The 1153433-nt window shown below is 38.9% G+C and overlaps 6 protein-coding genes across 27 annotated transcripts; 2 read left to right on the forward strand and 4 right to left on the reverse strand.

Moving 5' to 3' along the window:
- Positions 1 to 69356: 69356 nt before the first annotated feature.
- Positions 69357 to 959743, reverse strand: DLG2 (discs large MAGUK scaffold protein 2). Of its 12 annotated transcripts, none has more exons than XM_030950072.1 (25): positions 959685 to 959743; positions 926923 to 927066; positions 901965 to 902063; positions 591086 to 591247; positions 454523 to 454576; positions 431438 to 431488; positions 387421 to 387545; positions 367185 to 367354; positions 341666 to 341802; positions 332690 to 332834; positions 329265 to 329406; positions 314484 to 314639; positions 291684 to 291752; positions 281235 to 281391; positions 261597 to 261699; positions 154580 to 154694; positions 115966 to 116142; positions 106759 to 106834; positions 92200 to 92299; positions 79351 to 79401; positions 78492 to 78593; positions 77452 to 77624; positions 76650 to 76759; positions 71253 to 71344; positions 69357 to 70512 (listed from the first exon to the last, which is right to left on the reverse strand). In XM_030950072.1, exons 3-25 carry the CDS (start codon positions 901974 to 901976, stop codon positions 70406 to 70408), a joined length of 2586 nt encoding a protein of 861 aa, XP_030805932.1. In that variant the 5' UTR covers positions 901977 to 902063; positions 926923 to 927066; positions 959685 to 959743; the 3' UTR covers positions 69357 to 70405. The 12 variants fall into 12 exon arrangements, with proteins under 12 accessions (XP_030805932.1, XP_030805863.1, XP_030805897.1 ...); XM_030950003.1 differs by lacking the exons at positions 92200 to 92299; positions 901965 to 902063; positions 926923 to 927066; positions 959685 to 959743 and adding exons at positions 88430 to 88471; positions 91258 to 91303; positions 655314 to 655394; positions 684140 to 684478; XM_030950037.1 differs by lacking the exons at positions 901965 to 902063; positions 926923 to 927066; positions 959685 to 959743 and adding exons at positions 655314 to 655394; positions 894809 to 895242.
- Positions 959744 to 1049174: 89431 nt separating this feature from the next.
- On the forward strand, positions 1049175 to 1054800 carry LOC115904621 (transmembrane protein 126A-like). 7 transcript variants are annotated; one of them, XM_030950163.1, is made up of 6 exons: positions 1049175 to 1049300; positions 1049612 to 1049778; positions 1051110 to 1051234; positions 1053049 to 1053242; positions 1053857 to 1053971; positions 1054538 to 1054800. In XM_030950163.1, exons 3-6 carry the CDS (start codon positions 1051119 to 1051121, stop codon positions 1054740 to 1054742), a joined length of 630 nt encoding a protein of 209 aa, XP_030806023.1. In that variant the 5' UTR covers positions 1049175 to 1049300; positions 1049612 to 1049778; positions 1051110 to 1051118; the 3' UTR covers positions 1054743 to 1054800. The 7 variants fall into 7 exon arrangements, with proteins under 7 accessions (XP_030806023.1, XP_030806058.1, XP_030806007.1 ...); XM_030950198.1 differs by having other exon boundaries at positions 1049245 to 1049300; positions 1049615 to 1049778; XM_030950147.1 differs by having other exon boundaries at positions 1049287 to 1049377; positions 1049615 to 1049778.
- A 4164-nt stretch (positions 1054801 to 1058964) lies between these two features.
- On the reverse strand, positions 1058965 to 1063060 carry CREBZF (CREB/ATF bZIP transcription factor). The gene is made up of 4 exons (XM_030962115.1): positions 1062834 to 1063060; positions 1062640 to 1062784; positions 1062057 to 1062599; positions 1058965 to 1061397 (listed from the first exon to the last, which is right to left on the reverse strand). The coding sequence occupies exons 1-4, from the start codon at positions 1062985 to 1062987 to the stop codon at positions 1061349 to 1061351; spliced, it is 891 nt and encodes a 296-aa protein (XP_030817975.1). The 5' UTR covers positions 1062988 to 1063060; the 3' UTR covers positions 1058965 to 1061348.
- A 2927-nt stretch (positions 1063061 to 1065987) lies between these two features.
- CCDC89 (coiled-coil domain containing 89) lies at positions 1065988 to 1067035 on the reverse strand. Its single transcript, XM_030963004.1, is given in 2 exon segments — positions 1065988 to 1066692; positions 1066694 to 1067035. Coding segments are annotated over 2 exon segments (1047 nt in total).
- A 3691-nt stretch (positions 1067036 to 1070726) lies between these two features.
- Positions 1070727 to 1123601, reverse strand: SYTL2 (synaptotagmin like 2). Of its 5 annotated transcripts, none has more exons than XM_030958808.1 (21): positions 1123487 to 1123601; positions 1122262 to 1122313; positions 1109724 to 1110145; positions 1099882 to 1100030; positions 1097648 to 1097783; positions 1091449 to 1091521; positions 1090798 to 1090897; positions 1088893 to 1089774; positions 1088216 to 1088287; positions 1082983 to 1083084; positions 1081994 to 1082047; positions 1080473 to 1080520; positions 1079305 to 1079399; positions 1077714 to 1077833; positions 1076544 to 1076713; positions 1075844 to 1075946; positions 1075266 to 1075436; positions 1074833 to 1074911; positions 1073835 to 1073934; positions 1072875 to 1073080; positions 1070727 to 1071890 (listed from the first exon to the last, which is right to left on the reverse strand). In XM_030958808.1, exons 3-21 carry the CDS (start codon positions 1109822 to 1109824, stop codon positions 1071745 to 1071747), a joined length of 2907 nt encoding a protein of 968 aa, XP_030814668.1. In that variant the 5' UTR covers positions 1109825 to 1110145; positions 1122262 to 1122313; positions 1123487 to 1123601; the 3' UTR covers positions 1070727 to 1071744. The 5 variants fall into 5 exon arrangements, with proteins under 5 accessions (XP_030814668.1, XP_030814702.1, XP_030814677.1 ...); XM_030958842.1 differs by having other exon boundaries at positions 1086602 to 1088287; XM_030958817.1 differs by lacking the exon at positions 1080473 to 1080520.
- Positions 1123602 to 1131505: 7904 nt separating this feature from the next.
- On the forward strand, positions 1131506 to 1149530 carry CCDC83 (coiled-coil domain containing 83). The gene is made up of 10 exons (XM_030962669.1): positions 1131506 to 1131591; positions 1133738 to 1133822; positions 1137004 to 1137172; positions 1137803 to 1137970; positions 1140746 to 1140837; positions 1142005 to 1142073; positions 1144718 to 1144839; positions 1145862 to 1145941; positions 1147436 to 1147587; positions 1148586 to 1149530. The coding sequence occupies exons 1-10, from the start codon at positions 1131506 to 1131508 to the stop codon at positions 1148769 to 1148771; spliced, it is 1209 nt and encodes a 402-aa protein (XP_030818529.1). The 3' UTR covers positions 1148772 to 1149530.
- The last annotated feature ends 3903 nt before the right edge of the window (positions 1149531 to 1153433 follow it).

Consider the following 1153433-nt stretch of genomic DNA (forward strand, 5'->3'; position numbering starts at 1 on the left):
AAAGCTTCCCTGGCGGCGCAGAAAGGCTGAGTGCCCCAGGGTGCTGATTTTATACTTCAGACAAACAGCGAGATGGCAAACTGGGTGTTTGGAAGCTGTGATTTCTGTCAGCCGGAACCAGCAGCTGAACTCGGTGGGCTTCTCTCATAGAGAGCTGCTCAGCAGGAATGCTGTCCCGCTTTGCCGCAGGAGGGCAGCAGCCTACAGCCGGATCGGCTGGCGACGGGACTGTCTGTTCTGATCGGTTCCCCCTTCTGCTCCGTTTTATTCTCATTTGTACATATTCAGTGCAGGACAGCCATTCCTATGCTCTCAGCTGGCTATTCTACAGGTTTTGGAGGCACACAACTCACACATCTCGATATTGTCAGTCCATTTGTCTGGGTGAGGGTCTGCAGGGATTACTTTCGTGCTGCCATACTCTGCAAGGATGCTGTAGGGTAAAAGGGTCTCCTCTGAAACAGATGAAAATAGGGAATGCAAGTGGATGTACAAGTGTTGAAACCAGTGAGATGGTTGGAAAGAGGCGAAATAACAAGACACATCCTCTGCCTGGTGTTGGGACCACCCATCTATCATTCCTGCCTCAGCATCCATGAGCACACCCCCTCCTAGCTCTGTTCTGCTTCACCTCAGGGGTAAGAGGGGAGTATTGCTGGGAAGCAGAACTGGCTCTGATCCCTCTCTTACCCCGCTGGTGAGAAAAAGCCAAAGTGTAAGATACAGCTTGAGCAAGATTCAACAGCCTGGGATGGGACAGAAGACAGCTTGCATCTAGAAGATGCTATAAATCATAATTTTGTCCTCTAGTTGTTTCAACACTGGCTGGTATTGTATATATTTAGGAACATGAGACCTCCACAGTGTCTCTTACTCAGGCCAGTGTGCTCTGACTCTTCTGCATTACAAAGCCAGGCTATGCCACTGCTGGCTACTCAGTGGGCTCTTGTGCTTCAGCATCGTGCTAGCAAACATCTCTAAGGATTTCACTCTCATTTCCTAAAGGTACCTTGCAGGTAGGAGGTTGTTACCCAGCAGCTCTCCAGAGTTGCTTAAGCTCTTTATGGGAAACCCAGAGAGAAGGGCTGGTGCATTCTACCCAGTTTTGATCTGACTGGAGCTTAGGAGCTTAGCTGTGCTTCACAAACATATGGAGACAAAGAGCAGGGAGCAGGTGAATAATGCCAGTGCAGATCAACAACAACAGTACAATAGATTCTGTATCCCTTATACAAAAGAATTCACTGAGGCATGCATTCTGGAAAGCTTTCTTCCTCTTAAGATACCTAGTTTGCTTTCCATCTAGATAAGCACATTTGCAGCAAATTGGATTACCTTCCAAATAAACATGCAGGGTGGGGCATGGGACCCTGGGGTAGGATAGGTCAGTGCTCTGCATTATTAATTTACTTATATCAGGCTCAGATAAATCTTACTAAATTAAATTTAGATGGAGTATGGGCTGTGGACAGACTTTGAAGCTGTGGTTGACATGATGCTGATTTTCCTCCTTGTCGGTGTCTTGAATAACACTGAGACCCCAGTGGGAAGGAATAATAGGAGAGTGATCGCAGATGTATTTGATGAAGTCTTGTCTAAGTCAGTGAGGTGGCTGCAGTCGATGGAACCATGCTGACTTCTGTCAGCAGAGGATACTGCTTGTTCTTTGTAATCTTGTAGTACTGAGAAGCCCAAGCCCTGCAGCAGCATCTCACCATTGTGAAATCTCAGTATGTAGCTCCTGCATGCAGGCAAAGTCAATACAATTCTAATGTGGAAATTAGTTAGGGAAAAAGGCTTTGGTGCTTCTTGCCTGATGCTCCTCCTGCCTGTCTTTCTGAATTACCCTCTCCCTGCCCTTCACAGAACTTCCATCTACCACCTGTGTGATACTTTGGTGGTCAGGTGCACCCCTCAACCATAAGCCCATCCACATATTGCATCTTTCCCTAGATGTGTTGATGTTTCATGGGCTCACTAAGCTATGGATAACTGACGCCGACATTCCCAGTCTAGGTCACTCCAGAAATCCAGATGGATTCTGCTCTTTGTAATCAGATGATGTTAGGGTACACTGTGCAGCAGTGTCCAACAAAGCCTTCTGCTTCTGTGGATCACATGCCAGGCCATCAAACCTGCATTCTTGGACGGGTGCTTCGTAGCAGTGGTTTTCTTTGCAGTCCATGCATGTGGGCTTCTAGATTTGAGGTGGGCACATTGTTCCACTCCTTCATGCTCCTGATTGAGCAGGAGGAACCACAGGCTGGCATGGCATGCCCTGGATCCCCCTTTCCCTCTGGCAGGACAGAAACAACTCTGCAGGTCATCTCTGGCAGCTGAGACCTAGACCTTTGGTCAGGGGGAGGAGGGGAAGTTCTCTTTGAATCCTGGGAGCCATTGGAACAGTCGCTTTGCAGTTTGTGGTTCAGGATCTGTCCAGTGCATCAGCCCCATGGTGTTGGCATACAGCACTGGTGAGTTATGTGCACCTTCTGCACATGGACTGGTGCAGTCCCACCACCTCTACTTCCCTCAGGCATTGGATGCCTTTTACAGTGGTGGTTCACTTGCCAGGCATTGTACCAAGTCATCCTTGAGGGAGTAACTGACTTTCATTGTCAACAGGAATTATGTCCAAAGGCTTCCCTTTGTCAGTCCCGGTGTCTCTCCTTAGGGATCCCAGCTGCTGGCTAACTCCTGACAGCAGACCCCAGTATCCTGACATTGGAGCAACAAGGCAGCAATCTGCTCACCTGGCTTGTGGCTGTAATTTTTCCACAGATCTTGCAGCTGCTTTAAAACTTGGGGTTTATGACCTGAGTGATTTCCACCTCCTTGGTCTCTTTGTCACTCCCTCATCCTGCTCCTCTGATGGTGCTGGGCTGAGGCTCAGGCCAAGCCCAAAAACATTGCCAAAATTCATTGGGTCTCATTGGGTTAGGCAAGGCACCTTCCTTCAAGTGGTGAGCCAGTTCAACAGGTTTATGTGCCTGTTCAAGTGTAAAATCTCAGGCTATTGAAGGTGATAACTGCTCTAGGCACTGGCTCTAGGCACCTTCCCAAACCCTCCCGCAAACCTTGCCAGCACCAACTGGCCATCTTGGTGCACATTTCTTTGTCACCTCACCAACAATGCTTTATGCTTTATGCTTTGTTTACTCTTGTGCCAGGACCAAGCCAGGTTCTGCAGGTCCAACAGCAATCCAACAATGCTTGAGAACATAATCAAACAGCATGCATGGTCACCTACAGGGAACTTGGGAGCCCATGCAAAAAAGCTGGACACATCCACCCCAGAGGAGCAGAGGATCCATCCCAGGGGAGCAGAGGGAGGTGTAATCCCTAATGCTTCCCGTAAGGGAGCTCACACAGCACCAGAGGAACATCAATGCCAGGGCCGTATGCCAGCCCTGGCACACAGCCTTTTCCAAAGGCCATTGCCTTTTTCCAAAGGTGTCCAGGCACGTGAAGTAAAGCAGTAAGCACCACAGCAAACAGCAGAAACAGCCTTGGACTGTAATATACAGTAAAGAACACAAGCCGCATGGCCAGCACAGGACCTGCCAGTTAACAACTCAAACTGCTGATAGAATGCTCACATGGAACCCATTATCTCAGGCCCAATGCTGCGCTTGGAACAAACTGTTGTGGGCTGGCCCTGGCTAACAGACACCTACCCAGCTGCTTGCTGACTCCCCTCCCTCATGGGATGGGGAGAAAACAGAAAGAACTTGAGAAGATTTGTGGTTTGAGCTAGTGATAGTTTAATGGGGAGAAAAAAAGCTGCATGCACAGGCAAAGCAGGGGAAAAAAAAGGAATTTATTACTACTTCCCACTGGCAGGCAAATGTGGTGCTACTTCTTGGCAAGGAGGACCTCAGCTTTAGTTGAGAAGACAAATGCCATAACCCCAAACATAGCTTCACAGAATCACAGAATCACAGACTGACTTGGGTTGGGAGGGACCTTAAAGACCATCCAGTTCCAAACCCCTGCCATGGGCAGGGACACCTTCCACTAGAGCAGGTTGCTCAGAGCCCCATCGAGCCTGGCCTTGAACACTTCCGGGGATGAGGCAACTTGTTCCAGTGCCTCACCACCCTCACGGTGAAGAATTTCTTCTTAACATGCTCCATTCTTTCTCCTTCCTCTGAGCTTTTACTGCTAAGCATGATGTCATATGGCATGGAATATCCCTTTTGTCAGCTAGAATCAACTGTCCTTGCTGGATCACCTTTCAACCCTTTGCCAACCCCCAGCCAATTTGCTGGGTGAGGTGGGCAGAGAAGGAAAGAGAGAAAACCACAGATTCTTTGTAAACTCTGTGCTGCAATAGCCAAAACACTGTCGTGTTACCAACACCATTTCAGCCACAGCCTCAAAGCATCGCTCCACACAGGCTGTTAGGAAAAAAAGGTCACTCCATCCCAGCCAGGCCCAGCACACTTGTCTAACAAAGATCCTGAAAGACAAAGTTGTACTGGATAAGCTGGCATAACTTCATAAACAAGTTCATAAAAGTCACTGTGATCTTATTTACAAGTTATTATGGAAATGGCTGACAGCTCCCAGGGAGAGTTTTTCACATTCCCTGACATTGCTCAGAAATTCCGATGGAGTCCAAAATGCTTTGACTAAGATTGCACAGTGGTGTTTTAGTGTTTTGAGACCACACAGACATTGATGCATTGCCATGTAGGCATGAACAGCACCCACTCAACCCCAGTGCTCTGTATCATGGGAACAGCTTGCAGAACTCTGTTTTCACAGATCTTCTTGCTTGAATAGGTTATACAAGAACTAAGAGCTTTTCACAAAGTGATCAAGTGTTTATGAGCCAGGAAACAGAGCAAATATTTTCTTTGCAGGTTAATGTAAATCCAGCTGGGATCTTAAAAAATTTAAGAGATGAGCTTCAGGAAGGTACACTGCTTGCTTCAAGACAAGTGGAGACATGGCAACATCCCCGCTTAGAGCTCCCTCACACGCAGAGGGTACCATCATCTTGGCTTGGCAAGGTTGTGTCAAGGGAGATGTGTCACTGTAGCAGCTGCTCATTTCTAGATGCTCATTTCATCCGTCTGCCCTGCAACCCGTTGTGCTGTTAACTGCATTTGCCTGTAAGGACATTTGTCTTCTCAGCAATTCTGTAATGGTTAGACATGCTACAGCCAACTGCTAAATGCCACAGACCATCAGAAATGAATGTAGAGTCATATGGGCTGTTGCATAATAGAGTCAGATGAGGTCATTTTTCTCCCCTGTTCCAGGTACTGCAGTTTGCACTGAGGAGCTCTGTCATCTCACCCAAAAGTTAATTAAACAGGAAGTGTCTAAACTGCCAGAGTAAGAGAGCCCACGCCTGACCTTCAGTCCCCAGGAGGCACTTTTGCTCAGTAGGTAGCTGAATGACAGAGTTTCTGGGTTTACAAAACACACACACACAAACACACACACACATGCACACACACACACAGTTAGGTAAATTCGGTTCCCATTAGTGTGGCTATAAATTAGGAGTGGTTTACTGCAACACTGTCAGAATTGTTTGGCACTAATTTCCAAAATGCTTTATGCTAGTTGAAATTCAGTTGAAACCAAATCTCTGCTGATGTCATTCAAGTTCTGATTGTTTTCCCTGACAAGAAATTTGTCCCCTCTGTTACCTTGAATGAATAACAGTTCTTTCGTTCCTGGCCACAAGCTCACAAACCAGGTGAACAAAGGCTTTCTGCACTGCTAACCTCCAGCTTGGTTTGCTACAGGAATTGTAAATGGGGATGAATAAACAAATGCTAAAGATTTGGACTTTATTCTACTAAAGGAGCAGAAATACCTCACTTCAATGTTATCCTGATTTCTCAGCAATCAATCCATTTTAAGGCTATAATGCTCCTTTTCAACAGTTTTACTGACTTCAGGTAACAGATACGGAATTCATTTCCTTGACAAGGTTATGCTGTTTGTCACACTAAGGGCAATAGATTTGTCCCAACAAAGGACAAGATTTATGTAGGGAGAATGGTAAGGGGGCACAGTAGTCCCCAATGAGTTGCAGCTGGGGTCAATTAAGAACAAGTGGCATATACACCTGTAAGTGATTAAGTACAAGGACCATAAAAGGGTGGAGTCAGCCAAGGACTCAGAGTAAGAGTCAGAAGCCTGCAAGAAGCAGAAGGAAGATTGGCAGAGCCAGATGAAGACTGCAAGAAGAGCTAGCAGAAGGCTGCCCAGAAGATGACTGCAGAGGAAGACTGCAAGAAGCAGGAGAAGGCTGCTCAGGAAAAGACTGCAGGAGGAGATGAAGAATCCCAGGACCCCAGGAGAGGGTGAGGACTAGGAGAGTCCCAGAGAGGGCTGCAGCGAGGACCAGGAGAGTCCCAGAGAGGGCTGCAGCGAGGACCAGGAGAGTCCCAGAGATGGCTGCAGTGAGGACCAGGAGAGTCCCAGGAGAAGATGGTGAGTTCCCCTGGAGGGGATGAATAGTCTCAGAAGAAGATTGACCCCAGGAGGGTAGACCCCAGGAGAGGGTTGGAGAAGCTTCGGACATGCCAGGGCTCTGTGGCAGTCTGGCAGCAATATCCTTCATTGGATCGCTGCTGGATTAGCTGCAGATGCTTCTGGCTGGATGCTTCGGGAAAAGCCCCTAGAGGGGATGGACATGCATTGGGAAAAGCCCCTGGAGGGGCTGGACTCTGTAGTTGTAAGGTTCACTGTTATATATAAGTATTGTTGTAAACATGTTTAATACAACAGATTTATAGGAGCAAGTTATAATTATTTTTAGTAACCAGGTTTTGGCTATTTAATCTTCCCTGTCCAGGCCAAATGGAAGTTTGGGTATTAGAAGTTCAAATGTACAGTCATCTGCCCTTTCCAGTTTGCAATCTCAACTCCTTCTAAAATGAAAAAAATTACGGGTTTTGAAGTTGTGGAAGAGCTTGAAGCTATGAAGCACCTAGTAAGTGCTGTGTCAATTTACAGGATATATGAAGAAGCCATTCTGAGAGGTGCACAATAAATTCCTATCAACACCACCTACATATGGCCAAGGACATGAGGAACACATCCAGCCATGAAGAAACAGCCTCTCGGCCACCAGTTCATGGTCAGAGTTTTAGACTCTCTTTTCCCCAAAATTAAATTATTCTCAGTATCTGCAGGTAATGTGCAAAACTGAAATCTCTCCTACTACAGTAGACAGATCTAATTAAAACTTATGTAAGATGTTCTAGGTGTTCATCATTGGAAATAATGGAGTTGAGGCTGGATGGGCTTTGGGCAACCTGGTCTAATGAAAGGTGTCCCTGCCCATGGCAGAGGATTTGGACTAGGTGATCTTTAAAGGTCTCTTTAAACTGAAATAATTTTGTGGTTTAATGATAAACCCCTCAGGTGTGATGTGCCAAGAGGATTACGTCTGAATAAATGTTTTGTAGATCATCAGTTCTAGTGTATGAGAAGGAGTGTGATGCTCAAGATCAAAAGTGAAAAAAATTGTATAAGGGGATGCCAAGAGAAAACTGATTTGAGGCAGCCTTGAGGTGGAGTTCAGACTCCTTTGCATAAAACCACAGTTTTTGGCATGGCTCTGTGAAATAGATGAGGTCTGTTGTCAGGAGTGGAATGGAAACACTGCCTGCTTGTACCATTCACAGGGAGAACATCTGAGGAAACAAAGGCACAAATCTGCCCAGAGCTCTGTAGCTGCTCTGCAGCAAAGATGAGAGTAGCACAGAGGCATTCTGGGTCCTGTGCCAGAGTCTAGTCACTTCAAGGTATAGCATCTTTTTCCTTACTACAGTTTAATCATTTGGGCTGAAGTATTCCAAGTTGGAAAATCTGTTCATGGCTGAATTTGAAAACTTAAGGCAGAATGGTTCAGATCTTCCTGAGCAGGCAGCTCTGGTACTTCCACACCTTGAAACAACATAGGAATTTTGGCAGGGCATTTACTTGGGTCGAATCCTTTGCTTTCACCTTCAGATTTTATAACAAGGAATTTAGAAGAATCTACAAGTTCATTACAGTTCTGCAAGTGGAGGGATTAACCCACACTTCTGGGAACCACAGAGATATAGACCTAAGCACTGAATGATCACAGATCTTTAGGAAAATACCATGTGATCTTGTTGTTTGGAGCTGACTCATAATACATGCACAGCATGAGCAGGGTAACCTTAAATCTGGCATTATGGTACTTGCATATGCTTGGATTTTCAGGTTTAATAGTCTGTGTGTAATATATATTTATCTGTGTCTACATACACTATATATGTGTTTAGGCTTTGCTATGGAAAAACAGCCAACCTCTGTTTCAGTAGAAACTGGGAATTACACAGAACAGTGAAATAAAGCTGTGGAAGGGATTGTTTTGATCTGAGATGTTATTTCTGTTCTGATTTCTCTTTCCTTTTCTTCCTTTGCCTTAATCAAAACTATTAAACCAAGATCATACCTCAGAGCTAAAGCAAACCCATAGGGAATTTCTGAAATGTTCAAAAGGAGTGCAAAGAAGCAATTTTGCTTTATTTGCAATGACTGTAGATGTTCTGTGCCAGATCTGGTCCCTCCTGTAGGCTCAGAAAAATTACCTAAACAGTCCTAATTGATGAACACCAATTAACAGGCATAGGTAAACTAGCATTAGTGTGCCAATCTCTCCATGCACGACATGAATCACCCCCTGGAACAGACCCAACCTCGAAATTGTGCTGCTCTGAGAGTTGTAATAAAATTATTTGAGTTTCCACATTCTAAAGTAACTCTTCTTCTCAGTGCTGATATGTGGACATGGCTAGGAGCAACAATCCTGGTTGTAATAGGATTAAATTAAAGAGTAATAGGATTAAGCTGAGGAATGGAAAATGAAGCTTCCATAATAAATTTCCTGATGATGAGACTCCACCTGACAAGTAAAGCTTATCACCTGACACTGAATCACTTAGGAAATATACAGTGCAGATATTTGATAAGAGTAGGGATAAAATCTAATGCCCCTTCTCTGTCTCAGAGTTTAATGATTTCTATCTTCTTTGCAGGCTCATGTAATTTAGAACGACGAAAACAATTAAAAAGAACAAAAACTTTTGCAAGTCTACTTTTATAAATCACCTCCCTGGAGAAAAGGTGGGCCTCTCCTGTTGTTGACTCTTAACAAAATGATCATGAGTTGAATGAGAGGTTGGATTCTTTTAACTTCAGTGATTCACATGAACCGCAACTGTTCATGTGGATCACTCACATTTGCAAAGGAAGAGGTCCTAGAAACCTGAGTATTTCAGGCTATTCTGTAAACCTACTTTCAACATAGGCAAATCCTTTTTAATTATTTTAAATGCCTTTGGAATACCTTTAGTTGTTTGTGTGTTGCTTCCTAGAAAACCAGAAAAGGATGATGGGTGTGGATGATTCACCTGAAAAAAAAAGTTTTTTAAAGACTTTAAAACTGGCTGTTCTCATATTCCTGAGATACAGGAATGAATTTCTGTTACAGAAGTTCCTATGGTTGACAAAATACTTAGTAAAAGGTTAATCTGGGTCTAGGATTGTGAGTCCTAAATCAGAATTGTACCCAGCTGACAGTACATGGGATAGTTCCTTCCTGTCTGCCAAATTTATCCATAAAGAAGCTAAAGACTAGGTTTGAAGACTTCCTTTTGTCCTCAGAAATGCCTGGAGAGCAAGATAAAATACAGGGTACATCCTCACTTACTCACTCACCATACTGTCTGCTTTGCATATGGATAGGTTGGCAGCTTGCATTTCACATAAAACCTGGGGCACCTAAATAATGAGGAAGGATGACCATGGACCTTCATGCATAAGTAGACCAGGATAAGCTTGTTTTTTTTTTGTAACTGAGAGTGAATTTCATATTGAAGCAATTTGAATTTGAGGAGTGCGTGGGCTGAGGTGATCAGTAAGGTTCAATTCTTAAAACCTGTGCCAGTATCTTAACCAGAGATCCTATTTGCCTTTTGAATAAGTGGGATTTTATTCACCAGGGCCAAGAATCACTTTATTTAATGGCAGGTGTATGAGTTGAAACTGCTATAGTTTTCATTAGCTTAAAACAATGATTTTTTGTTTCCCTGAAACTGGGTTGGTGATGCAAAGGAGCATAGAATAAAAACAGTTATAGCTTCCTTCTTTAGTTTCTCTCTCTTTTTGTGAGGAAATGAAGGGCCTCTTCTTTTTGTAGGCTGAAATTATCATCTGCTTTCTTCTGAAGCCTTTTCACACTGGGCAACCTAGGACAAGCATGTGGACATTGTTGTCTCTAGGAATGCAGTTGTGAGGCTGGACATGATGGCCACTGCCTTGTCCTTGGGCACATCAGCCACACAGACAGGTCAGTTCTGATTGGGATCAGCAGCAGTGAGGAGGCAGCTTTGGGAGACAGTGAGCAATTCAAAGGGATGTGAACTTCCTGCTGCTTTTGTAGAGTCAAACATTTCTTTATCTGCCCCTGTGTTAGGCATAGATAACATGTTTGAATAGTAGATGTAACATGGGCAAAACTGGTTAAAAACTTCCTTCTTCCCATGAATCTGTCTGAAAAAAATTCAGAAGTATTCCTAACCAAGGAGTTCCTGGTACCTTCTGGTCTCTCAGAGGAGATCAGCAGAACCCTGTCTGCTTGACAAACAGATCTAATGTTATTTGAATTTATATCAATTAAAAAGCAATTATGAATGCCCTGGCTTGGCAGATATGAAGTCCAGGTAGGTAACAGGCTTGAACTGGAGAACGGTAGGCGTTGCATCATTAAACAATTTCGTAAGTCACTGATAGCAAATAAATTTGAGCAGTTTCCTTATTCTGCCAAGCAAATCCAGGAAGGTAACATGGCAAGGCAGTGGAGAGAGAGAAAAATCAATTTTCATTTAACTCTGGTGGGAGTTAACTGGAGTGTTAAAATTTGGTGGTCAATTCCTGTTATAGAAGGAAACTGTTCTCATTGTCCTGAGGGGCAGAACTGTGGAAACAGCTGTTTTTCTGTATTCACAGCCTAAGTGAAAAATCACTAAAATTAATTTATTTGGGTTTGATCAAGAGCAAAAAGACAAAAAACAACCTAACAGTAAAACCAAATAGCTTTCATATAAATTGGAACAGTTAAATATTTTTTTAACAGTTGAGGAAATACATTTAGGAAGGGGCTAAGAAACTTTGTTTCTGTAAAAAAAAATTTGAAGTGTTTCATTAAAAAAAAGGTGGAAACAGGATTTGACACTTTTAGTTGCTGAGAGCATCTGAATTTGTGACAAACTGATCAAAACATTTCATGCCACTTTTCATGAACTCAAGAAAGTCTGTAGTGGACCTAAAAGCTGCACAGGGACAAGTTTCTGTATGTCAGAGCAGGGACTGCTAAACAATCCTTCCACCTCAAATGACAAAAAAGAACATTTCCATGAAAGTGGAAGCAGCAATACAGAGGAGACAGGCCCATAAAAGATGAATGAGCACTGGCAACCTGGTGCTTTCCTTGTGACATGGGTAGTCATGAAGAGCAAGTCTGTCCCAGGGTTGCTGTGTGTTTAAAGTGAGCCGATGTGGACGGACGGGCTCTCCTGGGTGTGGAGAGCTATGACTTGTGCTGTGCTGCAGCTTCAGCATGTGTGGTGCTGCATGAACACCTGCCATGAGCCAGGTGACTGCAGTGGAGGAGTCTGCCAGTTCTCTGCCTGTGTGGTTGACAAGGGCTCTTCCTTCCAACAGGTAGGACTTTGCTGAATTTCAGGAGGTTCCTGTTGTTGCCCTCCTCCAGCCTGCCTAGGTCCCTCTGAGCAGCAGTCCTTAATTTTGATTTTGTTCCCATGGTGGTGAAAAGAGAAGGCAGGTGAAGAAATAGAGATGTTGTTTCTGCTTCTCCCTTCTGTTCCTTGACCTGCAAAGAGGTTTCTTTTGGGGATAAAATCAAGAAGCATTTACTAAAAAAGTGTAATTCAGGTGAAAACTGATCACTAAGCCCCACTTCAGCAAGTAAGCAATAATGAATCTATGGACAGGAAAAAAAGGATGCAAAATTTAAAAAAGCTTTCATTGAATGCAAACCAGTTTGATGACATTGATGTTTCTGGTGCTCTTTGATACAGAATTACATTGAGCTGGTCAACCAAATGTAGGCAGGGAGTTCTGACTTCAAAAGCCTCAAGTCTAGCTAATTTTAACAGCCTAACACAAGCATGCAATTGCTTTTCTGTGAAGATATCCTGGTGCCTACTAATCATCTCATTCTTGGGATGTCTGAACTCAGGCAGCTGCTGCTCCAAACTGGCTGTGAAATGGGTGGTGTCTAGAACAAATGGAACTCAGTCACACTTGATGAGATAAATTATGGCATAAGTTTTCTGCTCCTAAAATGGGAAACACCAGCATTTTTCAGGAGGGAACAGGTTGTGTCTTTTTTTCAATGCCATCACTCTGTGACAAATGAGTGCAGACTTGGTAAGAATCAGTAATATCCATTCACAAAGAGTTCCAATCCAGGTGCATATGAGAGGAAAAAAATACCATGCTCCTTGAACAGAAGTTCTACTTCTTTCCATTGGAACAAAGTGTAACCAAACAAGAGCTCTTCGCTATTCCCATGAGCTCAGACCTACTTTTATCAAGATAAATAGCCAAATTAAAATTCTTAGAATTCAAAAGGGACAGGCAGGCTCAGGTATTTTGAATATTTGGTGGCTTAGAATTATTTCTGAATAAAGCTGGAAATAGTAAACAATACCTTTTAACGTAGAATTAATCTGCTCAGAAGACTTGAGCACAGGAGCAGTGTGCCTGGCTCAGAAAGGACAGTCAGACTATCCTCACATCCTAGCACAACAGCCTGGCTACTGCTGTGCAGTTGTGCTCCCTGCATCCCTGCACTCCCTCCAAAGGTTTAGCTGTTTGGAGTTACTGGGTGCTGTGATTTATAGGCATTTTCAGCCTTTGGTTTATTAACTGGGTGCTCGTCGAGTTCACAACTGTAGGATTACAAAAAATAAATTTATACCATTTTCATGGTATGGCCTCAGAATGAAGGTGAAGATTGAGCCTGGAGGCTCCCTCTGCCTCCTTTGAGCCTGTGGAGTTGAAGTGACAACACACTCATACTTTCTGCTTGTTGTCTGTAGGTGCAGCTTGTGGCCATCAGCACAGCTGGATGATGCAGGGGGAAGCACAGCATAAGCCTATGTACTGATTGCATCAAGGGCTTTCAAGGAGCAGCTCTTTAGATCAGCTGATTTCCTCATTAGCTTGCCCAGTGGTTTTCAGCAGGAGCAGCTCAGCAGCCTTTGTAAGCATTGACAGGAATATTTCTTCCTCCTTGCAGGGAAGATTGTAAAATAATGTGTTATCATTCGATATAGAAACTAGGTTTCTTCCCCTCCACATTATGAAGCTGTGAGTGTGATGTGATTTAAGTTAGCCTTAGGAATGCAGATTAAATGCAAATAAAGAAGAGAAGGATATATTCCTATACATATATAATATATTCCTATATATTCACCTACTTGCAGATGTTGCTAATACAGTTTATGCAGGGAATTCCAAAGCAAGAGTAACTATGGTTCATCTACCATCCATAACTTTTAATTGTGGTTCTCACTATTCCCTTGCAAATGTGTATATTGCTCAAAAACTGGAAACATCAATGCTAAAGACCACTAAATTGATGAGTTGATATGCACACACAAGAGATTCAAATTATAATTGCTGCATAGTTGAAATACCTATACAAATACAGACCTAGGCATAAGGGCAGATAGTGCATTTATTTTGTAAATAACCATTGTATTTCTATTCAAATTATTCCTTGACTCTTGGTAAAGTTTATAGATGTGAAACAAATTTGCCTCACTAAATGGTTGGTATTGTATACTCAGTTTGAAACTGGAGTGGAAGAATATGTGATGGGAAAACAAAAGGATTTTTAAAAAGTCCAGGAACAACAACTAGAATCATTATGGTTGGAAAAGACATCTAAGATAGTTGAGTCCAACCATTAACTTTTTTGCAGGGATGGTGATGCCACCACTTTTCCCTGATCAGCCTATTCCAATGCCTGACCACTCTTTCAATAAAGAAATTAAGAAGAAATTTTTTAATATCCAATCTGAACCTTCTTCCCTGGTGCATCTGGGTTTTTTTTTTCCTTTTTTTTTGTGTGTGAGAGAGAGAGAGAGCAGCACATTCGTGCAGCCAGGCCTATGGGGCTGAAGCCTACCCAGTGCACAAGAAAGGTGAAGTGCTTGAAGCAGACATTTTGTGGACATGCTATAGTGACAGAAAGAAGTCAGCATTCCTCCCCTTTATTCCTCCCCTTCCACAGAAGCCAACCCCACTGCCTTCTAGTCCTTCTCTAGTTAACCATGCCCTCCCAGGCCTCTGGCAACTCCCCCCCGCCCACGCATGCTCGCTCCCTCCCTCCCTCCTTCCCACACCAGTGCATGAGTGGCCACTTGGCAGGGCTCCAAGCTCATCCTTCAAGGGGTAGGATTTGGAATTTGTGATTAAAAAAAAATAAAAATTAAGGTTCTTATGTTCTTTCTAAGCTTTTAAGAATAATGTTTTTATCACTGAACCATACATTTTCCATATAAGTTTGCAGATTACTGGCAATAGTTACATACTGTATTGTATGGTGTAGTTGGTTCTCTGCTTAGTGCATTGCAATAGCTATTAGTACACTTACATTCATCCTCTTTTACTATCCATGGCACCAGTCACTAGAGCAAGTTGTTCTAAGATTTACTGGCTGTGAGCACATTTTAGCTAAAATACTCTTATGATTTATTACAGAGATATTTTAAACCTTAATGTATTAATGTCTACAGTAATGATGTTTTAATGCTAATGGCCCTATTATTCAATTAAGAAAAATATATGTTTTGTCATTCTGCCCTTATGTTCAAGGTCTTACACTTATTTCTGTTCTGCTGAAGTTTTGTGCATGTGATGTATCCCCCCCCCCATAATCAGTAGTAGGAAAAGAACAAGTACCTTTATAGAGGAGATAGTGACGATTGCTTTTAGCGTAGGTAAAGGGTTAATGAGCACGTAGTAGGTCTGTATTCAAGTCAGCCAAAGGGATTCAAAAACAGACCTTATGAGAGAATGGTTTTCACAGCCTAATCAAGACAAGCATTTTGAAATCTCTCACCCAGTACAATACCACGAGGCTGCTATATAAGATGTGATACACTGATGTAGGCACACAGTTTGTGGTAACTGGGAGTGGGGCTGCAGCCGAGCCTCATCCTCAATGGGTACAACTGTGGAAAGCAGGTGAGCAGCATTGGAGGTAATGAGACCTGGTGCAGTGACCAATCACAAAGGGAACAGAGGGCACACAGGTGCAATGCATGAACAATCAGGGTGTAAAAGGCTGGGCTAAAGAACAAAAAGGGACAATGCTTGCAGTCTTCTGATGTGATGTTACTTTATATGAGGAGATGCCTGAAGCCTTCTGATGAGGTGTGGTCTTACTGTGTATGGCTTGAAGCCTTCTGCAATTGTGTGGTGGTACTCTGTGTGTGGTGGCCCTCTCAGCTGTGGCATATGCTGGGACACACTGATAGGTCTCTCTTTCTGGCTGTGTTTTAAGCACTTATACCTGTATTTTGTGAGTAGGCTTTTGGCCTGTTAGGCACTCTGTAAGAGCATGTGCTGATCTGATCAGGCCTCTCAGGGGTCTGTGTGCTTCTTTGCTTAATTTTTGTGTCTGGCTTGAGTAAAAACAGGTGCCACTGTAATGAGAGGGGTATATGTGCACAATTCTGTGCAGCTGGGGAACTTTGTAATCCAAACAGACCAGGTGAGCATCTCTCTAATTCAGCTGTAACAAGAGCTGCTCTGTTGAGGCCTGTAAGATGATTCTTGGGTAAGCCAGCATTGTGGCTTGTTGTAAACTGTTTCTCACTTTAGCTTTACAGTCGGGATAGTTACTGTGCAGTATTGTTGACTGCAGGAACATTGGTATTTGCATTTATGAAATTTAACTGGAATGTTCTTTCTTTGGGAGATATCTAAATGCCTCTAGGACCATAACTCTGAAGGATGAACCAGAGAGCAAGAACAAGTTTACTGTCCAATAGTTGATGGAAAAAGGTATGGCTTGGTCTCCTCTGAAGATTTTGAGGGTTGTCAAGAGCAATCCTGAGAAGGGAAAACATCCCTACTGTTACACTGTGCTCTAGATGCCTGTTAAATACTGTAACCCTATTTGTTACAGAAAGGGTTTTCCTTGGGGTGGCTCTGGTGACAGGGAGCTCCCAAATCCAGCTCCTGGGGGTTGCCTGGTACCACAGCATGCATTGAGAGGATTTGAGGGTTGTTTTGACACATGTTTGTATGGACTGGAGTCAGTCAGATGTCCAGGATCCCATGGCATTATGGTCTTTAGAGTGACTTATAGAATCTTAAGGGAGTCTGGTATGATGGATAGGAATGGATGCTCCAAAACTATTCTTCAAATGAAAATATCTTCTCACTGCTGTCCCAAGCCCATAAATCATCACAGCTTTCTCCAGCTATTAATTTCCTGAAGATGGCCACTTACTTTTTAGGGGAAATCTTGCTAAAGGGATGTTCTACACCAGTGGCCAGGCCTTAGCTGGGTACCTTCTGAATATGACAAATGTGTTGTCTCCTATGTGCTCCCCTTCTAAGATGAAATCCAAAGTGATTTGTCTTCTATGAAATGATCAAGAAACTGCATGAGAACACCTTATGGCCGTGGTCAAAAGCACAGCCTAGAGCTGTGCCAACATGTGCAGGTGGTGTCATTGCATTGCCCTATGTGGTTTCCCCTATGCAGAAGACCTAAAAATGAGCAGAATTGTCCTGACAACTCTGTGGTCCCTGACTCTAGGACCACACCAGAGCTCACACAAAACTGAGTAACTCTGCCAGGGTAGCCAAGTTGTCTGCATGTCACAGGGGTGCTTCCACCATAGTTTGCCTGAGGTGAAAGCAAAAATAGCTCCCACTTTTGGAGTAAGGGCACCTTTTCAATTTTGCAGCATGTGCAATGAAAGCTCTTATTGCTCCTATTAAAGGTTCTTGCTGACTCAAGCAGTACTTTGCACCTACAAAGGTTAAGAGTGGTACTGGCTGCCAGGTCTAATAGTAAGGGCAAGATGACATATTTTACTGAATTACAGGATAAATCAGTGCTAATATCTAATTTTCACTGAGAGTGAGAGCTGTAGGGATTTACAGCTTGATCTGTGAAAATGATCTCCTTAAATGTTGGCTGAATTTCTTTTTCAGGCATTCACAGTGTTTTAACTACAATGCAAAATTGTTATTTGCGCAATAGTTTATACCATAATTAAATTTGCAATTATTCATTGTAGTGCAGTTATGGATAGAGAAACCCTAACTCACACCCTTGCTGACTGAACTGGTCTGCCTACCTGTACTGACATATTTTAAATTGGTAAAGCAGCTCCTGAAGTTTAATTCTGTTAATATTTGTGGAAAACTCATATACTACAGGAGAATGCATTGCAATCTATTTTAACTTTTGTATCACAAAACTGTTTTTACTAGTGGATGCTTTGCAAGTCAATAAAACCCAACCAACTTGACTTCCCAATCCTCTGCTGAATATGCTGTCAATTAGGAATAAGACCAAATCGATTTTACTTGCAAATTGGACAGATTTGATGTGGCGTCATTGATCAAGTACAGAGGCTCCAAGACTTGGGCTTTTTAAAAAAAGAGGAATTATATTTCAAATTTAATAATGCTTTTAAAACATGCAGTCGTCCTCCCTGCACTGCAAATAAACAAGCAGGTATAACTACCTGACTATTTCTCCCCTGAATTCTTGGTAAATAAAGGAGGGAAGAAGTGATTTTAAGAAATGCCCAGCACATATTCTGTGTTACAGTCTGGGCAGCATGCAACACAGATGCTTGTTTTCTGCTTTTTAATTTTGAAAGCATTTTTGCTCAAAAAGGACATATCTTTGCTGCAACAACATTATCCTGAAATCTGTCTTCCAGATTGCTGCTGGGTGCAAGCTTCTGTTTTATTCTGTCAGCTGGTAGCTTAAGAGGCTGAGCTTAGTGAAAAACAACAGCACTTATCTGAACTGTAGACTCCAGGGGACACTTAACATCAAGGCTTTTGTTGCAAGGTCTGCTCCTTGGATAGACCCATGGTTAAGAAATTCCAAAATCGGTTTCAGGTTAAAAAATATTTTATGGTAAAGTTCCTCTACTAGTTATTTCCATTTTCCAACTACTTGTCCCTGGTGCTCTAATAATATTGAGCAAAAAATTAACAGGGAATGATTTTTCAGTGGATTTTACTGGTCTTAACCAGTGGTGCTGGTTGTTAACCATTTTCTCAGTGTTCATTCAGTATTTAAAATCCATGAGTAATTCCAGAGTGATATTTGGTCTCTAATTAGTTAGCAAAGAGCTCATTGTGCCTCCTGGATGTGACTGATGGATGAGTTTAAACAGATGTGTATGGCATGTGGTTGGTTTATTCTTTCACTGGATGCATTTAATAAGATAATTGTGTTTCAGTATAAAAATCTGCATTTAATTTAAAGGTTATGGTGGAGTCCTCTGAATTTTAACTATAGTGGGAAATACCCATGTCAGTGGGGATGCATCACCTGTGATCAAAATTGACTATCAAAAGGCTATAGATAAATAGCCCCCTGATTTCACATTTTCTGTTACTTTCCCTTCAGATGGGCTGAGACTTCTTGGTCAGGCTTAAAATCAGCTTTTTGTGATGTGCAGCTCCAGTCTGGTTAAAGGAAAGAGGCCAATGACAGAGTCTCCCAGAAAGGGTGTCAGGGCTCTGCCCTTCCAGCTTCTTGCACAGGAGGAAGAAGTGGAGGTTGCTGGCAATGGGAGCTGGCCTTGCATCCACGCCTTGTGGGCACCAAGGTGTGCTGGGGAAACTGCAGGAAAAGCTTTATTCTAGAAAATGTACTTTAAGACTCCCAAGCTGCCTTGTATTACTGCAGTGAGTGCTGAGTGGTGTGCTGGCAGAAATGCCTCCTGGGAAAATACACAGCTTGTGGCTGCTATTTTTGGAACAGTCAAAAACCATTGAGGAAGAAGCTCCTCCTAGCTGCTCTCTGAGCTGTTATTTTGCATCCTTTTGTGCACTGAGAAACCAGCTGAGGGAAGGCTTGTGGACACCTCCAGGGCGGAAGAAATGAACATTTTTGGCTTTTAAAATAATAAAGCAGGAAAGATGAGACAACATTTCAATTCTTTTTAGCGGGCAGGATGTGCCTCCTGTCCAAGCAACTTTGCTGATATCAGGTTGATGGCATCACAGGTGGAGAGAGGCACTTGTTTTCCCTTGAACTCTTCATAGCATCCCTGCCTCCCTGCTCATTTCCCTCACACACACTTCTGTCCATACATGGTGCAAATCAGCCAATAATACCTGACTTGTAGGCTTGCCAATTTATTAAAAATAAGAATGCCAGTGCCAAAGCCCAGAACAACATGGAAACTTCAAATTTTATTTTTGGGGTCTTTGTGTATGGTTTACCTGAGCTTCCTCCTGTAGAGCAGACTCAGAATGATAGCATCAGAAACTTGTATCGCATAGGACATGAACTGAGTCAGCTGTCTCTTGTCCAAGGTCTGTGGTTATCCATGCTTTTGGGTAGCTGCTGGGAGAGCAAAGCAGTGGTAAATGAGAAAGAAGGTCCAAGTGCAAAGATTGGGGCTGCAGAGCCATGCCACACACTGTGTCTGCTTTCCCAGCTCTCTTGCAGATAACATAATGTAGCTGTCATTTCTCCTGCTCCTAATTCCCATTAATCATTGTACCAGCCACAGTGCACCTGGTGTCATGAGTGCTGGTAGCCAGCCTGTGCTTCAGTGTACTTCACAGTCTGCTGGTTTCAGGACAGCCCAGTGAATGCCAGACCTTGCACTTTGCCATGTTGAACCTCATGAGGATCCCATGGGTCCATGTCTTGAGCTTTTCTAGCTCCCTCTGGATAATATCTCATCCCTCAGGCATGTTAGCCTCACCACGCAGCTTGGTGTTGTCTGCAGGCTTGCTAAGAGTACACTCGATTCCACTGTTAATGATGAAGATAGTGAAGATGGTCCCAATACAGACCCTTGAGGGACACGACTCATCACTGGTGTCCATTGGGACTCTGAGCTGTTGACCATTATCCTCACCCACCAAACAGTCCTCCCATCAAATCCACGTCCCTTCAATTTAGAGAGGAAGAATGTTATCAAAGGCCTTACAGAAATCCAGAGCCTTGGGGTCTGTAGCTCTCCCACTGTCAGCTGATGCAGTCTCTCCATCAGCCATATGTAGACTCATGTCAAATGGGGTTCTAAAGAACCCAGCTCAGTGCTACTGAGTATAGTATGAAGTGTGTCTATCCATCTGTCATTATCTAAATACCTTAAAAACTCATTAACTAATTGAGTTGCCGCTATGTTTGTCGGGGATGAATTCAACTCATTGCTGCGAGATAAGTTTTCCTGCTGTTGTTTATGTGGCTGTAAAAATTCAGCTCAACATGACATCAGCTCTCATTCTTCAACAACTGCAGTAAGATTTATGACAGTGTTTCCAGCAGCATGTTTCTTCTGTTGTTAAAGAAGACAGAGGAGATGAGCACATCAAAGGCATGCCCTCATCTAGCAAAAGGCAACCAACTTTACATAAAGCAGCACATCATTTTTGTCTTCCATTTGCTGCTGATGTGTTCTGTAATGTGGCAGCAGCTGTGACAGGAGCAGTGAAAGTGCCTGATCTATGTAACCTCCAGCCAGTGCTGGTAAATGCTGTAGAAATGCTGTGGGATGATGGACATGCAGTCTCTTTAGGCAAAAGTTCATGCTCTAGAAAACCTTTCTTACAGGGTTTAATTTGGCTGCATAGATGAGGGACTTCCACACAGTTGGCCTACTGCCATGTCTCCTTCCTCTCACTTGTGTGAAGGAACTTCATTTACTTTGACAATGGTATCTGCTTTGCCAGCGTATCTCCCTCATGCTTTTCCTTGTGCTGCCCCACAATGGCTGCTGATACTCTCTTACCCTGCCCCAGATAGCTGCAAGTTGAGTGACTTCACTCATGGGTCTTTTCAGCTGTACATGAAATGCAAACCCCCTGTTTCAGATAGGAGATGAGATCACTGCAGTAGAGAACTAATTTATCCCAAGCTGTGACTACAGATAAGGAGAAAGTATTTAAATTTGGTGTTACAGGGGTCAGAAAATAAGGATGGAGAGAGTTCAGTGCAAACTCAACTCCATCAGTGGAGTTCACTACAAAGTGAAGTCAAAGCAAATAATGAGGCAGCCAAGCTTATGGCTTGAAGACCATCAAGTTGAGAATATGGCAAATGAGGGACAGGAAGGAAGTGTCTGAAGAGAGGAAATAGAGATCAGAGAGGATGTTCAGAGACAGGCTTCACATCTTGCTGAAATGCAATCAGTGTAATTGCTCAAAGGTGAAGAGTGCTGATCATGATAGGGTTAATACATGATCACAATTTGTTTCTCCCTGTCTTTAAGAAGGCAGCAAGACCTCTTCAGCACAAAGCTGAGGCGTTTGTAGGTGTGAGGGAAGAATGTCATCTTTTCAATTGAAACTACTGCTTCCACTAGCTAGGTCTTCTGTCCAGCTCCTGGTATGGCTTCATAGTCCAGGAGTGATTTGAGGTGCTTGATCAACACCCCACACAGGGCAGAATTATGGAATTTCCCATTGACTGCTGGGGGTCAAATGGATCCAAATATATTTATTTTGCACCTCATTTAGTTCTTTTACTTATTAACAGTGTTCTTTAAATTAAAGTCATTAGTTATTTCTGCACATGTGTTAAAAAAATCCCTATTTTAATGCTTTGTCATCAAGCAATTTTCAGTTTACTGGTTTGGAAATGATGAAAAAGAAACACATCAATTTTCAGCATTAGGTGTGTTGTGACAATCAGTCTTTCTTCCATGTTCACTGTGACAGCTCTTCAGACAAGCATCAATCAACTGATGTTTTCCAACTTCAAAGGCAGTGTTTGGCCTATGACACCACAGACGAGTTCATCAAGCTAGATATTCTCAAGAGACAAGGTAGCATTTAGATGCTGTGACTTCCCGGGTGAATATACTTGTTCAATAAACAATGCAAGTATGTAGCGTCATGCTTGGAGCTTCCTAAAAGCCAAAACTATAAATTACTAGTAACCTTTGGCAAAGCTTAATTTATGCATTCCCATTCATGCAACAGTCATGTCTGACTGCATCTGTTTACAAGTGATCTCAGACTAATTTCTTCTTCAATTCCACTGATGCATGCAGTAATAATCTCTATTTTTGCTAGTGAGTGTAGAAAGTGAATCAGCTCCATATTATTCTCAATCTTCCCTCCCACCCTTGGGTTAATGATGCTCTAGAGGGAGATGAAGGTAGGAACTGGGACTGAACAGAAGCATTTTATTTCCAGCCTCCAGTAGGTATATACAGATCTATTCCTTGAAATGCAAATTTATACCACTTTTTCCTCATGAAGTGCAAAAAAATAAAACCGAACCAAAAATTTAGGTGAAGTAAAGAGCTAATCTCCCATAATACTTATTCCCATGTTGTATTTTCTGAGGAAAAACAATAGTTAGGACATTTTAGAAAGGAAAGATTATTGGAAGTTCCAGACCTCTGCCAAGACAAGCGGTTGGAAATCTTGGTGTCTAGCTCCGCAGTACCCTAGGATAAGGGAGATCCAAATGACAGCAAAAGCAAAACATGTAAGAACCTTCCATATAGGTCATGCAGGACTTTTTCTGTATAACTCTTCCAGTTAGCACAATTTTATTCCATTTTAATCTTTTGACTAATATAATAAGATGCCTTCTTTTACCCTAAATCTTATCTGAATAAAACATAGGTACCTGGTTAAGATAAGGGAGCACCATTCCCAGCAAGTTGTGAACATCGTTAGCAAGAGTCGGACTGCTCTGGGTGTGTTGAGCTTACTATTCTTTGGGTCTGCTGGATGCTCTTCAACAGCACTGCAAGGGCCAGGCTGTAGGTTGGTGGTCCTGTACCAAACCTGGAGTGAGTTTTCCCTTGTCCTTTCTCATCTCTAGCTCTTAGCTGGAGAGTAGGAAGAAGAGATGAAACTCTGTGATTACTCTGTACATGCCATGCTGTGCCATATGTTGGAACAGAGAATGCCTGCAGAAAATTTCTAATAGTTGTAAGATTTTGTTTGCTGGTGATACAATTGCCTTTAATTGCTGTTAGTCAAGCTGTGCAAGCCCTTCAGGGAGTGATAATTTATAACTAACACATTTTAGAAACCCATTAAAAAAGACCTAACATAGAATTCCATCTACAATGCCCCTTTTTTAATGTCAAAATTTTAGAAAGATTCCATCAGTTCCTTGTTGGGGAGGTGAAATCTCATTTTCTTTGTTGAGTAGAAATACAAGATGTTAAACCTTTTGTTGTCACTGATGCAGGACTTTTTTCTACATCCATTATTTCCAGGTGAGTGGAAGACGTTATTGGGCTGGATATTTGAGGCTACTCAATAGTTTTATCTGGTGACCATCAAAATCCCAAGAGTGTTTCCACATGCATGGGAAGTACCTGAGTCTACATGCCCATCACGGACTCTTATCCACTTAGTTACATTTCTCAACTTTTTAGAATTTGTAATTCCATGGCCTTGACTATTCTTGGACAATTCCTGAGCAGAATTGAGGAGGAGGAAACAAACTTCCCTTGCATCTCCTATTAGCATTTTGCCAGCTGTATTTTAGAGGTGAGAAGTGAGATAGACGTGCCTGGAGAAATCAAATGGTGGGTTGCTGGAACAGACAGCTCAAAACTTCTTGTATTTGTACAGAGAAGTGTTTTGATGGATACACCCTGGTGAAGGACAACTTAGATTGATCCCTATGCTAATGAGTTACTCAGTGCTTAGATTCAAACAAATTTGGTACCTTTATTTTCCCACACTCCCTGTTCAAAAATACTTTAAAAAGGTGAGTCTCATCTGACCAAATGGAAACTCCTACACATATGATCTCATCTCGTCTACTTTAGTAATCAATGGGAGCGTAATGGGACTTCAGCTCATGCCAAAATAGATCCTGAAAATCTGCCAGATGTGTCACAACTTACAAATGAATGTTTCCACCTGTAGAGTAAAAAGAGAGCAAATGTGGAGTATTTCAGGTACACATATTGATACTATGGATGTTTAAGTCTAGATTAAGATCCTTGGACCTGTTCTGGCAATGCTCAGCAAGACCTTTGGAACTGAGATTTACTGCTAGGTTTCTTTTTTTTTGGGTTTTTTTTTTTTTTGTTTTTTTTTTTTTTTGTTTTTTTTGTTATGTGGTCTGAAAGTGTGGTCATGAACTTTTCACAAAGGGAGGCAAAAAGTTTAAAATACTTTGAGCACAAAAGTTGCATAATACCACTATACTAATGGCTCATAATTGACCTCTCCACCATACATTCCCTGTAATAGCTAGTGTATTCATTATAGTGCTTGCAACTGAGGTTAAATGCCATTGATAGTCAGATTTTCTCCACCTTCTTCTCTGTGATTCAGAAGTATTCACAGGACAATATGAGACATGGCAGATGACATCTCTTCATAATTTGTTTGGTGCTAGTATACACTAAGTAAAGGATAACAAGAATGGAGTTGGAAGAATTATGTCCATACAAACCTGTGTGTTCAAGATCATAATTTGGCTTTTTTTATTTCTTCTGAATAGATAGGCCCCTAAATAAGTAAGTTCTTTTGCAGTAATACTGGTGGGAATAGTATTGAGGATTGGTTAAATTTCTTAGCAGCTTTCTCACCAGCCCTCATTCTTGGATCTATTGAAAGTAATGTTAATTTATATAATTTCCTGCTCTTACTGTAATAACCCTTTTATACTAAAAAATTCTTCTTACTCAGAAATGCCAGCAGATAATAATGTCCATGCGTGAGCTGTAGATTTGAAAACTGAAAGAACAGCCTCACAACACAAGAGAACAGACATGGGACTCTGAATGAAATAATTTTTTCCTTCCAAGGTAATGTCCTGTTTATTATGTAGAGCAGTGAGTGCTTAGAGATCTTTTGCAGACATCCAAACTGAAAAACATCTGAGTGATTCAGACATCAGGGGATGCACAATACAACAGCAAATACTGATAAACTAATTGCTGTGCTGCTCTTGGGTTAATTGAAAAAAAAAAATCTGTCACTATTTATTCCCTTACGACTAATATCTAGCTTTCAGGCAAGCTCTATTAGTAGCTGCTTTAAAAATTAATTTGCCATATAACATTATTGAGAAAAAGCAGCATGCAAAAGAGTTGCATGAAATTTCTCATTGTATTTATCTGCAAAACCAACAAGGGTAAGTCACTAAAGGACTCTTAAGGACTTTTCACACTTCAGTTGCATCCCAAATACAAAGGCATGAGAATACAATAACATTTAATGGAGTGACATGTTTGTACTAATTCTTACCCTGCAAACAGCTACAGTATTTTATGATCATAAAAATCCTTCAGACCAGGAACCAACATGTTGGATGATCTGAAGATCCATAGAAAACCAGTGCCTCCATTTGTAATCCTTAGCAGCCAGGTCTGACTTGGTCATGCCTTCCTTTGTAGTGGAAGAATTTCTGACTTGCTTGAATAGATACTACTTCTTCCATCATCTCCATTCTTAAATATCTGCTTCACTTGTGGCTTGAAGGACCTCTTGAATCCTGAAGAGGTCTGAAGGCTGAGCCCTTCTGTGCCTGCTGAGCCCTCTGTGATTCAGTGCAGCATCAGACTGCGAGGGCTTCAGGGGAAAGAGTTGTGCAAATCAGTAAGTTCCATATTCTGGCAAAGATGTGAATGGAAGTGCTAACCTAGCATTGGCCCTGGCTCCAGTGCCTAAGCATTGTGCTTTTTCATAGAGGAATGTGGATATTCCTGGAACTCAGAGAGCAATGAAAATAAGAAAGTGTGCGGAATCATAACAAACAAAGCTCAGAGGACCACAACAGGGAAGCTGTTAAAGCCATCTGTGAATGTTAGTATTCTGCCGCTTGGTCATGCTGTTCTCTCAAATGTGCAGCAAATAAAAGGCACCCCATTAATTTTGGGTTTACACCAGTGCATACATCAGCTTCTGGGAAATGTTCAAAATCGCTTTATTATATTGGTCCCTCCACAAGTAAAAGTCAAATGTTTGAATTTGTGTATATTTTATCTTTTGGAAAGTTTTCTGTGCTTATTTTTCATGTTTAAGAAAAACTTCCAGCAAACTCATTTCCCTCTGAGGTGCAAACAATATTAACAACATGTGAATTACAACCAGATTACTGATAGTTCCAGAAATATCAATTGTTAAATCAAAAAGAAATTAGCCATCTGGGCAGTTTCAGCTCTGTTAACATTTCTCTAATCTAACCCATAATTGCAATCCCCTAAGAAACTCAATATCATAACAAGCAAACCCAAATGCTTTCCGATCTATCTTGCACATTACACTGTTGCAGTTCCAAGGCAGTTATTCTCATTAACAGAAATAAAATTATTAATCTGAATGCTTTTCATGTCCTTGTGAAACACCCTTTCTGATATATCCCAGTCTTGGTCGGCAGGAAAGGAAAGAAGAAAAGGTTTATTTCCTAATTAAAGTGGCCTGGTCAGAACAGAGTTGATAGCAAAAGTCTAATTAATGGCAAGAGAGGCAATACTGAATTAAGGCTCATTGAGAAACCAATAAATTCAGCAGAAATTCAGGTCACGTTGCCCTCTCATTCCTATGAATCTGTTTTAGAACTTTTAAGTAGTCCTTGTCATAGAATTCTGTTTGGTATCCAATGAATGGAAGGAAATGGCCTATGTGTTAATGCAGTACTCCTGTTTTGGAATCTCCAGGTTCCTTTTTGCCGTCCTTGTTCTGCTTCAGCTTTTCTAGCTTTACTATGGGTATAATATTTAGTCACCTTTCAAGACTGTTGTGCTTTCCAGAAAGGTGGACCACAAGATGTACTGGTGCCTGGGACCATCCCACTCCAGGGATAGGACTTTGCTTCTTTTTGTTAAACTTTATGAGGTTTCTGTTGTACCATTTCTCCAGCCTTTCAAGATCCCTCTATAAATGGCAGTGCAACTGCTGGTGTTAGCAGCAGCTCCTCCCACTTTATCTGCAGTTTGCTCAGGATGCAGCCTGTCTCATCATCCAGGTCATTGATGAGCATGTTAAACAGCATTATCCCCAGTGTTCATCCCTGAGGTATACCACTAGTGCCTGCTCTCCAGCTGGGCTTGTGGTGCTTGTCAGAACCACCTGAGCCCAGTTCAGCCAATTTTCAGCCCACCTCACTGCTCATTTATCCAGCCTGTACTTCGCTGGTTTGCCTGTGAAGATGTCGTGAGGGCAATTGTTGAAAATCTAACTAAAATAAAGGGTTAAAGATGAGTCAAGATTAAACAGTGTCAGCTTCTTCACCCCATCCACCAAGATAGTAATTTCATCAAATAAGGCTGTCAGATTTGCAAACATGACTTATTCTTCCTAAATCCAGGCTGACTACTCCTATAAACACATTTTCATTCACATGTGTGTTTGGGAGCTGTTTCCAGAAATATGATGCATTTGTTACTATTCTGTCACAAAATTTCTTTATGCATATAAGCATGTATATATACATAAAGGGAAATCCAAACACACAGATCTGCAAAGCCATAGGTTGTAAAAATACTAAATAGTCCTGGGAAAAGTTTGAAAGTAGGAATTTGTAAGAGAAAAATTGCTGATGCACAGCAAGGGCTATAAGGTGCTATATATAGCTACTCTCCTGCTTAAATTTACATGGTTCTATTTGTTCTGTCTTCTGTTGTATTAGATAAACTCAAGGAGGAGCCTGAAAGTCATATCTCAACAACTGCTTTCAGCTCTCTGGAGAGGCCCATGGCTAAAAAAATACCCTGCTCACGTATCTTGATGCTGAAGTATTTGTATTTAAAGAAAAGAATAATAGCTCTAAGGTCTGTCTTTCTTCCTGTCCTCAGCACAAGAAAGGATTCCTTCAGCAGTTTATTCTTTCCCCTTGTCTGATCAATGAACTCCTCTATCTGTTATCTGTGGTCTTGCCCATTAATCTCTTATCCAGTAAATCAGTTTGATTTTGACATTCTTTGTCTTTTGAACAAATCCTTCAGGGTGGAATCAGATTCTTGCCTTCTACTTCTGGAAATGAGTCTAGTAGAAAGGTTCCTCTAAGTTGTATAACAATTTTGGAACTGTCTGCAAAGAACTTCCTTAATCTTTTGGATGTGGAGGACTTTTTTCCCATGCCTGTGGCATACTGCAGAGCTCTACTTGATGCACAGGGCTGTCTGTTGCCCTTATACCTCCTATGCTGGGCTGAAGCTCCAAGGAATTAAAATTTGATAATCTCTCTGTCAAGACTGAAATTTGACAAATACTTTCAGCTTAATAATGTAGTAACTCAGCAGCATATTCCTTGGTGGATTAAAAATGTGAGTTCATTGGGGTCCAACTGCTTGATGGGATGGAATGTTACAATTAGATGTGGCATAGAAAGTACAGTGTACGATATTTCCATGCTTTGCAGGAATACTAACTTTTGACTCCTCGGGGTCTATTGCTACTACAGATTTCTGAGCTGCCATGCAAGCTGGAAGAACTTCTTCCCTCAGCCTTACCTCTGCATCATGCCGGGGATATTTGAGGGACCACAAAACTTCAGTGGTGGAAGTTCAGCTCACAAGCTGGTTTTCCCATAACAGCCCATACTTGGTGTATTGCCTCAAATGAAGGGGTGTCTTGGGGACATGAATGAGCAGTCAGGGGCAGACTCTACTTAGAACTGCAATGACTCCGAGTTAAAAAATGACCTGGGACTGTCTCAAGAAGGCATTGAGAGGAAAACCAAATATCTTCTGCATAGCATGTGGGGTTTTAAATCTCACCAGGATACAGCTTGAATTTATGCAACTCCCAAAATAGGAAAAGAAGTCCCAAATAAACAAAACCAAACCAACCCACTTAGTGCAAGGCTGCACTTTAGAAAAATCGATTGGCTCCAGAAATTCACTGAGTCAGAAGAAACAGTGACCTTGTGAGCAAGGCATCAAAGTTAAACACATCAAATCTGGGTCTTCTTATACAATAGCAGACAAGTTGTAGCCTCAGATTCCATCTGTGAAAGATGACCATCCCGTGTCCCAGCTTTTTAGATGTGAGTTAATGTGCTCGGACATCTCTGCAGATCATGGAATGATTAACACTTCAAGGAACTCACCTGGCAAGTGGTATATGGCTAAACAAATGCCCAAATAGATGGAGTCACTCCCCATTGAATTTTGTATTTAGATAAGTGGCTTTCTGGTTTTAAGCGAGTGTCGTGAACTGGTCTCCTCCTGTTTTGGTGTTATCCCAGCTGCAGCAGCCAGAGAGCAGCAGCACTCCCTCCCTGTCGGAAGTAGCCATGGCTCTGCTTACAGAAATCTTCCACAAGCGGACTCCACCAGTTTCTTACAGAGATGAATGATCGATATACCTTGTGCCATTTTTGATACCATTTGTAACCAGTGTCACCTATCCAGGTGTGAAGCTGCTCTGTCCCAAGTGCTGCTGTGTGGCTGGAGCCCACCCATGGCAGTGATGTAGTGAGCTGGAATATGTGAAGCTACATGCACCAGCCTTTTTTTTTGTTGGTCTTCTGCGATCCCTTCATTGACTGCTCTGACCTTGCCTGTGGCAAGATGGCTTGGGCAAGATTTTTGGAACAGTCCCTGGGGGAGTTCTTTCTTCTTGACTCTTTGTTTCCAGCATTTCTCAGCTATATGTGCCTGTGTGCAACTGGAGAAACAATGGTGTCTCTACAAATTAATTGTAGAGACAATTATATTTAATATATTTAATTTTCTAAATTCATATGTTTATAGTTACCTGAACTATTGCTGCCCTTGCAGGCTAGTGTGATGTCAGTCACTCCCTGCCACTTTTCATCATGCTGTTTTATCAGTGAATTGCTCCAAATGCACTTATCTTGCAAATTGCACAGCATGAGTTCACTCTTCCTCAAGGGTCATTTTAAAAATAGTTTTAAAGAAGGCTTTTTTCTCATTCAGATTGCTTCTATTCTTTTTAAAATACAGGAATACTGCCTATAGTGGCTGAGCAAAAAATCCTGAATTTTAACATGCTTGTATTTCAGGCTGTTTCAAGTCTGGATCCAATCTAGCTGGCTAGAGCTTCTTTTATGTTTTGCTTCACTCCCTTGAAGATTCATATATTTTCCTGAGGCTTATTTATTGGCAGTGAGCAAAAGAAAAATGTACTCTCATGCAAGGGAGGGAACCTTTTAGTGAGTAATTAATACTTGGAACAATCCAATTATGGGTATTCTTTGAAAAAATAATGAATTCTGAACTACCTTTTTGCACAGCAAATGACTAACTTTGAAGAAATAGAGAAATGTATGTAACTCATAAATCTGTTGTCTTTTGCAACTGATGCTGAATGGCAGAGTTCATTTATTTAAGGAAAACCAAGTTTTTTTCTTGCCCTTTGCTTGCCCTATCTCAGAAAGACCAGGTTTGAGGTTTATGGCCAAGGTGGTTGACCTCCATACATTCATGCACCCTGCATTCCTGGAAGCCCTGTGGCACTGGGCCCAAGGCTGGTAGGATGGGACTTTTCTGCTTATGGCAGCCTCTGCTGGCAGGGAGCTGCAGGGGCCAGTGAAGCAGTGCACTTCAGAGGGAGACTCTTTTTTGGCTACCTTTCAGGCACCCAAATGAAATTCAGCAATTACAAGAAATAAGGAGCTTCTGTGTTTTGTCATTTGATCACAGCTATGCTTGCTTCCCACCAGCTTGTCAAAGCCTAGTGACAGTAGAAGGATCCTGCCAGTCCTGCTGCCAGTTCCTCTGATAAGCAGCTCTAGATAAAGTCTTCCCTATGTTTTCTCCCAAACAGACCTGGATCTGAACATGTCCAAAGGCACTAAGAGAGGAGTGTTAGTGGAAATCAGAATTGAGTTCTGCTTGATTCTGAATTGGAAGTAGTGTCAAAAAGTAGAGCGGACGTTCAAGGGACTTTGTGATGTCCAAAACCCAGAGCCAGTCTGGACTGCACAGTGTGCCTGAACAGTCACAAAGCACTGGGTGACTGACTTGCCAAGATTTTGCTCATCTGATAAGCTGCAGAAAATATGTATTCTCAGGCCACTGCAAATGTGAAATAAATTCCATTAGCAAAAATCTGCTTTTATGTAAGAAAACACTTTCAGAGGGATTGAAACAACCACTTTTAGCTACATATTTTTTTAAGGGGCTGAGAGCCATCCATCAGCCTATGGATGAGTCACGAGAAGCAAGATCCTTTGACCTCAGTATCTTTGTTGCTTTTGCTTTGGTGAGTGTTGCTGCTCGCACTTTGATATACCAATAGCTGCATTTGCAAAGGCCACATATCAAATGGCACCACAGCTGACTACCCAGCATTGTCTTCCCAGCCAGGTTTGATGGCCTATTTGGATAGTACTAGCCCTGCACATTGTAATTACTTTCTTCTGGAAGAAAAGTTCTAAAGTTTATTACTAAAATTTATTATTAGAGAACGTGAAAGTAATTGCTCAAGACCCTGATTTCCACCTGATCTTTTCATCCTGAGAGACACTTGTACCCTAATTGGTAAGATTTTTTTAATCTCCTATTTTTATTTTATTACTTATTTTAACTTTTAATTCCATTTAAATAGTTTCTATTTTAAACTTCTAGCCTATTCATAATTTGATATAAATGTGAGTATTGTGGCTGATGGCATATAAAAAAATCCTGATGAGCTGTTTCTCTTGGGATTTTTAGCTTTAACTAATTTTGTTTTGTGCCACTAACAGCCCATTCCTCAGATGTGCTTCACAAATGTCATCAAATATTCCCTTTTTCCAGTTTATGGCACTCTGGAGTTAAATTTACCTGCTGAGGTCTGAGTCATCATTTCAACTACATCACGTTGTACACACACTGTCTTCTCCCTAACCCAGCCATCCCAGCCTTCTCAGCCCTTCCTACATGCCATTAAATATTTGCATTGCTTATCCCCAATTGCTCTGCTTTTCCACTGAATTCCTTGCAATAGCAGAACTGGACAAGAGCAGAGTGTTTCAAATGAGGAATGTAAAGGAACTTATATATTTTTCTCCTTTTTATTTTTTTTCTAAGCTGAATAATTTGTTGGCTTTTGCTTTTATTTTCCTTCTTTTTTTCTTTTTTTTTTTACTACTCCAAGGTACTAGGCAAAGCAACTGCAGTTCCTTTGATGTACCTTCAAGTGAAGTTACTTTGATGTACCTTCAAGTGGAACTGGAGATGTGGCAAAGTAATAACCCCACAGTACGCATTGGCTGGTGAAGGCCCTGACCTTTGTTAGCACTGCACTCTTCCTGTTCTCACACTCCCTGTCTGTCCGTTCAGCAGGATGTGAAAGACTTGGGGATTTTAAAGTATAGAAAGCTCAATGTGTCCTGGCAAGGTACACTTGCAATCCATAAAGCCAACTGGGCTGCATCTTAAGCAGTGTGGGCAGCAGGATGAGAGGGGGATTCTGCTACTCTGCTCTCATGAGACCCTACCTGGAGCACTGCATCCACCTCTGGAGCCCTCAGAACAAGAAAGACATAAACCATAGACTTGCCATGAGTTGGAGTAAGTCCAGAGCAGGGCCATAGTGATGATCAGAGGGCTGGAACACCTCTTCTATGAAGACAGGCTGAGAGAGCTGATGCTCTTCAGCCTGGGGAAGAGAAGGCTTCCGAGAGACCTTAGAGCGCTTTCCAGTACCCAAATGTGCTACAAGAGAGCTGAAGAGAGACTTCCCACAAGGACATGTAGTGATAGGGCAAGGAATAATGGCCTTAAACTGAGAGAGTTTAAAGACATTAGATTGGATATTAGGAAGAAATTCTTGACTAGGAGAGTGATGGGCCAGTGGCACAGGTTGCCCAGAGACCACATCCCTGGAATTGTTCAAGGCCAGATTGGATGGGACTCTGAGCAGCCTGGTCTAGTGCGAGACGTCCCTGCCCATGGCAGGGGGATTGAAACTAGGTGAATTTAAAGATCATTTCTAATCCAAACCATTCTGTGATTCAATGATTCTTTGCTCCTTGGCCTGCTGGTTCCTGTCCCCAAGACTGTCCCCCACATCTGGTGGGAGTTCTTGTGCTCTCTGCTTCCTTCTGTGTGAACAGTTTGCTGTTCAGCCACCACCCTCCATTGGGTGGAAGAACTTAATTTCATCCTATTGCAGGCTCATGTCTACAAACCATATGCCCTTTTCTTATAGAAGACTGAAGGTGACCCATAACCACCTGACAGCACCTTCCAGGTTCTCACCTCATGGCTGTTGCCATGACATTCATCTCCAGTTACATGCAATTTTCTATTAGATCCTCCTTTTTTCTTGTAATGAGACTATAACATCAAGTCTCATTATCCTTTTGCACAGAAGAAGAAGATTCAGACTCTCTCAAAAGCAAACAATTTATAGCAGTGGGCAGGTGCTCACAGCATCTAATTTACAATTTGTTAACATCAGTAGGCTTTTACTTGGAGGTTATTTCACTTTCCACAGCTACTGCCTCTCTGACAATAATTATTAAAAAAAAATTTTGTTAGGACAATACAATTTCTTTGCCAGAACAGAGAGGCTTTATATTTGAGGTTAATAAAATGTAACATTTCATTCCAGAGATCACAGCTTGTGTCTCATGCTGTAATACTCTTTGCTTAGAAACATTTTCCTCTGGGATGAAAAATGGCTAGGTGAAAGCATTAACACAGAAACACTACTTTAGAACTGTCCATGTCTATATTTGTTTTCATGAAGAGCCAAAAAGCAGACTCCTAGACTTAGTAAGCTACAAGCTTCAAGAATTACAATAAGATAATACAACCAGACAAAAATGGCAGAAAAATACATCTAGTTTCCAAAAAGTAGCAAAAGAAAGTTCTTTTGACTCGTAAAAAAGTTTCTTCTAGTACAGATAGATTCTGATTTCAGTATAGAGGGAGGTGCTTTGTAGCATCTCCTCTGCTGTGAGCTTTAAGCCATTAACCGAAGGAGTCAGTTTGCTGTCTGAGTCTTTACCTAAAAGACAGAGTGCTCCTTGACTGCACTTAGATGAACACAGAAAATACAGACACACATAGCTCTTCTGTCCTGCTTGGAGAGTGAGACTGATAGCAATAAAATGAGGTTTTTTTCCCCCAGTTGAGGAGGAAAATAAGGGTGGTTATGTGCCTTGGAGGCAAGGGCAAGCAGGTCAGAGATAAAGCCTGGAGATGGATATAGAAGAGACAGCTACTCCTTTTTGACATCACTTACTGCTTTTAAAGTGTGTAAGACATCTTCATTTAGAGCCCAGATATATGATGGAAGGAACAAACATATAGGAAGAAAATAAGAATTTTTGACATGTCTAAAAGTGTAGCATTTGGTGAAGACATCCATGAGAAAGCAGCAGCCAAAATCAGGAGCAGCAACAGGAAATGCATTTTGAAGTGCTGAAATCAGTACAGCTTCATTATCATCTCACAATCTCATAAACTCACAGCAGTTTAGCAGCTAATGTTCTCCCTGGTAACCACATACAAGAACAACGTCATACTTTGAGAAAAAAAAAATCTGAATGAATCCTTTGCTCTTCCATGTGAGGGATCATAACATTTCTCCTACACACATTGTAAATAGGACTGTTCTTTATGATCTTGTTCAACAAAATCACCTCTTATTGGTAAGACCCCATTACCTGCCCCAGAGGGCTTTGGAGAAGACCCATGCATACAATAGGGGCCTGCTGGGGGGCTTGGGTACAAGATGAAAGGGGGGGAACTCAGTGAAGAAAGTGAGACATCCCATAGTGAGATTGCTTTTGTTTCAATCTGATAACATCTTTTCCATCTCGTTCTCTGAGGTGCTCCGTAAATCACAGAATCACAGACTATTCTGAGCTGGGAGGGACCCACAAGGATCATAAAGTCCAGCTCTTAAGTGAATGGCCCATGCAAGGATTGAACCCACAACCTTGGTGTTATTAGGCAGATTATTTCTGCAAATCCCAGCTTTGCAAACCTCCTCTCTTCAGGCAGTTGGGTTTCTGCATGCCCCCTGAAAGCCATGCAGCTCAAAGTATCTCTCTCCCACAACACTGGTGTAATGCCCTTACTACCTCGTGGAAGGTTCCTGATGTAAGGGAGGAAGGAAGAAGTGGGTGTGGGCTCTGTGGAGTCTCTGATAGAGAAGAGCTTTTCACTGTTGCCATATCAACCCCCCTCTCTGTCTTACTATGAAGCATCATCTATGAATGAAGGCACCTCAGCATTTCTCACCTAAGATGAAAAATCATTGAATAGGGCATCTTTACACTTCAGATCATAATGTAACCCTGTACAATAATACTGCTAGAGACACAAGGTCAGATCTTGGGCAATTTCCTATTTGAAGACAGCAGTTTCTTTTTTCAGAAAGCTGCAGAAGCTGGGGCATACATGCAGGCAACACCTTCTGTCATGTCTGTTGTTTCCAGGTGCAGTCAGAGGTCTGGATTAATGCTGAATACAATGAAAACTGCAGTACAGCCTGTCAGATAGACCAGGCCACATGACTATCATATTGAGCACAAACTGTAAGATTGACAGTACAACCTTGTTTGGTTCTTGTGGGGTTTAGAGTTTAGATATAATCCACTGTGAAAACTCAGTCAGGAAGAGCTGGTAACAGGAAAGCTTTGCCTTCTATTTTAGATGGATGAAGATTTTTATGAGTGGTTGAATAGTTCCAGGGCTGGTCAGCATTGGGGTGGGACAACCAAGAAAAACAGTGGGTTAGCTGGGCAAGACTGTGGCTCAGAGTTGTAAGTCCTGCACAGGGCCAGGGTGAAGTCAGGCATTGGCTTTAAAATGTGGCTTAAAAGTGTTGCCCCACCTACCAGTGATTGACTGATCTTTGATATTTTGCATAAAATGATAGGAGCTCACTTCTGCACCTGTGTTCCTGTCAGCCTCCTTGAATTTCCTCTTTCTGGCAGAAAAATTGCTCTTCTCTTCTGGATGCTACAGGAGGGGGCTGTGTCCACCACCCCAAACCCTAAGCAAGCTCAGAGCTCCAGTGAAAGAGTGGGCAGAGGGGGCGGTAGAAGCAAAGGCTTATTTTTGTGGAGTGCCACTCTAAGTGGTGTATTTCAGACAGATAAGGTCTGTTGCTCTGCCAAATGCAAACTTAAGTGTACAGCCCCCACCTTGCAAAATGGTATTTGTATTTTTTTTTTCTTTAAAATTACCATAGTCTCCATCTGGTAGCATCTTGCAGGTCTGAGCTGTATTTGTGAGGATATTGGGATCAGGATGCAGAGTACAGCCTCTTCTTGCACCTCCTGTTTTAGTTTTTGTTTTGTGTTTGTGCAGTAGAAATAAATGAATTCATGCCATCTGCCCCCACTTCCAAATGAAACACATCTGTGTTAGACAGCAGCAGAGGGATGTGCAGGGCTGCTGGGGTTTCCAACGCAGACCCCGCAGTGTCAACATGCTGCATCCCTGCACATCCTGAGGACAGTGGCCAGGGCTCTCTGCACTTCCAAAGAGGTGCCAAATGATGGATTTGGAGCCCGTGCTGCGGGCACCAAGTTTGAAAAATCTTGCAGGAATACTGGCACTTGTCTCCTAGCCTCGCCTGGATATAACCACCAGTTTTTGTCAAAAATCTGCCTACAGATTCCCCCTCTTCATTTTCTCTCCTGACTGCATCTCCAGATGAGAGTTTTAGTGCTTCACATTATTACAGGGCTTTTTCTGCCAGCAAGAGGTCTCCTTAACATACAATGCATACATAAATAGTATGTGTGGCTTCAGAGGTTTATAAAATTAAGTGGGTCATACCTCCTTTCATGTATAATAATTTTCTTCACAAAAAATCGAGTGTGATTTTCTTTGGGAAGATCTCCAGTCCTAGCAAAAGGAAAGGAGATCAGATTTCTGAGTGCTTATACCACCAAGTCTCTTTTCCAGGCTTCCTGAAACACCAGCACTAGAGTTGGTTTTGAGTTTTGCCTAAGAAAGGAGAGAAAAAGCCATGGTGTGCTGTTTAAAATCTGGTTTTAAGGTTTTAAGAGTTTCCTCTCTTCTTCAAGTATCTATTTGTCTTTCCTGCTCTCTGCTGCATTTCTGCTGTGATGATTTTTCACATAACCTCTTTGGCAGCCACAGGAGGAATTTCCTGCAGCTCAGATTGTGTTGGCACTTAGGCCTCTTGAAACATCAACCACTGACTTAATGCATCTGACTTAATGAAGCACATTGAACAAAATGCCAGGAAGCTGTTCACCAAAAATAGGGGTTTTTTGCAAGTGGTTCTAAGGTATATTTAAGCTGTCAGTGCCCAAGAGCGCTTCTCTGCTTCAGGGTCCTTGGGTGGTCTTCAAACTGAAAGTCAGGCCAAGACCCAGGGATGCCATCTCTCTTTGCTTTGGAAGAAAACCCTGGTGGATGGAGGAAGCAGGAGATGCTCTGGTCTGTCTTCAGTCTCAGAGGGGAGATGGGATATATGGGCGTCCTGGATGTTTGGTTTTCTCAGAGACGTTGTGTCATCTTTAGGCCTAAGCCAGGTGCATTACAGGCATAGAGAGAGAGTTACAGGGTAAAAGGAGAAGAGCAGTTCATGGATTAGTGCCTGGTGAGCTGAACTCAGGATCCAGCTCATGTATAGTTAGAGCTTAGGGCTGCATTCCAGCATACTTTCTTGTACGTGAGTTGGGAAGAAAATTGTTCTCTGCTTCCCAGGTGCATTGAGAGATGGCCAAAAACTGAATAAATAGCATTATGTAAGATAGGTCAATGTGGTTTTGGATAGCTTAGTGCAGTAAAAAGTGAAAATAAAGATAAGCACTGTATTTCCTTTGTGCATCTTAAGGCCCTTTAGAGGGTCTGAGGTCTGATTTATATAAGAAACAGCTATAAACCTAATAAAGGCATGTTTTTAATAGGAATGAGCTTTTTGTACAGTAGAACAGCTCATGCTGATTTCAGTCAAATTTTTACTAACTCCAATTAAAACCATATAGTCTACTGCTTAGCAAAAAATTAGAGCACTAAATTGTTTTTAAATGGCTTTAATGTAAACCATTGCACTTCTCTTGGGGGAGATAAACCTAAAGAACAGGATTTTCAGAAGAGTTGCTCTAAGCAAGCCGTTTTTGGAGTGGCAGCAGGAGATACTCAGAGCCTCCAAAATTGGTTCCTGATTGGCCTCTTTGAACAGAAAAACACATCTGGACAAGGCCTTGGGAACTGCTCTGATTCTATCACCAACAAGTAAATATGCATAGGCCATGGCCAGAGAGATACACAGGCATGCATCTTTAGATCACTGTCTTGTTCTGTGCTTCTGTTACGTTTCACTGTAACAAACCACTTCCTCAGAGAGTTAAATGATTCAATTGGATGCACACTCGAGGGGAAATGTTTGCACTAAAGCCAAAGAGAAGTTCAGATTTTTAACTAGGAGCTACTTGCTTACTCAGTCTTTTACATTTTTTATGTAATCCCTTTGCTATTACCAGAATAAATTTTGCATGGACTGTGCATAGTGTGGGATTTGAGAAACTACTTATCAATGCTGTGAAAATTGAAAATTGAAGTCATGCCTTGTAAGAATACTTACATGTAGAAAATGGGCATGAAGAAATCACAATCTGTTGAAAAAAAAAAAGCATTTGGATCCAACCTGTCTATCCTGCAAGATGTCTTGGTCTGTATTCAAAAATATGGTGCTTAGGAACATGGTTTATTGGTGGGCCTGTCAGAGCTGTATTAGTGGTTGGATTTGATGATCCCAGTGGTCTTTTCCACACTCAATAATTCTATGATTCTATGACTATTTATCAATTATTGTTGCAATACTGTATGGCAGGGAGAAGAGGCTAAGAGCTGCAAGACAGTTCATCAGCTGTGGGCAGTTTCTAGGCTTGGTCTAGAATAGGGATCATGATATAGAGTTGCTTGGGGAGATTAAGAGGTGGGACAGTGGCTGAGATGTGTAGGTCCCAGAAAAAAAGAGTGAGGATATTGTCTTCATAAAAATAGCTTGTGCATCTCCATTTTCATTTTTCTTTTTCAGATCTCACAGTCCTATCTAGTGAAATTCACCTGCTCATTCTTCTTTTCCAAAGCAGTTTTCTCTAAGGATTAAAAAAGGATTTGATGCCTAAAGATTTTTGCTTTTTATATATTTTTCATATATTTGAATCTCTGTAGACTACTATCACATAGTTATATAGCTCCTGGTATTTTTCTTATCCTTTCTCTTAGATTTTAGAATAATAAGATAACCTTCTGACAGATTCCTGAAATACAGTTTAGTGTTCTTTTCAAGAAGGGAAGCCAGACAAGGACATTTTGTTTTCCAACCAAAATCTGAGGAGATGCAACAAGAAATGGTGCAAAGAAGCCCCTGGAACAACTCCAGTGGGGCAGAACCCAGGGAAAATTACATAACCAACTACTGTTCTAATTGAACAATATTTATTAGATATGCTTAATTTGTTAAACTTATAAAAATTGTAGAAATCTGGTGCCGGGCATGCCCGTGACCACCAGGACTACTGGGAGATTCCAATAAAGGTCTGCTTTTAGATTTACTATTTTAACACCGTTACAGAAGTTTTTGTCTTTTGATGTTGGGCAACACAATGAAACATCACATCTTTTATTTGATTATTTATCACTTGACTATTTCATGTGCTATTTGGCCTGCGAATTTAATGTTTGTCAGTTTCAGTCAGGAATGGTTCTTCATTTGTCTCCCAAAGATGTGTCCCTTCTGTTGTGAGAACAGCAAAAGCTTTGCAGCAAGTCAGGTGTGTTCACAGAATTGTAGAATATCTTGAGTTGGAAAGGACCCACAAGGATCATCAGAGTGCAGCTCCTGGGCCTGCACATGACAGCCCCAAGAAGCACACCATGTGCCTGAGAGCACTGAACTCCTTGGACTGGCAGGCTTAGTGCTGTGACCCCTTCCCTGGAGAGCCTCTTCAGCTAGCCCTTGTCATATATCCAGGTCCAAACCGTAGGTTTTCATCTTTTATCATCCAGGGCCTTTGTAAGGATACACTAGAAATGCATTTTCTCCAGAGGGACAAGACACTGTACTGGTGGTTTGCAACTAACACTGTTGTAATCTTCTCTCTGTGCCCACCAAACACAATCCAAACATATAAAGAGCCCAGTGTCCCTTACTGAAAGGGTAAGGAAGGAGGCTCCATGCAAAAGCAAAGTCAGGCCACTGAAACAGCTTTTATTTCCTCCATGAGAACACTTAGGAGAGGAAAAGCCAGTCCTGGAGCAAAGTAAGGCAGTGGAGAAAGCTTGTGGACACCAGCTGTTGGAGTTTGGATGAAAACAGCTTAAGTTTTATGGGTAGAAGATGTCCAAGCTTCTTCCTTGGGAGGGATTTAAGTAGCAGAGGTGTGGAGGATAGACAAGAAGATCTGAGAGGTGATTCCAAGCTGCTGATGTAGAAGGATAGGTAGATGAAGTGGTAATGGGAAGAAGAGGCAATGAACCGGTGGTGAGGATAACGTAATTGTCAGGGATGGGGGAAAAGGCAGTGACAGAAGGCTGAAAAAATTAGAGTATTTACTCTCAGAGTATTTGCTCTTGCAGATCTGGGCAACTGAATGCATTTGGTGCACAAAATCTGCCTGCCACTCAAGAACTCTGTTTGTGACTCTTAATAAAGCTGGAAGTGAGACTGGCTGAAATTATTCTGAATTTCCATACTGCTCATAATTCAGGTGAGCATGAGGGATTTCAGAAAGACCATGCCTCTGTCCTTGGCTGTCCATATGGTATATGCATATGCAAAAAACCACATTCCCTAGAGAATTCAGCGATCAGATAAAAAAGAAGAAAAACTGTTGTTTTTTTGTTTTTTTCCTTCTCCCATAGTGCTAATTATCATGGTATTCAGATGCCTGTTTGCTAGGCCTGCATAAATCAGGGCTTTTCTAACAGCCTCCTGAGAGAAGTTGAGTCTAATTTATTGGGACTCACATAGAGGGAGTAACACAGGGTGGGCAGGAGCATGGCAGGCATGGGCTCTGCTCCAGTAGTCCCTGCTGCCCTGGGGAGCATCCCAGCCCAGGGCAGGGCTGCAGAGGAAGAGCTGTAAGTGCAGCTGAGGTGGTGAGGGGGGATGTCCTGCTCTGAAGTGAGGAGAGCTGAGAAGCACTGCCTGCTCTGTCCTTCTTCCTCTGCTGTGGCACTTTGTGGCCCAAGGGTTTCAAGGAAATGTAGCATGATGGGACCAGTTTAGTGCCCATCTCCTGCCCACAGCTCTGTGGGCATGAGTGGAGACAAGCAGCATGATAAGGGTGCAGAAGGAGGAAAGGGTATGCTGGGGAGGTGGGGATTAGTCCCTTTGAATGCATGGCACAAAGCTTTAATCCTACCTGAATGAAATGTGAGTCTGGCTAGTGGCAAGCGTAGCTAGAAACAGCATTCTTTATCCTCTTATGAAACCACGAGACAAATTTTCCTATGCTGACTTGATGCCTTACTTTAGCCAGACCCTTTCTCTTGGGTATGGCATAGATTTCCTTCGTGTTGTCTTCATTTGTTTGCCTCTTGCAACCTCTCTGTCAGATGGAAGTGCCTTGTGCTGCTCATGCTTGCTCTACTTTTAAATAATTTTCTGAAGTCTGGGAGCAAAACTGTGCTATGTTTAGGGCTACATACGAAGTGTCCAGGTGTCAAGGGATTTAGGGATTTGAAAATATATGGGCTACCTCAAAGGTAATCCTTTGAATATTAAAAGCAGAAAACCTGTCAGGCCACTTTGCATAACGTGCTGTGTAATCTGGGAAGCGGTTCCAAGGTGCTTGTTACCATGGCACCTCTTGGAGAAGCTTAGCAATATTAGCAGAAAAACAGCAGTGATGGGTTAAAGCAAGAACTGCAGCTCTGGGATCAGGCGTACAGTGGCTGTGCCTCAGCTGGCTGCTTGCTGAAGCGGGCATGGCTGTGATTTTTTCTTACTTCATCATAAATGCATGTTACAACCCATCATCTTAAACCTCTTGCACTGTGACTTTAACTTGAACTTGCATCTTAACTAATGCCCAGCCCAGATGTGCTGTTTGACTGAGGTCACCATGGTCCATCAAACCTTTGTAACTTCTCTGTGTCTCTGAGGTGGATTTGAATTCATGTTGAATGTCCCTTTGTGGTCTGGGTCACTCCTGAGGGCTGGGATTCAGCTGCCTGCCTGTACTTCTGAGCTGGCCTCAGCTGTTTATTAAGGATGGAGAGAAATCGGCTCCCCCGGATGCAGTATATCTCATTCTAAAATAAATCCCTAAAATAGGCCACCTGAAATATATCCTAAACACCAATTTTCCTCCTGGTTATAAAGGAAATCTCAGATCATTAGCTTAGCTAGCTTAGATCATTAGCTTAGTATTACTGATATTTCCAGGACTCGGCTAACCAGATGGGGGCTGTTAGTGGAAAGCAAGATGCTCTAGGGAGCTGAGACATCTGCATGGGGTTGGCAGGCCTGACATGGGGCTGGGAGGAGGCACATGTCCTGCAAGAGTGGCAGCTGGAGGCCAGGTTGCGGAGAGTGTCTCAAATGGCACAAAACGCTGATTGCTGGAAACTGAGTAAGGCCCTTTGGGTGGGGTACAGCTCCAGCCCAAGGCATTCAGAGTCTTCAGGAGGACTCAGTCTCTAAGCATTCAGGGTGAATGATTACTGTGTGCAGCTCTGGGATCTACAGTGTAAGGATATGGACCTGTTGGAGTGTGTGCAGAGGAGGGTCAAAAGATGATGAGAGGGACGGAGCAACTCTTCTGTGAAGACAGGCTGAGAGAGCTGGGGTTGTTCAGCCTGTAGAAGAGAAGGCTCCCAGGACAACTTCAGAGCAGCTTTTCAGTACCTAAAGTGGGCTACAAGAGGGCTGGAGAGGGACTTTTCACAAGAGCATGTGACATAGGGTAATGACTTCAAATTGAAAGGGGCTAGAATAGATATTAGAAAGAAACTTTTACTATGAGAGTGAGGAGGCCCTGGAACAAATTTCCCAGAGAAGTGTATGCTCCATCCTTGAAAGTGTTAGAGGCCAGGTTAAAAAGCCTTTAAAGGATTTTGAGCAACCTGGTCTTATGGAAGGTGATCCTGCACATGGCAGGGAGATTAGAACTAAAGAACCTTTTGAGGTCCCTTTCAACTTGAAGTGTTCTATGATTCTGTGATAAGAGCTCATTGCAGCAGCTCATCCATAGGTATGCAGTACCATTTGAGATGTCCCTCTGGTTCTCACCTGGTCTCCAGCTGCTGTTCCAAAAATGTGTAAATGCTGCAGCATATTACTGCATGTCTCAGACACCCTTGGGTGTATGAAGTAACAGAGAGCATCCTGAAGAATTGAACACTGGCCCTGGTTAACACAGTGAGTGGATCCTAACACAGTCAGAGGATTCCTCCAGCAATCATCTCAAAGCAGATACTTGGAATCTGGTCATCTGAATCACTCCTCAGGGGCCGTTGGCTGTATGGAGTCACTGTTCATTGATTGCCAGGGAATTTAAAAGTCTCAGTTCAGTTGCCCACCTGTAGATACTGCTGGTCTCTGAGGGACTCTAGGGTGTCTGAGACATCTGCATGGAATTGGATAATATGACACAGAGCATATGGAAGCCAGCAGGTGAGGTACCATAATTGACTCTCAAATGACTCTAGACAACTATCTGTGAGAAACTGCCACCAAAAGTAGAGCCACCTAAATGGAGATGGGTGAGTGTCTCTCACTCTTCTTTCCTTACTTTTACTGAGCATCTTTTATGTGATGCTCAGCCTAGTCACAAAACTGCTCCTCACTGAGGCCTTTCAGTCTCATCATATCAATGATGGCAAGAGAAGGATGATACCACAGTGGAGGCAGAGTGCTTTGATGTCTGTCTGCCAAATTCTCTGCCATGCTTCTCAGTGTGGAGAATGCCTTTCCAAAAGGGCTTAAGCCTGCTGGGCCTCCTCAGCTACCACCAAGGAAGAGTCAATTCACTTCAGATCTCAGTACAGTTACACTCAGAGATGTGCAGCATTTTTATATGGGCAACGAGTGGGCAGGGATTAATTTGATACAGGAACTCTCAGACACACAGTTGTTTGTACAACTCAACCAGAAAAAAAAAAAAAGTAAAAAAAGCACTATTTTGTTTTTAAACACTTTAGACATATGGAAAACCTGTGCCTTAGTTGCTAGAGCCCAAACTTCCTCACATATTTGCATTTCATCCCAAGAGAGAAAACTTTTTGCATATCCTCAGGTTGTGGTTAAAGCACTACTATTTCCATGGAATGAGATTCATCCTAGCTGACTTCTGCTGTCTAAAACCAACCCAGAGCCTGATCAAATTCCCTTACAACCACTATAGCTGGAAAACATAATTTGTCCTGCACTCAGCCCTAGTTACTCCCTTGTGGAATGAAAGTAGAAATATTCACTGTTTTCTCAGAAATATTTACTGTGGTTTGTTCTGTGACTCAAGCCAATAAAATTTGTAAAAATAAATATGACCAATATATTGTTGTGATGATCATAGGAGAAGTCGGAAAGATGCAATTATTGCCAACTCATTAATATTTTTTGAGATGGTTAGAGACAAAAGTTTTGCCAAAATGTACGAAGACAGCGCCCTTGGATCTGTCAGAGGTAGAGACAATGCATCAAACATCTGCTTAAATAGGAGTAGAGCTCACTGTCTGTGCCATTTGTGCTCATTGTCCTGTGACCATTTGTGGTTATTGCCCAGTCTTGATTTGTTGCCAATCTGCCAACTTTCTCCCTTCTTTCAGACTCACTCAATTTTATTTCATCACCTTCCAAGGAAAAGTCTGATCACAGTTTGGATATTGAAAAAGGAAGTGGCTGCCTCAGTCTCCCCTCTACCACATTACCATGGTAATTTTCTCCTCACCCAAGGCATCTCATCCTTTGGTGCAGCAATTTTGGTGAAAAATTGTACAACTGGCCATAATTGTACGCCTGGCCATAATGTACACTTACCTACCACAGCCTGTTGCAGTGAAATAGTTTATGAGTTGTGTTTGAATATTTGTAGCTTTTTGACTTGCTTTTGTTTGGTTTGGTCCCTCAGGAATTCCCAGCTTTATTTTCAAGGTTTTATTCAATTGAATTCATTATGAATTTGAAATGCAAATAATTTGATATTTTTTATTTGAAATTTTGTTATTGATATCAATATTTGATAATTTAACATTTGCTTTCACCAGTTTTCAACAGATGGAGAAAAGGTGGTTGTAGAGGGTTTGATTCTGTTGGATCCATGTCCTGGGATGTGCTATTGTGCTCCAGCATGAGCTGAGGCATTGCTGAATTATGAATGTGTTAATCGAGCCCACAGGGTAAATCAGCTGCACTGTCTTTTAAGAGATACTGCAGCAGCTCAGGCAGTTAAAGATTTTAAAACTTGTTCAACATTAGTGGTCCCAGTGAGAAAAGAAAATCTCGCCAAAAACTTAGATTGTACAGAAACTGATTTTTTTCTTATCAAAAATATCTTTATGGCAATTCCCTACTGCTCTCCTGAAAAGAAGAGTTACCATGGTGTGGAAACTGCAAACAGTGTTACCATACTAATGATGTGATTCAGAGCCAGTGTGGATCTCACTATAGATATTGCCCGGCCAGAGCATTTTTACTGTTTCCCATGGTATAGAGCTTCTGTGACATTTTGTGGTTTTCTGTTAATGAGGAATCCTAAATTTCGCTCTAAGTAGTTGATTTAAATGTCACCTCCCCCCGCCCCCACCTGAGCATTTAAACTTCTGCCCCAACCTCCTTTAGAAGCTAGGTTCAGCTCAAAGTCTTGTACAACTCAGATTACTCAGAGGCAAAAGTGTGCTAATAGTGTGTGTGGAAATCTTCATGTTCCTAGAAGAGGTCAAGGACAGTTTCCAACTCTAACTCTGTTGCACAAGTCACTGAGATGCTGAATTTCAAATTTTGCTCAAATTGTAAATGAATTTTAGGACATAGAAGAACAGAGAGCTTATAAGTAATTATGTAGTAGTGGGGAATATCTGCTAGATATATGGGATATCATCAGGAATTTTTTCATGGAACCAGTTGTTAAACATTGAAGTGGACTGTCCAAGGAAGTGATAGAGTCACCATCCCTTAAGGTGTTGAAGACATGACTGGATGTGATATTTAATCCCATGGTATAGTTGATAAGGTGGTGTTTGGCCAAAGGTTGGACTTGGTGATCTCAGATGTCTTTTTCAACCTTCATGATTCTGTGATCTGATGGCAGACACAGTCACAGTGTGTGGAATCTGGAAAGAAGCACTGAAAGTCTGTTTTATACAGATTGGAAAGACAGTGCAATATACAATTATTCCTTGTGAATCATGTAATTGGCAGTTTGTAAAGCAAAATACCAGGTGTGCTATTTTGTTAACCATGAGTAGAAAGTAATTTTTGCTTTCATAATACAGCAACTTAATGCAAATGTCATGGCAGAAGGTTTCATTAGTAGACAAAGGAAACTTCCTTTGCTGCCAGTCAGCCTGTTTTTTGCTTCTGAATGACGCAGGTGATGGCAATCACCTCTGTGCTACCAGAAAGCATCTCTGCAATCTCTGTTTACAAGAGATAAGATATAGTTTTGCATTATCAGGGCAAAACGAGGGCCTATCCGTTAGGGATGTCTTCCCTGGTAAGGTTGCATTGTCTTAATTTTTCTTTCCTACCAGTACAGAAAAATTCTTGCACCACTTAACAGCAGTATATGCTGATGAATGAGAGAATACATTTGAATCCTTAACTAGTTTATCAAACCTAGCAGTAAATGATGCTTCTAAATAGTGGAAAATATCCTTAATGTGTCAGCTGTGCAGTGATGAGTCGGAAGAATTTTTTTCCTGATTCCAAGACAAATAGCCTGGAGGAAGAGATTTGACTGTCTTTATCTTACCACATGTTAAACATTACTGGCCAGAAAGTTCTCCAGTCCCCTCAAAAAAAAATCTGTTTGTGGAAGCAAGCATAAGATAGGACTGGAGCATTTCCCAGAACTGATTCCTGACCATTATGAATTGAATCTTCTCTTTGCCAGAAGCTGACAAGAAGCTGAGTTTTCTGTGTAGTCAAGGAGAGTAGCATGCGACAGTATTCTGAACCTGCTCTGATCCCTGGAAAACCAAAGGCAACATTTTTTACTATTTTCAGATGGAGTAGTGATAGGGTGTCAGAATCATAATTTTGCTGTTGTTCAGCCCAGTCCTAAATTCCCAAAGTGATATTAAAAGTCTTCTAATTAGATAATTTTCAATTGTGATTTACTTATTAATCAGAAATATTTGACAGTAAAATTTTACCAAAGTTGTCTGATGTATTACCACTAAGTTATATAGTTCCATACACCTGCAAAACTGTGTTCTTGCTGGAACAAGCACTGGGGAATACCCTGACCCATTCTAAGCACTTCCTGGAGGAAGCTAAGCTGCCAGTAACAGATTTCTCCTTATTTAGCGGAATTATTCATAACAAGACAATAAAGCAAAGAAGTGTTTGCATAAATAATTTTCACAGTTAATAGGTACAAATCTTCTTCTCATTCTCTTAATTTAGAATTGTGATTGATAATGAACAAGTGCATTTGTGTTTATAAAAGCACTCATTTTATTCAGTGTGTTTTTGATTTGTTGGAAATTCAAACTTCATCAATGATTTTTGCCCTTCAGCTGCTCTGGGAGAGGTGGCCTCCTTTGACCGGAGCAGCTCAAGCGCACCAAGAGTACTTTGGATGTTCCAAATGGATGAAGGACCTCAGGTGCTCACTTCTTTCTCCAAGAAGCTTCAGATTTCTGCTGGGAGTTTCCCACTTAGCTGATTAGGTGTCTTCAGGTGCTTAATGAGTACTGCATTAACACCGGTGTGCCATTAGATTTTTACGTGCTGTACAAGTCAAAAGGGCTCCAGGCAGCCATTAATTTGTGTTCTTGGATTTAGGCCATAAACTCCACCTAAATCTTATAAACCAATGTAGACAGTCTGGATACCATTCAATGTTCCCAGTCCTCACTTGGATGCCAGAAAAATAAAAGCAGTGCACTGGATGGGGATCCAGGTCCATCTCTTATCTGATCCTGTTGCCCACTGCCTCGTAACCAGACTTACTAAAGTCTCACTCTAAAGCTGATGGCCTTGTTCTGGGCAGCCCGAGGCTTTAAAAGTCACAACAGGCAGCTGTGTTTGGCTCCTCGAGGTGCACTGGGTGATTCAGATCCTCGTCTGCTGCCAAGCAGAGAGGACCAATTCTTGTCTGACAGATATTGTACATTGAGATTGTAGCCCCATTAGCACAATGCATATTACAGAGAATTTACTTGGGCTCTTCCTTGTTATCTTTCTCTACTTAAAATACGAGTAATTCAGGGTGGAAATGTATTTCTCCAGACTTTACACAGCAATACAGAATAGAACAGTCCTGTAATGATGCACATAAATAATTGCTAGTGCTCCAATAGAGATTAAGCAGGTTCTTCCACAGTTCCTTGCAAAAGATAGCTAAAAAATTCAAATTTTGAATGCAAAACAAGCAACTGAACCTCATGTTACATTCCTGTAAGAAAAAGTATAAATTGAGCCCATATCTTCAATGTATGTGACTTTAAGGCTCACAGGATCATGGAATAATTTAGGTGGGAGGGAGCTCCGGACACCATATGATCTGACCTCCTACTCAGAAAGAGTCCCTGAGGAACAGGTAGCTTTGTCAAATTCGGTCTTATTTGTGTCCCAGTTACACTGTTTCACCGCCCTCGTGCTAAAAAAAAATCACATATCTAATTGGAGATTTTTGTGATGCGTCTTGTATTCATTGCCTTTTTACGTATCACTGTGCATCTCCTGGAAGAGCCTGTCTTCATCTTCCCTACAATTTTATATTAGATAGCTGGAGATAGCAGTGAGATCTGTAAGAATAGAATTACCTCTGCTTGCTGAAACAAAAAATATTGGAATTTTCTGCCCTCAAGGCATTTTTCCTCACAGCTTTAGTGTTTTTCAAAAGTGTCTTCAAACAAAAGCGTTCTGCTTTCTGAAGAACCTTTTATTTCCGAAAAGAAGCCCTATTTAAGGAAATGTCCTTGTAAAAGGGGTTGACAGGCAATTCTGCTTATCGTCACCTACTCTTCACTTCTCGTACACAAACTGAAGGGGGAGAACTGTAGTTGTCATTCCGAGCTCGTGATAGGAGCAGGAACTTCCTTTACCACCCACACGTGAGAAGCACTGCAGAGCTGCTTGGGTAAAATCTTTGCCATGCTCCATGACTGTAAGAGGATAAACGCTAATTTACAGGATTTCATTTCAGAGAGAGAAGTGAAAACTTATGGCCTGCCCGTTTTAACCTCTCTCTTCTCTGGTTCCTAAATGGAAGTAGGGTTAGCTTTGGATTAGGTGCCTTCTTCACTCCAGCATTCCTTGGCACCAGTTACAAGTTCTTTGGTTCTTCAGGCACTACTGCAAGCCCCTAATGTGTGTTTGCAGCTGAATGTGTGCCTAAGCAATGTGCCTGAGCTGAGTTAAGCTTTAATTAGGTGAATGAAGTCTCATTTCCTCAGTATGGGAAAAACATGGATCTGTTGGAGTGGGTCCAGAGCAGGGCCACAGAAGTGATCAGAGAGATGGAGCACCTCTTCTCCAAGGAAAGGCTGAGAGGTCTGAGATTGTTCAGTGTGGAGAGTAGGAGGCTGTGAGAAGGACTTTTAGCACCTTGCAGCATCTAAACAGGACTTAAAAGAAAGATAGGGACAGACTGTTTTTTGGTAGGGCCTGTAGTATAGGACATGGGACAATGGTTTTAAACTAAAAGATAGTAGGTTCAGATTAGATAAATTGTTTACAATAAATGTGGTGAGATATTGCCACAGGTTACTCAGTGAAGCTGTGGATGATCCATCCCTGGAAGCATTCAGGGACAGGTTGCATGGGGCTCTGAACAACCTGGTCTGGTTGAAGATCCCTGCTCATGGTAGGAGGACTGGAATAGATGGCCTTTAAGGGTCTCTTCCAAACCAAACTATCCGATGATTCTGTGATCCAACCACCCCCTTCCTCCCAGAGAGGCACTGTAGGATACATCAGGGAACAGGGATCTTGCTTGGCCCTTGTGCTTCTCTGGAGCTGCTACTTGAGTGGGGCTGCTACACACATGCAAAATCACCCCAGTGACCTCATTGGTCTTCAGCTGAGGAGCAGCATAGGTCAATTTGCACAGCATTAGTCTGCTTGGAAACCTTTGTTCTCCCTGCTCATGTAGAACAGATTATCAGACAGAAAAGATGACTTAATTTGTATCTCTAGACAAAGATATCAGTGTAAGAATACAAATATTTTTGTTTAAAATAGAGTTCAGTTTGGACTCCCCTCGCTGTTTTTAAGTATATAGTCAAGTGTGAGCAATGATATAAAAAAATGGCATATGGATTCTGAGCAGGTAAAAGAAGTATTCAAGATACATCACCTTTATTCCTGAGCCATTTTTAGTTATGCTGGAATTAAATCAGGAGCAACTCCATGGCAGCCAGGGACATCAGAACTAGGTTAATGTGCTGGATGAGGCCAGCAGATACAATCTTATTATTGCGCATGTCACTCAGAAACTCTCCCTTTTTCCAGGTTGCCCATTAGGAAGCTTTTATTGTTAGAGTAAAAAGAGATTTCACTGCTTCTTATGCATTCTTCATTCTTTGTCTTCATCTGAAGTGTAGCAATAGTGCTCTACTTAGATAGATAAGAAGATAAGAAAATGAACAGAAAGAGTCAGAGTTCAAGCAAGCTTCATAATTTCCTTAGTCTACCCTTCAGGAACAGAATTCTTTTCTGATACATTTTCCACTACTTTATCCAATCCACTTTTTAAATAAATCAAGCAATTGATCTACAATACTACCCTGGAGATTGAATCAACTCAAAGAAACTCACTATACAACTGAAATTTTCTCTTGTCGCTTCCCTGCTATCACCAATTTCCCTGCTTCACAGGAGCGCAGCATGGGTTTAATCAGAGATGGACTGGTGGGAATTGCTTTAAGAGGAACAGGTGCCCTAAAAAGCCTTTAGGAATGACAAATGTTGAGGAGATAAGCATAGATGCTGAACTGAGGTTAAGAAGTTAGTGTAATTTACCAGTTGCTTCTGCTTGGGTATGTTCCTTTGCCACTGCATTTATACGCAGCATAGAGGTAGTGCTGCAACATGCAAAGAAAGCAACAATAATTCAGCCAGTTTTCATAAGCCTTTTCTCTCTCAGTGAGAGATAACATCCCCAGAGGCAGTGCATTAACATTATGATTTCTGTAACATCATTTCTGTGCTGTCTCCCGGCCCCAGTAGATATCAGGGCCACATCTGCTTGGAGCTACAAACACATGTGCTAAAGGTCTATCTCTGTTTCACAGTGTTTGTGCACTTACATAAGAAAACTAAAGAGATGAGGAAAGTTAGTGTTGCTGTCATCATTTCACAGGGAGGAGGTGGAGGAAATAAAGCACAGACAATGTCACCAAGTGCCTTAAAGCCCCCTTAAACTTCATATTGGAAAGAAAGTACCACCAGGCTGATGGCCACACATAGGCAGGTGGTGGCAAAGAGCAAGACCCAAGGGAAGATAGGCAAGTCATGATTTGTTTCAAAAATAAAATCAGTGACATGGAATTAAATGCACAAATTTTACCTGTGTAAGAAAGGTTTTAAAAGTCAGTAAGCACAGTATGAAATTACAGAAATCACATTTTAAATCAAAAATGTCACCATTACCTTACTTATAGCATTTTGAGCTTTCACATGTGTAATAAACTAGATGTTGAAACCAGAGCTACAAATATTGAAAGTATTTCTGTAAAGGATCAGTGTCTCTGGGATGCACAGCAGAATTACAGATAGATAACCCAGCTTACACAACCCCCCATTTCCTAGTTATAAGTCTTTGCTCATCTCGTGGCTTGCCTTCTGCTAATGAGGTAGCAATCAATAGAAGCGCTACAGCACATAGGAGATTAATATTGGAAAATAGCTGTAACCTTCCTATCAGATACTCCTGGCAAGCATTGATTGCTGCTGATTGTACCCGTGGACATGAGCAATAGTCCTGCAAGATTCACATCAGTACCTGAGAAAGCACAAAGGTGCTCAACAGTAATAACAGATCAGAAGTGAGGCTGTTACGCCATCTCAGGATATTGTGGGTTATAAAAATCTTAACTCAGTTCTTCTCCCATGGTTGTAAATAGCTTTTGGGATAGCAAGAAGTTATCCTCATTGCCTTATCATCCCTGACTGTGTCTGGGTTCAAGGTGTCATCATCATCATCATCCTCATCACCAAACAGTTTGAGGTGGAAAGGACTTTAAAGGGTCCATCTTATTTTCAGAGAGACCTTGGCAGTTTGGGCACTTCCTGCCCTAAGCCAACACTAGTGGAGCCCAGGTATGACCAAGTAGCTCCTCCTTCTTCACTCGCTTCAGTCTCTCCAGTGCTTTGGACAATGGAAATGAAATTGATTCCTCATGATGGGAAGATAGCTTTTTTGGAGGGGGTCTGTCCCTCTTCCTTACTGTTCTACTTCCTCATTGCTCCCTTGTCCACATCCCTTCATTCCAGTGCTGCAGCCTGCAGCACACTGTGCATACTGGGTATGCTTCTCCAGCATGTTTGTTTCCAAGCCTGGATAAATGAGTAGCTTTATGGGTGGTCTCCAACATGCTGTGAAAACTGAGTGCAGAAAAGGCCTTGGCCATCCAGTCACGGACCCTCAAGAGCACCCTGGGAGGAGATGCTGGGAGGCTGCAGAAGCCTCTGAGTTGCTCACTGTGCCCACCAGCCAACAGGAACCGCAATATCCATTGCTCTTCCAAGGCTGGAAGCCATTGCACTTGCATACATAATGTACTCTTGGCTTCCCTTAATGCAATGCAGGAAATGGAAAAGAGCATGAGAGCCAAAGTGTGCAATTAGCATGAGCACCCAACTACTAGTCAGGTAGAGTAAGAGATCTGAATCATCTGTCAGTCTCAATGTGCATGACTCTCATGAACTTTTCCATAAAGACTTTGGCAAATAAAGAAAAAAGTCACAGCAGGGCAATATTACACCCTCCCACCTTTCTTTTCTATTTTCCCCCTTTGTGTATTTTCCTTGGGAAAATAAGTTTTTTGAGAGAAAGCTGCAGGAAATGTCCAGCTGACTCAGCTCTTGAGAATTTCCCCCAAGATCTCATTTGGTTTTGTTCTGCTCTGCATCCCAAAGTATATAGACTGTGTATTTGCTCAGTGTCTGTATCTCTGCAAATTCACTGCTCACTGTGAGTGTTAACATGTTTAATAATTCATCTTCAATTGCAACAACTATTTGGCTGTTAAAATCAGGTTTTTACTTTCTAAAACTACCTCACACATTTGCCAAGGTGACCCCTTCTACTCATACTGATCAGGAGAGTTATCATTGATTGAATAAACTTGCATATGCTTTTGCTCAAATTTGTTGGTATTTCAAGAACAGAATATTTCAAGGACAAAATTCTCCTATCTTTTTGGATGATGCTGAGATGAAAACAAAATTGTTACATCTGGTGAGAGTTAATTATATTTCAAATCTGTTGCAGTTGAGTTGGCTTGGCCAATAAATACTGAATAGAACATGCTCAGTGTTTGAAGACTGAGAATATTTTTTTGTGGGGGTTAGTTTTGTAAATTAATGGCCCCATGGAAGGACAAAAAATAAGCTTTTGACAGCCAATTTTGAAACCCTCTGCTCTGTGCTGGATAAAAACCTGAACAGTACTGAGACCAAATGCAACTTGGGTTTGTATTCATTCAAGGATGTTGCATGGGGGCATGTGGTCTGGCACACAGGGCAAGGGAAGGTAAGAAATCACTGTCTGTCCTTACTCAGCATAATCTCACAAAACTGTGAATTTGAAGCTCAGGCTTCCTTCTGAATAAGGCCTGAAATAATTTTGATTTTGCTTTTGTCTATATCCCATATCAGTGAGGAACCTGAGACATGGAAATAAACCAGAATGGAATCAAGGCATTCTGAGTTTCAGTATATCATCTGCCTAAGGAGATTGAAGGTTTAGCTCCTCTGAGCCTTCAGCAGCACAGGGAGGAGGCAGGCAGTTCAGGCAGAGGGCTTTTTCAATAGCAAGAGAACTCCATGCTGGAAACAACATCAGTTCATTGATGTCCAGAGGAAAGAGATGAGAAGTGGTTCCCAAAACACCCAAGGAGAGATACATAATCCTCTGGGTGCCAGATGAAACAAACAAACAAAAGCAACAACCTGAATGCTTCTGAATACAGAAAGCATTGTGTTAATCAATTTTAAAAATAGCTCTATAAACCTAAGAAATCCTTGTTTCTGACCATACTGCTCAGCAGCACACCAATAAAATCCTACCCTGACACATTCTTGGGCACAGTCACGGGTTAGGGTCACCAATACTGAATCTTATCCATCCTCAGGCTGCTTGTTAGTTTTGTGGTGAACCAGTGATGACAGATGACTGCACAGCCAGGGTTGGGCAGGACGGACCAGTGCTCACTTACTTCTTCACCTTAGACACCTCTGTGGATTCAATATTGAATGTGGTTTGATCGCTGGATGGTCTATCTGCGGATCAGTTCTGCTTCCAAAAAGGTCAATGAGAAGATGCCTATGAATTTTCCATGGCCAGGACCTTTGTGAACTAAGAAATAGCAATTGCAACAACTGAGAAAATTTGTATGTGAATGTCTTTATGAAGTGAAGACAATTCTGAATCAGTGGGACTCGTCAAGATCCATAAAGTGCTTCTGTAGTCCTGTTTATTTTCCTAAATGCCCGTGTTTTGCATTTTGAGTCATCCCTACAAAGGTGCTACCTGATGCATTTCCTGCATTACACAATTACATCTCTGCTGCAGAGATGGGTCAAAAAAGTAGCTTGGCTGCAAAGTCGACTAGTCCTTGATATGCCAGAAGCTGTTGAGGCCATTGGGAAATGAAGTTACTGAACGTGGTCTTGATCTTGTGAAAACACCCAGTAAGAGATACCCTGCTGCATGAAGAGCCCCCCTGGTCGTAGGAAAACAAGTAACCAGGGATGTCTGTTGGCTTGCATGAATGTAAGGGTCTAAAGTTACAGGAGCACTTGAATCAGTGCAAAAGCTGCATGAAAATGTCTTTCAGGATCAGGCTACATATGCATACTGTCACCCATTCGTTAATTTAAAATAATTTTTCTCCCTATGGAGGTAGTAGGTATTAGGTTTTTAGATACTTTAAAAGCAGGCAGTGTTGGCAGGTGTAATGTCATTCAATGAGATTTGTGAAGTTAGAAGGAATATTGAAATTTCATGCAAAAACATCAGTAAGTTTCTTTGTATCAGCTGTTTTATGATTGCTGTTGATTTACATAGATCATTCTGACTAGATGCTTCCTCTTCTCCCATAACGTTGTGGCCTATAAATATAAAAACTTGTACATGGTGGAGTTTTCACTTCTCTCTTAAATCTTGCAAAGGCAGGAAAACACAGGCCCAGTGGGTGTGTGTAATCTTCTGCAGCAAATGGAGGGAAAAGAATATTTATGAGAAGTCAGGTCAACTTCCTTCATCCTTAAATCTCAGACAGAAGGATCGCTTTTCTGGCCAATCTCTAGGATCAGGTACAGCAGATGGGACTCAATTCCCAACTCAGCCCGAAAGAGGATCTTTTGTTAGTCATCTGTAGATGAACTGATTTTCCTGTGGTTCAAGAACAGATGGGCATCTAGGAGTAGTTTTATAGGTCTTCATACTTTTTGGAGCACAACAGCAGAGTAAGTGCTTTTGAGGAGATCCACAAAGTTCTGGGCAGATGTTTTGTTTCTGGAGAAAAGTGAGTTTGGGTGTCTGTCTGGGTTGCAGAGAAGGAAATGAGTCATAAATGTTGGATGCTCAGATTCACTGGGATATCTAAATCTAAAGATAGATCTCCTTGCCACTTGTAGTTGTCTGAAGACCATATAAAGTCTATCTCAGCTTCTTCTCATGGTGTGAACCATTCTAGAGAGTCCTTTCATGTCAAAAATGACACAAAATAGCATTTTCTAGGCAGAAAAAGAAGGGGCTGGGAGAGGCAACTGCTTTAGCTGAGACCGCTGCCAAAACCAGGAGTCTGGTGGTGATCTTCACTATTGGGCAGATGTTTGGAGGAGACACAGGTCACAGCTATTTTTTAGGAATAACCTGTTTTGTTGTTAATAGAATCAAACTGTAATGAGTGATAGCAGATTGTTAATTCACCCTGAGTACTCACCCATGTAGCTATTAGCCCCTCACTCATGGCTGAGTGCTTGCAGCAGTGTCTGGAAGTCCCAAGCCCAGCTGCACATTATCCAGAACCGTGGGGTCAAACTGGCTCATGTGGCTGCCTGGCAGGTATCTGCAAGACCCCCCTGAGTATATTCTGGTTCACTGGGGGAGTGTGCATGTCTGCATACAGCAGCTGTCACACTCCTGGATAAAGTCTGAACCATGAAACCTCTCATTGCTGCCAGGGGCTCCAGCAGACTACTGTTCACTGAATTTATTGATTTTTCTGGACTACACAGCACTGCCAGTGTACAGTGCAAATAAATCTCTGGAAGACTTTCGGCCACTACCTTCTCACTACATACCTTCCCTCTCTTGTTTTCTGGCGACAGCATCACCTGACCAGTGTTTTGTGACTTTTTATTAGGACTGGATGTTTTTAAGAGCAAGCAAGAGAGAAACATCAACAGAATCACCTTGAATTGCCCAGCCAGGATAGAGTCTATGATGAATGACTGGAAAGATCTTTTTCTTCTGCCCACTGAGTTTGGACACCACATGTCAAACTGGGGCATTTGGATTTTTCGAAGTGGTATTGCCTTTAAACTAATGAGTTATTTAATTAGAAATAAAAAATTGATTTCCTGAATTGCTAGCCTGCAACTAAAATTTCAACCATTTTTAGTCTTAAGTTTCACTGGTGAACTTAAATAAACTTGAAATATGCCTGCAGCTCTGGCACTAATATGTCACCAATAAGGAGCAGTAACTGACAAAAGACATAACCTGAATGCAGTCAGGACCATGTTTCCTCAGCTAAAAATATGATTGACACTTCTTATTATCAGTTGAAAAATTCCACATCTTAAAAATGTGTGATAGGTAAACAACAGTTTTTTGCTGCATTCCCAAGCTGAAAAGGCAGCTTGCCAGGCAATTTTTGGCAGAAAACAACAAAAGCTTACTATTACACTTGCAAGCCAACTGAGAAACAGTAAAAGTGTACTGGTGTAAGAAAAACACATGCAGACTAAGCTTCACTTGATCTCTGATGAAAAATGGCATCTTATACTTCAACAGATATTTATTTTTATGATTTTTATGCCTGTCATCTTCAATTTCTTCTTTTTCAAAACATCTTGCTGACATTTTTTGAGAGTTTTTTCAAGCTTCTGAAATACCATCAGCATCTCTCACCACCTCATAGTCTACAGGGCTTGACTGACCATATCACTATAATGTTGTCTTTTACATTCTTTTACCAGTCTTTATGTCTGGAAAATTATGATGTCAAAATTTATGGTGTTTTCCCTTGGTATTACCCCTTGGATGACCTCAGATGAAAAACTTGAAATTAGATTTTTAAGGTGTCTTCTCAATTATTTTTTACTCTTTATTATGACTGTAATACAAGAGTAAGAAAAAACAGCCAAGAGAGCATGCCTGGATTTGGTGTGGGAAGGCAAATTTGCTTGTGTTAGTGCTGTTATGCAAATGTGAACCATTTTGCAGTGTAGTTTTTAAGTTATGGGTTTTTAAGTCAGAGAGGGAAATCCCAAGGGTAATCTTTGCTGAACAGGGAGAAACATCTCTCATGCGTAAGGACATTTACTGCTAAATTCAGAGGCAATGATGGGTGAGGGGGTGTACATTGAGTTTCCTTTCCCAACAAAAGGCATTTGTATTAAAGACTCTTGAGATGAGTTGCTGGGCCAGAGTCCTTCATAGAGTCACCACTGCTCATGGTTTGTGCCTTGGGACAGGGCAGAGACTGGGCCAGTGGTGCTTGCTTTGACCATGGACAAAAAAAAAAAATCCCTTGATTTAACTAGTTGTGATTAATGCTTAATGCTAGTGGTCATTGTCAGTGATTGAAGTGGTAGGGATGAATATTTTGGTATCTATTGTACAGCTCCTTTACCCATTTTGGAAGAAATTTTAGCTTTGGGCTGAATATGCAAATAGTGAATGTTAAATAGGATTAGTAAGAGGCCAGAGGCTTAGCTGGGAAGAGGCAGAAGCAAAACAATGAGATTTGGCTGCTGTAAGTATCTTCAAGTGGGTCAGACTGTGGTATCTGTAGCAAGATATTAGGCATACTGCCTGTTGAATTAGGTCTGTGGGAAGGTCTGTTGGATTCCGGAGCAGAAAAAAATGGGCAAGAGAAGATTCATAGCTCTGAAACAATTTTTGCGCTGTTTAGTAGACAGCAGGGCAGTCAGGTGTGGTGTCCTCTGGAGGTTTTGAAGGCACTGATTGCATTCACAGCATACTGAAGGGGAAGAGTGCCAGTCCTCTCAGCCCATGAAGCTTCTGGTTGCCTTTGTCTAGGGGTTATTCTTCAAACAGACCCATTTCTAGGCAGCCTCATTCTCTACTCCTACTCCTTCCTCTTTTGACTGGGCTGGTTTCTAACAAATTAACCTCCAGACTTATTTTACAGATTTTGTTTTACTGTTTGTCTCCCCTTAATCTGACTGCTCTTTGCTGTCTCATAATTCATTCTGCATGTCTCAGATGGCCTATCACCATGAATGGCTGATTTCTACGAGTCCCTCTGTATTGTCACCTTAACGTTGTTTTCCTGCAACTTGAAACATATCCAAACATTTTTATCTGAACTATCTTCATTTCTAGTTTGCAGGATTCACTGTTTTCTGGTTTTCAAAGAATTTACAGATTATTTGAAAATATAAAATTTGTAGAAAAAAACTGGAAGTGTTTGATTTTGGGGTGCTTAGTATTTCTCAGATATGCTTGGTTCCAGCTCACTTGTCTAATAAACCTTATTTGATTGTAGTGGTCAAAGTCTGCAGTCCCTGCTATATAACACATTTTTCATTTATCTCCTTCTGTCACTGTTGGATGGGAATTGATCTGTTTAAGTGTATGATAGGGTCTCTTACTAATGGCTCACAAATCTCTCTCTGTCAAGTGAGTGCCCATATCACATAATAAAATTCATCTCCGCTGTGGAAGGCTCTCAGGGATCTGGGTAAAGCTGGTCACACTGTCTGGAATAAACTTTTTTTTTTCTCCTTAGACACTGGTTTATCTCAGAATATCTTATCTGGACCAAAAGACAGATAATTTTAAAGCTGTTTTTGTATTTAAAAAGTAACCAGCAGCTAGAATGGGTTTGCTGCGGTCTGTCAGTCTGAAATGATCTGTTCTGAGTCCTGAATGTCAAAATACATGATATTTTTGTACTGACATTTTGGGGGCATTATTTCTTCATGGAAAGTTCAAGTACATTCAACTAGCTGTCTCTTTTTTGGCATGCAGCCAAACCCATGAAATTTCAAACTGAGCAGAAAACCTTTATTTTTCTCGTTATTGCTGCTGTTGTTATTATCATCCTCCCCCTATTTAATTCTGTGTCATTTAATTCTTAGATATGTCCCAGGACCAGCAGTGTCAGTAAAGATACAATTCTGTAAGTTATGGGAAAGGTGTGGATTTAGGAGAGGTCTCGCTGAAGTCTTGATGCTGTTGTCATCTTTTCATAGCCCTACCAACCCTTTGACTTTTTGTACTACTTTTCCCCTCCTGCTCTCATCCTGAGTGATCAGGACAACTTTAATGTAGCAAGACCCACTGAGCCACTGTAACTGCAAACCTATGGAAACAGCCTGAGGTGCCAAGGAGGGAAGAAAGGAAGTCTCTTGACAGAGTTAGACAGAGTAGATGTGCTTAGCACACTGTCGTGGCCAAATTCCGCTCTGACTGTAATTTAATCTGTTAATGTAGTGCCTGTAAAGCTTTGCTTATGGGAAATGGAGGCTGAATTATTTTCAAAGAACTTTCAGTCTTCCAGCTCAAGAATGCTAGGATGGGCCAAAATCAGGCAAGATGTGTTGGCTCTTTTTCTCTTCTTTTTTCTTCCAGTTTCCATAACATTGTCTGAAATTTGGATACATAACATATAAGGGACTTTTTTCTATTCCCTGCCTGGACTTCTTGCACCATTGGCTAAAAAAAACCAATAAAGGTGCTGTAGTTTAAATTATTTCTTGCCTACGTGGTCCTTGCACAGCAGAGATTGTGCAGATAGTGTGTTAGTGTGAGGTGGCCTTATTACTTCCCTGCCCTGTGGGCACACATCATATGGAGAAGAATTCCCTTGTCACAGAATCACAGAATCACTAGATTGGAAGAGACCTTCGAGATCATATAGCATAAATAGGTAGAAACTGTCACTGAAGGACAGTATAAATTTTTGGGCTATTTTTCTATAAAAAATTTGGGAAGACAGCTCTGGTTGCTCTAAAGAGAGTTAATTCCTAATAACCTGTACCTCCAGCACTTCAACAACATTGTTCCATCCAACGTGGCAGACCCTCCATGAAATGGGGTGTGTGTATGCTCCCCTTTCTCCTCTAAAGCTTTCCAGCCAGGCTGGGCAATTCAGGGGGACTCTAGCTTCATCTCACCGAATCTCAAGGCAGCTATATAGAAAATCCACTGTGTGCATTCCTTGCCCTAGGCAGGGCTGTGATGGGTGCCTACTTACCAAGTACCTACGTGAGGGACCTTGAAGGGCAGCCCTGTAAAAGTTTAACATCTTAAGTGATAGCATCAGAGACCCAATATTGCAGTTTCTGGGCTCTGCACAGGGATTTGAAGGTGGGAATGCTGTGCTTGCAGTCCAGGGAGAGACATAACAGCACTGCTGCCTCAGTGCTTGCCCCTGCAGCTCCTCTGATGCTGAGGCACTCAGGCTGCTCAGGTCAGAGATTTGTGTCCCTGGATGCTCTGTCTGAGCCCGTGTGTGTCTGTGTGCGTGGGGAAGAACAAGTCTGCAGCTACTCTGCAGAGTCTGTGGAGCTGGCTTTAGGTGATGGGTTGGGACATGTGTGTGGAGGGGCCCTTCAGAATGCATTTGAGGGCACTGAGATGATGCCTTGGCTGTGTGGGTCTCTCTCAGGCACTCATTGTTCTGTCGTGCCTCAACTCTTGCTAAAGGAAGGCAGTTTTTGTATTTATGGCAGAAATTTGTGGCCACTGGGGATTTGTCTCCATGAGCAAAGGCTCAATTAGCAACTGGCTTCTTCTACAGGACTATAAATTACTCCTTTCCTGGTCCCTAGTGTCTTACTCCAGGTTCTCTAATGCATTGAAATTGGTGTTTGCCCTGTGTAACTTTATGCTCAGAGACTTGTTAGTCTCCATCTGTAACTCTGCTGGTTAATGGACTGAAGCAGGCCCTAAACAATGTGAGACTTTTCCACTCCCACACCACTCCATTAGCTCTGTCTTGGGCCCATGGCCTCACTTACATACCTGCTATAACTGTCTAAATGAGCACCCCTTTTCCACCCCAAATCCAATCAGCTGAGTAAGGCATGATCCGCTTGCCTCACATCTACAGACTGTACCTGTTCCCCAAATCCAGTTACCCCATGGACTATGCTCAGGCAAACATCTAAGCTCATTTAATTGGAAATGGCCTTCTGCTAATCCCCTTGGAGTTGGGGATCAGGAGGGCTTTTCCCTGTTTAGCAGACACAGTCTCAGAATAGTGTTTTCCTTCTCATTTGGTATCTCTAAAATAGGATGATGTGGTGCCTGTTGAGAAAAGAGGCTCTGGATATGCTGCCTGTGAGATTTCATTGTAAGCTGATGAGCATACTTACCTACAGCAAATGCCAGTGCTGTTAAAGAAGGATTATATGCTTGATGAGGAGTTAATAGCTTAGAAAATATTTGCCTAATATTTTACTGGAGATGTATTGCCATTAATGAGCAACTGACTCCCAGCAAATCACATCCAGGCAAGCAGAGTACAGCCAATAAATACACCAACAGGGGGGGAAAAATGGTGCTTTGGTGACTTCTGCATCCTACAACTCCTGTCCAAAACCTCCATTTCAGATGACAGGAGTGTAAGACAAGCATTTGCCCTCAGACCCTTCAGATTTTTTCTGAGTCATCAGGCTGACAGTGTTCAAAACACGGTTTGTTAAAAAATAGAGAAAGAAATGGGTGTTTGACATAGGTTTGACCCTTACAGTATTTAAATATGGTGATGACTGGTACAATTTTGCCCTGTGCTTTGATTTGAAGGTAATGAACAGCCCCTGATAAGCTTTAACTGTAGGTGGCACAGCGGCAACACCCTTTCTTGGGAAAAAGAAAGTAGCAAGAAGACTTTAAAGAAAATGTTTCCTTGGAGTACAGCATGAGTTTTGCTCAGAACAGTCTTCTGGAGCAGGCAAGTCAGGCAGAGGTCAAACAGGGTTTGGTGTGCCACTGATGAGTTTCTGCTTCAAACTGGGACTTCATATGACCTGTTAGGAATGGATTTTACTCCAGATTCCCAGGATTTCATACTTCTCTTACATATTTAAAGCCCATCCCAGAGTTTTGCAGCTTAAAGACATCTTCAAATTGACATTTATAGCTGATGCCCTATTTAATTCCTTTATTATGCAAAGCCTTTGGCAGCGTCAGTGAGTCCCTGTTGGAAGGGAAGCCAGAAGAGGCTGCAGTGAAAGCTCTTTGTCCATACATTCCAGAGGAAGCCCTCAGGCTATTTGCTTGCCCTGAGACATTAGTTAATCAGTTGGTATAGTGCAAGGGCCAGCTGTGTATTGGCCTTCTACTGATGCTGGAACAACCCTATCACTGTTATAATATGTTAGACCTAATTAATTTTCCCTGGTTGCCACCACCCGGTTCTGCTAAGATCAAGCACTAATGAGTAGTTGACAGTAGTTAATGAGCTTCTGCAGCAAGCAATTAAATTTTTTCACTGACCAAAATGACTTATTTCTTCTGGGCACCGCACTCCCCCTCCCTGGGATATTTGGCACCATCAGCTCTCCATTAGGTCAGGCAGGATCCATCTCCATCAGTAAGAGCCTGCAGCAGTGGGTGCTGTCCAGCACTGCCCTCCTCCACTGAGCAGGGAAGCTGTGCTTTTGTCTACAGCTTTCCACACTGGTCTGCAGACCAGTTCAGCTCTTTTACTGGTGACATGCCCAGCCAGCCAACCCAGGCAGTCCATGCTCTGCAGCCGTGGTATCACCTTCCTTGCAGTGATGGGCTTTGTAATGGTGCTCTTGGTGAGTCCTGCTCTGGCAGGGCTACTCTGGTAGGTCTTCCTGAGCTGTCCAATAGAATCATGGAATGGTTTGGAATGGAAGGGACTTTAAGATCATCCAGTTCCAATCCCATTGCCATAGGCAGGGACTCCTTCCACTAGACCAGGTTGTTAAGAGTCCCATTCAACCTGGCCTTGAACACTTCAGGGATGGAATTTTTGATCATAAAGATTTCGGTATGGATTGCTTATGGGGAAGAGGATCTGCTCTGTGCCCAGATATTTAGGAACTGTATCACCATTTTCCCGCTTTCCCACAGGTGCTTTAGGTGTCATTGCCTTGCATTGTGCCAGCTATAAAGTGCTCTAATCATAGTGAAATGAGTAACTTGCTTATGATAGATAGACACCTAAATTCTTCTGAAAATCATGGTGAAGTGACTTCCTTAAGATGGATTTGGCACTTGGAGGTATCTGTACAGCAGAAGTACTGTTCACCTACCTTGCAGCTTTGGTCCCAGAGAATTGTCCAAACTGGGAGATAGATAGTATCTTTCAAACCAGAGGTTGTGAATGGACAACTAAGTCCAGTACTTGGCTGTCTGTGTGAGGGAACCACTAAAAGGCAGTGGGACAAATGAGAAAATGTGACCATTAGGGACATACTCTATAACTGGCCAAGGCAAAAGGCTGGAAAAGTTTGCTGCCACTGCCTGAATTGATCATCACAGCATGTCTAGCTTCCTACAATTTTAACTACTTTCTGTCTCCAATCCACTTTATAAAGATTGTTTTCTAAGTTCCTCTTGTTTCTGTGGAATGTAGTCTGGGGAATTGGCTCAGGTTGACCTAGAGAGAGGATGAAGAAGCAAGTAGTTTAATGAGAGATCCTGCTCAATGTCAATTGTTTGGATTCTCTCCCTCTTTTGAATCTACGGGAGAAATCTAAAGCATCCCAATGAATGTTTAGATGATTAACCATCCCTGTGATCACACATGTAAAACCCTGTGGACAGAGTTTTTTCCCTATAGTCTCAGTTGTGGCTCTCAGAGCCATATGGGGTCCTCTGCAGACTGCAGATAGTACTGTCCTGTCAAAAGCAGTGTCCCCATACTGTTACTGCTCCTGCAGGGGACTGACAATGTTCACATGGCCTCCCTGGAGCCCACAAACCATCTGCAAAGATATTCCTGGAATGGCCAAACCCCAAGGTTCTTGAGCTGTTGGGATCCCATAGCACAAATGAGTTTATGCTCCACTAAGCTGCTTAGAAGCAGCTATAATGTAATTATTACAGTCCTTTTCCCCATGGCTGTGCAGCAGTGGAGTGATTATTTAATTATAAAAAATATTCTGGTAATTATTCATCAAGATGCTGATGATACTGAATTCACAGCAGAACTGTGGTAGGGAGAAAGTGGCTGTACTTCACCAGAATGAATCTTCTTGGTGTAACTTCCACATCAATGTGAAGTAAAAAGAAAAGAAAAAGTGCAAGATGGAAAAAGGTGGCTTATTCTTAGTTATTTTTGAAACCATCCTCCTAATTCCAGATTTGTGTCAGTCTTGTGTGATAGATGTGATAGTATCTTAAGACAAAATAAAAGCATATTTCTCTTTTACTATTCTGCTTCAAGGAAAAAAGACAAATTATGCCTTGTGAAGAAGCAATTTGCTATAAAGTGTAAAAATGCTTTAATATTAATATTTTATAATAAAATTCATGACATATTTATAAACACTCTATCAAGCATTTACAACTCAACCACAGCTGAGAGCTTGGACTAGAATAAATAAGCAAGGACACAGCTAGTATGAAATATACAGCTTAATTTTTATAATTGTGTGTGCTTTATTCTTTACACAAATGGAATGGATGCGCAGAGTATTTACACATAACAGGAGTGTAACCTGGACAGGGTGTTTTGTAAACTCCAGTTCAGATTCTGAGTACCCCACACTACAGCTGGACTGAGAAACATCCTGCTAAAGAGATGCACGCCGGACATTGTGCTGGAGGGAGCAGCTTGCTGCACTCAGAAATTCAAACTGGCCAATTCAAATTTAGGAGCACAAATCCAGAAATTAAAAGACTATCCCACTAAGAGCCAACAGTGTTGCCATTTTTTTTCCTTTTTTAATGCTTTTTCCCCCCACACCAAAGATCTTGCCTAGGATGCTGGCTCCCAAGCCCAGAAATGCTGTTTTACATCAGGGCAAGTTGCCTGTGCTGTAGGGCCAGAAGGTGTAAGCTGTTAATGTAGTGTGAGAGATGATGGATCAATTGCCTCTCGTGCTTTTCACCTTAAAGGCAGGGTCTCAGAAAGGGCCAATGAAATGGTAGTTCCTATAGCTCTTGGTGAGATGTCAGTGTAGCTGAAGCCTTCTGCAAATCCATTTGGCCCTTGGGGTCTTTTTGTTAGCAATTTCACAGCACTGGCCTCAAAAGTATCTTGGTCCATGACTTGGCCCTCTGGGTGTTACAGTAAAATAAGCAGTAAATAATGATGGAAAGTGCTGACCCACTGTTTAATCAGGCGGCCTTGGTGTTTTACAAAGATGCAAAAAAATCAGTGTGATGAGGAGGGTGGATGTTTAACTTCAGGTGATATAAATGGGATGGACTCCATTGAAACCAGAGGAGTGACTGTGATTTCCACCAGCTGAGGATCTAGGCCAGCTATATGCTGGATAGATTTTATATGTTATCTGTTGTTAGCTTTGATGCTGATTTGTGTCCTAGAATGGAAACTTTCTTTTTTTAGCATAATAACCTCATCCTTATTCCTGAACCAATTGACAAAATGTCTGATTTTTAATGGGAAAGAAAAAAAGTTTATTCCACCAAGGAAGAGGCTTGAATGCAGTTGCACAGTGAACTACATGCATAACATGACAGGCAAAATGTTCATGAGGGAAAATATTGAGATTAAAAGCTGTGAAGGATAAAAGACCGCTTTCTTAAAGTCATTTGTCTGTGAACACAGCAGATATTATGGCTTTAAATCTGCATCTGAAGAAGGAGGTTGATACTTTTTCCTCAACACAGGAGGATATATATCCTCAACACAGGAGGATATATATATGTATATCCTACAAATATCCTCATGTGTTTTCACTCACTGAATCCTCTGCTCAGAGATACAGTTTGAAAAACAAAAACTAAAACATAAGAAAACCAAAACAAAAATACAATTCGACTGGGCACTGATGAGCGAGTAACAGTGAAGGTGTGATGCCAACAATTTCTCTATAGAAAACTAATGTAAATAGGTAGGTGGATATTGTGTACCTAGGACACTGTTGCTGGCTCGTAGTGGTTATTAGCTCAGGTACCACACTGCTCTCCAGGAAGAGGATTTGTAATTTCAGTGCAATGGAGAGATTTCTTATCCTTGACCGTCACCGAGTGGTTCTTAGGACCCTATCCACACCGGAGCATCAAACCATGCTAGCTACAAACACAATTACATCACAGAATATTGATCTAGAAACAGCCTTTACTACCAAAGAAATTACAAAGCGCTAGCATGGACAGGGTACCTCTGTAGGAAGGGGGATTAAGCAAGAAAGAGGCTCTTCCACTGGTCGATGGTCAGACTGTAAGATCAGTGAAGAAGTGCCATTCTACTGAGCCCTGTTAGCAAGCTCTCAATGAGTCAGTGCATGGAAGATTTTTTTTTTTTTTTTTTTGTTTGTGGCAAGGAAAAATAATTAAGTTGTAATATTGCACATCTGCACAAAACTAGCAAGATGTCACTGTGATCATTCATGGGTGGACAAAAAGTTGTGATAATTTTGATTCTGCTTAGACCCTATGGTGCTACACACTGTGCCAGAACATGAGATATAGCACCAGAGGTGTGATCTGGCACTTTTCCTAAAGGGTCCAGCATTTGCATTGGTCTCATGGTTAGACACTCCCAAGTCTTTAACACAGACAGAAAAGGAATCTGATTATGCTAAGCTGTGTTAGCACCAATATGGAGTCAGGCGCCAATTGCTGTGGGTTGTGAGTTTGGACTTCTTTTTCACCAGATGTAATTTTGCATGAGTCTTATGCTTTTCTTCCTCCTCCCACTACCACCCAGTATGATCTGAACAGCTGCAATGCAAAAATGGACTGCAGCTCTTAGGATGCTGCGACATAGAATGCAAAACATCAACACACAAAACAAATGGAGTACAAGTCCTAAGGGAAATAAGACCTCTCACTGATTCTCTGGATGATTTGTTTTTAAATATATGTTTTATTTAAAAAAAAAAAAAAGAAGTGCAATGTCAACTCTAAAATGGAAGCACAAACAACAGACAGGGAAAAATAAATAATGTTACTACAGTAACCAAGGACTGATGGAAAAATTGATTGTACTCAGCCGTAGTGTTACTGTTCACTGTAAAGCACAGCACATGACAAAGCAAAACAGTTACTAGTAGGATAGTACCATAAAAGGCTGCATGCTGAACTAAGAAACAAAGAAGCAGATGTGATTGATTGCTTAAAAACAGAGCTGAAAATTAGAATGAAGTTCCTGCTTTAGGACACTTGGTTTTTCAGGTCTGGTGGGCTATTTCCCAACCTGGGGCAATAGTATTTTGCTAGCATGGAAAAATCCATGGCTTCCAAAGATCTGGGGTCACTCTGTGGACTTCTGCAGAATAATCCAAAATCAAAGCATTCATTAATTAATATTAAAAAAAAAAAGTTTATAGCCCTTCTGGTTACAAAGCTCTTCTGGAGACTTAACTGAAACACTTGTTTATAAAGCTGCGCTGACCAGGCAGGAAAAATAGTTAAAGAAGTGTGAACTTCTCAAAGTTACCATAGTTGGGCAGTAAGCATGAGAGGCCCACTCAAGAGCCAGTAAAATGCCCATGTTTTTAACCCTGTCACTGCTGGTGGCTTTTGCAAACATCCAGCTCGTCGCGCTGTCCGCGGAAGGTGCTGGGAAGCCCTGTCAGCCGGACAGGGTGTACAAGTGTAAGCTTCAGGCAGACAAGGGCCAGAGGAGTCTATTTAGCATTTGCCCTGAAGACATCCATAAGCGTTAGGGCTGCTGTAGCCACCAGCTATAAGCATTGCACTCCTGCAGTGCAGCAGAGGCAGGAGCGTGGGTTTTATAGAGAACATGGTCCAGCAGCAGCAAAGGCAATTCAGTTTTACTGTCATAGCATCTGTTGCAGTTGTCCCCTTGTAAGCCAGTGAGGAATGGCATCACTATACAGAAGAAGGGCAATGTGAAATGAGAAAAAAAATACCTCCTTCTCCCCTTCTGTACACCCCAGACTGCAATTCCACAGACTTTCCCCAAATCCCTCACAAATGTCTATTGCCTCAGTTTTTGCTTTAAGACCCTTGTTGACTGTGAAATGAATGAAGATACAAGTTAGTTGGTGACCTGCCTGCAAAGAGAGGAAAGATCAAATACTTTTGTTATTTCCCTGAGGGAAACAGGAAGAGTCATAAAACATTTGGGGATTAAGGGTGCCTCCTTCCTAAGAGAGAAATTATTAGCTGCGTTTAAGCACTGACATTTTGCTTCTGAATAGTTGTCCCTCTCAAAGATGCATTATCCTTTTGTGTTCAGAAAATTCCTACAGGGCAGTGAGTTCAAGAGATCTTTCCACAGGAGTTCATCATAATTAAACAGAGGCAAGGGAGAGGATTAAATTGAAAGAAAAAAATTATGACAACTACTATTTAAGGAATTTTCTTGCTTGTCATTAATAATAGAGAATCTGTTATGGAAGAGGTATAATGCAACTTGATGGTCCTCTTTACATTTGACAGTCGCACAAGGGTGTAAATATTTAATCTTTCAATTAATTAATCTTTACAAAATATCTTCACAAAAACATTTTACCTATAGAAATTAGTTTCTATACATCAATATATTTTTATTTTTATAAATTATTCCATCTTTAAGTGCCTTCTATCAATATAAATGATAAAATAGACAATCAAAAATTTTAAAGCTTTTCCCAGTTGTATCCCTCCTTGTTAACACAGGTGCTGTGAATCCTCATACATGTGTCTGTCTGCATGGGAATGTGTTTTGAGTGCACATATGTGTGGTGCGAAATGCTACCATCCTCTCCCACCCCTAAACACCATTAAAATAAACCATATTGTTGGTAGTTCTTGATGAAATAGTGCTTCCAAAGGGGGAAAAAAAAAAGAGTTTGACTTGGTTTCAGAAATCAAAAGATGTGCATAGTTACCAAAGTCGAGGTGTTACAACTACAAATGTGCAATGACAAGCTTGGAACAGGACCCACCTCCCAGTCAGGTCACAGAGTGTCCCAACAGTGACCTCAGTAGGAAGTGGACCAAATACTCTGAGCTTGATTTTGCAAGGTGCATGTGGCCCTGATCTAGCAAAAATGCTTAAGCCTGTGCCTAGCTTTGAGCACGGGAATAGTCCTACTGGAACTGGTGGGACTGAACGGCATAGGGAAGGGTCACAGATGACTCCAAGTCAACAGGCTACTCGTGTGTAGGAACTGGGGTCAAGTGCTGAGCGCCTTGCAGGATCAAGCCCGCTGTGAGGTTCAAGAGCTGGGAACTTCTCTAAAGCAATCAACACACTGAGCTCAGCCATTGAAATTGATCAAAATGTCCACGTGGGCACAGGAGGTGGCTTAGCTCCCCTTGACAGAGGGTCTCCACGTCAAAAGTTTATACCTACAACTTGTGCTCTGAGCACACAACAGATTTGCTTTATATGGTAGAAGTCTTTTTGTTCCTACCCTTTGACCCATCAGTGTCCTTCATGGCTTCAAACACTTTGTGTTGTACATTCATCAAAATTCACATTGACTGCAAAGAACATAAATGCAACAAAAAAAAGGAAAGCCTCCAAATAGTATATTATAGTTTTCTTCTAAATATTCTCCCGTCGTAATCAGAGGTGCAGTGGCTAATTTATAATTTTTCCTTTGAAGGAATCCAGATGAAAGGCCCAGATTGTTCTTCAATTACAAGTTTGCATTGATTATATATATCTTCTAAGCTATCTCCTTGGACAATAGCTGCAGTAGAGAAAACATATCAATATTTCTTTTAATTGATAGACACAGCATCCAGTGTCAGCAGATCTTCAGCATACTCATAGATACTCATAGAAAGAGAAGGAATATTGGCATACTGGGATGTTTATGGAAAAGTCATACCCCTGCAGATGACAGCTAAGTTCAAATCAATGGCACCTGCCTGTGGCAGAGACCCATCCCACTGCTCATACTGAGATGACTGAGCCAGGATAGTTCAGAGAACTAGCACTTCTGTCCTGGGGAGGGCAGCACAAGAGATCTTCCCACTGTTGGAGGTCAAGCTTTACACTTCATTCAATTTAGAACCTGCTTCAACAGTGAGCAGCAGCAGATTTCCAACCTTTCTGATCTGGTTATAATATAAAATAATATATATAATATCTGGTTATAATATAAAATAATAATATAAAACTCTTGGCTGTTGAGGTTAACAAGATCAGGTCCAAGCTGACAGAGGATAAAGTAACTGTAACACAAAGCACAGTGGTTGTCCCTTAATTTCCCTCCGCATAGATACTCCTTCAGGATATCAAACCTTTGAGGAGTCAAGTGCCTCAACTGCTCTTGAATTTCAAGGAAACAATACTCTCAAGCCAGAAGTCCTTGCTCTGGGCACACTATACTGACAGGTACTGTAGCTCAAAGACAGGGTTGATCTAGTAGTTTTGCAATAAAAGACTCTATCTTGGGGGGAAAAAATGGTATTAATAAAAACATACCTGTGAAATATTCTCCAAATTCTTGTTCTAATTTAATTGCTCGATCATAAGTTTTCTTTGCTTGCTCCTCTGTAAGACGTTTATTCATTTCCCTAGAAACATGGAGGAAGTAATCAAAAAGTTTAGATTCTTGCTAGAATGGTTTTCAAAAGGCATGCTCAACTGAATCACAGATGGATAGAGATTGTTAAAAGAATGAAATGGTAAAATTCTTCCAACAGTTCATGGACAACTTCAATATTTTCAATTTAATTTCATTCTATGTAGTACAAAATTACTTCTTCAGACTATTTCTCATTTCACTTTTCTCCACCAAATTTTTATCTTGGGTTCACTACTCTACATTCTGAACAAAATACAAGGCCTAAGTCTGGCAGCTGCTAACTGAGATAGACTTGAGACATCAGGAGCCCACAGACACATCTGGAATCTGGGATGTTCCATAGTCTCAGCACTCAGCACTCCTGCTTCAGCTGAAGCTCCTTCAGGAACCTTGTGTCTCCCAGACTCAGCTGGTGGTTTCAGATGGATAAGGTTGTACTGACCACTTAGTGGGTGCTAATAAATATGAAAACAAAGACAGATGGTAACATTCTGGTTTCTTCAGTGTTTTATTATTTGAGCATTTCTGTGTCAACAGAAACACTAATTAATAACTTTAGGAAATGAGTTGTCTTGCCCATGCATGCTCAGGTATTACACGCTCATTCACTGCTTTATACTCACATGCCTGTAGATGCCTAAATAGAGTTTGCTTGTTCTAGCATTTTTTCCCAGTGTAGATTAATTTTTTTTCTTAAAACATGACAGAAATTTTCTGAGGCAATTAGGAGAGTATAAATCTGATTTTATGCCTTGCACTGAATCATATGATTATGTGGCAATGGACTGTATAGGTATGGGTGATGCATGTCGGAAATTATGGACATGATAGTGTGAAAAAGAAAAAGCTCTATATAGTGCACAACAGTATGAACTTGCTACAGCTAACACTTCTTGACTTCTGAAAAACATCCTGGGAGACGTCCAGGATGCAAAAAGGAGTTCCCAGAAATGGCTTGAAGCTGCCTACCTCTATAAGTAACTGTATAGCTGGGAACAATGCTTAGAAAAATCTCTTTGCAAGTACTAATGCCATGGAGAAAGCAAGTTTTTAAAATGAAGGCTAAGAAAGATTTATTTTAAAATTGATATCAGTTATTTGTAGATTATATAAAAAGGTTTAACATAATCTGTGTGTTGTTCGGCTAAATTTGTAATAATACTAATTCTATTTATTGGAAAGATTGCTATCTAATCAGGTGGACTTCACATCAGATACCCCTGCTTTGGGTGACTGAACTAAAACTCTGTCTTGTAGTGGGACATACCACTGCAAATTCTTAGGCAAACTTAATATTTTCATTTTATGGGCACTTAACCAATACTGTAATGCTGACAACATATTCTTGCTTTCAGATCTGTTTCTGGTAAATTTTTGAGAAGTCTTTCTCAAGATCTTTGAACAGCAAAGATAAGACAAATATAAAGAAATGTTTAAAATAGGAAGTACTTTGAAACAGGTAGAAATTTGCATTACACTTTCAGGTTGTAGATTTGCCTGGGGTATAAAACCATGCTAACTGTATTCCTAACTCTGCCCATTCTGTGCCCTTAGAAGAGAGGATGGAGAAGGGGAAGGATCATGATGTCCATTTTTCATGATGAATTTAAAGTGCTGTCATACTGCAGTCCCTTCTATTTCTTATTTCTTAGCTGGGGACCTGCACAGCTGGTGAATTCAAAATATAGTGCATATTTTCCAGGGCTTTCCTCCTCTCCCAGTGAAGAGCTCACCCAGGCAGGTTCTTTCTTACTTCCATTTCTCATTCCCATGATCTCACCACTGTCCTCATTCTCCAAGAGAGGCTGATTGGAGGGTATGAAAAAGCATGCCTCTGGGAGTAAACTAGGTGGAGTCATGTAGGAGAGGGAAGAGAGGAATGAAGGGAGGGAGGGAGGGGAGGGAGGGAGGGAGGGAGGGAGAGAGGAAGGAAGGAAGGAAGGAAGAAGGAAGGAAGGAAGGAAGGAAGGAAGGAAGGAAGGAAGGAAGGAAGGAAGGGAAGGAAGGAAGGAAGGAAGGAAGGAAGGAAGGAAGGAAGGAAGGAAGGAAGGAAGGAAGGAAGGAAGGAAGGAAGGAAGGAAGGAAGGAAGGAAGGGAGGAAGGGAGGGAGGGAGGAAGCGAAGGGAGGAAAGGAAGGAAGGAAGGAAGGGAGGGGAAGGAAGGAAGGGAAGGAGGAAGGAAGGAAGGAAGGAAGGAAGGGAAGGAAGGAAGGAAGGAAGGAAGGAAGGAAGGAAGGAAGGAAGGAAGGAAGGAAGGAAGGAAGGAAGGAAGGAAGGAAGGAAGGAAGGAAGGAAGGAAGGAAGGAAGGAAGGAAGGAAAGGGTGATGGAGCAGTTTGTTTACAGCAATGGCCATGTGCTCTTTCAAGTGCAGGTGCAAACTTGATTTATGGTCCCTTCACTCTTCTTACCTCCGCTTCAGATGGCTGAAGGGCATCTGATGGGGAGGTAAGAAGAGTGAAGGGACCATAAACGAGCAAATGAGCATATGCATAAATGAGAGACTACAATTTTATGTGCTAATTTTGATGAAAGATAAAGCTTTTATCTTTGTTTCTCTGCATCTTGTAATTAGAATTTTTTTTGTCTTTTGTGTTTTGACTTTGCTATTGAAGTAGCTTTTAACTCATTTGTATGAACAGGAGTAATAGTTATGACAGATTAAGCTCTAATTTTTTTTGTGTTGCAGTACTTAAATACATAAAAAAGACTGAATCACAGAATTATTAAGTTGAAAAAGACCTCCAAGATCATCAAGTCCAACCTTTGACTGATCACCACTTTGTTAACTAGATCACAGCACTGAGTGCCAAGTCCAGGCATTTCTTGAATAGCCCTCTTGTTTTATTGTCCTAAGTGAAGTATTAGCATTGCTTTGGCTCAACAACAGGATGATTGTCATAATATTTTGCATCTTTATAACACCATTCAGTCTATTCAAGGATTTGCTGTTCTAACATCGAATCAACAAAGCCTTTATGTTATTGCCACTTTTCTGGTTCTGCCTGATGTATTTTTCAGAGTAAGGGCCACTTTTATTTACTTTGGGTTTTTTTTTTTTAATTACTCCAGAGGCAATGCCAGCATTAAACAAATAATGGAAATGTTTTATGTATGGGAAAACTGTATGTTAATATCTCTGTTAAAACAATCAGTGCAGAAGGCAGGCTATCAGACTACCCTTCCCCTTCTATACAGCAACAAAATCAGAATATTATTGAATTGTAGGCTGGAAGAAAAATCAGGAAGTCAGGATGGTGCTGTGCAAGTACCAGATATTGTGCATCATTCCTTGTAATGTGGCTGGACATACAAGCAGCTCATTGCCAAAGGCAGGGCCAAGAAGAAAGCATATTCCAGGGATGGGTCATGTTAGAATTCTCCAGCTCTGTGACCAGTGGCTGCAGGTACACTGTTACCATCACAGACACGCATCTGTCACAGGAGGGGGAGTGCCAATGTTTTAGCTGTCAAACACAAACCTATGGCACTACCTGGCATTTGCACAGCAATGTGGGAGGGGAATCACAGAATCACGGAATCACTGGGTTGGAAGAGACCTTCAAGATCATCAAGTCCAACCCATTCCCTAACATCTCAGCTGGCTACAGCCACCTTGCAGGGAGTTGTAGAGAGTGATAAGGTCACCCCTGAGTCTCCTTTTCTCCAGGCTGAACACCCCCAGCTCCCTCAGCCGTTCCTCACAGGGTTTGTGTTCCCAGCCCCTCACCAGCCTCGTTGCCTCCTCTGGATGTGCTCGAGTGTCTCAAGGTCCTTCCAAACTGAGGGGCCAGAGCTGGACACAGCACTCAAGGTGTGGCCTCACCAGTGCCGAGTACAGGGGAAGGGTGACCTCCCTGCTCCTGCTGGCCACACTGTTCCTGAACAGGCCAGGATGCCCTTGGCCTTCTTGGCCACCAGGGCACACTGCTGGCTCATGTTCAGCTGGCTGTTGACCAGTACCCCCAGGTCCCAGAAAACCTCCAGGTTTTCCACCTGGGCACTGTCCAGCCACACCATCCCCAGCCTATAACGTTGCTGGGGGTTATTGTGGCCAAAATGCAGGACTCAACACTTGGACTTATTAAACTTCATCTTGTTAGACTCTGCCCATCCATCCAACCATTCCAGGTCTGTCTGCAGAGCCCTCCTACCTTCCAACAGATCAACACAAGCTCCCAGCTTAGTGTAGCCTGCAAATTTCCTAATGAAAGACTCAATCCCCTCATCCATGTCATCAGTAAAAATATTGAACAGAACTGGCACAGAGTTCAAAATTTCACCCCTATCACAGCAAATTAAGCTGATAGCTCTTGCCTAACTGTAAGTGTACATGGAAAACAACTTGATAACCATATATTTAATCCTGAATTTTAACTCAGGATGAATATCAATTCCATATTTCCTCCTCACCCTTCTCTCTGTGACACTACATAATCCCTGCTCCTCCTCTGCCAGCAGGGTGGAACCCAGAATCAGGCCAGCACTCCAGCTGAGGCTGCAGTAAAACAAAATAGCAGTCTATTGTGTCCTTACACAACACTGATATGAATACAGCCCACAGTGGCAACCTCTTTTTTTTGCAACCACATTACCCATCCATTTGTTTTCCTCTGTGATCCACTTCAACTGCCAGATGCTTTTCTGCAGTGCTGTAGCTAAATTATTCCCTGCTTGTACTCATGCCTTTCATTGTCTCTCCTTTGTCCGTGCTGAATTTCATCTTACTGATCTTACACTGAGTTTTGCTCTTATCCCTTAAAGTATGTGCCACCTCAGACAGCCTTGGCAGCACGGAGCTGGTGCCTTCTCTTTCTTGTAAGTGTTATGTTTGTCCTTCTCCAGTCCCATGGCTCCTTGCCTATCCTCTTACAGACCTGCAGGTAAATGAAGGGCTGGTGAAGAGGAACACACCTCAGGTCTGACACAGGTCTAACCCCTGGTTTGTGCCCTTGGCCAGGCTGTAAACCCCAAGAGCACCTGAGGATGCATGGGACAAGCCAAGTTGTGTGAGTGAGTCCCTGGTGAACTCATTGCACAGGTTGGAGCAAGTACACCAAGCACTGGCAGGGAGTCCTTCGTGGTCCAGCACATAATCCCATGTGTGCCAGTCTGAAAGGTTCAAAGCTACGCCTTGTTCCTTGAGATACCAGGATACAGTGGATGACAGGTTCTGAGGGCACTCTTCCTACTTCATCTCATTATTGATAATTTTAGAGAACAAGCCAAATGTAGACTCAAGACCTGTGTGGTGCCACCCAAAAAGAATAAAATGCTTGAAGAAATTTATACTCACATCAGAGGCTCCCATGATTTGGGCTTAATGAAGATAGCAATGGGATAGAGTTGTGCAACTTGTAGTCGTTTGATAGCATTTCCTGACACATCAAGTATACAGTGCTTGCCCTGTTGGAAACAGATGAGCATGTGTTTATTTTTGCAGACTTTGATAAAGATAGGAAGCAAATCTGCGACGCAGTGCCCTGGAATGGGGCCATTACTGGCACACCAGAGAGGGGGTAGTCCAGGGTACGCGCTCCACTACACTGAGTTCTTTCCTTTGCTTTGGTGCCAGTATAAATATGCACTGGTGATATGGGAACAAACTTGGGATTTATTTTTTACTGGGGTGAAATTTGCAGGGACAGGAGGATTTTCTCGAGATAAGCAAAATCAGTTCATAAAAGCAATAGGATGTCCACATCCTAAGTGATTAATTCAGTTCTTGTTTACATCCAAGCCTCCCTGTGCCACCTGAGGCAAATAATTTAATCTTTCTGTGATTCGTTCTTTTGCCTCTGTGAAAGTGATTTAGTTTATCTACTCTTACAGAGAGAAGAGTAGAGGGTGCTTTGAGGAGTACTTGAGGCATTGTGTTAGAACCCTGAATCCATGGCACTAGATCCAAGTACAGACAGTGCCAAGGATGATGTCATTCAAAGTCGGAGACTCCACTCTTGTGGAGTCATTATAAAGCCTATAAATAAGGATGCCATTTTGCAGCTATTTTATATTTTTGGCAGATAATCATGTCTGAGACACAATGTGGAAACAAAGCAGATCATGTTGCACCAGCAATAAAACTACTGTCAACCTACCCTTTCTGCCACAAATCTCACAGACTGGACACTAGTTCCATACAAATTATCATTGTACTGCCCAGCTTCTATAAATTTGTGCTCTTGGATATCTTTTTCCATTTGTTCTCTTGAAATGACAAAATGATAATCTCTCCCATCCACTTCATAGTCACGCTTTGGCCGTGTGGTATCTGCATGAAACAAAAGGCAGAGGATGAAGAAGTCTGCAAAAACATTTAGGGCAAAAAATGCAGCCATGGTTTGCTCAGTGGAAAATGCTGGGTCTGCTCTAAGTGAGGGCACTTCACATCTGAGAGCAGATCACTGGCTACTACATCTTGTTTTCAATGGAGCTATGCCAATAAAGCTGTCTTTTTGTTGTAATCCCTTCTGATGTTTACCTCCAATCAATACAGGCTAAAATAAAATTAGGGTTTGTCAAAATTCCACTTTTTTTCAGCAGAATCACACACAAATCTCAAATATAAAATGCATTTCATATTTTAAATTTAATGTTATTACTGTAATAAAATGAATTGTGATCTCATCAACTCAATTTAGCCTTATTTATAAGCCTGATTCTGTTCTCATCTCTAGTAGTTTTAAATTAGTGTATTGCCAGAGACAACCATTTAAAATGAAGTACGACTGCAATTAGGCCCTCAAATAAACAGCAAGCTCTAATTGTCCAAGATATAAAGACTCTGTTTAATTCAGGGTCTTACATTGCTTTCTGATTCAACAGTCTATATCTCACACAAATCACAGATTATTGTGTATATTTATCGGTGGATGCTGTGCAATTGAGTTGAAACTTTTAAATTTTACTAGAATTTGAAACTTTTCAGAATTTTTTTCCCAGACATTCACAACCTTTAAAAAAATTGTTTTAAATTTTATTCGTTCTTTTCGCTTTTTCTGTCTGATGAGAAAATGACTTTTGAGAAACCCAACTGTGCATAATTCACAGATGCTGCTTTCATAGAAATTTACTTAATGTGTGGCACCAAGGGATAGCATTCCCTCAGCTGCAGAACTAGGAGTAGAATCATACTTACGTGGTACACATGACCCAAACTTATCAGGGAACTCAGATATCAAATCATCGTTGATCCGATCTTTCATAGGACCCAGAATAATAACCGGCCTGGTGTAATTAACTGAAAAACAAAAGGATCACATTTTGATGGTCTTACCACAATAATAAATAAATGCACCCAAATATCACTAACCAAAGTTGGGGTCTTTATATATGAAGCGAAAGTTTAGGTGCACATTTTATTGATGAGTATTTTATTTCTTGACATGGAAAAGGGGAATGGAATGAGTACCACTGCAGAGCTCTGTGATGGTCCATGCACAAGTCAAATGACTGTGTAGAAGCATTAGATATATTTGCTATCACTCAACAAGGCCACTCCCAAATGCTTGCAGGTGGACTCTTCCATGAGGTATGGAAGGCTGTTTTAGCCTTTTTTTCACCTCAAGTTATATAAGTGCATCCTCCATTAAACCAGATGGATGTGCTCCCATTTTAGGTTGCCTTTCCATATGTTTGTCTACACTGGACAGTGGCACATATCGTATGAGAAGCAAAATAATAAAGGCTTTCAATGTGACAATAATGCAGTAAATCTAGAAAATGTACATCACTATTTTGTAGACTGATTAATTTTCTGTACTAGTGAAGTCCATGAGAACAAGCTGGGGAGAAGAGTCCTGGGAATGTTAAGAAGTGGTGGCTCCCAAGGAATACCACAACATCAGGGTTTTTTTTCATATGAGAATAGACTGAGTGTCCAAGAAAAGGAACCACAGTGAATCTGGGACTGGCAGAGCAAGGCTTACTGCTCTGCTGGCCCCCAAGCTTTGAAATGAAAAACAAGGAGGAGTGATAGAAAGGAAGATGAAACTTACTTTCCTGTCTTGTGACAGGTTCATAAGAAAGGATGCAGTCCTCTTGGCCTCCTGATGAGAGAAGAAAGAGAAGAAATTGAAGCTGATGAGTGACATGTCAGGTACTTAAGTTTGATAAAATGCTTCACATAGAGACAGACCAGGTTCAACACTTCTACCTTGATAAGTCTCTCACCTGAACCATTCCAAGTCCATTATAACTTCCAGGTATGGACACAGTTTTTTTCTTCCCCACCCTCCCCTTCCATGTGTTTCAATTCTGTTTACTGAAGTTGGACTTTTTTTATTGATGGGCAACATAGCTTTATTTGTCATTTGATACAAGGCTGTTTATAAGGATAGTGCAGCAATTAAGATGCAATGCTTTTCCTATTGTTAAGGCCCTAACATGTTGCTGCAGAGTAAATCAACAGGCTACCTAGACAGAACAATTTTTATGTACAGAATAGATGTATATTTTGGTTGATTGTCCTTCAGTGCATAGCTTCCATAGTCTAGTGCATTCACAGCCTCACATCTAGCTATGAGTTATTTTCTGATCATTATCCTTTTCCTGAACACAAATCAGACTCACAGAATGGTTGGGGCTAAAAGGGACTTTCAGTTTCTGGAGATCATCTAGTCCAATCCCCCCCTGCTAAAGCACCTAAAACAGGTTGTACAGGATCATGTCTAGGCAGGTTTTGAATTTCTTCAGAAAAAGGTCTCACAGGCATTGTATTGTACACATTTGTCCTCCCTGTGCCCTTTCAGGACAGTGATGTTTCCTCATGGTGATATTTAGGGAACTAAAGCAGAGAAATTTGCCATGAGAAACAAGTGGCACTATATGGACCATGACTTGGGTGCAGGTGTACAGTTCTGATACATTGCTGTTCTCCCATCCAAGGGAGTGAAAGAGGAGAGGGAGGAGGATTCCTCACCTAAAGCATGAATAATTCCTGCTCATTTCTCTTTCTGGGTCACTGTCACATACTTGGTACCACATGAGAGCTCTGGCGGATTCTAAATACAAATGAGCAGATTTTAAAATGATGACTTTATATTTGCTTAGATCAGGGTTAGTCTCTGAGAAGATCCACAGATGGTTGGAACTGACAGGACTAACTCCTGCCTAGCGATGGTGCAGAAGCAGCAAAGGAGAGAACCTAATTTTTAATAAAAGGAAGCAATTAGAAAGCATTTGAGCATAAGGCCACATAACATATGAGGAATGTGGACAAAATGCAATGTGCATTTTCTTTGCAAATGTTTGATATTGTAATCACTTTTCTTTGGCTTTTTGCAAAGTTGGAAACCTAGAATTATTATTACACTTGGTTTTATGCATCACATATATTGGTTTCCCTTAAGACTCCCAGTAAATTTTAGAGGTGATGTAGAAGTCGGGATGTCTCATTTCTCTGGAGATGAAAAAATCCACTCTCTAGGGTGGACTGGGATGCTCCTGCACTGTCTATCCCCTACTCCACAGGAGCCAAGGCTATATTTTTCAACAGCCTGAGAAAGTCAGTCTTAGGGTGGGCAATGAAGCCATCACATACCAACCAAATGGGAGCCTGTCTGTACAAATACCATCTTGGTATTTGCTTCAATAGCAAACAGATCCACAGCAGGAGTTTCATTTCCCTAATTTCAGAAACCTGGGGCTTGAGTGCTTATGTCAAGCTAGTCCCTAGATACCTTTTGGAGCCAATGGCTGCCTACAAATAGGCAAGTGCTTATTCTAAGACATGAGTCATCTGACTTATTTTACGTGTCTACTTTGCGAGGAGAGAAAAAGTCAGAAGTGTGAATTTGTCTCCATTGTCCCCTAACAGCATTTAAACAGCAAAGCCAGATGCAGACATCTGCAGTGAAACAGCAGAATCTCATGGGAGTGACCGTGTCAATAGCAATTGGAGGCAAACAGACAATAACTCTGAAACAATAGTTCTTTTTTTTTTTCCTTTCCGTGGACTAATACTTGGCTTTGGCACAGATTTATAACCAACACTGATAAGCCAGCACAGATTTTACTTTCTTTTTTGTCCAGTCTCTAGCAGACATGTTCCCATGCTAAAGCTTTTGGTATATCCAAACTCTCTGTAGAGTATGGGCTAAGGAGAAAAATGAGCCTGTTTTACATATGTCTTTTGAATCTGTGGCCAGATTGAAGGCAAAGAAAAATTCTCCAACCAACTAAAATTGTGCTGAAGTTTAAGCCATTGGAAAGTGTAGCAGTAAGTATGGAGAAACTTTGAGGCTGACTGTGATATACAGGAACCTAAAGACAGACATATTCCTGAGGTAAGGATCTTCAGCCCTCAGTTCCAGACTCAGCATGGGAGTGTGACTGGGGAAAAGCTGCACCATTTCCACTCTTTTTCTTTTCTGGAAAAAGGAGTAAGGAAGCTTAAATTTCTAAGTGAATAAAGTCCTGCCATGCACTGTCCAGACAAAATCCTGTAGGTCCTCAGAGGCTGTTTTGCATGTTAATTATAGCAGATGGTACTCTTTAATGATCTCTACTCGGTCAGTACTGCAAGTAGTCCATAAAGTATTAAGTGTAATGAAGAGCTCTAGAGTCAATCAATATTCAGGTTGCTATAACCTTGTGATGGCTTTGAGGTGTAAGACACAGTGTGAAATCCATCAGGACACAGGCTCTTATAATTTGCCTAAGCCTCATTTAACACCCACATTAACAGCTTAATTAGCACAGGTTAGCTGTATTGATCTGGAAAATCTTTGTGACATTTAACAGATAAAACAAAATGAGAAAAAAAAGAAAAAGACCTTTCTGTAGGATTTTGGTATGTTCCCCTGTTCTTCAGTAAAATCCCATCAAGTCAAAAAGAGAAGAAAACAAATAAAATAAGGGAATGGAAGAAAGAAGAGGGGAAAGTTTCCTGAAAGTAAGACACTTTTGGGTAAAATTATTGGAGAACTTTCACTTTCTCTGGATCACTCCCTGCTTCCCTTTGCTCTGGGTTTGCCGGTTGGTGTTTTCTCATGCTTGGGAATAGAAGAATAACTTGGAGTTTGTTATAACTCATAATCTCTATAAAATGGGCAGCGAGATCCTGTGCTGCCATATAAATTTCATAAGAAGTCTTAGTTTAATCTTTTAAAGGGATTTTATAGGGTTTCAGATGTGTAGCTCTAAAATGGATTTAGTGTGATGCCTCTGTTTTTCCTGTTTGATTAGATGGCAGAGCCTGTGAAAGTCTCAAACTCAGTTTCATTGCAGACCTGCTAGATATCAGGCATTTTTCATGTAACCCATAAAAGGGCCCCATTTCCTACTGCCTTGCCAGAGCATCCAGGGCTTCCACAGGTCTGGTGTACCTGCACCCTTGTGTGGGTAATGGGGTGGGAAAGCTGCTGTGACCTGCCATGGGGCAGCCTGCATGTAAACACCCTCCCTAATCCAGTAACTTATGCAGTGGAAATCGATAGATTTCAGCATCCTATTAATGTCTGTGAATGAAAAAATCTGAAAAGACATCTAAGTAGATAAATTAAAAAAAAAAGTAGTACTAATGAAGACAGCTAGAAGTTATTTATGACTTTTAAAAAATCAAAGAGAATTTTTGGGTTCATTTAAATGGGTGGTGGTTACCATCAATACACATGCGAAATTCTTGTAGATGAGCCAAATAATTTAATTTTCAAGCTCTTGTCTGAATTTTTTTGCTCATGTGGATTTAAAATCAAAGAAGGCTTATTTTACTGCCACCATCCATTTAGGTTTTGGGATAATGTATGAATTACCTGGACTGTAATTGCAAGGTCTTGGTGAAATCAATTTCTTTTGCACAGGCAACACTGGACAATATCCCAGCCTCTATTTGGTTCAAAATCCCTCTGCTGGGCTCTATTTATGTGAACATATGATTTTTGGAAATTGATTGATTGATTTTTTGGAATTTATTTGTGAAAGGCTGGAAATCCAATACGTAAAATGATCATCAGGTGTCTGAGCATGAACCAAAGATTCAAAAGTGAGTTTGAACCAAAGACTCAAAAGTCGTCTATGGGCAAAGATCAATACAGCTGTGTGGGTATAAAATGAGACTTCAATACTTGTGCCACTTTAAGTATACCTGAATAACAGAGTAATTCTGGGAGCCAATGCAAGTGTCCTTATTAATCAATAACCTATTGTAATAATCAAGACTCCTTTACCTCTGTTATGCATCTTCAAATCTCATTAGAAGAGTGACTTGCTGATTTGCTGACAGAAGGTAAAAGTTTTTTTCCAATAACTTTTCCTTATTTTTAACTTTTAGTTATGTATTGCCTCTCTAGGTAAGCGGTGCAATCACAACCAGTTATGCAATTAGACTAAACAGACGCAACAATGTGTGTGTAATTTTGATGACAGCTGTAAAAACCTTTACTGAACTATGTGTATGAGTGTTACAACACATATGCAGGAGAGAGACTTGAAATTCATGCCCATTATGAAAATCATGTCTCACAAAATAAAAATTGATGAGTCCATGGTAAAAAAATCTGTCCTTACAAGCTTGATTTGAAAAACAAATCAGAACATTTTAAGTTACAGAGCTCAAAATAAACTTTGAATCATGGTTTGATTAACTGGTCCAGGGATAAGTCAAAATTGGCTCTGTGTGTCCTTATCACAAAAAGAACAATTTTCTAGACCAGGACTTTATACACCACTCTGCAAACTTGGCTTTACTGCTGAGAACAGGAACAAATAAACTAACACAGACTTCATAAGAGCGTGGCTGTGTGATTCAGCAGCAGCTGTGTAGCAACTCATCCCCTTCAAGATCAAGCTAGCATTTTTTCCTGGCCCCAAAATACTATTATTTATACAGTGTTACATTCTACTCTCAAATGTGTCTGTGGTTTTGCTCTGAAATTAATGGAGCTGAAGGTTATCTGGTGGGAGAAAAAATATCCCTATTTTTTATAACAAACCAACTGTTAACAGCACTGGCAGAAGAAATATGGTTTACTTTTTGCCACTTCTTGTTAGTGGCTTAGAAGTGGTCAAAGAATTTTCTCTTCAGACCACATTGGAGGACTTTCAATTATATTTTTGAAGTAAAAAAATATCTGGCTTCTGTTTTTTTAACCCTGGAGATATAAGCAGTACTTCAGCTAAATACTCAAATTTTTAAGAAATGGATTTTTTTTTTTAAATAATGAACACATCAGAATATCTCCTAGAAAAAGCTCAGTTGATCTGTGACCCCACCTATTCCTCACTGTCCAGCTCACAGCCTAGACATTTCTCAGAATCCTTCAATATTGCTGGTTTGGAATGGTTCTAGGAATGATCAAGCAGTACAGGTTTTGACACTAGCTACTTTTCACTAAATGGTCATCATGAGAAGCAAAAGTTAGAGAAATATGTTAAAACAATTGCCAGAGACCCACTAGAAAAAATGCAGAACACCTCACTCTGGACTCCAACTGGCCTGTTTTTATAGGGATAGATGAGAAGGTCTGCAGGAGAACACCCTGCATTTGCCAGTCATTTCTTGCCCACACCTGTTTTCTTTGTTTTGGCCAAGGCGTGAATTGATGATTTCATAGAATCACAGAAGCATAGAATCATTTAGGTTGGAAAAAACAAGTCCTACTCTGCCAAGTCCCACTAAACCATGTCCCTGAGCATGTGATTTAAATCCCTCTAGGGATGGTGAATTAACCATGTCCATGGGCAGCCTGCTCCAATGCCTGACAACATTTTCAGCTTCTAAATCTTCCCTGATGCAACTCAAGGCCATTTCCTCTTCTTGTTGCTTGTCACTTGGGAAAAGAGACTAACTCCACCTCACTACAACCTCTTTTCATCTGCTCCTCATCAGACTTGTGCTCCAGACCCTTCCCCAGCTCCATTTCCCTTCTCTGGACACGCTCCAGCCCCTCAATGTCCTTCTTGCAGTGAGGGGCTCAGAACTGAACACAGGATTGGAGCTGTGGCCTCAGCAGCACCCTGTACAGGGGACAGTCACTGCCCTGGTCCTGCTGGCCACACCAGTGCTGATACAGGTCAGGTGCCATTAGCCTTCTTGGCCACCTGGGCACTGTTGGCTCATGTTCAGCTGCTTCTGACCAGCACCCTCAGATCCTTTTCCACCAGGCAGCTTTTCAGCCAGCCACCCTGCCCCAGCTTGCCACAGCTCAGAAAGCAGTGGGGCAGGCAACCCTTTTCTTCCTGCTAATTTTCCGGGGAAACAGAAAAGAAAGGAGGCACAGGGACAGGGTCACAACCCCATGCAAATCCCTTGATTCCTCCAGTGGTTTTCTATTTGCTCCCCATTAATTTTCCAGCTTTGCTTTTTTTCTCCTCTGCATGTCACCAGTATGCTTTTTGTCACCAGTGCATAGTTTGAGGGCTAGATGAGTTTCCAAGTCAACAGACACGGTGTCCTTGCAAAATAACTTGCAGTGCCTCACCTTGAACACACAGACTCTCCTCAAAGTGGCACTGCATCACACTGAGAAACAACTCTGCAACATGGCTGGGTCCAAATGAAGTTTATACAAATTTGGTTCTGTGGCAGTGGCTGATGCTGAGCTCCATTCCCACATTCCCAGCAACCCAGAGGCAAACAAGAATAGCAGAAACAGTAACTGCATGCTGACTTCTTCTGCCAGGAATGTTACCTTGGGCACTCTTTTTTTTTCCTTTTTTTTCCCCCTCCATTCCTTAGGAATAAATAAATCAGGAGGCAGTGAGGAATGCTTTAGGAAATCTTTTCTTCCCGCATCGGAGATGTTGATAAGCTTTTACAGTGTAGCACCCTTTCTCAACAGTCCCACAAAGTGAGAACTGTAGTGAAAAGAGAACTTCCTTTGACAGGCCTCATCTCTTTTCTCTCCACCCCTCACAATTTGTTGATTTCACTCTCTGGCCACCTGCCTCTGACTCTCATCTGATTTTTCTTTCTTCCTGACACATAATTTGTCTAGGGGAGATTTGCTGTGATGAGCTGTGCAATGGGATGTACTGTCAACACACCAGATCTCAGATCTCTTTGCCAGAAGATTCAAAGGCTAATCATCTGGACTTGGGAGGACTTTAGTTCTCCACAGGAGATACGCTGAGCTACCATGGCCAGGTGGAGATTGAACACAGTCAGGCTAGACTTCAGGTGCCACCATGGCCATCTGACACAATAATTTCCATGTGGGAACCACAGCTGCTAATTTGTCAAGGTCATGCCTTCAAGTATCATGTTAGCACACACCCGTGAATCCTTAGCAAATGAAATCAGGCCCTTTGGGCACCAGGTTCTGTATTTTAAAGCCTCTCTCATTTGGCATAACCTAAGATGGGCTTCCTCTGCTTCTTAATGGCGTAGCTATCCTGTGGGCCGAGAAGAATCTGCCAGCATCTTCTCCACCAGGCAGAAGTTGTTTGAAATATCAGTAATGTGTGGAAAATCCAGCCAACAGAATGCTGCTGGAGTGAGAGCAGAGCTTGTGCAGATGGAAACCACTCTAGAAGGAGGGTGACTGCTATGGCCAGGTGTTGCTCCAGCACTACTTTTTCTTCCAAGTATCTGTGTTCCAGCTAACTTTCCCAAATTGTTTCTATTACCTTTCTTGCACCTCAAAAAACCACAATTTTAAGCTATTACACAGCAAGAAAGGACTGTCTACCTGGCCTGTCTGATGATCAAATTTGGTAACAGGCTATTGTGGACATGCCCCAAATATTTGGCTGCAGCTGGGCACTCCTATTAAGGCTGCTGTTTGGGTCAGCTCATCAATCTACATTCTCCTCTGGGCTTTTACCCTGAGCTCTCCCTGAAATATTCAGGTCTGGATGAGATTTGACTTGTGCAAACTTTTGAAAATTTAACCCTTTGATTCATTTCTGATTGTAAAGTCAGAGAAAGAGCATCTTAAATCTCAATATAAATGGAATCAAAAATAAAGTCTGCCTTTCCTCCCAAGTGGAGGGCACATTAAAAATAAAACAGTTCAGAATTGGATCTTGGCAATTCAAGAGTGCCTACCATTTTCTCGTGACTCTGGCAATTGCTTTCAAGGAAACCTTTTCAATACAAGAGAATACAAACCAATTTACCATTTCTGAATAGGATAAGGTTAGCTGTTTTGCTGAAACAAACCGGTGTTTATCAACGGAGCTCAACTGCTGTGTTATATCAGGACTAGTAAACATGAGGTATGATACCATTGATTACCTGAATGTATGTGGGTGCTTAGCACAAGTGCTGAGTGACGGGTGGAAAACCTGATTTGTTAAGCAAATGGCTTGAATAAATGAAACAACTGGGTGATCTAGCAAGCACTCTTGTCATTTTAGTTATCTTTTATGTAATTTCTAGTAATTTATTTAATGCCTTGGGTTTTTTTCTGTTTTTTAGAACATCCAAAAAATAGTGATATTTGTTAAATTTATGGGCATTACTAAGAGTTACTCAGAAAATACAATCTGCCTCTTGGTTATATGATCACATGGAGTCTGTAAATCCCAGCAAATCAGATTGCAGGGTTGGGACCCCCACCTACATGGTATCAGTGACATTCAGCGGCAGTGCCTAAGCAGTGAAGGTCTACCTTACCTTTTTTTAAGACTGCAGTATGAATTAGGAAATCTGTACTGTCAAAATTAAGGGCTCAGTAAAATTTCTGCTACTGTTTCTTAGCCATCCATACAGGCATGCAGAAATGCAAGTAAAAATTGTGACCTTGTAGAACGGATGCCTCTTACAGATTTGACCTATGGCTGTGCAGTAACTTTACTCTTAAAAGATCATCAAGAAACTTCCCCCCACCCCCACTGAAATAAACTTTTGTCACTAAATGAAATAATCCTGACTTGCATAGGCTACCCAAAGCCAGGTTTAGTTTTATGTCCCTAATACATCATAAGTAACAATCTTTCTCCCTTCTCTTATAAAGTTTGCCAGTTTTCTTTTATAGCTTTGTACTCAAGACACAGTCATAAATTTGAATTCCAAGCCATTTGCTCCAGTGATCTTTTTAACATTAACAAAAGAGTAGCAAGGAGAGAAACAAAGTAAAAGAAACAAAACAAGCAATGCAAAATAAAAGGACTCTAATGAAAGCAGTAACTTACTGTAGCTACTTTCACTATCGCTGGCATTAGAAGAAACATGTTCTGCAAGAACAGTACAGCAAATTAAAGAACATAACCAAGCACCACACAGCTGCAGAAACTTAAAAGAACTGCCACAGTCATGCAAAGGTAGTTATGCAGAGCAGAAATAAAAGCTGTGCAGTAACATCACCTGAAAATGCTCAGATATTTTAGAGATAAAATGAAAGCTTTCTCTCTTGTGGCATTTCAGAAAGAGACTGTATGTATTAGCTACTGATATGTGCCATGGCAAAACTATGTCTTTTTGTGATAGACAGTAAATGACATCTCTGATAACTTCATTTCAATGTATATTATGATCAACTTGGATCTCACTTGATGTCTTGAGCAATTTATTGAAATCCAGTGTCTGCTCATATTCTGCACTATCAGTGATGTGTATCATTAATGCATTGAAACTATTCCTGCTAAACTTCTAGCCTGTGTCTGTCTTTAATCACTGTGCACTATCCCAAAGGACTGTGCACAGTGATTAACAGATTAACATGACAGTTATTTTGGTATGAGATATTGTAACTGTATCTAATCTATCCTGTCCAAAAGGGGAAAAAATAAAAAAGACAAAGCCAATGAAAAAACTAAGGAAAACAAAAGGAAGAAGTCTTTTTCCAGATATTGTCTAGCCTCAGGATTTGAGCTGGAGTTTGAAAACCTTTAGCAGACCAGTCTAGATGGGTGAACATGAATATAAGAAATATCATGATGGGTCGGTCTTCTGGTTTGTCAAGTCAGGTGTCCTGTTTCTATAACCATATTATTGAAAATAATTCCAAAACTGTAGTCACCAAACTATTTATGGAGAGTAAGATAATTATGGACAGTAAGATCATGCTATATGCTCTCCGGGAGGTCTGCAGGACCACATGAAACAGTGTTTTTTTCTGGTAGAAATGCTGATTACTTTGCACCTGAAAGATCATTTGGCAGTTGAAACTTTTCAGCTGGTCCAGGACATTTAGAAGCCAATAACGGCTGTACATCTGGGAACACCCTGGATTAATGAGAAAGACAGGAACAGTGCCAAAGTTCTCTGCAAGATGCTGCTTTCCATCCATGTACCAATCTAATGGCTCAGGGTTCATAGATTGGGAATGATGGGGCTACTGGAGCAGCAAAAATGGGAAGGGATGATATCTGATAAAAACAGTAATGGGAAACCTTGATCTTGGGCTTAGGAAGAAGCTTTTAAAAATTCAACTCATATTTTGAAGAAAACAACATAATAACTTTCAGACATTTCATAGCAAGTTAACAAGGGTTTCTCAAAATGATGTGCTATACAGGACCATGAACAACTTTATTTAAAAATAACAAATATCCTTTATAGTAAGAACTGTCATTAAGAAGCGTGTCTGAGTTGAAAACTAACAAAATTTGGATTGGTGGAAATGTCTAGAGGTGTACCAGTAATTTAAAACTAGGTGCAATATTAATACAGGCATTACAGCCTATACAGCACCCCGGTGCTACTTTGTTCCATATCAATTTGCAGAATTCAGGCAACTTTCAAATGTCTGGATGTTATGGATGATTCTCTTTGTAAGGACACATATTCAGGAAGGTTGTCAGATCTGAAGTATTTTACTTTTCTCTAGCAGGGAAGGATCTCCATTTGTTGCTAATGAGCTGCTATGACATTTAAATGATCACAGAATTGTTAAAATTCAGGTGGCAGTGACATTTGCTGTCTATCACTGACAAAACCAGTCTTGCAGAACTGTTCTTCCTGGTACAAGAGATAAAGCTTTCATCTTTAAATTGTGAGCCACTGCATGGCATTAAGTTAAACCATTAAAATGTTCCTTCAACAATTCAGTCAGAAACAGAATAATCTCCAAAACTGTGTGCATGGATGTGCATTCCTGCAATTAAAAAGCAAACATAAAATAGTAGGCAATGCAGCATTAACACACATTTTGCTCCAATTACTTGGTGCTTAAGAAAAGGAAAAACAGCTGAGGAACAAGTAGCCAAATGCATGCAAGTGGCATTTTGTTTACATTATTTCGCTCCGGGTACATAATTTAATATAGCTATATATGTAGAAGTCAGCAGCAAATATTTCATTCTATACAGTTTTTCTGGTTAACATTTTGAGGAAGAAAAATTGTTTCTGAGCAGTTATCTGACACATTATACACTCTGCAATGCCAAGTCTTGAGACAGGATTGCTGCATCAGAAAAAAAAAAAAGATTAAGGTTGTGTGACAGAGAATAGGTTGCTAATGGTGAAAACTGGTCCAAAGTTAACTTTGGAAAATGCATGATCTTCTCTAGCCTGCAAATGACTTCTTCCATTAATAACAAATACTAATCTAAAAATTCAGCAAAGTAACAAACACTCCCATGCAAAAAGCTGAAAATGCAGAAGCAACAGCATGAACTAATTTTCTATTGATCTCCCCAGGATGCGATCATGTTAAAATGTTCAATTTTCCCTTTAGATGGAGAGGGAGGGGTTGTTGCTGAAAAGAACAGTCTAGGCAGCAAAACGTGTTCTAGGTATGCTACTCTACAAAACTGCCATGATGGGAACAATAATATACTGTCAGAAACAAAAGGTGTTATTACAAAAGAAGTGAAAGTGTCTGCTTGATACACTGTATGTTATTTAATACCGTCATGCAGAACAGAACAATTGAAACATTTGTAAGGCATTCACAGCTGGGTAACAAATAAAACTCTATCTTGTGCATGCTAGGAGTGGAGGGTCCTCAGAGAAGAAACAGAAGCCAAAACAAAACAAAACAAAAAAGGGTTTACAGTGACCATTCCTGGGAACTTACTCAGAGTCTTTGTTCCATAACCGTCGTCACCTAATCCGGGGATGTCCTGCACGGAAGTCCCCAGAGAGAGCAATGAGAAAGGAAGAACAGCCGCAGAAGAGGAAGGAAGAAGTCAGTGGAGTTGAAATGGATACTACCATGACTGACCATGTTGATTGAGCAATCTGGATCCCTGCCTTTTCTTTCTGAAACAAATTTAGACCTATATTCTATGGAAATTCAGCCAAAGAAAGAGGCAGTGACTGTGAAATGTGCCTTTTGGAGCTGTGAGGAAGAAGGAACAACCAGATAAATAAAGTTCCAGAAACTATCCTCACTGAATAAATTTAGGACAGAATTATTAAGGAAAAAAAAAAGTGAATATTTGGGCTTGGAACTAGCAAATATTTTTAATAATGCTGGTTCCTTATATAATTTAAGCAAGCAATAAAGGCTTGTGGTGGTACACATTCCAAGAACCAGTTTAGTTCTTTAAAGTGTTAACATGGTTGCTTCCCTTAATTGTTAAACTTCCAGTGAAGCTGCCCATGGAAATCAACTTGGTGAAAGTCAAAGGCAAAAAAAAGATTAGAATAGATATTTTCAAAACGAATTATTTTAGTATGTGAAAGAAATCATATTTGCCTTATTTTGAGCCAATTCTGGTCTAGGAATATTTCTGAGAGACAATTTTGGACTTATGACAGGTGCCAGAACAACTTTGAGGAGCTGTATTTCTGCTTCCAAAAGTTAAGGTCACTGCTTTATTCTTCTGAAAATAGTATTTCCAGAGATGGAAGGAGAAGCTGGATCCAAACTGCAGTCATACATTGGTCACAGTAGTAATACCTCTCCTGCCTGCCTATGACAGATATTTGCCTATATGTGTGGGATACTGGCATCATGCGTGTCACCCATTTGTTGTGCTGCTGCATGTGACATCGTCTCCAAGAGGTTACTTACGTTCTGGATCACTTGTTTCCTGCTCACTCTGCTCCTTGCTCTTGTAGAATGGGAATTTTCGTGAAAAGATGAAGTTCTTTTTACGCTTGTCATTGAATGACTGTGAAGGAGAAAAGGCATGGGGCAAAAACAGGGACGTCTAATTGTTGTCACACTCATGCTGACAAAACAACTAGTTTGTAAAAGTGGAGAGAACTGTAGTGACTCAAATCAGCACAAACTAAGTGGCTGCAAAGAATCAGAGGTGTGGTGAGGTCTGAAATTTAAAGGCAAAGCTCCTGAAGACTGGATCAATTTTCTCCAGAGGTCTGAAGTCACAATGTGAAGCTCCTTGCTTGGAAACTGTGGTGTTTGGCTTGTTTGGATGAAGGGCTACAGATGGTTCAGCATGCTTTGGGATCAAGGCATGCATCTTTAATCGCAGCAGACTGTGCACAGAATTATTTAGCTGTCTGAAAAGAATAGGCTGTAATGTGGAAAACAGAAGCCTTTGATTTGCTTATAGTGTGTGAATTCAGCCCTGTGTTAATTAATACTAAAAATTCTTTACTGGTAGCTGCTGTTAATTTCATAATGTCTTATTTGGCCTCTTTATTGACAACTTCTTATGTGTGTTTTAATGCTTCTTTCAGGCATAATGAAAAAACCCAGCTTTGTTTTATTTTATAGATGTATATTTATGCATTAGGTTTCACTGGATATACTTTTAGTTCTAAGTGATTTAGAAATTGAATTCTGCTGATAAGCAGGATTTCATTGCATGTTGATCAACACATTTTGCTGTAATTCTTCAAATCAGAAATTAATATAGAAGAAATTGGTGTTTCTTACATGATAAAACCTTTGACTTCATAAACAGTTGCAAGGACTTACAGGACTATCCTGTGTAAAAACAGGATATGCCTACTTGGGACACTTATTTCAGATACTAAATAAGGAAATAGGGTCCCTATAGAGTTTGAAAGAATTTTGAAAATTGAAAGAAGCTGGCATTCTTGAAGGCACACAGAGCTGCAGACTGATCTGGGTTGTCAGTCAGACAATGACCTATAATGTCTCTTATACTGAACATATACACAGGACTTTGCAAATGATGACCTCCAAGACAGCAGAGACCTTCTTAAATAATTTAAAGGACCAATCTCATGTGCTTGTCATTTCTCAAATTGAATATAACCAGTATTTGGCTCCAGCTCTGCAATGGAATATATTTTGAGTCTTAGAATACAATTTATTTCCTTACATTTTGAAATAATGAAATAAAATGTGGTTTAAAATATGTATTTCTGAAAGATGGATACTGAAAATCTGTTGAGATAGTTGCATACTCATGTCACGAAAGTTTCATACCACTTTTACATTTCAAGCATATTTAAAGTTTAGTAACTGAAAACAAAGAAAAAAATGCACATGTAGAATAAATGATCCATGAAAATCTCTCAGAGTATGTAAACATTCAATGTGAAATTAAAGTGGAGGTCATGCACAAATAATCCAGAGAGCATGCAAATTCAAAACAAAGCAAGTATGAAAGAAAGCCAGAGGAAAAAAAAATAAGCACATGGAAGATTAAAGTAATCAATGGATGAAAGGAGGACTGACATGCTCATTACATCACTTTAATGACCTAATGGACATAATTAAATTAAAATGTGTTTTCTGTGATAATTTCTTTTACTTTTCCAAAGAAAGGAATGTAGCATGTTAACATTTCTGTTTGTGAAAATGTTGTTTATCATGATTTATCTCAATTTGACATAGTAATGCAATTGGCACTACACACTTTTAAAGGGAAAAAATATATATACAAACAATAACACCTCAAAAAGCAAGGGGGTTTTAAAATTACAATAACTTCATTACAGCACTTTGGAATTCAAGAGAACGTTATCAAATTAATAAATAAATATGCTGTGTTTCACAGAAAATATGAGAAATAACACATATATTGTTTCAATTTTTCCCCCAATGGTCTAGAGCAAAAAACTTCAGAAAGTACATTTTCAGCAGAAAAGCATATATTATTTTCCCACTTCTGCATGATCTAACAGTATACACCAAATTAGACAGATATTTTATACTGTTATATAACCTATTCCTCCTTTTAATAGAAACTTTTTCTCCTTTCGCTGTTTCAACTACTGGGTTGCTTTTTTAATAAGATATTGTTCCACTTCAATATGGATGACCAAAATCTGGCAATTCACAGCAGATGACTATCATGTGCGACTATGTCACTGTATTCACACCAGTAAAAAGCTTTCTTCCTAAAACAAGGCTGATCTAATTATATTAATATCCATAACCAAGTATGTTTATGCATGTGATAATATTTCTATAGATTAATCAATGTGTATATCCATGTTAATGACCATATATACTAGCATGGTGGAGTCAGAGGGTTTATATTTTAAATAACAAAGAAACTGTAAAATATTATAAAACATTAAAGTGGGTCTGGCTCTGCCAACTTATAGAAATAATTAGTCCTTAGTACTAACTGAATGAGCAGTTAGTTTAAGAAAACAAGTGTTTGTTTTCTTAAATTGAGTGCATGTTTCTTCACAAGGAATCAAAGACAAGAGCCTTGATTTTGGTTTTGTATGCAATATAAATGGTATCAAAGTCAGGCTGATGGTCTCCACCTTAAGGATATGAAATCCTGCTGACAACCCCAAAATGGCTTCTTACAGATATCACGATTTATATCTCTAATGAATCCAGAGAGGGGGCTTGGCAAAGAAAGAAGAGGGAGACTCACACAGAATAAAACCATATTTTCTATGGTATACACCATGTTAATTCCAGATTTTGCTCCAATGGTGGAAGAGTAGCGACCAACACTGTGTATTTTCTTTTTTAAGAAAGGATCACGTGTATGAGAATCTTGGCAAGGTTAAACTCCAAAACTCAGATGTATTTGAGAAATTTTATTTCAGTACAATGGAAACTTTGGACCTGTCAAATACTCTGGAGCCATAGGCTCCATATGCTTCTGGGAAGCTCCGAAATAGATGTAGGATAAATAAGACAGAGGTATTTGCCTACATCTCTCCACCTGATACAAAAGTTGCATGCAACTGTAATTGCAATTGTGATAGCAAGCTTAGCCTGATTCAACAGTGTTTATGCAGGCAGAGTTTATGAAAGTCAGTGAAAAAGTGCCTGCAAATGGATTCCTTGTAAGTTGCAGGTTTTGTGCCATGATAATGTAAAAACCTGTAATGACAAGTAACTCAGGCATTTCAGTTGCAGTGAAAAACCCGTACAAGAGATTACTTGTGTATGTCACTGCCATCACACAGATCACCACTAACCTAGGCAACAGCAGTAGGAGGCACTTTAAACAGACAAGTGCCTAAGACTAAAAGGCAAATGAAATTTTCAAGTTGTTTGACAACAGAACAGTGACATCATTCACAGCACTTGATCTGCAATAGAAGAGTGTCTTCTCAGAAAAAAAGGAGAGGAAAGTGTTCACTCATGCCCTGAATCCTTGTTTGATACTACTTAAGCATAGACTGTGTTTTGAAGAAGCCAAGAGAAATAATTGTGATGTGCCTGGTGCACTGTTGCTTGACCAAGTATCCCCAGACGTCCCTGGTTATGTAAGCCTGGGTTACACACACCAACCTTCCCTGGTTGTGACAGACATTAAACCGCTGTGTGTTTCTGCTTCTCAAGAACCCACTTGGGTACTTTTTTATGTCAACATCAGCTTTGTATTCTAAATGTTTTTCCCTAGGCTCAGAGGCCATGAATATGTTACTCATCAGCTAATAGGGTAGTGTTTTCAAAGGAAATTTTAGTGTAATAAACAATCCAATTTCAAAATTTTCTTCATAGTGGTAAACATCACAAAACCCAGTAATTTGATAGTTTTACCATACTGTAATAGGCAACTATATTGTTGTTTACTTTGATCTTCTTCCCACATTTTTTTCATAGTGTAGCTGATTCAGCCCCTACTATTTAGTGCAGATGTGATCTTGACACAGGTTGTTCTCTTCAGGCTCTGCAGAAGATCCTAAATATGTTGGGGAAAGATTTTTTTATGGTGGTCTAACAAATCTATTTTCTTGAAGCCAATAAGCTCCCAACTGCTTCAGGAAAGCTTTCTTTTGCCATTTCATTCAACAAATGCTAATCCTCAGTCATGAGTGGGGAACCAGTGTACAGGGACCACCTGAGAGAAAGCTGTTCCAGATTACTGGCTGTGAAATTATTTTTTACAGGATGTAGATGGATTTCATATACCATCTAATTTTAGGCAGGTTTGAGCTATGCTTTAACCTAGTTTTTATATTCTATGATTATGTATGTCAGTTTTGTTCTCAGATTGGTCTAGCAGTGTATATGAGAAATTAATTTTACTGCTTCTTTTCTGCAATGTGGTTTTCTTATTCTTCTTATTTAATACCTGATTTTGGCCTAAGTCAAATGAAAATCCCTCATGTACTCACCCTTCTACAAAAATCTACAAAATTTATTATCAACATTATGTCCCTCCAATCCTTTTCTCTATATTTAACTGACACTTTTTATATTACAGAGATTCATTTACTCATTTGAATACTGACTTTAATAAAAGGTGGGGCACTCAAACACTGTTAAAACCCTACATTTAAATATTTTAATTTTATAGATCTCTATATTATACATTTTAAATCTCTCCCATCCTACCAAAAATTTGAACTGACACCAGAAAGAAAATATTTGGACTGTAACATACACTCAGTGTTATTTCTCCTTGGAAGCATATATATCACTTCACTGGTTTTATAGTGGGCTTTTTCTCCTGGCAATTCCGAGCCATGATGAATTTGAAATCTCAGGGTTAAATGACCTGACCAAGTCTAGAGGATTGCCAATGCTATTGAGCCATTCTTGCTTTCCTATGTGGCCCCAAACTTGGTCATGGCCTGGGCTCACACACACAGAAAGCACCTCATGCTTTCCCTGCAGACATGCAGAAGATAAACTGAGGAGTTCTCAGTGGCAGCTGTAAGCCTGGCTGTGCAGGGATCACAGAGGATACTCTCTGAGATGTGGATCTTCCATTCTCATTCTGCACACACAGTTACATGCTGGCAAACAGCACTAGCCAACTTTCCTATGATTTTTTATGAGATGCAAGGGGAAGGACATATCTACTTTGTTAAGTTCAGCCTTTAGTTTTCTTAGGTACTTCAAGCCTGGGCTACAGTCATTCCTTATTAAATTTTTGTACCATGATCTGTTTTGATAAGTGAGAACCAACTGGGTGAGAAGAAGCTTAGATGAAAATAACTCTGCTTGCTTAGTTTTCCCATGAAGCTGTAGGGAGATATGGGTGTTGGCAATCCAAAATGAAAAAGTAAAAGCCTGATTAAAAACTCCACGCTGTCTAGCTTCTCCAGAGCAGGGTAGGGTGGCTTAGTATTCATAAGTATGAAATTTTAATACTTTTTTGTTTTAAAGACTGAATTATTGCTTGTTGTCTGCCAGCAACTCAATTTTAATTCCTGAAAAACAACAATTATAACCAACATAAACTACCAGGGGAGAAGAAAGACTAATAGACTTTGAAGAAAACAGATAAAATCAGTACTTCCAATTTTGCAAACCTGTATTTAACTTGGTGCAAGGTATGAAGGGAGCACTTTTCTATGCTAATTTGCTTGGGTATATCAAGGTTAGCAAGATAAAACACCAACATAAAATCTTGCTTACGTGACAGCCAAAGTAATTTACACTTATCTGCAGGTTGTACACCACGATACAAGTGGGAAGGAATTGTTCAAACAGCAGCACTGGAATTGATAGCATGAAAATAAGAAAGGGCAAAGCTGCTTGACAGTGAAATCAATTTGGATGTAGAATAATCCGCCCCAAGGGAAGTGAAAAGCCTAGATAATTTTTTCACATTTAAAACAAATCTGCTAATCTTAAGTACTGTGGGGAATAACACTGCAGTGCTTGGAGAGAAGGGGGTGGTGAAGGGAAAAGAGCTAAACAGCAATCCTCTCATGGCTCTAACATCTGTGTTTCTGTGATGAGATGCTCACAAATGCAGCATCTCAGAGTTGTGCTGTGGTCCAGTATGGGCTTGGACCTAGCCAAGCTCACTGCAGTCAAATGGGCAGTGTGAAGGTCTTCCCCTCCTTCCTCAAGTCTCCAACTGGAATCAGAAAGTGTTTTTGATGTTATCCTAAATGTTCCTCTATGCTCGTCAGTATTTTTTCCTGACCAGGGACTTTCCCACTTAGAGCTGATGTATGTTATTCATGCATTCAAGTGCTGTGCACTTGTGCAAGTGCAAACTACTGCATTAAATGGACCATTGCACAAAATAAGTTGCATAAAGACCTTTATTACTCTTACTTTGTTATGGAGTAGTGGAGAAAGATTTACAATACCTACATGCCTTCAAACTGTACTTATGGAAAGACAGTTGGACAAGATAATCTTCTGAACTTCCCTTTTGAGTTAAGAGTGACTGATATAGCAGGCTGAATTATGGCAAGGGTCTGGCTCAGCAGACAAATCATACCAGGCCCTTGGTTTTAATTGAATACATTGATTTATTTAGGCCTTACAATTAAAGTTATAATAAATAAAGGCATGGGCAAAAAAACCCAAAGTCAGTTTCTAAGAGACTGGTTTGAGGTTTGTTTAGGAGGTGAAGCTCCCACATCTTGCAGTAATCCATCTCACACGACCGGTCTCACAAGCAGGATATCAAGTTAGATGGACTTTGGCAGTTCCTGTATCCCTATAACCTTCTAAACATGGTCTCTGAGTCACTGAGGCAATCACTGAGCTGCTTTCATTTAACTGAGTCAGAAAGAAAGATGTGAAATATAGAGCCTGTCTCTTCCGGATGAGTGTTGACACTAAACTCCACACTTCTGGATCTTTGTGTGAAGAAAATGTTGTTGTCTTTCTAATTCTTTCACAATGTCTACTGCCAAATCTACAAATTTTTCTTTTCAACCAATTTTTTAGAAGAAAATCCAAGTAACTATGGCATTATCTATACATACATAAAAACTTCCTACTATTTATTCCGGATATTGGACAGCAAGTTATAAAAATAGACCACGCATGAAGTTCAGCTCAGCACAAATTTCTGCTGGAACAGCTTAGAAGTAAAACAATTAACTCTCAGCTGTAAACTTTGGTATTGTACCTGTGCTAGCAAATTTTCACTGTATTATATTTAATCTGTGACTGATTTAAACATTGCACTACATATCTTTTCGTCAGCAACTTTCCTAAAAATTTCTCTTACCTAAGCAGGGATGGCACAAACTTCTTGTGGGATAGGAAGTACAGCTACTATAGTCCCTAATATTATGACCACCTAAGAAACTATATTATCCTACAAATAAAACTCCACACAGTTATCAGAATTACAGAAAAATTACAGAAAAAAAGGTAAAATCTATAAAATATGTGTGCTTATGTTGCTCATTAACTGAAAAATGACTCTTTTAGTATTTTCTTTGAGTGAAAAGATGCCAATAGGCAGAAATATTTTTCATCATCTTAATAAATTCAATTACAAATCCTTTATTTCTCAAATTTTCTACTCTAATCCACATTGCTTACAAATTGCTGGCTGATATTTAGAATTTGTCCTTCTCAACAAAATGAAATACGGAAAACAGACATGAAGATTTTTTACTTTCATATTTTCTTTCAATTTGAAAGAAATTTTTGCAAATACTCTACTGGATTTTTCAAAGAAAGCTGCAGAAACAATTTCTTCACTTCAGCTGGGTAGAAGCATCAGATTTGACTCGACAGTCACTTTTCCACAATTACTAGAATGGATTCACCTTCTTAAAACCAAGATTCTTTAAGGCTTACCAGCTCCCTGCCAGAGCCAACACTGCTACCATGACATAAATTAAAACTGAAGACTCACTTGTTTTCCTTTATTTTTGACTGTACCTGGACCCAACATACATCATTGTTAAATTACTGCATGTCTTTGGAGGGTGCCTCAAGATAACCTGGAACAACAAGAATCCATACAGTTAAATCTTTCTGGCTATGTGGTGTTTCATCATTTGGACTTCATTTGATTACTCCAGTACATGAGTGAAGCAGATGCTGATGACAGCACTATTTCTAATGCACCTTGGAGAAATGCTGAGCAAAAAGTGTTCAGCTCAAGGGGAATGGTCAGGGCAGCCCAATATTGCAGACTCAGGTCAATCCAAAAGTGCAGCCAACATCCACTGCCTGGCACCAGCTCCATCACGAAGTGTGGAGACAGAGCTATGGAGGATTTGAAAACTCATGGAAGAGCAAGGGCAGTTCGACAAATGAGATTCAGATTTTCCTCCTTGTCCGGCTACAGAGTGGGGAGTGGACTTTAGTGCTGTGAGTGTGTGACTAAGTTGTTGTTCTATACCACACACATCATCCCTGGGTTGTGTGGATTCAGCAGGAAAAGCTGGGTACCCGTCACTGGCAGTCATCAAGTGGGAGTGGCTTATTTGGAGTTTAATTTCCTGCTGGTTTTAAAACCAGCACACTCCTATGTGGGAAGAAGTCATCTCCTTCCAGAAACAAGTTGTTCCACAAACAAGAACAATGCTGAGATCTGATTCTTCCATGACACCCAATGTTTAACCATTTTGGAAGTTTTAAAACTTTTGACAGAACTTAAATCCAACAGAGAAAAAACCATAGAATCGTAAAATATCCTGAGTTGGAAGGGACCAACAAGGATCACTGAGTCCAGCTCCTGGCCCTGCACAGAACCATCCCTAAGAATCACAGAATGTGCCTGAGAGCACTGTCCAAACACTTCTTGAACTCTGTCAGGGTTGGTGCTGTGAGCACTGCCCTGGGGAGCCTGTTCAGTGCCCAGCCCCACTCTGGGTGAAAGGTCTTTCCCCAATATCCAACCTAAACCTCCCCTGACTCAACTTCAGGCCATCCCCTTGAGTTCTGTCACTGGTCACAACAGAGAAGAGTGCCCGCCCCTCTGCTTCCCCTTGGGAGGAAGCTGTAGCCTGCAATGAGGAATGCCCTTTGCCTCTCAGGAATGATGACCCTGTACACTACAGACTGAGTGCTAACGAGCTCTCCAGATCAGCAGCTTTTTGAATGTACTCAGATTGTGGACTTTCCTCTACTTTTGTGTTTGTCCCAGTACCAATCACTTTAGGAAATCTGTTAATTGTGTCTAATATCTTTAGAAAAGAAGTGCAAAGAAAAGTTGGCCAAAATCCACTGTATATGTGGAAAACCTTCAGATGATGGACTACAGAACTGCTTCTCCCTAAAGGTGAATGTTTATACTTAGAAAACTGAGGCCTAGTAAATAATTGATGTTAGAAAAAAATCTTCATTAGGCAGAGAGAGGGTATAGACAGCCTAATATACGGTTAAGCTTTTTTTCAGTCAGGGATTAAATTGAGATAATTGCCTTTTTCGCTGCATAAATACACCTAGATCTGCCCTGGTAAGCCACTAGCATAGATGCTGTACCTGAGAGCAGGGCAGGTGTGACAGCAGCTTCTGCTCTGTGACAAAGGCAAATAATCCAATTTCCACAGACAGTCATAGAAGAAGAAATAAAAACAGGGTTAAACTGTAGCAGTTCAGCCCTTTCTAAGAAAGAGGAGAGTGAGGCACTGAAGTGGGCTGTTTGGGAAGAATATGAAATATCTGTTGTGGCAGGTCTTTAAGCAGAGATTAGACAAATCTGGAATAGAGGAGGAAGTTACAGAAGAAACCCACAGGGCAGAGGTGACCACTCGAGGTTCCCAAAGACCAGTTTTGCTCTCTATGGATGACTAGGGCTGAAAATATGATGATTTTGTAGAGCATAAATGGTTTGGAAATATGTGGATTTATTTGTTTGGCTTTCTCCCCTGCCCCCCTTAAATACTTAAAACTGTCAAAAGGTGTCCTTTGTATCAAGTTCTGTTGGTCACTGGATTTTGACACTCGGAGGAGAGGTGCATTAGATATGCAGAGGGTTTTGTTTACCCCAGAATACCAAATTTGCTACCTCAGTCAGGTTTCACTTTCTCCTTTCCTGCCTCAGTGCAGTGTTGCTAAAATGACAATAAAGGAGGAAGATGACCTTACATTTCAGGTATCTGTGGGATCTGCAAACAGAATCTGCACATAAGAAATATTATTAAATGCTACCGAATTTCTGACTGTTGTAATAAATTCATTCAGAGGCAACTGAAGAGGTGGCTGAGTGTGATGTAGGTGATCTGACTGGAATCTGAAAAGAACTGTGGATGACAAGCTAAGCCAACAGAAAAAACCCTAATGGGTAGTGATGGAGCAGTGTGGCGTGGGTCACTACCCAGGACCCGCACTGCTGATGAGCAGCAGAGCTGGAAGGGGTTTTGAAAGGATTGGGCAGTCTCTCTTCTTGGCAAGCACCTCATCCCTGTTCAGCACCCTGCTGAGCATCCTCACTAGGGCAGGCACCCATCTGGGAATGCTTCCCAGTAAACATGGGCTGAATATTTCCCCACACTCTGACACATACATTAAAAATGGAAATTACAGCAGACATCACTTTCATTTCATTGGGAAATGAAGTAGAGTATTTGTACATAAGAAAATATTCTGGAGTCACTGGTCAGATAAGGTGTGAAAGGAAAAGGCATGTGGTATGAAAAACCAGTTCCCTGTATAAAATTAAGTTCTATCCACATTTTTGCTGATATTTCAACACATTTCTGTAAACAGGCAACACCTATAAATATTAGTAAAACTCAGGTGTTGCTAAAAGTCTTTCCAAGGGCTATGATTTCATCTGTGGAATATTTTCAAGAGACAGTCAAGGAAGTGTATGTGATCTGACAGGAAGAAAAGCAAAAGGTGCTATTTTTGTCTCCTGAAAGACCTATTGTAATTACAACTGTTAAGAAAAAAGCAGATCACTGGCTAATCTCTTCCCCCCTGCAATATTTCTGTCACTTGACACTGTTTGATTCACTAAAAAATCCAAAAAGCCCTCAACAACTGTGACTTTTAGGATTAGAAAAGGAAAGGCTATTTTTGTTCAGTCTGAAGCCTGTGGTAGGGAGAGTTACCAAGAGCTCAGTATGCTGTTTTGGTAGATACATAACCCTGTTCACAGCTACTCACGTGCTCTGCTCCTTTTGGTGCAAAGGTGAGCATCAGAAGATACTTGGGATATGACCTTGAGTTCAACATAGCATAAAACATACTTTTTAATGAAGTTTGTGCTTACATAATGTCTTTGGCTTCCTTCAGCAAAAATATCAGACATAAACCTTTGGGCTGCTCCATTTTCCACTGATTATCCATAGACCAGTGAGCCCCAAAGACTGAGAAAGCAAATGCTTAGGAAATCATACCTGTGTTATCTTCTCTTCATTTATAAATTTTTTTTTAACATTTCCAGTGTCCTGGAAACCCTGTCTTTTGCTACACCAGAGAGTGGCTGTAGGGAAGCAAAGCAGTGTAGTGGTGGATTTGATGCACCAGCCACCTTCAGTAACAATTAGAAAAAATGCTGAAGTTCAGGACAACAATTATAAGATTGAAGATAGAGGCTGAACTTGATCAACGCAATAGAAGCATATTCTTTGCTTGGTGAAATGAAACTGTTTATAACTTTTTTTGTATTATTTTCCTTATTACATAGATGTTACCATCTTGAACTGATCTGATATCTTTAAAAGTGTTAACGGGGCTGGATCATGGTGATGTCCCTGAGCCTGAACAAATAAATTTCTCTGTGTCAGAAGAAACAGAACATGAAAGAAAAGTAGCCCTGTTGGGTTAAGCTAGAGATTCAGCTAGCCAAGTAGCTTTTTGGCACTGTTCAATAATAGATGTTTAAAAGGAAAAGTAGAAGTAATATAATCCTTTCCCTTTTATAACAGCTCTTGAAGTCAACAATTAATATATTCTGAGTTACATGACAAAAGTTTTAAAGTTGTCATTAGTTTTGCTACTTGCTAACCTACCTAATTCTTTTTCAGCGTACTTATTTTTTATGCAATATCCTGTAATAATGAGCATGCGAATTTAATTATGCATTGCATGCAAAGGTACTATCCATGGCCTTATTTAAACTTGAGACCAGAAGGTTTCCCTAGAGCTCTCTAATTTTGATTCACATTCCCTGTTTCTGTATCCATCCTGATTTTGTAGACTTTAATTTCACAAGTCACGGATTGGAGGAGTCCAATGAAACAAATATAAAGTCATATAAAAATTCTAAATTACATTTTTAAAAAGTGTTGAATTAATTTTATAGATAAAGTAACATACAAGTTTGGCCTGAAAAAGAGGAACTTTGGGCCTTTGGAAAGATCGTCCTTTAGCTCTTCCTACCTGTTCAAAACCCCCAAGGATTTTCTGTATTCAGTTAAGGCTTTTCTTTTAGTGTTTTTTTTTTTTTTTCTTTTTAAGGCTTCCATGCACATCTCCTGGCCAAATGTAGAAATATTCCATGAAAAGTTTTCTCTCAGTTTCATCTTTAGAGTAAACTAAGACATTTACACTTGCCCACACAGTCATGAATGTATGAGCCAAAGAAGCCACAGACCCACATAAGCTCATTCCTATTGGAATTTTAGCTTGATTTTGAAACAAAATCATTTTCCTAGGCCTAATGCAGCCCTGTTTTCCTGGGCTAAATTTCTTCCAAAATTGGAAAAAAAAAAGTAAAAATGTAAAGTGTGGACTCTTAGACATTTTACAGCACTTCTTTTTGGACACTGAAAGACCAAATGGAAATAGTGACACCTTCAATCCACATACATATGTGTGTACTTGAATATCTCATTTCATGTGGAAGATTTGGTCCCAAAAGGCTACAGTCGTCTTGCCCTGTAATTACACAATTTCCTAAACACTGAATCAAACACTGATGTTGAGTGGCTGGAAGATTAATGTTACACTGATGACAAAAATGGAAAAACAATTTGGGGAATCAAGAGTAATTAAATTCTTGACAGAATTACTTGAAAAGGGATCATTAGTTTTATGAATGAATTATTCCCCTGCAGTTTTGTTTATATATGGGAAATAGACATTTAAGAAGTGATTGCTTCTTATTGGCAATATAAAACATTATCTCTCAAAATAAGTGGCAACATTAATACATAGGGTTGCAGAGAGTGGTCATTTCAAACTATAAAATGAAATTTTGACTTCTAAAAAATGCTATGAGATGAATCAGCCTTTTCTTAGTGCATTTTATTATGTATTTTTTACTGAGTTATCTGCAAGTGCAAGTAATGTACAGTTCCATGTGCCTCGTAAGTCTGGAAAACTTGTTTCAGTCAACATTCAACAATATTTCAGTCAATATTCAAGCAATAATTTTGCTTTTGCATTGAATTCAGGAATTGTTCTGTAGAGCAGTAACAGGGAAGTATTTTCAAGTGTGAAATACTATTCTGCTGGCATGTAGAGACTTAGGAATCCCTGTGCTAGGACCTCTGTGTCCATGGGAAGAGGAATTTCTTACCCTGCTAATCTGTCTGAAAAAACAGAATGAGGGAATTATTAGTATTACCATTATGGAGGGAACCTGAAGGAAGAAGAGATTAAGAATGGAATTTCAAATTAGGCAGAAGACCACAGGAACAGCAGGTCTGGAAGGGACCTGCTGAACCACTTGGTCATTTCCCATGCTAGCACCTACCTATGGTCATGTTCACTCATCACACAATTTTGGCCCTGCTCTGTTTTCTGCAGCCAAGCAGAATTTTTCCCTCATGGTTGCTGAATCTCTGTCTCCTAGTTTGCTCACAGAAGCCCTCAGTTGTAAATTCCAAACATGCCAACTGGACCGGTTTCAAAAATAAATCCCTGCAAATGTCAAGTATTCACTACTGCTACAACTGCAAGCAGAAAAATATACCTCAACAGCCAGGGCTGTGGGCATTTCTCCTGCTGTGATACTTGCAAGCCAGATGGCACCAAGCAGGATAGTAGGCATCAGTCTAAGGAGACTGCTGACCTGGGCACAATAAAGCAGCTCTGTGAAGTGGCAGCAGCAGGAGCCCTGTTCTGTCCAGGCAGCACTGCTGGAATGGAACGTGCACGTTTTGTGTTGTTTGGCCATGGTGTCTGATGTGAAACACACCTGTGTTCAATGTCTGTCACAACTGTCAATGCAGAATACCCAAAACCTAATTTTTTTCTATCCAGGACTCCTTAACTTACAACCTTTGGTTTGTGATTTAACAGCTTTTGAAGCCAGGGAATTTACACTTCTGGTCCTATTTCATTAAACTGCTATCCATCTGCATTCATTTTTAAAGTCTTTTCTTCTCTATCCATAATTTAAATAAAATCACAGCTATCATGGAATGCTCTTTATTTTCTTAGTATCTTCCCCTTAGGAGGCACTGTCATTCAGTATTATTATAAAAAGAATATTTAATTATTCCAAAGATTATATCACAGTAATCTCTGATCTACATTTCACTATACTGCAGGTTTTGGCTGCAAAAACCTAAATATTCCTTATGTTGGTAAAATTTTTTCTACTCTGGATAAAACAATTGTAAAGTGCAATTTCAAAAGGTTTCAGTATCTACATACCCCTTTTGCATCAATTACACCGGGTTTCGCGTTGAATTTCACTGTCTTCAAACGTGCACGCTCCTTTCTTTCAACTCTGGGGAAAAGAAAGCACAAATGAAGAAACACATGTTGATTTTAGCAGCATTTTTTATGAAACATTTGAACCTGCTCTCCCAAGACCATTGGCAGCTTACTACACCTAAAGTAAACATTTGAAGTGAATTTCATACATTGAAAAGGGGAGGTCACTTCCTCAGCCAGGCAGCAGTTTTCAGGCAAATGCAGGACTGGGTTTGAGGAGTCTTGGCTGCCCTACACCAGCAGAACAGCACTGCCTCTCCACAGACATGAGAGTCTGGGAAAAGCATGCTGGGACAGATTTACTCTCTCTGATTTAAGCTGTTCAAAAATCAGGCAACATTTAGAGTTCTATGGTCAGAGGAATGAAACGAGGAATGTCCTTACTCACCTTGATTAATATGGGCATTACTGTAAAAGTGATGTTACCTACCTTTGCAAAATCATCTACAGAATCTATCATTGACTGGCTCAAGTAAAAAATCTGATCATCTACCTGAAAGTGAAACACTAACCCTATTTGTTACGGCTGGGGATTGCTCTAGGAAATCTCCATCAAATCCAGCAAAGCTAGCTTATAAAAGACATCAGAATACATGCCTGCAAATCTCTTGCTTTCTAAGCCTGGGTACTAGGAATTCATAATTTCTGATAATTATTTTCCAGAATACAAACTCTAGAGTTTTGATAGAATGATAATTAACACGTTTCCTTCTGTCTGAGTAGGCTTATATATGCCCTCCTGAAACACAGTGAATGTTGGTTACTATAGCTACAGTTTAAATTTAGATTAAATGCATTTCTCTGTAAGTGTGGAATATTCACATGGAAACAGCTCAAGCGCATCTTTCAAACTAAATCTATGTTATTAAAAACACATGAACAGTTCAGACTTGAGCTAGCAGATGAAGTCCCTTGGTAGTACTGGTAAGAAATGAAGACTCAAGGCTGTGTAATTGCCTAAATAGGACTGAGGCTGTGTAATTGCCTAAATAGGATGGATGCCTTCTGAGGAAATAATTAGCACAAATGAACACAATATTCTACTTATTAATCTATATTAACATTTAAACTCATTCCAGCCCTGCCTAACTTCCTAAAACATCTGCTTTTAACTTAATTTCTTATTCACTGCATAAAACAATTTGGAAATTAATCCTGAAGAGTGAATCTTATTTATGAAGTTTGTCATAACTGCTTTAGCAGTTGTGGAGGCATCGCTGCTTTCTAGAGGCATAGCAGAGAGATGAGGAGCAGCAGAAATGTTCTGCATTGCTCTGAGAAGTATTTAAGTAATGTCATTAAGTGCCATTAGTCCTTCAGGCAAACATAACTACAGTGTTCATATATGTTCAGCATGCCTACTGAATGTTCCAAACATTTCATCATCTGGCACTGTAGTAAGGGTGGCACACAATGCTGCCTCCCATTACCATTTGTGTGACACTTTCCACAATAAAACTGTTCTCAGTTACTTATAACTTTGCTGAAATGTAACATTACAAGCTGAAATGTTCTGTGTCTCAGGCCGACTACATTACTGTTGCTGCCTGAACTGTCAGTAAAATGGGTCAGCTGTTAGAAAAAGGCAAGGACAAAATAAATGGGTTTGCCCAATTTATAACATAATCCTAAAGTTCTTCAGCTCAGGTGCTCTGTTGCCTTTATGTCTTTGGTCAGGAATTTGCATTGTGGCAGTGGGTTGCTCTGGTGTTTACTTCTCATTTTCCTGAAAGAATGAACCTAAATTTCTGAAAAGCTTTAGTTTTGCATGTTCTGAAGAACTTGTGAAATTTAGCTTTGGTTCTCCAAAGATTTAGTCTTTGTTGAAATGGTCTTTGTTGAAAAGGGTGCAGCTCTTGAGTGAACTAAGATGTTCTTAGAATTTCTTATCTGAGCTACTGGGACATTTTTGCCATAGACAGAGCTAAAAAGGGAACTAAACTGGTGAAGATACAAAGTTTTGAATCTGTGTTCTTTTAGATTTGTTGATCTAGCTCTTAGAAAAGGCACTTGTTAAAGGAACCCTAATTCAAACACTTTTACCACTTTTTTGCAGGTTTGTAATTATTTTATTTAAGGAAAAATAAAATTGACTGTCTTTTTTTCCCAAGAAGGAAGGAATTTAGGTCCAAAGGGTTATTTGCAGCAGCTGACACTGTGAATGTCCAAACAACATATGGGTGTAAATTCCTTACATTGGTTTAGTTGACAGCAGCTGACCACCATTTGAACATTTTGATCCATCAGCTGAAGAAACTGCTTTTGAGAAAGGAATGTTTCACTTAACACGGTAACCAGTTTTCTATAACCACTGCTGGACAAAGCAGGATTATGGGGAGTTGTGCAAAAGCATGAAGTGAAGGGGAGGACTCCAATCTCCCAGATTTGCAGGGCCCAGACTTGCAACTCTGACTTGCCTGATGTACACATTGCTGCCATGACCCTTCCTAATTATGTATTTGCCGATAGAGTTATATCTAAGGGATAAGGAAAGCATGGCTATGATTTCCAGAACAACTTAATGGCTCAGTCCCATTTTCAAAAGTGCCTGAGGGGTCACTGAAACTCAAAGAGGTTTCAAGAAGTGTTCAAAGAAACCTACATCCAACATGCAAACATGACTGGAGCTGAAAAGCTCTGAATTCTGTGTGGAGACAGTATCACCCTAACACAACTTATGGGAATTTCACCTCCATTTTCCCACCCACTCTCCAAGTATAGCTGTGTACAGAAACACTTCTGTGTACAGGGACATTATCTAAGATCATGTGAGATCTGGGACAGTTGGAGTATATCTATATACTCACTTTCTCTTAAAAACATTCCTGGAGGTAGATACCTCTTGGCCCTTTTTATTTCAGAAATGATCAGGATTCACTCTCTTCCTGTCATGCAAAGCTAGAGAAGTGGAGCAGTACATTGGAAATATACTTCAACCTTCCGTGCTCCCTCACTAGTAAGCTTAAGATTTGAGTTCGTTAGGATATTGTTCTCTTCTTACTCTTCTGAGGAACTTACTAATGGGATGCAACACTCACTACACTGCAATGGCTGTCTGCTTTTGTGTTTCTGGGCACACATAGCTGTTGAAAAAGGGCTTGTGGGATTTTTCAAAATGAAACTTTCAGTTCTTCATAAGTGCTATAAACAAGAAAAAACCAAGTATAACTCAACAAGACATGAACCATGATCACACACTGCTGCACCACTGAGAGTTTTTTCAGTGCCTTCCTAAAAGCACTAATCAGTCTTCACAGTGGTGAGGTAGAATATCAAGTGAGAAATGCTTTAATCTTCAATAACAGCATTCATGGTTATGTAGAACACAGATGCAAATTGCAAACTTGTTTCTACAATCAAATAAAATGGTAACAGTAATATTTGCACATATTTGACACTGAGGTGTTTTGCAGGATGAAAGTTGTTTCCAAATCCAGCATGAGTACTGTAGTGAGGAGAGTTAGGAAATACAAGAAAGCAATGTAAAATGGAAACTTTAAAAACTTTGCTATGTCTCTTGTCTTGCTTCACTGTTTCCAGGTCACCTGCACTATATTTGTTTTGCCTGCCTATCAAGTGAAAGAAAAGTGAAAATATGTATGCACTATATATAATTCAAATACATGGTCTCAATTCATAGCTTTTTATTGCTTCCATCCTCTGCAAGATGTGAGATCTGAGCTTACCAAGAGATTCCCATTCTCAAAATTATTTTGGAGCTTTCCTGAAGTGGCATTTTTGCACCAAACATGCATTTTTCAGCAGGAGAGAATGTGCTCTGGATCAGCTCTCCATCTGCAGTGGCTTGCTTATAGAAAACAGCTCAGCACCTGCTCAATATTTATGAAGTGGAGACCTAATGACATTAGGAAGTGACTTGTCATGAAATTGTAGCACAACCTTATTCTCTTTAAAAGCTAACAGCTGTTTTCCAACAGCACACAAGTTTCACATCATTGCAAGAGCACAGGAAGAAGTTTATACTTACACATACATACAAATTTCATTCCATATTAAATTTTTCCAATTAGATTACTGAGTATAGACAGACAAATTACTTTAGACAAAGCTTAGCTGATGTTAAAAAGTTTTATCATCTAAGGATTAAAATGTTAAGCATTATTTAGAAAGGTAGATGATTTATAGGGAATCATTAAAAATAAAAATCATTTGAGTGGATAAACATGCCCTTCTGCCAAGCTGAGCAGAACAACAAATTTAAGTTGGCTTTTCACCCACAGGGACTTCTGTGCTGGGAAAACCTCTTGTTCCTTGTCCTTAAATGTTTGTGAAACATTGAGTTTTATGTACTTCCCCCTTTGCCTTGAAAGGAGAGCATGGCTACATGTACTTGTGGACAGAATGTTGTCTATGTGAGAACACAAGTATCAGGCTGGTATTATTTATTACAGCTGGTAATAACAGAGATACAAGCTGCATAACATTTGGCAGTCAGAGGTACTCAAACTACCTGAAAGTGGGTATCTCAGAATGATGTCCAGTCTGACAGCAGTTTTGTGACTGCACATCTGAAGGACAACAGAACGAGTACTGTAATTATTTCAGTATTTTAAGGCCAAATCCTCACTGGCTGTAGAGGAAGCAGTAATGAAAAGCGGTGAGAATTTATGCTCAGCCATTCTGGGGCAACCTGTGTGAAATCCCAGGCTGCATTCCAGCCCTACAGACTCGAGTCAGGCAGATAGACACACACCACAGAAAATACTGAGGCTTGACATTCATGAGATGGGAGGTTGCTGTTGTGGAGGGTTTGCAATGTAGGAGCTTGTCCCTGTGCAGAGACTCAGCAAGGAAAAAGTGAAAAGAACTGGAGGTGTAAAATCAATGCTACAGCAAATTAAAATCTATTTACTATTGAATTAGTGCATCTGTCTAGGAATGAAACACACTCTTATATATGCATATTGGTTAAATGCATTTTTAAAATTCCCTTTAACTAATGTGAGTGTTTCCATAGGGAGGGAATCTTGGACATGGGCTGCTCAGCTTGCTGCTGCTCTTTTATAGGAAGCTGATTTATTTTTTTTAATGGATAATAAGAAGGGCAATGAGGCAAATAAAAATTCTCATGATAAAAGCACAGATTATGTGGAAACTCTAATCTAAATCTATCTATCTATATATCAATCTATCCAAATGTAAAAAAAATATAGTGTAAATCTAATTCTCTTGGTCCTTCTACTATAAATAGCCATTTTTGATGATAAAGGAGCACTTCACACATATAGCCATAGTGCCCAGGCAATACTGCAGGCTGCCTGAGACATTGGTACAGGCCTGGTGGTTATGTCCCCTCAACTTGGAGACCCTGCCTGATATAATTGTGCTGTCACCTTAAACATACTTTGGATAAATCTTTTGGGCAGATGTGGAACCAAGAGAAATTTGGCCTGAAATGTTGATTAATTAATACTACATAATAACTATTTGGTGATGGTTAAACCACAACTGAGGAGGTTTGCAGCCTCTCATGCTGAAGTCCTGTGCTTCCGAACACCAACATGATATAACACCACACCGACTGTATGTCATTGCATTTGGTTTCTACCCAACTAGCCACACAGCCCTGTGGTGGAGAGCAACAGCTCTAGTCAGACAATAAATACACACTGACAAATGAACAAAATGTTGTTTTCAGGTGTAGAAATGGTTGCAATTCTATTTAAGAACCACAGGATACTTAGAATTTAATTTTCTTTAATTTCCACAGAGGTCCTTGGCTCACTGCTCCATGAGACTTGTCCTTGCATGTATCAGTGGAGAAACTTGGGGCCACCCTCACTTCTTTGTGCTCCTTCTTTCAGTAACACCACTCCAGCTGCAGTACTGCCCTCCAAAACTCTCTCTTAAAGCCTGACTTGGCAATTTAACCATAAATAAGGCAACAAATCCACATGTTGGCAGAAGCACTGAAATCTAATGACAAAAAAGCTTTCCAACTCTATCAAATCACTAAGAGGTAATGTATCCCAAAACCTGGAGAGACTAATGAGTGGCAGCTCCCCTATAATTCTAAATTAGGATTTTTTTTGCTGGTATAGCACATAAGTCATAGAACAGAAAAAGAGTAAGGAGTCTTGATTAATCATTCCCAATTTCTCTAATTAGCTCATGCTAAAATGTCATTGTATGATGGGCTCTCCTGTAAAATATAAAAGACCTTAACACATGGAAAGTAATTACAGCAATTACCATTACACAGCATCTCAAAGAAGAAATATGTCTGTTTATATACATATATACTTGTACACACACACATATATATAAAATTGAAGTGGTCACTGGTTTTCAGAGCTATTCTATAATGATTTCACTTATGGGAAATGCAGGAATTGTGTCTTAGTTGTTGCTGGACAGAAGTCAAGGGAAGTAGGACAGAAGTAAAGCAGACAGCTAAAAGACTCAACCTGGATCTGTATAGCCTCTCACTGACCAAAAGTGAGAAAAATAAAGTTACAGTACCACAGGATAGCATTCCACAAGCAGAAAAAGGAACCTAAACACAAAAGAAAACCACAGGATAACCCCCTGAAGACCCAAGACACAAAAAAAACCCCAAACAAACAAAAAAATAAAAAAAAAAACAAACCAGAAATGAATTGGGGATTGAAATACATAAGACAAATATAAAATTCTTCAATCTACAATATCATGGCCAATTTAGCTTGCAGGACAAGCCCAAACAACACCTACAGATGTTCTTATTTTCCTTCCTTCCTTTCTTTCTTTCTATCACAATGTTTTACTACTAGATATAACATATGCTTTATTATATACAAAGCATTGCTTATAGAAATAATCCCATATAGACTATAGGAGACATGGCATCCTGGAGCCAACAGCTTAAATGAGGATTTCCATGCTGTAGCTGCCTATATTTGGTCAAATGAATTCCAGGAGTGCTCTGTTTTAGATTAATCCTCTTACAGTCAATAACCCACACCTGCAGAGGAAATTGAACTCTGAATTAGCACAATCTGGTGAGTGTGATTAGCTTTACTCTCTGTAACTCAGCCCTGTGTGCACTGATTGCTCATCCTGCCCTTGGGTGGCGTAAATGACCGCAGAAGGTGCTGGCAAGAGCACATCAGTCTTGGGCACTGAGGAATCATCCAGAACCCACAGAAAGGAAATAGTCCTGACTTTTCAGTGCATTGGAAAAAATATTGTACAACTGAAACCTTTTATGAAATAACAGCAACCTCCTCCCACTCCAGCTCAGGTGTATCATTACATTCATGTAGACAGAAAATCAGATGCCATTGATTTTTCCAGGCCACTCAGCTTCACTAGTGAAGAATAAGGCTGCCAAGTGGAGAGCATGGTAACTACCTGAATCTTTTAAAATTCAAGACTCTTATTTTTAGGTTTTAACCAATCTATTTTCATAGTCTTTTTTTTTTCTTTTTTTAATTTATTCTGTTTTCTCCCAGTGTTTCCTAAGCTACATCTTATTCCTAGGCTCTCTTATATGTCTGACCTTGACTAGAAAACCTCTATCTTTTGTCCTTGAAAACACCACTGTGTGGGTAACCCAATAAGCTTTAGGCACACACCACCTTTCTACTTTACAGGATATACAATTCCACATCTTAATTAGCTTTGTCCTTTTTCCCTCTGTACTTGTTTTAATATGTATGACAGCTTTTTGCACCTCTTCATGGCAGGCGACACACAGGAGTGAGCTCTGTGCACTTATTTACCATCTCATTAAATAAACTCTTCTCATGTACAATCCAATCATGTAATTACAGCAGTATTTACTATAGCAACGAATAGCAGGCAAGTATTCCTTTTTCAATATCTAGAGACTAAGTCTGCTTAATGGGCACATTTTCCATCTTGAAACTTATAACCTAACCTTACAACCTAGCCTTTTATTTCTGTCTATTACACAACACCAAAATGGCTCTTAGCTGATAAACCAGGTGTGGATGCTATTCAAACATGATCATTAGAGAAATTAATGTTTTTTCAGGGCTCATGTCAACAAGGTATTTGATGGCCTTTTAGTTTACTTTTACATGATTTAGAACAATGAGTACCATGAGCGCTATTACTACCTTGGCCAATTCTCTTGAAACAGCAGCAGCTACTCAAGGGAGCACCAAGCATCCCATTTCCCCTCTATAAAAAAATGGTCATGATCATTTTTTACACTAGTGCTAAAGCTGAAACAGCTAGGAATAGAAAGTTTATACTCAGTATGACGGCATTGCTGCAAAAGAGAAATGTAATATGTTTTGATGGATTTAATTTTCCTTCTACCCTTTCAGTTCTTGACCTTTTTATAGCAACTATCAACACAGCCAGGAGGTAATACTGCTTTGTGTGCTAGTTCTGATACTATCAGAGACTTGTGGGCAATTTTACAAAAACATCTAGGCAGAATAAACAATACAAACAATGAGGGAGACTCAGATATCTGTTCTCTCTCCGACAGGCACTACGAATCCATCACAGACACAAAAGATTCAGATTTAGCTTGGAGAGCAGATGAAAGTGCCTTCATTTACATTATATGAAAAATTCACTGTGATATTGGTTATCCATCAGTTTCCAGGGAGGCAGAGATTAAATTAACAGACTTTGAAGCCAAAGATGACCATTATATAATTTAGCTCCATATTTCACATCACACAGGCTGAGAAGTTTAATGCTATTACCCTCTCAAAAGAAAGACATACAGTCTTGATTTGAAAATGTCAACCCATTCATTACATCCTTCAGCAGTTTGATGCAATGGCTAATCACCCTGACATTAAAACATGTGATCCACTTCAAATTCAGAGTGAATTCCCACACTCGGGTTCTGGTTATTCCTTTTTTTTTGCTAAAGCTCTTTAGTAGATGGCGATCTCTCCTTCTTTTCCCCTTTCTTTATGAAGTTACTAGTAATTGAATCACCTTCTGAGTTTCTTTTCAGTATAGATATAAACAGCCTGAATGGTTTAAATCTCACAGCAAAAACTGTGTCTTCCAACTCTTGAAATACCTGTAGGATTTTCCTTTACTGCCCCCAGTTTTTCAGTAGATTGATGTACCCCATCTTTGCAGAAAAAGAAAAAAAGAAATATTTTGAGATAATGGCCAAGGAGGTAAGAAGGAGGAGGCAGCACTTACCTCCTCTTGCTGGGTATAACTCCCATCTCCTCACTGTCCCCCTCCAGAGTGACCCTCCTCGCCTGCCACCATTCATCATCGGAGGCGTTGATGACGTGAAGGATATCTCCATACTTGAAACTCAGTCCTTGGCTTGGGAGGCCACTGTCTTTGCTCTTGTCATAGTCAAACATGGCTCTGTTAAAGCAAATAAAGATATGAAGGCAGGTGATTATATCAGTCTGGGTACATTCACTTCCAAGCAATTAATCACATCTTATGTCACAGGTAACCTTTTCCAAGGGGAAAGGTCCTACTCAGAGGAAAACTCTTTCCACTGTGAAGTTAGTCCTTCCAGAAGCCTTTTTTATTTTTCCTGTAAGAGAAAGTGAATGGTAAAATCTGATACCAATTTTCAGCCTATGCTTTCCAGTCCTATGCCTGGCACCTGCACCAGAGTCACTTCAGTTGACCCTCAACAGCGTCCTATGCCTGGCACCTGTATCCCTCTTTCTGAGAGTAAGACCCTGCACACGAATCCCAGCAAGTACAGTTCACTCACTGGAGTTACCTAGCTAAAAATCCAGATCTTGGCTTTGTACACAAAAAAATACTTGGGAATATTTTTCACATGTAAAATATTGTTTAAAGATCATACCTGTCAAGAACTGATGTTTATTTCCTATAGGGAAAATAATATGATCATAATCCTGGCTGCAGAAGTGTTACATCAGTTAAATCCCAAGAAGTGTCTAATAATTCCTACTCTTTCATTGTCAGAAAGAAAGCCATGGCAATCTTTTCACTGGTAAATAAACATTTTTGTGAGAAGGATTTGATGTAATTAATTGATGTAATTAATTGTATTTTAGTGTAATTGCAAAGAATGATTGTAGCAATTTTATGGGTAGATATAAACCACTCAAAGCTACTTCTCATACAGTGGAGAACTTTAAAATAAGTTATCAAAATTGTGACTATGCAACCAAAATAATTTAAAGCTATCATATGCACCAACTGTGCATGGCAAATCTGGTTCAGGAGGAGGGAAAATGCTACTTGAAATATGTCTTCTTTTATAGAGTTTAAAGTCATGTACTAACATCTTCAGAAATGCCCAGATAATTCCCTTTGAGGATGAAGACTGCTGAATTTTACATAATCCATAAGCTTACTTATGCTTGTTCCTTTTTTGGTAAATGTTCTTGGAATGCAAGTCCCCTTTGGAAAAATTTAATGGCTTAGCAGTGGAAAAGTTATTTTAAAAACCTGACTAACCTGACTTATTAAATATTTTCATTCATAAAGGACTCTTACTGATACTAGGTCATCTGCTGCTTCTCAAGTACAGCCTCCTGTGAGGACATCTGATGCAGAAGCTCATAAATCCAGAAGCAGTTAAGTGTCATTAGACACCTCTTCTTAACCAAGTGATCGCACCAGATGCCTGGAATTGGCAGTGCATATACAAACAGGCACACAACACATTATCCTGTGGGCATTGCCCTTGGCAGCAGGCAGTGGTCAGTTTTACCAACGTATTGAACAGTCTTAAAATTCACTGATTAATTGTGCACCTTGCCATGGAAGCTGCTCAAGAGCTCAAAACCCCTAACCAGACAGTTGGCCACACTGGATACTGGGCAGACATTATACAATCCCAATTCCAGGCGTAATTAAGTCACTCAAAACAAGGGACAATATCTTCAGTTACAGCGAATAAGCAAGACTCTCACATCCCTGATGCAAAACATTCCCTGATGCCAAACTGGAAATGCTCCATATTCAGCTAGTTCTAAAATGAAGGTTGTGTTTCAAAAGTTAAGGAGTAGAAAGTAGGACAATATTCTTTGTCCTTGACCAGACATTTGCACCTCAGAGCCCACATATTGACTTAAAATGAGTCTGTCATCGTGCTGGCTGATGTTAACAATGAATGCAGATGGCAATGTTTGCCTCTGACTCGCTTTGATTGGAGTAATCATGTGCATTGCTAATTAAAATGAGATTACAGATCTCAGACAAGAGACTTTTTGAGCACACTTTTCATTGAACGAAAGATTTTGTGGCTGATGCTCTACAGATGTTGATTACTCCATTAGCAAATGAAAATTACATGAGAGCTGACTTCAGTGATCTTTCCTAAACATTTCAAATTAAGAGCCAGGTCTTGGTAACAGCTGTATTTAAGCTTACACCTTTGATAACATTTCTGGCTCTGTAATACATACTTTTGCTGGTTGGCTGTTGGCCTAGCTATAAAGTATGTGGAGATCTTTACTCCAGGCATTGTTGACTACTTTGGGCTATGGAGAGACCTGGGCACACTCATCCTCACCACTCAGGCTAAGAGGGCAGTTTGGATTGCAAAATCTAGTCCCTTTAAGAGACTGACATGTCATTTCTAATTTTCTACCTGATGAACACCACACAGTTCTGCACTATTTTTGCTTGGTTTTGAAGATGTATATAAAAATAACACCTCTGCATCTGTTGAGTGTCAACTGAAGTGACACAAAATGAATGCAGCCAGACCTCTTGTTTGGTAAAGGAACTGGGCAGAATAGACAGAAAAAGATGCCTTTTCTTCTTTGCCCTTTCATGTTTTTAGACAATGACATCCAAGTCTTACAGGATACCATCTGCAAGCACTGAAACTTTCATCAGAGTCAAGGTGAGCTCTCAGCAAAGTCTAGCTGTTTTGTGCAAGCTTCTTCACCAGAATAACACAGTAAGAGGTATGTTAGATACTTTAGATAGGTCCTGTCATGCCAGGGAGAATATCAGAAGAAGAGTTAAAAAGCAGTAGCACCTTTGCTGAATATTATGAGTTGAGAGGAAGACATAAGGAATACATCCAACAAGAAACCCACCCTTGCACAGAGCACCTAACAGCCCTCTCTGAGAGATGAGCACCATCATTTCAGCTAGAGGAAGATCAGCACCATCATTTCAGCTAGAAAAGGATCAGCACAACCAGGACCAGACAAGTACTCTTCCAAAATGATATGTTTAATAGAAACAAGGTTATTCAAATCATCCAGAGGGTCTAAACCAAGAAGACATGTCACAGTGCCTCTCTCTCTGTGATGAAGTACAGGTGTCTCCCCAAAACACAAGCACAATATTGCAGATAGTGGAGGGGCTGCTCAGCAAAGTTAGTGAGCTTTCTGAACTTGCTAATATGACTACATGCTTTCATCTGGCTGAGGCTGCCTATTCGTGGGTTGCCTGGGCAGTTCTTCAGAGCACTGAGCTGTAAATAATTTTTAGTGTCTTTTACTGCAGTATTAAAGAATAATAATCTCAATAACCTTATAACATTTTAATGACATTTATCTAACAGTCTTGAACACTAACAGCTCATTCTTTTCTTCACAACTTGTAAAAGTGCATCTTAAAGCACTGTTCTTTCAGGTGTTTTATATTCTCAGTTAGCTACTTGCATCCACTGTTAAGCCTTTTTTTTGCATCTTATAGGACAAAACCAAGAGCTTTCTCTGTGTCAGTAAAGCTTTTTTTCCAAGTTAGCTGACTTGGTCTACTTTTGAATTGGGGTAATCAATATTTTATAACAAAGGAAATCAGTTTGAATTATTTAACTTCCACTTTAGAGCTGTCACCAATATTGTGATCACACCAGAATCAGAAAACTCCTGTTCAGTATCTTCTAGACAGTGTATTTCACAAACAGGACCCTGGGTTACACAGGATAGAGAATGGATTTTGAAGTTACAAATACAGTAAACCCAGCGACTACTATGAGATGTGGATAAAATACTGGAATAGAGAACAGAGCTTGCTACTAACCAGTTTAACAGATGTGGTGAAATCATTATTTGGTCAGCTTAGTTCCCTTATTAGAAAAACAGCAACAGAAATTGGTGTATCAAAAGCATCAGGTATATGCACCAAAGTTACATTAACACTTGTTATTTTTTTTCTCAGTTCTCAGTTCTTGCCTTAGTTTAAGGAAAACTGTTTAATATCTTGAAAGTGAAAAGTGTCATTCAAATGCCATTACTGCCATGAAAGGCTTGGTGAAAGCCTCATGTTTATAGAAAATAAAGTCCTGAGAAGCGAAGCAGGAGGTGCAAACATTTAGAAGAAGCTGGCTAGCACAAATATTTAAGAATATGTGAGGCTTACTTCCCTGATATTATCCAGACTTCAGAAGTGATCACTACACTAGACTAATCCCAGCAGCAATTTGGACAGAACCTAACAGGTTTTATTTTTGTGCTTGGGTGCTTCTTAATCATTTTTAGGCAGCCACATCACCGTAAAACATGAGACAAGCATTTCACAACAGCATTGAAATTATTGCTAAAAAATGGTTTGAAATTAAAATACTGACTTCACCAAGCTGTAATATACTGCCTAACATGCAGTGAGGTGTCTACATGGTATGAAAGCCACCAGAACTGGGGTATCTTTCTTTTCTTCCGCTTAGCATAAATACTTCATTATTTGAGGCATTTTCAAAGCTAAGCTGCCTTGTGCAGTAAATTTCTATTCCTAATGTCACCTATTCTTGCAGCTAGAAGAATAAATGTTTGACAAAGAAAATATATTGCCAGTAACAAAATAGAAAATAAATTTCTAGTGCAATCTCATATATTACAATCTATTGACATCCATGATGTTATATTGTCACCAGCATTTGTAACATGAAAAAACAGAGTACAGAAAGACTAAGTGATCTTGCTAAGGCCTTAGCAGAAAAGGGAATTTAACAGAGAAACCTCTTAGCATCCTCAGCTAATGCTGTAAACACCACTGTTAGTAGTCTTCATAATCTTCCTGACAAAGCAAGGGATATACCTGCATTTACAATACAGGAATATATTTTACTGAATGCTTCTATATGTTCAGTGCAAAACCCCAAAATCTTCCTCTCCTGTATCAATGGCCAGTAATTTCGTACAGTTCAGGTGGCAGCTCTATTTGCATCTCTGAAATTACTTTCTTCTGGCACAGATGGGAGTTTGCACATAAATTTACAGATGCTCTTTGCTATTCACTTGATTATGAAACGACAACAACATTTAGCAAGAGAGATTTTCACCTGCTGTAAATAGTCCTAACTCTCCTGTGATCTGCCAGCATATCTGCATATGCACCACTAAAGGATATTTCTCTCTTCTCTGAAAATTTATTGAACAGGGATTCTCAGACATCAGATTTTATAGCATCATCCTAAGGGAGATATATGTTATTCTCCTCTTTCACCACATCTATCCTACCCCCTGCCCTATTCTTTTTTTACAGATGGGGAAATCCAGTGCAGAGAGGTTTAATCATTTGCCTGGTTTTAGACAGCAGCTCAGCATCATAGACAGAATCAGACCCCAAGCTTCATAGCTGTCTTTTCTGCACTCAGTAATAAATGCATTTCCACCCACTTGCAGGCTCAGCTTGAAGAAAAAATTAGAAGAAGATGAAAGAAATGCTAATGTAATTCATTGCTATAGCTACAACAGCGAGCACAGCAGCTCTCTGACCGAAGCAGCCATTGCAAGGCAATTAAGATGCTATTAAAAGGGTTAAGTTTTCACATACTGGCTAACCAATAAAGACTTTCAGCTTCTCCTCCCTGCTCTGTTTCCATCTGGAGAGGCTGAACTGGTAAATCCTATGTGGAGAGCATCCAAAAATGTTTCTCCCTCCTTGGGAGGTTTGGGAAGCTCTGAGATGCTGCTTGCTGAGACTGGAGGCTGCTGCAACAGCCCCTGTGCAAAAGATAATTGTCATACATTGTCACCTCTGCTGAGAGGGTGGAAGGGGGGACTGTTGGGAAGAACAGCTTTTATTAGAAGTATACTACAATAATGTAGTTTTAACAAAATATGTCTGAATGTTTGACTCGTCACTCATAGATACCATGATTCCTGCTTTTTCCATTTCTTTGCCTTATTTTTCTTTAACTTTTTTTACTTTTATTCCCCTCCCCCTGCCTTTATTTTCTTTTTTGCTTTCTTCTTTTTTTCTCCTATCTTAATGATGTTGTGACTCTTCATGAAGCCCATCCCCTCAACCTTGTCAGGCTGAGAGGGACAGTACTGGCATTTTGGGTTACCAAAATCAGTCATGACAGTGCAGCAGTACAACACGGTTGCCAGGTTCCCTTTGGATGTTAGCACTGCTCAGGGCCCATTACCAGCAACAGTTTGGATGCATATAAGGTTGGCAGGGGCTGTGTCCAGCTGTGGACCCCCAGCAGAAGGATGTAGACCTGCTGGAGTGAGTCCAGAGGAGGTCTGGGGCACCTCTGCTATGAACACAGGCTGAGAAAATTGTGGCTGCTCAGCCTGGAGAAGGCTCCAAGGAGACTATTATGATCTTCCACCACCTTAGAGACTACAAGTAAGCTGGAGAGGGACTTTTTACAAGGGCATGTAGTAACAGGATAAGGAGGATAAGGAGAAATGCCTTTAAATTAGTAAGAGGGTAGGTTTAGGCCCAGAGCCATGGGGCATGCTCCCAGTCAATGTGCAGTTCAGGGTGTTAGCATAGCTGCTCCTAAGGCACCTCCACTGCAGCAAATCCCAATGCACATTTGCATGCACGCCTTTTCCACTTGCTATCATATTACTTTACTTCATTCAGCAATTTCCCCATTCAGTCCAAGTAATTCTTTATTCTTTTCCTCCTAGTGGGAATTTGGCAGAGAGTTATGTCATGGATCTCAATGAAAAAGAGGATTTGAGACAGCAGCAGTTAGTTCCAGAAAAATTTCACGAAGAAGAGGGATATATTTTCTTTATGATGTTTATCAGGAAAGAGGACTGCCATTTGTCCTTGGGGAATATTCTGCTCATTTTGGAGATCCAAGCATGATGCTTAATGTCAGCTCTTATGAGCCAATCTCTATGTTGCCGACAGGCTTTTTTTCAGTTCTTAGCAAGTGCTCATATTCTGTGCAGGAAAGGGGTTCTTCAAAATTTGTACAGATAAGTCAACATTTTCAGAAGTATCAAACCAACATGTTGCACTTTCATAATCTTGCTACGCAACAGCATACAATGTACTATGTTAGAAGCAAAATATCTCACAGTGAGCAGGGACTGACACTTCAGTCTTTCAGTTGTGGACATGGACAGAAATAATATTACTCCCAGGTTTGCCTGGCTTTAACCCCTCCCAGCAGGATTTTTAAGGTGGCTTGAGAAAGTGAAATTCCTTCATGCTTTGTCTTGTGCCGGCACAAGGGGAATTCCTTTCAAGGAACATACTTTTTGTTTCTTTGGCATTTTTCAGGGCATAAGAGACCCAAATAGAATTTCCTCCTTCTGCTTGCAAACATCTGAAACCAAGCTGTGAGCATATGCTTACCTTACCATAATTTACTGACTAGGAAAATCTGGCAGCTAGTTTCATCTGTGGTAAACAGAAGCTTTTAAATACATCTGCACTGGACTCAATGTAGTCCAGATCCTCAGCTTTGAGGTTTGCTTTAAAACGGGGAGATCACCTTGGATCTGAACAGATTAAATTAGCCTTAGGCTATTTTGATATACTCCAGAGGAGATCTGTAGTTGATTCTGGAAGGCTTCTTCAGCACCCTTGAGTTTGTGGCTGAAATTTCACAATAAACCCCAAACTTGTGCATGAGATGCAGATTTCACAGCAAACTCAAAACATATGCCAGGTTTGTATTTAGCAGTTTCTTCTAAAGAAATGAGATAATTTTTGACTGACTTTGACCTGGCCTGTGCATTATGCACCAAAATGATGTGAAATCTGTTTTATTATTTGGTTAAATTTTTTCCTCCCCATACAGACTAGGTGAAGCTGCTGCTTGACTGCATCTCTTGTTTCTCTCTCAGGCATCAAGTGCAGTTTCTCAACACAGATTTTTGTATTGTGACATTATGCATATCCAGAAAGGAAATGTGGCTGGATGTCAAATCAGGGATACTCTAAAACTACTGAGTAATTCACCTGAAATTGCAACCTGTGGGTTGCATGGATTGACACAGGAGCCAAAAAGTCATTCTCTCTTGTAGTAACTTATTTGCTGTCTGAGAATATTAATTTAGGGATTTTTTTCCCCCCAGGAAAAAATAAAGTAAAATAAAATAAAACATAAAATAAAATCAGGTGTTTCTTTCAAAGACAATTAAGCTGAAAGGGAAAATTATTACTCTGTTAGCACAGCCTGTATCTCCCTGCACCCAAATGTGTCTTCCTACCAATAGAGAATACACTGCAAAAAAACACTGGATTTGGATATTTTTTAGTAATTGGTCTGCAGTAGTTCTAACTATTGCAAGAGAACTTGAAGATCTGCTTTGGGTAGTTGGGCTTTTTTAGGTTCTTTTCTCAGATACCCTCTAACTTGCATTTGCTTTCTCTTAGACCTAATCATGACCCGAGTCTGTTCACAGCTTTTAAAATTCCATTGTGGCCAGGCTGCCCACATAATTAATTGTGCTTCCACTGGCTTATAATCAAAAGGAAATTTTCAGCACACAAAAAGAACCCCACTGGTAACATAATTATTGTTACCAGTCAGACATATAATGGTTTCTTCTTTTTTTTTTTTGGGAAAAGGATATTGGACATTTGCAGAAGTTAAGTAAGACAAACCCTTCCTATGAAAAAATGATCCACATTTATGATTTGTACAATTTGAACATAATGATGACAGAAAGACTTGTAAGAGATGGACTAAGCACAATGCCTCTACTACTAGAAAACACCCCACCAGCCACAATTCAGATAATTTTGTCAGCAAAATGAATTATTTTTTTTTCTTTTCTCCTGATACATCAATATTGGAGCCTTGTCAATCTGAATATTCTGACTTACTTCTGTTATAAGAGCTGAGGAACTCTACAGACTTTTTGATCATGGAGGTGCTCGTAACATAATGAATCATAATATATCATAATAATTTGTTAATATTATAATAAATCTGTTTATACTCCAGCCTTTGGAAACTGCTATTGGAAAAAAGATTGTTCTCTAGCTGTGAAAAAGTGCAGACAAGCAAAACTCAGAGAAAGTATTAATGAGATAGAACATTGGGTGCACTGAGGAGAGAGGGCATTATGGAAAGAAAAGTCAAGATATTTGTTTGCAACAGCTCTTTCTCACTAATGGTTTCTGCTTGGCCTTAAGGCTGTCCTTTGACAGTGAAAGAGTCACGATTTGGATTTCTATTGTTATTGTGTTGACTGAGTAGGTTCTGCTGAGATAATGAGAAACCCCATTCAAACAGGAGCTATACTGTAGAAAACCACTGAAAATTATTCTGGAAATCAATTATCCTGCCTAATGTGGAGAAATGTACTAAATCCATAAACTCTGCTGAATGCAACTGTTTGAGAAATCATGAAAACCTTTTGTGTCTAGGTCAAAACTTGAGGAACTCATTATGAGTTTAATCAATTAGCAGGAGGAGGTTGCCTATAGAATGAGTCCTTTCTTTGGGTTTCAGCATAGACTTCAACTGGAAGCAATGTAATTAATTTCTGCGTTTAACTTTGTCTCTTTTAAAGGATGACTTTTGAAGAAGAGTAATTTTGCAGCAGTCCAAATGCAATTGAAATCTAAAGATGAATTTTTATGGTACAAAGGTCAGATGTCTCTACATAACTTCTGCTTCATGAGGCCAAACATGAAATCTCTAAAGATGTCAGATTTTTACGGTGGAACTCTAGAAAAATCAATGCCACAGGCCTGAGGTGAACTCAACTGAAATTGTTTAAACTGTAACAGAAGTAACAGAGAAAGTTTCCTGGAAGAGCAGCAAATATGAGATGTTTTATTTGGTCAACCAATTTGATTTGGTCAACCAGTAGATTCCTTGCGCTTCTGTCTGTCAACACTTACCAAAAAGAGATTTATCCTGTGAAGTTTTATTCTGTGATTGGGTAGAATGTTTTCTAGTAGATGATATTTTCTATAAATCTCCATCTTCTTGAGTCAAATGAATAATTCAACACCAGTTTTCACTAGTGTATGATCTTCACAGAAAAAAAGCTTGAAAATAAGATGCCAGAATATTCAAAAGCAGAAACAAACAAAAATTAAAAATTAAAATAATGGTCTTTGGTGTCACCTCATCAGTGTCAAAACAATGTGACTGTTACTTCTTCTTAATTATTAGATTTGTTGGTCTCACTGTGTGTCTGGCTGTCAATTTTCTTTAGAAATGTACTCTGACTATAAAAGTGCTGATTGATCACCATTACCCAAAACATTTAACAACAGCAATATCTATTTTAACATTTTTGAAACTAAGCTGCAAGAGGACGACACTAAAATTCTTCTGTCTGTGAAACAAAAAATTAGGTTTGTTTTCCCACAACTCCCTGCACACTGCACCCAGTTCCTTGCAATTCCTCATTCACTCCATTGCATTATCCACACCTTCCTCCCTGGGAGCCCGGGCTCACATGTGCTCAAAAGCAGGATTAAAGGTAACATCAGAAGTTCCTGCATCCCATTTTAAAGGTAAATTAAGTACATCTGAGACAGGGTTTTGTAGACTTTAATGAAGATTGGACTTTGATTTGCTAAGTCACTCTGAAAACATTACCCTAAGCAGCTTTAAGATTGACAGAATTTGCCTTAAGCTGCCCTGAGGCTGACAAGATGAAGGTCTGGTGCAGTAACTGAAGTGCTTTGGTTGCTTGCTCCTGGATGGTGCTAGGAGCTAGGAGAAACCAGGAACCAGGATAAGTTCCTGCTGCCATGAATGAAGCTCAGAGTTTTGAAGGGGTTGTCTATACTGATACTCCTCATTCTGTATGCAATTCCTGATTTTAGCAACCAAACTGGGACCTCTCCTTTTATTATCTTCATTTGAATTGAGTCTTGTGGCAATAAAAAGCCTAAAAACTTATCTTCCACGAAAACCAGATTGTTCTTTTCCCTCCCCCTGCCATTACAAATTTCTATCTATACTGGCTTAAGTTTACCTGGATTTTAAGACATTACTCTGTCCTGCAGAAAAAAAAGAACAATCACGAACCCTTACTTCTACTCAGCGATTTAATTTACATGGGAAATATTCATTAAAAACTATGTTTAAAAGCTTAAGTTTAGGCAAAGTGAAGCTTTGCCTAAAGCTTCACTTTTGAAGTCAGCCATCTTTTGAGTCAGGCTCCTAAGCCAAATTTTGTTTAGCATTTGAGTAATCTGACCAATTTCAAACAGGTTACACATCCTTAAACCTAACTATGCCATGACACACTCTATGTACTAGAAAATAATTCACAGGTGCAGTTGCTTTTCTAATACGCCTCCTAGGGAAATAATTTCTATGAATTTGTTTTAAGGAAATTAACTGCACATTTCAGGATGTAAAACTCATTTTGGAACATAATAAACCACTACCATTTCCTAAGCCTGAGTCAAATGAATGTGTTGAGCCAGTTAATGTTAGATATGTGTGTGCAGGAAACACAAGACTGAGGCAAAAATGGTAAAAAACCCCAGTTTAGGTCTCTGATAGCTATAAATGAACAGTAACTCCTTCATTGGCTTATTGGTTATGCTGGCATCTTTCCTCTCTATTTAAAAAGAAGACATTGAATAGTGCCCCCTACAAAAAGTTTTGTAGCTGGGAAAGTTGTAGAAGAGATGAATTTATAAGCATGTCTTTGTGCGTCATGTTCACCATGAGCTGATCCAAAAATTTCCACATATTATTTTGCTTGCTGGCCCTGCTGAGGTGTTGGATGAGGCTTCCTTGAGAGCTGGTCAACGTCAGTGTTTAAGAAACATTTGTGCAATGCCCTCTACACCACACTTTAATTTGTGTTCAGCCCTGAACTGGTCAGGCTTTCGGACTAGATGATCCCTTTAGGTCCTTTCCAACTAAAATATTATCTTTCATTCTATTCCACTTAGTGGAAGAAAAGCCTCCAAAAGAAAAACAAACCTTTGTCCTTAACAAGGAAGATGCATGAGGTCAAGTCTTGTTTCCATTGTAGGAGTCAGGAGCAAATTCTACACTCCCAAAAAGAGAAAACATAACAAGAACTTTTATAAAAAAACAGTTCTTGATAAAACCATGTAGGTATAAGGGGCCGCATTGGAGCATGTTCACATCTGCATTATTTGGGGATCAGTTCCTCATCCATGGAGCTGCTCTGAACATTGGGAGAGGACAGAGTCTCATCAGGGGATGGTGAGCCTTGGTGCAGGCAGCACAGAGGTTCTGAAATTCTGGGAGATACTAGCAACTCACCTGGACAAGGTCCTGAGCAATTTGAAGTAATTTTGAAGCTGACCATATTTTGAGAGGGGGGTTGGACTTGCAACATCAGAATGATCTCCTTCAAACTAAATTACCTACCTATTATATCTCCAGGAGGACTGAAGTATCAAATACAGTCAAGAATTTTTAATATATATTCTGCATAAAATTATACTTTGGTCTGAGAGCATTTTCTGTAGTGGATAAGAATACTTCACTTTGCTTAAGAGTGCCTTGATGAAGGTAACTGAGGATGGTACAGAGATGCTCAAGCTGTGTACAGTTTCAGGTGATCTTCAGAATCATGCACCAACACTGCAAAAAATCTTGAATCACTTGAAGGTGGTTTGGGAACTCGAGTGTGCTGAGTGGCTGAGCCATCCTTGGGCAGTGTAGGCACTCCTGGTATGGACATGGGATTACAGTAGAGAGGGCTTTCTTTTGTTCATATTTTGGGACGACAAATTAGGTGCAATGGAGATATTCTTAGAGAAATCTAAACTCCCTGGAGAGTAATGGAGAGAGCTAAGTACCTACGGGAAAGGAATAATTCTAAGCATTTACATTAGATCAGAAAAATGGGCTGATATAGATGGTGTGAATATTTCTCTGATTTGGTGTCCAGTTTCCTAATGGTAAAATAAGAATACACAAAGAGAGTATTGTGAAGTGCTCAGAAAATGTGGTAAAGTGGCCATATTGATGGCTGTGATGGGTAAATTGAACACAAAGAGTGAAATGTTTTTGATTTCAATAGAAGCATCAATTGAAGCTACACATTTTGTCAGAAAAGCCTGAAGTATAAATTACACTGTCATTTAGCATTTGCTTATACAAAACCCATGCCATTTAAATGAATTGAGTCTTACGGAATGACAGAATAGGGACTGAAAATAAGTTCTTTTTAAAAATTATTATTATTCTGACATGCCAGGGAGTTGTGGAAAAACAAACAAGCAAGAAAGTGAACAAACAAATGTCTGTGACTGAAGAGGTGTTTTTCTTTCACTTGATGTGTACAAGACTGAAATACTCATCAACAAGTTTTTTTGCCTGGACCAATTCTTAGAATTTTTAGTATTTTGTAGCCTCATTTACAACTGTAGAAACTTCCTTTTCACTTCACTTTTTCACTTCTAACATGGAAACAGCAAGGCAATTTAGTGTGTGATTTATTTAGGGGCTGAGCAAGGTTGCTGTCTTTGGAGGAGGTTGTGGTGAACAGCGGGGAGAGGATCAGACCATATGTGCCCTGTTCCCTATAAGTTCCCTCAACATCTGCTGTTAACCAGCACCACAGAAAGGACACTTGTCACAAGAAGGACACTCAGCTAGATGCACCCTTCTTCTGAACCAGGGTATAATTGCAAGAGAAAACTGATGTTACTTTTATAGAGGAGAATAGGTACAGAAGGTGAGAAACTGAAATTGTCTGCATGACTTGCATTAGTGATGACAGGTAAAAGAATGTGGAAAATGTTCAATGTTTAAAAAAAACAAATAAAGCAATCCAGGTAGAAAAAGAAAACAAACACTAGAAATATCTGTGGGTGACAAATTATGAAAATTATGCTTAAGCAGAATCGGGTTGAACTCTTCAGTTTGCTGACAGTTTTCCCTGCATGCAGGTGATAGATCTCACCCATCAGTCAGTTGGGGAGAGTGATTCCCAGCACCATGATTGCTGCCCAGACAACCCACAGACTGCCAGACTTCCCAGGGAGCTGGGGAAACTCAGAAGTCAGGGAGGGACAATTACTGTAGAGCTGTGGAGTTTCCATGCATGTGTCAATGTTATGTTAAATGAATTTTGACCCTTGTGTCCTGCTATCAAGGGCTGTGTGTGAAGATTAATTAATATTACTTCAGCAACATGAAAGCTGTTATAGCACATAAAGTGCTGGGTTGCATTAAACAGAAATAGTGGAACTAAGAGTTCCAAGCCATGTTTGAAATGAATCTGCCTTAACTCTATAAATTGACCAAAGCACTTGGTTCTCAAGTGTGTATTCTTTAAATCATTTTAATACATAAATATCCAAACATCTTCCCTATGTTCAGCTCTACCGTTCACCACTCTGGCCTTACAGGATCAGCTTCCATTTGTTTGCTTAATATATCATCCAACTAGCAGTGCAAATCCTGTATTTTAAATAGTTTTCCTTCTGTCTCTGTCTCATTAACCTAGTATTTCCTGTCAAATATTAAGCTAATGAAATCTCTCCAGGAAAGTCGGAAATGTTTCTTTTCCACAGCTATGACGTACCCCTACAGTTCTGTCAGTAAGCTCTGACAGAAAGTGAACCAAAGCTAGTGAACCAAGCTAGTAGAAAGAGTAAGGAGACTGATTTTGTATTGCAATGAATGACTTTCATTAAAAAAATATATATAAACAAGCAAGTCAATTGTACAAGGTACAATGTGATAAAATAAAAATGAATTTTAAAACACCTTAAAAATTGACTGTATGGAACTTGATTTATATTCAAAGTGACACAGAATTCACAGAATTCACAGAATGACTAGGCTGGAAGAGGCCTTCAAGGTCAGGTCCAACACATGCCCTAACACCTCAAATAAACCATGGCACCAAGTGCCACATCCAGTCTTTTTTTGAACACATCTTATGATCTCAAAACTCTGTATCTTAAAATCCCTTTTTTGAACTAAATAGCAAGAACCTCTTTTCTTTCAAAGGGTAGATACCGGCACTATGTTCTTATCAGAAAGGCCTTTATTAAGCAAAGCCTCACTGCAGCATGCAACTGCCTCTGAGGGAAAATTTTTAAAAAATCTTCCCAGTAGCAGGATTGCTTTTGAAAATCTTTGTACCTCCCACAGCTGTAGCAACAATTTACTGCCACTAATTACCAGTTCCATTGCAGTACTGGTCTTTAGGGAGGTGGGTTGATATTTTTCATTTCCTTGCTTTGTTTTTAAGTTTGTATTGTTCCTCCCTTTTACTCAAGGCTGAGGGATCTCCTGCCTGCTGCAGTGGGGATGTCTGCACTTCCAGCCAGTCTCCAGCGTGAGCCCAAGCCCCAGGGTGGGTCCACTCCCAGTTCAGAGAGCAGCAGTCACCAGGGCAGGCCTGGCCCTGCATTGCCATGCTCTGCAGGGACACTGAGGAGAGGATGTGCCACCACAAACCCTGTCACAACCAAGGTGCAAAGCAGGCCACAGAAATGTCCTGGCCTTACAACATCACTGTCAGCATCTTTGGAAAACTCTTCTACCTCCTCAAATGCTTGTTGGCAGCTCTTGTATGATCAGCCTGAAGGAGTCCTACAGCAGGAGGTGGGCTGACAGCAAGGAGTGCCTTCCAGCTCTGAATCGCAGAGACCAGCAGCAGTCAGAGCACCACACACATCACTCCTTGGTCTTTTTGACTGGCTGCTGTAGGTATCCCAACACTCAGTGTACCTGCTGCCATGAATCTAGCTCCGGGCACCAAATTCATCTCCTGCCTTCAAGCTGGTACCTTTCAGTCAGTGAGAACTCTCTTTGGGAGTTCTGTGCCCAAAGCTGGAGACATTTTTGAGGAGCTGCAAACCTGAGTGTTTCATTACTCAGCATCCCTTACCAAGTGTCTGTCTCTCTGGGGCCCTGCCTTTGTCTTTACAAAGCAAGGATAGATGGCATTTCCTCACCATGCGGGAGGATCCTGAGGATAACTACAGTTAAGGTCTGTGCAGCATTCAGAAACTAAATACCAATTACACAGGGCATTGGGGTGTAATAAGAGAGCTGAGGAAAGAAAAGGCCATACCAATAAAGTTAAATGAATTATTTACAATCAACTACAGAATGTGTTTAAGGATGAACCCACAGAAGAGCCTTTCAGACCTGTCAAATCAATGGAAGCATCTGCACTTGATGTGTCAGTAGAAAAAGTTTAATAACAAATCAATAAAATGAATAGCAATAAATTACCAGGATGAGATTAATGACTCAAACGTGGAAATGGAAAATACTGAGCCAGTTTTTTAAAGGGAGACGACGAATAAATGAAATCTGACTTGAGAAACAGGTAGATCTACTTAACTTCCTTAGGAACACAAATCTCACTGACCATAAATATCATGTGAATTTCCAGAAAACTTACAACAGACTTCCTCACCAAAATGTCATGAAATGTATAGACTAATATAAACGAGTGGTCTGCGAGTGAAGGATTCATAAATGTTTAAAGGATACAAAGAAAGAGTTAATAAAGAATTTTCACAAGAGACTAAATCTTGTAAGTAATCTAGAAAAGGTGATGAAAAATGAGGCAATAATATTTACTAGAGACATGGAAGTATCAAGGGTAGAAAAACCAAAAATTGACTCAGAAGATTTGCAAAAAAATTATAAGATGTCCAGTGACTGGATGATAAAACACTTGCAGATACACCTGGCAATGTGCATTTGCAGCCCTGAAAACCAGCTGTGTCCTGGACTGCATCACCAGAAGTGTGACCAGAAATTTGAGGGAGGCATTCTGCCCCTCTGCTCTCATGAGACTCCACCTGGAGTGCTGCATCCAGCTCTGGGGTCTCCAGCATGAGAAGAACAAAGAGCTGTTGCAGTGAATCCAGAGGAAGCCATGAAGATGGGGAGAGACTGGGGTTCCCCTCCTGTGAGGACAGGCTGTGGCACTTGTGGCTGTCCAGCCTGGAGAAGAGAAGGCTTCAGGGAGTTGTCATTTGTGGCCTTTTAATACTTGGGCTTATAAGAAAGACGGGGACAGATTGTTTAGCAGGGCCTGTTGGAAAGAGGGCAGGGTTAGATTGGAAGAAATTTTTTATGATGAAGGTGCTGAGGTGGTGAAACATTTCTGGTTGTGTGTGGCTTTGAGTAACCTGGTGTAGTGGAAGGTCTCCTTATCCATGTCAGGGGTGTTGGAACTAGATAATCTTTAAGTTCCCTTCCAATCCAAACTATTCCATGATTCTGTGGAATTCAGTGTGAATGAATGCAAAGGGAAGCATGGGGACTATCAGTCTTCAGTCAATCTACATACTGATATACACTGGTAAGCAAACACTCCCCTCAGAAGAAGTGCTGGAGACTTCAATATTTTTCTAGGATAACATGAATTCAATGCTTGGCATTAGTGAAAAAGGCAAATTTGTACATGCTATTTAAAAAAATTGATAAATAACTGTTATTATACCATGATACCACACACCTCTACAGACAGTCCTGATCCTTTCATCCCAAAGAAGACCAAAAAAGGAACAAAAAGGCCAATAAGGGCAATTTTCTCACAGAAACAGACTACACAGACTAAGCCTCCTCAGCTTTAAAAGAGATGACCAAGAAAAAAGAATAATAAAATTAATGAAATTACATGTGTCAAGAAAGAAGGAATAGGGAACACTTGTTCCCAAGAAATGGAGGCAAGTGTAATTTAGCCACAAACAGATGATATACAGTATGCAATTCACAAGTAGGTGTTGTGGACTCTGAAAACTTAAATAGGTCTAAAAAAATCTTCCAAGGAAGAGAAAAATCCATCAAGAGCTATTTTAATAGTTGCAAATGATCTGCTATCAGATGCTATTTGAAGCAGAACAATAGTTGGGAAAGATCTTTGGGGTCCACCTGAGTGTGGTGATCATGTTTGCTTTCACACATTCACCCTACAGCACCAGGGCTTGTGTTTGAGATGTAGACCTCGAATCAGCTGTTGTTTGGCTTGTGACAACCTGCATGAAAGACAACTTTTTTGTTTATATCCTGCCTTATTTGTTGAATCCAGTAAGGAATTCAAGCTGAAAGCCCATTTGTACAAATGTGATACGGCTGCCCATAGGCAGCCAAGATCCACTCCTAGGGACAGTAATTTTCTTCAGGCTATGCAAGTCATCGTCAATATATCTGTTTCTTCACCTAGCTGTTACTTCAGAGAAAGCTTAGAGATACGAGAAATGCTAATTGAGAGGTAGATACAACTATTTTTATGTTATTATCAAAACACTTATTTCATACTATGTCCTTCCCTTTTTCTTGCCTCTGGTGTTTAGGTTTAAAGGGATGAGTTTTTTATCTAAAAGTCCTGGCACAGTTACTAAGAATTTTAAATGAAATCAGTTTAAATAATTTTATTGAATATTATTTTGAGTAATCTTTTGGAATTCCACTCTCAAGTAGTGTTTCACGATTAGCTACCTCATCTAGCTGAAGATGTCCCTGCTCATTGCAGGGCGATTGAACCGGATGACCTTTAAAGGTCCCTTCCAACCCAAGTTATTCTGTGGTTCCATGATTACACTGAATGAAAGGATTGAAAACACCCCCCAGACTTAAGAGCACTGAATACTCCTAAAAACACAAATGCTATGGACTAATTCAGTGTTTCAAAGCAAAACTAAATTTTGCTTGGTTGTTACAGAATTTTACTGGCACAAGACTTGGAGCCTACAATAATTAAAACAACCTACATAAATATGGCTCAGTTTACAAGATTGTGGATGTATGCATATCTTTCTAACCCACCACAGCAATATTAGGATTGTAAACAAATTGTTAAATACATCTAATGTCCTCATACAGTATCCTACTTCTTTTTGCAGTTAATCCAAGTATTCCTCATTTTCAGCGAAATTCTCACAGTACAAAACTAGGTTCCTTTGCCTTTGGGTAAAGATATGAGCAGAAGACAAATTTCCCAAAAACTGTTTTTCAAACCTTATGAAAAAAGTTTCTTTTCTAGGGATAAGAAAGCATTATAATTGGATGTTAATAAATGCTGCAGCAACAACATCTAAAGAAATGTTCTAAGGAATATTTTCCTCTGCTTACACTTCATTATAAACTAAATAAGAGAAACATCATCATAATGTTCATGCAAAAAAATGACTTGGAGAAAAAAATGCCTTGTATGCCCTAAAGATATCTTTGTTCTTGTCTCTCTATAAATGATTGACAGGGTGAAAAATGAAGTAATTAACTTCTAGCTGACAGAAAACAGTAACATGGGTCTGTAATGATGGCGCCCGTGAGTGGCATAGTGTCCTACTTATCTGCATTTTAAAGCAACAGCTGCTGGATCTTTTGCAATGTCTGCAGAATTTTAAAGAGAAGCAAAATTAGAAACAACAGTACATCTTTACTATAAATGTCACAAAACTGATCCTCACAAGACAGAGATTGAACAGAATGTGTTGGACATATGTGAAATAATTATACTGGAGGGAAGAAAGTAGCTCTTATAACTCTTGACATCTCTGTAAAATTACCCTGACGTTTCTGAATCAACATAACACATGTATGGCTTCACTGTCTACCAAATTTCCTCTAGACTGAGACAGTTGTCTTGAAGATCTTCTTGAATCAGGAAACTTTGTAAAAATACGTTAATTATAAAAGGGTGCAGATGCCTTATTGCTAGACTGCATTTGCACAGCTAGACATATCTGCACCAGAGAGGGCTCAGTATTGACAATCAGTTTGCAACCTCAGTGTCCAAGGTCAGTGCCCTCTTGCACAAACCACCCACACAGCTCAGCACTGGGCTCAGGACTGCTTTGAGCCCACCACAACCTTTGGCCCTGAGGTATGATCAGTTAATGACTGTGGTGTTCCTCTTCTGAAAAGTGGCTGAAGTAATGGATGCAGAAGGTTGTAGCCTTACAAACCATGTTGTACAGCATGACAGCAGAATAGTGCCGCTGATGTCCTAAACAAGTGGCATGAGGGTGTATAGGCATCTCCTAGACTAAAAGTCTGTGAGATTGTGTCATACAGAGGGATCCAGTCAAAAGGGATTTAGCCTCTAAGGAAACCAGTTAGTTTGCTCCAAAAGAGGAGTTGGGAGTAAGCAAGCAGTGCAGTGTGAGCAATCAAGGCTCTGGGTACAAAGTGGTGTGCAAGATTATCTGGCTTCTATAGTCACACCCAAAGAATTGTACCACAGAAACATATTTTTAGAAACAAGATCATTTTGTTGGTGAGGAAAAGCCATATCTAACACATCATATTGCAGCAGGTGGAAATCCTCTTTTGGAGTGAAATGAACTCATTCACATGAATGTGGCTCACAAATTAACTATGATACTTGCTTTGCTAATCATTGATAGCATCTTTAAAATGGCCCCCTAGTTTAAGGGCTTCTTAAAAAGAAAATGCCAGTTCCAGCAATGTGAAATTCCAGGCTGGCATGTGATTTATTTTAGCTATGGCTATGACTGGGATTGCAATTGCTTTGGACTTACTTGATGGTTGCTATTCAGAAAGCTTCAGATGATCCTGAAAATTAGGACCATATCTAATCTCACCTCTTTCATAGTCATCATAGTCGCCTGAAGTACAGTAAGGCAAAAGGTATTGAATGCAGTCTATGATAAAACTTATGGACACTGAAAGGTTACTGAAAGCTGACAGTAAGATTCAGACCATTTTTCAGACCTAGATTCATGATCATTTTTATGCCTAAAATGAACATGATGGATTTTAAGCACCACAGCCCTACTGCAAAATTTAGCATTTCTACTCCCTTCAGTGGACCAGGTATTTTAGACTACATTTACCCTCACAAATTCATGAGAAGCTGAATGTCTCTTTCTCTCACTTAAACACTTAATGGAATTCACATTAAGGCAGGGAAACATCCAGACTGCATTTAACCCTATATTTAAATCTTACTGTAATTTACACACACCTAATATATACAAAAGTGAATGCAGAAAGACTCAACAGGAGAGGTCATTCCTATTCAACACATACATGATATTTAGGAGAGATCATTCCCATTCAACACAGACATGATATTTACCTTTTTGTAGTAGTCTAGTGGTTTGACACTTACTTGAACAGGAGAAATTCAATATTTTGCTACACAATTGACTGAGGAAGTGGGAGACATAAATGCAGTTTCCTTAGCACACTGATGGGATACAAATCTAGAACTCTCTCATCTCCATAAGGTGTCTTAAACACCAGGTAACCATTTTTGGAATGCATATTTTTCACATATTCCCTTGAAAAAGCACAGTGACTGAGGGGGCAGGATGGTGAAAGTTTGGGAGAAAGAATCTGGTGGTGACCCCTAGGCTGGAGTCTGAGGAATGCAGGGGTGATTGAGCTGTCCTGACTGCCATCAGTAATTCTGGGTTGGCTTTGACTGAAAGAGCAATAATAAAGAGAAAAGGTATATGCTCTTGCCAGATTATTTTGCTAAATGTGAGGAACATCACCATCACCACCATTTCTTCCTCTTACATTTTAAACAACACCACTGCTCAATAAAGTGCCTATCCTCACCTGTGGAACTTTGGCCTCAAATTCCTGTAGAGTTGGTACCTTATACAGAGACTAAAGTCAGGTTTTCAGCAAGAGCGAGAGTTCAGATATATGCCACCACTTAGTTTTTTACATAAACCAAATCTAGGGCAGGATGTTTGAACTCAGCCCATCCCTAAGGTGTTGCTGTGCTCTGTAAGGGAGCTCCATTAGGAATGCATTTGGCCAATGTCCCTGCTTAGCACAGCAAAACTGAATTCCTTACTCAACACTTCCATTTACTGTACACAGAATTTATGTAACTAAGTTAGGTGCCTTGGATCACCCTCTGTGGACCATTATGAGATGCTGGGCTCTTGTAGCTCGTAAAATGGCTTGGAATTTGAATGCACTTCTATCAGTTCTACAGGTAATATTTGAATCAGTTCTGCTCCCTGCCTCTGCCTCCTCACCCTGATGGTTGCTTCTTCCTACAGCCACCTTGGAAAATGCTATCAGCATTTTAGCAAAGTCAGTTCCAAGTTTCTCCCCCCATCAATCAACAACGTTTTTATACATACTGCCAAATTCTCTACTTGGACCAAGAATTCTCCTTGAGTGACACTGAAAACTATTCAGAATGGAAAGTGATGGTTCAAGGTTTGACCTGTTCTGTACTGACTTGAGGGAGAACAAGAGTGTGCTATGTTGCTGAATGGCAACATTAATTCCCTAAACACTAAGCAGTGAGATCAATGAAAATAAATCAATACCTCACTTAAAAATGGTGCCATGGAAAGAAGTCTCTTACTCTTTCCCTTAAGAGATAGAAAAGAGGTAAAGAACAGTATTTGCTGCACAAATTACACAATAAGCCAAATACTGGGAAAGTCCTAAAAAAATGCATTACCCTCTTCACAGACTGTCACCAAATGGGATTATCTCAAAGCTCACTTATTTTGCTCCCTGTCATTAAGAGCAGCAGCTCATCCCTGAGTTTTACGAAACAAAACCTAGAGGTTTACAAATAAAATGAGATTACCAAATAAAATGAGATTATCTCCTGCCCACAGAGCATAAGGACAGGGATGAGGATTTAAAATAAGGTAGGAGTGATGTGACAGCACTGACAAGATTTATTATTAAAAAGGTCTGGGAGAGCCAGAAAAAATCAGAACATTAAAACATGGGAACTATCACACTTCCATGCTTTGCTGCAATTTAAGCATTTCATTTCTAGTTAAGATGAATCTGGAAGAAACAGCATTATTTATATATTGTACTAGCTGTAGAAAGTATGTTTTCAAGTAGTTAAAATTAATCTGTTTCCTCATCCCACTTAATTAATTATGAGGGGTGAATTGTTGGAGAAGAGAGACCAGAAGCAGAAGACATTCATTATGCTTTAACTGATGTCTTATGAAATTCGAAGAACTGGCCAGATCACTGAATGGATGAAAATTTATTGTGATGCTCTTGTTATATCAAAATGAGTTGTCATGTTGTTCAACTTTGCAGAATTCTTGTACCACTAAAATCCATCATTGATAAAGGTGCATTTTTTTAAAATTTAAATTTATTTGCACATTGATGCAACAACCTGAATAAAGTAATCTTTTAGGGAAGTGTAACCCCATTCTCTCTGAAATGCAGAAAGGAATCCAAATTAATCTAGAAAAATTAATTTGAAATACACAAGTAGACTGCAAGATTGGAAATATATATCAAGGGATGGACTATTGTTTCAAAATTCTTCTCTAGGGAACAAGTACTGAGCAGGGGCAACTCACTAATTTGCTTCTCACTCACCCCCTCCCAAATAATAGATATCTGTGACTACAATCACAACAAACATCCTCTAGGTTTGGGAACTTAAGCCTGCATCCTAGACAGCCAAAATCCAGTACCTGTCACTCTGAGTTGCAGACAGACACAAAAGCATGGCTGTGAAGGGTTGAAAGATGTGAAATGTAACCACTCTACCTGTGCCACTGAAGTAATAAAGAGTTGAAAAGTGTGACTGATGAGGTCTCAGATAATGGATTAACTAGCAAGTTGCCTGTAGTCCCTCAAAGGACTAATGGAAATTTACCCAAGGACCTACAGTATAACGTGGAGATGCATGTGGAAACCTGGAACCATCCACATACAACATTAAAGAGATGAATAGAGCAAGAACAGAACAGAGGGATGTTAATAATTTCAGCTTACATGTATATTTCATGTATGTTAACCAATTAGAGCATAAAAAAGGCACAATGGAAACTATTTTGCAGAAGAGGGAAATGGTGGAATCACTGTCCCTGGAACAGTTTAACAACTGTGTAGGTGTGGTGCTTAAGGGACATAGTTTAGTGGTGAACCTGGCAGTGCTGCTTAATGGTCAGACAGAATGATCTTAGAGGTCTTCTCCAACCTTACTGATTCTGTGATTCAATGTATAGAGAATAGATAAAACAGGAATAAAGGAAAGATGCAACTTGAACTTCTAAAAAAATCTGATCTGCTGGGCAGATGCTGCTGTGTGATGTTGGATCACTGACACACCATGCTGTTTGCAAAAATGCAGCACACGGGGTGGATACAGGGACAGCTACACAGGAGGAATTTACAAACATTGCCCAAGCATGTAAGGGTTAGCTGTGGGAAAGCCAATGCTTAAAGCACCCTGGTCTAGTGAGAAGTGTCCCTGACCATGGTGGGGCCATTGGAACCAAATGGTCTTTAAGATCCCTTTCAACCCAAACCATGCTATGATTCTATTTGATTACTGTAATTTTAAACTGGAAATGCAGCTTAATGGAGTTAAACTGTAAATGCTCTCCCTCCAAAAAAGCATGATATAATTTGATAGGCCTTCAGGAAGTGCCTCCTACAGAGCATGATTGCTCAGCAACCCAAAACCATAAACACCTAATTTTTTATTCTACCAAAGTAAATTTCCCTTTAATCATCCATTAGAGAAGCCTAGGTCAGGCAAAATATTGGCAGAGGAAACTTTAGCCTTGCTGGTAGATGACTGCTTTTATCAGTGAAAAATGCTGAGATATCAGAAAATTAATTCTAAAATCAGCTAATCATCTTGAATAAAGTTTCAATTATTCTTGTAATTGGGGATTTTTAGATTATTCTGTATAACATTAATAAAAATAACCCACAGAAATACAGTCTCTACAAGACTCAGCCTATCATGATTATTTAAAAAGTATTTATATTTTCACACAAGCACTTTTCCAGATCTAATTACACTAAATGTCTTCTGTTGCTACTTCATTCTTCCACAAACAGTCTGCACAGCTGATTTTTAAAATTTTTCTTTAGCCCATGTAGTCTTATTACCACAGGTAAAGCAGAACATGGAAAACATATCCAGTGTTTCACTCTGAGTGAATGTTTTAAATGTTGTAAAGTTGCTGGTATAAAGATCACTCAGAGAGAATCTTACTAAGTATTTGACCTAAATGTAAGCAAGTCTCTTTCTATCAGTACTCTAAGAGAACATAAATTTTGTTTTCTTGAACCTCTCTTGTGGATGTAGTCTTTTCAGTATGTAATAAAGACACAATTAAAAGAGATTTTCCCTTTCTGCTGACTGAAAAGACTGAGTCCTTGACTTAGAAAGCTACAGTTCTGCAGAGAGGTAACAGCACTGAATACACCAGATTTATTTCTTTTGTTCTGTCTCTAAGCAGAAATGGACAGAAGGCCAGGTACATGTAATGCTTTCAAAGGAATTGATATAGTCATATGTTTTCAATGAGATCTTCCTTATGAATTTTTGTTCCAGTATCTTAATAATAGGTATGAAGTCAGAGGGGGAGAGAGACTGGATCATCCCCTTCTTAGACCTTTTGGGGTTTTCTTGTTTATGACACATCATAAGTACAACCAGATCCTCAGTCATATTGTCCTGAAACTGAAGAATGAGACCTACTTTTATGATCCCATTAGAAAAACTTCAATTTGGGCTGCAATAAAAAAAACCCAACTTCTTTTCACACATCAAATTCAGAAATTTCAGATAAAATTTGATGTCAGATTCTTCAGAGTTTCGTGACTTAAATAGTCTGAGATGACTTACTCAAAATCTATTTATCTCCAATAACTGCAATTGGGTGTCCTACCATGAACAAACAGCTCATTGTAGGGCTCCAACATCACCTAGTATGTCTCTAACCATATAGCTGTATCTATTTAGTCCTAAATCAAGGCAGTATCTGAGCTGCTCAGTTCCAGAATGATACCACTTATCTTCCTGAAGAAAGAACTCAGATAGGATGGAAAATTCTTTGTGTGCTTTTAACAGGCAGAGATCTTCTAAGCAGTAAATTGGAGTAAAATTCTTGCTAGCACTAAGATTTTTGTCTGAGCTACTGCAGTTTTGACTCTTCAGTTCACTCCATGTTACCACCGGTTATATTGAATGCAGGTGGGGTTTACTGATTGTGTAGAAGACATAATTATTATGGAATGTTTAATAAATAAATTTAGAGAATTTCCAATATTTCATACACTTATCTATCTGCTCTTTTAAAAGACAATGAAATTCCCTTTCAAACTGATGTCCCCAGTTGCTCTGGAGTATATTTAGAACTCAAGGCAAGTAGAAAAATTAATGCAAATTTTGTGTAACATGCTGGGGTAGGTAGTGCATTTTCATACATGGAAGACCAAAAGCACAACTGCAGCCGCTTAATATTTTATACTATTTCCTAAAAAAGCAGCACTGAAATCTGAGTATAATTGAAGTGTCCATTCCTAAAAACTCAAATGCCAACTAACAAAGTAGGGATTTTCCTTTCCTCATCTTAATGCAAATTAGGAGCTTCTGCACTGAAGAAAGGAAATTATAGCAAGTAAGAAGTTTAGGGAAAGCAAACTTTAATCCTTCTGCACACTGTCCACATTAGAAGGGAATATATTCTTGTGTCTGTCCAAGCCTGATGTCTTTAAGATGGCAATACAAAGAAATTAACACGACAGTAGCTGAAAATCCATCTACCATACAGGATTTCCATACTCTGTTGAAAGGAAAATAACCCCATTTGCTACAGGCTAAATTCAGCCATGATCCTTGCATTACACTAGATAATTTTCAAGTTATTAATTCAGTCAATTTGCCTATTCTTTCATATTTTCAAAGACAAAAACATCCTGTCTGTTGGTTATTTCTTTTACAATTTTTTTCTCCAGACTTCTCGCATCCAAAGCTGTTGCAATCCTCATTAAAGTCAAAATTATCTGTTGAATTTTATCCAAATTTTTCAATTGTTTTTCATATTCTTGAAGGAAACCTACAGGTAAGTATTTTTAAATGAACGACTATCTGCCGATGGTGTCTGCAGACAGACAAAGGCAGATAAATGGATCACTGAGGACATTTAAAAGAAAACTCTCTATTTCTAATAATGTTCTGTTTAAACATATTCTGAATTTTAGCATCAAGCAATAATACAAATTAAAGTAAACTACAATCCTGAAATCATCAATTAAAAGAAGATGATTTCATTAACACAGTAGCTATAATAAAGGGTTATCCTTCTTGGCCTATGTGAAAAGACAAATCATTCAGATATTGAAAGAAATTATCAGGCGTTTAATGAATGAGGTCAGATTTACAGGAAAGAATAGTTATTTACCACTAAACTCACTCAGTTTCGTATCTGTTTTGCATGGGAGTTAATAATCTGTGGTTATTGCATCTGCAGGAGGAGATGTGGTGAGTTGTGGACTGCAAATTGAGCCATCATCACCTAGCAGTAACCACTAGATTTGGCCAGATAGTAAGCCCAACACAGAAATCGATAGGAAGTGTCCCACGGTCCGCTGCTATTAATTCATATTTTGCTTTTCTTATTGTTCTAATTAATTACTAAAGTATAAGTAGATGAAGAGATTGTCAAGGACTTACAAAGAAAATTTATGTCCAGTTCAGCTTTGCTGAAAGATCTGCTGAAGTTCCCAAGGCTTTCAAGATGAATCCACATGTAAATATCAATGATGAAAGAGAAATTCTGATTTTTACTCCTGAAACATCTCATGATTCTGTCTTGAAACTAGAAAAAAGACTGATGACCCTAACTGCAGTCTAGCTAGGGTTAGCTCAAGCAGACTGAAACCTGTGTAAATCAGATCTGAAGAAGCACCATGCACTGGAGTCATGCCCTAACTCATAACTCTAGCAGAGGCTTTAGGAACCTAGTTCTGACCTTGATAATATTCCTGTAGCTCATCCTTTTTTCTGCAAAGATGACCAGGTATGAAATCAGGACCAGTGCCATAAACAATATAATGGAAAAAATTTGCTATCAAATTAATAACAAGTGGATGTCATAAAAATGTGTCTGTAATGTCATGTCTGGATGACACACTGGGCAGAATAACCCTGAGAGCAAATCTACTGTCCAGGATATCTCTCAGGACACAGCTTCTCCCTGTAGCAGAGCCTTCTGGTCACAATAGCTCTCCATGGATGTGGCAATGCTCTGCCAGCCAGTATAGAAAAGGAAAAATAACTTTCAGTGCTTATACTGAAAGGGCAATTGCATTTGGAATCTGCAAACCCTGTTAGAAACATTGCTTCTTCCTTGTTTCCTGCAGTGTTTCTGAAAATGGTTTTGATACTGTCTAGTCTCAATCTGTTTTCAAGATGGGTTCACAAAGATACCTGTTTCCTTGTCCATAAATCTATGAAGAAACCATAGATATTTTTCAAATCTAAGCTGTACTTTTACAAGAGTAGTTTCTGAAGCATTCTCAGGAAAATGAACATGACAGACAAAGTCTGGCTGGCTGGGTAAAGATGGGAACAGCAGAAAGGACTAAAATACAGCTTTGCATCTTGAATCATCTGTAAGAGAGTGGCAAAATACTGCTTGATGGCCATTAGGCTATGCTTTCATTTTGTCATTGATCACCTATGATCCTTTTCTCTCCAAATTGTCTTACAGTCTCTGCAGAAAGGAGTAATTACTACAGCGGGTATCTGCAGCATCTACCTGGACTCTAAAATGTCTCAAGAACATCAAGAGGAAAAAGCCTGTCTGCAGAGATAGTGCTTTTTAAAAGAAAAAGATTACAGACCTTTCCAGCTCCCAGAGTGAAATAAATATTGATACTTTCTGGAAATGGGAAGGACAGGTATTATTAGCAGCACACTAAGGTAAGAACCATTCCAACCTGACATAACTAAAATCTAAGTGGTTAGAAATATAAGGTTATAAAAACCCCAAAGCCTTCTACGTTGGTTAAGTAACTTTTTCTGCCCTAATTTTTTTCCCAAAGCTTTCAGCTGCTGCCCTCTATGCCAGGACCTTTTTAAACACCTAGAAAGAAGATGTAGGAGCAGAAATAGCAAAGTGTCTTTTTCTGTAAGCTTTCCTTTCCCTGCCTTTTCTGTAAGCAGGGGTTTGTATAGAAGGTGATGTGCTGTGCTAAGCAGGTGTTTTGATAATTGCATCAGCCCAATATATTGGGTGAAGGAATGTGGTTGCCTTCATGGTCAATTAAAAAGTATAAGTAGAATCTATGGAAAGTGGGTGAATGTTTAATTATTTTAATTCCTGTTTGGCAAGGAACATCTGGCAAACTCTTCACCAGATAACACTGACAGTCTTTGTTTATTTGCTACATTAGTAGATGAAGCAATTAGAGGAAGAAGTTTTAAGAGAAGAATGAGCCACACATAATCAGAGTTTCCACAAGAGAGATGGAGCTGGAGACACAGCATAATGCAGATGTACACACACACATATATATAGACACACAGAGAGATATGTTGATCTCTGAAATAATTTTTTACTCCATTTGTTCTGAACATGAGGCACATTCAGAGAGGATCAAATCCTGTTTGTCAAGACTGTTATACAAGAGGGACAGACACAGGGTAATCACTGCAAGACCTGCTGGGGCTGGCATGCTGAGCTGGCTCCCCTTGGACACCAGCTTCAAGTATTGACCAGCACCACACAGGCACCACTCACAGCAGAAATAGTAAAGTAGCTGCATCTAAACCAGGTTTACTCCACAGCATGTCAATGAAGCCTGAGAGGACCTGATTAGTACGTCTTTTCCTGTTACAAGAGTGGGGTGGCAGGGAATGACTAAACTGAGTTCCTGAGGAGTTCCTTATGAGCCCCAATTCAGGTAGGCAATTCCCCAGATCCTTCCAGGCTCACCATAGCATTATCACAGTAATTTAATTTCTAATGAGATGTAAAAAGGTCAGCAAAGAGCACTGGTCCCACTTAGCCTCACCACTTAACTTGGCTGGGCTCCCTCCTCAGAGATGGACCTCCTTGCAGTGAAACTAAAGATCCTCCTCATTTGCGTTTATTGTGAAGAACTTTGAATGCAAATTCCCACTACCCTTTTCAGCAGTGTTATGTCCTGTTCCTGCTCTCAGCTTTGTTTCAACACAGCTGATTTGCAGAGCCTATTCTATAGTGGCTTTTTGACTTTTCTGTATAGAATTTCAGGTAGAAAGCTCTTCAATAGGGCCAAGCACCTTCTTTCTCTCACATTGGCCACTGTGCTGTGTGCAAATGCACATATTTAGATTTCCAACTTTGACTGTATTTACACAAGCTTTTGCCTCTGTGTTCATGGTCTAAGCTACTGTCTTGTACTTTTCCAGTGGAGAGCTGCACAAACTGTCGGTGTCCTATTATAGCTGTTGACATGGAAACATCATAAGCAACTATTTGTTGGATAAGACTGCTATTTCACAGGGAACAGACACAGCTTAAATGCATGTTTTGCTGATTCACTTTCAGCCATTTTAAGCCACAGACAGTTTATCTTCTCTTTCACGTCCCCCTCCCCTTCACTGATGGATCATGTTCAGAGTTTCTGCTTAGAAATGAGGCTGAAACTGTGTCTATCTTGCTTATAAAAATTTCAAACATCCTATTCCCACATGGGGCCAAGATCTTCAACCTCATCATCTTCTGGCTTGGATATTATTCTAGCTGACACTTTCTACTCTCCGAAGCAGAAAGCAGGCAGTCCCTCTAGGGAACAGAAAAGCAAAATATATGTGCGATGAAAAGCTATTAAGGCATCTCCTAAGAAAAGGAAAAGGTGTGCTGCTTCTGTAGAGCAGACATCATGTCAAGCACATTACCTGTTCTGGGCCATTATTTTAATAACTTATGAAACAGAACAATATGGAAAATGCCCACAACTGTGTACTACTTACGCCTAGTGAAGTTGCTAATAGAAAAGCTGTTTCACACCAGGCATTAATAATGCTGCACTGAGAACATGATTCCCTGCCTCATCTAATTATTTAAAATACAACAAGTTCTACTGAAAATATAAAGATAAGATGACTTAGGCAAGAATGGCTTTGATCTTCTGCAAGCTGCTTTATATTCGGTTTTCTGTTCTAAACTTTAGGTAGGATGTGTTATCTCAGATTTCTGGAGGCTGTGCTTGTTTCACACAGGGCTCAGTCCTTCCAGGTGCTCAGTACTGTGTACCATAGCTCGTAATTTTGAAAACAAAGTAGTCAATGGTTTGCAAAGTGACAATCACATAGAAATAAATCTACTTTTGCCCCTTTTTGACCCAGCTGGAGAAACACCCATTGATAAAAGGCTTTCTGGGCTGTTGGTTCATGCTGCAGCTAACGACGCATCTCTGGGAGGGATGGGCTGAATTCATTCCACACCCGGTACCCAAGAGCAGCAGATATGATAAACATGAAGATGTGAAGGAAAGAGCTGGTGTCAGATGCAGAGATGAGACTGTTTGACTGATGTGTTTACATGTTCAGTTTTCACTCTCCATTAACTGCTTAGTCTGTGTCTGTGAAATGTTATGAAGAATTGCAAACAAACATAATTTTTCCTTAACTGTTCATTAGTAACAGCATTGCAAAAAAGTAGGAGATGAGTAGGAAATGCAGTAACTGTTAGGAAAAACTGTAATAGCTTATGAGGTGGCTAATAGTTTCAACTGACTATATATCAAATATATCAATTTTCATAGTCCTAGGGTATTGGTGAGACATATTGTTGTATTTACAGCATTATATTTTAGGGTGGTTTTTTAGCACTGGATTGCCATTGAACTATAAACCTGAAGGCTTTTGAATTGAGAGTAGTCCAAGATTAATAATCCTCACATGCATCTTTCAGCTGAGAGCAGCACCAGCATTATGAGTCTTAGGACACTTCAGTTAAGGACCTGTGAAAATTTCACAGAAATAATATAAAGAAGTGTGAAATTCTCACAGTTCCCACTGACAGTGAGAGGCTACTTTAAAAAAAATCCCAACAAAACAGTTTCTCTCCAGATATTCTCTGTTCTTCAATTTTCAGTTGAAATTTTTAATTTCTCATTTGCTCTGTTCTTAGCAGCAGAACAATGAACCGGGTAATTTTTTCAAATGCCTCTAAGCATATAAACAGGTTGAATTTTGTGAGAAGATATTAGATTTGCTTTTCCAAAGACAAGAGTTGCTTCATCTTCCTTTTTCATTTTACAGATAATCACAGGTTATGAAAGCCAGATGCTTTTGCTCTAAACATGAAATTCAACGCAATAAATAAAAACTACTGGATTTACTTCCCATTGTATTAGGTGATTCTTGTATTCCAGCCTATCCCTCATCCTCCTCAATTCCTCAGTGTTTCTGATAATTAATGAAGACCTGGGTGAACAGATACTCAGTGATATGGTTCAGCTGTTGAATATGTCCCTAGAGAAAAGGTCTCCAAAGCATGCACAGTGACCCTCCTTGCTTTGAAAAATAAAGATTTACACTGTTTCCTTGGTTCTGAATCTGAGCAGCTCTCACTGAAGCCAGGGAGAATATTTGTGCCAGGAGGATGTATAAAAAATTCTTATTTTCAGAGAAAGAACCATTAAAAACTAGTAATGGAATACTCAGAAACTCTTACTTAACCAGGACATGTGAAATGAGTGACATTCCAACAATTCCAGTCTGAAAAGGAACTTCAAGTCCAATAAGCCATTTCATTAATTTAGTTTTTGTGTGTACCTATTTGGCCCTTTCCAAACTTATCTGCATTATGCCATTTATGACACATTTTCTGAATGCATGTTTCCATTGTGTGCTACAATTGGGACCATTCAATTGCCCAGGAATCTGAAGTAAGTGAAAAAATTGTATAAAAATTAAATTTTCCTCCACTTACTGTTCAGTAAAGGGAATTCTAATAGTTCTATAATGCCATTAAAGTACAGGCATGGCTATGCAAGCCATTTCCTCATTAAAACAAAAAAATAATGTCTAGGTGCCAAGCTCACTCACATTTGCTCTCCAGAAATCTGTATTTGAGTGACTTTCAGTGCTGCAAAACCAGAAAGAAACTGCAGTTTGGATGCTCCCAGATGCTGGAGTCATAAACTCATCCAGCTTGATGACCATGTACTGAGTGTATATGCATCCTCAATAGTGCTAACTAAAGTGACAAATGAATTCAGAAGGAATCCTGGGGAATAAGAATATGGGCAAAAACCCAGCCCAATTAAACAAGACTGTTGGTGTTTCCAACCTATGTTGCAGAAGAATGCATAGACAACAGTCAGAGGCTTGATGTTATAGCTCGTAGATCTGCATATGAGCACACCCGTGTGTTTGTGAGAGAGCAAAAGAGAAAGATTTTGAGTGTGTATGGGATTCAGGTCACACAACATAAAGTGTCTCTAATATTGATGTTTACATCTCAGCTAATCACCTGAGGCTCCTTCCACTCAACTGTGAGAAAGAGACATTTTTAGGGCATGATTCGCCTGAGCAATTTTAGATGTCTACTTCTGGATGACATGAATTGTACTCTGAAAGTGCCAAGTGCACTCCACTGAACCAAGAGAGATACTAGGCAACTTGCTTAAGTGCAGATTTTTGCAATGTGTATGTAGATATAGCATGTAATTAACACTAAAGTATCTATTTGGATTTTCTTTTTATATATATACACATACATCTTGCAAAAAAGTATTCTCTCTCCTCCTTGTACCTCCTTGTAATGAGTATTTAATCATGGCCATTTCATACCTCTCTCTGGTTTCCTCAGTACCTCCTTCTGAAAACACCGGTGCAATTATCTCTTCAATTAATTTCTGCTTCCAGACCTACATACAAGAGCTTTTTATCACCCAGTCTGATCTTACCATGTGTTCAGGTTTCACTACCATGATGTCTCCAACAATTGCATTTCTCAGGCGGATTTCAGACTGCATTGCAGCCAGCTGTGCAGATTCACAGGAGAATTCTCCCCACGCAGCCTTGACCTGATGTTCACTTGCCTGAGGGGGTTCACTGCCTCAAAGAAGACAGGGAGACTGAAGGTGGTTGTAACAGACATTAATTGGAACAAGCCCTGGATATCAGACTCAATCTTCACAAACTGCCTCAAAAGAATTTCAACTGTAGCTCTGAAAACTTCAAAACTGAGAATTTCTCTGATCTGTTGAAAATCAAAGTCTCACTAGTGGAAGATGTCCCTGCCCATGAAAGGGGTTTGAAACCAGATGATCTTTAAAGTGTCTTCTAACCCAAACCACCTGTGATTCTATGATATGGCAACATGCTAATTTCTAAGTTCAGGAAATCCGTGTAAAGGTGTCTAATACCTAATGGAGAATCCATTGTGCTGACAATGAGAATAAACCATCCAAAGTACCTCAGCTTTGATTTCCCTTTTGCTGAGCTAAGTTGCGATGGCAAATCTCCAGATTCTTCCTCATGGCTCAATAAGAAATGAATCAGAACACATATATTTTTGACAGATAATACTACATGTTTGTATGGCCCATATCTATCACAGCTATGAAATGCTTAGCAATAATTCCAGTTAGAAGAAGACAAAAATGTAGGGGACTAAGAGGCATCTCTTTGCACCATGCACATTTTTTATAAATAGTACAATATGGACTAGAAATAAAAAGGTTGATTGAAAGCATCTTCATCTTATTGGGAAGAGCCTTGGGCTCACTTCCCACTGCAGTGCTTTTCCATGCACAGTGGAGAGGCAGCTGCAGAACCACTTCTTCCTACATTGCAGCTGGATCCAGTCCTGTCCCAGTCCTGATTTCCATCCCCAGCTTTACAGTCAACTGTAGCATTCACTTTGTACTGATATATATAAAAGTAGTGCAGAAGCTAAAACAGCTGCATTTCAGTAAACTCAACCCTTCATACATGGCAACAAGGAGCCCTGATGAGGTGAAATCAGGTTTGGTCACTGACAGTACTGAACAGACTTTAAACAGAGAAGTGGCAGTGAAGGGGTTGGGGGGTGTGAAGCTTTAGAGTTATTTCTGCAGTGATACACCTCCACGGTGCCTGCTTGTGGCTTTAGACAACTGGAATTTTTAAATATAAACATTATTTCAGAAGTTTTCTGGTTTGAATAAAGCTTAAATGGTGACTGTTTATGCTAAGTGTATCTCACTACTTTTCATCTGTAAACCAAAACCAGACACTAAGATGGCAGTTTTGGGTGCCAGATAATTCCTGAAAACCTTTTCTTTGCATGTGCAGTAGCAATTACTGAAGAATCTACTCTTATCCTCAGAAATCTAACACAAGTACTTTAAGCTCAGGAATAATCTAGTAAAAAACCAGGAAAACTGCTTAAGCTATGTTTCCTCCAAAGTTTGGAAGTTAAAGTTTCAGTGACCCTAATTCAGCAAAATTTTTAAAGAACTGTACTTCTCTGATGCTTAACTCTTCAAAAGGCTGTCATGGTCCACAGCCTGTGAGTTAAATAACATGATCTGGCATTTCCTAGGAGTAGCAACAGTAACCATATGTAACCTAGAAATTTGACTGCTGGTATGGACCTAAAAGGACAAAGCAAAGCATGTATTTATTTCAAGACAAAGAAATGTGTAATCTTACAAGAACAGATTTTAAAACCTTGAGCTAAAAAGACAAAAAGGAAGACATGAATTTGCATAAGACCCTGCTACGCATGTATATAGCACAATGTTTAGCTGGTGATGGGTTTGTTTATTCTCCTGGTTGATCATGAGCCGATGACTGAATTCCAATGACTTAAAAAAAGATAATAGCAGATTTTTTTTTAGCCTATCATTGCAATTAGCGAATTAAATTTAAATTCTTTCACTGTCACCACCAAATAAAGCATGAATAATAACATTTTCTATGTTTCCTATTCATTCTCCTACTTTCTGCATTTCTTTCTGTATTTCTTTTCCTCAACTGATTTAGTGACAAAGAGGTTGTGAGCTCCCAAAAGGACTAGAAGTATTTCCTACTGCTCCATCCTCCCCTGGAAACTCATATTTTGCCTTTAGTGTTGTGGACTCTCTGATGACATCCCAAACAGAGATATAGGGTCTGTGACAAAAAGCAACAGGCAGTAATGAAAAAAAGAATCCAGGAAATTCATGGGAAATAATACAGGAGGTGTCAGAGAGACAGACAGAAAAAAACAAAGAAAAAAATAATACAAATCTGGAACACCAGAGTATGCAGAGATAAAAGATCATGTCAAAGAGCTACACAATTTCTCTGAACAAGTAATTCTTGATTTCCTTCCTGTGTTGTTTACACTCCTGAAGTGAGACCTTAATTGCTTTTAGCCACCTACTTGTGGTCCTACATTGAACCCTTTAACTCTATATTACATTTTGTCTCACTTAACTGAATATAGCTTCTTTCACATATCTCAGTGCTATGCTTTTATAGTAGGGGCTGGATGGGGAAAGCACAGACTGTAAGGTAAAGAAGAAATCCCTGCATCCAATAAACCCCACACCCATTAGCATAACTGTAGCTTTACTTTTTCTCACCCTCTCTTGTTGGCTTTTCTCTGAGTAGGTAATGACACTTATTTTCAACTATTACTACCTATCTGGATCTCAATCTGTTTCTTTGTGTTGCCTAGAATATAGTGATTTGCTTCAATTAAGCTTTCTGGTTAAAAAATAACCATGCTTGCCATATTCAGTGAAGGACAGCAAAATCACTACATCCCAAAGAAAGGAAAACAGCAAACTTGAATCATAAACTTGGCATTACAGCTAGAGATTTACAACAACATATGGTCATTTGCCTCTAGCTCTCTGCACATGCTGACTAAAATAATCCATTGAAACAGAAATGTCCTGAATTGTAAGAATAGAAACCAAATGCTAGATTCCAGCTTTTTACATGGGCCCTGCCTGTAAAGAGTATCCATAATGAGAAAATTTTCATCTCCGAAAACAAGTACATTTCTGAGCCCACATTTATTTTTCCTGAGTGCCTAACATAGACACAAACAACCTTTGTAATTAGTGCATGTGAATTGAACTCACAGTGACAGGCACAAGGCTGCAGGTGCTACTGCACCACAAACAAGGCAGCTCAGACATGGACACAGCCAATTGTGTGGGTTTGAGAGAAAAAAGTAAACACTAACAAAAGTGACCAAGGCTTTTGTGGCTTTCTGCTTCAGAGGTTTGGGGCATTCGCTGGAACGACTGTGGAATAAAAGAACAGGTTTTGCATTTGTGGTTTGGGAAGTGCCATTTAGATAAGCAGCTAAGACATCAAAGGCTCCTGCAGTGAAGCACCAGGGCATAGCAGCTTAGTGAGACAGATCACAGCCAGAATTCATGAACTAGCAGAAAACAGGGCTCATCAGTGCACACGGAGCAATACTGTACAGAAGAGTTAGGCAGCACAGATATCTCAGCTTGGCTCAGAGTGCAAGTTAATAAGCCTCAGTTCTCAGCAGAGCTTCCTAGGCCAATGCTCATACAGGGGGATCAAGCTTTGTTGCTGTTCAAACTGCAGTAAGGTGTTCAGGACCCTGGTGTTAGCCCTTTATCTGTACACCTCAATTAACCTGCAGTTGCTGGCTTGGGCTTCTCACACCATTTCTCCCCCTACATTTTGTGTTCCTGGCTTATCTCAAGAAAGGAAGCTTGGATCTATCCATCCTTACACACATAATTGTAGCTTTTCATAAAATGCAAATTCAGGGAGCTGACCAAAGCTCTTGACAAGAAAGTCACTCTGGTCTGGAAAAAACCTGCTTCAGGTCAGAGAAAGTTAGAGATGCCTTGAAAACTTCAACACTTCTAATCTGACCTTGCCCAAGAGCAACATCATCGGTAAGAGTGATCCATCTCCCTTCAGTCATTGCTCTTTCTGACAGCAGTACCAATTAGTGCTTCATGTGGTTGTTGCCCATTAGAACAAGACCCTTCATGCTAACATTAAAGTTTTCCCTTCCTTCTCTGCTACCTTACTCCTTCACGCTGAGAGCATAATGACAAAATGTAGAATTTAGCCTTAATTGGATCTCTGCAATGTTATCACCTGAATTAGCTCCCCTGCGAATAATTATCACTGCCTAGAGGCTGACAAATTGCTTCCCTCTACTTCATGATTGTCAGGAATTTCAAATTATATGCTGAGCATGGGGAGGATAGAGGGGACAAAGGGGAGAATGAAAATGAAAGCCTAGAGAAGCATAATTATTAAGATTATTAAAATACTTGACAGATTGCCACAGTCTCCATGAGTCCCAAAAGGGGAGAGTGACAGCAAGAATTTTGCTGGGGCAACTGCGCAACACCCAGTCTGGCAAGAGACTCATACAGGCAAGGTGAAACTACAACCACTGCTCCCAGTAAGTGACAAAGGTAATTCCTTTGTTATTCACCACCCCAGTTAAGCTATGGATAGCAGCTTGTTTACCATCTCATCTGCACATTTGGTCTTGCTACGTAGATGGCAAATTCTTTGCAGCATAGACTGATAGAAGGGTAAATGTATGCGAGGGGATAGTAGCAGATTGCCATGCATTTAGAGTAGTATATAAGAGCTTGTGTTTTGCAAGGAAAAGGTTTTGGCAAAAAGCTGCTCTTCCTGAGAACACTCGTTCCATGTCTGGGCAAGACCTCACACAGAAACACATTCTGTCATCACTCCACAGTATCCATCTCAGATATTGACAGAGCTAAGAAATGTTCATCACATAAACCCAAATCACTATAAAAGTGTCATGCTCTTTGCACATTACTTGAAATAGTCAAATAGGGCAAATAGGGCTTTTATCCAATTTTCTCATTAATGATGCTGTGCTTGTAAGATGGATGTATTTTTCAATTTATTTCAAAGCAGCTCCTCAGACTTTCCCACCATGCCAAACCAACAACACACGTCAGACACAGGCAAGGTAGCTGCTGACATATTCCCAGGAGAAGGCTCTTCCTGCTTACCTGACATACAGTGACCTCTTCTGATTAGTCCTCAGGGAGCCAGACCCAGAACTCATGCTGTGATTCATCATCTGCTCACGCAGGTCATGGATTTTTGCCTCAAATCGAGCGTACTCTAAGGAGATAAGAAAACCCAAGAGAACATGGATATTTTAGTTTTCTTGACCTATATAATCATTACGGCTGCTAAATGCAAATTAACATTAAATTAATGAGTGTCAGGCATGTCTTGAAAATGGAGGTCTAATAGAACCTTGAATTAATGTACAATCTTAGGTAAATATATGCCCCTTTTATTGTGGTACCTGAACATTTCAACACTGGCTAGGTGAGGAATCATATACCCAGACCCACGGCCCTGCAGTTTCAGGAAAGGAAAGGAGGTTTAAAGTGTGTTAACAAATATCTTCCAGTTTGTGGAAACAATGTTGAAAGCAGTTTTCCACTGTATGTTTCCTCCTTCAAACAATGTGATACCTTGGTAGGGTCAGTGGGACTGAAGTTATTAATGAGCAAAGCAATCATTGTAAAATCCCATCAAAATGAAGGAGATATGTCTATGTCCAATTATCCCCAAAGCAGCTGGAAAATCACTGTATGAGCAGTCAACCACCTTTTTTACACTGCTTACTGAGGCTTGGGCTCTGTTTCTTTTAAATAGGTGGAGCCATTATCTCATTCTTAGTGTGGGTGACCCCAGAAACTCCAAACCTAAGCTACATAACAATGGCACAGAACTGCTCCCCCCCCCCACCTTGTTCACCTCCATAGTTCTACCGGTGGCTCTGCAAAATGTTGTGACCCTACTGCCCAGCAACATGGGATCAGCTGGAGATGTATCATTTGGTGAGACTCCTCTCTGACAGGACACAGCCTCATCAATGGTCCCTCCAGCTGCCATGCTTCCCTTGCTCATCGTGTGACTCAATGCGCTGAGCTTTGGTTTGCAAGAAAAAAGGTTGAGGTTTTGGAGACAAGCTCTAATTCCTTGAAAATTAAAACCTTCAGCAGCTCAGAGAGCCATAATTCAACCTAAACCCAGGAGATCTCCTGATGTGAGCTATAAGACTAAGCTGAGGGGGTGTACAAAATACATTTCAGTGAGTCAGTGACACTTTAAAGAGTAAGACATTGCAGACTGGTGCCAGCAGAGAGAAGATGATGTTCCCTGCACCTCAACGTTTTATTTCACCGATGCCTTCAAAAGAAGGGTCCCGTTCCCCACAGCAGGGCTAAAGCAGAACTGAAACCAGCACACAAGGTTTCCTCCTCAAAGGATGGAGGTACATTCCACCAGATCCCATCACCTTCCAGCTTAAGCAAATAAATCTTTACAGTGCATTTATAACCCATTGCTCTGCATCTTGTTTGTTGCTGTCTGAGCTACCTGAAAATGCTGCAACATTCACATTTTTCTCCTAGAACTCAGCATTATTTTTGTTTGATCATTTGCTGTTCCTACTGGCTCCGTTCCCAGAATGTCTAGATGCTTTGCAACAACTAATTCACTTTATTCCCTGCACTCTACATTTTCATTGGATAATAACACCTGACCTTTCCAAGATCCCACATTTTGCACAGGTGGCTTAGCAGAAGGGTTTGATTTGGGGTTTTGTGTTTGGGTTTTTTCCCCTCCTTCTCTCTTGACACATTTTGCCTGCCTTTCCACTGAGCTTCCTTGGCATTACCTACTCAGTCTGTGAAGTGGCAGTGGCTACTTTGCTCGTCAGTTGGGAACCACTGCTGCGCTGTAAGACTCTTCAGTCTTCCCACATACCTATGACTTCACTGACTGCAACTGAAATTCTGTGTGTCAGGAGAAGAGAAACTCCTACATGCAGACTGCATTTTAGATTTATTCTGTAGCTTGTTTCTTGCTCATTTCTGTCACCTAGAATACATCTTTAAAATTCTGAGAGATTTAAAAGCACAAATTCTCAGTGGAACTAAGGCTCCTACAAACTTATGTTGGGTTTTTTTTTGGAGTGGAGTTTAGTTTTGAGGTGTTTATCCCAGTGTAGGATTTAAGTTTGCTCTATGTGAGTCATATTTGCTCTGATCTGCTGCTTTAGAATTTATTTAGTAAATAATCATCTTCTGAGCAAAGCTTTGTTTAGCTTATATTTCATTAAAACCAATCTAACATTTCTTCTTGGCAAATAGGAAAGGGGATCTTAAGGACCAAGCCTTGCATTTCTCTTCCTCATACAGTATCATTCCTACACAAATAGACAGAATATTACAATTCTAAGGCTTCTTACCAGCTCTCTTTCATTTATGGTGGATACACTGAAGAAGACAGTAAACATATAGTGTGATTCAGCTTCTTTAATGTTTTACATCTGGGCAGCACCAAGGATATGAATGATCTACAGCAGAGCAACTTTCCCTTTAATAAGCATCCCCATCCCAGGCTGACTCTGTATGTAAGGTGTGGGAGTAGCTCCCAGATTTAGACATCAATCTGGAGAGTGAGAAGAGAGGACTGAAATTCTGATTTTCTCTAGCACAGCATCCAGCTAACTTGAACATCAGATACTCAAATGACTACAGCTTGGTCAGGTGATGATATTGCTTCTTGTGTTCTGACTTTACAGCACACTTGTAATTTAACCAATTTTAACAGCTTATAAACTTATTCTGAGTTCAAGAATATCTCTCTGGGAGACCTCTTGAAACCACAAGACATATTAAAAATTGTCTAGTAAGTGTGATGGAAACTCAAGGTTCAAGGTCCTCCTCCCTGCTTGATACCAAAAATAATTGAAGTACTAATGATATTGTTACTTTGTTTCTTGAGATGTTTTTAGCTATGGATTTAAATACATAGATAATTTGAAAAAAACCCAAATTTATGGGACTATATTTTCTTACTGTACCTTCTTTGCATTTTTTTTTGGTAAAAAATATTAAAATATACCCTTGTCCCTTCTTCCTGGCAAGTGCCTGGGCCAAAAATTGCACGACCATCAATGCAGGCAGTCTTTAACTCAGCTCAGACCAGTTTCTTTAATCTCAGTCCTCCTAGTTCTCCTACTGATTCCTAGATACTACAGTGACAGATGCATTTGAAATGTGAACAGAAAAAGAAACAGTGATGCTCTGCCATCAGAACTGCTGTGATAGTTCTGCCTACTGGGAAAGAGTCCTTTTTTCTTAACACTTCTTTGTACTTGGGTCATTCCAAGAGAGCTGTCTCCTAATAGCTTTGCATTTGTTAGGTGTGAAAAAGGACAGTGCTAAAGTCCAGAAAAACACTTCATGCTTCCTTCAAATTCAGCACTGAATCTAAATAACACACTTTTCAAGGCTCCTACACAATTAAAAGGACAGTGAGGTTGTGACATACTAACAAAATATACAGTCAAGGCCCATTCATTAACTTCATGCTCTTTGAAAAAAGGGAGAACAAAGAACATATTGCTACTGGAATGCTTCATTAGCAAAACTTCTCAAATTTACTATATTCCATCTGCAAAGTTCCCACCTGTTGCCTGATTTAACAACTCTGGTAGCTTAAGAAACTGATAAAGGCAAATAAATAGACTGAATAAATGGACAGAGATCTGGTGATTTCCCTTCCATCTTTTCCATTCCAACACCCTGCCAAGTGCTATATCTGGGACTCATATGTATTCTAACCTTCAAATATTGATGCAATCCTTTCCTTTCCAAAGCACTTGGACATGTTGCAAGGTCTGGATAGATCTTTGGGAGTAAACTTCAAACACCTTGAAGCCTCTCCTTAGCTCACATACTGAGAAATCAAAGCAAGGCAAATGGCCAGTCCTGTTAAAAAAACATCTAAAACCTCCAATCCAAAGAGTGATATACTTCATGTGTAGCTGACCAATACCAAAATCTTGACTAATCCACAAAAATCTTGACTAATTCACTTTGGCACCTCAGGCAATGCAGATACCAAAGGTTTTACTGCTGAAGTGATTTAGATACCTAAAATTCTCCCAACTCATCTACCCAGTGTGCAAGTCGGGTCTTACATGGTGGGAAGGAATTGTTTTAACACACAGACATCCCTCCCTTTTGAGCTTTCTACTGGCTCTCTTTGGTGGTCCATGGTCAGACTTGGTATGTGAACTTTTGTGAGTCTGATTACTTAACACATAAGTCTCTTCACGTATTATGAGTCTTTCCAATATCATGAGTTTGTGAGATTTGTGATGGATGCAAAGATAATAAAGACAGTTTGGGATGAGTTTTGCTGTGATGTCCTTTCATATACATGGAGCAAGAACTTCTCCTCTTAATATAAGCAGTATATTGAAATTCTAGTTTAAAAATTTTTAAATGAGTTCATAAACAGCCTAAAAGACTGAGGATACAAAAAATACTTGAGAACACAAGACAGCTCCTGGAAGTCTTAGATGCTTTTGGGAGACAAAAAAGAAATGCAAGAAAGTAAACATCAAAATCAATTAATTTCTGAATATAAAAATAGCAAAGATGGAGATATTATATCTAATGGCTTGATGCTACTTTTTGGTCATAAAAATAAAGACTAGCTATGTTAAATGAATAAATATTCTGCAGCTTTTCTATGAGAAAAAGTTGCAGAATTTTACAAAGCTACACCACTGTTATTTTTCACTTTTATGTTTATAACAAAGATTGTAGTATTGATTGAATTTAGAGAACATGATAACAAAAGCCCCTCAGCCTACAAGTAAAGCATAGTTAAGAAACTGAAATGCTGACATATGATACAATAGTGAAAATAACAGTTCAGCAGCCCAGTCCATGTCTTTATCACTTGAACACTTTTAGTGCTGGCCTCTTTAGAGAGATAGCAATTCTTTCTGCCAGCAGGTAGCAGAGTCTGCTTTTCTGTGTAAGTCAGGATAATCACTGTTTGCTTCTAGATGATGAGGTTTACTAAAAAGTAGAAATTCAAAAATGGAAACTAAAACTTGAATTGTCCAATTTCAACAGACTACAGGGTTTAAAAAAACCCCACCAAACCACAAAACACAAGCAAACCAGGAAGGCATTAATTAGAGACCTCAAAAAAGGTATGTTGCATAGCTCTAGAAACTATACTGAAGGAACAGCTGCCAGACCAGTTTCTCTATCAATATCAATTGGGCATAATTTCAGTGGATTCAGGCCAGCTTCTGTTCTGTTTATCGGAACATAAACTGTATGGTGTCATGGACTTCTTGCCTTGGACATCTGAGACAGCAATTTGCATAACACTATGATTATGATTCTATTATATATGCTATTTATGTAAGTTTTTTTTTTCCTTTGTCTCCTCTTAGTAAGTGTCCTGGCTTAATAGTGTAAGATTCAAAATAATAGAACAGATTTTTTCCCAGAGTGAGTGAGTTCTGCCCTTTGCCCACAGTGTTTCCCAGTCAGCACTGGTTTTGTATTTGGAGGTGAGAGGAAGATGAGCAGAGCAGCATCAAGAATTCCAAGTATCGGGTCTGGTTCTGCTTTTCCAGAGATTTCCAGTGTGGAGCTGTGTGGGTCAGAAGGAGTAACTCTCTTCATACAATGACTGCTATGGTCAAGACATGGTTGCTAGATTAACATGGTGTCTTCGGCTACGCCTACCAAGGGCCCAGCACCCCACAGCCCTGAAAGCCTTTGAAACTACTGTAATACACATGGAAAGTGAAAGTGTGTGCAAAAGACATGAACTGATATTGTATGTCTTCTCTTTGGATTTTTTTTTTAATATTTGAGTCAATTTTTTGGCTAAAAGTATACGTTTTAGATGATTAGGGGTTAAATTCCACAGCTGCCTGACATTGCAAACATTCACACAGCAGGTTAATGATGGTGAAAAATCATTGTGGTAATCTGTGGTAAATTTGTAAGAAAAACAAACAAACAAAAAAGCAGTACAGTTCACTGTACCTTTGGTTCTTTTATCTGCCTCTGCCATGTCTGATGTTGTACAGCCTATGTCCCTGGCAGTGGACAAGTCTGGCTTTGGATTTTATATTTTATTGTCAATGCTATGCTTTTAATAAGTAAAAAAAACCAATCAGTTAGATCTACTATCAGCTAAATTCATGACTCAACAGGAAAAAAACTGCATACAATTTTGATGCAGCACTGGAGAAAGGTGACTGGAGAAAGTGCTGCTCAAAAAGCCTTGCTCCATTCATGGTGCACTGCACAAGAGAACAAGTGATGCTGCTAGTTCTTATCAGTCATACAGTTCCCTTGAGTTCTCTCAAAGGAAATGAAAAACACAGATTTCAATACTGGGGAAGGGAAGACAAATTTACATTTTATTAGATGTTATTACTTCGACTATATCTACCCTTTTTTATTCAAATATTTTCCATACTCCTTTTCAGGAACTTTTCAAAATTAATGGAACGGGGATTTTTACTGATTTTACTCATTGCTTTTCCCTTTAAAACTTCAGCACAATAGGGCTATTAATGTCTTTATCCTTTGATATTGGCTGACTGTCTTCCTTTACCAATATACAGGTATTTACATTTCAGCCTGTCTTCTAATTAAAAGTTCACCCTATAGATTTGATCTGCAGCTGGGCTCACTGCCTTAATATCACCACTGAATTTATTTTCTTTTGCTTTATTACTGAATATAACTCTTTCTCCATGTGTTGCACCACTAGATACAGCCCTCATTTTCTGTTACTTGTAAATAGAAATACCCCCAAAAATATATCTTCCTTCCATGATACCTTCAGGTGACTAATAACATATTCTGCTTCTAGTCACAGGGAATACAATTCCAAGAGGTCTCTACAAGTTTTAGATTCAAAGAATATCTTCCTCCTAATGAAAGAGAAGTACTAAAATAAATTAAGCTATTAGCGAGCAAGAAGGACCATGTATCCTACCGAGATGTTATTCTACCTGCTCCCTTAAAGCCTATCCTTGGTTCAGGAAGTGTCATCTTGGACGCCTTCTTGGATGGAAACTTCTGCAACTTCTTCTAACCACTGAAGAAAACTCCAAGGAATTCAACACCTTTTGAAAATAATCCCTCACAAGACTTTGAGGAGCCTTATCCTGCACTGGATTTTACTGCATTCTCAAAAAATTACCTCCCTGTTATTTTGACTGATGTTGCCTGAACTAAACAGGACTATCTGTGGCACTTTTTCAAGTCCCCTGAGGTCCAGACTGAGCTAACATTTCGGATAATGTTGTGTGTACCCATGTCCAAGAAGGAGCGAGGCATGTGCTTGCAGATTTTCACATGGTCTGCCTTGGCAGCACAGTGTGAAATCTTGGAAAAGTTGGACACATCTCCTCAGCCCTGGCATCCAACCTGCACAGCCATGCTCACCCAGCAGAGCAGCTTATGTCTCATTAACCTTGATAGCTCTGTAGGAATTACTGTTTAGTACAGTGCAGACACATTTCAAGGTATCTTTGGTGTTTTAGGCACAAAGTGACTCTGTCAAGGTGGAGAAAAAAAAAAAAAAAAGCACTTCCCTGCCTCGGAATCCTCTTTCTTCAACATATATTTATGTGAGATGTTGCAAAGGAACAAAATCTACTTGCTATTAATAGCTAAGCTAATTCATTTAGCTATTTTGTCACTTCAGGCTAGTGGTGGAAGACCATATTTTCAGACATTTATTCAATTTCCACAATTCCCCATCCAAAATCATTGCCCTGGGGCATTTGCTACTCATTATTTTTGCTTCATTTTTTCCATGCTTCTGCTTTTTACCAAGTGTAGTTCCATTTCTTGGGAGCTGAGTATATTACACTGATGTTTTAAGCTTGGCTTGCTTAAGACATGAGCTGGCACAAAGAAACAACACAGAGTTGACCAATTCTGGAGTTTCCTAGGCCTGGCAATACTGGGAAGGCAGCCTGATGGTCTCAGCTAACCCTGTAACTATGTTGGGTACATATTCTTCTTTTCCAGACTTGTAAATGATGGCAAATGATTCCTACCTGCCTTCAGCTGTTTATAAATTTCCTCCTGAGTGCCCCACCTGTCAGCTACAGGGTTCATGTGAGTGTTCCCAAATCCTTTTCAATAAAAATTGATGGGGTTAGCCTGTGTACTCTATTTACACTAACCTGGCTGAGTGTGACTGATCCAAAATGGAAAGTACTCTTCACACAAATATATGGATACAGAGCTGGGAGCACACTGGTGCAGATGGCATCTGCCCCAACACTGCTGCATGCAGAGGATGCCACCTTGTACTACACCATGCTGGGAAAAGAGAAGAAGGGTACAAACCTACTTCATCATTTCCAGAAACAGCAGCAACTTAATGCAACTAAGGAGGCACAGGATGCATCTAGGAATTACCTGTGGAACTTTTTGAAATAAAACTGAAAATGTGGATCAGTCTGACCTGCCCAATGTTCAGACAAAAATGAAAACAAGGAGATATTCCTTAATCAGGGCTCAAAATTCCCATGTGAACTATGAAAACTTACACAAAACTTCCACAGCTAAGACATTATATGCTGGTTTTGTACTTATACTCCAAGAAATCCTGATATACTCAAAGTGGGAAGAGATAAAAAAGAGGTTCTGAGAAGAGACTTTAGGGAAAAAAATTTCCTTACTGAAAATAGAGTGATCTGGAAGTTAATGTGATTGTATTAATTCCATAAATCAGCATGAAAGTTGTAGCTTACAGAAAAAAAAACCTCACCCACAAATCATTTAAAATCATCATAAGCCAAAGCAGAAAATTAAACAGTGGCAAGAATACCAATAGTACCAAAGGTAGTTATTCTTAGAAGAGGACAGCCTTACAGACTACCAAAAATACAGAGATTAGATAGACCATCAGTAACAAACAGAATCTTGGCAAAAGTGTTATGAAAATAAGCATGGATATACTTTAGGCTGATCTGTTTTGCATTTATGATTAACACAATTTCCTAACATTGGAAATGTCATTAATAAATGATTCACTCCTTTATTTCAATATCTGCAGGTAAAAAGCTACCTCCCCCTGTAACTGCCCCTTTCCTACACTCAGCTGTGCTGCTCTTCCAGTCAAGGATATCTTCAGCCATCTCCTAAGGTTGTCTGGACCACTCTATTGAATTAAAAAGAAGGATTCAGCAAAGACCGGAAACAAAACTATCTGTTTTTACCATTAAAAAAATGAAGCCCTTAAAACAATCCCAAATAACCTAAAGAAAAAAGAAAAGAAGAAACATTCCCACTTGTGTATTGATCTTTTCTAAGAGGCAATATTGAGAGCAGCTGCAGAATCGCATTAGTTTGCTAGAGCTTCCTGATTAAAGGGGAATTACTGTTTCTCATACAAACAGGTAATAGGGAATGGTTCAGCACATTACAAGCTTGAATGAATTTAAACAAGACAAATACATATATTACCTCAGGGTAAGTCATGCTTCCTGCATCCCTCTTAGCTTATTACAGGGAATATTTTGAGTCCTCTGCAGTATGTTGTGCATTAGTCCACTAATAAGAAATGGAGGATATAGTTATGGTGTGGATGCTCAGAAATGTTGTTTAACTTGAGCACCAGATCATTCAAAATTGGACTAATGTCTGAAAAAGCACTTTAATACCAGTAAATGCCTTGCAATTACTGCTGATATCGCTGATCTCATCATTCACAGAACCACCAAACCCCACCATTATGGCATAAAACAGCTGGAAAAGGTCTCCTTTATCAAGTCCAAGTCCTGCTTTTACAGAAAAACCCTAAAATCCTGTGCACAGACTGTTCAAATACTTTCCTACAATAAGTTCCATTTTGGCATTTCACAGCTGTTGGAACGCCACTCAGAGCACCCACTCCTCAGAAAGGTAGATTCATTCTTCTACCTGAACATGGCTGAAGGTGACTTAATTGGCTTTTACCCCAGCACAGTTTCTGTGCAAATTGCTCTTTTCCGTTGTACATCGATTCTCATGGCAGATTTAGAGAGAAAACACAACTTCACCCACCCATTTCCGTTTTGCTAAATAAACAAGCCAATCTTAGTTAACAAAGAAAATGTCAGAGTCAGTCCTTCAGGAGCAGAGCTCTGCTGTCTCCCTGCTGTGCTGGTGAGCCATGTTACAGACAAGGCTTATAGATCAATAGAAAATGGAAGTGCTGAAAACTTCCCACCTGACACCCAGGCTTCTTATATTTTTTCACAATTCTGACAAACATCTCAAAATAAGGATGGCAACCTCTACAGCTTTTCCCAAGGACCACTGTTTGTTCTCTGGAGTAAGTAAACACTTTGTTATCCTTATGTTATTTGTTTATCAGTGGTTTCCTTAAAGAAAGTCAGTTTAATGCATATCTATCTATCTAATCTATCTATCTCAAGCTGGTTTCTCCAAAGCTCTCTTACTTTCTGCTACACTGCTTGTAACTATTTAGGATGATCCAGGTAGGGAAAAGCAGCGTATCAAGATGATCCAAGATGCTAATGCTTGCGATGTTTATGATTAAACGGCTTTTAGCACTAAAAATGTCACATCCATTCAGCTTTCAGAGAGTTTGGACAGGAATGATCAAAACCTATAAACAACTTCAGAATATTTTTTGACAATGATGAATGATTTAAGTTTCCCATACACACTCTTTCTAGAAAGAGATGTACTCAGATCAAATGAGAGAATCAGGCGAGATCCCCTGGGAGTGCATTATGGTCTGGTATTTGTGATCAAGTTCCTAAGTGTTATCTGTGTTGGGACAATTGACTGCACCTTCTGAAGCAAATTGAGAGGATTTTGCTTAGACTGCAATGCTAAAGGGCTGTATCAAATTGCCCTGCCAAGCATTTTCCAAGGACAAACAGGACTCTATTACATGGATGCCAGGTACCAAAAACCTTCAACTGGAGCATGGGCCTGATTTCTCAGAAGTAATAGGGATGAAAAGGTTGCCAGTGAGTGAGCAGAAAGTCTTTGGGGGAGGCCCTAAGTCACAATTAGATCTTTTTACAGATGTTTGCCAATTTGTTATTAAAGATCTTGAGAGATGGAGATATACCAACCACCCCAAACAGTCTATTTTCACGGTTCACTCTCCTTTCTGCAGCTGCATTATTTCCCTAATGTCTCATCTTAAGCTTTTTTGGTGCTTTTTAAGACTGTTCATTCTAATTCACAATGTATACTAGAAAACAACACAGCAAACTGAAATATTTAAAGACTAACATTACAGTAAAATTACAGACAGTAATGAAAAAGAGGAATGCAGCTAAACAGGCAAGCAGGGATGGTTTTGCAAAGGTAAACCTTTTGAAAATGTCTGCAAGTGTCAGAAATGAGACCTTAAAGAAAATTACTGTATATGAATTAGGACAGATGAAGCTCATTACTGCCTGTGGCCTACATGCTATAAAATGGGTTAGTATTGCTACAGAAACCTTTTTGGTGTGTCCCTGTAATTAGCACAAAAGTACTATTATTGTAATTAACTGAATCCCCTAGTACCTACTGCAATGTTCATGCTTTAAGCAGGTTAATGTGAAAATTAATTTGTGCTAATTTACACAAGATCAGTGACACCCAAACCAATCTGGCTGCAGCAGCAATTTGTGAAATAACAGTATTTTCCTGTTGGCTTGCACAAGGCACCGAAGCTTCAAGAATGTCACATAAACCCATCTTAGCTTTCACTTGTGATAAAACTATTGTGATAATTTTCCATCTTCTCAGGATAAATGTATTGTGAGACTCACTCCTAAGTGGATAAGTGATGTACTAGCTCTTGACATATAAATTAAGAGGATAAAAGATTTGGGCAGGTTCTTTAGCCTGGTCAAGGGGCTGGCTGGTCTCAGAACAGACTGTTCTCTAGGAAGAGTTACCTTTTCATCTCGTTTGACTTCCAGGGCAAAGCATACACACAAGAAAGAAGATAAAATTCTTTTGTGCACAAAACCTTTAGTCCAAGAGACTGTAGGATAATTAAGAGGGACTTGAATTCTTCTCAACTTAGTCCTGGACAAGATAGAAAAATAATAAGAAACAACTACCTGGAGGATTAAGGGAGAACACAGTTGAAGTCAAGCCAAATCGGAGAGTGGTTCAGTGTTAAGGGATAGAAGAGAGAAGATAACTTGTTTTTGTGCTTGTTGCTCTTTATTCTTCCACTAAAATAAAACATCTTGCACTGGACAGACAATTTCTGTTCCCTGTTAGCTTTAGGCTGGAGAAACACTGTCATCACCTGTCAGTGCAATAGAGAAAATTAAGCCTCACAGCTTGAACTAAACTGGCTTGTAGCTGTGGCTATTGTTGCACTTTCTGGACAGTGACTGGCTATGCTAGGAGTGGCTAATTAGGGCTTTCTTGCTCTCTTTTCTGTAGTTGGTGTCAAATGAACTTTTGCACCTTGCCTTCCTTCCAAGGGATGCAGTCCCAAATGAGTGGTTGTTCTGAGCACCCAGAACCCTCACTCCTTCAGCTCAAGGCTGCTCTTTGGTCATCCTCCTGCAGACATGTGCCACCACAATAACATGAGGGTAACACGGGAAAACCTCACAATCTCAGCACATTCTTGGACCCCTTCTTGTTTTCTGGTCTCACCCACTACCTTGAGGTGGGCAGATGACAGGGCAAATGATAAAGGCCTAGTTCAGCCTGTTGTGTTGGGGTTATTCTCCTAGGAACCCTAAGAAGAGGCTCACGCACAGCTCCATTCAGGGCCACCATCTTCCAGAAAATCTTCTCTCCCACTGAATGCAGAGGAGCCTGGTGGACAAAATTTCCTTGCCCTTGCCAGTAACAGCAAGGTTCTGAGGCCTTTCTGTCCTGTCTGCTCAGCAGAAAAAATCAAAACCCAGATACTCCCTCTTTTGACCCTTTCTGTTGCACCCTTAGTATACAATGTCATAGAACTTCATTTAATGGCAATTAAATTAATTAATGGTAATATTAAATTATGTGTCTCCCCCCTCACCCCATCAATTCCCATCTGTTGATGGGACAAGAGTTAAAGTTCAGCTCTGTTTTTAAGGACCATAACAGTCCTTGGGCTCAGTCAGCTCTGATAAAGAGATGCATACAAGTGAGTAGAGGTTTCCTACACAGCTTTCCCAGCTCCTGCATAGCAAGGAAGACAGAAAAGCTTCAGGTTTTCCAGTCCTTCCACCCCCTTTTCTGCTCCCTGGGCTCATCTATAACCTCACCAAAAGCTGAGCATCCTCTCTGCACCTCCTACAACCCTCAGTACACAGGGGCTGGTGAGCAACAGTTCTTCTCCACTTGCAAGCTGCCCAGCATATGTCAGTGTGCCCTTGCCTCATTCTTTGCCTGCCAGAGGGGTTAATCTCCACATTTCTTTCCTTTCAGTCTTCTGTCTCACCTCTCCACCACTCCTCATAAATTACCTGTAAAACAGTTTTTAAAGCCTACTTTCTCTTCCTTCTCTTCAGCATGACTTCTGTTTGTTTCCCTAAGCCCTCAGTGTCCTACTCACTGCAGATCTGGCAGGATCATGAACTGCTTAAGAACCATGTAAATTTAATTCTCCTTTTTATATATTAATATTTTTGTTTGTTTGTTTTTAAAATTTGTTTCCCTAACTTCTGCCAGGCATTGAGCTTGTTTGTTCCAATTTGTGTCCATTTTTACATTAGATATCCATGTGAAGAGTGGCCCATGATGATTTTAGGTGCATTTTCCTACCATTATTTTAATTTTCCTTTTCACAAGGTCACTTAGTTGAAAATCAAGTGAGGACAAGCTAAGCTGGGAGAGAAAACAATAAAGTGAATACAGGGCAGTGAAACCACCTCTTTTTTCTCTAAAATGGGATGCTGAGCTCTCTGGAAGCTAAGTAAATCACAGTGGTTTATATAATTCAATTTTTTAATACTATTGAAAAAAGAATTGTAAATGTGTAAAACTGCAAAGGACAAAAATAAAGTTTTGTTATTTTCTTAAAGGTAAACAGAAAACTGAGATTATCTTGCAATTTCAAGCTTAGAAGACACAAATATGAAGTCCTAATGACACCGCAAATACAGCTTTAAAATCTTTTATAGTCAACTTTCAGTGGGGCATAATAGCTCTGTTCATTACAAAAAAATATGTGTCTCTGAAATTATGGGCCTTGTTTGACTTTCATGTGTTATTAGCTCTCAGTGGAACTGAAGGATTTAAATTGATTGTAATGAGACATTTGCAGACACTGTGACTGCAGCAAACCATTCCTGTTTGGAGATGGCTGGCACAGGAGGATTCTAAAAGCATCCCAACAGGGAGCAAGTATCATGCACTGACAAAGGGAAACAAAAATCAGCTTTGGAGAGGTCTGCCATGCAGCTGGCATTGCTGTGCAGGACATGCCAAGTGGCTGCTCTGAAGGCAAAGGAGGGCAGCACCCTTCAAAGGGTGGGAACAGATGCTGAGGGAAGTGCTGGTTAAATGCACATCTGTTTTCAAATATACACATGTGAATTTCTGCCAGATGTTAAAACAGAAAGAATTAAACTCTAGTTGAAAACAAAACAAAACTGAATTAAAGCAGAATTCTCAAAGCAAAAATAATAAAAATAATAACAATAAGAACTTACATCTCTTTCTGATACCAGGATGCTGAAGGTGAATCTATTCTGAGAACTGAAAGACTTCTTATCTTGTGACTTCTACCTCAGCTTCTTAATCTTCAAAAGCCTCTCTCACCCCTGTCAACCTTTTCTACTTTCTGCTAAAGTTTAAATACAATTCAGTGATGGACCTATATCAGAGACTCTATTTCTCTTTTCTCCCCTCATCTTTCTCCATTTCTTTGCTATCTAATTATGCCAACAAAGTGGAATAGCCTTTCACAATTACCCTGTTTTCATGAAGCTTGTGAGAATTTCGTAGCTTTAAGACTGTCGTCAAAGCTTGTTCATGTATATACACATCATTTTGTTTATTCATTTCTAGTGCTTGCGTAACCTAAATTTCTAAGGCAAGTAACCTGAAAAAAGGATTATGAAATACTCTAAAGAGAAACCATTGCAAATGTGACAGCTGCTAAGAATCACTATGACTTTCCTATTTCTCCTTCCCCTAGAGGTTACTATTGTGGCTGGCTGAGGAAACAGCTGTAGCCTGCTCACGAAGGGCAGAAAAGGCCTGGAGAAGACAGATTTGCCCTTTGGCATTTTGATGTCTTGCTGGAAAGCTTGTCAACCTTATTTACATTTCAATTTGCATGCCAGCCTCTACAAGGTTTTATATTCATATTCTGCTTTAAAGTATCTCCTTGACTATAATCACAACGACCTTTACATGTCTTTCCCCATTATCCTCTGGGCTGCAGTCCCTGCTCACTGGGCTATCCAGGGACTAGCAGCAAGAAATGTCAGGCTAAGCATGACATTTATCCAAACAGTTGGCTGCTTGTAAGGTAGACTTTTCTTACTTAAAAAAAAAAAAATTCCTGTAGGAGATTAAAGAGCAGTGTGGGCAATGGCCACATCCTGCTAAAGGAGAGTGGTGAGGGAAAATCCCTTTCCTGTAAGACTGGAGCAAAACTGGCAATGTGCATCACCTGACAGTGGCTACCCTTGGGAGCAAAGAAGGCATGAGGGATGAAATTGGGCAGTGACTGATTACTATTGACATTATTTTTACCATCAGACTGACAACAGAACTTGGCAGGATTATGCTGCTGGCTAGTTAAGAGAAGCACTACCATAAACATGCCCTGCTCCAAATAAATCAGAGCACAGGCACAGAAGTATTGGGCATGCATTAGCCCCCAGCCTGTCAAGCTGCTACAAAAATGTATGGTTTTTCTTACATTCAAAATAATGCCAGTTGAAAACATACACAGATTATTCAAGGTTTTATGAGCACTCTGTGGCACCTTTCAGTCATTACAGAAAAGACTTTACTGAATATATTTTAATCAAGTAAAGCTTTCAAAGCCGCTGAAGTATCCCTGCCATAGACAGTGGTGGTTTTGTTGTCACAAGCTAATCCTGACTTTCTGATGAATTCACCACTTAAGGATTCACCACCAAATACAGAAGCATCCTCTTCTCAGAGCTACAGAGAACACTTCTGGGGATATGGTTATCATAAATAATTTCAGATTCCATAACTTCTACATTTCTGATTAATTTTGATAGTCATTTACTTATAAATTATTTTTTTGTATCTTGTGACTATGAACAGACATTGTAAGAACGAGGCCAAGGTGGGTTGTACTGCTCAGGGTGAAATGAATATCTTGGGTGAAGGAGGATATTTTTTCCCTACGTCAGATTGCAGGAACAGTAACACCGGCTTTTTGTTATGTATCTGCTTTCTGGGACTATCTCCGAGTTTTATTTACTGTTCCACAGTATCACAAGGAACCCAATTTCCCTTTCTCTTGAGTATCTACTTGAATGCATCATCACAGAATCCCTAACTACATAAACAGCACCAAACCCAAGTTGGTGTTTGCTGTTTTTTCCAAAGAAATAAATGGAACATCAGGGCAACATCTGAACTTTCACAGTTCAAGAGTTAATTTGAAGTGTGCTGCTGTCAGTGATGCAGCCTTATCAAACAGTAGGGAAGGTTGATACATTACATATTTGTGTGGACAAATGTGGACAGCAGTTTTTCTTCACTTCAAGGCACATGAAAGTCCTGTCCAAGATAATTCTGAATTCTGCATCTCCTCAAACCTGTAGGTGCAAACTGAAAGTATTGGTACTGGTCCTTTCTGTTCTGTAAGACAGCATGTGGCCACAACAAGAGAAAAGAAGCTATTTAATTTTCATTTTTTTTTTTTGACTGCTCTGATTGCTTGACTGGTCTACTTATCCCAGGCCAGACACCCTATATCATATGGATCTGTCATTGCAAGCTATGCTTGTTTTATCAGGGGTAATTTTCTTCATGGTGGCTGGTGTGGGACTATGGTTTGAATTCTGGTTGGGAACAGCATTGATAATACAGGAACTTTTTCATTACTGCTGAGCAGGGCTTACACAGAGTCAAGTCCTTTTCTGCTTCTCACCTGACTCCATCAGTGAGGAGGCTGGGGGTGCACAAGGGGGGGACACAGCTGGGACAGCTGACTCACCTGACCTAAGAAATAACCCAGGCTACCTCACATCATGCTCAGCATGTAAAGCGGGGGGAAGAAGAAGGAATAGGGGAAGTGAGTGAGAAGTTGTATTGGACTAATTTGCAGCTGGGATAAAACCATAACACAACATCAAGGAATATGGATCCAAAATGCCATAATTGCTGGTGGATGACACCATACCGACCATCAGTCTGTAATTTCAGAGCTGGAGGTTTCTGTCAACCTCTCTTAGGCTCAATCTGCCACAAATACCTTGAGTAAAGAGGGCTGACCTGAGAGCACAAACTGGCCTGGCTATGTGATGGCTGAGACTGAGGACCTGGGAAAGAAATGGCCACATGGAATGCTGTGGCGATGTCCCTATTTTAAGCCTTGTCATTCTTCATCACAATTTCTTGACACAGTTTTGAAGTCACCAGCATGGACAATGTCAAAATAAATAAAAAATTCTGGAAAGGATGTGATAAGCGGCCTACAGCTGAAAAGAAACCAAACTTCTGAAGAGGTCCAGGATCAAAGGGCATGGTAAATGTCAGTTGGATGGTACTTCTGTCATGTTATAAGACTCACTGCAGCAAGTACAGGAGAACAAGTTCTGCAACAGATCAGAGCCAATTATCAAAGTAATCCCATTTGGCCATAAAAATATCTAGTCATTTAATACTGCTAAGCCTTGTTTGTAATCACAAAACTTAATGGGAACAACTTACACTGAAAGGAAAGAAGGGAAATCTCTGGAGTAGAAAGGCTGCTAAAGAGGACGCTGACAAACGCAAGCAAATTTGAGGTTTTAACTTCTTTTATATAGGCCATACCCTATTCATAGAGGATTTTTCTTTAATCAGTCAACCCAATGCTGCAGCCAGCTACAAGATTATGCAAGGATGCTTTTGTTTTCACACTCTGTGCCATGTAGGCAAGTCTCCCAATTAAGAAAAGGTTTCTTTTGTTTGCATGAGATGCTGTTTAATTTCCGGCAGGCAGATTCAGAAATAATTACCATCTATATAGAAGGATGAATAGCAGTCAAACCCAGAATTCTCATTACCCGCCAGAATTTCAGAGTGAACTTAACTTTTAAGCAAGGATTTAGCAGGTCTGAACAAAAGGGAAAAGGTATTCGATGAAAGTAGTGGTGTCTAATTTAAATTCTGAACAGCAAGAATGATATTTCATAATGTCCAGGACCTCAAATGTGGGAAGAGCCTGAGAGTAGTCTCAGAATTCTGAGAAGGATTCACATGTCTTTTGAGAAGTCTGGCTCCTCCTTGCCACATTTAAGGCATATTGGAGGTCTTAAACACTGGAGAATGGTTTGGTGAGGCAAAGACAGTAGTGCCATATGTTTACAGTTTACATTCCTGATGGAAGGATGTAAAGAAGATGGTTCTCAGTGCTTCCCAGCAGTAGGACAAGAAGCACCGGGCACAAACTGAAATACAGAAAATTCTGTTTAAACATTAGAACAAACTTTTTTATTCTAAGCATGACTGGATAGAGGAACAGGTTTTCCAGAGTTGCAGAGATACTAAAAACTTGACTCTACATGACTCTGAGCAACCTGCCCTTGTTGACCCTACTAGAGTGACTGCTGTTGGAACAGATTATCCAGTTACCTTCCAGCCTTTACTATTCTGTGGGTTTGTGAAACAATAGCTCTAATTCTCTGTACCTATGTAAATGTAACATATAAGCAAAGCTCCTTCTCCTCTTATGCTTAGAAGCAAAGAGCTGGTAAAACCCACAGGCAGGATAATCTATGGTTAACAACTTCAGCCCTTTAGAATGCAAAGATTATTAGAATAAATAAAATATTACACTTATCTGTATTAATGTCCCCTGGCTGGCATTATTCTCCCTGGTGACAGTGCTACTGAACAACTGGGCATGGCAATATAAAGGTTTAATATCTGGCTACATTTAATATCGAACTCTGATACAGGCAGTGCCCACGATGGCTACAGGTCTGTCATCATTTTCAAAGCTTTATAACAGCCATGAAAACTCATGGACTATAGAAATGAGTCAACCAGTACTTATAATTGCTGGCATTTAGCACCAGAGATGATGACTAAGAATCTATATTTGAAATACTTGGAGTTGGTGGAGTCCAAATACAAATCCTAGGGAAAATCAACGAAGTACTATATTTTTCTGAATTTAATACACTCAAATCTGTGCAGCTTGTAGAACTTTTAGGTGAGTGCTTAAAACCATATTTATTCACACACACACCACAAACACAGTTGGTTATCATACAAAATGAGTATTGTTTTGATTTGGTTTTCCCCTAATGCAGAATATTGCCACGTTTGGCATTCATCTTCCTACCCTTTCATCAGCAGAGGTGGCTGCATTTCGCATTTCAGAATAACGTTTAGGGAATTCCCTGAGGCATAATCTTCAGTGGCAGATGTCACGTATTTCATACACTCAAATACAGTTTGACAGCATGCAAGTGGTCTTTGCTTTCTGCATTTACCAACCTCCAAAAAAATTAAGTTGAAACAAAAATTCAGGGAGTTAAGAGTCATAATGTCTGAAATGTGTCTCTGAGAAGGAGCTCACAACAAAACAGATGTCCCAAGATGATACATTAAATTTATTTTTATATGGCAGTTTATGTAATTCATCTGAAAGAGGATGGATCATACAAATCACATGTTGACATAATTTACAATTATCCAAAAGAATCCTGATGTGTTTCACATCAGGATGTGAAACACATCAGTATGTGATGATGTGTTTCACATCAGTACAAACTCCATAAATCTACGGGATCCACCTCAAGGCTGTCAGTCACAGTTACAGATGTGCTGCAAGTAAATCAAAGGACAGAACAGTGGCTAAATTAAAATCATGCTTGACCTTCAGGCTGAGCAGATTAATTTAACTACAACTTTGTCTGAAAGACCTACAGATAGTTTGAGTCACAGTCAGCAGGAGACAGATCCACCAAAAGATGAAAGGCTGAGTCAGGTCTCACAGATGTTAACCTGAGGTTAAGACACACTTTAACCACCTTTGTGTTCTCAGGCTGGTCTTTGAGTTACAGGTTTTTAGTTATATGCAAATGGTGTAAGAAAGATCTCAATCAGGCTCTGGATGTTTCCACATCAGTGCTTACACCTTTACAGTTTCCATTACCAAATTCAGTGACTGACTTCAATATTTGCATTCAAGTTATTCACTTTGCATAAATGCAAGTATCTCTTTTTTTTTTTTCTTTTTTTCTGGGAAAACCAGCAGATTAAATATGCTTCTTCACTGAAAGATCAACTTTTTAATCAAAATGTAATTTGCCAGTAGGGATACCATTTTTCAGCACAAATATTCTAACATTAATTCCTCCTGCCTCTCTTTTCTCCCTCCCACCCTCAAATGACAGTTTTGGACAACTGAAGTTTTTCAGCTCTGCCTACCTAAGTCTTTGTTTTTTGATTTCCCCCACCCCCCACCCCCCATATTTATCTATGTCTTCAACACATATTTATGTTTAGGGATACAAGCCTGAAAAAAAAAAACCATATTTCTGGTATTCTGAACCTCATATTGATATAAAATATCACTTATATTTTACCTTCATGTATACTTTAAAAATAGCTATACCAAAATTCAGCAAAATCCAGGATCTCTGGTATGGTAACCTAACACTGGAGAAAGGTATAAGGAATAAAACAAAGAAGATAAAAGTGCTATTATTGCGTGATTAATATGAAAACATACCAACTAGCTGATTAATTTAAAACAAGTATTTGTAATTTTTCTTCCCATGTTTCAAATCTTAAAAACACCTCCTATGATAAATACAAATCAATAATTCTTGAGCAAACATATTTTAAGATTTAGTTAACAGGTCTACAGACAACTTCTATAGACTAAGCTTGTTTCTTCTTCCATTAAACAAGCATACCAAAAATAAACTGAAACAGAACATTTCAGTCCATATTTTATATTAAGCATCTCAAACAATTGAGGAAAATCTTGAATTTCAAGTCTTATGAATAGTGTAGGGCAAAAGCCAGACTAGCTCATGATTGGTATATAAACCTGAACTAAAATTTACAGATGCACTTCACAGTAATTCTACTGGAAATTTGCATAAAAAGTTGTAGTCCTTCCTGCTTGCTGTCTTCTAGCACTCGCACTTCCCCTGCTTAAGATCCCTACATTCAATACCTACGCACCAAAATGAATTTAATAAAAACAAAGCAGAATTTATTTGCATCTCTGAAAAGATGGGAGAAAGCTGAATACAAGTGTTTTTGTTTCAGGGGTCAGATGCCAGTAGCAAGACATGAAAGAGTGAAAACCTAATAAAGAGATTTGAATGCAAAATTGCACCACATTACCTTAAAAGGCCAGCATGTAATCACTTTCATAAAAATATCCAAATTTCTCTATAAAGTTGTTTCGGGTATCTTGTACAACTAGACCAGGCTACTATTATAATTCAAAGATGATAAAATTTGAACAGAAGTAGAAGAAACCAAACATGAACAGCAAATGTTTAAACTGCATTCAGTATTACAGAACACTTTATTTTATTTGAATAAGAACATTTTAGAATATCTACAGAAAATTTTATGGGTTTTAACTAACAAATTGCAAAGAAATGTGAAATGAAATTAATTCTACACCTAGAACCTGTTTCGAATGGAGGAGTCATATTTTCCCCTCCTCTCAAACTTGTTTCTGTGTTGGATGGGTACATTTCAGTGAAGTATCTAACACTTGTGGTTGTACCTCAGGGAGAAGACCTACAGACCACTACAGAGAACAGCCGTGTTTCACCCAAGACCTAATAATTCACCTAATAATCTTATTTTACATTTCTGGACTACAGCCCAACCCAAAGCCAGCAGCAGCCAGTGTGCACTGTCATTTTTCTATGGAATGTCTACCAAAAACACCTACCTGAGAAGGGCAAGGATAGTTCATGGAATGCTGAGAGCAAATAATGATTTTGCTATTATCACTTTTCTATCTGGAATAATAGATTCCTTTCACAAGGAATATTTTGATAGTTAGGGTCAAAGATCTACTCCTATAAACAAACTGAGATTAACAGTACTGTAAATAAATACAGAGAGAATAAAATACTATTTACATGAAAAAGTACTGTAATACTGTATTTATGTTTATACCTTCTTAAAATTTGTAAGTAGATTCTTTGAAGGAAAGTAGAGATTTTCTTTAGTGAGTAACATTTAATTTACTTAGACACCACTAGTATTACTAGCTGCTGTGGATATTTTTTCGTACTTGGGGAACACCGTACTCAACACAGCAAGAAATGCTTCTGAGAGTACAATTTCCTTAAAAGATAGAAATAATTAGCAATAGAAAGAAAAAAAAAGCCCAAAACAAAACCTCCCCACAACAAAGTGCATAGATTAGCCTGCCTGACTCGCTCACCCATTCAGTTTCAGCATGTGGCTGCACACAACACAGTTAAATCAGTTCTTTATTATTTTATAATGTTAAAGGTTATTACCACAACACACAAAAGGGATAATAGCGGGTTCTTAAATTAGCATTTGCTTAGCTCAAATGCCACTGCACTAATTCCTTTCCCTAGAATCTAGCACAAACAGTATTGCAAATCATGCTAACAGAGTGGTGGGCTTGGCTGTCTCTGGAATGGGACACATCTCCTCAGGAGAACAGGAATGGATTAGAAGGGACAGCCCATGTCTCACTCTGCCACTTTGCAGGTTCTTCAAACACAACACACTAACCACTGTGATGTAAAGACGACATTAACTCTCAGGATTTAAAAAACTCTTGTCAATCCAGATTACTCTCCTGTCTGGCTAAAATAATAGGAGATTTCTGCTAACACTACAAAAGTATTCTGGGAATGAGGACTCTATCTGCAGTTTTATCAGGCTGACTTTTAAGTGAGCACATTGGGAATTCCCAAGTAGAAAGTTGTTGATGCCATAAGCATTTCCCTGTAGTACAAAATAAAATTTGTGTATTATTATTATTACGCTTTAGGCCACCAACCCCTAATTAGAACTTTGCAGAGGACAGAAGAGAGTACACCACTGCTGTTCAGACAAAAAATGAATCTGCTGCAGAGGAGCATCACTCCTGTTGGCTTACTGCAAGTGGGATGACAAATGTTCTCCATCTTCAGTTATTCCAGGCAGGACAAAAAACTGAGGACCAGAGAAGCTGCTAGTATTTCTCAGTGCTCTCAGCCTGCAATCAGAGGAGATCCTAGCAGCCACTTTCATCTGGGACCACTTTCATAAGAGAGTCTTCCCAGATTTCTTTTTTTTTCTTCCGCATATGGTCATGATCTAAAAAGATGAAAAGTATTCACCTAGAGGAATGCACAGGGAGTTCCAGTGCAGCTTTCTTGGGATATATATCCAAGTCCTGCCTGCAGGACTCAAAGCTGTAGGGCCTTTACCAGAGATGATCCTGGATGTGTGTCAAATCCTACACCTCTGTGTATGGGCAGCTTCTGAGACAGGTCTAGGAACCAGCACCCTTCTGACCATGCATGCCCCCTGAAAACATGGAAAAATTCCACAGAAAGCTGACATGATCCTGGAAAGGAATCCTGATGAACACTTTTCATGTTTTTGGTCATCTAGACTACATTAAATGCCATTCAGAAAACAGACAATTTGTGTAAGTTTATTTCACTGTCATCCATCTCCTACTGATTTCTGGGGCTGAATTCTCCAAAACCATCTCTGCTACCCTGGAACACACCCTTTTCACCTGTGATGTTTCAAGGACTGAGAGACCTGTTTGTCCATCTGGCAGCAAGGAAGGTTCTTTTATTTTATTTTACTTTTTCCTCCAGCAAAGAATACTTACATTAATAGTTAATTTTTTTTCTCTTTTTAAAAATAATAGCATAATGCATCCAGATGTCAAGACACCAGGAGCCACCAAACAAACCAAGCACCTGAATCCACAAAGAAACTGAACTTAGCATTTGTGAGATGTACTTTGCTTACAAGTGAGCTTTTCAAGGATTTAATAACTTGAATATCCCCTCCTGCTCGTAAAATCATATAAGACCTAACCAAAATCTCTTCTGCAGGATTAGACCTTTACATGTAGTTCCCTCACAGTACAAAGAGCAGACCAACATCAAAAGGCATGCTGTGTTTATGAACAAGCTCCCTCTCTGCTCCAGCTGCCAAATTTATTCCTGTAATGCACTGAGTGTTTGATAGTCCTTTAAAATGGAGTTCCTCTCCCTAGTTTTCTGGATATACAAAAACCTCTACTGCTTTCCACTGACACACTGCCATCCTTTACTATGTTCTATCTCTTCCCTTCCATAAAGTTGCATTGGCTATTCCCAACACTGAGGATACTACATATCTAACCTATCATTTCACCCATTTTTCTAGTGAAGGTCCTTTCCCTGAAAGCCCATCCTCATTATCACCAGTGTCTGTACAGCTTTGTTTCACACCTGTCTTGAATACTGAATTCAAACCTGAGAATTCTTAAAAATAGCAGTGTTACTTTATCAGTTTCTTCAATAAAGAGTAAGAGAATTAGTATCTAGTTAACAGCTTTCAATTTTATGCATTAGATGTTTCTGTGCTCAAGACTCAATATTATAAATGTCTTGCTCTGTTTGAAAGCATGGTTTGTGTACTGTGTGCTTGAAAGAGAAAAACAGAAGTGTATTAGAAGCGCATACAAACGTGTGAGTTTACACATCCCTGCTGCCATATCCAATCACTTTTTACACAAAGAGCACAGTCACACAACTACACAGTCAGACATTAGCTGTATTTACAAACCAAAAAAATAACCGCTCAAAAACTAATGCTGGCTCATCCAATAAACCATTTTGTCAAAAATGTTGATCACAAGCTGCCATGGGACTTCTCAGTGAACCTGAAGGTCGGTAAACAGGAGGTGTTTCAGACTAAAAGAAAAAGATAAAAATATCAATTCTTGAGCTAAAAATATATCAATTCTTGAGATAAAAATTTTATCTCAATTCTTGAGATAAAAATATCAATTCAGGACTTTTATCTAAGATATTTTTCCTGGGCATCTATATTTTATACAAAAGATAATGTGGGTTGGTTTCATCTGCAACCAAAAGGCAAAAACAGAGCAAGATTCCTCTTGGAGAGCAGATTTCTGCTACAGTCAGGAAGCCAACACACTCTTGGAGCCGTGGTGCAGAGTGTTTCCAGCAGGATGTAGCACTAACAACAGGGATGGATGCTTCCTTGACCAGCCCTAAGGGCATTTAAGACATAGCACTCCATGGAGAGCACTGCTGTTGCCCACTGCCAGGTGGAAGGCATGGATCACAGCACCAAACTAATACCCAGATAAAGCATTTGTATCCTCCAGATTGAGATGTGAAATACAATTCTTAGTCTCTGTTGTTTTTCCTTCAGCATCCCTCCCAGGATATGACCACAAAGGAGCAGTAGGCATGCACCCAGGATAAAATGGGATTTTTGCCACATCCTCTGGCTATTTTCCTTGGTCTTATTTGGAGTGAACTTTGAAAAGCTGGTCTCATTTGTGCCCAAGTCTCCATACCATTGCCTGGAGACTGAACTAGTTGTCAGCTTTATTTATTGTGTAATAACAAATAGCGAGTCTGCATCTCTGGTTCCCACAAGAGCCCATATGCCCATATCATAACTTTCTCCTTTTAGGGTTGCTTTTCCTGTCCTAATTTATACTTCCTAAGTTACAGTACATACATTTACATGGTTAATGTTCATATTGCTGAGATTACACCATTGTGATGCATGCAATATAAATGCCTAGACAGATGGATGCAGTATCACAGATTTCTGAAAGGAGGAGAACTTGTAAAGCCAGAAGCTCACACTTCAAAAAACCCATTTGCTGGCACAGGGGTCACTGAAAATAGATCTGAATGCTTAAGAAGCAGTGCAATACTCTTAAATAAAGTAATGCTGACAAAGGTATACACTCTTTCCTAGAAATAGGCTCTAGTCTGTTAGGCTGCCAGGAAATAATTGTCACAAAAAAATTCTGCTCTTTTCAAATTTATGATTTATAAAGACTAAGTGCAAATCTGCTAAGCAAAGTAAGTCAGTGGGAAAGGCCACTTTGCCAATAGCCTTTCTCTTAAAATAAAAATTGATACTAAAATGAGATTAAACCAGGATCAGTCCTGCAGCTTTGATGCTTCACATATAACTCATTAAATGAATTATTTTTAAGTGAGAAGTCACAATACAAGTCTAAATCACTACCAAGTAAACAATTTGGAGTGATACCAGGTGAGAGGTCTCTGGAAGAGAGTGTCTCCCTCTGTGTATTAATAATACAGCAATAAGACAACAGGTGCTGTTCTGCCAAGCTGTCTTGATATTTCGATACAATCAACTTGCTTCTCCAACCCACAGAGAATGAAAAAACAACCCCAAACTGGGTACAGTGAGACAAAAGCAATGACTATAATACTACTGCTAATAAAAGAAAAAGTAAAATTGTTACTCATGACCACTTCCCTCTCCTGGGGAGACATACAGGTATTATATGGGAATCTTAATATTTCAGTTCCATAAATTCTGCTTTTCAATTCCTTTCTGATTAAAGCAACAAAAAAATTTGCAGGCTTACTGATTTTTAAAGGTTACTGGCAAGATAATGTCGACATATTAACAGAGCTTGCTTGAAAAGATACAGAGGTCAAAAAGAAGCAAGTGATAATTAGAGCAAAGAATCTAAAGCTGGTGAAATTCAAAAAGTCATGCAGACGCTACAGGAAATATACCTTTCTCTGCATAGCTGTGCTATAGCATGTTCCTACAGTTTGTTTCAAAGTCTCCCTTTGCCTTTCATCTTACACATATTTCAGCACTGTTGTTATGCAAGATGGGGAATCATTCATTTTAATGTGATACTAAGCATATTAACACAAAACCAGAAAGAAGCTACCGATTTACTGAGTATCTAATTAAAAAGCTCTACAATTCAAATTCTTTGCAGCCCCTCACTGCACATAAAAGATTTAATGCTGCATCTGAAAAGCCACATGTACAAAAAGCAAAGAATTTTAAAATGTTTCTGATACTTGCTTATTTTTTCCTTCCTCTTGTTACAAAAGCCACAGCCATCACTCTCCTTAAGTGCTAATAAAAGCAATTTAATGACAGGTAGATTTGCTGGTTTGTAGGTTCTTTGAACCCCCAACACACTCACTAAAGGAAAGTAACTTTAGCTAGGAAAGAGATCCTCACAGCACGATGGTGAATAATTCATCATTGCATTTTTCTTTTCATCTCATTTTGTGCCAGTAACGTACACAACTGAAAATATTGCAAAATCTAAAAACAACCACAGACAAGGACTTCCAGCAGCAAAATACACATTAAACTAGCAGGCAGGTTTCCCCAGCTTATATAATAACAGCTTTAACTCGACAGAACCCCCATCACTCACCGAGGACTGAATTCACTTGAACAAAAGCGGAGCCCAGTCACCAAATGCAGCTTTGCAGGACTCTCAGTGCAAGATGCTCCTGTCTGCTGTTCGATTCACACTTGCCTTTATAACTAAGCCAACCAACAACATTCAGCTGCTGAACCTGATGAATTATAAAACGGTAGCTCCCAGACTCTCATATTTTACATCACAGGGGGTGGTCATCCAGCATACACACTGCCTGTGTACATATATTCTGCTATAACTCATCCTGATAAACACATCAGTGCTGGCAGCAGTGACAGTAATTGGTGCTCAGGATGTACAAGCACAAACCAATAGAGCACACTCCCACCTTCTGCTCTGTGCAACATCTCTACCTGTCAATCACTGCACCTTGTTAAGGTGGAATGAGCAACTGCACTTGGCGGAGAGGCAAAATTCAGAGAAGAAACCATCTACCAACACAAATTCTGCTCTCAAACATTTCTTAATGCAGTAGTAAATGTACCTTCAGTGACCTCTAGGTAACAATTTTCATGATTTTTTTTTCCTAAATCTTTATAAAAATCTTCCCTTCTTAAAGACACAGTTCTCATTTAGCGACTAGCACAGGGTTCGTTACTTCTACTATCATGAATGGAAATTATTCTGGCAAATCCCATGGAAAACCTAAAAGCATGGAAAACCTAAAAGCATTACTCCAGGCAGAATGACTGTAAAAAGCAATATACTTGTTAGGTGAAATTCTGCGCCCATTTTAAAACCCTCCTAAAAATGCTGAAAGGTTTTAACATCATCCTCTAAATTATAAGGATGCATTTATAATGCTCTTCACTTCTCTAATACTTTCTTTTCCACATATGCTTGCATAGCTTTAAAAGTCAATATATAGATACAAAAATAACAGAACCAAACACCTAATTACCATTAATCCAATCAATTAAACTAAACACTTTCAAATGGGATTAATTACAGCAATAAAAATCACAATTGTTGCACATGCCACAAAGTAACACTCAGAATTAGCCCCTAACAAGCAAAGCTGGTTACAGTAATGGTAAAATACAGCCAGGGATCAGCCACTGGAAAGGCATTTGTATGGCAATTTTTTTATGAGGGAGCAGAAGTTGCTCTTTCAGAGTTGAGCTCCAGGAATTTTGTATGTGTTTTACACCAACTCAAGGCTATTTGTTTGAGGACAGAGTGGGAATGAACACTTTATTCAAGAGGATTTTTTATTTCTACTGGTGATCATTCTCAGGTGAGAATCACTGAGTGATGATTCTCAGAGGGTTCCATTTAGAACCCGAACACTTGATCCCGCTCCTTTCATTTCCCATGCCCGTAAAACTCCCCCAGTTTTTGGTGCCATGAAGAAATGTAGTCCTTGGGAAGGTGAGCACAGTTGTGTGAGCGGTTGTGCATTGCCTGGATGCTTTTCCACGAACAACTGGGCTGAGGAATGCAAATGAAGCCTGTGCCGGCAGCCCCAGGCAGAAACCCAACCCTTCTCACCATCTGGACTGACTGATGTGCGTCACAATGTGGGAACAGGGTGTTGCATTTCATGCATAGCAAAAGCTAGTCCTATATGTGTATATATATATATCCCCTTCCTCCTGTTCTCAGCTGCTTGTTCCACCCCATTCCTCATTTGTCTCTTTGTGTTCAGCACCTTTACTATCCGAGAAAAAAATCACTCCAGGCCAGAGGCATGAGCAGTGTTTCTGCATGTGCTGCTGGCTTTTACTACAGAAGGCCATATGAAAGAACAACTCTAGAGTTGGGTGGCAGAATGTAGGGGAGACATATCAAAATTTAATCAGAGTAATGGTTTTGATGTCTCTGTCTTTCTCAGAGGCAAGGACAACTGAGATCCAATATCTGGATTCTCCAGTGATGCTGACCAGGAATAATCCAATATGGGCAGAAAATATTCCAAATGATAAACCCTGGCTCATTAAGAAGCAGGGGAAAAAAAAGAGTCTGTGCTACTGGATTTGTCTTTTAGAGCCAAATTCTATTCTCAAGGGCTTACATATTTCACGTGCATATCGTGGAGGTTCCCTAATATGGCCTGATTACAACAGTTTGTTGTCTTGTGCACTAATTAGGGTTTTCTGACCTATTTTTTATAAGAGACAATTACAAACAATATGTGCCAGAATGCCTTATTTTCCTTTTTGTTTTGCCTTAACCATTCAGACTCTAAGAGGCTTCCCAAGGATCTGTGTAAACATGACACTGCCTTATAACAATTTGCTGCCACATGAATAAGACACAAGCAATGCATGGTTGAATGTCCTTGACCGACATAACACTCATGCTAAAATTCAGCTCCCACTTACTGAAGAAAATGTTTGTAAAAGTGACCAATATTTCACTAATGTAAGCCACAGCAATATTTCATAGCTGCGTGTAGGTGGCATACATAAACCAGAGTCTGTGGCATTACATAAGATCCACCATTCCAAGAGAAATTGCTACCCTGTTTCACACTTGAAATTTTTAATTAGTTTTCCTGGCTTCCATGTTACCTTTCTATGGGTAATAAAGCTGATACTGCCATAGCAGTCAACTATGTGAACAATGTGGTGTTCTGTAAAAGTGCTACCTTCGAGGTGATTTGATACACTCAACACATGAGCATATGTCCATGAGCCCCATGTCCTTGGGGCTCTGTTATTCCATTCTACTGCAGAATGTGAGATTTCACATTCAAACATATTCACTCCACTGACAGGTGTGTGAAAATCCCATATGGCTGCCAGATTTCTGTATACCTACATATATATATAGAGTGTGTATTTTTAAGGCATTTGTAACAAACACATTTGGTATTGACTCTGATGTTCTTCGCTTCAAGCTGCAAAATAGAACAGATCTAAAAATGAAAAAAACCCCAAAAACCAGAATACAATAGTGTTCCCATTTGCTACCAAAACATTACTTCTTTCTTCCATAATCACATGGACTATATTGACTGCATATCATGGATATCCCATTTGCTGTCTAAAGTGAGCACACAGATCACTGGGAAAAAATCAGGGCATTCAGCTGGAATAACAAGAGCAGAAGAAGCAAAGGTACCTTCAAATTAGAAATAACTACAGGTAGATACTATCCATATCACAAATTAGTTAGTACTGGTCACTTGCCCCTCAATGAAGCAAAATTAGATCTCCAGGATCTCCACAGCGTGGACCTGGAGTTTCAGGAGAAAAAAATGTGCACCAACAGAGAAAATTCCCAGGCCACACCAGATGGTATGGATGACCAGTACTCTGGGTAGTAATCTTTGCAATGTGGCCTAAAATGCCATCCTGAAAACTAAAGAGGTATTTATTCAATGTCCTGCATGTAGCAATCTTCAATTTCTTTACTGATTTTTTTTGTCAGGCTTACACTGGATACATTTTTACCCTGGATTTACACTCTTTCATCTGATAGCCTTTTGATGGCACTGTCAGAGAGTATCTCTGAAGCAAAGAGCCTAGCAGGATTTAAAAAAGGACTGGGCATTTATCAGATAATATCATCCAGAAGAGCAGTAATAACAAGAAGCCTAAGCCTTCCAATGACTCGGGGGTGTAAAAACACTTTGTTTCTTACAGGTGTTTCTTCTTTCACGGCAGGCTCAACCCACTGCTCTGCCTCAGTCTGCATCACTTTACAACAGCCCAGCTTATCCTGGCCCCTATAGGACAAAGAGTATCAAGGGTTGCAAGTCATTTCCCACCTTCCTCCCAGCAAAGGCACTAATTTAGCTCTCCATCCCTAATCCGGCTGTTACCATGAAATCTGTATGAGTTTAGCTAATTCTGAGATCTACATTTCTTCTAATCAAAGTCACCTGAGCATAATTGTAGAGGTCTTTTATTACACTTGATAAAGGCAATTCCTAGTTACAGGGAATTTCCCTGTCTATACACTGCGAAGGGTAGTAGGTGAAATAGAATTCCTTGCGAGTACAGAAATCTATCAAACTTTTAATTCCAGAGGATTTACAAGTTTCACTAACTACTCCATTGTCTGTGGTCTGAATCTAATGAGAATGTATCCTTTTATAAATATATGGTAAAATAGTACACATTGAGTCAGACAGATTCCATTGCTGTAACTTACATACATCCCACTCTGCAAAATAAACAACAGCGACAATGTACATTTATTTAGTTGCTGCGCCAAGGCAATAGAGAAATTAATTTTCTTTCAATGTTGCACACATGAAATCTAATGTAAGAACAGTTTTTAAATAGTTTCAGTTCCTAAGATTAATTCTCATAACTACAAATGAATAAAAGTGTACACTTAATTAAGAAATTAGCTGGCACAGGGCTTTGAAGATGCAAAGGACTGTACAAGTGCTATTGCTATAATAATATTTTTCTGTATTACAGTACTTTCCTTCCTCAAGTGACATCTCTTTTGCTACAAGTGCAGAGTGAAAGCTCAAGTCCTCTTTCTGAATGAGGACTGTGTTTGAAAGAATACAGAAAAAAGAGAATTTAAAAGGATATTCAGCTAGGTCTGAATGAACAGATGCCCAAGAGAGAAATTTAAGTTGATCAAGGGCAATGACAAGAACTTGCTTTGCTAGTTAGGAAGGCTGATCTCTCCTAATGGTGGCTTCACAGTCTTAAGAATATGAATGATCGTATCAGTAATAAAGAAGAGCAGCTAAAAGGGAGGAAGACCAGATGGCACTTTCCCTAGAGCCTCAGGAGAGGCTGTCTGGATTTGATTTGATTTGAAAAGCCTTTTATAGCACCCTGTGAACCTGGAATAATATGGCAACCCATTAATAAGTAAGCAGATATCACAGGAACAGTCTGATATTTCATAAAAATGTTTATTTTCTGTATGGCTTAGGTTAGTTCAGCTGGTTAAAAGAACTGAGAAACTTGGAGAGATGGTTCAGAATCCAGAGCTAGTTTGCATTTTTTTTGTTGTTGTTTTCTTTTCTCGACTTTCATTTTCCATTGAACCTTGTGTTTGCTTTTACTATTCCCTTTTAAATGAGTTAAATTTTTCTGAAGCTTGATATTCAAATCCAAGACAAATCATAAAGGACTTAATAGCTCTATGAGCTGGAAAAAAAAATAGCTAAAGATACACTTTCTACTAGCTAAAAGTTTAAATGTAGTAGCAAACCAGACAAGCATCTTTTACACATCTTTTACACAAACAGAAGGTCCCACGTGCAACTCCTTGTAAGCCTAATGCAGGAAGCAAATGAGTTAACAGCTTTGGATGGCAAAGAATGGTGGAGCCATGAAGATCCTCCTTGGATTCGCAGTTTAACTCTGCGTGCACTCTGTGGTGGGAGGAGTAGGTGGCTGATTTGGGAAGTACAGCACAGGAATGATACACTTGACTCCTCTGAGGATGGTGATGAAAATCTGTCAGCTTGGCATAGTCCTTCATGTTACCTTCAGCAAGAACTGACACATGGAGAAATCAACAGCTCTATAGACATTACAGTGAAATCCACAGAATACGGATGGAAAAGGCCTTTAAGATCATGGAGTTGAACCATTAACCCACCACTGCCGAGTCCACCATCAGACCATACCCCAAGCAGCACACCTACACGTTTTTTGAACGCTTCCAGGGACGGTAATTCCACCACTTCCCAGGGCAGACGGTTCCAATGCCTGACCACATTTAGCAAAAAAATTTTTCCTAATATTTAATCAAACTTTCCCTGATGCAACTTGAGGCCATTTCCTCTTGTCCTATCACTTGTTAAATGGAAGAAGAGACTGACCCCCACCTGGCTGCACCCTCTTTCCTGGTAGCTGCAGAGAGCACAGCACAAGAGGCAGAGTGTGTATGGTGGAGAAAGCAGAGCTGCTTTGTTGAAGAGTCCTGTGACAGTACTGCAATGGGCTGTCCATGGAAAGGGAAACAAAACCACAAAACAGTCTTCATGAGAAAACAGGGAAATTCAGGCCTGCATTTGTGGTAGATTGCAAAAAATAAGCGGCATTGCCTGAGGATGCCTCCTGCACTGATTGTGACAAAGAGGTAGCACAGGAATCAGTACGCACGCACACACTCTCAGATTAAGTTTTCCCCTCCTACAGTTTTCTTTCAGGAAAGAAAATCTGAAGCCTGGATGACTAACTACAATGCAGATGGCAGAGCAGAGTAGAGATACAAGCTCCAAATGAACTAGCTCAGATGACACCACGAGTGAATTTAACCTACTCATACTGAACTCCACAGTTGTGCTGTTCCTGGAATCTGAACATGCACAGCAGTTTGGGATTCAGACAAGCCAAAGAAGGACAGCAGGTGATACTCAAGCTAGATCTGTGCCAGCATTCTTGCAAATTTATGTCTGTAGCTTTTGCCATTACTTGTGAATGTGCCAAGAAAGTACCTCCCAGCAAGAAATAATACATGGAATTGCAGCAGCATCAGAACAAAAGTATTGCTCTGAAAAGAAAGGAAGAAATAACTCTTTTTTAGGATATAGAATACCCTCTTTCAGCTCTGCAGGAATCAACTGTAGCCTCGCATGGTTCACCAGACTGCTGAAACTGCAGATTTACTGTCTTGGCTCTAATGCCAGGGCAATTAATTCAGCGCTCACCAGACACCCTTTTGGGTACCCAGGGTGATGGTTTTCCCTACCATCTTTATTTGAGGGGATACCTAGCTACCTTTTGGGTAGCTAGGGTGATGGTTCTCTGGCAAACTTTATTTGAGGGGATTGTCATGCTCAGTGTATTCCCACACTGTATGGGCATTCTGAAGGTGGGAATAGCAACGGCACTTCATCTACAGGTCAGCAGTAACCATGAGCAGGGAAATATCTGCCATCCCAGCACATTTACACCTGGTAACTAACTTCCACATTCTGAGCCCAGCTGGGCACTTAAGGACAAGCCACCCTTTGGTGAGCATTCTGTCTGAAGGGAACCAAGAAGCAGGACACTGATTAGATGCTCTGTTCTTGAACTACTTATAGCTCGAGGATTAATTAGGAGTGGGAAAGTGCTCTAAGACCTTTAACTGAAGAACTGAAAAATGAAAGGAGTTGAAATCTAAATACTTATTATCACTACAGTATCAGAATCTCTGACTGAAACTCTACAAAAATAACTTAAGCAGTGTAGATCCAACAAGAACATTCTGTTAAGGTTTCATAAATGACAAAATGGGATTTATCTGAGAATGCTGAACAACTGAATAGAGAGGTGGTACGTGTTAAAACTCAGGTTCTGCAGCTTTCAGCACTTGAATTTATAGGTATCTACTCCTGTGCTCTGCCCAACTTTCTGCCAGATAACACCAGAACTGTAAACATAGCATTTGGAAAATAAAGGCCAAAGACAAAAGCAAGGAGCAGCAGTGGGCAGTTGATGGCTTTCTCTTGCTTGTGCTTGCAACTCAACTTCTATTTTAGCACAGCACCTTGGAAAAGGAAAGCAGGAGCAAATGGCAGTAACTGGGAACTTGGGACATTTGTTGTAAGAATTTTTTCTGTCCTTGTGTCCTGGGATGGATGCTGCTTCTGTCACTCAGTTTCTCAGCTCAACACTGCTCCATGCAGGTACTGTGAATATACACTAAAAATAATAATGTATATAAACATTTATCCTGCAGGCCACCTAAGCACCTTCAAAGCAAACAGTTCTGCAAGAGTTGGAGAGTCCAAGTAGTGATTTTTTCCTATCTTTTTTTTCTCCTTTTACCCACAACTAGAAAAAAAAATTGGCCCTCTCAATGTTAATATTGCACAGTAGACAGAAATGTATGTCAGTCTGAGGGACATACAAGGAAACAATATAAAAGTACTGTCGCTGAGTGGGGATAGAAATTAAAAGAACTTTTGCAGGTCCACTTCGCAGAGAATACACTGTTAAAATGTGATTTGGGGGCAGAATAATCATACTTGAATGAGAACAATATGAACAAAATGATCCTGAGGTGAAGATGTTGAAAGCAGACAATCCATACTGCTTTGTGCCAGTAGTGAACAAGGACTTCAACAACAAAGTATAAAAACACATTAAGGTGATGAAAATGGGCCACTTTTGAAGGAGACAATATGACCCTTACAAAGAAAAACCTTGTGTACAGTACTCCATAAAAGGACAGGGAAGTTCGGATGATGACTCCCTGTGGAGACTGTAGTCAGCTTCATATCTTCATAGATGGGATGTGTCCTGGCAGTGCGTGACCCTGTGGATATCCTGGCATTGTGCTAGAGAGGAATGAAAACCATGGCCCTGAAAGTATCATCAAAGTTCTGGGCATGCAAAAATTAATTAGCCTGCACAGAAATTTACGAGGGGGAAAAAATCTTTTTGCTTTCTACCAGTAGATTTAATTACTTTATTTCACAGTAAGAATCTCATTGGGCTACTCTTTCCCGCTGAATTAACAGAGAATTTTAGGAGGATGAAAAATGCAAATCCTATGTGTATATTTTGACTACACTACCTATATCCTAATAAAGAGACAAGTAGATAAAGCCTTTCTGAGTATGATCAAATAGCAAAGCAGGGTAAATAATTTGTAGTGAATATATGGTTTCTTCTCGGTTATTTTAAATATTTTTTATGATTTTTTTTTTGCCGTTTTCACAAATTAATGATCGTGCGGGAGTTAGTAGATGGCCTCTCCCCGCATATGATTTATGAGCATTATATTGACAGTATTTACAGTATGAATTTTGCATAACCATATAATATTTCTTATTTCCTTGGCTGGTGAGGTGTAAATACTAGCACTACATTTCTTGTGCAAATATTCCTATGAAATATATTAATTATAAAAATATTAATAACAATAAGTTTATCCAGACATTTGATGGAAATTAAATGCAAATGATTACAAGCCTAGATGAATTGGTCAATTATATATGCATGCTTCCTGTACAATTGCTGAAGTATGTGTTTGGCTTTTCTCAGAAACCTAAGAGACATAAATTTGAAAGTCATATCATAATTACACCTGTAACATATTTCTATACCCATATTATATAGGATGAAGGATGGAGTTTAATATCCTGCTTGGTTTGCAGCTAATTTTCAAATGTCTGGTTTTAAACTACAGACTTCATGACTTAAGACTTACAGAAAATTATGGAAAAATCAAGTAAATATATTAAATCAATGTATGTTAAAATTTAACATGTTAATATTCACGGGGTTACTTCAAGGTCTTTCTTTGAATTAAACTACCAGAAACTCAGGCCTCTTTTTCTCTTTTTTTTCGTTTTTTTTTCTTTTTTTTTCTGGAAGAATTAAATCCATTTGGGATCCTAATATGCATTAATTCAACACAGTGCTCCCTTCGAATGATTGATTTTCTTTACCTTCCCTTTTACACCTGGTGAATAAATTTAACAGCTTCCTGTGGGCATGAAACACCAACTGGCATTAGATTGGATGTTGTAGCCAGAAATTATTTTTAATCTTTCAAACCAAACCAAAATCCTCCTTCTCATGTAATAGTAGTTATAAAAAAGACATAGCTTATATTCAGTGCATTAAAATTTAAGGGTATATGCTATAAAGAGAAATGACAGAGGAACAAGCCATTTCAAAACTTGGATTAATCCTTAATATTGTACTCAGGAAGCAAAATGCCATTATATGGTATATAATCACCAAGGACAGAAATTGACAGCTCAGAAAATACAGTTTTGAAAAGCTATTTTTTTTTTAAGTAATCTTACTGGGTATGTCCATATTAATTCAAACTATTGACTTATTTTATCTTTGTGATAAACGTTACGACTTCTGAAATCTAAATAATGTTTCAAATTATTTTCCACATCTGAGGACTCTTTAATTACACTTGAAAGGCAACCTGCTATGTGAAGGCATATCCTGTACTGAGCATTATTAGGATTAGAATAATTTTATGGTCCACTTAGTAAATCCAGACGGAACCTGACGAAAGGCTCATGGATCTAATCCTGCAAAGAGGTACTTCACCTCTGCAAATTTATGCTAACAAATGAGGGAGAAAAAAGACAATTATTATGTTTACAGTTGTTCCAACAGCCTGGGAGGGAGCTCATCATGTTGCCTAATATCAAAAGACAAAACCTTGCAACAGCGTTGCCTAAAGATTTTAGGTATCAACCAGGAGAACAGAGCTGCCAGGATACAGAAACTCACCTGGACTATCCTGGCACTTTGGCAAAATCTTAATATCCTAACAAAATGTACCCTACCAAAACATTTTCCCTCTACTCTTAGCATGAAGGACAAATAAGTAAAGCAGGTGTTCATTTCTTTGTTATTTTTTCCCCTCTGACACATGGAAACAGTGCCTGTTGAGAATACCCAGATGCAGCATCATCAGTGAACAGTTTCTCCTATTACATGACAAGTATCCTACCTAAATCAATAAATATTTTTATAAGGGAGTACATGTGACAAATAAAGACCCACAGTTGATCTTTCATCATTTGTTTTTTGCTTATTTTGTCTTCATTTCTCTGGCTTAACATACAAATGCTACTGGCAAGAGAGGGAAAAAAAAAAAACCAACCAAAATAGATTATCCCAGATTTGGGGCTTTAGAATGGAATGACAAAGATTCAGCATGGTTTCTCAGCTATTTTAGTCCAGGCATCTATACAAATCCTAATTATCTTCTTGGCAAACACAAATCAACCTCAATTGCATATACATCAGAAAGGAAGAGAATCAACAGGCAATCCCTCAATATATTTTATGAAAGTTTTCTATCTCCCTCTCCGACTTTGGTCTCCTTTGCCATCATCACTAAAAATGAACTCCTGTTACACGAAACATGAGGGTTATCTGGTTGCTCTGCTGCTTCTATTCTTCTCTGGCCCAGCAAAGGGATGCTCAGGAAAGGCACCACAAACAGTTCTGCTGATAAAGTGCTCTGGAAGAGGAGAAAGTAATTCCCAGAAGCGAAATGGATGGTGTGTGCCTGCATGAGCATCCACAGGGGTTATTCATGGCAGGCCTGTTCTATACAGAAGCACAAGAACAATTAGAGAATGCAGCTCATTTCCTAACAACTGTTCTCAAAAGCACATTGGCACTGGGAAGAAAGGTGGATTATAGGTTAAAAAGTGCCATTTGTTCCCTTGGCTTCATTCAACTGGTTTTATGTCCCCACAGTTCATGAAACTGATTGATAGCATATATTAAAAACTGCAAAAAGATGCATTAATTAAAAAAAAAAAAGAAATCTATGTAGATTCATGAAAATTGGTACATGAAATTTATGTGGCATTCAATCAACAACAAATGGGCAAATTGGGGTGACCCTCAAGTTCCTGGCAGGCTGCCAGTGCAGGAGCTGGAAAGACTGGATGGTGCCAACAAGTAGCTCAGCACACAGCAGCACTGAGCTGCATGGAGATCTCAAATTGAGCATTTGTCCTGGTGCTCTGACATTCAGATTGCTGGGGAAAAAGGTACTTTAAATAAAAAACTCTTATACCCCATGTTCATGTTTTGCACTTCTTGATGTTCTAATGAAAGAGGGGTATCCTCTGTCTCACCCCAATCAGTTCTGCTTTCAGAAGTGCTGACACTGCCAGGGACGGCATAACCCCAGTGACACAGGACCCTGGGCTGGTCAGAGCTGGACTGGTCAGAGCTGGACTGGGTGTGAAAGATTCCTGGACTCAGAAATGGATATTTTATTAGAAACCTGACATTTTTAATTAGAGAGAGCTCAAAGGCCACATTTATAATTAGTAACACAGATGTTTCCAAGATGGTCCCCATGACCTGAGGCAGCTTGGAGTGCCTCATGTCTGTCCTGACTAACTGTCCCACTGTCCCAAAGTTTAACCTGGCTCCTGGGGCTGGTCTTCTACCTGAGAAGGTTTCCAAACCATATAGCGCTGGGACAAAATGTGTCAGGGAACCTGCGAACAATTTAACAGCAAGGGCAAAAATATTCCTGTTTGGGAATACTGCCAAACATTGTTTACTAGCATATATGACACCAAAGTAATTATTTTAAAGCAGAGAGAGATTATGAAGAGATTATACACAATTTACTTCTGGCAGATCATGGCTCCATGGGATGACAGGCTCCACACTTCCAGCCATTGCTGCTTTTAACTCAGGGACTCTCTAAGGAGCAGCAGACCCCACATCTCCACTCTTATTCTCTCTGTCTTGTCCTCTCAGGAAGTCTTACAGCCAGAAATGAGCTGCAGGTTCCCTTCTTCTTCCTGTGATCCTTTCACCTCTCAGACCTTGAAGCTTCTTCTAGCTTTTAGCACCTTCTCTTCCCCAGACCCTGCAGGACCTCCCTCCATCTCACCCCAGGGACACCATCTGGCCCAGTCTTTTTAAGGAACTTAACAGTGAAAACTAAGTAAACCCCCAAATATTGTCTGCCACATCCAGCACTAATTTTAGGCCCCTTAAAAATGTCAAAATTGAAACAGAACAAACTGATTCTCTATGATCTTGTTTTCAGAAAGCTCTAATTTTCAATATGAATCAAGGTGACATTTGTTTCTTCAAAATTGTCCTCTCTCTGTACCCAAAATAGGACAGTTACCAGCCACTTGGTCCTCTTGAAAATCTAAAACACACTTTAGCACTTCCACAAGCATATTCCCTTTAAGGACATTAATTGCAACACACACTTTATACCCATGGATTAAGTAATCACACACATCAGGCAGACAGCTAAGGGCTAAGCTAAGCCCTGGGACACTTTCCCAAACAGAGAGGGCCCACAGAGAGCTATTTCGCTTCTCCCTGTTAGTCAGCATTGACTGAATTCTGTTTTGTTCACACACTGACATCCCCTCCTAGGCTGCATGCCCCTAACACAGGGCACCATCTCCACAATGAACTCCTCAGCTGGTGCCATTATTTGATATCACTGATCAGCATCCCCGACATCTAGGTAAATGTTGAGAGAGAGCTTAAAATATAATCACTATTGCATTCCCTGGAAGCTCTGGTGAAAATTCAGTTACTTTTTGCTTTCAGATGAAAAATGGGATTTTTTCTTAGCTACACATTTTTTCATGCCAGCCTTTGGGCAGAATTTGCCACTCAGATAACTCAAGACAAAGAATCAGGAGTTTGTTGTGAAGGTTTTACGGGTTCAACTGAGGAAATAATTTTGCCTCTGCCCTTACATACCATTTGTTGGTTTTTTGAGGTTTTTTCCCCATATAGCCGTTGAAGCGTAAAACTTGCCTCCAGAGGAAAAAAACAGAACAATGCCATGCACCTTCACAATATGAAAAAATGCCACCAAAATGGCACTTCTGATGCCACGATGCAAACAAATTTCACCAGGGACTCTCTGTTAACACTGAGATCACAGCCACAGAGTTGGAGCTCATCCTTTTCACCTACAGTTCTCATGCATGTGGCTGAAAAGTTGGCCAAGCCTTCACATAACACATGGATCCTCCAACTGGCTGCTCTGCCATTGCAGACCCTAAAGTTCAATTTCTAGCAGTAACAGATACAGCTCCAGAAAGGGCAAGACAGACTCAAAGGAACATTTCCTGGGAAGTGTTTAAAAGGTGTGTGGATGTAGCACTTGTGGATATGTTTTAGTGGTGAACATGGCAGTGCTGGGTTAAAAGTTGGATTTGATGATCTCAGAGGTCTTTTGCAAAATCCTTAATGATTGTACGATTCAATTAAACGTTCATTCTGATTCCATGGGGAAAAAACTCTGAGCAATGGTGTAGATACACCATTGGGTGAAGATAAGAAAATTCTTAATAGTGTTGCAGAACATAGGGAACTATTCACAAAATAATTCTATTCAGCTTTTGGAAATAAATAGGATGATTCACTTTTCTTACATGGTAGGGATGAGATACCCATCTGTAATTAGTAGAGTGCACACTAAAAACAAAGCAGAAACTAAACATTATTAACTGGGAATAGAAGATTATATATAAAGAGACATGATGAATCAATGTCTAAGAGCCCTTGAAGTGACAGATGAGGATACATCTGTTTTATAAGTTTTCCTCCTCTGTGCACCTTGAACAGCAGAGAAACTCCAGCAGGCTGAAAGAATTGTGATCCAGATGGACAGAAAATATGCCTGGGTAAGCACCAAGTAGTCAGTCTAATATCAGTGCAATAAAAGTAATTTTTAAAAAAGGAAAGAGCTGGGAATGTAATACCGTTGACATGATTTTATTGAAAATATGCCCTCTCAAAAACAGTCTCCATCATGACTGTAAAAAGAGGACCAATTAAAAATACCCTATAGGTGTAAAAGTGTTCTCTGACTTTCTAAATGAACAGCCTATGCATCATTCAGTATTAGTAAAGCCCATATTAAGTAACAAGGAAATGGTTTGTATTTTAAAATGCTATTTAAAAGCATTTTCAGTGGGGTTTCACATGGGTAAGTCCAAACCCACATATTTTCCAGCATTTTCATCAATGCCTTTGAAAGCTAAGCCTCTTAAGGACTAAATGTAGGCTAGAACAAAGAGTGTTAGAAAAGGTAACATAAATTAGAGGACATAAGCCCTGTTTTATGATGTGGTTAATTTACTAAGTTAGACCTCATTGAATGAAATTTGTCTGAATATAGCCAACAAATACAAGATGTGTATATATATATATACATATATATATATATATATGAAGAAATAAAACCAAAAGCCATTTCTGTCTGTTGATGCTTGAAAAGAGTGACTTTGCAGTAAAAAATGGCTGGGCAATTCATGTGGGTTTGGTGTGCTTAGACTGAACAGAAAAAGCAGCAAAATTCAGACTAAAAATGTGGTTTTGGGTAATGAGGAAACTGGTATGAAAACATTGAAAGAAATCCTGTTGTCCAAAAATGATGGTGGAACACTGGGGCAAAAGCCAAAACAGCCCCTAAGAAAGACAGCTGAGGAGTGGAAGAAATTGTTATAAAGGCTTTTAGTTTGGCAAAGAGAAAATAGGGAAGTTGTAATGTAGGGCCTTTTTAATGGGACAAAATATTAGGTACTTAATGACCTTCACTTAGGAAGGCATGAAAAGAAGAGATTAGGAATTGAAAGACAGAAAAATCCACATGGGAAATAATGCACATACTTTAATAGCTATTAAAATGAATAACCACTGGAATAAATTAGCACATGAATGGCTGAATCTTTAAGGTCGCTTTTAACCCAAACCATTGTAGGATTCTATGATCACATTTTTATGGTTTGAAAAGCTTTATGACCTATTCCTCCTCTAGATTTTTACATCTGTGGAAATATAATTGGTGCAGCCCTATTCTGACATTACAGAAGTTCATAAAATATTGGTTTTATTTAAATGTTTGTGGATTTTTTTTTCACATTTAATCACTGTTAGTGTCTCAAAAGCAGCATTTTGATAAAAAAAGACTCCTTTAACATATGCTTAAAAATCCCTTACATTTAATGAAACTAATCTAAATTGTAAGCAATTTTATACAGAAAAGCACAAAATATGAATGCATATGAGAACCTCTGAAACACATGAAAGTATAATAAAGCACCCAGGTGCTTCCCAGCATAATGGTGCTCTGGGTGAGCTCTTCATCTTTCCCAGGCACAAGCTCCTGTCCTGTTTCCTGCATCATTCCTACTCCTCTTTTCATCTCTGTACCAAAACAAGTATAGCTTAATCCTTAATCCTCCAAAGCATGCTGGGATCGTGAAATTAAATGCATCTGAAATCTGTAGATGTTTTTATGAGCTAATTAATGAAACTTTAAGGAAGAGAAGAGCAGACAGCAGAAATCTGGTTTGTTCCATGCTACAGTAAGGTTTGCAATAAAAGAAGCAGTCAGATGGAACAAAGATTTTCCCCCGTAACCAAGCAATGCACATCTCTTCTGTCATCTACCATCGACAGTAATTCACATCAGAGCTCCACAGGGCTGCAGCATTAAAGTGGGCTGGCAGAGCTGTCCCTCTCCTCAGAGAGCAAGTTGGATACTCGGCACATCAGGAGATTTGCCTTAATATTTGTAGCTTACTTTGAATAACCCCATTGTAGGCATTCATGCAGAAGGACAGGCTGAGACACTTGGGTTTGTTCAGCCTGATGAGTAAAACTCAAAAGGGGATCTTGTTGCTGTCTGCAGTTACCTAATGCAAGGTCTAGAGAAAGTTTAGAGAGATCATTCTTAGAGGTGCACAGAGAAAGGATAAGAGGCAAAACCTGTAAGTTCCAGCAAGAGCAAATCCTGACTAAATGCAGGAGCAAAAAAAATCAGCATGAGCATGATGAAAGACTGGAACGTGTTACCCAGAAAGACTGTGGATCCCCACCATGGGAGATACGAAGAACTTGACAGGGGAAGGCTAACTAAGTAGCCTGGATCAGGTGGCCACCCTTTGAACAGAGGGTTGGAATAGATGGTCTTCAGAGGTCCCTTCCAACCTGAATCACTCTCTGTTTCCATGTAATTCATGGACAGTTTTCTGAGCATTCCCTATTGGACTAACTCTCCTTCTGTTAACATCAGGTTATTGAATGCCTTTGGAAAAGAAAAAGGAGGAAATTCACAGAATGGTTTGGGTTGGAAGGGACCTTAAATTTCATCTAGTTCCTACTCTACTGCCACAGGTAGAGGACCAGATTTCTCAGGGCCCCATCCAGCCTGGCTTTGAACACTTTCAGGGACAGGATATTCACAACTTCTCTGGGCAACCTATGCCAGTGCCTCACCACCCTCAAAGTAAAGAATTTCTTCTAATTTCTTAATAGCCAATCTGAACCTGCCCTCATTCTGAGTCATTATCTCTTTTCATATCACTACATATCCTTATAAAAAGTTGCTCTCCAGCTTTCTTGTAGCCCCTTTAGGTACTAGAAAGCTGCTTTGATGTCTCCCGGAAGAAATCTCTTCTCCAGGCTGAACAACCACACCTCTCTTGGCCTCTCTTCATAGAAGAGGATCTCCCATCATCTGTTCCTCTCCATGGCCTCCTCTGGACATTTTTCAACAGGACCACGTCTTTCCTGTGCTGGGGAACCCAGAGCTGGATGCAGCACTCTGGGTGGGGTCTCATGAGAGCTAAGCAGGGGGACAAAATCCCCTCCCTTGCCCTTCTGCCCACACTGCTTTGGATGCAGCCAGGATGAGGCTGGGTCTCTGGGCTGTAAGTGCACATTGCCAGGTCATGTTGAGCTTCTCATCAATCAGCAAGTCCTTCCCATCAGCAGAACTCTCAATCTGTTCTCTGCCCAGCCTCTACTTGAGCTTGTGATTGCAAATAACACGTTTTCATTGCTGTAACCAAATCCTATACTAAATCATACACAGGTCCAGAAACTCTCAGAAAAATAAGATACAAGTACACAACTAGCAGCCAATTTTTTTTTAATTTAATTTTTAATTTTTCTGGGGGCGTGGGAAGAATTTTTACTAAACTGAGTAAACACAAAATATGCAAGCTCTAAAACACAAGTATGTGTCTCATGTAAAAATTACCTTATAGTTACATGTAGAAATAGCTCCAGGTTTTCACTCTTTATAAGCCTGCTAATCCTGAAGAAAAGAGATGAAATTTTTCCTCAGTGTACACCTCCACATTTTGAAAATCAAGCTCCAAGCTGCTAAGTGTTTATAGTCAGTTCTGAAAGTTGCACAAATGGTAACGACCTCCACTTCTCATTTACTGATCACAGAAACCACCACTAATTTCTGGGGAAGCACAGGATGCCAAACATTGCTTGTTAAGTCTTTAAATAATCACCAGTCAAATGTCTCTTCAAAAAAGCTCATCATGCCTCTGAAGTGTAGTAGTCGGAAAGATTATGACAGGCCCAGAGATGTAAGAGCTCAAATCACTCACGTTCATTTCTGATTTGAGTAAGTATGAACATTTGCAGCTCCTGGACCTGCAAATGTTCACAATCAACAAGCATTAGTTGCAAATATGAAAGTTACTATGGCTGGAAATACACCAGTATAACTCAAGACCATGCACACAAAAGCTGAACCCCATTTTGCTAGGTCAGCCAATGGCTAAGGAATGAATTCCCAACAGAACTGAGCTAGTCACACACCTCACCAGATTTGCTTTTAAACACAATTTCTCATCTTCCTTTAAATAATATCAGTATGTAGTAATATGCATGTACAGATAACTTTAAAAATCCAAGTGAAACACTTCCCTGCCCACACTGTTTTCCTTCCAAAGGTAAGGTGAGAAGAACCATTGCTGGCATATGTTTGCTACAGTAATTAATGCAGAAAAGTGGTGACAAAAAAATCACCGCTTTAAGGCTATATAAAATCAATAGCTCTATTTCAGAAGCTTTCTGCTTTGCCTGGTGATTGGATACATCCTGTTATACAATCCATGTCTCTGGTAAAGGAGACAAGCTCTGTGCTCAAGGTCAGGCTAGATGGGGCTCTGAGCACTCTGGTCTAGTGGAAGGTGTCCCTGTCCATGGCAGTGGGATGGAACTAGATGACCTATAAGGTCCCTTCTAATCCCAATCATTCTATGATCTCATTATTCTCTGTACCTTTTATACAACTGAACAATCATATTCAACCTTAACCAGCACATGTAAGAATGAGCAGATTTTTTTCTAAATAGGATTCTGAGAGAACTCTTCCTACAACTATTGTCTGATAAATGCTTGACTTCTGGACTGAGTGATTGATAGCATAGTCTGAACAGCACCACTTCTGCTAAAGCTTAGGGAAAAATGTTTTCAGGATTGCTGCTGCCACAATAGCATTTTTGCTAGAATAGATCAGACAGATGAAAGACACAAGTCAATTCACAACACAGGCAGGGCAACTTCTCATCTGCCTAAACACACCATGTAGACAACGCTTTAAATGATGAGCATTTTCTCTTTTTTGTTTTTAAGTCTCTAGAAAGTCAGTACACTACCACAAAATGACAAAATGAGCTTTTGATGGGAACTGCAGGGAGGGGACTGCAGCTGCTTGATAACATAAGAACAGAAAAGAAATTATGAATCTAGCTTTGTAAAACAGTCTAGCAGCTCTACGGCCCAGCCACAACCTGAGACAAGTCTGGCATAACACATTAGGAGCAATCTACGGCCCAGCCACAACCTGAGACAAGTCTGGCATAACACATTAGGAGCAAATTTTAAAAAATCATGAATTCTCTCTACTCTTAAAGTCTGAAAAGTATTTAGAGTCTAGAGATGCAAGGAATCAGTCAGGTTTCTAAAAGTTTTTAGGTAGACATCTAACCTGAAATTAATAGTTGTTACTCAATATAGGTCAATAGACCTATTTGGTAGATTCTTGAACATTGCTTTAATTACTTGAGAATAAATCTTTGTAATCTGGTCTTTAGAAGCTTTATGTATTTTTACTCAAAGCTGAAGACATACTTACTGCTAAAATCTGCAGTCATTTCTAGAAATGGAAAGCATTTCCCTAAGGATGTTATGGTCTTTCTGAAGTGTTTGAAAAAATTAGCCAAAATCTACTAACTACAAATAATTAAAATTGTTTTTTCAGGCCTAGGTAGGATTATTAATGCTTAGCAGAGTAAATTCTATTCCACACAACTAAATCTTGTGCTCAAGCTTCCATATCACATTTCAATTACTGCTATTTCTTTTTCCTTGTCATTGGCAGATGAAATCTTATTTTACTGAAGTCTATCCAAAATTAATTTTCCTAGATCTTTGTTTTGATCAGCTTTTCCATGAGACAAACAAAACTGAAGTGGTATTATTAGGCTACAGTCCATCTTACTGATCACTATTGTTTCCCTTGAAGTCTGTCTTCTGCCTTTCTGCAAACATCTCTAATCACATCTTGTACCTAAAATGTAACTGGTTTGTGCAGAAATGACCTGTAGGTTCTGTACTTCTAAAAAGCAATGTAGCAGAAAAAGAATGTGTAATAGAGGATCACTGGGACAATACAAAGACATGACAACAAACAGCAGCCCCTGGTCTTTGGAAAGAGTGGGTTTTGAAAAGCTGATTTTATATAGATTCAAGTGTGGAAATCTATATGAGTAATGTGATGTATTTTATCCTGTCTTCTCATGTTCAGCTGAGTGGACATTATCAAATATTGTGCAAATATTTAAAGATTGTTTCACTCTAAGCAAAACATCACATTGGAGAGCAACGTGTTCAAACACTCTTGAAGCAGCCCAGCACTAAGCATCTGATGGGTTTGTAACAGACTGTGTCATTACCATCCAAAAGCTGCAAATGGGAACATCTTGTTGATTTTGTTTGTGATAGACTTGTTGATGGATTGTGAGAGCTGACTGAGAGAGACGATTTTTATTTGCTGAGTACAGTTTGTATCTGCTTGTGGAGTAGCAATGGCTATCTGACTTGATGGAAGCCCAGACAGACTGAACCACAACCCTGAGACCCTGCAGGTGCCTGGTGGCCCTGGAAGATGTTGTTTTTCTGCAGTATCCTTTCATAACTAGTTTTGAAGATTAAGGATGAATCCCACCAGCCTACCTTGCCTGCCAGAAAGAGCATACCTGTTAAGTATCTCAAATGCAGAGAAACTCAGATACTTATTGCAAAACACATTTACATATTAAGAACATCCACATTCCCCCCAAACAAACAGGCTTGATCCCTACCCAGAGTGAGTCAGGCAGTACCAGAACGGGAGCTGGAGATGTCTGAGCCTTTGTTCCGTAGAGGAGAGGCTGATACAATAGTTGTCTTTTTTTTTTTTTTTTTTATGCTGAAGCACAACCTAAAGTGTATATGGAAAGTGTGTTTCCATAGGAACCACACAGCTGAAATGAGTAGAAGACGTGAAGTGCTGGGGGAAGAGAAGCATTTAATGAAAGGGGGGAAACACTGAATACTGCTGCAGATGAAAAGCCATTGGGAGTGTAAGATGTTAGCCAGGTGTTAATAAGGTGCTTAAATTCAAAAAACATAGCAGAAAAGGCACACAATCCAGTGACTAATTGGAAGGGAAAGAGGCAATTGTGTCAGAACCAAACAAAACAAAAGTATAGTCAGCTTTCAGCATATTCTGCTACCAAAGTAGCAACAAAAAAGTAGAATAACATCAATTTTCTGCACCTGGCTCCAAAATAAGATGACATGTAGGCTTTACAACACAAGCCAAAAGAAAAAAAACAAAACAGAGTAATACTGTTAGTTTTATTTTTCTTGCAACACCACTTAAAATATCAATTCAGAAACCATTTATAAATAAGGTAGTTTGTAGAATTCAGTCTCTTAGTCCACACAATGAGCAGTATGGAAGGACCATAGAGAGCTGGAGCATGTCAAACCATGGATATATTCCCTTGGTCTCTAGCCCTTTATGATCTGAAAGATGAAGTGTGTTGCCCTATCGGTTGCAGTAACAAAGAAAAAGCCACCCCTAAAACCTTGTTATCATCAATAACCTCGTTAATACAGTGAATAGCTCCAGGCTGCCTAAATGTGGAGACCTGCTGTGCTGTGAATTACACACCTAGAGAAGAGCTGCTCCCTCCTTAGAGATAAACAGATGAAAAAGGCATAAGTTGTGGAGAGAGCATAACAGGCAGAAAAAAGCATCACCTGTCTTGGTATCTCTTGTGCAGAGAGTTCATTAATGGGCAGAGAAGTGTAGGTACGTGGGGCCTTTCAAGGGACAAGGAGGAATCAGGTGAGGATTAAAGGGGAAGGCAAACAATCCTGGGGTAAAGATGAAGCACAATGACCTGCCAGGGCGGAGAGGGTGAAACACACACTCAGAACCTCAAGACCTGCAGGGGACTGAGATGCCCACCTGGTGCTCAGGGATACCGGTGAGATGGAGTTCCCAGCTCATTCCTCTGTGAGATTAATGGGCATGCAGAAATAATCCTTTACTCTTTGCTTGCAGCAAAGAAAACATACAGACAGAATATTGGTTGATATATTTGCAATAATGTAAGGGTGGGTTACATGGTTTTGATTTATTCCTTCTATTACAAAGGAAATGCTAGAACAATGACTATAAAATGCACTGCAAAATATAAATTCAATCTTTTTTTTTCCTTTGGCAGCAATAGATATACCAATAAAACTGTCAAGATTGAATCAGATTTTATAAATTTATTTTAAATATGAGCCCTTTTTTATAACTGCAATCTACAAGCTAAATCTGATATTTTTTGTTTATTTGTTGGGCAAAAGTTTTAGATCACAATCTGCTAAATAAATACAAAATAAAGCCTTAAGTTATACTGTCTATTTTTACTATAATTTTATGTTCATTGTAGAATATATGTTGCTGAATCACAAAACTTGAATCTGTCAATAATATCAAATATGTTGATGTATTTGTAAAGCTATAAAAATGCTTACGTGTTTAAATCTGTGTTTAAAGTGAAGAATCTGAATAATATCTAAAACTGTGTATTATCATTAAACTATGTGAGATGCAAATAAAAAGAATCTCTATCATTTAAGAAGTCCAAAAAGGTGATTCAATTTTCATTTTATACAGGACAGTAAGGGAGGACCAAATAAAAGGATTATACAGCCCTTAAATAGTTATGTTAGCTGCTCAAATTTTCAAGGCAACTATCTATTTAAAGTCACGGGGCTTTGGCAATTTACAAACACTAACCATCTGCTCTTCAGTTTCCAGAAATCAACTACATTGAAAAGACACCCAAAGCCCGCAGGAAATGATACGGAGCAAAATGAGGGAGCCTCAGCTAGGAACATCGGCAAGGAAAAAGGTCACAGTGAGGAACAAGCGTAGTTTCTACATTTCAAACAATCCTTTCAGTTTCCTACAGTGACATAAGAAGATTTTCTCAATAATTTCTGTGTTTTGTAAGGTCAGGAACTGGATCTCAGCCGCAAAATTTGGTCAGTTTATTGGTGTCTCACATGGGAGATGTTTTCTTACCTTATTAATCTTTCTTTTCAAACTGTTAACACTTCCTTTCTTAAACCTGGGACAATATTTAAAACAATAATGAAGTACCTCAGTCTTGGTAAACTGTAATTCACATAGTTTTTTTTGAATTAACATTACCGGCAGATGTTTCAAAAAAAGAGCTCAAACTAGAAAGGACTATGTTAGCAGCCCTTGACTCCAGAAAGCTTCTTCATTATAAAAGTGTCTCCCAAACATTTACCTGAAACAAACCGGTCAGAATAAACTGCCTTAGGGTGCCCCTTAAACAGTATCTTTATCTGTTACTGAGTACCCATCCATCCTAAGGCTTGATTTTTTTTTTCCCCTGTGCCTTTATGGAAAGAATTTACATTTGCATGTTTGCTTTGATCACAGCAAAAGCTCATTGACTGGCATGAAAAAGAAACAACCCCTGTAGGGCAGAAAAGACGGCTGTAGAAAAAAGTCATGACTGCCACACAGACACCAATGTAATTCATTATGATTAATGTTATCATAAATCCCATGGGTAGGGATAATGCTTTGCCACTTTGTACAAAGCACTGCCTGCAGCAAAATTTTTAACTTTTAAGTTAATACAGCACTCATGAGTGTACTCCACAGGTCCCTCATCAAAATCCATTCCCCACTGGAAGATACAAGTTACAGATGAGACCCCAGAGATCTTGGGAAGAAGAAAGCCACTCAGAGTCAAAATCAACAGCAGGAGGATTCTGTAATGAAACTCAAGTATTAACTGAGACTACAGTGTGGTATAACTGGAACTGTGTTCTTACTGCAACTCAGCACCTGAATTAATATAAAAAAAATAGCCACAAGTCACATTTCCCTCCTTATCTCCTGTAATCAAGCACTGGTATATCTCTAGGAGAGCAGTCCCATGCAAAACTCTTGATCTCCAGCACTGCCACTGAAGGAGCCAAAAGTTTCTCTAGTGGAAGTTTAGCACAGCAGTCCTTTAATACAGCAGCCCATCACATCAAAATGTTCCTGGTCAAGGGAAAAATTACAAAAACATCACAGAATCACAGACTGGCTTGTGATGGAAAGGACAAAGGTCATCCCATTCCAATCCCCCTGCCATGGGCAGGGACACCTCCCACTAGACCAGGTTGCTCAGAGCCGCATCCAACCTGGCCTTGAACCCATCCACAACTTCACTGGGCAACCTCTGTCAGTGCCTCACCACCCACACCTCAGGCTCTTCTGATTTCAGTCAGAATGAGCTCATACCATTGGGAAACTTATGTATAAGTCCTGAGTTTAAATATCCTTTCACATACCAAAGTTGTATCTGACTGGACAGATAATAAAGCATGCTGACCTTTCCAATCTCTTAATCTGTCCAGTTAGGATTTCTGCTTCTTAAGAAAGGTTTTGTCTAAACAGATGCTTTGATTCAAGTGAAATTAAACTAAAAAAAGAAAATTACAATCTAACAGTTGGTGTGCTTCCCTGAACCAACATTTGTAGTCACTGCCCTTCTACACGGATGCTGACTATGGGTTCAGCCAGCAACTATTTCACAGGTTTATAAAGCATCATGACTGTTCATGGCATGGCTTGAGCGTGCAAAGATAATTACACTCCTTATATCTTCTACCACCATGGTGTGGTTTCATGACCTTCTAACTTGGAAACTGCAAAGAGCCACAATCAAAGCTGCATTTCCTCAGAAAAAATCATAGCAATGGCTTTCCTATGGTGCTAAGTATTGAAAATGTAGACTTTTGTACTCTGAGAGTGCTTTTTGCAAGGGAAGAGGAAAGATGAATATAGTATCTGGACCTATTTTTTATTAAAGCCATGGAGAAAACAGGGAGAAAATTTAAGTGCAAAACAGACGAAACATTGTGAATCCTAAGATCTTCCCAGAGCATATGTGCACAAATCAAAACCTCTGCAAGCAGAGGGGCAAACAATTTCAGATATATCTCACCAGCCTCTCTGACCACCAGCTATCTACTCTCTTGCAGACAGACCCCTACTTGCTCTGAAGTGCTCTAGACCAGCCAGATGTGAACCAGCTACTCGTAGTCCTGCTGCACTTAGGTATCTATTACTGCTGCCAACTGCAAGGATTATTTGCCTGCCTACAGTGCTCTGCTGGTCCTCCTGCATGGATTTTGCATTGCAGCTTGCTGCTATCGAGGTGTTTTGGGGTTGCCATTGCAGCCAGTGTGACCTTGCCCTCTGTCCTGGTGCGCTCCCACACCCCAAAGCACACCAGTGCTGCTCCTCCACTGTTACAAGACAAGCTACAGGAGATCAGCCACTGAAAACAACCAATTATTTATTTTTTATTTTGTTTTATTTTTCTAAATAGATTTAATTTCCTTTTGGATTTGCTCTTTGGACTGCTTCCAAATGGTATCATTCTGCCCTAAAGCAGTTGTTCTGGCATCATCAGGACAATTCCTTGAATAAGTCTTGGATGTGCTTTAGAATCGTAGAAATGCACTAAGTAGGTGCTTATCTCTCTGTTATTCACAAGAGAAAATCAGATAACTAATTTACCTACATTTTATATGGCTAAAGTTAGGTGAGATTGAAATTGTCCTTTGAATTCCTTTCTTCCTGTCACTGTTGGTAATTATTCATGTAACAAGGAAAATTCTGGAAGTATTTAAATTGAAAGCAGTATACTTTCACCAAAGAAATCAGTTTTAGTTAGTTAGGATAATCTCATTTTAAAAATCCCTTAAAATCCCGATCTGTTTTAATTGGGAATTATCTTCTTTATTATGATTTTCCAATATTTTGATCTTCAGTCGTCATTATTAGTGGCTTCTCATTAGCGTCACTTCCCAATTTTTTGCTCTCAACAGCATGCAAAATAAAACTTATTTCCCAGAAGGATCTAGCACAGATTAGGAGAGTTTCTGTGGAAAAGGCAATCCTGTTTCTGCAATGAGTAACAATTTTGCAAATTTGAAAACAATCATTGTGTTTCTGAGGGCTGGTTTTCCTCCAAGAAAGGAAATTAATGAGAAACACAGTAATTAGCAATCATGAAAGGATTAATTTCATGAAATGACAAAATATGAACGTAGGTGAACAATGAAGGATGCTTTGCAGTGCCATATATTGGCACAGTGTAAAGTGTAGGGGGAGGACTTCCATTGTCTGCTGTTTCTCTCTCATTGATGTACTTCCCTGTTAAGACTGAACATCTTATAACTCTGATTCATTTAAGGTTTTGCTGATAGGTACCAGGCTCTAGGCAAACTTAGTGGAGAGAAATGAAAGAGGCAAATCACTGTCACTGATGAACACAAACAGGAAGTCAGAAATCGATGACAGAGTTCCTAACAGAGGATTAAAGCCTCCATCTGCCATGCAGGACCAGCTCCCAGCTGGCCTGTGCCTGCTCCTAGCTGTTTGCTTCCTATCAGCTTGTGGGAAGGAGTTTTTAAGCAAAGAGTTCAGGTCACTTGCAGGAGAGGAAAGCACTGGGACCCTGGGGGATTTTACGTCTGGTAGAGATATATAGAAAGCTTCAAGGTCTGTGTCTCTGTGTCTCTTGGAGAAGAGCTGTATCCCCCATATGCTTTTCCCCTTCCATCTTTGCTCCCCTCTATGTGTTTTGCTACATCATAACTTAATATTTAGCTTATTGCCTTTCTTGTTTTGTTCCTGCTCATATTCTTTCTTTAGGGCTTAGTACTGCTACTTTTCCCTTCCTACAAAGAAGCACACAGAGCTTTGCCAAAATTGCCTCTCCCATAATGTCCAACTGAGACAGATTCCCCAATTTCACATGAGACTCAACAGCCTTTAATCTAAAAACACATCCTAAAATTACCCCTTTCCTCATATCATGTATGTCTGCTTAACCTTTATATCCCTTTAAACAAGGGCTAACTAAATTTTAAACATTCAAAGAAAGAAGTAATTCAATCAGTTATATTCACATTTGAGTTTTTACTATTTTCTCATTTTCTTAAAGTTACAGATAATGTATTTTTATACAAGTGAGTCAAAGGACAACTTTAGTTTGCTAAACCTTCACACCTGACTTTACTATCATCTGTAAAATAGTTTAGGCGGATGCAGAAATGCAACAGATGCATGGAAAATTATGGTCTGATTCAAATCTTGAATCAGAAACTTTTACCTTCTTGACTGAGTCATATGCTAACATAAAGAACAATGTGCACTTTCTGATTTGCCAGAAATAAGTATTTCTATGCCCTTTCCCCCTAGGCTTTATTCACAACTCACAGTCATCACCTAATTGCAGTAAACAAACAAAACCCAGACTCACCGAGACTAAGAGCACAGAACCAATAGCAGGGATACTTCAAAAGTACTTGCTAGTGATACAAAAATAAGATTTAGCACTGCAATAGACAGTGATGACTCAGTGTCTTTCAAAGAGTCAGTCTGCAATTACAATCTCTATGCTTGGAATGAATGGGGGCAAAAAAAAAAAAAAAAAAAGGCTGGCGATAGTCCAGTCTGTTGATCCAATCCTGTGTCAGTCCCATTAAGCTCAGCTCGATGGCCATGCTAGATGATAGCAAATGGAACACTTTCTCCCACAAGTGCACTTGACAGCATCTCCCTGTGTCTTAGAAAACAGTCACTGACGTCTCTGTGAAAAAAATATGACCAAGCCTGAAGTGAAGTTAGGCTGTCAAAATCTGTTGATAATCATAAAGACATCAATTTTATGTTATAATAATTGGACTACAGGAATTTTATCTAAAATAGGATTCAATAAGTTTGCAAAATCTTCTCTTTTCCCAAGGTGCCTATGCAACATCATGTTGTCTTTAACTGATGCTTTGATTAGTCAGTCCATTCTCTGAGGAGGTAGCTCTGAGTCTCTCTGCTTATTACTAGAGTAACTTCTAGATTTGTGAGCAGAATCAACAGGAAACTTTAAATTAGTAATCAGGAACAGAATGGCTGCTAATGTGAGAGCAAACAAATTTTGTTTCCAGTTAGTCAAAGTCTGATGTCTCACAAAATTGTAGCTACAGATTTAGGAGATGCAGTAGCTACATATTTAGAACATTATTTTAAAGGTGACTGAACAGCCCCTCTATAGTAACAGACCAAAAAGCTTAAATCTGTTCTGTTTTAGAGTGGTGACTCTGCCTTTTCTTAGTTCTCTGCTTCTCAATTCTAGCCAGACAAATCTAGAAGACAGGGTGTAAAAGGAAGAGACAGATGCATTACTTCTTGCCTTGGTTCTCTGTGACTTTCCATGGCAGGCTGGCTTAGGCAAAGAACCCATTTCTGCATCCTTTGTCCTTTCAAAGCTGTACAAGAGGAATCCTGTACCTATAGCCACGCAGCAGAGAGGAAACCATGAGCTGACAGATATCTGCTTTGTTACCATCTCCACACAGCTTTCTGAATTCAGTTTTCTCTCTTTACAGTCCCTGACATTTCATTAGGGGACTACAAAACAGGAAACGTGTTTTGAGTGTGAAGTCATACTAAAGATAAACTTCAAATTGAATTAACTATCAATATACTGACAGTGAATGAGTCAAGGCTTCTAAGAATTTGGACTTTTGGTCACAAGAAATGCCATCTTTGTATTCTGGTTCACGGTTGCTGTATGGAGCAGTGTTATTTGCAGTTATCAAATGTTATGATCACCATGGCAACTCCCCACTCAGTTTTTCTACTATTTTGCTTGTTAATCTGTTAGAGGTACAGAGTTTTAAGGCACAACTCTGCAAAAGGCTGTGCAATTTTGACACCCTTCTTGCACTCAGGAAGTGGATGCTCTCAGCACCTCAAGAGAGCAGATCAGCTCCTTGTAATGGAAGTCATCCTGCACTACTTTGTATTCAGAAAGATTCTGTCTCATGTTCAGCCAGAGTAAGATATCAGAAGTAGTCATTTATACACATAGGTAACTTCATTATCCATGGTCCAGCAGCCCCAGATGCCCCAAACAGCATGGCATGAAGCCCCCTCTTAGAGATAGTGAATTAGGGTAACGTTCTTATTATTTTATGGCCATTAGATTCTTTCACACTTCTGCTTTTTTTCCCTGTAGCATGAAGGATGTCATTCTTCCTTCTGCCCATCACTCTGTCATGGAAAGTGCAGCTGGAAAGACAGAGGAGTATGTTGCTGTGACTGCATAGTACTTTCTCCTTTACAGCAATTCACAGTCAGAGCACTCTAAACCTGGACTGACCTGTCATAATCTACCTTCTCTGATTTCCTACTTGTGGTATGAAAAGGGAAGAAACTAAGATTTAAAAGACATTAAATTAAGTCCTCAGTCCAAATCTGTCCAGTCCAATTACCACTTCTTCCAGGGAGACAGACTTCATGAACTATGCCCTGAGCTCCACATCTGAGCCAACAGTCCTTCAGGATCTGTCTGTAGGGCAGAGATGTGTATCACCCACAGATCCTCCTGCAACCCGTTCATGCACCACTAGCAGAGGCAGCATGTGCTTTAGTGCAGGCTGGGCCAGCTTACCTGAAAAATCCCAGGAAACTCAGGAGAGCAGTTGGTAGCAAACCTTATGGCTAAATCAAATGTATTCATGCAGGTTTCTGAGTACATTTGGATCAGGTGTTACCTGAGTGGTTATTTTTGCTTCTACCCTTCCACACTTTACCCCTGAGAACAAAAGAGCAGAAACTTCTATGTGGAAGATTTCTCCACCCCACACTTGGTAGGATAGAACCTCCACTATCTAAACATAAAAGTAAATGCAACTCAACTGGTCTGTAATTACATTCTAATTTATTTTTTTTCCCCACACAATAGTGAGGAACTCTCTTCTAGTTTATGGCTGTTTCTAAATCTAACAGGAGCATCCAAAATGAGATAATGGGCAAGACTATATTTTTTAATATGATTAACCACAAACAGCTCCAAAATGATGAGCAAATCTTCTACAGAGCTGAAGTTGAGATGATGTCAGATTAAGTCACCCTGCCACCTCTGAAGATTGTAACTTCAGTTGCTTGGGAATTTAATGAAATATAATGTCTGAAAACTTCCCGGGCATGAGAGAAAGACATAGTTTTTCAAACTTGAAACAGTGATGAGAAACTGCTGAATGTAACCATTTACCAATCCTTCTGAAAAACCGTGATCTTATGTATTTCACAAATGTGGTGTATCTTGGTCCAAATGGATTTTGTTAGGAAAAGTAATATAATCCAACACAGATGCTAGAATCCAACACCAAGCAGAACACCCAATGTGTTCACACGGTAGAATAATGACTTGATGCATTCAAAAACAGATGAATAATTAAGATGACAGAATTTGTGGTATCGAGTTAGAATACTGATTCAGGTTTAATGGTGTACCCTTAAAAATACCAGCTGGGACATTCATACCAAAAAGTGCACTTGCCCAGTTTCTAGCAAACAGGCATCAAAATGCAGCTTGAAACTCAGTAAAACTATATATCAAGAGAAAAGCTCTGGATACCTTGCCAAGCACCTAAGTGTTCGAAATGGGAAATTTCCACTTGGTGTTACAAGCTAATCAGTAACCTTACTGCAAAATGGTACTTAAAAACACCTGAAAAACAGCACTCTGCCTTATCTGCTAGAAAAATGGCAATCTCACTGCCATCACCACTATTTCATCATCGATTAAAACTTGGAGGCTCTTGGTAATGGAAGCAAAAAAAGACAAATAAATGGTGCTGTTACAGGTGAAATCTGAGCCTTTCCAATGAGGTAGAACTACATACTGGGCTGGACTATTAAAAGCATAACAAGAGGGTTAAGAAGAGGGATTAATCCCTGCTTTGTCATTTCAGGAGGTTACACTGGAATTCTGTCCAATGCAGAAGGACATTCATAACCTGCAAAGCATCTGGCTGAGGGAAAGAGAACTTGCTGTGCAAGGAGAGGTCAAGGGAGCTGGGTTAGTTTGATCTGGAGGAGAGAGCTTTCTTCAGCCACCTACTAAGTGGCCACAGAGAAGTCAGAGTCAAACTCTTGGAGGTAATCAATGACAGGACAAGAATCAATGGATTCTTGTGTGCAGCAAGGAAAATTCTAGCTAAACACAAGGAAAAATGTAGTTAGTGCAGTCAAAAAATGGAATGGCTTGTGTAATTGCCATCCTTGGAGGTCTCTGAGACCACCTAGACAAGGCCCTAAGCAACCCCATGGAATTTAGAACGTAAGGGCTTTGGGCAAGGCCGCCTTCCAATGTAATTATTCTGATTCTTCAAAAGCAATATTTCAGCTGGAGTGAGTTAACTGAGCTGATTTCTTACCCCCTGGTTCTGTTCAGAAAGGCTGACTGTACACTTCTGCAGGTAAAAACCAGCACCAAGTGTGAGCAACCTCAAAAAGAACACGATCTGACCTGAATGTTTTCCTGGATAACAAACACAGTGCATGCTCTTTTGATGGAGATATTAGAATTTGCTGGTTGCTGTGAGAACAAAGTGTATTTCTGCAACACTCATATAGCAGTTTTGGTAGCGCTTTCAGTATGGTTCCAGCAGGGCCATGAATTTACAGGATGTTTTAAAATTGAATACCTATTTGTTTAAGGAATTAGAACAAGAAAAATGATGAGTAAAAATGTCAAGATTACGATGCTTAGAAAAATGGTACTTTATCATGGCACACAGCAATGTGTGCCATAACCTAATAAGCAACTATAATCTTGTGAAGATTTTTCTTGAAAAGTGCATGTACTTATGTTTCCTTGTATAAATGTCATTTGAGGGGCTAAAATAAGGTTGTGGAACAGGATGCCTGAATTTTCTTTCTATTGCTTTTGCTGAATTCATGCAAATCACAGTCCTTCTGTCCTCTGTCTTGATAAAATAACAGTTCTGCAAGATTCTTATAAAATTTCATTGCTCAGTTTTTAGAAGTCTTTGTAATGCTCAGTCAAAAATTGTTAAGTGAATATTTCAGCACTATGGTTATTGTAGAAAATGCCCATTTACTTTCCAGAAATATATTTACCAGATATTTAGTGCACTTTTTTCTGTTTCAAATCCTTATTCCATGTGAATAGATCACAGCTATTACACATGCATATGCATGCACTAAGCCATTGAAAATTTACTGGATGCTTCAAAAGTCTGAACACTGCAGTTCTTGCTACTTTAAATTGGATTTCTTTTTCAGCTTAAACTCAGAAATATTTTAATGTTAGGGCAGACTACAACGGCAGAGCCCTCACCCCCATAATTCAAAGGAATGAAAACAGTTTCAAACTGAATCAGAATACAATACACTAAATCCAAATTCAAACCTTCTTCCAGCCAATAATATTGCCACAGATGGCGGTATGCAATTTACTGAGCATCTGTGCATAGCAAAATTTTGGACAATGTGGGCAGTGCAAGTTTTACACCACACACATTCTGTGACTGAAGCAAAGCAAAAAGAGCCATTGATGAGAGTTATTTTGTGATTTCAAACAAACCCGAACTACTGCATTTCACAGTGCTACTAAGTGCATAAAAGCACAGTGGAAAGTGCAAACCTGGTTCCGTAGTGGGAACTAGACAAACAAATGTGTCCTTTAGGCACAATTCTGCTCTTTTGGTGTAAATCAAAGACAGACTTAAAAAAGAAATGTAGATAAAACCAGGTGAGAAGCAGAGCTGGTCAAAGAGCAGAAAATCCTTTTCCCAAAAAGCATGCCTTCTTTTGAACATGGACTCTTCTTGGCATCTTTGCTCTCTCCTAGACTGCACTGCTCACAGTTTGCTTACAGCTGCAGCTTTGCCAGCTTAACTCTTCAGCTGGGGAGCTGCTACCAAAAGATTATGATCTGATCCACAGGAATCCTTCCTTCAGTTAACCCCCACTGGCTGGACCTGCTGTGACTCAGGCAATCCCATAAAACTTGAGAGGCAAGGAAAGAGAGAAATCCATGATCAAACATGCCCAGGCACAGTTATTTGGTATCTAAATCTCTGACTTCCATTAACTGGCAGTGGCACGACTACAGGCTACTAAATGTAAGCACCTAAGAAAACGAGCTCAGAGGATGCTTTGTAGCACTGGTATTTGAGTAACATTTAATGTGAGCAGATGTACAGCCCCCTACAAGTTTGCTTCAGTGATCTAATACACCTGGTAGGTGTGATGAAAACTAAATCCAAGGGCAGGCGGTGGAAAGCTAGAGAACTCACAATTGCATGGTGCCCACTCTATCACCAGCAAGTGCATTTTTTTTATGGTGCAAGAGAGAGTAAACACTCACCTTCCCAACCAACCCCCTAGTGCTTGTGCTAGACTTTCTGCTGCTGTATGTGCAGCTGCTGGTTTTATGCCTGCTGTGAGAGAGGATATTTGATCTGGCATCAAGTTAGGACTTAGAGGCACAGAGGGTGCCATATGAACACAAAACCAGTCAAATTTTCTGAAAATGACTGAATTGGCAGCCTAGGCTGACAGGGCACCAGTTCTTTACATCATTTTGCAGCAGGGGCTTGGTCCACAGCCCTACAGATGGATTCCATCAAGCCACAACCTGCGAAGCAACACCGTGCCACAGGCACAGCATCCTCTTTGCTCAGGGTAGATCCTGAACCATTCTGAATTCCCCCAGGAATTAATCCTTTCCTTGACTACTCTTAGGAAACAGGACTTCCATGAGAGTCATGTCTGTGAAGAAATAAAGACAACTTAGCTGAAAGAGAGAAGGGTGATGTCATTAATTTACTTGTAACAGTAGGAAACTAACACTATATTTATGCACAATAAGTCATGCTCAGAGTGCTTCCCATCTGCTCCCATGACAAACATGCTTCCACATGCCATTTCTGCCTTTATTTACACAGTCCTCACTGAGACCTTCATCAAAAGGTTAGTGGGTCCTAGAACAAGGAGTGTCTACCAGACAACAAATCTTGCCTCTAGTGACAAGTGTTTAATAATTTCCATGGACAGATGAGTTCCCATTGTTCCTGTTCTTGAGCTTCACTTTTGCCATAGTGGCAGGTTTTTGCCTCCTCATCTGCCTCATCCCCCACCACAGTTCAGACTCGATAATTATGGATCTCACTTTACTTGGTGCTGAGAAAGGGAAGGATCAAGATCTGAAGCACAGGAAAGCCAGCTGTAAGGAGTAATATTTGTGGTACTCTTCTCCCTCACACAGGCACTATTTATCTCCCTTACCAACAAGAGCAACAAATGCAATTTTCAGGGGTTTTTTACTGTTTTTTATCCTGGTCCCATTCTTATCACCACTCTTTTCCAAATTCACAGTTTTAGCACCTTGGATGTTCCCCTGTACCATATCCTTCTCTGTGGGGTGCCAGAACTGAATCTTGCTGTCCTTCTGAGAAGCCCTTTGCTGCTTCTGGAGATGGACACAAGCTAAACAAAGATGAAGCCAGTTACACAATGAGCTTGGTGAGGAAAAAGCAACAACATATAGCATATACAGCTGACCTGTCATCAAAATCAAACCATTAATTTCATGAAATTGCCTGAACACCTCTTCTCATTAGTTGGCAAATACAAAGCTACACAGTGATCACAAAATCTGTTCACTGAACCATATCAAGTACAAACAAATTCATAAACACTGTCATCTGACTGCAAACATTTCATGAAGAGAGGAAAAGCAAGCCATATTTTTTCATACTAAATTGTTTACCAGTAGAAATTTGTGATAATGCAGCTATAAAAGCAATACAGAACAATATCTTTTATCTGAAGAAAATGATCTGAGTTCATCCAAGGTTGTTGTATTAATCAAATGAGATAAATAATTTAAAGGCTTATCCAAATGCAAAGATCAATGAATGTACAAAATTTCAAGTGCTGTGTATACAGTTGTGGTTCTAAGCATAAAGGGTGAAACCACTCTGTACCTGGTCAGAGCACCAGTCTCTTTGAAAGAAAATTTTGCTGTGAATATCTCTGAATATCTCTTTTTATGGTGGCTTGTTTTTTCTATATGATATTTACTTAAAAGGACCTAATTTTCTTCCCTCCTTAGAGTCCACAAATGAAAGCAGCATGATGGTGAAAGCAGCTCTCATGAAATGGAGCCCATGCCGCATAGCAATCATTTGTAAGTATGACTGTACTTTCAAGTACTTTCAGATAGCTTTATATGTTCTAAAGAGGAAAAAGTAGTTTTTCACTGTGGATCATTTAACTAGATAGCAGTCATGCCTATATTGACCATGTTCTTGAGGTGGTACATAGCCCATATTTTCACATCTCAGCACCCAAATTTAGATGAAAATATTTCTGAGGACCTCTGTTAAGGTAAGATACTGGTAGCTGTATTATTACACATGCTGATATTTGAACTCTGGCCCTGACATGAGTGCTTCTACAAAGGGTGTGTACCTTTGAATTAAGCACTAATTTCCAAACCAAACCTCCCCAGCCTGAGGCCATTTTCTCTCCTCCTGTTACTTGTTACCTGGGAGAAGAGAATGACATGCTCCTCACTACAACTTCCTTCAGGTATTTGTAGAGAATGATAAGGTCTCCTCTCTGCCTCCTTTTTTCTAGGATAAATGCCTGAAGACTCCTGAATGAAAGGTTGTGCAAAAATGCAAATCAAGTTCTCTGAAACATCACATTATAATCAGTGAACAGATGCAGCTAAGTCCAAAGGTCTTGTATCAGACATTCCTTTCTTAAAAAAAATGAATTATACTGATGCTACACCAACATCTGAAATGTCAGTAAAGAGACAATGCTGTTGGTCAAAGAACACTGGTGGAAGCAAGTGATAAATGGCAGGAGAAATCAATCTAAATGGCACTATCAATTACACGGAATCTAAAATTAATGAAATCCAGACACATACATAAATAATTTAGTTTCAGCCATATGTCTATTTAAAAGCAAAGGAAAAGCATTGAGGTCAACAAATTTTAGCAAGAAACCAGCTTCTAGCATTAGCTTTCTGAAAGACCTGCTTCTGCTGAAATTATTTACATTAGGATGAATTATATCACTCCTCCTCTGCATTGTTGAACCACATCTGGAATATCCTGTCCAGATTTAACCCATCTCTAGACCAACAGAGGTACTAAGAAAATAAACAGAGTCTAGACAAGAGCCATGAAAGTTATTAGAGCCTGGAGGACCTAATAAAGAAATGTTGAAGGAATTGGTTTTGTTCAGCCTAGAGAAAAGGTGGCTTGGGGGCACCTAGTTACTGATTTCCAAAGCTCAAAAGTTTGTTACAAAGAAGATGGAGGTGCTCCCTTCAAGAGATGAGCTGTGATGGGACAAGAGGCAAGGAAAATTACTTTCTCTGGGGTAGATTCTGTCTGGATGTAAGAGAAAAATTCATCACCATGAGAGCAATTAAACATTGGAAGAGATCATCCTGAGATGTGGTGGAATCAGCTTTGCTGAAAATACACAAGTCTTGACCTGACTTTAGCCACAGAAGTGCATCAGATGATGTCCCTTCCAGCATGACTTCTTTTGGGATTCTGGGGTTTATAGATGTGCAATTATTGCTAAACAGAAGAAACAGCTGATGGCATAATACAGCAGAATCATTCTTTAATAGTCTGTCCATACTTTATGAAGGCTGTGCTCCATACCTTTCAAAAGCAATCTATTAGTAATCAAAGATTTGGTGATATTTCAACAGAAGGGGCAGCCTTGAATAATTGTAAAGGGATTTCAGGAAGAAAATTGTTAACAAAATGACCATTCACCTATCACCAGAAAAAAACCCTTTTATTTTCTTTTGAGAGCTACTGTTATTTGGACTATTTCTCTAATTTCTTCTATGCACTGTACAGCTTAAGAGATTGGAAACTTTATCACCACAGTCACTCTAAGTAAAAAGAAATACCCAAGACTGATCTTTGGAGAATACCAAAAGAGATGTTAATATATTAAAATAAAGATTTCCAAGGCTTAATGAGACAACAAACAACACCAGAAGTCATCTGTACTGCTGGTAATTCTGTGTGCTTTTAATTTTGCAACTAATGATTTCAGACAATTGAGTCAAATACGTTTCTGAGGTATGAAAAAAACCCAATAACTTAAATTCATAAAGGATTAAAAAAAGAAAAGAAATTCACGTGATCACACCACACCTAATGTGTGGATAATGAGCAAATTGCTCTCATTTTTATATGAGTTTATATAGAGAAAAAAATGTGTTTTCAATGTCTTAAACTACAACTGTGTCATCAGAATAATTCCATAGTGACACAATAATCATCTACACAGGGAAAATGTTCTCATTTCCTTGGTAATTCTGTTAAAAAAATAAAGGGAGACCCAGTACCATCCCCAACAGATGTCTGTGGGGAAAGGACACTTCTTGTAGGTTTCTTTTTACAGACCTGAATCAGTGACAATTCCCATGCCTGGGTTGCATATAGGAATCCTCTTTTTACACCCATCAACAGTGTTGATGCTGTCAAGTTATATCAGACAGAAGTATGTGGGAAAGATATAATGCATCCTCTGGGAGCTGTCAGTTACCAAGCAGTTTTCCTCAAACCCTTCATTTCCCTGAAAGTTGTGGTCTAAAGAAACGAAACTGAAATCACAAGTCCCAAATTTCACTTCTGCTAGCGCTACTCACACAGCTTTGTCAGTTCAGAGTTGCTCTCTTGTGACTGCAAGCAGAAATTTTGCTCATATGTTTGAGAAGATGTTGCAGAAATAATTGAACACATCAGGAACTGCGGCCATTTCCTACTTATTAGTACCATGAAGTCAAGCTGCTTCTTCTGTGAGCTATTCAAATGTTGTCTATTCCACAGGCAAATATCTCATTATATTTAAATGATAAACTGAGTTCAACACATCAGAGACTGGGATTTCAATTTAGAAATGCCATGAAGACCCTTTCCACCATCATCTGTTAAAATACACCATGAAATAGTAATAACAGATTAGTGCTACCCATGGGAATTAGGATTTAGCCCTAAAAGTTCACATAAAACCTATACAGAGGAAGTCTCAAGTCAAAGCTGATGTCATTTTACCTTCTGGGACTAAAGCAGCCCAACCATATAAACACTGAAACTCCTGGAACACTTCCCCAGCTAGCCAGAAGGTCATCTACACTCACTTCAGCTGCACAGGGCCCTGAGCAGATAGAGTGCTTCACCTCTCCTGTTGACTCCTGGTGTTTTCTACTGATACCTAGATAAAGTGGGAAGACATGTACTCCCTATGCATGCAGCAGGGTGTATAAGCACACAAAAACATTCCTGCTACAGACACAAAGGCACATACCCTAACCTGGATTCCACCCCAGAACAACAGCGCTTCCCAACTGTGATTATTATCTAAATAGCTCACCTTATCTATTCTAGTTCTTAATATAGTTTCAAAGTTATTAGTACAAAGTGGTTAACAATAATAACAATAATAATAATGATTACGAACAAAAGCCTCTGTGAAAAAACTTAGTTATTGTTATGCAGTGTAAGATCACATAGAAACCTTTTTAAAAATTCTTATTTCTGAATTGTTTAATGATGACTAATTCTCCATTTAGACTATTTCCTTTTCTTTAGCCCAAATATTAGAGTCACTAATAGAACCTGGCTATGCATTAAAAAACAGCGACCTATATTTGCCAACAAATTCTGAAATCATCTATCCCAGGTGCCAGATACCCTTAAACTAATAGCATTTTTGCATATAAAACTTATATTATCAGTGAGTCACAAGCAACTACATCAAAACAGCGGCTTAGTTTAGCATTAAGTATCTCGAACAGAACTACTGAGGTGAATCAGAGTTCCTCCTTCATGTAACTGCTTTATCAGAGTGACAGAGACATCCCAAAGGGAACACAGTTGCTGTCTCCCAAATCTCTCCTGAGTTTCACAGTATTTGAATTCATCTCCAAGCTTCAGCACTTTATTCTCTGATCACATCAAAATGCCAATCCCTATAAAATCATTGTACATTTTAGCCATTTCACAATGAGCTTCATGGCTTGTTCATAAGCACAAGTTGAATTTGTCTCTCTCCATACACCAGATTACCCTCCTGCTACCTGATGACCACTGGGATATGCTGGATCCTCAGTGTTCAGATCCCTACGTTCTCTGCAGATGCTTGTAGGATCTTTCACCACAGAGCCTTCCACTTTCTCCTTCACTTTCAGATAACCCCAAGTCCTCCAACACCCCCTAGACACACTGACAGCATGTACAGGCATTAATACCATTCAGAAACAGAAGTGAAAATGTTCTTGGGTTTTTTTAAACAATATTTTGAATTTAGGGGTCTTTGCTGGTGTTTTAACTGTTGTTAATAAGTAAACAGAAAGAGGCACAAACAAAGCATGAAATTATTTTGAAAGATGTGGTCTGAATTTTCACACTGCAGGGCTTTCTCATGGTATATTTACTGTTCCATTACTGTTCATGTCCTGGAGTATCTAAAGGAGGCACAGTATACACCTCCCAGTACAGTGAATTATAAAGACAACTTAAAATTCAAACTCATCAACTTCCATTTCATTCTATATGGATTAATTTGTATTAACTGACAGCCATATGTGAGTCTACAAAGATCAACTCACAGCATTGGAAAAATCTGATTTGACATTGATAATAATTTGGAAGTCATGCAAACAATGGGGAAAATAGACCCATGGTATAAGGTGACAGGCTTTCCAAACTTACCACCATCTGTCCTTGGTTCTAAGTCTCTATTCTCTGACACAACCTCACCTTCAGAAGTCCAATGCATTCTCAAATCAATTGCATTACAATTAGTCTGCACTGCTAAAAGGAATCCGCTAAACCCAGAACATCTAAAAGTAAGTATAATTTTTTTCCCAAACATAGGTCATATTTTCTCCTTGGGATATAGGAAAATCCCGCAAAAATTAATTTCTGGACCTATTACCCTTACCAGTATTTCCTGGGGATCTCAAGCATAATTGCTTTACAGCACTTAAATGCCACTGAATTTAATATTGGTATGTTATTTCCTTTGGTTCAGGAGATGGAACTGGAAAGTGAGCACACAACATTTCATAGGTCTTCAAGCTCTGCTGCCCCAGTCCTTATGCTATTTGTAGACTTTTACATGTCTGTAAGTATGCGTGTGGTAGGTTATGGACATCAACAAAGGATCTCCCAAATCAGCATTGTATCTCCATCATTAGTTCTGAGATGGGGGTGGAATGAAAAAAAGGAAAAAAAAAGAAAATGAAGAAAAGTGACTGTGAAGGCTTCTTCCCAACACCACTAAGAAATACCACTACAGTCCTTGGTCTTAATTATCATGGACAATCACTTTGGCATTCCACTAAGTCCTTTTTCCTTTACCAGCAGGACAAAGGATGGATTCCGCCCCTCTGCTCTGGTGAGACCATGCTTGGGGTGCTGTGTCCAGCTCTGGGCTCTGCAATGTAGGAAAAGTGGAGTAGCTGAAGTGGCTCCAGAGGAGGCCATGAAGATGCTCAGAGAGCTGAAGCACCTCTCCTACAAACACAGTCTGAGACAGCTGGGGTTGTTCAGCCTGGAAAAGAGAAGGCTTCAGGGAGACCTCCCTGCAGTTTTCCAGTACTTGAAGGGGACCTTTGAAAAAGAGGGAAAAGGCCTTTTATACAAACAGTAGTGATAGGACAAGGGGGAACTGCTTTAAAATAAAAGATGAGAGATTTAGATTACATATCAGGAAGAAATTCTTTACTGTAAGAAAGGCGAGGCACAGGAACAGATTGCCCTGTCCCTGGAAGTGCTCAAGGCCAGGTTGGATGGGGCTTTGAGAAGCCTGGTCTAGTGGAAGCTGTTCCTGCCCATGGCAGGAAGGGGTTGAACAGGATCATCCTTAAATCCCTTCAACTCAAACCATTCTGTGATTATGTGATTCTTTGACTTTTAAGGGCTGCTGGCATCCCTTGAGACTGACAGTCAGCAAGACGGAGTGAGTCATACTCTATCTCTTGTGCAGTAAGTCCATATAAAATATCACTTAATGCCAGTGCAGACATTGTCCCATCCCTTCCCAATGCAGGGAACAGAAGTAGGCTTTACAGCAAACCTAATTTAGGAGTACAACAGAGTTGTTGTGGGACAGCAGAACACTGTTTTGTGCTTCACAAGGTTCCTATATATTTATCCTGAGCTTCTACAGATGGGTAAAATTATGTAAAACATACTACCCCACCAGCCTCTTGCCTGACTATCTAGTCTGTATTAATTTTAGGAATACGCTGACATCTTCCATTTTCCAAAGAAGTGTACCTTCTTCAAAGTTCATCTTTCATATCATCCTCCATGCAGCTGAAGATTTGATCTGTAAAGATTAAGCTTAAGAGAGTACAAAGAAGTTGGATTTGCTCATCTTTCAAAGCTATGCTGCTGGGGTTAAAACCAGCACTTCTGAGAGATACTATCAGCAGTCATCTCCCTCCATGTCACCTCCTGATAGCTACATTTGAAACTAGGTCTGTTATAGGGACAGCTTTCAGCCCCATTTCTCATTATTCTATATAATTTAGGAAATATGAACGGAGCTTGGTATGGAAAAATATTTTACAGCAATATCTGAAGTAGATGTACTTCTCATCTTAGTATATTTGTATTTTGGTTTCTTCCATTCTTTTTTTTTTTTAGTGTTTGATGGCACAAGAAATCCTACAGAGGAAATAATCAAGAGGGTTGCTTACTGAAGGGGAAGTGCCTAGTGCCTAATTCTAAACATTTTTTCTACCTCTGTCATTGCTTTGGGTTTTTTAAAGTAGCTTTTCATTTAGTGGCTTAACTCCATTCTAATTTTTTAGCATTAGGCACAGATCCATTGAAGATGATTATGATAAAAACAGTGAAAACAATGGAATAAAATTTACTATTTCTAATATTGATCAATATTTTCCCTGCTTACTGCAAGCAGAATTAGAAACCAGAAATGTATTTCATTAGAATTCAATGCTTGGGAAAACTCAGAAAACCAAGTTGCTAAGATCAGCATGAAACAGGAAAAAACATCCCATTACCGCTCACACTGCTCATTTCACAAAAGCATTTGGTTACTAATACATTAAGACATTAATTCTCATAAAGTCTTACTGCCTTTCTTCAAAATTCCCTAGTAAGGTTCCTCCTTACTGACTCACCTTTTACTTTATGTTCTTTATGTCCTTTCAGACTTGCCTGTTGTTCCATGGGAACAATGTACAGATTTAATCTGCAGCCTAAAATTTATAGTAGATAAAACACCTCTGGGTAAACATTACTCGCACAAAGCACAGAAAACCTCGTCCCTAATATCTGATAAGTCAATCTCCTTTCTGTCTTCACTTGATATTTCCCTACTGTGCAGAGAAAAGCAAGAGAGAAAAACAAAACAAAATAAAACAAACCCCAAAACCCAAAAAATCAAAAGAAATCCTTCTTTATTTTCCCTTTTAAAAACAACTGCTTTTCACACCAAATAATAATAGTTGACCTTCCTTTCTGTCATTCACTTTTTCTGGCAGGTGTAGTACAAGTTAATTGAAAAAAGAAAGGAAGAAAAACTGAAGTTACATTAACATTACTTATTACTGTAAAGGTGACAGAACAGGTTCTAGTAGCCCCAAATACAGCAATTTATTTTTCCTTCAGAACAGAACCTCTAACATACTTTGGTTTAGGCTTCCCATTTACTTTCCAAATATATTTACCTAAACATGAAAATTAACAAATAGGTAATCTGATATAAAGCATATTAGAAGAAACTCCTGCTCAAGGAAAACCCTTACCAACAGACAGAAATCCTCATCATGTAACTTGAAGCTTATCCCAATTATTAATAAATTATAAAAATTATGGATAAATTCTCTCACCACTTCTAACTGGAGGTGCAGAGGTCTGTAGGTTTGTCATTGCATCTAGCACTTTTGATAATTTGTTACTAAATGATTTTCATTTTATTTAGATCAAATCTTAAATATTTTCCATGAAAACATTCAGGATCTTTTAAACAGCATGGTATTTCAAAGCTAAGTTGACCTAACAAGGGTTATTTAATTCTGAGACGACATAATCTATATTTTTCTTTTGTTACCTAAAAATATATTGCCCTGCTTGGGGTCATATCTTGACCAAATATTACAATATTTTCCATCTGCTGAAAGTCAGTTCCATTGTGAAGTAATCTTAGCCATTGATTAAAAACCAACTTGAGCTTGTAGGTACTCCGTATTGTCCCAACCATGCAACCTGGCAATGTGATGTCTGAGAGTAGCATCTCCAAAGTCAAGGAATATTATTGTTCCATTTGATGTGTCTGTGACACACGAGCTCTAATGCCCTTTTTCCAGCACATGAGCATGAAATCTGCCATTTTTACTCACATGAATAGGATCTGGACCTAACTGAAGGTCATACAATAAATCTGGTAGAGGCAGGAAGAAATAAGAGCTCTTAGTTTTAAGACTACTTATTGTACCATCTAACAGAGAGCAGCTAAATATCAGCACAGCAAACATTTTCCCATATGGCACTGGCAATATTTTATAAAATAAGAGAAATGGAAACACATTATTGTAGAGAAGAGGGTACTGAGGCTGAGTTATAACAGAATGTGAAAAACAGTATCGAAGAAAGAAATGCATAATATGGAAAACCCCAAAGGACTAGTGGCATTCCTACAGAGCTTTACTCTCTGAAAGGACAAACTCAGGTAGTACCTCTGAGTCAACTTTTGAATGCACTCACAGTTAACTTAATCCTACCAGCATGAGTGAGAGGAAGGGTAAGCAACACAGAAATCAAAGAAATTCACTGGGAATATCTCAAACCACTATTGCTCATTGTGTTTATAAATTCTTAGAATTTTCACAGAATCAATAAGCTTGAAAAAGACCTCTAAGATCATTGAGTCCAATCATTAACTCAGCACTGCCAGTTCCACCACTAAACCAGTTCCCTAAGCACTCCATCTACCCATTTTTTGAATATTTCTAGGGACAATGATTCCATCTCTTCCCTGGGCAGCCTGTTCCAATGCTTGACCACCTTTCTAGTGAAGAAATCTTTCCTAATATCCTAATTATTCAGAAACGCACAGGACTGCAGAATCCAAAGTCATGACTCCTGTGAGAAAGGAAGACACAGATTAAAAAAATTAACACTGCAGAAAAAAATGTATGAGACTTTCTTGAGGAAGCAAATTTTAAATCACTCCTGTAATGACAAGTGTTACATAGAGACTGTCCTGGGCAGCCTGGCAGCCTTTGTGGGGATGGCACGCTGCGTGTTGACTCACACACCCAGACTACCCCAGAGCTTTAGTGAGTCCTGATGGTGTCACACAGCCTTACAAAGACAGGCACCCTGGTTACTGTGCGCAGCAAGGGAGGGGAGGGATGAACAATAGCAAGGAATGTAGGAGGGAGGAGAGCAAGAGGTGCAGCGTGCTGAAATATAAACTTAAAAAAAGGCACTTTCTCACTCAAGCTCAGCACTCCTCTTTAACAGCTGTACAGCAATAAGAGGGCAATACGGGAACTGGATCACTAAATGAAGACTTTAAAGCAGGCCCCTGGAGCATCAGCCTGGCACTGAGCTGCTGCATTCTTGTGCTGGTTCCTACCTAGGCTATTGAGGCAACAGTGGGAATAGTTGCACAGTGAGGAAATGTATGTACAGGTGTGACAACACTGGTGCACAGTGTTGTTCAAAACAAGAAATGAACCTGGACCTGACACAGGTTTTAGTAAGATGAAGTGGGAGTGAGCTGCATTTTCTAGCTAATGTAGCTCTTTTCTAAAGCAAATTTTGTAAAGTGTCAATGAATCATAGAGTCACGTAGATTGGAGAAGAACGGTAAGATCATTGCACCCAACCATTAACCCAGCACTATCAGGTCCACCATTATATCATGTCCCAAAGCGCCACATGTGTCCATTTTCTGGAACACTTTCAGGGACTTCACTGCTTCCCTGGGTAGCCTGTCCCAATGCTTGACCACCTTTTATGTGGAGAATTTTTTTGTCCAATCTAAGTACAAAGTACATGAATACCAAGTTCTTCCCAAAGGAACAAATACACTGAAGATTCTCTGCAAGAATTAAGTGAGTGCAATATTCCAAGGGGGAGATAGCTGGATATTTTTATATTTCATATTATACTGAATAAATGCCATCTCTCTTTACTATGCAGCTATTTTTGAATCTTAATGAATTATTTGAGTGATAACCAGCAGCTATATTTGTTGAAAAATGAATGCATTGAAGTGATAAGATTCTATTTTAATATTTATGAATTTTAGACTTCATAGAAACATTGAAATGTGATAAATATCAGTGAAAATTTTTTCTGGTTGCTCAAATGGAGATTGGAATAACGCTTTGGATTGTGATCTATTCATCATATTTCAAAAGAAAACACAAAAAAAAATATCTAAACTGCTCTCCCTCCTCTCAGGCCTATAGCAAAAATGAATGATTTACAAGAAACTTTCTCAAGTTGAGAGCTACCAAACTCTTTTTTTTAAAAAAAACATTTGGGTTTTTTTGTTTTCCACTAGTCACCTATGCAAGAGATTACCAAATGATGGATTTATAGGACTGGATTAACACCAGGGTCAGAAAGCTGTGTTGTATCTGCAATCCAAGTTTTTATATTAAATGAAATAATAAAATGTTTAAAGATTTTATTTATAAAATATTTATATTTATAAATATTTATATTTATTTTAAGGTTTTGAGCAAATACACTGGAAATGGTCATAACTTTCATTATATTAGAGAAATCTCAACAGATACTTTAGCTGTTTATGTAGTCTTGTGCCTATACCATGATCCCTCCAGCAGCATTTCCAACTTTCTGTCTCCCTGCCTCTCTAACCAGGACGATTAAATGAACCAGTTAAAATAATAATAGTAAAAAAAAATCTACTCTTAATTGCATTCTAATTTTGCCTTTTTTAGAAATGGCTCATGAGCAACAGTGTGCAAATATATCACTGCTCACAGGGCTTGTGGGTGTCCCACCTCTCACAGCAGCAGAATAGTAATGCTTCCCAAAAGAGGGTATTACATATTTATGGAAAAGAAAGATAATGGAATGACTCAATTTATTTGACTGCATTGCCTTCAAAACAGCCAGCTTAAGCCTGAATTTTGCAGCGCACTCTTTTGAGAGGTGTCTCTTACGACTGAGCCTGGGAAATCTCTGTGGGTGCCTCCACAAGCCCAGTCAGTGGCTAAAAACCAAAATGCCAAACCTGGCTGCCCATAAACTGCCTGTAGGTCTGTGAGGTGCCTGAATGCCCATGGTGTGACCCACCACCTGATCCTTTACCTCAGAATTCACTGGGGCAGGAACCTCAGCTGGCTTAGATTTACCAACAAAGATTTGAGGTCTATAATATGCAACAAAAGGTGATGCTTTCAGAGATGGAAATTATTTTTGAACAAGTGTAGCTCCAATTTTTCCACTGCTGTTGGAGACACATTCAGTTGACTAAAGAAAACGGGACCAGATTTAAGGTCTGATGCAGCACTCAGTTAAGTAAATAACAAGATCCTTTATTCTTGCCTTGAAAAAATTAATTTTTAGACATTTAATAAACATTTTTAGAAATATGCCTCTATAAAAGGATTTTTTTCCTATAGAACATTGGCTCATGAGGACTTACTATGATGTTCTGTTTATCAATTTTTATACTGAAGATAATTGGTATAACTTTATCCCAAGGAAGATGAGGGCAATAATAGATACTTCTAGGAGATTTCCCCCAATCTTTCATTTTAGTATCATTTCTGAAATCAATCCACAGATGGTGTTGACAAAATAAATGTTAAATCCAACTAGGCAAATTCAGCACTATCCTTAGAAGAATTCACTATTAACAAACTCTTAATGGTAATTACAATACCTAATGTTTCTGTACAACTGTCATTATTGGAAATACTGTGGCTTTGTAACATTGAGATTTTCTATATTGAAACAAAAATCACATACCTTTAATGATTTAATATTTTTTTAGACAGCTTATTATATAGGTCTTATCTTAAATTTCTGACATCTGAGCACCCAGCTTATCCTGCTAAGAGCTGGCTAATTATGACAGGAAAATTAACGAAATGAATAAAAGTGCTACATTTTCTTCATCATTTAGAACCACAATCAGGACCAAGCCAAGATGTCAACTTAATAGCACCCATAAATGGCTAAAGTTTAAATATTTTCCTTTCAGAGTATTCTCTTTATATTAAACATTAATTCACCAGGAAAAAAGAATGCAGTAGTGTATAAACATTGAAAAGCTTTTCAGAATGAAAAACTAGTATTTATCCAATGAATAACCTTTACTCAGGCAGGAGAAGCACAGTATGACTAAGGAATGGAAGAGGAAAAAGGGGAATGATTAAATTATTTAGATCACAGTAATGTATAATTTGGTTTCCATTCAGTTCCATTTGTGCAGGCTACAATCCTTCTTCTTGCCATAAAACAAGAAAGAATATTCTTCCTTGAAAAACAAATGTTATTATGCCTATAAAATACTTTTTTTGTGCAGAAATGTACTGGGTTGCTAATTGCTGCAAGCATTTTCACAGTTGTTATATAGCACAGTAAGACTACCAGATAAAGCCCATTAATTGGTGGATTATAACACTATCTAATTTATTTTTTATTTATTGTGGAATGTAAAAATATTTCTATTTTGCTGCTGCATTTAAAAATTATAGCTAGTCCTTCTATTAATGTATTTTATGAATACCTATTCCAATTTTATTTAATTTCCACTAAAGCATTCTGTTAAGAATTGTTGGTATGTTAGGGATGTAGCATCTCTACAAATTAGAGGAAATGAGAGAAATTAAATACTATGCTATTTTTTCACATGAATAGAGATCATTTCCGAACATCACAGAAAATCCTGAGGAATCTCTCCCTGCTTTCCATTCAACTTTCCCTCAACTCCACCTCTTCCAAGAAGTTTTGCTTGCTCTGAAGAAAGAAAGGTTTTTCCTGGTAGTCATGCCCTCATGAAAATATACATTAACAGCAAATATATATGAAAAGGTGGTTTGAAAAGACAAATTTTAGCCAAAAGAATATTCTGAAGTGAAGGTCCCAGGTGGAAGAAGAAACTTCCCTGACTTTCAGAAATACATTATTAAAAGAGTAAATTTGGTACTTTCTGCCATCTGACTCAACTGTTGCCAATGAATCCCATCCAAAATCCTGCCCTTGGATTCAAATTTTTGTATGGCTCATAGCGAATACAAACAAGCCAGGGAATTAGTTCCCTTTAATTCCTGTTTGCTTCCATGAACATGCACAAATTTTGCCTGTCCCATAAGTTGCTGGAGCATATAAGTCAACTTTCAACCAGCTGGAGCCTCCTGCTTCAGCTGATGTTTAGTTTAACATCTCGGTTCACTGCAGCTGAGACAGGTTTTTCCTGCCATGTGGAAGGAAACATCCTTACATATGGGATATACTACCCATGAAAAATTGTTGATGCAAAACATAATTAACTATGACATTTAACTCTCTGGTATTTATTTGTGAAGGCTGAAGTCCAGGCATTTTCAGAAAAGGAATCCCCAGTTAGGGAATGCACTTCTTGATTTGGGTTATGGAAGCCCAAATTGGTCAGTTCTGTCTCCCTCCATCCATCAGACTTTGTCTGCCTGTCTCCATCAGTGGTAGGTGCACATGAAGACAAAAGTCTGACTCCTGCAAGTTTTGTTTTCTAGGTGGCCTTTTTTCACATTCATTGCATGACATTTTCCTCCAAGAACTCTACTGTCTGCCACTTTATTTCACTTTGAAAAGCCATGCTTAAGCAGAGTGTCAGGGAGGATATTGTCTTGTCTTCATACTGGCACTGCCTTTATTCTTGCCTGATTTTCTGCCTTACTGTACAGCTAAACATGAGCTTTCCACTTCACTTTCTTAAGGCTGAGTTTGGTGATTCCAAACTGTTCTGAGTATGTCTTGGTGACAACGTATGCCTGCTCACCTAGACCTAGGAACCTCAGTACATCCATTAGAAGATGGTCATGGAACTGGCTGTCAGCTTATTTTGGATCATGCCATGTTTAGGTCAAAGGACTAAAGAGCCTGTAAAAGTGGGATGGAAAGGTTTAAACTGCCTTTTTTTTCTTTTTCTATTTTTTAAAATCTAAAAAAATAACACAAAGCATTCCAAACACCATAACATTTTGAATGACTTCATATAACGGAGCTCTTGCAACTTGCAAACATATTTATAATTTCCCAGGAAAGAGGGCTGTTATCAAAGCTAAACAGGGTGAGCTGTGATTTACCACCATGCCTGCATCCTGGATCAAGGCATCAATGCATGATCAGCTGAGAAACTGCTGAACAGCTTGGGATTCATATTCCCTACCTTAGGATGCACCACAGGGAAAGAGGTGCACTCTTTTCTGCCACCAGCTACTGCTATGACCACAAGGATAGAAGCACATATAATCAAAGACAAGGCACACTGAACTCATTTAATAGGTACAAGTACCACAGACTTTCAGCGCTTTAAACTCACCACCAGTTTTGGTGAACAGTATATTGAAGAACAATATTGAACTTCTAGCTCTGCTCTGGCAGGACACAGGAGAGATACAGTCCCATGTGGGGCACAAAGATGGTATGACGTTGGAGATGGGCAACATGAGCAATGAGAGGGAATTAGAAGGCTTCATTGTGTTTCTGCAGAAAAACTAGAGATGCTAGATAATGTAGCCTGCATGTGTGGCATCCAAGCATGGTCATAACAATGGTCATTGCAGCCTGATTTGAACATGGACAAAAAGAGGGGACAAAACTTGACTAGATAATATGAAGATAGGGCAAATAATTTTATGGGACTCTTCATTTAGTAAAATTTCTAAAGGAAACTAGATGGATACCCTGAGACACAGCAAAAAAAACCATTCAAGATCTAGTTTCTGTGGTAGGAGGATGAGCTACATGGGATACACTTTCTCTTTTCCAAGGCGCTGAGCTTTTCCAGTTCCTGACAATGCATCACAGCATCTCAGGAGAATGTTTCAAAGTTTTAGAAAGACAGCATAACCCTCCTGGCTCTCAGAGCTCATTCTCCTGGCAATGTTTCAGAGTACAATTCCACCTCCAAGTTTCCTTACAGCAGCATAGGAGTTTTCTGCCTTTCCCTTCTCCCTCTCACATGTTATTGCACCTTTGGTGATGCTGACTCAACTGTTTTGCACTAAACTAATTTTGTGAATTTTTTTGGGTTACATAAACCCTCCCCCCCCCCCCCCCCTTTTTTTCTTTTTGAACTGTGATCTGATCCTTCTGATGAATCAGTAATTGATGGGGTAATAAACTCTGGTGCATGTGGAATGAGGAAAGGATAGTAGTGTATGGGGGCAGTAAAGAATGGGAAACTCCAACCTGCTTTACCATCATGATGCCTCTCTGAAACCATGTTTTCTTTTTGAAGTGAAAGAAATGAGCAGAATATATTCACTTTGGTTTTGAGCAGCCTGAGAACGCAGATGGCACAAGAAGCTGCAGGCACCTGCCAGATGAAACACTGGGTGGAACTGAGACAGCCCCCGAGCTGTTCAACATTGCAGAGATATTACTGTCTGTTTCGGTGAGTGTGCTCCAGCTACCTCAGTAACAAAGAAAATCATTAAAAGAAAGGAGGTTTAAGTACAGTCAGTCCATTAATTTAAGTTTCAGAACGTACAGATCCTATTCCATCAAAATTTGGCGTGGTGAAAAGTTGGAGGCACAGCCGCTACGCTGCAAGTGAATCCCAGGAACAATTCTGCTATTTACAGAGTACCTACTCTAAAGAGAGACAAAAGTGAGTAACTGACATAGTACAATGCTATAAATGGAATTAGTCAGAGTCAGACCATTTAATGCATTATTGGCAATACCTAAACCATACATTTGTATTATGAGAGACATGAAGTTATGTTACATGTTGTGTTAATTTATGCTATGCTATAGTAAGAAAGATGACTGGACAGGTTTATGTGTTGTATGATAATTAAAAAAAAAACCTGACAAAGCAATCTTGAGCTTACAAGAGGAGAATAAAAAAATAGCTGGATAGAGGTAGTTCTGGAGAATGGGAGGAAAAAGGACCTTTAGTCACCTAGACCGGCCACAGTTTTGCACACCGTGTACATTTAATCTTCTGTTTTGTTCATTCTACAACCAAAGGGAGCTTTTTTCAACATAAGACTTGAGGAGGATTAATAAAATATCTCAATAATGGGTAGAACAGAATCAGCAGAACAAAACCAAATCTATTTCAATCATGTCAATTAGACCTGCTCTATAAAACCTTGTTTAAAACTACAGAAATTGCTCTGCTTTCCCACTTTATACATGTTGTTGATAGCTCCCAAAGACAGGATATTAGTCTAGGGAGATCTTTGGTTTTTCCTGTCACAGTGATACTCCTGTATGTCCAGAGAAATGCATAAATTAAGTACACTAAAACATTCTTTTCTCATACTGAAGATTAACTACAGCTTCTTTTATAAGAATTTTTATCTACTACCTTTAAATTAGCCTGGACAGAAAATTATTAATTTTCTTTGTTGCTCTTATGCCTTTGGTGTTACTACAATATTCCTGAAAGAAAGCCCCAAAGCCTTTCCACATTCAGTGTCCAAGACCCTTCCTTCCTAACAATCTCTAATAAGGCTGCAAAGTGAGTGGAAGAAGATAAATGTCCACAATTACTAAATGAGCTGTTGACAAAAACAATAGTTAGCTTCATAATTGGTTATCATAAATAATTAACTTAGTGAAGTATTATCTGGTTGTAAGGAATTACTGTCACGAGATTAATTCTGCATACCATACTGGTACTCAAAATAGGAGAATACAGGTCTCATCTGAGATGACAATTCCTGTTGCTGTTTTGTGTGTAGCTGAGATATAAATTATACCTCTCCTCCTTCATTCTGCCACATTTGAAAATGAACCAAATAAATGTCTAGAGAAAATTATTAAGCAAATATAATTATTCCTGTTTTTAAGAATTCCCTGATTGTTCGATCCTGTGCCAATTTGAATGCTTCCCTACATTTGTGTAAAATATTTTCACTAATGCACCAAATGTTTTGGTTGTTGGGATGAGTATTGTATAACCTCAAATCCCTTACTGTTTGTTTACTTCTATCTCCCATGTCTAGGGACTTCATCCTTTTCCCTACCTGTATATATAAGCTGTTGATTTTGTACATATCCAAGACTTGGCTGGGACACCGATAAATTTATCTGTCTTTCCAAGACCTTTATTTCTCATTTTAAAAAATATTCCAAAGTGGTTTAATTTCTTAGATTTGTAAGGATAAAAATTCCTTAGTTTTGAAGTGTATAACCTTTCACCATTCTTCTGTTTCTTATGGATTCTGCTGGGATGCCAATTTCTTTCTTTCACATATGGAAAATGAATAATGAACAATAAACATTCCACTATCTATTCTTTTTTTGATAATATAGGAAAAACCAGTACCAGTGCAGTGCTCCTCCCTGTTTTTAAAAAAATTGTGATTAACATCTCTAGAAGCTTTTCTAGGTTGCTTGGATTTATTTTAGTAAGCATAATTTTGGTTTTTAACCAACTTCAGTTTCATTTTTCAGTTTTTTTTCCCCTTCTGTTGTTAAATTTATTCTGTCACACTTCCAGGATCAATCCCCATCTACTTTTCTTCAAATGAATTTATTTGCACTGAGGTCTTTACTCTTTCTACAAAGGCAACATGTTGTGTTGCTGCTCTAGATGGGTTGCATAATTCTGGAGTACTTGTTTAATCCTGAAACAATTATTTAGTTAATTCAACACGCCCCAACACCCCCTCTCCCACCTCCTTCAAAATACTCATCAAAATAGCACCTCTCACACATGCTCTGCTCAACTATAGTAACTATGTTCTGGAAAGAAATGAAAATGCTTTCTGTTTGGTCTCTGGGAGTCACAATCTTCAGTCATTACTGTGCATTACATTCCTGAAAAAATATTGGATCTTAATATATTTGTTATGAACTTTCAGTTGCTTTTTCTCTATTTATGATTAATCTCCCTTTTCTAACATAGCGTATAAATGATTATAGCATCATTTCCACATTTCCAGTCAGATTTGATACAGACCCTGAAATACTGAGCAAAACCATCTGAAGACAGAGATGTCAATCACAAATCAATAAAGTCAGAGTGCCTCAAAACAAATAAAAATAAATTAGGAAAATACAGCACAGAAAATTACATCTTATAGACAAAGAACAGTTCATGCTCTGTTGAAAGCTTGATGTATTTCAAGCAGTTTGAAAATCAATATGGCAAAATACTTCCTACTGTAAACTGCAATATGGTAAGATAATTTCTGACTCTATCTATTTCATCTCAGGACAGTAACTTTGAATTATTGATGGTTGATGATTAATGCAGGTCCATTTCTGATGTCATGTATTTAATAATTTTAATTTCTTCAGTTCATTTGGCACATCAAGAAAGACAAAGAAATATACAGTGATACAGAAGAAAATGAGGACTTTTTTGAACCTCTGATCAGAGTATCATCAAATGCCCCCATTGCCCAGATAATTTTCTGAATTCCCATGGACTGGAAAAGTAACATGAAAAAAAATTAATAATCTAGGTACTGAGGTAAAAATAATTTATTGTTACTAAGATTAGGTCTTGAAGAGATGTTTTGTGAGCAGTTTGTACAATTAGCAAAACCACACATCATTAAATCCAATGGAAACCTCTAATAATACTGGTAAAAATACTCCCATGAAGCTTAGTGATAGTGTTATTCAGCTGTTTAGGGCCTTAAGTGAATAAAAATACAGAAAATTTTTGTGTACAGAAAATGGCTGCTGAACCACTATTGTTTCTTCTTTATGGAAATGGAATAACTATGAAAAACCAACCATAATTGTCCAGTGTTAGTATTCTCTTTCAACTTTCTCATCTTCTGGGCTCTGATAAACATAATTCATAGGCAATTCTCTCCACTGTCTTACTGCCTCTGTATCTCACACCCAAAAACTTACCTTACAAACACACAAGGGACATATTGCCTTGCGAGGGGCACATGAAAGCTCCAGGTACAATAAATGTGTCAGCAAAGAACCAACCAGGTAACAAACAAGATACTACAAAAGAGAAGCAATATGGCCTGAGTTTCTGCATTACAAGTCCCTGTGCTGGTTGTCTCTTTTATATGTCTGTCCCCCAGTGAAGAAAGAGCAGGACTACAAACCTACAGATCCCATACACAGCTGCAGCAGAAGTGGAAGGAGACGGATACATGTCCCGCTCCTGAAACAAAACACACAGGAGCAAACCCTGCCTATATTGAGGCGGTCTTTTCCTACTCCCTACATTGATTAGTGTATTTTAAAAACAGCAAAGAAAATTGCAGAACTCTTCCCCAAAAACCTCTTTCACACTTGTCCCAAATTTTCTGGCTCCTTGACATGACTGCTACATGATATCAGCACCCTGGGGCCCTTTTCTGTCAAGAAGAGTCTTTATTCCATTTAACTAAATAAAGAAGCATGAACAAATGCACAGACACATGTCATAACATCTGCCAACCATGACCTTGTGCAACCTTCTTGATATTTTCCTTTTATGTTTCTGTTTGCATTGTTTTTCATTTTACCCCTCTTGATAGAAAACATCTATATTATGAACTAAATCCATTATCCATAATAGAATGCTGTTCAAATATTTTATGGCTAGTTATGTATTTTCCTTCCACATAAACAGCATTAAACTCCCATGTTGGAACTAAGTGCTCTTCAATACCTGTTGTTGGGCTTTTCTACTCTGTATGGACAGGTACTAAGAGCAGGGTTAAAAAAGTTAAAATGGCCTATACCAAGGCAGTTATATATTCAATCCATACCACTTTCTCCTCTGTAATTCCTGGTTTCTAATTCTAACATGCTCTAATATTGACTGACACTAACTTTAGACTAGTTAGAAATGTTTTCTGTGAAGTGCCCAACCAATATAATCAGGTTTTCCTAATGCCAGAAGAGAGCTGAGTATGAACAGCTACTGCCAGTCCAAGTGCAAAGCTGCAACAAAAATCTTTTGTGTGTCCACGGGGAAAAAACCCAATGATCCCGACAACATCTTGCACTGTTTTCTAGTTATCAGTGTTGTTCATAAGGCTCTGTAAATTTCCAGAGGAGATAGCCGGATCAGGAGCTGGACTCCTAGGGGAGTCAGTAATGAGCTCTATCTAATCCTTTTTCACCTAAATTGCTTCTGCTGACTTAGTTAAAGTTTCATTATCGTCCTGACAGTAGAGTTAACAGGCCCACCTCCAGCCCACCATCCTCACTGCAGTGTCACTGAGACAGGTGAGTCAGTGAAACATTGCCACCTTCGGGCTCCTTTGCCTTGACAATTCTCTGGCTGCCAAAACAGCAGGTAGCTCCATCCTGCTGTGACACCCTGCTGCTGAGGGGCACCCACTGTTCCCAGCAGATGAGCTGTTCTGCGGGCTTGGGCTGCCCAGCTGCTCCCTACAGGGAGGGCAATCTCCCTCTGCTGGGTTCCCCGAGCACTCCCACAGCACAGGTTACCTGAATGGCAGACTGACTGCATAAAGCACAGGCAGATTTCTAAAAGCAGAATCTCAGGGTCAACATTCAGGATTGGTAAAAAACACCCCAAACTTGCAGCAGATAAAACTCCACAGGACAGAATAAACCCCCCCCCTCCTCCCTGCTCATACCAATTTCCCTGTTCCTTTGTGTGTTCCTGATAAACAAACACATCTCAATATAACAGCCTAACAAACACATATGCAGGCAGACAGCACAACCCCCTGAGAATGGATTATTTCCCCAAAGAGTTATTTTGTGAGTGATGCCACTGATCACATTTCTGGGTGTAACTGCTGTGCCAGCTTCTTGAGGCTGGATAACACTTGGAAACCTGATCTCAGGTAAGCAAAGGGTGAATTGACCCTTTTCAGAGTGGTACCATTATCCTGGTGATGCTCAAGGCAGGAGGGCTGGAATCTCTGGTCCCTCTGTCCCACCACAGCTGAAAGATAAATGCTTTCATCCTGCAGTTACTTCTCAGAAAATGGATCTGATTTCTGAGCAGTTGAAATTGTGCCTTGTCAGGAGAGTATGACCCACCCAAAGGTAATGCATAGCAAAACTAAAAGTCTGTGAGTTTTGAGAAAGCACAAGAAAGTTTAGAGGGTTTAGGTAATTGAGCAGAAATGAAGTCTTGACTGTTTTCGAGAAAAATCTAACTCATCTCAGAAAGAGAAACAAACCATATATCCCCTTTCTATAACAATTCCTGCATTCGTGAGAGTCTCAGAAGAATGAAATGAACATCAGTTGGGGCTACAAAATGAGATGCACTGCTGCACTACAGAGCAACAGTCACAGAAAAGACAGTGAACTGAACACCATCTACATGAAACAGGGGACGTAGTACTTAAAAACTGCCATGAAAATTGATGTGAATCCTTATTAACGTGCTACTTTCTTTTACTTGTTATCACTTATGTTCTCCATGCTGTAAAAGCCAAAAATCAGCAGCACAGAGTTTCTGAGTCTGAGCCAGACTTGTGCTCTACAGCAGAAGAAAGTCCATGCTGGGAAAACAATGACTAATAACACTTGTGAGACATGCTGTGTCAACACAAGTGACAGATGCCAATCATTAAGACTCCAGCTGAGCCTCAGCTACAAAGTTAAGACCAGACCAATTCTGGAAGAGGTCTGAGGACAATAATATCTTTTCACAGGGACCACTTTGCACTGTTCGCACCTGCTGAGCTCATACGAGTAAATCTGTCCCCAAGCACATGCCATGTTGATTGTACGATGTGAACATGAGGCACACACAGGTGCTATGCAATTTCAACTAAAGTAATCTTTACTGCTTATTTTAACATGTATTAATTTTTTTTTTAATCATAGCAGGTGCAGCAATCTGTGACTCACCAAAGCCATCCCACGATGCTCCTGTTGCCCTGGCTCTGCTCATCCTTCCTCCATCACAGGCAGGGTAACTACAGGTGTGAGATCTCAGGGGCTGTGAATGGCTCTACATCATTTGTTTATACAGCACTAAGAAAAATTTTGGTATTTGGTTCAATGCATGACACCATTGTTTGAGACATTTAAACCACACCATTAAACAGCTATAGCGTCGTGCAGACAAAGCACTTGGGGAACTTGGTGAACACTGGAAAGGTTATATCAGAAAAGGAGCAAGCTCAACATAGAGGAAATGTTGAGAATCAGCTACACCACCTGTGAAGTTCAAATTCAGCTTGAATTAAATTAGTTTTAAGTAGACCTTTGAGTTTGTAGGTTCAGAAACAGAACTAATGATACTCCCTATATGGTGAAGAAAAGCCAGGCACATGCTGGGGCCACAGACCTTGGGCACAAACAGATGAGAGCTGGAATAAATAGTTCATCTGGTCCATCCTTCTGCCACAGAAGCAGTGTTCTGAATGACTGACTCCCATGTTGATGTGTTCAGAGGAGATTCAAGTTTGCCTGTCATTAGGAAGCCCTTTGGAAAAACGTGGTCTGTTGGGTTACATCCTAACAAAAGAAGCGATAGACATAGCAGGGGACAGAAGTTTAAGGATGTTAAATCACAGACAGATAATAAAGGACTGTGCCAAATCAGGAAAAACAAAGAGAAGCCGAAGCAGAGGGTTTTGAAAAGGAGGCAGAGAAAACAGAGCAGAAGAGAGGTGAGGTAAGTTTGTGGGCAACTGGAGATTGAAGCACAGAGACTACAGATACATACCCTGAGATATGGAGAAAATAGAGGATAGAAACAACCACACCTTTGTCAGAACATTAATACCCAGCACAACGCACACTAAGTGAGCTGGAGGGAGAACGAGCCACTGAGCTCTGATCCATCCACGTTACAGCTGGACACAGTGCCAGGATGGTGGGGTTTGCAGACCCAGAAACACACATCTTCAGACAAGATTTGAATTTTGGAGGCAAAACTCTCTCAAATTGAAACTAAAATGATACTACTGAAGAAAAAGAAATGCTTTTCCAGTGTCAGGCTTGATCTTGAAACTGCTGAAGGCACTTGAATTGAATGGTCTGCAGGAACTGACTACTCTGAGTAGAGAGAGATGGTATGAAAATAGGGGAATTGGGAGCTCTAAACTCTGACTCCCACATGTAAAAGCAATTCTCCTAATTTTCAGTTGTCATATAGAGTTTGCAAAAAGCAATTCTGCGTAACTGACGTCTCCTAATAAAACCTAATTCATGGAAAGGTTATCAATCAGTTTCTACTGTCTCATTAGAAGTAATAACAAAAAAGGCAAAACATAACCCTCTTAGAAGACTATGGGGAAAACAAAAGAAGAGTAATGAAGGAGTTGAATGAGTTAGACGTAAGAATAGAGACAATAAAAAGAAGAAATACATCAAGGACGATATCTGAGAGCATAGAACAAAATTGCTTATTTACATAGGCAGAGGATTGCTAGAGAGAAAACAGTTCTTGATTAGACCATAGGATTGAAGAGAGGTCTTGACGTGAAATCAAGAAATAAAATTATGCATGGAGAAAGCATGTTGCATAAACATTTTGGTCAGGTATTCATTGATGTGTTTAAACAATTGAGTCTCAACACAAGAAGAATAAAATAGAACATTTTAGATGTAATGATAGGAAGTGTAAAATAGAGCCTGAACTAAGATAAACAAGTTGCAGCAGTGTAGGTCACAGAACAAGAAAATGAATTTACTGTTGAACCTAAGATTTGAATACCCAGAGTGCAGTTATACCCAAGGCAAGATTTCTAAAAGCCCTTGCAGTTCATGCTGTCAAATTCTTGGCATTTTTGCCATTTTCTTTGATTCTACTCTCAATTAAACAGAGACAAACCAAGCCTAATGCAGAGACTCGATTAAAAGCAGCTTTACCTCAGGGATGAGCAGAGAAAAGCCGCAGTATTTATAAAAGGCCCATTAAAGAACTCAGATGATTTATTCCTCCAGATTTAAATAAAGCAGATAGGCTTAACTCAATACAATAAGCACTATCCTGTAAATCCATCCTTTTATATATCAGTAAAAAGTCAGGACACAATCCAAAAGAGATGGAAACGAAAACTGAAGAGGGAAGAGGAAGAAAATGAAGACAAGAACAGCCACATGGCATCTAGATGCAAAGTTCTTACAACATGTGATATGATATTAATCTCATCATGATAGGCAGCAATAAATTCCTTTTTAAAGTAATCACCAAGCTAATACTGATAGAGTTTATATATAGAACATCAATTTGAGTATGCTCTGCCATGTAAATTCTTTAATAAAATTATGGAAGCAAAGCTGCAAAAAATATTTACTTAAAATCAAGAAAACATCCACTGTAGTGTCCATAACCCAAATATTAGGAAGTGCTGGTACAAGTAGGAGAAACAGCCAGTGAATTAGTCAGCTTTTGGTCAATAAATAAAATTATTACTTTGTACTCTTTGCTTACTTTTGGCTAAAAGGAATCACACTAGGAAGTTAATTGAATTTTGTAAAGCACCATGGTTTGAAAAAGATCAAAGTGTTGTCTAGAATCAAGTTATTTTTTTAGGTCATGATTTTGTGCTTTCTCCTTAAATGCAATGCACTCCATGAAGCAACTGTTTTAAAAGAACAATAGGTCAGTGACTGAACAGAAACTCAGAAAACATAAACTTGTGCTAAGGAGGAACATACAGAATACAGAGACAAAAAGAAATGAATGTGAGATAACTATAACTGTAGAAGGCTGGTTTGTGTGCAAGCTTGGTTTTTTTTTCTCTTGTCGATTTTTGTTTGTTTGTTTTCCCTCTAAGGTAAATATTGATTGAAAAAACAGTTAGTTTAGAACTGGAATAATTTCGTAATTACAAATATAAATACATAAATATAATCATAATAAGTTATTATATTGCTATTAGGAAAATATTACAGCCAGATTCATACAAACTGAACTGAAGAGTCCAACTTATGCCACTATGAAGGGCAAGTCCATGTCTATAGGAGAAGGTTCTACACCTATATATACCCTAGATACTTGTCCAGGGAATATTTTCTGGCTTTTACATCAACTGATGGATTTTCATAAGGGTAAAATGGTTTGACTATGTTTAAAATACCAAACAGCAAAGTGATGTTTTTTGAGCTAATGGCTAAACTAAGGCCAACATTTGTTTGCTAAGGTCCTTTGTCCAACAAAAAACTTATTGTGCTTTAATTGCATCAGGCAAATAAGGAGTTGATGTTTTATTAGAGGCCTCACTCTCAAACTGACAGTTGTGTCTTACTGCAACATGACAAGAAAATGCTTTCTTGTCATAACTGCACTGAGACAATCAAGGTGTGATGGCACTGCAGCTCCTGCCCCTGGTCATGGAGAACTTGACCCTGCAAAGAGCTGAGAGCCTGCTGGCACATGGGCTTGTAGCCTGAGCCCTTAACTATAAATAATGGCTGCTCCTCTCCAGGAAACCCCTCTGGCCATCAGTGGGTGAAAGCTTGTCTTAAGAAATGTAGTTTTGGTAGTGGTCCAGAAGCAGCTGTTGACATAGTGACACACAGATCTGCAGCTAACAAAAACTGCACCATTTATAAATCCTTCTCGAGGAGACAGATTAATTAGACCCAAAAGCACTCTTCTGAAGATCTGCAAAAACCGTTAAAAAGATATTAATTTAATGTTAAATATATCACTGACAAAATGACATACTTGTTTTCTTGCTTTGTCTCTGGTTTGTCTCAATTAATGCTGACTTCAAAACAACCTGTAGAAAAGGCTTTCCTTTTGCTAAGGAGCAAAATCAGTTTCTCTCAAGTCACCAAAAATTTCTTTCCATCTGAATTTTATCGCAGGTAAATATCTTGACTAGTCAGACTAAAATTCGGAGGGAAGTATATAAAAGGCTATAATCTGAAACATGTTAAAGATAAAAACCTTTGTGGTTTGGAATACTATAACAAAGAATGTCCTCTAGGAAGATGAGCCCGCTGGTGAAACGGAAAGATTCAGAAAAATAAATAATTGGCTCCATTATTTTTAAACAAAACCTAATGAAATAATTTTAAATCTTTTTTTTGTATTTTTATTTTTCTTCTATTCACGAACACATTATATTTTTTCATTTGCTTTTCATCACTATCCTATTATTAGAAGCTGCATTTTATTTGGACAAATAAATTGAAATATATTACCAATAATAGATAAAGCAATTTTCTACACAGCTTTTGTATAAATAATTTGAGATATGGGAAGTACTAGCTTTGTATTTTCTTCTCTTGCTCCTATTGATTGCTAATGCTGTAGGCTGAAGTAAAACCACCAGTTTTGAACTTTATCTTGATTGTTGTGCATTAAAGATTCACAGTCTAGAAAGAAATAAGGGTGAATGCATTTGATATACTATAAATAATTTTAGATTATCTAATATGAAAACCTAGATTTAATTTTACTTGCTGAAAGTCTAAACAATAATTGCATTATTATGCATTAATGCTGTCTATTTATGTATTTATTGCAATTTTATATTAGTCTTTTAAAGAACTTTCCTGTAACCAAACACATGACGAGCCACTGATCATGAGAGAACCATCAAGAAATCCTCGTAGTCTCATGGCATATCTCCAAACATGTAAATCTGTACATCAGCTCTGTACAATGAGATGCAAAGCTGGACTTAATGCCAGCAATGACACTGGAATGGGATGGTATCAGGGTAATTTAACTCACGTTTACATTCGTTAACTTGTTGAAAATTTAATCTTCTCAGTGTTATAACAAAAAATCAAAACTAAAAACCAAGTTATGTCAAACCACGACACTGAGCCATGACTGTAAGGTTTTATATGCTGCAGTTAGAATCTTTGATTTGAAAGATACGTTTTTATAGCATAAGAAGAAATCAGATCCCTTTGTCTATAGGAAAAGTCAGTGAAAGCAGAGAGAGACAGGGTATCAGAACTAGGAAAGAATTACGCGCATGTGTGCGTGTGTCCACACGTCTCCCACTTGGTCACGTAACCCTTCTTGTGTGCCCATGGCTCTGCAAAAGACTGTCATTGACTTGGAACTTACTTGATCGTATCTTCTGTAGAATCTTTCCCCATGTAGCATTTTGTCACATTTGTCACCTTTTGACATTCCTGTGGGTGTAAAGTCCTCTGCTGCCCTATGCCCTCGACAGAAGCAGCCACATCCCCCTGGACCATGGCACAGAGCAGCAGCAGCAGCACTCACCAGCCTGAGCTCCCCACTGCATCAGACCTCTACCCCAGCAATAACCACAAACAGGGCTCTGGACAGTCCCCCGGACACTTCATGCACTATCTGGAGGATCTCCCTATCCCTATCTGGCCCATGACACTGGGTATGTGATACTGACCTCATACTTTCTTTCAGGGATTCCCTAATGCTTACAAAATCAATTTGGAATATCTGCACACTGTTTTCACTGTTCAAGTCCTTGATTTTACCTGTACTACATGCAGAGAAACCTGACATAGTTGGACAAAATCACCTTACTGCTCCCTTGGGATATTGGGCTGTCTTTGCCTATTTAGTGTTTTTTTGTCAGCTATCAGAGACACCCAGAATTGTTGTGTTTATACAATGCCTTACTGCCAGCTCTAAGTGGGCCTTCCAGGGACTGTAGTAGTACAAAAAATTAATCCTATATTTAATAAAATACTGTCCCATAAATGAGAACTTCACAAGTCCCAGTAGCCTTTATCACAGACATGAAGAAGTAAATCTCCCCAGTCAGTAAGAATACAATGAATACTCTAGAAATTTATCTTACTATTTAATATCTAAATTTCTTACACAAAAGCAATTGAGGACTTCTTAAATAGCATTGTATAATAATTCCCAGACAAAAACTGCATTAAGATAAAGTTACAATTGAACATACATATCAATAATTTAAGGTAAAATACATTACAGGGATATATATTTAGCCCCAAGAAAGATTTACAAACCCCAGAATTTTACAGATCTGGTTATAGTGAAAAGAAAAACAAGGGAGATTAAAAATTGGAAGGGTGAAAACAGCTGCCTCAGAACAGTGAAATATGATGGCCACTATGAGAGGCAGCACGCCTTTGGCATCAGACCTATTGAAAATACTCAGTTTTCTAAAGACAAACATTCTTTGTGTAATTCTTTGAATGCAAATATCGTATGGCAACTTCTGTTGAAGAAGGCACTCAAAAAATCTGGCTTCCCGTATTAAATAATTGAAGAGATCTATTAAGAAAACTTTTATAATTATGTTTACTTATTATTAAAAAACTGTTTATAAACTAAGTTATGTCACTTTTAATAATACATTGCTGTCTTGATACACACATGAAATGAAATCTCAGCTTTTGTCATTAAAATTCCTCTCCTTATGGAACAATTAATTGTATTTCCAGACCTTGTTAATTTTCTGCTTGGAGAAAATACAGACTATACTCTTGTGTAAGCTAATGGACCTAGGACCCCAGGTCACATGAAATAAAAAGACTTAGGGGTCCTGTATCATCTGAAGTTATAGAGGGATTTTTATAATTGCACACAATTAACTGAATGCATGAACATAAGGAAACCACTTAAAATCATGAATTATTCTTGTACTTAATTAATGCAGGACTCTTGTCACCAAAATACATTGCCAACCATGGTGCTCACAACCATTATTTATGCTCAAAGACAAGCTAAAAATCAGCTCACTCATGTAGTGCATACTAAAGATCAAATAAAAGCCTGGCTGCTCAGCAGATCTCTGAGTACTTTACAAATGAAAATGGACTGATACAACAATCATTGGACATGCACAGCTTCCACTGAAGTCACAAAATGTATTTTAGGATTAAGCCACAAGGATTAAGTCAAAGAGCCTGTTTTTGCACATTACTCACTAAAAGATCCCTTGGCTTCCAGACCCAGCGAGCTCAGCAGGGATTCTTTGGTGAATGGGAAGTGCTGAACAGGCTTCTCATCAAATTTCACGATGATTTTATAATCATGCTCCATTATGCCTTGCTACATCACACCTTGTTTTACAAACAATGCCATATAAAGGACCAAAGTGAACTGCAATACCATAACAGTAGAATAACCTAAAGGAAAAAGGTGAAAAAACTCCAACCCAAAACCTTGATAAGCAATGCAAATGAAAGTGGTAGAGTTAAGCAGAACCCACGATGCCTGGTTGTCAATCTTATGCTTTAATCGCGAGGTCAAGAGGCCCTCTTCTGCTGTCATTGTCACAACAGACCATGAACTGAGAGTGAAAATCTGTGGGGAAACAAGGAAAAGATGTGAAAGCACCTCCTTGGGCTTGGAAAAAAACCTCTCACAGAACTCTCCCTTATGACAATCACATTGGAAGAGCGGAGACTCATGTCTTACACACAAAGTTCCAGATTCCTCTGAAGTACAGGAAAAAGTGATCTTTTCTGCCCAATGATAAAAGCGCAGGACGCTTCTGCAATGAAAAGGAGGGGGAACGAGAAGGAAGGAAGAGCCTCAGAGAGCCAGGCTTGTCCCCCCAGCCAACAGCTGAGGGACACTGATCCCTTCTGTGAAGCTGGAGGCAGTTGCCTGCATGGCTTTCCAAGGCTCTGGAACAAACCAAACAGGAAAAGGGGTTTTGCAGCCCTTGCCCTCCACAGTGCTTTCCCCCTGCAGTCCCAGCACACTGCCTGCTCCATGCTTTAAACCCCTTGGTTTCCACAGCCCAGTGGAAAATTTGTTGTTTGCGTTAGTGTTTCACTGCAGTCAACTTTAAAACTGGTTTTGCTCCCATTTTCTCTGGAAAGAGGAATAGAAAACAGAACACTGCATTCTTTCCTATACAGAGCTTGAATATAAAACTATTAAAGAACCTTAATACTATTTTCTTTTTGAATATATTTACCAATATTTTTATTTTTTTAACACTACCTACAACTTTCTTGCCAGTATCAATTAATTATTTGGATTATTTGGAAGGTATTTTGTACCTTCCTTTGAGCTCATACATAGTTTTCCAGCCATTATGTTTCTAATTTCACATGCAGAATTTTAATACATTGTCTACTGCTGCCATAAATCACTTAAATGTGTTAGAAATGAGATTGCTCAGTAATTGCCATTTTATTTACTATCCTGATGTAGGCAATTTAAGTATGACTCAGTTTTGAAACTTAGAAACAATGTAAAGAGACTTAGGAGAGAATGCAGTACAAGTGCAAACAACAACCAGCAGGCATTGTTTTTAATTCCATTAGTAGTAATGTTTTCTTAAAAAAAGTTACTAGGACGACTTTGTGAACTGAACCACTTGTGACTCCATGCTTTTAAGGTCTCAGTAACAACAGCTCTGACCTCGTTGTTTTCCAGATCTAGAAATGCTACAGGAGACAACATATAACATCCCTTGGAAGTGGTAAAAAAAGCTGAGAAATATGTTGTGTTCTTGTTCAGCCACTCCTGGTGAAGAAATAAATGCACTGAGAGATTTCAAAGGCAAAATCTCTCCTAAATGCAAGAACGGGAATCTAACCATGTGACAATGCAGTACCCTCCAATTTTTCCACAGAAGCTAAAATTCTATTGTAAGAGGCAGAGCAGAAACACCAGTGGTAAATACTGACTTTTCTGTAGATGTTTTCTTTCAGTCTCTTACCTTAAGACTCAATAGACAGCACAGTATCACACCTGGACATTTATTCACACAAAAGGGAAATATCAACCATTTGGTTACTATGTTTGGACCCAGATTTGGACAGCCTAAAGCCTTCCGGTGCCAAGCCTTTTCTACTGAGTGTATTGACCTTTCCAAAGAGAGAATATTAAACATAATAATATTTTTACATCTATATGTATTTTATGCCATCTAGAGTATACTTGTAAAATTTTAAAATACACTATAATACATAGTATTAGTAGTATATACACTAGCAGGCACATTGGCTTTAAGTCACCTGAATCTGGGTGGAAGGGAGTAAATATAACATATTTATCTCCACATTTATTTATCTTTGTTTACTTTCTCAGCACCCTCAGACTTTCCATGACTCTCTATGGCACCTACAGACTTATTTTGAAACATCACAGAAAAATCTCAGACAGAAGCATATCTAGAAATGCAATACAACTTACAAAGCATAAACTGAACTTGTTTCCTGATGGGGGTAATCTGCATCCCTTTTTCAAAAGGGCATGTTTACCAGAATTGATTTCTCTCCCTAACTTCTCCTAAAATGACTGTATTTCTGACAGTCAACTGGCAGTATTGGCATTTGGAAAATAGTTCTGCTGTGCTCCTCCACTTCTACTCCACTCTAAAGGCCATGAAATGAAGCATCTTATGGGCTCCTGTTTACATGATATGCTAAGGAAAGTGACCCCAATTCAAGAAGCAGAAAGTGTTGATATGAGATACCCCAACTTTGTAACACATAACACAAAAGCACTTCTAAATTGAAATAATTTGGACTTTTTCTGAATTCCTATGGTTTTGAAGCAAGGTGTTTCATCTGTCAGATAATTTCTGTTGGAACCAGATGGCTTTGTGAAAAAGTCCATTTAGTACACCTCCTTGAGTTTCCGTTATGAAAGGTTTCGAGCAGAAAACAGATGACCATACTTCTAATTTCCTTGAAAATATCTTGAAGGTGAAGGCCCAGATCCAGCCAGGCCTGCCCCTACTCACATGCTGGACTGAGTTCCTTTATTTTAGAACCAACGATGCTTCATTCCCAGTACATTAAACTCATCTTATATGGTCATTTATCGGACATAATGGATGCAATTTTATCTGAAATAAAATATTTATGGGGAACACACAGACAAGACCGAATATGGCAGTTATTGTACTCAAAATAGTCATAATTTTCCTTTTCAGCAGTTATTTCCAACATGCTGCAGATATTTCTCCTCTTCTTGGGTTACTTTATGACAATCCTAAATGTATAAAGTTTTTGAGTAATGACATTAATTTCAGAATTCTTTGTTCCAATGCAGGTTTACTCCGAAGATTGAAACTTACAGTTTCTGTCCAATAACTAACATTTACATTGCTCTCTCTTTACTTTCAAAACATAACTACTGTCTTGTCTGATCCTTAAAGGTGGCTGAGCTGTTTAACTAAGAAGAGAACTGTGCAAATTCAAGGATAGAGTTAGTACCCACAGCCTGTCAGAAACTTTGCTGTCCCTGTGGGCCTGTTCAGTACACCTTGCTTTTGAATTTTTGAATCCAATCAAGAATGATAACATGAACTATTTCCTGGTACTCGATACTGGGAAAGATTAGAATCATACAATGTCTTGGGTTGGAAGGGACCTTAAAGATTTTCTGGTCCCAACCCTAGTGCCACAGGCAAGAACATGTTTCATTAGAACAGGCTGCTCAACCTGGCCTTGAACACTTCCAGGGATTAAGCACCTACAGCTTCTCTGGGCAACCTGTGCCAGTGCCTCACCACCCAATGAGTATAGATTTTTTTCCCTATCATCTAAATCTTTTTCAGTTTAAAAAGTGACTAGCAACCCATCATAAAGAAGATACTTACCTTACACTGAGTAGTCTTCCTTTATAAAGAGAATTAATTTCTAATATAGATACAAATTTCAGATTATTTTTCAGAGATGCAGGGCATATAATTGCAGAGAAGAAAAACAATGCAGGTACATTACTCTTGAGAGACCAGCTGGACGGGCTGTGCATTACCCTCCAAGACATGTAGGGAAATCATTCTGATCCAGGCATGGCTTTGATAACTTACATCAGAGGCTGCTCAAAGGGTTAAGGAGGTGAGGATCACCACACAGAATTTTGCACAAATACACACCTACACATGTGTAACACAATGGGAGGTTTAAAAGAGAAATACTGGAAAGTACGGACACGCACACACACATAAAAACTCTCTTACAATTGCCACTGAAGTTCCCTAGAAGAAAAAACTTCTAGCACCCACTTCACAAATGAAATGATAGAACACCAAAATATGAAGGTTTTCCATCTCTCTCCCCTGTCCCCATTTCACACTCCCTGTTGCCAAATGTCTGTCTCTGCAAGCCAGCAAAATCCCCACTAATCTGAGTCTCTCCAAGAAAATGAAAAGTTCTTGTCTAGGAGGTGTATGCATTCAACTGAAACTAAAGTAACCTGACTCGTAACATGTGTGTTACACATTTCTTATTGTGTTTAGGCACCAAACAGCACTGAAGCAAAACTTAAACTCAGTATTCAGAAATTTTATTCAAAGTTATCAAAACCTAAATTTTCTGCATAATTCTTAGCTGTAGACCAATTTAAAGCAAATGTGCTTATTAAATGGAGTGCTAAAAATAATTATTATAAGTGCTGAAAGTAATTATTGCTTCCCTTTGCAGTTTTCCCTTGAAAACTGCAAAGGGAATTAGAGTGTCACAAGAAAGTCCTTCAAGATGTCTGAAAACAAACTTTACTAAAAGGTGACTTATGCCAGACATCCATGTTTAAGCCACAAAATATAGTTTAACTGAATTTTATGAGAAATGATCAGTCACATAATTCATATCAGGATACTTCTATTTCAGAGCATAATTTGAATGCATGGCATTGAAAACATTAACTATAATATTGCTGAAATCATCTTCCACCCTGAAACGAGGGGATAAAGTTACTTCCTGTTCAAGATAATAGAGCTTCTAAACGAAGATGGATTCTCAGGTTAAAATATATGGACATTTTAACTTTGTAGATAAATGAAGTTGTATCTTTAAACACTTATTTGCACTCAGCTGTAGTTAAAACTTAATTTAAAAATTCCATTTACTTCAGCATTCACTTAAATTTCTAATTCAGCCATTATACAGTAACCCATATAGGTGAGAGAGGGTAAAATCAAAGATAATATGTATCTTCAGGGTATTTTTCTGTTCAGCAAAGGTTTTCCTACTCAAAATTAATACTGAAAAAAAGAGGGGTTTTTTTTGAAGTTGACATGACATATGGCATTATTTCAGTGACTCTGCAGTTAATTAAGTATTTTCAATGAGTCTAAAATGAAGTATTGAGATTGACAATGATGTCTAAATCTCATTCTTATTTCTCTTGTCAGCTGCCATCTTCATGGTCATGAAAAGGCAAGTAATGTAAGAAAGAGTGACGTAAATCAAGATAATGGAAAAAGGGGGAATTAATTGTGGAAGTAGTTCGGTAGCAAAGATTTTCAGAGGCATTGAGTTGACTTGCTGAAAAATACTTTTATCCCAGGCACAGCTTAATGTATGAGCTGAAGCTGTTGATCTTATTACTTACCCTTCACAAGCACCTACCATCTAAGAATGTGTGGAATATGATAGATGTGATGAGATCTCTTACAGACATACCCTTTACCCTTTATGGTAGCTCCTAAAATCTGGCCCTCTGGATCCCAGATTCCAAAGGCTGCAGAAGTGTTTATGTCTGTGTGTCAGTGTGCATAGCAGTCTACACAACAGAATTTCTGTTCTTAATAATGCCATGGTCACCTAAACATCAAATGCACCTCAAATCAGTATTTTTGCTTTCACTAAAGATCCCACATATCACCACTCTCAGGAGGCAGAGATCAGAGATAGGAAGGCACATGGAGCATGGTAACTATTCACTATTGTAAGTGAAATCCTTAAAAATGCTGTGCATGCAAGTGCAGCAAATAGGAGTAGAAGATCTGAATAGATCTTCCCTCTACCTCTTTTCCATCTCATTTCAAAGTGCACACTTTAGGTTTAGTTTTTCACACTCTGCTGTCATTCTCACCCATAGGGAGTAAATTCAAATTAACCAACCAATTATCTAGAATTTGTGGTCTTGCAATTTCATACCTTGCCTTGAAACTCTTAAGTTTTTTATTTTTCTACTGGAATAAAAACTTTAAGTTGCCTGTGATTTTTCCCATTTTTCTCTCTGCAAAACAAAATAATGACTTCACTAAGTCACCTCAAGAATTATTCCTGAGAGAAACTCTTGGCTAGAAATAAACCAAAGGCAGAGACCTCAACAAGTTTTTCCTGGCTTCATTAGTGGTTCACCTGTTGAGCTGGGGAAAGCAGTTTGATGTCTGCATAGCACTTTCCAGTAGCTGCTTTGCAGGGACACCAGAAGAGGCCTATTCATCTTGCCTTACTTTGTCCATCCAGCCTAAGTTAGTCATTGATATTCCCTCTACTGGGAATATGAGACCAGACTCACCTCAGTGACAAAAGCTGAATGACCTCAGAGAGAATTACATCTTGGCTGAGAAACCTCAGGCAAGCAGCTTAGCCAATGGCCTCTTTTTAAGAAAACATTACTCTTTTCTTGTTTTTTTTTCTTGGGTTTTTTTTTGTTTTGTTTGTTTGTTGCTTTTTTTTTTTGTTTTTGCTTTTGCCTAGCTCTGTATTATAATTAAAAGCAAATCCCTTACGTGTCAAGAACTATAAACTCTAAAAATAAAAATCATGAAAGACTGTCTCTAACACTCACTGAGAATTTTGTGCTGACAGCAGCCACAGCACTGGGTCAAGAAAATCCCTGATATGCTGTTGTCTCCTGTGATATTTATCAATGCCAGCATAACACTTGTCACTTTATATCAGACTTGCTATATTTCCTCAGCATGAGGTCTTCAGAAGCAGGTGATAATCTCTGCATCCTTTGGGAAAACTTCATCCCTGTATATCATAGAATCAGTCACAGAATGACAGAATGGTTTTGGTTGGAAGGGACCTTAAAGATCATCCAGTTCCAACCCCCCTGCCATGGGTAGGGACACATTTCCAAGAGACCAGGATGCTCCAAGCCTCACCTAAACTGGCCTTGAACACTACCAGGGATGGGACATCCATAAAGTCTCTGGGTAACCTCTGCCAGTGCCTCACCACTTTCTCCCTTGCTGGTGTTTGCAAACAAAAAAAGTAACACCAGAATCTCCCTCTTCAATTTGCAGGATACACCGCGAACTTGCACGATAGATTCAAAAGAAAAACTACTTAATTTTTTTTCTTTTCAACAGATTCAAGAGAAGGTCTGCAGGAAACACCAGAGAATATACTTTTAATTTCAAATGGAAACATTTTACTTGCTCAGTATTTTTACATAAATTACTGCAAGGAAAGGTTAAATTTTAGTATTCACATTTTCTAGGGACATAAGCTGAACACACAAGGATTGTACAGAAGCTATATATTATTATTTTAAGCACATGAGCATTGGTAATATTGACAACATTTTGGAATGTCAGCCAGTTAATGAAATACTTTATATTTTCAGTCATGTCTCTACATGAAGTAATTCACCCGAAGGCAGAAGAAAAACAGGTTTCTAGTGAGTTTTTGAATTCTAATATACTAAAATGTTAAACTGTTTGGATATAAGAATACTTTCCTGAAGAGCCTTCAGCATCTTTAAAAGCCCAATCACCCAGGGCCAGCTATGAGTTATATAACAACCTCTAAAGCTGAAGTTTGTTAGTTACCAGGAAGACTAGGAAAGGCAGTGGCAGTAGGATAGGACAGGCTTATATTAACTGTAAGAAAACAAGGAAAAAACATCTGTCACTGAAAGTAACTAAGAAGCAGAACAACAAAGAAACAAACCATGTCTTTGCAAAGTGCAAACATCCATGAGAAGGAAAAGAGAACACATTTTAAAATAAATAGATAACAAAAATAGGAGCTTCTCAGGGTCCTATGATATATGAAAGGCTGCTGCTGTGAAAGAATTTAAAAAGAAAAAATGTTGGCAACACTTATCACCCAAAAAGTAAAAATTGAAAGTAAAGACAAAACATCTTCAGCATGAAATGCATTTTTCCAGATGAAAATCACAATAAAAAATTGAAAGAAGAAAGAGATTAAGAAAAGAAACACTGGAATGGGTTCAGAAATAATGTCAACCTTATTCTGGTTCTTCAGAGAATTATCCTTGGGCCCCCCTCCGCTCACTCAGCAGCATACCCCTTCTGAAAGGCCTGGATATATCCATACGTGTCTTTGCCATTGAAAGAAGACCTTGTTTTCTGAAAAAGCTGTCAGGTAAGGGCAAAAACAGAGTTCCAGTGAACTCTAAGACAGGGAAGAAAATTTGGAACAATCTCTAGGCTGTATTTACCAGTTAAATGAGCAGCTGCAAACATTAGTCCTGTTGCAAAAACCCCCCAAAGCAACTCTTTATTTGTATTCCCAGCCAAACTTATTAATAGACCTTAAGAAAACAGTAAAAAGTGGAAAATACTGAATTTAAATAATGAATTATCAAAGGAAAGTAATTCAAAATCTCCAGCAGGAATTAGCAGATACACTCCTTCCCAGTGTACATAAATATGACTCAGCATAGAAAGCTGTGTATGAACAACAAAAAACTAAGCAAGGCCTGCACTTCTAATGAAGCTTAAAGGACTACAGGAAAAAACTCCCAACCACATAACTTCATGTTTTCACATTTAAAATGAAGAGAACAAAAGATGGGTTTTAAAAGGAAATCATACTTTCCCTGCGCAACATTGACAACTGTACATTCTTCAATGAAGAATGTACTATTTCAAGGAAATTTAAAGCCAGTTGATACAAACAAGAGTTAAATATGGTTGAATGAAAAACTAAGTACTTAAAATGAAACATTCATTAAAATGGGAACTGAGAAAGCTCAGGAGTCTGTAAGGAAACAGCAAATACACTCTAGCAGACAAGGATGACTACATTAAATACAACTGAATCTGCAGAAAAACATTAAGAAAATATATCCATAACTTGCTTCATGGATAGATGCATAGTGAGTGCTGACTATCTTAGAAAAGACAAAAAAATTCTTCTTTTTTAAATAAAATATTTAATGTTGTACAGGTTTCACTATGTAACTCTGCTAGGGAACTGATCTTCAAATTTAACAGAGGGATTAAAATGTAACCTTTTGTGTCTTATGGGAAGCCTACTACTTCCCATAGGGTTTGACTTTACAAGAACATTTGTAATCCCTGGTGCTTCAGCTGTGACATCTGATGAGCCCCAGAAATATCTGTCAGTGCTGGGCCAACGTCCATGAACAAAGACAGAGTCACTCAGGGACTCGAGTTAATTTGCAGTAAAGTGGAAGCTGTGGTGAGGACAGCTCAGGCAAACAGAAAGGAAACGCTGTGAGATAAGAAAATAATTTGAAAGTTTATCAGGGAGATTTTTAAACCATCCTTTCCATTTTAGATATGCTTTAGGGGCTTTTGACATGAAGTTAAGATATTGTGAAATTTGCAATGAAATTATAAACTTAAAGGCTTTTCTTCAACATTGTAAAAATAAAAGCAGCATATTCTAAATAATATGCAGCAAATAGAGGCACTAAAGCTAAACCTAAGGCAAAGGTCTTGTATGGCCATACAAGTGGGTACTATATTGGCATTTGTGCATTTTCTAAAGGGTAACAAAATTGTATTTATTACATCAAAAGAAAGGCAGAAAATACCAATCTCATTATTTAACCCTGTACATTAACTGCTGAAATAGCCTGGAGCACTCAAGGATTAGTTTTGAACATAACAAATACCATTTGGTGTGCTAGAAGTTGTTGTGTATTGCAGCCACACAACCCCGTTAAACATCTCCACTAACACAGAAATCTCTGCAACAAAGAGGCAATTTCTTGCTAAGTGAACTCTGGAACTTTTGTTGAAGCAAAACATGTTAGAACTACAAGAAAGGAGAAACAGTTTTGACAGCATCATCTGTCATGCCATCTCTGGCAAAATTCAAGGCCAGATTGGATGGGGCTCTGAGCAACTGCTGCAGTTGAAGATAGAAGATAATGGCTAAAGGTTTGGAGCTAGCTGGCCTTTAAAGGTCCCTTCCAATTGAAATTATTCTATGGTCTGGCTAACCTCTTTTCAATGGGCACTTCATGGACAAGTAAGGGAGGCATGGGCCTGCCATTTCATCAGCTAGAGAAAACTATTTACTGTTCTTCAACATAGTAAAAAAACCTATATGGGTAAGTAAGAGAACAGTAGAGTTGGAGATGCCACTGTAAAAAAGAGGGGGGGGACAAAAAGCAGCCTTTAATATTGCTATTTGAAAGAGTCTCTTGTGTAGGAGAACTCTGGTGCACTATCATCAATGAATGGACATTTGAAATAAAAATTTCTCTAGTTGTGGAACAATGCTTCATCACTTGTGGTGTCAAGTAAAAAAAAGTCTCAAATACAAGGGGAAAAATATACTATCAGAATGTTGAGTTTTGTCATTTGTATTTCTCATTCTTTCTCAATTTTCCTAACTTAAAAAAAATGGACCAAGCTTCTCAACAAAATTCACTCCCTGAACTTCAACGGACAATCTATGAAACATACCTCTAAACTTTTTTTTTTGCTTTTATTCATCTTTATAGTGGTGGTGTTTTCTGCCTGAGGACAAGGAGAGGATTTTTCACCCCCCTGGTGAGTAGGAGAGTACTCAGAGCAAGTATCACTGCGTGCTTGTCCTGGTCTTTCTCCTCGCTCTAAGCTGCTGGCCACTGTTGGAAATTGGATCCTCAGCAAATGTGCTTTGGTCAGATCCAGCTTGGCCATTCCAAGATTATGTTCTGCTCTTTAATGCACATGCATGAAATGTAACTCTAATATCTTGCATTCTTTGGCAATTGGATACAGTGGCTTCCAGATGAAAGCCAACTGCTGTAATGCAACTTTATCCAAGTAATTAAGCTATATTCCTTAACAGCTGGGGAAAGGCAGCTATAATATGGCTAGTCACATTTCAGAGTATAGAGGTAACCAAGGCAAAGATGAATAAGTACAATTATTTTCTTTTTCTTCCGTATTTTTTATCTACCTAATTCCCACAGCAGCTGGAAAGGTTAAATGTCTGCGTCAGGAATCTATGTGACTGTTGTACCAAAAGAGGAGACAAGTGTTAGTACTCTGAGGCCAGAACAAGGAATAAAAGAGGGGTGAGTGCTGAAAAATATCCATCATTTCAGACACCTTCAGAAGTTACTCCTGGATTTTTCATCTGATATTTTCAAAAAAGTGAATCTCAGCATTTGCAGCTCAGGCAAATGTGTAAGACAAGGGGTAGTTTTTCATAAAATCTGGGGCTGCTCATAAAAGTTAGGTGTATTCTAACGTACTATGAAGCCTCCCAGAATTAGGAGCAAAAGAATAAAAAAGGTAAATTTAGTTATCAGAGCTTCCAGGAGCTGCTTAGGTGCAGTTCTTCAAAAATTCCTTTAGCTATTGCCTGCAGAGACAGACACTGCCTCTCACAGTGTCTCTCCCTCTCACACTCTTCCTGTATCTAAAGCTCAGCTCCTCACCTCACAACAGGCACCGAGCAGCAGCTCACTCGCAAACAGATAAAGCACAAATTCTTTCACTGTAAGAACTTTTTAACCTCTGCAGTGCCAGCTGCTCTAATCAAACTGTAATCAATGAGCTGTTAAGAGAGCTGGTTAATCGGCTCACTTGAAAGATTGAAAGCACATGAAACTTCCAACTGGTTTAACATTTTTCCAGGGACTGTTGTAAGGCAATAGCTGCAGAGGTACTGCAATGCAGCACAGCTCAGCTTGCAGACCACTGACACAGAATATTTTTCAAAAATCTTAAGGCTACACTTCACCTTTTCACACTGCCATGGGGGAAGGAAACATGAGCTTTTGAGACTAAAATGTGCAATAAAGCTTTTTAGCAGCTTTATTAGGAGACAAGAACTCTGTTTGTCCCCACTCCCAAGCTGTGTCTTTCAGGGCAAATTGTCACTATTTCAACCAAAGTTCCCTTTTCTTTAAAAATATATTGTAGCTTAAGTGAAAAAATGTTGTTTCCTTTTTCTTAATTCCTTACATACTGCGCTGTACTTGCAACTTTTGCTGTTAAACAGCAAAATATGTCCTGATAAAAAACCTGGAAGTGTAAAATGTGTTTCCCTGTGTGGTATATATTCCATTTTAATTTCCACTTAATTGTTTAGTGGGGACACACTGATCCATCCTAAGATTATTTTCCAGGCTCAGGTTTTTATTTTGCATTTACTTCAAATTTGCGCAATATTTTAAAAGAGATATCAGAGTTGTTAAGCTGTTAAGGAAAGTCAAAATGCTTCTGATTATTAAGAAATTGGAGTACAAAGCTAAATATAAGTGATTGGTTTGTCTTCTAATTTTGTTCTAAATAGCTTTTGGTCCCTAAATGATCTTTAATCTCATATCCACCCATGCAGAAGATGTGAGTTTCACAAGAATATGAAAGGTTACCTTTTTGAAGCCTGTGGGAACTAGCTAGTGTAGACTGAATACATCAACAAACCTCCATATAGACTACATCCACAATGATTATTAAGAGATCATGATGCTTAACATTCATTCTCCCCCATTTACACAATAAATGTGTACATAACATACAGTACACAGGTTATTTTCAGTTTTTTAAATAAAATAAGGAATCACTAAAAAAGCCCTGTTGGCTGCTGTTCCTAAATATGTACTTCTACTGCTGAGCTCTGATTTTTTCAACTTTTGTGATTTGTTTTCCTCTTGCTCTTAACAATCTATCCCTAATTTTGCTCACAGAATTTAAGATTTGTTTGGATTTTTATAATGCTTTGCCTCTTCTGTTTCTCAGAGAGAAGAGGGAAATAAAGGTGGTGAGTGTAAATGAGGAAAAAAGGGACTGAAGAGCAAAACTGAGAAATTGGTTCTCCATTTATACTATTCCTTTTATTTCCATACAACAACTTTGCATGAAATCACTGTTTGTCTCTTCTATTCTCCCTTTACTCACAGTATCTGAGCTCTTTTACAGCATTTTCACCCAGACCACTTCCATCTGAGGGATGAGCAGTGTGGTTCAGCTGAGCACCATCACCAACCACAGATCTGACAGCATTCAAAAAAATGTTGTGATGCTATTCTCTTTTGTCTGAGCTCATCTCTGCATTTGTGCATTCCAAACAGGATGACAAAAAAAAGCACCACAATATTGATGGGAAAAGCTATTTAAATTGATGGCGAGCACTAGAGTCTGTGTTTGGCTTTTTTTTTTTTTTGGTAGGAGTTGCCATTCTTATGAGATTTTTTTGCCAAGTCTCTACACATAAACATGAAGGAAGTTCGTATGAGGCTTCAAATGGCACTCTGTTTGAAACAAGGAAAGAGATATTTAAAGATATTTAAACTTTGAAAGCTGTTTCTATAATATTTACCTTATTTTCTTCCCACAGCATAGCATATTATTTATTTTTTGAGAAAATACCAATAATCATACTGGAAGCTTTCCTTCACTGCATAATATAAGCTTTTTCTACTCATAATTTTAATTGCTAATCATCAGCTTGCTTACAGTATTGACTGGTACTTAGATCATCATCACTCAATACCTGAAATATCAATAGCTAAAGGGTTTGTTGAATGTTGGCCTTTTTTTTTTTTGCAACAACATCTATTGGCTTAATAATCAAAGACATTTTAAAAAAGTACTGATTAACATTTGGAGTGACTATTCTTAGATCTCCCTAGAAAAACCTGAAGTTGTAGTAACAACTCAGAACTTCTAGTGTGAAAATGGAAGAAGCTACCAGCCAACTTAGCTTACGCACTTTACTAGATTTGGAAGGATTTAAAAGTGAGAAGCCCCTGAGGGAAGGACAGCTGTACAGTTTTAAGACTATTTTATGACTATATTCCAATATATGCAACAAGATAAGATATAGTAAATAAGAAGTCAGGTATAAATTTCAAATAAAGGACAAAAAGAGTTCTGCAATAACTTTAGAATAAAATAAGTATTTAGTATCATATAGAGTGTGTTTGTCATTCTGTGTAGCCTATAAATCTTTATATAACCTTTTGTGAAGGTTATGTAACTCTTTAGAAGGTTTCTCATCTTTCTTTGTTGTGAGGGAATTCTCAGGAAACAAATGTTTCATTTTACATTTGACTTATGCAGTTTGCATTAACCAGAATCTCAGATTAAAATGAAATATTTCAGCTGTAACATAACACATGCTGGACAACTATAGACAAAACCCTCATTACCTTTAAAGATTTAATCATTTACTATAAAACAACAAACTTTTGGGCCCTGTTCCTCACAAGCTTCACTCTCAGTGGTGTATTTTGAGCTATTTGGCTTAAACAGAAAACTGGCTTTGCTTCACTGAGAAGCGATGCAGTTGGGACTAGTCTGCACTCAACAGGGGCTTTGGTGAATGGAGCAATGACACAGAATAAATAGAATACATGGAATAAATATCCAGAATAATACCTGATGGATTTCACAGTATCACCTGAATTGTATGTTCACCAAAACTGAATTTGATACAGGACTGAGGTGCGAAAATGCAGGGTACAAATATGCCAACTAGAAGTTCAATCCTAATAGGAAAAAGCTGTCAAGCAATGTAATTTTTGTGTGTTAACAATGGCATGGAAGAACTGTGACACTCCAGTGATTGCTACAAGTACCCAGACACCATGGTGATAATTGCACTGCAAAATCACCAGACAGGAAACAAGATTGCTGGAACTAATAGGAACATGGTTTCATTCAGAGCCCAGTGAGGATCTCTATCTGTAATGGAATTGCTTTTCAGTACTTCTTTGAAATAATGCTGATTATTACTCATGCATTTTTATATTAATATGTTCCATTTATTTAACTGAAGATAGACACCCTCAATTTCATTTGCCCTCATCTGCCCATTTCTTACTATGGCCCAATTTATTCTGTTTGGTGACTCAAGCACAGATAAAGTAATAAATGGATGCTTGATTCCAGATTTGAAGCACCACTGTACATTTGACTAAAATAGAAGCTCTTTTTTCTACTTGATTGCTATCATCAGGATCCAAAGAAATTAAAGAAAGTATCATATTGGATAAATTCTGGAAGTACTTATTCCCTTCCCTAAAAAAACCTGACTGACTGAGCATGTTATTAGAGCTGTTGTTTCACCTATGAGACTTGCATATCTCCTAGGCTGGGCACAATCAGGCAGAATCAATTTGTGAATTGAGCAAGAACTGCTTCCTGAAAAATGATAACCTGGTGCCAGCAAATCTTCACAGTCACTTGTACTTGCTGAATTAATCTGGCAAAGACTTTAAAGTAATAACTACTGAAGAGAAAAACAACCTTGAGTTCCAATCAGAAGGTGATATTTCTCTCACAAATTCCTTGAGAACCTCAGATAGTCATCTGGGGCACTGATCATGGACAACAAGGAGTCTTGTCCTTTAATTCTGGACTCCAATCAGTGCCTACTTCTGCCCACTGAAACTAGCTTAACTTCTAGAAAGCTAAATATTTGACAGCAAAATTTGAATGAGATGAATCCCACCTTAAATGTCTTGTATTTTGCTGAATTTCCTGCTGATGCTTTTATTTAGAAAGCTGTCATTTTCTCTAATAAGTAGTTGTTATCCAGGCCTAATTGCCCTGAAGGTACAAGGATGCTGTCATCCAAAAGTAATAACAGAAGCTCTACACATCCTGCAGGAAGCATTTATCCTTGTCTAATTCTAATCTGACTGTTTGAAGCAATGTCAGCTCTTCCTGGCATTTCTGGTCTCTCTTAACCTATCTTTTGCACTACCTATTTCCAGGAAGAGACTAGAAAAGAACATAAAATGAGCACTAATGAAAATAAAATGAATAACTAAGTGTTGATTACTGTGTTGTTATTATATGCACACTTAAAGAGTGCTCTGTGACAAAAATACAGCCATCTCCTTGGCACAGAATTGCCACTTTGTTTTTCATTCCAGATGACTGCCGATAATAGCTGGGAAACTCGCTACCTACAGCAGCCTCACCCTGTTAAACGAGTGGCTCCAGAGCACTCCTCTTTTGCCATGTGCCTTGCAGGTGGTTGTTTCACTTACCCTCTGGCTGGTATTGTGCTATGATGGTTACCGTCTGCCCCGCTCCTTTGAGCGCAGCCGCAGCCTGCTCGTGGGTAGCACCGCGGAGATCAATGCCGTTCACCTGCACAGGGAACCGAGACAACAACGGCTATGAGCAGCTTGACATCAGACAGGGAGAGAGAAGGGGCGTTCTGAATATCCAATGGATGTAAAGGTCAGATGGATGCCCAGGTGCAGAAGCAAAATACAAAATCAAAAAGGCTGAGAGAAACTTCCTATGACCAGCAAAGAGGACACACACCAGTACCACTCATCCCATAGTTTGACTGTGCTTATCCATGCAGATTCTCTGACCACTATTTTTGGATGTTTCCTGCTCTACTGAGTTTACATTTCTGGTTATCTCTTCATCAAGCAATATCACTTAATATGTGTAGTTCAAAGATAAATCTTCAGTGATGCTTGAAGGTCACTGAAGAATACTGCAAGCAAAGAAGCTGCTCCTTCAGTCAAACTCTGCAGGCCCAGTCAGTAGCATCAGGAAACCCAGAGATACACAGAGCACGTCTAACAAAAGCTGCTGGCTGCAGAACTTTTAGAGCAAAAACCCCATCTACTGTTTTCTGTTCATGCAACCCCTCTGAATATTTCCTGGAAATATCCTGTGTCTTGCGAACGGCAGCAAGGGAGTTGCTATAAGGCACAGCTTCCTCAACTCTGGCTGTCCAACATCCACACATTTTTCCATATGGTTTCTTTTTCTCAACCATTTTTGGCTGCACAAGAAATAGAAGAGGAACAGAGTAGAACAAAGTAGGAAATCCATCCCTTAAACTCAGGGGCAGTTTCAGAACTCTCTGGATTTCTTTTTGTGATACATATTTTGTCAGCAGCATCCTAAAGAAGAGACAGAATTCACATACAGATTTATTAACTGATCCAGTAACTTGAATCCTGCTTTCCAGTGGGAGCATTACTGTCTAGCTGTACTGAAGTATGTGAGAATTCTTTTATTTACATATTTAGGTTTGCATGTATGTATTTGTTTATCTTATGTATTTATCTGCCTTTCCTCTAACTTCTAATAACTTCTCTAACTTCCTCTAACTTCTAACTTGATAATATTTTAATGAAGAACATGAAAATTTTGATATCTAACAACTCAGCAGGACAGAAATCCAATTCTGATTATTGAGGAAAAGAAAAAGAAAGGAAATAAAAGGCAGGGAGAGAGGAATGAGAATCATGCCATACGAAGCAAATATGCCAAAACACTAGACCCAAATCCTCAGCTAGAGCAAATATTTGTGTTTATGTTTACCAAGTATCATTGCAGGATGGCTAAGCACATATTAAAAAGAAAGGTTTTTAAAATTTAAACAACTTTTTAAGGATTACAAACATAAATTTGATTCCATAGAACTTTTTAAGTAACAGCTATTGAGTCTGTTATGAATATATTTATTTGGTTCGATAACATTTAGAAACTGGCCCATCTTAACTTGCTGTCTTTAATCAAATTTTAGAGATTATGCTGTTTTGAGAACACAATTATTATTTACTATGGACTCACAGAGTCACAGAATAGTTTGGGTTGGAAGGGAACTTCAAAACACCTCTGCAATGAACAGGGACATCTTCAACTAGACCGTGTGGCACAGAGTCCTGTCCATCCTGACCTTGAATGTTTCCAGGGATGGACCTCCCACCACCTCTCTGGGTAATCTGTGCCAGTGTCTCACCACTGGCATCATAAAAAATTTCTTCCTTAGTTGCATGACAAAATTTAGTCCTTACTAGTATGTAAACAACATTTAGATTATTACTATTAGAAAAACTAATTTGTGATAGCATTTATTTAAAGCCCAGGAGATACCACAGCTTCTGATCCAGAAGAATGCATGATGCTGTAGAACTGATGACTGTACACAGAAATTATGAGCATGGGGCAAATATAACATGATAAAAGTCATAATTTAATACAGGAGCCCTCAGCTGTCCCATCTCCCTGGGATGTTATAATGGCTGGTAGAAGCTTTCAAAAAAATGAGCCAAAGGTTCAAAAGCTTTCATTAAAGTTGTGCACTGAAACCTCTGGGAAACACTCACTGAAACTCAGTATAGCAATATATGACCCTAGAGAGCAATAATTAAGTGCATTCCAAAAGAACAAAAGGAGAGAAGCAGAACTTTCAGTGCCATAAAAATCTACCATATTTTAATCTGCAACAGCGAAAATACCTAAAGAGGAAGATGATGTCAACTAGGACTTTGCAACACCTGTTGAGAATACCAGCTTCCTGTAAGGAATAAAAATTAGGGTACTGCTGTAGAAAAAGAGGTGCTGTTACCTACCTTTCCTGAGTCCTGGTGTTATGACACTTGATGCTGCATTGCATTGAGCACAGATGTGCCAGCACTACAATTACTCAATAACTAAGCACAAAACTGAGTTTTGCGAAGAGTGAGCAGAATTCCTAAATTTAAGAACTGTGCCTATATCATGGCATAAAGGAAACATCAGCCTTGATTCTGTGTCTGAAGAAGACAACTCTGAAGCCAAGTAACCTTCCCTTTAAGAGAGAGCTTTGTTTTTATCTGTGTGCTTTTCCCTTTCAAAGTCCTTGATAGAGAGCCCCACAAAAGCACAGGATGATCTGAAGAAAACCTTAAAGGAACGATTCTGAATTCCTGAGTTGCTGAGCTGGGGAGATGGATATGGATTATGTCACCTGGTCAGCATTAGAAGGTCCCAAGGAAAAAAAAATAAAAAATTGCTCAGGCTTAAGCTGAAAGACTATGGGAGGACACAAGCCTTTCTTAAGCAATATAGGAAAACATTGTAGGGGTCTGTGAAGTTGCGTTAATAGTACAGAAGATTTAAACATCACTAAAAATCCCAATAATCTCTCTATAGATAAAAGGAGAGAATGGATGAAAGAATAAGGAAATCATATGCTTATTCTCCTCCTCTGAGAGACAATAGTTCTATGTCTGTGTGAACTAATAAGGACAATCCTAATAACACATAAAGACTGTGAATATAGGACAGGACTTTCACTTAGGTTGTTATACAAATATTTTTCACTTCTCCACAGAAAAACAAGAAGCCAGCTGAAACTAACATTTCAGCTGAAATGGCAGCTGACTACTTTTTGCCCTTTGCACCCTTGATCTAAAAGAAATTATTGGCTAAGGTACAAACACAACACATTGCAGTGAATGAATCTTCCTGAAATTAATTTCACTTTTATGTTAGGATATAGCTGGGGATAGACACTTGAGGAAGACTTAGAGGCCTGAGTGGCTGAAATCAAAAGAGCAAGGAAAAGAAATGTCAGAGAGAAAATAACACATAAATTCTATCTTCTGCAATTTTTATCTAGATCATAATCAAGCTAAGCAAACCAGATTAAGCAATATTTAACAGGGAAATGACCTGACCACATTTAGGTTGCCAAAACAGTGATCTCCCTCTTGGAGACACACAGCTGCAGAAAAAAAAAAATCAATATAAAAAATAACCATTGATAAATAGGGAGGGAGAGTTCTGTTTGCATGTTATTTTATTCACCAACAGTGACAGAATCTCACTGTAGGATAATAGGTATTACATTTAGAAATTTAATCTAGTCTGACTTTGTAAAGGAAAAGAAGAGTAGATGCTAACTTGATTTCTGGGTATAATTTCCCCCTATTTAAAAGCAAATATAATCAGCTCCCAAACCATTTAGTAGAAAGCCAGCATATTCATGTAGCAACATTAAATCTTTATGAAAGGCACCATTAGTTTATACATTTTAATCAAATTTTTACCATCAGACCAAAATGAAGAAGAATTTGGACAGAATAAAATAAATAATACCCTGTCTTGTCTCTTTCTCCAAAGCAATCTTAATTTAATGTCTCATAATAATTGTGTGCAGTAACATTTTTCCCTGATATGATTTCATTGCAAATTGTTAAATCTGATTGAAACTACTGCTATTAATTAATTTAACATAATTTATGTGAAGAATAATCAGTAAAAGAAAATTTTAAAAAATCAGAAAAAGGTGCAAATGTGCACAGGAAAATTTAATAAATATCAAAGGTGTGGTTTTTTTTTTTCTTCTATAATAAATGGGCTTGCTTCCTTTAGAATGTATTATACAATAAGCAAAGTAGCTGTTCTGAGCTTGACTGCACAGCCCTGATGTCCTGGCCCAGAATGAACTTGACTGCACAATTTCTGATGCCTAACTCGAAAATGAATTTGACATAATGGAAATAAGAAGAGCCTGCAGCTTCTACTGAAGTCTGTCTTTTCTGTGTTTCGAGCTGGCAAAAAGCAGTTCGAAAGCTTACAAACAAAGAGGAGTGCTGCAATAGAAGATTAGAGTTGAAAACTCTAGAGTCAAAACTAAATTGAAATGGAGAAAAAGATGCAACAATAGCTCACAGTAATTACTGCGCCTTTGCTTTTGACTGTAAAGCATGATCTTCTTCATTTAATACTGAATCATAATTGAAATGGAAGATCAGATTTACTTTTGGCACAGACTGAGCTCTGCTAAAATTGGAAGAGTTATATTCCCTCTAAAATATTTGAGTGGCCCATATTAATAGAAATTTGATCGTATTCTGAACAGACTTGTTGCAGTTTGGTTGGCTCCTAGAAACTGAACATGATTTTTATGTAGGTCATTCAAACAGAAGTTAGCAGAATAATCTGGTTCTGGTTTATTTTGCCATTTCTTTCTTTAGGCTACCTTATTTTGTGTTCACACTGTAGTTAAATGAATACTTGGAACCAAATACCTTGTTGGATTGGAAAAGAAAGAAAAAACATATAATTTTCCTGAGGAGGAAACATAAAGGGTTTATTTCCTCTACTTCGTCACTGACATAGTGCATGCTTTTATACACTAAATTAAAAGGTGAAGGAAAGGCATTCTTTTACCACAAAACAAACAATAGAGCAGAGTTTTCAAATTCTGTCTAAATTCTTCTATTTGTTGAAATCATAAAATAAGAGCTTTTGGTGCCTGAAAAAGCAAGCAGAAGTCTGAATAATGACAACTGCTTACAGCCAGAATTCACATTGTTTGCATTAAGAGAAGACACAAAAAACCCCTATTTTCTGCTTTAATTCTGCACATGATCAAGTATTGTCAAGCACATCATCAAGACATGAGAGGAAAGATGGGCCATGCTCTCCAGCAGTCCTGTTTAGTCACTGGGAATGTAAAACAATGAACATTGGAGAAAACCCATTAGGGATGATCTGCAGTGAACATGTCTGAGGAGAACCTTCCTCACAAGCAGGTGGAAAAACCACTCTACACAATGGCCCCCACACCTCTTGGAAACCGATAGAATCCACCAAAAAGCACAATTCTAAGAAACCAGGACATGCTGCCAAAGTACAGCCTTTCAGCAGCTTTTTGTAAGGCAAAGAAGGCTGCACATCCAGCCTGAGGCCAAGGCTCTGCTGGAAGAGCTGGGGAAGTAAAAGGGGTTCAGCACCATGGACACCCTGGGACATGGCTGGGGGGTGGCACCCAGCAGGGGAAAAGTTGCTATGGGACAGCCTGTGCCTTGTTACCGACAGGAAGGGAGAGGAAAGGGAGGAAAGAGAGGAAGGGGAGGAAGGGGAGGAAGGGGAGGAAGTGGTGGAAGGAAGGAAGGAAGTGGCGGAAGGAAGGAAGGAAGTGGCGGAAGGAAGGAAGTGGCGGAAGGAAGGAAGTGGCGGAAGGAAGGAAGGAAGGAAGGAAGGAAGGAAGGAAGGAAGGAAGGAAGGAAGGAAGTGGCGGAAGGAAGGAAGGAAGGAAGGAAGTGGCGGAAGGAAGTGGCGGAAGGAAGTGGCGGAAGGAAGGAAGGAAGGAAGGAAGGAAGGAAGGGAAGGAAGGAAGGAAGTGGCGGAAGGAAGTGCGGAAGGAAGTGGCGGAAGGAAGTGGCGAAGGAAGGAAGGAAGGAAGGAAGGAAGTGGCGGAAGGAAGGAAGGAAGGGCGGAAGGAAGGAAGGAAGGAAGGAAGGAAGGAAGGAAGGAAGGAAGGAAGGAAGGAAGGAAGGAAGGAAGGAAGGAAGGAAGGAAGGAAGGAAGGAAGGAAGGAAGGAAGGAAGGAAGGAAGGAAGGAAGGAAGGAAGGAAGGAAGGAAGGAAGGAAGGAAGGAAGGAAGGAAGTGGCGAAGGAAGGAAGGAAGGAAGGAAGGAAGGAAGGAAGGAAGGAAGGAAGGAAGTGGCGGAAGGAAGGAAGGAAGGAAGGAAGGAAGGAAGGAAGGAAGGAAGGAAGGAAGGAAGGAAGGAAGGAAGGAAGGAAGGAAGGAAGGAAGGAAGGAAGGAAGGAAGTGGCGGAAGGAAGGAAGGAAGGAAGGAAGGAAGGAAGGAAGGAAGGAAGGAAGGAAGGAAGGAAGGAAGGAAGGAAGGAAGTGAAGGAAGGAAGGGAAGGGCGAAGGAAGGAAGGAAGCGAAGGAAGGAAGTGGCGGAAGGAAGGAAGGAAGGAAGTGGGAAGGAAGGAAGGAAGGAAGTGGCGGAAGGAAGGAAGGAAGGAAGTGGCGGAAGGAAGGAAGTAAGGAAGGAAGGAAGGAAGGAAGGAAGGAAGGAAGGAAGTGGCAGGAAGGAAGGAAGGAAGGAAGGAAGGAAGGAAGGAAGGAAGGAAGGAAGGAAGGAAGGAAGGAAGGAAGGAAGGAAGGAAGGAAGGAAGGAAGGAAGGAAGGAAGGAAGGAAGGAAGGAAGGAAGGAAGGAAGGAAGGAAGGAAGGAAGGAAGGAAGGAAGGAAGGAAGGAAGGAAGGAAGGAAGGAAGGAAGGAAGGAAGTGGCGGAAGGAAGGAAGGAAGGAAGGAAGGAAGGAAGTGGCGGAAGGAAGGAAGGAAGGAAGCGAAGGAAGGAAGCGAAGGAAGTGGCGGAAGGAAGTGGAAGGAAGGAAGTGGCGAAGGAAGGAAGGAAGGAAGGAAGGCGGAAGGAAGTGGCGGAAGGAAGGGCGGAAGGAAGTGGCGGAAGGAAGTGAAGCGGAAGGAAGGAAGTGGCGAAGGAAGTGGCGGAAGGAAGTGAAGTGGCGGAAGGGAAGTGGAAGGAAGTGGCGGAAGGAAGGAAGGAAGTGGCGGAAGGAAGGAAGGAAGGAAGGAAGGAAGGAAGGAAGTGGCGGAAGGAAGTGGCGGAAGGAAGGAAGGAAGGAAGGAAGGAAGGAAGGAAGGAAGGAAGGAAGGAAGGAAGGAAGGAAGGAAGGAAGGAAGGAAGGAAGGAAGGAAGGAAGGAAGGAAGGAAGGAAGGAAGGAAGGAAGGAAGGAAGGAAGGAAGGAAGGAAGGAAGGAAGGAAGGAAGGAAGGAAGGAAGGAAGGAAGGAAGGAAGGAAGGAAGGAAGGAAGGAAGGAAGGAAGGAAGGAAGGAAGGAAGGAAGGAAGGAAGGAAGGAAGGAAGGAAGGAAGTCTTCACTCTCCAGCTTCTGCTGTATTTTCAGGATAGATTTATTGCTTTTCTCCCAATTTCTCAATTCTGATCTGTTCTGAGCCTACACTTTCTATTGTTTAGTTAGAGCTGCACAGAGAAGCACAGTGGTTTTCTCATCCTGAACTCTGCTGAAAACACAGGATCATGTCCCATCTGCTCTTCTCCATGCCCAGCACCCTCCTTCTCTGTTTTTATGGGCCAGCAATTTCAGTGACCTTTTCAGTTTTCCTTGTCTGGCTACCTTAGAATTACAATTTTTGCCTCTGGTAAGCTGGTCTTTATGCTCTGAGGAGCTGGGCATTCTAGAGGCAAATTCTTCTCTCTCTGGAAAACAAGAACCACTGTGGGGGTATGAGCTGTATCATGCCTTTTTCCGCCAGGAACTTTAATGAGGCAGCTAAGCCAAAAGAAAGGGATATCAAAACATATTTGGAGCAGAAAAAAAAAATGTTCTTGAAGAGGTGTCTTGCACACACTGCCTTTTACAGTAGGAACCATCAAGATTTATGACTCACCAGACCACATGAATCATTCCAAACAGCACCTGTTAAGCCTAGAACCATAGGCAAAGACTTATGCTTTAATCCAAACTGTACAGAAATTTCAGTACAAGAGCTGTTTCCCATGTGATTGTAGCTTTTATGAATGATGCCACATTTGCAGACTTTGAGACTGAAATAATTTCACTGAATGATATCTTAAGAGCCATTTCCCCTCAATTCATCAGAATTCCTCAAAACTAGTTTAATGAATAAAACTAGTTAAAGAAGTAAATGACACCTTGTGCAAAGGATGCATGGACTTACTGGAGCCTTAACCGACATGACAATTATTTTATTCCGATCACTAAATAGCTACCAGGTTGTTCAAGTACCCACCTGAACTGGAGGTGATTCAGCAACTGCAAGGTGATCAATGGAATTTTGTCATATTACTAAATGGTAACGTCAAGATGCACTTTTTGCATATTGAGTCAACTGGTATTACTTGTGAAAAATACCTGTTGGAGTACTATACTAGCTAATAACATAAGCCAGTGTCCATCAGCTGATTTAAAAATAAAGATAACTAACATTTTTCATCCATTTTATCCATGAAACATCCATCAAATACAATTGTTAGTAAGAGTATTCATTATTGTTAAAATGGAGAGCTCATAATTAGCTCTTAAATTCAAATCTAGTTGCTACTTTTTAATTTTTTCTCCTTCTGTGTGGTCGCTCAAAACCCCTTATGCTCCTGCCACCACCTAGTTTCATGGATCTCACTACAGTGTCATCTTTTCAAGCATTCCTTCTCCTTTGCAGTTCCTGCTCTCTTTCTACTCTGAACTGGTAAAATATCAAACTGTCCCTCCTCCCTCCTACAGCTTTTATTCACACACAACTGTTACTTCCATTCACTTTCCTGCCTTTCTGAAATATCCCTCTTTCTCTCTAATTCTGTTTTCAGCATTTGTATTTTCTTGTCTCCTGCTCTCATCCTTAGTCATTTAGACATGCCCCTTTTAGTAGCATTTATTCCATATACCTTGGTGCCCATATACATCTAAAAGGTGTTTTTTCCGTATTCAGTAACTGTTTCCTAAATTAACTCTCACATTTGCAAGCATAAGTGAATGGATATAACTAAGCCAGAGTTGTTCAGTTTTACTCATAATGCCACAGGGGTTTTGCTTCACATTTGAATTTCAAAGGATAGTATAAGCAGAAATAATGATTGAAACTCTCTTGCTTTTGAAATGAGGTAAAGGTTTCCATTTTAACAAGTTCCTTATACCTCAAAGATGATAAGAACTTAATTTCAGCTGAAGCCAACAAAAAATAGGTACTCAGGAACTGAAATAAAAAGGCAAAACAATTTTAGAGGCTGCCTAGAGACAGAAGCGACCCTGAGCACTGAGTTAGAGATTAATTCAAAAATTGAAATCCTTGCCTTGAGGTGTTTGATCAATCCTTGCTTGATAGGTGTTTTCACATTTCCACATCCAGAGAATGGCTCTGAGGCTGTGAGAGGTGAGATGGCCATTGGCTTGTGCCATGGCAAATCCATACTGAACTCAACCAAGCGACCATGAGGCAATGTATCAATGGCTGAAGGGTAGACTGTCTTTACTGGAATGATGTAAGTAAATGTTCAGTGCTCACATTTCATATTAAAACTCCCTGAATCACAACATCCATAATTTATTTGTGGTTCTACAGATGAAGATTATGACACAGACACTTTGAATAGACAAAGTTCCATACTCTCATATAAACCATGTTTTTTATAACCAGTGGAAAGGAAATGGCTCTTGTATTCTCTGAGTGATTTTCTTTTTGTTCCCATTTTGGTGGCTTGCTTGTTCAGATTCAGGGTATATCTAACTTGGTTTTTCAAAAAGATCTCAGAAAATTCCTCACACAAACTGTTGCAGATATCCCTTCAATACCCTATTTAATGGATGGACAATTTCTATTACTTTGCAGCTTGTGTCATATGATAATTTTTTTAATCACTCTGAAACTGGCTGAGCAGAATGATTCCTGGAGACTAGTTAGTTTGAGCACAAGGCAAAGGTCCAGCCTGGGGCAAAGCTCTGTATGAATAAAGCTCAGGGATTTTAGCCATTGTGTCCAGCCGTAGCAGCTTGGCTTTCACTTTTTCACTGCCAGCCTGGCAGTGCAGCAACACTGAGGGGTGAAAATGCATTACAAATCTTCAGTGTATCAGATGTGATATAATTCTGCTTGACAGTGTTACACCAAAATTTGCCAAGTTAGAATGTTAGAAGTGAATGTGCACTCCTCCTTAAACTATAAGGAGCTGAAGAGCAAGCAGTCTGGCATGGGACCATTTTTACTCACTGAGACAATAGTAAAATGAAGATTTTAGAGGCAACTGATGATTTAATCACAACAGAAATATAGAGCCTCTAGTCTAGGCCAATTTACTAGCTGTATATGACACAGAACTGACAGGTCTGATAGTTAACACCCTTGGGGGAAAAAAAGATATACCTTATTCAAGGGAATTGTTGGTATAATTTATTAGCTTCTGATCATGTGCTTGAAATGTGAGAGTTAAATTAAGAAGTTACTGCATCAAGACAATTCACTGTACATTACAGACTGCAGAAAGATGTGGGTGAGGAGTTGTGGTGATGAGACAGAAATCCAGCTGGAAGACAAATACCTAAATTAATGAGACGAAATTATGCAGCAGTGTATGCAGCATTCCTGAATATGCTGCTGGTAATTTTTTTCCCCTGGAATCTCTATTAAGGTTGTATTTTTGAGTAATCTATTTTATTTTGAAGTCCCAAAGTGGCAAGTCTATGAGCTTCTCTGGCAATACAACCACTTGCTCTGATTACAAAATAAATGCCTCATATTTTGAGGCTGGGTATGTCTAAGTTCCACTTCCAGCTGTCAGATTAAATATATTTACCAACAACACTGAAAAACAGTTTGCTACCAGCTCACCTCCCCAAGATTCACTATTTCCAGATGGAAGTGTTAACATGGACACGGTTCATACTACATTAAAATGAATTTTTACTATCAAGGGGGATGCTAGGGTTTTTCTTCCATGAGTTCTAAACTTCACAATCTCATGGAAAAAGAGACTTTGCTCCAGTGTTTGCACCCAGCTTCTCTTCACCAGGTTCCCAGTTGCCTTCTGTACCTTTAAATCTCTCTTCTTGTACAGGGAAGTTGCACGGGTGTCTCAGTTTTGTGAAATGTTTTTGGCTCATCATGATGACAGTGAGTACTGAACATATGTCTGCATGCATTGTGAGGGGTGAAACTGAGTTTATCTGGAAAAGGCAGAGCACTGTGCACCCAGATGATCCCATATAGACATAAACCCACATCCCCAAATCCCAGAATTCCCAGAGTTGTCAGCAATATCCAAACTTATATTAAACAGCTGTTTTGCCCTGGATCTTTCCATTAGATCTCACCCTGACAACATCTTTGCTTTTTTCTGCTTTTCTCTATGTTTTTGGGAGGCATATGACATGCTACTCTATGAAGATGTTGATAGGTAGATTACAGGGGCTGCAAGTTTGCAGTAAAATGACATTTATGACTTCTTTGTGACTAATGCTCTTTCAGGAGGAATATGATATTTGGGAATTTATTCTTGAAAAATTCATCAGGATTAGTACTCCTTCTTCTGCTGTTTTCTAAGTATCTGCAAATAGATTGACTGTTTCTCCCAGAAGTTTTCCGTGGAAATTGGGCAACATATACTCCCAAATATTCCTTCAGCCCATGAATAAAATTATGAATGGCCTGAGTTGAATGGTCCTGAAGTATATGAGAATCAACTTCATCTGTTTACAACATCTAACTCGTCTAAGCTCTAATTTAATTTTGCCTAAACCTAAGTCCACTTCAAAGACTTTTGTGTTTCTTCATAACTGCCCTAATTGGATAATTGTGGATCCATCTCTCTTTAAAGACAGAACAACAAAAAGTCACTAAAGGTTTGAACTCTCACTTTTAAACAATCTTTTTTCAACTCTTTGGGAAATTAATTTCTTGCTTTGTTTTCTATTTTTATCAAACATAACATTTTCTTGATGCCTTTTCTAATTTTTGAAAGTACAGCTCATTTTGCCCTTCTGAATTTCCCCCTGGATTTTACCTAACATTTATAAATTTTTAAGACTTGAGCTGTTATTACCACAGTGACTAATTCAACTTTCACTTTTTCAATGTTGATTATTTGAGTTCCACAACTGCGACTGCACAGCAAACTAGTTTTGAAGTTCATGTTACTTCCTCATTCCCTTTCAGCACAAAATCATAAAAATTGCCTCTACTCTATATGATTACTCAAGGGCAAGTTGTCTTTCTCCTTAGAAATATTTAGTGGATTAATCTGTGTCATTCTCCCATTTTTTGGCTATTCTTCCTTATTAGTGAGAACAAAACCTAGAATTATCTGACTTATACTTATTTTTCTATATTCTCCACCAAAATCAGATTAATGAATGTTTGGTTAGTTTGGATGGGATTTATTTCAGTAAAGGGAAGTTATGCTAAATTCTCTATAATATGTGAAAAGAAATAGAAATTTTTACAGCAAAATGGTCATGTGACCCAGGTAAGATGTGTGCTTTAGGGCAAGGGAAGTTATGGCTACACCTTTCAGTTAGCTACAGAGGGGGCCTGAAGGATTATATACTCTGTGCTTCCCAACATGAGCAAAGCCTGAATTCAGATTAAACCACTGAATATTTCTAGGGAGCTTAATCTACTTGTCCTTCTAGCTGGTGTGATCCCATTAACATATGCCAATGCCTGTGCTCTCAGCTCCTTTCCTCTCTAGAGGTTTTCTTTTTACACATCTGTCACATATATCACCTACAATCAAGTATGGATCCTTTGGATATACTTAGCAACACATTCTTGCTTGATTTTCAAACAAATTCTACTTTAAAAGAGTCCAGTCAGGTGCACTGATTTACCCATTTAAATCACTGCTCTGATTTTATACATATTGATTTTATATGTAAATCAATGCTCTGATTATACACCAAGCAGCGCTCTATGCATTACTACAAAGCAGGTTTGCACAGTTAACATTCTGACTAAGGAGGATTAGTGTTAAAAACATTACAGAAGTCTATAGACAATCACAGAAAAAGGCCCAGAAACTGACAGGCTGTTCTATGCCTGAGGACAGTCCTGCACCACTCACACCACCACGGGGAAGAAAGCATCCTAAGGATATGGTCAGTGCCTCTGCAAACAATTCCTGTAGGGCAAAGGGAATATCTGTTACAGTCCTGACACTATTACACAAAAGGGACAAACTGGTGATCCAAGAAGAAAAGATACCAGGCTCTTTAGAGATGTTTCAAACATTTTCTGAGACAGCTGTGTTTTGGAAAAAAGAAAATCTGAGAAGGAAAACCAAATGGTATTTGCCATTTATCATAGTTTTGTAACTAGGTAACAAAATGCGCTATTTGCCCTGAGCGGTTTTTCTGCTTTTACCAGGAACAAAATAACCATTTTAAATTAGAAAGCTGAAAGTTTCTCCGTAGCAAAAGAAGGGAAGTCAGTCTGAAGGTCAAATATAACCGCAGCAAATATAGACCATAAATATGTGCTGTAAGTAAGCACAGAGTTCTTACATTCTATCCTGCCCTATATGGACATTTTTGGAGTAGAAATTGGAGAAGGCTCTGTTTTTTCAAATTCATATTGTATTTTTGGCTACAGGTGTGAGGGAGAAGGTGGGTAGGAGTTGAGTGGGAGGAACCAAGTACAAAGAAATGTTTAAACTGTTCATAAAGAATAGAAAATGTTTCACCAAAAAACAACAGCAGGACGATTCACAGACACAAGACAAAATCTGATTAAGATAAGATCCCTCTGCAAGGAAGAACCTTGTATAAAGCATCAGAGACAATACTGAAGTGAGATGCTCAAATACTGGTGTTGCAAACTAGGTTTACACAGCGCCATGTACCAGTGACAGAAAACTCCACAGAGTATCTGCACCAGCCCCTTCCCAACCTGTAGTTGTTTAATTCTCAGAAAGCAGCATGGGGAAAAAATAGTGTCTTTCCCCATACAGGTGTACATCTTGGTACTACACCAGATCAACAGGAAAATCACACAGAATGCTTTGGTTAGCTTCATTCACCTGATATAGGTTAGATGAGAGGGGAAATGGAAGTATTACGAGAGTACTTTGCAACGCAGCCTGTTCTTTTTCTACTCTTTCCTGCTGCTGTTGAGCAATCACCCTTCAGAAAAGTTGTTTTGTTCCCTTAAAGTAACCTCTGGATGCATTGCCTGGGAGCAGTCATCTTGCTCCAGAGCAAGAAGTCTACTTTTCCCCTTGATTCTACTTTCAGGCTCCAAGTCACGCTGCATCCAGCCATTGTGAACATAAAGCATTTCTACAGGAGAATGAAATAAAACTGATACTGTCTTTATGGTTCACGACTTTATGTTACTTTTATTTGTGACTAAGGAAACATGATAGCTGAAAAAGCAAACATATATCAAAAGGGCAAACTGACACGAAATGTGAGATGCAGTTTAAGACACCTAAATATAGATATGAATGCATGTGGTTTTTAAGTTTAGAAGTCAATACAGGTACTATAGCTTAGGGAGGAATTCAGCCTGCTCTATACAGCTCACAGTTGGCCACCTGAAAGTCCTCTCACTTCCCTTGACATTAGCGGCAACCAGACACTCAGCAAACATGAAGATGTCTATTTGTAAGTACCTTAATCTGAGGTTTAACCTTGCACAAAGACAGAAAATTCAGTAACTTCCGAAGTTAATATTTAAATGCAAACACTTGCTGTTAACTCCTTATGCCTATTAATTCACCGTAATTCTCCCATTTGTACACAACTTGATGCAGCCTTACAGAAAATGATGAAACTGTTTGAAAAGAAATGTCATCATAGGAATTCAAGGAGCAATATGCAGTAACTATTTCTGTGAAACTGTAAATCTGAATTTTGCTGCTGAACTTGCAGGTGTAAGCTAATTCTCTCTGTTTTAGGTCCTGTATCTATTGAAAGAGCTGCCCACTTGGCACTGAAAATGCTTTGAAGCATTCAGGCTAGAACACCTAAAAGAAAGACTTATGTTTTATCAAGATTTTAATTTGAGATTGTAATGCAAAAAAAAAAAAGTGGCAATTTTTCTTTGAAAAGGAGTGTATTGCTTCTCCTGCCTCCCCAGGACTTTCCCCTAGAAATTGCAATGTATTCACTATGTACATATTTCCAAAAATTATAAGACTGCTTTCTTTTTCTTTTTTTTTTTCTGTCAGGGTGTATGCACAATGGGTGGCCATTTTATGATGTGGCTTATGGAAAAAAATTGTTCTAATGCAGGTGGTTTTGACTAACCAGCACTGGTTTCCCATTGCTGTTTTAATATCCCTTAGCATTAGGAGTGGAGCTTAAAACTTCAAGAACGGCATCAAGGAACATTACATTTTATTTTTATTGAAGACTGCATTCTCCTAACAGATGGAGAACTTGGGGTTAGAACTGAGTTCAAGCAGCATCTAAACCTGGCCCAGACTTCTAAAATGATTTTAAACAAATCATTTAACACACTGGCACCTCATTTCTGTTGCTCTACAATGGAAATGATTTTTCCATTGATATTCTGAACTGTTTCCTTTGGCCTATAAGTATCTGAGATGAAAATTAATCTGAGTGTGCACATGTAGTAAATCAAGCATTAATGTGTATTAGAATTCAAAAAGCTACTTGATAATAGTTACAATATACTTATTTTAAGGAAAATACTACAGGGGAGGATATATTCTAGTACAGTGATGAACTTACATTGGTGATGTGTGTGTTACTTCATTTTAAAGACATTCAGAAATGAGAAAAAAAAATTAGTTGGGTGGTGACTCTAAGGAGTATAATGAATTATAGCCAGAAGAAACCAGAATTTGAAGAAAACACTCTAAGGGAGGAACCCCAGTCTTCTCACAAGCATAACACAAAAATTCATTTTTGGGCTATTTGAAATGTTTTACTGTCCAACACAGAAGATTTTCCATGATTCTTCAATTGACCTTCAAGGTTCAGATAGGATTAATTTGTTTTCTCTGCACAGGAGCATTGGGAATATCAACCTCTTTATGAGATATTTTTCAAGCATTTCCAATTAACTGGAAACAGAAAAAACCTGTTATCTCCTTTTTTCCTGAAGTTTCAGCCAAAGGCAGACCGCTGTCATTACTGATCCTGGGCCGCCACCTGGTGGCTTTTGGGAAAAATAAATTCAAATTTCACTGGTCCATGGGGCCAAGGCTGCGGCATCATCCTTCCCAGCGCTCCCGGAGGGCTGTAGGGTCGCATGCCTCCCTCTCACATCCCGACAGTCAGACGGAAGGAGCGGCAGAGATTATGGGATTTGTCCAAGCCTTGTCGGCTGACTCTGGGATGATGTACACACCCCCAGTGTGTCTCTCCAAGGCAATGCCTATAAAGGAAAAGCCTTGCTGGGTCTCACTAGTGGATTTGCAGTCTATTTTAGGTAGTTTGATAGGTACATTCCCAAAGGTGAGAATACACAGCTCTCAACCAATCAACATTGCCATATTCACAGCACAGGCATGAATTTGGAGAGAGCCCATGATCCTCACTGTCCACCTGGGAGACTGAGGCTTAGGAAAATGAAGCACCCTGCCTATGGTCACACAGAAGGACACCAGCTAAATCGATTAAATTGAATGAATTGAATCATAGAACCGTCTGGGTTGGAAATGGTCACCTTTAAAGGTCACCAAGTCCAACTCCCCTGCAACGAACAGGGACACAGTAAAAGAATTAGAATTCTGAAAGATAATAAATATTAGAGGGATTGGCCAAAAAGCAGGTCACACCACGTTGTAAGGGCAGTAAAATATCCTAACAGAAGAACTCTTGTAGCTTCATTGTAATTCTGTAATACCAATCTTATAAGAAATTAAATTCAGATCTCTAAATCACTTACTGTGCTTCTGTCTGTAAGAAATTTAACCAAGCTTCATCTGATTAGAAATAGCAGCTTTGAGGGGACTATTTGTTCATGCTAATCAAATTTGATATGTTTGGAAAAACAAATGGGAAAAGTATTTCTGTAGGGAAATAGGTGTTTCTGAGGGATGAGACAAGAAGGAACAAACATAGAGAAACAGACATTTTTTCTGCAGTCCTTATAAAACTAAAGGTGTCTGGGACCCTTCACTAGACAATGGTACAAGATTAATGAGCTCTGTGCATGAAACTGTTTTTTTCTGAATATGGCAAAATGGATCCATAATAGTTATTTGTGACTAAATAAATAACAAGGGCCTGACTGGTTGATTGCCTGAGGATATGTACACAGTCTAATTTAGTAATAATTTCCATCCCTGTCTGCTCAATGAACAAATAAACAACTCGTGCATGACAAGTAAATGCTGACGCAACACTAGTAACATTAATTAGAACCTTATGGAAAATGCCACAACAAAACAGAAAAAATAGAGTAAAAATTTTACCGTGGCTGTAACGTACAGTTGTAAATATATCTTGCTTAAAAATAAAATAAAATGGACTTTTAAATTTAATTTGAACTTCTGGATTTCTGAATACAATGTACTGTGAAAGGCTTTGATCTCATTAGTCTTTGTTAGTCAGCCCTATTTTGCTGCATCTAACCTAAGAAAAATAAATTGCATAACTGTCCTGAAGAAACTTCTGTTTCTATTCTTTGGGTTTCTTGTCTGTGCTCTTCCTGACACAGGCCTTTTAGTTCCTTATCTCTTCATAAGGATAACTTTACAAGAATCTACTTGGATTTTCTTGCAATTCTCTAGAAACTTTCTACTTGGACAGGTCTTTAAGGCACTGTTGTGAGGAAAGGGTTAAAAGCAGCAGAGTGCAGAAGAGGCTGTGAGATGCCAAGAGACCTTGCAGGTGGGAATGCTGAGGCCTGGAGAATATCAGTGTGGGAATATACCCCTTAGATTATGCTCACTGCTGTCTGTCCTCTGTCTGTTTTGAGAAGTAGAATTTCTGTTTAGAGATAACGTAGGTGTCTGAGGGACTTGGAGGCACTCTCAGGGACATGCCAGAGCTCCCTGCTTTGGGAGAGAGAAGATCAGAGCCCAGAGATCATAAAAAGCACAGAGATCACAGCATGGTGGCAAGCTCCATGTGCGTGGGCCCTCAATAAGTGGGTGCAAAGAACAGCCCTGCCACCCCTTGGGGTGGGCTGAGCCTGATGGTTCCTGCATTCCCACTCCTGTGTCTCTGCCCAGGTGTTGCTCTGGGATCCTCTGGTTGGCGAGGTAATGAAATAAATTTACTCTCTGCATTTCAGATGTAGTCTTGCGGTGTTCTGCCTGCCTGCCTGTGTGGGCTCCCAAACGCCCTTTACTTGCTCTTGCTCATTTTTTCTTACAGCACTTTTAAGAAAGAGGTCTAGATAAAATACATTGTTGTGACCCTCACAATGTCACGGTACTGCCTCCCTGTGGTGATAACTTGACCAGATTTTCTATGTATCGCAAAAAATTTCCTGCCACCTCTTTACAACTTTTTACAAAACTTTGACAGGTGTAAGGCAAATTCACTTTTCATAGAATAGGCCAAGACAATCCTTAGCAAAGTAGGAAAACCATACCCAGCTTTCTTATGAATTTAAACATTGACCAGGAAAGTGTTGCATGACTGCATTACAAACCATCCAAGCTGAAGCCATCTTCCATCCTCAACTCTAACTAAATTACAGCCAGGGATGCAGGATTCACAGGGAAAGAAGGCATAACAGTGGGAAGCAGTGTGATATCTCAACCTAGAGCATCCATCATTTATCTGGGAAAAATAATTCCTGTATTTCAGCTCTTTGCCTTAAGGCTATTGTTGTGCTTCACACAAAACAGTCACATCTACATCAATTTGGGATAGTTTTTTTTTTTTTCCTCCTGTAAGGAATATGAAAAATGTCAATGGATATTTAACTACATTTTCAAGGCTTTCATTGTTATTCAAACTTCTTTATATTCAGATTATTTCAGTCAGATGTTCAATTACCTGACAGAGTCTATAACACCAATGTTCTGGTTTTAAAATGTGTGATATCAATATATACATGAATGAAAAATTAAAAATATGTTTTTGAGTCTAAGTATGCAAAATATAACCTCAGGCTAAAAAGCATTTCACCCAATAAAATTTGAAAATAATTTCAGAGGGATCATCAATTCATCAGAGGCAGAGAGATAACGAACATAACCTAATTAATCTCCTTGTTGTAGCGAGCTATTTGCTAAGCACCTGAGTGCACACTAGATGGCAGCCTGAGTACGGATGATTTCATCCTACTGCTTGTTCTCCTCCAAGAAAAGGTGAAATTGAGAAATATCCTTGGACTCAGGTGTGTTTTGGGAAAAATGGAACTGGATGATGGGCCAAAATATGGGATGCTTAGGTCTGCAGTGTTCTTGGGTCCTTCCTAGGGTGTCACTGTAGTGTAGGTAGCATTAAGTAGAGAAAAGTCTCATTCCCAGCTAAATGCAAGTAACAGCAGTAACAAATGCTCTAAAACCCAAGGGCAAAATAACCAAAATATTCAGGAATAAACTGTTTGCAGCTCAGATTTCACAACATGGAAACAAGAAAAATTTCTTTGTGTTGTGCCCCTTGCAGTATAGCCAAAGAACAAGATGAAGAAGCTGGTGAGGACAGCCTAAGAGAACACTTACAGACAAGATTTGATCCCCTCGCTGCAGCTCTCCGCTGAGATCCGCTGGCCCACCTGCCAGGATGAAAGACACGAAAATGCCTTCCCCATCTTCACCTCCCACAATGTTGAAACCAAGTCCTGTGGAGCCCTTGTGCAGGATGATTTTTCGAGGCTCTCTGTACAGAAACAAAATCATAATGTTTAGGCACTCTTACTGCATATGCATCTTTCAGAGCATCTTAAGCTTACTATATCTTGCCTAAGACACAGTGGCCTGCTGTTGTCTAAAGAACAGATGACAAAGCTGTTAACTGGTTAACAGATAAGGTAGGAATCAACCAGCATTATTTTTTTCCCCTCATGGTTGAATTCAAACATCTCTATCAATTTCACCCCATTGGAGTCATCTTCACTATGCTAAGTGACAAATTTATTAAAAGGAAAAACAAAACACTGAATATGTTTAATAATCTAATTTATAGCAATGCTATATATCCAGATATCCAATTTTTATATAGTACTTTTTTATTTTAAATTCTATTCTTGCTTTTGCAACAAATGAACAAAGAACAAACTTACAACTCCAAGCAAAGCAATGGCAGTTGTGATCCTGACAGATTTGGAGCAAGTAACATTTACATGATGAAGCTAATTCAGCAGAATCTCATTAAAAACTTTGGTTTGACACTATCAGGATCTTGCATTTTTAAGTCACATTGCAGCTTTATCACTGAACCAGCCCAAGGGGTATCTGCTTTTCCCATGCTCTTTAAAACCTATTAATTGTGATAGAAATCAATAAATAATAACAGGTATATCTCACAGCTCTTTTCATCTGTGAATTGAAAATATAACCCAGAGGATGCAAACATAACATGCAATTTACTGATGGGAATACTTATTTCCAGAAATAGGTAACTTCCCTGAACAATCAAGGTAGCATCCTTGAGAAAGGGTCCCAAATATTTTTGTTCCCAGCCTCTACATACGAGGCCTCAGAGCTGGCTCTCCCTTGGATACACAAGCACACACAACCACATATACATACACACACTCCATGTTTATTGGTACTTACCCCATTTCAAATCCCACTCAAATTTAATTTTCAGAAAAAGTGTAAATGCTGTTCAATTATGATGTATAAATGTTAAGCCCAGCCCTGCAAGTCTCCCAAACATACATATAGGTATCTGTGACTCCTCCCAGAGAATAAGATGCTCTATTCATTCTTTAAGTTTACAAAAAAAAGTTGCCAGCAATAAAACCACACATTCTACAGAATACTTCTTGTATAAAAGATTCAATATTTCCTCCATATTATGTCACAGTTCTGCATCACACAAATGGATCTTTCATTTCCGTTTTGTTTTTAAAGAACAGAGAAAAAAGGAAGAGAAGTGATTAAATTGAGCGATGCCTTATTTGATACAAGTTTAATCTTATGGACACATGGAGACTTTATCTTGACATGATACTTCTGAAATCACAGGCAGTTGTTAATCTTTGCCCAGTGCTAAAATTCAAATGGTATCCCCAACCTGATTATGATGTTAAAGTAACATCTCAGCTTTCTGAAATGGAAGTTTCATATATTTGAAAGAGAAGACTAAAGCAAAGTATTAGTCCTATTCCATATGGTCCTTCATTCCATAACTTTTTAAATGTTGTCAAGTCAGAAAACAGTTAAAAATACAGCTGTGAGTAAAAGATATATTTCATTGAGTTTGTGTATTTTTGAAGTGTTTTTAAGAATCAGAAAATAAAGGTAGATTTTTTTTTCTTTTGCATCACTGCTGTTGATTTGCCTTGTAGCAACTCCTTTAACACCCTGTTAAATATGTGCAGAGTAGACATAATGCAATCCAGAATCTAAGAAGTCTAAACAGGTTTTTAATTAGAAGTGTGGCCTGGGGGTTGGAGCAGAACTAGGACAGTGAGCTGAAAGCATGATTTCTCTTCTCTGCTTAGCCCATGCACTGCTGAGTGTTCTTGGCAACTCATTTGTTCTCCCAGCTTCAGTTTCCTCATCCACAAAATGATACGGTGACACTTGTCATCTTCAAGCCCTACTCATCAGAAATACTTTGCAAGAGTTGAGCAGCTGCCATTTATTATTTACCAGGATATTGAGGAAAAAGAGGCAGCAAAGTCAAACCAATGTATTTGCATGCTCTGCTGGTGAGAAATCAGAAGAGATCTTGTTCAAAATAAAAATGAGTATTTTCACATATGACAGGCAGCTTGGATCAAATTAGTTGAAAGCCAGGGCCATGGACAAAACTAGGTCAATACAACTGGGTATCTACTGAATAGTAAGCTGCGCAGCTCAACAAAGTGTTGGCCCAGTTATTAATCCCTGTCTCTGATCAAGTCAGCAGATTTATGCCTAAAGTGCTGCCAGTGCTGTTTTATAATGTTGGCCTTTTGACAGCAAAATTCACATTCTGCTCTTGGATGATTATGTTCAGAGGAAGTTCAGACAATAAGGGGAAAATGTCAGAAGCTGCGATTAGAATGCAATGGGTTTCTGCCCCTGCTCTTTTACCTAATCAGATCATTTTGATCAAGACTCAGATTTGGCTGAATAGAGGCTGACCATCCTTAATATGTCTTTGTATTTCTTTCATATCTGAGTACCCTGCAGAATCTGAAATGCGGACTCAAGAACACCTAAGCGCTGTTGTCATAATAAAAATAACCTTTAGCCCTTACTGTACTACAAAAGCTATGGGAAGTAGAATGTACATGGCAATTCACCTTAATACAATAAATATGTTTTAAAAATATGTAATTGCTCACATTTGCATAGTGTACTTAGAATGACAACAAAGAAAAGGGCTAATGATGGTAAAAAAGTTGATATAAAATTTATGAAGTTGAAGTAGGAAAAATATTTATTAAGAAAACCAACTACAATACCAGCCACTGCCCACTAGATCTTTTAAGAGCGATGCAGCAATTAGCTACCTGCCAATGCTTTATCGACATTCACTGAGATGTCTAAGCTGAAGATGAGGATGTTACATATTTTATCACCTTGTATAAAAGTTACAGTCAACTCTTAATATGATATTTAAGGAGGTCTAAGAACAGCTGTTCCAATTTTTCTTAAATATGTGGGAAACAACACTAGGAAAAACTCCTTTGCCTCTGTGAAAAATCGTTATTGAATGTAGTTCCAGTACACATGACAGAACTCAAGACAAAATGCAGATAAATGCTGTAAAGGAGGTGATGGAATCAAACACTTAAAGATGATGGGAGAGTTGAGAACTGAAAGAAAAGTAATTTAAATGTGAATGATGCTTGCTTGTAGTTAATGCACTCAGAATGTCTAGCTGTCTGCAGAAAACAGCAACTAAGGCAGAACATATTTTAAGATGGGAGTGGCTGGGCACTGAACAGGCTCCCCAGGGAAGTGGTCACAGCACCAAGCCTGACAGAGCTCAAGGAGCATTTGGACAATGATCTCAGGCCCATGGTGTGACTCTTGGGGACGTCCTCTGCAGGGCCAGGAGTTGGACTCAGTGATTCTTGTGAGTCCCTTCCCACTCAGCTTGTTCTGTGAAGATGTTTTATTTGTATACAATAGATGGCACTCTATAGCTACCCTGGAAAAGGGAGCAGTCTGACATCCACTGTTTCTGAAATTCATGTTTCAGCATCCAGCTTTAACTATTTATCCCTTTTACAATTTCTTCTGTGATAAACACAGCTGAAGGTAAGTTTGTAGGTGCTAACAAAGCATAAAAGCATACTAGCACTTTAATTTGGTGTGTGCATGTTTTATACCCTCCTGCAGCTCTGTACCACATACAAACAGAGCAGAGCAGCAGGGGAAATCAAGCAGAAATCAGAAAGGAGTGTGAGATGAAAACATTCCTGGACTGACAGAAGGCAGCAGAAGGGAGGGAAAAAAAAAGAGAAGTGAAAAAAGGAAAGAAAAGAGGAGAGAAGAGAGCAATCAGAATAAAGGAAAGTAGTGCCTCTGCAAAGGAGATCAGGGAAGGAAATAAAAAGGTAGGGAAAGAAGAAAGGAAGATTTACATTAATAGATCCAGGAGTAAAGGAGCAAATAAAGTGCTGCAATCCACACAAATTTACAGGCTGAGAAATCAATGGCACAATCAATTTGGATGGACTTGGTTACTTGCTTTGGGGAATGCATCAGATCAGATTCTGTAAATCACATCATAAACTGCAGGCCTGATGTAAGAGCAAAGGATTACTAAATTAATAGTTGAAAACAATAAGTAGCAACAAAATGTCAACACTTAAGAAAATGTCTTCTGTCATAAAAATGCAGTGACCAAAAATAAATCATAGTGCAGCATTTCTCTCCTTAGCAGGTTTGCTTGGTTTATGCATGTTTAATTTGATCACTATTTTAAAAACAGCAAGTGTTTTTTATTTACTACATTTGTACTGAATATTTGGTTTGATCAGTTTACTTTTAACAAACAGAAAATGACAAGAGAAAAATGTGACTATTACTATCATTCTTCTATAGACTGGAATCCATAGTAATTATAGATCTAATTTAAGAGATTAAAACTGGACTGATAAATGATGGGGAAGTGCTTTCTAAAAACAAGTAATTCTTATCATAATTAACTGAAAGAAAATCCATGATTAAATTGATTTTTTTTGTGCTGCTGGCAACATTAAAGAAAAGAGTCAGTATTCATCTCAATTGACACAGCTCTGTCTTTCTGTTTCTTTTGTACCATCTCTAAAATTGGAGTGCTGACACGTTTTGTGCTTTTTGAAATACCTACAGAAATATTAAGCAACACTGGGTGCTTTCAAACATCAGACCCTAGGGATTTCTTCAGTTTTATACAATCAATGAGGTGTCTCAAATCTGCAGAGGCTTAGAAATATGGCTTTGATCTTGATTTGGCTGCAGTTTTTTTGTTATACCTTTTAAATTTTTTTTGTTTGTTTTTGTTGTTATTGTTGGCTTTTTGCCTTTCCTCCTCCCCCTAAACTGCCATTTTCTTCACAAAGGATGTTGAAAGCATACATAAAGTCTTTGTTGCTTTGGTGTTATAGTAACATGGATCACAGAAAGCCCAGAAGAATATTTATCTTATTGTTTGCATTAGGGTAGCATCAATATACAAGTCAGGGCCCACAACCTTTGTACTCTTATATAGTGCAAGAAAACCCATCCCAGCTACCTGAATGAGCAAATAGCAGGAGGTAAAGTTGAAGTTGTAAGAAGTTGGATTATTTGGGTAAAATCACATTAGTATATCAAGGAGAAGAGCACACAGGGGATAGGATGATCGTAAATGGCTTTAAACTGGAACAGGGTGGATTCAGATTAAATACTAAGAGGAATATATCTGCTGTGAGGCTGGTGAGGCACTGGCACAAGGTTGCCCAGAGAAGCTGTGCATACCCAGACCCTAGAAATGTTCAAGGCCAGGGTGAATGGGCATTTGAGCAACCTGGCCTAGTGGAAGACGGGGTGGGGTTTGAACCAGATGATCTTTAAAGTCCCTTCCAACCCCTTCCAAGCCATTCTGTGATTCTCTGAAAGAACCCACACCAAATCTAAGGCAGCAAGGCTCCTTCTCCTAAGCAGTATAAATATGTTTGGCTTCTAACAATCCACAGTGTGAGCACTGAGTTACATTAGATTCATTTGGCAAATCAAGCCATTTCCTTTTCACAACAGTAATTCCGGTTTTCCTCTCATGCTTCAAAAAATTCTGATAAATACCTGTGTATTTATTTCTGGCAACCAAAGGACATTCATACTGGAAGAACCTAAAAAAAGGTGGTTCCAATAGATTGTTCGTTCTTCACAGCATTGAACACAAGGGGATTGGAGGGACAGAGTATGTGCCAGTGTGTGATGGTTTAAAATCTGATTACTCAAACAAGAGATGATATGAAATTCTAAGTGGTTGAAGGCCTGAAATATTCACACACACCTTTGTAAAAGGCTTTGAGTTTTGGTGGAGCTAAGCTTTCTTTATATAGATTTTCTTTCCTACTTCTACAACTCTTGTTGCACACAAATGAAAGATCTGTCTGTACGGCTCTCATCTATTGTTTTATTGTAATACCACTTCTACTGCACCTCAGCTTTTACTTTTCCCCTTGTTATTCCCTCTCAGGCTTGGCAACATCTTTCCATTATGATGTGAAACATCTCCACACTTTGCCTTTCCTCCCTGGCCCTCCCTCTCATGTGCCTTTGCTGAAGTGACCAAAGCACCAGGACCTGGCAGTGGTAGGGAGCTACAGACCTTCCTTTCTCAGTTCCCAGTCCTTCATCACCTTGTGGCACCTGCACATACCAGTGTTACACCTGACCCTGTGAGGTCTCATCCCTGAGAGTCACTTCAATTAGTGTTATCCTACTTTCAATTATTATTGAAAATAACAAAAATAAGGAAGCCTTCTTCTTATCAACTGCTTTCATATTGACCATCACAGTCCAGAGGGGTAACACTGCATGCATAAACTGAAACAATGTTTTGGCCTTCTAATTCATTAGTGACTTGTTTCATTTGACCAAATATTGGTATACTAACAACTAAACACAGCTTTTAATAAGATGTACATTTATCAGATTACACAGTAAAATATCACTTTGCCTACTAAGTTACCCTATCTGCTTGAAAAAATATTTTGTTGATTTATTTGACCATGGATTCCTTGAATTTCTTGTTCATTGAACATGTAAAAGCGATGGTTTGTTCTAACTTTAATAATGACTACAATTTTAATGCATTTATTCTGCAAACATCATGCCTAAATTGCCACTAACTTTTATGTATACTTAATACAAGGGAACCTACTGGGGGCCAGGCACTAGGTTATATTTTGCAACAGATTTTGTTCTGTAGGAAGACCTCTGGACTCTAGCAATCTTTCATTTTATCTTTTGTAGAGAAATTAAAGCCTGCACACCAGGACAAGTTTTCTGCTTGCAGATAGCAAGATGGAATTGGCATACAGGAATAATCTTTTTGATTTGAAAAACTGGACTGCATTTTTACCATGACACCTGACATTTACTTCAAATGCACAGTAGTCTGCCTCCTGGGTTTGAGAAATCTCATTGATTTTTAGAGAGATAATGTAGGACAGCCAATAGAGCTGTCCTTTAGCTCTATCAGGGATATGATTATTCCTATCCTTTGTCTCACATAATCACTTATCTCACTTCCCTATTCCAGGAGGTATATTATTTACATGCTAATAATCAAAATAAATACTGAAAACTGCATCTCTGTACCATCTTATATACCCAGCACAGACAACTCCATACTAGAAAGGTTTGCTTTGCATCTTGCTTTTAAAAACTATTGGTTCCATATTGAAACCACTGTTGTAAAAGCTATTACTTACAGCATTCAATAGCTCTATTCACCATGAATGCTGCAGCTCTACAGTTTGTAAACAAAGCTAGATGAGATGGTACTGGTGAGAGGCAACAGAATTGCATTACCAAGAGACAGGAAGTATTCAAATGCTCAGAGAATACCTAAAAATAGCAGTGCCTCTAAGCTACGTTTGGAAATATCAATACACAGGCCGCTAGTAGCAAGCATCTCAAATTACTTTATAGAAGACACTTCTGAAACTAAAACCATTCTGTAATATCTCTCCTGTTCAGAATAAAAATTCTTATCCTTAGTCATGGTTCAAATGCTATTTATTTATGTATAAATATTTTTAAATGTATTTCAGATGCTCAGACACATTGCTAAGTCAAAAAGACTTGATCAAATAAGTTGAAATCCCAGTTTCTAAGAGTTGGCTGGTAGCATACAAAATTCAATTTAGTGTGGATGCCAAAAGCAGAGAGAATAGCTGTCAAACATCACTAGCATTAAAGCCTTGTGTGCTAGTATGGCAGGATTTCAAAAAAAACTAGGGCTGTTTTCAACCAGTATTTTGGATAGTCACAGCTAAGATTGTTCATTAAAATCACTTCAAAAATTCAAAATAACAATATTTTCAAATGCAAACATTAGAGTTTTCTTGGTTTTTAAACCATGAAAATAAAACATTAGGGAAGTTGCTAATGAAGACCTCCAACACCTCTGAAGTTCATGCCTTTATATACAGAATAAATCTGTACACCTCATGTACAGTTATTACACTGTGAAGAATATATGGCTTGAATATATTGGGAAAAAATCTTTAAAGATGTCTTTATTTTTCCCACCTGGTCATTCATGTTGTTGCTGGACATGAAGTCCACAAAAGTCCTCTCAAATAAAAAATTAAATGGTTTTATGTGTTCATCTATCACCTCATTGAAAAAAAGCTATTCAAATTCTTTAAAAATCTATTCTGACCAGCTCTATTATCACATATTTCAACAGGGTGGAAAGGACTAAATGCCAGCAAATGCAATTCCCTCTGTATTTCTTTAACACTCCTAGATTTAATTTTTCATTCATAGAACCCAATAATTATATCCCTTCAGTGACTCCACAGTCAGTCAGAGAGAGCCAGCATGCAGGGTACAAATGTCAGCGTGTGCTAGGGATGCCTTGCAGGTAAAGCAGCTGTTAAAAACCTGCATCCCAAAACCAATTTAGTGATTCTCCTAAATACAGGATTCTTCTGATAGGAACACAATTCCTAAAAGAGAAAAATAACTTTGTTTTGACCTCAAATTCTATTAGCTGTAAATATAGCAGCATGGACTCCACAAAAACATTAGAATACATTGAGCTTTAACATAATGAAATATTTAGGGCTGAGCTGATTACTCATTTCTGCTCAGCAGTGGAATAGGCTACCAGTCCCACTTTCCTATGTGAAATGAAATATGATACAGTGTAGGTTGATTGGTAATAATTATAAGCTGATGTTCTACCTCCTGAGCAACAGGAGACCTGTGGCATCAATTGCAGATTTTCTGTACTGTAATGATTCACACGCAATATATGCAAGATGTCTGTGTGGCCAGTACAGATTCTGCAATTTATCTAAAAATTCATTTAGAAAGACTTATTTCCAGATTTAAGCAGGAGTTTAAAGCTACAGGATGATTCCTGAATTGGTCCAGTAGACCAAGCTAGAGACATCATAATAGAATTTCCTTCCTTAAATCTCAACGGAGCAAATTATTTTTTCTCCCCCCCCCCCACCTCCTTTTTTACCACGCAAATTGTTCTTAAAGCTCAGTTTTATTTCAAACATCAATTCATTCATGAGATGATTTGAAGAAGAGTCAGGGGAATTTATTATGACTCTCTCTTTGGATTAGAGAGATAAAGAAAAGAAATCTAAAAGGAGGGTGTTTAAACACTGAGACTGCTAGTCCAGGACTTGAGCAATCTCCAGGTTTCTGATAGTCACAGCTTCACTGGAAAAGACCCTGAGCAACCTGATCTACCTTAAAATTGGTCCTGTTATGAGCATAAGGGCTGGATGACAATTAAGGCTTTATTTACAGAATTATCTTCCAGATGATAGCCCCTTGAGCCACATGCACTTTTCCTGCATAATTCCATTATTCAATCGAATTTTCAATGAATAATTACCATAGCTGTTTTACATATTTTAAATAATCATATTTTAAAATAATAGATCTAGGTAAGAAATTAAAAATTTAGACTTTTGAGAAAACTATTTCAGACTTCACTTAGGACAGGATTATTTTACACAGTGACCAATTTATTTTCTGACTGCACCACAGTAAATTGTAACAGAAACTAAAAAACAACAAGACGACATCTTTCCTCTGTGGAACTTTACAGTCTCACTTTTATCACAAGAAAGAAAAGCTTTGAAATATGAACTGAGCAGCCAATGATAGGTTATTACCCATGCCTACAGAGTTCCACATTTCTATGGGAGGGAATAAAAAAGAATTGACATTTTTTTAGACTATGCCAGTCAGTGCAAACAAAATCTGTGCTACTGTGTTAAATATCAGCCTTTCTAATATTGTAAAGATGCAAGTATAGTATCTGTAGTTGTGAATTATTCACATTTTACACCATTGTCTTAGTCAAATTTGAGGCAGCTGTGCACCCAGAGCTATGTTCTACAGTTAACACACTGATGTACACAGATATTCACCAGCACAGGGCTAATATTTTCTATCAGTACTTCTCCATCCTTAGTTTTGAACACTGATTTGTCAAACAGAATTCATGCATACATTAAGAAAACAGAATAAGACTTCACTGGGCTTTTCCATGATAAGTGGGAAGATTTTACAGCGAACACAAGTAAATATTAACACTAGTCAAGTGAGATGAATTGAAGAAATGTATCCCATATATCTCCATGACAGATACTCTCATCTCCATGAAAACCAAACCTTTCAGTGTAAGTATCAAGAAAGGATCTGCACTAATTTGAAACTTCATTGCTTCATCTCACAGACTTAAACACCACATCTAATGAAGAGCTCTGTGTGTGTGGGTAGCTCAGTGCTACCTGACACCTCTACAGCAGCTTCAACAGAGAATCATCTTACCCTTCCACAGAAATGGTCCGCTGCAAGCTCACTGTGGGGGGACGTGTTGCAGTGCTGTGCTGGGAATGACTGGACAGCCAAGGAAGAATAAAGAAAAGCATTTGTTAAAAAAATAGAAGTTGCTCTTGCTCTTATTGTCTCTAGCAGTTTAGCTAATGCCAAAATAGATACAACAATCAGATTATTTTACACGTGTCTAAAGCATTTTGACCTCAGAGGTGCTCATCTGTTCAAAAAGGGCTTAATTGTACAATCTATCTTGCTTAAATTCAGTTTTCATTTCTCATTAAGAGCAGAAAATGAAGATAATAACTCCCCTTTATCTTTCGTATTAATTTTTTAAATACATATAGATTCACACATAGAGTTTAGTAATTCAAAATAAGTTATATGCTAATTATTCTACTAAATATACTAAACATTAAATGCAAATTTAATTTCAGAGCAAAAGGTAAAACAGCAAATGATAATGTAATCGATCTAATTCTCAGTGCTTCTCAGTAAAAGAGGACATGCATTCCTTAGAATTGCACCTTGATGTAAGTTCAACACTAGCTCTATCAGATTTTAAGCAGCTTGAGTTTTTCCACATGGATTTTTATTAATCTAGGACACAACATTTGGGAAAAAACATGATACCTTTTTCTATAGCAAAACACTATCTGAAAAAAGACTCTCTGAAAAAAACCTTTTTGATTGATTTTGATTTTTGAGGTCTAATGGCTTCTCATATGTTATACTGACATGACTATGAAACCTGACTAACAATAACTCTGTTAAAAATACACAGTATGTGCTAATTTCAGTATTATACTATGGTAGAATAGTATTGTAAATACAAATGGATAAAACAGAGCATCAGTCAAAGGCAGTTTTGTGATAATAAATTGTACTCCTTATCCAAGACATCCTGTTTAAATAAGATATTAAAAAGCACAAGCATCTGGGTGTATTTTCTGATTAGTTTAAATGACTACAGCACATAGTGAGGCCCAGTATTAATAATGCAAAGTACACAATAAAAAGAAATCTTTATGTCAGTTTTATATCACTGATTCTAATAACTGAAGACTTTGTCTTGCTTTCAAGCTTTGCATATATCCCAAGCTGCTTGTTCAGAAGAAACAGATCTTATTTTCAATAAAAGCACTTCATTTGACATTAGTGAGCAACACATCTCTTTTACATGAATTAGCATAGTCAATACTGTCTGGCAGAAAAGAAGCCTTTTTTTGTTTGTTTGGTTTTTTCCGGTTTTTTGTTTGTATGTTTGTTTGTTTGTTTGTTTGTTTTTGTGCAGCCCATGGAGTTGTGCTGCCTGTCACTGGACAAACAAAAGTCCTGCTGCCTTCCTGGTATCTTCTGTTGTGACAAGTGTGCTCTTGTTTTATGTTGGTAAAGTATTCATCCCTATTGAGAAGGTTTCAGAAGGTTTGTGGAAAAGTATATTCCCCTTGTAAGAAGAGCTGCAGAGCTTCTTATCTGTTTTACAGCAAACTTACTTAGGAGTCATAAGTTTGTGGGAACATGGTATGAACAGAACAGCTGAGTGGGACAAACACTGCAGAATATTATATGAATATTGGTTAAAATTTCACATCAAGTTTGCATGTACGAGGAACTTTACACCCCACTCCCGCCAAGTGAGGGGCTCATCTATCTGCAATATTCCACCCATCAGAAACCTTTTCCATTCCTAGGGATTTATGACACAGTATTCAAATGAGCCCTCACCTTCTTTCATGAAAATAGTTCAGAACTAGTGATATGAAAACTCATTTTCTTTTACATAATTATAAAAATCAAGTTTGATGCTCAATAGAAACTTGTGCCTTCTAAGGTATCATTGTGAATATAATGACACCTAAAGTCTAAAATGCAATTTAATCATTGCTTGACACAAGTTGCTATTGGAGACAGAATAATAGTCTGATTTGATTCCTAACTGACTTATTGAAAAGAAAGTCTCTGGGTGAATTCTATCAAACTGATGGAACCGGCAAAAAGAAGCTGATTTCATCACATGCTTAATACACTTGTGCAGTTGCCATGTCTTTTGCAGCACAGAAGAAATAAAGCTTTCTGCTACCAACACTTTCTGTGATGAATGCCTAAACATATCCCTATTGAGATATGTAAGCAGCACAGTTTTAAACTGACAGGTCAAAATATTGAGAGATTGACATTTAGGCTTATAAAAATGCTACCATTTCTATAAAATTATACAGAATGAAACTCCTACTAGTTTTAATAATATAAAGTAACAACATTTCAATATACAGCCCAGTATGATAGCCACATAAGATAGATTGTCCCTGAAGAAAAGAATATTACATCCTGTAAAAGACCAATTTTAACTTAAATCCATTTTATTTTAGTTCAGTGAGACAAGGGGGATATAAGGTTCTTGTAAGGCAATTCATAAGATTGAAGGAATAAAGAATGAGATTGTAAATTAATAATAAGGTGCAAAACTGGGAGCAAAGAATTCAACCTCTCTTTTTAATGGGTTTAAATTGCTTTTTGTTTTAAACTTATTTCTCAGGCAAGGTGAACCATTTCATGGCTTCATTAAGTAATAAAAATAGAGCAGCCTGGTGTTCACATATTTTTTAAAATGTTTATTATGCAAATAATCATGTCAGTAAGTATTATAGAAACAAAAAGGTGAGTAGCTAGTCTGCTTAGCTTTAATTCTGTTCTAGGCCAAGAAAGCTCTGAAGACACTTTTGTTGTGTGAGTGATGCTTAAACTGAAGGTGGCATCATAAACCCTTCTTTCCCCACAGAGATGAGACGAACCTTCACCTTCCCTTCCCAAACGACACTTTCACTGATACACAATACATCAGTGAAACATCTATCTGGGATGAAACAATCACATTAGGGAAATATTTATGGTGTTTGAAACTTCTCTAATGCAAAAATATGGACAAACCACCATTAAGGGATCAGACTGCATGATGCTCAAATCAGTTCATCCCAAAGCCTGCCTATTGCATTGACAGTAGAAGAAATAAGGTTGTTACAATCCAAAATCTTTCCTCTTCTCTTTTGTTTAGATAAAACCAAGACATTGTCTTTACAAACAGAGAACTAGAAAAATCATTAGCTTTCCTCTCTCAACCCTCAACTTCTACCAACAATGAACAGCTGTCCTCTATTTGCTACAGCCCTGATTTAGGAACTTTTTTTTTTCATGTATCTTCATTTTGACAAGTCAAAACTGACAGCATTGAAGTTATTTGCTTCCTAAATCAATTGACCTGCAACTTCTCATAAAGATGCAGCCATGGCACAGGCTGGGTAGAGACCTCTCTGAATAATGGCTGTAGAGCAGCCATTCTTCAGCTCCCAATCCTGAAACTGCCACACAGAAGAAAAATACACAAACTCCATTTGTCTATCAATATGTTCTGTGCAGGAAAAAAAATCCAAAACAAACACCAAAACCAAACCCAAAACTAGAGCTCTGAGTTATTCTTTGTCATTCACAATACTAAAACAAAAAAGAGTGATAAATGCAATATTAAAAAATTCCACTGGAGATCAGAGAAGGGAATGCTAATACTGTTTGTTTTTATGATGTATTCTCAGCATGTTGTTTCTTATGTCAAGGATTGAAGGTAGCACTGCAGTTGTTTATAAAGCTTCTAAGCCTTTGATTTGATGGATGTAAGAGCTTAGGAAGGCAACATGCTTTAATTCCATTAATGTGGAGTTTTAATTCAGCTCAGTGAAGTGAAACCAGCTTTTCCTGATGCTGCCAACAGCTAAACTCCTAACTTAAATGAGTTTTTGCACTCCCGTGGGATTAATTAGAAGACCAGAGATTGCTTTTTTTTGGCATTAATTTAATCTCAGCTCCAAACAGTTTGATAATATCCAGTACTGACAGTTACTGACCCGTATTAGAAGTATCAAATTAACCAGTCTCCCATCAGAGGCAAATAGGAAACTTCAGGGAACAGGACATTCAACCCTGCTACGTTCAGATCACCCTCAGGTAACAAAGCCAGACATGAGATGTAGTGCTGTTTTCATGCACAGGCACATGCAGTGAGGATTTCAGCAACATAACTCAATTTTTTAAATGGCATTTGTACATCTATCGTACAAACAGCATTGCTAGGCTAAATAGCTACTCACTGGAAAACAGAAAAGGAACAAAATGAAGGATTAGACTGTCACTCTACCTACAAATATGTAGAATAAGCCCACACTACATCTCTATTCAGGTTCTCTGAGGTTATTTCACTTGCACAACTAAAGTAAAAAAGGTTGCTAACTCATTCCTCCCTCCCTGCCTGCCTCCCTTCCCTAAACAGTGCTCACAAAGAAGTGGTTATCCCCATTCTGTGTCTTGAAGTATTTGAGATACTGCAGTCCTAAACTAGCATCATTTAGCAATAAGGAAGAATGCAAGGTGGAGCTGTGACTCAGAGGAATGCTTCAGCTCCTGGAACAGAGCTAATTATCCACCTTTGTAAGTGGTGTGCCCAAGTCAGGTACCTGATCTTCAAAGTGGTGAAGCATCCACTGACTTCAAATCTACTTCCTCATTACTGAGGTAATTGCAGGAGATAATGATTACCTTTAAAATACAAAAATCTTATTTTTTGAGAGGATTTGTTCTTTCAGTTTGAGATACAAGATTATTTAAGAGTATTTAAAACAGCAGAACTGCTTTAGAATGATGTGGGGGGAACTGAAAGTAATTAGAAATGCTTTTTAAAAGAGTAGAGTGGAGAGAACATATTTTCAAAGAGTTCCACATGTAGAGTAAACACAGACTTGAAGAACTCAGCATTGAGGAAATTAGGGATAGTGAATGAAAACTGTTAGAGAAAACCTAATCCAATCCTCAGTAATTGTGTTCCTTATTCATATCTTCATATTTTGGACAAACCTTTGGGTTTTTAGAAATGGGGTGTCAAATTCTCCACAGAATTCCAAGATCTTCTATTACTGTTAAAAAAGCTTAAGTCTTCCTATCAGCCTCAGTTATACTACTACTGTTGTTATTATTCCCATCATTATTATTTATGATACTGTAATGATTATGAGGAATTATAAAGCTCCTTCTGGGAGCTGAAGTCCTCCCTGATGAAGTTAGTTTGAAAATTATACCAGCTGAGGACTGAGCTTTACATGGCAAAATACTTAGAAGTGAAAAAACATAGAGGTGTGTAGGAGAAAAAAGGGATAATGGTAGAAGAACAAAAATCCAACACTGAGTTACTTAATCAGTATTGGATGGAAATGATCCATGAACATAACACCTGATTTTACCTCTAATTACAGCTGTGGAACAGGAGATAGTGCTATTTTCATGACTTTAAACAGGGAACATTTGTTCAGAACCTGCAGGAAACTTCCCAAGGCACTCCGTATGGCTTCCCAATTACCTGCAGCTCGGTGTACTTGGTACCACACTCAACACAGTGCTGGGTTTGCAGTTCCTCATGGAGTCAGTTCCTCAGCTGTCACCCTCCTTCCTACTCTTTGGCATGATGCTTAGGCACTTCCACATCACTCAAATGTTGTACCTCATTTCCTGTTACTGTCACTCCTAATTCTCCCCAGCACCAGGGATTTCAAAGCTGCAGACACAAGCTGTGATGAACTCACACAACCCCCACTCACTGTCACCCTGCACTGCTCAGGAAAAGCAGGTACAGAAATCAGGAGTGAAGCTGAGTCCAGAAGGAAGAGAAAGGTTGGGGGAAGGTGTTTAAAGGTTGGTTTTATTTCTCACTACCCTACTCTGATTTAATTGAATTACTTTCACTGAGTTGAGCCTGCTTTGCCTGTGATGGTGATTGATCTCTCCCTAGAAAGCAAGAATACACACAAACATTCTTTCACAGGGAGTACGCAGCACAGTTCCCATCAGTAGCTGCTCTGTGGCAGCTGCAACACCCAGCACTCACCATAAATCCCACTTCTGATGGATTTCTAGAGCTGTGCATTGCTTCCATAATGAAACACATTACTGCACTCAAACCTTATTAGATGTCCAGGCAAGCAACAACTCAAGTATGTGCACTGAACTTCCTTTGCAGTTTAAGCCAATGCCAAAAGGCATTAGGAAGGACTTGAAAAATGGGTCCACATTTAAGGAACTTTGGCAAAACTTTGATGGAAATCAAGAGATAGCTCAGCAGTTTTAGGAAAGTTCATATAGGCATAATAGGAAGAATCATATAAGATTTGCAATCCAAAATGGCACATCAGACATGTATTAAACAGTTGCATTGTGAGGGGAAGGTGGAAGAGGAAAAAAGAAATTATTGGGTAAGTTTTCCAGTAAGAAAACTGCTTCTATTGTCTAAAGGAAAAGCTCATCCATTCTATAGTCTATGAATACATAATAAATTTTGAAATATTGTAAACTAGTAAACTATTCCTAACAATGCTAACAGGCAGCTAGCCTTGAGTCTCAGAAAGTGTTAAGACCAGAATTTTTAGATTACTTTTTTCATTACTGTCAACAGAACTGAAGGAAATCCATTTTTGTAAAAATAAAATTTTGTGGGAGATAGGTACTCAATAAGAGTATAAGAAAACAAATGGTTAAGCAGATACTTGAAAAATCTGGAAAAACCTCACATTTTCATGTACTTTTCTACCACAGTCCACAGAAGTTCATCTATAGTTAGGAATTCCACTTAAAAGACCATTGAGAGCTCCCTTCAGGAATCAGAGACTCCTAATTCCAATCCAAGATCCAAAAAAGGGAGTATAATGCTCTGTCAGAGCAATTTTGTCCTTAACAAAAATGAACCTTTTTTGCACTTAAGATGACACTCGAAAAACACAGGATTTTTGTACTACATCTGCTTGTTTTTTAAAGGGTAGGAAAATCACAGATAAATAAGCCTAATGACACATTTAAAATAACATCTACCCATTAAACTAATTTGCAAAGTTTCTATCCCTCTCCATCCAAAGAAAAACAAGCACATAAAATTCTTCTTATGCTGGAGTCATTGCACTAAATTTTACGAATTTAAGATAAACTATATGGAAATTAAAGTAATTTAAAACAGCAATTAAATACTGTCTGATGGGAAACCATACCATGCCATTATTAAACATTTCTATATGTTATGAGATTCTGTATCATTATATAATAAAAAAATGCTACAGAAATTTAAGTTGAATATTGTATAAGACCAAGCTAATTCTCTCTGTGTTTAACAACCTTCATGTGCTGCATTGAAATACAGAGAAGGAGTACTTTCAGCTTCCGCAGAAGTGTCTCATTAAAACAAACAGGACTATCACAACAGAAAGAGTATCAACTTACAATTTAAAATTTAGCAGAAAAACACATTCCATATTGCAGTCACTCCTGACACTGTGTTTACTGCACCTGTGTGATACCTTCTGATAATGTTATCCCTTCTATCTGGATATACATTATCTCTGTGCAAGCTAGGAATATGGGTTGAATATGTATTCTTTTTCAACAGAGCAGAGGTGAGGAGAATGCAGTCCTACATAAGCAGCTATTTGGTCTCTATTCCTCTGTCATTCAAAGCAGCCCAGCATGCAAGTGTGCATGTGCAGCTATACCAAGCACCAACCCAACAATCCTACAAAAATACATAAAGAGAAAAAAGCAAATGCAGAAATAACGCAGTGCACATAAACAACATTCCAACAGCATAAGGACAAACAGCAGGGAATGGCAATTTGACAATGCAGAAGTATAAAGGCTGTATTGTCAAAATGAAAGGTGAATAGTGAAGCGATTCAACTGTTTAAGCTCTTCTGCTTCTAATCTAATCTATATCAAGCATGATTTTTGAATATTTTTAATCAATAGAAGTTGGACTTAGCATTTCATGGGAATCACTGAGTGCCTTCTACCATGGGGTCTAACGATGAAGTATACACTAGAACTAGACTTTCAAAAAAATTAAAACTGTATTAATTTTTCTCATTCTGGGGTTAGTCCCAGCGGAAGCGTGAGGCATAACCAGCTCCCAGAGAAGATGACTCTAATATTACCTAACCACATTAGTAATTAATTTTGCCTGGCTTTGATTATAGGCCCTAGACTGGATTAGATGAATGATGCTATATTATTTATTTATATGTTCCATTATGTCAATCCATATATCCATAAACTGACATATAAACCACCATTTATTTAAAGATGGTTATTAAATTCAATCTTTGAAGAGATATTTAGCTAATTAGGAGAGAATTGTGAAAGGAATTTATGTAGAATTTGACTCTACGCCTGTGATAGTCATTAAGGTGAATTGTTTAGTTAAAAACTTAATAGATAAATCATTTGAGTAAAACATTGGAAAGTGGTTTTAAAAGGTTTCCAAAATTAGCAGGCACGTATACGTGACTGAGCTGATACACAGTCAATTTGTGATCCTTCTGGTGACTAATTTAACATCACTGAGATAAAATAGTCTAAGTCCTGAACAAAAGCCTAAGTTTCCTCCACTAAACTTTACAAGTATTTCTTATAGATTAGGGATCATTCTTTATAATTACAATCTTCTTATCAGTGAGCCAGCAAACCTAAGGCTCTTGGGTTATTTCAAGGTTACTTTAGTATAAAGACACTGCCCTGTTTCTTCTACTTTCATGTTTTATTTCTTAAACAAAGAGTTTCATCTAGAAGTAAGTCTATGCTGCTACCAACTAATTTTTTCCCTCTGCATGTACTCTGGTACTTTGGTTTGCACGATTTGGCCAGAACCAGTTGCACTGGGTCCACTGAGATTTAAAATACTGCTGCTTAAGAGAAAACATCTGAATAACAGACAAGGATGCACAAGGAAACACGAATCAATCAATACAAATGGTCACAGTTGGATTTATACCAAAAAGTCATCTAACCTTAACTACTACTAAATCAGAATTCCATTGTTTTTTAGCACTGTAAAAAGAAATAGCCACGATGAAGCTATTTTGGAACATGAGCATCTTGTCCATATTTATCCTGTGCACATGAACTGAGCAATCATTGCAGCATTTTGCTTCAGCTCTCCATGTGTTATTTTTGAAGAGAAAGCAGTTCTGCTGAAAAGGTATGAGTACCTGAAATCAATGAACACTTCACATATGAAATATGGATTATTTTGATGATAGAAAAAAATTATGGAGGATAAGCCCATGCACTGGATAGTCATCCATATTTTGAAATCTTGGATTCACAAGATTGGCAAGAAATTCCATGGCAATAGGTTCTTGTGTTCAGAATTTCTTTGATACACTACTTTATTCCAAGTAACACCTCTCTTCCAACATACCAGGGAATTCTACTATTATAGAAAATACCTGTTCAAATAATCATATTTTTTACCCAGTGGAATTCTCCAAATACATTTTGGTAAATACACACCAAGAAACCCAGTGAAGGTTCTGTTACTCATGACCTCTGGATACAAAAATGAGAACTTTTGTACCCAAGTTAAGTGGATTAACCAAATTCCTGGATATTGGTTAATCAGTCTATGAATCAACATTCCCAAGCCAAATGGCAGCTTTCACCTTTTTCCACTGATTGATTTTATAACTCATATGAAGATCTGTCAGTTTTTCAAAAACAGAATTACACTGATTTACATTCATATGTACACTACTAAAATTTAAAGTTGCACACAGTACTCTTGATTTGTATTCTCTGTTTGTTGTTCCTTTTGGCAATTGAATCTGAAACTTCCTAGTCTCACAGAGGATTTCTGCTAGGACCTTAGTAAAGCTATTTAGTTTCCCCATTTGCCATTTCCTTGTCTCTAAGAAAACAAAGACATGTCCAGACTCTCACAGTGATTGGAATATTATTAAGGTAGGCAAGATTAAAGCTGTGTGCAAGCTGAAGAAATCTTATAATATTCCAAGCTACATCAATGTTGCATTTCTGTAAATTGAAACTAATTAAAATTATTTCTTTCATTTTAAAGTGGTAATGCAAGAATAGTAGAACTGGAAAATTTAAACATGAAAGAAATTAAAGAAACCCAGAGTGAAAATATCACAGCATATTCTATTTTAGTGAAGAGCATATTTACTTTAGTTTTATAAAAATCCCCCTTCTTATTATATTAGTGATTACTTAGAACCACAACTTTGTATTGCAGCATTGTGTTTAAAGTTTATTGATAAACAAGTCCATGCTGCTTGAATTTACCATTCCAATCATTTGTTATGTGATGCTATTCTTTAAGAAGGATACACAGTAGTACATTTAAACAGATGAAGGCTTTTTGAGAAATAGTTGTTGTGATGCTAGAAAAAATGATGTCATGTGGTGTGGCACCCAGCCTCGACATGAAAACTGCTTATAGAATTGTGTTGCCATGCATAACACAGTCATGTAATTCTCCTGTGTTTGCTGAGATATAATTCGGTTTTGGTATTGTAATGATCTTCCTTTGCAGACACCTGCTGCCTAATCCCACTTTTGTGAAAACATAAAACTCTAGTCTTCCAATTAATTCAAATCACTATGGTATTGTACAAGGAAAAAAAAAGGAAAATTAAGGAAAAATAATCAGTTGAACATGATTCCTGTCAGAAAGGTTTGAATCTTTGATATTTTGTTCCAAAGAACAACCTGAGTACCCTAGCTGAAAGACCTATTCTTGTAATCCATGGCATACCAATGTGAATGCTAATTGTTGAGTGATGATTACAAGAAGCATCTGGGAAACCAGACAAAATCCATTCGGAAAAATGGACTCAAATTTCCATCATGAGTCAAGTTCCTCTCTTTCCATATTTCCCTTTCTAAATCCCGTGGACATACCAACCAAGAGAAGTTTCATTTGAATCTCAGTATTCTAGGCAGCACCTATGATTTAAAAGACACTCATGAACTCATCCCCTACTTCAGACGTCTTTGTAACACAAGAATTCTTATATACTTTGACTGAAGGATAATAAATGAAATGATTGTAAATGTTTGATTGGAAAAATGAATAACCATCACTCATACTGCTGAATCTGAAATGTCAAAATTGAATTCTCTTCTGCATGGTGCAATGACAGCATTGGGTGAGTCTGTATCCTAACCAAACCTGTATGACTTCTGCTTCCAATGCAGCCATGCTCTTACCACAGATACTACACAAGTCCTCCTACCTGCAACTCTTAGTCACTGTACCTCGAATAGACTCAGAGTTCTGATTATAGTTTATGCAGCCTTCATCAGATCAGTAGCTGAACTGCCTACACGTTAGTGACTATGCCCAAGTCAGCTATTAATCAGTGTGGGCATTCATTGGCAGCAGGTTATTCTGCTTCATCAGCTAACCCTCTTGGGCTGGAACCAGCTGGGGACCTTGGTGCTGCATGGGGCTGCACAGGGCACTGTACTACCAGGGAGTAGTAGCAAGTGGTATTTGGCTTCCCTGCTAGCTACTCCACCCATGTGGGCTTCAGCACAGCTCAGGTGCACATCCTAACATGCTTTTGTCCTACACTATGATGGCTTCACTCTGCTATTTAGAAAAGCCTGATTGAAGATACAGTCATTGCTATTTAGAACTCAGCTGCTAGAGTTGTATTCTTTTCCCTTCTTCCCACTTCATAAGTGTAGTGATTTCAACATAATGAAAGCAAGAATTATGATGATCCTCAAAAGATAAAGCAAACAACTCCAATTATCTGTGAAATTATGCATTTTCTGCATGGAGTATGAAAATACTCTGGAAAAAGACATTGTCTTTGCATCTCCCTAGGGACTGTAAAGTTTCTGTTCCTGTATTTCCTTAACAATATTGAAATTTTAATTTTGAAAGTCAAACTAAAAGTTCCTCTTCCCTTTGTCAGCTAAAAAATGCATTTTAGTATCTTGTCACTTTCACTGATCTTGCATTTTCTGCAGTAACAGTAGTAGTTTTATGCACTTTAAGCATTATTAAAAAAATCAGATAAAGTAGTTGCTTCTGGTGCTGTTCTTTAAAAATGAAATAAACACCTTTTAAAGAATTAATTATTTTAAATCCCAAAACATTAACAAATTCTACATACAAATTTACAATGACAACTTGGCTAAAATTAGGTTCAACCCAGAAAGGCCAGTTGCATAACTAGACCTTTACAAAATTCAAGGATGTTTAGAGCTTGTAACTCTTTCTGCATAATGCACATTTTCTTTCTTTTCTTTCTTGGCAGAACAAAAAGAAAATCTCTTCCCAGTGACTTCATATTGATACAGCAGCTTATAATCACTCTGGCTTATGGTGAACTCCTATGTCAATGTGTCCTACTACTGCAAATTGGCACTGAATATCTCTGCATGTGTGCATATGGTTTATCAAGGGCAGTTTCTTTCCTGGCCTTTTCAATGTTGCCTACCAAAACTCAGGCTTGGGATTTTGCATTTCCCCTAGACTTGTGTGTAATAAATAAGCATCCATTTTTCTCCTTCCTGTTCCCTCTGTTCCCTGCCTCCTGCCCACCCCTTACTACTTCTCAAATTAATACTCTTAAGAAGCTATGTTGTAGAGTAAATGTGTAACTTACACTGTCAAAAATTTTAACTCTGAATCTCCCCTCTTCTCTTTTTCAGTTTCAAAACAAGCTTTCAGTATTTTTAAATCCCAAAGGATTTTGGTTCAGGTCTCAAGGTCCTTCACAGTCAGTAGTAAGAAAGGGAACCCCTCTTTTGGAGACATTAAAAATCATTAAATTCAGAATAGCTTTCATTTCTTGTGTTGGTTTCTTAAAATTAAATTTGGGCAAAATTTTGGATGCAAGTATAGAGACAGTAGTGGTAGGTGAGTTCTACAACCTTAGAGCTGCACAGTAGGTGTCTGAACAGCCCCAGTAATGAACCTATATTGTTAAACATTTCTGTCTTTCTGTATAGCATGACTTTGTCATTTCCTACACACACACTTTCAGAATTTTCAACTACCATGAAGGAATTATGGTGCAAATTTGTCAAAGAAGCTATGGAGTTGGAAGAGAAACTGACTGAAAATAGGCACAATCCTACTATGCTGGGATAACATAAATTATCCTTTGAATTCTGAATGCATATTCTGAGCTGAAATGGAATCTACAACAGTACTTTTTAAGATCTGAAGTCGTATTTAGATCTCACTTTAGGTTATATCATTAGAAGACAACAAAGTTTAAAAAAAGCAAAAAACCCCAAATAATTTTCAAGTAATCACAAGATAATTTTGATGGTCAAAAGCATAGCACCTCTAACCACCCAAACCCCACAGTGATAGCTGTAAAATATTCTTTGAAAAGGACTGAGTTACTGTTTCTCACACCAAACAGGAAAGTGAGAAAATACTGAGATGAATGAACTGGAGTGAAATAGCTTTAATTAGGAAGTTACAGGGGGGTGGTAAAGGGCTCTAGCAAGTATATGCTCAAGCTTCTTTATGTTTGAAAGGTGAAGAGAAGGAAAATTCAATAATCAAACTGAGATACCGAGCAAAATTGTTGTGGTTTGCAAAGTAAGTGCATGCCAAACCATGGAATTTAAATGGAGATTCTTGCCTATAGATCTTTAGCCTGTATTACACTGGTTCAAATTTCACTTTAAAAATATAATTTAGATACTTCCAAAGCTATGTCTTACTAGAAGCCATTTGAATTTTAACTCGTGAAATTATCTGAAAGCCCATCTTTTATTTTATAACAGTCAGTTCTCTAACAAATGTAGATTTATTTCCATCAAAATGGATTTAAATCAATAAGAAAAAAAGTTCAGCAATTCTCTCCATACCAGAATGTTTAACCTAAAATAAGGATGATATTTATTCAGACGGCATTTAAAAACAACTTCCTAACTGTAGCACATGTACATAAATGTACTATATAGGTAAAGGGGAGTTTATATTTCCACAATTTCTTGTTTTCTTCTCTGCTGTTTTCCCCATTTTGATAAACTCGTTTGTAGTATTTGTATTGTCAGACTGGATCATGGAACAACTTACAACAACTCCCCAAAGTTATGTTGAGACTTTCAGTCCAGTTAAAATTTAAACAAAATTTCAACACGCTAAAGTTTTGAGTGTTACGGTTTTCATTACTTGTATCACTCTGAAGTCTCTGTAGACTCTTCCAGTTATATAATCAATATTTTCAAAGAGCAACAAATGCTTTTTTTGAAACAGGAAATGTAAAGAGTACTGATCAATAACTATTTCTGCAGTAATATGAGAAATAAACAATAGATTTCATCACATTTCTCTTAATGATGGTTGCATGGCCTTTTACAAACAAAGAAATGGCAGAAAATGTGACCTCTGTGTTTCAACCTTTGGTTACTAAAATCAATTTTCCCTTTATAATGGGAAATAGTTATTATCCTTATAGACACATAAAGGTACTTGTATGTTTTGACAGTGGCGAAAAAAATAGAAAAGGAAAACAAAATCATGTAGAAATTTTAGCATAGACTCAGGACGTGGATCCCATCACATCTAGAGTTTTCTTAAAGTTAGTAATTTTCTGTTTCTGGCTATTCCATTAATTAGTATTTCATACTTTTTGGACTGAAGATGTAAAGTGAAATTACCATCTACAAGAGAGGAGGATCTAATTGAAACAACTCATTCAATTTTGCAAAAGCCTCCCAAAACATTGTCCTCCAATGTAGTATCACTGGCCTAACATAGACTCAGAGACTTCTTCCTCCTGATTTCTGCACAAACATTTTAATAGATATATCCTGGGGCAAAGTTAGACCTTATTTGACTTGACAAAATGAACAGAACTGGACATATTTGAAAAATATCTACATATAGAGCTTATTTCAACAAAAATAAATGGTGGTAAGTAAATACAACACAATCTGGGTGCCTGAGCCAGCACTACATTATTCCACTGGGATAACTGCAATGCAAACCAAGACTGAGGGAAGGATGATTATTACTGTTACAATTCTCTTGTGTTTCCCTGACAAACTACACTGCTGTAACAAGAGGTCCCACCGCTTTCCACCATGCCTTCTTTCACTCTGTTTAATACTAAATGATCACTCTTTTTCTATGTAGTGCAGAAATTCTTGCATATCTCCACCTGCTAGAAATATCTTTTAACCCCAAGGGCTGCTGGGGGTGTCTGTAGACACTTGCCACCCATTTCACAATTGGACAAAATTGAAAAAGTTTTAATTTTCCAAGGTCATACAGCCTGTCAGTAGCACAGGTAGATTTCTCAGTTTCCAGCTCTTTGCTCTGACCAGAAAGCTTTCCTGCTCTTTTCTGTGCAGTTACAACCCTGGAAACTATTCTTCTCCCAATAGGCACAGCACAGGGAGCCACAGCATAGCTTTATCTAGCCTGCCTCCACAGTAATATTTAATTTCTAAGCTCAAAGAACTCTCTCATGGGGTAAAAAAGTAATTTGTTCTCTAGGTTAAATTTATTCTTGGTTTTTCTGATGAGCCAAGACTCTAGCAATTACTGTGACAGATGGAGTGATGATTTTTATGATGTGGAAACTTGTCCACAGGAATGAAACTGAAATCTCCAAACCTATTTCTCACAGTGGCCTTTAGACAGTTGTCAGGTAATAATTGTCACTGTGGACAAAGTCTGAAATAGTGAATGGCTCCAGTAGCTTGTTACTGCAGCACTCCTTAGCAGAGTGACACTTTCTGATAAATTTTTGTCATTTATTCTGAATATACTTGAACCAGAAAGGGAACCAATATATGGGTTTGAATTTCTCCCCACACTCAGAAGAATTTGAACATTGTATTTGGAGGTTTAGTACTCTGTCATTTTGGAAGGACTGTTTCAAGGTGATTTTCAGAGAGCAGAATGACATGTTTGAGAGGCTGCTTATGTACATTGAAAACAATAACATATCTCACAGAAATGACGATTTCAAACAAGAAAGTTGTTGTGTGAACTGGGTTAGGAACTCGCTGGGTTTTCATGGGATTATTTTCATGCCTTGTGTTTAGGCAGCCAGTGCTGTAGCCAGCCTTAGTGGTGAATGGCAGCCTCTGAGGCTGAGACATCAGGCACAACTTCAATTTGGAGGGTCATGCTCCACCACAAGTTCCCCATGCCCGGTGACTGAATGCCCTGGACAAAATCCTTGGGCACAAAACCATTAAAAATAGCCTGACACTTGTCTAGTCTCCTGGTTCTAGTCTTCACCATTAATCCAGAAAAAATACATAGAGACTGACTTTTGATACTTTGGGAGCATTTTCTGTGACTGACTTAGAGACTGAGACTCAGAACTTGCTGACAGGCATGGAAAGGAAGGAGACATCTTTCCTTTGTTCACAGATGTCTCCTTGTAGCTCTGCTTGTAATCAAAACAGCAGGAAGATTTTAATACTAGTGATTTAAAGATGTTTTCTTACTGAGAACTGTCTTTTTTTCTTCTGTAAAGACATAGTAAAGAAAATACTGCTACTTAACTGAACTGAATTAATATTTCTGTCCATTTTATGAGCTAAGGATATACAGTTTAATTTTCATGGGTGCAGACTGTGAACAAAAGGAGATCTGTAACACAAGAAAGCACATTATCTCTGAAAATCAAACCATATTAAAAAAATACGGAACATTTCCCAAATGACAGAGCAGAACAAATACCTTAATTTTTCTCTTTTAAAATTTTTATTCTAGTCTGTTTAACTATAGTAGTTATTATTCTTAATATAACTGAGAGGATTATTTTACTGACAAAGCAAAGCAAATAGAATTAAATTACTTGCTCAACTGAAGAAAATTAGGCAGCAGCACAACTGCAAATAAAGCCCAGCAGCTCTAACCTGAAGCACTGCATCTAAACCTGAAAGGCTTCTGCAACTTCACATAATTAAACACTTGAACTGTAGAGGTTTTATGCCTTCACAGGTTAAGATTCTCCTGCAAGCATCTCTCTGAGTTTTTGAAAATTGCATCTTCCTAGCAATTTTAATTAATAGTGTCCAAAATAGAAGACTCCTCATGAAAAAAAGGAAAGCACTTAAGTGAGTTTATGGGAATGTTTGTGCTTATTAGGGTCAGAGACTCACTCACACAAAATAGCATGAGAGCTGAGATTGAAAGGCAGCATCATTTTTCTTTCATTAACCCTAACAGTTATATGGCTGGATCATTTACTTGAAGAGAACACTTCAGTCAGGATTAAACAGAAATTATAGGAAACTGTTCCCGTTAAGACTTTCTAATTTGTTAAATGAAAGTGATAAAAAAAATCCACAATTAACTTCTATCATTTCCAAAGATCCTTAAATAATTTAAAGGCCTCAGGAGGCTGATTCACAAGCAGGGACAATCTACGTTGAACACTGCATTTAAGTTGCAGACAGTTCATCAGCACAGTGTATGCTGATTGTGTTTTCCCTTATAACTATAAAATATTGTAGATCTGAAGGTGTTTTCAGAAGCAGCACAACCCTGTCAAGCATAATGTGCACACAGTTGTACTCATCTGGGCTGCCACCCACTGTGATGTGTGCTCCTGCCAGTGAGTCAAGGTCTCCAGGCTTATTTTTAGAGAGGTCTAGGAGCTAAAGAAGTGCTTGAATTGCTAAAGATGTTGTTCAAGGAGTGAAGGCTATAGCACTTACATAGCTGATTCTCACTGAAATCATCAACAAGATGCTTCAATTCCCATCAGTATGAACATCAGCACCCAAGCCAACCCTTGTGATGACCAATTTAATCTCAAATTTCTTAGGGGTTGGTATATGCTCTGTGCCTCTGAATGCCTACATTTGTGTACAACTATGCCTTAAAAATAATTTCTCAAAACTAAAACCCACAGTATTCTCTTTTTAAAATTCCGCCTTATGATTCTAGGGAGCTGCTTCACTAAGAATTATTTTAACCAGGTATCTTATATTTTCAAAAGATGAGGTTTTTTTGGTGACTATAAGGTTAGTTTGTTTTCATTGACACTGAATAAGCTGAACCTTGCTATTGCCTATTTTTATGTTCAAAAATCCACAGAAAGAATTGTGAACTTATTCCCCTCCACTGTCTTTAAGCAATGTTTTTTTAATAGTAGTACTTCATTATATATAAGCTTGCTGTCTGTGGATGGGTTGTGTAAAATGCAGATTAGTGCAGAAGCTGATCTGAAGGTGTTAAAATAAGAAGCACAAATGTACCCTGATTCTTGTTTTAAATATTTGAGTATTTACATGCATTTGACCTAAACAGACTGTTTTCCCATTTTGTAATTAGTATTTGAAATTGCTACAAAAAAAACCCACCAAACAACCAACCAAAAAGCCAGGCAAACAAAGAGAACTAAACAGTAGAAGTTATTTTGAGAAGGTATTTTTAAATTCAAGAAAGGTGGTTGTGTTTATGTGGGCCAAATTAAAGACTCGATTTCATAATATCATTGCTATTTTACTGGTTGTTTGATAGGCTCCATTCTCAGGTTGCCAGGCATTTCAGAACCACAAAACATGGCAAGATGTGTTTTGGGAGATATGATTCCCATATTAAACACATGGGATTGAACAGGGGACGATGAGTACTCCTGTACAGTGTGAATTTCAATAAAGACGACAAGAGCCTCCCTGGAAGGCAGCCACACACAGGTGCAGTTATGTGCATCACTCTGACAATAAGCTCGCTCCCAGCAGGTTACTGGGAAGGAAAAGGCTGTGCAGATATTAATAATGAGAGAGTGACTACCAGAGAGACTCACTATTCACACCTTTGAGGGCAGCTACCTTAATTTCCTCGCAGAGTCTATCAACAGTGATCAGCACCTCCTCAGTGGCCTCATGGCCTGTGGAGGGATCCCAGGGATCCCTAAAACTACATGGGGGGACCACAGGCAGCAGTGTTTAGGGTAGACATGCACCAGGCTGGCTGCAGAGACCACAGGAGTACAGTGACCCTTCAGTGTCACACACTGGAAGCAGCGTCACACATCAAGGTTTTGGACACTGCAGTCTCCTGACCCATATGCCTGCATCCATTTCAGCACACTTTTATTCCTGTGGCTTTTAAGAGTTCCACAATGCTCAGTTACCCTTGAATACTGATGCAAAGGTACACACTTTTCTTCCAAGACTCTGCCCTAGAGCCTCATGCCAACATTATCTTCTCTCCCTAATCGCCATCTCAAAGAAAGTAGAGGTCATTCTAAAAAATGCTGTCAATAATCTGATTCATCAAATACCTTGAAATGAAGCCCAACTATTAGTTCCTTCCCTACATGTACTCAAAAAAAAAAAAAAGCAATCATATGTTCAGAGACTTATTAAAAAAGCAAATACTTCTAGAGTAAAAACAGAAAGTAAAAAAAAGCCAAAAATTTAAAAGTTTCAGGGCAGCCCTATACCAAAAAGTATACTGGCAACTAGAGGGCCAGAAAGATTTTGGTGAAAACAAGGAAGTGAATTCTGGGAAAAAACAAAGCATTTTTCAAGTGTGTCTTTGTAGAGGGGAATGCAATGAAGTTCTCAGTGCAAAGCCTGGGAACACTTTGTTCCACACAGTGTTGAAATAAAATATCAGGTTTGTAGAAAGAGGGTTACATCTATGAGCTCTGACTTCCTTTCACTGCCAATAATCTTCTATTCGTAGACATAATAGTCAATAATGACAGAGGCCAGAACATGAGTACTCCACATCCATTCCCACATGGTGCTCTCGAAGGAAAACTCACTACTCCAAAATTCTCTCTCTACTCCTGCCTTCAATGGTACAGATTTTCAGCTGTTGCACATTGACATAGCTCTCTTAATATCAATTCATATGAACCGATATCTCAATGAAAAAACTAATTACACTTATCCTAAAATGGAAGTACATTGTTCTAGACCTCCAAATCTCTCAGGAGTTAACAGGCCACCATAAAAGCCAGGGTTATAAACTTGAATTTATTCTAGACAAATAAAGCTTTGCCCTATGAATTCTCTGCCTATTAAGTTAATGAGCCTTGACAAAACAATCATCTGAGGAGCAGCTGACAAATTATCTGGAGCAGCAATTTGAAAGGCGTTGGCTGGCTTACAAACATTTCAGTTGGGAGAATATGGCATCATGTTCCTCTTCCTCTGGAAGAGTCATTTGTCAAACCGAATTTCCTGCAGATCAACAGCAGATTCCCAATATTGGAGTGCTGAGATACAACAATAACTGTAATTACTAAGTAAATAATCCCTGCCATTTCCTCCCCAAACTTGAGGCTCACAAATGCTGATGCAGAACTCTCTCTAGGAAATCTGCATGAAGAAAGCGAAGTACATTCTTATTTTTGATTGGAGCTCATTGAAGTGTTTAATGTGAAGCAAAAGAGCTTTAAGGAATTCAGGTGAGTAGAGGGGGACTTTTCAAAATACTTGGTCAGTATCTTGAAGATTATATTTTAGTGTAACTTCCCACAGAGATGATGGTATCACAGCTGTGGATCTAAAACAGGGTCCTTTACTGGATTAATTCTTCAAAATTTTCCACACAATACAGTCCTGAACCACATTGCCTTTGGGAAATTTAGGGCTGTGTACATTAAGTACTCTTGGAAGAACAGCCACTTGTTTTAGGGTAAAAATGAGATGAGTACTTTTCTAAAATCTGTTTTTCAACTGTGAATACGGAGTCCATTTGGAAATTGAATCATGATCCACTGTAAAGCTGTCACTTTCCTTACCAAAGGCATTTGCTGAAATATTATTTCAAATGTCTTCCTCCACACTCAACTATTCAGAGTCCTGTGGAAAAGATGACAGTACTGAGAACATGGAAAAATGTCATATTTTCCATCTGAATGTTATTTCACAGTGTGAAGGAACTACAAATTATAGTAATCAGTTGCCTCTGCAACAGCATGTAGCAAAGTATAGCACAGAGCATTTAACCATGAATTGTGTCTTTTCTCATATTTTGTGTTCTTTTTGCAGTTTTTGTTGGACTCTTGATTTAAACAAACTCATTAAATATACAAGGACTAGAGCTCAAAACTATATCAAAGTAGAATGAAGATAAATGAAACCATGTTCTTAAAGAGAATTGTTAACTCACACACAGTAGAATAATACCCAGCTTTCCAAGTCCTGATGTCAGGCTATCAAATATCTGATGACCAAGTATTCAATCAATCAATCATAAAGCAAAAGAATGTACAGAATTGTACATTCAGATGCCAAAATGGCCTAGCTTTATGAGCCTTCCAGAGATCAACTGATTATTGACTACTAAGTATGTGGCTGCAGGAAGCAGCCTTAACATAATCTTTTCTCCCAACCTCTCTCCAGAGTAGTCATGTCTGGAGAGATCAACCATTCAGCAATGAACTACCTCTCTCTGTGGTTAGCAAGGCACTCAACTCCATGGCCCCAACATCCACTAGAACCCAATCACTCAACTTTCTAGTTCAAGTTGGAACCTTTCATTCTAAGGGGAACATTGAAAGAATCTTTCTATAATGAACTCTTCCACTGTCTTATTCTAAAACCTCAGAAGAATTACCATGCACAGTTAAATTACTCATATTTATACTTGACCTAAAGAATCAGAGTAATTTTACAACTTTTTGCCCAGTTATGAAATTTAAGGCAACATTAGCAAAGAAATTAAAATATTGTGGGTAGCTCTGTTAGTGCCTGGCACCCTTGTGCAGATATTTACACCTTTATAAAACACTGTAATAATCACTCAAACTTGTTTCACTCAAAATTGCACTGGGCTGAACAGCTTGACTAATCACTTGGACCACTTTGATTAAGCATCTTTTTACAAATTCTAGAAACGACACAGTTTTCATTCTAATAAACTGACATCTTCTGCATGGTTTTGCCACATCTGTAACATTCTTTGCTAGTATTTGTCTTCTTTCTTTTTTAATGGAGCTTTCCATTTCATAAAATTACAATGCCTTTAACCGCTGTCTTCCTAACCCCCAGGGTTTCTTTCCTGTTAGTGTATCTTACATTAATTAACCATTTTACTTTCCACTTACACGTCTGCTCTTCCCACATTATTCTTTGCTTTGAAAAATGTTTTCTGTTGAAAATGTCTATGATCAAAGCTCCAAACATAATTATTTTTCTTCTGTTCTAGAATAAAAAAGATGATAGAATTTTTCCTAGCAAAGGAAGCACTCTAGAAAAATTGTGCCTAACTCTTTCTCTATCTCCCAAATATTGTTTGCAAATGGTTTACTACTATCCTTGTAGTCTATAGAAAAATAGCTGGGTTATACTAGTGTAAGATTTTGCAGTCTGCTTTCCTTCATTAAATATTTATCAGGAAGCATTCACTGACAATGTTTTACAGAAAGATCTTCCATTATTTCAGTCATGGAAATGTTCATAACTTTAGGCTTTCCTAACTGTCCTCTCAAAGCACAGCTAGCCTAGGGAATGTTGAATTTAAAATGCATTCTTAACCATGATTTGGTGAGGGAGGTGATTATTTTTTGCTCTATTTCTTCTGAATGGCTTAGGCAGCTGTCCTATAAACCCAGAGATGCTCAGTGAACTAAGTATGCACAACAAAGGAATAAACTGACTGAATCAAAACAAATTACTACAGCTTTCAGTGAAGTCTTGGTCACTTTCCATACTCAAAGAGAAACAAACACTGAATTCAGTTGCAAACTGTGGTACATATTATGTAACCTATTTTAGAGCACCATTCCAATGGATCAAAACATTGCCTGTGTTCATCACTGGATTTTGGATGACCAAAATTATATACCAAGGTAACATGTATCTCCCAGTGGTGCAGATGTGAAAGCATGGTTAAAAATAAGCACAAGCTGTAGAAAAAGATCTATGGTGAAGATGCAAACTATGAGATAAATCCAGTGATGTTCATGCACTTTAACAAAGGAGGTGAGGAAGAAGCGCATGCAGTACCTGGTGATCTCAGAGTCAGGGAGCAGGCCTACGTGGTAGTGGGGGTAGGGAGCTGAAAGAAGGAAGCTTTTGTCACACTCGACAGGGGAATAGTGCCTAGGAGAAGGTGGTTTATCACACAGTTTGTTCACAGTGCTGTAAACAGGTTCAGGAGGCCTGGTGATACAGAGACAAGAGTAAAAGGTCAGGTGCATATTAGTTGCTGAGAATATAGAGAAAACACAGCAATCATTTTAAAAGCATGCATAGCAAATCTGTCAAGAGCTTTTCAGTGGGGCTTTTCCAACAAGTAAAGTGTGCTGTTAAAGGAATTGTTAGCGTTTGATAACACTGGTGTGGCATTCAAGTAGTTGCACATAAATATACACAATACAAGTGGACCATAAAACTGCTCTATGGGAAGCGTGGCACTGAAAGGGAATATCTTATCTCTGAAGTTGAGAAAGTGAGGCATCTCCCCAATAATATTTCTACTTTTTTTTTAAGTCTAACATCTACACAGCTTTCTGTGATCTTAAGTTTGAGTACAGCATAGAAGAAAATAAGTTTGTTACCTGAAAAAAGAACTATATTTTACCCATTAATTTGTAATATAGATGAAGTACATATTACTTGTTAATACAACATACTCCTGTCCCAGTGAGCTGGGACTTTGCAAGCAGAGCTGTTGTCAAAGTGCCCCATATTCTAGAATAACACTGATGGCCAGAAACTGTGCGAGCAATTCATCTCATTGGCAGGCAATTCGTTGCGATTCAAGAGTTCTTTGCACTCTTTCCAGATTCAGCCTTCAAAATCTCATTATGCAGCCTGCATCTGAAACAGTTAACCTCACTGCCAAGGCTACTGCAATCGCACTTGCAGGGCTGCTCCAAGCTGCAAGCAGCAGCCTGTGAGGTTAGATACAAAGAGTAAGAGCTTAAAACTAAAATTTCCCTCCTGCTGCTGCGAGCCACCTGCCCGGGGGAGGCAATACTTACCACAGCCCGGCCAGGAGCCGTCTGGGAGAGGGGAGAAGGGAATGCAGCCTTTAGTATCAACCAGCCAGGGATCCGCGGGAGACCAACGGCGAGCAGTTTGCAAAACAAACCCACACCACTTCCACAGTGCATCTCCCACCTTGGAACTTCCCTGCCTTGGCCCCAGGACACACCTTGGTGCCTGCTGGCCCTGTGAAGCTCGACTCATTGTTTCCTGACATTTCTGCTCTAAAGAGTGGCAAGGGTCAATTGCTATCATATCCATGCTTCTGCCACAAGATCCAGGGTATGCCACTGCCTTTCATCACTGTCATATAATATTAGCTAGATGGAAATCTTATTTCAGAAGCCTGAAAATATCAAGAGGCCAAGAAGTTAATGAACTTTTTTTGTTCTTTCGGCTGCACTATGCCTCACATGGGCGTGGGTTTTGCTGTGACTTTCACAGGTACCAGAATTTATTACAGTCATGGATGTGCTAGTAGATACAGAGAATCTATTAGCTTCTGAGTTTGTCCTCTGGGGGAAAAGGAGTAGCTGCTTTACTTAAAAACTGGTCTTACTCAATGTTAGTAACATTATTCATAGCAATCTGCCCATGATTTGAGAACTCTCTGTGCCTGAATTTCCCAGGGAAAACTTTACAGTTAAAAAACTGGCAATTTAAGATTACCAAATAGCAAAATAGCAAAGCTGTCACTCATTTGGTTATAAAGCATTGTGTGTCAAGCACTTAGTAAAATCCCTTTAAAAATGTTTAAGGTAGCAATCATTTTCTATCAGTATATTTCACTTGTTCCAGAGGGATGGATTTAATAATTTATCTACTAAATCAATTGTTGCTTTCAATTAAAAAAAAAGCAGATAAAAACTATTCTATTTCACTGTTGTCCAACACTGCCTTTTATTCCCTTGGAAACTACTTTTGCTTTTAGGCAATATATGAAAGAACAAGTACAAATATCAAATATAAATGATACCTACTAAGAAAATTGAAGAAATATTTCCCCAGTGCAGGAAGATGAATAAAAACTGTAGATTCCTCCATGGCTTAAAACACCAATCAGTCCATAAAAAATTTGTTAGTGTCCTCTATTCAAGTTAATTGTCTTCTCCGTGTAGTAGACAACATCAGAGTGTTGCTAGCCCTTGGATATATTGTGAATGCTCAAACTACACTGAGTCATCAGTCAGTGACCATCCAACCTCATGCTGAGACACAAATCATGCCACAGACATGGGCAGATATGAGGAATTTCTTTGTTAATTGAGAGTTACTAGCTGCCTCCAAAAGCAAAATGAAGTTAAACATGCAACATCTACCTAGATATTGACACTGAATTAGTCCTTCAAGCATAAACACAAAGTCCTAACAAATTGTCTTACCAGGGCCAGCAAATTTTAAAACACTTAGCAAATGTTAATATGTTTTAAAACATTTCTGAACAATTTTTCACTCCATTCAGTCTTCCTGGGTGGTAAGATAACAGGAAACTGGAACAAGTCTGACTATAAAGTCCTGTACTCACTGATATTATATAAGTGCTATTGTGACCTAGTTAACATCATACCCTTTGTATTTGAGCTGCAGAGAGAGGTCGTAAGGTTAAGAAAAGGAATTTATACTTCTTATCCTTTTAAAACTGGTACTCTGGTTAGAAGAAGATTTAGGATATCAGATAATTCTAGTTATGAGTACACTTTGTATAAGGCCTATGAAATGGTCTGAGATCACCACAGCCACCTGATTCCCTTCAGATGTCACTTCTTCAAGGTCACTGAGAGCATGGACAGCACTGGTCCTTCGGATGCCTCTATCCTATTCAGATGCATAGGCTAACAACTACCAGCTGCATAGTTGGGCTCTGACTGCATGTTTTATTGGCACAGAAAAGCAAGAATTTAGGAAAAAAAAAAAGGCAGTACATAACATCCAGTGTCCAGGACAAGTATAATCTTATTTTCTCTCTCAATGTGGTGTAGTAAATATGAATTAAGTAGTGTAAAAATATTTGAAAGTTGGGATAAAAAATATCAAGTATAGAAATGACTAAAATGATATAGGGCAGATCAGTGTCCTGCTCATAAAAACTGTGTTCCATTAATCATAAAAAGTAATTTGAGATACTTGCTGCAACAGCCTGTCTTCAAATATCCTCCTCATTCTTCACTTTCTCTATGGCAAACTTGTACTTAACTACAATAGTAGCCACCTACTAGAAAAAAACAATACCCTATTATAAAGAAGAAGATTATGAAGACCACCCAGCTTTATTAAATAATTGTTCTAATGCAGCATTTTCTCGTGCCATTTATATTTCGCCTCACAGAAAGAAGAAAGACTTCTTTCCAAAGGGATCAGCCCACATGATAAATCCTGTCTCGCACATCTTCTCCAGTGCTATGACAGAGACGGATTGTCCTCTCTCAAAGCATGAGATAATGAGAATGCTATTTAGAAAGAGTTTTTAATGTGCCATTATGAAAAAATACAGCCAAGGTCACCTCAACTTTTCTTGCAAGAATAATTAAGAGCCAAACTGAACATAAACATTGAGGCCTTACTTTATGATGCACTAATTCTTCAAATGAATTTAAAAACATGTAGCAAGCCACTTAGCATGCTTTAAGAAAAGTGTAAAGGCTAGATATATATTATTTAAGCTCTAATTCACTGCAGTTTATGTGCAATTGCATCCCTTTCAGATACAGCAAGTATAGCTTCACAGGTTTAATTTAAAAATAAATGCTAAGCAGTTTTTGAAACTTTTTTTGAGGAAGAATAAAGAACTATATTATTGAATTTCTTTTATCCATTATCTTCATTTTTGTCAATACCTATGCATAAAACATCACCTTAAAATACCAAATTTGCGAATATTACTGTATTTATCTTTGATAATTGCAATATCTCTTTTAAAGAGAAATTATGTAATGTGGATCTACTCTGAAAAACAACTAACTACTGCTGTAACTTCTTAGTCAGATCTGCTCCTCTTCTGCCTTTACACTGCTTGTTTAGTGACAAACAGGCATCACAGTTCTCTGTCTTTATCAGTGAGGTAAAAACAAAGCTTTCTGACAAATAAGAGCAGCAAGTACTAGGTCTGGATGGACAGTAACAACTACATTAGTCTAAGAATAAAGCACACAATAGTAAAGGAAGGCAACAGAAAATGTAAGTAGTAAATATAAGTAGCAGCATAGCATGGCTTGAACATGCCCCAGCAGAGAGTTCAACTCACAGGACAGAGAATCAAGTCACTTAATGCCAAAGGTAAGATTTTAAATGGTAACATGAACAGCAGAGAGTCACTCTTCCAGCAAGGAAAAAAAAAAAAAAGCTGAAAGCTGGAATTGTCATTCAGAACAAACGTAACAGCAGCGAGGCATAATTCTTACAGAAAGGTAGAACTAATTGGTGGAAAAGACAACAGTAACAGTGGGAAGTAGAAAATCGATCTAACACTGGTTTTATTTATTTCATAACAGATTGTGTAAAGCGAATATTCCTTGTTGTTTGCAGTCCTTATTATTCCTTGATTAGGTCATCATTGTTTTTTTGTTTCAGGCTGACTTAATTGTGGAACAGAAGTTATAAAAGAATGGCATTTTTAAAAACCATTCTCCCCTCATCATCATGCAGGGTCTTCAATTTATAAAACTTTTTTTTTTTATGGAATCCTGTTTGGTACGGATCAAATGCCAACACACAGCACATTAAATGTTAACAGTTTCAGGTTTTAAAACATTTTAAAACCTTTTATGATATGGAAAGAAACCAGCTCAGCTTTCACAACATATTAAGTATGCAGAGCTATAGCCAGGAAACAATATGAGAGAAAATAAATCTCCCACTGCTAAAAGTTTACAATTTTTTGTTGTTGTTTTTGAATAGCAATTATTAATTGTATCCAAGTTCCATAAAGACATTTAACACATTAGTTTTGCTAATATAATGTCGCTGAGAAGTAGACAAAGAACTTTTTAAGTATTTCACTATTGAACGAAAAATCAATGGCAATTTAAGACAAACAAATTTTCCATTTCTAATAGCCCGTGATTTTTATATATATGTCCTTTGACTGAGCTACTTAGTCATATAACCTTCTAGAAGAACCACATACCTTACTGTTCAATAGGGTAATTAGAACTTATAGTTGATTTTATTTCATAGGTTGTGCCCTGGCAATTTAAATGAGACCAAATCCCTCATATGACATGTTTATTTCAACTAAATGAAAGACAGAGGAGGACTATGAAGAGCTGGAGGAAAACACCTGAAGTACAGTACATTAGTTCTTTCTGGAAACTCTAAAACTAATAATTTCGCAGCTTTTCAGTTATTAACTGCTGTTTTCATATGCCTTGAAGATTTCTTTAACTGCAAAACAAGTGCTTTTTTTAGCACAGTCATGAAGATTAAGGATTGCCTTGTTCCTCTTAACAGTACTATTTTAACATTTTAATCAAGTTTGCAAATGAAATGGACTACAAGAATGCATAAGTAGAATTTAGAACTTCTAATATTCTACACCCAATTCTTCACTTATTTTTCTTAACCGTAAGGAATTAGGGAAATTAAATGACTGCTTAATTTTGAAAAAAAAATCAGCAGTGATTTTCTGTTGCAGTGATGGAAAAGAAGGCTGTTTCACACAGGAATGGAGAGACCGTCGGACCAAAGGTCCAAGAGCCCTGCAGTGACTGTTCAGGAAACAGGGACCAGCAAAGAATGGCCCTCACCTGCTCAGCTGCCAAAAATCAGCGAGGATCACACAGACCAGAAATTAAATCCTAGAAGCCTGTAGTCAATAGGCCTGTCCACCATGAATCAGCAATTATTCTCATTCATATTTGAACATTTTTATATTCTTAGGCTTCACAACTCCCTGTGCACAAACTGATGATGACATACCCAAAAATCTCTACCTTTGTCTACTCCAAGCCTGTTACTTGGTTGCACATTCATAACCTAGGGTAACATTTAAATAACCTTCTATTTGCCATACTTTAAACTTACAATGCATTGCAAACTCCCGGTATCTGAGTTGTTAATAAGTGGTATTAGTCCTTGCCTGTTGCCTTCTCTGTGCCATGGCAACTTTTGCAGATCTCTGCTCTGCCTCTCTCTGACACCTTTTTTCTATACTGGAATTATTTGTTATTTATCTTTCCCTGGAAGCCATGCTACACCCCTGCTCACCCTCTTCTGAGGTTTTTTTCAGTTGCCTCCATGTAGGACTCAATACTTGAATGCACCACAGATTCACAGAGAAAACCATTAAAACCATTATATTTCACACCCTTGTCCTCTCCTATCAGATCCTATTTTCATTCTTAATTGCCTTCTTGATTGCCCATGAGTACTGAGCTGACAATGTCACAGAACTAACCACAGTCACCCCAAGGTGTCTTTCTCAAGTGGCAAGAGCTGCATGAAGGGTCCATGTCCATGTTATATTTCATATGTACTTCAGGTTATCCTTTCCTCTGTGCAGTATGGAAGGCTACTGACCATTTCTCTGTGTTTTATCACTGCCAATCCAACTATCTCATTTCAAAAATCTCCATATGAGCACTAAAGCATACTCCAAAATTTGATTAGTTTTCTGTAAGTGTTAAGTACTAAGTAGCTGCCAGTTATTGTATTAGAAATAGTCAAATCCCATTACTTGGGGATCTCTCACAGGCCTATTTAAATATGCAAGGATAGCTCAGGAATAAGAGATTATCCGTGACTTGATAATGACTAAATTTTTACTTTTACATAAATTATTCTCTCAAGTCAAGATTTATTATACTTAAAATAAATTAGGATAACAAAATGAAATCTTACTTCAGGCAGACAATTATGCATCTGTAAAGTTTAACAATTAGTTTAAGATTAAATTTGTGTATTAATTACAAAAAATATAAAATAGTCAATTTGCAAGTTAGCAACTTCAAGCTTCAATCTAAGGAATGCATTTCACCAAGGATGCAATTTAAGGTTATGTAGATAAACTCTTTTTTCCCTTTAAACTGAACATTTAATGTGTAATTTAAATAGTCTTCTTTTAATTAACTTTGGTTTTAAAAAATAAAATTTCTTAGGTTGATCAAAGACCAAATCAAGAAGAAATTCTATTCTGGGATACCATATTGGATTCAATATGTCACCAACTTAACAATTAAGAGATGAGAACCCTGCTTGTGAGAGACAGTGAGTAACCAGTCACACCAGCAGGCTGGCATCCTCCAGACAGACAGACGGACAATGAACTAACATGACAGACTGCTTGGTGGGATCACACCCACATCATGCACACCCCAGAAACTTTGGGTGCTTCTCCACTTTTCTAGAGGGAGATGGCCTATGCATCTTATCAGCAACTTTTCCTGCCTGCTCTGTATCTCTGTTCCTTGGCCAGTGTACTTGTGCAACTACTGATTATCCCAAACATCACGTGTCACCCTCTGAGGGATTTGCTGGTTCAGTGGCCTGAAATCCCTTCTCCACTGCTTCTTTATGCCTCTTCACCTATTTTTCTGTTATGTCCTGTCTTGTCCTGAATTCCCTTTCCAAATCCAAGTCTTCTTACCTGATTAAATACCAGTCTTCTCTTCTTGTGATTTCCATCCTCACGTACCAGTGACAAGTTTTCCCCCATTTGCACGCTTATCCCTCGCTAAACACACTCCCCCCATTCCTCCAGTCTCTTCAATATTAAAATGTGACAGGACTGGGCATTCAGGGCACAGAACAGAATCCCTCCTGACCATGTTCCTGGGTCAGAAAGGCATGGTAGAAATAGTAGAGAGGAAACTAGCTTTGGCCATTTAATGCTGTGCTCAGTCATGCAGGCTTTTAAAAATAATCTAGTCAGCATGAAAAAATTGTGAGAAGCTTTGATATACTGCAGTGTGAGTACAGAATCTGAAAGTGTTCTACTGAAAAAAACCCATATCAAATAAGTTTTGGAGGATAAATGAACTGGGGTTTTCCCAAAGACTTGCATTTGTTGACTTTTGCGTAGCTTTTCATAAATGCATTAGAAATACTCTCTGTATTCCGTTTCATCAGCTCCTATAACTTAGCACTCTGAACATATATATGGAATATTATGGTATTTAAAATATAATAGCACAGCAATTTCTAACATAGAATAGAATAGAACATGAACTAAGTCACGTAATTCTCCCTCTATCCTTTAAATCATCATACTGGTATGGTTAAAAATAAGTGCAATTTAATTTAATAATAATGGTGGTTAATCAAAAGGACTTTAGGAACAAGCTAATTTAGCATTTTACACTAAATTTTAAAGAAAAAGAATCACAAAACCTTTGCTATCCTTAGATAAAAAATCCAGCCCCAGGCAACAGCCAAGCATGACAATATTAACTTGAACATCTAATCTGCTAAATTTACAAGTTATTTAAGAAGAGGAATAAATAAAAGGCATCATTAGTCTTCCCATACTATTACATATCGTTTATTCTCTTTAGGGTAGAGGTAATACGCTGAGTTTGGGTTAGGCATGGTGAATGATTGTTGTGAGCTCACAATTACATGTGCTCCTATAAGTCAAACCGTAATATTTGTGGTAATGGTTTAATACTGGAAGGTCCAATCTGTGCATCAGCAGAAACTTAAAAGTGTTTCCATAAAACATTGTCAATTCAACTAGCAGGTTTACATAAGTAAAAAGGAAATAGTTGATGAATGCTACTACTTTCAATACAGGGAAAACACATCCCCTTAGACTTCAACTTAATGGTTCTCTTTTCTCTCCCATCCAATTCTCAGCACCTCTTCCACATCCAGAAAATGCTATTTTGCAAAAATGCATGTAAAAAAATCAAACATGCTTTACACAGCAAAACAGATAACTCAGCTTTTTCATCCATGAATCTTTAATATCCAGCCAGAGTTAAATTTTAAAGTGAATTTTTTATCAGCTGAAGCACAGAAGTTTGATGTTACCATTATCTGAAGCTAAAAAAGAAGTAAAAACTCAAGATGGTAGTTCTTGATTTTTATGGGACTTTTCCTGTTGTTGTTCATCAAAGACAGAAGAAATTAACATCTTAAAGCCACAAGATTTTTAGGCTTTAATAGGCTATAATTTTGATATTTCTGAAAATAGGAAGGCAGAAATATGCTAAAGAGAAAATGGTAACATCTCTCTCTGCTGTGTTAGTAACACATGTTCCACAAAATGACAAAAACAAAAAATATCTTTTTTTTTTACTACTACCATATAAAATTTGGTTGGAATGCATCTCTAAAGGACATCTGATCCAGTCTTGTGTTTGAATCAGGACTATTGACAGCACTAGATTTTACCTAGCCAATGCTTAAAAATCTCAAATGGTGGATATTTCAGAGCCCTTCATAGCAAGTAGTATTCCAGCACTATTCTATCCATCTTGTGTTTTAATTTCTTCTGAAATTGAAATCAAAACATCCAAAACCAGTGCCTGTTGCCATTGGTGCTTCTCTACTCAGTAGAGTTTGGTTTCATCATCTCTGCTACTGAGGGTGCTCTTAGATTCTCCCTTTATCTCCTCTTCACAACATTAAATAAGCCCCAGCGCCCTCAACACCCATCCAATCTCCACGTGATTTAGAGCTCTCAGAATACGTTGGGCCCTCTCCACAACCCTCCTAAAGTCAAAGAATGGGAACTGGTCAAAGGCTTTTAGAAAAGAACGTATTCTTCTGCTGGCCATGCTCCTCCAAAGACAGCCTGGGATGCTGATTACCTGACTAGAAGTGAGAGTGCACTTCTGGGTCCATGTTCAGCTTGGTGTCTGCAGTAACATCCAGGTCATTTTCAGTGAAGCTGCAATTCAGATGTTCATGGCCTGCACAAGTGTGTGCAGCTCTTCCATCTGAGATGCAGACTTCTTACTGAACTTTACGAGGTTTCTGCTGTCCTCAAGTATATCAAGAGCCCTTTAGAATACAGCTCTGCCATTTGTCATGTTAACCACTCCCTCTTAATTTCTTATCCTCTTGAAATTTGCTGAGGGTGCACTGTGTGTCATGATCTAGGTCATTGATGAAGACATTCACTGACGCCTTAGGTATCCCTGAGCTCCTCTGCTCATCACTGACCACTTGACACACGCCAAGTGATCATCATCACCCTTTGAGCCTACTGGTTAAGTCAGTTCCCAACTCAGTGCCTTCTTTTACTCCACTCTTCCTCAGCTTTCAAAACGTGCTGTAGGTGACTGGGTCAAAAGCCTTAGCAACACCACTGCATGCAAATGAGCATAGCCATACTGGGAGAAGGATAACTAGCAAGTTAATACAGCACACAACCCAGGAGAAACCCACAATCCATGCTATCCACAAGGTTTCCAAACCATACTTCTTTTCTGATTAGCTGTTCATCCAACCCTTCTCATGTTTGAATGAGAGGCTGTTGGAAGAGTTTTAAAGGGTGCTCCCCGTGTTACAGCTTTTCTTCCCCACAGAAGAGGTGTGAGAAATACCTTTGCAGCCACTCCCCATGATAGCTAGTGGAGAAAAGGAATTACCATGCGCTGCACAGCAGATCCCAGATGCACATTTAGTGGGAGTTATGACATGGGTCAGGTATGACTTTGGAGTCAGCTGTGTTTTCCCTCAGATATTCCTGCTCAAGGCAGCACCTGTGCTGTGGCACTGCTTTGTGAAGGGCAGACACTCCTCTCCCCTCATCCAAGCAAGTTAGAAATTTCATCAGGAAAGCCAACCAGTCTGGACAAGCACATAAACTGCTTTTAGTCAATCTCTGATGAGTATTCCAATTACTTTCCGGGCCCTTAAACGCCTGGCAAATGTGTTGTTCAGTACTTCAGCTTTTCCTATATTATCTGTCACTACATCAGCTTCTCTCCTATTCATCACCTTTTTCCTTCCTCAAATTTTTTAAAGTAGGACACATCTGCAGAATCACTTTTGTTGTCCTTTATGATCCTTGAAGGTAAATGTGAGCTGAAATCAATCAGCGTTCTAATTTTGTCAGCAGTCAAGCAGTCAAGTAATGCTTGTCTGTATTTTGCATTGTAGGTCATCAGAAAGCTCTTTGCTCAGCCATGAAGGCCTTCTGCTGAGTCCCCTCCTTTCTGCTCAACAGGATGGTTCCCTCCTGAGTTCTCAGTAAGTTTTATTTAGAAACCGTCCATCTTTCATGGGCCCTGTGTTTCTTTGGCAGTGTCCCAAGAGATTTTGCTAAGCAACTCTCCAAAAAGGCTGTAGTCTGCTCTTCTGAAATCTTAACAGTCATAACTTGCTGACTATCTTTCCAGATATCCTTTGAATCAAGAACTAAGCCAACTCGTGGTCACTCTGATCCCAGCTGTTATTTACCACCACCCTTGCCACAAACCCTGTTTCTCCCCTCCAGCAGTATCAGGGACCAGTCAGGAACACAATCAATGAATCCCCTGCACTGCCTGCACGACAATTTAATCTTACTAGAAACTAAAACAAGCAGTGTTTTACTTGCCATGTGTACTGATAGAATTATTAGACATAGTTTTCATCCGCTTTTGATCCCATATTCTACTAACCTGAACTTGTAAAGGTGATAATTGCTACAAAAAAAAATACAGGAAGCCAAATTTTCCATTCTAAATGAATTTAAAATAAATCCAAAAAAATCAAGACGTAAAATATGCCCATCGCTGTTAGTATTTTGTACCAACAATACACACAACTTAAAAAAGTTCAGTAATTAAGAGACAACCTTCAGCTTCATTAAAATTTATGGCTGAAGATGATTTGTTACTTTTCTATCCCTTGTGCTCAGATTAGTTTATTTTTTATATAGACTGAACAATTATTTTTTATATAGACTGATTTTTTTTCAACACAGATTCAATATCAGACCAAAAATTACAAATTTTTATCAATTGAAACACTTATTTTTGTTAAGCAAAATAGATGCATTTCGGTTAAAAAAACCCCAAACCTTAGAATTGGAACAAACGAACAAGAAATATAAAACCAGCAGGAAGAAGTTGCAAAATTAAATTGAATGTTCAATCATTTAAGCTTACTGATAGATCCATTATCACAAGTAAGTTAAAGGAAAGTTTGTCATCTGCCTCACTCAAATCACTTGTACAGAGAATTCCAAAATTGCAAAAGCCTTTTTTAGCGCAAAAGTTACCATTCCAAATATTTTTAGCTGGCACAAATGAAAATCTGCCAAAAGTGTTGCAAGACTGCATGGGTAATAAATTTCCTTATGTGAGCACAATGTAAATTAGCCCGATAAACCTATTACAGCAAGAACCAGGTAGTTTGAATGGATAGCACTGCAGTAGCTGGCAAACATCTTAATTATAAAACATTATGTGAGACAACCTAATTGTAAATGCTGCAATCAAGCATCTATAGGTTTTACTAAAGTTATCAATATGATAATTGAATTCCCAAAAGATTTTCTGAATTGGTCAGCAACAAAGACTTCACAAATATCTTTTTATCTTAATGGCAGACTCATCAGCAAATCCTATGGCACTGAACAGAAAGAGTGCATTCACTATTATGAGTTTATAGCTGTGAAAATGACTGTGAGAATTAACTGCTGCATTTCAGTAGCCCCACTTGAATCAATAGGCAATAATTAGATAAATGGCCATTAAAAAAATAACAACCAACTCAGCAGCATTTAAGGGTTAAATGATTTGGTTTTTAAAGTCAGAGCTTCTTAGTCATTGTAGTTAGAGAAGAAAACTGGTCTTTGGCTCTTGCTTGGGTGTCTCTCAGATGTATGTGCATCTCCAGCAAGGAAATGTAATGGTAAGAAGAGTGATTCGTCTTTATGACTAAGTTCATTTTCTCCTTGTACCTTCGTTTCCTGATGTACCATATTGACTATTATCACTAATAAAATGAAGCTCATAATAGCCTCCTCCTTTTCAATAGGTCAGAGTTAACACTTGCTCAGAAAGATGAGATTTCCATCTGATTTCTGCTGTGGCATTCAGAGCCTGCTCCTGTCACTTGACACCATTATTTCTGCCGGTGCCACACACTGTCAACAAAAGGTCATGCTCGTAGAGTCAGCAGCACCTGTCCATAATGCCAATGGCACAGGAAGATTTTGGATATCCGGCCTTCATTAGCCAACATATTAATTCAGAAATCCAGACAGGAAAAAGAACACAGGAGTGCAGTATTTCACAGAATATACAGAGCTTCTCTAGACATTCATTTTTTTCCTTCACAATAATGCAAAATGCACATTGTTGTGAATACCTCAGACAAGAAACAGACTGCCAGTATTTCATTTTTCTGTCAGGGGCGAAACCAGTACAACTAACTTGTTTAAAACCAGTCTGAAAATAGCATGGGAGTGCATCTTTCTTCCCCCCCAAAAAAAAAGGTCAAAAGGACATCCTAATTAATTTGAATACATATCCTGCATGGTTCGTTATAGGCTTTTTATTGGATATCTGCTAAACTATTGGGCTAAGAGTGTCACTGCCTTTCCTTCTATGACTGTTTTTTCTTTTCTTTCTTCTTTTTCTTTTTTCACAAGTAACTAGAAAGTTAGAGCCAGATACACGATGACAAAGAAACAGGACTAACAATACTTTGTCACTTTACAAACATTCTAAATGTTTAAATGGTCTTTTCATTGCCAGGACTGCTTATCTCCCTTTTTAGAATTAATCCCTTCACTTTCTGTGACTTCACGATGTCCTTAGCTATTATTTACTTTTAAGCCTGCAATTTTTTTGCTGTTTTTTAAACTTTTCTAACTCTTTCTCTGCAACAGTGGTGCTGACATCTCATTATAGAAGATGCCCATTCAGCCCTACAAGCTAATTGACAAAGCCTTCATCACTGCAACCCAGATATTTTAATATTGGTATTCTCCCAATTTTGGGAAAATACCCAAATTTGGTATTCTCCCAATATTGGTATTCTCCTATTGTATTTCTCAAATACATGGGTATTTGAGAAATTATGAGATAATTGTTAGACCAGCTAAAAACATTGGTGCAGATTTAATGAAATCAATGTTTAACTATTAATTAAAAATGTAACTTCTTGAAGCCATTCAGAGAAAATTCATCCTAATTGAATGTCTTATAAATTGAAGGAAATCAATTTCAGCTTTGCATTCTCAATCAAAACAAAAGAGAAACTCTTTTAACCAAGACAGGGAAGAAAGGTGTGGTTTCCACATATTTATGTCCTGATTAAACACTGTATCATGATTTAGTTACTCTGAATCTGTCTGATCCAACAAGTTAAGCTGCTTAAGATAGTAATCACATGCAACAAGAAAAATGAAATGCAAATTAGTGGGTTATGAAGCTGATGAATACGTAAGTGGATGAGATTCTTTGACTTGTAAGCACAGCAAGTCACGTTAGGGGATCAGAACAGCCCCCTCCTAGCACAAAAAAAAAAAAAAAATTCTCATTTTCTGTGGCATTAGACATTATAATGAGGGCTCATTTTCCGAACTGAACAACTTCTGTCTTCCAGATGAATGGTAGTGCTCTTCAAACAAAAACATAAATACACACTGTCTCATCAGCGACATTCAGTGTTCACCTAAAACAAGAAATAAAAGAGCCCTCCCAGCATTTTCCTCTGTGTCTCTTCTACCTTGAAATTAACTACACGGATACAATTCTTCTACTGTACATCCATATAGTAGTCACAATTCTTTGGGGATTATTAAAAAAAAAAGTCTGAATAGAAATCTGCAGTATGCTGTATTCTATTTGAGATGCACTGAATGCTTGATTTTGTCCTTTATAATTGCATGAAAGGGAGCAAAGAGAAGCCTCTGACCTGGTGTAGTCGTCCTCCACAAGCATGTGCTTTGGAATGGGTGAGTATCTTCCTGGGGAGATAGGGGCCAGGGATGCCTTGTACTCTAAAGTGCCATTGTTTCCAGAAGAGAGTATATGATTTTCCATTGGTGGAGAATAAGCTGATGGTAAAAATGAACATTTCTAGTCAGCAACTTCCATGTTTCATTAGCAAAAGAACATAATTTTTTAAATTTAATTACCAAGAACATGGTTCAATGCTGTAAATAAGATCAAAACAAACAATCCTGGCTTGAGAGAGCTTAAAATATAACAACAAAGAATGAACAGCTGGAGTTTTACTGAAAATAACAACAACAGCAGCAACAACAACAGCAACGACACAACAATAATAACAACAATAATAATAATGATGCTGGCTTATTTGCAGGGATTCACTCTTTAGAGGATCTTTAGTTCCTGAAGAGGGAGTCTGAATAGGTCTCCTGTTTGAGAGACAGGAAACATTTTCTTCACTTAGGACTAACAGAAGGAAATGCAATTAGGAAAGAATGAGATTAAAAGCACTCTTTTTGGCTCCAGTCTGCAGTAATGGGAGTAACATAGTAAGAACTCAATGGAGGATAAGAGCAGGAATTTTATGTGTGCAAGAATTATGTATACATTCAAAGCCGGGATCCACTACAGGTGTCCAAATCCCCAATATAATTGAAATTTCAGTATCAACATGGATGGTATTTAGACCACGGTAAATCTCCATACTTAAAATGGAAAATGGATGCAAATATCTTACATATAATGATTAATGATGAAAGTTAAATTACTGTGTTGTCTGCTTATTTTTTTGGGTTTGCAGGGTTTGTCGTCTGTGTGCCTTTAGCTATTCTGAAGTTATCTGGGACATTTATGACTGGAGAGATGCAGTAACAGTTGTATTCTATCTCTAGTTAATTTAATTAAAAAAAGAAAGGATAAATAGAAAAAGCAGTGTTACATGCTTCTGCAATGACCTGTGATTAATTTTCTCATGAGAAGAAGACAGCTAAACTTTCTAGTATTAGTTTCAGTCTTTTTTTCAGATGCTAAGATACAGAATGCTTCAAAGCAAAATCTCTCTACAGGGAAAGGCCATTATGCATTCTGAAATGCTCTGAACATGTAGGTGTAATGAAAGGTTCCCTGTGGATAAATGAATCTCCTATGCACCAACAGCTTGGGAAGGGCTACTGCAAATCTTTTCAACCTTTCCTTTCCCCCTGGAATTGTTTCTGTCTTCTCATATGCTGTTGATCTATAATCTGACATAATAAACCACATTGTTTTAGAACTGCAAAATTATTATTTTGAAAGTATAAAGCTCAAGATTGGATAGGGGCGTTTAGCATTTTTACTTCCTGGCCTTTGCTAAGACCCAGACCAGGCTGCTACTGAACATGATTGCCATCTGTTGTAACATTTGCTAACTAAATAGGCATCCTCAGCACGGCTGAGCATACCACTGACACGCATGTTACAAAACCTTCCCTTCTGTTTTCATGGAACAGACTGAATAAGGAGGATTTGGGATATTTAGCTTTTCCCTCAACTTTGTCAGTTCACAACAGCAACACTACAAAAGTGCAGAAAAATTTAAAGCCTTAGCATTTACTGCCCTCAGTAAATTTCCCCACTTTTAGTTAGCCTTAAGTGCCCACAGAATTATTAGCAGGAAATCAAGATGAGTATGGATCGACTGCTGAAGCTCCAGTCAAAAATTGTATTTCCATCCAGTTGCTGAATGGTGCAGCTGGTCCCTGTTGGCAGCTGAACCCAAGGCAGACAGTTTTTAATGAACAACTAATGAAGAAAGGGAGTCTTCAGTAATGAACTGTTTAGACTAACAGGCACCAGTGGTATAAAGAGTGCAGCTGAAATGTTAAGATTGCTGTGAATGCCAAGGGAATGGAAATGCCTGGGTATTGACACCAGGAGGAGTGGCAGGAGGGGTATAGGAATGGCATGTACTGATAAAGCTAGATTCATCAATAAGTCATCAACACTCAACATAATTACATGCAACTTGCCAGGAAAGCCTACACCCAAACTCAAACAAATATTCAAGCCATTAAAAGACAGTGGTGGGAGATAAAGACTAGTTTGAAGCCTAGGACACTCAGACAGGGAGCCAGCAGAGATCTGAGTAAATCCTAAAGACATGCATAGTAGGGAGAGATGGCAGAGACAGAAGATCCTTACTGCTGTCATCTCCTTAAGGGTCCAAAAAGCACTCCAGCAAGGAGGTTGTCAACATAAAAAAAAAAAAAAAACAAACCAACAAAAACCCCCATATATATATATATATATATATATATATATATATATATATATATATATATATATAAATAAGGACTCCACAGCCAGCCACCAACCCTTCTACATGGTCACCTCAGGGAGTGCTGGGGATGCACCTGGATGCACATCTTTCTACTTGAGTACTGAGCCTAGATGCTTTTGAGTGCATGGATATGACAGACTGATTGAAATCAGTTGCTTTTTAAATGAGGACATCTTCCCTTCCTATGAGATACTTCACTGAGTTTTACAGTATTATTTAAACAAATTTTTCCTACAACAGAATGTGCATTGAATGCAAGGGCAAATAAGGCCTTGGTCCTCTGGAAAAAAAATATCCTGATGAACACATATAAAGTTAATGGACAGACTGAAAATAAAGCAAAGTGGACCAATGATTTATCAATTCTTCACTATGGGAGTAATAAAGCACTGGAACACAGAAGCCATGGATATGCCATCCCTGGAAGTGCTCAAGGCCAGGCTGGATATGGCTCTGAGCAACCTGGTCTATTGGAAGGTGTCCCTGCCCATGACAGAGGGACTTTAACTAGATGGTCTTTAAGGTCCCTTTCAGCCCAAACCATTCTGTGACTTCACCGGATAGCCACAGAAAATAGGTAAAGTTTTGTAAGTAGAGCAGAGATTTTTACATTCCAGTAAAATATTTTATTCAAATATGAGATAGATTTGCCTCAGGCTTCTACTAAGTTTGTACAAGATGGTTTGCTGCTTGTTCCAATTTTTCACTGGACAGAGGACTCCAGGCTACAAATCTAATCATATTACAAAATGCATTTGCATGTACTTATTGCTGTAATCTTCTCAAGAGTTACAGTTCAGTCTGATCACTTGGACAATGGCTAATTGGAACCAGCACAGCCATATATCTTCTACATTGCTACTTTTGCTGCAAAAACACTTTAGCAGAGTTAAATTATTTGCAATATTTCTTTAGCGCAGCATTCTTAGGTGGCAAAAAACATTTCATTTTTGTAGCCTTCCAAGCTGTTTCATAAACTTTAATGGGGTACTTTGAACAAGCTATGAAAAAATACAATCATCTGACAAACTGAAATATCTCTTGTAAAATAAGTTGCAGAAGTCACTTACAGTGAGTAATATCTGGTGGGCCATATGGATCTGTCATGTAAATGGTGGTGGGCTTTCCAACTTTCAGATACACTACATCTGATGTGTTCTTCAGTATTGCTACTGCCTCTTCATGGGTAACTTCTTCTAAACTGTAATTATTTACCTTAGAGGAGAAATCAGAAAGGTGAGTTGAAATGCAGAAATAGACACAAAAATGATACATCCTTGCAGTTTTCAAAATGTTTGGAACATTGCTGTAAACGAAGAGCACTAAAGATTATAGAAGCAATTCTGCTGCAGGGAAGAAAATACAGTTTTCTTAGCACATGCATGTTCAAAGACTGATGTAGCAATACTGATACACAGAATCTAAATGGCTCAAGAAGGTACTTGGTTTTGACAATAAAAAAAGTTGTGATGTTCTGCTACTGGTATAATCACCAATATAAAATTGTATTTAATAGTAAATTAATAGCACCACATTACTTACAGAAACTGTCTACATTATTTGACCTAACAAAATAAACTTCCTAATTAATCTCTTAGCCTCCATAGGTGGGACCTCAGAAATACCCAACACACCCAAATCTTTCCATCACTGATACGACACTGACAACTGAAATAAGGAGAGAGAAAAAATGGCATATAGAATACCTATGAGGTGCAGGAATTGAAAAAGGGCAGTTCAGGATGGGAAAAAGATATTTTTCATTGTGAAAGTTTGTCAGTTTTCTGGAAGCACAGGAAAAAGACATTGAAAAAGTAAGAGAATGTTGTACTAGCTCTGTGCTTTTTTTAGAAAAGAAAAACACTTAAGCAAGGATAGAAGCAGAAGACTACAGATAAAGTAATAAAGGAAATGGTGGCAGAAAGCTTTGCCTATTTATGCTTTACTCCCACAAAAAGAAAATCAAAAGAAAAGCATCTGAAGTGGCTTATTGTAGAGGCATATAAAATTTATTCACATATAAATCCACCATATTAACAGATTATCAATAATAGGTTGTCCTCCTATAAACAAAACCGTGAATGTTCCCTGCCACAAAATGTATAAATGTCCTGAATGGAGAAATTATAGAATAGGGAGGAAAAAAATAAAGGGTGTAGATCCAGGTTTCAGGCATGTGGCATAAGACAAGAGAAATAACAGAATCACAGAACGCCTTGGAAGGGCCCTTATGGAAGGGACCCATAAGGATCATTGAGTCCAACTCCCTGCTCCTCACACTACTGCCTGAAACTGAACCATGTGACTGAAAGCATTGTCCAGCCTCTCCTTGAATTCTGGCAGGCTTGGTGCTGTGACCACTTCGCAGGGGAGCCTGTTCCCCTGACCTACATTTCACAGTGTATGTTGTATATGAAACATTTTACAGTCATTTAAATTGCCATCCTCCAACTTCCACAGTTACTGCAAGGATTCCTTTTAAAGATTATGCAAGATGAAAGCAGAATTCCCTCCTCACTACAGTATAATATAACAGTAAATTGCAGAAAGAAAAATATATTATTTCCAGGGAATTTAGTATCAATAAATTATCAGAAACCTGAATGTGACAATAAGCAATGGACAAAGGGTTTGGCAACTGGAAAGAAATTCAGCTATTTTGAATCACTGAAGGACTCTTCATATTCAAATGATTTCATCACCACCAAGAAAAACTTATTTCTATTGGACAGTATTGCTGAATGTAAGGACTCTGTCTAAACTTTTTTCCCCTGTAAAATTCTCAGGCTTGGTTTTAAAGGTAATTAAAAGAGACAATGGCAGGGATATTATGATAATTTGACATGAAGGGAAGTGATAGAGCCTAACACTTAGAAAGGAGCTGCCGACAGGGTATGCTGAATTTTGACAGGTCTTCTATTTAAATAAAAATCTTATGCCTAACTTCTATAAATTTCTTTATCTTTCCTTGTTATAAAGAACCATAACTTACATATACCTTTAATAAATAAATGCCTTAAATTAATAGGCTGGCAGGAAGAAGTGGCTGAAATTATGCCTTTCTTGTTTATGTATTTCAAAACTGCCAGACACTTACAATTCACACATGTTAGAAAGATGACCACAAGGCTATCCTTTACCTTTTCTCTTTCCCACGCTGTCCGTACATGGTATTTCTTGCATTTCATCCTAAGTTTTTTTGAAGTAGAAAAAATCTCACATCACCTCATCTACTTTACAGCTACTGTAAAAAAATATTCTCAGTCAAAAAAAGACAAAAAAATGAAATAGCTTAGAACTGTCTGGATTTTGAATTTTTGGTGTTTTGAGAAGTGAATAAAAACAACTATGTCACAATTGAAAAAATATGACAAAATTGACTTGATGCAACTTCTTTTCCAAAGGTGTTGGATTTTGGTTTTTGTTGGGGTTTGTTTCCATACATTTAGCTGATAAAAATCATCACAAGATACTTGAATGTCACAGTTGTACAGTAAAGAAGACAAAAAGCCATTTTAGAAACAGAAAGTAAAGTATGATAATAGAAAACATTTGATGTGGCAGGTCCTGTGTCTTCTCTCTGACAATAACATTATGGGACACGTGTTTTACCAACATTGTACAAATGACTGAAATCTAGAAGTTAGACTTAAGGAGTTCAAGCAATTCTAAACTAAGACTTAATATCTATGCAGTTCAGCATTATGTTTATCTTTATAGACATAAAGATCCTAGAGTTCACGGCAAAGTTTATGTAAAATCATTTTGTCCTGAATTGCTCAGTTCTCAGTAAACAAAGAAATAAAGACTCAATGTACATCAAGAGAAAACAAACAAACAAACAGACTTGTTGATTCATTCACAAAGGTGTCATAAGGTCTCTTTTAAGTGGGAGCTCTTAGAGAAGGAGATGAGATCACCTTCCTTAGTCATTTGCCAACATCACCTTAGACTTGCACTTCCAGACTTCCTTCAGAACGCAGCTTTTGCTTTGCGTCTACAATTCCTATTAACAATCCTATGTGCATCTATCAATATATTTTCTACTTTTTGACCATAAAACAATGATCACAAATAAAGACGTCTGTACGTATTCTGCTATACAAAAAACTTGAATACTTAGAAGAATTCTATTGTTCAGACCCCTAGATATAATTCCAAGATGACTGCAGTATGTAGAGGAATCTCTGGACATCTTTCCTTAAAACATTGTAGAGAGATGATGATAATAACAGGAAATATGACGTTCTAGTTGACTTTTATGTTGAGATTAATGCCAAGAGAGACTCTTTCTGAAGCTATTTCTTCCATAAAAGATGCCTATATCTTGATGGAATTGTAAGTACTAAATCTGGCTTTTTTGGTGGTATGGCCCAATAAATGCATTATAGCAAAGATTTGCTTCCTCCTGTAGAGATAACCTTATATATTTCTTGCATATAGCTGGCAAAAAAAGGGTTGAGTTAGAGGTAAGGAAGATAAAGAGTAGGAGATGCACACAAAGTAAGAAATCAAAGTGTATATAGCATGCAATCCTCTGAGAGGCTGAATTTTTGTGCAGATTGGCTGACTTAATTCTGAGTGGGTAGAATGGGTACTGCATGCCAACTTTCTGGATCTAAGAAGCCAATTTAAGTAGCAGTTAGTTAAGGGAAAAAAAAACCCTTAAGGCAAATGCAAAAAAAAGATATTTATCTGAGTGGTCAGTTTTGTCACAAATTTGTATATTTGAGACAAAAAATGCTGTGACAGGAGCCAAAGGATAGGAGTCAGAAAGAAAAAAGGCATGGAATAAATGGGGCTTTTCTAATTGGAAAAGTTACATGCAGTGAAAATTTAAAAATGGAAATACCATCTGCAGAAACAAAAATAGGAAAGCTTTTTCCTTAAATAGAAAGTTTATGATATAAGACATACTGGTAACACGAGAGACGAATAAGGGAAAGAAATAAAATAGCAGTAGAGAAGGAAATTAAAGATAAAAGTCCAATCAAAGAAGCTATTTGAGTGATGGGGAAATCAATAAGAAATTATGCCAAAGAGATATAAAAAGACTGAGGTGGTTTTTTTCTTCCTAAATAGCATAATCAGGGCAATGAAGTATAAACCTAAGCAAGAATGTTTTATTTGGAACTTTTCCTAGATTCATACTGAAAATCAAAAGCCCCATAAAGCTGCTAGGAAAGCTTAGAATCCCCAAAATGACTGCACAGGTGCTCTAAAGAGTAATTTCATTGAGAACAATATAAGCTGATATGAGAATAAGAGCTCCAGAGGAATAAGTCTGTCTTATTTAATTTTTCTTTATTAAAGGGGATTTGTTCATTTCCACTATTGATTTAGGCTAAGAAAGATTTGATTCACTAAGTGAATGAGATAAGGTGTGATCTTTACCTTACCAGTGGTAATGTTTGCTTGTCTGTAATATTCAATTTTTCATTCAGACAGTGGATTTTCTTGGGTGAACATTTACCAGTAAACACCTGCAACCTGCCAGCTGTAAATCTAGAATGCTGTTAGCTTTTTTCAAAACTCACTCACTTAAAAGGTTGCAAAAGGTGGGATGCTTTCCAGTGTTGAAGAGGGATGATTTGTACAAAGGATATAAATCTGTTTGCATTAACTAAATACTTATAACTCATGGACTCATGAGTTAGTTGCACAAGTGTTGGGCTGTTTTATAAAAGACAATCCCACAAAGACAGCCAAAATCACTTTAAAAATCACCTCTGATCAGAACCAATCTAGATGCTAATCTAGATGCATCTTGAATTACATGCTCTGATTTTATACACTTTAATACAAACATGATCCTGCATTCATACACAACCTGAAAGAAACAGATACTGGTAGGGGACCCTATAAGGAACACATCAACAATGGCACAGTCACAACCCCACCACATTCCTATGAAATTACCAGAAACAAACCACCTTTTTTTCAGAAAGGAAGCATACATTTCTGAAAAGGAATGTGACTCCTGTTTCTTCCTCCTGTTTTCATCAAGAAAACAGAATCAAATTAGACCTCTTGTTATATACGATCACTGATATACGGGGCAAGAAGCAACAGAATACGGCCCAAACTTGCAAGGGTATATACAGCCCAAACTTGCCAGAGTATTTTGGCATATGAGATGTATTTTAGAAAAGCTAATAGTTATAAAAGATTAATAATAACCCTAATGGTTTTAGCATTTTCCCTGAAAAATGCCTTGCTATTAGTGTTGTCATGTAGTAGTAAAAAGCTAGTACCAGTTTTATACTGATTTCTCATTTACTCATTCTGCAGATAACTTGTCCAAAGTAAGATGATGGTATGAGATAAAAAAAGTAATTATTATCTGAGCTGTAATAACTGAAACAATTTTTCAGCTTTTCTTGATTATCATTAGCAGCGACCTTGAAGAGGTGAGACATGCATCATGTTTGGAGGTGACACTTCATTTCACTGTGAGATACTCGAAGGCAGGGCTGCCAAAGATTGGAAGAAGGACTTGAAGAAGACTTTATGATGTTCAGCAGGAACAGTAAATCCTGCTCCTGGCACAGGCTAACTCCCATCAATAGCACAGGCTAGGCACTGACAGCCTGGCAGCATCTCTATGGAAAAGTGCTTGGGGCTCCTGATGGATGGCAAGCTGGGCATGAGCCAGCTGTGTGTCCCGGCATCAAAGAGGTCAACAGCATCCTGGGCTGGATAAGCAGGAGCAGAGGCTGGAGAATGAGAAAAGGACTATTCCCCAATAGTTCACACTCATTAGCCTGAACCTGGAAACTCTGTTCAGTTTTGGCTCCTGCACTACAGGAAAGATAACAGAAGGAGGCAAGTTGAGAGCTATGCTACTGAGATGGCTGGGGATGGAGCACTGACCGGCTGAGGAGAAAATGAGGGATCTTGGCATTTTCAGCCTGGAGAAGGGGCTCCTCTGAAGACAGCTATTAACAGACCCCCAGTGCTTACAGGAAGATCATCAAGGCAAAGCTAAGCTTTTCAGAGTCACATGTGGTAACAGGATGAGCGACAGCAGGCAGATATTGAAGCAAGAGAGAGCCAAACAGGTTATCAGAAGTCTTTTCCTCAGGAGGACAGCTGAGCTGTAGAACAAATTTCCTAGAAAGGCCCTGCAACCTCCATCCTTGGAGATTTTTTGAGATGCAACTGGATAAATCCCTGAGAAACCCTGTCTGGTCCTATAGCTGACCCTGAATTACCATGGTGATCTGTGATGCTCTGTACGTGCTTTACTTTTGCACCTTTCCACTGCAGACAGAAGCTGAGACACCCACTGCAGTGGGATTCTCACTGCTGGCATTACCACCAGCAGAAGGAGGCCTTACCACCCAAACACAGTGAGGGAGTATTTTTCTCCTAGCTGTAAGTCTTCAGAGAAGAGCTCTGGTCTTTTCCTTTCATATATACCTAGAAAAACCATTCAGTTTTTGGTTTCAACACTCATGCTTTCACCAGTACTTTTCCAAACAGGTACCTCAAGATTAATGTACAATGGAGCATTGTCCTGTGCAAGTGCTCAGGTTAGTAAGTCTTAAGTGCCACAAAAACACAACTGTATAACATGCCCTTGTACAGATTTCACAATAACCACAATGTTTTATTTACATAATACATCTTCATAAAGGCCTAACACACTATATGCAATCTGCATTTAATAACAGTAGGGTCATCAAGGTGCAAAATGCTCAGGTGGCCCATTCTTGTCTTACATTTCAATACTAGTTTTTATTTTGCTTCTACACTTTCATCACCTCTTAAATTTATATTAATTTGATTTGCACTTTCTTTGGGATCTGAAAGCATTTCACACAAAATTATCACAACACAGATATGAAAATTAAAAAAGCTCCCCAGCAGCAGCTGAGAATTCCAGAAGGATGACAAATTCTTTTAAATGCTGTAGAGAATGATGGGAAAAACCAAAGATCAAGAAAGGATGCATTACTGAGAAGGAAAAAACAAAAAAGAGGAACTGTTCAAACAAATAATCAAGAAATCAGTGAAGCTGAAGTAGGACCATATAGATGACAAGGGTAATACTCTGTTGAAACACTGCCAAAAGAAAGTAATTAATTTTTTCACTCAATATTCATAAAGGAACATGAAGTTAATGCCATGAACTGACAAATAATTCACAAATTATGATAGAAAAATACTGAAGGTACAGAAGATAAAAACAAATCAGGTTGTCTAGTTGGAGAGAACCAAGAAACATGGCTGCAATCTGCATGAATTTTAGAAACAGTTTTGATCTTGTAAACGAATCTCCAAATATGTGATGATTACAGTACACAAAGAGTAAGCTGACTAGTATTTTCCCGTGCAACAGTGAAAAGCTTGGTCTGGAAGTACATAACTAGAGGAGAGCAATACTTCGAATGATTATTTTTTTGCTCATTTTACATGCAGTGATAAAAGGAGACAACACTTAGTAAAGCAAAACAGTCCAGACTGAAAGGAAAGAAGAACAAAGACATCAAACGTAATGCAAATGACCTCTGCTCATTTTCAGAAGTATAAAATTATCACAATTGTCACAATGGAGAAACATCTATATCTGACTGCAGTGAATCACAGCTTGAAGGCTGAGATGCTTAATAAACTACTCATGTAAAAATCTGAAAAGAATGAATTTAAGCACAGTGGTATAGAAAATATTTCTATTTAAATTAATTCTAATGAAATTACATTGGAGAGGGTGAATGTGGGGGGTTTGCATCTATATGATTTCCTTTTATGTAAGATATTTACTACCTCATGTGAATTGGAAAAAAATTAAGAGTAAAGTAACAAAAAATTGCAGATAACACAAAAACTGCAAGGAATTCTCATCAGAACAAAAAGCAACAAAAACAGCCGAACAGAAGCAGATTTGCAACAAGTTGCAAAATAACTAAAGTGCAAATTTGGCAAATAAAAATATACATTTCTGTACCAAAATAAGCCAAAACTTCATCATCCAACAATTACTTGAATTTGACTATGCTGAGATTATGCAAAGACAAAATGCCAAAGAAATTTTGAGTTCTAGTTTCATTTTGCTCTGATTTTGCTAACACCAGTTGATCCTTAAACTGTTTTATCTACCCATTTGGGTTAATTAAAAAAGACAAAGAGTCACCAACCCAGCAACCAAGTGTCTTTCCAGTTCTGTTTAGTACTCTGTCATAAAATTAATGCCCATCTTCATATGTGACTGGAACACAATGTCCCTAGCCAAATAAAGAAAACCTCAATTAGGCCCAGCTTCACAGGCAGCAATAAAGGTCGACTGCTGAAATATCACATCACAGAACAGGGCTAACGCAGTACTAGTTTGTTCTTTCTTTTCATTGCACTTATTAAAAAAAATATTTCTCTACCTGCTGAGATCTATGCAAATACATTGACATGAATACAACTTGACATAGATTAACTTGTGCTGATTCACCAGGGTCAGGATTTCCCCCTCTGTCTTGAATTAAACAAACTCTGTGAGTGGGAAAGCATTATTGATAAGAAACAATGAACCAGTACTAGGGAAAATTTGGAAAATGTTTGGGATGTTTTTTAACATCAATACGGAACAGATAAGTAAAGCATTCCTACAGGTACTGAAATATAAGTAGTAGTCCACTGACAGTTGCTACATGGGAGTCATTTACTGGCATGTTTTGACAGCTTTCAATTTGTGCACAATAAACAGTAGAATCAGTACTACCTTAACAAACACTTTGTCTAAAATCTTTTAAGTTTTATGGTCCATTTTGACTTGTTCCTTACGTGCATAAGACATTTATTCTCTTCTCTGTAAAAGGTTTGTCAAAGTAATATAATACACTGCCTTCATAAAATGTTAGCTTTCCAGAGGAATGGGTTTTTTTACTTCAATATTAGAAAAATATTTTTAAAATGGGGAAAATGAAGATGATGGAAATACAATTATGATAGCAGTCATTTTGGTTACCTCCAGAAAGATGTATGGTGAATGAAAGTCCTTATATGAAACAATTTTCAGCTAAATAAATGGAATTAAAATTTGTCATACTTACCATAAGAAGTCTATCTCCAACCTGCAATCTCCCATCTTTTTGTGCAGCTCCCCCATCAATAATCTTAGTGACATAAATGCTGTTGTCCCCAGGGATGTGTTGGTTTCCCACCCCTCCTGCAATACTGAATCCTAGACCTGAAAAAGATATTGCAAACAAAACATTAGCAATACAACACAGAACACTAAAGAGAAGTGGAAGAGTAGCATATACAGTGTAAACTTTGAGCATTTTTTTTTCGGAAATACAAATAATATACTCTTTCACTTTCCTGAAAGGTCAGGGACAGAACTAAAGCAAGGAAATTCTTTGCCATTTACAATTACAGAAAGTTAGAGACAAAAATAATTGAACCAGTGATGATTCTATACACCCTCTGCACTGGGGTCCAGTGCAGCCTACATCGAGAAGTTACGGCTCAGCTTTCCATGATCAGCATTAAAACACTGAAACTTGGAGTTTGTTAAATATTGCTATAAAATACATCACCATCTATCAGAACAAAATGAAAGGTGTTCTGATTGTCCACACAATTTGAAAAATACTTGAGATGTCTAGCACAGGGTTTGCAAGTTCATGTAGTACCACAGTGAAGGATCAGTGAAAATAGAAAGAAAAGGTGTAGATGTTTGATTTAAAGTGTGCGCTTTTTCCTTAGGACACAAATCTGTGGCTATGGACACATAAAGAAAGCAACAGTCCTTTGTACATATATAACTTCTATTCAGTGATCTGTGAAATTCCTAGATAAACACTCAAAGACCCAAACTTTGTAACAATGTCAATGATACATGCTGATATGATTAAAGTAAGGCAAAATAAATAGATGTTGGGGGAAGAAAAAAAGACCTTGTCTCCTTTTCCTATATTTCTTACCCTTTGACACATTGTGCATACAAGCAAACCATTGCTTTAATTTTTAGGAACATTTTTACCTCTCAATCAAAGAAAAGACAGAAATTACTGTGCTTGATTTCCATAAAAATTAACTTCATACAGCTAATTTTTCAGAGATTATGCAGCTAATGGGAACTTCCATCTGAACAGAGAAGCTGTTCCTGACAATACCCTGCTTAGATTACTGCTCCAGCTAGGGATTTCTCTTTTAGCTGTACAGAAAAACAGTTATATCTATTTAGAGAGTAATCACTGGTTTTATCTATGAAATCTATGCTGTTCACTCATTCCTAAAGGAAACATGTTGATAATTGTTGTAGCCTGAACAGTAAAATGCAGTATTAAAAAGTGAGTTGCCTGAAATTCAGCATTTCATCACAAACTCAAAAGCAACACTGCTTGGGCAATAAAAATTAAGGGACAGTGTATATTTAATGCACACAACATTTTTAGCAACTGTATGAGTACAGAGATAAGGGGAGTGAATTAAATATTTTATTTTTTTTTACCACATTATTTTCATTTGATCATTATTTTAGCTTCAAAAATATGTGAGGTCAGGTACTATAATAGACTACTTAATGGAATGTGCCACGCCAGTAAATTACAAAAAGACACCTTTGAATTTATATCTCCAATTGAAACAGTACTTAATTAATTGATTATTAACAATACACATGAAGTTAATTCAGAAGGATAGGGTAATTAAAAGAAAGCTTTATTGAATTTCCAGCTAAAGCTGGCAATCACTCTTATTTATGTGCTACTGTCTGTACATGGATAAAAAGATTACGATTTTTTCAGCAGGGAAGGATTTTTTCATGGGACTGCTAACAAAGAAGAGAAAAGATATTCTAATAAAACATTAAGAATGGATTTTTTTTAAATGCTAGTAATGGACAAGGAACAATGACTGAATAATATTTCTAGGTGACATAATTATAATCAATTTGATCTAAACCCCACCTATATAGGCTTCTAGCAGTAAAGATCTGAGAATATTCCAGAATGCTGGTGGGAGCAAATGAGTGGGCTAGATCTCAGCCAGAGGGCTTTCTTCAGCCCCACTGCTCACCTAGGGCAGGACCATGGGAAGAACAGGTTGGGGTGCACTTCATCTCCTCCTCTCCCCTTTACTGACACTGTACACATGTAAAGGGCCATTTCTGCACACACAGCTGGTCTGCACTTTGCTCAAAGTGAGTCCTAATTCAGCCTGGTCCTGCTGCAACACAAGCAAGTGATAGCCAAGACAATCACCTGCATTTTCTGCAGTGCTGAGTGGGGGCTTGGCTTGCTATTTCCATGGTTGTAACACAATGGATATAAGAAAACGTAAAAAAAAAGAGCATCAACATAGGCTGCTCCCATTACAAAACTGAAGCTTAAAATAGTGGAATGAGTAAATTTTTCTACTACAATCTACGTAAAATTTAGCTGTGATACAATGTGGGGGCTACATTGCATTTGTAAGCAAGGTCTAACTTTGGGCATCCAAATAATCCACAGTGATTACAGAAAGGTTTAGAAGAGCAGAACAAGATGGGGTAATATGGTGGGGGAGCAAAAGGAGAGTGGGTAGGAAAGAAAACTGAGGAAGAGAAAAATTTTCCATGTCAATCAATAATGATTTAATTTCATTGCTTAATCATACTTGCTTTCTTTAAAAGATTTCTTCTTGGAAGGAACAGGGAATGGAACAATGCCCCATTTAATTTTATTTAAATTACTTCTGCTAATTGCTAGGGCACATGGAAAGTATAATACACAAAAACTTTTGGGTAGGATTCATATGGCCAACTGACATCAGACAACTATGGTTATCATTTATACTAACTGTACGATAAATGAAAATTCATTAAGAGCTTTTAAAGTATGATTCATCTCATCTCAACAAGACATCTGAAAGAGATGAGGTGAATCATACTTTTGGTTTCTGAAAGGTTGAGGTCTGGATGTGGGAAGAGGTGAGTGGGAAGATCAGTGCTATGAAAGTTCACAATCTGAGCTCATTTAGACTGAAGGCTTCTGTTTAAACACTTCAGAAAGATTTGCTCAACCCTGGTGTGCATCTCTGATTGCTCACTACATCAGGTTAGTGTTACATCAGATTCTTACTCTGTTTTAAAAGCAGAGAATCATTCAAACAATGGAATAAGGTATGTTTTCTAATGGTATTTTTCATAAAACAGCATATTTGATTGCAGAACCTTGTTCTTGTTGATTCCTTTGGTTATGAAAACATTTCTATCAAACACAGATCAGAAGTTGATCACTTCCTCTTTGGCTGATGCGCAATCTGCTTCACAGAAACAGCTGATTTTGGAGAGAGTGCTCAAATTCCTCACAACAGGAATTAGATGGAGGATAAATTCAGAATGAAGTTGAGGAAGAAATGTTTTATGATGATGGTGGTGAGGCACTGGCACAGGCTGTCCTGAAAAGTTGAGGATGCCCCACCCTTGGAGATGGTTCAAAGCCAGGTTGAATGGGGCCTTGAGAAACCGGATCTAATGCTAATGAGTAACAGGTTTGGAACTTAAAGATCCCTTCCAACCCAAACCATTCCATGTTTCTGTGGTTCAGTGAAGAAGAGACTACTTCAGGATGGAAAAAAGTGAGAAGTGGATTTAATACTGGTGCACATCCAAGTCAAACTCAGTTTTGTTCAAAATCATTGAAGAGGATAGGCCCTTATAAGGTTGACTCAATGTGTAAACTAGGAAAGTTGAATCAAACCTAATTTCCCTTCCATTTCTACTGGATTTGTGTTTGTAAAATTCATCTGCCTTTGGGTTCCACAAATGCTGATCACTGATCCTATGAATAATAATGTGTAATAATCCCATGAAACAGCAGACGTTTCTGGTATCGGAAAGAGGAAAAGGGACAGGGAAAAAAGCTACTCCATCAAAACTGGAAACTGCAGAAAAAAAATGCTACTATTAATAAGTCAAAGATATTTAGTAATATCTTTTCCTGGGATTATTGGTAAGAACATGTTAAAATATTTGGCTACTTACATCGATTTTGCATTATTTGCCATACCAGACACATGTTTTAAATATATCACTACATTAGTAAAACAGTACGTTCCAACTATTTTTCTAGTAAAAGTAGGCTTGGAGGCTCCCCATATAATTAGTCCAGCAAACTGGACTAATAAAAATAGATAATAATAATTAAAAATAATAAAACCTCTGTTAAAGACACAGTGGGTTAATGACACTGCAGGCATACCACTTTGCAGTAACTAGAGAGGGAGCCTAAAAGATCAACTGCAGCTATGTCATGTCAGCTTTCTAATAAGAAGTGAAGTTAAAGAAACTCAGTCAGAATGCCAAAAATGGATGTTGCATTTTGCTACTATCCTACACAGAGAACCAAGCTTATTTTAAATCAGCAAACAGAGCGAGGATTTTAAAACAGAAATCCAACATGAGTTTCACAGCTCCCAATAAGGGGAATCCAAAGATAGCAGCATTTAAGATATAACCCTAAAATATAGTTAAGAAATGCTTGATTTTCAGGTAGTTAACCAAAACAGTGTGCTTTAGAGACCTAGAACAGGTAATTCCTAATTCCTAGCTATACCACAGTACACCTTACCTCATAACTGATCTGTGAGCATAGACTTAGTGAAACCACAACAGGCAAAGGACCTTCAACAGAAATATTATCATATTAACAAATGAAATATGAATGGAAATAGGAATGTAAATACTAGAAGAAACACCAAAGGTTAGAGAAATCATATGTACTGACAGCACAGAGCATCTCAAGCAATAAAAATCAAAATGAGCCATTTCTGTCAAGCCTGGACAGAATGTCTGGACTCTGTAAGACCTTTGAACAGGTGTCTTGCCAGCAGAAGACCCTGTACCATGACAGTGGGATGTTGGCAGCAAGACTGCAGCATGTGACATATGCCATTCTCTTGCCTGTAAGCCTAAGAGGGAAGCAGATCATATCAATAAAAATGTGTGTTTACTAAATGAAAAAAATCAGCAGATGAGCAGCCACCTTGTGGCTAAGAGACTGAAGAAAGGAGCGTTCAATATAAAGGACCACCCATAATAACAGTAGACTCCTAGAGGGTATAAATAATTGATACAAAAATCTGTCAGTTCACGGTTGTCAATCAAGAAAATGCCAAGAGATGTGGTAAGGGTTTGATGTCCCATATTCTTTGTGTCACACACAACTGAGCCAGACCACCTCAGCACATGCACCCTGGGGGATGTGGATGAAACAGAGAGTGAATGAAATACCTGAAAGGAAGATCATAAATGGTTAGCTTATTTAGAGATTTTGTGAATAAATGTCACCGCCCCTCCCTATACATTCTCTCATTGCTTTTGCCCACACTTATTTCCTAAAGGTGTGAAAAAACCTGATTCGCTCCAGAGCACTGTGTGCATTCAGATTTTAAGAAACTGTTTCATGCAGCAAAACAGAAAGTACCACCAGAAAAGACCCCCCCAACAAGCTGCCCCACTGAGGCCCTTCCCTGACACTGCAAGCCTGGCTGCCCTGCGGCATACGACACATCAACCATGCTCCTGCAAATAACTGGCCATAGCAATGAGGAGCCCAAGCTGGGGCAGCTCCTGCCTTCCAAGGACCAGCCATTTCTACAACACAGCTACAAAAGATTTAGCTTGTTAAAACTGTCAAACCTGGAACAATGATGCCCAATCCAGGTTTCTAATTAATCAAATTCCACTTTCAGGGAGGAAAGGAACATGGGTAATATAAAATGCTTTGACTGATATAATGATTGACTTGTTTTGACAGGTATCACTGTTATGTCCAGTTTATATGAGTAAACAAACTATAAAAATATTAATTATAAACAAAGGAGTACCAGGGAATGTCTCCCCATGCCCTTTACTCAAGCCTCCTGTTGCCAGTTTCAGCTTTCCTGGAGGACACATAGAGCATGTATTTACAATAACACCTCACAGCTGTGGACAATTAATATGCTTGTTATAGCTGTGAGTTATGGCTATTGTTCATTATTGACAGCAGAGTCCTTTTTTATTTGGTCCATACAAAAATAAAATACATGAAAAAATAAAAATTAAAGTTTGTGTCACAAGGATTATACAATGTTACAAAGAGGGACCAATCTTCCTCTACAGAGCTCTTTCTTTGTCATCCTATGAAACAGTTCTTGAGAAACTATTAATCCCAAGTATATGAAGTCACTTTACCTCATCTCCTTCATGTTGTAGCAGTAGAGTCAAATATCAATTTATTTGAGTGAGTTCTTATAACAATTCTTATGCCTGATGCATGTGACATCTTATGCCAGAAGGACTTATTGACTACATTTTGGTCTGTGGATGAAAAAGTCAATCTAAAATACAGTATGATTCATAAAAATTTTACTAATATTCATAACATATTTAAAAGCTGTCTAATTTCATTCCAATTGTTAATTCTTGTTTCAGACCCTGCTCCTAGATCACTTCAGAGGGCTCTTTTTGTAACTAACAATTGGATAATAGCCTAGACCACAGAGAAAGCTGAAGTCCCTACACATGTAACACAGCATGTTGTTATCTGGTGTTTCTTTCTAATGGCCTTGGGTTAAAAACTTCAAGCATCTTCCTTATTGTTTTGACATTTTCTTTCAGGAATATCTAGTGTTTCAGGTTATTTCCCAGTTGATGTCAGATAGAATAAAAATTATGTACAGTGCCACTAGGTAAGAAGAATATTGTCCAAAAGCACCTTACACAAAGTGAAAATTATTGTTCCCCTTACACTGTGCGGCATTATATATTTGTGCCTTCAGGTATTTATCCAACTGTTTTTACACATTTCCTTTGTTCTTGCCCACAGCCATTTTTATAGCTATTATTTTCATTAATCCCTACACTCTGGCTCCCAGTGCCTCACCTCTCCACGCTATTGAAGCAACAGGGATGCAGTTTCAGTACAGCCTCTGCTGAGGATCAAACTGAGCAGCACACACAGCACTCCCACCGAGTGTGGCCAGTGTGCTCACAAAGAGGCTATGGCTGGATGGCAGCTGGGATCATACAGCAGGCAAGGAGAATTCTTTTCTTGCAAATGATCACTGATACTTTTACATATGAAGACAGATTTTGGTTGAGGTTTTAACAGAAATTAAACAGTAAAATTCTTCATCTTACTTGCCTTTATCTGCATGATTTTTTAGCTCTGCAAATTCAAATTTTTAAAGTAAACTACAATAGTATAGTTAATTTTAATTTTTACTATTCTTGATCTAATAAAAAGAACAAAGATCATTGACATTTAAAACATTATAGTAACACAAACTTGCTGCACAGCCTAGTGCAAGAATGTGCAGAGGTTTGTCCTTGATTCTTGATGAAAACAGAGATATTGATCTCACTGAGATTAAAATGGCTTCAAGACCCTGCTGCATATGTACATTCATACTATCACAAAGTCCTCTGAAGGACTGAAGGCTTGGAAAAATAGTAGCCAGCAAAAACTCAGAGGCAAGACTGTGGTGGTAGCTGATATCTGGTGATGGGGGGATAGCAGGCTGATTTCCATACCTTTGATTGAGAATATCTAAGCAGGCTTTCAGCATATGTAATTTTTAAAATTTGGCTACCATGCTGCTAACTACAGTTCCTTACATCTGTTCCAAAACAGCTTCCTGCTGAGATGTCCTGGAGAACCCCTTCCCACCATGGCATTTTCTGAGCTTGCTCTTCTGCTGGGGGCAGGGGAATGCAAAGTATTACATCTTCTCTTTGGACACAGAGTTCATCAATGTCATCTGAGACCCATAAAAGTCACTAATGCAAGAGAGTCAAGAATATGGAAAAAAATCATCTGGATATTTCAGGGATTTTCTTGCTGAGTTACTCAGCTGTAGCCTCATAAGAAAATATAAAAAACTTCAACAAATTTGCAACTATGTTTTCATTTTTAGGGCATCAAAATCAAACATTACAGCCAAATTTATTAGGTTAAAATATGAAAGAACAAGAGAAATCTGGTCTCAGGAGACAGCAATCCACTCCTTGGCTTAAAAGAAATCCTTTACACTGCAGGCCAGAAAGGAAATTATGGGAAATTGAGATTATGATGCAAATGTTAATAAAGCTCCAAGGCAGTGAGTGCATGTTTAAAAACAATCATGCTGTAGGTATAGTAGATAAAGCATTGATTTACATTACCGTAATAGTAAAGCTAATCTTTCTATAATCTTTCATAAAGCCTTGAAAACATATCTTAAATTACACTGCTATTTGTAGGAATTTGTAAAAAAGGTTCTCTAACAAGCAAATGAAAACAATCCCTTCTTTTCTATTGTTTTGCAGTTTGATGTTTTTCCATTATTTTTTGCTTGCATATATTTATCCCTAAAGATATATTTTCCACAGATATAGCAGAAAAGAAAGGAAATAGTAAGTTAGAAAAATACAGTTAGAGCCTCATTTGAACTTGTGTTTATTATATATTTTTACAATTATTCAAATTAATTAGGAATAAAATTCCCAGAAAGCATAGACGAGAAATGGCCTAATTGCATAACAGTAATTCTTAAGAATACTTCATAATTTAACTTGAAAAGATCAGGGAATTTTCCTAATTATTCACAATAATCTGACTTTCAAAGCATTAATGAGGATTCTAGTTCACTGAAAATCACATTAAACCACACTGTCAAAATTTTACCAGTGTAAGTGCAAGAAAAAGAAAATTATTTCATTTTTGACATATACTGACACTCCAAGAATTACAGCAAGGGGTTTGATTCTTTTGGAAATAAACACATGATACACCAAGTCTAAACATTTCATGTTAAGACCAGTCAAATTAGGTTTTTTTAAAAAGTGAAGATTAGTGTTTTGAAACAGAAAAAACCCAAGATCTGCCACTTAGGAACAGGATTAGCTGCTTATATCTGAAGTTTTTACATGCCCTTTTCTTCTCACATCTCCATATGCCTACAACTGAACTGAATGAATGGTCACCTCTTCTGCATGCAGGAAGCTTTTTGTATACTTTTGGTGCACCCACAAGGACAAATAATCCTCAGACCCAGAGGCACTAAAAACCAGAATTTTTGATCAGGCTAGACATCATCTGGCTGGCTGCCTGGTGACAGGATCATTTATATCTTGCAGGAAATAATGTTAAACACAGCATCAGTGACCTGTATGGCTCAATGTGATATGAAGGGACTGCTAAAGGCAACACATTTTTTTCTCATACTTTTTATTTTACATTACATTGCCATTTCTTCTTGGCAAGAGGTTTTTGGTTTTGTTTTGGGATTTTTAATCCCATCCTCACCCCTGCTCTTTCATTCACTTGGGCAAAAATCAGCTGGGCTATAGAAGACTAGAGATGAAAAAGACATCCCAGGAAAGTGTTCAAAGCTAGGCTGGATGGGGCTTTCAGCAACCTGGTCTGGTGGAAAGTGTCACTGGACATGGTAAGTAGGAAAGAATGCAGTCATTTTTAGGGTCCCTTACAGCCCAAACCATTTCATGATTTTAAGCAGCCAGTTGTCCTAATAAGCAGCAAAAAAGCCAGGTGGAATGTTGCATGGTGCATTTTTAAAATTGTCATATGCTGACCTAAAAACTCACTAATGCTGAAAGAGACAACTCTGATGTGCTCTCTGCCTTCTTTGTTAGCTGTGAAAATGTCATAGCAAATGGCAAATTGAAAATGGCATGAAAACCAAGTCAAATTAACCTGAATCACAGACCAGGTGCATATTGACCATCATCCACAGAGACGGCAGCAGTAAGAGCTGGCAGTGTTGGGTTCACACGCCCCCTTTGCTGGCACCACACTTTTGTACCTGGACCCTCATTATAGATCTGGGACTCCTGTGGAGAGCACTGCAAGGTCATCACAGCTGCCCTGCAAACTCAACTTGAAGGATGTGGGAAGAAGGAAAGATACAGGGATAGCAGCAAGTAGCTGAAGAGAGTAGGACAGAAATGGCTGTTTAGGCTAGTAATGCACCTGAAAAAGAGTCAATAAAAATATACCTTTACAGCACAAGTCCTACTGGGAGGAAAAGGAAGAATAAAATTGCTCTCCTAAGCTTAAGAGAGAGAAAGAGAAGTTAACAATCAAAGGCTTGTAAGGCTCTTGAGAGCTAAGTCAGATCTACAGTGGAAGAAAACAGTGTAGTAATAATAATGTTTATTCAATACTTCTGCAATTTTTCATTTTGAAAGATACACTGGTATTATGAACCTCTTTTTCTGGCTAGAGAATCAAATATGAAACCTTTAACCCACCCTTTCAAGAGAAGCACAAGGCTTGAGAATGTTGCATTTAACCACCTTTGCATGCATTGTGAGAATGTCTAATCTAGAGTATAGTTAATGAATACAGGTTGAAGGAAGGGGGAAATCAAATTATCTCTACTGACCCATTTTTTTTCCAAGTTTTTAAGGCAATTAGCCTCATTACCATAAATATGCCCTTATAGCCACATTTATTTTAACTGCATCTTCTGTTAAAAATGCCATTTTCCATTAATTTGTAACCAATAATCAACTGGCTCTCTAAGGTTTTCATTTTGAAGACAAGTATATGGAGATGGGATCAGCACGGCAGATGTTGATCTCACTGGTATAAAACCAAGAGAAGTCCCCTTTCCCTGGCTGTCTCCTCTCTTCCACAGACAATTCAACAAAATCTTGGAGCTTTTTTTTCTCTTTTCACCCACTGTTCATGCTCTTAAAGTTCACTTGACCTTATTTAATTCCTGATGCTACATAAATTTGGATGCATAATGTTTGGGCAAAGGGAAAATGTAACAGGGCATGACTCCTCTGCAGTGCCAAGAGACAGGCAGTTACAGACACCTGGATCAACTGCACTGAGAAGATCCCTATTGTTTTCACATTCTATATTAACTGGGGTTCAAACCCTGAAACATGGTTCACTTTCCATGCACAAAATACACCAGCTGTTTCAGGTGTAGGAACCAAATTCATGCTGACAGTCGATCACAGTTTGCCAGTCATTAACAAATAGTACCTATGCCATTTTCTGCACAAATTACTGTAATTACTGACAGTAGAACAAGGTATTTAATCTCCTAATAATGCAAATGAAAATCATGTTCCTGTAGATGAGCACATCAAGATCTGCCTTAAAGTAGTTCTCACTTTTTGATGAGACATTAAATTTTTTAAGTCTTTGTACTACGCAAATCTGTGCTTTTCCTGCCTTTTTTTTTTTTCTGATATAGATTCATTTTCGAAATCTACAGACTTGACACGGGAGAAAATTATTCCAATTCAGGGAGAAATACTATTTACTTTGTAAAACATTAGGTGATATACCTTTAAATGAGTATAGCTGGTTCTCTGCTAAGTTGAATGGCTCTTTGAGACAAATATTTAATAATTTGTCACCAATAAAATGGAGACAGAAGGAGCAGTCTGTCAGTTTTGGATCTGTTTAAAAACCATACCTGTCAAGGACAGACTCATCAGCTTCTTTTATTTGTCCTCCATCTGATGAGGGAAATTTAACATTTATCTTCTCATCCCTGTTGCAAAGCTGAGCAGAAATACTTTACTTAGAAGCTCTCTGTCAATTATGTTGAAGCTTGAAAATACAAAATGAAATCAAAGTTCATCTTGCAGACTCTTATCTATTTGCAATCAACCCGTAAACAATCAATCTGTCATCCATTCAGTTACTTCCTTCTTAAAAACACAGAGAGAAATCAAGGCACAAATGTACATGTAATTTTGCTTTTTTATGCAAGGCAATTTATGGAGCCATGATATTAAAAGTTGAACAGGTATATAAATGATAGAGAGAAGGAAAAGAGATGGTGCTTATTCAACAGAAGTAATAAGGCAAAGACACTCTGAAAATGGATTCATGAGTCATTGCACTTTGCTTTGGTTCTTTTTGTCTCTCTGAAACTGCAGTTTGTTCCCTTGGTGCAGTTTGTTGATGATGCTGTCTTGCAGCACTCTAGGAAGCAAAGTGAAGCAAAAATGTTTTATTTGCCAGTGAGAAGTACCCTATACTCTCACAGAGTAAAATGAGTAAAGTCAGACACTTGTGCCTTTCTAAGAAAGATGAGGACAGGACCTCTAGTGACAGGCCAGGGGGTAACAGCTTTAAACTGAAACAGTAGATTTGGATTAGATATTGAGAAGAAACTTTACTGTAAGGGTGGTGAGGCGCAGGTTGCCCAGAGAAGCTGTGGATGCCCCACCTTGGATGATGCCCTGTCAAGGATGGGGGTGTGTTCGATGGAGGTCTGAGAAAGCTGGTCTAGTTGAAGATGTCCTTGATCGTTGCAAGAAGGCTGGGTGTAGATGAGCTTTACAGCTCCCTTCCAACCCAAACTATTCTTTAATCATTGTATGAGTCTATGACTTCTCAGAAATTATGTCAAATATTTGCAAAGGGAATTACATTCTAACTAGAAAGAGAATGTGAACTCACATTTGAAACAGAATTACAGATTTTTTTTTTCAGACTGGTCCTAGACCATTAAAGATTTTCTAGGAACTTTTGCTTAGCAGAGTTGAAATGCAGAGTAACACTTAAAAAATATGGTTGCTCAAGCCTGAGAAAACACTACAGATTTTCTGTGAGTAAGAGTTTCCCTCTTAATGAGATATAGCATAACACAAGACCCTGCTGTGAGTCCCTTGAGGGGTTCTAGCTAGGAGGAATATTAACGTGGCCTTTCTATCAGCTATTTCAACTAATAATAAACACTGAACTTTCCTGCAATGCCAGAGCCAGGGTCAGTCTCTGGGAACTATATGTGCATCATTTCCAATGAAAAATGAAACCCTGGGGGAAAGAATGAATGTACTAATATCTTTATTTATTCACAGGCCATTTCTGGGCCCCATTTGGAAAATTTAGGCAGCTATTTGGATGAAAAGATTCATACCAGTGAGACTCACCCAAAGTCTACAAGACTGATTTTAGGTATAAAGACAAAACTGTTATATGAACAAAACTGTTTATATGAAGTCAAGACATAGCATTAAAAGACTTGGCACAGTCCAAAACAAAGGAGTTTTTACCAGTCTCTAAATACTGAAACATGCTGTGAAAACACCCTTTGGTGAAGAACCAGCCACCCACAAGATCAAATTGTTCCTAAAGCATGATCCCATCTTGAGCAACAGAAAATTTGAAAAGACAGAGAAATGCAGATTAAGATACCAGATTATCTGTTCTAATATTCATTAATATTTTCTCATACACAGAAGTTTTTTCTAAAATGTTTTATCCTTCCTAAAGCAAAAAAATATGGAAATGAAAAATATAAAATTACTGTTGAGGACAGGCAAAGGATGTGGTTTTTTGTCTGGAAGATACCCTCTTCATTTCTGCTGATGGAGGACTTAAATAGCCCCATGACTACTCTGTGTCTTCAAAGTATAGTGAAATGAGAAAATTTTCTTATGAATCTTGGGACAGGAAGAAACTCAATGGATCATTATTCTTCTCAACCTGAGGTAGAAGCAACTACAGTTGCACTGTGTCTAACAAATGGTTGTCTGGCACAGCCACGTATTTCCCATGCTACAGACCTGATGTCCTCCCTGGTAATCACAATCCTCACTTCTACATCTAGTACAAATCTTGTTTATTATTTATCTATTAAATTTTGTTTCACACCCTCCCTAGGGAGCACAGAGAGCAATCTCACTCTTCAAAGATGCGCTGCAAGGCAAGATTGTTATCAGGTGCTGATAAACTGCCCCCTACCTCCCACTTAGTCTTTTGTATTTCAGATAAATGGCTTCAGATCACTCATTTATTCATTGTAGGACAGGCTTTCTAAATCTCTGATCATTTTTACAGCTTTCCCCTGGAATCTCTCCAACTGGCATACACCCTTCTTGAAGTACAGAGCTCAAAGCTTTACCTGTAAAAGATGAAAGGAATGCTCCTATGTCTTTGTAAACCATACCTCAATTTACAAAACCAAATACGTTATTTGAATGCTTCATCACAGCAGGATGTGTTAGAGACAAGATGTTACAGCTAACAAAGTTCTAGCTACTTTTCCACATTATTTTCTTACAGTCCTATGTAAGCATTATTTAGCAGATATGTGGTTATTTCTACTAAAAGCACCTTGCAGTTGACCCTGCTCAATTACATCTTTGCTTTCTCAGACCATTTTCAGTGTTGAACCCTCCCAGCACATGGAGTCATCTGAGAAAAAAGAGGAAATGTTGCAGAAGAGAAATATGGTCTCTTCTGGTTATCATTACTCTTCAACCTTTTTCTAGATGCTTATAAAGAGATTTCCTACTTTTTCAAATACTCTCCTGAGATTCTAAAAATACACTGATGGCTTCACAGTCCCTCAGCTCCTCTTGTTCCCTTCAATAAGGATGCATTTTTCTGCTTCATCTTTCCCGTTTTTCAGTTCACCTTCTCCCCACGGGTGCTCAAGCCGGACTGTTGGCAGCACTCAGATTTCATCACATAAATTCTGCGGGTCTGTCATCAAGACCATCAGGACCTGTGAGTGTGTGAGTATCTAGCTTCTCTAAGTGCTGTAAGACCTATTGCTTCTTCGTTTGAGGCTGAGATCTTGTCCCTTTGTTGCTGATTTTGATCATGATAGCAACCTTATAAGACATGACCTTTCTGTGAAAACTGATGCCAGCAAAAAAGGTAAGCACTTGTCACATCTTGTCTTGAAAGCACCTATGATCACAACATCTCTCTGTAACTGCCAAATGCATCTCTAAAATTACAATACTGCATTGCAGCGTGGGTCTGGTTTGCTCTAGTAGTATTTAACAGTGTAATTTAAAAGTAACTTTCAGAAATTTAGGTTACGACATTTGATAATAATTTGAAATTAGAAATGAGACACATCTGACCTAAACATCAGACTGCGGATGAGATTCACCCCTGGCCTACCATTTACATTGAGTTTATTTTTCAATTACAGTATATAAAATGTAAATATGCCCACAATAAACAATTTTACTAAATTATTTGCTGTGATTTTGGTTCCTTATTTCAGTTCTCTCTGTTGGAGTGAATAATATGCCATTGTATTAATTTCATAAGACAACCTACAAATTGTTTTGCATAAGAAACACAACAAACAAAAACCAAAACACAGTTTTGAGAAAGAAAAGTTTATCGTATCCTTATTTGCAAATATCACTTTCCAAAATAAACATGTCAAGCATATCTTGGGGCTATTGTTCTTTTAGCTTATACAATGTATCTTTTATCATATCCTAAAGAGTTTCTGTGTCATTATACCCTTTTTTACATGTCACAAAGCTCCAAGATCTTGCTTTGCAACTGTTTCTTCCTATCAAAAAATAATGATAGCACGGTTTTGTTTTTTTTTTAAGAATCCAAGAGCCAGTTTGTTATTTGTTCATATAAGCTATTACTCAAAATTCAGAAGCCAACATCCCAGTTAATGAACACAGAGCTTTGTGCTCTTGGAATATTTTGGATATAGTCCCTAGTGTTTATGGTTTCACAGAGATTTCCTCCACAGATATTATTTGCTTTTTCAAGCTTTCAGAGTTGCATTTTTCTCCAAAATTAGCCACTAAAGATATAAGCATTAAGCTATCTCCTTGCCTTTCTTATTCAACAACAGCCAAAATCTGCACTGGAAGAGGCCACAGCAATTTTTTCATCTACCAAGCACATAAAAAGCTTAATGTTGATAAAAATGTGTCAACTTGAAATTGGACCAAGTAGCGGAATTTCTGAATGAAAAAAATCTTAAGTGAGTCTCGGCAAGATCAGAAGAACAAGTGACACTGTCATAAATCAATGGTTTTACTGCCAGTTCAAAAGAAGAATTGAAGAGCGGCTGCCTACATGTCAGGGAGCACAAGAGTTTGACACAGCAAGGCTCTACTTTATTTCTGTACGAATCTCACTGTGTCTGCAACAGAGGACCCTTCATTGCATGTAAAATTCAGCTGCCCTTTGTACACATCACTGATGTGATACAGGCAGAACCAGAACATTTTTGCTCTGGAGTCCCAGAGCCTAGATTTCCTGGTCTCATATCTTATGACAGCCCAATTGCAAAGAATGACCATCTGCACCAACAGGGTGTTCCATGGCAAACAGCAAAGGGTCTTCCACTTGCACTCCAAAAAATAGCTGTGATTTCTAGGAATTCTAACATCATGTTTAGAGACACAAAACAAACAAACAAAACCCCCCTAACTGATGAAGGAAAAGCAGTTCTTCAAAGCTGTTGGACAAATGTTCTAAAATAATAAATGGCAAGTCAAAGATAAAATACTATAGGGAAATTCCTATTTAACTAATGTACTATTTACTTTGTTTTTATGAAGGATAACTGAAATTTCATCTAGAATTTGGAATATTGAGAGCAAAATGAGGATGACAGACCTGCAGAAAGGACTAGAGTAGTCCAGAAAGGACTGGAAATAGCCAGATGAACAACTAATGCAATTAATCACTTGGGTGTTTGACTTCTAAGACAGCTATTCCCTTCAGATGTTCAGAGATGCCTTAATGTAACTATTTCCTTTTTTTTTCCAACCAGTGCAAACAAAAGAATAATATTGACAATCTAAAATATTTTTAAAATAGGCTTCATTGTGATATTTTATTTACCACATCACTTGAATCTCTAAAGCTGCAGTCAGCTTTGTCTCTCCACCATTATTAGAATCTGTGATGCCGTTCTCCAAAGACTTAGAATACTGTCTGCCCATGCTTTCGATTACGGGGCAAAAACAGACAAGAAAAATGAAGAGACAAAAAAGAAGAGCTACAGCTTCTCATGCTATAAAAATTTAATTAAATACTAATTATTCTTTCAAAGGTGCTCTCCATGGCAATACAATATTTTGCTGATGTGTGTTGTTTTCCAGACAGCAGATGTCTTGACAAAGATCTGGACATCTAAAAACTACCAGGAAGACAGATCTTGCTACACAGATAATTAGCTTAACAATAAAGGATGAAAACTGTTCTGTAGTTTCACGTGACTAATATGCACATTAGGCTTTATATTCAGAAAAGGATGAAGGTCTCCAAAGAAGGAAACATAAGGATTTTCAGACTACCCAGGTGAAATGAAATACATTGTGTCAACAAACACATTCAACATAACAGGCTAATCCCCATTTTCTGTTGCATCAGGATGTCAATCAGGCTCCAGAAATAGCTGTCATATAACTGTTGAAAATTATTATTAAAGCGGTGAAAGATCAAGCATAAAAATCATTCTCTAAAATTTACCTGAAGAATTTAAAACAAGGATAAGATAGGTAGAGGAAAACTGCCACTCCCTAGGAAATCTTCGCTACTCCACTAAGAAACAGGAAAAATGATGTTGGCCTCCTGTCTACAGAAAGGTTTTTTCCACACTCAGCCCAGTAGTTTAGCAAATGATGCCACACTGTCCTTCCCTACCTTTTGATTTATCATGCATCTGGAAATACTGATGAGACAATTAACACTCACTACCCTGTCTGCTGCACCTCCTGTCCTCCTGATGAAAATAGCAATGGCAAACATAATGAAAGGGATCTTCTCTAGCTCCCCTTTTAACTCTTACACAGCACGTTAGAATGGGGAGGGAAATGATGAAACTATTTTCTGACCCAGAAATTTACAACCTAGAGGAAAAAAGGAGTACAAAGGCATGCTATAATGACAAAATTACGAGACTTACTGTATTACATTTAGTCAGGAGAAAACCTTGGAACTGAAAAAGAAGCTGGCCAAGATCCATGGGGAATTTTCCTTACACTTGGCATAGACAAAAAAACCCCAAAAAACACCAAAACCAAAAAAGGCACTTAGTCTTTGGGATTTTTAAAAATTGCAGAGAGTAAAAGGACACAATGTCAAGTAAATTCCCAAAGCACACACATCACAGTTTTTCATACAAGCCCAAGACAAAAGATGTTCCAATAAACTTTTCAGCAGCGCATTGGAGATCATTATGCAACTGGGAAATCCATTTAGAAAGCAAGTTCCTTTGAAGCATTTCCACAAGGACAGGATAAACCAAGTACAGAATTTTTAAATGGTCTGCTTTACTGTCACCCAGAAGGATGCCATATGAACAAAAGCTGGAGATGCATCCGTCTCTATCACTTACCCAACAGCTGAGCACAGAAATTAATAAGCCCTGTTTCTAAAGGAAGCAATTAAAAAACCCAGCCAAAAAAAAAAAAAAAAAAAAACCCAAAAAAAACAACCCCAAAAAAAACCAAACCACAAACCCAAGCCCTACATCTTCCTTCTCTCAAATTTTCAGAAAAAAAGTTTATAGAGTTAAACCTGTGAAGGTGACAACAACAGTATCAGGGGAAGCTAGTAGGTCATACTAACAAGCTCTTGATTTGCAGCAAAAGCCTCAGAGTACCTTTGACCACAGCAAGAAGGCCAAAATCTCATGACAGAATGATAACAAAACAAGGTCACACTGGAACACCATACCCTTTGATGTCTCTACTCAGAGTTGATGAAATCATGGCAACTGGATAATAATACACAATTCCTACCTAATTCAGAAAGAACAAGCACAGAAAATTCTGTCAATTGAAATGTCAATGATCTGCTTAGCTCCAAAGATGGTTGAATTTGGTCTGATGTGACATGATTCCATAGCACTGTCTTCTGCCATTTAAATGCAATTGTAATAAAAAACGATGGTGGACTTATTTTCTTTCTCCACTGAAAACAAAAAACAACCAACCAAACCTTATTTTTCTTGAAACAAAATCTCCAGTTTGTTGGCATCCAAGCCTACCTTTCTATCATCTATCTTTCCCTGAGCTGCTGCTTTTTGCACTATTGCAGCCACAGTTCATTAAGATGAAATGTGTTCTGCTGAAGCTGCCTCATCAGTAAGTACTGCTGAAGCAATTTAGTAATGATCTTAATGCACAGTGCTGAATTTTTATAGCCATCTCAATTGGCTATTAAAATACAGCACTGCACTTTAAAATTGCTACTGCACCACTTCAGAAATAGTTAGCATGATGGAGCTGCAAAAAGCAATATTCATATCAGTGGAAATCTTTGTGAATGATTTCTAGAAAATTTTATTTAAAATCCACTATGAGATTAGATGTTCATTTTGCATATGAACACAGGATTCTTCAGACCTGCTTGGAGAGTTCTTAAGAGCTTAATGGTTTCAAGGGAAAAACAGACAAAATACATACATATAATATTGCTGCGCAGCCTTCCCAGACATGTTGTTTACTTCTTTACTGCTAATGGAAAATGACAGTTAAATACAAAAAAAGACAATCATAGTTTTCAAGCAAGTAATATCCTACAGTTCACAGGAGAGCTCCAGTTTTAAGGGAGACGACCAGCCAGAAGGAGGGATTTTGAATTTCCTTTGAAAATATCCTTTTTGATTTGGAAAATAATTTCTTTAATGACTGGCTACTAATCTCCAAAATGTTTAAATTAAGTCTGATGTGAGGACAAGATGATTCCACCACTTCCTGTCATTAAACTGCCTTTTTTAACAAAAAACATAACAGATTTACCTTCTTTCTCCACTAAAGACAAAAAAGAAAAAGCCTGAGAAACTAGAACTGAAATGCCATTAGAATATTAACTATTACTTTGTGAAATTGTATACAAGGACTACTTTTCCTCAGGAATGGAAGGAACCACTTCACAGAATCAATGTGCAATTTTTAAAGAAAAGCTTCATAGATGGTAACTTACACAAATGAGATGGCATGTCTTTACTGACCAAAGGAAGATAATACATTTGGTATTTTATTTTTACCATAAAGAAGAATATGATAATAGCAGCTGTATGCATTTATCATCACTTAAATTAAAGAACATGATCCACAGCCTGGGAAATATAAAGGTGCGGATATAACCTACCACTTTTACCACATCAGGCACTGGCAACACAAACATTTCAAAATATGGCTGGAAAACAGCAGAGGCTTTTATAGCACTTTTATCATGGTGCTTTCAAATTTTATGATTTTCAAGAGAATACAATTTTCATGTGATAAACTATCAGATACTCACATATTCTTACATTAGGCAATCCTAGCCTGCAGGGAAGCCAAGCTTTTTAGTGATGTTAACTTATAAATGACAGTTTGAGCCACTATCTTGAAGCTGGAAAAATATGTATTAGTGTTTGATGGAGCACTTTCTGCTAATTGGAGGAAATATGAGTTCCTTCAAGCAAAGACATTTCACAATAAAGGGTATTTTAGTTTCAACTACGTTAGCTTTCTATTTATACCTGAAATAAGTGATACTTCAGGTTAAAGTAATGTGAAGGGAAGCACTTAAATTAGAGTTGAGAACCAAGATAGTTTGTTAAACCCACACTAGAGAAAGTTTGCTTGCTTCCTCATTTTTATATGGTTCTATCTTTAAGTTGCTCCATTTTTCTCTGTTTTAGATAAGGATTCACAGAGCATAAAAGGAAGAGAACATTGAAAACCAGAAGTAAATTGACAGCTGATAGGATCATACGAATGAAATTCTTCAAAGACCATAAGAAAAGGTTCTGTTCAAAATGTACAAAAATGATTTTGTTGAAAAACACTTTGGACCTTACAAAACATATTTTTTTAATTAAGAAAGTATCTGCCTAACTTGTCATAAAATCCCCTATTCCCACATGCTAAAGTTTGATATGGCATATTTAATGTCTCTTAAATTAGAGAAAATAGATCATTAAAGTAGTAGAAGTGATAGCTGTAATAAAGAAAAAGAATAATAAAAAATATGTACCATCATCAGTCTGAAGCAAGCACTTGCAATCAGTTATCAAACAGTAAGATCTGAAAGCTCTCACTGTTTTCTGAAATTGGGAAATAAATAATTGGGGTTCTTTGTTTGCAAAAAGCCCTTTCTTTCATTTTAAGTGCTGCAGCTATTACCTGAGATAAAAAGGTAACTTTTGACTTTGCTTTGCTAGATAAAAGTTGTAAGTTTCCTCCATTCCTTACTGAAAGCAGCACTTTTTTTTTAATGAACCCTCTATTCTGATATTCTGAATTGAACAATTTTTTTAGCAGACATTTTCAAATACGCATCATTGAAGCGTACTTTTGTGACTATTTCAGTTATCACTGCAAGCTGGGTTACTATCCATGCAACAGAACACACAAGACATTTCCAATAAAGCCATCAATCCAAATTAAAATACATCTACTATGAAAAAAGTAGCATGAACCTCTAGGAAACTACAGACAGCAATAGGCTAGAGGACATTTCAGTAACAAGCCAAGATAAATCTACAGTGAAATCATACCTTATATTGATGGTGAAAATTTTCTGCATCTTCTCAAGAAAATCTCATAATTTACCAGTGAGTTAAAAAATACACAAATTAAACCATACTGATTCTTTTCCTAGTATAGTAAGAAAGCTTCATTACCATCCATTGACTTTATTCAGTGACATCAAGAATAAACCAAGTAGTTACAGGAAAAGAAAACCTACCATGTGCCACAGAGCCGCTTCAGTTCAGCACAGAACACTACAAAATGGGAACTCTGGAACTGGTTTTGGCCAGTGACGTAGTCTAACATTTAGACAGACATACATACTCTCAAAATAAATGCACATTATGCCCTTTATATTAATCCTATCTTATTTTTGCATATGTTATGGAGACGTCTGGTTTAGGAGCTTAGTCTTTGCTGATTAAGAAATTTAAGATAAGAAGAATAGCCATCCAGAGGGAGATACAGAATGGGGCTGAACAGTGCTTAAGAGATGCATTAATTTTTAATCTGAAGCTCTAAAATATAATCACACTCCAAATGGATTAAAAGAAAGGTTTTGATATGGCCCTAATTCTGAGAGGAGAAAGAGTAGAGAATTAAGTGTCCCTAAACATGTTTTAGTGCCCAAAGCTATGTGAGGTGGACCTCATAAGAATGTGTCACTGGTTGAATTCATCAGGAATCAGCAAAAAGTATGCTTTTAGAAACCAGAAAGTGAGAGAACTGGTGGTGTGCCCAAAGCCTTTCATCTGAAGTGTCGTGACCAGAAGGGCAGCTCCAGTCATCGCGGCAACATCCTGACACAGCTCAAACACTGTAATGATGATAGGCACTATTATCATGAAGGGTGTGGGAAAGTAATCCTGTTTCTCTATGACTTTATACTCAAGCCACCAGAATATCCAGATAGCAAAATTAGCTGTCCTTTATGTTGTTCCTTTTTTTTGGGTGTTTTTCAGTCTGACAATTTTCCTCTGAAGTTTCCTGGTACTCAGCTGTTCTGCTTCACATACCCTGAACTTCATTTCTGCAGTTCTGATGTCTTTTAAGACACTACATTTCCTACAAAAGTGAGGTCAAAAGTTTATTATCTGATCCGACAGTGCTGTAGTTACAAGAATGCTTATTTTCTGCCCTTTTTTCCCCCCTTCTAGTACATTATATCAGAGCTTAAATTATCAGCTAGGTAGGCAAGTAGGTAGGTAATATTTTACATGACCTCTGTGTTTACCCAAGTTTCTCACTGCCAGAAATTTTCTACAATGGTAGAAATACATTTAAAAATTTATTTCTTCTAATGGTAGAAGATCATTTATAAAATGAAATTAAAATGAATCAAGTTTAATTTCTACCCCTTGTACATCAGCATACTAATTGTGCATCATCATACTACTCGCTGCTTCTGGATTTAGTAAAAGTATATTTGGAGTGTGATGGGACAGCATGAAAATCTTGAGGTCAATGGAACTATGGTTTAAAACCCTTCAGTCAAATGCAATGAAATGCGACGGAGCACTGGAACTCCTGAACAGTGACTGAAGTTCACAATCCACTGCCCGTACACAGACCTTTGCAGGGTCTTACAGGAAGCTAATGCACAAGTTATATTACAAAGCAGAGAGCATCATTAAACTGCTTTGTTTTGAATGCCTGCATTTTGCTCCCCAGGAGCAAACACTGCAGCATGTCCAATCCATTCTTATTACTGCTAGTCTTGTTTCAATACAGACCAAGAAAAGCATGTTACTTAATGACAGGTTTTTCAATAGTGTCTAAATCCCAGTGATTTAAATAAGAAAGCTGCAAATATGTCTTTCCTCTGTTACAGCTGTCAGCCACTGTACAGATGCTGGCTGCTAAAATCTGAAGTGCCCTGGGAGTGACTGAAACAAAACATCTAGTGTTGGCCACTCAATCCTTTGCAAAGCCATACTGTGAATTGTACACCTGCCTGAAGAGACATGCAAGACGCATATAAAAGACAATCTCCCAAGCACATGAAAGAGAGGAAGAGCCTGCAAGCATGACAGTTGGCAATTACCTTCAAGACACAGACTGTGGCTATCTGCCAGCATTTGCAATCAGGTGTGTCAAAGTGATGACCAGCTTTAAATGCCTACACAGCTGAAGCTCTCTTTGAACCCTTGATTTTCCTATTACACAACTCATTGTGTCTTTGTTTACATCTTCTGCTCCCAAAAATAAAACTAAAGGGTTACAGGTTTAGCACACATGACACTAGGAGAGCCTTTTTGTAAAACAACGGGAACAACTGCATGGGGATCTGCATTTAGAAGGGACCTCCTGGCAGCACAAGAGCATGCCCTTCCCCCTGTAACACACTCAAAGCCATCTCCAGACAATGCTTATTCAATATGTGATGTTTAAAATACCTCCACCAAATTAATCAATGTCTTCTATATGGTAGTTGCTAGCAACAAAAATAAATGCCCATTAAAAAAACCTAACTAACGTCTACGGGCTAAACTTGTAAAAGCTCTCATCCTGAATATCTGAGATGAAATTAAAAGGACCTCTATATACAAAGCCTTGCAAATTTCCTTCTTTACCAACTTCAAGTGCTGAAAGATATAATCTACTACACATACTCAGGCAAGTTAGGGATCTCTGACTTTACCCGGTGTAAGGGATGCCAAGACTTGCTTTCATGTGGTAAATTCTCAGGGCAGTAAGGAATGAACTCAGTAAATGCTGGGTTATATACTGACAGAGACAGTCGGGAAAATAATTGAAAAGCTATCTGCTATTCCAGTTTTGGTATGGAACAACATTCTTGTCTAAAAAACAGATTTACTTTCTTTATTAATTTTGTGAGTAGGAAAAAAAGAATGGTGTGGAAGCTACCATGCTAGTTTTCAGATCCTGCTCTGGATGCCAAAAGATCCCAATTTCACACTGAGAAGTGAGAAACACTGTTGATATAAATACTAAGTGGTTCTTATGTTGCATAGTAATGGTGTGAAAGACCAGTCCACAGATAAATCACCTGAAGTATGGGGAGATAAGCATCACAGGAGTGACTACAGCCAAGAGTCATGGGTTTTATTCTCAACTTCTGCTAAGAGTTTGATGCCTTTCAATAGATAATTTTTTCATGGAAGATTTTGAAAAAAATCAAAGGAAAAATTCTCTAGATATTAAAAATAGTATCGGTAAGGTTTTCATCCCAACTATAAATTATTTATTTTCTTCATTTTGCTTTTTTATTTGTAGAATACAGAAAGCCTAATAGAGAAGGCTTCCTTACTGCCTGAATTATGAAGGTAAAACCCCTGACTTTCAGGGATTTACCATCAGATGCCTGTTTAAATATATCTTACTCTTCTCCAAGAGCAGAGCATAATGAATACACTGCAGTGTCAAAGAGTGCACTGTTTTCAGTGTTGCACTATCTTTGTTGAGTAATTAGAGCTCAAGCTCAACAATATGTCTCAATATATTAAATATACTCCACTACTGCTATTAAAAAACCCTATGGAGAAGGATATTATAATATTCACATGAGGGAACATGTAAGGGAGAACACTGAAAAAGCTGCAGATTATTTACTATAGATAAAATAGGGTGAGTAATCTCATGTGCACTGCATATATTAAGATACATGCAAATGTCTTCATTTCATAATACATATATATATATATATTTATCAAAGATCTGCTTATGAAATAGCTATTATGGATCAAAATAATTAACTGCTGTTCATTCTATTCACATGTACCATGGAAATATGCATTTTCTTTGTCCAAAAATTAGCTATGAAGAAAAATGCTTCTAGAAAGGAATTTGGCTTTTTGTTCTGTAACCAGAATGCTGGAAGCGATAAAGCTCATTTAGACTAGTGAAGGTTTTGTGCTAGATTTCCACATAATTTTGTTGAAGAATAAAATAAAATTCTTCTGTGTATCTGGGTAAGTTGATATTCTTCATGTTCCAAAGATAACTAGAAAAAAACATAATGAAAGTAGAGAGGGTAAGCTGGAATAATCAAAAAACCTTCTGAAAGGAGGAAGAATTCAGAAACTCCACATTCAACAGAACCTTAAATCAAAGGTCTGAGTAAAGGAACTTTAGAGGTAGTATATGTGCTGCCACATAGTATCTCTGTGTCTCTTTAGAAGGTAATGAGAGAGTAAACATCGAATGAAGCAAACCACAACTCCTTGAACTCCATTATATTTCAGGAAGAGATTAACCATGAATTCAAGTTCTGCGTGCCTAAATGAACTACATTTCAGTATTTGACATGTCAACCAGTTAGCAAATCAACAAGGCCAGATGCCATTTAAGCTACAAGAGAGGCTAAACACCAAGTTTAAAATGGACATATTTTTAATTTTCTTCTCTACCTTTCGGTCCTTTGAACAACTTGATCTCTACGACGGTCTCCAGTATAGGTCTCCTTCGCCGGACGTACAATCGCACTATGGAGCCGGCCTCCTTCAGGGCCTCCACCGCCTTGCTGTGTGACACCTCCGACACGTCAACCTCGTTCACTCGCAAGATGCAATCGTTGACCCTACAAGAAAAACAAAGAACCAGAGGTACTGAATGCTTCAGCTATTACTTCAGACCAAAGGAAGTTTTGCCAGCAGTGCTGTAAAATGAAGATGACTTCATTGGGAATCTCAGAATCGCAGAATATGATGAGCTGGAAGGGACCTACAAGGATCATCAAGTCCACGTCTGCCAGATGACAGACTTAGCGCAATATGCTGCACAAGCAATGAGACAGAGCACTCAGTCCTTCCAAAAGCCATACCTGATTCAAACTGGAGTCTACCCAATCACTCACACCTACCATCCTCCTTCATAAACTGAGGTTACATGTGCTATAGTGATAGATATAAGTAATAATTTGTCTTTACAGACTGCATTAAAGTTCTGACTAAACAATGTAATTGCTTTGAAACACTCATGCTGCATGCTATTACTATGGACCATAGTAAGGACAACTACAGCTGGTCTTATGGAAATCTCATAGTGTGATACAAAACTGTTATAATAAAAATGCTGTCCTACAAAAAGCAGACAATTTAAAAGAGAATGCTTAATGCTAAATAATTTATTCAAGTTAAATTCTTTGTTTTCAACACTGACTGTAGGCTACAAGATCTGCTGTATAATAATCACATTTTCTTTTTTATTAGAATACTACTAAAATTCCCTCATAGTCTTACTTTGAGCATTCACTACAGTATCTGAGGATGGACATATAATCCCCTTCAATGGATGGTTAGATGGAGCTGCATTCTCCTCATCTGACAGATCTGTCCTAGTTGGAAAGGAAATCTAAACTTAAAAGCAGTAAAATCTATCTCCAAAGCAGCAGGTGAATGACTTAACTACTGGGCCATCCTTTCTTTGCAAATGAGGACAAGTGAAAAGAGCAAATTCCAAAGAGCTAGATTAATTGAGACTCTACTGCTCTTGTGTAGTACATTTGTTGTGAGATGCCTCTAAGTATTTTGGGTACAGAAGAAAAAGGCATATTGTAAATGAGTGAGTTCTTCTGCATGTATGAAAGAACAATCAGCGAAGTAAATGTGGGTTGCTAAAAATATTCCCATTTCTGCTTTGTTTCTATACATAAAAATCAACTATCAAATGTGACTCTTTACAGCAAAAGAACACTTGATCTGGATATTGATTAGGAGTCAGCACATGGAGGGAAAATGAAACTTTACCTAAGTTTATCAGAACTCTGAGAATTTAGGATGGTTTTTGTCATGCTCTTGTTCTGCTGCTTTTGTTTCAAACTCAAATCAAAATGACAAAAATAACACAGTTATTTGAAACTGGTCAAACTTGGAAAGGACACAAAGCTCATGCTTCACTTCTGAGAAGAAATACTGTATCACAAAGTTTCTAGATATCATTCAAAGGTCGAGTTTGGTGGTTTACTCTAATGCCAGAAGTTTCCATGGTTGGGAGGGGCTTTAAGCAACCTGGTCTAATGGAAAGTGTCACTGCCCGAAGCTGGGAATGATGGAAATAAAGGATCTTTACAGTCCCTTCCAACCCAAACCAAACTATGCTAGTATGATTCTATGCCTTTCCATACCTGTAGGCTTTTTTCCCCGCTCACGAGGAGGTTAATTTTTCATTTTTTAATAAATAAATACAATATTCAAGAACATATATGCACATGCTGCAACAAAATAAACCTAAAAGCATAACAGCAAAAAAGTCAGTAAACCCAGCTTAAGAAAATTCTTTCAGATTGTTAAGTGCATGGTCTTACCCCTTAGGGACAAAACTATTCTGCCCTTGCAAGCAGCTCTCCAATGCATTTTCCTGGCTTTTCGTTCACCTGCCAAGTCTATGGCAAAATTTTATTTCTGTGATTTCTTTTCTCATTTATTGCTGGATATGCCCTATACTTGTAAGTTGTTTTCAGATGATGACAGAGCTGTGCCCAGGAGAAGATCTGCCTCATAATCCAAGATAACACAAGTCCAACAGAAGAGATCCTAGTAGTTTCATCAATACATACAACAGTAGTTGTGTTATCATATAATCAGAGGAAGGTTTGGGTTAGGAGGAATCTCATACATCTCAGCTTTTTGGGCTGCCAGTGCACATTGCCAGGCCTTGTTGAGCTTCTCATCCATCAATATCTCCAAGCAGCTCTCCTGAGGCCTGCTCTCAAATATTATGCACACACCTAATTTGATTAAGGTCTGTAGAATCCCCCACAAAGGTAACACATTAAAATGAGTTTGGCAGCTCTTCATATGGTACACTGGTTCATCTAGGTTCTTTAACATAATGAACATATTCTACAAAACTTTTGTAGTATAAATTCAAAATGAAAGACCCTGGACAGTTAAATATAGAACACATGCAACAATCATGTAAACCAGCTACAACTGATAGAAGAAATATCAGAGCTACTTTGTTAAGGGAGAAGGTCAGGGTCTCAGAAGATTACCAATTGTTGCTCTCTTCAAAGCAGATAAGGGCTTGTATTAAGGAAAAACCCCCTATTTTTAAGGGTTTAAATTTCACTATATTCATCTGAGTTTGATTTTTACTGTTTTCAAGAAGCTGCAGACATCCTTGAGAAGCTGATAAACGCTTCAGTCAACTTTTAAGTAAAGAAGACGAGTACAGTCCTTAGGCACTTACTGGACATATAGTAGGTGACAACTGGTAATGATAATTCTGTTCCCTTGTTCTGTGCAATATGGCGCCCTGGGGGGAAACCCAAAGCAGCCTGGTGCGGCAGCTAAGAGCCCCAGAAGACCAAATGGTCCTGCCAACACACATTAGCACACTTGCCATAGCAAAGCTAACTGGAACTAACTATAGACTGAAGAACAAGGGAATAATCTGTACTCTGTGGATCAACATCATGATACTAAATCCTGTAGTAATCCACAAGTCTTACTTATCATCCAGACACCTCCAGCTAAGTCGTATTAGTGGGACAATGCTGCTTTTCAAAAGTAGAGGTACCATGCTTTCCACTGCAGAATGGCCAGCATTCATAGATTCTTTCTAGCCAAAGCCAACTGATTTTTTTTAGTTACCTCCTCAGAAAAACTTGAACTGATAAGGAATTTCTTTATTCTTTAGTCAGAGCACAGAAATCAAGGTAAAAATAGTTATGATGGGAGATGAGTGCAAAACTATAGAATATATCACGTAGATATACACCTCCATATATCAGTATGAAGATATCAGATAGGCTATAGAGGTAAGACAGAGAAACACTAAAATTTCTCATTATCCTTTGCTCCAGTGTTTAACCTTTTTAGCCTAAGTCTCCCTGCAAAACTGTTGATATTTTCTTTCTTCCAGAACTCACAAGAGCACAGCACCTTAAGCAATAACACAAGATGCTAGGTTGCAAGCTGAAAGGATTATTATCTTTTCTTCAAGAGGTCAGCAAATAATTATAATTAGATTATCTGACCTTAAGAGAATATGTCTACTCCATTAGCTAGAGAAGGATGACTCTCTCTCCCCAGCTTTTTTTTTTTAATTCTATACACACCCTTCCTATTCCATAATAATTAGAATTTACAGCACATGGGGTAAAAAATGTACATATTGATACTGGCTCATATAACTTCCTTCCAAGAGGAATAATTTTTTTTTTAATTTCCAGTAAGAATTCAGAATAAAGGCTATCACATTTACTACAGCAGTCTTCAGATCTGTCTTTAAAATCACAGAATACAGAGCTAACACTAAATACCAATGGCATGTATGCCCCTTAGGGCATAGTTTCCTTATGTATAATGATCCTTAGAGATATGATCCAGTTTCTGTAGCAAATTCATGCATACTCTCAGACCCCTTCCTGACATTGTAAAGTAGTGTACAACTATTTCTACGTCTATTTCAAAAATAAAGAGATAATATTTATCAGTGGAGGAAAATTCCTGTCTCTGGAAGCTGGAGGGCAACTAGTGCTTATGAAAATGTCTGATGAAGGTAACAGCCAATCCTAACTCAAAATTTGACACTTATGTGATTTATAATGAAATTCCAAATATCTCATGGTTACTACTGAAAATACTACTTCATAAAACTTATGATGGGGGGAGGGGTTTGTAACTTACAAATGATACAGCAGAATTTAGAACCAAACTTAATAATAATTTCAAATCCTAGGATTGATTTTGATTTAAAAATATGTGGAAATATTGGTGCAATAAAACAGTAAACCTAACTGTATTTAACATAAAGGCACTATTTGAAGTATTGAATCTCACCTCTGCTTCTAACAAGAACAGAATTATCTTTAGTTCTGAGGAAATTAAATAAGGACTAAACCCACAACGTTTTATTTCTGAGAGAAAAACATCATCATTCAAGCCTCTGAATCAATGGCATTAATCTATTGCACTGAAATAAATTCAATAAAATATAAGCTTTTCCCCAATGATGCTGGCCTGGTGCCATCCCAGCTCTTTGTGTACAACCTCCACCAAGTTTTTCTCTCATAGTCTACAAATGTAGGATTAAAACCTCACCTGCATCCTGCTTCCTTTGTCTCCTCTTTACAATAAGCTTTCCAGAGGAGAGTCTACACATTCTTGGCTCATCTTAAACAGGAACTAGCCCTCATTGCAGCCCCCAGGCACACTCAGCATAAACCCTGGATAACCAAGCAAAGCAGTCTCCTGCCTCTTCCTGGCTGAACTTGCCCTTGCAACAAATCCTCAGAAGTGAGAGTCGAAAGGCAATCACCTCAACCAAGCACAAAGACAGCTGTGTGTGTGCAAAGACAGGAACTAAGCTCTTGCACAGCGTTTCCCTAAGTAGATTCAGGCAGATGCTTTCTCCCCTTGCACTGGCAAGTCAGTTTCAGTCTGTTGGCTCTGGGAGCCCAAGGTTGGTGGATGGCTGAGTTAACAAGCCCTGCTGAAAAGCAGGGTGTGCTTGCTCAAGCCTAGTGCAGTGCTTCTGCAGCCTCACAACTCATAGCAGCAACTGGAATGATTATCATCCCAGAGACTGAAATAAAGAAAAAAACTCATAAAATGTTTCTAATTTAAGTATGTGTGCAGATTTTACTAAAATTTAATGGAAATTCATTCTTTCCTATAACATACTACCTGTGTTCAGCCCACAGCCTCCAAAACCCATAAGGTTTTGGAGGGGGACCTGAAATTGTGTTGGTTACCCCCACAGTTCATTCCTTTGAATTTTTCAGTACTTTGGGTGTAGAAAATAGCCATTTACCCTTTCCAGTGCAAGTGATGTCTTTTCCTGCCTAAATGGCAGAAGTTAAAATATGTGAAAGAGCATCAGCAAAAGCCTGCCTGTGCAGATCCAGCTCACTCCCTCTAGATCAGGGCAGTTCCAGTCACTTTTCCTATTCCCATATCCAGGGACAGGCTAGCACTAAGTCCTACTTCTTGCCCTCCCAAAGTTTGCATGAGAAATAAAAAAGTACAGATGAAATACCTCCTTTATATACCAGGAGTCTAGTGATGGTTTTGGAGGTAAAAGTGCCTGCTATAATGCAGTCAAGAATTTCAGATCACATCCAGGCAGGTTATAGGTCCTACCACCATGATCTGTGGGTGTCCTACCAGAGAACTTTGAGCTTTATTTCACTTCCAGAACAGAGACTGAAGCTCGAACTGTCAGGAAACAATTCAGATTTTAGGAAATACTTCTGAATTTCAGAATATGTTATTGCTTGAAATGACTGTTTCCATACCCTGTTAGAGACATGACCTTGCTGAGACCTGAGACACAACAGCACAGCCACAGAACTGTTATAAGATATTTACAGTGCTTGTCCTTTGCTACTGCTTTAGTTACCCACAGATTTCTTTTTAAACAGCCTCTTAATGAAATGCCAGTGTATTAAAGGGCTTGCATAACAGTCACTGAATTTAAAACCCAAGTGCCTGGCTACAACATCAGTAAAAATATTAGCAGAGCACTTCCTTATCATATACGGCGTCTCTTTATCCTTCTCCTTGTGCTTCATTTATGACTCTAAGTTCTATTTTTGAAGTTGTAAGTCAGAAACAGACGGCATACTGCACTATATAATTAGGAATGGAAAAGTCCCTGCAGCCTTTAGACTCTTAGAAGAAAATATATTTAGAAGCTTGAATATGTTCCTATTCACACAGTTTCAATAGAGGATGCATCAGCATTTCCTTTTTTTAAATCTCACTCCTTTTTTTTCTTAAAGGTCTTAAACTCAGCTGTAAGACTGCACTCCAGACACAAAATTGGCTAAAAAGCATTTTATTTATTGTTTAAAGGACTTTGGATCCTTTCTGCATTCTACTCTGTTTCTGAGAACTTCCTGGACAAAGCTGTGGCTCTCTCTCTGAGTCAAGCCTTTCTGCCATTCCAAAGAGATCCTTTTGTCCTTTTAGGTGGAATGTCTTTGGAATGCCTTTATCACAGGGTGTCTGGTTTTGGGAGTGTGTGTATATATATATATGTATGCGCACACCTCTTGGCTGAAAATATTTCCCAACCTAATATCTGAAATCTGACCTCAAAGATACATCATATTACATCAAAATTGGCACGGTGAAATCCCATGCAGAGACATTCAAGCCAGCACAGACACTGACAGAGTAGATCTAGAGTAGAAATCCAGCCAGATCAATATCTTCCATATGTCTACAGCCAATTACCACAGGTAAATGGCAATATTAATGCAGCTCTGCAATGCTGAGCTCATTTAGCACTACCGTGAGCTCCTGCACATCCTGACATGCAGTGATTGATTTCAGGAGGGGATCATTAGTGGCTCCCAACAGGAACAGAAACAGAAAAGAGAGCAGTCACAAACCTTTAGCACCAAACTCTGTTCAGCAGATTAAAACCTTGGCCCCTGGTAGCAGGATTGCTGCAGGCACACACTGAGGCAGCCAGGCAGGACAGCCAGCAAGGAGATCTGCACTGGAGCTGCCCTGCTGAACCTTCTGACCACATCCCTACCAAACACCCAGTGGCTCACACAGAGATCCAGCCCTTGGCCTAAAGGAGACAGTGCTGCCCCTATGGCCAGAATGATCCCACTGTAGGGAAGCTCAGAACTAAAATGTGTGGAATAAGATGTTCACTCATCTAGAAGATAAAAGCTACATGAAGTGATAAACCAGACCAGGGCTTCATCTAGTCTGGGGTTTCTTTCCAACTGTGGCCTTTAGCAGATGGGAAAGGAAAAATATTAACACAATTTTTTATCCAGAATACATTTTCAGCTGCTGGACTTTTGTGAACCAAAAATACTTTTTTCTTTTTTCAATTAATATCCCTGGATAATTTCTTTTACACTAATTTAACCTTTTTCAAAACTCATGAAAACTCAACATCCCCAGTGTTTTTCATCAATGAATCTCACAGCTTTGCTACCAGCTAAAAATTCTCCTTGTGGTTATTTCAACCTGCTATTTATTAGTTTCATTTAATGTCCCAAAATCTTTTTGTGAGGAGAGCAAACATAGGTTCTCTGGTCATCATAATCTCCTACATGTGACACCTGATTTTTCATCCTAAAGGGCCTTGCTAGACAAGCTTTTCAAGCCAAAGGCATATAGCTGAACTACTGGTAACACTGATTTAATTTCAGAGATGGAAACACCCACTCATCTTTCTATATACCTGAATGCCTCTTGGCTGTAAGACCTACATATTTACAACTGAACTCTGAAATAAAATGGAAAGTTAAGGTCAATTTTTTCTATCATCCTTTTTTTCTTGACAAAAATGGCATTGGTTTATGCTGAACAAATTTTCCAGTTAAGCAAAAAAAAAAAAAATAAATCTAATAAGCTCTGAATGAAAACAAAATTGAATAAACAAAAAGATTAGGCCGTCAGACAAACAAACAAAAATCAAAACAACAATCTGCTGTCTCCAATGTCATCTCAGAAAAACACTTTCATTGCCAGTTTCCAACACTGAAACTGTTGCACTTTGTATAATGTAGTGCTGTCTTTAGAGTGCAGTCTTAATATCCCATTCCTAAATTCTAAATCAGCTCCTCACCCAGGAAGCATCCTCTATACCAAGATGGCAGAAATTCTGCCTGCTGCTTTGACTTCATGAAATCTTTACATACATTACAGAAATTTACAAGAGTCCATAGCAACAGGCCAGGGAGTGATGACTTTAAACAGAAAAAGGGTAGATTTAGATTAGATATTGAGAAGACCCTTTGCAAACACCCTTTACTGTAAGAATAGTGAGGTGCAGGTTGCCCAGAGAAGCTGAGGATGCCCCATCCCTGGAAGGATGCCCCACCCCCTCCATCCATCAGGTTGGATGGAGCTCTGAGTAACTTGGTCTAGTGAAGGTATCCCTGTCCATGGCAGGGAGGTTGCAACTAGAGGGTTTTTGGACCTTCCAACCCAAACTATTCAACGATTCTATGTGATGAACTCTAACAACCACAGTAATGTATGCAGGTCCATGTGTAAGATTGCTGCTGCACAGTCCTCAGGGCATCCATAAAGAGGAGATCCTGGTCCACAGCCTGTACTTTGCTTTCAAAACACAACACTCACTGCAAGGTTGCTCTGGCTCAAGCAACCTTTACTTGTCTTTGAGGAAGTGAAAGACCCTTGAGAGGAAAAAAAACCCAACACAATGATTTCATAGCCCCTCCAGTTTAGTGATCTGACTAGTCCTCTGGAAGCTGGAGCCTCACATTCCCCAGAGAGGACAGTGAATGCAGGTTCCCCGCCAAAGGTGATTTTTGCCACTACTTTTTTGAATGAAGGCAGCCCTGATTTGCTCTTTTCCTTTGGCACTTAAAAGCCATTTGGACCTAATTTTGTACCAAAAAGTGTTTGCTCAGCTTCAGTATAATATTCTTAAGTCTTCTTAGACCTGGAATTTGAAGATAGCAAAATTTATGCAGTGATGCAGCCCAATGTTCCATTGAGAAATGATCACAAGGGCAACGGAGACTTAAGAAATAGGTTATTTAAATTACTACAAGCCAAATAAAGAAACAGTGTAATTTAAATATGTTGACACATGCACTGAAAACTTTTTAAAATGTACTGCTGCCAAATGCACTAAGTATTTGTATTTTAAATTACTGATAAAAAAAAAAAATCACTTGGTAAAGAGATTCAAGGCAATTTTTAGCTGTAGGAATGAATTTCTTCCCAAAATGTCAAAACTAATACCATGCAATGATCATTCATATAATTTAAGAAACTTCAGCTTCAAATAATAATATTTCTTATGAAAATGATGAAAATAATAGTGTTCCACTATTGATTTCTAAATCAATATTAATTTTGAAATTTGGTACAATATTGACTTGGTATTATTTCAAATCTACTCATAAAGGCAGAATGCAAGATGGTCAATAATACTCAGGTGCTAAAAATGTCAGTATATTCTAAATCAGCTCCAAATGTAATCCTCTAAATCCTTGCCATTGGAAAAAAAACCAAAACCAAACAACCTATGCAGATAAAATTTCTCATATATCTACTTGATGGCTGAACCAACAACACTAAAAAGAAGTGCTGTTCTTTCTGTGTCTGATAAAAATCCAAGAGGTTAAAAATGTTTCACATACAACCCCCATGCAGCACAAGGAGAGAAGCAAAAGCCCACTCAGTCTGATGCCTCCCAGAAGAGCTGCATCTCCTAATGCACACTTTGAGCATGGGGAGTAGTTATTAACTAATGGTAGCTCATCTCATAGCGTGTAGCTATATGGGCTTGAGGGGAGGAGCACCTGACACCCATTCAATTTGCACACAGACTCAAGCATAAACTTCTAGAATAAAAGTAATATTTAAGTACATCTACAGCAGGAGGACCTCTTCTTTCACAATTTATTTTCCTTTATCACAAACATCCTGAAAGCAGAATAATACCCTGTCACTGCATAATGAGTTTGGAGGTACAGATGTTCTAAATCATTTATAATGAAATAATTTTCTGTGCCATCAAGCTCTCAGTTATTGCTTGGCCAGAATAACTCAAGGCAAATTAACTCTCTTGCTAGGTAAGCCACACCTGTGGTAATTTCGTACAGAGTTTATGATCTTACACTTCCCACATTATTCATTTTAAAATGTCCTCTGCATAATTAGCATCTTCTTCAAACAGAGTTTGGGACTCCAATACACAAACATACATCCAGGTAAAGCTGCTGGGTTGGAAGTGAACCAGACACACAAGTATAAAAGACAAATCAAAACAATTGTCCAAACATGGAAGAAAATTTTGCACTTTTCAGATCTGATTCCCACCTCAACTTACTGGAAATGAAGCACAACTTTACTAAAAGCAAAAGATTTGCAGCAGTGCAGGACAGACACAGGCACAAGGAGACTGAGGCCAGCAGCTCCACCAGGTAATGCCTGCAGACATTGCCCAGCCAGCAGCCCCAGCCAGCCCACAGCTGTGTTTAAATCTGTGCCTGTGTTCCATGGTGCGCAGCAAGGGGATGGCTGAGGAAGCAGACAGGGAAGCATGGGCAGGACAAAGAAGGAAGGGGAGGGGGCATGAGAAGGGTGGGCAGGATGCTGGGACTGGTAGGGGCTCCATAAGCATTACTCTTAAACGCACTCCAACTTGTATCAAATTTTCTTTATTAACCTCTTGAAAGATCTATAGGAATGTTTACTTTTTCTATTCCCCTCTCCCAAAATATTCCCCCACCCTGCCTTTCTTCTCCATCTGTATTTCTCATCCAGCTCAATCCTCAGTTTTGATTAGCTCTTACCACATTTTTCCATTCCTCTGTCCGTTCTCTAACTCCCAAGTTATCCTCAGTCTCTCTGCGTCTCGTCTCCTGCCATTGCCATGAACGATGCTTTCCTTCGGCAACTACTCCTACTAGCAGCCGAGTGCTGGAGCTCCCAGTGCATCCAGCCCTGCTGCTGGCTCGGCTCGATCCAGGCGGCTCTGGCAGCCTCTAATGGTGGCCAGAAGGAAAATTACTGCTCCCAGGACAAGGAGTCATATCTGCCTGTCAACAGCTGAGGCCGGAGTGGAACACTGGAGAGGTGAAGGATGAGCAGAAGGAGGTGTAGGTAGCTGTGGGGTGTTGTGAGAGGAAGGTGTTGGGATAAAGGAAAGGGAAAGAAAACAAATCTCTGTAAAGCCTAGGATGAATGAGGGCATCAGGAAGCAGCCAAACTCCTCCCAGCTGCAGGGCTGCTTGGCAGGTATGGAAGTGCCGCGGGCCAGGAGCTGTAGGTGTGGTGGAGGGCAGGGACAGCTCTGGCTGTGCAGCTCTGGCTGTGCAGCCTGACTTACCCTCAGAGCCCCCTAGTCCGACTGCCCCCAGTGCCATGGGGACTGCAGGGCCCAGAGCCTGGGGAATGGCAGCACTCGGGGCCAGGCTGTGGCGTGTCCAGCCAGGGGACAGCCGAGCCGCTGACCTGGGACCAAGGTGTGCTTGGCCTGCTGAAGGCACTGAACTGCTCAGCTGTTCCTCAATCCAAGTTAAAATCCTCCCAGCTGACACCAGCAGAGTCTGCAGCGTGTTCAGGTTTGTGCAGGAAAACCAGTTACAACAGATAACCCAGGAGGCAATCCCAGGTTCAGGATTTTTACAAGTGCTTTTCATCTGGGGCTCTCAAAGAGCTTTGCAAATATGAACTCGTTTTAGCTTCACAACAACCCCCATGAGGCAAAGATAATGATCATGGTATCCATTTTACAAATGGGGAAACTTGAGCACAAAAGAAGAAAAGTGTTACCAAAGATCAGGCCCAGCAAGTTGAGCACAAAATGAGCAGCACTGTGCTTGCACCAACAAGCAGAAAACCCTCCCTCCTGCTTAGGTGTGATTGGAATAGCTATTCCCAACATAGGTGCAGCCTTAAAACGAATGGAGGAGGAGAAAACACGTTGTTCAAGTTCAGTAAGAACCTCCACCAGCTTCAGAGCATCAGTACCATTAGGTTGCATACAACACAGCTGCAACTCAGATTACAAAAAGGTACCCCACAGAGAAAACACCAAGCTTGTTGTGTGTGTTGCTATGATTTGGAGTAACACACAGGCTGGCATGACACAAGCAGCACATAGAAACAAAGTTTTCCTACATCTTGCAAGTTTGACACTGAAACTCCCATATTCTAGGGAACCCGTGCTCTAACAGCTGCAATAAAAGTGGAGTAAGGAATGTAACAATGATGATGTACTATCAGAAAATATGTCTTGGCTAAAGTCTGAAAGTCCAAATTCTTTATGCAAATCACAGCCAGGAGTTTTGACAGAGTATGAATTGTCTCACCATGTACTAGTGGTTTTGGCTGTCAGAAATAAAATGCTGACCATTTACTTAGAATATTTAAAATTAGATCTTTGCTGCTTAAAAGGAACTTACTTTTTTTTATGGTCACTCAAATCAGTTTATTTTTTCATCTAAAATATTATTTTCAGGTTTCATGAAAATTGAAAGAAATTAAAAATTCAATAGCACCCTGGAGTGTTACACCTGTTGAGTACAGGAAGAGATGTGAAATATTTTTTCCTTGACTAATACTAGAGTCTACAGAAAGCTGATGATTTCAAAGGTATGCAACCACAGAAAGCTTCTTACAGATGAATTGTCACTGAGCTATTTAAACTTTTAACTGCAGTATTAGCGCAAACATGTTGATGAAATAATCACTTGGATTTGGCTGCATGATGCTGTTCTGCTACTGCAGCACTCTGGGATGACTGTAATTCAGGCAGGATGGGTACTGAAGGAAATCTTTGGAGAGAGATCATGAACCAGTTCAGTGCCACTGCATGGAATTTCCAGTGCAATGGGCATTACATAAGCTAGAGTCCTAGTACCATGCTAATTTGCTTAAGTGTTAGTCACAAGCAGTGGAATTCAATTAGTGGAAAAGAGCTCAGAAATGTATGGGGGAAGGTACTGATGCTTTGTGCTACAAAAGAAAACTTCTGTAAAAATGTCCATCACCGATGTCTATAAAGAGTCTATAAAATTCATCAGTTTCAAATACCACAATTCAGAGAGGTACCTTTTATTACTCATTAACTTCTATTCTCTTTGCCTGACAATTCAGCTGTTAAAACATAGTTTCACTTTCCTTGTATCTCATAAAAGGATTTTTACAGCCTACCACCCTATTTTCAAAATAGGAAAAGCATAATATAAATAACGATAAATAATACAGTATAAACCAATTCAGAGACACACTGGAGATCTGCAATACTGAAAAAAGAATGCAAAATTCACATACAAAAAAGAGAGAAAGAAGAATTCAGCCAACAAAAAATGAAGTGGTGCAGAGAACAGAGAACAAAATTACATGGTCCAATATTCCACTGATGATAAGACATATAAGTTGTTAACTTAAAACATGAGCTACAGTAAGACGTGTTCAACTTTGAAAATAACGTATGAAAATCAGATTTGGATTTTGTGACCTGCCTTTTTCATGTAGATCACCTGCGGTAATTTTTTTTTTGTTTCAGTTCCATGGTAGCTCAGAAAAGATACAGCTACACAGACAAACAGAGTTAATAAGATCAAATTTCCTAACACAAACCAGGACAGAGTGAACGGTCAATATTTCATGATCTAATTTATGACTGTCTACAAAGCAAGCATGTTTTGCCTAATAGGGTGAATGCCTCTTTATTAACTTACTGCTAAATTATGTACTGAACTAATAGCATTGTCAGAGGCCTGTAAACAGTGCAGATATGAATCAGTGTTTTGTGGCAGCACCGTAATTATAATAACATCCTGAACAAGCTGTGTGCCATTGCAACGCGCATAGACCTGGTACTGATAGGCTTAGTACAAGATCAGAAGTTAACGGGGACTTAGGCAGCTAATCACAAAGCAGACACACTTCTGTTTTGATATATAAGGATGGCGGAATAAAACCAGCTCCCCAGCTGTATTAGAGGCACATGGCACTCTTGTAAAGAACATGATCTCTCCTGGGAAGGGCTCTTCACGTTAATCTGAAAAGGCCTCATAGCATCATTCTCAATTCAGTTTTTAGCAAGCAATCTAGAGCTACAAATGGACACCAATGGGCAACAACTGTGTGCCTGCTGCTGGAAAGATCTGGGCTTCAGTGTTTTTCAATTCCAGTTTTCAAGCTTTGAATTGATAGCATGAAATCACAAGTTTTCCTCTGTGTTTCATTTTAGTGAAACACAGACTTATTTTAAAATTTTGATCAGAACACAATCTTTTTTTTTTCCCCACAAATATCCATGAAAAAGGGTCTTCAGAGTTCCTCTCTTGCTACATATAGCTATCTAAATTTATAATCTTTGACACTTCACAGCAGGTTAGTTGACAACTGAAGAGAATACCAATCTAATTTGTTTAGAGCCTTTGCTGGTAGGCATTTAACTGAAGCCTTTAAGGCACAGAAACATGAGAGAAGGAATCGCTACTGTATTCCAAGCTTTCTCCCTGATTTACTGGATGACCAAAGGCAAGCTTATTTTGCTTCCTGTCTCCTGCCATTAGCACGTGTGTAATGTTCCTTTCCTCACACCAAGTCACTTTGAGAGCTGAGGGCAGGAGGGAAATCCAATGGGGAAAACTGGCAGGGTGATGACTGGGCAACACAGCATACCTAAAAAATGCTGCAGTTTTACAACACAAAATCTCCTAGCAGTCAGTAATTACAGAAAAGGAAAGATATATTAACTAATGAAAGAAGATCAATGCACAGCTTTAGAACATTTTAACCTACGATATTCAGCTAGCTGGGGATACCAGTGTGGTTTCTGATAAGTCTGCCAAAGGTAACTCTCAACTGATCTGATTTTCTCAACCTGTTGAAATTCTCCTTACAAACGTCCATGCTTTTAAGGAAAAACAATTGGTAGCTTCACAAATGGGAAGAGACTGGAAATCAGTTTCCTAGAAGAAAGAATGAAGGAAACAGCCACAGGTCTGGGCAGCTAACCAGGGCAATGTGCATCCTCCCAGGCACAGCCAATTTCTTCCCTTGGACTCAGCTCTTTTATCAACCCTCTTTCCTCTTGAGTACATGTCAGGCTTAAATACCAAAATAACCTCTGGTTCAACATTAACCCTTGAAAGTCAAGCTCAAGACTGTCCAAATCTACCTCACAGTGCTGTGAATTAAGTCATTAATATTCTGTCACATATGCAATAACTGACTTTAGTATCACAGGCTCAGTAAGATTCCTGTGACCAAGTCATTGGTATAAAATGTAAGATTTGAATTCTTGTTCTATACAAGATGGTATTTATTTTTTTAGATCCTAAGACCTTTTAAAACTCTCATTTTCAAACTTTTCTTTTCAAGAAGGAAAAGTGTATTTTTGATAGCAATACATAAGAAACTCATCTGAGCCTCTCATTCCTGTAGAGCAAGAAAGCTTTTTGAGAAAGCTAGCTCTACTATAAAATCAAATTTAGACTGCAAGAAACTATAATCAGCAAGAGTGATTCTTGACGCAAAATAATTTTGATTTATGATTGCTAAAAATGTATTAATATTTTGTGAGTCTGTGCTCTTTTAAACTTGATCATAATTGAAAGCTTTGCATCATGCTTTAAGTAATTTTCTTCCCCCCAATAAAGTTCTGCCACTAAACTGTTCTTCTGGTTCCAAAAGCTGATCCCTTTTGTTCTCACAAAAAGATAAATGGTTTTATATGTATTGCTTTTTAGAAGCCAGAGGTTCACTTATCATCGATAATCCAAAAGAAGTAACTACTGAATATTATACATTGAAGTTCTTTGCTTTATGTGGGCAACTGAAACAAACACTGTTTTTTTTTTCTCTGACACAAATGTAAATAAAACAAAAAAAGGCACTGAGCCATAAGTACTGGAATTCTCTTTCTTCCAGAGAAGAAAAGTCCAAATTCAGAGCTTCTTTATTAAAAAGTAGATGTTTGCCCATGGACAACCACCATTAATGGGAGAGAAGAAGTCTTTATGCATCAAAAGTCTTAAAAGATCGAACTGTTGAGAGAAATTCTCCTTCAACTCAGTGGGAATGACTGCTACTTTCAGAGAGTTTATATTCTCTGTTTATATTCTATCCCTGACTTGAAACTCAAATCTTCAGAGAAACATGGTAGGAGGCATTGAGAGAAAAAAATAATCTCCATTTAGTTCCAAGATTGTTATAGTCCCATTTAGCTAAATAATTAAATCTAAAATTGTTCTTAAAATTCCATCAAATGGTATATTTTATATTATTTACTACATATTAACTTATACTATATCCACAGTTTTATTCTGCAAGATGAAGCAATAGTGTACTGATCTAAATGTCTTCTAAAATCTGAGTTGTGCAGTGTGATGGTTCTTACACTGGTTCTACAAGCCAGGGAATTTCAGGGAGAGTAGTACATAAACATATCCATTAGTACTTCCCTGGGGAGAGCACTGGAGGGGCTGCTGATCACCCCTGTCTGGTGACCAGCAACAGGACATGAGGAAAAGGAATGAAGCTGCTCTGGGGAAATTCAGACTAGATATGAGGAAAAGATTCTCTCCTCAGAGTGTGGTCTGCCCCTGGAAGAGCCTTCCTAGTGAAATGGTTGTGGCACCACATGTGACAGAGCTCAAGGAGCATCTGGACAATGCTCTCAGTTACATGGTTTAGTTTTAGTAGTAGTCCTGAAGCAAGCAGGGAGTTGGACTCAATTATCCTTATGGGTCCCTTCCAACTTGAGATGTCCTGTGGTTCTGTGCATCTCTGATTTTTGAAAGTTCAAGAAGTCTCTCAAAAAAGGGATTTTTTATGAAGATGAGTGAAGTCTAAAGTGACTAATAATTATTGCTATTTTTTAAGCAGAGATATGGGTCATGAAGTGATACAAACCTGCATTATGCATTGCACCTACTGTCAATAAAAGGAATAAAAGGTTTTCCTCTACTAAAGGAAAACCCCAGGAATATAATAATCTTTGTTTCAGTCTCACACTCAGGTTTTATTCACAAGAGTAATCTCCAGATTTGGAGAACAATTCAGGTTGGAAGGGACCTTTGGAGGTCATTTAGTCAAATCTCCTGCCCAAAACAGGACCAATTTGAAAGTTCAATCACATAGTTTAGGAATTTATCCAGATGAATTTTGAACCTCTTGGAGAAGAAAGATTCCATAATCTCATGGAATACAAGTTATATTAAAGAGATCTTTTTTTTGGATTTTCCCTTATTACAACATGTGACTGTTGCTTCCAGTCCTTTCTTTGTGCATCTCTGCTCACCTTGATGCTGGTCTTCGGTGCTGCCAGAGCACACTGCTGGCTGAGGTCAAATTTAAGAATCACAGTGTCATTTAAGCTGGAAAGCACCTCTTGAGAGCCCATTGTCAAACCCTCTTTGCTGAAGCAAGTTTACTTGCTTCAAATTGTCCAGGTACATATTTAGTCAAGTTTTAAATATCTCCAAGGATGGACACCCCACAACTTCTCTGAGTTACCTGTGTCCAGCAACCCTTACCATAAAAAAAGAGTTCCCTGATGATAAGATGAAATTTCATGTGCTTGTTGTCCATTGCTTCTTGCCCTGTCACTGGACACTACTGATAAAAGTCTGGCTTCTTTATCTTCACTCCCTCCCATCAGGTGTTTTTCCAGATATTTATGTACTTATACATCTACCACTGAAGAGTTATGCCTTCCCAGGTGCACTAGGCTGCATTTGCTTTTGCCGGACTTAGGTGAAACTTCAGCTGACCTACTCCTCCCCTGTCAACCCATGCATTCATGTAAAATATTCCCAAGGTTCTGGAGCATGAAGTCAATTTCTTACAGGCTGCTTTCATAGTCTTACTGTTTGAAGAACTTCAGTCAGCTAAGTCAGATCAAAGGGACATCATGTAAAATGCAGTGGAAGTGATTTTACAGCCTTTTATGATTAAAACCAGACAGCAGATATAGAAGCCAGTTTAGACAGCGCACACTGCTATATAATGTAGATTATCTGCAGGCAGAATGTGAAAGAAAAGTAGACAAAAAAGTATATATTTTTTCAGTCAATAAACACCAATCTCCCATTCTCAGGTAATTAAAAATTGGGCTTTTGCTAAGAAACCTATGTTATCACTACCCTTAGTAGTTTTTCCATGTTAAGCTTTTGTTCCTATAGAGTAGCCCTAGCCGATAAACTCTCTGTTATGAAAAATTATTCTCGTGTAAGTCAGTGAAGACTTCCCCTGGATATGGCCCTTCAGTGGCATATCAGTAATGACCACTGATAACTACATTTTCAGGTATTCCTAAAAAGTGACAGAATTGTGACTTTGCAGCAAAGTGGAACCCATTTGCCAGATAAAACAAGGAAAGGAGGAATCTTTCTAAAATCTGAGAGTAGGAAGAATGCCCATACCAAATATATGTTTAAAACATTATACAAATCTTAGTAATAAGATAATTATACTTGTACTGCTAAACTTATATTACAAAACACAAAGTTCACCACATCTAATCTTAAAAACGATTAATGAATTGCCTTAGTATGCTACTTTTTGTGGGTTTAGAAGGTCTTTCCAAGATGTCTACAACACAGAAATAATCATGAGTTAAATCTACAGTAGTTATTTAATACAGGGATGAGTTATGAAATATTTGATTTTTTACAGAGATAGCAGAATACTGCAATTGCTTCTGTTTTCTTAATACCTTAAACTAAAAAAGTTTTTGTATGTAATTAAAAATTCTACTAAAAAAGATACCATTGCTTTTTGTAAGGAATTCTTTTTTATAGTAGAAAGGCAGCTTCAGGTTTAAGACCCCTTTTATGTTGTTCATCATGTCTATTTCAACAGCTTGATTTTCAAACACTGCTGTTTCTTCATGCTGTATTTTCCATGAAGCTCATCTGGCCCAATGCAGGCATTACGGTGCAGATCAATACAGCTGGACTAAGCAAAGAAACTCCTTTTCATTTGAGTCACTAATGAAAGTATAGGCTCTTTTATTCTTCTGTTCTATTTTAGGCATTGGCTTTATGATGAAATGAATCACAACCTAGAAATGCTTAGGTTTTTCTTGAGACTAGCTTAGGAGTAGATAGCTGCATTTTGTCATAAAGTTACATGATATTAGTCCCATTCCTTGTACCTGCAATCTTAGTTAAAACTAAATTCTTCAGGCACTGCCAACCACCATGACTCCTCATCACTATCAGAGTAAAAAAAAAAAAAAATTACAAAATCAAATTATTACTGTAGCATAAGAAATATCTCAAACTTGCTCGGTAAACTGGCCAATTCCCCTTACTTTTAGCTTTGAATTAAAGGAAAAGGCTTCAGGAAAAATGTTGTTACCATCTGGTACATTTTATGAATTTTAGACCATCTGTTTTTGGCAAAGGCTCTCAGAGCGAATTTCAGTGCTGAGACCATGAAAGCATCAAAATTTTATCCCAAGTTCTTCCAGTTAAATTGGCTTTTTTGAGCATTAGCAGGCTGCAAAACCAACAGTAAGATGGCAGCTTCTTTGATAGATGGAAGCCTTTCTGCATTTGGTCCATAAGGAAAGACCATTACAAGCACTTCCATGGCTCCCCTTGTTTAAGGGAGATGCTGCCATGTATTTCAGAACCCCATCAAGGGATCTGTATGTTTGTTTCAGGCTCTAAAGCAACAGACCACTCTGGAGATGACTCAGAACATACAGCAGAGCCATCACATCCTCATGGAACAAAATAATGTTTGGAAACAGCAGTAAACACACCTCACTACTGCAGCCAAATAACAGGAAGCATCTACAAATAGCTATGATTATTTAGAAATGGCTTTGTAGTTTGGGAAGTCTTGATACCTTAATGTATAAGACCAATGTGTAGTTCCTGAGCCATGAACTCAAAGGCCAGGCAGAGAAGACTCGCATGCTGATATTCAGGTTTCCTCCTGCTGCCCCATAACACCTTTCTGCACTAAAGTAAATACCTGCTACTAAGAAGGAGGTGGCACCATCAAGTGTTCTCTATAATACAGGATTTAACCACCCTTATTCAGTTGCTCTAAGCGTCTTCAATCAGCTGTCTTAGCACAAAGGAGACTGCAGTCATGTCATTTGCTTCCCCTGACCCAATGAAAGATCCAGTTGGCATGTGGCTCCCAGAGAACAATTATAATAATTACACATTTTGTTTCCAAACACACGTAATAAGTTTGTTTTTACCTGAGTCTTCCATCCTCTGCTGCAGCTCCTCCTGGTATAATCTTAGTAATGAATATCCCAGGATCATCCCCAATGTGTGGGTTATCTGTTCCTCCAGCAATACTGAACCCCAGGCCAGAATTTCCCTGGAAAAATAATAAAAAGTAAATCCATCACTCAGATGCTAGATTTCTACCGAATTCATTTGCATTGCATGGAAAAGTAATCTTGCTTCTTAAAGAAAGCATACTATTGGGCAACTCCATACTTGAATCCAGGTGACTCAGTCTGAAAAAATTAATTGTCAGTTAAAGAACAGAGGCTGTGAACAGAAAGATTTCCTGGAGCTAATGACAGAGTTAATGGATACTCCTACAGAAACAGGATTTGACCTAAATTTGTTTTCAGAAGCAGTCACATAAATTAGCATCTGAACTCCAATATTAATTCATCCAAGTCAATGAGAGCTAGAGGCTAGAAACATTTCAGAGCTTTGAAAAAAGACTTTCAAAATGACTGTCATTTATAAACAGAAACAGTGAAAAACATCTAACTCTGAAGTATTTTATTATACTAGTTTCTGTTGAAGACTGACATGCTTCAAAAACAAACGAAAAAATCCCACAAAACAAGAGTACTTCTTTCATCCTACTGATCTGCTAGGACAAAATTTTTGAAAGATATTATAAGACTCTACTCAATAATCTCACTTATTGTTTATACTATTTGTGAGAATATCATGAAAGATAAATAGATATGTACACACATATGTGCTCTTTCAAATTAAGTCACTGTTTTTCACACACATTTCAAAACCACAATTCTAATTCTTTTTTGGAAGTATATATTAGTAATGCTTTTCTATATAAGTCAGCCTTAAGTACATGTTTTGTTTGTTTCCTGTGTGAATTAACTTTTTTGCCAAGAGATTCTTTCTTATTTATAGAAAGGCAGATGCAGGTTTAAGAACCCGTGATGCATAGGGAATGTCGTAAAATTCAATGCAATACGTGCTACTTTCTTTAAGGGCCTCTCAGCCAAAAGTATTTTCAGTTAGGTATTTAGACATCACAGTGATATAACTACATACATATTGCAGAATATGTACCGCCGATGAAGTCTATTTAGGGCACTAAAATACTTTTCTTTCATTACCTTCTTAGACTATGGGGAGTTGGTTTATTTTACTGCTGCTTGTGATCCCGTATCTAGTTCTGTTCTAGTCAGGAAAGTTATTAATAAAAATGGCAGCTCCATACATTTTTTCCTAAATAATTTAAATTAAATGTCACTTCTGCATATTTCAACTGTACTTCAATGCACTCAATGTGATGCATTTTGTGTGTGAAAGCCTACATGTTGCCTGCTTGCAGCATGTCAGATTCTGAATGCTGTTATCAGTACTCTGCATTCACAAGAGATGCAGTTCTCATTACCCAAGAGATGAACACTCAATGTGCAGCTCAGCTGTCAGCATATAATTGTGAACTAATTTATAATCCAAGGAAATGGGTTTAGGACTGCGCATATTGCAACGCTTCTCAGCCAGCTATAATGTGGAAATCATTACAGTACTGAAACACTCTGTATATATTTTCTGTAGTTAGCAAACACCTCCAGGCCAGCATTATAAATCTTTGATTTAATCTCCCTTTCATCATTAGGATCATCTCAGATTCAGGCTGTTCTCCCAATATTTTAACACATACCTAATTATACAGCACATTTTACAGTAACATTCACTCTCTAAATACTTTAGAAGTGTTTTCCTGAAATCCTTTCTATATGACATATTAATAATTAAGCTAACTGTCAAGTACGAAAGAAGAAAAGACTACTTATACATACTTCAGGAAACCTGGAACAAAATCCCTAAACATTAGTAAAACAAAGGGCAAATTTCTAGAAATGTTGAGCAATACCTGATTTGCAATCAAAAAAACCCCAACAAATCTCTAAAAATAAAATTGTTGTATTTATTATTAACTTCAAGGAGATTATAAAAATATGCAGTAATCTGTATTTCTGAAAAGAGGTAGATTTTCAAATCTCCAAAACCTGATTTTGAAAGGAAAAGGCAAAGAGGAGGGTAACAAGGACAAATCTGGGCATAAATATTAGCACAATACACAAACAGCAACACCACAATTTTAAAAAATGTATCTGAAGAGCTTTAAAAAACTATCAAAGCTTGCCTGTTATGTGGGGTGTGCTTAGATGTTACAGTTCAACAAAAAAAAATGCACTCGATATTTTAGGAGGAAATAATTTCTATGCTCTTTTCCTTCTACTGTATCTTTTTCCATTAACATTTTAGAGCTAAAAAATGCTACAGCAATGCTGGCTGTAAGCAGTGATGTGGTAACACTGCTGCACACTTCTCAGGAGAATTATTGCTATTCTTGACATTTATCCATAAATGTGCATCTGTTATAGTGCAAGACTCTTCTGATTCTGCCCCTTAGGAGCAACCTTTTAAAAGCACAGGGTAGCACTCCTCACTGGCACTTCTGTATCCAGAAAATTTCAAGCAATTATTCTGGCTGCAGTCCTTGACTTGATCAACAGGATCTACAAGCTGTCAGGCACGAGCTGCCCTGACAAATAGGTACATCCCTGCAAGGCTTTACTGCACCAGAAACTCGCTGCAAAAGTTAAGAGCAATTACACTTCTTTTCCCCCTCTATAGTTTATGAAGGGTCTGCCTTGCCTACATGGAAAAATCTTCTTTGTACCTCAGATCAAAGCCAACAAGGCTAAAAGCAAAGCTGCAATCACTCATGGCTTTTTGAGAACCTTGGTTTGAAAAATAATGCAGTAGGAACATTCTGGTTATAAGCGACTGTATTTCAGTTCTGAGCAGCAATACTGACACACAGATATCTCTCCTCGTGCCTCGTGCTTCTCTCCATGCTCTGCATTCATGCAGGTTCTCCAGCATATTGTTGCTGTACTAAAATCTCATTGCCCTTGTCAAGCTGTAATTCCAAGTTCCAGTAAGTACTGTTTACTACTGCAATGCTTCCTAAACATTTCCACAATGCTTGGTTCCCCACCCTTTAGTTTTTGCACCTCCTTTGTCCCCATTCCGGACAAAAAAAAGTGTGGTAATTATCTTCACAGCTTTTCTTGGCGTATCTGTCTCCCTCCCATTTCATGTGAACCAATGAAAATGCCATCCCGCACCCAAAACAACAACTGAACCATCACTTAGCCACGGCATTTTCCAAGGTGGAACACTCATGCTTTCTCTCATGCTGATTCATGTTTGGGTGTGGTTCCCCATAAATATCAAGTTAATTCACTGTACTCTTTCTACTCCAAACCTTACATCCCTTGGATGCTTACAAAGCAAGTTAAAAATGAGCTCAGAGGCCTAGTGACAATGCAGATAAATATTTAATGAGAACTAATAACAGCTGATAGAGAAAAGTCTTCCTCTTTTGGAATACTCCACTGATACTTCTTAATTGAAATTCATATTTAGGCCTTAATATGTTTGCCTGTTTTATTTCAGGATCCTTAAGCAGAAGAAATCTATGCAAAAATCCCAACACTTCAACAACTTGTTGAAGTTTCAACTTCCCAACACTTTAACAACTTGTGAAGAACAAGTCTCAGTCCTATAAACTTTTAATGGTATTGCTCAAACATCATTATTAGCATGTGCAAATATATATATATAGATACATACATACACACAAATAATTCTATGATTCTATATAAGGGTTCATATCCAAATTATTTTGTGTTCAATTATTATTAGCTAAATTATCTCTGTACCTAAACCTTTCCATCTTTTTGTCCAATCTCTCAATTTCTACTACTATAGAAGGCCCACATAATTAGTTACTGACTATACGAGGAAGATTTGCATAGAATTGCACAGCAATAGATGGATGAATGTACTTTTTAATTGTTAGTTTAGTTTCTTACTACCTTCCCCACCTTTTGTTGCAAGGCTCCAGTCATGCACTCAGACTGAAAAAGGCTTAGCGTAGCACTACATGCCCAGTTTGGTTTAAACAAAATATTGCCTGAGTTTCCTCCTGTTCATGCTGGATATCTCATGCTTCTCAGGGATTTACCACCAAGCTCAAATTTGTCTCTTGGCTCAGCTTTACTTTTCAAACACAGAAAATTAGGTCAAACTACCACATCAAAACCACTTCTTGCAGCCCAGCCCCTGAGGCCGCCTTCCTGCTCTTCTGTGAAGGGAAGGTCAGCACTTCGTCTTGAGGTTAATTACACCTGCCTGCCTCCTTTATGACTTTCTCAAATAGGGCTTTGCATGCCACAAGGACCATCTGAATTCTTTATAGCTCAGTCTGGGCAGAGAAGAGGCCTGGCTGTATTTCTTCTGGCCCTGGGGTGGCAGACAACCTCTGACAGCCACACAGCCTGACTGCAGATGACGGTGTTACACCTTCTACCAGCACCGAAACACAACACTTGGGGACAGAATAAGATGACAGATTATTCACATGCCAGGGAAAGAAAATAAAATGTGTAAGTTGTGGCCAGTTTGAATCTCTTACCTTAAGACTGTTATACTTACAAATAACGATCACAAAAATAAATAAGAACCCCTGGCAGGTACTGGTTTTGGGTAGCCAGAAGGCCTTGAGACCTATCCTTCTTCTTGCTTAGCCTTCCATCTTGTGTTCTCCCATTACACACCTCTATGAGCAGCCATATATCAGGCTGCAACTTCGTAAGGCTGCAGCCTTTATATTTTGTCAGTAGTTGACAGAAGTGCTCCACATTCTTCTGTAGGAACAGAGTTTAGCTGACACCAAGAGCTACTGAAGTTATTTTCCCATGATATTGCAGTTCAACATGGATGATAGCCTTTACTACAATTCTACAAATTATTTTGTCCTTATTGTGTCTCATTTGTCTCTTTTTTCTGCTCAAGAAAGTTTGACTAAGAATGATGTAAAGTCACTCAGTCTTTAACAAAATCATGGAAGAATGTAAGTCCAGAAGGAGAAAGAATATCAGAAATGCATATCAAGAGCAGACTGAGTACTTCTCTGAAAAAGGGATTGTATTTTACAACACAAGTGATTTGTATTTTACCATATTAAACAGGCTTACCACAATCACATGGAAATTGTTCTCCATTTTAATTTATTTTAAATTCCAATCAATAAGGTGACAGCAGAACTCACACAGATGCTTTTTGAGTGAGTTAATTACTTCAGTGCACCTAAAATAATTTCTCAGAATCTTCTGAACTGACATGATTTTGAAAATCTCTAGCATTCAAGTAAGAAAAAAAAAGTTGATCATCACAGAATTCACTTAATTTTTGCTGCAACCTGACCCTGACACCACAGCATATCAGGAAGCCATCAGAGTTTCAAAGTACATCAGTTAGAGAGTGAAAAATCTAAGACAGAGGGAGTAATTGTATTTCCCAAAATGTTTTCTAGAGGTTAAAAGCTGTTTCAGGTGACAACACATAATCCCAAAGCCTCTATTATTTAAATAATCTTTTCATTTTGGTGCTTAATTTTGAGTTTTTTAGCCCACTGGCTTAAGGTTTTTTTTTTCCTATACACTTCCTACCTCTACGCTGGTGTTCACAGCCAAATTTCTGGAATGCTTTTCTTTTACAGATGACTTTAAAGTATGAGTTTCTGCCTAAACTTGTAGGTTTGGTCAGAGCACGTTTAGTCAAGAGAATGCTCACAGAATGACAGCTCACTCATTCCTAGATTCCTAAAACCAAATTTTTTAATTGTCTATTTTTTTAAATTGTCTTCCGTTGTTACAATTGTTAAAGACTCCATCAACTTTGTTACTGGCGCTCCTTAAAAAGTTGTGTGTTGCATTTTATAATGAGAATTATCCTTCAGCTTTTCAAGAGCACTCATGATCTGTAGGCTCAGAAAAACCTAGCCTTTCCTGAGCCTAAGCAATGTTGATTTTATCTTGTTTATGCAAAATTTCAAAATACTTAAATACAAAGATAAGCTACATCCTGTGAAGGAAGAGTAGGCTTGGCATTCGTTAGAATTTCTTAATTTCACACACATGCAAAAAAATGCTAAATTTTTCACCTTTGGCTACGACAGTCAGGGTGCTTTCTCATTCTGTAATGCATACTTTTCTGGTATAGTGTTGGTTTAGAAATTATGCTCTTTTATTTAAAAAAAAATATTTATTTGGTTTTGGTTTTCAAGTCTTCTAATGTAGCACATTCCTTTAAGTAAATGTTGCTGCAAGAAATGTTAATTCATTACCTATTGAGTTTGTTTCAGGTAGTGGAAAAACACCCCTTTGCAATATGAAACATACTGTGAGACTTTCATTTGAAACTTGCTTTTATACATTTTAGAAAGTTTTTAAAATCCTTTTGTACTCATTTTAAACTTAAACATTTCTGCTGAAGTCATAGCTTTCTTTTTAAAAGTAAAATATGGAACCAAAACTTGTTTTCTGCAGATATTCAAAAGAGTTAGCCTGAAATACTCAGCAAATTTTTATTATGTCCAAAATTAACCTCTCACAGAGTACTTTTTAACAACAAAAGCTGTTTTATAAAACACCAATTTCTGAATCTTTGCTAAGGTTGTTACCATCTTTGGCTTTGGGTTCCTGTTTCAGGATACTTCTGTTTCAGATGAAAAAGACAACATCTTCTCCCATGAGACAAAATAACAACCAAAGTAAAAAAAACCCAACAAACCCCTGAAACTTCTTCCAAAAAATCACATTCACTCTTATTCTACAAGACTGGGTTTCTTCAAGAAGTACTTGACAGCATGAGAAAGTGAAAGCTGAGAATGAGACTGAGAAATTTAGAAAACTGTGTGGAATTAGCTTTTTTGGAAAGAGACAGGAGAAAAAAATACAAAATGCTGTGGGCAAGCAGAGTGAATCCAGTAACATAGTCTACAAGTGGGAGAAAAGATTGACAACTCCATCCATAATTGGCATGGGGGATTAGATACAGACCAGGATTTGCTGCTGCTCTGAAACAGTCTGTGAAAGACTTTCTCTTTTTCTTTGTATTAAAGCAGATAAGGTTACCTAGTTCAGCACCTAAGATGCTTATAAGTAGGAAATACCTCTGGATATACCAAGCCAAAAAAGGATGATCATGTGAGATTGCTGTAAAGATCTGAGTACTTCTGCAGACTTTACTCAGTAAGATTTTTCTCCACAAAGTACTTCTTACCTAAAAAATACAGCTCTCCTTTATTCACCTGATAGTGAACCTATACAGGTTTTTTTTTCTACTTTTCACTAAGCCATGCTTAGATTAACCTCACATATGTAGTGGGAGTGTTACCTGTCACTCAAAAATGCCCAATTCAACAGCACACTGCCACATTTGCAAATAACAGCTTAACACATTTGTCCTGGATTGCAAGGCAATGTGTGTATTTTATTTACCATCTGTAAGAGCTGTGGCAGTTATCTTCTGTTTATTGGGCAGTTTTCTTTATCTCTTCCATAAACCAATTCTCCCTTCAGGGAGACATCTGCTGTTAATGGACTATGGAGTGTCACTGCATAACTGATAAAAATTACAGCATCCCATTGTGAGATGCTCCGCCCAGAAAGAAAAGGCAAGCATTCCTAACTAGATATAATCTGAGATTTTCAGACACCAAAACAGCCTTTCCACTAGATTCCCAAAAGAACAGCTACCTCCTCCACTAGATGTTCAGAAGAAAACTGCACCCTTCTACAAGATCACTGCTTCAACAGAACCACACCTACCTCTCCAAGAAGATGCAGCCACCATTTCAGTTAGATTGCTACCAACACCCCAACAGGGTGTCAGGTCATATTCTGACTCTGTCAGTGTTGTTTTGTATTACTGCATTGCTTATCTTATTTTTTATTTTCTTTTCTAATAAAAAACCTGTTATTCCTGCTCCCATATCTTTGCCTGAGAGCTCCCTCTTAATTTCAAATTTAAGACAATTTGCAAGGAGGAGGTTTACAGTTTCCAGTTCAGGGGAGGCTCCTGCCTTCCTTAGCAAACACCTGTCTTTTCAAACCTAGACAACATTAACGCTTCATCCCACTGAAGCAAATAGGTGAATTTATAATATGCAATGTAATTTCATCCAATTCAGGATTTTGATAGAAAATGTTTGTTAAACTCACCTACTCAAGGCACTATGATCTTTAAAACAGGATTCTGCTCTGCAATTCTTTCACAATCTGGCTATTATACTTCCATTGGTTTTTACGTTCTGAAGAAAGAATGATACACGCCAAATAACCAAACCATTTTCTGCCACACAGTGCCTGATTTTTTTGCTGTCTCCCACTCTGTAACACGAATCCTGACACATCTAGTTCTGTCTTTTGACTTCAATCATTCCACCAACGTTTTCAGGTATTTGCACATGCTGTACAGTATTGTACTTCTCCTCTCCAGTGTTTTGTCCAAAGCCCCAGTTTCAAAAGCCTAAACATCAAAGCTGCATTTATGTCTCATTCAGAGAACAAGAACATTTGCATATTTACCAGAGTACTGTTGAACTCTTTTTTACTTTCAAATCTACTCAAGAGTAACATAATTCATGAAATTCTCACTTCTCCCACGTACACTGGCACACTCCCTAGAGTCAGGGTTTTGAGACTCCACGGTTATATCATGTTCCATATGGTACAGATTTTCATCTCTCATGATGCCATTTGTTTTCAAGGCCCTTATCAGGTTCAGCACATTCATTACAAAACCACAATACACTTGACTACAACTGCTTCATATGCTTACTCTCACTTGATAGCTGTAGAGTGATATGTTCTCTCAATGCTGCACAGACCAAGTATGGTATTCAAAAGATATATTTCAAAAAATGATCCAAGGGGTTTTACTTTTCATAATACACATGAAATCTGTAACACTGTAAAACAGCATATCTAGACAAGGAAAGAAACCACTTCCAAAGTGAAGCAACTCATGAAAAAGTGATAGTGTGTCCTGTGTTTCTACACAGATTGAAGCAAAAGAATAGATGTGAATTCTCTCCAGGCTGGGTTTTCACTATTTTATCTATATTAAGCTCATATTAATAGCCTCTGAGCTGTGACAGACATGTATGCCTAGTTTCTTCCTCAATGTGTTTCTTGTCCTACTCCAGTGATATCTGTTAGAATTGTCTTTTCTAGCATTATGGAACCATATGACCTTGCCTGATCTATCTCAGAGAAGTGGGGCAACATATGTCCTCTTTAAGTTGGCTTCAGTGATAGCATACAAATGTCACAAAAAGCAGTTTGATGAGTATGTGAAAAGTAGCATGAGAGAAAACGAAATATTCAAAATTTTTCATCACAAAAGTGGAGCAGGGAAATGCTGGTCCTGGGGAGTGAAAAGTTTCACTTCACTTGGGGGCAAAAAAAATCATAGAAATATATATGCCTATCTTTCTTTGTCATGTGATGTCACTCCAGGCTAGAGTGACAGCCTAGCTGTAGAATTCTTGTCAGCCAGACCTGAGAGCTTGCTGAGCTCCCAGGGCTACACAACGGAAAGTGAAATAGTCAGACCAAGGCAAGGAAAGCACTCACTAAGTGATAATAGTAACTTGACATAAAGAGGGTGGGAAAGAACAGGAGATAGAGTAAAACACTAAAAAGACTTGAAACAACAGCAAAGCTTTTTCAAGTAGCAAGCTACTTATAAAACTTTGACAGGATCATCACTGAAACTTTCACAATGCAATTATCTACAAAAACTGAGGAAAGTAGGACTGGGGAAATTAATGTTTAAATGGAACTCTATGACAGAAGTAGACAGTCACATCTTGTACAAGGACTTAGGGAACAGAAACCTGATTTTATTGAATCCATGGAAAGCAACAGGGTTTCAGCACACAGTGGTAGCAATTAAAAGGAAAGAAGAAAACTCCTACTGCTGACTTCAGTTCCTCTCTAATGATGACACTTCTCATCTCCTTCTGCAACAATTCAGCACTATGAAAACCCCAATGGATGTCTTGAGACTATGTGGAAACTCCTTGGTTAAACCAGTTTGTAGCTCTAAGTCTTTGTGTTGAAAAACTGCTGCATGCCTAAATGGGTTTATTTTGACAGATTGCAGGATCACTACAGTATTGCTGTGCAAAGCACTTAAGGGAATTTGAGACCCCTGAAGTATCACAAGTGCTGGAATTAACCCAAGTTCTAAGTTACTGTCTAAGCTATTGTTTTTTTCTATTTGACTGTCATATTCACAGACGTGAAATGAGTGTATCTAGTGGTTCTTGCAGTTTGAATGGTGGTTTTTGTTTAGCATCTTAATGTATTTCAGCAAATTTTTGGGCAGTATTTCTTTACTGGAGTAGATATATGCCTAATAATTAAGGTTAAAACTCTGAAATATTTACATCCATTTTAAGAGTTTGAAAATATTTTTTTTCCAACTCTTATTTAATCTCACATCAAAGCAAATGCATGAGTAAAACTCCTCATCTGCTGCCTTATTCAAAATAATGATCTTCAGGGCATGTAATCTGGAATAAAAAGGTAAACTATTAATGAACTAAAAGGCCCCTAGGGCTTAGAAGTTCAAGCACAAATCCTAGAGGCAAATAACTGACTATTTTTGCTGTCAGTGACTAAGCATGCAGAGCTTAGCATTGCCTTCTCTTTTAATATAAATTAAAGAAAGCTTTTGAACACATTCATATGTTGAATAACACTCAAGAATTCTCTTTCAGGCATTTCCCATGATGGTCAATTATAGATTTTATTGAGAAGAAATACAAAGAAGGATAAATAAAATGCAATTCATTAATTTCCACAGACACACATCTAAATAGACTTTTAATATTTTTGTGGTGACCTATTTTGTTGTAACATTTCATTTCAGTGCCCATTTTTTTCCTTATTCTTAGTAAACCTGACTGTGACCCTGAGCAATCTAAAGCAGCTTCAAAGCTGTCTGTTTCTGAGAAAGAGCCTGGACAAGATGACCTCCACAGAATGCTTCCAAACTGAATTATTCTCTGCTTCTACAAAACACAGGTGTCAAAAATATGAAATATGTTTCAAAATCTGCTGCCAGCCTAGGAATAGTTCAGACACTAAAAACTTCCCTTCTTAATTTTATCTTAACAATAACATGATACTGAAATGTTTTGGGTGTATATATATGTCTCCACAGAAATTAATTTTCCAAGATTTATAGCTGTACATTCTTGGATGCAGAGACTTTTCTGACATGATCTCTGGAAATGTCAGATGAAACTCATGGCTGAAACTGCACCTTGTGTAACTTTCACACAGTTCTTTGGAGCTAAACAAACCAATTTTGTCAAATGAGAAATGCAAAATTCTTTACATTAGAAAAATCAATCCTAAAGTGTCCTTTTGGGGGAAAGAACCGAACAGGAATATTTTACCAGGTATATGTTTGCCAAAGTTGGGAAAAACATTCCTTAGGCAATACTTTCGTTCTAGAAATAATTTGAGATAAGATTCTCTGTTCCTTTACCTACATCAACATTTGTCACATGCTTGGTCATGTTCTCTATGCACTAAGCACATACATAAACCAGTACACACAATGCTGTGCAAAAGTTCTAGACTACCATAACCCAAAGCAGTCATCTAATAACATACAATATCAGATTTTTTTGTTGTTGTTGGAAATTCAAAGGAATTTTAAAGTTCCCATGTCCTACTTCTTGTAAGTGTCATGCTAATGAATCATATTGAGTCATATTAAAAATACCTAGGATAAGGTAATAGCAATTTTCAAGTTAAGTAACATTATTTTAAAGGTATTTGTCAGTGATTCACTGGTAGAGAATAATGGTCTTGTGATTCATGGAAAAAAAGAAAGTCCTTTCCTCTCCAGCTGTACAGATGCCACTTTTTCCTTTTTGGAAGTGGTAGGAATGCAGGCTGGAAAAGAGACAGAGGCTAAGCCAAGTTTCCTACCAGAAGAAGGGAGGTTAGACTAGAAATCTCCAATGCACACTTTTTAAGAAGAAAGGTAAAACTCAGAAAAGACATTTTCACTCCATCTCAGACTCTCCATGGAAAGACCACAGTCAGAGATGCCTCTGGTCAAACACAGATGTGGCTCACTCACAGATAAGCATATTAAAGAACAGTAACAAGTTTGGTGAGCAGAATTTTCAAAAGAATAAACCTATTCCTATTGATGTCTGATAAAAATGACATCTATTTCAAAAGAAAAATACAGGCTACAGGTAAACACTTTTTGAAAATCCAGTCTTTTATCTTAGCTCCTAACACTTCAGATCTAGTTCCCTCAGTATTAGCTGTATTGTTTGTGTCACTAAAGACCCATTTTGTTGGTTCATTTTAGGAGTAACAACGATCAGAAATAAAGCTGAGGTTTCTGTTACTGGCAGCATGAAAAAACATGAAAGCCCAGCTTCTACTGTGTTCCTGGAACGTATTCCACATATTACCCAGACATTAAACCAACAATGCAAACTAAAACCCAGAAAAAATAATGCTTCAGGAAATGAAAAGAACTATGTGACTCTGTGAGTATACTTCAGCAATGTGAATGGGTTTGAAATTTTAGTCATAAAATAGTCACAGAAAATAAGCAGTATGTTCCTCATACTATAGCCTCTAATGCCAACTTTTCAACAACATTGGAAAAATCTAAAGAAGAAAGCAATTTCAGCTCAAAAGAAAATTATTACTAACTCAGCATTTGTAAATACCCCTAGCAGTGCAGTGAAGCTTTCCCTCTTTGTTTTACTCATTAACATGCATATTAACTATTGCTACTTCAAGACTTGTTAATTCCCATGTCCTCCTCCTATAAGAGAGGGAATTCTCATATCCCCTTCAGAAGTAAGGAATTGTACTGGGTTTTGAGGCATGGCACTGAATATTACCAGAAACTAAAACCTTAAGGAATAAAACCCCTAAAATCCCGATTTTAACATCAGCAGAATAGATGGAGCTGCAAGAACAAGGAAAGAATCTTATCTTCTTTTGGATGATTGTGGGTTTTTTGTACAAAATAGGTGCAATTTTTTTTACCTGTCTTTTAAAACATGTTCAGCAGAACATTTTCAATTAGGGTAAGTACGCCACATACCCCCTCTCTATACTGTATAGAAGGAGACACTTCTGCATTGCAATTCATCAACATGCAAATTGGCACAAGTCAAAATGTTTCAGATACATTTATGAGTTGCAATCAACCTTCATTTAATAGTTTCCTAGTCCTGGCATGCAATTTGTGCTCTGAAATTAGAGAGAAAATTGAGGTAAGAAAGGGTTTTAAAAAGCAAGAAAAAGAGAATGAGATCAGAATAACCAGCAGGTCGGTGATGAGGAACTCATCTGTGCTGCAAAACCTGAACCAAACTACTGCTCTGAACAGGCACCACTGGGGTTTACATTTCAAAGGAATGCCCTAATCACTAGGCACACTATCTCTGATCTAATGAATATATAATTGCATATTCAAATGGAACAGGTCCAACAGGAGAAAGACACACCTGAGCAAAAGTAGGCATTCATCACGGACAAATCCTTGTTGCAGATCAGGCAGAGGAGCCATGTCAATCCCATTTTCCCACACCCTGGATAAGTATTATGATTGTGAATGCTCTTCCTTCCACTTGACATATTTCCCCCAAGAAAACTTGTGAAAGAGAAAATTTCTGCCAGAGTGAAGTAGAGGTAAAAAAAGAAGATACCTCAAAAAAGTTGGTGGTGAACATTCTGCATTCAGCTCTTACCCTGACATATACAGCCAAAGGTGGAAACAATTAGGAGAAATTGCCAGTGCATTGGCTTGTTTTTCTCAAGATTCCTCCTGGAAACTCACTACAGAGATAGTAGGTATTGTCCCAAAATATTTAACACCAGGAATCTGTATTATTTTCATTAACAGATATTAAATATGTATTTTCTTTTGTTTTTAGGTTTGTTTAAAATCCTATTCAAAGCACAAGCAGGGTAATTTTAAACATTAAGCATCTCTCCTTTCCCATGATATGAATGAATATAATCTAAAATTAAACATACATTAATGCATATGCCTTTTCCACAGTACATTGTCATTACACTTTGTAATATCCACAACCTTGGTTCAGTGTCAGAATTTTATTTTACATGCCTAAGTATACTTGTACAAATCTACTACTAATAATGGCCATCTCCTTAAAAAGCAAAGGAGGGGACTGAATTTTCCAGCTGAAATAAGGTTTGTCATTAAAATTCTAAAACTAGAGAACAAATTACACATTGTCATTGCAATGTAAGCTACTTCTTAACAAATATATATGAAGGGTAGAAATCCATCAAAGAAAAATGTAAGCATCATGTCATATTATTTTTTAGTATCTATTAAGGCTTTTCATTGTCTCTAAAGGCTCATCCAACAAAAAAAAAATCTATGCAGAAGTTAAAGATGGACTTTTTTTATTGAGAAACTCGTGGGATACATGTAATCAAAAGAATCTCACCACTGAACAGTACATTTGAAAGAGGAAGCCTGTGGGATGTACTGTCACAGTGGTAATTTAAGACATGACCAAAATCTCTAAGTTATGCATATGCTTCTTTTATGCCAAAGTTGGCACCATCAGAAGGGGTTAGATTCTGAATAAAAGCAACAATCAGTGAGTTAACAAACAGCTTTTCAACTGCCAAATGAAATGGCTGTTAAAGGCTGATCTTAAGAGGGAAAAACATTGTATTTGTTTTCTTGGTAATCAGATGTGGTGGGATACATGAACAGGAAAGAGGGGACAGCAGTTCTATATGCAGCAATCCATTTCAATGGCTGCCTCAGCTTTTTCTATATAGAGAAACCCATTTAGGCTATACATAGTGACTGTGTTAACAATACCTGAAATGTTTCAGTGCATACTGGGTATACTCAAGATTTCAATTAAATAATAGAAAATGGTTTATATCTGGCAAAGATTTTTTTTGAGATGTTTAGAAATACAGAGTGCGTGTATGTGTAAGTAAAACATATCTTGACACTTTGTTCTTTATTCCTTTTAAATTTAGGTGGGACATTTGCCTGTACAGGTGTAACAATTTACAGACTCTTGATCCATATGAATCTCCCCTAGATTCTTCCCTCCACTATTCACTTCCATAACCCCCTGCAGTCACTTCCATAGAGATTTATAAGGTTTAAAACTTTCTCTCCTACAACAGAGAGTTTGCACAAGAGGACAATGGCACACAATGATGGGCAAGTATTAGCCTGTCCCCTTCCCCTGGTCAAGATTCAGAAACACATCATGGGCTTCACCTATTCTGAATTATTACAATTATATGCATCAGTACAAAGGGGATAATTTATTTCAATGCATGTAATGATTTACCATTTTTAAGCCACAGAAATATAGAATCAGCAAAAAGAAATTATTTTATAATTATGTAGCTAAACAGAGAGAGTAAATTCTAATTCCAATTAATACTTCAGTTCAGTGAGACAGAAATGTAGCTGCTCAATACTGAATTAATTTACAAAAAATAATAATATGCCACAATATGCATTACAATTAATGCAACAAGTGGCTTCAAGGAAATTCTTTGTAGAATTCAAGATATGCTATTAAAATAACAAATGAAAAAACAGTATGAGGATTTGGAATAATATCAGAGAAATTTCTGAAGCTTTTGAAACCAAATTAAAAGTGTCGCATGCGACTCTAGTAGACAAGGATCCAACCTGTGCCTCAAGCAACTGCTAGATCTGTGCCAAAAGCTGCAACATGATACTGAGATTTTAGAGATATCATTTTACATGGAAATCCAAATTTCACCAGACAAATAGAATGCTTAGGCACTTAAGTAAAAAATATTTGACTTGACCCTTTCTAAAAAGCCTGATTTAAAAAATGTCCCATCTTTGAGCCTACACCACCATCACATGTGCTAACACCACAGAGAGAACAGAACATATTGTATGTCTGGCATCACCATCCACCCTCTGTTCTCCCAAAGTTCTCAATACACATTTTGAGACAAGATGCTTAAAGAGCTTTGTTTCATTTAAATTCAAGTATTTCTGCAATAGTTGTTTTCAATTATTTTTTTAAATTTATTTCCTAGCCAAATTTTACAAAAATTAATAAAGAGCACTTGGGTGAAACAGAGCAAGCATGTGACTAACCACTTACTTCACTGAGGAATGCCTTTTTAAAATTTACTGACAAGAAAAACTATCTTCTCACTGTCACCCTGGCTTCACACAATTATTCTTAATTAACAGGATTTTTTTTAAATGCCAGCACACAGATGAAAATCATTATGACAATTAACAAAAATATCTTGCTTTCAATGAAGTAGCATGGCATACACAGAGCAGCAAGTCAGACTGCTTCATGAGGAACATTTAGATACACAGTCAGGAAAGCACAAAAAATTCAGATCTAAACTTAAGTTTGTTCTGCATTATCTGTGAATGCATATTTTTGCATGAGTCATCCACAGAGAGTGAACCCACAGCTCAGACAGAACAAGTGCTATGAATACCAAATTTCAAAGTGTAGAGTGTTTATCCACCATCTGTTGTTCAACAATCCCATAACTATATTTCATAAAATTTTCAAACTTAGATTTACTGTGTCAACTATGAAATAATATAAAAAGGATCACTGGCTTTCATTTAATTGGACTGTAAACTTTTCCAAACAAGGTACTGTACTGAAAGGGGGATTATTTTTTGTTGAGCGAATAAAACTGAAAGGGAAGAATATGAGCAAATGCAAAGATGAATAAAACCCTTTTTATCTCAAAAAATTACACCCCAGTGGACATAAAATATTTCCTCCAGATTTCATATGAAGTTCAGTCATTACAAATAGATAAAAATAATAGCCCTCTTTTCCAGCTTTGCCAAGTATAAAAAAAAACTAAAATCAGTTCTATTTAAAGTGGTCAGTAAATAGACAAAAATGAAGAAATTAATTAAAACTAACGAGATGTACTGGTTCCACATTAATGTTATACTTCCAGAAAGCCTCTCCCTTGCCTAGCAAAGATTCAATAAACCAGTTTCTTAGAGAAGCCATTTACAAGCCATGACAATACCTAAATCAATAACAGACTGTGTTTCCCAGGGAAAACATGGCCAGGGAATATTGTACTTCAATAAGCAGCAGCCCAGTGCTTTCAGAGACTGAGCGCTTTCCATAGATGTGGCTAAATATTCCAGGGAAACTGCTTAAAGGAATTCCATCTTTAGGAATGAATCCTGTACTTACATACCCCACATGTATTTCTTCTGTTAAGAATAACTATTGATTTTCCATTGGTAAAAAGATTCTGGATCAGGCTCCTACACTGAATATATCATAGAGTATGTATCCTACCTACTCTCTCAGCAGGAAATTCAAGATTAGTTAGTAAGGTATTGGTAAAGTATTGGTAATATACAGTTAGTCTGTACCTCTGTTTACTTTTCCTTGATAAGGCTTCACAAAATTTTTACTCTCCCAGTGATTATAAAGACTAGTGTGTCAACTTAATCAGTCCATTCTTCCATATCATGCCTGTAGCTATTTTCATTTTCCTAAATAGCAAAGTAATAAATCAAGTAATCCTGCATAATAGTTCTAACACTAAAATTCAGAAGATTAGTTTATCTGAGCTTGCTCTTACTACATCTATTCTCAGAACACTTACATGTAATCTAGAATGATTTTCTAGTCTTTTTTCTCTTTTTTCCAGTAGAGGATGATTATTTCATTGTATTTAGATGCTAAAATTCTGTTTCACTCCAAATTCCTTCAGCTCTTTTTCACTCAGGTTTTATAGGAATCTTATCTGATAACTTGTAGAAGTAATTTAGCACTTTAGGTTTTAGTTTCGTACTTTGTCCTTCAAATGATACCTACTAGAACGTGTTTTCACGGCTGTTTCATGGTGTTCTTTTTACATTAGCTGCAGTTACCCTACAGTTAAATATTCTTTTGGAAGAAAAAAGCACTCTTTTGACCAAGTCACTCAAGAAAACAAAATGATGATTTTCCTCTTATGGTTTAGAAAACTCATAGTGACTATAAAAATGTCCATGGCAGTCTTTCTTCCAGATGGCACAACTGACACCAGAATGCATCCTGTGCACCTGCAACTGTTCACTGTGAGCTTACCTTTCAGGCAACTTTCTCCTTTACTCAGCTTCTCTTCAACAGAAGGGAGAGCAGCTTTCAGAAACATTGTAAGGGACTTTCCCTGGCTGAGGAAAGCTGATGAAATAGGATATTATCACCATGTTCTCTGGCTCTCTTCTCCCAGGACTGCTACTTTTCCCATTTTAGGATAAGTTTCTCCTATCAAAAACACTGGATCGCATTCTGCATTCATAGCTCAAAACAAGGTTGTGAGAGCTCTTGGGTTTTTTAATGATTTTTCCAGCAGAGGATGGAGAAGCCAACAGAAGTGCTGAAGCAGAAGTGAGGAATAGCAGGGGGTACCTGAGGTGCAAGACTGCCTTGACTAAAAATACATTGGCGGGGGCACATTGGCCCAGGTACCCATCACAGCACTGAAGTGAAAACAGGATGATTAATAGCTCCTAAAAAGGTCCACCTATTGTTCATATCCCATTGGTGTGCCACTAGCAGCAGTGCAGCCACTCAGTCCTAATGCAATCCCATCCTAATCCCAGTCTAATGCCCATTGCTAAATTAAACCTAGGTATAAACTATTTCTAAAAAGTAAATTCATTAGTTCCTTATCTCCTTGCAGCTGTTCTTGACTCCATTCAGTCTTGCTCTCTGCTTAAGGTCTGTTCTATCCCTATTTCAATTCAATGACCTCATGATTCTTTACTTCTCCATAATATTTTCTTGAAAAACAAAACCAAACCACTTTTCTGCTTTCTTGAACATTTTTCAGCATTTCATTACCATATTTCTGTTTCTCAACTCTACAAGTCCTGTAATTACACTATTTTGGGTTTCTTATTTTGTCTGATATTGACTTTAATGTATTCAGGCTTTCTTGTAGTGTCAAAATAATGTAAGAAACTGCGCTCCCTATATAATTAAATCTAACAGAAATCTAAGGGAACCTAACATTTGGTCTAGTTAATCAGCACTTCAGATGCTGCTAAGTAAACCTGAATCTAAGAAAAGAAGTTAAATTTTAGAGTCTTAGGTTTAACAAATACTCAGTGAAGATGTCTGTAAATCTTTTTGCTTTGGACATCTTCTGGTTAGACTGCCTTATACAAACACACACTTAAAACTGTATCCATAAAATTTCCCAAGAGAGAATTCTTATTCTTTCTTGAAAAGGGAATTTTTTCCCCAAAATAGGTCAGATGTTGAATATCAGATGCTGCACAAGGCTGAACTGATTAGGCAAGGTAAAAAGGGAGAAAGAGGATATTTATGAAGACACAGGCACACAGGGAGACAGAGGCGAACTTTCAAGAGGCCTGAGGAAGTCTTTGGGAAATGGAACAAAGCAAGTAAGAAGGAGAGAGTGGACAGAAGGTAAGGAGGAGAGCATGTCTTGATGAGAGGGCAGGAAGTTGAGAGAAAAGGATGAACAAAGGAATTCCCAGTGCTAGAAGGGTTCACAGTGGGTTTTTTTGGAGAAAAACGTAAGCCTCAGAGTAGACACTTTGTTTTGAGACTCCATGGGTGTTGCTATGACTATTAACATTTGTAACATGATAGTCATTAAAAAGTGGCAACGTGGCATAACAATAGACAAGGCAAGAAATATCCTCCTCTAAGAACCACACTATCTTCACTTATCCAAGCTAATCCTTAAGCAGCAGGGGCATATTGCCAAAGAAAAACTAAAGCAATCCTGAATACTACATTTATTTCCATGTCTTTCATCAAAGGAGGAACTTGACATCAGCATTTAAATCACATGCAATAAACTGGGGAGAGAAGGACAGTGTAAGAAAGAGGGAGAGAGAAAGCAGCAATTCCTTGCTGTTTGATACCTAGGTATGGGAAGAAAAGCAAAAAAAATCTGCCTACCAAGTTCAGCAATTCTTAGGAAGCAACTGAAGTACAAAGAAAGAACTGCACGGTATTCTTACAGCTGGTTGAAATAAGAATTTATTTTAAGCTATGATGTATACAGGACAGCTGATGAGAAAATAAGAAAATAAGCAGAGATTAATATAAAGAATATATGTTTTTCAAATGTACTAGAATGGCATTATGCTACAACTAGTATTGGAAAAAAACCCCTATAAGATTCAGTAAAAATTACAACTAATAAAATTTGAAATTTATGGTCATGGTGAAATGCTACTATCTAAGCAGGTTGCTTTCAGGTCAAAGCAGCAGAAATAAAATTAATATATTTTGTAGGAGGTATCACAGATAAAGTTTTGTGAAAAAATTCCCCTTGGAAAACCCTTTTTTACAAAAGCACCTTGGAGATCTCTTGTATAAGTGCACAGATATGGTCTTGTCTTTCTCAACTTCTTAAATCAGAAGCTCCTTTTCATTTGAACCATTACTCAAGAGAAAGAGTGGTGCAACTCAGGAAAACAGCTGGCAAACGAGAGAACGCACATCATCAAACCTATAAAAACTCGTCTGTGTAAAAATGACTTGCAATGTATTTATAGAACAAAATAAACATATGATTAAATGCCAGCCAAACTCATCTGCCCCTGAAGTCATCATTAATTTCATATAATTTAGTACACTTGCTGCTGCATGTTTACCCATGTTTTCAGAATTTCATAAAATATGCATGATCAGAAGTTGCTAATTGGCAACTGAAAGGCTTTTCTTTCATTACTTATTGACTACATTCTTCTCCTGAACTGGTTCTAATTAAGAGAGAGCCTAGCATTGTATGTCCATGAACAGTGCCACAGCCCTCAGGTAAAACTGATCTGTATGGGAGTTTTGTTATTGTCTTTTCTGTTTCAGTGTTCCCAATTTTGTTGCTGCATCGACATTGTTTACTGTTTTAATTAGAGTTTTTATCATTAATTACAAGTACTAAGAGTCACAAACAATATGGATATGCTCAGGGGGTGCTAATGGGATCAGTGCTGTTCAACATTGTTTTTTTTTGGTGACAGTGGGATCCAGTGCACCTTCAAAAAGTCTGACAACCACCCCAAGCTCTGTGGTGCAGCTGACACACTGGAGGGAAGGGATGCCTTCCAGAGGGACCTGGACCGGCTTTAGAGGTGGGCCTGTGTGAACCTCATGAAGTTGAGTAATTTGGTAGAAGGCCAAGTTCCAGGTTGGGACAATCCCAAGCAAACATGCAGGCTGGGAGGAGGAGGTATTGAGAGCAGCCTGAGGAGAAGGACTTGGGGCTGCTGGGTCAGGAGAAGCTCAGCAGGTCCCAGAAATTTGCAACTGCAGCTCATAAAGCCACCCATGTCCTGAGCTGCATCCAAAGCAGCGTGGCCAGAAAGGCAAGGGAGGGGACTCTGCCCCTCTGCTCTGTGCTGGTGGGATCCCACCTGGAATGCTGCATCCAGCTCTGGCATCCTCAGCACAGGAGAGATATGGATCTGCTGAAGTAAGTCCAGAGGACACTACAAAGATGATCAGAGGGTTTGAGCACCTCTCCAACTGAGACAGAGAGTTGGGGTTGTTCAGCTGGGAGAACAGAAGGCTTTGCACAGTCCTTACAGCATCTTCTAAAAAGCCAGATGGAGAGGGACTTTTGACAAGGGCATGTAGTCATGGGACAAGGAGGAATAGCTTTAAACTGAAAGAAGGCAAGTTTAGGTTAGATACTAGGAAGGGAGTCTTTGCTGAGAAGATGGTGAGGCACTGTAGAAGTTGTGCCCAGAGAAGTTGTGGATACCCTACCCTCTGGAAGTGTTCAATGCTAGGTTGCTGTCACCTTCCATGATGTCCATCTGTATGGCTGACTTTCCTTTATTTTGTAAGATCATTAGGGGAAAGGGGTAATTTGGGAAAGGAAAGGGAAAGGCTTATGGAGCTGGGATATAACCATACCTACTGGAGAGCTTTCACACATACTGTAATACAAATTAGGTTCTTTCTGCTGAGTTCTATGCAAGCACAGATCCCAAACAAATGTACAATCCAAATGTAAGAAGATGCATAGAATACCAGAGGCAGAAAGAAACAGAGGAGTGAATATGGGGAAGCAATGGGATGTGCTATTCAGCAAGTGACGCCAAACACACATCAGAAGACCACAATGATGCAACCCCTGTTTTGGTAGAAGTGGTGAAAAGAGTGATCAGTGATTTCCAGGATAATCAACACCTTCCTATTAATACTTAACACCAAAGTTTAGGAAATTTCTTTGCAAAGATCTTTTCCTCATGGGTACGATAAGTTTCAGGGAAAGACCTGGAATTAAATACATATTTATCTAATATACTTGCCATGTATAAATCAGCAGATTTAAACTTTTACTCTTCTCCCTGTCCTCCCCACTATCTCCTCCAGTCTCATCTGGTGCACAGTGACCCTGGACTCTGACACTTCTGTGCCCCACAGTCACATGTGGCACTGAACTGTGTGCCAGAACTGTTCAACTTCATATCATTTACCAAGCTTCAAGGATCTGTTCAAGCTAAGGAGATCCAAATTTGTCATTTGCAACATCTGATTTCTGACACGTGATCACTTTTCTGCTTAGGAAAAAGAAAGTGAAAACAACCAAAGAACATTGACCAATAATGTACTAAGCAGTGAATTATAAATTAAATTCAATAAATTCTACTCACATGAAGTAGAATTTTTAAATGAACTGAAGAGAATGAGAACTAAGGAAAACTATCCTACTTACTACTGAAATTTGGTGCATTTTCAACTTTAATAAAATTCTGGACATACAGATTTCCTTTATTTTCAGCACTGGAGATGGTCATGATGAGTGAGACAATCAATGGAAGAATAATTTTGTTTTGGACTTAATAGACAAGAAAGAAAACAGCAGTGGGATAAAAACTTCATCTCTGGCAAAAATAAGCCAAGTCAAGAACAAATCATTGACACAGAATGCACAGGTGAGAGGTGTGAAATATGCCTTAAAAATAACAAATATATAGTTGCTGAAGCACAATTCAAAATACTGGTCTCCTGTTTGCCTTTTCAGAAGAGAGGAATGATAAGTGGCAAAGATGTATTTGATCCATTGCACTCATTTCAGGTAAGGACTGGAGTGAAAGTAAGTGGAATCTTTGCACATAGCTAAAACTACTTAAGTGAAAAGTAGGAAGCAAAATAAATCACGTTTTTGTCCAGTATGAAAGACTTTGAATGAAGCAGCATGTATGTCCTTTGGATCTCCTCCTCTGTACTTGTCAAGGGACATCTGTTTTCATTACTTCATAACGATAGTTCAGGGACAAATACTCCTTTTCTCAAAAAAATTTAAGAAGGAAATAGCTATTTAGAAAAACAGCATGAACTGAACAGCCCAGATCTGGTACTTGCCTGCCAAGGAGAACACTAATTAGAGCAGAGTTGTCATATCTTTTCCAATGTAAAAAACAGTAGTGAAATTATAGGTAAATACTGCAAAACTAGTTACCAGTAGTTCTGTGAAATCTCGTCAGCTTTACATAAACAAATCCATCACTGGATGAACAACAATTTACTCATTTATCAGGTGCATTATGCCAACCCTAGGAATGCTAGTCACGAAACAGCACTTGATTATCCTAGCACTTTACAAACACAGAAGGAGACAACACTTTCCAGGTGCTGAGAGCAGCATAATGTAACTTCAGGAAGCACGTCCAGCTAGGGTTTGGTACACCCACGCTGCCTTTCAGCACAGTCCTGAGCTGGTGGGGGTGCGGTAACCACAACGCTCAGATTGACTCCTCATACACCACAAGCTCACTTCTCTCTTTGCTGTAACACCAGAGGCAAATTGTATTGCTCCAATCATTGTTCAGTTGTGGTGAATGGGTAAGGGCAGCTGAAGTTATTGATGCACAATCCTACCACCTGCTCAGGTGGCAAGAGAGCACATCTGTGGTTCTTACATAGCCCCAGGAGGGATGTAGAGGAAGCTTTAATGCACCTGAAGCAGGTGTAGCTTCAAAATCAGACTCTAGCCCTGGAGCACCAGTATACTACAGGATGCATTCTGCATGCAAATGAGGGTTTGATCTGCCCTATTTATCTGTCTAGATAGGTTTTTAAAAGCAGGAATCCTACAGTGTGGTCTGTGAACCCATTCCTCAGAATCATAGGAAGAGGTCCTGGTTTTCTGAGTTGAACCCGATGGCTGCTGCAGACAACTGTATAAAGTAATTCATTTCAGAAATTATTCTTACTGGAAGATTGTACCATAAAGTCAGTGTTTGGAGGGAAAGCTTAATGGCTTTAGCAGTTAGTTACTTTATTCAATTTTCAGTTGAAATTTATAGAGGATCAATTCAGACTTATTTGTTATTCTACCAACAATTTCCTTTAATCTTTCTAATTATCATTCCTCTCTGGTTTTTACTCTTAACATTTTATGTATTTACAAATGATAATAATCTCTTGTCTCAGACTCTGCTTTTCTAGGCTTAATGGGGCAAGTTTTTAGAGTCTTTCCAGATGCCAGCCTATTATCTACAGTATTCTAGTGGCCATTGCCTGAACCTATCTTCATTTAAATCAGGTTTTTAAACAGAGGAAACCAGACACAAAAGCAGCATTCCAATAGATCTAATGATACTTTGGCACATAACTTTCATATCTCATTTTATGTACAGAAAACACCTTCTTTGATATTGGTAGGACTGCACATCTTTTTCAGTTTGTCTTTTTTACAACTACTTAAGATTAATTTACTTATACAAAACTACTTCATGAAAACCTTTTCCACCTCTGTCATCTAATGAGCTGTAGTTACACGGCAGAAGTTCTTGTTCTTAGTTATCAGTACTTAACACACCACTTGGCATGATTAAATTAATTACTTTTCTTTTACATCAATGCTTGAGATTACCCACTGATCTCTTTAGAACACTTACATCCTCCCCCTACTGAAAACTTTTCCCAATGCTGTGACATCAGGTAATTTCACTGACACAGAGTATGTCAAGTAGAAATGATTTGTGCTAAGATCGTTACCAAACCAGGAGCATCTCGGGAACCATCAAGAAGGACTCATTAATAATTGTCCGACCTGACAGTTGCCTCTTCAGAGCAATGCCTGTCATCTTCCATACTATCTATTCTAGCTACTATCTATTCCAGAGCTTTTTAACTAATCCCCACAAAGTACAGTACAATGCTTACTATGTTTAAGTCAAGAAAGGGAGAATAGATTTTCTTTTCCTAGGGAGTCAGTTAAAAAAAAAAAAAACAACCTATCAAATTACTCCAGTACAATCTAGCTTTGCTAAACTGTGTTGAATTTTATACAGCTTTCTATTTATTTCCATGACCTGAATGTGAAAGAACATTCAAAGCTGTTCTAAGTTTAGCATGCTATTTAGCTGCTACTATAGGTTACAATATATTTTCTCCTTTCCCATTACACCAATTTTCTATATTCTGCTTCAAATGTGTGACCACTGCCTTATGAATGTATTAACAACTTCATTGAGTTTATTTAAAATTCTAAAAAGGAAATCACCTTTCCTCCATGTCTTAAATTAATTTCAGGCTCTTGAACTTTTCCTTGCTCCTATGTTCTATTTTAAAATAATTTGCTACTTTGTTTTTCATTCATACTCAGAGTCCTTAAGAAATATGGATTCAAAATACTAGTTTGTAGACAGCACAAAGTTAATAATTATCTTATATCACTAGATAGTGCTCCAAAATTTACTGCCTGTTCTTCTTCTATTTAGATTTCCATTTTCTTCTTTTTAAGAAAAATCTTTTTCAACTTAACTTCTGCTAAGTCTCACTTTTTGGTTAAACACTGACCTTTCAGATATATCTTTTGAGACCGATTAGTCTATTTTGTACTCTTAGTATTCTTTTGGAAGTATCTTATCCTCCACTTAAAGATCTTTGGAGCTCTTTTTTATTTTCATACGAAGTCACAAAACTCACTCCAAGTCTTTTGACTTTTTCTCATTTTCCTGTATTTACTGCCATAACTTACTTAACTGACTAATTTGTTCCAATGGTTTCTAAGAACTCTCCCCTCATACATAGAGAAACTCAATAAAAACATTTTAACTTAAACAATCGATTTGAAAGGACTTGGTCCTAAGTTCTTTGCTAAATTCAGATCTTCTCTGAGGTCTTTATCAACAAGATATAAAACAATAGCAATTCTTTCTGTTTCAGTTACAATCTGGTAAAGAAATATATTGTCACTTAAATCCAGGCATATTCTGTTACTAGCACCACATGCCCTTCAAATAGAGAAGCCATGTCTCCTGTACAATCCCTTTCTCTCAGTAAGCAGAAATATCAAAATTGAAACAACATCACCAAATTCAGTGAGAATAAGGGGATAGCAATAAGCAAAGTCAGGGTGATACAGATGACAGAATAATTTCTATACTAACATTAGTCTGTATTTTAAAAATCAATAATACATAGAAACAGGCTGAGTGCATAAAAGCTAAATAACCTATGGGCCATTTTTCCCATTGTCCATGTATAAAATTATTAAATTTATTATTTACAAAATATTTCCATAGAGACACGAAAAATACACAAGTAATGATATTGACTGAAACACAAAATCAAGACAGAACAAAGCCTGTGCCTGTTGTGGTTTATGTGAGCTCTTCACTCTGTAGATATTTGGCTGAAAAACTGTAAAACTCTTTTTGACTTGTTTGCTTTTATGAAACTACATCTATCAGCTCTTTCAGCAGACTAAGTAAGGCAATTTGCCTATATCACCCTCTTCATCAGGGCCAGATCCAAAATCCATTAGTGACTGCAAAGAGCCTCCTATTGACTTTGTAAGGTTTAGATCAGTTTATGGGTGTGAGCCTAAAGCAAGATGAACATGCCATTTGTTTTCTCTGATGCTCTGATTTCTTTTCTCTACCCATTCCTTTAGAATTTCTAGTGGGTGCCCTTTTTCTTTCTTTGCATTTTATTATTCAGCAGCTACAATAGCATTCTCTTCTTCACTACCCCTCTAAGTTTCAAAAAGTACAGGATGCTGCCATTTCTCTAGCTCATTCCCATAATATTTTCATATTACAGCTTGCTTTCTTTTTGACTTGTGTATAGCTACATAGTACTATATAAGATGGAGTAAACAGCAACACCTTCTCTGCTCCAAATATGAGAGGACACTGGGTTTGGTTAGCATATAAACAACAACAAAGAATGATGAAGTGAATTTTTGTCAGTTTTCAGGTTTAACAGCAGTGCTACTTCTAATTCCATGCTAAACAATACTGTTGTCTCACTAGGCCTGTTTCAAGGAAACTTTATTGCTAAGTGCTTTACTATTTAATTAATGTATTACAAAGATGAAAGAAAGGAGGGAAAATAAATGAAAATAGAAGAAAGGGAAGGGAAGATAAATGCACTTGTCTTTGCCTTATGACACTAGAACAAAATAATTAGAAAGAATAGTTTCTCCACCCATTTAAGTTTGCATACTGCTTTAAATTATTCATTGGGTTAATGCCTTCTTTATCAGTATCTCCAGAACGAACTGTTTTCTCAAACAATCTACTGCTACAACAAAATTATTTAGGATTGACTCACTTTTTCATTCAGTATTCTCTGTGTCTAATGCCTTCAAACTTGCTTCCGTGGAATGCAGACTCTACTTTGCAGCACAAAGATGGCGACTCAACATCCACAAGAAAAACTTATAAAATCAGTTCCCATTTTCTGCAATAATCTCTTCAAATTGATGTTGACATCATTCTTGCCATCAAGTAATTCAATTATATATGTTTAATGACTGGGTTTTCCACAGTATAAACGTTAGCTATTCCAAATGTTGTGTAATGGGGATAAGCTGCCCTTTTTTAAATCCAGAGAGAAATCATGTATGCTTTCCTTGCAGCACTTTTGTTTTGAAGCATGCACCATTGTTTGTGATGCAAACACTGTGACCTTCAAATCCCTGAAATGCACTGCAGCGCACTTTTAAAAGGATTTGCTGTTGTAGGAGAGGCTTGGAACAGTTCTGATCAATGCGACAACTCACATAATTTCCCAAAAGTGCTTGGATACTACCAGAAACTCTGAAATTAATCTGAACTGTCTCCCAAATGTGTTCTGGTTTTAGATATGTCAAGAAGGAAGACTTAAACCCACCTGTTAGAATTTTGGGCTGTACAGAAAATACTTCTGTATCCTAGCAATCAAGCAAATGAGGATTCTCTTATTTCAAAATGAAAACAAAGCCACATTCCTTTCTCTATATCAGACCAGTACTCCGTAAACCGAGTATCAAAAATATCACCCTGAATAACAATTTTGGCAAATATTTGGAATATGAAAAAGACCCAGCACTTCAAAAGGAGATAATCCATTTCAGCTGAAATAGAATGGGGCCTGAGACCCAGTTTTGTACCCACTCACTGAGTTCACACCTAGTGTTGTATCTGGATTTTAGAGCAAAACTTTTTAAAATGAAAAATATCCTCATAGTCCCTTTAAAAATTGCCAGTATTCTCAGGAAAATTTAACATCCTTGGGGTACAGAAACAAATTCCCTCTAATCTATTGCCTTCCTGATAGTCAAAAATCAGAAATTCTGACTCCACAGTAGCTTTTCTACTTGCTCATTTGAAAGGACGAAGTCAAGTATCTCCGCATCCTATGGATGCAAGCTACCTGAGGACTAAAATGCTTTCTTAAGAAATCGAAACTGTGTTCATAGCTCCTCCCCAGATTAAGGAGATCTTCACACCCATATCTCTACTTGAATGGTGAGACAGTAGCAGCTACTACATGTCCATTCTCCTCTCCCCATTAAATGAGGGGGTTCAGAGAACCTCTGGGCAATTAAACTTCTTAAGCCCATTCCAAACTCAGGGACATCATGTTCACAAGTGGTGCCAGTTGGAAGACAAGTGATGATGATCTATGAGCAGCAGCACTTCTAGGAAAGCACAAGAGTGGAATTAAGGTACCCAGCATCATTTGCAGCACATTTGGACATGCACACAGATCCCGTAGTGCCTAAATCGTCAGGTGCTCTCTTAGAACTTTATCAATGTGGGTGTTTAGGCCATCTGAGTCCTTGTATGAATCTGAGACACAAATAACACCTTAAAAGGGTGACAACTCTCTTTCTCCTGAATGTGGAGAAAGTGAATTCTTCATCACATTATCCTGTGAACCACTTGTTTATTTTACTTTATTTTTTTTCTTTCAAACCTGATGGAAAAAGCCAACTCACTAATTTGATAACCACTTTACCAGGTATCTTCACGAAGGCATAACATTAATTTTTACTTATTTTTAAATTATATAGGTAATTATTACATTGTAACATCATCAAGAAACTTATGCTTTCCAAAGGGAAGAGAGCAATTATCACCAATTTTCAAGAACTCTGAAAGTTATAGCACCAATAAGATAAAGGTAAAACCAGAACAAAATAAAAACCATCCTGGAAATAGAAGCATTTGCTTCTTGCTGTTATTTTCAAGGGTATTTTTTGTTATCCTAAATAAGAAAATATTTTTAAAATTTCAAGATGGCGAAGGGATTTGAGCCCATTGGTATTTGCATAAAATTAATAAAATTATTATTTTGGAAATAATGTTTACAGTTCTAGTTCCATTTTCAACTTAACATTTAAAAATAATGGTTTGCTATTCAGTTTCTCATCAAAGTCTTCCTTCCCTGTAGATCTATATGCAGTCTAGAATTCACCTGCAACTAAACCCACCTGGTTTGGAGCTTTTTTTGCATTTGTTTCCTATTGGCTTTTTCATGACTTTGTTTTTCATTGTACACTTGACAAGTAGACATTTTTTTGGGTATTCTGGATATGGTTTTACTTCAAATATGTTGCTTTACAATGAATCTCAATCTAACATTGACTCTGTGGTATACTGGAAGATGTTGACTAAATTTCGCATCATAGTACTGTCAGTGTATTGCATATTTCTGTTCAGAAATAGTTAATGTGGTTATGCTCTCTGTAGTGCTTCATTATTCAATTTGATTTTTGTATTTTTCATAGATAAACTCCATTTATAAGTGAACCAAGAGCTTTTGTATCTATAAATCTCCTTTGGTAGTTAGTCATGGTATCTAGAGAGTAGATTTACCTGAGATAATACAATAAAAGCAAAATGTTTGTTAAGCATAGCAGAATAATGTACCAGGAATGAAAATCTGACAAACTCCAAAGCATTCATTTGTGTCCCATAACATCTGTTACTGTTTTTATTTCCTCTTCATGTAGGCTGCTTTTGTCTAATGCTTATTTCTCATTTAAACTTTTGTTTATTTCAAGTGTGTGTTATTTCAACCACTTTTTCTTGGCATTTTTTTTTCCAGTGAGCATGTACTTTTGATAAATACATTATGGTTATACTTTATCCCTCCTCCACTAAATTCTGAGCAGATCTGAAGAAACTAAAGACCGTTTTTCCTGAAAGTTTCAATTAACCTATTAAAAAAACACTTCAGCCACATACAGTTCAGCCTCCATTTATGGAAGAATGTTTTCCACTGATGACACTCTGCTGTATCATCTGGTAAACATTAAGAACTTGTGGGGTTGGCCTCTACTGACTCTGGTCCCCATTAAAATGATAACATTCAACAGCAGTGCTTATGCTATAGCACCTGAAACACTCTGTTCCTCAGAATAAGGAGATAAATATATTTAATTTACAAATACAGTTTTGAAAAAAAAAATTACCTTTATAATTACGTCCAAGTACATAATCAATGCCTAAAAGTTAATCTAAGACAGAGGACACAACTGGATCATTTACCTTGAGCTCCTGCCTAATACAGGCTATAGGACCTACTTAAATCCTCTCTGGAGAAAAATGTCACTTAATTCCACAATGTCTCTTTGTTATGCAGAGCAATTACTGCAAAAAGGAGACAAAAGCCAGGACAGGCTTGCAGCTTCCACCCTTACAGAAATTGAGCACACATCTGTCTCCTTGCACTCCCTGAGAACTCCATTTTTCAAACAGAAACTGGAGCTCTAATGCCTTCCTTACTTAATGTCTTGTCCTTGTCGTAAAAGGAGGATGGCAGCAAAGGCTGGTATGTTGTTTTAGTGCATTTAGTATGCCTTGCTGATACCTTAAAAATATGCCACAATCACAGCTCTGTGTCACATATATACACCAACACGGCTGAACCTGATCTTCACCACTGACATCCTGCTGTGTCCCGTCCTTTCCAAGATGTCTGTTTTGCCCTTTATCAGATCAGTTAGCATTTTACAACCCTTTCTGAACACATAAATGTTATCTCCTTAGTATTTTTAATATGCTATTTTTTCTTTTTTTCCCTTTTCTATCAGCTGCCTTTCCAAAAACTTTCATCCAGTCCTCTCCTTTGCCATTGCTGACCTATTAACATATTTGTGTCCAGACTCAACAGGTCTAAATTCAACATCAACCATCAGCTCCTGTTATTGCCTTCCAGACTGGATGAAGAACATTCTCTTAAAGGTCATTTCTCATTTAAATATATGTTTTCTCTGACCAAGTCAGCTCTTAATTTCCTCCCCCAAGAAAATAAATTTATGAAGGTATCTGCATCTCTCATTAAGTGTGTTTTCCTAGGTCACAATAACCCACAAGGTCTGCCCTAAAGACACTTCAGTTATCAGTATCTTTTTCAGGTAGAATTAAGCAAAAAATTACAAAAGTTTTACACATCAGGTGCCAATTCCTGTTATTTTCCACATCCCAAAACCTGTTTGATTCTACTGCTCTCAGTTATGCACTGTAGGTCTTCACCAGACCTTTGGTTACAACACTGGACAGAAAATTTGTGTTTGGCTGATGACCAACTAAGAAAGCCCAGGACTTCTTTTCAGTTTCATTGCTTTTGAGAGTCCTTGATTCCATATACAGGCTGCATTTTCTTTCTTAACGCATGACTTCAGACTCAGCCAGTGTAAAATAGCTGTTTTACCCAGAACAGCCTAGCAGTCCTTTTCCTCTAACCTACACAGACACTGTGATCAATCACTCCATCCATTTACCCTTTTTAAACATCACCAGGGCTTCTTCAGTACTCAAAGACCTCTTGAAATCTCAGCACAATGAATGCAGATGCTGTTCAACTAACTCCTTTAAAAATCAGGTTGGAAAATCAAGACCTAGCTTATTTTCATAATTAAAGGTAGTTCTGGGATTTAGTCACACTCAGTTACATTAGACTGAGTCCTTGCTGTATCTGAATTTCTCTGATTTCCTTCCACCTAGTTAAAATAGTGCTGAATTTTCAGGAAGATCATGGTTTTTCTGAGCCTATTTTGATGGATATTTCTCTGCTGTTGGGAGAGATGAGCAATGGCATTGTCTGGAGCTGGAAAACCAGGAGAGACATCGATTTTTAATGGCCTTTATTACTTTAGCTCTATGTAGCACTCACATTTTCTCTTGCACTGTAAGTCTGCACACACACACAAAATCTTAACTTAATCATTTCTCCCTAAGCCACATTATAACGAGTACACCTAAAAAAGCCATATCCATTTTCTAAGCTTCCTTCCAGAAAGGCCTTCCTCCCACTTGAATTATAACAACAGATCACTAGATTTCCCATGACAATGTTTAATATGAAATCTCTATGCATATTCATTTAACGCATAGGTACAGTATTTTTCCTGGCTTGAAAACTCAATTAAGTTTCAATATTCGGTGCTTTAATTATATGTTTATTGGCAAAAAAAAGTAAAAATACTTCACTGTGTGATGCAATCTTATTTCTGATTTGGAAATTTAATAAAAATATCTATTGGTCAAATATTTATTATCACTCCTAAATAAATATTGGATAGACAAGTAGTAAGTGCACATATTTTAGCCATCTCAAAAATTCAAGAGGCATTAGAAGAGTATAAAAATGCTATCTTCTTTTCCACATTTCCTAAACTTTCATAAATTTTGTAGTACTATTAAGGTCCTTGATACCAATGGAATAAGGTACGTTTCACTATGTACTTTTCAAAGTGAACTTCAAGAAGTAGGCTAGCAGACTACAGAGCCTAACACACGTGTTTCCATGCTATTTTTACAGTTGGCCTGCTCTTCTGTGCTGCAAGTTTCCCCATCATGAAATAAAATGGAAACACAAAGTACCTTGACCATCCTTCTCAGTTAAGAGAAATATTTTCACTTTAAAATACTATTCAACATTAACAAAGATTAAAGTTACAAGCCCATATTCCATCATCTATTTTAGTGTTTGGTTTTTTTTGGGGGGTGGTTTTTTTTTGGGGTTTTTTTTTTTTTTTTGGTTGTTGTTTTATCTGTTTGGTTTGGTTTTTTTCCCTTATACAGTGTAATCTCTGTTAATGCCAATCTTTGTATTACAATGCTACCAGGAGCTCTCTTCTCCTTTGCAGGTGAGGTACAGGAAATGTAGAACAACATAAACTCTGCAAAATTAAAAAGCACTCAAAAAATAAATTATTCATAGAATTCAGTCAGAATTCATATATCACTTTAAGTTGCATAAGGTGATTTTCAAGCCATGCTTGCATCTCACCAGCTAGGTCAAATTCTTAGGGTAAAGCAATATTTTGCAATATAAAACATGCATAAGCAGCATACAATTGCTTTTCATCTACTTATTGCTTCACATACCTGGAATTCCCTGATCCATTTGACGTCTAGTTTCAGTTTTAAACATAGGGAAAAACTGAGATGAAACAGTCTATATCAGACAATTTCCAAGAACTTTCACATGCTACTAAGTGGGCCATTGCTCCTGCAAAACTACTTTGCAAAAAAGCATGTCAGATAAATTCTTTGCCCTCTTAAGACAAGGAAAAGCTTTTCTTCTCTTCAGAGAGCCAAAGATAAGCTATGAATGGTAGTTCTAATTGGAAGACAAATGACCTTGTGACTGCTTCAAATACAAATGCATATGAAGAGAAAATAATTGTAATGCTGCATCCAAAAATTTTTTTATTGGGTTAATGTGTTAAGGTACACAGCAACGACAGTTCTGGAATTCAGTCTGGGTATTCCAGCTATTTTTTCCACTTATTCCTCTACATCTTTGCATTTCCTTTCCCTACCAAAATGGCAACTGATTCCTCAAGGTTGTGCAGCCCTAATTTATGCATTACAACTGATTCTAAATTATAACAAAAATGAAAAGCAATTTTCTGCAATGAAAAACATTACTTTTCCTCAGAGACAAATCCAGTACATCAAAGATGCCTTTTTAAAGTCCTGCCTCGAAAATGACCATTTTGTTGCAAGGTGATTATTATAATCTCCAGAATGAGTCATTTTCTACTGGTAAATTGAGGTTTATTTTCCCCATTTACTTAAATGTACATATTTTAAATCTACACACTATTTGCCAATGACAGTTGCAAAACTAACTGAAGACTGAGTCAAAGCACTGCTTTGTAGCCTATATTTTTTTTTCTGCAAAAAGATTCCTGCATAGACTTTCTACAGCAGACTTTCCTACGCTACATTTCCTACATAGACTTTCTTGGAAAAGACAGCATTTCAGACACACATATAACTGATTTTTTTTGGTGTACCCTCCACTAGTGCTCCAGAAGCTTCTATTCAGAACTGGAATGTTTATTTGGAAGTTACACTGGCAGCTCTGCTTATTGGCGACTAACGCTGATAAACATGGTGTACCACAGGATGGGACACTTCAGGTTTCCTTGGGTGGTACATTTGGAATGATTTCTCTTAGCAGGCTTTTTACAGACTCATAGAGTCATCAACGTTGCAAAAGACCTCCAAGATCAGCAAGTCCAACCTCTGACTGAATACCACCATTTCCACTGAAGCATACTTTGAAATACCACACAAACATTTTCAGGGATGGTGATTCCACCATTTCCCTGGGCAGCCTGCTCCAAAATGCTAGTTTATGCCAGTTTGGAAAAGTCAAGCTGTGTGAAGCATAATGCCTATTTGTTTGCACTTCCTGAAAACTGGGGCACAATCCAGACACTAAGAACACCCTTAAATCTGGTTTAAGCTCCTGCAAAATTATTTCTGCCAAAATTAAGCTGGAGGGGAGAAATTTGCTCTTCTCCATCAGACTGGAGGACTAGGATACAGCACCAAAGGCAGCCCTATTTCATGGTACAAAGCTTTTTTCCCCTTAGACCAATATTATCTACTGCACACTAAAGTATTCCTTTCAGAAACTGCAGTATTCTACAGATTTGACTTCCCTGTCAAGCAGCTTCACAAACTGCTTTCATTAGATGCTCACTTTCCAAACACCAAACAGAAGTGAGATAAAGCTTGGACTTCAGTTACAGATAACAAATAGACTGAAAGGCCACATCTTAAAAAGGTTCATCTGAAGTAAAGGCAATTTTCATGTAAAGTTGTAAATAATACAAAAAAGCAGCAGAGTTACTCCCTGAAAGCTATATGGGTTGTTGAGAGTGAGTGAGTTGGGAAATGAGAGAAAAATGGCTGATATTACCTGAAAAATAAAATGTCAATATAATAATAATAATAATAATAATAATTTTAAAAAGAATCAGCAGTAGAACATTGCCTCGAGGCAGCTATGATTTGCATGAAGTAACTTCTCAAATAATAGGTAACTCAAGGTCTTGGTGATCTTGGCACAGTTAAAGGGATACGATTCAAGTAGAGATAAACATGAATACTTTTTTCCTGCACTCACAAAGGTAGGTTTGGAACTCTTAAATAAATGATAATTACCTTTTCAACTTTTCTTCAGTCTTGATATGGAATATATGTATCTTTTGCCTACATTTGATTTATTTTGTTTCTGTCACTTTGAGAACACTTTCTAGTATTGTGTTAGTGTCTTCTTTTTAGGGTCTGTATTTTCTACTGACGTGCTCTCCCTGAACAAGTCCCCTGTGAGTTTTCAGACCCCAGAGAGTTTAAGTAACTTCAGGCTTGATTCAGTATATTGGAGAATGAAATTTACCCCTCTGGGAACAAAACAGCTCAGTGTGCCAAGTGACTCTTATTAAATTAAAAAAAAAAAAGGCAAACAATCTCCAGTTTTCTTTGAGTTTTCTTTGTCTGGTTGAGCATTCTTTAAAGCTTCATATTATTTATAAAAAAAGTAATCCTGAGCCTTTGTAATAAAATATTCAGTTATTTAAAGTTTCTCACTTAACAAAAGAAGTCTCCTAATCTTCCCTGGACCTGAGGACTCATTGAAAGAAACTGTGAATCCCTCAGAAGAAATACTCAGAAATTACTATATGAATCAGGGAATACATAAACATTCAAAATTACATATACAAATGAATAAAAGCCTAATTAATCCATAGTAATACAATTATTCTTCACCTTGGAAAACTTGAGTAATCAGGTGTAAATCCAAGCTGTGTATTTTTTCACTTTGAAATAAAAAGCTAACACATGTGCACGGGTGCAGACATCCTTCACTGCAAAAATGCCCTTAGAGGAGTTTAAATGGCATTTCAGTGATACATCCAAAGAAATACACCATTCTGATTTATCCAAGCTAGCATCCATGAAGTGGTTTTCAGACACTGAGATTTAAAAGCAGAATTCTAAGAAAATAATAAGAAAATAACAATTTCTTTGATAGGCACCCAGAGGGAGTTAAATCTTTAGTGTTATTTCAGCTTCTTTTTCTAAGCATAGTATAGCAGGTTTTTTTTCCTTATTCATTTACAGCCTTTCCCTCTCCTTTGTCTCCTTTTTCACAGCTTTGCAGATTTCCTGTCATGCCTACTGGGATGCGAAGTGCTGCCACTACACAGCTGGGAAAGGATGTACCCTCTGCACAGCTGTAGCAATGGTGAAACACAGGGCAAATCTTCCTTATAAACCAAGTTTCAAGGGAAAGCCACTGGTTTTCTTAGCATTTTCCCTGGATATCTCAAATTCTTCTGGCAGCATGTATTGTGAAGCAGCCCAGATATCACTATGTGGAGATAAGACCAGTCCTCCTAGTCCTGCCACTGTTTCCAGGATACTATCAGCGCTGCAGCAGCTCTCGTCATGCTCCTTAGCCGTTTAATTGATAACAGCAATAATAATAAATGAAAATAGTTTGTTCCCACCTCTAAGAGGAGTATAATATCTGACAGCTGTTCCTTCACTTCTCTCAGTCTTCACTTTCAATAGTCTTCAGTAAGACAGTTACGTGGGCTTATTGATTTCCAGTCCCAGACACTGAATATGGAAGATGACAGCTAAGAACATCAGGCAGGAGCCTCTGTTTCTCAAAAGGTAGGGCCCACCCTCTTCCAGCTCTTCTGCTTTTCCATGCACACTCTGGACTGGCATGTTTTGTACCCCTACCATGCACTGGCCGAACAGTTCCCCACAAGACACGTAGTACACCTCTACAACCAGGAATAGTTCCAGCAGAATGACTCTCTAACAGAATAAGAACAAAGTTTTCCAGTGATTAGTTATATTTTGGGTACCAAATTAGGGCTGCTCTGAGATGAAAGAAAATAAAAAAGACCAGACTCCTCCAAAGGATCTTAATTTAGGTCACTGAACTAAAGCAACCAAATTCTGCAGTTTTTTTGGAAAACGTTGACCTGGTATTTCAGCATCCCATTAGCAGAACTTGACACAGGACCCCTTTAGTTTCTTTCATTGATCACTCCACCACAGCCTCACGTCAAGGCAACATCTGGTAAGACACAAGAGATAAAACGAAAACACAGACCTTGCTTCAGCCATTGCATTCAGGGGCCAGAGCCTGCCCTTTCCAGTACTTACAAACCTCCCTGAAGGTGAACAACAGCCACTGACACAAGTGACCATCAGTCTCAACTCTAAACTAAGACGTGATTGGAATTAGAATGCACAACAGAATTTCCTCCACAGAGATTGCATGCACTACACATGTATTTTCAAGGATCTTTCTTAATTTCTTATTTCACAGAACTTTGTTTTATACATATACAGAAGAATACACTACAGTGACTCTATATGGATACACAAGAGATCAGTATTTCAAATTGAGCAACTGTGAAAAAGATGGGATTTTCATTCTCTGTTTGCTGATAACTCAGTACCATAAATAAACACTTCTGCCTCTTCTAAGCCACTTCCAGGAAAAAAGAATCCTGTGGGTGAACTTTCTAGCAATAAACACCTATAGGTCACCATTCTACTATGAATCTGGCATAAATTAGTCAATAAGAAGGATTCTGCCTGTGGATTATAACTTATTTCTGTCAGAGGCTGCAAGAGTAACTACCACCTAGGAAGCAAGCAGGCAAAGCCTATCAAAGGTGAAATGTACTAAGGGCACAGAAAAAGCTTTCAAGTGTAAAGAAATAATTTACAGTTCTGCAAAAATAAACACTCAGAGAGCAACTCTGAGTTTGGTGGAGCTCATCAGGTACCTGAGGGACACTCACTTTACAAGATTTACTTCCTCCTGTTGGAAGATGCCAGACTACTCCACTGGGGCTGTTGATGGTTGGATATTGATTTTTGCACTGCGGGCTCTCAAAAGGCATCTACATCATACACTCTTAAACTTTTAAAATACCTTTTCCTAGTGGCCATTTCTTGACCACTCCCTTCTTCTCTGTTATTTCTGAAACAATTAAAGGAGGACTTTCCTAGCACTGTGGTGTCCTACAGCCTCAATCCTGAGAGGTCCAAGCATATTGGTGCATGAACTGCTGTCTAAGACCTTAAAAAAGGCAGAAAGAGGATTCACTACTGACTAATGGTGAAAACCTTTTTTCCCAGACACAGAAGCAAATGGTGAGAAGCTGGACATATCCTGAGTGTACCCTGGACTGCAATCAAATCAGCATGGCCAACAGATCAAGGGAGGGGATTCTGCCCCTCTACTCTGCTCTGGTGAGACCCCACCTGGAGCGCTGCATCCAGCTCTGGGACCCCAGCATAAGAAGGATGTGAATTTGTTGAATGCAGAGGAGACCATAAAGGTGATCAGAGGGCTGGAGCACCTCTCCTGTGAAAACAGGCTAAGGAAGTTGTTCAGCCTGGATAACAGAAGGCTCCGTGGACATCTTAATGCAGCCTTTCAGTACCTAGAGGGGGCTTGTAAGGAAGATGTGGATAGACTTTTTAATAGGGCCTGTAGATGTAGGAAAAGGAGTTTAAAGTAAATGTAGGTAGATTTAGCCTACATCTAAAGAAGCCATTTTCTACAATGAGGGTTGTGAAATATTAGAGGAGGTTGCTCAGATGAACTGTGGATGCCTTATCCCTGGAAACATTTAAGATACTGTTGGATGGGGCTCTGAGCAGCCTGAGCTAGGGGAAGCTGTCTCTGCTCATTGCAGGGTGCTTGGACTAGACAGCCTTTAAAGTTCCCTTCCAACCCAAACTGTTCTATAATTCTGTGATCTTTACAAAAACAAGATATATATATGGGTATAAAAAAAAAAGACATCAAGTCAAATTAAAATACTTGTGTCATTCAATACTATCTGTTCTTCAGTGTTCCAGCTGTTAATGTCTTTGAAAACTTCTACATGTTCATCTAGGAAATGAGTGATGAAAAAAGAATGATTAATAACACAGTAGTGATTATTTCTTAGGTTTACAAGTATCAAAGCAATTAAGAGCTGAGGCCTGCAATAAATTCTTTTCTGAAATGTACCAGGATTTCTTTCTCCACTGCTTCCTCAGGATTTTTAAATTTTAGCCTTTAAACTGTAATTTCACACAATAATCTGATTTGGAAGGGACACACAAGGATCGTCAAGTCCAGTTCTTGGGTGAATGGCCCATAGAGGGATTGAACACATAACCTTTGGTGTTGGTGTTTATAGGACCACATCCTAATCAGCTGAGCTAATCTAAGGTCATCTATGTCTAGTTTTAGCCTTTTTAGTTAAGATATGAATAAGTTCTTTAATTTGGTGAAATGCAGAAACCCAGTATTTCAGAGAATGATAATCTCCAGGTAGAAAAATTAAATCTTCTCGTAGTGGTGCTTGATGTCATTGAACTCTCAAATCAAAGGAAAGAAGAGACAGAGATTTCTTAGTTACTCCACTGAACAGAGCCTGTGGCAGGAACAGAATTAAATTTATCAGAGTGCACACAACACAGTCCAAGACGATAAATCATCATTGGGAATTTACTCTTTTGGAATATGATTCTATGAATATATTTAACCAGATTTTCTAAGGAAATAATTATGCTATGTGAGCATTCATACCTGTCTCTGCCTCAGCTGGAGTGAGACAATAGGCAATGGCAATGAAATCTAAAAAAGTGAGGAGGAAGCAAAACAACAGGTTCCTAAAAACTTTGTAAAAAAATACGGTTAATTAAAAAACAGGGACATTCTGAGTGTAACCTGTATTGTTACGACAGGCCAGAAAATTCACAGGAGTATCAAAGAAAAAAAAAAACCAGAGACCGTTCACTCATGTCTCAGCCTTGGCAAAATTCTCAGTCAGAGCTCAACCTTCTCAGATTGACTGACCAAGGTCAGTCAATCTCAGGATGCAAATGCACTGGGAACTAAATGCCTTTACTTCCAGTGTTGATAGAATTTGATTTTTCCAAACAGTCTATTTCACAAAAACTAATAGCCTTCTTTTATTCAGATACAAAATGAAAATACATACTGAACATGAAAAGAATCTATTGAAAACAGCTCTATTAATCATAAATGTCCTCTTTTTGTCCAACATCTAAAAAGCAGGCAAGGTTAGATGAGCAAAAAGGTTCTGAGATCTGAACTCAGATGTTGAACTCAGCATGAATCCAATATCAATCATTAAGTGACCCACTGCCTTTCTTAACTTTTCTTTCCAGGTAAGTATTTATATTGCCTGATATTCCAACCTCTATTAAAATCCTCTCTTCAGCATCTGTCTCCAAGCACAGCACTTGTACCAAGGAGTCAATCAATTAAAACTTTCCTCCAGCATAGGAAAGTTGGTTAGGCTTTGTACCAGAGACTATTTGATCAGCTTACACTGACCACTGATTTACAAATGCAAATAAGTACCTTGATAGTGCTGGGTATGGTTTTTTCAAGTCCTTCAGTAATGGAAGATTAACATCACTGCACTAATATTATTTTATATAGACTTTCCTTTCTAAAGTGTATTTAATACTCAAGCTAGGGCAAGGTAATATTTTATTGTTAAGAATTTTGTCTGAGTATGCATTTGGGCATTGTAGTTTTTCTTATGAATCACAAAGTATTAGTCTACACTCATATCTGCATTTTATGCTGGTAAGTTAGCAGAGAATCTCACATATTCTCCACAGTCTCTAAAGGAATTTAAACTGTGGTTTTTGTTGGGGTTTTTTGGTTTTTTTTCCCCCACATAAGAGAATTTGTTTGATTTCTCTGAACTCTGTAATTCAAGTGTGTTCTTATGAGAGCTGTAAATGAACAGTGAGCTCAGAGATTGGTGAAGGTACCTGATAAGTGGCTGGCACAAATGAAGAGTAAAAGGATAACAGCACACCCACTGAAGAGAGGGCTGACAGGAGTGTACTTACAATTTCTTTAACTCCTGGAAGCACCACTGATCACAGATTTAAGGTGAATCTGCCTCAAATTAATTGTCTATGTCAAGTCTCACTGCAGCCTTTTCATCTCAAATCCCCACAAATTTTTTTAACTGCAAACTAGGCCACAACATTTTAAATAGAAACAACTGAATAACAGTATTTCAAAGAAAGAATTGGTTTTTTTAAAAAGTTTTCTTCAAAAGCCCCCTGTAACTTTGCAGTCAACTTCCTGGTACACCAACATGGTCTTGGGCAGCTTGGGGATGCTCAGCAAGTCCTGAACTGTCCTTCCCACCAGACCATTAGCACAGTTTGCTCTTGGCATTTTTGGGACCCTGCTGATTTGCTCTCCAGCTCCACACTGGGCACTTTCTGCCAACATGCACACAGTAGTCTTATTTTATCCCAAGAGATGGGGACATCTCTTCACCCTGGGGCAAGGTTCATACCAATACCAGTAACTCTCTTCAGGAATAGGTCCCACAAATCCATGTCACCTATGGATGAAGGTGATCTAATAATTAAATTAACAGTGTACATAGAGACTTGGAAAGTGCTCTGAAGTAATCAGTCCCTTAACACCTTCCCTTTCATTCTATTATTTTAAAAAAGGCAAGTAGGAATGCTTTTTCCCTAACATACCTTTTCTTTTTTCCACATCTTAAAATCTTTAAATTATACTGACCCTTTAAAAATGTGGATAAATTTCATTAAGAAAATCTTTGATGATTTTGATGATGCAGAATTCTGTGACTTGAATAACTGAACCAAAATGTAAAGTTTATTACCAGCTGTTTGATATGGGCAAACTATATTTTTCTCTCTCAACAGCAGAAATCTCAATATATTTTGCAGCTTTGCCATTAAATAGAGAGATGATTTCCCTTTAATTTCTAAAAGCAGTTTTGTGGAAGAAAATGGGTAATCAACATGGAGAATGTCTTCTTTTCTGAAAACGCTTTTCATCTGACATAAATGACAGCTATTTAAAGGCAATCACTCGTGTTTTATATCTCACACTAAAACCAGGAGACACAGTACCCTGCCTTTGAGACAAAACACTGATACATGTGACAGAACATTTCAAGCAGTAGTAATCAGAAGCCACAGATCCAGCCTCATCAAGAAAACAACTGAAACATTGTCCATTAAGATCTGTATCTCTTTTTGCTATTGTTGTTCAGCCTTTAGCTGATATTACCCTGCACTATGAATAACCAATTATCCACATCTGACAGGTACAGGAGATGCAAATCCCATCCGTTCTGCAGCATGTACACTGATAACTTACACATCTGTTAAAAATAAAGTGCTTTTCAAAATATCACCCAGGAGGCATGTGTTCTGTTTTCTGTTCAGTGACCTTTGGAAACTCTAGTCCAATGAATAACTAGTGATGCGCGAGTAAGTTGGGAGGCAGTAGAGGAAAAGTGCCTATAACCTTATATGTTATCTGTTGAGAAGATGGCTATGATAAAAAGATACATTGCTCTTTCATATTTTGCCTGAGAGAGCAAATCAATGAGGACATAAACTTGTATCCCCTTAAGTTTAATGGTTATGAAATTCATTATCCTGGACAATTAAAAATATAACATGCAGAAAAAGTGCAGTGAATTATATCATTTAAGTATGTAATTTAATGGTAATTTGCTACCTTACAGGCATTTGTTCACATGGCATCAACCACATCTTGATAAATCTGGCCTTCCATTCAATCATTTCATGTAGAAAGAAGATGAACTGTGCTTCAAGATGAAAAAACTTCATTTTCCCAAGATGTTGGTAGAACACTAAAGGAGTTCAGCAATGACATTCTTGCATCTGTTAGAAACCTTTGTAAGCATTCTGACATATTACAAAGCTTAGACTTTCTTCTTCACACCCTACATGGCCCATATGGCCTCGATCTGTGTCAGACAAAGTCAGCACTGTTAAGACAACAGCTACTTAACCAAAAGGCAAGGAAAAACCACCAAATCCAGGGAGACATGGTACAGCACATATGGCTTTGCTTTTGCTGCTACATTACCAACAAAGCCTTCAGACAAAGGCCTTAACTGCAAGCCCTCATTACAGCTCAGGTAATTCAGCCTTTGAGTAAGCATATCTTTGAAGCACAGATAGGTCTATAGCTTTTATGTAGCCACTTGAACATTAAAAACCCTTTTGAAATTCTTCTTTTATAGTATAACACTACATGCCCGCATGCCAGGAAACCAAAGATTTTTAAAGAGAAAAGATTCCACGATTCCAGTTGACAAGCTAAAAAGGGAGTTACTAAGTCATAGAGGGTCTTCACAATAACCAAACACCCAACTAAGCACTGACAAGAGTTATGGGGAAGAAAAGCATTTTGAATGCAAGTAGCTAAACCATGAACTTCCTAATAGTGTGAAAAACTTACCTGTTGTATCACTCACATTTTTACAGTTTAGAATAAACTGTGGGTACCTTTATTCAAAATATAAACAAATTTTTTCTTCACCAAATTTAATTCCATAATTAATCACATTATTTTTATTACAGATTGTATTTTTCCTATAAGAAAGAATAAATTGTACTTACCCTCTCCAAAGTAATTTCTTCAAATTCATATTCAATTTCTGTTCCATTGACCTAAAGAAAATAAAATCAGAAAATTCTTTAAATCACATGGAAGGTAACTTCATAGGCATACTGTATAGCTGTTTCAGTATCATTGGTTTACTGAAGCACATTTTTCAACATAGAGCTGAGGAGTTCTAAAGTACTGAATACTTTACTCCCTTTTGTCTTGGGGGGGGGGCATAGTCAAGCCTATAAACTGAAAACAGTAAAAGTTCAGTATGTAATGACTATAGAAATCACCAATATAATAAGACTGATATTTGTTAAAACATCTCTGTGGACTTTATGCCAATGTTTAAATAGTTTCCAAGGTAATAGTTTCAAGTCAAAATAGAAGACACTCTTCTAATATCCTCACAATAGAAGAAAACTTACTTATGCATTGTCTTACCAGCTCCAATTTACACTGAAATACAAAACCAGACAGGAAATTCACAGTACTTACATAAAAATTACTCACTGATACATACACTGAAATACATCTTGTTTACTCTATTAACCTAGGGCAAGAACATGACATAGAACCTTCGCAAGAGACAGCTGAATGGCAAAAAGGCACAGAATGTTAATGTAATTCCTATGCTGAGTCCCAGTGTCAAAATAAATTAAGCTACAAAACGTAGAGCACGAAAATAGATTGTGCTGGACAAGAAATCTATCAGCTGAAGGGATGACACTGATTTAAGCAGTATTCCAAAACCTTGTTCCAGTCTGACACGGATTATTTTTGTCACTCCAGGCAACTCACCTAACATACCTTTCTCCCTTTTCTCATTTCTTAAAGTGGGTAGAGTAGAGCATCTGAGAAAGCTACAAAGGTTCACTGTATTGCAGGTAAACTGCAGAGCAATGAAAATATATCTATCATTAAAATCTCAGAAGAATTTCAAAGCATCACTTCCATACAACTAGTCAGCAATTTTTGACTTGGCCAGAAAGTACTGATTAAAAAAATTATTAATCATGCTATTTTATTTTCTGTAATAATGGGATATGCCCTGGAAAATAGCTTTGCTCTAGTGTCTTACCTAATTTATACTTAATTAATAAAAAGACCTAAACTGAAGGAAAGGATTGGGATTGACTTCATTTTGGAGGAACAAATCTGTTATTTCTCAAAACATGAACATTTATCACTCCTCCCCACTCCGAACTGCTAATTTTCTGTACTACATTCCTAACAGCAATCATAAAACACTGTATATAAATCATTCTTTATCTCATCAAGCACCTTTCAAATGTAATTAGGTACTTCCCCTGTGAATATTTTAACAAGGTACATGTATCTGCCAAACAAAAGCTTCCTCTAAAATCCACCAACTATTTAATTTGTTTACAATTCAAGATGTGATAAACCATGAAATCAGTAATAGAAATACAATCTCCAGAATCTGTGTTGAAAAGGAAAGAGAGAGAAAAGTCCAAACAAACAACTCATGCTTAACAATTGCAGGAAAACACAGCATCAATGAATATAATATTTAATACATACATAATATTTTGGTTTTTTAGTTTATTAGGTTTGGGTAATCACATCACATTACACTTACACCAGAGATGAACAAAAAAATTTTACTACAGGATGTCTTCCTGACCAATATTATCACTTTAATGCTTTCTGCATAGACTCTTTTATTAATATAGGCAACTTACTACACATTAAGATCTTTATAGCTATTCCATTTTTTGTCCTTTCTTGTCTAATGATAATGAAATCAAAGCTTTCTATATGTCTCTGTTTTCATGAACTTCTCTTTCATCTCAGGTTGGTGGATAGCTCTGATCTATGCCTTCAATTCCTCAGTCTTGCTCTATAAAGCTGTCTTTGCTTCACTGCTTATAATCGCTTTTCCTTTGCATTAAAAACTCATTAGTGCAGCAAAATGGGAAAAAGAGGGATATGAGAAGTGAGCAACCTCTGTGGAAAGATGAAAGGAGAAAACACAAGCTGAATACTCAATTTGTATTTGCACACAAATGATATCTTGCTTATGACCATCTGAGGGGTTTCTATTATCACCCAGTGGTGATTCTGAAAATGCCTTAAATTCAAATCAAAATTAATTGCAGCAGAGATCCATTATCAGGCTCCATAGCAGCAGGGGTGATATGAATTAAAAAGCTGATCTTGATCCAGCTCCTTTTGTTATTTAAACATACATGTCTGCATATACCGTTCACTGCCCTGTTTGTTTTGCTGGTTGCTCAGCAAACAAATGCAATTATTTCTTAAAGAATCCAATAAGATACTGTACCCACCTGAGGCAGGTGGAATGTTGCTTTATGCAGTACCACTCATTGCTAGCACCATTTAACTCCACATTTAGACTCTCTGGCTGCACCTACACTGCTAAATTATAGTCAGTTTTCAGCCAAGTCTCAGTGCTCAGGGCTGTTTCTGTCTGGAGCCTGCTGGAAGCAAATGGCCAAGGAGTGAGCCAACAGTTAAGCAGAAAGAGAATCATGGCTCCTGAACTGGAACTGGCTTGTTGGTGCTCTCATTTAGCAGCATATGGACATACCCTCTGTTTTTGTACATTTTAACTCGACAGTCTCTGGCCTGTCAAAGCACCAACAAGCTGTCTGAACCTGCAACTTCCATTTCTTATAAGTAGTGGCAACCTACTCTTGTGTCCCTCTTTGCATGACTTTTCCAATCCTGACTTTATATCAGATTACAGCAAAAACAGAAAGCAAAATTAACTACAGCCGCCATGATTTTAGATAACTATGAAAAATTACAAATATTTTCATACAGTTTTCTCTTCTCCACAATCAAAGAAACCATCAGCATTTTCCAATTGTTTGGGAAAAAATCTTTCTCAGCTTCCCACAGTGCAAGCTTGTTATGACAGATATCTTTAATCTCACGTAAAATTTACATTTATAACGCTGAAATGTGAGGTAGTCATCTAACTCTATACACAAGTAAGTAAAAATAGGCATGTGAAGGTCTTAATTAATTTCATCCTCTGCTAAAAATCTCAGGTAGGTGAGGTGAATTGTGCCTGAACATTTCCTTTCACTGTGTACAAGGAGAGTCTAAAAATGATGTCTGAAGTTAGGTGAGCACTTGCCTTAAATCTGTTTTCTCTGCATTTCTCCTGGCTATAGACTGGTAACAAATTTCTGCTTAAGGGATGCTGTAAATCTTTTATAATTAAGCACCACTTAAGGGCTGGATCTCCAGTTTAGCAGCTTTTCCAATTGCTTTTTCAGGCTTGTCTGCACCTGTAACTGGCAGCACATGCCTGGCATGATATCCAGCAACTACTCCCACAAGCCCAACCTATAGGGATCTCAACAAAGAACAACTCAATCTTTCCCCTTCTCCAAAAGCCAAGAAACACTGCTCTTGGCTTCTGTCTCTGATTTGGGACACTGATGTGCACTCTTCAGAGAAAGATGCTCAACAGCACCTGTGACAGCAAGGGGCCAAAGACTGCAGCACAAGTGGGTAAGGGGTACACAAGATGAAGTCCATGGGAGGACACAACCAACTGCATCCCTTCTCCAGGGCACAGGAGCTGGAATCAACACATGCCTCAACCAGAAACTTGCATTTCCAACAGAAGAGAAAGCATACTATTGACCAGGACAAAATGTAAAAGTGCTACATGGGAGCAGATGCCCATGGAATCTTTAGATAATTTTGAGGACCTCTGCTGCACGGCCAATGCACACTTGCAATACAAGAAAGTTCTCAGCCTCCTGACCTTACATACGTTCATGATCCAGAGTGAGATGAATGCACAGCCCTTCTTGAATAAGTTACCAAAAGTTAATTAAGCCCCGATGTTTACAAGAACCCTCCACAAAGGCAAGGTAACAGTTACCTTCCATTTACAGCAGCCCCTGTTATGCTAGAGGACTCTCCAAAACATTTGACAAGAAAATGTCTTTGACAAAGAGAGAGACATAATGTAGGGTAACTATCTAGACTCCACCATTCAAGAGAGATTTCCTGGCAAACTCTTACTGCTATGAGAGTTCACTTACCTCTCTAGGAAGAAAGCACTACTCATCTTCAGCGACACTTACTTTCAGGAGAATGAGAAATAAGAAACAGGCGCAGAGGTTTTTATACACAATTTTGTGAAAAATCTGAAGCCCAGCATACAGAATGGCAAAGTAAGGACCTGACAAACTCAGATTTGTTTGTTCCTTTATCTGAAGACTGGTAACTTTTCAGGAATTTTCCTTCTGCTGTTTAAGGGTGACATAAGCAGCTGAAGTAATCCCTTACTGAAAGATCAACTCTACAGATTATGCTAAATCCCTACAATCCTTGAGAAAAGCATTCTGTTGGGTTTTTCATTTTCTGACACATATTCTGACACTTCATTAATACTTTTAAAGATATTTTTTCTCATAATAACAATGAGAATTACAATAACTGTAACTTGATACTCTTTTTATTTTACTTCTGCAATTAATTGATTTGATGGACTTGTTTACACTTGAAAAGTAAACACTGCAGAATTCTTTCTTGCTATACCTCTACCCTACTACAACTGCATCCACTCAATAAGACATATATCTCATTACAAGAATTTTAGTGGTAAGAACTGTATTACGATAGCGGCAACAATCTAATCAAAACATACAGTTTATTCAACCGCAAGATTTCAAAACCCCTGGACCTATCCTTTCTAATAAAAACTGCCATCAGAGCCAATTGTTATGCTAAGTCTTATTTTCAAGAAGAGATTGTTTTGCCTCAAAATTACATCTGTAAACTTTTATTTCAAGGAAAAATTATTTAAATAATATTTAATTGGGTATTGTTTTTCAGAAAACTGCAAGAAAGAAGACTGCTGCTTCTACTTCTGCTATCATATGCATGGGAAGATAACTACTCTGACACTGATTTTCATTCAACATGCAAAATTTGTTCCTTTGGTTTCACCAGTTGTCTCATCACCCAAATCAGAATACAAGATTGCCAAATTCTTGTTGTACAAGTAACCTCGGGACGTATCTGTCCTTCAGAAATTTCCAGTTGGCTGTATAATTAAGATGGTCACAAGATTCAGAGAATCATAGAATGGTTTGGATTGGAAGGGACCTTAAAGATATGTATTTTCAAACCCCCTGCCAGGGGAAGGGACATCTTCCACTAGACCATGTTATTTTACACTTCAGAAACAGCAAGCCCATTTGGGTATCTAAAAAGTTTTAAAGAGCCTTTCACAATTTCTGCTTTGCCACAAAAGCTAAAGAGTGATCATCATTTAGCCCTTTGACAACTCCAGATTTGGGTTATTTCTTTATTAATTGTCAAAGGAAAGCTGCTGATGTTCTTTTGATATTGCTTTCCAAAACCATTTGTTTCCTTTCTTACTGCATATAAACCTACAGAAAACACTCTCCTGATTTCTTTCATTCAAATGTGATGACTTTGCATTTTCAAGCTGTCCTAAAAAGGCTGTCAGAAAGTTTTTCATGCTAGTCTTTATCTAAGTGATAACTAAGCCCATTTCCTTCTTTTTACCCATGCTTCCTTTAGGAAACAAGGAAAATATGTTAAATTTTTGAATCAAAATTTACCATAACCTAAAACTTTCTTGTTGTAATATGACTGTTCTGGTGTGAAGAATGAAGAGTAAAAAACCATAGGGTTTTCAAAGAAATTTATACTTTATCAGGAATAGATCTTTGTGGATCCTTCCACAGATGCCTAGAAAGCACTCAACCACCAGTCACTGTACATCCTTTAGGGAAGATATTATCCTCAACACATAATTAGCAGAGCTTCAAGAAGCCAAATCCAGCTCTTGGTCAACACCTGCAAAGATCTGCAGTCATGATTAACTTCTACCCTGCTCAAAGGGTACTATATTCACTCATTCTTTCCTTTTCAGATATCTCTAACATCCTTCAGGACCTAATTTTTAGTCAGCCTCTTCTCCAATAATTGTCACAATACTCACCCTTTCCTCTTTCTGCTTCCCTCACTGTTATCCTGGCTTTTCTTGTTTTCATTCCCTTGGAGAAAATACCCATCTAGCAAGTAACCACTTTCACCCTTTGGTTGATTCCCAAATTGCAATTTTATTTTACTCTACCCCATTTCTCATATCTTGTTCAGAGCAGTCGTTTTCTCTTGTCGACTTTGAATCACAATCCCCTAGCTGTAATCACAACTTCTCATGTCTCCAAGTCAGCCTCCACTGCTTTCTGATTTTCATTCCTTTCAGTTTTTTTTTCTTCCTTCTTATTACCTCCCCAATTTGTTCTGTTTTCCTCACACACAGATGCACACACACATACATATATATTTAAACTTACTTTATCTAATCCCACTTCATCCAAAGCATTATTCATGATTAGTTTTCTACCTTTTCATCTTTTCCAAGTAAACCTGAAACATAATTTTCTCCCACGACTCTTCTTAAGCCATTGACACACTCCATGTTCCTTGATTCTTTCCACTAATGCTTCACCTACCTTACCATGGTTTCAAGACCTTGTCAAAATAAGGGATTCTTTTCTGGTTTCCCTTACTCACTGCTCTCACTCCTCATAATCCTTTTTGCTATTCAGCAACAATTTAGATTTACTTATTTTTAGCTGCTTTGTCACCAGAGAGCTGGCACTTTCTACAGTATGAAAAAAAAATAAATTTGATGACTTCTCTAAGGTATTCTTATTATTTTATAAGGTTTGCAATGAGCCATCAATTTTTATTTCACCTCTTTGTTTTGCCCATGATGGAAGCATTATTTTAAGTGTAAGCACTTGATATAGCTAATGCAGACTCAACACAAACTTCCTAGATTTAGAAGCCTAATGCAGGAGCAGATAAAAGAAGAGATCATTATTTCAAGTGGGGTTCACAGTAAATGGAAGTGAAATTACATCTGTGTGTGAATTCTGTTTAGGCTAGCACTTCTACCTTGTACAAAATTATCACAACAAAAGAAGAGTGGACAGCTCAGTTTTGGCACTTGCAACCTTCTCTCCTATGCTAAAAGAAATTCATATACCATCACATTACCTATCTAAAGGGTAGACATCCAAGTTAAGAAGTCATCTAAGTTTCAGGGTTTTATACAGATACTGGAGAGAAGAATCAAGGCGGGTGATTTATGCCATGTATCTTAGTCTTTAGATGGAATTGTTGTTTAAGAACCTGCTTGTCCACTGACTATATGGGGAAACTTTGGACTTCCAGGATTCATAGCCCAAAAAAAATTATTTCTTAAAAAACAACGACAGGGTGTTTGGAACTAGGTGATCTTTAAGGTCTCTGCCAAACAGTTCTGATTCTATGAAAATTCTTCATCTTTTTGTATCTTAAACTTAGAACATGTATCAGTGCAGAAACTTGAAACAGTACATTCCAGAGAACTGGATGCAGCAATTTCTTCCCATAAAATCACATTCTTTCTTGTATAATTCAGGTCATTTACTATAGAGCTTCAGAAGTTCACAGTCACTGTGCCTCTTATTTTCTTCTGTGCCTCTGCCATTGCTGACAAAGTAATTGAGTTATCATAAACACTCAGTTTGCTGGGTTCTTCTATCTCTGCTCTATTTCAGACTTGGAAGAAAATCCATCAAACCTTTCAAAAAATTTTAACAGTTCAGACATTTCTGGAAATTATTTTTCTGGAGTAATCTATCATTCCATGAACAATATACATAAAAATGGAAAATAGTTGTTGCTTGATTTACCTTATTTCATCAACGAAGTACTTTTAACTTGTAAAGTACTTGTAAATTGGGACTTAAAAAGTAATTTTAAAAATGTTTAATACTTCAAATTGCATAATTTGATTTTAAAGGTTGGTAACTGTAAGAGTGTTTAAGAGGCAGAAATTATTACATATGGGTTAAGTTTGATTCATTTAAACATGAGTAATATATTTTTCTCAGTTTTAGGGAAAAAAATCAGTAGCATACTAACTGGCAAAATTTTAGGCAAGGAAAGAACAGCACTAATTAACTTCACTCTTTGGTATCAATGACATGTTTATACAGCCATTATATAATGAGATATATGTAACAGGCATAATAGGCATACCACATTTCCTCAATAAATAATTATACAACCAACCTAATCTAATCTCACAATTTGCTCAACAGGAACATACACTGACTCATATATTTGTGCCTAAAATTATCTACCAGTACCTTTGCTTAGCTTTGAGGGTTCATATTCCCTTTCACTGCTCTCTCACATATAAAAAAAAAAAAAAATTCACAATCAGTGAATTCTTTTGGGTTCTTTTGTTCTTATGTGTTAACTATAGCACAAGCACTGAAGGCTAAACTCTACTGTCAGCAGCCCTGGTGTAATCCCACTGGTGTCACTGGGCTTGTACTGAAGCTTGTACTGAAGCCTGTGTAACTGAAGTTGCAGGTATTAATCACTGGATATAGTTACACCTGCAGGAGGAAGCAGCCCTGAAAGAGTGAAGGAAATGCCTGCACTAATAGTAAAAATGAGTAATAGGGAAAATTCACGCTCATAAAGCACATGCACATGCAATATGGATTCAACAGGACAAGCTTTTTGTGCATGACTCAGTTGCTTTACAAGTATTTTTACAGCAGCAGAAGGATTTGCTATTTCTCTTAAAATCTTTAGTGTATGTAAGGGAAGGGAGGCACAGTCCTCTGCACTCTACTACTAAAAGTGCAACAGAACTGCTCCCTCATACCCAATTAATTTTGCTGTAGAAAAAAAAAAAGAAAAAAGAAAAAAAGAAGACATTTTGAATGGCTGAGACAAAATCAGTGGTTTTCTGCTCCTCCTCCCAAGCTCAAGGAAAGAAAATTGATGTAACTGCTGGTCACAGGGATTAACCATGTAAACACTGAGAAGAAGCTAACACAGCCTAACTGATCATCACCAGTCCCAATCTAAGCCTAGCCAACATTCCGCAAACTATCCCAAATACTTCTCAAGCTTTCTTGGTAGGAAAAATTGGTTTGCATCAGTTCAAGGGAATTTGAGTTTTTCACAAAAATTCTTTCAACTTAAATCTAAGGAGAGCGGAAAAAACCACTTTCATCCACCTTCAATCAATCTAATTTCTGACACAATAATGAAATATTGAACTTGAAAGTTACTCTGAAAGTAACTTCTATGCATTGCCTCAGTATTCTAAAAAAAAGACGTTATTTTCAAGATTTTCTATTAATGTATAACAGCAGAGATGAGAGAAGCTTTACTAAAGAACTGAGGAAAGCCAAAGAAAGCTTGAGAAAATTGCTGACACATAATCCTCTTTAAAACAACACAAAAAGGTCGCAGTGGTCTCTTGCTGTAAGTCAGCAGTGATGAAAAGACCTACAGTACAAGAAATATGGTACTCTAAGAATATTTTTACTACACTAAAATGCACAACTGCAACACAGAAGTACTCTGAAAATGTTTAATGTCACGCAATACTACTTTAAAATGTCAAGTATTTCATCATCTCTTTCCAGAAGTAGAGCATATTTTACCAGTTATATGAAGTATCTTTATTACATTCTCCATAGGTTTCCTGACATAATGAAACCTGTAATTTCCACATCAGAGCTAAAGCATTTGGCAGCAGAGACGAGGAAAGCATTCCAGTTCTTATTTCAACAATACGCAATGAAGTTAGTGGCCATTAACAATCACAGCTAAATTTGTGTACAAATCTGGACATCAAATGCTCCAATATGCACAAGGCCACTAACCAGACATTTTACTTGCCATTACTACACTGTACATACTCCAGTATGTCTGCTCCACAGAAAAGTTATTTTTCAGGATTAAATTGATTTCTGCTCCATCTTGGGTTCATCACAGGAGCCATCAGCCCATCAAAGGTGCGGACACACACACACCCATGAGCAGAGAGGCACCAGGGCAGGTGGAGGTACCCTGGCAGAGACCCTTCCTCTCCCAGGGAAGCTTCAGTCCCTGGCTCAGGGTGACACCCAGCACTGTGGGTCAGCTGGGGAGCACCTTGCAGCCTGAGGAGCACATCACTGTCTGTGGGGCTGGGACACTGGCAGGATGCAGGGAACAAGCATCTTGGCATTGCAACAAGACTTAGGAGATGCTCAGGTGAGGAATAAAAGGTGTGGAAAAGGGAAGAATTGATGTGTTTTAGAAGTAGAGAGAAGAAGTACAAGAAAACATAGGGGTAAGTGGATAAAGGGGGCCAAGTCACATGTAGACAAGGCTGGTCAGTTCATTACCCTGTCTGAGCCCTTGCCTGCTGAATATCTTCTGTCATGTCTTCTATTAAACTCCATTTTTATCTATTTTCTTGGGTAAGGGGTTCTGTGTCTGTGGTACCAGCAGCTGGAGTGCATGAAGGTGCCCACAAGCAGTGGGTGATTGCCAGCAAGCTGGGCTAGCTGGGGCGGAGGTGAAGCACTCAGAAAGCTGGAGCGTGCATGTGTAACTGGAAACAAGAAAAGGGAAGAAGTTGGCTGCTAAAGGGGCAAGGGATCAAAGGCAACTGCCCAAGAAACTGTAAGATCCAGGGACTGACTGAGACCCATTTCAGTGTGGGTGTGTGTGCAGGAGTAAGGGCAAGGATCCAGGGCCAGCTACTGCATGGACCGTGTGTCTCAGCTCCATTATAGGAGGAATCAGAGTCCGACATGGGGTGTGTGTGTGTTGGTTTGTGCAAAGGAGTCTGTACCAGCAGCTGGACAGGGGTTGCAGAATCAGGTGCCAGCATCTGGAACAGCAAGGATCTGGAGCCAGCACTCCTGAGCTGACCCAGTGTCCAAATCCAGCTCCTGGCGGTTTTCACACCACACACATGAATACATGCACACACACAGGGACACACGGAGGCCACTATGGTTTGTGTGGGCACTGACTGCTGCGCTGCCTGGCTCAGACCTGTGTCTACTCAAATGCCTTCAGTTTGTCCGTGTCCTTACTGGGAATACAGCACCAGCTACTGAGCATGGAGTCCCAACAGCCTTGCTTCCATCAGGCTAGCAAATTTACCAACCCTGTAACATATTGCAAAAATTTCTTGCACACGTATTGCAAACATAGAATTTTTTTGTTATATGGACTATGACTCAATGCGATGCTAAACCAAGAAAAAAATTCTTTGCGGACTCGTTGCTATGTATCTCCTACTTTCATCCAAGCAGAAAGATGAATGTGACAGAAAAAGCTATTCTTGAATCATTCTTCACCAAGAAACAGCAGGGAAAGAAAAATGGCTAGAAAAATATCTGGAAATAACAAACCGTGCTCAAAGTGTAACCAATGGTGGACAATATTAAAGCTTTAACTTTGGTAAACCAGGGGAATTTCTACAAAATATAAACAAACTTGATTTTAGCTACAGCCAAAAATCAAAAAGATGTGGAATTAAAGAACTGGGGAGAAAGTCAAGTATAATTTATTTTCTTTCAGTAGACCTGCATATAGAGACAAAGTTCATTGAGACATGATTGAAACAGGGATGCCCAGTTCTGATCAACCTGCCTTATTGATAAGATCAGTCTCCCTAAGACATGAGGATGGCTCCTGGAGATTGGTCCTTATTTTGAAAGAAAGATGAATATCTTTCAACAATTCCAAGATATATAGAAAAAAGTTTCACAAACTAGAAAATATTTGTGTCCTTCTGCATGAAATTCAAATTCTCTGGGAATGTAAGAACACTTCTCTGACTTAATTTACAAACAGACTCTAAACTAGTACACAATGCTTCTAAAAAGAAATTAAACAGTATTGAAAGCACCAGCTGCAAATTATACTTCGCCTCTAGGGAAAGACCAAGAGGACATATGGACAGTTGAGGACTTTTAGTATTTTTAGAATAAGAAAGAACACTACCAAGATACCACATATCTGCTTCTACTAAAGAGAAAGACTGTGGTGAAATCTAAGTGGTTAATCAACCTTGCACTATGCACATTATTTGAAAAACTAGTATGGCTCAATCGTATCAAGATAAACTCACAGCGTGCTATGCTTACATTTCCATCACCTTTGCAAAGCCTAAGGCCTGAATGTGGACATCAGACAAGATTACTTTTGTTATGACCACATTAATGCTCACTTAAGCTGAGCAAAGAACAACATTCAGTAAAATGTTTGCCAATATTCAATTGGCAATATTGCCAATATTCATTAAAATGTTTCAGCCTAGCAAACATAAAACATAACATACTCAGCACAAATACTTTATGACTAAAAAGAATCCAGAATTTTAAACTCTGGTCATCTCTATGCAGAAAAATTTACAGGCGCAAATTACTTGACAACTGATTGAATATGTTAATGTAAGATACAAAAGAAATGCACTTCAGTTGTTATTTCTCTTTACTAATAACCTCAACAAGTGGAAATTTATCTCATGTAGGAATCTTTATTTTCTATTACCTTCAAACTAGGCCAATTTTCTATACAAAATTATGACGGCTGCAATATCTAACATCAGGAAAACAGATATTATCTGTGGCATATTTGGGTTTCCTCCTCTATCCTAGGTCATCTAAACACTGATTAAAATGTAATTTACTATCAAGTCTGAGTCACCAGATCACTGCATTAACAGTAGTGTCAGGTTTTGTTGTGTAAAATGTGGATTAGCCATAACTCATATTCCCAAAATGTCTACGCTCACAATTTGTAACAGTAGGGACTTCACAATATTTGCTGAAACTGTGCTGAAGTTGTGTTAGTTTTACAGCATGGATCAGCGAATACCTGGCTAACAATGGGGGAAAATAAGAGCATTTAAATGGCTAACTTTGCAATTTTGTTAAAAGAGGACGGTGTTCCTTTGAGATCTTTTTATATTGTTGTAGGGAATGAGTAAGAACACACTCTAGCTATTCTAAAATTTTTATAAAGTAACAATAAATAACAGGAAAAATGCTGCTATGAAAAACACAGTGAATGATATTAAGAACAATACCTATAAGATCACAAGTTAAGGGTATACTTTCTATCCATTGTTATTACTGATGTTGCATTATGTGCTGCCAGGATAAGAACCTTGCCTTGGCTGAACTTTAACAGGTAGTTTGCAAAGCAATATATTCAACAATTCTACACATTAAAAAAGTAAATATTGTTAAAATTACAAAGAAGAGTTCTTGTAAAATAAATTTCAGACATACTTCATCCTAAATAAGTGAAAAACCACTGTAATCAAAACATAATATGTACAATTAGACATGAAAGCAAGAGTTTTCTTTCCTACTTTTCATCAAAACAAGCTTTCTCTTCAATACCGAGCAGTCACTTTCTCTTTACTTCTTAGATTATCCAAGGTCAAAGGAACACATCTGTCTCTGACAGCAATTAATCTGAAATCCTCCAAAATGAAGTCTTATGAAAAAGGAAAGCTTTCTTCCTCTTGTATAATCAAAACCATTAAGATAATGACATCTGTGCTAGCTCTTTGATTTTTTAAACAATGGCTTTCAGTTAAGTTCTACACCTTTCTAACACAGTAAATACTGACCAATTCAAGTCCCATTGTCTTGAATCCAAAAAAAAAAAAAATAAAATCTGTAAGTCGTTATTCACTTGCAGTCTTTATGCCGTTTCCCAAATCACTTCAGGGCTTGTAACTTCACGACAAAGTAACTCAAAATAAAGCTCTTGCTATGGAAAAAAAGCTGTGTGTACTTGAAGAGCTTTATCAGCGTCTTAGAATCACAGAATGGTTTGGATTGGAAGCAACTTTAAAGATCATCCAGTTCCAATCTCCCTGCCATGGGTCTTACTTTTATACATATATACACACATACAGATATATTCTAATCAAGTATTTTATGAAAAAGACAATGGGCTTGATGGTTTAAGACCATGAATTGTACTATAAAAGCATATTTGGTTATGTTAGCCACTGGATCGTTGCAAACCTTCCAACCCAACTGACTTTAGCCTACTGCTGCAATATCCAGTGAGGTTAGCTATGGTAGAATAATATATAGACTTACACAAAAGGAAAAACTAATTCAAGGCTAGGCAGAGAATGACAAAACCAAATTCAAATGACTTGTGATTTAGGTCAGGTTGGTCCATGTAATTTAAGGCTGCCTCAGATCTCAAAGTGCTTCAAAAAACTTTAACAGGCATACACTGCATTCTGCAGCACATGCCAACATCACAGGCAAATTAAAAATTAAGTATAGATGGCTGTAGAGGAGGTGTATGTGAGCACCCCCACACCCCCATATGTTTATGGTATATATGATTTTTCTCAGAGTGATGAAAATACCAGACAGTGCAATGCCTGGCTGGCTTCCCCCAGCAGAGGCAACAAGGGTAAGAGTGGCTCAGCAAGAACAGACTTTTCAAAAGCAAAGCACTGTACCCTCCATCAAGGAGTTTATTACACAGTCGCCCAAAGGACCCGATAGTGGGTATCCAAAAACCTGTCGGCAAGAGCAGTTTTTTGTCAAAAAGTCTGCTTTACAAACTTGAGAGCATTAGAACTAAGACTGATAAATGCACACCCATGATCTGGATTGCAATGCTGAAGCACTTGCACTCCAAATCCAAAAAGCATGAAGCATTACACAGTCCCTATGCTGAGTCCACCTGAAGCCAAGGGACACAAATGAGTGCAGGATGTGATCTCTACAGTTCAATAAGCTCCTCTCTCCCAGTCTGCTAATTGCAACATTTCAAACATCCATAGAAAGAACTCCTTGACTGAATCTAAAGTCCAGCATTATTCATAGGCAATTGAAAATGGACAGTATTATAATTTCAGAGAATAGAAGTGGAATAATTAGATACGTGACCAATGGATGCATTTACTTGTTGGATTGACAGGATGTTGGTAATTCTACCTACATCCAGACACAATGAAGGCTTTTTGATTTTTTATGCATTATGATACATAGCACTCAAATAGGCAATGTAGTGTTAATTCCTACAGAAAATAAAAGAAATCCCCTAAAATAATGAAGTTATTTTAGTTGAGAGTAAAGCTTTTTACCTTAATTAAAAATTATGTCTTTGAGAAGGCTTAAATATTAAATATGCATTAATGATTTTAAAGCAAAACACATGGAAAAAAAAAATCACTTTTGTGCTTCAGAATCACTCTGGCCCTTCTTTAAAAGATGTTTCCTTTTAAAACAGCATATTTTAAAAGAAAAGGTTTGAAATAAATTTATTTTCAGGTAGAAAAACAGTGGGTATGAAACAGAGGCAAAATAAATCATAAGGTCCATTCTGTACTTTTGCTTTGGGTTTTCAACAGAAGCAGCATATTTTTTTATGCTGTCACACTAAAATTCATGTAGGTCATCAGACAGCAGGATGAAACCTCTTCTATTTTTGCATGTTTAAGGGGAGATGTTTTATATTAGTTCATTACTTTTGTGTTCTGTTGAACCATTTTCACTAATGATCACAAAATATTTTATAAACATTATTTAAATCAAGCCTGTCAATACTGCTATTATAAAAGAAAAATGTCTTATCCCACTGCAGAAACAACATGCAGAATACAGCACTGTTTGCCAGGGCAAAAAAAATTGCTGTGATACAATTCAAGGGCCAAAACAGACAAGCCAAGTCAATGCAGCTTTAAAAGACTAGCACAGAGTTCTTCCAGCTTTAGCTTTTCCATTGCAATGCACATTAATGACAGGCTGAAAGATTAGTATGAATAATAAACAAAACTGCAGGTTAAGAATCTGGAAAAATGTAAGTCATTAGAGATAATAAGGTGTGTAATCTGACTTTCAAGACTATGATCAAACTAATTAGGAAGGAAGCAACAAATTTATTCTCAGAAGTCAATGGAAAAAAACCCATACCTACATGATGGTATTTTAATATATTTCAATATAATATTAATAAAAAACCAAACTCCATGAGTTTCCTACTTTTGTAAAAATTCAGATTCTAACCTTTTAGACCAAAATTTCTTTTTAGGCTTCTATTACCACTGTTCTCAAAAATTTGCTAATCATCCATAGTCATTTTTGTGGTTTAACCCCAGCTAGCAGCCAAGACCCACACAACTGTTCACTCCCCTACCAGCAGGACCAGGAGAGAATTGGAATGGTCAACGGTAAAACCTTGTGGGCTGAGATAAAGATAGTTTGATAAGGAAAACAAAAACCACACACACAAGCAATGCAAAACAAGGAGTTAATTCCCTGCTTCCCATGGATAGGCAGGTGTTCAGCCATCTCTAGGAGAGCTTGACTTGGGAAGACACATGCCATTACTCTGAATGTCCCTCCCTTCCTCCTTCTTCCCCCACCTTATACACTGATCATGTCATCACACCGCCTGAAATATCCCTTTGGTCACTTGGGGTATCTGTCCTGGCTGTGCCTCCTCCCAGCCTCCCATCCACCCCCACTCTCTCACCAGTGTGGCAGTATGAAAAGCAGAAAAGGCCTTGGTTCTGTGCGAGCCCTGCTCAGCAATAACAAAATTACCCCTATATTAGCAACCATGTGTTCAGCACAAATCCAAAACAGCCTCACACCAGCCACTGTGAAGAAAGTTAACTCTACCCCAGTCAAAACCAGCTCAGTCATATATGTAATTATGTAAACACTTGCTTTATTGTAAAAATATATAAGGCCACTTACCCCCTCCAATTTATTTTTCTAGATCTATAATGCACCTACATTCTTATTATCCAATAAAAAGCCTTTCACTGACTGAACACTGACTGTGCTCAGAAATTAACAAAGTTTCTTCATTCTTTTTACAGTCAGGCATGGCAGTGTGCTCCCATCTCCAACCTGTCTTTAATATTCCATTATAATTCCTGCTCAAGTAATAACCCTAAGTGGTGATCAGTCATGGATGTATCTGGTCCTGAAGGCTCAATCTGGCTCCAGCTAGACTTGGGGGGAGACAGATGACAACACGATGACAACGTGACAGGCAAGAACATTTGGCCAACACACCCAGCTAACCAGAATGCTGGTCAATGTCCAGCTCAAGGAAAATTTGGAAGAAACTAGCATCTGTAGTCAGTATTCAAATATATGACTATGACTCTATCATATCACTCCATGAAGAGCAGACAGCCCAGGGCCTGGTGAGCTCTCCTGCATGGCAGTGGGCTGCACACCAGGATTTCCCCTTGAGTTGGAATGCCTCTCAAGGTTATGAGATTCCTTATTACATCAGATGGTTGGTAAGTGAATTGGGAATAAGCACACTGAAACTTGGCAATCTTTCAGAAAGGATGATTAAACACTGGAATGGGCTGCCCAGGGAGGTGGTTGAGTCACTGTCCCTGGAGGTGTTTAGGAAAAGACTGGATGTGGCACTTAGTGCCATGGTCTAGTTGACATTGTGGTTTGATCAAAGGTTGGACTTGATGATCTCAGAGGCCTTTTCCAACCTAATTGATTCTGTGATTGCAAATATATAATCCCTTAGACATCAACCACTGGCCAAGGCTGAGACAGTCTGGATCCAGCCACACCTAAACTCCCCTCTGAAAGGAAGTTTGGAATAGAATGGGGTCCTCTCTGAACCTCATAGCTCAATAGGAAGATCCCCCCAAAATTCTGACTGTTCTCTATCCAGTAAATTCTCAAGTATACCTGGCCATTCATTCTTGTTACACCACTGCTGCATTTACCACTGAACTTCTCTTGTATCAATAAAATATAGTTTCTTCTCACTTGAGAGTGAAGTGACTGATTCCATCCACAACATAAGAACAGGAAGAATTTGTTTTTCTTTTCAGCCTTTGTTTAAGCTTTTATGTGAGTCCTTCTAATGTGCTAAATCTAGGTGCATTAGCTGAATGGCAGAGAGGAAAGCTGAAAATTTTCCAGAATTCCCCATTTTGGCATCATCCTGGCCCCCACACTGCCCTGCTCCAGGAGGGGCTGAGCTCACAGTGTCCCTAAGCTGGGATGCACCAAAACAGCTGCACAGCCCTCTCTGTGGCCACACTCAGGTAAGGGTAAAACAACACAAAGATTTGATTACAGCTCATGAAAACATAACTAACATAGTTCGAAAATTACTTCTTCAGGACATGTCTTACATGTACTTTCTTACATATACCTTCATGTGAAGGTACCTATGAACCATGAGGTCATAGGTACCTTCACATGTACCTATGAACTCATCATAGGCAGCACACTTAGTAAATCAAACCAATAATAAAATAACAACAACTCAAAACAGAAATAATATAAAAATTTATAATCTAAAAGAACAATGTGAAACTGAATAAATATGAGGAATTCACTGTGACTAAAAGGAGAGTAAAGTACATATTCCTTAGATCTTATTGCTGTGAAAAGATGGGAGAGGAAGGGAACAACCACAGTACCTGAGTGAACTTCCCTAAGTTTTTTGTTAAGATGAAAAGAAAATAAAATTTCATCATAAGATAAAAAGAAAGGATCCCTTCAATTGCTATAAGTGATGCAGCAAAGACAGCCTTATAGCTACTTTTTACTCAACTATGCAGCTTTTGGAAATAAAAAAAGAAATAAATAAGTCCTATTCTGTGCAACAGAGAAAATGAGATGATTCATATGTTATTAAATTAATACTTCTCATTATACAAAGAGATCTAAAATTTACAGCAAAAGAATAGAGAACAAACAAACTCCCACAAATGTTTAATTGTGTTTAAAATGTCACAGAATAATTTGTTTTGTACTATCGAAGCTTCCTATCAAATTTATTCCCACGTCCAAAGCTCGGTGAGCCAAAGTTTTCAAATCACTGAACCTAGAAACAAACTTAATTAACTGTTTCTTCTGTTATTTTCTGCAGGCTCAAATTATAACAGAATAATAGAATAAGGCTTTTTCTTTTGTCTCATCTAAAAAAAGCATACTGATGAAAACCAGTCCTACAAAGGATTATTTTTTTCCCAAACTACTGAGTTGAAAGGTTGGAAGAATGCCAACAGTTGCAAAATGTTTAATAATGTGATTTTAAATTATTAGAGGGTTAATGAGACAAATCACTTAGTTTACCAGTTGTATACTAACTGTACAAAGGAAATTTCTCTCAGGTGGACCAGTGCAAAGATGACATGTGGACATGCTTTGTGAATGCTGACCATCACTGTGAGAGGTATCTCCCAAATCTCAGGAATTTTGGAGGAAGATGGCAGAGAGGATGAGCAGAGATGTTAATGAATTGGAAATGCATTGAAGGTACATCCTGTAAAACAATGACACAGGCTGTGCCGACAGCCTAATGAAATGATGAGAAGTCTCTGTCCAGCATATAACACTAAAAATAGCCTGACCTTATTTAGGGATCTGTCAGGTTATCAGCTGTGGCTAGTAATTACAGAAAAAACCAACCATTTTGATTCACCAAAACTTGAAAATCCAGTGCCTACATTTGGAAATAATTTCTATATGGTATAAAATTGATGACTTAATTTTTTTGTGGTAAATGCAATGAAAATTACCGTTATTTAAAAAAATTAAGAAAAACAATTATTTTATTTTTTTAAGCAGCACTTTTTTCTCCCTGCAAACATGTGAGTGGACAGCATCAACTAGTTGTCATGAAAAGTATCTTCGAAAACCCTACCAGTCAGAAATCAAAAACTATGTAAAAAATCTTGAGACATATTACTTGCTTATGTATTCCCCTGCCTTTTAATTCTATTCAACAATTTGATTTAGAAATGGGGCTCAGATTCGTGGAAGGCAAACTCACTCAAAAGATTTCAAGGACAACCATCTAAGGCTAGAGAAAGACAGAGTATGAAAAAAAAAGAATGTAAACATTTGAACCATGACCTAATTAGTAGGGTCTGAAAAATTCTTGTTCTCCCCATCCAGTCTTCCTGGACTCCAAGTGTACTTTAACAATGAGAGCTGGAAAACAGGGATGAATAGCAGAAATCTAAGATCACTATAGCCCCAGGGAACAGCACTTCTGGGTGTTTTAAACACTCCACAGTTCTGAGAGAAGATCAGCATCTTACACCAAGGCTCCTTTTAGCTTTGGACAGAAAATACAATCATTTAACTTGGCTTCTCTGATCCATAAAGTAATTTTTTTCTCAGAGTGTTAGAAGTTTATTTTATGGCAACTAAAAATCAGTAGTGCCTTTCAGAAGTGCAAATACCTAGCTAGCTAACTCTAAGGATACTTAAGCATTCACCAAAGATGTTCCCAGGCACTTGGAGTCTTCCACCATGCATATCTGGAAGTTCTAACAGTGCTGAAAATGCAGCTGTTTGACACATACTCAAGTTTCAAAATCATAATTAAATCTAGCTTTTTGTTATCTCTCTGAACTGACCTCATCCAGAAAAAATATTTTAGGGCATATCCACTAAATTACATTTCCTGTAAAATAAATTATAGGATGATGGCTGCACTATCATACACTTAACTCATCCAGTTTGGAAGATTTGCCTCTGTATTTCCAAATATTTAAAAGAGAGACAAAACTCCCCTAACACCCCATTATGTTATAGACTGTATTACAGACCCGCACAATACTATTTTGCTGGGATGGAGTTTATTCTCCATAGTAGCCTATGTGGAGCAATAATTCAATGTGTGGCTGAAACAATGTTGCTAATACATCATCATTTTGGTTATTGCTGAAGAGAGCTTGCACAGCATCAAGATTTTTTCTCCTTTCAATTTTACCCTTCCTGTTCCAGTAGCAAGTTGGCCGGGGGTGGGTACAGGGTTTGGAGGGGACCTAGCCAGGAGAGATGACCCCACATGACCAAAGGTATAGTCCGTATCACACGCTGTTCTGCAGCAAAAGCTCAGGGAAAGGAGGAGCAAGTGAGAACAATCATGATTATGGTTTTTGTCTTCCCAAATAACTGCTAAACCTGATGAAGCCTTGCTTTCCTTGCTAAATATCTGCCCGCTGCTGGGAAGCAGTGAATGAATTTCTTATTTAGCTTTACCTGCACATGCAACATTTGCTTTCCCTATTTAACTCATTATCTTCTGCTTTTATATCTCTTATTTTCTACCTGACCCACAGCAGAGAGGAGTGAGAAGGTTGCTTGGCTATTGGTGAGAGTCAATCCACTACATGCTGTCACTAAATATGCATTGGGAAGGATTCCTGGACCAGGAGGGGATGCACACAGAAGCAAACATGGATCTAGCCCAATGACTACAGCATCTCCCTTGCAGAGGAAATACAAAATGAAACCAAACGAAATTAAACTGCATTACTCCTGAGAGCAAGAAAGAAAACACAGGTCTCCCAGCCCACTCCCTCAAATATGAGTTTGGAGGAAGAGGTCATTTGTTCATGGCTTGTTTTTGTGTCTCATTTTAGAGAATGTTCACACAAATCATGAGCAGAAGGAAATGCCTATTTGTAGAGCAGAGACCCCAAGTTCTGTGGGGTTGGGGTGGCCTGGGCTCAGCAGACAGGTCGAGGTGAATTGCTTCTTAGTGTCTAGTGTTAAGTCCCTCTGTGGTGGCACTGCTGTGTCCCATATCTAAGAGAAATAATTCTTCCCAGGCTAGGAAGAACAAGGTGACTAATTCAGAGTTGTCTACTTCTACAGCAAGCACCTTCTGTTTATTTATCCAGTTCACATCATATGTTGGAGACTGAAATAGCCCACAGGCAATTCTCAGCCTATTGTCAACATTTCTCTTGAATGTCTTTGGTCATTTGTTCTTTATTATTTAAGAGAAAGGAACTCTAGTACAAAAAAAGTGGCATAAAAGTGTGTAAGTATTGATAGGATGTGTTAAGGGAATAAATCACATTGATTGAGCATCTTGTCACTAGTGTAATTGCATCTGTATTTAGGAATTCTAACACCGTAGCTGCAGAGGATCCTGGGCACAGGTCCAGTGCTGAAAATGAGAACTGGGGCTCACAGTGTCCCTTCTGGAAGACTAGAGAACACAAAGTATAAAATGTCTCATCAAAATACAGGAGAAAAGCCAGACAGACCTATTGAAAGTGAGACCATAGCAGATGGTTTTGGTGTTAGGATGGAAAACTGAGACAGAAATTATAGGAAGCCTTTTAAAAAAGCTGCATGCAAATGAACAGAGAAATTCTATTTAACTTTTTCACCCTTCCCAATAGTTCATATTCCCATCTAGGGACTGAATTCTCTTCTGCTTTACAGCACTGTCATTCTTCTAAATTGCTCTTGGCTGTGATCTTTACCTGTGCTATGCACTATAATTTCTAAGTTTTATGAATTGTCAGTAACAAACTGGCCAGGACAACCCCTATTAAACTGCCTCATCAACAGTCTTCTGAAAGACAGAACCCAGCAACATGATTGGTGTAGGCAGATAAATAATTAGGCTTATGCATTGGTATCGTAAGAAACAGATGTGGACAAAACACGACAGATGAGAGACATTAATTAGGAGCTTCAAAAAGAGAACTAAGATGATGCAAAAAGAAAGATTAGATACTGGCTGGCTAGCTTTGTGCTACTTGCTTTTCTTTCCTCCAATCATTTAAGCCTCTTACTCTGTGATGTGCTTGCTTTGTGTTTTCGTATGTCCTTTATCTTCAACTATAGCTGATTTTACAGTCTAAACAACAATAATAACAAACGTTTTTAGAAAAAACAGATTTTTAAAAATCTAATAAAAGCATGCATTTATTTTAGGATACTCTGTTTCCTAGAAGTCATAAAAAAGAAGAGACATTAATAGGAAAATATTAAGTCAATTAGTTTGAGCTGTTATATATCATGAGCAATTTCCATCTACAAAAGAAGGACAGAGAGACAAATGAAGGGATATTGCACCACTTCAAGATACACTGTGCATCCAGGACTCTTTCTATTACACTAGCAGGGTGTGCATGGCTCTAAAAGCAAATACTCATGTTGCTGGTAAGGATGACAGCCTTAAGGAAATCACTTTTCTTTTTTTCAAAGAAAGACTAGTTTTAGTAAGCATAAACTACAAATTGGGTGCATATAATACGCTAGGATTCACCTGAGTGCAATTGTCATTCCCAATTTCTTTTCCCAGAAAAGAATTTACTGTGTAACTATAAAAGAAATTAGTAATTGCAATATTTGTTTATAACTTCTATGCAATACCAAGCAGAATTTCTGCATGAAAATAAAGCAACTCTACATATTTATAAAAAAAACTTTAATACTTACATAAGGGATTGTGTCCAAAGTGTCTGTGTTGACAATTATAGGGGCAGGGCTTGCCTGAAATGGAAAAAAAAAGAGAAAATAAATTGAAAGACCTGAAATTCATTAATATTGAAATACCCATACTTATGCCTTAAGTTAAAAGTCTAAAAGCTCATTTTCCCACTGAATTAAAATCATACAATAGTATATAACTGTGGGTACTGCTCAATCAAGGATGAAGGAAATAGATTCTCAGTCTCCAAACCACAACTCACTATGGCCTTTCTTTTTAGTTTCTCCAGGCTTTGGGCCACATCCTGAATACATATTAACCAGTTGTTCATTTTTAGTAGAACTGTAAGAAACCTGATGTATCCAACTTTCAATGAGGGAATATTGAGGTTGAGGGTTTCAGCTTTAAATGAACCTGACAAATCCACCTTTTGTGTTTGAACCAAGATGATGAACTGATCTTCACAGAGGAGAAACATTTAATGCTTACACAACTCAGCAGTACTGTATAGGATATGTATAAGCCCATATATGGTGATATTTATGTCAAAAGTATATTGTGCTATATACCTTTATATATAATTGGCATGGTTCATATACACTCAGCTGAGGTACAGATTGAAATACAGAACAGTTTAAAAAGACTTGAGCATCTGCAAAACTGCCCAACCTGATCTTTAATTTCTTGATGAAACTCTTATCCAGGCTCGTTTCCAACCACCTGAACCTCTTGCTCTTTCCATTCTGGCATTCAGTGGTACTGACCCAATGCCAAGCTCTGATATGACCCGGCTGTATAAACTTGGCTCAGACTCTGGAGAAAACCAGGAAGTTGTGAGAACATGTAAGCCAGAGGTAAGCACTGTCAGTAAAACGTCAAACTGAGGCAGGACTGCCGAGATGGGATTGTTAATAAATCAAGGACTCAGAAGGATCTACACGCAGTCAATGTAGTACAAAGAGTGATGGAAGGCACCCTTTCTCATGCCCACTTGGGCAGCAAAGACTCTTCAGTCACTGTACTGGGCTGATGAAAACAGTAATGCTTAGCACTAGTAAATAGATAGCTCACTAGCTCTATTCATCTACACTGTGTATTTGTCACTGAATGACTGCACTTTAAACTCATACAGACTGCAGGGTCTCTTTGTGCATGGCAGGCATGCTGAAAACACTGATCCTATTTCTGTCGACAAATATTTACTGTGGGATTCCAAACTTTTGGTTGTTACCAGCCCAAATTAGGAATGTGACATTACTGCAATAATTCAAATAACGTGAGAATAACAGTTTTTGTGCAGTCATTCAAGGATAGTTCTGTGTTCAAAGAAATGTTATGCTACTGGACAAAAGCTACTGCTGATTAATGCCATAATTTCTGTATAGAAACTGTGTAACTGTGAATTAAAATTAAATGCATACAATTTGGTGTCTCTGCATTTCATAGCATGGACCAGTGTCATGGTAAGGTATTATTTGATATTAAAATGCTTAGTATCTGAAAAGATATTATAGGCCCATACCCAGTTATTCTCGTTGTGTCCCAAAACACTGGACACACTGAAGTGATAGGTGAAAGCAGAAGGCCATATGATTATAATATTTTTAGCTTTAGGCATATGGAATATGCCTATAGTTGCATTATCATTGGAGGTAAAACAAATTATTTTCTTTTTAGAATAAGAGTTTTTTCTTACACTAATATTTAGCTCAATACACTTAAGAAGTGATACCTTTGCTACAGGAAGAATAAGCTTGGCAATTTTTTACAGTATTGATTTTATCTCCTTATTTTTACCTACTGTGTTGGTCTATAACCAACTACAAAAAAATTGCAGTTTTCAGAATAAAATCATCTTTCCACTGATGATTTATAAAACAGTATCTACTAAAACAAAAAAAATCTTTCAGAAGTAATTTTCCAAAGCATTCACCAAAATCTCTTTAACCTATTGAAGAACAAAGCCTTTCATCTATATCAGACTTCCCTCAAGTATAGCTAAAGAAATCAGAAACAAATGTGGGAACACTTAGGACTGGACAGAGTACTCCTGGTGCAGTGTGACAAGGGGATGAGATGTTCCTCACCCTGCTGCCCAGGCTGGAAGTGCAGCCCCGTTTGCCATTGCCCCTCCCTGCTGCAATGGCTGACTCACGTGCACCTTGTTCTCCTCTGTACAAAGCTGCAGCTTAGCCAGACTGTGCCTGGCTGGGACTGCTCCATGTTTTATTCTGTCATTGGGAACTCCTGTATGTTTTCATTGAACTTTGTGAGGTTCCTCTCAGCACATTTCTCCTTCTCCTATATTCCTCTGAAGAGCAGGGAAACTGTTCAGTGTATGATCTGCTCTTCCCAGTCTGGCGTTACCTCAAACCTTGCTGACAATGCTCTCTATGAAATCACTCTAGTTATTAATGAAGATAAACAGCATTAGCACCTCTATCAACTCTGTATGAGCACCACAAGTAACTGAACTCTGAACTGCTGACCACTGCTCTTTGGGTCTGCTGGTCTAGCCAGTGTCCCCCTCATCTTCTAGCAAACCCATCCATTTACTTTCTCTCTCATTTGGCTATGAAAGAGAATTTGTGCTGAAAACCTTGCTAAAATCCAGGCAAATGACATCTACTGATCTTCCCTCATCCACAGAGCTAACAGGTTTGGTTGTTTTTGTTGGTTTGTTTTTTTTTTTTTTTTTTTTGGGGGTGTATTTATTTTGTTGGGGTTTTTTTGTATTTTGTGTAATTTTTTTTGTATTTTCTGTATTTATTTTGTTGGGGTTTTTTTGGGTTTTTTTTAATAAGTATGATTTAATGGAAACATCTTGCTCCCATCTCTCTGATATATGGTAATTCGAAGAACACTAACCTCCTGAGCTGCAAAATTGCATTAAAGTGCAGGAAATTGCGATTATTTCATTAGCTGGGCCCCGTTTGTAGCTCATGCTTTAAAGCAGGAGACTTCAATCATGCAAAGTTGAGAAGACAGTTTGCAATCACTGGAGAGAGCCCTAAATATAGTGCTAGCCATAGAGTACACAACAGAATCAAAACAGTCCTGTAACCACAGTGAAATTACTGAAGGGAGAAGATCAGTATCAACGAGGAGTCGAAGATTTTACTTTCCAGAATGATCTATCTGTATCTATGAAAACATGACTTGAAAACATATCACACTGGTTCACCAAATTCTCAAAAAAGATACTCAGGTATCTCTATACATCTAATGGAGAACATTGACAAATCTATGAACCAGGATTCATCAACAGTATTCCCAACTGTGCATAAATTAACAAAGGCATGCAAAACCACGTCTAGATTCTCTTGAGAACCTCTGCCTATAGTGTCTTTGAGATAGCACTGCCTCTTATCTCTCAATCTGTGAACCTACACAGATCTATATAGGCTTTATCTAGGCTTCAGACTGGTTGAGACGAAATAGCTTCTGGGAAGAGAATTACTTTATTCCTAACTCTGCGTTTTGACCTCCTTTGCCATCTTGACCAAGACAGTGAATCACAGTTTACCAAGTAAATTATACTTTACCAGCTTTTCCAGATGCAAAATAAAACCAAGCCAATCGCCAGAAGTGTGAATATTACTCAGTGTAGTAATTGAGTAATCCTGTTTTCCTCATTCCTCATTTACTTCCCTCTCCATCCCAATTCCCAGCTATACATGAAGTATTATACTAAGCTGACAATGTACTGTGCAGTCAGACTTACAGCTCCTGCTCCCTGCATGAACCTTCCTCCTACCCTTGGCTGCAAGCACTGCTTTCAGCTGAGCCATCTCTGTGCTTTGAAAAAAGGCATCACACTGACAGCTGCAGTGAAAGACTGGCATAGCTGAGACAAAACTTGAATAGCTTTGGGAAAAAAAAGTAAAAATGGAAGATTTTTTTTATTCTTCTTCTTAAAGGACTTGAGCATAAAACACTTTGCTTCCACAAATGTATACAAGATTGTTCTGCTTGCCTTGCTGCCAAAAGCACAACTTAGAAGCAAGATAGAGCAAAAGCACTTGAAGCCAGTAGAAACAGAACACAAAGGCACATGGTCTAGTTCATGAACAATTACTCTGCTGCCAAATTCTCTGCAAGTGTATGATATGACTCATACCTCTCAGACAAGGTGAACTTTCCCTCCACCATGAATGCTAGCATTATCCTGGTAGACTGGTTTTAATCATGCTACTCACAGTTTTAGAGACTATCCATATCATACTGGGTTGCTTTCTTCAGCATTCATAAATCCTTGTTTTAAGTGTTCCTACTATGCAGGACTATATTCAACACCCGACCATAAAATCACAAACATAGTTATGTGGCCACTACTTTATAAATCATAAGCACAGCACATTACTTCTTAACAAGAAAACAGAACCAAGTATGTCATCATTTTGAAATTGCCCACCTATGTCTATTCCTAGCTGCAATTTTAATTTCATAGAATCAATAAGGTTGGTAATGACCTCTAGCATCAAGTCCAACCAATAACCCAGCACTGCCAGGTCCACCCCTAAACCATGTCCCTAAGCACCCCACCTAACTGGATTTTGAACATTTCCAGGTACAGGGATTCCACTGCTTTCCTGGGCAGCCTGTTCCAAGGCTCGATCATCCTTTCAGTGAAGGCTTTTTTCTTAATATCCAATCTCAACCTTGTTTTATGCAACTTGAGGCTGTTAGAACTCTCTACTGCTTTTCTTGTTAAGGAATCACCATCATTGCCTACATTATTACATTTAATTAAACTCAAAATAAGGGGGTGGTGAAATTGAGAGTAATACAATTGTGTATGTATTACCATTTTAAAAGTAAGTTGAGTTGTCAGTGGCTTATTGTCATCTTGTGCAGACACTGAACTCTGGATTGTATATAAGTTAAAGGCTCATCTTTCCAGGCAGCCCTAAACTCTGAAACACTCTCTGAAATATACATTTGCAGTTTGGTATTACTTCAAAATGTTAGCACTTTGCGTCTTAATAATCCAAAGTAGAGCAGTCCCTATATGTGTACATGAATAGGGCATGCTGCATCTCTCAGATACACAGTGTAAGACTGCTTAAGGCCTTAAAAAAGTGATACTGAATTAGTTTAAGTTCCTGTTTTCAGGAGTTTCACAATTGCAAGAAATAGATTTACATTTACACACAATGGCAGGAAAGATTAAATGACAATTTAGATGTCAAAACAGTAATTCTCTGGCATGCTATGAGGCCTCAAGATCACAGAACACACAGCACCTTTTGTCATATTTACCACTGAATTACAAACTGAAAGACTAAAAGATAAAAAGACATTTCATTTCTATTAATCAGAAAATGTAAAAGATAGAGAACCTCTTTGAACATCTAAAGAATGACTTAGCAGCAAACAATTCTACCTCTGCTCTGAGACATAAAACAGAAGTCAAAACCAGCTTTGCTTGCAGATTGCAGATGCCATGAAAGAAGAAAAATGCCTCAAGAAATCCTCAAGACCAATCCCTTTGTATATAATGCAATCTCATATAAAGCCATTTAGCTTAAATGTAAATTGCACTTTTCAAAGGAGGTGGCCTTATTTGCAGACATGGAGTTTTACATTGTTTTTACTTAATCTGTAGGAATAATTTCCTATTTAAAACTGTATTAATTTGCATTATTAAACAAACCCCAAAACTCATACACAAGGAAAATTAAACAGTTCTGTGTGGATTCAGAGGCTATCAGAGGGATTGAGAAGAAAGCACCTACTTTACAGTTGCTGAAGTTTCCCCTGTAATGATCTTACCTGTTAGCAGGTTGAAATAGCAATGATTCATGTAACATAATTTTTTCCCCAGTATAAGATCTAATGAAGGACATAGAAACATCAATGGGAAAAGCTCTCTGGCCACTGGAACAGGCTCCCCAGGGCAGTGGTCACAGCACCGAGTCTGGCAGAGCTCAATAAGCATTTGGACAGTGCTCTCAGGCACATGGTGTGACTCCTGGGGATGTCCTGCGCAGGGCCAGGAGTTGCACTTGATGATCCTTGTGGGTCTCTTCCAACTCAGGATATTCTGTTATTCTATGCTAATATACATGAATGCACACAAACTCAAAATAGACCAGAAGAAAAGCATACATCTAGATTTTAGGCATCCTATTTGACATAGCTGTGTGCTTTATTTTTTTTTCCTAGCCTCAGTGTGCACAAACATAGAACTCTTTCCAGAGGGAGAAAAATAAAATCAAAACAAAACTGCAGCTATTTCTTTCATGGAATCCTAGAATAACTTATGTTGGAAGAGATTTCTAAGGTCATAGAGTCCAAATGCTAAACCAGCACTGCCAAGCCCACCGCTAAACCACGTCCCCGAGTGCCACATCTACAAACACTGCAACACTTTCTCCAAAGGCTGAGCAGGGCCAGAGGAAAAACAAACACATGTGTGATCCCAATACAAACAATGGAGGGCTAGATCTGGACTGCACGTGCAACCTAATTATGGCATCTTCTCATATTTGGCTTTTCCTCCTTTCTTTCAAAAGTCAAGGCTGCCTTACTCACCATATAGCTTTTTATTTTTAACATCATGGTATACTAAGCTTACAAAGAAGTTATCCAGTGTCTTATTCTGTTACCTTTTTACATCATGAAATACCTGAAATTTGAGTGTAATATTTCTGCATGGAGTTATAAAAACCCTCCTCAAAAACACAGAAACAAATGGACTGAAAATTATAATGCAGATGAAGAGAACAAAAAAAAAAAGAGAATGCAAAACTAAATGTGAAACAGGGGAATTACTTTAACAAAATTCAGTAACTCTTAAGGAGGTTATCAGAACATCAATCTTAAAGAATGAAACACTTGCTTTCAGGTTAATCTGTTACATTCAGCACTGTAAACATGAGCCCAGCAAGAAAGGAATCAGTGCCAAAGAGTGCTCATCTCTGCTTATCAAGGGCAGAAGTCATCAAGGCTTACTGGTGTCAGAGTTAAAACTCTCCATAGAGACAAAATAATAAGAAATAGAAAAGTTTTAGAGTTTTGGAAAGGTTCTAATACCACAAATAGCAAAATCACTGAAAATCTTGTTTTAGCACTGAAGTGGCCATGAGGAGAGCTGGGATTTACTGTGATCCATATAATGCATCAAATTAACTCACGGATTCTGGCTAAGTATGTATAGAGGCAAAGCTATTTTGCCAAAGGCTTTTACTTAATGTACATACATTTAAGTATACAGGAAGAACTTAAAGAAACAATCTTGATTTTGACTATCTGCAATAAACTGCAAATTCAAGTTGGTCTGTGGTGGAACAAAGAATGTTTTGATTTTTATGTCAGTGAAAGTAAACCTCTACCCTAACGTCCTCTGGAAAAGTTTTAATTGATGTCCCAGAGTGCCCCTTTATGTCCCAGAATCTCTAAGTGATGAATAAAATTAACTAAATAATTCCAAATATATCAAATATATATAGCTTGCCCGACAGCTTGTTTCAAACCCTAAATCACTGCAGGTCCACTGCACTCACAGTACATCAGTTTAAAAGATAAACATCCATGTGTGAAGTGCAGCTATCCAGGGCTCAGGGGGAATCAGCTCTTTTACATGGTTTAGCTTCATGTGGCATAAAATGCATTTCCCAGTGGAGATGCTCTGCTACATAAATTACAACTATAATTGTATATACTTTACTTGCCAACCGTTTTTAAATCTCAGTTTTCTTGCTGATGTCCTTCTGCCTGAGAACCTGAGCGCTCTGTGGGTGGCTTGCAGGACAGCACGTGCCAGAACTGCCAGATTTTCCGTAATTTTACAGGTTGTAGCACCCAGCAGGAACATCACCAGCTGCCAGTCTTCGCCAGGGCTCTCCTTATGAACCTTTGTAATGCCATCAGGTTGCTACTGATTGAAGAGGATGCTCCCTTTTGAATGATGCAATCTTGATGTAGGACAGAGAGCGGAAATATGCAAATGACATATTCTTTTTGTTTTTAGGACTAATTTCCCTCATAGTTTAAAAATTTTCCACAGAGAAAAAAAATCAGTCCAATTTCTAGACTTTATGCCTTGTTATTCCTCACTCTGCTACATTCAAGCATCTGGTTTAAGGAGTACATCCTAGTGAAGCATCCTAGTGAATTTTGTGTCTCTTCTGCCTGCCTTCTGCTCCCTACTGGATGGAAACAGCTAGGGAGCCATGGACTGTGACGATTGTCACAAGGGGTTTTGGGTGAAGGAAGAGACGAGAAGGTTGACTCCATTATCAGAAGGCTTGATTTATTATTTTATGATATATATACACTACATTATAACTATACTACAAAGAAAAAGAAAGGAGAGTTTCCAGAAGCTGCTAGCTACCTAAGAATAGAAAAGTAAAGAATGATAACAAGACCACTCTCTTCGACTCTGTCTGAGAGAGTTCCCTCCCCGGATTGGCCATCAACCATAAACATCCAAGCTGGGCCAATCCAGACAGACCTGTTGCATTCCACAGCAGCAGACAACCTAATGTTTACATCTTGTTGCTGAACTTCTCAGCTTCAGCAGGAAAAATCCTGAGAGAGGATTTTTCATAAAAGAAATGTCTGTGACAGTGGACAGCAAGGGAAGCTCCAGCGAGGAGAAGGCAGGGCTGCCCTATGCTGTGCACAGGTGGCTCCAGCCAGTGTCACACCACACCCACCATTGGGCCAGGAGTAACAAGCAATAAGGAAGAAAAGGGTGGGGGAAAAGGAGCAGCAAAGAGAAACAAGCATGTCCTGACCCCAGCTCCAACCCCATGCGTAAGGGACCCCAAGTCCCTAGTCCCCCAAAGGCACTGAGTGGGACCTGAAGTCATGGCTAGAGGAGAGGGGGTGTCTGGAATGAAGATGAACCTCAAGATGAGGTGTTTTCCCTTAGTATGTGTTCGTCATCTTTGCTTCTCAATATCCCATGCAATAATTAAATGTTTATGTAAACTGGCAAGAAAGTTAAATTCCCTAAGCCAAATCTGCTTTGCCTTCAAAACACAAAATTATTCTGAAATTTCACTGTAGAACAGATACTTGTTCAGCACCTTTTATTTAGTCACTTTATTTTCTGAAAAACCTACAAATCACTTATTGGAGGTGAGACTGGACCAGCAGAAGAAAGCAAAAGAGCAGCCTTTAGTTATGAAAGAAAATGCTGAGTACACAATGTATCCTGTGCAGACATGAACTCACTCCAGCTGGGCTCTGAAGGGAGCACCTGACTTGTGGCTCTGTTTGTATGACAATAAGCCCTAGCTAAGAAAACTGCCTTTCTGTAAGATGAATGTAGCCAAGCAGGAGAAACAACAAATCATAAAATCATGGAATGGTTTGAGTTGGAAAGGACCTTTGAAGCTCATCCACTCCAAGGCCCCTATGATAAGCAGGGTCATCTTCAACTAGATCAAGTTATTCAGAGTCCCATCCAAGCTGACCTTGCATATTTTCAGGGTAGGGCACTCACCAACTCTGAGCACCTGTGCTGGTATTTTACCACCATCACTGTGGAACACCTCTTTGTAATATCTAATCTAAATCAATCATCTTTCAACTTAACACCATTAGCCCTTAGCCTGTCAGAGCAGGTCCCGTTAAGAAGTCTGTCCCCATCTTTCACTTAGACCCTTCCAAGTACTGCAAGGCCACAACAAGATCTCTGAACAAAGAGAAATTAGAAGCTGTACCATGGCCACAAAGAAAGCTGTCACGTAAAAATAGAAACACATAAATTAGCAACTGATTAAACATATATATTTATCACCTTGTAGATATCTCTATAAAGAGACATTTTCCATGGAGAAAGAAAGCTACACCTACTTCTCCTCACATAATCTATTAAAATGCATTGCTGTTGACCTCTGAATTCTTAGAAATAGCATTAAGCAAAAAATTTCCAAACAGAAAATCAACACAACACGGCACGATAGGTTTGGAGACTAAGGAAACAATGTAAAGGGACTGAACTTGAGGAGAAGTACCAGTGCCACAAAAGGAGCTCTAAGATATGCCATTGCTTAAGTAAACAAAATACCAAGGGCCATTGTACGTCTGAACCACAATGGAAATGACTGGAGAGTAAGCACACCCAACGTTCTTTCAAAGAAGTTGCACAGAACCTTAAAAATACACCTCACTTAAAATTACAGGCCTGGAAAAAAAAGGCCATTCTCCTTGAGAAATGATAAAGGGAAAAGCATCCTTGTGAACTTTAAAAAAATAGATTGTGGGTGCAAATAGGTGGATAGGACCTATTATGGTCCTATTATGAGTGCAAATAGGACTAAAAAACAAACTTCACAAAATGGACTAAAACCAAAGGGAAGAAATATAAAAATATATTTAAATAATTCTTTGATGATATTAATGAAAAGCACTTCATGGCAGGAAAATTATACTTGCCTGTTTTTCAATCAATATTTTGCTATTTTTACGGTGGGAATATTTTTCAGTTTCATGCCAAGGGCAGCCAAGAAGATTTTATCCGCAGCTACAACTATGTGGCAAATTCAGCAATCTATAGTATAGTCTCCCTAGTGGAGAGGTTGAAGCTTTGTTGCCTAAAACTCCTTTGTACAAACTGAGGTTAGCACTGAAATGACTGCTGTAGGCAGTACTCACATTCTGACAGATGGGCGATGCGACCTATGAGGTCTTTCCCCATCTTTACATTTTAGCATTCTGTCATTTCTTAACGGCGTTGTTTTGGCTAGAATTGGATGTAGAAACACTACGTAAAAAAATAGTCATAAACTGAATTAAAATAGGTGGGAGCAGTGACTTATCTAGCAGCAAGTAACCTGGCCCTTATTCTCATGACGCAGGCACAAACAGTAATACAAGGCAGCACTCTGAAACATGATCATTCCTGGGTTACAGGATGTCTTTTAGTTACTGATTTCAATACATATTTTCTGCTTTGTAAAACACAAGCATTTAGGATGCTGCTGTTTGTATACATTATTAGTAGTGACCTGAAAAGGACCAGGAAAGTTCTGCATTCTCTAAATTTACTGTGTGAAAATATATATTAAAAGCCACTTATCCCACAAAACGGAATGACTTCCCTTGTACACAAAGATAACATTCATTTTTCACTGTATCAAACAATACACATAACAGTCAAAGACACAAAACCTAAAAACTGTCAGAACTGATCCGAACCAAGACTGAGAAGATAGGTTTGCAAACCAATTAAGCAAACTTCAAACGTCACAAGCACCCTTCATGCACTGAACAGCACCCCCCACAACACTGGAACATTAAACGGTTCAGAGCGTCAAGGCAGCCTCCTCCTCTAGTAATAATAGCAAAACCAGAAACAGCAAGAAACATCTCCTGGATATCTGTCTCTCATATGATGGTGGTTTGGTTCTCTTTTTTTAAATGGAAAAACTCCAGGAGAGTGCTTTCAGAAATAAGCTTTGATTACTGTCAGAAGGGATAAAGAAAACATTTACTGGCAAAGGAAACCGAAAGGTATGCGCTATACATCAGGCACTAGGAGAGAACACCTGGAAAAGGACTAAGCATAGCATTTAGTAACACAAACAGAGCTGTCTGCTTAAGGCAGAAGAGAGGTAGAACACAGGAATCAAAGAGCACAGTCCTAAAATATTCAGCTTCAGGAACTCAGATTTCTCTTGTGCCTGTACAATAGCATTTCAACCTTGAAAATAATTCGGCATCTATCCCAAGAAACTGGCATTCAGACATGAGGCAGCCTTCCCCCCGAACCATTTGGACAGATCCAGTCTCCTCCTACCCTACCTTTTAGGCACCAATCCCACCCTCCAAATGAAACATATCCCCCTCCTCCAGTAAATTATGATGCCTGCCAGAAATATCACATTTACCATTCTCAGCCTGTTGTAAATCCTGACTTTCGCCATGGGATGTCTGGGAAAAAACTAACACCTAATGTGATGGTCCTTTCCGAAAACTAAGCAACTTCACAGGCAGGTGCACCAATTCTGAGCACTAACATATAAAAACCCCACAGCAGACCTGACCCTGATACTAAATAAATGTTTGGCTGGGAGGACAAGAAATGGGAACATCGTGTGCTTCAGAGGAATGGGAGAAAAATGACATAGAAAATATTACAGCAAGAAGAACACAGAATCTGTGGGAGGCACAAGGTTTTTTAGGGCAGCCGTAACAAGGAGAAAGCAAGAGACTCCAAAGTTAAAGTCAGCCCATCCTTCACATGCTATATGCTTTGTGACACATTTTGAAATGTCTTCTTCAATTATAAGTGCTCTACCCTTATACAAAACAGGGGTTCAAGCATTTTTTTTGCTGTCAGCCCATCTGTTACTGAAGACCCTTTTGCTCACTTATTGGCTCAATACTGATCTGACACAGCTAGAACTGACTAATTCTTTAGGTTGTTGATCACATACTTAACAGTTCAGATGTGTGTCTCTTCTGCAATATATTAGCATATTTTAATTTTAAAATACCCTATTAAATTTATACTTCACATGAGATGAAGATACATATCTTCATTCCTATCCAGAACATCTATCTTCTATCCTGTCCAGAACATTCTACCTGGCTTACCTAACCCGGTCATCAAAAGCCATCTGCTATTAAAATATTTCCAGCGCACATAACATGAATATAAATAAATAGCTTCTTCAAAATACTTGGAATTAGAAGTAACAACACATATTGATGTAAACATAGAAGAAATCACTTACTTATTTTATACACAATATGCAACATTACTGTATGCTACCTGGTAATAAGCAGTAATACCCATGTGTTCAACTTATATTTACTATTATTTTAAAGCCATATCTCAATGACATGTTTTTTCAGGAAGTAAAAATTATATGTAATATAGTTTTTTTCCTTGATCATTAAAGTAATGATAAAATAGAAATACTGGCAATATATTTTAATTCCAGGTATATAGAACTATGCATTCTCTCCCCAGAAAAATCACCAGCTTTTGTAGAGGATGGTTCTTTATTACTTATCGTTTCATCCAGAAGAAACACAGAAGAGCTATGGTCATAGGTCTGAGTTCATTCAGTTCATCAGAGTTCAGTTTCATTCATTTCCCCCCCAAAAGAAGCCTAACCCTCAGAACTGACATTTAAAAACATGCCTTATTTTAGAGATATGTTACAGTTTTCCTTACCGGGACAAGAGAATCAAATGAACCCTGTTCCCGACTCTCAATAGCTGAAATTGTTTTCAACCAGAGGAGATAGCTTGAAATATCAGATATTTCAGAATGCTCCATACTGAAAGCTGCAAGATTAGCAGGACTGAGGTGAGACAGACTTGCAAAAGGAGGGCTTTGCCCGTGTTACATAAAGCTCTAATTAGATCCTTGGTACAAATTGCTTTCCTAAGAATAAAAAGTTAATCAAAAAGCCTCATTGGAAGAATAGGAGGGCAAGATTGGAGCCGAGACAGCTGTGGCACAATAGCACAACTGCTAACTAGATTCTGTGCCACCATTCAGAAGTGAAAATATATGTGTGAAACTCAAAGTGTTCCCTTTGTGTTACTTCGGACTAAACTGTTCACACCTGGTTTACCTCAGTGGAACTCAGGAGACCTCTCTGTACTGAGATTCCAATGCAGCAAGCATTGGAATAAATAACAGACCCCCTTAATGTCGCAGCCAAAATATTTTCACAAAAAGAAGAAAATTTTCAAAGGAACTGAGTACAGAAGTGGCATGAGAACAAGTTTTGCAAGGACTTTTGGTGACAAAGTTGCAGTTCCAGTCTCCATTTCCAAAGTACAGCTGAAAGCTCTCCTTACCTGTTCAGGTTTATATTCCCTGCCCACTTATGGGTGGTACTGTAGAAATAAAAGTAGTAGTGACAGGACCCAAGGAAACGTCCTTAATTTGTGTCAGTGGAGTTTTAGATCACAGATAAGGAAAACCTTCACTCAGAGGGTGGCTGGGCACTGAACAGGTTCCCCAGGGAAGTGGTCACTACACCAAGTGTGACAGAGCTCACGGAGTGTTTGGACAATGCTCTCAGGCACATGGTATGACTCTTGGGGACAGTTGTGTGCAAGGCCAGGAGCGGGACTCTATGATGCTTGTGGGTGCCTTCCAACTCAGGATATTCTGTGATCCTTCAGAAGCAAGACATGACTGTTCTACCCACTGGTAAAGCTCAGAGCACACAGCTCTTGAAGATTTCAATAAGGTCAAGATTTCAGTTACAATTGTCTTTTAAGGAGGACAGTATAGAATATTTGTAGGCTGTCTGCTCAGAAAAGTCACACAAAGACTGACATTACCAGGTATTTTCTGGAACAAGATGTCAACCTTTGCCAAAAGAGCTCTAAAGCAAATCTTAATGTCAGAACTGCTATGGAAATAACTTTTATAAATTCTCCAATTCCTTACCTTCTCATAAAAATGGGTGTCCAAAAAGAAGCAGGATATAATTATTTGTTGAGAGACAAGAGAGGTGAGAGAAGAGACACTGAAAACTCCTAGTACAAGAGACAAGGAAACAAGTGGCCTTAAACACTATGTAATTTACAGTGTATTAAACTTCCTTGGTTTGTCTCCTTTGTCATTTTGGGACTCCAAATATTCACAGCCAAATTGAAAACAATGCCATAAGGACCAAAATACTTGACAAACCAAACAAAGTTTAGAAAATAATACTGACTTTTTTAAAAAACAAAAAAAAGCAGCATTAAAAAACCCTACAGGTTTGCCTAGTTTAGAACAAAGTATTTCAAAAATCTTTCACAATGCACAATAAATACATTTTTGATGAGCAGATCATTTTTAAAAATTGATTTAAAAAATTTTCAAGGAAAAAAATGGTCTGCAGCCTAAAGTAAAAAGTGTATCTTTTTCTGAAGAAAATTAATTTCTGACAAGACCCAAAGAAGGCTTTGCAACAAAACCCAAGTAGCTTTATAGAGTGGAGGTGAGGAAAGGAAGACAAAGTGCTGCTTCTCCCCTCTAATTCTTCACTTAAAATTGCACTTTTTAATGAGAAAATTCTACACTAGTCTAAATGTTATAAAAATACTTCACTATTAACTAAAATGCAATATCCTTGTAAAGCACATTTCAAAAACTATCTTATTTGACAAAATGAACGTGTTAATTTAGCAGCAATTATAAAATATGCAAACTGCATATACCTAGGAGCAGGTAACTATTTCTTTCCCTTCAAACTCCTTCCACAAAATTCTGTACATTATTCGGTATAAGGGCTTGAACAGACCTTTGGTTTCATTCAGTACAGTTGCTTCCATCAACTTACAGGATCAATTTATAGAATGCTTTAGGTTGGAAGAAACCTTAAAGATCATCCAGTTCCAACATCCCTGCCATAGGCAGGGACATCTTCCACTGGACCAGGTTGCTCAGAGCCCCATCCAACCTGGCCTTGAACACTGCCAGGGATGAGGCATCTACAGCTTCTCTGGGCAACCTGTGCCAGTGCCTTGCCACTCTCATAGTGAAGGATTTCTTCCTCATATCTAGTTCAAACCTGCTTCCTTTTCAGTTTAAACTAAATCCCCACAACACATCCCCGTAAAAAGTCTCTCTCCAGGCCTCTTGCAGCCCCTTTAGATAATGAAAGGTTCTATGAGGTCTCCCTAGATCCACATGATCAGTATTATTTGCTTCTCAGAAAAGTGGAAGACTTGACAGTGAGAGCATAAATTCCTCACCAATTCTTCATCAATCTGAAGAGCTAATGTGTAACCCATTGTCTTCTAGGACATGAGAAGTACTGCGTATTGTCAAAATGGTTGCAACAAGTTTGTTTGTTGCATTACCTACTGAGCTCATAGAATAAAGTTTAATTTACAGAGTACCTTCTCCTGTAAATATGAGCGATTCAAATGGACCGTGACAGACACAGCTGAGTCCTTCAGCCAAGCCTCTGTGAAAACATCTTTAATAAAGGAGAGAAAACACCAAGGAGAAGAGAATGAGGGAACAGCCGGACCACAGCAGCAATGGTACTGCATGGCAAGCAAGGCAAACCTACGAAGAGACCACAGCCAATGCATAGCCCCACGCTGAGCAGCTGCCCCCTCAGAGGGGCTGTTCTGCTTGTGACAGGAACTGCTGAGATTTCTCTGATTTTTTTTCTGCTCGTGCACTTTCTCTCTCCTGCTTTTCCAACTTTCTCCCTGCTGCAGGGAGAGTGAGAGAGTGGTTTTGTGGGGATGCCAGCTGGGGAAACCAAAACTTGATCTACCAGTCCCTCCCATTAAAGCACCTTTCAGAAGGCTTTCCATCATATTTTTAAAAATGATCTTATGGAATACCTAAAGCTTTTCCACTATCTCTGAAAAAACACTACAGACATGTAATACCTCAGGTCAAGACAGTGATGACAAAACTTTAATAAAGAACTCATACTAAATAAAGATCAAAGTATGACAAAAGCTGATGCAACTACATCCCATAAAAGCTCATATAAAAAGACACAACTCTCTAAGTTTTTTACTTATATTGTACAGGAAAAAAAGCATTCCATGTTAGTTTATGCCTTGTACGTGTAATGCCATTTATAACAAGTATTTATTTCTATGAAAACAAGTACTGCTGTCAATCAAGTCAATGGTAAATAATTTAAAGAGTAAAATTACTTTTATAAGTTAATATAACAGATCAGCTGGGAATAGCCCACAATGTCTCCACCAGAGAATTTTAGAAATTGTTTAACTGTACCTCACCTTTTTAAACTGTTCCAACTGGATTACTGCCTTCCTACGAACATTGAAATGTTTAATTTTTAAAATAAATCTTAGATAATAGCTTCTACAAAGCCTCACTGGAGTTTTGCCAATGGGTTGTTTACAAACCTCTAACACGTTAAGAACAAATGACAGAGATAACTGAGTGGTTTACAGGGGAAATACTTTGCATTAGAAGAAAAAGAACAATGCAGCCATTCAATCTTTCATAAGGGTTTATTTGTTTATGGTTTCAGAACTCTGGGGGGGCTGTTTAAGTCTGGAGGGCTTTGCTAGTTATTCTTATTGAATTTTCTAGGGAAGTAAGGATAGAGTAGTGATTGCTGAGTTCCAGCCCAAAACTCCTGCATCACAATGTCCGAACTTTTGCATCTAATAATCAGAGGCAGTATGACTGCTTTATATTAATTTCAGATCAACTGATGCTCTGCTTCACTAACTTTTCCCACTAGTGCTTCAATAGTCAAAGATCAGTCATTGCAGCAATTAAATTTTTTCTTTGGTGCCTTTAAAACTTTTTTGTGGGATTGAATCTGAGAGCAAGATCTTTACAAAAGTGTTATTTTCTTCCCCCCTAGACTGCCATTCTTGTTGAAACCCCACTGTAATTTCAAGACAAATTTAAAATTACAAACAAATGAAGAAGCAGAATTGTCTGCATGTTTGATGTATTCAATCTTGAAAGCTTTTTTTAATCCTGTCAATTTAAACATCAGGTGGATTTTAAAAGGATTCTTCTTCTTTTTCTTTAGTTTTATATAGAAATGGAAAAAACAATAGCATGAATTTTTTAAAAGGAACAATTGCAGGTTAGACTGCTACTTTGCAGTTGAGAAGGGTACCTAAGTTTTGGGTTAACTTCAGCACCCAAAGTATCACCACTAATACCAAGTCCCGCCAACACAGAGGGTATCAGAGTTACACAGGAACAGTGTTAAGCACTCTGCTAAACTCTGGTCCGCTTCAGTGGCTTCTTAATGAACTTCTGCATTTGAAGAAAAATATCTGTTAAAGAAGTTCCAGCTACATTTGGTGACTTTTTCTGCCATTGCTTTGCTCTTATACTTTCAGTATTTTCTTCTCTTACTCTAAGTTTACCAATTCCGTAGTACAAAAACTGCTTAAACTGTGCTGACCAGCCCCATACAACTTCCCAGCAATAAGGTCAGCTCAAACTGCTGAAAGGAACATAACCTATTGATGGAGAAGCTTGAAGAAGTGCTGGTTAAGTAATTACTTTGTATCTCCAAGTCAGTATGTGCCTCACTCCAAGAGCACAGCTCTGCCTTTAGCTGAAATTCTCATACACAGAGCAGGCTGATGCTCTGCCCCACTTCAACAAAGAACCCACTGCATCTTTCTACAGTAACACAAAGAACCACTAACCTCAAAAGGATGGAAATCTTAGCAACATACTCATGGACCCAGGAAGTCCCTGAGAGTCCCCACAAAGGTCACTGAGCTTAATGCTGCACCTCAGGGGTGGCCACAACCAGCAAGGACCCTTAAAGGTCCAGCGAGAACAGATTTCAGATACCCTTCCACACAGATGGGTTAAAACTTGGAGTCATTCAACAAATTGTGCAGGTAGGTTCAGTCTAGCCGTTGCCTTAGGACTAAGCTATGACAAAGGGGTTGAAAATTAAGCTTTTCCCCTGTTCTATGTACAATCCCCAAAAACACTTGTTAACTTTCCTACCTCAGCCTTCCCAGTGTGAAATGAAATGATCCTTGACCTAAGTCACAAATCTATCAAAAAACAGAAGAATCGCATAGCTGTTCCTTCTGAGGCGCTTAAAGAAATGTCAAGACATCAGGCAGTAATGACATCTGGAGAAAACAAACAGGATCAATTTTGCTTTCATCACCTCTCCTGCCCCTGGTTGGTTGCTGAACACAAACTAATACTTCAGTCCGCAAAAAGAATTTCCTGCATCTCTGTAGTTTTATTATTGCTTTTATTATTAATAACACCAAAACCAAGCTCCTTTACCCCTCCATCCCCACGCTAGCAAATGTTTTTGCTGTGGCAATTCTGTTACCTTTTGCATTTTGCTGGTTTGTCAGATTTGCTGAATCCTCAAGTGCAAGAGGTAACATGATGAAATAGAAGCTGGCAGAAAGTACATTAAAGTTATTATCACCTGAGGACAAATCCTGGCAAGTGAACCACAAGAAAAAAGACTTCCATCTGGAAATCAGACAAAGAGCATACAAGTAAACCCAGTAATTCCACTCCTGCTTTGGCAACCATTCAAAAATGTGAAAATACAGATGAGTTATGAAAAAAGAAATGTAGAAGTAATGGGACTCTTTTAAAAGAAGACAGAAAGAGCAAAGGTGAGAAGGAAAACAGATACTAAATTTCAGACACTAAATGCAATACCAACATGCATTTTAAAAGGGCATTATATAAAATGAGCAAAAGGAAACCTTTTGGTTACATATTACAAGGGCTACCACTGGAGGATACAAGGACCAAAGAATTACGAATCTGAGGAGCTTCTTAGGTTTTGTCCATTCAGCAAAATATTTCTGCAATTCTGCATTTTCAACTACTACTAAGAGCTGATTCATTTCTTTCTGTATTCTCCATATGATTAACATGACGTTTCTTGGTACACAAATTAGCTTAGTTGATAGACAGCAACCAGTGCTTAAAACCAAAATAACTAGGAGTGATAACCTCAATTTCCAGCACAAATTATTTAAAAAGTAATGTGTGAATTCCAGTTTTGTGCTGACTACATAGACTTAAATGCATCTCAGCTAAAAGAGAAGATCCACTGAGAATACTACCATGACAACTAAAAGAAAAAAAAGAAGACAATATTTTTGCAGATTTATACCTGTAGAAATTATCAGATTGCTACTGCTTTTATACTTGAAGAGGCTGAGGAAGCTAGTAACTGCCCCAGAGGCAACCGCCGTTTATTGTGACTCTGCTCCATATGTGTAGTAGATCTACATGTGGTACATCACAGAAAAACTATGGTGCAGTCAAATCAACCCACAACAAAGTGGTATTGCTCCACTTCAAATTTCTATAGAGTTTCACTTCTGTAATATCATTAAGTATTAAAATAATAATTATTAAAAATTACAATAATTAGTATAGTAACCTAAATTTTTTTTCAAAGTTGTTGTAAATTCTATAGGCCAGGTTTTTCTGTAATGCCCAGTGGGACCATAGGAACCTCATGAGATTCAACATGGCCAAGTTTTGAGGTCCCATACCTGGTCAGGACAACCAATGACATCAATACAGTCCAGGGGATGAAATGTATTAAAAGCAGCCCTGCAGACCAGGACTTGGGGGAACTGGTGGATGAAAGGTTAAATGTGAACAGCAATGTGCATTTGCAGGCTAGAAAGACAACTGCACCCTGGGCTGCATCCAAAGAAGCTGTTAGAGAGTGTCCAAAGGAGGCCCACGAGGATGGTCAAGTGTATTGAGGGGAAGCTGCAGGAGGAGCACCTGAGGTCACTTGGTCTGTTCAGCCTGGACCAGAGAAGTCTGAGGGGACTCACTGTGGTCTACAGCATCCTTATGAGGGGAAGAGGAAGGGCACACACTGATCTCTTCTCTCTGGTGACAGGAGCCAAGGGAACTGTATAAAGCAGTGCCATGGGAGGTTTAGGTCAGAAATTAGGAAAAGGTTCATCACCCAGAGGGTGCTTGGGTACTGGAACAGGCTCCACAGGGAAGTGGTCACAGCACGAGCCTGACAGAATTCAAGGAGCATTTGGACAATGTCCTCAGGCGTGGGTGTGATCTTTAAGCCTGTCCTGTGCAGCACCTGCCTCTAAATTTTTGACTGAGCTGGTGGTATAGAGACCATTCAAAAACACAGCAGCAAATGTGGCAGCATCAGCCCCAAACTGAAGATGAGACCAGGGGTCTGCTTTTTCTACTAACTTCTTACTGAACATCTAGATAAAAATTTATGGTTCTTTTTCTTTCAAAATGTCATTCGGCTGTTTGATCCTGTGTGCCCAACTGCAGTCTCACAGAGTATGACAGGTGACTTCTATACCCATGACTGCAAGACAGACAGATTTTGATAGAACCCAGATGTGTCTGCTGAGCAGAAAGTGAAAACAGAAAGGGAAAGGGAACAAGTCATCTCAAAAACTCTCCATTTCTTAAGTGAAACATTATTATTTCTGAATCCTTGGAGGCAGAAATGAGCTTGACAGAAGTTTCTGTGCTTAGCACAGGGAGGTCCCTGAGCACTGCTGTGTTGTCAAAACCAAACTGCATGCATCAAATTGCACATTAGTGAGACTACCTCTGGAAGAGGCAGCTGTGCTGGGACATGACCCTTGTCACATGCTTCTGCTCTCAGCCTTGTGCTGGCACAAGAAGCTGTGCTAGTGGACATCAACTGGGCCATGAAATAGGTCTCTCAAACATCTATTTTATTTTATTGTAGGCTCTGCAGAATGAAGAAAAGTAAAAACAGAGCTTAGACCTTACATTTTCAATCAATGCGATCAGCTCTCAGGTGAGTGACGGTCACAACATAAAACCTGGACAAACCAGCGCATGGATAAATAGTAATTTCTGTTCCCATGATCATGAATGCAAGAAACAGCAGCTCAGTATAGAACAAGTGTTTATTGGAATTTAAAAGCAAAACAAATGCAAACAAAGTTGGAAAAGAGAACAAGGAATGTTAAAAGCCTCAGTTTAACTGACTTCATACCTGGCTGCAGAGTAGCTGCTCTGGGAGGGCAGCTACAGAAATCCTGAGACACTACTCCATTCTGCTCTCATTTGAAATGCATAATGAAAATCATTTGTCTGACATTCTGTTTGACCAATTATATGAACAATTTCAGCTGCTGAAGTAACCTGCTTCTACTTGTACAAATACTTAATCAGAAAGGCAAAATCTGTATTAAAAGTACAATAATATCCAAATCAAAACCAGCTGGTATTTTGCTAAATTGGATTTTGTACTGTATTCATAGCTGACTCCCATGACTTAAAAGAAAGCTTATACCAGAATTGGAATTTACAAAAAGGATTATTTTGTTTGTTTTTCTGATATTTGGTTTAGATATTACAGGACCTCTGTTTTCAATACATAAAGAATTCCTTTTTGATCCCTGTATTTCTAACACTCAGAATGATCGAAGATTTTGAAATTAGATGACTATTGAGACAATTCTTCTGAGTAAGTGTAGTAATTTATAAAAATTGCATATACAAAAAGATAAGTAAGTATGTGTTATTTAATTTATAAACTCTCTTGTAATAATCTAAGGCTTATTTCAAAGTAAACATGGTTCTTAAAAGCAAAGTAATTGAGTACATATTCCTTTCTTGACATTTTCTTGGCTTTATTCTTATTATCCTTCATCCAAAAGTCACATGCAGACATGGGGAGAGAGCTAAATTGGCAAACTCTGTAAATCTTGTCACTACTATAACCAGAAACTCCCTTTAGTTTTTTAGGGGTTTTGTTTGGGTTTGGCTTTTTTTGGTGGAGAAGTCTGATATTTTTGTACCCCAGAATAGCTGAGAGAGACATCAATTTTCAGGTTGTGTCTTCAAGTCACACCAAAATAGCTGAGACCAATTCCGTATCAATCTGAGCCATTGCTCAGTGTCTGGCTATAAATTGTCATGCATCACCCTTCACTTCTTTTGTTTGAATCAGACCAAAGCCACCTTGCTGAGTTGCTGTAAAGGGTTTGCATCCTGGAATGGTCAATTTAAATGCAGTGGAACATTAGACACAAAGCCCAACTAGGGTTATCAAGCCTTATTCTTATTCCTAATCATTTCATGCAAACCATAAGGCAACGATTTCAGGGTGATTTTTCCTTTTAGTCCAGAGAGCATCCAGTTTATCAATCCTGTTGACATGCCACCAAAGAGTCCCAGCAACCTCATGAACCAGTCTAAGAGACAGGAAGATTAAAATCCTATTATGTGGCCTGTGCCATCAGAGTACTACAGAAAGATTAAAGACTTTCCTGTGTTCTAAGTTCATGCGGTATCAAGGATCTACTGGAGTGAAATAGTCCCAGGAGTGGATTACATGGCATGGCAGAATACAGAAAAAGTGCAGGAAAAATAAAAGGTTTTGAATCCTTTTGGGGTCTACCAGTTTGGGTTTCTAGAGAAATGTCCCTCTGTTCTCAAAAATGATGAACAGTTTATCCATGAATGAATAAACATGGCAAGTATTAGACAAAATTTTGAATAGCAGGAGAACTATCAGAACACTTGTGCAGTTTTGGCCAATGGCCAATGCTACAAACCCTGTCCAAACCCTACAAGTCCCTTTCTATGTCCCCTTTCATGCCCCTCTGAAAATCCCAGCAGCCAAATTACATGTCAAGGGGAGAAAATGTTCTTGGATTTTTGGGGCATCTAGGAGGAGAAACTCTGAAACACAGGTTTAAATAAATGCAATTCTAAACATGATGCAACAAATGCAAATTAGGCAGTAAGATATTTATGACTGAACAATCAGCAGGAGTCAAATAATGTGTAATTAAACTATAAATCATTACTATCTTTGGTAAGTACTGTACATAGTGTATCCACTTCTGTATTTAAAGGAAAATATATGGAACATAATGCACACAAATACTGTCATGATATATGTAACCATGCCTATTTCTTAAATTTCTTTGCTAATACTTAATATTATGTGCTATCAAAAATATTAACACTGATAAAGACCTGATAAATTAATAGAAGGAGACGGAATATTATTTAAAAAATGAATGAATATCCACTTTTCTTTTACTTTGAGAACTCTGCCTTTGCAGTGGCCTTTGGAAAGCAATACTACATTGTCAATCAAAGCAGGATCGCTGAATTACCTCCTGTGAGATGGTGGAAAATCTGGGATGACTGACACCCCCCAAGTTCCTGAATCTAAAGACCACAAAGCCTCATAAACAACACTGGAGTTTTCTCTTTCCCTTCCTTAAAAAAAAAAAAAAAAAACCCCAAAGCCCCCCCCAGAAAACCCCAAAAGCCCCAAAAGGAAAAAAACCAAACCCCAGAACAAAAGAAAAAAAAATAAACCTAAAATACCCTAAAAACGCAAAACAAAACAAAACCACCAAAAAAGGAACTTTCATGTTTAGAGGGAAAGTCCTGCTGTGGCCACAGCATATTTCATTTCTGGAGTTTCTGGCCTTTTCGTTGCATACTATTCAAACTGGAGTCACATGAACAACCATTAAGCTAAGGAAACATTTCCAAACAATTACTGTATCACAGAATTACTGAGGTTGGAACAGACGCCTGAGATCACGGAGTCTAACCAATAACCTAGTACTGCCAAGCCCACCACTAGACCACATCCCTACACAACACATCTACGAGTCTTTTAAATACCACTTCCCTGGGAAGGCTCTTATGCCTCATTTCATGTTACTTCTGACCAGGAGTGTTCCCTACATCACTAAGGAAATTGCTGGCCTCAACAGGCTAAGCTTTGATCTCCTTTTTATGCCAAACATAACTGCTATGAACTCAGTAGTAACAAAGATTTCCTGGTTTTGGTAGAGGAAATAGGTTAAACATGAATGCAAAAATAAAAGATTTTTAAAACAGCTGTCCTGGGAGAATCAGATCTGAATGCCACCTAGAATGGTGCAGACTTCTCAAAGCCCTCTGTCAGTGAGAGGGACTGGATACAGGAATTGTTAGAACAATATCACTCATCTTCAAAAGAATATGATAACAGCTTTTGTATTTCTGCATTTGTACATCTCTTACATAGCAGCTGCACAGATTGCTGACAATGTTTCAATGACTTCACTTTTATGAATGCAGCATGAGGATCAAGCCAAGGCAAGATGCTGAATGAAGAGCTGTCATCTAAAACCACTGATAAGAGCATACCACCTTGAGAATGGAATATGAGTTTTTTTCTCATGAAAAATTGCCCTGCTACTCCTACCAAAACTTGAGCTCAAGTTATACCATCTAACTCTCAACTGCCTTAATGATTTAAAAGAGAAAAAAAAAAGTGTAAAGGCCAATTGTTGCTCTTTATTTGCAGTTTAACTGCTATTTTACTGGCACTTGAACACACTAGATTAGAGTGAAAAGCTCTCCCTTAGCTAACTGAAATAGCTTGATGTAACTTTATAGCCGGGAGGGGCTTGCCAGAAGAATGGCCACTTGCGTGTGGGAATCTGTGAACTGAAAGGAGTGATCTAAGCTTGCAAAAACACAACCCATGATAAATAATTTCTTCATACAGCTGGAAGAGACAACCTCTCTTAGAGTAGACCTTCTGTATTAGTACTGAGGCAGAATGCCTTAAAGCAAGCTCTCACTTCATGCCACCATGCAAAGAGTTCTCAAATAAAATACTGGAATTTCAGCACTAGCCCCAAAGACCTTCAAACACAAAAGACTGATCTCAGGGGATCCTTCAGAATTTGGCTGTTCACTGCCCTTTTAAAGGCATGTCACATCTGTAGCCTAGGTTTAGCTCACAAGCCTCAACCAGGTAACAAAACACACCTATTTCTTTCTAAAGAACTTTCTAAAAGAAGAACTAGTTTCTTCTAAAAGAAACTGACTACAAAAAACCTTTTATGATATTGATTGCAAAAAAACCCCAACTAACCAAAAAAGTCATCCAAGCTGATATTGACAGTAAACGATTCAAAAATAGGTGAACATACACTTTTATGCAAGTTTTCAAAACAAAGAACATGTATGCACTTTTGCAGATGACACGTTTAGGATACTGTCTGCTATGAGATGATTTTCTTTGAGAACATATTAAAATAGAAGGGCTGAAAATTTTATAGCAAATGTTCAGCTAAATTTCAGTGGACTCCAATATTGTCTTCTGAGCTAGGAAACAGACAAAGATAGGAATCTACTTCTGCACCTTCCTTCTCCCTCAAAAGGATAATCTTGAGCTCATGGAGCTCATTTTGAGCTTCAAAAACTTATATTGGGAAAGTGTTTAGAGGAGGACCTCCTTCATACAGACACACAAACTAAAATTCATACTTTGGGCTTCCTAAAACAAGAACAGCAACACAACCTCTGCAATTTCCTCTTCAATCTACAATCAAGGCAACACAGACTCCTATCCCCCTGTCCCTTCTGCACAAAGCATGTATTCATTGCACACCTTCAGCTAAACATATATTTCTAATCTAATTAATTGCAACATTGCATGTGCCAGCAATCTAGAGGTGCTTACAGGGAAAGTCCATCCAATGCTACAAACCAAATCCCATGGCAGAATAACCCAAGGAAAACACCAGGTCACCTCCTTGCCTCTATACAAGGCCCTCTTCCACCCTCAACTTCTTCTCCAATATCTCACAGCATAACAGTGACCTGAAGTACGAAATCACCAAATGAATCACAGAAATCAGATAATTCCATATACTAGTGGTGATAGAGATGCCCAGTGCACTGCAGAGACAAAAAAATATTTCCTCACAACAGGGACATTTTAAACTTGCCTATTAACTAACTTTTCACTTTCATCCCATCCCTTTTTCTTTTAAAGAAACAGAACTGTAAATGTGTTTGTCAAAAAGGAATGGAAGTTAAAAGCCAAATTAGGTCTTGGAATCAAATTTCCATCGAAACATGATTTCAGCTCACTTTCAAAATGTGGGATTTTTGGTTTTTGTGGAGTTTTTTGGGGGTTTTTTGATTTTTTTTTGTTTGTTTTGTATTTTGGTGGTTTTTTTTGTTTGGTTATTTTTTTTTGCATTCCAAGTTAATTTCTATTTGAATATATGCAGAGAGTTCTTGTACCCAGAAGTCAACATGACATTACAAGCAAACACAAACGTGCAAGACAGCAAAGCAGAATTTTTAAGACACTTGTAATACCAGTAATACCAGAGTGACACTCTTTGCTCTGGCATACTAAAGAAGAAGAAACTGGCAAAGAAAATGGAGTCATGTACTTCTCAATAAAATCAACACTTCCGTCAGTATCAGGATGCCAAAGTGCACATTAGTAACAGCTGTCAAGTACACACTCTAAGAAAGAAGGACCTGTGAATTCAGTTTGGTACAACAGTACTATCAAGAAGCAGTTTCACAAGGGGTTATGTCTTTCCTATGTCCGAACAAAGTAGTCTCTCCTAAAAGAAGTCAAGCAGAAGAAAAACCTGATCAGAACTTTATGTAATAAAACAATCCATCTTGGAAGCTATCAGTGTCTTATTTATTCTCACATTTACACATTAGAGGGAAATTTAAAATAAATTATCCTATTCTTTCCTTCTTTAGGCCAGCAAATTTAACTGTTCCACTACATCTCTATTTTAGCAAAAAAGAAAGATTTCCCCATTAACATAGCCCTCAAAAACCATCACTGACTTCCACTTGTATCCCCAGACCAGGGAGAAGTAGTAAGGGCTGCCCTATAATGTTTTCTCATATTGTTTCTATGCAATATCATGGATGACTTTCTAGGTGTATGCACATAAAACAATACATGTGCACACAGACAAATGTACACACACTCCTCCCTTCCTGCTCATACCTTACACAATGCTTACTTTGCACAGGGAAAAGGAGATTATTATTTGAAACAAACTATCTCTCAACTCTATGACACTGAAACCACCAAGTATTGGCCCAAGTACATCAGTCTACCCCCAAACACAGTGATAAATTCATTACAGTCACAACCCAAGAAAGGCACCTTCATAACTAGAATAAGGTAGCTGCATTCAGGACATACAGTAAAGCAAGTTTCCAAAACAAAGTTCTGTATTAAATATAAGAATTACATAAACCTGAATAATTCCACATTACCTAAACACATGAGGATAAAGGTATTAAAACTACTGAAAAAACTTTACAATACATCTTAAAAGGGCCTTTTTGGGCTTTTTTAAAATAATGCTCCTACATTTCTCTTTACAAATTCTGTACCTTTGAAAACCAAGGAGCTTTTTCATTGAAGGTATTTTTTTCTTCAAGCTTTTTCCAAATCAAAAAGAGCCTAAGAAAATATTTAGAACTTTTTATAATTCAAATTTGAAAAAAGTCTAATTAGATGCTTTATGTATTATTTTAACATTGGCTTTATCCCAACATAAACAACTCTATATGCCTTGTATATGAAAGAAAATAGAGAAAATATTTTGTAGTCACATGCACTATTTTGGTCACTCAAAAATATAACAGAAAGCTTAGTTTTTCCACTTGATACTAGATTTGAGAGGAAAAAAAAGAAGCTTTTTTTATACAACAATCACTTTCAATCAACAGACATCACTTTTTCAGACCATAAGACAAAATAAAATATAGCTACACTATCTGACAATCCTTTGCCTTATTGCTTTTCTGTAGAGTGAAAATATATTAAAACAATTTCCATGAGTGAATTGATGCAATCTCTAGAGAGGCTGGTGCCCATGTTCAGTATGGGCTGGGGCTAGTTAAACTCTAGTGTACCTTTTACCAGTAAGTGGAGATGTATTTCAAAAACTTATTTCAGCAATACATTCTGCCTTTTTCTACCGTGAAATGTTGACAAAAACGTTCTATGTTGCCATGATAGAAAGCTTTTTTGAATAAGCTGAAAGTTTTCAAAGTGAGACATGAAAATATGAATGAGTGGAGGTAATTTTAATGCTTTTTAGTATTAACCATCCTGTGAGTGTCACTGAGATTTCTATTTCACAGTACTGAGTTTCAGTCTAGTGGCTTACAGGTAATTGTACACATCATAGACCTTGTCTGGTTTATATTTGAAACTACACTGCCCTGCATATAATTAAAAATCAATAGATTTGTGAAAGCTAAAGAGCTATTTCATATTTATTAGAGATTTCAACTACATTTGAAGTTCCAAAAAGGAGAAAGAAGTCACACTTTCTCTTATCAGTAAATCTAACACCTCTCTCCTCCATGCTGTCTCTTAAAATACTATTTTAACTCGGTGTGATATTTGAAAACAAATTGTTTACAGAAGCTCAGAAAATCCATTACACATGGGAGATAAACACATCAGTTCTATACACCACAATGGAATACGAAGTCTGCAGAATCTGGAGACTCAACCAAACATTTAACAAGAAAACCTTTCCAAGAACAGCCCACAATTTTCACAGGCAACAGACAAGCAATACCCAAACACAGATATGACCCCCCGACACAGCTTGCCCTCGCATACGAAATTTCCAGAATAAACCACTAAACACACATCGGGACACATCACAAAAACTTGTCGACGCCACCAAACCTCACTTTCTCTCCCTGGAGCATCCTCTAGGTCTCTTGCAGAGTGAAGGATCAGCTCACCTGCACCGGGGGGGCCCAGCCGTGGGCACAGCCGCACTCTGACCACCACTGCCCCGGGCTGCCCTGGGGCTTGGCTGGGGATTTGGGGGGGCTCTTCCGCACCGCGTCCCACAGCGGCACCAGCCTGCCCCTGCCCTGGCAGCCCCCCGCGGGTGCCCAGCAGGGCATTGCCTGGGGGCCGTGCGGGAGGCCGGCCGGCTGCTGGTGCCAGCGGCAGGCGCAGCGGGCATCCCTGGCGGCGGGGGGCACATTCCTGCCGCCCTCCGAGCCCTCGGCGCCCCTGCCGCCGCAGCTGTGCTGCCTGGGGAGGTGCCCGTGCATGGCTCGCCCTGCCCGCCGGGCATGGACGCGCTGCCGGCGGCGGGGGCGAGGCCAGCCCGAGGGCACTCCGGGCTAGCGGCCGGGCAGGGCACACCCGGGCTAGCGGCGGGCTGGCCGGGCTAGCGGGCGGGCATGGCGGCGGCCGGGCACGGCGGGGGCCGCTGCCCAGCAGCCCCGTGTCAAAGCCGGACTCCACTCGCGCAGCCACTTGACAGCATCCCCGCTGCAGGCAGAAGCAATCAATGCTCTGCGTGGCTGGGACGCGCGCCTGCATCCCTTTCTGGATGACAAACCACGGGAAGGGATGGGGGGGGGGGAAAAATCCCAACAAGCAACAAAAACTACTCGTGCAATTTTAGTCATTCTTTAGCTGACCCTGACACGAGTCACAGGCACCCTGCTGAAGCACATTTATACGTACAAGCTTTACAGGCTAAGTGCTTTCTTGTGGAAATAGCATCTAGACAAAGTACTGAAAAAGATACTCCATTACCAATGATCCGAACAGACGCGGGAGCGTTGTTTTCCTGCATGCCTGAAAAGACCTTGTCAACAAAATTGCATCGGAAGATGCAAATGACAAGTCCGGGAAGAATGTTATCTGCCCTAAATGCTAAACCACAGCATGAACGACGGCGTGTGCTAATGTGCACAGGCTAATGTGCACAAACACAGAGGAGAGAGCAAGAGGCTGAATTTAAAAATAAAGCCAAAAAGATCTGTGTCACAAATTAACAACTCTCTAGCATCTTATATATTTAATGTAAATATAATTTTTGTGTGTGTAAGGACCTCAAGTTTCTGATTGATGTATAATTTTCTATTCTCTTTTTCACCCCTTAAAAATTCTTTGGTGCTTGCCAATAAACTTCTGTACGGAGTTTTCTGTAAATCCCCTTTTGGGTTTTTCTTCCTAATACCATCTCTTTTCCTTAAAGTATCCTGAATTCTTTCTTTGAGATTATTTTCTTTTATTTCTTCTTATAGAAGTGACAGAAGTGTAAAGTGAATAGAACCGGTCTGATTATTCCAAGCACCTTGAGATTTTTAGGGGTGTTCTCCAAGCTCAGGTACCTCAGTCCTTAGGCCTGTAAGACGCTTATTATATCATGGACTCGTGTATGTGCATACTTTTTTTTAGATTTTCTTTAAACTTAGGCATATTTCAGGTACATTTAACCATAGGAAATAACAAACTGATTTCTAAAAACAAATACGGGAATGTGTAACAATATTTTTGGGTCTGTTGGTGTTCAACTAAGATTTCTGTGGTGTTCAACACACAGAAATTAAAAAGAATTAGCAATATATATAGTTTTTCTATTAGAAAGTCTAAACAAATTTATTTTTAAATAATTCAAAGACAACTATGACTATCTGCAAATATGCTTTCAAGTGAGATAAATGAATTTACAAATGTGTTGATGCAAAACAAACTTGATTCAGTTATTTAATTCCTCCTACATAGCTAACCTAAAATTCCTCAAAACTTCGACATTGCTAAAATGCATAACAATAAACTTTGGCAGTAATTCTTGAATAAAGAAAAAAAAATATGGCAATGCTTTAAGAGTGGAGAAAATATTTTGACAACACTGCAGTTCAAATTGCTGCATGTGAAACTCACATCAGTTTTAGCTGTATTTCCATTCAAGGTGCTTGTCCCAGTTATACTAAACTGATGTGATAATGCAAGGTTTATTCTGAACTCCACTGAACAGCCAAAATCGTGCACCATATACTCTCACATAACAAAGACCCAACTGCAAGAACTCACAGAGCTTGGCATAGAATTCAGGTCACTTCATGTTAGAAAAAGAAATAATGCACTTCTGAATTGCAAGCATAGATGTGGAAGCCAGCACTTAAAAACCTGAGCTAAGGGAGTCTACAAGAAAAGCATTGCTACATGTAAAGTAAATGTAAAGTTACATAAGCCTGAATCCATCTTTTGCAGTTTTACTCAAGCATAAGAAGTGAAGGTGTGTGAGCTGTCCAGAAAGCTGCTTTCCTCTAGTGCTCAAGGGAAATTCAACCCTGAGCACCTAAAAACTTGTCTACCAGAAGGTAATTCAAGTCATTACTGCACCACTTCCAGCAGGAATATCTCAATTAAAGAAATAGATATATTGGCATTATGTGAAGCTATAAATCATATTTATAAAACTGTAACATACTTATTTATATACCATATATATCTAGAAAACAAAACACTAATAAAGCCAAATTCAGTTTTTGTTTCCATCATTGTAGACCTCTATTAGCAGTGTCAGTGTTCATCACCTTAAAACCATCAGCCTTTTGGTCACATAGCAAGCTGCCTAGTTCACCCCAGACTATCCCAATGCTATTCCAGATTCCTCAAATGCCAGTAAAAATCTAAAAAAAAAAAGGAAAAAAAGAAGCATTAACAGATATTTCAAAGCTAATTGGAGGAATCTGGATAATTGCACAAGTAAACAAAAAACCCAAACAAGTTTTAAAAAGCTACTCAAAATAATATGTAATATATGTAAAAATCAGGGCAAGCATTGCCTACAATTGGATTGGTGAGTGTAAAGAATCTACACATTCCATGACCAGACATAGTCTGTAGACCACCTACACACAAAATTTTGGGAAAAGTCAACTGTACCAGGGCACTGAAATGTCTATCACAAACCTCCCTTGTCCTATATTTTAAAGCAGTAGATAAAGTTTCAGCAACCTTAATGCACCCCAGCCAGAACAATGAAGGACTATAATGGCATCCTTTGACTGTAACATTCATGTTAAAACAGTATATTTGAAATAGCCTCATATCAAAATGTGAAAAAGGGCTTTTTTCCAAAGGAATTTGACACCACTGAACATAGCCTAGAAGTGTTGGGTAGGTTCAGGGTATTTCACACTTCAAAAATTAGTGAAGAAAATAATTCCTACAAATAAATTATTTTACTGACAACACAAATTATTTTAAAGGTTGTCGCTGCCTACGTGAGACAGAAACACTTGAATATGGGATGCATATGTGCAACTAATTGCCAGACAATGTAGTAAGATGGATTCAAAGGATAATGCAATTTCATCCACTGTAATTGAACCACTGTACTAGAGAGGATGGCACGCACCTCTGGATGAACTTGGATGAATGCATGGCTCAAATCCACATGCCCAACTGTCACCCTAACTTGGTAGTAACTGGTGCACAACACAGAACTGAATATTGTACAAGACAGGATGTGAACTGTGTTTGACCCAGTACTGTTGTGGAAAAATCTCACTAATTTTCTTTTTCAAATATTAAGTAGGCATGACAAAATGGAGCAAATAGATTTAGCTGATATTGTACCAGCACAAATAACTGTAACTGGATTACAGCAATGTTGGACATACACCAAAAATAAATGCTGAGAATAGTTTGCTTCAGGCAAAAATGTGCATATGGAAAAGAAAAAGTGCATATGGGAAACAAAAATTATTAATAGAGTTCTGAAAGGGAAGCTAGAATCATGGGCAAAGATGATTTAGATGTAGTAACAGATTTTTCCCTCCAACCAAGACTGCAATGTTATGCAACCATAAAAAAATACGGTATAAAAGAAGAGTAATAAGCGCGGACTGGACCAACGTATTAGAGACCCTAAATTTCTAGGATCTCTAGAAATCTGTCTGATTGTTCTTGAAGGAAAAAATAATATGAACAATCACTAAAACAATAGAAAAACTACTGAAAAAGGTCAAAGGCAATTTCTTTGCAAGTTTTTGTTTGGTTACTGAGATGCAATCTTGTATAGAAATAATATTCTCAGTGGTGACATGGGCTAGAAGGAATGGTTATGATTAGTCCAAGATCAGGCCAGGAGCCAATTTATCTGGCATAAGTCATTGTTATCATAGTGTACCCAGGAAATCTTGGAAAAATAATTTGATTTCCATAACTGTTCATATGCAAAATGGAAAAAAAAAACCCCACAAAAAACCCCAATGCTTCATTCTATAAAACCAGAATGTAAGAGGTAGGGAAAGACACAGCGGAAATAAAACAACTCTGCTTCTATTTCAGGTCTGTCTACTCCTCTCTTCTTCTTGGTATTCAAGGCAAGAAACATGCAGGAGTGCAACAACAAAAATAAAACAGCAGAGGAAGAAAAATATAATAAAAGACAACAATTATATAAATTCACCATTAAGAAAATGTCATTCAAAATCTATCGGTCATTTTAAAGAGTAATATTTTGCTTACTTTAAAAAAAAAAAGTATGATCCCCATATCCTTTACACAACAGGATGAGTCTCAATTTTAGAAGTTTTGCAGAAAAATACCAGCACAGCACTGAGACACAGCTGCCTGCACAATGTATCTGTGTGCATGATCAAGGGCATGTTCTTTTCATTTTTATCAGAGGCTAGAAAAGCTTAAGGAGCTACAAACACAAACATATCAATTTTCAGTGTTAGCTGCATGTCCTAGGGTTAACATAAGGACAATCATTTAGAAATCAAGATCCAATGAAAAAGAAAAATGACAAGCATTTGGAAGGGAACTATATCAGGAGAAGAAAACAACCCTCAGCTGGGAATATTAAGTCACAATCAATCATGTCAAAGCTGGTGGAGAACAGCGCAGCAGGTTTACCAATTTCACATCCAAGTGAACCAAAGAGTCATAAAATTTCAGGGGCGTGAAATACAAGAGCATCTCCATGCCAATACAGGAACTTCCCTTACTGGACCTGCAATTTTCAGGTAGAGGTGGTGTGCTGGATTCAGCTGGAGTAGACACAATTTTCTTCACAGTGGCTGGTATGGGGCTGTGTTTTGGATTTGTGCTGAAAACAGGGTTGATAATCTAGAGACATTTTTGTTATTGCTGAGCAGGGCTTACACAGAGCCAAGGCCTTTTCTCCTCCTCGTATTGCCACAATAGCAAGGGGGCTGGGGATGCACCTATTTACAACAGGTGGTTTTTGATTTAGAAAAAGAAATTCAACCATGCCAGGTGTCCATTCAGATAGCAATGTAAGCACAAAAGGATACCATGAATACCCAGCATATATCCATAGAATGAGTTAATCAGGAGCCTTATTACAGTTACACTGCATACAGATACATGCACAGTGTGAACTGTATAAAGGACAAGGACAATATAACCAAGGTAGCATTTTTATTCCATGTAGAAAATAAAACTGACAATTAGCAGGCTCAGACAGTCTTTTTTAGGTGTAGTGCCTATGACAATATCCTTTTTCTAACTGATTACTTCCTATTAGGTTTATTTTTAAAGAATTTTAATTTATGAGCAAATAATGACAAATTGTTTCTTCCCTATGAAGTTTATTTGTGTTATGATCTTAATATATCTTTGAAGAGTTTGACACAGTTCTTTCACTGTCTTGTTATGGGCCAGTTATAAGCTTCTACTGCAGAAGAATGGAAGACAGAAAGATGTGAGCACGCATCACAGCCAAAAAAAGGACAAGCTTCAGAGGATATACTACCAAGAATTCAAGTTACCAAGCTCCCTCTTCAGCCTTTGGAAAGAAAAGACTTAACAGACTAACATGAATTTCAGAACAGAAGCAAGACAATTTGATGGCACATAATTTCTTTTAATATTGAATCAGTTATTAATTTCAATATTAAAAGCAAAAATCAGTCTTGTTTCTCTACAGTCCATACATGGCCACTCTTGAGATTTCATTTCAGTTGCAAATATTGTCTAAAAATATTTCCCAAACAGAAATGTTTTTGTAAGGGAATTACATTCAAGTCAATGTGCTGTGTATTTAAATGACAGGGACAGTCCCTGAAACAAGAAAGGGTGATTTGGAAACAAGATGAATGCCTGATGGCTCTATAATGAAAATAGCTTTACCTGTATACACAGTTGATGTAAATTGTCTTCATTACTTGGAAGAGTAAAACCAAGCTGTTAGCATTATTTGGAGCCTCAATAACATTACATTTTATCTACACCAAACGACCTCAAAGGCTGGACCCATTGCTCTCTGCTTTGAAGAGGTTTTTGAGCTTAATGCAAGATGGACAAGGTAGAATTCTAGAGTCTGTATTGTACAGTAGGTCAAACCGGCCACAATTCTCAGGCCAGCACTGCACAAATAAAGAAAAGCAAGCTAATGGCCAAGATAAAATGCAATTTCTCTGTAATAATGGATGTAAACACGGCCTGCTATTCATAGCTACTTAGTTTTAGGAAGAGAACATCTAATTGTGAGGATGTTTGTTTTCTTTTTAACATAAAAATCCAGGAAAGAAACCCTTAGTTACAAAACACATGAATTCTCCTGGAACCACTTGCTGTATGAGGAAAACAATCTGTTCTACTTAACAGGACCACGAAGAAAGCACATTAGCTTCTGAAAGAAAAAGTTATTATTTATTGTCAAGTGGCAAATTACATTTAGGTAATTCAAATAAATCTCGCCTCTTTCTCCTTTTTGGTAGAAAATCTCAGATGCTTTGCTTTTCTTATTTGGGATGGCAAACGTGATTGGAAGAAAAAAGGCCAGAAGAAATGAGCAATCTGAAATTGAAGTCTTGACAACTTACAGAATCATAGAATTATCGAATTATTAGAATTGAAAGGGACCTTAAAAATCATCTAGTTTCAAGTCCTTTGCCATAGGCAGAGACACTTTCCACTAGATTTTGCTCAAAGCCCCATCCAGTCTGGCTTTTAACACCCCCACCACACAGCATCCACAAATTCTCCAGGCAACCTGCCCCAGCTACCCACAGTAAAGAATTTCTGTACTGTATCTAATCTAAATCCATCCTTCTTCATTCCTACTTGCTCTGTCACTACATACCCTTGTGGAAAGTCCCTGTCCATCCTTCTTGCACCCCTTTAGGTCCTGGAAAGCTACTGTAAGGTCTCCCTGAAGCCTTCTCTTTTCCAGTATGAACAGCACTAACTCTCACAGCCTGCATTCATAGCAGAGCTGCTCCAGCCCTCTAACTCAGCAGCTGTCCTCTGGTCTTGTTCCAACACGTCTATGCTTTCTTGTGTTGGGGACACCACTCCAGGTGGGATCTAACTAGAGCAGAGTGGGGGGAGAGACAATCCTCTCCCTTGCCCCACTGCCCACGCTGCTTTGGATGCAGCCCAGGACATGGTGGCTTTCTGGGCTGTGAGTCCACATTGCTGGGACACGTTGAACTTCTCATTCACCATCACCCCCAAATATTTCTCCCCAGGACTGCTCTCAGTCCCAGTTCTCCTCCCGGCCTGTATTGATACTTGGGATTGTCACAACCTACATGCAGGACCTTTCACTTGGCTGTGGTGAACTTTAAGCATTTACAGACCCACCTCTCCATCTTGTCAAGGTCCTTCTGGCAGCCCTTCCCTCCAGCATGACTACCACGCCACACAGCTTGGAGTCATCAGTAAACTTGCTGAGGGTGCACTTGAATCCTCTAGCCACGTCAGCAACAAGGATAGTGCTAAAGACTGACCCCTGAGGACAGCTCTCATCACTGCCCTCCACTTGGACATTGAGCCATTGACCACAACTCCTTGAGTGTGACCTGCCAATCAGCTCCTCATTCAGTGAGTGGTTCACCTGTCAAATGCACATCTATCCAGTTTACAGACAAGGTTATAAGACACAAGGATATATAGGGTAGAAGACAAAGTTGGTTTCATAGAACTACAGCCAGCATTACTAAAGGAGATGCAAGGGCAAATCAGAGAACAGTCGAGTAGTCAAGTACTGAAAATGCGTATTGCAAGGCTTTGTTTCGCTTTGCATCATTTATTAAAACAAATTCCAACATTTAGCTAAACAAGGCTGCTCTTCAGTCAAATAGCTCTTGCTCTGAGAATCATTTGCCTGACTTAGTTTCAACTTCATTCTCCTTGTTTTCATCCATTTATTTTTACTCTCTAATTTTACTTCAGATCATTCTTTATACCTCTCAGTAATCATTAATTTCAAATGAAAGGTTCCTAGGGTTTGTTAGTCTGTTTCTTCAGTCTATTAACTAGTCTCTAATAGGTTAGCTCCATCCCATAAACAATTCCTCTTTTTTTCTTCCAACTTTATCCAGTCTAAAGAGGATTAGATCTTTGCAGCTTTGTGTGATAGCAAGCTGTTAGTGACAGATCACTGACCAGAACACTCCAAGAAGAACAAAACAAAACTAATAATTCTTGGAATATTGATAATACAAGTTGATAAAAAACAGTCCACACACTTGCAGGCTTATTGAAAGACCATTCTTGGCAAACTATATTAATTTCATCAATGTCCTGGAGTACGTCAGGATTCGTTTAAGAGAACCTTTATGCAATTTGGGTTATTTTAACATCACATGTTACACCTTAAAACTCAATCTCTTTACTATTTAGTTAAGGATATGGCATTGATACCATACTATGCTATGCAATTTTTTTACCCCCTTTTCATATGTATTAGACTCTGGGTCCAATTTGATTTCACTAACATTAGATCACATCATTCCCAAGTATATTACAGCAATACTCCACAGCTTTTCTTCTCTGTACTGTTTCTTAAAAGTATGATGCACCAATATCTTCATTTATACAAAGGATTTCATTTTATTTACATAAATCATTTATATGTACATGTTACATGAATTCCATAAACAGAACAATGTTAGTTGTCTCAAAGAACGAAATGGAAAAAATACTATGAGCAATTTCTCTAGTGAAAAAGAAGTGCTCCTCTGAAGTTTATTGTTAATTCACGGAACTTGGTCACTGTAGCTAAAACAAAACTTAAATTGGCAGCCTTGTTGGAAGCTATGGTTATAATTCTTCTATTATATATATATATATGAAAAAATATAGCTCAGGAGATGAAAATAAATAAACATGGATTGGATGGTACCAGGAGAAATAAACATTGCCATTGGAAGATACCTCTGGAAGAATGGACAGCACATTTCCTAAATTTTAGTCCCAGTACCACCAAACACAGTGCATGAGCCTTGTTAAAAATAAAATTTCACTCAAATGTGAAAGTATATTTTTAACTGGTTCATGATGACATGTTCATCTACTATTTCAATCAAACATAATTTTGTTCCCTTATGACTAATGACTGATTAGTGAATTGCTTTTATGCCAAAATAACTGTTTCTAAATATGTTCTAAAACAGATATAATGATTGCAAAAAATTACAACAGGAAAAAAAAAAGAGCATTTATCAACAACTGTGCTCCAGATCACTCTCAGCTATCAAATGAAGTGACTTGTAAAGGCAACACAGAAAGTTTTAGAGGAAGAGTTCAATGAAAATTAGGAAGAAATAAGAACTATTACTTATTTAGTGCTTCTCAGAAAATATTTTGGAGTAGTGAAACTTAGCATACAGTGTTACTTACAGAAAAAGCTATTCTCTAGAAAGAGAGCTACTGGAGTGCTGCTGAAGTCAAAACCAGAGCTGGACATGAAGAGTGAATAAAAAGCTTTCCATAGGTACACCAGCCACACAAGGAAGACGAAAAGAAATGTGGGGATATAGTGACGAAGACATGGAAAGGCCTTTGTTGTGAAGTGACTTTGCTTTCTCCATGCTTATAGGCAAGGCCTGCTCTCCAGCCTCCCTGGACCCTACAATGACCAGTAGAGTCCAGGGCTGGAAGTGCTACCCACAATACAAGAATATGAAGCTAGAGACCCCTTAGGTAAATTGGATGGGAGGCATTCCAAAGTGCTTATAAAACTTGCCAACACTGTAGTGAGACCTCTCTTGTTGAAAGGCTGTGATGTCAGGAGAAGTCTTGATAACTGGAAAATACAAATATTGTATCCATCTTCAAGACGGGTAAGAGGAGGATCTGGGGAACTAAAAGATGGGCTTCCTAATTTCAGTCTGTGGGATGGTTACAGAACAAATCAAAACAAAAAGTTCACACTTCAAAACTGGCGGGAGCTGCTTTTGATCTACTGATTGGCATCTCTGACATTCATAGGAATCTTGACTAATTGGAGAAGTACACTTGAAGAATCTTCATGAATTTCCAAGAAGGAAATGTGAAGTCTGGCACCTTGGGAGGAATGCTCCTGTGCAACAGAACTGGTTTGGGGACTGACTGGCTGGAAGCAGGTTTGCAGAGAAGAAGCTGAGGGCCTGATGGACAAGCTGAACAGGATCAGCAGTATGTGCTTACATCAAATAAGGTAAACCATATAGTGGTCTGCGTTAGTAGGAGTATAGGAAGGACATCAAGGAAAGTAACTCTTCACTTTGCTGAATATTATGAAAACATTTCTAAAGTACTGTGTCTCTTGGGCAGAAAAAGAGAGATGAACATACTGGAGTCAAGTGAAGAGGGTCAGTGGACTCGAGCATGTGATGCCATTTGAGTCAGAAAAGGTGCTAAGGGGCAAATTCAGCTGACCATCTTCTTAAATGGATGGTTACAGAGAAGCCAAACTTCAGAGCAAAAAGCAAGGGCCAATTAACACAAGCTGCAGAAATGAAAATGTGATCAGATGTTGGAGGAAAAAAAAATACCATGAATATGATCCAGAGCAAGTTTCCCAGCTTATTAAAACCACAAATGCTTCCTTTGCTCAACAAGCGTCCCCTAGCACATCTTTTGACATTTGACTGGTCAGTCAGTCTTTGGTGTGTCTGCTTTAAACACCCAGCAAGTACAAATCACATAAGAAAATTACTTTAATGTAAATGTAGCTAATTGCTTGGTAGAAGGGATGATTGTTTCAAATTTCCAAAACTAACTAGAGTCAGCTCAGTCTTTACCTGATTGTTTCCTCCCAACTGTTCTAAAAATAATACTAACTGGAGACCTTGGCAGGTGAAGACCAACTATTTCAGTCTGGAAAATTCACACTATGTATCTGCCAACAAACAGAATGTGAGAAAACTAAAGAAATTATTAAAAAAAAAAAAGAAATCCAAAATAAATTGGCCTCATACTCTTTATCCTAGGACGTCCAACGTGGCAAAAGAGACTGCCAAATTGCATTAAATACTAATGGCCCGTTCTCTTTCAGAGAAGAAATAATACATTTGCTATCAAAAACTTTAGAAATAATACATTTGCTATCAAAAACTTTTGGCAGCTGTTAGTAGATTAAAATGGGATTAGGTGTTTGAAGTTTTGGAGACAAAGTATTTGTTGAGGGAGTTGAGGGTTTAATTGCAAGTTTTCTAAAGCCTTTATTGTTTGCGGAGTCATTTGTGGGACAATGCACCTATAACCAGCAATATAAAACCAGCAGGAGTGTCGATCCCTGAGGGCACTGTGAGGCTGATTGTCCCTGTCCACCTCCGCACATGCTAGCCTCATTCCCAGACCCCATTTCAGCCCAGTCTGGGGCCACGAATCTCAGCTCCACAACTGCCCTACAGCATATGGTCTCCAGCTCCACTACAGCTATGCTCTGCCAAGTCATGACCATGGCTCACAAATTTAAGGCATCAGGGAATCAAAAGCACAAACACAGTTGCTGAAGGACCTGTTTTCCTTTTCCTAAGGAAACTTCCCTGTCCAACCATACAAGAGTGACTCAGTTAGTAACACTTGCTCAACCTGAGCTGAAACCTTCGCAGCGACACACCCCTACACTGACACAAGGTTTCCTTACCGGTTCCATGGGTTTCCCATGGCAGTGCCTCAGGTATCCAGATCCTCAAGCAAGTCAATCTTCATACAATAAACAACAAAATAACAGCATGAGCTAGTGGCTTTGAGGAAGGACCCCAAACAAACTAACCGCCAGGCTTTTACCCCCTCATGGTCTAAATGCCAGAAAATCGGGAGTCACTGGCTCCTGCTGTGTCCAGTCACCTGGATGGGCCACAGGTGCCCTTCGTTATGTGAAGGCTCAGCTGTTCACAGTCTCTTGGCTGGGGCCCCACCCCCAAAGCTCAATCTGCAGCTCCATCAAGAGCTCCACACCAAGCTCCCTGCACTGAATGTGTTCCTCAGTGCTACTCTTGTGTGATCTGTGATATTTGAGGACACACATGCATTCTTGTAAGTTACAAACTTTGTGTTTCGAATTTGAAAGTAAACTGGGTAGTTTAAGAAAATATTCAGAGATTTTTATCTCATCACAGCAAAATAATTCACTAAACTTTTACAGGCATAAAATTATTTATGTTACAGCTGGAATTTCAGCAGCAAAATTCAAACACCAATCATCTACATAAAGCCATGCAAATCATTTCTCTATTGAATGTCTTCTATGACCTTCAGTTATCTTCATTATTTTTATCTTCTAAGACATTTGAGATTCACTTTTCTTTGGACAGAAATCTTTTGTGAAGATCCATCAGCAGTGTTTTGCCAATATATATATATATATGTGTGTGTGTTTGCCATCCAAAAGTAATCTACACACCCAATTAAAACAGACGTTCATACTAAATCAATATTAGAAGTTAGTATTTTGCCCTTCCTGAAATAGGCTGTCTTCTGCTTCAGCTAACACAAAATACACACCATGACTCAGATTGTGTTTGATTTACCTGTTCAAAAAAAGAAAGCAAAATAAAAGCTATGTTTACAAAACTACTGGAAGTAGGATGTCATTTTCCACAGCAGCCCATGTACTAGGACACTCACCCAAGGTATGATGTCCATGGACTCTTAACAGACAGTCTTGAGCTTATTCTGGAAGTGACTCAACAAATTCACAAGATCAACAGATTTTGACCTAAAAACAAGCCTTTCCACTCCTCAGAGTATCTTGGTCCAGTATCCTGAGACCACGCTGACCATCAAAACCAGACAATCCCGGCCAACAGTGATGAGACCCTCTGTGCTGGGATGCCTGTCCTCAAAGAGAAGTGGATACAGATCAGCCAAAAAAAAATCTTACCATTTGTAAGAAAAGTGAGTGCAGGATGTCTTGCCTAAGCTCATCTTACCTGATTTTAGCTCTGTTAGTAATGATAGCAATAGCCCAGCAGTCAGGTATTTATTCCCTGAACCCAATGTAGATTCATTTTGGCTGATAACAATTCATTAAGGATGGAATTTCCTGCAACTCTAACTTACATGTGTCATGGAAGAGAGCTGATGAATACCAGAGCTCTCAGACTACAAATATAAATCCTAAAACTAACTAACTAACTAAATAAAACAAATACTTGATGGTCCTTGTCACTTCTAAACTAAAGCTGAAAACACTTGACATTGATTCCTTCATTCTCAAATACACACCTTCCAGAATCTGAGTCCTACCCTAATCACTTTGATAAAATGTAGACTGAAAGTTGTTTCATGTTCTTCCTTTTTCTGAGTATCAAAACACAGGCAAATAAGTACTGCAAGATACATTTTGGTTTTTACATAAAAAAAGAACTAAATAAAACCCCAGTAATCATTATGTTGATTCATCATTATAGACCTTTTTGTTAATGCCACAACACAACATCTGGGATCTACTATACTTCTTTAGGTAAAACATGTAACATCAACAAATTTCATGACATTTACTTTGAACTTCACCTTCAAATGGAAGCGACCAACCTGACTCTTCCTCACTTCCACACATCTGTTTTCCCTGTGATTACATGAACAGGTAATCAACCTGTGGGATGTGTTACTGTCTGCTTTTTTTTAACTACTCCCTGTGAGATGAACTGAGCCACCTCCAGAACCTTTTCTAGATTAAAAACCATTCAGCAATATCTCTGACATTAACAAGTAGTTCAAAGGCAGTCAAAAATACATTTTCTGGTAGCCTCCCTAGTTACCAATCAAACAAAACAGCTCCAGTTGAGCTGCCATGCTTTTCTGTTTACTTCTGTCAGCCACCCAAGGACAGTGCGCATGGTTTCATGTGCGCAGAATCACGGAATAGTGGCGGTGGAAAGGAACCAGTGCTAAGCAGAGGGGAAGTATCACCTCCCTCAACCTCCTGGCTCAGCTCCTGCAGCCTAGTGGACTCTTGGCCTCTTGTGCTGCAAGGGCAGGTTCATGGTCAACTTGGTGCTCACCAGGACCACCTGTTCCATCTCTGCAGCCAATTCATGAGTGGCATTCACCCCCATGCAACCCCTTGAAAAACTTCATGGCAGAGCTCTGCTCTCGGTGTGGGTCCAGCATGGAAGTAAGGAATGGCTGTATAGGATTTGGCTGACTGATTAGGGTATTCATCCAGTGAGGGAAGGAACTGGCTGCCGGTGTAGCCTAAAGTATTATGTTATAAATCTCATTTGCAATGTTCAAATCTTTTTGCTTTCACTGTCAAACATCTGGAAAACTGTAAAAAAAATAAACCTACAAGTCTGGAGCACTTTGGGATTGGCGCATATCAGGATACATGAAAGAATTTTGATAGTAGGACACTAACAGCCAGTTCCAGTCATCACAAAAGGGCTAGAGAGATAATCTTGCTTCTTAGTGACCTAGAGGGCTCAGCATAAACCAGTGGGCTCAAACACAGCAAAAAGATGAATAAATAGTACATGGGTTTTTTTCTGGGACTGTGGTATTTTAATTGAATTGACCTGTAAGAGAAATGCTCACCACACTCACCAGCCAGCCAGCCAGCCAATGTGGCAATAATTTTCAATTACATTTTTGTCCTCACAAAAGCTGTCAATCCATCTGTAAAATGTAAATATATCATAGCATTTAAAAGGCAACAATTCAGACTCAATTAAGCTTCAATCCAGAAAAGTAATTAATTTCATCTCATACTTTAAATCTAGAAACTTGGTGGTACATTACAGCCTACTTAGTTGATTTATAAAAAGCAAAAGTTATTCATTGAGGAAAGGTCCCTATTTACTCTGACTTTAGCCCTGTCTCATGAATGGCTGAGTGATACAATGACCAGAACAAAACTGAGCTGGACACTGAACAATGCACTGATCTATACCTTAGCATGTATGTGCTGCACTGGGTACGACTGATCAGAAGATACAGAGAATTAGAGCTCTGTCTCCCTCCCCATATGCAAATAAATACCATATTTAAACAGACAAAAGCAGTTCAGAATCCGGTTCTTAGTATTCCCATCTTTATTACAGTTGCATTTCTGCTTCTCGAGGCAGATCCCATCTGATTCTAAATCATTCTGATTGTGATAATTTCCATATTTTACTAGAATTTGCAATTCTGTGGTTATTGATGTTAACTACAAAAAGAATAATCCCCAATTTCTCCAGTAATGAACCACAATTATCTCCCCAGACCCTGAGGGTGACTTTGAAAAGAATGTTAGTTATCTTTAATGGAGATATGTAAACAGATGTTGTATTTGTCATCTGATTAAGTTTTCCAGAATGATTGTTAAAGTCACTTACCCATATGGAACATCATATGTACCTACTGTTTAAGTGGGCAAAGAAAATAAGTGTGAAGAAAATATGTAATTTGTGATATCTTAGGAACAGAAAAGAATACAATGTTTTTCTCTTCTCCTTTGGAACTATATTGGGGTTATCTAGATGAAACTGTTTTCAAGACTCCTCTCTCATCTGCAGCACAGCAGCGTGTACAGGCAATCAAGATCTTATGGATGAAATAACTTATTCCTGTGACTGCTGGCTTCGACCAGCCCTTCTGCCAAAGTGTTTCTATGTTTCACTAGGGAAGCCATTTAAAACAACATTATCACCTGTGGTCATTGCATATGCTAAGTTTTCTCACTATTGAAGTTGAAAGCTTTGGGTCTAATTTGCAACAAGATCAAAAAAAACACCAAAAAATGCATCTGATGTCAGCACAAATTTACTCATACAGTTCACCTGCTTTACAAGAGCAAATCCTGAATTATCAAGCATGAATAAATCAAACATCCAAAATCAGTGTGAAAGTGAGTTTAGGTTTTCAGTTTGGGTTTTTTGTTTGTTTGTTCATTGGTCTTTTCTTATTTCCCTGTGCTCTAATTTGCCCTAGAGTTTGTTATCTGAGTCATTATGTTTCCTCTCTCCCCTCCTGGTTCCCAGCTGCACTCTCCTTATCCTGTTCTACACAAAACCCATCAAGACAGATGGATTTATATAACCACTAATGCCCAGTTTCGAAGCTACACAGACTCAAAATGTGGCTGTGTTAACACAGAGCTGTTCCCAAACTCATACAGTCTGTTTCTCAGTCAGATTTCTTATACTGGGCATAGAACAGAAAGACTCTGTGCTTTCAGTTCCAATAAACATACATATCCAAGGATGGAGTGACTTTTTATGGCAAAAGGTTAACTTCATCTTGAAGCTAATCATGCTTAATCCCTGGGAAAATAATATCCAGGCACTTTGGTTAGCAGTGGGAGCAGTAAGAATGTTCAGGATGTGCAAGGAAAAATAGCTCTTTGAAGACTTAATTATTATCTCTAGCAAATATATGGAGAGCCTTTGTGAATTCTGGATTGTAACTCAGCCAAATTTGTTTGCATTTTCGAAAGCACCACCATTAAAGAAAATAATCTGGCTCTTCTAGAAGGGCTGGAACGTCAGGAATACAAAAATATTAGTTCATAAATGACTAAATTATTATGGATAAAAATTGGTCCGATCAGCTAGCTTGAGGCAGACACAGAACATGAAAAATTTTAGTTTAACGTTTAAAATTTGTTGAATTTACACGCTGAGAAATGTTTGTACAGACATAATCAAGCCATCAGTTATCTGTTCTGCCCACCTTTGCTGGTTTTAGCTGGACTATAGGAATTGGTGCATGAATTCCTTGGTATTTTTTTGCTTGCACAAACAGCATTTGATTTACCAGCTAAACTGTCTTTATTTCAACCCACGGCTTTTCTCATTTGATCTTTCCAGTTCTATCCCAGATCCCAGTGAGGGGAGTGAGTGAATGGCTGTGCTGACTCAGTGGGGCTGAGCTGCTGACTGGGGTTAAACCATGAAAATATCAAATTCAGCTCTGGTGGCTATGATGTAATAATTACTTTCTCCAGTCAAGTAACTTTGGTTTTTACTAAGTCTATAATTTATCTCAACCAGACTTTTTCCTTGAAATACACTTAAACATTTACTTTTCTCTTTCTTTTTTTTTTTTTTTTTTTGGTTATAGCATCAGTATAACAGAAAGAAATGTTGACTCTTTTCTACATCCACTGGACTCAGATTCCCAGATAGTGCTGCATGAGGTACAGGTTTCTTTGTCCTCATGGCAGCTGCTCCAACTGGTTCTGCTCTCTTCCACCTTCACCTTTCCCTTCTTTACTCAACACATCTGTTTGTTTCAGCCTCTAGTGTTCAAGCTTCTGATTATACTTCCGTTCCCCTGACTGAGACATTGTGACACCTTTTACTTCTTTTTTACTATTACAAGTATTTCTGTCACAAGAGAAAGACACTTCCAAGCCTCCACCTTCTTTTTGCTCTCATTTAGATATTTCAGGTACCAAGAAATACATTTTCAGACCTTCACCAAGAGATTCTCTAATGAAAATTGTTAGCAGCTCTGTTTCAAAATGCTTCAGCATCCACCTGAGAGTTGGAAAACATATTAAAAAGAAGATATGCTAGCCAAGACACTTTCAAGTACAGCTTGAATGGTGCTGTAAAGGAGAAACAAGCCACCAGTGTATGAGTGGATCCAGCAAATTTATGTTAATTAATTTTTGTACTTCATTAAAGAAACCAGTATTCACAATTTAATGGACCTTGGATTTTACTTCTCATCCCTGTCCTGTGACAGTCCAAAGTATCTTAATGACAATATTGACCAAATAAGCACAGACTTTCATTTATTATATTCTTGTTAGAATTAAAAGTAATGAGATAAAGTACATAAACACAAAGGCAGCAAATAAATAAACATGGATTAAATGTAAAATGCCTTACTTCTTTTACAGCCTTGAAAATATGACTATTTTTGAAGGTTACCATTAAGTACACATTATGATATACCCTTGAGATGTTGTCCCTCCAACAGATATCAAGGTTCCCCACAAGAAACAGGACTTATGAATCTGAGACTGATCTAATGTCTGTAGAGAGACTCATCTGCTTTTTATTCCTGTTTGGGTGACCTGTAGCAGACCCCCACTATGATGCCACCTGTCCCTGTCTTCTCTTTAATCCTGACCCATAAGCTCGTGGTCTCCTCCCCACCCATTTCCAGGTGGAGTTCCATGAGCTCCAGCTGCTCAGGGGCATTGAGCAGAAGGGTAACGATACAACTCATTCTAAGAGAAACAGATGAGCCCATGCTATTGTAACTGGTACACCTGACTGATGATAACTTTTCCCCCCCACTGAATATTCTTAATGACAACATCAGGTTTCAATTTATTGTGCTGTTAGTACCAAATGAAAACAATGAATAAGGGCATATGGGTTTTCAAACAAAGAGCCATTTCATTTAGTGAGTCTGTACTGGACTCACTAAGTCTCTGCAGTAGTAGGTGTTAAGAGCTGAACTTCAACAAATATAGAACAAAACAAGAGATGAAAGTCTGTGTTGTGCCTTTGAGATTTTCTACATAGCTCAGGCATCATTAAGAGGAGTTACTGCTGAAATCTGAAGCACAATAATTGCCGGGCACTGCCTCCCTGTGTCATTCTGCCCTGAGTGCCTTTGTGCATGCAGGTTAAGCCCCACTGCCAAGGGCAGGCTGCAGAAGGGCACAGGGAGGGTGGCATGATGCTGTTCTTGTGCGGAGCCAAGCACTCTGCAGGAGCTGCTTTGGGCTCTTTCCCAGTTCTTCCAGGCACCATTAATGAGGCCAAGACATAGCTGCAGTCAAATTCAGTCTCTCTCAGAGCAGAGCCTTTGCTACAGCAAAAACCTTCACAAGGTGCATAATATCCTACAGGCAGTGACCCTGCCTGCACACCTGCAGCCCACAGGGGTGCTGGGTGTGTGATAACATACTCCAGTACACCAGTCCCTCCAGCAGCCCTGCTTCCAGCCAAATTCCTTGTGCCAGTGTTGGCAAGCATCTCCAGCACCAGGATCTCCAGTAGCAGGAGAGAGAGGAGGGGAGAGAAACAGCTCAATGGAATGCTGTCCCCCCTACAAGTGATACAGAGTTGTTGGGGTTTTTTTTTCCTTTTTTTTTTTTTTAGAATTCTGAGGGTTACTTGTCAACACAGAGTCAAGAGCTACAAAATCAAATTGGAAAATTTCATCAACTGCACTTGTAGTTCACAAATTAGGTTTCTCCATGATATCAAGCAAGCTTTTTTACATAAAAGACATTTAAGAATGCTTTGACGACAAGACTTTTCAAATTAAGTGGGTTTTTTTCTAACTGTTAAATAGTTAACACCTGATGCAAAAGTAATTTTTGAATTCTTTTGATCCCAGTCAATGAATTACAGCAGATTATTAACATTTCAATTTACACTAAATGCATTTACATTTAAATTAACCTTATTTAAATAGAACTTTGATTATTTTTAATGCTAATATAGCAATTCTTAAATTCCTTATGAACTTTTTCTGATCCAATACATTTAAAAAGACAGCCTTGAAGTAGTGCTCAAAATAATGGATACAACAAATCTGAATGAATTTTGCAAAAGTACTGATCAAATATAAATAATAATTAAGAGCAGTTTCACATGATTGAACGTATAAACCTGACACTTTCCCAGATGGTTTTAGTAAATAACAGTATCTTTACTATGTATTTATTTTAGAGGTGACTATAATGAGTCCCCTTTTTTTTCTCTTTCTCTCTTCTGAAGAGTCCTTTAGTGTTGCTTCTAACGGTCAACAAAATAGGTGAATATTTCAGGTTCATACTAGTCTATCAGCCTCCTGAAGCAGTTTCAATGAATACACAGTATTTTTTCCATAACATTGAAAATACAACAATTTTATCTATCTAATTTTACATATAACTACCTGCATATGCCAGCTTGTGTGCCCTTTGTTAATGTTCAGTGATTGTACAGCCAATCAGCCAGGACCAAAACAGATATATTATTTAAATAAATTTGCAAGTGATTGCATACTTGAAAAGGTCACTGTACAGACTAAAGAGCACTACAAGAATCACACACTCTAAAAGAAAAAAAAGGACTAAAAGTTAAGCAAGATCAACTTGTAGTTTTCAATAAAGTAACTTGGTCTTGAATTATAATTGCCTGCTACACTGCTAAACCTCCTACAGTAAAAGAAATATTTTCAAAAAATATTTAGGAATTTTAGAGATCCATATCACATTCTTAAATGTTTTCTCAGTAATAAACTGAGTATTTACTGATTTGTTTCCTGCATTTCCTCACTTGGCTTCAACAGGTTTTCTAAAATTCAGGATATTCGTTACTTGTTCCTTCACAGCCTGCAAGACTTGAGCCAAGAATGAAGGTTTTTGGAAGTTAACTGCTGACAGCATGTAGATTAAAAAAAAAAAAAGAAGAGAAAGTGTGCAAAAGAGCTAAATATGACTTGCATTTACATAGTATCTTCAGAAAAAAAGGGTACATAGTAATTATATTAAATAAAGCACAGTAGGTTGGGGCAAGGAAGGGTGAAATCAATCCTCAGTTATTAACAAAAGAGAAAAAATAAAGCTAAATAAATTATAAAGGATAATAATGACAATAAGTGGCCTAAAGATAAACTCAATAAAATAAATGGGATATGTAAAATGGCAGAAAAATGATGTCTTTTTGAAGATATTTTTTCAATATAAATCTCACAAAAGTTGTTTCTTCTTTCTGGCCTCAACTGTGGCCAGTTGGACAAAACTGGAGAATCAAATTTGTAAGGAGAAAAAATCTGAATTAAATCACACAGCTGTCATCCTGTCAGCAGGTACAGGAATGCAACCATTGGAACAAGATGTCCAGAGAGGCTGTGCAGTCTCAATCCTTGGAGATTTCCAAGACCAGGTTGGACAAAGTCCACAACAACTGCCCATGAAATCAAAACTGACTCATCTTTGAGCAGGAGTGTGGACTGGAATCCTTCCGAGGAGGACTCTAAAATCTAAATGATTGCATATATATGCTATGAAGATTAAATACCAATATATGAGCTTATAATCTTTATACATTCATGTCTACATTTCATAGCTTGCTGCTTTTCATTTTGAGTTCTTTTTCTTCCTCCAATATTTGTACTCACAAAGGTATTTGTCCTTTTGCTTCCTTTCCAGTTTCTGAGGGCTGATCTGGACTACAAACTCCTGAACTGCATCTTAAATACTTTCCAATTTTTCATCAATTAATTTCATACAATATTTTCATTTTGTACTTTTGAGCTTTTTGCAAAAGCAATTTGCCTTTCTGTTGCCCAGTAGTTGTGTGACTTCCTTTTAAAATTTCAAAGCTGACATTATGACCACTGGAACAGAACATTTTAAAAAATATTAAGTATCACACTGAAGAGTGTGTTGCAAACTCTTTGTTTCAATTCAATGCAGAGCTTAAAGGGAAATTGCATTTGCTCATAGAGGCCAAACCATGCTGCAGTTTTTTGAAGATTAGTATGTAAAGGATCACAACCTTCTTGTTTAGCAATAATGAAGCAATATCTGACTCAAAGCACATGTGGTAGAAATTTAGCTGAAGCGGTCAGACAAAAGGTGTCAAACATACAGATGGAGTCAAGGAATTTCAGTGCAAATTCTGGCTGAAATCAAGATAGATTCAACTGCACTCAGACTTGGCCAGTGCTCACACAATACTTTAAATGACCAGAAATGTGCTGCTTTTTTTTTTTTTTCACATAGAAGATTGAGTTCTGAAAAGTATTTGTGTAGATAGTGAGAAAACATTTATTTATTCTCCTGTTTTAAACTTCTGATCTGACATAACAGGATCATTGTCAGAAGCATGAATATATATAGATCTGCAGTTCTCATTCAAATTTTGAGTGTACATGTGTGTGTATATATATATATATATATATATATTTCCATTATATTTGTATGATTCTATGATTTCAAGCAATAAGACTATAAACTTGCTGCACGGAGTCTTGGAAGTATGAAATCTTCATAACCTGCCACAGTTCCATCATAAACCTGCCAAACAAATGCTTGCACATGCCTTGCTTCCTTCCATCCATCCACCATCCTGTTTTGCTTTCTAAGCTGTTACTTGTGCCTGCGCTCTCTGCAGTACTCCTGCTGCAGATGGCATCACAGCAAAGGGAGCCCTCTCCTTTCCCCCTTTCTCCTGGAAACAGCAGGTCCTCTGCAGAAAGTGGTCTGATGTGTTCTTTAACACATGAATTGATCTGTCACTTAACCCTTGATCACAAAAATACCTTCTTACTTTCTATATTTGCTGCTGCCTGGGCTCCACTGCTCCAGAGACTTATTGGTTATAATTCCATGTTTCTGTTGAAAAACATTTCAATCCTCCATGAAAGATTATACTTTCAAGTTTGCACAGGTAAACTGCTAATATATGCCACAAAATTAATCACAAGGAGGACAAAAATGTCATTAATATATGACATAGGGCTCCAAAATAATAATTCGTTGGTTTGTTTTTGTTGTGGGTTTTTTGTTTGGTGTTTTTGTTTGTTTGTTTGTTTGTTTGTTTGTGGTTTTTTTGTTTTTTTTTTTTTTTTGCTTTTTTGGGGAGGGGTGTTACTATATTACCTTTCTTCATAATCCAGGTAAAACCTGATTGTTGTTATATTTTTCAAATAAAAAAAAAAAAGTGATTGGCTGTATTGACACTACTTAAGTGAAACAATGGGCCCAGTTAAGTTGTGACCTTCTGTTTATACGCTGCTAAAAGCTTCTATCTAAAAGACACAGTAGCCAGTGTTGTTTTAATTACAAAATGCAAGTAGAATACAAAAGCAGGAGCTGACTTCACTATTGCAAAGAGCTTTACATTTAGATGAGTGATGAACAATTATAGCAAATTGCTTCAAGGATGACATCATCTGGTGGAAAAATGGGGCTAAGAGAGAAAAAAAATCCCCCAATTTCTATGCTTCACTTCAATACATTTTCAGTGGCCTACAACGTTATTTTCTCCCTAAAAAGAATCCTATTTCCCACTTCTCTCAACCAGGGTTTGTGTGCAAGTTGAAAAGAAAGGGCACAAAAAATATTTCAGCCAACACTTGCCCTCTGTCAAACCAAGTGCAGTGACTACAGAAGCCACGAGATGGCACACGGTTTGTGCCCTGCTTCTCACAGTAAAAACAAAAGCTTGTTTTAGGAATCAGAAGGATGAGTTGCTACACCTTTATTAGGTTAGTCTTCTTAACAACAAACATTTTCCGCTTCATGAGTTCAAAATCTGACCTTAACTGTTGCAACTATTGAAGTTTCAGGAAAAAAATATAATTCAAGGGCATTAATCCCACCTTCAGAAAGTACACGCATACCATGGCAGTGAAATATGCTGCTTTTACATAAAAACCCACTACAGTGTGCTCACAGACCTATTTTGGTTAATATAATCTGACTACAGCAAACAAAACAGATTTGTAAAACTATCTCAATGAGCAAAACACTAACACAGCATGCAAATTCCAGTGAATATAGCCAATAAATTTCTTCGAATCCCTGAAATTCTCTTATAAAATGCATTCATGACCAAGACAATATTTAGGAATCTTACAAATCTGCATCATCCTTACAGCACTATTTATGAACACCAAAATTGATGTCTCATGAACCCATTTCTTTCTCTACGGAAACTGCTTGAAATATGGCAAATGATAAGAACAACTCCATGGAAGCTTTGTAGAAGCAAAGACAGTCATGTTCATTCCCATGACCTCATCCCCAAATACTGCTGCTATTTATTGTGTAATTGTATTCCGTGAAAGTTTTCAGGGTTTTCTCTCGAGTTTTATTCTGTATTGGAAGGGAAGAAGCATCTCTTAACCAGCAGGGGTGGGGTAGTGGGAAGCAGGACAGTGACCGCATTCTACTTTAGTACATCTCTGTGACTGTTTGTGTTCTCCTTAGTATGAACTTCTTTAGCTTTATTAAACACTTTCTGGCATCATACAAAAGTTTGGTATCATATTTGTTCCAGTTTCAGACACTGAAAGCTGTGTCCTGAAGAAGACAGATATGAGAAACTTTAAAGTAAATATCAGCTTTCCTTCTGCCATAGTTCACACAAGACCAGAATGTCCAGCAAGACATTCTTTTGGATTAATAGACACTGACTATTAAGTTCAGAATGTCTCTTCTGAGTATTTTACAGGCTAATTTTACTTTTAATGCTAACAGTATAATTGTGAAAAGTATTTATAAACTCCTTTCAAGTGAGCTAGCAAAGCAATACTCCAGCTTTCTTAATAAAACCTCTTTGAGCTGCAGTGTTTCTAGGTTTCAAATATCAAAGCTACATTTTATGTGGTGCTTATCTACCACAGCGACAGGATTCTGAAAGATGGTTTCCAATTCAATTCACAGTAGTCCCATCTACTGGTTATTGATATTCCTAAGCTTGTATAAAATTATATCATGTTTTCTTTCCAGTTTGGGAATATTTCTCTGGTTCGAATTTTATTAAACCTAATAATCTTATAAACTAAATTTGTCTTATACAAGTCGGGCTGCAGTCATATACTAGAGAAGAGATTCATGAGATGAAATGCTATTCTCCAGCTCTATCCCTTTTGATCTCTTCAGTGGAACTCTTGCACACTAAAAGGACAGGGTTTTCAAGAATCAATTCTTGAAGTCGACAAGCACCTTGTACGTGATCAAGTGGTATGGGAACAAATGTATTTAGAAAACCACTCAGTGCATACTTTTCACAATTATGCAGTGTCTCACTTTATTCTTAATGGAGTTAACACAGGTCCATTGTAACACTGACTTATATTCATTTAGTATAAAAGTGGTCCAGAAATATCTAGATGACTAATTGTCTCAATATAGTAGATTAAGACCAGTTATTAAGGGAATTGCATACTGCAGAAGACAACTGCTTTATATGTGTGAAACAAAAGAAAGATTCTTTTATTGTCTCTTGTTCTTTGCCTTTGAAACTCACTACTTTGGCACTTCAAAAAACAACACCAGAAGGCAAGATAACGACAGTGACAGCAGGGGAAGACTCAGGAAGAAGGGGAAGGAAGACTGTATTTCTTTGCTCAAGGATTTGTTGTGGCCATGAAAGATTTATGCAGCATAACAATTATAGATAGTTGTTTTCCTTCCCTATCTAATTAGAGTAAAATTGCATTAAGAAATTGAATACATTTTTTTATCCTGTTCAATTCCATTATAAGGGACACTAGTGTGCAACAAACTGGAATAGCTAGAAGAAAATACCTACTACACTTGACGGCATTCAAGCGTAACTCCCATGTAGCAGCATGAAAAACAGCAAAGATACAACTGGCAGCACAGCAAGCTGCCTGCAACCTGCATGCAAAGGAAAATACTTAATTCCCCCTCTCTCTCAAAATTACAGCCTGCAAAACATTTATGGCAGACAGTTAAGCTGACACAAAATACTTGACACTCTTCATGGGGAATGAGACTCTTCAGGTGAGCTAAAGACTGGAAAAGTGAACACAAAATACGACATGTACACAGCACATGTGAAGTTTAACTCCAAGTTGCTACTGTCATGATAGCACCTGTGAAGGAAGAAACTGGTTCTCCATTAAAAGGGCTCAGCAGAGACCTAATTTTGTCAATTAAGGACTTGCAAGATTTTCAGACTTCAAAGAACTTCAAACATCATCTATTGAACACGCATAGCAATAAAGGCATATAGAGGAAGGTGAGAAGGGCTTCAAACCCATTCTGGAGCACAATTAATATGAGCCAAATGAATCTCATTTGACTGTCCATATGATAGCAATTTCTCTTGCTCAAAAAAAAAAAAAAGAGAATGGGAAGAGGACACCTAAAAGGCCTCAAGGCCATGTTGGACAGGGCTTTGAGTAATCTGGTCTAGGGGAAGGTGTCCCTGCCCATGGCAGGGAGGTTGGAATTAGAAGATCTTTAAGGTCCCTTCCAACCCAAACCATTCTGTGATTCCATGATACTAATGCTATTTCCAGGTTGAACTGAGACTAGTGAGATACTAGAGAAACCACTTGAGCTGTTTCATAAGTCTCAGGTGTTATTTCCTGCAAAGGTTGTCCCATTGAGAGTAACTGCTGATTGAACTTCTGCATCTGTTCTCTTAATTTCTGGTCATGTCAGTCTTTTTCTGTGCTCTGTGCTTTTCCGCTTTTTCTAATAATTTCTAGGATAGAAGAAGGGGTTTGAGGTTTGTTTTGGATTTTTGTTGGGTTTTTTGTGGTTTGTTTGTTTGGCCTTTTTTTTTTTTTCAATCTGAGTTTATTATATTTGGGAATGACCATAACAAAGATTTCTGTCCTGGGTATCCAGAACTCACAATATTAAAAGTGCTCATCCTCAAGTCTTCACCATCACATGCACAGATCTACAATTGTTCATTTTAAATTTCATCAGCCATTTTATCTCACAGTCTTTCAAGATCCTTTCACAATTAATCACCCAGAGTTTCTTTCCTAGATCAATCTGCACTTTAAGATCACCTAATAAATATCATTCTTGACTCTCCATCCCAAATTCAAATGTGGCAATATATGAACCAAATGCATTTTGCTCTTCCCCCTCCCCAAGAATCAGTCACCTACACTCAAAATCAATACCAAGCTGCTATTCCAATTTTGCAAATCACTTCATACATACCCTAACATGAAAATAAATAATAAATATCACCTTGTTTATATTGTAATGGCAAATCTATTTGTATTCAAATATCTGTAGACTTTCCTATGTTAAGCATGGTAATGTATTAAATCTCTCTATTTTATATTTACAAAAAGTTGTTTCCTTTAGAAATTTTTCCTTCCACTACCACATATTAAAGTTGGAAAGATTACAAATTTACATATTTGTTTAATCAAAGTCATGTGTGCTATGGAACATTTAAAAAGAATTATGTTTCAGTTCTTGAAAACATGAAAGTACGTGTTAAAACATATTCTTTTTTTTTTTTTTGGGATTTTATTTTCATAGAGAGGTGCAAGAAAATGAGCACAAAGCAGTTAATTCCATAAATGATTACTATGAAAATGAACAGTACAAGAATCCTTTAAAATAATCCTCTCTTACAGCCTTCAGAGCATTTAAAAAAGAAACTTCTGAAAAGAATGGAATTGTGAATGATTGTTATGACCCATTTCGCATTATCGCTCAAGTACTCCTACCACAACTATAATATAATCTAGTCCTCATTAAAAAATGCTTTATGCTCTTTTATACAGTTACGTTTTGTCTTCTGAAGTTTAAAAGGATTTCTGCTTGAAGGTTAACTTAGAACAATAAGTCTTTATTTGCATTAATTATAAATGTCCATCTATGAGTAACAGCATTGATGAGAATAAATTTGTTTAATCAAGAGTAGTAAAATTTTAGCAGAAACTAAGTTTGCTACACAAATAACCTGAAAACAGAAATAAATAGCATTGTGCACAATATATTATATTGATCTCTAACACTACTAGTCAGATATATTCCAGAGATTACTATTGCAATTCTGCTTGCACTGAAGTCAGCAGAAGACTTTGACCTTAAAGAATTTCTTACCAAGTCATAGTGAGATATCATTTTCTTGTATTTTTACCATTTCCAAGCTGGTATTTATTATTCACAGAGTTTTTAATTTGGGATTTCAAACCACGAAGCTGAAGCGTGGTGAAAACTTCCACAGTCTTGCAGACATTACTGTGACTCTCAAAGTTCTTCTTTAAAAATTGTTGTATTTATTGCAAACAATTTATTTTAAATTTCCTTTTAATCAAATATGGAATAGAGAAAATATAATGCCAAGGAAATATGACTTCCTTGGTAATCTTTGACATATAATACTACATAGCAGTCATTATATTCACTACAGAATTCATATAGCCATACTGATACCCAAAATGAATTATCCCTTATTTCAGAACTCTCATCTGAGATGTTGCAAAGACTCCCCTGATTTTCAGCAAAACCTACTAAATTATACATTCTGACACTTCGGAAAGTATCAGTGAGAGCTGCCTTAGCCTTTTAAAGCATCATATTCTCGGGTGAACATTAACAAAAATTCTGAGAACATATTCTTAACAAGTTTCAGAAAAATTATTGCAAATTAGGAATGATATATGACAGGCATATCTATATGTTAATCTCTTAGACATAAGCATATGCAATTGCCAATCATGTTTAATCATATTACTTACAGCAGCCAAGGTATTCTGCAACTGACACATTACCTGAAAACAATTCAATCTAGTTTTATGCTTCTTCAGTAGACGCTCTTCCAAAGTTTGTCTCCACTTAAAAATAGTAAGAAGAGATGGCCATTTCAGTTGGCTTGACTGTTGGGTCTTCCCTTTATGCCCATCCAAGGAACACCTTTTTTGGTAATGTGGGCACAAAACCTCATGAGATGCTGCTTTTACACTAGGCACACTTCCTCTGTGATTCATGAAAGCTGTGTTATTTACCAGCAGATAGTTCATTCTTAACCCCAGCCTTCTGATAACTGTTTTCTCACTTTAAAATAAAAAAAAAAACTATAATAGATTTAATAAGTTTCCCTTACGTATCTTTTTTCAAAGCCTCATGAAAGCATTTTTATTTTCTGGTTACAGTAGCATTCTGTACGATAAATTATAAATTTTGCTGTATTTTATGGTACTTAATGCTATTAATTGTGCAACCTCAAACTGAGTTTATGTCATGCATATGACACAAAACTGGTTATCATTTTTATCTGCCCAATCTCAGAGCCTCAGAGAGGAATCTAATCCATTATTAACAACTGTTCTATGAGGCTATGTGGTAGCTGCTCTCTCATTTGTCTGTCCTGAGCTGGTTGTCTTCTATTGCACTGATGTTACTGCTTTCTATTTCAGAGTTGCCAAAAGCATATTCACAGCATCAGCGCACTCATGCAGCATGAAAAACAACCCCATTGACACATATTCAATGTAGCCAATAAAGATGTAGTAGCCTTATGAAAAGCGTGTGAAAAAAAAAAAAAGCTTCCCTCATATAGTTAGCAGAGCTACATAATTAAATGCCAGAGGGTGATGAGTGCTGCTGGATGAACTGAACTGGTTCTTTTTTTTTTTTTTTTTAATCAATCATGCAAGCTTGATCCCATGCAAGGACACACATATCTCTCATACCAAACCAATAATATGAAAATAATGCCTAAAGCAGCAACTGTAGCTACCAAAGTTGCAATTGCAAATAATCTGTCTGACCTTTCCCTCCTGCTCTGCACTCCCAAAAACACTGGAAATAGAAATTGCAGCCTCTGCCTTAATATTCTAGAAGCCAAGTTAAGATACTTGTCATTAATCTGGAGATGTTCTTCATAAAATCATATAATGGTTTGAGATGGAACAAACTTCAAGGTTCTCCAAGACCACCAGGGAAGTTGAAGAGGGACTTTTTACAGGGGTGTGGACTGATGGGACAAGAGGTAATGGTTTTACACTGACAGAGGGCAGGTTTAGTTTAGATATAAGGAGGAAATTCTTTACTGTGAGGGTGGTGAGGCACTGGCACAGGTTGCCCACAGAAGCTGTAGGTGCCTCATCCCTGGAAGCGTTCAAGGCCAGGTTAGAAGGGTCTGTGACCAACCTGGTTGGGTAGAAGGTGTCCCTGCCTACATCCAGGGCCATGGAACAAGATGATCCTTAAGGTCCCTTGCAACCCAAACCATTCTGTGCTTCTATGATTCCATGAATTCTATCAGGAATGAAATGCTGCCCTTTGTTTTACTTATTTTCTTCTATTAGAAGCAAAGGACCCCAAAGGAAATAAATTCAGCAGAAATTAATACCACTAGGAAGTATTTAATGTACATGACTGAAGCACCTAAAAGGAAATGTTTTTCCTTTCTAGTGCATTTCTTAATGCATTATTAGAATTTCATAATGCAAGGTATGGTTGGGTTTTGGTTTGATGTTTCAAGAGGAGCATGGGCTGGAGGGGTGGGGAGGATATACACATTATGTGGGACTGTCAAGTGAGTGTCTTTTGCTCTAGAGCAGCACCAGTAACACTCTCCCATCAAATTATTAGAATTAAACCGCAAGCAACGTAGAAAGACTCTACTTATCGCCTAAAGCAATGTATCTTTTTCAGCTGGAAGCCCTCTCTTGCATCTAGGCCGATAAAAAGAAATAATGACTGTCAAGTAGCACAAACTGGCTTTGTCATTATTATCTGAAGGGAAGTAAAACAGTCCAAAGGAAAATAAATTCTGTTGCTCAGCTAATTTTTGTCATGATTTGCACAGCACTAGGCTTGATTAAAGTGTTTTATTGCCTTCATTACGTTAAACACTTGTATAACTAATTTTTTTAAAACTCTCTAAAATAATTTTCTGCTGAGTTTCAGCACTACATTCACATGCTAGTTGTTCAATACTGTATAATTGAGAAAATTCTATGATTTCTCCAGCTTTAGCATAAGAAAGTATGTTTTCACTGTAAAGCACAAAAGAAGGTTGTGGATGACATCATCAGAGGATTATATCAGTCAGAATCAGACTTTGAAGGTGTTGCCTCCTATTTCTTTTTTCCTTTCCCAGTAATATCCCCAAGTGCAATGAAAATAAGTCTTCTCATGACCGTTCTGTTGGCATTTACAAAACATTGAGTGAGAGACTTTTGGAGGGCTGGTGGTTCAGGACAATATAAGAACAAGAAAAAAAAAAAAAAAGGAAGGGAAGGTATTGCAAGTAGGAAATTAAGGAAATTACAGCTTGAAATACTTCAGCTGCAAAGTGGATTTTCAGTTGAAAACTGCAAGAAAACTGTGAAGTGACTAAGAGTCAGAGAGACAAGAGAGGAGAAGTCTTAAAATGTAATTTATGGGGGGAGAATGGATTTATTTAGTCTAGTGAGGTAAAGAGCCACAAAGAGGCCTACTAGTCTTTAAAGAAAAGGTTGTCTGAAATAAGGAACTACAAAATTGTTAATAGAGGTGAAGTGTTCCAATAAACATTTGGAAAGGAAACTTTCAAAAATACAAGCTGTGATGGAGTAGATTGCCTAGATGGCCACAGTAAAATGTTGAACTTCCAGAATGTATTACAAAGACATCTGTCACCTAATTGCTGTCTAATTGCTGATCTTGTCTTGAATCAGGGGGAAGGTTAAAGTGGCCCTTTTTTTGTTATTCCTATCTTATTTCTTTTATTTTCTACTTACTAGGAACTTATTTTCTTCTCTAAAAAAATAATTCATGCATGCACTTTCTTAAAAAGAGCAACTAAAGGAAGGTTTTTTCTCTCCATTCCTCCAATGAGACATTTAGCAACACGGTCTTTATTAAAAGCAATGCAGATACTAAAATCTCCTCCATTTTCCAAAACAGGAGTCATTATTTAATATTTTACTTCACTGGAAAGCCATAAAATACTGAAGCTCATTATGCCTAACTCCATAGACAACAGGAATCTGGAAAAAAAAATTAATTCTTAAGGGTTAAAAAAAAAAAGCCTGGAGTGTTCTGTCTCTTCCCTGGCAATGGTTGAGGTAATGTATACATGCATACACCACAGAGACCACTACCAAAAAAATAAAATCACATTTAAAGCAGACAGGAGCTTTTCAGATAACCCCAGCTCTTAGGTAAAGCACAAGATCTCAATATCTAAGTTTTGGTGCATGACAGTGTAAACGCTGCACATCAAAGTATTACAGCATGTTATGAACATAAAACAAAAGATCTGGGGTGGAATTCAGCTAGTTCTGTATATGAGACTAGTAACAGTTTAGATGGCCCAGGGTATCCTGCCAAGCTGAGAGCTGCCACTCCAGAACAGGTCAGATTTCTAAAGGCCCTGTGTCATATCTGTCACCTCATGCAGGTCTCTTAGAATCTCAGAGGCACCTAAAGTGCACGAGAGACTGACGCCTAGACCCCCAAACTGTGCCAATTATGTTCTGAGACCCCCTTAAGCAGTTTATATCTGCTTCATGGCTCCACAAATGTGTTAAACTTGTTAATTTGCCCAGAAGCTTTTGCAATGAGGAAAAAAAAAAACTTGACATATTCCTTGGTGAGCTTCTGAGTCCCTTTAAAATCGGAATACACTAAAATACTGGCAACAGAAATCACATTTATGAAGGTTAATATCACCAGAAATTTCAAATGCCTAGTGAAATTAAAATAAGGAAGGAAAGGAAAGGAAAAAAAAAAGGAGGGGGGAAAGGGATAGATAAAAGAAACTCCTCTTGAGTATAATGAGCAAATAACTTCACCTTTCAACAGTAACTGGGAACCAGTTTCTACCAGTTCTTCAAGAAAGCTTGAAGATCAAAGAAATGCAAATAAAATCCAGCTAGGGTAAGTATGGAAATGTCTGCCTAATTTAGAAGAAAAGTAATCAATAAAAAGGACAAAGGGATAGGAAAAACAGAGAGAGGCACAAAATTTAAAATACCACTGGAGAGGTGAATAAAAAGAGATCTTTGCATCATTCTAGGAAATATTAATAGACAGATGTCAGTATTTAAAACTGTAAAAAATGAAATAAAATTAAATAAACAATGAATAAAATAATTGTTTTCAAAGTAATTCTCTTAGCTGAAAAGCTGGAGGCTGGGCCAGTACCATCACCTAAGTGTTCTCAGTTCTGGTATAATTCCCACCTGCTTGGTGGACACTAAAACCAGTTGCACTGCATAGGCAGACACAGCATAGCAATTCTTTTAACTTATTAAAATGTGAATAAAAATTCTGGGAGTAACCAACTTTAGCTTTCCCTACTTTGCCAAGAAAGAATGGACACAAAGAAAAAAAATAAGGCAGAAGGGCCTCGTGTAATATGGTTGGACATCAGTACACTTTGAATTTGTCCATCTCTCTCCTGTACTCGGAGCACAGACAAATATATCTGTCTTCACTTGTCAGATTCTTCTCTGTCCAGAGGATTAAAGACAATACTTTTCAAAGTCAACAACATAATTACAATGTTGATTTTTTTTAAAATGTGGTTTCAGAGCTTCTGCATATTCCACACATAGACTTTCATCACAATGTTACCCATCATTACATCTTGTCAGTGATCACAGCCATGAGGAAAACTGAATTTTTTTCCCTCCTTTCCCCTGCTTTGAAACCTCTCTTTATTTAATGCTGCTAAAATTTATATGCAATTTTTCCCTCCTGACCCTGCCAGCATGAACATCCTTCTTACAGACTCTCTCTATACCTTTAAGAGAAGATATGATAATAACTTAATTATTCCTAAAAGATATCCATATCTTCCAACTACCTTTCCCTTAACACATAAATTTTTGATAAACTCTAGGCAAGATCATTACCTGAATATGTGACTAGAGCATTTATTGGGCTTAATTCATAATTATAGAGTTTCCATTATTCTCTGTCAGAGATTTTTTGGTAATGGAAGGGGGGAAGCACCAACAGAACAATTAACGTGCTGATTAAATGACTTTTTAATTTTGGGCCACCTTGCACACTAGCAGGTTCTTCCAACATTTAAAATGCACAGGATGAATAAGTCTTTAGTCTGATAATAACTTAGCTCAAGAATTGTCTCTACTAAGTTACAAATTGTGCCATTGATGCTGTTTTATAGAGTTTATCCTACAGATGCTTTTTATAAAACCCAATATTAAGTATTCAAAGAGTATAAAGAACCATAAAAAATGAGTGGTCTTTCTCACTGGTAAAGAACACTATATGAGCAGCCTAAAATTAAGACTGTGCTTTTTATAATAGCTGTATTTTTCATACTTCAGGGAGAGAAAATAGTTCTGCTCTTTTTTCCCCTCCTTCCCAAATGTACATGCTCTGTAAACTGCCTTCTGGCTGATATACTTACTAATTTTTATTTCACATCAGAATTTATTTATTGCAATGGTAATGAAATGGAAATTCTTAGTAGATATGGCACTGTGAAGGCTACTCAAACCTTGAGTCATCCTTATAATTCTCTAGAAAGCAAATAGAAATTATTCTTGTATTGTCAGTAGCCAAATGGGGGGTGCATCACACCCTGATTACATCACCAAAAAATCTACATTAATACTTCTGTAGAGAATGTAGGGTTTCAAATGTACACATTTTACCTCTATAACATGATTAATAGCCTCATCCCCACAAGATATTAATTACATTATTTCAAGTGCATTCTATTAGTTTCTAGAAATTTTTATAGTGCTCATGAATGTCAAAATTCAGTATAATTTATATTACAATTTAACTTAAGTCATCAACTCACAAATTATACACAATCCAAGTGCTTTTTTAAAATTTTAATTTTTGACAACCTTTTTGTTTGTCATGGTTTAAAATGTCTAAAAAGGTACTAAAGAGGTCAGATTTAAACTTTGGAATACTTTCCCACAACTCTCTTATTTGTCATCTGGATAAGCAGCTGTTAAACATAATCAACACCATTCTGATAACTGACATTTTTGTGTTTGTGAAATCAAAATATGAACACATTGCTCTTCGTGTCAAATTACTCTTCAAAAGTTCCTTTGATTTACTAAGTACATCAGTCTCCTAAGAAAGCAATCTTACACAGAAATTCTAATTTGAACCAAAATGTCATCTCTAAGTGTTCACATGCCACGTCTTCTGCCTTACTTGCTTCATCTTTTACAAGAGATTGTGCTTAAAATGGCAACATTATTAAAGTTGCAAGATTTTTGCTGATTTTCTCTATTGAGCTGCCTATGTGCAGATAATCATACACAAATGTTTCTGAGCATCTTCACAAGAATCAAAGAATATCCTACTTTGGAAGGGACCTAAAAAAGATCACCAAGTCCAATAAGTACAAATCCAGGTGGATGAAGAGGAATCCTCCATTTCCCACAGCTGTAAGAGCGAAATAGAAAGTGCTAGAGGTCTGCAGTCAATGCAGTTGCTTTATGCAGTGGATGCTAATTATCACAATGGTATCTTCAAACCAAGGTATTTCAGGAGAAACTGCAAATAATAATCAGAAACCAAGTTCTGATTTCAAGTTGTCTTTATGCTTGCAGGATGATTAGAAGAAAGAAATATCTGTAATCAAACATACTTACTTGCTCTAAAATCTTATAGTCCTGTGATAATAGATTATCTAACCATATTTCATCTTAAAAAATTTATTTTAGTTACAAACACAGTCCTTCCAAAAAAAACAAAAAATGGAAAAGTTTAAGAAAGTAATAATTTATTTAAAATTATTTTCTACTATTTCCATTATAGAATATCTACATTATATTGTAGTATGTTCTCTGCAGCCTCAAGACTTTGAGACAGAAATATTTGAAAACTATTTTCTACTTCCATAAAAATAGCCTGCAATTTACAGAGCAGTTTTTTTGTTTTTCAGTAGCACCTTGCTCCTGTAAACCTGCCTGGACAAATTTAGCTGCAGTTACAACACTGGAACATTTTGGGACACATCTTTCCTCTAGGATAAACATCTAAAATGCCAGTGTGAGGCAGGTACCAGAAGCTGTTGCCCTACAGCCAAAAGGAAAAACAGTCATGATAGTTATCTGGTAAATAAAAAAGCAGAATATCTGAGAGAGTTTGTGAATTACTGAAGCCATCTCACATGGAATGAGTTTCCATAAATGATTTGTCCTTTATGTCTTATGAGCATTGCAGATTAAAATCTTATTAGTATGATAGTCAGAGCTGTAGAGACACTTATACAATGAAACAGCTGCATTTTTGCTCAGCACTTCATTTGCATCATTGAAGGGTAGCTTCAACTTTTATTTTCTTAGGTTGAAAAATATGGGTGTAGGTTTTGGGTTTTCTATTAGCTTTTGCCCTGAAAGCTCTATTCTTTTTCTGTTTGACTGTACAAAAATTTCAAAGAATTTCTTCAAGCTTTCAATTTTTGCACCTCTCTTTTATTGTGAATTGGTTAACCATGCCAGAAGGAAAAGTATTTGATTTAGAATTTGTTCTGATAAGCTCCTCAAGTCTGAAGGGACACTTTCAACCTTGCACATAGGGCATTAGTTAGCAATTTACATCAGCGTCACTAAGTGTGACACACCTACAGCTCTTCACGTCAACTTCATTTTATTACCACATCAATAAAGCTAAATCATCACTCTAGATGGAACCCTGAACTAGACAGAAAGTTCACTAAAAATGCAATGAAGCCTCTAATAACAAGATGTACAATGTTTAAAAAGTGCTATTTAAGCTTAAAAAAGAATAAAATCAGATTGCCAATGTCAGCTATTACAAAATGTTAAAGCTGAAACAGAAGAGTTACTTTACACCACTTAGTTGGATTTATCTTTGAAAGACAGCTGAGATTTTTTACCCAAATTGACGGATTTCATGCTTTTTGCTGTTTCACAGTTTTTCTATTAACCATTAAGATAAAATGCAAACAGCTCTACACACATCTGAATCTTCTCCTAAGTCCAAGCCAAGCCTAGAGATAGTGCAATAGAACAAGATAGCCCTGCCTTTGAAGGAGTGTACAGTAAAAATTTCCCCACAAATATGAAAAAGTAAAGTAAGAGATGTGAGATAATTTGCAAAAGCAGGTCAGTGGTAGAATCTGGGAATAGTGTTTCAGTCTCTTGGCTTTCATGCAATTCTCTGTTAGGGACCAAGGTGACCTTGCAAAGACAGAATTAAGACTTTCAATTATAACAATCTTGCATGAATTGATGAACATTCTCAATTATACTGCTGGAAATACTTTTTGTCTACCAAGAGGCAAAAGTGGGGGGTTTTTTTTCCCTCATCTGGGAAATATTAACTTTCAGAACTGCATGATTTCTTGTTTTCTCAGGTTTTATTTGGGATTGTCTAAGGGTAAAATTTGGCTTTCTCTTCCAGGTATTCCAGTGTATTAGCCTGCTAATGCATGTGCCCTTGTCCTTCAGGTGCTCAGAAAACAATACAGAATAGAAAAATGTCTCAGTATACAGAGGGATGTTTTCTACATTTTTGAAAGATAAAAAAAGTGTTCCTTCATTGTCCTTTATCCTAAAGTCTATAAGCATATGATCACATCTTCCTTCCTTGACAAATCAGGAAAATACATTTAGTCCCACTGCAAAGAGATCAGCAACAAGCAAGGAAAAAATACTTTCAAAAGTAATTCTGCATTCTCTGATGGTTAGTTTCAATGTGAGGCCACATTACTCTTCACCTTGGTGAGGTTGGTACTGCCAGACCATAATAGAAAATAACATTTTCTCTGTGATCTCTGATCTCAACACTATACCACTACTTTAAGTTACAAAGATAATTTATTACCCTGTGAGGTGGGGAAATCAAAGCTGAAAGACTAATAAAGACCTAAGTAGATCATAGTCATAGAAAAGACAGACTTTTTCATGATGTTTATATAATTAAATGCTCTCATGCCAGAATGGGGTGTTCTTACAGCTCTTCCTAGAGATAGCACATCTGGGCTGGGGCCATTGGGGCTGCTCCTTGTAGACAGTTGAAAGATTAAATAACTAGTATAAATTCTTTTTCCTTCCTTCTTCTTCCTTTTTTTTTTCTTTTTTTTTCTACTAAGAATAATTTAAGCTTAACCAAACTAAGAAAAACCTGGTAACTCCAGAAAAAGAATTCTAAATAAAAACTCCATGTTTGTATATGGGCATTTCGGTCTTATGAAAGGTTGTCTTTATGGATGTGTGTAGAAGTGTGCAATGTAAAGGAGAGGATTTTCAGAAATAGGTGCACCTATAGGTAGAGGTCATTTAAAATAAAACAGAATGCGAATGCTTATCCTGTTAAGCATTCTCTGTGATCTCAGCATTAAATTACCCTAAGGACTGCAAGCATCAGCAGTATTGCAATGTTGTGCCAGTTTTTTTTTTTTCCATCAGTGTTGGAAGTTTAACAAAACAATATTCTTTTCTAAAGTTTTCCAAACATTTCACATCCTAAAAGGTGGATAAAGAGAAAATGTCAACAGCTAAATGCTACCTCTTAGACATGACAAAAATTAAAAAAGATGTTTTTTCATAAATCCAGGCTCTATTCACACAGCAAAAAACGTCTCACCTTAACAAATGACATCAACTACAGAGAGAAACCAAGGAGAAACATAACTAACAAGGAACACTGAATAATTCAAGACATCTTTCATACACCACCACCACAAGGTTCGCAAAACAGCAAAGGGAATGCCTCAATTACTGACATGCTTTCCCCTTCAGGGAGCAGTGAAAGTTAACTCTCACCATTAGTGCAGGAGAATGTCCCTTTAATAAATTTATTTTAGTAGCACTTAATACAATTCCTTAGACACAAACAAGAACAGAGTACAAAGGCAAGGTGGAGAAATAGGCTTGTGGCACGACAAGACAAATGCAGCAAGGAAGCCCTCAGCCAGAGAGGAGTTTTGTTCACAAGGTTATTAGGAAATTTAATCTCCCAGTGATCTAGAGATGGTAAATACTGTTAAAACTACAATGTAAATCTCAAGTGATGGTATTTCTCTCACTGAACCCAGGTTACTTAATGCAAGGAGAACTAAGCTATTAAACATTTCTAAGCATAAAGTATTTAGTAAAGTTCAGTAGAGCGAAAGGGAAAAAAAGCCCAGAATTTTTCTGCTCCCACATCTTCCCCACCTTTCAGGTTTAACACAAACAAGCACTAAACCATAACTAAGTCTTCCCCATTCTGACAAAGAAGAGATAAGATTGGTCAGGAAGGAAAACTTCAGCACCCCAGAAATGTTATATTGTACCCACTCAAGCATCACTCTCCCTGGTTCTGCAGCATGGGCTGGACATGATAGTAAATATATCCAATCCCAGCAGATGTAGCTGTGCTCAGAGAATGAAACTGCAGTGAGCTGGGGAGTTCTTTTGAGACCAGGCAACCAAGAAGAATGAAGGAAAATACACTTAGCAGACACAGGAATTGTGCTCATTCAGGTGGTGCACCATCAGAAAGTTACATTCCCTCAATAATGGTAGTAATCTTTTGGACATATATTTTTCTTCCTTAAATTCTGTTCCAGTAGCAAAACCAAAATAAACAATCCACTCACCGACTACTTTCAGTTGGTGTTGCCTAGTTGTAGGACATTGATTCCATCATTAAATTCTCTGGCCAACAATTCACCCCCTGTAAGCCGGGTCACGCTTAAAAGACGCGTTAGAAACCAAGGATTGCACTGACAAATTGTGAACCACGACCTCTCTTCTGCATGACATTCTGACAGGAAAGCGAAAATAAGGAAAGGCTAAAATGCAGCCATATTACAGTGAAACTTCTCGAGTGATATGAAACTGCAGTGCTCCAAACTCATTTCACAAGGCAGTAGTTTGCAAATGTGGCAGTGATTTTCCTCTGTGCCAGCTCAGGAGGGAGGCACACAGTCCTGCATTATGTCATTACAACACGAAATTTCCAGTAATAGCCAAAGTTTCATTTCAGGCTGCGTGGTTGGAGCAAAAATGTCTGGCAACAGGCCAGCAGAAGCTACAGAATATCGCAGTCAACAGTGACATTTCATTACCTGGACAGCTTTAGTGCATGTTCATTACCCTGGATATAAGAATAGCCTGGGAAGTACAGGTTGCCATGAGTGACTCTACTGTGAACAAAATGAAGCTGTTTGTCTGCAGGCCATAAAGCAGGTACTTTGTAAAAATGTCCTCAGTGCTTTTTTTTTCTTTCCCCTCTAACTGTGGGAAGAAAAACAACCAAAAGTATAGACTAAAACAATCCATAGAGTAACAAATATTGCAGATTATTTAGTGTGCTGGGTTTTAAATGTTTTTTTTTTTTTTTAGCTTTTATATTTTCCACACAACTATAGTATGGACAGATTTAGAGATATAATTCCATACGCTAAATCCCCTTATTATAGTCTGAATAATTTAGTATGTTTATACTTTAGGGGAAAAAAAAAAAGGAAAAATTATACTTCCTTTTAATCCAGCATTCATCTGCCATTTTCCATTTCCATATTTACTCGATTACCATGCATAAAAAGTTTGTTTTAACAATGAACAAGCCCAGTCATATGCTCAAAGTCGAATCTCCATTTTCTATGCTCACATAATTCTCAGAAGAGCCTTTGTGATCCTAAAGTCTACAATGTGTACTTTGAGCTCTCTTGTCAGCTATTACCACTACAGAGATCTTGAAATAAGAACCTGACTTGCAGTGGGACTAATTCACAACTGAAACAGAATTGAGGATTTTGCTTTACAATAGAACAGCTCTCTGTACAACTGAGCATTTAAGAATTAAGAATCCAATATTGACTTAAACTCTGTATGCATTAAAGCATTACTTTCAATCAATGAACGCAGGATATTAAAATTTATACACGTTTTAAAATAATTAATTTAAATTTTTATTTGAAGTGCTCTGCATCAGATACCTTATGGAAATCATCTATATGAAAAGCACTCTGTGACCATGGAACACAGCTACTTGACCTTTTTAACAAAGATTAATAAGAAAAGCTGTATCTGTAGATATGTCAGGCAAGTCACTAATTGCTACAATAGCACCTAAAAAGGAGCAGGTTTCATTCAGCTCACCAAGGAACTGTTGCTAGAATGGTCTGTACTGAGGACAAAATCTTTCAACTCAAAAGTCAAAAGTGACTTTATTCACATAAAATAAATTCAATTCCTTACATGCCTATTTTTTTTTTCTTCAAATTAATTACTAAAAGAAACAAGGAGTGTATCTGAAAAATACCATTAGAGAAAATCTCCTGGAAAGTCACATCTAAATACAGAATCATAGAATGGGTTTGTGCTGAAATGGACTTTAAAAGACCATCTAATTCCAGGGCCTGTGCCATGGGCAGGAACAACTTCCATTAGACCAGGCTGCTCAAACCCTTTCCAATCTGGCCTTGAACATTTCCAGGGATGGAGCATCCACACCTTCAAGGACTAGGAGAAGCCAAAAGGGTAAAACACTGTTTCCAGACATGCTAACACAAGCTAAACACAACCATAAATTGATAGAAAACCAGATTAGTGGATATTTTATGATTTTATAAAAAGAAAAAGGAATTCCAAACCACTGAATTTACTATTAAAAACCACTAGCTCATAACTTTAATAAATATTTATGAAGAAACATATCCATAATGGACAAAAATCTAGCATTTCCAATGTTACTTATTCTGACATTTATACTTAGGTGAAAAGATAAGCTATTGACAAGCTGAAATCTATGAATTAGCCTTCTTGAGATTGTAGATCATAACTTTTCTTTCTTTCTTTTAAAAATCATAATGGAAATAAAGCCTTATTTTGATACTGCATTTGTACTGCTCAGGAAGTCTTCCAGATGGTCATTAAGCATAACCTAACTTCTCACTGGAATATTTAAAGGTGTTATTTTTAGTAAAGGTCAGCTTCTTTGTTCTAATTAGCTCTTGCAATGCTTCTACAGAACTAAACCTCCTTTATTGTCAAGTACCAAGTGTGCATCACCTTTTTTCATCTTAATCACATGCTGATGGCATTTCCAGATAAGGAAAAAGGAAACAAAATGCACTGAAGCAGATGGGGAATGAGAGGGTCTTGGGACATGATTAGTTTTGTCCAAAAACAAGGTTAAGAACATACTTTTGTTGACTACATGTATTATATGTTGTTTAAAAACTATAATAGCTATCACAACTTATCTGTATTGAATATGTAATGCCATTTTTTTTTCTTAAAGAAAAACTGTTGGGTAAAACAAGAGGGAAAGAAACCCTGTCAATATACATTTCTATTATGCAAGTTAAAACCCTGTCAACATACTATTTCTATTGCGCAAGTTAGTAACCTCTCACATAGGCAGAATCTGTAGTCCCATTTTATCTTCTTCCAGGACAAAAAAAAATTCCAAAAGCTTTGACAAAAGTGGAATATAGGAATTAATATTAATCACTTGTTTTGTGATTTGCAGGCTTGCTGTTGGTGCTGGCTTTTGTGATATGCATTTAATGTCTCCAGGGAACTGCAGTAAATTATCTACACAGGAAATGAGTCTTAAACAGGCATGTGTCTGCCTACAAATGATTAAGGTATATCACACCTGTGAGTGAGCAGCCAAATTCTGACTGAAACAATTAAAATCAATAGTTCAGTCATATAAAACTCACAAAGATGTAGAATAAATTCTGCATTAAACCCAGATGTCTAGCTCACTACTAATTATTATTCCTATTTTTGAACTGCTGAAGAAGCACTGACTGTCATGGCTGAGGTTTATGGCCTTATTCAATCTGAAATACATTATTCTCTGAATTCATCAACTCTGGGTACCAGAAGAAATGCAGCATCATATTCAGGATGCCCATATACACTTAAGTGTTAACACATTTTCTAGTGGCATTTTCCCTTTCTGCTAACCAATTTCTAACTTTTCCTTCCTCATCTTAGGAAACGATAGTGAGGCAACTATGGACACAGATTTGTCCCCCAGGAAATCCAGTCTGCAAGACCATTCCCATTATTCACCACAAGCACCTACTACCACATTCACGCTAGGACAAGGTGTACAAGTGCTAAGAAGTATCACGCTCTTTTATACAAGGCTTCAGAAAGGGAATCTTCGTGAAAGGTGGATGTTTGCTCAGCAAGGATTATGCCAAATTCTGCAAGGAGCAGAGTGTTCCATACAGCAGTCTCATCTTGGTAAGGGAAGAAGAGAAAAGAGGTGAAAGAGGAGTAGTTGTGTACAGGAGTAGGACCAGGCCAGATTTCAGCTCATTTAATTGCCTGTGTTAGGAGCCCCATCAACTTTGCCTCCCCATATGGTGAATAAAGCATTTCCAGGGAGCAATTCCACATATGTAAATGTGAATCACACCTGAATGCAACCCTCTTCACTGGCTGGAGCAGTGTGACTGGACTCCTGCTGTAGGCTGCTGCCCATGGCTAAAAATGAAACTAGGCAGATCCTACCAAAGCAGTGCACAGGCAGGCAACAGATTTTTCCTGTGACCAAATAATTAAATCTAACTAGATAAATAAAACATGTCTATTTATGACATGAAGGTTTTTATGCTAATACATATTCCATCTGTAATCCCTCTGAGGTGCAGGTGCAGAGTCATCCACCAGATCATGAGGACCCACAGTACAAAAGGTTCACAAAAAAAGACAGCTTCTAGCTGTGAAGAGCTGGCAGCCTTAGACGGCATCTCAGGAGTGGAAGAGGAAATGGAAGAGGAGAGCCTGGAGAGGAAGTTGGAAAAATCCAAAGATGTCCTCTATCACCAACTGCCTCCCCAGTGCATGTCAAATACAAATTTTGAGCTTCTTGTGTTCTGCGCCAAAGTCTCACACAGGAAGAAATGGGTGTATTGCAAGTTTTTTATTATACATATGATATAGGGATGCCCATGTACAGAGTAATTTAGTACAATTAATATTGCCAAATATCCTAAATGTCTTTCTCTGCCTCACTGCAACAACAGACAAGAGGTTAAGTCTTTTAGCACATGTATGGATTTGACATTTCCTATCGATCAGCACATATGAATTACATATTGACAGCTATTTTCTAGGTTAAATTCCCTGAAGTCTGTTAGCAAAACTCAGTAAGTATGGTAAGACTCATGCTAAGTGTTTCAGGGGGTTGTTTCATTTTTTTATTAAAAGTCCACAAGGAAATTGAATTTTTAATAAACTTGAATGAAAAAAGAACCTGAATGAGAATTTAATATATATACACATATATATTCTTTTTAGGCATGAGTTTGCTTGTTAGCAATCTGCACTACAATATTTGTCTATTAAATAGTAATACCCTACCAAACAACTTTAGATGTGGATTTTTAATTAAGATCATGCTGAGCTCCTTTTATTTCAGTTTTTGTTATCTAGATGATGGGAAAATCCATATTAAAAAAAAAAGTCTTAAACCTTTATGTAAAATGTTGATTGTTCAGGACAGAAGGCATCCCAAATTACTAATTGGTTATTATCTGCTCTGCAGAGAGAAATTTTAAATGGTGACAATGCAAAAAAAAAAAAAAAGAGTGATGAATGATCCATGTCATAGATTTTTTTATCTCCCCACAGTAATAGATGAAAAATCTACCTACACAATAAAGTTACCATCCAGTGGTAACTAACATATTTGAAGTATTATACTATCAATTAAACAAACGTAGGATTTTCTAACAATTTAATTGTACAAGATCATTAATCTATATACTTATTATTTAGTGTTCCTCTTATTAACAATTATAGAAAAGAACTTCATGCCAAGTGTTCATTACTGAATCTTGATTGATCACAGTAAGACAGCTGTATTCATCTTACCCTGTTTTAGTATTTCAAGACTTCATAAAGATCCTTCCATTATCTGCAAACCTCAAACTTCTACTGTTTCTAATACAAATGGTGGTTTTAGGAACAAACAACAAACAAAACTAAAAAAATGCAGAAATAACCTAGGCACAATGGCAAGACCAAAACACAGGAAGCTTGGGACAGCTCAGTAAATCTCTAGTTCAGTGAAAACTTCATTTGCACCATGGTGGAAGACACGTGACATCTATAGGAAAGTAAGATGCGTAAAAGATCATATTTCCCCAAAGCACGACTAGAATGGGATTATCCAATGTTTATATTGCTGATTTTCATCATACCAGAGCCACCCCCACCAAAAAAAAAAAAAAAAGAAAGTTGTAACCCCTTATTCCATTTTCTTTTCACATCAGAGTACAGCTCCTAAGTCTGACTTAACCTCATGCGCTGCAATAGGGATTAAATCTTTTGACTTTCATTTTTTGTAATTCAAAGTATCTTAGACATCAAAGGATCTTTCTTTCTGAAAAGTCAATACTTCAGTACTTCAGAATAATACCCTACAAAGCAGCCACTCAAGATACTGAGTTTTGAAAATACCAGCTAATGTTACTAAAATAATTTTACAATGCTATCATCCCAGTCCCACAAGATCAGAATTGGATGACTGAGTGGGATGATCAATCATTATTGCAAATCTCTTCTCCCTGGTATCCAGTGACAACATGTGTGGGAATGGTGCAAAGCTGCACCAGGAAGGGTTCAGACTGGACATAAGGAAGCAGTTCTTTACTGGGTGTTTAAACAGTGTAACAGGCTTCCTAGAGAAGTGGTCAATGCCCCAAACCTGTCAGCGTTTAAGAGGCAACACCCTTAACAACATGTTTTTATTTTTGGTCAGCCCTGAGTTTGTCAGGCAGTTGATCATCATTGATGATCTATGCAAGTCCCTTCCAACTGAAATAGTCTAGTCTATTCTTTTCTTAAATTGTGCTAAATCATTCTGTAAGAAAATATCAATAGGCAGCCAACATCCTATATATTCTGGATAACAACGCAGAAACATGGTTTATCAGCACTGGAACACAACTAAAAAATTCTGCAGACTTTTCTTTTTAGGGTATGGGCTATATGCTAATGTTACCTAGCTGTCAAAAGTTTTCCTTTAGAAATACTTTCTTACTTTTTATGTCGTGCACAGAAGAGGAAATCTTGTCAGCAGACAGGTACTGCTGGCGCCTTGGAGGCTCAAGTTAGCAGCACACCAGATTGGGTCCTACTCATTTGTCCTCCTCAATGGACTCCATGTGGAGACCTCATAAGTGTGCCCTGCTCACCTTCTTACTTACATGGCATCCTGCTACCCAATACAGCTGGTTCCAGAGTAATCCCATCTGTCAAAAGACTTTTTTTTTCAAAAATGTAGTTTTGTTTCAAGCCAAAATGAAACATTGGTTTTGTGAATCACAAAAATTCTCACAGAAACTACAGTATGATGCCCTTGATGATGCTTCCAACAACAGAGCAGTACCCTGAACAAATTACTTGTGAATTATTAGAGAAAAATCAATAAAATATAATCAAAACAATTACCAGGATATGTTTTAATGGAAACATGGTTTGTTGAAAATACTTGCAGATCAGAATATCGAATTAGTTGAAACATATGGCAATTTACAATTACTGTAATTTTGCTTAGTGAGCACTTTACTAATCTGTTACATGATTAAGTCCAAACCATAGCAGCCTTTTAAAAATCACAGTCCTGAGAGAAAAATTAGCTGTAAAATAACTGACCAGCAAAGATTGCTCCCCAAGCTAGAAACCTCTTGTACCCAAGGAAGGCAAGAATCTATTGCCAGAAGTAGGTATAAGAATATATCAGCAATGGTCTTTTTTGTCCTTTAATAGCCCAGCCTAAGTGAAGAGTGACCCACCAGCATTTCAGCAAACTGGGTGCATCTTTTGGCATAGGCTCAGCTCAAGGCTTATATTCTGGATTCAAAACAAGATCACTGAGCCTCTCCAATACATTTGTTCCATTAACTGATAAGCAAAAGTAGTCCAAAGCACTTAAATCTACTCAGAAAATCAATGGGAAAGGGGAACAATCACAAGGTTATGTAACTACTGAAATTGAAAATTATCTTTCGCTAACTCGGGTTTCTGATTCTGTCAAATATGAGGAAGCACTATTTAATCATGTACTTTTGTTATCCATAACTCATGAAAATTACTTATTATTACTTATAGTTTTACTGAAGTGTATTTTTTTCTTTAGGATTACAAGTTTTTCTTGTAATGCTTTTCTTGTCATATTTTAAACATCTGGGAGAAAAATATGAATTACTAATTAAAAAGCAATAATTGATGTCATAACCTGAAAAAATGAAATTAAGAAAGCAATTTAAGACAAGAAGGGACAGGTCATTTATTTAAAATTGCATGTGCCAGATCCAAAATCCAGCATCCTGCTGTGCATTCTCAGCATCTCACTTTTCTCTCTGACACATCCAACATGGCTCTTCCCAGGTTGGGAGCTCCATTTTGCTGATCTGATTTTTGCTCAGGTTACTAACAAGCTCCTACATCATAAATATAAGGCCATTTGCACAGAGTCTTTATTCTCAGAAATGTTTTCATGCATTTCTGTCCTACCTTACAGATTTCCAGTTTCCCTTAGTGACTGCCTGTCTTTGTCACGCCTGTGGTTTCTTCATGCTCCAACGTTCTTGCTCTTTCTCTGTCTTTTCTGTATAATCTCCCCTCATTATATTTTGCCCTTTCCTATTCTTTGAGCTGACATCTATAGTGAGCTTCTCATGTCTTTTTCTTAGCTCCTAATCTATTTAATTGCATTTAGCTGGCGTGACTCCAAAGCTAAACTCAGTTTTCCTGTTCCCAAGTTCTGTGTTTCACTTTATCCCTTTTAATTCAGCTGTCACAGAAGCCAGAAATGTTAATCTGTATACAGAGCTCTTCACCATGCAACCCACTTTGCAGTGTCTAAAGATGCTTCCAAAAAAGGGGAAAATATCTGTCCAACTGGCAGCCATAAATTATCCCCCTGAACATAATGCTTTCTCATACTGAGGAAGGAAAAGGTAAAAACCACACTCCAAATCTAAAGAAGCAATCAACCAAATAAGTCTGATTTTGCTTTCTCATTTTTCCTCTCTTGTCAGTGTCTCGTTCAATTCCAGTTCTTCATCACCTTTGACATGTAAGATTTTTAGAAAAAAAAAAAAAGTTTTGTCAGTGAATGAATATTGATGACTGGAAACATCTCATCTTCTTTCATATGACTAATTCTAACTCCTCAGACCCAGCCTGCAGGAAACCGTTGCCCTCATGACAAAGCCAGAAGCCATCCAATTCTGCCTTTTACATGGAATAGCATCTTCCAGTGGGAGCCAACTAAATCAGCTGTAATAAGTGATCTTAAACATTCCTGGTACAGTCATAATCTGACCCCAGAAACTATGATAATTGTTTGGAAAAAAATTTATAAAATCTGTGGTGGTGTTTTTTGGGGAGGATGGTGGTGCAGTGTTTTAATTAGGGCCAATGAACTGTCAGAATGAACAGTTTCATTAGCAGGAAAGGAAAGAAGGAGGGATGAACTGGGTGGACAAACTTCAGCCATGCATCTCCATGGTCTGTATTCTAATACACAGAATTTCATAAAAGTTTCACCTTCAATATAATGACTGAAGCAGAAAAGATTAACTAGAGAACTATTGCCCTCATTAATTCCGTTGCAACCCAGAATAAACAATATAATTTCTTTTCAAAAATACTGCATTGTCTTGCTTTTAACCTGCATAAAAAACCTCCAAACAATTCATTAATTTTGTCATAACAAAAAAAGAATTCTTCCTCATTAACACTTCAATAGAGAAAAATGCTCCTTCATTCAGTTGTCAATATCAGAATCTGCATTCAAAAAGAAAAACAGGAAACTCTTATCATGTGGTCTTGCCAGGCAAATTTACGTGAGGATAATGAAAGGAAGGAAGGTGTCAGGGGAGTAAAAGAAACTTTTAAAAGATGCATGGGAATGTCACTAGCAAGCACAAGATAATGGAGAACTTGCTGAAAGCTGGAATGGAAAATATTAAACAGCCCTTCACCTGGGAAAAGGGAAAAGAATGTACTGTTGCCAAATTTTGCAAATTGCTCTTAAGTTACAAATATGAAGGCAAGTCTCTTTGTGAGAGGTCTTGGCAAAGAGACAATCCTGAAAAAAGGTAGATAGGACAGTTAAAACTGAGTTACTGCAAAACCGTGGATTCCAGATTTTATATGTCATTATTTCTTGATGTCCTGTGACTTCTCTTATGAGAACATAAGAGAATATTGCACAATGATGTGAGTTTTTTTCTTGAATTCTTCGCCTCCTACTTCCAAAAGATTTTTCCTTGAATGAGATGTAATCATTCTTTACGGTAATGAAAAGAAGAAAAAAAAAAAAATCTACATCTGCAAAGGCACCAGGTAGAGCTGTGATTAAAGATTGACACTTTTACCTAGTATGCAAGATTAAATTTTCCATTTTTATACATTCCCTTAAGAACAACTTGTTCACATATAGATGAGTTGGCATCATTCTGTCAGTTCTCAGTGTGGCAAAAGATTCTGGAGACTGGACCTGAAAATGAGCACCGCACATAAGCAAGCCAAATCTATGACTATTTTTTTCTTGAGATCTGCTTGGAAGAATACCATGGAATAAAGCCGTGGATAGAACAAGGGCTCAGGAGAGCTAGTTATTTTTCAGAGGTTGTGTCTCCCAAGCTCAAGAATCAACTATCCCCAACAAGAGAAGGTTAAGTGAGATAGCAGGGGGCCTGCTTGGATGAAAAAGGAGCTCCCAACTCAGCTATAAAAAAAGAAGCCTGCAAGAGCTGAAAGCAGGGATAAAGGACCTGGGGGGAATATGGAGACATTAAGTATGCAGGGATGTGGTTAGGAAAGCTGGTCCATTTGGAGCTTAATCTGACAAGGGACATGAAAGCCGATAAGAGAGGTTTATATGGGCAGTTCAGCAGCAAGAGGGGAAAATGTAAAGCCACTTCTGAATGGGGCAGGGGACCTGGTGACAGAGGACATGGCAATGGCAGAGGTAGTGGTGCCTTTTTTACCTCACTCTTTACTGTTTCAATTGCCCTTGTCAAGTCTCTTTGTGTAAGTTAACAGAAACAGCATTTTCATATATGTGCAGTATGATAGAAGAAATTTTAAACCTAAGATTCATACTCTCAGTGTAGACACATCCTATTCCACATATATCCTTCAGATAAAGAAACACCTTATTGCCCAAAGAATAGTATTTGGTAGGCATGACCATAGCAGAACTCCTCAAAGTAACCTGGAAGGGTTTGCAACATTGAAAGCAGCTCCTTTCAGTACAGGCTTTGGTTAACTTTAATTTAAGGCTTTTCCTGAAGAGAAATTCTTGAAAATGATAATGAAAAGAAAGTGAAGAATATCCAGAGGGACCACAATATTTTGTCCCAAGCACCCACATAGCAGCCACACTTAAAATGCTCTAAATAGTATGAAAATACTTTCTACTATTATGGAGATTGTCACAGATGCATATTTAAGGACAAGAAGGACTCCTTAGAGAATTCTAATGTGGCAGCATGCAAAATTTGGGTCATAGTTACCCATCCCATAATTCCTAAAACATCACATTTCTGTAGTTTCAGCTAGGAAATACTCTTAAAAAAATCTAGCTTTTATTTCCACTAAATGTAACCATGAAAAACAGTACACTCATTAAAAGCTTTCATAAAAAGATAAATGTTTAAGCATATTTGACTATGACTTTTCTTTTATTTGACCTTGGCTAAATTGAAAGCACACAGAAAAATTTACAGTCAATGCTAGATGTGAGCTATACTAATGTCTGGCTAACTGCCTCTGCTGTAAAAGCTCTTTCTACTTCAGTAAAATTTTATGCACAAAAGCATTTTCTAGAAACTGATGTAGTGTGTTCAATACATTTTTAGACCCTAGCTTAATTACAAAAGCTTTTTCATAATAACAAATATTGTCCCAAGCAGAGACTAGATTTAATAAATATGCTCATTATTTTCCTTAATGAAAGCAATGTTTAAAATGTGTAGGTAATCCCATTACACTGTACTTCCATTATACAGCCCAGCTCTCCTACCCTCCTGCTGATAGAAGACTTGCTCATCTTAGTTTCCAATTATATACATTAAGTCCTTCCAAAACTACCTTCATTATTACACACAGCATGTATAGCTCTATCAGAGAAAAAGCTGTAATTGGAAAAGAGCAAAATGCATTTTTGAGCCTAAGATAACCACAAGAAAAGTTAATTATGTCAATTAAAATAATCTTCTCTCCATTCAACAAATACGACCTCTTTGTACAAAGAAACACAGCAGGACAGGTACTGATCCCTGATAAACTATGGTGTTTCTACTCAAGTCATTCTAATCAGAAAATCTGTGAAATAACCAAATTTTTACTTTAAATTACTTTATAATAGAAGAATGGCCAGAAGAACTATTGGACGAACCAGGGAAATTCTCCAAAACAAAAACCACAACATTTTCTATATACATCCAAAATTAAACCTCAGTGTTTCTGTTCTTGGACTAAACTTCTACTTCCTAAAAGCAGAAAAGGACAATTGACACAAGCAGACTACTGACAGAAAAGTAATAAATACATAAATTAAAAATGTTAGGTACAAGAACTGAAATCTGCACCCTTACTGTCAACTATTTTTGGCAAAGAACTTCATCTCAGCATCAGGTGGCAACCAGTTGAATCTATGAAGTGTTGACTCTAATTACAGGGTCTCAAGTCAGAGCTTTAAGAGTTGAAGATATGGCTGCACATGGCAAAACCAGAGCTGGTTGCCCTAAAGAGCATCAGTGTACAAGGAGGCTCCCAGATCCTGTAGCTGCACAAGTCCCACTTTTATTCCCTCAGCTTGTAGAAGGAAGAGCAAGAGGTGAGGCATCTCTCCCTATTTGCTGCTGCTGATAGTTGATTTTTCTTGCTGTACCCAAGGAAAATTGTACTTTACTTTGACATTACATTTGATCAGCCTCAGTCACTTCAACCATATTTTAGAATATGCAGTTTTCACTAGCCTGCTCATTACCATATTTTCACATCTAATTGTGTCAGCACAGCTATGGATGACCCTAAATTTGCTGTGAAGAATTTTTCCCATCACACCTCACAATGCCTTATCTGGATCATTCAACTTTTGAACACTTCCTAACAGATCTATTGTTGTTATTCTATAGGCATCAGAAATAGAAGCAATATTCCAGAGAGTACTACAATACTTCTGCAATGCCACCAAAACCTTATTTTATCTGAGTACTTTTGATTGTTCTTTGTTTATGCCAAACTCTTACTTCTTTATCTTACACATTCCTGGCAATCTGCTGTGTAGAATTTGTACTGACAATTGATATTGTCAGATATGACAAGAAAAGTCAAGTCCAAGTACACTGCAGTTCAGGGAACATTTTCAAATTTCACAGGGAAATGCTCCTTGTTCTGTAAGTTCCAATCTCCTAATTTCTTTTACCATGATTTGGTTTTTTATCACTTGGTGATTTTGTCAGGGAATTGGGATCCCTGCCAAAGATGTTTACCTCAATTTTGTTTCAAGTCCTAAATTAGATTTCTCCTAAATAGTGAATTAGATTATTAATCAGTAAAAATCTAAATCTTCATTATTAATTTACTCAAAACAATACAGCACCTTGTAAAACATTTATGCAGCAGTAAACGGAGAACCACTTTGCAGAGATCATGACATGCTTAATTTACTACATGACTAAATATTTAATTAGAAATGGTAGCAAAGCTGAAGGTGTTCTGCTGAAATTAAACAATCTTTTAAACAGTAATAGTCCTAACTTTATTGTGGGCTGTAATGGTAAAATTTTAGAACATTTGGTAGGAAACTTGCTCCTTTTTGTGGGGTTTGCCTTTACCAGTTAAGTGAAGAATCATGTATTTGGCTAGCCAGTTTGCTATTTACTGACAGATCTGGTCCCTCCTGTAGTTTCAAGAGAAATATATTTTAAATGGCATATTAAATTAATTGAAAATGCAATGCACTTTGAGGCACTACATTTGCAATGTAATAGTCTTGCTCCAATGATTTCCTTACTAACATCTCTAATTAGAGTAATGGCATTTTAACTTCCTTGCGAATATCTAGCAATTCTTTGTTTCATATTCAATTTTCAAAACATCCCAGGTACAATATTTTAAATTCATTTGCATTTATACATCCAGACTCATATAAAAAACCCAACAACTTGTTTATATTTCCAGTTTAGGAAATTGCACACAGAGCTTTTGCAAAGACAGCTCAAGATGAATATATCCTTCCCAGTGTTAAACCTGAACAACACATGTTGATGCACATCAAATCTAATTAAAGGTGAGCTTTCAAAACAGATATTCAAGAAATGCAGTTGATTGTTTCAGAATTTGCTAAATGTGTAGCAATATGGAGAATGAGTTCTGGGTGTTTTTTTTTCCTCCTTTTTTTAATCTATTCCTTCCTATTGTCTCTCTAGCTCATATAACTCAGCTTTCAGAAGCGGAAGGTAAGGGATGGTTTTTACCCTTCTGTACAGTGATGGATACAAAGAATGAAGAAACAAAGCAAGATAGGTGGGAGTAAATTAATAACAATAACATTATGGCCCATTTTAAGAGGGAGGCCTATTGTATAGATTATTACACCAAGCAATGAAACTATAAGGCTATAAATATAGTCTGGATAGCAAAGGGTAGCAGCAACAGGATCACTTTCACCTCATCTTGAACATGTCTTTCAAAACAGCAAATTGATATTTCTTGACCTTCAATTTGCTTTTATTAACAATACATAATATCCTGACCTTTTGCTATCTTATAAGAGTGCATGACAGTCTTGTCAAAAATAATTCACCTGAAGTTTTAAAAAAAGATGCTAACTATGAAAACCACAGCCATGTGGTTTTCAACCATAATTCATCAGCTAAGAGGAAAAGAATATTCTATTTAGAGTAGGAGTAAACCACATTTTTCTGCATCTTCCTTATGTCTCAAGGCTAAAGAATATTTCATAGAATTACCAGACTGCATGTTATAGCTCTTAAAGCCTCTAAATGTAATAAAGAAGTATACACCTGGTAGCATGCCTCTCATTATGCTGCAGAATCCTAATGATGACCTTGCTTCCCAAAGTAACTTGTAAGGTAAACTTTTTAGAAGTAAGATGAGTGATATCACTAGTATTCATCAATTCATGTTCGATTTCAACATTGCTGTATGAAACATGGAAGCACTTACTGGAAGACAGACTGAAGTTAATTTAAAAAAAATCAGTCTAGGATTGCAATAATGTTTTCACACAAAGTTTGTTCTTCAATTCCAATCCCAGTTTAACTATGACTAAGTTACTGCAGTGCTGATCTCCATGAAAGGCACAGCCTGGCAGTAGTTAATACAGAACACAATGAGGCACTCAGCATGGCGCTGGTGTCATGTGGGCTGTCTCAGAAGAGCTAAGAGTGGTGCCAGCTGTGCACCTGCACATACAATCTGTGTCTGAACGATTTTATTTCTGAACAGACTGGGAAAGGAGAGAGGATGGGTGGTGGGAGTGGTGGAAACGTGAAGAACCTTGTTCTGCTGTTTACCCGTAAGCTGCTGTGAAAAAGAGAGCTTCGCACTTGAGAAAATGTTGTGAGTGCTTCATGTGGTACTGGGGCCTCCTTCCTTGCGACAAAAACTCTCAGACTGCGCGTAGTAGCTTGTCCCTTGATTCCTTCCAATTGCTCATCTGAAGCTACCGACATACATTAGAGCTATAACCAAGCTTTCCCTGATATGCACCAATATTTTAAGTAGTGTATGGCAGAGAATTTCTTTTAACCACAGAAAAGTGTGCCTCATTTAAAATAAACTGTCTTGAGAATCGCATGACATGGCAATAATTCTAAATTTTACTAAAGCTTTTTACACACATATGACTTTGGCAGGCTGCCTTCCAGTGAGAGCAAGTTACATATGTACCAGCTCTAATGGCCCATATAGGATATTAAAAACACATAAAGAATAATTTGATAATTTACCTTAGGAACAGCATGAAAATTTTCATCTCAGTTTCCTTCAGAGATTCTAACGCCAAAGGACAGATTGTTTCTTGTCAGTGCTTCAAACTGATCTCTATTTGCAAACACAGCAAGTGATGCCAAATGCAGTTCAGAACACAAATCAAACAACTATTCATTATGCACTGTTTTGAATTGCATATGCAGGACACAGAGGAAAGTATTGACCGAAAAAAAAAAAATCATGCTTGCACATCATACAAGCCATTTCCATAATATACTTGAATACTGTATATATATGCAAAGAAATAAAACTATTCCAATAAAATAATGAGTGCCTTATGAGTTAAATATATTTAAAATGCTACACACTGGGATTGAACAGAACATGATATACAATGTAGACCAAAATAAAAATGCAGTAGTTATGCAAAGAAAAGGAGGGGGAAATGATAAATTATTTATTGAATGAAAGCAGAAGATGGAAAATGAGAAAAACTTTTATTTGAAAAAACAGGTTAGATTGTAACCAATGATAATAAGCCCACTAATTCATTAAATCTGATTCTATTTTAGTCGCAGCTAAGCACTCAGAGCAGCAATTAATGCAGCCATCAGTGTGGCTGTCATTTTCTGAATGTTCCTGTCCATCTCAGTTTTGTCTTGAAGCAAAAAAAGATGAAAAATAACTGGAAAAATTACTTAACCTGTTTCTAAGATGATCACAGCACTGGCTAAAATGGCAAAGGGAAAAGAACTGTTTTCAGTGCCATGCTACAGACATCTGTGGGTGGTACCTGACAGGCACAGAGCAGTGCATGCCAGAATAATGCATGGGGGAAAAGGAGAGGCATCACCAATGTATGGCAGCCATCTAAGGCTAGAGCTCTCTTAGATTATACTGAAGAGAAGGAGAGAAGATATTCTTCACAAAGACCTCACCCATAGCTGGTTAACAGGTATGTCTTTAATTAAAAAAAAAAATTAAAAAACACCAACTAACTTAACCAGGACTGCTGCTTATTGCTCATTAATTGCTACAGATAGGTGCTAGGCCTGGCCAGGTGCAAGAAAAAAACCTCTCACACAAGAAAAAAATAAAACACATTTAAAGAAAAAAAGAGACTACTTTGAAATTAAGTATTTCAAGGGATTAACTTCAGTAGTTTACTTTTGATCAGTATCTTATTTTAAAACATCATTCTTGCATTTTTTCAAGCTTAGTTGAATTTATTTATTATCACTACTATAGTGGTTGTGAGGTGGCAGTGAGTTAAAATAAATCCCTACTTAGGCAGCTTATCCCTCCTGTTATATATTAATCTTAGTGCATATGGGATTATAACTAAATGCAAAGGAAAAAAAGGAAAAAAAAATCCAACTTGAGTAGCTATATTTTTTTTGATTAAATCACAATATCAGAAAATGTCTTAGAATTCCAACTGAGCTGTGCTAAAGCAAAAGACAGCTAGTTCTGCATACAGGAATGCTTGCATATTTTTCTTCACACAGTTATGTGTGAAAAGATTTCTCCATAAAACTGTAAAATAGAGCACTGAGAAAGTCCATCTGAAAAGATTCCTCCAGGGGGCTGAGATAACTCCGGCATCTGTTCGAACAGGTAATTCTGCAAATAAGTGACACGCTTTTGTCATCCCATTGAACTTGGAACACGAGGCCCCTTGGCTGCCCAAACACAAATAAAACTCTCCATTGCCCTTACAGCATGTGGCAGCTACATGAGATGTCCCTTAGAGATGCAGTCATTTCACCTTTAGCCAAAGCAATAATGAGAGCTGCAAGTTTTATCACTTCATCACAACCCCAGTGGACTGTAAATGATTTGGTAAGCTCTGGTTTGAAAGAGAAGACTCCTTAAGAAATCTAAGGTATGCGGTGAAGGAAAAAGAGAGTTTCTTCTCTTTGGAATTATATATGTATGTAAAAATAATGTCAGAAAAAAAATGTTTATCTCCAAATATGTTTTATGATTTCTTAATGACACAGTTTCTATTATTTGTTGTGAATAATTACTGCTTCAAGTTAATTTCTTATCTCTTTCAAATTAAATTATGGGTAGCTACTTGTCAACAAAGCAAAAACGAAACAAGAATACATATCCTAGAACTGCCCACCCTGCAATTAGCTGTGCTAAAATACAGATTTGAGAAATATCTAAATTCAAGTGTCATCTTGATATGAAGACTTGATTGTTGTTTTTGCCAGAATACTTTTGAAAAAAATTATAAAATATGCATTTATAGCATTTTACTTGTTGTTGTTACACATCCCAGTTTTAACTGCTTAAAGCATATTTTTTGGGTCTTTGTCAAATATTTAATTGTAGGCTGACAGTCAAGAATACTTGATTTACCCAAAAAACGTCTAAAGTTAGGCACACAGAAAGAAAAAGTGTTTGTTGGTCTATGTTCTACTTATCTAGTCTGCACTACAATACTTTCAAAAGTACTCATTTAAAATTATACTGCTTAGTTGTGAATGGGATTTCTGGGTCATCTTTATTTTTATTTACAATTGATAGTCCAAAAACTTAATTCTATTTTATCATTACATATATGGTTATCTTTTTTTTAAGTTGCTTCTATCTTGAATCATTAAACTAATAAATGAGTTAAACTGGAACTATGAACTAAACCCTATGGTGTAAAACTTAAATATTTTCAAATACAAGACACAGTTCTTAGAACTTAGAAAACACTTTAGGAGCAAATTGATTTCTAAAAACTAGAAAAAGAATTCTAACAGTACAGAATAGTGAATATCAACTCCTTTAAACATGGGCCCTGTTACTTTGCTCCCTAAAATAATCTACAAGGAGAAACCTCATTTTAAATTGACTGTTATCTTTAGATTTAAAACCTCACCCACATAACTAATTCTACAGTGTTCAAAATTTGGGTATCATGGTTGCAATATGTTCCACTTCTGAATAAGCACGAAAACCAGTCCCTAACTTCCACTTTTAAAATTAAATGATGTGGTAACTGTGGCAAGTCTTTTCCCACTTTTGATACTGACCCTTGAAACCTGAATTCTACCAATACAGTGAAGAATTATCAGAACTTTAGTTCATTCTCTCAGATCAACATGATTAATTGTTCAGTTACTTTTCTGTACCTCTTCCAACCATTTAGAATACTTATCTCTATATCATAACCACATGCAGTTAACATCTCTTGATTTCTGCTTAATTGTGGTTTAATGGGAAAAATTCAAGACATCAATCTTTACCTAAAGTTATTTTAGTTCCAAGGTTCAAGTGATCATGTTTACTCTCATAACAATAATCCTTTCCTGTGACAAACTCAAAGCAATAAAAAAGGTAAGACCAGAGATGACTTGAAAGAAGTTCAACTGTTTTCAGGCAACATTAGTGGCAGCCCTGTACACTAAATGTCTCACTGCTTGAAGGGAAGAGTAACACTAGCAAACAAGCCAAGACAACCAGATTGAGATAGAATTTGTAGATAAAGAGTGCTGTATATACTAGAAAGAATTTATGATTTAGTCTAATAATAAAAAAAAGTAAAGAATCATGCTTAAGATTTGGCAAAAAATGGAAAAATAAGAACATTAAGAGCAATTAATAGGCATCCCATTTTAGTTACAAGAAGTTTTAGCCAGGACTGATTAGAACATTAAAAAAAAAAAAAAGAATAAAAAGGGTTCAACTTTCCAAATTTTAAGATTTCTCAAAATATTTTGGTTCAGTTCGGAATTAAAATAAGTTTGTAAAATATATCATAAAAGTATGACTCAAATAGAAAACTGGTGCACACCAGTCAACTTGGAAGAATGATTTAAGACACCTACAGCTGCCATTCATCCTGTTATTCCTAGATGTCTTCTTCACCCTCCAGATGAAATTCTAACAGTGAGAATTCATGTTTGGTTTATAGAAGTCTAATATTTACCAGAAGTCATAGAATCCCAGAGTGGCTTAAGTTGGAGAGGACCTTAAAGGTGATCTCATTCCAACCCCCCTGCCATGGGCAGGGACACCTTCCACTAGCCCAGGTTGCTCAGAGCTCCATCCAGCCTGGCCTTTGAACACTGGAGCTCTTAAGTTGTATGTGGGTGTTAATGAGATAGAGCCTTTCCACTCATCTAAGCACAGACTCCAAGGAAATGCCAGGCTGGAGGGGAAGCAAGAACTGAAAAGGCAGGGCAGGAGCAGTGGTGCTGCATTCAACAGCAGGTAGTGGTTAGGGAGATAAGAAAGCAAGCCCAGGAACTACCACAGAGTTCTCTCTCTTAGTAAAAGTAAACCCACCTCTTTCCTTTGGTCTCCCAGCTCTGCTGCTTGCTGATATCATTTCCCCTTTCCCCAAGGCTTAAGATCAGTTCTCCAGCTCTTCCAAGCCCCAGTCCTTGGCTGCAATGCTGCAGGTTGCAAAGTACCAACAACACGCAGATCCCACTCACTTGGAGGCAATTTGCGTGCCAGCTCCCGCGGAGCAGGGATTGCCATATGCCAGGTATGGGGAGATGAGTGGGAAGGTATGGTGACACAGGAGGGATGGGAACAGGAGCTCCAGCTTTGTACAAGATACAGAGCTCTGGAGCCACTGTGGGCCAAGCTCATGCACATGGCCACAAGCAAACACCCTCACACAGGAGCACCAAGCTGTCACAGCAATGCCACCTTATCTCTCCCCACCAAGGACTCCCTAGTCACCGCAGAACCAAGAAATGGCTTGGATTTTAGGGCACCTTAAAGATCACCTAGTTCCAACCTCTCTGACCTGGGCAGGGACACCTTCCTTCCCCTTGCCCTTGTGTGCACCCCCAAGCACAGCACTCTTCACACCTTGGAAACTGCTCCCCTAAACAGGCACCTGGGAGGAGATCCTGATGGGACCCAAGGCAGATCAAAGTTCATGTCCTCTGTCTGCACAATTCACGCCCAAAGTTTTGACATTTTATGGCACTACACTGCCAGATTGTGCATGTGTGTATGCACACAGCAACCCATGTTGTACCCATCCCCCATTTTCTTCCTTGTCCTGTGAAAACAAATAGGCTCATACAAAATTTCTGTTTCTTAGTAATACCCCTTAAAAATTCTTGATTTGTACACATGCAAAGAAGTAAAGCATAACAGAAAAATCTGTTTTGGAGCCTCAGTCTTCTGATTTCTACTATCCAGATCTTTACTGCAAGTAAATTTTTTTGCACACATGTGGTATTAGAAAATACTGCTGTATGTTACTACCTCCAAAAGCACATTAAGAAAACAATGAATCATTCAGATCATGCACATGGAGAAAAACAGCTAATTATTCTTCTAGGGGAGAAAAAAAAAGGTGAAACTGCTTAATAATTTGATTATTCAACCATTATAAAAAAAAGGTCAAAACCAAAACAAGTCATGAAGTTAAATGGTATTTTGAATTTACTTTGTGAGAGATATATATTTTATCTGTGTTCTCCTGGAACCGAGACATTGCACTGAAGATGTCAGTGTTGATCAGCTTCCAATCATTAATGGCACTTATTGAAATAGCATCCTGCTAGGAATGGGATTTTCTGCATTTGCTAGAGTTTAATTTGCAGGGAAAAACATTTAAAAATTATAAATGAGCCCTGACTGCAGAATAAACATCCAAGAAAGAAATTTTATTTTTTGTCTAAGTCAATAAGTAAACATTTTACAAGGAGTTTATTGCATATTTACTGTCTTCTTGCAAAAAAAGAATTCCCATGCAAATATGCTAATAGCATGTTCAAGTAATATCAAAAAGCTTTTCCCTAAAAACTGTTAGGCATAGCTTGAAAGCTTAAATAGCCTGGACCTAGGTTGTCAGTTATTTTGGAAGTCCTACAGGGATGAACAAGTAGCAATATAATAAATCTATGCAGAAATATTTAAAGTACTTAAAATAAAGAGGAAAAGAGACAAATTTTTTAAAGTATTCTTTCAGTTGCTGTTACAAGACTGCAGAGAAGAAAATATTTTCTCAGTGAATACTCTGGCATTACTTTATGAAATTTTTCAACGTTATTGAAATAATCTATGACCATATATGGTTTAAGCAGTGCACACCAAATCTGTTTTTTAAAGTTCTGAGTGAGCCCCACTATGTCAGAAGAGCAATGTGTCCACTCATCCTGCCTATGTCATCTTGGAGGAAGCCTGAGAGCAAATATTCCTCTGGAGGGAGCCCCTCAGGACTAAGGAAGATCCAGGCTGCAACTTTTTTTCCTCCCAAAGCAATATGCAAACAGCAGGAGAGTTCATATGATGCTCTCTTTATGGAAATGTGATTGATGACAGAGAAAGTTTGACAGTCCCATGTATAGCTCTCTGCATTTCTATTTCCCCCTCATGTATATGATGTGAAATATATAAATCACTACCATTTAAGTAACTTCCCAATGACTTGCATATTTAAATTTCAAAATTTCCACACAGCACCTTTTTAATCATTGGGAATATTTTGCAGAAAAAGCAAACCTCTCCCCATCCTCCCCTCTACAATAAGTATAATATATTTTTGCTAATAATTTTCTCTAAGTAAAAGACTTTCTCAGTTACAAAGGAATTCAGGCAATGACAGTTGCTTAGTGGATTGGTGGCTGTGTTACATAGCATAAGACATATTAAAGACATAATAAAGCAGCCCGTTTAGAAAGTCTTTGACTACATCAAAGACAACAAGGAAAAGAGGAAGCCATCATTATTAGACTAATGAGGTAACTTTATAACATTACATTGAAGTTTTTTCACCCCAATCTAAATCTGAGTTTATGAGAGAGGAATTGGTCCCATTTTGAAAATGGTTTGTCTGGTAATGTAGAAAAAAATTGAATTGCAGGTCCACTAACTAAATATTTCCTATGCTTAAAACAAAATACAATTGCCTTCATATTCCCTAATTATCATTACTGTAAATTCTAAAACTGTTTAAGTTTTGCTCAGGGAGAAAGAGGGCAGGAGACTCTTACCTAAAAGAGCTTCCAGAAAACAGCCAGTTAAATACAGTTCAATTTCATGAGAGAAAAATACTGAAATATAGTACTGACCATTTTTACATACCTATACCTTTTTTAAATAAAAGGCATCCACGCTGCAGCACTGTTTCAACAAGTACCATGAAACAAAATTCCCAAACCTTATAAATGCTTAACATGTTATTCCATCCTCATTAGAACCACACTAGGAAAAAAATATACAAGCAGCAAACAATCAGCGGCTGTTTAAGAGCCTAATATGGTACGAGGAAAAATAATGCAGCACAGCAACAAGTTCACTGGAGTGCTCCCTTAACACAGACATACCAGAAGTACAGCTGTTTATCTTGGGGAGAAAAACAATCAAAAGAGGACATAAAGACTTTTGAAAGGTTCTTCTCCCTGGTATTTAATAATATGCAAAATATTGAAGGATTCTCACATGAAATCAGGAATAGCAATAGGTCGTTTTTCATGGTATTTTAAAAAGCTAAGCAGACACACAACAGGATGCCAGCAGGCAGCTTGCATGAGACATAAGGCTTTATATTCCCACTAGGAACGTACCTTCTCTGCTTTTGCTTTCCTGGCGTTATGCACAAACCTGCGTCCCAGCTTCTTGGCATACCAGATAGAGGCAAACATTGTAGTGATGAAGATTTCAGTCTGAATATGCAGCACAGACACACACACAAAAAAAAAACCACCAACTTCCCCCACAACTGAGATACAGATCTAATGCTGGTTGAGGTCTTAACTATGCTGTTGCTTTGTCAAGTCCTCTCATGCTGCCTTCTGAAAAAAAAAACAAACCACCCAGTGTGGCCAGTCTGCAGGTGTATTTACATACTGCCAGCAGGAAGTCCAGGGTGAGGCATCTTTGTATCCAGCTCACATCCAGTCTGCTAAGTGCCTGTCTGCAGTTCTTTAGCACTGTCACCACAAACTACATATGTGTCAGTATGAAAGGAAGCTGCAGTAAACTACTGTAGCAGACAGCTCACCTCCTCTTCTCCTGTTCTGAAATTTAACTCCTTGGTTCTCTTCGATTTGCCAGCATGCAACAGAAGCAGCAGCAGTTCGAAAATGAGATACACAGCACTGCAGGAAAGCAAAGGGGTACAAAAGTGCCAAAAATAGAAATGTGTATTAACTGTTAAGGTGAAAGAACAGGTGTTTCATGTGTTTCAGGGAAATTAAGATATGAAAGGAAAATTGATTTTACTTTGTTCTTGTGATCTGGGGTCTATTCAGAGATATTTTTGCTACCTAGTTTCAGTTCACAACAGACAGGCATCAGAGCTGCTCAGTTCACTTGCTGATGTCACACATGCTCTGCTGAAGGATTTAAGACTCTGTCAAGGGCTTCTGTTTTTCTTTGATAATGCCTTCACAAAACAGAAACCTGATAGATTTTTTTCCAAATTCCAAACTTCTGCCCTACCTAAGCATCCTTTTCCCTCTTCCTTTAATTGCATGCTATTCTGCATTAGGAGTTGGGAAGTGCCTTTGAACACCTATTTTTGCAGCAAAACAGCAATGCACTATTTTCCTTTTGTCACACACTTCAGCTTTAACCCCTGCATCTCTCCTCAGTTATAATGGCTAAACAATAAGCAGAAGCACACTCTTCTCTCTCCAGACATATGACAAACCAGATGTTCCTCCCAGTCAGATGCAGTATCAAGGCTGTAAATTACAAGGTTTACAGTTATGTGCTGTATTTGATAGCACTTAGAAGACAAGTCCTGCCCAGTGCCCTCCCACCTACAAGTGTGGAGATACCAACATCAGGAGAACCACTGCTGTCCTGCCCGCAGCATTGGATTTGGAATGCACACATGCAGGAATAATGTCTACTCTGCTATTCCGTGGAAAGAGCAAGCCAAAATTAATTGATTCATGGCAAAGGAAATAAAGGCAGAGCAATTTAGTATAGGGCTCTTGGGGCCAAGGAAACACCTTTTCTGCCCCAGGATTTTCAGAGAATGGCTGAAACTATTTTCTCCAGAGCACATGACATCAAAAGGGAAAATATTGCACTCCCACTTATAACTTAGATAGAACATCCAAGGTACTGTACCTGGATGGCACTGCTCAAGCTTTGAGCCTGAGGGCACATACTCCTCAGTTCTGTTAAGATTATAGGGAGTTCAAAGAATTCTTCAACACATTTTAAAATGGTAAATTGGTTAACTAAATTGAAATTCTTAGATAGTGAGGGCTTTCTTCAAGGTAACTCCAAGGCGTATGATTGATTCTTGCTTAACATCTAAAACCTGCTGACAAAATATTTGGTAACTGGTGGTATTTCTGGGAAGGGAGTAGTTCCTAACTACTTTCAATTCAATTAATCCAGGCAGCCAGAAAGGTTTAAGACCACAAGATAGGGTAAATTCATGTCTCATTTAGAATGTGGTTACTATAGAATGGTTACTGTCTTTCCATAACATCACTTTAGCTCTCAGAAATCTAGGCTGATAGTAAGATGGACTCTCCAAGGTGAGAAAACCTTCATTATGCCATACAGCAGACCCTCACCATTTTCCCTACTTGTGGGATGATGTTGTCCAAAACCAGAGAGAAGGGTAGACAAGAGAAGGAAGAAACATGGCCTGAAATATTTAGGAAGAAGACAGAGACCTTGTTTCTAGCTGCAATACCATTGTAAGGAAACAATGATAGGAAAAAAAAAGTGCAGAAAAGGAGAAGCAACATCATTACACAGCTTAACCAACACTATAAATGTTAAAGGAACACAAAAAAAAAATCTTACATAGTATATGCATAAACTGTAGAACACTTCTCCCACTCTGCTCCCATGCTTTTATGAAGAGAATAAGCATAATTTGAAATCATTGCACTACACCAAAAAAGGGTTTCTCCCAAACAACTACTTATATAGTCTTATGTATATTCAGAAGCTGAGAAAATCAAAGGAAATACTCATTAAGCAATAAAACTTCCTTTTTATGACTTTTATCATCAACATTAGCAGCTTTACTGAGCTATTTATTCAGGAAAATTAGGGATTAATAAAAAGCCTCAATTCATCCCACTTAAAGGAAAAAAAATTAGAATACATTGTTCATTTAAGAAATAATGACAAAGCAATAGGGAGGTAATTTTCTCCACCCACTGAAAATGTTCAGGAAGATCAGGAAGAATAAACCTTGCCAAATACCTAATCCTGATTCTAATCAGAAATACAGTTTACCTGTTTGCATGCATTTGCAGATCTATCCAAACCCTCAAATACAGCAATGGCCAGACTGCAAGCCATTTCCTTACAGCTCCATCAGGCAGCAGTCTGCCATACATTGCCAATAGCAGGTTTATTAGGGCTCTACTGGTACCAAGGGAGTTTATGATTATGAATATTTTACTGTAACCATAACGAAGGCTGCATTTTACCAAAGTGCTACAAGCTGAGCTGCTTTAGAAGAATTGGAAGTCCCAGCTGATGTCTCCTCACAGGAGTAATACATACTTTAGCTTGCTCACTGAAGTGCTACATTACAAGGACAGAGAGATGCATGCCATTGAGCAGCAATATTATCACAGACAGGAGATAATCAGTTCAGAGCAGATTTTACAAGGAGCTTCTTGCTGCAAATGAGTGGGTGGTTTTTGGTAAACCAAAACACATCCAAACCATACATTAAACGTCATTCTTCTGCCTCTATGAGAAGAAATGGTCTTACCACAAGTGGGCACATGGGTGTAAGCACAGAGCAGTTAGGCTGTTGAATCATATTATTTTTATGACATGGCTCCCCAACATCGCAAGTAATGGCACTTGATGCTGAGTACCGAAACAGATGGTTGTTTCAAACACCTTGCCAACTGTTTGTATGCACTGAGTATCACCAGTACTTCTGACAGTTTGCCTCCTTTTTCAATTTTAACAGTGCTGCTTTACTTAAGCAGCACTTGGGAAGAAGCCTGGCTTTGCTTTAGACAGAGCATTAATTTTCCCTTGTTAAGGGATAACTTCTCACAGCACACACGTGGGGTGTCAACCTCCCCCTCACACACCTGTGGTGAAGATGGATGTTAGCTGTGGATTCTGGTTCTCTCCAACCTCTATCTGAGTATAGACACACAGTAGTCATAAAACGTGATGACAGGGCCATTTAAAATACAAATACAGTTCAGTCATAAATAATGCCTTCCTGGTAAGAATGGGAAGATGGATGGAAAGATTAGTATTCAGGGTTTGCAGAAGTGTTTCTAGTGAAATGGGCAGGAGATGGAACAAGTTAAAAATGAAATACTTAAGATATGAAACAATCACTTAAAGGTTTATTTGTTAACATTCCACAGCTGTGGGTACAGGAGCAGAGCTGCAGCTGAGAATCTAAGGTAGGTAGTTTTGTTTTTATTAGCACAAGGCAACAACAGATATTGATTTGGCTGACTGTACAAGCAACCATTTCCCATCCCCAGCACAACTAATTATCTTACATAGCTACATGATGCCAAGACATACTCTTTAATGACCAGAATAGGAGAAAAGACAGGAATCTAAATATCTGCTATTCAGTCCAGAAGACATAAATTGTAGGCACTCAGACCCCACTATTCTTTAAGTAGATGGAAGACCCAAGGTTTTGTAAGGACCTAATTTTTCATTCTTCCCTCTAAACAATGGGAAATGGACTAATGTTCTTCCTCTTAATGCAACAAAGAATATCTTTAGAGAAAACCCATGGGCACTCTCACAAAAGTAAGAGTCAGCACCACCAGAAGATATTAAGACTTCTTTTTTGGTCAGAGCAGAACACAGTCTGTGACAGACTGAAGGATTATCACAGAATAGAATCACGGAATCGCTGAGGTTGGAAAGATTATCGAGTCCAACCATATCCATAAGCACCACATCTACACATGTTGTAAATGCCTAAGGAACAGTGACTCAACCACTTCCCTGGACAGCCTGTTCTGATGCTTGGCAAGGCTTTGCATGAGGAATTTTTTCCTAGTATTTGACTAAATCTCCCCTGATGAAACTTGAAGTAATTTTCTCTTATCCTATTGCTTGTTACCTGAGAGAAGAGACCAACCTTCACCTCACTGCAGCCTCCTTTCAGGTATTTATAGAGAGAAATAAGGTCCCCCTGATCCTCCTTTTCTCCAAGATAAACACCCCCAGCTCCCTCAGCCACTCCTCATAAGACTTGTGCACCAGACCCCTCCCCAGCTCCATTGCCCTTCTCTGGACATGCTCCAGCCCCTCAATGTCTTTCTTGTAGTGAGGGGCCCAGAACTGAGCACAGGATTCAAGGTGCAGTCCCACCACTGCAGAGTATGTAAATTTCTATTTATGTTATTTTCTACCAGTTATGATGTTTCATAACATATTTTTTCTACAATAAAAATTTTAAAACTCTACCTCTTGGTAGAGTGTTAACGATGAAATCTGAGTTTCTGAAAAGCTAAATGCTTCCTTGGAACATCTAAGTCAATGGCAAGAATATAGTGCAATGATTCTAGAACAGTCACTTATCCTGACAAAGAAATGTTGCACAGAAGGGAACAGGGAGAAAAAAAAGAAGCACAAGATGACTGAAGAGATGGGATAAAATAGGGAAAAAAAAAAAGGGAAAATGAAGTGCTGCATATTAGGGATGACAGAGGTTCATACTCTTCTCTTCCAATTTAAATTTTTCTACTCCCTTAATATTTCTTGTGCCAAATCATTTCTCTTTAGAAATTATGCTTTCAGAAACCCAGATGTGACATTACAAGTTTGCCCCAGGTCTAATTTCCTCTTAAAACAGAAGATACTGCATGCAGACATGTCCTCTGTCACCTTTCCTGATGCATAGCAGAGCTGCCTTCTAGCAGAGGGCATTAGGAATTTCATACACAGTGTCACAAGACTTCAGAGCAGTAAAAAAAATAAAATGCAAGCATTTTTTTTTTCCTCTGGACCTCCTTCAAGTGTGAGGCGCCAAATATTTTGTGCCTGCACTCTGCCATGCAATTATCACTGCTATTATTCTGCTTTTCTATTATTTGATGGGGTAGATGGCACTCAACTTGCTACCTGTGGTGCAACAGGTCAATAGAAGAGAGGATGAGGAGGTCTGCTACAAAATTGCTTGAAATAGAGCTTTAACTGTGGAAGGATGGGAAATGGAAATAAAGTAAGTGCTGTGCTAGACACTGAGACTCAGCACATCCCTGAGAATGCATTCTAGCACTTTACAGCACAATGGCGTAACAGACTGAGTTTTAAATCCAGGCTGTTCTTTTTCCTCTTCTATTTGTTAAGTCTTACAATGGAGAAAAACATAATTACAGCACTTAATTTTGATTTTAAAAATTGATTTTCAGCTCTAGTTTCTGCTGCTGCGTAGGAAACTCCAGTGAGTCACAGAAGTAATACAACAACCCTTGGCAGCCTTAAAAAAATAACTAAAAATCTGAAAAATGCCAGTTTATTCCCTATTTGTCCCTGGTTTAGCACAAATTGCTTTCTGCCTCACCTTTCTAATAGAAATTTTTAAATTTGTTCCTGCTGTGTTAAGAAATCACAATCAAAATGGTGTATCAAATCCTCTGATGTGCCATTACGCTGCTCAGACTTGTATCAAATCAAAGCACTGTGTATGTAGCACAGTTATACATTTGCATGGCAAGTACTCCTACGGGAAATAATATAAACTACAAAATTTATCCTTGGGGAGAGAAAAGAAGGAGGAACCACAGACTGCGAGCAGTGCTTATGTGTGTCACCAGTGCATCTTGCAAGGCACTTGCCAAATATAATCCTCAGCAAAACTGAATTCAGTGTGGAAACACTTATATTGCAGCTCTGTGTGTGTGCCTCCCACCCTGCAGCATGTAAGTACATTTGTTTTCTTGTTACTTATACATAACCCTGTGTGATGGTGGACTCATTTCTGTTTCGGGAGGGGAAAAATAAAGGCACAAAGTGACTTGGTAAGCAAAATACAGGAAATTGGAGAATCTGCACACTGACTGGAGCACAAAATCTCCGACCCAGGGTGTGGCCACGTGGCTTGCCATGGCCAAAGCCAGGCAGATGTGACATGCACTCTCACTCAGTCCTATGCCAGCCACAGCTCTCCTGTCCAGATCCAGTGAGAAGCACGAGAGCTGGAAATGTCCATACAGCCACTCACAAGGGGCACTGACATACATAATTTCCATATGATTTCTTGTTAGGAACAGCAAGTCAGGCAGCCTATAAAGAGTTGTTCATCTCACTGCTAGTCACCAAAGAACCCCAAAAAACAGTTGCAGGAACAAGCATGGGAATATATATCATCCCACCTTAAACATTATTTTATTCCTGGCTGATGACAAGCTGTCTTTCCTTTCAAAGGCATCCTTAAATCTCACTTTTGCTTTATCATCCCCAAGAGCAAAATTAAAAAGTCAGTTTAAGCAGAAACACTGCAAGTTATAGGCACCAAACTAGAGAATCACACTGACTGCTTCGACCCAGCATTATTTTAAGGTTCAAGGTGAATGTAACTTGCCATTGTCCAAGCCCTCCAGAAAACCCTCATGCACAAGAAGCTAGGTTGCACTGAATTATGAAGCATCAAGAAATCACAAGTGATGAGATCTAACAGAATAGCTGTAATCTCCTGCCAGCATCTCCCTGCAGGCAGACACACGTGTACCTGTGTGGGTTGAGCCCACTCAGCAGCACATTCCTGAGCAACAGCAGAGTCCATGCAGCCCATGCACACCGTTCCCTGTCATCTCTCAGGCTGGGTTGCCTTCAGTCCCTCTTCCAGCCTCTGCCAAAGCAGCAGCTCCCCACTCCCAGCTGGAATCATTTCCAATTCTGCTGTTGACTGGATCATGTTCCAGCTGAGCAGCCCCTCCCCTCCAGGGCCTCCTGACTGGCTTTTGAATGCTTCTTAGAGAGGAACACACATGTGGACAACAAATGCAACAGACAATGGCTTCTGCCAGTTTTCACTTCAGTTCTTGCTCTTTATCCTTGTCCTCAGCTTTTCTAGGCTGTGGTCCTCACAGCTCCTGGGAAAAGGTCCTACAGTTCAACAGTGTCACTTGGGAAGTTAAAGCACTTCAGAGGCAAGTTTTTAAGAACAATGCTGAACATTTTAGATACTGGCCACAGGCTTAGAAAAGCAATGTTTTCATGCTAAAATGCAAAAGAGAAGATATATGAAGGAAAAGGATGTAGTTAATTCGTACAAATATAAGATGTTCTACTACTAAGTATGAGGGATAGATAGCAAGTCTTTATCCAGGACTGTCTGCAATTCTTGCTTCCTAGAGTCAGAGACAAGGAAGACATCTTCTTGTTTTTGGAATGGACTTACCACATTTCTGTTGCCGAAGCAAAGCAAGAGAGGAGAGTCCAAACCACAGCAGACCAAGAACCAGGTTTTCTCTCTTAGTTCTGCTAAAATTCTTCTGCATGAAATTATTTACTCTTTGCAAGCCAGCTGCTCACTCTTAAAATGAAAAGGATAATGCTCTGCCACACTGGAATAGTCTAAAGATAGAAGTTTTAAAAAATGTGAATTATTGTGAGAGAAGGCATTGTAGAAAGAAGAACATCTACCCCCTCACTGGCTGATACAGAATCATACAGAATTCTGCTGAAAGGTCTGTGAAAGTCCACATCAAACCTGATTACACAAATGCTTCATTGCAATGTGAGACATGAAAAGGTCCATTTCAGCAATGTCATAAAGGATTGTGTTATATCCATTTTGATCAAAAGATAAAGGAACTATAAGGAAATAAGAAGTTAAGGACAAGGAGTTATTCTTCTTAAACCTACAAGATATTCAGAAGCAGAAAAAAAAAATATAGCAAACTAAATCTAAAAATAATTCTAAAAATATAGCAAACTACAATCTAAAAAAAAAAAATTATCAGTCTAATCTGCTTCTGTCGCAGACATCCTTTTTATGAAAAATCCTTTCTTAGGATTTTTCCTGATGAAGCTGAGAAGTTTCAGCGAAGAGATGTAAACAATGGTTATCTGCTGCTGTAGAATGCAACAGGTCCGTCTGGGTTGGCCCATCTTGGATATGTATAATTAATGGCCAATCAAGAGCCAAGCTCTCTCAGACAGAGTCCGAGAGAACTGCTTTTGTTATCATTCTTTCTATTCTATTCTTAGCTTAGCTAGCTTCTGAGAAAACCTTTCCTTCTATTTCTTTTTAGTATAGTTATAATGTAATATATATATCATAAAATAACAAATCAAGCCTTCTGAATATGAATTCAACGTTCTCGTCTCTCACCTCGCCTGAAAACCCCAGTGACTGCTGTCACATGCTTCAGTTAATTAATTAATTCTATGTGAAAAAAAGAATAAGAGAAAATTAGTCACATGACATTTTCTTACTCAATTCCACTTGAGTGCAAAGCCCAGTTGATAGGACAAAGATGGTGGTGGAGGGAAATTTTTCATTACAGAGGATTTTGGCAATGGAAAACCAGGGGAAGAATTGAGGCTGCATACAGCTAGTGAGATATACTTTGACAAGAGATGGACTAGAACTGATTTTAAAAAATCCAAAAAAATTATGATAGTTTTGTAGGACAAGAATAAAAAATAGCATCGTTCAAAACACTTTGAAGTTTTTAAATTTAATCTGAGTGTTTCAAGAAAACAGAAACTTTTTGAGATCTCTAACCAGTAGAAAATTGAGAAAGTGTTCCTTGAAATTGTCAAAATATTTATCTTTCATTTTTCATCAAAAAATCAGAACATTTCAGCCTTCTCCAGGGCTGTCAATACTGCTGTCTAAATTGCATTTACATTTAACTTTCCTTTGGGATCCCAGTCAACAGATATTTTTAAAATTTCTGTTCTGCACAACTCACTGAAAATATTTTTATTTGATTCATGCATCTAGCAGCCTCAAAGATCTGCCAAATCAAAGATCAAAGATTCTTCCACACCTTTCTGCAAATTGAATTTTTCCAAGCTGCATATATTGGTTGTCTTGTCACATATCAGAAGACACACAAAGATGCTAGAATGAACTCATGTGAACTTATGGAAAAGATTATAAGGAGACAAAGGACCACAAAAGCAAGGAAGTCCCTGCTTCTCATTATTCAAGCATCCTAAAAAGCACCACATTTCATGCCTAGACCTCCCAGAAGTAAAACCAAAGCTGATTGAAGGTCCGTTTCTCCACCACTCCCCACAGCTAAATGCAGAAAAGATTTAATATACACAGACTTGCACAACGCATCTCTGCCCTGCACACAGTGGTGCACCAAACAAGTATCTCCAAGGACTCCAGTTATTTTTCTGTGGCTCTATGGGAACCAGATCTACATTGAACTGAACCAAAAGCTCTAAAATGCTTTCTGCTTCCATACAAGAATAATGAGCAATGTGCCAAAATCCCATTTCCAGCACTGGAGAGGAGCTCTCACCTTAAGAGGAACAATCTGTTCTCTCCACTTTTTTCCCCTTTGCCATTCAAAGTCTTGAAAAGTTCAGTGAAGGAAAAAGTCATAAAAGGACACAGACTTCTGAGCAGTGCCTTATCCTAGTGGGTTCAGGCTCCCAGATACTGCTGGATGTCCCAGCCTACCAGTCTTGTCCTTAGAGACAGCAGTCAGTCTGCATGAGCGTGAGCACCAGCTCTGACCCAGAGCACATCTGTATCACACCAAGCCCCCTTGCAATGCATGCTGAGGGGAGTGCTCCCAGCTGCCTGCCGACCTGGCACTAACCCGCCTAACCTCCCACACTCATTTCCCTCAGTTAAGCACATATGACTGCCAAAGCTATTGTTTTGTTAAAGTGCCCTCTCTGACATGTCTACTTCCTACTTTCAAGCCTACCTTTTCAAGTACAAAATAGGTCTTTATGCTATTTTAGTTCCTTAAAAATAATGGTGTGAGTACTAAGTCCTTACTGAGAAGGTTCTCTGCCCACAGTAATGCTGCAGGAAGACAACAAAATGATGGTAGATTGCAAATGCATTAAACAAATATCTGGGTAATTTGATGTGATTTAAAGATGAGAGAAGCAGGCAGCACAATCTTTCAGTCTCAGATGGTCTCAGTCTGAAGAGGGCTAAAGGAATACACCTTTTGATTATCTCATCTATTACGAACAGTAGATCCCTGTTAAAGCTCAGGACAGAGCATAACACAAATTGAGTGCTACATGAATGCATTACCTCAGTGTATTCCAGGACAACATCTCCATAGCAATACACAGCTATTCCTACCTATGGGATTTCACCAGGCCATGTGTGTGGAAGAGCATGCTCATCCTCTGATTGCATGCTCAATGCACATCCCAAGCAATATAGAATGGATAAATGTCAATGGATATATCACATGTTACATCTCACACCTCTTTGATCATGTAAAGAGTTACAGAATACCAGGCAGTCCTTTAGAAGTCCCCATTTCAGCTGTTTCTAGGACAGGGCACGCAGCCTAGGATTCAGCCTCCGCAGCTGTACATTTAGGAATGTGCAATGTGCTTTGCTGAGAGAGATCTGCATTTTTAGTTACACAAGCACTGAACCTGGCACAGTGGCAAGACAAGCTACATTACAAATGCAAATTCAGAGATTGGAAAAGAAAAGAAGTCAATTTCAAGCAATGCTTGAAATATATGTAAACAAAGTCACTTAAGTGAAACTGGCCCAAAATTACAAGAAGGTATTTACCTTTTGGAAGCTCAAGATAAAAATACTGTTTGCGAACTACTTCCAGAGTTCTGGCCTTTAGAAAGCAAGGTAATTTCCCCCAATGATTTTCTATTCATAGTGTGAGGGAGGCAGTTAAAGCTGATATAATATAATCTGAGCTACATTTAAACATCTGGTCCATCTGCTTTATATGCATTGATAGGCTCTAGTCTAGAGCAATCAATACAATGTTAAAATTTTATTGAATATCATTTTTAATAGCTATTTTACTTGTGTATTCTTCTTGGGCAGGCTTTATAATCAGTATTGTAAGTAAAATATGACTCTAAACCACCGTCATATTATATATCATTATTTTAAATCAGGTATATTCCTAAAGTAGATTTAGTTTCTGTAAAATTTGTAGTTGATTGATACTATGACCCACAATTTTCCCAGTAATAATTTAGAGAAATAAATAGATATGTACATAGGATAGATAAATTTATACTTAGGATGGTCTGAAGGATGTTTCACTTCAAACACACCAAACCAAATAATTCCTGAGTTAAATTCTCTTCTCTCACTGATTTAAATGGGAGTTTTGCCAAATGAAAAACACTTTTTCAGTTGCCTAGATAGAGCCTCTTCTGCACTATGCTAGAGCTATTCTGCTTAAGAGTATTTCATAGTTTTTGAAACTATACAGGAATTTTTAAAAGACTAAATATTCACTTCAGACAAAGGCCCTGACTAGGTTTCCATGCTCTAAATAGAACTGAATACAAAACCTAAAGGTTTAGTCATTTCAAACCTATCTAGCTATTGTCATCATCAGCAAATAACTTACAAATAATTCCACAGTTGGAAAGAAAGGTCAAACTATAGACTGCAAAATCATGCACATTTGATTAATCCAACCTAACTTGTTTAAAAAGCATGAAGACTAAGATATTACAGAAAACTACAAAAAGTAATATCTTTCAGCTAATTAGGCTTCTTAATACATGAGAAAGTACTTTAGAAGTGTACCACAGGTCAATGGAAGTAAATATCAACAACCATAAAAGGCCCAAAGTCATTTATGAATAAATACTGATTCTGGAACTTAACTCTGATGTAATTTATCCTACACATAGGGGAGAAGCTGTGCAAGAACCAGCGATTCATCCTTTGATGAGCCATGGACATAAACCACGTATTAAATTGTCTGAATGACACAATTTTTCCTATGACCACTCACATGTTTTTATAAATAAATAATTTTCCACTTCTGTGTTGGGATATACATTAGTATTATTTTTTAAAAGCCAAATTTTAATTCTTACATGTGGCAGGACATTTCTGGAGAGAAAACAGAGAATATAGATCACATTTTTAATGTGAACTGAAGCATTATACCTGTAAGATTTAAAAAGCAAAAATGCAGTTTTGTGCACAATTCTAATTAGACTGGAACTGAGCAGAGCTGCTCAGCTGGCTTGCCTAACAGCTGGTCCAAATCTCTTAGGGAGGAGCATATTTTTACAAAACCTTTTATGAGGCCACACACTGAGGGCTATAGGAGTTTATTATTGAGGCAGACAGGTTGATTAATAAATATCAATTTTGCTTTGGGAATCAGAAATTTAAGTGGTTTGCCCATCCAAGAAGTGTAGGCAATTTATGGATTTATGATTATTTAGATGAGTGATTTAGTGATTAAAATTTTGCATAAAATAAATAGCCCCATGGATATCTAGGCCAGAGCTTCTATCAACTTTTCAAATGCTTGTATTTGGCAACTATCAGAAGTGAATACACCCATCCTCCGGCAAAAAGATTCAAAGAAAATGAGGGTAAAATAGCTAGGCCAACATGTAACAGCAGTCTGTCTCCAAGAGACATTTACAGACAGTCTGGCAAGATAACTAGGGCAATAGGAGTGGAAAGAGAGAGGCCAAAGCCTGGGGTGTCAGATGTGCAGTTGTGAGTCACTTTATTTTCTAAGTTACCGCACAAGATGGATGTCATGACCTCTCACACAGCATTGCTGAATAAAGTGTTAGCAGCACAAGGTGTCACTCTGGAATATAACTTGAATCATTTTAGAAAAGCCCAAAAGTATCTGAATTTTCCAAGAGGTACACTTCTCTGGAGGCTGTTTTTTTATATTCTAGTCACAACAGTAATGTTTTGTAGTCTTTGAGAATGATGCATAAGCTGGATTTTCCAATTTTAATATATTTTTTAGGAAATCTATATCTGGCATTCACTCAAAAAAGACTTAATGCTGAAAACCAAAGCATTTTCTTTGTACCCACAACGGGGAAAAATATTGGAGTCATAGAATGGCTTGGTTTGGAAGGGACATTACAGATCATCTCATTCCAACTGCCTGCAGTGGGCAGGGACACCTTCCACTAGACCAGGGTCCTTGTCCAGCCTGGCTTTGAGCACAGTCTCAAGCTACAGTGACTTTGTTTTCTTCTCCACCTCTTCAATGATATTAGATTGTTACTATTTTCTACTATTTTTAATGCTCAACATTAAACTGCTGATGGGCCTGAGCTGACAACTTCTGGCACTGCTGTAATAGGGACAACTGTCCCAGTCAGCCATCTTCAATTGCTGTGGTTTTCCTCTTCCTTAGTCCTTTGTCTTTAGGGTCATGGGTAGCACACAATATGGAGCTTTCTATACATACAGGATGAGGTGTATTAGTTCTCTGTCAAATTCCATGTAAAAAACCCCTGACTACAGATGTACAGAGAGCAGGCTCTCTTGTCTGAGTACCCATCTAAATTTATCAGAGTCCCTCTTTAATTTCTCTTCTTAGGTATTTGTTCATTTTTCATTTATGATATCTTTCTGCTTGATAAAAACTGGACACAATGTCATTCCTTTCAAACTGCTCCCATAAATCACAGAAGCACAGGATGGTTGGAGTTGGAAGGGACCTCTAGTTCCAATGCACCTTCTAAACAGGCTCACCTAGAGCAGGCTAAACAGGATCATGTCCAGAATAATTTTGAGTATCTCCAGGGAAGGAAACTCCAACTGCACAGCTTTCTGTGCAGCCTCTTCCAGTGCTTTGTCAGCATCAAAGTAAAAAAGTTTTTGTCAGATGGAACTTCCTGCATTTCAGTTTATGTCTGTTGCTGGGCACCACTGAAAATAGCCCAGCCCTATCCTATTGACATCTGCCCTTGAGATATTTATTTGTATTGGTGAGATCAATTCTTAACCACCTCTTCTCCAGGCTAAACAAGCCCAACTCCCTCAGCTTTTCCTAAGAGGAGAGATACTCCAGTCCTCTTGTTATCTCCATAGGCATCAGCTGCATTTTCCCTTGTCCTGGGGAGCCCAGAACTGGACACAGCACTCCAGGTGTGGCCTCACCAGGGCTGAGTAGAGAGGCAGGATCATCTCATGTGACCTGCTGGCAATGCTCCTCCCAATGGACACCACTGTCCTTCTTGACCCCTAGGGCACACTGCTGGCTCCTGGACAGACTGTTGTCCCCAGGTCCTTCTCTGCAGAGCTGCTTTCCAACAGATAACCTGTACTGTTTTATGATGTTATTCCTCCCCAAGAGCAGCCCTGCACTTGCCTTTGTTGAACTTCATTGGATTCCTCTCCTCCCAACACCTCATTACCTCTATTTTTTGACTCACTCAAGCAAAGACCCCTCACAAGAGCTGAAGAAGGTTATCTGTTTTTTTTTTCCCTAAATTCTTTTGCCTGTACTTCCACCCTCTAAGACTTAAGCAGTAATATTTTGTGAAGTAAAAATTAGGCAACTTTTTGAAGGGCAACAAAACATCTACCAACTCAGCTGTTAAAGAAAAAAAGGTCAATACCATATTCATAATTCATTAAAGATCTGTCACTCTTCAAGTACTTTTTAAGTATCTCATTCTACCTCAGAGGTTTTCAGTTCATGAGAGAATGTTTCATGTCTATGACTCAGGAATCGCAGAGTCTATCTTTAAAATTTCTTCACCGTGACACAAAGAAATAATTCAAAAAGGATAGATGAGGGGACAGTCCTTCATTTTGATTATACAATTTATTTATTGACTGCATAGAGTATTTTCCTTGTCTCCCCTCAAAAGGAAATGCTAGAAATATAGCAGAAGAGGTGGGAAGAAACCCAAAACCAGCCAGAAATAAAATAAAAATTAAAAAAAAAACCAAATTAAATAAATTTACACAGTTGCTAAAGAAATATTAACTTTTTAAAATGTTCTGATTATAGAGATTCGGATTTTTTCCAGTAATATGCCTGATCAGCTGCTGAATCCCATAGACACAGACAGAGACATAGATCCAGCACAGTTAGGAAAAGAAGTTAGTTTGACCAGCAGTTTGGCACCACTTCCAAATGAAGCAATGCCAGTTTAGTGTGTTACACAGGACTTGCCACAGGCAGAATTCTGGATCACTCCCTTCTGTAAAAAATCATAATTATTTGGGAAGGTCAGTACCTCCCACAGTGCTGTTCGAGCACTATGGCAGAGCTGACACTCATGGATGGTACTGGGAAAATTGCCATGATGGAAGAGCTGCTACTTTTTTTCTGTTGTGTGTTTTGTTTTCAAAAGGAGAAGCCAGAATAGCTCCTATTTGGCTCAAATTAGTCCGTGCCTGGGTGTCTTTACAGCTATTCAAAACATCTCAGCCTTATATAGTACAGACGGAGATTTTAAGCTATAGCTGCAAAATAATTTTCAGAAATGTTTGCAAAGCCATTAGCTATGATAAATTGCACAATTTACTCCTAGACCAAGATTCTTTCAGGTGCTTTTTCTCCCTGGATAATCAAATAATGTTTTGCTTCAAAGCAGTTCAACTCCTTCCAGATACTGCACCCTGCAGAACGTCCTTCCTAACTGCCAGACTGGGACCTGATGTGCACTGCATCATCCCTAAAAATCCATCAACACCTGCAAGTGTCACTTCAAACCCCCTCTCCTGCCAGTGTAGAGTTCCTGGGATTCCTGGAGGTGTTTTGTCACTGCTCACATGATCTTGGACTAACCATCAAAAAAACATCAACACATTTTTGCTTTTTTAAGCAAAAACAGCTTACTTTTTTCTACTATCATTGGACCGGTGATAGCAAGCTTGGACTGAGCTAGCTCACTTTTAGTCAAAAAACCAGGTAAATCGCACCTTGAAATAGCATTTGTAAGCATCCTACACTGCTGAGCAGAAAATGCTCTCTTGTGTTTTTTTCATGAGTTGACAATCAGGAATATGTAATTATATCCCTTCTATGCAAGTAATGATGACAGTTAAAAGTAACACACAGAACATTTGATTTAATATTGGTGACATTTAAAGACATCTTAGTATATTTTGCTTGGCTCTTACTTCCAAAAGTTATTTTTCTACAACAATGAATTGAAAACATCTGGTGTTCCCCAGACACAGATGATCAGTTGACTTAAGAGAAGCGTAAGATCATCCCATTGTACTTTAAATACATGCAAATATGTTTTCAAAAATCAGTGTATACATTTATGCTCTGTGGCTCTGCACTCCTGGGAATTCTGCTTGATTTTTCAGTAGTTACTGAAGAAAAAAAACCTTGTCTTATATAGGACCATCAGCATAAACCTCCTTTATTGCTTAACAGTCTTACTTTTAAGTAAGACTGCTTACTGCAAAGCAAGTCTTGCCCCCAGCTTTTTTTCAGACAGTATATTTGATTTCTTCACCAGAATCTCTGGCTGCAAGTGTAATCACATATTTGAAGATGATAATTGATAATAGCCTGGGTAGCCTTATTTAAAGTTTGTGCTTAGTCACAATATTTAGGAATTGAAGTTGTACAGAAACCTGGTGGTTTACACATTCACCGTCCTTCCTGTCCATACAGTTCGAGGAGATTTAAAAGAGTGGCACCTTATTACGTGTTTTCCACCAGGGAGAGATAACCCTTGTAAAGATTAATGTGCTGCCAGACTACTCTACCATCACCAAATGTATCACTAAAATTTCATAAGACTATTTTTTTTCCCTGCTAAGCTGAATAATGCCCACAGAGCTTTCTCTTGCAAGCTGCAAGGAAGGCATTGTAAAACATGCCAATACCAAATATATTTCCAATATTAGCATTCATTTCACACATGCACTCTGAATAAGTACAGTTAATACAGAATCAAGACTTCAGACTAAATTTTTCTGCTATGTTAAGACTTCATGACGTTATATATTACCTCAAAGGATATATTCAAGATATCTTAGTGAAGGCTATTAGCATTGATTTATGTTATTTCAATGCCTTACATTTTTCAAAAAAAGGCAATAGAATAGTTAAGTTGGATGCCACTGTGCTTTATTAGCTCACATCCTGATCTTAGCGCTTAGATGAAAACTTGATCTCAAATATGCAAAAGACAGGAATTTATTATAAATTCATGCACAATAAAAATTATGTATTAACTGCAGAAATCAGAGAGAAATTTGACAGGAAAAAAAATGTGTCAATCTGATCCCAATTCTGTGATGGGAACTGAAAGCAAGGCTCCAAATCCAAACATTTTTCTCTGACACAGTAATCTCAATGAAAGAGTTTCTGAGTCTTTAATTTATATCTAAAAACCTGTAGCTAGACAGGATATAGAAAATGGAGAAAATTTACTGAACTAATCTTTAAGGTCAGCCTAGATAAAAACTAAAATTATTTCCTCATTTACCTCCCTGCTTTAGAGATCAGAATCACGCTTCTGGCTTGCTGATACAATTATTTGCTTGTCTGCCTGCCAGGCAGCGTGGTACATATCCATCTTCAGTACATGCTACATGCCAGCAAGTGCTCTGCTTGGGGTAGGCAGTTGGAAAGCAATCTGTTAAAGTCCACAGCATGACTCAAACTCATTCTCCTCTCCTCCTAACTCTTTCTCATTGAGAGCTGTCTCAAAGAGCAATCTCTCTCCATCAGCACATCTCCTTACTAGGGCCTGGCCAATGGATCTTATGGTGCAAGTTTTTAAATTATGACTTCTTGGCTTAGAGGGTTTTTTATGAGTTTGCAGAATAGCACACAAATGAAAAACTACTTGGTTCTACCTCAGCTAACCATGTATTTTGTTATAATTTGGATAACCGTCACCCAGCTACTTCTGTAGGGATGCTGAAGAGCTGGGTATTTCATCAGTCTGCTAAAATAACCCTCATTTAAATCCTCATACACAGCAGAAAATATTTAATATTGCAGCGCATCACATGCCACCCTTATTGGTGTCTGTACACAAGGAATCTTTTGATTTTTTTTTTTCTTTTTGAGATCTGCATTTGTTGTCCAGAGAAGATGCAGATACACCCCATCCCTGCAAGGTCAAGGCCAGCTTGGATGGAGCTCTGACCAACACGTGGAAGATGTCCCTACCCATGGCAGGGGCTTGGAACTAAATGATGCTTAAGGTCCCTCCCCTTTGTAGATATGTTTCAAAAATATCTGCCTTGCAAGCTACCCAAAGTTCTGAACTAGGCTCTCTGATAATATGTGATCCCTATTGCTAGGACAGATGAGCTTCCACCAACATCTGGTAATACAGCTCCTTCAGCACTCATCCATCATGTCAGAAATCCTACTGTCCTATTAAAGCATCTCTGATGTGTTGCAAACAGTTTAGTTTGGAACAAAAAGATCTATTATGCACAATACTGCTTATTAGTGATGGGACAGAATTGCTAAGGCATGAAAGGGACTTAGGGAACTGGGCTGATCTGCTGGCTCAGCCGTGAAATTGTGCAACTCTGAGCCATTCCCTTCCCCACTCTGTGCCTTTGTTTCATCAAATCAGAAGACAATGCTAGTGCTGATCCCTACTGAGCCTTTCAAAGTGTGCAGACTGAAATGCTTTATGGGTCAACAGAATTAAAGAAAGGTAAAACTTTATAGTATTAATTACATCTAAAAGACAGAATGCATAAATGCATAGTAATTTGTTTAAGTGTCCAAGAATATATACAGAATTATTTCTAAATAATCCCCTACCCGTTTTCCCCTTAGCCTTTCTTATTTTAAGATAAATAAACCAAGAGAGACACATTCATTCATCACAAAAATTTCCCTCTGGAATACTCCCAGTTGATTAATTCTAAATTACTAATTGAAATTAAGAAAGAAATGTAGAGCACAGATGAAGCTAGCATGAGTTTTACACTTGTGATTCCAGAATGAAGATTTAAAAACAAAAGAATGTCATTTCAGAATGGTGCAGAACTGCAGAACAGCTCTGTAAATAACACAGCAACAGAACAGATTTCTCACCAATACCAGCAGAAAAGCTTAGCAAAGCCAGGTTTCGTTGCAGCTATTGGGGACACTTCTGCACAAGATTCCTGTTCTGGGATTGCAAAAGCCATTATCAAGATTAAATAACATAAAAATAATAAATTTCTCAAATTACAAGGACATGTTGATTATAAAACTGACACTGAAAAGCCAGGAAGTACTTTCTAGAGAAAGAGGTAGCAGAACTTTTATTTTTACTGAACCTCATTAATTAGCTTTTAATGATCAAAAAGTTCCTCTCACACAGCCAAAACATATAAAGAGGTTTTAGCATGAAAAAAATAATTGAGAGGATTACTTAGCACATGTAAAAGAACTATCTTCTAGTCACAAGCTTCTTTTTTATCTTATCATGCTTTAATTCCTATACTTTATGCTGGTTTTTTTTTTTCTCCCAGAGCTACACTTTTATGTTCTAAACTAGATTCAGAATTTGGAGGCTTCTAGGATCATGCTTTAGGCCTACTCTGTAATTTAACATAATTTGTTATAACTGCTGGAATTATTAAAAGGGTTTCAAGGGATAATTTTGTAGAATAAAATATAACTGCAGAGATTTCTTGCTGACAGAGGGCCTAAAGGAGTTCAGATTTGTCTTTATATTCAGCTGTCAAGCGTCGGTCGCTTATCTATACAATATATTAAATTTTATATCAACTTTCCTTTCTCTGATTACTATAATTTTTATCTTTGAAATCCACCAGTATTCAGCACTATTGAGATATAACTGCAGAATAGCTGCTGAGTATCTTCCCTGTAGATTTCCTAATACATAGGATATGGACCAAAACCCAGAACGTAACAGAAGAACTTAAGCAGAGAATGAAGGGGTTGGCTTCTTCTGTTACCACACTGAATGGTCTACACTGGTTTTCTCTCTGTGTCTGGAACACTGCAGGAACATTCATTTTTCTCTTACCCTACATATTTCTGTTTATTTATGTTGCTTAACTATTTCTTTTAAAATAAGCACCTTCTTTCCTCTTATCTTCATTCTTTCTTCTTTGTCCACAAAGAATATTAGCTCTATAGACTGAGGAAAAAGAGGTGGCAACTCTTCAAGGAAGATGAAAGTAAAAAACCACAAAATGTTGCCTAAAATGGATTCTAAATACCCTTGGGTGTGGTGGAATATATTTAGTGGCTGCACACAGAGTCTGTCCTTGCTGAGACTCAGAACAAAGCAAAGGAAGATAAGTAGAGAAGAAAATTTTTCATTAGGATAAGTGAAGATAGAAAGCAGTAATGTATTAATTTCTAGCTCCTTTTGTGCATGGGGGAGAACAAAAGAGTTGGGCAAGGAGTTAGCATCAACATGGTGTTTGGGGTTTATGTTCTTGACACCGTATCAGAATACCTGGATGACAAAGACTTTTCTGGAAGAGATTTACAGACAATAAGTCACAGAAGTGTAGAATGATTTAGGCTGGAAAGACCTTAAAGATCATTTGGCTGCAACCCTGCTGCCATAGGCAGGGACACCTCCCACTAGACCATGTTGCTTAAAGTCCCATCCAGCCTGACCTTGAGTAGTGCCAGGGATGGGATATCCACAGCTTCTCTGGGCAGCCTGTACCAGTGCCTCACCACCCTCACAGTAAAGAATTTCTGGTTAATAGCTAATCTAAACTTACTCTCTTTCAGTTTAAAGTCACAGGCCTTTGTCCTATCCCTCTATGCCTGTGTAAAAGCTTGTTCTCTAGCTTTTTTGTAGGCTCCCTTCAGGTACTGAAAGGCCCCAGTGAGGTCACCCTGGAGACTTTTCTTCTCCAGGCTGAAAACCCCCAATTTTCTCATCCTTTCCAAACGAGACTTCTCTCAAAAGCATTGTGGGAAAAGTGCATCTACTCAAATCATCAGGGTCATCAGGGTGATAGAAAAACAGGTACAAGAGGTAAAAGACAGCACAGTTATAAGAAATCAGTAGCAGAAAGATCAGTATGGTCAAAAGAAGGTGAATAGGCCCTGTTTACCCAAGAAATACAGAAAACATCCAAACTGGAGTGGGAAGAACAGAACAGAGAATCCTGGCCCTACTCTGCAGCCATAAACTGGACATTGGGTATTTTCAGCATTCAACAAACCAAAGTCCTTTAGGAGCACACTGCAGAATTAAATTCCTTCCCTGCTTCTTAAATTATGTATAGGACCAATACTAGCATAAATTCTGCCCAGTATCAACTACAAGAAAAATAGCCTCAAGAATATTATTCTTAGATTATTCTTTGAGGAAGATAAAGTTCAGCCTGCGCTTTGCTATGTAACAAAACCCCAAAGCTTCATTATTCCTAGTTCACCAGCACCAATAATAAAGAGGAATAGGTAAACATTTCTCAAACAATATATTAGATTTATATTTAATTTCTAATAAATTACACTGAAGAGAAAAGAGAAAACCCTGAGAATTCTCAAGTGTGTATTGAATCATTGGTCATTTCACCCTCAAAAGAATTTGAATTTCAACAAGAATTTTTAATTGAACCCCCTGGATTTTTAGCTTATGATTTAATCTACCAAGTTGCTATGGCAACCAACGATTATAGCTGCTAGGCAAAATTCACAGAATTGTTAATCAATCCTAATCTGGATATGCTGCATCAGTAGTTCTTTCACAGGGGAAACAGACAAGGCTAAAAAAAAGTTTGGGTTTAATACTTAATTTACAACATACAACACTAGAATTGTGAATATGCTTTTCATAATAAACATCCCTATTAGAAATACCATTTTTTAAACCCAGATGTTCCAACAGAGAGAAATCTTTCACTGAGGTTTGTATATCACCCAGCAGTGTGTGTCTCAGAGACATCTAATCAATGAGCTTTTTAATGTGCTCAACTCTCTCTCTGCTCTCAAAGGGGGAGAATGGATTTACCCAAATCGAAAGTTACAGTCGTTATTCTAACATGATTGTGGTGGAGGATAGCTTCTGTATGGTGCTACTTTCAAATCTGTGCACTATTTGTCTGGCCCCACGTATAAAGTGCACCAGCCTGCCAGGGCGTGGTTGAAACCTTTTGCAGCTCTGTTCTTTATCCTGTTTCCACCATAAGCATTAACCAATCACTTATCATCTCTATGTTTGTTCCAGGTTCCTATTTCCTATTTTCCCATCCTCCAGCAGAGTGACACAATTAGACTTAGCTGCTACAGAAGAGTGTGGTGAGATCAACTAACTTTGAAATTTATTTCTGAAATATTCTTAATATCAAGTGTTGTGCTTAGCTAATATATAGCATATTAATTTTAATCACCAACAGTAGTTAGCCAGGAAATTTAAATTCTGTTTTATGGTTCCATTAAATGTCCATAAATTTATGCATCTAGATATAGCTAACTTAGCATTTATGAGAGTACTTTCCTTCTGGTTTAATCTAATTCACTTCTACAGCGAGCAACTAAACTCTTCTGAACATACTCTGTTAGAGTGTTAATCCTGGTGAATTTCTTGGAAAAACTGTAGTTATAGTACACTAAGGTGATCAACAACAAATCAATTTAGTTATTCAATATATTTATTATTACTTGAACTGATACTTCTAATATGGTGACTGTTCTTCACACTATTTTGCTCATGTAACCTAGAACATCTCTTGCTGACTTTGATTTCTTCAATAAATTTAACCTAGAATACTCAATCTGCAAAAATAGAACAGGGACTAACGCCTATGAATGAGTTACCACAAAAATCCATCATACATGAAGGAGTCTAAGGGCTAGTGTAAGTTTCAAATAAATGCCTGTGCAAAACCTTCGGGACTCTACTGGTTGAATAAGAAGGTTTCAGGTATGCAATTGCAGAAGGATATTCCTTGAAAGCTGATACAGAGAGCAAACTATAGAGTCTTTCACCACATCCTGGAATCTATGTAATTTCTTGATAGCAACAACACAATGCAACATTCAGGGATATGACAGGTCCTTAACCTTTTTGATATTTAATAATCGATTAATATTGTTTGTGGAATTAAGGGTATGATCCTCCCTTGTGCCGCCTGAAATCAGAGGCTCTAATTCTACAGTGGCACACATGCGTGTAACTCACTGATGAGCCATGACCTCATGATTCTACTGCATGAAATACCATTTCATCCCAAATGAAAGGAAAACTGTGAGGCTGTGTTTCAGCTGGAAGTTTACAACTAACTTCCTTTTTGCATCATACTATTTAAGATGCTTTTTCAAAAGTTACACTTTTTCAAATTTTGGTCTTGAAATCAAAACTGTACCAGATATTAGAATCTGGAATTAAGATTGAAAAAAGACCTCTAAATTCAGTGAGTTCAACTATTGAGATAAAGGGTTTTGATGGAAAGAGTAAAGAAGGACCGAACTAAAACCAGTAGAATGAAATTGTTACAACAAAATTTTTTTATTCTATTTTTTTCAATTGTTTGCCTCATCTCTTCTTTAATTTTCACAACAATTTATTCATCCTCTCCCCAGTGTTTGTTACAAATTGCTCATTTGTTCCAGGTTTTCTTTCTTATATCTACTGTGAATTTATTTTTAATACATTTCTCCCTGCTCTGCGTCTTGTGTTACCCATTACCTGTGTTACCCATTTACTGTGTTAAAATATGTTTTTTAAACATCCTTCTGAAGCAACTTGACTGTTTTAGCTAAAAGAAGCACATACCGCATTGTCATGAGCAGAAAAATAGATTATTTTAAAAGGCTGCAGCTAAGAAACATATATAGCCCCAGTGTTAGGTTTATAGTTGGACTTGCTGATCATAAAAGTCTCATCCAACCCAAATGATTCTATGATTTCATGATTATTTTGTTTAAATAAGATTTTAAACTTTGCAAACATATTATGCAATGCATATACACACAGATTCACACATATATAAATACAACTGTCAACAGGTTTTCAGCCTTCCTAAGGAAATTAGAAAAGATAGAAAGCTTTGAACAGATGAAGGAATTTCTGTCTGAAAGATGGGAATCAAATTGCCACACCTGAAAATTAGGAAACATTAGAAGGTATATGCAATGTCATGTACATAACACTTGAGAATAATGCTTAAGAAGTCCCAGCAGAAACACTTTTAAGTGCTTCATATTTCTCCAAATCATTCATATACAATAAATCTTAAAAAAGACCCTTAAGTGTAATCCTCCATGGCTTTTCCATCAGGACAACACAATTTTAAACCTTTTTTGCCTCTTATCTATACAAAATGAAAGACAGCTAAAGAAAATGTACTACTGTGCAATAAATGCGTTTTCATCTAAAACACATCAGTACAATTCCCTTTGAAACTCTATTTCATACCAGGTGCCTAATTAAAAAGGAACACTGTTTATGCAATTTTGACAATATTCCAAGTAATGAGCAATAACATGGCTTTTAGGCTGAAATCCCCATTGACTTAATCAGGACTTCTGCCAAAATATAGATATGCTCCATGACAGCCATGGATGCACAGAGTTACAACAAAGTATAATATTAAATGCTTTGGGGTTTGCTGCTTTCATCACTTGTTATTTGAACTTTTTTTCCCCCATATTTTAAAATTACTTGCTTACACTTGGCAAGAGTTATATTTTGCCTGATTCTCAATTTTTCCCTTACTGCCATTAATTCAAAAAGTCATGAAGATCAGGAAGGCATGACTATTACCATATACATGGAATTGAAAAACAAACAAACAAACAAACAAACCCAACAAGCTATTTAGAAAGGTAAAGTCTATAAAAGATGACTCAGGAAAATAGTTTATGAATGACATTTTATAAGGTACTTGTCAGAAAATCATCTCTGCATCCTCTCTAATTAACTGCACAGTATGTTATAATTGTAAAAATAGAAGTTTTGTCACTTCCTTTTACTCTAAATATAGGAAGCCTTAATATCTAAAGTGCTGTAGGTAGAACTGTTGACAGAAGACAAGACCTGAGAAAGCCTTTTAGAGCTGATCAAACCTCATTTTTTCCCTCATTTGCTGAGGGGTGAGCGGGCGTAGCGAGGGCTGGACTGGAACCATTGTGGCTGCAGCACAGCAGAGCTTCACAGAACCATGAATTGGTAATTCCAGGATTTGGATTCCAGCTACAGTGGAATACACCATATGTGATATCCATTAGGGACTTCTACAGAGCTTCCCCACTGCCTGAATGCACATCACCCTGACCTCAGAGCTGGCTGGCAGCACACCACACACCTCAGCTGCAAAACTTAAAGACTGAAAACTTGAGACATAAAAATTTAAAGCTATAGATAGATAGATAGATAAGCAACTGCGCTCCCAAATAAGCAGTAATTATATATATTACATATAATTATTTATGTGGATATTGAAGGCAAGAGACTTGTTCCACTCATCCTGAACTTGCAGAAGGACAGAAATGGTACTTCTCTCCCCTTTCCAAGACATATTATCTTCATCCCTTGGACTATGGTCCTGGAAGGACACATGCTGACTTACTCCTAAAAATCCTCATAGGTGGGGAACACTAAACATTTCCAAAACAAAGTTTAAACATAGCAACAAGAATAGTAAGTATCATGTTTTTCTTGCAGGGGGTCTCTCATAAACATTTATCAAATAATCCAACATATTCTGCCAAGAGCACAATGGGAATGCAGTATTTATGTGGTAAAATTTCATATTTTGCCCAAGTCAGACATAGATGATTCATTGCAGACCCTGAAAGAATTTCCTGTTCTAGAATTCACAGCCCTCCATGCTGAAATTCTCTGTAGTTAAGGTGTGAAGGCAACTTTTATTCTTTAGCTTCATAAATCAAAAGAAAGATTCAAAACTAAAAGGGCTTCAGCATATGTTCTGAGAAAGTCTGTGAATATTTTCTCTCATATTCCCCATAAACCGTGCAAATAATGGATTATTCACTCAATAACAGAACAAAGACAGAAATCAGGTCAACTAGACCTGAAATATTTCATTCGATGCAATACAGAAGTTTTTGTCTGGAAGATGGAACATTATTTCTTTTCCTACATTTACTTTTGGATATTTTGTTCCAATTTGGAATTCCAGTTTAAAATGAGTCCAAAATTATTTTGCAGCTATTAAATATTTTATTTTTTACTTTTTTGAAACAAATTGGACATTAAAAATGTCAATACAAAACACTGTAATTTCTCATCTTTTTTCTTCTTCAGTCAGATGATATTATTTGTTGACTTCCATTTGAAACTTTTAAGGTACAACTGAAATAGCTCTTTGTGGCAAATTTGCTATTCAAAACATCACCATCTGTACTCATGCTAAACACTCCATGTTTAGATTCTTAGTTTTAACTGTCGTTTCTGACAATAAATATGCACCTCTGATTTTATATTTTTGTGCTGAAAAGTATAGCTTTGTTGCAGCCATGTCATTTAAAATTGAGAAAAAGAAATCATTCTTCCCCATATTTAAACATTATACAATTCCTAAACATTTCAGAAAGATCACTAAATGTTTACTAATTTCATCAATCTCCTTCCAAAACAGGCATGAAACTGTGCAGCAAAACCCACAAGAAGGTATTATCATCTTGTAGGATCAGCTTTTTTGTTTGGTTGCCTTTCTTGAGACTAAACCAACAGGAAAAACCTTACCATTTAATTTGGTCTTCAGCAGTAACTCAGGAGCAAGTGAAGTTGTCCATTGATTTGTGCACTCCCTAAGGTGACACCCAAAAATTTGTCCTTCATTTACTTGGGGTTTTGAAGTTTAGACTTAACTTGAAAAAGAGATTATCAACAGCTTTTTAAAGTGAAATTTGTAGAAAACCAGACTAATTTCACTAAAATATGTTTTGTTTCCCTCAATACCTGATCTCATCAGTCAATGATGCAGAAAGGTAACAGAAATGTTCCAAATGCAATTCTTTCTCCAAATGCAATGATGTATTTGTTAGAAAAATGTTAAAGTTAAGAGTGTGATAAAAATAGAGCATGATAAAAATACATCATAAAGTTCACAAGTGAAGTTTCAAGTGATACGCACCATATCACTTTATTTTGATTATGTGTCCAATGAGCATGCATCTCTGGAATAAAAACCTACCATAAAATACCAGTGGAATCTTTTTACAATGTAACTTATTCTGACAGTTTCAGTTGCCATAAGATCTTTGAGTTCAGGAATGAAAAATAAAACAAATAAAAGAAAGTCTTCATTATTTTCTAATAACTCAGAGTGTTAGTTCACCTCTTAGGAAGGAATTTCAAACGTTGCAGCTGGGTTTTTTTTCTCTTTTGCAGGTTCCAGAAATTACCCTTGAGCTAGCAGATTTCTGGAGCATCCAATCTGTTCAGCTTTGAAAAGGTTATGTATGAGAGGTTATTATGTTCTTCTAAACACTGACCCGTTTTATCAGGGTGAGATCTATGGGGCAGCAACAAGCATTGTGCTCCACAGTTAAACTGAGAACCTTAGTAATTTATAATTTCCTATCCATCTGCACAGTGCCATATGATCCATATGTTCTGGCTTTTTAATCTTCTTTTAAAAAGGTCCTGATTTTTCATGTTTGCTCATGAATATTCCCAGATTTGAAAGAAATAGACCCATGAGCAGCAGAATAAACAAGACCTTCCCTCCTGTGGCTCTGAGATGCTTTGTTAAATTCTGATGGCTAGTAAGATGTTGGTTCCAAAAGAAGTTTATTCTGTGGCAAAATTTCACATTTGCTCCTTCTCTCTCACTCCCCCGTCACTTAATTGTAATACTTAATCAGTTTTAATTCACTGGTGTTTATACCAGATGTTGAATTTTTTCTCAATTTTATGCCTCTTTTATGGAAGTCATAGAACTTTCTCTCCAGCTACTGACCCCTTTCAGAATTGATTGAAAATGAAAACATGGGAAGAATATCAAAGGGGGTAAAAATTATCATCATGGTCTAACAGAGTATTTTGTTTATAAGACATTTTTCTTTTCCCATTGCAATCTGTGTTCCCTTTTCTTCTTTTTAATTTCTAAAAGCTTTAGGCAATAGAGCTTCTTATGTCATGAAAATGTTTTCAGTATTTCAGCTCTTGAATTTTGCCATTCATTTGTAAAAATTCTGCTTAGTGAAGTCAGTGACTTAAAGATTTGGTTACAAAGCTGTAAGTCATTCTTAGAACATTCAATCAGTTAAGTATTTATGAGTAATTTATATTTCCCTCTCCACTGTAGATATGTATATTTTACTAAGTTGCATTTTATCATCTGCCTATTTTTCCAGTTCTGTTTAATTCATCTGAAATGTTATACAGCTTTATCTTTGCACTGCCCAAAACAATGGTATCCCATCTGCAAACTGCCCTGTGTCTATCTAGCTAATAATCACATTTATACTTCTATAGCACTGTCTAGGAAAGATTTCAAAATGTGCATAGACTTTCCCTGGTCCAGGCTGTCTTAGGATAACCTTAGCCATAAGCCTTCTGCCATACTGCAGGTGATCCATTCCTTTCTCTCAGCTGTTGTGATCACTGGCACTGTAACCTTCCCTGGTATTTCATTTTCAGAAGTATTTTCTCTCCTTAGCATGTTAGAGGGATGGGACTTTGTGAAAGTTACTTAGTAAGTACAAATAAATTACTTGAGCCTCTTTTCCACTTACTACTAATTTACTGACACTCTCAGAGATTCCATTAAGCTAAAAGAAATCAATTTTTCCTTTAGAGAAACTATTCCTGTTTGTTACAATCCCATTATGTTTGTCTCATTAAAAGTACCTGGCACAGATTTTCTGAAGTGTGATTCCCGAGATCATCCCTAGAGTTTCTGAAAAGACAGATAAATATTTCCTGTCATCCAGTTCTCTAAATGGAACAGCTGTGGCACTGCACATTTTCATTAACTACCCACCAGCCATCTAATTCTACTTAATTAATACTATTTGTAAGAGAGTAACATTTTTGTCTACCTTTTTTCTTTTGCAAATACACAATACCACCACCAGCTCATATAAATCTTGAGTAAAATTATACCAACTACCTATTTACCCATATCTCTGGAAAAGAAACTGTACCAAGCAGATACAGTTCTTTGCTCCTAGGTTCTGCCCCTGAAGCACATATACAGTTTTGGGAGCTCTGAGGAAAGTGGTTACAACTGCTTCTGCAATTATCCCAAATCTGCAAAAGAAGGGTAGGCACAGATGTAACATAAACAATGAGGACAAGTGGGTGGTAGATTCCTACTCCATGGCCTTAACAGTTCAGAAAAAAAAATGTCACTGGAGTAGGAATGCCCAGGATCTAGCACTGCCCCTACACTAATTGGTCTTGGAGCGATGCTAGCAATGCAAAACACCCTTGTCCAATGTCCTGACCACTTTCTCCATCTTTTTTTGCCAAAAGAGTGTGAAGTGGGAGCTGCAGGGTAGATGCAGTACATAGAAAGGCTAAGTTTGGGATGGGACTAAAAGCGTTAAAACCATTATTTCCTGTCTTCTCCATATTTTTCATTTTTCCTCAGATGATCATTCTTGCCCCAGACTGCTGGAGATGCAGCTGCCTTGGGTAGCCACTGTGCCCCTCAGCAAATGAATCTCCTCCCCACAGTCACAGAGATGTCAAAGGAGTCATTCAGACCACATCTTATAGGGAAAGGGGAGCTGGGAAAGGGACTGCTAGCTCAAGAAAACAGGCAGTTCTGGGAGAAGAGAAAGCATTTCCAGAGTATAAGGACTTTTTACAAATCAGCATCTTGACTTTCCATAAAGTGTTGCCCCGATGGTGCTTCTGTTTGCACATCAAATTGTCAACTTGTTTCTTCTTGATTAGGTCTTATTGCCAGTTCAAATGCCACTGTAGCCCCCAAGACACTGCCAGAGAACAGAATTATAGCACACCAAGACGCTCTCCACCAGCACTTTTAGAAGGCATAGAGCATCAGAGTATTAAGCCCATTACCAAATAATATTACAATACTCCAATAAAATTATGGAGAATTTGTATTTGACAGTCCACCCATCATAGGTCTTCAATATCACACCCAGCAGGCCAAGAGAAAGGGCTTGTGAGGAGATAGGTGGAGATGGGTGTCCCTAAAAACAAAGGGTCCTCACAAGGATGTGCCAAAACTTGTTATGTTATGTCTCAAGCCTTTTAATAAGGCATTCGCCCTACCATAATTAAGAAAACTCATTTACACTAACCATTATTATGAAAATTGTGTTGAAAAACCCATCTAATTGAAAGTATAGTAACGCTCATCAACTCAGTTAAAAACACGTGTAGAAATAAATCAAGGACATTAATTGATTAACACAGTAAGCAAATGGTGATATGCTAGCTGGAGTGGGCTAATTTCTACATTGTACAGTCATGGCAGATTCTTACTGACTCTATTCTCAGAACCATTTTTCTTTAACACCAAGGCTGTTTGTTTTTTTCCCCAAAATGTGTACACTTGTCCATGTGTTTCTCACACAGTGAAATGGAAAGCATTCATGCAGTGCTAACAGGAAAAAGCCAATAAATGTAACAAGATAGCACTGGTCTATAATTCAGCCTTGAGATATGAAACATCTCTAGCTAAAGAAATGGCAAAGGAATTATACACTAGTTTAAAAGTAGATATAATTTGATTGTAATAGAGAGATTATTAGATAAGATTTGAATATATGCAGGAATTCCAAATAATTTTTGCTCATTTGCATTGGTTTTAGCCTGGGCAGCTCTGTGGTATCACAACATTAAAGCTTTTCCTTGTCCATACGATGCTTAGGACAATGGGGCCCTGCACTGCTATCAGAGCCCCTGGGTAACACTGTAACCTAAATTATAATCATCATCATTCAGATTGAATTAAGAGGCTTGGAAAGAATATGCATCTAGGGAGGAATCTCCAGACCAGTCTAGCTTAGATCATTACTAAGAGCTATAATGAGAAGGGCAGTGGCACATGTGCTTTGATGTATTCAGGAGCTGTAAGGACTGCACTAACCTGGTCAAAAATCTTGATATAGCAAAGATAAGACAATCTGAGATATGCTACAGCATGATGCTACAGAATGGATGAATTTCATCCTCTCCCACACCTCTCATTTTATTATCAGATGAGATTCTCAAAAGGAATTTAAAAGAGTTTGTGACTTACAGTTCTTTGAAAATCAAAGGGAGATGTATTCCTGCCTAAATTAGGCTGAAACCTACTTTTCCCAAAAGCCTGAATATAAAAGAATCCAGCTTTTCAAGATTATATATAAACAGCACCGTCACCCCTGGGTTTCACAGTGTTTGGGAAAATTTTGTACTTATCCACCCACACATGAACTAACTGAAGTCTGCAGAGTGTTCACCCACAGATGGATATGACCCACTGTGTTTGTATCCAGAATGGTGGAGCAATACTAACAAACCCAAAATTTCACTCAGAGTCGTCCAGCAAAAATCATTTGGGGGCTGCTATTTTTGTTCCGTTTTCTTCCCCTGTAATCTCCAGAGGCAATGCAATGAGCATCTCCTTTGAATATTAAATTATTGAAGTTCAGAAGAATTTAATTAGTATCTCACCTACTTACCATCTTGCAATGATGCCTCTCCTACAATTACGGTACTACATTACAAGCAATTTCAGCTTAATTGAATAACTGGAATAAAACCTGGGTTCCAATTGCCAGAATTACCTGTATTAAGATAGCTATAACTGACTTAAAAACCAGTAAATGTGAGATGATCTCTATGCATGCAGCTTTACAGCAGATTCTCTATTATTCAGCCTTAATATTTACCCTTAATATTACCATATTCACCCTAGTGAATACTGTCAAAAGAAATATTTTTAAACAACATTGCAGACATGTCAGTTTTCTGGGTATGAGCAGTTGAATAATCACAAAGTCAAATCAGACTGCAAGGTAGCAAAATGTAGGCTCTAAAATCTTTTCAAATATTTTAACAGTTTGTGCCTCTTTCTCCCCAGCTGCACATGCCTATGTGTATTTCAGCCACTGACTGCCAGACTCCTTTCTCACAGTTCCTCACATTCATATTATTTGTAAAATACGTTTTCTCACAAAGCCTTGTACTGGAAGCAAGAAAGAGAAGAAAAAAAATTTGCAGGGACAGTGAGAGAAAAAGAGCAATGGGACAAAACCCAAATTGTATTTTCCTCAGCCTGTTTCTCTACCCTGCTGCATTTCGTGTGGCTCCAAGCTGGCTCAGATCCCCTTTGGTTTGAGATAATGACCTGGCATAGAAGTCAGCTGCTGAGTCATCCTGCTTCAGCAGGATGAGAAAAGAAAGTATGAGAAAAAAGGTTGGTGATAAAGTCACTATATGAAAGGTGGAAAGCCACAGATGTGTGTTTCCGATGGCTCTATCATCCAGTTGAGTACAGAGGGTTTCTAAGTCATTCTGAAAGATAAACCTATTCAGGGAAACACAGAGCCATTAAGGTTGGAAAAGATCTCTGAGATCAAGTCTAACCATTAACCCTGACACCATCAGGTCCACCACTAGACCATGTCCCTTTGTACCACAGCTACAGCTGCATGTTTTTTTTTAAACACTTCCAAGGATGGCAATTCCAACACTTCCCCAGGCAGCCTGTTCCAATCCTTGACCACCCTTTCAGTGGCAAAGTTTTTCTAATATCCAGACATTAGGAAATCCCTATCCAGCTTCTCTGTATGCTGCATTGTAAGAAGAGTTTGATGCTAGAGTCTTCAAATGAGGAAGGTACAGCCCCTAAACAAAGGCACACATGAAGGCATAGGTGTGGAAGTTCCCAGTACACAGGAGAAGGAAACTGTGTTTTTCAAAATAACTCAAACACTCCACCTTCTCTAGTAGCTATGATAGACTGATGTATTGGTGCTCTATGGCTTTGCTCAAGACTGCTTTTCCTCTGTTTAGAAACATCACTAGAACAGGCTCCCCAAGGAAATGGTTACAGCACCAAGTTTTGCAGAGTTCAAGATGTGCTTGGACAATGCTCTCAGGCACATGGTCTGATTCTAGGGATTGTCCTGTGCAGGGCCAGAAGTTGGACTTGATGGTCCTTGTGGGTTCCTCCCAACACAGAATAGTCTATGATTCTGTGATAAATACTAATGTGATGCTCTGCCTGCTTGATTGTTGCCTTTTTGGACAGATTTTTTTTTTTTAAATGTCTTTGAGGTACAATGGTTTAGTAGTCTTTGTGGCCTACTTTGAACTCCAAAATAGAGACAGGATTAAAATTCCCTAAGCCCAGTATCTTTAGGAGAGAGTAGGTAAACAGCACATTCAGAAATGCAAATCTGTCTTAGGTATTTTAACCTAAGCCAAATTTCAGACATTCCCTGACATTACAGGTATTAGTGAAGCACTGGTAGTATGAAAATGCCCTTGGGTTCACTTTACTGTTCTCATTCACATTTGCCTTAAGTAGATATCAACATCTCCAGAATACAAAAAAATAATGGCTTTTCCAAACAGAAGTAAAATTATGAAGATAGCAGTTAGGAAAATAACCCAGTTTCAGCTGAAATCTCTAATTCAGTTCAGATCTGCTCAATCTCTAGATTTATTGCAAAACAGTGAAAGAAACAAACTGCCCCAGAATTCCTAAAGAGGAAACAGCAGCCATTTCAATGTGAAACCATCTGAAGGTGTGGTCTTCAGAAACTGGACTTTAACACTCCCAAAGTGTAAAGTTGTTAACTTAGTGCTATTTTGGCTAATTCCCAGTAATTAATATAACTCTTTATGCTCTCATCACTGAAATTCTACTTTCCTGCTTGGCATTTGCTCATCCACTTGATCAAAGGCACAATTTGTGACTCAGACTTCAAAGTAAGAATTTGTTTATTTGCTGTAAAAACACCATTACTCTTTTTAGCCTTTTCAATGTCATGTAATCAATTATAGGAATTTTATTAAGTCTATTATCAGGTTTAATGATCCTTCTTTTTTTGGGTGGGGAAGCAAAAAATTCAGGCAGATACATATTAAAACTGTAGTGGGAGGAAGGCTTTGAAAAAATCAGCTTTGTCCACTTTCTTTGAGAATGAATGTGGTCATTTTTTACAGAAAACGCTTTAATCTAAAAAGTTGACTTCTAGCTCTTATCTATGTAAAAGCCTCATTCTGTTCATATTTGGAAGATAGATGCAATTTGGTGTTCATGAATGTGTTAGTTAAAAAATTGATTGCAGTTTTTTTGGCTTATAGTTTCTGTAAGTTTTAATAGAATAAAAGCTGCCCAGAGTGCTGCCATTTCAGTGGGCAACTGAGATCCACTAGACTCGATAATATTCAACTGTATTTCACATTGCTTTTGTTCAGGGGGAAGAGAACCCACCTTTCAGGAGCAAGAAAAAAAAGAAAATCTGTTCTTAAAGTCCATGTGCAACAAAGAGGAGACAGGCAGTGCTGTGCTTCTGCTCTCTAAGCAGCCAAGAAGCAAAATGATCCATAAGAGTGCAGTTGTCTTGTACAGGAGGGCATCAATCATTACACGTTCACAAATTTGGTACAAATTTGTACTCCATGGGTGGCTTGAAGGATTAATAAGATCCATGTGTATGTGTAGGAATGGAAATAAGAGAAAGGTAAGACCAGGAGAAATACAGGAATGGATCCTGAAGGTAAGTCAGAAAAAGGAACAGGGAAAAGGAACACTGATTAACTATGAAAAAAAGAAACAATGTTATGTGAAAGGAAAGACAACACTGTGAAAACTCAAGTTAGTAAACAATGCAGATCTTAAAAAAGCCACCTGAGTCATCAAGACTGCTGACTAATTTTTTGACATTATTCCAAATTGCACCAGCTTCAGTAGCAATTTTAAAAGACTATTAAAAAGCAAGTAACATGATCTTCTGAAATGGATTAAAGGGAACCAAATGGCAAAAGGCATTTCCCATTTAAAAATATTTTTGAGAGAGATCTATCTTTTGAGAAGTCTCAGTTAGCCACTGATACCAAGATCAAAGAATCACAGAACCACAGTATGGTTCAGGTTGTAATGGACATTAAAGATCATTACATTCCAAGTTCCCTGCCATGGGCAGGGAGATGATGTCACACAATAATAAGGTTGTGAAGATGTCACATAATGACAATCTCAGAAACTCTTATTTAGACCAGATTCTTGAAAAGAGTTGGAAAGTAATAGCCAGTTCAGAAAGATTTCTCTTTTAAATGTCAAAATTCTGGTTTTTTCACAGCTCCATAGTCCACAAAACTACATTACAGCAAGATTAAATAAGAGCTATGAGAAATAGGAATTTAAAACTTTTGGAAATAGCTAAAGCACTTCTTGGTCAGGCTGCCAAGATACTCTTTCATAAAGTTTGACTAAAGAGATTCTGTTCTCTTCATCCTGGAGGCTGCAGCTATCCAGAGCTCCTGGAACTGCAAACTGCTGCTTTCTTTTACACCTGGTACTGACAAAAGCCAGAACATTTCTGATGTGTCACATCATCAGATGTATAAACACATGTATCTTCCACTGAGTGAGTGAATTATCAGTATATTCCTCAGTGAAAAAGTATCCTGGAACTTTGGTACTTCATTTAAATTGTAGAATACATTCCCAAGTGTCAGCAGTAGCCAAAGTCTGACAGAAGGGCATTTCAGCTACTGAGCTTAGGGAAACAACTGGTGTTAAACCTGTCTGACATATCTGAGAAAAATCCCTCCTGTTACAGTCTGACTAATAACACCAAGATGCTTTATTGCACTTTTCAGCAGTAGGTCACAAAACACTTTGGAAAGGTGGCAAACATCATTACAGATACTTTACTATATTCTAGTACTTCTAGACTCGGAGAAAAGAAATGCAGAAGATACAAATCCTATGTTCACAGCATCTAGTAGTTATTCCATGGATTTATTGCATATATTTCATGTATTTTAGATGGGGGAAAAAACCCCAAAACCCTCTGTATAACAGTCCATCTCTCAGTATTTTTTATACTCTATGAGTATTTCACATGGCCAACATATCAAGGGAAAAACAACTCAGAAAATTACAGGGAAGCAAGGAATAACTAGTACTACGCAAAGCATTAGAGAAAGACAGCGAGAGAAAAGGATTCTTGGAACTTCCTATTTACTTGATTATATGTGAGAGACATGGTCAGGAATAGCTGCAATATGTCAGGCTTCACCCTACCCCCGCCCCCCCAGAAAAACCAAACCGAAAAGAGGCTCAGGAACAAGACTATTGTTAAAAAGAAACCTGCTATTCAAAAAGAAAAAAAGATAAATCAGCTAATTAATACTAATGGATAAAGCACCCAGTAGATAAGGAACACAGAAAATCTCCTGAAACAGCAATTCAGATTAACATTTGAAAAGTCCTTCAATACCTAGGAGGCCCGTGTAAAGTAAACAGGGTCCATAGCCTGAAAATATTTTCAAAGTCCTTTGAAAATTTCTGTCTTCGTCCTTCAGGCAAGTCTAACAACATGTAGTGCACTAGTAGATACTGTCAGAACTTGCTCTGCTTGTGTCTATCAGAGGACAACATTTATTTTGCCAAAAAATAAAGGATTGCAATGCCTGAGGTTTACTTTAAGTTGCTGAGATTTCTCCAATTAAATCACCCACCGACAGAAGCAATTTTATTTGGTTTCTTTTTTATTCTGTCAGAAGCTAGAAAGATAACAAGATACTGTCTGCAACTACATAAATCATGTGGAAAGCCATCAATCAGAAAGCCAAGGCAAAACATCAAGCACGCAGAACAATGGGTTTTGTGATGACAAAACCAAAAAAATGTTCTTCACTAATAACTGTTCTTCATTGTTACACTCAGTTTTTGTACCATTTTGGGAATTTCTTTAGAGTAAGACAAGGACTCAGAAGTGAAAGACATTCCTACCCACATGAAAATGAGACACAAAATATTACTCAAAATGCTAATCTATAAGCTTCTTATTTTGCCTTGAAACATAATGAAATAGAATCAAAATTCAGAGCTACTTTTGCCACTTCCTCAAGAGCAGGAACAGGCACAGGCACATTTGTGAGCTTTCTTTTTCTCTTTCTAATCCGATTGCATTTCTATATTAAAAAACATAGATTACAGATACAGATGTATCATATATGCTTATCTGCTGTTACAGTAGGAGACAAGAGAAAAGCAGTACATGATTAAACATGTAACAAGTGTTGTGTCTTAATGAAGCAACCTACTGAATATTCAGTGAAATCCACTGACGGACTGACTGCAGCATGGGGCTTTGCCAGTGACTGCATACTGAAAAGGAGAGTGGGGAGGGAAAAAGGACAAAACAAAACCAACTCCAAAACACAAAAGCTAGGAAGCTACCAGGGCAGTGATCAAAAGTATTCTTATAAGATCATTGCTACTGGGCTCAGCCATCCTGGGGATAAAAAATGCTTCATGCAGATTAGCTATACTTATGAAATGCAGTCAGTGTAAGCAAAGAAAAGGATGCAAGATTAAATTTTAGATGGCTCGTTAATATATTCATGCATACATTAATATGTCCTCTATATAACCCCAATTAATTTTGTAACTGCAAGAGAAAACTTCAGACTGCTGTTCCTGACATGTAACAAAACCTCAGCCTCTCTCAGTCATCCACAGCTTTTAAAGAGCCTCTGAAATGCAGCATCTTTGTGCAGGAAGAACAGCCTGTGCTGTGACACTGCCTCAACTCTTTGTCAAACCTCAGCCACAGAAATTAAAGTAAATTCAATCATTACTTTTTTTCTTCCCTATTTGAACTTCATCTCTATCATAGGGTTCTTCCTCAGTAATAGGAATTAAGGGATCTCCGCAGCTCTGGAAAAATAGATGTGGTTTCTTGCCCCAGACAGATTATCCCCCCAAAACACCAGGAGCTACATTTACACAGGACCATCAGGCACAGTAAAGCTGAAAGCTGTAGCAACCAGCTTTCTCTGTGCAAACCTGGTTCCCTGGAAGCTAGGGGTATTTACATTGCCTCGGCAGAGGACTTCCCTGCAATTGCTCAAACCTGGTCTAGTGGAAGGTGTCCCTGCCTAAGGCAGGGGATTGGAGTTAGACCATCTGTAAGGTCTCCTTCAACCCAAACCATTCTGTGATTCTATGTTTCAAAACAGCTACACAGGTCTGTGGAGTGGATTTCCTTATACTGTTTGCCAGCTCTGGGCAGCAATATCTCAAATTTATTTACAGGTTACATGACCCACTGCAACATCAGGAGAGTCTTGGACTTTGTTATTTTCACAGCACCCATGACCAGGGCATGACTGTGGTCCTTCATACAAAGTTCACGATCAAAAAAATAGTCCTGAAGTTTGTTGAATTGTGAAATGAGACTGTTGTATCTGAAAAAACAAAACAAACCCCTCCCCCCAAAAAAAGCGCTATATAATATTTTGACCTTATTTATCCAGATTGTCTTCAAAACTCAATTTTTATTGAAGTCAATGTTAATTCATGAAATAAATAGCTCTTGCCTAATTTACATTTTTAGACACAAAAAATTAGTCTTTATGACAGTTTCCAGGAAGCTCAGGCTAATACATTTTTCACAGAATCATTAATCATCCAGGCTCATCCTCAGAGCCTCTTTCCCCATCTTTGTTAATTTGTCGGACAAGCACAGCAACCACCGTAGTGAGGTCTGACTCACACCTGGACAGGGAAAGCTCCAGCGGTGGGGAGAAGCTGTTACATTAGAGACAGGAAAGGGCAAGGGACAGATTCCAGAAGCCTTCACAGGAATGACCTTCCTGCACTAAGGAGAATAAAAAGAAGAATGATGGACATTCAAGGGATACTACGCACTCACTAGGAGATAGGACTTGGGAAAGAGAGACATCTGCCTTGGAGCAGAAACAAAACATCCTTCCCACACTAGATACAGAGAGGCTCAAAGAATCTTCTGGTCACTTATGGTGTGAAGGCCTCTGCATCGGGTCCAGTCCCGTTTAATACCTTTACTGATGATCTGGATGAGGGGACCAAGTGTAAATTTGCAGATGACACCAATACAGGTGAGAGTGTTGATTTACTGGAGGGTAGGAAGGTTCCGAAGGGGAAACTGGTCAGGCTGGATTGATGGGCTGAGACCAACAGCATGAAGTTTTATAAGGTCCTGCCCTTGGGGCACAACAACCCCAGGCAGGGCTACAGGCTGGGGGAAGAATGCCTGGAAAGCTGCCCATTGGAAAAGGCCCTGGGGTGTTGGTCAGCAGCAGCTGAACATGAGCCAGCAATGCCCAGGTGGCCAAGGAAGCCAATGGCATCCTGGCCTGGATCAGCAATGGTGTGGCCAGCAGGAGCACGGCAGGGATTGTCCCCTGTACTGGGCACTGGTGAGGCCACACCTCAAATTATTTGTCCAGTTCTGGGCCCCTCACTTCAAGAAGGGCACTGAGGGGCTGGAGTGTGTCCAGAGAAGGGAAATGAAGCTAGGGAAGGGTCTGGAGCACAAGCCTGATGAGGAGTGGCTGAAGGAGCTGTGGGTGGTTAGCCTGGAGAAAAGGTGGCTCAGGGGGGACCTTCTCACTCTCTACAACACCTGAAAGGAGGCCAAAGTCAGGTACTGGTTGTTCTCTTCTCCCAGGCAAATGAACCTGGGCCACAGGAGATTCAGGTTGGATATTAGAATGAATTTCTTCATGAAAGGGTTGTTAAACATTGGAATGAACTTCCCAGGGAAGTGGTAGAGTCACCATCCCTGGAGCTCTTCAAGAAATGACTGGATGTGACACTTAGCACCATGGTCTAGTTGACAAGGTGGTGATCTGTCAGAGACTGGACTCGATGATCTCAGAGGTCTTTTCCAGCCTAAATGATTCTATGACTCAAGTAATGGGTAAGACAGGGCTTCCTGCCACTAAAAAAAAATTTTAAAAATTATCTATGTGCTCTGGCATTGGGAGATGCAGTCCTCCTTCTGTAAAGCAATTTGTACAAATGCCAATTCATGGATAACCTTAACTTTGTAGACTGCTGAGCCCATTTGTTCCATGCAGAGATAGTTTTTCTCCTCTCTCCACTGGAAAGTCATTCCATCAATCCTGACTTTCTGCAAGCTGTCAGCAACCCAGCTGAGCTGCAAGACAACATCCTGGGACAGAAATAAAAAGAGTAATAGCCAGTGTGACCCCTTCCAGAAAATGAGGCTATCAAAGATAAAGTAACTGAAGATGATCATTACTGATCATTCCTCTTTCAAAGTAACTTAGCTTAGGATAGTTATTTACCTGGTTACTTGTTTTTGCTCAATTTCCACTGATGCTTACAGTTGAACCTGGCATTAAATTAGGAAATGGAGATAGCTGGAATAGCCTGATATTTAAAATGCTGAGACAACCAAGGAGATGTGAGATCCTTACAAGGATTTTTATTTTTCAGCTGATCTTAACAAAGTGGAGTACACTGAAAAACAAAAATAAATCTAACATCACAACAATACTAGAAAGATTAATTTAGGAGCCAGAGTTATCATTCATTTAATGAACACTGATTAGCTCTATTCCTGGGAGGAAGGGGAAGAGACACATGTTTAATTTAGAGACAGAACTTGTGCCTCTGATTTTGAAATCTGTGTTGAATTCAGATTTCCCAAAACACCAGGGATTCACAAGGCACTTTTTACTGAATTAGTTCTTTCTAAGGCATCTAAGAAAATTCTCAACAATATATTGTGAAGCTTTACAGATGCAGACCAAAGAATTCTGAGCTTACTACACCATCTCGTGTCAAACAAGGGGAAGTGCAAGAAGATTATTTTAAATTCCCTTTCCATTACACTAGACTTTTTTCCTTTAAGAGATTATTAAAAGGCAATTCCATCACCTCCATAAGTTGAAAAGAACATTTATTATCTTAATATGTCAACTCTAACAAAACTTCTGCAATGCTAGCATTTTCCCAAATGTTAATACATCCACGTAACTGAAAACTTTCTTTACAACCTCAGTGTTTGACATTCAAAGTTGCTTAAGCTGTTGAAAATTTTATCTTTTGCATACTAATAAGCAGATCAACCTTTATCAGGAGTTTGAAGCTTTCTAAAATTAAGCATTTTTCAAAACTAAGTTGACTGCACATGAAATGCTACAGGGAAGTAGAAAAGCAAAGTTAATGCAAAATACAATAAGGTGAAGAAGTGAAAAAGACACAGAAAATAAAAGAAGGTCTGGTTTGCAGCAAAACTGCTCTTGCTCATTATCTTCTGAAAGGGAGTAATCTGGCTAGTGCATACTAGATTTTAGGTACTTGGAAGATAAGAAAAACATGCCTACCTTCAACTTCAGAAAATCTGTTCACATTTCTAAACAGTATTTATCATAAACAGTATCTGTGTGCCTCAAAGAGATTTTCAGACTGTATGAGGATCACATTTCTTATTATTCAGCACATGAAACAAGTGCAAGGGTGTTGAAGGAAATAAGTTTTATGTTTTGGTTTCCAAAACAACTTCCTGAGGTAATCAATAATCATAGAATAATGGAATCATAGAAGGGTTGGGTTGGAAGGGATCATCTTGAAGACCATCTAGTTCCAGCCCCCTGCCATGGGCAGGGACACCTTCCACTAGACCAGGTTGCTTAAAGCCCCATCCAGCCTGGCCTTGAATATTTCCAGGAATGGGGCATTCACAGCTTCTCTGGGCAACCTGTGCCAGTGCCTCACCACCCTCACAGTAAAGAATTTCTTCTAAATTCTAATATCCAATCTAATAACAATAAGCTCCACTAGGGTGTTTATAGAGTACATCAAACCACACAACCTGAAATATGAAATTACTGCCAAATTCTTTAAGAATTTGTATACTTGAAAATTTAAGATGCACCTGTTGTATGCAAACATGGGCCATATCAGGTATTTTGAATCATGGATGTTAATAAATATAAGAACTGAATGCTTCCATTCTGAGTGTCAGAAAATGTTTCAAGAATCCCTGGAGTGTTTTACCTGGAGATGTACACAGGGGAATAGACAGGCCCATGATTTCTCTGCTTGAACTTCAACCATCCACAAAACCTCCCTCTGTAACGATGCAAGCCTGTTCTCAAACTGACAAGGTGGATTATGGATGCAAACTGAGATGTTCACTGAGAACTGGGGAGCAGGGTGATGCCAGCAAGCTGTCTACATGCACAGACAGGATGTAACACCTATGGCTTCCACAGATGGCAGTGAGCACTGGTCAGTTGTGAGGGCTGGAGTCACCCCAAAAGGGAAGTTTTATAACAGCATGATCTTTGCAGATTTCTTTCCAAATTAACAAAAACATATGGAAATAAGCAACTCTTATTCTGCCAAAGTCAAGTCACTTAGGAAAAGTGATGTGATTAGGATGGACATGTGGCTTGGTCTTGGGACAACATTTTGGTTCCAAAGCTTCTTAACTAGATTATTTTTATGCTCAAGCATTTTCTTTTTATGATATTATTTCAAAACAAATATTGGGTAATCATCCTCTCATCAGGGCATCATGCAGCCACTAAACATAAAAGACTGCTTCAAATCTCGCTAGAGACGTGCAGACTGGTGCTGCAGTCCCTACAGAGAATTTCAGGCAGTAAAATGCAGCCAGGCAGTGACTTAACCCCACCAAACCAGGCAGCCAATGTGCTTGCTGGCCTGGGTGAGTGGTCAGATGTACAGTCCTAAGGGCACACAGGATATGATGTGATCCCTGCCTTGGTGTTAAGGAGACTTGCCAGTCTGACCATTCACAGACTCCAACAGTCACACTCCCAGCACCAGAAACTGCACCAAATGCATTCCTCAGCACTTGGTACAAGCAGACTCATGACTTTCATGTATACATATATTCCCTTTGCACTAAATGCTCTGACCTTTAACCAGAAAAGTGAGGCAGAACAAGTCAAAAGCTCTTGGTGGAGTTTCCTGACAGCGTTATCCTGCTGCGATTGCAGTGTCATGAAATATTTAAATTGCAGGCATTATTTTCCAGTTAATCTTTAAGAATCCAGTATTTTACATTGCCCTAGGAAGGTGTGCTGTGGGTAGAGAAGCAGTTTTCACTATTATTCACTGCAGCCATGTTCACACAATACTGCTGAGAAGATGGCAGAATACTTAATAATATCAGGCTGTAGGTTGGAAAGTCTCTAATTCAAGACAATAACTAATTCTGACTAGATTTTGGAGTGTTCACAATGCTATTTCTCAACTATATGGAAATCACTATGACCAAAAGCTTCTGAACAGGGATTTCAGTCAACTGCCAACAGTAAAAGCGAGTCCAAAGCAGGTGTTTCAGATAGGAAGGGGAACACAATGCCATGAGCTCTAGCAGAAGAATTCCTCCAGCCTCCTGAGCTAATTCTCTACTGAAGGTTAAAAGATGGGACATAGACAGCAGGGGAAAGGAAGCAGGAACTTCAAAACCATTTGATGAGACAAACAGCTAAATTTAGATTAAATGACAGGCATGAGACTATTAAGTGGCAGATATAAGACACTGTGAATCTGAAGGAAAGAAGGGAAAGGGACAGAGTCAAAGACAAAAATCCTTGTGCTGAAGGGAGAACTTCTTAATATGGCAACTCTTACTGCCATATATATTGCCAATATGGCAGGAGACACTGATTTCCAAGAGGAAATACTATGCAGCTCCTGTTCTACCATCACGTCAGAAAACAGAAGCAGACAACAACTTTGTCCTGTTACAAGAGCAAATAAGACTGGGAGCTGTTTCAAGGCACTGTGCATATGTGGGGATACCCTCCATTTCACAGCAAGCTTTTTGACATCATTGCTACACCCTCAGCTTGGATTATGTAGCCTTACTTGAAAGTCTCCAAATGTGAAGAATAATATCTGGTTTCGACCTTCATGAACAAGAAACACCACTGTAATCACAATACTCAAGGAGTCCTAGAGGAACAGGGTTGTTTCCTTTCCAGGCCAGAAATTGCTTGGTCTGTGATTTTTCCCTGATGCTAGACAGAGGCCTCATGAAGGTAATCCTTTCCAAGTAACTACAGTGATAACCTCAGCACAAGAAGATCTATCACTGCTTGGTACTGTTGGCTTCTGCAGAAAAAGTCAGGTAAGTCACCCAGAAAATTGCTAAAACCTGAAAAGACAAGCATCATACAAACTAAACACAGGACCAACAAGAGCAGAGGACAAAGATTAATTTGCATGGCTATTCCATGAAGGCTCAATGAACACCAGCTATACTCACATCAATCTTTAATAATAAACACTTCCTTTCACTTGTAACCACACTGTAAACACTGTGCTAGGCAAGCAATGCCCATTTCACAGGCTTTGAGCACCAGAGGGAGCAAAGCCCATCTGCCTTGTTTGCTGCTTAGATAATTGCTGGAATAAAACTATTACCCAGAACATCACTGCCTCTAGTAAAGAATATTATTTTTTCCCCCCTTCCCAGGCCTAGTAGAAACTAAAATAGAAAACCCATCATGCTAATCACTGCATCTATGCTCCTTCCACAAGAGAAGCTCTAGGAATATTTTCCAACCACTGCATTCTTATTAAAGGACAAATGTAAATTTTAAGGAATGGATTCCTTTTTGGTTATTATACGGGTTCAGAAGGGAAAGAAACATTTTTGCCCAACAAGATATATCAGAGGACACCAGACCTACATACAGCTAAAGCTTCTATATTTTATAAATAGTTGCCTTAGTTAACAGAAAGATATCTCTACAGCACTCTGAATTGCATCAAAACCCGCAGAAAACTGCAAGTGCTTGAGCAGCAAGGATATGAATAGAGGCAAATGAGCTCCCTTTTCAGACATAACTTGTGAAATTGATATAGCTTTCTGAGAGATGAAAAAACCTAGCTACATTTACAGTATTTTTTTAATTTCTGAACAAGTATCATCAGGAAGGGAAGTCTGCCATTTCAAAATCACCATGATATTGAGGCTGAGAACCAGCATTATTCCTTTCACAATGTACAGAAAACCAGGCTAATTTGCCAGGAATTATTTTTACTTGAGCAAAGGCTTCACTCAAAGCAGAAAGCTCACATCTCTACACAATGCTCTGTCAACTAAACTATCACCTGTTCCACTACATTGAGTCTTAAAGACCCATCACAAGAAAATCAATCTGCAATGATAGATTTCAGAAAGCAGCTTGTCTGTTTGTACAACAAAATAAGTTTCCCAGGCATTTCATGGTATGGGTTTTCTCGTATTTGAGGATTAAAGGCATGAGTTGTATGGATCCTACCTTCAAAGGAGAAATGTGCGACTGTAAGACGTATCCATGGACATTCTCTATTTGAGACAAGTTCTTCTCTGACACATGAACAAGTTCTGGGCCTCTCACTTCGTGGGTTAAACGAGGCAAAGTATGGTCATGTGGAGCATCCTCATCTTGATAACGATATTTCTAGAGGAAGAAAACATCAAGAAAGAACAAATAAGCTTTTAGAAGGTAATTCCTATATTTTAATATAATTGTGGAATAACAAAAATAATATGATACAGTAGACAATAATCATTGGATTTCCTAGTGTATTCTGGAGAGAATGAGTCATTCTTTTTTACCATTGTATCAAAGAGAGAACTGTAGTATATGTCACTGATACACAAGACTTTCACCATCAAATAGACATTTGAGATGACACACTGATAATGACACCTGATAATGAAGAAAAAGAGATGTTGATCAACTAAGCTGTAGTGTCAGATCACGTTTCACATCCCTGTGTATTAGGAAGCAGAGTTCTATAGCCCCTCTCTGCAAAATACTTGAGTTATTTTCCACACAGCAGTGTGTACTCTGATGCTGGAGAGCACACACACTCTTCCACAGAGGCACTGTCTCACAGAAGATTCCCCTGCAGTAAAGTTCTTTGCTTATACCCTTCTTCTCCATGGAGAGGCAATATGAGGGGCTTGTCCAAGATCCCAAATGAAGCTTGTAACAACAAGGAATATAACCCTAAAAATTAAATTAAATTACCTGATCTTTTCTGCAGCCAGAATGCTTTGTAAAAAGGTGCCATCCCCCCAGTTGTGTCCTGAGGAGGGGGCTATTGGATAGAAGCCTAAGATTTATTTGTATGGCCATATAAGAAAAATAAGTCTGAAGTTCAGGTACAAGAATATCCCAAATCAGACCTCTCCAAGCAGCAGACCTCTCTGCTGCTCATCCACTTCACTTTGACCACTCAGCTGTGGAGTGTTATTTCATTTACTCATTCCTCCTAAGGAAACCACCCCAGTGTATTCCTGCCTTCAATCTTATGTATGGAAATGTTTCAGCACTTGCCAATTATTTTCAGAATACACATGTGACATGATTTATTCTCTTCTTCTTTTCTGGGATATGCCTGCAGCCCTTCACATATTCACTTTTCAGATAACATAATTAATGAATATATGAAATGACTGGCACTAGCCAAATATTATTTGGGCAAGAAGCCATCAGTCTAATACATAGCACTCCAGCCAATGTCACATTTAAGGCTTGGCACACAGATCATTTAAGCCACAAGCAATCAATTATTTTTTTAATCGAGTGAGTACTCTTTCTAAAAAGACAACTACTCTGAGACATCCTCTTTTAAGTGAGTCATTTGCTAAAACATAATTAGGAGAAATAGGAGCAGAATACCAGAGTCATCTCATTAACTCAGGAATGGGGAAAATGGAAATGTCCAGTGGTTACTTCTTAAGGAGACGAGACAGCAATGACAGAAGCCATAAGAAGCTCCATTATAGAACAGAGAACCATTCAAGTTGGAAAGGACCTTTAAGATCAGTGAGTCCAACCATTCAACCCAGCACTGCCAAATCCACCAGTAAACCATGTCCCCAAGTGCCACATATACACAACTTTGAAATACCTCCAGGGATGGTGAGTCAAACCCTTCCCAGGCAGACTGTTCCAATGCTTGACAGCCCTTTCAGTATCAAAATTTTTCCTAATGTCTAATTTAAATCTCTCCTGGCACAACATGAGGTTGTTTCCTCTCATCCTAACAGTTGTTATTTGGCAAAGAGACCAACCTCACTACAACCTCCTTTCAGAAGGTTGTAGAGAGTGAGAAGGTCCCTCCTGAGCCTCCTTTTCTCCAGGCTAAACATCCCCACCTTCCCAGCCACTCCTCATCAGATTTGTGCTCCAGACCCTTCCCCAGCTCTGTTGCCCTTCTCTGGACACACTCCAGCTCCTCAGTGTCTTTCTTGTAGTGAAGGGCCCAAAACTGAACACAGGATGTGCAGTGTGGCCTCACCACTGGTGACTACAGGGGAAAATCACTGTCCTGGTCCTGCTGACAACGTTTTGCATACAAAAACTACATACAAAAACTACTACAAAAAAATATATGCATATATATACAGAGGCTTCCCACTTCTTACAAGTTCCTGATCTTCTGGGTGGATGTGGGAGGAGTGGAGTCCCTCCCACTGTAAGGACTGAGATCTGCACTGAAAAATAGGACTTGGAGGTTCTTGTGGATGCTAAGGTGGACATAAGCCAACAGTGAATGCCCAGCCCAGAAAGCTAGCCTCATCCTGGGATGCATCAAAAGAGGAGTGGCCAGCAGGTCAAGGGAAATGATTCTCACCCTGTATTCTGATCTTGTGGCACCCCACCTGGAGCACTGCATCCAGCTCTGGGGTCCTCAGCACAAGAAAGACATTCCCTCCTCTGTACCTGTTGCAGCAGATCCAGAAGAGGGTTACAAATAGGATCAGAGGGATGGAGCACCTCTCCTATGAAGATAGGCTGAAAGAGCCTGGTTGTTCAGCCTAGAGAAGAGGAGGTCTCAGGGTGAGACCTTTCAGTATTTTAAGGATGCTTATACAATGGAGGGAGAGGGATTTTTTTATATAGGCATGTAGTGACAGGATAAGGGGGAATGGTTTTAAACTGGAAGAGGTTAAGATTACATATTAGGAAGAAATTCTTCCTCAGTGTGATGAATCAAATGAACCATTAGAATAGGATGAAACTCCACAGGGAGTTTGTGGATGCCCTATCCTTGTAAGGGATGTTCGAGCCTAGGCTGGATGGGGCCCTAAGCAATCGCATTTAGTGGATGCCATCCCTACCCTTGCAGGGGGTTGAATCTTTAGGGTCCCTTCTAACCCAAACCATTTTATGAGTCTATGATTCATTCTATGTTTATGTATTTCTTTATACATGATTAATTTGATTCTATATAATTCATATATGATTATATACACATATATTCACACACACACATATATATGTGTGTATATATATAAAAAACATTCTTTCCAGATCATTTTTGCAGTTTTACACTGCCAGAAGCAGTGTGATGTGGCCTTAAAGAGAGAACATCTCTGACCATCAGTAAGTCCTTTCCCCATCACCGCACTGCAGTGTAGCTGTTGCATAAACAGGAGTCAAAGCCCAGAGGAAATTGATTCACCCTGAGCCCTGTGCTCCCAAAGAGGAGAACACTTGTGTGGATCTCCAGTGATAGACTTGCTTTATAATTTGAATCGATCTATTTATTCAATAAATGCCCAGGATAACTTCAGTAATATCCATGTTCACGTGCCATCAACTGAATAGTTTACAGAACAGATTTCCAGTCTTCTATTTGTCTTTGTCTCCCTCCTATCCCAAGCCCAGCCTCTCCTTATTCACAAAATATAAGCCTAGAGAATTTCTGGGTCAATCCTTCTATGGGTTTGCCTCAGGTTCTTAGCACCAAACTCATTGATTTTCATACATCTTTCCTCCTACAGCATCTTTTCATTGAAATGCTTTCAGCTGTGAACCAAAACAGCTTGACACAGCAAAAAGCCAGTGGTAAGGCTGAAAATACCAAACCAGAATTAAGACACTCCTGCAGAAATGCCTCATTCATCTCCATCATCCCGGTCTGATGGGGTCCTGCAAATGTCCTTGAAAAAAAACCCATTCCCTAGAAACCTTTCTCTAAGGACTAATTCAAATTTCTGGAGGGAAAAGCATCACTGCACGGAAATGCTACTCTTCATTTGACAAAAGAACAGGTGGATGTCTTATGATAATTAAATTACAAATCAGTGCCTGCTGCTGACAGGGTATTGTACACTGCCAACTAGCATCAGATATTTAAAATCCTCTGTAATTACCTATAATGGGGGTGTGGAGTGCACCACTGTGAATTTTTAATATGACCGTGCCTTTTTATAAGAGACCATTCTCTCTGCAGTGTGAGGTTATTACAGCATCACTGCTCCTCACATCATACTGTCTAAAGGAGTATTTCCCAAGGCTGTGATTGCCAAAGAGATCTCTTGTCAGCTGGACAGAACTTGACTACATGAATCCAGCAGGAGGTAATGGTCAAAAACCTTAAATTTCAACAAAGGCAGTTCTCAAGTTACAATAGCCAGAGGACTGCACTGGCATGGAAATACAGATGTTCTTATGACCCACCTTTGACAAATTGACAGTGAATCAAGATAGCTTGGAATTTGTCATTCAATTTTGGGCCAAAGGGAACTGGTATTTTTACAAAAGTTTGTTGTTCAATTTTTATTTTTTGCCGTTTCCATCAGTTTGCAGAAAATACAAACAGAACATGTCAATTTATGTCAGGTCAAATTGACCTGAGCTGCTAAATGTGGCCCAGCTGGAGTTGCCATTCAAAAGCACATATCCCTGGTTCTCTACACAGCTCTTTGGCTGGGCCACACTCCAATACATCACACATTCCTGCTGCTAGCAATAGGAGGACTGAAAAACAAGAGAACTAAATGTATCAGAGACGTCACAGACTCTACAACACCCTATGAAATGAGCAGCCAGTGAATCTGATCTACAGAGATTTCTGACCTACTAGAAAACACCCTGAAATGTCAAGAGACACATAAGCAAAAAAGCGACATTGCTTTTCACTCAGCCAAACCTTCATAGTAGATACAGCTTATAGATGTTAATAATGGAAACATCACAGCATACTATGACATAATAACCCATTCATGAGTGAATCCCACTCCCAATCACTCTTCAAAGCCAGTGGCCAGCATATTATGTTTCATCTTGGGAAACAATACCAATATTACCAGTTTTAGCTGTTACACATCAGCATTTCAAGTCTTGAATACAATTTCTGTTTTACAGTCTTCCTAATGAGGGGCCAGACTTCTGCTCCTTAAAAGCTGTGATCCTTCATGTAACCCATTTAACAGCGAGAGCACAGGGAAAGGAATTTCTGCAGAAAATTTCCCACATGAGACAATGACCTCTCACAGATCCAGTAGTCCCACTGCAATCTGGAAATAGGCAAGGTATGCAACTGGGTCCCGGTACTACCTTCCTCTTAATTCTCACTCCTTTGCCATTTCTCTCAAATCAGCACCTGAGCTGCTTTGCAGCTCCCAAGTAAGTTAGCCCCATTGCTGGCCATCTGCTGGAACCTGGACATGGGAGCTACCTTTGAACAGGGCAAGCATCACCCACCTTCTGCACGAGATTAGGTCCAGCATTCAACACACTGGATTTTCTGAGAGGGGTTTTGGATGCTCCATCCCTGGAAGTGTTCAAGGCCAGGTTGGATGGGGCTCTGAGCAACCTGGACTTGTGGAAAGTATCCCTGCCCATGACAGGGGAGTTGGAGGTAGTTATCTATAAGGTTTCTTCCAACTCAAAGCATTCTGGAATTCCGGGATTTTTCCTCAGTATTAGCAGCCAATAACAACAACAACAAAACATAATGGACTTGGTCCATTTAGACAAATGAGGAATCAGCAAAATCCCACCAAAAAATGTTAATGTCACCTTGTCCTACTTTGGTGCTTGGTATTTCCTTTGGTCTTCAGTGTGTTGAATTTTACTGTTACTGCTCTCCAAAAGCAGCAAATTTCAATGTCACACCAATGAGCATCTTCGGAAAACAAACTTTACAATTTGTACACACAAATCATTGGGCATTCATCCAATCATGAGCAGAAATAATATTACTCATCCAACTGATTGCAAATGAGCAACACAGCTTGAATTCTGAATATTTGCAATCAATCTATAGAGTAAAAGGAGAAAAAAATACTCTTCTCATTATATAAAATGGAAGAAATCACAATCTGCTTGCCAAGACTGTGGAAGTAGATTAGGAAGCTTAAATCATTGAATAATTATACTTATTGTGAATGACTTGCTCTTTTGCTTATCAAGTAGATTTCCAACAAGCTTTTCACTATATCACAGCAATACCTTCCATCCAAGAAGCCCAAGAGCTTTACAAGTGGCAGTCAGGACTAATAACATCCTGTTGATGTGCATCATCTAAAGGTGGGTAAAATTAGGCACAGAAATGCAGCAACTTGTTCAAGGTCACAGAGAGAATCAGTTCATTAAGCAGTAGTAGAACTTAGGGGATTTTTACAGTCTGCTCTTTTAGTCCAAGATCTAGTGCACTTGCACTGACTTTAATAGCAATGATAATTATTATTATTTAAACATAAAGCTGTAGGTTTGCTGATGTCATTGTAATTTCTTTTGAATATTTTGGTCTGGTTTTGTCCTCATAAATGTTCCAGGGTAAAGCAGTTTTTCTAAAGTCAGGACTTAGGTTTTTGTCTGTCTCAGTGTAATAGCTAGCAGTACTTTGGGTAATTTACAGTGTGCTATCTCTAAGAAACACATAGTGAATTTTAGAAGACAAAGGTTTCCTCTAAGAGCCAAATTAGTTCACAGAAAGAACATTATCAGCGCTGAATACTGAGAATTTGCATGTATTTTCCATTTAGTACAACCAGAAGTTAATTTTCTTTTTTTTTTAAAGAAGGAGAAAAAAAGGTATAATTTCTTATCTCAGTTCATTGAAAGCACCAGGTTTTTGCCCATAGCAGGGAGTATATGCTTAGTTTAATAAAAAGGCAGGTATAATGCAGTGGAACAAATATGTTTTACGGCATTCTCATAATCTTTTTTTTGAAACCCTAAAAGATTTTATTTTTCATGATGAAAAAGAAGTGAGATGGGCATTAGCTAAGTACCTCTTCATTTTACCAGCTGGAGGTAGTTGCACGTTTTCCTCACAAGATGGCACAGTAACCATCGAGTTAAAGCATAATCTCACTTTGAACTATGATATGTTGCAGGAAAAAATAAGTATTTATGCAATGTCATAAAACTTCAAACGATTATTATTTTGAACTGACTTGATATAAAATTATTTAAAAAAAAGAAAAAAAAAGACAGCAACCTTTTATAGTAAGCATACATAAAGAAGCAGTGATCATACATCAAGCTGGCCGATGGAAAAAAGTTCAAACAGTTCACAAAAGTATCAAAAAATTACAAGCAAGTAGGAATCTATCAGTTTTTGTGAGCCTTAGAATGAACAAAACCACTATGTATTGACAAGATTGAGACTAGCCCAGAATGCTGCATTCCTCCAGGAATTCTAAATCCTAATTAAAACCGCCTGCATGCAAATCTGTACCATGAGGTATTCAGCTCCATATGCTGCATCACATTTTGGACCTGTTAACAGCATCAGTTTAGCCCTCTGGAGGCTGCTACTTGCTATCCAATAATTTAAAATAGATTTTTAACTTGAAGTGCCAATATACAAAAAGACATCCTAAGAGGGTGGCGTTGCTTGGATTAAATGGTGAACGTGGCTGCAGAGTACAAAAACCAGTAGCAAGAAAAAAAGAAAATCCAGCTAATACTGATTGTTTATCTAAGGGAAGCAAAGGAAAGATGTGGGTGAAACCGTACCATTTATCAGCATCCGGCGTTAGCTTCACTTCTCTATCCCTCTGTCCTGCAACATCATCACTTCCTTACTCCTTTTTGTAGTCTTTAACTACTCCACTCAAAGCATTTTTTTTTTCTGGTATGTCCATGTTCCCCCAGTTGCCATAGGAGCCTTCATGCCTCTGCAGCTCCTTTGTTTTCCCCTGCAGCTCCCCATGCAGCCCTAGATCTACATCCCCATTGATCCTTCTAATTCTGCTGCTGCAGTTCCCCAGCATGGAGGCACCCAGCCCCACAAATTCTCCTTTTCCACCCCTTGCCTACCCTAAAGAGCAGCTTCTGGCATGTGAGGGGACTGTGCTGAGGTTACAGCTGAGCATTTGGAGAGGCAGAGCTGGGAAATGCTATCAGTTGCCATGTCTCAGTTTCCCTGCCAATAAGCCTGCAGGGGGAAAGCAGCCTGGCAAAACTGACACCCAAGGTTTACATCAGAAGAGTACAAAGCAATCATGGACTGTAGTGAATAAATAATGTATTAGCATTGCCTGAAACAAAGGATAAAAGAGAAACAATAAAAAACCACAACTAATGGCTTGCCCCTCTTGTGTTTTCTGTACCAAAGATATATATTTTAATTTAGTCCAGCAGCACGTGACACAGCAAGCCATTTCTGTGTTGCAGTTGAAACCTTCTTCTCTGGCTTCACGCAGGAATTATGTGTCTGTAGGATTCCAGTATAATTTTTCACAGAAACGGGGGGATTCTGCTGAAAGGCTCTATGAGGCAAAAGGATGCTCTCAAGCTAAGACAGGTGAATGCTACTGTAGCTAACTGCTTCTATTCTTGCTTTTACCACAGAACTCTCACTCATTGCTAGGCTTTTCACAAGATATAACTTCCCACAGCTGTAGAACTGAGACATTCCTCTCTTTAAAATGCCCTGCAAGCCACAGATGGCCACTTTTTGCAGAAGTGCTGAGCATCAGCAGCTTCAGCTGAAATCAGTGAGGGCTGGGCTTTGTACAGGAGAAATACCATGGCATCCTGTGCCCTCGGTCACCTGCACATTAAAGAAGTTTTTCCTCATTTCTGCCTGTTGCCTCTTGTCCCACTGCTCGTCACTAGTGAGCAGAGCCTGTCTCCCTCCTCTTGACACCCTCCCTTCAGGTACTTCCATAAGGTCCCCTCAGTATAACAGGAAAACCAATGAAAAAATTAATAATGGAGCAGCTGGAACTGCTTGCATTAAATAATGCACGAAGACATATGTTGAATGTAAAATGCCACTCCACGTACTGAAAGAAGCAGAAAGCCCATGAAAACAAAAGTAACCGTGTAATTAAAAATGTAATAGAGTTGATGCATATTATAATACTACATTACAATATATGGCCACAGAGGACCTGCAATAAAATTGCTTAGAGAATCTCAATTCTTGCATTTCCTAAATCTGAGTGGTTAACTTTATCACCCTGCCATCCTTTAACAGTTCTTTGAACACAAAGTATACACACATAAAAATACCTCATAAATTTTAATAGCATTCCTGCTTCTTCTAGTGTGAAGAAGGTATAGAGATAAGTATTTTTCAGTATTTGGGGAAAACTATCTTCTTAAATAAAAATACGAATGCTTTAGGTACATAAACTTGGCAATCTCACTGTTGCCACCCTGATGAACCTAGACCATTAGGTCTGAGGATAAAATTCTTTTTCTACAAAGCAATTTGTAGCAAAGAGCTGAACAAGTTATTACTGGTCTCAAATATTCTTATCAGTTCCCTTTTTGAAAAGTTATGAATTTTTACCAACAGAAAGATGGATTTAGTCCATTTTAACTAGATGTTCAATAGGCCAGCAAAAAACATCCGTGTCAGGTGCATTTTCATGTGCTTGACACTTATAGGGGTTGAGTTAAACTTTCAATAGCAGGGCACTTACTGAAAAAACAGCTACAGGCTTTTGCATCTTAATCCTTCCACAGCATTTCAATAGAGCATAATTGTGATAAAATCATCTACGTTTTCAGATACTTTAATAAGCCCTGGTTACTGCACAAGCAGGCAAAATAGCTGTCATTGTAAACAGAAATCAGTACACAGAGAATCATCAAGACATTGCATAAACAAGGGAATATTTGCTTTACTGAGACTATTGCAAAAACCCGTATCTCCATATTTCATCTCTCCACAGGAACCTAGCTCCTGATCTAGGGAGTTTGTGGTTCCAGGGGAAGCTCCTTCAGCTCAGTGATCTGACAGTGACACATCAGGATAAAACTCCACCAGGTGAGGGGCTGGGCAGGAAGAGAGTACCCCATTAAACTGCACAGCCTGCAGGCACACTGAGCTCAATGTAATGGGAAAATTGCTTGGGTTTACTTCCCCTGATGAATTTACCACTCCTTGAGCCATACTTTACCTGAAATTAAGAGGGAGCATCCTATAATCACTTTTATTTATTCTATTTAAAAATAAACTAACACCTGCATTTTTTGAAGTGCCAAGCAAGCTTCCTTCATTTTTCAAGTCCCATGAGGCTACGCCTGAACCAAAGCAGTGAGTGGGTCATGGAGAATAGAACTCCAGGTAGCAAAGAAAAGTTGCAGGAAAGCAAGGGATATATGCACAGATTTCTCCTATTTGTAGAACTGCTTTTAGACCTTGGCATCTACAATTTGCCTCGGTCTTACTTGGATATGGAAGCATTTTTCACATTAGAGCCAAAGTGTGGGAATCAACAAGCACTTTTCCTGATGGATGAAGACAGTGATTCTCCACTGGGGCTGTTGTTATTTAGGCACCTCCTTCCATGGTCATGTTGAAAGAATAGGCATACTTTTTAAGTGATTTGAGCATGCATATTTTAAAGAAGCCAAATGGGCTCTTAGTGTCTGCAAACGCAGACCAGAGTAAACGCCTGTCATAGAATCATTAAGACTGTGAAAGACCTCTATGATTATGAAGCCGAACCACTAACCCAGAACTGCCAAGTCTACCCCCTAAACCATGTCCCCAGCTGTCACATTCAGGTGCCTTTGAACACTCCCAGGGATGGCAATTCCACCACTTCACTTGGTAGCCTTTTTCCAGTGTGTGACCACCCTTTCCGCGAACAATTTTTTCCTAGTATCTGATCTAAGCCTCTCCTGGAGCAACCTGTGGCTTATTTCCTCCAGTCTTGTCACTTGCTACTGGGGGAAGAGACTGACCCACACCTTACTGCAACCTCCTTTATGGTAGTTGCAGAAAGTGATCAGACACTTGTTTTGTGTCACGTTATGGCGTATATTTGGCAGGGTTAGTAATGTCTAAAAAGTTCTTTAGAGCTGAAAAATGCTATAAAAGTACAAATTTATAATATGTGGCATAGAAGACTCTCTGGGCATCAGTCAATGATTTAGATGGAAATGTACTACCAGTCCATGAAAATAAAAAATCTACATGTCTTAAGCTGGAGAATCTCAAACTTCATTGCTTTTAAAAGTTATCACCTGACTTTTCTGTTGGATACAACTGTTGCATGTCAATATTGTGTCTGTCTACCTTTGTGCTGAATTCTACCGTATTTTGCACCTTTCTTGATTGGTTTTGGTGGGTTTGCAGTTGCAAAGAGCAGGGGAAGACAAAGGAGAAGTTTGAATACTTTAGAAATTAGTAATGTTATCTCAGGAAATAAAAAAAATTCTTCCTGGCAGACTGACATTATCAATGTTCAAAGCCATCCCTCTTTGTGATAATGCTAGCTTAATTAAAAGGTTAAATCCCTCCCTGTGCTGAATAAAAATTCCTATATGAAAAAGTCTAGATAATGTAACAACTTTTTTTGAAAATTTCTTTATGTTTTCAGCTGAAAAAAAGTAAATTTCTTGTATAAAATAACATGAAGAAAATAACATCTAAATTCCTTTGGTCCTAACAACTAGCTTTCAGAAAGGCTGGATAAATGACTGCCAGTTCAATAACAATGTCATGGTACATTTTCTGTGTTCTTAATTATTAGAAAATCAGGACAAAGTAAAACCCAACCAGGTTAAAATTAGATTCAGCCCAGATCATAAGGCAATCATGAGGCACTCTTAACTTTGAAATGAAAGACATTATCTTAAAATGATACCCAAAACAAAGCTCAGACAATCCCAAGCAAATAGCTTGGTCTAGACACAGCAGTTTTATTATTAGGCAGAGAGGGTTTTTTTAAGGCCTGATCCAACAAATGGATTGATTGATTTTATAAATAAATATTTTCCAGAACTTTATATGTGCAGTGGGCCAAATCTGCAACATCCATCTGGAAATATAGCCTATTTAAAGATATGATTAATTTTCCATCTTTTTTAGTGCTTGGCTGAGTTCTAAATGGATCACCAAAGACCAATATTGCTGTTTGTTTTCTGATGAAGTAATGATCTAAACTCCCCAAAACAGAAGTGTTCCTGTAAAAATTGCATCATTTTCTCTACATAAACCACCTCTATGAGAAAAGACAAGTTACTCTGCATTTTCTGTCAATCCTCTGCTACTCAGCTGATAATACCAACAAGTAAAAGAATTTGTTGAGTCTGGAGCTGTGATTTTCTGCTGAGGAAGAGAAAAGCTTCCTGGGAACCAAACTGAGAGCTACAGTTCATTTTTATCTTGACAATGAGAAAGCAAGCATGACTTTCACTTGCTGTTGACCTTTGTTGCAGTTGGATCACAGATCTAAAAGTCAGCGCTATATATATATAACATTATTCACATAAACTATCATGTATAGAGTGGGAAAAACACATTTTACTATTTATAAAACATCTCTGCATGAGCAAAGTTCTGGCAACATTAATCACAATTGTGTGAATGCCTATCCACAGCAAGGAAAATGTACCATTTTGAGTGATTCATCTCATCGCTGCTGCTCCGGAAGTGGTGGGCTGCCCCTGAACAGAGCTTGAACTACATAAAAGCTGAGATACTGGCACTGGTGAACCTCACTCAAAAGCTCCTCTGGCTGTCAGACTTTGAGCTCAACAGTGGATGTGTGTTGTCCCCTGGGAGGTGTGTGTTTAGTTTTTGGGGTAGTGACTTTGTCCTAAATGTTACCTGACTAAACCTAAGCGAAAACTGCCTGTGTGGGAATTGCCACAACTTGTGAACATACAACTAGATTAGATGTTTAGATTACATCCTGGGAAGAAATTCTCATCTGTGAAGGTTGAGTGACACACAAATTGCCCAGAGAAGCTGTGGATGTCCCATATTTGGAAGTGCTCAAGGCCAAATTGGACAGGGCTCTGAGTACCCTGGTCCAGTGCAAGATGTCTCTGCCCACGACAGGGGAATTGGAACAAGAAGATTTTCAATGTCCTTTCCAACCCAACCATTCTATGATTCTATGATTTCATCATTCTTTGGTTACTTTGGAAGCTTTTTGTTGGAAACAAAAATATAAAAAAATAATTCTTTAACACCCTTGTACATGTGAAACTTTTTGTTGGAAACAAAAATATAAAAAAAATTTCATTAACACCCTTGTACAAGTTTCACATGCTAAATAATCACAATGATCCCTTTCAATACAAGCCATTCTATGATTGCATCTGTAGTCTTGAAAGCAGAACACAGAATTAAGCAAATCCCGATTACCAGTAATATTTTGGCCCTATGGAGCCATGTTCTCAGAGATATTTTACACCTTTATTAGCTTATTAAATTATGTCCTTATTAGCTTTTCTAATTACCAAAGTAATGCTTACATGTTTCAGCAGAAAATGTTTTGAAGCCTTTCTTTTATAAGTGATTAACTAAAGTTATAAGATGCACATTAGGTGTCTGAACAAATGCAGGATGATATCTCACCTTTGAACTGACTGTCCTCTTTCTTAAAAAAATACTATTAGAATAGTGAAATAGCTAGGAGTATAAGGTCTTAACACTTTGTCTTCTTGACCCTTCCAACTACTGTGTTTCATAGAACCACTGTGAAAATGTTTCCTTTCATTCTTATTGTACTGTATTTACAAAGCAATTCAGTAAAATTTATGTCTTAAACTTGATGTATCTGTGAAATACATTACGTTAACAGGACAAAGTCTATTCTCAAAGCTTCTGAAATACTTTGTTGGAGCTAATGTTTTCCAAGTGAAGCTTATTCTATCATTGCACCAAAATTTCCAAGTGTTTCAGTTATTATGCTAATCACATGAAAATCAGCAATTCTTGAGTCCCTCCCACCTCACTAATTTTCTCACATCACTGCAGCTCATTCGCAAGTGTTTGGCTCTCACCTGGAAAGAAGTCAGATGTCTGCATTTCCCAACACCCTTGCATCCCTTCTGACAACTCCCTGCATGCTCTCCGACTTGACCTGCCTGAAAAAATGATTTGAAAACCTGCACTTCAGCTATACATTGCCAAGTTATACTAGCTAGCCTCATATGCATAAGTGGCTACTCAGGTATTCTGGACCCATTCTGTTCCTTGTTCCAGCTTCAGAATGCTTCAGATTCTCTGTACTATCTTTATATAAAGAGCACTGACTTGGAACAGACTATAAATGGCACACATTCGCAGTTCTACACAAAAAACTGGAGCCTCTTTTTTGTATGCTATAAATCTGAAATTGCAAAAGGTGCCATTGCCATGTTTCTTCTTTGAATTAATTTTATATATACCAAAGGAAAAAAGGGTAGCCATTTCCTTCAAAATATGAATTCCTAAAGTGACACCATAGCTGATATTTCTGTCATGTACTTGTTTATTTTTGTATGCTTGCTGCTTTTTACTAGGATATATCAGAAATCAGTATTTGGTTCTGTGGTAAATAGGTATGATTCGTGCTTATAAAATTGAAACAGTAATAAATATGGATACAGTAATCAATATTTGGAAATAATAAAACAGTTAAAAAGTTGAAATGCCAATAAGAAAAGCGAGAGGAGGGGCTCTACCACCCCCCCCTTCCCTGCAGATGTTCAGGATAGGAGGAAATAGCAAGAGATAACGGTTACCAAAATTAACAAAAAGAAGGGAAAATCTGGTTGGGTCCCAGGAAAACGCTAATTATAAGAGATTTATTGCTTTGATGCTAAAATGTAGTAGAATGTTAGTTTTGGCTTACATTATATTGGCTTGGTGTGCGTGTGTAACCCAAAGGTGAACTAAAGGACAAAAGAGGAAGAGGAGAGGCCTTCATCATGACCACCCCAAAGACTGGTGTGACCACCAAAACAAGTGATGGAGCATGCGCCGTAAAGGTGGAGACGAGGGCGGAGATAGAAGTGTGATGCATCGAAAATGGGAGGAGATGATATCGACACCTGGCTTATAAGGGGGGAATCTTCCCTTGGCAAGCTCGTATGTGAGGTGGCCGGGGTCCAAGAGCCCTGCACTCCATACCCTGCGGTTTTCTTTTGCTTATGCGCTATTATCTGAACCAAATTATCCCTTATTTTAATCAAATTATATTGTCAATATATATTCTCTAAATTATTCAATTAAAATTGCTGCTATCTTAAATATTGTTTGGTTTTTTTATGAAGGGATAATTGGGCAAACATAACAGTTCTCATTAGTAGGATGTGGAATATATATTATTTGTTATCAGGAAGAAAGTGTATGCAGAAAAGTCCCAAAAGAGCATGAAAAGGATAAAAAACAAAAGATATCCCAAGTGGAATAAATGCTAATATCTGCGTTTATTTATACCACCACCCACAGGGGCTCCACATTAAATACTACTATTTCAAGAAGTGATTAAGCTGATTTCAAAGTGAATTAAAGTAAGAATTTACTTGAAAAAACAAACTACGAGAATTCAACATGTCATTCAATTAATTGCTTAACTTTAACTGGAGTGCCAGTTTTCAAATATAAAGATACAAATAATTCAAAACAAAATTCAAAGGAAGATTTTAAATATATTATTTGCTTGCAAGTATGATTTTAAATATTTTGAAGACAGTTAATGAAGATGGATATATTCCTATTAATCATTTCCAAAAGCAAAAAGACTTTATCTGGTAGTTTTAACTACCTTAGAGTTACATAAAATCACATAAGCAGCCAACATATATATATATTTTTTTACATAAACTTGATTTTCTGTTTACTTCCTGTCCTCAAAAAGGAGCTTGCTTTATAAATGTTTTCACCTAAAATCCCTTTAAAGGACTTATTTTAGACTACTGTATATTAAAATGATAGAAAAAGAAGGCTTAAAAGAGAGACTAATACTATTCATTAGACCTGCAGTTCAAGAAGGGATAACAATGTAATTTATTAGAGCTTTAGTATAGCTGAAAAAAACCAAGCAAATATTTAGGCATACACTCTAGAAAAGTAAATTTGTTTCTATCTTTAGACATGCCTAATCTGAAATTTAAGTCTCAAAGAGAAAATTGTAAATGAAGCAAAACAAAGTAAAAACAAGGAGTTCAGAGATGATGTTAAAGCTCACGTTTCCCTTGGGGTTGAGGGAATTCATAAATATTCTGAAAGTGCAATTGCTTATTGCAGGGTTTATTGAACCACTCTCTGATATCTTATGCAATCCCTTATATTTCCAAGTTTCAAAAGAACTTCTAAGAGTGGCTAAATTATTTCTAAATTAGTTAAACCACCTGCAATTCATTAAGTGGAGAAATTCTGCACACACATTACAATCTTAAGAATCACTCTTTCTCTTGTGCCTTAACACTTCCAGTGAAAAGTGCTTCACAAAATTTGACAAGTCTAAGGTGAGATGCACAGGCCTAATAGCCAAGGGTTTGCAGTCATTTCTTTGTGTGGGATGCTTTGCAAAGCCATCATAGCGTCCATTAATTTCAGTAACATAAAATATGCAGTGAATCCCATTCCCTCTCCCTTATAAATGGCTGTTTTAGCTGAGACCTAATAACAGAAGTGGCAAGCTGAATATTGATGGCAGATCTTTTCCTCCGGATATGCAGAAACCACTGAAGGCTGAACTTTCTGCTCCTGTGGAAATTATGTTCTTCATTTCTAGGGCTTTGTTAGAAAATCCCCCGACAGTGCTGTCTCCAGCCAGTATTCCTGTTTGCCATCAGCATGGTTTGAATGAATGATCACTGCTAATGGAGGGGGGTTTCCTGTGCTCCCAGCCCTCTTAACAACCCCCACAGATGAGTTATGCTGCTTTCAGCCCTGCTCCAGCCCTGCAGCAACACCTTATGTGTCTCTAAGACATGCAAAGATCACCAGGGAGAAGCAGGGAGGGGGAATGGGAGACTCCTCTCCCATAGCCCAGATAAAAGAGGGAGTGAGGTTTGAACATTTTTAAGTTCTGCATCAGTGGTACAGACTACCTGAAGAGTTGGGGTTGAAGATCAGACAGCAAAATAACCCACAAAGTTCACAAACACATGAATGGCCAAAGAGAGTTCAGAAATGGAAAAAAAAATCACGCTCAAGTACTTTTTCTTCTCTATGATCCTTCATAAACAATGCATGATTTGGTGAGTAGATGGAAGCATTTGCAGCTCTTGGGAATACCAACATATAGGATAGCAGAGCAAGAGGAAAGCCAGGGGTTGTAGGATTGAAATATGACATCAATCTATGTTGACACAGGATCAAAAGGAAATTAAATTAACAGTACTGAAAATGCTTTTGCCGTAAGTATGAGGTGGGGAGATAATATAAAAAAATACCATTGATGGAAACACACATGGTCAGAGAGCTCCACCATCAGTGTGCATAATGTTGCCAAACCCAGAGGAGTAAGAGTCTCTCTCTTTACAGAAATATTAGGGCTCTGACATACAGAAAAGGTTTGCAATAGAACTCTTGATAGGGTGTACATGCACACAAATATATATGAAAAATATTTTAAAATTTTAATAAAATTGTCAGTCTCAGCTTGCACTAAGATTGACACCTGTATGGACATGAGTATTTAACAGCACAGAAAAGGCTTTAAAGGAGTATGACTATATTTATCTTAGTGAAAATGAAATTAAAAGTCATTGAGAATGTCAGATGTAATATTTCTGTCTTTCTTGATACTTGATAATTTCTTAGGCAGAGGGAAGACTACACTGCCATAGCAAAAATGGTTTCACATTTTTGAATGGTTTTCACATTTGAAGCGTTCTCTATAATGAAGAAAAATGCTGTTATTACAGAACTTAAAGCATAGAACCTGTGGTTTATTCAAAAGATTCCCGTTAGCTGAGTGGGATCATAATGACTAAATGCACTAACTTTATTCAAACAGAAAAATATTTCATTTCACAGGGACAAGTTCCCTTATCAGTCTGGTAGTGACAAATTAACAACAGCATAAAGTGATGATTTTGTAACCAAATTTCTTTAAATTAAATAAAAAAACATAAACAGGATCTACTTCTTTTTTACTTTATATCCATGACAGGTTTAAATCCACACCTACAATCCCAGTGCACATTTCTGTTGCAGTGGTATTTTTTCAGTGCACCGATATATGAACAGGCTTGACAGATTAGTAGGCATCAACAGCAGCAATAGGATAAACATCCTTCTTATAGCAACTAAATTGTTTGGCAAAAGAATCAGCCTCACCAAATTAAATGCTTTTTTAAAGAGATATTATTTCTATGAACGTGCAATAACTGTGGGTCCTCTGTTTATGTTTTCCAGTATAGGAAAAACTGGTATTACTTAGGGGTCAGTCTGGACTAATCAACAGTATTTACACACTTTCCTCCTCGTGTTCTCATACAGACCAATCATGTTTGCAAATGTAGGAACACGTATGGAGCAGTTGTTTTCCATAACTTTATTATTCTGTTTCCTATATTTTAACTTTATTTATCCCTTAAGCTAAGCAAGTTCCAAAATATGAAACAAAAACTGAACCCTTCCATTTAAAACTAAAGCTTTTAGAGGAAACAAAATAAGACTACTACGAGAACTTATTGTTCTCTAACATCCTTCAGTTCTCCTCATTATCTCTGGATAACAAGCTATTTTCCAGTATCTCCTGTAGGCTGAAAAATCTTGCTAATGCTCAGCAAATTAAAAGTCCAAAGCTGCAGCCCCTAGAAAGTGCCATTAAATGCCTACAGCCATATCCCAGGCACTACTAGGTTAGATTTACATTTCAAGTTACGGCAATTGTTATTATCAAAAAAAATCTATAGCAATGCAAGGATATGAAACTAAGTCTCCAAATCATACATTAAATCTTATTCACAGAAAATTCTCCACTCAAGCTCATGGGAAGAGAGAAATAAGGCGGTCAAAACCCTAATGCCATGCACAGGATCCAGAACCAAGTGGTTAAAAATGTAGTCAGGAATGTAGTCAGACTCTTTTTAAGGTGGTAAAAGAAATCAATAAAACAAAAAGAAGCTACTACATTGAATAGTTATTGAAATTTTAGGCCTGTCTACACCAGTAAATAAAACAGAAGAGCATCTTTGCCTGCAAACCTAAGTCCACCCACTACACAACTTTGTGGTTTATCCAACAGGGAACTGGCAAAGGGATATTAAAAAGAAAAATCCATCACCATCTGCACACAAAGTGAAGCTGGGGTTTTAAGTTCCAATCAATGCATCTCCTTTTCTTCAAGTTCTATTTACACTTGCATTTGACAGGAGTCTTCCTGGGGATATAAGCATAGGCACTACACTGTAATTTGGAATGAGAACAAGGACATTACTAGCAAAGGGAACATGGGTGGGTTGCAGTTTACTTAAAATAAAATTGTAGGAAAAGGTCTCTAAGAAACTGTATTTAAAGCCTTAAGAAACAATTCAAGATCACAATTATATATTTTTCATGGTAATACCTAATATTTTCCTATGGGCAACAGAAACTGTAGCTTCATTATTAAAAAATCACCAGGTAAAAGAAAACTTAAAGAAACAAGTAGCACAACTTTTTGTACATAATTTTTCTCATTTTAAAGGAGTCTTGTGTGCCGAGAGGTGGGCCAAAAAAATTGACTTCTATTTCATGGGCTACAACATTTTAGAACCACAAGGACCTGTAGAATTGGAAAAAAAAAACAGAAGTGGGAAGGGTTAAGGAGCATTTTCAAAGTCAGATGGGATTGCTAAGACATGCTGAGTATAAGGAAAAGGAAGTTTTCCTTGGAGGCGGTGCATGTAGCAAGGGATCTCACTGAGCATTTCAGCCAGCTACTTATGTCCTTGGTGTGATGCTCTTGCACCTGCAGGCCACAAATTTTGCCCCTCCCCTGTAAGCACAAAGTGCCTGGAAAACATCTACCAGCTGTTTCAAGATCTGAGAATCTAACACTACGAATCTGGCAGTCAAGCACACCACTGGGATGTGAGCAGAAATCTTAGATGTGTATACATGGGAAACAGAGGTTTACCAAAAGGCAGCCATGGGGCTTCAGATGAAAAACTGTGTTCCTCAACATTCACAAGATTGGTCTTTAAAAACAGTATGAAAACAACTGTGAAAAAAAAAAGTCTTTTGACTGTATATAAATGTATGAAGGAAGGACTGTTTGAATAATGAATTTTCAAAAAATTAATTTATTTTCTGGATGTTATTTTTCTCAAGTCAAATGAAACCTATTTCTCTTAACTTCTTAAATGCATGTGGAAAGAAAGGAGGAAGAAAGACAGTGATAACAAAACTTGCATTGACTTTAGCCTGATTCACATTTACACAGAGGCTGTTATATACCATACTAGCTGTGTAAGGAATTTTTTACCTGGGGGGAAATGTGTCATTTTCACCCAGCTTAGCAACCCTTTATGGTGACAAAGGCAGGTTTAACAGTCTTAATGCAAATAGGAATGAAGTCAAGTATGAAACAAATAAAATTGAAGCTCTTCTCTCTGTGAAAGTTTTATAACACAATTCCTGCAAAGAAAAGAACACAATTTTTTTTATTCTTTGTTTCTCACAGACAAGATACGGAAGGTACCTTGTACCTTCTGCAAGGTACAAGAAGAATTACACTGCTAGCAAGCCTTCTTATATTTTACTGGATGTAAAAGCCATTCTGGAAAACATGTGGAAATAACTTCATTTTATAATCTGCACAGTAGCGGCCTCTTCTCAAGGCTACTTGCAGAACCTCAACAAGACCTGACATTTTCTTTCCCAAATTGTCAGTAAAAATATGGGTTTTGAATCATGTAACACCAGTAATGTTTAGAAATACAATTCTGAGACAACAGTAGATGACAGCCTTTGGTTGTGAATTTGATGAAATTCCTATGAACTATTGTAGTTCCAATCACTGAGCCTCAGACCAGCAGTTACTGCAGGGTGAACCCAGTTCTGTCAGCTCCTATGAAATATGCTGTAGCTGAAAGCATGGCTAAGGGATTCAGGTTATTAGTAATAAAGTCAAAATTAATGAATTAAATAGAGAAATAGACAGACATTCAAATATTTTTAAATGTTTTCTGTAGTCTTTTCACTAATCCAGCTAAAAGGATTTCATTTTAGAGGTCAGTTTTATCATCCTCTTTTGTGAGAAAAAAATAAACATATGGCATGCTATGTAGTGTTCACCTGCAAGGCAGGTGCTAGTAAAAACAAAAAACAAAACAAAAAAACAAACAAAACCAAAGAAAAAACCAAAGAAACCCCCAGTTTTCTGAAAGTGGGAATCTTAGCTTTAGTCATGTGCCTGTAGTGCTACTTCATAAATTTAAGTCTTTTACAATTAAAAAACAAATAATTGTCCCTTTTGTTATTGTTACATTGGCTTCAAAATGTGAATTCAAAATTTTCATAGGATGAAGTTTCTTTTCTCCCCTGCAACTATTATTTTTTCTTATTTTTTAAATTTCTTCTTTAGATTTAACATACAAATTCTCACTGCTTAGTTAGAAATTCTCCAGATGTCACTCAGCAGTTCAGAATGGAATGAATGAGGGAAATTAGTTTTTCACTGAATAAAGGTTGAAAAGAAATTATCCTGAAGCATGTTTTACAATATTGAAACATTAGAATGCTAACTGTTAAACTGAAAATATAGTAGCACATTAAAAATGTTAGGAGAATTAAATAAATAACAATAAGAAATTACAGTACAAAAAAGAATTTAATCATGCCCCAAGGGAAAAGGTAATTAAAATGAGTATGTTCTTATAAAACACTCTTGTCTCAAAGAAATTGTATTTTAAAAGAAAAGGGAATAATGACACAGATCTAAGACAGACTGTATTTGAAAAACAAAACTTTTACTGCTCAGCATAGATACAATGTCTAGAAACACATACTTGCATTTGCACTGCCAGTTGCAAGAAAATGCTACTTGCTCATAAGCTCCTTACTTGCTCTTACTTGTTCTAGTTTTCTAAACTCTGGCAAATCTGATCATTTTAACTCAGCCTATGATCATTAGTAAACACAGGACCTCATTTTCGTAATGATGCACTGATGGAGGTGAACTGATCCTCTTTCAAATTAAAAGAATACCAAGCACTTTTGAAAAGACCTAAAATCTACTCACATCAGTGGAAGGACTTTAATTTCTTCAGACTTTTACCCAGAAAAACGGTAAGCAAGGAAGAAATAGAGCTACTGAACTTGGTGCACCGAAGAGCTAAAATGTGGCACAGAGATACTTTAAGTACCTTTTTTTGCCTTTTCAGTAATGATGCTTGAGAAACGCAGCTGGCAGGGCCCTAAAAGCACTAATTTTCAGAAATGTGTTGTAAAACCCCTACCTGGGTACAACCTGGATTCAGCTGGTGAAAACTCTGGGCACATGTCCCAGCTATTCACCATTGCTCTCTACAGACATGCACCTCAACTACTCAGCCTCTATCTCAACATCTTTCTGGATTCTGATCCATTACAATAATAAAACAGCTCAAACTCCTAAGATATTGGTGATGGACAAAAATGCCAATGCACCCTTAGCACAACAGATTTGTTCCTCACATGAGGATAGGTCTGAGTTCGAAGGGACTCCGAAGATCATCTAGGTCTGACTTTCCTGCCATGGGCAGGAACACTCGCCACCTGCCCAGGTTGCTCAGAACTCCATCCAGCCCAGCCTAAAACACCTGCAGGGATGGAGCCTCCACAACTTCTCTTAGCAACCTATTCAAGTGCCTTGCCACCCTCACAGCAAAGAACTTCCTCCTTATATGTACTCTAAACCTACTCTCTCACAGCTTGAATTCATTCTCCCTTGTCCTGTCACTACATGCTTTTGTAGAAAGTCCCTCTCCAGCTTTCTTGCAGGCTTCCTTCAGGTACTGGAAGGATGCAAAGCCTTCTCTTTTCCAGGCTGAACAAACCCAACTCTCTTGGTCTTTCCTCATAGGAGAGGTGCTCCATCCCTCTAATCAACTTGGTGAAGGCCCTTGGAGTTCAACAGGTCCAAGTCCTTCCTGTGCTGGGGACCCCAGAGCTGGACACAGCACTGCAGGTGGGGTCTCACAAGGGCAGAGCAGAGGGGCAGAATCCCCTCCCTGGCCCTGCTGCCCACGCTGCTTTAGATGCAGCCCAGGACAGGATTGGCTTTCTGGGCTGTGAGTGCCCACTGCTGGGTCATGTCCTGCCTCTCACCCACCAGTACCCCCGAGTCCTTCACATGGGGCTGTGCTGATCTCTTCATCTCCCAGCCTGGGCTGATAACCAGGGTTGCCGTGACCCAGGTTGCTGATAACCAGAGTTGCTTGCACCTGATCTTGTTAAATCTCATGAGATTTCCATGGGTCACTTCTGGAGCTTGTCCTGGTCCCTCTGGATGTCATCCCATCCTTCAGGAGTATCAACAGCACCACTCAGCTTGGTGTCATCTGCAAATTTGCTGAGAGTGCACTCAATCCCTATGGCTTTCTTGAAAGAAGGAGGCGGGGAAGATATTCAACTAATTCCTGTGAAATCTAGGATTTCAAACAAACCTATAGGTAGTACTTTCCTGGTAAAGACACATAATCCAGCAAAACAAACATATTCACGTTGTATAAAAAGCCACATATACTATTTTCTTTGAAGAAGGTAAGGCAAGAACCACACACTAGTAGCCACTAAGGAAAAAGGAAAAGCCATAATTATATTTATATTCCAAAGTTAGGTGAAAGAAGTAATCAAACGCTGGAACAGGTTGCTCAGAGAGGTGGTGGATGCCTCACCCCAGGAAATACTCAAGGTCAGGTTTGAATGGGACTCTGAGCAACCTCATATAGTGTGAAGTGTTCATGCTCATTGCAGGGAGCAGGACTACATGACCTTTAAAGGTCCCTTCCAACACAAAATATTCCATGTTTCTATTCTAGGAGGTACTTTTTAATCTTTGGAGTTCTCTGAGAATGTTCTAGAGTTTACCTTTAATTAAAAGAGGGCATTTTCCTACTTCATTCTACATAAATTATTCACATGACCTCTGTATCTCAGTGATAGCACATTAACAGCTCTCTTATTTTATATAATTGCTATACATAGGTAATCAGAATACATTATGTTGCAGAGATAATTATGGCAGTGCTTTCTGTTGTTATGAGATGCTGGGAGCCTCAGCAGTCTGTTTTTGTGACATGCTGCATTTCATATGGATGGGGAGGAAATTGTCAAGAATTTCCATGGCTCTGTATTTTTTGACAAATCTATTACTCCAGCAAATAGATTAGTGACAGAATATTTCTTTTCCAGGGGCTAAGTAGTGCTATCAAAATCTATTGTGTTTAGAAAAATGTTTCCCCATTTTGTGGGTTTAAGCAACACTGAAAATACATTGTGTGGCCCATGTGTTATTACTTTAAGGAGTAATTCACAAGAGAGCCCCTTTATCAGTGTATACACACGTTACTGTTGTTATAAACCACTAGGAGTACAGGGGAAATTTGAATTCATAATTCAATACTCAGAAACACAGATTTTCCTATTCACATGCTTGTATGTTATGTAGATTACTTGAGGTTTTTTTCCCTCCCCAGAGACAAAATTTTATAACAATATGTGCCCAAGAATGGAAGGAGTTCTACTAGCTCCAGTTTTTCCTTTCATTTAAAAAGTTCAGATGGCAAAAAATTCATCAGAAATGTTGCATTCTATACTGGTGCACATACTAGCAGGTATCACCCTAATTTATACAGCATTTCCTCGCTCTTTTTTTTTCCAGTGCCAACTTTTTTTTCTGTGAGGTAGAGAGACTGTTTTCACCACTATGCAATTAACAGGAAATTAAAGCTGGTACGTTAATTTGACGCCAGTTTACAAAAACCTGCAACTAAAGGGTGAATTTCACCCTTGTCTATTGTGATATGTTCTACTGCTATAAACTTACATCAAGTATTTCCTGGTAAAAGCCAATGAGAAACATCTTGCAGGTCTTGTATTCTATCTTCTTAGCAGCGAAAGCTGGTTTTAATACATCCAGTATTTAAATGTATCAAAGATGATTATTTTCCAGACACGCATGTATTAATATGCACACATTAAATACTGTTTAGTGGGAAATGGCTAAGAATCTATTAAATGGGCAAATAATACAGCAGATGATGCCTAAACCAAATGATTATATTAAATATATTTTATTTATCTGTTTCCATTTATGGTGAGAAGAATCTCTTTAGAATTACAGTAGCTTTGATGATTGATTTGGTTTCCTTTGGAAATCTATCAGAAGGCTTCCTAGAGCTAAAAAATTAAAATCCCCAGGCAGGACTTTACAAAGTAAGTAGGCATCTCATATCTGCCTGAGTTTTAGATACTTCCCTTGCAAAGCATGACGGACTTGCATTTTAAGAGGAAAAACAACCATCAAAAATAGAAAAAAATGCCTTTATACTTTATGTATTAAATACTTCCAATGTAAGTTGCTTGATTTTTTTTGTCATGACCCAGCATTTTATAAGCATTTTCTGGTGGTTACAGATTTATACATAAATTTTGTGCTTGTTAGATATCCTATATTTTCCACTAGCTTTAAGGTTCAGCATCAGGTGCAGAAACTGACCCTATTCTGTTAATATGTGGGGTTTATTTAATTTATTTTCAAAGGCTGGGAATCAAAAATTAACATTTCTGACTTCAAGAGGAAATGGAAGGGTAATAACAATGATGAGGATAGATTTCTTACTGATTCAGTAACTGAAAATGCAAAAATGTTTCGCATGTTATGCATTTGTGACCTTGAAAATCATAGCTTGAAGCCACTATATTTGTTTGGGTTCACCACACAGACTTGATCTGTTGAAGCACTGACCCATGACATTAAGGTGTGATGAGTATATAAAGACCACTTGCTATTGAATTAAGACTACAGAGGTTATAAATAAGACTAATTTATGGCTGATATAACGGGACTAAGGCTGGAAGCCTTCTGACATCATTTACCATTGTAGCTAGACTACCAGAATATATTAAAAAGAGTTGGCAGTGATAAAAAAGCCAAAAAATAATTTGATGGGTTTTTGCTTTCATTTCAACAAAAAATGCTTTGGAAAAAAAATAAACTTGACAAACTGCGTTTTACTGAATGCTCTCATGTCCCTTCATAGTATAAGCCATGGTGATCTAGAGAATGCATTTCTTTCCTAAGAAGAGACCATCAGATCAAATATGCAATTGCTTTTAGTAAGAAATTACAGTATCCATTTTTATACAAATCTGAAAATGGCCAAGTGTGAGTATGACATTGTTGCAATGAACTGATGTCTGCAAGTTAAATAAACATATAATGACTTAATATTATTAATCTGCATTTAAGTCTTTTCATGGTAAATAACATGAACCAATTTTGTTATTCTAGCAGTATATTTCAGACTCACTTCCATTTAACTTTTTAGACTTAATCAGAACTGTTGGCTACAGCACTTTTTGCATATTAAATATTGTGATTTTTCAACACAGCACACAGATAATTTCTATGTACATTATTACAAAAATGGAAAAAGTGATTTAAAAATTATCTTTACTGGTTTTACACTTCTACTCCTTTTATATCTGGGGCCCTAACATAAGAAGAACATGGCCCTCTTGGAGCGAATCACAAAGATGCTCAACAAACTGGAGCACCTCTGCTGTGAAGACAGGCTGAGACAGCAGGGGCTGTTCACTGTGAAGAAAGGAAGGTCTGGGAGACCTTACTGAAGCCTTTCAAAGGAGCTTATAAGGAAACGGAGACAAATGTTTTAGTAAGGCTGTTAGCAATGGGACAAGCAGTAACAGCTTGAAATTAGAGGACTGTGGATTCAGACTGGATACAAGGAGGATTTTTTTTATGATAAGAGTGGTAAAATATTGGCACAGGTTGCCCAAAATGGTGGTGAGCACTTCATCCCTTGAAATGTTCAAGGCCACATGGGATGGGACTCTGAGCAACCTGATCTCGTTGAAGATGTCCCTGCTCATCAGAAATAGGAGAGTTGGAATAGCTGTCCTTTAAAAGTCCCTTCAAACCCAAACCATTTTATGATTCTACAATTCTATTAATTCCTCTATGACTTCATGTGATGAGGTCAATTTGTGCAGAACTGAGGTTAAACTGTTCCAAGGGACATGAGTGGATTAGTCCCAGCCGTTAAATAAGTATTACAACAAATCCTCATACATTTAACCCTAAGGGGTCATGGTGGTAGTGTTGTCATCATATTGCAAAAGTCCCATACCTTCTGGGTGATTTCTCATGGGCATCTCCTCACAGCACTGACTCCTTCACAGCACAACCAAAAAACTCCAACTCTCTCCTCACCCAGCTAACCCACTCTTTTGTAGCACTCTTCTTCTTACTGGACACAGCTGTGGGCTATTAAGGGCAGGCCTGTTCCTAATCTCTGGTGATTAGTACAGCTGCAACTCCTCAGGAGTGAGATTACCTTCTGCACTATATTTTCTTACATTCTATCCCTCCACATGGTAGAACACTACCATACATGTGTTAATATTAGAGTGAGTAGAGAATAGAAGACATTCAGGTGGCAAAGCTGTGACACAGAGATGTGGTGGAGGGATCAGGTTTGCTCTCCAGACAACAGTAGCCTCATGCACCACATGCAGAACTCTATCTTTCCATGTAGCTTGGAGTCTGGCATAATTTGAGTTATAAAGGCACTGTGGCCAGTAAGAAAAAAAAAATTTAAAAAAAGGCAATTTATGAGGATAAGCTGCCAACTAGAATTAGAAAATTCATGGGTTTATAGCAAAAAAAATGTGATTTCTCAACTGATTATTAAATTGATTAGCCTAACTAGGCTATTAATCTACCAGCTGTGAAGCTTTTCAAGGTTTTTCAGCAATGCCTGATCCAATCTATCTCACTTCGCCTGCAAATGTGACATGACTCTACTCTCTGGATGAATAGTTACTGGCTCACTCATTTCTGTCTCTTGAAAACTACTTCACTCCTCTAGCAAAATGAAACCAATATGGACAGATCCTTAAAGAGCAGATAGTTACAAAAAGACCTCATCAAAACTGAATAAAAATAAACTAGCTACCAATTCTTTCCATGAAAGCTAAAGATGTAACAAAAAAGTTTGAATATCCGAAGTTATCCAAGGTCAAAGTGTTCCTTTAAGCTTGATTCAGACTGTTGGATTTGGGTTCTGCTCAGATTTGTATGAAACTATGTACCTATGAGCCACAATGCTCTGGCAGTAAAATGAAATTAAGTGTCCATCTGCCTTAGCTTGGGCTATTATTTCTTGCTAATAAAACTCCTCTCAGCAGAGAGCTGATCTTTCTCATTTGCCTATAGTTGCTTTCTGACAGATGCACAGAATTTTTGAGCTCTGCTGATCACCTTTGAGTCCTTCCCAAATCAAACCAACAGTAAATTAAGCTCTAAGTGTATGTACAGAGAAAAAGTAAATGTGTTACACTTTGGATGGAATGCAATGTTTATCAATGATAAATCTCAGAAAAAATAAAGGTTTTCGAAGGTTATAGTGATGATTACAACACCTTTTCCCTACACCATGAGCACAATGGGCAGATTGTGCATGAGAAGTGAGAGGCAAAGAGTGTAAAAGAGAAGAGAAAGCAGCATGAAAAGCCTCTTCTCATCTCATCATCATGCTATATGGGAATCTGAAACTGTGAAAGAGGCCATGCCTATTGTCACTTCCCAAAATGCTTCTCTATTGCCTCAGCAGCTCAGGTTTGTCCTGGGTACTGTCATGTTCCACCCTTTCATGGAGAAACAGGTCTGACACAGTGTATATCCCACAGGCAGTATCCTGCCCTGGGATCTTGAAATCCTCTGTCTCCCCCATGGCAGCAAACTGCTAAGAAATTCTGCCTTTACAACAGGCAACAACACATGCACTGAACACTATTTTAAAAACCATGCCAATTAAAGGCCTAAAATAGAACACATGATGATGATTTTAAAGCTCAACAAAACAAATCAAGCACATCATAAATTACAGATGCTAAAATACATAAATTACAGTGGAAGGTATCTACATTCCTCTCTGTTAAGAAGGCAGGATGCATAACCTACACAGTGAATAAAATATTCTAAAGCATTTCATTCATACAGAATACAAGATTGCGATTGCCTCAGGGCAAAAGTTTAAGGTATCTAACACATAAAATCTTTTAAAGTATTGTTTCTTTATAAAGCTTGATCCAGAGAAGATCATATTTTAAAATACAACTCTTGACAACCAGTATTCAATTTCTTTCAAGGTTATATGAGGCAAGTCAGCTACAATGGAAATCTGATGAAAGCAAAATGTTTTGTTGTAGTTTAACCCCAGCCAGCAACTAAGCCCCACAGAATGGCTTGATCACCCCCACCTCAGTGGAATAGGAGAGCGAATAGGAAAACAGAGAAAATTTGTGGGTTGAAACAGACAGCCTACATAGGACAGGAAAAAAGAAAAAATATAACAACAACAACAATAGTATTACCAATAACAATAATAAATTTGAATATGCAAAACAAGTGATGCACAATGCTATTGCTCACCACTCACCAGTATCCAGCCAGTGCCCAGCAGCAGTCCCCCAGCCAGCTTTCCCCCACTGTTTATATATTGAGCATGTCACTATATGTTATGAAATATCCCTTGGGTCAGTTGGGGTCAACTGTCCTGCCTGTGTCCCCTCCCAACTCCTTGCGCCTTCCCAGCCTCCTCACCGGCAGGGCATGAGAAACTGAAAAGTCCTTGACCTATTGTAAACACTACTTAGCAACAACTAAAACATGAGCGTGTTATCAACATTAGTCTCAACCTAAATCCAAAACATAGCACTGTTCTATCTTCCAGGAAGAAAATAAATTCTACATCAGCTGAAACCAGGAGATGTTTATACAAGAGGAATTTTAAGAGCTAGAATGCAAAACATAACATTTGTTCTTAATCGCTCATTGTCGCAGATCTATAAAGCTCACTGAAAAGCCTGAACATTCCTATTGAAGTAGATTAAATTTTAAATCAAGTGCATACACAGCTACTGAAAAAGTAATGCATAAAACATAATGAGAATAGGTATCACCAGGAATAAAATCTAAACTGCATTTTGATGTATAAATTCATAGACTAAGCATGATTTTTAAAAACCAACAACACAAAACAAAAACTAGAAGTCCAAACTAGCTACTAGATTCAAATATTGCCCCAAAATTACAACAGATGACTACATTTGTGGATCTCTGTTTTCTCTTATTGCCTATGCCTGGTTTTAAATATTGATTTGAAAGCTAAAGCTGAATGTAGTTTCACAACACAATAAAATGTTCACTTGTAGCATTGTGAGCAATTTAATCCCGAGAAAGAAAAATTTAGGCTACCAGTTTGCTAGCCTAAGGATAATTTTATTTCAATGGAGGAACTCCACATTAACTTACTTCTTACTTCTATATTAATTAACTACAGTCAGGATTTAACTATTTAACAGGTTTTTTTGTATTCTTCACTTGGAAGGGTAGTTCTCCACTGTGCAAATGGAAATTGTAGATCTGTTACCCCTTCTTCAATTACAGGAAAGAACAAAGGTGAAAAAGTAAAATTGGTCAAAGTTGGAGGACAATGAAAATACAACCAATATTTAAGTTTTGTTCTTGGAAACAGGTACCACCTCCACAAACATGCTTAAATTAACCCTAAATGGAACATGTACACGGAGAGAGTCAAGGGCATGAACATAATTTCTGGATCCCAAAAAACAGTCCAAAATTTGATATCTCACTACCAGATTACTTCTAGAATGACAACAGAGATGGATTAGAAAATATCAGGTAAATAAATGGCTTTATGAGCCAAGCAAAACCAGGCATCCCCTGGTAAAGGCATTTCTATTTTACCTCACCGAAAATACCAAAATGCAAATTAAGATAAAGCTTTACCAGATAATATGTGTATTAAAAGATGCAGTTATTGGACAGATAAAATGAGCTCAAGCTCTTTCCACTGCTAATGGAATAAACACACATTTAGGGAAAAATATGGAACTTTGTTGACTCAGATATATTTAAATCAAGTGCACCAGATTTCTCTTTATCTCTGTTCTTTGAGGAATGCAATATGTAATCCTTACATGAATGGCTCTTCAAAAATCCTTTCCAGCAAGTTACTCTTTAGAATTCAGAGTATTCCATGGTGCTTTATTTGTGCCAGTTATGAATTTTAGGAGCATGGCAAAGGCTTATCTTAACAGTACAAAACTGTTAACAGGGATGTTGACAGGCTGTCAGTTCCAAATGCTACTGGCACCACGGGATTCCTGAAGTCTCTGAATCAAACTCTGATTTCAGCTTTACTAACTTTATCCTCTATGAGTCAGTTTTTTGGTGGGTAGTCACTCTTAGGAGTCATGAGTATTAATTTAAAGAGGCCCAACACTGTTGATTTGCTGTTGCAACACCTCAACCTTCCAGTGACTGCAGTTAAGTACTGCAAAGGTTTACTGCAATCTATGCTCTGAATGGGACATGAAGTGGCAGGACCCTTACTTTGTTCGACTCTTTCACTGCGGCCAGTCTAAAAGAGCGAACATACAGCTCTGATTGTCACAAAATGTATGATTCAATCTCTATATTTTATCCACTGAGTATTGGAAAATCATAAGTTAAAGTGCTTTTAATTTGAGCATGAGTGGCATAATTTTAGATTTTAAAAAATGGAACGGTTGAAGTTTCAAAAGATGAAAGAAATGGGGAGAAAAAAGAGAAAAATATAGTCAGAGGCATCTATCCAAAGCTGTGAGACCCAGGCCATCATTTACTTGGCACTGAAAAAAAGAATTTTTATAGGACATAATGATTTAACTATAAAAAGAACTCTGGCGTAAATATTCTGAGATAAGAAAGAATAACTGCACCTTCCATCATATTGATGATCAATCTATGCAGACATTTGTGATATTTTACTGAAATTATTGTGCAGCATATGGCAAGGAGTCATTGCAACTTTTTTTTCAATTGTTACACAGATTTTACCATTTTTCTTTTTGAACAGGAAAAATATGTTACATTATTTAGACTTCATCAAAAAATACTATTTGTTTGTACTGTTGTAAAGAACTAAGAAAAAAGGTCATGGGGGAAAAAGGAGGTAACAATAAGTCAAGAAGAAGAAGAAAATTTCAGTGAAGAGATCAACAGTCTTTCCTAAGCCACATGTGAAAAAACTCATACTAATTTCCAGTCTGAAACATGCCTGAACACATAAGACTGCTAACTAATACGATTGCTAACACTGGAATTAGCTATGTCCTCATCAGACTTCCTAGAAAGAATGGACTGCCATGAATTGTTTTAATAAGTATATACGAAGTCTGAAAGGATAAAGATGGCTTGTCTAGAATTCTTTTTTATATGTCTAGTCATCACAGCATTCTATGAAAATAGCATTACGTGGGATGAAGAAAGGCTTAAAGAAACTGCAGCATTACTAGAAGTTGTAGGCGAGAAAATTTGGAGGAGATTATTAATTTTCAGAGGAATGTGAAAGTCCTGTCATATATATGTGTGTGCATCTAATACATACAGGCACAAAGCTGCACATTGGAAGACCAGTGCCACAGGTACAGCCCCTGGTCATCATGGGGATGAAAATAATATTTTGGTGAAATTAAATTGGTATGGGCATGGGAGTATGGACATTAGGACTCCCTAATTTTATAGTTATGGACTGCTGTAGGCATTGTTTAAGCCTGGGGACATTTGCTGTCTAAGGTACAATGGTTTTTGGGTTAGCTGCTTCAAATATGTGGTGAGTCTATGTCACAATCAGCCAAGGAGCCAAGGAACTGTGCTGATACAGGATCACTAACCTTAACCCCTAACCCTGTGCGGTAGCAGGTGATATCAGACTGCTTTCCTGGCATTCTTCACTCATCCAGCCCAGACTTACTCTACAGTTGTCACCTCCTGACTTGTAACCTCTCCCAGGACCCTCGTGCCCATCAGCTGCCCATGCACAGGGCTGATTCACTGTCATTCTTGACAATATAAAATTTGACACGCAGTGCCTGGTCATGCAGATTGGTCACAGATCTGACAGCTTCCAAAACAGCAGAGATGGAAAAGATTCTGGGAAAAACTTAGCTCTGTTGGTTGGGGATCATGACTGTCCCATAGAATGGCACATTGCCCTGGGCATGTTTCGGCTCCATTTTCAAATTACATTCCCAGCTTCTTTCTATTCACCTTTGGTCAAATACAGTCTGTCCCTTAAATGTTTTATGCAGGAGATTTTTAAAAATATATTTAGAGTGTATGTAGTCCAGCCTTTCTTTTCTCAATGCAGCAGGAAAAGGGAAGTACCCCAATGAGATTGCAATGCCATCCACCTCCTTAAAATGCTCTATATTAAATTGACTATTAAATCAAAAATACCATGCTTTGCCAATAAGTTATTAAATGTCTGAAAAAGTATATGACATTTTAAGGAAGCCGTTACAGACAAAACCACACTGTACCTCATATTTCAAAGATCTTTAAAAAAAGACCAATTATTCTGTCATTTTCATTGTGGAAATCCAGAGCAACTCTGCCTATTTCTCTAAGGCTATTGCTGGGCCCCTCACTGGGGCTGGTTGAGCTGATTAGAGTCTACAGGAGCCCCCTGTTGAACCCAACAAGGACTGAATTTCAGCTGTAGCTTAAGACAAAGTTATTGAGTTGGTTGGGCAAGGACCTAAGGCTTTGTCCCCACATGAGGACAGAATTAGCCAGTAACACCCTATCCTCATTAGTGCATGATAATTTTTGGTCCTGCTAACCAATACTAGGCCAGGGTAGCTCCACAGCAATGATCTCTATTTCCCTCCCCTCACAACAGATGCTGAAATTAGTTTCCCCATCTGCCTCCCACTGCTCTCAGCCACATTAGCTGCAATGTCCCTGCAGCAGTTGCTTCTCTTGTCTTATGCCTCTTTTTCTGAGAAACATCACATTTCTGGCAAATTATTGGCATCATAGCTAGGCACCCAAGAGATGCTGGTTCTGTTGGAGAGGACACACAGCTCGAACAAAAATTCTGATGTGTGCTTGTCTTTGCTAAAGTCCTAGAAAATGTCTCTCCACATCTGACCTACTGTACCTAAACATCAGTAAACTTGATTAAATTTTCTTTCCTCAGACTGAAAAACTGTGTAACTGCTTGGAGATATTGATTTTACACCAAGGGTAAAATCAACCTTTTTTTCCCCCTTTTATATCTCAGCAGCTTTGGGCCTTCAGTAGTTTTAAACCCCAAATTACAATGAAGAGCAAGTATATGAAAAGATAACTCACTGGAGTTTACGTACAATCTCCAAAATAATAAGGTAAAATAATTGCAAAAGCCAGTAAGACAGTATCACTCTTGAATGTACACTCCCTGTTAATTCCATAGGGAGATGTCACAAATAGTCAGCAATATCTCTCATTCTATGCTGCTCATTCAGTATCTCCAAACTCACAGAAGTGCTCTATAAAATGTCCTAGAATGCATCTTATTAGCCTTATGTAAGAAATACAGGGTTTTTTTCCACAAAAATGAGTGCAACAGGAAAATGGAGTACACTAAAAATCATTTTTCAATTCAAAATTGAGGTACAAAGTATAAAAAAAAATTTCCAGAATTATAAAAGTGAGGATTTTGCCTAGAAATATTTCTATAATTAAATATCAAAACATAAACATTCTTCACATGAATCTGAATAGGCATGAGATCCTGTCATTAAACTTAGATTTAAGGAGTCAAAAAGTGTGGTAAGATTCAGAAATATTGGGTTGCTTCTCAGATTAAAATGTGTTGAGTCTTCCTATTCTTTGGTCATTTTAATATTCTTAAGTAAGCACCTTAAAATTAAATTAAAAGCAGGAGAGCAGTCACTGACCCAGGTCACTTTGGCATCAAATATATCTACTTTCTCTTCCTAGACGTTATGTTGAAATAGCCTGTCACTCATTCTCTAGGGTCTTTTTTCTTTTCTTGGTATTTTTCCATTCAGTCACTATCAGAGTTCATTGCTGTTGAGCATTCTAAAGTAATTTTGAAATAAACATGGTCTAAACCAAGCTGGTCTGAATGATACTTCGTTCTCAAAAATTAAAAAAAAAAAGAAAACAACTTTTTTCCACAATCATGTATTAACAGCCACAATCTTTTCTTTCTACTCTTTGAACTACCAACCACAGAACAACAAAGCAAAATAAGTTCTTTTACAAAACTGAATTTAAATACTTTTTAAAATCTCTTAAATATTCAAGGACAGCCAACCTATGGCACGTGAACTGAATCAAAGCCGTTAGAAAGACTCCTACACCTCACTGTTCTCTTCTCTCAGTAGCATTGGAGGAAAGCAAACTATGTCATATAGAAATCTGCACACAATGGTCAGTTTGTCAAGGTGTGTAGTGCCACATTCCAGCTTTAATTAACTGAGGCAACCAACATGTTTGGCAATTTTAATTTCTAAATAAAATCCTCCAAAAGTCTGCTTACATCATAGGTCTGCATGGATCAAAATGCTATTTTTCATAAATATCCCTCCTTATGCTGTTCTCAAATTTAAGTTAGAAGAGATTAAAACAGAATTTGTCTAATTTTCAGGGAAAAAGCCACAAACAAAAAAACAAATGCAAAAATCCAGATTGCTGTTTCCAGGGTTTTTTTATGAAAAGTTTTGGAAAAGATTTTCCTCAAAATTCTTCTCATTGAAATAGGAACCAAAATATTTTAAACACCACCAAGCCTGACAGCGTTCAAGAAGCATTTGGACAATGCTGTCAAGCATATGTTGTAAACCTTGGGGCTGTTCCATGCAGGGCCAGGATTTGGACTTGATGATCCTGATGGGTCCATTCCAACTCAGGATACCATGTGATTCTATGAAATTGTCTACATGCATGTCTAGCAGCAAGCTGGAGTCACATCATAAGGTTTGCCCTAGTGGGTAAGTGTGGGAAAGTTGATGATTTTTTGTTTTGGTTTTTTTTTTTTTTTGTTCATTAGTTATTTTTTGTTTGTTTTTTTTTTAATATTAAATATTATATTCCAGATACAACAAAAAAGGAGATAGGCTTCTAACAGCAAACATTGAGAAACTAAAGCGTTCTTGTGTTATGGAAGAAGCAAGCTGGCCAGAGTTATATGACTGAAAAAAGGTGATGCAGCAGCTGGGGCAGCTGAATTTTTTGGTTATGGGAAAAGAAACTTCTGAGTTTATCTTAATGGATAATTTATCTTAATGCAAGGTTTCTCAAGTGCTTTCTAACAGACACTGTCATTCCTGGAAATCACAGTCAAGAAAATTGCTGCTTTAACAATTCAGCCAATTTCTGAAGTCTTCTAGTGATTGAGCTACCTGCTGATTGACTACTGATCACTCCAGCTCTTACAGTTTAATGCATCTGTGGCCATAATGACCCTACAGAGATATTGCTCCAGGTCCTCTCGCAGTGTCAGCATCAAGAGAGAGGTGACTCAGCAGCCAAGTCAAGAGACACAATCCCCTGTGTTCTTGATGGATGTTTTGCCTTTCATAGAGTCTAGTGCTGTGCTGGAGATGAAGCTGAGGTCCTGGGATATTTAAGGCAAAGTCAGCTACACTCAATTTATCAGAGAGTTCACCCAAAGACCTAAAATAATACAGAGTGATAGAGATTTAGGGGAGACTGCATATAAATATATCTCATACTCATATACTTGCTAAGGAGGCAAAACCATCTGCTTAGGTCATCTTAGGCTACACCTGGAAAGAGCTTGGTCATCTTCATAAGCAAGAAACCATGCCAAAAAACCCACTCTTGAAGGCTCTGGAACTTGACTTTTTAAGGAGGTGGTGGCTAGGTAGCAAAGCAGAGCAGCAATTTCTTGGCCTCTCTTCACTCTTTCCACAAGAAATCTCCTCGTCTCTTTACAGAAAGTTCTGATAATAATGCAGATAAAAGTCAATACCAACTCCTTGTGTCTTTCACCTACAGTTTGCTGAAGTGGTGAAGAAATAAAGGAATTAGGTTTTACTTATATTTAGCAGCTTTTAACAGAGGTGCAATGAATCATCAGCTGCATTTCAGGAGAGAGTATCTGAAGTGCAAATACCAAGGTGCAACTTCTGACACTTCAAATTTTAATCAGGGCAGGAGGTGTTATTTCTTTTATTATTATTCTTCTAAGCTGTGTCGAGATTAGAGGAATGCTGTGTAGTATGATTGTTTCAGAACTTTGCCCCAAGGTCTTGCTTCTCAGTTGAAATCTTTTTAAGTCTCCTTTGCCATTAACAGGAACTCTAAGTCCAGTATTAAAACAATGAAAAAGACACTACAATGTTTCTAGAGGAAAATAAAGTTTAACTAGGAAGGTATGAACATATCTTGGTCTAAGGCAGCCTCTTGCAAAGTCTTCAAAATTCTTGTAAGAATGAAAACTCTCATTACCATCACCATTTGCCCAAGGCCAGCCTAACTCAGTAATTACAAGTAGTGCTCATTGCATTTATATAGAGCTGTGTAATTTCAGTACAAAATGCCGCAAAGATTCTCCTTTTCTAAAAGTGCTTGTTTGTTGCAGTGCTAACTCAACTTCTCTAATTCTATAGTTTAAGCACATACAGTCAGAACTTATTTGGGATAACTTAATAATTAAACAGTTACAAGGGGGAGAAAGCAAAAACTGTAGGATTCCCACCAGGAATAATTTAGCTTTTTGTGCAGACTCCTAAAGGTACAAATTAACACTCAGTTCCAGTTTCTGTAAAATAGTGCCCAATGGTCAATATGCTGAAAAAAAATTATATTAGTTTCTGAAACCTGTACTTGATGTCATGTCTTAAGGTAAATTCAGAATAGAATTTGTAGATCACACTTGTTCTCAGTTAATTGCACTAATGAACTGCTGACAATATGAAATTAAATCGTAGTATGAATGTTACGTAAATAGCTGTTCAAGGACATTTATGATCTTTTCCTATGTCTACAAAAGACAAACTAAACAAACACTAGAATAACATTGACTTGACTTTTTTTTTTCGCAAAACTTTAGTTTTGAGAAAAAACCTATAAAATAATTTCATAGAATCATACAATATCCTGAGTTGGAAAGGATGACCTAGGATCATTGAAAACCAACTCCTGCCCTACACAGGACACCCCAAGTCACACCATGTGCCTGAGAGCATTGTCCAAATGCTTCTTGAACTCTGTCAGGCTGGTGCTGTGACCATTGCCCTGAGAAGCCTGTTCCAGTGCCCAACCACCCAAGGGTCAGGAACCTTTTTCTAATATCCAACCTAATCCTCCCCTGACTCAGCTTCCTAGAGTTCCTTTGGGTCCTGTCATGAGTCAAAAAAGGGAAGAGATTGGTGTGGGCCCCTCCACATCTATTCACAAATAACTTGGAGACCCTGATGAGGTCTCTGCTCAGTCTCCTCTTTCCCTCGCTGAACAGACCAAGTGGCTTCTCCTGCTTCTTGTATGGCTCACTCTCTGTAAACTCTATGAGATAAGAAAATCCTGTATCTAACAGAAATACTTTTTGTGTGTCTGGAAACAACATGAAGCATCTACATCATTATCTGCATGGCAATAAAAGAAAAGTAACTTTTCATTCAGGTGTAACAACATCAACATTTTCTATTATCATCAGATAAATATTGAAAAGTTTCCCACAAATGTAGGATTTCCTATATTGGTTTAACTAATGGAGGATTACAATACACAAAAGTCATTGTATTAATAAAAATAATAATGTAATTGTGCACCTCTCAAATAAAGCAGTACCCAGAGGTATTCTCACTTATTTCTTCAGATTTTATACCCATGTTGCGACCGTTTCCATCACATGGTAACTATGAAACTCAACTGGCTACTGTGTTTCACTACTGTGTGTCCCACAAGAAAGATGCTGGAACAACTTCAACAATGGTGGTCCAAAAAGATGATGAGTGGCTCAGAGCACACAATATAGAGAGGTTGAGAGAGGAGTTTGAACAGCCTGGAGAAAACAGAATTCACCAAAGAGTATAACAGGGGTGGTCAAGCAACAGAATGGGTCACCTGGAGTGGTTGTGAAGTCTCCCTCCCTGGAGATATTCAGCACTGGACTAGACACGGCTTTGGACAACCTTATCTAACTTTGATCGAATGTAATTTCAGAATTCAAAGGTGTTTCTACTTTGACTGGGCATTGCACCAGACAACCTCCAGAGATCCATTTCAACTGCAAGTTTTATACAATGATAGAATTTTTCAGAAAAGAAGAATTTTAATATTTTCTTTTAGTCTGAAGGACTATACTTGGTAATTTTTTGACTTTTTTAAAGAGGGAAATGTTATAAAATCAATTCATCAGCCTGGGAAAAAAATAAACCTTTGTCAGTGGAATTTAAAACCTAAAAATATTTCCAACTTTCACACATTACCCCTTATTTTCTTTAAAGATACATTTCTACAACTGTATCACTGGGAATGATATTTTCATAGCACAGAAAAATATTCATAAAACCCAAAAATTTTTATGATAAAATAATCACAGAGGAAAAAATGAAAGCCTTTTCACTTCAGGCATTTTTCTGAGTCACTAGAAATACTGGTATTCAAATTTTTCAACAGTCCTGCCAAAATGAGGAAACAATGAAAGATTATTTGTATAAATTATATCTGGCGAGGCTTAATATCAAATGAAAACACAAGAAAAAGACTCCTGCAGAAAGAGATGCTTTTATGAATAAAGTTTTACAGATTGTTATAACTGTCAGTGAACTCCACTTCTGAACACAAGAGCAAATTAATGCGCATGCAGGTCTTGCACCATTGTTTTTCAGAAAGCCAAGATCTCCTCAGAGAAACAGTAGCAAGTCTTATATTTGTAAAGCAGATGAAGCACTTCCCTTAACTCCCAGATGTCCCGAATCCAGATTTCTATCCATGAACTGGTGTAGAAGGAAGAGTGTTATCATTACCTACAGAAGCTCTTCTCATTTATTGGCCAGTGCCCATTGTATGCTGAAGGCTGTTCAGGGCAGCCTGTAGATGTTGGGGTCCTTCAGACATAGGTAGGGACTTGCACTACACCAGTTCTGATGGGCAGTACAGATCCTGGCGTGCCACACAGCAGTCACTGACTCCTGGGAAAGAGTAAGCTGCAAGCAGAACATACCAGCAGCTGCAAGTAGAAAATAAAACTACTGATGGGAAAGAACAAGAGAAGAGCCTTAATGCAATATCCATGGAGTTGCAATCTAAGGTGAGCCCTGTGTTCTCTTTTGGCCTGGAGCTAGAGAGGCTTGCTGAGCTACCAAAATCTCATTAGCGACCAACAGTACAAATAATCAACATCTTCTGCACTACAACCAAATCCTCTCTTTTCCAGGTTACAAAGGCTGCCTTCCTTCATGCAGGCAACATTTTAACACTAACCACTTCCAGGACAGGACACAGCCTCAGTCCTTGTTACAGATGGTTTAATGTGGGGTTTTTTTATGTTTATCTCTTCATTTCTTCCACCTGATGGTGGAAGAAAACCAAAAGCCATCTGAACACCTGGACAGTTAGCTTGGCATGACATTAATGATGCGACGTTTATGGAGCACCTCCAGAAGCATCGGCCAGATGTGTGCGCTGTATGATATGGGAATGGTCCCGGGAAAAAACCCAAGCTGCAGGGAGAGGAAGAGGGTGATGGCAGTCCTGCAATCTCAGGACTCCCTCCATGATTTCCCAACACTGGGCAAGTCCATGTCTGAGGTGGTGACATTTAGTTCTGTCTGCCACAAAGCTCTTAGCTTGAGTTACCATGCACTCAGGCTGCAGTCTGTGCAATGCCTGGAGCTCTGCCATGTGGGAAGGAGGAGCTCATTGCAGTGGGAAAATAATTTCCATATCTCCAGAAGCCAGCATTTCCCATGCCACAGGGAAGGACATTAGCCATATCTGTTCCATTCATTATTCTAAATAACGTAGAAATGAAAGGAGCTTAATACCCAGAATCCCTTTTTACAATTACTGCCATTTTAATTGCCCAGTATAAGCCATTTTCTCTAGGTTGTTGCAGCCAAAGAAACTGAAAAAATAATATGTAAAATAGATATTTCTGTTTAATATGTGTTTAAATTAGAAAAAACATCCTTATCTAAAAATAGTGTAACAAGTCAGTAATGGCAAAAACAGTGATGAAAAGAAAACAGCATTTACTGATGTTTTGTTTCATTGTCTTTTCCCGCAGTCATGATGAATATAAATCCTCCTTTAAAAGGAAAAAAAAATCTTAAATCATCATCTATTTCCATTAACTGGGGAAATCAGAAAAAAATTAAATTTCTATGGAATAAAAGGGTCCAGATTCAAAGCAGAATACTAAGGAACAGGGTAAAAAGGAACTCTGAGTTTTGTGTTTTAATATATTCATTGTAATTTAGAAAAAAAAGGGACTTTATTTGAAATGCTGTAAATCAAATGCGCCCAAGTCAAACAGCTGCTTTTTTCGCTCAAAACAAACTGAAGAGAGACAGAAGGTGGATAGTTGATGTCAAATGCTGCTGGCATCTTGTCACATTTATAAGTCTTAATTTACATATATGAACCTACTTGCACTTTATAGGTGTGGAGGTCAATTATTGCAAGCATAATTAACAGCTTACTGCCAAAATTTGTTAAGCTATTAAGGCAAAATGAAGATTAGAAAAACAGAGCATGATAACTAGATGCTCTATTAAGGAATGAGTAATAAAATCTTGGCTCTGAAAATCTTGGCTCATTTAGAATATTGTTGGTTCCAAGAAAAAAAAAATATTTGACTTAAAATCAGAAGTAGTAGAAATTAGAGAATTCTGTATCATAAAAGAAAAAGTGTGTGAAGCTCATATAAATTAGTATGAAACAAGATTAAAGTAAATGTTTCACAATGAGAAACTGACATACATCTCTCAATTGCCAAAGAATGAGTGGGGGGACTTTTAAGAGCTGCTTTTCAACACCTGCAAGGAGGTAACCAAGAGGACAAAGCCAAACTTTACCCAGATGCTTCGTGGGAGAACAGACAACAGTCATCCACTGAATTGGGGGAGGTTCCATCTGGACCTCAGAAGGGGGAAAATAACTTACTATGGAGTTGATTAAGAACTATGAAGTTAATTAAGACCAGAGTCCAGTGAGGTTGAGGGATCTCAACTCTTGGAGGTTTTCAGGATGTAACTCTACAACCCCGCTCTGATTTCAGTGTTGACCCTATTTTGAAGAACAGGTTGTACAAAGACCTGACAAGGTTCCTTCCAATTCAGCAGTTTTGTGGCACATATGGTGATGAGAAAAAATAAAAACCAAGGCGGAAATTTCAGTATTGAAAGAAATCAGATGTATACTATGTGTCTGTCTTTAAAATAGAAGCACTACCAGTATTTATAGCCACAACCTCTCAGAAATGGTAAATAAGCTCTGTGTTTGAAAGAGGAATAAAAATCAAAGGTCTGCATCTGAGATGCTGATTGAGAAGTGGGCGTTTAGGCAAATTAATTCCCATATATTCATAATATAACCGTATTATTGTTATTGACTTTTAAAAGTCCTTAAAAGCCATTAAAATCTTACAGACTCAGAGAAAACATGAATAATAAGTGATTAAAAAGCACTTTATTTTTTTAAAGAAATCAAGTAGAGCTGACTTTAGGTCTGAATAGCTTTCCAACTCAAAGCCCCTTCACAAATTCAAAATTAAATTATTCATAAAATCTTGTTTTTGCAACTTCTGAAAAATATTTAAACATATTTCACATATTAAGTAACTTCTCCCTGGCACCTAACTCAGTTATTTTAGGCAATAGGATCTACCTGTGCTGGTAAATAAGTAACACCAGTTTTTTCATAAGCTCGAAATTATAAGAGGATGTCAGAAGTATAAAGACTGATGTCATGAAATAAAAAGGGTATTGCTCACAAGCCAAGGAAACCAATGAATCACTATGGTTTGCTGTTTTCAGAACACGAAACATAATGGAGTAAGTCTGAAAGTCTGGATGAATCAAGTGGAGCGATGTCTGTTCTGTACAAATTAATTCAGTTTTTAGCAGTCGCTGCTTTGACTCCAATGTCACCTGGACTCATAGAACAGAAAAAGTGAAGATGCCTCGTTGCCCCTGGCAGTTCTGAGAAAAAGGCCAAAATATATTTTTGTACACCAGGCCTTCAAAACCTTTTTCAGAGAATCCAGAGAAAGAACACGAGTTACAAGAGCAGTCGCAAATCTTAACAGAGTTCACACATTCTACTATAAGAGAGGCTAAAATATGAATTTTCTGCCCAAACATCACTTTTTCAAGTAAACAAACTCTGTACATCTTCGGTCCAAAAAGACTACCTGAACAGCTGAACTGGTTAATTATTTTAATAGAGAAGTAGAATTAGTAATTAGTATGTGTTACCTTTCAAATGACAAAAAAGTTGACCTCTAAACATACATTAATAGTATTACACTCATACAGATAGTTATAACCACTAAGTGTGGTTATAAAGTGTGTCTAGACACACTTTCCAGCTCAACTGACAGTTCCTTATCTATTCTTATATTAAGCAACCACTAAAATATTCTCAAAATGAGTTATAATTCTACCATATTATGGGTGCAGCTGATAATAACTCCTTGAGATAAGGAGTTATTAGGAACCTTCAGCAAAGTCATAGTGGCATATAAAAGCTCCAACAGCAACTCTGCAAGGGATCATAAGAGCCCTATTGCTATATCTGGGCCTTCTTCAAAAATTTAGAAAAAAGCCCATTGATAGAAATGGAAGACTCTCAGTTGAACAGAAATTAAAGAAAACTGTTGCTAACTGTTTGTCCCAGATTTTATGGAAAGCAGGTCTTCCTAAACCTGTTTGCATCATCTGTTGAGCATATGACTTTGGATGACAAAGAAAACTGTCAAATGTAAAATATTCAGGCTTCTGAAAGGCTATTGCATATGAAGGAGTTAGAAAGTTAGCACTACTAAATAGCATTAAAGTGTAGATTTAACAGAAAAAGAACTGACAAACTGATAAATAAAAAAGTAGTCAACAGTAGAGCAACATGACTTGAATAAAACATCTCTAATGTAGATTTGTAGCTATAGCAGCACATCCTGCACTACTGAACCATTTCCTGAAATCTTCTGCGACACATAAATGTGCTTCCGATGAAAATTTTGGATGACATAAGAACTGCTCAAGTCAGAAATACTGATGGCCAAGTTATAGATGCCCACTCCCCCAAAGAGGATGGGATTCCTTGAACAAATAAAAGTGTCTGCTTTGAAAATATCATTAGAAATCTGGCTCACTGTAAAAGCCACCTGTTTGGTTTTTTTTTAGCAAAAGGACAGAAATAGGCACTTTTAGATGCCTATGCTAGTTCAGATAAGTAACACCTTAAAAGTGTCTATTTCTCACCTCTGATCCTAAAGAAAACACAGGCTCAGTTAGGAAAGTAGCTGAAATTACTATTATTCTTTTTTTTTTTTTGCTTAGTACAGGTAAGTTACATATTTAGAGCTAAAGAACATAAGTCTACAGAAAAAGGGGTTGAGTATTGGAAAACAGGGATCCCAGGAATAATGGAAAGCTTGTGACAGGTGAGCAGAGAAACTCCTACCACATGTATGAAACATGAAAACCATGACAAACCAGGCATGACCTGACAACATGCCTTTCTTGCAGCTCAGAAAGCCAAACTTATCCTGGGCTGCATCCAAGGAAGCATGGGCAGCAGGGTGATGGAGTGGATTCTTCCCCTTTCTCTGCTCTGGCAAGACCCCATCTGTAGTGCTGCATCCCTCTCTGGGGTTTCAACACAAGAAGGATGAGGACCTGTTAGAGTGGGTCCAGAAGAGGCCATAAGGATGATCAGAGGGATGGAGCACCTCTGTTATGAGGACAAGCTGAGGTTATTAATTCTTGATACGAGACAACTCTAGGGAGACCTTCTTGCAGCCTTTCACTACATAAAGAGGGCTTTTAAGAATGGTGGAAATAAACTTTTTAGCAGGGCCTGTAGTGACACACAAAGAGAAACAGCTTTAACTAAAAGAGAGTAGGCTTAGTTTGAAAATCAGGAAGAAAAAATATATGATCAGGATAGTGAGAAAAATGTGGTGAAAGATATTGCCCAGAGAAGTTGCAGATACCCCATCCTTGGAAGTGTTCAAGGCAAGGTTGGATGGGGCTTTGAACGAGCCTGTTTTGTGCAAAGTGTCCCTGCCCATCGTAGGGAGATTAGAACAAGGTGATTTCTAAATGTCCCTTCCAACAAAACCATTTGATTTTGTGATTCACTGCTTGTTTTGGAAAAAAAAAAATTAATCACCAGATATAAATTTTAAGAGCAAGAGATCCATCCACCAAGGGCACTACAGAAGCAATTTTATTTCAGCAAGCAATTTATTTTAGCAATTTAGAAGAAATTTTATTTACTAAATGATAACTGATGCAGGGATACTACATAAAAGTAAAATGTCAACATTTTAATAAAGACATTATAAATCAATACCAGAAAAAGAAAATATTCAAATGATATGGAAACATCTTCTTTCAGTAAAAGTTTTACAAGCATAAGATGTTTAACTTTCCATCAGCTGACTGCAAAATCATTTGAGTGCAGTGTTTTATGTAACAGAAGAAGCCATAACAAGAACCACTGACTGTCAACTATTGCTGGACAACTTTACACTTGCAAGGTGGGGAAAGGAACAAGCAGAAGAGACTGCCCAAGGAAGTGATGGCTTCTCTGTTACCTGATACCTTTCAGGACTGAAGGCTTTGCAAGGAGATATAATCCTTTGAAATACACAGGATTTATTCCAGTGGAAGTTAAGGCTTAAGGAAATCTGACTAAATCTACTGACTCTTCAAGCAGCTCCTCCTGGCCTTAAACTCCCTGAGTCTTTCTTCCTATGGATTGTTGGGTGGAGAATAAAGATGAGGCAAGTACATATGTACTGCCTGAGTTGCACTTCTGCCACAAGATCTGGTGATACCAAGTCCCTTAACTTACATGTGAACATGTTTCTTTCTAAAGTCATTTAAACAGACTGTGACAACCTGAAGCTTTAGCAGCATGCGCCAAAGAATAAAGAAAAGAACATCAGAAATCTGCTGCAAAGAATATAGATGGATATATATGAGTGGTGTTTGATTATGTGATCATCTACACAAACACAAAGGAGCACTTGGAACAGTGATAAGAGGCACACCCCTTGAGTTTGCATCTAAGAAGAAATGTTAGATGGTCAGATAAGGAAAATCAGCAAGAACTGCCATGGAGAGGCAGCAGGTGGAGATCACAATTCAGTAAGTAGATGTCTCTCCCTCCTCCATCAATACTACACCAATAGTGTGATGTGATGCTAAGGACAGCATCATAATTCTGTACACTAGCATGCTAAAAAAAAATGAATAGCATTTTCTGAAAGGTTAGGTATTTTAATCCCAGTGTCCTGGGTAACACTAATTTAAAATTTAAATTTCATCAGTTGATTTTCCTGACAGTTTCACTTATTTTTACTTCTTGTTATGAATTATATGCGCTGTTCAAATAGTTGATTGATTTTTCGTCAGATATCTGTCAGATGCTTTTCAGTGCCTGGAAAAGTTTTCTATATATATTTATGACTCTCTAAGTTCTTGTGCTGATGACATCACCTGTTAGCATGCAGTAACTCAGAGACAGCAGGAAAAAAAAAAGATGCTATTTAAATTACACACAAGCATTAAAATTGTTCACTTTAATGAAAATGACATCAAAAGTTAATCATAGAATGTCTTGGATCCGAAAGGACCTTAAAGATCAGATAGCTCCAACTCCTCTACTATGGGCAAAATAATGTTACACTAATCAAGTTACTCAAAGTCCTGCCCAAGCTGGCCTTGAACACTTCCAGGGATAGGGCACCTATAAGTTCTCTGGGAAGAAAGTGGATAAGATTGATCACATACTTGCATGTCTTTCTATGTTAATTCTTTTCTATTGTGTATTCATTAAAAAGACTGGCTAATGGAGTCTGAAAATTTAGGGCAAAGAGTTTGTCATGAAATTCATGGATATTAAAAGGAATGTGCACAAAGAGAGGTGACTGAGAATAAAAACCGAGCTCACGGCTTTCCAGTCTGTGCTTCCAAAGAGAAGTCATTTCAGCAGAAAAACACAACACCCATCCCTTCCCCTGACTGATACCAGCACCCACTCTGTGACTCGAGTCACAGATTCCTCTGTGCTGCCTGACTGCCACACTTAATAGAGGATGATCCAGTTTCTTTCTCTGTAGCTTATTAGGTCTCATTAAGAAGAGGGGATTTTTCCACTAATTCTCAAAAAAACAGTCCTTCAAGCTTCATGCAGATAATTTTGTGCTTTCTCAGCTAGTATCAAAAATGTGTTGGTTCATAGCACCAAACCACAGAATTCATATGTGTGAAATATATATAATATATATTGTTTATGCATACAATCCTTATCATTGCAGGATCTGAAAATAATACAATACCTCACAACACTTTTTACAAGCAGCATTTGCTTCTGAAGCACTCAGTCCATTAAATCTGAAGGCAGCAGAGATAAAAAGCTCATTTAAGAAAAAGGGACAAAGGGACAAATTAGGTTTATTAACTAAGAAATGGTTTCAGTGGAGAGAAAAATATAGCAACACTGCTAAGAAGGACATTATAATATCTTTTCTAAGGAAAAAAAAAAAACCTGTGAAAAATGCAGATCAGGAAAAGTGTGACATAAAAAGGAGGTGAATACTGAAAATGCACTATACCATCTGGATAATGTTTGACATCAGCAAAAGCAAACAAGAAACTAAAGGAATACATGTTCCTAGTTATAATGATACATAATATAGACAGCTAGTAGAACAAACACTTCTATTGAGGTTGGAGTCTAATTTCCTTGCTATTCCCCCCTTTTTCAGTTACTTGTTACATTCTGCTTCCTTCTGGCACCATCACATCCTTTCTCTCTGACTAATGCATTTACAAAGTTCCTCTCACTACTCTGTCCTGAAAGTGTTTCACAGCAGTGGAAGATCCTTTCAGAAACCACCGAGAAAATAGGTCACACCATATGAGAAGAAATCTTGCCCAATTCCACAAATATTGTCAGGGTATCAGCCTTAACATTTTCATTTCTCTGGCCCGTGGAACATTTATTTATAAACTACACTAAAATCTCAGAGAGTTTGGGTTTATTAATTACCTCAGCTGTTCCTCAGTATCTGACATAGCCATGCTAAAATAGTAGTCCCAGCTTTTTTGGCAGCAGCAGAGAAAGGAGGATGCAGTAAAGCATCCTGAGGTCATCAGTGGAGGCTGGATGAAGGTTGCTGTTAGAATATTCTCTTTTTATGAAAATGATCTGAAAAGTGTTAAAAAAACTAGTTAAAAGTGTAGTGTTTTTTCCCATGTCTTGGAACAAGGAACCACATCTAGTTTTGGATTTAGTATATAAATTGGTCTAGCCACTAGACTGAAAATCTGTACCACTAGTTTGGTCTTGAAATCTCACTAAGGTGACTAGTAAATTGTATCTCTTTATCAGTACACCCAATATGTCCAACAGGAGTAAATTAGAAATATTTTAATTGATTTATTCCTTGGGGAATTGCTGGTATGTGGTTTTTATGAACTTTCTCATGTGAACAGACAGCACTTGCAAATTATGCACTCTGAGCAGCCTTGCAGGACTAAACAGAAAAAGTCTGGGTGACATTTTGCATTTAAACAAAATCTCACTCTAAGACAGAATGACACTAACAGGGAGCAGAAGTTTCAAATTAGCTGCTCATAACACACTGCTGAGCTGCTTTGATATCGTCTCAGTGTACAGGCTAAGATGAATATTGCTCTTTGAACATTTTAATGCATATTAACACGTGTCTTCTGTGACAAATTTGGACACCATCTTCCCCTTCCCTCTTATAATATATGCAGAGGTGTCAAAGAGTATATGAATATGTAAATATACAGATAAAACAACACTCAGTGTGCTGGGCATCTGTACAGCTATAAGCAATGTAAAAATGGAGTGTTTATTTAGCTGACAACACACTTGTAAATGTCAGGATTTAGGCAGAATGATACCAATTGTCTGGGTAAGCAGAAAAGAGATTAATAAAATTTTATCACAAGTTTTGGTCATAAGTCTGTCATAATCAATGTTTGTTGTTATTTTAATTATGGTATTTGAAACCATACAAATTCAGCAATACCCAAGTTCAATTAAATGAGAAACAGCCTGCTCTTAAGAAAAATAAGGAGATGGACAACCAATATACTTAATCTGGGAAGATATTCTCATCAAAATCTAAAGTGTAATTTATGACAAAGACAAAAATATCAAATATTGTCCATGAGTAAAGCAGCAGAACAGATTAAATAATGCATCTGGTTGAAACTGTAACATGTTTAAACAAGGCATTAATTAGAATTTCCAGCAGAAGTTCCATTTAGCTAAAATATTTAAGTGCATGGGATACGTGCACCTGATATACACGCATTTCAAATTATTAGGGCAATTTTCATTAGCAGACTCCAAATCAGTATGCTTTGGAGTGCTACAAAAGGCTTACTCTGATTCACTTCTGTGTATCATTTGATGCCAGAATTACCATTAATTTTTTTTAACTTCCTCGCTTTCACAATATCCTTTCACCAAGGTTTGGCTTGGTCACCTCTCCAGAGTGAAATACACATTTTCTTTACAGAGCTGAACATTGGCAGTGCTAAAATCACTCAAGAATCTTGCTGTATGGTGAAATGAGATACACGAATGGGCAAGGAAAAGCTGTGGAGAGCCAGTTTGTCCTGGTTAGTGCTGAGGGAGGAGCACTGCCTGTGTTAGCTCAGCTGCAGTGCAACCCCATAACAAAGCTGTGCTGCTCTACATGGCATGGCACTCATCTCTGGCTCTGGAACACAGCTTCCTCCAAGAGATCAATGAGAATAGGATATTTAATGGGCTAGCATTTTCTGAATACCTTTTTTAAAAACAAAACATCATTTCTAAGGACTAATAAGGCATTTTGTACCAAAATGGAGGAGTGGCAATGACTAAGGAAATACTGAAGTCAGTGCAGTTCAACTCTTTACTGACTTTTTAGAACAATCAATGTCAGCATGTTAACACAAGACAGAAGCAAATGACAAGACTAGAATTAGCCATCAAATGGAAGGTCTTTATCTCTCCCTAAGCAGTATGTATGAAAATCGTAAGCTTTATCACATCAGTGACTAATTTTAAGTGAACAGTTTACTGCTAAACTAGCAAAGCTGCAGTGTTCAGCAGCACTCCACTGAACCTAGTTTAGTGCACACTGTAAAATTTGTGCTTACTCCACAAAGCTATTTATACTTCCTTCACATCAAATAGGTACCTAAGGACCCATAAAATATTCTTTTAATCTGTGGGATAGTCCTACATCTAAAAAGACATTTGTCACCTGGTAAATCTGGATTTAAAGCTGAAAGTTCATAAAATTGTATTAGATTAAAAGTTATTTCCCTCGTAAGACTCTGAGACACCACTTGTCCAAAGCCTTAAAATCTGCTTTTCATCATGAGGAGTTGCAAGAGAATTGAGGCACAGCCTTCTTCATGTGACTGCTACAAAGAGGTTACAAAGGGTAACCCCCCTCTTAGCTTTGTCTCTCACATTTCTCACTATGGTAAGAAAATCATCCAGAGTTCCCTTCCTGAAAAAATAATCGAAGAAATACAAAACCACAGAGATAAACTAATAAAAAATCCACACCTTTTCTATGAAGTTGACCCATTTTTTTTCTCATGTTACTTCTGAACCTCCTTCCTCTGAATGACATGCTGTGGTATGCCATTAGATCTACAGAGCCTCCAGCATGTTAGGAATATCCAGCACCATGCCTATTTATGGTACTCAGCCACCATAAACACATGATTTGTGTACACACAATCTCACACTGTGCTCAAAGATTCACAGAAAGCCTGGAAAGAGGAAGAGTTTCACTAGGGTTAGAACTGTTGGTCAACAGCTATATTTAACTCAGCATCTTTCAAGAAAGCAACCAACCATTTTCTCTTTCACCTGCAAGTGGACTCCAAGCTTTGTTTAGCCTAAGATATGCAGTTCTAATAATCCATACAGTCACCTCTTTTTCCATAATTTCCATTACCATCTCACTCCTCATTTGATTTCAGATTCTCAGCTCTGTAAACAAAGTGCAGTAGAAAATGTCTGCAATAAGCTTGTAATAAGGATATATTACAGGCTCAAGACAAATGCTTCAGGCATCAGATTAGATGATTTATAGCAGCTAGGTTTCAATAAGATCAATGCTTTAGTCATCCAGTTTGTCAACTAAACAAAATTGATAATTGGATGAAGTTCAGATCACAGTTAACATGCTGTAAAACATACTTTTCTTTTGGTTTGGTCTGGTCTTTGCTGTTTTTTTACAGAAAGCTCATCACTAAAAAACTCTGGATTATTCTGCATTACTTCTCATTTCAGGTGACTGACTCAAGTAAAGACAGCAGAGGAGCAAACCCCAGATTTGCCCTCTCCCATCAGAGGAATTAAGCTGAACTAAGCAAGTCCTCTACCAATATAAGGTTATATACTGATTTATCTTTTAGATCAGCCAGTCTCTACAAACAGAGCAGAAAGAGACAGTCTAATTTAAGAGGGTCTCTGAAGGATGCTCTGAACACCTGTGAGGACACATATTTCTCTCCACTCCTGAGAACTGTTGCCTAACTTGCAACTGGATAACCTCAGCAGTTATACAAAAATTAAAAAGAAAAGGCAAGAAGAAGCAGTCCATCAAATTATTATGAGGGAACCATTCAGCTGGTGAATATATTTTACAGCTGTAAACACACATTGCTTATTTATAATATGCAATATTCCAGCCTATTCAATAATATAAAATACAATAAATCCTGTTGTTATATATGTGACACCTCTTAACTGCCTCCAAATGCCTGCAGGGCACTGTAATATGGAGCACTATGCCAAAGCTGTATCTTACTTTAAAATATTTGTTTCACCAACGAAATGCTCCATGATAGATCTTCATGCTATTCCCTCCTAGAATCAACTTTGAAATGCTAAAATACCTTTTTTTTTGTAGCAATTTAGAAAGTATTTCAATAGCCTGTTTCTTACATGGCCATCACCTGTGCACTAAAATTAGAGCCATTGAAAAGAAAAAGTTGATGCCAAGGACATGAGTTCTCGTGTACCTTTAGAAATTGGAATAAGATCAGTTTTGAGTTCTCTGGTCCACTGGTACTGAAGAACCACAGACAGGCACTTGAATAATGAATTCTTTGGGTTAAATAACCCAAAAAATCATGAGATGCCTAGCCATACTTAGAGTTAGAAAGTAATCTCTTTTAGAAGGTCTGCAAATTCACTGAACAGCAGAAACAATGAAAATGTCCTGTGTATTCATTTTTCAGAAACAGTCCCTTTGCATGAACATGCTGAGCCCCCATTCACAAAGCCTACTTTTTAGCTTGTGCAATTCATTACTTGAAAATAAATCAAATAATATTAACAAATAATGAGTTACACCATATGAAGCTGTAGGAAGGACAAGTTACACAACAGACACCACTCTAGGGCATGGAGAACTTCTGTTTGCCTACTAACATGAACATTAAGCCAGGAAGAAAAGTATGTTTTGCTGCAGCTTATGGGGTCTCTTTGCATAATACCACCCAGTTAACTCCTATAAATGAGATAGCACTGGGTTTTTATGCACAATAGCTTGATGTAACTATAACTTTTAATTTTGCTGTCTTTTTAATATTAACTTTTTCTAATTTCATGGATCTCAAGTACCACCACAGGTGCACAGATACTGTAAGTTTTCACATACTGTTGCCACATAAAATCACATGTCTTTAGATATCTCATAGATAATATAATAATACAGACTATTCCTTGACTGGACAACATAATCCTTGACTTTTCAAATCTGTGAATTTGCTGGTGTCATCTGCTTCAAGACAGAAAACACCTCAGTCTACCTCTCCAGCTTTTCTCATGTTAACCAATAAAAGCAGCTCTCTGGAATATGATGTGGTTCAATCTTAGTCTTGCTGCAAATATTGTTACATCTCTGTGATACACAGTCAACACATAAATAAGAAACCAAAAGGAAAGGAACTTCAACCAGTAGACATTATGTATCCTTTACTCAGCAAGCACTTTTTCCATAGGCAATTTATGAACACATTTTCCTTCTCTCTTTTCCTCCATTCCCCTATCTTTTTCCACATTACTTGGACTCACTTTTCCACACATGGTGCCTTTCTGTAGACCCTTTTCACACATTCCTCTATTTTTTTCTACCAATCTCTTCTCCAATATACCCACTGACACTCTCTCATCCCAAGTTATCTTTCCAAACAGATACACAGACAGGGAAAGAAAAGTCATCAGTGCTGTTAGGAGGATAAACTGGGACAACTAAGGTTTCCCTCTTTGAGATCAATTACTGATTCAGAAGCTACCTCTTTCGCAGCAGCTAACAAAGGGAAGTGCTGACATTCATGGAACAACTTTGGAATTTGCTGAGCAATCACTTAATTTAAACTGCTGAATGACTAGGAAGTAGGGCAGGAAACAGTAAACCCTCAAAATATAAAAAAAATATAAAAATCTTAGCGCTCAAGGAGTCACCTGGTTGGTTGAAAAGTTGTAGGAAGGGGTTTATACTCTGTAAGCATAGGCAAAATTTCTACCTGCTGATACCAGACTGCAACCATCTCCAAATTACACCAAAGACCAGCGAATCATATTTAAAAACTTACTATTGATCTAGCTTTTTTCCCCCATTACTGCTTGGAATGGCCTTGTGAAAGCTCTGTTAGTTCATCTATAGATGATTTTAAAATTAGTTCTAGCCAGAAGTAAGAGGATCGAGAACAAGCTTAGCTAACACACTTCCAGGCTGATGCACCAGCCCCTGGCCTAATGTGGGATCACAACAGAACTTTTCTTTCCACAGAAGGTTTTTTGTAGAGGTAAAAACAGTGTTAAAAAACACTTTAGGCTCATTGGGGAAGAAGTTCTATTCCTTTTGCGCCAAAGCATCTGGTACGCTACGATCATGTGAAATTTTCCTTTGGCCACCTTCAGCATATACTTGTGGACCCCTTCTGTAAGTGAACACTGACTTCTTTTCTGCATGTTAGAAGTGCTCAGATATTTCCCAAAAAGAAGAATAAAACTAGGCCTTAGTTCAGTTTCCCAACAGATTGCCAGGAGTAGCACTTCAATTATGACAGTGAAACATCCTGCAAAGCTGCTTCTTTATGATCTGTCTTTAAAGTAGTAATTAATTTAAAAAGAGAAGTTGCTATTAAACCATCTCTGGAAGTGTTCAAGGCCAGGCTGGATGGGACTTTCAGCACACTGGTCTTGTGGAAGGTGTCCCTGCCCATGGCAGGGGAGTTGGAATTAGGTGATCTTTAAGGTCCCTTCCAACCCAAACCATTCTATGATTCTGTGATTCTATTAAAAATTAGCAGTACTTTGTGCCTTCTTAATATGTTTTTGTACCTCTTCTGTCCTACTTCATCTATTTTTATTTTCTCTTTTACTCAGTTAAGGAACTGTTTGGGAGAGGGTGTGTCTTTCTATTCTGTGTTCCAATGACACTGCTGCCATACACAGTAATTCCCAGTTTTCACAATAGATATAAAGATGGCAGGGAAAAAATATCTCAGTAAGAAGGAGTTGATTTTGTACACTTTGTTAACACTGGTTAATGAAAAGTTCCTTAATGGCTTGAAAAATAGATTTTTAATTTTTCTTTTTTTACAAATTTGGCTATAATATTTCACAAAAGAATTTTAAATGCAGCGTATGTCAGAAAAGATATGTCACTCAAGTTTACTCCAATTGCTATATTTCATTGCAAACAGCATCTGAAAGCTGCACCATCACTGACATTAGTGTATGATATAAAAAGTTTGTAGTGTGATTATGCCAGCAGGGACTTGCCAAGGTCAGGGGAAGAGAAGGCAAAATCAATTTGAAATGTTGAAGTATTTCAATGTTACCAGAAAAAGTAGCCTGGCACTGTAGGAGTCAAAATGAAACAGAGGAAAGGAAAAGCTGAAATAAACATTAAGAGTGATCAAGGTCTGTCTAGGAAATAGAGGGTGAGATTTGAAAGTTTGGAGCGCACAATGTTCAGTCCTTAGCATATAATTGCACTCTTCAAAATCAATCACTAATAAATGTCAATTAAAGTCACAGAATCACAGAGCCATAGAATTACAAGCTGAGTTGGAAGTGAGGTGGAAGCGTGTCCTATTATCCTACTCATTCTCAAAGTAGAACTTCAAAGTTGAAGCAGGTGTCTCAGAGCCCATATTATTTTAGAAATAATTTTAGGTCCTTATTATTTTAGAAAATTTTAAATGGAACTTTTCAAAAAATTTAAATCCAAAAGTTCCGTGGGGTTTAAGCTTAATGCCCATTTAAGCTAGGAAAATCACAATTCTCTTCACAGCACTTCTAAGCAAAGTGTAAGAATCTTGTTATTTGAAACTTAGTATTACGAGTTAAACTGCATATTTCTGAAAGTGCAGAGGCTTTCAGGGGTCACTAGAAAAGACAGAAACCCTTGGATTATAGGGCAGAAATTAAGTATTTTGCTTGCAACTGCAAAGTTTAAATATGTAACTGAGAAAAGGTTTATTTAAAAAAGTTCCCTTTAATTTTCAAATTCCTACAGCCAAAGTGAGATATAACTCTTCTTAGAATATATTGCAATTATATGTGTGTGTGTGTGTAAAGATCTAAGCGAACTCATTCAATAATAGTTAAAATCTCCAATAGCACTGAAGGCTTATGTGGTAAAGCAGCTCTGCATGTTCTATCTCTCAACAAATACTGTGCCTGTAGAGAACCAAATCATAGAAAAAAGATAATTTTATCCATTCTCTGGGTACTCTCTGTTACAATTAGAACAATTTTTTTTTTGTTTAGTAGAGTTGGAACAAACTCTACTAAACAAAAATGTATGCTTGTCTCATAACGGGATGCAGAACATGGAAAGGTCTCTTAATTGTCTGGGCTTTATGGAATTCAAAGTCCTTATGTCCGAAATTTCTGCAGGCTTTAACTATGAATTAAACTAAACTCAGCAATCCTTCATTTGCAATTTAATCAGCAACAATGGGTTTTGTAAACAAGTGAAAAAGTGCTGCTTATTGAGTTGAGTGCGAAAGACATAGAAAAAATTCTCCCACGGTAAAACCTCACTCCCAGGTGAGTTAATCAGTTTACTCTTGTTTCTTTTTGTTCTCTAAAATCCTCCAAGTTACCTACTGATTCCTATATATCTTATCAGTACTTTACTGAATAAATATCTGAATAAAAATGTGCTTTTAACTGGACTCCAACACAGAGATAAAATTTTTAACCAAATATTTTCTTCTTAAAGACATAAACACTTGACGTTACAGTAAGCTCTACATTTCTATTGCACAAAAAAATTAAAGAGTACTCTTTTATATGAGGGTCCTTGAAACACAACTGTACTATAAAGATATCATTTTATCATGATCACTTCTACCCCGCAAAATATCTTCTCAAATAACATACAAAAAAATCCCCTTTGTAGCTGAAAACTTCCTATAAACATTTTTTATAAACAATCAGGAGAACTTTGAGTTCACTACAGAAAGAGCATGTATTTCTAGTAACATTTAATAGACTGCTTACATAGCCATTATTTCACAATTTCCTTGTGCTTTCTGAATGAAGATTTATACTGTGAAGAGAAAAATAATTTTGATCCCTTAATTGGAGAATGAATACATAAAAAACTTAGTTAGGACAGCTGACTGAGGCAGCAGCCACCAATGTAAAGTAAAGGTATTAGCAGTACATTTTAAGACAGGACATGAGTCTTTTTTTAGAAAGATTATACCATGGCAATAACTATTCTACAAGTTCAATTATGACTAATTTCTGAATTTATGCTCTGATCTAAAAGAATTACATCAATCATACCCAATGATCAGGGATATCGCAACGTTCTAACTTTAATAAATAATAGCATTTAAATGTATTGAATCAGGATGATATCTCCAGAAGCAATATGTTTCTTAAGGAAAATTACCCTTAGATGCAAAATATCAAAAATATCTGAAAAGATTATGAATTCATATTATGAATTCAGGCTCCTGAAGTTCTCAGAATCTGAGGTTCTTGACTCTTTACTGCTGTGTAGTGATGACTTCATAAAATTATTTCAAGACTGCCTAATAACTTGCAAGATCACAAAGATTCCTGATTTTTGAGTCTTTAGCTTCTGAAATCCTGAAGCTGGATCACTCTTTCAGTGTTGGGAAGCACTTGTAGCTCTCATGATATTCCACTTAAGTTTACTTTAGAATCATACAATCTTAGAATCATTAAGATTAGAAAAGACATCCAAGATCATCAAGTCCAACCTTCAGCCAAATACCACCCAGCCCACTGAAACATATAGCAAACTCTCATGTCAAGTAATTTTTTTGAACTCTTCCAGGGATGGTGACACCACCACTTCCCAGGGCATCCTGTTCCAATGCTTATCCACTCTTTCCATAAAGAAATTTTTTCTAATACCCATCTGAACCTTCCCTGGGAACAACTTGAGGACATTTTCCCTTGTCCTACTTGCCTGGAAGAAGAGGCCAACCCCTACCTTGACAAAACCTGTTTTCAGCTGTAGACAGCAACTATATGTAACTAAACAATCACAAAATCACAAATGTTTCAAGTAAGGAAGTTATAATGGAGGCAAGTGGGCTTTAGCCCCATCAAGAGAAAATTTACATTAAAAAAAGTAATACAAATAGATAAACACTATGAGAGAGGAAAATCAACAACAAAAAGGAAGTCAAGAAGAGTCTGATATTGCAAGCTGACCACATGGACATATCAACAAAAGAAAGGAAATGCTGTAATAAACTGTAACTTGTACTGTCTAAAGATAAGAAATAAATTTCCTCCCCTTTAAAATAGCTGACTTTACACCATCTTTCATCCAAGCTACCCTGTTTCTGTAAGGCAGATGTTTTAGGAAACCCATGATGGTCTCCATGGATGTGGTTGCCTCCTGAAGGAAATATGGAGCATATTCAGCAGGGCAGTGAGGTTAAGGTTTACTCCAAAGGTTAGAAGATGGTCAGGACCAGACACTGGCTCTAAAGGAGGCTATGAGAATTTAGGCTGACACAAATATTCAGCACTTTTGGCTTCGTTTTCCAAGAAGGCTGGAAGTGCTTTCACCAAGTGCACAGCTCTGCAGGTACCTCTTGGAGCCTTCAGGATTTGCAGGGATTTGTATAGAAGTGACTGAAGCCACCATCACTTCAGGAAACAGTTATAGACAAGGGATCAAAACTTTACCAAATGTGACCTAAAAAAACCTGAACCAAACCCCCCAACCCACTCCCAGTTTTTAAAGTTTATATAATGGAAATGACAACTGACCCAGCACCACAGAGTACAATTATAATTAATGTGAGACTTTTCTGAAAAACGTTTGTGCTGCCTTGGGGAACAATGTAGGTCACAGCATCAATTAAAAGCAGACCAAACTCTACACTGCCTCTATAACATTTAACCCCAAATCATTGTTGCTGTAAATTAAACAATGCATTGCTGCAATACATCACAGAACAGAAAAAAGAATAACTTGTTTGAAAACTTATTTCAAGCTCCAGCATTCACTTTACCCCATATAAAATAGGCAAGCAATATGGAATACTGATGTTACCAGCAATTTTTCTGCTTCAGTAGAGTAGAATTACTACCTGTGGATTCAGTCTTCTTTACCTAATCTGAATATTAATATTAGACCTTTACAGGAAAGCATGTGAGATGTATTTAATCGACAATCAAAACCAGCAGTTTACCTTAAATGCTGACTGCAAAGGAGATAGATATATTATTTAAAATCCTAAGCTTCAGTTTTGAAGCTATACTGAGCACTCCTCTATGTGGAAGAGTGGAATATAGAAACAAATCACTTCAGGTTAAATGTGTTTGCAGGTCTAATTACTATTATTAATCACTAATTTTCTAATACTGTATAAAAGATGACTGTCAATAGAAGCCACCCACACAAAAATTTAAGGACATTCACTTTTAAAGAATTGCCCACAGGTGACATCATTTTGTAAGATCAATAAATTCCCATTTCTTAACAACAAAGACAATTTTCAGCAAGATTCAAGCCAGAAAAAAGATCTTTGCAATAAAGCTTCTCAAGTGTTGCTGACCTTTATGTGGAAATATTGAGCAATATCTTGGATACAATTAAGCCTTTTGAAGTTCTATCATGTACTTGAATGGAAGGGGAAGCAAATTCTCCTCAACTTGCGAGAAAGGGCAACTACACTGAGCAGATCTAACTGAGCCCATTCCTCATCAGTATCTAACTGCTCAGTGTAAGGCTCACGAGAAAACACAAGGGAAAATCAACTGACACAATAAACAAAGGGAAAACAATTTAAAATGTGCACCTCCGTCTCTTCTACTACTCATGAGTAATAACAAACAATGAAAACATACTGCGGGCAAAATTAAGACTTCCTGATGCCCATGCACTACTTTCAGCTCAAAAAATTATTCACAGAGAAATATCTCTATAGGGATAGATAAGCAAGAGCAAAGACTCATTTCTGAAATGTCAGCTGTGGAAAAAGCTAAATAGCTATGCTAGTTAATGAATATGTCTCTCAGTAGAGTATAAAGGAAGTAGATTTGTACATCAGAGAAATTCCATTTTAACAGGACTAGGTTTTAAGGCTCAAACTCTGCCTATGTTCTCATCTGCATCTTCAAATTCCAATAAGGGGTACAGGAGCTCAGTTCCCTCTTCCCTGGTGAAATGTTAAGATTATTCAAAGAATGCCAACTTCTGATTAGCCTGTTATGTCTAACCATAACATCTCAGTGCCAGTGTTAAGGATTGCAATTCTATTGTTGAAGGCTTTAAGAAAATCCAGAATGAGAAAGGAGTGGCCAAGCTTTAGAGAGTTTCCAATTTGAGTAAAACAGGAGACAACGGATTCACCCATTCCTCATCAGTTCTCATCAAGACTTCACCAGAGTTTTAGACCCGTCATTATTGAGGCACTGAATTTCTTTTAGACATTAAGACAAAGGCAGACTTTGCTGATGAATTGAGCAAAAACAATTAATGTGTTTTTTGGAAGGCTTCACAATTGAACAATGAACCCTTCCATCCTTGCCTAACTACAGAGGGAGTCACTTTTTCCCAGGGAATGATATAAGGCAAGTAAGGTGGGAATAAGTGAAAATAATTTATTTTAGGTGCAAATCAAAGCAGGAAGCTTGAAAAGAGATGCTAATGTGTGTAGGGGTGGAGGAGAAACAAAACAAAGCTCATTTTAAACATACTTTCTCTAGGAGTTGACAAGTGCACCTATGGATTTAGTAGGCTAGGGGCCTCTGTTTCTTTTTACCTCCAAGTGTACTAGAGTGTTGTCAGATGAGAACATACCATTCACTGCTCTGAGAATATGTGTAATGGTAGTACAATAATGAATTAGTTCTATGTCAAATAGAAAGAAAAGTTCTAATGACTCTTCAGCCACTGTAATGCTTCTCAAAGCCCTTTTAAAAGAAAGGAAAATGCTATTACTCATTAACAGGTAGGAAAGCAAAGGGAAAGAGAATGAAGCAAGCTGCCTAAGATGACTCAAGAGGAATTGAAAAAAACATATCGTATGTCTAGAACTTCGTTTTGAAGACCACCCAATCTTCAATCAGTTGTACAAAATATGACTGAGATGTAGATGGCAGACAGCACTGCGAAACATCAAGCCCTCTCAACCAAACCTTAATGTTTTAGTCAAAATTTTGCAACTCTGGGTTAAAAATCAGTGAAGGAAAATTAATTCAAAAGTTCATGATCTAGAAGAATTCAAAATCTATCCTCTGCACATACAGGCCAGAAAGTGGGTGTAGTGAGATTTTTAAATGAATTAAAATGGAAGGAAGTGGGAAGGAAGTAAAAAAGAAATAAATGCTTTCATTAGGCCAAGTAATACAGCTGTACATTTTTCCATTTGAACTACTGATTGGGGAAGAAGGTGATAAAATGTGTTAGTTCTATGAGTTTACTCTCCCTCCACAATACCATCTAACCCCTCCCTCCCATGCTGAAGAAGTTTTTTTCTGACTCAGCCCCTCAAAGGCACCTCAAAGATGTGGAGTTTAAGGCACAAAGCACCTTTGGATCACTGGGATCTAGTGTACTGCCATATCTAACACTGACAAGAACAACTAGTCTTAAACACAAGCATGCACACCTATTTCAGCAAAGCAGCTAATCCTGGAAACATAACAGGACTGAGATTACTGCTTTCCCTAATGGCTTGTCCTGTGTTCTCACTTTTAAAAACATCTGCCCAGCCTTGGTTTACTCTTACCCTGGTACACATTCTGCTCTTCTCTGCTACTGTGAAGAATCCTCTTATTCCAAATCATCCCACAGGAATACGCTGTCTTTAAGTCATGTCTCTCACTGGAAGAATTTTTCTCCACTCTAGTCTCTCTTCTCTCTTTTGATATTTATTTATTATGTTTCCAAATTACAGATACCAACACCGGGTACAATATTTCCTTCCACAATCTCACTGCTGCTCATACCAATAAAACCACCTCCTTACTCTTATTTTTTAGTGATATTTTTTACATTCAAGTTAAAAATACAAGCCCCATGGAGCTGTCTGTTCTTTCCTCTGGAACATTCCTAGCATCACTTCTGTCAGCTGTAGGGGTCCCTGTGTATAAGGATGCCATTGCTTCCTTCTTGCTGTCTTCTAGAGACAATTTTGACAATTTCGTTTGAATGACCTCTGTTTGCAGGCTAGACTGTAACTGGATTGCACTATCTAATTGCTGTGTCCTCCTCTTTTTTCCTAGTGTTTCAATCTTCACATTATTTTCAAATTCTAACATCCAAGAATTCATGCAGCTTTCCAAAGGATTTGTGAAAATATTGAAGTACGTTGCCCACATCCAATTCTAAACTGTGGAAGGCTATGGAGAGAGACTTCAAAAGAGGATGCAATTACAGGACAAGGGGGAATGGCTTCAAACTGAATGAGAACAGGTTTAGACTGGGTATTTGGAAGAAATTCTTCACTGTGGGGGTTGTGAGGCACTGGCACAGGCTGCCCAGAGAAGCTGTGGATGCCCCATCCCTGCAACTCTTCAAGGTCAGGTCAGATGGAGCTCTGAACAACCTGGTATAGTGGAAGGTGTCCCTGCCCAGTGCCAGGGGTGTTGGAACTAGATCATATCTAAGGTTCCTTCCAACCCAGGCTATTCTGTGATTCTATTTTATGATTCTATGATCCCTCAAAATTTTTGTGTAAGGGTCATTTCTCATTGATTAATGCTTTGAGATGTCAATCTTTAAGGAATACTACTTTGATAAAGTATAGTGCTATTTATTTTATACCAGATTAAATAAAAAATGAAATGAAATACCTTACAAAAGCCTAAATAACACCTAGGACTATTTGACAAGTAAATTCACTTGTCTGAAATGAAGTTTATCTATCATAATTGCTTTTCTTTAAAACCATGTTGACTGTCATTAATTTATTCCTACCACTAATTTTTTCTTGGGCTTGCTTTTTAAGCCAAATTCTCCTTAATCATCTCAATATTTTTTCCAGGGCTGAAATAGAACTAGCCTGCTCCACAGCATTACTTGGAAAAAAAAAGAAGTGAAAGTAATAGCATCACACTCAGATTCCAGAATTTAAAAAATTCTCCAACAGATCTTTCCAGTCTCCTTTTTTAAGGCTCACAGGTGAAAGTTATCAAGTAATGAGCCTTCTGCTTTACTTATTTTATCACTGGCAGATGTTGTTTAACATGCTTTGAAAGATTCAGTGCTGTTTATACAGTAGGGACACTGGATCTCCTACCACCATATGGGCTTGCTAGGGAGCAAACTGCACTTTCCTCCTACTGTGTGCCACTCAGTACTGAAGAGGTATCAGAGCTTTTGTTCATCTTTGCATGAATAAATGACACAATTAATTAAACAGTGATTGACTGGCATCATTTCTTGGTTTTGGTGTAACAAAAAAGCAGCACAAATTAGTTAATTCACACATATATATACTGTAAGAGTTCTTGTCCATTATGCTTGCCACTGAATGCATCCTAGGTTACCACCTTAATCCTTGCATATTTTTGGCCCTTACATTAGGGAAAATTACCTAGACATCCTAAGCCATTATAAATTGATACCCAGCTGGCAGAGAGCTGTGCAAGATCACTCAGAATGCTCATCTGTCCTATTTATCCCAGAGTCTTGTTAACCCTGGATAACAAAGGATACCAATTTGGACATCAACAATATATCACTTTAGACTACTTTTACCAGAAATACCCCATTAGTGTGCATTATCTTCATATCTTAATCGGCCTTCTTTTCCTCCTGAGACTGCAAAGAACCCAGCTGGCTAACAGCCAGCATATCAAGTGTCTCACACACCTATTATCATGACGGCAGAAGGTCATACACTGAAAACTGAGCACACAAATGCAACATAAACTAAACTGAGTATTTTGAAAACAGAAATTTATGGAGGTTACTATTCTGGTGCAACAGCATCACTTCTACTTTCGTTTGATTTGGAGGAGTTTTTTGCACTTCTGGTTTCAATGACAACTCCTCTACTGGGAAAATTCTTTGATTAAAAAACAAACAAGCAAAACCCCAAAACAAACCACCAAAAGCCCCACTCCAAATCAAACTTCAACAATGCTTTTTCTACCAGGCTCTCCAGGTTCGCAAATATGCTTAGTCTTCCTGTCCTGTATCTTGGTTTGGTCCCGCCTGTTACATCTCAGAGACTGATTGTGCTTCTACCAGACTAACAGGCAATAAAAAGACATTTCTAAAAGATAAAGGTGAAATTTTCCTGACCACTTAAGATCCCAAAGTCGAGACATTTACACCTAAGTTATTTGACCATAAGGATGTCTAGACAATGGAGAGACAAAGCAATTTCCAGGGCACTATCCCCCTCCATCTAAAGGAGCCATCCAAACCAGGTTAGAAGAACTGTGATCAGCACAGGTCTCTCCATTGACTACCACGGCAATATCATTGACTTCCTCAAACATCAGAAGTCAACTCAAGCCATGTTGTTTTCCTAACAGCTCATACTGTTTTCGGTTTGATCAGTATGTAGCCAAGGTTCCTTGCATGCCACAGCATCTTGGAAATTATTGAAACATTTGCAAAAATATGTATTTTTTTAAACTTGAAATGGGCCCTTTTGGGTGCAGGGAAGCATTGGTGGAAAAAAATTGGCAAAACTATGAAGCAGCAATTCAGAAACTATTTGCTTTCCTCACTTACTTCTCACAGCCAACTTCACTACTCTCACCTGTGTATTAGTCCATTCCATTTCAGGAAAAGGTCCCAGCTGAAGGCCTCTACCTGTGGGATTTTCTTCCTCCTGGCCTTTCTGGAAGTACATAGAGACATCTACTCAGGACATGTTCCAAACTCAGATTTTTCATTGTCTTTGCATATGGTGTTCAGTTGTGTGGGTTTGCTTCCCAGTTGGTTTTTCGGGGGGAGTGGGCTCATTTATTCCCTTGAAGCTCTAAATTGGTGTTAATGCATGCTGAATTGCCCAGAGGCTTTATAAAAAAAATAAATTGGCATTATATTTTATAGTATTAAAATGTGAGTTCATATTATTGATTATTGATATATCTGGATTAGCTATTTATCACTACAGGAAGAACAAGCAAGTTATGTATATTTTACAAGAATTAATATTGTACTACTGTATTTAGGTTGATTTTTAGTATGCAACATCTACCAATCTCTAGTAACTATTAGCAAATGAAGCAAGAAGGCTACAGGGAATAAATAAACATTCTCTTGACAGTCCACCTCTTTCTAGCTAAAATTAGAAATAACCCTGTTGCTTCTAAATTTTAAAACCCACTCTAATTATCACTATGAATTTATGAAGTTTAACAGTAGGAGGTTATATATATTTGCTTTTAATGAACGTCAGGTTTCCATTTTTTTTTGTGAAACAAAAAATCTGTAATGAATTCGGTCTCCCACATAGGCATGAGTCAATGCCATCGTAGAAAACACATGAGTTCTTAACAAACAACAACAATATGGAAGAGCCCTGACAGTAAGGAGAAACATAAGGCAAGGATCTCAGTTTTTGTTGCTAGCAAAACTACCATACCTGTAGCCATGCATCCAACAGCATTTTTACACAATATTTAATAAACAAGAGACTGAAAAGCATTTTTACAAAGGCCATATTCATTACAATGCTTATGTAATGCTGATCCTCACTTTTACTAGGTTACTTGAGAGACTTTTTGTTTCTATTTTAATAAATAATACAATTTTTAAAAAGAATAAAAATCATACCTCAGTTTAGATGTGAAAGGAAATAAAGATCACCTAATTCTAACACCCCCTGCCATGGACAGGGACACCTTCCACTACACCAGGTTGCTCAAAGGCCCAAACCTGGAGTTTAACACTTTCAGGAATGGGGCATCCACAGCTTCCCTGGGCAACCTGTGCCAGTGCCTCACCACTCTCACAGTGAAGAATTACTTTCTAACATCTAAACTTGTCTTCTGACAGTTTGAAGCCATGTTCCCTTGTTCTGTCACTACAAGCATTTGTAAAATGTCCTTCACCAGCCTTCTTGTAGACCCCCTTTGTGTATAAGCCCACTACTTTCTTTTTTTAACAAAGGTAACACTTTTTCACTCTCACCTGCAAGATTAAGGCTTTTCTAACATCAAGCATAAAACACAACAAGTATAAAGCCAATATGCCAAGTCATTCAGGGAAGTCTCAAAACTCTGTTGCTCTAAAGAATGGCTAATAATAGTCAAAAAGGTAGTCAAAGTGTCACACTTTTCAGTATATGGTCTAAGGAAAGGGACTTCTGCTCTGCTTAAAAAGATTAATGCTGTCATACAAACAATATTTTTAAGAATTGAGGCTTAAATTGATGCTGTCAGTCTGCAGGCATTTAGCCGTGTTAGCTAGGAGCAGAGTCCTTTGAGACATGGGAAAATACTGAGAATGATTTCAGGCTTAAATTCCCTCAGTCACTCTGGAGGGTGCATTCCCACCTCAGTGAAGTGGGATGAATGTACGTCGGAATATCCAGTTGAGCTTACACAGAGAGAAATTTACATTAAAAAAATCTAGAGTGACTTCTTTTACAGTGTAATGGGCAGCTGGGGATTCCCTAACATCAGCACCAAGTCCACCAGGAATAACCACAAGGCATTTCATGGAGTCCACTGGAGCTGACGCACCTTGACCACAGCAAGCTTCTGTGTACATGTATTTGGTTCTGGAGACTTTTGAGAAGAAATGTGTAGTACCCTAAACACAGATAAAAGAAAGCCAATGCTTACTTACCAAGCAGTAAGCATGTCCCTGGACAGAGGAAACATCAAAATCAAAAATACAGAGTAAGGAACACCTCTGTTGAGATCATTAGCTAAGGAGGAGCAAAGAGTGAGGTTCTGTTGCAAAATGGCCTTCATTCAAGACATAAAGATTTGCTGTGTATAAGGACAAGGGTTGTAACTACTGTGCTGTAATAACTGATGATGAGACACCAGCAGAACTGTATAATTTTGGGGTTTTTTTTTTTTTTTTTTAAGATAAGCACTAAAAAAGCCAAAGAAAATCTACAGAAGAGGAATGTCACAACCTAGGGAAGACTGAAAACAGGATATTACATAGGGATAGTGATAGTTGTTTTCAAATGAGAGAAAAACCAGGGAAATCACTCCAAATTTGCTTCTATGAAAAAAACCTTTAATTGCTAGGGTGCTGAAACACTGACAGTCTCCAGTCCTTTCCATTTCCTACAGGCTTTTGCTCCATGAGACGTTTATTCCCTAGTAATTTCAGCAATTTTAATTTGGAACCAGATGACTACTAACCAGCTAAAAACAAAAAGCATATTCCTCTGTGCTAAGTTAAAATAAAATAAATACATACTTTCTTCCAAGGTAAGACTTTACAATGCCACTAGTGGATGTATGTAGTTGTTGTAGAAATCTAAGCCTTTTCATAAAAAACAACTTTTGAATAAACTCTACTCAAATGCAAGTAAGGTAGCATTTAAAACAGAATTCTTCATAAGCATCAAATTGTGAGCTACAAATGTGGCAACCCTAAAGGTGAGACTGAGTTTCCCAAACAGAGCTGCCTCATGTCATCAGATGCATTAAGGTATTGTTTTCAGCAGCTGCTTCAAAAGAGAATGGGTTTCCTTCTGTCATTTCTGACAGCCATATGCACACTTCAGATCTTACAGGACATCTAAAATAGGACTATATGCCTATCTTAGACAAATGAATATCACTCCAAAAAGTCTTTTTTTATTTAAAGGAAGCATTTTCTAAATTTTCCATTTTTGTTATTCACACAAGTTATTATTAAATAACTTTTTATTTAATAATATAGTTTAAAATTTGGGGGGGTTATGACATAGAAAATCTAAATGTCCTGTTCTTTAACTAAATATAAAAAAATAAATTTCCAGTTTCCTAAATGTTATGAACTACTGTAAATCCAAAAATCTAAAATCCGATAAAAGTTTTATACATAACCTAGAGCCGAACAAGTTTCAGTGTTGAAGTACACCAATTTTAGAAGGATTTAAATACTCTTATAGTCTGGAAAGCCTTGTTAATCTGTAGATTAGGCAGGATCAGTTTATTGTCATGGAAAAAAATTGTGCCTATTAAATACCAGGAAGTCCCACAGTCCAACAAATATTACCTTAATATAAGAACATCATGCAGCATTATAAATAAAGTCAACCACACCAATAAAAATTAAGAAAATCAAGTTTTCTGTTTAAAAAATGTCTTCAAAAAGAGATCTCATGAAAGTCTAAATAGTTCCTGCTAATCATATGTAGAGGGCATTGAAGTACTGCTATGCAAAGTAAAGTAATAAAATATGAACATAGGGAGAAGAGATGTGCAAAGAAAACGGTGATAGTATTTCTAAATAAAGCCATGAAAAATTGTTGCACTCACAGGAACTTCAGTATACTGAACAGTATCTGTGATCACAGTGCTAAGGTCAAGTCTGTTCCTCATGCCAGTGATGTAACTACTAGAGATGAATTCCACAGAATTGAGCACGAGGGGATGAACTTCCATGGTGAATAATTGCTCTTAAACTAAAAATTTATGTCAGACAATGATAGAAAGGCAAGTTTCAATGAAAAGCTCAAAAATATACAGGAGGCTACAATTTTCTTTTAAAATTTGAGTCATTCTTTTTATCAATTTACAACAGAATAATGAACAGCTGATAGCACATTGGAGACAAGTCCAAAAATACTTTTAAAACAGGCTTGTGAATGAAATGAAAATTCAGGAGCAGCAGATGGGTTTAACTGCTGTTAAATGCGGAGTGGTTTCCAAGAACATGTTGTATGTAATAATAAATAGCCAGAGACAAAGTTTCCCCAGCAGTTTAAATCCTGAGCATACAAGCTAAGCGAGGGCTTTCAAGCTTTGGCTCACTGCAACATCTTTACATTTTACCCTTGTCTACAGCAGCAAAAATGCTTGTTATTAACAATGTGTGCCAGCAATGAGTGCAATTACAGCAGCACTGAGCACAGTTTCTCAGGCAGGCAGGTTTAACATAGGCTTTCTGAAACAAGACGAGCTCTTGGCTCTGCTTGCAGGTTAATCACATTCAGCACCAGGGTATCCATTCTCACAGTGGATAATTATGCCAGTGTACCCAGTGCCTCAGTTTGTGCATACATTTTACATAATAAACACGTTTGAAATTGCCTCCCCTTCCAATTCTTGATCTGCATGTGGGCACTGGGATGACGTACTGCATCTAGGGTTTCTGCAGTCATGCTTTGACTGCCTCCATGTCTCATGCCCTCTTGGATTTAAGCAAAAGTGAAGTCCCAAATGTCCAGGAAAACAGGCAGCAACTTTTTTGTTTGTACCTCAACCAGTTCTGGCTTCATCTCCTAATCCACCAAAAAGTGGTTTTATTAAGTGACAGCTATGATTAGGTTAAAGCTTCTACACTTGCTACCATGTATTCTTATACTTGACTGACACAAACACTTGTGACACAGAATGAAACTGGAACTTTTAAACTCACAGTGATGCACAGAGGCACAAACAGAGAAGAGTTCAAAAGAATGAGTGCAACTGGCAGAGGATAGAAATCTACATCAGGATCAAACCCGGAAAAAAATCACTGCCGCTGTCTCCTGTTAATCCAATTGCTTCTGTAACAACAAAAGATTAGTGAGGAACTGTGGAAAAGAGCATCAATGGATTCAAGGAAGCCTCTGGAGTTCAGAGTAGATGAATACTATAATATAGGTGTGTTCCTGCTCAGGTGCACCAAGGATGATTCTGGTTAGCTACTCTGTAATACCAGTATCTGCTTGATACTGTCTTGGATGAACTGGAGGGGAAGGATTATTAGGGGAGCAAATGATAGAAAAGAAAGGTGAGGAACCAAATGAAAGAACTGTATTAGAAAAGAGGAGAGGTGTCAGGCCTTCATGCAGGTTACCAAGTATAAACTTATACTGTTGCTAACCTACTACTTTTCACTGCTGCTCTAGAAAATCATGATTTCTATATTTTCATTGCAGAAACCATCTCTTTTTCCAACTTATTCTTTCCATAGAAAAACATAAGATATGACTACTGCAAAACCACTTCTCTCTAATCTTAGTACTATACTTCACTCATGAAATGGATAAAATTAAATCAGTTCACTGATGCTCATGTGGCATTCAGGGACTACTTGTTTCCCAGGGATCTTCTAAGAGCTTTTTCTATCCCTTGTCTGATACCTACTTAGAGGCTTAGAAATGAAATTGCTCTATTGTCTGTGAAATTCAGCCATTAAAGAACAGTCCCCAAGGCATGCCTTTCATTCCAATCCAATATTAATGGTCAGAAAACATCACACATGTAAGCTAACATCCTTTCGGTCTCTCTAACAAGTATCCTTACTAGAGGTTGTTTGGAGATTTCCAGAGCCATAGCTTCTGTCCAACACATCTCAACTGAAACATCCTTTCTGTTGCTGTCAAATGGATGCAAACACCCTTGTTTTTTGTGCTCCCTGTCGAAGCTGCACCCTCACCCCGTTCTGGTTGGCTGGACCTGCTGCAATGCTGCAGTACTACTACTTTGGGAAATGGCTGAATTGCCCAAAAAAAGGAGACTGAGGAACATGCTCAAGCCTGGACCCTCATCATCGTCACCGTTAGATGTTACGTGTTACATGAAGTCCTTGCTGTTCTGTGTAATTCCAGCTAGCTCTGGCCAGGAAAAAACTGCTCTAGGAGCCAGACTCATGTAGTGCAGACATGAGTAAGCACCTGCTTTTCTGCAGTGTAGACACAGCTGCTTTCTTCTACCAGAGGTGCACAATATCATTACTTGAAGTACAAGTACCCAGGAATTCAAATTATATCAATGATGTACTTTTCCCATCTGAAAGTGTCCAGTGATTTTAGGGGTGGTTTCTGGCAATGCAAACACATGCGTTCACAGGTTTCTCTTAATCAGAGCTATCAGCAACAACCACTTCACTGAAGGCACACTGGAATTTGAAAGTGGTGACTACAGAGCACCACTGCTGATTGATTTTGCAATAATCATTCTGAAGGGGTTTTGTACATTGTTTTGACCAGCCATTTAGACAGGGAATTATGGGGATAAGAGATTACATGATTAGAACTAATCTTCATTGAAAAGTACTTAAACACATGCTCAGTAAACTATGATCTGTTCTCAGCTATTACTCAGCCATTTGTACTATTACCACAGAAATGGATCATATACATGAGCTCCTCTTTCACAGAAGCATTTTCTGATACAGGCTAACTATCAAGCACAAACATATGGGATTTTAGGGCTTTTCTTTGCCTTAAAATAGTAAACAAATAAAGGCCTTGTTGTCATCTTATTGCAAAGGTTCCATACTGCTGTCTCCTTATCACAAAAGTTTCATACCTTGGTGTTTCCAGTGGACAGCTCCTCCAAGCACTGACTCTTTCACAAAGTAGCCACTAACTCCAGTTCCCCTCTCAACCACCCACCCCACTCTTTTATAGCCCTCTTCTTCTCATTGGTTACAGCTGTGGCCTGTTAAAGTCAGGCCTGTTCCTAATCTTTGATAATTGGCCCAGCTGCAACTCCTTAGGGGTAAGATTACTTTCTACACTATCTTTATTTTCTTATATTCTATCCCCCTACAGGCCTGGGTTTTTTTCTGGAGAGCCAATTTTTTTTTTCCTAACAACCATCATGAGCCTCTTTCACATATTATAACATGATATATTCTTCAAGACTTCAATCACTGATACTGAAGCAAGTTCAATGTGTTTTGCACCTTCTCTCGTGGGTTGTTCACTCTAAATGACCTTCATTTTATTATATTTTTTCTGTAACATTTTGGAAATTTTTGTAATGTCCAACTTTTATCTGCTCCAGATACCTTTTCCAAAATTGGTAATGAGTGTTAAATATGTGCCACTGCCAAATGTAGTCATTTTCTGGTGTCTTACCTTGTATCTGCTCTGGCAGCCTCTGTGCACATCTCCTTTGAGACCAGATTAGTTATTAAATTCCAGTTATAAGGAAACAAATTTAGGCTCAGGACAGGTTTTTGTTTCCTAAAGATTTGTCAATTGCATGAATTATTTTGTCTACAAACATGCAGCTCTCTTACAAATTTATATGCAGTTTGTAAGTCGTAAATTTCAGAAACAACAAAAAGGTTTTATTAGTGAAAAAGTGAGGATTTCCAAAAGCATCAGTTTGTGGTCAGCACTAGCTTAAATTGATTTCCCAGGAATAGGGGCATGAGATATTTGCACCCACAATCTAAAGTCTTCTTCTTTATTACAGCCAGCTGTTGGGTCCTTATCACCTGTAGTTCCAAAGCCTTTTGCAGGCTCCATAGAGTAGAATAAGAGGATTAAAAGAAATTTAGCATTTCAATTATTGAGATAATAAGTGAAATAAGTGACTAATTCTCTCAGCTTTCCAAACTCTGCAGTAAGACTAAAACTTTAATGTTCCTCTGTTGCTCTCCCCTCAAAGAAACCGTGTGCATTGAGACACAGGTATCAGCATGGATCCACCAGTACCCCCAAAAAGCAAACATATCATAGAACAGAACTAGTTCTGCTTTGACCCAGCAGCTCACTTTGTTCCAGAGAGCATCTGGTAACAGCTTTCTAACCTTTCTTGGTCCTACTGCCTGTGAAGATACCATAGATGTGCTTCCTGGTGAAAGATTTTGGTTGTCGAGCACAACTCAAATGATAATAATGAGAAAAAATATGCCGGGGTGGAAAAAGCATTAATGTAATGTTTTCTAAGTATCTATTGATATATCAAGCTCATAAAATTTATCTGGCACAGATTTTGACTGAAATATGTTTCCCTTCTTTTTATTCTTACCAAAGCTAACAACTGTGCTTGCTCTGATAGTCCTTAGGAAAAGGATAATTTACTGAAATGTGTGAATGGGAGACTGGTTGGCCTTCACATGTCTCCTGATGCCTCTGGAGACTGTAACCATACTCATCAGCTGAGATGATGGTGTTTATGTCATTTTAGTGCCAGAGAAACCTGTCTGGGCCTCACCTGTCAGTGGAGAAAATCATGGGTTTTCTACAGGTGTGGTGACATATCAACCACAGACATACTGGTGGATCTATGGGATGACACTTAAAATGCTGATAAATCTCTGTGTCTTGGCAGGTTTGTTATCCCTGGAGGATATTTTTCCAACCTCCATGCTGCTTCTTCCATTTTTAGGGGTCATCTTGATGAGGAAAAGGATGTCCCATATTTTCCACTAGTAAAAGAAATAAATTTTCCTTAGTACCATTACAAGCGTCTTCCCACGTGCTGATCATCCAGATAGCTCAACACTTGTTTAGTGTGAGGATTCCTAATTAAACTCTGCTTTTCAGAGACCCCTCTCCCTGTTCAGATTTTACACACTGATGTGTCCAGGCCTCTATAACTGCAATAAGTCCAGCATGGCATCATGTCACTACAACTAGTAAATTTACTATCCAGTATTCAAGGCTACCAGTGAAAACAACTATTTTTGCCAATGTAATAGTATGTGTGCCATGCCCAACTTCATAACTGACCCATTTACTTGCAGTTCAATAGTGTGTTTATCTCCAAAGGAACTGCTGCTCATTGTTCCTGTGAGAATTAATCTGAGCAACACACATTGTGGTTCTTGCCAACTTTTGCAAAGTGATATAATCCATCCTCCTTCTCGCATCTTTCTTTTAGTGACACCCAGTGGGTTGGCTTCGGTTAACTCTGCTTCTCAAACTCCACATGCTTTTTGCTGCAGTCAGAGTTGTGATACCATACACAGCTCTTTTCCCCTACATGAGAAGGATCTCAATTAGGACATAATTGTCCACCCACTACTCTGAGTCCGAATCTGGTTCTTCCTTTTGTTTATCAAATCCTTACATCTTTTCTTTCAGAGTTCTTAGTGATGTTCCTGAGCTTTGTTTACTCTCCCAGTCACAAGAGCGGTGTTGGGATGTGACTTGGGCACGCTCAATCCCTCCTCCACTATTTTGTGCCACAGGAAAGCTGAGCAGACTTGATGTGTTCTTGGAAGAGCTCCAGCTGAATGACTGGCAGAAAACAAAGGCGGGGTGTCCGTGGCACAGAAGACGGAGTCAGCGCGTGTTTGCGGCACACGCTGAGGATTGGCCCTGCGGGCAGCACAGCAGAGCACACCCGTGCCTCTGCGGGCAGGGAACCAATGGGATCTCTCACCAGAGACTTAACCCCCAGAAACATCACCCACAGCTTCCACAGCCTTTTGTATCTCCACCTAAAGCCACTCTTCATATTCCATGCTTATGTGGAAGCTTCACAGCTTCCACAGCCTTTTGTATCTCCGACTAAAGCCACTGTTCATATTCCATGCTTATGGGGCACAGAGCACTCAACATCCTTCTTTGCTTCAGTTTTATAGTCTTTTAGGCTGGGACAAATAAAACTATCAAAGATATAAAGGATTTCAACCCAGCAAATGTTAGAGAAGGATCTGCATTTTACTGGCATTTCCAGCTTGCAAAACTAGAGTGGTGTCACTTTCGTTATCCTCCACCTTCCTGGAGAATTCTAGCCTTGGTGAGGCAGGCTTTAAAGTGCTTCACTCTCCTCCTCTGTGTATTTTCCGTTCCTTCTCTGAATCCTGTTCAGCAATCCCTTTTCTCTGACAGCACTTACAAGAGGGCTCTTTTATGCCTGATTTCATCTAGCTGGGAATAACCACAGAAACCTGATGTCACCTCCCCTGACCCAGAGACTGTGTCTCAACTGACATGAGCACAAAGGTATCCACTGATTATGTCAGAGAGGACAAATCTAAAAAAGGTTTGCCATTAGGCTTATTGCAAATACATCCCACCTGATTCTAAGGTTTAATTTCAAATCTGTTTTTCTAAAAAAAATTACAGAAAATTAAACTACAAACAAAATAAAAGTAATTATTATGAAAGACATCTGGGGATTATAATTGTGCTGTATTTTCAAGTGCCTTTGAAATGTATATTCAAAAATATACATTTTTGCTTTTGTGCTATATCCAAGGAAATAAAAATACCAGTTCAGAATTGTGTTGGCAGGAAATCTCTATGCTTTTTAATTTTGGCAGGATGCTAAGTATTAGAGGCTAAATATTATTTGACCTCATGACTCACAGGAAAACAATGTGTACTTAAAGCACAGAAATAATTGCTCTACTTCAGTACGTCCAGCGTTCCTATATTTAAAGTCAATTCACCATCTGAAGACATTTCCTAATTGAATTGTTCTAACATTTAGTCCCACACCCCCAATGACAACAGGATAGAATTTTTCTGAGGTTTCTTGCTTCATATTTCTCTGCTCTTTAGATGAAGTCTTAGTGAGTTGATACTTACATCTGCTTCATATACTCACAGCTCTTCAACACAGTCAGTGCTAATTTCTGTCTTTAGGTTTATATCTTGGGGACCTTAGAAACCTGCAAATCTTTATGTTACTCTGTGTGTCTGCTCAGAATATAGTTATACACACATTATGCTTATGCTATGTATGTATAATGTCTCTTTTGACTTTACACAGCAGTTCAGCCAGAATATGCTGGTCATATTCAGTAGATGCAAGGATGTGTATTTATTTGTATAGGAAAAGTTTTACACCTTCAGTTCTTTCTCTAAAGTATCAGGTCCTCTTTCTTAGCCACCACCCTGAAGAATTATGTCACTGAAAATAAAGCTAAAGGCAAGCACAGGGGAAAAAAATAATAAGCTGTAGTTCTGAAAAGTACTTTACATAATACTTGTAAAGCTCACTACCAGGAACATGCCATTAACAGAATCTCATGATAGTCATAAAAATGAATAGTACCCTTTAATGTCACCATCCAGACATGTTTCACAAGGATATAATATGTGGTGGGGTTTTTTAATCACAAAACTTCCCCTTATTCACTCTGCCTGCAAAAAAAAAAAAAGAGGAAATTTCTTACAGCTGTTGGTCTCTCCCCACATCAGCAGTTAACACCTCCCTCCCCTGATTATCGGGCCACCTTGCTCTGAAAGAGAGTGATGGCTGATGGAGACATTTGGGAAAAACTGAACATGGGTGAGGCGGGAGAAGGAAATGAAGAGACTGAGAGCGTTCCATGGGAATGCCTCCTGAAAATGTTGTTCCCTCAGGTGATATTGCAGGGTATCACCTGACAGTTACTCCAGGTCAGGACATCATGGGAACAGCTCTGATGTGTCACCAGACCCCTGCAGCTTCCATAATCCTTGATGGATAGGCAAACCATGTCTAGCCTTGAAAAAAACTTCATGGGTGAAATTAGCTCTGCAGTGTTAAGTGTTAGCATCAGAATACAATGCGTAACCAAATGTTTGATATTAGTGAGCTTGCTCCAAAAAAATGGATGCCGATTTCATCTTACTCCCTCTTAAGATTCATGGCTGCAGGGTGTCTGTCACAAGCACAGCTAAAGTTGAACAGTGATAGATCACATTTATGACAAGGTTCAGGCATTATGTTTTATCAGGAATACTTATCAGACTGGACAGAAATTAAAAATCTCCTCTATGTTTTAACACTTGGCTAGAGAAACAGCAAAAATAAATCACTTTTAAGATGATATCTGTGGTCTGATTAACATCTTCCTGACCAGCAAGTCCTAAAAGACTCTGACCAGGATAATGCATGCTCCTATTTTACACAAACATTCACACACACAGTGCATACAGGCGACAGAGTTAAGGTTGCCATGGGAACTTTACCTCCAGATTTTTTAGGTTTGTATAATCAAAATAACACAAGTACAATGTTGTAATGATTCAGTTTTGCCTTGTAATTAATTATGTTCACATTTTCTTTGGATGGGAACTCTGTTTATCTGATGGGTACAGCCCAATGTGATCATTTTATTCAAAATATCCAAGAGTTGGTTGTCTAAGCAGGCGATATTTTAAACTTGAGTCACTGTGCAGAAATGGCTACAGTGTAACACAGAAAACACTGCATCAGTGTTAAACCAGGTGGTTCAGCTGCTGGTAAGGTAACCTCCATGGCAGCAATGAACTCAGCACAAGCTCTGCCATTGCACTGCAGGCTGTGCCAGCCGTGGCATAGGCTGAGGCTGAGGTGTGGAAAGAAGCAGAAGACTTCTGAGACTAGATTCCTCCCCTCCAGTTGTCATCACCCCACATATATTTAGTAATCCACTACAGGGAGCAACAGCAGTCCCCAGCCTTGCTCACCAGGGTTCCCCTCAAACTCAATGCTTCTTGGTTCATCTCCTCCTATGCTTTTTCAGGTCAAGTCCTAACTTCTCCTGGCTGTCTGAAACCTTAAGTTAGCTCTGAGCATAGGAGTACACTCAGACTCCTCGCTCTAAACTTAGGCTCTGGGTTTTCAGAAGAGCTGACCTACAAACCTCATTGATATTAATGACTGAAAGTGCGCAGCAAGCAGCCTTCATCAACAAGTTATCCTGACGAGGGCTTTTGTCTCTTACAGAAGTTGCATGAAGTTATCAGAAAAGAAGAATGGTTGTTGGAGCCCTTTGCCTTTTCAGTAAAGGAAGAGTCAACCTTCTGTGCTCTCAACCTTTAGAGCAAGACATCCCACTTAAATAAGCAGCAGCCTTTCCTCCCCATTTGAACACGATGCTTTCTCAAGAGACCTGGACCTTGCCATAGGCTGTTTGCAAAGCAGAGGATACTCACACTGAGTATGGAGAGATCATTATTGATCTAACTGCAGTCATGGGCCACTGCTGGCCCCAAGAACATGAGCTTCAAAGCCTGCATTTGATATACATATACAGAGACTGCTGTCAGTGCTGAAGATATGGAAAATGGGCTTTCTGAAGAGCCAGCTCATTTATTGAAGGGGAAAGGAACTAAAAACACTTCAAAGAACTAAAACATTCAAGAACTAAAAACAAGTTTTTGGCACGGTAATTAAATGAGACCCTACCATATATATGTCCATATTGAGAAAGGAGTTCAGTTAAAATATTCAGTATAAGTCTCCTCCCTAAAGGAATAGTGGTTAATATATGTTAAAATATAATTGTATAATTGGAACTCGACTGTTTGGGTTATGTAAAAGGTGCTGTAGGCGTAGCAGCTTAGACAGAGGTAATTAGATCTTGTATATTAACATTTTTCCCTTAAAGGGATAATCAGCAATACTTTTAGTAGTGGAGATGCTCAAGCCAAGAAGCTTGGTGGGAAAAGGTACCTCCTTCAGCCCTCTGTTTGCTTTGTTCCTGCCTTTGTCACTGACCAGGCTGAAAGAATATTTCTGCAGTAGAGTACTTGCTTATATACCATCCCATATGGGTGCCCACACAATGGCAATACTGCTGCAGCTTTTGGTGAAATCAGCATAAAACTGAATCACCTGCAAGCATTAATTGTGCTGCCAAAATAGGACTAGGTAGTGGCATTAAATAATGCAATATGTCTGCAGATTTAGTAATGGATCATGCACTGAAGCCACAGAAGAAGCCTGTGGCAGGGCCAGGAATAGAAGAAATCAGAGCTCTATTGTCTCCTTGAGTCAAGGGTTAACATTTTATACAGATGAGAGTAAACAGCCACACGCCACTGCTTGGCTCAGTCAGCCTGAAGGATACAATAACAACAAATATGGTTTTACTCACAGGAGGCTGAATGACAATCAATGGCACTACAGCTTTGGAGTGTCCAATTGAAGCCCTTGAAAAATCAAGTGGGTGCACAGGAAGATAGGCTACTATGCCATCATAGGATGAAGATAGGACCATGTTATGAATTTCTTAGATTTTCAACTACAGTGTTGAAAAATTTTTAAGGGAAAAGGAGCTTTTTATTTTGAAAACAGAACAGCGCATCTTTAGAAAGTGGAACAGCAGAGCACAAATTGAAGCTGTTTTTGGTTTTTAGAATTTTTCTTTTCAAGATAAAAGAAGAAATGTACAGTTCCAAGATAAAAGAACAAATGTACAGTTCCTCAAGCCAGGAAAACAAAACAGCCAAACAAACCACCCACACACAAAGACTACTCTAGGTATTTTCTAATTTCATTGCTGTTATCCATGCTTGTCTTTCATATATACAAGAAAAACATTCCAGGAAAGAAATTCCAAGAAGAAAACCCAAACTTAAAGCTTCTCATTGAGAAGTTGTAATCAAACGTTAGAATCCAACAAAAATCTCAACTGAAACCAAGAGAAGGTTAATCCAAACTAAAGATATTTCCCCAGTTTTTTGTTTCTCCTTTCATGCCTGCTGAAGACCTCCAAATCACTACTCTGTACTACTCATATGAGGCTTTCAGAAGAGTTTGAAGAACAGTACAGATATCTTGTTTCTAGGTAAGCCAAAGGCTCTCTTGGTACCTGAAGGGTTTTGGCTTTGTTCCTAAAGTCTCAAAAGACCAGGACTTGTAGATTGAAATATCTGGGTAACCTAAACAGAGATCTCTCTTCAATGCTTACCTGCATTGATATAAGAGGCAAGAAGAAGGAAAGAATTGTCACCAAGACCCATGGGACAAGCTCCCAGGTCTTCCCTTATTTTGACCCACACAATGTATATGACAGAGATGGGCATTTTCAGAGGCATTCCCAGAACAAATATCGAACAGCTCGATATAATTTTTCCCTAAGCCCAGTAACTAGAAGTTCTCAATACACTTCCAAAGGATTTTCTTAAATGCAGATATTTCAAACAAATAAATATATAGCAAAAGTTACAGAGCTCCTTAAAATAATTCTGAGCCTTTTCCACTTGCCAGTTTTCTAAAGTGCATCTGTTCTGAAGTGTGTTTTCCATTGTGGGACTGCACCTGAACCTGACCTGGGCAGACAGCTGCTGAGCACGACAGGGCACTTTGGAGCAGGGAATAGCAGCAAGTCAATGCGTCTCTAAGCAGTCTGCACCCTCCTTAGGGGTCAAGTGGTAGCTCAGAGCAAGCTGCTAAATGGTTGTTTGTATAATCTCTGCAGGCAAGCAGAGAGGGGTATCTACAGCCAAAGAAGGGATGAAAACAGCTGTAGTTGATAGCAAACACTGCCAGAAGGTCACCACCACCTGGAGGGTGGTTGTTTCAAACCAAAAAGCTGTTGAGCTCAGGCGTCTCTGCTCATATTTAGAGCGTTTAAATTATAGCTCATATTTTTAGCACTAGCAAAAACACATTGAAAAAAATAAACTGCTTTGCTCTTCTTTTGGGATCTCACCTGTTAAACCATAAATATGAACCTATAAGGTCTTTTTCTTTTGGGAATGGCACTGCAACTTTAAGCATCATTATATAATCATGTGTCGGGCGTAGAATTATTCTAGTTGCACACCACAGGTTCAAGCACACCGTTATAAATGGGAGACATTCACTTCATTTTCAAAAGTTCGCACAGAGAAAATGTAATTTGAAGAGTTACAAGTTCAAAAAACATTCAGCTCTTTCTAGTTCTCAGCACCTTCTCTTTTGTCCCGCAACAGCTTCATTATTTTCTTATTCTTTGCAGTACACGGCAGTCTTTTTGAGTGAAAAGAAATGCTTCCACATTAGTCACAACAGGAAAACGAGTTTTGCTTTGCAATTGGTGAATGAAGATTATCAGAACTTCTATTCACATGCAGAAGATAACAATATAATAGCTAAGGAACACCGATGAAATACTGTGTTTACTCTAATTTATCAGTTTTGCAAACTGTGACTTGTACTCAAAAGAGCTACCTAATTCATGACTGCAGTAGTTCTGTTTGGTATATTTTGTGCCCTAAATTAAACTAAAATCCAACAGATACCAGGGGGCACATGTAGTGTTATACTTAATACTCATTTGATGCTTTGTGGAGATATTTTTTGATAGGAAAAGCAAGAGAAGACAGGGTTTTGTGCCACTTCAAAAGACATCAATATGTTCAGACAAAATAACCACATTTCTTTACATACCAAGTCTGACTGAGGTCTGAGAAAAGCAACTCAATAAAATGTCCTAATCATAATTTCTGCAGCTAAACTCACAAAGGAATAGAGTCTTATTAAGTGCTGTGCCTTGGTCTTTAAATCAGTCATTTACAAGATTTAGCCAAATCTGGAATTACTAACATGGAGGTATTTCACTACAGCACAATATCAGTCTGTGTCTCTGCATCAGCTTCTCATCATCTAACTAGAGAAATAAATTATGCAGGAAAATAAAAGCAGAATCTGGTCCCTTTTCTTGCCTTATTTTAATTTTAGTTGCAATTAATTCAAGGAGTTAATGCCTTCTTAAAAAAGAAATGCTTAAAATACATCATCTAGATTTAACTTATTAGGGTTTTGACAACAAGTCATGTTGTTATTTACTGCAGCATTCAGAGACCTGTTTGACTTCTTAATCTTGCATAAGAACTTTCAGGGATGTGACAACATGAATTTTCTATATAAGGCAAATAGACTCTGCATCACAAACATTTTTGACACTTTCAAATGCAGTTTACAGCCTTAAACAGACATTCCACTTCTCCCATCCACCCACCATCATCCAAGGCCTAGAGTCACCAAAGTTTCAGAACTAAGAGTGGGAGTATTACTAATCTACCAGGTAAGGGCAGAGTTTAGTGACCTGCTTGTTTGCATGTCCATATATATGACAGGTTATGGACACATATCCCTATTCCTATCTGCGAGTCTCTCCAGGAGTGCCCTTCTACCTTCCCTACCCAAACCAACCACATCAACTGACCTGGGGTCTAACAGCGAATTTTAAGAGCCAGGAACAGCAGAGAAGGCAGATATGCATATTGGAGAAGTAAAGCAAAGGAGGAAATAAGGCAAAGGCTGAATAAAGGAAGCACTGGAGAAAAAGAAATTCTGCATGGGTAGATCCTTAGGAGGTACTTAATTCCTGTCAAAAGCCAAGAGGGCTGGTACCTAATTATCTCAGGGATCTTGACCTTAGAGACCCAAAAACTCTTCCTGAACTCATAAATGCAGGCATAAAAGGAGACAGAAGCCCCTACCATCCTGGTCCCTGGCAACACTCCCAGCTTTAATCAGCACAGGGCAAATCAACTTCCTACACATGTTTATTAGATCAATGGAAGAACAGGGAGCAACATTCAGAACTGCCAACTTCCTTTCTCTAGTTTTAAACTCTGGTTTATGCTTCCCATATTTCCTTATGTTTTAGCTGCAGTGATATTTCACCTGGCATTACTTAAAACCCAAACCTCTGCAAAGCGAGGTGTCTGGCTGCATGCTAAATTACCTCTCATTTCTCCTGATTTCCGTGAAGTTTGGATGAGGTCATTTATAGAGGTTCTTTCCAATCACCATTTCTAAGATTCTGGAGATTACTTTGATGCGTTCTTACGATGTGAGATGACCCATTCCTATCTGCACTCCTTTCTTTTCTGAATAACTGAAGACAGTAGAAGAAAACTCATCAGACTACAGGACAACTAATTCTCATCTAATAACAGAAACTTTATTAACTCATGGAGCCCTATGCTGGTCCTCCTGGTGAATAAAAACAGTCAAGAAACAGCTGGTGTTTGCACGCAGAATATGGATTAGTTTGAGAGCATCTCCAGTTCTCTGGCTCAGCACACAAAGTTCTGATTCCAATTGCAAGGGAAAGTAGTTGTTGCTAATGCAAAAAGTGGCGCAAGCTAGTATCAGTAAGAGATTTATACATCAGATCCACTCAGATTAGGCAGTCGTAGACAACAAATTAAACCTCTGTTAGGAAGCTGCCTCCAACACAAGGAGCAATAGCTGGAGGTTCAAGTCCCAGCTCTGTGATGAAGATGCTGTTCCCCTATCCCAGCAGCTGTACCTGACATGAGGAAGCAAGCCTGAAGGCCCTACAACAAGAGCACTTTCAGTATAAAACCTCTTGCTTCATAACCAGATCTTGCAATCCTCTGAAAGTCTCAGGATTTTGGTTGTTAATTGCTGCCCTGAGATGTGCAAAAGGTCACTGTTTTGGCCCGCGCATCTGAAGAACGAGTCAGAGCTCTTTGGTTTTTGGTCTTGAAGTTGTTTATTAATTCTTATCTATAAAATTTTCTTTCTGCCCAGTCGAGATCTGCTCAGCAAGGCAGCCAAAGCACTCTGACCCTCCCCGAGGCGGTGTTGTCCTTTTATACTACAAACTACGTATAACATATTTACAATTACTTTCCAATACCTATCACCTATGTTAGACAGTAACTTCTATTGTAAACCAATCCCAAAGTGCCAGCATCACAGCAGAAAATGGAGACCAAGATGAAGAAGAAGAAAGGCTAGACATGCCCAAGTTCCTCCATCTTGTCCCCATAACCCCCATACCAAAAATCCTAAAATCAACATTTTCACCCTGTGATAATTTTATTATTATACTATTTAAACTTCTGAGACTTTCAGGTCCTCATACAAAGCTGGTAATTTGCTCCACAGGTCAAAATCAAACCTGCAGGTGCTCTGGGCTGTGTGCCAGGGTCTCCGAGCCCCCCCCGCGGGGTCCTCGGCAACTCTGGACACCCAGAGGGATGTACTGAGTTCCAACATGAAAGTTTCTCTCATATAGCCTCTATTCCCTCTCTGTCTCCTCACTTCCAACACCTTTACAGGGCTGTGATCTTCAAGCACTGAAAAGACATACCCTTAATGCTGAAAAATTAAAGGCCTGCATGTCTGGAACTCACGTGGGGGTTGATGCATATAGTAAAGAGTGCAAAACACCAGGGCTTTGAGGAGGTGGTGCAACAATCTCCTCTGTAATACGTACATACACACAAAATTAGACCCGCAAGTGCATTTTCTAGGTCAACTTCTTCTCCCTCCTCTGCTCTCACCTCCTCTCTTGAGTTTTCTTAATTGTTCTGGGAAGGAATACATGTTTTAAAACGTATCACCAAACTTTGTCTTATGAAAACATACTGTCCTGGTTATTTTATACCCCAAACTACTGTGTATGAAATATTAGTCCGTGGTTAATTTTGCCAGTGCAAAAATAGCCTATGCTTTCTTATGCTGTCAAGTGTTTAGTTCCTACACAGCTAATTTATTATCTTTCTTAAGCTAAGGACCAGGAACCTGAGCAGAAAGACTGGCACAGACAAGGGAAAGAAACAAGCAGGAAAAGTATATTTCATAGGTACAGTGCAAAACACTGCTACAGGACCATTGAAAAGACCTTTCCTCCCAGCTATGTAGATTGTTGCGTCCTGAATTTCATGCAGCTCTACAGCATTTTGCTTAATTTATTGTAGACTGCAGAACCTGGGATATAATGTGCAGTTTGAGAGCCACATGGCCCTCTGAACTGGGCTGAATGTCCCTCCTAGTGATCAGCCTAACCACAATTCCTGAACACTCACAAGATTTGCATGATACAGTTACCGATTTGCCTCCTTGCAGCAGGTGTACATTCATCTGCTTTTCAGCTTCCTTACTCGTGTATCATACCCCCTATGACTATTTTTAAGTAATCTTTGCAAAATAAAAAACTCAGCCAGAGCTCTGGAAATCACTTCTTCCCTTCAGCAATTTTATATAATAAATTAGACAATAGTAGCACTATCTTGGATGGGTGGAGATAAGAGCCTGTCAGCACTTTCTTTTCAAATCCACTTTTGCAGGGACTTGCAAATCATCTACAACAATCTGATATGGGGAAAAAGAGGGGATGGGAAACCTCAGACCTGGAGGAAGAACCTAAAAAACAGGATAAGTAATAGTATTTCAAGGTGTACCTGAAAGAAATAGAGTGGAAAGAGGGACTCAGGAAAAAAAAACCAAGGAGGAGATACTTTGATTTTCAATAAGGTAATTCCATTTTCACTTGTATCCTCCCTGTCTTTGCCTAACCATGAGTTTATGTTGGTCCTTAAACCAATTGTATTTACATGGTTCATTTCATTTCAGTGCTGTTTACACACAATAACTATTAATTCTCAATACTCCTCTGAGGCAGGTATTACCAACTTGATTTTCTAGAAAGAGATGCAAGGCACAATTTTCCTCAGGCCACAACAGGAATTCTATGTGAGAGCCAGGAATAGAAATAAGGAGTTCCCATTCCCTGTCCTAAATCAAGGTCACAGAACCGTCTCTGGCTCAGTCTATTTTCTCAATGTTTTATGGCGGTGACTCTCCTCTTACGGAACTATGTTTTACACAGGCTGGGATTTCCCTGGGATGTGTACAAAGTCCAAGTCATCTCACTGCTAGCTGACAATACCTCTGATAAAAATAGGGTAAGGGCCAGGACTAACACAGTTTAACAATATACTGTTCACAGGGCATTGTTATAAGCCTTACAAGGTGGTAGGCAAGACTGCATTTCTCATTTAAATGCCTTTTTTATCTATGAAATATTTTAATTCTCTGAATTTAAACTCCTCTTCCTACTTGAAGCACCTGTGACTGGTAAAGGTTAAGTGTTTAAGTAGCTAGGATGGGAAGTATTGGAGGGTGGAGCACCTCTCTGTGCTGGGCACAGGGTCTCTGAGTTCAGGACAAGTTTCTCACAGTTTTGGGCTCAGACCTCTAGCCCAGAATACCTGGGTACATTTCAGGTGGACTGTCACATGTGTGGTGGTCACAGGTCCAGATGAACCCAGCCTGACAGAGCTGTTATGGTGAGATTAAATCTGACCGACTGGTTTCATTTTTCAAGATCAGAGATCAGAGTGGTGGGATCATGACTGAGCCCTTATGCTACATCAACTATGCTAAATGCACCTGTTTCTCAGCATGACCCTTGGTTCTCAGGCCAAGTGGTTGGGAGAGGCCCACATCCATGTTGCTACTAAAGTAGCATCTTTAATAAATGAACAGAAGATGTGTTTCATGCTCTCAAATGTCACCAAAAGGCAAAGGGCAGCGGTGGGATGTGTTTGAAGATAAAAGAATGGGTTTTGCCTGTAGGCTGCAAGTAATCTCCCCTGATGCAGTCTCATCCATACTCCCTCTTGGAAGAAGTTCCTGGAGTGAACAATCCTTCTAGCCACATCTACAAATTGTCTTGAAAGAGCTTGAGATCATCACAAAATTCAACCCAGGGAAATATCTAACAATTTTTCAATATGGAAAATCAGGAATTGAGTACTTGAGTATAATCATTCGTCCTCCTTTTCTTAGAAATATAGGTATATTCTAAATACTGGCAGCTGGTCCAAGGCCTGAAGTTTCAAGCCTGTTTCCATAGGGGATGAGCTTACATCCTGCAAGTAAGTGATGTGCCTACATTCCTTCTCAGGCAACTGCATGTTGGCACAGGCTCTTTACCACATCAGACACATCCACAGAGCCTCCAGGTGATTCACTGTGTGGACTTTGGTGCTGACAGCACCTTACGACTTTCTGAACATTCATATTTAGCATATTTTATCTTAATTACACTGAACAGCTGCCAGCATCTCCTAAAGGAAATCTCCCCAAAACAATCTGTCAGGATTCTCAGAACCAGGGTTTTTGAAATGTCAGTTTAAGGAAAAAATGAAAAACTGTCTTGTTTACTGAGAGTCAGTCTCCCAGAAAACCTGCTTTTCTGGCTTGGTGGGGATCATTTGAGTAGCTAATGGGTGCCATTCCTTATTGAAGCTGGGTGAAGATTTTTACTTCCCAATTTTTACTTCCCTTTTACTTCTCAGAACACTCAAGAGCCAAATGACTCAAAAGAATAGCTCAAACTGCCTTAATACTTCTTCAGATCATTCTGTGCCATGTCTCCTGGGATTACAGATCATTAACTTCTACAGGGAGTCAGAGGAATTCCCATCAGTAATCTTCTCATTGAGGTTTCCATTACATTCAGCACAGCCCCCAGCTAGGCTTTCTTGAGAAATCCTGTCCTTCATGTTTATTAATTCTATAGCAAATGCTTAAAGCTGAAGGAAACAGAATCAGAAAAGTGAAAGCAATAAATATATATTTTTTAATAATGAGACTATTTCTGACAGCTACACTGGAAACATAAAAGCTACTTTTCAAAGATCAGGAGAACTGTTCAGTGACAGTTTTCAGTTCTATTGCTATTATCACTTAAATATATTTATATAACACTTCTTTATCACCATTCTCTTCTATGACATCTCTTACAGCTAAGATGAATGCCTATATATATCCTTCTCTTAGTCAATAATTAGTTTGCAAAATCAAGCAGCTCATGTAGCTGCACACCAAGTCATTTATATTTGAAACTACCTCATTTTACGTAATTATTATGTACAATGTGAAGCAAAAATACATTAAAAAATTTAAGTGTCTGAGAAAACTCTGAACTTCTTCCATGTGTTCAGTAACCCTTAGCTGTGTACCTCCTGACCTACTTTTTCCATAGGTAAATTTTATTGCAGTACTTAAGAACCACAACATTCAGGTCCTCTTTATTGCTGAAGAAACAAACCCTTTTCCCACTATGGCTGTATGGTCAAAGGCACAGTCCAGAGGGCATTCACTGTGTCCTTTTGGCTCCAGGGGAATTGTAAGTAATTTGGAGTGGTGAATATCAGACTCCACTGCTGCACTACCAGAGAATTACTTGTAATGACAACAAAGACAACATGACAAGATGGGGCTGGAACTAGGTGATACTTTAAAGTCCCCTCCAGCAGAAACCATCCTATGATTCTATGACAGCAAGCACTGTGAGCCATCCAGCCCAGCATCCAGCTGCTGGTGGCAGCTAGAAAGATATCCTGGCAAAATGTGGGAAAAAAACCCATTGATTCAAAATGATGCAGGGATTGGGGATCTCACCTTCAATAGAACATTCTTTCGGGGTACAAAACTTTTAAAAAACCAAAACAAGACACCTTAATTTTAAAAAGCCACTTTCAGCATTGTTTTCTTAATTTAAATTGTCTCAGGGTATCTCCCACCTGCCACCCATTTCTGTTACAGTGTACAGGGAGCTTGTGGACACAACAGTGGCAGAAAGTGAAACACAGTACCTTCATACAAACACATTTTTAAGACCTGATCTTGATGCTTGAGAAATGCCTCAGCATTTCCCTCCCAGATGTTGGCCAGTTCCAGTGGGTGATAGCTGGCAAGTGAACTCACTCCAATAAGAGAAAATGGTCACACTTGTTTGCATTCCCTGACTCAGTAACTCCTGTGTGATTGAGGGCATGAGCCCAAAATTTCAGAAGATTCACAATACAACTTTTTTACCATTTACAATCTAGCCAGACCTCACCAGCTTTCTTCTCAGCTTGCCTCTTCAGGACTCTTGCCCAGGCCACTGCTTTATCCTACACCTAAGCTGGTCTCTCTGCATCCTCTTGCCTTGCGTCATTTTGTCCACCTGCCCCACCTGAACCTTCCTGCTGCTGCCTCCTACCTTCTCCTTAGGCTTCTGCCATCCTGTGTTTCCTGAAATCTCAATTTCTGCAGCATCTGTGCTGAGTTCAAGTTAAGAAACTAAGGATCATGTACAAAGTCACAGTTTTCTCTGATACCAGAGTTCCTCTCAGCGCTCCTCAGTGGTGGGAAACAAAAAGTTCTGAAGAGTAGGATCCACTTTATACATTTTTCAATACTGGGAGGAGTTTCTGACAGGATCCCACAGCCTCACAAACTGCTACTTAGTACTCAGAAAATCTCAGACTGGTGGCTTTTGAATAAAATGTGCAGTCGTTTTTTCCCCACAGTCATTGATGATGGGTGGGAACTGCTGGAGAGCTACCACTTCTTCTTCAGCCAGAAGTGGTGGAGCGCAAGGAGTTAGTGAATGCCTGACAGAAATAAAAAGATACAGCCAGGTAAATTTGCTTGGGTTTACACCCCATGTCCAGCTTGCATAAATGTAATGCCAGAGAAGAAAACTCTCCCTGCTGTAAGCATTGTGCACTAATGCACAAATCCTCTGTGACTCAAGTGATCATGCTCAGAGCCTCTTGCCAATGGCAATGCTGCATCTCTTCTGCAGTTCCTTCTATTGCTGAGCACTTTTATTTAAACACCACAGTAGCCTAACAAGAATTACTCATGGAAGTAGGTTTCTCAGTGCTGCTGACAATGTTATGCATAGCAAGCGGCAGCAATGTTCCAGTTGACTTACTCTGCTGATTGTCCATGAATAGGCAGCAAACTCTTTCAAGAGGGTTCTGGAACCCTATACAATATACCAGTCTCTACAGATGGATCACAGAAGTCAGCATGACCATGGATGTATTGCATTTTTCCATCTCTTCAGGTCTGGCCCCCAAAAAATCAGAAATTAAATACATCAGTGGAGTCAGAGGTTAGGTACACATCAGCAAGCAGCATGAATGGATTCACAGAACGAAGAGCTGATAAGAAGGGCTCAATCACAGCATCACACCTGTGTTTTGGGTTTTCCTTTGAAATAGTGTTAATCTGCTTTTATAAGCTGAATATATGCAAGATTTTGCAGAACATTTGGTGTGTTTCTGCTTAGTTTCATCAAAAAGGCATCCTGTTTCCCCACCCCAAGCCTACTCTGTAATGCAAAAAAAAATAACAGCTACATGGGCAGGGCTGGGAGATTATTGTCAAAAAACATTCGGAATTTGAGTGTATGTTCTATCTAGTTGCATCCATTGCACTTCAGTTCTGTGGGTACATCAAGAAGCTAAAGCATGCAAGGCCTTAAGCAGGTCTGCTATGGATCATACCTAGTTGGAAAAGTACCTTCCTGTCATCTCAAACTGCTACTCCTTACAGTAGCCAGATGTAAATTATGACAATACAGAGAATATTCTCAATTAAGAACTAAGTGACTCACCAGAATTTCTTAAAAGGCTAATAATACCAGTACAGAAAACTACTAGTTTTCTAACAGTTTGATAATTATGAAAATAATAAATAGGAATGTCAAGATATTCAGTAATACTACTCAATGTTTGTCTTAATAATAAAATCTTCTGCATTCCAATAATTTTTCAAAACATAGAAGTTCTGGCAGTTGAAGAAACAAGTGGGTTTACTTGCATCCTCATCTTGGATAGTGGAATATGTCACTATTTAGCTGTTTCAGCTAAAACTGAGAAATAGTAGGAAAAACCCTATGAAAACCAGCTGTTTTGCTGGAGGACTGGTTGTAATAAATGTGCGAGGAGGAAAGAAAGGAGACAGGGAAGAGAGGTAAGTATAACTTATCCCTTTAAAAAGAAATTAAATTATGCTAGGACAGATATAAAAATAAACCTAAATCAAAAAGAAAGTAGGATTAATCAAAATAGCTGGTCAAGGTCAACAAACAGAAAAGTCACTGGAATATCCTCAGTATCTATTTTCAATATAGAGAAGTAAAAGAGGTAAGGCAGAATAACACTTCCATCTGAGAGCCAGAACTGTGACTGAAATATAATTTAAGAAACATATCAGTCAACCTGAAATCCTTCCCAGCACTCTTAATAAGAGCAAAATGAACAGGATATTGAGAGGCAGAAGATAACTCTTCTGCAATACTGAACAAACAGTTCAGCAAAGTGAGTAAGCATATACTGACATTTTAGCATGCATTTAAGTTTCAGCATCTTCAGTGAGAATCTGGTATCTGCCCATGCACTCCTCTCAATGGAGATCCACAAACATGGGCCGGTTTTACACACAAGCCTTCCTTCAATCTGCGGACATCAATCCGTCCAGTAGCTGTGGAGCTTAAGGACTCAGGGGAGAGGCAGTCATGTGCCAGCCCTGCAGGATTGTGAACAAGACAGTGCTGCACAGCACCTCCTGGCACCTGAGGGCTGTGTTTTACAACCTGCTTATCCTGTTTCTGCTTCAGCTCTGCACTGCTGTGATGGGAACATGGGTACTTCCCTACTAGAAACTGAACAAGTCTTCAAAAGGGTAAAGTGCAATTGTGACAATTCAGGTAGGCACTGACCCATCTTTAAAATTAAACTTCTCTGAATTCTTTGCAGTTTCAACGTCAAGGATCATAAAACTGGACATCACTGGGAAATCAAGCTGACAAGCAAAGCTTCCCACAGGCACAGTGAGAGCTCCTCCACACCTTCTATGATGTGGTAAGATGTGCACCCTCTTCCTGCCCCACCACACTAATTCCCTGGCACCACCTGCTAGGAATGAGAAGACAGTAAAACTATTGCATGGGGAAATGATAAAATGGGTGTGATGGTTCTGAGGTGGTGCATTTGTCTCACTTACTTCTCTGACCATAGGAAAAAGAAGTCCATATGTAATACAAAATTAAAAACTGCAAATCAAAAGTGTAAGCAATACTGCAACTTGCCTTGTCCTTTTGAAAGGAGTCAGTTTTTTAGCACTAGGAAATATTTGCCTACTTTGAATTCCTCTGATGTCTATTCCACTATCTAGATATTACACTCTGAGGACCTATTTTCTCCTCTGTCACCCAGAATACAAAGTGTCATTTCAGGATATTAAACTTTCCTGTGTTAAAGAACCACGTGATTCTAGAAGTCATAATATTGTGAGCATGCTTAGATCCATGACTTCATGCCACATGACTAAAACTTCTCCTAAAAAGAAACAGTCTTACTTCTTATTCACACTTCTTTGGCTGTTAACAATGGATCTGCACCCATAAATCTAGAAATAGAAGTGTCCAGAGCAAAGAAGTCATGAATTCATATACAGGCTGCAGAACAAAGAAAAATGAGAAAAAGCTCTTTGAAGTGAAGTGATTTCTGTACACTTACCAGTGTACCTCGTGCATGCTTGATGGTGGTATCAAAGGGAACTAATTGGACATGTGTTGAACCAGCCCAAGATAAATAAGTTCACTTGTACTCCTTTTCATCTCCCTGAAAATGATCACTATCCCACACATCCACATTTCATTTGAGAAGTAGTTAATACATCACCACAAGAAGATAAAACATTGACGTTGACTAATGTAATGAGCCTGAAGCACTAAAGAAAGATGAGGGGGGAAAAAAGTTTGGAATTTATGATTTTTGTTCTCTTGCTTCCTACTAACAGGATCTGAAAATCTTGAAAGAACTTAAGTGCATCAAAGAATATCCTTTGAAAATCATGCTTACATGCAGGAATACAAATTGGATATTAGTCCCTAGGCCACTGGCCTACCTTTGTAGAAGGGTGGCTTATATTTAATTTCCCCTGATTAAGAATTTACCTATATGAATTAGAATTTAACATTTGGAAACAAGAGGACTTAAGGTTTGAAAGTTAAAGTAAAAAAAAAAATCTTTAAAAAAATGCAAATTAAAAAAGCTTCTGAACTGACAAACTCTTAATGCTATTTATATCACTAGTGGCATCATGACACAGCAATTAAATTATAACCCTTTCACTAATAGAACATATTTTTGCCTATTTAGAACAGAAGGGAAGAAACAAGAAACTTTCATTCAAGAAAGCCTCAAGTAACCAGACATATAGGCAGGCCATAGGTAGAGGAAAAGCAGAAGGTACACAAATAATTTGTGTTTGACTATAACCACGTTTGAGTTAGGGTATTACCCCAAGCAATACATAAGCTGTCATTAACTTCTAGCTGATAGATGTTTAGGCAGCATTGAGTCATCTATAACCTAGTCCATAAAGTCTTTTCATTTTATTTAGGCTACTCTGTCACACAGGAACTCACAAAGCATACTGTGTTCCCTAGTTTGTGGACTGTATAACTAAAATTTTATTTTTGCAGTTTAGCTATTTTTGAGGATTAGCAAAATTCAAATATGAAGTTAAAGATTTTAAGTAATTACTGACACTATTATTTTTAATGTAACTGCTCATTTCCTACTCTATTTAGACATAGAGGAACAGTTTTAATATCATCCAGTATTTAAGGAGAGCAAGGAAAAGGAATGGGACAAAATATGTAACCCCCCTGTAAAATCATTATGTTTGACCCAGTGATCCAAGAACCAAACTTTTTCCCCAAAGACAGTAAGTTTTAAAAACATGCCACGAGTTCTGAATTATTTCAGTATAATAACAAACATTGGTTATACTCAAACGTCAAGCCAGGATGTATGTGGGGGAAAATATAGTCCAATCCAACACCATTGTTAAAAAAATTGGGATGGGGTTGCATTACACAGCCAGGAAAAAACTTCTCTGGCTAACTGCGCCACCTTATGATTTAAATTTAAATGGAAAATTAAATTATTGTCCAGTCCCTAGAAGAAAACACTTAAAGATATTCCTCTAGACCTAAAAATGGGATCGGGAGCTTACTTTATTCTTTCTTACAGAGAAGTGCAGGATTGTATACTTCAGTATTGCTCTTCTGGTTAAAAACCATGTCAGCAATATAAATGGAAAAAAATACATTCAGTCTTGCTGGATTGTGTTTTTGTAATAACAGTATACACATCCAAATCAATAAAGCCAGGCAAATAGCAGAGTAGTGGTTTAGCAATCTTAGCACTGTTAGCTAAGTATACAATCAACTCTAAAACAAATGCTTCATAATCCGTAATTCTCCCGTGTAAATCTCTGCTGGTATAACCCTGGGAAATAAGAAAGCTTTACTTCTGATTTTTTTTCCTCTAACCTTTAAAGCATGCCGGCTGTAAGCCCTAATTTATAGCCAACGGATCGCAATTTGCACTGAAATCTCTAGTCAGACACGAAATTAAACAGCACAGATATTCAAAGGAGTTACAGCATGCATTTAAATACATTAACCACATCCTACCTTGCATCCAAACATCAACGATAAAGTGTTGTTGGTGCATGCAACTTTGCAGTGGCAAATCATTGGTGTAAAGCAGTCAGGATTTTTAACAATAGGGCACATTCCTTTAGTGCTGCAGTAGTGGCAGCCTACTGAAGGCTGAAAACAAGTAGCTAACACAGCACATGGAGTGGCAACATATGCTGCTCAACAGCTAGCTTTCCTCTTGCTGGTCAGAAGCAGCCTGCTTGAATCTCTACCTGGGTCCCATTCAGCCATCCCCTTCTTTGCTGGTGAATCAACGATGCAACAACGATCACGGATCTCAGGATTTCCCTTCCTCTGGGAAATTAGTTTTTACATCGGCAAAAAAAAAAAAAAAAAAAAAGGAAAAAAAGAGAGAGAAATGGAAATGAGGGGGACTAGCAGGTGTGGCAGTATTAGCATGTAAAAGGATGTAAACGCCTACTCATAACAATCACATAAGATTGTCATGCTAGCTGAAGTGGGCTGAAATTATTCCATCGGAAGAAAAATACTGCAGCTCCTGATTTGGTAAAAAGCCAGTGAGTTGCTGCAATACATAGTCATAGTGTGGAGAGAAGAGAAAAAAATGACTTATCTAAGAAGCCAGGATCCTCAGCCTTTATCAATATGCATTCCAGTAAGGATTCCCTTCCCAGCGCCTCCCCGTGAAAAAGAATCAAATCAGTCGCAACTCCAGAGAAGCGATGACCTTTGCTTTCCCCAAATAGATGAATCTCAGCAGGAAACAAACTGTACTCAGAGCTGAAAATCACAGATGCTGGGAGTTTGTAATAAGAGAAATACAAGCAACATTTATCCAATCCCGGCTTGCCACATGGGAGCTTTCTCCAGGCACAAATTTACAAATAGACAGGTTGAAGGATTGCAGGAGACACTGAATAAAGATATGAAGTTACACAGAAAATGCACCAGCATGAAGCTAAAAAGTCAAGCCTCTTTCAACTCTGCTTTGGAGGCAATGTAACTGTCTCCAGCTAGTACTGCTGTCCTGCAACCTGCAAACATCTTGCCGTAAACCAGAAAAGCAATAATTAAATAAGAAGTTTGGGAGCATAATACTCCTTTGGATTCTGTTACAGCTGTCACTGCTCCTTCAGTTAAAGCAACACCAGCTGAAAATGCATAATAAAGCACTTAGATGAACAAATCACTAGCTGTGCTTTTTAAGAGGATTATTTATATCAAAAGTTGGATTAATGTATCCTCCAGGTTTAGGTTTGGTCCTGGCAGATGCAAATACACAATGAAAAGGCCATGATATGGAAAGTAAAGCGATGTCCTTAAAGATTTCACAGCTGATAGCAGAGTAAACCAAGCAGTTGTTCCACAGTGCCCTGACCCTGCTTTTCTGTGACTCACTAAGCTCTGCCCATCAAATTAGAAACTCTTCCTAAAGAAATGAGAGCAGCTTGTCTCCCTGGCAATTACAAGTGAGTTCTTAAGTCACAACTGAAACAGTTTTCTGTAACAAACCTGAAGTAGAAATTTGTTATACAACAGAACAGAGAAAATGGCAAATGGAGGCCCCGGTGTGAAGCCAGATCAAGCAGTACAAGAGGATGAATAGCACAGGATCTTTTTTATAAAGCTGCCTGAGATGGCAGACCCTAACTTAGGCAACCTGTTCTACTAAGATTTTATATAGTGTGTTTATATAAGTACAGATACATGCGTGTGCGTGTATGCATATATCTATACTTTAAGTAGAATTTCATCAGGATAATTTACCCTTGCTTTGCAAAGTTCAATGCCACAAAACAACCAATTTCTTCACCTTTGCTCCTACTGTTGCACCATACAATAACTTTATTTTTATCCAATTTTGGTTTGCAGTTAAATTCCAGCTTGGAATTATGTTTTCCGATTATTGTTTCTCACTCTATTTTTGAGCTTAGCACTTGCAAGAGCCCAAGCTCAGTAAAAATTATAGCAGTTTCTAGATGAAAGTGGCAGATAGAGCTGTTCCACAGTCAGAATTACAACCCAGTTCCTTTTCTGGAGATTTCTTTTTTGCAAATAACAAGCTCTTACAAACCATTGTCCTTAATTCACTCAGCTCACACTTCTCTCCCAACCAGCCTGGACGCCAGCCCGTGTGCCATGGGAGCTCACTGCATGGATGCCTTTCAGTCAGCTATTCCCTAACCTGAGTTTGTGTGACCCAGGAGCCCAAAGTGACATCGCAGCAACACTTCTCTCAACAGCGACTGAGCCTGTTTAGAAAAGTACTGTGGTGACAAACAGCAGCTGTAACATTGCTGAATCTTTGATCTGTTTATTCCTAGCTTGCCTATCTTGTTATTAAGCTATATATTATACAGATTTTTCTTTCAAGCACTGTCTCTCGCATAACCAGCACTGGTGTAAATATAGAAAAGCGTAGTTTCCATGACAATACATTCCATAGTTACAGCCAGCAGCCACTATCATTAAAACATGAATCACAGTGCTACCTTAAGGTGTGAGCACACTACATCACTGGCCTTAGAAGCATTAATTTGGGATGGGGGTGGCATGGCAATGTTTTTAGGAGACACTACTATAAAATGCCTGGAATCTGTGCTATTAAACTATTTTGGCCCTTCTAATAGCCACCCATGTTAGCAATTTCAGTGATCAGTAATTCCCAATCTGTACCAATCATTAGCATTTCGAAGAGAAGGATGCATCACATCTGTACTTTTCAATGTTTTAAACACAATGTCCTGATTGAAAACCAAACTCAAGCACAGAAATGTGATTTCTGATAAATATGCATATGGCCTAATTAAAATCACCTGCATTTAGTTCCAAATTCTGATTTCAAAGAAGGGAAAGACAATCAGCCAGTTAACCTCTTGGATCATTCGGATTGTACTGCATTCAGCTGGCTCATGTTTTCAAAAGGGAAGACATATCTGTTCATTAAAATTCCCATTTCTTCCCCAGCTCCTGCCACTGTTGCAGATTTTCAACCAGAACAGGTTTCACCTGTGATTTCATTTCAGTGTTAAGATGCACCAAACAGCAAGCACCCAAGTATTTTGCAAGGCACGAAATTCATCCCTTCACACTTGAGCTAATCATTGCTTTCAAGTGAAAAACAGTTACCTGACACACAGTCATTTGGGAAAATCTCAGAAAAGGAAGATTTATGCCAGTGATAGATTTGAATAATAACTCATGTTGCAATTGGCCAAGACATTTATTTCCATTAAGTGAAAATCACATACAAAAAATGTCACAAGAAAACAATTGCCCAGAGATCTTTATCTTTTCTTTTTTTTACAACAGCACTCATCACACACACAAGTATATTGCCACTTGCCAGGAAAGGCATTTAAATCACAGTCATACTGCAGGAGCAAGGATTTGGAAAAATCTATGTCCACATTTTTTGTGCTAAGGAATATGCAGAAGAACACAAATTGTGGGTGTTACTCTATGAAGAGTCCATGGATCAGTTTTTTTGAGTCCTCCAGCCTTCTTCGGACTTGAGTGCATTGATCCGGCCACTTGCTCACAGCCAGTCTGATAAGACCCCTCTTGCTCTACCAGCCCCTCGGGAAGTTGCCAATATTTCAGCTCTAGGTTTTCGAAAGATACCTCTCTGCCTTTCATAGTGCACCATTCTGTGGAAATGGATGAATTAACTTGCAATTGAGTTGCATTTCAGGAAGTTTTATGCTCATGTTTGCATGATATTTCCTTGCTTAATGTGTATATATCTCCTCCTGTACTGGAGCTATTTCAAATAGTAATGCTTAGCTTTGGACCTGACATATCATGTGAGAAAAAAGATCAATATAAGAAAAAAAAAAAAGACATGGAAAGGCATAAAGAAATTTTAGGTATCCACCTTTGACTATCTTATGATGCTTAATTTTTGGATTTCTTAATTTTCTGCTGTTTCTGTTGAGAAGATTGCTTAAGTTTTGGTTACTGTGGTATACGTTTATGTATTTCCCCTTGCCTGATTTCACTACTCAACTTTTTGTTCCATTGCTATACCATTAAAAATTCCATTAAGCCTTACAACATCCATTAGATATAAGAAAACCATGATGATCTATAAACTCTTGGCCAAGGTATGTGATTATTAACTTGCTTCTAATCTTATGTTAGAATTCAAAACCATCTTTGCTGTTCTCTGAAGTCCCTGAATACTAATCAAGACTCTTAAAAACAAAACCTGTCTGACAGTGATTAAAGAGAAGTTGTCTTCTCAAAGAATCAGATAAAAGAAAAAGCAAAAAGGCTTGTTGCACCATAGGCAGCACATACAAAGGGAACCAGAGAAAGTAAATATAAAACTTGAAAGATCCCCCATCAAAATAGAAATGATTGCACACAACTGTCTCACATGTTCCTTAAGAACAAAACAGTCTCACACCTCAGTCTAAACCAAAGTCTTTACAGCTATTCTATCTTTGGAGAGTCTCCACTTTGGGGGTTTCAAGGACCTCAGCTATGTCTACACTTTCTGTGAGCTGGTCATTTTAGGGTATACAATGGGACATGCACTTAATTTTGCTGTTTTTTCTCCATCAGTGAGTATCAGAATTATGGGCTTAGTTTGCCTGAAAACCCATCACCCTCTGGAACAGTAATCATAGGGGTTTGGGTTGAAAGCAACTTTTAAAGGCCATGTAGTTCAACTCTCCTTCAACAAGCAGGGATGTTTTCAACTAGGTCAAGTGGCTCAAAGCCCTGTCCAACTTGACCCAGGATGTTTTCAACGACGGGACATCTACCACCTCTCTGGGCAACCTGTGCCTGCGTTTCACCACCCCATTGGAAAACAAAAATTCCTTATATCTAGTCTAAATATAGCCTCCTTTAGTTTCAAACCATTATCCCTTGTTCTATCACAACAGAACCTGAGAAGAACCTGTTCTCATATTTCATACAGGCCTCTTTAAGTACTGAAAAGCAGCAGCACAGAGCCTTCTCTTGTCCAGACTGAGCAATCCACACTCTCAGCCTTTCCTCATAGAAGAGACATCCCAACCCTCTGATCACTTTTGCACTTGCTCCAATGGGTCCATGCCTTTCCTTCACTGGGAATCCCAGAGCTGGATGCAGCACTCCAGGGGGAGTCTCACCACAGTGGAGTAGCTGGGGAGAATCACCTACCTCAACCTGCTGGTTACACTTCCCTCACTCCAGCCCAGGATATGGTTCCACCTTCTGGGCTGTGAGCTCATATCGTTGAAGTCTTCCCAGGGAAGACCCCACAGCCACCAGATACGAGCTCAAGAGCTGCTAATTTGTGATCTTCCTAGACCTCATGCAAAACTGTGTTTGAATTGGTTCCAAGGGGTAATATGAGATTTAACTTTCACATGCACTTTTAGAAACAGAGATTAGACAACATTTTTTTTTGGTGTGTCCAAAGGCTCGAGGAGTAGACAAAGTCTGGGCTGGTCCTGCCATGAGGAGGAGATGAACTGGGCCACTGGGGTGGAGATGGAACAGAGAGCTCCAGAGACAGCTGTATAGAAACACATTTGCCACTTCAGTGAGATGTCATTGGGACTGCTGGGACCCACCTATTCCACTGTCATGAGCAGCATCTGCTCCATCTCACACAGTGGCTTGTGACAACTGATCTAATTTTCACAAATCTCTGTACGGAGACAAGGATGAGTTACCAGTTGGTTCCTGCCAACAGCAGACCCTGCTGGTTCACTTCACCTAGAGATGACAGGGACATGCGGATAGAAAGTTCTCCTCAAGTGCCTTTCAATCTGACCATGGAGGCAGAGAGAAAGACTGGATGCTCTGGAAAAAACCTATGCATCAAGAATTCACATGTGGTAGGCAGCTTGGAAAACATGACTCAATCTCCCCACCTGAAGATGGAATTAATGCCTTCTAATTAAATGCCCGTATCTCTAAGTATGCCATCCTATAACAGTGATTTTTAAGTTAATGGGAATGTTCTTACAGAAAGTACTCATGTTTGTAAGTGTTTACACATTATAAGGAGCCACATTCCCTGCATAGTTCTACATTTCTGACTAGTGAAAAACTGTCTGAATTATTTATGAAAATAATTTTGATCTGTTAAATCATTTACAAAGTCACCAACTGCATATAATTTTTTTAAGTAACTTCTCCAGCCAGGTATAAATTTAAAACAAAAATATGAGAGAGGGGAGAAAAAATATTCTAAATAAATATCAGCTTGAAAGAGAAAAGCAAGCATATTGCTGACAGTCCTCAACAGATCCAAAACAGCTCTGCTTATCTGAAGATTCATATTTATATCTTGTATTAGCATTTTTAAGGCTTTCTGTGACAAATTAAAGAGAAATAAAGGCTTGATCCTGCTGGCACAGAGTGAAAACATGCACACAGAATATTTAGAAAATATATGCCTTACTTTAATGCCATTATGTAGGCCACTATGTAGGCCTACTGATTCCTTTAAGTTTTTACAGTGTAATACACATGCACCTAAAAGAGCTTGAAATGCGAGTTTAGCAACCACATGCTAGAACTCACCAAGGACTAAGAGCTGCACTATTTACCCAGGCTGCTGGGACAAATGAGGGGTTAGTCTACAGAGAATTTTGTGTTGATATCCGGTTGCTTTCACTAAATTGGCCAGCTCTGCTTGTCAGCGTGTACTGAAGTTATTGCACCACACACATCTTTGCTTTATGCCTTGAATGGAGGCGTCAGCTTGGCCACAGACCTTTCCTTGCGGTCGCAAGCTCTGCACTCATGTCCTGTGTGCAAGAAGGACTCCCTCAGTAAGAAGCACAGGAATTTTCCATTTGTTTTCCTGCCTCCCCCTGAATCCATTCTACTTCCATTGATGAGAAGTTTTTTCTGGCCTTCCAATTTTATCTTTTTTGTTTATTCTGAATTTTGGCCCTGATGTCTCGACCAGCTTTCTCAAAATGTTGCAATGGAAGGAACAGTTAACTTCTATTCGTCCTCTCCATGTCACTCATGACTTTACAAATGAGTTATGCAGCCTCTCTAACTGGTCTCTTTTCCATTATGAAAAGTTGTAGCTTAATAGATCTCAGCCATCCTTATAAAAACAGCTTCTATATATCTGAAGACGATCATTGATTATCCCAACTTGTTCTACTTAATTATTTCAAACTTCACCATAGCTCATACACTATAAAACCCCTAATGCCCTTGGTGTTTTCCTCTAAAATCTCCCTGTCCCTCTCAAAGTGTGCTTCCCAATGGTGACACTGCCCAGCAAAATAATTCCTCCTCTCTCGCTTACAGTATTTCTCTAAATAAGGTCCAAGTTTTTTACATTAGCTTTGCAACAGCCTTTCATTTTTCCCTGAGACTCACTCTGGGATATATTTCTACACCATTACACTTTTTCCTGCTTTCTGGCTAATCAATATACATTTGGTATTCATGCAATTGGATATCCCTTACTACATGCAACACTTAATATTTGTACTTCATGTTATTGCTTTCAGGCCATTTATTTATGTTGAGCTTTACATATGACATCCCTCTGATAATTTCTGGTGTTCTGAAGGGTATGGACTTCAATAAAAAAGCACTTGGAAGCAATTCTTCCTGGGATTTAGACTAGCTGGGGTACAGAGTGTTGTAGCACCAAAAAGTTTCAAAGGGGAAATCCACTTTCAATAAAGGTTTCTGGTTTCTGAGGAGATACACGTACAACTTAAATCTCACCGCCTTTGGATCACACAGAATTAAAATGTTGGTGATCATTAATGGCCCACATAGATGCAAAGTTGATAGGGACCATACCCAGCTGATGGCAAGTAAAGAATCTACTTTCTAATAGTCATGTGTGAAATCCTTTCATGATCTAAATTTTAAAAAATCACCAAAAAACCCCCCACAAAATTGTAACCAAATTAATAACCCCAAAAAAACCCACAAGTAAAAACCCATTACTATTACCTTGACCATTTCCTGGAAGTATTTTGTAAGGCCCTGGATTAATTTTCAAATGTGGTTCCCATAACTGGCTTTTGGTGGAAAACCAGCACCTCTACGACCATCTCTTGTACTGAGACTTTCAGACTGCTGCTGGCAGCCTCAGAGAGGAACCACCAGAACCCAGCCTCTATTACTTGTGTCATATGGTACTACTATTTAGAGAGAAATAATAAGCATAAAGGAAAAGTGCTTGATGAAAGCAGAAGTAAAAATAAAATCGATGATACATCAGAATTCATGAGAAGGTCAGGCTATTTGACACTTTGGAGAAGTGAATTTTCCACATTAGTTGCATTTTGAAAGAAAATCTGTGATCCTGATTGAAAAATATCATTCAGCTGAGCTATAATTGCAGGCATAAATAAATACAAAATAAGTGGACCAGGCCTAAATCTAAGTCCTATCATTTAAAGTCTTACATTACTTGCTCCTTATTATAGTGTGCAAGATTTGCTCTGGCTAAGGGTGAAGGCACTCCGGCTGGGAGAAGCAGATACACATTTCATGCTAGAGTTGAACCCAGGCTGTCACTACACGTGCTAGAAACAGAAGAACACCTTTGGGTTCCTCTGTGAAATTTTACTCAGAAATTCTCCCTGACATATAGAGGAGGAGGTTCTGATTACCAGATGTTTGAACTCTGACAATGTTTTTGGTTTTTTACTTTTTTTTTTTTCTGCATATAAATGTACCCAACTTGCCAGTTGACATTAAAAGTGAGCATTTTCTCAGCAGTCAGGAAGATTGTCAGTGATTTCCTTCAGATTCTTGTAACAGGAAATTCTGTTCTCATTTCTGGCAAATGCCACTATCCTCACAGCTTTTGGCATTTAATGGTTTTTCAGCTATGAAATTCCCATTCCGTAAAAAAACAACAACCCAAACCCAAGAAAAACTCACAAATAAGAAATACAGTTGTGGTCACAGCTAAATTCTATATCAAGCTTTCCACCAAAATTGTAGCAAAAACATCTATATGACATCATCTACTTGGGCTCTCTGCTGGCATTTCTAACCTCACCATGCTAAGGACAGACCATGGATCTTGGACACAGTGGACACACAGGATCCCCTTAAGTGTATTTAGGGGTACAGAGGCTGCAGATCCCTCTACTAAATATATCCACCCCATATCTGGGAAACAACCACTGTCAACAAGGAAAAATCATCAATGCCCACCATTGCCTTTTTGTAGAGAGAGCTGCCCTTGACTCCAACCCAGAGGGGCCACCTGGCTGAAGAAAAAGATTTCTGAAAGACTTTTTCTTCTCTTAACAGTTCCTGTGTGTCTTTCTTGGTAACCTGACCAGTTCTTCACAGTAGGAAAAGAAAAGGTTACCTGGAGAAGGCTGTAAAGTTGTTGCTTTTGTGTGTGTGGCACAGACAGGAGCTTCTCTCTACCTCCATGGGCTGATGCCCATTCCCATGGCCTTAAATATGAGCTGTAAAGCCATGTGGCTCACAAAAAATCGGATGGAGGAGAAGCAAGTTTAACTCTGGGTTGCCTGGGAATCCTATCAATTCTCTCATTCATAGGAACCTCTGGACCAGGCACTCTCAGTCACAGAGCTCCCTTGGTGCTCACAGTTCTGGCTTGACCTGCTTTGCTGGGGGCACGTCCAGGGAGAAGCACAGGGCCAGTGACAACAATCCTTCCTAGTCAGCACAGACCACTGTCCCTTTACAGCACCTTTCTCTTTCTAGAATGCCTTTTAAAGCCAGGGCAGGGACTTTTCACCCTGACAGCACTGCCCAAACACTCTCTATCCCTGGGGCTAGAGAGTACAAACAGGGTCTGACACTGTTGGCCAAAGGGAACAGTTCTATAAATGGAAGACATTAAGGAAAAACACACCTCCAACTCTGTGTTGGTTGGGAATGCCTTCTACCTCCAATGGTCTACCACCCTGGGGAAGGGGAAAGGAAAGAACTTCCTAAAAAGATGTTATACAAAGGAAATGTGTCCTCCAAAGAGTCCATGGGAATAATAAGGCAAAATAAAGACAAACTTAAGAGAGTTATAGCAGGGCCCAGTGCACAGTCCTCTACAGATGACATTTTTAATGCCTCAGAGATGAGGAGCTAAGTGGAAAATCAATGCGCTTCTGAGGGAAAGGAGCCAACAGAGCTCAAACTGCTCCCAGTGACTGCAGGCCTATGAGAGCCTGCAGAACCCTCCTGAGCCAGCCCCCAGCTCTGTGTGGTGACTGAAGACCATCTCCTCATCCAGCACAGGTTGAAGGGGCTGCTGCCAGGCACAGCATGGCCCCAAGACCATGGTGCCACAGGCACATTCAGAAATGCCAACATGGAAGCGATGCTAACACAAAGGAACAGGCACAAGCTCAGCTTTGGCTGTGGAACAGGAACCTCCCTGTCCTCCTCATAACTAAATTCACACCAGTCACCCAGGAAAGGAATGCAAAAGAGCCCAGGACCAGAGCTGTTTGACTCTTGCCTGGCTGAGAGCTGTTGTGAGTCAGCCAGACAGACGGACGGAGAGAACCATAATTCTCAGGATGGCAGCATCCTTGGTGCTGCCCCATCCAGGTGCGGGAATGAGCAGCTTTGGGGCAGTGGTAGCTTACCTGGGGAGAGCTGCCCTCCTGCTTCTGCTCAGTCTGCAATGCAGCTGACTTGTCTGGAGCAAGCTTCCAGGAAAAACAAAAAAAGCAGGCTGGGCAAAGTCTGCTCACAGGCTCTGCTGCAGCAGGAGCATCCATCTTAGATCCAGTGGAGGAGGAGAGCTTGGACAAGCTCCCTTTTTAAAGCAACAGTGCTCCCATTGAGCCTGGCAAGAAAGGGGAGTGCTATGCCCCCAGCAGTGGTTGTGCTGGATCTCTGCAGAGCACTTTATAGGCATTAGCTAATTGAGCTTTGCAAACACCCTTTCAGTAAATAAACATCACCTGTCAAGATTTACAGGTGCAGAAAATAAGCTGAGCTAATGTCACCTGCTGCAGAAGTAGACCATGATTTTAGGGTGCCAGGACCAAAAGTCTCTTGGTCTGATTTTGTTGGTGCATCTATAGGTTCCTCTGACTCTGGCAGCGCAGAACATCTGTATTCTGCTTGTAAATAAGAGTGAACATCTGCTTTTGAAAGCCAACCTCAGGGGTATTTCAAGTTGGAAATGCTATAAAACAAATCACCAATCCTTAGGATAATGGTGGCTTTTATGACTAAAGATATCTGAGAAGAAAAGTCTAGAGTCAGGTTTAATCAGATTTTGACTGTCTGCTTCTTTTCATGCATCTAGACAGGTTGTGGCTTCCCCATGGATTCCTCCGGACCTGCTGGCAGAGAGTCAGGGTCTGAAAAGGAAAATAAAACTTTCCTTGTCCAGGACCACTTAGTCTGCATGACCTGAAGGACAAGATGGGACACCTGGTCTGGATTCATCACCACCCTAAAATAACTGCCATTAGGAAAACAGAACAGTTGTCCTAAGTTTTTCCTTCTGTGGCCACTGGCGGCTCTATAAAATGGAGACAATAGGTAGGAAGCAGGGACACATGGGACATGCAACATGGCTGGGAGCTGGTATTAACAGAGTGGTACAAGAGGTTTGTTTGGATTGCTCTTTATTCTCTTCAGACCATATTTTTGTTCTATGGTGGACCCTTAATAAACATCACACTTTTAGCTCTTAGAGTGCTTGACTAAAGAGCTATAAAAGGTACCTCAGAGGCTGCCCCTCTGCCAGGTTGTTGATGCTGTAGCAGTACTCAACCCAGGCCCAGATTTTTAGTTAGATAGATGCATTCTGGTACCTCGTGGGATTTTCCCTTGTAGGCTGAACAAGTTTGAAATTAAAATTAAAAAACAGGGCAAGTAAGAACACCCACTAGGGCCTACTTGTGATTGTAGTACATAAATAGCTTTAAAAATCTCAGGTTTCTCTCATGCAGGGCTCCAAACTGGAGAATTCTCTTCCCTTACAGCAATAAGACAACAGCTGAAGCTCCTGTTGTCCTTCAAATTGTGCTTCAAGGTACATCCATGTATTCAGGCAGCCTGTTTTTTCCTCCAAACCTTCCAGATGTGTGAGAGCTACAAGCTGAGTATTCCCCAAAGGGACAGGCCTAAAGGAATTCAAAGTCCTTCGTTAGGCACTCTGTCAGTGCTGCAAGCATCGCTATTTAATTGATGTACTGTTTTTATTATAAGTGCCCTAAGGGAGTGTGCTGACCAAAGTGTCTAGTAAATTGAATAAATAAACAAATACATAAGCAAGCATCGCTGCCTTGACCAGCTCATGGTATGACAGGAAAGTCTGTGTGGTTTAATGTGGTTTTACACAACAACCCAGCTGTCTGGAATGGCTTGTTTGATCCTCACTAAACCTGGCAGGCTCTTCCAGCTCCTTCCTCTACCTCAGCAAAGACAGAGGATGCCTCTCTTACTTTTCAGATTTCTAAGGTCACTTTACTGATTAAATATGTCATTTTAAAAGCTTCCTGTAATGTGAAAACTGCCAATTTCCTTCCTTCGTCTGGAAAATGGGTGAATAATTTCATCATTTGCTGTTAAAATGAATGAAGTAGTATTCTTCTCCCATTCTTTCCCTTTCCCCTGTTGTTGACCTGCCCCACTTCACAGCTCTGCAAAGTCACGATCTCTTTTCATTCTTGTATATTGTTTAGACCAAAGTACTTCTCAAATATATCTTTTAACAAAACCTTAGAAAATATAGCTGTACCAGTCAGAGTCAGGATTACAGTGCAAATTAAAAAAAAAAAAATAGGTGCCAGCTGGGGAGATAAACTAGCTTAAGAGAAAGGACAGCAAACAATATAGACATGGGAACCATTACCCAGTAAGGGCTGGCCACCCAAAGCCTTGCGCTGCTGCTTGAGCAGGTTTAACCACCTGTGCTCATTGCTGGGCTGCCTTGGAAAAAGCACTATCAGTGCCCCAGCTGGCTTGTGCACACCTACAAGAACTGAAGCCACATGCAGTCAGGTCTTCATGCTCATGAATGTTATGCATGTGAGATTTTTTGCAGCTGTGAGTCATCATCTTTGCCTACATTCATGTGCTCCTTTCCACTCTGGAAGGAAAGCGCTTTCATTCACGAAAAGAAAAAATATAGCTTTCAAGACAGATCATGATGCAATCACACTCTTTTATAGTGTTCAGCTTCTCGTTATGAAATATGATTCCCCAGAGGCATGACTATAGAGTGTGGAAAAGTGAGTTAAAATGGAAAACAGGTTGTGCCAGCCACGCCTATAGGACTGACCAAATCACTTCCTCTGACTGTAGACTTCCCTCATGGAGCTGCTTAAAATTTTTAGGACAGTTATCTTAAATTGTCTTCACATTAAAATGCACTAAGTGTTGTTAGGATGATCTTTAATATAGAGCTTAAAGAGACTGAAGAAATGAAGATGAACTGAACTTGAGACTGAACATAGCCCACATGTGTCCCAGAGCTCTGTCCTCTTTCCCCCTCAACCATGTTGCAAAATTATTTTGGGGCAGGGTGGGTGCCATAGTCAGGCTTTTATGTGAGCCAAGCAAAAAGAAAACAATGTGCCCTATTTCTCCCAAATATGTGAGGGCTCTGTTCTCCTTGGGGCAGATACTGGCCAAATGAAATTGAGATAAAATCAAAATCAGGAAAAATGTCAGAGAAGGGTTATTTCTGAGGGGACATTTGCAGAATCCCTCAATTTGGATATACTCCTAAAATTGTTTCAGAATAGGAAAATCAGGCAGGATGCCTGCTTTTTGCCATGAGAAACTGGAAATGTTTGACCTTAACATTAGCTGTTAAATTACTTTCAAGGAGACTTTCCTAGGATAATCTACTTAGCCTTTAGCACTCATTTATCGCTTCATAGTGGAGATTAGTGTTGATTCTGAAGAACAGCATTACTTAGAGTATCAACTACGTTTTTTTCAGTTAAGTACATTATTCCTTTATGGGAAAAATGAGAAATTTTTATGTCCTCTTTTCCTGTATTTAATGTATTGTTATGGAATAGGTGACCATGAAAGTCATTTAAGGAAAGATGGAAATTAAGCACTCTAAAATTGAGAAAAAATCACCAAAAGAACTGATGGACTTGTGGTCACCCAGAAGGTTCTTAAGATATTTCTGAATTATGGATATGATGGTCGTCACTTTTTGCTACCAAGTATTGGCCTAGACACTGGTTCTAGGTAGAAATCAAAGAATCCTGATAAATTCTTAATTAAATCAAGGTGAAACTCAGTGTCTGGACAATGAAAAAAGATTTTGGTTAAGTTTATGATTTCTAGACATGCTCTAGACGCTTACAAAAAATTTATGTCCAACTGCATCCAACTCCGGCCAAGAAATTCAGTATACTTCATAATGAAACCTCTTCAGGGCTCTTCCCCTGCAACTCACACAGACCACATCCACAGCATTTGATCTTGGGTTTCTGTGGGGATTGAAAGACATGGACCATGCTATACTAGCAAAGCCAGTTTATTACACTACTCACTCATATTATTTATAGTTCTCTAAGTTCCATGCTGAATTTTCCACTGGGATCCCTTTGCCCCTGTGTTCCCATAGTAATGCAATCTTTTTGGTTATCAGGTCCTTGTTACATTCTCTTGCGTTAGCAATGTCCTTGTTACATTCTCTCTCATCAGAGCAGTTAGAGTGACCAGGCATGATGTCTTCACTTCTGTTCTTGCCTTGAGATTATCTCTCCCACAGCTTCCACTGTCCCAGGGCCAAGAGGTCAGCAGCACTATCCAGCTCAGCTTCTGTAGCTGTCTGATCTTCCACAGGTTTCCATGACACTAGAAATCCGTGTTTCGTCTGTGGGTGTATGGGGATCCTAAACATCCTGGGATTGTGCTGGACAACTCTGTAGTTTCCAGACTGTGCACTTTCTTCTCTAGCAACTTTTGTGTCATGGGATATGCCCCAGAATGTTTGTTTGGCTCCAAAAGCCAGTCAAAGAGTGAATTTACATTATGCAACATGTACAAAGGATGAGGCCCTTTCAATTAGCTGGGAAGCTAAACATATACATGGAGACACTGACACTGGATTTTTATCACAATGGGTCCTCATACATAAGAAGGAATTGCAATCAAATCCTAGGAGGCAGCTGAGAGGTGGCAACCAGAATCTCCAGGATTAGAGAATGGTGTTTATCACTAATCCTTTGCTCAAAATGACATAGGACTAAGGGTAATGGTTTTAAACTGAAGGAGCCATAGTTTAGGTTAGATGTAAAGAAGTAGATTTTTACAAGGAGAGTGGCACAGTTTGCTCAGAGAGATGGTAGATGCCCCATCCCTGGAAACATTCAAGATCAAGATGGAGAGGGCTCTGAATGAGTGGGTGTAGTCAGAGATGTCCCTGAACATTGCAGAAGGATTGGACTAGATGTCATTTAAAAATTCCTTCCAATCTATCCTATACTATAATTCTGTGATTCTCTGATTCTCTGACATTACTCTTGTCTTGTTCTGGGACATTCAAACACTAAGAGCCCTCTTCAGCAAAGGTAGTTTGCCAGAGTACCCTGTTGTGACTGCTTTCAGCCTGAAAACACTGAAGGGTCAGGTTGATTGACAAATTACCTTAATTTAGCAATTGATTTTGACTCAAATAAATTGCTCCCATATGTTTACTGTTAATCTATGGAAACTCCTCTTTTACTGGAAATGAAATTAAAATGTCTCACATTTTTCACAGGAAGAAAGCACAGACACAGTCAACCACATGCTCAACAGACATGTGATGTCACTTGACCATGAGTTCAAATAGGTAGAGGAATGTGCAGGACTGTGGTCTTTATCTTTTGTTATTATTATCTCTGTTGCAGTATTGTCATTTTAAAGATCTTTGTCCCCTCATAAATACCTCCCTCAGATTATTTCTGCCACCTCCTAACATATGAATTTTTCCTATATTTCTCAAAGGTTAATGTCCATGTACAAGCAGCCAATGTTAGAATCTCAATCACAATTTTCTGTCTTTTATTTAGTGATTGCTGCAAATTAAATTTGTACTATACTGCGTGAGATGAAAATGCCACCCCCAAAGGCTTAGTAATCAAAGTCAGACCACTGAAAATTGTTCTGGAGAGTTGAAAAATATATATTTATCTATATATTAATTAAAATATAGGTAACTCATCTTCAGGTATTATTAAAAATTACAGTGTTTAAAAAAAGCAATTCATTCAGCTGTGAATATAAATTCTTGTTTTACTCTGAATGATTAACAGAAATAGTGAATTGCTGGAATTCTATTATTTTAATATGAAACCACTTTCGTGAATAAGATAAACTGCCAGCCACAACCAATAATTCTACCTTTTTTCCTAAGGATATGCAACAGTGGTGTCTGTATTAGACTACTGCATTTTCAGCCATAGGAAGGAGCTAAAGTTACATAAATTTCCTGGAAGAGTACTTAGACAGCTGTTTACCTGAAATTGTGCTTGTTTCTGGCATCAGTCTGATATACAAGCTATTTTATAGTTGTGGCAGAGAAGTAATAAAGAAATTGCTGAACTATTAGTACACAATTTATGCTTGCCTGTGTACCTCACAAAAAGATGTTTTTGTATTTTTGACGAATATTGCTAGTGATAACACCAATATATGGCTTCAGTTTTACTTCCCTTGCTGCATCCTTATGTGCAACAACAGATTTAAACAATCTAGCACATGAGAATAAATATTAAAAGAAGAGGCATTTATGCAGCTCCTCAGAGTTTAACAATGCTTGTACAGTCAAATTCTCCGTGTACCAGGGACAAACACAGCTACACTTGGTTTTAATGGGAAATATTTGCATTAATATTCCACCTATCTATGCAGATTGAAATTAGGTGCTGTCTAACTTTAAAGGATGCTATTCTGTAAATTGGAGTTGTCAGGCTGAGCTAGGCTCATGCTGAAGAACTGACAAGAGCCAAAAGGTGAGAAACTGCCTCACCACCAAGGCAGAATGGCAAACCACAGCTGAACCTCCCTCTAACATCCATATGAGATTTCTGGCTACTGGTAAAAATTACTTTTCTAGGATAAACTGGTTGCCCCTAGGATTCCTCACCACTTCATGTCCTATATTTGGATAACAACCATCTGGGAAGTCTTTACATCTGTAAACCTGAACAGTCTTTAAATTAAGGGAACTATTTACAGGACTTGTGTAACTGAAGGTGATGGTGCAGTCACATGAGTATAGGTTGACATCCCGAGACTCCGTCAGCTGTTCCTTCCTGCCACCTGTACCTATCCCTCCATGTCCCAGGCAGTCTTCTCTTCCCTCTCTGCTGGCACATCCCATCTCTGCCAGAATATCATGAAGCTTGTGTCAGATCTTGGCACAGGAACATAAAGAGGAGAAGCTGAACAGGATTCAGGAGCCGTGGGAGAATTATATCTACTACTGTGGCTGCTGATCCATTATGAGTATCACAGCCAGAAACTCCCATCTGGAGTCTCCCACCAACTGCTCTTGGGCAGGTTTTGATGCAGTGGTATCAACAAGTTGAAACTTCGCCCTAGAGAGGAGTTTAAGCAGAAGTGGAAACTCCACCCATAATCAGTCCCTCTTATTTGAGATCTCAGGATGCACATGGATCATATTTTAAAGCATTTCTGTGCAATTAGGCGGGTTAGAAACATCCTCTAAGGAGGGCTATATTAGAAACATCCAAAGGAGGGTTGATTTTAAATTCTGCTAGTCTGTTCTACTGAAAAACCTGAAAAATATCTTGCGACAGAGGAACATAATGATGAACTGACCGTTCCTGATACTAGATATTTCTGTAGAGGTTTCTTACAGCTCTCTTGAACAAAGCAATATATTGCCATTTTTTCAGTACAGACACATTTCTCATCTGACAGTTCTAAGAATGTTTCTTTTTTTGTACAGAAAGGAAGATAGAAGACTAGGATGTTTTTACTTGGAGCAAGGAATGTTCTATGCCATGCATTATTTAATGAGGAAAAATGTAGATCACAGAATCTCAGGATAATTCATGTTGGAAGGGAACTCAGGCAGCCCTTGGTCCAAACTTCCCCTTAAAGCAGGATCAACTATGAAGGCAGAGAGGTTGCTCAGGGCTTTTTTCAGTTAAGTCCAGAAAGATTCAAAGGATGGAGACTGCACTGCATCTCTGGGAAACCTGGCCCACTGTTGGGCTGTTGCAGAATGAACCATGTGTCCTTATGTCCATTCTGAACCTCTCTCATTTCAATCTAGGACAATTTCCCCTCATTCTTCCACCATTTGCCATTCAGGTCAGTGATTATTTGTTCTTGAAGCCATTCCTTCCTAAAGGCTGAATGAAGATTGGTCTTTGTCCCCCCTCAAAGGGAAAGTGCTCCAGCTCTGACATCTCAGTGGGCATCTCCTAAACTTGCTCGTATTTAATAAACATCTGCTTTGTACTGGAAGATGCCTGGGGTTTAACAAGCTTTGAGAAGAGGAAAGTAATCACTTTCCTGAATAGCCTGGCTCTGCTCCTGCTTACATACAGTTTGTGTTGGCCTTTCTCTCTAGACCATCCAGGTCTGTGGATGGCAGCCGTGCCTTTAAGCATGTCAACTTCTCCCCGCATTGTGGTGTTTGCTGACCTGATGAGCATGTGCTCCTCATCCCCAGACTCTGCTAGAGACCAATTGATAAAGAGCAAAGATCCTAGAAAGGATTTTTGTGATATGCTTGCCATCAAGGTAGAGAGTGACCCACTAACCAGTGCCCTCCAAGTCTGGTCATTCAACTAGTTTGTTACTTATCTAGCTGTCCAGAAACCTGGATACAAGAGGAGGCAGGTCAAAAGTCTTAAAATTATATCCATGAGTACTTCTCATTTACATGACTATTCATTTTATTATAGGTTTATGGCAACCATGGCCATGCCTGAGGTAAAAAAATGCAGATGTATTGACACCACTGCATTTTAATATCTTGGATGACCTCGAAGAAGCTGGATTACAAACAGAATGTAATTCAGGATGAGATTTGTAGAGATCAGGAGGATCATAGAAAGCAACCACAGTCATATGCTCTTTCCATAAACAAACTGTCCTACTGTTACTGCACAAGAAAAACTCCCCGGGAGAGAAAGGATGGAAGGACAAAACCAACAAAGGCACAAATAAGAAAAGAGAAATGGTACAAGTGGCACACAATCAAAAGCATGTTGGTAGGGAATGAGAGGGGCAACCTGAGCTGAGCACCCATGAGCGCAGCCTGTTCCCAGGATGTGCCAAATAAACCAGTGAACAACACGCACTGGTGCTCACAGGTGAGAGGAGGAGAGAAAGAAAACAGGACTCAACCTCTATAGAGCCTCCACCATAAAATTCCCTCTTGCAGCCAGTGGGCTTCCCCATGCCTGAGGGAAGTTGGTGACGAAGTTTGATGTGTGTCTGGGGCCCTGGTGAGGAGAGACTTTGCATCCAGGGACAAGATATGGGGAAAAGGAGGCACTGATCCATAACAGCCCAGTGCTCAGCAGGGCTGTTCAATGTTTTCAAACTAAAAATGCAAACCGTACAACTTTTTAAAAGTAGATCTGTTAAGATTTAAAATTTAATAAATTATTACATTTAAAAATCAAACACGCAACAGTTTATGCTAAACCTGGGCTTACTACAATTATTACAACCAATTAAAGATATAAGAAAGTGTATTGCAACAGTTATTAATTCCCAGATTTGAATGAGTTAAGGAGTACTACCTTCTCCCATAATGGCACAGCTGAAACTGAGAAAATGCTGCTTTTTTTACAACAGCTTGATCTTCATAAATATGTCAAATTACTCTGTATTGTACTTTTTACAAAAGACTGTATGCAAATATTTACATGTTTTCCAAAGGCCAGTACTTTCTGCTTTTGTTGTGTAAATAAGCATTTGCCTTCATTTCTTTGAGTTTCTATTTATTATCAGATTCAACAGGAATATTTTCATCATGTGAATTAATCCACTGAAATCTGAGAAAAAGAGTCAGAAATTAATTAGCCAACATGTTGTTCTTCTTTTACAACTTACAAATAGAAGTCAGATAGGAGAATATGAGAGCTACAGTAACTAAAATTTAAAGAACAATTGACCCACTTTTGAAAGTACCTAAAAACATGAGACTTTAAAAAAAGTATCTGCCAAGACTAGCTCCCAGGTCTGCTTTAGTTCAGCTACACTGCTAGTATTGAAAGGGAAGGGCTTGGCTGCTCAGTGGGTTTGAAAATCCCAGGGGTTACCTTTCTGTTCTGTTACACACCAACACATCAGATTTTCAATTCACCATATTTTCAATGAATTAACCACCAGTTAAACTCAAATCTAATTTTAAAATAAAAAAAATTAAGACAGAGAAAATATCTTATAAGTGATCAAATTTATTCAATGGATGTGTGAGTATCAGTACATCCTTCCCTCTAGGAAATAAGGTAAACCAAGTTTTCTTTAAAAACTGTGTCTGTCTGCACAGCATTACATTAAGTCACTGGACCAGTAATTGTGAAAGATTCCTTAGGACATAAAATGCATACAAAATTTAAAAAAAAAAAAAAAGACAGTTTAACTTATGATTTCATGCTTTTGATTAAATTCATGTTTCTGACCAGTGATTTAATTCACTTTGACTTAAGTCAATCTACATTGCCTCAGGTTTCCTATCTGTGTATTTCACATTTATAAAATGGATGATATTAGGATGAGTTCCTTTCATTAGCCAGTGTGCCTCATTAGGAAGAGCAATGCTTCTTACAGCTAAATTGGATTTTGCTCTACTCTATGGTTCCTTGGTCCTTTGCTGATTTTTCCTTCAGTAATCAGCCAGAAACACAAGGTTTTTTGTGATGTGGACACTTGTCCACTAGATGCTGCACTAAGCCCACCTACTTATTTTATACCTCCATCCTGCTGTGGACAGAACCTGGACTTCTCTGACTTATTCCTTCAGGTAGCCAAGTTACCTTGGCTGGATGTGAGGTGCATGAGCTTATGGAGACAAGGTGCTTCCATCTAATAGCTCAGCTTGGTTTCATCTTCAGTCTCAGACTGGGTGTTACTTTGGCAAGTAACCACCGACACCGGTTAGTGGTTATGAGCTATTCTACACACCTATACACTCACAATGATTCACTCTGACATGCTGAATGAGGCTTTAAGTCCCTTTCTCTAATTTTGTACCCCTCTTTAAAGAGGGGACACAGCATCTTCTGGGTTCTGGAGCATGCTCTAATAGCATAGATGTGAAACAGAGTAGTTGCAGACTTTGCTGTCTGCTTCTGGGGCTCAGGACTGCTGGGGTGAAGCCCAGAGCCAGCAGGGCAGCTGATGCTGTGGCTCACTTGTAAAAGTAAGTGCCTATGCTCTGCAGGATTGGGAAATTTTACATTTGTTTCCCTCCTCAGAGTTTTCTACTGCTGAGTTCAAACAGAACTCAAGCAGAAGAATTCAAGCAGAAGAATAATTGTGACTCTGTGCAATCTAATCATTCCTAGTTAGAAAAAGCCAGCCAGCTCCAACAATTATTCCAGGAAGGAAGATGACACTGGAGTGGAAAAGATGGCAAAGCTACATGAAGGTTCTGTCAGAAACAGACACACACATACACATAGACCATGGGCAGAAACTAGGGCTTTTACAGCTCTTTCACTATGCCCAAGATTAGGGAGCCATGGAGGTGGTTTAAACAATTCATCTTTACACTCAGTTGCTTAAACTCTACTGCAAGTTTAATCTTGCCCAATTGTCTTTTAAGCCATTTCTTCAGGATGTGATTTACTGGTCCAAACAAACATTTCCAAAGTAACACAGAATAAGTAGTTCATTCACCAAACATTTACTCTGTGTAAGTTTTTTTCTTATACAACTGCCATAGGAGGCCACATATTCTTGTACATCCCATATTGGTTGAGAAAGGTATGAGTTCCTTCCTCAGATACATTTCAGGCTACATGTCCTTATTGGAACAAATCAAGCTATCATAACATGCTTAAATTTAATTAACTTTTACTATACCTATTGAATATGCTTTATGTGTGCACACTGATGATTGAACTTAAAATCTTGGCAACCCTAAAAAAAAATCTTATTATCCTTTACCTTAAATAATATATGTCAATATACTATGATTTTATTTATTATACTACAATTGTGCTGTATATCTTGCTTCAATCAATTCTAAAATGGATTGAAATGAACCAGTTTTGCTAAACATTACGCAAAACCATGGCAATTTTCTAATAAAAAAATACACCATTGCTTGAATTCCAGCCTTCTCCTTCCAAAGCATGTTACCCTTTATTTTGGAGCTAGTTCTTTAATACAAATTCACAACCAAGCAATGGATACAGAATGAGCTGAGTTCTCAAATTGTGCTTGCCTTCTTGATGGAGAGTGGGAAAAAAGGTGGATGAAGCCATTTTACTGTGGTCCACTGTGACACAGGATCAAGACAATATCCACAAACTATAAGATGGCTACTCCTCCTTATGAAGGCCAAGAATTTTAACCCATCACTGAATTTTCCATGTTATATTTAGCTTCTTATGTGGAAAGGAAAAAAAAAAAACAACCCAGAACATGACCTGAGCTATCTTTGAATGCTGCTTCTTTCCCAGCTACTTGTCTCCTCCATCCAAGTAGGGAAACAATCAACACTGGCTGCTTCCCTATGGCTTAATTCCTCTGCTCACTTGCTGATCCCAGGTTGGGATATTACAAGGTTCTAAATATCTCACAGCATTTTTTGGAAAAAAAGAGAAGAAACCACATTTGTTCTCCTTGAGCTGAAGTTGGAATTGCAGCTGGGGAAATCTTAAACCACGTCCCCAGGATTAAGCCAGAAGGATATGTCCTCCAGCTCATCCACGTGCTGAGCACATCTCATACAGACCCCATTTTCTGCTGATGCTGTGGCTCACTTGTAAAAGGAAGTGGACTGCAGCACTGTGAGCACTGGTATTTTGTATTGAAAACCAATTTTTAAGAGGTGCCAATGTTCTAGGTCCCCAGGGCAGATACACAAGTTCCAGAAGATACCTGCTCTAGGGGAGTCAGGCACTATGTATCACCAAGCCTGGGAACAAAGGATTCCCTTTGGCAAGATTTTCTTTATTGGGTAGGCAGAGTCAGCGCAGTTAATATTATGGTCTACAAGGACCTCACAACTTAAATAATCATAAATATATACTGTCATGGCAAAGAATGACAGCAATGAGAAAACTCATCCTGGTCCCACTACGCAGTGGCCAAATTGACGCTAACTGTCCGAGGAGTAGATGGGTAATTCTGCTTCAGTTATTGATAGCAAGGTTCACCCCAAATTATCCCTAAAATGAACTACACATTCAAAAGACATTTTTGTTAATATTGAATTACATATTCTGAACCTACATGTTCAGGTACATTTAACTAAATGGAAAATATGAAAAAAAAATTACAGAAAACATTAGAGAAAGCTTTTGATTTCAAACTGAGTTAGTCACAAAATAGAAACAGAACAAAACAAAAATTAACACTAAGTTTTAAAGTTTGTAGGAAAACTCTCCACAACCTTTCTGAAATTCCTTCCACTTTTAACTTTTCAGACCAAATTAATTTGCTTAGGCAATGTTTTATGTTTAATACCAGAAGGAATGACTAGACACCTCAGACTGAGCTCTGTAGCACAAGACATTAATTTTCTTCCATTTACCTTATACTGAGCCCAGTAATTTGAGCTAAACTACATAATTTCAGCCCATGAAAAACTAAATTATTAAGTGCCATAGGTAGGGGATAGAAAAGAACAAAGTGTTACCTTGGGCTTCAATAATAACAAGGAATTGATTAGGTAAGAAATTATCCATAGTCCAAGCTATAATAAAGCCTGAAAAAATCCCAAGGTTTCTTCTAATCTGACTTGTGGAAAATTCAGTCCTGTCCCCAAGTCTCATGATATATTTAATCCTCACTAGCTAGCTAAGATGTACCAGCCAAGAATTTAAAGCAGGGGATTCTCCATACCCCCTCAAAGCATTGGCCTACTCAATCCGACATGCTGTCTCCAACTGCATTCAACATTGGTGTTTTAAAGGAAGGGGGGAAATATAATTTCTGAGCATACAAATTCAGCTTGTGTTATGATGGAAAATAGTCCTTCCTGAAACTTGTGATCAATTAGATAATCTTAAAATATGAGGTTTAAAGACAGAATGGCTACTGACCTGGATCACAGAAACACCTCATCTAGTCTTCTGGTTCAAGTGAATATTTAGCGAGGATTTTAGGGGAAAATAATGAAAAAGAAAATACATATATAATCACAATATTTAGATCACTTTGTTTACTATCCATTGACAGGTTTATCTTCCAGGAGTGCATAACATGTATAATTATACATTTGTGCAGCATAATTACACACTATATCAGGAGCAGAGATTCTTAGTTTTAAATCTAATACTTCATATTTTCATGGGGTACAAACTAAATTTTGCAATGTGCAAAAAGACCAAAAAGAGACTTGATCCCATTAATAGAATCACAGAATCATAGAATGGTTTGGGTTGGAAAGGACCCTAAAGATCATCTAGTTCCAAATCCCCTGCCTTGGGCAGGGACACTTTCAGTATTATATATTTGCATACATATTTTATAAGTATATGTACATATGTATATATATGAGCATTTAATTATAGCTAATATACATCTATAGCTATAGATGACAAGTCATTAAGACAATAATGAGAACTATTATCTTCATATTGACCAGGAAGCATTAGAAGCCTGTTGAAAGCAATGCTGATCTTTCTCTATTCTGGCTACAACCCATTAAAAGAGTAAATGGGATATTTTCATTTTCATTTTTTTATTGACAGCAAGGTCAGAAGGAATGAGGTAGTCAGGCCCTTGCAAGCACAGGGCTCAGGGTGTCTCCCAGAAGTCATATTTAAGGCAGATCCTTAAAGAAGGTTATCTAATTTCATTTTAAGAATAGTAAGGTTCTCTAATGTTTACTCTCACTGTGAAGTGGTGCTAACTTATCTGATTTCTGCTTTCATCTCACTGAGTATTTTTAAACCTTTTCCAGTGAATTGGAAGAAAACCTTCATATTTTCCCTTAAAGAAGGAACACAGGTCCTGTAATCAAATCCACCCATTCAGCAAATGAAATAGATTGAGATCCTTTAGCCTGTTTTGGGAAGGATCAATTTTTCATCTTCTTTTTCATGTTCCCCACTGCTTCCACATCTGTCTTAAAATAGCGACTTAGATAAAATTCTAGCAAGTATCTTATTAGTGCTATAACATCTTGGACCACATTTCCATTTCTTTCCATTTTATTCTTTTTATTTACTCAAGGGTGACATCACATTGGCTAGTTACAGTATTGCACTCAGAAAAGCATTTAGGAAAAACTGCTTATAGTGTTATTTGAATCCTTCTCTGAGACTTGCATCTGTGTATCCAAACTAGCAAATTCCCTTGTAGCTGCAGATCCCAGGATGTAAAAAGCACTTCCATCTAATCACATTTTTCCTCTCATTGCCCCCTTAGATATTGTGTAGCTGCCTTTCACTTCCTTTAACAAAAATAGTTTTATATCTTCTGCCTGTTTCTTGTCTTGTATTCCATACTGCCTGTACCACCTCTGGTTTACTGCTTTCCATTCCCATTCAGTCAGTTTCGATTGGCTCCTTGACTTGCTTTGTTTTCAGAAAGCAAATGTTTTTTACCATGTTTTCTGAGGTATGACTTTGAGGACACTCAACACTTTTCCCAGATGTGCCAGGAGTTATTTTAATCTTTGACAAACAATGCAATAAAAATAATTATTCATTGATATTACATTCTGCTTGTATAAATACAGCCAGGTCATTATTACTGCTACCAAGGAAACTGGGCTGAGTAATTAACCATTTCTGAGTCACAAAGGCAATTAACAATCCCTTGTTGAATCATGGAATCATTAAGGTTGGAAAAGACCTCTAAGATCATCAAATCCATCCACTAACCTGGCACCACCTTGATCACCACATCCCGAAGTGCCACATCTACATACCTTTTGAAGACTTTTGGGCATGGTGATTCTACCACCTCCCTAGTGAGCTTGTTCCAATGTTGTTCCAATGCCTGATCACTCTTTCAGGGGAGAAATTTTTGCTAATATCCAATCTAAACGTCCCCTGCTGCACCTTGAGGCCGTTTCCTCCAGTCCTGCCACTTGTTATCTGGGAGAAGTGAGTGATCCCCACCTGGCTATACCCTCCTTTCAGGGAGTTTTGGAGAGTGAGAAGGTATCCTGAGCCTCCTTTTCTCCAGGCTAAACAACCCCAGGAACCTCAGTCCTCCTCATAAGACTCGCTGCTCCTCACAAGACACTAACTTGAGCTCCTGGGAAGCAAACTGAATACATTTGAAAATTGTGGGGGCCATAATTTCCTGCAGTATAGACAGAAATAGTGTTGCTAGAATTTATACACAGGCATGTAACAATGCCTTCTAATTTCCACAAAACACTAATGCCAAATTCTGCAGCCCATTCTAATTTCTGGGGAATTGCTATCTGATTGCCAAGTCATCCCAAAATATAGGAAAATCAAGAAGAAAAAAAAAATCTAAAGCCACTAGCTATGGTAGAGAATACAATATATTTTCCCAGACAATGTTGGTGATTGTGCAAAAAGCAATGCCATCAGGTTCTATTCTGTTAGTAGTTGAGGACTTGCTGCACTGGAGCCACAGTGAAGCAGGGCCTGATGTGCGGAGTTGTGGGCAGAGAGCTGCTGTTGTCCCCTGGTAATCAAGGTGTCAGAAACACAGAGGCTCCCTTGTCTGCTCACTGCTGCAGCAGGAGGTGTCACTGACAGCATTTTCACAACCTATTCATCGGTGTAAGGACAGACAGTAGATAATGGGAGAAGCCAGCATGCCCCAAGAAAAGAAGGGAGAGAAAAGAAACAGATTGCCATCAGAAAAATGATACTTAAGAATCAGAAAGGTGAACATCTAAATTAAAATAGAGAAATTGGACAAAAGAAGTTACAAAAGCTATCTTGCAGACAGAAGTTACTAGAAACCTCTCAATAAATAAAATCCAAACATGAAAAAGGAGGCAAGGACACCTCTGACACCAGAATGACAAAAGCATTTGACATAAGAATAGCAAAAAGTGATAATCTGAAGTCTATAAATCTAGCTCCCCGCTGCAAGTTGCACTTCCAGGGAAGTCAGTGCAAATACTCCAGTGACTCAGCTCCTTCACTGAAATATTGATAATACTTGATGAAAAGGGTAAATGGCAAGCAAAAATTCCATGGTTATGCTTCAAACCTGGAATTCTGAACAAAGATGAGGAACATGAGGTTTTTAAGTGAAATTCAGAAGTCAATTCCTCAGTATCAGGAAGATGCTAAATACTGGGGGTCATAGTCCTTCACAGTTTCCATGGCACTTGCTGTGGTGACACTTGCTGTGTCACAGCTGAAAATGCCACTCAGCTCAATAGGTATTCCCAGCCCAAGGACACCTTACTCCCAGTGCATTCACTTCTTACCAGCTTTCACAGAACATATATTTTTGTAGGGATGGAAATTGTTAATATTCCACTCTATCCTATGCGTTAACATTAAATAACTGCATAAAGAAGGATCTGTTTTCATAGAATCATGGAATGGTTTGGGTTGGAAGGGACCTTAAGGTAATCCCCCTTGTCCTGTCACTATATGCCTGTATAAGCCCACAGGGCAAATTGGCCTTCTAAGTGACAATATGAACTCACTAACTTTATTTAATATGATGGCAGTGGCAGATCACACTCATCTGTGTTACCATGTTAAATGGAACCTTAACCAGAGCACTGCTGAAACATATGAGACAAAGGGAGCCAAAGGCAGCTTGCCTTTTGTGGAAAGGCAAATCTTGAAAGATGACTGGACTGCAAGGATTGCTGAGGCCTTCCTGAGATACAGCAACGTCCCAATATAGCCTACAAGCAACGCGAAATTCGTAAATTCTTAACATGACTAATTTAGACCTTCTAAAGTCCTTACTAACAATGATCGCTATAATTACAATGCCAAAACCATCAATAAGTTGGAAAGAATTATAAAAAAAAATTGTCTATTATCTGTCAAGCTCTGAAATAAAAAAGTTGTACAGCATATAACTTGGAAATTCATAAAGTATTCTCTCTGAATTTCCCTCCATTCTAACACGAATGTTGAAACCCCAACACTCATCCTGGTTCTTGCAGGGGAGTTTTCCTGAGCAAAAGCTATCTGTGTATTTGGAAATGTGATTTTAGAGAGAGCTCTTTGCTTTTGCAGCTTTAATTTCTTTCTCAAGATTTACCAACAAGCTTTTCCAAAATGTACAATATCCCTTCCATTCGTATGTCTTAGTAATTTTATCATTTTAGAAATATTTTTGCTCATTACATTTTGTATAGGCAGTTTAGGAGCTCGTCCAGGTATTCCAAATGTGTAATAAGTGAGAGTAGACAGAAAAAAAAATCAGGACAGAATTACTAAGAAGATGAATGTTATTTAAGCTATGCCTTAACCTTCCTTGAGTAATGTACTGCTTATAACCACTACATTCCTCCCTCGCAAACCTTTCTTCTCACAGAGGGATGACCCTTACCCTCTCTCCCATCTATTCCTCTTCCACTCCTCTTTCCATCTGCTCTGGTAAACCCGTTAAATCTGCATTAAGAGCTGTGGAAAGAAGAATGTTTGACAAACAGGCTTGACTGCTGCTGACTCTGGTATCATCTGCTGTCATTTGCTTCCATTGCTGTCAGTTTTAAAGGTCAAAGGAAAGAGTAAGTGTGGCCCCAGAGGGGCAGCGGTTCTGGGGAAGCAGGTTGGCATCTTCCACCATCTATAGCAGCTGCTTTGCTATAATGGCTTGAAAATGTTCAAAGGCTTTTCTTTCCTCTGCCACTTAAGCTGAAAAACTGGACTTAACCTTTCACACAGTTTGGGTGAATTTTTCTGCATTATCAGTTTTCTTGCATAGGTAAAAGTTATCTGAAGCTTTAATTACAAATGAGTTGTGAAGCCCAAATTACCTGTCCTTGGGAGAATGAAAGATGCATTAGCAGACACTGTACCAGGCACTGGTACTTAAATACAGAAATAGACTTGTCATTTTTAAAAGATCTGTCAAGAAGAGAAAATTCTTCCAATTCAGAACTAGAGTCCTTTAATTAAAATGGGAAATAAAGACCCAAAATTTAAAACCAGGCTATCTGAGCCTAGGAAATGAACATTAGTTTATCTGCTGACGTGATTGACAAAATTTATGTACCTAAAGTATTCGTGTTAAAGGACTTAGTCACAGTATCACACATTACTGTGCACAGAGATTTGAAAATGAGTCCCTGTTTTATCACTATCCCTGTGCACAGACAATGAATGGAGACTGAAAGTTTAATACCATACAACCACATTTCCATATGACACAATTTATTTAGAGATCACCTTTTCAATATCTTTCCACTTGCTGGACCACAATAGTGTAAAAAGTCAATACACAACAACAGGAATTTTTCATGTAAGACCTCAGTGACTCTGGTGTTTTAGTGGAAAAACTGTAAAAATAGCAAATGTTTGTCTTCCCATTTCTGATCCTGATTTTTCATTTGCATTTAAGTTATAATCTTTCCCTTTGATTTTCTATGAAAGCAGCAGTAAAACCTTTTTTTCCATTTTTATGACACTTTCAGAGTGTGCTGTTTCTTAGATCATTATTCTTATTCTTGTTCCATTTTCAGTCTTCTTTTTTTGCAATGCTTGCCATTATTTTTTTAAATCTAGTTCCTGTCAATTTATTACAAACTTTCTGAGAAGTCGCATTTGGCACAAGACTTTTTTTAAACTAAAATTTAAAACTTTCAAATCTTTCCCATCTGTTTTATATGACAGTAATGAGAGTCTTAAAAAGGGACTCTATTTTTGCAGTGTTCCAAAAATGCCTTCTGTGCTGTATATTGTTTAGTAATACTCTTTGCATAGAGCCATTAATCTCTGAGGGCCAGATGCTGATAGTGGGTTCTCGTGCACTCAGCTTCCACTAGAGTCAGAAATAGGTGAAGATCTTCCTCTTTCTGTAGGCGAAGATCTTTCTCTTTCTGTAGGATGTGATCAGTGCTTGGCAGATGCAGATGCTAATTGGCCCAGTGGGAGAAACATAAATGCACAGATATGTGTAAAGTGTGCTCTGGTTTTTTTTTTAAGATTAACTATGGATTAACTTTATGGTTTTTTTGAAGTAAATAGCATCTGCTATTTTTTGCTGAACTTTTGTGGTACTAAGAAGATGCAGTAAAAAACCCAAAAGCTTATCTCGTTTCAATTTTGTTCACTGAAAGCTGTTTTTTCAGTAATACACAGGTATTCACAGAAAGAATGAAAATGAGAAAATGTATCTCTCAAGTTGGGCGTGTGAACGTAAAAACAGCATAATGCAGCATTGACAAATTTTCATTCTCTAAACTATAATCTAGACACTTACTGACTTGTGCTTTCTGTTAGGCCAAAAGGAGAATGCCTGTAAACGGTCTTAACCTGATTTTTTCTTATAACAAGGAAACTCATCCATATGCTCCAGAGCCAGAAACTGCCCCTACATCCTGGTAACGTGAACAACATGGAGAAAGAGCTCATTCCATTTATCTGCCAGTACATTCCACAGCAAACCAACTCACCCACTGGTAAATACATTTGCACAGATTTGGTGTAGTCTTTCTAGAAAAATCCTTTTAGACTGAGCTTCCTTTACTATGGCAAAAGTTTGGCTAAGGAGTTATTGCAAGAGGAGCTCTATCTCTTAGATCTTTGTGAGTCTTGAGTATTCCCTTTCCCTTCTTGCTGGTCCATCTGCAATGTTTCTGGCAATCCATTTGTTCCATGATCATGCTTTTAATGAGAGAGAATGGAACTGATATTCCACTAGTCACTTTTATAAGATATTACTCCTGAACAGGAATCAAGAGGTTTCAAAGATTTATTTAGACAAGACACAGTACTGGAATACTGAAGTACAGGGCAATTCCACCTTCTGAGCTACTCTGTGCCTCTAGGAATGACATAGGAATATTTGCCAGGACTTTTCATTTACCCAAAGGAAAAAAAAATAATGTTAGGGATTTTTTCCTTGCATGGTGATGAGGTAACATTTACTACTAGAAAAAGAGTGAAGCAAATTAATCAATTTCCACAAATACTGAGAGACAGCTGGAGATAGGTTTGTTTCTACCAGAGACAGAGGATTATTCATTATTTTGTGGAATTACTGACATGATCTCTACCATCTCTACTATATCATATTCCTTCTTGTACTGCAGCAGCAAAATCTGAAAAAAAAAATCTTTTGTAAAACCTTGCTGGAAGGAATGACAAAAGATGTAAAAGATGTATGTTCTTGAAAGAAAACTTCACACTGGACAGCTTCTGCACCTGATGATTATTCAAGAAAACAATCCCAGTTTGATTCCACAGATGTATGCTGAATATTTTTACATCTATATTAACAGAGTCACATTCCTACTTACGGGCAGAGAATACTATATATGACAATTACTGATAACACAATTAACCTTAAATTGAACTCTTTAAAATTTTAATTTCTTTTACCCCAAGTCGTTTTGGATGCATCTACATAAGCAAATTCAACAGTACTGCCAAATTTTGCAGGATAATAGAAGACTTGACTGTTATATCATGACCATTTCTAGTAAGGTTTCAGCCCATGTCAATGAACTGGCCGGGACAGTCCCTTGGCATGGTTCAGTAGATAGCACAGACCAAGTCCCATCCCCAGCAGGCAGTTTATACTCATCCTCACCACTCTGGACATCAGCAGAGATTCACAGCATGTCTATCAGCTCTTCTACAGTTTAGGGCTCTGGGTCAAAGAACAACCTTGGGCTGCTGCTTTACTCCCCTGAAATCAAAGCAGAGACAGAGACACCTCCAGAGGGCAATTTCTTCCCATTACTTGGGCACCTGTTTGAAGTGTAAGTGTGCTTCTAAGGTGTCCTTTTCATCTCTGTATCTCCACTAACTATGGACAGATTTAGACACTTATTACTTAGACAGCTAATATGAAGGCAAATCCCACCTTAAACCCTAGTGATAGCAAAGCCCCACAGGGAATGCCATTTGGGCTTTCTTCTCAGTAGATCTGTGGTCTAAAAGCAACTGAGATCATATAACTATTGTTTCTTATTTCTTCCACATCACCTCCTGACTCCAGATGAAGTTGAGGCTCCAACAGAACACAGGACTAGGTCTAAACAGCACTACAGATGTGAAAGTGAAGCCTCAGCCTCAGGATTAGCCAGCATGTCCTTTGAGCTGGATACTCAAACATAAGGAACAATCAGGAGAAGGCGGCTCTTTAAGACTTCAGGATGTTTGATGATCACTGAAATGCTCCCTGCAAACTGGTACTCACCTGCCACTCCAGACCAGGAAAAAGTTATGCAATTACTTTAATTAAACCAGTCCTTGCAGGCAGGGAAAAAGTGCAGCTGACTTTTGCCTTTTCCACTATATTTTTTCCATTTTCTTTTCCTCCTTCTCCATTCAGTAAGAACAGGAGGGGACAGTCGAAGGACAAGTTCACCAGGGCAGAAAGCAGCACAAGAGACAACAGGATGTGTCAGTGAAGCTGATCTGTGCCATTCCATTGCTGTACCAGACGAGTTCACTAATTCACAAAGATCCATGGCCACTCTGGACAGAAGGGAGTTTGTAGACAGAGTTGTCTGGCAGTGGTCCACAGGGAGAAAATCGAGGAACAGCCAAGCCCAGAGGGGATCCTGTCCTCTATTAGCTCAGGGTTTGTTTTCTTTGTAAATAATGCCAAAGTCCTTGAAAGGGGAGAACCAAGCATTTGCTAACTGGAAATTGTGTTCTTAGAGTGAGTGCTGGCACTCCTAGTGATGTGTCAGATCAGGCGCTGTCCTGCTGAGATGAAGTGGGACAGGACAGCAGGGAAAAGGAACCGATTGAAAAATGCAGTATAAAACTTTGGCTTTTAAACAGACTAAACTTTCACTACCTTATAGTGCTTCCAAAATAAATCTAAAATAAAGCTTTTTTTTTTTCTTTTTAATGCTGAACTCTTGCAATGTATGAAGACAATAGTAATGTCAAAGTGGAAAATAGAAAATACAGATTAAAATGGCGTACAACTTAATTTTCCATGCCACTCATGGATGAAGTCTGATCAGTTAATGTTTCATCTTATGATCCATATGCTCACTGAAAATGGCACTATTTTGGTTTTTGCTGCTCCGCACCACCAGTTTTCCCGCTGCCAAGAAGGAGCAGCAGCTGCTGGGAAGTTCAGTGTCTTCAATTCATCCTCCACTAGATGGCAACTGCTGAGCTTTCCCACAGCACTGCAGAGACCTGTACAGCAGCACTAATCCTCTCCAGGCAGACTGCTCGAGTCTGCCTTCACGACATTCTCTATTTGCAGCCACCTAAAGATTAGCCGCTAAACATTTTGGCTCGTGACAGTATTTGCACAAGACACATACATTAAAATGGAATATGCAGTTCAAAGGTAGAAAAGCAGGAATTCACTCATCATGTAAATGGGGCCATGGCTTCCTTACAGGTCCCTCAGTCCAACTCTCCTGTCATGAGCGGGGCATCTTCAACTAGATCAGGTTGCTCAGAGCCCTGTCCAGCCTGATCTTGAATATTTCCAGGGATGGGGTAACTACCACCTCTCTGGACAACTGTTTCCAATGTTTGATCACCCTCACTGTAAATACTTTTTCCCTTATATCTAGTCTGAGCCCACCCTCTTTTAGTTTAAAACCATCACCCCTGTCCTATTGCTACCTTTCCTGGTCACAAGTCTGCCCTCACCTATTTTTGTAAGCCCCCTTTAAATATTGAAGGCTGCAATAAAGGTCCCTTCCAACCCAAACAATTCCATGATTCTGTGATTCTAAGGTTTTCAGCTTTGGATCACAGCACTATGCTAGGGACTATAAACAGTAATTACCAGAAGTCTCTTACTTCATTTCCTTTGGTTTATTTTGTAAAGGTAATAAATATGGAGCAGTTATTCATTTTCTCACAATACAAAAACCAGCATCTTACAATAAAATTGACAGCCTTTAAACAAAAAGTCTTGATTCTTAATAAGGTACTTTTTTTGTTCACAATTGTTCACTGAATTTAAGTGGTATCTGTGAGTAGATCATATTCAAAGCCTTTCTGAAATTTATAATTAACAAAAATAAATACAGCTGTAGAGTCCATGCAATAATCATAAAAAAACTACTTGGAAAAGTACATCCTGACTGAGACCTCCTCCCACATGCTCGATCTCTCTCTCAAAGATTTTGCCAGACAACAGAACCTGCTTCTACTTTTGGTTACATGAGCATTATCTGAAATAACTCTGCTGGAAAGATTTGACTCACAGTGATACAAATTGTATTGTAATCAAGTACAGTATTTTCAGACAAATAATAACACTTCTCATGGTCTATAATCTTTCCTTTTTCTGTGGAGTTTTAACTCACAAGCAAGCACAGAAAGAGATTTTTACTGATTAATTGACAGGGTTTAGCAGGTTTTTTCCTGTTGTTCTTTATATTATTGAATATATTATCTAGAACTTGCCTTACTGTTACAGATTGTATGCTGAAAAGCTTTCTCAGGATTAGATTTTGAACCAAACTTGGTGATATTTTTCTAAAAGACTTAAACTTCATACTAGATATGATAATGGCCTTATTAGTTAATGGTCAGTTATTCTCTGGCAATCTGTCCTCAAAAGGCCTGGTAGGGTAAGAAGCAGCTGCTTTTGGGGCTCTTTGAGATTTCTTTCTTGATGCTCATCCTCTCATTGAATGAGGAAAAAATATTTTCATCTTCACATACAGTTTTTTCATGGGATAGCAAAAATTGTGAAGCCTCATCTCTTCCCACATGGCAGTTTTACCTGCCTGCCTCTTCCTGTCTCTGAGTCTCTGTGTCAGTCAGCTGGGACACCCACAACTGCTTTCTATCCCTCTCCATGTCAGCCCTCAACCTTGTCATCACTGCTGTCTTTTATCCATGTCTCTTTAGGGACTGTGGGTAGATGACTCTCATGAACTCCTTAAAGAGCACTGAGAAAGCTACAGTGGGAGAGAGTCCACCCTGCCCTATGTAAAAGAAATTGTTTACTTTATATTTTTAATTATTAATCTCGTAGGGATTAGCTGAAGTTTTCTTATGTCATATGATGACTTAGCCGTTCAGTGTTATTGAGATTGATGGCATTGGTGCAGTTTTGCAGGTTTTAAAGCCTGAATTATGCTGTGGAACTCTTCATGCTGTGCCCTTAAATATTTTTAGTTTGCAAAAACAAAAAAATAAAAAAAGGCTAACGTTTGCAACACCAATTTTAGGAGTTTACGTGTTCTTCCTTGAACTGTAGTTAAACTGAATCCCTAAGAACTATATTTCTTATAATGGAATTAAAAACACATCATCAAAGCAGTAGCTGCTGGCAATGATGGCATTTCAATTCCCAGGACAAGAAGCTTATGGAAATTTATGGTTAGGATTACACAAAATGGTTGTCTGTGACAGCAGAGCTTTGAACTCACTGGACTGTCACCATCCACCAGACCAGGTTGCTCAGAGCCCCTTTCAACCTGGCCTTGAACACTTCTAGAGATGAAGCACCCACAATTTCTCTGGCAACCTGTTCCAGCGCCCCACCACCCTGATAGTAAAGAATTTTTTCCTTATATTTAATCTAGATCTACTCTCTTTCAGTTTCTGAAAGAGAATATGTTTCCCCTTGTCCTGCTACTACATGCTGTTGTAAAAAGTCTCTCTCCATCTTTCTTGTATGCTCCCTTGAGGTACTGCCAGGGAAGTTGTGACCCTTGGAAAGGTCAATTAGAAGTGGTGGAATGGAGTTTCATCTGTCCTGCATTTCCACACTGGATGTACCATGAAGTACAAGCAGCCAAAGGACACCTCTAGACTGCTTTAGGAAAGGAAGTGCATGGGGATTTTGTAATGATCGCACAGGATGTTTTACACATTTTTTACGCTTAGAAGTGGCATAGACCATCTCTATGGAAAGAAATCAAACCCAAAAACACCTGTTTAACCAGAAAACCTCACCTAAACAAAACAGGCCAGAAGTGAGACAAATCCTAAGTAATAGGACTGGACCAAACCTCAGAATATTTTCAAAAGCAACCAGAATTTCCCAAAGCCATATGAACACCACAAGCAGCTCATAGCAGAGACTAACAACCTGCCTCGAGCAATAGAGAGTGCAAAACATGAAAAGACCAATGAAGCCTTACAGCATCATCAAAACAGGAATTCTGGAGGTTTAGTGAATAAAAAGGCACTGGTGACTGAGGTAACTGCCAATGCAACTTCATTTAAATAATTTTGGACTGGGAGCTGTTACACTCTTGGATGGTTTTTCAAAGGTTTCCTAATTTGGGCTGACATTTCTTGCATCTCCAATAGCATTTACATGACTAATAACTTGGCCGAAGCGACAAGTTTTCTGCCTGTGAATCATAAAATGAATATAGTTGAAAAGGGAAGATAAACAGCTAAATTGAGACAACTCTGGAAACATAAGCTTCTTTAACCAAATGGATGTACAATTTAAAGTAGTATTAAAAAAAAAAAACCAACCAAAAAACTATATGCATTTGTTTACACTGGCTCCATCTATTATCCAGTGACTACCCAGCTGAGTATAACCCAACTAGTACTACCACAACCCACTTTTTTTCCCCCAGGTTATCTTTAGACTTTTAGCAAAATTTTGAAATACATTGAAGTAGCTTAGGAACTCAAGACCAATTTTCAAACACTAAGGTCATGTCTAAATGGCAGATTGAACTTTAGACACAGCAGCTTGGAAACTGAAAGGAAGCTGACAGCATGAAACACTGAGTGAGTTAATTTCCCTTGCCAGCAGAGAGGTATGAGAGAGCTGAATCCCACTGACTTGTCATTTTCTAGGATTGTTGGTTTTTTTTATTTTTCCCTTTCATCTCCAGCTCCCCTAGCTGTGAGTATCAAGAAAACATCAGGAAAAAAAAAAAAGGAATTTCTAGAAAACTTCAGTAACTCTGCCAAATGGAAAATGAGTAGGAAAGCTTGAATACAGCAATGCACTCCATATACTATTGAAGAAGAGAATCACAGAATGGTTTGGGTTGGAAGATGACCTTAAAGATCATCTAATTCCAAGCCCCTCTGCCATCAGCAGAGACACCTTCCACTAGACCTGGTCACTCAAAATCCCATTCAGCCTGGCCTTGAACACTTCCAGGGATGGGGCAGCAACTTCTCTGGGGAACCTGTCCCAGTGCCTCACCACCCTCATAGGCAAGAATTTCTTTATACTATCTAATCTAAATCTACTATCCTTCATCTTAAAGCCATTACCCCATATCAAGTCACTTCCTGTCCTTGGCAAAAGTCCCTCTCCAGCTCTTGTGTAGCCTGTTTAGGCACAGGTGCTCTAAGGCCTACCAGAGCCTTGCCTTTTCCAGGCTGAAGAGTTTCAACTCTCCCAGCCTGTCTTTATAGCACAGGTGCTCCAGCCCTGTGAAGGAAGTATCACATCCCTCAACCTGCTGGTCACACTTCTTTGGATGGCTACCAAGGAATGCTACACCTCATGGCACACCCCGATGGATAACTTGACTGTCACTTCCAGAAATCCTGCAGCTGGGTGTACAAATCTCACATTTGGACACAGCTGTAGATGAGAGTTTAGGGAAAAATTATAGGTCAAGCTTTGCCTGAATAATCCAGAAAAACAGAAAGATTTTGTTTTAAGAGGCTGCATAATAAAGGTGGTTGGGTTTTGTGATAAAAAGAATGTATTTTAGTTGTCAAACTGAAATCTAAAATGACAATAGGTTTGATATGTTTCACTTCACATAAACAATTTTATTCTGCTTAAATCATCATTTACTTAGTTTTCATTGGCCAGCAAAATTGAAAAGTCAATTATTCACAATGTTCTACATGAAAAATTGGGTTCTCAATCGGAACAAAAGAAAGAGGGTGAGCAAAATTATTCAATACATCGAAATAAGATCTTTTAAATGCCTTGGAAAAATGTATTAAATAAGTCATTGCCCAAGTTTTCATTTCAATCACTGAAATATTCCTTGTGCTTGTTTTCAATACACCAATCTTATCTAATAATTTTGAATATAGTGAATGTTTCTCTTTTATTTGCTGTTGTTTCCAAAATGAATGAAGATTAAAGGGGGGAGACACAATATTTTGTGCTTCTGCAGTAAGGATCAAACAAGTTTTACTTCTAGGAAAACAGTGCAAATATTGAAAGGACACCAATTAACATCTATGGAATGAAGGACCAGGCAAAATAAACTGCAATAGTTTATAAAGAAGGAATTATTCCACAGTGGTCTGCTATTGTCACATGATCACATTCCTAGAAATGTGTCAGCAGCAGGACACTGGTTTCTTCAAGATCACTTGCAGTTGCTAAGGTCCCTCCCTTCTGCATTTGGAACAGTCTTCAAGCTTTTAACACTTGACTTTCGTATGAAAAGAAAAATGCAGAGCACATTTAGTAAGTATTTATCACGCACTAATTGTGCAAAAAATGGAACCCAAAGACTTGAAATCTTACTCATAGAATCATACATTAGTCTGGGTTGGAAGGGATCTTTAAAGATCATCCAGTCCAACCCTTCAGCTACAGTTAGTCCAATTACTTCAGCTAGGCATTTAATGCTGTTTTTTTCCTTCATTCCCCACTCTCAGTGTTTGGGAGTTTTTTGTCTTTTTTACCTAGAAAAAACTGTGTCTTCTGAAAGAGTTTTGGGCTTAACATCTTCACAGGCAATGAACTCATTGCCCTAATGATGAGCTCCAGACTCTGGCCTCCTGTAGAATATCATATTAAATTAGAATAGAATGATACAATAATAGAATTTTTAGGGTTGAAAAAGACCTCTAAGATCAATTCAAACTGCAGAGGTTGGGCTAATATTCAATATCCTCCTCAGAGGTGGCCTTAAAAAGTGTGAGAACCTCCTCTGAGCAGAGCTTTGACACTGGAAGATTCATAGAGATTCATAGAGGGTAGGTGTCAGACCATAAACTTTATGGTCTTGCAGAAGAGACACAAATGAGAGGTGAGAGGTTTCCCTTTCTTCACTGAACTTCCCCCCTGCTCCCATGCAGTGATAAAAGTCCAAAGAAGAACAGAAGAAAACAAGGAGGAAATTACTGAAGATGAAAAAAAATGCAAACAGCAATGTTAAATAATAACTTGTGCTGCCTTAAGGGAAGTAGGAAACCAGATTTAGACACCTCTGTGACATAATTGTCATTTCATAAATGCACAGTGTGACACAGTGTATTCAAAAGAGCCTCACTCTGGCTCATGTCACAGGATCTCCATTGCTGCTCATCAATAAATTTCTGGGATACACTGCTGGAATAAGCTGTCTGGGGATTTTCTGTACAGCCTCTGCCAAGAGCAAGTAGCCTTTCTAAAGGGTGGCAAATTCCAGTTTAGTGTAGATCCAGGATGTTGACAGAGAGTTTTTATGGGCATACTGTTTTGCTCCTTTCCAAATTTATTACCACTGCTGTGCACATTTTCAGTGTTCTTTACTTTTACTTCTGTCCTCTTCTCTCACTTTCCATCCTCCAATCCTCCCTTATCCATTTCTTTGTACTTCCAGCACTTTAACTGCCGTGGTGTATCGACAGGATCGCCTGCAGTCGTGCTCTCTCCAGCATATTTCTGTTGTCTAGTTTCAGTACTTCCATAATGGAACAGATTTTTTTTTCCCCAGGGACTAAACCCACATTTTCACGTAGCCCCATCATCTCAGATTTAGGTTGAAGGTATCTCTAACATTTGATCTTAGTAAATTCGCATGATTTTCATGTCAACTTACCTTGCCATGTGAGGATTACAGTGGATAATCTAAATAAGTAATTTCTGTTCATATATAATGGAAAGATGAGGGGCAATGTGCCAGGCCTTGGGAGAAGGGTGTTGAAGTAAACCTGCCTGGTTGTTAATTACACCTGGAAGTGGCATTTAAGGCACATAAATAAAACTAATCTTTGGGAGCAGCTATAAATATTCATAGTCAGACATATAATACAAAGAGGCCTGAAGACACTAGAAATAAAATTATAGTCTGATTGGAAAAAGGAAGAAATGAGTGCAACAGAGGGAAAACTCTGAAGCCTTGGCTTAGTTTTTAATAAGCATTTTAATAAGCTTGTGAAAATGAAATAAACTAGATCAGAGTATTTTCTATGCAACAATGACAGTTCTAACTTACTAATTTTGCATATTTTAGTCTATGCAACCGTCAGAAGCCCTAAAGCGCAACTGGAGGTTCTTCCAGCTATTTGCAGACAATCCTTTAAGAAGCCTTTGCTAAAGCTCACTTTCAGTTCAATCTGATTAAAAAATCAAAAAGCAGATGAAAGGAAAACCAGAATTTTTTCAGTCTGCAACCTGTTTGTTAATTACCCAGTGTTGCAGCTGTGGTCTGATAGCTGCCAGCCTGCTGCACCCACCTGCTCCTCCCACTCACTCCTGCAGAGCAGCTCAGGCTCTGCACCTTTGGCAGCAGCATTGCTGCAATGGCAGGTTGATCCCCACCTCTGCTGCACACCCCCACGTTCAATTCATATCTCTTAGCATTACACACACACACAATATTTCTACAAAGCTCAGCACAACACTGTACAGAGATTAATGCTGCACCCCACCTAGGCTGGTAAATATTGTTTCTCAGCATGTGCACTGCTCTTTGCTGTGTATAAAGAATTCAGCTCTTCCCACAGACCATGACTCTGTCCAGAGCTGATGGTGTAAAATGAAGCAGAGGGAGAGACACTGGACTGAAATAGAAGTAACCCCATTGTCTCACTCATAGATTTCCTCACTCATAGAAAAGGAAAAATACCTGTCACAATATTTAAATTTGCATAAGGAAATTTTCTTTTGTATGTAGAGTCCTCATTTCTACTTGGAAATTGACAACCTAGATCACAAGCCAGTGGAGTAACCTATATGCAGTTAATTTATACACATCTATTATAAAAATATCTCCCAATATTTTAAGAGGAACAACAGAATATCTCCTTTCACAGATTTAGGTCCATCTGCTATCATTTTTAGCTAGTAGCCATCAAAGTAAATAGTCTATATGTGAGCCCAGATGCATAAATTTCGCATGTTCATCACTTAATTAACTTCAAAATTCTACAGCGCTCAAATAAATCTCTAAGGTCTCACATATATCAAAGCCCGTCTTCCCACATATCAAGCAGCACCGATAGGACTGGGACTGTGAAGTCATGTGAACGCCCCACTTCTTAATGCAGAGACTGCAAAGAGACTTCTCAGCCAAAACCTGCCGGCAAAGTTTGGCAAAATTCTGCATGGAATATTTTTGCAAGTTAAAATTCCACCTCTGTGCTACAATCCCATTCTCAGAGAGTATTTCTAGTTTCTGTTTCAATTCCAGATCAATACAGGTCAATGTCTTCGACACAGTTTAAGAAACATGACATGGCAATATAAAATTTTGCAAATTAATTTCCATTTAGTCTTTTTATCGATCACACAGGGAGGAAATTAAAACAAGATAACTCAATGTTGGTTAAAATTTTTCTGCTGATTCTCTGTGAATTCTGAACATTCATTTCTTCCTAATTTGGTCCTGCCACAACTTTCTTTTACACTTGCTATTTCCGTACACGCAATTCAGTAGCATGGACAATCAATAGCAGAGAAGGCTGTTTTACATAAAACCTTCAGCAATGGATTGAAGACCTTTCCAGCCATACCTCTTTTATCAAAACTGATGTATTTATTGGCACTCAGGAAAAGAGTGCTGCAGTAGTAGCTGCCTCAAGCTACTGCAATGCTTGCTCTATCCCTCAGCCACAGATCCTGACCTGAGAGGTGAGAGAACCTCAGCTGCTCTTGAAGAACCTGCCTTATTGGTGGCAGCTTATCCTAGGTCAGGCCTACAACCATCTAGACACAAACCCTAAGCTGTTTGCTTGAACCTCCACTCTATTCTCATCAGGGCAAGAATCTCCATCTTTTACTCTGCTATAGTCAGAACAGAATAGGGTAATTCTGCTGGAAGGGACATCCAAGGATCATCCATTCCAACTGCATGACCAGTTCAGGCCTGACCATCAGTTAAAGTGAGTTCTTAAGGGCCATGTCCAAATGCCTCTTAAGCACTGACAAGGCTTAGGGAAATCACCACCTCCCAGAGGAGAATGTTCTGGTGCTTGAACACCTTCTCGTAAAGAAATGCTTCTTAAGTCCAGTCTGAACCTCCCCGCTGCAGCCTGGAACCATTCCCACATGTCCTATCACTGAATACTATAGGGAAGAGAGATCAGCACCTCCCCCCGCCCTTCCCCTCCTCAGGAATCAGCAGAGTGCAATGAGGTCACCCCTGAGCCCCCTTTTCTCCAAAACAGACAAACCCAGAGTCCTCAGCCACTTCTCAGAGGACAGGTCTTCTAGCCTTGTCACCAGCTTTGTTGCCCTTCTCTGGACACATTCACATCCTTAAATTATGGGGCCCAGAACTGGTCACAGTGCTCCTGGTAAGGACTTTTACCAATGCCAAAGCATGAGCTGGACCTTCTCCTCCCAATTAGCCCATTAGTTAGCAGTTAATTCTGTGCAAACACAGGGCAACACGGAGGCAGCCCTGTTTGCATACCCCTGGGTCAAAGATGAACATAATCATCATAAGTCAGTGTCTTTGAGATGTGTTGCAGTATCACAATCAGAGCTACAGGATACGTGGAGATGCCTTTCCACTCTTTAAAGCACCATATGTGATGTCATGCTTTCAGTTCTTGGAGAGCTAATTCTGATTTTATTGGAAAAGAGAGAAAGGTTTCTGAGAGATTATTGTGTTTCTGGCAAGTTTCTAACACAGGAATGAGCCACACATCTCATACTCACAGTATGGATAACATTCCTATTGTGAACTTTTACGCCATGTTTTACATTGTTTTGGAAATAACTGTGCAGAATTACTACCAGTGATATTTGAAATAAGTGATGTGATTTTAATTGTCCTAAGAAGTTACACACAGAGCAGAATTTTTCAAGCATTGCTGCCATGGGGTCTTATGCAACTTAAGCCAGAATTCTAGTTTTCTGTGGTATAGTTGTTCAATACTTGCCCTTGGGCAGGTTTTCCAGAATTTCCCCTCTCAGCTGCAGTTGCTAATTCAGAATGACAATGATTTATTAATTTCAACTTAGAAGACATTTTTCACAACTGAATCATAATTCAGTTTTTTAAAAGTCTGTATATTTATTTCACTGTTGTTTAAATCTGGACAAGATATATTCTTTTTGAAAAGTTGATGCACACATACAGATAACAGGAACGGGTATTCAAGTGAGACAATGTTTAAGCACCCATTCCTTAGGAAGAATCAGAACTGGAATATCTCAATTCAGTTTATGCTCATCAGAGTTTTGCACAGAACAAAGAAAACAAAGAAGAAAATGAAGTGATGCACCATACAAAGCTCTTTGAATATCTTGTTTCTCTTTCTGAACAATGTAGTTTCTTTGCCACACCACTGATTTTTGCACAAATCCAAAAATAACAATGCCAACAGTGACTTTCTTTTGTATCACCTTGTAAAATATATAGGCTGGTTTATAACATCGCCACATCACCCTGACAGCTCTATTTGTTTTTGCACAGAGCATTTGTCATTTAGATTTGCTCTCCATTACCAACAGTAGGACCAGGAGCCAGTCTGCTGCATGGTTAAATTTTTAATGAACTAATTGGGAATTTACCCTGGGATAAAGGCAATTCAGTCCAAGAATTTGCATATTCCGTTCCTGGTAGACCCAGGCTATGTTCCCTTGAATATGTAATTTAATATGCAATTCTTGTGCACAGCTCTATGCAAATACCATATGCGACTAGTTGCCACAGCCTTCACCCAAAGCATCCACTAACCATGGCAACATGGGCATCAGATGTTGCATAAGCAACCTGACAAGGGCTGAATTTTTAAATTTGTACACACCACAATTTAAAAGCCAAATTCCTGTATATTTGAAGCTCTGAAAAAAAAATTAAACAAGTATTTTAAACCCACAGTTAGCATCTGGGTTTGGACGTTTTGGACCAAATGTTTGAGCCTGAGTTCCAAGAATTAAATGCCTCAATTTGAAATTAAATAACTAAATAAGTGGCCAGTTACAAGTGTTGAGCACTGAGTGAATCTCTCCAGTTTACTCCAGGGGTTGAGGCACTCTGCAAACCCATAACGATGGAAACAGGATGCCCTCACAGCTCATCCTGAAGCACCCAGACATGGAGCATCTTTAAAAACTGAATTTTGATTTATCTCTGAGTGTATCTGTGATACAAGACTGAATGTGAATAGGCAGTGTCCATAAATGACACCTTTTGAAGCAAAGCCAGGAGGATTCCTCATTGTCCCAGGGTACCTCTTGAGGTGTCCCAGGGCACCTCAGCAGTGTCAATGCTGAAGTGCTTTGGATTGAATCTGGCACTGGGAGTTGCCTGGATCCTGGTGTAACTATGAGATGCTCCTGGTGCTCAGCTCAGAGCTCACTGCTTCACTTGTCTCCAGCACCATCCTTGGGTAAGCAGAGATGACAGCTTATCCCAGTGCTCATCAGTGCACCAGGATTGTCTGGGGGTGTTGGGGAGGCAAACTGTGTCATTGCTTCCCCTAGGGGACAATTCCTCCCTGAAAGGGCTGGAACAGAATTTACCTCTGCATGGCTTTTCCCACTTCTGATAATGAATTCCTGCACGTGGAGACAAGAGAGTCAAAATCCCTGTCTTATCCTGCTCAGCACTTTGTCCAAGCCAAAAGCCTTTGCCCTCCAGGAAGCCGTGGGAGCCATTCTGGTATTTTTATCTGCTAATTGAGCTTAGAATTGAGCTAGTGTGGCACATCTCTCCTAACCAAAAGGCTCAGCTGTTTAGAGATACTCAGCTGTGAGTAATGCCTTCAGCAGTCACAAAGGCTGAAACGCTGGGCTGCCCATCCTGTTAGTGAGTGCTCTCAAGTTGGCCAGATCCAGGCCTGGAGGGAGTAACTCCAAAAAAGCACAATGCTGTAAAAGATGGCATTTTTCTAGAAAGTCCTCCACTTTTGATTGCCAGTAAGAGCTGTGTTTTGACCTGGAAACCCACTTCTCACAGGAGGCTGCCTAAAGCTAGAAAAGGGGTTAGCGTGGTGCAGGCTGGAAAATGAACCAAGCAAGATATAAAAATTCAGAGAAGCTGAATCAATGCATTTCTACTGCAAAAAACATTAGAGAGGCTAGAGGGAGTCCACGCTCCATTGCTTAGGAAATGAAGTGAGGCTGGATTGGCTTTGAAACAATCTGTGTTGTCCTAGAAGGTACATGGAGATAATAAAGTGTGACCATGGCAAGACCTGCCAGACTCTTCAGCAGGCCATCATATGTTAACACAGATGATAAAGGAGAGTCTCTTTAGACCCAGATATTATTTTCTAAAAGAGCAGGAGTTTGGAAAAAAGACTTTCAGTGAATCCAAACATAGTGCAGAACCAGAGAGAGGTAAACAGGGTAAAAAGTAGCAGAGGGAGAGATGGGTATGACCTGTCCTTTCTGAGGATTCAGTTTGGCTTTATAATCCTAGCAGTGATTTCTGCACTTCCATTAAAGATCACCACCACTCGCCTTAACGATAATGACCGATCTCATGTTTTATATTGCTACCCATCAAGTCCTATCAGAGCTCCTGTCACATCACACTGATAATGGCTTTAATATTCATGATGGATTTTAAGAAATGACTGGCACATCTCAATTTCAGTGACAAGAAATCTGCTTAGGGCATATCTTCACATTTGGATATTTTTCATTTTATTTTTTTCCTACTTTCTCCTGTTGGCTAAAAAGGAGACACAATGTCATGACACTCTTCTAGAGGAGGATTTCTTGCAAAAAAGAAAGGCTCTGGAGCACTCCCTATTATTGATCAAACCCTTGGTTTTCCTGCATATCTCTGTTACATTGTTCATGATTAGATCACATAACCAAGTTACTTTCTGTGCAGTGCTTACATGCACTGTGGTTCTGCTGTTTGCAATCTGCATGGTTCAAAGTGTTCCTGTCACAGTGGTTCACCTATCAGCATTTCCTCTTTGATACACCTGAAGACTACTTCATCAATTATTTGTAAAATCAGGACAGAATGTGGCATCAGAGGCTAACCAAGAGGAGTATTTTGCATTTCTTACTTATCTAGAGGTTAAAGAAAGTAATTATAAAATCTGATTGTATCAGAACATCTCCCTTTAAAGAGAGTTGGGGAGTATAGGAGATCTTCCTATTAATTCTCACAGATTAAATGAGTAACCTTTTGTGCTGGAATAAATCTCTTCATAGTACATTATTTGATCTGTAAGATTCTTTTAGCATGGCATCCAGTTTACACCTTAGATGGATGGTTTTTTTCCAGTTACTGGAGTGTTGAAGGAACTGTACAACAAATGACAATCAATCTGTTTTCTAAACCTAAGAAATGCCATAGGCTTTGTTGGAAATAGTTACAAACTTGTAAATACAGCTATTGAACTGCTTAGGGCTTTTTTTTTTCATTTGTTTTGTTTTTGTTTTTGTTTTTTTCCATGAAAAAACCACCCTTCTGAGCGGGCTTGTTAGCCTGACTGGGGCCAGGTCCAGCCACAGACCATCTAATCAGCTATGAAAGACAAAAGCATGGCAAGAGATAGGAAAACAGCCATGAGTCTGCTATTTATTTTAACCATGCCAAAGATCTAGATGGCTAGGCTGGCAAATACTGCTGCTGTGAAATGAAAGATATGGAGTATTTGGACCATCTATGGGCTGCTGCTTAATCTAGCTAACAGGAACCTGGAACTCCAGTACTTGTAGCTCTTTTCTCTCCTGTCTCAGTCCTGCTGGACTCCCCCAGGGCAGAAGGACAAGATTCCAGCTTCCCACCCTTAAGCCAGGAGGAGATAATGTTCAGTTTTGCCTATGATGTTGAGAGGCTTTTAGTGGCACTTACAGCAATCAGACACGAGAGATGGGCTAGTTTGCATTTTTATTCTGTCAGAGGATATGTTTACACAGACAAGGGCAGGCAGAGCTGACCTCCCTCTGCTACGTCAGATTCAAGCCAGCTCTGGCCCAGGAGCTCTGCAGCTGCAGGCAACTGTGGCACATCCCACTTCTTGGCAAACACAGACAACCAGCAGCGGGAGGGAGCTGATCGATCACCACCTCCCCAGCAGCATGCAATTCCCATCACCCCTGCAACTGGGACATAAATCCCACTGCATTTTAATATCAGGGAATATATAACTTGAGCTAGTCAAATTCTGCTAGTCAGCTTATTTTCCTTGGAAAACTTTCCATCTTTCACCTCTTGCTCAATGTATCCCCTGTTTTTGGCCACATTGTTAACATTAAAACTTTTGGATCAGGAACCTCCTTTTACTTACACCTTCATGCAGCATATGAGAACCTTGGGATCTACTGCAGTAGTGGGAGCCAAAGAATAGCTAATTTGATTAATGTGACTACTATGGGCTATTTCTTGTGAGCTATTCCATGTGATTATTTGCAAATCCCTGTTTACAGCTTGATATACTTGACCTAAATTCTGCAACACTCCAGTGCAAGAGACAGAAGAACGTGCTGGCTTCAGATATATTAAGGAAATGTGTTCTCTTTCATTAAATATAAACAACACAGTACAGTAAAGTACCTCTGCCTAATTTAAGTTTGTTTTAGGTTACTAGTCTTAAAAATTTTATATTTCTAGATGGTGCAGATTTTTTAAAATTAATAATGCATAAGATAATTATAGAACTTGTCTGGGGGATGCCAGAGGCACCAACAATTAGACAGGAAATTGGGGTTTCAGCACTTAGAAATCCACGGGATACATAAGCTTGGATTTCAGATAATTTCAATAGCTGGGTATTAAAATTATTAATAGTGGAAAAAATGGCCATATGGGGTGATAGGACAGAGTACAGGGGCCAGTTAACAGTAAAAAAGACTGGTATGGAGTCTTACACAAGGAGAAGCTGCAGTTCAAGCCCTCTGTCATTTGGCACTTCAGTTCCATCACCTGGTGGGCAGGTAGAGACGCAGTACAGGAAGCTGCTCCTAACTCTCTATAGAGTGGCATTTTCCCCATTACTTTTGTAGCCAGGGGATATTTTTATTTCTGACTGACTCAGCCTGTAACTGACATGGATTGGATGGATCACTCCTCTGAGCTATTGAGTCAAAAAAATGTTCTTTTATGTGAGACTACTAGCAGCCTCCCCTCAGTTTAACTATAGAGGCATCCTTTGGAGTAAACTGGGCCAAAATGTGGTGGGAAGAAAGATTCCTTGGTTTATGAGTTACAGGCTTGCATTCATCACAGAAGACTTCCTAGGGCTCTGTGGAGTGAAAATTCAACAGGAGCCCAATTCCTCCAGGTTGGGGTATGTTCACGAGTTTGTGAAGAAACTTCTAAAATATTTCCCCTAGGCAAGGGTGCACTAGCTACCCTCAACTGGTAGCAGCAACTAACTAACTTCCAAACTAGAGAACTGAAGGCAAACATTTGTTGTCCCCTAAATTTTGGAGGTGACATGAAGGCACATGACCCAAGAGGTTTGCAGAAAAGACAGAAAATGCATTTGTCTGAGAAACTCAGAGATAGGATCACGCTCTGTGTTACATCACCTAATATTACAGGTCCAGTCAAACTGCTTCTCATAACTGATGACACACGTGAAATCACTAACATGTGCTTCAAGTAAAAACTATTCATTGAATGAGGTGGTTTTTGGAAATCTAAGCCATGTCAGAAAGTACCCAGTAGTAGCTGTATATTCATGAAAATCAAAGCATAAAACCTGGTGAAATTTAGCCTGCTATATTCAGACCTAATATTTGCTAAAATATTTTTGAATAAGTTGCATTGCATTACCTACTCTGTTAATAAATAGGTTTCTCTAATTCTCCTCAAATTGGACAATTGGATTAAAAAAGGCTTGAGTACTTGTCAAATTGAAAAATGATTTAATGAGATGAAGCTTAAGATCCCACACATTATAAACTTACTCATAGTTGTAGAAAATTTTACAACTCTTGCAAATTCAGACATAGACAAAACTCAACACTGGAATGTAGCTAAAAGGAGACCTGTGTTACTCACAACCAGTAAAGTGAAGGTATTAATGTTTTTAAGATCACTTCCTAAAGCTCTTTCTTCAAGTCCATAAAAATTCTTCTCATAAACATTCATTTCTGCGCAAATTCACACTAATCAGCTGGACATGCGGGTGGACAAACCATTCCAGCAGCTGTAAAACTAAGAGCATTCCTTTCAGATTTGTTATGATATTGACTCTAGAGTGTCATTTTTCTGGATATGCCAAATAACCTTTGCATTCATAAGTCATGGCCCAGGAACCAAAAGGATTCCACATGAAACCTATTGGAATTTATTATCAATAAAGTTCTCTATGGATGTCAGGGCTGAGAGTGAATTGCATGCTGCCCAAATGTCAGTCATACCCTTTGTGTCATTAATGAAGAGCAGATATTTCCATTTGTACCTTTCTGCTGGGCATAGTTTACAGAATACACAAGGGAATCTATAATACACATCCCACACCCTTTCATACATCCTTCAGCAAGATATAAAACATTGAAGTGCATTAATACTGCTCTAACTGTTTGGGTTTGATGTTTTTGGTTTTGTTTTTTTTTTTAATATTAAAACCAAGGAAGAAATAAATCTCTTAGAAAGACTGTGTCTAACACGGACAGGTTTAATACAAGTTCATCACATAACACTGACTTTTTGGGGACATTTTATCATATACATAATTTTCTTGTCATCCACAATGATCTCCTGGACAGGAATTGCTTTGATGCTGATGAGAATAATAAAGCATTCAAGCATTTTTAAGTTACTCTGAAACTTAGATTCTTTCACATTCTCATTGGAGGAAAACCAGTTTTTTCTGTAGAACTGTAAATGTTGTTCTTATAATTCTTTTTTTCTCTTTAGGACTTCTGTGCAAGAAGAATAGGAGGTAGGCAGAATAGAATCAGTAGAGTTTCTTTGTTAGAGTATCTAAGTAATTGATATTTTTCTTGTGAATGATGTGGTAATTTTTTCTTTACAGCTACAACACTTTTTTAGTCAGTCTTGTCTTTGCATCTTTGAAATAATTTTCATTTACTGTCCAACACAGATCAGACCACTGCTACAGTCCATCTGTTCTGAGACTGCTCTTCCACAGGGATAAGACCTGCTGTTATGATTTTGAAGCTTCAGACACAGAAATAAGCCCTCCATCCTTCCATAAATATAACACTGTTTTTCTGTAATCACTTTGTTATTCTGTGTGTCAAAGATAAGAAACACAAGCCAAGCTTTGGTCATCCTGCTGCCAACTAGCACTTAAAATTTCATAGATGGCCTATGCCATGCTAATCATGAGCTTAGCACGGATATCAGACAGAAAGAGGTAATGTGCAAGAGTTGCCAAGTCTCATTCTGAGTGCTAAACCAGTCAGGCTGTGACTGCTGAATGCACATTCAAAAGCAATCAAACTAGGTGAGTCTTGGGGAAAAGGGACATTGGGCTTCTCACTAGACGAAAATCCAAATGCCATCTGAAACTGATCTGGAAAGCTGCTGCAAGGTGATTGCCTTCAACATAATTTCTTTTCCATCTCTTGGGGGAAAAAAAATTTCCTAAATTCTCCAGAAAATGGTAGGACTGGTGTCACGTACAAATACAGATTTCACATATTTGCAATGCCCAAACAAAGCAGCAAATGGAACTTTGCTGATCTTGCCTTCCTGATTTTTCCTCTAATGAAAATTTGGGGATAGCCTTGTTGCATGCTTTCAGATCATGCTTCCAGCCCATCTGTGAGCAATACCGATGTCTACTCCCACAACACAGTGTACTAAGTGTTTATTTAACAGGGAAGATGAAAGTGAAGAAATCATGGGTCATATTGTAAAACAGAGTCATGAGTGATACATTTAGAAGTGAAGATAAATTAATAATTGTAGTGTCTCAAACCAGGCCCATCTTTTCAACAAAGAGCATTAAACAGTTGCTGCAGGATGACATAATGCAATAGTTCTCAGACTGATCGCTAAAGAAGAGTCTGGATGATTAAAAAACTAAAGATAAGCTCAGTACTTGCATTCCCTAAATATCCAATGTACAAATGCAAACCACCTAATAATAGCTTCAGGAAAGAAAACAGTTGAGACACGCCAGCACTACAAAGATGGCTTTCACAAGATCCTGGCAATAATAAAGGATCTATTACCCACAGAAAAATTAAAACTTTAAAAAAATATTTGGGAACTTCACTGCAGCTATGGAAACTGTCTCTATGAGTTATTGTCCGTTTAATAACCTAATGTTTTATCACCATGCCCTAAACATCGAGTATGGCTTCAATACAATCCCAGTTTAGTACAATTAGTGAACATGTGTTCAGTCATATTATATATGTTCCATAACTGAAAAGGATCTTTTACCTAGTATACACTCTCCCTAGATTTACTAATTAGTAACTTAGGAATAAAAAATTCCATATTATAAAAATATTTTTTATTTGAAAGCTATTAGACTGTTTTAATTTTTATTAATTTCTCTGCTCTGTGTCTTCAGCAATGAACAGGAGGAGAGAAATTGTGGATGTCTTATACCTGGAAGCATTCATGGCCAAAATAGACGGGGCTCGGAGCAACCTGGTCTAGTGGAAGGTCCTCACCCTGTGGCAGAGGGGTTGATCTTTAAGGTTCCTTCCAGCCAAACTTTTCTATGATTCTATGATGCTAAAAAAAAAAGTGCTGGAGACAGCTTTTGGGTAATGATGCCCATAAGAAAGCTTTTCTTCTCATCTTCTCTTTGTAAAAGACAAAGATCAGCTGATACTCAGAGATATGCAGGTTTGCATCCCTTTCCAATCTTCTGATATCTATTATTTGAATTTTGTGATGAAAGATACTTAGGTATTGTTCAGAGAAAGCAGTCTTTCAAAAAGAAAACTACCTATATAATGGTGGCACAAGACAGAACAAAAATTAAAGCTGATAAGCTGATTCTAAAGAATTGGGCATTATATCACTTTGACATTATTGAGTAAGGCCACAAAGCATGGGATGCTGAAGACAATGAGGTCATCAAAGATTTAGACAAGTAAGTGAGAGCTTTTTAGAAGCAAAGAATTATTGCACATTTTGAAATTTAGACACTTCCTTCCCTGCTGCATTATTTACATTGATATTAGATGCTATTTTGACCAATGCTAACATATCAACATAAGAAAAAATATCTGTGAAAGAGAAAAAAGACAAGGGCATAAATTACAACTTTCACCTCTCCCTTCACTGATGACTAGAAAAATCAATGCCTTTTGGTTTTGCTGATCCATTGCTGCTGAGTCATGCTCCTAAAATAAGAATAATTTCCTTCCTGTTTGTTCTAGAAATTTCAAAATTGCCTCTTAGCCACAAATCGCCAATCATAGAGTCACCTCGGCCATTTAAGAGATCTTCAGAGTGATTGCAATAATCAGGCAAACTTTATAATGAAGTACAGCTGGAATGAGCACTCACACACTTGCATCGCAGATTTTTCCACTGGGACTCAACATTCCCCCTTTCTGTAGGTACTGTAGTACCAAGTGACAGCAGGGCTGGTCACATTATCTTCCTTGCCAACAGGTCTCCACTTTACCAATCCTCACAAATCATGCTGTCTCAAGATCAATGGAGATGCCCACAACACATCTGATGCTTGTGGGATGAGTGGCCTAATCACCACTTTTGACTCCATGAAATGGCATTCAATAACTCATTGACATTCCAGGTTTGTGCCTTTGCTGCTCCCTTGACTTTTGTGGCCTGAACGGATCATTGTTTCCACAAAAAAAAAGTATAAAATGTGTAGACATGGTGCTTGGAGATGTGGCTTAGTGGTGGACCTGGCAGAGTTGGATTAATGATTGGACTCAATGATCTTAAAGGTCCTTTCCAACCTTAACAAATCTATGATTCTATTCTGTATGTGCATATACATCAAGCTTCATGTTAGGAGGCCTTTATATCCTGCTATATGTTAGGAAGATTCATTATGCTGTGGTTGCAGGATTATTTATATCTCTGTCCTCCTTTTCAGTATCTCTGAGTATGCTCACATCAGGTCTTGGCCTCTTAAACTGTAACTTGAGGTTAATAACTTCTATATCAGCTTATTTCCCTCTCCTGATCCAAGTGGTTTATCTCACTTCACATTTTTCCCTTCAGAAGTTTGAAGCAAATGGAATTTACAGTTGCTAGACTCCTTTGTATGTGTGTGTATACATACATATATATACATAAATATTTATAATCTCAAATGATAACAAAATAATTCATAATACTAGTTTATATATGTACATACTAACATTTTTAGCTGGATGAAAAGTCTTTAAAAATACCAGAAAACACACTTTTCTGTGAGCTGACACAAACATTTCTCTTACTGAGTTTCCTGCCTGTCTGTAAGACCACCATGTGTCACCCACAGTGGGGTGTGTGTGGGTGACAATAAACAGCCTGTGTAAAAGGCGGAAATCCCGCAGAAGGAAGGTGGCTGTTTGGTGTGGGTGTATTTCTGTGACTATGAGTGAGTGTGAGCAGGGGTGTGCGTGTATAAGTTTAAAGAAACTGCTGTAGGAAGGTGTATAGAAATTTGTAGGAGTTTCTAAGCGTATAGTAATGCTTTCTGCTGAGAGAGATCTTAAACATATATTAATTACTACTTGCCAGTTAATTAAAAACAATTAATAGATCAATACACCACCTCAATCCTGATTTGATTTATTATATGTACATTGAGTAGTTATGCATTCTGACAGTGGTGACCTAGACAAGACTGTCTTCCTGAGCCAGCTACCAAGCCTACTCCTTTTGTTTGCCTGGAGGACTTCCCTTCACCAGAAAACAATCTCTTAAAATCCCACATCACTTCTTTCTCACTCTTTGTCTGCTGAATCAACTATTTCTAAACATCTTGGTTTTAGAGGATCTCTAGAGTCCCACCAAACTCAACCAAAAGCCCCCTGAGGACCCCTACTTGCTCTGGAGGGGTATGAGCGAACCATTTCAACTTATTGTTTTCCCATTTGTACCTGGACAACACAACATATTTATACTGTAAAAGCAATTACCAAAATAACCAGGGCAACATATGGTACTCATAAATTATTGCAGGAAAGTCCTACATCTGTCACATGCAGTCAATGAGCAAGTTCCAGGGAAAGGCAACTGTCTCCTGAGTTACTGAATTCTCACAGAGAAGGTGTTTTGACTTATTCATTGAGCACACAGATTGAAATCTCTTTCAAAATTGCATGACTGTGCATACTTCCCAGACCTTTTTAGCATGTGTCACTACCCACTTCCCTTCCTTTCTGTTCCTTACCCACCCATATCCACTTAGGCTCACAGCCTTTAAACAATGTAGATAGTAAAGACATTTGGTCCAAAGCCTATTCCTGAGCAAAATTATTGTAGATTTAAGGAATTCTATACTAGCTGCTCTGCTCTTCTGATCTGTTTGTCATGCTCTGAATTGCTAACACAGACCCAGGACTGGCTCAGTTTTGCAGTGATGACCCCAAGCTCTCTAACAAGCTAATGCTGCATAGCAATTTCTGATACCTGTAATATTACACGGCTTTAGTAACATGTGATGCTTTTGTTAAAACTAGCTCCTGGAAATGCCTGATTTTTGGAGGCATTTAGGTTTTCAGCCAACAAAGGACATATTTTCTAGAGCTTCTGATTAAAGGGAAAAGCTTGAAAATGTGGCATGAAAGTATCCTAACAACGTTTAACTACCATGCAAATGGAATAATCTAAAAGTCTAATGTTTCAAAAAGCTCTTTTTTTGATTCTGAGGGTAAATGTATGATTTTGATTGCTTGTGATCTGGACTGCAAACTAAGTACAGCGAAAGCAACGATACATAAGAACTGCTAATGGGCAAAGTAAACACAATTATAGAAAAAAATATGTTTTGCTGTTTTCCCACCTAGCTTTTAATAACCACAGGTGAAAAAAAGCAGTAGGTACATCTTTGAATCTACATTGAATTTTTCCGGCTGTTTTGGATGTTTTTTATAAAGAACTTCTGGAGGGAAGAAAAAAAGAGTGACAAGGGCTCGCTCTTGCTCTGACCCTGGTTGAATGAGAAAAGAAATTCGCTGATATCCCAAGGAGCAAAGTCACTGCCAAGAGCTCCTGATGCACTGTCTGATAGGCATGAAGACAGGCTGCTGTAAAGCTTCACAAGTAACACAACAAAATATTGTGCTTCCAAGTAAAAGCAGAAAACTATTGTGCAAAGACCAGGTGTACCTGCAGCACAAGCATAGGCTCTGAAGAACCCCTTGGCACGGCCTCCATTCCCTGTAGCCACTATTTCCCAGGGACTAGGACAAGAATTTCTTCACAAGCCTGTGTTGGTTGCACAGACCTGCTGCAGTAGGACCTGAGAAGGTCAATATCCTAGGGAGCCAGGAGCTCCCTGCTTGCCCCTTCCCATACCAAGGTGTGCTAGGGTCACCTTGGATTACTTGTGTGAAGCGGATGCTTCAGACCTGGAAATCAGCACCAAGAGGAGAGCAGGCTCCCTGTGATGCTGCACATCCACACAAGGCCCAAGGGCAATCTGGCTGGTTGCTACTCTACAGAATTGATATTATTCCTCTATCACATCAGCATCATCTTAAGCCTGTGCCTATTAGTTTTTAGCTTAATTATCACTTCAGCATTGTTTAATCTTCTTGAAGACTTGATCTCCAGAAATAAACAGCTTGCAATAGAAAAATGTCTATCAAGGCTTTATATTCATATATTCATATCCTTCTTGCCACATTTTTAATGTGTTTGTTTTATTAGATAAGATCCAGCTTACAAAACCAAATTATAACACACATTACCACATTCAAAATTCAAATATAGATGTGTCCTGATCTTATCAAGCAGAGTTTGTTCAATATCCTTGGTTAAATGCTTTCTCTCATCTAAAGAAACAACTGGATTTGAGAAATACTAAAAACTCAATTCTAAATAGTCAGTGAACTGTAATAAATATTAGTTTACAGTTAATCTGGCATTTATTCTCTGACTTCTCTTCCACCTACAATCTTTTACCTCAAAAAGATAAAATTATTAACAGCAAATTGCTTTTTTTACATTTTAGTTCTACGGGTAAATTAGCATTTGGCACTATCTCGTACTACACTTTAGAACAGTGTTGCAATGTAATACTGAAATGTAGCTGTAGCCTAAAACAGGGGCTGGCTTTGGAGGATCCCAATTTCCCCATCTCTTAGCAATTTTCATCTTGGACTTTGACAGTTTAAAGGCAAAGGAAAGAGTACTGTTTTCCTCCTACTATCTGTTTTGAAAACCAAACCAGGAAAGAAAAATTCACAGCAAACTCCTTGAGCTAAAAGCTGGAGAATCACTTTAACTCAGCAATAGAAGACTATAACTGTACCAAATGGTTAATTACAAAGAAAACTTTGAAAAATCAGGCAGACTTGTTGGCTCTGGAGTGGTAACAGCAAATCCAAGCTGTCCCTGGGCTCACACCTATGAAACAGAACCATTTTGATCTCACTAGCATAATGTGTGAAAATATTTATCCTCACCATGCTTTGTGAGGTTGGGAGCTACTGATGTTTCTGTTTCACAGGTGGGGAAGACAAGTACCAAGAAGCCAAGTAACTTGGCCAAGACAGAACAACAAGCAGGTAGCACCTGCTAAATCCTGCATTCTTGACCTAACCCCCTACCCCACACACCTGGGAGCCCATGGTCCTCTCTGTCCTATAGAACTGGATAAAATCAGGTACTACAGGAACAAAAACAAGGTGATGGTGGTTACTGTTTTAAACCAAGGTCACGGCTATCTCTCCATTGATGTGTGGGGTTTTCATGACAACATGATTGCATAGAGAAGGAACCATATTATATACTTTTTTTTTTTTTTTGTGAACATCATGGTTAGCATCAGACAAACACAACTGCCAAGAGATCCTGAGTTTCTTACTGACAACATTTCTGGTGAAAAGCAAACTGTTTAGTACCTGTAATTTTGCTTATTCACTCTCCTACCTTATGAAAATTCATCTAATATCTCAAGTTGGAAGGGACCCATCAGGATCAAGTCCTGCCCCTTGCAAGACTACCTAAAAGTAAATCTGTGACTAAGAGCTTCGGACAGGCATGGTATGACCACTTCACTGGGAAGCCTGTTCCACTGACTGACCAACCACTGAGTGAAGAAACTTTTCCTTCTATCCAGTCTGGACCCTGATGCAGATTTATTCCTTTTCCTCACATCCTATTGCTGGTCCCACTGAGAGAGAAGACCAGCACCTCCTCCTCCATCTGTTGTCACCCTCATGGATGTTGTACACTGCAATGAGGTCACGCCTTAGCATTCTCCAAGTTGAACCAACCATGACCTCAGCTGCTCCTCATGTGTCTTGCTCTCATGATGCTTCATCATCTTGGTCACCCTCCTCAGGACACTCTCCAATAGCTTTACATCTTATGTTGTGGTTCCTAAAACTGCCCCCAGCACTCGAGGTGAGGCTGCCCCAGTGCAGGGCAGAGTGGGACAATCCCCTCTCTTGCCCGGCTGGCCATGCTGTACCTGATTCCCCCAGGGTATAAAGGACCAGAGCTGGTCCTTTTGGCTGCGAGGGTATGCTTGAGTCACTTTCAACTTGCCACCAACCCAAGCCCACAGATGTCTTTCTACAAGGGCTGCTCTTCACTTCAAATGTCTAGGGACAGTTCTCTGGTATTTCCAGATCTCTCTGTAAGACCTTTCTACCTTCAAGGTAGCTCAAAACTTCTCCTAATTTCATGTCACTGGCAAATTTACTTAATGTACACTCAACTCCCACATTCAGGTAATTTATAGAAACATTAAAGAGCGTTGGCCTTAGAGTTGAGCCCTGGGTAACCCCACTGGTGACTGGTCACCAACCTGATGTAAATCCATTTACTGTAACTCTTTGAGCACAACACATCACCCATATAGACCCCTGCTTCTTAGTCTTACATGTTGCTCCTTATTCTTTGCTGCAAAGCAGATATATATATATATAGAGTGCATTCCCTTGTTTTTCATGAATCTCTGAAAATTAAATTGCTTTTGAGAAACTTGAACATTGCAAATAGACAAAAATTAGCTTTCACTGCAAACAGACATTTTGTCAGGTGCGTGTTTTCTCCTAATGTCCTTGTGTCCACAAATGGTATTATCTGCTGGAAGAACCATTTTTCCTGTTCTATCAGTCACTGAACTTCTGCCCTCCCAGGTTTACTCAGCACTTAATCCTCTAAGATTTCCCCATGGAATTAATAACATTCAACCTGTTCCTGAGTTATCCAATGCTCTTTACATCCCTGGGATGTGTCGCACAAAAGATGCAAACCTACATAAACCCTCATCAGCAGAACCCTTGCTGGCAGAAGGATAGAACTGCTAACAGCACAGCAACAAGTCACAGTGAGAGATCACTGCAATGCAAACATGTCCTGAGAAGTGATTTCAGCCATCTGAGGAACACACTGATAGTCAGCGCTTGTGCTACTCCTGAGAAGGCAAAATGCAGATGTGATTCCCAGCAGATATCAAAAAGCTGTTTAAATTACTTTATTCCAGGGCTTTGGCAACATGTTCCTCCTTCCTTAATAATAGTTCAGCAAAGTATAAACTAGCAAGAAAATTAATTGGGATTTGCTGCTTTTTCTAAACATTTTTTTTCTTTATAAATCAGTGATCCTTCCAGGGCTTTTCTGGTCCTTCACAGATCAGATTGTTGTTAAAGCAATGCTACTTGATCTACATACTGCTTTCAACATTCACATTATACTTGAAAATGGCAATCAGATTTTTGATTGAATTTTCGCTGTAAAATACAATTTAAAAATCATCTTTCTGAAAGAAAAACAAGACTTTAGGGATTAATAAAAGCATGTCTTCTGTAAATCACTGAGGAATTGATTAAAATGAAGGAGGAGGGGAAATGGGGTATTAGTCAATTATAGACTGACTGTGAACCTCCAACATGAAGTCTTGAGAAAGCAATCCTAGTCCTGTTAAATACTCAGTAAAACAGTTCTAGAGAATAGAGCAATACTAATGCTGCTGGCAAGACCTCATAAAAGAGTCTGAATACAATGGTTTTAATCTCTCTTCAAACAAGAGTTTCAAATTGGAAACTTGCAGTGAAAGTAAAATTCGGGGGGGAAAGGCATTATCTGACAATGAATCATTCAGTTTGGAAATTAGATTCTAACTGTATTAGCAGAATGAACACTTCATCTCACTGGAGGACTGGGAGCAAGAAATCAAACATAAAAGGATGGAGTTATCTAAATAATGGTACAGATGCTGTGTTAATGGCCATAGTGAAAAATTAAAGCAAGACAGGGACTGCTCCTGAAAACCAAGTGCTACAAACTGGCTACTGATCATACTTTGGCTTAATGCCTTCCTGGAGTTTTATAATGGAAGTTGTTGAAATGGTGCAGAGGTGGGTGGAAAGCCTTTTAGAGACATAGATGCATTTTATTTGAGTCCATTTTTTAGTGTTCCTCGTTGACCTGTGTCCCTACTTAAAGTATACCTCTCTAACCACAATTTCCCCTACCCCACAAGGGAAATGCTGCTTCTTTTTTTTTCATCTTCTGAAATTGAATTTGCAGCACTGAAGCTGTTTCACGTGCTTTACAACAGCAAGAGAACTTTTGGAAAGATGCTGAGCATAGTAACTGGGTTTCTGATGATAGATCTGTTCTGCTTGGTGCTTCAAACCGTGCATGGTTTGAAGATGGGAAGGTGTGGGCAGTGTGTGATGTGGAGGGTAAAAGCTGACCAGACAGAAAGGATGGAGTGAAATTGCACACAGAACCATCAACTCTTCTTTTGAGACTGACCTGCCCCTGCTCACACAAAGATAAACCTATTTTTCAAAGCTGAATTCCTTGGAAAATTCCAGCTTCTCTTTAAAAGGAGAATACTGTAGGGAAGCCATGTGAAAAGATGAAAGGAATGCACCAGCTTGAATTCCTGTGCTGCACTGAGGCTTAGAGCGGCTCTTAAAATTGTCATCCTCTTCTATTACTTTTCAAAATATCACTTCAAAATAATGAGTGTGTAAGAATCCTGTTTGAGGATTAGGGCCTCCTGGTGCTGCAAAGACACATTTAGAGACACAGACTGTGTCTGCACGGGCATATGGCCAAAGCAAAGTGGAAAGGTTTCTCCTTGTAGTGCAGTAAGTTACACTTGACACATAATACAAATTATGTTTGTCACTTGAAAGAGAAAGAGAGAGTAATGGTTTCAGTTCTGTCTTTGTCATTCAAAAATATTGACAGCTTTAATGTTTTTTTATTATTTTTAAGCAGTCATGCTGAAATTAAATGCCAAAATAAGCCATGTACTTGCCAGTCGATGTGGAGCTCTGAAATGTGCTAGCTTCGTTGTGGGAGGAGAGAGGATTTCGTCCTCAGGGAAAGGAGATTTTCTGTGCTACAGAAGTGGCTCTGTGGCACATTCCTCTCTGCCTAAACAATGTGACTCATCTGCTCTCAGTCTGGAGCCCTGCAAATTATGGTATTGTAAAAACATGCAAAGTTCACACTAAGTTCACAAAGCTACAAAAATAATCTGTTGCCTGAGCAATGGATGATCCAGCAAGCAGAGCTCTGTGCTGGAATTCAGCACTCCTAAATCCTGCTCTTAAATATGCTACTGATTTTTGAGTGCCTTAGAAAAACTTCATTCTGTCTTAAATCTCTTTTCCTTCCCTGCCCTTGTCTTGTTAAACTCTCCATATGCAATGTCTCCAAGGTGAAGTCTCTGCTAGCCATCAATACTGATGATTTTTCATCATCTTTGTAGATAGTATCTTCTCTTTGACCATGACAGACCCTAACTTGGCCTGTTCAAATCCTTTCTAAATGCTGTCATAAGATCCCTTTTCCAGTTCATCAATTGCACTTTATTATCCTTCTCGTCACACTCCCAGCATGGGCTTTCACTTCCTTGCTGCATCTAATAGAGGCTTGTCAACACTGTCAACACCTTCCACGTGCTGTCCTCAGCCATTATCTCTAATTCAGTGGCAGAGGGAGATTCTCCCTCTGTACAGCCAGTGCTAAACATCCAGATAATACTTCTGTGCCTTTTCTCATGCTCTGTGTAATGCTAGGGAGAAGGTTTCCTTGACATCTGCAAACTAGATAATTTTTTTTCCTCCTAAATGCTCAAAAAAAATTTCTTTCCACACTATATGTTTAAAAAATAACCAAACCTTCCAGTTTTGCCTCCTAGTATGCTGATTCCTCTACCTAGCCAGCATCAGCTTCTTGTTTCCTTTTGTTACCCAGCTACCCACTTGCCTCTGTTTTCCCAGGCTCTTCACCTCAATTGTAAGGTCTTTGGCACTGTGACAGCCTTCTGATCTGTGCTTGTACTGTGCTCTTCTGATGCCTGTGTAAGGCTCCCTGGGTGCTATGGCAATATGAGCAGCAAAGCCCTGGATAATAACTTGGTTTAAGCATCATGGGAGAGGAAGAGAGTCAGAGCCAAGAAATCTACAGGTGTGTTTTCCTTTTTTTAGCCCATTCTAGTGTGGAACTGAATTAGCTAAAGAATAAAGCAGCAGCAAGTCATGAGTGTTTACAGTAAGAGCTTGAACCTTTCTCTGAACTCTGACACCTCCTCATGGCACTTTCTGACAAAGTCTAACCTTTTCCAGTTCTTCCACATGTGCTTGCACAGCTGGCTCAATGCAGTGGGGAATTAAGCCCATACTCTGACATATTGCCAATCACTTCACTATGCTGAAGGGTTTTAGGCACATAACACTTGATTTCAGGATGTCTAGTCCAAATCTTGATATTTACAAAGTAACAAGAATTGCTGCCAGATAAATGGAAAACACATGTAAATCATACTTAGTGGAGACAAGAAGAATGATTATATGGTGGAGGCACTGGACTGGGCTCAGTATTTAATCCAAATAATCATTGGGCATTGGGTTCCAAAGAATTTTCTTTTCACACAGACCTCCTGCAACTGTGACCAAATTACTAATTATTTGGCTTTGAGAAAGTAAGAAAAGTTCTTACAGATTTCCAGGGAGCCTGGCTAGTTGTTCTAGTTGTCACTGTCTGCTCCATGTGCTGTGACTCACAGAGTTTTTATAGGGACAATCACTTTTGCTTATCTGCTCAGCTCAACAACTGGCCATACAAAGAAGTGTATATTGCTGAAGTAACAATGGTCTTCTAGCATTTAGTAGAGAGTTCTATTTCTTTCAGTGAGAGAAATAGAAATGGATCTTGAATGAAGATTTTAGTCAGGTTTTGAGTGAATTCTGCCTGGCAGTATTCCTTACTCATGCACTGTTATTGCTCATGGTGTATCTACACCCTTTGGGTAAGGATTTCTGTTTCACAAAATCTTTTAGGGCTAAGTTCTGATTCTTCAACACACCAAGAATTGTCAAAAAATGTATTAGAAAGCAGTAATAGTGGACAAAGTACTTGGATTCCTACTAATGCTAGCATCTCTGGAAGTTTAGCAAATTACTAAGTGTTGAAATGTGTGAGCACCCAACTGATTCCCTCTAACCACTTTGCTAAGCTTCATGCAGCTTAAAAGAATTGTGCTATAACACTTCTGGTAGGTACTTTCTGGTGACATCAATATTCTTTTGAATCAAAATTAAATTATACACTTATTGGAAGTTAATATCCCTGAAATTCATTTCAAAAGTCAATTTAGTATACATGGTATGTCAAACAGCCATAGCAGTGTCATTGCATAAAACAAAACCCCATCCCCCACCCCAAATCTATGTCTGCAGTGTTTTTTTAACTTCTGGTTAATAAAAATTTGATTAGGAGGATTCAGACAGCATGTCTAGAATGGCAAATTCACAAGACATCAAATCAGTTTATAAAAGCTTTTATTCTTTTGCAATTTTTTGATAAACTGGCAACACGGGAACCTGTAACATACTTCTGACCTTTTTTCAGAATGAAACTAAGACCTTCCACAGAGAGAGACTGTTATCTGTAGTGTACCATTTAAGCACAACCACCTTCATTTTTTACAGCAATTAAATTTCTTAAATCTATCATTTTCTCCAGGGTTACTGTACAGCCTTCCCAATTCAGAGCTCTCTGCCTTTGATCATTAAGAGAAAAGGAGGGACAGCAATACTGCCAGGGAACAGGTGCTGCCTGCATGCCACTTGATAGGTTTATTCTCTTCTAAACTATTAAACTACTCTTCTAAACTTCTAAACTATTGTTTAAAACTATTTTCCAGGTGGAGTCAGAAAGACAGCAAAGTCCTAGACATTGTTGCTGTTATTCAAACCAGTTCAAACCTATTTAACCCAACAGCACAAGAAGCTGTCTTTCACTAGCATTACTAAATGAAAAATTAAAAATCTATGTACCAATTGCACCTTTGAAAACTACTCCAAATGTCTCTACTTGTATTCAACTGTGCAACAAGTCCTGGGGCAGGGTGGAACAGTTGAGTTTCACAACACATTTCTTTGCCAAATCTGGAAGTGGCAATGATAGTCAATCTCTACGTGGAGAAACTAGTAACAGACAGTGTCCTCAAAAGGGTAAGGACTGATGCCTCAGCTGGACATGGGATTTGGTTAAGTAATTGAAATCCTCTGCATGAGGCTGCAATCCTCTGCTGATTTCCCATGACACAGGCAACATGTGTGTGCAGTAGTGCCCAGGAATTCAGCCTTGGACAAGCATTAGGAGACTGGAGTGCTTACTGTGGTTCTCATTACTGGTATTTTACAATACATTACTGTAGGAACAAAAGAAGGGGACCTTGCTCTAACATACAGTGCTTCTCTCATGCCTCATAACAGACCTGCAACAAACAAGACAACTTCCTTGGCTGCAGGTAGAGCTGCCTTTACTGTCTGTCTGTCCCCAGGATGCTCTGCAATGATAACACTCTTCCAAACATTGCCCACCTCTGGGCAATGCAAATCCCCTCAGCAGCACACAGAATCCAGCCGTAAGATCTACAGCCCCATATTATATGTAAAAGGAAGATAATCTAAATAAATTAAATTTAAAATGTGTATGCTAATATTCTTCCAAGGATGTACTGTTGTTCTGTGCCACATATCCCTTACATGAGTATTATACAAGAATGCTAAACTTGCTTTAGATTTACTGGAAGGAGCAGAAATTCTTCATGGGGTGTGTGTAACTATCTCACTTTCTTTTTCTTTGTATGGTGTTACAAACCTGGCTCTTCAAGATAAGAGTAACAAGTTGTGGTTGAAGACTAGCTGGACTATATGAAAAGAGTTTCAATACTTCTTTTCAGAATTTTTTCATGACTTAAACAAAACAGCTTTTTAAAAACATATTAATCTTCAGTGAGCTTTATAAGGAGAAGAGATAAACTTGAAAGACCATGAAAAAAATTAAAGTATTTATACCAGAATATAAAGTTATGTTCAAAAGAGTAACAATTTTAGAAGAGCAAAGAAAGAGTGATTGTCAGCTGTTGAGTCTATCCATGGAGAACTGCACATTTACAAACATAATTACAGTTCCCAGTACTGCTATTCCTCACATTAAATGAAGTTTCAGAGCTTCTCCTTCAAAAGACTACTAATTCCCCTCTCTTCTCAAGTCCTGCTTCCATGGTCCCTTCCCTTCTCACCACTGCTCCCTCATGCCGCATGCTCTTAACAGTTTCTTCCTCTACACACAGCCCATTTTGTCTCCTTGTACCTCTCTGTACCATGGCACCTTCCATTCATGCTTACTTCAGCTTTCTTGCCATGGGATTTTCCCACAGTCCCTCATAAACCTGCTCCCAAAAATATTTCTAGTAAGTATAGTCTCAGGAAAAAGCACTGTCCTGTCCAAATATATCCAATTCACATAAGACACGGTTCTCTAGTCATCAAATCACAGAATCCTAGAATCATAGAATCACAATCCCAGAATCATGGAATGTTTGAGTTGGAAGGCACCTTAAAGATTGTCTACTATGGGCAGGGATGTCACCCACTTGATCAGGTTACTCAGGGCCCCATCCAACTTGGCCTTGAAGACTTCCAGGGATGGGAAACACTACAGTTTCCTTTCTTGCAAAGTCTTTTAACTGGGTTCTGTTTTAAAATCTTTCCTCCTAAGACCTGGGTGAGATGATGGATGAGCAGAGGCATTCCAGCCCTTATGAAATAACATTCTAGAAAGAGAGATTCTTCCTATGCCTGCATATTGTACTGAGAAGGAGGCATTGCCTGTGCTCTGCTCAGCACTGCGACTGTGCCAAGTCCTTCATGAATCCTTAGCACTCATACACAGAGCTATCCAAACAGCTTTGGGGAAGAAGAAAACGGTTTTTTTCCTTCAGATAAAATACCATGAAAACTCAGTGACCAAATTAAATATCAAGTGGACAAAGGAAAAAAAGTCAACTTTAAACTCTTATTGAGAAAGTGTAGACACAAAAGGATAATGAAAGGAAACATCGCAGGGCACTAATATTGGGAATTTTTTCACACTACTAAACCTAGGGGGAATTTCTTTCTAAAGAAAAGAAGAATTCTGTTTCCATAGTAACTCAGTGCTAGAGCCCCCTTACAGTCCAAATTTAGCAGAATTATATGTGCAGCAGCACACTACTGTGCACTTGAGGCTACAAAGAAACCACTAACCTCATTGCATTTGGGATGTCAGGTTGAATTTGAACTGGGACAGACAATATGTCAAGCAAGTCCAAGTATAATCCTAAAAAATAACATCATGCCTTAAAGATGAGGGAGAAGTTATAGGTGATAACAGGGCATAAACTAGAAACTTGATAATGTCTTGAAATATCAAAAATTGCTAAGAAATGGGTTAGCATGTAAAAATGAATTATTTTTATCCCAGTCGTGACATTAATTTACTTACTGCTATGAAACAAGTACTTCAGTGAGAGTACTTTCCCCTGTATGAATTCTCAGTACATAGAAGCTGTGCTGCCTTTGTTCAGAAGAGAGGACACACAACCAGTCCACAGCAAGACGTTTTATTACAGCTTTTTGAGCAGTTGGAAGTGATACATGAGGACAATATGCCTCTCTCTGCAGAGAAATCTCTGCTCCTTACCTGGCAGTGCTTTGCTTACATTTTTGAAGAGGTTGAAAGACAAACAGCCCAACAAATAAAAGCACCCCCTGCTTAATCAATGCATTTACTGCTCTTAAAAATGAATGAAGGCGGGTATGGTAGCTCTGAAATGTGTCTGTTCTGTCATCAGTCGATATGCGCTCAGCAGAGGCAAAGTGAAGTTCAGGCGGCAAGAAAATGATGGTAAGAGCAGAGGTACCTTACTGTGGCTGAGGGTCATTAGAAGGGTGGGAAGTGCTGGTGCAGTTTGAACACCAAGTGCTCCAAGCACTGCTCGAGCTCAGAAGCGACGATTAGAGCTGTAAGCTCCACACGTCTGGCTGGCACAGATAAGTGGTCTTCCCCTGCTCTCAGCAGTACTTAGCAGTGCTTTAACCACATTACACACACACTCTGACCAGCTCTGAGGTACTAATGGCGATGAAGTATTGAAAAACAAGTGCTGCCAATTTTCCCACTGTGTCACACATTTGAGAAATCATCAGCAAATTGAGAGGAGCTAAGTGTCCTGTGAGTCAAATAACTCTTTCAACCAGAGAGAAGTATGTTAAACCACACAACTTTCTTGGGTTGTTAGATTTTACATAATCTATCCAATTTCTGGTTCAAATCACACTTTTTGCCTTGTCTGATACAGCAACATTTTGCTACACACTTTATCCTATGCTATCATACACTGTATCTGCTCCAGAACTGATGAGAGAGAAAATTGTCATCATGACCTTGAACAACAAATAAGGAAAAGCCTGAGTTCAGATTTAAAGCAAAAAGTTACAGCAGTTATTAGTAAGAGGCTAACTTCTAATTCTAGATATGCAATAACATACCATAATCAAATGTATGAATATAGACTGCAGCTTATTCAAAGTTACAGAAAGAGCAAAATGTCTTTTGGCAGTGAAGGTGTGTAAATAGGTCAATGAAGTGAGACCACCTACTTAGACTAGCAAGCTTTGTCTTTGCTTCAATATCAACATTTCAACTGCTTTTTACAAGAAATAAATGGAAAATAAACTCTTTTCTTCTAACCACCTTTCAACAGATTGCTACAAAACCTGGAAAGACAACTAAATATCAAATTAAAGCTCCTTTTAACACTTTCACCTTCCTCAGAAAGACAAATTAAGGTACTTAAGCATAAGCCTCTTGCAAAACTGCTGAAGCTGCCGAGAAAACTAATTGGCTGACTGCGATTTGCATATGAATATTAAATATTAATAAGGTTAATGTTTTGTGAGGTTGAATCAGAAGTGACTATATAGCAACTATCTAAGTGCTTTGTCCAGAAACAAGGCACAATGTAAAACTCTGTCTCTATCCCAAACCAGCCTAAGGTGGCCTTTCTCCCTAATTCCCATCACAGCTTGGAATACAGCAGCAGGGGACGCAGCACGGATCCTGTGTGCCAGCTGCCTGAGTGCCTGGGAGCCTGTCCCACTCTTGGCGCATTATTCACAGAGAGAGGTTCCAAGCCTACTCATTCCCCTTGATGAAAACGTTTTGCTTCTCCTCACAGAGCTGTGTCTTGGTACTCACTGAAGATTCTCAAGGGTCAACAATCCAGAGTGTTTCACTGGCTTATGTATGTTCAAGATCATTTTCTGTACTGGGAGGGAAGACATTTCTAGAGAAGCACATCAGTCACGGGAGGACTTCGTGCATCAGCAGAAGAGGATGGGCTGGAGACTGCTTCAGTACTCTGGCCTGAATGCTGACAGCAAGTGTGTGCTTTACTGCTAACTCAGGCTTAAAAATGTCTAAAATAGGATTTACATCCAAAGTTCTGGCTAATTATGCCATGAAAAGCATCCCTTAAAGGCAATCAATAAAAGGATTGAGTCTCATAACACAGACTAATCTGTTTTCTATTCCTCTCCTTCCCCTCCAGGGTGACCAGGCAGCAGATGCAGGGATTTTCCAGAAAACCTGCAATGCTCCAGATCCTGCTTCCTGACAGAGGGTCATTCCATGGAAGCAATGACTTCCAAACCTCTCTCATTGAGTCAAATGCCACCAGGCTGCCATGCTGTGCCCCCCCCAGGAGTACCAGGATCTGTGTGGTAAAAAGGGGTCTGGAGCAGCAGCAGGCAGCTGAGCATGAGATAAACTGTCATTGCTGAGCAACTTCCATGACAGCTTTTAACAGTGCACGCCTTTCCTTTCCCAAAGAGTTCTGACACCTGAACTGATGATATGGTAGCAAGTAAGTGACCCAATAAATCTGACAGCCATCTGCACAGACAATTTAAGAAAAGCCTTGTATTATTGCCAGGGTGAAAACAGCAATGCAGAGTTTTCTTCATCCCTCCTTCAACTAGGAAAAAGCCTAGGGAGTTTGAAGTGTTAAAGATGTTGGAATTTAGTTTGAGAGGTGAAAATCTCTTCCTGACAGTACTCTTCTGCCTAAAAATTGGCATAAATGAACATGTCATTTTAAAAGGCTGTGTTTTCTAATGTAAAAGAAAACTAAAGCATACAAATAAGTCAGTCATTTGAAGAGCAAAGTCAGACCATACTTACTGGAACACATTTTCCTTTCCATCCAGTCTTGCCCCAGTGCATATGAACAAGTCTCATTGCTCCCTCCAGTTCGCTGAGGAAGAGGAGAGGGAGGTGCTGACCTCTCCTCCCTGGGAACCAGTGATAGAAAATGTGGAAATAGCTCAGAGCTGTACCAGGGGAGGTTCAGACTAGTCATAAGGAAGCATTTCTTTACTGACAGCATTGTCAAACACTGGAACAGGCTTTCTAGAGAGAAGATTGATGACCTAAGCCTTATTAGAAAGTATTAGAAAGGAACTCACACAATGCCCTCAATGTGGTCAGTGCTGAACTGGTCAGGCAGCTGGACAAGACAGTCCTTGTAGGTCCCTTCCAACTGAAATAATCTACTCTATTCTATGCCATGCCATGCCATGCCATTCTGACTGGACATTATCCTCCCTGGCCCTTGGAATACTCCTCAAATTCCCCTCTGTTCTCTGAAGGAGAACTTTATTTATTTTCAAACTCAGCTGCTACTGGAATACTTTCAAAAGAGATAATATTCACAGAAACCTTTCTGGAAAGAAATTACTGAGAATTCCATCCTTTTTACCTGCACTAAGTATTTGCTTCCTTTTTTCTCTTTCCCCATGGCCACACCACACTGGTAGAAAACAGAAGCTGGCACGTGCAAATGCACAACTGGGCACCTACTTGCAAAGTCCATTGCAAAACAAAATTGCCACCTCATATAAAAAATCCTGATAAATATGTACCCTTCAGGTACATTGTGGGCAGCTGCTGCTGAGCAGCTGCATCCAGCCAGAGTAGTGTGTTTGGGAGTCTCTGGACAGAAGCAGATAAGGATTTATTGGGCATTAAAGTGTGCACAGTGACTCTGATGCTTCTAGGAAGGATCAGACCTACTGCAGACCATCTCTGTGTCTGTGTGCCCATGCTGACAGAAGATAGACCAATGTTTCAAATATTTTGCCTTTCTAGGATTTTTATGAGTGGCTGCATATATTGAATTGTCCAGATTTTTCTTTTAGACAGTAATTAATGAATGCATATTCCTCTGTAACATAGAATCAGCCATTAATAGAGTCTCTGAAAAAGCATGTTTCAGCAAATGAATCACATCTAACATTGTGCAGATTTATTTTTTGCTGTGTTATACTTGTGAGAGGCCAGAGAAGTCAAGAGTGTAGTCAAAGGTTATTTGTATTACTGTGAGAATTACTTTACCCTGCAGGTTTTTAATAACATGGGGGCAATCTTATCCATAAGATATCATAGCTTCTGTAAGAGAGAAAAATCAAAATCTTTCTTTTAAAATCAGCTAGACTGAGTACTAGTACTTCTCTGTAAAAGTTAAAACAGTAAAAGAACTAAGCATGCCAGGAAAAGGCCTGTATTCAAAGTATTCTCTGTAGCTGTGAACAAAGATCTAGGAGTCTGAGATATTTGTTATCCAGATTCAATTTTCTGTAAGGCAGTCCCATTTTTGCAAAGTTTGCTTCACAGTGGCTCTTCAAACCCACTTATTTTTTGTATGTCCACTTATTCCTTCCATGTGTTGAAGTAAGGAAGAAAAAAAAAGGGAAGGAAAGAGGAAGGGGAAGAAAGGAAAGAAAAGGAAAAGGAAAAAGGAAAAGGAAAAGTAATTTAAGTTCTTCAAAGAAAAGGAAATTACTTAAGGGGACAGTTTTTAGTGAGAAGTCATCAGAAACTGTAAAAGACCCTCCATCAAGAGCTTTGTTCGGATGTTGGCGAAGCGGTCCTACAATGTGCCCAACTCAAAGGTGCTGGGATTTTGTACTTGCTTGAGACTGAATGACTGAATAAGAGATGTGGAGCATGCAGAGAAATCTCAGGTACAAAGATGTAGTTTTGTGAAGTGAGGAAAGGTGTTGCACTGGGAAGGATGGACAAGGACACCTTTCCTCTTAAACCATTGCTTTCTCTGTAGATCCCTTCCATAGGAAGAATCACTACATCCCTCATAGCTACAGGATCTGGAGACCTCTCCCATCCTGGGGACAAGAAGGAAAAGGATTGCAATGGTAAGAAGGCATTCATCACCCCCAAGTTGGCATGTATAAGTAGCACAGCAAGTGAAGATCCCAACTTTACTACCTGGAGTGACAGGAAATCCATAACACAATGGATAAGTTTCTATCTAGAAAGAAAACAGAAAAATGCAAGTGAGAACTGTAGGAAAAGTGGGGTGTTGAACAAACTGGTATTTTGTGAACTGTTACTGGAAGTTTTGCCTTTTCTCATGGGACATTATGAAAGCTAAGGTAGAACAGCTTGAGAGACATTGTATGGCAGGATAAAGGAAGCCCACTACTTAAAGGACTACAGATACATTTTTCAGCAAAAGAGAAGGGAACTTGCTTTGATTTCGTAAAAGATGAGACCCAGTTATGCACATATTTAGTCAGAGGAAACTCAAAAAGTTTGTAGCTATTGATGTTATTAATAATAAAAGAAGCTGGCTCCAGTCCATATCCTGGGACTAGAAAAGCAGCACATGCTGTGAATTGTGATGCCCTAGTTAAGGAATTAGGTGCATAATGTTTAGTACAGTGATGTTATGATGCAGCTACTGCTTCACAAGTGCATTGAAGAGCAAGGGTCACGTTGTCTGTCAGTCACTGGCCCAAAGCTATTCACGTAAAGTTAAATGACTCCTTTGATAACATCAGTGAGTCGCATGTGTGAAGGAATGCTGGGTCATTGAAATGGAGGAAAGAACGTGCTTGAGAATTTATTTCATAGGAATGAGGAAAAAGACTGGAGAAATAGCTGGAAGAAAGAAGGACATCTTAGGAATGACTAGATAAGTAGTAGCTGTGGAGACCAGGCACCCCAGGTCTTCAAGGGAATTGCAAGAAGAAACTCCTGGGGAAAGCAGGGTAAGGGGGAAGAAAAAGAAAATCCCAGGTCAGAAAGAGAACTTACATGTACCCTCCCTAGATACTGAGATGGAAGAACTCTGTCAGGACACAACATCAAGAAACAGAAATAGGGTTTCCTAAGCTTGAGAGAAGAAAAAAGCCCAATGTCTGATCAAGGGACATCATGGCCAGAAATGGAGAGGCTAAGAAATGGCTATAAAACCCAGGATCTTGAAAGGACCTAATGAATCTGGCCATAGGGTATGGTCATAAGTAGAAGAGGATAGATCTTCCCCATTCTCTTCTAACATTAGCTGTGTTACACTCCTGAGAAATTAGCAAGTACAGTTTTCCACTGTAAGCAGAGAAATTAAATGACTTCCCGGGGCAAGTGTCTGACAATAGAGCAGGGACTCAGGAACTGCGGGCTCTGTGTCCTGTGATCAGTTGAGCTAATTATTCGCTTTCTCAGGCAATTATTGCAGAGGGGGAAAAGAATAAAATCTCTAATCATTCAGCTAAATTTTGTTCCAAATTCTTTATCTGCTTAAAAAATAAGATTAAATGCAATAGGAGAAGGCACAGGAGGAAAAGAGATCAATATTTGGCATCATCAATTCTATAGATTTTTTATCAAGCAAAACGATTTTGAAATAGAACTGACAGCAACTTTTTTTTCTTGTCTGGTCAGCACCCAAGTCTCAATTCTTTGGACATGTCAGTAATAATGTAATGAACATCCCATACTACATAAAGACAGCCAGAACATCTTTCAGTAGAGGTGAATGCCAATCTTTTACTCCAAAGAAGAATGTTCTTACATTTAAAACTACTACTTCTCTAGTTCATTTGAAAACTGAGGTATCTTCATGGCTCCTAAATTACTGTGGGACTGATGGACTCAGGCATCTTGTCAAGAACTTAGTGGCTGAATAGAAAAACTTGGGCAAAGAGCTAGGTTCTAGCCTTAATATGTTCAGAAGAGTCAAATAACTTGCAAAGGATAGGGGGAAAAAAATCAGTCTTCTAAACATGCTATATACATCACTGTCATCAACCTTTCCAGACTCCTTTAACAGATAGCTATGAAGCAAAAATAATCCTAAAAAAATAGAGATAACAGATGAATACATGTAAGTGATAATTGTGATGGCAATAACATTTTCTTAACCCTCAAAAATATTGCTGCTTCAAAAATATGTTAAAATTTTCTTATTTTTAGTAATTTAGGAAAGCATGAGGGTTGGAGTTTTTTTCTGAGAAAAAACTACTCTAGTTCCTTTAAGGAGTCTGAAAGGGAAATCATTATATAAAGTGTATTTATGGCACACTAGAAACTCCAGTTTTAACCAGAACTCAAAATAACAGAAGCCCAAGTGGAAGAACTTATTTCATTTACCAACAGAAAGGAATGTACCCAAAGGAAGGTTGGAGCTGGATGTACTTGCCCCCTCCTGTTCCACTCCCTGCAGCACTGCCATGTTATCCCACACCACCCTCACAGTGTTCCTGTGACATGAAAAATACCATGTCTGGACACTGTAGAGAGCCTGGGGAATAAATACACTGCACTAATCCTTCTCCATTTACTCATTGGTTAAACATCTACACAAAAAGACTGACTGATTTAAAAGTGATCAGCAGTTTTAAGTTTTAAGAAATAATCCTGCAATACACAGCTGTGCACAGCTGCTCTTGGAAGGACAAATTGACGGAGAATTGTTTTGTCTGGACACATCAATGGTATATCTCATAGCATAAAAAACAAGTGTTATGATATATCTGCAGAAAAAGTGCCTACGTGTAACCAGTGAACCCGCAGGAATGAAGACTGCACGAGAGAACCATCACAATACAACCAAGGTGGCATCAGGAATTTTTTTCCTCAAGATACTGAATTGTAGAGATCAGATAAGTGAAGTTAGGACCGTGTTTCTGTACCTATGTTTGCAATATTCCCAGGCAGACAAAAAACAGGTGTCTTCAAGCAATCTTTAATCACCCATAATAAGAACCATTTTCCAGGTCTGAGCCCTCTAAGCTAACAGAAAAAATCCCATAGAACACAAATGCTACAGAATCCCCATAAGAACAAGAAAAAATATTAATTCAGAAGACATGAAAAAAAGCTGAAAATTCTTATAGTGATGTGCTTGCTTCTGGTTATCTAAAATATTGTAGAATATATTAATAGAATAGAAAATACATTTACTTTATTAGTATATACTATATATTTGTCCTAAAAAGTGCAACAGGTGCAGTGTCACCATGGTATAGATAGCCTATACCAAAGTACAAATATTTCATCATCATGTTCAGGTCTGTAAAATGAAAACCCCATCTCTGGTTTGCCTCTCTTACCACCACTGTGTGCACACAGAGACGTAGAAACCCCCAGAAGCTGCAACCAGAGACTGCAATTAGCTTCGTTAGCAACTGGAGGGAAGGAGAACAGAGGTCCTTTTGTGTATTCAGCACAAGGAGGCTAAACCAGACACAATTTGGTGCAAGGTCTTTCAGAACTGCTTGCTAAATTCCCCCTACACAACTTGAAATGGGAGAATGGCCGGACTCTAGCTTTAGGGACCGACCTGAGTGACAAGCAAAGTGGCTGCTGAAGTTGACCTTGAAAGTGAATGAGACTTGCCCTCTAATAGCAGAGAAAAACCATGATATACTGCTTATTTTGTTTTCCCAGCATCAGAGAGTATTTGATTTTATCCGCTTCCCAGAGACAATGCCAGGCATCTTACTGGCCTCAGCTCTCAAAAAAGATGAAAACATATCCCACTTCTGCATCATGTCCCAAATCACCACCTAAGCTCAGCATCTTTGAGTGGCTCAGTCCCTTCGCAACAGGAAATATGGTAAGAAGCATTATCAACAGGAAAGAGGATCACAAGCTTTAAAGCATGATTAAACAGGATAACAATTCCTCAAAGATACTAGATTGCATGAATATTCATCAGTGATTACACCCAGTGTAAACTCAGATTCACATAAATTATTATGAAAAGGCAGCTAGCCAGTGACTGTCTACTTTTTCTTGAGATGGAAAATCAACCATCTTTACATAATGGAAATTCAAAGATAAGCAAGAGCAAAGAAAATTTAGGAAAAAATGCAGGAAACACCTGCAAGATAAAGGTGGAATGTACATGGCAATCCTGGCAGATCTGCTGGGCATGACCATGTTTTCAAAATTGAACCAACCATGACAACGATGACCAACACAAGGACATTATTCCTAAAAATTACTTCTTCAACAATAGTTTTCACTTAGGTGGTTTATAAAATTCACTTTCCTATGTGCTTTCTTTACTACTACGCCCCCAAAAATACTATGTCTCCTTTCAGCTATCTCTCCATACTTCCCTGATTTTTCACAGTTCATTAAACATTGTTGCAACACAAAATCTTATTTGCAGTTCTTTAATTGTCATGCGACTCCAATTTAATTTATTATCCTTCTGAATATAACTTTTTTTTTTCTTTTCAGATATTCTAGGGTTCTAAAGTGGAGGGAAAGAAAAGCAAGTGATTAATGACTCCCACAAGCTTGTATTACTTAGGCATAATTTAGACTCAGCATTGGAGTCGTGAACCCCAGGCTTCTATTCTTAGTTGAAGTAGTTGCTTGTTCTGACTTCAGGGAAGCTAAAGCTACCGTTCTCTGTCTTTGAAACAGATATTTCCTTTATCCCTTTATTTATCCCTGGAGGTTTGGAAGGACTCACCATTCAGCATCAAACTTTGTTACAATTATTCATGCTCTACTTTGACTCCCAAAGCAGTCAACAGAGTAGCAGCAAGGAAAGCTGGTTTAGCTCCAGAACTGGAGGGGGACTGGACACGAGCTCAGGGCTACAGGAGATGCAAGGGCGTGACTGTGACCCACGCTTGTTAAACAGGCACAGTTGTGTGCTGGTCTAAGTAGATGCTTAGCACAGACTTCAAGGCAGGACAAGAAAGTGGAGGTAGAGTGACTGAGTTCATCCCAAGCATTTATTGAATAGACTTGAATTGTATCGGCTGGAAAGAACATTCATCATCTTGGTTACTTTTTAGATTTCACTGTTCAGAACTTGAACTTTAGTATTCATATAAATTTTCACTATAATACCCTTTTGGCGTCATAGAAATGGCTTTACATTTGCTGTTATATTTCAAGAAATGGTATCAAAGTGCACAGCAAATTCAAGGGAAAAGGGAACAACAGTTCTCAATTGTAAATTTTTATGTTCTACTGGTCTGGAGAAATGAATTGTCTATAATCATATTTGAAGTGCAATCTACTGGGCTATTGTTATTGCAGACACTGTGGATTTTACATGGACAAAATACTGTGTCAATACAGGTCCACTCAGAAAAAAAGAGAACTCATATAGAAATTAAAATCTATATAGGAATGTATATTGTAATGACAACATTACTCATTTACATTGCTCCACTGAGATCCATTGCAGATTCCAACAATCAACTTACTGTAGCTGATGCCAATAGGTGCTGAGTATGTTGAAACTATTATATGCACAGTTTTCTGTTTAGAAGTAAAACTAGTTACCATCTGTAGTAAATGTACAGCTATAATACATACATTGATTGATTTTGTTTATCTCTTCTAATTTAAATGTACTGCCTAATTTTTTAAGCTTGCCATAGCTGCTGGAAGAGGGACCATTTCTATGGACAGAGATGGTATCACTACATAATTACATTAGAACATCCTTTTACTACCTCACAGCATTTGTTGATTTTATGTCACTGCTGCTCAGTTATCATGCAGAGATGTTGCACTGTGATGGATAAACTGCAAAGTAATGCCAGGATACCATTATTGCAGCCCCATCATTTCACTAAATTAATTTCATTCAGTAGTGCCTCTATTTTTTTTATCAGATAGCAGAAAGGATTTCTTTGTCCCTCTCTTGGTGTGGGAGGGAGTGTCTCCAGGAGATCTGCTCCATTCCCTGATCATTCTCCCTAACAATTGCAATTTATCAGAGAGGCATAAATTTGCAAGCACCACAGGGGACATGATGCTACGCCTGTTCTCTCTCTGAATTCTGATACAAAGGGAGATGTAAGCAGATCTGGGTAGGCTGAGAAAGATATAAATGAGAGTGAACCACTCTCTATATGAGATAAGAGTCACAGGCAACACTGGGATCTTACTGAATTCTGTAGGACTTCTGTGCACAAATACAAATGGCTTCACAACCTCGGGCATGTTCATTTGAGCATGCTGAAATTGGTCTAGACAAATTCAAAGCACATTTTCTAGGAGAAAGAGGACAAGAAGCAAGCAGCCTGCCCTACACACAGCTAGGTCTCAAGTGGCCTTGTGACTGAGCAGCCATTCCCCATCTTCCCCTGCTATATCAGTGCTGAACTCACTTCTGCAGAACTAATATATCAAAGGAATGCTGGTAATTCACCATAGTGGGTCAAGCTTTGCGTACATTTAAACTCAAGGCACTGGTGCAATTTTTATGGGGTTCCAAGAACTTTATTGAGAGAAAAAGTGAATCCAGACCACTTCTTCTAATTGTATCCTTACATCCCTATTTTCTGTTCTATTACATGAGCAGTGCACAGTTGTATGTGAGTATCAGCAACAAATTGCACTGATTTGCACTGTCAGAAAGTTCATAGAAAATTAATATGGACCTTTAATCTTCACTACATTCTACGCCTCAAATGTAAAATTAGAATTTCTAAGAAGATGTATTCATTGCTGGAATATGAATTAAATATTTGACACATCTCTAATATTGTATTTTTATAAATTGATATAAATACATATACATTTAATGTTTGACATATAAATGAATATTTGTCTCACAATTAATGTTATTTAGACCAAAAAGAACTACTGGAAATGGTCTCAGAACAAGGTGTTGCAATCTGAAATCTTGATAGCTACCTACCACTGCTACAAAAAGGTAGTGAAAGGTAAAAAGCATGAGAGGTAAGTGTAAGATGACTTTCATCTAAGTATGCTTTAAAAGACAGAAAACCAAAACTGGCCTAAACCAAAAATTCAGCAGCAGCTTAAAACAACCAGATTTTCAGTCCACTGAAGATCTCAGAGAGAATTAGTCTCAAACAACCAATCTAAAGGAATTAATTAAGGAAAGCAGCAAAACTGTTACTATATGACTTCTCTGACACAAAAATAACAAAGACCCAACTGGACAGACACACTGGGACTTTGACTTGCACAGCTACCACTCTTCTGGAGTCAAAGATTCCCAAGTCCTGCCAGGATGGAATACTTGCAGCTTGCATCCTAGTGAAGAAAACATCAGATATAAACTATATTTTTTTCAGGGTGGTACAGTCTCAAAAGTCAGTTATGAACACAATACAGAAACAACCAAATAGTTCCAAAGCTATGAGCACAGAAGCAGAGCACAAGATGAAAACACGATCATGTCTCTCCTCCCCAGTTAAACACTGGATATGGATGGTTTGGAACAAAGTGATAACCTATAGACAGCAGCAAATGAGGATGAATGAAGAAGTTGCTAATTGGAGTACAAATACATTAAGAAGACATCACATAGAGACTGAACAAGAGGAATACCAGTATCCTGATCAAGAGATATACTGGGAGACAATAAGCAGGAAAATGCCAATAGAGGGCAGAATTAGAGGATCGCTGAAAGAGAGAACGCAAAGAGGGGTTTTTTTCACTCTCAGTATTTACAAAACTCACCTCAAAAAACATCAGCTCACCAAATTGTGATATCAGCAATGCAGTAGATTGCAAAATATTCATGAGACATGAAGGCACCAAAATTTGAAATCATCTAAATAAATTCTTTCAGAACCTGAATATCAGTCAACATTCAGGAATCTGAGCTGAAAATGAAATTACAGAGCTGTTTAGGCTGGAAATGGAATTGAGAAGCGTTGCTCTCTCTTGCAATAGGTTTTCTTTCAGCAGTTCTGCTAAAACATGATGCTAAGGGTGTAGATGCAGGTGATGGAAATACAGCTGGAACTGGCAGTAAGGGATACCCAGCTGTTACATGAGTAGGTAGCAATGTGGGAAAGAGCTACATTACACCAATTTGAAGTCCTAAGGGTTAAAATCATGGACTACAAGAATAACCTACTTTGTTAAAAGTTTCAGAGCGGTAGTGCATGACATTGATTGATATGTCATTAAAACAGCTATTAAGCACTCCCTCAGAAAGCTCAGCTGTGTAGGACTGATACAATCTGATACAAACAAGGCACATTTAATAAAAACAGTCAACAGCAAAACCTGGGGTGTCCCTGAACTTCCGGTTCAACTGCAGTTAAGGAAGCCAGTTGCCTTAAAAAAAGGTGAGAACTTTAAACAGATTTTTTAACAAAAACTCAAGGAAAATATATATAAGAAAGCACATATATAGGAAAGCAAAACAGAACCTATGGAAGTGACATCCATATTGGTTCTTGTAAAGACATTGTCTATGTCCTGCTAGAGAAATAAATGAAAGACTGACATCAGCACTCTGGTCTGGGAAAGTGTGCAAGTTCTATAATACTGTATCAAGCCCAGTTTGTTATCTTATTCTTTTCAAAGAAGCAAGCTAAAACCGAGGGAAACAGAAGATGATGAAAACTTTTGATAATGTTTTCATTATACCTTTTGATTCTACTTCATCACTGGCAATTTTATCACATTTCCTAAAGTGCAGGTATAAAATAAAATTTAGCTCCAAATTACTACGTAACCAGCATCACTTTCACTGAACATGAGTCATAGCATGCCTTGAACAGGCTATTATTCTTAGATTAAAAACAGAATCAGCCGTCTTACTTCTTTGTTGCCTTACATCAGGTGTAATTATTTATACCAGAATAGAGGGAATGCCAAGGGGCTTTACATTCACCATTCAGGTTTAACATCCACTCAGTGCTGGGGAAACACCTATGAAAGGTAAAGTGCAGCAGAAAATTAGCTCCTACAGCTTCATATTTGCCAAATTCATTTGACTCTAGTCAGAAAAAGCATATATTTCACCCACTTGCACACTACGCTAGTACCTAATTGTTGAGGAGGCGACCATATATATTCATGTATATCTTTTCACTGTCTGTCTGTTCCCCATGGGAAGAAAGAGAATGACACACACCTATAAATTTAAGCCCAAATAAAAATATTAGTGTCTGTTTGCTTACAGCTGAGAGTGAGTCTGAGGGCACAGGTGCAATACTGCCAGATGTTTCCTCCAGTTCCATCCTGGCACTTCTCAACACTTAATACATGTACACACATCCAGGGCCTGACCTCCCTTGGGAAATCCTGACATCATAACAGGGCCATTTAACCACAGCCCCAGACCTAACGTGAGCTGAAAGTCTGAAATGCAGTTCCTAAATGCCCCTGGTGGGACTGTTTCATTGGCCTGGGGATAAGCAATTTATCTCTCCAGGCAAAGCTGTCACAGTGTCTCACGAGTAGGGTCCTGTTTAATGTTCTCACTCGCCGGCAGCCCCTTGGTGGCCTGACATTAAATTAAGAAACAGCAGGGACAGGACTGAAAAGTTGTCCAGCCTGCAATCAATGGTCAGAATTTAAGATTGAAAGGAGCCAACTCCTGCAAGTGCTTGTACAGTCAGGATTAGCAGAGCCCTGAGGAGGGGCAAAAAGAGGAATACGAAACCTGTGCAGGCAGAAAAACTGCATGGACATCCTTGTCCTGGTCATTGGGATAGGAAACTGAGGAACATGTGCAAATGATTTGCAAGGTAGTTGGACCTTTTTCACCATCATGTTAAAGGTAAAAGATAACAAACTGGCAAAATTCCATTAAAAAAATCCATCTCTGCATCTGAATTTCATTTTCAGCATCTCCTCATTAAGCAATGAGACAGATGGACAGCAAATCCTCTGAGTAAATTGTCTCTGCTGGCATTCACACAAGTTGGGCACAAGGCTTAAACAGTGATGCCCTTCCCCAGCTTCTCCTCCAGTAATGTTGTAGCTTCTGTGCTGCTCATCCAAGCTCCCAACATATTAAACACTACTCTTAAGCAATATTATGGTACAGAGATTGCATTCCACCATCTCTAATGTCATCTCCAGACTGTCGAGAAACCTATCTCTAAAAGTAAATTCATATTACTTTAACCTATCTGTGACCATGTTTATGAAAACCATTAATTTCAGCCTTTTTTTAATAAAAAGCAGTACAATCTTAGCAAAAGGTTAGAGCCCAGGAGAAAAAGAGACAGCACAAAAAGACCAGGAAGGCAGAAGAGGGAAACAATATGTATTTGCCAACAGAGAATTGTCCTATCAAATCATGGCTTTGTCAACAGGCTGATTTCTCTTCTAACTCAATGTGCAAACCCTTGGGACTCTCATTATTAATATATTATCATAGTGGACAATTCACAGTCGTAATTTGCCATACGAACTTTTCTATTGCAATTCCATAAACTTCAAAACCTTCTTCATAGTTTACTTGACCAAAACGACTGCTTAACTTTTTCTAAATAAAAATCAATTAAACAATCAAATCCATTAAAGGAAAACAATTTTGCTGTTTGATAGATGTGGGTACACAAGCTTGACCAACTGGCAATCCTAGTGCGAAAAGCAACCTAAATCCCCCTCTGTCTTCTCCAAGGCTTAGACATGCCCTGTAAGTTGGCTGAAGGCTTTCCAGATACACACTGCTCAGTAACACATTCACAGTTTATACAACAACAAGCCCCAAATCCTTCCCCAGAGGTAAGCAGACACTTGGTTCAAGATGTTTTGTTCTGTCTGTCAAGCAGAGAAAACCTCTTTAGCTGAAAGATAATGGTTTATGTGCTGACACAGAAGGATACACAGCAGATTATTTTTGAAGAAATTACTCTAGGAGAGAAAAAAAATTGAGATAATGGTGTGTTGTACACCACTCCCACCCTCTACATTTTTAAAATGAAAATAATTCTCTAGAGAGTGTTTCAGCTTTCCATAAAGACATGGAGTACAGACGTTCATGGGAAAAGGCACATATTCCTGACACCCTGCTCATGGTTTCACATTTGGAGAGGGAATGCACACTAGTTACTCTATCTAAGGTTCAGAGTAATTCTCTCACCTCCCACCCCTTACCTTTTTATTGAAGGTAACGTTTCCCTTCCAGAAAAATCACCAATATCTTCCACAATTTTTAATCTCCTGTAGACTGCTAATATGCCCTTTTACCCCAGTGCTGCCAGATGAAAATTTTCTTGCCGTTCTCAGTAACATCAGGGCTTGCATTTTCTCCTGACCATGACTACTTTGTCATCTGCTGGGAGACAGTGTCCTAAGGCTGTAGAAAATTTGCTTGCAAAGAAGAGAGATCAATGACTTCTCTGAAGTTAAATCCCACACCCAGAGTCACTGTGGATGCCCTTGCTGTGAGCTCCGTGCAACATGCGTGCCCAAGATTAGACAAGATGAGCAAAGACAGGACAAACATAGTTCAATTGTCTAATTTGTGACCTTTGACTGTGACAGCAGTGGTAATAATAAAATGCCCACAACCACACTTCTGAGGATTAAAAAAAAAAAAAATGGTTTGAATCAACCCCTCATTACTGGGGAAGGAAGGAAGGAAGGAGACTTTTCCTGCATGACTGATGAGTGCTGTTCCTCTTTTTGTGACTACTGCTTGCAGCAGGGATAGGTACAAAGGGAAACAACACACCAGCAGAAAAGCTGTCCCCAGGTTTTGGTTGCAGTTGTTTGAATTACTGGAGACAAATCACTGGGAAGGTTTAATCCTGTGGCACCAGCTTCAGTGTAAGTGGAAGAAAGGAGAACTTTGGTATGTATGCAGTTTTAAGAGTGGGACCATGCTGTGGATCCCCACTTGGTGACTTCAAGGAGGAAGAAACACCCTTTGGGTTTGTCTGCTTTCTGAAATCCTTGCTGTGAACCCAGCAGCAGAATTCAACTTTCATAATGCAAAAGAAACTTGCAAAGCAAAAGACTTCTTAAAAAAACTGTATACAAAACCAGCATATCTGGGTAGTGTCATTAATAAGGCTGATATCATTTCACTTGCTTTGTTTCATTTCATTCAACAGATCTTGTGTCTGTGGAAGAAAACCAAGCAGCTATTTTTACCACAGAGATGATCACTGATAATGATGTTTTTTGCATTTATTTGTATGAGGGTGGGATTCAGACCAGATGGCAAAAGTCCAGTCTCTACCTTTCCTTGTGTGCTGGTTTTAGGCTGGTGTACAATTAATTGTTTTTATAGTGGCTAGAATGGAGCTGTGTTTTGGATTTGTGCTGAACACGGGGCTAATTATACAGAGATGTTTTTGTTATTGCTGAGCAGGGCTTGCACAGAGCCAAGGCCTTTTCTGCTTTTTGTGCTGCTACACTGGGGAGAAAATTGGGTGTTCAGGGGAGGCTGGGAGGAGACACAGCCAGTACAGGTGACCCCAAGTGACCAAAGGGACCATAAGACATCATGGTCAGTACATAAAGTAGGAAGAAGAAGGAAGGGGGGACATTTGGAGTGGATGTTTTGTCTTCCCAAGTCAGTGTTATGCATGATGGGGCCCTGCTCTCCTGGACGTGGCAGAACACCTGCCTGCCCACTGGAAGGTGAATTAATTCCTTGTTTGGCTTTGCTTTGGCTCTCCATAATAAACTTCTTTATCTCAATCCGTAAGTTTTCCAGCCTTTAACCTTCCCTTAATTCTCTCTCTGATCCTGCTGGTGGGGGAGTGAGCAAGCACCTGTCTGGTGCTTGGTTCCCAGCTGGGGTGAAACCACATCACCCTAAAACAAGTCTTGTGACCCACAAATGCTATGTGAAAATCTAATAGAAAAAACTATATTTAATTTCTGGAATACCTTTCTCTGGAAAAAAAAGATATCAACAACCCAAAGAAACCAACAAATGAAAACCAGATCAAACAAACTCACTAGGTTCAATTTACAAGTAGGATGCTGTCTCTCCCAACTCCACTACACAGGCTGCTTTACTCAGACCCAAAAAAAGCAAACCAAAACCAATTTTCCTTAAACACTTGGATGAAAACTGCAGCCTTACAAGAACTGTTTCAAGAACAGATTAACTGTATGTGCAGCAGGGCACTCAGGCAGTGATGCCAACTGGACTGTCCCTTCCATGATATACACCCTCAGAGGGTTACAACTTCACTTTTCCTCTAGTAGCTTGTTGCTAATTTCTTTTTTTTTCCTCAGTACACCAAGAGACTCATCTCCAAAGCCATGACAGGTCCTGAATGTAAGTAATACTTGCACTCAAGAAGAAATTATGGTAGTGGCTTAGCTCCCATGCAGCTCCTACACACACACTACAATAAAAATCAGCCACAATGGAGTCCAAATATCTCCCACCTTTTTCTACTGAAAAGCTGTATTGGCTTTATGTGACAAAAGTTTTGTAGTGGAAGGCTGTGGAGGTGGCTTCTATGAGAAGCTGTCAGAAGCTTCTCCCACATCCAACAGAGCCAGTGCTAGCCAGCTCCAAGATGGACCCATTAGCGATGGTGGCAGAGCCTGTGGGATAACATATTTAAGAAGGGGGAAAAAAACACAACTGCAGCCAGAAATAATAGTGAGGACATGTAAGACAAACACTCTCCCAAGGCAAGTGCAGAAGGAGGGGGGCAGAAGGTGCTCCAGGTGCCAGAGCTGAGATTCCCTGCAGCTCCTGGAGCAACTCATGGTGAAGCAGGCATGCCCTGGCAGCCCATGGAGGACCACAGGGATGCAGAGATCCATCTGCAGCCTCTGGAGGATCTCATGCCAGAGCAGGTGGATGCCCAAAGGAGGCTGTGACTCTGGAGAAGCCCACACTGGAGAAAGCTCCTGGCAGGACCTGTGGCCCTGTGGAGAGAGGAGCCCAAGCTGGAGCAATCTGTTCCAGAAGGACTGCACCCTGTGGAAGAGACCCACACTAGAGCTGTACATGAAGAAGTGCAGCCCATGGAAGTAACCACATTGAACAGAAGTTTTGAGGACTGTCTCCTGTGGGAGAGACCCTGGAGGTGGGAAAGAGTGTGAGGAATCTTCCCCCTGAGGAGGAAGGAGCAGCAGAGACAATGTGTGATGTACTGACCACAGTTGCAACTCCCTATCCCCTTGCTCTGCTGGGTGAGAGGAGGTAGAGAAATCAGGAGTGAAGTTGAGCCCAGGAAGGAGGGAAGGGTGGAAAGGAGGTGTTTTAGATTTTGATTTTATTTCCCATTATCCTACTCTCCTTTCTTTGGTAATAAATTAAACTAATTTATAGACATGACTAAAGTCATGTCTATTTTGCCCATGACAGTAATTGGTGAGAGATCTCTCTCTGTCCTTATCCCAACCGAAGAGCTGTGCATCATACGCACTCTCCCCTGGGAAGCTGACAAGAGGAGGATAGAGTGGCTTGGTGGGCACCTGGTGTCCATCTATGGTCCACCCACAAGAACTCCTTCGATAAGTATTCCTCTACAAATCCTGTGTTCTGAGGTTTGCATTTTAGTGTGTTTTGGTAAAACTGGTTCTGAAACCAAATTAAAGTTGCTGAAGTACATTATTTGCATTCACATGTATCCTAACACAGAAGGAATCCTAAAATCTTTTTTATGACAAGCTATTAGGAGCTACATTACTTAAGATACCTAAAATGCTGATTTTCATTAAAGCTAGAATGATCTTAGCTGAAAGATCAAGGTCATTAGAGCATATGCTTGGGGTTTCTTTCCAGAAAGCTGAGTATTTAAAAGTACTAAGCAATATTAGTAACATAGTGATTAGAATATTAGCAATAATAGCAACACTTGCAGTAGAACAGGAACTATAGCTATTTACAGAGTGTTAAAATGTCACATCCAGAGACAGCACAAATGAGGGGAAAAGACTAACCCTTAGCTGTGAATTCAATTGCCAGTTACTCTGTTTCACAATCTCATTTTGGAGGACAAAGTGCCTGAAAAAGCATTAGCTATCCCTACAGAAGTTATCTTTGTACAAAGATAGCATCTTCTGTTCCCTTTTGCAGGATTTAATATGTTTAATCACTTGCAAAACAAAACAACACAGGGATAAACATCTATTTCTTACAAAAGACACAGAGTATCATTTGCACAAACCTGAACCTGGATATTTTTCATCAGCAGATCCTAATAAGCAAAGCACATTTTGGATTTTATCCACAGTATCAGCAAAATATTACAGGCAGAAGAAAAAAAACATATACCTTGTAACTTTTCTTCCCCATGGATGCTGTTTTATAAATTTCTTTTGCAGACACCATTTAGGAGCTTCCTTTTTGCCACATGGTGCATAGTGTAAACTGATGCTCCATCTTTTCACAAGAACATAAACAAATACAAAAGGAGTAAACAGCAGCTGCAGGAACCCGTGCACCATTTCACTGAAGTGTGATGCCTGAATCCCATTTAAAGGCCTTAACTGCAGGAGCTCACAAACTCCTCATGCTCATAGGCAGAGAGGGAGAACCTTTTTGTGGCAGGTCTTAGTTCGAAGAGGGAAACATTCTGTTTACTCTGAGATTTTATAACAAACGGAATTAATTCAATCTCCCTTTAAAGAACTACAAGTTAAAAAAGAAACAGTGTTATTTATTCTCTGGTCCAGAAGGAAACTTAAAGATTTTCTAGTTCTATTCCGTCTTCCATGTGTAGGGATGCCACTCATTAGACCAAGCTGCTCAGAGCTCCATCCAACCTGGCCTTGAGCACTTACAGGGATGGAACGGCCACAACTTCTCTGGACAACCTGTTGCAGTGCTCCTGTGCTCTTAAACTGGCGAATTCTTCCAATGTCTAATCCAAATCTATCCTCTTTCAGTTTCAAGCCTTTCCCCTTTGTCCTTTTACTGCATGTCCCTGTCAGAAGTTCCTTTCCAGCTCTCTTGTAGCCCCTTAAGGTACTCTAAGGGGCCCCCTAAGTCTTCTCCAAGCTGAAGAACTCCAGCTTTCTCAGCCTGTCTTCATAGGAGAGCTGTTCTAGCCCTCTGACCACCTTTGTGGACTCCTCTGGACACAATCTAACATGTTCTTGTCCTTCTTATATTCAGGGCTCCAGAGCTGGAGGCAGCACTATAGGTGGTGTCTCAAAGAAACAGAGACCTGCTGGCCATGGTGCTTTGGATGCAGCCCAGGACATGGTTGTGTGAAATACAAGGACTGCATGAAATACAAGGATAGGAATAGAGTGTAAAGAATATTTTTTCTTCAATACGTTTACTCCCAGTGTCAGACTGAGCTGTTGAGTGAAAAAAATGCTGCCATTTCTAACACTGCTGAAGGTTTAAAGTTTCAAACAATTCTGGAAGAAATGTAGCGAAAAAGATCATCAGAGAGTCAAGATAATAAGCTACAGATTGAATCGGCTTTAATACAGAAATACAGACAACTCTAGGTATTACTGTTGGTAGTCCTAAATTCACTAAGACAGGTACTTCAATGCATGTGTAAACCCCTTACTTAAAACACCAGTACTGCATGTAAAAGATTCCCTTCTTTCATTCTGCATATTCTCTGGATGATACTGTTCAGACAAAAACTATTACTTTTCCTTCTTTACAGTCTCTCATAAGGAAAATCAGAGCTTGAAAGGGCTGTGAAAGGAAACCAAACCTAATATCTGTTGCAAGGTCTGGGTCATAGCAGCAATTAGTTGAATGGAGCTGCCTTTCAGCCTATCCTTCAGCTACCAATTTAAACAATGGACTAAAATGTTGCTTACCTTATAAATGTAGTGTAATTACTCATTCTAAGGAAGATTCAATCTGGCATAAATACTAGGTACACAAGCAAAATCATGTATGAATTGTGCTACTAATATTATTAATCATTCCTAATCTTGTTATGTGCTTTAGATGGTTATCACCATCAATTTACTTATCTAGCTAAAACATCTTGTATGAATTATGATGTAAACCTTTGAAAGTAAGCTTCAAAATGTAACACAAAATTAAACAGAGAGGAAATCATTGAGATATTTTTATTTTTAAGAGAGAAGAAACTGTGGTCTTGAAAAGGTCAAAAATAGTATTATGAGAAGTGACAGCAAAAAGGCTGTCATGTGGTATCGCCATATTATTTATTCAGTGACTCCAGAGCAGATGTGCTTCATTTGCCGAGGAGAAAATCACTTTCTGTCCCTAGCTCGGGCCTCTGAGATTCAACCTCATCAATAAATGTTCTGCTGGCTGCCTCAGGTCTTCAGTGCAACACCAGAGCAAATCCCACAACCTTCCATTTATGCCTCAGTGATACCCAGGTCCCACCCTTATTTTCAGTGGGAATTTAACACAGGAAACAATTCTGTTGATGATGTGCAAAACGGGGCAGAGATGTCTCCATGCTCTCGTTCAGCGGTGTTGGTTCAGCGGGTTAACGGGAGCAAGGAGCGGTGGGAAATGGATTTGCACCACTGAAGTGAGCAGCTGTGATTCAGAACATATCAAAGCAACACCTTGCTTGGGTTAGAAGTTATCATTCCCACTGAGTCAACTTTGTTTATAAACCCTCACTGCTCCTGTCTTCTGGATTAGGAATGCAGAATTACACACACTCTCCATAACAATTAGGCATGTTTGCATGGATAACTATCATGAATAAACCATGAAATTAGTCACATTTGGAAGAGAAAGAACATTAACAAATCCCTTCTGCTGAGAAGACAGCAGTTCTGAATGCAGCATGTAGCTGTGTTCATTTGTCCTGTTTGTATTACCATCACATGTGAAATTAATTATGTGAAGCACTATATGTCTATAGCTGATGATATAATAATTACAATGCAAATTAAAAAAAAAAGAAAAGAAAGGATGTTACAGTAATAGTCATGGCTTAAATCAATAATTTGTTCTATCTAATAGAGCAGGCAAAATAGTATGAAAAAGAATTAATTAAAAGTACTGCAAATTACATATTATAAAGACTTGTGCCAATTTTATAGCAGGTATAGACTAGGAACCGAAACCCTAGTGCAGCAAGGCAATAGAGTACATTACATTTACATTTTGGTCTTCTTGGTCCTAGGCTACTCAAAGTGCTGGAACAAGCCTGGTGTAATTACTAGCCACAGACTTGATGGGATACAGTGGCCACCCGTATTTTCTGGAAAGGCCTTTTGGAAGAGAAACTTCTTAAAGGGGGAAAAATAGCCTTGAGGGCTCTGTAGCATCTGTGACATTTTTATGTGGTATGAAAGAGAGAGAGGGTAAAGATTTCCCCCAAGAAATCATTGAAAGATGATCTAATCCTAATGTAAATTATTGTTAATGTTTTTAGAGCATTTCTTTCCTTACCTACAGGAACAGTGCATCTTGAATTCTCTGTGAAGAGCTTATTTTAATTTCATGAATATGTCTTCATAAAATTATAATGACCTAGGATTCAGACTTGAGGAACAATTGGCGTTCTTCCCACTGAGTAAAAACTAAGTTCTTATTGTTAGGGGTACCCAACCTTATTTCTACTGGTGTTAATCAACCAAATGGGTCAACAGAGATCTTCATCTCCCTCCATAGGCAATTACTATCAACATTTTCTAGGGCTGATCTGTTATAGTTCATTCACAATAACAGTTTGAGGCCTTGCACTCCATCCAGGTTGTTTCTTCTTCTTCCAGACAAACAATCTGCATTTTACACTGCTGTCATTTCTTGCAGCAAGTACATTATCCATTTTCATAGCCCATCTCAACCATCTAGGTGGATTCTGCCTCCAAATAAAAGTCTCCAACTGAAAAGGCTCACAGCTGTTGTCAGTACTCACCACTTGGGTTTCATTTTGACACAACATATTTTTTTTGTTTAGCTACCATTTGAACAGTGTTTTTGCTGATAAAAGGTGATAGAAAGTGTCCTGGGAGTAGATCACTACAAGAAAAAAAGTAATAATTGCTGCTGGGCTATGTAAGGACACAGACCTTGCTGACAGAACAAGGTCCAAGAAAGGTAATGTAAGACCTACAAAAACAAGTCCCCTGTGAAGGATTTCTGTTTTCTCTAATTCTCAAAATTGCCTGACTGGTCCTAACATTCTTCTCTGTTGATAGAAATGTTACATGAATTACAGGTACCACTCTCTATGTGAGTTTAACATCAAAGGCAATTCATTTGAAGACTACAAGGATCATAATAGTCCTCCTTCTCCTTCTTTGGAGAGACATTTTCTGAATATAAAAGATTAAGACAAAATAACCTTAGTGACTTAACGAGAGAGCAGCAAGTGAGTTGAAATATCAGCAGAGGTTTTATGGCTCCCAGTTCAATATTTTGGCCTCTTCTGAAGTATGTATGGAAGTGTGTACATGACCAATGTCATGCTCACAGGATTTTAAAAGTTTCTACTGACATGCAATATTTTGGCAAACCTTTGGAAGATTTGGGGGAGTGAGGAGGATAATTTTTACAATTATTATTTTTTGTACATGGAATGTCAAACTATTTAATCCCCAAACCTGCTCCTATTTTTGCACAGCATTTTTTTGCACTTTCATGGTTTAAATGCTTTCAATTTACTATTTCCACCATGAAAGTTTCAAAGCCGTGATAAGAACATGTTTTGGAGTGAGCTTTTTTACCATAAGTCATTACATGGACATGTATCATGAAAGAAAGTAGGTTTATTTATTTCTCCTTCACATTCCTAAATTTTTGATGTTGACCTTTGATGTCTTCCACATAATTTATTTATCTTATTGTATTCTAAAATGCTGTCTGACCACTCTAATCAGTGGTCAAACCAGTACTGGACAAAATAACTGAACCTCTGCCCCCCAGCCTTGGAGAATGCAGGAAAAAACTTTACTCAAGTAACTAAAACTGAGCTATTAATTCTGAACTTAGTTTATTATTGTCCTCACAGAAAGTGTGAGAGAGGCATGGCTCCCTGAAACCTCAGCAAAAACGGTTCCACACGGAGAGAAGGAAACTAATGCACATTTCTCTGTCTTCCTTACATTTAAGTCTCCAGAATAATTCCCAACAGAAGACCAAGCCTGAAAATGTGTACTGAAGCCATGTGCAATGTACTGCCTTCAGACCATACTTGCTGCTATCTCACAATTTAACATCACTTCAAAACATCTAAAGGAACAAGTACTGCACAATAGCCTGAGCCAAATCTGACTGTCAGCGACAAGGAAACATAAAATGATTTCTCAACATCACTCAGATTGTAACTGTTTCAATAATCATCACAAGAACTGTTTTTTCCTCAGGCAAATTCTACTTTTGCAGGTAGAAACATGCCTTTCTTTGAATGCCTTTATTTTAATGCACTTGCAGTTAGTTCTTCAGAGGCATCCAATGAATATTCAATGCACCTTCGGCCTGCCCGTGCTCTGAAGTAATTTACACCACCACTTCTATGTAAATCACATTTTTTTGGTATTCCTACTGATAGTATATTTTTCTTGGAATCACAGAATCATTAAGGTTGGAAGAGATATCAAGTATCATCAAGTCCAAGCATTATCCTAGCACAGCCAGGTCCACCAATAAATCATGTCTCTAAGCATCATGTCCACATGTTTCTTGAACATTTCCAGGAACAGTGACTCCACCACTTCCCTGGGCAGCCTGTTGCAATGCCTGATCACGCTTTCAGTGAAGAAATTTTTCTTAATATCCAATCTAATGGTTGGGAATGTGTTTTCAACAAGTTCTGGCTATGGTAGGTAAGTAAATCTTAGAAGTTCTCGCCAGATATTTAAACAGAAGAAACAGAAAGATAAACTTCACTCAAATATATAAGAGATTATAAATTCCCTCAGAGAAATTAAGATGAGAGAGACTCTGTTCCTTGAGTCCAGACCTTCAATTCATAAGGCCTTTATTGAGGGATAAAATTTCAGCACTGCATTTCTAAGGTTTTTTTTTTCCTTCCTAATTATTATTAATACATAAAGTAAAAAACTACCATGAATCGTCTTACTCCTTAACTTATGTCTGGCACAGAAAAGTAAAAAGGAGTGTGAAATTGTAACAATAGAATAACATCTAATTTCTACTTTTGAAACTTTGTATTTGTCACTTTTCAATTTTTTTTTCTCCTTTTATAGTCCTTCTCAGCATCCATGGTGTTTTGAAATCAGATTCCAGCGATACTTTCAGTCACATATCCTTTTATCAGACTTAGGAGGGTGCCTTTCACCTTCCCTAAATGCCCCTTTGGTGGAATATGTAGGAAAATCTTGAGACAGGCAGAAAATGTATCTTCTTCACAATGTTTAATGCCGCAGCCTCTTAAATCATGCATTTCCTAAAGGATCGGCCTCAATCTTTAAAATCTCTCATTCTGAAAGCCATTTTGCCTCTACTCACTAGTGACCTTCACATAAACAAAAAGCTGATAATTTTGAGAGAGGTGCAATAGGTTTGTTGTTGCTCTAGGCTGATAACATTTTAGACTTAACAAGTAATTACAGAAGGGAGAAAAATACTTCTTTTTATTTGTTTTTAATCTAAACAGGAATTGGTCCAATCTGGTAACAAAAGGAGAAGAAAAAAAAGTAATGTTTTTTCTCTGTGGAAGAAGGAATTAAACAGGGCAAAATAAAATCTTTCCTGATTAACAAGAATAGTTGAACAGCAAAGTAGATTAGATATTTGAGCGTAGAAAATGCTGAACATAGGGAAGATTCTATGAAAAACACAGGACAGTGGTTTCCAGATGATGAAGTATTTCAGTAAAAGAGACTTAGTCTGGGACTGAGTTGCAAAAGGCAAAGGGAAAGAGAAGACAGTGACACAACTCTCTGGAACGATGAGCAAGGACAATAGTGATCCCTAAGCCAGACTGGAAGGGAAGGATGGAGACGGATACAGTGAGGACACTACTACAGTCGTGGGAAATCACACTGCAATTTGTGTAGGACCAAAATCAGGGCCTAAAATTTTCTGGGCCTTTCTGCTATCCTTTGCTTCTAAACAAAACGTGCTTATGGATCATTGACATAGCATTATTCTGATATTGCATTGCCTTTAACTCACTATGCAAAGGCAAATTCTCAGAGGGCATAGTAGTGAACTTCTGACAGGCACACAAAGGAAAAGAAGGAAGCAAAAATTGGAAAAAGATCTGGAAGATTTGAAACAGTAAGGCTAGCAATTTTTTTTTTTAGTTGTGTCTCAAGGTATCCACTAAAAGATGTGCACTGCAAGAGAAACAGACAGCATTTCAATGAGAAAATATCACTGCAGAGACACAAGAACCCTGTTGAAAAGTAGTGAAACATAGACAAGTTTGATGCAAAGCCAGAAACTAGCATCAAATGTCAGCAGTGGAGACATTCTAAGTGTGTGAAGAGACAGAACCATGGCAGATGCAATTTAGGCATAATAAAACTGAAATGAGTAAGACCAGAATAAACTAGGAAAACCCAGAAGTGATTCATTGCTGTTGGCAGTTAGTAAGGAGAGAGAAGAGATACTTTTGCTGGGCACTTGGGGGCAATGGGAGGGGTTGAGGGGGTATTCTGCTCAGTCAATTGCAAGATCGGTGCCAAAGGTCCACTGAGGGTTAAACAGTCTGTGTAGTCATTCAGTTGGAAAAAACATTACTTTCTCTTTTTTTACTCCTCCCACACATTCTTTATTGGTTGCATATTGCCTTAATCTGTGTAATACTCTGGGCTTTCCTTTCGAAGTCCTTCATGTGCAATCTTGTTGGGAGCAAGCTGCTCCCATCAACACATCTCACCTACCCAGTTGCTGTGGCAGTATCTCTAGCCCTTGTTTTCCACCATTTGAATTGCTCTTCCTTTCACTCACCCTTAGTCCCCCTCCTTAGTCCCTAAATTTTGGTTAGTACCTAAATCCTGTGCTAGGGATTCAACTGAATTTAGCAGGTGATAACAGTAAAACTCATCTTTTAGACAGCCATTGACTGTTTCCTCGTAAGACGTATGTGCCAAGCTTATCAGCCGTGATTGACAAGTGCTCCTGACAGCTCTGTTGGCAAAACAGCAAGAAAAACCAATGGAGGAGACTGAGAAGATCTTAAAGACACTATGAGATTACTTTGGAAAAGGTATTCACGAGCACCTTACACATCGGAGAAGAAGTGAATGATCACCTAGGGATAGCCCCACGACTTCTCTTCCTGACTGATCATTGGAGAAAGTTTTTCTTTTCTCTTTAATTTCTTTTTTTTTCCTTTTCTATTAGAGCCAATGTACTCCAAACTCTATGGATCAAAAAAAAAAAAAAAGCTTTTTTTTGAACCTTTTATCGTCATCCTGTGTGAAACTATATCTATATCCTGATGGGAGACAATCCATATATTCATGATTGATTAGTCTGTCAAGAAGTCTTTAAAACATTTTTCTGTATTAAATATATAACTTCTTCTGAAAAAGAAGACAGCAAACATTCTCCCTTACCTTAATTCTGTTAAAATCACTTACATAGCAACAAGCTACAGGTTACAGTTAAACCAAGCTTGTCTTTAGGTTGAGAAGTATTAAATTTTTGGTGTGAAAAAGAATGAAATAAATATTCACTTAACCATTCAAACTTTTGTGGAAATTAACTTCTTTAGAAAATCACATCAAGATTAAAATCCACCTGGGAAATTCTCAGGATCAAGTCACCTGTTTTGGTTGGGCAGCTAAGAGTGATTAAATCTTCACAGATTCCTTGGTAACCAGCTTCTAACTTTTAAAAACTTGGTGATTACCTTCAACAGTCTCTGACACTTAAATTCCTCGCTAATTTACCATGTATTATAGAGATATAGCAAAATTATTGTGGATGTACTGTATAAATATTTGTTATTTGTTACTCAATAAATAGCCCACTAAGATGCATTAGGGAGTCTGTTACTAATATTGACATTTTTTGGTGAATCCCTGGCAGTAGTTCAGGTTTTTCAAAGCCACACTTTTTACCTACACTTCTAGGCTCATGTTTAGTCTTCTTCTTCCTACCCAAGCATACCCCTAAGATGATCCCATACTTTTGAGTCCTTTGTGAGTTTATGATACAGTCAACTGTTCAACTGGACAACTGTGTGGGTCTATTCTCAGGTAAATTGAACCGGTTTCTCATAGAATCATGGAATAGCTCGGATTGGAAGATTCCCTTAAAAGAGCATCTGGTTCCAAAACCCCTGCCATGGACAGGGACACCTTCCACTAGACCAGGTTGCTCAAAGCCCTGTCCAAACTTTCTTGAATGTTTCCCATAATGGGGCATCCATAGCTTCTCTGAACAACCTCTGCCAGTGCCTCACTACCCTCTGAGTAAGGAATTTCTTCCTAACATCTGATCTAAATCTCTCCTAATTTAATTTAAAACTATTTCTCCTTTTTCTCATTTATCTAGATTTACTGTCTGATAGGAACCAAGCTCAAATGAAGACCCTGTGCCTCAATCTAAAAAACTTAATATGAGTTGTTTCTCTCTCTCTCTCTTTTTTTATGTCCTTGCAGCACCTGCCTACACTCTGAAAGCTGCACAGAGCTCAGAAAAGAACCAGACCTAAGTATGTGTCCCTAAATTTGTTGTATCATAATTTTAAAGCCATTAAAATAAAATACAATTGAACACCATTTAAGTAATGGGCCGATCTACCAGCTGGGCAAGAGAGAAACATGCTGCAAACAGCTCCGTACAATTGCTCACTGCTTATTTTTTGTATATCAATTAAGTAATTTAGAAGCAAGAACCGAGACAAAAACAATGGAAAACAAACTGGATGATCTCACAGTCCCACAAGCTCTTGCTCTTGCCTCATCTCCAGGGCTTCTTGGCTGACCCTTCACAACAGCTTGTTCCTCCTCCCCACATTTTTATGTATTCCTTCTGTTACATGCAAAAGAAAATGAGAGAAAAAGATGCCTGACCAGCATTAAAAATCCCATCTTTCCTGCTTGGAAGGACAGGATTAATTTTACCAGATGGAAATGTCTGTAAGAGAGAGACCTACATCTCAGCTAGTCACCTAAGCTTTTTCTGGCAAATGGAGAGAAAGTGGCACTTTCAGGACGCAATTAATCTCATCCCCATGTAGATATTTAAACTAGGTCATATGAATCATGCCTTAGAAGAGACAATTCCTCTCTACTGACACTAAAGGGAGCCTGAAATCACTAGATATAGATGTTTACATCAGTTATGTCTGAAGTTAAGTGAGCTGGATGCCACCTGAGCTCTTCAGATAGATTCCTTACTTTAGAGGCAAAATGCCTAATATTCATCTTTTGGTTAAACACGTGGATAGAAACATGTGGCCTTTGTGTCACTGTTTTTAATAGCCCAAGCACTACAAGAGATATATGAATATATAATGTGATTCACTACAAAAGCAGGTTTTCATAAGAAATTAATAACATCTCCAAAGCACATAGCACAGCGTGTATGAAAGAGCTAATCAGCACTCCCAACACCTTCTCAGCAAGAATTCAGGTTCTTGACTTCACAGATCATCTAGGAAAAAGGAAACCATCTTTCAAAGTCTCAACATTTCCCCTTCCTAGAATTATGCAGTATGATTTACTTTCTAATAAAATCAGGTTTCATATAATGCCCAGTCAGTTGCTAGCTGATACCATCATAATCTAAGGATATAGGAGAGACCAAAGGATATTGAATACCCAGAAGCACATTTGCTGCTTTTCAGCCACTGGAGATGGTGCAATGCAAGAAACCATCTCTTCCATACCAGCTTTGTTTCGCTCACAAGGTATTCACTTTCCATTTAAACTGAGAGGTCCCTGTTTCATGAGAAGTTTGACCCTTCAAGACTTCCTGACTTTTTCTTAGTGCTTAACTAAAGATAGATTTCTAAATAGGAATTTAAACAAGGACTAGGTTTAAAGAGATTCATTCCTAGGAATTTCTACTGTCCTAGTCATGGCTAATTAGCCAAGCACTTAGCATGGAGCTTCTCATAAAACAGATACTAATTTCAGAAGAACAGAAATACACACAATACTAAATCAATGGAAAACAGAGACTGTCAAGGTAAATACCATCATACCTATTTTACATGGGATTATAAATTAGACTGGCATTGGTAAAAATATTGGTATAATACGCTTAGACTTCTGTAAATCATCCCAGCACTTCATGGGATTTTATTAATATTATTTTTTTAAAAAGGCACACATTAAATGGAATTTAAAAGTATCTAATTGACAGAATTTAGCATGCAACTAAAAATGGGAGAGAGAATTGATCACCTGTGTTTGGCAGGATCCTCAGGGACTGATCCTGGCTCTATGTTTTTCATATGCTGACCAGTCTGGGAGAAAATTCAGTCACTTACTACTGGCCAATTTTAGCGATGACAGAAAGGAGGTATTTTGGTAAATGGTACTGAAGACAGGTCACTGATACAGGTCAATGTAATTTTTAACAAAGACAGCAATAAAGTCCTAACTCTGGGAATAAAGCAACTCCTCCTTAGGGGCACTTTCCAGAGAGGTCTGGTGTGAAGCAGATGGCAATCCTGCTGGCTGTGGGGCAGGACATGAACACTGCAGCTGCACGGCCAAAGGAGCCAGCATAACCCTGGACATGCACATGGTCACTCCTGTGGGAGCCAGGACATTTATTTCTTCTGCACAGGGCTGCAACTACTCCAAGGCTCCATGCAGCTGTGGCAGGCACAGCTCAGCACTCCTGCTGTGAAGCCAGAGAGAGCTCAAAGACTGGTCATGAGACAGATGAGAGCTCTGACAATCATGCCTTGCAGTAAGAGATGCCAGGAGCTCAGTGTATTTACTTAATCAAAGAGATGATTAGATGATGTCTTTACTGTAGCCCAGAGCTACTGACAAGGACACAACCCTTTGCAGTGGGCTCTTCAGTCCAGCGGATTAAGAGGCAAAAATCTGAAAGGCACTCAAAGCTGGAAGCTGAGACTAGATTAATTCAGATTAGAAATATGGCAGATACCTCCAAAAGACTAATTAACCCCTGGAATAATATGTTTGTAAATGTGTGAGAGATTCTGATCATTATAAATTATTCAACAGAAGTAGAATGTTTTTCTGAAAGGTAGGGCCTGTGTCAAGAGATGGATCCTTCCTCCAACAGCTCATGTTAGCTACACAGTGTGCTCTGACAAACTAGAGTAACTGTGATTGTTCTGCCCAACTTGAAAACTTGGCCACTTGATTTTGTTTACAAATGAAAACTGAAGTTTTGAAAACAAATCCGAGCAAAATCCTGTCCAAAATATCTGCAAATATGTGTGATGTATCCACACTATTTCTCTTCATCTGTCCTGCAACTCAGATAAAAATGCTTTTCTGAATTTTACTTCTCCAGTTAATCCTCCTTTTCAAAAGTTTTCATGAACCTCTGTGCTATCAAAGGCAGGAAAGTCTTTCTAACTACTTCTCAGCAGAGATTCCTGTTTGAAATTTGAGAAATTTTCTTCTTTGGTGAGCATGCAACTAAAAGAAGACTTTTGCTTTATGGGACTCAGATGTTGGTTTACTTGTCTTTCCAGAAAAAGTCTGGAAGCTACTCAGTTATCAGGAGAATTTATACCATTTCAAACACTTAGATCTGTCTGGAGTAGCAAAGGGAAAAATCAGACACTTCCTCCTCATCTGAGAAAGCAGTGATGGCCATGCCTTTAATAATAGGATTTTTTCATTCTGTAACTCCTGTATTAGCCATTAAGCTGTAGCTATCACATTATTTTGACATGTGACCACAGATGGAATGCAGACTGCCTACACTGAATGTGTTCCAGAGTTCATTTCTTTTGTGTGAGTCTGTAAGAGGAAGAAAAAAAGCAGTTCTCCTTTTGAAGTCTTCTTTTACATCTTAACTTGAAAAAGACACTTTCCATGTCTCCAACTGTCTGTAAGGATATGACAGAAGGAAAGAACAGAGGCTACCCCTTCTGAGAATGGATACAAGTATTTAATGCATTAATCCCATACCAACAACATGGGACCACAACATCTCAGTACGTCCAAAATGTACATATACAGCCAGTAGCAGTAGCACAAAGAGAGGACACACCAGTGAAGGCCACCCTGGAGAACAGAACCTGCCACTCAACCAAACATCATCTTTACTCCAGCTTAGTGCCAAGAAATGACACAGGGAAAACAGAAGAAGTTGGAAGTGAATGTAGGTAGAAGAAAACCAGGAGAGATCTCTGGGCAGCCTTTAATTGTGAAAAGCTTTTGTCAACACCATCTGCCATTGATTAATGGTCTCCTGCACTTCTCCCCATCTATGTAAAAGGAGCCACAGAGTTTCCCAAAAAAATAAAATAGCCCTTGCTTTTGCCTGGAATCACTGCATTTTCTAGGCAGCACTGCATTCAGGACTGCTCTTCTAATTTCTATGCAATCTCATAAAAACAAAAACACTGGCATCTTAAGCACATAGGGCAGGCCTATCAGCAGTGATTTAATAGTAGAGGATTTAACTCTTCATCATTTTTATGTAAACATAAACATAAAATTGTCACATATAGACACAATACTATATTCTAGTTCCTTACACATATTTAAAACCCAATAAATTTAAATGCTTTTGCAGTCCTAGATCTTTTCTAATTCTCCTCTAACAAAAAGGCCAATTACATATCTCTGATAGGAACAGCTCATTAGATAATCTCTAATGAGTCCACATTAAAACGGGAGACACAAAATTGAACTGAAATATTTTTCTCTGTATTATTATTTATCCAGAAATTTCTGAATTAAGAAATCAGTGCCTAGCTTCTTCTACACCTTCCAAACACTATTTTTGTGACTAACTCTTCTAACTTTAGATGAGTGCCCCTTATCCCCATAGCAAAATATTCATATTTGCTTAGAGTTCATAAAGAATTCTTAGTAGTGGATTTAATTCCTTACACCGTGCTTGTCATTTTAGCATCTCTGCACCTATTCACACATTTTTAATGGCCTTTAAGGGAATATTATTTTAGTCTATGGGTTAAATATAGTCCCAGCCTTATCGTATCTAGAAAACAGGAGGTGCTGCTGTGTTATTAATCTAGTCTAATTACCTCTTTCATTCATAACTTGTTATGGTCATGTACTGTAAATCAGCACTTGAAGCTGAGAGGAGTGGTAAAGTACATACTTAGGTATTACAAATGCTTACAAATCTTCCCAAGTTTGATTTTAAAAGTGGAAAATCAATTCAAGATTTAAACAATGTACTTCTTACTCAAGACAGAATTATTGTTTGAACAATATGAGACTGGATACAGATTTCCTGAGGAATTCCTATTAATGTCACTGGTGTGACTGCAAAAACTGGGCCATAAATGAGAATTTTACCTTTCTATGCATCATAAGCACAAGTAGTACTGCAAGCGACCAAAAGAAAGAAATGCTGTGTTGTTAATGTCAGTTTTGAGAGACCTTTGTAAAAGCTGGTCCAAGAAATCACTAAAGCTTTTTTCTTTTTTTTGCAATGAGTTATGACTTCCCTAAAATTCCATCCTTATCTAGCAAAATGATGACAACAGCATAAACAGCTCAGCTGGCTGTAGCTCTTGAGGGTAGATCCCACAGGTGTTGCACAAATCCCTTAGAAAGTTCCCTTAGAAAGTTCCCTTAGAAAGTTCAAGGTCTTGCTTATTTTACAGCCTGGGCAAATATTTTATAAGCAGATGAGAAGTTATATTACAGAAAAGCAACTAGATATTCACAGCCTATATAGTATTACCCTTCTCCTTATCCTAAAATCTCTCAGGGTAGAATTTCCACACCAGCTTTGTTTGATTTCTAGTACTAACCCACACTTTGCCTTAGTGTCCTAAGGTAGCAGAGGAACTGTACTTTGACCTGCCACTTGTAGTTTTGTCTCTGCAGTTATGAGTAAAGTAAGTCAGACTGTCAGACATAATCAGAACTACAAAAAGGAGTAAACTCAAATAAAAATTGCTCATGAGTAAATTCTTAATTACATTAGGAAAAGTGAGAAACCAATCTTTTCTGCGTGCTCCTTTTAAAATGCTACATCAAAGCCATTCCTGTGGCTTTTGAACTGTTCCTCACTTCATCGAGAACTGCTAGATGATGGTGCATGATTGAACATTTAAAGAAAGAAAATATGCATAAGAAACCAAGGATCATGTTTGGAAGTCTGTGACAGCTTGAAGTCCTTTTTCACTTCATCCACCCTTTGCAAAGAATACCGTAAGAACACAGCAGGACATATTTTGGCAATGCGGGTCCAAGTCTGAAAGATCCATAAGCTCTTTTCCTTTGCAAGACCAAAACAACTCTTGGTGGCAATATATGGGATATATACAACTTAAGTATGTTATTATACCATTAATACAGATGGGCAGAGAGGAGGAATTACAGCTGTGTGTAAAAATGAAGACAGAAGTCAGAAGTTCAGTTGTCATTTGTGACGTCTTATAGCTTTGGACTGTGAAACATTTTGCTACTTGTTATTATGATTCCCCGGCCTTTAGTGTTAATCCTTAATTTAGGCTGCAATTGGAAGCTTCTAGGTTAAAATAATTATTTCTATTTTTGCAATGCATGTGAAAAAAGAGGATGAACACAGAAAGGTAAAGCGATTAAAGGATTCCCAACACCCTCCACGGGCCCATGCTCCATTTCTACTCCAACGGGTCCTCTCCATCATCTGAGATTCTCAAAATTGACAAAGCATAGGTCAACATTTCAGTCACAAATAACACCACGGTAACTGTTAACTGCTTGACAAAGTCTTTTAGCTACATAGTTTTAGATAACACAGGTAGCCCACAGTTAGCAGCCATAACCAAAAATAGCTTTTAATTAACCCAGTGTTCAGGCAGGAGCTCAGTTCTGTGAGGTGCCAAGCATACCCATTAACAAGAAGACAGCCTCAAACTCCTGCTGAAGTAACTCTGAACCTCCTGGGAAGCCTTTGGCACTTCAAAAGAGTCTGGTTCTGAATTCACAACATTCTTTACATGAAGCTCTGACGACCCCAGAGCCAGTGCTGACTGCTGCTGAGAAGATGTTTCAAGGTGAAAGCACCCAACACTCACATCTAGTTCTGTGCTAAAGAACAAATGGAAGACTTCAGCTCTGCTACCCAAATTCCCAGAAGCACCAGCTGTGCCTCCAGTAAGACCCTCAAACTGTCAGCCAGAATAGCAGCCCAGTTTCACAGAAAAATCTGTCAGAACTACACGGAGAGTTCATCAAGGCCAGGGGAAGGCAAAACTCCCACAAACTTTTAAGAACAGCCAGACACAATCCATAAAAGTTTTTAAAGCTTAGGTAAGACTATGGAGCCTAAATATTTGCAGTATTAGCCATAGTTTTACAAGAAATATTGCTAATACTGAGGGAATTTAAAATACTTTCCTGAACCAAGAACAGAAAGGTTTTAATGGCAACCTCTAAAAATCTCTTGCATATGAATAAAGTATTTTCAATACACAGTGGACACAATTAAAACAATGAACACTTGACACCAGGCAGCCCCCTGCCATAGTTAGCCCAAGATTTACTCATGCTGAAAATACATATTTAACTACTGCATATAACAAGAGTTCACTTTTTCAGGCACACTGCACATTTCCACAAGAACACTTCTGATTTGGGAGGAACCACTTTTAGATTTTAATTCCCTGACTTCTCTGCTCATTTTTGGTTTCTTCCACTGAGGTACAAAATTATGCGTACATGAGAGAGCAAGGAAGAGATCAGTCTAAAATGTAGAATTCTAATAACACTGTATGTGGTAAACAGACGATAGCAAGAATAGTTATTTTTCCTATTTTTTTTAATGATTCAAAATGTAGGTCCAGAGAAACTCTGATAGACAAAGATATTTTGCTCATAACTTCTCAGACATCTTTTTGCCTATTTTACCCAGAGCTCAGGCAGGAAGAAAGAAGCATCCACATAGGCAGGTACATGTTCAAAGTCAGTACTGTTCTTTAGTCAGCTGTAAAAATAGACTTTGATTAAGAATGCATGGAGTAGACCTCTCTTTTGATAGGCCTGCACATGCAACCCTAGTTCACATGGGCAGTCTCCTACAGACTGGCAATCAAGAAGTGAGAGTCCTACCTTGAACTTGAAAAATCTGCTTTCTCTAAAGCCATAACATACAGCTGCCATCAGAAACAGACCCAATTGCTTTCCTTTTTCATTTTTCAGGCCAAGCAAATCTATTTCCTGTTACAGCCTGTACTTATAGTTTTATTCTATGTTATGACTTAAAGACTAAAATATTTGAGCACCACTAGGATTTTTCCACCCATAAAGGGGGAGAATGTAAAACGCAAAACAGATGTTTTATAATGTTTTTAATTTATTTTGGCCACCCATAGAGCTGTGGGTTATGTTAGTGCCAACCAAGTTAAAAGCAACAGAGTTCTTCATAAACACTATATAACATATTGTACAATGACCAGGCTCCTTTCAATGAACTCCTATTTATTAAGCAAACTTCAATGTCAGAAAAAGAAAACAGGAATAACTGAAGGCATAAGTGGTGCTGCCGTACTTGAGCAGTTCCTGGGGGGATTGACAAAGTTTGTGCTGCTTTATTACCGTATTGTAGCCTAATGTAGAGCTTGGAAAGTAGACGATCAAAGTATACATTGAAAGTGGATGAGTTTACTGAAAGTAAAACATCTGGAGGTAACATCCTCAGAATAATATCATGTAAATAGTAGGCACTGTATAATAAACAATTGTTTCAGAAATACTCAACAGTTGAAGAAGTTCCAACAAATTAAAACTATCTTGTCCAAACAATTGTCAGTCTTGTATTGGTACAAACCTCTCACTTTTTCCTTCTGTCTATGAATGGAAACAAAGACATTTCAAAAGTTAAACCCATGAGACTTCTAACAGTTCCTGAGGTACTTATTGACAAGGTATCTCATGGAAATTACACTAAAAACAATCATTGCAATTTCCCCTGTACCTATTCTTATTTAAACTGAGAAATCATATCCCAACAGCAACCCCCCTTTTACAGAAGATCTTCAGTACAGTACTGCAGGCTGAGGGACAAAATGAGCAACAAAGAATGGTTAGTCTCAAAACATTTCTATACTGACAATTTACTACATAGATCACAGGGCATATAAAGCAGATAAAATTTACTAACCTGACAAAACCATTATAGGAAAGCATAAGGAGAGGATAATGCATGTGTTTAAGAAGACAGAACGGCATTAAAGGTTTTAACTTGTATTTTTTGGCTTGTTATCCAAAGATTTAAAGAATTCCTCCTTAGAAGTGGTTCATAATTGCAAAAGTTAATTAAAAAGTAATAAAATGTGAAAGCTTAGCAATTTATTACAGGAAACAACAGTACAGACTTTGAACAAAAACATAGGAGCAGGCTCTTAGAATGCAAACTTTTAATGCAAAATACTTTTTTAATTAAATGAAAACAAATATTTTGACCTAATAAATAAATATGAAGTTCAATATTATCAAACCAAGTGCAAATACAGAAAACTCACTTTAATTCAGAGGCATGCTTAAAGCAGTTTGAAAAAAAAACACCTTTGCAATTACTTCTGCAGGTAAAACTGTTCTAACTATTATTATCCGTCATTGCCAGTGCTTTCCTTCCCAGACAGATACACTTATTCGAACTTGAAAAAGCCAGAAGTGCCTCCCCAATATGTTGGCTAAGGACTGTAATTCATTTAAATTATGCAACTGGATTCCCACAGCTGGCCCACAGCTTGGCTGAGAACTCGATTCAATGCCAGTGAACCTGTCTGCTAATATTGTCCTACTTGCAGAGAAGGTAATATATCCAGCAACTTATATTGAAGTTCTGACTCTAATTAACAGAGCAAGCAAATGTTGACATTAGTGACAAATCCTGCTTAATAGTTACTGTGAGACTGGTGCAACCACCTGGCATTTTCCTGTATCATTTTGCAGTAATAATCCTTTCTTTATTTCTTAGGACATTGCTTATAATTTGTTTTTATGCATTTTGGTTCAAGTTAGAAACAAATCAGCACAAAAAGCAACCCGGATAGCAGCAGCAACACTCCCGGCTTTCAGACAAGTAATCAACAAGAAAGCAGGCAAGCAGCATTCCTGGGAGGATGCATGGGGGACCCGACTATAGGAATTCTTATCCTGTAAAAAGCTATGTAGCCTTGCACAAACAGCCTTTAGCATCTTGTCTCTGGCCTACCTGGACAGTAGCAAAACATGTTTATCAGACCATAAAAAGCCCAGAACCTGAACTGCAAGCAGTTAAAAACTGAAGGTCGCTAAACTGCAAAATTCAAACATGCTTCTATGCTTTAGCCACACAGACAACGATAAAACAAAGCCTCCACAACCACCTGTAATAATATGCCTATTCAGCCAGCAATTCCAAAGTACTCAGCAATACAAGGTAGACATTTTCTGCAGCTGGTTTTACATGTACATTCCTGCCAAATTGTTGTCTCGTCCCCTCTTACCTTCACATTAGTCCGGAGTGCACAGTAACATGCAAAAAACATTGCAGTAAACAAGGAGCATATGGACCAGTATTCAGCGTCTCTGCTCTGCACAAACGGTACACACACGATCCCGAGCATGTGCTACTAAGGAGCATCCGTTCCCTCTGTCAGTTTGAAAATGCATTGATCTCTGTTTTTCTGACTACAAAAAGACATGTCTTGAAGGCACTGAGTGAAAGCTACGTATCTCTTCAGCACCTATATATAGAAATATGCCCAGTAATTTCAATTAGCAGAGAATTCAGCATCTGAAACTTGGACCTCAGTTGCTTTTCCTTCCAGCATTTTAAATTCAGGGGGGAAAAAGGAGGGGGAACTCAGCCAGGGGGGAAAGGTGAGGAATTAAAACATACGCAGTGAGTTACTTATATTTCCCCCAGGCTTTGATGTTCTCCTATTCAATATTTTACAAATGTTATACACAGAAAAATGAAGAACGGTTTCTCTTCCAAGTCTTAAATTTACTGTAGATTCTGCACTGCTTCTGTCTGCTCTTGTTAAAGATGCAGCATCCCTTTTAACAAAGACAACGTCATCAATCATGACAGATTCAACATGTTCTACTTACAAATACAGTCTCTGATTAAGGACAATGGCTGGCTGGCTTATTAACGTTTCCTCAAATGCAAGTTCAGTTCCCTGTGCTAATCTATTTTTAAATAAAAAGTCCCACCTACTCCTTCCCTCTCATTTAATAAAAATGCAGCGGACTAGCTCTAAATATCCTGAACTGCATTGTGCTCCCAGCTCAGGCACTGGACATTGCTTTCGAACTGTTCTCTTGCTTGCTTTGGATTAGAAACACAAAGAAAAATTAAAATGAAAACAGAAAAATCCTGGAAGAAGTCTGTGCCCTCACATTTGTAACTACATATTCTGAATTCAAAATGCTCCAATGTCTTCCAGAACGAGGGAACTCAGAACCTAGCCAGAAGGCAAAGCTTTAATTCACAAGCACAAAAATAAAATCAAACCACTTCTCTCACTCCTGTCAACCGCTGGGATGCTGTGAATTAACTGATTGTTTACTGAGCTGCAGGGACACGAAGTCGAAGACTCAACTCTGTTTACAGCACCGGAAACCACTGCTATCAGTACTGAATTATGAAGTAATCTCCAGGAATAAAACCAGAAGAGAGGCTTTTTTTTTTTTTTTTTTTTCCCCACTGCAGCAGATACTGTGGGAGGCAAAGAGTGAAAGAGGCTTTACTACCTCCCTCTCTATCAGCACAGAGCAATTTGCGTAGGATAAGCTTAACTTAATAGAAATATCTGCAATGACTTTTAGATTTCTTTAAATGTTTTATGTAAACCCCCTTGGAAATCTTCAGAAACACTGAAGTCCTAACCAAATCAGTGGGTATCTTTCTGTGTGCAATGGGGTGAACAAGCTTAAACAGAAGGGTGTGCATTTAGAGAAGAATAAGGGGGAGGGGAAAAGACAGCAAGGTTTTTTCCAACATCTTCCTAAAGACAAGCTCTCAGAAACTGTCGTCAACTCCAAGAGAACAGCTATTTTTAGCTTGTCATTGTTTGTGCCTTTTTTTAGGAACTAAAAAGGCAGTCGTGTTTAAAGCTAGATATTGCTCTGTATCGTAGCCCAAGAAAGATACTTAATTTGATCCCCAGCTCCATATGTCATACAAATTAAGTAATTAGTGATCACAGCCTTCTTTGGCACAAACAATGACTTCCACAACAAAAGAGATGAACCCTGGTTTTAAATCTAATTCTGAGATTTTTGTTAGTAATGAAACTGAGGTCTAGATGTCATAGTTCAAAAAGCTGGAGTACCCTAAACTTATGGTGGTTCAGACTTTGGCTACAGCAATATCCATCAAATAAGCTAAAACATAGTAATGTGGTGCTCAGCAAAAGCATGGGAGAATTAATTGACACATTTTTTGTCATTCTTCAAGTGAATAGAAAGTTAAAGGAATCATGGTTTATTTTGCAGTACAGTACACTAAAAATTAAAATTAAGTATCTTAGTCATTGAAAAAAATATCATAGATCTTGGGGAATTCTGATCCACAGAGAAATGCAATTCCAAAAGCAGAGATGAAAAGATGCACAGTCCTGAGAAGTGAGGCAAGGTTCAGGCAAGCATGTAGCTGCATATGAAAATCAAATTCAGGCTTTCCATCTGCCAAAGGAATTGCACAAGGTTTCAGTCAGCAGTCTTTGAAAAAAACTTTGTTTTTCTCAATCCTAAAAAAGTTAATGGTTTTGGGTTTAGGCAAACAAACCCAACATGGAGAGCATATCACTAAAAGAAAGCAAGGCTGCATAATGATAAAATTTCTGAGTGATTACCAGGACATAAAACTTCAAACACATTTAAGAAAAAAAAGAAGTAATGCAGTCCCAAAGTCTTCACTCTGAAAAAACTCCCGTAACTCCTCAGCATCTAAGAGGAAAAATTACCTAGAAAATTACAGACTGACCCTCATAATACTGAGAGGGGAAAAAGAGACCCTCATGCATATGGTAGTTGCCTCCTGTAATAACTGTGGGGCATGTGAGAATCTGCCAGACAACTGAGACCTCTGTAGCAGCCAACAAAGTTTTACTTTGCTAGCAGACTAACCCAAAACATTTCTCAGGGGCTGCTTCAGGTAATCTACACAAGCAGATCCCTGCAGGGCTTTTTCACCTCTGCCAAGACTTTTCTTATCACAGCAGCCTAATTGTTAAAGAAAACATTGTCATCAAGGACATACAGTGTTTTATGATGACTTAACAGCTACTCAAAAGCATCACATGTTGGTGATATTTACAGTTAAAGATACAGAGTCATTAAAAATGAGTGGGGAAAAAGCTCTGGCTGAGTCATCCAGACATGCCAAAAACCCCAGCATATTTGAAGCACTTAGGACCTCTTTAAACAGGTGACAATAGGGAAAAACCCTAGAGATGAAAGAAGTTATTCCATTAAAAAGGAAAAAAAAAAGGTTAAGAATAAAGCCAGTAGAGAGACATAGTCTAAAGGAGCCATACCACAGACCCTCTTTAAAAAGACACACAGCTGGTGACCTGAATATTCTTAGCTGACAGAAACTGGAGCCACTACCTTGAGCTGTGAAATTCCATTGTTACTCTTTGCTCCTGTGCCTTCAGAAGGGCAGAAGGGAGCGCTTGGAAGGAAACTCTGGTTGTCTGCAGAGGTTCAAAGAGAGCAGAGGGAACATGCTGCCTTGGAAGACTTTGATCTCAGGAGGGCCTGAGGCCAGTCTGCTTCAGAGCAGCGAGGAGGGCAGAAGTCTTTTGCAGCATCCATTACTGCCCAGAAGAAGAGCTCAGGAGCTTGTAGCAGTAATAGTAGCAGTACCAGTAGTGGGAATGCCCTGTGGCTGTTGTGTCCTGAAGCTGTGCTCAAGGACCACCACAGTGCCATGGCACTATACTCACACAGAGCTGACAGAACCACAGAACCACAGAAAGGCTGTGAATTGCTGTAAGGGATCTTAAAGATCATCTAGGTCCAACTCCCTGCCAGGGCAGGGATGCCACCCACTAGACCAGGTTGCCCAGAACCTCATCTCATCTAGCCATGAACAGCGCCAAGGATGGAGCATCCACCACTTCTCTGGGGTAACACTGGAACCATACTGTGGCATAACATTTTTCATCCTCAGACATCTAAGCATTTTCAAGTTTGGGTTGTTTGTTTTCTCCAGGCATGATGGAAAGGGTGGTATTTTAAAAGAGAGTACCAACAAAAAATAGACTAAAAATGCAGTAAAGAAACCAACACTCTCCAAGATTTGCTTTATGACAGTGCAATATCACTTAAGTGTGTCCCATTTCATTTAAGCAGCACATTTGTGGGTAAATATTATAAGTTGGTCTTAAAAAATGCAATGAGGCAGATTTTGTGATCACCCTGGATGACTACAAAGAAAGCAAATATTAGCTATGAAATAAAGATAAAATTAGAGGGGCAAAGGTCTAAAGAAGAGGGTGTGTTTCTTCCTGAGTGGATGGAGGGAAAAATGACACTCTTGTCCTCCAAAAGATGGAAGAGTGGATGTCTGCAGGAAATTGGGCATAATGGTGGAGGTTTGCAAGGCTATTTGTAGGCCATGCAATGCTTATTAGTATCAACACTGACAATCTGCGTCACTGGCTTTAAGTAGCCAGGGGTGTAATTCTCCCTCTTTTCACAGGAGGTACTGGCTTGTGCAGTCATGACACTCTGGCTACAGTCATGCTCCATCACTTCCGGTCCTTGCACACTCCAGTGATACAATTTATATAGCACCCTAGTCCTGCATTGCCTAAATAACTCTGATTTCAGCACAGGAGCTCTAAATTGAAATTATTTTACTCTTTCCCCCTTTTCTAATACTTTAAACTGTCATATAAAAATGTTATTTTCCACATCTGCAAGAAGTTCCTTACAGTGATATCCACACTGAGGGGTGGGATACTGAACGAACTGTTGATATGGACTGCAGGTCAAAGGTGCTGTAGGGACTACAGTTTCCAGATGGAAATTATTGACTAGAAACAGTGGATGGAATCTGTGGGGCAATCTGGAAACAACTGCAGAAAGAAGAATGCGGAACAAAGCCCCAGTCGGAAAGAAGTCTTTCTTAGGCTGTCCATTGCAGCAAAGCCTAGTAAAACATAACAGATAGAGGAACTACATCAGCAGATTGAACTCAGAATATCTTAAAGTTTTCACAAAGAGAAAGAAAAAGGCTGAACAGATTATTTACAAACTCTCATCTCCAGTACTGTAAACAGCTCTCTGATATCCTGGCATTCTGATGCATAAGTTGCTGTGTCAAAAATTCTTCCTCACTTCCAGACCAGTAAACACCAAAGACCTTGCCCAGGGCTGATTTAAGTTAAGCCACAGTTTTCCCTATAAACTTTCTGTTCCCTTTATCCTGCACAATCATCTTAATACATTTGCCTGGGTTTTGAGCATTTAATACTTTTCCTCTGAAAGTCCCAGATCACTGTTTTCTGTCTTATGTGGTTGCATTGAGGAAGGTTTTGATCACATATATAACAAAAACATATAATTTACTTATAAAATAATTCCTTCCAATATTAAAATTTATACATATTTCATAAACCAGGCTTTCTAGTTCATATTTTGTAATTTCAGTCATAAAGCCATTTATAATAAGCAAATTTAAAGAAGAAATGAATAAAAGTCAAATGATAAGTAAAAAATTAGTGAAGAATGGCCTCATCCGGTGAGTCTTTTCTATGACTGTAAATTTTTCAGGACAGGTTTTCTCATTGTTCCTGATGACCCTAAAACAAAATAATGAGAAACAAGGAACAGAGGTTCAGAAAGAAAGAATTGGATTAAGCTTCATCTTGAGTTACTCAAAGCCTTATCTTTCCAATCCTGTACCTGTAATCCATGGATCAAGTTTATTTTACACCTCATCCTATACAGCTGATTGAGATTACATAACCCCTTTAATGCCTCAATTGAGACACCCAGGCTGCAAAGACTTTTTCCACTCTGAGGATCCCCAGTTGAGTTTCCTGGATTTCACTCAAATTGATTACTAACGTGTCTCCACAATATGTGTTTCATTTTGTGACTATGAGAGGAAACCTGACTTTCTCCTTGACCTGAATTCCCATGATAACTCCTCACAAAAGGCATTTCCATTCACAGTCATATTAAAGGCCATGGCAATCTGGAACCTTAGGAGACTATCTGTGCTGTTTTTCTTGCTGCAGAAAGATTAACCACACACAGCGTTATTGGCAAATGGTTGTCCAGCTTCAAAGTCTCATGAACAGAATGCAACTATTGCTTCAGTTGGTCCTTTATTCTTAATCTGGAAATCACAGAATCAGAGAATTGCTACGTTTGGAAAAGACCTCTAAAATAATCAAGTCCAGCCATCAACATAGCACCACCACCACGTCCACCACTAAACCGTGCTCTTAGAGTGCCACATCCACCATATTTTGTACACTTGGAGGGATGGTGATTCCACCACTTTCCTGGACAACCTCTTCCAATGCTTGAAAACCCTTTCAGTGAAGAAAGTCTCCCTATTATCCAAGCTAAAACTCCCATGGTACTGCTTGAGGCCTTTTCCTTTGGTTCTGTCACTTGTTACCAGGAAGAAGAGGCTGACCTCATCACAATGCAACTGCCTTTAAGCTAGTTGGAGAGAGAGATAAGGTCCCTTCTCAGCCTCCTTTTCTCCAGACTAAACACCACCAACTCAACACAAGACAAAAAGCTTAAAATATTAGAAGTCTTTAGATGATTAGAAGCCTATGCTTGTTTTGTGCACAAAAAAATAATTTACCACGGCTGTTTGAAAAACTTGGGCAAAAATGAAAATTGGGAAAAATGATACCTATCTTGTCATGATTACCATCACTCCCCAATTTTGAATTAACATTTTACTTTTATAATTTTTGAACTATAATTTATGAACTAAGCTTATTCATTTAAGCATAAAATCCACATTTCCATGGTAACAGCATGAATGAAAAAGGAATGAACTTCCAAAGTTCAATTGCATTTATTACAGTACTTAAAAATAAACCTCCAGCAATTTCACTGAGGAAATTCCTGTGGATTTTTTTGTAAGAAAAAAAAGAATTAAAATTAAATCTCTCAATGTTAACTTGTATAACAACAACTGGATGTTGAATTGTACTTGATAAAGATCTGTGTGTGTCAAAGCATTTAGTATTTTATTCTTTGTACTGTGACTTTAGTTGAGGAAATTCTTTAAAGGGAACCTATAGTTAGATTAAGAAATATGATAAATTTTGTAGTACTGGAAACAAGCCAAGTTTTCATGAAAATACAAGTGTAGGGGTTTTTTTCATGTTTTTTCTTGTTTTTTTATTTTTTAATGTAGACAGTATTTTCATTAAACAAGTGTTTGAATTTACACTACAGAATACATGGATGGATATTCATTGGCCATGGTCTAACGGGTCTAACTATTCCTCTTCATTCCACTGATAACGCTTATTAGCTTAATATATTAACAAACTTCAACTATAAATCTTTTCAGTAAGATAACCACCTTGTTTTAAAAATATGTTTCAATTTAGCTGGTTCTTGAAAAGTAATTTCAAGCCTGCATGGCTTGAATTTGAAAGCAAATTATCCTTTGAAAGCAAAGGATAATTAATAAGGGAAACTATTCACAAGGCAATTAGTGTAATTTTCTGTGTTTTACTGATTTTAAGTGACGAATCAAGATGTTTCTAGAAGCCTTATGCATCAAAAGCAAACTATTAGGCTGAGTAAAGAATAGGCTAGAACAGGTCTAATTACTCTAATAATGTGCTAAATATGGCAATATTTTTTCTTAAAAAAAAAGAAAATATTCCAAATAAGTATATTATAAACACAAAGGAGCAAAAAACCTTTTTGAGCAACCTCTCTCTGTGAAAACCAGTAAAATGGTGATGAATGTTACATCTGTATGTCCCCTGGAACCTGTTACTCCCAACATATAAAGACACCTTGCAACCTAGATACTTTTTCTTCTGGTACTATCAAAACTGTAAATACATTAAAAACATACTAGCAGCAAAAATAAACTCAGCACAACCCCTTCCCATGACTGATTGGGACTTTTCCTGTAGAGTTTGACCAATTATTTAATTCCTTACTTCAGCTCCTCTTTTACCCATCAAGTCAAAATATTTTCAGCTGTACGTACATGTTCATGGGAGTCAGTGAGATGAATCCCATGGCCCTGAGAAAACTGGCAGGTGTGGTTGATAGGCCACTCTGCATCATATTTGAAAAGTCACTGCAATGTAAGTACACAGTGACTGGAAAAAGGGAAATATCACACCAATTTTCAAAATGAATAAAAAGGAGGACCATAGGAAGTACCAGCCAGTCAGCCTCACCTCTGTGTTTGGTAAGATAATGGAAGAGATCCTCTTGGGAGCTATGTCAAGGCATATGAATGGCAGGAAGGTGATTCCAGAGAGTCAAAATAGCTTCAGAATGCATAAATCGCCCCTAAATTATCTGTTGGCCTTTGACAATGAAGTGATAGAGTGACTGTCCTGCTGGATAAGAAAAGAGAAACTGATATAATTTATCTTGACTTCAACAAGGTCTTTGACAGGGTCCCACACACATCTTTGTCTCTAAATTAGAGAGATGTGATTTAATGGATGGTCTGTTTGATGGATAAGGAATCCGCTGGATGTCCAGCTGCAGTCAATGGCTCAATGTCCAAATCAAGATCATTACCAAGTGGTATTCTGCAGGAGCCCATGCTGGCACCAGCACAGGTCAGTATCTTTATTAATGACCTAACCAGTGTGACAATGAAAATCTGCACATAACATCAACCTGAGTGGTACAATGGGTATGCTAGAGGGAAGGGATGCCATAAAATGGGACATGGACAGGCTTGAAGAATTGTCCAATGGAAATCTCATGAAGCTCAACAAGCCCAAGTACAAGATGTTACACCCAGGTTGGGGTAATCACCAGTATTAGGGATTAATAGGTTGAGAGAAGCCCTGCAGAGAAGGACTTGGGAACACTGGTGGATAAATAAATTAACATGAGCCACAATGTGCACCTACAGCCCAGAAAGCCAATCCTATTCTGAGCTGCATCAGAAGAAGCACAACCAGCAAGCAGATTGAGGGATGTGATTTTGTCCCCACCTACACTGCTCTCCTGAGACCCCACCCAGAGTGCTGCATCCCGCTCTGGGGCCCAACATTAGAAGGATGAGGATCTGATGAAGTATGTCCAGAGAAGGGAATGAAGATATTTGGAGGGCTGGAGGACCTCTCCTACGAAAAACAGCTGAGAGACCTGGGGTTCTTCAGCAAGGAGAAGAAAAAGTTCTAGGAAGACTTTACTGAAGTCTTTCAGTACATAAATGGGGCCTAGAGGAAAGCTGAAGAGGGGATTGAGAATTTCACATGGTGCTCCTGAAAACTGCTGTTGAGAAGACAAATCTCAGCAGTTAGATCCCATTTCTTTTGGGGCTGTAATTAATGGCATCATGATAAAGAAGTTTTGTGGATTTTTTTTTTATTTTTGATGGTGTAAGGATGCTCCACATGTACAGACTGAACAATTATGGTCATGTTTTGCTTTTCTATGTCCAAGGGAATCTCTCAAATGTTGTGGTCAAAGTACGGTTATTTCTTTCTGGAAATGATTCTTTTTAGCCATTACAGTTGTGGAGAATTTGGCACACAAACACATAATTTTTAAATGTCCTTAAGAGACACAAAATATTTTCAACAAATTTACATCTGAATAGAAACTTTTAACACTGCAAGTATCTAAGTACTTCTATTATTTCACAGCAGTTAAAGAACTCTTTTTTGTCAATATTATTTAAGCAGTTCTATTATTTCCAAGAAGTTAGAAGTCTCCTTTTAAAATATCATGCTTTGCACATTTCTTCCAAGCATGTCCTCTTCTCACTTCAATACTCCCTTGAGTCACATGCAGTGGAAATCAGATAAACTCAGAGAATGTCTTCAGTGAAATATCTTGTAAAATGTAAATTACTGCTATAATCTGGTGATATTTCACAAGGAAGCTGACTTTAGCACAGCTTCCTCTGTAACTATTTATAAAAGCTAAAAATCACTTCCAATCTTTCTGGCTATGTGGCTGTCTATAAACATTTTCTTAATACTTCTATATGCAAAATTAATCTCAGAGTAGCGCACAGGGTCAGTATCTCTTGCATGGAGGACAAGACTGAATGAGACATGCATGCTGACAGCAGAATACCAATTCACTAGAGCCATATTTATCGAAGAGGAACATTTTCTATTTTCTTAATACTTTATTTAAACAGTTTTAGAAATTGCAGCCCTCTTGATCCGAAGAAGCATGTCCCATTTCACACATTAACTAAAAATATCATCAAATCTCTTAGGAAAACAAAGCCAGAGTCTCCTGTCAATCATAATACGAGTAACCTTTTTCATTTCAACAGGGTCATAAATATCTACAGTCCTATAAAATATGAGAATCTGGCACAAAGAATAAATAAAATCAGACTAAAGTATGATATATGCTGAATGAAAGTCTGCATCTACTAAAGCCAACACTAAAACCAACCTTCTTATTAACTTAAGGAATTTCACTGATGTTCTTTAAGGTATAAAATACATTTAATGCACATGCCACAATGCTGAGTTTGTACGTAAACCTCACTTATAAAGAGTTGATGCTCCCTTTTCTTCTTTTGGCAGATTATCAGTTCTACTATAGCTGTTCTACAAAAGCACATTAATAAAGTCTGAAACTATCTTTTTCTGTCCCCTTTTCATCACCACACTCAAATTGGAGTTCACATATTGAAATATGCTTTAGGAAGTGTTTGAATGCAGTGTAAGAGACTTATGCAATTGACAAAGAGCATTATAAACACAATACTGTCATCTGAACAACTTCATATACATTTGCAGTTTTTGGGTAACTTTAATAGAAATGTCCTGATTTGGGAAACTCCTACATGAAGTTTACTCCTATAAACACTGCAAAAATGATGGAAAGTAGATAAAGAGTGAGGGATTGCTGAGAAAGTCAGGGAGTCCTGATATAGATGATAGAAATATTGTGTAGGCACAATAAGGAAGGGCAGGTGGGCAAGAGACCTTTCAGCTTGTGCCTGTCAATCAGAACCAAAGCAAGGCTACTGAGAGTGGTTACTGACTCAGTAAGACGAGTCAAACTGGACTTTAAGAAGATATTCCCAAGAAAGGAGGAGAGAAGAATCTATTGTGAGAGGTGATTCATGTCTACAAAAGAGAAGAATGTAACTGGGTTAATATTTTGTGAGCTGGAGAGATGGAATACTGTTATGTTGTTTTTTTAAAAAAAATCTGAGTCTGAAGAGAAAGGAATAAGTGTAGTCAATAAAATAAACATACACCATAGGAAGGGCTTTTTTCCATCCTCCACCAAACTAGCACAGGAATGTAGCTCATCTCCCCACCTGTGATGACGCCTGGTCCTTCACAAAACCTGTGATTCAATAAGGTATGAGAATTATATAATAATGGTTGACATACAGTGTATGTGCATTCATAAGTTTATGACTTATATATACATAACAAGAATATATCTCCTTAAATACTCATCAGAAATGTGCTAATTAATTGCTGCTGCTGTATATGATGCTCTGGAAAAACAAAGCAAACCACAAAGTATGCTAAATGGGCAGACAATTGCAGTCTGCTGATTTCAGTGAATTCCTGGCTAGGAAGTTGGGCTAGATAATGGCCAAGTCCTTCTGGACCACATGCAGATGTATCTTCTAATTCACACGCACAAAAAAAGCACAAGACTGGAACACTCTGGAAACACTCTCAACGCCACAGTTGTTACTGCCTGTAATAGAAAACTCTCATTTTATACTTCTGCTTTGTATTGTTCTCTGCTTCTTCCCCTATGTTTTCTATAAATAATGGCATTTCATGCCAATGAATGAGGTGGGGCTTTGAGAGATGTAGAAATTCCCAAGCTACAAGTGAGGCTGTTAAAACCCACAATGAAGCTGTGCAATGCTCAAAAATGTTGGCCACCTGAAAGAACAAAAACTTCTAAACATATCTCAGTGCTTCTGATGCATTGGCTTTCTCTGTCATTTGACAGCCCTCTGCACTGAAATAGCTTGTTGAATATTTTAGAATCAACATCATGGTATTTCAGTGAAAGGATTATAATTATTTTTTCACAACTGCATAATTTCCGTGCATTGTGAAATACAGCTTCAGTGGGTTTCTTCACGCAGCAGCGTCCCAGTGTCATATTAAACAGTTGTGTCTATGGCAACATGTTCCTATTAACATAGATCTCCTATATCTACCATCATCTCTGGAATTTTTTTAGGTAATTAACACAGAACTCAATGCTAATTGGTAATATAAGAATGAAAATAGAATTTCATGCATAAAGCAGCTTCTGCCTACATATTGCTCTACACGTCTTGAACAGATAAAACCTTTTTTGCTTAAACAGAACTGGGAAACATTGCAGACCAAAAGAAATCACCATTTCCTTTCCATTTCCTGGCTTTTGCTGCTACAAGAAAGATCTGTTTATTGACTATTACATTATTGCACAGCAAATACTGCAAATTAGAATGTCATTCTTCAACAGTAAAAGGCAAACTGGTAGCAGTCAGAGCCCAGACTCAAAGCCAGAACTCTCAGGATCTCTCCTTCATTTTACCAGGTGTGGTAAATAGGCCTGGCCCTCAATTTTCATCCGCAAACTTGTATTTATACTATCATTCCCAGTAATAACTTTCACAATGTCAGTGTTTTTATTACAATTCCCAGTCTTTGCTGCTTTGCAACTGCGTATTACCTTTCAGTAAGGACACACTTTGGTCTGCAAAACTTTGAATGACAAGTATGAGAGGTTAATATTTTCAAGTAATTTCTAGAGATTGATTTGGAATATTTGATTTCCCTAACCTGAGCAAACACACCTCCATTCTCATTGAATCTTTGAGTTCTACCACCCACAGTGTGCAGCTTTGTGCTCTAGCACCCAGAGCACTTCGCAAAGTATTTTGCCCTATGAGAATGCACATATTTGTACCTTCCTCTATCACAAGCAGCATGATTGATTTTAAGAATGGAACTTGATATTTTTCACAACCCTCTCAGAACATATTGAAGACATCTCTGGGTTGGCACCCCATATTTCTAGGAAAAAAAAATCAAGCTTCCAGCACTGCTATATTCTTAGAAAAATACCAAAATCAATGAAATGCCATTTATTAGTATTTTTTTTGACTTCCCACTAGATTACATCATCAACATACTGATGTCTCTGTCCAAATAACCTGCAAATTATTGTACTAATTCTTTCCTAGTATGTGTTTTTACATTCCACTGAGCGATAGTCATTAAAAGTAACTATGCAGCACCCAGAACAGCCTCCAGAGTCTTCAGCTTGCCTATAAGAAGAACCTTTCACTGCCATACTTCTTGTTTTACTATATTATCTTACATATAGCATTTTACTACATTATTTTCAGCTACTCGACAATCCCCACAGAAAACCAGCGAAAGGCATGAGAGAGGAAGGGAGTTTATGCTCTCTAGCCAAATTTTCTGAAGAAGCCTCTGACAGTTTTATGCCTGGTACACAATTCAGAGATATGTAGGTAACATGTAAAAAGGTGCAGCTGCAAAAATAGGACACAGAAAGAAACTGGTAAAGGAATACACTTTAATTCTAAGAAAAAGAGTAGCTGCATATGAAAAAACTTAGTAGAGCAGTAGTTCCTTACTGCCCTTTGCAGGCCAGAAGGTGACTGGTTTGGGCAACAGCTCTTGGCTCTTAAGACTTGGTTAAACTCCCTGCTTTGCCATAGGTACACACCAGTGTGATAAAGATGTTTAACCTACAACATCTCAGTGTCATAAAGATGAAGATTAGCTCATGAGCATGACTCAGTTTTTTAACACTATGGGATTATCAGATGCCATGAAAACAACCACAATAAAATCAATGTTAAATCAAGTCTACCTAATCTCATCTGATTTGGGGTATCACCTGACACCTAAAATCTAAAGCCTCAGAATCACCCAGTCTAACAGTTCTGCAAGTTCTCCTGAAGTGTGAAAGCCTTTGGATGTCTAAATTAAATTATTTCTCCTAATTTAGTCTAGACATTATCTTCATCTTTGACACATACTCAAAGCATGTATTCTAATAAATTGGTAATTATGTCCAACCTAAAACCATCTTGAAGCTCATCTATAGGGATACAACAACTTAGACCATAACTAAATCCTTCTTTGACCTCTGTCTAATTATCTCTAAGAAGCATAAAATCTAGATGAAGTGAACACTACTGTTAGCACGACAGTACTGGTGCAGCACCAGAAATGATACCATTTTTTACCTGAGATCCTTGTGATCCTTCGGATCATTCACTTGGCACCACTTGGACAACTCACCGTCATTTTCAGAGAAGGGCTATATGGCATGATGCAGAATGGATAGACTTTTTATAATGGTTCCCCATTACTCACAATGGAAAATAAATTTAGTTGTGGTAGGCAGAACTTACCATTGTCTCTCCTCTCAAGCAGATGTCAAAAATTTAACCAAGAGAGAGCCCAAGTTCAGCACTGGAATTAAGTTGAATGCAACTGAGGGAACCATGATAGGAAGTATTTACTAGTATGATATAAGTCACACACAGCTGTATTATTAAGTCAAAAACTTGCAATCCAAAAAACGTTTTCAGTTAATTAAACAAGACTTGAATAAATTAAAACCCTTCTATAGAAACTAAGCCAATTGACTTCACATATCAAACCATCTGTTTGGTGTATGAATCTGAAGGAAAAAGGCTCTTTATTTTGCAGGGAAGGTTAATCAAAATGGCATCCATCTCTACACACACTCCCTGAAAATGTGATCAATCCCCTTGCTTTCCTCCCAGATAGCTGCAAAAATTGATGCAGAAATGAAGGAACTCCTTTCCATCAGTAATGCAAGAGCTTAGTTGCCTCTCAACATTCAGTCCAGAGGCCAAAATAGCCTAACCTTGAGAAGAAATAGCCATGATTTATAGATAAAGCAAGTGGAAAGACCAGAAGATAAATGAATCAGTGTGGGGGAAAGCCTGATAGCCAACCCTGTGATGAACTGTCAGAGGGCAGAGCTCAGCAACTGCCTGACAAAAGAGTGGAAAGCCATGAGGAATGTCATGGGCACTCCTGCACCAGACTTGACTAGAAGGATGTTAAACACTAAATTAAACCCTAAGCACTAACCAGAGACCATAACAATTAACCATATGCAAAGAGAGCTATTTGGGAGAACTTTAAGCCTATCATTCTCTCTTCAGAAGCCTCAACAATGAAGGCTCTCCATGAACCAGAAAAGCCTGAAACAGTCAGGGCATCAGGTCAGGAACCCAGTAGCTGTTAGGTGAAAAAAATAACTTTCAAAAAGATAATTCAAACTTGTCTTCTCCAACAGCTATAGGCATCTCTTATCTCCTGGAAGCCAGAAATGCTCAAATCCCTTCATTAAAATAACATCCTAGACATCCCACTAAATGTCTGGGATCTGTTCATTATGTAGATGATACCATCCACCTAGGGCCTATATTAATTCAGGACGTGCATATCTTCCCAACGTTAGTTGACTTTGTCCATTTTTTTATTGCTTGGCAAAAGCAGGAAAAACATCATTGTTCATCTTGGTGCTGAATAATATTTCATGTAATCTTCTTTTCTGGAACTGGGAGTTTTTTAAGGTAATGTGCACATTGTCTGGAATTAATGTATGCACAGCAGTTTTTCAATGCCATTTAACAGTATTAGTCAGGCTTATGCCAACTAAATAATCAGTAGATTTCAGACCAGATTTCTGCAATGCAATCTCTTTCGTATTGCTTGTGACAACCATTTGGAAACTTCAGTAGATTTGAAATATGATTGCCAAAAGTATCTTAGAATGCTTAATGCACTCTAATAATAAATTAGAATAAATTGAATAAATGCAAGGCATGAAAGAATTTTATTGGGTTGCACACCTACCCCTGAACTGTAAATTTTCAATTCTGATTTCAAAGTACTCAATAGGGTTGCCTGGGAGCTGGTTACTAGTGATATTACATGTGTGAAGAAGTCTAGTTATCTGTAATCATGTTATATGTAATCATGGCTTCAATGAGCCTCTCAGAGAACTTCACTGTTTTCAAGCAACTTGAAAAACCTCCACTTTTCTGAGATTCTGCCCAGTGTAATGTGGGAGAAAAGGACAAAAAAAATGCCTTTGCACCATCTTTGTAACTTGCTGAATTTATCTACGCCTCTAGGCAGAATTGTCCTAGATATTACAAGAACATATTGGCTACCATGATAACATAGCCAATGGTCTCAATATGTTAGGATTTACAAGGTTGGGCTCAAATAAAGAGGTCAGAGTACAGTGTCCTTCCAGGCACTGTAACCCCCCTGTCAAGCAGCCTTGGGGTGCTGTTCAGTGCAACTTCTCTGTCAGTTCTCTGGAAGGCAAGGGAACACATAGCTACAATGGCTCCACCCTGCAATGCAAAAGAAACTTCATCCCAGATGGCTTTTGCCATAAACTTTCTCCCGACAGTTCCCAGAAGCCAGGCTGGATTGTTCACAGAATCAAGAAGCCATACACCTAGCAACAGCTTCCAGGTATAGCTGGAATAAATGCTGTACAAATCAATTAATACATAAGAAATCTAAATAAATAAAATATGAAAAGGAAATCATCATGCTAGAAAGGGGTAGCAAATGGTAATAGGGAGATTAAAAGTGATCATTTCAATTTCAAAAGCTAATATGATAGTAATTCCAATGATTGTAGCTTTGATTTAAATACCAGATCAGTGTTCAGAATCAACTGACCTCTCTCAAGTATTAAGCTAGATATGTGCTAATTATGTTTTGGGGTCATAAGCAGTAAAAAGAACAGGTCTGACCCAGGCGTCCAATATAACATGTTTTTTTGAAGCAATATCCACCAGTCTGCTGTAAGATTACTGCGGTTCTAAAACTGCATGGGAAAGGTAATTCACATGGTGAATTCATCCACAATAAAACTGCAAGGCAAATCTTGCCTCAGACAGTGAAGAAATAAAGAAAACATTTTCTGGGGTTCTGTGTCATAATCACTGCAGAGATACAAATAGCACAGTGGTTTGGTTTTCCCCCAACCCTTAATATACCTTCCTGTATTCATTCTTTTCTCTTTTTTTGGCTAAGTATTTATTCCCTGAGGCAAGGGAAACTAACACTTGCTTACACTTCAGTTTGATGGGACTGCCATTCTCTTCCCACAAGCCCAGAGAGAACACAGTGAGACACCCACCATGCAGCACCCACGTTAAGCCCCTTCACCACTTGATGGTATGGAGATGAGCAAATGTGGTCCACAATCAGCTCCCAGAAAAGCAGCACTTCTGCACCGATCTTGCTCCATAGGACCCAGCTGCCCTGTTTCCCACTCCTTCATGTGGCAGAGGCTCACAGGTTTGGGGAGCAGGTTCTCAGCCACCTCCCTACACTCAGGTTCTGTGCAGGACCCAGAGCAAACAACAGGAACCCTAATTTCTCATTTGAAGTATCCAGCCTTACTCCCAGTCTCACACATCCCCTCACATTTGCTGTGACCCAGCAGCCTGATTTCACATAAATATTAGAAAGTGATTTATGCTTCTGCCAAAATGATCCTGAGACTCCACACTCCAGCATACATTGATATTGCAGCCTGCAGAGTAGTGCATTGGTATCTGTTCCAGATCTAAATAAGCCAGCTGAGATACTGGAATTAGTTAGAACAGCATGGTGTTGCCCACAGGTTAACTTTTTACTTCTCAAGAGGATAAATCAGCCTACAGCAAACATATCCTTGACTGCAATCTACATGCAGAACTGTGCCTCCCTGCTGTCCAGCACACTGTCAGAAAAGATCCTCTCAGAAACTGAAATAGAATAGCTCTGATCTCTGCAGCTCATTTCAGCCCTAACATGTCCCATACCAGAGGCAGAAAGTGGCAATAAGTAAATTCAGTATTGGCTGAGCTCCCTCCTCCCCGAGATGACATTCTCCCTGGGGGTCTCCAACTAGCCAAGGCAACACGCAGCACAGAGGGCATTAGACTGGACAAAGTGTTTCTGCTGTGTAATCAAGTGTTTAAATAGGCTACAGTGCACATGTGCACAATCCCATAAATATTAATATACCTGTAAAATCATTAGGCACCATTTAGTCCTCAAAAGAATACCATTGTTACAACTAGGTTTTTCCCATTGTTTTTGTAGTGAGACAGCAGCAAAGCACAGAATAGGTCACATGTGACAAATACTGTAACATCATTATTAATCTCAGCTCCTTGGTCTGACATGGTAGATGGAACAAGAGATCAGTGATAAGAACACTAGATTTGAATATCTGAAAAATCTCAAGTCCTTCTAAAACTTTCCCAAGGTTTACAATTGCACACACAACCTCTTTCAAGCAGTGCCATGTCTTCATGAGCTTCTTACCAAAAGAGTAGCAGTGAATTCAAATCTGTAATGCATAGGTAGCAATTTGGCAGCAAATAACTGTTTAATTATCTCTTTTACTGAAACTGGGCAAGTGTTGCTTACATGCTTCTACAAATTATTTGTTCTACACCAGTCACACAATAATTGTTTTCTGCTGATATTTGTTTAACCTGTGAAGAGTCAGCAGCAGTTTATTTTGAATCCTTACAATTTCACCTTTCAGCTACAGCAGTTAATTCTGACTGAGTATCACTTTGTTTATAGGCAGAGTAGACCTAACTCCTAAGATCAGCTCCCTAGTGGGAAACCTAACAGCCTTCAAAAACCTGCTGGATTTCTTAGGGATTCCTGCTAGTAAATATCTTTGATAGAATAACTGGAAAACAAACATGAAAGTGAAAAGCAAATTGGCAGAATCCATGGGGTTATTTGCCCAGTGAATATTCATAGGGAATGCAGACCTTCCACAATACTTTAGCTCTTAGGAATATACAACAATACACTGAATAAAAATGTGTCATTATAATCTATACATTTTAACTTCTTTTCCTGCCTGTTAAACTATATTAATTCAAAAAACCTTTTATCTCTTAAGAAAGGTGGGTGAGACAGCACAGGAGAGAAGGTAGGAGTGAGTCTGTAAAGAAGAGGAAAAATACCAAACATATTCAATGAGAACAGGAGCAGAGAAGATGGGACAGGAAGCAATTAGAGATGAATAAGGCAAATAAATGTGGATTAAACTACCCATGGTAATGAACTACATCTATTGAGTTTGCATAGGAAGCAGAATGGGAGGGTGGGAATGGCAGTAGTGCCTCTCACTCTCATCCTGAATACAAAGAGATCTCCTTTTGCCCTGCTGTCCTTATGCTCACCATTTTATAAATTACATTCATTTTCACCTACAATATTTGTAATATGTTTTTAAAAATTCTAGACCAGTTCCAGTTTTTGTTCCAGTTTCTGGAACAAAAGAGCAGGAAGAACAAAACCAAACCTCTTACAGCAAAACTAAAATCTTTATCCTGAAAATACATCACGAAGTTATGCTAAACATAGGCAACACATACCCATGGGTCGGAACACAATTCTCTGACCTTAAATATTCATAAATTAATCTCTGCTAATACACATAGGAAAAAAATCACATCCTTGGACATTTAAGTGTTATGTATATATATTAGGAAAAAAACCAACAACTTTTTATTAAAACCAAGAAAAGAGTCCTGAGTCCTCCAGGAGGGAATAGAAGACATCTTTGATCATGTCCCTCATGACTATCACTTGGGACATCAAACACTGATGTCTCACTGGTTGACAGAATGTTAAAATCCATGCTCCCTTGTATCCTAGGCTGCAGAGAGGCTCTCTCAGCTACTGCATGTCATAGAATCACAGAATGGCTTGGGTTGGAAGGGACCTTAAAAATCACCTAGTTCCAAACCCCCTTCCAGGGACAGGGATACCTTCTACTAGACCAAGTTTCTTAGAGCTCTCTCTAATCTGGCCGTAAGTACTTGGGGGGATTGACAACATTTCTCAGCAACTTGTTCCAGTGTCTCATCACCCTCAAAGTAAAGAATTTTTTCCTAATATCTAGTCTAAATTTACCCGCTTGCAATTTGAAGCAATTGCCCCTTGTCCCGTCAATACATGCTCTTGTAAAAAGTCCCTCTGCCAGCTTTCTTGTAGGCTTCCTTCAGCTCCTAGAAGGCTGCAAAGCCTTTTTTTTTCCCAGGCTGAACAAACTCAACTCTCTTAGCCTTTCCTTATGCTTCTCCTTTCCTGGTCTGATCTGTTCATCCCCTGGATTGATACCAGGGGTTGCCCCAACCCAGATAGAGAAGTTTACATGAAATTCCCATGGACCCACTTCACAAGCTTGTCCAGGTCCCTCTGGATGGATCCCATCCATCAGGTGTGTCAACAACACCACTCATCTTGGTGTCACCTGCAAATTCGCTGAGGCTGCACTCAATTCTTTCCTGTATGTCATTAATGAAGGAAACATTAAACAAGATTAATAGCATTAAATAACACTGCTCTCAGTAAGAGCTCCTGAGGGACATAATCACTGATGTTAATCAGGACTCTGGCCCATTGACCACTACCCTCTGGATGTGACCACCCAATCACTCTCTTATCAATATAACAGTCCACTCATCAAACCCATCTTTCTCCAGTTTAAGAGAAGGATGTTGTGGGGGATCCTGTCAAGGTCCAGACAAATGACTACCCTTCCTTTGTTCACCAGTGCAATCACTCCAGAGTAGTTTGCCTTGGAAGGGATTTTTAAAGGCCACCTTGTCCTTGAAAAAACAGGGACATCTTTGGCTCAATGGCTCAGCTCTCCATTCAACCTGAACTTGTATCAGTATGTAAGTACATAAGTCAAACACTTACAGGTCAAGGCAGGTACTGCTCAATGGAATCTACTTTCTTCTAAAGATGTGGACACTCACTTCTCCACCTGTCCTTCATACAAGCAATTGTCTCACCACTGCACCGGTGATAAGTGGTTCTTTTCTAGCAGTAAACCCATTTATGGGTCATTTAGCCTTTGAAAGGTCAAAAAAAATGGTAACATGCAAACACAGCAAAAATTAGTCATGCCTCCAGTTCCACCCAATCAGCCTACATATTTGCATTAACTAGGATTACTAGTAGGCAGTGCTTGACAGGGATAGTTACATTTCCTCTTGGAAATTACTTCATGCTTTCAAATAGAAAGAGAAGTTCCTGTGTTATGTTGCTGCCAAATCCCCAGGCTGCCCATTAACAACTGATGTCCTGAAAATATCCAAGGGCCATAAAGTGTGCACAACAGTCATAAATCGCAATTCCAGAAATGGAAGACATCTGTATGTACCAATCTTAAACATATAAATGCAAGAAAAAGAAAGTAAATACTCCAGATGGAGCTGGTCAATGCATCACATACCACCTGGCATTTGCAAAGTCCTGGCAATTTTCAAAATTGATGCCAAGGAGGTGGATCACAGGAGAAACTACAATGCTTAAACTCGATGATATGATGGATGAGAAAAAATGATGCAATCACAAAACTCATTATTCAAGGCAACGTATATTTATGCTAGATGAAAGTCCTTCCTGGGAACAAATCTGAACTCTTTCATAAAAATGACCACAAACTTCATCTAGGTTTCTTCATTTAGCTCTGGAAACAATGGAGACATCTTTTAACCACTCTGAGGAGTGGATTTTCTATTCCACTCCCTTCCCCCTCCAAGTTCCTGGATTGAGTATGGCTAGAGGCATGCTGCTGTTCCACCTAAATTTCTATGATTTTCTTTCTATATTGACATATTGGAAATCTTATGCAGTTCCCCTAAGTTAAACCAGAACCATGATGATGTTCATACCTAGTATCTTCTGACCACCTATGCTACATTAATAACATATTCATTTACTCATTGCCAGCTATCAAAATTGAATCTTTTAAAGAACTTGCAGACCAAAACAGCAAAAAACTTTGCAAAGCCAGTTAACAAACATATTAAACTAAGAAAAAAGCTCATTTATGCACACTAATGATGTCCCCAATATCAACTTCAATCTCTGAACAAATATTATTACCAATTAATAATGCATGCCACTTAGAGAGCTCTTTTCATCTTGAAAGAGATTTATAAACATTAATTAATTAAATTACCTGATCTTTTTCATTGTAATTCTACATATATATATATATACACACATATGTGTGTGTTTGTGTGTGTATATACATGTAAAATTGGGGTCCAGGAAGTCTCTAAGCACCTAAGGCCATTAGGTGCTTAGAGACTTCAGTACTAACAAGGCAAGAGCAGAAAATTGGTTTAACTTATTCACAAACTGCTTCTTCTTCCTAATGAATGTTTTTCATCTTCAAAGAAGCTCCCACCCAATCCAAATGATCAGCAGAGGATGCTCCCATTACAACAAACTCTTTCCAACGCTGTTCCAGCACATAAGACCAAACATAACCTGCTTGTACTATTTTTATGCCATTTAAGGCACAGCCATTTCTTTGCCCTGTGACCTCTCCAGGGTTTTAAGGTTTGGGGTTTTATTTGGCTTGTTAGGGTTCTTTGGCTGGGGGGGATTGGTGGGGATTGCTTGCTTGTTTGTCTAATGAGAGGGATTTCCTAATACATCTAAGTCATTTTAGCTGCTGGACAAATATCCTGTATGGCTCTAACTAAGCAAAATAACATTAATCTTCTAGAGATCATCACTTGAGATATTTTAACTCAACATGCAATTACTTTTGCCTCTTTTTCATATATGGTCCAGCCTTAAAATACAATTCTTATGGGGCTACTAGGAAACTCCTGTAAACTGAATGCATGAATCCCTAAGGGAATACAGCATTTATCAGCTAAATTCACGCTTTTCTCAGTCTTGAGGAAAGAGCTTATAATTCATATATCAGTTAAATACTTTATGTAATTCAGCAGTTTTACATATATTTAGGCTAGAAAGTTGTTGAAATGCTTATGCAATCTTTTAAAGGATTTTTCTTTTTCACTGCCAGATAAAGGATTATCAGATGAATTATATATAACAATGATGGCACTGTAGGACAGGTTTTATCAAAGATCATTACAGTCACTAAAATTACCACAGAAATTCACATGTTTCATCCTTGTGTAAAGTTGTTAATAAAAACTAGAGATGTAAAGATGCATCGGTTTAATAAATATGAAATCTCAAATGTTTTTACACCCTCAGGAATTATTTCACTTGTTTACAAAGTCCAGATAGGAATGATTCTCTTACTGACACTACCTGAAATGCAAATTCTATGAATTCTGGAAAAAAAAAAAGTGACCTACTTACAACTATGGTGAAATACACCTTCACATTCAAATACAGAAGTTTGTTATATGGGAAATACATGCACTGGCATATTTTTCAGGATATTTTATTCTTATTTTTAATGTATTTTCAATAATTTTATTAGAATGAGTGATACACGTGTAGTTTGTGATAACACAGACATCATATCACAATTTCATAGAATTGGTGTCTTCACAGATGACAGGCCTAAATTTCAGAAATCATAATGCTTTGGATGATTTATTAGTTTCTGCATATTTTTCATATAAACAGATTTATAAGCACATTATATTTTAGTACTGCCATTAAAAAAATATGACTTTTATATTTCTAGACACATTTGGAGTAACCCAACGTGCTTTACATATTTATGAGGGATTTTTAGTTACAGTGTGCTCATTAAAAGTTAGTATCCAAACCTAGACATTAATAAATGTTTTAATTAAGAAGGGAATATCAACTGGGATGAAAAATATATTCCCTATTCATCTCCAAGAACTCCAGAAACATTAATATGATTATTATAATCAATAGTGCTGGTTATTTTTATGCCTTCAGCAACTACAGCTCCCAACAAGAGAACACAACCCTTTGTATCAGGTGTTGTATAAACAGGTACCAATATGCAATAAATACAGTGCTTGTCATGGGATATTGTAGATAATTAATAGGAGAAAAATTCAACGAAGGCATGTAGCACATTTTCACCTACAACTGCTATTGAAGCAGTTTGAGCAGGAAGTTTCAGCTGTGTATCTCACAGAAAAATAGAATTGTAGAATGGATTAGTTGGGAAAAGACCTTAAAGATCATGTAGTTCAAATCCCCCACCATGGACAGAGACTCCTTCCACTAGACCAGGTTGCTCAAAGCCCTATCCAGCCTGGCCTTGAACACTTCCAGGGATGGGGCATCCACAGTTTCTCCTCACCACTCTCACAGTAAAGAATTTCTTCCTTATATCAAATCTAAGCTTACTGTCTTTCAGTTTAAATCCATTATCCCTTGTCCTATCACTATACACTCTTTTGAAAAGTTCCTCTGTACCTCTGTTGTAGCACCTTCAGGTAATGGAAGGTGCTCTAAGATCTCCCTGGAGTCTCTTCTTCTCCAGGCTAAACAAACCCAACTTTCTCAGCCTGTCTTCATAGAAGTGGTAGTCCGGCCCTCTGATCATCGCCATGGCCTCCTCAAGACTTGCTCCAACAGGTCCATATCTTTCTTATGCCAGGGCTCCAGGGTGGAACACTCCAGGTGGGGTCTCATGAGATCAGAATAGAGGGGGAGAATCACCTCCCTCAACCTGCTGGTCACACTTCTTCTGATGCAGCCAAGGGTACAGCTGACTTTATGGGCTGTGAGCACACATTGATGAGGCATATTGAGCTTTATGTTGTGCTTTAGAGACCTTTACTACCACTCCCAGTGCTCTGTAATCCTTCTTAATACTCTTAGATGGCTCCTGACCTTTCAAGAATGGTCCAGGAGTAGCTCCTCCATCTGAGCAGGTCTGCTGCCTGTTTGTGCCACAGGAGAAAGATCTGGGCACTTCCTGCAGTCGAGGCCTCTGCTGCATCCTGTCTCTTCAGCAGCTCCATCTGGGTGGAGGCATCGGCCACCACGGGGGTGGAGGGTGCAGAGCCCTCAGATGGAGCTGCAGCCTTTGCTCTCAGAGGAAGGTCCATCCTTCTGCATGGAGAGGCAGGTGGGATAAGTGACCTTCACCTGTGCAAATGGTCACAGAATGCTGCATGCAGCCCAGTTGCTGCATTATGTGGACTTCAAGTGTCCCCATCTGGCCAGTAGGATGTCTCATTCTGCACATCCTCCTATGCAAACCTGTATGCTGTGACTTTTGCCCATCCTGGTTGCAGTGCTCCTCTTGTATTCTACAACATCCTGATGATGTATCCCACAGCATCATCATCATCCTGCAAGATGCAGTATCCTACTGCATCACCACCATCCAGAACTGCATTGGGGTACACATACAACTAAATCTTGATGCAATACAGCACCTGAGTCTCCTGACCTAGAGAAATGAACTAAATAGTTCATAGCAATGACTGACAGATGGCAATTGCAGTTCACATTAAAAGGATATAATTTTGAGCAACATTTTTTATTGAAGACATAACTAAAATGAATTGCAAATGGTTGAGTGTCACTGTCAAAGACTGGGTTACACAAAACCTGCCGTGAAGGAAGAGAAAACTGCTAACACACAAAGAAAAGCAAAATGCCACTTTCAGATAATGAGAGATTTCAGCATCCTCCTGCTTTTTCTGTCCATATCCTGGCACTGGTTTCACAGCTTTTCTTCTTCTATATGTTCACATCAGTCTGTGAATACCATGGTAACATTTCCTCTGAATGCCACTGCATCACTGCCGCCCCCAGAAAAATTCTCATTCACCATCCTTGACTGTTCAGCCTCCAGATTTCAACATATACTGATTCTCACTGCCTACTTCCAGCACGAGAAGAAAAGCAATCTCACACCCAAATATCTGTCCCACCCACCAGCAGATCCATTAATTTCAGTATTTAAAGATTCAGTTCTCCATTACCGTCTTCCAAACTTAAACATTACCCTTATTTTTTAGTGTGTTTGCTGTGCATAATATTGTATAACATTTTGTATAAGAGAGCTTCAGTAGGTGCCAGAGGATTTTAGATAGGAAAGCCTGCACATAAAAAAATTCATTATTGTTGGTCACAATCCACTGATTTAAACAGGAATTCATCTGCCCCAAAAGATTTGTAAAATCAAGTATTTAATGGCCATCACATTACTTTCAGTGGGTGACAACTCTCTGAAAAGAAAACATTCCATGGAAGACCTTTTCACTTTTCCGCTGCCAACACAATAACCAGCTCAGTCAGCTAGGCTATGTCCCTTTACCAAACAGGGAGAATGACCATTCCCAGCAACCAGAAGAAGGAAGATACTGGGTAGGAGAGAATCTGCTTACTGATGTGAAATGAAGCTGTTCCATCGATTTCAATGACACTTCTGCCTTTTACAGAAGCAGGAAATTTGGCCAAGACAGCCTTCAGTCATCTGAAAAGCACTGCACAAGTCACAGCTGTCCTCTGGGAGGAAGATCCCGTCTTTCATGTCAGCCGCTGCTTATTGAGTCAAACCAGCTTTCTGCCGCACTTCACATTCAAAACATTAAAGGCAAACTATCTTCTGCATCCACATCAGTGCCTGGTTGACAAAGTCTCTAATATTGATTTTCTTACCAGAAATTGAAAACCTGTCACTCTGAACACTGACTCTGCCCTTGACTCCCAACACAGCTCCAAGTAAGGTAAGGTGAAATCCACACAATCAAGGTGGTAGCAGGACACTCACTTTGTGTTTCCACAGAATCACAGAATGTTCTGAGTTGGAAGGGATCCACAAAGATCATCGAATCCAACTCTTCAGTGAATGGCCCATACAGGGAATTGAACACACAGCCTGGGTGTCATAAGCACCGTGCTCTAACAAACAGGGCTCATCTCTGAAAGAACTGACTGAAAGAGCTCTTTAGGGAAAATTACAATCCCTTCTGCTGAGAGGCAAAGGATTTTCTTCTTAAACCTTTATTGATTCCAGCTTGAAAAACACTTAGATTCCATGTTTAGGAAATTACTCTGAGATGGTTACTATTGTAATGCACAAAAGGTTCTTTCAATATCTTAGGTTAGCCATTTAAAAATTAAATGTGATCCTAATTTCATTTATTAAAGAAAATTAAAAACCCAAATCAAAAGTAAATAGACATAGGCTATTATGGTCTATTAGGGGTTTTGCTACTCTGGTAAAAAATTCAAAATTTGCATACTTGCACTGGTTTTGGATGGCACAGATATAAATTTCTTCATAGTAGTTTGTATGGGGTTGTGTTTTGGATTTGTGTTGGAAACAGCATTGATAACACAGGGATGGGTTTGTTACTGTTGAGCGGTGCTCACACAGAGCTGAGGGCTTTTCTGCTCCTCATTCCACCTACTAGCAAGGGGCCTGAGGGTGCACAAGGAGTTGGGAGGGGACACAGCTGGGACATGTGACCCCAGCTGACCACAGGGATATTTCAGACCATATGGCACCATGCTCAGCAATGGAAGCTCCAGGAAGAAGGAAGTGGGAGATAATCAAAGTGATAATGTTTGTCTTCCCGAGTCACCATCACATGTGATGGGGCCCTTCTCTCCTGGAGGTGGCTGGACACCTTGCCCATAGTAAGTGGTGAATAAATTCCTTGTTCTATTTTGCTTGAAAAGCACCTTTTGCTTTCCCTATTAAATTGTCTTTACTGCCCCCCATAAATTTGCTCACTTTTACCCTTCTGATTCCCTCATCCAACTGGAAGAGGAAGACAATCCACTGTGGGGCTCAGCTGCCCACTAGGATTAAACCATGATGTATTAAAAATGATCCAGAGATGTACAACTTTGTCTGGATCTGAGAATAAATCCATATGCAAATTTGGATGCCTCTTTCAGACTCTCCTTCCCATTTAAACCTTGTTCCCATCCTTTATTCTCCATCAGTCTGGTGGAAATAGCAACACAGAAAGGGAAAACATACACAAAACAACAAAGAGTGGACTCCGGAGAATTAGTGGCTGATATTCCTTTGGTAAATTTGAAAGATTTAGTGATTGACTTGTACTAAAATAATCCCAAAAAAGTGATTTCAAACCACTTACATCCCTACTGGTGGATCACAGATATGAGACCTGTGGTTTCTGCAGCATGGGTACATGGTAACATCTCCTGTTTGGTGGATAGATAGGGTTATCTAAAATCTGTGAAAAAGGGATGAACACTTGTGCAGGGAATGTCTATATGGGAATGGCTCACAATTTCCAGATCTAAACTATTTAAATCAGGCTATGCTTGTATCAGGAATTTAAATGGGGCTCATGTCCATAGAAGTACATGCATACTGATCAAATACTAAATGACCCACTTGCTTCTGCCAGAATTTTCCCAGACACAGCCAGGGCATGATCTGAGTGTTAGTATGGATCACAGACCACTTCCAGCTTGGGCTGTCTGGACACAACTGCAGACGTGTCTGTGTCTCAGGCTGGTGAGAGATCTTTGCTGCATGGATGCAACCCATGTTGTGGCATGCTGGGTCAGGGCCAGAAAATTATTTGTTCACTAGCATACTAACCTCAGAGCATCTGCTAGAATCATGTGTACAGTGAAAAAGGAAATATTCCCTGATGTATATTCCAGCACACATGGAAACATTCACCCTCAGAATTTTCTCTTGATGCCCAGTTGTATGGTAAAGTACATAAAGATCCCAGCTTGAATCACAGAGCCTCACACCAGTGATGAAACCAAGTCCTCTCTTTCTTTGAAAGAGTAAGGAAATTCCTGGATTTATTTGTGAAGAACACTAAGTTTTAAATCACATCCCTGTGACAACAAAGTCTTGAAACTCATCTTATTCTCCATGCTGTTAGAGACCCTTGAGAGCCACTTATCCTCACCTCTCCAGAAAAATCCCTGCAAACCATTCCTATATGGTTGGCATTAAGAAAATCTGGGGTGTAATTAGTGACCCACAAGGATCCAGGAAAGTGCCATTCTGACAGGAACAGAAAGGCAGAAAAGATTGCTAGATGCATCAAGGAATAACACTGTATATTATGAACTTGTGGCGCAGGCAGAGAGAAATGTAAAGAAAGAGAGAAAGCAGTATGGCAACAGCAAGAGAAAATTTAGAGAAGATTCTGGGTCTCACAAGGATGCAGGCCAAACAAACCAACTCCACACACTTGGAGAACTACAGCATTTTCTGTGTCTTCTGTAACAAGTCAGAGACAGAGGACACAGTTTAGACCCTTTGAATTTTACTTAAAAACAGGTGGAAAGTTCAATATTAAGATTCTGACCCTGACCAGCGCCACATTAATTATTAAAAACCAAAAATCCTCAGGAGTAAGTGTATGAAAAACAACCACTCAGAAGTATCAGATTTTGACACTAAACAGATACAAAGTTCTAAGATTCTTCTCCACATCAATCTACCACCGAGACCAGATCTGTAGTGCCTCAGTGCCAAGTCTCTGCAGCAATGCCAAGTTGTACAGAGGAATTCAGCAGAGGCAAGTTGTCCTGTTTCAGTTGCTGCAAGTTCAAAAGTTTAAGGACTCAGATGATAAATTATCAAAATCAAGTTTGTTTGCTCAGCATAATTTTGACACTTCTATCTAAATGCACAATACCAGCCTCTCTGGTATGGTTTCGCTCTATGTTTTCACAGAATCAGCTTCTAAAAAACTCAGAAATTTTTACATGGAAAAATGACATCACAATGTAACACACTGAACTTCCTTCCCTCCCCAGTTCAGCACCACAGCTAGTGCTGTTAAAGCCCTACCAGTATGCCCTGACACTTGGATGATGTGTATCAGCTGTGAGACTGTTGAAGGCAAATACTTTTCTACGAGTGTTCATGGCCACTTGCGGTATCAAATAATAATCAGAACTCTGCAGAGGAATTTATTCTGAATGGGTCTCATCTGAATGCCCAGAGACTTGTGATAGAGGTAGAATATCAGCTAGTAATATGAGAAATTTCTGATGCATGGAGCAATGAAAAGCCTTTGGACATGTGATCTTAAGACAACAAAAGCAGCAGACAACTTCTTATATAGCCTCCTGAAGAGAACAGAAAAAAAAAAACAGTTCCCAGTAGAATCTGGGAAGGACCTGCTTTACCTGGGGAACAATGTCAGGTAATTCATCCCATTCTGACTTTTGTCAGAGGAAAAACACCAACAACTACTAGTTCACTACAGCAGAAGTGGTGACGAAAGAGTTCATCCTACCTGATTTAGCCAACACTCCCTACTGTTTGTCTTTGGTTCCTGAACTCATTGCTTAATATACAGAGCTTCCACAGGCTTTCCTTTCCTGCTTCTGTGCCTTTGACCCTGCTTCTCATCAGCAAGTTTTTGACATGCACATTGAAGCATGGTTTAATGATGAAACAAAGCTGTCAATTAACAAAAAGTTATTTTCTTTGAAGCCTTGTCAATCCCTGAAGGACATGCTTTTTTTACTTAGTGTTAAATGAACTTGTGGAAGCATTTTATGGACCGCAGACAAAATAGAAAGTCCTTTAGGAAGCTGAAACCTTGCAATCCCAGATAAATAAATCACGTGGACTCAATGAAGATTCAAAGACTGAAGAAAATATTCTGATTTACTATGAGAGTTTGGATATGACTAGGCATTTGCATGAAATTCATCCTTTGAAACAAAAGTTAGAGCTACTCTGGGAAGTACTCCCTAATGAATAAAAAACAAGAGAGGAAGAGTATAAAATCATGAGCTATATGCTCCCACAAACCCCGTCACCACAGTAGTTATTTTTTCTCTAGGTTCCTTGATACAAAGAATCACACTGACAGGTAAAAAGTCAAATTGCTGGGACAAAAAAAGTCTCAAAAAGTGTATCTTCAAAAGACTGCTGTGACCAATGTGCTCAGCAAAGATTCTGGCAGCCAAAGCAATTGGCAAAACTTGTTTTACAAATTCACCACTGGAAGTATCGACAAGGTCGTGTGGGTGCAGTTGTGCTGGCAGTTCTCCCTGGAAGGATGGGGACAAGATGAACCAACTTGATGGTTTTAATGCTCTCTGAAAGAGGGAGACAGCTTCATTCTCCTTTGAGCTTGCATGTGCTCTGAGCTGGCCCCAGTCCTGAGCCCTGAATACCCCAGGAGACATTCTGAAAAGTGACCTGTGCAGCAGCACCACGTAACAGAGCCACCACAAGGACACTAGTCCTCCTCCAATAAAACTAGCACTAACAGGCAAATGAAGAGTCCATCTGTTGTTCCTAAGGTAAAATAAAGTACTACTTTCTATACTCTTTCTGAATCAAGCTTAAATCAGTCTTCTCTGACTGGCCTTCTACTGACAGTCACAATAATGCTCTTACTTTAACCAGAACACAACCTTCAAATGCTGCCATGACAGCCAGGGAAAGGCTGTTACATGCTGGTTTGGGATTCTGATTTCAAAAGGACTTACTCCACTAGGTTATTATGTTTTCTAAAATTAGCACAGCTTTAGGTGAGTAAGAAAAAACAATTATTGCACAAGACTCTCAACTTAGACTAAAAAGGAGGTATGTTTTCCTTTCTCTCCAATTATAGCAGCTCTTTAGTCTTTCCCAATTGTCCTTTATTGCCACAACTATCTTCTTTCCTTCTATTTTTTTTCCTTATCATCAAGTTTGTTCCCCTTATTAAAAGATATTCTGCACAGATTAGAAGCTTTTTCTCCTTGACAGCTAAAACTGTTTATTTAGCAATAACAAATAAACTGTTTCTTTTATGTATTCTTCAGCTCTTTGACCTTAACAGTCCTTCATGTTCCACATTCACTTCCTTCCATGACAGCTGAACTGTTTTACTCAGGTTTAAGAAATGAGCTATTATTTTATTGTTCTAATTTATAATTATTTTGTTCCATGTCATTTTGTCTAACCTGTATTCAGAAGATAGCTAGTTACACAGCAGGGGTGGTTTCAAAGAGATAAGCAATTTCTCTGTAAGAAATAAGGAAATCCAACTTTCTGTCTCCTTTGTCAAGTAATACAAAAGTAAATTTTCTAATTACCTTATAGGTTAGGTCAGTCATTATCCTAAGGCATTACTACCTTCTCAGATTATTAGGTGAGGACCATAAAATTTAAAGATATTGACCAGGCCAAGGCTAGGCTTAACGTTATTGTTTACTGTACGTGCACATTCTCCCAGGAGCATCCGGAAGAATTCCTTTTTCCAGTAGTAATAGAGAAGATACAACTAAATAATTAGAGCTCTTGAATGCAATGTACCAGATTTCCAGTCCACAGCACATGATGGCTAATTATACCCGTGGCTGGAGCTGCAAACTGAAAACATTTTCCTGTCCTGAGTACAGATGGGATTCCTATAAACGGAATGAAAAGGGTTGCTTTCAGCTCAGACCTACCATGATGACCTCCACATTTATGAACAACACTGGAGGGAGCTACTAACAATTCAAAACACAGAGCTCAAAGTACAGAACATTTTGCAGAAATATTGCTTTGGGCATTTATCTAACTTCAGCACTTGGTATGATACCAGGAACACAAAAAAAGAGAACCGATGTGAGACAATGCAAGCAACATATCCAAAAGCCAGCATGGGAGGTGTTATGACAGTTCTGTGCACCACAAATGCTTTCTAGTCAATCTTTAGTAGTTTTCCAGGGGATGGATGATGGGAAAAATAAAAAAAAAGGCTGATGAAAGTGTGCTATTCTTGTAAAGCACAGACCAAACTTCTAGACTTTCAAAAAACTTTTTCAAATCTTTCCTCACAATTCATTAAAGTGAGACAAAAAATGACAGCTTGATTGTAAGAAATGCACCAGAAGATCCTAGCCACAGAAAATTTTACCTCATACTTAAAAAAAAGAAAAAAGTTTCCCAGTAATAATGAGGAAAATTTTCAGTGCTTACATGTATTTCTACCCCCCAAAAAATCTTCTGGGCTGTAGAAGCTACCAAAAAGAAAAGGATCAATCTGTGGTATAAGCTTTCTGAGTATTTAATTTGAAAGCTCTTAGCAGGAAATACACTGTAAAATTACCTATCTGTTCATAATAAAGATCTAACTATGCAGTTATAATCTCTGTGATATCTAAGCACCTACTGAACCATGTAAATACAAAAAAAAGAAAATAAAAATGTATTTTCTATTGTTCCTTGCTCTTTTATGTTTGTCTAAGCTTCTTCTGTAGGGAGGGAATAAAATCCTTCAATCCCCTCTTCTTTTCTAAGCAAAAGATCAACAAATCTAAGTGAAGTAACAATATCTACCCTAATTCTCCTCTTTTCTTTATGGAAGAGAAAAAGAAGAAAAGAGGTAAGGAGTGAAAGGATATCTCATTGTAATGATGCTTCCTTAGCTCTTTGTAAGTCAAATCAAATCCAAATATGAACACAACTTTAAAATCAGTCTTGGTGAAAGTGAAGGAGAAACATTAGTTAAAGCTCTTACAGAAGAATTTTTAAGTAGAAGTGACCTTGGTTTTCTTCCTTTCCAAGAGCATAGCCCTTCCAAATGGGGGAAGTGTCCTTATATCTTTACTTCCTGTATAATGTTAAGAGACTGAATAACTATATTTAATGATTTTTGTATATGTAGGGAAAATGTAGGTGGGAACTGCAAGAAAGGATGAACTCAGAGAATCAGAGGAAGCAGTCAACACATTAAATAATATTTTTCATTCATTTTTTCTAAATAAAGTTCAGAAGTTTAATAACAGTCTACAGAAAGATAATGAAGTAGCGATGGGAATGTTTTGTGTTAGTGACGTCTTCCCCTTTCTTTTGAGCCAATGGCAGCAAACCTGTTCTATTTCATATCCATCAAAACAGAGGGAGTCCTTCCTAGATTATGAAGTAAACAGAAGTTCACCATTCTAGGAAAACTCAGATGACCCCTGCTTGTGTCTCTTGGTGATTAGGCACAGGCTATTAGCATAGTTATAGCTCAGACAAGCCCTGCAGTACATCACTTGGAAAAGCGCTCCAGGTGACTAGCAACCCATCTGTCATTCACTTGCTCCTTTCTCTGCTCCTGTTAATTTACTACTCCTGCTGTTCTCTTCCCACCTACATTGTCCCTTCTATAATTCATTTACACAACCTATTCAAAAACACTGTCCTCAGAGTTTAACATAATCTCTTTATTCCACAACCAATAATTGTTTTACATAACAACCTAAAGTTATTTGAACCTGTGCACTGCCTGCTCTGTCCAGAGATTACCCTTCCAATAAATTACAATAAATCACAAAACAAAGTACTCCTTGTTAAAAATTACCAAACACTCTTCATTTATGATGTAAATAACAAAGTAACTTATACTGCTAGAAAAAATACAAGATGAACCTGTCAAAGTAACTGAGACTAGTATTGCCTTTATATCATTCATAATAGATGCATTTTTTCCTTCAGCCACCTTAGCCTAAGTGATATGCAGCACTTTCTTTCTGGCAAAGAAAGCAGGAGCTGTAACTACCATAAAACTAGTTCCACAGTTAGAGAAATGTCAAAAGTATAATGGGAACTGATGAAAAGATGCTAAGGAAAACATAACAAGAAACAAAGTTGGTAACTGAACACTTACAGTGATGCTGCTTGCTGAGTTGACATATGTTGTCGTGTCTGTGTGGAATACACTGTACAATTAAAGCCATTCTCGGGGTTTTTTTACTGGTTTTATTTTCTATTACTTTTTTTTTTTTTGTAATCAGTGAATATTGAAAAGACTTGTAACCTCATAAATCACTGACTGTGATTTTTTCTTACTGCAATACAGCTATGCCAATCTGGTAGAGATAGTGCCTTATGGCATCAATTCATCAGCTTTTCTCTTACTCTTGTGCTGGAACCAAACTAATAGAATTCTGAGAAACATAAGGAAAAGCTATGCTGGTACATTAGAAGTCACATTTTTGTGTTATTATAATTCTAAAGCTGAATACTAGGAAAATAGGCTCACAGTTCTTATGGGAAAACAAACAGCTCTATCTTTCCACATCTTTGAAATAAAATCGTAGTATATCGTTTCAATTCAGATTATTTAACCAAAGCTCCATTTGAATCTCCATATTTGCTGAAATTACTCCTGAATATCTCTCAATCTTCCTTAGCCTCTGTAAACATCATTAAGTGCATTTCTTCTTCCATGTCCACCTAATCTTATTTCATCTCAGTAGATAGGTGGTAATGGTACTCAGAATTACAGATTACAAATATTTTTTTCTGAGCAGTGCTGCAATACATAATCATAAAAATAATTTTAATGTAAAAATTCTGGGACATATTATTCCATCATTTTAAAGAAATCTTATAATTGATCTTTTCAATTTTACCTGACTTTCTAGACTTACTGCAATTCACTATCTTTACCTATTTTTAGTTAAATTTCTGTATGAACTCCTGACTGCTGCAGCATCCTCTTCTCTGACCCAATGTTTTATCCTCTGGGTCTGAGAAATGCATCTGCTAGTATCACTTGTTTTTCTTATTGCTTTAATTATGCCACTCATTCCCTCGAGTTTCTCCCTTAACTCATTACATTCATCTCCTTCAAAGCCCTGAGGAGTTCTGTTCTTATTTATCTCCCCCCAGACGTCTTTGCTTTTCTTTCCATGCCAGTCTTGACTAGCCAGCTTGCCAGCAGAGAATATAGGCCTTTTTGGTTTCCCAACTCACTATTTTAACTACAAATTCAGACACAAGTTTTGTGCCACCTCTTTGATTAAGATCACCTTGAAGGTTCATTTCTGCTGTTCTGCCTGTGGGTAATCTCTACCCAGTAGTGACATAAAAGCTTAACTGTAACCTTATTCCTAAAAACAGTTGTCCACACTGCTTGTATATTCTTCATAACTAATCTATTTTTATGTGCCAATTGTGAAGTCCCCAGGAAATCACCTGCCAGAAGTCTTATCAAGGAGGAGCATACATCACAGGAGGCATTTCATCCATCATCATATGCCCTAAAGGTAACCATTTCTACTCTGGTTTAACAGAATTTTGAGGATCTGGAGTGGAAAATGACTACCAAATTACTTACTCTGTCTCACAGAAGTGACTTGGTCAATCTCTTCAGGGTGCAACAAAATGGGATGTCCAGTCTCTCATTAACACTATTCAGGGAAGTACCTTCTCTATTGCCAGCTCCTTTATTTATTTTTTTTTAGCTTGGGGATTGCTTTTCTCCAGCTTCCTTTATTTATTGCAATTTTATGCATACTTACAGAGCACATTTCTATAGTAAATAATGGAACTGCAATCTATTCATTCATTCATTATTGATAGGTTTTGTACTTCTGCAGCCTGAATACATTTTATGAAGAATCAGTGATACACAGTTTCTTTTGGAATATAGTCTATGATCTGTATTTTTTCTCATTAGTCATTTCTGAAATCCCACAAAGTCATAATCAGAAGAGAGGTGGGCTGCCTTTACCAGAAGGTCCATCCAGCTCCAATCCTGCAAACTCATGGGCACTAGGCCTACAGCAGATACCCAAGGCAGAAAATAGAAAAAGCAGGTGAGTGGGGGGTACTAAAACAATACTAAAATTTTCAGATTAGCTATGGAACTCTATCCATTTCAATCCAAAGCAGATGATTCTTATACTACTTCTTAATACACCTTATTTATCTGAGTATATGGCTTTCCAGTGCTTGTAATGACAAAGTTTGTGTTATGCCTCTTAGGGCTGTCTTCCACAGTATGGTTTTTCCTTTAATTTTTACATCTCCTTTAGGAAGAGATATAATTTTTGTCTGTCTCCTTTTTTGCATCCTTGGATTTTATCTAAATTTATCTCTGTTTCCTACTTGTGGTTAATGTGCTAGGTTTAGGGTATTCCTGCCCCCAAATAGCCATCCCTCCTGCAAACGTATGATGATGAGGTCCCAAGTGTGGGCCTTTTCCTTTTTTTTATTTCCTGCAGAATCTTCCTGTGCTTATTTCTCTCCATCAGTACAAAGGCCACTCAGATGCAGCAGTCCAAGCACCAGGTGACCTATAAAAGTCTTATGGAAGAACTTTTCTGCTTCACTGGGTTGCTGCAGGGAGCTGGGGAAGCTGCAGATAAGAAGTTCACCTGGGAAATCCATACATGCCCTATATGCCAGGAGGAGCCCACAAGGTAATTATGCACTAAACTGGGAATTTCCACCTCTTCCCTCGGTCCTCTTGGATTCCTTTCTACGTCATGCTTTATTTCCAGACTTTTTCAGGGGATGGAAGGAAGAACATTTTGCTATCACTCTTACAGAGTGGTAATGCAGTGCTCTTTTTGTCCTTTGTTTTTAGAGTTTGAAAAAGAGAAGAAGGATTTCTGCATCTTCCTACTGCTTTCCTCCACTTTCAGATTCTGCTTACTTGAGATTCCCAGCTAAGGAAGGCATTATCTTAAGTGCTGCACTATCAGCAACAGTCACAGACACTTATTCCAAAAAAAAAAATTATTTTTTTCCCAAGTGATACTGCAGAAAAAATACAATTCCAGGAGATTGTGGGGAGGGCAGATCTGTAATGGGCAGTACAGAGATGCTGAATTAGCAAACATTGAGGTAAATCAGAATGAGAAGTAATATAATTATGTCAGTGCAGAGATCTCCAGAACAAAACTGTGCTCACTGGGCCAGTGCTGCCTCCTCTAATGAACTCCTCTGCTAGGCTATACCTCACGCAGATACTTAGATTTGGGAGGCAAACCTCCCTTGTCTGCATGGCCAGTTTGCACTAGAAAGCTCAAAAATCTCTGTACCTCATTCCACTCTGAACTGGTCATTCCCTCAATACATTCTGAAGAGTTACAGTGATATCTGTGTGTGTGTGTGCAGTGCACATAAATGGGATGTGTGGCACTTTCTTATAGCTGATGTCAAAATACATAATTACACCAATAAATTGCATAGAATAAGCAAGATTCCTGGTCAGACAAACCACCACCACCACACTGGTAAAAGGCACTACAAATCAGTTGAAGAAAAGCAGTATTTAAAACCAATGAGTCTGTGAGACTGACAGGTGACTCAGTTCTGGGGGATGGTGAGGGAAGGACTCCAGGGAGCCAACTGAGCTTCATCTGCAGTTCTGTACCTGCCTCCTTAAATGTGAGGTGCTCCATCTCCACAGAACTTCTGAAATTGATCCCCAGAGCCAGACTTGAGTTTGTACCTAATGAAGAATCAAGTTAACAAATACTATGGCTGATTGATACGAATTTCTGAGCTGGTTGCATTCCAGCTGAGATACTTTTTGTCTGCCTTAGCTTATATAGCTGCAGAAAACAGGCACAACACAGAATCACAGAATGACTGGGGTGGGATGGGACCTTAGAGACCATCTAGTTTCACACTCCTGCCTTAGGTAGGGACACCTTCCACTAGACTAGGTTGCTCAAGGTCCCATCCAACCTGGCCTTGAACACTTTCAGAAATGGGCCACCTACAACTTCTCTGGGAAATCTGTGCCACTGTCTTACCATCCCAATAGTAAAAGATTTCTTCCTGATAGCCAATCTAAACCTGTTCTCTGTCAGTTCAAAACCATTACCCATTGTCCCCTCACTACATGGCCTTGTCAAAAGCTCATCTCCTGCCCTCTTGTAGCCTCTTTAGATGCTGGAAGGTGCTCCCTGGAGCCTTTTCTTCTCCAGGTTGAATAAAACTCAACTCTCTCAGCCTGTCTTCACAGGACATTTTACCAGGCATCCTGAATACAGACACCTCAGATAACGTTTGACTAAGTAAATATCCCAGAGTTTTACCAGTGTTCTCCACAATAAAATGAACAGTTTTAACTCTCATTTGATTATTTTTGTTATAACTTTTCTCCCATAGTACTGTGAGATCATTCAGGAAGCTGGACATTATCTGGGAGGCTTTTTATTTCAAGAAATGATACATTTTGCAGATTATAGTGCTGTTCTAGGAATGCCAATTATTTTTAAAATCACAAAAGGAGAAGGGAAAGATTTGATCTGCTCTAGCTGTAGCGCAGTTATCCATTGATGCTGGGTGATTATTGAAAATCACTTCTCAACAGTGAAGACGAAACTGAGAATGGCAACCAGATTGTGGGATATTTCAAAATGTATGTGAAGCTCAGAGAAAGGATAAAACAGAAACTAGTGTTAAAAAGCAGCATAGAGGCTTTTTCCAATAATGCATAAGAGTGGAACAGCTTGGCATATTCAGAGAAGACTTCTGCTTTAAAAAAACTAAGTATTCTCTCTGATCCCAAGAGAATCTGCCACAGTATCATTTATTTTCTAGCTAATGGCCAGGTTCACCCAGAAAATGGTCTGCATTCAGCAACACCAAATTAAGCTTCCTGGTGCACCCACCCACCCTGCTGTGCTTTCACAAGCACTCACGTACCTGAGCAGCCAGGGGGACTGGGATCTGTTTGGAAAGGAAAAAATAAAAGCCAAAAAGCAAATTTTCATCCCAGTTCACAAGGCTGATTCCCTGTGCAGCTGCACAGCAGCAGGGCCAAGTCAAGGTTGGTGTAAGAGGGATGAAGTAAGAGGGAGTAAGAGGGAGTCAGTCCTCTGGTGCAATGGCCACCAAGCAGCAGTTCTTTTCTACCATGGCTTAAGCTGATTTAGGGGATTGGGAGTGACACCTTCTAGGATTAGTTGATCTGAATGCACGGGCAAATTCTACTGGTGCTTCTGAGTTACTTGACTGTTTTCAGTCATTTCTGGCAGCAAATCAAGCAGAGGGTGCTGCCTCTCTCTGATTACAGACTTTTCTGATTACTACTTTTCAGACACAGGCGATACTCTCAGCTGCTGCAGTGTATTTCCCCCACCATACCTTCCCTGAATCTTCACAGGCAGTCTGGGTTGACTGTAATAGAGTATATTTTTGGCTGAAAGTGTGATTCTCTGTAATCTCTCTTTCTGAGTGGAGGCAATGTGAGGCCGTTCCTAACCTAGAATTTCATTTATGGTTTGGGTGACGGTAGGTGAGAGGGACAGAGGGGGGCACACACTGGCCTTTAATCCAGCCTGTAATGACTATTATCAGTTCTGCTGACCCAGGTGTGATGGGAATTCCCTCTAAGGCTGTGAACAGATCAAGGATAGCTGCTTTATTGCAGCTGGGAAAAATACATCTCACTGCATGGTGTCAACACCAAGGTTCAACGAACAAGCACCAAGTAGTCGCACTGAGGCACCTCAGGAAAAGCTGATGGCCACCAGTTCCCACCATGCTGGCTGTGCTGGGGACAGCTGTGCAGGTAGAGCAGACCCCAGAAGCAAAGGAAGCAAAGCTGCATCTGCTGTTGGCAGCAGCACGTCCCTAAAAATAACTGCACACCTAATCCAGCTCATTTGAGCCGTGGAATGACAGGACACATGGGTCCCGTAATCTTCCCTCATTCCTACCGTCCTTCTTCCTCCCAGAGCATTCAGTGTGTCCTGTAACTCTTGTCTCTGTTAAAATCTGTCAGTCATGGTCAGTGATCTAAACATAGCGTTAATCTCAGTTGAATACAGATCAAAATCAATTTAAAGTTAGAAGTGTGTTATTCCTCTTGGATAATAGCTAGATTTTCTAATGCAATTGGCCTTTTCCCCCCAGATGAAATGTCTTTGATTTTAACATTAAAAAACTGTAATTCTAGGGATCGTGAAAATGTAGTTACTCATAAAAGTTATTTTAACACTGCATAAAGTTTAGAAGGTAAACTATTTCTTGGTGTTAGTAATAAAGTTACAAGTAAAAACCTAGCATAAAATATTCTGAATAATGCGCTGAACCTACTTGAAGAGATGCAAGCTAAGAAGGGATGTGGCTGAATCTGATATTGTGAGGTTTTATTCAAAGGACTTTTTTTAAAAGAATCCAGGAGAGGCCATCAGTTATCTGTGACTGGTAGGGCAGTACTGTAGCTTACTGTAGTTCTGAGAAAAATAAGTTTCATTTTGCTATGGAACATGAAACTGTAAGCATGGCAGAGAGATGTAGAATGCCATAGGTGATTCAGTCAAAATTAGGTTTATTGGCAAAATCTAAAGCAGTTAATGTTATACTCACTCTCCAGGAATGCCACAGTATCATAGACTCTGAGAACATGAATAACTATAATTTGTTTCTCAAAGAGATTTTATCTCTCTTAGAAACCAAAGCAAGAAACCCACTCATGCTACTGTATGTCACTACCAGAACTTTCTAAATCATTGAGAAAAGGAAGGCAACGCTACAAAGTAATGGTGACTGTTTTGAAAACTGAAAGTCAAATAAGGACCACCTTATTGTTCTGCTGGCAAGATGGCAAACCAGCAGAAAGGCAAAGATAACTTGCTTGAAAAGCCTGAGACTTCAAAGAATGTAAATGAATCTCTTAAACACAAAATACAATAAATTACTATAGTATAAACTAAAATACTGCATGAAAAATGTATAGATATGTAATAAAATATTTATGAAACTGGTGACTACGAATGCAATGAGGAGAATTCCTAATCCTTCTTGTCAGTAACCAAAGTTGTGGAGCATCACAAATCACTCTTAAGGGTGGATCTGACTGACTTTTCAGAGAGATAGTTCCAAAGGGGCCTTATTACATCTGCAGATGGAGAGCTCAGACTAAACAAAAGCATCGGGGCAAAATGCTCCTCTTACTACTTTAACACTATTATAATTTAGTCTTAATCTCTTTGCAGTAAATGTATGATTCTAGGAGTTAACTTAGGAGGAAGCACTTGCATTAAACAGTGCTAAGCCCTAGTATACCTTAAGAGACTTCAGTAAGAAAAGAAAATCTACAGAACAGCCCAAATTTTAGTCTGAAAGTTGGTGCAGGAGAAAGAGCTGGAGCACATCAGACTGTTCTACACTATTCGAGTTTTTACTAAATACTTCAATACTTGCTTTTCAGAAGTTCCAAGCAAAGAGTGACTTCAAAGTGAAGACGGTCCCAAAACACGATCAATATCAGGTGCACCTACCCAAAGGTTGGTTTGTTCCCTGTTACATATTTGGATCTTGGTCCCTGACTGAGGTCAAACACTACACCCAGGTTGCTGCATTGGCTCCCTTTCAAATGAGCTCACTTGATGCCTTCAAAATTATATTTCTGAGAACAGCTTATTGCACTGAAAAATCACATGAATTTAAGGTCAGAAAATGCTAGCAGCAGGCATAGAAAGAGCACAAAGCTTTAGCACAAAGCCTTAGCTCTGCCAGAAATATGTGACAGAAGCAAGAAAAAGAGGTTGGTGCACAGGGAAAGAATGAACATCTAGCCATACATTTAACTTGTATTTTTTTCTCTTACAAAATAAGTTTCCAGGCTTATAAATTAAGCTTGAGAAATGCAAAATAAAATGGCACATAAGTAGAAGTTGCTAGATACTCTAGGTTTGATACTGCAAACTGTTTTATACCTGCAGATCTTATCAAAGTGTTGAGAAACAATGTTTTTCACAATGAAGGGAGCCAATATCTGGCAAGATCAGGCTGTTGACACTGCCTCCAGGGTGCAGACATTTCCAGCACAAGAAGTAATCTCTCTTATTTCTCCTTTTATTCCCAGCTTCCATTTTGTTTAAGAACTAGGCAGGTTCAAAAAAACAGTCTTACTCGTTTCCATAGTAGTATATAAAAATGAGGCAAATGAATAATGGAACTGCTCACCCATCTCTGCAGGGATGTGATGGATAGCACATATCCATTTAGGAGATAGGAGCTGTTGAAGAAACAAGACACCAGGAAAAACATGATAAAAAGATCGATCACCTTTGAAATACACCTGCTGGTTTTGCCTGCAGATAAAGTAGAAAAATAAAGACTCTTTCGCCCTTGTCTGTAAAAACACTGAGACACTAGGAATATTGAAACATTTCAGGTAGTTCTCCCAGCTGCCACACTGGGACAGACAGAAATGGGCTGCTGCTATATTGTTCACACGAATGGAATGAGTGTGCACTTAGAGCTCTCCCATCCCTGGTCTGGGTTTCCTGCTCTGCAGAGGAGCAGTTCTCATGGATTTCAATGGAGATTAGTCAGCCTCTTGTACTTATCCTCTACAAACAGATTTTTTTCCCAAATTCTCCCACAGTTAAGACCAGATTTTCAAGAGTGTGCAGCACCCAGAAACCCTTGATGTATGATGTATGGTTGGGTAGAAAGCCACAGAAGAGAAGCTGATGCTGCTTTTACAGGATCCAGTAAAAGTAGGTTGCATTTCATTTGAACACCAAATATATACATATTGTAAAATAAATTACACGTCCCATGAAGAAGACACTATAAAGTTGCTATATCAAATCAATCCTATTGAAATCCCATTCGTTCTTGGGATGGTTCATTACATAGGTATGTTTTGATCTACCATGAGCATGACTATTTATTACTTCTTCAAAGCATACTTCACAGTGAGACTTCTAGTACTGATTTCAGTGTGTTTATGATGTAGCCCAATGTGCCTAAGAAACAAAGAATAAAACCTTAAAGTTTGTTTTTCTGTTTAAGTTAACAGTCTGTGTCAAGGAAGGAGGCAGCATTTTGATCGTAGGTAAAAGAATGCAGTTAGAAACATTTTCTTTCTCTTACTTCAGCTAAAGATTTTTTGGGATATAATAATCCATCTCCTCACTCCAGTGAAATGCTATTTTGATAGAATTAATTTTAAATGAGCTTCCAGCCTTTCATAGTTCAGTGCACTAATTACATCCACCCAACACAAACACAAGATGATGCCTCTCATATATGGAGTCGGTCATAGGGATGCTGGAGCCAGGGAAACGCAGGAAGCAGAGCTGAGACACAGTGTGGGATTTGTCCATCTTATTTTACACACAGAGGCACAAAAGCACATTCTGGCTAAATGCTGAAATTCTACATAAGGATATAAACCTGCAGGAATGAGATGTGTGTAACTAAGGATCTTTTGTTCTTTTCATCTTAGAGCACAGAGGAATTGAAGAACTGCCTCATATTGTCAGCCAAGAATGTTCTTAAGAGCTAGCAGTGGGCCAATGCTGCTAAAATCGTCTGATATGCAGGTGGTCTCTTTTTCTGACTAACAATAAAGAGAATCAAGACAATATTTAAGGTTTGGGCTTCTTTAAAAAAAGCTTCATTCATTACAAAAAAAAAAGTAAAAACCATTTAATAAAAAAAATATTCTAAAATACATCATTTTTTCATTAGATATGAGATATTATCAAATATTTCTTCATAATTTAACTTTCTACAATTCAATGTAAGATTTTTTTAAGAGTAGTATTTAAATCTATTTCAATTCTCTGTGCAAGCCACCGGCTGGAAACGACAGAATGAGGACAAAATAAGTTTAAATATTTTTAAAAAATATTTGGAGAAAAGTCAGTAGTGGATCCTATACACAGCCATATTTTTCTTCAATTTTACTTCCCCCCCTAGCCTCAGGGAAGGCAATAGCTGAGAAGGAAGGCTGCATCTCAGTCAGAAGGCACTTGAATCATAGAGCTAAGATTGAAATGCTGCAGTATTCTGTGCAATAACTATGTTGGAAATGTTAGTTGGCAAATCTTCTACAAGCCCTTACTAACTCCTTTTGTGAATTTCAACATTGCCTGATAAGCATCTATAAATCAGCTCCCAAATTCCCATCTCTAGTCATGTAACAAGGTTATTTAATAGATTACTATGCTCAGTATACATACCAACTACTCAGAAGGAGGATTAAATCAGCTAACTTGATCTCCAGCCTTAACTTAAATTAATGTGCTATTTACTTGCAACATCTTTTTCTGCTGCTTTAAAAGGTTTTACCACTCTTGGGAAAGCTTGGTTTGGTAGAGAACTCATTTAGATTTTGATATCTAAAAGTTTTAGCACTCCCATTTAAATTCAAGGTCCAGGTTTTCTCTATGGTAAAAGAAAGACAGGCTCCTTTGGTGGTAACTGGTTCTGTTGGTATGGGCTTAACCATTCTCTGGAAGCAGTTTTCCCTTTGCACTAGCTTTTAAGGGAATCATAATTGTGGAACAAGTGCTCCTAAGATTGAAGGCAAAAGTCAGGTCAGCTGAATCTGGGTCATTGGCTCCATAATCGAGTACAAACTCCCTGTAATTACTTACCACCTTTCAGAAAGAGAACCATTAGGACCAAGATTTACAGTCAGCTGGGTGGAAGACAAGATCAAATGCCTTTAGGTGGGAGAGAAGGCAGGGCACGCTCTCTAGTTGTAAGAATTTTGAAAAACTGAAATTTCTATTCAAAGAAAGAGAAACACAAAGAGGGAAGATCCCCAAAATAGCTGGTGAATAGGATACTCAGTCTGAGTGCTGCAGACCAGTGTTTACAGCTTACTCTGTATGATTTGAACCAACTAAAAAGAAGTTTCTACCTTAATGCCATAGGTTTTTCTCTTCATCTTGGACTTGCATCATTTTTTCCTTTTCTAATAGGTATATTTCATTTCAAAGAAAACTTTTCCAAATTTCTATAGTCCTGACAAATTCTCATGAGGATACTCCAATATCTTCTTTATGTGAGCTAATCCAAGCCAGAGCCTCACACTGATCTATGAGCTGTTCCACACCAAAAATCCTAGCTGGCCAACCAAATAATGAGATGTACACTTAAACTCTTTTAGGAGGGATGACAGGGACATTCCTCTGCAGAGCAGCACACAACTGTATGGATTCCCTGCAGGCTTTTCCACTCCCTTCTTGTTCTGAGCTAAATGCTATTAACACTGTCTCATGCTAAATAAATAAAAGCTTTTGCACTTTACACATAAAGGATGTCCTAGCCTGAAGCATCTTTCACAATTTAGACATTGGACTCTAAGTAAATAACTCTACATCAAGACATGCTCTCAAAGATGAGCCAAAGGAATATTTCCCATGGACTTGTACAATGCCTAAACCTGCTGCAGTTTCACATCTGAAAATTGCCCAGCAGTGCACGTGCACATCTGACTGGTGGGAAGATTATCATACAAACAATCCCAAGTCCATGGGTGATGGAAATTCCTTTAATAGCCATGAAAGATATGCACATTGATTTTTAAACAGTCACTTTTAGTTGCATGTTTGAGTAGTTACCTGTATGAGTATATGGAAGGAAAATCATTCGTGGCTGCTAGGAAAGTAGCCTCCCAAATAAATGAGTAAAATGCTGCCTTTATTTTTCTGCTCTGATCACAAAGACATTTAAGCAAAGCTTTCCATCTTCATCCTTTTCAGAATGAAATCCCTATTGAAGCTTTTGGTGCTTCAACAAAATAAAAATGTTTTATTAAATTTATTGGCCTCTTTCATGCTTTCAACAAAGAAAAAGAACAAGCAGCATAATTTTAAAAAGTGTAAAGGCAAAATTTCAATTTCTTTTGACCTTTGGAAAAATATCAAAGCCTTCCTTATATTAATCTGTATAATTATATTACAAATGACAAAACAAAGTACCTGGTCTTGTTATTTCCAGAATTGCATGCTTTGCAAAAATATTTTAGTGGGAAACCGCAAAATTTCACATCTTCATTTGATTGACACACAAGTGTCAGAGTTCCCCTGGAGCAGAAGTTCTGGATACCACTAAGCTGAACTGAGCAGTGCCACCCTCCTGCTAGGGCAGAGTCAGCACTCTGTGGGCTCCACGACAAAATTCAGTGCACATAAATCTTTTTGACCTGCAGTTTAGCCAAGGGGCTCTGCCCAGTCATTCCTACTAGCTCTGGCAGCTATGGGATGTACTTTTAAACTCCTGTTAAAAATTACACAGCATACACTATAATAGGGAATAATGAGGGAGTAAAAAAATCTTTCCAAGAATGGGTGTTGCTGTGTCTGCTTTTCCTTGCCATCATGGAAGAGAACTGAAAATCGCAGCATCCATTTCAATGAACAGATACCTAGAACTTTGGAGTTCCTCCTCACATTGCAATATAAAAACTTTCAGAGGTCTCAGTTAGGAATTCCACTAGAAACTGCATATATTGAAAAGAAGACATATACAAAAATAAAAAGGTTGTCAGAATACTTTCAAAGCAGAAAATCCGTAGTTTGAAAATCCAGAAATAACTGGAATTCTCACTCCATAAATCTTGAATTAGGTTCGATCATGGTGAATTGCATTGCCTTCTGGCACTCAGCCCTGCTAATTACTTCAATCCTCACTCAGGGAGTGGTGAGATTGAATATTACTATCAAAGTACATCCAGTCAGTCCTGCATCAGCCATACAGAAGCCACAACTCAATTAGACACTGAAACTAAGCTCTTTGTTCCTTTTTATACTGCTGGAGTCCTTGTCAACTTAAATTACATGTGAATCAAGGCAAAGTCTTAAAGACATAGCCACTGATGAAAACTTTTCTGCATGAGGGGGATTAATCACAGATAGCATTTAACATTCCAAGAATTAAGTGCAATCATAAAATTATAAAATGCTAATAAACAAACTCTAGTACTTATTTTCTTTCTGCTACAAAGATTAATCAAAGGTCATAATACTACAGCTGACAGGATTCCTGTGATTACAACTCCACTATGCAGTTAACTTACCCTAACATTCATTCCCTTTTTCCTATAAACTGCCATATGGCCCTTAAGAAAGGACAATGTAAAATGATTTTTTTAATGTCAGAGTAATATTCAAGAGCTGAACTCTACAAAATCTACATGAAATGAAATTGATCATTCAAGTGAAATCCCAAATTCTTTAGTATTTTTTTACTTAAAATACAAAAAAAACCCCCAAACCAAACAAGAACAACAAAAAACCAATCTCATCTTCTGAAACCACAGGATGGGTCAGGTTGGAAGAGATAACAATGGGTCATCTGGTTCAACCTCTCTGCTTAAGTAGAGCCATCCTAGAGCACAAGGCATGGGATTTTGAGTATTTCCAGTGAGGGATACTCCACAGCCTCCCTCAGCAGAGAGGTACTTAACACTTAATGCAATCAGGTCTTGGTCACAGCTATATCTATTACATGTATTAGAAGTGAGTGGAGACGTACCCAGTACAATTTCAGTCTTCTGCCTTTATGACCTGTGAAGTGCAATGTGAAAATACCTAAGCCATTTTCAAGGAAGTGAGCTCAGTCCTTGACCTGTACAGGCAGCTCAGGTAGGATGCCACATAAAAAATGTGAAATAGCTTCCAGAGCCAAGCTGGTTATCTCTGTGCAGCACTGACCTGCACCTTCGCGCCATCTGGACTGTGTGCTCAGGTCAGTGCTAGCTCAGAGCTCTCTGTCCCCAGCCAGGTCACAGACCTTTCTTTTCTCCATTACCTCCTCCTGGCTGGCTCTGATAGCCTATTCTGTCAATGTTCTTCATGAGCTATGATTTTGCTTTATTCCAGGTGATTCTGTCCTCCCATTTGGGCACTGGACACTTCTTTCTTTCATTAATCTTAAATTACATTGTAAGTGGGATACAGTGTCCCTGTGAAACTCACTGAGTAATATTCCTACTGTGGTGGCACCTGGAGCACACTAGGAAGAGAGACAATAAAGAAGTAGTTCCTAGTAGAGGGAGCCCATGCTGTGGTATCAGACAAATTATATGGAATTTAGTCCTGGCTGAGGGCTTAACAGCATTTCAAATCTTTTTTAGAAACCACTTATAAAGCTTCTGGGCATGCCACTGTCCTAATACAGCCAAACACTGACTCACCAGCAGCTTACAAATGTACAGCAGCATACACATAAGCATACAGACATGCCCTAACACCCACATTGACATCCCTTCCCTGCAATCTGGTGATAGAGTGAATGAGAAAAGCAACCAGTTGAGGGTGGAAAATATATCCAGTTAATGACAGTGAAGAATGGTTTTTTCTTCATGAAACGACTGTATTGAAAGGCCTCTCCGACATGGTCTTGACATTTCTCTCCACTTGTAATGCCTGAAGCAAGATACAGATTGAAAATCTCTATTTTTATCTTTCAAAGGATCTGGGTACCCATCTTCATTTGCTAACCTGAGGAGATTCAACCCCTGCTTTTCTCTTCCTGAAGATCCTACTTATTAATGAAAAATCCTTCAGTTATTTCCCTTATTGATAGGAATATAAGACAGCTGCACTTGGCAACCGGGCAAGCAGAGATGGAGGAAAATTGCCTTCTTTTAGAAGGGCAAAAGGAGATGGCTCCTGAGGCTGTGGCCAAATGAATAAAATCCTGAATTTTGGGTGGTATGGTTTCCCTATCAAATTCTGGATAATGAACAAAAGAAATGCAAACAAGGAGAGAAGTGGGAGAATGCCAGTTATACTCTGGGCTGCATCAAAAATAGTGTGACCAGCAAGTCAAGGGAGGGGATTCTCCCTCTCTATTCCCCTCACATGACACCCCACCTAAATTACAGCATCCAGCTTTGGGGTCCTTATAACAGGAAAGACATGGACCTGTTAAGACTGGGTCCAGAGGAGGCCATGAAGATTGAAAGAGGGCTGGAGCACCTCTCCTATGAAGACATGGTGAGAGAATTGGGATTGTTCAGTCTGGAGAAGAGATGGCTCAAGTGAGACCTTATAGTGGCATTTTAATACTTAATGGGGGCTTCTAATAAAGATGGGGACAAACATTTTAACAGGGTCTGTTGCAAGAGGACAAGAGGTAATAATTTTAAACTAAAAGAGAGTAGTTTTAGGAAACTTATAAAGAATACATTTCTTATGATGAGGCTGGTGAAACACTGAAATAAGTTGTCCAGAATGTTAGACGCCCCATCCCTGAAAACATGCTTTCCATGGATTGGTATCGTGATGTGCCATCCTGTGGAAATGTAAGTACAGTGTTTAAGCCCCTGTCCTAGTCAGTCATAGACCAAAGAGCAGTTCAAAAGACCAGCCACTGGGTTTCTGACTGTCCCCCCAAGCAGATGTCTACTGCCATTTGAGATGGCCTAACGTCACTTGATTTGCAGAGGCCATACAGGCCTCTCATAAGATTTACAAGAGACATTCCAGCCTTGTGCAGGTCACAAGCAGGCTAGAAGACCTCGGATTATACCGAGCAGTCATGGCTAAGCACCTGAGTCAAGCCTTAGATTTCCTCTTCAGAGGTGGAAAGCATGGTCAGTACTGACAAGGTCTCCAACAACAAGAGGAGTTTAGGCAGTGCATGACATCCTACAATTAGTAAATGTCCTCAATGCTTGTGGACACAAGATTCAGTTCCAGGACACAACAGATTTCAGTTTCAGGCATTCCTTTGGAACTGAAACCCACTGTGACACATATTAATTGCTGCAGGCCAAGAAGAAATCTCAACAGCCTAGGGGCACATGATCATAGTGTTTCCCAGACTGAATTTCTAGGTCCAGGCACGGTAACTCTTTCATAACACTGAGTGGGTCAATATTACCAGCCAGGAACCATCTATCCAAGCAACCTTACTGCCTAACAAGCAGCTCCCAAACACTGATTCATGGTCGCTGGAATCAGTAACATTTCCACACTGCTTCAGCAGTGCTGTTGAAACTAAAGACTTGCCTTACCTAACTCTGAGAAAACAGACCTGAAGGTTTTTGTATGATGTCCTTCTCATTTTAAAATACGGTCTGCACAAACAAATTCAGGATATTAACTCTGGAATTAAACCACCGAAAGGCAATTCTAGTATATCAAGCAGGTAAAATAATAACAGATCTAAAAGTCTTTTGGAGATAGAAAAATTAGGATTTCCTACAGTATATTCAAAAATGTTTACAAGTCCAATGCAGAATTCTGAAGAATTATGAATACCTAAGCATTGGACTCTTAGCCCTGCTATCTTCCTGTATCCAAGTGGAATCAAAGGGTCTCACCAACACAAAGTCATGGGGCAAGAAAAAAGGCCACAAAACTTGTAAAATGCATCCTTCATGCAGGAAGCCTTTATCCCACCCACAAATCATCTGGGAAGCTCCAGCAGATGTAAGAAGGCAGAGGTTTGAATGAACATCAGTGCCTTCGAAGTGGGAAGCTACTTACATAAAAATAGAACTCTGTCCTATGCAGCACACTGTGAGGATGTGCAAATTCTGCTCCTGCTGCTGTAATTCTAAAGCCGTTGAAGCTCATTCTCAAACATACATTCACACACATTCTTTATAACCCCTAAACAAGAAAGGGAACAGCTAGACACAGTAGATTGTACATTATCTGAAGATAACTAATTTTTATTAATATGTAAATTAGCAAGTTGCTATCTATGTACATAATTTATTAGGCACAGACATATATGGAAAATTGCATTTGGAGTCTCAACGCTGAGTCTAAGTAGCATGTTTCCTAGTAGAACAGCTAATTTTTTCACATGGTTGCTGAAAGGGGCCATGAAGCATGCAAAGCAGGCACTCAATAAGGATCTAAGTCATTATTTCAGGTCTGAGTACTTCATTTATAAGTCCTAGTTGGCAAATTGTTCTTCCAGCATGCTTCTCCTATTTAAAAGAGTATTTATCCCTACATAAGGCATACTGTAATGTCTCCTAGTATGAGTGCTGGGACTCAACACACCTTTATTTAGCACCTTAACTGGGAGACTGCTCTACTGTCCTGGTAATTTGTGGAAAAAGGAAGAACTTCCACAGGTTGTGTCTCTCCCTTTTACGTATCTGAGGGATCTGTGCTCCTAACTCAACTTCAGTTCAGTGACCAAAGTCAACAAGGAGAAACCCAGATCTATGTCTCCTGGGGACAAGCTATATTTGGATAAATATTTATTGCTTCAGGAAGGCCTTTTAATCATAATGAAAATCAAGTCAGTCTCAATTTGTCAACAGATGTGTTTGATATTCAGTTTTAGTATTTTATAGTAGAAATGCCTCAGGCATATACCTGTCCTCACAACTCTAGCCAAGTGCCACAGATATTCCTGCATTCACACAGGCAGGGAGAATTTTCTATTATTTACGCCCTATTCTAGTCTTCTCTCTTATATTCTCCAGTTTTAGATATGATAATGAGTCACACAAGAAAGAAGAAGCTAGAAAGATGTGTTATCAAACTGAAAGCGTGTCATTGAATTCACTAGCTGTATTTCTTTAACATAGAATTGATGTTAAAAATATTCCGCCTAGAGAATGAGAGGTTTGGACTTTAAAAATGTTGCCCTACTGACAACAAAATAAGTAGCTGCATACTGTTCACAAAAGTATGTGTGCAATGGGACTAGAAAGACTTTGTTATTTACTTATTTTAATTTGTAAGTATTGTTGTATCTAACATCTTACATAAAAATGAAAGTGGGTTCATCGCAGAACACTTGTATGCTCTTGTGAAGTAGGCTATTGTACCATAAGGAAGCAACTGTTCAGACTTTTACTAGCTAAACCAGCAATATAAATTAGAAATAAAACTTTAGCTTTACGGTCATTTTCTTCCAATGTTGCTAACAGTGTGCTGGTGTGCTTAGAAAGAAATTATGATCTTGGACAAAGATCACATGGGTTGCACTCCCTCAGAAAGGTACAGAAGGAGATGTGGGAGAAAGAACGAAACTGAATTCAGAGTGAAATAGGGGGTACACGCATCTGAAAGGATTCCTCCTGCTGACAGTACTAATGATACCATTTCCAAGGACTGAAGTGCTGCTGTCTTTTCATACTCAGCTGCTGTGAAGGGGAGATTGGACTAGATAATGCTCTGAACCATATCTGAGAACTATCACTTTTATCCCAAAGAAGGTGAAAAGAGGATAAGAGGAGAAAGGAGAAAAAGAGTATCTTGCAGTAAAGGAGATAAGGGAAACAATAACCAGATTTCTACAGTTTTTTCCTAAAGAAAAAAAAACACACAGAGCTTCCCCAAGAAGTACTTGGAGATAGATCGTGTTTAGATATTGACTGCAACTTCCTAAGGATAGTCACGAATATGTTTAAATTGAGCTGTGACCTTTTATTGAAAATTCAGATTTCTGAGTGGTTTCAAATTCTTCAACACCTCTGAAAATAATTTAACCATAGGTTAAAAAGAAACCCTTTTGACTTTGCATGGAAACAGAGAGAAGGAGCTGGCATCAGCCCTACAGAGGGGCACTGGCAGCCACAGAGCTCAGACTGTGCATCAATGTGTGAGCCTTTTCCCACCAGCAGAGCAAGCTGCCTGCTTGGATTTGCAATGGGAAGGAGGAGGAATGTAGAGGAATAGTCAGGAGAAACTGAGAGATGGTTTAACGAGTTGCTCCTCAGTTCCCATCAGCCTGCATTTCCTTATGACTCACTTTAATTCCACCCCCTCAGCAGCATATGGGAAGGAACTTAGGTTGATCCAAGAGGATTAGATATTCTTTTGACTTCAGCTCCAAATGATTTCAAGACCCCAATACCTGGGCTCACATAAACCTGGCTTTAACTATAGAAGTGAAAGATACTAATTGATTTTTGGATAAAACCAGAACAGATCAGAGAGTGGGAAACTGGTCACCCAAGGTTATACCAAGGTTTATGAGTGACAGAATAGCAAAAAAGCCCATGCAGTGTCTATGATGAAAATGTGCTTTTGAAGATCTGGATCACTCTGTGTCAGCAGGTATTTTGGGTGAAGGGCATCAGGACTTCAGTGGACTGGACAGTTGGATGATCTCTGCATACACAGTGCAGATGCGTACGCAGCACAGAGCATTTGTAAGAAAGGCAAGACAAGCTTCATCTAATTTAAGAAAAAAACTAATGCATACAGGGGCACATTCAATTCACACATTTGTGGCTTCATTCTGTTCTCAATTTTGAGGGTTCAGCAAACTAGCACCATCTGAGACAGGGGGAGCAGACTTGGCACTTGGAAAGTGCCACTAATACAAACAGAAATGGTGAACCCAAATGTGAGGAGCTGTTGCAATATTAGTGGCATATGGCAGGCACACATGAGACCTGCTCTGTATTTTCTTTTCAGCTATGATGTCTCACCAGCCAGCCTGGCACAGCTGCAGTACAGATGTGCTGTATGCCATGCTGATGGCACACACTTCCCCCACTCTGTAAAATACTCTATTCTCTGTCACCCAGCTCAGATTCTAGTAAGATAAATGTCTAGGTAGAGGGGACAGATGCTATTATTGCCCTGGTCGATGGTAGATAGAGTTGAAACTGTCCATCTTCTTTGGTGGCAGCACCTGACCTCTTCACCAGTACATGGACACAAGCTGGCCATCAGCCTCTGAATACCTCCTGGATTAATTGCAACAGAAATGCTTTAGTGCCTAGCAATAAAATTAAAATATGTCTTTCTCTGCTGCATCCCTTCAGAAAAAAAAAAGAAAGAGGTTTTATTACATGTGATGGTGATAGAACAAGCTATTTACTAAATAATTTGTTAATCATTTTGCATTCAGTTTACAAAGAGAAATTTCACCTTCTGGGCTGTGCACACAATTTAACTGCTCGTTGGGCACTTGCTATTCACAGCATGTAGCTGCTTGCACAAGGCACAGGGTGTTCTTCCTCATTGCCTTGCAAGATTTCTGGAGAATTTTGGACAGATTTTGTAGATTTTTCTTTGACTAGAAGAATGTCTTTATTCAGCTTGACCTTATGCATACTACCGTCCGTAGTTGACAGAATGTCCACACGCAAACATGAGTATTCATATGAATACCAAAACAGTGTGGACAAAACCCCTCTTGCCTTACAAATATCAATGAAACAAATAAAACTGCATCAGGAAGCTGTTCATAGTCTGAATGAGCAGTGTTTGAGACATGCATTATTCAAGCTGCTCTCTCTTAGACAGGATAGTTCACCCTTTTCAATGCTCTGTTCCCAGACGCTAAATTCATCAGGCCATAAATAGTCAGTTATAAAATAAACTGGACCATCCAAATGCAACCCAAACAATGCAGGTCTTCTGCAATGTAGTTGCAGATGATAGACCTAAGCATGTGGAGTTGCATGGATGAAATAGAAGGCATTCAACATATGTCTGTATCTTTCTACATGAAGAAAAATTGTTCAAAATAATCAGAGAATCATCACATGGGCTGATTTTGGCTGCCAGAGGAATATGTGTCATTTTGTGAAACTTATTAAGACTCAAAATAATACTTGGGGACTAACGACGGCAAAATTATTCTTTCAGCACAAAATTTGGAAAAAAGCTAGATGTATAATTGACTTGAAACTGTAAATACTCTGATCATCTTTTAGCATGAAACCCAGAAAACAAAGTCTTCTTGAAATTCAGTAAGACTTTGGGCTCTACATGTTTACAGATAGTGCTTCAGATAATTCTACTGATAGAGGAGATATTCACAAACATTAACTCGAGCCCAGGGAAACAAGCCATTGGAGTGCTGCCTACAGAAACACGCATTTTCCTGCTGCTGATGGAGGGAGTCTGGGGATATTAAATTTTATAGACAACCAACTTCCACTGTGCCATTCAAGATATTGGCCCTGGTTCACTCTTGCCATTCACATGTAATTCCATAATGAAACAACGATAACCAAAAAGGGTCTGTAACACTCCTTTGCAATGGCAAAAAGAAACAGATGCACATCCTCTGCCAGGTGCTTGTTGGACCCTGTTGGAAAGGGTCCAAATAATTAGCTGCTCACCAGATGGGTAGCAAAGCACAAACAATCTAATGTGTCTTTTGGGTACAGACAACTCTGACTTTCAGTGATGTAATAACATTAACATGTGACAGCATTAAGTTGTCAGCAATTTGAGAACTTAATTTTGTAGTTTGCAATCTGCAATGGTTTTATTTTCATTAACCAAACACCTACAGAAAGGAGACCAAAAATACAGCTGGCAGAGGGGGAAACTTGGCTTCCCAGTGGGACATCAAGACTTTGCTTCATTGCCAGTAAAGGACCTGAGACACTAAACAACAAACTGTAAAACATCATTATCATGTATGAAAGCTATTTTTATCACTTTAAGTAATTTGTAAGATTTTCAATGTCTGTGACAAATCAAAAAAAAACAAGACTGGAAAATGTTATCCTCCACTCCCCAAAAAATGTGAAATATGCAGCACACCAGACATGGTGATGGGTTTATCATGTTTGCAAGCAATCACTGAAATAACCTTCAAAACTCACCTCTGAGCTACATTGGCACCCAAAGCAAGACCTGACTGAGAAAACTGAAGCTTTCCAGAGAGGAATTACTTCTGGGAGCTTCTTTTTAAGCCTCAGGTCTCCCATATTTGCTAAGAGGAAGAATTGGGAAGGTTTTTGGTCCAGTGTAAAGATGTACTTGAGATAAGCAAATGGAGCCTCCATAGCTGCTTTTCTTAAATAAATAATGTGAAGACTTTTGCCAGCTGTCTGTACATTCAAGTGGAAGTGGCATACATTTTACTTAGAGCAAAAGTTGTTAAGTCTTGAACTTTATGATTCACCTGAGCAACATTGACAAGTCTTGTAATTTTCTCATGGTAATAGGTGTTTTCTCCCAGAACCCTAGACTTCTGAGTCATGGATTATATGTGAATTTCAACTTTCCTCTTAATGAATAAATAAAAACAATTTTCCAGCTTTCCTGGAAGTATACACAAATATTTGGAAAACACAAATGTGGCAGCCCAAAAGGCTTCAAAACCTGAAGACAAACAAGGAATGTATCAAATCATAAAAGGCAGAAAGAATATTAAGTCATTGCATTGTTCCTGGAACCTAACACTTAATTTCTGAGGAACTGCTGCTAGCAAAACTGTCTGTGAAAAATCAAAATCCCATCCAGATTAATCCCACTGCCTGCTCTCCTCAATCCTCTCTGCAGTTTTAAGTCTTTGGCATTTGCTGGCCCAATCGAATTCTCCATTTGAATGAGCCCTTTTTTCATCATGGAAAGTTGTTGTTCCACAGTAGATTGTGACTGGGGATAAAGACTCAGAAAAGACCTTGATTAATTTTATTTCACTAAGGTTTCCTTTGTAATAAACCAGTAAAATATTTACAGGAAAGGTCAGTACTAAGCATAACCAGATTTGTTCATTATTTTCTCAGCTCTGCTCCAAGCCCATCAAAGCTTTTGATCTCCTTCCATGAGTTTTGAATAAGATCCTTTAAAGAATCACATTCAGAAATATCTGCCTATTAAAAGAGAAAATCTTTAATATTTACCAAATAGGTTTTTATAATAGTTCTTATTTTTTGATAAACCAACAATGTTTAAATCTCTCCAAAGAGAGCTATGATAGAGAAATAGTTCCATTCTATTTAAAGAAGAACAAAATAAAAAAAAAAAAAAAAAGAAGCACTAATAAATTAAATACATGCCTAAAACTTCTGTAAATAAAGCAACCAAATCTGTATCAAAATAACATAGGGATCCATATATTGGAATAATTAATTTTGGCTAGAATTTGAGATTTAATTTTTAAAAGATAATTTCCTTTTAAAATAGTTATTTATCTCTATTTATCCAAGAATTTCACTTTAGCATCACCCATGAAAAGGGATGATAAGTGTTCACATGAAATAAGATCACTTATAACAAATTTCCCCTGAAGCCTAAAGTGTGCCCTACTGGATATTTTCTATCTGCTGCTTTCCAGATCTTGGCTTAACCACTGACTACAGTCCTATTGTTTATCACATGACTGTGGATTAATATTAAACAGACATTGGGTATTAATATGTAATCATGGGTATGTGCATATAAAATATACATACAGTCAAATCATAGGAGTCTTGCATTTTCAAATGCACAAGAATTTGTAAAGTATGAAATTGAAGAGTCTACCGAAATTAATTTCAAATGGCACAAAAATAAGTCCCAAGAACATCTGCTGGAACATACGGCACAACAGGATGTTCAGCATCATGCCATAATAGTACACCTTGGGTGCAGCATGAGGCATGAAGCCAAAAGGTACATTTAGAGGGAAAAAAATCTGGACAGAAACACACTAAATACCTAGAATTTTATTTAATATATATGTATGCAATAGTAGTTTCCTGTTTAGTTTATCCTCTACATAAAATTAACAAGCCTCATCACAGAGTACTTCAAGAAATCTAGTGGCTTGTATAAAGATTGCTTTCTTAATGAAAATATTTCCATGTATTTTTAACAGTGCCCTTGCTACCAAAGAGCCTAATATCCATTGTCTTTAAATCGCTTGGAAATTAAAGAAAACTTTTATCTGTGACTCAAAGTTAGACTGACACATGACAGGGAGCCATGAACCATGGAGAGATCACTGGAAAGTGGAAGGTCTTTCTATCTCGATTTTGTAGCCTCAGGATGCTGTGGAAGGACTGTGTGTAAAAAAGGGGGTGGCAAACTGCACATTAGATATCTCACTTAGCAAATTATGACATTTCCCGTGGAGTGAGAACAATATAATTAAGTTCCTTGGCAAAAATAGGAGAAAACATTTTGTCATCATTCTAGTAGACTTTATCTTTCCTATGTTTTTACATAAATGTTTGTTTTGCATCCTAATTCTACAATTTGTAACAAAATGCTCATTTAAAACAATTCAAGACTATTACCCCTTGAGAAGTCTCAGGAATTACAGTTGTCTTTTTTCTGTATCTCTCAGAGATAATATAATTGGTAAAATTCTTTCAAAAGATGTGATTTCTCCAATGTTTTGTAAAAATAGAAACCTATGTGGTAATTAGGCATGAGGAGTGGGATGCAGAAAGCCTCTGAGCAATGGAAGACATTTTGGCAAACACCAAATTACTCTGTTTAAGATTATATTTTTAATACCAACCTCCAGACTGATCACATTATATTTAATTAGTGACTCTTCCCATACCTACTCATTAACTGACTGTTGTCTGCCACGTGGTCAGCAGGTTGGTAACTCCATTGACCTAACTGGGGATCTAATGCAGTGACAAAGCAGTCACAACCAGCTCCTAGATCAAGTGTTAGAATGTCAGAGGCTGACAGAGGGAAGAAGGGAATAATAAATTGCTATCTGTGTTGACTGATTATAAGACACACATGGGTAATAGGGAAACAAGGGACATTCATGATTATCATTAGATAATTACTCAGAAAAGGACACAGAGTCTTGAAGTCTCAATCTTCTTATGCTAGGAATATCACTAATAATGTCTGCTTAAAAGAGACATTGAACTACTATATTTCATTGAATCTGGTTTTCTGCAGTGGGAAGGTCTGATGTGAGAAACAGCCTCTGACTCTAAGCCTATGCTTCAGAAAGGAACTTTGTGTTAGCAATACATTGCATTTGGAACATGTGTGGGTGTGTGCATGTGTGTGTGTTAAGAGGGCTGAACTTGATAAGAAAGTGGGTGAATTGATGAAGAGAAATATAATAATAAAATACATATGAAGACCATTAAATGCCTACTAAAATAAATATACTTGAGGTAAAATATCTGGAATCTGTTTTCACATTCAAATTAACTGAAGATGAGGACTGCCCTTAATGTGTGAATTGCTATAAATAGCTTCCTGAGGACAATCTGAAGCCAAGAAATCATTAGAGCCACTCAGAGCACAAATGTGCTGAATAACTAAGCAAGCATCCCTTGTCCTTTGAACAAAAGCTATTTAAAATAAAAGGCTAAGTAAAATTATGGAAAAGGCGAATGACTGATCCAGTAAATTGTTTTCATGATTCATTTGTAATTTCATCTTTCTTTGCCAAAACCTAGAAACATGCACCATTAGAAAGGTACTTGTTTCCAGCTCCAATAAAACTATTCTGGACTATGCACAGTGAATGAAGTGGCTAAAGCCCTGAAAGTCCCATCTTAATCAGTCATCAGGGATTACTGATGGGGTGGGGAGAAAAAATGTGTTAGGATATATCCTTCCCTATCCTGTAGCAGCTCTGCTCCTGGTTACTTTCCCATCTTGTTCTCAGCAACATGCTGGAGCCATTCAATCCTGGCTGTTACTGGGATGAATGCAACAGTGCAGCACAAAACACATGACACTTAGAAAGCACACAACTGCTAAAGTAAAAACAGAGATTACAGGATGTCAAGGTTAAACAACTGAAATACCTATTTTAATACGAATGAAAAATTTCTATAAATAACAAACTTTTCTGTCCTGTCTTCCACCTTTTATAGATAATAACTGGTTTCTAAGGCAAAAGAAACCTTTCTGGGGGAAAAAAAAGCATACTGAGTTGATATTGATGAAAGAAAGAAGGCACAATATATAGTGGAAAATGTTTCAAAACAAAAATAAATGCTTTGCTCTTGTGTTTTCCCTTCAGCACAAGTGGGTCAGACAGCCCTCCCCTTTACAGGAACATGTGTAAATATAGGTTTGAAAGTGGTCAGTACAAGGGATTTGGTCACAGTACAATCATCAAGCCATCTTGCTCTCAGTTTTCTGCCAAAAAACAGATGCCAGACAGCCACAACTCTCTTTTGTTGCCACAATGGAAGAATGTGCACTCACATTTACTTTTAAAAATGTTTCCTGTTTGTGATAATCAATAATCTGAGGACCTGTAAATAAGCAGTGGTTGGGTATTTCCATTAAACTTGACAGATGTCTTTGATATAGTGCAGTTTATTTTGCTCCCCTTAACATTAAAAAAAAAAAAAATGGAGACTGTAACTTCAAGATAAATCTGGGATTAAATACTATGATTGTGGGTGGCAGCATGAAGTTCCTAAGAAAGCAAGTGGTATAAATGTCTCAAAGATCAGCAGATTCCCTGGGAAAAAATGAGCTCGAATTTAAAGTTCTAAAACCACTTGGTCTTGATTCAACTCCCCAATGTTTTCCAGATGCAAACTATTTAGGTTCTGAATGAGTATGTGGACCCTGAAATAGTTGTGTGCATCTTTCATGCTCAACTGCAGTCTAGGTCTCTAAAGCAGTTCTTCCAAAGAAAGTTTGTCACAGCTCTACTCAGAGCCTGATTTCAGCTGAAAACCTGGAAAAGTTAAGCACCATTAAATTGGCTACAGAACCTTTCACCACATGTTTATCTACAGATAACAGGGGGCTGCTGTGATATGAGATCTAAACCCCTGCTCTTGTTCTCATAATGGTCAGTGAAAAATTGAGTCACATTTTGTGCCACAGTAACAAGATGATGTGTCCGAGGTCAAATCAAGTGGATGGTGCAAAGATCAGATAGGAATTACAGAGAGTTGGGTCAGATCAGGTTACTTATCTTAAGAGGCAATGCACAAGCAAAGGAACATTTTTAACCTTCTGTTGAAATGGCTTGGCCTATGTTTCCAGAGATGCAAAACAGAGATAAACTCTGGTATGTCCCTGGAAGGCCTGGCTGCAGAGTCTTGCCTGGTCAAGACTTTGAAAGAAACCATAGCAAGTAACACACTTTTGTTTTCCAAATGCAGCCAAAAGAAGCTTAAAACCAAACACACACAAACAACACACACGTGCGCACACAAAGCCACCAACAACTTATTCTACCCAAGTTTAAAATTATAAGCAAATCAACCCCAAAGCAGTTTGATTCAACAAGCACATGAACAAGTGCCAAATCACTGATCCAGAGTCTCTCTCTCCCTTGGTGGGAAGAACAACTGGAAACCCTGCACTCTCTTTCAGCTTGATCTACTTCATCCTATTTACCAAGACTTCTGTGTCTGCAGAGTCAGATTTCAGCCAGACCCTTTTCATTTCCCTGCAAGTTTTCAGCAGCTACAGATAAAGCACTGTACGATCTCTAGTGTGCCTTTCCCAAACCCACTTATTTCTCCTCTGTCTGAAGTGCAGAAATTCCATCATGCTACTCCGATGGGAATGGGCCTGGCTGAATAGCAGTTTCTAAGAATCTCATGTGCTTCTCGCTGAAGGATCTGCTGAAGTTTTCACTAAAAAGAAAAGTTTTGGGAAAATACTCTTTTTATTCAAGTCACTCAGCAGAAGTCACTAACTTTCTTAATCTTAGAAAACAAGCCAATTCTTCTTCAATCTCTAAGCTTGTAAAATGTTAAGACTGTGATTACATTTCCATCCTGTGAACAACTCAATTACTCCACATAAGAAACTCCTATTTTCTTGCAGTTGTTTTCTTGTCATTTTAACTGAATGTTTTTTCACCAGGTGGGGTTTTTTTTAAAGTTCTTTTTGTATGCATCGTATTCTAATCCACTGTCTGTCTAAGAGATGGTAGTATAATTGTGAAATTCTCTTTGCTGAAGAGAAGCTAAACAGAGTCCCATGTGTACTGAGCATCAATCAGATCTCAGACTCCAGAGAACTTTGTCATGGCTTGTTACTTTGTTCAGTGACAACAATCTGACAAAGCAAACTTGAGAGCTAAGATGTCCACTGAAGTGATCATTACAAAAGCTTATGAAAATTCAAACTACCCAGTCTGAGCACTTACAGCTGTGGCTGAACCTGCCAAGTGATGTTTTTGTATACCCAGTAATGCAGGATTCATTCTTACATTTAGTAAGAACTTTCCAGAAAAGGCCAAACAGGCACAGATTAGAAACCAAACTGTGAATCAGTAGGTGCTAGACCTAAAATGACTGTAGCATTTAAATGAAGCTATTCTTAATAAAAAAGCCCACATATTATAAATTCACCCTGTACTTCTAAGACAAGATGGGTCCTGCTCCTTGAAGGCTGCCCTTTGGTAGAGGGATGGGTAACAGTGTTTGGTACAGTGGGTGTCTTTTCTTTCTCTTGCTGCTGACAATAACAGTCCTTGATGTTCACAGGAGGCAGGTGTCAGAAGTCCTCTCTATTTCCCTGGGTTTACTGCTTCAAATGTGGTTTGATGAAACAATTAATGTCTCAGTCACAAGGTGCAATATAATTCTGAGAACTTGATCTCTAGAACAAATAATGTGATTTTTTGTGTTTAGGCCCCCCAAGGGCTTGTATGCAGACTACATTTATTTGAGTGTTGCCATCAAGAAGACAGGGTGCCCTCTGCCTGCCAGATTTAATTCTGCTTAATGACTGCTTCAAACATTAAAATAGCACAAAATAATGCAGCATTTCTTTTAAAAAACAAATACTTAACTTCTTGATTATAGTACTATGAACAAGGGCTTGGATTTGTCTCACCTAAGTGGGAGAGTGGATTACTGTCTGCTACATTCATGGTTGGTAAAAGAAATGAGCATTTCTAGAACATATTTAATATGATGTGTAGGCATAAAAGTGTGCTTCTCCACACTACTTACAGTAAAGGATTCTAGGTCACCAATTCAAAGACAAATGTCCATGCTACTAAAAAAAGGCAAAACAAAGTGAGATAAAATCCTGGAGCATACTTAAACATGTGCATTAAGTACAGATGTCTTCAACTTTTGCTCCTCCTCAAATGCTCTGCTTTCTATTCAGTTTTACCACTAACTCAGCTGGTCCTGGAGACCTTTGTAATCTTCCTTTGCCTTTAATAATTTATCCCATTTGATTTCAGGATCAGCATTTAATCTAGGCATTCATGTGTTACCTTAGCATCATCCCTTCTTTGGATCCTGGGCATCAAGGTATGAAGTACAAGTAGCTGAACTCAGAGATTTCTTTGAATTTTCAATCATAATCCTAGCCCACAATTAACACTTTCCTTCTGGTCTCAGTGGCTTCTTTCAAAGTTATGACATTTTCATGATTGCTGCAACACTTGAAAATGGTGGCCCACTGAAGCATCAACTGTGCATCCCTCTCATTGCGTCTGTTATTTCCAAACAACTGACAATTTTTCATAAAGGGCACATAAGACATGTTAATAATATAATTGACAGATTTGGCATTTAGGAAGCTTTTCCTGGACTCCTCTCCTCAACTCCCACTTTTTATCAGTTTTGCCATCACAGTTTCCTTACAATGGTTTTACAAACAAAATTTAAAAAATAGAGCCGAAGCTAAGTCGAGTGTTCTCCTCTATTCAATGACTGTTCACAGTTCACAACTGCTCTTCAAAAGGCCCTCCCACATCCCTTATGCCTGTGTTTGGTATTAAGCCACCCACTAAAGCAGGTTGGGATGTTGCAGGCAAACCACACCAGCTTGTTCCATACACATGCCAGTCAGAGACGAACAAGCGTCACTTGGCACCATTTTTTGCAGGCATGGTAAGAAAGATGGAGTAGGATGACACAGGGCCAACCCATCACACCTCTACTCATTTGGTCCCAAGGTGAAGGCCATTCTCAAATGTCACGCTAATGTGCACATTGTAGAATTTCCCAGTCCTCCTTTTCCCCCAGTCTTACTCTCATTTGCATCAAGCAACCACCAGTTGTGACATTTTGCAGCCCTCCTACTGCAGACCATGGACCTCTGGGAGCCCAGCTTGTCCCTTCCTCATCTATTTCTTACTTAACTACTGAATTCTTGCCTGACTCTCCCCATTAGCAATCAGTGTTTTAAATCTATAAATAAAATTTCCTTTCAAGGGAAATTCATAGCATTTATTTTTAAAAAGGGGGAGAACCTGGATCTATAGCCAGATTTACATCCAGACTTCAGAGCTCTTAGGCTTTTTCATTCCTTTGCCACAGCTTTTAAGTTGGTAATAGATGTAGGAGGCATATCAAAAGGGCATTAAGTGAAAGTGTGTTGCATATTTTCCCACCTGCCTACATATTTTTGCATCACAAAAGAACCATTTGATAGGATGGGCAAAAGATAAATCATTGATACTGGTGATTCTTTCTACTGACTTTTATGATGTTGTTATGTCTGTAAGCTGTAAGTGATTATTCATTTTGTAGCTACACATGAAATCTAACAGATCTCCAAGATGCTAATTAGGGAAAGTGAAGTATATTCATATAATCATGTACATTAGAGATCAATATGACAGGTTGCTTTCCCCATCTCTAGTAAGCACTTCAGAATAAAACAAAATAGCTATTTGTAAGAGAAAGATATACAACAAGAGATTTAGCACTGTCAATTAGCTTTCAAATGCAGTAGAAATCCCTCTACAACAGTGATATTTGTTCATGGCAGTATGAGGTTGCAAGACTCTAACAAGAAGAAACCCAGTAAAAAGGAACAAGATTTCTTTGCACTGTATGTGCATTGGAGAAGCTCAGTGAAGTTTATATTAGCATATCACAAATGTGAAACTGGGACACAGGCTCAGTGCTAAATTAGAACAGCAGCTGGTATCCTGTTAGCAAGTAAAGTGTGTTTGCTTGGGGAAAAAAAAAGAAACAGACCAATGCAAAATCAAGCCATGCAAATGCACAGAGAACAATCAGTCAGAAAAGGATCTGTGAACCACACTGCACATTTCAGCTTGCCTTTGTACTGTGTGACACACAACCAAAAAATAGATATATTTTAGGGGGATCAGATCATATTCCCTCATATGAATTAAGAAGAGAGCATTTTTCTTACAGAAAATCTGAAAATTATCAAAATTTAGACTCTGACAGGTTTGGCCATGGTTTCATTCTATTTCCTTCCTGCATCATGCAAATCAATGAAGTATGAAGCAAAATGTCATGTTCTCCTATGTAAAACAGCATAATGCAGTAAGCAGGCAGAATGCACAAAATACTTTCAGTTATATTTCACAGAAAAAAATCAATATTTATTTATTCAAAAATAGCCTTTTAACATGAACCAGAGAACAAACTTTTAAAGCCATGCTTTTTTCTTAGACTTCCTCTCACACCATCCAGTTTGCACAAAGTGAATTGGCCACTTGAACTCCCATTCAAGACAGGGACAAATGAAAATGCTCTTTCAGACCAGCTGGCTGAGGCCACTTACACAGTTATTGAACAAGTCCTATTCTCTCCCCTCTTTTCAGCTTTTTCCCCCTATTGCCTGAGTTTTCCGATATATAATGTTTTTTTGGAGAAGGTAAAGGCCTGAGGAGCTGCAGACACAGTGAAAGATATCCAACGTTAGCCCAGTGAAGCCCCAAGAATAACTGCTGGAACTGGCAACCAAAGTAATGAGTACTTAAGATATCTATTGTCTAGCAGTCTAATTTGCTTTGCCTAAACTCCAATATTTTGTGAAATATTCTGAGTTTAATTATTTTAGGAAGAATCCAAAATAATCTGAGATTCTTCAGGATACATGAGCAGACAATTTTAATTTAAATTTTAGATTTAACTTGCACAGGCAAAGCAGTTCCAAAATTAGAAGGAAATAGAGGAATGAGTACACAATCCTTACATGCTCAGTGACAAGGATCATAAAACTGTTCTCACATTCCTGGCACTGGATGGAAATGCAGCATTTACTCTCTTAACCGTTCCTTGCAGCACTATTTGCCCTGTTGATAAATACCCACTTTAAAGGCTCTTGTTAGGTTGCTATAGTGTTATTGTATGCAAAGCAAACCTAGAAATCAGGTTCTAAGTAAATCCCATTCCTATGCAGTGTCTCAGCAGCTCCCAGTGACTACTGAGCAGCAGATACCTCAGCCAGAGGGATGGCACAGCTCTCCTCCCAGCATAGTGCCACAAAACACGCCTCACTTGGCATTGGAGGGTTACATTTTCCCCTGGGAAGGACTGTAACCCTCTCCTAATTCTGTGTAAGAGCAAGATGGGCTGGATTGGCTGGAATGGGATCTTTGATGGACACGTTCAGATTGCTCACTTAGATGCAGTTGGGGCATTGAAGACCAAGAGACCTGTTTTCAAGGCCGTGAAATGTGGTTTCTTGCACACTTGGTAAGCAGAAGCCAGGAGGCAGGGATGACATTCAAGATAAGATTCTAAAGGAGAAGCTCTCAGAGGCAATTACATGCCTCCACTGACTCCAGTGACCTGCATAGCCAATGTCCGCAAGCACTCTATTAAATATAAGGGTTACATCCCAGACTGCCACCCAACCCTGCCTGAATACAGACCTGAGTGGATTTACTGTGCAGAGCCAAACGGGTGTGTTGCTCTTTTATAAAAACTTCAGCTATGAAAACTTAATAGCACCCTGATTTGGTGATTTAATAACATGATGTTTTTAGTGCATCTGTTCTAGTCTTGTAGAAGACTTTAACATGTTGTTACACATTGATAGACTATGGTAAAAAAACCCCTTTGGTCTCAACATTACAATGATTAAGTAATACCAGAATAGTGGGAACTTTCAATGTCATAAAGACCAAAAATTTATCATACTTTACAACAGTGGAAAATACATCAAGCTTTCATCATAATTTCCTAATTTTTGCAGGCGAACACAACTTCCACCCTGTCAATAATAACTAAATTACACACAAAAAGAATATATTGGCTACAACTCCACCAACACATTTTAAATGTTTTTCAGATGTGGTTAATTACTGCCTTTCTGGAATATACTATAATTCCACGTAAAATGAATGGAAAATGGCTGTTTCATTTATCACAGAACAATCATTCCAGTATATCCTTCTAAGTACTCAGCTTCCTTTTCTCCAGACATGATTTGGTTGGTGAGATTTTAAAATGTCAGACTGAAGGGTTGCTGTCTATTTTGAAAGTCAGGAAGGGTGACTGCAGGTAAAGACTTTGGGACAGAGGTGAGAACATTGAAAATAACAGTAGGACATCAAATCTCATCTCAGAGAACAAGCTGATCTACAAATAAGAATGAGGAAGAGTGATCTGCATGACTGACACATTGTGTTAGCTCAAGAAGAACAAATCTGGCATGCTTACTGCATGATTGAAAGTCAATATGCCTGAAAAACGATAAAAAGGTTCTGGACTCAGAAAAAAGAAGAGATATTAAGGCCAAGGATGCGTAACTAGCCCAGGTAACAATAAAGTATCTTTTGAATTAATGGTCGGTATCAGAGTGCCATCCTATAATGCCTGCAGTCCATTTAGAAGAAATGTTTGGGCGAAAATCCTCAGTGACGCACAACAGGCTATTATGAAACAGCACTTGCAGGAATATATTTGCCTTAAAGTGCCTCAGATTTTTGTTGCTGTGACTTTATTCAATAAAATGTATTTAAAGTTACTACTGAGAGCTTTTGAAAGTAAAAATTGCTGCCAGGTACCTAATACTGCTTCTGCAGAGCTCCTCCAGTGTCTACATGAGGAAGCTGAGGCAGACCTAATTGTGCCAGTAGAACAGAACTAATTCAGGCACAAACAGTTTCAGCAGGGGCATATGAGGCTACTTGAACCACTCTCAGTCACCAGCTTTGGACAGATTTTCAAAGACCCACAGTGATCTTGGGACACTGCTACAGGAAAACTGCTTAAAGCCTTTGTGCTCCTATGCCCTTATCTTCATCCACATTAAGACGGAAGTTTAACATTAAAACTGCCCATAGCAAGAAGCGAAGTAATCAAATGAACCACTAGAGCACTTTGACGTGGAAGCAGGAGGGCCATTACAAAGGACAGTATTACTGGACCAAGGTCCTTCCCTGCCATACAGCTCCCAATAATATTAACAGATAAACAATTTTTACGTCTCCTCTACAGCCTTTTGATTTGCTTGATTTCCAGGTTTGGGGCTTGCAATAGAGACCAGACTGAGTATTTCAGAAACACAGTAGCCTGTGCTTCACGAGCTAAAAGGAGAGGTCCTATAGCAAGGAACTGGTGCTGGAGGTCAAGGTTGGATCCGAAATCCAATCCTCTTTTTTAAGTGCTAGTTCTTCAGTACCTAAGTCCAGAATGATGCTTACCACTGTGTGGGACACACTGGAAATGTCATGTTGAGCACTGGCCAGTGGTGGTTTGGAAGGCATTGATATATTCAAGAAAGTGGCCTTAGATTCTGAGACTGCCCATCAGTTTCCTTCTCAGTGTGGCCAGATACTGCTAGCATGTGCTCAGACTACAATTAAAGGTGTGGCAAATATCTGGGCAGTTGCACAGCACATTCTATTTCTGTAGCAGTTAAAATTAAAGTTCCTAACGGCTTTTTGAACCTACTTCAGCATTCAGTCTACTTCTTGAGTTAAAAGTCATGCAGAAGGTTAAGGAAAGATTAAGTTACAGCACAATGTCCATGTTTTTTCAATTAATTTAAGTACTAAATCTGTAATTTTGCTGCATTTTTAAAGCCTCTCATTTCCAGCTTCTTGATAGCACTTAGGATCAGTACATAGCCTGGAATACAAAATAACTTGTCTTCTGTAACACTGTTTCCTACGAGCTTTACTATTTTAGTGCCATTTGGATTCATTCCCTCTGGCAATCCTTTCTTAATGTAAATGGTCCAAACTGTTCTCCCTCTAATGTGCTGCACTACAGAAATACACTGTAGACAGAGTTCAAGATATTCAAAAGGATAATTTAAATTTAATGAAATTTAAGCTCACTTCAAAGTAAACAAAAGAATGATCAGCATAACCCTGCACCCGCGTTTATTTTCTGTAATTTTATAGATATTTGAACTCACTGATAATAAATGACAGTGTTCATTTTCTTCCATTTTGTGCCTCAAAACACTCTTCATAGTTGTTATTCTGTCAATTCTTGTTTTATATCTTCAAAGACGTTTAGTTAAGAACATACAATGGCAACTGATACAAATTATGTATATGCGCTATCTGTACAATATTACTCCATTGATTTTAATTACCTTAAGCATGTTTGTAACAATTAATAAGAATCCTATATTTCTGAAAGCCTGCAGAAAGCAGCAGCACTAAAAAACAATTGCTTATAGATCTATTTAATCTTGAAACAGAACTACATGAAATCATGCAAATAATTGAGGAAGGAATGGCATATTTTTAGGTGTACACATGAAAGAAATACAGCTCCAAAAAAAAAAAAAAAAACCACCACCAAAAAAACCTCTTGAAAATCCGAGCAATAAAATTTAAGGCTATATTTGACTTGAGAGCAGTCTGTGGAAATGAGCTGATGATCTGAATCACAAAATACCTGCACTGAAATGCATTGTGTCTCATTTGCTTTCCTTAATGGAAATATGAAGCTCCATGATCAAATGGCCAGATTCAAAACATTCAGTATTCAGAAGTACTTTAATAAACCTAATATGGAGACAATTTTTTCAGACCATTTTAATGTGTAATTGTGTAACAAATGGAAATTTTTGATGAGTGTTCTGACCTCACTGCACATACAGCTTCTCCCCAATTCTGGCAGCAGATATCAACTACATTTAAGTAAGGCTGCATTGGTAGCAAAACTCCTTTTGGAACTGCCATATTTTTTCATATTTGATCTATTAATGTGATGTAAAAAGAACCCGTTGCCACCTGAATTCCATAGAAGAAGAGTTATTAATTAAGATATATACACTTCACTGAAAAGGGTGAAGAATACAGCAAGGCTTCACAATAAAATACTCAGGTATTACATCACTACCAAATCCATGCTTCCACGCAAGCAACTTTTTCCACCCAGGACATGTACTCACTTGCAACATTCCTCTCAGGAAGGACAATACCTTCCTCTCCAGCACACTGGATAACACTGAAACTTTATTAGAGGAATTTAGCATGGGAATTATTGGAGTAAAAAACAACCAAATCCACTGCCTTACAAGAGGAAGACTTTGAGAGTGCTTAAGGTTAAGATTCATTCTAGACAATACTTTTATACTTCAAGGCTTCAAAATTAACTCCAGAGTAATAAATATTGTGCTATAATGTACAGGGCACTGCTGAGACTTGGGATCTGTAAGCAGCTAGGTGTAGAACCTCGATATCCTTACTTGCACTTAGAAAACAACATTTTCATCCATATGCCTTCAACTTTTTTTGCAGTGGAGCATTTGCAGAACATCAGTGACAGCAACTGCGATAGAAGTGTCAATTTGTAGAGATATAACAAGATGACAGATACTTCTTCCCAAGAGATATCAGCTATTTATAGTAATGCCTTGTTTCCTGCCCCTCTAGCCTGTTTCTATCATTTCTTTTCTAATATCCAGTCTTTTTCCTGCTCTTTCCATTCCCTTTCTTCACCTATTTTGTTAGGCTTTTTATAATGTTGTATCTTTTTGCTCCCAATCTCCATATTTAATTTTTTTCATACTTCCATCATAGCCTAGAGCAGGAATGACTCATCCCTTCACTCTTTGTCCCGAACCAACCTGTGACACTTTTATATGACATAATTTACAATAATAATCTTTTTAATTGTGTTTTAAGGGGGTGCTTCAATGAAATATGTTACCAAGTGGCTTTAAACCTGCGCAGGTCTAATAGTAGAATTTCAAGAACAAAGTATATTCCCTCCATTAGCTGAATGTACTAGATACAAATCTGACTTAAATTTTCATTTCAGAAGTAAAAACAGACCTTTGAAGGTTGCAGTGATTCAAGTGGATTCAAACCCACTTGCTAGGTCCCTTCACCACTGCTTTGCCTAATATACACTTTTCTACTTATATACATATATACCAAATAATGACAACTCTGTGATCTTCTACTGTGAAGATGAAATCACAGATGTATTTTCTTCCTCTTGCAACACTGAGTCTGAAGATAGAAGGAAGAAGACTTTTCTACCTCTAGTAAGCCTATTTTACCCACAACAGATTTTTAAAAATGAAACATTCAGCTTGTGAGAAGTCATGCAAGCCTGATTAAGAAAATACAGCTTATTGTGCAAAAGTATCACAGCTTCACCTTAGAATAATTTTCTACCTGTACAATTCCTTCTCCTGTGCTAAATAAATCAGGGTGCTCTGCTCCATGCCATTGCCATTTTATTGGTGCAGAGTGATCTGGCACAGATGCCCTAAAGTAACTGTACTCTGAATGAACCTAATAAGAAATGAAGCCAGAATGCAACATCCTGATCTAAGTGAAGACAAAGAAAATAGTGTCATTTATTTCATCCAGAACAAGATTATCCATGACCATCTGCAATGCACTTTACACAGATATTCATCATCTTGCTCTCAGGGAAGATACTTGATTCTTCCCTACTCACCAGACAACAAAGCAGGGTAAGGGTTTGTCAGCCTGCAATATTGTCTTGAAACCTGAGCCCTTCTGTAGCTCCCTGGCTGGACAGTGAGACTAGAAACTTTAAATATCACATTGCACTATGCTGCAACTCATTTCACTATATCACAGAGTGGGGCTATGAAGAAGAACCTTCTACCTGGATCCCAGTCAACCCTTACAGTAACTGCTGGTCTGCATTACTTCCTGCTACAGGAACAAAAATAATGCCTGTCAAACACTGACATTTATTATCTTCTGTCTGGGAAATGGAAGAAAAATGTAGTATCTGGAACAGAAAACAGCCCAGAGTCAACATGTAAGTGGTGGGTATTTTTGGCTTCTAAACTAATGAGTAAATGGCATTTCTCTTCATTAAAATTCAAGCATGGATAAATAATGTATGGGTCTACTGATATACAGAACTATTTTCAGTTGTGTTGGGTTTTACTTTTGGCACTCTTCTGTTATGTCTGCTCAAATAGTAGGAGAAGCTCCATACAGGTACCTGAGTGGACTAGAAAGGGAGTGGTGACACACACCATTGCCACATCCACAGCATCAGACCACAGATTCAGACCACAGATTTCCCAGAACCAGTCATTTAATCCACAAGCTGGGATCAGGATGAGTGAAGCAGCTGAGATTGGGAATCCCAGTAGCCAGTATGCTGAGCAAGAGAAAACCAGAATCCATCCAATAAATTCGGTATTCAAGCTCTCACAATCTCTGAGATTTAGGCTTCTCCTGGAAGTCCAGCTCAGACTGAGATCCAAATCTGGTGTCTCTCCTCCTGGAACTAGAGCCTAGATAATTCCTTTCTGTACTCACCACAACTGCACCTTCGTTTTCCCTTTTTAAACTCTCTAGAAAGGAATCCAGCAGCTTTTTCAAAACACCCACTGAAGACATCTCTGGGAGCTGGTGGGGAGTGCTGTAGTGAGGGAAGCTCAAGATCATGTGTGTTTGGATAGCAACTCATGGTCCACATGGCTGCAGGTTAATGCAGGACTTCTGGGCTAATCAGAATGGAGCAGGCATAAAAACCTGTACCTAAGAACTTTTTCACAGCCCTTGTTTTATAACAAATATGATCACAAATGCAGAGAAATGTATGGGTACTAACAAAGAACTGAGACATGAAGGTCCTGAGTTTCCAACCCGACCTCTGAATGAGAACCTATGCTCCTAAGAAACTTACTGAAACTAATGGTATCTTCCTATGGGAAAAACAGGGCACATGCACTGCCTGCCTCCTATTGAGAACAGCACTGTGTTTTGTCAAACAATTCTTCTGCCTCATATGGCTGGGAGAAACTTCCATCTTCTCTGGTTGACTAGACTAGACCAGAAGGCACTTTCTAGACCAGTAAGAGGCAAAACTTTTATACAGAGCAGTAAAGACTATTCAGGAAATACAAATTAATATGGTCAACCACAGATGGTTTACTGTTCTATAATACTGTTTTGATAGTCTTTGGGAGAACAGGTAAAGAGGGTGAGGAAAGCTCTATTTTACTTCCAGTCATAAACAGATTTTGGCTTTCATTTTCTATTTCCTGGCTAATGATAAGTGAGCTCTCATCTTTCAATCCCTTTGAGTCCCCACTTTAGTTTTCCATGGCTGAAGTTAGTGTTCTGTGATCCCTGGAGTGGTTTTGAAATCCAGAGTGGCTCTCTAATAAGTTATGGAAGAGCAGGACAGAATTTGTAGTTGGTTTGCTCTTCAAGGATCATGGTACATTAAGTGGCTAATCTAAAGTTTGAAAACTTCAATTAATTTACTTTCAAGAGGATGAGCCGAACTCCTGAAACTACTTCACCCACAGAGAGGTTAGGGAAGCGTAGAAAGGACTCCATAAAGTTTCAGCAGTCTGATATCCTTAAGGAAGAGTGGTTTCCAGTATTTAAGCAGGGAAATGAGACCCAGGAGCCAATAGGTCTAATCCTGTCTGTACCAACACGTATGGGTTTCACTTAAATTCACCTTGTCCCATATGCATGCACCACATTCTTTACAATAAGTATTTATAATGATTCCTGAGTACTCTACATGGAATGTGTAAAGGATATTACTGTCATTCCAGGAAATGTGGATCAAATGACTCTGTTAACAGTGAAAAGACCCTTTCTCTCTATCAGGTAAGTTTTGCTGTGTTTACATAATCTCTTAAGACTTCTTGTCACTTCTTCAAGATCTATTGACTAGTGTTGGCTATGTGTCCATGCCAGAATACTCTCTGGTATTGATTCCAGGACTTGATGTTTCCCGGGAAACTGAGTAAAAGACTTAAAGAGAAATTCAGGTACATTTCTATATGTAACCTACACAAGGAATTACCTATTTATTGGTTTAGTGATGCTGACCACCACAAGAGCGCCGTGTCCTTCTCTATAAAATGGATGGAATCTGACAATTAAGGCTCAATGTGCTGCAATAATGTGTTTTTTTATCAACATAGTATAAGTAATGATCTCATCTTTTGGGAAACCATTCAAATTCTTTCACAGCACTGTTTATATACAGATGTCAATGTGAGACACTGATATAAAATAGAATACAAAATTTGGACTGAACTCTCACAGTACACACTTTTTGGACTATCACCAAAAAGATGCTGACTTCTTCACAAGCGCCAGATTAGATTCAAGCCTTCAGCATTCCAAAGAGACATCACCAATTTTAGAAGAATTTTCAAAAAAAGCAAAAATAAACTAAATGGTCAATGTAATTAATCTCTGGAGAAATTCCACAGAAACAAATAAGTAAATTAACAGAAATATATTTATTTCTAAAGCATTCTCCTTCGTGTAAAATCATAAGGTAACTAATAGACATAACCTATTTCGTTATTAATAAAACCACCTCCTATCTAAGTTCACTGTCCACCAGGAACACACAAGAACACATGCAAAAAAATCAGCAAGACAATTTAAAAAAAAAAGAGAGAGAGAGAGAATCCCACATTCACATACACATTCATTTCTAAATAGCATTTAAATAAGGCTTAACAGACATGATTATCAACTACTGAAAACTGGTATGGAATGCATGGCAATGAAAAGGATTTAAGTGGGGGTTTGGGAACCAGGCAAGGAGAAAAGCTGCCTGAGTAACTGGGGAGAACTGTCGAGCCTGTGACATATATTGAAATAAGTAATGGATTCCAAAAGAAGTTCTGAAAGACCCAGCATTAGAGAAACATGAATTCTGAATCTAAGTTTTTGATATCAGTAACAATATTGAGAAATCATGCAACCATGCACATTTCAGAAAAGATAAAGAGCCAAGAACTATTCATACATAAGAATGCCTGTTCAAAGTCACAACTCAGGTCTGCAATTTTATCTAATGAGCTTTTGAGTGGTAACAGAATTCACTGTGAGACTACTTTCAATGACTTCCCATTGATGCTTCCATTTCTTGCTTTCATTTGCCACTGAGAAGGTGTTCTCAACAAATAAATGGGCCAGAAAGTTTCCTTGTTAAAAAAGCACCTTCCCAGTTTCACTCTATGATAGATCCAGTATTTGCTCTCTGCTTCACTTTATCCAAATTTTCTATGTTTTTTTTATCATAAAGAAGTCCACAAAGAGAGATTTACTTCTGTATAAGTCTTCAGGTATAAAAAAGCTCCAAAACTTCACTAATGCACCAGTATTTCACATCTGTAAATAGTAACATTTCCTGTTGACATTCGATTTTGAGTTCAATCTATATTTAAAATACCAGTAACTCCACAGTTACAATCCATTTTACACTGCAGCAGCTCAGTTGTCTGTATACAAGAGACCTATCAGAATGCCCTGCAATGAGCATGTTTAGCATAAATGGGCCTGTTAGCAGACACATCCTTTTCATCAAACCATTGAAAACCTCTATGTGAAAAGACCACAACTATTTTTAATGACCTTTCCCAGATCAAGTCATGAAGCAATACATCCTGGTGTGAAAATGTCAGTGGGAGGTTAGCACAATAAAATCCAAGGTAAAATACAGCCTTTACACAGTCATTAAACTATTCTTAAACTGTAGATGCAGCCAGCATCAAGTACCAGGAGCAGGATTACACTTCATACACTTTATTCTTCTGCTTTCTTCCTTCCTATTATAGTTTTTTCATCCCTGGAAGTGTTCGAAAAACAAGCAAACATGGCACTTCATGATACGGTTTCGGGCATGGTGGTATTTGGTCAAAGACTTAATGATTTTTGAGGCCTTTTCCAACCTTAAGGAATCTATGATTCTATCATCTTGCTATCTTTTCTCCTTTCATGCTATTACAGTTTTTTTTTTGCCTTAGGAGTCCAGTGAATCCCTCCTGCAGTGAAGCAAAGCATCTTTGAAACAGTTCAGAAACTTTCAGAGCTTCCTCAGCTCCCTTCTCGTTAGTCAGCCCAAGTGCAGGGTACCAGCGGACTTCACATCTCCTCAACTTAAGGCATGGGACCACTGAAATAAATAGAAACAAACTCCTTTTTCAATTAAAAGTTGGTCTATAACCTGTACAAACATAAGAGGCAGGAATGTAAGAGCTGAAGTTGGAGAGGTGCCTTTCCCGAGGGCCTGGACCAAGTCTGCCTACAGGAACAACAGGATCAATAAGTGGTACCACAGCTCCATGTGTTTAGGCCTCGCTGAGCACACTGCAGCACTTCCAAACAGGGAGAGCTTCAAATTAATGACTGACAAAACATCTGAGGAAAATGAGCCTCTCCTCCCAACAAAACACCAATTTGTGTAAGAGCACTGGGCTGGCAGCCAGAAAACCATATGTTATCATAAAACCTGCTCTGCCAAGGCTCTTTCTCTATACCTACAGGCAGAAACAGGCTTTATGCATTGATTTTAACCCTCTTTGTAGAAGTAACTGTTTCAAAGAGGCTGATGACCATAAACTAAAACACAAGTTCCACCTCAAAACAAGGAAGAACTTCCTTACACTGAGGGTGGCAGAGCACTGGAAAAGGTGCCCAAGGAGGTTGTGGAGTCTCCTTCTGTGGAGACATTCGCCACCTCCTCCAGACCCGCTTCTGTGTCACCTGCTCTAGGTGACCCTGCCTTGGCAGGGGGGTTGGACTGGATGATGTCCAGCTGTCCTTTCCAGCCCTAACAATCCTATGATTCTGTGATTTCAAGAATGATGCTATAACTTCAACATATTTTGGCATAATACATGGGCATTTTGCACTGAGCACTTGGCATATGAAATAGAAAAAAGAAAATTATGCTGTCCTACAGGGTGCAATTATCTGTGTACATCAGAGAAGAGAGATTAAGGGGGTTTTCAGGATCCCAAGAGTGTAAGAGTAACTCAGCGAATGTCTGGATGTGCAAATTGTATCTGTAGCTCCCATGCTTCAAAGTGTTTTTCAATAAAAGGTACAATCCTGGAAAGGAATAGAAAATCAGAGTTTTCTAACATAGCAGAGCACTCACTAAAAAGCAACACTGTCATTTAATTCTGCTTTCATCATCCTTGAGATATGGATATGTGCAATTAACCCTGGTAGATTGAACATGCACATTCACAGCAAACAACATAAGCATGTATATTACAAATCTATTTTCTGCCCTAACTTTACACTCTCCTCTTTGATCTTCCACAGCCTCTAATTCCATGTGGTGGCTGTTCACTACTTCTGTGAGTGTGTGTGTGTATATATATATATATATATATATATATATATATATATATATATATATGCCCCAATGATTATTCTGTCTTCACTTTTGTGCCTGATTTTTCTGTTGTTCTTGGGTTTTGGGGTTTTTTCCTGGGTTTCGTTTTTACATATTGGCCTTTATTCGGTGAGAAAATGGAAAACTATTTGACCTTTCATTATTACCAAACATTTCCAACAAATCTCCAAGGTGTTGAATAATGATTACCTGTGGTAAAAATTTATGTTTTTTCCAAAACTCCTCACTACCTGTTGCACATTTCTTTACAAATTAAGAAGAACTATCCTAAACTGAAGTGCTCTTTGTAAATAAAAAATGCATAGTAGCAAGTCACACAGGCCAAAAGTCCAGAAGGAAGAAATATGACGCAGTAAAATATTAATCATCAAGGATCAACCCATTGCTTAACTGAACTTTAGTGGTAAAGGACTGCAAATGGGCAAATTGATGCCATGGCATCAACTTTTTAAAAGGTTTTGGACAGATCTAAGGTATTAGAGAGTATATAATCTGTGTTCTGCTCCAGAAAAAAAAATTGTAGAAACTATACAAATGAATAAATCACCAGATGGATCACAAAGATGTGGCAAAAAAGGAAAAATCAAGCTGGATTGAACATATCACAGATATTGTTCACAGACTTTTCAAGTCTCTCCCTTCAAATGAGACAACAATCACAAAGAATAGCTTGGTTATTGCTTGGATTTCCAAAAAAAAAAAAAAAAGAAAGCCATCCTTAACAGAAGTCTTATAAATAAACTATGCTCTCAAGAGGTAAAAGAACAGATCCTCCATTGATTTAAAAGCTTGACAAGAATTGAAAATAAAGGTTAGTAATAAAAGGCACTGTTTTGCTGTAGAAGAACAATTTCAGTGAAATCTGTTTAGAATCTCTATTGGCACCTATGTAATTCAAAATACTTATAAATCACCTGAAAAATGAGGATAAGAGCAAGCAGACAATGTTTGATGGGGATACTGAGTTATTCACAGTAACAGAATGAAACACAACTGTGTAAAGCAACAAAACAATCTTGTGCTGCTGGCTAATTCTGCACTAATTCCTGCCAATAAAGGGTGGGATCCACCTGCTTAATCCCATGTGTCTTTAGTCATTTCCATGTGTTTGGGTACCCTTCCTCAACTCAAGAAACTCTCTTGAAGACAGCTACAGCCTATCTCCACTGAGCCCTTCAGCAGGGATGTTTCAGACACACTAGAGCCACTAAAAGGCATTCCATTCTAATCTCAGTGAAATTAAATATCAATTATTATAATCTCAACAACAATGGGCTTTAAGCAAACAATGACTATTCAAAAATAGTTTCATATACATTTAATTTTGAATTTATAAGAAACCCTGCTTTATGTCCTGGTTTGTTGGGGTTTTTTACATAAACATAGGGTGAAAATATTTATTTATAATTTACCCTTTCAGGCCAGTTTGCAAGCTAATTATTGGCAGCTGATAAACATCATCTTCACAACTCAGCTAATTAAGAGGATCATATTTGATAGAGAAGATTAGTTTTTTACTCATTTAACATAAAATTTTATTTCTCACTCCCCCTCCACAAGTTCTTTAATTTTCCCTTGACTAAATGCATGGAGAATAAGCCATCAAACTCAGTGTCTGAAGTTCAATTTAAAGGTGTTTCATGCTCCTTTATTTTCTTTGTGGTATTACTCATGTTCCTCCTGATCTCAATTCACACTGACTACATTAAGTTCATTATTTAATCCATCTCAATTCTACCAAAAGTAGGATCCTATAAAAGACACAGCCTAATATTTGGTGGGGGTGGTAGTGGTGAGGAGGGTTGTGTTTTCTTTTTCAATTAGCTCCTAGAGAGCTGCCAAATTTGGCTTTTACAAGTATCTCCTTCTTTTTTCTTTTATCTCCTGGGTGGTTGTCAAGCAGTAAAACCCAGTTCTTGATGCACTTCCACAGAAGCTTTTTCACTAGTCAATTGTTCAGTAGAGATTTGCCTCTTACCCTCATCATTCAAGGGCTTCCTATTTTCTCCACCTCATTCCCTATGTTGCCACTGTAAGTACATCTGATTGATTGGTCCCAGTTCATCCCTATGTCCCTCTTCAACACATTTCCTGTTTCCCCACAGATTATCCCTCCCTTTCTCTTTTCCTTTCATTTCTTTCCCAGTCTTGACCACTGGCTCTCTGAGGACATCTGTTTTGAATCAGATATCACTAACTTCAGCCAAATTTGCTTCCTGCCATTTCCTTTAGCTGCACTATCTCCCTTCTAGATTCCTAGTAAAAATATATACTATGATTCAACTTTTTTCCAGTAGAACAGACACAATATATGCCACCTTTGGAGAGTTTCCAATAATACAATGGCAGACAAGGTGTATATATTTAGTTCCAAGGAGTTCAGACATGTGAGGTGATCTAACAGATTTGCATTTATTTGTCCAAATTACTGGCTTCTCTTCAATCTCCCAGCACAAAAGATCTGTTTTAGGGGGGTGTGTTATTAGATGTGAATGCTACTACTGTCTGCCTTTGATCTACCTGCATTAGTGACCTCTAAATTTGCTTTGGTCCACAGAGTAACTAGACGATTTGAAATAATTCAGAAGACTACTCAGCATAATGGAATATTTTCAGAGCACCACTGTTTGTCAAGAGTTGTCCAATCTCTCTTCTTCAGGTGGTACGTGGAATTTACCACCAAAACTATTTAAGATCTGCTATTCCCATTAAAAGTTCCACTTTAGGTTTTAGTTTTCAGGGGGATTGATGAGGTTTCAGATGGGAGTTTTCTTCTGCAGGACTATATTAACATATTAATGCTCACAGCTTCTCGAATTTTTTGCCTTTACATTTCCTTGCCATGCTGCTCTGAGCCAAACTTCTCAGTCATTAATGAAAACATAAAGCAAGTCTGCATATAATACTGGTGCTGGAAAGTGCCATCATCCTTATACAGCTCATATATATCCATCTGGGCACAGTCACTCCCAGGGGTCTAAGCAAGACTAAACTCCAAGCCAATTAGCATGAACTTTTCTTTAAAACTTCCAGAGATAATGTGGCAAATCCTTAAAACCAGCAGGAGCTGGGTACCTAACTACTCTTGTTGTTTTTGAAAGTTTATCTCTAACAAGTACAAGCAACAGCTAATAATTTAGCAATTCTATCAAAACAAGCAATTAAGTGTGTCTTGTATGATTTGTTCTCTATAAAAATCATGCTGTTTGTTTACCCAAACTTCTATTACCCTCTAGATTTTACTGATTTCATCTCCGGGTATTTATTCAATTATTTTATAAGGAATTGAAATCTAATTCATGAGCTACTCACAGTGACACCTAAATCTTTTCTCACAGCCAACCTGTCAAATGAAGATGATCAGTCAGTATAAAATAGACTATTTTTGCCAATGCATATTACCATACTTAGAGAGTAGGGAGTAACTGAGCTACAGTTCAGTTAAATTTCACATTAAGAGTTTGCTGAGCCTCCCAAATTATTTTAAACTGCCTACCTTTCCTAACTTTCTGCCATGATTTGACTGAGCAATGTGGTTTAACTACTGTAGTTCTTGACTTTTTCTTCCACAAATTAGCATAAGAATGTCCATCTGCAAAGGCTTAGGAAAAGGTAATGTGTCTTAAGAGAAATCCTTGCAAATATACTCAGAAAAAGATAGTTACTTAAGACCATAAGCATCACCTCTGCTTAATCTTTTATTCCACTTTGTCCATTATATTACATTCTACAAACAGGGGTGGCTTGGCCCCTGTTAGATGGTGACACTAACATATTCATATTGTCATCATCATCTCTGCCACACCTTGGGAAGACCCCAATGGAAATGGTTGCAGATCGATGAAGCATGGTGATCCTAAGAGCTGCCTGATATAGGCAATGCAGTTCATGAAAATTACAATTGACAAAATTCAGAAAAAGTAGCATGTTGCCTAGAAGCAGGGGGAAATGCAAGTAAGAGAGGAGATAAATGGTTATTTTTTTTAAATTCCCTGTATTCTACTGCAAGCGCCTGCCTGATCTGTGCTTCTAAAAAAATCAAAAAAGGGGATTTTTTAGAATCACTGAAAGCTCTCAACCCTACTCCCATGCCCAAACTCCCCTTTTGGTAGGCAGGATTGCTTCATTTTTTTCCCTCAAAAGATGGATGAAAGCTGGGATTCTCTCAGTATAACTGCATTCTTGTGAAGGGAAATTCAGAGCTCAGCATAAGCTTCAGCCTGGAGAGTACAACCACCAGCAGCAACAATTAATAGCGTTCAGACAGAGGAAGTCTTCATCCTCCCTGCACAATGTGGCCAGTTGTACCTGGAGAAATGAAGGAAGCTTCAGCAAAAAGGATGGGAAATGTACTTCTGGCAAGTCTGGTGCCTGAAACCTTGGAGAAATATAAGCAGGAGAGAAGGTAGGGATGGGAATGGACATGAGCTTCATGAACTGCCTACTTGGAAACTTAAATTTTATCTAAGATGCATTTCAGTCACTAAATTGCTTATGTGGAACCAGGACTTCATAGTCCCGTGATGCATCCATGTCCGCTAGACTGGCACTTGGAGAAGGTGTTTCATGGGAGCTCATCTGGGATAGGGAATAGAAGTGGGAACAAGTTGCTCTGTTATTCTTCAGCCTTTTCAATTTCATGGCAGCTGAGGTCTTCTGGTTCCTGCTCAGAAAGCAAGATAAACTTGAGGCTTATGCAGGTGTGACAGTATCTTTAGTCAGTGAAGAATAAACAGAAAAACTAAGTCAAGAACAAAGATATAAAGACTGCAGTGGTAAGAACTGAATAAAAGACTGTTAAGAAAACCAACTAGCATTTACTTTTCTATGCTTTTAAGTCAAGTTACTTTAAAGGAAAAAAAGTTCAAACCACCTTGAACATTGACTGTTTCAACATGCATAGATTTCTGAAGTTGCTTTTTCTAAAATTCTGTTATAAAGTATGCTATTATGTCAATATTTTGGGTTTGCATCCAAAAAGAAAACTCCCAAAACAATGAGCTTTTTCCCCACCTCCTGTCTTGTCTCCCTTACGCTCCTCAAAAAAAAAAAAAAAAGTCAAGTCCTTTTTAATACAATAAAATATGTGTTTTTCAATAACTTTTCTTTCATTCTTGGTTTCAAGATTAAAAGCACTTAATGTCGACCCTGGAAAATTACATATGGAATTTGAAATCAGTTATACTGTGCTGTATGCACGAATAAATCTCAAAGAAATTTGAGATCTCAAGGAAAGCAGCAAGTATTTGCTATCTGTCTAGCTTGGTGTAAGCCAAGGGACATACAGGGTCATTCTTCTTAAGGTCTGTTGGAAGCAAGCCAGAATGCAGAACTTCCTCTAGAACAATTCCTGGATGCTTTTTCCTAATCCCACTCTGCCTCAGACCAACAATGATGCTCTGCATTTTATGATAACTCACCAGCAACAAGTACTTAGAAATGAACTGACACTTCTGTTAATTACCTATTAACCAGAACACAAAACAACTCCCACCCCCAACAAAGCTGTCCTCTTTCTGTAGATTATCACTACTAAACAAAGTAAAAAAAAAAAAAAAATAGTAGTGAACCCCCACATCCAAAATACCATTTGGAAGTGGTAACGTAATCACACATGTATGAATAAAGATGTCAAGATTGGTTTAGCAAACAGACCATTCAATAATCTCCATTTTCTTGGATTTTACTGCTTAACAGAAGTTAAGCACATCTAAGAACGCAATAAACATGCAATATGGTAAACTCCTACTGTGAATACTATGAATTCAAATTCTTTTCATTTTCAGAGGTGATAAACTAAGAATACCTTTCTACTTTCACTTCAAAATCAATTTTGTCACTGATTTTACTGAAACAAAAAGTCTTATCCAAAGAACTACCATTAAATGGAAAAGAAATACTGTGAATAACTTTACAAGGGCTTCCAAATTTCGTATCAGTCACTATGCAACAAATAATACTCAAAAAGCAATAGGAAATAAATAAGAAAAATTGAAAGATCTGCTGAAAGACATTTTTTATTTTAGTGGATGCTGAGTTTCATAGAAGTGATGTTGCAGAAAGTTAGTGGCAATTTGAATTTAATGAAGGATAGCTGAAAAAAAATCATTATTCAAATCGCCCCCTTAAATCTCTAAAGGCACCTTTCATGCACATATCGTGAGGGGGAGAAAATGCATAGCTGAGCAGATATTATTAAAGTAGAGTATAAGCTACACTAGAAAACTGATAAGCAGTACCCTCTTTACTATACTTAAGAACTGATAAAAGTAAATGCCAAGATTTATTATCAAACCAGTTCTTTATTTTAAAAAAAGTACAGAAGAGGATCCAAACTTCTAAGATTTAATCACTTTTACTATCAAGGGAGAGAGCGAGAAACCAAACCCTGCCCTGTTCCACTGGTGGAAATCTAGATTTACACATATATGATAGCAGAGTTTTGTTCCACTCATCCAATTCTTATTTTAATGAGTTTTGGTCTACCAGAAGCTGTAACCTCAAACTCAAGAAGCCATTAAACTCCTAACTGCTGGAAGCAGGAAAGATATTCCAAGGGAACTATTACTCTGTACTCCTACCACATCTTATCTCTAAGCATCAACCACGGACTTCTACCATCTGCAGAGGTACAGAGGTCCTTTGGGGCTTTTGTTCTCTCTCCTGTGGCCAGCTTTAAGTTTTATGAACCATTTAAAGTGACTGAGTCTGCTAATGCCAAATGTGACTGAATTTGCTTTTTAGCAGGCAGACCTGGGCTGAGCTTACAATCAAAGGCTCCACTGTGCAGAGATGCAACAGATCAGCACACTCAGTTTTACAGCAGCAGGACTAATCCAGGCAGACCACAAATTCTCAGGTGAGTTATTCACCTGGCTTTTCAGTGAGACCAATCTTTAAATAGCATGGTATGTTCTTTATCTGACACATTCATCCAGTAGCAGAGACCAGCCTAGGACGACAGCAGAAGTTAGAAGTGTCTCACAGTGAATAATTTTTAAATTCTCAAGTGAAGTTTTACATGCCTGTTTTCCCTGAACAGCAGATGACTGGGTTCCCTCTCCTGAGGTCTATCCCCCATCCTTTAACCCAGTATTGCCATTCCGCTACAGTCATGACATTTAAATATTTTTAGGTGGCTATCCAGGGTTAGAGATCACAGTTCTTCACTCATGACTGGCTTTTTCTGATTACCTATTCTGCAAGGATAAACAGGTTAAAAATAGTATATGTTTATCCAAATAGGAATATCCTTAAGTACCTCATAAATAAGGACATGGCAGGGAAGAAGAAAATGAGAGAGCTGTTCTGTGGGTGAAAAGAGAGCACCAAAACATGGAAGAGCACTCCCTTACTCATCCTTCCACTCCCAAAATATTTCAAGACCCAGGCTTCTGTCAGAAAATCTGACACTGGTGGCAGAGAAGGGAGTAACACAGCAGTCAGACTGAGAGGCAAAAGAGAACAGGAATGAACACTTGCAGGTTTAGATTAACTGGAGAGAGGGACAGAGAGTTATTTATGCAGCAGAGATAAGTACAACTGGGGTAAACTCAGGAGCTGACACCAGAGGCACGAAAAAGGAGATACTGAAATCTACGTATAAAAATACATATACATAATACATACTTGGAACAGCTTTAACTTTCCTGTGGTTTTGCTTTTTTTTTCATTCTACAGCATCCTATTTTAGATGTTTCCACCATACACTATAAACAATTCAGAGGAATAGAGAACGTGTAGCCTCTAAATGAAGCTGCCCTGAAACTCAGCTCTGAGCAAAGACAGTGACATTGGAGCAGCTCGCAGATCTGACTGCTCCTGCAGACTGTCACTGTCCCCTTGCTCCTCAGCCAGAGCCCAGCTCACAAAACAACCCAGCAAAGGGGTGGCCCAGGCCACCAAATCAGTGTAGCAAAACCATCTTCTGAAATTATACCTGTGATGGTGAATATTTTTTAAATCTCCCTTTCCACAGAGGAGTAATATTCTGTTCTGTTGTTCACTATTCTGTTACAAAGTCCAAAGGTTGCTTCAAGAGCTGACCAGCTGCACGGCACAGAAAAGTACAAAGATGTGATATTATGTATGGACTATTAGCTTTATTATGGGTTAATTGGGTTAATTACCCTCAGTGCAGCACTCGTTCCAGAGCTGATATGCTCGGTGTATCCCTACACAATGCAGTCATATTCTTCACCTCTCTGCTTCTCACCCTTGTTTTTAAAATGGGGATAACAGCTTTCCCAACTTCCTCACATGGATCTTGTGAAAATAAATTAACATGCTGAGATGCTCAGATGCTGAGGAAATCCAGTGAAGTATCCAAGGTAGGAGAGAGGCCCTACTGTGGATTACATAAGTAGGTACTGTTAGAATGACTGACAGGATGCGTCTGAATCCGTAATTAATGCTAAACACTTCGAGCAAATATTTATCCCTGTGATTTCATGTAAGATGATGAGTCTTGATGCAAAAAAGGCAGATGCCCACCAAGAAAAATTCATGCAGGGTCACTGACCCAGAGAGATGGATACTGAAGTTCCCAGGGCTGAGCACCTTTGGGTTTTGGCAAGGCTCAAATCCCAGGAAGGGATGATAGAATTCAGTTCTGTTCGCATGGATAATTGAAGCTCTGTTTTTCAAAACCCTGAAAACAAAGAACATTTAGACCTATAATTCACATTCTTCCTGTGACATGTAACAGCTTATCAATTACATGTTTTGCAGGAAATTTATATTCCCTGCTTCCTTAGAGAGCCCAGAACAAACAAAAAAAGCAAACAAATCCTAATTTGCATTTGTTCACAACTGTAAAAAAAAAGTTTCAAATAGCAAAGAAATGAGTACTCTGCAGGGAAGAGTAATTTCTATCAGCATTCAAAGAAGCTTCTTACATTCATTTCTTATGAAATGCCTTGCAAAACCTCCCTGATATATAAGCTGTCCCAGTCCCAGGGCAGGATTCCCATGCTTATTTAGAGTGGCATATGAATGATACCAACAGGGTCAAAGGGAAGACCCCCAAGCACTTCACAGGAGACATTCAGAACTTTTCAGGAATAAATCTTTGCAGAACACATTTTCTAATATGGCTGTTTATAGCCATTTATGTGATAAAGAGAGACTTTTAGGTTCCCAAAGCCCTTTAAGTGCAAATGACATTATACAGTATGTATGTACTGAATGAAAAATAGGACTTGCAATCCAAAAGTACCAAAGAAAATGCCACTAAAACATATGGTCTATTATGTTAAACAGATTTTTTTTCCAAGGTATTAAGGGAAAAGGCATTAGGTATAATACCAGATTCTGGGAGATGTTGTAATACCTCTACACAGCTTGGGCTGTGCCCAGATCCAATCCTGTTTTCATTTGCATTTTGTCTGTAAATTAGTAGCAGCTCTACCTATCTATTGATGGTGGTAAGGCTCTGCAGAGGGATTCAGACATGCTGGGTTGATGGGCTGAGGCCAATTGTACAAGATTCAACAAGGCCTAGTGCTGGGTTCTGCACTTGGCTCACAATGACCCCAGGCAGTGCTAGAGGCTGGAGGCAGAACAGCCAGAATCCAGCCCAGCAGAAAAGGCCCTGGGGTGTTGGTCAACGGCAGCTGAACACGATCCAGCAGTACCCAGGTGGCCCAGAAGGCCAATGGCACCTGGCCTGGATCAGCAATGGTGTGGCCAGCAGGAGCAGGGCAGGGATTGTCCCCTGTACTTGGCACTGGTGAGGCCACACCTCAAATCATTTGTCTAGTTCTGGGCCCCTCACTGCAAGAAGGACATTGAGGGGCTGGAGCGTGTCCAGAGAAGGGCAGTGGAGCTGGGGAAGGGTCTGGAGCACAAGTTATGAGGAACAGCTGAGGAAGTCAGGGGTGTTTAGTTTGGAGAAAAAGAGGCTGAGCTGGGACCTTCTTGTTCTCTTCAACTGCCTGAAAGGAGATTGTAGACAGCTGGAAATCAATCTCTTCCCCCAAGCAGCAGTGACAGAATGTGAGGGAATGGACTCAAGATGCACCTGGGGAGGATTAGGCAGGATAGTAAGAAAAAATTATTCACTGAAAAGATGTACAGTCATTGAAACAAGCTGCCCAGGGAAGTGGTGGAATCACCACTTTTGGAGCTTTTCAAAAGGCATGCAGATGACTTGGTGACTTGGTTTAGTGGTGAGCAGTGCTGAGTTAACTGCTGGACTCAATCATAGAGGTCTTTTCCAAGCTTAATGATTCTACAGTTCCAAAAGGATAACTATCATGAAATGTGTGTTTGCAGTACCTAGAAGGAAAGTCTTGTACCTGTGTGTCTGTTGTACCTCAACACTTTGCCACAGACTTGGGCAACATTGAGAAAACCACAGGATACACCTTCAGTTCAGACACTGTGCCAGAGCTGGCTGCCCAGGTCTCCTGCATCATTAGTCAGGAGAAACACAGCCTTCCATAACCCAATCCATTCATACCAGTGTAAAGGTGAACTGTCCCTCAAAAGTGTTTATAGCTCTCCAACAACATAAATCTGGACAGAGGAATTTCACTGTCAGCATCACTATCAAATACTGCTGAGCAAGGCACAGTTTCTATCTTTTTTCTGCCACATCTGCTTCTCCCACAAGTTTCATCTATAGATTTTTGCTACAGCATGAGGCAAAGTAAGGCTGCTTGCTAACATATAGTAAGATACCATGACAGGAATTACTGACCTCTAAGGAAGAGTCCTACTCTTCCAGTTGAGCTCCCCTTCACCTGTTGGCTACATGCACATACACTTTAAGTTATATGCTCAACTTCTTTGGTTTCCTACAAAAAAAAGTATTAGATCACTATTTGATGTTATATTTCAGCACAACTAAGAGAAAAATAATGAAAACAAATTTGCTGACTTTACTAGGGACTAGAAGCACATCTAAGCAGTCATACTAGCCATATTTTCTGGTTATTGCAGGTTGTAAATAAAGAGCAGAGGTAACTTGCATTTTGTGTATATTGCCATAAATCCAGAATGTTTGATTCACTTGTGTTTGACCTTAGCATGGAATTTCCCATGTCAGGAGAGTGTGGCTTTTGAGTAGCAATATCTCTGGTATATAACCCCCAAGCTAAGTATAGCCTATCACAAAAACTGTACGCAAACAGTGCTTTCCCTCTGGGAATAATAAATAATGAATACTGTAGAAATTGGATGTGCACATTGGTTTTAAACTTCAGTAACACTGTCAAAATGTTGCCTGGCTAAATGAGCACTCATACCAGAATTTTAAAATAGTGTCCAGAAGAAAGTTAAGTGTTGTTTAAAATTTTTTGCTCATAAACCTCATAAGCTGCAATAATTTTAAGTAGTTAAATCTATATTTGCTTTTTCATAAAAGTACCTTTAAGTAATTGCTCTCATAAAGATCAATACTAGGTTTCAGCTTTAACAAAATTTCTATAACCAAGTTAGAAATATTTTGCTCTAAATTATGCACTGCTACACTTCTGTGATTGGGACTGCTGCAGAAACATCCTGGTGCTTTCCATAAAACAAAGAAAGCAATAAAGACAGCAAATATCCTATACATCATGTGTGCTTAATGAGATTACTCATTGTAAATAACTCATGTAAAATGTTTCCTGATGATGATGTCACACAGCTATGTGGGTCAGCCTGCAGATAATCGTTCTGAGCAGCTTAATGTTCATCATAAAAATTTTTACATGCATTATCAACTTATCTTCAGAGTTTCTGAGCTTGTTTTGCAGTTTTGAAACCCGTCCCTAGTTTCACTGGGAACTGCAATGGGATGAAGGACCATACACATTATAAATAGATATATATATTTCATTATCAAAAGGCTATTGCCATTTCAAGAAATCTTCTATCCCACTTCTTCCCTTCTATTTGATAAAATAGTGGAGTAAATGGCTTTGTTTGCCTGATCTCTCTCCAAATTTGCTCCTAAGCTTAAACCCTCCTGTTTACAGATACTCTGCTAGCCTATGCCTCTATCTACCCAAGCATGAAGCATTTGCTGTCCTGCTGGGATGTGCTGTGGTTTACTGCTAATCCAACACTACCTTAGCCTAGTAAGCCTAATTTTCCCCACTGAATCCGTAAATCAGATTACAGGAGAGAATCTTCAGCACCTCCAGCTACTGCCAACAACAATAGGAACAGCATGTTTTTTCCCCAGGGAAGGCTGGGGAGGGGTGGTGAAAACAAGAAGGAAGATTCAGAGAGCTATCCAAGGGGAAGGGGGATTTAAGTGGCTATTTTAAAAAGCATCTTCATAGCTGGCAGTTGGTAACAGACTCAGCATTGCAGAGTTTTTTAACCATGCCTTTTAGAGAATTGGACAGTAAACTGCATTGAGCACTGGAAAAGGAGAGGTACAGGAGACTTAGGAATGAAGAAGATCTGCAAGAATATACAGACCTAGCAGAAATATGCATAGCATTACTTTAATACCTCCTTTAAAAATAAAGCTGGGTTTTTAGCACTCAGAATTTTCCATTGCCATTAAATACTGAGGCGAAAGACAGAAGAAGCACTGTATTAATAGATCTGTTCTCAAATATTTCAGTTTATCCACCAAAAGCATTCACCACCACCTGGATTGTGAGTGAAATTTATTAGCCAACAGGGGTTTAATAGAAAAAGACTTAAAGCTTAGAGAGTCCCTGCAAAATGCATTTCTTGGAGTGCAGAGCAATCTGTTTATTTTATAGAGCACATTTACACAGGAGAGGATGGGACATCATTAGGAGGGACAACACTAGTCCCAGGAGAGAGCTGACTCCTGCCAAACAGAGACTTCTATTTGTTTTGTGTTTAACAAAAGCAAGACTGGTTTCAGAAACAATTCTTCCAGGCTTACAGCCCGAGACCAATTCAGAATATGCATGTTTCAATATGTTTCTGCTTGGCTCCATATCATGTCAGAACATTCTTTACATAGATCACAATCACCAAAACTAACTTGCATCTTCCAAGTCATCTTCCAAAAGTACAAATTTCTTTAAAAGAACTCCTGTGAAGTGAATCTCAATGCAAAAGTCTTGATTTGTTTAAACCAGGAATGTTTATGGGTTAACTCTCTAATCAGGCAGGCTAAATTCAGAATTGTGCAGGGCATTAGTGCATTCTTGTTCCTCCAGTGCTCCCAATAAACCAGGAAAAGAAAAAACAGGAGTAACTATATCCTCTGCATACAGACCTATCCCATGTAAATAAAACAAGAACATATGGAGGTTCAAAGAGGATTGATACTTCCTCTCCTTGTCCTATGGATATAGGCAAATCAAGGGGCAGAAAGTTCAGCTGCAGAGTTCAAAAGGTTCAGCTGAGAGTTCAGCTGCAGAACAGCCTGGCACCCATGTAAATCTGCAGTCCATGAGCCATGGCAGCAGGTACAGCTGCTGCATTTACCCTGCAAGGACCTTCTTTAGGTTCACCTTCCCTAAAAGTCACTCTCCCCCTCTTCACATTGAGGGGGCAGCTGATGCTGAATGAGGCTTTGCTTAAGACATGTGCCAGATCCTTAATCTTTTGTGCTCACACCCCTTTCACTGCTTCTTCCTGCTGCTTCTCCATGGCAAATGATGCCCAAAAGGGATTTTTTCCGTGGGCTAGAACAGAGGGCCAAAGAGCTCTGCTGAGAATGCAGCAGGGAAATGCAGAGGGATCCTATATATGCTGCAGGGTGATCTAAGGTGAATGCTTGTGCTGAATGCCAAGCTCAAGAAAAGCTGTCAAGTGGGCTAGAAGGAAAGACAGCCCCAAATGTTTTTGCAACACAGGTGCAGCTTCTGACACTTCATTATCTTTACACAATGGATCTAGCTAGCGAGCAGCCACAGCGATAGGGAGGTATAGTATGATAGAGAGCAGTACAGTGAACTCTTTTTGCAGTATTTTATAATCAAACACTACAATCCTTTGGAAGACACGACTAAAAGTGCAAGTGCAGACAAAGCCACCCTTAGGTAATTCCCTTGATTAAAACTCTCAGACTCAAAATGAATCTAATTAAGGACATTGTGAAGGCACAGAAAGTCAGTATGCACTTGTGGCCTCTTTTGCAGATGGTGAGTTGCCAAACAGAGTTGAGAATCTTAACTGCAAGAACCACCAACAAATTCAAAGAGGATGGTAAATTAGGGATGGCAAAATTCAGACCGTTACATAACAGCAATGCTGCCAAATCTCCTGGTTCTTGCATTAGATGCAAAAGGCCCTCCCAAGAGAGGACACAGTGCTTTTTATAAAAAATACTGAAAAACGAGATCGCAGACACATGCCATCCTCAGTGACACAGCCAGCACAACTGATGAAAGAGGATACCTTTTCTAGCAGTTTGTTTTTCCTTCATTGTTTGACACTGTTCCCTGCACCACTGCTGAGAGATATCCAAACACATGGTGTCCTCATCTAATAGAGTTGTCACAACTGGCTAGATGTCTGCTTTTTTTTTTCCCCTACAAGACTTTTATAGGAGGCCATATGCTTTGATGTGTCACTAGAAGTTTTCATTTCATTAATCAGCTTTCTATCAAAACGCTGATGTTTCACAGATATTTTTCTGTGATAAAGGCAAGTCAGCTAAAAAACACTGTTGAAAAAAGATAGGGAAAATATCGACCACTAGAAGTTAATTTCTGTCTGATTTAATTTTCTCCAACAGTCTGCATTAGTCTCCCAGGAAAATAAGTCTACTCAAGTATAATAAAATGTGCCTATAAATATGTGATACAGATAAGACAGACAGTCTGTTTGGCTGAGTAGAATACTGTTTGATAAAAAAGAAGCAGAAGGTACTTGGGAATTACAACTTATTTGCCTTCATTCTATTCAGTTTCTATAATCAAGAGAAAATATAGATAATAACAAGCTTCAAGTAGGCAATTACCTCAAGGACTACATGTTGTACTCTACAATCAAAAAAATAGCAACCAAGTGAAGGGTTGAAATATATTTTAATAGAAAGTTGGGGGCTTTTTTTTCATACACTCAGAATTGCCTGGGTTAGAAAAGACCTTAAAAGACCATCTAGCCCCACCCATGGGCAGGAATGCCTTTCACTAGGGCAGGTTGTCCAGTCTCATATAGCCTAATCTTGAGCAATTCCAGGCATGAAACATCCACAGCTTCTCTGGGCAACCTGTTTCAGTGTCTCACCAACCTCATAGTAAAGAAATCCATTTTTATGTCCAATCTAACTCTACCCTCTTTCAGCTTAAAAATATGACCACTTGTCTTTTCTTTAAAGATCCTATTAAAAAGTTTGTCCCTGTCTTCCTTTATAAGCCTCCTTTAAATGGGAAAAGGCCACCATAAAGCCTCTCTTCTCCAGGGTGAACAGACCCTGTCTTTGCTGAAGAGGTGCTCCAGCCTTCTGACCATTTCCTTGGCCTCCTCTAGACCCAGGTCCACATCCTTCTTATGCTGGGATCCCAGAGCTGGACACATAACTCCAGGTGGGGTCTCATCACAGCAGAACAGAGGGGCAGAATCCCCTCCCTCACCCTGCAGGCCACACTGCTTTGGATGAAGCCCAGGACACAACTGGCATTCTGGGCTGGGAGTACACATTGCCAGTTCATGTCCTGTTTCTTATCCACCAGTACCCCTAGTTCCTTCTTCTCAGGGCTGCTCTCAATTCATTTATCTCACATCTCACAGTATGTGTTGACACATCTTGAGTCAAGCACAGCACCTTGCACTTGGTCTTGTTAAAGTTAATGAGGTTCACATTGGTGCACGTCTCCAGCCTGTGACAGTCCCTCTGGATGAGATCTCCTCCCTCCAGCACAACAACTGCACCATTCAGCTTGGTGTTATCTGCAAATTTGCTGGAGGTGCACTCAATCCCACTATGTTGTTAATTAAGATATTAACTAGTATTAGTCTCAGAACCAGCTTCCACTCTAACAGTTAAAAAATAATAACACTTGAAGCTATTCTGATCATAGACAATTTCTCATGCTTAGAAAGGGAACAAAGCTCAATCCTCAGCTTACCATTTTTTGTGACACTATATGCATGCACAGATGTCTAACAAGACACAAGCAAAGAATACTCAACCACTTATTTTTTATGGTTTAAGAAACAAGTATCCTAAAAATGCCCAAGGCATTTAAAGCTGCTATATAAAAAGTCAGATCATGATGTTGCATTCAGTGCAATTGGTCTTGATTTGCTACAAATGTTCAACACAGTTCCAGTTCTCAAAGCCTCACACTACCATTTTTGCGCTCATGCTGCAACCCTCTTAATATAAACACAAAACAACATAAACCACACCACAAAGTCAGTCCAAAGTCTTTAAAAATGGAAACTAATAATTAGAATGAGCTAATAAGTTACTGGCCTGGATCCTCACCTGGTAAAAGACTGGGTAGTTCAACTGTTCAATTGATATTTTTAAGTGGGTGTCATCATACAGATAAACAATAACATAAACAATTTTAATATAATACAAAGACGATCAAAACACCAGAGCTTACAATCACTTGCAAGATTAGTGAGAGACTGAGCGAGAGTGACGACTTGAATTTGTTTCTCATTCATCTACTCATAAGAGGTGACAAGTTGATAGCTGTGGACGAACATCATGCTGTGGTCCAGAGCCAACGGAAATGTCAGTGAAATCTTGCCAATTCCTTAGGTGCAATAAATCATCACAGCTCTATTAGTCAGTCCTCTAACTTCCAACACCCAAAGATTTGGCTCTATCTACAATGCATGTTCAAACAAGATATAAACCAAAGCAGTGTCAACTTGACCGCAGTTAGGTTTTTTCCTTCTCAAATATTACTCAGACTTTGATAGTTAAAAGCAAATCTCACTGAAGTCATCTAATTTGCAGGAGAAGGAAAGCATTTACAGCAGAAATTTCCTATAAACTCAGCAGACCAAGTTTTACTCATTATCCATCATCCCAAAAGCTGTCGTTACCTATGCTGGGCAAATTCCTACTTAATAGTCTGTAAAGCACTTGAAATCATCAGTCTTTCTTGCATAAGAATGTGGAAAAGGAAAGATGCATCTCCCCTTCCCTGCATCACCACCTGGATCAGGATGGCTCCCAGTTACCACATTCAGCTGGAGCCCAGTTACAGAAATTAACAGTAACTCTGCACTCCCTAAGCTGGACTCCATCACCCTATACCATGTTTGTCACAGATCCCCACTGCTCCAAGTTGAATGCATTAAATTCCTGAAGAGTCTGAACTTCTGGAGAAGAACTGCTAAGCCACAACTCAACACATCAACAGTTTAGGCTTCCCAAGGAGCTTGGTCTAGACTTAAGACTCGTTACTGTTCTTTCTCAAATGCATTAATTATGGAAATTTTACCTGCCCAGGGCTGCTCCAAGCACAGAGACTTACCATTCAGTCCCTCAAATCTTTGTATTAAAAGGCTCAAACTTACGGTAGAGTGCTGAATGGGTATCCAGGCAGGTGTTTCGACTGAGCATTTGTGAGATGGGCATCTGCCATGGCTCTGCTGCAAATAAGTGAAAAGGGCATTATACACAACACAGTACGTGCTGCAATCGCTAGGCGCGACGGGCTCCATTCCATAGGGAGTATCTAGGAATTTGCTTGTAGTCATCATAACTCACTAAGTCATTTTCCACTGTCATGTAGGAAGAATAATCTGCAGTTTTCAGGACCAAAAAGGCCTCATAAGTTGTCTATTAATTTTGCATTGAAGTTCTGGGTTATGTGGATGGAAATACATCCACTCTCAAACCCGAGCATGTGCCATCTGCTTTCCCTCCACAGCGGAGCATTCAGAGAACGGCGGAGCGTAAGTCAGTAGGTAGAGATTGGCTTTTTTCCCCCATTTCATGACAGGGTGCATTTTTTCCACGATGTCCTCTTTGAACCACTGACAGATGCAGCCTGAAACACCCATCAGGGCTGTTTTCTAGGAAGAGTAAGCATGCCCCAAATTTTTAGAGCATGTTTCTTTTCTGAGCAGAATGCTCTGTTTGCTCTCCAGGTTGGTGCCTGGAGAACATGAGCTAATACCCAAGACTCCTGCAGTTCCCTGAAACTTTGCAGAACAAAAAGAGTGAGGGGTTGATTTAAAGTCTAACATTCCACATGGCAGTGCAAGATGCAACCGTCAGGCCTTCAGGCTGATCCTCCTGTAATTTCCTTTGCATTTGCTGTGATTCAATTACATTTCAGCCAAGGTTTGGAGCCCATCAGAATGAATTGCACAGCAGATTGGGTCAGAGTCCCTGAAGAAAAGTTCAGAATAAATTCTGGTGTCGGCCACCATTACTCTCAGCATTTCGCATAAGAGTCAAACTATTATTTAGCTCCCTGAATTGGAGGACTCTTGTAACCAGGTATTTTCCTGAAGCTGGAAGTAGTATGGGAAGAAAAAACCTTTCTTCTTTTTATTTTCATTTAAGCCTGATATATCACAAGCAGCTACATTGCACCTTTCTTTTCCCCATGCTGAGAGTAAAGGATAGAAACCTCTGCAAACACTAATGATTAGATTTCACACAATTTTCAGGTTTGAGTCTAATTTAAAAACTACTACTGCTTTGTTCTTTATCTCCAAAAAGTTAACATTTGTAGAACAGTGCAGTACTACTTTTACAAGTTAAAAAAAAGGGGGGATATCAGATTAAACTTTGTATTCTCCAAAACTTAAAACTAGTTATCTTTAACATTTTCAATTAGACAACTTCAAGAAATATTCAGAAAAACAGCTAGCAAGCAAGAATCACTGCATTTTTAGATGAAAGTTTAGAAAGTCCTGTATAAAAGGATTTGAAAAAATCACTGCTATCATGGCACCAGAATCCAGCAGGTGTGTGTTATCTCCTGTAAGGAAGGGATGAATGCAACAGCAAACAGTGTAATCCTATCAAAATAATAAAACTGTAAATGAATTCTGATTAAAAATACAGCATGAAACACTAGTAATTATTTTTTACTTTAACAACTGCACACTTTCATTCTTTATTCCAAGGCAAGTTAAAGGCAAGGTAATTAATAAAATGCTTTGGACTGAAAATGATTTTCTGATTGAAAAGCCTGATCTTACAGAGGAAACTATGTATAACTTTGTCAGGAGACTACTCAAAAAGACTCCTCGCATTTTTAAGAGGACACTTTTGCAAAATAAAAGCTCCAAATCTCATAGCAGGAGGGGCTTATTCTCTTCAAGTACTCTTGTCTTTGAGATTCATACCTAAATTGTCCCAAGGCCCAGAATCCCCTGGCACTTGTGCATATTCAAAGGTCAAAGAGACAGCAGTAACTGGGAATTGCTCAGAGGCAGCAGTTCTACAGAGTTCCCAGTTTTTCAGTGCAAGAGCTCTGCTGGCTGTTCCTCTGGGATGTAGGGTGACCTGCACTGTTTGGCCTTTCACAGCTGGATATTTGAATTACAGTGCTGGTAACATGACATTGCACTGGTACAGTCTGACAAATGCATGCAGTTCAAGGGCAAGGACTGAACACTTTTCTTCTACAGCTATTTGAGGATTTGGAGTTGGATTATTTTTGACAATTACAGCTTATTTCTTATTTGAATGATCATTTATTTTTGTTTTGTGTAAAAACCAATGCATTTCACACCTTTCATATCTTAGACCCTGACCTAGGTGAAACAAGTCTTAGATATAAAGTTGTATATCAGCTGCTGGTAACACTTTTCTTCCTAAATGCTCAGGGTTTTTTAATAGCCAAAAGCTCCAACATCTAGAGAAGCCAATTTAAAAAAACAGCCAAAAAGTCAGCACTATGTAAAGTATTCTGGAGGCATATGCAATACAAGTAAGCATAGGAATAAATACATTGGCAAATATTTACAGGTTGTAGAGGGAATTAATTCAATTTGATTATTACTGCTAACATTTTCCTCAGCTTAGGAGTTTGGTAAGCAAAAAAACTACAGACCTTGGCCTGCCACTACACTGAAATGGTAAAAATCTCAAAAGTGATGAGAATCCATAGTTTAAAACCGTCTTTCTTCAGAAAGCCTTCAAGGAAGGACAGCAGCACCTCAAGTTTGTTTTACATGTTTGCCAACAGTCATGTGCAAATATACCTTGCCCTGCTGTTTGGGAGAATATGTTCCAATACAAGTTTTTCTCCATCTCAAATGGAAAGAGAGGGGCTGTTTCTCTATAGGTAATGAATGAGTGATTTCCAGAGTCTTGCTTTACTCCCTTTCTTTGAGGATACTCGGCCTCCTGCACTGAGCTTCCCTTTGAGACAGCTCCTACACAGTGACAGACACAGCCATCCAAGCAGAGCCTTTATCACAGCTTACTGAAATGAAAGCCTTCAAAATACACAATAAGATCTTCAGCTTGTATAATTTTTATATAAAGAGACTTGGGTACACAAAAGAATAATTTCATTCTCATTGCTGAATTCAGCATCATTCACAGCTTTTTTTCTGGGATGACACTTCAAACACTTGATAAATTGCATAGCAATTATACAGTCAGGAAGCAATGAAGCAATGACCAAAGTCAGATAGAGATGTTACCCCCACATTCAGCTAGAGACAGTGCGGTTTCTTCTCTGCAGGCCCTGACACATGTAATTCCCAAACCTATAGTTCATCAAACCTCCAGAAATGCAGACCCCAGGGGTAAACAGAAGACAGAAAAGAACCAATCTCAGGAAACAAAAAACAAGGCTGCAAGCCCTTCAGAGTCCATGCACAACACCTGCCTTCCTAGCAAGCAACCCTTAAGCAAGCTTCTTTCTTACATGCTTTTCTCAGTCAGGTGTTAAAATAACTGACTGCTACCAGCACTATTTAGGAACATCAGTATAATGTATTTGGAAATGCATTAACACAATGCAGAGCGGTAGCACATCAGTGCCCACAGCAGTATTGCAGAGGGAAATAACTGCATGCTGAATGTTGAACTGGAAGGTGAGAGCTTTGTAGCACTGCACAAGAGAGGTTTCAGGTGACAGAGATGCAACTGCACCTCAGCAAGCTCTGGGGAAGGTTTCAAGGAAGAACTCCTCTTTTGTGTTGAGCGACTTCAGGAGCAAGTAGGTATATCTTATTGCCACTTTCTCATAGGCTGGGAGAGATTTTTATATACATAAAATTTTAATATCAATACCAAATTTGGATGACCAAATATTAACATGATTCTGTCTGGAGACACATTCAGAGGCAGATTTTAGCTCTGCAGGAAGATGGAACAAATTCCAGAGAGGATATTTAGGAATATAAAGGTTCAGGGCTTGTTGAACTGCAGGACTCTCTAAGATCACACTTAATATTCATTCTCAAAGAAGATATTGCTGATGAAAATCAAAAGAAGTCACAGGTCATATTCCATTTGTATCCACTGAAAGGACCAGGAATACACATACAAGAAATTGTATACAAGTCCTTGAGTGAGGTCTCTAGTAACAAAACCATTGGCTGAAGTCAATCCCAGTGGAACATTCTCAGCTACTCCTACACATCTTTCCAAATTATCTTCTCTGATGCTCTGGAGACATGAAAATCGTAGATCCCAACTAGAGGTCTCAGACTGAGCAAAATATAATAACATACCAGGCCATACCCCTGGCCTAATGATGTACTCATAAATAACCATTCCATTCTCCTTGACTGCACATATCTTCTCATTTTCCTGAAGTCTTGCATCAGGTGAATGGACACAGAAAGAAATTTGCACAGCAGTATCAAACAGATAAACACAGAAAAGAAATACATGTTTATGTTGAGAATAAGGGTTACAAGACAGATCTTTTCTGCTTTTCCAGCTATGCAAAATGCATAAAAATACAGCTCACCTTGGCACTGGGAAATTATCTTTCCACCTTCACCCAGGTCCTCCAAATATCAGAAAAAGGACCTGCTAAGGATGTACAGCTCTGCTATCATTAAGCAGCACTATTACTGAGGCAGCATCAAGCTCTCTCGTTTCCTTTTTGTTGCTCAGTGTCTTCTTCCACTTTGCCTCACCTCTGCAGCTCTCCACTGCTTTGCAGTATCGAGCCCAAGCCATATCTGCCTGAGCTGTTAATTGAACATTTTCTGCTCTCAGTTTATAGAGCTCTTCATAAATTTATGAAACAAAATCACCCTTTTCCTTTCATAGCTCATAACCAGTCTCAATAAAGACATCTCTCTTAAAATCAGCAAATTATAATCTAATGAAATCTATTGAAAATTTCAGTTGCACTAAACAAGGTCAGTGCTCAGAAGAAATGAAGTGTCACCCAGAAATGGAGATCAAATTAATTCCCTTCCATTCTTGCTGCTGCCATAGAGACCAAGGGAGGGGGAAGAAGGGAAGAAGAAATTTAACAGACCTAATTCTTCCTGAAATTTATAATTAACTACAAGGGAAAAGGGACTATTATCACATTTCTAAAGAATAAAGGAGGAAAAAGTTGAGCTTTTGACAAGATATAATTACCAGACATTACATATGCAGTGCACATTGGTTCCTTCTGTGTAATTTTCTTGAAATTCCCCCCTCCCCAAAGGATTTTATTTTTCTAGAAAACACAACATGTGTCTCATCAGTTTACATTCATAATGTCTGAAATCCAAATGGTAGAGGCTCACAATAATTGTTTCAAAATTTAACATTGGTAAATAAAGATTTGAAATAAATACTCAGACACATTCCCCATCTGTCAAACATCCCTGAGCATATTCTCCAGCTAAGGTAAATGGTAGTCAATGAAAAGGATCTTCCTACTCTTCAAAGCCTGTGTTGTGTAGCCAGCAGCCAGCCCATAGTCATCAAAGCTGTCCTCAAGTACCACTTTAGAATAGACTTTACTAAATTACATGTAAATTTTATGGATTCAGCACTATTACACTTTTAGGGTCTGGCAGGAAAACACCACAGTTTGAAGTGCTCATCAGCACCTAATAATGACTATAGAAAAAGATTTTGATTCTTTGCTAAATGTGAATCTCGGGGGTGATCATTATGTTTCCTTTGTTTTCAGTTTGTTATATCCAGGAAAGTCAGCACAAAAAAAAAAACTTAGCCACTCAGTTTATGACTCCAAACTGCAATGATTCAAAGCCTGGAATTTTGGAAAGAAAAAACAACAAATGTTGCCCAGATCTATTCACAATATGCAGGCAGAAAAATGTGGGGGTTTTTTGTTTGTTTCATATCCAGCTAAATTTAAATCATATCCTCATGCTGTATTGCTCTCTACAGCTTTGTTAGTTTTGGTAAGATGATACTGGTTTGTAACACCTGAGGCACTAGTTAACCTCACTATCTGTATTGAACTTTATAACTTCCTAATTTTGGGACTGGTCTACAGCCTCTCAGACACATACAGCCTATCTTTCAGGAAGTCCCACAAAACAAACTGAACCTCGTTGTTTAAGTATATGCCTTTTTAAATCTCTATATTGAGTATTTTTCAGATTAACATAATCAAACAGGGGAGAAGTGATGGGACAACAGGCCTATGACAAAGCCACCTCAGCATAAATAAATATTCTAACTATTAGCTATTTGCATTAGTATTAGGCCCAAATAATCAATAATTCAACTGGACCTTCTAGTGGATTCATATGCAAAGTGGAACCAGCAGCTGGCACACAGTGTGTGGACTTGCTCCTCACCTCCAGCACATGACTGATCTCATGGACCATTCTGCCCTTCTCAGAACATCTAAGAACCGCTTCTAAATCAGAGAGTCTGGAACAGTTAGGTCACCTCAGTTGTGCCATATCCACATTTTTCCATTCTTCAGCCATGTCCTAAAGACACCCTCCAGATAACTGAGTTGGTTTTGAGATCAGGTTTTGTAGGCTAAATGCTGAATGGTGTTCTACTTCTTACTTGGAAAATCCACAGTATCCTACTGGGACACAAGACCTGCTCCTACATTTCCCAAACACAGCATACCATCAACATGGACTTATAGTGATATACTTAATATAGTTTTGAAGTGAACTAGCTGGACCAATTTTATAGCTCTCCTCTGCTTTACTCTTAACTTCATGCTACAAAGTGGGGTGATGAGTGGGAGAGTGGGAGAGACCTACAGAAAAGTCCTAGCACACCCAGGGTATAAGCCAGAGGTTTGTCCTGTCACTGACCATTACAACTTCTTATTTTCCATGACCATCATGCATATTGTGAGTTCTGATCACACATCTGTTCAGAATTTTGCCTGAAGTGCACACAGTGGTGTCCCCTGTTCCATATATATGGCTGGATGAGCAGAAGAAAATAGGATAGACAGATGTTGCTGGCTCCTGGCAACCTTGTCATTCAAAATTGTACGCATGCAACTTCAGGATAGGTTAACAACATAAACAAGCTTACTGCTTTTCTTCCCAGCACCAATACAAAATAGGGGAGTTTCCTTCTGTCTTTATTTCATTGTTTTAAATGTGTGGATTAAATTCTTAGAAAAGGTGCTGGATGGACAGTCATGAAGGAAAATTGGTAATTTTTCAAACTAGACTACTGCAGAATTTGTAAAAAAGCTACAAAAATGAAAACAAAATGCTGAACTTCTTCACTAGTGGAATGAACCAAGCATTTTATTAACACAAAACAAAGCAAAAGCAAAACAAAACAAACCACCAACTTTTTTTTTCTGTTTTCCAGTTATGTGAATAATCACATTTTCAATTAATTGCTCCACAGGGGTCAGTGACAATCAAATTAAATGTAAGACCTGTCTAGTGAGTAATCTGGTGTAAATCTCTACTTAACTGGAAGCTAACAACAAGAATCTCTACAAAGAAGTAAATGTTACAGAATTTTCAATATTTTGATGGCAGGAATTTATTTTTGTAGCTAAAAAAACAAGTTCAAGCTGAGTGTTCTCCCTGGTTCTGAAGGCAAATTTTCTGTTTTACAAACTGAAAGACACAGTTCTGGGACACAGGAATCCTACTGCTGCCATGCTCAGTGCTGAGAACTTAGGAGTCAGGCAGAAAAGGTAAGTGGTTTAATATTCTTAAATAAATTTGGATTATTTAACTGGTGTCTCTTCTTTGTGTACATCTTCTCAAAACACAGAAGTACTCAGGATAAAATCTGAGATCTTAAGCAAACCTCAAAACACAACTCTCATACAAGTGGCAACCAACACTGATAGTTCTTAGGGATGTTACTGATGTTAAGGATATTAAACCACTAGTCTAGATTGCCCAGGATGTTATAAAAACTCTGTGCTGATGGAAGGTCTTTAGCTAGCCTTGCCATTGGCCTTCTGGTTTTTAAGCCTGAAGAGTTGCCACCTCAGAGCTCTCCCTTCTAGCAACTAGTGTCAGAAAGCTTTTGGGGCTTTTTCCCACTGAAAGCTAATCATCTTTTCTATGCCACATAATGCCAAGAACTGGGGGTTCTGGGGGAGCACCTCCTGTTACAGTGAGGAACACTGAGCTATTTATGCTCTTTCTCACTAGTGGCAGCTCCTGTTGTATTCATGAGTCTGTAAAAGGCAGAAGGATGGAAGGAGAGCTGGAGAGGACAGCATGTTGCCTTTGACTGTTGGGAGGCACAGTGGGAATGTTCTTCCCTTTCAAAAACTCCTGGTGTTCCCGCTGGGATGGAGGCTCAACCTAAGCTTTAATTTATACCAAATTCTTTCTAATGATAAAATAATGCCACCAATTAACATGCTTTATGTGACAGTAAAGGAAAGATACTATGCTGGGAACACGATCAATTAAAATAAACCAGGATAACCATAAGAAGCTGTCCTTGACTGATTCAGCATTTCTGTAGTTCTGTGCTCAGAAATGCAAGGAAAAATGAAGGAAATAAAAAGAGGAAGAATTTGTACAAATTAATATCTTAAATCTATCTTAAACATACTTTACACTTTGGCTGAAAAAACATCAGTAGGATTTAAGATTTGGCAAGGTATATCAGAAATTAATTTTATTAGATGCCATCTTTTACCACGCAGAGTTCAAAGCTGGATCTGTAGATCCACTGAACATAATGTACAAGGGCACATTCACTCCACCACAACATTTATGTCATTTTCTAAAATGTGAAAATACCAAAAATTCCAGACTAAATTAAATGACCAAGTGTTAAAAATGTCAACTCTTTGAACAGTGTTCATCTTTTGCAGTTTACAAAGTATTTATCTTTTACTCCCTTTTTATGACTTAAGAACTGAAGAATAAACCTGATGTATTTACTCCCTCTGACATCAAGATCCATTTTTTCAAGACAAAGAATGGCAATTATCTGCATAAATCAGACAAATGGCTATTCATATATGGACAATTAACAGATCTGAGGTCAAAAATAAATACACTGTTACTCTGTAGAATTCATGCTTATAAAAGTGATTTTTTTTAAATAACAAATTTTCTGAAAAAGGTCTGCTCTTTTTATAATAGTGAAAATTGGCATAAACAGATAAAAAAATTTGGTGCTTTAAAAGAAGGAGAGTTACTCTGATGAAAATAAAGGCAGTAAGATCAGATTATGGACCAATACAACACTAGTCCAGCTATTTAAATATGGCCCAAAGTAAGATGAGCAAATCAATAACTTGTTTGTTTTCAAGCTGTTGCAATATGAAAGTGTTCTGAAACTAGACTTTTGCCATTATTCAGCTCAATTACATATGATATTAAGTTGTTTCCACATGCCTGCAAATAGAGAGCCGTGTACAATTCACATTGTGTCTCATTCCAACACCAACATTGGCAGCAAAGAGCGAATATCTGGAGTTGAATATTTGAGGCTCACTCACGTGCTTGATTTTCAGATCATTTCAGACACTCAGTGCTGGATTCAAGAGACAGAAAAGCTGAAAGGAAAAATGTGTGTAGATGGAGTTGGGAGCCCTGCTCAAAGCACCAGCAGTAGTGAGCTGGCAGTGAATCCATGTTTGTTATTTCCCAGAAGGCCCTGGGAAAATACTCAGAGGAAAACTCTCAGCACCAATTCATGAAATAAATAAGTGATGTCTCTTGACATATTAAAAAAAAAAAGGTACTGGGGCATGTTCTTTTCCAATTACACCATCTTAAAACTTATTCCCCTGTCCCCAAATCCAATTTCTATGCACCTCCATCCCAAACTCTCTAGGCAAAGCATGGATGCAACTGCAGGTCCCCATTGCACAACAAGACGCTCAGAAGATCTTGTCTCTAATCGCAGCTCTTCTTTTCAACCTTTTGAACTGGAAAACAACACTTGGGCATGTACAAACTGGATGTTTAGCGTGATCCTGCATCTCAGCCTTATTCAGCAGTGCTGCACCTCCATCGCTGAGAGCTTTTCAATGGTATTGCATCAACAGACACCCACAAGTGCCCCTGCTTTGCTCCGGGGTTGATTGAGGATATAGTCTCAGATTCAGCACAGCTTGCAGGAGCCAGGAGGACCCGGAAAGAACAGGAAGTGAATGAGGCCACAGCCTCCTCCAATTTATCCTCCTTCTGTGGCCTCATTCACCTCTTGTTCTCTTCCCATATGGGTTTCTCCACCAGCAAGATGGGAATGACAGCTGGCAACTGTTTCCATGGCTCCACTGCGCTCCCTGATCTCTGCAGTGGCCACCCACTGCCTCTCTCTGCTGCCCATGGGTGCCCAGGGTATATCTTCCTGCCTTTCTCCATGCTACAGATGGGTGTCCCCTTTCTGCACAGCTGTGACGCAAAAAATGACAGCAGTGATGCCACCAGTGCTAACCCCTGCTTTGCCTTATCATTGTGCATCCTTCAGGTGGTCTGGCCACCGCAGGCATTTTGCAAGTCCTGTAGAAACCATGAAATTCACCAAAAGTAAGGCAGAACAGGGAGCACTGTGCTGAACCCCAAAGCGGATGTCCCCTGCTAACTGCTCCTTACAAACACCACCACCACCACGTGCAAAGGCAGCTGCAAACATGCGCTGAGCTGCCTGCCCTGTAGCAACAGAAAGGGAGTTCCCTTATCATCACCTTGCCATTTAATATTAAGTTAGTTTGATAAGTTTGAAGATGTCTCAAGGAATCATTCAGCTTAACCCTACACCAGATCCTTAGGTTGGGAAGTGTCCCTAACCCTGGTCCTTAGCCTAATGCCGCTGCTGTGGAAAATAAATTGTCTGTATTCATGTTCAGAAGAAATCATTTAGAAGGACTGTTTCCAAACAGTCCAGCTAGATCTAAAATCAGTATAAGAATGCTGAGCTGGGACCTAGGCATTTTTATTTTTCAGGCCTACAGAGGCAAAGTAATCTATGTTTTTTCCCCCAAAAAAAGCCACAACAAGCCACAAGAAACTTGCATCTCTCCAATCAGAAACACCATGACTATCTAAACTACATCTGATTGGCCCCCTTAAAATCCTAGGACCCATATAATGCCCCTTTCTTTATTATTCTTTAGTTTACAGAATAAACTGATAAGCTGAGAAAATATGTGCAGTATACCATGTACTCTGAAAGTGCTCTAGTTGCTAGAGTTATTAATAGACACAAGCATAGGCTAAGATAAAATATGAAATCCTTTTCATTTTGCTAGTAAAAAATAAGTGAAAAACATATCATTTAGAAAGTCATATAGAAACAAACTGCATAATCTACAGATAAAGAGAACAAAATGCTTGTGGAAGCAAAGCTTATTCATCACTTTATCTTGCAACCTGACACAGTACATGCTCAATCTATTTAATTACAGGAACAGAAAAATAGCAGAGAAATATGTACACAGAACAGCAATGTTTCCAGTCCTACCTTGGTCGTGACAATGCACAGACAATCCATTCTGTAAATCTCCACAGGAGTGTATGTAAATCATAAAAATAAATCAGCAAGGGTGAGGAAAGGCTTTTGAATAGCATGAACAGAACCGGAGGCTTGAATCTGCACAGCCGGCTTTTCCAAGTGGGGCCCTCATAAGAAACTCGAGTCCTCCTCCACAGTGCTAAAGGCAGTCATGATGCTCACAGGGATCAGTAAACCCACTAGAAATCGTCTCAAGCAAAACTTCCAGGTGGCTTATCAGGCTTGATTGCTGCATTGTTCAATCTGAGATCAAAATATGCTGTTGAATGGTATGCAGCCCTCTAAATGGGAAGATGAGAACCACAACAAGCACAAAAGAGCAAAAGCATCACATTTCAGCCCTAGCTCTGGTTTCACAATTCTGATCTGCTGTTTCAGTATACCCATAAGATTTCCCTTGCCAAGTCTCTCTCTCTCTCAGCCTCTCTCTCGCTCTCTCTCTCTCTCTCCCTCCCGCTCTCTCCTTCCCTGTCTTTTTTTTTTCCTCCCCCCTTTCACTCGCTCTCTCCCTCCTCTTCTCTACTAACTCAGAGCAAGCACAAAACACACAACTATCGGGCCCATCTATCACAGCGCTGTCACTTCTCTGCCAAAACAACTGCTTTGGGTTGTAAGGGGATTTATTAAGAGCATGATTCCTACAAACACACATTACTGGAAGTGCATGATTGAAACATGAAGGTGTGTGTGAGAACTCGTGCGTCACAGCTACAATTGCTCAGAATTACTGGGTCAGATTCGGATTTGGGAAGTGAATATAAATAACAGCTGGATAAGGCGAACTTTAGCTACAGCAGAAAATAATCAGTCAGGGGAAAGAACCAGGATTTGCATATTTACACATGCACGTGGATCTGTCAGCACAACAGTGATATAATTATAGTTTACCACCCGTAGAAAAAAACCCTACATTACATACATTATTCAAAGCTTTGTAGGGGAACCTTTTTTTTTTCCCTACCTATGAAAAATACATCAAATTTTTAATTAAAAGAAAGCACCTTTAACAACAGAGCTTAAACACTCCTTAAACTCTCTCCCAAACTTTTCTTACATCATTGACAGATTCAAAGACTTAATCTATTTATCTCATGTTCTCTATGTTCTGCTTGGAGTTTTACAGACTGTTTAAGCCCCCACAGCCCTACCTTTCTTGCAGTGATGCTGGTGCAGAGCTTGCCTTTCAGGTGTTTTACATGAATCATTCTGAGTTAGAAAGCTTGCTGTCAGCTCTTACAGGCTTCCCTCTCTTCCAGATAGAGGAAGAAAGAGAGAAGAAAAAAAAGGGAGGGAGAGAGAAAGAGACTCAGAAGGGGAAAGATATGTAAAATGAAAGCTCTGGCCAAAGAGAGAGGAAAATCAATGCTCCTATTCACTGGAAAAAAAATACAGCCAACTGGACTGTTGACAGCAACAAGAGGAAATGTCTAGACACCCATACATTACAATTCACCTTTTCAACACACTGGACAGCACAATCTCCCCTGGGTGCTTTGCTGAGCATCTCTCATTCTCACTCTGAGCTAAAATATGTTTTTAATAAAATAAGTCTTTCCAAGAAAATAAAAGATTATTTAAGAGTCATCTCTCTTCCATAAATTACTCAGGTTATAACCCTAATATTCCCGTGATTGTTGGAGCAGTGAGACGCTCAGTAAATGACACATATTATTTTGCCAAAATGAGGTCACTGCTACCAAAGTTACAAAATCCATAGTGAATCAGATATGTGGTCAGAGAGCAATCAACCCTCCCCCAACTATTAAAGTCCTGGTGGATACAACATCTTAAAGAGAAAGTCTCCAGAGCACTTAGAACTGTGTCTAAGGCTTTAACTCACTGTGAGCAAACCCATGTGCACAAAACAAACTTGATTTGCATTTACAGGCTATGCTAGAACCTGCAGGTTTTCTCCCTACTGAGGTTTAGTCCAGTAGCCAAACAGTCAGACAAGTTTATTAAAATATAGATTACATGAAACAGGGAACTTCCAAACACAAATTAAATATCTCCTTAAGAGGAAATTAACCCATTAATGTGGTGTAACATAAGCCACCCTTGTGCTCTAAGCACTATTGGGTAAAAGTAAATTCAGTCAACTCTAAAATCAGCAGATATTTTAACATTTGAGTGTAAAGCACCCAACAGTTTGTTCTCTTCTAATTCAAGCTTATCTAGTAAGGTATGAAGTATTTCATACATATAATTACCTAATGACTTGGCTGTAAAATTTCATCTCAGACTTGAGAGATGGCATATGGAGATGTATTTTGAAATTGGTCTCTAAGTGCATGATCTGTAAATGCTTCTACTTGCAACTCTACTCTTGTGAGATGATCCCAGTGAATTCATGATTCCTATTTAAAGTTTATTTGAAAAACAGTGTGTTTCAACCCTTTGGGGATGCTTACATGAACGTGACTCACCCAGCTCCCTCAGTGTACCAAAAAGCTTCCTCCTGCACTCCTCCAATTTTTGACTGCCACCTCCTTCCATTAAATATGACAATGAGCATTTAACAGAGCAGGATTTGCACATGATCTCCTCAAGCTTAATACATAATTGAGCAGTTTGCTGCCTAAAATACTGCCACCTACTTTTTACCCCCCATAATCTCCCATAGCCCAAGACAGAAGGGAGACATACTTTTGGGGATGCAGACTCCAGCTTCCACAGGCTGATTTTGGTTGCCAGGGCTCCTGGTCATAGTTTCTAACACACAATGACTGGCAACAGATGACTCATGTCAATGGGTCTCTAGTGTTTCTTCAAAGACACAGTCCCTCATGTCCATTAATAACCCATCCCAGACCCCAAAAAGAGACTGAGCTGCTTAATTTTTTCTCCAACTAGATACTTTTCCCATTCATTTTCTCTCCCCAAGAATAAGATTTTCAAATCATTAGCACTGCTTTACCCTTCATTAGCAACACCTCCTTCTGCTCTAATTTGTGGAGGTCATATCACTGCTTAGTTCTATTTTTTCCTCTGTTCTTTCAGCCTTCTTCTTATATGTACATATGATCCTGACTGAAATCTACTATAGAAAGGCTTGACCCAAAAAACTAAAAAAATTGAGGAGCAGCCATCTGGGGTGAAAAGACATAGTTTATAGTTGCTCATAGTCAACTTAGATGGTAAAAAATAATGTCTGTGATGAGCTCTGAGTCTTGGGAAGCTTTAATATAGGAAGAGTAACACCTATTTCCTACTGTGACACCAGTGGTTCTGTGGATCACCATGTGAAAACCATCTGCCCAGGTGACTGCTTCCTTCTTCTCTAATTTTACCAAGGTATCTGTTTTTAAGTCATACAAAAACCAGTAATATGAGGTGAGTGGGTGAAATGGGATGGTCTTTTAACGCAGTCTACACTGGACAATTTAATGCTCCTTTCTGGCATTAAAGTCTTCATTGTATCCAGGTACTTCCACTTGGATAACCAAAGCAGAGGGTTTAATTAGGCCACTATATTTAGAATCAGAGCCTGCAACATCCTGCTGCATTCAATATTTGTAAAAGCAAGCTTCTAGTAAAAGCTAAAAACATTAGAAAATATTCTCATTTTTTAAATCTTTCATTATGCAACTTCTTAAACACTTCTTAAATTCTTTTGAAACGTAAATATTATAAAGCAAAAACTGTAAAGAGAAAGAGATTGCTAAATACTTTTTTCAAGTATAACTGGTTTATTTTCTTTTATTTAAAGAGTAGAGATTATGAAAAACAAGAGCACTATGGCTCCAAGTTTTGGAGCAGACACAAAGAAAGGAGGCATCTAGCCAGACTGTTAACATTGCATTAGTAATGTCAGCATCTTAAAAATTTAGCCAGTGACTATTTAGAGCTCTATGCACCTACACAGAGAACACATGAACACACACGTGCTCTTATAAATATAGAGAAAGGTTTATTTACTCCTAATGTATCTTAAATTGGGTACTATGGAGTACTTGTTGATGGTATTACATTCCCAGGTTATATTGTCTTCTTTTCAGGTTCTGTATTGCGTCCCAACAAGCTACAAATAAATACTTTCCTGATTACGTCTGCTAAGAGGGCAATTGATGTAGTTGGCAAATTATGTCTTTACAGCCAGAGCTCACTTATACCACTTGAACTCAGCTCCTGTGGATCCCAACTGTTTACTTAGTAGGTTAACACCAGGATTCAAGTGATCTAAGTATATGATACAAGGTAAACTCTCATGAGACAGTTCCTTTATGAAGGCTGCTTTGTGGTGCACTAAAAAAAAAAAAAAAAAGAGAGAGAGAGAAACTACTAATCTTGTAGATCCTGGATATGTAGTTAAAAGCTGTATTACAGATGAAATGTCAGAATAAATCCTTCTTCATCCAGAAAGATAAGTTAATACAAATTTCAGAAAGCACATTCTGTACACCTTAGTCATTCAGAATTTTAATGTAGTTCCCAGGCTGAATCAGAAGCCCAGGAGTCCTGGTGTTAATTTAAAGATCACCAAATTAGCAATTCTTCCCCTCCTAACTGCAGCAGCCCTAAGAGCAGCAGCTCTGCAACTGGCCTGAGGCCCATGAGTCTCAGATAGAAGCTATAACACGAATCATTCCCTTCACCAGTGCATGGCAAATTTCACTGCATTTAGCACAATCAATGTTGGAGTCCTGACCAATTTCTCCAGCTGGTAGTTTTTCCAGTGAGAAGAAATAGACAATTCTCTTTTTTGTAGGGAAGCAGACCTCTCAAAGCCTGAAAGTAGATGATAAAATGGGCACAGGGACAGGTGGACAGGCAGCTCCACTCCTTCACCACAAGGTCTATGCACCCAGGTGCCCATGGTGGCCTTGGGCTCAACAGCCACAGAAAAAAAGTTTCTGAGGCACAGTTCTGGAGGGGATTCCCTCTCTTCTTTCCCCAAATACAGTCCCACCTTACCACCCCTTTATGTAGTATGTGGGAGTTTGCACCACTTTAGCCAAGCAACTACCCCAGACCAAACAATTTCTGAGACAGTGCAACCTCTCCAGCAATCTCATTGCCACATGCTCACCAGCTGAGGTCCTATGAGAACGCAGTATGGCAAGCTGGGAACACAATATGACTTGTAGGATTGTAGGACATGAATTTTCAGCAACACAGAGTACGGGGCAGAGGTCCTTGACGCATCCTACAGCTCTGAATGTCCTTGTACAAGCAAGCCTTTTGAAAGCCCCGCAACTTCCGTTAGTTTAAAACTTATGCCTAATGCTTTTTCTATCTATTATTTCCTATACAAATCCATAATTGTTTTCTTGTTTGACTCAAATCCCTTACTCTGAAAGAAACAGAAGTGCTTCAGTTACTCTGCTGGCTTTATGCAGGCTGGGATGCTCTGCAACAGAATCACACAGTACTCAAGGGCAGTACATCCAAAGTGGTTTGCAATTCTCAAGATCAATGGTGAATTAAGAGTTCATTTTCATTCTTGAGCATTCTGCCTGGGGAGCTAAATCTAACAACCAATTGATCATCAGCAACTGACAACCTCCGGCACATATGTTCAAACATGTAGCCACTCTTAAGTAGCTAGGTGTCACTGTCATAGCAGCCACTAACACTCAAGCACACTCACTTGAAAAAGAAACAGACAAAATGATGCTTTCAAGTGAACTGACACACTAAACCACAAGATCCTGGAAACAAAAACAGAACATCTACTATCTGCTATCCCATGGTACTGAGAACTGGACAAAACACAACTCACAGCTCTGAATGTCTTAGAGTTTGGCAATGGAGATGCCAATTTTCAGAGTTTCCTCTCAGGTACCTTTGTACATGAACAGCATGAAAATGTAGTACATAGAATTGCTGACAGAGAAACATTCAGTCCGGGGTTTGCAGTGACTCTAGGAGGATGGTGCATTGTTCAGCTGGCCATTTGTAACAGAAATCATGTTATGAAATAGAGATGAGATCAACTACATCCCATGATTTTCACAACATCCTCGTGGAGACAATGTATTTAAGGTGTATATCAAACTTTTGATAATTCCTTGCTTTGGAGAAATAAAATCTTCCATAAATATAAAGACAAATTTCAATGAGTATATATGTTCTTGCATTTCAACTATCAAGTACCACCACGCTACCATATGGTACAAAAATTTTTCTGATTGGGAAATTGGGAAAACAACAACCCAAGAAACTCAGAAAATCATGTTTGGAAATTAGATTTTTTAAACATAATGAACAGGTAAATTGATCTAGAAATGTAAATAAAGAGCATGGAAAAGCTTTAGACAAGAGGAATAATCCCAAAGTTTCAACTGTTGGAAACAACTGTTGCTTAAGTCTACAAGGTACCACACAAGCACACCAGCTCAGTTTATGTCTCTTTTCTCTTCATCATATTTCCAGCTTGTTCACTTTAAAGAAAACTTAATAAGTTTCTTTCACTTCAAAAAAGAAAAATACACAATTACACCAAGGCTGAAAGTCTACATAATAATATCTAATCCCAAGGGAATTGCTCCAGCCAAGTTGTGAACCTATGAAAATAATGGAGATACTATAATGAAACACTTATGACTTCACTTGAATGCAGCAAGACATGGAAGTGTAACACAGCCCCTTACCACAGTCATGAAGTAATGCTATTCAGCAGAGTTTTATGATAGGTATCACTAGGCTGCCCATACAAAAATCATCATTTTTCTGACATTCAAATTCTTCCATACTGACTCCAGACCAAAAAGAAACTACAACACACACTAAGAGACTGAAAACACCTGGAATAAAACCTACTAACTGCACAACAACTTGGACTTCAAAAAACAGACTGAAATTAACACACCTTGAGATCAGCAAATCTGTAGAACCGTCACCAATATAAACAAGACTTGTACAGAAAAATAAAAATTAAATCCTGCCTCGGTCAGCATAAAATACCCAGGGCTAGCAATATACCACAATAAACTGCACCTGTAAGCATCATTCAAATGTGATAATGGACATGCAGCCATTAAGCAGAAATAAAAAAAAATCCAGAAGCTCGAATTCACTATGTCCTACACACTTCATCTCCAACAAAACTCCATTAAACAAGGATTTCATTCTCCATCAAAAAAAAAAAAAGAATGGACAATACCTTTGTCTTCATGTCTACCACATAGTTTTCAAAAGTTGGGTTCTCCTTGTTGCATTCACCACGTTGGCCAGATCCTTCTGATCCATTGGAAGCTGCAGGCTAAAGAGCAGGGTGGAAAAAAAACATAAATAAAGTAGCTGAGATGTGTGCTTTAATTAAATTACATTTAAGCATAAAGACTATCATGCACACACAAAAGGGTACCCTGAATTCAGATAAGTATCAGGCAGCCTATACAGAAGATTTTCACCTCAATGTTTTTTCATGCAAAATTTTGTGCGTTTAATCTTACAGGCACTCTCATAGAAGTGCGTGAAAGTCTTAATAGGCTAAATCTGCAAGATGATGCTTATCATAATCTCTGTGTGACTTCAGAAAGCATTCAAGGTGCTCTGCAGCTCTTGGCAATAGAACATAAAGATAAGGAAGGAAATCAGTGCCCTGGCAAAAAGACCTGCTGACCATGATGGGGCTCTCATCTGGAGTAGCTGCACGAATTATAATATATCTCCTTACAACAATAAACAAGTTATCTGGTTTGTTTTCTTATTTCTAATTCCTGACATTCACCTTATTTTTTATAAGGTTTCATGCTTGACTAGTAACCATATGTGTAAATCTTTTAAATTCAAATGCATTTTTTTTGTTACTTTTTCTTCATTTACACAGATTTCTATCTTACATTGCTTATACAAAACCCTCATAAAACACACAGTATTTCTTCAAATAATATCTTTGGCAGAAGACATAGTAAATGTCTGTATTTGTTTTTTTCAATTTTCTGCTGGAAATCTAATATATTACTGTAGATTTTACATTAAGACAGTAAATATTACAAATGACATCTCTGTTTACAATGCTCTGCCCTGCAATAATGTACTTGAAGAGGCAGCCTTTGAATGAAACGTGATGACTGCCTCTAACTTGGATCTCAAAAAATTTCTGAGCACTCTGCAAAAGCACAAACAGGAAAGCAGGGAGGATTCAAACAAAATTCAGTTTCTTGTGCCTGTAGGTGCCAGGCATTGCAAGCACCCTGAGTGATTTACCCATCCTGTTTTAGCCTGTGCAGGCATCCCGCAGGAGTGCAGTCAATTTTAACACAACAGGCAAGAAATTGTTAGCATTTTAAGTAGAGCAGCCTTTGCCAGCACAAGTTAGAAAACAACAAGCCAGTGCCACAGAAACAGCCAAATCATACTCGCATGTGCAAATGTTCTCTCCTCTGATCCTCAGTTGTTTATTTAGGGCTCTGTCCAGCAAAAGACTGAGTGCTGGCCCCAGTCCAGCCAACTACTTAGACACGTGCTTTTAGCTTCACTGGAACCAATGGACGAGTCTTGTGCTCCAGTAAAGACCGTGTTTAAAGGCTGGATCAGGCCCAGCAGCTCAGCATTACATGGGGCTAAACACACAGGACTCCACAAGTCCTCTCTGAGGTTACAGCATTCCCTCACTCATTCCCTTGGCTGGTTCCTAGTCACCAAAGGGTGTTGAGTATCTTCCATTTGTAATCTGGAAGGGAGTAAGGCATAGAAAGACAACAAGGCCAAAATTTTCAAGGACAGCAGGAAACTGAACCCAGGTCTTGCCTCAGAGCCTACAGAAGACCCAAGCAACTCCCTGAATGTTTCTTTCAGGAAGAGAAATTTGGTTTTGCAAGGACCTAAAAAGCATGCATAAAATTTTCAGTTCATCTTTGCTTTCCTCGAATACCTGACATGTTTTTCATTGTTATTATTTACAAGCAAAAATATAAACGATTCAAATAAATACATTATTTATTTGCCCTAATCATCAAGACTTAAAGGATCCTGATCCTAAAGGAGCTCAGCTCCTGCAACTTCTCTAAAGGGTTTTGACAAGCTTCAGCAGAAACTTCTATGGTAACATTTATCAAATGACTGTAGCTGCAGAACAGGATAAGAAACTTACTTTGTTTACATTTTACATGTTTTTTCTCACATTTTTCACCATTAGTTGGCTCCAGTATTTTGAAAGAACATAAAACAATATCATAAGATGCTATTAAATGGTTCCATTGTTTTCCTTAGGGAAATGGGTCACAAATTCATTGTAAAGAGCAGAAAATCAATGACATTGGGGGTTCAAACAGCTCAAGTGAGAGTAATTGTAATAAATCTGGAACATCTCGCTGTTCCTGTGTATTAGGGTTCAGTAATCATTAGCAAAATAATACATGGTTTTCCAACTTTAGCAAAGCATATGTTAGAAATCCATCTGAACACCAAGACATATTTAATTCTGTGTTATGAAATATATGGGACTGTATAATCCAAGAGGCAGAAAGAATACTTGCTGTGCATTGGGACAGATTTATTAAAAACTAACAATCTTGGATTACAGTCTTTTCTTATTCTTGATTACATACAACCTCCCTTTGGAGGCCAACAAAAAGTCTGTCCTGCTTAAAATTATTTGTATACTTTTAGCCAAAAGCTGCCTGCCCATGCAAAAGAAGTGTTTCAGCAACACCTAATTATTCCTGAACCAGGACCAGGAGATGCAGAACGGGCAGCCCCACCATGACACACTACAAATGTAGTGGACAGCATGCACTGTGCTCACACTTCCTTGCAGGAGGTTCTGGAAATAATGACTTCAAGCTTGAACTACAATTACTGCCAAAACCATAGACTTTTTATCACACCCCTGTATCTAGAGGGCTGGTAGTTGGAACAGCTCTATCTTCCTCTTCACAGAAGAAAGCATGATCTTATTCTCTGCAAACTGGTCAGAGAAACTGAAGAGATTTCACAAGCAAATGTAGCAAGGGCAGATCAAAAATTCACTTGGTAACATTACTCACATGGTTAGTAACCATGAGCCTTTCAGATCACACCTAAAGCAACCTTCTAATTTTGTGCATAATTAACACTAATCTATTTAGATTACAATTAACAGATTCTATTTAGACCATAATCTCTTCAACATGTCTCTTTCATTGTGCAAACTCACACCATTATTTAAATATTTATTAATAAAATAATAACCACATTACCTACCTTGCTAATTATGTCTAATTTTAACAGAGCTCAGTGAAGTTTCTCTGTGCTTATAACACATCTTGCAGGTAGCTTTTTAGGACATCCACAATTGACACAATCAAGTGACAATAAAACTCTGCCTGATTACTTTTTGCCAAAGTACATAGATACGTGTTATGAAAGACTAAGTCACCAGTTCCACTTTCAGCAGGCTCCAGTTCCTGTCTGAGCCAGCAATCAGACAGAAGGAGCATCTGCCCTCACAGGCAATCATGGCATATGAGGCTTCGGTGAGTTTCTATGGGAGGTCCTCCTGCAGCAGCCAAGCCATGGAATAATGGTGGATGAACTCCCCAGTCTAGCATAAGAACTTACAGAATTTCCAGAATTTATACCAGATATATTAATAGGAGGAACTTATAACCATCCCCAGTAGTTACCACATGTTTATTTCTTGGGGTGAAGCCCAAAACTGAGAATACACAAAATATTTTTAAAAAACCAGGAAACATACGTGCAAACTTTATTCTGCTCTTCCACAGTCTAAGATATTGTTTCCAGAACTTTGAATTTATTTACACACATGGAATATTTTCTAGAGCAGATGTGGCTAGAAAAGGCTGATGAGCTCTATAAAGGGCCCAGGAGGGTGGGTGGAAGCGTAAGGAACTTCAGTCCATGAGCCCAAATAAGTGTGCAACTGCCTTCAGGCTCAGAGAGCTAAAGCACCTTCCCCTACAGCCACTGGCTTGGGGAACACTCTGCTCTATGCTGTTAGTGAGAGAAGTTCAAAACAGAGGCTGCCCAAGATGTCTTTGGGCACTTTGGATCACCAGTTGGTAGCTCTGCTCCAGTCCCATGAGAGCCTGTCAATAAATGCCTGCTTGCCCTAAGTCATTTGCATGAGGAGAGGAAAGGAATAAAAAACCCCAGTGATTTGTTAACTTTTGGATGCTGATATCTGTCAGGAAATCGATCATCTTGCTAACCAAATGCTCCCAGAAACATATTGTTCTGAGAGATACTGCTTGTATTTAATTAACTTTTCTACAGCAAGCATATTTGAAAATCATTAGAACATCTAAAAAGCTACATTTCAAAATAATATATGCTGGAATTATCCATTTTGCAGGACATTGATGTAAATTAATTCATTCAGCAGCTATGTTGGAGTAGAAAGCAACCTGAGCTGAACTGAGATGCTCAGCAGGACGCTGCTACTAGCAAAGAACAGAGCACACCTCTGTGCCAGGTACAGCCAACCTGCTCACGCTCTGCTCAAGCTGTGTGTGAACCAGAACTGGACTCAAGTCAAATTCATCCTTTACAACGTGCCAGCAACAGCACAAATGCCTTCTGTGCCTGTGATCTGTCCTCCAAGCTCTGCACCTTTCTGCCGTACCTATGCAGAGTTGACAGCTCTCCTAAATGTGCTGTCAATATCACTGGACCACAGGAAAAAGAAAAAAAAATAGAAAAAAAATTGTACATCTTGGACAGGGTGTGGAAGACAAAGCATCATTGAGGGCTTGATGAGTTTTTCCTGCCATGCCATGCAGAGAAATAATCCTAGAGAACATAAGATGATGTGCTTTGCTAGTCCTATTTCTATGCTTCTTACATTCCTTATTACAGGAAGAAATATCATTCAACAAATTTTTTTGACAGGATATGACTTTCATCAATATCACTGAAAAGTCAGACAATCCCAGAGCAGGTCATGCTAGAAATAAAAGTCAGAAATATAATCCCACAGAAATCAAGCAGTTTAATTTGCCTCAGCTGGGCCTAAATTTCAACCCAGAAATAATATAGCAGAGCTTTCTTTTCTAATTCAGTATTTCTAAGGCCCTATAGAAAGGCATAGTTCCATGTCAAATGATTTAGATGTCAGAAAGGATTTTATTTCCATTTCCACGTTAGGGTTTCTTGTTCATTTTTTGATGACATCAAGGTTTGCTCCATATCACATTGCATTAGCTCAGACTTTGCAGCTGTCTTAAGTCAGGGTGATACTGTAGAGCACTATGAGGTCCCATGGCTAAGCCCTGCAAGAATATCCTTCAATCCCTTCTGCACCAGTCTTCCCAATATGACCAGTAAATGTGAATGAAGAAAAATACACATTTGAGTATGGATTCTACTGTACAAATCCCATCACAGGTGTTTTATTTTTTTTTAAGTTATTGTATTTGAAAGTGAGCATTAATATCACAATAATATTTAGTTTGCCCTGGGATTTTTATTATTTCACTTTAACTAATATGGATTCAACCTTTCAGAAAATTTTATGACGGCTCTAAAGAGTGTTACAGCTCAGGAACAATTATCTGGCTGTGGACTTGTGTCTCAGAAAGGTCAGGATCTGATTTAATGCTGCTCCACCCTCCTGAGAGCAAATCTTGCTCTCAGTGTGTTTCTGGATGTCAGAATGTCACTGGTGAACTTTGCATTTGTTCGTCCCTGATACATATTTGACCATTCACTAAAAGCTCTCATCCAAGCCATCAGTTACCAGAGTAGGTACTTTTGCTGGACTAATACAAAACCCACACTCACACCTGATTTCCCTCACTATCTGTATCACACAATTATCTAGCTGCACTGTGACTCTGGATCTACAGCAACTCAACTGACTTTGCAGGCAGGGAATTCAGGCAGGGAGGAGACAGTAACTCACACACCAGCTTTTCTCCTCCCAGACAGAGAGTTCAGATGAAGCTGGCTGGAGTCAGCTGGCCCCACAAACTCAAACCTGATGACTGACCTGAAGACACACACAGGATTCATTTTGCTGATCCAGGCTGTGTCTCCAGTGTCACTTGTTATAGAATCATAGAATGGTTTGGTTGGAAGGGAACTTTAAAGGTCACCTGTTCCAATGCCCCAGCCACAGGCAGGGACACCTTCCACTAGAGCAGCTTGCTCAGAGTTCCATCCAGCCTGACCTTGAATGATACCAGGGGTGGGTCACCCACCACTTCTCTGAACAAGCTGTTTCAGTCTTTCATCACTCTCATTGTAAAAAAAACTTATTTCTTATATATAAATCTAAATCTACTCTCCTTTAATTTAAAACCATTACTCCTTGTCCTACCACAGCATTCTCCACAAAAAAGTTTGTGCCCATCTTTTTGATAAGTTCCTTTTACTTACTGGAAGGTGCTCTAAGGTCTCCCAGGAGCCTTCTCTTCTCCAGGTTGAAAACTCCAGCTCTCTCAGCCTGACTTCATAGGAGACATGCTCCAGCCCTATCCCTCTGGACTCATTCCAACAGTCCACATCTCTCCCACATTGTGACCTGGATGCACTATTCCAGGAGAGGTCTCAGGAGAGAGAAGTAAGGGGGCAGAAAAGAGAAGAGCTTATGCAGAGCTTTATTTTCAAGCTGGGAAACAAATCAAGGCACTCATGTGTCTCCTTCCCCAGGCAGCAGAGAGTCACCAAGGTCACACAATGGTGGACTCTGCCATGTGTGATAAGTGGGGAGGGAAGGGAAGGGAGCAGGGCACTATGCAGCCACCAGAGCCCCTGCAAACACAAGCCTTGAGAGGGCTGTTGCTGAAATAAGGTCTCCCCTGCTGAGACCTGGCACAGTGAATAGCAGTGGTTGGCAGGATCTGATGTGGCAAAGAGAAAAAATGACCGAGAAAAAAAATCACAAAGATTAACTCTGCAGCTAGGATGAAGAGATAAATAATTTACAGTTCAGATGCATGAAAATGACACTCAAAGAATGAGACTGGAGAGACTGGTTACAGTTTTCAGGCAGACACACCCCAGCTGTAGCTCTGTGCCAGGCAGATATCTGCCCGCAAGAAATGGAGACAATTAACTAATGCATTGCTGATGGGGTATTTTCCAAAAATTCGTGGTAGCAGTGTATTTAAACTCCATAGGGCAAATTTAGACACCTCTGAATGTGAGAATGAATGAGATTAAAACATTAAACAAATAAATGCATTTTCCTCAGCTCACTGGGATCTGAGATCATTCTCCTCATTCCTTTACCTTTCAGCTATCAGCCTGCACTATGCTGGGCATAAAGAAGATAAAACATGAAGAGTAATTTGGGATATTAAAGATCTATTTCTTTCAAATAAAGCAGAAGCTATTACTGAACTCTTATGAAGGCTGGAGGAAAAGGACTAGAAAAATTAAAAGGCTGAACATAATTAATGAATGCTCATTTAGAATTCACTATCATAAAATATCCTGGAAGCAAAATCTACAGCTGAAGAGGGCAGGCTGAATGCAGAAACAAGCTCTGGAAGGAGCTCAGTGTGCACTGTATCAAACTGAGAAGAAAGACAGGGAGCTGTGGCTGCTGGGAGATCCCTTCAAGCATGGAGTAACGACAACTGGCAAGAGGCTCTGCAAGCAGAAAGGTCACCTGCAGCAAGAGTGACGTGCTAAGGCACATGGTTTGATTCCAGTTGTGTCCACCTGCACACATTCACACTGACATCTTATTCATTAGCTTCAGTGGACTCCCTCCACACTTTAGCTCACATTAGTGAAATCACCATCTTGCCGTGAAAATAAGTAGACCACAGCTAGAAGCAAATGCAAATACTTGGAAACAGAAAAAAAAAAAAAAGTAAGTCATTAATTGTAAGGGAAAACATGACTAATGATTTTAAATTAAATAATCTTTGCATGCTATTTTAATTAGCAAGGATAATGTTTATTTTACTTACATAGAAGTTCTGGATACATAAATTCCAACCTACATATTTCAGTTGCCATAACAACTTGATACATTTATTCTCTTGTGTCATTTTTATTGCATCAGTGTAGATTTATACTTCTTTTAACAACCAGGAAAGAAAAAAAAAAGCCAACTGCTTTGGTTGCTATAATAACACACTATTTTTTAATTGTGCTTTTCATATTTAATTCTTCTTGAAATCAACACTATTTTTCTCCAAAGATGTTCCTAGCACAGTGCAGAAAATTCACTACCAATTTCAGGGCTCAGTGTTGGGTCTGTCAAAAATCCCAAGGATATGTACAGCCCTTTGGCTCAACTACTACTCCAGTAGTCTCCCCTAGGATATATAGCTTGAGGTCAAGTTCTTAACAGAAGACCTACAGAGCAAGTCTAGGTCCCCAGTTAGTGCATATTTCCCTGAAAACCAGAAATAAATTAAATTCATATCTTTTTTTAATTAAATTAACACCTTTCTTCAGAAAGGTGCACAATAGATTTGAAGCAGCATACCTAACTGCAGAGATGCAAAACAGTTTAGCAAATCACTGCAGCATGCTCCAGGCCAGGAGGATCTTAAAAGAGCAATTTCCACATTTCATACACACTGGTGTAGCACATGATGAGCTTAACCACACTTTTATCCAGGGACAGAACTGGTTCCTAAACTCTTGGGGCCTCCAAGGAATTGGATCAAATCTTTTGAAGGTACAGTCAATTGGCACTATGATGGAAAGAAGAGAGAGAATAGGGACAGCCTTTGTCCTTCCCTCTGTGCAGCGTAGCAGAGCCTGCTGTTGCCCATTGACCTTTCCCAATTCTGCACCCCTGCAAATGGGCCCTTTCCAATTAAATTGCAATTACCTAACTGCTGATGTTGCTTTTCTATCTGGGCCCCTGCAACAGTCATAATGAGAGAGACTGTATTAATTACTATCAATTATATTCAGGCACAAGGTGAAGAACTGCTTAGTAACCATTGTTCCATACAGCTGGCATGGACTGACCTCAGATTAGAGATAATAGGACATTTATGAATGTAAGGTTAGAGTTTTTGATGGAGATAGACTAAGTGAAATGGCTCCTGTGGGCTGCCTTGGCCTCTGGGGGCAGCTCTTCATTTATTTCTAACTATAATACCTCTACTTTGGTCATGAAAGTTAGAATGGTTGCTTTCAAAGGACTGTGTGCCTCTCAGTTGTCAGGAGAACAAGAGTCTGTATGTCCACAAAGAGCTTAGGACAAGATCTAGCCCTTATTGCAGTCTTCCAGTACATAGAGAGGCCACCAGACAGCTGGAGAGGGACTTTTGACAAGGGCACACAGTGATGGTACAAGGGGGAATGACTTTAAACTGAAAGAGGACAAGTCTAGGTTGGGTACTAAGAAGAAATTCTTCACCAAGAGACTGGTAAGGCACTGGAACAAGTTGCCCAGAGAAGCTACAGATGTTCCAGCCATAGAACTGTTGGAGGCCAGGCTGGATGGGACTTTGTGTAGCCTGGTCTACTGGAAGGTGTTCCTGTCTGTGGCAGGGGATTGGAACTAGAAGATCTTTAAGGCCCCTTCCAACCCAAATCCTTCTGTGATTCTAACTCAAAACAGTGCCCAAGAGTGGTATGTACTGCATGATAACCTTGCAGGAAATATGCTTAAATAAGGACTCACTCAGATAAAGTGAAATCTGATTTATCTCATGATGTGCTGCAGGTCCATAGCAAATCCAAGAATAGAATCCACTCTCCTGTCTCCTCCAATGGCCCACACAGATTCTTCCTATTTACACACATCTCCAGAGAAATTACAGAGGAGGAAACTATCCACATTTCACTTGAGATTAAATTTTGTGTCTTTTTTTGCCAGAAATGGTGAAATTAAGTCAATCTACTCAATAGCAGTAATAAAACCAGTTCCATTTTGAGAGCAGGACTGATGTATCATAAAGTGATATTTAGGATAACCAAAGGTGTTTTATGCTAATACAATATAAAGCCTGCATTAAATAAAAGAAAAAAGAACCTCAAACCATCAACAAAACCACAAGATCAAAGCCATGAAGAATATTGCAATGACTTTTACTTCTCAAGATAGTTTTGCTTGAAGCATCCTAAACCTTGGTATAGAAGAATATTTGTTTCAGCCAGAGCCATAGGGAGGGGAAATAAGCAGTGGCTGTCATCACAGTGGAAAGCTGCCTTGCTAAGTCATGGCTGCAGAGCTCCACAATCATATATACTCATGCTGACATGCAGAAAGACTGTAGCTAAACAAAACCTTTGGCAAAACATAGTGCCATATCTCTTCATCCAACTTCCTTCCTACAAAGCATTACAAAATGCTTCACACCAATATATATCAAAGAGAAAGGACCCAAAAGGTAAGTTAAGTAGAATGAATCAGGTCATTAAACTGCAGATTACATCATCACACTCCCTAAGCTGATAACCAGACAACAGAGTGAAGTAAAAGGGAAAACAACATTCCCTGAATATTTTGTAGAAGGTTGCGCTCCATGGATCTGCCAATGCTTGACAATTGCCTTTGTGACAACTGTCACAACCTCAATGCTGGATGAGAATCTTTTATTGCCTCCTGGGGAGATGGCAGAAACCTGTATTTTGTATGAGGATCCAAGAATTATTAACATTAGCCATTTACCAAGGTTATTAAAAAATTATGGACTGTACAGGGGTTTAAGCTTCTGTGAGCACAAAAGCGTAAGGGCTACTGAGACTTAATTAAATAAATTTCATTTCCAACTGCAGTTGACACTGAGAAAAGGTGCAGGTGCCTCTGTATCAGGCAATGCCAAGAGTTGCATTGACTGTGTAATGCCCCTTCCATGCATACTACCTTGCACAGTCCATATGGATCCTGGATCAGGAATCCTTCAGAGGTACCAGCTCGAGTTGACCTGAGAAACAGTGCCCTTATCACAGCTCACTGACACTGAGATTCACATGACACTATCAGAAGGGAAACCCTGAATGAGGCAATAAATCCAGTCTAAAAACTGTCTGACTGCAACAACTCACCCTAAAGGTCTTTGCAACTCTCTGCATTTGCAATCTGTCCATGTGCTTAGGTAAGTCTTTCTCCTTTTGCTGGGATGTGTCTGTCATTGAGGAGGCTGGTTTGGGTAGAGATGTACATACAAACTTGGAAGAACGTCAGATGAAAAATTTGAAAATACTTTCACTGTTGAAGAATATTTGCTTGAAACCTCCCAAATCACCTTTATTACCATTACTGTACAACCTCACCTCTCATTAGCAGAGGCTCAAATTCCAATTCTGGTTTTATTCAGAAGCCTTATAACAACTTGGATGCTTGTTAATGCAAACAGAACACAGGTCTGTGTGCTATTCTGTATATTTAGCTGTCCTGGTTTCAGCTGGCATAGAGTTAATTTTCTTCCTAGAAGCTGGTAGAGGGCTGTTTTGGATTTAGGATGAGAATAAAGTTGATAAGACATTGATGTTTTAGTTGTTGCTAAGCAATGTTTACACTAAGCCAAGGACTTTTCTCACACCAGCCCACCAGCGAGAAGGCTGGAGGAGCACAAGAACCTGGGAAGAGACAGCCAGGACAGCAGACCCCAAGTATTCCAAAGGAGATCCCATACTATATGGCACCATGATCAGTATGAAAGTCGGGGGAAAGCTGGCCACAGGTCACTGCTCAGGCACTGACTGGTCACTGGTCAGTAGATGGAAGGTCTAACTTGTTTTGAATATTCAAAAATCTTTATTATTGTTGCTATTACTATTTTCCCTTCCATTTCTGCTCTGTCAAAAAGCTTTGTCTAAAATCCCAAGTTTTACTTTTATTTCCCCCAATTCCTTCCTCCACCCCACTGAGAAGGGGTGAATCGGGAAGGGGCTGTGTGATGTTTAGGCACCTGACAGGTTAAACCACGACAGCAACCCCCATCTTGACAACCTATTGCATTATTACCACCACCAGGTTAATACCACATTTCACTAGCTTATAAACAAAGCTGAAGCCAGGCAAGATCACTTTCTGGACACGTTTCTCTGTAGTACTTAGTCAAAAAGGGGTCACTAGAGACGGCCCTAAAAGAGGTGGTGGATTCTAATATTGCACTTTTAAAGGCTGTGGGCAAAAATGTAGTTTCTACTATTAAGAAAAATACCTGTAATCAGCGATGTAATTTCACGGTTTGGGAACATCTCCACATCTGTTCTCTTAGCTATAGTTAACTAAGAATATTCTTTTGAATATCTGTGACCAACATCCTGATGCCACTTCACAAAGGCAATCCAAGCCCTCATCTTCTTTTGGCTGAGCTACAGCAAAGCCCTGTGAAGCCAGGCACAAAGATTGGTTTTCCAAGATCATTACAACTTGAGCACTCCTTTCTGTTCAGCATTGAGCAAGGATGCCAGATCAGTCCTCCCCTCTGTGTGAGGACTATCCATAGAACAGAGCACCAATATAAGGAGGGGTTTGTTCCCTGTCCGAGGGTAAGATGATCACAACATGCAACCAAAGAGCAACATACGATGATTCTAAACCTCAAAACTAACAGACTTGTCCCCCCTAAGTGCAGAGATATCTGAATATCAGGCACATTCCCTAGATGGGGGAAAAAACCAAGGAATCCAATAAATAAATTGATATTAAATTAAGAAGCAGCATTAATAAATACACCTATGGCTGCAGAAGATGGACTGTTTCAGGCAATAATGTATTCAGCATCCTGAATACTGAAACATCTAATTACAGGGTTGCTGCTGACCTAGCAAAGACACCGCTGGGTGTGCCACAAGCATTTTCTGTCCAAAATCGTACAAGATATCTCAAAAACAGAATTCTGATTACATAAGTAAAGGCATATGTCTGTCATGAATCTTCATACTGCTCAGTAAGACACAAAGTCATCAGCTTTGTTACCTATGCTTTTCTACAGTACACAACCACAAAAAATGTGTGAGAGACGACACCAGCTTGGCGTAATGACTGATCTGAAATCTCTCAAGGGATCCTTTCACTTCTTCTTGTGGTAATTAGCAAATCCACACAGATTAAACTTGTTTTAAGAGTTCATTAAAACAACAATAATTTAAAAGTTACCATTGCTTTGTTTACACCAGAGTTTCAAAAGCCGCCTTCTGAGAAAATGGACTTCAAATCCACTATATCTGTTACTGCTAATTCCATTTTTTTCCAGCTCACACAAGAGCTGTTTGACTTGTCTCTTCTCAGGAAGAGACACCATGACTACTTGGAAGTGCCGAGCTAAAATAAATAAATAAATAAATAAATAAATAAATAAATAAATATACACACACACACACAGTGACAGGGCACAGCATTTCTGAAAACCAGGTAGGCTCTACACTTCTGGAAGGAACTGGAAGACCTGGGAAAATTTCATCATTTTGGTTTGTCCTTTCAGAGAAAAAATGTTATACAGCTACAGCAGTGAACTGAACACCACTATTTGGGCTATAACTGTTGAGCAACAAGGCTGCCTTCATGTCAGAAAAGCACAAGAAGCCATACATATCAGCTGAGGTGCAGCCAGAATGCTAAATCCACTCAAAGGCACAGAGATCCATTTGCAGCTTCAATCATTTTTCCCCACTGGTATTGTGCAAGTCTGTGCAAGCTGACGGAAGTGTGAGATCCAGCTAAGGTGACGTTTTTTAGACATGAGATATTTGAGCTATATTAAAAATTCCGTTTCAGAACTCATCTGTCAAACTAGTTTTCTGGGTTGGGGGGTGTGGGAGGAAATAGGCACCACACAGAGACATTAACCAATATCCAGCACAAGATCTGTATTGGGTTAATACATGAAGGCTCTGTTCTATTACACTGTCCATTTCAGTTCAAGACAAGAGAAACTGGAGAAGCAAGAGCAAACAGTGGGACAATAATGATCAAGAGAAGGAGAATATTGTAGCAGGTATTCTTGCTATGACTGCAACCACCTCTTCTTTCAGGACAAAACAGAATTTTGAAGATGAAATGAGATAGTTACATAGCTTTCTCTGAAAAGCTTCTGTGCACAGGGGGTGACAATACCAGGAAAGTTCCTCACTGAATATGTCATGAAGAGCTGAAGAAGCAGATGTGGAAGTCAAAAGTTAGTGAGGCACAGGAGCAGACATGCAGAGAGATGACAGACCTTAGGAATAAGACAAAGTGGTAATTGATAGTAGAAGGGTGGACGTTAACAGAGGCTTACAACAGCAAGGCAAATATGGTTAAAGAAATTAGCTCAGAAAGCTATCTCTATGAAGAGACCGTCCATTTGGATAGGTAAATGGATCAAGATTACATGGGGAAAAGAAACATATTCCTAAAGGTTCTTTTCAAGCAGGAAGAGAGTGACAAAGGGTGAAATTCACTCCTTCATAGTACACAAAGGTCTAGGCCAGTGCTTAATTCACAATCCACCTAAATATTATAATGGCAAACAAGCAGTAAATTGTCTCATCTCTAAACCTGGGGCAGCTTTCACAATAACCTGTGACAGATTAAAGTGGCACGAGTGAGGCTCAAGGACAAGCAAACGTGTAAAATGTACAAGCTGAAACACATAACATCCCATGTTTCAGTACTTCTCTAGTATTTATAACTATACTATTAAAAAAAAACCAAACAACTGTGGAGATAAGTTATATTTTCAAGTTGACAGCTTCCTTTTAATTTACCAGGTTGTTCTCTGGGGATTGTATTTATGATTTGCTAAAACCTGAAAGTATCTGTTCCAGATTATAAAAAAACTAAATAAAAGAGGCTGGATATTTTCTCTTTCATATACATTTATCTTACTAAGCAAAGATACATTCATCTATCCAAGAAATCACTCCCAGGGTGACCTTTATGTGATCCAGAAGTCTTGGGGTGATATAATTCTTTATTCTTGGGAACTATTTAAGAAACATTTTAATAAAGAAGTATTGGTAGACTGCAAAAATATATAATGGACTCTTAAACCTCTCTATGGAGACTTGTGTCCTTTGCACATGGAGAGCAGTGAATTCTCTTGCTTAGTTGCTCAGATTGGTGAAGAATCAGAGTTAATAAATAGGTGAGACAAATTGTTCTGAAATATTTTTAGAATTAATCTTAACTAGAGTACATTTGTCCCCGAATATCAATTTTACAGAACTCTTACAGCTTTATAGGATTAAGAAGTATACTTTAGGAGCTGATGTACTTGTTTTTGCAGGTAGCTAAAATATAACTTCTCAGAGTCTTATTAGAAACAATGAATTATATCACAAACTGTTCAGAGGAACTGCTAGCTTGTGGAAGAAGCTTCATGGGACATTCTGATATTTTTATGTTCATAATTTTTTCAGACTAATCTGGTATTCCCTTGCTGAAACATATAATGGTTTAGGAAAATTATTTTAGAAAAAATACATTAAAATTGCAAGAGTTGTTAAGTGATATTTTCAAACTAGATCTATAATTTTTGACCTTGATAGACAGAAGTGGAATTTACACAATAGCCTGACCTCAATGCTTATCATAATAGAGACTTGCTGCTTAATTAAAAGTTTGGCTCATTCTGTATGCTTGTTGATACTCAGGCACATTTTCATTGGAGAAAATTATTGTTTCTGGTCCCTCGCAGCTGTTCTGGCCTGCTCCCAATCCTTTGCAGATGTAATAACAAATCACAGATCAAAAAACTGCCTGGAGGTTGTTTGATAGGCATATTATATAAATGTGAAAAAAAAATACACCCAAATAAACCTGTTGTGGAGGATGTGACTCTTTCATCGATGCTGATCTATTTAATTTAATATCAAGATCCCAGATCCATCCCACTAATGTCAGTAGAAAACAATTATTAAACTAAACAATCAGATCTTCCTGTCAAAAAGGACATATTGAAAGCAGTGAGTCCTCTAAACCCTCATGCAGGGCACACCAACACGATCATGATGTTAAACTAAAATCACAGAATCATAAAATATCTTCAGCTGGAAGGGAACCACAGCGGTCATTGAATCCGACTCCTGGCCCTGCACAGGACAGCCCCAAAAGTCACACCATGTTCCTTAAGGTGTTGTCCAAACACTTCTTGACCTCTGTCAGGCTTGGTGCCTGAGAAGTGACCACTTCCCTGAGGAGCCTGTTCCAGTGCCCAGTCACCCTCTGGGTGAAGAACCTTTTCCTAATATCCAACCTAAACCTCCCCACAAAACTTTAGGCCATTCCCTTGGGTGTTATTGCAGGTCACCAGAGACAAGAGGTCAGTGCTTCTCCTTTGAGGAAATTGCAGACTGCAATGAGATCTCCCCTCAGCCTCCTCTTCTCCAGGCTGAACAGACCAAGTGCCCTCAGCCACTCTTCATATGGCTTTCCCTCAGGACCCTTCACCATCCTCATGGCCCTCCTTTGGACACTCTCTAATAGCTTTATATCTTATATTATGGTGCCCAAAATTGCACTGGAGGTGAGGCTGCCCCAGTGCAGAGCAGAGCAGAACAATCCCCTCCCTTGCCTGGCCATGCTGTGTCTGATGCCCCCCAGGACATGCTTGGCTCTCCTGACTGCCAGGGCACTGCTGAGACATGTTCAGTTTGCCATTAATCAGGAACCCCAGGTCCCTTTCCCCTGCACTGTGAAAAAGTGAGAGGAAACAATGGAAAAGGCTTTTTATCATGAGCATGTCTAACTATGCAAACACAAGGAGATGGCAAAAGCAGAATGATGTCTCGTTCCAAGCCTGGTCCGTGGGCCAGAAAGTGTCTGTTTAGAGAGTGCCATGATCTGTATGTTGCCCTACTCTCAGCATCACAAGAGCATTTCTGTCCACAGGATGACCCTGTTCTGCATAGATACAACTTGGTTTAAAATGGAAACATCGGCCTGACCATATTAAAACACATTCAGAAACAACTCTAAAATGACATTTAACAGACGCTCTGGCACTCATGTTATTGACAAGCTACAGAACAAATAACAAATTTATAAATAGAGACCCAGCATGGATACCTAGTATGGGCAAGGCATTTAACTGCAGCTAGTAATAAATAAGGGTTTTAATAACACAGTGACTTTGCAGTTACCCATTTCTAAACATTAGTCAACCCAGCTGAGAAGAAAAGGAAAGTGTTTAAAATAATCTCTTCAAGTAAAGAAAAACTTAATAGTGCATTAAAAAAATTAAATTACAAAGCTACTATATATTAAATAATAATAATAAACCTAACAAACACGGAGCTAAGCTTCAGCATTGTTGTTCAATAATTATCTGGTAAGGGTTGTTACACATCCTTGGTTGCAAAAGGAAAATGACTAGTGAAACACACACCAAGATGTCACTTATACTCTACCCCTTAAAAAGACTGCTGCTGTCTTGAAGGAGAACTTAGTGCCAAATAGAATTACTTGGGAATTGGCTCTGGCACAAAATCAACCCACAGACACAAACTGCATTTGATCAGATAAATGTATACTATAGTGCTAAATCTAGTGAAGAAACAGATGCATAAAACTCAATGTTTTGAACCCTTCTAATGAAACACTATAGTTGATCATACCTAATGACTCTTGCATATTAAGTATAATCACTTAAAGAGAATCAAATGTGGCTCCTGGGACTAAATCAAGCCATACAAATTAAGCTGTACCCAGTTACAAACAAAGAAAACAAACAAAATTCCAGAGAAGAGACTGAATTTCCATAGGCACACGTACAAGGGGCTGCAGTTCCATGTTTTTTAGACAAGCTGTTAAACAGATTAATGGTTTGTTAATTGCTTCAGGCAGAAGATTTTAAAGTAAGGGTTTTACTACTGGAACTTTTAAGCCAGCACTTAGAGGACAAAGAAGTAATTACAGTGTTTATAATAGCTGGGTACAAGGATAGCAGGCATTCCTGGAGCAAACAGATATAAGAAGATTCATTTTGCATGATGCAATTAAATATATTTGCAAAACACGCCTCTAAACATATGAAATGCATGAAACAACAGGAATTAAATGATGAACTGGAATGTTTGGGGACCATGTCAAAGCAATGATTCCACACTGTGCTGAATGAAGATTGTGCATATGAGATCAGGGTGTGATGACCAAACTTGCACAGCAACTACAAATGATTATCATTCAATATGGCAGAAGTATCTGCACCAAATGCCCTATAAGTAAATAGTCTTTTCATGCAATGACACAGGAACAGGCAGACCTTCAGTTGCCAGATTTATATGTAAGTGCAACAGCAGAGCGCTCTTTTCCTTCACCTCAGCTTTCCATGCAGATAAAGGTCAAAACACTGCTGACCAGAAATAAGCAACACTGAAGACCAAATTAAAGACTAGAGAGGTTAAGACAAAGTGTAAATTTATGTCTTTTAATGAGGGCATGGAGCTGAGCACAAGCCTGCAGCTTCAAGCAGTGTTTCTATTGTCATACTAAAGATCCACTCCATTTTTGGTTTATCAGATGGATTCCTCCATCTAGGTGATTTTTTTGTTCTCCATTATTGCATTTTCTAAACATCTCAGGGTTTCAATTGTATCTATCTGCACAATGCTTGAGGGAGAGACATCCTTTAGCTACTGACTGCTTATTGCAATGCAGAGAGTCCTGTTAGGGAAGAAAGGCTTTTCCCAGGCCAGTGACCATTTGCTAAGCTGAGGAGCTGGGCTCAGACCTGCATACGTGCTCTCAGGCTGCAGGAACCCACTAATATCGCTGCCCAGACTTACCTGGAACTGGGAAGGGAGAGGGCACTTCTCAAAGCAGTGGAAGACCTGAATTTAAACCGCTTTCAGCTCAATTCCTATCTCACATTTTCTAGGGGCGAAAATAAATAAGTCTTCTTTTTCCAACAGGAACAATTTAAGAGCCATAATTTCAAGAAAAGGCTTTCAAGCTGTGAATGCTAGTCTTATAAACCTTGGTCCAAAGAAGTAATGAGGCTCTTTGGCAGAGGTGAAATTACAAACAAATCCTGTCTTCATGATTTCCAGCAGCAGATTGGGCACGTCCCCAGTCAGCTGCGGTGAATACCACACTGAATGTTTATAAAATAGGCTAAGGCTGAATTTCCCAGCACTGAACACTTTCTGTACTTCTAGTTCAAACAAATTCACATTAGACTTGCAAAACAGCTAAAGCACCCAATATATGGCTTAGTCTTTTCTGACTCTTTCCTGAGCATCTGCTCCTGGCCCCCAAGGGAAGCCAGGTACCAGGCTTCATGGACAGATAACTATTGCTTGGTTTAAGTCGATGCAGATGCTTTATTAATGCAACTTGCAATGACTCAGCTTGAAAGCATTCGAGATCCTCAGAAACTCTGGAGGCATGGGCTCTTTGTAGTGTCACATCTACACAGTTCTTTAAGTAGGTACCTGGCATTTATTTGTCTCAAAATGTGCTTGTCTGGACCATACCAACCAGCTCAATGTCTAAGAACTGTCAGCATTCACAAACTCCATATTTCTGGCATACCTTCACAACCTGCTCATTTAGGTGAACTCTAGCTACACTTCCCCCCCATGTGTCACCAACCCTCCCACTGAATGCAACATCCCGCATCCCCTAAATGCAGCTTGAGAGGAATGAACATACGGCTCCCTGGGACGTAGTGGGCATTTGAAGTGAAGTTCTTAATTTTTCTGTTAAATCCTCCCCCTTCCAGATTTAAATATAAGTATGGTGACAATGGGGAGGTGGAAAAGAATGAAGAGAAAAGAGGGGGAAGGGCTTTGCATTTATGACTTTTCAACACTGGTGTTTGAGTACTTGCTGGGGAGGGAGGGTTCCACCATTAGGTATGCAAGCAACGACAAAACAGCCTAGACTTTCATACTTGTCAGAGCAGTAATAGCTATAACCTCTAAGCTGCAAAGCCACGTGTCAGTACTCTGTCCCAATAAATATTTAATTATTCAACACAAATGGGCAACATCCCCACAAGAAAAAGCTAAATAATACCTGCCAGCACAATTCTTAGTGCACTTTTATGGGTGAGAAGTACTATCAGCTTCTCTGGTCAAGAAAGGAGCCGTACATGGATTTCCACATCTTCAGAAAACATCCTTACCAAATAGCTTCCTTGAAAGGAAAAATGTACTAGCAGTGCCTTTACGCCTATGTTATGAGAGACACCTAGCTATGGTCTTATTTACAGAATAGAGATCGTGATTCTGAACCTTAATCAGGATAACGTATCACCATCTTGATGAGGCAGATTTTAAAGGAATGGCACCTTGTCCCACATTTGGAATTCATTACCTGTTAGTTTATAGGTGTTTTGTGGACTTTAATCCTGAACCGTTTCTGCCCATGCAGTGCCCCACAGAAATTGTCCGTAACTCACATCTCCATATGGCAAGATACTTCAGACAATGTAACTCCCAATTCCCTTTCATGACTTAGTTATTAAGTTCTCTTCTCAGACTTCACATACAGTCCTTCAGGAAGTACACAGAACAGTAAGAAACAAAAACCTGCTGCTCCCAAATCCTGAGTTAGTATTTTCATTAATACATAAATCTTGCAAAGTAGTCTCCAGAATTTTTTTTAATATAGTTGGTGATATAGTGCCTGTGCTGTCAACACTAATTGCCTTTCACAGTGCCTCAAGGATTTCTGTTTTGGAAACTAAAATATTTCATACCTCCAAGTATAGCTCCTTTGAGAAGAGTCTAAGACAACGAAATATTTGCTATCCCAAAAGACGAGATTTCTCATTACAACCTAGTATTTTTTGTTACAGGGGCATGTAAAGCATTGAGCTCTGGGATCCCTGTCATGAGAAGGATGTGAATCTGTTGGAGCAGGTCCAGAAGAGGCCAAGAAGATGATCAGAGGGCTGGAACACCTCTCCTATGAAAACAGGTTGAGAGAGTTGGGGTTGAGCAGCCTGGAGATAAGAAGGTTCCAGAGCGAACTTACTGAGGACGTTCAGTACCTAAAGGGGGCTACAAGAAATTTGGAGGGGGACTATTTACAAGAGCATGTAGTGACAGGACAAGGGGTGATGGCTTTACGTTGAGACCGATTAAGTTTAGATTGAATATTACAAGAAAGCTCCTCACAATGAGGATGGTGAGATACTGGAACCCAGGAAAACTGTGGTTGCCACATCCCTGAGAGTGTTCAAGGCCAATTTGGAAGTGGCTTTAGGAACCTGGTCTACTGGAACATGTCTCTGCCCATAGCAGGGGAGCTGGCACTAGATGATCTTTAAGGTCCCTTCCAACCCAAACCATTCTGCAATGCTGCATAATTCTGTGATGTGTCTAAGTGCTTTCTGGAGGAGGACTGAATAAAAGGTTATCCACGTCTACTGCTATTTGAACAAAATCTAATGGGTTCTAATTCTCCTTAGAGAAACTCCAGCTTGTCGTAAGGAAAGACCTTCCATCAGTGAGGAAATAAGTTACCTGCAGAAATAGTTGACTTTCCACTGTGGGAAGTTTTATAAAACAGACTATTCAAACACGTCAGGAACAGCTCAAATGCAGTTGATCTGCCCCAGGGCAGAGAATGGACAACAGGGGTATTTTAGGCCTTCTCAAGAGTTAGATTCTAGAGTTCCTACATCATAATGAACATGTTTGACCTAATTTAGTGCCCAATATGTCAAATTCCCTGCTTTCTATCTGAATATATGAAACAAAAAAAGCCCTTGCAAATAGAACCGAATAAACATTTCTATTGAATCTGAACATGGCCCAAAAACTGTTTCATTGATTCCGAAATGATCCCCCAACTTAAGCTGATTTTGTCATGATGTATCTACAGGACAGAAAGCAACATGGATAAATTCACACAAAAAACCACATTCATATGGGTCTTTCTTTCTTCCTTTTCACTAACACCCACCCACTTGAATTATTTTGGTCTTTGATATTTAGAGCTCTGCCAGATACATTGACACATATATTTAGTCTCTATAGAAGGCAAAATGCAATAATAATGTCATGACAAGAAATACTGCATTTTTCATCTGCAAACATTGAAGTCACTGTTTACTCAGACAACCAACAAAGCTGTTAATCATGAAGTGAAAAGCAAGGATGTGGTATTTAAATACATAGGCCATACCTAAACATTTATCAATTTCATGTATACTACAGTATCCTTCAGGATTAAAACATAAACAGCACAGAATTTAGCTAGAATCATGCAAGTAAAAAAAAAAAAAAAAAAAAAAAACCCCAAACCAGTTACTACTACTAAAACCCCAAACACTTTTGTTAATTCCACTGTCCGTAGCCATGGGATCCTATGTGGAGGCACGCACACAAAAAATTTGGATGCGACTGGTTCTGACACATACAGTGAGCTCTTATATTCCACTGACTTTTCACTTGCTTTTACAAAGGCCATTCAAAATTACAGTCTCTGAGTCTGGGAGACACCTCTCTTCTCAGGCACTCTCTGAGAATGATAGGAGATTATAGGATGGGTCGTGATCCTTACACGTCTATTTAAAGAGATGAAGATCCAGCCCTAATATGCTGTAAGATCTAGCACCAGTTTGCTAAAAAGAACTATGGTAATCACAGATGCAAGGTGGCAAATTTGTACAGCATTGCAAACAACCAAACACCTTTTCTCTTATCTAAAAATCTACACTTTCAGAAAAGGAAGTACATAAATACAAAGCAGGGTTCACAGGACACCTGTCCTGGACAGTAGAAGCTGCTTTCCAAAAGGAAAGCAACAATTATCAACAATTAAGACTGAAAAAGGACCAATTTATATAGAAAAAATTACATACAGACAGCCAAGGAAGGTTTTGAGTGCATGAAAGGGCGATGGCCTCTGGACTGACAGATTATCCTTGGGCTTAGAGTGCTGCATCCAGATCTGGGGTCCTTAGCACAGCAAGGACATTGACCTGCTGGAGCACATCCAGAGGAGGTCACAAAGATCCCCAGGGGGATGAAGCACCTTTCCTGCGAGGAAAGCTAAGAGAAATGGGATTGTTCAGCGTGGAGAGCAGAAGGCTTGGGAGTGACCTAACTGCAGCTTTACGGTACCTGAAAGGAGCCTACAAGAAAGCTGGAGAGAGACTTTTGACAAGGACATGTAGTGATAAGACTCTTCTCTAAAGTGAAAGATGGGAGGCTTAGATTAGATAGAAGGAAGAAATTCTTTACTGTGGCGGGGGAGGGGTGGGAGACATTGGAACAGGTTGTCCAGAAAAGTTGTGGATGCCCCATCCCTGGAAATGTCCAAGGTCAAGTTGGATGAGGCTCTGAGCAACCTACTCTAGTGGAAGGCATTCCTGCCCATGGAATTAGATGATCTTTAAGGTTCCTTCCAACAAAAGCCATTCCATAAGTCTATGATTCTACAAAAGAAGGGAGGCCTTTTCTTTCCAAATTTAGGACATGTAATTGAGGATGGAAAAGGAAGTAGAAAACAATCATTTCCCATGAGGGATGGACCATGAATAAGAACTTATGTGATATATTAGATTATTTGTTTACATTTTCATATGGAAATTTTTCATAGAAAGCAAAGGGCTATCTTGAATTTGTACAGCAGCTTGTACATCCAGCTTGCACTAATCAGTTCTGACTCAGAACTGCTGATAGTATGTTGGGCTGTCTTAAGGAAAAAAACCAAAAGCCTACACTTCCAGTCTCTTTTGCCTGCATTGGACCCTTAAAATATATATGAATTTTTAAGAGACTAAACTTTTTGTTCTCCCATTACCCTGATGAAATTTATGGAGAGACAGCAAATTTGAAAATGGCACCCTGGACCCTGACTGTCAGCACCCTGCCTTGGAAAGGCTGTTCCAGTTTCTATGCTATAGTTTTCTGTTGTTTTCCTTTAAATCAGAACATTTTTTTTCATAAAATGAGAAACATTTGGAGTTGGCCCTGTATCTATTATCCTCAGCATAGAATAGAGAGTTCAAATTCCCCTGTACAGGACCAGCAGCACACCTCTCAGATAGCAATGAGTTTAAGGAAGATGGGGTTGGTGTTTAAATACTTTGACGAGGCTGGAATAAAAAGAGAGTCTGTCCACTGTCTTCATCAGATGCTCCAAGAGATAACAGGAATACACTTGCACCATTTTAAAGCATAAAATTTGTGCTTTAAAAATATATTTTAAAAAGATAGATATTATCTGTCTGTGCCTTCAAACAGTGACTCAAATGTGAAATCATTCATGGGCTATATCCTACATTAGTGTTAAGACTCATTTGTTCTGATTTCATTCAAAACCAGAACACTTGTTCTCATTAATTCTGCAAGCTTCTTTTGCTAATTAATTTTTACACTAAATTTCTTCATTCTTCTGAGTTTTGTTCTAGCCACCTAGAACAATTCTGATTTATCTTTTTAAAGAATCACATCTAAAATGTCATGTAGAACTACAATTTCTGTCTGAGTTTTACATTGTTAAAAAGGGGGAAAGCTCTAAAAAATAATCATGCCTATGGGAAAGTTCTTGCCAACAACTTTTAAAACTTGAAATGCCTTACTTCCCATGACAACAATGAAAATATCTATACATTTCCCTCATCTTTGATTCTGGTCTGGAGATTTGCAGTTTGCAGTCCATGCCCACCCTATTTCTGTTTCACTGTTTAAGAACACAGCAATGAATTCTGTGGGGTTTGTTTTCATCTTTGAAGTACAAATGTGGGTGGAGGCAAGTAGTTTAGATTTCTAATATATTTAATAATAATCTGGAAGCTGGCAAAAGCAGATTAGAGCTGGGGGTGACAAAGAAAGGTTTTGAATGCTTCCACTGGCTACAGGAAAAAAGCAAAGGTGTGTAACCTTCTTCTATGTATCTGTTCCTCATGCAGAGACTATTTTGGTTGATCTATTTGGTGAACACGGACTGTGGAAAAGTTCAGCCCAATGTCAGTTGCAGAAATGCGAAAAGTCATATTAAAGCTTTTACAAAGGACATAATCACAGGAATATTAATAACCTCAGCAATCATCAGCAAGTAGAAAAAATATATTCTCTTTTGGGGGGCAATCACAGACACCAAGTATCAGATAAAGTACACCAAGGATGGGAAAATGAAAGTTTTCTACTTTCCCTTTGACAGATTGCAATTGAAAGGATAAAGAAGTTTGCGATATAATCAAGGTCAGAGGGATAAGACTGTATGTACATATATCCTCCACACCCTAATCTAATTAATTTACCCATCCTTCCAGTCTTATACACCATTGCATGGCTTTCCTCAGGTTTGAGACATCTCACTCATTACATATATTTTAATTCTTAATCTGTTAAATTACCTCCTGTTTCTTCTGCAGATTTTCATGATCTGTAGCAGATGTTGTCTTCTCCCATTTCTCTGCAACTTGATTTGCTTCTTCTATTTTTTGCTCATAGCTTTTCTGGGAATTTAGCAGTGTCACTTCATAAAACTTCTTGAATATCTGTTTGTAAAGAGGAACAAGTAAAAGACATTATTTGCCATATTGGCTTTGACTCCCTGGTGTTTTCCTTTGATACATACTTACACATTATCATCATAATGATAAACACGTACGACATTTTTAGTAGAAAGCACCAATATATAAGAGTTAAGAAAAAAATTATAGACATATTCTCTAAAATTTCTATGAGATTCTTGAGTCATATTCTCATTTAAAAGAGGTCTGTAGGAAAAAAAAATGTAAAGGAATAATATTATAAGAAGAGATTCAAAGAACATGTTACAGGTACACCTGAAGAATATAGACAGAACAGACCCTTTTACAGGGAGAAGTCACAGATTGCTTTAACCAGTATCCTAGAAATTTGCAAATGTAAAATACCTTAAGAGAAACTTGTTGACATCCATCCAAGACACCGGAATCACTCTCAGCCCTATCTGCAGGTGCATTTGGCATTTTTTTCAAGTGGGGTACACAGCTTGAAGGAAGACTTTGTGGATTCACCACTTCAGTCTGCTGCCATTCAGAAGTGGCTGGCTAATGTTTGGTTTCAACCAAGAATAAGCAACAAGCTAGGTCTTAAAATATCCTGTTCAGATGTTTCTATCACATTTATTTCTATGATGTATGATCAGATATTCAAGATCCAGCAGTGAAAACAATTTCATTGAAACCTGTGAACATAATGACTTAACAAGGGGGGGGGGGAAAGTGCTCCCTTCCTTGGGCAAGAAGTTTGCAGTCAGATAGTCAAACACAAAAGGTGTCAAAGTGTCTAGTGGAGATAATTGACTTAACAAAGAAGAAATAAACTTCACATTATTTGATTTATTAACAGTGGACCTTCTCCTGGATAAGAAAGAAAGATTGGATCTACCTGGATACTGCTTGGGACCTCAAAGGAAAAGCTTTTTATAGGGTTTGTGCTTGTCCTCACATTCAGTCTCTGGCTGGATATCAGAAGTCTCTCTTCCCTCTCTTTAGGAACAGCTAATGTTGAACTTTCCTTCTAACTCCTTTTACAGCTTTCCAGCTTATTATGTATTCTATTTGTCACGTACAATGGGAAAAAAGAATCAGAATCATTAAGGTTTGAAAATAATCAAAGATAAAACAGCCCAACCTTCAACTAAATGCCGCCACGCCCACTAAACCATATCGTGTAGTGCCACATCTACTCATTTCCTGAACACCTCCAGGGATAGTTACTGCACCACTTTCCTGTTCCGCCTGCTTGAACCCTTCCAGTGAATAAATTTTTCCTCATATCCAACCTGAAACTGCCTTGGCACAACTTGAGGCCATTTCTCTGTGTCCTGTTGCTGATTACCTGGGAAAAGAGGCTTATCCCCACCTTGCCATACTAACTTTTATTTCACACATATATTGTAAAAATTTATATTTCATGTTACTACGAACGTGTAATTCCACATTAAAATTAAAACCTGTTTTTAAAAGAAAAAGCTAAAGGACAGTTGCAATGAGAAAAAGTTTCTCCATTCTCAATACAGGGTACTTTTTACAGTTGGTTTGAATGCTCCTAGAACAATTGAAGCAGTTGCAATATATGGTTCAATGCCAGGTCAATTTGTATTGCAACAGCAAGTAAAATATATCAGGCTAATAAGTAATTATCTCTAGAAAAATAGTTTGCAGAAATAAGCTAGAAATTGCCCTCTGGCAGCAGCATTCAGCTGGCATCACTGACACTATCAGGGTATTAATTGGGTTGACAGTATTCAGTCAAGGAACAGTAGAACGGTGCTTCCGCCCTAACTTTAAAGCCTATCTTGCCGTAGTGTTTTCATTAAAAATGATGTGTGAGCCACATTTGCATGTGTATGCACATGTGCAAAATAAATATTAAAACCTCAGTCTCTTTGTACAAGTCTTTATCTATTCTGAGGAGGCCACGGGTTGCTTTTGCTGGAATAATGATCACTGGTGCGCAGAGAAAAGCACTTTAGTACTTATGCGGTCACAGAAGAAAGCACAGAGGATTCACTTAGCTGGCTGCTTTGTAATTCCATAAGCTGAAATTGCCATTTCTGTGGAACAAGGGCAGCCAGAAACTTGCAGTCAGACAAGGTTTGCAAAAAATAGGTTTTCTAATTTGCTCTGAGTAAAGCCTGCTCTATCAAGTAATCTCCGCTACACGAGAGGCACAATCATACTAGGAGGGGAAAAGTGTTGAATACTACTGAGGATAGAATGGGAGTGAGCAGCTGTAGAATCAAGATTGGAGTCAGAGTCATAAAGAGAAGTCATAGGGGCATGGTAATTGTTATGTAAAATGAGCAAAATACAGTCTGTCTCCTAGTGAGGGTTTACAGAAAAATAATTCAACAAAAAGTCTAAAATCTTAGAAAACAGAAATCATATAATGTCTTTGGTTGGAATGGACCTTAAAGACCACCTAGTCCTACTTCCCGTGCCATGGACAGTGGAAACCTTCCACTAGACCAGGTTCCATCAAGCCCCATCCAGCCTGCCCTTGACACATCTGGGGATGGGGCATTTCTTACACAAATTAAATCTGTACCTAGTATCTCCTGGCTCCATATTCTATCCCATGAAAACAAGTCCAAATTTCATGTAGAAAAGGCAATAGTACTATGGATGAACTTTGTGAGCACAAAGCACATCTTCATTTTGAATCTCTCTATTGCTCCAAACATTTTGTTAAGCGATTAATTCATGTTTGTTTAAAGTGTCAGTGAATCTCACTGGATTTTCTGTCTAACAGAATTTGTTCATTTACCTCTTAAGAGATTACTTACTTTATTTAGTCAATTCTACTTGCTCTCCCTTTAGCCTAGCCAGAATATTTTGTCAGTTTTGCTATATAAAGATAAATTGCAGACAATAAATTTTATATATGTACATATATATATATATATATTCTAGTACAAAGTACTTCTAAAGATACTGTGACTTATTTTATTTCAGTAGCATTTTGGAATTGCCCATGGACAAGCATACCATAGCTGGCTGCATTTGCTCTCTGAAGGAAAGTTCTAAGAGTCCCCACTTCTCCTTCCCTACTCCTCAGGTGTGAGCAGGGTGTAACCTTTATAGATATGTCAGAAAGCACTGTCTATTACTAAAGCTGGAGATATGTCTCAGTTTGAGGCCCTGAATTTTTTTACTATTGTTTAAAAAAAAATTAACACCCAGATTTGTTCTCACTCTAACCTCACTTGTTTTTAAAGAAAATTTTAAAAAAAATAGTTTAGAAAAAGAATAAGTGCTGAAGAAGACACAACGTCTTACTCACTTAAAAGAATGACCTTTCAGACAGCAGCTGCAAAAAAGGTAGAAAATGTATGAGCAGACAGACCTGAAAAGGCTGCCTAAACTCTGCCGTTTTCTAACTTTTTAGTGGTTGGTGCTGCAGCCTGAAACCATTATTCCAGTGCAATTTCTCTTCCAATTTATATTCATGACAACATTCATTTGTGATATCCACTATAGAGCTCTGATAGCAAAGGGGTTAAATAATACAAAAAGGCAAAAAAAGGCCTAAACTACTGTCTGTCTTTTGTGACCACGGGCTTTTGCCAGCATTCTAATGAGGGGAAAAATGAGATAAAGCAATACAATTCCTCATTCATCTGTAAGCAGTTGAGCACCAGATAGAATAAAATTGAGGGAAATTTATACAAAGACGGATGATTAAAGGTCTGAGAGGACTAACTTCTGAGCAAAGATTAAAGGAAGAGAATAATAACAACATGCACTTTCATATTTCCTTTCATTTCAAAGCAAAACAAACATTAAGAACCATATAGTGTTGGCTGAGAAAATTGCCCATGGCCTCAAAGAGAAGCAAACCAGCAGGGTCAAAATGCAGAGGCTCACACATGAGCACACCAGATGCTTTCAGCCCTTTGTAATCAATAACCCACTTACAGTGGCTTCAGAATCACCAGTGGATTTGAGACAACACGATTCCATTTTTAAAAACCTTCTTTTTCGGGAAGGGCAGATACAGCTGCACAAGAAAATTGAGAACAATTCCTCAGTGTGCTGGGAACAAGGCAAGAATCTCTAACTCTTAGAAGCTTTCTCCTTTATTCAAGAAATTCACTGGTATGATTTAAGGTCAGAAGGGGAAGGTGATCAGCATTTGTTCCCACTTATGCATCTTGGTGTCCTTGGTGTCTTCGCTTGTGTGAATCAGCATACTCAGCTGGTAGCCCCAAGGCTGGATGCAGTACATGAGATAGCTTTGGCATCTGTATGATTTCCACCTACACAGAGAAGCACTGGCAGGTCCCAAATGCATCCCAGTACTTTCATGGACATTCAGAAATGTAGCCATCAAGGCACACACATCCTAGTGCACCAAGCAACTGGGATTATCCCAGTCTCTCTCTTTAATACCAGCTGACCTGGAGCTGCACCTTCCATGTACCAAACTGATACAAAGGGTTAGGGAGTGAGAACATCAAAAGATTGGTTTTCCAAGGTAATAAAGTGCTGTAAGGTCTTACAGAATGCAGCATCCTGCCTCCAAACACTGTCAAGGTCACAAAAGGAACTTGCTATAAAATAAGCCACCACAACAGAACATGAGATAAGCACAGATGGCAGAGTAGGAAGGAGCTTGTTCCAGGACTAACAGAGTTGAAGGTTTGGTTAGCATCCAAAGAAATCCCACCATGGCAAACTGTGAGAAAGGAAAAACTGCTCACATACCTGTCATCCCAGGTTATGGCAATGGCACCTACACCCTGTGGATACCCAGAACTTGGACAGTACAGATGTGATACCACAGAAGAATGACTTGGGGACCCCCCAGCACCAGGCTGAAGGACTAGTGGAATGCCACAGGATCCATTGGGTGGTGATATCTTTCTACTTAATCTCTCTCTTTCTTTCCTATTTCTCTCTCTCTCTTACCTCACATTTAATGTTAAATTAAATCTGTACTATTGACTTCAGCATATGGTCTCATTTACACCTTAATTTGGGAAGAAGCATCTCCTTTATAAACATAACAAGATCATAACAAGTGCAAAATGGCTCAGCTTGAGCTTGTGCAGGTTTACAATGCAGCTATGCAGGGAGGGTGGAATCACAGAATTATATAGGTTGGGAGGGATCTTAAAGATAACCCAGTCTCAACGCCCCTGCCATGGGCAGGGACACCTTTCCCTAAACCAAGTTCTGTAAAGCCCCATCCAACCTGTCCCTGGATAGATTTTCAAGATACCAAACTCAGGATTCAGAACACAGGGAAGGTAACTAGGGCAAAAGTGGAGATAAAAATCTCTTGCACCTCTTTTACATTTAAAAAAGGAAGGGGAAGAAAAGTCTCTATTCCAGTAACAAACAAGACAATGTCAGGCTTTCTGATACCATCTATATTTTATACAACAAAAACAATTAAGCTTAAAAGGATAATCTTGTACATCGCTTAGCCTGAAGTTGTACTGCATGTGTCAGCAAATGCTGCTTCCCCAGCGACTTCACAGTACATGTGGCCACTTGTAAAAGAGCAGTGCAAACTATTCCATGCATCAAACCTTATCCGAAATCCACTGAATTTGCAGACACCTACCCCTACAGCATTTTTTGACCTCCACTGTGCTGACAGCTATTCCAAAAGCTGTTACCTTCGTCTGTACATAGCAATGCAGTAAGATTTGCTACCACCCCCCTTCACTTTATGTCTTGAGAGGATTTAGCAATGGCATCAAAATTCTAGTGTCTGCATAAGTTGTCTGTTGTTTCTGCAGACAGCTGCACAATTTTGCAATTAACTGTAATAGCATTAACAACGTAGAATCCCATTACCCAAGGAATGAGCTCTCTGTGTATCATATTTCTATAGAACCAAACTGGGAACTGGAACAAATATTCTGTAGAATAAAAAGAAAGCGTTTGCTTGGGTTTTTTTCCTCCTCTTTCTAGAGGTCCAAAACCATAGAATTCTTTTTTCCTATACTGTGCCAGTGCCCTGACTTGCTCTGCAGTGTAAGTCCCATCTGTTTTTCCAGGGCATTCAGGGACAAGGTGGAATGGGGTTCTAAGGCAACATGCAAACACAAGCTGTTCCCTTTCTGGGAAATTTGGGACAGTCTTTTTGTCTATGTATAGGATAGTGTCTGATATGTACCTTTTAATGTTGTGTAACCCAGCACAAATGACTACTGTCTGGCAGAACGCTGCAGATCAAAATGAAGTCAGTTGTTGCAGGCTCCTGTTGTAAATCTTTTTTTTAACTAAGGGAACATTACAGTGTATGTCTAAATGGCATCATTTATATCCTGGGGAGTAGATTATGCTGGGTCAGCTTCAGCCATCTGGTCTGAATTATTAGGTAGGAGTAAGGCGAATTGTGCAGGATGTTGTTCAAGACGGAAAACTCATTCAGGCAGCACAAGTATCAGGGAACTGATCATAGATTGTACCAGCCTGCCAGTAAAGAGCTTTAGCGGCCCTGCTGATGGAAGCAGTCCAAAGAGAGGTTAAATAACATGCTTCACCCAATGCAATTATGTTGGGTGGGTTTTTTTCAAGCAAAATGTTTCCATATTGAGTAAAATTGCCATTTTAAGAGAGGGAAGATAAAAAGCAAGAGAAGTCAAAACCTACCATGAAACGGGGTGACTTTTCAACTAAAGCAGGCTTGTGGCACTGACCCACATGAGAAATGGCAGAGCTCCAGCTATCAAGCTGGCTCATAGCTTCACAGCCCTGGAGAGCTCCAACCTGCCCCCATTAGCATCCCTCAGTGCAGCAGCAGTCAAAAACACCTTGCCCATTTCAGCTGCATCTCATCCCCTGGCTCCAATGTATTTGCCTTGGGTCTGCACTAATAAAGGTGGAGTCAGATTCAACCAACAAAGGAAAAACTCAAGGCTTATTTTTTTCAGTTGGCAGAGGTAACACAAAGATATTTCAAGTCAAAATGAAATTTAGCAGCCCTGCTTGCAAGGTTTTCAGATACAAGCCTTTGGTGCACGAGAAACATAGATGCTAACCCAACAGCAAGAGTTACTGCAGGAGAAAAAAAGTCCTCTATTCCATGCAGGCAGTGAAACAGTGCAGTGCAAGCCAGGGAAGCAGTCTTCTGCCAATTCCCTACAGCTGATGAATGCTCCTAAATCTATTAAAAGCAGCATACCCTGGTAGAACATGTACCAAAGTAGGCAGCAAGAAATATGGTTCTGTTATTAACCTGTCTTGATTCCTGAGCTTCAGCAAATCCCTTTTATCTGGCCTAGATAATTTTGAGATCTCTTCCAAACTGAATTATCCAATGATCCTATGATCCCTTGTACATCTAAATTGTAAACTCTTGGAGGCAGGAACCATTACTAAGCAGGTACGTATCAGAGCAAAATTACATCTTTTCATCAAAAAAAAAATTCTGAAACACTCTACAGGCTGTAGTAAATAACTAAATAGTTAATAACTGATGCCCAATAGTTATTTGAATATATGAAATAGAAACATACTTTGAGTATTTCTGGCTTTGCAGTACATTAGCAACATTATTGTTTATTACAATATATCCAAAATACAACCAGAGCTCTCCAAAAAGTCTCAGCTAGGAATATGCATCTCAAGGGCAGCTATCCAATATCCGGGGAGAAAAAAATATTAAACTCAGACAGCTATGCACAGAGAAGACAAAACAATTGCTGCAACCCTTGCTATGTGAGCGATGTTCATGTTACATGAAAACTAGAAAGCAATCAGAGAGTAAACTCAGTATTTAAGCCTTTCAGTGATGATATTGAGTGTATTACAACAGTTCTGCCTACACATTCTAGCCATTTATTCATAAATAAGAACTTCACTCTGGACTGAGAGTCAAAGAAAATGTATCACACCACAATAAGCAGGACTGACAAATGAGTAACAATGCATGAGGAGAAAGGGGCTAATATGAGAAAAGGGGCTTAATGGATGAGGAGAGAGGGGCTTATAAGAAAAGTGAGGATTAACAGCTTGATAGGGTCTGTTGTGATGGCACAAGGAAGAATGGTTTTAATCTGAAGGAGGACCAATTTAGACTAGATATAACAAAGAAGCTTTTTACAGTGAGGGTGATGAGAGACTGGCATAGGTTGCCCAGAGAGCTGGTAGGTGCCCCATCCTGGAAGCACTCAAGGTAAGGTTGGATGGGGCTCTGAGCAAGCTGATCTGGTGGAAGATGTCCCAGATTATTGTGGGGGGTGGTCTAGATGGTCTGTAAAGGTCCATTCCAACCCAAATATTTCTATGATTCTATGAATTTAAGCATCCACCACTGACAATATGTTATGGTTTATAAGTACGGTTGATAACAGTGTTTTCAACAGAACAAAACAAAAACCCATGAGACAGGTTTGATAAAGCACAGAAAAACAGAAGTGGCCACTGTAGATTTAGCAAATATTGCACTCACACCTTCTCACTCTGTTTCTGAAGCTTAAGCTGCAGGAGAGCAGAGCAGCAGGCCCCAAATCCTACGCCAAGGTTTCCTTTTAACCAGGTGATCTAGAGCTTGTGGATCTACACACAATTTGCGAGAGTCAGAACAGGATTGCAGGCACACACTGGCTGCTTTGTACCTCCACACAACCAGGCTGATACTTGAACCTGTTCCAGGATATTTTCTCATGGAAAACTCTATCAACAGAAAGCGCAGATAATTTTAGCAACTGTTCAAAGGCGACAGCTAAGGAAATACTAAGAGGTCAAGGCAAGGTTTCCTGTGTTTCAGAACAGAGCTTTCAGAAAATGACAGTTTTCTTTGAAAAATGGTGGTTTGTATGAAATTCTTTTCCTACAAGCTTAAAGAGAAACTTTCAAATCTTTTTAGCACTGTAGTGCTACATCCTCTGCATGTAGTCTAGAATCATGGAAACATTGAAATATTAAGGCTGGAAAAGACCTTTAAGGCAACAAGTCCAATTGCTAACCCAGCACTGCCAAGTCCACCACCAAACCATGTCTCCGAGTGCCACATCTACATATCTTGTAAATACCTCCAGGGATGGTGATTCAACCTCTTCCCTGGGTAGCCTGTTCCACTGCTTGACAACAATAATAATACGCCTTCAGAATGAGGCTTTATTCATTGTTTGGGGAGTTGGATTCAAAGCCACTATTTGGAGAGATTTTCCCTAATTTCTGTGCAGCAGTTAACAGCTATTACTGTGCATTTCTGATCCTGTCAGAGGATCCCACAGCCCCATGATTTGTCACAGCAGTCATGAACAGACTTTCCTCTCAATGGTTCCAATATGTGCTTAAACAACTGAGTTCAATACTGGAAAACTGTTCAGTTATATAATTTACTTGCGTGATTTTGTTTGTTGCTAAAATGTTCAAGACAGTCTTCTTTCAAATAGGGATAATTAGGAAAAATTGACAAAATCTGACTGTAAAATGCCCAATCAAAAGGGCAGGTGTATTTTCATCTGAGGCAAGAGTCAGAGAGAAAAAACATCTGAGTCCCTCACCTTTCTTTTTGAATCTTGGAAAGGACCCAGCTGCCAGCCAATTTCTCAGTATTGAGGGAAATGCTGGTATACCAGACCAGAACCAGGAAAAGGTATATAATTCTGTAATACTAGATCAGATTAGTTTTATATAGGCTTGTCCACTGTTGTAGCACATTAATAGCTTGAGAGTAGACAGCGTCAATGGAAGACACAGTGCTTGGAGCACAAGTCATGGGACCTGCAGGCTTTGGGATAGCTGCAGACATTCAGCAACCCAGCCAGGGTCTACTCCCTTCAGATATCTTCCAGAGGCACCCAGTTTGCTAAAAACCAGAGTGAAATTTCAGACACATTTTCCCAAGGCAATGTAAGAGCATTTTCAGGAAAACTCCATGGCACTCTATAAAGAATTAACAGTAATTGCTTCCTGTCCTTTTTCTTATTTTTCTTCATTTTATAAAGAAGCATCTTCATACATAACCCCTTTTGAACATCACTTTAAATATCAAGCTAAAACAAAACACTAAAACTCAACCTTTCTTCACCATTCTTTGACCTGCCAGAGCAACTCTTTACCTTCTTTAATCTTTCTTCTTCAAGGTCCCATCTGGGAACATCTCTCCCTCTGCATCTCTCTTTCCCTTTCTCTGCAAACACCGCACAGTCTCCTTTTAGTGGAAGGATACACATCTGCTCAGCCCAAGGCTCTGCCTTTCAGCAAAGCATCACCTTCTGTGCTCAATAACCAGTTTTGCTCTGATACCAACACACACAATCCCAGGTAACCTGAGAGTCACTAAGTGACAACTCATTCCTCATTTTTGATGACGTGCTTTGTAAAGTCAAACATGTGGCTACGAGGCTGCAACCTTCATCTCCACCTCCCCTCCACGCCGCGCTCCTGGTGCACCTGGTTTCCTACCCAGAAGCCAAAGTTCAAATCAATTTAAAAGCAACCTACCCCTTTCATACATGCCTAAGCTGTGAGTGAAAAAAAGCCAAGATCATTTATAAAAAACTGGGTTAACTATATTCCAACTCTCACCACTTCAGTTGTCTCTTTATTCCCTTTCATTTTACTAGTAGAAAGTGTAAGTGGCAAAAACAGGGAAATGAGAACTTCAGATTGCAGATTCTATTTGCAGTTTTTCCACTGACTTGATATGTGACCTCAGGCAAATATATCTCTCTGCACTTCAGCTTAACCTTCTGTAAAATTGAGATACAAATGCTTTGACTTACCCATAGGCTCACAGCGTGGTGTTACACAGCTTAATTAATTAATGTTTGTTAAACACTTATAATGAATGCTTCTATACAAGTTTAAATTATTACAGGTTGTACCTTCATAAACTCTGTCTTGTGACCCTTGAACATATTTGCCACAATGTCTGGTGTAACCCTTAATATTGCTACTCTCTTATAATAAATTATACTGTAAACGAGCCCTTTCACTGGAATGATTGTGACTTTAGTTGTCTACACTTCACATTTACAGCCACTGCCTTAATTGGTCTAACCTTGTATTGCAGGTTTCCATGAACATCAAAAGACTTCCTTGGTCATGCTTCAATTTGCTTCACTTTATGTTCCCATGGTTTTAGTAACAGATAGGAGGTTTCATGTAAATTCACAGACATTTGCTGGTCGCCATTGGAAGGATAAAAAAAATCTTGTATCTGTTACAAAAGTCCTTGAATGTCAGGAGCCCCAGGAATCTCTTTTTAATGTTTATGGACTCAGTACAAAATCTTTTTCACTTCACTAATTTAGATTGCCATTCATTAGAGACTCATGTATTTATTCATAAATCACAGAATCATGGAATGGTTTGGGTTGGAAGGGACCTTTAAAGATCATGCATCCAACTGGTCTGCTGTGAACAGGGGCAAAATATATTTGCAAATATAATTTGCAAATCTTTTTTCAGTGATTATTCTACAGCAATAATACTGTGATGTGTCCCAAAGAAAGGCTCTCAGCCCCCTTAAGGATGAAATGTTTTACAAAAAATTATATTCCCAAGTTCACCATTCTTTATACCAAGTTTTAATCTTTACCACAAGAAAATCAGTTATAAGCATAGTACTGTGCTTATTAACAACTTTTTTTTCAAGATAAATAATTTATAAAGTTTTACTGCAGCATCTTTAAAAATGTCTGACAGCAAACCCCAAGGGAGCAGAAAGGGACATGCTAATCAAAGGGCATGGCATAAATGCTAATGAAGAAAGTGACCTACAGCCAAGGAATTGGCATATCATATGCTCCAGCGTTCTATCACACAAGACAAAGGGAAAATTAGTACAGCTCCATATAACGGTGATCTGCTGACAGAGGAAGACCCCACCTTAATTCAAGGCAGAGCAGGAGCTCAGACCAACCCCCTTAAACACAAAAATGCTGAATCAAGCTGGCTTTGGGTGGGGGGACAGACAAGGTCAAAACTGTCAACTTCCTGATACTAAAGCAGCTGGAAAGTTAAACACATAATGCAAACTTTAGGGACTCTTATCCAGCCTAGCTGTGAATTGAGATGTGTTCTGGAGGTAAGTTTGTCACATCTGCTGCAAAGTTCAGGTTGGATATCACAGCTGCTGCCATCTGGAGCAGCAGAGATTGCACTGCTGTGTGCTAAAGCCAGAGGGTCGGCAGGCATGGCACAGGGCTTCCAGAAAGCTGGGCCTTGCTGGGGATAAGAACATAGGTAACGTGACAGGACACTCCTGACTTACAGGGAGGATAAACGGTGAATCAGGGAACACCTCTGGCTGAATCAGGGCTGTCTCTGGGAACACCTCAGTTACAGCCTCACACCAGTCCCTCTGCCACCTGTGTTGACTCAACATCTGTTCCTGACATTGGGAGCTGAGACTGAGCATGTGTTAACTCCTAAAGGTATGTGCCCTGGAACTACATCCCAATCTGAGCATCCTTCATGTAAGAAGGCAATACTGAAAATCAGAGTGGATTCAAGAGATTTTTGTGCAATTTCTTTCTCTGCAGTCAAAACTTGTTCTTGGGTAAAAGTCTAGTGTCAGATTTGCATTATTTTTCATAGTTTTATTGGTTTGTTTTCTCTGTTAGTAGATAATGATCTAGGACCAACTTCAGTGTGGTAGGTCTGCTCTTTCCAAAGTTCTGCAGTAATATATGATTATCTTTTAAAGACCGTGCATTGTTAACCAGCCTTCTGAAAAGATCAATTTCTCATTAAATATGGTTGAACAAAATTAACTTGGAAAGTTTTATTTCAAAACATTTTTTGCAGTCAACTTCTGAATGGATGAAGAGAAGTTACAGCTGAAGTTACAGTTTTCTGTGAGAACTACACAGAAAGTTAGGACAGGCACACCTACAGAAGACAGCTACTAATTCTTTTTACTGTTAAAACAATCTTAAATTGTGGAGTGGAACAGGAAAAAACACTCCTAAAACCTTGAAGAAAATGAACTTTCTTTGAGTATTATTTCTAGCACAATGCAAATATTGATACAAAACCAATTCTTTTTGTCCCTAAAAAACCCAAAGTAGACAGATATCAGGGAAACAGAGCATTGGCAATAATCCTGCCATTAACCTACTCTATTGTCCTTGGTATTTCACTTGATCTGTTACAGACACTTATTCTGTGCACATTAAGGTTGTGAAAATCAATTTGTTAGTAGTTCTATCATGCTTTGAAGAAATCAAACATGATAGGCTGAGCTGCCGTATTCTATTCCTTTTGCTATGCTTGCTATGAGAAAGCCAGGCATTGTTCTAACAAGATAATAATATTCTATCAGTTTTTAGAATGATAAATCATGTCAGAAAGTACAATTTAATTCATTATTTTAAATCATGTCAGTAATTGAACTTCATTTTTAAAATTAAGTGAAAAGATTTCAAATTATATCTCAAATGTAAGAAGATAATAAATACTAGTTATGAAAAATAAATTATTGAAAATTTCTACAAAGGCAGAAAAAAATACAGAGTATTTTCAAACCTGTGTCCAGATATCAAATTCACTAAGTGTAGGTTACAAATTTTAAAAGTAATACCAGATTTTGTTGGCACTGGCAAAGATAGATCTTCTATATCTACACCACCTCACTTTTCCTGGAAGTACAGAGTGGGTTGGGAAAGGGGTGTAAAACACATACAAAGGCCCATGGAAAAACATAAGATATTCTCTCCCAAGTTGTAAGAAAAGACCAAAAACCCGGGGTAGACCGATCCTTTTTGTGCTGAGATGTCTCAGAAAGGGGATGTCACAAAGGTATGCTGGGCACATAATTGCATGGAAGATTATAAGGGCAAGCTCTAGTAACAGGACCCAGTGTGAGTTTACTTTGCCTGTTTATGATGCGATGGGGCTTGTCATTTCACCTTAAAGGTCTATCACAATTAATAAAAATGGGTCGTGTCACTTTAAACCATCCTTTAAAGGTGGCTTAGGCTAGAAGCATGCAGATGTGGTGCTGCCAGGAGGCCCGCAGGTTCTTGTCAACACCATAAGTAAGGTAAAAGGCCAAGTCTTCACAAAAATGAGAAAGAAGGAGAGGAGATGGAGATTATTCCTATTACCACACATGTACACAGAAAAACCTGCACTTGGTGTTGAGAAGAGCTGACTTCTCCCTTTGAGACTCTGTCAAATTGCAGGATAATGATCCAGGCAGCAAATAATCCATAGACATATTTATAAACCAAGGGCAGAACAAGTTAGACAACTGGAAAAAACTTAGTGCTCTAACAAGGGATCCAGCAGTGGCTTTGGCCGCAAACAAGAAAGCTGAAAGACAGCATTATGACTGTATATTAAATTTACTTGTAATTTCTCTTACTATTCTGCATTGCAAACAGAGTAGCTGCACAGTGGTAGGAAACAACGTGCCAGGTGGTTATGGGCTAAGAATTACCATTTTGTATGTATTATCTACTTAAAAATGCAACGTTAATTAAGGCTCAGGCACAGCAACTGACAAATAGTGGTCCGCGAGCAGGCGAGTTCTTCCAGTAATGAGAATTCCTCGCAGAAAGCATGAGTGCGACAGCATTTTATTCACTATGGAAATCTAGGACTCTATTCAAGGAGTGCATGCAGAGCACACTGCTGTTAATTGGGAAGATGTAATTAAAGTACCCACGAGCCACCAGCATGTGGAGACACCTAATGGACATTATGGAAAGCAGTACATTATATTGCACTACTCTCAGCCATTTATTTCCCAAAAAAAGCCACAGCTGAAAGTGGATGGTAGTGAGCAAAATGCCGAGTGACATAATCCCAGTCACTAAGTCATAGGAACAAGCTTGACAGATCCATCAGGAAAACCCACATGGCTGCTCAGGAGCCATGACTGATGTGACAGAAAAGCAAAGGAGCTGCTTGGTAAGTTTTCAAGCCTGAAGATGAAGCACAGAAAGTCCTGCAAAAACCCCAACACCCTCCCTGCTATGAATCAAGGAATGCACAGAATAGTTGAAGGAGCTGCCAGCTCCATTTGTTTGCCCACCAGGAATGGGTCTCATTCTGCTGCCCCATGGGCATTCATCAGAAGATACAAGGGCCAGGAGCACACACCTGCAGGATGTAACCACTTCATCTCCACTAGCTATAGCTGTCTGCTCAGGTCAGAACCCTGAGAAACTTTGACAGAGGTGCCAAACTGGAGAGATTGCTCTATTACAACCAAAAATGGGACTTTTGATGCTTATGAGGAATCACTTCAGCACCCTACAATATTACCAGGTTGAAAAAGTGAAGGGTGAAGCAGTCAAGGGCAGCAGGAGAACAGTGTGGCAGCCTGAAGCCATAACCAAGGTCAGGTTGCTGAATGATTAATGAAATGATGAATTTACCCTGCTAAGAGATGGGAGTAGCTTGAGGGGCTTAATGGTGAGAAATTTAAAACTGATAAAAGGCAGAGGGTGGGATCTGGTTTAAGCAAATCCTAACACAACCCCTCACCACAAGAATACTTGTGACCTACACCACAGGAGACAGACAAAACAGATAACAAGAATATAAAAAACTTTTGCATTTCATAGACAGCCTATTGTATTAGAGCTCATTTATGACTTAATTGCAATATTATTAATAAACTCATTTTTATAAGATTAAATCCTTGAGAAATTTCCAGCTATCTGAAGCAAACTAAACTATGGCTTTAGACACAAATTTTAATATTATGGGAGCTCCTTCTAACTACATTCAATATCCACACAAAGGACTTGTGATGCTGAAACTTATAAAAATAGATCAGTGAGTCTTGATTTGTGCTTTCAGCAGAATCCTGTTTCCCTCTAAGGAAACCCATCGTGTTGGGGATCTGTATCAACAAGACAGCAGTGTCTGGGTAAAACCACAGAGAGAATCTTCCTATTGTGCCCTTTGGCTAAAGCACACAGAACTGCATTTGTACACACACGGGATGCAGCCAGCCCTGCCACTTGTGAAAGGGTTGCAAAGCTGTTCTATTTGGATTTAAAAATAAAAGTAAATAGTCCTCTTAGCATTGTGTACACTTAACATGAAAGAACTCATCTGTAGAGGAGCAGGAGAGGAAAAACTGAGCATTCACAACGTGTTGAAGGGAACTGGGCAGGAAGGAGTTGTAACTAGCAATTATTTAACTAAGATTAGATTCTGCTTTTCCAAACTAAACTGGAAGTGTCACTGCTACAGCAGCAGCCACATAAATCTGAGAATCTCTGGAATGGAGCTAAGACAGAATTAATTCAAGCAAAACCAAAAATTACTGTGTTCTTAACTGAGGGAATGAATGGTCACTTCTCTTCCATCTGAAGATCTGAATTTGTTTTATGCGTACCTTGATTCTGCAAAGAACATGGCCCTTTAATGACCTATCTAGGACAAGGAAAATGTGTTTCTTTTCAAAAGGAGCATGCCATAACATTTAATTTCTTTCTTTAGCCATTACTTAAGACATGATCCAAAATATAAATCTCCAAGACTCCTGGTGTAATCACACCTTTAATATTTTAGATCGTGTTCATTATAAATAAGTTTCTTCTAGAATAATGTGATCTAAAAGACAAGCTGTCAAAATTTCTTGTTAAATATAAACTGACAGCATTGGAAACATGCTCAGCTGAAAAATAGCAAAGTTTATGCAGAAGATATTATTAACAGTTCATGATCTTTCACATACACTGTTCATTTATTAGAACCTATGGCCTGAAAGTTGCCATCAGTTCATATTTCAAAAGAGATTTTTCTTTAGCAGCTTCTTCTAAATGCTGTGTCAGTGACTGTCCATAACTCAGCTAGCAGCCTGCCATGTAATGGAAGTATTCAACAAGATGATTCAACCACACATGATATTGTTTTGTTAAGAAATAGGTGAAAAAAGCTTGCATTCCCCACAAAATCACATGAGTCTCTTTGGGAACCAATAGAGGCAAATATTTCTTGATTTTTGCAAACATATCTACACTGTCCTAAACTGTTTGAGGTTTTTTCCAGTTTAAATTTGGCGCATGCATTCATCTTTAATGAGCCAAAACCCAGACATTTGAAATAGTATTTTACAGATGTTTCCAAAATATTTTACCAAACACAGACCGCAAATATAGAGCCAATCACAGATGAAGCTGTCTGGAAAAGAGAAATCCATCATCACATGTAATGTTTTCTCACAACATATGACACCAAAAAAATCTGATTACCAGAATAGTGCTGGGAGTAAGAGAAAACCGAAACGTGCGTGGTGATCCTCAGGGGTCATACTAGGACCAGGCTCTGTTTAACACCTTTGTTGGTGACATGGACAGTGGGATTGAGGGCACTCTCAGCACACTTGCCAATGACACCAAGCAGTGCTATGTGGTCATTCACTGGAGGGAAGGGATGCCATTCAGAGGGACCTGGACTGGCTTGGGAGGTGAGCCTGTGTGAACCTCATGAAGTTCAACAAGACCAGGGGGGAAGGGGTCCTGAACCTGGGTCAGAGTGAGCCCAAGAAAAATACAAAGAATGGGCAGAGAATGGATTGAGAGCAGACCTGAGGACAAGGACTTGGGAATGCTGGTTGATGAGAAGCTCAACATGACCCAGAACTGTGCACTCACAACCCAGAGACCCAAACGCATCCTGGGCCGCATCCAAAGCAGTGTGGCCTGCAGGGTGAGGGACCAGATTCTGCCCCTCTATTGCACTCTGGTGAAACCCACTTGGAGTGCTGTTGGAGTGAGTTCTGAGGAGGCAACAAAGATGATCAGAGGGCTGGAGCACCTCTGCTGTGGAGACAGGCTGAGATAGTTGAGGCTGTTAAGGCTGAAGAAGAGAAAGCTCTGGGGAAAACGTATAGCACCTTCCAGTACCTAAAGGGACTACAAGAAAAATGGAGAGGGATGTAGGGATAGGACAAGGGAGAATAGCTTTAAACTGCCAGAGGGCAAGTTTAGATGAGATGAGTTCTGCTGGTCAGAGCATAGTGCTAGTAACACCATGGCTGGGCATTCAACCCCATATGGACCATCCAAGAGTTGGACTCGATGATCCCTGTGGGTCCCTTCCAACTCAGAACATTCTGTGATTCTTAGATAAAAGAAAGAAGTTCTTTACTGAGAGTCTAGTGTCTGAGAAACTGAAACAGGTTGCCAAGAGAAGCTGTGGCTGCCCCATCCCTGGAATGGCTCAAGGTCAGGTTAGATGGGGCTCTGTGAAACCTGGTCTAGTGGAAGCTATTATGCCCATGCCAGTGAGGTTGGAACTGATCTTTAAAGTACCCTTCCAACCCAAACCATTCTTGGTTTCTATGATTCAAAAAGTTCAGAATCTAATGTTTGGATTCTCTCCTTTCTTGCAGGTGGAATGCACAATTCCCTGAAGTCCCCTAGTTTCTCTTTGGCAGGATAATAGGAATCATATAGTGGATGAGCTGCCTGCTGATTAGCCTGGCAAGTGACAAAACAAAACCCAAACCTGCTGGGCTCCAACTGCTGCCCAGCTTATGACTAAATGAAAGATAAGCAAGGGAATAAGTGCATTGGTAAGTGCTGCTCAACCTGCAAAGTGTTAAGGCCAGTAAGCATCTGAATCATCTGGATCCTGCCTAATGAATACTTTTTTCAGGAAAAAAACTTTCCATCCCAAAAATTCCCACAAATCTGTTCTCTACTATTGACCTCTCCTTGAAATTTCTCTATGTAAGAGCTTCAGTCTTGATGCTATGAACAATTTACATGAAGCCATGCATAGAATTTTAAATGAAAAACACAAGTAGGGTCTCTTTACTGTTTTATAGTTTTGTAGTGATAATTAGACCTCCTAGTTTCTCAGTCTTCAACATTACATCCCTGACACATTCTGACACAGACCAATTGGTGTATGGTATAAAACCATACATAAACCCTTTTTCTTCTGCATAAGCTGCTTTTTCAGATTCAAAACTCAGATTCAAAAATCTATGATGCACATGCACACGTACAACCCCAACAACCTGGCACTGTTGTTCTGGGCCGACAGAAATTAAACCATGTGTGTAAGACAAGTGTTTATAAGAAAAGATGCAATAAAAACTCCTGAGCAACTAGAGCTCTCCAGAGAAGCAGAAGGAAACAGAAAAAAAGTTAAAATGAGAGCTTGGCAAGCACAGATAAGAACAAGCAGATTTTCTTTGGATTACTTCAGTCACAGATGTACTAGATTTGTACATCAGCCTATGACTGAGGAAGAAAAAAGTCATTTATCAGAATGTGCAGCACAAACACGAATATTGAGCTCCTTGACACAAATGAAGCTATTGAGATATATTTAATAACAGAACATGGAGGAAAAAGTTGGATAATTTATAACAGATTTTATACTGTTGAGACAAACATGCAGCTTTAGAGGACGTGTGATATTCCTGATTCTGGAGATCAGATTGAACTGGGAATAAGAGCTCCAAACAAAGGGAAGAGGAGACGTGAGTAATTCCTTATTCAAACTCCGGGACAAAAAGAGAGAACATTTCCAGGATTTCAGACCACAAGTAAACCCAACTGCAGGTTCTGGAAGGAAGAGAAGACAAAATGGACAGAATTTGAAAAATCTCTCCAGAGGAATCTGCAGACTCAAATAGAAGGAATTTGCAAAACCAGTGTGAAGGGCTCAATCCAAACAAACACAAAACCAGTTCTAAGCTCTATCTGTTGCCTTTGGAAAGACTTTCCATATTTTTGAGAAACAGAAGCCGAACTATATTAAAAATAATCAAATTTTACCATGGCCTTATTGAAGAGGCTTTTGCACCTTATGTGGCCATAATGAGTTTTTTTCTGATTAGTTGAGCATAGCAGAGAAGTTTAATGCAATAGCTGAAACAATCTGAAGAGAAGACATACTTGCACACCACACAAGTAACCACAGATTAGGCTGTGGATAAATGATTCTCACTGTAGGTTTATAGGAGCTTGACTTAAAGGAGAATCTTGAGGAGATATGGTTTGTATTTTTTTCAGGGAAAGAGCATATTGGTTCAAGGGCTGAAAACAGCAAATGCTCAGGCTCATTATGAGAGCTTAGGCTGTAAGACAGAAGCCTATGAGGGTAGAAAATCAATTCTATCACATCTTGAATAGTATTGGAAAGCTGTCAACAGAATACAGGATAAGGATGATGCCCCATCCCTGGCAGGGTTCAGAGCTGGGTTGGATGAGGGCCTGCGCAGTCTGGTCTAATGGAAGGTGTCCCTGCCCGTGGCAACAAGGTTGGATGAGATGACCTTTAAGGTCCCTTCCAACACAAACCATTCCATCATGAAACTCAATTACGCATCACAAACGTCCCTAGGAATGACCCTGCAGTGCTCAGACGTAGATGCCAACAAGTGGAACAAACACCTGAGACTGATGTAAGCATGGCCAAGAAAACTTTCCTATCACAGGTGCTTTTGTCTGCCAGTGCTACAGTACAAGATGAAGTTTGTCAAAGATAATGCTAGATATTGACACCTCATTTAAATAAATTATAACCATAATTCCTTTAAGAAAACTGAGAGAACTTCTTGCTGTAGGTGACATTTTAGTAAATAATATTTAATGGATATGAAAGTTGGGAAAAAAAGGAAAACAGTATGATAATATATGCCTATGATAAATCAAGAAATTGCTGATCTATGTAGATATTAAGATGTTCATCTATACCAGAAATATTCATGCATTGAGTTGGAATGATTATTTCCACTATATAGAAACAACACTACTAGAAAATATGAAAATCTTCATCTTTACCTGTACATATAAGGATGCAAAAGGCTTAACATATTAAATTCTGAACCTGGCATACCAGATGCACTAATGATAAATAATGTGTCACAATAGGAATTGTTCTGAGTTGAAGTATATTGCAAAAATGTGTGCACATTACCTTGAACCCCAATCATCCACAATCTAATCCTTTTGTGGAGAAAGCTATCAGAATAGCTTTAAAGGATGCTTTTTAAAAAAAGAACTGTGGTACACTGAAATTGAAAAGCAATGTCTGATTCTGAACCTCAGAAGTACAAGCCAAGGGGAGACAGGCCCAAAGAGAAAGCAATTTGCTTCAAAAAAGATTCATTTAAAAAAGCAGAGGTGGAACTGAGATTCATGAGCTCTTCATTAAGTTCTTGTATTCAAGCTCCAAGCTCACTTCTCAGCGACATAAAATATAGATCAAATAAGTTCATTGTTTATTTCAGAATATTTTTTCTGAGTTTAATATTTGGTTAAATAGAGCAGTAAGTGAATTTATTGCACTGAAAGTTTAAGATCATTGTTTGTTTCTGTTTATCTGAAGAAGCTTACTGTCCTGACACCCACTCAAAAATAATAAATAATTTATATACATTTCCTTTATTAATTTATACCACAGGAGAACAAATTTAAGCACTCAATTAAAGGAGCTGCACATCACATTAAGGATTTCTTGTTTAATCATTCTCAAGGACTTCAATACACTATCAGACCACCCAGTCCTGACACTGCAGGATCTGACTGTGAGCAGTCAGAGACTCATTAGGCAGAAGGATGAGAAATTCTTGATAGGCAGATGGAGCACAGCCTGTCCCCATCCTTCTGTCTGCTGGTGGCAGGCTCAAGCCACAAGGCATGAAATCTCACATCATTTCCCTCAATAATAGCTCTGGAGATTTTTGATGCATACATAAAATATGCAATCTCTTTTTCTGTTTACTTTATTTGGCTCTTACCGTGGCCACTTTCTATTACATATTTTAAAAAAATTACTTGAATTGTTTCATAATTTTCAGTTCTTAAGTATGCAAAGTAGGCAGCCTATTTTATGTCAAAAGAAAAAGAATCTAACTTCTTTCTTGAGGTTTTGGATCCTCTCATTCATTTCACTTCCGTCTCATCTCTAAATGAAAAATCTCAACTCATTCAATCCCTATTCATATCAGAATGTTTCACCTCATTCAGCAATATGATACTCCATGAGCTCTGATATCTCATTTTTGCAATAAAATGGCCAGACCTGAGCAGTATTTAAATAGCTTTCACCGACTGATTTATGTAAAAGGCTTTACAAAAACCTTTATGCTGTTTACCATCCTATTCTTTAGGAATTCTCACATCCTGTCAGCTTTTCTTATTACAAATGTGCATGGAGCAGAAATTTCATTGTACCTCCTACAATGAAGCCATGTTCTTGCCTATTAAAGATGTACCAGCTGTGACATTTTGTTGGTTTTTATTGTGACTAAGAGTATAATACTCAGATACATTATACACATTCAGAATACCAAGTTTCAGCTGAAATACTCCCTGGAGAAAAGTGGCTGTCAGCACGTGACCTTATAAAGACCAGAAGCAAATAAAATTACCAAGGGCAGTAGAAAATATATGGCAGGAAACCAAGAAGAAAGCAAGAAACTAATTTAGCAAAATTAAGCCCAAAGGATTTCTTAAACTTATGAGCTAGTGGATGTCTCCACTACATGACTGGAGAAATCTTTATCCAAAACACTTTCAGAAAATAGCACAAGGCCACTTCTATGTCTGGTCACTGCTTCTGCTAGCAACCTCCTTAAAGGAACCAAACACTTGACTGAGTCAAAAATCTTATGTTGCATGCTATCTGAAAATATGAAATTGAGCTAAAACTAATAAAGCAATTATTAGATAAATTTGAATCCGTATTAAAGGCTTATGTTCACCTACTGAGGTTAAATAAAACAGTAAAAAATTTCTAACTGAAGCTGCTGTTCCTTAGATGTCTGTAAATTTATTATGGCAAAAACTCAGTGGCTTCAGGCAAATGCACACAAGTTTAACTTGACACATGTGAAGAGTCATGTTAAAGACAAATGGATCACTCACAATTTCAAGTTAAGCATAGAAGTACATCCCTGAAAAACTGGGTCAAAATGTGAAACTCCCATTGAGTTTAAAAAACACTCTTTGGCAAACCTGAACAACAGTGTTAGCCTGGTAATTTATACTGAAAACAAACAAATGCACTAAAGAGAGCTTATGAATATTAATTTGATGTTTCTACAGACACATATACATAAAAGCTATAAAGTCAAGTATTAAAATAATAGGATATGCTTGTGTATTCTGTATCTTATACATTGTGGGGTTTGGTTAAGGCTTTATTACTTTTTATATTTCCAAACAAATTTCCCTTGCAAAATGTTCTATATCTTATGGGAACCTAAGCATGAATTTCAATTTTTTTTCATTTCAAATAGGTAAATGAGAGAAGTGTCTGTTTATTTGTCATCTGAAATGCAGATAGAAGTCATGCAGATGCAGATAAAAAGAGTCCCTCCTTGTCATACCAAGTAGCAGTGGTTAATTGTGATGCATCATGAAGAATATGCATTGTTGAGAAACAGACACATTAATCTTGGGAAATGTCATCAGGCAGATCAAGACACACTGGTCAATAAAACGCAAATGGCTTTGTCACTCTGGAGGTAAAAAGAAGAGATGACTTAACTATAAATAAGCAAGGGGACTTCTAGTTCAGTTTTAATAGCACTTTCCTTTGACTTTGAATTTTAGATTCTTCCCCCCTGACTTCAGTCAGAAATCATGTGCTCTATTTCTTTAACAATTTCAGAGATTTTTGCATCTAGTTTTTTGTTAAAACATCTTAATCAAGGCCTCCCTCCTTTCACATAATCTATAAAACAAAACCATCTGAAAGGGCTTTTGTTAGAAACATGACATCCTGACATTGAGCCTCAGACCTCTGATGACCAGCACCATCATGAGGCACCCTCAGATACAGCACCACCAGGCTGTGCCTGGACAAACACTGCGAGCACACTGTGAAGCTGAGGGTGTTTGCCACGAAATGGGGGTCTGCTGCCAGGAGAGTCCCATGAACAGATTCATCACTGGCTAGAGCTACCTAAGAGGAAATAAAGTATTTAAATTGCACCTAAGACAAAACACAGGGTTTCTATACTGATTATATCCTTCTATAAAGAAACAGAGGTTTTGGTTCTGCAATCAACCTTTCAAGGCACGTATTTTCTACTTGCCTCATGCTCCTGCTCTTCTGTTTTTTAGGGAACAACTACAGACCTCCTGAAAAGAACTTCTCTTTCAAGCTGCACAGAATGTCCCCAGTGCCCAGGTCCCATTCTTCCACATCTGGAGCACATGAAGGCCCTTGTGAAACCACCTCTACAGGAACCAATCCCTCACAAGTCATTTGCTGCAAGCATTAAGCCATGAAGACTTCTTCACCCATGCAGAAACCCCATTTTCTACCTTCCTGGGGTCCAACTGAAGCCATGGCAAACAGTTACCAGATAAATTATATTTTTTATTTTGGTGATACCATTATCATTTAATTGATATTAGGTATTCTCCAACTAGCTAGTCTCTAGGAGATGTAGCCTTGCCTTGTTTGTATCACCAATATTATGAAACTGAGATGAACAGAATTGCAGTAAGCTTGGGGCAGAGGGGGAAAGGAGAAAGACACAGTAGCACAAAATTGAGATAGTTCTTCATCTATGCCTAGAATGAAGCACTATTTGTTATTGTGTCCCTCAGATCACAGGGCCCTGCTGAGACAGGGGACTCAAAAACATCACTGTTTGAAACAGGAGACATCTGAGGCTCCCAGGCAGCCAGGGAATACAAGAACTATCAGTCAGCATGAAAAGGATCTGCCTTGGCACACTATCAGCTTGTCAAGGTTTCTGTAAGGCATCACAGGAAAAAAAAGTACTTCTAAAATGACTTGAAAGTTGCTTTGCTGCTGTTTGAGAGAGCTCCTTCCACATGTGAGGGGAAGCTTGGGAAAGGTGATGAGTTGAAGATGTAACAACAAGAGGAGGGGATCTGGTATCAGCACATCAAAGATGAGAGCTGACATTTAAAACGAACAAGAGAAGACAAACCATGTGGGGATGAGACAAGAAGGTTGTTCAAAATGAACACAAGATTATGCTATATAAACAAAGACAGAGGAACTAATGGAACAATGCAGGAAGGAGGTGATGTGTCAATGTACTGGGATAGGACAATGCCTCTGCATGTAAATTCTGAATTAATTTAAATGGGAGAAGACTGGAGAAGAGAATATTGCCTTGAGTGAGATGCCAGGAGTAAGAGCCTGGGTAAGACTTTTAGTGATGTTACAGTCAAAAAAAGACCACATCCTGAGAAGAAGGTATGCAGAAGGCTTTGCAAAGTCTGACCAAATTGTGTGTAAGAAAGTTCACCATCATGAGTTTGGCCTCAAAAGGAGACCAAAAGTGACAGCAATGAAAAATATTCTTTGAATAAAGAGAAGAAAAGGAGGTGAAGAAATTCTTCTGAAGAAAAGGAGGCTCAGTGGAGACATTATCACTCTCTACAACCACCTGAAAGGAGTCTGTAGCCAGGTAGGAGTCAATCACACAAGAAAAAATTGCCCCAAGCTGCAGTGGAAGTTTAGACTAGATATTAGGAAAAAATTCTTCACTGAAAACACGGCCAGTCATTGGAACAGGGAAGCAGTAGAATCACCATACCTGGAAGTGTTCAAAAGACCTGTGGATGTGGCACTTGGGGATGTGGTTTTACAGTGGACTCTGCAGTGCTGAGCTAATAGTTTGACTCTATGACTTTAGAGGCCATTTCCTAACAGTTCTATGGTTCTATATCATTATTGAGAGTCGTGTCAGAGGTGGCTAAAACTGATCTCCAGATGTCAGCCCTGTCAGAAAAACAGCCCCTGACCACTGTTTGGAGAGAATAAAAATGGCCTGGATTATCCAGACAAGTTTGTGCCCCATCAACATAGACATGGTAAGATAAATTTGTATTTGTAGACAACAATACCTAGAAACAAGTTAAAAAGGAGTAAAGAAAAATCAAGGGCAGGTCTTCATGGCATTCTCATAGAAAGACACAGAAAGGTAGGAAGATGACAAAATGCGATTCAAAATGGGACAAAAATGTGACAAATGTGATTCCAAATAAGACAAGATCACAAAAAGATTGATTCAAAAGGTGTTGAAATCCCTGAAGAGGAAGAACATCCTGGAAAAGGTATGGTCAATGGCATCAAAAGCAGCTGAAGGTCAATGAGGGCAGAGGCACATACAGAGAGACTTGACTTGGTGCGAGCCCCTGCAGCCTTCACTGAAGGCAGGGAAGGGATGACAGTTGGACTGAAGAAAGTCTAAATCAGAATCAGAACAGAAAGTTTTATTTTAAGACAAAATCTCTCACTTCATCTGTTCTGTATTCTTTCATATTTTTGGCTTCATGCACTTACAATTTCCTACTTATGTAACTCCTAGGAAGTGTGCAGATGGAGAAGAATTATTGGGATTATGCTCCTAAGGCTGGATAAGTGTTACCGGACAGTTGCCATATGCCCACACTTGCTGGGACTCCTTATATAAACACTGATCAAAGTGGCCTGTCCCCTCCCCTCCAGGGAGCACACCCCCAAGGTAAGGCTCATCTTCATCAAGAGCAACATTGAGAGCTTCCCTCATTCAGTGCTTCTGCACTAGGAAGTCAGGCAAGAAAAGCTGGCAATGTCTTCCGCTCATGTGGCAGCAACCCTGCTTTCCACTCTGGAGCTCTCTGGTTCAATCGGCAAGGTGTCATTCAAAGCCAGAGGCTGTCACAGCTGCAGAGCTGCATTGCCTCAGTGGATAAAGATTTCATTTTCTAGAGCTGTGGAAATGACACCTTTTAGAAGAAATCAGCTCTAAAAGCTAAATAGTTTGCTCACACCTAACTTAATTCGAAAGATTATTCTCCAATTTGTCTATTACTCCCATTTCCTTAATGGATTTCTTTAGTGTTTATGGGCTTTCTGTTAATTGAACATACTCAGGATCACAGTTTCAGCAAATTATTTAGTGAAAAGGTAAAGAAACCTTTACCTATTTCAAAGGACAAACAGAGCTTCAGTTACAGTGAAATAAAGAACACACCCTCATTAAGCTAACATTTAACCCAATGCTGCAATGGGTGCAGTTCCCATTAAAAATCATTTCAATGAATAGAGCTGCAAGCTCTGGACCAGTTAATGATGGATGCTAATTAGCAGCAGTTGAACAGAAGAAGCCATCTTAACTAAACAGACAAATGTCTGCACTAAAAAAGCCATCAAGCTCCCACTTATAATGAGGTTAATTTAAACCTACTGTTGAACCAAACCAGGCCTCCAGCTTGAAGGAGATACTAATCTCCCTTCTCCTAACTGCAACAAGGAAAATGCGTTTTGTTAAAAACTTTCAGTTCTGAATTTGCAGAGTGACTGCAGGGGCCAAATTCTTCTGTCCCTGGCAAAAGTCACTCTGGCTCAACTGCTCCAGGGTTAGCCTACACTGCTAGGGATAGGCCAGCCACAGAACAGTTGACTCAGGCTCTACTTCATGTCAGAGAAACCCAAATCCTGACTAAAGACTGCAGCTCCAGTGGTGTTGTGTCACACAGAACACCTACTCTTGTTCTGCAACTGCCAACCATGCTACGACATCACTTATCTCCAAAAAGAAACCTCAAGTGCTGTATTGGACATAATATTACAAAATTGGGTTTATTACATATTCCCTGAGTTTTCATTTCTCTCCTAAAACATGATCTTCTCTAACCCTTTGGGCTTTCTCCTTGCCCATTTTATTCCATTTTTCACTCCATCTCAGGCTAACCCAGGAAAATTCTGCAAAACTTCATGGGCTGTAGTTAGTGACTGGTGCTGGATCACTTGACCTATTTCTTCAGCGCTTTCATCTTTGTTCTTCACTTTGTTTTTCTCAACTCTACCACTGGTTTTAAAGTCAGCCCTGAAACTCAGCAAACAGTCTGAGTGAGGCTGCATCCCTTCCATAGTAACTCCAGGTGTAAAAGCTTTAGGAGCAAGAGGGTCAGTGATGCCATCAAGGTCCATTTCCAGATGCAACACTCATCCTCACACCTGACTCTTAGTAAAATATTCCCTTAACAGTACATGGAAACAGCTACAACTCATTTACTTCTCTCAAAGTGCTTCCAGCTAAGCAGCACTACTAAAACAAAAAGATATTGGCATTGGCAGATATGATTCACCATACAAAATTTGGCACTACAAAGAAGAAGGGTTCTCAGCTGATTTCCTCCCCCAGACAATTTTTCTGAGTATTGTCGTGGCTTTTAAAGGGACGTTGATCCACTCCTGACAGCAGAGACAATTAGGATTAATGGTTACTACAGGCACACCTCCAGTGAGAAGATTTTCCATCTTTGTCAGATTTGTCTTAGCTCACTGTTTCTTGGCATTACTCCATTTTTCAGAGGCAAGAAGGATGGACTGTTTTGCTTTAAAGGATTTGCAAACACAAGTGGGGAAGGTAGGAGCTTCCTAATATTGTCTGAAAAGCCCTAAGCTGTGAAACAATCCACAGTATCACCTCATTAATGTTAAACCTAAATCATTTTTTGCACTCTCCACTGACTGTGCCATGGTAAAAACAGAGGTAGCTCAGCTGACATGAAGAATATTTTTCTTGTTCACAGCTGCATTCACAGCTACCAATTGCCTCTCATAAAAAGATAAAACTAATGCCAGTTGTTACTAATGCAACTGAAAATAAAGTTCTAGAATGAAAAAAAAAACTCTATTGAGAAAAATCTATAAAAGATGTAAGAAGTCAGATTCTCAGATGCTGGGAACTAACACAAGTCAGTTTGCATCAGCAAAGAGTCTGCCCACAAATTTCTATTTCAGAGGTTCAAATTGAAAAACTGAATTAGAAACTGATAACTTAGAAGAGGAATAAAAATCAAATGAGAAATTTATATCAAAGGTTAATAAATTTTGCCAGAGGTTACTCCTGTGTTAAAGAAGGTCTCAAAACATTTAAACGAATTTTAAAGAAGTCTTAGAAGCTGAACACGACTTTTATCTTTTGTAATAGCTTACTTTGTACCTACTCAGGGACCTGTACAATTGAGTATGTTTCATACTGGGAGCAGAGAATTGGAAGAGCTGTGCTTCAACTTGATGACAGCAAATAGGGGCAAACAACATAAAGCCTTTTTAAATGAAATAAAAAAGGAAATAAAGCACTGGGATCCCTGCTTGTGAAATTCATGCTTATGATCAGTTAAAGGATGCTTTTGGTTAGAAAATGAAATATAGGGTTTTCCAAAAGCATAAATTGTTATTTTTCCCCAGACATTCCTAGACAGATTACAGAAGCAGCTTTTAAGCTAATAAATCAGAAACCTTCTCAATACAAGAGAGTTTAGCTTCCCTGTGCTCCTGAGAATATCAAGTCAAAGACAGCCGCCTAATTTATATTTTCTAAGTAGAAGATAAAGCTAATTATTTTTAAGTGGAACAATAATTGCCATCAGAAATTAATTCCTTTAGCAGACAAAATCCCAGACACGATTTAGAAAAGAGAGATGTTTCAGTCTTCTATTGATTTGTGGATGATCTGATTTGATTTGCAATGAGGACTAACCAGCACCGTGCTTGGTTACAAATGCCTAGCAAATCAGGTGGGCACTTTCCTCACAGGGGAAAATCTGCAAGTCCTTCTTGGAAAGCTAAATATAAAACAAACTGTGAGCAGAAAGAATAATTAATACTGGTAGAAACAACAAAGGGAAACACACAAAAAAAATTCAGATTAAAGGTCAGAAATGGACTGGCAGGAGATCAGAGTGCAGACTCTGGATAAAGCACCTCCTGTTTCCTGAAGGACTCCAAGGAGATGGTGGATGTTGCCTCACAGCACTGCCCAGAGCCATGAGCGGACAAGGACAAGCAGACCTCACCATCATTCTCGTGTCCCCATCCAGCTTCCCCTGCTGCCACCGGACCCTACAAAGCCCTGTAAATACTACAAATGCCTAGAGTCAGGCTGGAAGTTTTCAAACCCAGCTGCTCTTTGCACACCTCTGCTCTTTGTGAACCTCTGTGGTAGTCTTGAATCTTTTTTCATCATTCCACCGCATTTGCACATTCACCTGTGTCAAGCTAACATAAGCTCTATCTCTTCACTGGATGGACTGCGAGCTTGCCTGCTGCCCATGTGGAAAAGCCCTCACATCTAATGCTGCTGTTGTCACCTCATGGCCTGTGCTAGGAGTAAGAAAATCCTTCTTGAAATGACAGTATCATTTTCCTTGGAGCTTAACATAGTTCAGATTTCTATTTAATATCAGTCTCTGCCTGAGAGATATGGATATTATTGAAACCGCAAGATCTGGATATTATTGAAACTGCCTCCAAAATCCATTCTCAAGAACAAAGCCACCTCCTGACAGACTTGTGTTCTGCTCACACCTGTTGTTGACACAGAAAAACCCGCACATTTTAAACCTTCCCCAGTTGTTCTATTTCCAAACCATTCGAGGACCACTATAACTTTTCAGTGCTCTGTTGTCCCACCCAGAGTGTCTCCTCAGCTTGCTTCGCTCCTGATACAATTTAATAATGAAAGCTTACAATCTGTCTCCTTTACGTCAGCAACACTACTCAAATGACTGCAGTATGCGGAAAATCATTTTCATTCTGTCTCCAGCCCACACACTTATCAGGGAAGGCTTAGGACCTCCGTTTGTAAGGATATAAGGAAGATTTAACAGAGAAACAAGTCACTATAGCAACACAGGTTAAAAATGAGAAATTACATTTTGTGGTGAGAGAGGAAAAGAATTTTTTATTAAAATTTTTTTATTAAAAACATACAGGTCTCAGCCTGTAAGTTTGTGTCTTTTAAAACACATGAAAAGTACCATCTGGGGATACTCACAGTGTCATTTCATAATACATATTTCTGGTTTCTTTGGTTTTTTCCTACACTGCACTCCCATTTGCAAACCTTTTCTTTGCACAAAAACAAGCATCCTACCCTTCCTTCTCATATGAAGTTTAACATTTTTTTGCTGTTTCCTTGGACTCCATAGCTGGAGAAGAGCTCACACAAAATCTCACAATATTTGAAAGCCTTACACTTCAGGCTTACTTTCAAGCATATGTCAGCAGGATCAGAGGCCAGCCTTCCCAGGTTTTCTATCTTAAAACATACCATCATGCTGTCAATGCATTCACATGGTTTTCCTCCAAATTCTCCAGTTACTGAGGAGAGTATTTCAGCCACGTTGTCTTTGCATTTCTCCAACCACTGCTGCTATTGATTAAAGCCACTCACAGAGCCGCTGTCAGCTCGGGGAGCTCACACACAGCTGCTTCTAGTCAGCTGCACACATTCCTGGTCAGGGAGGTATGGAAAGGAGCTGGAACCCCAGCCACCTGTTACAACATGTTTTAATAAGTGAGGCTGACTGTATTTTCTATGGAAACAGACATTCTTAGTTATGGTTTATCATCAGAACATTCCTGGAATTTAGTATGGCAAATTCTGTTGCTCCTCTAGGTAGACCTGTTAGACAGAGCTCATCTGCCATGGACAAAAGGGATGAGCAATGGGAAAAGTGTGAAAAGTTGAGATCAACTTAAGTTTAATTCCCTCAACAGCAAAAAGCCTTTGTGACATTGAAAAAACCATAAAGTATTTCTTTCTCTCAGTGTCCCATATGGAAAATGGTGACCTTATCACTTGGCAGAGACACAAGTGCCCAGTGAGGACTTGGGCATTAGTATGAACAGCACTGTCAGCTCCATACCATGGAGGGAAGGAACGTCATCTCCCTGATGTTTTAGATGCAAGGCTATACTCATTTCCAATGCTCAGATAAACATCAAAGCCAATTTCCCTGCTGCCTCCAACTACTCTTAGAATATAACTTGAGATAAAAACTCATAGTTATTGAAATTCAGAGAATAAGGCTAAATTTTGACTGTGAGTCAGCCAAATTGATTTCCAGACTGATTGGTATTAATGCATAATTAAAGCTGGCCTTTTTTTTTTTCAAGCAGTTCACACATTTACCAATTATTAGTACCCCAGGAGTAAGAATTACTTTTACTGGACATCCACACACTTTGCCCATGGGTGCATACACCCTGACAAGCACTTTGAGAAAGAAAATCACCCATGTAAGGCAGCCTGCAATTGTTGTTTTACACATTGATGATGTTTCCAGCCTGATGCACCTCTAATTTGAATGGAAATATGAACTTTTTGTAGAAATTCAGGAAAGAATTTACTTGCAAATAGCCTCCTATAAGGTGACTTTGAAGATGCCAATGCTAGAGGAAAATACAGTTTTGGTGCATTTCTCTATCTTACATCAGTATGTCATGTTTCTCTTTGACTAGATGAGTGACTATTCTGTCGTATCAAAACTAACACATAACATTCCAGTAAAATAATACATATGTAAGAAGTTCCCAGCACATTCTTGTCTCTCCAGTTTCATGTCTTGTAGAAAAAAAACCAAAAAAAAACAACCAAAAACCCCAAAACAAAACAAAAACCAAAAACAAACCAAAACAAACAAACAAAAAAAAAAAAACAGGAAAGCACACAAGCAAGGGCATTAAATTTTTTCTACCAAAACCAAAGATTTAAGACCCTCAACTATTCACAGTTCTTCTCCTGACTTATTCTCTTCATGCTGTTGCAGATTCATGGAGCAACTGCTCAATTAAAGCTTCACCCATAACTGCAGGCAGGAAGTATGGAGAAACAATCCCTAAATGTCATGGCTGATTAAAATCATATTATAAAAAGTATGTTCCAGAGTTAGTTTTACGTCTGTTTAGTATTCTATTTTTCATACAGTTAGAAAGTAAATTAAGCCACTTACAGTGAACCAAAACTTCCCTTGTTTCCATGGAAATGGGTAGAAGGCTGATCTGAAGTTAACCAGAGTGGTAAATACAAATGCTTGTTACCAGCCAGCTTAATCCCCAGGGCTGCCTGTTGTGCGCACCATCACACCCAGGAAGCTCTCACGCTGCGAAACGCTCCTTGCTGACAGCTGATTCCTAATCCAGTGCACAGACAGAGCAGGACCCTCTCAAACATGTGTCACACTGACAGGGGCAGGGGCCACCAAGGCAGCACACTCATCAGCTAAAAACTCTGTGTCAACAGTAGATTCTTTTAATATTCCACAATTCAAAGGATGAGCTGGTGCTTTTTTGTTTTAATTCTCTGTCACTGCTAGTTTTTCATCTACCACTGCAATTTTACACTGGTGCAATGCTTGCATCCAGTGAAATTACTTCTGCTTTATCCCAGGGCAAGCAAGATCAGAATGAGATCATTTGTGCTTTATTTGTTGGAGGGAAATGATGGATCACTGTTCAAATATTAATACTGACATTTGCTATGAGAAGATCCTACATAATACATCAATAATGCACAGCAAGAGTATTGCCTGTGGGTGTGGTTGCAGGGGAAGTGTGAAGATGTCTTCAGAGGTTTTGTAAGAAAAAGATATATGAATATTGCCGCAAAACAACTAATAAAACTCAGTCATTTGTCCCTCTGCGAATCTGCAAACTTCATGCACGTATCAATTTTTTGGCCTGTTCAAGGCAGAAACCTGGCAAAACAGAAAATGAGAGGCCAGTTTTGCTTGGCCAAAGTTTGAGTTCAAGCTTATCTGAGAGCTTGCTGCTACCTAAAGGAGTGGATAGTGCTCCTCCATCTTTCCATACACCTTGCACTCAGACCAGATACCTCTTCCGGCTTCATTCCTTGCACCAGCTTTCATGCTTGTCAGGCATTTTCCTGATGTACTTCAACACATTAATTTGGCAGAAAATGATACACTTTGGTGGGGGGAGTTACTTTTCCTGTAGCTCAGAAAGTCAAATAACCCCAGCAAGGGATCAAACGAATGCCAAAGTCAACATGTATGGCCAGAGATGACTGCAAAAAGCCTCAGCTGTGCACCTGAAATGTACCTCAGCTCATCAGAGCCCCTATCACACACAGCTAGAAGGGACTTGCAAGGATCAAGTCAGAGCTCAACTCCTAGCTCTGCACACAACAACCTTAAGAACCACACCATGTTCCTTAAGATGTTGTCCACACACTTCCTGAACTCAGTCAGGCTGGAGCTGTGAGCACTTCCCTCGGGAGCCTGTTCCAGTGACCAAGCACCCTCTGGGTGAAGAAGCTTCTCCTAATATCCAACCTAAATCTCCCCTGACACAGCTTCAGGCCATTCCCTTGGGTCCTGCCACTGGTCACCACAGAGAGAGATCTGTACCTGCCCCTCCTCCTCACAAGGAAGTTGCAGGCTGCAATGAGGGCTCCTCTCAGTTTCCTCCAGGCTGAACAGACCAAGTGCCCTCAGCCACTCTTCATATGCCTTCCCCTCAAGGCCCTTCATCATCCTCATGGCCATTTTCTGGATGCTCTCTAATAGTTCATAAATGATTAATTATCAGTTTAAGTAAGATGTTACCTTTCTGTACATGCAGATAAACATATGCTTCCATCTAAAAGGCTGAAAAACCCCAAACAAACCCAAAGGTGGATGGACAGTGACTGGCTTTGCAGTTACCTTGTGCCCAGTTCAAATAGAATTAGCATCCACAATATTTATCTCACCAAAAAATAAGGAAAATAGTGGCAAAAATTCTTAGTTAAACTGTGGATTAGGTGTCAATCCACCACTCTGCTGCAGCACCATGTATTCCATCTCCAAGGAATATAAAATACAGTAAACAATGGACAAAGGGGTGCCAATGTAACAGAGATCCAAGAAAATAAATGTTTGTATGTACAAGCCCTGGAAGCAGGTAAAATGCTCTTAGCCAGAGGTATTCAAGCCAGTATGAACAAATCTGGAGAGAATGGCTTATCAAGTGTTCTCAGGAGGACAAAACTGCATTATTTGTAATTGACACATAATAGTTACTCTGATATTTCTGATGTGTCACATGAGGTCAAACCTTTGAACATTTGTCAAGCTGGAAAACAACAGCAAAACTTGAACTATCTTTCACTGTGGCTTGAGTCAGAACAGAGCCCAGCCCTGACAGCAGCTGCACAAGAAACAGCTGGCAAAGACCTAACATGCCTGAGCAGTCTCATCACCTCAGCTTGTCAGTGTCTCAAGCCTTCCTTGGAAATTGAAAAAAAAATTAAAATAACAGAAACTGAAAGTAATTTCTTTCCTAGTCAAAGTCTTCTGAACAGCATAAATGGGAGAAACACTCATCTTCCTGGCATACTGTATCTGCTACGCTATCCCAAATAAAACAGCATTTCTTTTCAAATACTTGCCGGGAAAAAAAACAAGCATAAAAGACAAGAAAGGGTATTTAATTTTAAAAAGTTATTAAATTTAATACTTTTAAAAAATATGTATAAATCAGTGTTGCTGATTAATTCTGGGAATATAGAGGTACTATGGGAATCAGAAACCTCTAACAAAACTGAAGGTTTTCCCTGAAGCCCAAAGGACAGTTTGAAGTTTGGCTTGGTGTATTCTTAAGATCCCTGAAGCAAGCTGCCTTACAAGGACAGACTGAAAGATTCCGGCTTTTCAGCCTTGGAAATAAAAGGTTAAATGAGACTCTCAGAGCTTCCAACAACTAGATTGGAGGGTCTGAAGAGGGAAGACCAAGCCTTCTCCTCAGACAGGAATACTGAGAGCACTACAGGCACCACAGGAAATGGCTTCTCAATGCAATCCACATGACAGCAGCCAAATATTCAGAAAGGAGACCTGAGAAGCTACAAAATCTCCAGCTAATAAGGTCCTCAGCAACCTGATCTAAGCTGGTCCTGCTTTGAGAAATGGCTGGACCAAATCCTTCAAAGGTCTCTTCCAATCTAAACTATTGTGTGGTTCTACCTCAAAGTGGGCAGAGAAGATCATGTCCTCTTCTTCCCAGCAGTTTTCAGGACAGCACGTGTGTTTGGAAACCACCAGTGTCTTACCACAGCTTTCCAGGAAGATATCCCTGATTAAAAATTCCTAGTTTGTCACAGCCCCTTCTCCAGAAGGGGAGATTGCACCACCAAAATCTGAAGTTAATCTTACAAAGCTGAAATTTTGTATTCAGAGTACATCTGAGAGTAGTCTGGACTATTTGTGCCAGCGGAAAAAACTGCTCAAGACAATAAATAGCCTACCTCCTTCCCTAGACCTTAATGAATACAGTCAAGTCCAACTCTGAAATGTTCCTCAGAAGTCAGGAAACTGGGTGACACAAGTAAGCTGAATGCAGCCTGAAGCTGTGCTTTTACCACGAGTCCTACTGCACAAAATTTCACCACTAATTTCCCCCCCTGAAAATTCAGTTTCATGGCACAATTACCTTAATCAGCTGCCCCTTTGCAAAATAGAAAACTCTGTTTCTATTCTCAGACACAGTCCTTTATTTCTGCTGATTTCCTTGTGCCAGCCTTGGCATGGGTTTAACTCTAAAGTGAGATGACACAGACCTATTTTGTTGGAGCAAAAGAGAATACTTTCCTGGCTACAACTAACTTGCCTACTTGTGGATCCAAAGGAGCAGCAGGGCTGCTGCAAGAGCAGAGGGGACAGGAGGGGGTAACTATACTGCTGGGTGTTGCCTATAATCAGAAGAGAAAAAACCCTTGCAACAGTGTTAGAATAATAAAGTCAAAAGCAGACCTTTATTCGGAAGCTTCCAGGTGTCTCAGTGCTGATGGGCACAGCCAGAATCAAATTTCTACAACTTTATAAGGTTAATTAATTGGGATATCAAACAGGTACATCCAAGAGGAGATTCAGATGCCCCAGTAATGCACCCTGGGTCAGCCCCTTGGAGCTGGTCCATGGAGTTCTCTTCCCCACTTCTTATTACATCTTATTGTAGATCCCCTACTTGGAATAGGACTAAACAATATTTCAGGAATGTGTTTAGAAAGCTTATTGTTCTAAAATCTTGGGGAAAAGGGTAAGAACTAAACTGGAGCTGCAGCCATGCATTATCTACAAAGCTACAAATATATGAAAAGATAAAAAAAGCTTTGGCATCACAGGGATTCAGAGATCAGCTGAGTGAGAATTTGAACCTGCAGCTCGTAATGCAAATGCTCTTCAGTGCCAAATACCAATGTCAGGAGAGGCCCCTCCAAGCAGTGCTGGGGCCGGCTCAGCAGTGCAGCCCTCTGGCAGTCCCATGCCAGAGAGCTGCCAGGACCTGGCAGCTGAGAACAAAAACCAAGAGTGCTGATCCAATGGAGCATAAGTACTCTAGAGCCAACTTTCTAGTTTTAGCAGCATTGTGGACCAATTTAGCCTTAGCTGTGTCTCCCTTATCCAGCACTTCCCACAGGCTCCCAACAAAACTGGATGTACTTTTCATTTTAGCATTAACTGCCCGCCTCAATATCCTGCTCTAAAGGATGCAAAAGGGAGTTTCACCACTGAGTGCAGGGGTAGATGATCCATGTAGACTTGTGGGAACACCAGGAGCCTGCCTGGCTTCTGGCACGCAGCTCAACACTTTGTGTATTCCAAAGAGACCATTAGATCATTTAGCCCAACCTGCTGTATATCACATGACATTATATTTCACCATCTCATCCTTGCGCTCAGTCCAACAAATATGTATCAGGTACAATAAACTGTTATTCCTTGTATATATGCCAGCCTGAATGAATGAGATATTGTTTTCTGAAAAGGCATCCCGTCACTTCCAGTATTCGGCAGCCTAAGACTTCCTTGAATAACTCATGAAAGGGAGGGGAAATCTGACCACTGAATGGTAGAAGTTGCTGTTTACAGGACCAATATATTTGATTAAATTGGCATCCTATGACATGGCATATTCAGTTGCCAGTAAGGATGCTGTGATAAATATTTTTTAGAAATCAGAGTATGTGTCATGATTCAGTGCATGGTGCCTACTTAGATTAATTGCATTTGATTCCAAATGCTTGATTAATACTACAGTTTTATGCAAGCAATAGTGATGTCACATCCCTGGAAGTGCTCATGGACAGGTTGGATGGGGCTTTAAGCAAACTGGTTGAGTGGAAGGTGTCCCTGCCCATGGATGATCTTTAAGGCCCCTTCCAACCCAAACTTCTCTGTGTTTCTACATATGGTGATGTAAGGGAAATTTCAAGATGCCTTACAGCAGAGATGTCAGGATTACCATGCTCCTTCTCCAAGCACTACCCATAGCTCACTCATGTCTCATCTTCAGCCAAGGCCAACCACCTGCCCTCTGCACTCCCATGGTTTATCTCTTTAACACTGACATGAAGGACAGTGCTTGAGTGTCCAAAGCATAGCTAATATAGAATTCAGAATTCCTGGCTAAATGAGAGTGCCTCCATTTAAACAAAATATATGAGCCTTTTTATGATATGAATCTCACAACTGTTCACTGAAAGCCCATCATTCAATTCTTCATTATTTAGCTCCCAGTGCCTGCAAGGTACAAAAATCAGTAAACCCCCAAGGCAATATTTCTGCCATCAAGAATTATCTACCTTTCATGCATTTTCCTCAGGTGCAAGATAGTAATCATTAGCCGTAATATTATAACTCTCTCATGACTTTCACTTCAACTCATTTGTCCAGTCGGGATTTGCAGCACAGAAGATATTGACATACTAAAGGGAATCCAGGAAATATTATCATGATAGTCAGGGGGCTGAAGGACATGGAACATGGAGAAGCAGCTATGGCAACCAGATTTACTTGGTTTAAATAAAAGGTAAAAGGAAGAGGGGAAATCTCACAGCTATCTACAGCTACTTAATACTGCTGGGGGTGTAAAAAAGATGGAGCCAGGCCCTTCTCAGAGTTAGCAACAGTGGGAACTGCAGGTAGCACTTGGCACTGCAGATAATGCAGTGCACTAGAAACAGCACCGAGTTGTTGTCATCTTACTACAAGGGTTCCATACCGCTGTCTCCTATCACAAAAGTTTCCTACCTTCTTGGTGTTTCTCATGGGCAGCTCCTGAGAGCACTGGCTCTTTCTTCTTCACAAAGCAGCCACTGACTCCAATTCCCTTCTCACCCACCCACCCCACTCTTTTATAGCACTCATCTTCTCATTGGTTACAGCTGTGGCCTGTTAAAGTCAGGCCCGTTCCTAATCTTTGATAATTGGCCCAGCTGCAACTCCCTAGGGGTAAGATTACTTTCTACACTATCTTTATTTTCTTATATTCTATCCCCCTACAATGAGTGACCTTGGGGAGCAGTCACGCCGCTCCGGGCTGATTTTCACTTCTTTGTGACAGAATTGTAGTGCATGACGAGCACTGTACCTCCGCACCTAAGCAACAGCTTGCAAACCACAATGCAGATATACCCTGTTACGGAAACTCCCTCGTCTGGCCCCCCAGGAGCCGCTCTGGCAGCCACGCTCACCCACCTGAGCTGGGACCGAGGCCCCTCGCAGCCACACCCCACACACACCAGCATTCCTTACCTGCTACCAGGGCTCCCACGGCAGACACTCAGACATCCAGATGCCTAAAATAATTTGACCTTGGTGCAATAACTAGATAACAGAAGAAGAGCCCGAGCTGGTCCCTCAGAGGGGGCCCCGAGGAAGGGAGCCCCGTGCTTTGCCCATCAGGCTTTCACGCAGGGCGGCCGGGCCGCTCGGGCACCTGAGGGGCCGCAGGTGCCCCTTGTCACGGTACGGGCGGCTGCTCCCGGCCTCCTGGCTCGGCTCCCGGCCCTGAGCCTGAACCGCAGCTGCTCACTGAGGTACCTGCCCCGAGTGTGTTCCTCTACATCCCCGCCTGTGTTTAATTCACGGGTAAGATACAAAGGGCTCAAGCTGCCCGTGCTCCTGCCCGTGATAGCCATTAGCTGCTGCCACTGTGAACAAAGCTGTCTCTCGCCGCCAGCCTTGTGGTCGGACTGCCTCATACTACATTCGAATTTTGCTTTAAAACCTGAGCTTCTTTGAAATATACGCCTATTTTTCAGGACATGGAGGCTCCCTTAATACACAAGCTTAAAATTTACAATGCAGAAGTGCAAAGGAAGTGCAGCCAGTTAGCAGATGTTAGGAAAGGCCCATTTGAAAGCACAGCAACTTTTACAGGTCTCATGTATTCATTTTTCACAGCAAGGTCTAGAGGCAGAACGAGAATATCATTTTACATGAAAAGAAGAAAAAAAAAAAAGGCAAATTACAGGCACCACATTTTGTTGAACATTCAGTATTTCCACTCACAAATATTCTACCTTCAGAATAACTTGAAGCTAATGATGCACAGCTGCTTTATATGCTTCAGAAGCAGATTAAGACACAACAGGATGTTCAATAATTATGTTAGAAAAGCAAATTCCCTAAGGTAACTATACCAGTCTAGAGAAAAAAAAAATCTGCTTGCCAAAACTGGCTCTGTACTTTCACTATCTTAGAGTTCCTTTTGATTAACACATTCTCTTACACTGGATTCAAAATGTAAAAAGCAAAGTTGATGGCAATTAAATCTCGATCCAAACCCTGCTCTGAGCTGTCTGCATGATTATGTGCTCAGCCTGAATTTACATCCTTTCCTATGTAAAACTTGCATCAAAAAAGGGTGAAAAAACTTCAGCAGCAGTTACACAGTTATCTAAAGTAATGACACCTATTTAGACTGTGCTTGCATTTCAGTCCATGTTGAAAACTAATGTTGTAGTTGTTAAAGAAAAAAAAAAATGAGTCCTTTGCCAAAGTTTTCCAAACTTTAACATACACCTAATTTTTCAAATATTACTGTGGTGCACAGTGTTTTCCAAACTCAACACATTTTTAAATTAAAGTGGAAAAGAAGTATTGGAAAGTACACAAATTTTGCAAACGTTAAGAGGAAAGAATTTGCAACTTCCTATTATGCTATACAACACTCCTGGATCATAAACATAATATTTCTGACTTTTGATTTTTACTTCAACATTTTCACCTCAGAAATTTCTTTTTGAAATATTTCTTGCTATTTTCAAATCACTTTTCCAATTGCCTTTATACCAACATCACTGATACCAAAATCACACCTTGGTAGATTAGGTCAGATCCTACTCCAGCTCTGGCAATGTAAATCTGGCACAGGTGACCTCAATTAAGGCTACTTCGGTCTGGCATGGCTGTAATTTAATACAGAGCTTGGATTCCTTGGTATATTAATATTCCTTTTAAACACCACTCCTTTAAGGTCTGCACAACTGGGAGATTTAATTGTGAAACACTTCACTGAAACACTGAGAATTAGCCCCCACTCTAACATATACAGAGCTTTATTATGGTTCTTAGCTGGTTTTCCATTAATCATCCCCACAGTTTGCAATGGTAGGCATGCTGTTTGCATGGATGTGAGCCTAGAGAAGATTCAGTGAAGTCTCTGGAGAAGTATATATGCAAGAAGGACAAGAGAGAGCACCCAATATATCTATCATGCTGATACACACACAGGCCCACCTGTTATGCATATTCAATGCAAGGATCTGCTGTTTACTTTACAAGACCTTGTTAGGGATAATGAATCTGGAGCCTTAGATCCTAAGGAGATGAAAAGGTAGCAAGTGTCTGGTATGCAGATGCACTGGAGAGTGCACTGTGATGATTAGAAAAAAAGGTCAAGGTGAAAACTGTAAGGGGTCTTGCTAATGATCACAGGTAGATAGAGATGGAGTGAGGAGCAGGACAAACGTCTTTTCCTTCTCTCATAAGTTAGAAATGTAGAATTGTTGAGGTTGGAAAAGACCTTTAATATCATTAAGTTCAACTATTAGCCTAATACTACCAAGACCAGCACTAACCCACATGCCTAAGTGCCACATCTACATACCTTTTAAATACCTCCAAAGATGATGGTGACTCCACTGCTTCCCTGGACAGCCTACTCCAGTAGTTGACAATCCTTTTGGTGAAGATTTTTTTTCTAATATCCAATCTAAACCTCCCCAGACTCAATTTGAGGCCATTTTCTCATTTTCCTGTCATTTATTATCTGGGAGAAGAGACTGAATCCCACCTGGCTACAACCTCCTTTCAAGCAGTTGTGGAGAGTTAAAACCCTTAGCAGAGGTGGTCAAGAACTGCATGGATATCACTCGCTTAGACCCTTCACTTACATAATTAAGCACCAGTGCAAACTCTGTGGAGTAATAGAGCCTGCAGCTTATATACTCCATCCATATGTATGTTCTGCCATTCCTCCAGCAGCTGCAACCTGGAGGGAGGGATCACATCAGCATCCTGCCTGCAGCTGAGGGGAACATGAATCAGGGCCCTGGGGACTACTTTGATCCAGCAGGGAATGCCATGCAATCCTATGGTTGCATTCTCATCATGAGAGTTTAATGGTGCGCAGAAAAAAATGTTCATCACTTCACCACACTCTTAAAGCAGCGTGAGCACTCACAGCTGACAGAAACAAATGTTTTTCACAGAAATAAAAAAAATTAAATAATAAAGGAAAAAAATATTGCAAAAACAAATAGGCAATTAAAACTTATTTCTTAAATATGACAAGCCTTTAAGTGGGACAGCCCTGCCATAATAAAACCATTAAAAACTCATTAAGTGGGCTGTGGAAACTTCTATCAAATAGATATGAGATTTCATTGACAAAAGAACAAGACCCAACAGGTGAATGAGCCTGGGATCTGTAGATTTTAGGGTCTTTTAAAGTTTATTGTACTTTATAAAAAGCTAAATTTTATCGCCAAAGTCTATGGAGACCATTCCCACATCTATCTCTTTTTAATGGAGTGGTCAGAGAGATAACCAGGAAATTAACTTCTCACGTGCTAGTAATGGAGGAATTGACAATTTTCATTAGAAACAAAATAATCCTTGCAAATGCTGTGATTTAATCTCAGTAGACATCCCAATATCTTCTGCATCCCCTCTCATTGCTTTCTGTCCTTTCCTTTTCCAAAGTGGATGACAGGCCTGGCAGTTAAATGACGTGGAGGGATATATGCAGGAAACCATCAGCACAGGCTTCCTGGAAGCACTAACATGAGTTCATTGCTCCAATTCCTTCTTCTCTAGCCCTCTGCACACAGCTATCCATGACTGCCGTGTCACCCTCAGATATTCTCTGCATAGTACGTTTGACACTAAATCAGTTGCACATTGCAGTCCTATTGGTGAAAATCCTCCCACTTTGTTCAGCTCACATTTCAGATACAGATATGGCTATGACGTGGTTCCAGAGTGGACAGTAACTGATTGATCCATCTTTTGGTAAATTTATATACACTGATACATTATTGCAGGGAAAATCCAGAAGCAGGCTTTAACATCTAGTTTATACATCTAATCAAATGTATATGTGTTTTATATATATATAAAATTATATATATATAAAATCTAATTGAGATAGGCTAAGAAATGGCACAGAAATTCCTTCAACAGGAAAGCAAGTAGGAAAACAAAAAAGACTTGCCTTTGCTTCAGACAGCTAAAAGGTACCAATTTACTTGTTAACTAGGGAAGCAGCAAAGAAAGCAGTTGCAATAGGAAGCTGAAGTCAGGAGGACATGAAAAAGGACTTGCTAAAACATGTTTTTCTATAAATAGTCATATTTGTCAAGTCTTTTGATACAAAATGAAGCATTACATTGGTTCACGTCCACAGAAGTTGCATATTTCAGTGATTTTCAAACAGGCCTCACCATGTACCATCACAAAGGGCTATCAATTCATTAGTTGCTTCTTCCTCAAGACCACCAATCCTCCTTTTCATTAAAAAAGCAGAAAGGGAACTGCCATTCTCTAGAGACCATCGGGAGAGAATACAGGGAGGGAATACAGAATACCACTGCCTCTCACATAGAATCAGAGCCACAGGCAGAAGAGATGCACACAGGAAATTGAGTGGAGTCATGGTTAGGAGATGGGAGAAAAGACTGTGAAGGATGAGGAAGTGGTAAAGGGCAGCAGGCTATGCTGATGAGCCTGGCAGACAGATGAGCTCAGAGGAAAACCATTTAACCCTGGAAGCAGATAAATGGAGTTCCTGCTAGTGGCCATGAGGAAGGAGGAAAGTGGCTGCATCACTTGTGGGTCCCTTAAAATTTTACACTCTATTGGGACAGGCAGATTCTCCTCTAAAGTCTTATAAAACTAGAACTCAAAGTGAAACACTAGACACATTTGTGATATTAGAACATCAAGGAGTGCTGGGGATCTGACTCATATTTTGAACACATAATGATGGCAATATTGTGACACTAACAGCTTCAATTTACTATAACAGAATTCTCACAGTATGTGTGATGGGAGAACACAGCTGCAAACATTTTCATGGGGAGTGTTAGATGTTTAGTTATCATTTAGGCTGGGTTTATGGGCTCAGTCTTCTTTCAGATTAAGAAAATGGGAAGAAAATAATCCATTTACTTGATGATTGTGTACCCAGGAATTACTGGAATCCATAATAAAAGGTATTATTAATCACTTTTATTACTGACCAACATTTTCAAACCAGAGCCTGGAGCAAGATCCCAATCCATATTAAGGGGGTTTAAGCATATTTGGTCCAATATGATATATTTTCCATTGATTTTTCTAGAAGCAGCCATAAAACATTTAAATTACTTCCCCAAAATTTGATCAAAGTTAAAAAGAAGATCCAGTGCCGGATGTAGAAATATTTATTCAGTCAGGTATTAGAAAGTAAGCAGACGATCTTCTACTGAAATGTTTGGTTTCAACACAGTTCCTGGCTTCTCCAAAACCCATATAATTTAGGATGATTTGGAGGTTCAGGGGAATTACCTTATGGTGTGGAGCTGCGGATGGAATTTAAATGGCAAGTATTTATGTCCTGTTCTATTTTATGCCAATGTTTAGTGTTACTCCATAAAGTAAACCCCAACATAGATATAAATCTGCCAGCATTGCACAAGTAGTGTCAGTCCCTTGGTCCTTACATGGATGCTGTTGCTGAATGATCCCTAGCAATGCCACTCTTCCCATGCTAATTTGTGCACCTTGGGCACAACACAATAGGCAATTTGTATCCAGAACTGCTCTACCAGCAACAGACAAAACAAAATATCTCTAAAATAATATGCAGCTCATGTGGAGCCCAAAGGATGATTGAGAAAAGGAAAGAAAAAGCTGGGAACTAGCAGCCCCTGAATGCAAAGGCTATGGGAAGCCAAGTCTGTCCTGCACTTGCTTTGACAGCTGTAATCCTGACTGAACCCTTTTGGCACTTTGGACACAGGGATGACATCAATAATACCTTTCAAATCATTCCTTTGGTTACCTCTGCTTTGTAGCTCCTATTTATTAAATTACTGCTTATCTCTTTTTATATCTATTTTCAAAACAAGGGAACACAGAGATAGGATTTATCAAAGCAAAAAATAGCTCATGGGTCAGCTGCCCCAGGCTAACATTGCAAACCAAACAAAAAGCATGTTAAGCTGCCTGTCACCAAAATCATCAGTTCCTGTGACTACGAAAATATTTTTTTGCTATTCCAATGCAAAGGCCACTATTGACATAACCAAATTTTGTCTTTGGTCATTACAGGTCTAAGCTTTTAAACTTTTTTTTCTTTAAAATGCTGGACAACATTGTGCTTTTAAAGATCAAGAATTCTGGTTAGTGTTTTCCAGAAAATAACAAACTCTAGATGCTCTTCCTTACCCTCCTCTTCATTAATCAAATGTTTTATACTGTGCTTACAAGCATGGAACAAGCTGCCTGCATATTGCCTGGAGCAGATAGTGGGAACTGGCAGCCTGCACACAGGAACCCATATCCACATCCCTTTGACCTTCAGGCTGCTGCAAGCATCTCCACTCGTACTCAGAACATCATTTGGTCTGTAGCAGATCTTCCTTTTCTGCTACTTCCTAAGCCTTACTGCTCTACGGGGCAGTATCAATCTGTGGTTTGCTTATTCTGATACCACAGACCTAAGCAACACCTCCTTCAACAATTTAGATGAAAGAGGTTTTTCCATCTGTCTGAAATGTTACACAAGCTGCTATTTAATGACCACCAGCTGAGTTTTGTGCCAAATAATGGCTACAATTACAAGTATGGGATTTTCCTTGTCTAAATAATTAGTTTTTATCTCTATTTTATGATCTCCATCCTTTGCAGCACACACCTCACATTTCAACAAGTCTCTAATATGCACTAATATTTAAAAAAAGAAAAACCAAACATAGCCTAAGCAATTTACAATGAATCCCACAACACTGACTGAAGAAGGTCTATCATATCATTACAAGTTTTAGGATCTGCCCAGCTGCTGCCTTGACAGAAACATCTAAAATCATCTTTCCAAAACACATTTGCTTTTGACAGCTGTATTGGGTTTGTATGGCAAGGCTTTTGACAGCAGGGATGCTATAAGGTGGCTTCTGTGAGAAACTGCAAGAAGCTTCCCCCGTGTCCAACAGAGTTAATCCCAGCCAGCAGCTGGATGGACCCAATGCTGGCCAAGGCCAAGCCCATCAGTGATGATGGTGGCACCTCTGAGATAGAACTTTTTAGAAGGAGGGGAAGGGGAGAAAGGGACAGGTGTGAGAGAAACAGCCCTGTAGACCCCAAGGTCAGTGAAGAAGGAGGGGAAGGAAGTGGAAATGCTCCAGGTACCAGAACAGAACTTTCCCCATGCCCTCTGGAAGGCACCCATGCTGAAGCAGATCATGAAGAACTGCAGCCTGTGGAGAGGTCCCATGCTGGACAAGTTTGTGAAGGACTGTGTCCCATGGGAGGAACCCCATGCTGGAGCAGCAAAAGAAAGCAAGGATGAAGTAATAGCAGAGACTACTTGAGCTGAACTGACTGCAGCCCCTATTTCCTCTCCCCTTGCATCACTGGAGAAAAAGGTAGAGAAAATAAGGAATTACTTGGCCCCAGGAAGAAAGGAGTGAGAACAAAGGTGTTTTTAAGATTTGGGTTTATTTCTCATTACCCTAATCTGATTTCATTAGCAACAAATTACATTAACTTTCCCCAAGTCAAGTCTGTTTTGCCCATCACAGTAACTGGTGAGTGATCTCTTCCTGTCCATCGGTTGTTCATGAGAAGACTTTTATTAGATTTTCTCTGCCCTGCCCAGCTGAGGAGAAGAGGGATAGGGCAGCTTTGATAGGACACCATGATGTCCAGCCAAGGTCAACACACCACAACAGCTGGTTCCCCATGGGCAGCAGAAAAATGATATTTTTCTTGTCAAGCTCTGAATTGCAATTAAAAACAGCAGCAACAGACATGAGCTACTCAGGGTTCCACAAGTCCAGTGGTACACAGTGCTTGTGGCAGATGAGGAGCTGTTGAAGATGCTGCAGCAGAGACCAGGCTGTCCTGTGTGTGCTGCTCATGCCACAGGGAGCAAAGCCAAACACTGCCTCAGGAGGCTGGTGCAGATCAGTGCCAGCAGCGATGCTCTGGCCCCATCCTTGTGGTGTGGATACTGTAGCCCACCACCAGCAGATGCTATTTGTGTGATAGAACAGAGTGGATGTAGCTTTCACCTTTCCCTCTGTGCCTCCTCAAGCTGTGCCAGAGGCTTCTGCTTGGCTGGCTCACGGGAGACATCCTGGTGATGTGTCATGCTCTCTTGTTATCTTGTCTTCTCTGTACCACACATCCACAGCAGGCTGCCGTGGTACAGGGCTTTGCACTGATGAAGAACTGGAGTTTAAACATACAGAAATAAAAGAAAAGGAAGATAGCTCTGACTTTTTGATTCACTGGTCTTCAGCATTTAATGTGTTGAAATAATTGTGCTGCTCATTTGTGCCTTACAGGATGTGTCACACAGTTAAAATTTAACAGACAAATTTCACTCTGTGGATTTGGGGATGGCAACAGTCTGTTTTGTAGTAGCCAGGCAATGCTTTCTGAAACAAACATTACATGCACCCCAGAGGTTTTGGTTTTTTTTCTACTGAGAAGTATCTTCTGACCATTTCCTAGCTCATACTTTTCCATAGTCAAGAGCAGCTCCATCACTGCAGATAGCGAACACACAGGGCTTTGTGGTGCTGCATTCAGGTTTGGGGTGCAGTTTACCTCAAAATGGGACTTAATCTGTTTGCTGCAGCTAAACTCTCTACCCAGCTCATGCTTCTAAGAAATTGGACCCATCACCATTAACAACTTCAGCTCAAAAGCCCTCACAAGATCACAGCCAAAGTCACATCTGGTTTTGGGTCAAATGTTGAGAGGTTTTTGGTTATAAAATAAAACTGAAAGCAGCAGGGGAGTAACAGACCCAAGTAACTGTGTTGCCATTCATTGATAAACAGTGCACTAAAGTCTGTGCAATGTTAATTTGCTCATCCTCAAGTGATGCTCTACTGTTCTTTGTGGGTTTGGTATCAGTGAAGAATAATTGCTGAATAATACAAAGGTCCCTGCATAGCTATCAGACATTAATGACCTTTGCTTACCAGGCAGCACTGGAGCTCAACCCCTGAGCTGCAGTGAAAGGCCACATGGTCTTATTAAACTCCCTGTAAGAGTTGCAATCAAAGAAGGCATCATAGTCTCCATAGCAACAACTGAAAAAAAATCTCCATAGATATCACAAATAAAATAAAGGGCTCTGGTTGGAAATCTTAAATTGTAGGTGCAACCCAGAGCCTTCTCTCATCCTCCCCATAGCCCAGGACCCACTTTCAGCCCAGCCTGGGTCCACTAGTCCCATCCCAAGTGATGCCATAGGATACTGGACTCCAGTTTCACCCCAGTGGCAAAGTCAAGGACATAAAAATTTGTGTCGTGTTGCTAAACAGACATTGAGTCCTGCAGTGTTTCTGAGGGAAACAGAAATATCACAGCTGAAAAGCACCAGTGCAGGGAAAGCAGAGCCCTGAATGGCCTGAGCAGGTCTTCACACTCGCATGTTTTTGAGGAGGCAGGTGGGGAAGAGGCACAGCTCCCATCAGGGCAAAGACAGCAGCAGCAGCGACCAGGTCTGCTGTCCTGCATGTTTAATCTGGAAGGAGAAGACTGGTCACATCCTTGGAAAACCAGGGGATCTCTGTGTGCTTTAGTATGACCAGGAGTGAGAGTACAAGAGAGAGAAGGAAGGATGGCTCTCTGTAGCAACACAGGAGGAGTCATGTCAGGCACAACTCAGAAAGGGATGTGAATATGACCAGAGAATGCAGAGGAGAGAAGGCAGGTACCTTTGCCAGGCAGACACCCTCATCCTCTAGGTCCTCTTTCAAACCTGGTTTCCTCTGGGAAACTTGGGAGAGGTTGATCTCTATTTATGTAACGAATCATGTTGATCTGGTTGATCTGTATCTATGTAAGGAACTGTGAATGAGTCACACCTGGGAGATGTTTAGGGGCTAAATAACGCATCTGTTGCTCACCAACAGAGATGTCTTGCTTGGAGAGATCTGCTTGAAGCTCTGTGCTGCTGGGACAAACTTGCTCTGGCACCTGAGTTACCCTGGGCATCTCTGCATGTTCCTGATGATGCTGAAATGTGCCCATGGCAGACATTCACCCCTTAGAGCTATTTCACAATTATATGTATCTGTCTTGTCCTCAGTTTTTTCTCAACTGTGTGCTCCTTGATCCTTTTTACCCTGTATATGCACACCTATTCTGCCATCTTAAATGTCTTTCTTCCTCTTTGCTTTTTGCTGCCTTCAGGTTTTGTAGAATGTTATCCTTTCTAACTCAAATCACTGCCAAGCCATATAAAATACATAATCTTTCTTGCATATATTTAAAAACTATTTTCTCCATTCCTTTCTTTTCTATTGACACATTTCTTCAATTCATCCACGTCACTCTGGCATTGATATGCCAGAACCAGCAATACTGTTCCACCTGTGCTGTGTACAGCTGGATCATCACCTCCCCAGAAGATAATGTTTTTGCCTCTGTGTGTAGCCCCAAAATCATACTCTTCAGTGCCAATATAAGCCCACTAAATGGTTTCCCACTGCTTTCTCTAGGGTTTGTTTTTTTTTTTTTTCATTTCTTTTTCATTCTTTTCTAGTGCTCTAGAAGTATCTCTCTCCCACAGAACAGCTGAATCTCTGATTATTTTTCCCAGATGTAAGAAACTGAATTTTTCAAGCTGGAACTTTTCTTTTACTATTATTCTATATTTCTAACATTTAATATCCTTTCTACCACTTTTACCTCTGCTCGCTTAGGGATACAGTATATCTTGAGCAGAAAGCAAACCCAGGAACACACTGTGACTTCAGCTGACAATTTGTTCCCTCATGAGAGGCATCTGTTAGCATCTACAGATACATGGCAAATTATTTTTCCCTCCATGCCTTCTCCTTGCTTCTGCTTGACATGCTGGAGAGAAACAGTGGGCTAAGGCTGGGGGTCCCTCTTCCACCCCTTCTTCCCATGGCTGCTAACCTGTCTGTGTGAAGGAAACAGAGCTGCCCCAGAGAAGTGAATCACACACAATTACTGGATGGTTGGGGCTGGAATGGACCTCTGGAGATCACCTTATCCCCACTATTAAAGCAGGTTCAGCTAGAGCAGGCTGAACAGGATCACATGGATGGGAGGGGTGGGTTTAATATCTCCATGGAAGGAGACTCCACAACCTCACTGGGCAACCTATTCCAGTGCTCTGTCACCCTCAAAGTAAAGAAGCTTCCCCCCCTATTCAGACAGATATTAATGGGTTTCAGTTGTTTCAGTTTGTGACTGGTGTCCCTTGTCCTGTTGCTCAACATCCCTGACAAGAGTCTGGCCCCATCCTCTTGACAACCACCCCTAAGATATTTACATGCTTTTTCAAGATTCCTTCTTCTCCTCCTGCCTACAGATGCTCACTCACATCATCTTCATGGGAGATGATCTTGTCCCTCTCATTCTGCGTACAGTTCCTTGTAGCTCAGCAGGGAAGCAACTCCACAACAATGAAAGACAAATACCAGCAGCCTCTCTCTCTCTCTCTGTGACTCCTTCCCATTTATTATTTCTTCCTCTATTTATCACCTTCCTTGATGGTCTCAGGCAGTGTAAAAGTACTCTCAGACAAAAAGAACTCCTAAACTTGTTTTTGTAATTAGGTGAATCAAAAGCTCTCCTTTGTGAGAGTTTTTTTCCTAGAAATACAATTTCTACACAACCTCCCACTGGAGTTAATGAAGGTTTAGATGTTTTCTAATCTTTCTCTCGCTGTAACTCCCATCAGCACTGATGGCCAGACAGGCTGGATGCACTGATTTGAAGTGCTATTCTTATGTTTTCATTCTCTTGCTCCATACGTTCCCTAGCAAGAGAACAGGTTTTTCTTACCGGCTGCTCTCAGGATAGATCAGGCAGCAATTGGTACTCAGAGCAATATAAATAAAGATGTGTGGACAGGAAAAGTTATAGAGTTTAAATCCTTCCAGTACAACATTGATTTAAAGTAACAAGTACTAAATATTTATCTCTACTTTTTAAATCTCACATCATTCTAGAGTGGAAGTAGATGACCATCCCCACCCTACAGCTAAGCAGAACACACAGAAGCACAAAAAATATCAAAGTTTCCATTTAAAATGTCCTCTTTTAGTTGTCCCCAGAAACTGTCAGAGGTATTTTTTAATTTTCCCCAGATGGATTAACAATTAACATTTTTCTAGAGACTATTACTGTTGGTACCAAACGTAAGAGTCCTTCAAGTCTGATGTGAAAGGCTATAGAGGTTTTCTAACCTGTGGTTTCTGTAGAAGCAGTGGGAGATCCCAGCTTCCAAAATTAGCCCAAGGCATTTGAGGGGATCATATGAGAGGGAGTCTACTAAAAGCAAATGTTTCTCTGCATGTGCTACTGCCACTGTTCCTAAAATTATATTCACAATTTTTAAGTTTTGAGAAGACATTTAAGATCATCAAGTTCAACATCAAGTCAGCTAAGCACCATCACCATGTTCACTATCACACCATGTCTTCAAGTTCCATACCCACACAGGTTTGGAATACTTCCAAGGATGGTGTTCCATCACTTCTCTGGACCGTCTGTTCCAATGTCTTACAAGCCGTTCAATGAAAAAAAAAATCATACTATTAAAACTAAACCTCCCCTGGTGCAACTTTGTCTTGTCACTTGCTGCTTGGGAGAAGAGACCAACACCTACCTCACTGCAATCTCCTTTTACATAATTGTGGACAGCAATAAGTTCCCCCATTTCCCAGGCTAAACACCTCCAGTTCCTTCAGCTGATTCTTGTCAGGCTTGTGCTCCAGACACTTCCCCAGCTCCATTGCCCTTCTCTTGGGTCCTGCTTCCAGGCTGGATCAGTGGGAAAGGGTGTGGCCAAGACATTATGTTATTCAATACCACCTTATGTCATTGCCAGAGGAGGGGAAAAGGGTGTCCCTCTCTGATGGAAGAAAGTCTGGCAGGGTGGGGAACCTGTCAGCCACTGTTCACTGTCTTAGGGTCAAGGGGTGTGGAGTTGGGCTTAATCAGCATTTTGCATGGAAATCACCCTCTCTATATACAATTTTGTTACTGATATTGTGGCTGCTACTGTTTGTTTGTTTGTTTGTTTTTTCTCATTGCTGTTTCCAGTAAATTGTTCTTATCTCAACCTGTTATCTCTGCCTTTTGTATCTCCCACTGGAGTGGGGAGGGGAGCTGCTTGTGGTTTTCTTTTAGTGGGAGTACTAAATTGGGAAATACCATTCCTAAACCATGGCATCCGGAAATGTTCCAGCCCTCAATGTCCTTCTTGCAGTGAGGGGCCCATAACGGAACACAGGATTTGAGATGTGGCCTCACCAGTGCCCAGTACAGGGGACAATCCCTGCCCTGCTCCTGCTGGCCACACCATTGCTGATCCAGGCCAGGATGCCATTGGCCTTCTTGGCCACCTGGGCACTGCTGGATCATGTTCAGCTGCTGTCAGCCAGCACTGCCAGGTCCTTTTCTGCTGGACAGCTTTCAAGCCACTCTGTCCCCAGCCTCCAGCCCTTGCATGGGGTTGTTGTGACCCAAGTGCAGGACTCATGACTGAATTTCATTTCCAGCCCTTCAGCAGATCTACATTCCCATCTACACCCATCTTGGTGTCATCCCTAGACTTCCTGAAAGTACACTCAATGAATGATGAAAAAGAACTCCATTTCTTGATTAGAAAAAAGAGAATACCTCCACTGCAATGCTGGGAGCCACCATTGCCAGTGAAGGGGTGAGGAGAAACTGGAACAAAGCTTGAAGAAGGAAAAGGCTGAAATCAAGAAATCAAGAAATGTGCTTGGGTAGCTGAATACATCACTGAGCAAATACCTCTGAGCACTACAGGCTCAAACCATGTACCCCTATGAGTTTGTTCCTCTGCACTTCAGGTATTTCTGGTTCCTTTTTCCAGACACAAAACTGCTCTGAACTGAGAGTTAACAGCATAAGACTTCTTGAAGGGCTAAAGCTCTAAAGAGAAATAGCAACTACTTCTGCAGACAAATGTGATAGATGAATGCATCTAGCATGAGGTCTTTGGAACAGCCTTTCCTACCCCTTGGGAAAAAGAGAATGTAAATAGCCAGTGAAACCCTCTGGTGTCAGGAAAATGAGGATAATAAGTATGCTGGTAATGCCCTAAGAAAGCCACAGAACATAAAATTTATCTTTTTTATGACAATAATGTGAAGCAAAATATACATATTTAGTACACATATTTATCTATACAAAATACCAGATGCTACTTTAATTGTTAGCTTTTATAATAAATGTAATTTATTAAAAAGATATAATCTTCAAAAAGGGAAGGTTAATGAAATCTGCCAGCATCAATTGGAAAGTGGATGCAAAGACAGAGAACAGTGCCCATTTATCTCTTTTTCCTGATATCATGAAGAAAAAGATTAACAGAAGGTAAAAGTAAAACCCACGTGGTCAGGTTTGATTGCTTATTTGGTGCTGCATTAGATCTGATATGCCCAATGAAAACCAATGAACCTTAATACCAGAGCTGGGCAGGAATAAAAGATCTGTACTCTCAAAGAAGGAGACAGAGAACAATAATAATTCAGCTGGAGATTGTGAGTCAGGGCAATGCTTGTCTCACCAGGTTATAGACACCTACAATGTGGGTGTGTCCAGGAGAGGGACTTTAAAGGCACAACGGCTCTTATTCTGAAGTCTGCATCTGAAATAGGGTATGCCTCTTACCTTGGAAATGCCTCTTTTTCCACCATGTCAATAGAAAGGGTTCCTCCTGAATATGTTGATCTATACTACAGAAGTCTAAAGCTGGGCAGAATTAATATAGATTCCTTATAATTCAATGATAGCACAGGGACTTACCAGCAGAGCAGAACATTTGCCCCTGGATCATTCAGGACTGATCAGAGTTGTACCATCTTTGGAGTAGCAGCAAGTTATGGGGTAGGGCTAAGGGAGCATAGTCATGAGGCTGGGAACTCGAGAACCAAGCAGGAGACTTCTTCCAGCCCTGTATCACTATCAGCCACAAGAGAGCAGAAGGAAGGGAAGAGACAATACTCACCCAAAGCTGTCCCTCATCTGTGGGCTCCAGCACATTTAAGCAGGCAATATGTGAACTGCATCATTAAATCCTGAGAATTTCTCAGGTACTCTAAGATAGGAAGGACAGTCCTTTGGATGCCCTAAATATTACCAAAGGTACTGCAGTGCCCTTATATAAATCACTGTTACTCTTTTCTCTAGAACACTGTGTGCAACTCTGATCACTCAGTCATGAGAAGCACACTGCAGAACTATAGAAGGGAATATTCAAAGAAGGGCAGAAAGGTTGGTGAGGATGAAAATATTTGGACTGTGCATCTCTGTGAGGGAAAAAACAAGACACATAAAGAAATACATAAGATAATGACTGAGATGGAGAAGAGGCATTGGGTCACTCTGTCCACTTCAATTCATACAATGTGTCTGAGATGGGGGATTGCTGGAGAGCCAGTTCATGGAAACAAGGACTACTGGTTCTCAAGGACATCCCTATCCCTTCTCTCTCCCCCTTTCCCTCCCCCTTCCTTCCTCCCCTTTCTGGGGACCAGACCACCTGCCTGCACAGCTATCCAGGCTGAACTGCCAACAGGAGATGGGACAGGGATATGGTTTGGGTTTGTGCAGGCCCCCAGCCCAACAACAGCACATGTTATGGTGCCTGAATCAGTTATGATGTCCCATTTCAGCTTCTCAGAATGCTGCCAGTATTTTAAGCCAATATAAAATCCTTAAACTGGCTGGTTCTCAAAAAAGAAACAGACTTGAGAACATCTACACCTTTCTCCTAGCAGACTGCAAAAAGACAGAACTTCCTGTTTGACTCCAAAAAGGAAATATCCCACAGAGGAAGCAACACCACAACTTCACAGTTCCAGGGAAGGGAACCCTCTACCACTGGTGCAGTTCTACAAGGCAAAGCTGTAAGCACTAAGGACAGCAGTCATACAAGTTTTGTTCATTCATGTCTTTGCAAGTTCCCTGATTCCTCTGGAAACTTCACAGAAATTAAAACTATATTCTTTTGTCTGTGGACATAGCCATGGTCAGATTCTTGTGACTCACATGAGCCTCTCACAGGTTCAGCCAATGGAACTGGAAGTGGGTACTTTCACAATAGAGCAAAAAATATATAAATAGGGCAGAACTGGATTGTGAAACTCACAGCTACAAGACACTGCTGAGATCTAGATCTTGGCTCAGGAAAACAAAGCAGAAGATTTTTGTTTAAAACAGTTCCCTCAGGATTATTTGTTTGATTTTTCAGTACAGGACTGAACTGCACAGGACATTGCACTGATTCAGCATGGCAGCTCTTATAATCCTGTATAAGATAACATTGGCAATCATACAAATACAATTCTTGAGCACAAGTGCATCATTAGATCAGCAGGATAGATTTTGGTTTCCAAGAATAAGTTTGCTCAGCAATCTGTGTTCTTACTGAAGAATACATAATCATCCTGATGTCTTGTAAATTACATCATTCTTGCACCCAAGTAATTTACACAGAATAAGAAAAATAATATTAAAAATATTTCAAATTAAATAGGAAATTAAAAACTAGACCACTCTTAAAAATTTCTTGTTCACTGGATTCTGAAAAGAATATGTCTAAATAGTTCAGTGCATCTCTAATAGATAGTAGGTAACACTTCCCATCATTCCTGATTTCATAGTTGCTTTGCTTTTCTCTTCCATTTTCTCTTATTACTCTTTTAGGTCTGTGCAAATGGTTTGACTTCCACATTTATTTTTTTCTCAATTCACTTATTTCAAGAATCGTTGCTGTATTAACCACTATATTTCCTCCCAGCTGTGGTTTCTCTCCACTGGGAGATAAACTGTTCCTCTTTATTTGTAATAGCTTATGATTAGTAATTCAGTCCTTCTGAGGAAAGTCTAAGTTACTTTATATGTGACAGCCATTTATTTTGTGAACAGCAGGACCACAGACTAAAAACACTAAAATGATCCTGCTTGAAATACCTAAAGTGCTCAATCCCACAGTGGTGCACTGATATTAATGTATCACCACCTGGGAAGAAAATTATAATTTCACGCTGCATTCCATATATTTTAGCAAAGATTTCCTGAACAAGCATACTCAGAGGCTGGTGTCATAGCCTCACAAGAGCTAAAGAGAGCAGAAACTGAAGAAACTGGAATGGTGATGTTTTAACAGGATGACAAAAAGAAGCAGAAGGCCAGCTTAGTCTGGATGGACATTCTAAATCATTATCCAATTCTCAGCATGTCCATTGACGCGTCTGGAAGTATGAAATACAGAACTAGCTAACACTAAAGTATGCAGAGTTCAGGTTTCTTAGACTGGGAAAATTGACATTATCTTCTCTGAAATAATTCCATGAGTAAGCCAGCAGAAGATTTGGACTCATTCTTCTGCAAAATAACCCCTCTAGCTGTGTAACTGAGAGTACACAATTTTTTCATGTCATGTTGGGTATTCCACTGGCAAAGCAGCAGCCACGGGTGGATTACTTTAACTCTCACAGGTAGGGCAGACTACCCAGGTTTGCCAGAACAACCACTGACTGTCATGGAAATGCCACACTGGGAGGCACCAGGAGAGTTTATTCTATTTAAATAGTCATTTCTCTAACACTGCTTTTTCTCTGGCAAGGTCCCTGGTAGCATTAAGGTCATGTCAACAAATTCTAATTTACCAAAGGCACAACAAAAAACAATGTCTGGAAGGTGTAACTGGGCAACTTCCAATCAGAAATAAGCCTTACCTTTTACCCAGGAAAGTAATTAACCAAGACATTAATGATAGAGACTACTGTAAAATTTGCTGATTCTTTCTACCTTGATGTATTGAAGCCAAGACTTGAATGCCTTTTTGGCAAGGATTCTTTATCCAAACATAAACACTGCTGGGCTTGGTAAAGGGTAGTGAATAAAGTGCAATTGCTTGTGATGTATGGGCCATCAAGCCAGATGAGCTAATGGTCCCTTGTGGCAATCTGCTTTATAAATCTATTAACTAGAATTTGGGATTTATAGAGTAGTGGGCCAGAGGAACAACTGTGATTGAGGTTGTACAACCAGTTCCCGTGGACTCTATCATGTTCCTTTTGAAATTGTTGGCAAAAATCCCACTGTATGAGCAATACTTGCCACCAATCACAAAGGGAAAAGGCTTTTATAAATGCAAGTGAGAAGGCTGAAGGGGTGAAACAGCATTTATTGGTTGTTACATCTATAAATACATAGGAATTTATTTCTTTGTTAGCATTTAGAGAATTCAGTCTCAATGGAAGTTGCCCGGACAGAAACAGAGACCTCCACACCAACCTGCTGTGTAACAACAAGAAACGTACTAATCACTGCATAAGCCTGAGCTTTGACAAGTTTAAACATACTTTTCATTTTCTGTTCCATTTCTAACAAAATCAAATAACATGAAGTTTAACATGTCTCATGTTACCTTACAGAACATTTTATTTGGAAAGCTTAACATAATCAAAGGGAAACCACTCTCAGGAAGCAGAACTCCATCGCTGACCCATCAATTACCCTCACTGTAAAATATATATTTTTTAAATGCCCTAACATCTCCTTTAATGCCAGCTCTCAGAGAGAATTTGCCTGTAAACTTCAATTTTCCTTTAGTGCTTAAAATGCAGCAGACGTAAAGAAACAGCCCACAGGCTTGTTCACCTGCAAAAACCCTGAACAAAATTGGACTTTATTACAGAGACATTAGTAGACAGAGCAAAATCCAGGTCCTAGATGGTTAGAACTCTCATGTGAGTATCATCATACACCATGGAATATCACTGTTTAATAGGCTTCAAAATGCTGACTGTGTGTTCTCCTTGCTGACCCACCTCTGCCAGTGCCATGAATAATGGCAGCTCTACCACCAATCCCCCATTATGTTCCCAAAGTCTGTTTTGTGCCCTGGGTGCTTCAAAAATTGGCCTCTTCTAGATGGCCAAGAAAAGCAGGCGACAGATCTCAGCAGGGTGGACAAGAGGTCCCATATGGAAATAGAAGAAATAAAGATGGCTGGGAAACATAGGAAAATAAACCAATATGTTGAGGTGGGAGAGCATCTAGGGATGAATTCAATGCCCCCTCAGCTTCATTCAAAAATGAGTGTTAATGTTGATGGATACTTCTCACAGCAGTAGTTGAATGGAGCAGCTCCTTTGGGGGCTCCCCATGAACACACAATGCTGTGGGCACAGAGCTATCCACTCCTGGCTTCCTTCAGAGGTGTACAGCAATCAACAGCTCCAGCTGTCATCCCACATTTTTACCACTTTTTCCTCTCCAGCTATGTTTTGCCTCTGCTGCATTCCCAAACTGCTGGCAGAGAAAGAAGCTGTAGCTACAAATGTGCTGACTAGCCATTGCAATTGGACTGCAGTAGCACAGACAGTATGGATAAGTATAGAGTTCCTACTTTCCTGGAAAGGAGAGATGGTGGGGAAGAGGGGAATTATTGTCAACCGTTTTTTCTCTACCCAGCCACCAGATTTCAGTGTTTGTAGATACCTTGCCCATCACAGACATCTTCCCCCACTCCTGGCAATATTCAAACCAGGTTGGATGGGGCTCTGAGCAACCTGGTCTAGTGAAAGGTGGCCCTGCCCATGGCAGAAAGGTTGGGACAAGATGAGCTTTCAAGTTTCTTCCAACGCAAAACATTCTGTGATTCCATAATCTTCAACACATCAACACTTAGAGCAGCTCTAGAAAAAACTAATCAACAGCAGGGAAATGTGGGTGTGGGAGAGAGGGGAGGAAATGACTGACAAATACAGGCAGATGACAAATAAGTGCCCTTCAATCCAACAAGACAACCCATTCTTCCTGCAAGTAACCCTGTGTGCCACAGCCTTTTCCACAAAATTCCTGGCTCTCGTTCTCCAAAGAAAGGAAAGATTTATCCCAAGCTCTGAGTTTTATTTCACCCATAACTACCTAGGCCTGTAATAATACTATACCACCATCGTTAGCAGCAGTCCTTAGCTTTGTCTTGAGCTTTCAAGGCCTCAGAACAGAGCTTTGTCTCTTTTGCCATCTGAACTTTTCTTGGCTTGCCTGCAGCTTTACTTTAATTTGGTTTAGCTGACACAGCAATTTAATTGGCCAGGTTGCCCATGGCTGATTTGTTTTACTTAGGTTTATCATAATGTGGTACAGCTAGAGTTTTAGAGAGAGAGAACTAACAAGGAAACAGTCCATCTGGAATGAGATATTTATGGCTGTAATGTAGGGATGTGGTATAGAGTTATACAAGCCTGGAACAACATCAGACTTTCAGAGAGGGAGACACAGGACATTGCATCCAGGATTACAGTCAGGGGGTGATAAGAAATGGGGCACAGCCCAGCACTGGAGATTCCATCACCATAAATAAGTCATTCATGGTCAATTAAAGGAAATACTGGGCAAGCATGGGTTTATAAAAAACAAAGGAACAATATCTATCAGACAAAAAGAACATCAAATATAGACTACTTGGATGCAACCTGGAGCTGCAGGCTAATGAAGAATGAGCAAAGGCATAAAAGTGTCTTATAAAACACAAAAACACCAGAAGTGGACCCTAAGGGGAGTAAGAAGAAACCATCAACATAAACATCATATTCCTCCCAACAAACCATTCCAGATGCTAATGATTTGTCATGAAATCCAGCACTCCTCAGCACCACAACCAGACTGAAACCACAAACCCTAGGGCCCATGGAAGAGCAAGCACAATACCAGGAAAAGGGGTAGAAACTAAAAAGTGTGAGCATAGCTATTGGAACTGATTATTTTTTACAAAACAGTTACATCCAGCCTAGTAATGATAGAATTTTTATGATTTCAGTTATACCAGCAATGCCTTTACTTCCATTCATCACATGCTTGCTTCTGGCCATTGCATAAGATTTTGAGCAAAATAATCCAAACATTAAATACTGCCCTCCAGTCCATTCCTTTGGGAGGAAACAGATACTAGGAATCTGCATCATCTATTGCAGAGACCCACTGAGGCTAAAGGACTGAGCCTACCTAATTGGTGGACAGGGTCATCTGAGGTATCCTTATTGTTAGAAGGAGAAGATTTAAGACTGGCTAGATTAGTCACATTAATTATTTCAACATTAGTACTCGGTTACAAATGGCTTTTGCCTTTTATGATTATGATTTATCCCTTCACACACAGAATCCTGACCAGAAAGGACTAATGGAACATTTCCATACAAAGAAAAGCAAGGTACCCATCTCATTTTCCCATCCCTGATAGAGGCTGTTTTTCCAAGCTCCCACAAGGATTCAGACCAGTTCATCAGCCCCAAGGATGACAGCAACAGGGAGAGAAGTCTCACTTCATTGCCTCTCCTCTGAAGTTATCAGGATTTCTATACATTCAGAATGGGACTAGAAACTAATAAAGGCAGAAACCATCTTTATGATTAGGGGTATTGACTGTGCTTGTGTAATTGCCTTGCTACAAATTCAGAATAGTCCATTATAGGGTCTCGGTGGAAATTATTGCACAAGTTAAAATACAGATAATTCATTTCTCTAAATTGCCATTATGTATACTTTCATTTGGGTAGCAGAGAGGAAAGTTAAAAACATACATTTTTTAAATAAAGTCTCTTCTTCCTCTAAAGAAGCATCCCCAAAGCCTAGCTCTAATACAGATATCACAGTGCTGTAAAAATTAAGAGAAATAATGGTGTTCCTATTTCACCAAAGCTTTTTACATTTCTAAATTCTGTCCCTCCTTCACCGCCATAAATAAAGCAGTTGCTACGGCACAGTGTGAAACCAAACAGCTCTTTCTCTAGGCCAAGGAGAACAGCCTACCTCCCCAAGAGTAGCAGCTTGTCTTTCAAAGCTGAGTGAAAATAAAGGGAGTTTCACTTCTTAGCTTTGAATTCCCCTGTGAAAACCTGAATAGAAATACATGGAATGCATATAATCTACCACTGGCTGGCAAAGATGCAAAAGGATTTTTCTAGGCCTGTAGGTTATTAAGACAACCCACTCACAAAAACTTCTATCAGTAAATGAGTCACTAAATCTCAACCAGGAGATGAATAACCATTTTAGGGAAGTAACTGTGACCTCAAGAGGCTCTTTCTTACTTTGCAGCACAGATGAACTGGGAATTGGAAGAAACAGTATTACCACCTTCAGCAGAAAAACCTCCAAGCAGTGCACAAACATGACTGGATGAAGTCCCACAGTGCAAACATTAGATGCAATTCGCCTCCTATAGCACACTGGAAAATCACACACAACAGCCACGTGTCCTGCTGAGGGCTCAAAATAAGTCAGCAAGGGCTCTGAGAACTGACCTAGGAATTACAGGTTCCTGCTCCAGCCACTACAAAATCTGCAACAAAGGAGGATGAAAGTTTCAGAGTTACCCTGTGGACACAAATATAGCAGCAGGGCACTTTTCCTGCTAGTATGAGCAGGTAGGCAGAGATGTAATCACTACATGCAGACCCCCCTAGGTGTCAGTCAGGACTTTTCACCTGGAAAAGCTTCAATATGTGCAAATAAGCTCAAAGTATCCATCCATCTACATTGCAAGCCACTTCCTCAGGCTTGTAACTAAAGGTGTTCTTTCAGGAGAAATACTTCCAGTGTCTGTCAGACAAGCATTAATGCACAAAAATGATACCCCTTTTTTTTAAGAAACTTTAATAATAAATCTTCAACTTTAAAAATTACATTTTAAGTCAAACATTTTTTTTACAAACTCATGGAGATCAGGGTTTTAACAACATATAGTATTTCTTCACTTAAGATGGAACAGCCTATAGATAAAATTGTGACCTGCAGTACTGTGTATTCAAGACTGCAAGTTCATAAAACTACAAACAGAATTATTTCTTCAATAAAGTGGAAAATCATAAACTGCATGGAACATTAGACTCCCGTATGCCACCACACCAGTCCCTTAAAAGTGAGGAATGTGGCTTCAATGTCTTCACAGCAATTCATGGGCTACACAGTTTCAAATTTTCACTCTGAAAGAAATACGCAGCTTAAAAGAATTTGGGACTGGGAAAGCTGATACACATGCTGAGTGATTCCCTAAAAAATATGGCCTACTGAGAAAGAAGTGATGACTTAGGGAAGTTAGAACTGACTTCTCTAAGGATGTCCATTTGGTACTCTGTCACACATCAGCTTCATCGTCTCAATATCTGCTTCTGCAGAGCCCCATGATTCAAATGAATAATGTTCAAGAAGACTTTCTCCCACTTCATGATGGGTTTTTCCTGCTGGTGATGCTTTTAAATTATGTTTCAGGACCTTATCCAATAGCACACAGGTTTTTTCCTCAAGTGGAAAACATTCAGGGACACAAATATACAAGCTGGTCTTCATGTCCACATTCTTTATAGCAGAAGTATTGAGTTCTCCTGGATGTCAAAATGTGCCAGGGTAGAAGAACCTGTCAAAGAATGAATATGGTAAGGGTCATTAAAAATTAAGCTTACAATTTTATTATCTTATGTAAATAAAGCCATGCATTAGGAATTTAACATACTAAAAATACTAAATAGGGACCTTGTCAAACCCATGCACACTCTGTACTTATTCCTGGCCACTAAACTTCAGAAGGTACTGAGAAGATCTTGCCTGGTACTATTGTGACCCTCTATTATCTTATTAGCTGCAATAGGATTTAGGAGAGGATTTAATAATTCCTTTTTTAAACAGTTGTCTTGACTTAGGCAGCCAAAGAATATTAAATGTTTCCTAATTATTCTTCCCTTTTTGATTTTCTTTAATATGGGTCAGAAACACTGCAGCCAGATTCCTACATCTCACCTTCCCAAGAAACCACAACTACATGACTTGGGAAGGCTGTCTCTGGAAAAAACCCTGAAACTGTGTGATACTTTGTCACAGCCCAATTTGGAATAAAACCATGGCAGTGCAAATGAGAAAGAGAAGTGGAAACATAATAATTCTTCCTGAAAACTGAAGGGGTAAAAGTCTGAGTTTGCTTCAAAGATGACTTTGCAGATTACTGAATCAGTAATCCCTCCTTACTGGCCACATCCAAAACCACTCAATTAAAATAGGAAACTTGATCAAGTGAATCAATTTCATATTAAAATAGATGAATCATGTTCATTTTCATTAAATGAAAACTTTTGCCATTTTAAACCAGCTCTTATGAGAAGCAGATCCTTCTCCCTCCTTTTTAGACCTCCAGCAATCATTTGGAAAGCCATATACAATTTTCTGCATATTCTCCTCTAACCAGGAGACTTTGAAATCAGTGGCATCAGCGCAAAAGAGAGAACACCCTTAGTTTTTGTTATTGATTGTGAAAGTTCTTCCCATTTAGAATATTCATTTCTCATCCCCACTTAAAGAGCAAGATTACAGTTACTGCCAAGCCCATGGCCACGTGAAAGCCCATCTGGCAACCTCAGGAATGGGACTGAGCCCTGGGAGGTTCCTGCAAGGCTGTGAGAGGAAAGGATGGCAGCCATTACTTTCTCCCATTCTCCTTGCACCTCCTTTAGTGGAGGAGAAGGATTGCAATCTCATCTTTTCTCTGCCTCCTAAATGAAGTTTGGTTTTACAAGTCAGCCAGTTGAGGTACCTGCATGGCGCTCGTGCTGTGGGAAAAGGGTATTTCCACCCTAAGAAAGGCAAATAAATGGATGGAGGAGGGAGCACATATTGTCTCTCTCAGCTTGTAAGAATTTAAGCACCTGGCTCTGAGACTGAGTGTATTTAACCCAAGATGAATGAAAGTTCTGTGCAATTTATTTTCACACACCTGTAGCCATCCCATCCTGCACACTCAACATCTGCTCTGTGAACCTGACAAATCCTAGAAAGGTGGAGGAGATTGGGTGACACTAACATGGCTGCTTTTTGGAAAAACCATCAAACCAACCTATTGGAAAACACCCCTTTATTCTAGGACTACAGCCATCTTACTCCAGAACAACTCTTCTAAGCAGAGCTTCCCACAAAACCACAAGAACAACCAGAGATGTCTGTTGCTTCTGTGGGATATGTGGAGAAATCTTGGCCCAATTACCAACAAGAGTTTTACAATAACATCATTAACACTCTGTTACTGCCAAATTGATCAGCATTGAGCACCCTGAGAAATGCCATTGACTTAATCAATGATCAAAAAACCCAAGTCAGCACCACAAATAAAATATCTAAGCTGCCAAATCACACCACAGTACCTTCCAGAGGAAAGTATACCAAATGCAAGTTAAAAGGAAGCTTTTCACCCCTATGAGTTTATGATTCTACTAAGAATGCCAAGAATTGAAGGTATAAAAGGTAATCAAACAGGTGAGACAAAGCAAGATTTTTTTCTTATTCAAATTACACTGAATAACAAGCATTCTTGAGCAACAGCTCAGGATCAAGCACTAGGAACAGATAAGGAGAGTTTTTTCAAGCGACCTTTGTTGCATCTCTTTCACACAGTAGTAGGGTCCTAAAACACTTCATCTCATTTGCTCCCATCTCTGTGTTTCTCATTATCCAGCTGTTCTCACCCTGTGATACAAATGTAGTTTCTCAGTACTCTAAGAATCCAGGACAAATTTACTAGTCTTGTTTGGCCACAAAATATATCAGACAGTAAGTGGGTTAAGTTTCCATATTCTGCCTTACTGATGTCTCTCAGCATCAATTAACAGGAAAAGATTTGAAACAGCAGATCACTTTATAAGACAATTTCATCTTTGGTTTCTCTGCCTGCATTTGCCCAATTATTGCCAGTTTGGATTGAGTGACGTGGACATAAAAGCACTAAAAATCACAAATCAGTCACTAGAAAACCACCATAAGGCAGCGTCTTTGATCAGTGGTCGTGAGATCATGACTTTTCTAAAGGCGCCCATGACAGTTTTGCCAATCATCCCTGAAGAAGTATATCCCACCTTCCCTCTCCTCTTCAGTGAAATAGGAAGATGTAAATTTAGCTTGTAAACCCTATCCCTGTTCCACTAAGTGTTCAAGATCTGTAGCAAGATGCTACATCAGTAAACAAATAGTAAGAGACAAAATGAAAGAATATGGTTTTCTGGAGCAGATTTTTATAATTCTATAAAGATTAATATCTCACAGATTTCACCTAAGTGGGATGTACCACTGCCTCTTTGAGAGTTGCATCTGAATTCTCTAATTTTCTCATTTTGCATGGAGAGAGGGAAAAAGAAGACCCAGAGTTAACAGCTTTTACTGAATGAATGTAGAATAAAGCCACCTAGGAGGTGGATTTTAAAACAAAGACCTAAGGGAAAAGTATAGTGTGCAATTTCTATCAGGAAACATCAAAAGAAAGAAAGAGACACTATAGGAAAGAAATAACCCCAAGGCTTTATGTGTGCATGGTCTGGATGATGAGAAACATTGAAAGAGTGATCACAAAAGAGCCAGTCACAAAATAATCTCATAGCTGTTTGTACTGAACTGTTAATGCAACCTGCTTAGAACAGACCAAAAAAAAGGGACACTGCAGGGCACAAACTAATAAGGGACCAAGGCAAAAAATGTATTTCCCATCTGCTTTCACAAGGGGAGAAGGAAAAGATGAAAAGTTGCAAGAGTGAGAGATGAATGTAAAAAAATGTAAGACTTGAAATTTCTGACTTGTGAAGAGACTGCAAATACAAATACAACACACGATGGCAACACCCTCTGACCCATGCATGTATTGATAATCATTGCTCTAAGAAGTACAGGTTAACACTTTAGTTTAATCAGGGACCAAAGAATAATGCAGAGATCTAGGGAATGAAAAAAAATTACATTTTTTTTATAATATTAGATTTATTCTCCTTGTATTAGTCTGTATTATTCACTAAAGTAAAATATATTTTATTAATCACTGCCAAATTGGTAACTGTAATAGATAGGAACCAACAGACATATTTGACATCAATTACTCTTCATAAGTCATAAATAATGAAAGAAAAACAGGCATTCTTCCTGGGGAAAGCTACTAATGCATTATGTCTAAAACAGAGTGGAAGCAGTTGAAGTGGCTTTGTAAGAAGGTTACACACAACCACTTTGGGTTTCTGTTTCCTGTTAGAAACTAAGAAAATATTTAAGCTGTACTCACTGAATATAATTACAGACGCTTTCAAAGATCTTTAAATATTTAACTACCGAATCTTCACAATATCTCTATTAAATAGACGTTTCTTTGTGCACCCAATTTACACAAGAGAAACATCTTTTATAGCTTATTTTTAAAAGTGGCTTTGTTTCTTTTATGAAATGCTGGAAACTGAAAAAAAACCCACTGGATAGAGGCCTCTGCAGGTGCAGCTTTGTAGATGCAGACACAAATGAGAAGTTTTCTGCTCTTTGATTACTGCTGCCAGTCAAGCCAATATTCACTACAGGCCTCAAAATGCAGAGGCAATTAAGTAAAAGGACAAAGCCATATCTGCAAATTTCAGCAGAAGCTCCTTCAAAGGTTCCGCATGGAGAATAAGGGCCCTGCACACAACTGCACACCTGGCTGTGCCAAGAGCAGACTTTGCGAGCTCTTGGCACTTCAGCTCCAGCTGAATCTATTGACGGATTCTGCTTTTCTGAGCCAAATTTCCAAGGCAGAGGGAATGAAAGGAAGGCAACAGGCTTATTTTAAACTTGACATTTCAGCAGAGCAAATCTATAGAATAATTGGAAAGACTTGAAACAAGCATATAATATCTATCCATACATTTTGTCCAAAGAATTGCTGGTTGGTCTAGCACTACACTGAGAAGCAAAAAGAATATAGAAAGAGTACAGCCAGATGAATGAACTTGGATGCTTTTAGGGTATACTATTTTTTCACAGAAGAGCTGAAAGATGTCACCTGTACCTTAATTAAATTTTAAGAAGTTCCCAAATGAAGAGCAGCTACCAGACAGCGAGAGAGAACAAAATGAGAAAATGAGGTTTCTGCTTAATTATATTGTGTATTCTACATGGGCATCTGATAAAAGAAGCTGAATCTTAAACAAGATAACGCATAATAATATTTGTTTTACTTTTTAAAAAGAGAAATTAACAACCTAGATCTAGAAAAAATTAAACCTAACATTATTTGTTTATTTTAAGCCACTCCCTAGGACTGGGACAGGACTACTGGGTGACACAGAAACACAGAACACACACACCACACATGCACAAGAGTCCCCCATACTACTGAAATAATAACTCTAAGAGTGCAGTACGGTGCAGCCCTTGTGGCAATGGAAATGGTTATATTGATTTTACTGAGCTGTGAATAGGACAAGCTCAGCATTACTTTGAAACTTAGGATAAAAATTAGTCTACAGGAAAAAAAGCAAAAGCCAGGCAGTAATACTCAGGTAAAACAGTACTCACAGAATAAAGTAATACATGGTGATTAAGAGTAAGGGAATGAGACTTTACAGGATGACAGGCAATGCTGCATAAATGCCAATGAAAGTCATTTAATACATACAAAATTGCAATTCTGCAAGTATTTGACAACAATGAAAACACACAAGAGGAAATATTTGCCAGAATTGTTAACAGCATTGCAGTTACAGAGGAAAAGATAAAACAAAGCCTGTCTGGATGTTTCCTTCCAAAAACTGCCAGGAAATTCAATTTTAAAAACGGTGCAGTGGATGAAACCACAGGATAAGGTTGCCCAGGACCACTGTTCCAACATCTGTACCAGAAGGCTGTAAAAGAGGGTTAACTCTGCTTAAGAAACTCTTTTGATGGGTGACCCACTTCTAGTCAAAGAGAATTATGATGCCCTCACTCTTCATTCCCTACCTGGACTGCTGACTCATTGTCCAGTGCTACAGAACCCGTGCAGTGAGTGAGAGACACTATTATATCAATCCCAGAAATAACTTTTTCACCTATTTCATGCTCATATGATTAGGTCAGATAACATTCAGCATTTTTACCCTTCCAAAAACAAAGCAGGTATCTTGACTGGCTGACTAACTTGAATTTAGAGCCAGTTCTCTTTGTTAGTGTCATTAAGTAGACAAATCATAGCTATGAACCAAAAAAAAGCTGGCCTGCTTTGTACTGATGGAAATGATGACTTGAGTTACAAGGTTGAACGGGGTCTGATAGCTGCTTGGAACAAAGTGGAAGACTTAGTGATATTTGCTATTATATATATATAGGTGTGGAATTATATGTATGAAGAGATTTATGACCCTTGCTACACCAGCAATCCTTGGGCAAGATTTTTGAAGGTACATAAATAATCCAGCAATGTGGCGAGTGGGGTTTACCAAAGCACGTCCAAACTGTAAGAATTCAAATTTTACTAAAAGTCGGCATGTACTAAAATATTTTATAGATTCCAGGAGGTGGCCTCCTGCAGATACAAGTGCCTAAATACCTTTGTCATCTGCACTGAAGCCCCATGAGGCTGCTGTGAGACAACACATACCACACCATGATTTCTTGTAGGGCAAAAACATCTGGAAGCTGTAAATATGTAAGATGTCAAGCCTTTGGTCCTCAAATCCACCTGAATTAAGCTGAAATTAGTGGCACCTGGGGACCTATATATTTTTGTACATCTGGTCTAAAAATTTCAGGCCAAAGTTCCTTGTCATAACAAAGTTTAACAAAGTTTTTACTTTGTTTCTCAGATGTGTGTATCAGGGATGTTAGTTACTAACTGCTGATGCTGCGTCTGGTGTAGGAACCCTGTGTAGAATCCAGTCTGAACAAGGTTGAGCAGACACACCATAACTAGTTCCAGATGTTCTTGGAGTGGTGGGATGGTTTCTACACAATGAAGTAGAGAAGAGCTGCCTGAGGGGACAAGGGCAATCAGAGGTGACACTTTTCAAATAAGAGGTGGAATGGAAACAGTGATCTATTGGTTTGGCCCAGAGTGAACTTCATAAAGGACTTGGGTCTGTGCCTCACCCAAGTAACCAAAGCTTTTCCAGAATATTTAATCTGAGATTTTTATCCTCTTCTTTCTAAGGGCGTCCAGCAAGGCAAACTAATGGGATTATGACAATTTCTGAATTTGGTCAAGCCTCATCATTGTTGATAGCTCATTTACAGAGTGGAGCTTCATAAGCAGAAAGTCTTCCCTGTAGTGCAACCATCTTTTCTGAACCTTTCTAGGGGCAATCAGCATCCTTGGGGGTATAAAAGGACAGATTACTTCCAATGTGAATCTGATGTAAAAGCAGGGCCTTTCAGGAGACCTAGAAATAACAAATGATTACTGAATGCTCCAAGAAGCAATGGGATATGCCTACTGCTAGCAGTATCTCTACTCCCAGCTAGAGGACCATTAGCATTCATCAAAGGCTGATTCTGAAAGAATAAAGCATCATCCCAGATGTAAATGATGCTGCTCAAAATCTTTTTTACTGAACTTGTGTTTAGTTAACCTGATTACAACTTTGAGAACTGTTGACTCAACATAGTTTCTCTAGTTTAACAGGTTCAGGGTCAAAGCCATATGCTCTGACAAGGGTGAGATATGAAAAGCACTCCCTGGGACATGGTACAGAAGCACAAATCTGTCTAATGTAATTTGAAGACAGGCACTGGCAGGCAGTGATGATCAGCTGGCAAACAGCTCTGTCTCAGGACACACAAGAAAGAAAGTGTGCAAAAGTCGACATATGCCAAATAGAAACATCTTTCTTCCACTAACAGGCTTTAATTATTGAATACAATGGAAAACTGTGGCAATGCAAGGCGCTACTGCATGGTAGTTATGGGAAGCACTGACATTTTAAATAGTGGCTAATAGTGTTCTCAGTTGCTTTTAGGAGACACTAAACAGATGAATTAAATTTTCCCACATGCAAATTTCATCAGAGAGAGTCAAGATCTCTTGAGGAAGATGCTGGCACAAGCTTCATTGTATTTTGTTTCAGTCTGTGGTGAATGCCCTGCACGGCACAGAGAGAATGAGCACGATATATCACTGAAGGGCATTTGAAGAGTGAGAACGCAGCCACTTTGACTTACAATGTACAGAGGGACACATTCAGAATTATAAGTACAAGACTAATAGGTTCACTGAAGATAGGGATGGCTGAAGGGAAGAAAAAGCAATCACAGAAAGCAAAATTCAAGCAGAGCAAAAGTCTAGTAACTGGTTTGAAAGGAGCTTTGCATCTCTGTGGAGCATGATAATGTGAGTAGAATATCTTCAGTCAGAAAGCGCTTAAAGATAATTAAAGCATTTTCACACTTTTAATGTCCTCTAAATGACTGAAAATGTCAAGGTTGCATCAATTTGAAGCATCCATAACACACACATACACAGCTGCAAAATAAAAAGAAATTATCAAATTCCCTGATGCTGCCAAATGTTGAATATTTGGTAAGCAGAGCACAGTGCATACCACAGAAGCAGATCACATCAGTATGAACTGATACAAGTGCAGGCTGCAGAGTTATCTATGCTGAGTAATTCTGCACTCAGGGAAGTTGATCCACATTTATATCGCCATAAGAGGAGACAATAATTTGTTTTTCTATCTCCAGTTACAACCAGACAGTGAAAATATCAGCTCAAAGACACTTACACTGAAAGAATATATTCATAGGCTCCACAGGCATAAGGGTAAAACCTGACATCTGTACTTACATCAACATGTAGGGCTGACTTTGAGGTTACTCTCACAGATCCCTCAACAGATGAGCCATTGCACCTGCATCAAGGAGTTACTCAAAAATCACTGAGGTGACACCCAACCAAAGGTCAGGGTGGGCCCTCAGAGAAAGCAGGGACAGGGGCTGGGGGACTATAGCTGGCTGATTTCTCCTGATATAAGTAGATCACATATCCCAGAGACTGAGGAGCAAAGAGGTGGATAGGGCTGGACATCTTTTTGTCCATGGAAAGTCAGCAGAGATCCAAGGTCTAAGCTCGGTGGGAACTCAGGCTCAAACCAAGCTAACAGGATCACCACAAAAATGTGGGATAAAGGGAAGGGTCTGGGTGAGTCCTCAGGAAGTACTGTTTGCTCCACCAGCAATACTGAGAGATCCCTCAGCAATCCTTCATGGCACCCTCTGCATAAGATCAAACTTGGTGTTTAATTGTTCCTTATCTCAGGTAACAACACAAGCAAACCAAATCCCTGGAATCTGCCTATCAGTGCTAACAACTGGTTTGAAAACTGGGAGGAAATGACATTTTTACTATGATTCACGGAATTATAGAATCATTTAGGTTGGAAAAGACCTCTAAGATCATCAAATTCAACTGCTAATCAAAAAGGCAAACAAAACCAGTTGTAAGAATGTGTCTGTTATTAAAAATACATAAACATTTTGTCATCTCATTGAAATAAGAACTAGGTATATTTTAGATTTTGTTCAGTTTCAAATTGCTTCATTTTTTCTTTCATTTCCTGTTATACTAGACCATACCCATTTTTCAAGAATCCTGACTGCTTTCTCTTTCCTTACCTCTCCTGAACAATGTAGTGAATGCTACAAATGAAACCATTTCATCCTTTTCATACTTTTACATTAATATTTTAAATAGAATGGAACGTTTTCACCATTTTTACAAACTGCAGTTTATTTTTTCTTTGGCTGTGATTCATTATGGGTTTTCATATCACCTCAGGCCTAAGATAGAACTCTGAATTCCACGTTCAGAGCCCTGTTACTATAATATCCTTCCCCAAACCCACTCCTCACTGTTCCTGCATCACAAACTGTTACTCTATCTCCTCAGACATGGCTTTCTTCAAAAATTAACCTTCTCACAGACACAAAAATTTTTCCAAAAGTGATTCTAGAGATAAAAATTTCTTACTTGCAGGCAACCACCACAACACTGCCTGTGGCAGGCAGGTATCATTATCCCTGTTTCACAGTTAGGGAAACTGAGGCATGCATGTCAATAATTTGGCAGTCTGAAAGTTTGTGACAGAATCGTCTGACCCACGGAGACAGGTAGAAGCAAGAACCTACAAATTTACAGCAGGCACCCAATTCTGTATGATATGAATGAATATAAATGTAGGAGACAGCCTGGTTCCTTCTCATGGCTGTGAATGTTCCAGCTACTCAGACAGTGACACAGACTGTGACAAATGGTAACACGGACTTGAAGGAGTCTTGTGAGGAGGAACACTGAATTTCTTTCTGCAGTTGCAAACAACTTGTGTTACACTGGGGAAAATCCAGTGCCTCTTCTGAATGCATTTTACCCATCACAAAAAGGAACAACTCTGAAGTGATGTATTAAAAGCAAGTGAGAGTATAAGCCAGAATGATTTACACAAAGAACTCTGTCACAAGCAAATGCAGAACTTGGGCTTTCACTTATCTTGTGCCTAACTAAGATGGATTTTTCTCTGAAGGGCTGGATATAAGGATTTGTAGCAGAAATAACCACGTATAAAATATAGTCTGGTTCACATCCTTGTCTACCCTGCTGTTGGGGAGCGATAACCTATACTCCTACTCTTCTCCCTTTTTTATTTTGCCACTGACCTTCACTATTTGTTCAAAGCTCTTGGACGTCCCAGCAGCCCAACAGGAGCTGCAATGACCCAAAGACCTTCTCAGGAGATCTCACGGTATTCCCAGGAGACAGCTCCCATCCAGACCCTTTGAGAAAGGAAATTGGCATTTCTAAAGCTCAGCCAGCTTCTGGCAGTATCCAAAGCAGATTATCAAACACATCAAGCTATAGAGACCCCCAAAATAACTTAACCATCACAGTCTTTGTGCATTTTTAAATAAATGTTTTCACTGAGAAAGAAGTCCTCCCAAAACAAGGAGTTTATGGGTCTTGTATCACTGGTTTTGGCAGCATCTGTAGTCAGACACATTAAACAGCTATTAAATGCCAAGGAAATAATCCTACAGTGTCCAAAATGTTCTCAGTAGTTTTCCTAGTTCTCTTTTACATTGAGCTGGGCTGCAAGAATGGAATCCCTAACGTGTCACCCATGTTAAAAGAAAGACAGGAGGGAAGATAAGAGGAGTGTCTCAGCAGAGGGGAATACAGTATTGACATTTGAAACAGTCAATGTGGAACAATTTTAATGAAAATTATTAATATTTCTGAGCACTTGATAAAACAGAATATGTATTATTGACCCACTTTTCAAATGGGACTCAGCTCCCGGCAGGGAAACACTTCTGTAAGTGCAGTGTTCAACCTCTTAAAAAGAGATTATTTCTTCCCACTGTTAATAAAAGAACCCTCAGACAGCCAGCTCAGAGTAGGTCACTGTGGACCTCTAAAATCTGGATTGCCGAAGCTCACCCTGCCATTATAACTTCAAAATACATCAGTTATCAGTAAAACTCATAATGTGACTGGCTGATACTATTCTCCTTCACTATCCATCATTATTCCACCCTACCCAAAGGCAGTTAGGCACACATAGATACAATATCTCTCTTCCCTCTCAGCCTTCACTTTGCAAAATTGTGCTTCCTTTCATACAAAAATAAGAAAAAAATCTGAAAAAGACAAATCATCCGGTTGAGATGCTATATACAATCATTCTAATGGCCTCCTTTACTCCTCCTGTTCTCATGGACATTTTTCTTCAAAGTTTTAATCAAATCACTTTTCTCTCCTTTGTTTTCTGTGCTTTTCTCCTTTGCAATTTTTTTTTGGCCATGTTTTCTTCTGCTCCTCAGTGGGCTGATTTTGAATTCAATTTCCTCAGGCCACTGCCTTTACCTTTTTGCCCTGCTTTTGTCCTTGAGTTCTTCCTCTCTCCTTCCTTCTGTGATTTCCCAGTACCTCTGAGAATATTTCCTCAGCACTCTCCCCCAATCTTATTTCTGCTTTTTGCTATTACATAGGAAAAGAAAGTTTGTAAGGCTTCATTATCCCAAATCTATGATGGTATCCAAGCTATTTAATTACCAGCCAACTGGTCTCAGTGATCTGCATATCTCTGCACCATTTAGGTGTTTATACTAAGCATATTCAACATAGATTGGCAGAATGGTTTGGGTGGGAAGGGACTTTAAAGATGACCTAGTTCCAGCCCCCTGCCATAGGCAGGGACACCTTCCACTAGTCCAGGCTGATCAAGTATAAAATATTTGCTTACATGGATGGAGACAAACAGAGAGAAAGTAATATTCATTAAGTCAAGGAGCTACTGAACAGCCAGTGTACTGCAGGAGATTAATGCTTGGTCTAAGACATTAAGACCAAGCCATTTTCTCTAAATGGCTGAAACATATTGAATGAGTATGAGGAGAAAAGAAGTACATATGTTGAGGGTAAAGATTAAGCCCATTCAGATCCTTTGGGGGAACTTTCTAAAGATCAGCTAATGCTTTCTGCCAGGAATAGGCTCCCTTTGATGCATGAAAACCTGAAATGTAAGACATGCACAGATAAAAGAATTCCTCAGAAGGTGTGCATTAGAGCCTCTCTGCAAGATAAAGGCAGACAGAGACCTCTCTGATTTAATCTAGGTGTAAGAAGAAGAAGTCTGGTTTTCATTTCTTCACCTCTGTTTGTAAACGACATTTCTATACAGTCCATTTGGTCTTAAATAACCAGTTTTATTTTCACATTACACAAGAGCATTCTTCTTCCAGGTACGTAGCCTGAGGCACTGGGATATCTTCAGTGCTATAGGAAATAAACAAGTATGTATCTTAAAATTATACTGCAAGCAGGAAGGCTCTTTGACAGGTAAAAAGACAGTAACAGAGCAAAGCTAAAACCGAAGAGTCTTATATGAACTTTGTAATTCTGTCCCTATAGACTCTTTGCATCACAAGCCTCCTCATTGTGCATCTCAGTCCCATTTCAAGACTCTTTCCAAACCCCCATGACTTTCTAGCAAAGCCTGGATGAGCCACTGAAATCTTCATGTCACTCTTCCCACTGCACACGGATGGTTTTGTTTGATTACTCAGAATGTGACCCTTCTCTTGCACAGGCTAAATACTCTACAAAGAGCGGAGAAGCCCCTCCACAATGACAGTCAGCAACATCTGGAAATACAGAGGAGTATGAGGAGTGCCCAGCTGTGTACTTGATTCACACTCACCTCTATCAACCCACTTTGAGCAGAAATTCAGCTGGGAAACCAGTAAAGATGGAGATGTGCCTACATGGAGGTACATCCAGAAAATGCCAGCCTTACACTTCAGAAAAGAATTTAAGAAACAGTTGCTGGATAACTGGATAAGTGACTTGTAGATAAGTGTCAATACAGACATCTCAAGAACAACAGCTTCCTGGCCACAGAGAATCTTGTCAGAAGTCAACAAGAAGAGACCAGAGAAGAGTGTTCTACCTTCTTTGGCATCTAGGGAAAACATTTTGATGTCCCACACCTTGAGTAATTCAGAATCCAAATGAGATCAAGCTTTATTTTCAGTATTGATGGCAGCACGTTTAGGATGACAGAATCATTGATTTCTCAAGAATACATATTTTCTGTTAGATTAAAAGCAGTTGTTTCTTCTTAAGAGGAAGATAAGGTTTGGTAGTTATCAAACTTGCAGTAAGAAAAACAGAAAAGGACACAGCACCAAGAGAGGAAAATAATTTCTTCAGGTATAATGAGCATTAAATTAGAAGTTTAAAGTGTAATAATTCTCTGAATTCAAGAAAGGCATGTGGTATCCAGCTGGCCAAGAGCAATTTTGACTACATGCCACCACAAATGTAGACTCTCATTTAATGTCTGTGAAACCAGACCAAAACGCAAACACGAATTTCACATCAGTCAAGTGCAAAGCACATATTTGGTTTTAGGTCCTTGACTTGATCTTCCATAGGCTGCAGCTGACAATCAGATGCCTTTCCAATCAAAATGTGACCTTATTCTCTGCTCAATCTGGTCCTGAGTCAATGTCCACTGAGAGGCTGAAACTTCATCCAATTTCTGGATTTCTACTGTAAATGAACTGTAACTGAGATTTAGTAATTGGAAGGAAAAGACCTTGCATCTCAACAGAGAGGAAAATGCAATTGCCCTACAAAAACTGTCATTTCATTAAATCAATAAAATTACAGCAGAAGAAATTTCAAGATTGGTGAATATATGAGATCACCAAATCGCAGATTAAATCTGCATTTTTTGCTTTTTGTGTGATTTTTTAACAGATTCCTAATCTATGAAAACAAAAAGTGGATGTAAATTTGCCATGGCATGTGTTCTGTCTGTTCATACTGAGAACACAAAGTAATTTTAAAGGATACCTTTTTTGTTGCTCATAATGCATTGCCACATGAGAGGACTGTTGCCCCCATCAAGAGTGAGATGTCCCTATTAGTCTTCTCAGACTAACTTTCAATTTGTTCTCTTCACTTTCAGAGAGCTGAAAAAGAAAAGAAAGGAATATCAACTCTTGTACTTCATAATAGCCTTCACAAAGCTATCTTTCTTAGACTGTATTACATCCTTTACTTCATTTAATAAATTCATGACAATTGGCAGACACAAATAACTTTGTGCTTCAGTGTCATTACCAAATAAAAAGCAGTAACACTGCTTATTATGAAAATACTGTGCAACTTAGTAAAAGGATATACTTACCATGAGCTTAAGTTTGCAGATGGAGAAACACCATTGATCCCTGTGACATGGGCCAGGTGGATGAGACTGGCTAATCTTTTGGGCATCCAAGGACATCACATGCAAGAGCCGCTGGCAGTGAAGTGTGAGAGGCAGTTCCATGTCTGGTTGCTTTCTTTTTGAAGCTATCTTGAAAATGGAGAGATTTCTTTTGCCTTTTCATCACCATCTTGCAAAAGGCACAGATGCAATTTTTGGCATAATTTCCCTTTCAGAGTATTGTTCTGTTAATGTAAGTATGAATTTTGGATGTCTTTTCTTTCTCCTGTCCTGTCTTTTAAGTTTATTTAATCTAACTAATTCCTAGAAGCAGATAAGAGTAATGAAAGGAAGAGCAATATTGCTTCTTCTTTTTCAGGATTTTTCTTTTTTGCTTTTCTGTGTTCATTCTCTAGGTTTCTCCACGAAACCCATTTCTCAGCTAAAGACAGGTTGTTTACAAACAGAGACACTTAGATGACATATTTCCAAATGATATCTTGAACATTAGAAATAACTAACCCCAGAGAAATTTTCCCCCCTCATTTGATAGGTCTGAGTTTCCCAAATAGATGTACAGAGGAAGACAAGTCTGAAGAAAAAAAGCAATCAAATAAACAATAGGCATAGGAAGCATCCACAGCTGTACAGATGTGATTGTTGTTAGCAAGCTTCTACATAATTATCCACTTGATACCTACATGGGAAGCACAGCATCATAGTTAGGGTTTCACCAACAAATCCAGTTTGGGGAGAAACCTCTTTTAATGAACATGCTCACCCACCCCTGACTCCCACCCGGGCAGCACAGCAGAGACACAGCCATCTGTGCCAAATTAATTTCTGTTCAGTTACAGTGTTGACCTTCCCTGCGAACTATGACTAGAAAGGTTTGTGTATTCAGGTGATTCAGAGCTAAACTCATGGAAAAATTCAGTTGTAGCAGAGCTGCAAGTAAAAGAGAACAAATAAGGTCAAGAGCAGATAAGAAGCAGTCGTCCTGGCCAGGAGGTCAGCAAACAGCCCCTGACTTTTGAGAAGTGGACTTAGCCAACACACTGAGCTGGCTCTTCCATCTCACAGGTTAACAGTTCAAGGACAGCAGAATATTTTCCTTGCTTGAAAGGATGTCTGCTGGCACAGGGAGGAATCTAATTCAGAGTATTTTTCTGAAGAACAAGCTCCAGGGGTTCCCCATGACACAGTTTTCAGGTGTAAAAGGAACAGCAGCAGAGCAGAGACTAACTTTGCACTGTCCCCTCAGTGCACAGTCAGTGCTTCCCAACTACAGTGAAAATAGTTGTGTGCTACTGAGTTAGAATTTCATTTTCCAATACTCAAACTAATTATTCACTTCCATGAGAAAGATACAGCTCTTTGGCATATTTATAAGCCTAAATTTATTTGGATCTTATAAAAACATGTCCAAACACCACTATGCCCACCTTTCTATGTGTCTTCTTTAGAGTCTGCCTCTGCCACACTGTCCATCTCTCCTTACATTATACTATAAGCTTCTTTAGCTGTAGCCATGGAAAAATTATTTCACGGTCATTTGGGTGATCAGCATCCTTTGTGAGCTTGATTTAGGACTTAATCAAGACTCAGTGCAAGCCAATGATATTAGAACCACAGAGATTCCTGTGAAAATTTTATGAGTGTGTTCTTCTAGAAAGTTCTTGGGTATCTGATGCATAGACAGTAAAACAAAGCTGAAAAATATACAAGTTTACATCTATTCCAGAAAATGTGGTCTGCAAGCACGACTTGGGCATTACTACACTTTGCTTTACTTGGAGAAAGAGTAGAGCACTTGACAGAATTCAGTTAAATTGGATTAATTAACCTAGAGAGGAGGAGATGATTGAAATGTCAAATTTCAGAACACAGCCAGAATGGAAACCTGTGCCAGTCACTTGGTAGCTTGGCCAGTACCATGCACTGAAAACGAGTGGATACATGAATCTCCATTCCCCCAAATAAGAAACTAATAGCCAGCTACTGCCTAGTCCCGATATATATCTAAAATGCCTTCATGTTTTCCCGTAAGTATCCAGAAAAGAAACTGAAATCTACAAATTAAAAGAGGGGAAATTATGGTTTAGATAATAGGAGAAAGTTTTTTACTGTGAAGGTGGCAAGGCACTGGAACAGGATGGCCAGGGAGGCTGTAGAGTTCCGATCCAGTTTGGATAAGGCCTTGAGCAATCTCTGGTCTAGAAGAAGTTGTCTCTGCCCATGGCAGGGGGTATTGGAACTAGATGATCCTTAAGGTCCTTTTCAAACCCTCAGCATTCTATGAGTCTTTGATTCTATGACCACAGTACCATGCCTGTCAGAGTTAAGAGAATGTCTGGATGCTGCCCCTAGTCATACAGTTTATTTTAGGTAGTCTTGTGAGAAGCAGGGTGTTGGACTACAAGCCTTATGTGTCTCTTCCAATCTGATATATTCCATGATTATTTTTCAGTCAGCAGTCCTTGCCAAATATGAATGTTATTTATAAATAATTTTAGCTATTGTCAATTCATTTAAAAAGAAATTAAGAAGAAAAATCACTCACAAAAAGTTTCACCTGTCAGTTCTCCTACACTTTAGATGAGCATTGTATAAATAATAACCTGAATGCAAACTTCTAACAGAAAAAGAAATATAAACTATTCATCAGTTGTCTATATGAGTGCAGATATACTTCTGAAAAACAAAAAGGAGGTCTACAGGTCCTATAGACATTCTGACCCCAAATCTCACATTATGAAACTGCCCCTGTTCACCACTGACCAGCCACTGAAAGATTGTTATGCACTGCTAGACTGTCAGTGATGGATAAATTGCTTTCTTCATATGCTTTGCCCACATTTTTCCTGATATATCTGGGCTTGTGCAAGAATTTCAGTTTCAGTGAAGGCTTGCAGGCAAGCAAACAGCAATTATTTAAAGCTGTCAGGAACAGAATCAGTTATAAGCACAGCCAGCTGCCTGCAGTATCACACCCAAGAAAACATTTGGGTCCCTGCAGTACTTGCTGGAAATCCAGATGATGCCTGTACAAAACCAATGGCTTGCTACTTACCACAGAAGATGAAAAATAAAGAAAAAAAAAAAGGCAAAGCAATTTAAACCAGAAATGTGAAATAATGTGGAGAAATACAAAAATTATGTCCCCAAGGAAAATAGTGAAAAGAAATGGTTTGAAGTATTACTAGTGTTTTATGACACCAAGGAATTTAGGATTTACGTTATGTCATGATTATCAGGCTTTATAGTGCTGAGGATTCTACTGAAAGCAGCATCCTAGATAAAGATACCTACACATCAGATTTATTTTCTTTTTGCTGCCACATCCATGTCGCCATTTAAAAGTGAGAGAAACAGGAAAACAATAAACAACTCCTATCATGACTCAGGAGTAATATTCCCCATACCCCATTTGGATCCTTCAAACAGTGAAAAAAGATAACATTTTTTGGACCACAGATGCATTTGATAATGTCACTGTTTCCATTTGCCTTTTATTACATAAACCAACAATAAAATCAACATCAGGGAGACACTCTTCCAGGCAATACCATCTTTTGTCAAAAAACACCCTACTTGGCTGCTCTTGTTTTCTCTACAAGCCATGCATCCCTTTCTTCCTTAGACCATGGTTGCAATAATACTGCTATTGCTGCTATGTAAAATGCCCACTGAGTCAGTACACTGAAACTTGAAAAGGTTTGAGTGTACACAGAGGATGGTTTAGAACTGACAATATTTTTGCCAGATCCTCAATGGCACTTTTCTTTAAGATATTGTGTTGCTGAATCTCTCTACCTTCTAACCCTCACCAACTAATTAACTAACCCACCCCCAAAAAAATCCATGGCTGATCAGCACCTGGTAGAAAGATTCACCATGCACATTTTCTGCTTTGCTAGGGGATAAAGACAAATTGGAATTTAAGTGTCTATTGCATTGTAATGGGTAAACATCAGTAAAAAACTGCAGTAAAATGTAAATCTCATTAAGAATTGTTCTTTCCAAATGCTCTGAATATTGCTCTTATCTTTACGAGCAAGGAGTGTACCTGAGAACCATTCTGCAGTTTCCACACAGGACACTTCACAGGCTTAATCACAGAAATTCCAAAATTCTGTTTGCCAACGCCATTCTTCTGCTAGACACAGAGCCAGAGTGGCAGGGGTTGGAAGGCAGCTCTGGAGAGCACCTACTCCAACCTCCCTGCTCAAGCAGGGGTAACTAGATCAAGCTCCTCAGAGCTGGGTCCACTCAGGATTTTAGCATACCCAAGGACAGACTCCACTGCCTCTGTTCAACACAAAGACTGGACACTGACACAAAGACTGCATAATCAGTGACCTTCACAGCTGACCAGAGAAGCAAGCAAAGGTAAAAAAACCACATGAAATATGTATAAACTTAAATTACAGCATGACTTGCAGTTTAGCACAATAAAATGCTACCCAGTAACTCCCTTGGAATCACTGAAATGGGAGCATATGGCCCAGTACAATCAACCTATTGCTTTGATGTGACCTAACAATTCACAGTTCACATGGACAATATGTTTTGCTCTAATAAAAATTTAATGAAATAATCCTTTAAAGTATAAATCTCTGGTTTCCTGCTTACTTTTATGAGCTAAGTAGGAACTACAACCTGTACCCTACAACTACGCTTTGAAGGATCCCAGATTTGCTAGCTAAAACACTGCTGACTTTAAATATTCCAGCATATTCAGAAAGAACTGGTTGATGGTCTGCATTTCTTTAATACCTGATCAGAAGACAAGAATTTGCTGTTTCCCAAGGGCCAGCCTAGTCTCCTGCCATTAGGTTAATTTCACTGCTCAGGATCAAGCTGATAAAATTCACTGAAAGCCATTTAAAAAGCAATCTGACCCTTTCAAAACAAACTCTAACTTTTCAACTCAAGCTGTTTCAATGTCTGCAAGGGGAAAAGTTTTGTTCCTTGCTTCAGAGGACAGCTACACCACCCTGTGAGTGCCAAGAAGCAGCGCAAGCTGATGGAGGCTGCAGTAGTTCTGATGCAGAGAGGGTCGGCACCAGCAGCACCACTCGTGAACAGCAGCCAGGGATGGGGCTCCTCATCTCCCCTGCACTTCCCATGCTGCTGCTCACTGTAAGTAAGAAAAATCGATTTTCTATTGCTTAGCTTCATAGAATAATAGTCTTAAACCATTCAAACAATATTTTGACATGAGTATTTTCATCTGAGAACCCCCTGGTCTTGTTCTGGGATTTCAATAAAGGAAATTTTGCTTTTGGATGTGCCAGATGTGAATTATATTGCAAAATTCTTAAGCAGGCAAGGGTTTTCTGGAGAAATATAGGTACGCATTTTACTTACCAAGCACAAAGCAGGGAAGAATCTTCACCACATTATAGCACTGCAAATGCATGAAATAATCTAAAATGTGCCAGTGAACAGAAGTATTTGGCCTATTCTCTGTACTGTGTGCTTACTTTGAAGGAAGGTGAAAAGAGCAATCTCTACTAAATTCCTTTTGAACACAAACTTCATTGCATTCACCACATTGAAACATAACTTAGGTTAATGGTGCCACCTGGTGACAACTCTCACTCGCTGTTCCCAGCCCTTGTCGAGCAAGAAAAAATAAATTTGTATGGTACAAATCATCCCTTCAAGAGTAACCCCCCAAAAAACCACATCACCTGCAATAATTACTTGTCCTAAGGAGCACAGTGTCTGGTACACAAAAAATAATAAACAATAGGAAGTAAAATATTTCTTATCATACTTTCATTTCAGACACTATCAGCCACTATGGTTTATTAGCTTGTGAAGAGAATGCACTTAAGAGTACATGAAGGAAAAAGAGAGAATTAACACTAATTTGGAATCTGCTGAGGATGTGGGAGCAGGGTGCTTTCTCTAGCTCAAAATCTTGTTTGTTGCAGTGATGTGTAAAACTCTAGCACCACCTTGTAGGATTTTACTATCTCCATGACTGCAGTCCCTAAACAAAAAAATGAGTGTTTGAGCATGTGCTTTTTGCACCTTACCTGCTAGTAACAACTCACAAGAGAAATTAATTCTGAAGCCATAAATTGGCCTGTGCATCTCTCTCTGCATTGCAACACTGCTGATTACAATCACAAAACAACTGATGGGAGGTTCCTTCTGCGTGGTGAGACTCTTGCCCTGTTTCCACAAGGTAAATCAAGATTTATGCTGCAGGCAAGAGTATGGGGGGGGAACACCTAGGGCAAGGAGGAGGCAAGCATGGACAGGCCAAGAAAGGCTGGAATCCTTACTCAGGCAATGTAGCACATCAAGGACCTGAAGTCTGTTTGGTATCAACCTTATTATATTACTTTCTGTCTTGTGTATAAAATAACAAATAGTTTACAAATAGATAGCTTCAAAAACCTAATATTTAAAGAAATTGGTAGAGGAGAGTAATAGAAATGGAGATGGGAGTTTGTATTTTGCAGGAGATGCCTGGGTATAAAGTGGAGGAAGACACACTTTACTTCATGTAACATAACTTAAAGCTGAAATAACATCTCTACAATAAAATAGCCAGAATTTGTGTTATGGATCATATTGATGGTTTCTCTACAGCTTTGCTTGCAAAAGATAAGTTCCCAACAATCACTGCACAACCACCACTTTAATTACATTACAGCAACAACTTACAGGTGAAACCAGTCATTTTAGCAGTCTCACCTCAGCTTTACTCCCACCCAGTTGTCACACATATCCTATTTACAGTTGCAATCCTGCACAACAATTCCATCAGCACAACTGCTGACTAGTCTTTCACATTTATAAAAAAGTGAACACTTAATAGAAGGCAGTATACTTGCTTTACAGTTCACTATGCTCACCCAAAATTTGCTAATTTTTTACTAAACTCAAGACATTGGAAGGGCAGCTGAAATTACTGGACAACTTTGAATGTATTAATGTACTTTTGAATAGCAAACAACTGCATCCCTTAACCCCCAAGGACCTTTAACAGACTGGTATTTCCTTTCTATAGAACCTAATCAGAGACCTCCTTAATTTAACAAAATAGGACTATCTCAACAGGAGGATGGATGCTCTTCTCCTAGAAGCCTACTTCACATAATAGTCACACACTGCAGATGCAAATTATACAAGTATCCATATGCTTAATTTATACAACTATTTAACCAAACTAGCATAATAAATATGTCTAGTTAGATACTTGCAGTAAGTGTGCAGCTGTCTGGAAGGAGATACAAAATCACCATTAGTGAAATCCAAACTGCAGCTGTCATTAATCAAAGCTTTGCCCTTGAACATTCATCATTCGGATGTTGCTGTGACAAAGTGGACTTTTACTGCTGTTTGGGATGGGAAGATTTTACTTCCTTAAAATAATTTAAGTTTTCTACTGGTGCAGATGCTGTGAAAAAGGCAGTTTTCATGTTTGGTCTCAACAGAGCAAATAAGCAGAGGAAAGATCATCAAAATATTATAGAACACTTATATGTAAAATGCTGAAGTTTTGCACAGAGTGTAGAAAATCCGTATTGAAAATATTTGTGTTTAATAGACATAATTGATGTTTCTTGGATCAATGAGCTGGAGATAATGCAGTCAGGAGAGATCTGATTGTTAGGCCAAATGAAGATTTCTATGATATTGAAGTGGTGATGCAGAAGAAGCTTTAGTCAAGATGAGGTTCCATGTGTAAAGATATGCTGCTGCTGCCAGGCCCTACAGACTGTGATCAGAGAAAAGCAGTAGCTCTTAAAAATATTCACTGGAATCCTTACTCAGAGTAACAGGGATACTAGAGTGACAGGGATAGAGGGGTTTGCACAAGCTCAGGGGATTAAACCATAGCAATCCAAATAGCTTTCCTCATGGTGAATATGGCCAATATATCAAAGAATCACTTGGGTTGGAAAGGATTTCGAGAGGCCATCTAGGCCAACCTCCCCACAATGATCAGGATCATCTTCTACTAGATCAGTTTGCTCAGTCACATTCAACTTGATCTTGAATGTTTTCAGGGATGGGGCAGCTACCACCTCTCTGGGCAATATGTGCCAGTGCCTCACCACCCTCATTATAAAAAATAACTTGCCTTTTAACTATCAAATCTACCCCCTTTTACCTTAAAGCCATTCTTCCTTGACCTATTGCCATAGGTCTTACTAAAAAGCCTATCTCCATCCTTCTTATAAGCCCCTTAAATATTAAGAAGTCACAATGGTCTTCCTGGAGCCTTCTCTTCTCCAGGTCAAACAGCTCCAATTCCCTCAGTCTTCCTTAACTGAAGAGGTGTTCCATCCTTGTGATCATTTTCATGACTCTCCTCTGGACCGGCTGTAACAGGTTCATGTTTTTCCTGTGCTGAGGATCCAGAGAGGGATGCAGCACTCCAGGTGGGGTGTCACCAAAGCAGAATAGAGCAGGAGAAACACCTCTCTTGCCCTGTTGGTCATGCTGCTTTTGATGCACCCCAGAACACAGCTGGCTTTCTGGGCTATGTGAAGGCTTCACTCTAGACTGTGAACCTTCATTCCTTTGGAATGATTAAAAACTTTGCAAAGGTTTCCATCTTCATGAACTCTATGAGCCTCATTTTTTATGCATTAACTAGCAGCTCACCAGGGCTCTTCACAGACAATATATTTGTCCCCAGAGGCTATAGAAGCCACTGGGTCTGCCTGGATGTGGTAAAGTCAAATTTAGCCACAAGAACAAGGTGTTGAGTGACTGCTATCAGGCATATTATTTAGGCTAGACAAAAGATGATACACTTCCATAAGATTAAAGGGGACAACCTGCAATGTCTGAAGAAGAGTCTGAAGGCATATTCTGACAATGCTTGTGAGATGTTACCCAATACCCACAGTGCACAAGCTCTGCCATGTCAACTACGCACATTTGGAATCACCTTCTAGAGCTGAGCTTGGATTCATACTTTAAAATTTTCTTAACCTCCAGAACAGAGGAGCCACGTACACTGATTTATGGGGATGATCCCTGGGCTGTGAATGGTTAGAAAGAATGCTGGTCACATGGGCCAAAACCTTGTCAGAAATCATTCAAGCTATTTTACATGTAGATGATTGAGTTTCCCATGTGGAAATATATATGTTCCCAGGTTAATTCACTAATAAAGACACTTCCAACTAGATTTCAGATGTCAGTACATTTTTTCAGAGTGGTTTGTTGGACAGTGAGTGTGCACATGGGAAGTTCATAAACTTGCTGGAAATCCATACTCCTGCTTGCCTTGCAGTAACTCTGTCATGTAACCACACTTGGAGCAAACTATTAAGAATTTGCTGACTGCAGCTTCTTCTGCATTTGTGAGCCATCTGTTCACTTGTGTATATCGCTTCCACATGAGATCTGCACACTTTACTGGATGCTGCTTTATGAGAACATTATCCAGTTCAGAAAGAGTCACCCTCAGCTGTGCAGTCACACCCAAGAGGTTTGTAATTCACTCCTGGTGCCATTGAGAGCCTTAAAGATATGACGTGTATACAGCTAATTCTTTAGGTCTTTTTACTGCACTATGGAAATAGTACTTCCAAGCAAAAAAAAGAAGCCTTAGCGGGGAATTATCGTAAATTTATTGTTTAGTGAAGGACTTCTCAAAACTTTCTTCTTTGCCAAACACTTGGCAAATATCTTTTGGTTTGGGAAAAAGCATTGCAGTTTGTGGCATAGTTTTAGTATATAGCAATAAATGATGAGCAGTGGGTTTGAGATATGCAACTACTATACCTCTCATGTCCAGTGACTTCCAGAGAAAACAATGAAGAGGAACTGTAATATTCTCTGAGGCTCTCTCACAGCAAAAGATGATGTCTAGCAGACCAACTATGTCAAATTATAATATTCTCCTTTTTATCATGACTATTTTTATACTGCTGTTTTTTCAAACACATGATGAGGACTGGCACTGAAGACACTGGAGGAAGTTGACAATTTGAATGAATCATAACCCTACAAAAATGCTTTTGAGTTCTGTGAAGAGACTTCTATTCAGGAACATCTGTATCTCTAAACCTTTGGCACAGTTTAGCATGTATTTCCCTTACACACTAAAACGAAGGAAGGTTCTTCCAGAAACTTTCACATCTGATTTTTTTTGAGTGCAAATCTTGCATAATATGAAACTGCACTGAGCAATCCTGCAGTTCTTGTACTGATCGTTCAAAGGGGTGCTGGATGAGAGCATTTTGCCAGCAGAGGTTATCTCACAAACCTAGTGTAACCATATAACACCATTCTTATTGGAAGGTATTTCCGTTGTCTATTCAATTTTGTAATCCAATCAGGATTTATGCATTTATCCCATTGAGAACTGTGTATACATGCCCTAGCTATCCTTTGTCTTCCTCTCTAATCCTTTACTTATCACCCACACTGCTTAGCAAAAGTTCAAGGCACTGGAGGAACCTTCACCTTTTCTTAACCCAGACATCCTCCAGTACCTTAGGATCTCAATTTAATGCCAACTCCTCATTCAAATGCAAAATGCACCTGGCATAACATTATTACAGCATTATTACTGTACTGGCCCTCACAACCTCATCCCATTTTTCCAGGGATCCATCTCCTCACTAAATGACAACCAATACCCAAAATTGGGTATACCCAAAGCTACAAGCAGAAACAAATCTGGTGTTTGACAAACAGCCATTACAGTTCGTTTCTTAGGCCTTTCTTTAGTGACAGGAAAGACAACTTGCAAAAAAACAGAGTACAAAGACAGCACAGCCTTATTAGAGGAACCTTCACCTTATATCCTAATGCTACACCAAGCTCAGTAAGCAAAAGCTGAAGGAAACCCCTCAGCACTCTGGTACTTCAAGAGACAGTTCACATCCTAGGCTAAGGAGAAATACATCAAAAGAGAGGCAAGTCTCCCAAAAAGGCACAAATATCACCCTTTCATCTTAACTGCAGAGTCCAAAGCTGAAAATGTAGTGAAGTAAAGAAGATAGCTAATTCACAATCTCTTGTATAAATTTAGTAACTTGTTTGATTGATTTTTCTCCTTCGACCAAAATCTTAAAGGGAAGAAATTATCTTGACAGCAAAGGTCACGAATGACACAAGAGATAACACAAAGGCACTCCAGTGGGAAGCTGGGGCTTGGTAGTAATTCCCAAGGCACAAAGTCCTACATGATAAATAATACATTTTGCAAAGCTGAACAAAGAGTGCTTGTCCCTTACCTTCCCAAGAGCCCTGGTAGTTACTTTATCTCATTAAAGTGCTGGATGTACTTATCCAATATTTACAGTCCTGCCTTTAGGTTACTCTAGCAACTCTTATAGTCCCAGACAAGCAGTTTATGAAAGATGTATGCATTTTAATTTGTGTGGAGTGTCAACTGGGATTCTTATGCTGTCACACATACACCTCACTTAATCACCAGGAATCACTAACACAGCTTTTGAGCAATCTTGTCCTTCCCTCTGACATGCAACATTTGCACCACATACAGGACAGATTTTCTTGGCTTGGTGCTTCATATGTCTCCAGTTCAGACTCCTTAGGTAAATGATATTGAAACCAAAAAATCCATTGCACAACTAGATATAATGTCCAAACTAAAAAGGTTCCTTCTCCTGCAGGACTATCTGTTCTGAAAAACAAAGACCTTTCAGAAACAAAACCAGCTCAATCCAGAAACAGAATTTTAGAGCACGTTTTAAAGCAGCAACTGTTTTCATTATTCTTATATGTTTGCTCTTTTTATTGTTCTGATTTGACTGAATTCTTAGAATCCAGCCAGTCTAACCAGGCCATCTCAGCTCTAACAGGATCTCCTGCTTTCAAGGGCACCACCTCTTTCTATTGCCTAAAGAGATACACCCTTATATTTAGGTGTATATTCTAACAGTGTGGATTGAATCTCACTCTCAGTTTCTTTGGGCCTGTGAATAATGCACAAGTGTTACAGTTATCTAAGCTTTTCTCTGCTCCTAGCGCACAGATTGGTTTGGGTTGGAAGGGACTTTAAAGATCATCTAATTCAACCCTACTGCTATGGGCAAAATCACCTTTCATTAAACCAAGGTGTTTAAAGTCCCATTCAGCCAAACCATGAATACTCCAGGAATGGAACATCCAAAACTTCTCTGGGTAGCCTGTTACAGTGCTTCACCACCCTCACAGTAAATAATTTGTTTCTTATCTATAATCTAACCTTGAATAATTTGTGCCATTTTGGTCTCCACAATATAAGGAAGATATTAAACTATTAGAGAGCATCCAAAGGAGGGCAACAAAGATGTTGTAGGGCCATGAGAGGAAGCCTTATGAGGAGTGGCTGGGGACACTTGGTCTGTTCAGCCTGGAGGAGACTGAGGGGAGACCTCATTGCAGTCTGCAACTTCCTCATGAGGGGAAGAGGAGGGGCAGGCACTGATCTCCTCTCTGGTGACAGTGACAGAACCAGAAGGCATGGCCTACCATTGTGTCAGGAGAGGTTGAGGTTGGATATTAGGAAACGCCTCTTCACCTAGAGGGTGCTTGGGCACTGGAACAGGCTCCCCAGGGAAGTGCTCACAGCACCAGCCTGACAGAGTTCAAGAAGCATTTGGACAATGCTGTCAAGCGCATGGCGTGACTCTTGAGGATGGTCCAACACAGGGCCAGGGGTTGGACTCAATGATCCTGATGGGTCCATTCCAATTCAGTGTATTCTGTGGTTCAACATGCCCTCTCTTTCAGTTAAAAGCCATTTCCCATTGTCTTATTACTCCATGCCCTCATCTAAAATTCCTCTCCAGAGAGGCACTAAGGACTGGGAACAAACAAAATCAGCGGACTCTCACTCACAAAGGGTCAGAATAACAGCAAGTTTAGTAGAACATGAATAAAATATCCAGGTTTGATTTTGTATTCTCATGAAAATATTGATCCTTACTGCATCAGAGTTCATTAAGCTGGTTTGTTCCAGCATAATCACTCATTTTTCATGTTATGAGCAAAAGCAAGACTGCCAGTGAAAAGCCTCACAGATGGCAGTTCCACCCTCCAACAGACATGCATTTGTCAAAACTGTAAGACAAATAATTTCCAATAATTAACAGATTTGTAAAACTAATAATTTATCATGAACAAAGCAACTTACAGAGACACGTAAGTATTAATAGTTTTCACACCAGTAATAGCTCAATGTCTGCTCCTATTTGCAAATGTTCTGCCTGCCATTTTGTGGCCCACTTTTGATCTAGCTAGATATCCTATCCAGTCTTCCACAGCAAAGATAACAAAACTGAATAAGAATAGGCCCTTGACTGGCCTCAGTTCTCTCCAAGACAATGAAATCAGACAATGCTTTCCATTATAACTTGAGCCTGACAGCCTAAATCCGGATGATCTCATGATATGATGTAAGCTTTGGATTCCTTAGTTAAGCTCAGTGTTCAGTCACAAGTGTCCTGTGAGGTCTTGGGTCAGTCACTAAAGCTTTTGTTCAGATCAGCTGGGTTTTGCAATCCATAAAAAAGTCCCAGAAGAGCCATGGTCAGCTGGGCACCACACACAAGCATGGGACTCCTCAGGAGGCTTTTGTGTTATTCAGACATGGACATTGTCACCAGACACTCCTAGGTGTCAAATGGAGACACTGAACTGTAGCCAGATGCAGGGATAGGGAGCACTGTACACACAGACACCTAAAACTGCTTTTTGATGGAATGGGGAAAATTAGTTCCCTCCCTATTCCAGAGGAGGATTTTAAAAAGGTGGTTTTCAAAATAAAGAGGCCTTCCTCTGAAGACCATCTAAATCTATGAGATTGATTATCCTTGCTGGAAAATCATATAGCAACTCTCAAAATATAACGTTGACCTCACATAACACATGCATTTCAGAATGCTTTATGCACCCTGTGTAATGAGCAAAAACTAACAGCCTAAAAAGCTTTCTCACTTCAAATCTAATGAGACTAGAAAAGCAGCTGGAACTCCTGCTTATAAACACCTTGCTATAATTACAAGATAAGCAAAAGAATTAGACTTTCTAATCACAATAAATTACCAAGCAGAAAATGTAATAAAATCTAACAAGGTCTTTCTATATTGCACTCTGTTATTATAACCTTTTTATAGTACCATCTATTGCAAAATGCCAGGCAGCTAATTAAGGGAAGAGCTTTTTTCTCAGGTTAAGTAGAGCACCTACATTTCTGCAATTATTGTATGGTTGGAAAGTGTGTCCTGATTCTGCTCCCATTTAAAGAAAAGAAATCAAGTCAGCATTGTAGCAAGTTTTGTGTGCTTGCTCTCAAGCGCATTTAGTAAATGGTCAAAATGACCAGGTAAGAGTTTGAAATAAACAAGTTATGCTTTTGCACAACCATGGTGCTTCTCATTCTTGGACTTTAGTGCATTGGGAGTTAATGAATATTTATCTTACTGCTGCTCTGAAATAAGCAAGGGATATATTTAAGCATCACTTGGTTAGCTACTGAAATGCATCCCCCTTTTTATGCTTGGACAGGATGCAGCAGCAGCTGAATGACACATATGAATATTAAACAAGAGGTTTAGAGAAGAAGTAAGGAATACTTAATCCAAAAGGCAGCCCATAGGGAATTACACAGGTGGATAGCAATTACTTAAAGTAACAGCCCCCAAACTCTGCAGGTAATTTTGTTCTTCAGTCACCTCCACTTTAAATTTAAATTTGCTGTGGCTTTTAATAATACTGGAGGACTTTGCAGGCAGCATGTCAGCTCTGAACTGTAGCGAGGGGAACTCTGGCACAAAATCAGGGCCAGAATTGCTAGAATCTTCTTTTTATTCTGACAAAATGAAATAAGTGACTTAAGTGATCACAGCACAGTAAGATTTTGGCTTTACACTGTTGAAAGAGGTTATGAGAAGCTGTTTAGATTTCAGAGGATTCAATAATTAAGCCCTCAATGAGCTATTACACCACCCAAACATTGTCTAACTGATGAGCTCTTATTTTCAACACATCCCACCCAGTAGAGGGTACCACACTCAGCAGCAAGGGTCATCAGCTGACACAGGGTTTCTGCCCTGTTTCTGTTGGTGGCTGCATCAATGGCTTATCTGCTGCCAGTACAAGGAATTCACCACACGTAAGTCACAATTTGGAAAAAAAAATTAAAAAAACCTGTGATTTGCAGTGTTGTCTCGGCCTCATGTCCTGCATTATGGGTAAACCTCTTTACAATCTTCCATTGCAAAACCTACTTAGTATCCAGCTTCTCAGCATGAAGAGCCAAATTCTTTCTTGGGCAGACAAAAATTATTAGAGAAGATTATGATTCATAACAGGACAAAATCCACCAAGCAGCCATTCAAAAAGGGTAACAAGGATATCACTGTCTGTGCGACAGAAATGAAACAAAGAGCAGACAGCTTTTTCTGTGAAACATCATCACCACTCATTGCTTTCTGTGACAAAAGGAGAAGGCATTTACAAAAGATCAGCATTAGTTTGGTACATAACCATCTATGCATTTCTTTACTACTTAAATAGTCTCTGTTGGAATGGGTGGAGGCACTTTGCCAAGGAAATCTCTAGAATTATCCCTGTAAATGTGTCATTTAAACATTCTTTGTGTACTTCAAACATAATTTTTAAAGGCTAGCCCTCTCAGAGGCCCTCCAAATCACTTGCTCTACATCAGCACTTCCAGTCTCAGTATTAGGATTATATTAACAGCTTAACTTGTACTTACTTATCCACCAAAACCAATTCTGGCAGGGCAGTCAAACATTCATCTTAATTGAAAATGTCACATCTTTGTTTTTTCATCAAATTAATAAATGAGGTCACCAGATGGCTCTTTTAGGATCATTGAGCTGGGCTTCTTGGATTTTATGCTCCATGTGTGCTTTACTACACAACTAAAAATCCTTAACATTGCCAGCACATCACATCAATCAGTGCTGGCATCCTCACATGACCAAAGTACCTCCAACAAAAACCTGAGTTCCACAATCACAGAATCCTTCCCTGAAACCAGCCTCTCACATCAAAAGACTTGAGAGCAGACCTGGGGCCACATGTTATCAGTGATGTGCCATGGAGCAGTGCTAGAGGGACTGTTCATTTGAGATGCATTAATGAATCCATTCTCCTAAATAGAATTTATTTCTTAGAGAGGTCAAGTGCCTTTTATTGAACAGTTAATTTTACAATCAGGTATTCAATCTGCCAGATGGGCTCCATGGTAACATGAACATTTTATATAGTTAAAATCTGACCTAGCAGATTATCACCATCTTTCTCCTCTTCAATGCTAAGGAAGGGGAAAAGACCTTTGTATGGTTAATTTGAGAGACTGAACCAGGCAATACATTGCTGGCTCCAACCAAAACCCTCTGCAGAGGCATTCCTGCATCTCTGCAGAGGGCTTCCCAAAAGTGAAAGCAAATCTCACGTTTCCCCAGGTCCTTTAAGCTTCTGGCACAGAATTCCTCTATATCTCCACCTGACATTGAAAAGGTTTGTATTTCATTAAGATAAACTGCACAAAACTGTAGTCTGAGCACCTTCTAGGCTCTTGGATATGGTTTGGTGGTGGTGCATTTAGACCACCCAACACCTAGGAGGCGGATCCATAGGAAGCACACATATACACTACTGCAGTATGGATCTGAAATGGGCTTGGCCTCCATGCCAGCTTCCTGGATGTGTTCATCTTCACCTAAACCTAAGGAAATCTTTGGACAGCTAATGAACTGGCACAAACAGATATTGCTGAGAGATGTTGTGTTCCCACTTGCTTTGGCATTATGGCTAATTGAAACTCCTTGAGAAGTTCCAAATGGCTGCAAGAGCATTAAAACACCTTGGAGTTCAAAACACTGGAAACTCACAGGCATATGGGATGAACTTTATGCAGTAAAAGATGAACTATACTTACAAGGCCCTGACACACCGCAATGTTTTCTCTGATCTCCCAAAAGCCTTAATGGAAATCATTACAGACTTCTGGTGAGAAATCCAGAACATTTTGAAACAGAAAACACCACACTTACTGTGGACAAAATAAAATAATGCCAACAGATATACACATTTGAAATCAGTGTAACCACAAGATGTCACCCTAAACTTTACTTAGAGGAAGGGTTAGGCTACTTCAACTTTTAATAGAGTTCGAATATACTTTTTTCAAACTATATTTATAGTCTTCCACATTGCATTTACAAAACTTAAAACATAAATTAATTGTTACATGTTAAACACAACTAAACGAAGATGAGAAAGGCAGTCTACCTCACCAAAACTTAGTTCTAAATCCTCAAAAGGCAGGCTGGGTATAAAATGATAATGAAAATAAAAACAGAACAGCCTTTTGGCTTCAGAGGTTAAAGAAGAAAAAGAATGAAGTTACAGTTCAGTTCAACACTGAAGATTAAAAACAACTCAAGACAATGCAAGATTTGGGAGAAAATAGCCACTAAACATTTTGACCCTGTATCTATCCATCTGTCTCACTGCAATTAGGTTGGATTTCTCCTGCTGTCTAATTACTATCTGCTTAGAAAGATGCTCCATTTGTTTTGCAGTAGAAATAATCTAGTTTATCTAAACCATCTAACTATTGGGATAAAAATCAGATCTAAGAGAAAGGAAGCAGCACTTTTGGTAGCATCAGCATCTCTAAAAGCTCAGGCAGGAAAGGCTCATGTGGAAGTGTCCAACAGTTTTGACCTTGCTTTCAAACATATGTTAACACCATTACACAATGGAAATTGTGAAAAGAAGCTGTCTTTACTATCCTTAAAGTCCAGGAAATCACTATGAAAAATTAACTCCAGAACACTGATAAGGTTGCCAAGGTACTTCCAAAGTTAGAAAGTGTCACACTTTAGGTGTATGGACACACATCATTTGTCCCCCTGCTCTGACACTTGATTTAGCATACAGAGTGGGCCTGCTCTGGGAAAGCTGCCTGAACAACTTTGCATCATTTATCTGAGGAGCTGAAAGGCTGAGAGCAATAAGAAGATTTCTTGAGGGTTCTTTAGCTTAAGAGCATTAAATGACACCCTGGGAATTAAATCCTACCCCTGACTCCTACTGATAGTCTCACTGAGGTCACAAAGTCACATACACAGTAGTTTTCCAACGTGATCACCCATCAAATGATCCTTGTATTTTAAGTACCCAAAACGAGACACTGAGACAGTCTTGCTGGAATGGTGGCACTCCCTGTTGCAGCTGGAGCTGTGGTCAGACATGAGAAGTGGTGATGTATCAGGTCAGAAGTGTCTCCAATCAGGCCTCGGAAAGAGGAAGATATTTTTCCTTTTATTTCTCAGGGCTTCAGTACCACCTCTCACAGAGTAAATCATGATAGGAAAGCAATGAATTAAATACTTTCTCATGAATGGAGTCCTGCCCCTTCTGCACACTGAATGAAGAAGGATTTTTGAAGAAAACAAGTTTGAGGTCAAATAAATAAGAATTATCACACTGTGTGTATGCACAGGAATTGAACTCAGTTCACCAAAACTGGTTTAGTTATAACACTGCCCTCTGATCACTTACCTAAGTCTCTTCTTTTCACATAGGATGTGGTATTTCCAAACATTCTGCATAACACAAAATAACATATCAACATGTAATGATAATTATTATAAAAACTATTTTCTATTTCTAAGCCTGGGTTTTTATGCAGTGGTGCCTTAATCACCTGTATCAACAGATATTCAAAGCCACACAACTGTGATTACAAAATGAAGACAGGAAAGAACAAATTAAAGTGATAAATTCAGTCTTCTTTGCAAAGAGCACCTAATTATCTCAGAGGCAGATCAGGGTGACAGAAGACAAATACAGAAAACAGACCTCATGACAGAATCAACATGCAACAGGAACAAGCAACACGGTCTGCAGCATTTCTTGTCAAGACACTTTTTAATACTCAACAGAGCTCCCAAGCACAGAATGTTACCTAAGCAAACTACAGCAGAACTTTGAGATAAATACAATATCCACAGTTACCTGCCACAATATGTATACATGAATTCATATAAGTACTCTGTATATAGACATAGATATTCATAAGTATATACAGGTATGTGTATCTAAGATTAAGCAGTTTACTTTGATGCACCTTACTGTTCAGTGCTCAACTCCAATTGCACTTTAATCACTCCCCATCAGTATTTTTCACAGACTCCCACAACACACTGGAAGCACAGGGTAAAGTAAAAAGAGTACTGAGATTCCAAAAATCCACAGTGGTGGCACTAGGCAATAAACTTGGCTCATTTATAACAGCTTTGAGAAACATAAGGTATAACTCTCTTCAAGGCTAAAGTGTTTCTTTGATTTTAAAATTATCATGCAATTCCTTAAAAAGTTATAATCACTGAACAAAAGTCACATCACAGTCTAGCCTAAAATAACTCTGCAGACCAAAACATTAGCAAGAGAGAAGAGCTCTGCTATTTTAGAGACAAAAATAAACATTGGGATTAGTGATGGAACAGCTTGCTCCAGATTATTTTCTTCCATTTTATTAGTAGATGTACAAACTACATTAGCAAGATATAAATCCAGTCTGTCTTTCTTTAGCACCAAAAGAAAATCATCTATCCCATTGTTCTTTTATATTCTGTCAGCCTGAGAAAGGAAATGGCATTATTCAAAATAAAACCAAATTATCTAAATGAATCTCTCAATAATTAGTCTCTAGTTCACATCACAAACCAACAATAAAGGGCTATCCCTATTTAATACAAAGAGAAAGAGAAGCTTCACATTGGGACAGCAGCCACACAGCTACAGCTGCTGCAACTGCATTTTATTAATTCTAATTATACACAGAATCCACATGGCCAAGATGCACTTAAAAAAAAAAAAAAAAAAAAACACCAAAAAACCAAACTCTACAGAAAAAAAACCCCAGCTTTTATTCCTTGCTGGATATTGAAAACCAACAACCTCGACACTTAGCACATAGTTCATATTAAAAATGGTTTATTGCTAATAGCTTTTGCATTTCTAATCACAAAAGTTCCCAAAGGTTCCAAATTCCTTGTCTGAGATGTAAATGTTCTCATTCATGGGTTAAAAGGCAGCAAAACACAAGCAGAGGGTTGCATTAGGATTACAAGTGATTATGTATTACCCAGGTTGTATCAGTGCTGTAATCGGTTTCTTCTTGTACTCAGCTAGGCTGAGAATCCAGACACAGACCTGGGCTGGGATCTTCTGTTTATCAGAGCTCATCAGCATTCACTCCCATAAATGCAAGAGGTAGCAGAGCTTTGGTTTTGGGTTGAAGTAGTTCCTGGTAATTCACAAGCTTTTAATATTTCAATTATTTCAAATAAAAACTGATTTAGGGTACCCACAAAAAATTCCAACCTCTTTGCACACATTTTTTCCTCAAGGTGGGAAATAGCTTTAATATTAAGAAGCTGGCTACTCATCACCAGGCTACCCAGCAAGAACAGGGAGCACCATGCCCTGGCTCTCTTTGCTCCTCATCTCTAACCAGTAAGAGCATCACACTAACACCCAGTAAGTCCCAAAGACTAAAGCAATTCTGAGAAATATTTCAGTTCCCCCTTTGTTGTCATCTTATTGCAAGGGCTCCATACTGTAGTCTCCTTATCACAAAAGTTTCATACCTTCTTGGTGTTTCTCGTGGGCAACTCCCCAGAGCACTGACTCTTTCTTCTTCCCAAAGCATCCAACTAACTCCAGTTCCCCTCTCACCCACCCACCCCACTCTTTTATAGCACTCTTCTTCTCATTGGTTACAGCTGTGGCCTGTTAAAGTCAGGCCCGTTCCTAATCTTTGATAATTGGCCCAGCTGCAACTCCTTAGGGGTAAGATTACTTTCTACACTATCTTTATTTTCTTATATTCTATCCCCCTACACCCCATCACAGACACAACTAAGAAAAACTGGGTAACATTTCAGACTTCAATGAAACACAAAGGCTGTGGGTCTCCTCCCCTAGAGATATGGAAAAATATCCAGAAATTTAACAACTCTGAGTGATGTGCTCTAGGGAACCCTGCTTAGGCAGGGAGGCTGGGCTAGGGTGTCTCCACTTGGGATACCAGTGGTCCACTCCAACCTGGCCCATTCTGTCAGTCTGTGAAACTCCCCTCTCTGGCTATCTTCACTCCAGTTCCTCTATAACAACATGATGTCTGTCCATCTTCTTTCTCCACATGCATTCACCTGTCAGCTCTCATCAGCTAAATTTGGACCCTCTGCCCACTGTCAGTGCAACCTGATAGAAGCAAAGAAGCCTTATTTCCTCTAAAGGATCCACAGGCACCATGGGTTGGGAGAAATTGTAAGAGATTGAGAGAAATTATAATAACGCAGGAGAAATTGCACTGCCATGGAAGCAAAACCAGCAGTGGGCCAAAATCCACTAGAAACAAGTTTACAATAGATCTGCCTTTTTTTCCCCTTTCTTTTTAACAAGTGGTCCACTCCTTGTGACCAGACTTTCACTGGAGAATTGCAAGGGTTAGTTGCTCCAGCTGGCTGCAATCCAGCCCCCAGCTCATAAAAAGGAAAAATCACACAGCTTCAAACCATCCCAAAGATCGAGCACTACCTCTAGCTCTTTTGAGAGAGCACAGAATTTGCTTACTAAGAGAATTGGACTTCAAGAATAAAAGCAGCTGCAGCTGTCTTCAGGCAAAACAAAAGCTGCCCTTGAATTTAAATTTCAGTTCTGCTGCAATTTATGCTGCAACAAAGAAAGATGCCAGTTTGGGAAAGTAGGACTCTGTGCAGAGTAATAACAGGCTTCCCCATTGTCAGAGATGTCATTTGAGCATCTCTCAAACGTGACAGCGCTGAAGAGGTTTTGCACATTTCTTTTGCTCCTCGACATTTTTAATAGTCAGGGAGGGTTTCAATATTTTTAGACACAGCTATAGAAGAATCTATTTCTCAGTCAGGAAAGGTCTGAATATAAATCTCAGAGAATCACCCCAACACAAGATGCCAAGCAAGCAAAATCAACAGGGGTTTTATTCTTTGACTTCTCGAACAGTGGATGCAGGCCCTCAGCAAGAGGATTGCTTAATGTCCCTGGGCTGGACACGGGCTTGGCTGCACTGGGTTAACACCTGAGGAATCCAGTGCTGTTACTGTGGGTGAAAGACCCTGACATGACCAGAAACCAGCTCACTGGGAGTAAGTCTAGAGAGAAATTACATAGGAGACAAGTGACCTTACATCCAGGAGCACTGCAAGTAGTTGAGCACACAACACAAGTGGGATGAAAACATCTGCTGAGAGCAAGCCTGGCAAGTATGAATAGGCAACACCCAGTTGTGCTTTCCTGTTGAAAGGTTTCCCAGCACAGCAATTCATTTCATGTCCTTCTGGTCCCTAAAACACTGACACAGCACTGAGTATTGATACTTGCTTCTTCCTAGGGCCTGAGAAAGATGGGTAGTGGTGACAGTCACCATCACCTCACCTCGGAAAGGTGATTGTCAAACAAGTTCTCCATTTGGATTTCCTCAGTACTAGCAGCTCTATCAGGAACCTTGTTGAATTAGACATTGCCTTGTTTTCTGTGGTGCAATGAATGTTAAATGTCTGCTCAAAGTACAAAAGAGGTCTTGGTGGTTGTGAAGAAAAGCATGATGGCAGTGTTTCTTAAAGACAGATCACAGGAGCAGACAGTAGCAACCTTCAGTATTTAATAGCTTATCCCTTTTGTGCAAATCTCAGCCCTACCATGTATGACCAGCACTCCATTTTTGCATTTTCTGGCCTCTCAAACTCTTCTTCACACTACTTTAGTACAGGCCCCATCTCCAGCCCAGGACTGTGATGCAGGTCTGCTTTTCTTATCTTGTATCCTGCTTTTCATGCATCTATTCCCGAGTCCTGACCCACCTCCTTACCTCTTGTCTCAAATTTTATTAAAAACTTCCACCTTAAACACAACATGCCTAAACAAATTCCTTGCCTTACCACTGATCTCCTGTATTTTCTTCTCCCCCCTATATGGTCAACAGTATCATTATTCTTCTCAGCATTAAAGCCTATGTAATGTGGGGGCCATTTTTAATCATTATTCTCAATTGACATGCCTGGCTATGCCTATCAAAATCTTCCTCGTTTTCCATTCTTAGAGTTTTCTTTTCATGACAGTGACGTGTTCCAACATTCTATCATTACTCCTATGACAGGTTCCTCTCCAGTTTTTTTTCATACCTAAACAATCCAGAAATTTAACCATGGCCCTAAGTGCAAAAGAAATGTCACTCCCAGCTGACAACTTTGTAGACACTGAGGTCAACCAAAGACAAATCCATACGAAATCAAGCTCTTAGCTTGCTTCATGCTAGCTATAATAAATACTTGCATTTCTCAATGAATACGCTATTTTTAATAGATATACATGTCCTAAAATAATTAAACTAAAGGGAAACTTGCTTTAGATCTCTGAAATGTCCTCTTGATATATTCAATCTGTCCTAGGCACCTTCCAGTAGCATGGAAGAATGCAAGATTTAACTAGATCTCCGGAATTTTGGAGACTAATGTAATACTATTGAATTGTACTTCCACTTCCATTTATACAATCTTTTAACAGAAGAGTAATATGAGATCACAGAAGAATCATCTGAGCTCCTTTTTGACTTGGTTTAAAAGACATGATCACTCTTAAAAAAGATTGTTATAACAGGGTTTATTTAAAAGTGAGCTGGATGAGGAACAGAGTCTAAAAAAATCAGCCTATTGGAAATGTAACACTGTATCCTAAGTCTTTAAGTGATGGCTATGACACAGATGATGAGTAAATTCTGTAACAGTACTGCTTGCTACAGCAATTTTTAAGATGAGCAGTTTCAGAACATCTGCCCTATTTTGAAAAAATGGTACAATAATATAAAAAAAAAGGCAATTCATATTTTAATTAGAAATATGGTATTTTAAAATTCAGGCAAAGTTACGCAAGCATGAGAAAAAACATGAGACATTGTTTCAAATTCCACGGGAAATACGTCACTGACTGCAGATTGGGTTTATCCGAATTTTAGAAAAACCTATGGAGATTAGTTTTTACCTAATACTGCATAAGATGATTACAGTTATTTGTGGCACTTTAATTCCTACTAGAAACAAAATGATGTTTTATAGAGATGTATCTACAAAAACACCCAAACAACCATGACATAAACCTCTTTTATCCATTCTCATTCCACAGAACCACCCTCTAAGCTGTGGAATCATGTACTTCTCTTAATGAAATGAAGGCTAGACAAATATATAGCAGAGGTTTCTCCAAATAAATTGTACTAAACTATGTACTGCATTATTAAAATTTATTAAGTTTCCTAAAGAACAGAACTGGAAGGAAAACATTTTGGCTGCTCTGACACTTCTAGATGACTATTATTACTCTCTTTCATGATTTCCCTTTTTTATCTCAGCAAGATGTCTCCAAGATGCCCCATTATGAGACAATCCCAACAAATGAGACCTTTGAATTTTTGGAGGTTTCATTTCCTCTTCCTTTTAAAAATGTTCACATCAGCACATGTCCTACAATTTAAGAGAACCTTGTGATTTTACCATCAGCTAGCCAAAGATGAACCTACAAAAAGAGAAATCCTTACAAGGTCCTAACAACAGCATAACTCCTCACTGCCTGTAGAAGAGTGGGTAAAATCCTTCTGGAGAATGAAATCTAGAATTAACTTAAGAGTAATGTCAATATCTAAATTCATGTTCTTCCCCTTGAAGCATGCTCCTTCTGAAGAGTTGCTCCTCCTCCCTCTTCTTAGGGCTGGATTTTCAAAGCTTTGTGTTTGGGCCACTGGAGTTTAAGTGGGACTCCAGAGACTGCAGTTCCACATGTCACTTTGAAAATGTGCCTCTTAGCAACTAACTCGGCTGTCACTGAGCACAGCCACTCTAGCAAGAAGTCCAGGAACAAGAACAGCCCAAAGGGAGAAGGGAATGCTTTTAAATCCTAATTAAAGTATAAAAAGACAATCCTTCAATAATCCTTTTGTAAATCACTTACAGAACTTTTCCTTACATGATTGTAGCAGCTTCTTGCACATGTAGAATACATGCAAGAAAAATATTGAATCTTCCTTTCTCTCATGTTACCCCACTGTTCAGTAGTCCACATTTAATATTTATGAAACAAACTGAAGATAAAAATAGTCAGACACACATTGAGTAGCCAAGTTCAAAGATAGCTGAATCAAATCAGCATAATCACACAAGCATAAATTTGAGAATAAAAGGAACTAGACAACACTAGCTTTGAAAACTAATATTATTTTTCTTTATCTGTTCTTATTATACTCAATTTAAGACATCCAACAGATTTTAAAGCCTTTTGGAAGTTAACAAGAACTGAAACTTAAAAGGGCAGAGATGGTTACAATGCATAAAATTTTATTTGTAAAGGAACCAAAGTCCACTGAAGCTGTGGGACCTACAAAAACTGAATTTGGCACATAATTCTATGTTAACTTTATTCCTGGTAAGAATGTGCATCCAGATTAAGGGTTCTGTACAAAAATCACATTTTTCATTAGTAGTTACAGACTAAATATTCAAAAGGTCAATCATTCTGGATAAAACCACTATTTGACAGCTATATATATTGAGAGAGTTTTGGAAAGCAATGAACTTTCACAGTCTGGAAATTAAGTCTAATTAAGATCAGGCACAGAAAAATGGACACATTCAAGACCATTAAACATTCTGTAAATATAAAAGACAAAGGAAGATTAGCAGTACTGAACTTAAGAGACCAGAAGCTCTGCCTTAGGTATTCCTTTGTGTGGTGGTCTGATTTCTAGGTGAATAGAGAAACAATGCCATGACGCTAAAACAGATGTTATGGAAGTGAGCATCTTTTTAAATACTAATTGTGCAAGAATCTCATTATTGATTGTGTAATAACATCATCTTCCACACTTAAAATGTGTGGGATGTCTCCTCTCATGGAGGAGAGATCCCTCTTTAGTATTGCTCCAGAATCTAGACCAACCAAGTAACAAACCAAACATAATAATGAGAGACTTTGAACACGTCTCACAATTCCCAAATCTCTTCTATAAAAGGAAGCATTTAAGAAGAAAGGAAAGATATCTAAAGGCCCACAAATTAAAATGCTAACTTCTGTAACACCATGCTTCTCAATCTGTTATTGTAGCAATCAAAGGATGTGAGTTCTTCTTTGGATTTGACCTTATTGTAGCTCTAATCACTTTTTCATTTCTAACATGTGTAATACATCAAAAAATTTTGTAGTGTAGCACACACAAAGCACACATGTTGTTAGAATACTCTGAAGTACTCTAATTACTTCAAAGTAGTGCAGAAGTAAATGTATGCTAATGTCACTTCTGTGAGTGACATTATCCATAGTCACCTTCATAAAAACAATATGGAAAGGTCCAATCTTTTTTTTTCTCCTTATTTTCAAACCTATTTACAACTATTTGGTAAATTCAATTATTAATCTCTTTCCCTTTTTAACACATACAGAGCAATTAAAATTATGTAGAGTTTATAAAATAAAGCTAATAACTTTAAAGAAGCTAAGAAAAGTTACAAGTAAAATAGCACTAAATTTAATTAATTCCATTTGCAGGAAATGTTAGAGACTGGTAATACACATTTTCTACAAATGCTACAGGAATTCCTAAAATTAGACCCAGATCTCCATTGTCTTCACAGTAATAATGTGTTATTGATGTGCTTCCACTTTTATGACACAACCAAAATTTTTCCATGACTGGTCCTGACTGTAGCTCTGCAAGGAGCACAGCTGATACTCTGGCTTCAAACAGCCGTAAGTTGAAGGCATGTGTGCTTCCAAAAACATAATTTGTGTTAGGAAATGCACCCTTGAGATGAGCTCCTCACAAAATATAATTGTGTGTGAAGGAAGGGCAACGCAATGTGAGCAAGGGGGCAGAGGGAGGTAGAGCAAGGGAGATGCACAGTTGCAGTCACCACTTCCCATGACTGGCAGCTCAGGCACAACACAAGGAACAAAGGAATGCCAGGGCAAACATGTATGAGCTTGATAACATTACGTATAAGAAATTAGGGAGGTTGCACTTGATTTTAACATCATTTCCAAGATGAAATGGGGATCTTCAAGTAAGTGGAAGAAAGACTGAGTGATACACCAGCACATCTATTTGAACACTGCAACATGACATGAATGGGAACATTCTGCCAAACTGTGTCCTGGAACAATTGTCTTAACTCATTTTTGAGTTTCTCTGCTGACATTTTTCACAAAAACATAATTCAAAAGACAAAGATTTTCAATGCTACTTGGTGCCAGTGAAATCAATTAAACTTTGGCCATTTACCTGTGAAGATGGCTTCAGCTTCGTATAAACAGTTATCTCACTCTGATTCTTCCATTAAATAAAACAAAGCAGCAAGGTTTAGGTGTAATTATTCAATACTTTAACTTGTATTAGGTTTCTGTTACTTTTCCTTCTCTGTAAGTAAGAAAATACCTTTAAAATATCAGTACAATGAGTTTCTGCTCAGAGAACCTGTAAGGATCATCTCAACATGCTTTTCACCATAAACACAAATTTAATAGTGAGTAATAAGAAAGTTACTAGGTCTGACCTAGCTCTGGCCTCCAAGAGAGTGCACCTAGTATTAAACATTAGTACCTACCCAGAAGTGCCTGAAACAAGCTGCTCTTAAAGATGCCCATCACCTTTCTGATGGCTTTTTTCAGTTGTTGCTCTTCTGGCTTCCGCAGTTTTTTGCAATACTCTTCCAGCAGTACTAAAGCTCGGTCAGTATCTAAATTAAAAAAAAACAAACCAAGCACAATGTCTTTATTGGCTCTGAAAAGTATCTAAGTGTTCAAATGTTAACTACACATTTTGAGAGGCATTGTTCACACATAAAAGCAACATTTACAGGAAGTGTTTATAGAATTGTAACAGTACTATTGTTGGAAAAGATCTACACAATCAGAGTCCAACTGTTAAATCAGCACCACCGTGTTCCCCAGCAAACCACGTCCCCAAGTGCCACATCCACATGCCTTTGGAACACCTCCAGGGATGATGATGTTACTGCTTTCTGTCACTAGCTGTATGTCACAAACACATGCATATAGGAAAATTATATTTGGGATAGCATCTATAACAAGTGCTCAACTTCCATTTATCCAAAACCATCTGGAAACTATGGTGCCTGGACCAAATTACAACTTGCAGAAGCTACAAAATTATAGACAATAACCATTATGGAAACCCATGCAGGAAAACTGGCTTAAAACATATTCTGAGATGACATGAAAGCGTTTGCTTTGCATCTGCAGCACTCACTTCTCTGTTCTCTGACTGACAAATGTTTATCTGAAAGGCAGGTGTCCAAGAGTGAGGCTGCTTTTTTTCTATTCCTTGAATACATAAAATTGCTATCTACCTCTTTGGTAAATGAGGCTTTGATAGCAGACTTTCATCCATGTGCTGGCTCAAAGAGAGCAATCCAGCCTTTCTGTAAGAGCCCAGAGGAGCAGAGCTCTGTTTCTCCTGCTGCTATTATCTTCATGCAGTCACTTGCCAAGAGCATGAATAGCATGCAAAATTGCATGAAATCCAAACATCACCATCTTACAGAGAAGAAAATGGAGGAACATGGAGAATCCGACCTCATCTGTCCTCCTCCCCATCCCAGTTAGATTCCAGAAATGTACACAAACATATGCATGACACTGAGATATCTGCACATGTTTTTGTAACTGTATTGCCACCAAACTTTCAGTAAGATTCCCAAACACTTAAACACCCCCCCCCCCAAATTAATAATTAAAAGCAAGTGCCTCAATCTAAACTTCTTCCATTACAGTTCAATGCAAGTTTCATTACTAGGAGAGGGTCAGATTCCCCTGGTTAGACTAAACTCAAAGTAATGTAAAATGCTTGGAAAGGCAATAAAAATCACTTTTATAATTCTTTTTTACTAAATAACTAAAATAAAGCTTCTTCCTCACTGTATAAAGATTGACTGTCTTTGTTCAGGGTCTTGAAGACTCCCTGCATTATAGGCGTTGGGAAGTGACAACCAGATGAGTTCACAGTGGGGCAGAGACATGACTTGGATTCTGTAACCAGATCACATTCCCAAATTTAAAAAGGGGAAAACTTTAATAAATCATTAAAGTTTAAAAAGATGCAATGTTTTTTTATTTCTCCTCATAGAAATTCTACCTGGTCACAAGCATTTTATCAGAGAAATGAAAAACATAATGAATAAAAAGGAATTTTATTGAAATGTTTTGTATGTGCACAAACACAGACATATATAAATATATAGAATCCCTAAGGTTGGAAAAGGCCTCCAAGATCATTGAGTCCAACCTTATGTACATATCACATAGACAGGAAGATTAGGGAACATTTTATAGCAGTCTAGCCATTATAATGGAGGAGCTCACAATTCTCTGCTTTGATCTCCCCTTGAGGGGGCTTCCAAGAGCAACTCCTTTCTATGACAGCTGTCCCTGGGACAGGTAAGGATTTGCACTTAGGAAATTGCACTTAGGACCACTTATAACTCATGCAGAGAGAGAAAGATCAGCTCTTTTAAGGCCACATCACAATATCTAAGCTGGGCTTCCATCAAGTCATCCAAACCAAAAGCACAGCCTTGAAACAAAGCTCTGGATCCAAGTGGGATATGGTTGGGTACAAAGAACTACTTCTGCATGTAAGCTCAGCTTCTTTTGCTTTTAAAACCCCAATTACTTCATATCTTTTACTGACCTCACGATGGCCTTGCCTGGCCCACCTGAGACGCTTGCACATTCATTGATACACTGAACCTCTGGCCACCCTCAATAAAATAATTAGTCCATAACTAAAAGCATGGGTTGGAATCAGTAATTCACCTTGTACCAAGTACAGACATGCATATATAATGAATCCATGGTTACTTCTAGTAAAGTGAAGCCACAGAGCGATGGAAAACCACTGCAAAGTATCCAGTACTGAGGATGCATTTTAAGAGTAGACTGAGAAACTAGGAAAATGGGATGTGAATGCCTCTTCCACACCAGGGATAGCACTCTCTCTTTCTTAGTGACTTGGTGAAGCATGCTGACATCCCCTCCTTTATTAATCATTCCCTTCCTAAAGTGTACACTTTGTATTTTAAAAAGTAGAATGCTACAAAAAGTAGTATCCCTTAGGGATATGAGAAGTTTTTATTTTCACTTGAAATATTATTTTTCAATTCCTGAAGATGCAAAGACTACTTTTGTTGCCACTTTTTTTTTTGTTGCTACTTTTTTTGTTGACCCCAGAAGAGTCCTAAACTCTACAAATTGAACACCCAGCAACAGGGTACAGCTCTAGTGCTAAATCTAAACACCAGATCGAGTAATGATCTTCCTGCCAAATTTTCCTCTCTAGCTTTATTAGGATACATTAATTTTTACTCCATCCCTAAGCTCCAACATGGAGTTGCATCCTTCTCCTGCACAATTTCACTTGGCAGCAGTGCATCTAGCTTTCCAAATAACCTGCAATGTGCTGGGTGATTCAATCAGGATACTCAGGCATATCCTGACCAAGAGTTATTTCAGCATGTCAGGGAGGAGGGCTGTGTGAACACTACTGCTGGAGTACTCCTGAAAAGCCAAGAGAATTATGGAGACTACTTGAATCTCCACTCAATTTCTTACCAGATTAGGCTTTCAAAAAAGAACTTTCCCCGTTCTTGATGAACTCTCCCGTTTATAAATTACTCAGAACTAAACTTTCATATGGATTTGACAGTATTTAGCATGCCAGAGCACAATCCTTTTCAACACCAGCACAGCACATTCCTACCTCTGCACAACACAAAGCGATAGGAAATAATGTAATAAAATGGCTCTGCTGAAAAATGCTGAGTACTCTCCCCAAAATAATAACCATTGTCAACTCCCAGTCATACCCAACACAGATGAGGACATCCAGTATTTTTTTTCTTTTGCAGCTACAAAGCTTAAGTACTATCTGGTTGCAAGAATGGACTGCAGCACAATACACAAATAAGAACCCTATTCCCTGCCACCCAATTAAGTGGAAGTTTCTGAATCTGAATTCCCACACATTCTTTTCATCAAGAAGAATGAGAGACTGGTGGCTTTCACAAGGGGCTGGATCACTGTATCCATTACAGTATACAATAAGCCACACAGTTAACTCATAGCAGCCAAAGCAAGTCCTGTACCTCACAGAGTATATCAGAAATGCAACCAAAAAAATCTTTGTCCTATGGGATCACTATTCTCCAGTTCTGATACCAAAGCCAAATTCAAGCAAGACAACAAATCCACTGGACACACAGTTTAATATCCCAAGAGGTGGGCCCCTATGTGGATCCTGAGTAGGTCCTTTGTCTGTGAACAAAAGACCACTGAAAAGTCAGCATCAGCTGTGCCCCATGAGGCCTGCTGGACACAAATCTAATTTTTTTTTACTGCTTCTTTGTATTTTATGACACTATTTTTGAATTGATCCTATTGGCTTTGAAAGAGGACTTCGATAAGAACCATTCAGAAGATAGAGTCCTACAAAAACACACTTGTATTCTTACAGTCAGTAAATGCATTTTTGTTTTGTTTAAATAAATCATTCTCAAAACATCTTAATACAATTGTAAGAAAAAATCTTAAGGAATAAAACAGCTTTTACAGTCCTACAGGATCTTTTCCAAGTAGTTATCAGCTAACCCAAACTAACTCACAATTCTGTAAATTTTATTGCTTTATCACTCCACAATTTTTAAGCAGTTCAGGGATGTTTGTGGTTTATGTTACTGATCAGTGAATTGGTAATTGCTACAATACGGCAAATCAGAGATATGTAATATTGACAGAAATCTACAACTTTGTTTACTGGACTCTCTCAGAAAACTTTCCTTCCTCTATCAATCTGAAGTTCTTATCATACAAGCAATTACTCAATTTTTCTTCTACAGAATGAGTCTCTACTTAATGTATTCATCTATGTAAGAATCAAAGAAGATGCCAATCCTTTTCTCAGGGTTATTATACTAGATGGGATCATTACAGAATATACCACACTTTATAGTACCCCCACTGTATAGATTTTTCTGTACAGTTGATTTTTAAAGTTCAATAAGTAGACATTTATGCTATAGAGTAAAATAATCTGTTGGGGCAATGCTCATACATCTGATAAAACAAATACAAGAATCGTATAGAAAATTGTACATAAAATCAAAGTTATATTTTAACAAAACATAACTTCAGTATATCTTATAGACAAAAAGTTTTCTGGGGATACTATCAAAAAGCAATGAAGCGATATGTCCAAGCACATACAGAGGAAGGTGCATTGTACATCAGGAGAACTTAAATTCTCATAAAAAAATTGTTTTCCTGAAGCATTGCTCTTAAAATGTAAGCCACACACATGAAAGACTAAATTTGATAATTATGCATACTTAAATTAATACTGCAATAGTTTTATCATCTGCTTTGCTAAAATGATGTCAAAATCAATTCCATCTACTTCTCAGGGTCCATATCTGAGACCTGGATGCCACTTGAAATACTAACCAGTACCTTGAAGCAAAAGGATTCTCTTCCCCTGCTGATGTTTTCTATGCTCTCATGTTTTGCAAGCATGTTTTTAGAATCACTTTGAAATTCCATACAGGCAAGGAGACACTATACTCATTACAGCATTTACAGTAGAGTCCTGGTAGCATCTGCAGCTCTGCTGGTGTGGACAGTTGAGTTGATTAAGAAGATTTTGTGCCATCATATGGGCCTGAGGATGACACAGCCCTGCCTGCACATAGCAGGTCACACACCACACCCTAGGCCAGACCCCAGAAACAAGTTTCTTAAATATCTCCCAGGTGTTTATGCACACCATTTATCCTTCACATGAACTAAATATACTACACCTGAAGATAATTTAGGTTTATCCATAAACTTCAATAACTAATTAGGAACAGTTTTAACTAACAGGATTAACTGAAATTATATGAGAAAGTAAAAGTGATTCAAAAACCAGTCTCCAAGCAGCTCCATTTTCAGTTCAGGGTTTGTTGAAGGATGATGGCTCAAACCAAAGGGGCAGATAATGGAAGCACCACATAACTCAAGCAGATGCTGCTGAGACCCTATATATGAATATATGGTTATTTTCAAGCCCTTAGGGCTCCTTCTGGCCACAGTAAAGTCATATAATCTGAACTCTATTGGCCAGGACCAGTTACTGATTTTGCACTCAAATTGTTGTGCTTTGAACACCCTCAGTCTGCTGAGAGCTGCTGCTGCTTTCCTTGGGAGTATGATCCTGTCATTCAACTCCTGCTCTGAAGCAAGGTAGCTCAGAAGATGGAGAGAAAGAAATGAAAATACAATTCCAAACTCAGCAAGTTCTGCCTTGCACGTGGAAGAAATCAGACTCAGCTGGTTAACAGTACCCTGCACCAGCACAAAGGAGTATCAGGCAGCCACTGCCTCTCAGGGAACCAAGTCTACCATAGCCTCTTGCTAAGTTTAGAAACACATTTGCATTTGTTTCCTCACACTGGCATCAGAGTTTGTGAATGAAAATATTTTTGGGGTGCAACAGGGTAGAAAAATGTCAGCTTCAATGAAAAATAAGGTTTCATTGGTGAGAGACATTTAACATTAGTTGAGATCCAACCCTAACTGAATTGAAAAGATGAAGGGGTGTTTTTATTTATATTTCTTTTTTTTTTTCATTTTTTTAACCTGTTTTTTTTCTAAAAGGGATTTCAATTTTCTTCTGACTTGCCAAGTCTGTTGTAGAGGTGAATTTTAAAAGAAGAAAATGCCAACACATTTCAGGAGACACTTTACAGGTCTTTGAGAACCAGAATTGGGAAAATGTAGGGCATTGAAGCAGGAAAAGGCATGAAAAATGGTGGAGAAAAAATACAAGAGCCAAAATAGAAGTGAGAAATAGAGCCCCGAAAGGGAGCAAGGAAGTGATCTTTGATAACTTTAGAAGAAAAAGGATCTCAAAAACTACTTTTATTTTGGAGAGTTCACACTTTCATTTAGGTGACCAAAAGAGACAGAGGAGCAAACACTGTTCCCTACCTCCATTATTTAAAGATGTCTTGATTTGATCCTCTGGTCTGGAATTCTCAAAAAATTTAAATTAGTTGTTACAGATCAGCAGGAGGAAATGCAGTAAGAAATTTAGAGGCAACCTGCCTTGGGACTGATCCAAGTCAAACCTATCAGTAACTCATTTATCTTCCCTGATCTGTACACAGAACAGCAAACACAAAGGAATAAATACTGCTAATACACAATACTCAGTACCCACAGAGGAAAAGAGTAGAAAGCCAGCTAAATTTAAGAAATTCAAGAAGCAGTACACAAAGATGGTTGAGAAAAACACAAGCTGTAAGCTCCCATGGTTCAAAGGACTTGAGAACTACTAGACAAATGATAATCATAAAATATTTACATATAAACATTAATATGAGACACATATTAATCTAGCAGACGGCACAGAGGAAAAGCAGACAGAGAATATGTGTAAAAACCAGAAAGCTCCCAGCATCTTGGGCCCTTCATCTCTTTAAGAGGACTTTAAACAACTTCCAAAAAATGCAGCATTTGGGTTATACAACCTCGAGGAAGCATAAGGTGTGACATATGTGGCAATCACCCAGTGTGGCAAGCACTCACAACAAACAAGCAAAAGGGTTAAAAATAACAGCTCCTCAGGATATGCATGGCACATAAACCCATCTTCTGTCCTGCTAGGGAAAACAAGGGGACAGAAAAAGGAGGGGGGTAATCATCGAAGGGAATACCAAGCAGGCTTGTTTCTAGGATTTCAGCTTTTAGCAACCAGATTGGCACACAGAGGAGGCCAACACATGGCCTGTGGAGATTAATCTTGGACAAGTGGAGAGTCTTTCAAGGAATGATATTTCAAGTTGAGGATGCATTCTGAATTGCCCTTGCTCTTCATTAACTGTAAAAAGTGTGACATCCCTGAACTAACCATAGCCTTGGTGAATTCCCTGCACAACTGCTTTCCCGCAGAACACCAATTTAGGAACAGTTCCATTGTGAAGCAGTATTATTCTAGACCATGATGCTGCCAGCAGACAAGAAATGGGCCAGACAGACTTTAAGAACTGCAAGTACCAATTTCTCAGAACAAGGCTGTATTACATGCCCTGGTATATGAAGGGGAAACCAGGTATCCAAACTCCAAGGGAAACAGAAGTAAGGAGGACAGGTGGGTTTGCACTGAACAGTGTTACCATGCAGTTGTGTTATTGCAGATCTCTGTGCCCCACACAGCTGCCAAAGAACTGCAGAACTTGCTCACCAGTCTCCTGTTCCAGAATATTGATTTGAGCAGATACAACACAGAGGGCTAAATGTTCTGCAAGTCAAATTGCTTTGAAGGGCAGGAGTTGTTTTATGATGTGTCAGTTGAACTCTGAGAACAGACAGACACAGGGAGCCTGGAGAAGCCCTAGGAGATCTTCAGTTTTCCTCCCTGCTGTGCAGAAGGACCCAAGCTTACACCCAGATGGCATCTAATTGCACTGGTAACCTCCTACAATATCCACAAATCCCTCACCAGCTGACTTCAGCGCTTGAAGGTTCTAGTGTTTTTTTCCTACTACATAAAACCAATATTTTTTGTTATAAATCAGGACAACTACTTGTCATCCAGATGTCAAAGTGTAAAGCAAACCACCATTATTCCCTTTACAGCCTCTTCTACACTTGTTTGATTTGGCATGTCCCTTCCCTGCTCAGTGTCCTTTTTCACAGTTCCAGCCTCTGCAACTTTTGTATACTTTTGACTTTCTCAAAGCCTCTTATTCTCTTTTCTGGAATTAAATTTATCTTAACACACAAGCTATAAGCTCAGGCTGGACACTGAGTAATGCTACAGGAACACTGACTGGTGGATGGAGCAGGACAGAAAAACCATCAGCTTTATAAAACACAACACACCCAACCAACCAGGGATGTGATGGGTTCTTTTGTTTGCCTATTTGTCAAGAATCAGACTTTTTGTCTAACTTACTATAAGGAAAACTAAGAAAAATTTCATATATCTTCAACGTAACCTTGTTATCCATGTATCATCAAACTTCTTTTTACAGCATACAACCACACATCTGTTCTGGTAAAATGCCGCCTTTACACTTTTTTTTTTAAACTTGACTAGCTGTACTAACACAAGGAATAAGATAATTGTATAAAGATCAGGAAGTGGCTCAGCACAAACACACAAACTTTAGTCCTGCATTTCTGTTTATCAGAAAGCATCCTGAAAACCAAGCTACATTCCTGCTTCAGAGCCCCCAGATGACTATCTGACCCCTGCAATCCCACTGATATGTCTTCTCTACTCATCCCTGCCTGTAAACTACAATTAAATATTGAAAAAATACTCAGTATTTCATGTATAACCTGCTAATCTTATGTATCACACTTTACCATAAGGAAGAGCCCAGCACTTATCAGGGGCTCACTCTGGGACCTGAATTCTTCCCACCACATCACTTCTCCTCAGGGGACCACACAAGGGCTTTAGCAACTGCTGATACCAGCTACTCATCACACCAGGGCCATTCCTTTTTTCCAGTGAGTTCTCTTTTCCCAGATATGTTGAAGGCAATGTGGGACCTGTTCATTAACAATCCTTGCTCCAGTTTGGTGACCTGGCTACACAGGTGACCTGTTTGCATTTCAGACAACAGAATGGGCAGATTCTGGGGCCTTGAGACTCCTTCCAAAACCAGACACCCTGCAATTACAAGTAGCTTCACCCGACCTTCTTGTTTTTGCCTTTCAAGTGTCACAATGTTAAAATCTAGGTGTACAAATGTTAATTTTAAATCAACAATGCAAATATGAAGACAGAATGAAAAATGAAGCCACAAACCCTCAAAATGACATAGCACCAACTAAAAACCTCTTATTTATACAGCTGAATAAATGTAAATTGACATCTTAACAATGCAAAAATTATCAGAGTGCCCTGCTTTGAAGAGCTTACAATCTAATTGAATGCAAGACACAAAACTAGTGGAACTTGATGTATAGTTGCAAGAGTAAAAAACAGGAGTTGTACACTTAGTACAGCAGCTATTTTTTCTCCTTTAAAAGAACATTCAGTATCAAAATTAACATAAATGTGAAAATTGGAGACAGAAAACTAAGGAAAAGATGCCTGTTCAGGAATAAATAACTTCCAAACTCATACAAAAGAATCATTCTATTACGGGAAAGAAAACAATTCAGTAACACAAATGCTTTCTAGTAATGCAAAAAAAATAAAAATGGAATGAGATCAAATTACCTTTATTGATTAGCAAAATAGGCATTATGGTCTTACATCTTCTCACATCCACGATGGAATTTTTAATTTGAAAGTCTTTGTATTATACGAGAATCTCCGAGTCAATAAAAAACCCCAACATGCACCTTCAGGCAACACTATAAAATAAATTTTACACTTTGGACATTAAACAACTGGGTCTGTGGATTTGCAAACCTTGGGTTGGGGTCATTTGGTTGGGGTTTTTTGGTTAAAGGCACAGCTTAGCAAACATCCATCTGCAAGGCAGTGTTAACATAGTACTCAACACTTAGATCTGAACCAGAAGAAGCCTGGAATTATTCCACTACAGCATAATGTGAGATATGCCCATACAGTCAGGGGAGAGGAACATCTGAAATCAGAAAAGACTGGTTTCTGCTTGTGAAACTGTAAACTGTCCAGATTCCCTCTTTCCAGGGAACTCTACATGATTCAATTCCCTGATAAATACGTTTTGAAGGCAGCGTCAACCTCTTCAGCCCAAAAGTGAAGCCAGACTTAGGGACAATTGCACTGACTTGTTCTGGAAAAGTTCTGCCACCAAAAACTCTTCTGGACCACATCCAATACAGAGCAAATATTTTCTTCACATATTTTGTATGTTGATTATTACTGCCATCACCCATTAGGTCAGGCCAGCCTTGCTGGCTCTTTCTGGGATCAATATGGCAGGGGAAAACATGACCTTTATTTCTATTTTTATAAAGCTGTTGCTCAGCACTGTGTTAATTCGCAGTAAATACAGGAAGATACCACAGTGAAACAGACCTTAAATACTTCCAAGAAGCAGGAACCTGGTATGACCTGACCAAAATAAGCATATCTGAGTAAGGCAGATTTTCTCATTTTGCTGAAGCAGGGACTGCAAAATCATCTTTTATCACTTTTGGCCACTAGTTACAAATTCGGCTTTTTCTCCATGGTTACCCTCTGACATCTAGCTTGGCCATCTGGAACAAATTCAGAAGGAAAGAAGAGAGGATGAGCAGGAAAAAGATTATGCTTATAATGCAAGACACCATTGCTTGTACTGAGTGCAATACGCACTTAATAGGAACAGAGGAGAGGATGCACAGCTGCCTCTTGTGCTTGTACCAACACTGTGGTTGCTTCCAAGCCCAGTGACTAATAGTACAATAATTTATAACACTTTCCCCCTCCCCTAAAATAATGAATAGTGTTAATTTATAGCCCTCACAGAACACACAGTGTCAGCTCTCATAAATATCTCAGATAAGGAGATGTTTTTCCACTAAAATTTATATGAGAGAATGAGACATCATCAAACTGAGGTAAGGGAGTTATAGTGTGGTTACCCTATGTTTTGTACCCTGAGAAAATGACAACTGTCCAGAAGGCAATGCAGATCTTAAGTGTGTTAAAATGCCCTTTGGAAGTGGATCTCTCTCTCTGCAGACCAAAGCAACACTCCAGGACAAAAAGCTGGGCACCCTACCTAGGTGAAGCATATAAAATGGGATGGATCTACATTAAACATCTGAGAAGTACCAGAATAACAGCAGGGCTGAGAAAGAGCATAAATTTCACTATTCCCAGTCCAGAGTCCACTTAGCCTTGCAGTGTGCATGCATATAACAAAGGCTTGTTCTGTATAAAGCCTGCTCCTTTAGTCCTTTTGTAGGCAAAATACTTCACTGTTTCTCACAGCAGAAACAATGTCTGGCTGAAAAAAGCTCACTGCCATAAAAGCAGTGAGCTTGTGACATCTTTAAATCAAAGCTTTGTGGTGAAAATTGGCATGGTTTAGATAGTAATTTTCTGACACTTTTTTGTTTAACTCTTGGAAATCTAAAATTGTGCTTTCCACAGTCTGTAAACATAACTAAAATTTGCACTGCTCCCATACTGAAAGTAACTGTAAAAACTGAGAGGTAGTTGAACAAAACTTGGAGTGAAGGAGGTAGCCTTTTAGCCATATACTTATTTGAGAATTCTTATTCAGCAACTGAAAGGACAGAAATCTTGTAATACCAATTACTTGTTACAAGTAAATGAGAAATAAAATATCCAATATATGTTGGATTTGCTGCTGCAAGATGTAAGACTGAAACCACATTCAAGATTTTTGAGCACAAAAATTATGATCCTAAATTTAAATTTAGTTAGCTAAAAAGAAGCTTCCACCTTGAAAGAGAATTAGGGCGTGAATGGGAGCTAGCTTTGTCTAGTCCTTTATGAACTTTGCTTTAAAAGTTCCTGCTGAGTTGTTTTTAGACCCCTTCCCTTCAACAGACCAGCCACAAAATCCAGCATTACCACTACAAAATCCAGCATTTCACAGAGCACATCTGTCAGATTCTTCAAATTGGCCCAGAAGTTGTCCACATGGATTCAGACAGACACATTTTAATTCTTGACGTTGACGTGCTTAATAAAACATGTCCTGGAAGGCATTTTTAATATAAAAGGAATGATGCAAAAAGTTATTCCATGACAGAATCAGCACATCGTTATAAACGGGCAACAAGGTGGGGCAAGTGTAGATGGTTTTAACAGCAGCCCACAGGTTTCATCTGACTACAGGTACAATCCCTCTTCCTTTGAGAGATGCAAAGTGGCATGAGGGCAGCACAAACCCCAGCACTCATATATCTGACTGCCCAGACACAGCTACATGTGCAAGGAGGATGACAGGGTTAGTCTAGAAGCATATGTGCAGCCAGGCACCCAGATGTGGGGGTTCCTGCCATCTCTGTGTGAATCACAAGCAGGGCTCCAAAACTGGAATCTGGTCTTCATCACAGAGGAGCATGGATTTAATTAGTTCTTTCCATCACTGTGAAAGACATGAATGAATTACAGTAACATTTTTGCTATTAACTATTCTGTTGATGAATCCAAAATATGTGCAATTACAGGTCTAAATATAGTCCCTTACAGTTAACAGAAATCAAGCTAAGTAACTCAGGGAGGGAGGGAGGAAGGGAGGGAGGGAGAGCAGACATCTAAACCCATGCAAAACCCTAACTCCACTTCTTCTGTATGGTAGTACAATTTTACTTTGAAGCAAAGCCTTCCTCAAGAAATTCCATAATATTTCCATTAATAGTTCTACTCAGAAACATCCTAGTTTGCAAAAGTTAAAAATTAAGCACAAATAATGAATTTATTTACTTCTCGAAATTGTTCATCTCATTCCATCTCTAAATGGCACTGTCTAACAAATCATTTTGTAACTACAGTCAGATACCTGTCTTGTCTGATTTAAAACTTTAAATGTACTTCAAAATTAGAGATGAGCAAAAGACAAATAGAAGAGCCCTGTGTTTAATTGTGCAGCAATAGTGCACCAATCCATACAATATCTCCAATATCTCACCCCATACCTATAGGGAGCACATCCAACACCACAGGATACTCCATAGTCCCTTTCCAGCCTTGCTTTTTGCTGGTACTGCCAGCAAGCATGTCAACTCTGTGAACATTCCTGGGAAGGTAAAGCCTCGTTGCCCTCCACAGAGAAGTGAGAAAAACAAAGTATTTTCACTCTAGCACATCAGGCAATGGAAGTACTGACACATGACCAGAACCAAGCCTTTTTTTTTCCCACATCCATAAGAAATTAAAGCTTCCTATAAGTTATATGATTTCTATTATTAAGCAAACTATCTTTTTCCTAACTATACAGGCCTGGACTTTTAAAAGCAAGATGGCAGGCATCACAGCAAGCAGCAAGGTGAAGTGGAAATTACGTGAAAATCTATGTGAAATGTGAAAACTGGTACTAGATGTGAGAGCTATTTCAAAGGTAAATTTCCAAAATGCTTCAATTGTTCTTTAGAAAGACCCACAAACGGCCAGTGTCAAAGAAAACAGTGCTTGGCAACAACTTCCAGTGATAAATATCAGTATGTTTCAAAGCTTGTTTCACAGGTTTCTCTGTCTCCATACTGATTTTAGGAGAATATTTTAATCAAATCCAAAATAGCAATGCAGAAAGAAGTGCTGACAAGGAAAGAGATAATCCTGTCCTCAATGCTGATACTGAAATATTTCTGCACAGCCTACAAGAGAGTATCCCACTGAGATATCTACAGATGCCCTCGATGGGCAGGACAGTAGACATGAACTCCCAAATTTTCCCCAAAAAAGGGAAATAAGTCATCATCAGAAATACCAAACTAGTTAGCCACAAACTGCTGTCAAAATCATAAGGCAAATAAATGAGAAAAAAAAACCAAAAACCAAACATGGAAGAATCCCCTCAATCTCCCTAATATTCATAGAACTAACAGGCATTAATTGAAAAAATAGCAATCTTTTTAAAAACAGCAAAATGCTTTGAGTTGCCAGCATGCTTTTGATTACATTTAGAAAGTTAAAGTCTATTGCATGAACTAGACAAATTAAGTTGCTCAAAATCACAATGAAGTTGCTGATTTGCCAACATTTTTAATCCTGCAATTTACATGCTTAAATACATTCTTAACTTTTAATAATCAAACACATTCACACTGGCAACTTCAGTACACTGATTGATGTGACAGTTAAAAGTACTTCAAGGGGAACATTTGGGTCTCTCGACTTTGTATTTTAATGTTGCCAAAACACACATCCTTGTAACACCAAAGAAGAAAGTCAAGCCTTGGTGTACACTAAGACTGACCCCAACTGCCTGGAAACAAACAGGAAATTCAGAGATCTTTAAGGCCAGAAGGGACTGCTGTGATTGCCAATCTCACTTCTGCACAAAGGAGCCTGTCAGATTTCACCCCTAAAGTCCTGCAGCGAGTATTCGGAAACTGAATTACAGCCGAACATCTGGCACAGAAACATCCTTAGTGTAAATCATCTAAATCAGGATTAAAACTTAAATAATGAAAAGCCTCAGTTTTCCTTCTGTAAACAGGTAGGATACAGAAGCCTCCCCAGTACATCAGGGTGACACTTTTACAGCACAGCAGGATGAATTATTAGGAACGTAACTCCTCCACACACGTTTCCACCTTTACTACACATAATGCGAAGTGATTCCATGAATGACAAGGCCATTCATTAAAACATTTCAGGTTTGAAACTTCATTTCTACACTGTAATTTTTTAAACACAATCACAAAATCACATTTATTGTTTTTTTCATTTAAATAATTCTAGCAATCTGTGTGTTTTATCATTATTTATATAGTAAGTGTTAACTCATAACTAATGAAGGATTATTCCTATATGGAAGAGAATCCAAAGTCACATTGATTACATCCTCATTTCTATTTGTAACATTCACTTTTTGCCCTTTGCCTCACATTTTGTATCATCAGATCAAGGGATATATTCGACCCAGGCACATCTGGATAGATGAGCTGAATAAAAAAAGGTTCCCATGACCCTTACTCTATTAGGATATTCAGAAACTTGAAATCGGTGTCCAATTTGCAAGAAACCAGAAATAACCTAAGGTCTGCGAGAGTAAGAATTTGCCTTCATATACTTCCCAATTGTTGTTTCAACACTGGAGGCCAAATTTTCCAAAGCTGCAAACACAAACTGGAGGTGAGAAGAGGCCAAATGTATGACTGTTTGTCTTTTCTGAAATGTTGCCCTACTACAGCCTTAAAGACAGCAGTTTTATATTGTACTAAAGCATGGAAATTCAAGCTAATTAAAATCACATTAAAAAAAAAAACAAAACACATTCAAATCGCCTTCAAAACACAGCTCTCATAACTTGGTTTTAAAATCAGCCTTGAAACTTTGTTATTTATTTCTGCTGCTACTGATAGCCGATGTTTATCCACCAAACGTGTCACAAATAGATAACAGATTAAACTATGGTTTTCAAATTTATTAGCGTTTATAAGAGAGGCTTCTCACAAAATTAAACATCCAGCTTTTCTCTTGGTGCCTGTTCAAAATCTTGGACAGCTTATCTTTACAAAAAAAAAACATTTGAGGCCAAATTTGATGTAAATCTTAAAACACAGCATAAAGTTACTTTTAAAAATTATTATTTTGAGTGCACAGATTTTTCTCCCATTTTCAATGCAAAAGAAAAACAATTTTCATTCCCCGATAAAGCATTTTTAATTTGAAATGGTTAAGTACTAGAAGTCAGCAATCTAACACAATGAAGACACAATATGAGATATGAAGCTTCATAGCCCACCTTTCTTCTTGACTGGCATTCTTCTTCCTACTTCTGAATCTGGTTGCAAGCACTTATTTACAGGTACTAACGAAGTACTACTGGAACACTCTGCAAGGTCAGGAACTGACTATCTATTGCAGACCACTTCTACAGTTCAGTAAGGAAATGCAGCTTCAATCTTCATTTCTATGAATACTTGCTGTTCCCTTGGATTGGACTTGCGATGTTCTCCACAATTAAAAAAAAAAAAGGGGGAGGGAAAAGAAGCTTTTTGATTCTTTTTAAAGAGATGCTTTCAATTTCTTTAAAATATATTTGACTCTATAAAAATACAAGAGCAAACGTTCCTTGGCAATATAAAACCTTATTATAACTCCTCTTCTGGCAGCAAAGTTTGAAAATTAAAAGATTTTATGCAATACAATTAAGGCACAGTCCATCTCTAGGCAGCTGTCTCAATACTCCACCTGTACATGCTCAAAAACATATTATTTGCAGGACAAGAACGCCCAAGTAATCCAAATAAGGAGGAAGACAAAAACAATCCAAAGCGCCTCTTTAAGCTCTTTCACTTCTTGAAATAATTTTGCTAGCTATGTATTAGGAGACTACACAGCAGACTGAAAAGATCCCTTTTTCCTCACCAGACAAGAGCCTTCAAATATCACCCTCTTACCCAACAGAAGTCACTGGGCAGACACTTTCATTTTTATTATCTGCAAGCCACCCAGCCTTACGGTCTTTAATGTCCCTCTGATCCTCCCATGTATTAAAAGAGAGGATTGAAATGAGGAAAGCAATCCCTTGACCTGGAATTATTAAAGTGACAGTGCTGCCCACTGGGCACTTGGGCAAAGCAGATTGCTTTATACTGGAGTTATTTACTTCATGCCATTCCTTCCCTTGCACAGCAGCAGCCACCTCGTGAAAGAGGAATAAGGAGAGTTAGGAGAAGAGCTTCACAAAAGGTTCATTTTCAGAGATAATGAAGTATTAATGAAATAAAAAGCAAGCCATGAGATCAGTCCGGAGTTTCCCACTCAGAAGCGCAGCTGGTTGGCTTCAGTATCAGCCTCTCTCTCTCTCCCCCTTTTTCTGCAAAAACAAAAAGAGAAACAGAAACGGGATAGATTTTCCTCATCTACTTGGTTAAGGAGAAGTCTGAGAAAGGCAGACAAGCTCCGAGCGCTTCCGTTCCCCGCGAGGACGAGGAGCGGCGGCGCACATGACAGGGCTTTGCCGTGCATCCTCTTCTCGGGGACGCGGGAGCTGCGTGTGTGACGGGGCGGCTCTGCTCCGCTCTCTGATGCTCGCAGCTGGCATCTGTCCGTCCCCGCATCCCGCGGGCAGGGACTCGGGGGCTGTCCCCCTTCATCCCCTCCCCACTCCACCCTCCCCCGCTTCTCTGGAACCCAAAGGGGTCCGCCTGCTGCTTTCCGAGGCGAAACAAGACACACAGGGCTGGCTGGCTGGCTGGCTGCGGGACTGGCATGGGTGCAGGTGAACTGGCGGAGCCAGGCTGGGTTTACGGACGAGGACAATTTCCCCCAGGGCTGCTGAGGGACAAGCGACAGGCAGGAGCGGAGGGAATGAGGGAGGGCTTGGAGGTGGAGCGAAGCGAGACGCAGCCGGGGTGAGGGGCGCTCGAAGGGGGCGGGACGAGGAGGGAGCACGAAGGAGCCGGAGGCGAGGGAAGGGGGCAGCGGGCGTTCCGAGGGCTGAGGGGACAGGCGGGGAAGGGGCGCGGGCTGAGGGGAGGGGTTCAGCGGGTTACCCCGAGGACTGGGCCCCCCCCGCACCGAAGGGGGAGTCCCCGCGTCCCGGCCGCCGGTGCAGGATCCGCGCTCAGCCCCGCCGCCATCGAACAGCCGCCGCCGCCATCCGCCGCCCCGGCAACCGGCGCCGGGCCCCGCCCGCCGGCCCGCGGCCAATCGGCGGCCGCCATGCTGGGCCGGCAGCCAACGAGCCAATCACAGGCGGCCTTTGAGGGCCCTGGGTCATGTGAGCGAGCAAGATGGCGGCGCCCACGGGGAGGGCGTGAGGTAGGAGGAGCCATGTTGTAGGCGGCGGGAGCGGCTCGGTGAGGGTGGCGGCGTCGTGTCCGTCTGTACGGCTCAAGGTCGGAGCCTGAGCCTGGCGGGGAGACCGGGAGGGTCAGCGCGGAGCGGGGGCAGTGACTGGTGGCGGTGGGGTTTGAAGGTCGGGGTCGAGCCGCAATTTCCCGGCGTGAGGGTTCTGACCTGAGCCGGGCCGCGGGGCTTTGGGAGGTCTCCCTCTGCCTCCAGCGGCGCGCAGGGCTCAGGGAGAGGGGATCCTTACAGCTTTGTGACGTGCTGTCTGTGGGATCCCAAAGCAGGGGTTTGGGGACTCTCCTCGGGCGGCCTGAAGCGATCCTGCTGCGATCCTGCCCGCTCTGCCCGCTTTCTCCGCTGCTGCGTCCTGCCAAGCCCCAGCCGAAGCAGGCTCGGTCCCATAGGCCGGGCTTAGGACACAGCCTTCACGTTATAACAGCAACTTCAGGTCAGTATGAGTGGCACAGTAAGTCTGGGAGAATTTCCTCTGCAGTAAAACGTGTAGGAAAAGAAGCACTTGAATCACTAAACTCCAAGTGTTGTCAAGATATTACTTCCCATTCTCCTCAATAGAACAGGGAGAAAGTATGAATAAAAGCTATGGGGTTGTGGTAAGGATGGGGAGATCACTCACCAATTACCATTACAGTCAAAACAGTAAACTTTGGGGAAATTGAATATACTGTCAATCAAATCAGAATAGGGTAATGAGAAGTAAAGCTAAATCCTCAAAACACGTTCCCTCCACCCCTCCCTTCACTGCTGTTTTTCTCTATGTCTTCCTCCCTCTTAGAAGTGCAGGGAGACAGGGAATGGGGGTTGTAGTCAGTTCATCACGTGTTGTCTCTACCACTCCTTCCTCCTTGCACTCTTTTCCTTTTCCAGTATGTGGTCCCTTCCACAGGAGGCAGTTCTCCACAGACTTCCCCCACAGGCTACAGTTCTCCATGAACTCCTCCAGTGTGGGTCCATTCCACAGGGCTCAGTCCTTCAGTAGTGGTGGCTGTTCCAGTGTGGGTTCCCCATGGGCTCGCAGGTCCTGCCAGGAACCCACCCCAGCTTGGGCTCCTCTCCCCATATGGCCACATATCCTGTCAGGAGCCTGCTTCAGAACAGACCTTCCACTGGGTCACAGCGTCCTTTGGGCATCCACCTGCTCTGGCATGGGATGCTCCAGGGGCTGCAGGTGGATCTCTGCTCCCCATGGTCCCCCACAGGCTGCAGGGGCACAGCTGCCTCACCATGGGCTGCGTCAGGGGCTGCAGGGAATCTCAGCTCCAGCACCTGGAGCAGCTCCTGCTCCTCCTTCTGCACTGACCTTGGGTTCTGCAGGGCTGTTCCTCAAACATGATCTCACTCCACTTTTCCAGCTACTGTTTTTCAGCAGTTTGTACCCTTTCTTAAGTTCCCCATACACACCACCGTTGTAGTGGCTGGGCTTAGACTTGGCCAGCAGCAGGTGTGTCCTGGAGCCAGCTGGAACAGACTCTGTCAGACATGGGGCAGCTCCTGGCATCTCAGAAACCACCCTTGCATCCCCCCTGCTGCCAAAACCTTGCCACACAAACCCACTGCAACTGTAGGCTTTCTCATTTATTGGCTGGTGTTTTTCCTTACAGGTCTGTTTGACAGTCAAGTCAATTTAAACCTGGAGTATTGCCATGCAAAATAGGGAATGTATTTGTGATTCATAGTGGGAAAGAGTCTAAATGTTTATTTGATTCATACTGGGGCTATGTAACTTGGATTACATCTGGGTTTTTTTTCTTTATGATCCAGAACTTCAAGATGACAGGAAGAGAGTTTCTTGAACTAGATTCTCCACAGCAAAGACTAATTTTGGAAAGATTTAAGCGGATGGAAATCATACAAAAGTTGTTCAATGAGCTTCCTAAAGCAGATCAGTAAGTGCTGGTAAAATAAATGAAGAGAAGTGCATCAGACATTTCAAGTCTTGAAGGCTTTTCTTTTTCCTTATTCTTGTATTACAAATTCTCCTTGCAGTTTCAAAATTAGTTAATTTTGCAGATGCTTGTTATTGTCCAGAACAGACGACTTGTTTTATGTTTTTTCAATATGGTTATTTCAGTGTTGGCTCTGGTGCTGCTCAGCTGGTTTCTGGCGTGTGCTCCCCATTGCTCAGGGTTCTGTGATGGCTGATCAGCCCTGACTGGCTCTGAGCATTCTCACAGTCCTGTGCTAGAGCTAAAAAATTTTCTAGGGAACTGAAATGTGATTCTGCTGGAGTCATCTTGTGTCCAGCAGGGCTGGCCTGCAGCCAGAACTGAGTGAGCATCATCCTGCTGGTTTCTGCATTTCATTCTGCACCGCTTCCGCTTCAGGAAGGCAAGACTAAGGTATCCAGGTGGTGGTGGAGGAGTCAGCTGGAGTCCTGCAGGCTCACCAGCAGGGTTCTGTACAGCACAAAGCCAGCTAAATGCCTTCTGGGCCTCACAAATGACATTTTGGTTTGTGATACTGCATGTCACTGCAAAACCTTACTGGACCTGAGCTGGTTCTGTTATGAGCCATTTGCATGTGTGTATCAGCTTGGATAAATTTTTTAGAAATAAGAGTAATCAGAAGCTTATTTTATTTATATTTTTTAATAGGAGTAAATGGCTGGCTAAACCAACTGCTGGTAGTAACACAGGGCCTCCCCACAGAGGTGAGAAAGCAAAGGCTGCAACTTTGTGTAGGATCTGCTGCCCTCACATTCAGCCTCCAAAACTCCTTCTCCAGGAGAGCAGGGGAGGCAGATACTCAGTAGTGATGTGGTAATGCCTGGATAGAAACTCTGGACTTACGGATTGCTGGGCCTTGGAAAGAAGTAGCTGCCAGTCACTGGCAGGACTTAGAGCTTGTATCCAAAGGAGAGCTCACTGATGTCTGGAAAGGAAGAGCTGCAGTCAAACTGAGAGTTCCTGCTTACCCAAGCACTTGTTTTTAACACTAGGGAGCTCAAACAAAGAAAAAACCACAAACCCCCACTCTTCCATCCTCCTTTCCTTTTCTTTTGTGCAGTGTAGCAGTTCTGTTCCTCACTAAGTAGATTCTGCTGGTCCTGGGTACATTAATTTGCTTTGGGTACTTAAATATGCTGCTAAAATTTTCATCTCAGCCCTCCATATTTATTGATGTGTTTGCCTGTGTATCACTGCCTGTGATTGTAAAGGTAAAATTTGAATTTTCCTATTCAAAACAAGAAATAGTTGGTGTCCTTGATGTCTGACATTTTTAGTGTTTAAAGTTTTGCAAGATTAGCAAGTACATCTCTGAAATCTTTTCTGTAGTGCTTAATATTACTCAAAACATTAGAATGTAGAAGAATTGCGAGTGGATTGACTTGACTTTTTAAAATTATATATTTTATTGTATATATATTTCCTCATTTCTTTTCTGAAAACATTATCATTAGAAACATGCTTATAAGGAGAGCTTTAACGAAGTTTCCATTAACTATAATAATGGGGGGAAAAAATTGTACCAACAGCTTCTCAACCTGTCACTTCACTCTTGAAGTGTGTGTAAACTCAGGCGTATAACAAAGGATGCTGCACTGGCTGCTTTTGAAAGTAGTTACTCTCCATTTTGCATCAGTGAGAGATTTATGTCCCTTACCCCTTGTTGCAGGATTTTCAGAAGAGAATTGTAGTGTTGACTCAACTAAACTTTTTTACAGTTCTCAGTTGCTGAAACAACTTCCCTTCTTTCACAGGAACCTTTGTAATCATGGAAAATACTTCCTAGCAGCAAATTCAAGCTTATGTGGCTTAGCAGCAAATAATTTCTTCAGGAGCATCCTACATGTCAGAAAGGCTTCCCTGGTGTCTGCTATTCCAATGGCTGTTATTCCGTTTCTTTCAACAGCAGCAATTTATGAAGCTTTTGTGTATGACCCTTTATTTTCAGGTAAACACCGCTTTATTCTTTTTTTTTTTTTTTTTTGAAAGGGCTTTGCTTTCTGTTCACAGTGTAAGACTAGAAGAGCTTTTTCTCCCTGCAGAACAGTGCTATTAAACTGTTGTGGTCTTGAAAAACCTCAGTTTGTAAAGCAGAGTTTGAAAAACAGAATGCATTGGACAGCAGTGAGTTCTCAAAGTGGAGTGAGAAAGGAGATACATATGTTTATATACATTTTTTAAAAAAATTCTTTTACACATTACTTATTTTCAGCATTTTTCACTCAGTCATGTAAAAGTGACCGCAACAGATTTCAATTTCCCCCCATCTGTACAATTTCATTTCAAGGTCAGCTTTCGAATGATAAATTCCTCATAGGTTGGAGTGGGAGTGATTGTTTTTGGTTTTGTATCAGTTTTTTGTTTTGGAACTGTTTTTGTTGTTGTTTTGGGGGGTTTCTTGTTGTTGTTTATTAAAAGAGTCCTCCTTTATAATTTTTTGCATACCTGTACAGCTTGGAAGTTTCTGTCAAGAGCCTGTTTTCAGGTTCTTGCATGCAGCTTATAAACTGATGTGGTGGAGCATGTTTGGATGTTGACAGTGTAATATGGTTTGCCACCCAGGTCAGCTGAACTGTGAGGTCTGTGCTGTGATCAGAGGAGGATTAGTAGGTGCAGTTATGGGTGGTTTCTATCCCATTTTCCTGGCTATCCCCTTGAATGGAAGCCTTGCAGCCAGGTATGTCTTATCTGCAATGTATTGATTGAAATGTATTTATGGGTTAATGTTCAGCTCTCAGTGTAAATTCTGTAGATATTTGATTTGTGCACATTTGTCTTCTTGTAGACATTTAGGATGTGGAAGGAGATAAACATTAAGGTCATCTAATTACAAAATGAAGTTTGTAAGAGCTACACCAAAGTGAAAGAAGATCTGCAAAGTGATCCATTGGGAAGCCCTTGTGTTTAGCAGGAGCCTTCCAAGTCTCCCAGGCTGTGCCTGGATGTGTGCTGTCATCCTGCCACCACTGAAGGTGGCTGGACAGCCAAGAGACCTCAGTGACCCTGGCCAGTGCCCCAAAGTCCCTGACATGTCATTCTGTGTGGTTCAGAGCACAGCAAGGGCAGGGCGAGGCTTGGTGAGACAACGGCATGGTCAGGATGTTTTAAAGCATTTAGGCAGAGAGCTCAGTACTGAATTTAACATAGGAGAAGGAAGAGAAAATTACTATCTACATAAATATTTATGTTAAATCTTTACACTTACATGGATAAAATGTTTATACCACTGTTTCTATTGTTTAGGTATATGTCAACTCCCTTGCCAGGGAAAGAAAACCTGTTACGCTACTGGCTCACAACTTCTCAGCCTGTCTTCAGAAAGATGAGTCTGGGCATACTGGTACAGGCTCTGACTGGATTATATCTTGCCACTAAACAGCACGGAATATATATCAAAATGCTGCTGCAGATGAACAGTAGCAGGGATCCTGAAGAGCTACCTGAGTGAAGTAAAGCAACTTTTTAATTGCCTTGGATAAGTAACCATAATAAACAAGAAAAAGAAGTGTTGCTGTGTCTTTTTAATACAAAACCAGTCTCTGTACTGGCATTTTTTAAGTTTTGAACTTAAGTGCAGGTTAAACTTTTCGTTATGCCCAGTTTAGTGTATACACCTGAATAGCAGACAGGTGTGTTGCTTTGGAAATGGGATGCAAGAAAGCATTTATAGTCCCTGCTTAATGTTTGGTTCTAAGGTGATGCTACAACTTTTAGAAGCTGTAAAAAATGAGTATTCTTGAAAAAGAGGTTTTTTCCTTCATAATGCAAACCATAGAAATTTATTAAAAAAACAAAACAAAGAAAACCAACAAAACAAAACAAACAACCTAAAAAACCCCACAACCAAAAGGGGGAAGACCAAGGCAGGGTTTTACTAGGGATCTACTCAAAATCTGAGTACTTTTCTCCCTTTTCCCCATTCAGCTAGCACAAAACTTCTGTCAAGATTACCCCTTTTACCCTGTTAGACGGGTCACACTGTGGAGAACACTTTTATCACAGAACAATCACGAGTGATAGTCCTGTCATGCTTCCCAGCATATCAAAGAAACAGCCTTTGGCCTTGTAACCATTTTGCCTTGAAATTAAGTCTTTTTCTGAAGGATGGTGCTATGGTGAGAGGCCTTTGAGGGCCAGTGCCATTACTGGGGTATCTCAGCTATGTTTAAGATCAGTGGTCCAGAGTAATGCATTTATGAGTCAGGTGTGTCTTCACACTGGTGGCTGTATGTTCCAGGGCAATAGAAATTGCAGCTCTCCTACTGCATGAGGTGTCCTTAATGTATTCTGCAGTCTGAGAGTTAATTCGGGAATTCTACAGAAGCAATACTCCCAATATGATGTAATGGTCTTAACCCACCATAGGTGGAGGTTGGCTTCTTCTCTCAGGCAACAAGTGACAGGACAAGAGGAAATGGCCTCAAATGGTGCTAGAGGAGTTTGAGGTTGAACATCAGGAGGAATTTCAGGAATTTAGTTTCAGAAAGGCTTGCTGAGCATTGGAATGGACTGCCCAGGAGGTGGCAGGAGCCACCATCCCTGGAGGTGTTCTAGAAAACACCGGATGAGGCACTTGGTGCCATGGTCTAGTCAAGGAGCTGGTGATGAGTAAAAGATTGGACTTGATGGTCCTGGGGGTCTTTTCCAAACCTAAATGGTTCTGTAACTGTAAAAGCTGTACAGTTCCTGGTCAACAGTCACTTCAGTAAAATTCTAGCATCCCCTGATGCACATGGAAATATTTATTAATGAGAACTAAGAATTCAGCATTGAGACCTTTGAAAGGGGTTAAAAATTATGCTGTAATGCTGATGAAAATATATTGAAGGAATTTCATAATCTTTATCTACCTTTTCCTTAAAAATGGGTCATTACAGCAGGAACATGACACATTCTTTATCTATACCCAGGAGCAGCAGCAATACAGTCTCTGTTAGGTAGAGATCATTTAATTTTCTTGATTCAAAGTGTTGCTGTGTCACGTGGTGCTCCCATCTGCCTTACCTTACTCACCCCGACTGGAGATTCCCAGGGACCAAGTATTTTACATGACAGTGCATTGTCATATCTCCGGAAGCCACCAGACTTTAACCAACAGAACCACTTACCTGTGATAATAAAAACATAAAATAAAGGTGTTATTGTGCAATGGCATCTTTAAGAATGACAATGATTGGCTCATTGATTATTTTACGTTTTTAACATTATATAGTTAAAATACTGTAAACAGATTCCAGTGCTAATTAAAGGGTGAGATTCAAAAGGATCTTCCTTCCAAATACTACCTTCATTTTGGTATAAATTGAAGTGATAATTATCCTCAGTCACCAAAATGCATGTTCTGATCTTTAGTGGTCTGACCTGGACAAACCACATCCTTTTAGATACTAATTTCTTCAAGTGAAAGGTGAAGATTTTATATTAAAAAGAAAACATTCCTCATTCCTCAACATTTTACTAAGTTGCAAAGACTGATAGTTGTTTCCAGCATCACTGATGAGCATACAAATTGCTGGCATGTACTTTACATGTTCAGTACTAGTCACATCAAAGGGCAGCTGAACACTCCTGAGACTAGAAAGGTGGTGTGTTCGTGAACAAGGAAACTTTTCAGTTACACCTTCTGTACCTCTCCTTAAACTGCTGAGGGGAAGAAGTGTTCTCAGAGTCAATCAATAACATCTGAAATTGTTTCAGAATTCTACAGGACAGCGAGATGCTATCCTGGTTCTGGCATGCACGCATGTGGAAGAGTGCCTACACAGGAATCTGGGAATGTTCCTTCCATTCCCTGTTTCATACACAGGATATGACCTATCTCCTACAACCCCCAAGAACCAGTCCTCGGCCTCTGACAACTGTAATAAACTCCCCACAAACACTGAGTGAGAACAGGTGTTAGTTGGATCCTTTCTTACACCCCTGTAGTAGAAACAAGCCAGGCACAGGCTACATATCCCACAGAAAGGACTTCAGGCTACTCCAAGTCTGAACTATGGCCAAAAGAATGCCAAGAATAGCTACAGATAAGAGCCAACAGAAATACTAAAAAAGCTCCACTTTTTTCTTGCAGATGGACCATTCTAAATGCTGTGTCATCATTACAATGTATTCTACTTCTGCAAATCCTCCTGGTACACGTGCAAGTCCTGCCCTTGGCATCCTCCTGCTAATGAGCACAGGCAGTTATTTCTCCACATTTGCATATCTCACTTAAACTGGGTGGAAAAATGTCGAATCAGCAGCTGGTAACATGCAATTTTTGCACAGGGTATTCTTTAAACAGAGTCCATTTGAATAGCTCCCATACCTAACATATCCTTCAGACGTTTTACAGTGTAACTAATAGTAATACAGCCCTATAACCAGAATATTGCTGATTCCAGAAAACCTCCAGAACTACAAACATCAGAAAACACAGCATTTGAAAAATCAGTAAATGTACAAAGGGCCTTTGGATTTTGCCAAAGATCTCTGTTTCACAGGAAAACTGATTACAATTTTGACAAATGGCATGAGAAATCTGATTATCTGGAAATGCCAAGTGCTGGAACATGGCTCCCTGCATTTCCTTTGATATCATCTCTCCAGGCAGCTAGATTACAGAAGCAACAATTTGTTTTTTAACTCCCGGGTACTGCAAACCTCTTCAGAGGAAAGAGAAGTTAATTTAGAACACTACCAAGAGTCACAGCACCAGGATCAAACTCCAAAGGACTAAAGGAGAACTGAGCATGAAGTTGTTTCTTATTTTAATACTAAATAGTCTTCAAGTGACTCTGTTGAGAAGAAAAGAAGGGTAAATGCAGGTAGCATAGCTGTGCAGCTGAACACTGGCAGCACTTTGTTCTGTGGTACATACAATTTACCAAACACATTTCAGTGCTGAAACACAGAATTTTCTACAACTAGATACCAAAAAAGGCAGAGCATGCCAGTATGCTTTTACATTTTTATGCAGTATTTTTTGTGAAATGCTCCTTTTCATCAAGCTGCAGACCTCTTTCACTGGAATCCCATTGTGCTAGAAAGCCAGTGCACTATTTTAAACTGTCCTCTACAAATAAAGCATTTAAGATGAACAGAAATCTGAACATACAGTACATGGCCCACTCCAGAGCCATGAAAATGTTCTGTCCTTCCAGCACTGTCAAACCTTTTGTTTTTAACACTCACTTTGGTGCTTAGTGTGGAAACAGCAATTTGATGAAAGATTGTGATTCAACAGCATGTAATTAACCAGTCATGAAAGTTCTGAGCCTAAAAATAGAACAGAAAGGAGAAAGATGCCAATAAAACACAGAAGGGTTTATGTAAGTATTTTAGTCCTCCATGGTACATTGATCAAATATATCCATATTAATAAAAAATTAAGAACTATAAAATACAAGAAGTGCTGATTCTCAGAAGTCCAGCTCTATCTGCAGTTCAAGGAATAACACCTTTGTGTTGTCCTCACCACAGAATTACCTTTAAAGACAGAAGAGCAAGAACATTTCTCCTGCATACCCTAATCCATTTTATCTTGTTTTCCAGCTCATGACCCAGAGATAACAGCAACATTTTCCCTTCTGTTTTACCACTTTGTTAAAAGAACCAAGTCATTCATGAAAAGAAAAAGATGAAGAAAACATTTGAGCCCATAAACTGAAAGATCAACAAGTCTTGATTTTATTATGATATTGTATTCTTATCTGAATGGCACATAATTACAAAGAAACATTTACAATATATTTTCAAGTATTAAGTTATGTCATTTCAAGGCTTTCACTTCAAAAAGCTACATTAATAATACACCATACAGATAGTACAGTTGGTTAGTTTCAAATAACTTCCTCCCTTCTATTTGGTTTAAATATGATTCAGTAGGCACTAGAAATGCCTGCAGCCACTGACTTTCTTGGGACTTGACCTTGTTCTTGTAGCACAATACATCATTTTGCATGTCAGAAAATCAGCTGCTCTCAGACACAGCCACAGGTCGTGTCACGACAGGGCATTGTGCAGGTTCACAGCAGAGGCCAGAAGAACTGTCCCTGACCCTGCCATTCAGCAGTGATGCGACAAGAAAGAATGCATGTTTAATTAACTTAAAAAACACTCCTACACTGAAGTAACCATAAAAATGCCACTGGAACATCCCATGCTTGCTACATTAGTGTTTCTCTTTCCCTCAAGCACATTAAACTGAAAAATGAAGCACATTCATGAAGTTTGAGCTAGGCAGGTTGAGATTAGGTTGAACCTAAATTATTTCCATTTTGCATATCAGTCAGTGCAGGTCCTGGTGGTTAACTCTGACTCCTGTGCACTGGTATAACCCATCAGTTACAGCAGAGTTACCCAAGTTAAGACTGAAACTCTGAACAGCCCTGTTGATGCCACCACAGAGGTGTAAGGTCACACATATCCCACTAAGTCTCTTTTGCGCTGGCAATATCCCCTGAACAGATGGAATTTGGCATACAGTGGAGTAAAACCTGTTTGATAGACTATTGCCTTTTAAAAAAATCATCTTGGATGACAGTAAATAATCCCAGCATTCAAATTCTTTTTTTTTAATCAAAGACAGCAAAAGCCCTGTTACCTCTTTATTCTCATTTCTTATACTACCTTTTAAAATAAAGCAGGAAATGTGGCCAGCAGCTGGTCCCGTCTCTTCTGCCCCAACACAGCTGAATCCACTTTAGCATAAAGAAAAACAAGGATGCTAAATACACAAATACTTTATCACACAGTGATGTTTCACAAAGAAAAATCAATCTCCTTTTCTACTGATGAACACGTGACAGGGTCTAGCACCAATAAAGCAAATCACTGGGAGAAAATGCTTTCACCTACTTAGCCTTAAACACAAAATTTAAGGCTTTCAGAAACACTAAAGAGCATAATTTTTAAAAAAAAGAAATTTATAAATTAATCTGTTTTAGAAAAGTATTCTTTGTGAAACCTCACTTTACATATTATCATTTTCACAATCCTTCTTCCCCCAACTGACATACATTTAAACAACCTAAACATTATAATACAACTGAAAAAAGAACCCATCTTTTGTAATAGGGAGAAACACTGACTACTACAAGAAAACACACACTATTTTTTTGTCAAACTATTTTTCCTCCTATCTCAGGAGCAGTTATGGAGCATTTTTCATATCATTAGCCTCAAGACACATATTCGCTCATCTCCAAGCTGTGCTTAATTATATCAGGTTATGGATTTCTGGATACTGTAAGAGGCTGAATTAAGAACTCTACAGTAGAGTTAAGCACATGCATATACATGCAATATTTTTAAAATTTAAAGCTACTCTGAAGTAACATAGGAATTTCAGTGTGCATGGGCACGGGCACAGGGATTTACTTATGGGAAGGTAAAGTAGTAAGTTACTTCGATGCACTGATTCTTCAAACCTAATTCTCCTTAGAGGCCATGCAAGAGTAACTCCTCTATGCGAGGATTCCTCTGCAGTGATTTAACCAGTGCTCAGGCTGTTTCATCAGGTAAAACTCTGAACTGTGAATTAGATCAAGCTAGAGAGGGGCTTTTGAATGGTTCTGTACATCCCTAACACTAGACAGCATTTTAAACCAACAGGTCACAATTTCCTTTTCTTTTTTTCATTCAAAAAGCAATTTACTTAGACTTTTGGGACAGTCCCCTGTAATAAAAGACTGTAAATGTCACATCCCCCTTATTAGCATGTTTTTCTTTTTCCACTCATCACATACTTGGTTTAATAGGAAATTTCCATTTCAAATGCAGTTTTTTAAAATTCAAAATGTAGCTCCTATATTGGCTACTATGTAGCCAATGTAGTTGTTTCAGAAACGAAAACAGGAAAACAGCTAATGAGACTGATGTGATTGTAACCTTTACTATAAATTGTCATCCAGAACTAGAAACATTTTGGCAGAGTAGGCCAAGGACCAGAGAAATAATTTTCTGAACCAGTCATTACAAGAGACTGGGATAAGCAAAGCAAGCTGTCTGATACCACATTATGGGAATATATTGATCCTTACCAGGTTGCGAGGTGGAAAACGACTGTTCTTTAACCCCTACACAACGGAGCCTGGCAGGGCAACCACCTAAAAGAGAAACTGTCAGAGAGGTTTTAATAGTAATGTATAACTGAGATGCAGTACAATTTTATATGCATGCTTTCTTTTGCCGATCATTACTATTTTCTTAAGTCTGTCCAGTGATGATGTCATAATGGAGTTTTTGTTTGGTTTTCTAAGCAAGCATTTTCGGCTCCTCAGGATAAGCAGGCTAGACATTATCTGACTCAAGACCGGGTAGTCAGCATTATCTTTACTGCGAAGCGGAGCCGAGCACACCTTCATGCATCAAGTCGGCATGATCTTTTCACCCAAGTGCTGCGAACGGGCTCTGGCGGCACCTCCGCGTGTGCACCACGCGCCTGTCAGTCTGCACGACCACTGTCGCACTGCTGCACGCAGCTCTGCGCGACTCCCATCGCCAAACAGGCTCACACCACTACCGTCCACACGCCAGATTTACAGGACCTTAAACCAAGGCCACCGTCTGGCTCCCAACGTGCCGTTCGAGAGAATTTTTGTTACCCTGGCCACTTAAGTAAGCGCCAGGTTCCCCACCTTTGCATCTCCCCCAATACCACCCCATCACCACTGTATGGATTCTTTTCCTGCGCACCATCGCCTGCTTCCTCCGCCGCGACGCGAGGCCCTTACGGGTGAGAACCCCACGAGTACTTGCAGCAGGTACTTGACCCTACATTTTGAAGGAGGCCGCTGCCCGCCGAGCACAGATGGAGCAGAACTCCACCGACACCTGATCCCGGTCCACGTGCAGGCAGATCCCGCCGGGGGCCGCCCACTCCTCCTCCGTCTCAGTCACCGCCGCCGCCTCCTCCAGCCCGCGGGGCCGGGAGCTGGGCAGGGCGTAGTCGTGGTCGCTGCTCTCGCCGGCGGGCTGGAGGTGCTGCTGCTGGCGGCGGGGGCTGCCCGTGTCCCTGAAGAGGCTGGTGCTGAGCTGCAGCCCGCCGGCGCGGGTCCCGGCCAGGCGGCTCAGCAGCTGCCCCAGCGCGCTCTGGTTCGCCAGCACAGCCCGCAGGTAGCTGCTCTCTCGCTCCAGCTCTCGCAGGCGGCGGCTCAGGCCGCGGTTGCGGTCCCGCAGCTGCCGGTTCTCGGCAGCCAGGCCCTGCAGGCGGCTCTCCAGCCCCAGCACATACTGCTTCTTCTTCAGCCGGTTCAACCGCGCCGCCGCCGCCGCCTTCAGCCGGCTCCCGGCCCCGCCGCTCCTTCGCCCGGGCGCCGCCGGCCGCGGGCCCCTGGCCCGGCGCGGGCAGCGGCTCCGGGTCCCCACAGAAGCAGTCGCTCAGCTCCGCGTCCAGGTCCCAGTCCGGCCGGGCCGCCTCCAGCAGGTCTCCCAGCTCTAGCCCCGGGAACCAGTCCTCTTGCTCCCACATCTCCAGCGGGCCGCCGGGCGCCTCGGCCTCCTTCTCCTGCCGCCGCGGCTCCGAGGCGCCCGGGGGCTCCCCGCCGCGGCGGCGGCTGCGGTTTGGGCCGCGCGGGGCCTGGGTCCCCTTCCCCGCCGCCATCCCGCCCTCTCGGGGCCTGCCCCGCTCCGGCCAGCGGCCGGACGGCGCCCGAGGGGCTGTCCCCGCCGGCCGAGGCCGCCAGCAGCTGCGTGAGGCTGTGGCGCATGGCGGGAGCGGGGCCCGGCGGGCCGGGACGGAGCCTGAGGGCAGCGGGCGGCGCGAGGCTGCGGCCCGGCGCTCCCGCCGCGGGGGCTGTCGGGAAGCGGCGCGTGGGGGGAGCGAGGGCGGTGGAAGCGCCGCGCGACTGCGCCCGCGCGCGGGAAAGCCGTCTGGGAATGGGGTTGGAGGGGGGAAGCGTTCCCATATGTGGAATATGTAGAAGTTGTCTTGAGAGAGGATGTTCTTTGATGTTTGATCTTTGTATACTTTCAGGTCTAAACAACTAGAAGGGAGATCCGTGGAATAGCGAGCAGCCAACAATCTCTAAGGGATCTCCAGGTGTTAGAAGGACAAATGAATTGTCACTAGGATTGCCTTCTTAAGGTTTAGGGCTCAACGTGTTTCAAAGACCTCAGACCTAGGGGGAGGTTAACAAAGCTTGGGAAGAAGGATGTACTGCTGATAGTGGACACAAAGAATGCAGAATTTGTGGGCCACAAGAACATCAGGCAAAACTCCCACGATAAGGAATAAATTCATAAACCCAACTCAGCAACTGTGCTAAATCAGTTCTGACTGAGTAAAATATAATTCCAGCAGGGGGATATCCCAACTACTAGCTCATGGACTACCCACTCCAAAAAAAGAGAAAGACTGAGCATGCAAACTAATTAGCAAGAGAGAATCATTAGCTGATAGAATACTAATTAATAAGAGAATTAGGTAACTTATAGCTTCTAACACGAATTCCCTTGTTTGCTAAAACATAAATAGTTAAAAATTTTGATAGTCACTGTGTTTGATTTGTGGAATACCACCAAGCACCCAGGCTTGTGCAAATCTGAAATAAACGAATGTGTCACATGTGTAGTTACTGGCTTGTTGCACACCAGGTAACAAATCCAATTTTTGTGGAGAGCAGGGTGACAGGTGTGGGAGGCTGGGCGTGTAAGGGAGATGTGTGTGGTTTGGGTGAGGAGAGGTGTGTAGGAAATGTGGGAGAGCAGGAGGGGCGAGTGTGAGTGATGGGGAGTGCAGGAGGGAATGGGGGGCAGTGACAAGGGGTTTGTGTGTGGGGCAGTACATGGGAAGGTCTCTCACACCATTGCCAAAGGGTGGGAAGGGGATTCCCTGAAGAGTGCGGAATGTGGGGTCTTTCACACCACACCCCATGGCTGGGGCAGAGGCCTGTGGGGCTGTTCTGTGACACAAGCAAGCGGGTGTCCTCTGCTCAGATTTAGAGTATTTAGCACCTGGTTCCAGGGTCCCTTGGACCAGAGGGATACAAGTGCTCCTCCTTGTCAAGGGACTAACTCAAACAGAGCAGCCAGCTCTCAGACCAAGGGTGTAACGTGAGTCATCTGGGGTTTACACTGTAGCTGCCAGCACTGAGATTAATGAAATGTATGTGTGGGGTGGGCACCTCGGAGCAGGGGAGTATGGTTAAAAAGTAGGAGAATGTGGTCCATAAAACACCTGTGGAATGACACTTGTAGGAGCCAGGATCAGAAGAAATGCTGTGGTTCATCACACAGGAGGTAGTAGAGCAATACTTCTCACCTGGCTTTGCCTGGGTTCAAGGGAAGTCCAGAGGAGTTCAGGAGAAAGGCTGCTAGCAGCTGCTGCTTAGGTAGAGTCAGAATCACAGAATGGTTTGGGTTTTAATGGACCCTAAAAATCACCTAGTTCCAACCCCCCTGCCTTGAGCTGGTAAACCTTTCACTAGACCAGGTTGCTCAGAGCCCCATCAACCTCACACTGAACACTTTCAAGGATGGGGTCATCCACAGCTCCTCTGGGAAGCCTGTGCCAGAGCCAGAAACCACATCTGGTTCAGCCAGTCCTTGAGCTGGTCACTGGCCTCCAGACCTGCTGCTTCCAATCATTTCTGTAAATGACCTCAATAGATACCAAGTCTAATACCGTGCTATGGCTTATAGATACTCAGGACCAAGAAATACTCAATCCCTTTCCTAGATTCTTGAGTCATCCCAAAACATGTGGCAAAGAACTTGAGGTACTCTGGAGGCAGCTGCCTACAGTCCAGGTGGGGGATGCTGTTTGGCCCCTTATGGTGGTTGTTTTGGGGTTTTTTTTTGTTGGAGACTTAAAGAACAAAGCTGAAATTCCATAGCAAAAATCTTCCTTCTTGCCTAAGGAGACCAGCAAGAGAGAGTGGGAGGTCTGTGGATCCCACAGTGCTGACAAGATTTTTCTTTTTGTTAAAAGCTGCCAGATGTGCACAAAATGGAAGAGTGTATCACTAATATTTATCTGTATGAAGCAGCTAAAAACAGGAAAAAAACCCCTGGTGAAACATCTAGAACATCGTCCCATTCTAAGTAACAGATTGAAATCACCCAAAAGACTTGACAATTTATTCTGAGCTGAATGGGGATATAAATACTACTTTGGCACTAAATAGGTTTTAAATGACTGCAGAAATTTGTAAGACTACTAGAAAACTATAAACAGTAATTTGCTTGAGAATCAGTTGTCATATGGTATTATTGGATTACCTATTAAGTTCCTGAATGTAGAGAATTGCAGAGATACTGCAAGGTAGGATTTTCTTGGAGCCTCAGAGCCTCTTACACTCCCAGCCTCTGTTGAACTTCAAAGCAGAATCAAATACAAAAGGCTAAGAGTTTGAGCTTTTGGTCATCTTGAAAAATAAAATGGTTTTAACTAAAAAAATAATGAAAACCTATGATTCAGCAGAGGTTAGTACTAAATAAATCAAATTCATATTTTATGTTTTCCACCCTAATCGTTCATGTCACAGGTTTGACTGGTTCAACGATCCATGTTCAGATTTAAGAGTGTAGTGATTTACTTTCTTAAAGGCGTAATGACAAAAAGCCTACAGAGCTGTCAGTGGAGGAGGGTTTAAGCTGGTGAGGACAGTATAAAGAAACCAGAGGATGGTCCCATGGAGAGGAACAAAATTCAGGCATGTGTTACCACAGAGGCACCTGTTGAGAGGAGAACAGAGAAAAAACTGCAGTTATGCAACAAAGTGACAGAGTTTGATGTTCAGAGCTCTCTCTTTAGTCAACAAACCCATACTGTGCTTTCTGGAAGCATCGAACTGCAGCAGGAGTCCATTGTACACCTGCTTGCTGCGTTCTAGCTGTCCTTGGAGTTCTTGAACCTTTGGATCTTTGTCTACTGGTGCTGCCTCTTTCTTGAGGCACCTTCCTGCTCTCTGCATCCTGCTTCCTGCTTCCTCCACAGTCTCTAGCTTCTCCTCCAGCTTCTGAATCCCCCGCTCCTTATCTTGCAGAGCTTTGCTCCTCTCCATGGCCAGGTTCAGTAGCTGCTCTTTCTCTTCATGTGCCCTTTCCAGCTTGGCCTGCAGCTCACTGCCCTGAGCCCTCTGCTGGCTCTCTGCCTGCTCTGCCCTTGCAGCAGCTTGTTGGTGCCTCTCCTGTAGGACCTGCAGCTGCTCCTTCAGTGAATCCACCTCCTGGGCACAGGCATCTGCAAGTTGGCTCTGAGCTTCCAGCAGCTCCTTCTCTCACTCCTGGGCTCTGTGACTCTCAGAAGCATATTTCTCCTGCAAGGAGCAGAACTGCTGTGAGAGCTTCCTGGCCTGGGCTGCCAGCTGGAGCACTTCAGCTTCCTTCTCCCTCACAGCCTGCCTGAAGAGTGCTTCCCTGTCCTGCCACAGGCGCTTGTTCTCCTCCCACAGCTGCAGGTGCTGTTTTTTTGTGTTCATTTTTGAACTGAATCATCTTTTCATGGTTTTTGACCAGATCCATGAAGCGCCCCTCCAAATACTGAATACGGTGGGTCTGGGTTTTAATTTTCACAGCATCTTCTCCCCTCAGTTTCTCCAGCTCCATGTTGAGCTGCTCCAGGTCTCTGCAGCGTTTGTGTGTGTCATCCACTTTCCTCTTCAGTATAGAGACGAAATGATGATGCTGTTTTAGGTGTGAAAGCAGCAGCACCTCCTCACTCTGCTCCTTAGAGCTCTCACAGAGTTCCTCCAAGCTTTTTGTCAGATCTTCCACATCTTTGCCTGTCTCTGGATCACCTGTGGAGTCAGCCATACCCACTCCTGTCTCCTAAGCCCTGGAGCACCTGTCTCATGCAAAGACAAGATAAAATTTTATGGTGGCTGCTTCTGTTAGTGACACTCAGCATAATTAAATAGTGCCCAGTGGTTGTGTGGCCAACACTGCTGCCATAAGCTGGTGGTGTTTCTCTGGAAGTCCAGAGAAACTGATGTGGGGGAACAGGACGTCCCAAAACCAATGTCAGCCAGCAACTGCATAGGCCTGCTGCCCTCCCCCTCCTCTGGTGCAGTCAGGCTCACTGAGACTCAAGGATGCCAGACTCTGTGAGCAAAAGCAAAGAGTGTGGGCTTAGTATTTATGCAAGCCTATTCATTTGCTGATGACTAGCTTAGCTAATTATTCCTTCTCAAGGCACTGCTGTTGTAGCTACAAGAACTACTATTATATTTAGGTAAAAAGCTTGTAAGTGATAAAGCTGTAGATAATTCCTTACACAATCCTTTTCCTCTGCCTTTATTTCCTCCTACAGCTCTGTATTGTAACTGCAAATAAAACACAGAGGGTTACGTCAAACTTTTAATTGATTTACAAGATTTCATTGCTAGTTAAAAATAACTGAATAGCCTTATCCTGTGCTTAGAGATTTATGAATCAAGTAAAAGATCCATACAATCTTAATAAATAGTGAATGCTCTGTGATACAAATCCTCTGTGCCTGGAGAAACAGTTCCTCAACTGAGTTTTCACAGTGATCTGCTAGATTAATTTAGACATGTAATTTTAAAAATCTGGTTCTTCATTTAAAAATAAGGAAAATATTTCTATTACATATGCACCAAAATGATTATTGGTGCTGAATCACACAGCATGCTACCCAGACATTTGAAAAATTAGCCTGCAACTCATCTACAAGCTTTTCATTTGGACACAGACCTGAAACAGCACATGAAACAGCACACTGATAATCAGGTTTTGTGAATTCCTGAGCTTTGACTAGAGGTAAAGATAGGATGTGGGAAGGAGCCAGCTTAAAGTAAGAATGAAAGATAATGGACAACAAAAACTAATAAACCCCAGTGAAGTACAAAGCAATTCACCGCTGTGTAGTAGTGACTTCAGTACAGACACCAGCTCTGCCTCCACCATCCTGCACTCTCTCACTGCTGTTGCTGCCTTGGATCCTTTGCAAATAATGGAGGAGGGGGGAAAGGACTGAAAGGTTTAGGCCATTCAGTGGAAACACAACGAAGAGCAGGGTTTAAGAAGTGAAAACTATTTTCTTACCAGGTATTTTCTTCCTGCTGTCTGTTTGTTGTCTCTCCTATTGTGAGGCTCTGTTTCCATAGAGGTAAGATGCTGAATCCAGTCACTCCAGAGCTCATGACCTCATCCAGGCTGCTTGGAGCCAGGCCAGCCCCACCAGGGTGGCTGAAAGACCTGGCAATGTTTCTTAGCAAACAAACATTGCTGACACTCTCAAAAGCACCCAGATTTGGAAAGGAAAGAGAATTTCCACAAGCTTGAAGAACTCCTTGTTCTCAGCTTACATCCTACACATGCCAGAATCAGAATAGCAGGCTCTGACCTCAGAACACACTGAAGGTCCATGGAAAGTAAAAACAGACCTTGCCCTGAACAACTCGCAACTTTATTTAGCAGCTAATAAAAATCTGGCCAACAGGATAGGGAAGGGGAAAATAAATGCAACTGGAAGAAAACAGTCAGTGCAGGCTTTGCTGAATCCTCTGGGAAGGGATACAAAGGGGAAAGAAGAGAGTGCTGTGAGTAACAGACATGAAGCACACAAGAAAAGGAAGGCACGGACAGGTTTCAAAATGGGTGAAACCAAAGCAATGGGAGTTGCTGCACCAACTCAGGTTTGCAGCCTTACTTGCAGCAATGAGAGGTTTCTGAACACAGAGCACAAAAGGGGAGCTGGGAGTTTGAAGCCTGTTTTATAGGAAGTGAAAACAGTGTAATTCAGAAGATATACACACATGTATACATGCATATACACACATATGTGCTAAAAAGAGAAATAAATGATGGGCTAAAAGAAAGATGAACTTGTAACATGAAGGAGAAGAGAGGAAGGAACTGTTGTGTTTCTGCAGACAAGAATGAATACATAAAGATATTTTAGGAGTGTGGCTGCTTTGATTCTTTATTCCAGTTCACCTTTATGACAAAGCATAGCTATTAATTTATCAAACTGCCCTTTAATGAGTAGCTAATTATGCGCCTTTAAAATTTTGGTTATGGATGACTAAAGGCTTTCCCTTTGCCTTGAGAACAAAGTAAGTAGTTTCTTGAAACTTTTTGTCTTAATCAACTTCCCAACTCACATTTCTCTGTCAGCATATTATCATACTACTGAAGTTAGGGATTCTGTAGACAATGAAAGGTATTTAAAAACTGGGGAGGAAGTTTTGTACTTAAGGGACAGTTTTTGTTACTTGTCTCAGTTTCTTGGTTAACCTAGATGAGTACCTATGTCATTAGTTAATCAAACTAGTTAATTACAAGTGCAATATGCAAGTAAATCTTGCATTCATGTTCAGGCAGCTTTTCAAAATTTGAAGTTTGGTCTGTTAGTGAGGTGATACAGAGAGTCTTCTGAGATACCAGAATAATTCTGTGTCAGTCTCTAGGAGGACTAAAAGAATAGCAAGACACAGAATGTCTTCTACTTGATCAGAAGACAAAGAGATTGTCACTGTCACAAAATAAACATTTTATTTTGATAGCAGTGAAGTTTAGGTATAAAAATTTGGTAGAGTATAGAAGCCAGCAGATTACATGACACTTGTGGCCCACTGTTGAGCAGCCCTTCAATAGTGATTTCTGAGTCCGTTGCTGGCTTTGAGGTTTCTGCAAATTTGGAGGCAAAACACAGGCAGGTCCTGCAAATGTGGAGCCTTAAGACCCATCTCTACAAGTGAGCCTAAAGCTGATTTGACTTCACAATGTATTTGAGCTTCACAGGAGATAAAACTGCAACACAACCATTAATTCTGTGAAACTGTAGGTCATGTTCACAGCAACCTATGTTTTCAGATGAAAAATTTATTCATCTAGGGAGCAAATACAAATAAATTAGGTGCCTCTTCTTTTTCAGAATCACCATCCTTTCTGGAGTGACTCTTCAAGAATATAGTATCAAAGCAGCAGCTGTACCATTTGGTAAAAAGACATTGTTCTGAAGTGTCATGTGCATGTGTTCCCTAGTCAAAAAGTGTTTTGTATATATCTGACAGAGTGGAAGCTGTAGCAATTACCAATCTCATACAAAACACCTGAAGCAGGAAGATATCAAAGACTGGCAAACTGCTTTTGACACTTTTAGACTCCACAGACTGCCTGGCTGATGTGAGAGAAAGTGGGTTCCCTGGAAGGTTGAAGAGCATCTTTCCTTTTTTTCCATTCATAGTGTATAATATATACCAAGTAGCATTTAAATTTCTATTATTAAATCAAGCAATTGCATTAGAGCTGTGAAGAGCTCCCTTCTCCCTCTACTATAACTGAAGTGAAAAATTTCACCAGCTTTTTGACTTAGCTGGAGTAAATAATTATGCATTTATTTTCAAAAATGTTTTCTGTCTGCATTTGGTTATATTGCATGCTGAATGGCTAACATAAAACACTGGAATGTAATAAAAACTGAATTCCTATTTAGTTTAAATAGGCTGCATTTATTTAAAAAAAGAAAACAAAAGGAATATATTTTTTATTTTATGTATTTATCTACCAGTAGCATGCATTTCTAGAAGTTAAAAACTCCAGTCTTATTTCCTATGCCTCAAAACTAAGCAAAGCCCACCACAGTCCTTCCAGTCTCCTAACGGTGGCGCTGAAGCACAGGTAAGTTCACTTCTTGCAAAAAACCCCAAACTAATGGATACAGGCACAAACAAGTGCACTTTGGAGAATAAATAGCCAACATCCTTGTCATCACTACAATTGGCACATTTAGATCCTTTAGAGTATCACTGGAATAAAAAAAAGTTTCACCTGCACATCTTCGGCACTTAAGACCAAGTGTTGTATGCTGGCAAGATGATTAACACATATATAAAGCAAACCTTTTATAACCCTGATTTTTTACAGTACATTGGAACTAGGTCCTCTGCACCTGGTAGAACACGACATCAACAGTACCACTTCATGCCACAATTCTTTCATTGGGAAAGTAACTTTCATGAAATGTACAATTACAACTAGAGGAACTTTCAAAAAACTAAATTTACATGCCCATATTCCATGCTGGTGAGACCTAACATGGCATAATGAGGATAAAAATACATACCAATGAGATTTAACACTAATGCTGCTGTCTTATCAGTAAGGCTTCAAGAACAAGCCAAGCAATGTACAGAAACATTGACTTGCTCTTATATTTCTGCTGGTTATTGAGATCATTTAAGGGATCAGAAATGCTTCAGTTAGACAACACAGTCATCCAGGTATCACAGCTACCTCTAACACTGGGTTCTCTAAGCACCTTCTTTCTTGAAGTTGTTTTCAGTGAATAAGAAATTTTAAAATCCCTACAATTTACATAACGATCTGCAAGCAGATGTTTGAAATACAAAGTGACATCTGACAGCACAAAACCAGAACAGTAACAGAGCAGAAACTGTCAAAAAAGCTACTACTGTGTTCCTCTTCCAAGTTCCACCCCCATGCTTTCAATTTAACTCCCAAGGTTTCTTTTTGACACTAACAAATAAAAATCCACCTCATTTAGTCAATTTGGCAACCATAAGCATCCTGAGAGGTAGTGTATCTTCTATCCAGGTGTTTGGAGAGTTCATCATCTTCTTCCAAAGGGCAGTTTCATCTGAAGTAGAATCCATCCAATCTACCATAGTTCCATAGCTTTTGCCTAGAAAAATGTCAGTTTTAAGAGAAAAATTACTTAATCTGCTGCAGAGTTAAGCACAGACAATCAAATTCACCTGCTCTAAAATGGTTACACCTCCTTAGGTAGCTGATCTAGTGGTTTGGAGATCCAGTTCTACATTTTTACTCTTGAGCAATTATGTCAAATACAATTAACAACATTTTCACACAAATTTTGTCATCATTGTCCAGATTTTTTCCTTTTTATCCTTGGTCTTTTTGTCACAATCCCGAGGAGAAGGATGCCAATTGCCCATACATCTGAGAAGACTTAACAATAAAACAGAGTACTGATTTTGTACTGAAATGCAACCTTGGGTACTCTGAAATTCAAATTAAGATTTATTATTCTAATTTGTAATTTAGGTTATTCTGGTGAGCCATGCAAGAAATTAATTTGTGAAGAGTAGCATGTACATTGCATTTCTTGAGAAGACTCCAAACACATGCTCCCCTCAGATCAGAGAGCAGAATGAAAGGGACAAATAGAAGAATTGTATGCATTTTCCTGTTGCTATATCTGCACATCTTATATTGCCCTTATGCTAAAAACTTATTTGCATTTGTAATTTTTCCAATTCAGTATCTTCCAATCTTATCCTGCATTCCTGATCTATCCTTTTATTTCCACCCACTGCTGTCTTTACACTATGTTTTTGCATGAGTAAGTTTGCAAGACATTATCAGATTTCAGGTGCAGGAATACCATAATCTTGTACTTTAAACAGTACCAAATACAATGTATGGCCAGACAAAGGTTTGTTTCTAATATTTCTCCTTGTCAGTCATCCTAACCCTCCTAACATGACTATTATTTACATTTCAGGATCTGTTCTGAAGAATAAGTATGTTACTGAACAAAATTGTTCAAGAGAAAAGAAAGAATGAAAGAAAAGAAATGGAAAAGGGAAAAAAAAAGCAAAGTCTACTTTGTAAATTTAGTATTAATGTGGTGATTGTCCAGTACCTGTTCCAAGGCCAATCCGGAGGCCTCCCAGAAAGTGGTTTGCTAGTTTGTTGTGATCCCAGACTGTGAGTTCTATGCAGGCTTCTTTCAAATCTTCTGGTCTAAAGCCATCATAGACCATGGTGTGGTTGAATACTGGGTTTGTAGTTTTTGTAACCGTCCTTGTTTTCTGGCGACTTTTTCTGCTGGTGTCTGGAAGAATGGTACTTCAGAGAGAAAAAGCACTGTCAGTTTGCACTTGCACAGCACAGCCTGCATTAAACATACTGAAAGGTAAAAGCTTCTGATTAACTGTGTTTTGCATGGTAAAATAGGACTGAAGATAACACTGCTTTACAGAGAGGGAGTGAAGGGTGATATTCTCAGCCCCTTACAGGAAATACTGGCAGCAGGTATCCACCCTTGTGCTTCAGAGGATGAAAGGGCAAGTCAGATGGAGAAGAGGCCCAAGTGAGTTTATTTGCAGTGTTATCACTGATGACATTGAAACATTTTGTTGCTGCCAGAGATTTCCCCAACATCTTGTTATTCTTGTCTCTTCACAGTTTTAGTCTGCGTGTGGAAAGGAAGGGGAAGAAATCCAACTGTGTATTCACACTATTACACTATTTCACGCTTCTATCTCCTCCCAAAATTTGCTAAGCTAAACCATGTTTTGCACAAATATGCTTTGCTTGAGTGAATAAAAGCCAGAACAGTTTGACTAGTCCTTCCACCAAGTGACTGAGAGACAAAACCAAAGTGTAATAATGACACAGAAAGCTCTCCCAGTAAGTTTTATTTGGTGGTACATACTTAGCATCTGGAAGCTGTAAACTATGCAGGACAATTTACACTACAATAAAGGAGAATCAGAAAGCAAAGTGTTCTTTTAATATGAATGTAGAAAAAGAAGATACAATGAGTGCAATGGTAGCATTATTAGGCCACCATGTTTGATGACTTGACCACAATTCTTACCATTTAATGAAAGAGTTGAGCCTATTGCCTCTCAGAGGAGAGAGGTTATGGCATTCCTTCACCCAGATGTGCACCTCACCAGTAGATAGAGTCTTCTTTCCTGAAAAAAAAAAAACAAAAACATCTGCTTAAGGAGATGGTTTTAAAAGGTATTTTGTCTGATGCAGCAGTTCTTGCCCATTTGCAGAGGTGATATGGACTTGTTATCTCATATCTTAATTCAGCATTGCTCTCTGTACTCAGGAAGTTGAAATCTTCATCCCATCAAAGTACTGCAAGATCATATCATGTCTGCCTTCCTACAATGACTTTTCTTCTGTTACAGCTAAGCAAACACATGCCACTGGTCTTCTCTTCCCAAGACTCCTAGATAAACAGATCAGCTTGTCATCAGTCTATGTGATGTTAGCATTTATTGTTGCTTGTACTTTCAAATAAGCTCTTTTATCTCTTAATATACTTGGTTCTTACTGACTGTCTGTCTGGATTAAAGACCTGACCTGGCTTCACTCTCAGACTGGTCCACTATCTATTGTCAGACAAGATTAAACCAAACTGATCAGACTGCTATAAATTTCTGCTTTCTAAATACTTGCTGCTACTTCCTCCACCTAGTATTGCTTGAAATTCTGTGTGTTGTCATTGCTTAGCACATCACAGCATCTGCCTGATGATCTATAATCTCTAAAATTATTGAGAAAACAGAATTTTGTTACACGTACATATCGCATTACAAATCTTAGATTATGACAATGAGGTAATTTCTTCTTTAGTAACATCAAACAACAAAAGATCTCAAAATAGTCTTTGGGTTTCTTAACTGTATTCACAATCAGAGTGACTTACTCCTCTAGGAAGAAAACAGAAAACTTTTATGGTGAAAGAAGCTGTCTGAAGTGAATGACAAACATAAACAAGGTGTTTTTTTTTTTAATTAAAAAAATAAAAAGGACAAAACGACCAAAGCCTTGATGAACAAGCAAAGCAGCAATGCTTACCTCCAGTTGGATGTGGGACATACTGGAGGGCTAGTTTCATCTCCCCTCTGTTTTCTAGATTAAGAGTTATTGCTGAAGTCTGAAATGAAAAGAAAATTAAACCAAACCTCTGATATTAAAATGGTGCTGCACTTGCTCCATATCCTCAGAAGGTTTACTCCGTATTTGGTTAACAAGTGCCTTCAGATTTCTGTTGTCATATTGCTGCAATGAGAAATACTTTGAAATTCCTACTCCTTAGACTGTGAGAATGTTTCTCCTACTGTAAAGGCTAGCTAGACTACAAGACATCTCAGAACTGTATTTTTGTTTACCAGTGTATAAGTATTTATGATTATAATCAGCACAAAACCCACAGAACACACAAAACCAAGCCCAAATAATGACTTGGTTTTGCACTTACACAACAGAAAATGCAAAACAGCCAACCTACCCTTGGCTTTAGAGGAAACCAGTTGATCTGCTTACTGGATGGATCATTCCAGTCCCAAGCTCCTAAATCCAACTCCACTTCACCAAGGAAGCTATTCCTACCAAAGGTATCATTGTGCCAGACAGAGATATTGAGGCTTTGATTCTTTAGGAGCTCCTTCTCAATTTTATACTGCCAGGAAGAAGTAAGAAAAAAAAATTAAAACAAGCTGAATTTTTACCTATGCTGTATCAGAAAGTGATACTGTTAGAAAAAAAGTGTCTGGGTTTACACGTCCATAACTGCCCACTTCTGCATTTCAGAAAGCAAAAAAATCACACTATTTCCTTTTTATTTCTGTCATCTTAAGGTCATACATGGCTCATGTTTGTTTACAAGAAATATAAAACCACCAGTGTTCTCAATGCTGGATCCAGGGACAACTGCAGAGTTAATGTATCAATGGAAGCACACAGCCAGCTCTGCAGAGCAATCCCTCTCATGCTAATGTCCTTTTTGAGTACAATGTGCCCAAAAGCTGAGGTTCCTCACACATCACACATATGCTATATTATATCCAGTAATAGTTTGATAAATACCCTCAATATTTCATTATAGACTGGATTAAAAGTTTTCTTTTTGATAGATGTCTTCCGTTTGCCCAGTCTGTATTTCTCTGGAAGCAGGTAGGTCTTTACGTACCTAAAATTTGGACAGAATTGTTAGAAGAGTTAAAAAGTCCCCAAAAACCTAAAGAATCCAGACCCTCTCCAACTTCATCTTCCAAAATACACAATATTTGCTCACACAGTAAAAGAAATCCACTTGAGTAGACATTATATTATTCAGCTTGTATATTTAAGAATTACAACAGCAGTGGTGATGTATAAAACATCACTTTCTTATAATATCCTTCTTCAGGGGAAAATCTGTTGAAATGTCTCCTCAGCACATGAAAATATAGAATATATACCTGTAGCAGGCCCAAATGTCATATTTATAGGTGCTAATACTACTGAAAACATATCAAAGTGGTATTTACCATCTGAAAAGTGGCATTTTAAAAGATAATTTAATATTCTTAAAAATTGTAATTTCCTATGTTAATACATATACACACACCAATTTATAAAGGCAGTTCTATAGTCAATCAGAGTAAAGAAAACCCCACAAAGCACATTATAGCCTCTTCATCTATTTCTTGGGTGCTTTACTCCAGCAGGTTAGAGAGACTTAGAAAAGCCCAGCAGTTTTCATTTCCACATTAAAAGAAAAAATAAATGCATTCTTTGTACTTACGGGTCTGAACGCTGTCGCTTAACATCTGCCACTGCCAGGTCTTTACACTGGCAAATAAAGATGTGGAGCTCATTCAGCTGTTCCACATAATCAATGGCAAACTGAATGTTCCCCTTCACATCCACATTGCCAAAGTCTGCACTGTAGATACTCATTAGGCTGCCACTCACCTGCAGTGTACAAGAGGAGAAATATTTTCCAGACATTGCATTTCACCAGGTACCTCAGGATCAGGGTAGAAGTTGTGCTCAGGATTCAGACAGTGCAGATGAAGAAATCAACTGCATCTCTTTAGATGTAACAATAAAATGCAATGGACACTATTATACAAGCTTCTCAGCAAGCAGATTAATGAAAGAAAGATATTTGGAAATCAAAGGTGTTTGGCCAGGATTCTTACAAAAAAATTTGAATGGGTTTACTGCATAGAGATAGAAGAAATTAAATTATAGGATGCTGTAGATATGAGGATTGCCTGTGCTCAGACCCTTGAAATATTACTTCTAAATCTACTCAGCTCATCTTCCTTGCAGCCAGTAGAGCCTAAAAGTTTAGGACAACAGACTGTCTTAAAATACTTACAAAAAGATTAACAGATAAAGTCTATATGGCTGAATTATGCACATAAATATGTAACTAAATACAACACTGAAAATTAAATACTAAATACAGAGAAGAAGAAAGATATGTGTGTATGTATATATATTTTATCTCAACATCCTTCCCCAAAATCCTGTTTTTCTTACTCAAAGTCCACATAAACCAATGACTTTTGGGTAGCTGGTTGACTCAACTACACACCTGAAATACCAATAATATCTCTCACTTTGATTTATCTTTCTCCCTTTCTAAATGTTTGTTCTATATGAATTGTTCCTCATTTTCAGATACAAATGTAAGCTCCAAGGGTAAAATCCATATCTTTGTTCAGAGCCCTGAACAAGCTCCAATATATTACTAGGAAAAAAATTTAAATCTAATTAATTTTACTTTACTTGCTTCAGGCAATTCCATGCAAGGAATTATGTTATGTTCACAAAACAGAAGTGGAAAGAAGGAGACAGAGATGGCAAGGAAAGAAAGATACAATGAATGAGAAAAGAGCCCAAACAATATTGGAGAAATTAGCAAAAGCAAAGTGCCTTTAAAATAATGCTTTGGTTTACATACAGAGGATAAGGAGGCCATGCCAGAAGAGCTGCTAAGATTGGTTAGAGAGCTGGGACTCTTCTTGATTCTGCCAAAGGAATAACTGCTTTCTGATGTTGTATCTGTCTCTCTGTCATCACTCTACAAAAACATCACAGAAGGAAAGTCTGTGTACGTTCTTTATAGTCACAAGGAAAACAAACAAACAAACAGAATTTTAATGCAGGTTGAGACTCAGTGGAAGTCTGAATTTAACTTCCCTTGTAGTGCAACATGAATAATATTTCTAGAATTAGGTCATGCATTTAAAGTTAAAAGGGAGTTTTTCTGATGAACACCCTACGCTGATCATTTTTTAGCAGCGACACAACTAGATTTGTTTGCTTGTCTGTTTTAAATCTCAAGTAGCAAAGAAAAATCACAAAATTAAGTTTATTGGGACAATTAAACTTAACTTCTCAGTGTCACTGTCTCATGCATAACCTATGCAATTGATAATGCTCAGCTATTTTAGCAGTCCTTTCTGTTATGTAGTAAATGCTGTCAGTTCGGTGCCTGTCTCTTAAAGGCAGCTGGCCAGAAGGTAGCATTCAGAGAACAGCACTGGGTACAGCAAATGGATTTTGCAAAGTCTTTCTTGCAAGAGGGAAGTGGGGCTTTGCTTTTCCATGAGGGAATTGTAGCTTTTGTTTCCTTGGTCATTATCAGGTTATGTACTCACAACCCCATTCCTTCTCAATGCTACTTCTGCACTAAAGAATTGATCCCCTTCCCACATGTGCCTTCCTACGCAAGCTGTTATGGACAACTTCATCTTCCTGTTGTATTCGACCCAGGAACAATTTATGAGGTCTCCCCACTCCTTCAAACAGCTTTGAACTGATGTCACAGATCTTCTCATAACAGATACAAGGTTAGTAAACAACAGTTTCCACATATATTAAGAAAATAGTTATTTATATAAATAAACATTTAGCATATAAAGACCTTTTCAATTTACTTCTAAAATCTGGTTATGCCTATTCTGTTAAGTATAAGCAGAGCAGGATTTTTTCTCTGTTCAGAGGTCAATGATAAGGACTGAATAATGCCTTAGCCTACCTAGGGCAAAGCTTCTTGAGAGAAAATTGCTTTGGAGAGTGCTGTTTGGGACTGCACAAAATAAATCCAGAGAGTGAAGTAACACTTAAGCAGTGTGGATAATCAGTTTGGTTACACAGACTCTTTGAAAGACAGAAAAATCCTAAGTCCTCCTACAGGGGAAGGCTATATGGTGATTAGACAAGGGGGAATTGGCTTTAAACTAACGGGTGATAGGTTTAGATAAGATACTAGGAAGAAATTTTTCCACTGTAAGGGTGGTGAGGCACTGGCACAGGTTGCCCAGAGAAGTTGTGGAAGTGTTCAAGGCCAGGCTGGATGGGGCCCTGAGCAACCTGGTCTAGTGGAAGGTGTCCCTGCCCATGGCAGGGGAGTTGGAACTAGATAGTCTTTTAAGGTCCTTTCCAAACCAAACCATTCTGTGATTCTTCTGATAGAGTTCTGAAATTTTACTTGCACAGACTTTAAGGCTGCATACCTGAAACTATACCATTTCAGAGATGGAGCTTACCTCTTCCTGTAAGAATGATGGTACCGACTTGCTCAGTCCTTTGAGTTTTTCAGGGTTGGAAAATGGTTTATCAGGCTGTGAAGTCACTGTGGAAACTGAGAAGCAGTAATTCAAAAGGCTTAAAAAACATGTTTGTACATCAGAACAGTGAGATTCCACAACAGGACACAGGAGCAAACCACTTTGGATGAAATACATGCACATGCACAGCTTGGATGCAAGGGGTTTTTTATACCCCCCAGAGGACTCAGAGAAGCTATAATTAGGAAGAATAATCTACTTTGGCATTGTCTATAACAGTGACCAACGAACTTTGATAGGACCAGAAATGTTGCTTGATATGAGGTAGCCTGGGTGCTACAAGCAAATTCTTATCAAAAGTGATGAAGAAATCATTGCAGATTAATGTCTAGATTTTCTTCCTAGTACAAGAGTAAGCACCCTTGTGCACTAACAATATCATCACTGACATCAGAATTATCATAATATTCTTAGTAAGAAACCAAATGTAGTTCTATTTACTCAGTCTATTTAACTGCAATAGGCAAATTTGTGTAAATCAAGTAAATTCTAGACCTGACCAAGGAAGTTGCCAGTATTCCTACTTAATTATAAGATGCATATCCTATTAATGATGCACTTTTTTGCACTCTCTCTCTTCCATATTTGCATGCCTCTACTGCAGCTCGCTTCTGTGCTCTTTCACTGTACAAAACCTAATTGCACAAGCTAGGCTTGCAAAAATCCAGTATGCAAGTAATGCAGTAAGCTCATGATCCTCAGAATTTTTCATGCCCTAGCCCCACTTATATTTAATAATACACAAAGATGAACTGGATACACATTGTGAGATGCATCAATATGATGTGATAGAAAATTATTTGGCAACAAACAGCCACCTACAGGAGCACATATTGCGTAAAATGAAACACTGCACACAGTGGGATTGTTTGCAAGGCGAGTGAAACTTTTGCAAAGCTTTTGATGTCAAAACTCAACCAGTGCTCAACAGACCAGTTATTGTCAGTATGCAATTAGATGCAGTACTTAGACCATGTATCTAGCCCAGATGTGTAACTTGTTAAATGAAAAGGTATTGTTAATGTATTAGTTCAGCTGTCAGAGGAAAAGTCTCTCCAGTACCTGCTGGAAGAATCCTATTACTCACTTTCTGCTGCATTTTCAGATCTCTCTTGATGCTGATCAGGTTTCGGACCTGCTCAGTGCAGTATTAACAGTCATTCAGCAGCACAGTTTTGTGAGGTCATAAATAGCATCAATATACTTTAAATGTGGGATTTTTCTGGTTTTTTGGTGGCTTTGGTTTTTATTTTTTACTACCCCAGACCACATGAACATTGTGGGGCTTTTTTCCTTCCAATAGTTAGTAGTGGTTTAGGTATTGGGCCTGTATGGGCATTAGGTCTGTCTGATTTTGGCGCATCATGAGAAAACCTCAAAGGTTTTCTCCAACCTAAACAATTCTATGATTCTGTTTCTGTGTTTTGCATTGCTGTTCTCCTTTGAGGAGCTAGATCATGACAAATTATGAATGTAATATAAGTGTACAAGCTAAAAATTCAGTCTTTTTGCTGTTCCAAAAGAACAGTCTTTTCAAGAGAACTTGCCTTATTCTGCCTGTACAGCACTCAATTTGGCTCTCTGTCATTTTTTCATAACTTCAGTCTTAACAAATTAAACTCAAATTCCCCCTGCTCTTTTCAGGTTAGTCTCTACACATTCACGCTGAATGCCAAAACAGGCTTTCAGTAAAGGTCTCCACTTGAAAGCAGAGTGCAGGATGGTGCTTAAGTCCTGTTACTTTACTGGGTGTTATAGGTATTCTAATATGCTATGATTATACTATTGCTGCTGTAGGCCACTGGCATGCACAATGCTTTAAAGCATCTAAACCATGAAATAAAAAATACAACTGCACACAACTGTTCTTTTAAAACTGTAGTGCTCCAATGCAGTAAATAAAGAATTTGTGTGAATAAAGAATAAAGTGTGCTATATTCCACTATATTCAATATTATTTGATGCTTTTCAATTCGGTTTGTTTTGACACACTCTTGGAGCAGGTTTGCTTTTTATTTTTCTTAGATTTGGAATTTCTAAAGGTATATAGAAAAATTTAACTGTAATGTATCTATAATGCACTAATGGACAGATGATATCAGCAGTAGCTGGTCTAGAAGTTCATCTATTGCTTAGAATAATGCTCCTTTATAGGACCAAGGCAGGGATATTAAGAGACATTCCTTTCCAGTTGAGGTATTCTGAACGATACCTTGCACTAGCAAAAGTCATCTTGGATTTTACAAAGCAATGGATAAACAGACAAACTGAATATTTACTGAGGCCAATTTCTTTCAACTGAGCTTGTGTTCAAAGCTCCCTATGATTTCAGTAACTCATAGACTGAATGACTGAAAGCCAAAAGAATACATTGATAAGTGGCACAGTTTCTACAGATACAGGAGGACATAAATAGATTCCTTAAGAATAAACACCACAACAGAATTCTACAAAAGCTTTCCAGCCATGCTGAGGTTAACCAAATCTAAAAACACAATATAACTTGGTACCAAAAAAAAAAAGAAAACAAACAACAAAAACACTTCACTAGCAAACAGAGGCCATTACAAAAGCAACAAACTTCCATGCAGACACAAATTATATTTACCATCTTCAGCACTAAGAACTAATTCTTCCTTTGGTTTATTTATTTTTTCTTTATCTGTTCAGGAAAAAATAACAGTTAGAAACTTTGTTATTCAGTATAAAATGGATGGCAGTGATAATCACAAAATTAAGAGTAATGAGGACCAAAAGCACAGACAAACCAGCAGAGCCACGGGAAGGGTTAAATTCAAGAGGCTTTTACTTGACATTGTACCTCAAAGCCTACATCCAAGCAGGGGTCTCATGGTGACATAGTTTCTATCAGCATGTTGTTGCAACAATGTTAGTGCACACCTAAAACCTAGAAACTGGTTAGAAGCAAGCAGTAGCATAAGTAGTATTAGAAGAACAACTTGCCAATATCTTTTAAAAAGATCTCCATGCTTCAGTTCACAAATATAAGTTCAGTCTTTGTCTTCCCATTAGACATGAGATAAGCATGAAAACACTCAGGGGCAGGGTGAAGTGAGACAGGAATTATAATTAAAAAAAAAAAAACAAGGAATCCAAGGAGGCTACTGAGGGAAGCTGGGAATTCATTTTAAGTATAATATTATCTCACTGTATTCTCTTAAAGCAAGGTTGATGTATTTACTGCTAAAATACACAGGTGAACAATTACTAAACTGAGTTTTTCATGCTTTCATTGTCTACTTATTCGACCCAAGCCAGCAACCAAGGAAGCAATGACAGTAGCTGCTCATTACTGGTTTGGGTAATTGCCAATACTTCCACAATTGAAAAACTATCCAGGAAACAGTTAATCACTGATCAACACAGTGCAATTCTGGAAGATGTTCCAAAATTAACACCAAGAACTGAAAATTAAACCATATGAGAAAAGAATCTGGTTCCAAAGTACAGCCTCCATACAGCTTATTGAGAAACAAAAACAAAGCCATAACTTGGCAGGGCTGTATGGAAAACCAGCATGAACACATTTAAGCCAAACTGGGGGTCATGGGAGACACACACAAGCTTTGTGCTCACTTGAGGTGGCTGATGGAATGTCCTCTAGACTTTTGGAAGGCTTTTTCCTATCTGCACTCCTTTTCAAAGCCATCAAAACAGGGTTTAATTCTTCTTCAGAACCTGTTATGAGACAAAACACATGAACACTGCACACACAGGCAGGCCACTTCAAGTCAATGAAGAACCAACCACAGGTTTCTCATGAGAATCTATTTTGACAGTGAGCAAAGACAGTGAACATTCAATGAAAATACAAGATAAATCCAAAATAAAATAAACACCTAATTTTAAGTGTCCATTTGTTCTCCCTAAACACCCCCAGTCATCAGCAGAGACAGACAAGTCTGACAAGTGATTTGACAGACAAGTGATTTGCCCTGTGTAGGTATAGGTCTATCTTTAATGACTAATAACAGCGTTTGGGGAAACTATTGCACTCAATTGATTAAGATTAATATCGGATAAACTCAGATTGTAGCCATTTCATAACCATCTTTTCATGAATCTGCACAAAAGAAAATTTTAGGTTTTTTCCTTTGTGCAAATTTTTCTGTTACAGTCTTTCCACATGAAAGTAATTTTGCTTCAATGCTTGAGTAACCAAAAAAACCCAACAAAACCAAAACCAAAGAAAACCAACTGACCAAAACCACAAAAACCGAACACCAATTCTCCCCACACACCCAAAAAAAAACCCCAATAAACAAACAAACAAACCAACCCCACAAAAAGCTATTAGAAGCCTGAACTTGTGCAATTGTCTCCAAAAGTAGAATCACGACAGACCTAGCTCCTTAAGAAATCTTTCAGACTTTCCTTCTTCCCTATCTTACTTTCCTCCCCCTCCACCAAACTATCACAGTGTTACTGCCTGTAATTATATGACTATCATACACTATACATTGACTAGAACTGCCATTCAACCAAAGAATGTGAATCCTAGTAAATGGATCTTTTCATTTATATGGCCATTTTTCAATGCAACAGGCAGCAATGATATATTAAATAGCACAGAGTATTAGTATTATCCTTATATCCAGATATTCCACCGATAAGCATTTATCATCAGAGACTAGCCTGTTGAACTAAAGAATGAACCCAGAGAGACACTGATGTTTTTTTTTCCTCTTTTAATCCAGTATATTTGAAGGGATTACTAGATTGAGTAGTACAAATGTATTCATTTGAAGGCAATGTCACATGGGGTAAGAAAAGTGTAAATCACAAAGACTAAATTGATTCATTCTGCTAAACTATCCTTACCAAAGAAGGCTTACCCAAATGTAGTGTCTGTTAAGTGCTTTCCAATCAAACAGTTTAATTAGTTCTTCCCAGCCCTCCCAAGCAAATATCCAAATTTCTCAATTAAGAAAGTATCACACAGACTTTCCATTAACATATTTCAAGCTGGATACAAAAAAATTATTGCAGCCATGTTTAACTCAGCACCATGAATTTTAGAAATCAGATAGCTCACGAGTTGAACTTCCTGTTCCAGAGTGGGAATCAGAGTTTTGATCTGAAAACTTGGATCCCAAATTTAAGTTGTTGCCTTCCTCTTCATTGTTATCCTCATGCTGTGATATTAGGCAGAACTGAGCTTCTTCTGGCTGGGGGGAGTTGCTCTCGTCTTTAAGTGGTGTACTTGTTCTTCTGAAACTCACGAGTGCTTGAAATTCTGAATTCTGTTCAGAAGCCTCCAAGAAGGTGCTTTCATTCATCCCTTTTGCATTTATCTCAAATGGTTTGACTACAACCATATTGGTCTTGCCTTCCAAGGGATGAATATCAACTGGAACCATGTTTCTCTCTCCTATTTTATTAGTAGCTCCATTTCTTTTAAGACCAGAAGCTTCAATTTCATTTACTGTAAGATCATTAACTGAGGCTTTGGCATATTTTTCTGGAGCCCCTTCTTTGAGAACTATCTTCATTTGTGTATCATAGCTACTTAGGGAGTTGTATGGCTGTGAACTTGCCATGAATAGAGTCTCTTTTTCTGAGGGAAATGTATGATCCTCAAATTCTTCTTGCTGATATAAATCTTTGGAGATTGGACATGAAACTGCAGATGCTTCTTGAAGAAGTTTTTCTAAAGAGCTCCTGAATTCACCAAATTTTGCGATATTTGAAACAGAAGTTTTTTCTATTGTTTCTTGTATTTCTTGAAGGTGATCTCTGTCTCGTTGATATGGAACATGTATACTTACACTAGTCTGTATTTCAGCATGCATTTTCTTATCCATATTTCCCAACACAGAAGCTGGTGTTTCAGAGACCTCTTTGGGTGGATTCTGAAAATTAACATCAGACCCTCTATATTCTGTGCTGGACAGTGCAGATCTTTTTGCGGTATCACCAACTCCCTGCACCAGCTCTCCATCATGCCCATAGTCTGTGCTTATAGCTTTCACCTCAGCAGTCCCCTGTACTGTGCTGTCAGCACATTTGGGCTTAGGAGAGGATGTTTCAGAGGCCTCCTTCAGCAGCCTATCCAAAGCAGAACTCAAGCCACTGGCCTTGGATGGGGCAACAGACTTTTCTATATTCTCACTGATTTCCTGAGGTACCTCTCCACCATGCTCATAGGTTGTGCTTTTAGCTTCCACTTCCAGAGCTCTCTGTGTTTTGCTGTGAGCACGTTTGGGTTTAGGAGGTGGTGCTTCAGAAGCCTCCTTCAGCAGCCTCTCTAAAGCAGAACTCCAGCCACTGGTCTTGGATGGGGCAACAGATCTTTCTATGGTCTCGCTGATTTCCTGCAGCACCTCTTCACCGTGCTCATAAGTCACGCCTTTATCTTGCACCTCAGCAGTTCTCTGCACTGTGCTGTCAGCACATTTCGGTTTAGGAGGGGGTGTTTCAGAGGCCTCCTTCAGCAGCTTCTCTAAAGCAGAACTCAAGCCACTGGCCTTGGATGGGGCAACAGACCTTTCTATGGTCTCACTGATTTCCTGCAGCACTTCACCATGTTCATACATTGTCCTTTTAACTTGCTCCTCAGCAGTCCTCCATGGTGTGCTGTCAGCATGTTTGGGTTTAGGAGGTGGTGCTTCAGAAGCCTCCTTCAGCAACTTCTCTAGAGCAGAACTCAAGCCATTGACCTTGGATCCAGCTACAGACTTCTCTATGGGCTCATGGACCTCTTCAGGCTGACCAGTAGCTTCTTGGTGTGCTGACTGTACACAGAAGCTAGTTTGTGATAGACTATTTGGGTCATTGTATATTTTCATTCCCACCCTTCTGTATTCAGAAGGTTGAGATACAAGGGTTTCTTTGAGAAGGTTCTCCAAACCAGCTTGAGGCCTCTGAGAGCCCTCAAGAGCATCATCCTTGTCTGCTGCCTGATAGTGTAGATACAAAGGTTCAAATTCCCTAAACAGTTTTCTGAGACTTTTTTTGTTCTCATGCTTATCTGTTGATGACACATTCACTTGTCCTGTACTTTTCCCTATTTCTTCTCCTTGATCAACAGGAGAAATATCATGAGTGTTGTTCCCTGTTCTCTCAAAAACCTTGCACTGATTTGACTGAAAATGTGTCCCTTTTAAAAGGTTTTCTTTGAGGTTTAAGCTACATGACATCTCAGAGGCTTCCTTTTCTAACTTCTTTAGACATGATTTAAATACATCAAGCTCACCTTTAGGTAGAACAACTTTATCCACAGTCTCTGCAACTTCCTCTTTATCCAAAGGAGTAGTCTTGTTTTCCCCTTTTTCTATAGGTAAATACAGTTTATCACCTACTACTGTGTCCTTTAAAGCATCTTTATCACCAGGTGACTGGAGCTGCAAGGATACATGATCATCTTTTGATGAAATCAGGCTTTTTTCTGTACATTCTCTAACTTCTTGCTCTGGAAGACCCACCTTTTCCTGGGATTTTGAGATAACTGGTTGTCTGTCCAGCTGGAGAGAGTCTGTATTCCTTGTGTGTGTCACATTCAGACCTTTCAGGGTAGGAGATCCTAGAGACTTTTTGCATACCACAGAATCCAGTTTCTGTGGTTTTTCTCTCTCAGATGTTTGGGCTTGTTGTAGAATTAAACCTTGCTTGCTCACATTATCTCTGCCTTTTTTGTCTTCCTTTGATGTTCTTTCATAGGTTATTGATCTAGTATTATTTGGCAAAGAATCATCTTCCCTGTCAATGCTACTCTGGAATTTAACTCCAGTATCCCAGAAGTTTCTCAGATTCTGGAAGTGTGAAGGATCCAAAATTTGGTTCTTGGACTTTTCATTCATCTTATCTTTTAAAGACAAAACCTGGAAGCTGGGCTTCTGTTGGGAAGAAGCAGCAACTTTCCCTTTAAGAGTTTCCTTCTCATCTTCATCTTTGCTTTTTGAGGAAGCTGAAGTAACACCAGCTCTGGCATGCAAGTTACTGGCTTTTGGGAGTTCATCAGATTGAAGTGTCCCTTCTGGCTTTCCAAATGCGTGGCCTGGTCCTGATTCAAAAGAATGGTAACTTCTGTTTCTTGAAGCCTGGCTTGCACAACTTAGTTCAGGACTTCTTGATGTATTCTTGCTCTGATCATGCAATGCCTTAGATAGATACACTGCAGATTGTTTTAGTTGGTCACTTTCTCTGAGATCTGTAAAAGCACGGCCACCTGACGCATCAGCATTGATAACTTCTTTCTCTCCATGACTGGGGATAGTTTTATCCCTTTCCCAGAATGCTCTGATCTCCCTTATTCTTCTTTTTTCTTGTATTGCCTTCTCAGATTCACATTTCTGAGCTGGTAGCTTGTGCCCTTGATGGTCCAAGAGATTTGATTTTTTATTTTGTTGTTTGATTTCCTGACCATGTTCTTTTTCTTCAATTCTTTTACAATCAAATTCAGTCAGCAATTTATCATTTTGCTTCTCATTTGCCTCCCCTGTATTAGGCTTCACCCTCTCCTTTATGAGCTGTATGTTTTCTGAAGTAAATGATGTAGATGAAATTCTGCTCTGTTGTTTAATCATTCCAAATGGTTTCTCTTCTGTATCTTCTGTTTTTCCATGCATGCCAGGTCCAATGTCCTCTGTAGGAAGAACTGGTGTTCTGATTGACACATCCACTTCCTCTCTGGGCTCCCTGCCTTGGGACTTTGTTGATGCAACTTCCTCATCTTCAGTACTAGAGCTTCTTTTAAACCAGTCTAAAACTCTTGACACAGATTCATCATCCACTTTCATGAGTTCATTAGCATGCTTGCCAGGCTTGAAAATGGTTTTAGCATCTCTCTTCTCAACAAGATCAGGCTTACCTTGTTGAAGACTTGCAGAATTGGTATTGGATGCCTCATGTGCTTCGTTTTCAGCAGCAAGTTGATGTCCATCTACAATGTAAACAAACTTATTAGAGTTATGAATCAGATACATGACTAAAAATCTTAGGTCTACCTAGAAAATTATCAATTTTTTTTTAATTGTTAGTGGAGAAAAGAGTTCTCTGTCCCCGTGATTTTGGAAAGAACCATACCATGGGCAATGGAGTGAAGAAAATTCCTGCTCTGAGACATCCTACTGGAATCATTGTTTATAAGGGTACAAGCCAAGAAGATGAGTTAAACCCATTCTTAAAGGAAATGCTTTCATTGAAGGAAGGCTGTGTGTGACACACACACAGAGGATGACAATCCAGCATATTTGTGTTTAGTCCCATAAGCAAATCCCTAAGTCACATGTGAATTACTCCCAAGGACAACTGACAGCACTACACTAAAATACCATCCACAACAGAGGTGCCTATACTGGCTCTGATAACATGACCGGTAGGAGATCATAAAAGTACATAAAAAAATATTGATTATTTGATTCTGCAGTAGCACATTCCTACTGCTACTGTTTCCTAGTTGTTAATTGTTAGCTACAAGTGATCCACATTAATGAATATGTGTTATATCCTATCTCATTCCGTTCTTCATTTCTACTAGACTCTTACCAGTAAAGTTTTTGTGTGACTCTGATTCATGGCTCAAGATCTGGTTGGAATTTTTTTCATGTGTCTTATCAACACTCCGCTCATTATTGCTGTCTGACGGGATATTGCGGGAGGTCTTCTGTGGAGTTTCAAGTTTTTTGGGAGTAACTGTATCTGTCTGGAAGCTTTCATTGACTGGGAAGTCTGATCTGTTACTGTCACAAGGGCTGGATGCAGATGTGTCTTCTTGTAAGCCATCTATTGTTTTAATTTTTAAAGCTGATGAATAGGTTCCCAAAGGCTTTGCAGCAGGAATTTGCTCATCCCCAAGTGAATCTGATTGAACAGCATAATTTTCACTATTCTTTTTTTTGTCATATTTTAAGATTTCATGCTGTCCTTTTTCTTTACCATGGTGTAGCTGTGGGCTTTGCAGAAGTTTTCCATTACCTGAGCTAGATGAAAACCTCACTTGTTTCAGTTTTTCCAGTGAATTTTGCGTGGAGTTTTCTCCTTCTTCCGTAAGAGAATTCTTCTCACCTTCTCCTTCAAAAATAGTTGCAGTAGCAAAACCATTCTTTTTTTGAGCATCTAAGGTCTGACTGACCCGAACTTCTGAGTCAGTGGAACTTGAGCTTGAGCTGCGCTTCAGAATGCCCCTGGGTGGGGTACCAATGCCATTTACCCCCTCATTCTGCTTGGCTGGTTTGGGAACAAGGTCTTCTCTTTGAGATACAGAATCTGCTGCTTTGTGAATTAGTTTCCTAGCTTTTGGGACAGGACGCTTAACTAGTTCCTTCTGTGATTCATCAGTAAGTTCTACAGAAGGCTTCTCAGGTTTATCTGTTTCACCATTTTGTAAGTTTGATTTAGGTGGGCTGTCTTCTGAGAGTGACCAAATTTCTGTAAGACATAGAACAGCTCATGAGTTTATGTGACATTTGTCAGTATAAACAGAAAGATATGACAGTGCAGATCTGAAATGCATTGATTATACTGGTTTATTAGAAAAAACTGCAACAAAAACACAGCCAGTAATTTTACACAGGTGTTGATTTCATTTTTATGTAATAGCAATTTTCAGCAAATTAAAAGCTTGCAGTTATTTCTTATTTTAGAAACACTAACTATTTGATGACACCAAATAGAGCACACCAAATTTTTTATCAGCATTTTTCCTGCAAGGGACAAAGTTTGCAGGGAAGGGCAGCTTTCTGACACATACACCTCTTCAGTGTCAGAATGTAAACAGCAACCTACAAAAATGGAAACTGGCTAATTCCACAGTCATGTGGAACAAGGCAAATAGAGAAATAATCTCCTGGCAGGGAGATGAAGGGTTTTCTATTCCTACTATGCAAATCTTTCCTTTTCCTGTTAGCATGCTTCACAACAGAGACAGGAGAGTAATAGCCACATATTACTCTACATTACAACTTCAAATGCCTGTACTGTGATAAATAATCACTCATCAACTTGCTTGTAGAAAATACTGCTGGAAAGGAGGATAATAAACAGATTAACGAAACAAAGGAGGAAACTATAGACCAAAGAGCTAGGCTGCTTCTGTCAAGCTAATTAGCAGCAACAATTGAAAGGTCAAAAAGACAGCTATGCCAAATTCAAGGAAATTTCACTGTCCTCTCATCAACTCAGGACAAGCAGGCCTCCCAGATGGAGTGCCTAGTACTGACTAAAACCATGAGTAAAAGAAAGGAAGCAAAATCCATTTACTCATGTCTACAGCCACTTCCTGAGTATATTCACATGCTTTAGATGAGGTTTGAAATAAGCTAGTTGAGAACTCTCCATACTTAAAGACAAAAAAGGTTTTGAACTCTTACAGAAAGAAGCAATGGAAGTAAAAATAATTTCCATATACACCTACAGGAAATTCACAGCCATCTGCAAAACAAGTTCATTTACCCTTCTTTGATAGATGAGGTACAATGACTGGTCTGTCTTCTGATTCCACGCTGTTCATGTTATCATCTGATACAGGGGAATTAAAGGGATTTCTCCTTTGCTACAAAAGGAACAAACATTACTGTTGCAGTCAAATTCTTACATCACAAAATAGACACAAGTGCAGTGATTTTCTCTTCCCCACTAACCCATCAGTAAGGAGTCTGAAGGCATACCTCTTAAATTGGATACATGACAAAAAAACCTAAACAATATGAACAGGAAATGATCAGAAGTGCCAGTGATAACCTCATCTTGTTCTTCTAAACTCACCAACAGCAGAGATAAGCCACCACTTAAAGACACTTGAAAATTCCAGGTTCTTGCAAGATAAATAATTTTATCTCTAATTCTGTGATATTAGAACAGAGTAGGCCAATCGCTTTCAGTAGTTGAACAGATTGGTAATAATGTTAAGAAAAAACAGCCATCAATTATAGGTGTAGCAGCACTTTAGTGCTGAACCTTTAGTGGTTTTCATTACCTCCCTCTAAAACAAAAAAAAAATCCCCAAAAAATTTTTTTTACAAATTATTATTTTTCCTCCTCAAAGCTTTACTAATGTTTCCCACTGAAGCAAATAACTTCCACCATATTCAGTACCAGTCATACCCTTACTGATGAGACTGCTGCCTTCACAGGTCTTTCCTCTGGCTTGTTTAACACAGGGGTTACTTCTTTAGAACTGTAAAGGAAAGTTAAATAACAACTTAATCAAACAGGACATTACTTTAAGCCTTTTTGAAAAAGCAAAACAAAGATTCACTTATACATACTCAAACATAAATATAAACATGGCACTGGAGTTTTTCTATTTAGCCTGTTTTCATTCCTATAGGAAAAGGGATACTCTTGCTGCTTTGTTTCCTTGCAAAAATGTATTTACTTGTTAAAGAATTCAATACAAGTTCTACTTGGTGTGATAGAAACCATATTTTTATACATTTAAAATGTCTGAATAAACTTCATAAAAATAAACATAAATATAAATCTAGATTTCATATTTATAGTAAATATTGTATAAATACAGTAAATATCGCTACTCTCCAAACAATATCAGTGTTGCCATCTTCATCCTTGTCCTACATTTGTACTTCTAGAACTGAAATCAAACTGGAGGAAAGTGTCAAAATCTGAATAAAAAATAGAGTTTTGTTAAGTGTCAAAGTCAGAAAAACCAGAGGAATTCCATCACCACTATAGTAAAGATGCGACATCTCACAGATAGCAACACATCCCCTCAGAGGTACAGTTTATAAGCTATTCTTTCAATTGAGATGTATAAATTTTTTTGATTGATTGCATAAGTGAAGTAAGTTATTGCTTGTGATAATAAGGATAGCCCAGATATGGAGAAATTAAAACAGCTAGAAGAGACAGCTCCTATATTATCTCTAGAAGTATCTAATCTACTTGCAAAATGATGCAAGTTTTTTTTTTCCAATCAGATTTTTACTATTTTAGTTTACCTAAACATCTATGAAAAAGTATTTGAAGATGGAAGTTAGACATGGATTTCAATATGGTCTTCACAGAACAACCATATTGAGTATCCTAATTTTATGTGGAAAACACTGACATTAACCAAGATACAAACTTACAATTTTGGGGTGGGGGAACAATATGAAGCAGAAAATATTTATATTTCCAAATAGGAAATATATATCAGGCTAGGAAGGACAGTAGTTCCTATGGTTTTTCCAATACAGATGTACAAGGAGATTCCAAAACTGAGTATTTCTTTTCTCAATGATCTTTGTTATGTGTGAAAAAGCTTAAGGGTGCTAAGTAGAAGAGCCACAAGGTGTCTTGGGACAGAAACAGCATCCACCTCTCATCAAGTTCTAGATTCATCTCCTTGCATTAACAAATATCTCTCCAGTCTGGTAATTGGTACCAGTCTGCCCTCCTGAGGGGAGGACAATTTTCCCATCTTCTGCAAGGTGCACAGTAAAGCTCAAACTTTAGGGGAGAAAAAAACCCCAAAACACTCTGATAAACTACCCTTGAAAGTCTATTTGCCTCTGGACTGCTAAGTGTGTCTGATCAGTGACATCACTTACGTTTTGCAGAAGGAAAATACAAAATTATGGAGAGGATAAAATGACCACAGTGAGCAGTGTGAACACAAGGCAAGCAAAAAATACTGGGTGCAATCTGAACTATAAACTTCTATATCCCTTCCTTGCTCTTTTGATTCAACACTGTCTTTAAGAAATATACCACCATGCATAGTGACAGAGGGTTAAGGAACGAGCCGATTTTATAATGGAATCTATCTCAAGGGTGAAAAATTAACTGTTCTTACATTTTTGTAGGACAGTAACTGTTGTGGCCTCTTACATGCATGCACCAGATTACTAACAGATTACTACTGTTCTTTCTACTATTTGCTGATCCCAAGTAAGAGAAAGATTCTGGTTCTCAAAGAGCTAAATGTTGCAACTTCTATTTTCTTTTCCAAAATACCCTTTCACATTATTGTTTTTAACCTTAGTTCTAATATATTTTTTAAGTATGAAAATAGACATACCTATTATAGAAACTACAGAAAATGGAGTTAGTGTTCTTGCTTTTATAAAGCACTCGTGGTTTTGTTTTCGAGAGCACCCCACTTGTACGCTCCTGCATTTTGCTTCTTTTCTGCAACACCTACTACTGAACAGGACAATCATAATTTTTGCTTTTCAGGTTTAGGTCCCAAATACTTCAACCCCTCACCCATTTTAAGCAAGAAAAATACTGTCAAGCACCCTGGGCTGCAAGAAACTGATAAGACATTCTTTAGTGAAGTTTTTACAGGTGGAGAGGTAACTTTGTGTGTGTTCAATGAAACAATCTCATAATCTTTAGTACAATGTTTCTTTGGACTTACCATAGAATAATTAAAGATTAACAACTTGGCATTACATACTGAAAACCCAGGTCTAAATAAAGCAAAGCAGAGAAAAAACAACAGCCAGGATCCTATAACTGTGTTTTACAACAATAGGTCTGAAAATGAGTTTACCCACAACCTACATAGATAAGAAAACTGAACAAACTGTTCCTAGATATGCTGCATTCACAAGGCTAATCTAAAAGTGTTTAAGTCTAAACTGATAGATTAAAAAAGGCTTTAAAAATTCTACCCTTCAACTTGGAAAAATTATGTGCCAAGAACCACAATGAAGGCCCAAGTCCCATGTAGACTGAAGCAACAAGGCAAAGGCAGGAGCAAAGCTAGAGAAAGAGGTTACAGATTTGCAGGCATGTCAATACATGGATTCTAAAAGTCAGGGCTTTTGTGCAAGTTTTCCATTTGCTGAACCCCAGGACCCCCACTTGCCACCTGTTCAATGTTGATCAAGAACACTTTTTAGCTTAGGGAAGAAAACGACCCGTGAATCTGAATTTGAAAGAAAATCCTCCTTTTTTGAGATTCAGCATATAGACAGATGGCATCACTGGACAGATATAATATTGACAGTGTGACTCACCTTTGAAAACTCATTCTGTTCAAGGCTACACCTTTAAAGACATTTCACACACCTGGCCTGTAAAGGCTCTGGTATGCAAGAAAATTATCACAATGATATAAAACTCAAAAAAGAAATAATTCATACCTTCATCATGGCATTTTGATATTTGGGGTGTGGGAATAAACGTCACTGCTAATTTTAAGGATACTGTTGTTCTACATAATATAGTAGTATCCTAATTCAACAGTAGTTGAACTGGCCCAAGAGTTGGATTTTATCCTTATCAGTTTACAAACAGATCTAGCAGAACTAAACTTCCTTTATACTCAGTAAGAATTGTTTTGCTTTAAGAACAGGATCCAGAACAAAAGTACTCTTAGTAACTTGTTATCATATTGTTTCTGGACCCAATCCTCAGGTTAGCAGCCATGTAAGTTTATGCAAAGCCTGTAAGTCAGTGCTGGCCTGAGCCACACTCTTAGAGAAAGAGGGGAAAAAAAGCAAACTGAAAAACCCCAGAAACCCCACAACACCCACAAACTTATTCTTAAAGCAGCACTTTAAAATGCTTTAAAAGTCCAGTGCTTGAACCGCAGGTAGCATTTGGACACCGTTAGCCGTGAGCTGCCTTTAATGCAATCCCAAATTCTACAATAATTGTGTTTCATCTCTTAGTTGTGTTAAGACTATTCCATTGTGAGAGGAAGAGCTCATTTATTCCTTGTGGCTCCACTATCCTAGCAGCCAAATTAAATGTTTGTAGATTTTCCCTTCCCACCCCAGCTACTGGGGTTATTGCTTTTGCACCATTGTGTTTCCTTCTGCTCTTAGAGACAGGCCCACAGTTATGCCAGGATAATCTCCTTCAAATTCCAGTATCAAGAGAACAGAAAGGAAGAGTATTTTAAAAGCATATGGTGCCTCCTGCAATTTCTCGCATACAATATTGCATAGACTAACCTCAGTTATGGTGAATTAAGCCCACAATAAAATCATAAGCAATGAATTTCACAATCCTGCCACATTTGCTTGCCATAGGTTTTGACATTTTAGAAACAAACGACCTGAGGTATCCAATCAAGTTATTTATGCAAAGTCAGTGTAAGTAAGCATCCAGCTCACATATGACAGATCACTTCCTAAGGTCCATTTCCAATTGCCTCATAAATCACTGGACTGTGTGGGGTTGCTTTAGAGAGAAGATCTTCAGCTATTGAGGAAAGTACAAGTACATATGAACAAGGCATGGAGGCTGATCAACTTCTGGTACAATTTGGAGCAAAAGGCAGGGGGGAGTCCTGGAAAATAATTATCAAGCTTTGCATGGCTGTGATCTGAAATAAGTCATCAAACCACTTCAAGTTGAAGACCACTATCAAGTTGGTCCCATTTAAAAAAAAACTCTACATATTATTAAACCTTGCTATGCTATGTATTTTTGAAGAGGCTGCCCTGGCATATTATGAAATCTATTATACCTTATCAATCACACACAGTTTCTGGAGAGTTCTAATTATAAGAATAGGATTATAAGACTATACTTCTTTAAAAATATCATCATCTGTTCCTGATGAGCAAGATGATATCTAAAATATTCTAAAAGATATATTAAACAGCAACATGCCTTCTGCTGTTCTTAAAGAAATAACTTCATAGCAATCTCCTGAATGTAAAAGCCACCTGTAAAAAAAACTACATTTAGTAACAACTAACTCTGTCAGTACATCAGTTAACTTCAGCTGGGAAGGAAAACAGAGCTCTGTCTTGTGATAAGCAACCTTTATCATCCTTTTTGGACAACTTCATTTTTGGCAAGTCTATAACAAAGCAGTTGATTTGATCTCTTTCAGCACAATTTCAGATGTGGTCAAAACAAACACCTCTGAGTTCACTGATAGTGATAAAATATAACAAAGACACAATCCAGAGTTGTTAAGACTCACACCAACCTTTGCTGCCATTCACCATGAATGTGTGTGCCCAGACTGCAGACCATGAAAGTGAAAGGTTCAATTGCTACTAGGTATTGTATAAATGCATAGTAGGAGAAGCCTTACTGCAAAGAAAAAACAGATGATGTACAGAGAAGGACTTAGACAAGAAAGTGACAGGTTACAGAGCTCATCAATGGCACAACCAGAGGTGAAGCGGTTCCCCTAAGAAGTAACTCTGGCTCTTACCTCGCTCTGTTCATTATAAGCACAAACAGTGGCTATCTGGGTTACACCCTGGTTTTTGTTTCCTCAGTGTGTTGAGAAATCTGGCCACTTCAAGATATTTCACTTTTACCTGTCCTGACTCCAACCGTTTCAGCATTTTCTTTCTCAAATGTAGGTTTTTTGGGAGTTTTTAACATAGCCAGCGCGTTAAATACGTGTAGGTGTTTTAAAGAGAAGACATGTCTGTTTCAGAAATCAACTCAGGATATTTCAAAACAAAATAAAGCTGTTTGGGATGTTTATGGGCTTGAGATAAAGTGATTTAATATTAAATCCTTTTTAGTTCAGAAACTACTTATCATCCGGCCAACTGTACAACTGTAGTAATTCAGGCATACCAAAGATGACTGTCTCATTTTACTCTGAAAGGAAGCTTCTCAATTCCAGAAAGACATTTACTTTTCTTGGTAGAATCTGACTAATTTTCTGCAGCTATCTAAAGATTCTAGTTCTTTCCATCTGAAATATGTTTGGTCTTCTAAAAAAGTCTCAGAGGTCTTAAACTGTGTGCCAAATAATTTGGAAAATTTTAAACAGCAATTTCTTAGTTTCCAATTCTTCATGTAATATGAAGTGCTCAAAACATGTGGATGTGGCACTTGGGAATGTGGTTTAGTGGAGGCCTTGGCAGTGCTGGGTTAATGGCTGGACTTGATAATTCTATAGGTTTTTCTAACCTCATAATGCTGCAATCCAAGTTTAAAATTCAGGCTGAATTGATAGTATGGTTTCAGTAAACAACTGAATGAAGACATGCAGAGGTTGTGGTCCCCATATTACTGACTGCAGGGGACTGGTCATGGCCAGCCATTCTAACTAGAAAATCCAGGTCTCACTTCAAGGAACCAAAATAAATTGTGACATGACAACATGTATGTGACCATTCCATGCTTGATTGTCAACTTTTTCTGAGACAGGCAAGCTGAAGATTGTTAATTGCTCTATATTCAAATGCAGAACAGTACATGACTTTGTGTCTGTCACATGCAGTTTTCTTGTACAATTCTAAGGGAACATTTGGTGACCTTTGAAATAAGAAGTAAGTACATCATTTTGGGTGGAGCTTACAGCTCCCAAGTTTCACTAGTCCGTATATATACACATTCTAAGCATGATAAACAGACAGCTTACCTCCAGCTAGTTTTCTGTTGTTCTTCTTCTTGATGTTCCTCAATGCCGTGTAGCTCTGGTGGCTCGAAGACTTCTTTATTAACATTGTTCACCCAGCTGATCTTTGCTTTGCTCGTTTTGTTCTGAGCCACTTCAGCTAAAACATGATGCAAGAATATTGTTGTTTCCCACATGCTCATACAGGTTTTCTTGAGGAAGACGTACAAGTATTTGCATTTAGGCCTACAGCTATTTCTAATGCCCACTATACTTGAATTGTTTTCAGAAGCAGATCTGGTGCCTTCTAAAGAACACCTTTTTAACGCTACTAAAAATGTCAAATACTGTTCTGAGTACTTCATTTTACTACACCAGATATATCTGGTTTAAACCTTAAAGTAATCCTAAATGGAGGAGTTTTCTACAAGAACCCTGGTAAAGACTAATCCTGCAGTTCTTGCAGTTACACAAATACTGAAAGTTCATCCTCAATCTCCCGAAAAAGGAAAAAATGATTAAACTAGAGGAAACTGAAAATATGTTGAAATCAATTCAATTTTTCCCTTCTTAAACAGTAAACTGGAAGTTGGTCATAACTCACTTAGGCAGGTGGCCAATCCTTTATGAACAGAATTACCACAAGATGTTAAAAAGGTAATGTGAAAAACCCAAACAAACAAAAAGCCTCACCTCACTCAGCAATGCAAATACATTTGCATTTCTTTTTAGGGTGGGACAAAATCCTAGTCTGATAATGCCTTTCAGAGCAAAAACATTCCATTATTTCCTCTAATGCTTTTTCCACTTCAACAACAGTTTAGAAGTGAAGAATTTCTTAGTGTGCACAAATAAGCAAGACTTTTTTTCACATTTTTGCTATCTATAACTGCAAGGAAAAATATCTTGCCATCTCATGAGTCATTGAAACCAAGCAATTGTACATAGTTCCGAGTGTGCCAACATGTCACTTTGTTTAAGTAACAAGATTTGGATTAATTAACTTTCCTTTAAGATGGCAAGGCTTTTAGTACCTTCCTTTAAGATACAAGTTACTGTGAAATTTAGCTAGAATCTTACAGCTGATTTTCATAACCTTCAAGTACAAAACCAGCCAAAATGACAAACACACCACACTAAGCACCTACAGTTTTCTTTTTCTGCATTCTTTTCTGTTTCAGGCCTTTTCTTTTTAACTTAAAAACTCAAAGCAGTAACCTCAAATTGACTTAACTGACATTATTCAAAACAATATCTGAAAATATAGAAATTGAGAAGGTGCAATACTACAGGGTTAAACAGACGAAAACAAGGCTAACTTGTAGTTACAAAACCCATAGAAAGCAACAAACTGTAGTCCATTCAGAGCATGGAAGGAGGTACCTTACTTGCTTCACTAGCACATAACAAAATCCCTTGACAGAACTAAAAAAACTAAATAGCACAAACATCAGTACAATTTGGCAAGAATAATGTAAGTCTTGCCCTTCTAAAACAAGAAGACTTAGCAGAACTTGAGGAGACTTAGCAGAAGGGGAGGTAGATCAGTTTTGCTAAGAAAAAAAATCACTTTCTATACAAAGAATGATAAAATAGACCAGGACACTTTAGATTAAAAGTCAGATGCTGAGAGATTTATAATGGGGGTCTATAAAATCCTGGATATTACATAACATGTTTTTGTGAACACAGATTGACTGCTCACTCCCTCCCTCCAGGGGGTAAAGTTAATGGTGACCAGAGCACCCACCATGGCATGGGGATTATGAATGCATCTAAAGTTCACCAGGACACAGGATGCCAGTCACAGCTGCCAGAGCTTTCAGCACAAATATTTCAGTTAGTTACAACCACTACCTCTAGCTTGTGATGCCTGCCATTAAGCCTCAAAGGTCTCAAACCAAGCACCAAAATCTTGGAAATTCATGTTAAAGAGCAATTTCCTCAATCTTGCATTTTTGCATGTTCCTAAATAACTCACAGGGCCTCAGAAATGGAAATGAGAATGAGTCTAGGAGTGCAGAGAGCTTTTAATCCTAACATAAACATAAGCCAGTCCCTTCTGTTAGCAGTCACCACTCCTTAACATATAGCACTGTGGGAGAGGAAAGGTTCCACTGTAAATTACATGGGAAGTCTCTTTTTTGCATCACTTTCCACTTGTAGAGAGACCAGTATTCTTGTATTTCACAGACAACATTGTCTGAGGTTAGCAAAGTAAGAGGCAGCCTTTCCAAAACAAATTTCCAAATGCTTACCAATGGTGGCAGGTTTCCTGCGCATGGAAGCTCTGATAATATCTGCTCCATGGATCTTATCCCTGTGCCGCTTCGACTTGGCCTCATAAAACCACTGCCCGCTCATATTCTTCAGCTGAACATGGTCTTTGACTTTTTCTGGTAAATGCCTGAGGAAGAGGAAAATTAATAAATGAGATATAAACATACTTCATATACTTACCTATGTGAACAGGAAAAAAAAAGAGTCAGATTTTTTTGGTTGCTTGTTTTTTGTTTCAGGGAGCAGGGTTATGTTTTGTCTGTTGATTTTTTTAACAGTGTCTCCACATGCTATTTCCATCTTCTCACCCATTATGCTCCTTATCTAATGATGAAGGATGACAATGAGCTAGAAAGGGAAAAGCCTCAGCCTTATTAATTCAACCTATGCTCTGAGGGTAACTCTCAAAGAAAAACTAAACAGCTTTGCTATGATAAACACTCAAGCACTAGAGAAGTCCCCAGTTACTGCAGATTTTGACTTCCTGCCTCCAAAGGCCAGTTTTCCAAGATTAAAATTGAGATAAGCTAGTAGAACAGCATAAAAAGTCTCTAGCAAAATTAAGAGCATGGCTATTTTAAGGGTCAGAAGATGCCTCTTCGGGGGATTTTTGGCACTGCTTTTACACACACAGAGTCCAAATGTGTACTGGAAGCATTTTTCCCATAAATTACACAAAAATCCTTTTATGAATACAATGAATTACACAGAAAAACATCATCACATGCAAGAAACAACAAAATAAGTTTGTGCTATTTGTTTTATTAATCTTATAAAAATCCATCATGTGAACTACAGTCATTTTTAAAACTGGAAGACAAATTTTTAATCATTTGTTTTCAGGCCACAGGGTTTTCCTGCTTTTACGAGGCATGCTTTAACAGAGTAAGTAGTTGCTGTGGGCAATTTGAGAGGTTGTGTTTTTTTCCCTTGTTAGGCATGTAACATATTAGGCATATGCTTACACATGGCCTGGAGACTAACCTGCAGATCAGGGAAGTTACCACACAGATTTAGAGACCACTTAAACAATAAAAAGTCAAGTCATGCTTCATCTTCCTTCTCCATTTATGTCCTTTCCTTCAGCAAAATAAGCTAACAACAAAGCCAAAGGGAGAAATCAAATCAGGTCCATTTACTGAGACTTGAAGGCTAAGCACAGGCCACATTGCCATGGAATGATGCTGTCTTTCACAGGCCTGATGGATAATCATGAATGGTTTGGGTTGGGAGGGACCGTTAAAGATCATCTAGCCTAACCCCCAGGAAGTTCAGAGTATGACATTCCTCATGGGTTTAGGGGACAGATCTTCTGGTACAATCAATTATTTCTGATGACAGCCCTTTAATTATAGTTTGCAGATTTGATTGTCACACACAGACAGTCTTTGACAACAGAGAAAGGACATTGGGCTAGTCCCAACCCTCAAACTAAGATAGACCATTCTCATCTGTCAATCAACTTCTCTTTCATCTTGGTATGGCCAGATATGAAAAGCCTTACTTGAATGCATCAGGTATATTACAACTTGAATACTTAAAACTTTATTTTGAAAGTACTGTCAAAAATCAGTCCCTGCTACTAGAGGTGCCTCAAATCTACTACATACAGTTTAGGCTGCCAGAGGTTGAGGTCCCCATTGGCATTTTTAACTCCAAGATTCAACAGTTCATAGTAGTTACTGGGTCATTTAAAATTTCTCCCTCCCTCTGTGCTTCTCCAAGGGCCAAACTAAATACCCTTCCTAAGCAAGTGTTTTAAGTTGAAGCAGGAACACAGCAGTAGCTTCCCTTTGTCCTCCAGCAAACATATTACTCAGTTTATAAATGCAGCCAGCAGGAAGAATGGAAATGTAGAACACACAAATTTTTTACACAGGTGGCTGCTTCTCCCTTTCACCTTCTTTCACACGTGTTATTTGTCTTCTCAGAAGTGATGCCCCTTAAGGCAAGGGACTGGCTTTTCAGCTGTTTGTACAGCCTGCAGGGCAAGTGCTCGGGGGCAGTATGACAACATATGCCAAGGGAGGTTCTGTAGCGGAGGGTGCTGAGTCACGGGACAAGTATTCAGTGTCCTTACCCCAGACACTGCTCACCCCTCTCCCCTTGGTATTCAGCCACTGAAACTGTGGGGTGTGGCTGGAAACCTTAACAAGTCAGTTCAGAGCAGAGGAAGCTCAGCTGAGCTGTTGAAGGGGACAGGATCCCAGGCCTCTCAGCTGTTCCAGCCTGCTTACCTGCCTGCAGGACTCTCAGATCTGTGACCAGTTAACATAACCAGACAGAGACAGAGGCATGGATTTGTCACAGCTCTAGACTCAATAAATGTCATCTGGCCAATGCAGCAGCTCCCATTTTGTCTGGAAGTGAAAGCACCCTGCTCCCACCTCTGCTTGCCGCCTATGAGAGTTAGTGTACCTTAACTCCACCAGCTCAACAGCCCTTTGAGACTTTGGGAATTAATTAATTGTACTTGCTAACACAGTTATAAAAGTGCTCTCAATTTTCACAGCACTTCCTTTACAAATGACCTGCCTGCCTGACAGGGTTGTTATGGTGAGAACTGATAGATGCTGACAGCAGCTGACTTAAACAGACTTTTACTATCTCACTTCGAAGTAAGCTTGTCTTACTTGCCTTTTCAAGAGAGGTGCTTAGCCTGTCAGTCCCATTGTTTCTGAGGAACTAAGAGCAACATAAGTATTAAAGCTATTTCCAGGCATTCTCCAGCCACAAATAAAGAAATAGATTTCCATTATCAGAAAGACAATTAGTTCTAGGTCTTGACAACAAAAAAGTGTTTAAGCCTCCTTCGCTCACCAATACATCATAGACTTATAATGCCTGCAACTGTTTTTGCAACAAATGAGAATTTTTAAAATGCTCCTTGAGTTCTCAAGATTTGCTAGGAGGAGGTCTTAGCAGTCACATCAAACTGCTTGCACTATGTGGGGTTGTTTGACTGCTAGGAATTAAACACAGATTGTGGTTTACCTTGAAAGCAACTGTGGAGAGTCAGACTACAGCCATGGTTTTCCACAGCTATGTCAGTCTCCCAGCAAACCACAACAGGACTGGAAGCCAACAACTGATTCTACACCAGCTCCCCAGTTAACAAAGTGGCTGACCAAGTTGCCATTAATTTTTTCTCTTGGTGATCAAAGAACTAGTAGACAACCAGATTAAGAATCGGATTGCAGGCTCAGCTGCCAAGTTTGCAATTAGGAGAAAATGCAGCAAGACCTTTATGTATGATGCAAGTAGGTATTCTGGAGTCCCTCTGTGCTCTGTTAAAATGCCAGTTAGTCTATGCTGCAGTTTTTCAAGGGGAAACAGCCTAAAGTTATAATGAAGCTCATGCCCATTTCTCCTATAGGAACTTTAAACTCAAGAAAGTAAAGTTACATAGTTAAAAGGAAATTTAAAAGAGGATTTTGGACTGAGTAAGACTTTGTTCCCATTATTTAATATGATGTTTCCACTATGCTAAGGTGAAACGTTTTATGGCAAGATGGAAAATTTGTCATCTCCCCTAGGGCAGTAAGTACACGCAGATTGCACTGAACAGGAATACAAACCAACTGTCCATCACTCTGCAGGCAAACAGAAAATCTATACATGGATTAATTGGGTAGTTCCTCGCCACCTCTGGACCATATGATAATGATAGTTAGAAGTAGCTGGATACATGAAAAAGCAAGCCAATTCTGCTTGTAGTAATGCATGTTCTTCCATATGGTACCTATAAGGCAGGAAATCTGCTCTGATACAATCAGTCCCTGACAACCTTCTTATCACCAAATCCAGAATGGTTTATCCTGTGCTTTGTAGGCTACTGTAATAGGTCATTGCATAAGCAAAGAGGTAACAACTCATCCCTGTTTTTGAAAAAAGAGTATGTAGCAATACATACCCGTATCTAAAATTTTTCATCTACACTTCCTCAGTGTCTCAATTCCCTCCCCTGCACCTACCTTATTCACAGTCTACATTACAAGTCACCATGGAATTTGCAAGATGTGACTACTGACACCTTAATCCCTTATTTGATTGCCTTATACCCCAACTGACAGTTTAAACTGAGCTTTCAGACAGGACAATCTGTGTGGTGCCAGCATATTCTAGGACTCATCGTGATGAATGAAGGAGGATTTAGATCCAGGTCTGTGTTTACCTCATAGATAGATTCACTATTGTCCCACACACCCTAATCCAAACATTTGGAAAAAGTACCTTAGAGTCCAATATCAAAATAAAGCCTTTAAAAATCATTATATTACCACACCTTATCAACAAATTAACTTCTGAAACCTCCCTTCTGCAAATGGGATACCAAAATACCAAATAAGTGGAGAAGTTGAAAGAGAAATTTGATGAATTTTATCTCAATTCTATTTGCTGCAAACATAACAACAAATCACAAACCAACAAAAAGACAAAGGATTTAGATTCTGGGTCACATTCTGAACACAGACAAGACAAACTTTTTGTAGTGTCACTTATACAAGAAGAGAAGTAAAATGATATTAGACCAGGTATTTTAAGAGCCAGACTTGTTGATTAGGTTCTTTTTTTCTTCTTTGAGAGTAGGAAACAACTACAAAAAGTTTACAGGACAAAGCAGTAATTATTTAAACATTCCACCTTGTATGAGCATGCCTCTTTAGTCTGTAAATATCTATATAAGGTATAGGAAGAAAGTATGTTCTGACATTTGTTAGAGAACTACACCCAAAATATTTGTAGTGAGCAGTCCCAAATTGCAAGTAAGCTATCTTTTGCATGGTAGCTGCACATGATTTTACAAACCCCTAAAAAACAACAACAAAAAAAAAAAACCATCAGTTACTATTTAATTGATTTAAACAATGAGTAATATTATTTCAAACTGTTTGAGAGCTATACTAGAAAGAACAAAACAGACCTATGGGGTTATACAACCTTTTCCCATCCTTGCCATCACAATTCCTCATAAGCAACACCTCTAACTCTTGCCTTTAGTGTCTCTATAGACAGCAAGATTTCTGATAGAAGTATTTGGATACATGAAAAAGCAAGCCAATTCTGTTTGTAGTAATGCATGATCTTCCATTTTATGCTAATTCAGAAGTCTGTGTGTGTTAAGTCTACCAGCAATACCCTGATGAATAAATCTCAGGTATCACCTTGGTTTTGGGTCCTTGGAGAACTGACCAGGTTGTAGTCAGCTCAAGTCTTGATGACAGGACAAAGACTTGATATTTTCTCTCATGTCAGAGGGGAGACAGACACATCCAAGCCTGGAGCATCAGAATGAATGAGTGAGTTACATGCTTAGAGGTGTGAGAAATCAATTGTTTTTGGAGAGAAGGAAAAAAAACATAAAGCTCTGCTGCCCACTGAAATATGGTCTCCATCAGAATCTGGAACCAAAACTATGATTCCAATGTTTGTGCTAACAAGTGGCTGTGAAACACGCTGACCACATTAACCCTGCTGTGCATTTCTCTCCTAGCAGATGGCCACATATGGGGCATCAGACCGGTATGTTTTCCCCTCATTTCATTTAAAATATATTAATATTCTGCACTACAGATAGAGGCCTTAATGTAGAAATGTGCCTTTCTACTATGTCACCTGCACTTAGCACTCAGACTTACTCTCCTATTAGTAGTTGCTCTGTCAAGTCTGAAGTAAATTTCCTTTTACAAGCAATGAATTATATAGATCGTGTAATTAGATACTCCCTAGGCAGACACAAAGTAAGCACAAATGCTTTGTTGAAGCATTTCTTAGCATATAGAAGCTTCACTTTATTCCATTCAGGAAATCAGTATCAAGACTCTTGAGTCTTGCTACAGGAGGCAGGAGTCTTCAAGGTCTGCCAGCATTAGCAGCTTCTATTATCTTCCAATTGTTTTATTTCCAGACCAGCCTTACAGTGTTTAGTTTCTCTGCTTATTTTAAAGGATTTGCATTGTGGTTCCCCAATGGCCTCCCCTCCCTCTTCTGTTGCAACCCAAGTAAACCTGACAGAGGAAAACTAAACCAAACTGATCAACCCAACCTGCACAATGAAGGCACAGCTGTCCTGTGACAAATATACCTTTGGTATGAGAGCCTGCCTGGACAGCAGCACAGGACAATCTGAACAAGGGCTGGAAAGGTTGTTAGAAAATATGTAAGTGGCAGGTTCTGCTCACACAGTGTCCCCAGCTCTTCACAGGCTTTAAAAGTAGGCATATAAAGCATAAAACCAGCCCCACCAAATGACATACAAGCAAATATTAGCAGAAGAGCCTGTATCATGGCTTGCTTCATACTACTAGCAAGGAAAACCAACTTACTACTGTAATGTGCACTGGGGAAATGTGCCAATATTAACCTTGCCACGATATCTTCAATATATCCCACCTCACAAAAGACAGTCAACAATATAAGGAAAACTGCCTTGAAAAGTGACTGGAGACGATATCTGGTAGAACTAGCCAGAGCCAAAATAACATTTACAATAGGTTTTCAACTGCCACACAGTCCTAGCAGAATCAGACCCCTGAAGCTTTCTCTCTTTTTGTAATACCACACCAATTAATGTATCAAAGGGGTTTGGCACACAGCAGTCCCCACCCACCACACAAACAACTCCATATCAGAATTTCCCCTATCATTAACCTCCTTCAGTTTACATAAGGAGCAAACAATCCCAAGCACAGGCCACAAGAGCACTGCAAGGAGGTTCTGCTGGGAAGGGCTGATCACCACAGCAGGGAACCCTGTCTCAAAGGTGACCACAACAGCTTTCTGCCTTAGACATGCTGGTGCCAGGGGCCAGCTACTCAAACCACAGAAGAGTCAGCCAGCCACACTCCACAACTTCACAGACAAATATATTTCTGCTCACGTTACTGTCTCCAGAAAGGGCTCAGAGTTAAGCTAATTCTGAACTATGCATCTGTAAAAGGAGTTAGGGGTTACATTGAAGCTACTGCCAGGACATTCAGTTATGTACGTAGCCCACTCATTTTGTTCAATGCTGGAGTAGGGTATATCAGAGATTCCTGGACAGGAATGATGACAAAAAACCAAAATAATTAAGTTAGTAATATGCTGAGAAACAGCTTCTAGTATTGACAACCTGTCACCTGACTCTTGTTTTATGCCTTTGCCCCATCGACAGCAGCACTGCCATTGAGTGAACTGCTGCAGCTCCTAAGGCAAGGAAGCAAAGAGAGGCATCATCTTGCACCAGGAATAAAAAAGCATGCAATGTCTTTTGCTTTCCATGCATCACATTCTCTTGTCACCCGAGATTTCTTCATCACCCTTTAGCCCAAGAGAACATCAGTATCCTCTTTCCTTTGAGACAAACCTCAGCAGAGGTGAAGGAGGAAGCAGACATGCTGTTCCCAAAGCAGTCCTGTACCTAAAACTAATCATGCTGATCCTGACCAACACAAAAGGAGCCACAAGATGGGGAAACACCTATTACAACCTTCAACAAGCCAAGATTTAAAGCAGACTACCTTAAGGAGGCTGCATGGGCCAGCCTACTCAGAGTTTTATTAGATTAGCAATATTAGGAACTGTTAGCAGGGAAGAGGCTCTATCAGGTGGTTTGTAAAATTCCACTAGGAAGTGGCTCAAAGAGGATTTTGTCACGTAACCAATTTGACCATGCTCCAAGAACATGGCACAGATTATTAGAACACCCTTCAAACCTCAGAATTTCTTCTGGAGAGGAAAAAACATCACATTGAAAGACTTCTATTATATACACATATAAATAACACACTGTCTAATGTTTGTATGATGACAGTTGATCCCAGGTCTTGGAATCTTCCAGCTGTGCAAGGCTATAGAATCCAAACTAAGGTACTGCATCTCCTTGGCTGAAGATATAATTCAAGTAGTGTTTTAATATATTAAGATATGAAAAGCAAGCTCCACGTGCCACAATGAAGCAGAAAAATCCATTTCATACGTAAGCTTCCAGTTTCTCAAGTTATAATATTTAGAAAGTAGAAGAGACTTTTTATTGTAGCAGCAAACATGCTGCTGCAAAACATGATTACAGGCTGCTACAACCTGCAGTCTCTTACATTTTCCACCACACCCTCTTGAACTAGAAGTATAAATGGCAAAAGTAAAGCTACAGGGACAAAAATACTTTCTGACAGTCCTTTCAGACCACTGCTGAGAGTGGCTTTTTTGAATTTCTGTTCCAAGAAAGGTTCTTTTCCCTAGATGCTGTTTCCAAATTCTCATCTACAATTACTTACCCTGAATGCTTTCAGACCTGGCACTGATGTAACATTCCAAGACTAAATACAGTTGTTTTCTACCTTCAGTAAATAAAATGCCTATTCTGTCACAGAAAAGTCAGTTTACTGCTTTTTGAAGCAGAAGACAAAACTGTGTGGTGAAAATATTTACTTAGGCTGCATTAAGATGGGGGCAGGAACTTGGAACAGTGCCTGTAATGATTTTACCTTCACCAAAGCAAATGCTTTGAAAGGAAAAGTCTTTTTAACAAGGAGAAGCTAGTGGTCTACACATACTTGCTCTTGAAAGAAGCAAGTAGAATAACTCAACACAATGCTGATTGCATGCTGATCAAAGAACCTCAGGGCTGCACAAGCATACTCAGCAAAAGGAATGCTGCTCCTAGGGCAAGAGGCAGGCTGCCTTTCCTTTGCAGGATATAGAGTATGCCTACACCAAGGACATTTTTATAAAAACAAAAAATCTTTCTCAGTAGCAAAGAAGCATCAGAGATGCATCATGGTTGGAATAATTTCAAAACATTTAAACTGGAAATACATTACTTCGTGAGGAACATCACAACGAGAAGGAAGCTTAGAGAAGATTACCAAATCAGCGAGAGAAAATCTTGCCTTCACTAAGGCCTGTAAAAATTTGTTTCTGTTACAGCACTTGGAGTTGTCAGCATCTCAGGCTCCATTTTTCATTATTTGTCCACATATTATTTTGTGTACCTTGTAATGGATAATTTCCTTCACAAAAAAAACCCCAACGCCTACCAAAATCCTCACTCTTGAGCAAGCAAATATCAGCAACTATTTGGGGATATAGATATCTATGAAGCAACTATTTGCCTGCTATTTATACCTGTGTAGATAGACAGCTTTCTCAGAGCCATCTGGGAAACACTACTTTCCATGAATACATTTCTAGTCATGGCAGTTGCCCTAATAGTAGCTCCAGTAAAACCTCCCAGCACATAAAACACTCCAGAATAACAACACACTGCTCCATCTGTGGCACCACAAAGAAATTAAAGAGCAATTTTCTGCTATATCCGTGGATTGCAAGGACTTTTCATGGCAGTGGGGCATAGTGTTGGTACTTCTTCTGGACTGCAGCTCCAAATATTTTAGGTACTACTTCAGCATTCTGACATATTTGCTGGCTGCAACCATATTTTGGTTTGTTGGGGGTGCTTGCAGTCCTTTTGAGCCAAGTCCCTCACTTACTATGCATTAGTCCAGTCTGCAGTGGTTTTGACCCTTGCAAACTGAATCCTCTTCTGAGGAAACCAGGGCAGATGTGTATCCAGGCAGATGTGTACGGGGGGCTCTTGGCCCCTTAGGGAATTGCAAAGGTCCATAACAATTTCAGCCACTAATGAATCATTTGTGTGGTAGAGGTATTCCATCCAGGGACTATGGTAAATCTAGACCAGAGTAGAAAATATCTCCAAACCACATATACTGAGGAATATGGGGCCCTTAGCAACAACTGTTTTGAATCTACTCCTGAGTAACAGAGAATGGGAACTGTGTAGGTCTTCCCAAGACAAGCAGGGTGCTGGATCCCTTACCTGACTCTCTCTTCTTCAGCTCTTTTAAGCTCTGCATCCCGTTGCAGCACCTTCATTATCGCCTCTTGTTCCTCCTCTGTTAGGAAGCTTAGGTCAATCATCTTGTTTTGTCTGTAGGGCTGCTAAAGAGTCTGGGAAGATCTTGGATCCTGCTGAGGACAGTCTGGCAGACTGCTTTAAGGTTCTAGAAGTCTTTTTCAGCAGGCACTGACAAACCTGGACCAGGTTACAGTCAGTGGTTTAAAGAGTCACAAAGGTTGCTTTCTTGCCTGTTTCCCTAGATGAGAGACTTCTGGGAGAGTGTTGCATTCCTGCTTGCCATCACACTAACGTCTTCTCAGTTTGTCCTCTCAGCTCTGCTTCCTGGAGTAACAGTTCATTGACCCAGCATATCCAGTGTTTGAGAACAAACAAAACATTCCCTAAAAAAGAGACAAGGAAGAATAAGTTGCAATATCAGGGATCAGGGAAGTAGATTATGTATTCATTTTTAATTAAAAGAAACAAGTTTTTCAGTGTGATTAAATGACTTTATGAAGTTCAAATGGTCACTTCAAGTCAAACCTGTTTTACAGGCCTCTTGAACAAGGTGGCCATGAAAATATATTCCTCTCCAATATGACAACTCACACCCTAAAACATAGAAAGGAGTGTCATACAATTGGTACACTTTTATTATACAAGTATTTTAAATCACCCTTACAGTTACCAGAACAATTTGAAGCAAAGGGGAGATAACCACCCCCCCAAAATAAGCAAAGAGCACTTATCACAGTGATTTAAAGGAAGGGGGAAAAAAGGCCAAATCACTGTTCTACAGACCATATGGAATAAATGTGAAATAATTTATACATTTCCATATTGAGTATGTGTAATTACAAGTCATATGGTAACATGAACCTCACTGCTTTATACAAGCCAAACTGCATTTACAAGTAGTAATTTGAAATACTGTTTTGTCTCTGTTTCTTAGGCCATGGTTTCAGAGGACTATCCACTTAGAGATAATTCCAACTGTCAGAGACAAAAACCTCTTCTTCAAAAAAACCCTTAAAAGAATAGAGAGAATGGCACGGAGGAGTTAGTTGTGTCTGTGGTTAGGTTATCTTATTGCCTTAGGATTCCAGAGACATGGATGTCAAAGTCTGGGAAAAAAGAAATAAATAGCTCAAATTTAATGCTCAGAAGCATGCCTATTGCCAAAGCTGGTAAGAGACAGAGGAGAAGCAGATGTTTTCACTGGACATATTTCTGTACCAGGCAGCTCCATCACAGCCCTTCAGGGTTGTGGGTGTCCTGCTTTGGCCCATCACTGACATGGTGATGTGGCTGACAAGATGCTGAGCTCATATTGATCTACCAAGCACTACAATCCAGCAATGAGTCACTGTGTTCGCTCCCCTGGCCACAAGAGTGCAACCAGGCCAGTTAAACAAGATATTGACACTGGCAGGATTCAAAGGGAAACTTCATTCTGAAAATAACAGCATTTCTTTTAGATTTGGTAGGGAGCTGTAGCCACATTACTGATTATACCCCCAAAAACTCCAATGCCCAACCACATTCTGCATGTTTTGTTTGGCTGCCATCTTTTTCTCTATGATGCTCATTGTGATTTTGTTGCATGAGGTTGATACAACAGCATCTCAAACAACCTGCCACCTGTAACTTCATTTGTATTTAGAAAATCATGGGTTTATAACTAGGCAAAAGTGAAAAGTGCTTCCTTTAGGACTACCAACAAATAGAACAATCCTAAATTTGTTGAGTATCTACAACAGTACTCCTTCAGCTTGGAAACAGGTATGGATATTTGTTTTAGCTGTCATGTGGAAACTTTCTACATCATCTGACACAGCAAGCAGCAGCCACAGTGCTAATCCAAAGCCCTGGATGCTGGTTGTATGGCAAGTGCCCAGCCAACAGGCACAGAAGCTCATGTTGCAACTACACAACCTGGACAGCTGTGAACTGGAATAATCAAAGATTTTGCTTTGTTTCTTGCCCAAGATCAGTCCAGTCTGCAAGAAACCTTCTGCAGGGAATAATATCTTACCACATCTTTGGTCTTTTTTTTTAAAGCCTAAGGGAAGATGTGTTATATTGTCTTATTATATTAATTTTTAAACTAAAGGAAATAGTTGGATAGCATTTACAAAACCACCTGCAGACTTCACTGATGTCTCTCAGCACTCAAATCAATAAAATAAGTGGAAATAAAGCTTTGGTCCTCCCCAGCTGAACAACAGTTTGCAAGAGCACATCCACACAAGCTGTGAGAGCTCACAGCAAGCAGCACTGCTACTGAACTTCCCAGATACCATCATACTGTAGAGCAGTGTCTCCAGCTAGGGGTGCACCCCCACTTTGGTTTCAATCAGAGGCGAGATAGCAAGATACCACCCACCCTGGCAAGCTCTTCACCCATGATTCCACAGCTCTTCATAAACAAGAAAACCTCTTTCTGTGTGTGTAAGTGTGTGGCCAATCTCATGAGATTGTCTGATACAAGTAACTGCAGGCTGGCTTTCTGTAAAAGATTATCAGCACTGATTCCAAATACAGATGGTAAAAACTGCTAGCTTACAGTATAGAACCTGTTGTAAAACTTACAGTTATTTTAAAAATAAGAAGTGAAAAAAGCCCAAAAAACCAATGTCTTCCCCCTGTTAAATTCACACTCTAACACCACCCCAGCCTCAATTATTTTGATTTCTTTTGACATTTTCTTCCTCTTAAAAACCCCTATACATGTCAGGAAGAACTCAGAGGTTTGAACAGTTTGTTTGGTGCCACTGCAAGCTCAATGACAAGCATTTTTTTGTCAGGAAAGTTTTCCGACTTAAGTTTCAAGTAAGACTGAAAGATCCTTCAATCAGTCAAACTGATTGACTCAGACTTGGAAATTGATACCACACTGACTGACTTCCAAAGTAGGGGTCTCATGTGCTATATACTAACATTTGTGAGTCATGGCATATTTGGCATGATTTTTTTTTAACTTTCAATTTAGGTAAAACCACACAAAAAAAATCCTCTCTTTAATGAAAGACTCCCAGTAATAAACAGGAATCTGAAATTATGTTTTATCCAACTCATGCATGAAAGCTTCTACATAAAGGAAATAAAAGAAACAGAAAGGCAACTCAAAATATAGTTTTGCCCAGACACACTCTTAAGCTGCTCTTGGTTTTCAACTGGTTTAGGCCAGGCACTCATCCAAGAATTTTATCTTGTAAAATTTCTCAGAACCTCTCAGACAGCTGTACACCTCATTTACTTTAAGTCAGAATTCACATTTTTCTAAAACAGGAACCACAAAAGAAAGACAACTTTGTCTACAAACTCATTAACCCTAAAGAGGGCTCTGCTTACCCCCAGACACTGCTTTCCCCTAAACACAAAAGGGGAACATTAATTTGAATACTGTATTACGAACACTATGGGATACTACATTAAGTTTTACTACAACAATAGTTTGGGTTCCCAAGTTTTTACTCAGTGTATACCTATGGGATGTAAATGAGGGAGGCAAGGAAAAGGATGTAGTACTTTGCCATGGCTGACACTGAGTTTACCAACATTCAGAAGACAAACAGCAAAACCCCAGAGTCAGCTGTTCCATTCAAACCAACAAGATCTCCTTTTGCATGCAGAAACCTCATAATGTCCTAAATTTACATTGCAAAACTACTTTTCAAGTGCTCCTTGTAGAGTAGACCTAAGCTGCTAAAGCTTTGATCCAGAGAATTTGTCTTGCAGCCAATGCCTTCTAACAAGAGGAAGAAGGTGACAGCCAATCCTACTTCTGGCTGCTTCACCCAGCTCTCTGTGCCAACTCCTTCAGCTGAACAACTACCCTGCAGGCCTGCTGATCAGCAACTGCTATCTGCACATCTTCATCCCAGAAAGCATCCACTTACATGTCACCTACTGACTCTTAAAAATAAGAGGGTTTGGATTTATGCGCTTGAAAGCTACAATTTTTTCTAACTATATTTCTCCACTGCTAGAACATACCAGCACTAGCAACTAGGATGAGTTGGAAGTCCACACATAAGACAACAGGAAGCTGAGGAAGACAGACAAATGCAATTGTGCACTACAACAATTTGCACGCACAGAGGAACTCATTCTCAAAAGTAACCAAGTCTGGCCTACACCCATGCTCAGGAAATAACTGACCTTTATTTTGAAGCAGGGAAGCCAAGAAGAATACTAAGAGCAATAAAAGCCTTGGAGAGCTGGCCCCTGTGGCCCTGGGAAGTGACATTAGGCAGTAACGGTACCTCTGACTGCAAGCCCCACAAGCTACAGCTTTGCAGCAACAACAAACAAATGAATAAATTTCATTCTCCAGTGATATTTAAGCAGTGCAGTCACAGGTAACTCAGCACCAGCCTAGCTAGGCTTAGAGATAATTTTTCTGTAAATACACGAGGCAAATCCCATGAAGGCAGAACAGCTAATTAAGCTAAACGCCACTGTTGGCACAAGCACAAATGGTCATGAACATATTTGCTCAGAAAAATCAGAGGATTATGGATTTTATTTTGAGCAGTGGAGGAAGAAAAGCTATTAACTTTGAAGAGGGACTTAAGTCACAATTCACAGGAGTTTTAAAAGCTGTTGCCTGCAATGATCAGGACAAGAATTTAAGCACAAGAAGGTCTTTGTCATTTTTATTCCTGAAGGGGCAGAAAGGAAAAGATTACCCAGTAAGATATGCTTATCTGCAGCCAATCCAGCTGCTCTTACAAGAGGTGCTATCAGAATATTTTCAAAATCATAATAGCAGAGTATACACAGCATATCATATGTCCAACAGCCCCAGAGATTAATTTAGAAAAGAGTGTTTGCTTCCATCTATGCTTAGTCAGTGGGAGGTAGGGAGGCTCTTATCTAGCTAGATGTGAAGAGTGTTGGTAGAACAAGGACTTCTGCAGAAGTGAGGGATATCTATTTTAAGAGCAGTTTCAGTGTTGCCTTATTCATACAGCAATGCTTCATTTTATTGCAATAATAAGCCTATTTGTTCTCGAAAGAACAGGACCAGATAACTGCTCCGAACAGCCACAAAGGGATAAATACTGAAAGTTACACACAAGCTTTGTTCACACTTTACCCTTTCTCAACAGTATCAAAATAATCCTTGCTGGTTTTAACCTGTAAAATAGTTGCAAGTCTCAAAATACTTTCACTGACAGCCTTATATAATGACATTCAACCAGCTGAAAGAGGAAGAAGTTCAGCTGGCACAAGCACTTCAGAAAAATTCGCATTTTCTCCTGGAATGTCTGATTTGTTGGTCCGCATGACTCTGCCTGTGGTTTAATTTTATTCTTATTTGGTAAGACATTAAGATCTTCACCACTTTGAAGACTATTAAGGCAATTTACTCTGAAGAAGAGCTAATAACACAGAGGATAAAAGTCAACAACTTAATATTGGAACAGAAAAGAATAATTTGCTTTGGTTTTGGCCTAATCCCTCTAATCACATATGGCAGCTTGCCATTTCTTCCACAGGGCTTGGATATTGGCAGCACTGCCTAAGAATGTAAATCTCTATACCTGTTATGGTGTAAAACCATTAGGCCAGAGGTATTAAGGGGATGTGGTCTCTGAAGAAAGAGCCTCATAAATTAAAGAGAAGCCTTAGGAAAGCACACCTAAACATTGCTTCTCCCTGTGACCACTGTCAGACTAACTGTAGATGCCATGCCATTCATTTCATATTGCAATAAGTATAAATCTACTAAAATATGTAATTTGAAGAATCTTCAAAATTACAGAAATTCCACCAAGTTATTGATACTAACATCAGCATATTTTCAAATCTAGTTATATTTCCTTGCACATTGCACCATTTGTACTTGGCTGTGGTTTAATCCCAGTAGGCACACTGCTTGAATTAGTAACAGTTCATCTGAAAGAACTTAATTCTTCTAGCTAATTCTATTCATCAAGAATTACAGAACAAAGAATATCTTCTCAGCATAATGTACTTGAAATATTGAAATGAAACTTGAAATATAATAATGAAAGTGACTCAGTCCTGTAGATCTCTGAAGGCAGAGCACTGTCACTTGTGTAACAATTACTCTCATCTCCATTTAGACAGAAGTGTGAGGCTCACAGAACTCAAGCTCCCATTGCCACTTTCTCACTCTTCATGTCAACATTGGCATTAAACTCAGATAGGGTCCAGTCTGAGGGACTGTTTTGATATCTGATTTGAAAATAGATTTAAGCAAAATACTAAAACCTTTAGAAGATCAGAAGCAAATCAATTACTTGGTGGGAAGCATTTCCTGACCCTACATATCTGATACATTTCTGTATGTAATGGCTAGCTATTTCTGAATGTTTTCCCAACATAAATACAAGACAGATTCAAATTCTAGCAAGGAAGTTACACAAGAAAAACCAAAACATTGCCCCGCCTCTCCCTTCCAAAAAAGATCCCAGCAACAAGCAACCCTGAAAGCCATAATGCAACTAAGTGATTAATTTCTTAAGAAGGTTTTGTTAAGAAGCCATGATCTTCCTTTCATTTTACAGGAAAGAAGTGCTTACCCTCTTCTTCTGGAGACTTGCCATCTTAAACATACAGATACAGCATGGAAGATAACAATGAGAATGGGACAACAGGACCTCAATCCCTTCTCACAAACTTTTATTGCAGAATGGAAAACACACCTGATATTTCTCCCACTTGTACTGTCCCACAGAGGACATTCATCTATAAGCAGGAGCTGCCAAACCCCTTTGCTTTTCTTCCATTGCCCTATTCTTCCAAAAAAATATATATACTCTAGTATGGCATGTAGCATTACACAGATTAGGCTAATGAACACTGCACTGATGCAAGCCAAATAAAAACATCTATTATGTACTAAGAATTCCTTAAAAAAAAAAGTTATCAAAAAAGCTAAAGTAGAGGCCTTGACAAGTTTAGATACTGAAGACTTTAGGGGAACTATCTGACTTCTACCCTCCTTCCTTGCTCTCCAGCAAGCATTGACTACATTTTAGCTAGAATTCTGTTTTATTGTAGGGATTGCACTATTAGAGAATGGAAGTGTGCAAAACAGTGTGACTAATTAACAAGTATTTCCTATCAGAGCCTACTGGGAAGTGACACACTTCCTACACTTTGTTAAGATATTCTTTCTTATGTGAAAACAAACTGAGCTGCAGTTTACAGTCACTGGGGTAGTTCTGACTCTTTCCTAGAGAAGACAATCCAAAAAAAGGGCTTATTATGGGGCTAGCAGCACTGATGAGAAGAACTCTATGTTACAAAGAGCAGACAAGGATTTGCATTCAAATACTTAGAGTAATGCTGAACTGAGCTGACAGTAAGACAGTGTCTAGAGCAGTTCCAGTCCTAAACACCAACTGGAAGACTGGAGCATACAGTCTCTGAAGAAATCTTTTCAAAGTTTTATTTCAAATTCTATGGACATGACTTCTCAGATTATTTTTATCTCATTATGGAAATCCTTTAGTCAGTATCTGTTGCATCCCTGTGACTTCAAGAGTCATGCTGTTACTCCTCATCTGAGCTGAGGTGATGAGCTAGTTGAGCAAGGACAGCTACCATCAATGGCAGACTGATTTTGCTCCACTACTTTCGTAAAACCTGTGGATTAACAGGTTGCTCCTTCCATGTACCACTTGGATCTTCTCTAAAGCACTGTCAACAGCCAGCTGCTCAGGTCACTGTAAGTAGCACATTGCCTCTGCAGGAGGGTGCACAACACAGCTTTGTGGTACATATTAAGCAAAAATTGCCCAGTCCAGACAGCAATATTTTACATCATCTTTGCTTTCCCTGAGAGAGGCCACTGATCTCAACTTCCTCAGAGCACCTTTGCCCGCGGCCCAGCAGAAATTTAGGATTACACAGAACATTGCAAAAGGCACTCCATCATTCTCAGACAATTAATTGCATAAGTAAGTACCTGTGGGAATCAAAAGAATCTATAACTCACCTAAACCACTTAATTTGTCACTGCAATCTCCAGCTTTTCAGCTACCAGCCTTGTTCTTGTAACTACAGCTCTATTTAATTGATTACTACTGTGGACAAAGAGCCAGCAAACAGAACAAGCCCTTTGTCTGTCCTTTCTCACAGGCTGACTGACTAACCACTCACCTTAGACACTCACTCGTGCAAGTTTTGAAGGTTAAAATTACCTATCTAATAAATTACGTAACCTGAAGGATACTAAGAAAGTTTGTGTCAATTAATCAGGTCATTGCTACTGTCACTAAAGCATACACCTACTTGAAAACAGGGCCTCACACAATTGCCTGCACAAATCAGGCGCTAGAGGAAAGAAAATATCCTTTAGGAGTCCTGCAGTCACAGAAGCAATAAGTAAGCCAAAGAACGAGTTGCAAGAAAATGCACTACATCAAAGGTCCCAGGAAAGCTAAGAAACAAAATGGTTAAAAAAGGTAGCATTCAAGATGGTTAAAAAAGCTAGCATTCAGAATGGTTAAAAAAGGTAGCATGCAGTCTGCACATAGACCAGTCAGAATCAGGTCCCTTCTCAGTCACCAAAATTAACTTAAACTTTGCAATGAAGTTTTTATTTCAGGGTTTTTTTTTTGTTTGTTTACCTGTTTTGTTGTTGTCTTTTTTTAAATAGGTACATTTTAAAAAGCTCACGATAGCTGCCTATTTAGAGGAAAATAACTTGTCCTCCCAAGCATAATGTTTTAACAGATAGCCCCATAACATGAAAATTTTGTATACTATTGGGGTCATTCTGGCTAAGTTGAAACCAGCCAGCAGCAATGTTAGTCCTCCTTAATACTGATATTGAATTGCAAGAATAACAGGAAGCCTATCAGCCATGAAAACTTCACTCACGAGATTGTTTGCACTGCTGGGCTGGGCTGTGTCATGCAAAATTGTCTTCTCCCTGACTGGTACCAGTTTCCCTGAATGCTTATAGTCAGATGCAAGCAGAGAACTCTGACACTGAAAAACGAGGTGTGCTATGGTGAAAGGAAGATAAAAGGCCATGGCAAGAGCTAAACCAAACTGCTACTCATGAGAAACATGAAGTAGGGAACAGTTTCTGGAGCAGCCTTCAGTTGCACTGGATGAGGTGAGGTGTCAATTTGTACTGCGTGAAAAAGATTTGCCCTACAAATGCTGCTGAATAGCACAGGAATAGAAAAGAAGGAGCAAAAGACTGTGACAGGAATTGTTTCTCATACACAGGCAACTAAATCAGGAGTTCAGAGTCTGTGAGGCTGGGCTTTGGAGTATCAGGCCTGTCCCTGAACAGGTATTTAGTCTCGCAGGAGTGGCTCATTCTTTATGAACATAGCTCTGCGAGGTGTTAGCTCACTTGCCCAATAGCTGCAGCTACATACCCAGGAAGCAGCCAAATCCAGAGCCCCCATGACCACTTAACCCAAGAGGATTCAAATGCACATCCCCTTGTTCACCAAAATACACGATAATCTCTGAAGGTTGCTTGGTTCTCTCTTGACACCTCCTAGACCTGAACTACCAAGGATTAAACCCACAAAATCATTATTAAAGTCATATCACAACCTTGCAGGCAGAAACAGGAAGCCAGGTACACTCTCTTAGTCAGGCCACTATAAAAAAATCCAGATCTCTCCTAACTTCCCTTCTCATCCAGACAGACCTGCATTCCTGGCTATAGAGCAGTCCAGTTCTAATAGAGCAGAGGGAACAGGAGAGTAACCTGAGGGTATTCATTTTTAATCCAAGTCTCTCAACCTCCAGAGAAGTAATCACTATGAAGCAAGGTAAAATTAATGACATTTACACTAACATAAGCCATCCTAGGATTAAAAAACAAGTTATGTGGGCAGGACCAGAATAGAAGGTTAAGGGCTTGCTACTTCTGCTTGTTTGACAGATTTCTGCCTAGGACTTAGATACATACCTTTTGCTTACAGTGCTTCAAGTGCAATTACAGAGGGTTTTTGGACCTCACCCTTAATTTTTCATAACGGACACTATTTTTAAATGCTATTTTAAAATCACATTAGCCATTTAAATTCATTAGAAAAGAAAAGCACGGTGGCAGATCTTAACATCTACAAGCTAATGGCATAGAAATCATTTCTAACCCAGGCATTCTCAAATACACTGATCTAGTTCTGGAGCTCTAGCTACACGGCTGAGATCACATAGTCTGACTGTAGTCCATCCAGCCTGTACACAGCAAAATCTCTGTCAGTTTATCAGTCAGCCAGAATCAGACACTGGGCAGGAAATTTCATGCAGAATTTACCAATAATTTTTGATGCTTTTGTAGAACAAAAACATTTTGCAGTAAATCTAAGATATTGTTCTGCTAATTACTCCACAGATAAGCATCCCCTTTCTTCTCGCCTTTCTTTTTATTTATACTCAGACACATTTAGAGAGAGAGATGAAATACAAAATTTCCTTGACTGGGACAGAGAAATAGAAAAAAATTACTTTTAGGAGATTTATACTGCAGAGAAAAAGGAACAGACCAAGATGTAAGGGAAAAAATGGGATCGTAGCATGGTTTGCGTTGGAAGAGACCTTAAAGACCACATAGATCCAACCCCCCTGCCATGGACAGGGACACCTTCCACTAGTCCAGGTTACTCAGAGCCACATCCAGCCTAGCCTAGAACACTTCCAGGGATGGGGATCCCCAGCCTCTCTGGGCAACAAATTGTTAAGTTGCTCATTAATTTGATGTATAGGCACAGGACATTGAGTTGGTTTCAGGTCAAAAATAGTCTGGCATTATAATCCAGAAAAGGAGCTATAAAATAAAGAAGGGGAAGAAGTAATATTTTCCTCCTCCTCACATGTACATTACATCTCTTCCCTTTGCCCTCTTGATGCAATAAGCAGAGTCAAATTACATATAGCAAGGAAACCTTATAACATGAAGTAAGAATCTAGCACAGCCAGTTGCTGTACCCTAATGAATTGGAATGACTCCCTGCCACAAGAATGAATCATAAAGAAGTCTGCTGAAATCAGCTGCCACTCTCAAGTTATGCCCAAATAAGTTAAAAAATTGGAGACTGCTGATACACAAATGCAACATCACTGGTTGTACACATTTTGGCTTAAGTATTTTGGAATTGGAAGATCAAACTATGGATCCTCCTTAAATTGACTTCTGATCAACCTAAATAAGCTGCCTTTAAATGAAACAGGTGATGGACTTCAAGCACCACAAAGGTACCTACTACTTTTAGCAGTCATCCATTAGTCAGCAATCCCAGGTGAAAAGCACTTTCTGTGCAGAGGGAAGAATTCTTTACTATGGTTCAAAACAAGTCACTCTTGAATAAAGAGTGAATTCCAAAGGCTAAAGCATCACTTTTAATTAAAGAAAAAGAAAATTAAACAATTTTTCCTACTGAGAGACTACAAATGATCTTTATATTTCCTTGTAAATAATGTTTTCTTATTAGATTTTTGATTTAAGTCTGTTTCATCCCTTTCTGTCATGAGCCCAGGAAACAATACAGAATAGAAAAGAAGTAATTGCTTCAACTTCATCCAACAGCTTTCCTGGTTAAGCCTTTTTTCCAGATGAAACTATCAAAGATTTTCTCCATGTACTAAACTGAAGCAGTATTTTCATTTGGAATCTGGCAAGCATCTCCTGTAGAATAAGAGGGGTTTACACCAGAGAATACCTGCACATGGTCTCCAGAGCACTCCTGAAGTGCTATCCAGTGTTCTAAAGCACTGGCTCTTAATAGAAATGACAAATTCACTTTTCTGTAATCCATTTTTGGGGGCAAGGGTATCTTCTTTATTCTGGCCTTTGTCAGAATTGGAAAACAAGAACATGAAGACCTATTTCACTGAATTTTAAAAGTTTGACAGTGAAACTGATAATACACTATTTTGGGATGCAAGAAATGCTGGAAATGCTGAAATTTGTTTAACAAGAGACAGGCACAATGACAGCTTCAAGAAATTCAAAAACATGCCTTACAATCAAAGCAGAGAAGGGCTGCACATGTAAGGTAGAAGCAGACTAAGATGCTTATTATTTCCTTGCCTTAGACCTAGACATAAACACACTAAGGTATGTAATTGGTAGCAGTGTATAAGCATTTTGTAAGACAGCAACAGTTTTAGTAGTATTTTATAACTTAGTATACATGAATAACACACAACTGGAAATGAACAGAGACTTGCAGTATACTTGCCTGAACAGGGCACAGGAAAGCATAGGCAAATAGTAAAATCTGCAAGATAAGAACAGAGAATGTACAGTTGTCAGGAAAGATGTCAGATGAAACTAAAATAAGATTGCAGAACAAAGAAGAGATGTGTCTGATGGAACCAGAATAATCCTGCAAAACAAACAAGATGCTGAGCAATGTTACGGTATGCTTATTTCCTCAAATAATATGGACTACATCATCTGAGATCACCCCCTTTTCTTCCAGGGAAGAAGCAAGGTGAACAATACATTAACAATTAGAAAAGAAGGATGATATTTTATGAAAATCACAAGAAACCTCACTTTGATTTCAGCTTCTCTTGCCGAGGAGCTCTCAAGCACTTTACTGTGACTCCTGCAAAAGAAACAAACCATCAAGAAGAGTAGTCATCAGTGCTAAATACAGGGCACCAGCTCCAGGGCATTGTATACTCCAGATTTACTGCCACTAATATATGTGATTGTTAAGAACCGTTTTGGAAAGAGATAATAATGACTAATGGTAATTAAGAATTAATGACCAGAAAACTGCATTGTTGCTGTATACAAATTTAATAAAGTGCTTTGATTCATCAGTCTTTTAAATATCCATCACTGAGAGCTTCAATCTGTGAGGAAACACACAAATGCTTTGGTGCAACACTTTCATCAGTTTTTTCAGCTAATAAGATCAAGTTTCTTCTCACAACATCCTGTTAAGCATATGTTGTGAATGAGTGTGGGGGGACGCATCACCATAACATATTCTAAGTCCTTTCCCCCTACACTTTCTCAAAAAGTTCAAAAATACTTGTTACTGTCAAAATATCTGTGCCCAGATTTAAGTGACCTTCACCCTAGCAATCTTCTAAGCAGAGTCTTCTGCTCACACAGAAGATTTTCCCACTCACTCAGGAAAGACACAACTGGCTGCATTAGATTTCAGGGTCAGGTCCAATCTTGCAAGTTATTCCAGAGACGGCGTGGATGATGCGACTTATACACTGTTTTGCGATTAAAAGTGTTTACTATTTACAAAAAGGTCATTAACATCTCTCAGCTGAGCTCTAAGCACCTTATTTCAATGAAGAGTGTTCTCCCATCCCAGCAGACTCAAAAGCTCTGTACAGCGAAGTTCTGACAGATACCCAGCTCTCACCCCGGACGGAGGCAGCAACAGCGGGGATGTCCCGGCGCTCGGCTCCCCGGGTACGGGGCTCTCGAGAGCGGTTCTGAGGAAAGGCGCTGACAAGCGCCGCTTCTCTACGGCCTCAACAACCAGGGCCGGGCCGGCGAGACACCTGTGAGCGCTGCGCCGTGCTCAGGTGAGCGGGCCCTGCCAGCCCAGCCCACCCGGCCGAGCCCTGCGGAGCAGCCCGGCTGGCGAAGGCGGGCAGCCCGGGCGCCTCAGCGGCCAGCGGTCTCGCTCTCACGCTGTCCCAGCACTGCAAGCGCGGCTGGCTTCTACAACTCCTGTTAACTCCGAGTCACTCCATTAACAAGACCCACCCGCTCCCCAACCTCAGAGCCCTTTCTAGGTCAGCCTTACCTCTCCTTCCGTCCCTTCCGCGGCTCTCCCTTCCTTCCCTCCGGCCAGAGACACCGCCGGCTCCCCGGTCCCGGCGGGCAGCCGCTGTCCCGCGCCTCCGCCCCGCTTGTCTGAGGGCAGGCAGGCGGCGGAGCGGGGCGAGGCCGAGCCCGTCCCGCCGCCCTGGGCCAACGCCGGCGCCCGCCCCTCCGAGCAGGGCGGCTCTCCCCGCCCGGGCCCGCCCTCCCGCTCGTGTCACCTGTGGCACCCCGGGTGTGCCCGGCGGGGCCCTGACAGCGGCGGCGGTGACAGTGCCCGCGAGCCGGGCCAGCTTCGGGTCGGCTGTCAGCGGGCACTGCTCTGAGGCAGCAGCTCCACAGTGGATACTGGCTGCTTCACACGAAGCCCACGCAGGGAGTGTCGGCTTGACTTGACGAGCTGCCTTGAGGGACAATGATCAGTATTTAACTTTACCTAGCGATGGGCCGCCCGAGAAGTGTGAACATACGCCCCTGTTTGAGTAGATACGGACCGCGATAAGAGAGGTTGCAGTCATCTATTTGCTCAGGAAGCCGCTTTAAGTGGTTTTCTGTTTAATTAGTGGCACAAAATACACATGCCGCCATTTCATGAGGTGTTTCAGCAGGACCTTCACCTCAGCAGCCAGGCACCACGGCGATTTCTGAAGCCGGAGTGCCTCTGCGAGCAGGGTGAAAGCGCCGACCGCGGCATGGGGAGAGCTGGTGTGCCGGTATTTTCCCCTTACGCACGTTGTTCTCACAGTGCTTGACCTAACTGGTTCAATTCTAGTTTGGGGCAGCTGAAGGATTTCGGTCTCTGGCGTGTCCGGGAGTGGGACCGCTGTGCCCTGAGGGCAGCCCGGCTGTCACCTACCCACGTCTGCCGCCCGGAGCGCTGGCTCGGCTCTCGCAAGCAGCAGCTCTGGTTTAAATTACACCCCCACTGTGTTCCCAGCCTGAGTCCATTCACTCCCCAAATCCTCCACCATCAGCCCAGGCTTCCTGCTAACAATAAATTCTTATGTTTCACTTCTTTCTCAAACTTAGATATGGTAAATAATTTTTAGAGCAAATTTAGTGTTCATAGCATTAGTGTGAAGTCTTGGTCAATTACATGTCTTTTCAATTTCATGCATTTGATACCCTGCTCTTCCTTTTTGATGACAAAATAAGGGACTAAAGCATGCTTTTCATGCACTATGCAGTAAAATTCTAACTTAATAAGCCTTTAATAAGGCTTACATTCAGCTCACAAGGATCAGAGTGAATTGGAGACCTTGTGAAAGACTAAAAGTCGCTTGCTCCCCTCAATAACTTTCATTCAATCGCATCTCATCTACATATCCTGTTAATTCACCCCAATGCAGTATACTAAGCTGCATCTATTCAAACCCACATTAAAGCGCTGTTCAGTGCGGATCGAGAAACATCACTTAATTAGAAGTGATGCAAAGCCCTTTTGACACTCTTCGTAGATGGAGCATCCTTTTCCCGTGAGTAAAATACCTCTTTCCCCCCTCTCGCAGCAGTCCCGAAGAAAAAGGAAGGTATGAGTCAAACAGCGGTTCAGGACCAGGCAGGCTGTATCAGCTGGCAGCTCTGAGTACGCTTGACCCCTGCTGGATGGACTTGGAACTGATGGTCTGGTGTACCCACTGCCCAAAACAATTCCCCCTCTAATCAAGGACTTTGGACCCAAGCTTAAGAAAAAGCAGCTCCTTGGTGCAAAAATCGCAGAGGTCTCCAGCACTCTGAGAAGTGTCTGCTGAGAAACTGTGTATGTGGTGTGTGCTGTGTCTGTTAAAATACATAGGTGAGCTCACCTGCTCAAATTTAATTTAGTGATGTGTTCTTAAAATGGATTCAGATGAAAACTGTGAGATTATGTGTGTAAGGACTCAGCTCAGACCAGTTTCCAGTTGATACCTTCATAAAGAGGAAACTGAAAATATCAGAATGACATGGACAGAACATGGAATACCTGAAGGACCCTCAGACTCATTCCTCAGTAACTGCAGATGGAAAAAGTTTGCACCCAGTATCCAGCCTGTCCCCACAGCTACTCTGCAGCTGTTCAGCAGATATGAAGAATCCACTCATTTTATGTAAGCGCAGAACAGCTGTTTTTTCAAGTGAATTGCGCCTGAACACTCTCAAGGTGGCAGCAAGGGAACAAAAATTAGTCACAAAAGGGTATACTCTACACACTCTCCTCTTTGTGTTCCCCAGACACAGTCACAGAGTTGTTAAGTTCTCAGCACAATCAAAAAATATAAGCATGGTTTTGATTGCAGAGCAACAAAGAGTGTTATGGCATCTTCAGGATAAAGACCCAAACCAAAGAAGTCTGCAGGTATCTTTGTATAGTAGTATTGCTCTCAGATTCAGAAAGTGGATCACCTTTCTTCCTTCACCTCCTCATTCAGCATATCTAACTCTCTAGTGATTTCCCAAAGTAAAAAGGAAGTCATGCCATCTTTTCCCAATAATGAAAAATGTAGTGAGTGCCTTGGTGTGGTTACAAAATGACAGGTATTAGTTGAAGAGACAGTAGCTTCCACTGAAGCAAATCGAGCTGATAATGCTTTCCTTCCTCCAGCTTCCTCCTGTCACTCAACTGCCTTTAACACTGAGCTGCTCTCTGATGAACTAATCCAAATCACAGCTAACTCTGATGTTGTTCATTTAATGGCTGTAGTGACATTTCCCAGGTGCCTTTGACCACATCATCCCTTGTTTTTCATCCTTCAGTGGGTTCCTGGGCATCAAGGTAATGTTTTTTCTTCTTTTAAAATCTTCCACACTCTTAGGGTATGCCTTTAAGAGTTCTCTACATGCATAAAGGAAGGCAGAGCAATAATGGTGAGTGCAGTAGCTTGAGAAATACCCTGCCTGGCTGCCCCCAAGTTCACCACAGGAGCTCTCAGCCCATCAAAGGTCCCTCTCTTCACACATGAAGGAGTGTAGAGTCTTTAAAAAGTAAGTCTTCAAAATATTTTAGAATTATTTAGAATTTATTTTAAAATATTACAAGAAAATGTATACCAGAAGTGCAAACTGTAAAAGAAAAGAGTGTGGATAATTTATTTTACTCTATACGGTGCTCTCTGTGGCTTGATAATAATGATAATGAAAGGAATGGCTTCAAAGATCAAATGTGCATGACTAGGGCCTGATCAATTTCCTTCTCTTTTGCTCTCAAATAAAACAAATTTAATTCTGCTGTGAGTGACCAGGGCATCTTTAAATTTACTGTCTTATGCAGCATGGCTACAGATCTCTGCCTGTAGGACTAAAAGCATTTTGTCCTTATTTTACTGAACATGTCTTAATTACAGAGACTGCTCTGTTATGTCAAACAGGACTTTTCAAAGGAAAACACAAATTCCCACAGGGATGGCCAAGAATTATGAACAAAGTAAGTAAATGTGAATGTTCATCATGGAGACAAAGCAGCTATGGAGAGACCTCACTGCAGCCTTCCACTGCATAGAGGGGTGTCGCAGACAACTTTTATGAAAACTATTTTCTTTAGGATTTTTCCTCCTGAGAAGCTGAGAGGCCTCAGGAACAAATTGTAAACAATGGTTATCTGCTGCTCTGGAATGCAACAGGTGGATCTGTGACTGGCCCATCTTAGATGTTTGTAATTAATGGCCAATCACAGCCCAGCTGGCTCGGACACAGAGTCTGAGACAGCTGCCTTTGTTATCATTCTTTCAGATTCTATTCTTAGCTTAGCTAGCCTTCTGATGAAACCTTTTCTTCTATTCTTTTAGTATAGTTTTAACGTAATATATATCATAAAATAATAAATCAAGTCTTCTGAAACATGGAGTCAAATCCTCGTCTCTTCCCTCATCCTGGGACCCCTTGTGAACACCGTCACAGATGGGCTTATCAAAAAGAGGGAGAGTGACTTTTTTTATACAGGCAGATAGTTATAGGACAAGGGTGAATGGTTTTAAACTAAGAGAGGAGAGCCCAGAGATGCAGTGAATGCTCCAGCCCTAGAAGTTTTCAAGGCCAGGATGGATGGGGCCCTGAGCAAACTGAACTAGTGATGATGTCTCTGCCCATGGCAGGGGGTGGAATGATTTTTAATGTCCCTTCCAGCAAGCCTTTCTATGATTCTATGTTGCCCAAGAATGCAGACAGCAGCATTTTAGTGATTAATAATTTATTTCTGTGGTTGAGTACAGCTCCCAAGATTATGTGGCTCAGGCACTGATATCCTATGAAGGAAGGAAATGACCAGAACCTATCCAAAATCTATGGCAGACCAAAGGCCAGAAGGAGAGAAGCAGAAGTAGTTCAGGATCAGACTCCAACCTTCCTTTCCACCTTATTGAGCCCTGTCCCCGTGCTGGCCATGGCCTTTTGCTCTGATGTGATGGGGTCACAGGCCACAGATTTCAGCTGTTGTTACTGCAGTACAGGAGCCACCCAAGGCTCCATCGGAGTGCCTTGGACTGAGGGAGCTGGTTTCTGAGGAAGCAGCTCTGCGGTGATGGGTGGCCCTGCTCACATTCGGGGTGGGACTGTCCCAGTATGGAGCTGGAACACGCTCTCTTTCTTGACGAGGGCTACAACTTCAGGATTCCAGCCTGGCACCGCATTTGGCCGAAGCCCAGCCCGTCCCACAAGCCTTTTTCCCGTACTTCTCGTTTCCCGGGGCAGAGGGCGCCGGCGGCCCCCACGGCGCTCGGCCCCGTCGCGATGGCGACCGGCGGGCGGGGCGCGCGGCAGGGCCGGGCCGTGCCCTGGGGCCGCGGCAGGGCCGGGGCAGAGACAGCGCGCGGTGCGGGCCGGGTGCCGGGGCGCGGGCACCGTGAGGGGGGACGCGGGAAGGGGTGCGGGCAGGGCCGGGGAGGTGCCTCAGGGAGCTCTCCGGCCGTGGCGGGAAGGGGTGGCGGTGGGGCTGAGGCACAGGGTGACGGTGCCAGAGGAATTTGGTGCCTGCGGGCAGCGAGGCGCTGGCCTCGGTGAGGGGTGGCCCAGCTTTGTCCACCGAGGTGTCTGTGGTGAAGGGCGCTGGGGGAATAGTGTCAGGGACATGGGGGAAGTGTTAGCCAGGGACGGATTGAGGGCAGGGGGAATTGTTAGCCTGCTTTGGAGATTGGGAAGGGGTTACAGTGTGACTGCACCATGTTGTAGCGTGACTGAGGTAATAGATTTTCCGTATTCTGCACCTGGGACGGTGCAACCCCGGGTGTACGGACAGAATGGGGAGTGAGAGGATGGACAGCAGGCAGTGCAAAGGGACCTGGGGGTCTTGGTTGATGGCAAGCTGAGCATGTGTCAGCAGTGCCCTGGCAGCCAGGAGGGCCAAATGGGTTCAGGGGTGCATCAGGCAGAGCATCGCCAGCCGGGCAAGGGAGGGGATTGTCCCCTCTGCTCTGCACTTGGGTGGCCTCATCTTGGATATTCTGTGCAGTTTTGTGCATCACAGGAAAGACAGTAAGCTATTGGAGAGCCTCCTAAGGTGGGCCACAAAGATGGTGAAGGGTCCTAAGGGGAAGCCGTATGAGGAGTGGCTGAGATCATTGGTCTGTTCAGCCTGGAGAAAAGGAGACGAGGGGAGACCTCATCAAGGTCTGCAACTGCCTCGTGAGGGGGGCTGGTACCAATCTCCTCTCTAGTAACCAGTGAGAGGACCCAAGGGGATTGATGGCCTAAAGCTGAGTTCAAGGCATGTTTGGACAATGCTGTCAGGCACGTGGTGTGATTCTTGGAGTGTCCTGCATAGGGCCAGAAGTTGGACTCAATGGTTCTGACAGGTCCCTTCCAACTCAGTGTGTTCTGTGAGTCTATAAATGTTGGGGACTGAAGGAGTGGAGGCTTCTGGTAGTGCAGCTGCTCGATATATGGGGATAATTATGTGAGTGCAAGTGCTAGTTTGGATGATGTTAATGATAATGATTGGGCTTATGAGAGTGGTGAGCTGCTGTACAGGTGGTCTCTGTAAAGAGTGCCTGGAAAGTCACTGTGGTTGTGGTGCTGTGTCAGGAAACTGCCTGCTCCTAAGGATGCAATGGTAGTGAAGTTATTGCTTGAGACAGTGCTGGTGCTTTTAAAGGGGGTCAGTCAAGAGCCTCACAATTTTGTTTGGGAGAAGAAATAGATCTTTACTTTCGTAAATGTTCTCCTGTGCATTTCAAATGTGCAGTCTATCCTCAGTCCCCTTAAATATGTTCCTCTCTGTCTCATGTGTGAGTATTTTCTATGGTTTGCAAAATCCTTTACTGTAGCATGTGTTTTTTCACCTTTTACAACTTGGAGGCTTTCTTGTTCCTCTCTACTTGGGAACAATTTCATAAATATATCACTGGAGCTCATCTGGGTCTGTAGTTGAAAAAAAACAAAAACACCCTAAGCCTTGCAAAATACTTCTACTCAAAATTTTCTGGTTTGTATCCAGTTTTAAGCAGGGAATTTGATTTTCCATTTAGTGAAGGAGACAGAAACAATTTTAAAAAACCCTTAGGGAGTGCTCTAGTGATCTTCAGTTTCTGAGGAAAATCAGTAAAATAAATGCTCAAGTGTAAATGGAATCAATAGCAGTCCAGTTAATTCTGCACCGAAGAAGTGTGATGGATTCTTTTTTATGCTTAACAAGTGTATCCTGCACTTGTGCACTTGGTTTGGAAACATCAAAGGGGTCTAAGAGGAGCAAAGTACCTAACTTCCGGCTTCACTGAGGTTTTTTCCTTAATTCACTTGTTTATTTGGGTTTCTTTTAAATCTCAAGTCTTACAATAGCCATGTCTTTAGGATTTTTGGAAGTTTAATGAAAGAATATTGCACTGAATTGGAAACTGCAAAGGTGTATATGAAATAGGATAGAAAGTTGTTTTGTATACAGAAAGCTGACATGGCCTTGCTTCAAGGTATGGGGAGTGTGGAGAGAAGGCATAGGACAGTGTTTGGATTGCAGTGCATCTGTCAATAGTTTCACTTCATACTGTTGATTTTACAGTCTTGCTTACGTGGCTTTTTACTGATATATTTTCCTGTTTACTTGTGCTCATTTTAACCCGAAAAAGTATCCAGCCTGCTGTATTTAGTCACAGAACATATTTTAATCAATTTCACCTATTATTGTAAAATTCAGAATTTAAATTCAGAGAAGCAGTTTAATGCAAAACCAGGTTATATACAATGTTTCTACTCATTCAGTAATAAAACATTCTATATTATATAAACTATTTTGGTTTATAAAATTTGATTATGTGACTGCTAAAAGCGAGGAATCTTTATAAGTGCCTTTTTTGGTCACATTTTTTATTTTGTATAAATATTTATATATTTATACAATATTTTGTATAAATACACAAAATACAAATATTTTAAATAACATTTTTTATTTTGTATATGCTACCAGTTCCACTGCAGAACTTCATTGTCAGTTGAATTCTGAGGTTGGTGGTTGTGACAGCATGCCTGGGGAATACTGCTGACATGCATATCCCTTCAGAAAGTGCTTTTGTTCCAGCTCTGACAATGAAAACTGGTATCAGAGTTGTGGTGAAAGGGAGATATTCATAGTGCTAGGAGAACAGAAGGAGAGGGAAAGAGAGGCATGTGAACAAGTGGACTCGATTAAACAAGCATGATAAAGAAACAAAGCACTTGAAAAGGAGCAGCTTCTGATTTGATTTGCAAGAATGTAAAAGACAACCTGTGGCAAGGGATGCAATAAGTAATGGTGATAGAGACCACTGTATCTACCCAGGTATACATTACATATATATACATTACATAAATATGTGTGTATATACACACACATTACATATATATATGTGCATATGTATATGGAGATATGGGCCTAAGTGCTACCCCTGGGCAGGATTGTTGCTGCCAAAAACCCAGCTTGTTTTTTTTTTATATTAGAACTGTTACAAGCTTGTCACAATGACAAACGCCAGTGAACACACAATGTTTTGTAAATTATTCATCTCTATACTTTTTTTTTTCCTTCACTTCTAGCACATTAAAAAAAAAAAAAAAAAAAAAAAAAATGGAAGAGACTAAGAAAAAGAAGAAACCAGAAGAGCAAGTTCAAGAGCCTGAATCTGATTTACCAGAAGCCTTACTAGAATATCAGTAGGTTTAATATATTTTAACTTTTCACTCATACAGAATATGTGAATAAAGAAAGCAGATGACAAAGACAACTTATACAATTTAGAGCCGGAGCTGATTGATTTTTGATTGAAGGTTTTGAGGCTATTTCAGAAAGGTACACTTTTTAAACTGTAGCTGTAAGAAAGCAATTAAATGGGTCAGAAATTTTATGCCATTAGGCTATAACTTGGGAAAAAAATATTTAAACCAAAAAACCCTGACATTTTTCTGTTAGTAGCAAGCTTTTGATCAGCATATGCTGAAGTTGCAAGATCATATTTGGCTGTATTTTTTAGGATTCCTTGGTGTTTGTGGAGGTTTGTTGTCACTAGCCAGAGCCTCAAGACCTACAGTTTGCTGTCTTCCTTGGTGCAGCTGAGAGCAGAGCACAAAGTATTTTATTTTGAAAGTAAGAGATGGATAAATGAGAGGTCTCTTAAAATCAAGCAGAAGAAAATAAGAGCCAAGGGGGAAATATCTGAAGCAGTTACAAACATGTTCAACTTATTTGATTTCTAGTCTCTTGAGTAAATGATTAAAAGGAGAAAAAGTAAGCTTCATGACTTTTCTCTAAGAGACAGAAATTGAAATGGAAATACCTCAGGAACACCCAATATCCAACAATTATCAGCGTTTAGGGAGCAAGGAGTAATGCCTTGCTGTGGAAATGACAAGTGAAGTAAGCAAACTAAAAAGTATGCTCCTATAGTTGTAGTGACAGCTGTATGAGTTCACAGGGTTTATGTGGGATTTTCCTGTTTCATTTTACAGAGCACAGAGTACAATTTTCCATAGTGAAATAGCCTAGATTTAGCTGAATCATATCACAAACAAATACCTTCTGAAAAGTCCAAAGCTAACTGACCTATTTTGTGAAGGAATAAGAAAACTGTATTACTGGGCTGAGAAAAAAACTGTGCCACGTTCTCATAAAATTATTGTTAGCCATATCCTAATATCCAAGCAAATGACTAATTTGTCTGGAGAGTCTTCTACTGAAATAGATGCTTCACTGAAATGGAATGTGTAGTTTCTACAGCAACAGCAGGGGAAAAAAGGAAGAAAAGTGTTCTTCTTGCTGTTTTTATCTTTCTCCCACTCTCTGTCCCTCTTGCTCTCCCTTTCTTTCTTTTCACCTCTGTAATCTGTAACTTCTCTGTACTACTTGACTGATCAAAGGTGGATAATCATAAAAGTAAATAGCTGTCACATTCCAATTTAGGATTTATCAAGTGTGTAGTGTTTATTTAACTTTGATTCCTGTTTTTTTATTTCCTTTCACTGAAGAATGGTCACTGTTCCTAGGGAGTTTGTTATTTTGCATTTGCATTAAAGTTCTCCATTTCAGCATTTCTTAGGAACAACAATCTTATGATGTGCTTCTGCTGTGGCCATAACCACTGTACCCTCATATCTCTGGTCTAGTCTCTCTCTAACTAATATCTTTCTACTTCATAGAAAACCTGAAGAATACCTTGGAGCACACTGACACCAGAGGATGCAAATTTAGTAACCTGCAATTTGCATGATTCAGTGATCCAAACGTAGCAAATTAACTAGGAAATGAATTGTCTTCTTTTGAAACAGCTGAAAGCAATAGAGAAGGGAAAAATCTCCCAAAACCACAAAAAAGCACTCCAAACCCCCAAACTAAAATCTGAAGGAAGAAGAACTATTAAAAGAATAAAAGATTTTATGATAATTGTAATACTATTGCACCACATGATGAATGAATGCTGGGAACAGAGGTACAGAGTGCTACAGTAATATTTTTTGGAGCACAAATTACCTTGTCTGAAAGTGACCTGTGTAAGAGGTCAGCTAAACCTCATGCAGAATGAACAAACCAGCTCCAGCCTCTCAGGAGGCTACACAGGAACAATATAACCAGGGAGTCTGCTGCTCTGTAGGGGTATGAAATCCAAAATAACATGCAGGCCCAGATGTATGTGGGAAATAATTTCTTTATGTGTAGTAAGCAGACAGTGATATTTACCCAAATGAGTCTAGCAATATGATATGAAAATAAACATTTTGGTAGTATTTACATCTAATCTAGCTTAAATAGCATTCCTTTCTCTAATGTTTTTGTAAGAATGTCTCTTTCTTTACTCTCTCTTCATAGCATTGCAGCAAAAGAAGCAGCAATTGCATGGGTTTTGTTTCATCTGAAAGGATTGGAAGAAAAGATCAAAGAAGATATTAAAAAGGTAAGTGACTATGCAACAAATTTTATTTGTGGTATTCTTACTCATAGATTCAGTTTTATTCTTTCCATTCGAATACTACATATTTTAAAATTAGTTATTGCAGTGAATTTGTTACAGTCAATGAAACTAGAGTTAGTGAGTCACTTTATGTGCTGAAAGTTAAAGTGTTACCTGAATTAAATGTGACATATAGCATAAATGTCCTAAATATAACATGCTAAAAAGAAGCTGCAGGACTAGAACATTACAGAATAGGACAGAGCATTAAGGTAAAGTGAGTTCAGTGCAGGTACTTTCCAATGCACAAGAGATCCTTATAACCACCTACATATTTAATGGAATCACAGAATTGTTAAGGATGGGAAAGACTTCTCAGACTATCAAGTCCAGCTGTTTAACCCAGCACCATTGTGTTCATCACTAAAGCAGGTCAACAAGTGCCACATCCACGTGTCTTTTGAGCACTTCCAGGGATAGTGATTCCACCACTTTCCTGGGCAACCTGTTCCAATACCTTACCACCCTTTCAGTGAAGAAATTTTCCCTAGTAACCAATCTAAACTTGGCACAATTTTCTTTTCCTCTTGTCCTGTTACTTGTTACATGGGAGGAGAGACCAACCTCCACCTCGCTACAAAGTTATTCCAGGTGGTTTTGGAGAGAGATGAGGTGCCACCTGAGCCTCTTTTTCTCCAGACTAAACATCCTCAGCTTCTGCTGCTCCACATCAGACTTCTGCTTCAGTCCTTTTATGAACTTTGTTTCCCTTCTTTGGCATTTTTCTCTGCAGCAAGCACAGGACAGCAAGCCACCTTTCAGTAGGTACCTTCCCTGCAGTACATTCAGATACGCCTTTTAACCAGTCCTACAAATATTCTTCAATATTTCAATGCATGAAGAATAAATGGTATAAATTTAATTTTTGTTAGTAGTATTAGCAGACCTAACCAAGCACTGAGAATTGCTGAGCTTCTTTGAATCATTTCTGAAGTAATGGAATTGCTCAGGTTTCTGTGAGAATCTAGTTATTGCTGCAAGCTTAGTTACAATAAAAATTGAATAAAGGAGAAAGACCATCATGCTATTTGCTAGCTGTGATTTCTAGCACTGATTGATGAAGACACACTTTCTCATGAATTAAGAATTGTTTTGGGTAATTTTTAGAACAAGATTGTAACTACTGGTCTCACCTGAATGACACTTTAAAGAAAAGTGCATATGAGCTGTATATAAACAGCTATAATAAGCCATACGGTAACTGTGAGCAGTGAACTTTGAAAATAGATACTAGAGAGTCACCTATTGAGATTAATTGTAAATGTTCCAAAAATCCTTATTCTGCATCATGTTGCAGCCTGCACTTCATAGCATTGAAACATTGAAACAACGCCTCTCTGTCTTTCTGGTGCTGATGCTTGCCCTGCTTTTATAAGCATCCATCTGTTTAGCTTTGTGTGGTACTTCTTTCAGTCTTGAAGCCTGGATGGTGTTTCACTTGTGGCTTGACTATCACTGGAAGTGGCAATTGCCCTTCTTTCTGCAGGCATCTGAAGGCTTTTATGATTATTGTTGGGTCTTATGTCTCTTGTGGTTATACTGCTGGATCAGAGGGCAGTTCGACTGCCTTGTTCAGAGACACAGAGCAACAGCATAAGGGAGACCCCTCAGTGGATCTCCCCAGTTTGTGACCCCTCAGTGGATCTCCCCAGTTTGAGTGTTACAGACAGCCAGTGCCCCTGAAGGGCTCACACTGACAGTTTATGGAATAATGCTCTTTATTAACATAAAGTTAGATTAAGTTTTGAGGATTTTCAGTGATAGTATATGTCTCTGCAAAAGCATATCAAAGCAACACACAGACAAGCTCTAATCCAAAGTATTCAGTGCCCAGAGCATGTTTCTAACCCAATAGGTGTTCCTCTATGGAGGAGAAGACAGGTTCAGCCTCACAACTGATCCCAGCAGTTATGATGGACTTCCCAAACTTCTCCCCATTCCTAATTTACTTCCATACTATTTCTTTATGTTTAGGTGGAGCTTGAATGACTCTACTCATTCATCTTCTCCTCTCTCCCCTGGCTGACAGGTGATGCGCTGTTGCTCAGCTACAGAGTGCCATTGAGTTCCCCTCCCTGCAAAGATTTCTATGCAGCCTGGCCATGGTGTCTCCACTCTGTTCCACCCTCTGTTCCATCCCCTTAGCAGGGGCTGTGGTTGCAGATTGTAGGGTGTCATCATGGAATAGGTTTTGAGCATGCCAGCTGCATTCCATTCAGATACTAGCAGCTGCATTTTACTCTATAATTTCCATACCACTACAACTTCTGTTAGCATGTGAATACAACTTCCCAGTTTCCTCTAATTTTACCCCCAGCTATCTTTCTACAGTTATTCCCCCACTTTGCTGCTAGCTCATGGTCTTTCAAGGACTCCATATTTTAGATTGAGCAGAGTACTTTAAGGCATGGGTGAAGTGCTATTGTTTTAATTTAATCATGTTTTGACGGTGCTTTGAGCTCCATTCTTTATTTCCTGCTTAATGTTTGTGAGTGGCTTAGAGTTAATCCTAGAAGTGAGGAATGCTTGAGACTCTACTGCCTCCTCATTATTATTTACTTACCACTTGTTTGCTCTTGTATGGTATCCTTTGGGAGCAAACATACACAATCAGTAATTTCAAACTATCTTAGTGTCACTAGAGAGGGTCATGGCCAAGGGTTATGATCACAGTTGTAGAATCAGGACATATTACTAACTTCAGCTCTGACAAGACTCTTTGCTGTGGTTATATGCAAGTGACCTGATTGTCTCATGATTTTTCTATATGAAGATGGTACATTCTCATTAAGAATGTCAACATGAAGCAAATAGCTCCTACATACAAACATTGTTATTAAATTATCTACAAGCACCTTTCTTTTCAGGTAATGGAGGATTATTTGTGGGCTGTACCAAGTACAGCTGTTATTTGTCTCTCATTTCCTTCCAGTGGTCTTGAAGTCACTGAGGAAATATCTGAGCCTTGCAAATTCTCCATTCTGCTCTAACCTTTCAGAATATAAAGAACAGGTGTTTAGCTTGGTGTTCTTGCATTTCATCTGGCACTAGGCCAGATGTTCTTTTTTTTCTTAAATTTATCACTCTGAAAACATTTTAATATCAGCTACGTCTTCTTCCTTAGAATGTTGTTCTGAAGGAAGAACAGAAGGTGCTTATCAGAAGCTTAGTAAGGCAAATAGAAGAAAAGGAGAAAAAACGAGATGAGAAGGAGGTTGTAACCAGGGATGATGTGGAAGAGTCACTGAAAGCAGTTTTTCAGTTTGTGAAGGACAAAGAACAACTTCTTCAAGGTATGTTGTGTGCTGGGGAAGTGTGGTTTGCAGTTTACACACTTGGGATTAAGTACATGTTGTTGTTGTTTTGCAATTTAAGTAGATATTCAACTTCTTTGTTGTATAAAAAGTATAAAACTATTCCTCTCCCAAAACTGGGCTCTCTCGATTTAGTATGAGATTGTGGAGGGCTTATAAATCAATCTGTCCCTTCCAAGTGATGTGTAGTATTGTGGAAGTAAAGAGGCTTCCTCTTTTTTGAAACTCATGAAACTCCTAAGCATTGGCTGTACTGAGGATTAAAAATAAAAAATTATTGATGGAAGGAAAAAAGACCAGTTTTGAGTGTTGAAAATTCCAGCTACCATCCCTGTGATTCTCTGTGGGAGACGCGTGACCTTGGTTACAACATTTTGGTGAGAACAGTTGTCTCTCTTTGGAAGAATAAGATCAAGTTGTTTTCAGCAATGCTGGTGGCCCTTGAAACTGTGTAAGGCCATCAGGTTGCTATGTACTATAGTGTGGAAGAATCCCCCTTCCTTTTCCATTCCCTATGAAAACACCTTTCTTAAAGAAGTTGACATTGCAAGAATTATCAGTTCAATAAATCAGTAACGAACCTGTCTTTTGACATTCTTATTTTAATAGATCTGCGCTTCCAAATTGAAGAAACAAAGAAAAAAATTGTGGAAAAGCAGCGTGAGAGAGATTATTGGTTGGAGTACAAAAATGTTGGAAGTAAAATACATGCTGAGAGGATTAGCAGTCTGGAAAAAGACATTGCAGATGTCAAATATGAACTTGAAAGAACTGAAGGTCAGTTTACAGCTGGTGTAATGCAAGTCTTACAGGGGCTTTGCATATTGCCTGCAGGAATGAAATGATAAAATTAATTTTAGATCAAGTTCTAGTAACTTGTATCAACTTTTCTAGTAATTTGCATGAGCTTTGTCTTAGTGCACCTAAGATGGGCTGCATAATCATGAAAAATAGAAGGACCCCTTTTCTTTATTTCTCTCTCTGTAGCAGTTCCTTTATTAAAGAAATTGATAAAGTTTACAGAAATGATGACACTTCAAGAAACTGATAAGCTGGTCCTTTGATGGTTTTCTTGTAAAATAGAGGCAACCCATTAAAAAAAAGAGTTACTGAGAAGGATAGCAGTTTTTTGTAAAAATAAGTCTGCACATATTTAGGTCACCTACACAGAGGGCTTCCTTAGCAGTCATACTTGAAAATGTTGACTCTGCTGCTGTTAGTTCTCATCATCTACAAGCACTTCACATATTGAAAGCTCCTTTGACAGGAAAGTAGTATGAGCTCATTCTTGGAACAGTCTTTTCTGTGGAGCGCACTGGTTTCCATGCAGGACTAGAGGGAGCTCTTTAGCCAGTGATCTGGGCCTTTCCTCCTAGTTACACAGTGTGAGGCCCTGCAAAATCACCCACAGACACATACTGAGAACTGTTTCAGCACTGTCACAGCAGTGCAATTCATTTGAGAGCTTATATATTGTGGTGCTGCGTGCTTTACAAAGATTTCTTTATTTCTGCATTATTTTAAAATAATTTAAATATTTTGCTGTTACATAAGCCATGCTTCCAACAGCAGAAGGATGTCCTGGTTTTCTTTCTTTATGTCCCTCTCAGTATGCGTGACCGCAGCCAAGCAGCTGGTAGTAACAGGCAGTGACACTGCTCTAAGGGTCTCTGTATATTCTGTGCCAGCCATTACCAGGCATCAGCTACTGTGAATAAGCTATCTTTTTGTCTCTCAAAACATATTTTACCACCATTAAGATCTGCTCTGTGATTTCTACATTTCCAGATAGCTTGTCAGATATCCATGTCTGTATTCAGGAGAGGTTGGGGTTTTTTCCTTATTTTCTGTGTTCTTAAGTGATTTAAAACTTTGATATATAGCTGCTGAAATATGAAGTGAAAAAGAGAATGGGCTGTTACATAGAATGCCAGTAGGAATAGGCAGTCTGATCTCCTGCATGCCACAGGGTACAGAATATTGGGGTTTAACAAAAATTCATGGTCAAACAGAAGTGTATTTATTGAAAGTCATGTTATAGTGGTACATATGTAAATGGCCTACGTAACATACTGGAAAATGATGCTGACAGTACTGGATGTTTACCATACTATTTTGCTTAACTCCATTAAACTGAACCTAGAAAGTGTCTGGGGAGTACAGCCTTCCAGCAGAAATCTATCTTTCAATCTATCAAGCTTTCAGAGAAAGGCAGCAACAAACTTGGCTTGCTCATACCTTGAATGTGTAACAGGCTTAGAGAATAAGCATAGGCAAACAGTGGTCTCTAGGTGTACCACTGGAGGGCTTGGAACTGGCACAGTTCATGGTTTCTGGTGGTGACATTTTAAGCAAAACAGCCGGAGAGGAGAGGAAGCAAAAGAGAGTCACACATTTAGGAGATGCGTAGGAAAAACAGTGTTGCAGTGAGAGATTAGGGAAGATAGCCTCTTTAGGAACTGTTCAGACACACACTTTCTCCTTTTTCATTCTCCAAGTACAACTCAGGTTATTTAGCTATCTGAAAAAATGGAAAAGTGAATTCATTATAGTATGGAAGTACTTCCTTTTCATTCTGCCAAGTCTAGATAGTGGAGTCCAGCTTCCACAGTGTTAAATTAATAATTAATGTACTACTAATACACCTTTCATATTTGACTGCCTTTGACTGCACAGTGCATCCATGAGCAGATTTTTAGTTGCAGCTAGATCAGAAATAGGCTGTCTGCAACACAAGCGCAGTGAAAGACTGAATTTCAACCCTTTGGAACAAGTGTGCTGTGCCTTCCTTCACAGAAAATTCCTATAATCTCATTCATTCCTTCAGAAGGAGGAAATAACAAGCAGAAGTGAGCTATTTAGAAGAGCAAAAACAAAAGAACTAAAGGGAAGGATGAAATAATTAAATTGCAAGTGACTAGAACATGAAGCCAAACCTATTCAGTTCAATGTAAGACACACTTTCTAAATAATGACCACAAGTAATGATAGAAGCAAATCATTGTGGCAATTGCCGCATTCTCCATTTTGTCCTGCTGTCAAATTAGAACCTCAGAGTCTTAAATAAGTCAGAAAATTTAATAGGCACGTTATAATAACTATCTGAAAAAATGTCATGTGGATAAGGAGATCCAGTATGCTTCTATGCCAAAAAAAATAAATTTTCTAAGCAAATCTCTCATATGGCTCCAGGAGCTCTGCTATTGATAGAGACAAAATGTATTGATAAGATGCCAATATTTTAGCAGAGAATTGCTTAGGTCACTGCTCAGTTAGCAGTGAATTGCTCAGCTGTTGCAGTTATGAACAGAAATGTGTAATTTCTGTTCCACTTCCAATTTCTAGTTTTGTAGTTAACACTACTGTTCTTTGGATGTAGAAGGAGAATTTCTTTGGAAAAGGACATTTGAATCTTTCTCTGTGGAGCATCTGTGCAGGTGCCACTCACTGATAAGTTGCAGTATAGTAATGACACGTCAGTTATCTATCTGTTATCAGGAAAAATTGATGGCAAATAATGATTTCTGATTTCCCTGGTTTTTTGTTTTGAAGAATATTATAGTGAAGCTTTGAAAGTTGTGAGAGAAGAAAATCAGAAAATGTTTGACAGGCACATGAAATTACTCAGTGAAGAAGCTCTTAAGGTATTCTTTTTGCTTTTTTTAAAAACTGCAAACTGTGTTACAATTGGGATACATGTACTTTGCATTATTAATTATTTTAACTCATATTAAGACTTCAAACTTTTTTAATAAATTGAGAGTAAAATAACCTGCAAATCCTGGTACATATGGGTTTGGTTACCACTATACATACATATACCTTTTTTTTTTCTTTCCACCAGAATAACAATGGGTAGATGTGAGGGCATTTTACAAACAATGCATGGGAAACTAGGGCACCATGCACTGACAAGGCTTGTTTGAGAACATCCTTTTGCCATGGCCTTGATTTTGCCATTTACACAGATTTCAAAAAGCAGTAATATACAAAGAGATTGCATGACAATATACGTCAATTTGAAAAAAAACGGAGTTCACTGTACATGTAAAATACAACATTTTTAAGTGTCACAATACTGCAGTCTCAGGAAAATATTGGTTTATTGATTCACTATGATTTTGTCATCTCCGCCAGCTCTGATTTGAAAACATGGTTTACAAATAGCTCTAGTGACAACTTCTTATTTTCACAAAATGCAAAGTATACTTCAGTACAAACAACTAGGCCCATTAGGTGTTTAAATTCCCTGACTTCAGTGCTGGAATTTCCAGTCATGTAAGAACATAATCCAGAGAACTGTGTTTATGGTGATCTGTTGGGGCATCTTCCCCCCCACTTCTGCCTTTCCACTTTACTGACTTCAATAATTAAATTGTAGCCTGGGGTCATTAGCACAGATCTCTACTTGCTTAGGTCACTTGTTGTAGAGCAGTACTGCCTCATTTGGGATTTTACTTGGGGTTCTTCATAGCTGAAGGTTTGATTTTCTGAAAGCAGTAAGACTTGAGCAGTCCTGGAACACAGAAGAATTTATTAGGCAAAAGGGAAATGTCCTATTTTAATATGGGAAATCAAAAAAATATTGGTAAATTGCTTGACATATAATCTGCTCTAGGCAGGATGATAGAGGAGAAACATCTGGCCTTGTGAAGTAAATCCCCTTGTAATCCCTCAGGGGATGCTACAGTCTGTTGTGTGGATGTGTCTTAATTATTTCCTGCTAAAGAGCAGGCAGTTTTTCTTTATAGTGTGCAGGACTGTCGAAGTGTTGCTCTCCGATGAGATTATTTTAAATTGTGTTTTCTCAGAATGCTGTGGGATACTTAGACAAAAACTGTCGTAGAGAGATTGAAGAGAACGAGTGGCTAAAAGAAGAGGTAAGAGGATCGCTTGCCTGCAGTTTATCATGGCAGTTTAAGTTTGAAATACTGTGGCCTATGGTCAGAACTGTTTTCAGTCATGGGCCTGGGAGACTTCTGTTGGCAAAGGAGAGCAGTTTTCCAGTAATTAATCTGTAATCCTGAGCAGAAAGCAGTGCAATGTGGTGAATAAAGGTAAGAGGTGAACATCTTCTTTCACAAATGGAGGACCCCCTTTCCTGCCCAAGCTGTTACATGAAGGACTACAATGTTCCGTACAATTAAGGACTTTTATCTGTGGAGACTGGGATGCTATAAAGGATCAACCAGGTAAGTATCTGGAGAGGGGAGGTTTGACTTGCATTAAAGTTCTAGTGCTGCTGTATTGAAAGAAAATGGATATGGATGTTGGAAATATGTTCTGAGAAATGTCTTGAGACGACATGAAATGGAAGGTCATAGTGAAACCATGGGGACTCTACACTGAAGAGAGGAAAATCAAAATCATATATGGCTGTAATTAATTGCTTGATAGCTTTTATACTGACCTTTAATGACAATTTAGAGCTATATATTAGATAGCTGTAATTTTCTTGACAAGAAAATATTTTTGTGTGCCAGATTTGGAAAATAATTTTTTCTATAGTGAAAGTTTGATTTTATTTAGTCCAGTCAATATAGGTTCTTTGTTTCAATCAAATCTAAGCATGAGATTGGTGGGTGAAATGCCTTTCCTCACTTTTACAGCTTCACAGTTGAGAACTAAGCAAAACTTTTTGGAAAGTTAATAAATGTACTTCTTACTTTTCCATGCCACATGAACAAACCTGGCAGAGGTTCTTAATTTTAGTTACTAATTTAAGGTACTTGCCAGTATGCAGGGACACAGCTTTCCTTCTTCCCCTTAATGAGCTCTGAGCATGCATCTTTAACTTTCCAGGAGGGTGTCCAAACCACAACTTCTAAAGCAATGAGGGTAGGGAAAAGAAATGGGAAAGAATTAATGTTTTATTCTGTATAAACAAACAGGAGCTCAAATCTACACATCCCATCATTGAATGAGTATGAATTCTCTTCCCTTCTCCCTGTCTCACTGAACACTTACAGGTTTTACACATACTAGCAACGCCAACAAGAGAGCACTTTGGAGTACTCTTAGGTCCTGTCAGGCCTTCACCTCAGAGCTGAGGGATTTGGATTTCTTTCCTCTCAAGCAGAAGTTTCCTATGTTATGAGTTACTTTCCTATGTTGCTACTTTCCAATGTTATGAATTACTGCTTTGAATTTTGGGGGAAAACAAAACTATTATCACTAACTTCTCCAGTCCTCTGAATTCACCCATTCATTTTCTCTGCTTTTCTTACATGGATGAAATATTTTCTCTCAGACTAATGTTTATATGTAGCTGACAGACTTTTTCAGTATTTCCTTTGGGGGTGATAAACCAAAAATTTTAGTTTTGTCTCAGTTCTTTTTTTTTATTTAAGTTTGGCCACTGAACTGAAAAATGACTTACCAAAATAGCTCTAGATTAGTTACCTCCAAAATTAAAACAGATTTGGAGACTTCAGTCACATTTTTCCATGGTTACTCTGTCACACCAAGATGGTGCAAAGCTGCATCACCTCACTGTGCCAAGCCACATCCTGTTACTGGTTAATTTCCAGTCATTTTCACCTTTTTAATCCTTGGGAGGAGTTGGAACTAGTTTTAACTTCAAATTTGGATGATTATAGCTGGGTTAATTTGGTTTTGATGAGAATGGACACTTTCAGATCGCTTGATACTTCTCTTGAACATGTGCATATGGCTAAGCTTTCTGGGAAGATCTTTCCCATAGTATATTCCCCTCCCCAGTGAAGGGGGTAAGAACTTGCTGGTACTTATGCAAAAGTGGGAGGAATTGTGGGAACTGAATAACCAGCATCCTTTGGTCAGTATATCTCCACAGTGATAAGGGGCAATTGCCAGTCTGAAGGCAAATAGTACCTGGGGCTCAGCCAATGTCACAGACCATAGAACATCCTGAGCTGGATGCGCCGCACAAGCTGGATGCATTTAAGGAATATCAACTCCTGGCCCTGAAAAGCCCCACTGAGAGCATTGTCCAAATGCTCCTTGAGCTCTGTCAGCCTTGGGGCTGTGACCCAGGGGAGCCTGTTCCAGAGCCCCAGCACCACTCTCTGAGGGAAGAGATGTTGTGGTAACTTGGACTGAAAACTTCACTAATTTTGGGTAAGAAGGTTTCAGGTATAGGAAGGAATTAGAAAAACAACACTTGCTGAGTAAGACCCTGACTTTAGCTCTGCAAAGAAGCTTTTCCTCTCTCAAAACTCTGATGTGAAAGCAAAAAAAAAATTCCAGAGCTCCTAACAGACCTGTTTGGCTGTACAAGAAGATTTTGCCATCAGGGTTGCACAGACCAAATGTGTGGCTGTGATTGACACACGTGTGCTGGGACAGTAACAGTTCTAATAAAGGTGTGAAAGAACCAGAGTGTCCTTCCTTTTGTCTGAAGATGTGTCACTATGTTTCCCCACCAAATATGCAATCTTGCTGATACAGCTGCATTTTTCCTAGGTATGTGCTGGTAAGGTTGTTGCTATCAAAGCTTTACAAAATTCTAAGACTTTCTTTTATTCTTTTTTTAATTGTCAAAAGGTTAAGATCTACCGAAAGGAAGAAAAGGATTTGAAAGCTTCTGTCCAGCTCCTGGAAGAAGAAAATACCAGTTTGGTGGCAAAACTGATTGATATCAAACTTCAGCATCTAAGAGCATCAGGGTAAAATAATGCTTTCATGGACTCAAAAGTGATTTTTTTTTAAATAATGCTCCTGTCTGCCTCTAGAGCTATTTGGGCTCTCCCACATCAAAGCCAAGGTAGTTTCTTAGTTGAGGAAAGACAGGATTTGACTGAGTATACATGGGAGCAGTATCTCTGAAGGATGACAATAAGATTGTGATTCCTCAAGTACTGAATTTCAGGGAAGAAACTGGGTCTTTAATTAATCTACTAAGATCTAACACTACTCACTTTATATCACTTAGGCTTGGAAATAATTTCTTTGTGTTGCAATTAATGGTCTCAGCCCCAGCTTTTCAGACTAAGTGCTGAATAATAGATTTTTTTCTTCACTGTTTGCAAAATGTTTAAGGATGTGAAGATTAATTTGCAAATATATAGGGGGTTTGCAATCTTGAGTGAAACAAATGACCTGACACTGAGAGGAAGAGACCTTGGGAAATGTCTGTCTGCAGAGGTATCTGTAGTATTAGCTTCTTTTGTGTTGAAATGGTTTAACGTTTTCCCTGGAGAAAGATTAATTTAGCTACAAAATGTCAACACTAATGGGATCAAAAGCACAATGCAACAATGTGAGAGATCCATCCTGAGTTTCCAGTCCCAGCTCAGTGATTTTAGCCATATTGCACAAAAAGTTCAAGTCTTAAGAAGTGACCATTTTTCTCTCGTTTCCAAACTTTGCATTTCTTTGAAGTGAGAGCTGCCAGCTCTGGTCTGAATCTTGGACTGACTGGAGACTATAACATTTGTTTTCTTTTAGTCTCATGGACATAGTTGAACTAAGGCACTAAGAATAAAAAAGAGCAGCTTACTAGCCACTAAGCTACCTGGCTGCCTCCATTGCATTTTTGCACCATTGCGCTATTCTGCCTCTGTGGTTAAGCAGCAGTGGCTCTCAGAAAGGGTGGCCTCCCCCTCACCCCAAGTCATTGCACTGGACAGTTTACAGAGAAAATTCAGACCCCTATTATGGGTTTCACTTTTTATTTTTTACTCCATAGGCATTTGTTTCATACAAAGGGAGTTGGCTTGCAAGAACTTCCTAAGGATGAAATGAAAAGGGAAAAGAGAAAATATACAGGTAATGCAAATGTCAGCAGCTTATAAGAAATGCTAAGTTACTGAACATTTACAGACTTTTTATTTCTGAAACTTTTTATTCAAACTACCTGTTTGACATGGAGAACACCTTATTTCTCTCTTGATTGCAGCCACCACAGCCATGATAGATTGTAATTTGCATAAGGAGACAAAATCACAATCTATCTGTAATACAGTTTTTAAATTTAAATTGGTTTTAGATTGTGGAATATCATTACTCATCCAGAGCTACCCTGGAATACAGTTTACAGGATTGGCCATCTTCTCTGAAGATATGAATCATATCCTAACCAGTTCTTTACTGATCCATATCATAACTTCATTATAGCTTGTCCCTGAGAGGACACTCTTAAACTCCATGTAGGCTTTCATTTTAAGTGTGCATGCACTTTGCAGTCATTCGTCCAATACACCAGCATTCAATTATAACTAAATCCCTAGCAAGAGGAGATGAAGCTACATGGAGCTCAACCTGAACTGAAAATTTTGGTAAGCAGTACTGAATTTTGGGCTGAATCTCCATCCCTTCTGGTAGGTGTGGCCAGGGAAAGGATATACCATTAAGCAAGAAGGAGTGTGAGCCAGTGCTTATCTGTTTAGGACAGTCTCTGTGGGTTCCTAAGTATCACAAATTTTATTTTACATCTTTGTGTGAGTAGAAGAAAGAGGATGGAAGAAAGTGGAAGATGATTCTAACATATCTCTTTAATTAAAATTAAAGAGATATGTTAGAAAAATGGAAATCGTAGTTATAGATACATGAAGAAGTTTGTTGAAGTTCTGATCAGTCCCAGCCATAGGTGGGCCTTTTGAAATCATCAGGCACCAGCAAACATGTTGAGAAAGACTTCTGTATTAAACACGTTTACTTTGAACACCTTTGCTAGAATTTTGCAATAGTTACCTGGAGGAGAAGGCTTTGTTCCAAGAAGCTGGGTCACAGTCACAGGCAAACCTCTAACTTGGCAGTCCGTGTCCAAAATCCTCTATCATCTTGAGAATGAGTTAACTACAGGTGTGATCTCTTTAGGGGTTATAAGTAGACTAACTGTGTTTCAGGAACTTGTAGATATGTACCTATAGATACACAAACATGGGTATAAGAGAAGTTTATACTTGGTTTTGCTGCTTTTCTTACTCTTTTTAACTATTCAGGGCTCTACAGGATTTAAGCTGAACTGACAACAGCTCATTTTTTCCCTGCCCTCCTCCTACAGATCCATTAGTTCTAACTTCCAATCAGTTTCAATCCCTGGGTCTTGATTAGAAATTGTGAACAAAAAACACATAAAAACCCCCAATGTAAATGAGCATTTGGCTTGAATTGCCAATTAAAAATGCTACCAAACTGTTCTTTGCATCGCAGGGGCTAAGCCATATTAAAGATTGCAGGCAATGCTCATATCAAGTACTGATTCTGACTTCCATAAGGCTTAACTATTACATACACTTCCTTTTTCTTCTCTTTAAAAAGCAAAGACAGATGGAAAGAGCCTCAGAAGTGCCATTCCAAAGATTCGGTCTAAAACAGATTATAAGAAGCCTCCAGACAGTGATGAAAAATTGAGGAAAAAATTCTTCACTCCAGCCCTGGACAGCTTGTTGTATGAAGAAGAAGAGTTCCAGGTATGAGTCAGAGTTATCAGGTCTTCCACTGACACAAACACACTTTCACACTTTCAGTGTGGAGCAGGAGCTACTGTCAGGACCCTTCTATTTCCAGTGGTTATGGCATGCAATGTCCTTTACCTGCTGGGCAGTTCAGATGGACTGTAGTCTTCTGGTGATATTTGGGACAGTTAGGTCCATGCCCTTCAGATGCTGGGCCAAAAGAGCACAGGCTCTGTGTCCTAAAGACCAGGCTCACATGGAAGTTTTGGATGCCTTCAGGCATATCTAATACCATGAGGCATGTGTTTTGGCCATTGAATGTCCTAAGAATCATCCCATGGAGTGTCAGGATGAAATTCCCCTAGAAAGAATTCTGAATGTCACCTAATGAGAGATTACTAGGCTTGGACGGCAATGAACAGGTCCTTTAGAATCTGTGTTGCACAGCAGCATTAAAAGATCAATATTCCTTCAACAGAAAGCCAGGATGAAGGTGTTCCTGGGTGCAAACTACAGGGTTGAGGAAACAGTGCACATTGGTCTTTGCTGCAGCTGATGGACTCTAGCCCAGCAGAAAAGCTTTCCTTTCTTTCTCCCCCTGAATTAGTTTCTGTTGCGTTGGTCAATCCAGTAGACTCAGAGGTTTGGAGAAGACCAGAGCCAGTGCAGATGTGGCAGAAGCACATGGCTGGGCTTGGACCTCTCTCTTTTTGGAAGGAGCGAGCTGTTGCATTGGTTTAATTCTTCTCACAGAACTGAATCTGAGATTAGAATTTGCTTTATAGAGAAGATGATACTGGTGAAAATAGAGGAGAGGGCAGCAGGGCTGTAGCCTCCTAAAATGAGTTGGCTTGCAAAAGAAGCCCATTATCACTGACATTATCAAACAGTCCCAGAGCAGCACCTCTACAGTTGCTTTAAAAATAAAAGTTGCTGGGTTTGGTTTGGTTTTTTTTTTTTGAATGGTTGCTTTTCTATGAAATTGCAAAGGAACCATATTCTTTCTTCTTAAGGCATACTCAAAACTGGGCCCTCTGAAGAGAAAGCTGCTTGTGGTTGGAAAAGCTGTGTCTACTTGTAAGGAAACAGAAGAAATGCCAAGCTGGAGCCACAGAGAAGGGGGTACTGTTGGTAAATCAGATGGGCGTATCACAGCTAAGATGATCAAGGCCTTATTTAAGGAAAATGATGAAAACTAGACAAGCTGTGCTGTTTACACAGAAATGTAACATTCTTAGTTCATTAAATATTTGATCTCTTCTGTGTGGCATGGGGCTTTGAGGAAACTATTTTAGAGTGCCTGAATCATGAGTATAAGTTTCATGAGAGGTATGTCTGTGTGCAGAGGCTAATTGAAAGGTTCCTTTCCTTACCACTGAGAGAGGTCTTGCGCACTCTCTGGGGTATTCAGTCTACATAGCACATATATCTACTAAAAGGTCTAAGCTAATATTTAGTTTGTGTGGTCTCCACTTGCAGATGTGGAATTCCCTCTTGATCAGACAGTGAATGGGTAAATGCAGGCTGCCATAAAACACAGAACTGTTGCAAAATACATAATGCTCTGCTAAAGCAGAATTAATTTTTGCAAGCGTAATTCAACTATTGCTATAAATTCAGTGTCTGAATGCTTTTTTATCTGTCTCCACAGGACCCCTACTTAAATACACTGAAATAAACAAAAACTAATTTATAACGAATTTAAAACCAGCATAAATATCTCTAAGGTCTGAAATATTTTGTCTGTTTAGAATTGGCCAAATATATTGTGTAAGCCCTTATCCTTGGTTTGTGGCTGGTCCCTTTGAACATTTATCCCAGTGCATTGATGCAGTGGAGGTTCTCCCTCTGAACACCCTCTCAGCAGCATACAACAGGTCCTTCCCACATATAGGCTCTGACCCATTCATTTCCTCATTAGAAACTTGTGACAGCATTGAATAATCAATTTAAACCCTTGACAGGATAATCAGCTGTTTGGAATAAAACTTTTTTAAAAACTTACTTTTTAAACAACCTGTATCTCTGTGCAGTATCTCAGTGTATCTGTACTTCAGTGCAAACACTTTTGGTTTTCCAAGCACGCTTAGCTATTCCTGGCCAGCAGGTGTCTCCTTGGGCTGCAGGTGAGTCGCACTGGTCTCTGGGCTCCACTGACCAAGCTCCTCCGAGGCGGGGATCACAAGCAGACAGGTAAAGGTGGCAGACTCCAGGTAAAGGCAGACTCTCACTTCTCTGCCACATGGTGAACAGTAAAGCGAGTTTGGACGTGCCCCTGCAGTAACCCAGTGCAGTGACTGTGAAGGCTGAGGTGCTTCCTATCCCTTGAGTGTCCATGGAATGGGGATCTGCACTTGGGCTGTCTGCAGCCCAAGAGGCACCTCTCCTCGGCTCCCCTGCCTTGCTTTGAGTGCAGCGCAAGCCCCATGAAATGGCTGACTTGAAAGAGAAATTAGTTCTGCTCAGTGATTAGTTTAGCTTCTCCTCTAGATGCAGAATTACAATGTGGCTTATGCTGAATGGCTTGTCTGTTAAAGAATGGCCTCTCCTCCTTCCCACCATCCCCAGAGGGGATTTACATTTTCTAGTGGTGTAAATGTAGGGCCCATCTCTAGGCTTCTCTTGGCTTATGCCCATAATGCATAGCACCATGTGCAGGACATATGGCAGGACAACATCAACCTGCACCTTGGAAAAAAGATCCCTTGCCTCTTCCAGTCAGTTTAGCCTTTTCCCATAACAGCCTGTGTGGGTGAGAGGGAGTTAAAAAGAAATCCCAAACATGCTAATTAGGGTACAAGCCACAGGCAGCCTCCACAAGCCAGACGCAACAGCTTTCAGCAAAACATGTTTGGTGAAGTGTCCCAAATCCCCTTGATTTCTACAGGATTAGCATTAAGGCCACTGCAGGGCTTTCATATGGAGAAAGCTGGGTCTTCAGCCCAAGGCATCTGGATTTGATAAATTCATTACTAGCAAAATCTCTGAGAAATGAGCAGCATGTTGTAAAACAGGGGGCTGATCAGTCGCTTTCTGGCAGCACAGCCAGTGCTTCCAAGCCCCACTTAGAGTTCACTACTCCAGTTAGGACCAAACTTACGGGAGTCACCCTCGTATTCCCAGCATTATGAAATACCTTTTCTTTACAGTGTTACTGTTGCACAAGACAGCTCTAGGATGCAAGCAGGGATCCCAGTCACAACAATTATAATCCAATCTAAGCTTCAGCTGAGCTGGAGTTGTGTGTTTAACTAGAACAAAGCTCAAACAAATTTGCAGTTTCAACAGGAAGAAAAAACCCAACAAGTATTCCTTGGAATTCAAAATTAAAGAAATATAAGCATCACTGAATTTGCATGGAAATAAAAACTACTTTAATAGAACTGAGGTCCATGAGCTGGAAGTGAGAAACATCAATCCATGGAATGTCTAAAAAGCACAATGGGGAGAGGTGTGCTGAGAGCCTGTATCCACTCCAGTGATGAAAGGAGCTGCTTACCTCAGCACTCTGCTGGCTTGAGCCCTCTCTGAGCGACTGGCTTGTAGTACTTTTATAGTCTGGCTGTGCTGGTGTGATCTCCCCCAGCCTGAGCTGCAGGGAACGTGGGTGATTTCACTTTTGGTCTGGTTTTTACAAGGTTTGCAGCCTCCACTGCAGCGAGGTTATACAACAAGGCACTCTTTCCACAGGTTCAGACCTGCACGTTTTGGGAAAGGAGGGTTAAAAGACTCGTTCTGCAGCATTTGTTCTTGTTTGGCTGCTTTCTGAGAGAGAAGTTATTAAACACTCTGCTTCTGTGGGCTAAAAGGAGTTTGCCAGAACAAGGTCAAGGCAGAAGGTAATGGACTGAAAAGTTACACTATAGTGACAAACACAGAAAACAGAATCTATTGGTGTTAGCATCTTTAGCCACTGATGTTTTGCAGCTGGATGTTCCTCCAAAAAAAGACTTTTCCTTGGATTTTGAAAGTAAGGATGTTTTTTGCAATACTACATTTCAGGGCTCATGTTCTGCAGTCTCCCACAAACACCATATTGTTTTAGGACATGACATGGCAACAAGATGCCAACAACTGTTCCCATATGTTGACAATTGAACATTGAGCCCTGCTGAAAACTAGGATTTAACTTGATGCTGGATCTTTGCTCACTTAGTGATTAAAGTAAAACAAGAAGCTAAAATTGTATCAAATACCGCTTTTCTAAAAAGCTCCAGTACTTGGGCAATTGCTGTAGCTGGCACAGGGAAGTTCAGCAGTTACTGCCAAGAACAAAGCAGAGATCCATGCTATGAAAATAAACCCAAGACCCCTGTGCTCCTTGTGTACTGCAGCTGCCGGATATCCAAAGCACTATGCTTGCATCCAACACATTCTCTGTACCCATTATCACCTCACATAGAAATTTAAGCAAGTTGGCTCTTTGTTCCAAGGCTTTTTGATCTTTGCTTCAGGAAATTTCATCATCAGAGAAGGAAGAAAATAATTAAATGTGTTTTACTCGCTCCTAGACTGATCTGTTATCTTGGGAAGGCCATCTCATCGTATTACTCAACCTTCTGGTACAAAAAGGTGCTGAGTAGGTGGCAGCAATGTTACACCTTCAGGGGACCTGCCCAGGGTTTTCTTCTCCCCGCTCATTCTCCTGATCCAGCCAGGATGCAGCTGAACAATCAGCTAAGTCCCTTTGCTCTCCAGATTGAACTTGGCAAACAGCAGCATCTCACAGATTTTTCTTGTTGGGCAAACTCAGTGGAAGATGTCAAGCCTGTTTCTGCTCTCTCCACTGTTGTGTGAGAGCTCCAAAGGTCAAGTCAAGAGATTGACAACAGGCCAAGGAGCAAGCTCTTGTTCAGTTTACATATGCTGCCATTAGCACTGCTCTTTTGTCTGTATTCAGCACATTTTTTCACTGCCCTTCACATTATCTTGTCAATCTCCTGCTCCCATCAGCATTTACTATCCTTCCCAGTGTTTTTAGCACTTAATTCTCATTTCTCTGCCACAATCTTTATCTCAATTATGTCGTGGCCTTTAAGTTGCAATTCATTTATGTTGCTACAAAATTTGTGTCAGGCTCTGGAAATGGGCACTTCTTGTCTAATGAAAGATGCAGGGTTTCACCCTGTTCCTTTTTCTTCCTGAAGGGCTGTTTGGCAGCTAGGAACGTCTGTGACTTACTCTGGCAGTTGGCTGAATGGAACCTCTGATGTCAAAAAGTCATGCAAAGACAGACTTAAACATGTCCTGAGGTACCATCGCAGTTTAGTTTGTGACTTTGAAACAAAGAAGAGAAGCAGCAAAGGAATTTAAATCTGTCTTCATATGGAGACTCAACATTTGTGATGTTGGAAAACTCAGGACCTGTTCAAGTTCTTGTTCTGGCAAAAGTAATTGTCTCAAGAGGTAAATCCAGTTGTTTTCATTATATAATTCCCTGATCTAAAAAAAAAAAAAATTGTTATTCTGACACAGCAGTTCCCTTCACAAATCTTCAAGAGGAACCACATCCCACCAACAAAGCACTCCATCATCCTCTGCTTGCTAAGGGCAGGCTGTGTAGCTTCTCTACACAGTTTGCTCCTGTATATTAAACAGCCTTTCAACTCAATTCTGAAGAGAATCAGGTTTTCACTACCCCCTATTATTGAAAAGTGCCAGTAATTAAAAAACAAAATACGTCTGTGTGCTGTGCTTTTTAAATTAAGCTGAGTGTGGTATTTCAGTGATACTGAAAGCAAACACTTACTGGGAACAAAGCAAATGAGAAACTACCACTCAGGAAAACTCTCAAGCCAATTTGTCTCTGAAGAGTAAACCAAAGAGCAAGGGTTTTTAGCAAAGCCTTCAGCAAGAAGGCC

Source organism: Camarhynchus parvulus, chromosome 1 (assembly GCF_901933205.1).
Source record: "Camarhynchus parvulus chromosome 1, STF_HiC, whole genome shotgun sequence".
NCBI lineage: Eukaryota > Metazoa > Chordata > Aves > Passeriformes > Thraupidae > Camarhynchus > Camarhynchus parvulus.

Bases quoted from the DNA above. Each gene is read 5' to 3' on its own strand.
- CCDC83 (XM_030962669.1), top strand. From the start codon at position 1,131,506: ATGGAAGAGACTAAGAAAAAGAAGAAACCAGAAGAGCAAGTTCAAGAG. The intron at 1,145,942-1,147,435 runs GTAATGCAAATG...CTCTTTAAAAAG, and splicing joins GGAAAAGAGAAAATATACAG to CAAAGACAGATGGAAAGAGC. The intron at 1,147,588-1,148,585 runs GTATGAGTCAGA...TTTCTTCTTAAG, and splicing joins ATGAAGAAGAAGAGTTCCAG to GCATACTCAAAACTGGGCCC.
- CREBZF (XM_030962115.1), bottom strand. From the start codon at position 1,062,987: ATGCGCCACAGCCTCACGCAGCTGCTGGCGGCCTCGGCCGGCGGGGAC. The intron at 1,062,785-1,062,833 runs CGCCGCCGCGGC...CGCGGCGGCAGG, and splicing joins CGCGCGGCCCAAACCGCAGC to AGAAGGAGGCCGAGGCGCCC. The intron at 1,061,398-1,062,056 runs GTAGGGTCAAGT...CCTCTCTGACAG, and splicing joins GCAGCGGCCTCCTTCAAAAT to TTTCTCTTTTAGGTGGTTGC.
- DLG2 (XM_030949994.1), bottom strand. From the start codon at position 684,241: ATGTGCCCTATTGTTAAAAATCCTGACTGCTTTACACCAATGATTTGC. The intron at 387,546-431,437 runs GTAAGTACAATT...TTATTTTTCCAG, and splicing joins AAGAAATTACTTTGGAGAGG to GGAAATTCTGGCCTGGGGTT. The intron at 261,700-281,234 runs GTAAGTGTTCTC...TTCCCTGTGCAG, and splicing joins GAGGGGATCAAATCTTGTCT to GTGAACGGCATTGATCTCCG.
- SYTL2 (XM_030958842.1), bottom strand. From the start codon at position 1,109,824: ATGATTGACCTAAGCTTCCTAACAGAGGAGGAACAAGAGGCGATAATG. The intron at 1,089,775-1,090,797 runs GTAAATGAACTT...TATGTCTTACAG, and splicing joins ACCTCATCTATCAAAGAAGG to AAATTTGGTCACTCTCAGAA. The intron at 1,071,891-1,072,874 runs GTACTGGACAAT...ACATTTTTCTAG, and splicing joins CCGGATTGGCCTTGGAACAG to GCAAAAGCTATGGAACTATG.
- LOC115904621 (XM_030950163.1), top strand. From the start codon at position 1,051,119: ATGACAGGAAGAGAGTTTCTTGAACTAGATTCTCCACAGCAAAGACTA. The intron at 1,051,235-1,053,048 runs GTAAGTGCTGGT...CTTCTTTCACAG, and splicing joins GAGCTTCCTAAAGCAGATCA to GAACCTTTGTAATCATGGAA. The intron at 1,053,972-1,054,537 runs GTATGTCTTATC...TCTATTGTTTAG, and splicing joins AATGGAAGCCTTGCAGCCAG to GTATATGTCAACTCCCTTGC.